Genomic DNA, 1,153,433 nt, shown 5'->3' with positions numbered 1-1,153,433 from the left:
CCACACTAAGAATTTTGAGGATAAGAATTTTGGATTCTTTAGTTCTGAGTAAATTACCTCCCAGAAATTCTGCGAAATTCCTTCTTTAGGAATTCTGGGAAACTCATATTTCAAGAATATAGGGTTATACCTTCTCTATGAATCCGTTAGAATTCCTATCCAGAAGTTCTGATTATTTATCCTTTCAGAAATTATGGGGAATTCTTCCTCCAAGGATTTCAGGAAACTTTAACCCCCTGCAGATTGTCATTTTTCTCAAATTCTGAAATTCTGAACTATTTTCCTAGGACTCTAGGAAATTCCTGCTCTATAAATTCTTCCAATCTAGAGGAATTCTGGGGTTTTCTTTCCTCAGTAGTTCTGACTCAGAACTTCTGAGAACTTGTCCATTCAGGAGTTATTGGGAATTATTCCACCAAAAAAATCTAAAGAACTGCGGCACACTTCCCCCTCAACCCAGATATTGTATTTTCTAAAATTCTCTGGAAAAATCCCCTTGAAATTCTTCTTCAAGAATTCTAGAACACGTTATACAAAAATTATAAAATATTCTTACATTAGAATTTTTGGAGGATTTCTCTTTCAGAAACTCTGGATTATTCCAATTTCAACGCAGTGTTCCATGTCTATGATTTTAATCCAATGCCAGCTGCTTTACAGCAACTTTTCACAGCATATTTTCGAGGTACCAATTAACACAAGAACTGAAGTTTTTCTTTAAATATCTTTTTTAAAGAGACTTTCTGTCCAAGACTGGCTCGTCTCGTCAATGAAGATTGCTAAGTCCTGTTTTATTGCTTTGTATATATCTCTTATGTATTCTGATTAATGTATTATGAGTATATTTTATTCATGTTTGTATAGTAATTATAATTAGCAGACACTTTTATTATTATAGTCATTGAGACATCAGATGTCAGATGACGATTCTTAAATAAATAAAAATATCTACACAAATTCTCCGGAATACTATTCAGGGATATTGAGGTATATGCAATTAACGATCAGGGCAATTCCTCTCTCACGAATTTGGTGAAATTCCCTTGAGAAAAGGATCAATACCTCCTTACCCGAGCAGCACAAGTCAGACAAAAATGGTTGCAGCAACTTAATTGTGACTGAATCCGGTCACATATAAGTAGCAGTAACTTATGTGGAACATGTGTGCTGCTAGAGTAAGGAATTCGGAGGAATTTTTCTTCCAAGGATCCCCTCCATGACCACGCTGATGGTGGCTGGGTTTGATTCCCGGCGCCGGTCTAAACAATTTTCGTTTAGGAAATTGTCTCGATTTCCCTGGGCATAAAAGAATCATCTTGTTAACCTCATGATATACGAATGCAAAAATGGTAACTTGGCTTAGAAACCTCGCAGTTAATAACTGTGGAAGTGCTTAATGAACACTAAGCTGCGAGGCGGTTCTGTCCCAGTGTGAGGATGTAATGCCAATAAGAAGAAGAAGAAAGAAAGGTCCTGGAGAATTAATCACCTCATCCTAGAAAACATTTCTTCCTCACGAATCTTATCCTTTGAGTTAAAAGAAATTTCTTCTCCTTCTATAAACTATAAACTTGGACTTCTATAAAATTCCTTCTACAAGATTTCCTGTGAAATTGTGGGGGAGGGTGGTTTGTACTCCCAGTTTTTTAATTCACTTCAAGAACTCCTTATCTATGAGTTTTTTGGGATTCCCTTATCCAGAAGATCTGAGGAACGTGTCCCAGATTTTCTAAATGGTAAACTCCTTTAAAATTTTCTTCATCAGTTCCTGTAAATGTCTGTATCATATGCAGGAATTCTCTCATCTGATCTTTTTTGTTGGCATTACATCCCCATTAGAATATTGCCGTATCGCAGCTTTCAGTGTTCATAAAGCACTTCTACAGTTTTTATCTGCGAGGTTTCTAAGTAGATAACCTATTTTTGCATTCCTGTGTCATAACACTAACAAGATGATGTTCATAGGCATAGGGAAGTACAAAAAATAACTTACACCGTACCATGAAATGGATTCAGTTACCTTCTGCATGGCCTTGTTTTGTGAACGCCAGGATAAGGAAGAACTGTTAAAGAAATTCATGAAAAAATCTCTGGATGAGATAGTAAAAAAAATCCTGAAGAAATTTTTAAAGGAATCATAGGTGAATTTTCTCATGGTATTCCTTAAGGATTACTTAACAGCGTACAATATAAATTATGCTTATTTCCATTAATGCACGAGACATGCAAATAATATTCAAGAAAGGTATTGTTCGACGAAATGATAATTTTGAATCCGCCGATCCGAGCCGCCGCCGCCGAAAGCAACCGCGGCGTGGCGCCGGCTAAGCCGCCGCCGCCGTTGGAAAATTGCGCTCTAGTCGCCACCGGCTCAACGTGCATCGACGTTCAGGTCTAGTACAGAGTAGTGAGAAGAGCTTGAGCTTGAGCTTGATTGACTGCTCGTAGTTGCTACTCCATTATGACCAGATCAGCTGTTCTTGCACAGGGAACCAACAGATGTTTGCTTGGGACTAGCACACATCTTCAATGTACAAGTACTGGTGATCTCATTTGTTAGGTCATACTGGCGCCTGCCACGTCAGAATGCAAGTCAATGTAGGGAAGGAGGAGGAAATGATGATGCAATCACTCGCCCACTGCAAGCCGAATATACCTCTGCACTTGCCACGAGTTCATGCGGAATTTGTTGGAATTTATGGGTTAGGTTGGAGAGGCAAGGGTCCGTCTTGGTTAACGAGCTGCCAATGTGATAGATAGGAGAAGGTAACTGATGGAATTTCTAATTGGATGTAGGAAACGAGCTCTATAGTTCATTTCCAATTCTAGCAGATTACTGATAGAATACTCAAGTTGGAGGTATAGGAATAGTAATGGAAACGGTATGGAAGTCCATTTCCAGTTCTAGCGATTGCTAGAACATGAGGAATAAAGAGAAAGATACAAAGTAGGAGAATGGAACGGACCTGGGATTTAACCCACGACCTCCTTCGTATGAGGCAGAAGCAGTAGCCATATGACTACCAAGCCCGCTCTAGTACAGAGTAGTGAGAAGAGAGTACAAAATACGGAAGTGAATATTGAGTAGTGATATGTGTGCAGTAACATGTGACTAGTGGAAAGTGAGAAATGAGAAGTGAGTTGAAAAAAGTGAGATGTGATATTTGCGAAGGGAGAAGTAGGATGTGAGTAGTGAGATAAACAGAAGCAAGAAGTGAGTAGTCAGAGATGATAATTGGGAAGAAAGAAGCGAGATATTGAGTAGTGAGAAGTGATATAAGACAGAAACAAGAAGGAAGACAGAAGAAGAAAGAAAAAAAAGGAAATACAAAGTATCTCGTTTCTTACTTCTCGTTCCATGGTCCTCACTTCTCATTCCTTACTACTCCCTTCTCACATCTCACTCCTCATTTCGGACTATTTACTTCTTACTCTTCTCTTCGCACATCTTGCTGCTCCCCTTCCTCTTCCCACTACTCACTTCTCACTTCCGCACTTCTCACTATTCATTTATCACTTCTCACTTTGCACATCTCCCTCTCCTTTCTCTCTTCTCACTTCTCAATTTTCATTTATCACTTCTCACTTTTAACATCTTATGATACATCCTCTGATTTCTCATTTCTCGCTTCTAACTTCACTTTTCGAATTTCTAACTTCTGACTTCTGACTTCTCATTTCTTTTTTCCCACTACTCACTTCTTATTTCTTACTTCGCACTTCTCACTTTTCACTCCCAGTTTGTCATTTCTCATTTTTAACTTCACTCTTCTCACCATTCATTTCTCACTTCTCACTCCGCTCCTCTCACTTCTCATTTTTCACTTTTCACTTCTCGCTAATAACTTCTTATATCTCACTTCTTACTTCTTATTTCTCACTTCTCACTTCGCACATCTCACACTCACTTCGCGCTTCTCATTTTTCACTTTTCACTTATTTTTTTCACTTAACTTCTGATTTCTCACTTTTCACATCCAACTTCTAACTATATATCCCGCCCCTCGTAGCACACATGTTTGGTCAGACCAGCAAAGCCGATAAACAAATCAATTTACAATCAACTTGCATCTATATCCAGCTTTTCGCGCACGATAATGGCGGCTCTGTGGGTTTAAAAGTGTATCCGTCCCTGTACTTCTTTGACATCTGGCTTGGGTTTGACATTCCGTTTTCCTCCTGTTCCAGGATGAGGGGAGAGGGTAATCGAAATGTCAAACCCAAGTCAGATGTCAAAGAGGTACAGGGACGGATACACTTCTAAAACCACAGAGCCGCCATTACCGTACGCGAAAAGCTGGATAAGGCTAGTTTGCGCACATGTCTCCGATACAGACATTTGCAACATAGAAAGATATTCCTTAACATGTAGGAATTGCGGCCGGATCAGTCTTAAAAACCATTAAACGGTTAACGTTTTATTCTGCCCGACGCTTCGGCTATTTGATGTGACATTTTTTCTCTTGAAAATTAAGAACATGGGAAAAAACCCTTTAGAAAGGCCATATCCAATGGCCGAAACGTTGGACAGAATAAAACGTTAATCGTTTAATGGTTTTTAATACTGAGATAGCCGCAATTCCTACATGAAAACTATTTCTAGTCGTCTCCAATACATTATAAAATCCCTTAGCTCTTCATTGGAACTGATTGGACCATCCCAAACGTCCTTGAATCCTGAAGTTTTAGCTATTTAAGTGTGAAGTATCTTGTCATTCAATCAACATTGATATATTGCAAACACAGTTTCTTTCATGGAGTGCACCATGCGTTGCCAGATACAGAAACACGTGGTGCAGATGGCGGATTGAAGTTCCTACGGTGGTGAAAATGTTTACATATACATAAATACCTGCTTGATTCGTTTCTGAACAAAACAAAAGTGTAATGAATTTGCAAAAAAAAAAATTCAGAATATGCTTAGTAGATTTTTTGAAACTCTTAAATAAACTATAGAAAGAAATTCAAAAAAACTTTCATAAATACTCTAAGATTTTTCAAAACGGTTGTTGAATAAGCTTCAGGCTTAAAAAGAAAAAAAAGAAAAATTATGTCAAATACCTTAAGAAGCCGATAACAGATATTTTAGTTTCTATTGACATTTTGGTTACAAAAAATCAGCAAGAAAGCAAATCTTAACGAATTGATTGTGTGAGAAGTTTCAATCATTTTTAGAAGCGTTTTACCGGTGAATACCGTTTTAGGTATAACCAAACGAAAATATAAAATTTCGCCTTTCATGGGATTTATAATGCGATGAAAAGTGATATACAGTCGAATTCTGTCATTATTATTTCAAAGGACAGGTTAACATTATTCTCATTAGGTGTTAGGTATAATTATTCTGATTAGCAGTTCAAATCGAGGCAAATTGAGCTGCATTCTCCCATTTCGAATGCAGAAGATAATGCCCCTTTAGTCTTTGCCTAGTTACACTTCTATAGATACTTCATACACCGAAGTGAATGAACTTGAACTTGATGTTTAGTTAGGTCACGCAAGAATGACTGAAAGAGATTGTAGCCTACCAACCAAAACTGGTTCGGATGTCATCATTATCGTTCAGGAATTACTCAATAGATGACTAATTCACAGCTAGAGCATCATTCAAAAATAAGTATTTATCACTTCAAAGTACACAATTACTCAAACTTCCAAGTTCGTTTATTTGGTAGGCTCAGGCGTGTATAACACTTTACGGAAACACAATTACTCAAACTTATCACCCATTACATAATAAATAATCTCATCATTACTTAGCATTACTTTCATTTTTCGACCACTTCCATTCAACCGTAAAATCCATATCCCGAACCGTATCCATATCCATACTCGTATCCTCCTGCATATCCACCACCATAAGGCGCATATCCTCCTCCGTACGGTCCGTATCCGTATCCTCCGTAAGGTCCACCAAATGGTGGCGGTGGTGGTGGTGGGGCCGGTGGGCCATATGGTCCTATCGGCCCACCGTAACCTCCTCCATAGCCGCCACCGTATCCAAATCCTCCTCCATAGCCGCCTCCATAGCCGCCACCATATCCAATTCCTCCTCCAATCAAACCGACACCAACTCCGATTCCGCCAAGTCCGATAAGACGCTTAGCACGGACCACTTCCGGTTCCGAGGTCCGTACCACCGGATTCAAAGTTTCAACGATGGGCTGCCTCTGCTGTGATAAAACCGGAACCGCTTGAACGGCACTCAAGCAAACCGCGCACAACAATCCTACCGCCAAATACTTCATTCTGCGGTAAATCTTCGCGAAGAATAAACTGCCACCCGGTAGAACTTACTTGTTTTATATTTGCAAAAATCAGGTATTCCCCGGCAGGTGTGTGCTGTTTACAGTTAGCGCAAATTTTGGCACGCGGAATTGAATTTGAATATTCCGTTTCGAAAAGCAGCGCGGCGGGCAATTTTATGCGGTGCAAAGAGCAGAAACCGCAGCGCCGGCCGTCGGGTTGGGACGAAGGTCAACAAGTTCCGCTCAACCGATCGTTCGTCTGCTGTAAGATGATCTAGAATGTGACACCTCTTACAGCTTCAAACCGGTTATTGAGGTAGGAAATTCTGCTAGACTTGGTCCATTAATCTATGTGTCGTATGCAGAAGAGGTAATTAAGAAGTCTTTGACCAGACGCAACTACCTTCATTAGACAACAGATTGGAGTTTGGAGAAGACACTCTGTGAGCTAATGGAAAATTGTTGTTACTATACAGAATGACCATGGCGTAGCGGTAAACCATCATGTTTACCAGGAGAGAACATCAATGATAGTGCACCGAGAAACGTAGTGAAAGAGGCTAGAGGTGGTTAAAATAGGGAGTGAGTGCTAGTTATGGACCCCTTAACGACTGAAATTTTCTTCAGTCGCTCCGCTAGAGCGAACTTCTTGAATTGTAGTTCTGTGGCACCAGATGACAAGCAACAGGTATCAGCAACGTGTCTCGTATATAAAACTAGCCAAAACATTTATTTTAACTACTAAAGCAAGCATTTTAAAATGATGTTGATAGCATACCTATTATGTCCACCCGGGTCCATAATACGCAACGTCGGGTTTGTTTATATACGTATAATGGTCCACCCATTTGATTTACATGTTCCATTCCCACATGTTCCTTTAGTGTATGTGCATTTACAAATTAGTTAATTTAACTAAATTCCTGCTTCCCAGTCCATAACAAATGTATGGAGCTGCTGTCCTGTTACATGAAGCAACTCCATCCGATTCCAGCGTTTAATTTGGGGTTTTGTCCAGGGGGTCCATCATACGCACGGGGTCCATTACTAGCACTCAGTCCCTATGTAATTGCACAAACAACTATGTTAGATTTCTAACTCGAACTTTAAAACCAGAAATTGCAAAAACAAAAGTTGTTTATAGTTGTATATAGATGATAGAGATGCATTATTTCTTATTCCTATAACTGTCTTCTTGATAAAACGTTCGGTGCGTCCATAATTAAGATAAGGAAAGTCAATCAGAAGTTAGATGAAAATCCCAATTATTCATGTTCAAGACTTCTCTGCTGAACATTGTTTTCGTGATTCTTTCTTACAACATTCGCACCATGCTACTAGCCTGTTAAAGACTGACATATTTTCATTGGGTTGAAGGACGTTAGACTGAAGGTCATTTGGCCGAAGGCCGAATGAACAGAAAGAAGCAAAACGTGAGAAATGAGAAGTTCTTCACCTTATACCTTCTACCCTTCTTGCTTCTTCTTTTCCTATTTCTTTCCTCCTTCAAATTCTTCCTTCTTCCTTCTTCTTCCTTCCTCCTTCCTCTTCCTTCTTCCTTCTTCTTCTTCCTTCTTCCTCCTTCCTCCTTCCTTCTTCCTTCTTCCTTCTTCCTTCTTCCTTCTTCCTTCTTCCTTCTTCCTTCTTCCTTCTTCCTTCTTCCTTCTTCCTTCTTCCTTCTTCCTTCTTCCTTCTTCCTTCTTCCTTCTTCCTTTTTATGGCACAGACCTGTTGGTCCATATATTTCTTCCTTCTTCCTTCTTCCTTCTTCCTTCTTCCTTCTTCCTTCTTCCTTCTTCCTTCTTCCTTCTTCCTTCTTCCTTCTTCCTTCTTCCTTCTTCCTTCTTCCTTCTTCCTTCTTCCTTCTTCCTTCTTCCTTCTTCCTTCTTCCTTCTTCCTTCTTCCTTCTTACTTCTTCCTTCTTCCTTCTTCCTTCTTCCTTCTTCCTTCTTCCTTCTTCCTTCTTCCTTCTTCCTTCTTCCTTCTTCCTTCTTCCTTCCTTCTTCCTTCTTCCTTCTTCCTTCTTCCTTCTTCCTTCTTCCTTCTTCCTTCTTCCTTCTTCCTTCTTCCTTCTTCCTTCTTCCTTCTTCCTTCTTCCTTCTTCCTTCTTCCTTCTTCCTTCTTCCTTCTTCCTTCTTCCTTCTTCCTTCTTCCTTCTTCCTTCTTCCTTCTTCCTTCTTCCTTCTTCCTTCTTCCTTCTTCCTTCTTCCTTCTTCCTTCTTCATTCTTCCTTCTTCCTTATTCCTTCTCCCTTCTTCCTCCTTCCTTCTTCTATCTTCCTTCTTCTATTTGTCTTCGTCCTTCTTCTTCCTTTTACCTTCTTCCTTCTTCCTTCCTTCTTCCTTCTTCCTTCTTCCTTCTTCCTTCTTCCTTCTTCCTTCTTCCTTCTTCCTTCTTCCTTCTTCCTTCTTCCTTCTTTCCCTTTTTGTGGCACAGACCTGTTGGTCCATATATTTCTTCCTTCTTCCTTCTTCCTTCTTCCTTCTTCCTTCTTCCTTCTTCCTTCTTCCTTCTTCCTTCTTCCTTCTTCCTTCTTCCTTCTTCCTTCTTCCTTCTTCCTTCTTCCTTCTTCCTTCTTCCTTCTTCCTTCTTCCTTCTTCCTTCTTCCTTCTTCCTTCTTCCTTCTTCCTTCTTCCTTCTTCCTTCTTCCTTCTTCCTTCTTCCTTCTTCCTTCTTCCTTCTTCCTTCTTCCTTCTTCCTTCTTCCTTCTTCTTCCTTCTTCCTTCTTCCTTCTTCCTTCTTCCTTCTTCCTTCTTCCTTCTTCCTTCTTCCTTCTTCCTTCTTCCTTCTTCCTTCTTCCTTCTTCCTTCTTCCTTCTTCCTTCTTCCTTCTTCCTTCCTTCTTCCTTCTTCCTTCTTCCTTCTTCCTTCTTCCTTCTTCCTTCTTCCTTCTTCCTTCTTCCTTCTTCCTTCTTCCTTCTTCCTTCTTCCTTCTTCCTTCTTCCTTCTTCCTTCTTTCTTCTTCCTTCTTCCTTCTTCCTTCTTCCTTCTTCCTTCTTCCTTCTTCCTTCTTCCATCTTCCTTTTTTCCTTTTTTCTTCTTCCTTCTTTTTTCTTCTTCCTCCCTTTCTTATTTCTTCCTCCTTCTTCGTCTCTCCTTCTTCCTTCTTCCTTCTTCCTTCATTCTTCTTCCTTCTTCCTTCTTTCTTCGTACTTCATCTTTCTTCTTTCTTCCTTCTTCCTTCTTCCTTCTTCCTTCTTCCTTCTTCCTTCTTCCTTCTTCCTTCTTCCTTCTTCTTTCTTTCTTCATCCTTCTTCCTTCTTCCTTCTTCCTTCTTCCTTCTTCCTTCTTCCTTCTTCCTTCTTCCTTCTTCCTTCTTCCTTCTTCCTTCTTCCTTCTTCTTCCTTCCTTCTTCCTTCTTCCTTCTTCCTTCTTCCTTCTTCCTTCTTCCTTCTTCCTTCTTCCTTCTTCCTTCTTCCTTCTTCCTTCTTCCTTCCTTCTTCCTTCCTTCTTCCTTCTTCCTTCTTCCTTCTTCCTTCTTCCTTCTTCCTTCTTCCTTCTTCCTTCTTCCTTCTTCCTTCTTCCTTCTTCCTTCTTCCTTCTTCCTTCTTCCTTCTTCCTTCTTCCTTCTTCCTTCTTCCTTCTTCCTTCTTCCTTCTTCCTTCTTCCTTCTTCCTTCTTCTTCCTTCTTCCTTCTTCCTTCTTCCTTCTTCCTTCTGCCTTCTTCCTTCTTCCTTCTTCCTTCTTCCTTCTTCCTTCTTCCTTCTTCCTTCTTCCTTCTTCCTTCTTCCTTCTTCCTTCTTCCTTCTTCCTTCTTCCTTCCTGCTTCTTCCTTCTTCCTTCTTCCTTCTTCCATCTTCCTTTTTTCCTGTTTTCTTCTTCCTTCTTCCTCCCTTTCTTATTTCTACCTCCTTCTTCGTCTTTCCTTCTTCCTTCTTCTTTCTTCCTTCTTTCTTCTTGCTTCTCCCTTCTTCCATCTTCCTTATTCCTTCTTCCATCTTCCTTATTCATTCTTCCTTCTTCCTTCTTCATTCTTCATTCTTCCTTCCTATTGGCAATGCGGCCTGATTTTAATCGAAGAAAAAGCCCTTAATAACTAATAATTGAAGAAAAAGCCCCTAATAATAAATAATAATAATAAATAATAATAGCCAAGCATTTGAATTCGTTAAATATACATATCACGCATATCTTTATAATGTGTGTCTTTTGAACTAAGCTGACGTACCTACTATTTCGCATATTCAATAACGAATAAATTTTGGCACAAAAAAACTCATCCGTCGTATCATTCGAACCGTGAAAAAGACGAATCCACAACAGCATTCATCCTGTTTATCCGCCCCGCGAACGGAAGCATCACATTTCAACTGTTTTTTACCTTCTACTTCTTTTATGCCAGAAACATATCGTCGGTGAGTTATTCCACGCAGGATGTAAGCACTTTCTTTGTTTCTTTTTTGTGTTTTTGATAGAGATTTGTCTGATGTCTCTGACTGTCTGTGCGTTTCGATTTTTATTGGAAAACTTTTCCAATAAACTTCCGAATCGATAAATTGCGATAAGTGAAAGATGAATCGGAACCCGGGCGGAAACAAAAGAGCACAAAGACAGACGAGCAGCGAGGATGTGCGAGTACCGCGTGGGGATGGTTGGTGGCGGTATAAAAACTGTTGAAAGATATACGTCGCCGTGTATTACTTTGAACGTAGAAAGCAAACGAAAAGTTCCGCTCGACACGGCCAGGAAGAAATTTCCCATCGAAGGGATGAATTATCTCCGCCAAAAGATGGAGAAAACTATAGAATCGTCGGTTCTGCACCAACAGAAGCACAATAAGTTTGAAGGGGAAACTTTTCTTCCGATGATTTGTTGCTATGATCTTCAATTATCATTCTAGTGTGGTAGGAGAAAGTTGACATACATGAACCTCAATTTTTTATTTTAATGGGATGAAATTTAAAAAGTCAAAGACCATCTTAGAAGCTCACAAAAAAATCTAGATTTTAAAGCAATTGAAATGAAAGCCATTTGGCCGATCTAAGCTCAAAATAAATTTCAAAGTTATTACTCGCAGAGCGACAAAGCATTTAAAATAAAATATTGTGTTTCATAACTGAAAATATTTTAACTTTTCAAATTAATTTTAACTCAGAAGCAACGTAAACTATGAGAAAAACATTTAAAAGCTTTTCCAGTACATTACATTCCCCACTGGGACATCGCCGCCTCGTAGCTTAGTGTTTATTAAGCTGTGAGGTTTCTAAGCAAAATTACCATTTTTGCATTTGCATATCATGAAGCTAACACGCTAATACTCAGTTCTATCAAAGTTAATTGCCTATTTCCGGGGATTAAACCACCCGACTTGGACATTAATTTACAATGTTATGGAAACTCATATGTGAATATGTACATTCTGTGGAAGATATTGATTTGGAAAATGTATTGGAGGTAACCACTTTCCCTTCGATGGGACTCGAACCCATGACCCTACAGTACAGCTTTAACCAACTAAGCTACGAAGGACCTCCGTCGGCCTTCGCAACCTAGCGGCTACTGAACGTGCTCGAGATTCCCAAATTGGACGCATAGTCAAATCACTAATACCACAGACAAATAGACATAACACGTTGAGCATACACTCATCAAATTCATCGTCGTTCAAACACTAACGACATCTGTTGATTTTAGTTTGTTGGGCAAACCACGAATCAGATGGCGGTAGTGTGCAAACGTCAAACTCGAGCAAATCCGATGCGCGCGCCACGAGTGATCGATTGGCCAACTAATGATTATTTGAATTGACCAGTAAATCAGTGAACGATGAAAATTTGTCGAGTGTTATGTCTGTTTGTCTGTGCTAATACTGTTATCAAGGATGTTATCGATCATTTAATAATTTGCGTTCGATCATTTAGTAGTTTACCAATAACTCATTCCAGAAGCTGAATTTCAAAAAATGTTGTATGGTGGACTTCTAGTGCAAAGGTTTTTCTACAACTTTGCTCAATGGTTCGTTGTTTGAATTCCACTAGTAACGGAGTTATAGCTATAGCTTCAGTAACTTAAACTAAATGATAACAAAATTCCAATCATTTAGTGTACGTTACTGCAACTAGCGCTATAACTCCGATATTAGTTGAATTCTAACAACGAACCATTAGGCAGATATGTAGAAAAACCTTCGCAATAGAAGTCCGCCATACAACACATTTTGAAATTCAGCTTCTGGAATGAGTTATTGACAGACTACTAAATGATCGAACGCAAATTACTAAATGATCGATAACATCCTTGACTGTTATGCTCAGGAAAGTCGATTAATTCAAAGATGCATTGCATAAATTTATTCCACATAATCCATCAACTATCTCACGGTATTGAAAAGTCAAGATTTTGAAAATTTAGTGTCCACTTCCCCCCAAATTCTCCCAAAGCCGATTTGAACGATTGTACGAGAAATCCCCGAAAATAATCAGCTAAATACCTTGTGATAGTATCGGATGTTCTTGATCCTTCAAGATCTTCTTCTTCTACTTCTTATTGGCATTACATCCCCACACTGGGACAGGGCCGCCTCGCAGCTTAGTATTCATTAAGCACTTCCACAGTTATCAACTGCGAGGTTTCTTAGCCAGGTTACCATTTTTGCATTCGTATATCATGAGGCTAGCACGATGATACTTTTATGCCCAGGGAAGTCGAGACAATTTCCAATCCGAAAGTTGCCTAGACCGGCACCGGGAATCGAACCCAGCCACCCTCAGCATGGTCTTGCTTTGTAGCCGCGCGTCCTACCGCACGGCTAAGGAGGGCCTGATCCTTCAAAATATATTGTTAAATAATAGTGTACAGAGTACAGTGTAGGTAGGTAGTTTTTTGACTTAGAACAACGTTTTAGATTAAGGTAAGGGAGTGCAGAACTCTTTTTTTTTAACCAGTTCATTTATTTGGTGGGCTCAGTCGTGTGTGACACTTTGCGGAGCCGCAATTCTCAAGTATGACATTTATACATGGTATATCATCTTATCTTAACAGTTAGTTGGGAGGGGACATAGGCCATAATACTCGTGGCGACTCAAGGTTAGAAAAACTTAATACAGGACGGACCGGGTAGGGATTTGGGTTTAGGTTATTTCAGCTGCTTATCCGGGCGTTTGACATTGAACGTTGAAAACGGTTTTGCGTGGCGTCGTGCTCGATTTTGGTTCGTCAGGGAGCATCTTCCGGATGGCCAGAGCTTCGGGGTACATGGTACAGAGAAACAGAATCGGACAAGAAAAAAAAATTTCCAAACCGAAAATTGCCTAGACCGGCACTGGGAATCGAACCCAGCCACCCTCAGCATGGTCTTGCTTTGTAGCCGCGCGTCTTACCTCACGGCTAAGGAGGGCCCCAGGCTGTAGAGATGTGTGTTTAGTGAATAGTGATTGGACATAAGTCTCGACATCGTGCGAATGAAGCCTCGACTGAAGTCCTCACCTCTGAACCACGCTCGCGCAGAAACTTTAGGAACTATGGAAAATAGCCACCGTCCAAGTTCATTGTGTGACCAAATCATTTGTCAATTTTGAAGAGTACTCTGATGGACTAATGGGAAAAACTCGTTGTTCGAGATTTGTCTATCATAAACTTCACCTTCCTGTGTACCCACCTTTGCTAGCGAGTCCGCCTTCTCATTGCCATAGATTAGGCAATTGGATGGGACCCATACAAAGATAATCTAATGATCTGTCGACCAAATCACGCATCTGCTCTCTTATAGTTGTAAGAAAGTAAGATGCGTGCTTAACAGGTTTCATCGACCGGAGTGCCTCGATAGAACTATCCGAGAAGATGAAATAATGGTCTACGGGCTGATCGGAAATTATCCCCAAAGCGAAATTAATTGCTGCCAGCTCAGCAACATAAACCGAACACGGTTCTTGAAGTTTTCGGAAGGTGGTTGAAGTTACATTGAAAACACCGAAGCCAGTGGATCCGTTAATGCGAGAACCATCAGTGAAATATCTGTTATTGCAATTGACATTTTCATATTTTTCAGAAAAAATGGAAGGGATAGATATTTGTCGATATTTGCTTGAAAACTATAAAAAGCAGAAAATTATATTGAACATCATCATTTTTTTTTTTTTGAAACGACGGTTGTTGAACAAGAAAAATGCCAATACAATTGAACTGTGAAACTCGATTGGTGTCCATTGTAAAGAGCAAAGGAGACGTCTAAGATACATCTTCTTGCAATGATTCCCTTTGCTTATTGCTTATTAATTCATTATCTGCATCACTCGTTGCGAGTTCTTCAAATTCAACCCAATCCGCAGCTACAGTAAAAAAAATTCTCGTAATTTTAATCGTAAATAGTCGGGTTTTGATGATTTGAAAAAATCTGTAAAGTGTTCGTCGTCCGAATCTGGCATATATGGTAAAAGCATGGAAGAAAAAATTCGCTTTGCAACTTCCGTCTTTTCCCACCCGTTATGAAACAAGCTACTTCGAAATGCAAAAGAAAACAAAAACACATTTGCCAACATGAATAATCAATCCTTGCCATTTCTTTAAGTTTCTTCAAAATTCTTCAAATCCAATTTTGAAAGTTTTCCATCGATAGCAATAGATTTCGTTTCATAAAGAATTTTAAATTATTAAAAAAAACGATATGTTTTTTCTCCGTTTCTTTTATCCAGATTTTTATTTATTTATTTATTTGCATAATCGTTAATCGAATCTGGAAGAAAGAATACTGTAGAACCTTTGCTCAAAGATCTTAATCATTAGACCACAAAGTAGTTTTAATTGGTAATAGCTAAATTGCATTAACATTCTATCCCATATAATTTTCATTCAAATATAATCAATATGTAGGGGAATTATTTTCCTTACCCAAAAACATCAATTATCGGTTAAGTCCTTGTGAAATGGTTCTTCATGACGACAAGGCTATCCCTTCATAATCAAAAAGCTAATGTCGTTTCATTCAATAAATTTTTATCTTAAAAATATAAACTTCTGAAGATAAACAAACGCCAAAATACCGATGATTCGATGAACAAAAAGGGATAAAGGTGTAGTGGTGATCATTTATGAAATTATTTGTCAAAATATATCAATGCGTTGATATCGTACTTTATTAGAAATAATATAACGTTTCATGAATGCTCATGTCGTTATTGCGAAGTGGTAAAGATGTTCCAGTGTTCATCTTTAAAATGCTTTTTCAAACTATATCATTGCATTGATATCATACTTACGAGAATTTAGATAACGATTCATTGAAATTTATATCATTATCTTCTATATAATAAAAATGAGTTAAGATTTCCTTCCTGACGATCTAACTCGCGACCGGGTTGACCGATTTGCAAGATTTTTTTCCTAATCGATTCGTTTTGGGATCTGCAAGGTTTGTATTTACAAAAAGTTGGTGAATTTAACGGGGAAATGCAAAAAATCATTTGAATACAATTTTTGGTCAGCTGTTGTGGAAAACAAAACACATGCGCGGAAATTGATTTAGCGTGCGGTGCTGCAAATAGTTCATTGTGACATTTGCAACACCCGGGCAAAGCTGGGTCTCTTTCGCTAGTTAGGAATAAATTAGTGTGAATAAATATCGACAAAATTATTAAATTCTATATAAATGACTTTGAATGAGTTTTGGTTGTTGAGTTGGTCGAGATAGATGCTGACAAGAGATTCGTATTTTATTTATACTGAGATAGTCCACTCATTTTGTGATTCCCTCCATAGGGAAGCGAAAAACGACTATGTTCCGGACACTTCTTAATTCAATACTCCGGGAGAGAGAGTTTCACGAGACGCTTCATATTTCCGCTTCATAATTCCCGCACTCGGAACGTTATATGAAACTCGAGAAAGTCACGCACCGGCTTCAATGAAATCAACGAAAACATCGATGACACGCAAAACAAAAATTGGTCAGTCCGTGTGACGCTTACTTTGGTATATTTTGCTCGTCGATAATTTTCTTGCGTCACACATGGGAGTACGTAGTGTAAAAGCGTGGCCAAAACTATGTCAATCATTTGTCCTCTTTAAATGCTTACAATAAGCAGTAAATCATATTCTTTTTTGTTTTTGTGCTCTTTGTATTGATGTAGCAGTGATATATGACCACTGGCGGAGTCAGTTATTGTTATTTGTTAAAGCACCACTTGGCACAAGTACGCTGCCTTTGAGAGCTACAGCGTGCTTGCGGCGAATGGTGCCTACCTCTGACTCCCCCAATGAGTATGATTTTTATGATAATCTTCATTCATCATTTCTTACTCACTAAGTTTCCCGAAAAGATGTACTTTGTTTGTTCACTTCGACTATATAAATTTGTCATCGGATAATGTTAAAGTCCCTGGATAATGCATCGATATTACACTGGAGCAGATCAAACAAATTCGAAGTGCAAATCAACCGCCTAACAACTTTTTACATTCGAAAAATGCATATGCTTTTTATGGATCGTTCATCGAAGTCTAACTCTCCTGGAAGCAACCATTTGTGTGAACTTAGTCGCTCAAAATCATAAATACTTAAATTAAATATTCAAAAAATCTAAATTTTTCTACCAAACTTCACTATATTAAAATAAAAACAAATCACGATTGCGTGAGGATGCGTGAAATGTTTTTCGTGGAGCTTATTAAGGAAACTTCAATCTTTCCGACGCTGACAATTTTGTTGCTTGATCGGGTTTGGAACCTAATCAAAAGTTTTATCATATTTTTGTAAAAAAGGTAGAAGAAAGCTACCAATTAAAATCATCATTAAAGATCACCTAAAAACAATTTTAGGTCGAATCATGCTTGAAAACGTTTTACATACCCTCATTATTAGTACCTATATTGATTTTCATCTCGAAAATCATTAAAAATCCAAAAAACACGATAAAACATTTTTTATGGTCAATTGCGATAAAATTGGCATGTAAATTTTGGTGAAGTTTTGGCAGCCAGCATTGCTTACAATTAACCAACATTGTTTCAAAGTTCCCATGGCAAGTTAGTATTACTATTTGAGAGTACAAAAACGAAAAATAATATGGGAATATAAAAAAAAATGTTTTTGACTTTTGGCCAGGATTTGGGCTGAAATACTTCTCAGTGCGTCATGACGTTTAATTTCATTGTTATTTCGTGTGTAGTATCTGGATCTCCCTCCCAGGTTGAGATAGACTCGCAGTATAGACACTATAGGTTTCATAGACGAGCGGAGGAACGGTTGAGTCATTTCGATTAAGTGTGTTTTTCCACTTTTTCACAGTGTACCACGTGAATTTGACGTCACGCGCTCCGTTGCTTGGATTGCAATCGTGACGTCATGCTCGTTTGGCTACATTAACTGACAGTTCGTTTGGCTACACTCGCCTTCGCCTCAGCTCGTCTATGGAACCTATAGTGTCTATAACTCGCAGGTATCTTGAACGATGAGCCAGTTCAAGCATATTGTTTGATAGTTTATTAGGTTGAATTATGACTCACCCTAATCCCACAACCCTACACTGGCAGACCAATAGGACATACACGAGAAAGCAGAGAGTGTGTAGAGTGTATAGTGAAGCGTGTGTAGGTATGGTCGATTATGATCGGCACAGCTGAGCCAATGAAGGGAAATAATTGTTTACTTTTTGTGAGTCATTTCCAATTGTAGCATACAGCAGAACCCATCTGTTACCGTCCCGTCGAGAATTCAAATAAAGTTGAATAGTACAAAAGTGCATTCAGATTAATTTTTTGGATCGCGATGTTTTTGAATGAATGAGATTAAAGATCTATGGTGAACCTTGAAGTTAAGTGTTGGACCCGGTAGTTTAGCGAAGATTTCAAGACAAAATTTTCAAAACGACTTATCTGCTTTTGTAAACAAAGATACAAACGACGATTTGACGAATCTGATAGCTCTCCCACGCAAATCAACACCACCAATAGGTAGCTGAAGCTTTCCGCTACCTGCTGATGGTGTTGGTTTGCGTGGGAGAGCTATCAGATTCGTCAAATCATCGTTTGAATCTTTGTTTACAAAAGCAGATAAGTCGTTTTGAAAATTTTGTCTTGATTTTCATGTACACATATTATCGAAGTTTTCTAATACAAGTGTGTTACTTGTTCCACATTTGATCAGTATTCTAAGTGAGAGCTCCCAGTACAGTGAACGTTCGCTAATTGGGTTTTTTCTAGTTGGGGCGCTTTTTAGTTAGGGGTTCGCTAATTGGGGCGAAACCCAATTAAAAAGCAGCTAAACGTCAGAATGTGATGTCAAAAACGCATTGACGTTTTGTTTCCGTGTCTGGCGGGATCGATATTTTCTGGCGCGTAAAATTTTCTTTTGTTCAATGCAAAAAGTAAACAACATTGACGCTTGTCAAAACGCCCCAATTAGCGAACGGCATTCGCTAGTTGGGGTGAGGTCGTGCCCCAATTAGCGAACGATCACTGTAACGGTGCTTTAAAGGAGTGACTCCAGCAAGCACCTCCAGGCTCATGTTATGCGTTGAATGCATACAGCCAAGAGCAATACGCAAACAACGATATTGAATTCGTTCCAGTTTGATAAGGTTGCACTCAGCTGCTGAGAGGAAGCAGAAAGAGCCATACTCTAAAACAGAGAGAATAGTCGTTTTATATAGTGATGAGGTCTTCCGGATGAGCGCCCCACCAAGTTCCGGAGATAGAACGGAGAAAATGGATCCTTTTTCGGCATTTCTAACAAATATTCAATATGGTACACTTGGAATCAAACCAGACCTCAAGGTATTTAGAAGATAAAGATTGGTTTATGTCATCTTTCAACAGCTTTAGTTTCAGTTGAGCTGGGTACCGCTTCTTAATAAACACAACCAATTGAGTTTTTTGCGGAGAGAACTCGATCCTTAAATGTCTGGCCCAAACAGCCAGGTGATTTAGGGAATTTTGAAATGATCCTTGCAGGACATTTGCACATGGACCTCTTAGGGAGAAAATGGGTATCATCTGCAAGAAGCCCAAGAGTGCATTGAACTTTCAAACAATTGTCAATATCTTTAACATATAAATTGTAAAACAAGGGACTTAAACATGATCCTTGGGGAAGGCCCATGTAGCTATTTCTGGAAGTTGTCAGAGTGCCAAGAGTAAAGTTCATATGTTTTACTGACAACAAATTGCACAAGAAATTGTTCAAAATAACGGGTAATCCACTACTGTGCAGATTTTCCGACAGTACTTCTATAGAAACAGAATCAAAAGCCCCCCTAATATCCAAGAAAACTGAAGCCAGTTGCTCCTTGTGCGCATAGGCCAGCTGTATATCTGAAGAGAACAACGCTAGACAATCATTTGTTCCGTTACCTTTTCGAAAACCGAATTGAGTATTTGACAGTAATGCATTTTGCTCGACCCAATGGTCAATTCTTGAAAGGATCATTTTCTCCAATAATTTCCTCATGCACGATAGCATGGCAATCGGTATGAATTGTGATCAGACACTGGTTTCCCAGGCTTTTGAACAGCTATTACTTTGACCTGGCGCCATTCTGGTGGTACGACGTTGTACTCCATGAAACAGTTGTACAGGTCAAGTAACCGTCTTTTTGCGATATCTGGGAGATTTTTAAAAAGATTGAATTTAATGTTATCGCATCCCGGAGCTGAGTTATTCCATGAAGAAAAGAGACATAGAAAGTTCATGCATTGAGAATGGTTTACCCAAAGAACCGGGATCAGTGATTGATTCTCGAAATAGCGGTTCTGCTGGTGTGGAATCTGGCCAGAGTTTTTTATTTTGCAAAGCTCAATATCCGTCAATTGGAGTATTCTTCACTCTCGTTGGTGGAAATGCGGATCCGCATGTTGCGAGCCGTTTTCCAAAGTGTTTTCATTGAGGTTTCTCGTGATAGTCCCTCGACAAAACGTCGCCAGTAGCCAGGTTTTTTAAGCTTTAAGAAGATTTTTGAACTTTCTTTCGAGCCTCAAGAACTCTTCGAAAAGCTCAGACCTTCCGTGTTTACGAAAAGCCTTAAAGGCATCAGATTTCTCAGAATACAACTTAGTACATTCATCATCCCATCCAGGAGTGGCTGGTCTTCTTATGACAGATGTACTTGGAACGCGTCGTTTCTGAGCTTCTATTGCGCTTTTATGAATCAATTCGGTAAGGAATCGATACTCATCCAGTGGAGGAAGAATATGCAAAGGTCTTTATTATTTACATTTACTTGGCAAGCGACGATTTCTAAACCATTAACAGTCGGAATGGGAATTCTGTAGAAAGTGTGACATTTTTTGATTCCCAAAAGAACGCCACCATAATGATCATTCCGATTTTGGCGAATAATGTTAAAATCGTGTAAGTTGATTTTACAAAGTGCAAATATATCGCAATCGGAGTTGCGAATTAAAAACTTAAACACGTCCAATTTATGTTTCAGACTATGACAGTTCCACTGCAGCACAGTGATTGTATCTTGTATGGCCGTATTATCCATCGAAAGATACAAGTCCTGCAAGAAGGGGTCATGAAACAGTCAATTGCTTCAAATAACTTTCAACTGTTGGAATAAAGAGGTCAATGATTGGCCTCAATGAATTCGGAATATTGAACAATTTCAAACTACGATCCACAAGGTCCTTAAAGGATATCAATCCTCGCTTGGACGAGATTCTTTTCTTGGAAGTGCGAGTAGCAGTTTTCTGCTCAGAGATATTCCTTGACTGATGTTTCTTTGTAACATCAGTTTTAGTCAATGGCGGGAATGTCTTACTGCAACATGGGTCAAAAGAAGCAGTATAGACAGGCTGCTTCGGAATTTTGAATAATCCCCCATTACCATCAGATTTAGGCAAGCTTCTAGGGATGATTTTTGTTTTCTTACGGCGCAATCCCGGGGAAGACAGTTTCTTCCTCTTTTCGGGTACGTGTACCTCCGCAGAATCATCCATATCGGCTACGTCAGAGTCCGATTCGTCTATGGAAATGACATCATAAAAATCAATTACTGCTGAAATAGCAGCCGTTGCGGATGTGTCTTGCGACTTCACCATTTCTGCATACGGCTGCTTAGAGCGCTGTACTAACGAACGCTTAACTTTTTGGGTGCGCTTTTTGTACACCGGGCATTCTTTAGAACCATGGGGAGGGTCCATGCCACAATAAGCGCACTTTGTAACTTGTTGTTGGCAGGACTCCTCCCTATGCTTTTCAAAACATTTGCCACAACGGGGCTTGTTGTCGCAAAACTCGGCAGTGTGCCCCAACTGTTTGCAGTTGGTACAATTGAAAACTCTGGGTACAAAATACAAGTGGACGTTTGATCCGGTTGGATCAGTTGAAAAAAAATCCAATCCTCGATCGGGTTGGTGCGTCATTGATGCCTTGTGCATACAAGTGGACGTTTGATCCGGTTGGATCAGTTGAGAAAAAATCCAATCCTTGAGCGGTTTGGTGCGTCACTGATGTCCTGTTGACGTTTGATCCAGTTGGGTCGATTGAGAAAAAATCCAATCCTTGAGCGATTTGGTGATTACTGATGTCTTATGGATGTTTGATTCGGTTGGATCAGTTAAAAAAAAACAATCCTTGAGGGGGTTGGTATTCTGGAGCTAAGTCTGCTAAGCTCTATTCATGATTGCATGACAAATATCTTTGGCTGCCTTAAATATAGAAATATAACATGTACAATATGAGATGTGGAGAAGACTTTCGATATTTTTCTGATTTTAATGCAGGATTGATGTTCTGGAGGCTGGAAAGCTCTATCCATGATTGCATGACTAAGATCAGTGGTTGCCTTTTGTATGAAGATAGAACATGTAGAATATGAGATGTGGAGAAGACTTTTGATATTATGCCTGGAGCCTGGTAAGCTCTATTCATGATTGCATGACCAAGATCAGTGGTTGCCTTTCGTATAGAGATAGAAGATGTAGAATATGAGATGTGGAGAAGACTTTTGATATTTTTCTGATTTTAATGCAGGATTGATGTTCTGGGGCCTGGTAAGCTCTATCCATGATTGCATGACTAAGATCAGTGGTTGCCTTTTGTATAGAGATAGAACATGTAGAAGATAAGATGTGGAGAAGACTTTCAATGTTTTTCTGATTTTAATGCAGAATTGATGTTGTGAAGGCTTGTAAGCTCTATCCATGATTGCATGACCATAATCAGTGGTTGCCTTTTGTATAGAGATAGAACATGTAGAATATGAGATGTGGAGGAGACTTTTGATATTTTTCTGATTTTAATGCAGGATTGATGTTCTGGGGCCTGGTAAGCTCTATCCATGATTGCATGACTAAGATCAGTGGTTGCCTTTCGTTATGAGATACAACATGTAGAATATGAACGCCTTCATTAGTTAGCGTAGTTAGAATGCACGAAACGTTCGGGGAGGTCTGTTTTTGTTTGTTATTGTTTAATTTCATTGTAAGTGTAATGGTCTGCACACAACTTATCTAGTTATCGCTCAATAAACATTAGAGATATCATAATGACTAAGATAATATACTCTGAATAATGATCATCTTTCACATTTAAATTGGTGGGTAAGTTTCGTTTCAATTAATTATCGTGATTAGTTGAATATTAACACTATTTTCTTTCCAGAGCTTCAAATTTTGCCAGCCATATCTCGGTATTACTCGAGGATATACTACAATGAAAAATTCCATGTTGATATTATTTGTATGTTAGTAATAATTAGTTGTTAGGAGTAGAGGAGGAGAAGGATGTAGAGATTAGTATAATAATATAGAAACTTCAATTGTTCCTAGTTGTTAATTAAAAGAAAAGATAAATGCGTAACATACGCGTAAAGAAACGTAATTAATATTATACTTATTGAAAGTGTTCGAGAATTTCTTAGAGTGTTGAACCCCACAAGAGCATTTTGAGCGAAGCGAGAGATGACTGGTTGAAATCACAGAGAAGGAGAAGACAGCTCAGTTTTGTAACGATATTGGAAGTGAACGGATGTGTAAAGTGTAAACAAAAAAAAGGGTGAAGAAATTTGAAAAAAAAAATTGATTAAATATACAACTGTATTTTGATTGTTATAAATGGTGTTTTAGTGTTGTGGTGTTAAAAGAAAAACCCGACAGCACCGGAAACAACATATTCTCGATATCTACATATTTTGGGAGTATCGAACCGGCAAACGTTACCCGTAGCGAACCTGACTTCGAATATACTTTTTTACCATCTACCATAGCTGCTGAATGCAATTCCTTGCAGTCCAGAATATCCACGGTAGACTGCAGGGCATTCTTTAAACGGCCTTTTCCTGCAAGTACATCCTTGCAAGTCAGGCTCGCTGCGTTAATTACGCCTTCAATCTCGACCTCCCGCGAGGGGACATAAACCAAATATTCCACATTATAGTTCTGGTCTTTTGCGATAGCATTTGCATCCTGGTATGTAGGTGCGGTTACACGTAGTTTGTTCCGATGGATCTGATGAAAATCAGTTTTCGGAAAACGACGCGTCAAGTCACGTTTGATTCCTAAGAAATCAATACTTTTCACTTTAAAGTAAACAACCCAGGGACCAGGTGATGTGGCCTGGTAAAATGGCGTTCGAACGACATTGTCTTTGGGAGGCGTTTCGCCTCCACTCACTTCGTCCATGTATCAAAGATAAAAAAAACTTTAAAAAAAAATATTTAAGAAAAAAATATTTTTTTGGACAAGGCTAATGCCCACTCTTTCTGCACTGTTCCATTCTTTCTGTCGAGAAAAAAGTGTACCCAACTCCACGGTATGCAAACAATACAAAGCGAATGGGTACTTAGCCGTTTTGTTGCTGCCTTTGTAGGAACGTCGTCGTACGGGGATGGATGATGCTCTGTACAAATGTACAGAGGCGCTGTAATGATTCTTCTTCTTCTTCTTATTGGCATTACATCCCCACACTGGGACAGAGCCGCCACGCAGCTTAGTGTTCAGCACTTCCACAGTTATTAACTGCGAGGTTTCTAAGCCAGGTTACCATTTCTGCATTCGTATATCATGAGGCTAGCACGATGATACTTTTATGCCCAGGGAAGTCGAGACAATTTCCAATCCGAAAACTGCCTAGACCGGCACCGGGAATCGAACCCAGCCACCCTCAGCATGGTCTTGCTTTGTAGCCGCGCGTCTTACCGCACGGCTAAGGAGGGTCCCTAAATGATTACCGGTTGGTAATTTACCAATTACAGCCCGCTTCCTTCTGGTCGCCAGGAATTCACCTTGCGAAACTTCGGTGTCCTTTATTTGGAAAAGTAAACTTGAAAAGCACTTGATCGAGTTCGCGTGAAGAGACTAAATGCGTCTGACTCGGTCCGATACGACACAGGGAATCGGAGTGCAGAACTCTAAAAAATAGACCATTACGAAGAAATGATAGGTTTTGAAGCTTAGATTTCTGGATCCTATCCTTCGATAATAGAAATTCATAAACATAAATTAAGGATTATCAGAAAGAGAAAAAAATGTTAGGGCAAGATATGTCAGCCGAAGCAAACCCAGGGACGACGTGGCGACAAATCCAGAAAATAGAGGAAGGAACCTGATATTGGCTCAGGTCGAAGCTAAGACAAGCAGCCACCCATGATGGAAATTTTGGAAGAGACATTGACGCGCGCCATTTTTTTTTTCAACTGATTTGGAATAAAGGCAGTAGTCATGAATTATAAAGCCACAAATTAATTTTTCACATTTATTGTTATCACATTATCCGTCTATTTTATCCTAGTGTATTTGATTCAATTTGTCATGTTTGAATAGTATAGTTGAACGTCTGTATCTGAAACATGGGTATGACTTCCCCAAAGAAGTAATCACGAAATATTCAACACTGACAGCATCCAAAGAATTTCATCAGCATTGTCCGAAACAAACTCCATTTCTTCCGCAAAACCACTCGGACATACCGTTCAAACGATGCTCTTCTCTTGGATTTCGAACGGCCACTATCGCTTTTAGCAGTATGTTCACAACCTCTGCATATTAAACCATTTGGGGTTAGCTTTGTATCCAGGTATCGTGCTTTGTAGACGGCGTATAACATTTCCGAATTCATGGTCTCCGTGGGGTTAAGGTAGATTTCGAATGAAATAAACTCCAAATCTTAAAGGAATCGAACTGTGAGGAAAAACTTGGATAGGGCTTAATTTATATCAGCCTTCAAATGTACCCATTCGTATGGGTAGATCTAACTCCGGGGTAGATGCTCTGGTTTGAAATGTAGAGGTAGATAAATATTATCGTAGTTAGACTTTGTCTAATGTGAAGTTGCTCAACGGAACCATAGGTACATTTTTGGTTAAAGAAATCCCTGCAATTCGGTTCGTTGAGTTGATGATTTCTAACAAATTACTATTTCATAACTCAATTATGACACAATCTGACTTTTTTCCAGTTTATTTCATCTACTACAATAACTTAATATTGTGTTTCAAATTTGTAGTAGTGAAAGGGACCGCTTAATTATCTAGAAGTTATGTCATCATGCACTTTTCCTAAGTTAAATAATCAAATCTTTAGCAAACATAGACACAAGTCAATTTTCAGAATAGGATTTCTTCTCTATACTGAGATAGATAGAGACAATGTCAATTTTCCAAGGGGAATATTAAAATATGAGTCAACTCCTGCCTCGACCATAGATATCAGCCTGTTTTCTTCGAATTGTTTTCTCTATGACCAATAGGTGGACCGACCAACTTACAATATTTCAAGAAAAAAATAAATCTAGTGTATTTAGATTCACTAAAATACATTTCCCGCTTAAATAAAATTACCCAAGCTTTTAATTTTAGCAGTTGTGATTCTATTATTGAAAAGGGTTCTACATGTTGGATATGTTAATGCAAGATTGAAGTACAAGAGGTATCATAAAACCTCCATTACAATATCAAAATACACCTACAAAGCCCAAACTTTAACATAGTCAACCTGAAGCGAAGCATCCTTTCCATCATTTTTGTCCAAATTCCACGTAGGCAACCAATTCTCGCGACCATTCCAGAAATCCGTTGCCGCTTGAGGAGAACTATTCAACCACGGTTTGCCACCAGGATTGTCTCCATTATCCGGAAAATAACCATTAACGCCACCAATTGCCAGATTCAAAATGAAGTGAAACTCTTGATCGAAGGGTGCCATCTTGCTTCCATATCGCCATGGGTTCTCCATATTGAGTCTATCAAAACCGGCCCGTTTCCAGAACCCTTCTCCGCCGTCGAAACTGGTCACATTCTCCCCATTGATGCTGACCGTAATACCTTCCGGAGTCCACACAAATCCGTAAGTGTTGAACCCCTTGCTGAATTCCTCCCCAGGAACAGCATTCTTCGTCAGCGTTGCCGTATTGTAACCGTTGTGCGACGGATTCGGTCCAAAATGCAGTGTCTGTCCGACCTGCCGGGTTCCAATCTGCACTCCATTTACCGTCAAATTCTCATTGCCCCGTGATTCCATTAGGTCAATTTCCCCAGATGCTGGCCAGGTTCCGTAAGCATTTCGCTTCGGTAGCAACCAAATTGCTGGCCACAGCCAATCCCCGGAAGGAAGTTTGGCACGAACTTCCGCACGACCGTATTTGAAGTTGAATGATGGCAGTGTCCTGATGCGGGCGCTCTTAACCGGGTTAAGAACGTGCGTGGGCGTTCCTGCACGCTCGCAACCCCAGAATGCGGCGTTGGTACACCTATGGCAAATCAGTGAAAATAATTCAATATGAACATTACGTTTATTCAACAATACTCACTGTTCAACGGGATGATTGCCGCGCAGATTGATAGTTCCGGAAGATAAGAAGTGTTCGCCGTACTCATCGGCCGTCAGCGTGGGGCGAATGTAGAGAATGCCGTTTTCGACAAACGAATTCGATCGATTATTTGTGTACCACTCGAATTCCCAATTCTGCAATTGTACAAAATAATTAGAATGACATTTTTGGATGAAAAAATTTCATGTGAAGGTTAAAAGGGCATCTTGTCATTCTTGTCACACTTATCGTGTGGGGTTTCCAATTAGCCTTGCGATCCATTGCCAATTCGGAGATATCTTGGTCGATTCTCGGTCTGCTACAGGATGTTTTCGGATGAGAAACATTCTCGACTTCCTGGACATAGTGTATCCATTGTAATTGCCACACAAGATACATACTCATGAAATAGCGGGCTCTCAAATAATAACTGAAGAAATGCTATTAGAATACTAAATTAAAAAACCCAGATTAATCCACCTAGCGGTGATGGTGCCTTTCTCGACCTTCGTAAAATGTGTGTGCTTGAAAATAGATGAGCTAGTAACTAGGAGTAAAAAAGACAAATTTCTTTGTCCATTCTATGAAAATCAGATTATTTATGGCAAAGATATTGTAGATCCAGTTGAAAACCGAAAATCATATTTTGTCCCATTCCCGGATGTCGCGACTGCATCGCGAGTGGTGCCCGACTATGGCACAGTTGCGCACTACTCGCGATGCAGTTGCAACATCCGGAAATGCGTGAAAATGCGATTGTTGCGAGACCTCGGTTCGGTTTTCAGCTTGATCTACAATATGCTAATAAGAATTTCGACATTTTTGTTTCCTTTTCCAATCTTTTTGACGTACATACCCCTGTTTTATTTTACCCAGTCATATATTTTAAGGATAGCACTTTTGGATGTAAATTGAACTGAAGCTCCGACTACACAAAAAGGAAACGAAAATGTCATTCCCATCAAGCGAGCGGAGGGCAATATTTGTTATGATATAAATCTCATGACCGTCTTTCTGCCAAACTCCCGTATGAAGAGGGTGGAAGTGTATCAGTGTGGAAGCATCCGATAGTTCGTTTTCGGAAAGAAATTATAGCCTTTCGGTACAACTTTGTTAGACAAGAAAGGCAAAAAGTATTTTGCCCATAATTTCTAAGGTAATAGTCCAATCTGGCCAACTTTGAATAAAAAATAATAGAACAGAATTCCGCGTCTAATGCAATTTGTTGTGAGTAAATCGGTTGAGGGTAAGTCCATTAAAAGTCAGCTAGACTTTTTTACTCGCTTTTTTATAACACATAGTATATTTTGGCCATAATTTCTGTGCCCATGGTCCAAATTTTCAATAGAAAACAATACGACAGGATTCCGCGTCGAATGAAACTTGTTGGAATTATAGATAGTGGAATACATAGATGAGTGAAGATAAATCCTCTGTCTCCAAACGAACTGTCAAACGTGTTTCCAAACGAGCATGACGTCACGATTTCAATGGAAACGTTAAGGGCTGTGACGTCATATGCGACTGTGCACGGGCAAAAAAATCGACTCAGCCATGCTTTCGCTCATCTATATATTCTACTATCTATAGTTGGAATTAAATCGGTTGAGGATGAGTTCCAAAAAAGTGAGCTAAACTTTTCGCACTTTTGGTGCGCGCACACGCACACACAGAGACATCATCGCAGTTCGTCGAGCTTATACGTATATAACACTATGGGTCTCCAGGCCTTCTGTAAAAGTTTGGTTTTGGAGCGAACATACAGCCTTTTCGTATAAAAAGGCAAAAATGGTGTTTCGGCCATAACTTCCGATCCCATAGTCCGATCTAGCCAATTTTCAATAGAAAACAATGGGACAAGATTCTGCGTCGAATGCAATCTGTTGCGAGCGACCTGAGAAGCACACATATTGCACATCAATCACAGTAACTTATATATGACCGGATTCAGTCACAATATGGTTACTGCAACCAGATTTGTTGAACTTGTGTTTCTTGGGGAATAGATGAAGTCTAAGTGCTAAAAAAAGTGAGCTAGACTTTTTCGAACTCTTTTTCACAATAAATAGTAATTTGACCATAACATCTAAGCCCATAGTCCGATCTGGCCAATTTTCAATAAGAAAATATGAGACATTCTGCGTCGAATGCAATTTGCTCGCAAATCGGTTGAGGAAAAGTGCCTGAAAAATGAGTGAGTTTTTTTAGCGATTTTTCCATAAAAAGGCAAAAAATGATATAATTTTCGATCCCATAGTCTGATATGGCCAATTTTCAATAGGAAACAACGGGACAGGATTCTACGTCGAATGCAACTTGTTGTGAGCAAATCGGTTAAGGATATGTGCCCGAAAAATGAGTGACATTTTTTACGCGATTTTTTCGTATGAATTTGTATTTTGGCCATAACTTTCGATCCCATAGTTCGATCTGGCCAATTTCAAATAGAAAACAATGGGACAGGATTCTGCGTCGAATGCAACTTGTTGCTAGCAAATCGGTTAAGGATAAGTGCCCGAAAAATGAGTGACCTTTTTTACGCGATTTTTTCGTATGAATTTGTATTTTGGCCATAACTTCTGATCCCATAGTCCGATCTGGCCAATTTCAAATAGGAAACAATGGGAGAGGATTCTGCGTCGAATGCAACTTGTTGCGAGCAAATCGGTTGAGGGTAAGTGCCCGAAAAATGAGTGACATTTTTTACGCGATTTTTTTGTATGAATTTGTATTTTGGCCATAACTTCTGATCCCATAGTCCGATCTGGCCAATTTCAAATAGGAAACAATGGGACAGGATTTTGCGTCGAATGCAACTTGTTGCGAGCAAATCGGTTGAGGATAAGTGCCCGAAAAATGAGTGACATTTTTTACGCGATTTTTTTGTATGAATTTGTATTTTGGCCATAACTTCTGATCCCATAGTCCGATCTGGCCAATTTCAAATAGGAAACAATGGGAGAGGATTCTGCGTCGAATGCAACTTGTTGCGAGCAAATCGGTTGAGGGTAAGTGCCCGAAAAATGAGTGACATTTTTTACGCGATTTTTTTGTATGAATTTGTATTTTGGCCATAACTTCTGATCCCATAGTCCGATCTGGCCAATTTCAAATAGGAAACAATGGGACAGGATTTTGCGTCGAATGCAACTTGTTGCGAGCAAATCGGTTGAGGATAAGTGCCCGAAAAATGAGTGACATTTTACACGATTTTTTTTGTATGAATTTGTATTTTGGCCATAACTTCTGATCCCATAGTCCGATCTGGCCAATTTCAAATAGGAAACAATGGGACAGGATTTTGCGTCGAATGCAACTTGTTGCGAGCAAATCGGTTGAGGATAAGTGCCCGAAAAATGAGTGACATTTTTTACGCGATTTTTTCGTATGAATTTATATTTTGGCCATAACTTTCGATCCCATAGTCCGATCTGGCCAATTTCAAATAGGAAACAATGGGACAGGATTCTGCGTCGAATGCAACTTGTTGCGAGCAAATCGGTTGAGGGTAAGTGCCCGAAATGTGAGTGACATTTTTGAGTAGTTTTGCGCGCACACACACACACACACACACACACACACACACACACACACACACACACACACACACACACACACACACACACACACACACACACACACAGACATCACCTCAATTCGTCGAACTGAGTCGATTGGTATATAACACTATGGGTCTCCGGGCATTCTATAAAAAGTTTGGTTTTGGAGCGATCATATAGCCTTTACCGTATACTTAGTATACGAGAAAGGCAAAACAGGCCAAGTTCTAGTTGGAATTAAGGACATCAGTGTGGGAATTTAGTAAGTTAGTCTTAGCGTGTAATTATAAATTAACAAAACAGCGTGTCAAATTGGTGACCAGCAAGCCATGGCTCGGCCTCTTCTTGTCAGATCTCCGTGGCATGCACACGCATCCACGGAGAGCTGCTGTCATCGCATTTCGCTTCGGCAATCTGGGGCCAAGCATTTTGGCGATCCTGCCAACCATCTAAGACGAGTTTAGTACTCTCCATTTAATTCCACTAAATATTTTGTTAACTTCGCAGATACGTATTTCGACCACAACTGTGTGATCGTCTTCAGTGTCTCGTACTTGACTCGACTTGACAAGTACGGGACACTGAAGACGACCACACAGTTGTGGTAGAAATACGTATCAGCAAAGATAACAAAATAATTAGTGGCATTAAATGGAAAGTACTAAACTCATCTTAGATGGTTGAATACATTCTACTAAAAAGAGCTTAAAATATTTTTTCAGATCCTGCCAAGCTATTTTTTGAATTCTGACGCTGATTTCAAAAGGTGAGTTGTGATGTGAAAGGCGGTAATGTGCGGTTTGGAAAATCACAAAGCGCGTCGGGACGGCCGCTGGAAAATGGATTGTGGTTAGGAAAATTTCTAATTTCCTGAGAGATCAATATCATAACACTAGGTACTGAACATACAATCTATTGACTTCCAGATCGTGGTTCTGCGATTAAAAAGTACGATGTTAAGACAGTATTTTGGAGCTCAGTTTTCAAAGAAATTAGTCAGTTTGTCAAGAGGTGAGCCAGCCTCTCAAATAAAGACAAAAAAATAAAGTCGTTTTCTCAAATGCAATATGGTCAATGTTCTTCTTCGTCTCGCGCAAATAACTTAGGAAAAGTCATTGCGTCATATGTTAGAGGATTTTTTTTCCTTTTTTATTTTACATTAACATATCAGCGTGCCAATTGGTGAGCAGCAAGCCATGACTCGGCCTCTCCGTGGCGTTTTTCCTGGCACTTGTTTCTTGGCTCTGCATCGAATATTTTCATTGAATATGTGTACATAGCATGAGCGAGGCGTTCCCATTTCTATAACCTTTCCAATTCCACTAATTGATACGTAACGATGTCTTGATGCAGGTGTGGCGAGCGATGTTCTTCGACTATATGTGGTCCTTTTGATGATTGCCTGAGCCACTTTTCAGCTTTTGGTAGAAAAAGGCTGGAGCTTGGAATCACCAGCCGCCGGAGGCGATATTACCTCATGTGGTGGCTTCGTCGGCAACATTTGAACGAGATGACACCCAACGCCATTCATCGACCTGTGTTAGCTCGAGGATTTCTGTCAGCCTGAAGACAACGCATTGGAAGTGTGTGATTCTCCATCACAGGTTTCTACAGCTTTGGACCAAGTATGGCTGCCGACAATTCTTGCCTCGGAGTTTCAAGTAACGAATTATCGTTTTTTCCAAGATTGCCGCAGCTCCACTGAGCGGTAATCGTCAGTAGAGTAGCCCGAAAAGTAGCATGGCGGACGTCCCAGCCTACTCCAGGAACCCCAAATGTGCTGCACGAGCACTTTTTCGTGAACAACTAAAATTGCTACCAGTCCAATGGGATCGAAGATACTTATTATGATGCGTAGTACTTCCCTCATCGTTGGAACAACGTCTTGTAGGAGCTTTTTTTTTACTGGAAAACTCCTTTAAAAAAAACATACCTTGTTGTGGAATCTAAGTCATTCCAGGCACACGTTCGTAGGGAGCAGATATGTCGAATATTCATTCTTAAGTAATTCTGTTGAATGCTCTCCTACCCGTGTTAGAACTTCTTACGAGTTAGACAGAAATGTTTGAGGTTAAACCCAACCTTGGAGTGTATAAACCTGACTTGCTCTACTAGTTGTATAGCTTTTTGCTCTGTATGTACGCGCCCGGAAAATTGTTCACGTAGGATTTTTTGTGATTGCTTCGGCCGCTCGTGGAAACTGTTCAAAACACATTTCAGCGTTTCGAGTTTTCACAAACTGGACTGATGAAGGCGATCGTTGAAATGTCCATCACAAAGTCTTTCGAACGATATAAAGGGATCATCGTGCCTAGGGACGTTCCGATATTTCCGATGTATCGGAATATCGATATATTTGTTTCGATATCCGATATTTTTGTATCGATACTTTGCTTTCAATATATCGGTCATATCGATATTTTCGCTTTCGATATCGATATATCGAATTAGAAAAAAGACACAATAAATACAAAAGCATTTTATTTTGAGAAAAAAAAGTACTTCACGTGGTAAAATAAATATGCAGCTCTATTTACAATAACCATAAAACGGATCTATAGAACCTATTTTCGATATGATTTTTTTCAGTGACGTAGATGATGCAGATTGAGTGCAATGCCGCCGCAAACAGTTTTGACAACACGACAGCACCGCTGTGCAAAATCTGTCACACCGCTGGTCCTTAACTTTTCACGTCAATTTAATTATTTATGAAATGTACTCATAGGAAGAATTTTTTTTGGATATTAGAAAGATTTTTCTGTGAAAATCAGAAAGTCAAAGAATTCCCCATGGAAATTTAAAAAAAAAACCCTTTGGCACATGTAAAGAATTTTCTCTGGAAGTTCAGAATATATCTTTGGAATTCTGAATAGGTTGTGGTTATTATAAACACACCTAACAACAATTCTTTCTTTAAAAACACTGATAAATATATACTGTTGAAAACAATCAGTATAGTAGTTTCACATTTCTCACAGATTTCATAGGATTGAAGGCAAAATTTAAACAATAAAAAAAATAAAACGCTGAAAACGACGCCACTCCAGATTAATACTACTGACGAAACTCACCTCTAGAAGCTGATTGGATTAAATAATAGGGAAAGGTCATTTATAATTATGTTTATGAAGGAATACCGGCTTGACCCAAACGCTGAACACGACTTATATTCCGAACACTGGCAGTTTACCGCCAAGTTCTGAACTTGAAGTTTTAGATACGGAGGATTAATATTACAATTGACCTCTCCCGTCAAAAATTGTATCTCATTTTATTGTCCCAGTCGATTCTTTGGCTTATTTAAAATCAACTTTCCCAAAGAACCCATATTTTTTGAAAATAGTTAGATTTTTAAAATCGAAAACAAAATCCGAAAAAGTGCTGCACATGTTAACCGTCTAGAAAAATTCACCCAATGTTCGTTCAAAATCGGACCAATCCTAAAAAAACAGCACATTTTCGATTTTTGTTTTAAATTTTATTAATACTTAGAAACGTAAAAAAATATGGATTCTTTGGAAAAAATGACCTTAAATAAGCCAAAGAATCAGCAGACAATAAAACAAGATACATTTTTTGTCCGGAAAGGTCAATTGAGCGAATAAAAAAATTTGACGGGAAAGGTCAATTAAACATCCTATTTAAAGAATAAATACAGATAAAATGATCATTTAAAAGCGAGTGTTCGGAATTTGAGTCAGAATGGTAATACAATAGATAACACACAACAAACATCTTTCAAAAATTCTAATGTAAATATCATATGATTTTCCGATATATCGATATTTTTATTCCAATATATCGGTGATATCGATACTTTGATTCGATTATCGTATCGAATCAAATATCGATATTTTCAAGTATCGGAACGTCCCTAATCGTGCCAAAAGAATAGTTGAGCGGATCTATCTTCTGGTCGGATAATAATCTGGTGGAACATTTCGCAAATATCTGCACTGATGGCCACCTTGAACTAGTGAGAGGAGCTTAGAACTCCTGGAAGAGATGTGCGAAGAGCATAGCTAAACGATTGCGATTGGCTTGGTTTCCTGCAGCTCGGGTTTTGATGCTACTCTACGTTCAAGGCCGTGAAATCGCTTTTGCAATGGTGGTAAGCAATTTGAAAAATCAGCATTGTCATAAGTATTTCCACTTTCTGTGTTGAACTTAATCCTAGATTAAAAAAAACACATTAATAAAGCAAAAAAAAAAAAAAAAAGAAGTATTTCCACAGCAAACCTGTTCTGAATAGATTCAAAAATCTGCTTTGTATGTCCTCGAGAATTTGATTTTTGTCCTCCTTTTCTCGAAAATGAAGTTTTTTTCTCGAAATAATTATTTATGGAGTTTTTGAAGTTTATTGGCAATCAAGAAGGAATTACGTAGAATATCAGTAAAAAAAATCCCAAGAAATCCAAAAGTACTTCCTTAGAATCCTTTAAGGGATTCTCCAGAATCTCACTCACTCAGCTTTATGGGGCCAACGTCAAAGATCTCCATTCGAGGAGGCTGGCTAACAGATGCCGTCTCTACTCTTTTGTAATGTATAGCTAACCAACCTTCATTTACAGTCACAAATTTCTGTTGATATCGATTTTTGATAGCATTATGAAGCTCAGTATCCGAGATCCTGTTGGTAAAGTCATCAAGCCCAAATAAAATTGAAGACAAAGCCGCTGCCATTTGATTACAATTAACGTTTCGCGTCAAAAATTGTATCTCGTTTTATTGACTCAGTCGATTCATTGGCTTATTTAAGGTCAACTTTCCCAAAGAACCCATATTTTTTGAAGCCTCTATTTTTAAAATCAAAAACAAAAGCTTTTTCGTGCTGCACGTGTGAACCGGCCTGAAAAATTCACCCGATGTTAGTTCATAATCGGGCCAATCTAAAAAAAAACAGCACTTTTACGATTTTTGTTTTAAATTTTGAAAATACTTAGAGGCGTCAAAAATATGAGTTCTTTGACCTTAAATAAGCCAAAGAATCGATTGTGCGAATAATTTTTTTTACGTTATAAGACAGGAACAAATTTTATTATCTTCTTCTGTTCCCGCACTCTCAAAATTTTGTGGTTACATTTATTATTTGAGAAAGGATTTCATTTTTTTACCAGAAAAGTAATAAAATTCATTATCGAAAGACCAATAAGACAAAAAAGAAATCAATATTTGTTCCTACATTGAATACTTTTTTGGAAACTTTCCTCGGTTCATTTCTGCTGCTTCTTATGTAGCGTACACATTAGGGTGCCAATGAAAATAGATTCGAATTCCAAAAACGGGTAGTGCTGAAAAGCTTCATCTCCTCGAAAAAAGTCCCTATGCAAAATTACAGCTCAATCGGACTTCGTTAAGTGTTTGACCAAAGCGGTCAAGGTTTGACCAAAGCGGTCATATTTGTGAAATGAATTGAAACATTGATAATAAAAAAAATCTCCGATTTTGTCCCCTTCCCTATTTTATCACGTCAAAAATCACTAAGGGTGATAAAATTGGGATATTACTGTATTCTGATCAGGAATTGAAAAAGGTCTTAATAATGTTTCCAATGGCTACTGCTAGGTCCTTTACAATACAATACATTTTCTTCCGGGATGCTATAAGTTTCAGCAACCTCTGTTTAAACAACACAACGTTATGTTGACATAAGAATATTTATGATAATAAATTCATCTCGGACAGTACGTTGTGGAATATTATCACAGGTGTAGAATACAAGTTCGTACTTCTCTAAGACAATTAAAAATTTGAATTAAAAAAAATAGCATGATTTTAAATCCTAGATCTATAGGAAGTTACCATCGTCGGGGTGAGAATGGTTCAGTGACCTCACCGACAGTCTGGAGGTCGGATAACAAAATCGTTCAAAAAGGTCTCTTATAATTCAGTTTTCTTGTCCTCTGATATATCAAATCTATCTACAAGCATTCTATGAAGTTGAAACGAATATATCCCGTTAGGCATAAAGACGTTAGGCCTAAGTACGTTAGGCATAATGTACGTTAGGTATAATGGACGTGTCGCATAAGATGACCCAAAGAACAGGCTGCCTTTGCGAGTTTAAGAAATATCTGGAAAAACAGGCAGATAAGTGAACGCACCAAAATACAAAATACGAATGAAGGCAACAAAATACGAATAAAATCTGTGCTGTTATACGCTAGCGAAACATGGTGTGTATCAGTGGAGAACACTGCAGCTGCAGGAACGGCTGCAGGTGTTCATTAACAGATGCCTGCGGTATATAATTCGGGCCTGGTGGCCTCACAACTGGATCTCAAACAACGAGCTCCATCGTCGTTGTCACCAGAGGCCGATAGCAACAGAAATTCGGAATTGGAAGTGGGGCTGGGTCGGCCACACTCTACGTAGGGGCCGAAACGAAATCCGGAGGTGTACAGAATCCATAAGTAAGTAAGTAAGTAAAAAGAACAGCCCACGACATAAAGAAGGCAGAATTATGCCAAACATCCATTATGCCTAACGTACCATATTCCTAACGTCCGTTATGCCTAACGTCCATTATGCCTAACGTACTTATGCGGGGCCCTCTTTAGCCGTGCGGTAAGATGCGCGGCTACAAAGCAAGACCATGCTGAGGGTTGCTGGGTTCGATTCCCGGTGCCGGTCTAGACAATCTTCGGATTGGAAATTGTCTCAACTTCCCTGGGCATAAAAGTATCATCGTGTTAGCCTCATGATATACGAATGCAAAAATGGTAACTTGGCTTAGAAACCTCGCAGTTAATAACTGTGGAAGTGCTTAACGAACACTAAGCTGCGAGGCGGCAATGTCCCAGTGGGGGATGTAATGCCAATGAAGAAGAAGAAGAAGACTAATGCCTAACGTCTTTACGCCTAACGTCACGGATCCAGTTGAAACAGTGACCCATTCTCACCCCCATTTGACCCATAGTCACCCCCGACGACGGTACTCGAAGATTGGTCCTTTCTTTTTGTTCGAGGCATCTTTTTTGCATTCATGAAGATCATAATACTTCACGGAAACACACTTTTGCTCTAATCCCGACGTACTTTATGACAGTTCATAAACATAACATACACTACTTTTACTGATTCTAAAGTTGATGGCGGAACCATTTGTTACGAGTTGATTCCGCTCTCTACAAACTGAACTGACCTACTCAATACCAATATACTTATTACTTACTCCGCCACCGGCAAGCGTGTTTTCGTGCTCCCAAATCTCAAAATCGAAAAAGTCGAAGTTGTCTTGAAAGATCAGATCGCCACTGCAAAACGTTCTTCCCCGCTGGATCATGCTGCCACTGGCCGTGGTTGGTGATTGCACGCATTTGTTGCGATCCCGAATGAGCGGAGCACGACCACCGGCAGGGCCGGCACCGAAACTACCTCGACTCTCGGTAGCGTCAACGGCATCCGCTTCAGCACCGGCTGCAGCAGAAACACCAACCACTAATAGCACAAGCGATAATAAGCCACGCGATACGATCATCGCTGTTTTGCTCAACAATTACGCGTGCCTACCCACAATATGCGACCAAACCGGTCCGAAACTATCGCCGAACTGAGTCTGACGCTCGGAACTGGAAATGGCTTTATAATCCAGTCTTTGTTATTATAATAAGTACAACATTTGAGAGGAAGAGAGAACTGATCCGTGGAACGTGTTTGAAGGCGAGATGAGTTTAATCGATCATTGTGGGATTTATTGCCGTGAACGATTATGCTGCAATCCGCTCAAATAATGCGCCGCGTTCGGGCTGTCCCGGGAATCCCACATCGTAGGACTATGGTAATCTTTTTCTGTCTTTCTATCGTGGCTCTACGTTGCTGTTGGAACTAAGCCTGTCCATAAATTGAATTTGCAGTACATGTGGCAAGCAGAAAATTATACTCAGTTTAGAATTTTGTTCACCCACCGGGAAATATCCCCCAATGTCAATAGACAGAGAATCGAACTTGTCATTTTTAAGCTCAGTGGCAGCTCAATACCGTAGCTCGCCAGCCCAACTGGAAACCTGAACAGTGGTAACACCAGAAATAATCGCAGGGTAATTGTTCCAGTTCTCCATCTCATAGCTCCTATATGCATGTAATGGAAAGCAAATGAACTAGGTTTCATATTTTTGATGATTTTTCGTCACATATCTGTTGGAGTACCAAAAGAATAAATGTCTACAAATATCATTATTACAATTATCCTATTTATAATGAGGTTGAGTGAGAGCAGACGCTTCTACAAATTAATTTGTTTCGAGATAACACCAATGTTGTTGATCAGAATGAAAAGTGGAACAGTTACCCTATAAAAATACTGTGAATATGTTGCATTGTTACATCCATTTAATGAGTTTTGATGTGTTATTTAGATCCAAATGATGTGTCATCACTAGTAATAGAAAAAATATTCAATTCTTAGCTTCATTTTCATTGGTTATGTGTTTCAGTGTTATCTGTTATCTTACATCTAAGCTAAATGAATGAAAAATAAATAAATGAATATTCATCCAGCTCTCTTAACTTGTGAGAGCAAATATGTGCCACCATAGGCGGCACGCAGAAATATTTCTTCCGTAGACTTTAAATGTACTGCCACGAGCATTGTTCAGGTCTCGTCTCATGTCCGTAAACAGCCCTGCCGAACGTATTCAAGCTATCGGCCAAATTTTAGAACTAACACCTACTAACGAATTGAATTTATGAGAGATGTTGCTTTCTGAAATTTTGATTTGAGATCGTTGTTGCATTAGTGGCTACATTATTCACATCAGCAGTGAACGGTGTTTTGAAAATGGAAATTGCATTGAAAATTTTTGTTAAAGGATTTCGATTTTACCAGCGTGCTTAATAGATTTGCATGAATTGTTTCCAGCTAGTTGACTGTGCCAAAGCGTTGTTTCAAACGCCTTTATGCTGAAAAATAAAACTACAACGTGTTGATCCTTTCCTTGCAACTCGATGTCCAAGCCATTGAGGTGTTTGGTGATATCTTCTAGAAAAGCAAAGTCAATCACCCATTCAGAATCATTCATCTCGTTTATTGGTTTTTCTTTATCTTGAAAAAATAGCGCGTTTTCTTTGCGAAGATAATAAAATATCTCAAGAATATAGTACCACAGTTTAGTCAACGAACTTCCCAACATACAGCATATCTCCGTATTCTGCCTCCATTAAGTCAACATCAGTTGGAATTGCCGGTGGTTGAGTCCCCTCGCCTTGATAAAGTGAATTGTTCACGCCGAATGCCGAGATCAGAATTAATTGAAATTTTAAAATCGCTATATATCAGGAGCCCGTTGACCGATTTTTAAAAATCTTTAATTGATCTTTCACATATCTCATGTAGTTTCATCCTACTGGTGTTTTGCGTTTCTTGGGGCGTTCAGATTATCCCTGGAATGCCGTGAGACAGAATGCCAATCACCAATCGAAAAATAGTTAAATTCGGTTTACTCAATAAATGATAGCGTAGTTCACTAAAATACCATAAGGATATACCACATGAGCTTTTTGAACATCCCTAGGTGCCTTCGGCAGGGTCTACTATGTATATTGGAAAAATGGACATGAGAGGGGTGGGAATAACTTCGAGCTACTTCGAGCTGCTCATTGGACAGCATTATTGTCTCATTCTTTCACTTTCTTCTTCTTCTTATTGGCATTACATCCCCACACTGGGACAGAGCCGCCTCGCAGCTTAGTTTTTCATTAAGCACTTCCACAGTTGTTAACTGCGAGGTTTCTAAGCCAGGTTACCATTTTTGCATTCGTATATCATGAGGCTAGCACGATGATACTTTTATGCCCAGGGAAGTCGGAACAATTTCCAATCCGAAAATTGCCTAGACCGGCACCGGGAATCGAACCCAGCCACCCTCAGCATGGTCTTGCTTTAAAGCCGCGCGTCTTACCGCACGGCTAAGGAGGGCCCTTCTTTCACTTTATTCCAGACAAAAGAGTTCATTTAAAGAAGGGACTATCTATCCTCTTTGCCTTATACCGGGCAAATGTGTTCATTTGATGAAGGCATTATCATTTCTTTCCCCTAATACCGGGCGATGCTATCATCTAAAGAAGGCAGTATCTCCTACCATCGTCTTATACTGGACAGACGAGTTCATTTTAGGAAGACAATATCTTTTGCCTTTGTTTTAATCGGGCAGATGCGTTCATCATACTGAACAAACTTATTCTTTTAAAGATATCAATATCTTCTCACTATCTACGCCGACATCACGAACGTCGGCACCTACCGCAGTGCGAATATTGAATCCGACCACTACCTCGTTGCAGTAAGCCTGCGCTCAAAACTTTCGACGGTGTACAACACACGTCGAAGTCGGACGCCGCAGCTTAACATTGGGCGGCCACAAGACGGTAGACTAGACCAAGGATACGCGCAGCAGCTGGAAGTGGCACTCCCAACGGAAAAGCAGCTATGCCCAGCGTCTCTTGAAGATGGCTGTCAATGTACAATTAAGTGGTGTAATTAAATGGGATTGTACAAACTCGTCTTATGACAAGTGGGGACAAAACTCGTTTCCGGAGGAAAAAGCGCCAGCAGGAAAATCGAGACCGTGAAGAGACTGAGCAACACACGAAAGTTCTATGAGAAGTTGAACCGTTCACGTAAGGGCCATGTGCCACAGCCCGATATGTATAAGGACATCAATGGGAACCTTCTTACAAACGAGCGTGAGGTGATCCAAAGGTGGCGGCAGCAATACGAAGACTACCTGATGGTGATGTGGCAGACAACGGTGGTGGTATGGTAATGAACATTGGAGCACGCGCGCAGGACATGCGACCTCCGAATCTCCAGGAAATCCAGGAGGAGATTGGCCGGCTGAAGAACAACAAAGCCCCTGGGGTTGACCAACTACCAGGAGAGCTGTTTAAACACGGTGGTGAGGCACTGGCTAGAGCGCTGCACTGGGTCATTACCAAGATTTGGGAGGAGGAAGTTTTGCCGCAGGATTGGATGGAAGGTGTCGTGTGTCTCATCTACAAAAAGGGCAATAAGCTGGATTGTAGCAACTACCGCGCAGTCACATTGCTGAACGCCGCCTACAAGGTACTCTCCACCACGGACCAGGTGTTCGCCATTCGCCAAGTACTGCAGAAATGCCGCGAATACAACGTGCCCACACATCATCTATTCATCGACTTCAAAGCCGCATATGATACAATCGATCGGGACCAGCTATGGCAGCTAATGCACGAACACGGATTTCCGGATAAACTGACACGGTTGATCGAAGCGACGATGGATCGGGTGATGTGCATAGTTCGAGTTTCAGGGGCATTCTCGAGTCCCTTCGAAACCCGCAGAGGGTTACGGCAAGGTGATGGTCTTTCGTGTCTGCTATTCAATATCGCTTTGGAAGGGGTAATACGAAGAGCAGGGATTAACACGAGTGGTACAATTTTCAATAAGTCCGTCCAGCTATTTGGCTTCGCCGACGACATAGATATTATGGCACGTAACTTTGAGAAGATGGAGGAACCCTACATCAGACTGAAGAGGGAAGCCAAACGGATCAGACTAGTCATCAACACGTCGAAGACGAAGTACATGATAGGAAGAGGTTCAAGAGAAGACAATGTGAGCCACCCATCGCGAGTTGGCATAGGTGGTGACGAAATCGAGGTGGTAGAAGAATTTGTGTACTTGGGCTCACTGGTGACCGCCGAAAATGATACCAGCAGAAAAATTCGGAGACGTATAGTGGCTGGAAATCGTACATACTTTGGACTCCGCAAGACGCTCCGATCGAATAGAGTCCGCCGCCGTACCAAACTGACAATCTACAAAACGCTCATTAAACCGGTAGTCCTCTACGGACACGAGACCTGGACGATGCTCGTGGAGGACCAACGCGCACTTGAAGTTTTCGAAAGGAAAGTGCTGCGTACCATCTATGGTGGGGTGCAGATGATGGATGGTACGCGGAGGAGGCGAATGAACCATGAGTTGCATGAGCTACTGGGAGAACCATCTATCGTTCACACCGCGAAAATCGGACGACTGTGGTGGGCCGGGCACGTAGTCACAATGTCGGACAGTAATTCTGTGAAAATGGTTTTCGACAACGATCCGACGGGCACAAGAAGGTGCGCAGCGGGCAAGGTGGATCGGTCAGGTGGAAGATGACTTGCGGACCCTCCGTAGACTGCGTGGTTGGCGACGTGTAGCCATGGACCGAGCCGAATGGAGAAGACTTTATCATACCACACAGGCCTTAGTCTGAATAAATAAAGAATTATCTAGGTACTCACTTCGCATTATCTCCTCACTAACCATTGCCCTTTTTAAGCGCATTGTCTTCATCTCCAATGGCTTTACATTCTACCTAAAACGTGGACTAAGTGCTCTATTATCATTACCACAGTTATCGAAAGCTTTTCCTTGTCTGCCAGTTGCATGAATGTCTTGCGTGCAGGGTTTGCAGAAATCGCTCTCAATAGATAACGAACAACGATAAAAGAGAGGCAAAAACTGTTCCGAATCATAACAAGCCATGATAACAAATTTATCAAACTTGTATACAAGCGCGAAAAAACAGAATCGGATAGGCAGTCCCCACAGAAAAATGGTGATTCTCGCTTTGTTTTCGCTCCTTTCGTGTTGGTTACTGCACAGCTGTGTAGAACAAGTTGAAATGCATCATCAGAGCCAGTGCTCCCCACATTTGGAGCTTTCTAAAAGAAATTTATCATGGGGTATAACATCCCGAATCAGTTCTCTATCATGACAGCTTGCGAAAAAAGTTTCTCGCGGTATGCTACATATCGTATATGTATACAGAGACGATAAGTGAGAGACTTGCTCTTTCTCTTTAGGATTCAAACCCTGCTGCGTGACAAGTACAACGGATACAATGTACACGATGAGCCAAAACTGCTTCCCACTCTGAGCTGCAAGCTAGGCCGAACCGAGAATGTACTCCCAACCTTCAGATCAGCAATCATACACTAACTGAATACCCATTGTTTTGTGTTGCACTAAAAAAGAAAGGAGAACATTCGGTTGGTTGATGATGGTTTGTTTTTGAGGGATATTAACTCAGGCGGTCATTCATCCCTAAGAGAAGCATTGGGAGAACTGGTACATTCGGTGAATTGTTACATTTGAGGGAATGTTGCATTCGAAGAATTGCTATTCGGGGAAATTTTACGTCGTTAACGAAATGTATCGAGGGGAGAGCACTTGGAATGTGGTCGACAGGGTAGTCTCTCGGAAATCATCTGCGTTACAAAGGAAATGCGTGCAAGTCTTTGTAATATGGTAATCAATTAAGCAAATTGAAATATGAATCCGCTTCTACATGTTCTACTATTTTTAATTGAAACACGCTTAAGATTTATTACCGGACTGCATACAAAGGTTTAAAACATCTTCGAGTGGCAACTCCCGCTTGAAGAATGATAGTATAAAGTCTTCGTGCTTTGGTGTCGTCATGATGGTTTGGTATCACGACAAAAGATAATCTGTTGATTTTCAATTACCTATCTTTCGGTTAGCAACAAATCATTCAGAAAATTAATGTCGTACGCATCAACGACAATGCGACAATTAGCAGTAGCGAGCAGCATTTTGGGGCCGCGACCATGAGTTTGTCAGCCTTGCATCTAACAGGTCAATAGGGATTTCACAACTGAGTAAACCAACTCACGACACAGTAAATCTATTTCTGTAGTATGAATTGATGAAAACCTACTATTTTGTTTTATTTGCCATTTGTACTTGAAACTGGTATGTCCAGTATCGGTGTTGAACTTAATCTAGAATTAAAAAAACACCTAAATAAAGAATTAAAAAAAATAAAAAAAAAAAAAAAAAAAAATGGTATGTCCAGCACTGAAACTTATGGGATCTAATAACTATGATATAATTATTGTGAAAGGAGGAACATGTCACGATTAAATCAACTGTTGGGGAGGCGGTAATAATAAATGACTAATATAATTGCTTGGCCAATCCCGCTGAATGAGGTATTGTCCAAATTTGTTAGAAACAGTTTTAAACATCTAGTAAATAATTTTAACTACTGGAATTTACTCGATAATCAACTCAGCTCACCGTGCTTCACAGAGCCCACACTCTGACGTAATCCACCTGTATAGATGCATCTTTAGCGTCATTCTCATCTAAATTCCATGTCGGCAGCCAGTCATTCCTTGCGTTCCAGAAATCGGTCATCGGATGAGGCGAGTCGTTTTTCCACGGCTTCTTCGTCGGGTTGATATCATCGTCGGAAAAATACTCATTGCTCCCAACTGCCAGTGAGATCTTAAAGTAAAACTCCTGATCGAATGGTGCCATAATGCTGCCAAACCGCCACGGATTGTCCATCCCCGGTGCAGTGATGTTAAAGTTCCCGCGAGCCCAAAATCCCGTTCCCACCTTAACCGTTCCCGTTTCGATGTCGTTGATGCTAAACGTTATATGATCCGGGGTCCACTCCATCTGGTAGCGATTAAAGCCTGTGTGATATCCCTTTCCGGATTCCGCATTTCTAGTGAAAGTGGTCGTCGAACCATCTCTGAATCCATCATTCGGACCGAATTGCAGCTGCGAAGTGACCTGTTCGATGCCAACGTTAACCCCATTCTTGATCAAGTCACGGTTCCCTTTCGATTCGAGCAAATCGATCTCACCAGACGCAGGCCACGCTCCGTATGAGTTGTATTTCGGAAGGAATGCAACTGCCGGCCACATCCAGTCCCCAGCTGGAAGTTTCGCACTGATTTCCACTTTTCCATACCGGAATGCAAATGTATCCACAGTCCGGAGACTGGCACTTTTGATCGGATTGAGGATGTGGATATGTGATCCTACGCGTTCACAGCCAAACGTGCTTTGCTTGCTGCATCTGAGGATGAATGGTAAAATTTTAAACATCAAAATATTTTTCACGAGATTAGACAAGTTTACTGATCAGCAGGTGTTCCGCCGTGAATGTTCAATACTCCGGATCGAAGAAACGCTTCGCCAAACTCGTCAACTGTTAACGTAGGACGGATGAATAAATTTCCCTCCTTTACAAACGAGTTGGAACGATTGTTCGTAAACCATTGAAAGTCCCAGTTCTGCTGAATAACAAGAAAAATGCCAATCGAGGGGAATAAACAGAAGCTTTATTTGATCATTTACGGTATTTCCAGCCAATGTATTCTCATGTTGCCAAGTATCAAGTTCAAAATTGTCGAAGGTATCCTCGAATATCAAATCACCCGGGCAGTACGGTCCTGAAATGATGGAATGATAAAAATGGAGTTTTAGAATGAAAATTGAGTAAATGGTATTATATTACAGTGATTAGAATGAAAACATCATTATCAAAAATGTTCCAGACTTTGCTTTTAAAGAATGAATAATATTAAAACCATAAAGAGTGAAACACAAATATTTTCACAAAACTCTAAAGTTCCGAAAAAAGTGTTAAGAAAATCTTAGAAACACATGTTTGTGATTCAAACGCAACCGACTGTTGTTCAATTCCGATACCCAGTGTCGTAGCCACGGGGAGACAACATTTTTTGAAGAAATATTTTTTTCGAACCCTTTCAAATTAAAAAATGTTCAGTATCCCAATAACCTCATAACCTCTGGCTTATTCTAATCGTATGTATGTATCGTATCGTAGAATGTATAATGGGAATAATCGGATGGACATCATTTGACCAGTGGGGTCACAGAACAGGTTCCAGAACACCATGGAACCAGTAACCTAATAGGCCTACAACGAACAACAAAAATCTATTTTTTCCATCTTAAACTCTTTTAAACTTCATAAAAATAAATTCAGATTGATAGCTAGATGAATATTTGCGTAACGAGACAATAGCCTCGGAAATCCTAGAATTTCTGTTAGAAAATATCAAAATTGAACAGTAAAGGCAATCATTCGTCGGAAAGCGCAAACACTCCAGAATTTTATCAGAAACCAAAAAATACTCATAAGATTTTTTTCCGCACTGCAACAAGTTATCCAGTGGCCACTCCAGGATGAAAAGCCAAAACCATTATTTCATTTTTAAATGTAACAAGTCATTCTTTGGTCATGGACACGTCAAACAATTAGGAGTTTTACCATAAATAAAAAAAAATCTAATAGCATTAGTGGCATGGAAGCCACAAAACAGATTCAACAGCTTCTCAGGTTTCCGGTATGATATTTCTAAGTTAAACAGTGTAAAAACCATTCAATATGTCAAGCTTTTCAGAATTTCCTAAGAAATTCTGCAAGGCTTCTGATTAGTACCATTCCATGATACATCGTGGTCATCGGATGACTAGTTTTATTCCAAGAACCAAATATGATCCAACACAAGTTCTTCCTGAAAATCAGAATGCAGTCGACATCTCGATGTTCTATATCTATATCTTGATATCTCTCCCTATGTCGATTATTTCCTCGGTCCCGTATGTCAATAATTTTTCCGTCCCTTCAAGCCACATACATTTTGCTATCTACATCTCGTTATCTCTCAATTTCAATGTGCTCTGGACATATTAATACAGGATTCACCAAGGGGTAACCAACTCTAAACTTTCGACAGTATTCAGAAATACTAACAAATACTAGCGAAAAACTTCGTCGTATCTATGGCAAACTGATCGAAGAGCCCTGGTTAAGAAAACATGAAACACAATGCCACACAGTCCACCCGGTTTTAGGCAACACATAATTTCTGTCTTCTTCATATTCTAAAAAAATTACTGAACAACTTGGATAATCTCTAGGGCTTGATGGTACAAGGAATATGAAATGCAGTTTGAAAGTTGTCTAGAATCTGTAGACAGTAGAAATCAGATGGTGACAAAATGAAGGAGCACTGTGTTTCAACAGCTAACTGGCAAACGCCATAACAACCGAGCTAGCAACCGTATCTTTGTTTGAAGGAAATCATGAATACTAGAAATGTCACCAAATACTATTGCTGGACAATGAGTAATACTATCTCAAAGTTTAGAGTTAGTTGCCCCTTGGGATTCACTCACCCTGTGTCGATATAATCAAATTTCTTGACTACTAGACCATCTTTAGCAATAATAAACTCATCTTAAACAAGAAATGACATTTTAATAATTTGTTTGAGAAACTGCATAATCCATTTTACAAAACTTTAAGAAAACAACAAAAAACTGTTTTTGAACAAATTGGCACGAATCTTTCGATTTCTTCGGAACAGATCAATAGTTTTTGGCAAAACTCAACACCCTGGGGCACTTCCAGTGCGAAAATTGTATCAATTTTGTATCAAGTCAAAACCTACTCGGAAGTTTTTTTTTCGGTTATTAGCACTAAGCAAGGATCTAAAATAAGGGATCGAAATCATGTGAGATTTTGAACGTTAATAGAGCCTTTATCTAAGAACGCGCGCGAAAGAATTCCGTAAGGTAATTCTGAAGGAATACCTTAATAAGACAATTCAAATGGATTTCTGAAGGATTTTATAGAGAAATCGTAGGAGAAATTTTCTAAACTATTTCTAAATGAATTTTCTGGAGAAACTCCGGGAGGTTTTCAAAAAAAATTCTTGGAGGATTTCTGAAAATATTTCTGAATAAATTTATGAAGAAGTTCTTGCAAGAACTGCCGGAGTATTTTTGAAATTTTATCGGGAGCTCCAATAGGAATAGCTTTGGGAATTTCTTCAAGAATTCTTTCAGTTTCCTTCCAAAATATCTTCAAAAATTCCTCCAGAAATGTTTTCAGAAATCCTCCTGGAATTCTTTTTGAAGACCTCCCGGAGTTTCTCCAGAAAATTCATCTAGAAATAGTTTAGAAAATTTCTCCAACGATTCCTTTATAAAATCCTTCGGAAATTCCTTCCGAAATCCATTCGAATTGTCTCATCTAGGAATTCCTTTAGAATTACCTTATGGAATTCCTTCGGATTTTCCTTCAGGAATTTCATCAGATATTCTTCCGTTTCAGTGGAAAATTCCTTTGGATATTCTTTTAAAAAATCCTTCTAAAATTTAACTGGTAATTCATCCCAAAATTACTTTAAAATAGGCTCCTAAATGAATTTCCAAAGGAATTCCAGAAGTAAAGGTAGCCTCACACTTCGAGACTTTGGTCCGCGGAATTTTTTCCCATGAATTTTGCATATGCGATGTTTTCGAGAATTTGGGCACGGAAAATCAAAATCCCCATTCCAAATGCACGAGGACCAAAATCCGACGGAAACATTTCCCGAGGAGTGAGGCTACTTTAAATATTGGGAAAAATTTCGAATGAATTCTCAGAGGATTTTTTTTTCGAACGCATTCCTAGTAGAATTTTTGATGGAATTTCTGAAGAAATTTCCAAAAGACTTTTTTAAAAGATTTCCGAAGGAATTTCTAAAGGAGCTTTGGAAGGAATTCCTAAAAGACTTTTAGAGGAAACTCTTGAAGGCATATGTCATGGGTTTCCTCAAGGAATTTCCGGAAGAATTACTGGAAAAATCTAAGAATGTACGAAATTTCCTCTGGATTTTTTTCTAAATTTCTTTGAGAAATTAATTCGGAAACTCTTTTAGGATTGTTTTGGGAATTCCGAGAATTTTGCACTAGATTTGTTGAAAGAGTTTCCGGACGAAATTGTCGAATAAATTAATGGATAAATTATCGAGTCGAGGGAATTGATTTTCCGAACTATCCAAAGGAATGGAATTTCCAACGGAAATAAATTGATGTACGTTTCCAGATTCTCGGCAGAATTCCAGAAATAATTTCCGAAGACAGAGTTTGCAAAAGAATTTCAGACGGAATTCCTAAAGAAAATTCCGAAAGATTGAAGTAATTTCTGAAAAGGTTTCATGAAACATTGCTAGACGAATTCTTTAAGAAATTACCTTAGTCGAAGAAATTTCTGGATTATACTCGAATTAATTTTCAGAAGGTGTTTTAAAATGAGTTCCTGAAAAAAATCCTGCTACAATGCAAGAACTTTTTTTGAATGAATTTCTTAAAGAATTTGGTTCGATTTGTTTGATTCGTTCTCTAGTTATGCAGCCCTTATGGAGCGGGAGGGGTCTCAACTCATCATAGAAATATTTCTTGTCAACAAAACTCTCCACATGCCATATTTGTTTCCATTTTCTTTATTAGAGAAATTTATGTTTCATGTGTATGGAAGCCACCCTTTCCAGAGGGGGAGAGAACGAAAAAACCCTGTATACAAAATTTCACGTCGATCGGTTCAGTAGTTTCGGAAATACATTTACAGAACATACAGAATACAGAAATACATTTTTATGTATATAGATTGTATTTCTGCAGGCTGCAAAATGGTGGGTTGACATCAAGGAAAGAGCGCCGAACAGAGCTTTGGTTCCCACAAGTTCTTATGTCACGATTCCACTGGTCGTCCGATGACAAAAGACCGCCAGCTAAGGGTTGTGTACCTAGTTGGTAGTGCAGCCTGGGCACTGTTGTCCTTCTGACATTAGCTAGAGTGAGAAGGTACGCCTCGTGCGTATGTTCACCAGGAGGTGTGGCTCAAACAGCATCTGCCTTGTACCCAGTAGCTGATTAACAAAATGCTGTATCGCGTCAGTTATACCTAAGGTGGCAACCCCTCCAGCGCGATGTAGGTAACGCGACCCCGGTAAAGTAGCTTACTGAGGCCTCTCAAATACCATGAAAAATGGAGATACAGTGAACTCTCCCTTACTCGATATTGAAGGGACCATCGAGTTAGGGAGGTATCGAGATACGGAATATATTTATATTTGACCGAATGCCATTTAGCCGAATAGTTTAAATTTGTTTCCTTATAAAGTGAATTAAGAAGAGAGATGTTTAAAGTGAATAGTGAACAGCGAGAACTGGGAAGTGAGAAATTAGATGTTCGAAATGAGTACAGAGTAGTGAGAAGTGAGTACTGAGAAACGGAAGTGAGTATTAAGTAGTGTGATCTGTGCAGTAACATGTGAGTAGTGGGAAGTGAGACATGAGAAGTGAGGAGTGAGAAGTGAGATGTGATAGTTGCAAAGTGAGGATAGTGTGATATGAGTAGTAAGATAAACAGAAGCAAAGGGTGAGCAATGAGAGATGATAATTGGGGAATGAGAAGTGAGATGTTGAGTAGTGAGCAGTGAGTGGAGGGACATAAAGCAGACCTCAGACGAGAGATATATTGACAATACTATTCTCATCAAACCTTTCATCAAACTTGTCTTCAATATTTTCACTGATTATTCGCCGTGGCCGTAGCTGAAGAAAAATTCAATTTTTTCGTGAATTACTACGAATCAAATAGCGGTATAGCCAACAAAACACGCACACACTCAACCGTCGTCGACTCCTGTGGGCAAACTGCGAAGGCGATGAAGAAAAATATTGAAAAGAATATCAAACTTTTCTGATTTCCATCAATATTTATTTCAATATATTGGGATCGTACTCACACCATCAATCTTTTTCTTCAATATGCAAGAGTTTGTCAAACTTTTTCTGTCGTCTGGGGTCTGCTTAAGACATGAAGAAGAAGGAAGACACAAGAAGAAAGATGATAGAAAGGAAAAAAACAGGAAAAAAACGGTTCTCACTTCTCGTTTCTAGGCTCTCAGTTTTCACTTCTTACTGCTCCCTTCTCACACCTCATTTCACATTAATTACTTCTCTTTTCTCACCTCCCTCTCCCCACTATTCACTTCTCATTTCGCACTTTTCACTATTCATTTCTTACTTCGCACATCTCACTTTTCAGTACTACTTCGCACTACAAATGTCGCACTTCTAACTTCTCCCTTCTCACTTCCCACTATTAATTTACCACTACTCACTTCTTACCTCGAATTTCTCACTGCACACTTTTTAATTCTCATTTCTCACTATTCGTTTCTCACTTTTCACTTCACACATCTCACTTCTCACTCCATACTTCTCATTTTTCACTTTTCACTTCTCACTTATACCTTCTTATATCTCACTTCTGACTTCTCATTTCTCACTTATTACTTTTCTAACATATAATTTTCCCTTCTTGCTTTTCACTTCTCATTCCTCATTTCTCACTTCTCACGTCTCGCTTCTCATTTTTCATTTCTTCTAATTTCTTCAAATATCTCACTGCTCACTATAAACTTTTCACTTCTCACTTCACACATCTCACTTTTATCTCCTCACTTCGAGTTTCTCACTTTTAACTTCTCACTTTTCATTTTTCAATCGCCACTAATCACTTCTTACTTCGCACTTCTGATTGAAACCGCTTGAAGAGTCCTTCGTCGGCGAATACCAAGCAGGTTTTCGTAAGGGCCGATCAACGACGGATCAAATGTTTACCCTGAAACAAATCCTTAATAAATTCCGGGAGTACAACTTGCAGACACATCATCTGTTTATTGATTTCAAGGCGGCGTACGTTTCAGTGATACAGAATGAATTATGGCAAATTGTGCTTGAACATGGTTTGCCGGCGAATCTGATACGGCTGATTCGTATAACGTTGGACGGCTCGAAATCAAGTGTAAGGGTTGCGGATGAAATATCGACGTCATTTGTTACCTTAGATAGATTAAAGCAGGGTGATGCACTCTCGAATCTACTGTTCAATATAGCGCTCGAGGGAGCGATTAGGAGAGCTGGTGTGCAAAGAAGCGGTACCATTATCACAAAATCGCATATGCTTCTGGGATTTGCGGACGATATCGATATTATCGGGATTGATCGCCGTGCCGTGGAAGAGGCTTTTGTGCCTTTTGAGAGGGAGACAGCGAGGATTTGACTCACGATCAATTCCTGAAAAACGAAGTATTTGGTCGCTGGCAATCAACGTGGGTTCATTAGTGGTGGTGGTAGCTAAATAGTGCTGGATGGTGAAAAATTTGAAGTGGTAGAAGAATTTGTGTATCTTGGAACAATAGTGACGTGCAATAATGATGTTACCCGCGAGGTGAAAAGGCGTATTACAGTTGCAAATAGGGCTTATTACGGACTTCGTAACCAGCTTAAGTCCCGTAGTCTGCAAACGAAAGCAAAACTCACGCTGTATACTGCCGTAATCTGAAAAAGTGACGTATGTGCCATTTTACAACATAAATGTTTTCCATTTTTCTGTTAAAAAGTACGATGAGTACTAACCGTTAACACCATTTTTGAAAAATGGCGTATACGTCACTTTGCCAGATTACGGCAGCATACTACTCTGATTCTTCCGGTGGCTTTATACGGCCATGAAACATGGACGTTAAAGGAGGCTGATCGGCGTGTACGAATTGTACCAGGTGTATAAAGGGCTGGATATTATTAAGCTTATACAACACGGCAGACTACGGTGGGCTGGTCACGTTGTTCGTATGCCGGAAGAACGTCAAGCGAAGATAACATTTAGTAGAGAACCCGGAAGAGGCCGCAGGCTTCGTGGAAGGCCGCGTACACGATGGCTTTTTGCAGTTGAAGAGGACCTGAGGGCGCTCAATGTTCAGGGCGACTGGAAGCGATTGGCCCAGGATCGAGTCCAGTGGAGAAGGATACTCCATTCGGCGTAGGTTCATCGAAGAGCTGTAGCCCATCAAGTATCAAGTAGTATCTCATTCCGTGCCGATAGTTCGAACGAGCCAGACGTGTGTGCTGTGTCTCATCGCGGATTGTGTTCGGTAGTGCGAGTTGTATTGTGTGGTGCTATTCCTACCTACGGATCCAAGGCGATCGCTGTCGGCGAGTGAAGTAGCTGCTTCTGGCGACGCCAGTGAAGCAGGCTATTGTTACTGCTGCTACCTACAGCAGCAGGCGCAGATAAGTGGAAGAGATTGCTTTATTGTTCTTCCGTCACAGAGCGGAACTAATAGATATTTTTTTTTTCTAATAAGCTATTAGTTGTAAGTTAGCATAAGCAATAATTATCCTTCCACCTTGCGAGGTGAGAATGGAGGCAGAGACAGTAGGAGGCAATGGGTCTCCAAAAGATAGTACTCGCACACGATTGTACCATGCGGCTTCGCCTGGGCCTTGGGTTGTTTACTTTCGGCAGAAAGTGAAGAGCCTAGATTTTCTGGGCATAAAACGAGATTTGACGCGTCGTTTTACGAAGCATGCCAAATTCAGCGAAATCAACAGGAACAAACTACGCATCACCGCACCTACATACCAGGTGGCGAATGAAATTGCTGGCGACAGGGCGTACAATGTTGAATATTTAGTTTATGTGCCCTCGCGGGAGGTCGAGATAGAAGGCGTAATCAACGCAGCGAGCTTGACTTGCGAGGATGTGCTTGCAGGGAAAGGTCGCCTAAAGAACGCCCTGCAATCTACCGTGGATATTCTGGACTGCAAGGAATTGCATTCAGCAGCCACGGTAGATGGCAAAAGGTTTATTCAAGTCAGGCTCGCTTCGGGTGACATTCGCCGGTTCGATGCTTCCAAAGTTTGTCGATATAGAAAATATGTTGTTTCCGGTGCGTCTTTTTGTGCCAAGGGTATTTAATTGTACCAACTGCAAACAACTTGGTCACACTGACGAGTTTTGTGACAACAAACCACGTTGTGGCAAATGCTCAGAAAGACATCGGGAGGAGTTCTGCCAGCAACAAGCAACAAAATGTGCTTATTGTGGTTTGAACCCTCCCCATGGTTTGCAAGAATGCCCGGTGTACAAAAAGCGCACCCAAAAAGTGAAGCGCTCGTTGGTACAGCGCTCCAAGCAGTCGTATGCGGAAATGGTTAGGTCGCAAGACACATCCACCACAGCCACTGCATCGACTGCTATTTTAGCCACCGTTCGTGTAAGTGATTATTATGATTCCATATCAATTGACGAATTGTACTCTGACGCAGCCGACATGGATGATTCTGCGGAGGTACACGTGCCCGAAAAGAGGAAGCAACCGTCTTCCCCGGGATCGAGAAGGTAATGGGGGTTTATTTAAAATCCCGAAGCAATCTGTCCCTACTGCTTCTTTTGATCCTAGTTGCAGTAAGACATTCCCGCCATTGCCTAAATCCGATGTTTCGAAGAAACATCCAGCTAGGAGAATCAACGAAAGAAAAAAACAAATTCGCACTTCTAGAAAAAGTATTCCGTCCAAGCGAGGATTGATCTCCTTCAAGGACCTTGTGGACCGTTTTTTGAACTTGTTCAATATTCCGAATTCATTGAGGCCAATCATTGACCTCTTTATTCCAACAGTTGAAAGTTATCTGAAGCAATTGACTGTTTCATGGCCCCTTCTTGCAGAAATTGTATCTTTCGATGGATAATACGGCCAATACCGAAGATACAATCACTGTACTGCAGTGGAACTGTCATAGTCTGAAAAATAAATTAGACGTGTTCAAGTTTTTGATTCGCAATTCCGATTGCGATATATTTGCACTCTGTGAAACATGGCTTTCTTCTGAAGATGAAATCAACTTTCACGATTTTAACATTATTCACCAAGATCGGGATGATCATTATGGTGGCGTTCTTTTCAGGGTCAAAAAATGCTACTCCTTCTACAGAATTCCCATTCCGACTGTTCCCGGCTTAGAAATCGTCGCATGCCAAGTAAATGTGAAGAATAAAGATCTTTGCATAGCTTCAGTGTACATTCCTCTAAATGCCTCTATTAATCGTCGACATTTTTGGAGCGCAGTCTCCCTCCTATCATCTCCAGTATTGATATTGGGTGATATGAACGCACATGGTATTGGATGGGGCGAAACGTATGACGATTATAGAGCGCCTATTTTCTATGATTTGTGTGACGATTTCAATTTGAATATTTTGAACACTGGTGAAGTAACTCGAATAGGACCAAATGGTCAACAAAGCCGTATTGATCTGTCTTTATGTTCAAATTCACTATCATTAGATTGCACGTGGAAGGTAATTCAAGATCCCCATGGTAGTGATCATATGCCGATAGTTACCACAATTAAAAGTAGCTATCAACAATCTGAGCCAGTTAATGTTCCTTTCGACCTCACGAAAAACATTGACTGGCCAAAATTTGCATCGGCGGTAAAAATTGGTATTGAATCAACTGATGTTCTTCCACCGCTGGATGAATATCGATTCCTTACCGAATTAATTAAAAAAAAGCGCACTAGAAGCTCAGAAACGACGCGTTCCAAGTGCATCTGTCATAAGAAGACCAGCCACTCCTGGATGGGATGATGAATGTACTAAGTTGTATTCCGAGAAATCTGATGCCTTCAAGGCTTTCCGTAAACACGGAAGGTCCGAGCTTTTCGAAGAGTATTTGAGGCTTGAAAGAAAGCTCAAAAATCTTCTCAAGGCTAAAAAACGTAGCTACTGGCGACGTTTTGTCGAGGGACTATCGCGAGAAACCTCAATGACAACACTTTGGAAAACGGCCCGCAACATGCGGAAACGCATTTCCACCAATGAGAGTGAAGAATACTCCAATCGATGGATATTCAACTTCGCAAAAAAGGTCTGCCCAGATTCCGTACCAGCAGAACCGCTATTTCGAGAATCAGTCACTGATCCCGGTTCTTTGGGTGGACCATTCTCAATGCTGGAGCTTTCTATGTCTCTTCTTTCATCGAATAACTCTGCTCCGGGATGCGATAACATCAAATTCAATCTTCTTAAAAACCTCCCAGATATCGCAAAAAGGCGATTACTTGACCTGTACAACTGTTTCATGTTGTACAACATTGTGCCACCTGAATGGCGACAGGTCAAAGTAATAGCTATTCAAAAGCCTGGGAAACCAGCGTTTAATCACAATTCATACCGACCGATTGCCATGATATCATGCATGAGAAAGTTATTGGAAAAAATGATCCTTTCAAGAGTCGACCATTGGGTCGAACAAAATGCATTACTCTCAAATACTCAGTTTGGTTTTCGAAAAGGTAAAGGAACAAACGATTGTCTAGCTTTACTTTCTTCAGATATTCAGCTGGACTTTGCGCACAAGGAGCAATTGGCTTCAGTATTCTTGGATATTAAGGGCGCTTTTGATTCAGTTTCCATAGAAGTATTGTCAGACAATCTGCACAGTAAACCCGTTATTTTAAATAATTTCTTGTACAATTTGTTGTCAGAAAATTAAATGAACTTCACACTCGGCACTCTGACAACTTCCAGAACTAGTTACATGGGCCTTCCCCAATGTTCATGTTTAGGTCCCTTGCTTTATAATTTCTATGTTAAAGATATTGACAATTGTTTGGAAGAACAATGCACGCTGAGACAACTTGCAGATGATGCCGTGGTCTCTCTAAGAGGTCCATGTGCAGATGTCTTGCAAGGACCATTGCAAAGTACCCTAGATAATCTGACTGTTTGGGCCAGACATTTAGGAATCGAGTTTTCACCGCAAAAAACTCAGTTGGTTGTGTTTACTAGGAAGCGGTACCCAGCTCAACTGAAACTAAAACTGTTGAATGATGACATCAACCAATCTTTATCTTCTAAATACATTGGGGTCATGTTTGATTCTAAATGTACCTGGAAACTCCATTTTGAGTATTTGATACAAAAATGCCGGAAATGGATCCATTTTCTACGTTCTATCTCCGGAACACACAGCAAATAATTTTGAAAATTCAACGACGTGTAAAATTGCAGCTTATCCCAACAAACAAATTAACATTCGATATTCAATTAGATTTGATTGAATTTTACAAGCAAGCACCGTTTAAATTTATTTTGATTGAAAAGAACATTGAGATTGATTTGTTGTTACGTTTATTTGCATGCTTCAAATATGTGCATGAAAATACATTTAAATTCACAACATATTTTTATCTGTGCATGGTGGGGTGCTCACCCGGAAGACCTCATCAAACTCTATAGAAGGACTATTCTCTCTGTTTTAGAGTATGGCTCTTTCTGCTTTCACTCAGCACTCAGCAGCCACCTGATTGCCACCTGATCAAATTGGAACGAATTCAATATCGTTGTTTGCGTATTTTTCTTGGCTGTATGCATTCAACGCATAACATGAGCCTGGAGGTGCTTGCTTGAGTCACTCCTTTAAAGCACCGTTTCTGGGAGCTCTCACTTAGAATACTTATCAAATATGGAACAAGTAACACACTTGTTTTAGAAAACTTCGATAAAATTCTTGAACTGAAGAGTTTATCTCAAGGTCAGATCTTTGTCTTCCATGTTATAATCCACTTCGAGTTAACTTCCTCAACGACAACTCCTTAATTGAATACGATCTGTCCATGAAACATGCTATTCAAGGAATACCAGATCATTTTCGAAATTACTCTATTCCCCCTATTTTTTCTGAAAAATATGAACATGTCAGTTGCAACAACAGATATTTCACTGATGGTTCTCGCATCAACGGATCCACTGGCTTCGGTGTTTTCAATGAAAATTCGACAACCTTCCGAAAACTTCTAGAACCGTGCTCGGTTTATGTTGCTGAGCTGGCAGCAATTAATTTCGATTGTGGGACAATTTCCAATCAGCTCATATACCATTATTTCATCTTCTCGGATAGTCTTAGTTCTATCGAGGCACTTCGGTCGATAAAACCTGTTAAGCACGTATCTTACTTTCATACAAAAATAAAAGAGCAGATGCGTGATTCGGTCGAAAGATCATTCAAGATTACCTTTGTATGGGTCCCATCCCATTGCGTAATCTATGGCAATGAGAAGGCGGACTCGCTAGCAAAGGTGGGCGCACAGGAAGGTAAAGTTTACGATAGGCAAATCTCGAACAACGAGTTTTTCCCATTAGTTCGTCAGAGTACTCTTCAAAATTGGCAAATGAATTGGTCACACAATGAACTTGGACGGTGGCTATTTTCCATAGTTCCCAAAGTTTCTGCGCGAGCGTGGTTCAGAGGTGAGGACTTAAGCCGAGGCTTCATTCGCACGATGTCGAGGCTTATGTCTAATCACTATTCACTAAACGCACATCTCTACAGAATAAAACTTGTCGATAGCAACCTATGTAGGTGTGGAGCCGGTTACGATGACATCGATCACGTAGTTTGATATTGCTCGGAAAATGACGCCTCCAGAGAGCAACTATTGGATACCCTTGTGGCCCGAGGTAAACAACCCTACAGGGAAGTAAGAGGTGTTTTGGGGAACCGCGATGTGGCGTATATGCAGGCTATCTATGCCTTTCTTTGCTCGTCTGACATTAAAGTCTAATACCTTTTTTTTCTTTCTCAGTTTTTTTCTTGTCTCTGTCTTATGTTCCGTGTACCATGAAGCGCTGGCCATCCGGAAGATGCTCCCTGACGAACCACAGCTTGAGCGCGACGCTACGCAATACCGTTAATGACGTCATATACCCGGATAAGCAGCTGTAATACCTCAAACCTAAGTCCCAACCTCTTCCCTCCTGAAATTACGCAATCTAACCTAGAGTCACCACGAGTATCTTGGTCTATGTTTCTGACCCCTTACTAACTGTTGATAATAATGATATAGATTGTAAATATCATAAAGAGTCTCGGCTCCGTTAAGTGTCATACACGCCTGAGCCTATCAAATAAACGAAATAGTTTTAAATTCTCAGAAGCAAAACTACAATGCTGCGATTTTCATGATAAATATTACCACAATGTTGAAGTGCGCATAATTAGGGACTATTATTGTTATAAAATTTCGAAATATTGAACAATTATTTCAAAAATGGTTTATGGCACATCTGGACCATCCTTCTCCCAAAATTTTTAGTATGTATTTTCCAAGCAACACACATCATTCATTAGAATTTGATTGGCCCAACTTAAACACTGCATAATTCTTTCAACAACAGTTTAAATGAAACATAATAAAGTTCTTAGTTCCAATTTTCCTTTCGGGTCAGGTCAGGATTATTTGGGAAGATCACAATATATGATTATCTGTCCCGCCGATTGTTGGTAAGGTATTCATTTAATATTTGTATCAACCATATTGATTTGGAGCTTCTATAGTTTTTGTGACAATTGTAGAAAATTTTAGTTCTGCATTGTCAAAACATAAGCATTTTTAAAATTATTTAAGTTTTGTAGAACCTGTCAATTCTGCCATAGTAGCTTTATATCTAGCTATTGTTGTTTTTTCTTCAAATTCTTCTAATTAGTTAAATCACCTCTGAAATACTGTTCTAACGTAAATCTAGCTGGAAAATAATTCACTTTCCGATTAAAAGGATCTACCTGAAGGAGCCTTAGTTCCACTTGCCGTTGTTAAAGACTTTTCACACTTCGAGCTGGAACTGGTTTTCCCTGCACTAACACCATACGATACCACCACAAAATGTATTGCAGCCAAACCAAACAAAAAAGACACCATCGTTCCAGTTATCACCGGTACACTATAGAATCAACTCTGACCGTTAGATATTCCGGATGACCCCATTTTATATGGCTCTGTGATTGGCGGTCCCTTGAACTGTACAAAACGTTCCCGCGGGCCACTTTTAGAATAACTCTCACACGCACTGATTTACTGCCAAGTTTTCCAGCACCTGCCTTTACTACATACGGTAGCTGATTTAGTACATTCGTGCTGTAATCAATCACGGTGCCAGACAAATGTGACTGTTCATGCTACCGTGGCAACATCTGTTGCTCTATGTTAAATTCGTGGTGGATTCTGGATACCCAAAGCAAGTGTGATAATACACCGTTGAAACAGCGATAAAAGATAAAACAATGGCAGCATCACTCGGTGGTGATGAATCGTGTCAGGTGTGAATAATGTTTTTTTGTTATCCTAAGTTTCGTATGACAAATGTTGCTGAAACACCCTTAAATCATGTACCAGAAAAATTCCCATGTACACTGGAACCACATCTATCTTCCATAAAGCACAAGTTAATGCTAAATAGCAAAAGATTATTCCATTATCAAACTGGGAAATCCAAGTTCAAAATTTATTCGTCACGTATCCAACGGCGCTTCACGAAAATTCACTGAACTCTAATTGAATACCGAAACGTGACTACCTACATCATTCAGAAAGCGCGCTGAAAGACATGTGAAGGGAACATTTCTACCGCCACTCTAAATGCCGCCCTTATCACTCATTCCGATCGCATCCCTGGAAAGAAATGGATAGTCATCAACCGTAAACCCCAACAGTGCACAGTGCTTTGTAAGACCAATATTTGCGATCAAAAACGAATCACCATCGAACGGTGGATGAACAAACCCTTGCAAGTGAAATAAGATTATTCTTTTTCTTATTTAAGTGAAAATTCAGGGAAATAACTTAAGCATGCAGTAATTGATATTAGTAGTCTTTATAAAGTATAACGTACCAAGACAGGCTGGTACAATGATCACCACGTCACTATCCAAGCCGTTCCTGGGTAGACGTTAGGCAGAATAACAGCGAATTCAACAATGTTTGTTCTATCATATGGCCCTCTGCTAATCTTCAGTTTCTATTCACTTTCACATTTGCCGCTCGCTTGCGGTGTCAATCAAATCTGTATCTTCAATACTTTCATCTACTCCCTTTCGCTTTGAGTAGTATAATTATCACCGAATAAAGCCAATAAATTAATTTCGATAAAGTATAACGTACAAAAGTAACCTTAGTGGAGGTAGTGGGGTTTTAATGAGATTTTTCATAATTATACACTTTACGATGGTTTCAGTTGATGCGCCGTGCTTCAAATATCCTGTCAAATAAAACTTATCCTAAGAAGCCCGAAAAACTATTGAAAACAATGATTTTCCTTAATAAAATTGACTACCTTGTACCTATAGTGCTGCAACTGTACCAATAGTGGCGAATCTCATAACAAATCAATGGATAGCTCCACTATGGGAACCAAAATTAAATTTTACCGCCACTAAAGGAACAGTGTGCCCATTAGTGGTGCAAGCGATATTTGGTAGTTTTTGACGCTAAATGACACCAATTTCATTTTTGTTAGCAAATTTATTAGTTTATCTATTGGCTAAGGTATTAAAACTTTAAATTTCCCATAATTACCAATTTAAAAAAATATTTTTTTTTGTTGATCTACTACTAATCTACCTCCATTATTGGTACCGTTACACTATAAACTACAATACTTAAGAGAAGTGTAACAAAAGATTGTCGGTTAAAGAAGTATATGTTCTATTCAAGTTTTCAAATGATATTTTAGATTTGTGCGAAGAAGTCATTTTAGGCTGACTGCGTATTTACCACCCCAAAGTTGGTGCCCCGGAGAAACTGTGCAATCTGCGCCCTAACCGTCCGTCAATCCCAACACTCACGTTTCATGTTCTCAGGGAAAACTATCGTGAAAAAGGGAGAACATAAATCTTCTCACCACCGTAATGCCACACGGCATTGTTTTACAAACACATGTCGCTAAAATAGTTAACAGCGAATATTTGCTATGTTTTTTTTTTTTTTATTCCTTTCTTTATTTGGTAGGCACTCTGTGTTACTTAACCGCTACTGTGCCGAGATCTACTGTGGCATTCTGCTGCCAGAATCCACACAGAATCTCTTTTTAGATTTTCCATTATCATTGTTGTTGCCGTTGCCTGTCCATCTCATCGTGAGTCCATTGTGTCCGTTTGTCCATGTCGTCTATCCAATGATCGTTGCATTGTTCGGTTGCCATTTATCCGGGTAACGTTGGAGGAATGCCTCCGAGAAGAACAAGTTGTCAGTCGTCATCAGGCAGCCGTAACGGTAAGGCGCGTACCCCAGAACGCCACCGTATGGGCTGCGGATCCGGCGACTGACGAGGGTTTGGTGGAGGGGCTGGGAATCGAACCCATGACCATTCGCTTGTAAGGCGAACGTGTAGCCAACTACGCTACGGGACCCCCCAGAATTTGCTATGTTGGAAAGGCTTGTGAGGGGGATACATCGTGACTACGGATATTCCTCAAACGAGAACTAATGGGGGCAACTTCTTCTTTCGCGACACATGAGAATTTTTTTATAATTTCCAATTTGATACAAATAAGTTCTTAGCAAAATAATGTTCCTTTTATTGGTTTAAAAGAAGAATCACCGTCTTCGAACAAAGGTGAACTGAACATCTAGCAGAATATTTTCCGCTAATGAAATTTTTTGTCCCTACCAGTGCGGGAATCGAAACCACACTCCACAGCACATGCGTCTAGCCGTCCATAACCGCACGTCCACGACGCGCACAGACTATGGCGGGAATTATATTTTTGTCTAGAAAGTCACAAGAAAAATAAAAAAAATGAATTTGAAGTATCATGGCCCACTTTCACAAATCACAACTGTGAATTACTATGTTTGATTTGTGCATATGCACAACATGCGAAAGATTTAGTTCGAAAAATGTATTGAAGGTAACCTCTTCCTCCCGTGGAGTTTGAACCCACGACCCCAGTACGCAAGGCAGGTGCTTTTCCTACTAAGCTACGAAGGACCTACACCCAAAACAAAAAGTTGTGACATTCTTTGTATTAACCTTAGTAAGATGTTGGGGTCAATATGACCCAAAACGAAACTTTAAAGTAGAATAACTTTTTACCTATAGGTGACACGTAAAAAAATAACCTTATATGTTATGGCAAAAAAACATTCGAAAATACTTATACTCTTCATTTTGCCACCTAATGAGTGATCCCATATCAAAAAGCTAATAACATTCATAAGTTAATGAAAAGTATAAGTTTCCGAATGTATGTGACTAATGCGATGTATAAGTTTTTTTCTTATACATGTCATTAAGCGCTTGCTTTGGCAAAAAAGTATTAGAAATATTAATAATAAACAACATTAAATTTTTTTACGTGTCATAATCCGATCGTTCGGGGACCTTGTCGGCCATAAAAGATGAGCACAAAAATCGCTCCATATATGCCTTTCGATCGCCATCTTCATAAATTCTCTTAAAACAGTAATGTATGTTCCATGAGAGGGCTTCCGACGAAATTGGCCACTCCTGGTACATGCAAGGTGCCCCGGGGAACCCGTAGGAGGGAACATTTCCGTTTTAGCACCAAAATATGCCGTGCGGCGGCTCTTTCGTCATGATTTTCCACAAAGTAGATGATTATGCACTTGAAATCGATAAGTGACCACATTGGCCACTCTTGGAACCTATGAAGTGCCCTTGGGGAATTCGTAGAAAGGGACATTTCCATTTCAACACCAAAATATGCCGTGCGGCGGCTCTTCCGTCATGGTTTTCAACCAAACAGATGGTCATGCGCTCGAAATCGATAAGTGACCACATTGGCTACATTTAGAACCTATGAAGTTCCCTCGGAGAACACGTAGACGATGACATTTCCATTTTTACACCAACATATGTCATGCGGCGGTTCCTTCGTCGTTATTTTCGTTATACCAAACAGATGGTCATGCGCTTGGAGTCGCTTAGTGACATTGTCTACTCTTGGAACCTACGAGGTGCCCTGCGAACCTGTAGGAGAGGACATTTTCATGTTTATATTAGCATGCACCGTGCCGCTTGCGGCAGCTCTATCTCCATGTTTTTCCAACAAATATATGGTTATACGTTTGAAATTGATTTAGATCACATTGTCCACCCTGGCCGCAAGTCTTCAGATAGTTGGTTTTTCCTTTGAAATTGTTCTTCATTTGAAATTGATTACTGATCAAATTGGTCATTTCTAGAAGCTCTGAAGTGCCCGGTTTACCCTTAGGTGAGCACATTTCATTCTTACATCAAAATATACATGCATCAGCTCTACCTGCATAATGCAGTCGATGTTCCATGACATAAGTTAAGTCAAATTAAAAAATATTTTCTGAGCTACTGTGATGGATCCTTCGAACAGCTCTCCAAGGATTTTCTTTTCCACATCTCGATATTTCCATTGGTCGATGGTCCCTTCAATATCGACTCATACAGGTTTGAGGTTTTCACCGATCGCCGTGGAACAATGATATGAAACCGCTACATTTTTATATAAAAAAGAAAATCTCTTCTTCTGTGAGACTCCTGCGGGTATCTTGTAGGTTGTAGATAATAAGTTTAAAATGAATGACCTATTTGATAAAAAAAAAACAAGATTAATCCACCTAGCGGTGATGGTGCCTTTCTCGTTCATTCAAAAGGGTTGGGCATAGTAAATAGCTCTTATTTTTCATATTGGTTTATTTGCATTGTAAAATTTCCTGCAGAACGCAACTTATTGCAAGTCAATCGGATGAGCATAAGTGCCAGAAAAGTGATTTTCCCATGCAGGTGCTGAAATTAGTATTTTGGCCATAACTTCGGAGCCCATAATCCGTCTGGCCAATTTTTAATTGGAAACAATGGGACAGGATTTTGCGTCGAATTTAATGCAATGCAATTTAATGCGAGGTAATCGGCGCCTCCTCGATGGTCGATCGAGCAGTTCGGTCGTATGCTGGATTGTTTGACGGCTAACTTGATGGGGCGTAGCCCGGTGGTGATAGCGGGGGAATTCAACGCTTGGGCCGTGGAATGGAGAATCCGAATCAACGGGGGCAGATCTTGCTGGAATCACTGGCCATGTTGGATGTGGACTTGGCCAATGTCGGTACCAAAAGTACCTATAGCTGGAACTGGGCCGAGTCGATTATCGACGTTACGTTCTGGAGCTCTGGCCAAACGAGTAGTTCGACCTGGAGGGTAGATGATGGCTACACTCACAAACCACCTGGCGCCTCGCTACAGTATCGACTTTACGATCAGCATTCAGCGTACGGAAGAAGGGGCGAGACCTAGCCCTCGTATGTGGAAGACATCATACTTCGACGACGAGGTGTTTAAGGAAGCGCTCCGCCGCTATCACAATACTCTCGGTCTGAGCGGCGACCAGCTGGTAACAGTACTCTCGCGTGCATGCGATGCAACCATGCCTAGGAAAGTCCACCCTAGGCATGGGAGGCCACCGGCTTACTGGTGGACTCAAGCAATTGCGAACCTGCGCCGCGCCTGCCTACGGGCACGGAGGCGGATGCAGCGAGCACGCACAGAAGAGGAGCGTGTTGAACGATGGGTGACGTTCGTGGCTGCTAGAGCCGCTCTGAAGACTGAGATTAGATCAAGCAAAAAAGCCTGCTTCGAGCGCCTGTGTCAAAGTGCCAACGCGAATCCATGGAGTGACGCCTATAGGGTTGTAATGGCCAAGACACGTGGGGCGATGACCCCTTCCGAGCGGTCTCCAGAGATGCTGGAGAGGATCATCGCGGGGCTCTTCCCCCGTCATGACCCAAATCCCTGGCCTCACTTTGTGGAGCTGCCAGGGGCCAAGGTGGCCGACGAGGGAGTAACTGTGCCGGAACTTGCGGGGTTGCACAGTCCCTTAGCGTAGGTAAGGCGCCAGGACCAGACGGTATACCCGACCCTGGCCATCAAAGCAGCCATTGCTGAGGCTCCCGAGATGTTCAGATCTGTCATGCAGAGATGCCTGGACGAGGGAGTCTTCCCTGAAGCTTGGAAAAGGCAGAGCTTGGTCCTATTGCCAAAGGCGGGAAAACCACCGGGGGATCCGTCGGCATATAGACCAATATGCCTGCTTGATACGTCGGGAAGGGTGCGGATGGTCTATCGAGTAACCAGTTTGGCTTCCGAAAGGGTAAGTTGACCGTAGACGCTATCTTGTCGGTTACCAAATCCGCGGAGATAGTTCCCGGTGGGCGTGGTAATCGTTGGCTTCCCTGACGATATTACGCTGGAGGTCTACGGTGGATCGATCGACTGGCTCACCACAAGACTGAGGTGGTTGTTGTTAAGAACCGAAAGTCGGAGCAACAAGCGGTGATAAGGGCAGGCAACTGCGCGGTCACCTCTGAACGCTTCAACAAACTCTTGGGGGTAATGATCGACGATAAGCTCACCTTTGGTAGCCACGACAATTACGCCTGTAAGCGTGCCTCCACAGCTAGAGTGGCATTATCCCGGATGATGTCCAATAGCTCTGCGGTTTATGCCAGCAAGCGCAAGCTTCTGGCTAGTGTCGCTCTGTCCATACTGAGGTATAGGGGGCCAGTTTGAGGCACGGCCCTGCGTATTAACTGCTACAGAACGAAGTTAGAAAGTACGTATAGGCTCATGTGCCTAAGAGTTGCGAGCGCGTACCGTACACACTTAACTCATTTTACAGTATTCGGTAAATTTTACCGAAATCTTAACAGCAGAACTGTTCGGTAATTTTTTTACAGATTTTTTGTAATTTTTTCCATTGCTCAACTGTCAAAATCACCGAAAATCTGTAAAATTATTTACCGAACAGTTCTGCTGTTGAGATTTCGGTAAAATTTTACCGAATTCGGCGATTTATTTTAAGTGTGTACCGTGTCGCACGATGCACTTTGCGTCATCACCGGTATGATGCCTATTGACATCATTATCGGTGAAGACATAAAGTGCTTCGAAATGCGCGGCACGAGAGGCATCCGTAGGACTGTCAGGCAGGCAGGCAGCGTGCGTGGGACAGTTCCACTAAGGGTAGATGGACACATAGATTGATACCGGAGATAGGTACGTGGGTCAAGAGGCGCCATGGGGAAATCACTTTCCACCTGACCCAGATCCTTACAGGCTATGGTTGCTTCAGACAGTTTCTGCACCGGTTCAGACACTCGGCCTCGCCCGAGTGTCCGGTGTGCACATGTTTAGAGGAAACGGCGGAACACGTGTTGGTCGTGTGCCCACGTTTTCGCACAATGCGTGACCACATGCTTGCTCCATGTGGTCTAGAAACTACCCCGGACAATCTAGTTCGGAGGATGTGTAAAGATGAAGTTGGCTGGAATGCCGTTTTATCGGCTATCGTCCAAATCGTCTCGGAGCTACACAGAAGGTGGCGCGTGGACTCGAGGAATGGCTAGTTCAGGCGCAAATAAGAGGTGGTCTAAGGGTTCGAAGTCGGCTTCATGGGTCATACCGGTGCCCTGTGGTCGAACTCGATCCTTTTATTTAACAAGTAGTCGTGCAAAGAACAACATGGTATCGTCGCTTTCACGGCGTCGGTCAGCCGGGCGAGTTCTGAGCCCGAGGGCGAACAGGGGTCCTCGTCAAGGCTGATGCAGCCGTAGGCATCGCGTCGACAAGCCCCTCTGTGTGATGGCGAATTGGCCCTATCGCAGAGAGGTCACTTTGGGGTGCACGCGGCATCAGCATTCTTGATACCAGCCGTGCAGAGGGAAGCAGGCGCGAAGTCGACCCTTCCCACCTTCCGAGGACATAGGGCGTGGTAAGGCCACCTTGAAAGCCGGCAATGCGCTGGCACGATACCATGGTGTTCTTCTAAAAAAGCGAGTCACGATATTCGGTGCTGCAAGGACACGCAGCTAACCTCGAGGGTGCGTTGTGCACTGCCCCCCTTTGAAGCATTACTTTCTGGTTATACCGAAGGAACTATGGGCTTGGCAGCAATGGAAACGGTTTAGTGGGTCGGGGATGTAGTCCTGCCTCCCTCGTTTGCTGTTGGAGGTGGTCCCTAACCCAGCACTTCCTGGACGTCCAACCCAGGATGTCTGTTGAGCAGATTTCCCCTCCATTGCTTAGGAAGAAAGAAAAAAACACACACACACACTCAATTCGTCGAACTGAGTCGATTCGTATATAACACTATGGGTCTCCGGGCCTTCTATAAAAAGTTTGTTTTTGGAGCGATCATATAGCCTTCACCGTATACTTAGTATAAGAGAAAGGAAAAAAAGCTATTTTCTGGTACAATGGATTTCGAAAACAATATTGATGAAGCAGATGTTACAGAGGGCGTCGAAGAATCAACACAAATCAATCCGAACCTAACATCAACTAATAAAAATGAAGCTGTCACAGAAAACATAGAGATCTCTCGAAAACCAGACTAGACGAAGGGGTAACCTCGGGGGTAACGTCTCGAGCTAAAAGAGAAGTAGAAGTTAGGCAACCATTGTACTTTAAGGATTATAAGATTGGCACTATCAATCAATTTTGAGGAAGGGAGAGATGTACTTTCGGTCCCACCATTTCTATTACATTTGTTTTGTATAAATAATAACATACCTGAGTAGAGATACACTTTGACATCCTTACATGAGTGCCGAGATACATATATCCCTAATGAATAAAGAACATTGTCTTTTAATCTACCAACGCGACTACACGTGCTTAGTTTGATATCCGAAACGACGCGATTCTACACTACCGACTTGCAGTTCCATTGTCCAAGCTTCCAATCGTGATCCTTTCGTGGGCCGTCGTGTCAGGTCTGTTTAGGGACCCAACATCAGGACTTGGGCTTGTGCTTGAGCGGCACACGGTCGCTTTGGCAGAGCCTACTTGCGGATTTATGCAGCTTCTTATAGTTCAAGAGAACACACTGTTAAACCCCACCACATCCTAAGCAGGCACCACAACTCGCACTTAGTCTGGCGATGGATCGTCAAGCCCATGGACATATTCCCTACTGCCCCCAAGGCATATCCTTCACTATCCTCACCCTAATTAATCTTTGGCAAGCGAGCGAAACATTTTAACCGACTCAATACGGATCGTCGTATTTCAACATAAATTTTGGACAATCTGCTTCAAAAACGTATGCAAACCATGAAAAAGTAGAAATATGGGGTAGAATATTTTTTTGGGTTCTTCTAGGGCTTCCAAACCTTCCTTGAGTTCAGATCTTAATGATTTACATAAACAACAAAGCGTTTTACGGGGCCTCAATCCTAATTTGAAGTTGGCATTGCTACTTGAGACATAATTAAACTATTTTTTTATCAAATCGCAGTGTTACCAAAACATAAACGGTACTCCAAACTATTCTTGAGTTCAGATCTTGGAGGTTTACATGATCAACAGAGCAATTCTTAGGTTCTCGAGCTTGTGTAATAGTTGGAGGAGCCCCATGGAACATCATTACACCATTATATAAAAATCTTGTTAATTGGAATTGCTTAAGGCTTCATGACATGTCATTCAGAATGGCTGCCTTGCGGCTTACCAACACAGTCAAACAATCACCTACCCCACCCACCCCGATATGCACAGATAAATTTAATTCATATATTGCCAACATACCTGACCATCTTCTAACTAAAAAAGTAAATCTGGAATTAGTTCTAAGTTCAATCTATGCGGCGATATAAAGATATCATCACATAGCGCTAATTTAGGGAAGATATATAAGCAAGTGAACAAAGTGAAAAAATTCCCCCCAGTAACGCACCATGCCAACGACGTCGCCGGTTTCAACACTCGGCACGTCGTCGGTAGTGTCGTATGCAAGCAGTCATTGATCAGCAGCAGACAGTGATGTCGATATGAACTATTGTGAAATCATAGCAGAAACATGTAAAATATCGATAAAATTAATCAATCTTTTCCTAACGCATTAGGTATTGATGCAATAATAATATCTTATTGAGTCTGTTTTTATGTGCGTTGTAAAAATTGAAAAATCGGAGCAAAAAATGATCTTTTTATTGGTGCGTTTGAGCAGCTGGCAACAACGGTTGAGGATGTAAACATAAACAGCCAGCATCGTGAAAACATAATCCATGAATATTCACCTAAATCAAAGAAAAACTAATGCTTTTCTAACAAATTCCATCAGCGAATCCCATACTTAGACTGTATTGATTATTACTGCGCCTAAATTGGGCTGAATTTTTGCGAATGCGTGCAATGTTTACTGTTGTCGGATGTTAACAAAAAATTAATCCCACGTGTATGCTTACTGAATTGGTGTTGGAAGTTTCCACCACTACAAATCCACGGTTGATGATTCTTATGGCACAATTACATACAAATTTGAGTGTCACAACGCTTCACCTTAAATGGACATCATTACGTACACAATACACACAAACATCGCATCCACAATTTTTTCGTTCCTTTTATCGCTACAGTGTTATAGAATAAAGCTTGATCTACGAGTACCACGGCGTCTCTTGATGACCGGCTGGGCTATACATGTGAATTATTGCTACTCCATAATCGATCAGAACTAGAGTAAGTTGCACCCTGAAGGCGTTGGTACTCTCATACTTACTTGTTTCATACTTATTATACATATTATATATTTTATACGATATGTTTACCCAAGAGTTTACCATTTCTATACGTATTGAAACCACCAAGGGGTATCATGAGATGACAGTCTAACCAATAAATAAGGATTGCGTTCCAAAAACTGAATAAAGCAACACATTCAATCGACAATATAATTGGTTTCAGTATTGCACGGAAGTGGATGTTACTAAGACTAACATTTATATGTAAGAGTAAAGTAATTTACGTATGAATAATATCATGTTCATGTTCAACGAATTCTGTGGTATATATCTAATTGTGTACCGATGTTCCGCGGAGCTATTCCATCTCGTAAAAATAGTTTAGACATCGGAGATCTTCATGTTGATCGTTTTGAATATTAGGATCTGCGCTCAAAGACAGTTTGGAGTGTGGTAGATGTCAAACGAATTCTGTAATGTGTCTATAATGGTGTCACGAAGTCCCGTGGAGCTATTCCAACTCATAAAAATAGTGGGGACATCGAAGATCTTCATGTTGATCGATTTTTATATTAAGACCTGTACTCAAGGATAGTTTGGAGTGTCGTAGATGTCGAACGAACTCTGGTGTGCCTGTAATAATGTTACGAGGAATCGCGGAGCTATTCCACCTCATAAAACTAGTGGGGACATCGAAGATCCTCAAGTTGTTCGATTTGAATATTAAGATCTGATCCCAAGGAGAGTTTGGAGTGTCGTAGATATCGAACGAATACTGTGGTGTGTCTGTAATGGTGTTACGAGGTATCCTGGAGCTATTCCAACTCATAAAACTAGTGGGGACATCGAAGACCTGCATGTTGATCGATTTGAATATATGGATCTGTACTCAAGGATAGTTTGGAGTGTCGTAGGTGTCGAACAAATTCTGTGGTGTGTCTGTAATGGTGTTACAAGGTATCCTGGAGCTATTCCAGATCATAAAACTAGTGGGGACATCGAAGATCTGCTTGTTGATCGATTTGAATTTTAGGATCTGTACTCAAGGATAGTTTGGAGTGCCGAAGATGTCGAAGGAATTCTGTAGTGTGTCTGTAATGGTGTAATGAAGAACCGTGGAGCTGTCCCAACTCATAAAAATAGTGGGGACATTGTAGATCTTTTTGTTGACCGATTTGAATATTAAGATCTGAATGCAAGAACTGTTTAGAGTATCGTAGGTATTGGAAAAGATCTGTTATCTGGAAAGGTGCGGGATATTATCATAAAGCATTTCAATTTCAATTATATGTGGTAAAAATGGTGTTGATTCCTTATAACATCAAAATTAGAACTCAAGGATTTTAAGAGGTGAGCCAGCCCAGAGTGCAAACCTCTATAATAAAGAAATAAAAAAAAACTCAAGGGTAGTTTGGATGCTCTAGATCATCCTAGTAACCATAACCTGACCTGGGCAATATTTTTCCTGGATGGAACAGTTAATTTTGAACATTTTTTCTGAAGAAAGCAAGGCTCTATCTCTTAAAACTGATTTTTGATAGCTGATTTTCGTCTTGGGTCATATATGACCCATCCGTATTGAATCGGTTAAGCAATTTAAGGACCATGAAAATGTTACCTATGTGATACACAGTGAATGGAAATAAAGCACATGCCATGATGTTTCGATGAACTGAAGTATCGAGTAAAAGTTAACAGAAGTTACTGATAAAATGCTTTCGGAAGTATAAAATTTTAAACAGTTGACTTTATGATGTATTTTTTCCAGAAAAATACAAACTATATAATTCTTTGAACTCCATTCAATATAGCTATTGTGGTTCACATGGATGACGAGCTTGGTCAAAAATAATCACAGCACAATCTACTTCTACTCAGTGGGCTATGGTATTGCTGTATCTTATAAAATTAGCCTAATTCTATTTAAATCTATTCTCTCGCTACAGTCATATATGGAAGACTTTCAATCGAAACTATACTTTGGGTACATTTTTTTGGCTTAAGTACTCGAATGCTACAAAGTACCCTTACTTAGTCGATCTTAACAAAGTATTGTTCAATTTCCTGAAAACTTTTACCAAACGTTTCAGGTACCCATCCATACACGTAAATCACCCCGGCAAAGCTCGTTATGGCAAATAGGTAGAATATGCCCTGAATCGCTACCAGATCCAAGAGATAAGGAAATGCTTTCACAACAATGAACATCAGTACGTACGCTACCGATACGACTAATCCTCCAAGTTTGCCCTTCACATCCGTTGGAAGAACTTCACCGATCATGGTCCATGGCAGAACCAAATAACCGAGTGCACTGAAGCAAACATATCCCAAAACGCAAGCTAGCAATAAATAGCCTCCTGCAACCGGGTAGCTCTCTCGACCGGCATTTCGAACAAAGTGCAAATACAAGGCGGCGATCGTAGCGAAGACACCCATGGTACAGGCTGAAGTGATCAACAGCGGTCGTCGTCCAAATTTACGGGAAAACCTGTTGGAAAATGTTCAACATATTTAGAGCCTTAAATCTTATTTAAAACACGTAAAACCATACCCGGATGTCAAAATCGACATGATGAATCGTATAAGGCCAAGGAATACCAAAGCGTTATATTCGTTAAAACCTTTAGCTTGCGATCCGCCAATTTCCATGAACACATTTAAAGCATAGAAGATCAAAACGTATGCTCCTGAAAGCTGCTGGAATAGGAATAACAGTAGTAGAACCACAAGTGGTCTGTACACCCTTGGATGTAAATAGAGTTTTAATGAAAACTGGTTGACGGTAGAGTCCGCAATCGATCGCTGGGGGCTGTGTCCTGTTAATATCAATTGACGATACTGGTCTTCAGCAAGCTAAAATAGATTGGCATTTAATCTCCACAATTCAGCAACACGTGAGACCTTACTTACACTTTTATCACGGTAGACCCAATGCATGACTTTCCGTATATCAGAAGGATCACGTTTTGTAAATGTCATCAACCAATGGGGAGATTCCGGTATGATCAGAATCACCATGAACGTAACAACGGAGAACACAGTGAAGATGATGGCAATAGCTCTCCAATCGAAGAAAAGTGCTACAAGTAATCGAATATAGTTTTATGAATAACGATACCCAACATCAAAACTTACCTAAAACACAAGTTAGCAAAATGCCAAACGACACGAAAACGCTGTTTAAACAAAGTAGCATCGCTCGCATCGATACGTGCGACACCTCACTAACGTAGACCAACGCCACGGTCGTCAAACCACCAGAACTGCCGAGTATTATTCGTGCAATGTAGATCATGTTAACGTCGTTCGCCACCGCTATCAAGGCCCAACCGATGGCAAAGGGCAAACAAGTAGCAAGAGCAACCTTCTTTCTACCGTACTGATCCATCAGCTGTCCTACGATCAGGGATCCTAATGGCAGGGCAATCGTCACAACGCTGGCAATCCAGGAGGCTTCGTCTTTGTTGATCTGGATGGGGCTTTCCGGTACTGAGAGTTGCGGAAGCAAAATCGCCGAGTAGGTCATGTTAATGCCTGCTTGAACTACCAACAGGTTTACCAACACGGCGGCAGTTATCTGCAATTGGAATCAACATTACAAATTTACCGAAAACCTTCGAGACACTTTTGCAACGTACCTGAGGAATTCCCTCTCTCCAGGAGATTGACTTTTTGGGCACCTGTCCCGATTCCAAATGTTCCTTGGAGGTTAACGGCTGTGCTTCGAACTCATACGGCTCTGCCTTTTGCTCGGAAGCCACGGGTAGTTGACCCGAAGAGTACCGTAGTTCATTTTCGGTAGGCGCCATCCTCTAACGAGCCTTTGTGCTTACACGAAACGACATTCGTTCTGAGAAATGTGAATCTGGAATCAAGCAGATAACGTTACAATGTTTTCTAAATGGGTATAACTGGAATATGATAGTCATTCAAGATTGAAGCAGTGTTTAGTTACCTGCAGACAATGCCTATATGGCACGAGATACAGATAATGACTGCACTATGTACTCTGTCAGACAAGACGATTAAGTGCTGATAATGACTTGAAATAAGCGTGTTAGTGAAAATTACGATGATAAAAGACCGCCAGAAGAGTGATGTGCGATCATAACATTCGTTATGATGATATTTTCATTTTTTGCAATAAAAGATAAATTTTGGGGGGGACGCATTAGGACCATGAACCCAGACACCAGCAGAACCACTAGGGTGGGTGCATTCAATACACGAATAACCCAAACAAAAAAATACAGGCATACCACGATAGTACGTACCCTCGATAGTGCGTACCCACGAAAGTACGTATCCTCGATTGTACGTACATTTCACCTCGATAGTACGTACACCAAAAATAATTCGTTCTATTTTCTGCACGATTTTAGTTAAAATTTTAATATGTTTTGATCATGGAACAAGCGTGGGGTCTTTCATATGTAACGTAATCATTTTTCATCTGATTTGAACACCATCGTGAGCTTATAACGAATTTAGTTGCAGAGTTTTAAACAAGCAGCGTTTCATAAATGTCTGACAGTCTCACGCAGCACACATCATTCTATTATTTTAAACAATTCAAGGAGCATCTGAAACAGCTGATTACAAAAATATTATCATAATTGTATGGGTGTGGATGTATAGACGATTTTCTTAGAAAGCAGAATAGCTATCCACTTAATTGAACGATTATTATGTTTATGAATTATTTTATCGATCAAGGAAGTTAGTTCCACTTCTAGAAACCGTCCTCATGTATTAATTCACCTTATAGACCAGAGAACATTATCCCAAAGAGTAAATTAAGTTCATAATGGGAATAGTGTTTCTCAAAAATGAATTTGTGACAAGATGTTTAATAGTTTAATTCAGTTCACAGTAAGTTTAGTTCCAACCCGAGCAAAGTCTGAAAACATAATGAGAGCATATAGAAAACATATTTTGATATTGATATCAAATTGAAATCATAATTTGTTTTCAAATATGAATCATCATGATTGATTACATATTTTGATCTCATTTTGCTGTTGATTTCTAAATTGTATGATCTGACATCAAACTGTGTACTTATTTTGTTATCTGAACCAATATCAAAATTAGTTTTCGATTTGCTCTCATCCATACATGATTACACTTGATATTCAATCAAGATCTGTGCGCCGATTGAAATTATATCAGCGTGCCAGATCACTTTCAGCCAGAACCAGTGGCAGTGGCGTGGCGGCGTCATGCCGCTGGTGATTTGCGACGATGTGAATCAATTTCGTGCATTTATGTTTCTCCAGGATTTCCTTCGGAAGTTTCTCCAAGAATTTCTCCGCAAGTTCCCCCAGAAATCTCTCCAGAAGCTCTGTCAAAAATTTATCCGCAAGTTCCTCCAGGAATCCCCCCGCGAGTTCCGCAAGTTCATTCAGGTCTTCCTTCGCAATTTCCTCCAGGCCTCCAAAATTTCCTCCAGGAATCTCTCCGAAAGTTCCTTCAGAATTTTTTTCGTGAGTTCCTCTAAGAATTCCTTTGGAAGTTCCTTCAGAAGTTCCTCCGGAAGTTCTTCCAGAAGTTCCTCCAAGAATTCCTCCGGAAGGTCCTCCAGGAATTTCTCCGGAAGTTTCTCCAAGAATTCGACAAGGACTCATAGGAATTACTTCAGAAATTTCTCCGTAAATCCTTTCAAAAATCTTTCAAAATTCCATCTTAAATTGTTGCCTTAGAAATTTCCACGTCTCCTTTCTCAGAACTTTCACTGGAAAATCATTCAGAAATTCCCATGTAAACTCCTTCTGGCATTCGCTCTGAGGTTACTCCAGAAATTCCACCAAGATTTCTCATTAATTACTTCGAGGTCTTCCAAAAATTCCGTATGAATTTCTTCATAAACTCACGTAGAAGCCCTTGATAGACATCTCCCACTTTCGCCCTGGGAATTCCTCCAAAAATTGCTACAAGAACTGTCCCGAAAAATTGTTCATAATTTTTGTTTTAGGAATTCTGTCTGAAATTCCTTGAGAAATCCGTCTGAAAATTCATCTGGCAATTTCTCCAGTTATTTTTTCGAAAATTTCGTTAAAACTCTGTTGGAGCTACCTCCCAAAATTCCCCTTGAAATTCCTCTGAAAATTATTGAACTAATTCTCCCGGAAGAAACACCCGGAATTCTCAAAATTTCTGCGGGTACCTCCTCTAAAATGTCTACAAATCATCATCTAAAAAATCCTTCATGATTTTCCGAAAAAAAATTCCAGGAGTAGGTAGCAATAACCTCGGAAATTCTTCGAGAAACTCTCCCAAATTTTCTTTCAGAAGCTCCTCCATGAATTCTCCCAACAATTTCATCAAGAATTTCCCCGGAAATTACTTCGAGAATTTCTCCAGAAATCCCTTTTCCCCAGGAAATTTCTTCATGAATTCTCCGCAGGAATTTCTCAAGCTATTCTGCATGGAATTCCTTCAAGAACTACTCCGGGAAGTTTCTTTTTTAGGAAGAATTTTCGAAGGAATTCTTGTGGGAGTATTCGAAGGAGTTCCCAAAGGATTTCCTGCTGGATTTCCTATTGTAAGTTCTGGAGGAGAGGATCCCAGATGGATTTTTTGGATTTCCTGGAGAAATTTTCAGAGAAATTCCTAGAAACTTATCGGAAACAAATATAGGAGAAATTCTAAAATAAGAAGTTTTATTTAAATGAAGTTCATAAGGACTCTTCAGAGGAAAATATTTTTGAGTTTCCATACAAATTTTAATTGAAGTTATGAAATAATTTCAGACTTTCAGTAGAGTGTTTAGTAGATCGCAATTTAGATTAATTTAGATTTAAAAACTTTATCGACAAACATCACTTCAATTCGTCGAGCTGTGCTGATCGGTATATGGAAGTCATCAAAACTTCGTTTTTTAGTGAACATCTAGCCTTTTCGTTACACCATGGTGCACGTTATCCCGTTTTTACATTTTTACATCATTTTTCTTGTTGTTTTTATACTCATCTCAGTGTTAAATACTCATATAATTACGAATCATAATGAAGGTTCCTACAAACCAACGTGATGCGACTGTTGCTATGGCTGGCAGTTTGTCGCTTTGGTAAGGCAGCGTCATTGGAGTCAATAGAGTCGCAACGACAGTGATAGGCAACCTTAAAGTTTTTCATTCCCATAAAAGCTATAGGGGAAGTCCATAAAATACGTCACGTAAAAATTAAGCGATCTATCAACCACCCCCAATCGTCGGTTTTTGTAGTAACATGCATAATCATGTACGAGGTGTAACATATATTTAAAACATTACTCCTGCAAATGTCAGGTAATTAATGAATGTTCTGAAGCATTAAAAACCAGTACATATTTTGTAGAAAAAGCCTCACTTGTACAAAGACGATGATTTAGCTCAATGCTACATGTAGGCACTATTTAAAAAAAAATCTGGGTTCTGTTGGTTCCTTGTGTACTATATCAAATACAAATATGCTTAGAGTACAGAGCCTTCTATCGAAATTTTGACTTCCGGATGGTTTTATGAACATTCTGCTATTCCTAAATAAACAAAAAGGCAAAAAAAAATTTGTTCGGATTTTTTTTGCTTCGATAGTACGTACACTAAAATTACGCAGGTGTACGTACTATCGAGGTATGCCTGTATTCAATTCAATCAACTAGACTTTCTACTCTGTCAAATGCAACTTGTTGTGAGTAAATCGCCTAAGAATTACTGTATGAAAAGTTGTATAATGTTTTTCTTAGATTTGCTAGACCTCTTCAGGTTTTCAAAAGTGTCAGTGCTGACGTAATCAGCTCAGACATGAAGCTTTACATGTTTTGTGGACATTGTGATTGATATCATTTAGGTTTTGATCGTGTTTAGGTAGCTGACAAGCCCTTAGACAAGCCTCTCTTCAGTCAGGTGGCTCAAGCCGATTTATTGTTTTTGAGATATTTCCTAGCTTCAAGAAAATCTAAAAGGAGTTTTTAAAAACGACAGCTTTTGGTATGCTTTACATTAATTTACTATGTTCTGAAAACTCAGATGTGAATATGTACTACATGTGGAAGATGTTGATTTGCAAAAATGTATTGTAGGTAATAACTTGCCTTCGATGGGACTCGAACCAACGACCCTCAGGGTCGACTGAGGGTCGTGGGTTCGAGTCCCATCGAAGAATGTTTAAGTCGATTGGTCCAATAGTCGGAAAATAGGCAATTAACTTTGATTGAAATTCAAAACTTAAATTAAAACATTTCAATTGTATAACTACTCTACTCTCTACAGTTAACTCCTAAAACGTCGAAAACTGAGCATCTATTTAAATAAAAAACCCAGATTAATCCACCTAGCGGCGATGATGCCTTTCTCGTGCATCGTAAAATGTACTGAAAAAATCACATAGGAAAGGTCAAAAAAGCACTTTTGGGGGGATAGATCGCATATTTTCTATCATTTTGCATGTTTTTGCATTACTTACTATGTATTCCAACCATCCTTAAAAAAAATTTTTTTCGATTTTTTTCGAAGGGGGACCCTTGGGAAAAAACAATGATTTTTCAATAATTCCGAAATGCAATGTCCGATCAGGCCAATTTTCAATAGCAAACAATGGGACCGCATTCCCCGTCGAATGCAACTTGTTGCGAGTAAATCGGGTAATGCTAAGTTCCAAAAAGTGTGTCTACAAAATTTGTACACATACACACATACACACACACATACATACATACACACAAACAGACATCACCTCAATTCGTCGAGCTGGGTCGATTGGTATATAACACTATGGGTCTCCGAGCCTTCTATCAAAAGTTTGGTTTTGGAGTGATCATATAGCCTTTACGTATACTTAGTATACGAGAAAGGCAAAAAAGAGTTCAGATTTCCTTCCGGACGATTTTTTTTTTAGTAATTTTTAGTCAGCTATTGGGAAAAACAATACAATCGCACGGAAATCGATCTAGAGTGCAGTGCTGCACATCATTCAGTATGTGACATTCGCAGCTCAAACACCCGGGCAAAGCTGGGTATTTTTCGCTGGTGGTAGGTCGTTTGGCATAACGTCATTTGGCATAAAGGTAATTCGGCATAATGTCGTTCGGTATAATGTTGTTCGGCATAATGATCAATGCTCATTTGGTATAATTGTGAAATCACCCATTTCGGAACAAATGTAAAATATGCTTCTACGTATCATCTTTTGACGTAAACTACGTCTAAGGGGAAGACTCGGATACAGGGTGCAAAATGAAAGTTTCAAAATTGGAGATCGTCACGAAATCATGTTGTAACATTAATAAGTCCTTCATCTTTCAATGGGTTTTAACCCCAGTAACACACTTGTCATAAACAAGTTTCTGTGGCTTATATGTGACCAAATCGAGTCTCACTAAAGTTGCTGCGAACAAATCAGCCAGAACTGTGCTACTATGGAAAGATTTATATATCAATCGATTCGCAAAATCTCCACCAATTTGCCAGTAGTATTGAAACTTTTGATTATTAACGCTAAACTATTGAAAATTTTAGTTCTTTCATGCATCATTTGGTAAGTGCCAACTTTTAGGGTATTATCAATTATTGAACTGGAGGGTATGAAAGGGGTAGTTCAGCTACTAGACAGTAGAGTCCCTACTCCCTCACGGAATGGGAGGGACTGCTAAAGCTGGGTAATACTGTCGATAACAATCTTGAAGAGTAAATTATGGTCTTCAAGGGCGATATAAAACACAAAATGTTACTAGGGATGGCTCAGTGTACTATATTTGGTTTTACGTAGTCTACGACGAGCGGTCGTGACTTGCATCCAACCCCAAGATTTGTTTGCCCGGTAGAAGACAAGGAAAATATGATTCCAACTTTCAATTCAGATATTTGCTCGCTTTAAGGCAGTTCGGGCATTTGCTCGGTTTTAGGCAACTGGAGACATGATCCCTTTTTCAACGGATCTATTTGCCCGGCAGGAAGCAAGAGAGGATATGACTCCTTCTTTCAATTCAGACATTTCCTCGATCTTTCGATTTAGCCATTTTCTCGGTTTAAGCCAAGGGGAGATATGATCCCTTGAAAGAAGCATTTGCCCGACAGAAGGTAAACGACCCAGACAACCAGAATGCATGCATAATAGAATTGTTTTTCTGTTATGCGATGCCTATGCACACAAATTTCATCGCTTACCAGTCGCGAAAACGCTTTTTTCGTACAAAAGTGGAGGCGATATATGTGTATTTATTATCCGACGTTGAACGGCAGTGTATGCGATATGCACGATTTTTATGCGAGTTTGTTCGTTATACATTGCGATGTAATTTGTGATAACAAACTCTGTTTGACAGATAATCCGATTTCGTTTGAGTTTGTTTGCAGGAATATGCGATGTCAACATATGAAGCTGGAATAAACTCGCAAAATAGCCTACTGTGCGGGAAAGTTTATAAATAAACTGATGAGCTTCACACCACAATGCGATTTTGATGAAATTTGGATCGGTAAACGATTTTAGTCGTACATTCTTATGCGATGTGTGGTTGTCTGGGGAGGGTATGATGCCATCTTTCAATTCAGGCATTTGCTCGGCTTATGGCAAGGGGAGATACGATCTCTTCTTTAAGGGATGCATTTGCCCAGCAGACGGCAAGAGAGAATATGACTCCTTCTTTTAATTCAGACATTTGCTCGGTTTAAGGCAAGGAGAGATATGATACCTTAATGCGTCCAACGTTTCATGGTAGAATCATCGAAGCTGAATGGCTCGCTATTCATCAATCACAAAGCTATAATAGCAATTATGCCAAATGACCATTATGCCAAACGACCATTATGCCAAACGACCATTATGCCAAACGACCATTATGTCAAACGACTTTATGCCAAACGACGTTATGCCAAACGGCATTATGCCAAACGGGATACAATCTTTTTCGTTAGTTTATCATAAATTTGCACGTTAGGATTTCTTGAAACAAATTTTACTAACACACTGGCTTTACCTTCCGATGATGACTAATGATTACTTGTTTCAGCTTCAGTGTGTCCGTGCACTATATGTCTGAACGTATTTACCATCGAATGTATCGTAGAAACAAGTCAAAGATGACTCTGTTGGTATAAATCTGGGCTTTAAATCCGAAGATTCATAGTTCGAATACACAGGATACGTGTCCTGGAAAGAATATTTATTCCATTTTTTTATATATACGTATCGAAGTATTCTATTAAATTGTCTCGCGCTTACGATCATTTCTCTTCATCGATCTTTCCTTTCGTTGATAAATCAACTGAATTAAAAGTTACAACCTTGATTGTTGCTACTGCAGCTGTTGGAGCACTCTTTATCACCCCAGACCAGCGGTTCTCAACCTGGGGTACATGAACCCCTGAAGTACCTTCGCTAGCCCCAGGGGGTACCTCAGACAAAAATGCGTAATGGCGGATGCGTTACAAATCCAATAAAAACTAATAGATAAACTTCTGATAATTGTTTGACTTTTTATTCTAAAACTTTGTGTCATACATAATATGCATTGCGATCAGTAAAACAAAGTTTAGCCCATCTTGCCTACCAAAGTGTATGAAGGACTTTAGGACAAAAGGTTAGAAGAACAAAAAGGACAAAAGGTTAGAAAAACAAGAGGCTCGAGAGTCTTCCTTCAAGAGGCTCGAAAGCCTGCTTTCAAGAGCCTCCGACATCTCCTTTCAAGATGCCCGAAAGTTCCATTTTAAGAAACTCGGAAGCTTTCTTTGCAATACGTCTCTTATCAAGAGACTCGGAAGCCTTCTTTCAAAAGACTTAAAAGCCACCTTTTAAAAGGCTCAGAAACCACCTTTCAAAAGGCTTGAAAGCCTCCGATTAAGAGGCTCGAAAGCCTTCCTTCAATAGGCTAAGAAGCCTACTTTCAAGAAACTCTAGAGTCTTCTTTGAGGAGGCTCGGATGCTTCTCTTCAATAAGTCTCAGAAGCCTCCTTTCAAGAGCCTTAGAGGCCTCCTTCCAAATAGTTCAGAAGCCTCCTTTCAAGAGCCTCGAAAGCCTTCTTTCAGGAGTCTCAGATAGAGATGTCGCAAATTAATCGCTTACTTCGATTAATCGATTCATCGTTGTGATAATCGATTAATTTTGAATCGATTATTACCCAACGATTAATCGATTCAATAATCGAGATGAATCGTGAGTAATCGATTAGTTACTAATCGATTAATCAGAATTTTACGACATCATAAGGATGTCGAAAATTAATTGATTATTTCGATTAATCGATTCATCGTTGTGATAATCGATTAATTTTGAATCGATTACTATACAATGATTAATCGATTCAATAATCGACAAGAATCATGAGTAATCGATTAGTAACTAATCGATTAATCGGGATTTTACGACATCTCTAGTCTCAGAAACCTTCTTCTAAGAGTCTCAGGAGACACTTCCAATGTGCTCAGAAGCCTGATTTCAAGAGACTAGTAAGCCTCTTCTTAAAAGGTTTGGAAGCATTCTTTCAAGAGGCTCGGAAGCATCCTTTCAAGAGGTCGAAAGTCTCCTTTCAAGAGAATCGGAAGCCACCGTTCAAGAACCTTAGAGGCCTCCTTTCAAGATTCTCAGAAGCCTTATTTCAAGAGACTCGGAAGCACCTTTTTAGAAGCTCGGAAGTCTCGTTTCAAGAGACTCGTAAGCCTCTTCTTCAAAGGCTTGGAAGACTTTTTTCAAGAGGGTAGCTTTAGAGAGCTTCAGAAGTCTTCTTCCAAATCGTCCTCCTTTCAAGAGGCACGGAAGCCTTTTCCAAGAATCTCAAAAGCTTTCTTACAAAGGCTCGGAAGCATCCTTTCAAGAGGGTCCAAAGCCTTCTTTCAAGAGGATCGAAAGCTACTCTTCAAGAGCCTTAGAGGCCTCCTTCCGGAAGGTTTACAGGCCTCCTTTCAAGAGGTTCGAAAGCCAAATCGGAAGGCACCATTGAAGAGCCTTCCGAATGGATTAGAGGCCTCATTGCAAGTGGATCGGAAGCCTCTTTTCAAGAGGCTCGGAAGCATTCATGAGCTTTAGAGGCCTCCTTCCAAATGGTTCAGAGACTCGGAAGCCTTTTTTCAAAAGTCTCAGAAACCTCCTTTCAAGAAGCTCGGAAGCCTCATTTCAAGAGACTTGTAAGCATGTTTTAAGAGGCTTGGAAGACTCCTTTCAGAATAACTTCTTTGAAGAAATCCTATCGTGCCTGCCCAGACAACCACACATCGCATAAGAATGCACGATCAAAATCGTTTACCGATCCAAGTTTCATCAGATTCGCATTGTTGTGCAAAGCTCATCAGTTTATTTATAAATTTTCCCGCACAGTAGGCTATTTTACGAGTTTATTCCAGCTTCATTTGTTGACATCGCATATTCCTGCAATCAAACTCACATGAAATCGGATTATCTGTCAAACAGAGTTTGTTATCACAAACTACATCGCAATGCATAACGAACAAACTCGCATAAAAATCGTGCACATCGCATACACTTCTGTGCAACGTCGGATAAGAAATACACTTATATCGCCTCCACTTTTGTACGTAAAAAGTGTTTTCGCGACTGGTAAGCGATGAAATTTGTGCGCATAGGCATCGCATAACAGAAAAACAATTCTATTATGCATGCATTCTGGTTGTCTGGGTGTGCTTCTGATTTTTAAAAGTTTTACGGTAAATCTCACATTAGCAATTATATTACTCAAATGTCCAGGAAAAAGAGGAATAATAATTAAATAAATTAGCAATGATTTGTCATAAATTCAAGCATTTTGTAGAACAACGACTTTTAGGGGAAACAGTGTTTGTATGCACATTTAGCTCGAAAATCACTTTAACATGGTCAAAACGTGAATGGAACGAATTGCAATGATCACAAGACTTGACACCAAAAGCTTCCGTATAGAGATTGTTGCGATACTTTTCGACGTTTATATTGAGCCACCTCGAAACTTTATCCAAATTAGCTGAAAATTTGACAGGAGGCTTCTCTAGTAACTATTTTAGCATAAGAATTGTGATTCTGGGCTGACCGGATGAACTTTTAATACTTTTTGAAAACATGAAGACTCTTAATGTCCACGGTTCGAGACCGCATCTCTCCATTCTAGAACACACCACACGCTCGCCAAGTCATTCTATACCAGGTTAGCCCACCTCGCTCGCTGCACTCCAGGCCGCCATTTTATTTGTAAATTTATTTGACAGGCACTCTGTGTTCTTAACCGCTACTGTGGTATTCTGCTGTGCTGAACCCACATTGAATGTATTTTTAGATATCCATATTTCCTTATTGCTGTCGTTGCCAGTTCATCTCATCGTAAGCCCATTGTGTCCGTTTGTCCATGTCATCTATCCAGTGATCGTTGCATTGTTCGGTTGCCATTTATCCGGGTAACGTTGGAGGAATGCCTTCGAGAAGAACAAGTGTTCAGTCGTCATCTGGCAGCCCTGACGGTAAGGCGCGTACCCTAGGGCGTCACCTTATGGGCTACGGATCCGGCGACTGACGAGGGTTTGATGGAGGGGCTGGGAATCGAACCCATGACCATTCGCTTATAAGGCGAACGTGCAGCCAACTACGCTACAGGACCCCCTGTCCACGCTGTCTTGTACCTAACGAATTGGAGGAGAACACCATCTTTGCAGGGTTGCTGTCCAGCATTCTTGCAACTTTCCCTGCCAATCGCATCCTTCCAGCTTTGGCTACCTTCTGGATGCTGGGTTCGCCATAGAGCTGGGCGAGCTCGTGGTTCATCCACCAATCTTTATACAGTATATACACCATCCACTGTTTCTTTGATCAATCCGGTAAGCACCCCATGGAAGCTATTCTTGTTCACTTTCCCATAGCTACGCGCACGAAGGAACGAATTTTAGGGCCCGCAGGTTTTTTCCGAGGCTTTTGAAAATGACGAGACTGATTCTCTCCGTTTGAGTTTCTTGGCTATTTCGACCTTATATCCCGTTCGGCGTTTTATCCTATTTGACTTTTTGTCCCTTTCGACGTTTTGTCCTTTTTGACCATTTGTACCTTCGACCAATTGTCTTTCAACCTTTTGCCTTTCGATCTCTTGTCTTTTCAATGTTTTGTCCCTAACCCTGGATGTAGAAGCCACAGGTAGACCGAAGAAAACTTTTGATGACTTGAATAAGTATAGAAGATAGGTATCAACCACTAAGAGAAATGGGATCTGCAAAGAAATTGTTGCTACCGTCTGAAATGTATGCGCAAAGCGAAAGAATTGAGTATGCTGCTAAGTCCATTAATGAAATAATGTCATTACGTACACGTGGTGAAAAATCAATAATAATTTGTAATTCGCCAGAGTATTGTTATGTCTTGTAAGGACGTGGCCAAGTATGTGAAGAAGTTTGAGTCCGCGTAAATGTAGGTTTTGACGAAATCAACAAAAATTGCAGATAGTTTTATCTCTGCACATCCATCTACGAATTGTGAAAGAGATTGGATAGCTTTACCGAACATTACGCCCATTCGCGATAGATCTAACTGGAAACAGTCTGAATATATGAATGCAGCAGCATATGCATGGAACGACTGAGAGAAAAAAATATATTTAAAAAACGGGTTCACATGTAAGCTTTAAAACAATTAGACATATTTTCCAGTCACGGAGGGCTAAATCGTAACTCAAAATCAAAAGAATTATTCTAGATATTTAATTGAATTTAATTGAAACTCTATTATGTTCACACAAATAATTAAAGTGAAATACACAATCCTACAAGAGCAATCATTATATTGCCTGCTATGCTAACCACGTGATGACAACAACAATCAACCGACTGTCTACTGAACGTCGAACTCAAAAGAAACAAGGAATTACAAGCGCTTATCTGACCACCAATACATTTCTCACACACTGTCGAACGATGGAGCCAATTTTAATGCATTTTAATCAGTAAATTCATTAGTTATCTAGGTCAGAAAACATATGACTTTGGCCTTTGTTGTGCTTTAGAAACTTAACGGACGATGTGCACCTACCCTTTACTGAGAACTTCTTGAGTATTGAGAGGATTTTATAACGTCATTCACTTGCCCTTTCACTACATTTAAATCTACACTCTTGTACACTACCAAGCCTGCTCCTAGTCACTAAACACGCTTTAATAATAACTCGCTTACTGCAGCAGGTCGGTGCAATAAACTTTTTTATTGAATATACAGTCAAGACAGCAGGGAATCTGTCCAAATCTACATATGCACTAGCTCTCTTGATCGGTTGCAATATCTACGCGAAACAGAACCACAACAATAAACAAACGTCCACCGACTGACATCGGCGACTATTGCGCAGAATCGACGCTAGCTCGTTGACCGTTGCTGTTGGGCCGTACGCGCCATGGCTACTAAAGGAACTTCTATACTAGATAGGTATATGTACTACACCCCGTCTATGACTATCGTTTGCGCGCCACTACCACAACGTCAGCCACCCACGACTCCCCATGTGATTCGCTGGTAGGGTAAGACGGTATAATGCGCCCCACCTGGCCAAAACGCCCCCCTTTGATTTCTAGAAAACTATAACAAATTAAGGGTCAAAAACAGTTGGTATCTATAAGTATTCGTAAACCCATCATACTATGTCAATGTGGAAGTATTTTTGTATTACACAATGAAAATAATAGCAAAATACAAAAAGTTACAGTTTTGATGTAACTTTTCATGTTTGTTTGCTCAACATTCTGGAGCGACTTTGGCATACTGTCCGCTAAACTTGCACTGGAACCCTCAGTTGGGCAACAAAATTACTTTTCTCAGTGGTTAATATGATATAAAATTGCTTCCATCTTCAAAAATGTAACGATTTTCGAAAACATGTTTCACTGGCCAAAACGCCCCAGTGTAGGCAGGACGATATGCCCTTACCAACTGGACACAAGCGCAGCGAGCTTGCAGCAGTTGCTTCCAAATTGTATGGAAAATATTGAAATGTAATTCACACCTGCTTGAATGGACCTATGTTGGTTTTTTAATGTCAAGCGCATAAGGATTTTTATTATGAGAATGATAAAATACTAATGAAGGGCAATTAAACGTCTTTGGTTGAGGTGAGGCGTATTGCCCAGGCACTTTTTAAAATTCATTTTTTCACGACTTTTCAAAAAAGATTTATTACGTGTTAACTGAAATATTTTTATATGACTACTCACGGGCAATGCATTTGCGACTTCCTGGACTACCAAATAACACAAAGTTTGCATAAATTGCGTTGAAAAGTAAAAAGTCATCAAGGAGTTGCCTTAGGGGGGGCATATTATACCGTCTTACCCTATAAAAATGTTGTGTGTTTTCGAATGGCAAAAAAAAAACTCATGAATGGACACAGAACTGCGAGCGTAGAATTTGGGCAAGACATCGCTCCCACTGTTGTTCACAGAGAGAGGTCGCTCTAGCCTTCCGTGAGCGGTGCTATTGTATAGGCCAGCGAAGGTCGTTCACGCGAAAGTAAATTAGTCAGTAGGAAATGTACCGTGAATCGGAGTTGACTAGAACCACACTTAATTTTATTTACCAGGATCTCAGCAATTTGTAGAGCTCTTACTGAGATTCGCACAGCCGAGCTCCAGCAAACATATGGCTTTTGCTGAGATTTCTGTCTGCTGAAACCCAGCTAAAAACGCAATTTTTGCCGGGATATCAGTTTTAATTAAAGATTAAATGTGCACAGTCGATTATCTAGTAACGTCTAAGTTTACCAATTATATTTTCGTGATGTTTCCAAAAATTATACTTATTCTTCAATGGCTACAATGGCTACATTCCAACTGGAAATTGGCCTGATTGTCATCTAGGCACTCTATTAGCTTTTTCTCAGTTATAAATTGAAAGCTTGTATCTTGTGTGGCAAGTACAATGGATACACTATGCCCAGGATGTCGAGAAAGTTTCCTGATTTCTCGCCCAAAAACAATAATTTGAGCGGTAACAATACAATATTGAGGCTTTTCAAAACATGCTTTAACAAATCAGAGGAGTTTTTTGATTTTTTTTTTATTTAAATGTTTATGTTTCATTATTCCCCTTCTGGACCTTTGGAGGACTAGGTAGGGCATAATTTTTATTAAATACTAGTAGAAGCGTTGCTCGGGTTTGTGGGCGTTCTAAATGTCAATTTTTAATTTTTTTTTCATCGCCTCACTCTAGGTAGATCATTTTTTTGTGCGTTCACAATGCAAGGAACCGTCGACATGTCCTAGAAGAGGAACCGTTATAAACCCCAGACTACTGGTCTATAGCCAACGGTAATCAACGGGGTGGGCACGCAAGGCCTCTGTTAGTCCTCGAGTCCCAGGGTCAATGGAGGTAATGGGGAGGTTTTCGGACTTTTTTACGTTACAAACAGTTTCTTCTTCTTCTTCTTATTGGCATTACATCCCCACACTGGGACAGAGCCGCCTCGCAGCTTAGTGTTCATTAAGCTCTTCAACAGTTATTAACTGCGAGGTTTCATAGCCAGGTTACCATTTTTGCATTCGTATATCATGAGGCTAACACGATGATACTTTTATGCCCAGGGAAGTCGATACAATTTCCAATCCGAAAATTGCCTAGACCGGCACCGGGAATCGAACCCAGCCACCCTCAGCATGGTCTTGCTTTGTAGCCGCGCGTCTTACCGCACGGCTAAGGAGGGCCCCTACAAACAGTTTACTTACGGTAAGTATGGGGGTACCATGCTGAGGGTGGCTGGGTTCGATTCCCGGTGCAGGTCTAGGCAATTTTCGATTTGGAAATTGTCTCGACTTCCCTGGGCATAAAAGTATCATCGTGTTAGCCTCATGTGTACGAATGCAGAAAAGGTATCTTGTCATAGAAACCTCGCAGTTAATAACTGTGGAAGTGCTTAATGAACACTAAGCGGCGAGGCGGCTCTGTCCCAGTGTTGGGATGTAAGGCCAATAAGAAGAAGAAGAAGAAGAAGAAGAAGTATGGGGGTGACAATGTCAAACTACCTACAAGGCCAACTTGCTGCACGACGGCGTGCATGAATCGCCGATGGCGATGTGGGTCTCGGCTCGATTAGCCGACGGGTGGCTTGGATTGGATTGGTTCGGTCGACTGATGGCAGGACAGCACGTGCTGACGGATGACGATAGTCACAAAACTGGCTTGGCTTGCTGGTTCGGCCGACGGACGATGTGGCCGTCGGAGTGGCGGACGAGTGACCTTGTCCTCGATTTGTTGTCGGATGCCCAGGTGGTCGACAGGTGGTGGAACTCGCTTGATTGCCGATGGTTCGGCTTCCGGATAACGGATTCCGTTATTGTACTTGGAACGGAACGCGCTGAACTCGCCGAATTGCCGACGGATGGCGTGACTCGTTGGGATGGCTGACGGATGGAGCGATGCGGAGCTCGCAGGTTTGCCAATGAATGGTTCGGCCGATGGATGGCGTAGCCGGTTGGAGGTCTGACGGTTGACGTTGTCCTTACACGACTTACGGACGGATGACGGAACTCTTCGAATTGCAGATGGAGGGTTCGGCCGACTGATGTCGTGGTTCGCCGGAATGGCACGATGCGGAACTCGCAGGTTTGCCGATGAATGGTTCGGCCGACGAATGGCGTGGCCGGTTGAAGGACTGACGGATGACGGAAATCTTCAAATTGCCGATGGAGGGTTCGGCCGACTGATGGCGCTATTCGCCGGAATGGCCGATGGATGGCGCGATGCGTGGGCTTGTCCAACGGACGGTAAAACTAGCCCAACTTAGCCCGAAGCAACCGATTTCAAAAGGAGTGCAGGCACTTCAGCCAACAAAACTTTTAACACAATATTTTTTTTTTTCGGAGGGAAATCGCTAGTGAACTATCCACTATGACTGCCGAAAACCAAGAAAGTACGGCTTCGCATTGTTCGCTTCCCTCCCGGTACCTCATTGCGGCTCTCGTCCACATTCCCATCCGTTCCGTATGCCGTAGCGCTAGCATCCCAGCTACCAACGAAAGCCTTCATGCTGCTACCACGCAAAGTTGCTCCCACCAGAGCAAACAGTATTCTGAACTAACTCTCTTCACTTTGGCATTTGAAAATCGCAGTCAAAATTCTTCTCACCCAGATATTTGTTCATTTGTAACGCTTGACGGTACACCCTGATACTTTTTCGACTTTCCCCTTCAAATATGTAATTTTTTTCTAAATACAAACACAGCTGAGCCCAAGACGAATCGATTGGTGAAAAAATTTTGCAAATCGGTCCATTCGTTCGTGAGTTATATTAACGAGCACAGTGGATGAAGGACTGTTTGACAAAAGATTTAAAAGTACAAAACATCGAATGAACAAAAATATAAAAATTCGGAGACGAGCCAGCCTGGGGCTGAAAGTCTCCTTAATAAAGACACACAAAAAAATATATATATAAAAATTCCTCTATTCAATCTATCCGGTCGAGAAAAAAAAATGAATTAGATGCTACAAATATGCTTCTGTGCCATAATCTTGAATCTACAGATTCGAAACCTCCATTTGAGAGACCTGAACGCTTTATTTTCCAAAAACTCAGTTGTTTCGTTGAAATAGGATTAGGAGCATCCTCCTATCCTTTTCGCAAGCCTCTTGAGGCAGCTCGGAGGACTCTTTTCAAGAGGCTCGGAGGACTCCTCTCAAGAGGTTCGGAAGCATCCTTTCTAGATGTTAGGAATCCTCTTTTCGACAAGCCCGAAAGTTATATTTCAAGAGGCTCTGAAGACTACTTTCAAGAGGACCAGGAGCCTCCTTTCAATAGGTTCGGAAACTTTCTTTCCAGAGCCCCGGCAGCCTTCTATTAAGATTTTTTCATTAAATTTTCTTGGCTCGGAGACCTAATTTCAAGAGGTCTCTTTCAAGTCTCCTTTCAAGAGGCTCGGAAGCCTCTTTTTAAGTAGTTCGGAAGCCTCCTTTTAAGAGGCTTGGAAGCCTTCCTTTAAATGGCTCAGAATTATTCTTCCAAGAGGCTTGGAAGCGTACGTTGAAGAAGCTCAGAAGCGTCGTTTCAAGATACTCAGAGGCCTCCTTTTAAGTGGCTTACAAGTCGTCATCGAAGAGGCTTACGAGCCTCCTTTCAAGAGGCTTGGGGGGCTCATTTCAATAGACTCGGAAACCTCCTTTCAAGTGGATCGGAAACCTCCTTACAAAAGGCTTGGAAACCTCTCTTCCAGGGGGTCGGAAATCTTCTTTTAAGAAGTTTGGAATCGTACTTTCAGGAGGATCAGAAGCGAGATACTCAGAAACCTCCTTTCAAGTATCTCAAAAGCCTCCCTTCAAAAGGCTCGGAAGCCTTTTTTCAATTTAAAAAAAAATCATTAAAATAAAATGTATTGTGGATTTTTGCTTCAGCCTCGCCTTTTCCAATCGAAGTTTTTATCACAACACCTATTATTCGAAAAGTTCAAGTATGAATGGAACCGGGTCTTGAGAGGAGGCATTCGTCGCCATTACACGGTAGTCGCTACATTTATATTTATTCAAATATGTTGCTGGGCAGATCTTTCATTGTTATCAATTGGGCCCAAATTCACGGTACTTCTTCTGTTTCTTGCTTATATCAATGCCATCGTATGACATCGTTTTTGGCAAAACTCTATGTAGGCATGTGTCTGTGAATATTTGATTTGAAAACTGATGATGCAAAGATAATATGTACTACAAACGCAAAGCTGTTTGTGATAGCGCTCATGATAAGATAACGGAGATCAGTTCAACCAGGAATAGGACTATTGGACAAGTCATCAAAAGAAGTCTACGCGGACACGTTTTTGTACTTTTGCACTGCAATAATGTTTATTGTGACGACCCATGACATAGGCTTAGTACCTCATACGCAAGAACAATCTGCTAATAACGATGATAACGGGCAAATCTTTTTTCTCCTATAGTTGTGTCGTGTCACCCTAAATAAGCTCAAAATAAAATATCAGCCAAAATTGGTCCAATTAATCCCCCCATCAATGCCAGCTTCTATCACAGTTTTCCCTTTTTGGCCACTGCAGTCTTTTTGGTCGTTGCCGGTGGTGGAGGCGATGGCGACGGTGGTGTTGGTTCTCGAGGTTCGGGAATTAGCTCGTTGGCCCACTTTATCACCTGCACTAGTTGATCCTTTTTGATTTCGTGCAGTGCGTTTCGGTTCGGTACGAATTGGCCCCGAACGCCTAGTTTGGCCAATTCATCGAACGTTGTTTGGCCCCATTCAAGCGGCACCAGGGTGTCTCTGTGAATAAGGAAGGAAAGCGTGGTTGAACAATGATAAGCCTAATTGAAATTCGACATCAGAAGATAATTTGATTTCCACATCGCGGTGGAAAAGATTCAGAGCAACAGTTTAAAAGGTAGATTCGGAACGAATCGTGGTGAAGAGGTCGTATTATGTGGTCAGGATTGCTGCTCCTCTATTGGAACGCATATCAGATTTTAAAGATTGCAGTAAACCGGGCCAACTGGTTGTATAGCGATCTACAAACAAATGTGAATGATAAGAGGTAGCCATGGAAAGTTCTTGAATAAACTTTTTTTTAACCTTTATTAATGTGTTTTTTTAATCTATAGATTAAGTTCAACACTATGAATAAACTTTTATCGTGGGCTATAAAGCTTTGATACCTACATGCCATAATAGTGTAGAGTGGGGCAAGAGTACGCACTTAGTTTTCAATCGATCATGTGGCCCTTATGAAGCAAGCTTCTGCATATCAAATCAGTGTCGATGATTCATATACTCTTCCTTTATGTTACCCAGTGGAAAAAATATTGAAATTATTGAGATTTGTTTTAGTAGAACCCTTATTGCAAGATAAGTGAAAAACGCACTCTTACCCCACCGGTGGGGAAAAAGTGCGCATCGGGTGGGGTAAGAGTACGCATTTATCCAATCATGTGCTTTAACACACATAAGAGTTAATAACATTTAATTGATGTTTAATGAGCATATATTAGGAAATGTTTAAAGATTACATAACTTTCAGAGGGGGAGGGGGTCCTAAAAATGTGCACTTTCATACGAAAAACCATTGTTTTTTATATATAGGGGTAAAAATATATATATATATATATATATATATATATATATATATATATATATATATATATATATATATATATATATATATATCAGGTTTCGCGTGGCGTATACAAAGGCATTTTCCTTAAAGAAAGTCCACCAATCACGTAACGTAAAATTTGGCTATTTCATCACTCCTCCCCCCCTCATCTTACACTATTTGTATGAATCCTCTAAAAATTATATGGATTGTCACACATCTCGCAACCCCTCCCAGCTAAACGTTGCGTAATTTATGAATGTTTCTTTTGACTAAATGAAATTATCATTTAGATGAAATTGTGTTTTCGTACTATGTTTAGGTGTACAACAAGTCCTAATACAATTTCATTATTTCGCTTCAGTGCTTTGTTCGCTAAGTTCTTTCTAAGACCGAATTATTTCAACTTATCCTAAAAACTTGTGATAATTTCAAATTCTGTCGCTTTTTTCTTAGTTGTGGATCTTTACGCTTCGGAAGAAGTCTTTTTTCGGCCGGAGATACGGGTTTGACATCATAACTTGAAGATTCATATGCGAACTCTTGCCCCACCGATTCCTGCGTACTTTTACCCCACAGTCCCAAAAATTATTCAAGTAATGGTTTTGACTTCTTGGAAAACCAACCGGATTGGTGTTCTGTACCATAAAGTACTCTATACAATAGGTTATCGAAATGGTATAATGTTCACCTGATTGAACGTATATGTGGTAATGAAATACTAGTTGCGGAAATCCAATTATTTTTAGCAAAATGACCAAAAAGTTATCTAACTCCATATCTCCCTTGTTGTTTATTCAAATCATTTTTTTTATTACTTCAAAAAATCGAAAACGTACTCTTACCCCACGCGCACTCTTGCCCCACTCTACTCTAATGGATATCTGCTTTGTATTGCAATTCAAATTTCAGCCATAATTACTAATCAGTTGATAAAATGTAAATGTCGCGTGACTGCTCCCAATGAAAGTTTCAGTACTGGAAGTAATACGAACGGTGTTTCTATGGGGGAATATTATTTTATAAAAATCAGTGTCTCTGAAACACCCACCACGCGAAAGTGTATAGTCTCATGTCGTGGGTAAACTGAAATGTTCTATTGGGGATCTAGAACAATTTTTATTTCTTCGGTGTTTTTAATGCAACATAGAAGTCTAATTCGCCACCAAAAATGTATGGCAAAATTATTTTATAATTACACTTACGTGAAAGAGGAAAGCCTATACTATCATGTAGCGGGTGTTTTAGAGATACTGATTTTTTCTCTCTGGACAATGACACCGTGATAAGGTTACAGCTCAGGAACTAAACGATGGACGGAACATTTTGTAAGATTATCAAACTACAAATAGCATAGCATAAGTGATTGTACAAATCGAGGCACCCATGATACAATGCTCAATTGAGCAATCTTCTACATATTGTCGCAAAATAGTACTTGGGATTAATACCTTTTCCTATACAGAGGCAGTTGTATACCTCAAGCTGAGGATACAACGACGACGAGGAAGAAGCGTTCTACGCACAGCTGGAGCAGACATACGATGGATACCAAAATCGTCATCGGTGTCATGAACGTTCTGGTAGGAAGGGAGGAAATGTATTATATATCGATCATCGGTCATCATCCCCCGCAAGAATATTTACAAGACCACATGGAAATCACCTAACCAAGTAACGGAAAACCAAATCAACCACGTTCTAATCGACGGTAAATTCTTCTCCGACATCACGAACGTGCAGTGCAAAAATTTAATCCGACCACTACCTCGTTGCAGTATGTCTGCGCTCAAAACTCTCGACGGTGTAGTACACCTTGCATCGGAGTCGTTCGACGTCCGACTAGCACCTTTAGAGCAAAAAATAAGCAGAACCTTGACAGACAGATTCATTGATAAAGCAAGAAGATGATTAAATCAAATTTTGAAGCATATTTAAATATAATTTTTGTGCTGTGTCTCATCGCGGATTGTGTTCGGTAGTGCGAGTGCTATTGTGTGGTGCGTATCCTACCTACGGATCCAAGGCGATCACTGTCGGCGAGGGGAAGTAGCTGCTTCTGGCGACGCCAGTGAAGCAGGCTATTGTTACTGCTGCTACCTACAGCAGCAGCCGCAGATAAGTGGCAAAGATTGTTGTATTGTTCTCCCACAGAGTGGGTCTGATTAGAATAGTTTGAATTAGTTTTTTTTTATTAGTTTTTTTTCTAATTAGTTAATAGTTATTAGTTCTTAGCTTGTAATAACTATACTTCCAACACCTTGCGAGGTGATAATGGAGGCGGAGACTGCGGAGGGCAGTGGGCCTCCCAAAGATGGTGGTCGCACACGATTCTACCATGCATCTTCTCCTGGGCCTTGGGTTGTTTACTTTCGGCAGAAAGTGAAAAGCCTAGATTTTCTCGGCATTAAGCGAGATTTGACGCGTCGTTTTCCGAAAACTGATTTCCATCAGGTAAATCGGAACAAACTACGCATAACCGCACCTACATACAAGGATGCAAACGAAATCGCTAAAGACAAGGCCTACAATGTTGAATATTTGGTTTATGTCTCGCGGGAGGTCGAAATCGAAGGTGTGATCAACGCAGCGAGCCTGACTTGCAAGGATGTACTTGCGGGAAAAGGCCGCTTAAAGAATGCAATGGAGTCTATTGTGGATATTCTGGATTGCAAGGAGTTGCATTCAGCTGCCATGGTAGATGGTAAAAGAGTGTATTCTAAGTCAGGTTCGCTTCGGGTGACGTTCGCCGGTTCGATTCTCCCAAAATATGTAGATATTGAAAATATGTTATTTCCGGTGCGTCTTTTGTGCCGAGGGTGTTCAATTGTACCAACTGCAAACAGTTGGGGCACACTGCCGAGTTTTGCGACAACAAGCCCCGTTGTGGCAAATGTTTTGAAAAGCATAGGGAGGAGTCTTGTCAACAACAAGCTACAAAGTGCGCTTATTGTGGCATGGATCCTCCCCATGGTTTGCAAGAATGCTCGGTGTACAAAAAGCGCACCCAAAAAGTGAAGCGCTCGTTGGTACAGCGCTCCAAGCAGTCATATGCGGAAATGGTTAAGTCGCAGGACACATCCGCCACAACCACCGCCACGGCTGCTATTTCAGCTGCCGTTCGAGTAAGTGATTACTACGATTCCATTGCCACTGATGAATTGGACTCCGACGTTGCTGATATGGATGATTCTTCGGAGGTACACGTGCCCGAAAAGAGAAAGCAACCGCCTTCCCCGGGATCGCGCCGTAAGAGAACAAAAGTCATCCATAAAAGCTTGCCAAAATCTGAAGGTAATGGGGGATTATTTAAAATCCCGAAGCAATCTATCTTCACTGCTCCTTTGGATCCTAGTTGCAGCAAGACATTCCCGCCATTGCCTAAAACCGATGTTTCCAAGAAACATCCGGTTAGGAGAATCAATGAAAGAAAAAATGCAATTCGCTCTTCCAGAAAAAATATTCCGTCCAAGCGAGGATTGATCTCCTTTAAGGACCTCGTGGACCGTTTTTTGAATTTGTTCAATATTCCGAATTCATTGAGGCCAATCATTGACCTCTTTATACCAACAGTAGAAAGTTATCTGAAACAATTGACTGTTTCATGGCCCCTTCTTGCAAAAATTGTATCTTTCGATGGATAATACGGCCAACACCGAAGATACAATCACTGTGCTGCAGTGGAACTGTCATAGTCTGAAAAATAAATTAGACGTGTTCAAGTTTTTGATTCGCAATTCCGATTGCGATATATTTGCACTCTGTGAAACATGGCTTTCTTCTGAAGATGAAATCAACTTCCACGATTTTAACATTATTCGCCAAGATCGGGATGATCATTATGGTGGCGTTCTTTTGGGGATCAAAAAGTGCTACAGAATTCCCATTCCGACTGTTAATGGCCTAGAGATCGTCGCTTGCCAAATAAATGTAAAGAATAAAGATCTTTGCATAGCTTCAGTGTACATTCCTCCAAATGCCTCTATTAATCGTCGACTTTTTTGGAGCGCAGTCTCTCTTCTATCATCTCCAGTATTGATATTGGGTGATATGAACGCACATGGTATTGGATGGGGCGAAACGTATGACGATTATAGAGCGCCTATTCTCTATGATTTGTGTGACGATTTCAATTTGAATATTTTGAACACTGGTGAAGTAACTCGAATAGGACCAAATGGTCAACAAAGCCGTATTGATCTGTCTTTATGTTCAAATTCACTATCATTAGATTGCACGTGGAAGGTAATTCAAGATCCCCATGGTAGTGACCATATGCCGATAGTCACCACAATTAAGAGTGGCTATCAACAATCTGAGCCAGTTAATGTTCCTTTCGATCTCACGAAGAACATTGTCTGGCAAAATTTTGCATCGGCGGTAAAAATTGGTATTGAATCAACTGATACTCTTCCACCTTTGGATGAATATCGATTCCTTATTGAGTTGATTCAAAAAAGTGCACTAGAAGCTCAGAAACGACGCGTTCCAAGTACATCTGTCATTAGAAGACCAGCCACTCCTGGATGGGATGATGAATGCACTAAGTTGTATTCTGAGAAATCTGATGCCTTCAAGGCCTTCCGTAAACACGGAAGGTCAGAGCTTTTTGAAGAGTATTTGAGGCTCGAAAGAAAACTCAAAAATCTTCTCAAGGCTAAAAAACGTAGCTACTGGCGACGTTTTGTCGAGGGACTATCACGAGAAACCTCAATGACAACACTTTGGAAAACGGCTCGCAACATGCGGAACCGCATTTCCACCAATGAGAGTGAAGAATACTCCAATCGATGGATATTCAACTTCGCAAAAAAGGTCTGCCCAGATTCCATACCAGCAGAACCGCTATTTCGAGAATCAGTCACTGATCCCGGTTCTTTGGGTGGACCATTCACAATGCTGGAACTTTCTATGTCTCTTCTTTCATCGAATAACTCTGCTCCGGGATGCGATAACATCAAATTCAATCTTCTTAAAAACCTCCCAGATATCGCAAAAAGACGATTACTTGACCTGTACAACTGTTTCATGGAGTACAACATTGTGCCACCTGAATGGCGACAGGTCAAAGTAATAGCTATTCAAAAGCCTGGGAAACCAGCGTCTAATCACAATTCATACCGACCGATTGCCATGCTATCATGCATGAGAAAATTATTGGAGAAAATGATCCTTTCAAGAGTCGACCATTGGGTCGAAGAAAATGCATTGCTTTCAAATACTCAGTTTGGATTTCGAAAAGGGAAAGGAACAAATGATTGTCTAGCGTTGCTGTCTTCAGATATACAACTAGCCTTTGCGCACAAGGAGCAGTTGGCTTCAGTATTCTTGGACATTAAGGGCGCTTTTGATTCAGTTTCCATAGAAGTACTGTCAGACAATCTGCACAGTAATGGATTACCCGTTATTTTGAATAATTTCTTGTACAATTTGTTGTCAGAAAAACAAATGAACTTCACACTCGGCACTCTGACAACTTCCAGAACTAGTTACATGGGCCTTCCCCAAGGTTCATGTTTAAGTCCCTTGCTTTATAATTTCTATGTCAAAGATATTGACAATTGTTTGGAAGGACAATGCACGCTCAGACAACTTGCAGATGATGCCGGATCCATGTGCAGCTGTCTTGCAAGGACCATTGCAAAGTACCTTAGATAATCTGACTGTTTGGGCCAGACATTTAGGGATCGAGTTTTCACCGCAAAAAACTCAATTGGTTGTGTTTTCCAAGAAGCGGTATCCTGCTCAACTGAAACTCAAGCTGTTGAATGATGACATCAACCAATCTTTATCTTCTAAATACCTTGGGGTCGTGTTTGATTCTAAATGTACCTGGAAGCTCCACATTGAGTATTTGATACAAAAATGCCGGAAAAGGATCCATTTTCTACGTTCTATCTCCGGAACATGGTGGGGTGCTCACCCGGAAGACCTCATCAAACTCTATAGAACGACTATTCTCTCTGTTTTAGAGTATGGCTCCTTCTGCTTCCTCTCAGCAGCTGATCAAATTGGAACGAATTCAGTATCGTTGTTTGCGTATTGCCCTTGGCTGCATGCATTCAACGCATAACATGAGCCTGGAGGTGCTTGCTGGAGTCACTCCTTTAAAGCACCGTTACTGGGAGCTCTCACTTAGAATACTCATCAAATGTGGAACAAGTAACACACTTGTTCTAGATAACTTCGATAATATGCTTGAACTAACTTGTCGTTCAAGATTTCTGAGAGTTTATCTCAACTACATATCGTCAGATCTTTGTCTTCCGTGTTATAATCCCCCTCGAGTTCACTTCACCAACGACAGTTCCTCAATTGTATACGATCTGTCCATGAAACATGCTATTCAAGGAATACCAGATCATCTTCGACAAATATCTATTCCCTCACTTTTTTCTGAAAAATATGAACATGTCAATTGCAACAACAGATATTTCACTGATGGTTCTCGCATCAACGGATCCACTGGCTTCGGTGTTTTCAATGTAATTTCAACCACCTTCCAAAAACTTCAGGAACCGTGTTCGGTTTATGTTGCTGAGCTGGCAGCAATTAACTTCGCTTTGGGGATAATTTCCAATCAGCCCGTAGACCATTATTTCATCTTCTCGGATAGTCTTAGTTCTATCGAGGCACTCCGGTCGATGAAACCTGTTAAGCACGCATCTTACTTTCTTACAAACATAAGAGAGCAGATGCGTGTTTTGGTCGAAAGATCATTCAAGATTACCTTTGTTTGGGTCCCATCTCACTGCTCAATCTACGGCAATGAGAAGGCAGACTCGCTGGCAAAGGTGGGCGCACAGGAAGGTGAGGTTTATGATAGACAATTCTCGAGCAACGAGTTTTTCCCATTAGTCCGTCAGAGTACTCTTCAAAGTTGGCAAAGGAATTGGACACACAATGAACTCGGACGGTGGCTATTTTCCATAGTTCCAAAAGTTTCTGGGCGAGCGTGGTTCAGAGGTGAGGACTTAAGTCGAGGCTTCATTCGCGTGATGTCGAGACTTATGTCCAATCACTATTCACTAAACGCACATCTGTACAGAATAAACCTTGTCGATAGCAACTTCTGTAGGTGCGGAGCCGGTTATGATGACATCGATCACGTAGTTTGGTTCTGCTCGGAAAATGACGCCTCCAGAGAGCGACTATTGGATACCCTAGTGGCCCGAGGTAAACAACCCTTCAGGGAAATTCGAGGTGTTTTGGGGGATCGTGATGCGGTCTATATGCAGGCCATTTATAGTTTCATTTGTGTGTATTGAGGCGGGCTTGCTTCTGCTACGACAATAGAGGCTTGTTTGCAGCCGTTTGATCATTTATTCATCCACTTAGAATTCATTTGTTGATCAAAATCATTATCATATCAGGGGGGAAGGGGAATTTAATTTCTTTTTGCTCTTTTTTCGTTTCAGAGAGCGAGCAAAGGCGCTTAAACCTAGGCTATTAGCCAGGGCAAGGCTAATACCTTCGTCCCATCCGAGGAATATCATCGGCAAGGATAATGGAGTGACATAAATTTCTTAGCAAAGTCACTCCCAACGTATTTTCACAAATTTTCTATCATTTGCTTATAATGATACTCCTAAACCACATACCCCACCCACCATCCAATTCCTTGACATCTATGAGGGCGTCGGTGAGTCGCTGGCCTCTCGTTAAGTAGATGTCATATCATCATTTCCTTCCCTTTCCTAGTAACGGAGAAGATGGGCGTGGCCGGCAATGATAGCTTTCATGTTTTATCATTTTGGACCCCCAATTGGATTTCCATTGAATCCCAAATGGAAATCCATAAGCAATTGGGGTAAAAAAGGTAAAGAATATACATGACAACTATCAGTATGCAATCTACGAAATACTCCGTTACAACGCAACGCAACGCAACGCAACGCCATTTATAGTTTCATTTGTGATTCTGACATCAAAATCTAATTTTTTTTTCTTCTGTCAAAGTTTTTTTTTTGTACTGTCTCTGTCTCTATGTTCCGTAGATCTCCGTTACTCAGGCCATCCGGAAGACGCTCCCAGTAGAACCAATCCTCGAGCACGACGACACGCCACATCGTCCCTTACGCCAAATGCCCAGATGAGCAGCCGAAATTCCTTGATTCCGAATCCTAAGCCTCGTCCATCCTTAAATATTGTAAACTAACCTCGAGTCACCACGAGTACGCTGGCTCCTATCCCTCTCTTACTAACTGAAAAAAATGACATTGATTGTATATATCACAAAGAAATATGGCTCCGTAAAGTGTTATACACGCCTGATCCTACCAAATAAACGAACTTGGAAAAAAAAAATATAATTTTTGAATTGCAAGTACAATGTACCGTTTTTACCGGCTTTTGCACATTTTGGTTTCCTAATTTATGATTCGATGAAATTAAAACTCCATTCCAAGTTTCCAAGTTCCTACAGGTATTTAAAAATAATGTTGAAAATTCTTAAAATTACCAATACAATACATGACCGAATGTACGTCTTTTTTTTCTTGAGCAAGGGTAAACGGAAATCTGCAAATAGACATTGTAACGGTCAGAATTTTGTAAATATTAAATGTGTTTCTGTATATATGTGAATGGGCGAAAATGCCATTCAAAATGTTTAAATGTTTAACTATGCCTTAGCATAGGCAACAAGCCATAAATTTTTGCCCAATCTTTCCTTGGGCGAGTTTATTTGTCGCCTCGAAAGGTTGGAAAGGGACGGCAGCAGGTCCAGCTAGGGACGTTCCAATACTTCCGATATATCGGAATATCGATATTTTTGTTTCGATATCCGATATTTTTGTTTCGATATCCGATATTTTTGTATCGATATTTTGCTTATCAATCTTTTGCTTTGCGGTCATATCGATATTTTTGCTTTCGATATCAATATATTGAATCAGAACAAAGTAACAAAAAAATACCAATTGCATTGTATTTTGTGAAAAAAAAGTAATTCGAAATGGAACTGATATGCGGTATTTTTAATAGTTTAGAGGATTTTTTTTCGGTATGACGGACGGTGTGAGCTGTGCGCTGCCATCACAAATAGTTTTGGCAACACGAAACTTTCCATTGAGGCGCCGTTGTGCAACATATGTCATGCCGCTGGTCCTCGAATCCTTATGCGAATGGAATTATATATTTGACGTGTTCCTATGATGAATTAGATAAATCAACTTTATTAGGAACAAATTAGGAAGAGATTTGTGGAAACGAGAATTTAGAAGAAATGGAAAACATATGAAAACGTTCTTCAAAATAATTCCCCGTAGGAATTAGAGAGAAAAGAGATTAGAGATCAGAATAATCCGAGAAGAAATACAGAAAAATTGTCAGGAATTTCAGCAAATTTCTTGAAACTTCAATTAATTTTTTCAGACGAATGGAAAAAAGCGAGGTCAGTATCATGCCGAAAACGTCGCCGCTACCGTGAAAACTGCTACGATGGCCGCTGCAGATGATTGTTGGATCGGAGACGAGCCAGCCTCGGGCTGAAAGTCTTCCCAATAAAGACATAAAAAAAATGATTGTTGGATTGGCACACTCTAGAAGCAGATTGGATTAAATATAATATAAAAAATCATTTCTAATAATTATTGTAAAGGGGTAATACAGTAATACTATAGTTATTGAATAACTACAAAAAATATATTCTAAATATTTTCATTTTTGAAATATCATATGATTTTCCGATATATCGATATATTCATTCCAATATATCGGTGATATCGATACTTTGATTCGATTATCGTATCGAATCAAATATCGATATTTTGAAGTATCGGAACGTCCCTTGGTCCAGCGCACCGAGTTATCCTTCGGAATTGTGCAATCATGAATGTGCACGAAGAAATTTCGGGAAACGACGAATCTCAGGATCGTCCGGGATTCACTTTCCTTAATCTGAGGGAACACAGATTCTGCCATTTCGTCTGTGAACAGTCAGCTAATCGGAAGTGTGCGCGTTTGTAATTTATTCGTTTTTTTATAAAAAGTATGTTAATGCGGGTTCTGTGCGATATTTAAGTTAAAGCCAAAACAAAAAGGTTATGTGCTCTACATGTGCTGTGCTTGTGTGTTTAGCCGTTTGGCTTTTATTTCGCAGCAATTAAAACTCGCACCCAAGCGTGCGAATTTCCTCCCCTCCACGGAAGAAAGCCTTCCCAGCAACCGTCAACCCGCTGGAATCCACCAACATATCGTCTGGGCGAGGCCCAAGGGTCCTCCACTCGGACAGGGTCCGTAATTCGGTCCGTTTATCACACCACCAACCGCCATCACAAGCTGCCACCGCGTGTCGCCATCGCTGCATCGTCGCTGCTTGAGCGGGCAAGCCAACCGCCATCGACCAAGCAGGTAGGTCAACGACTGGGCCGGTAAGCCATCAAAATCCAGTGAGTCCATCCAGCTGATAATCTTTTTCGTGGACGCTGAGGACGCCTCGGAGTTGTTTTTTGTCCAGTCAAAAGACTGAAGGAATGCGCTTTTAAAGCCATTCATAAGAATTAGTGACACCGTGAAAGCGTGCGTGACACTAAACTTTTGTTGTCACCAGGAGCGCAGACTAGCCCTCCGATGTGCTGCTAGAAAGTGACGTCACACGAAGAACATTTAAAGCACATGAGCACAAGATAGTCAAGGAGTATGGCCCAACTAACAATTTTGGTGCTAAATGTTTCAACTTCTAGCCTTTAGCTGTATAATATTTGAATAAAAGCAGCCAATGCTGAATAAAAGAAAAGCCTCCACAAATAATCCCTTAAACTTCAACTCGACTATTACCCAAATATCTATCAGCTAGTCAGTGTGCCGAATATATTTAATCTTTTATCGTTTATGCAGCTTTCATATAGTCATAAAACAGCTCTGTCTGAATTAGCATCAAAGCTTATCGGTTAAGAGCTCACGTATGTAATTGAGTTGCTTGTTAGCCACTTCCCATATTACGGTGAGTAATATTCACAAGGAAAACGTTTTTGCTGTTGTTATAGCACTAACAATATAGCGTAATGGCGCTATAAATGAACTAACGAAGCTTTTAGGCAACTTCTGTATCTTTGAAGATTACACAACGTTTAAGTAAACCTTATACTGCTTCTTTCAATAGCTTATCAGTATGGAACGTCAAAACCGCTATGTTTACATTTGATTTTTGTTGCCGGAGCTGTGTATGAGCTATTGATTTCTGTAATGCAGCTACAAAGGTATTCACGTGCTCTTATAGCAAATGACATAGCGCTGTCATTAATGCTAGCAGATAGCATAAGAAAACAAGCCATTTAGAAGCGATATTTCTGTTGACGGCTACTGTTAAACGATTAGCAGCAGAGTAGCATCTATACAGATCGAGAAAATGTTGCCTAAAAACAATTTCAGCGATTGATGATGCATAAAAGTTAGCCAACAGAGCATGCTGATAGATGTTTGAATAATGGTTGAAATAATGCTGAAAACATAATTTTTAAGCTTATGTGCTGAAAGCAGCATTTAGGCCTCTTTCTAACGTTTATACAGCATGAATCTGAAAATAGCGTTAGTAAAACAACTTATAGGGTATTCGAAGAAGCACATCCATAATTTTCTTTATTATTTACATATGTCAAAGTGACGGTGATGACAGAGCAGTGGCCATTGAATCAGGAGATCAGGAGTTCGAATCTAAGTAGCAACAAAATTGATATTTGAGTTTTCACAAAAAAAAATTGAATAAACTCCGAAATTTACTCTCCTCTCAAATAATATTTAATCAAATTGAATTCAGTGGCTGTATAAAACTTATTTAACAGATCCAAAAAATCTGAATAAGCGCCATTGAAGCGAATTATATTACTAAATGGTTTAGTAAAGATTGAGAAAAAAATGTGTAACATGCTGTAAAGTAGTTGTCAAAAAACGTCAAAAACAGCTGAATAGATTCGCCAGATTTGCTGGTAAAAGCATTGAATAGAAGTTCTTGATCATATGTATAGCACACATATCCAGGTTGAAGCCGTATAGACGAGTTGAAATAACATTTACATTGGCATTAAATGTTAGTTGGGGGGTGCATGCCTTACCGAATTCTCTAAGTGCCTTCTGGTTATATAAGGACGTTGCGATAATTAGGGTAAACCCATTCGGTCGTTGGTTCGCTAGCTAGCTGAAACGATCCGTCAAATTCCTTTCGAGGAGAATAAATGGACTCGCCCTAACGAGAGTCTCGTCCGGGCAATTAATCAGCACACGTGGTGTCCCAAGTGGAGTGGCGCTTAAGCCACGTGATTAACGGCGGATCGGCCCTGCTAGCTACATCACCTGAGGAGGTTAACTCAGGTAGTGTGGAAATGGGTTCACCCGATCCACTAAAAAACCAAAACCCTTTCGCCAGTCCGTGTCCCTCGGCCCGCAATTAAGCAATACTTCCATCAAGAGGGGACTATTGAGAACGCTCACGCCTATGCTAACGTACTCGACTTCATTACACACACCATCGACTTCAAGGTTGGTAACCTCACCAGTCACCACCCGTCGATCGCAAACTATGATAGTAACCTATCGGTCTGTATCATTAACTCACGTAGCAGACAGGCACTCCAACAACTACCACCGCGCAAGAACCGCAATGACATCTACATTCCGGGCACTCCGCAGAATCCGCGAACCCGAACCTATGCAGGAACTTTTTTAAGCAGCCATGTTCAGACAACACCTGTGTTAGGTGGAAGTTTACTTCCTACTAAACCAATTCGACACATCCGAAATTAGCCTGTGGGTCCAACGGCCTCTGACTGCGGTGACCCATGCTTTCTGTCACTTGACCAACGAGGCTGCTCTCTTGACACGTCGCACTTGCACCGAGTCCCTTTCGTTAAAGCACTCCACATCTTCCTATAGAAGTATGTCAATCAATATCATCCCAGCTATAAACCTCACCGCCTCATATGATATGGTATGATATGCGCTTGCGACTCGTAGACACATCAGCCAGTGTACTCTGATAAGTTTCTTCACGTTGTACTTGGCATTTAGTGCTGCGTCCCATGCTGGTACGCCGAAGCGGATGATAGAAAATGCTACAGCCGCTATCAACCTACGCACCTGACTATGCACCGCCGATCTGTTGGACATCATTCGTGATAAAGACTTTTTCCTCAATGTTGCCCGTTGGCATGCATAATCGACGTGGCTTGTGAAATTGAGCTTATCGTCGATCATCACACCCAGATGCTTTAATGACCTCACGGAGTTGACTGTGCAGGTCTCTACTCTTATCCTCGCTTGCTGCAACCCATGGCAGTTATGCACTACAACGACCTCGGTCTTGTGATGTGCCAGGGATAATCTCCTCGAGTTGAGCCATTCCTCGATTTAGCCAATCGCATATGAAGCCATCAGTTCGACTTCAACGAGAGTGTCACCTCTAGCATTACGTCATCCGCGAAGCCTTCTATTTGTATGTACGTGTAAGTACGTCTAAGTCATTCTAAAAAAAAGTAAAAATGATCAATGTACAGGTGTAAAATTCAGATGAATATCCGACATCAATCAAAAATACTCTAGTACCGGTATTTTCCCGGTACTACCGGTACTGGACTTTCTCAGTACCGTGCGTAGTACACCCAATATTTTTTTTACACGGTTGGTATTCTTTAATTTCTTTGTTAACCTGAATTTTCTTTGATTTTTTGGGATTTTTTTCATGGGGTTAATTCATAGTTTCATGAACGCCAAAGGTCATAATCGACTACAACCCGCCCGTGTAAAAAAAGAACTGGGTGTACCGGTACCACAAAAAGCGGACGGTTCTAGAAACCCTAACACCAAGGTGTAACGAAGAGGCTAAATATATTCACTACAAAGGCGATTTTTTGTCTCCAATTAGCCTTGCGTGCAATGGCGTAGGATTGCCAATTCGGAGATGGCGAGTTCGATTCTCGGTCCAGTCTAGGATGTTATCGGGTTGGAAACATTCTCCCCAACATTGGAGGTTGGTAAAGCGCCTATTTAGCGAAAAATAGACTTCTTCAGCTAAAAAACTAGCTTGTTCAGCTTAAATTGTTTGTTGGGTCGAATGTGTACACTCCCTGGGCATAGTGTAATCATTGTACTTACCACACAAGATACATACTCATCCAATAGCGGGCATAGAAAGCTTTAAATTAATAACTGAGGAAATGCCAAAAGAATACTATGTTGAAAAGCAAGTTCCAGTTGGAATGTAGAGCCATAGAATAAGAACATTTTTTTGATAAAATGCCCGGAGACTAATAGTGTTATATACCAATCGACTCAGGTTTACAAATTTAAATAATGTCTGTCTGTCTGTGTGTATGTACGTGCGCAAAATAAAAATCACTCATGTTATAAGAACTTATTTTGAACCAATTTGCTTGCAATAAGTTTCATTCGACGGAGAATCGTTTTACATCGTATCCTATTGAAGATTAGCCAGATTGAACAATGGGATCAATATAAATGGCCAAAATACGATTTCCATACAAAAAAACACATTAAGAAAAACTCACAAACAACTGTGTAGTACATCTAATGCACGAGAAAGGCACAAACACCGCTAGGAGGATCAATCAGGGTTTTTAATTAAATTAATATTACCTTTCTCCGTGGAACATCATTAAACTAGGTAGGTGTTCGTCGTCTGTTACGCTCTCCAAAGAATCATACACAATCGAGCCTGTGTTGAGAAACGATGATATTGCAAAAGCTCCTGCCAAGTCTCTATTTAAATGATAAGCCGCATGCAGAGCAAGAGCACCTCCCATCGAAAATCCTCCTGAAACGGTTGAATCATATTCAAAATACAGAGTCTAACCGATAAGAAAACCCACGACTCACCCACAATGATCCGATTGGCCGGAACACCTGCTGCCATTTCTCGGATCAGCATCTCGTTCACGGTGTCGTAGATCGACGCCAGTGAGGTTCGTATTTCCGGACAGTCCATCTCGATGCGCTTTCTGTTGAACCAAACATTGGAATTTTCACCACCCATTGGAGCATATGGTTGCACCGGTGCCGTCGGGATCACCACCTTAATGTGGGGAAATTCCATATCCTTGCCCAGTAGGAACCGGATCCACTCAGTCAACCCATTCCCGGTATCTCCTGAAAGGATTGCGAACACATTCAAACAGCGTGATGTGACAATAAACCGCCATCCACCAGTTTTAAAACTTGACCTCTTTAGCAGAGGTTGAGATTTACATAATCAATTTTGCGAAGACTAATCAAACTGTATGCGATTGTTAGCGAAAGCTGTGAGGATTTATTACCTGATCCATGGAAAAAGATTAGTGTGCCAACATGAGTTTTCCCCGTCGGGTTGAACACCTTTTCGATTAGTCTCATTTTATGTGTCTTAGCAAGCAATCATAAATGTAAGCACGAAAGAACAAAAATCAAAATATTTACTACAACTCGATGTACGACTACTTCGAATAGCGTTTGTAAAGCAACTGGCTGCCAGGCAGACTACTTTGCAGATTGAGCGCGTACACGGAGGATTGAATTAAGAATATATTTTGAATTAGTTTTCTGTTTTCTCTATAGATAGTGAAATAGATTCTACTATCGATAGTTTTCTCTAAGGTTAGAACAAGCTACTATTATTTTATTTGATGCATTTTGAAATGAGAATAACATTAATAATGAAATGTAAATGGAGAGCTAAATTAAAACATCATAAACGAACAGCCATAGAAAGCTTCGAAACCCAATTCTCGGTGTAGCAGCGATATGTTACGAATGCGAAACCAAAGATAATCGAGCAAACGCACGTGTATGACTGAAGTGACTAAAATAAGCACAGTATGGTCAGCAATCACAGCTGGTCTAGAATCGAACAGACTTTATTTTTATAGCAGTATTGTACTGACTGGATTCTGTTTACACACGATTTACATTTTCTCAATTTTGTACAATTCCTAAATATTTAACGTATATTCATTATCATGTGATTTTTGTTTGATTTATTCAGGATTTTTTTTAAACATGTTGCAAAGATTTTGGTGGTAAATTGAAGTTAGACGATTAAAATTACGAGCGAAAAAAAATCGTTAAAACAGAATCCTGTGTAGTTTAACAAGTTTATGCTTAATATGCTTCCATATCAATATAAACATGCTGAAGAATAAGCAACAGCTATGTAAAATCATTGTTTGAATCCTTTGCTCTGAAGAAGAATTACCAATCGTCATGAATTCAATGTTGGGCCAAACCATTTTAAATTCAGATTGAAAAGGTTTGCTGGAAAAATTAGCTCCGTGTCCTGCGCGGCTCACCCAAACCAGCATGCCAGATTCGATCACAGGGAAGTCGGTCTGCTTGTCGACAATAAGCTCATTTTTCAGAGACAACAATGACCTTTGGTTTGGTTAATCAAGTGGATTAAATAAGTGGATACTATAATTTATTTATTTTTATTTATTTTGCTTATTTCATCTGACTGTGTCGTCTACATGAAAACTTAAAACTAAAGGTCAGTTGATAAAATATCTGTTTAGTTGTTGACGAAACGCGGATGAACTGATGTTGAAGTCGAATTGGTCCGACACCTCGTTGAAATGGCGGATCATAGCGACAAAGCAGCTATTGGCAGCATAATTAGTGTTATGCCTTTCTTCGAAGAGCAAATCTCGAGGTCGGAGGGATCGTGAGGGTGCATACAATGGAATTTTTGCCAAGAAATCTGGCACGTCGTACTCGGATAACAGAAGTTTGGCGATAAAAAAAGGGCTTGCGCCACGTTTCTCCGCTTATCAAGAGTATCTTGCCCCAGCAGACTACAGCGATCATCATACGGTGGTAAATTCAGCGGGTCCGTCCATGGGAGATGGCGCAGGGCATATCGTACGAACTTGCGTTGCACAGCTTCGAACCGAGCAGTCCAAACAGCTTGATATGGATTCCAGACAGCAGAAGCAAATTCGAGTTGAGAGCGTACCAATGAGCAGTATAAGGCTTTGTAGCATAATCGGATCGCGGAATTCATTTGAGATTTTAAAAATAAAACCAAGCTGGCGATTCGCTTTGTCGATCGTAGTTGAAAAATGGCGTCTGAAAGTTAGCCTGTCATCCAACGACGCCTAGATCTTTAACATGATCCACACGTTGTAAAGTTGTACATGCGATACTATAATCGAAAACCACGGTTTCGGCAGTGCGATGAAAGCTTATTACGTAACACTTTGAAACAGTCAGGACCATCATATAACGCTCACACCAACATTTGAATAAATCCAGGAGCTTCTGCAATTCTTGGCAGTCCGCCAGATTCCAAATAACGATGTATAATTTGAGATCGTCTGCAAACATCAACAGCAGGCCTCCACGCTGCAGGATAAAAGTTGCGTCATTCACGAAGAGCGAAAATAACAATGGACCCAGCGTGCTTCCTTGGAGGACTCCGTTGGAGGAGCCGTTCGAAAAACAGTGGGATGAGTGATCTCCAATGATGACGGTCACTTGACGTTGCACTAGATATGATCGAAGCCAGTTGCAGAATGTTGTAGAGCATCCCATTTTTTCAAGTTTTGCGAACAGTATGTCGTGATTCACTTTATCAAATGCTGCTTTAAGATCAGTATACACGGCATCGACTTGGAGCTTGAAGCAGAACTTCGTTACTAAGGACATCCCAAGGTAATCGACCACCGAGACCGAGGCCTAGACATGTGTCCTTAGCAAGTGACACCTAACACAATACCACATGTCCTATGCAACTAACACAATACCACATCCCGTGACAATCGTGGAGATGCATAGGTGCTCTCGGTCTCTAGTAGCAACGAAAGTCGAACTAACAATCCTTCCTTTCCTATCCAGCTTTTTACGCTAGCCATAAATCTGGGAAGGTGTGATTCAAACTGACAGATGCTGTGAAGTACTTTTATCAGAGCATCATAGTCACCTTTGAATAAAAGTATGTTTAGCAATTTGTCAAAATGTTCGATAGCTTATTTCAACTCACGGTATTTCAGGTTAATAATATGTACATTAATTATTCTTTTCAGATTTACTGCAGCCGAATTGCACATATGTAGGTATTGGAACCGAGGAATAACCCTCCTTAATTCGGCGTACAAAATTATGTCCCGTATTCTGTTCAACAGATTGAGACCGCTTGAAGAGTCCTTCGTCGGCGAATATCAAGCAGGTTTTCGTGAGGGCCGATCAACGACGGATCAAATGTTTACCCTGAGACAAATCCTTGATAAATTCCGGGAGTACAACTTGCAGACACATCATCTGTTTATTGATTTCAAGGCGGCGTACGATTCAGTGAAACGGAATGAATTATGGCAAATTATGCTTGAACATGGTTTTCCGGCGAAACTGATACGGCTGATTCGTATAACGTTGGAAGGATCGAAATCAAGTGTAAGGGTTGCGGATGAAATATCGACGTCATTTGTTACCTTAGATGGATTGAAGCAGGGTGATGCACTCTCGAATCTACTGTTCAATATAGCGCTCGAGGGAGCGATTAGGAGAGCTGGTGTGCAAAGAAGCGGTACCATTATCACAAAATCGCATATGCTCCTGGGATTTGCGGACGATATCGATATTATCGGAATTGATCGCCGTGCCGTGGAAGAGGCTTTTGTGCCTTTTAAGAGGGAGACAGCGAGGATTGGACTCACGATCAATACCAGCAAAACGAAGTACATGGTCGCTGGCAATCAACGTGGGTTCATTAGTGGTGGTGGTAGCGAAATAGTGCTGGATGGTGAAAAATTTGAAGTGGTAGAAGAATTTGTGTATCTTGGAACATTAGTGACGTGCGATAATGATGTTACCCGCGAGGTGAAAAGGCGTATTGCAGCTGCAAATAGGGCTTATTACGGACTTCGTAACCAGCTTAAGTCCCGTAGTCTGCAAACGAAAACAAAACTCGCGCTGTATACTACTCTGATTCTTCTGGTGGCTTTATACGGCCATGAGACATGGACGTTGAAGGAAACTGATCGGAGAGCTCTCGGAGTGTTTGAGCGTAAGGTGCTGCGGACAATACTCGGCGGTAAACAGGAGAACGGCATCTGGCGGCGTCGCATGAATCACGAATTGTACCAGGTGTATAAAGGGCTGGATATTATTAAGCTTATACAACACGGCAGACTACGGTGGGCTGGTCACGTTGTTCGTATGCCGGAAGAACGTCAAGCGAAGATAATATTTAGTAGAGAACCCGGAAGAGGCCGCAGGCTTCGTGGAAGGCCGCGTACACGATGGCTTTTTGCAGTTGAAGAGGACCTGAGGGCGCTCAATGTTCAGGGCGACTGGAAGCGATTGGCCCAGGATCGAGTCCAGTGGAGAAGGATACTCCATTCGGCGTAGGTTCATCGAAGAGCTGTAGCCCATCAAGTATCAAGTAAGTAAGGTATTGGAAAAGCGTACAAACACACTACCTATATGTTACAGCATATTACAGCTATTCGGATCAGTTCCCCGGATTCATAAGAAATGCTCTTTATTCTGGCAACCCACCATTGTTTTTCGAATAAGTCCCTAGAACTGACATATGCAGCTGGAAAATTAAATCGCTTACAAAAATCGGTTATCGAAAATCGACGTTCTCCGCGTTCCACTGCACGGACGCTATATGTGCTGAACAGCATCAGATACCACATTCACGTAAAATTGTAGACCACCTCACTCTGGAGATTTAGATTACCAACCATTGTTGCGATTACTGTCTAAATTATCTCAAGATCTCATCAATAGAATATACCTTGTTTTAATAAATTCCAGAACGAAGTAAAAGGGCTAAACGTGCCTACAGTTGAGAAATAAGTTTGCTCTTTAAATTTGGGTAGTATTCGGCATCGTCTAAAGGCAAATGGCATTCACAGAAAAGCACCATTCGAAAGCATCGTACTCGTACCCTTCGACCATCCTTGAAATCCGCGTCCCTAGTGACGTCGAACGACGAGCAATCGCCAAAATAACGACTCGTGCGCTACTCGACTTAGTAATATGTATTACAATTAATTGCATATTATTCGACAACTCGGCCGTACGAAAACCATTTTTTGTTAAATACCGTGGGGCATCAAAATCCGTACACTTAAGCACCTTAGTATATGAAAAAGTCATTAGAAAATAGGAATCGAATGTAAATAAAACGTTTGTCATTGACACAGGCGCATGAAGGCTTTTACTTTTGAAGTGTTTCACATTTTCTCATTAAAAACGACGAAAAACATGATAAACTAATGAATTAAATCAACTACTCCTGACTCGAAATCCGTCCACCGTGGACGGATTTCGAATCAAAGGATCAAAATCCGTACAGCTATTTCATAACTAAATATTTAAATTGAAACAGTCTGATTGACTAAACTACCACTGTAAATAGTTCGATACGCACCTTGAGAAGCGATCCCTTCGATTTGTATTCCGCTTATCTTATGTAATGATTTGCAATTAGCAATTAAATCACAGTTACTTTTGGTGCAATTATGCTCTACCCGAAAACAAAATGGCGGCACAAACTCAACATTTGGTGGGTGGAGACTTGTTTTTGATTTTTGTTGTTTTAATTTCAAAGCCTTCTTTCCAATTCTATGCCCTAAAAGCTTACTGTCAAGTATCTTAACAGGATAAAATTAATTATTCCTACATTGATTACCTTTAAGCTTCTTTAATTTATTGATATCTCATGAGGTGGACGGATTTCGATGCTGTACGGATTTCGGTCCCGCACGGTATCTTGGCTGTGCATATGCACAGCACATGTTTCGAAATGGACAAGTTAATATGAAATTTGCGAAAAAGAATCCACGTGTCTTGGAGCCTCATCCGCCCAACCCGTTGTTGGGGGCATAGAATGCGATCCTCTCGTATAATAAACAATGTTCACTCGCTTGACTGTGGATATACAACAGTAAAGTACTTGTGGAGATTGGACAAATCAAGCATCCGAAAGATATTCAATTTGCAAAAAAAAAGAGAGCTAACCGCGGTGGAGGTTGGTACTCGGATTCTGATGGCTTTTCCGCAAACGTGACCTTTAAGTGGTCTTGTTGTGTAGGGGTTATCACGCCTATCTAGAGAGTAGCAGGTTGAGGGTTCGAGTCCCTCCAAGACACGTGGATTCTTTTTCGCAAATTTCATATCAATTTGTCCATTTCGAAACATATGCAAAATGGTTTTCGAACGGCCGAGTTGCCGATTAATATGCAATTAATTGTAATAAACATGTTGACGTTTCCATGCCTAAACAATATTTTTCAAAAAAACAAAGCAAACTTTGATGAAATTATAAAAATTATAGTGGACACAGCAAACGTCAGAAGGGGTGATTCAAAATTTATAGCATGACCTGCGTAAAAACCTGGATATGACCGTATGCACTTGGCCGGCGCCGTTATTGACTTTAAATACGTGAGCTTCTGAAACGTGTACATTGATAATGGATAGCATATCCCATGCTCCATTCCCATGGTTCTCTTTGCAATTTCACAAGCTCCAGTCAATCACGAAGTAGCAACTACGAATGCTACGGTCATAATGCTCATGCTCCTCTTATTCCGCCCTTCATCTTCTCTAGCCCTTCCTCTTCTTCCGTCCTGCCTCGTCTTTTAACTCTCTTTACAATGGCATTCGTATTGATAACGACGACTTATTGCTCCTCGCTACGGAAACTTAACTTCCTTCGCCCTTCAACGGCCTACGTAGCGTCGGCGGCTAACCTTCTTCCTCCTCACTAACTTCCTTTCTTCGGTAGCCTAAGCTATGGCACCGAATAGCTCTGCTCGTTGTGGCTTACCGGTAGTAACGCCTGTGTGACTTGGGAAATTCCTCGCTTCTCGCTGCGTCCAATAAGATGGCCGATCGGCTGTGGGCAGGACAATACCAAATCAGGCCGACCATTGCGGTCTTATAGGGTGGTGGAGGCTAATCACGCTCTGCCCTACTGCAGTCGCTAAAGTACTAGGAAAAACTGAACATAAAGACGAACAGTTAATGCGAAAGTATAAGATTGCTAATGTCGCTTCATTTTGCGTGACTAACATCTAGTTCGCCGCGAGCCAAAGTACTGGTTACATAAGTGTCAAACCTACGTAGGCGATAAAACAAAACATTCCCTACTATATGACGCCTAATAAAAGGCCATGTTTTGCTTATAATACCTCTACCACTATACCAGGCTTGAACGGATCTAAGACACTATACGTATAAGTTCATCGATGGGAGCCATGCGGTGTAGAAATGTGAATAAATTATCTGCCATTCACTTGTCATAAGACGAGTTTGTACGAGTTAAGTCGAGTCAAGTACGAGACACTGAAGACGGCCTTACTGTTGAGGTCGAAATACATATCTGTCAAGATACAATTAAGTGGTGGAATTCAATGGGATTGTACAAACTCGTCAAATAATGTCAAATGTACAAATAATTATTCATACGAAAAGTGAATGAAGATTTGCTTATCCTTGCCACCTAAAACATTTGGTACAAAAGTAAGCTAATGAAGAACAAGACAACAGCCAAATAAACAGTAAATCGTAAATCGTGATTTTTTTTGTTAACATGGTTGTGTGGCCTAATTCCACCGCACGAGCTATCCGTTGGTTTGATCGCTTGTGTGCTGTCTTATCTCGCCTCACTCCGTTCGTTGCCCAACCAGGAAAGCGGCAATGTTGGCAACCGAACCCTTATACGGATGATATTTGCATAATCTGCTATTAATGCACGCTGGAAGCGGATTGGCCAATTTCTAATGTATCTTGCCCTCACATTCCCCTTCTTCTCTCACAAAAAAGGGAGAAAAAAACCATTGACTTGGGATTTTCATAAACAACTAAGTATTTACATCGCATTTTTTTAAATTATATCCAAGTCTTATTTTACAATTCAGTATCCAATATCCGTACTCAATTCCCATATTCAAAATCATCCTAATTCAAATTGAATTCAAATTTTTCCATTCTACATTTAAAACGATTTTCCAATCCGATACTCAAATCCAATGTATGAACCTGAAATGCAAAGCTATTCTATGAACAAAGTTTTAATTCAGTTTTAAACCAACAATGGAACGTTTTCATAATGGAATACCAAAACCAAACATTCATATAAAGTATTTAAGTTTTTTCTTCAAACCAATAGAAATCGATCCGGCAGACCATATCCAATACAATATCATGGCCTTCCAACGGGATAGCCAAAACAATATCGGTGGCTCTCCAAACATACTCTGTATTGGCCCATCAAGCTTAACCCAATCAGTCCGGCACTCTTACACAACACCTTCGAAATTCAAATTTGAATCGTTACGTTCTGCTGGTCCACCGCATTAACGATTCTTTGACGCGAACAATCCGCCCATGTTCTACACAACCTTCAACATCAAAAGCTGCAATCAACCGTGGATTACCCAATTTCTAATGTATCTCACCCTCACAATGGTTTTGGCATATGATTACCATTTATTACGATTTTTGAGAAACAATTTAGCAAAAAACAAGTAAAAAATTAATATAGTCGCAGTTTTTTCCAGATTGCAAACGAAATGTAATAAAGTTGCCTTTTGTTTGTTCGGTAGCTCTTCTGTGTTGGTTTGAAAGTCTTCTGTGTTGGTAGCAAGTCCTGGGAATCGTTTTCTTTTCTGCTCACATGTATAATAAAATCTTGCAGAGTTTAATAGCTCGCTCCACGTGATCATTCACCACGTTAAGATACAATTTACAATTTTGCAGTTGGGACAGTCAAGAGATGATTATCGTGGGTTTCTGGAAGATAAGAAAGATGATTGTTCTTATGGCCATGTTCCTCCAAGAGTAATTCATTTCCGTGACCCTGGACCTGTGCATAATGGACATTGGATGGGCAATGCCATTTACAGCTTGAAGAAGTATCTTTGTAGAGACTACAGCTTAAAAATGCTTCTGATTTGCTAAACTTGTAAAGTTTCATAGTTTATGTTGAAGCATGGTTTTCTTCACCATTCGGCCTATCTACTCCACGCAGTGTCTTAAAACCTATTGCTGATATTAGTGAATTTGAGTCTCACTACTCGGGGCTGTTGAAGCCGCACTTTTGAACTCTTAAATTTTCGTAGTAGGAGTTTATGTTGAAGCATGGTTTTCTTCACCATTCGGCCTATCTACTCTACGCAGTGTCTTAAAACCTATTGCTGATAACGTGCAGTAATTCCAAACAATCAAAAATGTTTCGAATGTTCCTTAATTGCCCCTAATGTAGGATATACGCTTAAATGAAATTCCGCATTTCTCTTGTATGTATGTAATGTATGTAGTCAGCCACCATCCTGGCTAGAGTCTTGCTCTGCATGCGGTTCCACTTGATAGTAAGGTCAAATTTCAATATCATTTTGAATTCAACAAATTGCTGTATGAAGGGCCAAAAATGGGGATGGTGGACCTGTAAGCAGAGACACTTACACGAAACCCACGGGAAAATGAGAATCTCCTTCCAGCAGAATGATCCAACAAATATAATAATGAAATTTGCAATACTTATCAAGCTTTCCACGGGATGGTTTGTTTGAAGAAGGGCGCGTCAACTGGTTAACAACTGTTGGAAATAAAAGTAATAGACGCGAACGACTAATACTTTCCTTCCTTGACTCCGATTGGCTACCACTTCATTGTCCAATTGTAACTTCATTGATGCCCTGATGCACCCTCCCAACCCCATTTCAGATATTTACAGTCAAATCAGTAATAATATAAGGGAAATTTAAGCATGTTTAGAAAATATATGAAATAGTGCTATGGTACATTATCCTGGATGGCCACTGTGCTCCAATACTTAACTCTGAAACATCAATTAAATCGTAAATTTTTGTTATAAATAAATACTTCCTGCAAGCACAACGTAATATGATGGTGTTTTAGTTAAAGAATACTGCTATAACTGGACGTTGGGCTTGACATTGGACCTGTATTGGAAACATTATCCCTGACGGCCTAAGCAGTCATCAATCCACTGAAAAAAGATTATAGATATATATCATATAGCATATGTATCATAACTAAAATTAATATATGTATGATAAGAAGCTGGTCTTTGGTACGATCCTTCTTAGTTTAATAATAATTTGTTGAAAATAAATTTATAAATATCATTAATTTATTTAATATCACGTATTTAATAAATTTGTTGAATGAATGTAAAGAATAAATGAATATGGTGTTTTAAATGAATACAATCATACTGAGCATACTTAAATAAATAATGTATAAAGTCATTACAGAACAATTGTAATGGTTATTCGACCTTTTTCACAGCAATTTACTGTAAAAGTTCATACATCAAATTTTAACTGGAAATAATGTAATTAACATTTCATTGTACCTATGTAGAAAAATTATAAATAAATAAGCAACACAACAAAAAAAACGTTATATCCAATGTACAAAATGAAGGTCCATTGTAATGTTAAAGATGATAACCAACAAAAATGATAATATAATAAAAAATGCGAATATAACGAATATAAAGTATGTTGAAAATAACTTTGACCAATGTCATGTTGAAAAACATGAGAACAGGCTTCCATTATTGCTTAGTTTAATATCATTTTTTAACGCACGAAGGAAAAGCATTTGTGTGGCTCGCTTTTCCGGAAAGTCCGATTAGTAGGAAGAATTTATTTTTCAAATTACTAGTTCATTTCACATTACAAGTAAGCTGCATTGCTTTGGAAATTACTTACTTTATTCACACGAAATATGATGAACATAATTGGAAGGACTGTGATGAATAGGTCATGAATATCATGTATACAGCTTACATAATGCAAGCAGTTATTATATATATACTTTATATAATAGAATGGATATGTATATAATAATAAGTATAGAGACCAAGTGTTACATGATGTGAATAATTAAAAATAGGTAACGGAGGCACTGTCGAATCGCCGTGCTCAAACATTGTACAGGACCTCAAATAATTATAATATAACTGAAAATAAATTTAATTTGTTTTAAAAAGGCGATGATCCAGGAAAATGTGTTTGTATGTCATGATGTGATATTTTGAATTTGTCCTGGTATAAAGTCATGAAACAACGACTCGAATCGATTGTAATAAATATCATAAATATATTGAAAATAAGATTTACAAAAATGTTATGAGTATAATGAATACAATCTCTCCAATCTACTTACGAGCAAAGTCCAAGAATTTCCGATCCAACTGCAATGTAGTTTGATTGTCATCCCGGCCCAGGATATTTAAATTAATGATAGCATATGTACAGATTTATGAAATACAGGTTTATGAAATATAATTAACATAAAAAATAGGATGAGTGTAATAAGTATAAAGAATAAGTAAAAACAGCATCAAATATTTATGAAAATTACGCTAAAAATGTGTAAATTAGTGTGCGCGATATAGTGAATAAATATAACAGTGTACTCTTGCTCATATGATATTTATACTTTGATCTATATAATTTTATATGACGTAATTTGACGTTAAATTTCGCACATCTAATTTTCACTGAAAAAAATATTAATGACTTCTCATGTTGAAACGCTCCTTATCGCGAAAAACGATATTTTTTTAACATTTAGTACACTTGACAAACAATACATTATATTATTTCGTTAGTTATTTATCAATAATATTAGGTACAACTTGATCTCATTGGTTCATTTGATTTGTATACTAACACAGATAATCAAAATCATACAGAAGAGTCAATGCATCCACCACACCCGTACTTTAACGAGAATATCATCATCATAAGAATCCATCAATGGTTACACTAGAAACGATTACTAGGAATTATAACCATTATATTCGATAAAGTAATTAACTATATGAAATAATTGTACCTAGCACGACAGTATGGCAAGAAATATACTCGTGTTTTTTATCTTTGCTGCCTTGAGACACGACAAGACAGTAATCGTCAATTAAAACTTTTTCGCGAATAAACAAAAAAGAAGCTGTGAATGTAAAAACTTACCGACATAATCCTACATCCTCTATTTGTATAAAATTTGAAGATCGTTACCTGCATGCCAAGAGTATACTCAAATGCAACAGCTGATTTATGGTAGGAAATATTCCAATGTATTATGCAAGGCTCATCGTTTTCCCGGAAGTTCGCCATAGCCGTCGAACATTGATTGCAAACAATTGTATTCGATTTCCGTTCAAATTCTTTTCTTTTTTCTTCGCTTTGTTCACTACTTAAAGCTCAGCTGATATGACGGGAAAAACTTCGCGATCTTCACTTTTTTCAACGTAACTGGCAACTTCTAGAGTAGGTAATTTTAAATATATTGATACAATATTTTTGGTAACCTATTTTTGACGGACAAAAATATAAATCACGTCTTTCTTCATGTGTAGCTTACTACGATTGTAAATGAAATTCCGTATTTCTCTTATACATAAAATATTGCAGTCATATAACCGTTTATCAGGCAATTGCTACAAACGGTGTACCGGTCAAAATCCACTGAAGTCGATATTTACTCCGACGATTGTACTGCGTAAGTCAAAACCGCGTAAAAACGACTTTATCAAAAATCGCTGTTTCGTATGCTCCGATTTTTTTTTCAAAACCACGTGAACAAAATCGGTTTAAAAAACTGCACTAATCCAAAACCCGTTTGAAAAGCACGAATACTCCATAAACCGCGTGCGTGAAAAGCGAGCAAACTTGCGTTGCGTTAAATGGCTCAGTTATTCGACACTGGGGGATCTTTCTCTATGCAAGAGACACTTGTTTTTTTGTTTATGTATTATTATGTACATAACAACGCAAAAATTGAATAAAATTTATCATTTCTAAACAGAAAATCAGTCAAGAGAACAAAGAAATAATTAATTATAAAGTGCTCTTTTCGGTATGATATATCAAATTTGTTCGCTGCTATTGCTCCTCCACGCAGATGGACAACCAGAAGATGCGACATAACTTACTTTCGGGACCAATGTTGTGTCGTGCACAGAGCCGAAAGTGTATGCGTTGTCACACTTTTGTCGCAGATGTGTGCTCTAACAAGACATACAACAAAAGCAAATTGTCGCGGTTGGAAGAAGTTGTCATCTGGTCGTGGGGATCCAGTCGTGCGACGGAAAACTGGAAGTTGACAATTTTTTTTTTCTGACCATGTTTTTATGTATCTTGTCAGGTGTCACTGACAATCGCGACAATTCCCAGGCCTGAGTGAGATTGTGTTAGTGAGCCACAAGGCAGCTATTGGCGCTTTGATGTTGCATGAAGAAGAAGAAGCAGAAAGATGATAATCGAAAAAATCTCCACGAGAAACCATACGGAGAAGTTTTTAAAACTCTTTTCAAAAATTCTAAAAGCATTTTAATTAAAAACGGTAAGCAGTACGGGGTTGGACTTTTCTTCGACTGCATAATAAACACAATATTTCTATTCGAAATTTTATTTTCTAATATTACACTTAAAACATAGTATAAGAAAAGTCCAACCCCGTACTGCTTACCGTTTTTAATTAAATTGCTTTTAGAATTTTTGAGAAGAGTTTTAAAAACTTCTTCGTATGGTTTCCCGCGGAGATTTTTTCGATTATCATCTTTCTGCTTCTTCTTCTTCATGCAACATCAAAGCGCCAATTGAATGACACGTCGAGAAGCCTTAATCTGATATATCAGAAAATACTTAAATTGAGTACAATATTGAAATGTAGTAACGATACTCTATTAGAATTCTTCCACCGGCAGTCATCAATATCAATAATTATCAACATCTTGAAAAATATCAATATCTTTTTATTTCAACCTATCCACGTTGTAGACGATTACACAAGTGATATAGTACAGGTATTGTTTTAGTAATCAACGAAAATTATTTTAGAATTTAGTCCAACCTAGAAAGTAATAAGGTACGATCACCCTGCTTCCTAAACGAATTTAGAGTCCAAATCATTTGTTTCCAAAAAGATCGTATGAAAACAATTAAACCAACAATTAATCATTATACTAAATAAGATAAATAAGTCTCTTCAATTGAAAAATTGTCCTAACTTTAATGTGTAACCCGAAAATGAAAAAATCAACGGTCACATCCGTTTCCTTCATTTCTAGGTTAGAATCCATGGAGTGGCTAATAATACGAACATCGAGAACAGTGTTTTAGCATATAGAGTTGCAGTTAAGTTCGGATCGAATTTTGTTTAATTTACTTTATACAGGACAGCTTTAAAATCCTAACGTACAGCCTAAAAGCATCGAGGAAGAAGCTTCTCATGTTGACAGCGAATGCTAAATAAAATAACTCCAGATTTATCGTCGGTAATCTTTCTTCTTGAAAAACGCCTTCACAACTAGGTATATGAAGAGTCTGTTGCTTATAAAATTGAAAACCTTTCCATGTGTGTGTGTATGTATTCGAGTGCTTGATCTCATTTTCCTACTGAAATCTGGCTGATATCCGGTTAAAATTTATATCGATATTTGCCGTTAGCCACGTTAAAATGGTTCCTTTTTTGCGGTAATGCATCTGCCTGCATCATTTGATGGAGCCTCTGAATTATGGCAATCCGAGTAATAAACTGTTAGATTTGCGATTTTTTATTCATTTTCGTTAATTTGGATACAATACATTGTCAATTTAAGGAATTGTTTAAAACATACCGATAAGATTTGTTTTACCCGAAGTTAGAATCCAAATCCAAAGAGATCGCTTGGCATTACGGTCCCATTTGAACAGAAGAGGTTTTAAGGATTATAAAGTGCAGAGAAATATTGTCACTTCGTTTCCCTTTGCTCTGCTGTCCAAAACATGTTGAGTACAAAACTGTCAAATCGTATGGATTTTGCAATGACATTTTACTACAAACCAGCAAAAGATGTTTCTGAATGAACACTAAACAGCAAGGCGGCAGTGTCTCATTCTGGGATGTAATGCCAATAAGAAGAAGAAGGGTTATGGATGGTATAACCGGCAGGGTCCCATTCCCGGCACATGTTCATAAACAGGAGATAGAAAAAATATTTTTCGAAAAGTCCTTCGTAATCATGTGTGCTCGCTCGAAAATGTACGATGCAGCTAGTTGAAATTGAACTCAAAGATAGAATTGCGATTTTAGAGGAATGTGCCGAAGCGCAATAGCCTGCCGGGAACACCTGTCGATATCCTAGCTATTTCTAAGGATTTAACTTACCCCACCACAGTGAGCAATAACCGGATTGACTTCTTGATTATGTTTTATTTTTAACATTTATAACCGAATAACAAATGCCAGTCCCCTGGCATACGATCTCCTATACACGTACACAAGCAATGACCCATTTTGACAATGTATTGTTAAAGTTTTTCGATAATCTTGATACAGTCCGGAAACATTAGCAATCGACATAATCTCACACCAGATGTTCCCAAACCGCATTGTTCCCAAATGTACATGCCTAAAAATTGCCCTGAAACTGCCCAAACGGTAATCTACAGCTGTCGAAAGATGCAAACTGATGGATGGACAGCGTTTCGAACTGTTAGTTGGACTCGATCGATTGGTCCTGATCGTCGTTACCGAGGGTGATCATCATCTTCTCGTCCGAGCTGTCGTTACTATCAGAAGACGCCGAGTGAACCGAACTGGCCAGCTCCTAAAAGAAACAACGAGTTGGAAATCAGTCTAATTGTTATAACAATGATCAATTGATCTACTGAAAAATTCAGCAAACTTCTATAAAATCTAATCCTAGATAACAACCTGCGCATTGTTGAGCTGTTTGATGCTGTAGAGTGGCGGAGGGGCTGGTGCGCCCTGCTGCGGATGCTGTAGACCTAACAAAGGTCCACTACCCGACGCGATCCATATAATACCAGTCCCGGCACCGTTCGTCACCGCTACAGGCTGCATTGTTCCGCCAGCGTGGCCACCAGCAACCATGAGACCAACCGGAGTTGCCGGTGTCTGTCCAGGCATTGTCACTGCTACCGATACGCCGCTACCAGCTTCAGGGACACCCGGCTCCAACTTCGGTTTGAGGAGATGTGTAATAACTTCCGGTTCGGGCGGAAGAGGGTCGTCATCGTCTTCGTCCTCGTCATCAATGTCCTTCAGATCATCGTCGGCCATGTCCAGATCGTCTTCGCCATCGTCGCTTAGACCACTCGATTTCATCGAATCGCCCAACTGCGAGGTCGTTTCATTAACACATACGCATAGACACGTGCAAAAATGAAGAAAAAGACAACTAAACTATCTACGTTCTACCAGGTCTTCAGTGTGCACGTGGATTTCCATCACGCACAGAAGAGCTGCCGACTTTTGTTCTTAATAGTGGACAGAGCAATATCACGCACATGCTGCGGCCGAAAACCAACTCACCTCCATCAAGTAGCGCGAGTGTTCCTTCTTCAGTTTGTTGTGCGTCCGGATGTGCTTGGAGAGATGGTCGCTTCGCATGAACTTCTTGTTGCACTCCGGACACTGGAAGCGTTTCTCGCCGGTGTGCGTCCTTCGATGTCGCTGCAGTTCATCAGATCGGGTGAATCGTTTTCCGCAGTACATCCAGGAACATACGAAGGGTCGTTCGCCTAAAGGTTTACAGAAGAAAATCCGTGTTAAAAATAATATTCCGTACACTATACCCTGTTGACTACTAAAGAATTTCACCATGGTCTCAGAGAGATCCACAACTATTTCAATTCATGCAACAACAATCCGCAATAATTTACTACTATTGGTTTTTAATGCGCGGTAAAATTTTATTTTAATGGTAAATTTAATTTTAATGGTAAAATCAAACGTTTTCAGCTGAAAATCGCCGGTGAACATTCTTAACAAGCTTTGCGTTTTAAGGGGTGGCATTGCATTCAGGACTGTGGCAGCAAGGACTATGTTCAAGGTCTTGTCGACCTCTTCCCAGGTCACTGTGAGTTTCGTGGATTACCTACGATGTGATGGAGTTTGATGGTGGGCTCTATAGAAAGCTGCATGTATCCGCAAGTAGGCTCCACCAAAACGAACGTGTGCCACTAAAAGCGTACTAGCCCAAGTCCTGGTGTTGAGTTGATCGGCAACGACCTAGACGACGAATAAAGGATCACTATTGGAAGCTTGGGACATGGAACTGCAAGTAGCTATAGCTGTAGATTTCCCAGGTTGCGACAGGATAATCTACGACGAATTACATCGACGTTACAGAAAATGTGGAATAGCGGGCATCGAGCGGCCACTTTCTACCAAAGCTGCGGCTCTACCAACGAGTTGGGAACTGGCTTCATAATGCTGAGCAAAATGCCTTGGGTGGCAGCCAATTAACGCAACAGAAATGCTGCGAATACAACGCACCCACACATCATCTATTCATCAACTTCAAAACAGCATATGATAATATAATAATATCGAGTGATGTGCATAGTCCGAGTTTCAGGGGTATTCTCGAGTCCCTTCAAAACGCGCAGAGGGTTACGGCTAGGTGATGGTCTTTCGTATCTGCTATTCAACATCGCTTTGGAAGGGATAATACGAAGGGCAGGGATTAACACGAGTTGTACGACTCTCAATAAGTCCGTCCAGCTATTTGGTATTTGGTTTCGCTGACGACATTGATATTATGGCATGTAACTTTGAGAAGATGGAGGAATCCTACATCAGATTGAATAGGGAACCTAAGCGGATCGGACAATTCAACACGTCGAAGACGAAGTACATGATAGGAAGAAGTTCAAGAGAGGACAATGAGAAACACCCACCGTGAGTTTGCATCGGTGGTGACGAAATTGAGGTGGTAGAAGAATTTGTATACTTGGGCTCACTGGTTAAAATGATACCAACTGAGAAATTCTGAGACGCATCATGGCTGGAAATCGTACGTACTTTGGACTCCGAAAAACGCTCCGATCGAATAGAATTCGCCGCCGTACCAAACTGACTATCTACAAAACGCTCATTACACCGGTAGTCCTCTACGGATATATGACCTGGACGATGCTAGTGGAGGACCAACGCGCACTTGGAGTTTTCGAGTTACTTGGAGTAGGCGAATGAACCACGAGTTGCATAAACTGCTGAGAGAACCATCAATCGTTTACACCGCGAAAATCGGACGATTGCGGTGGGCTGGGCACGTAGCTAGAATTTCGAACAATAACCCGGTGAAAATGATTCTCGATAACGATCCGACAAGCACATGAAAGCGAGGCGCGCAGCGGGAAAGGAGGAACGAACAGGCGGAAGAAGACTTGTGGACCCTCCGTAGACTGCGTGATCGGCGACGTGCAGCCATGGACCGACCCGAATGGAGAAGATTCTTATGTACTGCACAGGCCACTTCGGCCTTAGTCTGAAAAAATGTGCAAGTGAAGATCAAAGGCCTTTTTTAACTTCAGCATCATCAACGTGCACTGCCTACACGAACGGCAACCCGACAACGAGAAAGAAGCGTTTTATGCACATGTGGAGCATTTGGACATCACAAAAGTCCGCACTTACTGCACTGCGAATATTGAATCCAACCACTACCTCGTTGCAGTATGCCTGCACTCAAAACTCTCGCCGGTGTACAACACGCTTCGAAGTCGAACGGCTTAACATTGGCCAACCACTACCTCGTTGCAGTATGCCTGCACTCAAAACTCTCGCCGGTGTACAACACGCTTCGAAGTCGAACGGCTTAACATTAGGCGGCTACAAGACGGTAGACAAGTCCACGACTACGCGCAGCAGCTGGAAGTGGTATCTTCAAACGTAAGAGCAGTTACAAACACTGCTTCCCTTAGAAGATGGCTAGAGAGATAATCAATCCTCCATTGGAGCCACCGCAACCGCTGCACTTTGCACGATGCCACCGAATCAGAGAAACGACTGATGTGATGGCGAATGTGAGCAGTTAGTGAAAGAGAAATATCCAGCATTGACGAGATTCAGTGATGTACTCAATAATAATTTTAAAAAACGCTTTAATAAAGATTTAAAAAAATGGACGAGGTTGCTGCAGGAGGGTGAACGAAACGCGAAGCCCAAACGAAGATGGTGCAGAACATACAAAACTATTTTTTTTTAAGGAAAAAAGGATTGTAGCAACAATCGCGAAATTACAATGCTGAACGACAACTACAAGATACTCTCCCAAAGACGGGATTCATGGCCAACGCTCTACCATGGACCAGGTGTTCAGGTAATGCACGAACACTGATTTCCGGCTAAACTGATACGATTTGTTAAGGTGACGATGCATTGGGGATGTACGAATACGAAATTCGAATTTCAGGGGCTTGCTCGAAACTAAACGCGCAGAGGGTTACAGCAAGGTGATGGTCTTTCGTTCCTGCTATTCAACATCGCTTTGAAGGGAGTAATACGAAGGACAGGGATTGATACGAGTGTACTAGTTTCACGAAGTCCGTTCAGCTGGAAATCGTACATACTGCACTCTGTAAGAAGCTTCGATTGAGTTGAGTTCACCGCCGTACCAAACTGACTATTTGTGGACCCTCCATAGACTGCATATTTGGTGACTGCATATTTTCCATAACATATTACTCACCTGTATGCCAACGAAGATGGGCCCTCAGATGAGATGTCTTTCCGTACACCTTATTGCATCCGCTCACGTGACAGATGTGCTGCTTCTTCCGGTCCGATGGTCCTTCGCCTTTCGTTTCACAGTTTGGGCAGGTGCACGCCACTCTTCGCACCCTGGGTTTCTGCGCTTGTTCACCGTTATTATTCCCCGCCCCGTCATTCCCACCGCTTCCCCCTACACTGATGTTGACGTTCACCGATGTTTGCGTCGTGGGACTCAGGATCTCACCTTTGATCTGGTGACTGCCGGTGATGTTGGTGTTGATCATTGTAGGTTGCGAAAGTGAAGTTACAACCGTGCCGCCAACACTGGTTCCACTGGAACCAGTGTTGCCCGCAGTATTGTTACTTCCACCGGATGCCCCGACTGCCGTAGTCGCTGTTGCCACCGCAGTTGCCGCTGTCGAGACCGCCACCGGTTGTGGTTGAATCGGAATCACTTCCTGCTTGATGAACCACTTACCGGGGTCGCTTGGATCCGGCTTTATACTTGATAATTGATGCGCCGCTGCCTGCTGGAGGGATATAGTTTGCCCTGCTTGATTGACCGGGTTCAACTGAGGCTGCGACGCCGCTGTTTGCGGTTGAACCGGTTGCATGAAATTTGTCGGGATCACCTGAACATTTCCTATTCCCGGAATGTTTTGTACCGGGATAGCTTGGAGCCCTGGGATGTTGGGCATCTGGATGATATTGGCCGCATTCTGCCGCAGTTGCGGTAGTGTGCCGGAAGGTATCACAGTGATTTGCTGCCCGACTTGCGGACCAGCAATGGTTATCGGTTGAGGCTGCGGTTGAGCTTGTGTTTGTCCCGGTTGGCCATTGTCCTGACTAGCTGCCACGCCTGGTTGCACAGCTCCCGCTGGAAGAGTTGACATCAGCGGATTGCCGGCACTGATGGCAGTAGGCGCTGCGGCTTGCGCCAGACTTGTGGGTTGTTGAAGAATTATATTCTGCGGCGCAGGTGCGGGTTGTAGACCAGCCAGCGAGTTCAGTGACGTTAACTGAACTTGCTGGATCTGCCCGCTGGGCGTGATTATGTTAGCCACCTGTGGAATTTGCGGTATCACTTGCATCTGCGGCTGGACTAGAGCCGAACCGATCGCTTGAATTGGCACGTGGACGGTCTGGTAAACGGTTTGACCGTTACCGGTTGATATTGGTACCTGTACCGGTATGGTTTGCTGCATCGGAAACTGGACAACTTGCGGAATCGCTCCAGCTGGTCGTACTTGTACGTTTTGACCTGCAGGTAGATCGAATGAGATGTTAGCGATACATTAGAAGAATCAGTTGACCCAACACCGGTTGAAATAATAACAATATAACTGCATGCAAAATGATTCGAATAACTCAACGAAAATCCAATAAAATAGGAACATAAGCGTACTGTACAGAAGACAAATATGATGATAGTTCAACAGTTACCTCCTTCCAGCTTAATGGTAGTTATATTGTTAGGCAAAATGTTTTGTGCGGTTACAGCTGAAGTCGGTACTTGGATGTTGGTACCAGGAATTGTAATTGTAGTTGGTTGGACTTGTTGTATTTGCTGCGCGGCAGGTTGCTGTGTCTGCACCTGTATTTGAGTTTGCGCATGTTGAGTCTGCTGCTGAGGTTGCGATTGCGCTTGATGTTGCTGGCTTTGGTTCTGACTCTGCTGTTGACTAGCTGATGCAGCTACAACCGCTGCTTGTTGTTGTTGTTGTTGTTGTTGTTGCTGCTGCTGTTGCTGTGCTAGAACATTTGCCGTATTTGTGGTACCCAAAGGGATTGTTATATTAGTTCCCGGGATAGTAAGCGTAGCCTGACCAGCTGCATGAAAATACAGAAAATTCGAGCAATATGGATTGATGAGGTTACGTGCGTGCGGAAGTACAAATTTCGATTGTTCATTATGTATGACAATATGCTGTGGCAGAAGATCATGCTCTGAACAAAATAATGTCTATTGCTATATATGGTGTACAATGAAGCGTTACAAAGTGCGATTGATAATACAAACGAACGAAACAACACTAATCATGAACCCCACCTCTGAAAATATCAAGCAAATAACTCTTACCGTTTGGAAGTTGGACCGCCTGAGCCATATTCTGTAAGAAATTCGGCACAACACCGTTCGGAGCTCGAATCAGTTGGCCGGACGGAGTGATGAAGGCTTGTTGGCCGTTAATTTGCACCGCTTGTGCCCCAGCAAGTGGATTGCCTTGAATACCGCCGGGTACAAACAGCGTTTCCTGCCCATCAACGTTGATCGTCTGCACTGGCTGGATCATCTGGAACAAGCCGTTCGGATTTTGTATGATTTGTCCACCCTGAATAAATTGCTGAGGCATTCCCTGAAGGTTCAAAATCTGCGGCTGTTGAACCTGGGGCGGTGACGTGACAAAAGTTTTCACTGGTGTACCAACCGGAGTGGTAGTCGCCGACGACACTTGCACCGGAGTCCCATCCGCAGTCGTGATCGTGTTCAGCTGATGTTGTGGAAGGAAGTTCTGCAATTGCTGCAGAGTAATCACCTGTGGCTGTTGCTGAGGAATCTGAGTAAGGTGCTGGATCTGCTGAAGCTGTGGCTGTTGTTGAGCCTGCTGTTGTTGTTGCTGCTGCTGCGATTGAGCCTGTTGAGGAATAACGAAGGATTATTGATAAATGTGCGATAGGAAAGAGCAGAACAATTGCTATGGATCATACAAACTCACCGCTTGAGGTGTGGATTGTTGCTGCTGCTGCTGTTGCTGGGCTTGCTGTTGTTGGGCTTGTTGCTGCTGCTGCTGAGCTTGTTGCTGCTGTTGCTGAGCTTGCTGCTGTTGCTGGGCTTGCTGTTGTTGGGCTTGTTGCTGCTGCTGCTGAGCTTGTTGCTGCTGTTGCTGGGCTTGCTGCTGTTGCTGTAATTGCTGTTGTTGCGCCTGATGCTGTTGATGTTGTTGCAGCTGTTGCTGCTGCAACTGTTGCTGTTGTATTTGCTGCTGCATTTGCTGTTGCTGAATTTGCTGCTGCTGGATAGCTTGCTGCTGCGCAGTTTGAGGCTGCGAAGCAGCCATAATGGCTGCGTTGAGTTCATTGCCCTTTAAAATAAATCATTATTTAAACCCATAAATGGCATTCTAGTTTCAACAATATAAATAAACAATAATAACGCAAATAAAACTCAAGAAAACCAAATTTCGACTTATATTTTAAAACGGACCTGCAATCCTTGGGCTTGGAGTTGCGCCACAACCGAGGCACTGACGACTCGTATCTCTTGCCCGGGCGCTAGATTGCCCTGCGACGAGTCCATTAGACGCGTACGAGAATACTACACTTTTACGTCCATAAACTATTCACCTTTTTCTTTCGAATTATCATATTGCTACTGTACTAGACTGGCAATTACTAGGGTAACAGATTCGTTGTTTCAAGCAGTCTTTTTATGTTCTTGGGTTGATTTTCCTTACTGTCGCTTTATTTGCATTGGGAACAGTGTGATCCACTAACAGAACGGCTCACTATAATGAAGTGGAAAACAAGTATTTCGTGTATTAGCGTTTTAGTAATGCTGAACCTTGACAGTAGTTTAAATCTAAAATAGTTCCGAGAATTTTGGAAGGACAATATCGATTTTGAACTCGATATTTTTAAACGGCGTAAGCAATAGAGTGAAGACACAATCCGAAGGTTAAGCACGTATTGAAAATAATCAATTGGAAAGTGACATAATGTTTTTATTAGGCTGATATCATCTACACCCAACCAGCGAATGGCCCTAGATCAGACAGAGAATTGAGCTCGCAATCTTCAGATTTTTTTTTCTTTATTTCCTTTTGCTTGGATTGCTTGAGAATCAGAATGCCTTCCCGGAATTACCCTCACCTAAGGTATGGGGGCCCTAGCAGCAACCGACCGAATGCCGCTGGGCCATCTGGCGGTTACACGCCGCACCAGGCTGGGGGGACGCGTGGGGAAACGTTTCCGGCATCGGCTCTTTGTTCAAACAAGGAAGTCAACAGACTGAACCACACCTTCCGAATGCTTTATCGCAAGTCATTGGCCAACTAACATTTCTAGTCACGAAGATGTAAAAGATGATCATGCGGATGATGAAAAGTCCTCAATTGGAATGCCCGCTTCGTCGTGAATAACCGGAACACATCGACTTCCTGCAAACCCACGAAATCGACGTTGCTAGCCTAACGGAAACATACCTCAAACCAGACAAGAACATCAGTTTTCCCCAGCATTCCATCGTCCGTCTTGACCGGATGAGTGCCCAAACTGGCGGTGGCGTGGCCAGCGCTCTCAAGAAAGGTCTCCAATACAAGCTGCTCCTCGATTTCCAGTTGTCCCATCGAAGCTGTTGGCGTCGAACTACTATCACCCGACAAACCCATAACCATCATCGCTGCGTACTGTCCAGCCAGTGCAGGCTACCTGCTAACTCGACGAAAGGGTGAGATCGTCATTGCAGGTGACTTTAACGCCCGGCACTCTGCTTGTTGAAGACCTCCAATCAGAATCAACAACATCCTGATCAGAACGCCTCTTTAATTTTGGGGCGATGTTCGGAATCCGAAAGAATCGGAAGAAGCCTGAATATGCTCGATTGGTTTCCAATCGATATCCTTCTTATAAAGGAAAGCGAAAAAATTCGATAGCGTGGTGGCATCTCTTGCTATTAGTTTAGAGAGGGATAATGTACCGAACTGTCTTCCGACCATCTCCCGACGGTTTTCGAACTAGACCAAGCCATCCATCAGTGCTCACAATACCAACGGCACAACTACCACCGCGTAAACTCGCCCCAGCCGCGGCCGGAATCCAGAAGACCCTCCGATGACGTCTACGGAAGAAATTCTGGTCCTGCACAGCCTTACCCACGACATCACCGATGCAGAGCAACGGTTCATTCCAACTTCTATAATCACATGTAAGTTTTCAAATCTAGACGTACAAACGAAAAGAATTATTTCTCTTAGAAATGCGGCCTTGAGACAGTTTCAAAGAAAACAAAATCCTACTAGTAAGGTGCTTTACCAAAAGTTGAACAAAATCATTGGAATTCATGAGCATGAGCATGAGCAGGATAACCGTACAATTCGTAGTTGCTACTCCGTGATTGATTAGAACTTGCGAAATTGCACAGGGAACCAATTGAATGGAGCTTGGGTTTAGCTATCATTCTCAATGTGCAAATTTCGGAAATTCAATGCATTTTACTAAGTCAATTACGGCGCCGGCCACGTCCTTACGGTCATCAAGGGAAGGAAGGATTATTAGTTCAACTTTCGTTGCTACTAGAGACCGAGTATACCTCTGCATCTCCACGATAGTCTTAGGATAGGATATTGTGTTAGTATGAAGGGATATATTATCTGGATTCACTTTGGTAAGTGATGCGATCTATGGGATAGGAATATATGAATGAGAATTAGAAGTACTAGAGTAATGAGAAAGTATTAAAGTGAATTCTAATGGGATTCATTTTTACAATTAGAATTTGAATGCTATTGGATTCTAATACCACGCACACGTCTACCACACCATCGCTACTCTGCACATCAACCTCACACATTCTTACTTGTATGAGGCCTGCACGAGCATAGCGACCGTATATAGCATTCGTATGCGGGTACAAATGAATACCAATCTATTTTTACATTTTATTTACTGCTACTAAGTAACAGGCAGCTTTTTATAACAATTCTATATTTAGAATCATACTTGCTAGCAATGAGAATTTGATTTGCAAAGAGATTGAGTTATATGATTAACGAAATTATCTAATAGGAAATTGGAAAGGGCCAGGGATCAAACCCTTAATCTCCTGCTTATGAGGCAGAAGCAGTGACACAAGGCCACCAAGCACCTTTCCAAAAGTTGAACAAAATCATTGGAATTCATGTGCAAAAAGTTAAGAACAGGCATTTTCAAAAAGATCTCAAAACTCTACCTAACTATTCTAAGTCCGTCTGGCGCCTAACAAAAGTTATTATTATTATTGTCTTTATTCAAGGGGTTTTCAGTCCTTGGCTGGCTCACCTCTGATAGCGTAACAAAAGTTCTTAAGAACAAGCCTAAGCCAATCCCACCTTTGAAAGATGACAGTGTTATCCATTTAACCCCTACAAAGAAGGCAAATTCTATCTCCTATCACTCCTGGCTTCTCATAATTTGTATCGTGATATTGTGACGTCTACGGAGGACGTAGTGTTTGAAAGCATCTTCCACCATTGAAATACTCCAAGTGAACTACCTGATGCGCAGAAAATCACGGTCGACGAACTCTCTGGTGCGATCAAAAAGTGCCCGAAACATGAAAGCTCCGAGTTATGACGGGATCTTCAACATCGTTCTCAAGAACCTTCCCAGTCAACGCAAAGTCGTATATGATGCCACAAAAGATGTTAAAATGGAGGTCATATACGTACAAGTTATATGGGGAAGTACGTCTATCGCCTCCACTTTAGCATCTTATATGGAATCATATAAGTCCAAAAGCTTTCACGCTTCTTGTCAACGTGTTCAACCGCTGTCTTGCTAATAGACACTTTCCAGCCGCTTGGAAGCGATCCAAAATTGTCGCCAAACTGGTGAACAGTTTGGATTACGTCGAGGCTACTCGACGGTTTATCAGCTACAGCGAGTAACATACAGCATTAAACAAGCGAAAGCGGTTTCAAATCCGACAATCATGGCCCTACTCAAAAAGGCTTTCGACAATGTGTGGTACGACGGTCTCGTACACAATCTCATAAGTACCATTTCCCAATGTACCTGGTTGAAATGGTCTCCAACTAATTCATGAAAAAAATGTTACTTAGGCGGAGATGCCTTTCTCGTACATCATAAAATGTATTGAAAAAAAATCACATAATGTCGAAAAAGCTCTTTAGGAGAACAGATCGCCTTTTGTCTATCATTTCACCATTTCCCCATCATCATTCTTGAAAAAAAATCGTTTTTAATTTTTTTTCCCATGGGGGACCTTTGGGAAAAAAAACAATGATTTTCCAATAATTCTGAAATGCAAACATTAAGACCGCATTCCCCCTCGAATGCAACTTGTTGCGAGTAAATCGGGTAAGTTCGAAAAAGTGTACAAACACACATACAGACATCACCTCGGCTCGTCGAGCTGAGTCGATCGATGCATAACACTATGGGTCTCCGGGCCTTCTATCAAAGGTTAATTTTTGGAGTAATCCTATAGCCTCTCGGTACAACTTTGTTGTACGAGAAAGGCAAAAACCACAGGCGGTCAATGATTTTTCATGAAAATGATTGTTGTTTAATGTATTATTTACGAAAATAAAAGTACGACTAAGATTTTTTGTTTTTGGGTGACAAAATCGGAACGTGGTAAAATCGGGTAGAGAACGTGATAAAATTTGAGGTACATAAATTCGGGGAGTGATAAAATCGGGTCAACACTTTATATGGAAATAGAGGAAAAACACCAAATCTGATCACAGAAAAACCAACATTATTGTTTTAGTGTCTTTTAGGATAAGATTAATTTTGTTCAGCCGAAAAAACCACGAAAACTGATAAACGTGATTTTTGTTCGCGAACAATGTTCTGCCGCTTATTCGCGAATGACGCAAGCGCCATAAAAATATACGCAGGGGATTCACGAGGCCTTTGGTAGGCGGAAGAATATTAATTTTGTACACATGATACAAGTTTCACCATCACTGTATAAAAGTATTGTTTGTGTCTTGTCTTCGATCATCTTCATTAAAAGGGACTTCCGCAGATGAAATAGAGTAAAAAGGGAAAACAAACATGATTGTAGGAATCTATGAACAACATAATAAAATACGAAAAAGGCAAAACATTTATCTTAACATATCCACCCACACTATAGCGCTTTGTTTACATTCATAACGTTACTAAACATACGCGCCCCAGTCACGCACATCAATGAAATCAATCGTGACTTCGCAGAGCTCTAAGCACGTGACACTTGACTAACAACAATCGCAACCCGCACCGCAATCTCGCGAGACGAGAGTTTTCCCGGTCCCACCCCAAAATTATGCTGCACTCGGTCGTCCGTTACCGCTCTCGGTTGGGTCCGCTGCACCCCCAGCGAAACAGAGCGAGAGGGAAGGAGTATCACATTTCAACCCATCGCGCGTTACGGTGGGATGTGGAATGCGGGGTATTGAACCGAGGAAAACATGCGTGCGTGCCGACCGATGAGAACCACGCGGTTGACCGGCCGGTGGTTACGAACAAGAATCAAAACAAACCGAAAATAGCCGAAGTGCCGGCGCCGTTTGTGTGCGTGTGGGCTGTCTCGTGCGAAAAAGACAGCACTAGGAAGGTAAAGGACGGAAGCTCTCTCTCAGTTCAACTACCGAGAGCGAGAGAGAATGTAATTATGCACCACCCTGTGGCAAAATCGATTACATTTCGTAAACAAAGAGGCGGGGATTAGTATTGCAATTCGATTTTGGCACTGTATGAACGAAGCAATAACGAAGTCATGTTAGGGTCGAGATACCAATGACTTATAATCCACTTTATTAAAGTTTTTCTACGACTTGCTACAGATTTATATTAAAACAGGGGTTAAGATTTTATGAAAATTACAAGCTAAAAATTCCGAAAGTCAATTCCCATCTCAAGGGAACGAAGAACGTCTCGACGTAAAACACTGAATTTTCTTCCACGACGACAGATCCAATATGGCGTCCGCCCTAGACGAATAAGCACTTCGATTCAATTTCGATTTCATATCACTTCCTGGACAATCCCGGAACGCATTCTTGGCCTAAACACTATCGACATTATAATCACCATTTGGAGGCCGACTCCGGGGCCGTTTCAAGCACAAAACGGGCGTATTTTGCGCCCAATTTTGCAATCGTCGCGCGGTTCGTTCACTTTCAAATTAGAGCGAGACACTGACAATTGACGTCGGCTGGCATTGGCAGGACGTGTGAGAGAACCACCCCGAAAGCCCCCGCCCAGGGGAGGGTAAATACGAAACACCCACCAGAACGATTTTCACTCGCAATAATGTGCCACCACTGTTCTTTACTCTGAGATTCACAAACGTCAAACATTTAGCGAGCAAACTATCAGAACAATACATACCTTCGGTGGAACCGGATCACTGGCCGGTTCCTTCGCTTTAGATGCTTCCATTATTTCCTTCAGTCACTTCACTTTGGAACCAGTTCCATTGAACAGCATCTCACCAAAATAATGTTATTTCCTCACGTTTGCACTGAGTTCATACAGTTCCCCGATCGACGTGTATATTCCTTGTCTTATACACAACCATAGAACAAACGTATCACTTGTATGTATGTGTTCCAGACTTTCTTTTTGTCGAAAATTTCCTTGAAATTAATAATTAAAATCTCAATTTCAATTTTAAAAACCCACTGTTCTGCACGTTTAATCTAAACTAATCTACGTTTTTTATCACTGGACGCTACTTTCGACTGCTGCATCTAACAAGCAGAGGCTTTTTTCGAGCTGCGAAACACTCCGACTTTTCGATGATGCCTCCTGGTCATAGAGGTGTGTGGCTTCTGACGCTAAAGCAATGAGCCAAAAATGGGAGAGCACGCATAGCCGCTCCGCCTCATGTACGCACACCACAATGTGCAGTTATGAAATAGAGTTTACTTCATTGATATTTTGAACGCGAATGGTTATGAATATATTCGGGCATGACATTCAATATTTTTTCTCAGTACGAGACAGTCAACTGATGTAGGTTTTGCGATTTTTGTGCGATTTTAAGTTAGTTTTCGATTGAACATTTTTAAAGTATTATCTACATTCATATTTAGTATTGCGTATTTTCATAATACAAATTTATATATGCCCTTAAGGACATATACTCAAACAGATTTTTTTTGCATATCTATTCATAGCCATTCGTAAAATAATGTTACCAGCCAGCTGTATTGATATTGTAACTGAGCATAAACTGAAGAGAAAGAGAACAAAAATCTCTTCCGTACTCATTGAGAAGGTAAATTTCGTTCCGTTTGATGGTCTCTTCGACCAAGAAAAACAGTCTAGGTAGCATAATTTAGAGGCAGGGAATGCTGGCACTGCTATAACAACCAGCCTTCTCGGAATTGGATCATGTTTGATGATGCTTCAACTTTGCGTGGCTTGTTCATTGTTTGGGGTATACTTTAAATTGAGTTTTTGAGAAATCAACTTATGTTCATCTTGAATTATATGACAAACCTGTTTTTTTAATACATCTATGTCCATAATAATGTCATAATGTCCATATGTTTACTCAGCTTATGTGTAAGATTAGTAGTTTCACAGGCTTAGAAATAATAGAAAAATAACAATCATAGTGATAATCAACGATTACCTCTTTCATTCTTCCAAACAGCGAATTTCTCTCATAATTTCAATGGAAAGGGTATCCAGTAACTACGATACAAGTTGAAATTATGAATATATCTCCTTTCTTATTACTATTCACCTAGTAACTATACTTTTATAAATGAAGTTGAATAAAAAAAAACATCACAATGAGTTGTCATGACGTAATCCAAGGAAATGAGAATACGAGACTACCGCAACGCGAAGAACATCAAAAGTAGGATATCCTCTTTCTCGCTTCACCATGCTTCTACCTCCTGCAACGAATTGAACTGGGAGGGCGTCCACGTATTCGATTCCTGGCGACCAACAACTACTAAACAGATAATCAAACCAGGCAGAAAGCACAAAAAGAGGAAAGTGAACTCAAATGCGCCGAGGTGGCCGAAATGTCTCACGTGTACATACAATCATTCGTTTCAATAGGGGAGCGGTTCGCCACTTCATCTCATAGCTCCTATTTCCATCCCATCAAAAACGAAGAAATGGAAAGGATTTTGGTTTGTTTATTATTTTTGTGATTTTTTTCAGCAGTGAGCACGCATGTTGACAAAAAGAAGCGACGAATTTGGTGCTGTATTTATTTGTTCAGCGATGAGATGCATATATGTACAGTGAGATTGAGATCGGAACATTTCCCCTATTTAGCTTAGCTTCAAGCATTGAGCCTGCTGTTAAAATCATGAGCACATGTGTTGATTTTGAACCTGTTTTATTCGTTGTTCAGTCAGAAATGTGTTATCTTCTGGACTTCTATATAGCTATATGTTCTATGTCCAATGTTTACAGCGTGAAACGCTTGTATCACTTAATAACATGATAGTGCTATAGAAATCCACCATACAACACTTTTCGGCCTCAGGAATGAGTCATTGACTAAATACTAAATGATAATGAAGTGATGAGTTCAATCCCTGTTTAGAATTGCCAAGATTCTCCACTTAATCAAATGGGCGTTACTGGATTTAATCTTGAAGCGTGATCGTGAAAAACATTGAAATATGTAAAGGACGCATATTGGACAACTACCCCCAATTATCAACACTGTTGCCACGTTTTCATCAAAGGATTATGATAGGCCTCGACGCGGCACTAGGATTTTTTACCACCGCTTTCGATACCACTTTCTCTTTCACTCTTCTGCCTCTCGGATCAGACGCAAGGCTTTTGGGGTGGGTATGCCCACATACAGCACAGCTGTTGCGATACTCTAGCGCTGCAACCGAAGAGCTTGGCCCCTTTTGCTCGCATCCTATAACATTGCCTATACCAACCGACCGACCGACAGGCCCGGCAAATATATTAGAAACTGGGCAGGACTGAATGGTCCTCTCGCTTTATTCCGCAATATGTAAGAAGGGTCGGTCAAAACAGGGTGAACAAATTGCTGTATGCTAGTTCGAGACCCCTGATTTTTCTCTTTCGAGAGCTGCATCTGAATGCAGTGTGACAATAGCTGCAGACGCTACGGCACGTTTAACAAAAGTTATAATGTACAGTTTATAAACATTTCCAAAATATGCCTCAATAAATCTGACGATGCTTCTGATTTAATTTATTTTAAATTTTTATTTATTATTAGGAGAGATCGACTATGATGGTGATATTTGAGGTTATGGCTTTTAGTCTTCTTATGCTCAAAAACGGGTTTTACGTTTTTATCCGACGTTTCGGTTACATATATTGTACCTTTATCAAGGAGTTAACTAAGTCCCGTTTTATTGTTACATTGTCTTAGCATAGAACGTTTTGTCACAACTTTATGTTAAATCGCCCCCTCTATTTTTCGGTAGGGGCTGCGAAATTGAATTTATCCGGGCACCAGGAACTATCGTGTAGTACGTTTTTAGCGCCACTTCTATTCGTTCTATGCTAAGACAATGTAACAATAAAACGGGACTTAGTTAACTCCTTGATAAAGGTACAATATATGTAACCGAAACGTCGGATAAAAACGTTAAACCCGTTTTTGAGCATAAGAAGACTAAAAGCCATAACCTCAAATTTTTATTTATTACTTCCACCCTTGGATTGCACAGCAAAAGAATTTTATATGTTCGTTGTTCACAATTTCCCTAAAATTTAATTACATACTTAGTTCTGAGGAAAAAAATGACTTCTCGCCTTTTTTTTATATTTTATATTAAATACTACCTAATGTACCCGGCATTTCTCGGGACTGAAAAGTAAATTCAAGACAAAATTTTCAAAACGACTTTTCTGCTTTTGTCATCAAAGATTCAAACGACGATTTGACGAATCTAGGCATTGCAATATCATCTGAGCACAGGATATTATCTTTGCTTATGCAAAGATATGATCCCTAATCAAAGAGCACTCTGGAAAGATATTATCATTTGAGCATTCAATGATGATCCAGATAACCAGCGTGATTCGGGATTTGTTCACGTTGCGAGGGCGTTGCTACAACAAAAACAGTGAAAAAATGTTTCTCCATGGCGAACATTGCACTTTGTTTACTGAACAGATAGATAACTAAGATCGATATCCCTGGATATCATCAGTATCTTTGCTCAGAAGATCGAATGATGGGATAAAATGCAATGCCTGGACGAATCTGATAGCTCTCCCACGCAAACCATCACCACCAACAGGTAGGTGAAGGTTTCCGCTACCTGTTGATCATGATGGTTTGCGTGGGAGAGCTATCAGATTCGTCAAATCGACGTTTGAATCTTTGTTTACAAAAGCAGAAAAGTCGTTTTGAAAATTTTGTATTGAAAAAGACCTAAGTAACATTTTTTTCATTAATTAATTTGAATATTGCATTAACAGGCCAAAGAGGTACCACGTCTACCGCGCATCGAATTGTATCCTATCTATTTTATATGTATATTTCTAAGGCCCTTCTACCTTTTCAATAACATCTTCAAAAATATAGAATATTGTAGATCCAGTTGAAAACCGAACTGAGCTCTCGCGACAATCGCATTTTCTCCCATTCTTTGATGTCGCAACTGCATCGCGAGTGGTGCGCATGATAGCGCACGACTATGGTATAGTTGCGCACTACTCGCGATGCAGTTGCGACATCCGGAAATGTAAGAAAATGCGATTATCGCGAAACCTCAGCTCGGTTTTCAACTGGATCTACAATATGTATACCAAATCTGGCTGGAATTGGTCCTGGGGGTTGGGAGTCACACTGAATTGCTCGTTTTCAAAAGACAACCCCTTCCCCCAATGACCCTTCATTTGTTATCTTCTCCTTATGACAGAGAATGTGTGCACCAAATTTTGTTGAAATCGGTCCTGGGGGTTGGGAGCTACACTGAATTGCTCGAAAAAGACAACACCTCCCTCTTACCTTCCCCTTACCCTCCCACTTTTTCCAATGACCATCCCACCTCCTTTGTTATCTTCTCCTTAGCATAGGGAATGTGTGTACACAATTTGGTTGAAATCGGTAAAGGGGCTCAGAAGTTAGTTTTTAAACAGTGTTACCTGTTAATCAACAATTTTACGCCACAATACACGTTTCGAGGCCGCATCTCTCCATCGTCTGCGCCCCACGCTCGCCAAGTCGTTTTGCACCTGGTCTGCCCACCTCGCTCGCTTCACCATAAGTCCAACTTTTGTTGCTTCACGTTTCAGGCGGGTGTTTAGTTCTGCAACCTTTGCGAATGTTCGGCCGACAATTTACATGTCAACCGAGAAACAAATAAATTGACTGGATCTGTTGAAAATCGTACCCCGGCTGTTACACCCGGCTATCCGCATGACACCTTCTAGCACAATGTTGAACAGGCATGAAAGTTCATCACCTTGTCTTAGTCCCTGGCGCGATTCGAACGAACTGGAGTGTTCGCCCGAAATCTTCACACCGTTTTGCACACCATCCACCGTTGCTTTGATCAGTCCGGTAAGCTTCCCAGGCAAGCTGTTCTCGTCCATAATTTTCTATAGCTCTACGCGGTCTATACTGTCGTATGCCGCCTTGAAATCAATGAACAGATGGTGGGTTGGGACCTGGTATTCACGGCATTTTTTAAGTAATTGTCGTACAGTGAATATGATCGTCAACGAAACCGGCTTGATAACTTCCCACGAACTCATTCACTAATGGTGACAGACGACGGAAGATGATTTGGGATATCACTTCGTAGGCGGCATTAAGGATGATGATCGCTCGAAAGCTCTCACACTCCAGCTTGTCGCCTTTCTTGTAGATGGGCCCCTTCCTTCCACTCCTCCGGTAGCTGTTCAGTTTCCCAGATTCTGACTATCAGTTTGTGCAGGCAAGTGGCCAGCTTTTCCGGGCCCATCTTGATGAGCTCAGCTCCGATACCATCCTTACCAGCTGCTAAATTGGTCTTTAGCTGTTGGATGGCATCCTTAACTTCCCTTAAGGTGGGGGCTGGTTAGCTTCCATCATCTGCTGAACTGACGTAGTCATCTCCTCCGCTGCACAATGGGAAAAAATTGTCCATAGCGTGAATAAATTCAATATTTCGGTTCGGTACTGGCAGATTGCGCTGAAATTTTGACACAAATCGTAGAACTTTCTGGGAAATCATGCAATAATGGTTAACTTTGCCATAAGGTCCCTTATTTGTTATGTTTTCCGGAAGACCTTGACATTTTGGGTAATAGATAGACAATGTAGCTGTGTCATCTCATCGCACTCCGCTTCTTCCAGGCGGCGTTTCTTCTCCTGAAAAATGCGGGTCTGCTGTCCATAAAGTTCCACATTCTGCCGGATACCTTGCTGCAGCGCGATCGCCCACGCTGCGTCCCTCTCCTCCAGAATCTGTCTGCACTCTTCATCGAACCAATTGTTCCGTTGACTCCGTCCCAGTCCCACGTTATTCTCCGCTGCGTCGTAAATGGCTGATTTAACTATATCCCAGCAGTCCTCAAGAGGGGCCCCATCGAGCTCACCCTCTTCCTGCAACGCTGCCTCGGGATGCTGCGCGTATGCAGTGGCGACATTTGGTTGCTTCAGACGCTCTAGGTCGTTCCGCGGCGGTCGTCGATACCGAACATTGTTGATGACGGTTAGTTTTGGGCGCAGTTTAACCATCACCAGATAGTGGCCAGAGTCGATGTTAGCGCCACGATATGTCCTGACGTCGATACTGGCGGAGAAGTGCCGTCCATCAATCAGAACGTGGTCGATTTGTGATTCTGTCTGCATTGGTGATCTCCAGGTGTACCGATACGGAAGGCTGTATTGGAAGTAGGTGCTGCGAATGGCCATATTCTTGGAGGCGGCGAAATCAATTAGTCGTTGGCCGTTTTCGTTCGTCAGCCGGTGAGCGCTGAACTTTCCTATAGTCGGTCTAAACTCTTGGCCAACCTGAGCGTTCAAATCTCCTATGATGATGTTGACGTCGTGGCTTGGGCAGGTGTCGTACTCACGTTCCAGCTACGCGTACAATGCGTTCTTATCATCACCAGTGCATCCGCAACGAAGGCTTTGGACATTGATTATGCTGAAGTTGAAGAACCGGCCTTTGAACCTTAACCTGCACATTCTCTCATTGATCGGTCACCACCCGATCACGCGCCTCTGCATATCGCCTATCACTATGAAAGCTGTTCCCAGCTCGTGTGTGTTGCCCCAGCTCTGATGCTATGATTACCTCTATCTACACGTATGCGTGTGCTCCCGATGAAATTGAGAGATTTGCAGTTCCACGAACCGAGTTTCCAATCGCTAGTCCCTTTTCTCTTGTGGATTATTCGTTGCGTATGTTTTTCTTAAAGGCTGGCTTGCAGGGCGTGACACCAAACCCCCTAAATTTTCGTAGGACCATTCCTCCTTATTTCCTGTAGGCCACTTACAGTCCCTCGCTGGCACTCGGAAAATGATCAGCCGCCCCTGTTGTGAGCCGCTCCTAACATGAAGAACAGACGCTCAGTAAAAGTTGTACCTCCGGAGAGGAGCAACATCCCCCTTCCCTGTCAGCATATGACCATAGTTCCCACCGGGGTTGGTTACCCGATCTTCTCTAAGGTTGCTCGCATCCCGGCCAGCGCCATGAGGAGGTAGGGATAGGAGTTGCTGGGTAAGAGGCTAAGGACCACAAGTTCGGGTATATTTTATTCCTTCGTACCTGAAGTGCCAATGGTACGCTTTAACCAGCATTTGCCGTGCCACCCCTCCCCCATACCCTCCCCCTTATCTAAATGACCATCCCGCCCCCTTTGTTAACTTCCCCTGAGGATAGAGAATGTGTGTGTGTACCAAATTTGGTTGAAATCGGCCAAGTGGTTGAGAAGTAGTTAGCGAACATGCATACATACATAGATTGGTTTTTATATATACAAAGATAGACGCTGAAGCTTAATTACATAAGCCAAATTTTATCTGAAAAAAAAAAACTAATTTTCCGCCAATTTTCAAAAACTTGGTCGCCGACCTCTATCCGGTTCTCTGTTGAATATTGTTTTCTTTAATTTATAGGTAATTGAAAAACGGAGTGGCCTCAAGTTTAACGAAAAAGAACTAGGGTAACGGTTCGGCACTTCATCTCATAGTTCCCATATTCACGCAGTCTACGGAGGGTCCGCAAGTCATCTTCCACCTGATCGATCCACCTTGCCCACTGCGCACCTCGCCTACATGTACCCGTCGGATGGTTGTCGAGAACCATTTTCACCGGGTTACTTGCCGAAATTCTGGCTACGTGCCCGACCCACCGCAGTCATCCAATTTTCGCAGTGTGATCGATTGATGGTTCTCCTAACAGCTGATGTATCTCATGGTTCATTCGCCTCCTCCACGTACCGTCCGTCATCTGCACCCCACCATAGATGGTACGCAGCACTTTCCTTTCGAAAACTCCAAGTCTCGGTCCAGGTCTCGTGTCCGTAGGGGATTACCGGTCTAATGAGCGTTCTGTAGATTGTCAGTTTGGTACGGCGGCGAACTCTATTCGATCGGAGCGTCTTGCGGAGTCCAAAGTACGTACGATTTCCAGTCATTATGCGTCTCAGAATTTATCTGCTGGTATCATTTTCGGCAGTCGCCAGTGATTTCTTCTAGCACCTCGATTTCGTCACTACCAATGCAAACTCGCGATGGGTGGTTCACATTGTCTTCTCTTGAACCTCTTCCTATCATGTACTTTGTCTTCGACGTGTTGATGACTAGTCCGATCTGCTGAGCTTCCTTTTTCAGTCTGATGTAGTCTTCCTCCATCTTCTCAAAGTAACGTGCCATAATATCTATGTCGTCGGCGAAGCCAAATAGCTGGACGGACTTATTGAAAATTGTACCACTCGTGTCAATCCCTGCTCTTAGTATTACCCCTTCCAAAGCGATGTTGAATAGCAGACACAAAAGACCATCACCTTGCCGTAACCCTCTGCGCGTTTCGAAGGGACTCGAGAATGCCCCTGAAACTCGAACTACGCACATCACCCGATCGTTCGTGTTCGTGCATTAGCTGCCATAGCTGGTCTCGATCGATTGTATCATATACGGCTTTGAAGTCGATGAATAGATGGTACGTGGGCACGTTGTATTCGCGGCATTTCTGCAGTACTTGGCGAATGGCGAACACCTGCTCCGTGCTGGAGCGTTCGCCCATAAAACCCGCCTGGTACTGCCCCATGAACTCTCTTGCAATTGGTGTTAGTCGGTGGCATCAAATTTGGGAGAGTACCTTGTAGGCGGCGTTCAGCAATGTGATTGAGCGGTAGTTACTACAATCCAGCTTACACACGACTCCTTCCATCCACTCCTGCGGCAAAACTTCCTCCTCGATAATCTTGGTAATAACCCAGTGCAGCGCTCTGGCCAGTGCCTCACCACCGTGTTTAAATAGCTCTCCTGGTAAATAGTTACTCAACCCCAGGGGCTTTGTTATTCTTCAGTCGGCCAATCTCCTCCTGGATTACCTGGAGATCCGGAGCCGGTAAAATTATGTCCTGCGCGCGTTAAACACACAATACTAGACTGTAGGTCAATAAATTAGCGTAAGTACTAAAATACATCTTTTAATTGCATGTGAAATTTATGTTTTTTATTTTTCTCGCGGTGATTCCGAGTATTGTGCTTTTGTAAATTGGTCTCTATATAGTTATAACCTATTGTTGGCGGTTCTGGATACGTGGGCAATGGGAGCCAGTGCCATCTCCGCCTCTTTGCAACTTTTGTCCTCGTCCCATGCGGCCTCACCTCAAGGGGGTGAAGATAAGCTCTCAAATGGTCCTTTGCTGATGATTCTCCAGTCATTTTCAGTTTCGCCAGAAGCCGTTTTTTTTGCATACACATTCTCTAACGTGGTCCAAATCTCTTTCGAAGTTTCTTTTTCACGAATCAGGTCGAGTAAGTCATCGTGAATAAAGGAAATGATACAATTTGTCGCTTTGCCATCCTTTTCCTTGAACGTCGCTACTTCATTTCGGCCTGTTGGAACATCTTGACTCAGGACTTCCAATAAACCAAAAGACTTCAAAAACTTTCCCACGCGAATCTTCCAGTTTTCAAATCCCGTTCCGGAAAACTGCGGTATGCCATAAAGCTGTTCACGTCGTGCAGGATCCATAACAACTTGATTGATTCGTGGCTAGTACAGGAGTGAAAAAATACGAGTGTCACTAATTTTTGATATGCCAAATAACTTTGCGTTAACGTTTTTCTCAAAGATAATTACTTCCAATTGAAAACTTGGAAAAAAGGTCATGGAAAGGAAAGGGTTAAGTCAAGTACGGGACCCACAAACAGATTCCGGGCTAGTCAACTGCCATGCCATGCTACTTGCCTGCGGTATAGATACGACCCCGGACAACAACGTACAGAGGATGTGTCGCAATCTGAATATTTGGAGTGCGATGAACACAGCAGCTCTTCAGACCGACGCTGGTGGCATATAAAACAACGAAGCTGTAGCGAGGGTGGCGTTTTGAACATCATCCGATGCAGTAGTGAGGCACGTTTGATGACAAGTAAGGCATTCTTCTATACAAGCTCTGAAATATTTATGAAATAGGGCAACGGATTTTGTTTTCATCTCTGCACCCATGTACAAGCGGCGCTCATTGCTCACTCATTCACTCATAGATCCTGAAAACCTTTAGGGGTACATAGAGCCAACGTAAAAGATCTCCATCCTAGGCAGCTGCTCGCTTTCGCGTAGAGTCGCGCCCACGCCAGCTTTCTATCGCCTCCGTTCATTTCCTTGTCGAGGTTTCGTCGCCATGAGATCCTGGGTCTGGCTCTACTGCGATGATCTGCCAGATTCCTGCCTACTGTTATCCCAGCTACCATGGGGTTGAAGGGTTGTTCGTGTTGACATCCAACGTTTTGGTCTAGTTGACGTTGATGAGAGGAGCGTTCCACCTGGTCGTTCAGGCAGAGCGCCGTTGCACTAGTAGAGCAGTATCGTCGGTTGGGTCGAGGTCGTTTGGCTCCTCCATGGTGGTGGGCTGCCGAAGTGACCTCTGACTTCGTCGATAACCATGGGGAACAGTAGAGAAAATATAATACATCCATCCTTGCCTCATTCCAGTGGCTACCCGGATAGGGTAGTACAGGGGTCCGTTATGCAGGACTTTGCACGTGGAAGCGTTTCAGCCGGTCTACGAAAACGTCCTTTCTCCACCCATTCGTTGGAAGATATGGTAGGAGAGGCGACTATCACCGATTGTTGCTTTTTTCCCCCAAATCGTCTGTAAAGGGGGAGTCGGGTGTTGCTACAGACGGGACCGGCAGGTGGGCATGTGTGTACGTCCTCTGCTTTGTTGTGTCACAACGCCAAGACGAATCAGGCATGAGCGCAGTTACTCACCGAGTTGGACAGCTGAAATGCTGGTTCAAGCACTTCTATAACTTCTTCAAGTTTCAGTCAGTATGCTCCAAGAAGAAACCATCCAAAGCGTTAAAAACAAAGTCACCTATTCAACTAACCCTAGATCCATTGACTGTTAGTGGATGTGCTTAGGACTGACCCTATACTGTCTGTGCCAGTGTTATAGCAAGTATTCTACGACCGAGTAATACCGCATCATCCTGGAGCACGTTAACAAGTTGGAAGTGCCCCTTTATTTGCTATTTATTGACTACGGAATGGTTTTTGTTGTCTGAATCACAAGGACTTGTGGGGGATACAAGAGATATTCAGATAGAGTCGTCGGCCTCATATAAGCGTGGTATAAGCCTTTTTTCGCGCGGGTTCCAGCTTCTTCTTCTTCTTCTTATTGGCATTCCATCCCCACACTGGGACAGAGCCGCCTCGCAGATTAGTGTTCATTGAGCACTTCCACAGTTATTAACTGCGAGGTTTCTAAGCCAAGTTACCATTTTTGCATTCGTATATCATGAAGCTAACACGATGATACTTTTATGCCCAGGAAAGTCGAGACAACTTCCAATCCGAAAAGTTCCTAGACTGGACCAATCGAACCCAGCCACCTTCAGCATGGTCTTACTTTGCGGCCGTTCATCTAAGGAAAGCCACCGAATACCGATATCAATAGAGAGATCGTGAATGGTAGTTGGTTTGCCACATATTTCCAGGTACAGTGCACGAAATATGACCTCATATAAGTATATAGAACAGTTATGCAGATAGAGGTACATGATCGTATTTTCATTATAATTTATGTTGATGGAAAATTTATGATCAAGAAATGATATATTTCGAGCCAAGATAAAAAATAGCTATGCATAATGTTTAAAATTGATAAAAACAAAAAAAGTTCAAAAACATTCTTTCAATATTTTCGGAAAGTTGAAATTTTTTTTTTTTAATATTCGAGTTGGTCATCGCTCATTGTGGGATTCCGTATTCATAATTGTTATACCAATAAGACTGTACTAGGCTAGCTGCTAGCTGCAGATCCGGTTGTAACAAGACGTGAGGCGCATCAAACAAGGTGACGCAGCTAAGAATGAAGAGAGTGGCTTTGGACCGTGTTATTGAGGATGGCGTTAAATCGTTGAATCAATGATATCTGTATAGATGTAAGCTAATTATAAATAAATAAATAATACTAGATAATGGAATAGTCTCGATTTTCCATCAGATGGAAAATTTCTTTCTGAAAATAATAGGACATCCCAAACAGTATATAACAACACTCGTATTCGTATAATTCGTAAACAAAGTTTATTTTTGATTGGCATTTTATTGTAAGTTTTTGTTCAATGTCACATGTATCAATAAATGTCAAAGAGGTATCATAAATAGTATTTTCATTTTATCAAAATTTTATTTTTGTCCTGGCTCGACTTTAATGTCTATATAAGTGTCATCATTCCATCAAGCACCCAAGTTCAGAACAATTCAAAACAAATGATATAAAAACCAATTGGCATTGTAATCCATAATTGATAAATTGATGATCTTCGTTTAAATTTTTGTTTTTTAATGATATTTTTATGGTTCAAATACTGCTCCAATGGCATGACATTTGTAATAAACTTAATTCGATTAAATTAGAACATTCGTTGCATACTTTACTAAATCTTAATGTTACGATGATTGTGTTCAATAAATATTCTGTGTTGTGATATTTAGCCTAACAAATAAATTGGCGGGATCATCATTATCGTGCAGAACCTGAAATGGATTGAAACAATTAATAGATAAGAAAATAAATTTTGTTGTTATGCAGCACATAGAAATTAAAACAACACAGTATGAAACAAGCAAACAGAACTCATTTGTATAAAAGGCGCCAATTAGATTAGTCATAAAAACGTAACACACAAATTTTGGATCATTCCAATAAATATATACCAATCGTGGAAAATATTCCTACAAATAAAAGCGTCTGAAGATGGCTCACAAATAATGCAATTATTGCAAAAGTTTACCTATCCTAGCCACAAATGGCTCGAAAACAATAGGCCATCCAGCATGGTACAACAATGGTCCTTACAGGAGGAGCTAGAACATAACAATTATGTACATCGGAGATTTCGACGACAAGTGTGCGACAGCAGGAAACAGAGGAAGTCATGCTCCTTCCTGATCCTGTCCTTTTTAACATTACATGAACTTGAGAATATGGAGGTTAAGTTAGAGCACAAGCTGAGGTGGGGTTTGATCGAACGGATCTTTAGTCATAAACCTGACGTAATTAGGCATCACATGCTTTAGTTTACTTTCGTTGACCTGAAAGAAGAGAGGAAACGCTCGGTTAGAGCCGCTTTCGACGGAGCTTTACCTGCTGATCAAAAGAAACAAAGCGAAAAATCGACGTTCGAAATCGTTTGAACGCGAAGCGAAAGAAGAATGAAGAAATCTACAGACCACCACCAGAGCGGTCGACCGTAATCTGCTTCCGTAGTCGCTCCTGTTCCTTGCGAATTTCCTCCTGTTCGGCAACAGCAGCGAAACGCGAGTGCGAGATGTAACCCGACTTGATGGCGGACATCATCTGAGGAGCAAGTATAGGAAAAGAATCGAATTAATTTTTGTTGTGGTAACCAAGATATACATCTTGAGAAGCTCACCTGAAGGTATTCCTCTAATTCAACCTGGCCATTCATGTTGGTGTCAATTTCACGAAGAATATCGTGAAGTTCTTCTCCACTGACTTCAGCATCACCGTATGCCTGGAAGTCATAGTTTTAATTTTTAGTTATCAAGATGCTTATATAGTACCATCATTTTTAGCACATACCCTCAAGGCTCGTTTGATATCTGGAATAGATACGTATCCCTTCTTATCTTTATCGATCGTATCGAAGCGTTTCTTGTACAAATTAACTTCTTCCGAAGACAGATTGACTGGGATCTTTTCTTTTAGTTGACGGTTGATCTGTTGTCCCATTTGAGTCTGGAGGAAGTGTTGGCAGTCCTTGATTTGTTTCTGAAATTCATAAAAAAATAAATGAATAACACATCTACATCTTGCTTCAAACCCAATAATACTCACTTCCTTTTCCTCCTTTGACCACTTCAGTTCATCTCCCATAATATCGGCAATAAGTGGAAGTGCTTCGCTGGCAGCCTGTACGTTCAAGAATGACAAACGTAAACGGCGAGCCACCATATCCACACATGTGCAGGCGTATTCACGAATACCGTAGCGAACTTCCGCATCGATGTACGGGAATTCCGGGTGCAACTTCTTTCCGATAATAGGCCATCTTTTGCCGGTGAGCGCAGCCATTTTAGCAACAGCAAATGCGCGATCACCGTAAGAAATTGCCAAATGCTTCGCCACCTCAACTTCCAAACCCAAATCCTGTACCAAACGAATGTACATGGTGGGTGTCCATCCCTGAGCTCCCTCGATCCACAAGCCATCGGTTACGCATCCACGCTCTGGTTCCAAATTACAAGCTTTAATCGCTGCGTCCATTGTATGCTCTGCCATGGCACGATAAGTAGTCCACTTCCCACCGGCAATTGTGACCAGGTTAGAATCGCTGACATGCACTATATGATTACGAGCCAAGGACTGCGTGTCACCTTTGTTAGGATCGGACACCAGTGGTCTTATTCCACTCCAAGCAGATAGAACGTCACCACGGCGGACGTCTACATCTTTGTTCAGGTAGCTCTTGATCTCACTAAGAATAAATTGAATTTCATCCTCACTAGGGGAAGGATTATGAGTAACGTCACACGGAGCGTCTGTTGTACCAGCGATGGTACCGTTTAACCAAGGTAAGAAAAAGATCACACGACCATCAGAAGTGTCCGGATCAAGCAAGCCCATCTGAGGAGGACTGTAGAATCCTGGCAGCACAATGTGCACACCCGAACTAGGACAGCAAATTGACTTCACCGTTGGATTGTCCATCTTACGGATCGAATCGGTGAACGGGCCCGTTGCATTAATCACACATTTGGCATTAATGGTCCATTCCTTTTTAGTGATGTTGTCCCGAACCTTCGCTCCGCAGCACACGTCCTTACCCGCTTGGTTCTTCTTCTTCAGCAGCTCCAACACTTCCACGTGGTTAGTAATCGAAGCCCCGTGTCGCGCAGCAGTCAGCGAAATCGCCAGACACATTCTCGCGTCATCTTGCTGCCCATCGTAATACACGATTGCACCGCGCAATGTATCCCCTCTCAACATAGGGAACAGCTCCAAAGCATCCTCCCTTGATAGATAATATGAGCTCTTCACATTGCGATCACCTGCAACGAAATCGTAGGCTTTGATGCCAACCCAGAAATAGGGTATTTGCCACCAGCTACAGGGAAGAGTGCACAAATCAATGAAATTTTATAAAATCAACGTAATCGACGAAAACTCACGTGTAAACAGGCAACATAATTGGGAGAGGTCGGGTCAAATGTGGAGCGGATCTCAACATGGATGCACGTTCGTGTAAGGCTTCTTTCACCATCCGGTACTGCTCAATGTCAAGCTGAAACACAAACACTAATATAGTCATACGTCTTTATTAAATTCAGTCTACGATTTTTACCCCGAGAATGGCTTTCTGCAGGTACCGAACGCCACCGTGGATCAGCTTGGTCGATTTGGATGAAGTACCGCTTGCGAAGTCGTCCGCTTCGACCAACGCCGTCTTGAGACCACGTGTTACAGCATCCAGCGCACATCCCGCACCGGTTGCGCCACCCCCGATGATCAACACATCGAACTCTTCGCCACTTTGCAGTGCCTTGACCTGCTCGGCCCGCGAGGGTAAGGTACGTTTTCGGCGAATTCTTTGCATTTCCTCCATTTGTACCTGGCGTGATTGAGAGACCGTGTTAGGTTTGATTCTGAGACAGTCGCGTTTTAATCGTTTATGTGTGTTCTTACATGATGTGGTGAGATGTCACTACTCTTGAGGGCATATGTAGACAGGGCTGCACCAAGCGCCACACCAGCCGCGGTGACCCCAAATTTACGCAGTCTGGAAGCCATAGTTTAAGTCTGAAAAATTGGAAAACTGAAAAAAAAAACAAATGTTAGAAATTTTATTTCATTCAATTCTTTAAATCTGGTTGGGCAAGAATAGTTTCGATAGTAATTCAGGTTCGATCATTAAGTAGTTTGTCAATAGCTGATTTCAGAAGCTAAATTTCAAAATGTTTTGTTTGGTGATACTATAGCGCAATGTTTTTCTAGAAGATTATTGTTTGAATACCACTAATTGCGAAGGTGTAGGATAGGGTAGCCATGTGAGCGAATGTGGGCGGGGCCCTCCTTAGCCGTGCGGTAAGATGCGCGGCTACAAAGCAAGACCATGCTGCGGGTGGGTGGATTCGATTCCCGGTCTGGTTTAGAAAATTTTCGGAATGGCATTTTATCGGCTTTCCTGGGCATAAAAGTATCATCGTGTTAGCCTCATAATATACTAAATATGTAAAAATGGTAACTTGACCTAGAATCTTCGCAGTTAGTAACTGTGGAAGACCTGAATGAGCACGCTGCTAGGCATCAATGTCTCAGTGGGGGATGTAATGCCAATGAAAAAGAAGTGGTCGGATGTAGCGAGAGTGAGAGCCGAGTAGGAAATGAGAGATTTTGCAGAGCTGGTATTTAGAAAAGGTTGAAGCACTGACATAACCAAAAAAGTCTGAGTTTTTTCAAGTGTGTCATGGTTGCTGACAAAGGTGTTTTTCTCGATCCGTCATTTTTCGTCAGATCTCTGGTTTTTTAAGCTATAGTTTTTAAGTATGTTTTGTAATATTCTTTTTTACATAATTATGAAGATATGAAGAATCGATAGTGTGTGAAAATGGAGGGAACGCGTAGAAAATCCCACACCATCTCAAATGGGCCTCCTGCGGATATTTGTCTGTCCTCCGGGTGGTGTTCCGTCAAATTGCTGGCTTTGAAAAAAAAAATACCTGTTTCACTGTGCTGAACAAATTGTAGAAAAAGGAGAGCTCAGCGGATTGGAGAAGCTCATAAAAAACCGTAGGGACCATTCACAAATTACATAACGCTTTAGGGGTGGGAGGGTACCTGTTATGCAAATTTCAGAATAGGAGGTGGGTGGGGGTTGAAAATGGTCAATTTTTGCGTTATGCAATTTGTGAATGAACCCACTACGCATATGATAGTACATGAGTATCAGCCAACACATCTTTTAGAATTTCTCGCAGCTCAAGTAAGTGGATGATGGTTTTTATGGAAGTTTTGCTAGGCAGTTCCCATTAAGCGTATTCTTGACTACTGAGTGCACGTACGATATTTTCCCTTTGTCACACAGAACGATCGCGCGAACATCGACATGTTTAGTTTTTCGTTGTGCAAGTAAATGAATATCCGCAATTGAAATTTTAGTTCGCGTCCGATTGAGTTTCTTCCAGCACGCAGAACGATCACGCGATCATCAGAATGTTTTGCTCTACTTTGTGCGAGAGAGTAAATTATTAAGCAAGTTAAATTTGAGCACGCGTTCGATCGTGTTTCATCCAGCTCGCAGAACAATCGCGCAATTATCTTTATGCTTTATTCTGTTTTGTGCAAGTGAGCAAATTAATAAGCGAATAAATATTTAGAACGCGCTCGATCGTGTTTCTTCCAGCCCGCAGAACGTTCGCGCGATCATCGGTATGTTGTGTTCTGCTTTGTTTGAGTGAGCAAATTAAACGCTCACTTTGGAGGTTGATTATTCATCCCCGCAAAGGACGATTTCCAACTTTTTCAATATCAGGTAGAGTAGAGTGGGGCAAGAGTGCGCGTGGGGTAAGAGTACGTTTTCGATTGTTTGAAGTTGTAAAAAAGGTAAACTAGCAGCACTGCGTCAGTTTGACAGGAATTCTGGCCAACTATTATCATGTGTAATTGTGAACGATTTGAATAAACAACAAGGAAGATATGGAGTTAGATAAATTTTTGGTCATTTTGCTAAAAATAATTGTATTTTCGCAACTAGTATTCCAATACCATCTATAAGTTCAATCAGGTGAACATTGTACACTCAAAATAATTTTCACTTGAGAGTTACATGAAAACATATGCGGATATTTTCCATCTAGTTTCGTTTGTAGAAGTTAAATGATTTGTTAGTGATGATACTCACTGCTCTCAATTCACTAAAAAATGTATTTAAATTTAAGTGAATTGAGATTTCAACAAACACATAGATTTTAAGTGAATTGGAATAATAGTTTGCGCAATACTCGTGTGAGTGATAATAATTCCCATCCACTAGAGGCGGACGGGACCAAAAATTGAGTTATGAAATATTTATTTCATACTCAAAAGCTTATTTTTGTAAATTGCTCTCATGATGTTTCTGCACAATTTTTCATTAGCGATTGATGCAAAACATAGACTTCGGTCTGAGTACCCCACTCATATATTTTTCATTCATTCGTGACAAGTAGTATTCACTAGAAAAGAATATAGATATTGTTTTCTGCGTTTTCATTTAAATTTCACTACATTTCTTTCTGGTAGGCATATGACATGTGAGTAAGTTTTATTAGACACAAGTAAGGTCGTCATAAATGTAGATTATTAAAGCCTACCTGATTTTTATAGTGGAAATTAAGTGACAATTATTTTGAGTGTACTATTTCGATAGCCTATTGTATAGAGTACTTTGTGGTGCAGAACATTAATTCGGTTGGTATTCCAAGAAGTCAAAACCATTGACTGAATAAATTTTTGGGAGCTGTGGGGTAAAAGTACGCTGTAATTGGTAGGACTAGAGTACGTATGTGAACCTTTAAGTTCTGTTGTCGAACCCGTATCTCCGGCCGAAATAAGTTCCACAGCGTAAAGGTCCACAACAAAGAAAAAAGGGACAGAAATCGAAAATTATCACAAATTCTCCCTTTAAAGATAAGTAATTTGGTGTTAGAAAGGACTTAGCGAACAAAGCACTGAAACGAAATAATAAAATTGTATTTGGTATTGTTTTACACCTCAACATAGTCCGAAAACACAATTTCATCTAAATGATAATCATTTAATCAAAAGAAACATCCATAAATTACGCAACGCTGAGCTGGGAGGGTTGCGAGATGTATAACGATTCATAGAATTTTTAGAGGATTCATACAAAAAGTGTAAGATAGCGGGGAAGGGTGATGAAATGGTCAAATTTTCCGTAACGTAATTAGTGATCTTTCTTTAAAGAAAATGCCTTTCTTCAAGCTATGGGAAATCTCTTATATTTTTACCTCTGTAGTTTTTTTTTGTATATAATAAAAAACAAAGTTTTTTCGTATGAAAGTTCACATTTCTAGAACCCCTCCCCCTTTCAGAGTTACGTAATCTTTAAACATTCTGTAATAACTCTTATTTTTGTTAATATATACTTGAACACATGATTGGAAAAATGCGTACTCTTACCCCACCCGATGCGCACTCTTACCCCACCAGTGGGGTAAGAGTGCGTTTTGAGCATGTCTTGCAATAAGGGATCTACTAAAACAAATTACAATAATTTCAATATGTTTGCCACTGGGTAACATAGAGGAAGAGTATACGAATCGTCGACATTGATATGATATGCAGAAGCTTGCTTCATAAAGGCTACATGATCGATTGAAAACTAAGTGCGTACTCTTGCCCCACTCTACTCTACTATTGAAAATCACTCCACTCAAATGTGGGCAATATTTTTACGATTTTTTTCTCTGAAGACACTATTTAGATCATATGAACTGTTTCGGCACAAAACAATTGAGTCCATCAATTCACGGCTTCCTACCATTGTGCTTTGGAGACAAGTGCGATCTTCCATAGTTTACAGTAGCCATCGAGCAAATAAGTACAGAGTGATGCGCATCGTTCCGATCGTCCAAAGAGCGATCCTCCACAGTATGCATATGCCACCGGATTGTTTTTCTCTCGTCGGTGGACAGCGAACATAATTTATTATTGTTTGTGTTAGTGCTGCGTATCGTTTCGGTCGTCCAAAACGCGATCCAAAATGCGGTTTGTATATGCCATCGGGCATGCATTGAGTGTTCATGCTCTGCATGCTGTTTGCTTCCTCTAAGCCACACTGCCAGTGACCTTTGACTGGCCTTCTCTCAACCATATCAAAGCTTGCTTCAATCACAGTCATCCGCCGCCAACACCATCATTCGGCAAGCCACTCACCGACCGTCATTCAACCGCAAAGTAACTATCTTCTACTGAAGACATTCCTCGCCAGCGCCGTCCATAAACAGGGCACCAGTCGGCCACCATTTAGCCATTGCAAAGCTCACTTCTGTACGCATCGTCATTGCCGCTTCTAATTTCCTCGTCGTCATCAGCTCTCGACAGGACATCATCTGGCCGCCGCTCAGCTGTCCTTTCATTAGATATCTGTGTCGCCTAAAGGGTATGATGACGAAGACTGGGAATCATTCGATGGCACCATTCCACGCGCATTAAAAAGAAGCACCCCGCAAACACTCTTCGACTTATCCAAGGTCATCCTTGACGTCGTTGGTTTTTCCATTCTTCAAACTAGTAGAGTAGAGTGGGGCAAGAGTACGCACTTAGTTTTCAATCGATCATGTGGCCCTTATGGAGCAAGCTTCTGCATATCAAATCAGTGTCGATGATTCATATACTCTTCCTTTATGTTACCCAGTGGAAAAAATATTGAAATTATTGAGATTCGTTTTAGTAGAACCCTTATTGCAAGACAAGTGAAAAACGCACTCTTACCCCACCGGTGGGGTAATAGTGCGCATCGGTGGGTAAGAAGTACGCATTTATCCAATCATGTGCTTTAAGTATATATTGACACAAATAAGAGTTAATAACATTTAATTGATGTTTAATGAGCATATATTCAGGAATGTTTAAATATTACGTAACTCTTAAAGGGGAGGGGTCCTAAAATGTGCACTTTCATACGAAAACCATTGTTTTTATATATAGATAAAACTACAGAGGTAAACATATATATCCAGGTTACGCGTGGCGTATTCAACGGCATTTTCCTTAAAGAAAGTCTACCAATCACGTAACGTAAAATTTGGCTATTTCATCACCCCTCCCCCCTATTTTACACTATTTGTATGAATCCTCTAAAAATTATATGGATCCTCACACATCTCGCAACCCCTCCCAGCTAAACGTTGCGTAATTTATGAATGTTTCTTTTGATTAAATGAAATTATCATTTAGATGAAATTGTGTTTTTGTACTATGTTTAGTTGTACAACAAGTCCTAATACAATTTTATTATTTCGTTTCAGTGCTTTGTTCGCTAAGTCCTTTCTAACACCGAATTACTTCAACTTATCCTAAAAACTTGTGATAATTTCAAATTCTGTCCCTTTTTTCTTAGTTGTGGATCTTTACGCTTTGGAAGAAGTCTTATTTCGGCCAGATATACGGGTTTGACATCATAACTTGAAGATTCATATGCGTACTCTTGCCCCACCGGTTCCTGCGTACTTTTACCCCACAGTCCCAAAATTATTCAAGTAATGGTTTTGACTTCTTGGAAACCCAACCGGATTGGTGTTCTGTACCATAAAGTACTCTATACAATAGGTTATCGAAATGGTATAATGTTCACCTGATTGAACGTATATATGGTAATGAAATACTAGTTGCGGAAATCCAATTTTTTAGCAAAATGATCAAAAGTTATCTAACTCCATATCTCCCTTGTTGTTTATTCAAATCGTTTACAATTACACATGATAATAGTTGGCCAGAATACCTGTCAAACTGATGCAGTGCTGCTAGTTTATCTTTTTTTATTACTTCGAAAAATCGAAACCGTACTCTTACCCCACGCGCACTCTTGCCCCACTCTACTCTACTTGACCTGGAAGCAGAGCTTTCTGGTGGTATCGGATGAGACGCGTCGAGCCGAATAAGGTAGGTGCATTGGAGGAGTACAAGCAAAAAAAAAACTATGAAAGTCGTGCGGTCATCCAATACGCCAGAAACAGTGGAAGAATTTTCTTGGACTCCGTTAACGCAGCGCAATCTGCTGCCGAACTATGGGGGAAGTCAACGCGCTTAGTGGCAAACGCAGATCTACTCCCATTCACATTGATTCGAATGACCGCACTATCTCCTACCTACATGAGGTGACCAATGCACTCGGGAAATACTCAACATTCGTAACAGTAAGTGGCTATCCAACCAAGTTTTAAAGGCTATTAGCCGCAAGGATCCTAACCGTGCAGAATTTTAGAGCGCCGCCGGACTTATTAGGCCTTTTTCATTTGCTGAGCTCTCCTACATTCTCGCCATAGACACAAGGAACTCTTCTGGCCCCGATAGAATAGGGTATCCAATGATGAAAAACCTTCCCCAGCCGCAAAAAACAGTTTTCTCGATCTAGTAAACAAGGTCAGTCAAGTCAAGTGTTTCCCGGCGAGTGACGCCTCAGTCACCGAGCCACGAAGCCTATTCTTCTCTCCGCGACACGTCGCCGACCACCGACTTATATTGTTGACCATGTATTTATCAAAGGTCGTCGAGAGGTTGATGAATCGTATGCTTCGGGAAAAACTCGAAGCCAATGGAAGCTCGTACTTTTCTGGGCTATCAGATGTACTCCAAAATGCCTTCGACGGAGGGAAACACGTCGATCTGGTTTCCCTGAATATAGCGAAGGCCTTCAACCGCACCTGGACTCCGTTAGTGCTCAAGTAGCTGGCGAACTGATGCCTTTCTGGAAATATACTAGCTTTCGTACAAAGTTTCCTCTTCCACCGGGGTTTCATTGGCAACTCCGGCTCCATGACCTACCCTCTAGAGACTAGGTACTCGCAGGGGTCTGTAACGAGAGGCACTATCTTTCTGGCGCAACCTTGAAATTTATATACGACCGACTCCAAACTGGAAGCTTGTGAAGGTTCTCCGTGTCTCCATTGACCGAGGACTATCTCTCATGCCTCCCTTCAGAGCGGATATTATTAAAACCACATAATTGCCACCCGATTCCTAATCTACAGCTGACTACTGTTTAGACTGAAGCTGATTTTCCTACCTCTCCGGGAACTCGTCAACATACTATTTCCGATTTCCAATCAGAGACTCCATATAGCTTCCGGGTTTCTACCTTCCACACCCGCTGAGGCCGCCTGTGCGAAACCAGGCGCACTTCTATTCCGCCATCGTGTTTAGGCAGCTATTTGCTATAAAGCTACCGTTTTTGCTTCCATATCCGGAAATTACATGATCACTCTCCTTATCCATGGGGACCAGATTCTGCACACGATGGTCAGCGTCAGTCTCTCTCAGTCAATGTATGTATGGAGTTTGTACCAATGTCCAATCTACATTTATGTGCATTGAGTGGCCCACTACCGGGAATGGTACACAGATTTCTTTTGTTCAGCAAATTTACACGACACAAACATTTCCCTGTTTTGGTTCCGGTTCCGTAGACGCCTCTGATTGGGCGAAGCATGCAAAATGGGAGAGAGAGGTGTAGTTTGATTGTTGGCGGTTTACCTGGAGTATCGGCCGCGTGGCCTTATGGCTTTCGGGGTATCGTAGGTCTTCCGAATTGGACTGCGCCTTCCTGGAGTCTCGGCCGCGTGGCCTCAATGCTTTCGGGATATCGTAGGTTTTCCGCTTTGGACTGCGCCCTCCTTTCGACGTTCCTCGTGCTCGCTCACGGGGCGATGGCTCATCGGATTTTGGGTTCTAGCAAGCGGGGCAAGCCCTCGGACCTTGCTAGACCCTCACCTCCAAGACTTTGGCCATCGCGGATCGTGGCGTGTGGTGTGGCACGGGACTAGCCGACACTGTCCAACACTCCTTAGACTCGTGACCACCGATTTTCACCAGAGACGCTTCGGGACCGTGGTGAATCCAGACTTCCGTGACTTGCTTCTGGTACGTGGCACCGATTAATGATGCGGCTAGAAATCCGTGGCGCTTTAGTGATTCCTCGGGTTGTTGAAAAGCCTTCGCCACGGGCTGGAATGTAGCGACACTGGTCCGGGCTGGATCCTCCGGATCACGACGTGGCTAAATCCTGGTACTGGACCCCTTGGGCACTTGACACCGAATTGGACACTCAACACCGAATCCGAGGGAATACTTTGCACTCCCGTTTCACCGCGAACACGTTTTTCGTTCCTTCAAAACAGGGATCCGTTTTTCATAATCGAGCGAGCATTTAATCCGTCCGTCTTCTATCAAGGTTCAAGCCTTTCTCCCCGTCATTATCTTCTCAACTTTCTGCCTCTCCTTGTTCTCTACCCCTTTTCTCTCTCCCTTTTCGCTCTCCCTTTTATCTCTATCACTCTCTTTCTTATTTTTCCCCTCTTCCGGAAAACGTACTACCAACCTCTTAAATATTCTGTAGTCAGTTTATAGTTTTAGAGGATGTTAACCGTTGTAGAGAATATAACTGATACATAGATTTCAAATTGACAGTTTCATTTAATTGCGTTAGCTTTACTTCCAATTAGGTGGTATATAATTTCAAATGCATTTATATATTTTTAATTTGCTTCAAATAATTGTTGTGCCATGTACATTTAGGGAATTTTGTTCAATAAAAATTATACTAAGAAAAATAGTTTGCTTTCCGCTAGCCTGAACTAACTACCCTGAACACCGGGCACTGGACCTAGCTATTGTTCCCAGTTGTTGGTAACATGGTGGATGCTTTTTCAGCTCATTATTCACTTGGTGGTGCATTATTCACTAATCGTTTGTAAAATCCGTATCTTAGCAACCGAAACGTCACTTTTACTGAGATCTCGGCAAAAATCATGTTTGCTGAAACTCGGCGGTGCCTCCCGTGACCCTATGCATAAATCGTAACATCATATTAAAAACTATGACGAAAATGTCTTAGTTTTGGAAATCTCTATTTTGAATAGTTTCCAAAAATTCCATTCTGTAAAAAGTTTAGGATTTACAAAAGTAGGTGTAACGTCATATCTTATGCAGTGCCATCGCAGAATCCGGATTTCAATAAGATGATGTCACGTTAGACTAATACTACTTTGTGCCATTGAACTCACGACTATTTTTTTGAAATCTATCAGATGCTAACTACTTTTGGCCCACATGCTGTTGCAGGTGGTTCAGGTTCAGAGCCGCCTCAGAAATGATATAATATCCCATCATGAACAAAAACATGACCAACGAATTGTCTATCCGAATTGTGTCTACCGCGAACGCAGTCGCTTGACACCTGATGCTAAAAATAGCTTCTCTTTCGGTGTTTACACGCGATCGCAAATCAGCTGTGTTTAACTTAGATCATAAATCGTAAAGCATATCGTGATCTCGCGAATTCTCCTACACTCGCTTCATTTGAAAATTCACGCAGCGATACTCGTCCGCCACGGGATCGTGAAGGTCAAACTGTATACACGTGATAAGTGATGGAGTGCAGTGTGCTGCTCCAATGTTTCTCCACCTGTAACTAGTTGCAGCCAGTTCTCTTTTTTCCACTTTCCCTTTATTCTGTTCTTTTGATTCTTTTTATCAATCCACCGCCAACACGCGAATAAAATCGAAAATTTGTGAACAGCACTTGAACACGCTTGTGATCGCTCTTCTATAAATGCATTCAATGCAAGTCGATGTTGTAAGACCTAACCGTGCACTATTATAAAACAGAGGAATCTTGCAATCTATTAATACATTCAAATCTAGGTGAAACACTGTCACTCCATGTTACATAAACTACGAAGGAATATCTTTTTGAGCATCCAAGAACAATACTATTCGATTCACACTGGAAGCATTCACTGAAGCCTTTCAATTGATGATTAATTTTTCGCGCCTAAGCTGGAGAATAGTCTGTGTATCACAACTCTAACAACTGGCAAATCGCCCACACATGTACACGGACACGGTCTGCAATTCGTCGTCTCCAGCCAATGAGTCAGATATCCGACCTTGAAACATCTTCTTCACTGATTTACTTCCATTTAGTTGTGGCACTATTAGTGGTAAAACCATAATGATTTGCAGAATTCTTCGCGCTTACGTAATCGCGTAAACCCGTTTGATGTTAACTAATTTATCGTGATCACAAAAATTTGCCCTTGTACTATGCATTACCTCCTATTCACCACCTAGTTTCAACCGCCAAAATGGGACACTCCTCAATAATCAAACAACTTCTTCCGTGCACTGGAAACACCTGTTAGAACATCTATGGGAAAAGGGACGGACACTAATCCACGCGAAGGTGGAAAACCGCAGTCGATTCGTGAACCTCGCGAAGCGAACTAACTCTGCAGTCTGCCGCCCTCTGTAGCGGTGAAGTTACGCTCGCAAATAAACTCGCCAAATACAGTTGCAGCAGCAACTATTGCACACTTCCATCGTCACATTAACGACATAAAGAGTGAAAAGCTAGTGCCACCTTCGCTGTCGTCATCGTCGTCGCTGCAGTTAGCTCGCGACCAGTTCAAATGAGGCATCTCCGTTAGATCAGTATCAGACAGACAGTGACTGGCACACGGTTGCACACTGCCATAGATCTAATTTCTGCATCTCAAAAATTTCCAGAATGCACCCTACTTTAGCCTTTAAACACAACCTAACAAGCACGTAGTCAACTAGTGGATATGACACGAAGTGAGGACATGTGTAGCGTTGCAGTTAAATTTGGCGCCACCATTTCTGTCAGAACAGATATGACGATACAAGCACATGATTCGCTCGTGCAAAGCGGCTGGTTTTTATTGGGAACAGATCATAAAGTTGATTGTTTTAGGAGAGTCAATATGTCGGTGGTTACACTTAGAAAATAAATGAAAATTATGAAATTAGAAATGGTTATATACCTAGGTTATATGCAGTCTATATTTTATTTTTTATTTAACTACTGGATACGCATATACACTCAACCATCTTTTTAGGGCACTTTTTTATACGTCACTTCGTTTTACGTCCCTCTTTTCACGATACGTGACGTAAAAAGCATTTAACGCATTATTGTTTTCCAAAAGTAAACCTATAATAAGGCACTCTTAGGAACTCGAAGAACTAAGTAGCAATTTTGCATCTTCAACAAAGTGTTCCATTACGGGTCATCCAAGAATTCCCTGGAGTGTAACGCATAACAATGACCTTAAGATTCACATACTTAACCAAAGAGATGATATCTCTTTTGAATGTTGCAGCCATGGGCCATGCCCTGTTTGATCTAGTAGACCAAATTGAATATACGCCTTCAATAACTGTTCCGTTTCAGGTCATCCAAGAATTCTCTGGAGTATAGGCCACACGTGTTACCAAATGGCTGTTGTCTCTTTTTAAAAATACACACGCAGTTTTTATTTCTGCAGCTCGGCAAAAATCCGCACGGCCGTGTGCCAGCAAAAAAACTTATATTCCGACAAAAATGTCGTTTGTTGGCTGATTTTCGGCAAATTATTTGCTGATTTTCAGCAACTTTGAAAGAAATCTCGACAAAAAACATGTTTGCTGGGGCATTTCTACTATCAATTTTGATCCATTTGATCCAATCGATTCAAACATCCCGGGACACCTAGAGCCAATTCCGGAGACCCTGTGGAAGACTTGAATCCGGTTTTTAAAAAGCATGATTCTCTATGACAAAAATGAAAGATAACATTTTTTAGGTCTAGATTGTACTTCTGGCCACTTCCGGAAAAATCCGGAACTCGAAGCAGAGATGCATCTTGAACAGAACATGAGCCAAGAGCGTACCTTGGTGTTCTAAGTTTTGAACTCTGAACACAGTTCAGTGTGCACTGGGTTGGTACGCAAGCAAAACGATCATGGTAACTAAGATTCCTTAGATTTGGAACTATGCAAAAACATACGAGCATACTTGATTTCTATCCGTTAGATGCCCACGTGTTCCATTACTAGCCGAAAAATGTGTAGCATGCCGTCGCTTGAATTTGTTTTCCTAGGATACAAGTTGCTAAGTTAGGTCAGTGCTCACGGTATTTGTTTTTTGTATGCCGTGGTCAGTGCTCTTGAACAGTGGGCAGTGTTCAGAACGTTTTGAACACGAACACGCGTTCTCGTGTTCAGATGCATCTCTGCCGAAGGAAGCGGTTTTGAAGTTTGTTTCACAAGTTGAAGTTTGTTACTAAAGCTATTAGTTGACCAACGCCTTTTGGGACTTTTCGAAATCAGATCGAGAAAAAAAACAATCATAGGTTTGCCTCTAATATAATTTTGAACATTAGGTCAAGTTTCGGGCAGCCGGTGGCATGATGAATAATTTTGAGTTAGCGGTGGGGGCGTGACGGCTTCCCACCATTGGTGATCGGAGGAAGCGGTACGGAATTTCCTGCATCATTTCCTTCGGAAGTTCTTTCGGGAATTCCACCCGAAGTTCCTTCAGGAATTCCTCCGGAAGCTCTTTCAGAAATTTTTCCGGAAGTTCCTTCAGGAATTCTTCCAGAAGTACCTTCAGGAATTGCTCCGAAAGGTTCTTCATGAATTCTTTCGGAAGTTCCTTCAAGAATTCCTCCGGAAGTTTCTTCATAAATTCCTCCGGAAGTACCTTCAGCAATTCCCCAAGAAGTTCCTTAAGCACTTCCTCCGGAAGTTCCTTCAGGAATTCCTATGGAAAATCCTTCAGAAATTCCTTCGAAAGTTCCTTCAAAAATTCCTCCGGAAGTCACTTCAGGAATTCCTTCAGAAGTTCCTTCAAGAATACCTCAAGAAGTACCTGCAGAAATTCTCCCGGAAGTTCCTTCATGGAATACCTCCGCAAGTTCCTTCAGGAATACCTTCGGAGCTTCCTTCAGGGATTCCTATTGAAGTTTTTTCAGCAATTCCTCCGGAAGTTCCTTCATGAATACCACCAGAAGTTCCTTCAACAATTCCTCGAAGGTTTCTCCCGGAATTCCTCCAAACGTTCTTTCAGGAATATCTCCGAAAGTTCCTTCAATAATACCTCCGGAAGTTCCTTCAATAATACATCCGGAAGTTCCTTCAGGAATATTTCTGAAAGCTTCTTCGGCAGTTCCTCCGGAAGTTCCTTCAGCAATTCCTCCGGAAGTTCCTTCAGCAATTACTCCGGAAGTTCCTACTGGAATTCCTCCGAAGGTTCGTTCAGGAATTCCTCCGTAAATTTCATCAGCCATTCCTTCGGAAGTTCCAGGAATTCTTTCTGAAGTTTCTTCAGGATTTTCTCCTGGAGTTCCTTCAGTAATTCTTCTGGAAGTTCTTTCAGAAATTCATCCAAAAGTTCCTTCATCGATTCCTCTGGATGTTCCTTCAGGAATTCCATTGGAACTTCCTTCGGAAATTCCTCTCGAGGTTAATTCAGGAGTTCATCCGGATACTCCTTCAGAAATTCCTCTGGAATTTCCTGGAGTTCCTTCAGTAATTCTTCTGGAAGTTATTTCATAAATTCATCCAAAAGTTCCTTCATCGATTCCTCTGGATATTCCTTCAGGAATTCCATTGGAACTTCCTTCGGAAATTCCTCTCGAGGTTAATTCAGGAATTCATCCGGATACTCCTGCAGAAATTCCTCTGGAACTTCCTTCAAAAATTCCTTTTGAAGTTAATTCAGGAATTCCTCCGGAAGTTCCTTCACGAATTCCTCTGGAAGTTCCTTCAGGAATACCTACGAATGATCCTTTAGAAATTTCTCCTGAAGTTTCTTCAGGAATTCCTCCAGAATCCGAGTAACAACCTCCACCGCGGTTAGCTCTTTTTGGGGCCGTCCAGAAACCACGTGGTCATATATGGGGGAAGGGGGGGGGTTGAAAATGACCACGATAAGCCTCATGGAGGGAGGGGGGTGTTACTCTCGAACAACGTGTTTTTTTCTAGGCGAAAAACTTTTGGTGAATAACAATAGCGGTGTAAAAAATACAAATCATTAAAATTTAATTATTTAATCATTAAACGCAAAGCGCATCTTAGGGCCGATGCCCACGTAGCGTCTTTTCAACTCAGCATTAAAAAGACGTAGGTGTGCATCGAGAAAAATCGGTAACGCAGCGTCGGTTGTAACGTTATTTGACCATCTTAGCCTTAGATCTTTTTTCCATAAAAAAATAACAAAAAAACAGGTTGCGAATCAGTCTCAATTTCCACAAAAAAAATTGGAAAGGAAAAATGGAAAAATATTTTTAAAAAATCCGCTGAAGATGGTTTTTGGCATCACGCCGCCGACACTTTTGCATCAGCGTACTGCAGCTACAATTTTGAAAAATGTTCATGTTTTTCAATAATCCAAGGAAAAAAGTTCTAAAGAGTTTCTTGTGGATATTCAGGAAAAATCCAGTAAAGAAATTTCCTGTAAAAACTTGGACATTACTTCATACAATCCTGATAAAATGAAATATTTAGCTTGGAAATTTTGCTACAAATTGTTAATGAAAAAAAACATCTCCAGTGTAAATTCCGAAAAAAATATTCTTAAAACTCCGAAAAAAATTTCATGTGAATTCTGTCTGAAAATTCAAAACAGTCCCGTGGGGAATACATATAATTTGCGGTGGAAAAAAATGTTCATATTTTCATATTTTTTTTTTACTTTCTAATGAATTTCTTCGACAAGTTCTTTCAAATCTTCACCAGAAATTCTTCTTCATTTCCAAAAGAAGTTTTTCGAACATTGTAAGGAGTGCTCTTCAAAATGTTCAGTCTCCAGTTAGCTTTGCGAGCAAAGGCGTAGGATTGCCAACCCGGAGATGACGAGTTCGATTCTCGTTCCGGTCTAGGATGTTTTCTGGTGGGAAACATTCTTGACAGCCTAGGTGTAGTGTATATGGAGCCATAGAAGACTTCTAAATTTTTCAAGAAAAAATCTTCTGAATTTCCGAAAGATATTAAACAGCCAATGAAACACTTTGATATTGGATATTTTTTTTCAAGTTTGGAATATTGAAATGAAAATTTTTCGGAATACTTTTTTACGCTCTTTGTGAATTCTATCACATTTTTTTTAATTTTCCAACTATTTTTTTACTTGAGGCATTATTTAGAATTTCCACGGAAGAGTCTATGGATAATCTTCAAAAAATTCTTTGGATTTTCGAAGAATAAATCTTTAGAATTCTCAAGGTTCATGGTTTTTTAATTTGCACCATAAATTCTTCCAAAATTTCATCGGGAATTCATTCTTCTTCGGGAGGTCATTTTGATTTCTTTGTAGGTTCAGCTAAACATTGCTTTAAATCTTTACCATGCATAGATGCACAGGAAATGATTTAGAAATTTTAAGGAATTTTCATATCAGAAAATCTTAAAAATTTTGATTTAATTTTTTAAGGAATTCCTACTGGAAATGCTTCAAAAGTACAACCCTTACAAGTACTACAAAAGTACAATTTTTTCGTTATTTCCACTTGTAAAAACATTGGAATTTCCTCGGGAAATTCATTATTGGTGTTTTAGATGAACTTTTTTCGATTTTCTACTGGAAAATCTTAGGAATTTCCATCGGAAATATTTTGGCATATTCCGAATAATTTCTTTTGGAAATTAAAAAAAACTGCTGAAAATGTCTAAGAATTTCTTTTGGAAAACGAAAAAAATTTCCATTGGAAATTTAGAAGAATTTCCTTTGAAGATTCATCCAAGTTGCCCAGGATTTTGAAAACAAAAACTTTAGAGATTCTGTAAAAAAAAGTAAGCTGGATTTTTTTTTCTAATTTATACTGGAAATTCTTCGGAATTTGATGTTTATTGGAATTTTCATCGTGAATATGCATTTCGGATCCTTCTACGGATTCTTCTAGTTCTTCAAAATTTCTACCGAAAATTTTTCGGAACTCTTCCACAGAATTTCGGAAAAGAATGTCGTTGAAATTCTGAAGATTTTTCCGTGGAGACTCCGAAGAATTTCTTGTCAATATTCCGAAGGGTTTCCCTTGCAACTCCAGAATAATTATTCTTGAAAATTAAAAAGATCTTGGAAATTAAAATTAATCCAAGCAATAAATATAGGCAATAATTTAGGCTTAAGGTCACTCCTGACAGAATCCAAGTTTAAAAGTGCTCCCGTTTTCGGAGGCACACCACTCGATACGGAGGCGACGGACAACTGCCTTTTTTATTTTTTCACGCATGCTGCGACGCAGCAAAGCTGAATCAACAAAAATGACAGTTGTCCGTCGCCTCCGTATCGAGTGGTGTGCCCCCGAAAACGCGAACCCTTTGAAACTTGGATTCTGTCAGGAGTGACCTTAAGAAGCCTCGTTTTTATGATATTGAATAATTTGGATAATCGATCGAAAAATTGATAATGCACCTAAATGTTCTAAATGCACAAAATTCTAGTAGTGCGGAGACATAGAGAAGCTTGCATTTAAAAAAATCAACATGAAATTCTAAATAAAATGCTTTTTAAATCCATAAAAGGGTCTCAGAACTAAGGAGATAACTGCGATATGAAAAAAGTGGCAGTGTTCCAGAAAAAAACACTCCAGTTCCTAAAACATTCCACCTAGAGGTTAAAAATAGTGTTATAATAACGATTGAAACTAAATTCCAAAACATATCTCAACCCTTTCAGGACGTATGGGTCATATATGCCCCGCGTTCTAGATTGTCTATAAAATCACAAAAGAGAGCTAGGCCACCACCAGTAAAATTGTTCATCTAGATATTGGCTTTACAGAAAAAATATGGGAGCTCAAATTTGACTGACCCTGAAAACTCAGACATCCGAAACCTTGGGAAGAGAGCATGCAAATGAAGTTGAAATGTTTGAATCATTCTGAACACTCAGATAAGATGGGTCATCCTGAACGTTAAGCCAGTGATTTTTTATTTGTCTTTATTAGGGAGACTTTCAGCCCGAGGGTGGCTCGTCTCCGAGCCAGTGATTAATATTCAGGAATACGAGATGCTCAAGGTACTCCAAAATGCTCTCAAGTTCAGCCCACGATATCTACACGATCAATCAAGACATCTGCAATGTCCTCATCATCGGTATATACCCAATCTGATGAAATATGCATATGATCCTAATTTCCATTAACATGAGATCCAAGAGACAAGGTACCCAAAGTCAACATCAAGTTGCACAATGACTATGAGGTTTGTTCGCAAACTTTTTTTTGTGGGGCCTTAGAAGCACTGGGTTCACGGACTTGAATGATTAAGTAGTTCAAACATTACGACTTCCAGGACGTTTTGTATAACCTAAAAAGTCTGTAGTAGCTTGTATAAATAATAATTGAAGTCATATCAACCCAATGGACCTACTGGGATATTATATCATGCATCAGTCATAAGTTGGTTAATTGGATAAATCGTATGATCCGAACTCCAAAATAATAATTGGCCTATAATACATGCATTCCTCTATGAGTCGCTTATGAAAGGACCATTGACTGAAGCATATTCGAGATGTGGAATAGAAGTTCCTTGGAAAATTATTCGAAAGAATCTGAGTGACCGAGAAAATAATTTTAGTATGGCATCATTGGCTTCCACCAGTCGATATCAAATTCAATGAAGAATTAGAAATTTTGATAGATGAACCAGCTCTGGATTGAAAATCTCTTTTATAGAGAAAAAATAGAAATTTTCCATAATAAAATAGTAAATCGCCAATAAAAAAATCAGGATATGAGTATTAGATAAATCGGGACCGATTCACGATTTGGGCGTAACTTATTTTGTAAACAAACATTGTTTCATAGATTCCGTAGAATGCAAGCGCTTTTCTCCAAAACTGATTCCCTTATCTGATAGCGGAAAGCTAATTCTATCGAATACATACCGTGGTTTTCCTAGAAAATGCCTGCTTTAGCAGGGATTCGCTTTCCATTCGCTGCCAAATGACCACGATAAGCCACATGGGGGGAAGGGGGGTTGAAAATCTTCAAAAATATGACCACATGGTTTCTGGGTGGCCCCTTTTACAAATTGAGTATTTTTCGGATGCTTGATTTGCCCAATCATCACATGTGCTTTTCTGTTGTATATCCACAGTCAAACGAGCCCACATTGTGGATTGTGGCCGAGTTACCGAATAATATGCAATTAATCAAGAGCTTGTTTAATTTCCAAAATGAGCTAATAGCACTTTCTATACGCATGTTGACCTTAAGGCCTAAACTCCAGCTCTTGGATGGCCTGGAATGGAACACATGATGAAGACATGTCCAGTTTGATTAAATAATCGCTAGGGGGCAGCAGGGTCAGCAGGGACAGCATGGACCATGTCCAAGGGCTTGACGACCCCTCCCCAGCTGTCTGCGAGTCAGGGAGAACTGCCTTGGGCGTGGTGGGATTTAGCAGTGGGCTCTGCTAAAATCCCTCTCAAAAAACCACAAGTGCCCGTAATCAGACTCTGTCAAAGCGACTGTGTGCCGCTTCAAAAGCTCAAGCCCAGGGAGTGCCAATTGGCATGGGGAGTGTCCCTACTTCGGTAGGGTAGCGTGTGGTCTGCTTCGGCAGTGGTGTGATTGATCTGCTCGTGCTGAGGCAGGAGTGTCGTAGCGTAATAACTGTAGGCCCAGGCAGTTACCGCTATTGACACCTCGAGGCATGGCAGCGGAGCGCCCGGGAGAGCATCCAAGTAAGACTCAAATGGAGTGAATGGTGTGCGAGCACCCAAGTCAGTCTCGCATGGGACGAGTGCCTGTGTGAGCGATAATGAGCGAGTACGCTTAGTACTGCCATCCCCCCAGAAGTAGTACTGCGAGGTAGTTCCTGGGGGAAACGATGGTGGAGCCCAAGGGAGTTTAGTCGGTATTACCGGTATGGTCGAGTCCGACACTCCAGTACACTTCCGTGTGGTAGTTTGGCAACTACAATGCACGTGTACTGGGTTAGTGTGTAAATGCATTCTCCCTTGTAAAAAAAAAAAAAAAAAAATACGCGTGTTGACCTTAAGGCCTAAACTCCAGCTCTTGGATGGCCTGGAATGGAACACATGATGAAGACATGTCCAGTTTGATTAAATAATCGCTAGGAATATAGATTTTTGGACCGCTGGGAGCATATACCACATAAAAATACGTATGGATGTTTATGCGGGGAGGCCTGGAAGCCCAAAGTCCAGGGAACTCTTGGAAGACCTAGAGCATAATAACATATCCAATTTGGGTGTTCGGACTGCAATGATTCTATATCATATTCAAAATTGTCCAAAGATCAATTAATTAAGTGGGGAAATAGTAATTTCAGTAATTTATTTAGTTAATGATCACGCCGAACTGTTTCGATAAAGCTTTCTCAGGTTCATATTCAGCTATTGGCTTTAGATAAACAAACAATATTTGAATTGAATAATGTTCGTTTACAACTTCAATCACATTTTTTTTTGTTGGTTTACTTCAATCTGTTTGCAAGCACATCCAATTTCATTAATAGTTTATGGGCTTTACATTATTTTTAAACGTCTTTTATACAACTACAGGGAAACTATGAATCAATTTGATTATCATAAAAAATATTAAGATTGTATTCTTATAGAAAATAAATGCTGTGGTAAAATAAAGTGCAACTTATTTTGGCGGAACAAAGCTAACTTTTCCAACACAATTAGTACACCGTTGAACAATCGATTTAAAACTGAACAAGTGATTTGCACCACAGTGATAAACATTTTCCGTTCGATTTACACAGCGCTGTATTTTGGCATATTCAACGGTTGAGCAGCAACGTTTGAACCGAGAACGTAAACGACGAACGAACGAAAGAACCGTAAATTTTCTCCATTTTTGAGCAGCAAAACAAAGCAAGCCGTATTGTGAAAAATTAAAAAAAGACCAGAAGTAGGGAATGTGAACAATACTGTAATATAGTATACTTATTCTGTATTCGTTTCTGATTTGAATAAATCATATAAAAAACCCAGATTAATCAACCTAGCGGTGATGGCGCCTTTCTCGCGTAAAAAGGTAATAAATCTCGCTTAACTTTTCAAAAGGACCTAAGTAACATTTTTTCATGAATTAATTTGAATAGCGCAATCAACAGTACAACATGAAAGCTTTTGATTGCAGTACTCAAATTAATTCATGAAAAAATGTTACTTAGGTCCTTTTGAAAAGTTAAGCGAGAAATGTAGCCTTTACGCTTACACCTCGATGATGTACAAGAAAGGCAAAACAGTTACACCGTCTAATGGTATGATAGAAAATTTACACTAGTAGACGACAGATGGCGCTGCCAAAAGTTTCTCGAATTTCCTATGTTCGAATTTTGACTTTCGGACAAATTCATGGTACTATGAAACTGAACGAAGAGCATACTTACGCCTAAATGCGTGCAACACGAGCATCTTTATAGTACGATGAAACTCTTAATGGGAGCAAGCCACGGATAAACTTTAAAAATATTCATAGATGCAAGGCATTTTTCATAACACATTATTGTTCTATGTGACTATGTCCATCACTATTTTAATATTATCTATTTTTTGCAATTTGCAATTATTATGAAATTCAATAGTGATCAACAGCGTTTTAGTCTCTGTCGGGTGCAACTTGTTGCAAGAAAATCGGTTAAGAGTTTCTATGTGAAAATTTGGCTACACTGAATATATTCTACACGCTTGTATAATGTTCTTTTTCATGTGCATTGAACGTGTTTCATCACTAGCATTTTTTATAAACAATCCACGTTCGATTCTGCAGAAATGATATTGAATTTGAGCCACTTGCATAAAATGTTTAATATAACGTGTTTTGAACTTCATTCCACCAGCTTACGCATTAGCGAAAACAGGAATATGGCGCCTAGTTGTACACTCAGCGAACTGGACTATCGAAATTCATAACTGGCGCCTTATGAATCATCGACCGATTATTCTACCAACAGTGCTTCTTATACGCTGTTACTTTCCCGAGTATTCAAGCGTCGATCGGCGTGTGGTCTACATACCGGCCTCCCGATCCCGACGTCCATGGTTCGAACCCAGTCTGCCGCACTTTGATTTTTTTTAAATGAAAATCGTCATTCATAAGGCAACATATTGAAATTCATACCGATTCCTTGTGGCAAATTTTCATAAGGCGTTTGATTGAAAATCATACGTCCATTTCCTCAGTGTAATAGCTACTGGGTGAAGTTGGAAACAATTTTCGACATTCTTAAAAATTAAATTTCCCCTGTTATCCATTTAGATTCAACATCTTCAGAATGGGTATACATATTTACGAAAGGTGAGGTCAAGTCTGAATTGTTTCTAAAATTATTTATCAAACATATTCTCATTTTCAGGGTATATTGATAATGGTGGAATACGAAATCATCATAAAGGAAAACACGTTTCGGATCCGCGTATCAATATGAACAAATTCATCATTGCCGAAATTGATAGCATGTATTTTCAAACTTGTTAAGAAAGCAATAAAAATATATTTTGATTTTCAACGAGTTTAATTATTATTTAATTGATTTGATTTATTCATTGATTTTCTGCTTAGGTACAAAGTGTAATCCCTTGAAATTAAGCGTGGAACGCCTTTTGAAATGTTCCACAATTCCATGTGATACTAACGTGTTTCGCATTATAATTCTTCAAGCAGTTCAAATGAATGTAGCGATCTGAATTTTGACATTTGGAACTGGAAATTCACCATGTTTCAATGTGTTCACCATTTAGTGAAAATTCATGTGTGAAACCAGTTGAGTGAACGTGTACAATATTTTCAGTGTAATGTTTTTTATGGCATTTTGTGCACACACACACGCACACACATACACACACACACGCACACACGGACAGACAGACATTTGTTCAGCTCATCGAGCTGAGTCGAATGGTATATAACACTATGGGTCTCCGGGACTTCTATCAAAAGTTCGAATTTGGAGTGAAATGATAGCCTTTCGGTACAACTTTGTTGTACGAGAAAGGCAAAACGCCTAATACGTTTTTGAACAAACTTTAACGGATAGGGGAAGAGGCCCCAAAACGCCCCCCCGATGCAAAACGCCTTTTGTGGTTTCCCTCATATTTACCGTCATTAATATGTCCGTAACAAAACTAGATCTAAAATTATGTAGGATAGGCGAAAAAAGTTTCAAAATAGTGCATGTGAAGGTCGGAAAAACCGAAAATTTCCACATTTTGAAGAAACATCTAACATTTTGGCGAGGCAAAACGCCCTAGTGGCAATAACCTACAAAGTACTTGCGTCTCCACGGACTATCCATACTAGAATGCTGATTCGCCGACGCGTGGTACTTTGTTCCCTAAGCCGCCAGCTGAAAGGCGTTTTGCCTCATGAGTTTTCCGGCAACAAAATATCACCACTTTTTTGAAATGTGAATATTATCAATATGATTGAGATTTTTGACAATTTTTGAATGGCATCAACAAGCTATCTTGTTTAACTGATGCATAATGTAAAAATACCCATGAATAGCGTTACAAATAAGACAATAGAGCAGTGTTTGCTTAGCTAGGGCATATTGCCCCCCCTTCCCCTACTCCATATGTTTTGTTTGAAGATAAGCGTAGTTCATTGCTGTTATTCACATTAGGCTGGCCATTAGCTTTGCCTTAGCGAAAAGCTTTAATTCACATTTAGGACCGAATTCGGATGTGGCATAGTTGAAATAAAACAAGGTAGATTCATGGCATTGTCGATCACCCTATTGCTATACTTTCCTATCAGTCAGCTGTAGTGAAAACACAGGTGGATTAATTTATTTCACTGTTAGCTCAATAATTACGTAGATTGTAGATGATAGCAAATGGTGTTTGTATATAACCCCTGCTCTGCTTCCCCTCATCGGCTGACGCAGCACCACAAAATATATGCTTTCGCCGTAGATAAGGGACAAAACGTAAGTTTCTGCAATTCACAATATTGATGATGATTGTCTTATCGCACTCGTAAAATTTACTTGTTGGAGCGTTCGTAAATAATCTTCCATTCAAGGTAGTAATGAGCCACTTCAGAAAGTATTCCATCAAACCACAATCAACAGAATCAAAATGAATATAATCTACTCAAGTGTGTTATCACAGCTTCTATCAATTCACGTGCGATAGTAAATGTTCCTGTCGCAGTCTGCTTTTCAATTGAGTGACATGATTACATGCTACCACCATAATTTGTCCCAGGTTCCACCTACCTGATGAAACTGACTAATTCTCTTAGATCTTCCACTGAAGTCTTTATTGTAATGTTTCAAACCAGCATACGTTCGAAATTGCTATTTCTCTAGTGACACTGTTGTATCAAATTCACTCTCAGGTTACTCCACTACAACCCGACGGACAAGTTTATTCTGGCCCGGGGAATGTCACAAATTCCGTATGGACTGTGACTTTTTAGGATAGCCGTCGTCAACAATATAAGGGCATAAAAGTGCGCATGAGCAGGATTTGTTCAGATTTTATCGCATGTTTCTCGCAGTGCCTTGGGGAACAAGACTCTTGTCCGCTTCAGTAAATAATAAACCATGGTAAATGCATACGAAAATGTGTGCTACCATGCGTTTCCATATCACCTATCTTAAATTCCCTTTATGACTAAAATTTAAATAACAAAGTACCGGGAAGCCGGCGTGGGTAGCATTGTATAGGGTAACGGGATGTAATGTTAGGCCTGGATGCAACGTTGGCTCATCATTCAACAATAATACATCGTTTTGTAGAGAGATTTTTGTCATGGTTTCTTTGAAAAAGTGTTACTACGACTTTATTTATATTACGCAAGATTCATGCACTTCTTCAGCTGATAAACGCAATAAACCTGCGTGAAAAATTGCTTTGACTCGGTTTATTTGCAACAATTTAAGTAGACAGGCAGTGCAAAAGATTTTTAACCCTTATTGTTGTTTTTGAATACTTAGGTTATTACCAAAATTAAGAAAACCGTTTGGTGGCATCTTTTCTTTTTTTTTAACTAATTTTATTTGCTAATTATCTCTAAGACTAGGTGTTCCGTGTTTTCTTAACACTATCATCCTTATTTGCTATGTTACGTTTTTAGTTAATACATTTCAATTGCCTCTGGCAGTTAGAATTTTTCCTCTGGTTTAATTGACCCATGTAGGAATCCAAACTCTTTTTGGAAATCCACCGACAGGTACAAACAGCGCTGTTGAATAAGGATCAGGGAAATGGCAGCTCTTGGCTCTTCAAGTTTCTACCTAAACAATAAAGTAATTTACTGTATAGGTAAATAAAGTAGGCAAATAAGATTAGATTAGGTACCTAGCGTAGTATAAATAGTGTAAGTTGCGATTGTTTTCTTCAAGTCGAGTCAAGTACAAGACACTGAAGGCGACCACACAGTTGTGGTCGAAATACGTATCTGCAAAGATAACGAAAATTAACTGGTGGAATTAAATGGACAGTACTTAATTCGTCTTAGACGGTTTTAAAAGTTAATTTTTGATCTAGCAGAAGTCCTAAATATTTAGCTTCGCTAGACCAATTAATTGAAACCCCATTCATAGTGACAATATGTCTGCTAGAAGGTTTCAAATAAGAAGCTCTCGGCTTATGTGGGAAAATTATAAGCTGAGTTTTGGAAGCATTCGGGGAAATTTTCCATGTTTGCAAGTAAATGGAGAAAATATCCAAATTTTTTTTGCAATCTACTACAAATGACACGAAGGCTTCGCCTTTTGACTGAAAGGCCCGTGTCATCTGCAAACAAAGATTTTTGACACCCTGGTGGTAAATCAGGTAAGTCAGAAATAAAAATGTTATACAATATGGGCCCCAGTATGCTGCCTTGGGGGACACCAGCCCTTACAGGTAATCTATCAGATTTAGAATTCTGATAGTTTACCTGCAGTGAGCGATCTGATAAATAATTTTGGATCAGTTTAATAATGTTCAGAGGAAAATTAAAATTCATCAATTTTACAATCAAACCTTCATGCCAAACACTGTCAAATGCTTTCTCTATATCAAGAAGAGCAACTCCAGTCGAATATCCTTCAGATTTGTTGAGCCGAATTAAGTTCGTAACTCTTAATAACTGATGAGTGGTTGAATGCCCATGGCGAAAACCAAATTGCTCATCAGCAAAAATAGAATTGTCATTAATATGAACCATCATTCTATTTAAGATAATCTTTTCAAATAGTTTTCTTATTGATGAAAGCAAACTGATTGGGCGATAATTATAAGCCTCAGCTGGATTTTTGAACTAAAAAGGATAAAGAGCTCTCAGGAAGTTTTTGATAAGTATGTAGAAAATACCATCATCACCCGGGGCTTTCATATTTTTAAATTTTCTAGTAATAGATCTCACTTCATCCAAATTAGTTCTCAACGAAGGGTCAAAAACATTCTCTTGATTGAGAATGTCTTCGAAGCTCCGTGTAACCTGATCATCAATTGGACTAGTGAGACCTAGACTAAAATTATAAGCACTCTCGAACTGCTGAGCAAGTTTTTAAGCCTTTTCGCCATTTGTTAATAAAATTTTATTTCCCTCTTTAAGCGCTGGAATTGGCTTTTGAGGTTTTTTAAGAATTTTTGTTAATTTCCAAGGGAATTTTTGTTAATTAAAAAGGGTTTCGAACTAGGATCCAATTTCGAGACATTATTCTCAAAATTGGTATTTCTCAGAATAGCGAAACGTTTTTTAATTTCATTTTGCAAATCTCGCCAAATAACTTTCAACGCGGGATCGCGAGTTCTTTGGTATTGCCTTCGCCTCACATTTTTAAGACGGATCAGTAGCTGAAGATCGTAGTCAATAATAATGGAGTTGAATTTAATTTCACATTTAGGAATTGCAATGCCTCTGGCTTCGACAATTAAATTTGTCAAAGATACGAGCGCATTGTCAATATCACTTTTGGTATCCAAAGGAATATTAGCATTAAAATTCCTATCGATATATGTTTTATATAAATCCCAATCAGCTCTATGATAATTAAAAGTAGAGTTGATTGGATTATAAATGGCTTCTTGTGAGATTTCAAATGTCACAGGAAGGTGATCAGAGTCAAAGTCAGCATGAGTTTGACCAATTGACCATACAGCTGACTTGAATCCGTTAAAACCAAATCAATTGTCGAAGGATTTCGAGTGGATGAAAAACAAGTTGGGCCATTGGGATATCGAATAGTATAATATCCCGCAGAACAATCCTCAAATAAAATTTTGTCGTTGGAATTGCTTTGAGCATTATTCCATGAACGGTGTTTGGCATAGAATTTTGATTTGTTGCGAGTCAGAATATGAAGATCAGCTTTCAACAAATTCTTTTGCTCCCCCATTGCATTGAAAAGGCAAGTAGGCTGCAATGAAGGAAAATTGTCCAAAATTTGTTTCAACAGAAACTCCCAAGGTTTCAAAAACTTTGGTTTCGAACGAAGAAAATAATTTATGTTTGATACGTCTATTAATGACAATGGCGACCCTACCACAGGCGCTGTCAAGACGATTATTTCTGTAGATAAAATAATTTGGATCTCTTTTAATGGAGAGTCCTGGTTTTAAATAAGTTTCTGTTATAATGGCAATATGCACATTATGAACTGTTAGGAAGTTGAATAATTCATCTTCCTTACTCTTTAGAGAGCGGGCATTCCAATTTAGAACTTTCACACAATTATTATGATCCATTAAAACGGAGTCCGATAACAATTTTTTGTGTGTACTTTATACCAACCTGAACAGCTTCATGTATGGTATTTGCTTTGAATATTACATCAATCATGTGATGCAATTGTTCAGTTAAAAAATCAAAATCGGAAGCAGTCATGCTACCTGAATCGGCAACATGACCGTTATTTTCCGTTGGGACATGAGTATAAACCTCATTTTGAGAAGAGAAATTTTGTCTACCAGCAGCGATGTTTGCATACGTAGGTACATTCGAAAAATTGGAATTTACTGAAGTTCTTGCTAGCCGTTGAGGAGCAGCAAAATTTGTTCGTGAATTGTGGTGGGTATGAATTGCTCGACCTAACTGGTTTCGAATTTTGAGCGTTTGAAAAATTTCTACTCGACGAATCTGGGATCCCATTGGAATTTCCCGTCATCAATTTTGCACGGGAATTCAAAACTTGTTTGCGTGAAGGGCATTCCCAGAAATTGGATTTATGATTGCCCCCACAAAATTGCGCACTTAAATTTATTGGAATCTTCTCTCACAGGACATGCGTCCTTGGCGTGAGAGGTTCCACCACAAATCATGCATTTAGCATCCATGTGACAATGTTTGGTTCCATGACCCCACTTTTGGCACTTACGGCACTGTGTGGGGTTTTGGAAATTTCCCCCAGGCCTGCGGAAATGTTCCCATGTAACACGGACATGAGACATAATACAGGCCTTTTCCAAACTTTTCATATTATTTAGTTCACTTTTGTTAAAATGAACTAAATAAAATTCTTGAGAAATGCCCCTCTGGGAAGTACCAGAGTGGGATTTCTTTTTCATCTTTATTACTTGGACTGGTAAAAATCCAAGTAATTGAGAAATTTCAATTTTAATCTCATCCAGTGATTTGTCATCACTGGGGAGACCTTTCAAGACGACTTTGAACAATCGCTCAGTTTTGTCGTCGTATGTCGTAAGTTAAATACTGAAGAAGACGTTTGCGATCGTCAAAGGATCCCGGCAAAACGCGGCAGTCACCCTTCCTAGCAATCTGAAATGAAACATTGATCCCCTGAAGGTTACTCAAAATTTCATTCCGAAAGCCAGAAAACTCGGCAACAGATACCACAATTGGCGGAATCCTTTGTTTCTTCGCATGAATCGAATCACCTGGGCTAAAGGTAGATTCGATTTGCTCAATTTCATCATTAATCAAATCGAACTGATTGCTCAGTTCGATAGGAGAAGAAATAATCAACGTTAGATTCAAAAGGAATGTCTGAAGTCTCCAGCTTCCTTTTATTTTTCCGCGCTTGGGCAGGACGGTCTTAAAACCTTGTTTTTTGAAGGAAGTGGAGAATTCAGAGACTCCCTTTTCCTCTTGTTTTTATTTATGCTCATTGCTGAGCGTGGAGACGTGACCTTCAAAGAGATTTTTTCCCAGAACGGTGTCCCTGCAGGATTACCACCGCTTGTCGGAATTTTACTTCCGCAAACGGGTTCAACGTAAAACGAAGGCACGGGTCCTTGCAAAGATCGTAACGGGATCAGTGGGTACAAATAGCGCTGAGAAGCACTGTTGAAATTAAAATAGCTTCGGGTAGTATTAAAAACTTCCTTCCACAAAGAGAGAAAGAACCGCACAGCACGAAAGCACGATGCGGTCTGAGCATATGCACAGTGAAGATATCAATGTACTTACCTAGTTGTTGAAATATGCAAAAATTCGGACTAGAAAACATGATTCCGCGAAATCCACGGTAAGTCACGAGATCTGCACCATTTGTGGCGACCCTGGATTTCATTTCTTCAAAGTTTAGAGAAAGAAATAAACCGTATTTTAGCATGCCCGAACCAGAGATATCGTTTGTTCAAGGCTATTGTATATTTGACATCCTTTTCCGATTGATTCACCATTGATTGGCTCTTATTGTGTAAACCTGACAAGATTCGACAAGAAAGGACTAAACTTCCTCTTTCTGCCTCCTACCATTCTCCGGTCACTGCTATCTGAACATAATATAGAAGACGGATGATTGTTTTCCTGCACTGAGTAAAATTAACCTATATGCCGCTTCCTCATCGAGTATTGATTGTACAGAAATGTGCATTCCTAGGTTTCCTGATTTGATCCTATTTAGTTAATTACTGAGAGATGTTGAATTCTTGAATACACTTTGTAGAAAGCAAAAGAAAAACTATCATCGAACTGTGGCGATTTGGATAATTTAAGTCTTGTTACTCTATTGGAATTTATGTACAATCGGATCGAAACGATTTCAACGCAAAATCAAGATCTTCTAATTTCGCGATTCATGATAGTTCTTTGTGTCCTACTTGAAAGCATTGAAAGCCGTTACAAACAAAAATCTAAATTTTGATATGTGATAAATAAATATAAAAATGTTATTAATTCGAAGAAAAAAATAGGAATTTCGTTTTATAAAATAAAGAAGAGAATTGGCTCCGCCCGAGACGTCCTAGTTTTTAGTTTGAGAGGATTTCTTCGATGCCATCTGCGTTCTTCTTTTCCTACCTCTGTCGTGCCGTCATCGAATTCGAAACAGTAGTTACGCGGTCTAGCTATACATACAACTGTATTACAACACACACATTTTCTTAGTCTCTAGAACTTCTCCTCCTCCAGGCCTTGCTTGAAGCAAAGCAGGACCGGGACGCTCTCGCCATCGATGTCACGGTACTCGAGCATGGCAATCATTCCAGCGCAGTCCATCGACTCACCGGTGAAGAACTGCAGATCCTTGAAGCGTCCCAGTAGGTCCTTCATCACGCTGTTGATGTTGGTCTTGAAAACCTCCACTTCGCTGGGGTTGGTTTCCTCCAATCGGACCAGCAGTCTGTTTGAAAGCAAGTAGAAGAAAAAAGATATTTTTTAGTTTTTTTACTTTTGCCGAGGATTGAATGGTTTGCCATTTGACCACAACGAATTTAGAAGAGGCTTAAGGACCACGTTATCCGAGCGGCTACAAATTGCTAAGGGTGGCTAGGTTTGATATCCGGTCTAGGAGCATTTATGAACATAAAACTATAAGAGTAACAGGTGGCAACTAAAAAATTGGAAAGAAAAGAATGGCTTGGAAAAAAAGAAGTACAGTTCAATCTGATATATGTTATACAAAGAGTTGTCCTTAGTCTTCAAACGTTGGCTAATGCATATGGTCCGTGGTTCGCCGTGCGGTGCAGCTTAGTCTTGCTGGTATGACATGACCGCTGTACTGCCGCGATTCGCATAAGAGTCCCATGTCGATTTTCAACGATTTTAATTTTCTTCCAGAAATAAGCTTAAAATGACTTCATCTTAAAGAAAAACTGATAAAATAATAGGCTTTGTTCTAGAAATTCGAAAATCTAAATCCACTTGTGTTGTCCCATCGTGCTATTTATTCGCATAACAGTCACATTCCAGATTTTGATTCACTTTTGCACAAAAAATGAATATTATTATGGCCCATTTAATAGTTCCATAGCAATGTATACAGATATAGAATATTATGCCAAATTTTCAGAAAGATTGAAGGTTTTATCAATTTATTAGAATTTTTTGTATTTCTCCTTGCAAAACGAGTTTGAAAAATGCAATGCCATATTACTAAAGTTGAAGAAAACTGACATGGGACGCTTATGCGAACAGGGACAGTGTACGGATCTGCAATTTCTATTTCCAGATTTCTGCTTCGATCCTGCTTATGAGTTGCTTCGTGCCTTTGGCCTTACAATCACTTTGTATACAATGGAGCTAAGTAGACCAAATAATTATGTGAAATAATGCTATGACAGTTTTCAAACATTTCAACGCTTAAAATGTTTGACCGTCTACTTTTCCCATGATCTTTGTTTGCTTGAAAAAAATACAATGCGCGCCGCAGTACTTCTTATTTTGGCGGCATGTTGTAAGCAATATTTGAATGAAATTGTGTGTGCGTCAATTCTAAGGATTCATTCACATAAAGTCATATTTCTGTAAAAGCATTATTATTCTGATAGAAAAGTATTGAAGTCATTGGCGTAAGTACCTCCGATGCCTAGAGGGGGCTATACTGCCGTGAATCGCATATTTGTCCCATATGAATAGGAAACCCAGCAAAGATGGGACAAATATGCGATTCACGGCAGTATAGCCCCTTTATATTTTTTCTCGAAATTGACCCTCTTTTTGAAAATTCTCGAGCATTTTAACATCTTATCAAGTTATCAGCGGTAATGTGACAAACAGTGGTGCAATTTATCAACAATGCCTGCTGAGTGTGATTCTTTTGTTTTGTATTTTTCTCTGCTCCTCTTTGCCTATGACCGTGCCTTTCAGTCAGAACGACAAAGCAGGAGCAGCTTAGCAAACTCGGTTGGCTAACAGCGGGCTGAAGCTGATGATCATTCGGCACAAATTTCCTGTCATTGTCTTTCAAGTGATAGTATTCCCCCATGCCGTCGCATTCACACAGCAGTGAGTGAACTGAATAGACTGTCACTGCGGGCTGCGTGTGCAATGAGAAGAGAGGTCTTTTGTTTCATTCATTCATTTATTTAGTCTACATCTAAACAGATAACACTGAATCAACAATTTGACGCCACAATGCACGGTTCGAGGCCGCATCTCTCCATCCTCGGATACGCCCCACGCTCGCCAAGTCGTTCTGCACCTGGTCTGCCCATCTCGCTCGCTGCGCTCCACGCCGTCTCGTACCTGCCGGATCGGAAGCGAACACCGTCTTTGGGGCCATCCAGAAACCACGTGGTCATATTTTTGAATATTTTCAACCCCCCCTCCCCCCATGTGGCTTATCGTGGTCTTTTGGCAGACCCCCCCTCCCCCCCCTTTGACCACGTGGTTTTTTTTTCAAGCACAAATATTAAAAAAAACCTTATGTAACTAAAACACATGTCACGGGATGCCGGGCAAATTAAAGTTACATATGCACAGCACATGTTTCGAAATGGACAAATTGATATGAAATTTACGAAAAAGAATCCACGTGTCTTGGAGGGACTCAAACCTTCAACCTCCTACTTCGTCCGAGTCCCTCTAAGACACGTGGATTCTTTTTCGCAAATTTAATATCAATTTGTCCATTTCGAAACATGTGCTGTGCATATGAACAGCCAAGATATTTAACAAAAAAATGGTTTTCGTATGGCCGAGTTGCCGAATAATATGCAATTAATTGTAAAACACATGGTTAATCCGATCAATTTTGAAGATGGACAATTTCAACTGATTCAAAATCAAACTAAACCCAGCTTGGAAATTATAAATTTTCATGAATTCGAAATTTTTGATGATGTTATCATGTTGTAATGTGTATCAGGTATTAGGATATCTAGAACTTGCACACCTTCGATGCATCAGGAGGATACAAAAAAATATGGACTCGCGAATATGTTAACATTTCGAGAAAAATTTGTAATTGTTTAAAAATTTTCCAAAATATCCCTATATTTTTTATTTTTATTTAAATTTCTTTATTATTAATTTTTTTTAAATAATTATAAAGTTCATCACTGAATATCCCTATAGATTCCTAAGAGTATTTGGGACCTTCCATAGCTCTGGAGGTACTGGAAATTCTTAAGATATTCACCTCAGCGAAGCATCTGAACTCAAATCTTACAACAAAAAGTTTATCAGAGAATCACAAATTTAATATGTAATCTTAGAGATGCAAATAAAACCTCCTACTGTTGTTTCTTTTGAGTAGCATTCCTGTAGAAATTCCAGTACTACGGAGGTGAGCCAGTCAAGGGCTGAAAGCCTCCTTAATAAAGATACAAAAAAAATCCTGTATTGTTTTCAGAATCATCAAATTAGTTTACCTTCCAATATTAATAGGTTTTTCTCAGGACATACAAGTTTTATTCAGAATCTCAAAACTCTCTTCATTATGCAAAGATTCTATGATTCTAATCAGAACCGTAACACAATATCCTTTATATTCCTTTGGCTGAATTTTTATAGTTTTGGCTTAAAATGCAAGTTTTTATTTTAAATCTACAGTCTTTAATAGTTTTGGGTTCCTTTTGGTATTCTAGAATTTATTTTTATATTTTGGTATTTAACCCTTCTAGGACGATGTAAAAAGGATTTAACGTACATATTTAGGGTTTTCCACTCGATCTTTCCAAAACAAGTATAGAAAGAACTGAAAAGTCGTATTTTTTCGGGTGTCATAGGCCAAACCGCTCTGAGGTACATATCCTCGAAAGTATCAAAAATTATTTCAAGAAACAAAACGTCCTAAGCTGAGAATATAACTACAAATATCTATGTAATCAATTATTATTTTGGAATTCGGATCATTCGATTTATCCAATTAACCAACTACTGGCCTAGCTCTCTTTTGTGATTTTATAGACAATCTAAAACGCTGGGCATATATGACCCATCCGTCCTGAAAGGGTTGAGATTTGTTATAGAATTGAGATTTGTTATGGGATTGGAGTGTTTTTTTTTCTGGAACACTGTCACTTTTTTCATATCGCAGGAATCTCCTTAGTTCTAATATCCTTTCATGAATTTAAAAAGTATTTTATTTAGAATTTCATGTTGATTTTCCAAATGCAAGCTTTTCTATGTCATAACCTTTTTCATACGCGCTACTAGAATTTTGTGCATTTTGAACATTTAGGTGCATTTTTAAATTTTTCGATCAATTATCTAATTATTCAATATCATAAAAACTAGGCTTCTTAAGCCCACATTATTGCCTACATTTATTGCTTGGATTAGTTTTACATTCCAAGATCTTCTGAATTTTCAAGAATAATTTTTCTGGAGTTGCAAGGGAAACCCTTCGGAATATTGACAAGAGATTCTTCGGAGTCTCTACGTAAAAAAAATTAGAATTTCAACGACATTTTTTCCGAAATTCTGTGGAAGAGTTCCGAAAAATGTTCGGTAGAAATTTTGAAGAACTAGAAGAATCCGTAGAAAGATCCGAAATGCATGTTTACGATGAAAATTCCAATAAACATCATATTCCGAAGAATTTCCAGTATAAATTAGAAAAAAAAATCCAGCTTACTTTTTTTACAGAATCTCTAAAGATTTTTTTTTCAAAATCCTGGGCAACTTTAGTGAATCTTCAAAGGAAATTCTTCTAAATATCCAATGGAATTTTTTTTCGTTTTCCAAAAGAAATTCTTAGAAATTTTCAGCAGTTTTTTTCCAAAAGAAATTATTCGGAATATGCCAAAATATTTCCGATGGACATTCCTAAGATTTTCCAGTAGAAAATCGAAAAAAGTTCATCTGAAACACCAATAATGAATTTTCCGAAGAAATTCCGATATTTTTACAAGTGGAAATAACGAAATAATGGCACTTTTGTAGTACTTGTAAAGGTTGTACTTTTGAAGCATTTCCAGTAGAAATTCCTTAAAAAATTAAATCAAAATTTTAAAGATTTTCTGATGCAGATTCTGAAATTTCTAAATCATTTCCTGTGCATCTTTGCATGGTAAAGATTTAAAGCAATGTTTAGCTGAACCTACAAAGAAATCAAAATGACTTCCCGAAGAAGAATGAATTCCCGAAGAAATTTTGGAAGAATTTATGGTGCAAATTCAAAAAACATGAACCTTGAGACTTCTAAAGATTTATTCTTGGAAAATCCAAAGAATTTTATGAAGATAATCCATAGACTCTTCTGTGGTAATTCTAAATAATGCCTCGAATAAAAAAATACTTGGAAAATTTCAAAAAATGTGATAGAATTCACAAAGAGCGTTAAAAAGTATTCCAAAAAATTTTAATTTAAAAATTCCAAATTTAAAAAAAAATCCAAAAACAAAAAATCAACGGAAATATTCAAGTGTTTCATGTGGCATTGGCTGTTTAATATCTCTTGGAAATTTAGAAGCCTTCTTCTCCACATTCCAACTGGAAGTTGGTCTACTTTTCAACTTAGTATATTCTATTAGCATTTCCTCAGTTATAAAATGAAAGCTTTTATATGCCAGCCATTGCACGATTATATATCTTGTGAAGCAAGTACGATGGATACACTATACCTAGGGTGACGAGAATGTTTACCACCCGAATACATCCTAGACAGGAACGAGAATCGAACTCGTCGTCTCCGGATTGGCAATCCTACGCCTTTGCTTGCAAGGCTTAATGGTCGGGGCTCAGCCAAATCACACCAAGCGCCAATGAAAAATTATCAATTTTTTTTTCAAAAGTTTTCGTGTAACAGATTCATTCAATCACAAATCACATCAGACATTGAAGAATTGTTTAAACTCATTCTGAATACCAGCACTTTATCAGGTTTGTATGAAGTAATGTCAAAGTTTTTACAGGAGATTTCTTTACTGGATTTTTCCTGGAAATCTACAAGATATTCTTTTGAAGTTTTTTCTTAAGATTTTTTCTAGAGTTATTGTAAAAACATGAACATTTTTCTAAATTGTAGCTGCAGTCCGCTGATGCAAAAGTATCGGCGGCGTGATGCAAAAAACCATCTGCGGCGGAATTTTTTAGGAATATATTTTCCATTTTTCCTTTCCAAATTTTTATTTTTGTGGAAATTGAGACTGAATCGCAGAGTTGAGAAGACGCTACGTGGGCATTGGTCCCAAGATGCGCTTTGCGTTGATTGATTAAATCATTAAATTTTAATGATTTGTATTTTTAAACCGCTATTGTTATTCACCAAAAGTTTTTCGTGTAAAAAAAACCACGTGGTTCGAGAGCAACACCCCCCCCCCCCCCATGTGGCTTATCGTGGTCATTTTCCAAACCCCCCCCTCCCCCCATATATGACCACGTGGTTTCTGGACGGCCCCTTTGCAGGGTTGCTGTCCGGCATTCTTGCAACATGTCCTGCCCATCGTACCCTTCCGGCTTTAGCTACCTTCTGGATACATACTGGGTTCGCCGTAGAGTTGGGCGAGCTCATGGTTCATTCTTCGCCGCCACACACCGTCTTCTTGCACACCGCCAAAGATGGTCCTAAGCACCCGTCTCTCGAATACTCCGAGTGCTTGCAAGTCCTCCTCGAGCATTGTCCATGTTTCATGTCCGTAGAGGACTACCGGTCTTATTAACGTCTTGTACATGACACATTTGGTGCGGTGGCGAATCTTTTTCGACCGCAGTTTCTTCTGGAGCCCGTAGTAGGCCCGACTTCCACAGATGATGCGCCTTCGTATTTCACGACTAACATTGTTGTCAGCCGTTAGCAAGGATCCGAGGTAGACGAATTCCTCGACTACCTCGAAGGTATCCCCGTCTATCGTAACACTGCTTCCCAGGCGGGCCCTGTCGCGCTCGGTTCCGCCCACAAGCATGTACTTTGTCTTTGACGCATTCACCACCAGTCCAACTTTTGTTGCTTCACGTTTCAGGCGGGTGTACAGTTCTGCCACCTTTGCAAATGTTCGGCCGACAATGTCCATGTCATCCGCGAAACAAATAAATTGACTGGATCTGTTGAAAATCGTACCTCGGCTGTTACACCCGGCTCTCCGCATGACACCTTCTAGCGCAATGTTGAACAACAGGCACGAAAGTCCATCACCTTGTCTTAGTCCCCGGCGCGATTCGAACGAACTGGAGTGTTCGCCCGAAATTTTCACATAGTTTTGCACTCCATCCACCGTTGCTTTGATCAGCCTGGTAAGCTTCCCAGGGAGCTGTTCTCGTTCTTAATTTTCATAGCTCTACGCGGTCTATACTGTCGTATGCCGCCTTGAAATCAACGAACAGATGGTGCGTTGGGACCTGGTATTCACGGCATTTTTGAAGGATTTGCCGTACAGTAAAGATCTGGTCCGTTGTCGAGCGGCCGTCAACGAAGCCGGCTTGATAACTTCCCACGAACTCGTTCACTAATGGTGACAGACGACGGAAGATGATCTGGGATATCACTTTGTAGGCGGCATTAAGGATGGTGATCGCTCGAAAGTTCTCACACTCCAGTTTGTCGCCTTTCTTGTAGATGGGACATATAACCCCTTCCTTCCACTCCTCCGGTAGCTGTTCGGTTTCCCAGATTCTGACTATCAGTTTATGCAGGCAAGTGGCCAGCTTTTCCGGGCCCATCTTGATGAGCTCAGCTCCAATACCATCCTTACCAGCTGCTTTATTGGTCTTTAGCTGTTGAATGGCATCCTTAACTTCCCTCAAGGTGGGGGCTGGTTGGCTTCCATCGTCCGCTGAACTGACGTAGTCATCTCCTCCGCTGCCTTGACTTTCACTGCCTGTACTCTCAGCGCCATTCAGATGTTCCTCGTAGTGCTGCTTCCACCTTTCGATCACCACACGTTCGTCCGTCAAGATGCTCCATCCTTATCCCGGCACATTTCGGCTCGCGGCACGAAGCCTTTGCGGGATGCGTTGAGCTTCTGATAGAACTTGCGTGTATCTTGAGAACGGCACAGCTGTTCCATCTCCTCGCACTCCGCTTCTTCCAGGCGGCGTTTCTTCTCCTGAAAAAGGCGGGTCTGCTGTCTCCGCTTCCGTCTATAACGTTCCACGTTCTGCCGGGTACCTTGCTGCAGCGCGACCGCCCGCGCTGCGTCCTTCTCCTCCAGAATCTGTCTGCACTCTTCGTCGAACCAATCGTTCCGTCGACTTCGACCCATATACCCGACGTTGTTCTCCGCTGCGTCGTTAATGGCTGCTTTGACTGTATTCCAGCAGTCCTCAAGAGGGGCCCCATCGAGCTCACCCTCTTCCGGCAACGCTGCCTCGAGATGCTGCGCGTATGCAGTGGCGACATCAGGTTGCTTCAGTCGCTCTAGGTCGTACCGCGGCGGTCGTCGGTACCGAACATTGTTGATGACGGATAGTTTTGGGCGCAGTTTAACCATCACCAGATAGTGGTCAGAGTCGATGTTAGCGCCACGATATGTCCTGACGTCGATAATGTCGGAGAAGTGCCGTCCATCAATCAGAACGTGGTCGATTTGTGATTCTGTCTGCAGTGGTGATCTCCAGGTGTACCGATACGGGAGGTCTTTTGTTTACTTTATCTTTGATTGTTGCTGCTAACCATTTTCAGTTTTCACTGCTAGGAAGTGAGTGTGAAGAGGCAATGGTATCAATATCCAACAAATTTCAGTCACTGAGATTGAGAATTCGCACCACTGGTGACAAATGCAGTCCAACCACCTAAGGCAATTGCGGATCCATCACACTCATTATTATTCTCTTTTCTCAAGCACGGATCCATCACACTCATATTATTCTCTTTTCTCAAGCACGTGCACGTGTGCACGTGTGAGCAACAACTCACAGTCTATGTTTAATTGCGCTCGACTAGCGTCAGGCAGTGGATATATTTGCATACTTCATAAATATTCTATCTATCTTAAATAAAAAAATAGTGCAACTTTCCATGGATTCCGCCGAGAATCTTCCAAGAATTCTGATGAGAATCCTTTAGTGATCCTGACTGGAATGTTCCAGGGACTCCGACGGGAATCTCTAGATATTTCGACATAAATCCTTCAAGAATACCGATGGGAGCCTCCAGGGATCATGAAGGGAATCCACCAGAGATTTCGGAGGGAATGTTTCAGGAATTCCAACGGAAAAATTTCAAGGATTCCGACGAGAATGTACCAGGGATCCTTCACCCTCCAGGAATTTTGACGGGAAAATTTTAAGGAATTTAGAGGGGAATATTCCAAGGATTTCGTCGAAAACCCTCCAGGAATTCCAGTATGATGGTTCCAGGTATTTCATGAGCAATGTTCCAGGGATGAAGACACATATCGTCGAAGGACTTCGAAGCAAATCGTCGAGCGACTCCGAATTAATCCTTCAGTTATTTCGAAAAGAATCCTCCAGCGATCCCGAAGGGAATCCTCCAAGGATGTTGAAGCAAATCGTTGAGGGATTCCGATGCAAATCATCAAAGGATTTCGAAGCAAATCGTCGAATGGTTTAAAAAAAAATACGTTAAGGGACTCTGAACAAAATCTATGAGAAATTCTGAAGCAAACCGTCGATGTATTCCGAAACGAAACGTCGAATGATTCTGAAGCAATTCTTCGCGGGATTCCGAAACTAATCGTCAGCCGGATTCCTTATCGTCTAGAGATTCCAACGCAGATCATTTGCAAAACATCGAGAGACTCCGAATTAAATCTTCAAAGTATTACGAAGCAAATCGCCGAAGGATTCTGATTTGTCAGGGAATTCCTAAACCAATCTTAAAACGAATCTGGAGATATTCCGGAGCAAATCAACGAGAGGTTCTAAAGCAAATCCTCCACGGATTTTAAAGGGTATTTTTCACAGATTCCCAAGGGTATTGCTTAACAATACTGGAAAGAATCCAGTAGGAATTCTTCTGGATTACGATTGAAATACTTCGATGAATCCGAAAAGAATTCTTTAGAGATTGAAGTGAGAATTCTTCTCGGATTCTGATGAGAATCCATCTCGGATGCTGATGGGAATCTTTCTCAGAATTCAGAAACAAGCAAATTTTTCTTCCATTCGTTCCATTAAGTATGATAGAGTGATTATGAGAGATAACTCTTTAGTCTTCAAACTTTTTTGATAATTCATTATGCTATATGTTGAAAACTGATATCACTGCTAACTAACTTATCAAATCCTAGGGGGGCTAATTTATTTCTAGGGAGGGCTAAGCCCCCCCCCCTAGCCCCCCCTTATTTACGCCAATGATTGAAGTCATTCCAATTTTTTATTAGTTACTACCCGTTATTATCGTGTTAGCCTCATAATATACGAATGCAAAAAAAAGTTAACTTGGCCTAGAAACCTCCTAGTTTATTAACTGCGGAAGTGGACAATGAACACTGAGCTGCGAGGCTGTAATGTCCCAGTGGGGGAGGATGTAATGCCAACAAAGAGAAAAATTCAGAATTTTCAACATATTTCCTGGACTCGCAGAACCCTGTCGGAATCCCAGAATCCCAAATAGTTTAATGCAATATTTTAGTTCAAATCTAAAGGGCATGTTAGCTATATATCAGTATGTTTGATCCGCTTGGATTCATGATTTCTTTCGAGTCCAATACATTTTTTTCCTGTTCGGGTGTGCCACTGCGAAAAATTATTAGATCTATTGTAGCGTTACCCGTATCCTTAGTGTTTAAGTGCATGTCGAATTACTCCAGTGCTATTGAGAAGCAATGCAGTATCGGTTTCGATACAGTTGTTGTTTTGTTTTCTCGAGACCATCATGGCAAGGTCCCGCTATTTAGACCCTTCATAGAGAACAATTCCATTGAAGGCGCGCCCCTTATCAATCCTTTCTTGAGAAAACAGAACAGTAATACTGTTTTTGGCCATGCATCTAGAATATCACCAGTGAAACAATGAAAACTCGGGATTTAGCTCTGTTTACAAGACCATTTCAACCAAGAGAATTTGTTCAGTAATAAGAACTTCCGTGTGTTCCTCTCACTACCATTGTTCACCAGTTCAAGAAGAGTTAGTACGTATTTAAACCCCTAACTCGATTTTCCCAGCAGTCAGTTCAGCCTAGGACCGGGTACCGAGGTTTTTTAACTAATTGCTTGAAAAGTTGTTTCCGCTGCATGCAAGGTAACATTAATTATGTTTTATTTCTGAGACTGCTGTTGGTAGCGAGGACTAAATACGATGAATCCTTAATTACCACAACTTATTGCCCTAGCTAGAAAAATGGATTAGGCTAGGGCTCTGTTTGGTAGATCTTACACCGCAACACACTACGTCAAAGTGATCTACCGTGTTACGGGAAGAGTCCAATACATACTTTGTTGTCTTCGTATAGGATGACACATGGACACATCATATCCCGGAAAGCCAAACAGCTTCAGATACAGCTGCATTCAAACTACATATTCAGTTTTACTAAAAGATGTGGACACTGTGGCTTGCATCCTACTGGCCGGGAGTGACAATGGGTCAAATGGGGGCGAGAATGGGTCACTGTTTTAACTACTTAAAATCGTTGAAAAATAGATTAAATTTATCCGAGGGCAAGAAAACTAAAATATAAGAGACCTTTTTGAACGATTTTGTTATCCAATCTCCACATTGTCGATGAGAACGTTGCCCCATTCTCGCCCCCCTAGACCCATTGCCACCCCCGATGACGTCACTACACATTTACTGGGGCAATTCAATCGCTGGAACATCGACAAGTTACATGTTTCAAGCCTAATTTGCGGGGGTCCCGTAGCGTACTTGGCTACACGTTCGCCTTATAAGCGAATGGTCATGGGTTCGATTTCCAGCCCCTCCACCAAACCCTCGTCAGTCGTCGGATGCGCAGCCCATACGGTAGCGCATTGGGAGACGCGCCTCATCGTCACGGCAGCCTGATGACGACTGACAACTTGTTCTTCTCGGAGGCATTCCGGATAAAATGGCAACCGAACAATGCAACGATCATTGGATGCACGACATGGACAAACGGACACATTGGACTCACGATATGATGGACTGGCAACGACTATTATAATGGTAATGGAAATCTAAAAATGCACAGCAGAATACCACAGTAGATCTCGGCACAGTAGCGGTTAAGTAACACAGAGTGTCTGAACAAATAAATAAAGGATTACAAAAATAAGCCTCATTTGAGTGTTTACAGTTTGAAATGTATTAAATCTGCTATACTGCCGTGAATCGCATATCTGTCCCATATGAATAGTAAATATGGGACAGATAGATTCACGGCAGTATATTTGCCGTTAAATTATCCCAAATACATGCAAAAGTGCAATGGTTGTTACGTCAACTTGGTATGTAATCATGGGCAGCATAGTATCTGGTTCATAATACTGCCTAGAAGTTATCTATCCAGTTGAATCTTTTGTTTGAGAAACTGCATCTATTCATTTTACACAATTTCGAGAAAACAAGAAAAAACTGGGTTTGAACAAATTGGCACTGAATGTTTTGGTTTCTTCGATACAGATAAATAGTGTTTGGTAAAACTCAACACCTTGGGGTACTTTTAGTGCGAATACTGTAAGCAGTACTCCATAATGGCTTTTCAAATTGTGATGTGCTGCACATATGGAGTTTCTAAAACAAACGAAAAAAAAAATCATACATTCCTGAACAAACTTTTTTTCGTGTTTTTTGCCAGAATACGTATTTTTGGACGAGGATACAGAATATATAAAAATCTCATTTTGGCCAAAAATGTTACATACCGTGGAAGCACCATATTTGACGCAGGTCCAAACTTGACGCACTCTCAAATCAAATGATGCAGAAAACCTGTTTTCGCCAAAAATATATCAACGAATCAAGCTAGATGGCTTTATTTGCTCTTCTTCTTTGCATATATGGCATAAACAGCATATTATTGATGAAGCATCAACGTACCCGAATAAAATATATGGAAGTCATACTTCTAATGCGTCAATTTTTTTCTTTCTTAGCCACAATGCTAAGGGTCGAATGATCATTTTTTCACGCAAAATAACTTTTGTGAGAATCTTTTACCCATACCTACAAACAGCTGAGCATTATGAGTAAGCTTTACCTTTTACGTTGAACATTGCAACATTCGAACGCATTTTTTCAACCCAAAATGTTCTGCGTCAAATTTAGCTCACAATGCATTGTTATGTTCCTAATTAATCTTATCATACGAATAGACAAGGCAGTGCTAATAAACCTCAATAATAGTCTGAGGAAAAGCAATATGTATTCATTAAATTTTAACTAACTCTCAACTACTTTAAATATTAGTCAACATTGGATCATTCCACTATGTGTCCAGCCCATGATAGTATGCCTTATGCTGCCTTCGATTTTGATGCGTTTATTTGATGCGTTTCTTACAGGTATTTGGTAATTATGCTCTTTTTATATGCTAGTTTTAGAATTCTTGCGAGCAAACAATATTTTATAATAAATTAGTATCATATAATTCAATTTACTTTCTTTGCACGAAATTCCAACAAACCAAAACAATGAACACATTTTTAATTTGTTACTCTGTCGATTTCCTGTCGTTACTAGTCGTACAACCCTGAATATGAAGTCAAACAAAAATATGGCTGCCTTTATCATATAAGCTTCAGTTTATGTTAATAGTTTATTGAACAAATGTATATAGATGGGCAGCTCATATTTTTTTAGATATATCTGCCGGTCACGTAATACTTGCAGATTGGTAGCTTCAATGTGGTTCTAAAAGCGTTCATATACAAGTTGCGTTTTCAGATTAGACAGAAGCTGTACGCTTCTCAGTTGAGACAGAAGCTATACAAACTTCTCAGTTTATAGATTCAAAATTGCAGATTACCAAAGAAAGTTATGTTTTTATTACAAATACAACAGACCATGGTAGGCTGGTTATGTAATGAAATGTAAAAGTTAATCCTCCGGTAACACATGATTCTTACACCTAAATGAGAAGCATTTTGAATGATGTGCAGGGTTCATGAAACTAACAAAGCACTTACATGTTACAGAGCATATAACTTGCAGAAAAACTGAACAAAAAAAAATACCTCTTTGTATAATTAATTAACTTGTTATTTTATATCGTACCAAGTTCTATTGCACTGTCTTTATATAAAGGCTGATTGAGTTTTAACATAGTTTTAAAGTGCGTCAAATTAGGAACAACTTTGCGTCAAATAAGGAACATAGTAAAATTAGTGCGTCAAGTTGTGCACCTCAAGTACTACATAAAAACTGATTGAAAAACTAAGAAATAAACTTATATTTCGAAGTTTCATTATTTCTACATATTCTATAATAGTAGTAAGCTCGTTATGCAGAATATTAAGCGAATCCACATTGGAATTATTTTTTAAATAATGATTCTTTTTAAAATTTTCTTAACTGCGTCAAATATGGTGCCTCCACGGTACCTATTCAGTTTCTCAAACAAACGGTTTAGTTTTCCGCGAGCGGTAATGGCCGCCAGCTTGCCTGTGGGCTAGTCTCTGATTTGACGTTTGTGGAGGTCAACTGCACCCTCCGTTCGAACTATTTGGATCAATATAGTAAATAAGAAGGTTAAATCCATTTTATCAGCACATTTTTATTTACCATATTGGTCAGAATGCTCGGAACCGGAACTACATAATTGAGGACCTTAGCCGGAAATTTGCGCTCCCACTCGCTCCGCCTCGTTGATGCTTGGCAAAACTTACATCAAGATCTAAGTGTAAAGGGAGCACGAATTTAGCTAAAATTACAGCTTTTTCGAATCCTTTCGCTGAAATTAACCACTGACTGCCATGAACACTACCGACTTGGAACCAGTCGCTACGTTTGCGTTACCTTTGCTTACTCTACAATCTTTCTTCATATGACCTTTCCTCCCACAGCCATGGGGGCTGTCCACAAATGACGTAGACTCTTGAAAAAGTCTACGATGGGGAACAGAGGGGAGGTATAAAGAAGTCTTATGTCGTACTTCAACGAAAAATTCGTTGCATTCAATTCAAGCATTTTGGAATATCAAGGAAAAAGTCTTTGGAATTTCCAAAAGACATTTTCGCGGGGACATTTGGACATATAAGCAAAATTCTTCGAAATTCCCTTGGTAAATTCTAGTATTAATGAAGCCCCGGATCCCCCAACGCAGTCGAGTCGTTGCTACCAGCGTTCATCAGACTTCCTGCGTATTCATTGAATAAGAATTGGAGTCTGCCCAATTTCTGTGATCGGCAATGGACAACATTTCTCGCATTTCTCCACACCCATAGCTGTTCGTCCACACAGAAAATAAAGAACATAAAAAAAAGTTTAAAGAACTCAACTTTGAGTACGAAGTTTTAATTTTTAACTCAATATTAGGTAGTTTTCTCAGTCCCTCTCATGAATGATATTATGTATAAACAAAGAGAGCTGCATCGACCCAACGTGTGCTGTTCCGTGGAATAACAGGGTGTCGACTCAAATTTGAGAATAAAATTCCCTGACTTTCCATGACTTTCCAGACCATTCCTCGAAAAATTCCAGGTATGAAAAATGTTTTTTTCATTTTCTAAAAGCGTATGAAAATCTCTGCATGTGTGAATCCTTGAAGTCCATATGAGTTCCTGAGCTACTGGAAGTCTTATCACTTCTAGAAATAGAACATTAAGGATTTGTAGAATATCGTAGGTAATTCTGGTAATTCGCAAAGAACTCTTAAAAGATTTTTAAAATTCACATCGTTCCAAAATTGGCCATCATCCACCATTGGGAGTCGCAATAGAAATCCAAGAGTAAAGATGGACTTCTTGAAATCGTTGAAGTTTTCAGTATCTTTCTGGATATTTGTGTGAAATCTTGTATCTTTTGACACAACACTTGAACAATTATGGAAGCTTCTAGAAATCCTTCTTATTCTGTTAAAAAATCTTATAGATCGAGAAACCTCCACGGCTCTCAAGTATACTTACGGAGTAAGAATTCTTATTTTTTCTATGGACTTCTAAAATAGTTACGGACTGCATGCTATCTTCCAGATAATCAAGAATCTATGCTAACCACTGCAATACTTTATATAATTTGGCATTAAATAAATAAAAAGCAATGGTCCCATGGAAAAATATCCAAAAAATAGGTCGTGTTTGTGAAGAAGTGGCATAACTAGTCTCAAATGCTAAGGGGAGCTACACCTACTCCATCGATCAAATGATTTTCAGTTGTTTTTCAAAAATGATATTGGAGTTCCATTATTGTTTTATTTATAGGAGGTTCAACTACCTACTATCAACTAGATGTGAGACAACTGCAACAAGCAATGAAACTTAATAAGGAACATCTAATAATAGCGTTTTTTTGAAAAACTCGTGGAAATATGTTTGAAGATTCCTTGGTGTATTTTTTATATGAAACCCTTCACGAAGACATTCAATTTAAATTTGAGTATATACCATACATACAATCTACCAAGTTTTAAGAGCGGAGCTTTTGAAAAAATCTACTGAACATCCATCGCGGTTCTCCAGGATAAAACCTATCGAGACCAGTGTTGGGAAATGTACATTAAAACACTTTGATTTTGCGAATGTTTATCTTTTTTTCAGTCAAATTTCTTGCGCCAAACAAGCCGAAACAGTTTGCCAAAAAAAAAATGTACGCGACATCGTGACATTTATTTTTGCGATGAAGCAAACTGTTTGCTTGCTGCTACGTTAGAGTCGTGCCGGCGCAATTACGAATTACTACTGCTGGCCGTGTGCATCTTCATCGTAACTAGGGAGAAGATGAATGTCAGCAGGGGACAACCGACTTGGCGACACCATCATAGGGTAAAATGCCCAATAGTGGACCCCCTAGTAGCGGAATTTTGTTCTTCATGTCAAAAAGAGTAGACATTTTCAACATAATAATTCTGCTTGATATCTAATAACAAGTTCTGCATCTCCTCTTCACGATACATACATAAAACTCTCAAATACGCGGCGTAATTCGTTGAAATTAACATTTTAAAGTCGGACTGAATTCGCCCTATAATAGACCCCCTGGGGGTCCATAATAGGAAATTGCTTCCCTATAGTCGACACTTCATTTGATTTTCATGTTTCGTTTCGAGACGTTCTTCTTCCCTATTGTGGACCCCCCAAAATATTCCTATAATGGACACTCTTGTGTTTATTTTTTATAAAATTGTAAAAAAATCATCTAATTTTACTTTCCATAGCATTTCCAATGCATGTAATCAAATTAAAGGACTGTAAGGTAGGTTCTCCCGATGGAATTTCATAGCAAAATATTTACATTGTTCTGTAATAATGCAAAAATGGCTGGAGGGTCCACTATTGGTTGGGGGTCCACTATTGGACACTTTACCCTAAATACCACAGAGTTGGATATTGAGAAAGGTATTCGTTGAGACATCCAGAGCCTAGCAATATGACCATGTTAAACATTATTCCGTAGCATACGGGAGCAGGGAACGAGTTACAACATTTGACATTTTTAAAATACGATTTTTAATAATTAAAAATTACATTTTTAATGGAAACAAATTTAAGTATATATAGAGTCCATTTGCCATTTGCTTTTTTCGAGACCCTGATCTCGGTTTCATTAAAAACATTAACTCATATATAACATGAATTTTACTGAACCTTAGCTTCCTAAGTTTCAAGTTTCGTAAAATGTGATCCAAAATCTTGAATTTGATGCAGAAATTGCTTTGGAAAACTCTGAAATATTTTCAGAAATTTCAGCGGAAGTTTATTTTCTGTGGAAAACCTTGTGAAAATTTCTAGGATTTTTTTTTGATTGTGCAGAAAATACTTCAATCCTTGTGAAATCTTTCGCCAGGAGTTCAAACGGAAATTCCAACAGAAATCCGATGGCGAATGTCAGCACAAAAGCTTCCGGAAATTCTTTCAAACCATAAATTCAAGGCAGAATATTTTGTAGACATTCCTGCTATCTTTCAGGAATTTCCGCGGAAACTACACGTCAATTACTATAAAAACTTCTCAGCGAATCCCTGAAAAAAAATCTCCGGTAGAAATCTTTGAATTCCGGTAGAAATCTTTGTGAGAATTCCTAAGAAAAACCTTCCGAAAATTATTTCCCAAATTCAAGGCGGAATTTACATATTGTGAATTTACAATTTACGGAATATACAGAAATTACAGTGAAAGTTCCTCTAAGAGAAACAAAGTTAGGAAACTTTTTATAACGAAGGTGGATTTTTCTCTAGATACAGGCAACTTACCCAACTTAGGAAGTAGTGCGCTGGATTCGCCTAAAGATGCGCTAAACAACGCATCAATTAGTTTGACAGATAAAACTTCGGAAGAAAGTTCGGTTCGGAGATCCTGATGTCCGAATTCTGATGTGGTGCTACGCCGACAATATCATGCTGTGTGGTTCGTCGTAGAGGGGTTAATCAATCAGAAACTAAGAAATATCTCGGAATTATGTCAAAATTGACGTGACAAAAAAATGGATATTCAGAAACGATAAAAAATGACAACAAGTGAAGTTCTTACCCTTATAATGCTTGTTAAACGAGTGCTCAAGAGTATAATGCATTCAATAATGGCTTGGAAATATCAAAAAATTGGGTAAGCATAGACTTCAAATGTGGAGTACCTTCTTAACGACATTTTGCTGTCGAGAACAAAACCCTACGCTCCTTGTTCATTAAATTTCCACCCAAAACTAAATCCGCGCGAAGCCTCAACCGTTATGTAAATCCGCATCAAATCCGCAATAATAGCAAAACGGCGTTGCCTAAACGTATGCCCAAGCTTCGCTGTGTGGTCTGTCTGTGTGTCTCTCGATCCCGAAGTCCATGGTTCGAACCCACTCTGCCTTTTATAAGACGGCCTTGGAGCAATTTTTCAAACTTTATATATTTTGCCAACAGATTGATGATAATGGTAGGTACAAAGGATTTTTATTTTGAACTTTTTTTACAAACGGTGGTGCGAAAATAGTGACTTTAGAGACCATTTTCCGAAAAATAGTGACTTTAGTGACTTTTGGATGCAAATAGTGACTTTTTAGTGACTAGGCTCAAAATAGTGACCAAGTCACTAAAAAGTATATATTTTATATTTTTTTATATTATATTTTTGTCCGCGCAATATTACTCAGAAGATAATTGCCGAGGAATTCATACGAATTTTCTTTCCAAATGTAGATTTGATCGCCGGATTGTCATCGATATCCAGCGGTCTGACCATGGATTTGAACCACCCAAGTAACCAAAAGTTCCTTCAAGAGTACGCTTTTCGCATAAGCAGCTCAATGAAGCTGATTAAGCAAAAAACGTCTTCTTAAAGGAACTTTTGGTTACTTGGGCAGATTTTTTTTTTGGGGAACGCTGTCAGAACCAAAGAAATCGGTTGATACTTCACGGAGTTATGGCCATTTGAATTTTGATAAAAATTTGCCTGTCTCGATCATTCTGTACCTGTACCTATATAATAGGAAAAGTATCGGTGAAGATGAAATCGAGGTGGTTGAACGCAGCAGTACACGCAGCTTAAAAAAACGCTACGTGGGCATCGGCCCTAAGAGTTCGCCACTGTACCAAACTGATTATCTACAAACTACTCATTAGACCGGCAGCGCCAATCGAAGTGACTGTCAAAAGGGGTTTCAAAAAACATAGTTCAAATGATTTTTGTCTGAACTACGAGAAAGACTAATAAAAAGATTCCACTCGCCATAGTTTGAAATACTCACTTCTTCATGTAGTCCTTGAGATAGGCGGTAAACTGTTTCTTGTCGCCAAACCCGGTCTCTACCAATCGGTGGTTCAGCACAATATCGACACCGGACTCGGTTGCGGCATCAGTGCCCTCATCGGCTTCCTCGGCGGACGGGTTCGCACCATCAATCTGGATGTCTCCCAAGGTGCGGGAAACAAGCTTTCCGTAGACCTCGTACATGACATTATCGATCAGCTTCATCTTGTAGGTGTCCGAGAACATCTCGTCACCTGGAATGAAAAGTTGTTATCAGGCACGCATTGCTTGTTGAGCGCAGATTACGAGTGTTGTGCGAAATTTGAATATATTTCGTAATTATTAGATAAACTCGACGTAGATTTGTTTTTTTATAACTCGCTTCAAGTTCTACTTCTTTTGAATCTATCAAATAGGAATTCCTATCCAGATCTAAACACATCATTACAGTACTGTACTAATCCATAACAATAAAAAGCTTTTTGAATTTTCTTTCTTCCTTTAATCCTACCTGGGTATATTTCTACCTGGATATAAATACTGTTTTCCTTGAAAATTATTTTTTTCTAAAATGCTTTTCACAGGAGCTGGCTCCAGATTATTTGTAATTACGCCATTAGGAAAAGCTATCTGTAATTTTTGCGACGATAATTTATTAATGAATCATTATACAGGTTATAATTTCACTCAGCTTTTGATAATTGAAGATAATATGAGAAAAATTCTCCAGCAGCTGTTTTGTAGCAGAATAGAAAAAAAGTGAATCATCACAAGCAGCAAAGATCAATGCCCTCAAATATTTTTAGATTTTTCCTCTCCAGCAGTAGAACATTCCTAACCTGCCACATAGCTTTACATTGTTTACAAGGTAGGTACAGAATTTTGATAATTTTTATTCTTTACATCTTTTTTCGCATAAACTTGAATCGCATTTTATCGCAGGTACATAAAAATGCTTTCCACAGAACCACGGTTATGCAGCACTTTTACACGTATTCATCTTCTCCGGGAGACACAACTAAAACTTCACTTTGGGACTAAAATTTACATTCTCATCGCGATTTTCAAAGATCATTTTTCTTCGTCGGTTTTTCGTCGCGAAACTCAATTCCAGCACCAATCAATGCAGCACTTTTCCACCATTTACTTACCGGTGAAAACATCCTTCCAGATTTTCATTGTGAGAAGCTGAAGATAATTTTACGGCCGAAATAATGAAAACTACGATACGTCCACCTGAGGATCTCGCCGGAAAAAGAATGTGTCGACAGTTGGGCAGGGCCGCCAACGTTACGAAAATTAAAATAATCTGCTTTCCGTCATTTTTGACAACTCTGTCACTGCTTTTTGTGCTACCTCTAAATCGATCAACAGCATTGGGCGATTCTTATCATCGATTAAAGAAGGTGTGCGTTCACGAAGCCACACTTGCACTGAAAATGCTAGCTGCTACATAGAATATGGCCGCAGAAAATTTAAGAAAATGATATTTTAATGCGACAACAGCTATTTGTTACCGTTGTAACGTTTCATAGCGATAATTTTTAATTTTTATATTGCTTGAAGATAGTAAATAAATTCTCTGAATGGTCTTTATATTCTAAACAGAGAAAAACGATATAGAGTTCTATTATAGTTGTTTCGCCATTATTTCAGCAAGCACTTGTTTATCATTTTTCTATCGCGCTTCGTCGTTTGCTCGTTTGTCGCTTTATCGATGTCATCATCGTTTTCGCTTTTTCTGTTGTCCTTAAAAAAAGACAACACAAAGCAAGCCAGCAGTGCTGACGACTCGCGAACCAGTCGTGTGCTAAAAGTAGTCCTGGGGACGTGTGAATGTGCTGATTGTCGTTGCCGTCGCGCAGGGAGTAGGTAGCGGAGAAGAAAATTAGAGCAGCAGCCGAATTTCCATCAAGGAGCAAATGTCAAAACAAAAATAAAGGACTAGTAGCAGGGAACGCGAATGAAAACAATATGTCGTCACCGGACATGGAATCGGTTATCCAGCAGCAGGCCCACTATACCGTTGGATACAATCACTCCGACTGGCAGCCAATTACGCTTACCCTCGTCGAATATCCCAAAGGTGAGATCCTTTTCCTTTCTATGGTAATTTAGTCCTATTGTCGGTGGATTGAGCTAACAGTGAATATTTTTCACAGGGGATCTGTTAGGAAAGTTGTTGGCCTGGATTAGCTTAGCACCGTTAGGCATAGGAGCGGGATTCGTAGCGCTGATACTGTTCCGACGGGATTTGCATACCGTGAGTCTGAGAGAGAGGCGTAGAGTGTTAGGATTACGAGTGATGCGAATCTTCCGATATCTGTTGTTTTCGTTTTAGATTGTGTTTTTCATCGGGACACTGTTCAACGAATGTGTGAATATGGCGCTTAAGCACTGGATACAGGAACCGAGACCTATGACACGGTCGCAGATCTGGACCGAATACGGGATGCCTTCTAGTCATTCACAGTTTATGTGCTTTTTCACGCAGTATGTACTGCTGTTTGTTTTGATAAGGTAAGTAGTCAAATGTGAGGCTTTATTCAATGTCGTTTAATCGTCAGGCATCCTTAGGTCAGACGGAAATAGAGCATTTAAAAAAATAATCTAATCAGATGTATTTACTTATTTGTAGACTGCACCACATGAACAACAATAACGCCCGAATGGAGCGGCTGGTACGATTACTGGTTCTATTCGTGTGTTCGGTGGCCACTTGCCTGGTCTGCTATGGCAGGATCTACCTGCAGTATCACTCCCTGAGCCAGGTGATGGTGGGAGCTGTCGTGGGGCTCATCGTCGGCTCGTTGTGGTTCAGCTTGACGCACTGGTTTTTGACGCCCCTCTTCCCGATGGTGGTCTCGTGGAAGGTATCGGAGCTGTTCCTCTTGCGGGACACCACTCTGATTCCGAACATATTGTGGTTCGAGTACACCGTTACGAGACAGGAGGCTCGGGCCCGAGCCCGCAAGCTCGTGAGCATGAAATCTCAGTGACGTTTCTGGTCACCCTGATCCGATGGCTTCGGTGCGTCCCGGCGATACGTTAAATAACAGTGCTTGTAAATTACAAACTGAAACTAAAACCACCATCATCCGAACAGCAGAAACAGCAGCCCATCACGTAGCATCAAGTCGGCGGAAAAGTGGATATTTGTAATATGTAGGTATTGTTTGAATGTGTATATTATCGTATTGATTTCGACAATATTTTTACACAGAACGCCTAGTTTAATTAGATTTATATTTATTCATTTGCTGCTTTCGAAAATTTAATTCAGTTGATATAAAAGTTGACTTTGCACCAACCGTCGTCTTTTCATGGTAAAGTACTATGTTAGTTTGACTTTCTCGTACAAAAAAGTCGTACCGAAAGTCTATTGTGCTAATTCTGCGTTTTGTATGAGTTGAGGCGTTTCGAATGAAGTAACAATGTAGATGCCTCCCATTTAAATTGCACGGTCATCTCACGTGAGACGTGTCTAAATCGATAATTATCGAGCCACCCGAGACGCAGAAAAAGCACTTACCTCTTTTGACTTTCGAAAAACTATTTTTTTGTATAAGGCTTGTGTTATTTGAGTATTTGAATAATTTGGATGATTCTTCAAAACTTAGTTTTAGTTAAACCAAAAATGTTGGTCGATAATTATTTTTTGAGATAAATTCAAATTGTTGATACTGAACAAAGCAGCTTAGGTGACTTTTCAAAATCATTAGACGACATATTGGATAGGAAACTAAAACCCTGTATTCCTACTTATAAAACAGGAAAAAACAATCGTCAACTCCAAGTATGTATAAGGCTCCTCTTAAAGTATGTTTACTTCGAAACCAGTCGTTCATAGATTACATCAGTAGATTTCAAGCGTTTTAGAGAGCAACTCCTATTTTTTACTTGTTTGCAAACAGTCTGAGTGCTAAGAATGTCTAAGCGTGGCAGAGTCAGTGAATTTTCTTCTGCCAAAATAGATCTTTTGCCAATAAGTGGATTGGGGAACGGCATTGGCATGTTTTGTCCTATTATTGTCAGGGATTTTCCTATTTTTTACATTTTTTCGGACAAAATTCAAAAGCAGTGGAACTATGAAACATCTCATTATTCTTCTTTCTGTCATTGCCATTTTATCCCCCACTGGGACAAGGCAGGCTTGCAGTTCGGAGCATGGGTTCCTAAACTGTGAGTCGCGACTCCCAGGTGGGCGGATTATTGATGGGTCGCGGAATACAAATCTTGATTCGCATTTTGTTCTAAAAATCTATACCAATATCTCAGAAATTTTGGATTTTATTGTTGAGGGGGACACCAAGTTCAACATTCATATTTTTACCATTCCCAAATAACAGGGTTTGAATCCAAAAGTGATTTAAAAGTCTCCCACTTATCGTCTTTGTATACATACCTGTAAAATTTGGGGCTCCTCTCAAAGTCCAAATTTCAACTCGTTCGTATGCGAAGGATAAGCTTGCGAGTTTGTTATGGTGGTGGACTGGTCGGAACTCAATCTAAACCGTTGCGTAGCGCTCGAACCAATCAAGATAGTTTCCTATTACTTGACAGTGGAGGCTAACAATGGTTTAGGGTGTTTTTCCTCAAATAAATTATCGTTCGCCAATAATGACACGCCGCAAAGCGGGCAGTCTACAAACCGGGTATCGGTAATAAATTTTTACCCAACTTTTCCTTGTCTTCAGACAAATCAGGCTAGTCTCCTAGTACCTGACAGTGGAAGACGCGGGAAATACCTTTAGAGTCCAATTAATACTTGCACTGTCGAAATGACACGCCGCTCAGCGGGTAGTCTACAATCCAGAGTGCAAGTGTTAAGTAGAGAAGTTCAAGTTTAGACTTAGAAAAATTCTCAGACCAATCAAGCTAGTCACCTAGTACTTGACAGTGGCGAATTTGTTTAAGTTTAAACAGAGAGATATCAGTATATTTACCTGGGATTTTCTTTGAAGAGAAACAACCGACGCGATCGAGGTTCCAAATACAAGTCAAATTCTGTATTCAATGTAAAGGGTATTTATACAATTTTTGGTTGATAATTCTAACTTACATCTATTGAAAAAGAAGATTCCGTCACGTTCTTGAAAAGTTTTATTACCAGCCCTTCTCTGGATTTTCAGAAATCCTTCCATTGGTCCCTATCTTTGAACCTATCAAAATTCTAATCATAGAACTTTCCTACAGAGCCTGGTTCTACGACGATTATCGCATAATTTACGACTTTTCTTTTAGTAATAAAAAAAACGCTTCTACATTGAACGAGACGGATCAATATTCTACATTCCTTTATTGCTGTCCCTTTGTTCGTTCAGTCCCTTTACGCTGCACAATTGCATCCATGCCCTTTCACTCGAACGATCGAGCGATCGTGCACCGTGCGTACGTTTTACGACTTTCTCGCTTATCTATGTTCGCCGCCCTGAACGGTGAACGGTGAAGTTAATGTTACCAAACACCTTCTATGTTTTATAAATTGCTATACAATTTTGTGTAACGTAGTTTGTTTGTTAAAGTTTTACAATTCTATTTTTATGCACTGTTTTTTGTTCGTTTGTTTCGCAATTTTTGATTTTTACATTCGGGTGGCTTATTGCTATCACTTAAAAAGGTCCATTATAAACTTTGTCTAATTTTCTATTGTTTTCAGTTTTTAAAAGTATTTTTTCTCCTAATTTAATATTTATGGGGTTTGCTATTTCTGCTTGTTTAGCTATTCTCCTATGTTTAGATTTGACTAAAAGTTCTTTTGCCTTATTTGCTACATATTGCAATTTAAATTTTAGTTCTGTATAATAATTGTCATAGTTATAAACTGGATCGATTTTTGAGGGGTTCACTAAACGTCGAGGATAATTTACCAAATTACCAAAAACTAATTCGTATGGCGTGAATGTATGTTCAGTGTTGGGAATAGTGTTGTAACAGAAAGTATAGAATTGAAGCCAAGAATCCCAATCATCGAGTTAATGAATTGTCGAAGATATTCATTAAGGCATCGATGATTGCGTTCAAGGGCGCCAACTGTTTGGGGGTGGTAAGCTGAAGAAAAATTGTGGTTAATTGACAGTAGTTGACATATATTATTGAACAGTTCTTTTTTATATTCTGTTCCTAAATCGGTCTTAATTAAAATTGGGCATCCGTATATGAGTATAAAGTGCTCAACAAATGCTTTTGCTTATCAGGTATAGGTATAGCAATAACATACTTTGTGAGATCACATTGTAGTGTTAATGCATATCTATTTCCTTTTTTAGTTTTGGTCATGGGGTCGGTTCCCTCGGCCACTGAAACCGCGGCCACGACTTCTAATACCAATGTGGTGTCCACTTACATGAAAAATTTGTGGTCGAGACGTTGACGGCTCCTGACTTTCGTTTTCTTGCAGTTTTTGAACTGCATCGCTAATTTTTCCGAAAGTTCCTGCTTTCAAAATTAATTTTGATTCAGGATTTTTTATTCCGGTGGCTAGCGCTTCAACACCACGCTTAGTAGCCATTTTTTCGGCAGTATCTGCCGGAATATTTTCGTTAATGTATGCCGATCGTAAATCATCAGCTAGTTTTTCCACTGTCTCGCAAAAATTTTCAGTGTAAGAAGTTTGCCTAGCAGCTTTAAGCTTGGCTAAAACTCCGTCCGCTGAAATTTTTGCTCCACAGCGAAGTTTAATTGCAGCGATGATCTGTTGTAAGTCATTCAACTCGCCAATTGCTTGGCGCGCTGATCCTATTAACCTTGTTTTTACAAAACGTACTACTGTGGCTTTCGCTGCAGCCTTCTGATCAGCTGTTGCCGCTTGAAATTCCGCATCGACGGTTGTGACGAAGTCGACGCAGTCGTCACTGGAGTTTCGGGTGTAAGAGCTACTTATTTCTCCGTGTGAGGAGACGTTTTTCGCAAATGCACGCCGGCTTGGTGATTCCTCGAAACTACTTGTTTCTCCTGTTAGGGAGAGACCTTTTCGATCCAAGGAACCGGGTTGTGACGACCTCGCTGGACTGTCACTAATTTTCTGGGTGCAGGAGCTACTTCTTTCTCCGGTTAGGGAGATGTCCTTCGCAAATGCACACCGCGAGGTTACTTTCCCAAGGAACTACTTGTTACTCCTGTTACAGAGCAACTTGTTTCGATCCAAGGAACCAAACCAAAAAGTCCTTTTTGATACTACTTGTTTCTCCTTTACGGAGAGACGTTTTCGAGTCAAGCAGGGAAGTTGAAGACCGGAGTTTCGAAATTCTAATTAAAGAATCAGGAGTAAAACATCGAACATTCACAGGGGTAAGGGTCTTACTTCTACATGATACATTAGTGATTTACAATTTAGAAATATTTGGGTCACATTTTTGCTCTCTTTTGGGCATTAGTGATTAATCTACGAATATTTTCTATTTCACTCATTACAACTATTCTTCAATGTGTGGTGATCTTCCACGTTGCGCCTAATGTAACTCTTGAATGTGTGGTGGTCTACCACTTGTATAATAGTATTGAGCTTATTAACTAACGCCCATCCAGATCTGGTAATTATCCTTAATCGATACTATTTCGCTTGCTCTTACGGCCAGATCGGGAAGGGCTCACAATTTAAGGCGCGGCTTATCTTCTATGATTGCATAACATTAGCTTCTTAGGATTGAAAAACATTTGTATCGTTCCTGCCAAAGGACTGCATTCTGGCAGGACGAAAGAGAAAGGAAAATGTTTATTGCCACATGCGCCTACGCGTGGGCGTGTTTATCGCCTAATCTGTGTGCGATATTCGTTCCTAGCTGTCCTTATGTAAATTAGTTATGCCTTTTTCCGCTCTACTTATCACTTACAGTTTCTTAATATGACATCAACATCGGTATGGCTTAGACCAACGCGTTGCAATGCTGGGTGCAACGGCGTGATTGATTTTATGATGAACTAATTTTGTTCGCGCAGCGACATTCCGGAGCCCGTAAAACGCTAGGTTTACTCAAATTTGCTCATTAATCCGCGAAAATAAATTTGGGTAGAATGGAGCGCTGGGCTTGTCCAAATTCTCTTGAACGACTTCTACTTCGTGTTGCGGTGGATTTTCATTTTTATTATTTTGTGTTTCTGTTCTTTTCATAGCATTTCTATGAGAAAGAAAACTTGTTAAAGAATCCCAAAATGATGCAAGTAGTTGCCATCCCAAACCATATATGTCATATAATATGCGCCCGTGCATAATAGTGTCAATCGTAAATTTAATTATTCTTCCTATCATGTATATACCAATAAAGGTAGAAGTTATGTTTCCCAACCAGGTTGACCATGAGAGTAACTTAGACCAATATTTTTCAAAAACATTTTCAATCATTCGATCCGATATCAAAGCATCAAAACGGAATCCTTGAAAATCTGGTCGCTCTCCGACCAAAATTTTATGTAAAACATTAGATGCTGCTTTGTCACCCTGTTCATAGATCATGTTTCTCATCTTGATCACGCTTTCTGCGTCATAAACACCACTTTGTATTAGGTTTGGAAGATGAGTAGAAGTCCACGTGGTTATTAAATCTGTAGTTAGCTTTAACGGCGACGTGGTTTCTCTTATCCGTCCGTCGGTGGTGTACCATCTTCCACCTATTTGAAACTTGGCCGGAAGAAGAGGTGTACAATCAATCTGTGTACCTCTATTTTGCAGTACGTGGCTTACTGGTGCTATAAACATGGAAAGATTGTTATAAGTTACAGGTATTTCCTGATAACAATTCTCGTCCGACCTGGGAGTTACATAAACTGGTTTGCATTCCAATACGTGCAAAACTTCTCCTGCCACCACAGCGGTGTATCCAGATCGTTTTATGATACTGGTTACAAATTCTGTAGGGTTGAGACGTGCCAGTGTTAATTTGGTTTCCATCAGTGTTTTGTCTACTTTACACATTTCGGTCATAACCGTGCTGTAAAGTTCCGACATGCTTTTCCCAATATAGTTTTCTACTAGGGTTATTTTGGAATTGAAATATGTAAATAAATCAAAGTTTCTACCCGTCGTAGATTTCCTTTTGAACGGAGAGTTGAAGCCTACCACTTCAACAATAACGATACGAGGATGATCGGTCATAAAACCTAAGTGCCCACAAATTTTTGTCTTTTCCCTAGCTCTAATAGAGAACAGATGTGTGTCTGAAATTGTGCTATAGACGGCGTTTGAGATTTTGTTATGTTTATCCCTTTTTTCGTTTTGGGTTCGATTTACCAAACCCTCATAAATTACCTCGTATTCTGATTCTTCACATCCGTTGTTGGAGACGGCGTCCCATGTTATGTATCCGTCTTCCGAATCTAAACATTTTCCTTGAGAAAATCTGCATGTGAGACCGTTTCTCAAGTGTATAACATCATTTTCATGATCTACAACTGCCATGTAATCTCGCAATGTGATCTCATACTCGTAATAAACCAAGGCATCTTCCCAAGTATATTTTGGAGTTCGGTAGGTGCCTCCTTTACAGTGGCTTCCCCAAACTGATCCCACTATCAGTGCCTCTCCGCGAGTGGTAGCATTGCGTTTCAATTCGCGCAGTTGATGATCGTAAGCTAATTTAATTATGCCTAGCTGATGTGATAAATGACATTCTTCGAATGTGAACTCTTTCACAATGTATTCATAGCCGCGTTCATATTCTGAAGTGTGAGAATGCATTCCGCAATGCTTAATCCTCCTCTTGGCTATTACTTTACATTGATAGGCCTTGACTTCACTTTTAACACTCCTCTGCAATACTTGTATTTGCAATTCGCTTGTCGACAAGTTGTTCGAGGGTGGTATACATGAAGCTACATCTAACAGGGAGTAGCTCGTAAGATTGACCTCCGGATTTCCGCAATCAAAGGCTATCAATCCAGATCCATCGAAGGATATCGCGCTTCCCAAAAGAGCACATACAAAGTACAATATAACCATCATGCTTGTCCAATTTACGGCTCGTATCCTTTTCTTTTTTATCTTGAGCTTTGGTTTTGCGATAGCCGCAGCAATTTGTTTGACCCTTTCGATATCAACGCATTTTCTTTTACCGTACTCGTACCCTTCCGGTAATTTGTTAATTGCCCCGACAAATTTATTGCACTCAGAAACATTTTCAGAGGGCGCTTTCCTCTTATTTGACCTTTTCTTTTCGGCTTGTCTTCGGAGGTAGTAACGTCATCTGGTGGTAGTACATCCAATACCGCCAGTTTGGCTACCGGACGAGTAAATTCGCCCGTTGCCGTTTTAACTACCGCTGATCGAATTTGACCTTCTTTCGATGGGTGGACTTTAATGATCATTCCCTTTCGCCATCTTGCCTTTTGATCGTCGTCAGCGATCATAACGATGTCGCCAACCTTAATGTTGTTAACTTCTTCAGCCCACTTTGATCTTTTGGCCAGGGAGGGAAGGTATTCGTGCAACCACCGATCCCAATAATTCTTTGCCATATGTTGTACCCTTTTCCATTGCTGTCGGTTCGCTTCAGGTTTAGAAGTATCATTTAATGATGGTTCCGCTGCACCAGCACATCCAATCAAAAAATGGTTTGGAGTGAGTGGTTCGTCATCGATTGCATCCAATGATATAGCGGTAAGAGGTCTGCTGTTTATGATACCTTCAATTTCGGTTAGCAAAGCTCTAAATGCGTATTCTGACATGGTTTCATTAGGTAAAAGGCTCTTGACTTCCTTTACCATTCTTTCCCATGCTCCACCAAAATGTGGTGCTGCTGGGGATTAAATTGCCATCTTATTCCCTCTGATGCTAGTCTATGTTGGATTTTTGCCATCTCGTTATTAGCTCCTACAAAGTTGGTACCATTATCGCTATAAAGGAATTTAATTCGTCCCCTTCTACTCTGTATAGAATTCAGGCTTAGCAAAAAAGCATCCGCGCTTAGATTATGGGCAAGGTCCGAATATACCGCCCGCGTAGTCATGCAAGTAAACAAGACTCCCCATCTCTTTTCAGTACGTCTCCCAATAGACACGTTATAGGGTCCGAAGTAATCTACTCCGGTATGAGTGAAGAGTTTCACATATGGTTGTAGCCGACATTCTGGTAACGGTGCCATCTTTGGTATATTTATCTTGGCATTTTCGTTTTGCAATGTTGGCATTTATTTTTATTCTTTTCATCCCAGAATCAATATTTACTATATAGTACTTTTGTTGTATGGCTGCCACTGCCGTTTTTGTTTTCTGGTGTTTGAATTCCTCATGCTTGTTTTTCAATATGAGGTCCGATACAATATGTTTAGCCGGTAAGATGTACGGATACCTGGCAGAATATGGTATGCATTCTGCGTTTTTGTATCGTGTTTCCGATTTCATGGTGCCATTCTTATCCAAGAATGGTGTGAGTGTACGAATCGGACTCGATTTATCAACTGTTCGCTTGGTGCTTAAATCCATCATTTCATTAGGGAAAGCTTCCCATTGAGTTTTTTGTATAAGCAATATCTCAGCTTCCTCTAAGTCTTCAGCCGAGATGATCATATCAACGGTGACTTTTCTAATGTTGGCCTTTAATTTTCCCAAATATTTGAGTGCTCCACTCACGGCTCGTTTTAAGCGTGTCCAATCAGAGCACCATTGGATATTTATCCAATCCAGATCTGGTTTGAAGGTTTGCATTGTTGCAAGAACAGGACGTAATTCCTCATGGCTTAAATCGTCCGAGAAATCGTATTTAGTCACGTGTCCCCAATTTTCTTCCTTAAGCGTTAGAAATGAAGGACCTTTAATCCATGTTGTTTTCGCATTAGTAATTTTGGTACCTTCATCTGCGGGATTAGAATTCGATTTTATGTACTTCCATTGAGATCCCAGCGTACTCTCTAGTATCTCTCCTATCTAGTATCTCTCCTCCTAAGCTCGTTGAACTTACCAACTGTTGAAAGCGTTTTGGAAATCTTTTCGGATCTTTCGGAGGAGTTGCAATTTCCGAACAAGATTGAATGGATTCCAGTGCTAGTTACCAGCAATTTGGTTCTATGCTTTTCTGGAGATTTAATCAAGTTCTTCGAAGGCAACTTGGATTGTTCACTAAAGGAATGTCAAACGTCTTGTCGATTAGGAAGTGAAAACTGAACTGTATTTTCCAAAAGACCTCTTAAGCTATATATACATAATCTTTGGGAAATCGACCTATAAATATTAATTAGTGTTCATATCATCATTACCTATACCTTTAACCAATTCTAACTGGTATTCTAAATTCTTACTGCGTGAAATTCGAATACAGATGGCACTCTTATAATTTAGGTGCTGACCTCTAAAAGCCCATAGCTAAAGGACCTGCAATTCTTATTAGAAGAGTCTCAAATTGCATCCAACATGGAATGCAATTTCTAATCGTCGCGACACCTATCGTGCAAATACTTATGAGTGGTGCCATCTGTTATCCTAAAGGATACAAGTTTTAATGCAAGAGGCAATCTTGCAAACGAATGAATGGAAAATTCCTATCGTGAGTATGTTTATTCTATCCATGTGAACAACGCTCGAGAAGCGATCATATCTAAAGTAAACATTCGAAAACGGTTTCCTATCTAGAATTTGCTCTTCCTGTGAGGTAAACTATCTAGAATAAACATATGCTAAAGGAAACATTTATGGTTTGAAAACTAAACATAGATTTATTATCTGGTCTATGCCTGGCATATGGTTCTGATGATACGAACATTGGGTTGGTTCAACTTTAAAATGAAATTTGAATAAAATGTTCAAACTATTTTTAACATTCTTGCCCCTGTAAATCTAGTTATAGATTTACATAGCAAAAGTTATTCAAATTTCTTATTGTTGAGTAAATAGGTTCGAAAGGGGCTTTCTTCTCTACATTTCTTAACTGATCTGAAGGATTATCTGAATTAAATTACATTACTTCTCAATAGTGTACTTGGTGTAATCGATGTCCGCTGCATTGCATCACAATCCTGGGTTATTGGCCATTCTAGTTGCAAGGCGATGTGATAGAAAGTTGAGTCCCACAATTAAGCAATCAGCTGCCACCCAAATCCATAAATGTCGTGAATAACCCGTCCTTAAATTGATGCGTCGATCATAAACTTGAGGGTTCGATGCAAAAGATCAAAGACTATCGACGATAGATGTCCAAACCAGTTGGACCAGGTCAAGATCTTTTTCCAGTATTTGTCTGAGGATTCCTTCCACTACATGCTCTACAACCAGGGCGTCGAATCGAAAGCCTTGCTGATTAGGGTTCTGATTTGTCAAAATTCGATGTATAACTGATAAAGCGATGCGCCGGTCTCCTTGTTCATAAATCATGTTTTCATCCTTTTAACACTTTCCTCGTCGTAAACTTCAGATTCAAATTTCAGGTTTGGTAGCGAAATGTCACGATGGTCACGATTTCCGTAGATATTTTTTCCGGAGCTCGTTTTCCGAAACTTTCCGTCCGTCGTATACCATCTTCCTCCGAACATGAACTTTGCAGGAAGCAAAAGGGGTGCAATCAATTTATGTTCCTCTATTGCAGCTTGGTCTCCATCAATTTGCTTACTCTTGCCCCAGTTTGGAAAACTCAATTTATACGCAAAATAAATCTCGATGACAAACAATGCAAAAATCTAATTTTTACATTCAATTCGTGAATAGTCATGGCACTCTCTTTTCGCCAAACATATTCAAAACATCATGTGTCTTCAATTGTAGAATACTTTAGTTTGTATTCAGATTCCGCTCGATATGTAATACTTATGACAGACATATGGTTTCCGTATCATGGTAAATTTGCACTTGATATGAGTGTCACTCCGATTATTGTCTTAATCAAAGCAAGCATGGGCATAATTTTCTTGTCACGTCTGTATCGTGATTTTTATATCTCATGTCTGTTCTCTCTCTGCTGTTTATCATTTCCATCAGGTCGTTTAAATCAAATCTGTATTTGTCGTTGATTAGCAAACTAGTAATCTGCATGATTGGGATAAAATCTCGGTTGGTGATGTACTGACTTGTGTTACCTCAGTGAATCGGACTATTTAAATGCATAAGTGGCACCTTATGATTCATAGAACAATTATTTCATAGCTTCATACGTCCAGTAAGCATTATCAGCATTTCAAGCGTCGTAATGCATGTAGCTTCACACTCTCCACATTGTCTGTAAAATTGTCACTTTCTTCTTCGTAGTAACGAGAGCTAATCTGAATGTAGTGCGTCTTGAAACTCTGTGCGGTAATTTCTGCATCCATATGACTATTGAACCTCATTTCAATACATTGATGCTTATATTTGTTTTCCAGTTTCTTCAACGTGATGAATTTCCACGTTTTAATTATCGTAATAAAGATGATAGTTTTTCTTTTCACTGCTCCGGTGTTGATTCCTGGCTGTTTTTTCCTTTCCTTGGCGTACATGATGATAATATCCGATGATTGTAATTTATTCAGGAATAGCACAAATGGCACACTAATTGCTGTAGATTCGTTTCCATTACTACTTTTCGTTTCATACTCTTTATTAGTTGTGAACCGTAAACGGTTCTGCTTATGATTTGCCGTGGTCATTTTAGTTTTGTTGTCTCTTTTTGTTGTACCAAATAATCACAAATATCTGCTCTGCCTCTATCGAATACAACTCGTGAATTCGGCGTAATGGAAATTTCATTGATCATAAAATCGCGTTCAATTTTTTCATAATTATGATCAGAAGCATATTTTGACTTGAAAGCATAGTTCGGAGCATACGTTTCTGCGCCATGATTTTGTGCTCCAGGTATCAACAAGTTTTTCTGTGCTATATTTATGCCATGGCATTTAAATGCATTCTTAGCTCGTTTCATTTTGAATACATCACTTCCATTTACAATGGACTTTTTGAACTTCAGGCTTCCACTAATAGTTCGCAATTTATTACCTCGCTTTCCAATACTAATGCTTTCTAATGTATTACTTTCAGTCGAAGATATTTCATTTTCGCTGAACTTGTTGCCAAACTTTTGCAGATTATTCGCTGCATATGCGTCATATTTCTTGTGCTGTGACGGGATAGCACAATTTGGTTTGACAGGATCTACTTGTTTCTCCTCTTTGATCAAATGTTCACAATTGTTGATGAGTATCTTTCTCTTTTTACTCTGCTTTGACTTCTTGGGTGCAGTACATTTGATGTCATTTGTGAATTGTTGTTCACCTTCTTGGAGTTGTTCGAAAAGAACAGCTAAATCCTCAGATTCCGTAATTGATTGTTCTTCTGGTAGCTCACTTGATACTTCTTGTTCCCGATCCGGAACAAGCTTATCTCTATCGATAAACCGTTTCCCTGGTTCAACCCTGCTGAGCTCGAGATCCTCATGATTACTTGATTCAAAATGTTCCGCTCGATACCGATCTGGTATGCTGCACCTGGCAGGAGGGCGACAGGGTCTCTCGTTCTGATCAACTTCAATTACGCAGGAATTGCCATTATCCATTTTACCATTTTCACTAATTTCATTAGTGCATTGAGCGTCTTCTGCTCCATTCCAATCGATTAAATTTTCATAACTTCGATTGAGATATTGCTTTAAAGCATTCATTCGCTTCAGTTCCTCTGCATGTGGCTTGAGCCATGCATTGAACACATCCAATGTGGGAACAATATCTACAGATGGTTGACGAATATTTCTTGCAAATTGCGCAACAAACTTCCAAGACTTTTGATTTAAATCCGTTGGAAGCTTTTCAATCAAACATCCGAGTAGGGTTGAATTACAATATCGGAATGGATTGAAGCTATATTTATCCAAATAGCCTAAGTTGACGACCAGCTTATCCAACTTTTCTGATATTTCTATAACATCAGAATCTGTCGATCCTTCGACATTCATCAATTCGAGTCGTAGCTTCTCTACTTCGAATGATATTTCTTGCGGTGATGTCGTTGACTTGACATCACCTGATAATTGTTGAGACAGAACTTCATTAAGTTCCGCCAATTTACTTTCCAATGCAGATATCTCGCTGCACTTAGCGCATATCCATTGATATCCTTTGTTCGGTTTATCTTCAATACCGACACAACATAAATGGAACTGTGCCATGCACCTGTTGCATGACACCATGTCATCTTTTTTATCCATACTTGTACACAGTGGGCAACGTCCATGTGGATTCATAATGTAGTTCATTGACGACATTTTTATTGATTTGTATTTCTCCGATACATCAATCAGTCTTCACTGAATTAGCTCGTAACGGCCGATCCGTTTGTCCGAGTCCTAATTAATTCAGTGTGAAATCATTTTCCGGCCTTACTAAGGCGATCAGATTTCATAAATTACCCAGTTTTCCTTTACTGAGTAAACGGTTGATGACAGTTCGATGACAACTTGATGACAATCGATGATCCCGTTCTGCGACGCTACGACTTACGCGGCCAATCCTTCGATGTAATTTATTCTAACATCCTCATTGAAAGAATAATTTTGTCACTCGATGATCCATTTAAACACTACGTCACTGATCCAATAAAGCTCCTCGTTGGAATTTTCCGAATTACAATCCGCGAAACCGTGAGTCACTTTCCTCTGTGGTCGTAGGCGCCAATTCCTTTAAGGCGGAACGTTAATCGATGATCCCGATGCGACGCTACGACTTACGCGGCAAATCTCGATTTGTTCCTATCCTTTTGATGTGGTGTAATCAGCTCCAATTATCCCGAGCTGATTCCTATTGAGGCTTCCTATCTTTCCTCCTCGTTGGTCGTTGGCGCCAATTAGTAAATTCACTTTCCGATCCTCCTTTCCTCCTTGGAAAGATTTCCGAATTACAATCAGCGAAGCCGTGAGTCACTTTCCTCTCTGGAGCCACCAATGTTGAAAGCGTTTTGGAAATCTTTTCGGATCTTTCGGAGGAGTTGCAATTTCCGAACAAGATTGAATGGATTCCAGTGCTAGTTACCAGCAATTTGGTTCTATGCTTTTCTGGAGATTTAATCAAGTTCTTCGAAGGCAACTTGGATTGTTCACTAAAGGAATGACAAACGTCTTGTCGATTAGGAAGTGAAAACTGAACTGTATTTTCCAAAGGACCTCTTAAGCTATATATACATAATCTTTGGGAAATCGACCTATACATATTAATTAGTGTTCATATCATCATTACCTATACCTTTAACCAATTCTAACTGGTATTCTAAATTCTTACTGCGTGAAATTCTAATACAGATGGCACTCTTATAATTTAGGTGCTGACCTCTAAAAGCCCATAGCCAAAGGACCTGCAATTCTTATTAGAAGAGTCTCAAATTGCATCCAACATGGAATGCAATTTCTAATCGTCGCGACACCTATCGTGCAAATACTTATGAGTGGTGCCATCTGTTATCCTAAAGGATACAAGTTTTAATGCAAGAGGCAATCTTGCAAACGAATGAATGGAAAATTCCTATCGTGAGTATGTTTATTCTATCCATATGAACAACGCTCGAGAAGCGATCATATCTAAAGTAAACATTCGAAAACGGTTTCCTATCTAGAATTTGCTCTTCCTGGGAGGTAAACTATCTAGAATAAACATATGCTAAAGGAAACATTTATGGTTTGAAAACTAAACATAGATTTATTATCTGGTCTATGCCTGGCATATGGTTCTGATGATACGAACATTGGGTTGGTTCAACTTTAAAATGAAATTTGAATAAAATGTTCAAACTATTTTTAACACCAACTCTATCTTCGATGCTTCTAAAGAGATAAGCGTGTGGAAGCCCCAATAATATTGTGGGAGTTGCGTTATCGTAGGATTCTATGTCTAATCCTTCAATATGAGGATAACGTCCCTTTAATTGTTCATAATTTAGAGATTGCTTTGGCAGGGAAAGTTTTCTTACTGTGCAAAGATCCTCCAAAGATCCAAAGTAAAATACCTCCCGTTTGATCCATTAACTCTAAGCTTGATAATCTCACTATTATCATCTTCTTGAACTTCTCCGTTAGTCCAAGCCAAGGATATCTTCTGTTTTGAACCTTTCGCTTCTAATTCATCAGCTGTTCCCTGATGAATTAGACTAATAGAAGAGCCTGAATCAAAGAATATGTGAGTATTGATTTTATGCTCACCATTAGATAATGTAACTGGAAGTATAGGGTAATATACCTGTTGGGTTCTCCTCGAGTGATAATTTATATTTCCTTTCACAGTTTCGACTTTATCTTTACCCCCTGGGTTTTCGTGAAGCAAACGATGGTGTCTAACAGCACATCCATCTATATTGCATACGGTTTTATTTCGGCAATCTATTACTCTGTGGTTCGGTCTGCAACAGGAGAAGCAAAGCTTCTTCTCCACTGCGAACAACCTTCGCTTGTTCACAGGCATCTTCTTAAAATCGGTACAATCTACCAATTTATGGTTTTTGTTACATTTGGGACATTTCCGTGGTGGTAACTTATGGAAGTTTACACGATCGGATTTCCCCGGTTTGTTGACTCCCTCATTACCCTTCAACTTTTCCGCCAACAACATAGTGGCTAATGTTTCATGTGGTTTCAACCAATCATAGAAATCATTAAGGGTGAGTGCAACGTATGGGTTCATTAATGAAGACAATTCCTTTTCTTCATTTACGTGCATCAACCACTTTTGATGCAAATTAGAAGGCAATTTATTTGCTAAGTCTCTAATTAACCGCTGATCGTTCAAGTATTTTGTACGATTTAATTCAGTCATGTTGACAACCAAATTTCCCACTGCGGAGATGAAATCAATCATAGTTTGGGGATTTTCAAATCTAGGATTTCTTGTCGTAAGAACATCCTGCAGTAATCCTGTGTATATAAGTTCTATATTCCCAAATCGGTTTTCAAGTTTATTGATTATGACCCCCACATTATCGGGGTCTAACAAGAGCGCATTGACTGCACGCAATGCCTCTCCCTTTAAACTCTTTTGGAGCCGTGTTAGATTCTCCAAGTCCGAGAAGTTGCCCTGTTTAGTGGTCTCTAAGAAAATCTTCTTAAATCTGGACCAAGTCTTGTAGTTACCATCAAAATATGGTAACTCTATCATAGACTGTCCAGCAATATGCTTTTCGATAGCCGTTTGCCCATGGATGTTGATGTCGTTAACCTTTCGGATTAGAGCTTCAAAAATTTCTACTTGTGGCTCTATTTTATTTATGCCTTTCAACTGTTGGATCTGATCCTTCAGTGTTTGGATTTCTAATTTTATTTTGGCACATTTGGCACAAGACCAAGGTTCTTCTTTTAACGGTCTATGTTTTAAATTTACGCACATAAGGTGAAACCAGCGACTACAATCGTCGCAGGCCACCATTACATCCTTATCATCCTTACCCTGACATAAGCCACAATGGCCATTCTTGTTAATCTCAAATTGGAAATCCATTCCAACGTTTGTATATAAATTTTCTTTAATTTGACTCACTTGACTCCTTTCCTGGTTAACGAATGTCCTCTTGGTTGAAACTTGATGGTCTGACGTGCTCCTTCCTTGTACCGTCCCAGACTAGGCCCTATCGGTCGGGCGGTTAGTCGACAGTATTGATGAGCTGGTCACACCGGTCAGCTGGCCTGCTCCGAGGCGGGAGCTGATCCGATGGTTTAAGGTGCGCACCCGTATAGCTAGCCTAACGCCGAGGCGGAAGCTTACACGGTTGCGGTTTTTCTTTCTATGTGATAACCACTATCGTCTAGCGGGCTGGCCTGCACCGAGGCGGGAGCCCGTTACTGCTACTATGTTGCGTGCACCGTACGACGGACCTTCACCTGAAGTGTCGTTAAGGATGCGGTTCCGACGGATTCCGAAGGCGTACTCCTCCTGTGCTTTTTGTTCCAAGTGGTACACTGTTGTTCACCTTCTGGCCCAGCGAAGGGGTTTATACTTCGTGATGTTCTGCCGGTGTGTCCTTTCTTCGGTAGTCCCGGGCCACAATGTAATGGTGTATGTTCTTGTCTCACTCAGAACTTCTGCTGACAACGGTATCCGCATCCACCTTTGGTGCGCTGGAGTTTGTCTTACAAGACTCACTTGACGATCTATCTCGTTGAAATATTCGATCATGTAACGAACCTCGTCTTCCAACGTGGTCATTACTCGGTTCACTTGATTCACTTGGCCCAACTGGCCTACCACGGTTCACTTGGCTTACTGCCTACACAACTGATTCTTCTGGCGATCAGTACACCGTTGGCGCGAAGCCTACTTGGCTTATTGACTACACTTGGCCCAACTGGCCTTCCGCGGTTCACTTGGCTTACTGCCTACACGACTGATTCTTATGGCGATCAGTACACCGTTGGCGCGAAGCCTGCTTGGCTTATTGCCTACACTTGGCCCAACTGGCCTTCCGCGGTTTCTCAGTTAGATTTCGACTAACTGGAAGCTCTTGGCTTACTGCCTACACTTGGCCCAACTGGCCTTCCGCGGTTTCTCAGTTAGATTTCGACTAACTGGAAGCTCTTGGCTTACTGCCTACACTTGGCCCAACTGGCCTTCCGCGGTTCACTTGGCTTACTGCCTACACTTGGCCCAACTGGCCTTCCGCGGTTCACTTGGCTTACTGCCTACACGACTGATTCTTATGGCGATCAGTACACCGTTGGCGCGAAGCCTACTTGGCCTATTGCCTACACTTGGCCCAACTGGCCTTCCGCGGTTCACTTGGCTTACTGCCTACACGACTGATTCTTATGGCGATCAGTACACCGTTGGCGCGAAGCCTACTTGGCCTATTGCCTACACTTGGCCCAACTGGCCTTCCGCGGTTTACTTGGCTTACTGCCTACACGACTGATTCTTATGGCGATCAGTACACCGTTGGCGCGAAGCCTACTTGGCCTATTGCCTACACTTGGCCCAACTGGCCTTCCGCGGTTTCTCAGTTAGATTTCGACTAACTGGAAGCTCTTGGCTTACTGCCTACACTTGGCCCAACTGGCCTTCCGCGGTTTCTCAGTTAGATTTCGACTAACTGGAAGCTCTTGATTCCTGACGATGATTCGCCCTCCGAGGTCCTCTCTGGAGCCACCAAAATGTGACGAAGTCGACGCAGTCGTCACTGGAGTTTCGGGTGTAAGAGCTACTTATTTCTCCGTGTGAGGAGACGTTTTTCGCAAATGCACGCCGGCTTGGTGATTCCTAGAAACTACTTGTTTCTCCTGTTAGGGAGAGACCTTTTCGATCCAAGGAACCGGGTTGTGACGACCTCGCTGGACTGTCACTAATTTTCTGGGTGCAGGAGCTACTTCTTTCTCCGGTTAGGGAGATGTCCTTCGCAAATGCACACCGCGAGGTTACTTTCCCCAGGAACTACTTGTTACTCCTGTTACAGAGCAACTTGTTTCGATCCAAGGAACCAAACCAAAAAGTCCTTTTTGATACTACTTGTTTCTCCTTTACGGAGAGACGTTTTCGAGTCAAGCAGGGAAGTTGAAGACCGGAGTTTCGAAATTCTAATTAAAGAATCAGGAGTAAAACATCGAACATTCACAGGGGTAAGGGTCTTACTTCTACATGATACATTAGTGATTTACAATTTAGAAATATTTGGGTCACATTTTTGCTCTCTTTTGGGCATTAGTGATTAATCTACGAATATTTTCTATTTCACTCATTACAACTATTCTTGAATGTGTGGTGATCTACCACTTGTATAATAGTATTGAGCTTATTAACTAACGCCCATCCAGATCTGGTAATTATCCTTAATCGATTCTATTTCGCTTGCTCTTACGGCCAGATCGGGAAGGGCTCACAATTTAAGGCGCGGCTTATCTTCTATGATTGCATAACATTAGCTTCTTAGGATTGAAAAACATTTGTATCGTTCCTGCCAAAGGACTGCATTCTGGCAGGACGAAAGAGAAAGGAAAAATGTTTATTGCCATATGCGCCTACGCGTGGGCGTGTTTATCGCCTAATCTGTGTGCGATATTCGTTCCTAGCTGTCCTTATGTAAATTAGTTATGCCTTTTTCCGCTCTACTTATCACTTACAGTTTCTTAATATGACATCAACATCGGTATGGCTTAGACCAACGCGTTGCAATGCTGGGTGCAACGGCGTGATTGATTTTATAATGAACTAATTTTGTTCGCGCAGCGACAGATCCATTGAAGTTGTTTCTAAGATTTCAGCAACTCGATGAGCTACGAATTGCTTATACCGCCTATGCTGACTATTAATCCATGCTAGGACAGTTTGGCTATCTGACCACATGACGCATTTTGAAATCGAAATTCTTAATTCTTGCCTTACGGTATTCAACAATCTTGTTCCTAATATTGCTGCTTGCAACTCTAAACGTGGTATGGATAACATTTTATTCGGTGAAACTCTTGCCTTTGCTGACACTATATTCACATCAGTGCCATTTTCAGTAACACTTTTCAGATACACAACGGCAGCAAAAGCATTTTCCGAAGCATCTCCGAACATATGCAACTCATAAAACAATGCATTTTTCAAGGTCATACATCTTAGAATCTTAAAATGGGTGACAAGTTTAAGCATATCTATCCAAGAGTTCCAAAAATTTGATAAACTATCTGGTAACTGGCTATCCCAATCAGAAGATTCTTTATGCCATTTTTGTAAAAGAATTCTACCATGAATTGTGAAGTTCGAAATTAACCCTAAGGGATCGTAAATACTCATTACAAGCGAGAGAATTTCTCTCTTTGTAATCAACCTTGTGAATTCCAATCGATCAAGTTTTAATTGAAATTCGATCAAATCAGTTGTTGTATTCCAATAGATACCCAATACTTTATCAGTTGGTATTTCTTTGTTCTCGAACCATTTTATTTCTGAAACATGAAGTCTTTCTGAAGGAATAACGTTGGCAAGCTGTTGCGAATTTGTAATAAAACTTCTTAGATGAAAACCAGCATACTGTTGAATATTTATAACACCCTGAACAACTTCAGATGCTTTATTAATTTCATCAAAGCTATCCAAATAATCATCAACATAAAAGTTATTTTCAGAAGCCTCAGAAGCCTTTGGAAAATCATCCTTAAAAAGCTGTGCATTATAATTTTTCACTGCTTGAGCACAAGCAGGAGAACACGTTGATCCAAAAATAATTGACTCTATCACATATACGCTCGGATCCCTATCGGCCTCACATTGTCTCCAAAGGTATCTTTGTGCAGGCTGATCTTCCATAACAATTTTTATTTGCTGAAACATTTCTTGTATATCCCCTGTAACAGCGATTTTGAACTCTCTGAATCTTAGCAAAACACCGAACAAAGATTTTACTGTGTCAGAACCTGAAAGCAGTGCTGAGTTAAAAGATACTCCTTCTACTGCTGCAGCTGCATCAAAAACAATTCTTGAATTAGGTGGGACTTTGTTTTTATTTGTCACAATAAAATGAGGTAAATAATAGGTGTTTGGATGTTCCTGTAGTAGCTCACGTGGGCTAAGCTTACGGGCATAACCCTTTTTAACAAATCCTTCAAATGACTCAATTGCCCATTTTCTTAGCTCTGGTTTCCTAGCTAATGTCTTCTCCAATATTTCCAAACGTTTGAAAGCATTATTAAAACTTGGAGGGAAACTCATACTTTCAGTTTTCCACAATAATCCTATTGAGTAATGTCCGTTTTCATATTTAATTGTATTTTTAATAATTGATTCAGCTCTTTCTACTTCTGCTGATTTTGGTAATTTATTAACGACGTTGACGACGTTGAGTTTTCAGTAGAACAATAATTTTCAAAAATTGCTCTCAAATCTGTACTTTCATGCTCTCTAATGCAAAAAGAATATGAAGGCTCACCTCTATATACCTTACCGAAAATCAACCATCCTAGTTTGGTACGCGCTGCCATCGGCGAGTTCTCGTCACTTATCCTTCTGTCGGTCGTCAACAACAAATGAGCGTGCTCCATGCCAATTAAAATCGTGGGCTTGGCGTTGACGTATCCCTGAACTGGAACATCAGCTAAATAAGTGAACTCCTTCTTCATGTGTTTAATATCCAATGTTTGCGTTGGAAGTTCAATGTTCTCGATGGTCCTGACATCCTTCATTGAATAAGTTTTTCCTCCATGTCCGCGTATCCACAGCTGTACTCTTCGGCTAGGTGATTCCTTTGAAACGTTCTGCGTCCAGGTTAATTCCAGTGGTTCTGACCGTCCATGGAGCCCAAGTTTATCCGCTACCGATTGATCCAAAAGGCTTAATGACGAGCCGGGATCGAGGAAAGCTAATGTTTCCAAAGAGAGTTTTCCATTCTGCAACGTTACTGGTACTATTTGATAATATACCGTTGATTTCCGACTTCCATGATGATTATTGTTAGTTTTGTCCTTCTCCAGATTTTGATTTTCCTTGGGTTTCTCGACGGCTGATTTATGCAATAAACGATTGTGCATTCCCTTGCAACCGTCTATTTTGCATTCTCGCTTGCTTCTGCAAAACTTACTACCGTGTCCTTTGTTCAGGCAAGAAAAACACAGTTTCAATTGTTGAATTCGTTGTTGCCTGTGCTCAACGTTGAGGTTTTTCAATATGTTGCACTTGAACGTTTGATGCTCATGCTTACAAATGTTGCACTGCATTTTTGAAGGATTGTTATGAATATTGATTCTGGGCTTTTGTTCCTTTCTTGTAGGTGGTGCTAATCTCCGTAACGTCGTTGCGTGAGTTTGCAGCCACTTATTCAAATCATGGAGAGTTGGCTGACTGACATTTCTTTGAAGCGCTTCTGTCCATGTTATCTGCATACTAAATGGTAGCTTTGATACTATGTCAGTAATTAACCGATAATCATGAAGGAATTCTGGCTTGGCCAATGTTTCCATTGTTACAACCAAATCGTCCAATGCGTTAGCAATATCGATTGTATGGAGTTTGGGTTGATTCAATGTTTTTGTCAGCTCGTTCAATAATTGCTGATAAACAGCCTCCGGTCTCCCATAAATTTCTTCAAGCCGTTGCATTATTTTAGGAACATTAGCTGCCCCTATCATCAAATTTGACACGCTCTTGGCAGCTTGGCCATACAGAGCTTCTTCCAATCTTGATAAATTTAAGGATGTTAACGATCATTCAGTAATTTGCGTTCGATCATTTAGTAGTTTGTCAATAACACATTCCAGAAGCTGAATTTCAAATTATGTTGTATGGTGGACTTCTAGTGCGAAGGTTTTTCTACAACTCTGCCTAATGGTCCGTTGTTTGAATTCCACTAGTAACGGAGTTATAGCTATAGCTTCAGTAACTTAGACTAAATGATAACAAAATTCCAATCATTTAGTTTAAGTTACTGCAACTAGCACTCTAACTCCGTTATTAGTTGAATTCTAATGACGAACCATTAGGCAAAGTTGTAGGAAAACCTTCGCACTAGAAGTCCACCATACAACATATTTTGAAATTCAGCTTCTGGAATGTGTTATTGACAAACTACTAAATGATTGAACGCAAATTACTGAATGATCATTAACATCCTTGAATAAATTTTCGAGATTGGTAAATCTACCTTCGGCAGATGTGTCATTAAAAATGCTTTTGAATTTCGGCCATTCACGAGCCTCTCCACTAAATTTCGGAAGCTTGATTAAGGCTTGCCTCGTCGCATTTAAAGGACTTTCAGACTGACGTCTGTTTGCCACATCTTGTTGAATTTTCAGCGATTCATTTAGCTGGTTCGCTAAATCAAATTTCACTTTTACGCCCAATAATGTCGCTCGTTCGATTTCCAGATATTCGCATTTTGCGCAAAGGAATCGCTCTTCTTGTGACGGCGTATGCTTAAGTTGCACACAACTAAGGTGGAACCACCTATCACAATCGTCCCAAGACACCATATTATCCTTGGTGTCAGCTTCCTTGCATAAACGGCAGTTTCCGTTCTTATTTTCCACGAATTGGAACATAGCTTTTGATTTTGCCATCGCAAATGTTCACTTTACTCTCACCTGGTTGTTTGCTTCTCTGTTTCCTTTTGCCGGATCTGCGCGTTCACTTGACAGCTGACAGCTTACAAAGGTATTTCCAAACCTTTTTGTTAATTCACACACTGCAGTTTCACTATTTTCAAAATGTCCAATGTCCTAGTTTCACTAGAATTACCACTCTGGGTTTTAATATTCAACACACAAGGTATTTTAGACACGATTCGTGAATATCTATTCACAACTTTCGAATGTTTGCCACTATTGGCTCAAGATTTGTAACAGTTAAATTTTGTGACAATGCACAAGACTCAGACTGCACTCCTGGCGACAGTAAACCACGTTACAAAATCAATTACTCTAGCTATTTATTACGACAATTTTTTTTTATTGTCGGAGTCCTTTCCACTTATTCTAGTTGATCTCCGCGCGCCGGTATCACTGCACAATTTCAACACAACGTCGCGAGTACTTTCCTCTCTGGTAGTTCACCAAAATGTGTCGCCGGTGCTTTACGGATTTTTCGGATGTAGAAAACATACACTGTAGAACTGTGGTCTAGAACTAACTTTATTACTAATGCTAAGCCTTATATATATATGAATGAATGTACAATACATTCTACCTGATTTTGACTCATTATCTTTTGGGTCCCTTTCTTATTATCTCTACTTTGTTATCGCCGCCACTATCGGTGCGTCACTATTTTTGTTACAATTTATGGGTCTCTTTCTTGGTCCTTCGTAGAAGATTAGTTTATGACATAATTGTCTTGGGTAGCAGAGAATTATCAACTATGCGCATATTGCAACTAACAATATGCCATGCGGTGCGCTGTTTAACTTAACGAAAATGACAACTTGAGTTTGAAATGCAAATTGATTGATTCGCGTTCGTTACACCGTTACACGTACTCCTCCTGTGCCTTTGTTCCAAGTGGTATACTGTTGTTCACCTTCTGGCCCAGCAAAGGGGTTTATACTTGGTGATGTTCTGCTGATGTGTCCTTTCTGCGGTAGTCCCGGGTCACAATGTAATGGTGCTGACAACGGTATCCGCATCCACCTTTGGTGCGCTGGAGTTTGTCTTACAAGACTCACTTGACGATCTATTTTGTTGAAATATTCGATCATGTAACGAACCTCGTCTTCCAACGTGGTCATTACTTTTAGTAGACGTTCTTCCTGGCTCAAAAGCCCACAATTGACTTAAGCCTGTCACTTGGCCACACTGGCCTACCTCGGTTCACTTGGTTCACTTGGCCCAACTGGCCTAACCCGGTTTACTTGGCCCAACTGGCCTACCACGGTTTATTTGGCCCAACTGGCCTACCACGGTTCACTTGGCCCAACTGGCCTACCTCGGTTCACTTGGCCCAACTGGCCTACCACGGTTCACTTGGCCCAACTGGCCTACCGCGGTTCACTTGGCTTACTGCCTACACAACTGATTCTTATGGCGATCAGTACACCGTTGGCGCCTACCGCGGTTCACTCAGTTAGTTTTCGACTAACTGGAAGCTCTCAAATCCTGACAATGAATCGTCCTCCTAGGTCCTCTCTGGAGCCACCAAAATGTGACGAAGTCGACGCAGTCGTCACTGGAGTTTCGGGTGCAACTTGCAAGAGCTACTTATTTCTCCGAGTGAGGAGACGTTTTCGCAGATGCACGCCGGCTTTGTGATTCCTCGAAACTACTTGTTTCTCCTGTTAGGGAGAGACCTTTTCGATCCAAGGAACCGGGTTGTGACGACCTCGCTGGACTGTCACGGATTTTATGAGTGCAGGAGCTACTTCTTTCTCCGGTTAAGGAGATGTCCTTCGCAAATGCACACCGCGAGGTTACTTTTCCAAGGAACTACTTGTTACTCCTGTTACAGTTTACAGAGCAACTTGTTTCGATCCGAGGAACCAAACCAAAAAGTCCTTTTTGATACTACTTGTTTCTCCCTTACAGAGAGACGTTTTCGTGTCAAGCAGGGAAGTTGAAGACCGGAGTTTCGAATTCTAATTAAAGAAGCCCATCCAGATCTGGTTATTATCTTTGATCGATTCTACTTCGCTTCCTCTTGCGGCCAGATCGGGAAGGGCTTACAATTTAAGGCGCGGCTTATCTTCTACGTTTGCATAACATTAGTTTCTATAGGATTGGGAAACATTTGTATCGTTCCTACTAAAGGACTCCATTCTGGCAGGACGAAAGGGAAAGGAAAAGTTTTTATTGCCACATGCGCCTACGCGTGAACGTGTCTATTGCCTAATCTGTGTGCGATATTCGTTCCTAGCTGTCCTTATGTAAATTAGTTATGCTTTTTTACGCTCTACTTATCACTTAGATTTTCTTAATATGACATCAACATCGGTATGGCTTAGACCAACGTGTTGCAGTGCTGGGTGCTTTTATGACAGACTAATTTTGTTCGCGCAGCGACAATAGCATTGCCAATGACAACAACATTGTCCTCTCTTGTAAATGTTGGGACAAGCTCAACTCACAACAAGCGTTTGTACCAAACTGCAACAGAATAGGACATAATGATCGCATGCCGCGCATTTAGAGAAAAAGTCGATTTCCAATGATGATTTTGATTAAATGAGTATCACTTATCAAAGTTTAGACATATAGGTACTTAACTATCTGTTAACATGATTTGGAACGGAACGCAACATTGTCTTTATCCTCTGCCCGAACTTGGCCAGTTTAATTTTGATATACTGTTTGTCCTACCAAACAATAATAATTATTGACTTATTGTGATTTGTCCTGCATAACCGCAGATTGGAATGTTGTAATTTTTTAAGCTAGTCTTTAAGCTGATCGAAGAGCTAGTTATTGTAGGACTAGTCATCCTTTGAAAAGTGTAAGACTAATGCTAAACGTATCATAAGCAAGCTAAACCATTTTATTAATTTACGATAGGCTAAGGAAGCCACCTGACAATAACTGAACAATACCAGCCAAAGCCGTCGTTTCCCCTGTATAAACTAAAATCTATAACTTGGCAAATTTTAGTCTACCCTCTTTACACATCACAGTTATATTAGTAACCGAAAAGCGATCTTTATTTCATTACATTACAATAACATATAGGCGTCAAATATTACAATTTAAATAGCAGCTGAAATACCACTGTGAGATAGAGGTAGCATAATACAATTGTCGGAACCGTAGGTAACATACAATCACAGGAATGCTCCTTTTTCTGGAGTTTCTATAAATAGAATCACGTTAATCAATACATGTTAACTTAACATCCACTCATTGATGCTAAACGTGTGGGATTTCCCTTGTGATTTCTGGGCAGCGATCCTGAGCGAATCGAGTCAAAGTTATCGTGACTCTGCCCATATAAAAATAGCATATACAGCACGAGATCAACTCGCTTGAATGAACCACCGTATGGCAAACGGACCTATACAACACCCTGAAACTGTTCAACATGATTGTCGCGCAGTAAACTTTTTTTTACGAACCAATTCCACTTTGTTGTTACGACCATTAACGAGTATGAGTTGCTCTTTCAGTTGTTAGGGGCAAGCATTTTTTGCTATTGAAATAGAAAGCGAGGATAGCCCGGAAGAGAATGTATGAGAGAGCGAAATTAGAATGAATAAAATAATGTTGAGAGTAATATATCTTTTGGTTAAGTGTAGAATGTTGTCACGGGAGCACACATGCACACTCTTACATACATCAAAACATACGAATCGTGTAAGGCAATTCTCGGTTTTGATCTACGACGATACTCGGAAGACGGCGTAATACACATGATTGTAATAGTTACTAACTGTAGCTGTAATAATTATTCATAAATCAGACAGTGAATAAAACTTAAGACGCATACACCTCTTTAAACAAAACTAGGTATTTTTGCTGTATGAAAGAAATTCACATTAAATAAACTATAAGGCAACATTTCTTAGAGACTCCCACGTGTTTCTTGTTCATCTACATGTTTCACAAGTTCAAGTTTTATTTATTTCAAATTTTATCAGCACAGTTTGTTTTTTTTTTTATAGAGGAAAATATTTTTTAAAAACTTCGAAATATTAAAATAGTGTTATGGGTAGTTAGAGGCAAGGTAGGATTATGTTATACCTATACTAATATCACAGGCTATAGATTTGAGTACTCTAGCAAAGGGTTTGCTGATGTAGCGCATGCCAGCCAACATTTTGGGAGAACACGTTGAAAACAACCGTTGAGTTATTCCATATAGCATCATTATAGTTGATTTTGTTTCACTTAAAGTTTCTTTCGGTATACAGTAGCGCAATCGTACCCAAATCCATAGGTTAAGTATGGCTTGAACACGGTCTTGTAAAGTAGTAGTTTCGATTCAGTGCTCAGATTTGAACGCCGATTGATAAGTGGGTAAAGCCATTTTGGTGTGCTTGCTGCACATTACTAGGGTGTTCTTGTTGTGAGTAGCCAAAGTCAATTTCTTGTCGAGGTTTATCCCAAGGTATCTAACGTCGTTTGACCATGTTTACTGAGAGCTTCGCTTCCGGGTAAAAAATATGGCCTATGTTGTCCCCACGTTAGTCTTTATCTTCCACCTTCTCTGATAATTTTCAATGGCATGTTGGCCTGCTTGTAGCTTAGAGACCACGATATTTGGGTCGGAATCTGACACGATGAATCCGGTATCATCGGCGAAAAGAAAATATTCAACTCGATCAAGCATAACCAGTGCAAGCTGAGGATAAAAGGCCGTTTCTTCAACTATAGCATCATCAACGTGCACTGCCCACACGAAGGGAGATCCGACGACGAGAAAGAAGCGTTCTATGCGCAGCTGGAGCAGACATACGATGGATGCCGACTGCGGGACGTCAAAATCGTCATCGGTGACATGAACGCTCAGGTAGGAAGGGAGGAAATGTATAGACCGGTCATCGGACCGGATAGTGTGCATACCGTATCGAACGACAACGGCCAACGATGCATAAACTTTGCAGCCTCCCGCGGAATGGTAGTCCGAAGCACTTTCTTCCCCCGTAAGAATATCCACAAGGCCACATGGAAATCACCTAATCAAGTAACGGAAAACCAAATCGACCACGTTCTAATCGACGGTAAATTCTTCTCCGACATCACGAACGTACGCACTTACCGCAGTGCGAATATTGAATCCGACCACTACCTCGTCGCAGTATGTCTGCGCTCAAAACTCTCGACGGTGATCAACACGCGTCGGAGTCGTCCGCCGCGGCTTAACATTGGGCGGCTACAAGACGGTAGACTAGCCCAAGACTACGCGCAGCAGCTGGAAGTGGCACTCCCAACGGAAGAGCAGCTAGGCGCAGCATCTCTTGAAGATGGCTGGAGAGATATTCGATCCGCCATTGGAAGCACCGCAACCGCTGCACTAGGCACGGTGGCTCCGGATCAGAAGAAACGACTGGTATGACGGCGAATGTGAGCAGTTAGTTGAGGAGAAGAATGCAGCATGGGCGAGATTGCTGCAACACCGCACGAGGGCGAACGAGGCACGATACAAACGGGCGCGGAACAGACAAAACTCGATTTTCCGGAGGAAAAAGCGCCAGCAGGAAGATCGAGACCGTGAAGAGACGGAGGAACTGTACCGCGCTAATAACGCACGAAAGTTCTATGAGAAGTTGAACCGTTCACGTAAGGGCCACGTGCCACAGCCTGATATGTGTAAGGACATAAACGGGAACCTTCTTACGAACGAGCGTGAGGTGATCCAAAGGTGGCGGCAGCACTACGAAGAGCACCTGAATGGCGATATGGCAGACAACGGTGGCGGTATGGTAATGAACCTAGGAGCACGCGCGCAGGACATGCGACTTCCGGTTCCGAATCTCCAGGAAATCCAGGAGGAGATCGGTCGGCTGAAAACAACAAAGCCCCTGGAGTTGACCAACTACCAGGAGAGCTGTTTAAACACGGTGGTGAAGCACTGGCTAGAGCGCTGCACTGGGTGATTACCAAGGTTTGGGAGGATGAGGTTCTGCCGCAGGAGTGGATGGAAGGTGTCGTGTGTCCCATCTACAAAAGGGCGATAAGCTGGATTGTAGCAACTACCGCGCAATCACATTGCTGAACGCCGCCTACAAGGTACTCTCCCAAATTTTATGCCGTCGACTAACACCAATTGCAAGAGAGTTCGTGGGGCAGTACCAGGCGGGATTTATGGGTGAACGCTCTACCACAGACCAGGTGTTCGCCATACGTCAGGTATTGCAGAAATGCCGCGAATACAACGTGCCCACACATCATCTATTTATCGACTTCAAAGCCGCATATGATACAATCGATCGGGACCAGCTATGGCAGCTAATGCACGAAAACGGATTTCCGGATAAACTGATACGGTTGATCAAGGCGACGATGGATCGGGTGATGTGCGTAGTTCGAGTTTCAGGGGCATTCTCGAGTCCCTTCGAAACCCGTAGAGGGTTACGGCAAGGTGATGGTCTTTCGTGTCTGCTATTCAACATCGCTTTGGAGGGAGTAATACGAAGGGCAGGGATTGACACGAGTGGTACGATTTTCACGAAGTCCGTCCAGTTATTTGGTTTCGCCGACGACATTGATATCATGGCACGTAACTTTGAGAGGATGGAGGAAGCCTACATCAGACTGAAAAGCGAAGCTAAACGGATCGGACTAGTCATCAACACGTCGAAGACGAAATACATGATAGGAAGAGGCTCAAGAGAGGTCAATGTGAGCCACCCACCACGAGTTTGTATCGGTGGTGACGAAATCGAGGTGGTTGAAGAATTCGTGTACTTGGGCTCACTGGTGACCGCCGATAACGATACCAGCAGAGAAATTCGGAGACGCATAGTGGCTGGAAATCGTACGTACTTTGGACTCCGCAAGACGCTCCGATCGAATAGAGTTCGCCGCCGTACCAAACTGACTATCTACAAAACGCTTATAAGACCGGTAGTTCTCTACGGACACGAGACCTGGACGATGCTCGTGGAGGACCAACGCGCACTGGGAGTTTTCGAAAGGAAAGTGTTGCGTACCATCTATGGTGGGTTTCAGATGGCGGACGGTACGTGGAGGAGGCGAATGACCACGAGTTGCATCAGCTGTTGGGAGAACCATCCATCGTTCACACCGCGAAAATCGGAAGACTGCGGTGGGCCGGGCACGTAGTCAGAATGTCGGACAGTAATCCGGTGAAAATGGTTCTCGACAACGATCTTACGGGAACAAGAAGGCGAGGTGCACAGCGGGCAAGGTGGATCGATCAGGTGGAGGACGACTTGCGGACCCTCCGCAGACTGCGTGGTTGGCGAAGTGCAGCCATGAACCGAGCTGAATGGAGAAGTCTTTTATGTGCAGCACAGGCCACTCCGGCCTTAGTCTGATGATAAATAAATAAAGCATAACCAGGTGAAGATGTTGTAGAGTGGTGAGGTTAAGACAGCACCTTGCGGAACGCCAAATGAAATATAGTGTCGATCTGAATTTTATCCAATGACAGTTAAATGGTAGGTACGGTTTGTTAGGAAAAAGCTGATGATTTAGAGAATATATAAAGGAAAGTTCCCCAGCAATAACATGTTTGTCGTTCAATGTTCGAAGAGTTTCGTGAAATCTCTTGAAGTTGGCTTGGTCGCATTATTCTCTAATTCTTCGGTTTATGGACAGCACTATATCTTTGTAGATTACGTCTCTTCGCCGGTTCCACTGGCGTCGCTGTTTGTTCCGCAATGTGATTAACCTTTTGGTGCTCGGAATTGTTGGAGATCGTTGTTGAACTTCCGGTACCGAAATTGATTCTGCCTTCAGAAGAGTCGTCGTTAGAAAGTCTTTAGCAGTATCAACTTCAGCTTCAATGATGAGGTTTATGGAAGCTGGCTTTAGTAGGTCTGTACATCGGCATTATTTGAGCTATAGTGGATGTGAGGCTGACGTCAAACCTGACCGGGATGTGATCCGATAACAATCGTTCAGCGGGGTTGGTTTCGTCAAATCCAGTAGGTTGTTTGACAAAGTAAGATCTAGTATTTAAGGACGACCGCGCCATGTAGGAAGAAATGCAAATGTTTTAGGAGAGTGGATAAAGACGCCCACATGGTAAGTATTGATTCGTATTGTTGTATGTTCCCTGTCAGTGTCGTTGTCGCGTCAATTGTTCGCGTAATGTGCGTATAGCATTTAACGCGTTGTAAATGTGATTAGATTTGTTCAGTTCAGTATAGTTTTCATTCGGGCGAAGATAAAGCCAGAGAGTAAAAAAAAACGTCGTAGGATCGTCTCACCCTGGACGAAACAGGTATACATGCTTTAAAAAGCTTTTGTGGAAAAACAATACAATACAGGTGGTAATCTGCCTGGATGCAATAGGTAGGTTCATAATGACAATGTGCATGGCATTCGACAATGTCTTGCAGAAAAAAAAGATAGAAATTCTTGAATTATGGTGCCAGAACACAAGATTTATTATTGTTAATATCGGGTTTATTGCTTACCAGCGTATTACAAATTTCTATATTTTTTGGTAATTTATATCAAATAAATATATTGGATAATTTTGCCACTTTATTTTAGTATGAGGGTTGCAACATCTAGTAATAATATTTGATATATAACTTAATTGGAATAAAAAATTGGATATCACGATTTATAGATATACATCTGCTGTACGCGCTCTTTACTCTGCGAACGGATCTAGATTGCTGTCATACTCATTGAAGGGGTTGCCAGCATCCACTTTAGCCGCCAGTTGTTTCTTTGGTGTGGGTTCATCAGCAGCGAACGGGTCTTTGGAGCTATCGTAGCCAGTTATATCGTCATCGTCATCGAAAGGATTACTAGCCGCTGATTTACCAGCAGAAACGGGTGGCGGTACTGGCGATGGTTGTTTCAGCGATTGTGAAATATAGCCAGACAACGCTGAAGGAGGCTTCGGGCTACCGTAGGGCGATTGCCGTGCACGGTCGTCTCTCAAACGAAGTTGCTGCTGAGCTTGGAAGGATGCTTGCTGTCGTTGGCGGATTTTTTCCTGCTCCATTAGCCGTAAACGCATTTCGCTCTCTTGGATTTCCGGACGCATGGGGGTACGCTGACCTTCTTCTTGACGCATTCTTGCTTCAGCGCCGGGTCCATAGCTGGGCTGTGGTTTCATGGGCATTACGGCATTATGGCTGATGTGAATTTGATCGGTTTGCTTTGTCAGGTGATGCATCTGTGAATCGGATTGCGTGGGCACGACAGGCTGGAATGGAAGAAGAACGATTCTGATTTAAGTTTCAAGAATTCATGACAAATGTCCGAAACAGGAAGTAGAATACACTCGACATCATCGACAAAGACCTTTGCAACGAACAACGAACAAATAATTGGAAGCATGGAACTGCAGCAGCTTCACAATTTGCGAAGAAATATACGGCGAAATATATCTCTGTAACTTTGACGTTGAAGGATATTTGCTGAACGGGACAAAAAGTGTGAAAAAGCGGGCATCTAGCGACATCTGTTTACCCAAACGTGGCTCCACCAATGGCCTGGGAAACAACTTCATCGTTCTGGAAAAGATGCGCTAACGCTAATTCGTTAGCGTGGCAGTCAAGGTTGGGCAAACTGAGGATCAACTACGGCATCATCAAGTGCCCTATACTCTAGTTGCTCGTAATCTGTCGTGCACGACGCAAGCGACGACTAACAGGTGTTGTCTGCCGGAGTTATTATCCCATAAGATTAGTACTTAACTGTTGTGTGCGTTTCATTTGTGCTTTGCAATGCATCTGTGTAGATTGTTTCAAATTTTGACGTTTTTGCCCCCAATGCTTAAACGATTGTATTTGCCATTTTAATAATCCTCTTAAATTTTTAGCAAATTTGGATGTAATTTGATTATTGTGCACATTTAAAGTCATGTATGGAAATTACTATGAAAATCGACCCGTATCTGAAAGGCCGTTCCGAGGGGTGGCCCATGAACTATTTAAATATAATCAACACATTGATAACATACAATACTTCTCAAGCTGAAAGGCAGCTGTTGTTGCGAAGCGCTTTGTGGTTTTGAAGCAACGTAATAAAGAAAACAAAAAGGCATGTTATTGATATTGATAATTGATATTATTCTTTTACGTGTTATAAACGAGCTCGGTGGTCTAGTAGCTACCGCTTCTGCCTTAAAAGCAGGTGATCGTGACACTACCAAACATACTATACAAAGTGTACGAAATACATAATTATGAAAACTTTACGGCTTTAGTGTAAATGTGAATAATTCAAAAGAAACAAAATGGTCTCAATTTCAACGTTTTGGATTCGTCCCTAATTTAAACGTTCGTATAAAAACGCCGAAGAATTTTCCTTGGAAAGTGCCGATAATTTTAATTAGAAATTCCAAAAAGTTTCCCTTCGAAATTACAAAGTATTTCCCCTGATATTTGTGAAGAATTTCTCGTACGAATCCGATAAAAAATCCCATGGAAACTTCGTGACATTTCCCTTAAAGATTCTGAAGAGTTGCTACGAATAATCTTGCGGAAATTCTGAAGAACTAACGAAAAATGTATCATGACGCGAGTATTTAAAAAAATGGAACATGTTTGAACTGTGAATAACAGAAAATTACCTCCGATGGCTGCGCTGCTGCCTCTTCAACAATCAGGAGCTTGTTGAACAAACCACGCCCAAAGTATTCCGCCACCACGGAGAATGGCTCCGAAGATCGATCCAGTAAATTGTGGAATGCATCGTGCTGATTGCGTGATTCGCTCTGCGCTCGAAGCGTGTCCATCAATTGGATGTTATTTTTGTTACACACCTGGCAGTCGCGTTCGGTTTCGGAGTACCCACGGATGCAGCTGTAAGCGAGAGGTAGAAGATCCCAATATTACATACTTATGTCGAACGCATACATGTGCAACTGCGCAAACTTACTCTTGATGATAGGAATGCTTGCAAAGGAAAAAGAGAGCCGGCCAGGAAAGCGGTTGCTTGCAGGTATCGCAGACCGTATTACGGAATTCAACGTTTCCCTCCTGAAGATGCTTGATGTGCGCCTTAATGGCAATGGATTCTTCGCTGTACTTTCGGGCCAGTTCCTCATCGTGTTGAGTTGATTCCTGTTCTTTTTGAAAGACTTGCATGAAATAGTCCCGTACTGGCAGCAGTGTTGGACCATTCTCCAAGCAGTTGAGTATCTGCAATGGGGCTTGAAGCTTTTCCTGAGCTATAAATGATAGAAGGTAGGTTGAGGCATTTTTAGGTAAAAATAGTAATTTTGGAAACTGGATATACTGCCGTCATACGCATATTTGTCCCATGTTTGCTGGAATTTCCTATACACATGGGACAGTTATGCGTAGTTTTGATTTGTTTCAAATTAAAAAAAAATGTTTTAAAGTTATTAACAAGAAAAACATTTGAACTCGCTCTCAATAATGATTGGCGATGAAAGAGGGGCATAAATCTGGCCCAATCGTTACAAGGCACAAAATAAATTTATTTAAACCTGATAAATACACATACAACTGAGAAAAACACTGCTTCTTTTACTTACCTATCACTTGTAATATCTGCGACAGCAGCACGGGAGGCGCACCCGGATCATTTTTCAATCCATTCAATGCCAACAACCACAACGAAGCATCGTTTGGGCCTAGTTTACGGCAACTGGCCAGCAGGTTGTCGTAGTCACTGTTCTTCAAATAGTGCCGAATGATCAGGTGGTGCAGTTTGTCTTCCTCGTACAGATGCATCACGCCGGGCCAAAACTGGTAAACACGGCACTGTATGAGTACGTGATTCTTATCGTACCGGTCGGCGTCACTCTTCAGTAAATCCAACAACTTGACTTCAACTGACGGCGATTCTCGCCAGCGGTAAAGATAATGCTCGATCAGAGTGTTGTACACAAACTTGCTGCATGATGGAATGTTCATGATGAGATGCTCGAGGAAATCTATCAGAAGTTCATCGTCTGAGAAGAGATGTACAAAATCTTCAGGGTTTCCACGAGAGTAGTTACTATGTTCGTCATCCCGGTTGAGAAAACTGTCAAGCGTGGAAAGATTATCAAAATGGTTTTGCATTGCATTAGACGCTAGGTCCGTACGAACGTAATCGGTGCAGAGCTTTTTCAGCAAGTGAATCGTTCTTTCCGGACAATGCTCCATCAGTAAAATGCCATATTTCTTAATATTCTTTTCTGCCTCATGAAATTCTAATTGCATGATATATCCGAGAGCTTCCTCATACCGGCCGAGATCTTCAGTCAAGATGCTAAGACATAAGTCATGCTTCTTGTGGGCTTTAGCCAATGACATTGCTTGATCCACAGAAGCATTACGACACACTTTTATTGCAACATCAACATCGAATAGATTTAGCTTGTTTTCGTTTTCCAGAAACTCTTTCAATTGCTCGGTACGATCCAATCTGGTGAAGCAGTTCAAAACTAGCGTTGTATGGTCGCCCGTTGCTCTTCCAGATTTATGAATAGCTTGCAGATAATCTGTTAGGTAATGAATGTGACGAGCATCCAAAAATCGTCTTATAACATACGACGGCTCCAAGAATCCGATGGTTTTGACATACTGGTCAACCGATCCTGAAAAATCTCCTTTGCTGTACAAATGGTCACCGTACTGTTTAAATATGCCTGCCAACCCATCAGCGTCGTACTGGTTGCTTTTGGCTATCCGAACCGCTATATCGTAGAGATTCTTCTTGAATAGCATATTCAGTTTGCTTTGAAGATCTTTCTCGTCCAAATGAAAAATTGATTTACTCTCCGTAAGTATGTAGCATGAACCAAATTCAGTAAGTATTGCAGCAACATCTTCAATCGGGCACGTAAACACGATGAATTTGTTCTGAATATCTATTACGGTAAGAATAAATCCTCCGGATCCAGCACCACTCGTACGACTGTTGCGCGATACAATCAATAAGTGCGATCGGAACCACTGAAGAAGAGTTTTTTTGCCTTCCAAGGCGTAACATGGTCCACGTCCATCCGAGGTGTAACAATAAACTGCATCATCCCGCCCAACCATGAACTGACCTTCGTTGTGTCCCACCTGTAGGGCACAGCATCCGACCGGCTTGCTGATTGTATCCAAAATTATTCTTATCTCTTTGTCCCGACTTTGTAAGTTGTACAGATACACTCCCGAATCTGAACAGACGAACATTTGTGTTAGCTAGAGAAAAAGAATAATTTCTATAAATTGTGTATACTAAGATCATTTTAAATAAAGGATCTTCACTGAAAATGAAGATATGTTATACGTAGTTAGGAGAATATCCTTTATCAAAAAATTACAGTCTTCTTTGGCATCAGGAATAAATAAATAAAAGACAAATCTTGTCTTCAGTCGGGTGGAAGTGGAAGTTGTTAAGAAGAACACAGAGCACATAGTATCAAATCGTTTTTAGCTAGTACGTTTGGATTAGGATAGAAGATTAAATAATCTGTTCTACCACAAATCGAATGATTTATGTTACTACTAACCTTGTTGGAATGCTTGAACGCAATCCCAGTTATGTCCGTACTACCAGCCGTTAGTTGTTTTAGCGTCTTAGACCTATCTCGGCTGATATCCCCTCTGTACAGTGATATTACACCCTTCGCAAATCCAATCGCCATGAACTGACCGCCCTCGGAAACGGATAGTGCCGTTGGCATGGCCAAGATAGTTCTCACCGTGCGCATACACTGCGTCATAGGGTTCAACTTGCTCATGTTCCAAACCTTGAACGACGGTGTATTCCCGTCGTTTCCGACCGTGACCAGCATGTTGGTCTGCTTGGAGACGTCGCATAGCATAATCGACCCTTCATGTCCGCGGAAGCTGATCGCTTCCCAGGAGCGATTGAAGGTGTGAATCATGCCTTCCGAATCACATATCACGACCAAATTATTCCCACTGGCGGTAGATGTAATCTGCGCTCCTTGCAGAGCTTGAGCTACATGGTCATTGTCTACGCCCTTCCGAAGATCAAAAAAGTTAAATTTTCGCCACTAGAATTAAAAAGACAAAAAGGAGGCGTCATAACTTTTCTTTCATGTACCTTAGAAGAATCATACCTCAAAAATTGCCATACTGGCAAATGTTTCACTTTTTCTATCAAATATTATTTATTAAAATTTAATATTTAAATATTAATATTAAAAATCCTTTGAGATTTTTTAACAAAAATATTAGTAATTTTGAAATGTTTTGATTCGTGATCGTGAGTATATCAAAATGTCAAGCAATGTCATTTAGGAATGGGCGATACCGATACGATATATCGGGAATCGATATTTTCGCTCCGATTAATCGATATTTCGTATCGATTTTTTTAAGTTCGATATTTGACTGTATCGATTTTTTCTAGCGGATATCGGATTTCGATTTTTTGAATTTAAAAATATAGCACATTAGGCACAATCTGTTAAAAACTGCGAAACAGCGAAACTTTGATGTGCGATTCGATGACCTGAAATGAAAAATCTAAACCAGTGGTCCCCAGCATGCTTACTATCAAGGGCCGCATAGCAATTTCGAACTGTTGAAGCGGGCCACAGTACATTTGCATGATTTGTTTTTCATTTCATGTAGATTTTCACTGCTTAATAAATTATTTTGAATATCTATTTCACATTTCAATAAAATTTGTTGCGATGAATCTTCTTTAAATAACATACTTGTAAAAACATTTTATTCTACGGGTTTTTTCACCGGAGTTAATATTTAAGACGATAAAAATCTTTTCGCAACTGTTTGCAGTTTGTTTGCAGAAAATATATTAATCTTCTTTCCCAAATGATCATATGCCGTACGATTCTAAGATTTTGAATTTTTGTTGAAGGATTATTGTTCACTACACATAACAGTAACGATTCCTTAACCTCATTCCATCCGTTCAAGGACTTTAAATATGCAAAATGTATGCGCGTAAATGCATGAAATAAATAAACTGATAGTTTTATTTCCTATTTAAGCAGTCGAAATATTGAAATCTCCCAATTCTGTGTCATTGAACGAATAGATAAAAATTGAGATTTCGAGCCACCATTGATCATAGTTTGTCGTATCAAGTAACGACAAACATGTTTCAAAGCGAAGTAAACTTACCAGCAGTTTTGAATAAAAATCGAATAAATCTGATTTCCGCACTATGTGCCTTGTTTCCAGATTTGCGATCAATTGATTTTTTCAGAAACCTTTTACTCGTCAACTAATCGGAGCTTGGGAAATTCTTGACTTTGTTAAATATTTTAGGTACCATCGATCGAGGGTTCTTTTGATAGATCGAAGGCTATTTTGGACATTTTGAAACAAAAATTATAAAGTAAATTACTCTCAAATTGCCATTATCACAGTGTTGATTGGTTGGATGGTTGTTTGGATTGTTGGATGGCAACTTTCTGTTTCAAATTTGGTATTTTTTCCGTTTAGTTTTTTTAGAAAATCAAAAATCCAAAGTAGCTCCCGCAGTCAAAAAAAGCCATGCACGACGGTAGCGTAAAGTACGTTAATCTTCAGCTTGCTTTTTTAAGTTAAAAAAAAAGGAAATTTAAATTTTGCCAAACCCTCACTTGTATTGAAAGTTTCCTTATTTCATAGCAGTATATGACAACATTAGTTTGATCGTTTTTGACCATTGGAATCTGCGAAAAAATGGACGAATTTGCTATTTTCATAGCCCGGGGCAATACCATCGAAGTTGTTTGCTGTTGGCCTACGTAACATCTATGAACTGATGAATTTGATTAATCATGATTAGGGTGGTCTAACCGGTAGTACCGAAACCGGTAATACCGGTATTACCGGCCAATTTTGGGTACCGAAAATACCGGTATTAGAGACGGAAAATACCGGTATTTTCGGTATTTCAAATTTTGCTGTCAGTATCAAAAATCTCGAATAAATTTAACCTACTTATATCAGCTACACTGCCTAATCGCATATCAGCCCCATAAAAACAGGAAATCCAGCATAGATGGGGCAAATATTCGGTTACAAGCAATAAAGACTCGAGCAAAAAATACAACAATTAAATGTGCGCATGGCTAACTTTGCCCAAGTAAGCATCATTGACGACGTTTACGCTACAACAAAAATCGATCAACATCGTCATTAATCATACCTGTTGCTTCATTCTCTTAGCCATCTGTCAAACTGCGAATGACTTTTTCTTCAATGAACATTGCTGACATCTTCGAGAATTTCCCCGCAATACATGAAATTGTGAAAAAGGTACGAGCCGTAGTAATGCTTTTCCGGATATCACCTGTGAAAAACGATTTTCTGCAAAAATATGTCCGTTCTGAATTCGAAAAAGAATTTGAATTAGTGGCTGATGTCAAAGCACGCTGAAATAATTCAAGCCATCGAACCTGATCAAGCTGTTGTGGAAGAACTGCTCTGTGAGTTCTGCACTCTATATGAAACCGACGTGGCGTTCCAATTTACGTTGGAACTATTATCAAATCAAGCCACAGAAATTTTCGCCACTATTTCGATGCTTTTAAGGAATAAATCCAAGAGAGTGGATCCAAATACGCCGATCTTTTTGCTTTTTTGAACAATTCTGCCGTGAAGCAATTAATCAGAAACGATTTTGCCATTTTCTTCGAGGCATCCAGAGCTACTTTGATTAAGCAAGCGTATGGGATCTACCTGACGATCGGTACGAAGAAGATGCCTCTATTCATATTTTTCTGGTTAAAGAAAAACTTGTGAAGAGACTGTAGCGTAGCTGGTGGCAAAAACGTTGACGCCAGGATCCTTCCATACAATCCGTGAGGAATTCTCCTACTATGAATCGGAAGGGATTAAGGGCAAGTATTTATTTGACACTGATTTTCGACGGTCTTGGACCCATTCGTCCTACTTCGGTTGAACCAGAGAGGGCATTCTCAGTAGTTGGCAACATTGCCAACAAATTCCAATACGGTTTGGGAGATGAGTCGCTCAGTATGTAATGTCTAGTTAAGTTCCGCTTTGCCTAGCTCAACAAGCAATGATTTTAACATTTGAAGATTGTCAACAAATATTGTTTTTCATCCAAAACTCCAAATCAAAAGTTTTTCTTTTACAACTCGAAATTTTCACAAAAACCGGTATTCTACCGGTATTACCGGTATTGACTCCATCAAATACCGAATACCGGTATTTGACAAAAATGTCCAATACCGACCACCCTAATCATGATGGTGCTTATACATCGTAATGTTGTGAACTTGACAGATTCCCTGAGTATAACAGAAAACTGAGTATGATGAAAAGCGTTTCATATGCATATAAACGGGCCACATGTAGTGTATATTCTGAAATCCTTCGCGGGCCGCAGAAAATGGCTTCAAGGGCCGCACTTTGGGGATCACTGATCTAAACTATCCCTGTTTTTTTTTTTTTTTTTTTTCTCGTGCTTTTAATTTTTCGGGCGTATCGATATATCGGAATATCGATGTTTCAACGCCGATATTTTTCAGCATCGATTTTTTGACAATAAAAACATCGATTCGGCAGTATCGATATTTTTCCGAAAAACGCCCATTCCTAATGTCATTCCCGACGAAAGAGCTTAACATTTGAAAAGGGCCTAAGCCAAAACGTAAACATTGAGACAATTTTGTTCGAAAAAAATGCACACTCAGAAATATAACTAATCCATGAAAGGTTTAAAACTAATCTAATTTATTGTGATTCTCAAGATATTATAGCATTTTGCTCATTCACCTCTACCTCGCTTAGTTGTGCGCCGCTAAGGTACTTTATCATATTGTGGTACTCACTCACTTTAAGTGAAGAATATTACACCACAAATTAAACACAATTTCTCTAATAAGATCCACTCAAACAATATACCAAACGCAACGCAGGCGAGAGAAAAGCAAAAAACTGTTGGAATATCTGGTAGTGTGCGACGCTTCGCTGTAGATCGAAGATGGATAAGAAGCGGGCGCCGGTTAGTTGTAGTTGCTCTTTGGTATAGATTAAGGAAATTTGTTATGGATTATTGTATATACCTATTGTTGAATAAAGAGAACTGCAGCTGCTGGCAGAAGTATCAGTCAGTAGCCTGCCGTGGTGTAGAGAGGGAACTCTATTTGTTTATTCTTTGTGAGGGGGTTCCCTTCTACGGCCAACAGGTTATGGGCCCAGGAACGATTCCCGTTCTCCATCTTAGTGGGATGTTATGGCCGTCGACGTTATCGCAGTGGGATCATGGATCGGCCGCATAAGTCGCGTGGCGCAGTGGGATCATGGATCAGCCACGTAAGTCTTGGGTAGCGCCGAACGGAATTCATCAGGAGGTTGGAACGTTCGGTAGGATGCTGGCTGGTCGGCGTCCAGGAGGAGCGTCGGAACATTCAGGAGCTGGTCAACAGAGGGTGCTGTGCAAACGTCGGATAGAGGCCATTTGTACGGGCAACGGATTGGGCCAGGAGGAATTGTTCGGCGAGAAGGAGCTATGGACGGAAGGCTCGGTGTTAGAAGGAGCCAGGAGAGTTGCGAGGCGTGCACACTAAGGAGGAGTGTTGGAATATCTGGTAGTGTGCGACGCTTCGCTGTAGATCGAAGATGGATAAGAAGCGGGCGCCGGTTAGTTGTAGTTGCTCTTTGGTATAGATTAAGGAAATTTGTTATGGATTATTGTATATACCTATTGTTGAATAAAGAGAACTGCAGCTGCTGGCAGAAGTATCAGTCAGTAGCCTGCCGTGGTGTAGAGAGGGAACTCTATTTGTTTATTCTTTGTGAGGGGGTTCCCTTGTCTCGGCCAACAAAAACTACTAAAAATCGATAAATTTCACTAAAGAATATCTTTTTGTAAAGGGACAACAATATGCTGCATACCTTAGAAGCGAATGTGGAAAAGCTCGCCGAAAGCTCACATATGTTTGACATTGGTTTATTTACTTTTTGCATGGCGCACAACTCGGCGCGTGGGACCCGGCGCGTAACCGTTGAGCCAGTATGCTAATTTTAGAAGAGAATCGCAATATTGCCTGATTTTCTCAAAATTGCACGCGGCGAACCCTTCATGAAAGGTACCGCCACGCTTTCTGCACCCCGTTTACTTAATTCTTATGGGTGAATAGCATTGCGGTGTATCGTTTGCCGCGGCCGTACCTTTCGACAGTCATTCGCCGCGTGAAATTTTGTGCAAGTACCCATTTGGGAACATTACAAACGTCGCGCAGTGTATCATATCCAGAAAATCTGACAATATTATATTTTAAAGGCCAGTATCGACTTAAAAAGTAGAGAGGTTACGGAATTTTGTTCAATATTACCAAGAGGAATTTTGACAACTGATCTGCATGGAGCAAATTGTCACTTTTACTTACGGAATAATCGAGCAGAATATTTTTCCGAAAGTAAAGTGACAGCTCCCAATACTTTGCGTGGGAACCTTACAAATGCCAATTTTGTTTTTTGTTCTTTTCATGTGGATACTGATGTAAGAATTTTGTTTCGATTCTTTACTTTTCCGATTCAGTGAACGGAATTTAACATGTGATTGAGATAGAAAAAGAAATTTCTTTTGAACACGATACCAACCTTAAGGCTTTGGTCCGATTCGCGAATTAAAATCAAATTCAACACTGAGAAACCAAACTATCCAAAATTAGGTCTTTTTCACTCAACTTGACAGCTAAGTGCAACCACTCAAAATTGAGTTCTTCGTGAAGTACTTAATTCTAAGTAGTTTCAGGAGACCTACTTTTGAGTGAAAATTACTGTATTAGGAAGACTTTGGTTTGGATGAAAAATACCCAGGATTGAGTAACGATTTTTCACGAAAATTCTTTAAAATTAGTTTTTTGTCTTCATTAAATAGTGCTTATGAATGAATGGTGCGAATAAATTATAATTTTATTTCCTTTGATTCATACATTTTCAATCCTACTTTACTGCCGTTGCAAGTATAATTGTCCCATATTGATATAAAATTCATATCAATATGGGACAGTTACTTGCGGTGGCATTCTACACTACTAAAAATCCACACATATTTATTGGCAAAAATCCATAGATTCAACTTATGTTGTATATCAGCGCACACATAGCCATTCTCCACGCGAACTACTAATAACATATATATCCAAATCAACTTTATGTGTGGTCACGAATTAGCAATTATTTAATTTATGTGTGGTTCTATATCGATTATATTAAAATGGAGCTATTGCAAAAATTTATAACGGCGACACATATATCTTATACAGATATTTTTGGCAGTGTATTAGATTAATAAATATTTTCGAACAACCGGCACCGACGTATCATATTGCAGTCCCGCTCGCTGCTGTTTCTGTTGGATGAATGATGTCCGTTGCTGATGGTAACATAGTTGGGACCAGGAACTAATAACCGGGACATCGGAGTCCCGAAGAACCGATTTAAAATTCATGCAACCCAGATGAGCTGACGAGACCAGCACCGCCAGAGGCGCTAGTGTATTTTACTCACATTATGGTAAATTTATTTGAAAGTGTTTGCTGTGAGTTTTGACAGATTCCTCACGTCACGTTTTATTTACGTTTTTCTGTCCAAAGCTGTCCAAAGTAAAAACTGCAATCCATACGGCCATCTGATGTCGTTTTCGTTTTTGCGGTGTAGCTGCACCGGGTGTACACTTTCTGCACTGAAATTGTTCGTTTTTGGTTTTCGCTCTACACTCAAATCCCAATTTTTCATGCACCGTACGGAAAGTGTACCACTCATAAAATCGAGAGTGTAGCTTGTTCAAATGGCGGTGTTACCAATACAGCCGCATGTCACGTGCTTGTTGCTGTCAAATTTTGTTTTGTTTTGGCTTCGGTTTTGATGTGCCGGGTGCGCGTTGGAGTTATTTTTTTTTTTTTCAATAAAGTGGGAATGGTAATTGCGCGTTTTAATTATTTTTATCTAATGCAAAATAAATAAAAATGTAGTTTTATGTATGTCATAAGAGAAGGATAATTAATAACAGTGAAGGACATTTACTAATCGATTAGTTTATAAAAGTTAGGCGATGAATCAAGGTAAAAGAAATTGCTTACATTCAACCAGTTGTATTGTACTAATTCATGTTCCTGCTATTAAATTTTATACTTTCGTTACCTTGACCATCGGTTTGAATATATTATTAGTCATGAAATTATTCTAATAAACAAGTTTTTTTTGTGGAACTTGAAAATAGTTCCAAAATTTTGAACCAATATCAGAACTTGTTCTTCGAAGTATCTTTTGGAAAAATCAACTAGCTTGAGGTGAAGAATGATTCCATAAACTCTTTTGAATTCCAAGTTTTTGGTATTTGCAAAGTATTTTTAAAACATTTTCAAATTTTGAATATTCAGCTTTGATCTATTGAGATTTTGTTGATTTTTATTATCTTATATAATCTAATGACTTCAATAGCAATAATTACAGTCTTGCTTTGCTAGCTCACATTTTATTACATGGGCCACGTTTTAGTTGAGCCTTTGCTGGTTAATCCATGGAATTGAAAACGTAGTTGAGCATATTTAGCATAATTGAACATAATTTGTGAATTGTAATGTTAAAGTCGCAGTACATATGTTCAAATGGCTGCCAGGTCACCTCTTAAAAATAAAATTCAATAGATGAGGCGATGTGTTATAGCCTATTCAGATTACGCCATTAATCTTAATAAATATCGTGTTCAAGTGGAATTGAAAATTGAATGTATGTGGATGGGCATCAAGTTACTCTTTATCATATTTATTATAATAAATGGCGTAATTTTAAACGGCTATTAGCTCACTCGGGTAGAAGCCGTGATATTGATAACAAAAAATGATATTAACTTGTTTGAAATAAGAGTAAAAATAACAAGCGGAAATAACAAAAATTTGCACCGAAATATTATAAAAATATCAGGTTTTGCCATTAACAAGAACTTATTAATATCTTGAGCCATTAGTTTGTTCTTGTTAATGGCAAAACCTGATATTTTTATGGTATTTCGGTGCAAATTTTTGTTATTTTCGCTTGTTATTTTTACTCTTATTTCAAACAAGTTAATATCATGTTTTGTTATCAATATCACGTTTTACTGTTAATGAGCAATTTTCGTCTACCCGGGCAATCAGCATATCACGAATGTACATGTTTAACAAGATTAGTTTAGAATCGAGTTTATAGAATGTATAAACTGTTTCGAACTTTTTTAATTCGTTTAATAAATATCTTTGCAAAGCAATATTTTATAAAACTGGAAAACTTTGGAAACCAATTTCATTTATAACACATTCTACTTTCTACTTAATTTGTGAATGCTTAGAAAAATGTATGTCTCTTACGAAACGAAGTTTGCCGCAATAATAGTTGTTATGTATATAATAGCAAATTAAGGATTAGTGAAAACGTTTCCCTCAGAATCCAACATTCTTCTCAAAAACCTGAAAAGGCCCAAGAATTCCCAATGAAAACCCAAAAATCAATCTACTTGAAGTTTTGTATTGTGATTTATTGGAATTTGCTTCTGCATATTTAAATACATCCATCAGAAACAAAAAAGCTCTTAATGAATTATTGGCCGCGAAATTTTGCAATATTTGATTCGTTTTGATATATCATGCATCGTTTTCATGATCTGTCAGACAGTGAGTACTGTGTTCAGCTTTAGATAATCGAAGCAATTAAACAGAAAGTAAAAGTAAAATGTCTATAAGAGTGCCACTGTTCATACAATTTCAATTTAAGTCCAAGGGCCCATTCACAAATTACATAACGCTTTTGGGGGTGGGAGGGTGTCTGTCCGAGCGTTACGGCCCATACAATTATTATTATAGCTTTATTTAAGAGGTTTTCAGCCGGAGACTGGTTCACCTCTTAGAACGGCCCATACAAATTTTAGAACCTTTCCATACAAAAAAAAACGTTACGAGGGGGTGGGTGGGGGTTAAAAATGGTCAATTTTAGCGTTATGTAATTTGTGAATGAACCCCAACAAGAATGATTGGAATAACATACATATTTCAAAGCAGGCAGCAAGAACAAAAACAAATATGACAGAAGCATGGAAGATGACCGATGTCACACATACTTTCGCAATCTTATTGGGAATGTACTGAAAATGTTCGTTTATGTGGTGCAAAAATATACACTTTCCGGTGTAGCTACACCATAAAAACGAAAACGACATGAGTTTGAGCGCATTCGAGTTTCGTACAAGGTTGCCATCCGAAGCACCCGCAGCAGTCGTACTATTAGCGGGGCTCACCCTGGCATGAACATGGGCCAAAAGATCAGTGGAGGTGTCAAAACGGTCAGCAGCCGCGACCAAACATCGCCCTTTATCCCGAAGATCCCGCGCGAACTGGCGGCGCACTTCCAGCGTCCGGCCCGACTTGATCTCCTGCTCGATATGCCACCGGCCGCTCGCGAAACGCAGATCAAATATTCCTGGAACTCGGAGGACCGCTCGCTCAATGTGTTTGTGAAGGAGGACGACAAGATGACATTCCACCGGTACCCGGTGGCACAGAGCACAGACTGCATACGGGGCAAGGTGGGCTTCACCAAGGGACTGCACGTGTGGGAAGTGTTCTGGTCGACGCGGCAGCGAGGTACACATGCTGTGATCGGTGTTGCCACACCCGAGGCACTCCGTAGGTTATCAAAGTCTGGTCGGTTCGAACGACCAGAGTTGGGGCTGGGACTTGGAGCGCAATATGCTGTACCACAATTCGAAAACCTGCCCCGGCGTCACGTACCCCGCGATACTTAAGCCAGACGAGACCTTCCTAGTGCCGGACAAATTCCTAGTAGCGTTAGACATGGACGAGGGAACGCTCAGTTTCATCGTCGACGGTCAGTATCTGGGGGTAGCATTCCGGGGGCTCAAGGGACGAAAGCTCTACCCGATCGTGTCCGCCGCCTGGGGGCACTGCAAAATCACCATGAAGTACATCGGTGGCCTCGATCGTAAGTATCCATTCCCTTTTTATTCAATTGCCGTTGGAAATTTGAAACGACTACTCAAAAGTTTGACATTCGATTCGAGATATTTCAAGGTGCTTCCGAAGCAATTGTTTTCATAATTTTATCAATCTACCCTCCTGACGATTTTGGAAGATCACATAAACACATCTACAAATCATCTTACATACATTTTATTCTTTTCGCAGCGTTGCCGTGCTCCATAAATCTACTCTGGAGGAGTTCAGCTGATATCTGATGAAGTATTTGAGCAACCAATCAACCAGCAGTGAACCATGGCAAGCATGTAGCGGCTTCCAAAGTAAGTGACGTTAATAAACTGGCCTTATAAGAAGCCCAGAGCAAAAGCGCACGGTAAGCCGAGTTGAAGACACAAGCAGAATCTTGCCAACTTTAAGCCGCCGGTGGCCCCGAGTCCGACACCGCTGCCCGTAATTTGATGGAGTTTGAAATGTGGAGGTACCAAAACGTCTTAGCACACCCACATCCGTTTACTGCAAGTCCGTGCAACGTATGGCCCGGAAGAACTTGTTCGAAAGCATCTTCCTTGACCTAAAATATGGGACAACCTGTAGGCTTCCGTTATGACAATAAATAAATTACAATTACAAAAGCAATCTGGCACAAATTAAAATCCTATTCCCGAAAATAAATTCTTCAAAACCCCAAACCTTCACCTACTAGCAATCTTCCGCCCGATGCTCTCGTAATACTAAACCCTAGATTCCCCTCATAATTTCAAATATGCCGAACCCAACAGCGATCTACTTAGCAATTCATCAGGATATGGGGTCATTCAGTGTCGCAAATTTGCCACACAGTGTTAGAACAAACTCGATTATTGTTCATCGGTGCATGGTCCTTCAATGTTCACAACTTTTGAAATGACCAGGAAGAATTCCAAAACGATTTTATAGGGGATTTTTGGAAGAAATGTTTTAGGGAATACCTGGAGGAATTTATGGATTAAAAGAATTTTCTGAAGGAATTCGCAACTGAATTTCTTACTGAAATGCTCACAATATAAACAATCATGCAGTGCCATAGTACCCCTACTACAAACTACAGCTGATAACCTTATAGTCAAACCAAGTTACAATGCACGAAGAAGTTAAGAACGATTATCGAGCCAACAAGCCATAAGAGTTCATTTTTTCTACCATTCCATGGAGTATGCACTATTAAGCAAAATATCATTCAACGGGTACAGCTACACATTTTTCTGATTCTAGGACAATTTACCTATACGAAATCTGGATTTTGTGTTTAGGGTTTGAATTTTAATCAAAATAGTTGTAAATAGTGACTTTTTACGAGAAAAGGTGACTTTAGTGACTTGAGCTAGAAAACGAGAAAAAAGTTTCTTGAAAAAGTGACTGACCCGAAAAAAGTGACTGATCAAAAGTCAACCGCAGGCCTGGTACTTGAATGTTCGACCTAGAACACTACGAAATAACGGAATGCTGAGAATACCTTTCTAAAGAACGAATTACGGACAACGTGGAGTCGTTGATTGCTTGGTTGATTGGCATACAACGGGCAGTCAACGAGGTTACCCCAGGTTTTAGATTTTTATTTATCCCGTCAGACGATCCGTCGCAGTTTCACAATGCTTATTTGCCATGTTCAATGATTAACGATGTTTTTATTATCATGACTTTTATTAGTATTAATTAGAATAAGTATCATTAGGACCTGAGTCGTCTGTCAAACAACAATATGGTCGTCCATATTACCCACACAAGAACGTGCCCGTTTCACCCCACCGTGATCCTATTTCTTAGATACTGCTCAAAAAATCTGATATAAATTGATATAAATCGCCAATACCAGACCAATACATTCCGTACGCAATCTTTGAATACATTAAGGTTGAGATCCTCTAAGATCATGGGAATTTATTTAGACGATTTCTGTTTTAGGAGCTTAAATACTGTAGAGTAGAGTGGGGCAAGAGTGCCCGTGGGGTTAGAGTACGTTTTCGATTTATTGAAGTTATAAACTAACAGCACTGCATCAGTTTGACAGGTATTCTGACCAACTATTATCATGTGTAATTGTTAACGATTTGAATAAAGAACAAGGGAGATATGAAGTAAGATAATTTTTTGGTCATTTTGCTAAAATTAATTGTGTTTCCGCAACTAGTATTCCATTACCATATATACGTTCAATCAGGTGAACATTATACCATTTCGATAACCTATTGTATAGAGTACTTTATGGTGCAGAACATCAATTGGGTTGGTTTTCCAAGAGGTCAAAACCATTAACTGTATAAATTTTGGGGCTGTGGGGTAAAAGTACGCAGGAACGTGTGGGGCAAGAGTACGCATATGAATCTTCAAGTTCTGATGTCAAACCCGTATCTTCGGCCGAAATAAGACTACTTCCGAAGCGTAAAGATCCACAACAATCAAAAAAGGGATAGAAATTGAAAATTATTAATTAAGTTCTCCTTCTAAGGAAAGGATAAGCTAAAGTCATTTGGTGTGAGAAGCGACTTAGCGAACAAAGCGCTGAATCGAAATCATAAAATGATATTAGGTATTGTTTTACATCTAAACATAGTCTGAAAACACAATTTTATCTAAATGATTATTTCATTTTATCAAAAGCAACATCCATAAATTACGCAACGCTTAGGTTGGGTGGGGGAGGGGATTGCGAGATGTATGACAATCCATGCATTTTTAGAGGATTCATACAAAAATTGTAAGATAGGGGAGAGGATGGGGGGGAATGACCGAATTTTGCGTTACGTTATTAGTGGACTTTCTTTAAGGAGAATTCCTTTGTTTACGCTATGCGAAACCTGATATATTTTTACCTCCTAGCATTTTGTTATTTAAAAAACACAATGTTTTTTTCGTATGAAAGTTCACATTTCTAGGACCCCCTCCCTCTTTCAGAGTTACGTAATCTTTAAACATTCCACAATATACTTTCAGTAAACATCAATTAAACGTTATTAGATCTTTTTTGTGTTAATAAATACTTGAAACACATGATTGGAAAAGTGCGTACTCTTACCCTACCCAAGGCGCACTCTTACCCCACCGGTTTTTGAGGTGTCTTGCAATAAGGGTTCTGCTAAAACGAATATAATTATATCCATTAATTTTTTCACTGGGTAACATAAAGGAAGAGTATACGAATCGTCGACATTGATTTGATATGCAGAAGCTAGTTTCATAAAGTCCCCATGTTAGATTAAAAACTAAGTGCGTACTCTTGCCCCACTCTACTCTACATTAAAAATAGATCACCATGGCATTTCAGCCATAGTTTGCATTAAATCATTAGCAGAATATTTTCAATTATAATGTAGTAAAACATGTTGTACTCCGTATTTGAAACAAGCAGTACGATCCAGTTGATAAAGTATCAAATTTATAACGATTTAGCTAAAGAGGGACCCCTGTCCGTTTTACGACCCACATCTTCTCTACTTAGGCTTACTGCTGTAAATGATCGGGAATATCGCTGTCACAAACTATGCCCTACCAGGTAGGGATGGGGCCAGGTGCAGTCCTAGTAATTGACTAGCAGTGTCTTCGGCAGTGCAGTCTACTTGGTCCACTTGGTCTAACTCGGCAGTTTTCCAATGTGCAGATACAGTCGCTCGGCCTCGGTGTCCTGGTTGAGTATGGCCGAAGGTGCGCCAACGACGGTCAATCAACTGAACAACTATTCGGAGGTGAACTAGCCTTGGGCTAAAACCTCTTTAATAAAGATTTTAATAATAATAATAATGAACAACTATTAGTGAGACAATGATTAAAAGTCACCAGGGTATTCCACCATGTTCCTTATCTGGCATACGTTGTACAAGTACGAGGTGGAATTCGTGGGCTTTCCGTTGTCCGATTCGTTGCCCTCGATGCAATCCTTGAAGAAAAAAATCACTCACTGTGGCGGCTATGGTTTCAATTTGGGACTTTTGACTGAATTCCTTAAATGTTAGTCATCGTGGGGAGTAAAACAACAACACTAGAGGATTGAATATATTGGACTTTGCCCTTGGAAATAATCTCATGATTCTAAATGACGGGTCTATAACCTTTGTACAAGGAAAGGCGGAGAATATTTAAATATCTATCTATCGCTTCCTCTAATATAGCCAGCTGATTCCTGTGGTTAACCGACTAAGACCTGAGGGAAGTGATCATTCTCCAATACTACTTCAATTAGCCAACTCCTGAATGCCACAAACATCCCGACGACCGAGATGGATCTACCAAAAGGCGGATTTGACCGCTTATCGAACTAAGATGGCCAAAGAATTGGATGAACAACCTCCATCAAACATCGATGATCTCACAACGCATTATTTTATCCACAAAGAAGAACATCCCGATGACTAGTGCGACATCATGAAAAGAGCGCTTCACTGGTGGAATACCACCACCGAAGCGGCGATCAAAACCCCAGATTAATCCACCTAGCGGTGATGATGCCTTTCTCGTGCATCGTAAAATGTATTTAAAATATCATGTAAGAAAGGTCAAAAAAAGCACTTTAGGTGAATAGATCGCATTTTTTCTATCATTTTGCATGTTTTTGCATTAATTACTATGCATTGCCAACATTTTTGAAAAAAAAATACGATTTTGAATTATTAAAATTTTATATATTTATATATAACTAGTCGACCCGGCAGACGTTGTCCTGCATAGTAGGCGCAAATACGTGTTGTGAATTGCCTATGCAAAATTTCCATATGAATCTCTATTTTAGTTTTTACGATTTACTCTACTTTACTAATAATTTTCGACTAAGGAAATATCATATAAACCCGTCGGAAACTATAACGAATGTAACTGCTGAAGGAATAAAGAAAATCCATCCAGCCGTTTTCAAGTTTTGCGGATACGAACACAGACCATTTCATTTTTCAGTACATTCAAAGTTAATTGCCTATATGCCGGGTATTAAGCCACCCGGAGTGGAAATTAATTGCTATGTCTGAAACTTGATTATGCATATGTACAACATGTGATAGATTTAGTTCGGAAAAGGTATTGGAGGGTAACCGCCCCTTCGGTGGGGTTTGATCCCATGACCCCAGTTCGCATGACAGGTGCTTTCCCTACTAAGCTACGAAGGACCTCTGTCGTCCACCGCAGCTTAGCGGGTACTGATGAAACCAAATTCCCAGCACCAGGTACCAGCCGATCTCTCGCAATACATTTTCAGAACTAACTCTCTCAAATGTATTTTTGTACACAATGTCAACCAAGTAGGATGAGTATTTAGTATTGTCCGGCTCCTACACACTTGCTTCATCAGCAACGGCGCTCAATGAAGTAGGGTTGTGTTACTCATCCTACTTGGTTGACATTGTGTACAAAAATACATTCGAGAGAGTTAGTTCTGAAAATGTATTGCGAGAGATCGGCTGGTACCTGGTGCTGGGAATTTGGTTTCATCAGTACCCGCTAAGCTGCGGTGGACGACGGAGGTCCTTCGTAGCTTAGTAGGGAAATCACCTGTCATGCGAACTGGGGTCGTGGGATCAAACCCCACCGAAGGAGCGGTTACCCTCCAATACCTTTTCCGAACTAAATCTATCACATGTTGTACATATGCATAATCAAGTTTCAGACATATTTCATTTTTATTATATAGATATAAGATATATATAATTAATATATTAAATAATATATATAATTAAATATTTTGAGCTAAAAAGCTCGAGTCGAGTCAAGTACGAGACAAATGAAGTCGTCCGTATTGTTGAGGTCGAAATACGTATCTTGTATGTATGTAACATGACATACAATCAAGTGGTGGAATTAAATGGGATGATACAAACTTGTCTTATGACAAGTAATTCGATTTTGAAATTTTTTTCCAAGGGAGGACCCTGGGGAAAAAAACAATGATTTTTCAATAATTCCGAAATGCAATGTCTGATCGGCCCAATTTTCAATAGCAAACAATGGGACCGCATTACGTCGAATGCAACTTGTTGCGTGTAAATCGGGTAATGCTAAGTTCCAAAAACTATGTTAACAAAATGTGCACACATACACACACACAAACAGACATTACCTCGGATCGTCGAGATGAATCGATCGGTATGTAACACTATGGGTCTCCGGGCCTTCTATCAAAAGTTCATTTTTGGAGTAATCCTATAGCCTTTCGGTACAACTTTGTTGTACGAGAAAACAAAAAAGAAAACTACTCAGGAAGATGAAAAAAAGAAGAAAGTTGCCGGCTGACTATCCTGACGTAATTAGCATATCTCCCGCGTATAGAGAGGTTCATCTTGATTGTCGAAAACCATTAAAGAGGCCAAGGAAAAATCTTGGAGCGCATAAAAGTATATAGACGGTACAACGTGCAATGATACCATTATTGTTGCGGATGCTCTAGCTACCTATTTCTGATATGTCGGCTACTCTACTAGATTCCTTAACAATCATAAAAACTATGCGACTGCAATCCAAAACGTCAAGATTTTAATACATCTTTTTCCTTGTCGGAGCTAAACTACGCCTTGTCAAAAGCCAAAGGACAATTATCGGGATTTGACGATATCGTATATCCTATGCTTCAGAACTTCCCGTTTCTGAAAAAATAATCCTGCTTGACTTGATGAAAAAGTAATGGGAATCCGGTACCCTACCCAAGAGTTGGAAATCTAGTTTGGTAGTTCTGATTTCCAAGTGTACCTGCTCCCCAGACGACGTGCGAAAGTATAGACCCATTGCTCTAACAAACTGCATGGTCAAAATCCTTGAAAGGATGGTAAAAAACGCTTGATGGAATTCACGGAGCTAAAACTGACTATCGGCACCATACTTTTAGTCGGGTCTAGGAACCGGAACGAACCTTGGGGCTTTGGGACAGATCATTGAAAACGTAATTGCAGATGGAATGCATATTGAAATCGCAGCGCTAGATTTAGCCAGAGCTTATAATAGAGCTTGTACACCAGGAGTCCTACAACGACTCTCGTCCTGGGGAATCGCCGGCAACATGCTCAAATTCATTCAAAATTTCCTTAGCAACAGAAACTTTAGAGTGATTATCGGAAATAACAAATCCCGCCAAATGGATGAGGAAACCGGGGTGCCACAAGGATCGGTGAAAGCGGTGACACCGTGACACTATTTCTAGTCGCGATGGAAGGAAAATTTCAATGTTTTCCCCAAGGGGTGTTCATTTTAATCTATGCTGACGATATTCTCCTACTCGCGGTAGGAAAACATCCAAAATAAACCCTCCGGAAACAACAGGCTGGAGTGAACGCGGTGGTCAACTGGGCTGTAGGAGTTGGTTTCGACATTGCCCCGGAAAAATGTTCGCGAATGCATGCCTGTAAATCCAACCACCGCCCTTTAATCAAACCCGTACTCATTAACGAAAAAGCAATCCCATCTAAGAAGAGTCTGAAAATCGTCGACGTTACTTTGGATCGGTTTTTGACCTTTTGAAACCATTTCCTTAAAACTAAGGATAACTGTATGAGTAGAGTCAACTTGCTAAAGGCAATATCGGGCCGCAGGACAAATAGTAGCAGAAGCGTAAGGTTTCGCGTTGCTGACGCCATAGTAAGCAGCCGACTTTTTATGTCCTAGAAATAACTTGCATTAAATACGACGACCTGAACGAGATACTTGTGGCAGTTTATAACAAAAGCATTCGTATTATACCCGGACTCCTGCCTCCACGCCGGAGTTAGTTGCGTAATGTGCAGAAGCTAGAATTTTACAGTTTCAATATCGAGCAGCGGCAGCGCTATGTGGTAGGACTATCAGTTTTACCGAAAGAACAGAGGATGACATGACATCCCCAGCAGTTTCCTGATTAGGATCACGGATCAAGTCCTAACCACTATTGGTGCCGGTCTTCAACCAGTTTCCGGATGGCAGTTTCCGGTGCGTGACCTGTTGAGTTAATAACACGGTCCCACATATCCTAAATAGCTGCCAAGCGTTAATGCATCTAAAGCACGAGGACAACTTTTCTAGCTCCCTGACTGCCCTGTGCAACGAAGAACACAGCCAAAAACAGTTCAGCTTCCTGAAAGATGGAAACTTCTTCCACTCAATTTAAACTGTCCAAGTCCCAAATCGGTCGTGTTAGAGTACTGAGCCAGACATTTTCTCCTGGGGTAACCAGACGAGCATGCGATTCGGCTCGGGCTTGAAGAAGCAGCTGGTGCGACGGGAAATCGACCGATGCAGAAACATCCGGAAACATCTTGCAAGGACGCTGCTGTGCTGCCGCGTTGGAGTTCATATCTGGATAAATAATCGCTGACAAGCGTCCTTATGAAACAGAAATTAAACCAAAGTTATTTAATTTTTATTGAAAATTGGGAAAATTGCAAAACATACCTACCTACTTACGAAAATAAAAGCGAGAAAATATTTAAACCGGACGCTTGACACAGGTTTGCGTTTGACAAAAACAACAAAAACAACGATGCTGTCAGTAATGCACGGTGAGAGAAACATGCGTGATAACTGACAGCATATTTAGTGTCTTTTCAGTTGTATACCTAGGACTCCTACACACCGATTGAAAATTAAGTGCAACACGAGAAAATTGCGAGTGTCGGATCCCGGTATTAGTCCCTGGTTGGGACGATGTTCTATTGATCACGTATGGACGACAACCCCATAGGATCCGAACTTGAAGATGGCTGGATCTTAAATATATATCAGTTTTGAATAATGTGCTTCGTAACAAATCGGAATCGGTATATCAATGCTTACTTTGTATTAATTAACAATAATCCGATGATCCAGAATATTCAGCTTTAGCGAGATTCGTTGTCGGTAGATTTCACGGAAAGCTCCTTCTCTGATGTTCTCACCCAAATTCGTTGTGATGAAGGTTTACTGAAAATGTAATATATACTCATAGAAATTTAATGTTAGTTCATCGATATTAATTACTTACCCGTAAAATCGGTCAGATTTTCCGAGCTTTTCCCACCTATTTTCTTTAACAATAAACTTTTCCGGAATCACTCAAAAACGCTTCTATAACTGAAGTATTTTTTCAGCCAAAATGAAGTAAAAGGCCAACACTCTGGCTTGGGTATTTTCATAGATTAGAAACTACTCATAAGGGAGTTGTTAGAAATAACCTTCAAACGAGGTTATAAATACCCATCAATGTAAACATAAAAATATCCAAAAGGGATGTGTTCGCAAAATACTTGATTTTGAGCACTTTTAAACTCGATTTTGGATAGTTTGGTCAGGAACCAATAACCGGGACGTGATTGTCCCGAAGAACCGATTAAAAATTCATGCAACCCAGAAGAGCTCACGAGACCAGCACCGCCAGAGGCGCTAGTGTATTTTACTCACATTTTGGTAAATTTATTTGAAAGTGTTTTGGTAAGTGTAGACTTTTTTGCTGTGAGTTTTGACAGATTTCTGTCTGAGGTAATAACCTCAATCTTTGCGTTTATTTTATTTACGGTTCCCGGACCTAAAAATCTGGCCAAGTTTCTCTTTCGTACACCGTCGCAGAACGATTCCGAACTCGACCCTGGAATCACTTATCTCAATCTACCCGTAATGGTCTTATCTTTAAATCTTTAAAAAATGAACAAAGCGGCTATCCTCGATGTGGTCTACAGTCCAGCGAAATCGATGCTACTGCTGAGTCGTGAAAAGTTAGCTCAATTTTGTCGCTTGGACGGTGAAATTGTTCTGGCGGAGGTATACAAAGCGGAATTTGTTACGCAAGAACTGGACCGGTGCATGATCCACCCGCAGTACCGCAGCTACTACAGCGCTACCCCAAGGCTCGGGCTGACTAGAGTTCAAACGTGTTGGTGCTATATGCCCTGCGTCGGAAGTGCAAAGTGCTGGCCGAGCTGTGGATAATGCGAGGCCAAAACCGTCACCGGGACTAATACACTGCGGTGAAGGAAAGTTACTGCAAACGAGAGTTACCAGGGAAGGTAAGTCACAAATTTGTAGCTTGGTTTTAGTCATCCTCGGTTGATAGTTTTTCTCATGATGTTTAAACCGAAACAATATTCCCAGACAGCTGAAATTATCTCCAGTGTATACCCTCCTGCTGATTTTGGAAACTCGCAACCACAAACCATTTTACGTTTCATTTTTTTCCGCAGCTCTGGAGGAGTTTAACTTCACCGCTATCGGAGAACTCCGCCTTTGGATCTCTTTTATTTTTGCATTTATCCGGAACATCACCGACAAACGCTCCCTAATGAAGCTGGACGATGGAGCAAGTTGCCACTCAATTACCCATTGCAACCGGACACGATGATCTGTTTGCGTTCCGCGAAGTCATAGCGGAATCGCAAACTTGTCGACTACTTTGTTACAATTCCCCATCGAGAAAGACAATGGAACAGCATATAATTTCAGCAGGGCTTTCAAGGCTTCACAGCACGAAAATAATCGAATGCCATTAGTGTTACCTAATTTTACGTGGAATCAAGGCACAAACCTTCTGCACCGCACAGTAAAAGTGTAAAAGTAGAATTGGCAGCTCCTTAGAAGATAACGAATACGCTGGATGTACCGAAATCGTCCCAACAACATGACGACTCGAAATGTGAAAGAAACATCGTCAAGTAACTAGTCCATTTCATAAATGTAGTTGATTAATATAAATATGTCTATCGAACACATTGAAGACCCGAAATTCATGAACAAGTTTTTACAGAAAGATTTAAAAATTACTTACATAGGGGGAATGACGGCTTTGGCAGGTTTTGTTCTATTATTGGCAAGGGGTTTTTTATGACTTACTAGGCTTAAATTTGGCCTAAACATTCTTTGCATATCAAAAAATATTGTGGCCAAATTTCATAAAATTTGGTCGACAAAAACCCCCCTGCCAATAATAGAACAAAACCTGCCAAAGCCGTCTTTCCCCCTATTTATCAATTATGCTATTGCTAATGAATTGCTCTGAACATGGGTCATAGAAGAGATGATCCAAAGCGCAAAAGGCTGTCGAGAATATTATAGTCTATGCTATATATTTTTTTATTTATCGTACCAACTATGTTAAGTGGTTGGATAGTAAGGGAGAGAAGTAAGAAAGAAAAAGGAAGTAGGAAAAGTAAGATAAAGATGGAAGAAGGAATAATGATTTAGCAAGATCAAGCAAGGAAGAAGTAAATGGCAGAAGGGAGAGAGAAGACGGAAGAAGGAAGAAAGAAAAAAAGATGAAAGATTGAAGAAAAACAGAAGAAAGAAGAAGGAAAAAGTAAGATAAAGATAAGACAAGAACCATCGACACAGTTTGCTGTTTGTTCCAAGTTCTACAATTGCAAAACCTGCGGTGCATCGTATGGCCTGGAAGAACTTGTACGAAAGCTAATTGGCCATGTGGCACAAAATAAAACCCTATTCCCGAACATAAAATGTGTGCCCACCGCCTCCAACACCGGCTTGCAGCAACGGAAGATAAGGTTACAGCGGTGCTAGCATATTAAATAATATTGTCGCGTAAAATGCACGATGACATTTATTCAATAAATATTATATTTACAATTATATTCACTTCAAAATGAACTTTTGTTGGGAGGCCCGAAGATCCATATTGTTACACATAATCGATTCAGCTCGACAAATTTATTGATTGCCTCCTTGGTTGCTAAGTTGCTTGATTGATTGGTATGGTATAGCTTGCTTGAATGGTTGAATGGTTGGTTGCTTGATTGGTTGACTGGTTGCTTGATTTGTTAGTTGGTTGAATGGTTGTTTGCATAATTGGTTGATTAATAGCTTAATTGATTGATTGGTTGGTTAGTTGATTAGTTGTTTTGTTGGTTGCTTGAATGGTTGATTGGTTGGTTGCTTGATTTGTTGATTAGTTGGTTGGTTGATTAGTTGATTGCTGGATTAGTTGATTGATTGATGGTTGATTGCTAATTTGGTTGATTGGTTGCTTTACTGGTTGATTGATTGGTTGTGGTTATTTAGTTGATTGGTTGCTTGATTGGTTGGTCGGCTGATTAGTTGATAAGTTTTTTTGTTGATTGCTTGGTTGCTTGATTGTTTAGATGATTATTTGGTTGGTTGCTGTTTAATTTGTTAGTTGGTAGTATGGTTGATTGGTTGGTTGCTTGATTGGTTAGTCGGCTGGTTAGTTGATTAGTTGTTTTATTGGTTGCTTGTTTAATAAGTAATTTGGTAACATGCTTTATTGGTTAGTTGATTGATTGGTTATTTAGTTGCTGCTTGATTTGTAAGTTGTAAGAATGGTTGAATGGTTGGTTGCTTCATTGTTAATTGGGTTGTTTAGCAAAGAAAAATATGAGGTTTTTTATAGTTTAACATAAAGAGCATGTTGTCCTGATCTCCAACATTTTTTTATTTTGTTTGTAAACCTTTTATTTACATTTTTATACAGCAAACAATAAGCCATTTCAATCGATAGAATGACACTAACATTCATAGAATGACATTGGGCCCATGCAGCATAAGAACAAATTTTTAGTCCCATACAAATTTAAAATGCAAATTAAAAATAGTTCCGGGGCTCCAAAAATTATGAAAAATTAAGGTTCAGCTCATATTTTTATGAAGATTTAGAATATGTAAAAACATATATACCCCTAAACAACCCAATTGATAACTTAATTGGTTGATAATTTGGTTGATTGGTTGCTTGATTGGTTGGTCGGCTGTTGATAAACTGTTTTGTTGATTGCTTGATTATTTGATTGGTTGATTAATTGATTGGTTGATTGGTAGATTGTTTAATTGGTTGGTTAATTGATTGGTTGGTTATTTGGTTGATTGTTTGATTGGTTGCTGCTTGATTTGTAAATTGGTAGAATGATTGATTGGTTAGTTGCTTGATTGTTGGTTGGTTGCCAATCGAACCAACCAATCAGGTTGTTTGGTTGATTGGTTGGTCGGCTGGTAGGTTCATATGTTGTTTTGTTGGTTGTTTGATTGGTTGATTAGTTGGTTGGTTGCTGGATTATTTGTTGGTTGCTTGATTGGTTGGTTAGTTGGTTGGTTGAACGATTGCTTGGTTGATTGGTAGCTTGCTTGAATGGTTAATGGATTGGTTGCTTGATTGGTTATTCGGCTCGTTGTTTAAATAGTTGTTTTTTGGTTGCTTGGTTGATTGGTTAATAAGTTGATTGGTAGCTTGCTTGATTGGTTGGTTGCTGGATTGGTTGGTTAGTTGAGTGGTTGGTTATTTAGTTGATTGGATGCTTGATTGGTTATTGGTTGGTTGGTTGCTTGATTTGCTAGTTTGTAGAATGGTTGATTGGTAGGTTGTTTCATTGTTGGTTAATTGCTTGATTGGTTGGTACTTTGGTTGATTGGTTTGCTTGACTGATTGATTGATTGGTTGGTCGGTTGGTTAGTTGATGTGGTTTTGTTGGTTGCTTGGTTGGTTAATTAGTTGGTTGGTTGCTTGATTGCTTGGTTGATTGGTAGCTTGCTTGAATGGCTGATTGCTGGATTAGTCGGTTGGTAGCTTAATTGGTTGGTATTTGGTTGATTGGTTTGCTCTACTGGTTGTTTGAATGGTTGGTCGGCTAATTAGTTGATTAGTTGTTTTGTTGGTTGCTTTGATGGTTGGTTGATTAAATGATTCATTGGTTGGTTGCTGCTTGATTTGTTAGTTGGTTGCTTGTTTGATTGATTAGTTGGTTGGTTGATTGATTGCTTGCTTGATTGGTTGGTTATTTAGTTGATTGGTTTATTAGTTGGTTGATTGCTTGATTGTTGGTTGGTTGCTTGATTGGTTGATTAGTTGATTGGTTGCTTGACTGGCTGATTGATTGGTTTCTTGATTGGTTGATCGGCTGGATAGTTGTTATGTTAGTTGCTTGATTGGTTGATTAGTTGGTTGGTTGCTTGATTGGTTGGTAGGTTGCTTGACTGGTTGATTGATTGGTTGCTTGATTAGTTGGTCGGTTGGTTATTTAGTTGATTGATTGCTTGATTGGTTGATTGATTGGTTGGTCGGCTGGTTAGTTGATTAGTTGTTTTGTTGGTTGCTTGAATGGCTGATTGGGTGGTTAGTTTAATTATTGGTTGGTTGCTTGATTGGTTGCATGCTGGAATGGTTGATTAGTTGGTTGGACCAAGGCTTGATTGGCTGATTAGTTGGTTGGATGCTTGATTGGTGGTTGGTTGCTTGATGGGTTGATTAGTTGGTTGGTTGCTTAATTACTTGGTTGATTAGTAGCTTGCTTGAATGATTGGTTGCTTGATTGGTTGATTAGTTGGTTGGATGCTTGATTGGTTGGTTGATTGTTGGTTGGTTGCTTGATGGGTTGATCAGTTGGTTGGTTGCTTGATTGGTTAGTTATTTGGTTGATTAGTTGCTTGACAAGTTGATTGACTGGTTACTTGATTAGTTGGTCGGTTGGTAAGTTGGTTAGTTGTTTTGTTGGTTGCTTGATTGGTTGATTAGTTGGTTGGTTGCTTGATTGGTTGATTAGTTGCATGATTGCTTGATTAGTTGGTATTTGGTAGAACTGTTGGATGGTTGGTTGCTTGATTGGTTGGTAGGTTGCTTGACTGGTTGATTGATTGGTTCGTCGGCTGGTTAGTTGATTAGTTGTTTTGTTGGTCGCTTGAATGGCTGATTGGTTGGTTGCTTGATTGATTGATTAGTTGGTTGATTGCTTGATTGGTTGATTAGTTGGTTGGTTGATTGGTAGCTTGCTGAATTGGTTGGTTGGTTGCTGGATTTGTTGGTTATTTAGTTGATGGGATTCGCCTCTTTGGTAGGTTTTTCCCCCAGGCAATTCATTCTATTGCTCTCGGTCTTACAGACACGAGGATATCCTCAACTCGAACAGATTTTGCTTGACCATATTATAATCTTAATCATACCTCAGGCCATACCGGCTCTTGAATTAGTTCTCTTCGTATACATACTTAGAAAACGTTCAAAATTCATACATGCCTCATCAATTCGTTTCACCTGCATCCGATCAGGATTCATTTGCTTCGCCATTATGATTATCGGAATGATGAATTTCAAGACTCCGTTTCCTCATCTTTGACGACTACCGCTTGGTACATAAGATTAGTTGTTTTGTTGATTGCTTGAATGGCTGATTGGTTGGTTGATTAATTGGTTGGTTGATTGATTGCTTGGTGGATTGGTAGCTTGCTTGAATGATTGGTCGTTTGATTGGTTGCTGCTTGATTTGTTAGTTGGTAGAATGGTTGGTTGCTTGATTGTTGGTTGATTGCTTGGTTAGTTGGTTGATTGATTGGTAGCTTCCTTGAATGGTTGATTGCTGGGTTAGTTGGTTGGTCGGTTGCTTGAATGGCTGATAGGGTGGTTAGTTTAATTATTGGTTGGTTGCTTGATTGGTTGCATGCTGGAATGGTTGATTAGTTGGTTGGACCAAGGCTTGATTGGCTGATTAGTTGGTTGGATGCTTGATTGGTGGTTGGTTGCTTGATGGGTTGATTAGTTGGTTGGTTGCTTAATTACTTGGTTGATTAGTAGCTTGCTTGAATGATTGGTTGCTTGATTGGTTGATTAGTTGGTTGGTTGCTTAATTGATTGGTTATTTGGTTGATTGGTTGCTTGATTGGTTGGTCTGTTGATTGGTTGATATGTTGTTTTGTTGGTTGCTTGAATGGTTGATTGATTGCTTGGTTGATTGGTAGCTTGCTTGAATGGTTCTAGCATAGAGTAGAGTGGGACAATAGTACGCACTTAGTTTTCAATCGAGCATGGGGACCTTATCAAACAACCTTCTGCATATCAAATCAATGTCGACGATTAGTATACTCTTCCTTTATGTTACCCAGTGAAAAAAAATAATGGATATAATTAAATTCGTTTTAGCAGAGCCCTTATTGCAAGACACCTCAAAAACGCACTCTTACCCCACCGGTGGGGTAAGAGTGCGCATTGGGTGGGGTAAGAGTACGCACTTTTCCAATCATGTGTTTTAAGTATTTATTAACACAAGAAGGATCTAATAACGTTTAATTGATGGTTACTGAAAGTATATTGTGGAATGTTTAATGTTTTTTTAAATACCAAAAAACTAAGGAGGTAAAAATATATCAGGTTTCGCGTAAACAAAGGAATTATCCTTGAAGAAAGTCCATTAATTACGTAACGCAAAATTTGGCCATTTCACCCTATCTTACAATTTTTGTATGAATCCTCTAAAAAAATGCATGGATCGTCATACATCTCGCAACCCCTCCCCACCCAACCTAAGCGTTGCGTAATTTATGGATATTGCTTTTGATAAAATGAAAAAATCATTTAGATGAAATTGTGATTTTAGACTATGATTAGATGTAAAACAATATACATAACCACCCTCATTCTTGTTTACGGTCGAACCGTTTCTCCATTTGATTTTGCTGGCGTAAACGAGAATGCACTTCAACTTTCGTTCGAAAGCACGTTCGTACGTAAACAAGAATATGGGTGAACATATCGGCATCAACATTTCAAAAGGGCGAAACTGCTTTTGTAAACAAGTGCTTCTCACGTCGCTGGTGGGCTAATTTGTGCCAACCCACGCAATCCAGCGCCCTTGAATGAAAGAGGAGGATTCACTGCTTCTATCAGTGGTGTTGGATAGCGTGGTTAGGCTCTAATTAGCCCACCAGCGACGTGAGAAGCTCTTGTTTACTAAAGCAGTTTCGCCCTTTTGAAATGTTGGTGCCGATATGTAAAACAATACCTAATACAATTTCATGATTTCAATTCAGCGCTTCGTTCGCTAAGTCGCTTCTCACACCAAATGACTTCAGCTTATCCTTAGAAGGAGAACTTAAATAATAATTTTATTTTAATTATATTTTATTAATTATATTTTTTAACATACTTAGAAAACGTTCAAAATTCATACATGCCTCATCAATTCGTTTCACCTGCATCCGATCAGGATTCATTTGCTTCGCCATTATGATTATCGGAATGGTGAATTTCAAGGCTCCGTTTTCTCATCTTTTTGAAGTACGGTGTCGACTGGGCATAAAACTTCTTGATATCCCAGTAGTTGGTTTTTGCGCACGACAACCGCTTGGCCCATAAGATTATCTGCATCCCTCTCTTAGCCTGTGGACACTGGTTCAGTTCCCGAATCGATGTTGTCATAAGGATATCTTCCGGTACTATGCCCTGACGAGCAACAGGAGTACAGTAACTGCATCTGGTTTTTTGGTAGATTTCTAGCAGTAAAACACATCCTAAGAAAGAGCAGACATTCTTGCACACTGCACTGTCGTGTCTTCCGTATGACGTAAGTCGAAAAGCAGAAACCGTACGACGTGTAGGCCAAAGCGAATTAAGCAGAGATCTGGCCACAATATCAAAACCGTTTTCCGGAATGCAGGAAATCCCGAAATCCTTTAAATCCCGGCATTTGATAAATTGTTTTGTTTTAGCCAAATATTGGCAGAAGTACTGCATGAAGCAGGGATAACGTTTCTTAGCGCGCAGCACAGCCGTAATGTAAATGTTAATTGTGCTACCTACTACTCGTCATCGTCAAACCAGTTGTGTCGGTAGTACTCGCACTCGGTACCACATAAAGCGAATTCAGACGTTGGAAGAGCAGTTCCAGTTCCATAGCAGCGTTCATGGCATACACGTTATTCGGTCTTGCAGGGGCCACCGGTGTGACGGGGATCCACTAACTGATATAAATGAGAGTTGTCAGCTAGCGAACTTCCCAGGCAACTGATAGAAACAGGGTTAGGTCCGATTCTTCAAAAAGGCAGCTGTGTTGCCGCGTTGGAAGTCCAGATCCGATTGGATTCTCGTATACGGGCGTCCTGACCAAACGTAAAACAAATAGACCGAAGTAGTTTAATTTCTGTTGATAATTGCAATGGATATTTACCTACGAAGATCGCAACTGCAGGGAAAAATGGGTTGTGAGAACAAAACAAAATATTTATTAAACATGACAGATCTGGAGAAAAATATAAATATCAAATGCTGTCAATTATGCACGGCGACAAAAAGAAGCGGAAAAACTGAAAATTGACAGCATTTAATAGTATCTTTTCAAGTGTATACCTAGAACTCTACACACCGATGGAGACTTCAAGCGCAACACCGAAAAATTCCAAGTGCGATATCCCGGTTATTAGTTCCTGGTATAACCCAGTAATTTCAACAGCAATATTTAACATTACCGAGTTGTCAGCATAAACGAGAAATGTCAAATAAACATTAAAGTCGGTAATAAAAATAGTTTGTTTATGTGAACATAACTGAGTTAGTCAGTAAATGAGAATGTATGTTTTGGAAAATATTTTACTGATTGTACAGTATATCTAATCAATGCGCTTTCGCATGAATAATAATTAAGTACTATGAAGAAATTTCAGGGGTTTTGTGATAAATTATGCTAGATTTTGTAAGTGGAATTTTATAATCTTGATCCAAAATTATACATGATGTAAAAAAATATGGCAGAGTTGGATGTTTCTGCAGATTCTGGTAATCACCTTTCTGGTCGGAATCATCCGCCAATACTTTTCAATGTTGATTTCATGCTACAAAAAACGAATTGACACACATTGAAGGTTTCTCCGTGAAAACGGCAAATACCTCACCCCGCAATCGTTCGCATTACTTCAACAATGAGGAAACGAGTTATTTCACGACAAGGATACGGGCTCCATCCAGTCCCATTTAATCCGCAATGTTGTCCGATATGGTCAAGGGTTACTTCATCAACGTTTTACCGTTGATAGTAATCGATGGTTGCATCAATTGGATGTTCTCCGCGTTCTTGACGATGAATGTTCCATTGCCGTTGACGTTGCGCTTCAAGCCGATGCTGCAGCGGGGTATCGAATTGGTCTCGTGTTCGGTCTGAGAAGCATCTACATACCTACTGGTTCTGGGAGAAAACAATGCCGCTGATCAGACGCAAACCATGCAAGACCAAATGTCCGGAACAGCGGTAGCCATGCCGCAGGATCCCAAAGCCGCATTCAAAACAAAGTGAGAAGCGCTCGAAAGTACCAGAATGCTCTGACGAACATTGTAACAGAGATGCTGATGGCGGCCAGTGGCGTATCTCCGTCGGATGCTGTCTACCACAGCCGAGGAGGCTGCTCTTAAAAACTAGAATCGAGCCTGAATATGGAAATTAGTTGTTGTTTTTAATTTGTTGTCGATTATTTTGCATACATTGTAAATGCAAAGTTGAGACTTTAGAGACTTGTGTCCGACAAAATAATTTTCAAATTGGTAAATAACTAAGTAAACAACAGCAAAGGGCTCTACAATTGCGTTCAGTATTTTTCTAATAACTAGGTAGTCGGTAAATTTTCGTTTTTCATCGGTTGATATGTACCGACTTTTTGGGCAGTTCAGCAATTTACGAATTTAATGATTTGTTCAGTAAAAATAAGTAAACGTCAGAGCGATAAACATATTTTTTTACCGAAATTCGGGAATTTATTACTGACAATCATTGGAGGTCTATTAAAAAACTTGAATTTCAGTAAAAAATAAATTTTACAGTTGAAACTCAGCAAACAAAATACCGAACATTGAAATGCTAGTTAAGTGTGTACACCTTCCGACACTGTATAAGACTGACTGGACCATTCCAAGAGAGCATCTCAAGTACCCACCATCAAGCGCATTTCATACATGAGTATGTGTGAGCTACTGTACCACAGGTCAGAATCAACATCGCTATTTTTGCACTTCTGAAAGCCGTTTCTCATTTTGCGAAGTCCTCCCGCAGTTTTAGCTCGAGTTTCAGTCCACACAAATTCACTGCTTTAATTACTGAAATTTTCTTACAAAGCTATTTCACCGCAAGGGAAACGACACAAGTTTTTTAAGCCGAAAAATCCCAAAGAAGACTGCATATTCCGCAAAAACGACGGCATATTTTTTGCGGATTTTGGCGTCTTTTCCGGGATTCTTCGCTTGGAAAAACTTGTGACGTCCTGCTTGCTTTCCACAATGAATTATCAACACCAATTGACGAGCACTCTTATGTTCTTATTTTGCGATACTGCAGACGAGGCATCTCCTCCGGTGAGATGATCGTTTTCGATCATTTCTGGTTATTTTTAATTTCAACTGGATTGCGTTCAAGTTTTCCAGCGTGCAAAAACTTTCACTATCCGTTTGTATGTCGTCGAATGGCGGGTCTACGGGGTCGACAAAAGGAACAACCATTAAAATAAACAATATATATTACACAGAAAATCTCAGTTTCTTACATTTGTTCATATACTTTATTTATAAATTAATTATTTGACCGAAAAATGCGGCAACTGGATCGGAATACACCAAGCGCGAAAATAGAATATCAACAGACAGAATACAAAAGCAAAATAAGTTTGCGTTATTCTGCCATAGTATAAATTTTAATTATAAATAGTATACATTTTTATAAATGCTAAGCGCTTATAATCTTAGGCTTTGGTCCGATTCGTGAATTAAAATCGAATTAAACTTAAAAGTGACAGTTCGAAAATTATGATATCCCCCGCTCATAAAAATGGCTGGTGCTACCCAGCAAGACCTCACAAAACATCTATCAAAAATGATTCAATATCTGCCAAAAATAATCATGCTCCGCGGGCAGGGTTATTTGGAAATTATTGAACTGTCATTTTTAAGTTCACTGAGAAACCAAACCAGGAAATAATAACCGGGATATCGCACTTGGAATTTTTCGGTGTTGCGCTTGAAGTCTCCATCGGTGTGTAGAGTTCTAGGTATACACTTGAAAAGATACTATTAAATGCTGTCAATTTTCAGTTTTTCCGCTTCTTTTTGTCGCCGTGCATAATTGACAGCATTTGATATTTATATTTTTCTCCAGATCTGTCATGTTTAATAAATATTTTGTTTTTGTTCTCACAACCCATTCTTCCCTGCAGTTGCGATCTTCGTAGGTAAATATCCATTGCAATTATCAACAGAAATTAAACTACTTCGGTCTATTTGTTTTACGTTTGGTCAGGACGCCCGTATAGGAGAATCCAATCGGATCTGGACTTCCAACGCGGCAACACAGCTGCCTTTTTGAAGAATCGGACCTAACCCTGTTCCTATCAGTTGCCTGGGAAGTTCGCTAGCTGACAACTCTCATTTATATCAGTTAGTGGATCCCCGTCACACCGGTGGCCCCTGCAAGACCGAATAACCTGTATGCCATGAACGCTGCTATGGCACTGGAACTGCTCTTCCAACGTCTGAATTCGCTTTATGTGGTACCGAGTGCGAGTACTACCGACACAACTGGTTTGACGATGACGAGTAAAAGGTAGCACAATTAACATTTACATTACGGCTGTGCTGCGCGCTAAGAAACGTTACCCCTGCTTCATGCAGTACTTCTGCCAATATTTGGCTAAAACGAAACAATTTATCAAATGCCGGGATTTAAAGGATTTCGGGATTTCCTGCATTCCGGAAAACGGTTTTGATATTGTGGCCAGATCTCTGCTTAATTCGCTTTGGCCTACACGTCGTACGGTTTCTGCTTTTCGACTTACGTCATACGGAAGACACGACAGTGTAGTGTGCAAGAATGTCTGCTCTTTCTTAGGGTGTGTTTTAATGCTAGAAATCTACCACAAAACCCGATGCAGTTACTGTACTCCTGTTGCTCGTCAGGGCATAGTACCGGAAGATATCCTTATGACAACATCGATTCGGGAACTGAACCAGTGTCCACAGGCTAAGATGAGGGATGCAGATAATCTTATGGGCCAAGCGGTTGTCGTGCGCAAAAACCAACTACTGGGATATCAAGAAGTTTTATGCCCAGTCGACACCGTACTTCAAAAAGATGAGAAAACGGAGCCTTGAAATTCACCATTCCGATAATCATAATGGCGAAGCAAATGAATCCTGATCGGATGCAGGTGAAACGAATTGATGAGGCATGTATGAATTTTGAACGTTTTCTAAGTATGTTAAAAAATATAATTAATAAAATATAATTAAAATAAAATTATTATTTAAGTTCTCCTTCTAAGGATAAGCTGAAGTCATTTGGTGTGAGAAGCGACTTAGCGAACGAAGCGCTGAATTGAAATCATGAAATTGTATTAGGTATTGTTTTACATATCGGCACCAACATTTCAAAAGGGCGAAACTGCTTTAGTAAACAAGAGCTTCTCACGTCGCTGGTGGGCTAATTAGAGCCTAACCACGCTATCCAACACCACTGATAGAAGCAGTGAATCCTCCTCTTTCATTCAAGGGCGCTGGATTGCGTGGGTTGGCACAAATTAGCCCACCAGCGACGTGAGAAGCACTTGTTTACAAAAGCAGTTTCGCCCTTTTGAAATGTTGATGCCGATATGTTCACCCATATTCTTGTTTACGTACGAACGTGCTTTCGAACGAAAGTTGAAGTGCATTCTCGTTTACGCCAGCAAAATCAAATGGAGAAACGGTTCGACCGTAAACAAGAATGAGGGTGGTTATGTATATTGTTTTACATCTAATCATAGTCTAAAATCACAATTTCATCTAAATGATTTTTTCATTTTATCAAAAGCAATATCCATAAATTACGCAACGCTTAGGCTTGGGATGGGAGGGGGTGCGAGATTTATGACGATTCATGCATTTTTTTAGAGGATTCATACAAAAATTGCCAAAATGGGTGAAATGGCCAAATTTTGCGTTACGTAACTAGTGGACTTTCTTTAAGGAGAATTCCTTTGTTTACGCCACGTGAAACCTGATATATTTTTACCTCCTTAGTTTTTTGGTATTAAAAAAAACATTAAACATTCCACAATATACTTTCAGTAAACATCAACTAAACGTTATTAGATCCCTCTTGTGTTAATAAATACTTAAAACACATGATTGGAAAAGTGCGTACTCTTACCCTACCCAATCCGCACTCTTATCCCACCGGTGGGGTAAGAGTGCGTTTTTGAGGTGTCTTGCAATAAGGGCTCTGCTAAAACGAATTTAATCATATCCATTATTTTTTCACTGGGTAACATAAAGGAAGAGTATACTAATCGTCGACATTGATTTGATATGCAGAAGGTTGTTTGATAAGGTCCCCATGCTCGATTGAAAACTAAGTGCGTACTATTGTCCCACTCTACTCTATGCTAGAACCATTCAAGCAAGCTACCAATCAACCAAGCAATCAATCAACCATTCAAGCAACCAACAAAACAACATATCAACCAATCAACAGACCAACCAATCAAGCAACCAATCAACCAAATAACCAATCAATTAAGCAACCAACCAACTAATCAACCAATCAAGCAACCAATCATTCAAGCAAGCTACTAATCAACCAAGTAATTAAGCAACCAACCAACTAATCAACCCATCAAGCAACCAACCACCAATCAAGCATCCAACCAACTAATCAGCCAATCAAGCCTTGGTCCAACCAACTAATCAACCATTCCAGCATGCAACCAATCAAGCAACCAACCAATAATTAAACTAACCACCCTATCAGCCATTCAAGCAACCGACCAACCAACTAACCCAGCAATCAACCATTCAAGGAAGCTACCAATCAATCAACCAACTAACCAAGCAATCAACCAACAATCAAGCAACCAACCATTCTACCAACTAACAAATCAAGCAGCAACCAATCAAACGACCAATCATTCAAGCAAGCTACCAATCCACCAAGCAATCAATCAACCAACCAATTAATCAACCAACCAATCAGCCATTCAAGCAATCAACAAAACAACTAATCTTATGTACCAAGCGGTAGTCGTCAAAGATGAGGAAACGGAGTCTTGAAATTCATCATTCCGATAATCATAATGGCGAAGCAAATGAATCCTGATCGGATGCAGGTGAAACGAATTGATGAGGCATGTATGAATTTTGAACGTTTTCTAAGTATGTATACGAAGAGAACTAATTCAAGAGCCGGTATGGCCCGAGGTATGATTAAGATTATAATATGGTCAAGCAAAATCTGTTCGAGTTGAGGATATCCTCGTGTCTGTAAGACCGAGAGCAATAGAATGAATTGCCTGGGGGAAAAACCTACCAAAGAGGCGAATCCCATCAACTAAATAACCAACAAATCCAGCAACCAACCAACCAATTCAGCAAGCTACCAATCAACCAACCAACTAATCAACCAATCAAGCAATCAACCAACTAATCAATCAATCAAGCAACCAACCAATCAGCCATTCAAGCGACCAACAAAACAACTAATCAACTAACCAGCCGACGAACCAATCAATCAACCAGTCAAGCAACCTACCAACCAATCAAGCAACCAACCATCCAACAGTTCTACCAAATACCAACTAATCAAGCAATCATGCAACTAATCAACCAATCAAGCAACCAACCAACTAATCAACCAATCAAGCAACCAACAAAACAACTAACCAACTTACCAACCGACCAACTAATCAAGTAACCAGTCAATCAACTTGTCAAGCAACTAATCAACCAAATAACTAACCAATCAAGCAACCAACCAACTGATCAACCCATCAAGCAACCAACCAACAATCAACCAACCAATCAAGCATCCAACCAACTAATCAACCAATCAAGCAACCAATCATTCAAGCAAGCTACTAATCAACCAAGTAATTAAGCAACCAACCAACTAATCAACCCATCAAGCAACCAACCACCAATCAAGCATCCAACCAACTAATCAGCCAATCAAGCCTTGGTCCAACCAACTAATCAACCATTCCAGCATGCAACCAATCAAGCAACCAACCAATAATTAAACTAACCACCCAATCAGCCATTCAAGCAACCAACAAAACAACTAATCAACTAACCAGCCGACCAACCAATCAATCAACCAATCAAGCAATCAATCAACTAAATAACCAACCGACCAACTAATCAAGCAACCAATCAATCAACCAGTCAAGCAACCTACCAACCAATCAAGCAACCAACCAACTAATCAACCAATCAAGCAACTAACATAACAACTATCCAGCCGATCAACCAATCAAGAAACCAATCAATCAGCCAGTCAAGCAACCAATCAACTAATCAACCAATCAAGCAACCAACCAACAATCAAGCAATCAACCAACTAATAAACCAATCAACTAAATAACCAACCAATCAAGCAAGCAATCAATCAACCAACCAACTAATCAATCAAACAAGCAACCAACTAACAAATCAAGCAGCAACCAACCAATGAATCATTTAATCAACCAACCATCAAAGCAACCAACAAAACAACTAATCAACTAATTAGCCGACCAACCATTCAAACAACCAGTAGAGCAAACCAATCAACCAAATACCAACCAATTAAGCTACCAACCGACTAATCCAGCAATCAGCCATTCAAGCAAGCTACCAATCAACCAAGCAATCAAGCAACCAACCAACTAATTAACCAACCAAGCAACCAACAAAACCACATCAACTAACCAACCGACCAACCAATCAATCAATCAGTCAAGCAACCAATCAACCAAAGTACCAACCAATCAAGCAATTAACCAACAATGAAACAACCTACCAATCAACCATTCTACAAACTAGCAAATCAAGCAACCAACCAACCAATAACCAATCAAGCATCCAATCAACTAAATAACCAACCACTCAACTAACCAACCAATCCAGCAACCAACCAATCAAGCAAGCTACCAATCAACTTATTAACCAATCAACCAAGCAACCAAAAAACAACTATTTAAACAACGAGCCGAATAACCAATCAAGCAACCAATCCATTAACCATTCAAGCAAGCTACCAATCAACCAAGCAATCGTTCAACCAACCAACTAACCAACCAATCAAGCAACCAACAAATAATCCAGCAACCAACCAACTAATCAACCAATCAAACAACCAACAAAACAACATATCAACCTACCAGCCGACCAACCAATCAACTAAACAACCTGATTGGTTGGTTCGATTGGCAACCAACCAACAATCAAGCAACTAACCAATCAATCATTCTACCAATTTACAAATCAAGCAGCAACCAATCAAACAATCAACCAAATAACCAACCAATCAATTAACCAACCAATTAAACAATCTACCAATCAACCAATCAATTAATCAACCAATCAAATAATCAAGCAATCAACAAAACAGTTTATCAACAGCCGACCAACCAATCAAGCAACCAATCAACCAAATTATCAACCAATTAAGTTATCAATTGGGTTGTTTAGGGTATATATGTTTTTACATATTCTAAATCTTCATAAAAATATGAGCTGAACCTTAATTTTTCATAATTTTGGAGCCCCGGAACTATTTTTAATTTGCATTTTAAATTTGTATGGGACTAAAATTTGTTCTTATGCTGCATGGGCCCAATGTCATTCTATGAATGTTAGTGTCATTCTATCGATTGAAATGGCTTATTGTTTGCTGTATAAAAATGTAAATAAAAGGTTTACAAACAAAATAAAAAAATGTTGGAGATCAGGACAACATGCTCTTTATGTTAAACTATAAAAAACCTCATATTTTTCTTTGCTAAACAACCCAATTAACAATGAAGCAACCAACCATTCAACCATTCTTCCAACTTACAAATCAAGCAGCAACTAAATAACCAATCAATCAACTAACCAATAAAGCATGTTACCAAATTACTTATTAAACAAGCAACCAATAAAACAACTAATCAACTAACCAGCCGACTAACCAATCAAGCAACCAACCAATCAACCATACTACCAACTAACAAATTAAACAGCAACCAACCAAATAATCATCTAAACAATCAAGCAACCAAGCAATCAACAAAACAACTTATCAACTAATCAGCCGACCAACCAATCAAGCAAACCAATCAACTAAATAACCACAACCAATCAATCAACCAGTAAAGCAACCAATCAACCAAATTAGCAATCAACCATCAATCAATCAACTAATCCAGCAATCAACTAATCAACCAACCAACTAATCAACAAATCAAGCAACCAACCAATCAACCATTCAAGCAACCAACAAAACAACTAATCAACTAACCAACCAATCAATCAATTAAGCTATTAATCAACCAATTATGCAAACAACCATTCAACCAACTAACAAATCAAGCAACCAGTCAACCAATCAAGCAACCAACCATTCAACCATTCAAGCAAGCTATACCATACCAATCAATCAAGCAACTTAGCAACCAAGGAGGCAATCAATAAATTTGTCGAGCTGAATCGATTATGTGTAACAATATGGATCTTCGGGCCTCCCAACAAAAGTTCATTTTGAAGTGAATATAATTGTAAATATAATATTTATTGAATAAATGTCATCGTGCATTTTACGCGACAATATTATTTAATGTGCTAGCACCGCTGTAACCTTATCTTCCGTTGCTGCAAGCCGGTGTTTGAGGCGGTGGGCACACATTTTATGTTCTGGAATAGAGTTTTATTTTGTGCCACATGGCCAATTAGCTTTCGTACAAGTTCTTCCAGGCCATATGATGCACCGCAGGTTTTGCAATTGTAGAACTTGGAACAAACAGCAAACTGTGTCGATGGTTCTTGTCTTATCTTTATCTTACTTTTTCCTTCTTCTTTCTTCTGTTTTTCTTCAATCTTTCATCTTTTTTCTTTCTTCCTTCTTCCGTCTTCTCTCTCCCTTCTGCCATTTACTTCTTCCTTGCTTGTTCTTGCTACATCATTATTCCTTCTTCCATCTTTATCTTACTTTTCCTACTTCCTTTTTCTTTCTTACTTCTCTCCCTTACTATCCAACCACTTAACATAGTTGGTACGATAAATAAAAAAATATATAGCATAGACTATAATATTCTCGACAGCCTTTTGCGCTTTGGATCATCTCTTCTATGACCCATGTTCAGAGCAATTCATTAGCAATAGCATAATTGATAAATAGGGGGAAAGACGGCTTTGGCAGGTTTTGTTCTATTATTGGCAGGGGGGTTTTTGTCGACCAAATTTTATGAAATTTGGCCACAATATTTTTTGATATGCAAAGAATGTTTAGGCCAAATTTAAGCCTAGTAAGTCATAAAAAACCCCTTGCCAATAATAGAACAAAACCTGCCAAAGCCGTCATTCCCCCTATGTAAGTAATTTTTAAATCTTTCTGTAAAAACTTGTTCATGAATTTCGGGTCTTCAATGTGTTCGATAGACATATTTATATTAATCAACTACATTTATGAAATGGACTAGTTACTTGACGATGTTTCTTTCACATTTCGAGTCGTCATGTTGTTGGGACGATTTCGGTACATCCAGCGTATTCGTTATCTTCTAAGGAGCTGCCAATTCTACTTTTACACTTTTACTGTGCGGTGCAGAAGGTTTGTGCCTTGATTCCACGTAAAATTAGGTAACACTAATGGCATTCGATTATTTTCGTGCTGTGAAGCCTTGAAAGCCCTGCTGAAATTATATGCTGTTCCATTGTCTTTCTCGATGGGGAATTGTAACAAAGTAGTCGACAAGTTTGCGATTCCGCTATGACTTCGCGGAACGCAAACAGATCATCGTGTCCGGTTGCAATGGGTAATTGAGTGGCAACTTGCTCCATCGTCCAGCTTCATTAGGGAGCGTTTGTCGGTGATGTTCCGGATAAATGCAAAGATAAATGTGATCCAAAGGCGGAGTTCTCCGATAGCGGTGAAGTTAAACTCCTCCAGAGCTGCGGAAAAAATGAAACGTAAAATGGTTTGTGGTTGCGAGTTTCCAAAATCAGCAGGAGGGTATACACTGGAGATAATTTCAGCTGTCTGGGAATATTGTTTCGGTTTAAACATCATGAGAGAAACTATCAACCGAGGATGACTAAATCCAAGCTACAAATTTGTGACTTACCTTCCCTGGTAACTCTCGTTTGCCGTAACTTTCCATCACCGCAGTGTATTAGTCCCGGTGACGGTTTTGGCCTCGCATTATCCACAGCTCGGCCAGCACTTTGCACTTCCGACGCAGGGCATATAGCACCAACACGTTTGAACTCTAGTCAGCCCGAGCCTTGGGGTAGCGCTGTAGTAGCTGCGGTACTGCGGGTGGTTCATGCACCGGTCCAGTTCTTGCGTAACAAATTCCGCTTTGTATACCTCCGCCAGAACTATTTCACCGTCCAAGCGATAAAATTGAGCTAACTTTTCACGACTCAGCAGTAGCATCGATTTCGCTGGACTGTAGACCACATCGAGGATAGCCGCTTTGTTCATTTTTTAAAGATTTAAAGATAAGACCATTACGGGTAGATTGAGATAAGTGATTCCAGGGTCGAGTTCGGAATCGTTCTGCGACGGTGTACGAAAGAGAAACTTGGCCAGATTTTTAGGTCCGGGAACCGTAAATAAAATAAACGCAAAGATTGAGGTTATTACCTCAGACAGAAATCTGTCAAAACTCACAGCAAAAAAGTCTACACTTACCAAAACACTTTCAAATAAATTTACCAAAATGTGAGTAAAATACACTAGCGCCTCTGGCGGTGCTGGTCTCGTGAGCTCTTCTGGGTTGCATGAATTTTTAATCGGTTCTTCGGGACAATCACGTCCCGGTTATTGGTTCCTGGTTATACGTAGTCCAAAAACTCAGTAAAATTTCACCGACTCCGGTAAAATCAAGTAGCTGTGTACAGTTCGGTCGGTCACTGTTAGTGTCGCTGCTAACAAACTCCATCAGTTCACCGGTCACCACAAGATGGCGACGAGGATAACGAATCCACAGCAGTAAAACAAAGTTCCGCGAGTTTCAATATTACAAGAGGTGAATCTAGTGATTTTTCTTTCAATTTTCCAAAAGTGCAGTAAAAAGGTAATTTTCTGCCACCGGAATAATTTTGAAAAAGGTATTTTATTCTATCTCAGAACTTGTGTAAAAACGTAATAGAAGTAAAAATCACGCCATTTTGTTTTACCGATTGAGGCGTCTACCAGTGAAGATGGGGGATAATTGATACTCTCACGAAAAATTCCTATAATGATGCTTCCGAAAGAAAAAGTTGATAAAGAAATTTTTGTGATATGCAGTGCCTCCGGATCATACTGGATTACAAAAAAAAAAACTCATGGATTATCTTACCAAATTAACAAGTTAATTAGGTGTTGGATTAAGCGGATAAATGCTACGGCCAAGCGCAAAACAGTGTTGGGTTTCCAATTTTGTCTGACGCCACTAGAGACGCCATGCCACCATTTTGTGAAAAAAAAAATTAGTCCAACTACACACTTAACTAGCATTTCAATGTTCGGTATTTTGTTTGCTGAGTTTCAACTGTAAAATTTATTTTTTACTGAAATTCAAGTTTTTTAATAGACCTCCAATGATTGTCAGTAATAAATTCCCGAATTTCGGTAAAAAAATATGTTTATCGCTCTGACGTTTACTTATTTTTACTGAACAAATCATTAAATTCGTAAATTGCTGAACTGCCCAAAAAGTCGGTACATATCAACCGATGAAAAACGAAAATTTACCGACTACCTAGTTATTAGAAAAATACTGAACGCAATTGTAGAGCCCTTTGCTGTTGTTTACTTAGTTATTTACCAATTTGAAAATTATTTTGTCGGACACAAGTCTCTAAAGTCTCAACTTTGCATTTACAATGTATGCAAAATAATCGACAACAAATTAAAAACAACAACTAATTTCCATATTCAGACTCGATTCTAGTTTTTAAGAGCAGCCTCCTCGGCTGTGGTAGACAGCATCCGACGGAGATACGCCACTGGCCGCCATCAGCATCTCTGTTACAATGTTCGTCAGAGCATTCTGGTACTTTCGAGCGCTTCTCACTTTGCTTTGAATGCGGCTTTGGGATCCTGCGGCATGGCTACCGCTGTTCCGGACATTTGGTCTTGCATGGTTTGCGTCTGATCAGCGGCATTGTTTTCTCCCAGAACCAGTAGGTATGTAGATGCTTCTCAGACCGAACACGAGACCAATTCGATACCCGCTGCAGCATCGGCTTGAAGCGCAACGTCAACGGCAATGGAACATTCATCGTCAAGAACGCGGAGAACATCCAATTGATGCAGCCATCGATTACTATCAACGGTAAAACGTTGATGAAGTAACCCTTGACCATATCGGACAACATTGCGGATTAAATGGGACTGGATGGAGCCCGTATCCTTGTCGTGAAATAACTCGTTTCCTCATTGTTGAAGTAATGCGAACGATTGCGGGTGAGGTATTTGCCGTTTTCACGGAGAAACCTTCAATGTGTGTCAATTCGTTTTTTGTAGCATGAAATCAACATTGAAAAGTATTGGCGGATGATTCCGACCAGAAAGGTGATTACCAGAATCTGCAGAAACATCCAACTCTGCCATATTTTTTTACATCATGTATAATTTTGGATCAAGATTATAAAATTCCACTTACAAAATCTAGCATAATTTATCACAAAACCCCTGAAATTTCTTCATAGTACTTAATTATTATTCATGCGAAAGCGCATTGATTAGATATACTGTACAATCAGTAAAATATTTTCCAAAACATACATTCTCATTTACTGACTAACTCAGTTATGTTCACATAAACAAACTATTTTTATTACCGACTTTAATGTTTATTTGACATTTCTCGTTTATGCTGACAACTCGGTAATGTTAAATATTGCTGTTGAAATTACTGGGTTATCCGTAGTCCAAAAACTCAGTAAAATTTCACCGACTCCGGTAAAATCAAGTAGCTGTGTAAGTGCATGGAGAAAATTATGAAACAAATATAGCAATGAGCTTTGACGCCACTAGAGACGCCGACGCCAAGCCATCATTCTGTAAAAAGAAAAATAGTGCAACTAAGTATTTGTTAGTGCGTACGATCGAAAAGAGAGTAAGAGCAAATAGTTCTTAGTTAGTGTAAGTGTATGGAGAAAATTACGAAACAAATATAGCAAAGAGCTTTGAAGACGCTATTTTAAATAAGTGAGAATAGAAAATCATAGGTTGTATGGAAGAGAAAATTTTTGAATGTGAGGGTGTGAGTCATTGCAAATTTCACCATTACCACAGATGCTATTTTGGAATTAGTGAAATGATGTATCAGTATGTATAATAGCCTATTCAGATTGGGCTATTTATGACTTTGTTAAGTGAGAGGGTATCCAATTATTACGAGGTGTTCAGACTGCAGCAAGATAATATATCTTGACGTTTCCATGTTTCCTCATTTGCACGCTAATACAGGGTTGAATTCAAGGAGAGTTTTAAAATTTAATTTGCGAAATCAAGCATTTGTGTGGCGACAATCGAACATTTTTTTCTGAACGAAGTTTCTACGAAAAAAAAATATAAAAAAATATATGAAAAGGGATTTTTGAAGAATATTTGAAGCTCTCATTAAGGATAATGAGCGAAGCTACATTCATTAGTTGGGTGCGCCGTTCTTCGGGGAATCAGACTATTCCTCAATTTATTTTTAAGTTTAAAAAGTATTTTGATTCTGTACTATGATCGAACGGAGATTTGATAGAAAAATTTAGATAGGGGGAATGACGGCTTTGGCAGGTTTTGTTCTATTATTGGCAGGGGGGTTTTTTATGACTGACTAGGCTCAAATTTGGCCTAAACATTCTTTGCATATCAAAGAATATTGTGGCCTAATTTCATAAAATTTGGTCGACAAAAACCCCCCTGCCAATAATAGAACAAAACCTGCCAAAGCCGTCTTTCCCCCTACTTTTGGGAATTCTCACAAAGAAATAAAAAAAAGGACGATTGGACCAATTTTCAAGAAATATTATCGAACTAAAATGTATTTCCACCAGTATCTCCATGTATGAAGGGCAACTCAGCAATTTAATTTTTTTTCAAAAATGGAAACTGAACCATTGCGTTCTACTCGACAATCAATAATACAGCCGAGGGGTGCGCCACTCCCACGATAAGTCGTAGATGAAGCTTGTTTGGCATAAAGATTTTCGCGATTAGAATGATTTTTTTTGCGATGAAAATTTTTACCTGCGATTAACGCGATTGATCGCGATGAAAGCGCGATAGCAATGCGATAAACGCGTTGACAACACAGAACTGCTCGAAAACTATGACAACAAGAATTATGCAAAATGACATGACATTTATCGTTGTCAAATATTCGATAAGAATCATTTTGCAACAGTTTCGCTTCCAGTAAAACATTTACTTGCGTTGACCGCCCCTGTTAGTGTGTTCCCTGCTGCGTGCTCGCAGTTTTGCGTTCCGTTGATCACGTAGTTCCGATCGTATATAAGTCTTAGTGTTCCGGTACGTTCTTCACTGCTCGCGTGCAGCTTTCGCGTTCCGGTGGGTCACTTAGTTGACTACGGAATTGTTTATATTCTAACAGCGTCCGTGTTCCGATTCGATGTGTTTTTCACTGCTTGCAGCAGCTATTGGGTTTGGGTTAGTCACTACGGTTGACTACGGAAGATCCAAGTCTCTGGAAGTGTTTGTGTTCCGGTTTTTATGTGTTCTCAACACTATTCGCCCACGGCTTTGGCCTTCCGGTGGATCATTTGGTTGGATCCGAGCTTCACGCAATCACAGGCTGCCCAAGAGCATGGAAGTGCCGGAGGTAATGATTATAGATTATTTCCCAAATTAAAAATATGAAACAGCAATATATTGAACCGGCAGGTTATTTTCTGGAAAAACATGGAAAACTTCCTTCCTGAAGTGCACCATACCATCCCACCTTAAATGCATTATAGAGAGGACTGGCTTCGTAAACCCGGCCTTGGAAGACCTCACCGAAAGAGAAATAACAGGAATCGAGGCCGATGTTCGTGGGTTGTCGGATATCGCCAACCTCCCGGTGGGGGACCCACTGCTACGAAAGTATTTAGGAAAATATATAGAGAAACCAAAGGATTTCGTATTGATGAGCGGAGAGAAAGCGCTGCTGTTGAAGATTGCGGGGGCCGTAAAAGACAAAAGCTGGCCATTTTTCGTAAAAAACAAATCGCAGCGCTCGTCTCAGCAGGTCTAATCATTCGTATTATAATTAAATTTTCTGAACCCATAACTATTAAGACTTGTTTCATTCTACAAAATAACTTGAATTAAAATTAAAAGATACCGTTTCATTGAATAGATGTTTTATATGTCATATTGAAAAGCATTATGATTCCCCAGATAAGTTTGTTTTTCTACACTAATAAAAATCCACACATTTTTATTGGCAAAAATCTAAAGAAATTTACAAATAAATTTTATGTGTGCGTTAATAACCACCCGCTATGGGAAAATTCACATAAAGGTTATTATTGCGATTCTCTTCTAAAATTAGCATACTGGCTCAACGGTTACGCGCCGGGTCCCACGCGCCGAGTTGTGCGCCATGCAAAAAGTAAATAAAACAATGTCAAACAGATGTGAGCTTTCGGCGAGCTTTTCCACATTCGCTTCTAAGGTATGCAGCATATTGTTGTCCCTTTACAAAAAGATATTTTTTAGTGAAATTGATCGATTTTTAGTAGTTTTTTGCTTTTCTCTCGCCTGGGTTGCGTTTGGTTTATTGTTTGAGTGGATCTTATTAGTGAAATTGTGTTTAATTTGTGATGTAATATTCTTCACTTAAAGTGAGTGAGTACCACAATATGATAAAGTACCTTAGCGGCGCACAACTAAGCGAGGTAGAGGTGAATGAGCAAAATGCTATAATATCTTGAGAATCACAATAGTTAATAACGGTTATGTGTGTTTCCACATATATGCTATGCGAATTCACATAGCCGTTATGTGGGAAATGCTATAGTCAAAATTTATGTGTGCCACACATAATGGATATGATTGGATTTTTGTCATAAGGCAAACGAATCTAAACAATAAATTAACAAAAACAACAATAGGACATAATCCTGACATGGTATTAAACTCAAATGTAATGTATGTATGTTCAGGAACATTGAAAAATTGGTGGCAATATAGTTGCCACTGCTCGGCAAGCGGGACAACATTGGTGGCAATATAGTTGCCACTGCCCGGCAAGCGGGAAAACAGCCAACAACAAAAATAAATAAAAGATTTTAAAAAATTGGGTTTAACGTAAGACCAGTCAAATCAAGGCACGTTACATTTCTTAATGAAGAGTCCGAGTCGGAAAACGCATTATAAGTGAAAAAAAATTGTTTTGTGCTTTTATTCCCAAGGGGGGACCCTTGAAAAAAAAAAAAAAATTCGTCTAACACCTAAAAACCAAATATACAGAAAGGCAAAGCTTTTTTACGCTAATTACGCCATAATCTAAAACAGGAGATTCAAAATAATTAATACCAATGAGAAAAAATATATCTTTGTCGTTTTTTTAACGAATTATAAATGGAAATCCTTCTTCCACTCGAAACTTACGATCTGTTCGAAAAAAACTGTTCTCAAATTGACATTTCATTTTTTTTATGGCTCAAATTCATCTGGGAGATTACTAGGTAGCCAATAAAGCCACTACATAGAAAATAATAATTAGAGCTCTTGTTAATAAATAGAAAAACATATAATTTGTTCGTGGCAACATAGTTGCCACTGCCTTATAAAGGGTTAACGCACTGTGACTTTAAGCTTAGTTTGAGTTTAATTATTAAATGGTATATGTAGCTTAGAAGCAGATAGACGAAACATATGATATTGTTTATATTGGATGTGTCATTTCAGGTCCCTGTGGCATGTCAGGTTTTTCTCCAAATAGCTAACTTTGATACGAGATGCACGAACAATCATCGACGCGTTATGACATGCAGCATGGAATTCTTTTTTTCTACAATAAATATAATTTTGAAAAAGTATTACCGGCGCGTGCTTACTCGTTATTTGAATGCTGATACATTGACAGCTACATCAAACAACTGAAAACCGAAATACGCTGCTCGGTGCACAGGATGAAGAATTGACTACGCGATACTTCTGATTATATTATTATTATATAGATTATATGACCCATGGTGATGGAGGCAGTATTCACTATGATGGTGATTAAAAATAGGAGAAAAATTTCAAGGGGTATCGTTTGTATTGATTTATCGTGATTTTTATACATAGTTACAAATACATTTTCTATATTCAATTTTGTCAAACCATGCTCAGGTTGAAGAAATGATCACGCGACTCCTCTGACTAGGCCTCAGGAAAGGGACGTAATCGCACAGAGCTTTTACCAAGGAAGCAATGAATAATGCCATATTTAGCCTTGTCGGAACGTTGGAACGTTGTTTCGAATAAGTTACGAGATCGGTTTCGTAATCCAGTTTGTTGTATTAAGACCGCAACGACGTCAGAATTGAAGGTTATTTGCGCGGTGTTTGTCACTCGTCAATCGGTTTATCAGACGCTGAGGTATGAACGATGAAGTGGCCATCCTGCGTGGACAAAGAGAGGTTTACTACTATCGTTCTCAACTGGATGTATCAATCAATGGCCTTCCATCGTCATAATTATTACTAGTAATCCCCTCAATTGGAAACTAAAAACCGAAATCAAATGGTCGACATCGTTCCGCTATCAAATGCCTGAGTCTAAAAATGCTAAAAAAAAAGGTTATAAATTATTTAGTTTTCTTAAATTTGATTAATTGACAAAAAGAAAGGTAAAAACTGCTGTTGTCACCGATAACTGAATTCACATGCTCGAAAAAAAAAACAAGTCGTAACCCTGGTTGCTAGAGACGGAAAAGAGCTACTCGAATATGAATGGCATCGCTATTTCTGATTCGAGCAAAAAACAGTTGCGATAAAGCGCGATAAGGCGCGATAGGGTGCGATTATGCGATAAATATCGCGATTAAAAATATAGATACGATTAATTGCGATAATGAAGGTAATGGCTGCGATTAAGTGTGCAATCGCAAAGTGACGTCCCCCTCGAATACAGCTTCTAACAAAATCGAATCGTGTGAATGTGATATAATTTAAACTGGATTTTGGATGAATTAATGCATTACCAATCCATGTTTTATTTAAGATTATTCTACTTTATATATACATCCCATTCCAATCGTACAGTTGTCCCACGTGAAAAATGTTGAAATCCAAAGTATATTAAGCCATTCAAGGAGCAGAATTGAAACAATTTATGAAATCATGTTTAGACATCAAATATATTCGTTTTACAACCATACGTTTTAAATTGTCTTCCGCATTGGCGCTTGAACGTTGAAGAATTATTCGATTTTTTCTATTAAATCTAGGTTTAAGTTAAATACTTCATGTTAATTCTAGAGAGCATCTGTTTTTTAAACAATTCATGTTGAATAAGTGGAGAATAAATAATTATCATCATTATTTTTCATCATATAAAATGCTTTCCACAAAACCATCACAATCCGAGTTATTCTTCAGCGCTCAGAAGATTTCCATCTAACTTGCATTCGACCCTGCTGCGACAGAAAGAGCATGACTGTCAACTACGAAACGAAATGAAAACAGAGAGAATTTTCTCTCTCGCAAAGAGAGCGTGACGCTTGTCAGTTTTGTTTTGTTGAATTTCTCCCTGCACGGAAGAAATAAACTACCCAATAGTGAGTTTAATTCACCCAACCTCGAACATCCGTACGGGAAGCCAAAATTGAGTAAGTAGAGTCGAAGTAGTTTGCCTTTACTCCCATGTTAAAAAAGTACCCAACGGAAAATTTATTGACCCAAATTTAAGTTTAATTCACTCAATTTCGACCTCAGGTAATAAAACTCAAAATTGGCTTCCTGTATTGAACTGGCGTCGTTGGATTGTTTGGCTTTTTTGTTTTTGACAACAAAAGAAAGAGTGGATGAAAGAGAAGAGAAAAAATAACTCAAAAGTAAGTTTAAAAATACTCAAATTTGGGTACTTTTTTTCTTCCGTGTGCATCCCAGTTAGAACGAAAGCTCTCTCGTAATAATTGTTCGTAACAAATTCTTCATGACTCTTTTTAGCGGGTATCTTTTGACAGCGCAGAATGTATGGAATATTACGTAAATAATGACATCATAAAGCGTATTTACCCTGAAACGCCAATTATTATGTCATTAAAGGCGTAATCTGAATAGGCTATAAGAGTGCAACGCTGTAATGTGGATTGCAGAAAATATACTCGTGTGGTGGCGGTATATCGCAACTCGGCACCAAATTGTCTATACAGCAAGGTTCAGGTAGGTAACAATTTACATATAAATATACAGATAATCGAAATGAAAAGAAAAATATAAAGGATGCCGATCAGTATTTGGATTTTGTTTTGTTTTGTTGTTATTTGCGGTATTTATAGGTGTAAGGTAAGATAAGCTACATTTAGGATACATGATGATGATTATTGCTGTAACGTGACTTATGTGTTGGTGTTGGAAGCGTCAATAATGATTAATGGAATCCTAGTAAGTGTGTATGTGCTGATTAAATTACGGCCTAAGCTAAATTGCTGTATGCTTATATCGATGCAGATAACGTTTATGTGGTTTTATTGTTGTGTAAACTCAAATGAGCTGAATTTGTAAAATTCTATTGGATTGCTGCAGGGTAAAAATATGACTGTGCTGATTTAATTACGGCTTCAGGAAGAATGTTTGTCAAATGAAAACTCAAATGAGTTGACATTGAAAAATCCTATTGGATTTGCGCACTTTAATGATGCTAAGTAAAGATCAAGTGAAATAAATCGGATCATGCATGAGTAAGGGTGCATGTAAGGCGCTTTGCTCTTTGATGTTGCAGAGATGAATAGACGTTCGCTCTTGGATGTTGCGAAAGAGGTTAAATTGATTTACACTCTTGGATGTTGTGAAGGTGATCAAGTTAATTTACGAATACATGATATTACACTCTTCAATGATGTGTATGTAAAGTAGCGATATTCCTGGTAAGCAATGAGATTCTGAGATTGAAAAAAAACCTTAGGTGTGGTAAACCTTGAATGTGTATAAAGTTTTTAATTTAGTGTTGATGTATATTATTGACAGATACGGAAAATATGGAACCAGAAGCAAATTCGGGCGGCGCTAGCTTGCCGGTAGTTCAGCAGAATGTATCAATCTTTAGCCCTGCCTCATACAACTTGCCGCATTTCAAATATAGGCACCTGCCACAATCAGAGATTCGCAATGCTTGGGGATTGTGGATTAGATGGTTTGAAACCATAATGGCAGCTTCCAATGTCACAGATGGCCCAAGTCGAAAAATGCAGTTACTTGCAATGGGAGGAATGGAACTGCAGAGCGCTTTCTACGGAATACCGGGATGTGACGAAGATGACGATGATGATCCGTACGTTTCAGTAAAAAAGAAGCTGACTGATTTTTTCTCACCCAAACACCATGAGAGTTTCGAACGATTCCTCTTTTGGTCAATGGTGCCTGGCGATGAAGAGTCTATCGAGAAATTCGCTTTACGGGTTCAACAAAAGGCAGAAAAATGCTCCTTCGGAAAAACGGAAACAGAAAGCCGACATATTGCGGTTGTGGATAAAATAATCCAATACACTTCAGATGACCTTCGTCAAAAGATGCTGGAAAAGGAGCATCTGACACTTGACGAAGCTATGAAGATAATAAATGCATACCAATCAGTAAGGTACCAATCGGCCAAAATGAGTACGAAATCTGATAGAAGTTCGAACAATCGTGGCTTGGAGTCAGAAGGATCTACTGTGAATCGGCTGTATGAAACACATTCCAATACAACAAGAGCAAATCCACGCTGTTTGCGCTGTGGATACAGCCGACATCGAGAATTAGATCACTGTCCAGCGTTGAATAAAACTTGTCTTCGCTGTAAGAAAGTCGGGCATTTCAAATCCGTATGCAAAACTAATAGCAAGGAAACAGGTACCGTCAACTGGGGGGAAGATGATCATTGAGGTGAAGATGATCATTTGATGTGTCAGTCAAAAGTGCCAATTTTTTTTATGAAACGGTAGTCAACAATATTCTCCGTTCAAGTAATGTTACCGCTAGGTAGAAATCCGAGTTTTTCGATTATAATAATGAAAATGTATTTTGTGGAAGAAAGAGAGAGATAGTCATAAATGACGCTATTTTCGTTTCAAATATTGACTTCGTATACTTCTTTACGTAGTAAATTCAACATTCATACAAATAACCTAGTGTATTTTGACTACTAGGTCATAATGATTTTAGTAGAGCTGTCTTGATCAACTTCACCCCAAACCAGATTACTCAAAAAATGTGTGATAAATTAATTTATTTTAATAAATGCGAACGCATTTCAGAAAACTAAAGTTGTTGATTATTGCAACGTATAGCAGTACATGTTTTGAAAATATTTGCTTCGATTTAAAATGTAAACACACATTGTTATTGTATGTTTTGTCTTAAAAATGATCATCTTCCCCCCAGTTGACGGTAATATTGATAGTTGTTGTTTTTTTTAGAATATGTAGTAATGATCAGGTCGTAACTTGTCATTCAGGTTCTAGTGCTTTCCAGCGAGCATTTGACCGCAAACGCAAAGCTCCAGGTTCGAACAATCAAGGGTTATCGCGTCCGCCAAAATACTCCCGACCGGTATTCAACATCGAGGACGAATCAAAATGTGAAGAATATCCGGTGTATAATGTAGGAGAATCGGACGAACTGATATCCTGCTGCATTGGCGGAGTAAGAATAACTATGCTCATTGATTCGGGCTCAAAACATAATCTCATCGATGATACCACCTGGAATCTTATGAAATTAAGAGACGTTAAAGTACGTAACGAGAGATTTGACAATGAAAAGCGATTTTTGGCATATGGTCGTGTCCCATTGAAGCTAATCACAGTATTTGATGCGGATATGGAAATCAATGATGGAGACAAGCTATTGAAGACGACCTCAACTTTCTACGTGATAGAAAAAGGCCAGCAACCGTTACTAGGAAAAGTAACCGCGCAGCAAATAGGAGTTCTTCAAATTGGATTGCCAAGTTCACATAACGCTTCGATCAGTAGAGTAGATACAGGGAAACAACCTTTCCCTAAAATAAAAGGAATAGAGTTGAGTTTGCCTATTGATAGGACAGTCCCACCTGTCATCCAACCACTTCGACGGTGTCCTATTCCTTTATTGCAACAGGTTGAATCAAAGTTGGACGAACTTCTACAAATGGATATTATCGAAAAAGTCACTCGGCCCACTTCATGGGTTTCCCCGTTGGTCCCAATACTAAAGGACAACGGAGAGCTCCGTTTGTGTGTTGACATGCGTAGAGCAAATATGGCCATTAAAAGACTGAACCATCCGCTACCTGTTTTTGACGATTTACTTCCAAAATTTCGAAATGCTAAGATGTTTACAACTCTAGATATAAAACAGGCGTTTCATCAGGTCGAGTTAACGGAGGAATGCCGTGATGTGACCACGTTCATTACAAACTGGGGTTTGTTTCGATATAAGCGTTTACTATTCGGTGTGAATTGTGCACCGGAATTGTTCCAGAATCTAATGGAGACTATTTTAGCTGAGTGTGAGAATACAGTTGTTTATATCGACGATATCGTGATGTTCGGGTCCACCGAAGAAGAACACGATGCCGCCGTTAAGCAAACCCTGGCCGTTTTGAACAGCTATGGCATTCTACTGAATGACCACAAATGTAAATTCAAACAAACCGAAATCTTGTTCATGGGTCACAAGTTATCACCAGAAGGAGTTTCACCAGCTGAACAAAAGGTTAAATCCATTTTACAGTTTAGACCACCACAAACCAAAGAAGAGCTAAGAAGCTTTCTTGGTTTAGTGACGTACGTGTCACGATTTATTCCGAATTTGGCTACACTAAATTTTCCACTCAGAGAATTACTCAAACAGCAAACACCATTCTCTTGGGAACCGAAGCACCAACGATCGTTTGAGCAACTCAAGCAACAGATTGGATCCCATGATCATCTTGGGTACTACGACCCAAACGATCGGACTTTATTAGTAACTGACGCTTCGGGAGTGGGACTAGGAGCTGTACTAATACAATTCAAAGAGAACCGACCCAGAGTCATTGGCTATGCATCAAAAAGTCTCTCGGAAGCCGAGAAAAAGTATCCCCCTATTGAAAAAGAAGCCCTTGGGCTTGTTTGGGGCGTGGAACGCTTCAAAATATATCTCTTGGGAATAAGCTTTGAGTTAGAGACTGATCATAAGCCGCTCGAAACTCTATTCACCGCTACGTCACGACCAACGGCTAGAATTGAAAGATGGATGCTGCGTCTTCAGGCATTCAAATTCAAAGTATAAAGATGCATAAGAAAAGAAAAAAAACAATATTTGAAATTTTATTTGTTCTAGGTCGTCTATCGTAAGGGTTCAGCCAACTTAGCTGATACCCTTTCAAGATTGGGAGCGCACGTACAAGACAATCAATGGAGCGATGAAAGTGAGGTGTTCATTCGACGTGTTTCGGCTGAGTCGTTATCAACGTTACCAAGTTTCAGAAATGATCCTGATTTTGACCCTGATACTGAAATCTGCATTCGTACTATTCAGGAAGCTGCTGCAGTTGACATCGAAGAAGTCATGCAAGCTACCGCACAGGACCCGGAAATGCAGAGATTAAAACAGTGTATCATTAACGACTCCTGGAATTGTGGTGATTTGCGACAATATATCCCATTTCGAAATGAATATACGTATGTAAACACTTTAATCTTACGTGGATCCAAACTGGTCATACCCGTAAGCTTACGACAGAGAATGCTGCAATTAGCACATGAGGGCCACCCCGGACAGTCAATGATGAAACGACGTTTGCGGGAACGATGCTGGTGGCCAGGAATAGACAAATCAGCCATTGACACTTGTGAAGCTTGTGAAGGTTGCCGATTAGTTCAACTACCAGATCCACCGGAACCGATGATGCGGCGTCCATTACCTGATCGGCCGTGGCTCGACATAGCTATTGATTTTCTGGGCCCAATGCCATCTGCGGAATACATCCTTGTAGTAATCGATTACTACAGTCGTTATATGGAGTTGGAGATTATGAGCAAAATTACGGCTCAAGAAACAATCAAGAGGTTGAAGCGAATCTTTCGAATTTGGGGACCTCCGAGAACGATTACCTTGGACAACGCCAAACAATTTGTGTCTTGTGAATTCGAAGACTACTGCAAGACGAATGGTATTCATCTTAACCACACATCTCCCTACTGGCCACAGGCAAATGGGGAGGTCGAACGGCAAAACAGGGGTGGCATTGCGCATCTCGAATCGAATCACTCTATTCGTTCGTTTTTGCATTCGTTTCGAAAAAATTGCGGCATTATGTATTTCGTTCGACTTCATTCAGTCGCAGTACAAGATTTCGAATGGTGCTGTACTAGCTCAATCGAGTATGTTCTGTCAAACGAAATGTAAACAGAGAGAATAAGAGATAGCCGTCTCCATGTTTAGTATGTCGCCCGCTGGAGAGACAACCTTCAGCGTATGGCGATTGTGAGTAAACAGAGAGAAAAAGAGATAACTTCATCTGCGTATAGCATGTTGCCTGTTGGAAAGGCATCTTTCAGGGCATAAATTAATTTATAAACAAGCAAATTGTGCTCAATGTCTATAAAAAGCAATATTATTTATTGAGCAGTTGCAATTGATTTAAACATTATGCCGATATGATATGTGTTGTAAATTAAGATATTGTTACGACACAAATTAAAAGTTTTATGTTTATTCGAGCTTATGCCATAGATCCAATTTTAAGCTAAATAATTTAAAGCTAAAGAAAGATTCGATAATAGTAGACTTTGATATTTTCCATGTGTTTTAGTTAAATGCATTTGGGTAATCTCTTGCGCGTTTTTTTATTTAACTTAATCATTTTTACATAGATTTTGGAATATACACGTTTTTACGCCAATTTTCCCCATAGAATTTCACGCGGTTTGTCGAAAACGTCAAGAAATACGTGAAAACTGCAAAAAAAAAACGATTTTAGTTGAAGTCGTTTTCACGCGGATTTCGGGATAATTAGAGATTGCATATTGTCTGGAAACTCTAAAAGTAGGTATACTAATGACATTCGTTCCTTCAAGATACAATAATGAAACATTTATTCTCTTGTCGTAGAGAAATAATAACAAATATAATTAAAAACTTTCAGCAAGAAATAACTCTCGAACAACATTCGAAAGCTAAAAAGGTGACGAGTGATTTTCATTCGACTTGAGTCGTTTTTCAGTGTGCTATCGAGTTTCCATAATGCCAAAACATCTCGTTATTCTTGTACCTCCTCGATCATACTCGAACGATGAGTCGTTTTCGAGATCGGATCGAAATCCGTAATGCCAAACATGTTCGACTCGATAGAATTACGTTCGAATCGAGATGCACAATGCCACCCCAGGTCACTTCTGAAGAGGATGAAAATTGCAAATGCTTTGTATGATGACTGGAAAGCTGAACTAAATCACTACTTGGAACTCTACAATCATACCCCACACACAATAACGGGTAAAGCTCCGAGCGAGCTTTTACAGAATCGAAAGCTTCGAACGAAATTACCATGTATTGATGATTTGGAGACAACACCACCTAGTACAGATTTCCGCGATCGGGACTGTGAAAGGAAAATGCTTGGAAAACGGCAGGAGGATGTAAAGCGTCGAGCTAAGCCGAGCAGCCTTGCAGTAGGGGACACAGTTCTTATGAAGAACCTCTGTCCTACCAACAAGCTGTCTACAAATTTCTTGAAGGAGAAATTCATTGTTACAGACAGACAAGGATCCAACGTCACAGTCCAGTCTAAAGAAACTGGCAAAACATTTGACCGTAATACTTCACACCTCAAAGCTATCGTTGATCCTGTGACAGTAGACACAGATGACCAGAATGAAGATTTGAACAGCTGCTCAACACCTGGTACCTCCGATAACCCTCGACTTCACGATGAACCGTCAGACTCCAGGAATGCCGCTCCCGCTTTGGATATGCGGTACACCGAACCGCGGCGCTCACGAAGGACACCTAAACCGAAAGCTATATATAGCCCATAAAGATAAGTATATTTTGCTCAATTTGTATACCTATTGTAATAAAATAAAATAATCACAATGACTCATAATAAAACATAACGATAAATCATATCTATAGGAAAAAGGGGATGTGGTACAGTAGCTCACACATACTCATGTATGAAATGCGCTTGATGGTGGGTACTTGAGATGCTCTCTTGGAATGGTCCAGTCAGTCTTATACAGTGTCGGAAGGTGTACAGTTCGGTCGGTCACTGTTAGTGTCGCTGCTAACAAACTCCATCAGTTCACCGGTCACCACATGACCCATATGCGTTCCGAACGGAGGGAAGATAGTGCTTTGTGCCGGAAAATGTTTTGATGGTATATATAAATACACTCTGCTATTTCCCATAATAAAATTTTAAGCATCAAAAACAAAAGATATTTTAGTTACTAGATAAAGATTGTCGCTTGTTCTGCTGTCCGAAACATGTGTGGTACATACCTGTCAAATCGTATGGATTTTCCTTCTTTGACATTTAGCTCCCCTATCCTCGCCAGCAAAAGATGTTCCGGACAGCGACGACAGCGACAATCTTTATCTAGTAACTAAAATATCTTTTTCAAAAACTCCTAAAAGCACATAATTGGGTCCTAAAATGAAGAATCGATATTCGATTTTCTTTCAGGGAACGATGAAGGTAATCATTCTAAACGTGTCAGTTTTTCTTTAGACTCAAAAATCGAAAAGAACATTGTTTAATTTGAAATTGAAAAATAGATGAAAAATGCTTCCTCGACATTTTCGGTCTTGTTTGACGTACGGATTCAAACGCAGTAGCAAAACACCACAGGGCACTTGACTCAACCTTTGACAGTTAATCTATGGGGCTGACGTTTTGGGCTGATGGTTCATTCGTTCTGAAATGTTGCACAGCCCAAAATTTGCCTTAAAATGTCTTAAACACTAAAATATTATTTTTACTGATTTAGAATTTTACCAGAATTTTTATAATAACTGTACAAGTATTCTTGACCGATGCACTATCGTTTGCAACCATAAACGAGGTAGGGCTTTAGGACCCAATTAGCACTATCTATCCATCCATAACCTTAATTGCATCGAAAACATGCAAAAATGTGTCGAAATCGTTAAAATTCAAATTTAAGTCTATTTTCATTTTTTTTCTCCGGAATAGGCCTTCTTAAGCCTTGGTAAGTCATTCTGCATTTGATTGGCTTTTCGGGAGGGAATATTTTCTCTCTCCGAGGTTGGGCCGATGACGATTCGGTAAAAAAATCCCGTTATCGGCCCTAAGTTGGAGAAGGCTTATCCCAGACAGAAAAAACGAGTGGCTTGGCCGTTTTTTAGGGTAGACCGCGCTCCAACGGCTCCAACGTGATTGATATTTAGACAGGAACCAATAATTCTCGGGTACTTTTTCAAAACGGCGTATGTCGCAAATTGTAAACAAACCCGTTTTTAACATCATATGGCATCAAATTCATCTAAAAATGTGTATATCTTCAAAGCTACATGAAAATATGTTTTTAAAAATGTAAATCAATTTTTGCAAAACGGTGTAACATCATTGTTGAAAATATTGCACATACACCGCTTAGCAGAAAATGTACTTTAAAAAGTTTTTTCGAACAACTAAATAGTTTAAAACGTGCGTCTGCTTGTACTTTTTCATCACTGATTTCAAAATTAAGCATGTTGCTTGAATATTCTGATTTTCGTTAGGAAAAACATTTTACGTTGTTTTTCTGCAGCAAATGTTGTTACGTCGTGTTGTAAGTGTTGCAATTTTATTGTCGCATGTGCGTGAAACGTTGCAACTTGACGCAACATTTCGACGTATCAACAATGCAGCGTACGGAGCAGCGTAACATTTCGACGAAAGTAGCATGACCTCGACGACGTAAACGACGTATGTGATTTATCTGTTGCAGAACGTTGTAACATATATTTTTATCAAAATAACTGAAATGTTCACACGCAGTGCAGATTTCAGGGTCAGTGACGATGAACCTTTTCATAATGTATCGCTGAGGTGTATTCAATTGCAATAAAAATGATTAGTTTCTAAATAGGAATAAAAATAAAATCTGAAAACTTCCAAGCTCATTTTCTCAGCTTGATCAAAATGTTACATACGCCGATTTGAAAAAGTTCCCGAGAATTATTAGTTCCTGATTTAGAGTTCCGTTCACGGAACCCCAATCCAATCTATTTGCGAATAGAATATAAGGCCATTAGGCACACTGCACGGACTGCTATGTCGCTTTCTTGCTGCAAAGAAATATTTAAGCCATTTTACATGTCTAGCGACCGGTAAAGTGTCAAGTGGTGATACTGTGATGCCAAACGACTCGTGCCCTTATGGGCCAAACACAATTGATACGTTTGCGTGCGTTTTGACAGTTTTCCCATGGCCCATTAATCTTGCTCTTTATAAAAAAACAAGGGCACTAAATGTCAAATAATTTATAATAATTTATAATAATTAAATGGACAGTACTTAATTCGTCTTAGTGGAATGAATCACTAAAAGAGCTTAATATATTTTTCCAAATAATTTTGGTAAATTAGGTAAATTATTTACCTTTGCGTGCCTTTGCCTAAAAAAGTTATACTCCATTGCACAGTGACGTCACGCACGACTTTTGACAGGTACTGGTCCTGTTGTTTACAGACGACTTTATTTTAATTTTCAGATACTTCTATCATTCTTTGGATTTTCTGATCGATAATTACCTAAACTTATCGATAATTACCAATATTTCAATGCGGAATGTACGGAATGTCTTCAACATCGTAAAATATGCAGATTTAATTTGGATCAAAAAAATTCTAAGTCCGAAACGTAAACAACAGGACCAGTACCTGTCAAAATAGTGAGGTTAGGTTTGCCGCGCGCAATGACCTATTCGCTCAATAATCGATTCTTTGGCTTATTTAAGGTCAACTTTCCTAAAGAACCCATATTTTTTAACGCCTCTAAGTATTTTTAAAATTTGAAACAAAAATAGAAAAAGTGCTGTTTTTTTTAGATTGACCGGATTTTGAAAGAACATCGGGTGAATTTTACAGGCTGATTCACAAGTGCAGCACGTTTACGGTTTTTGTTTTCGATTTTAAAAATAGTTCAATACCAAATTTTCAGAACGACTTATCTGCTTTTGTAAACAAACAATCAAACGTAGATTTGACGAATCGGATAGCACTTCCACGCAAACCAACACCATGTTGGCCAATCGATCACTCGTGGCGCGCGCATCGGATTTGCTCGAGTTTGACGTTTGCTCACTACTGCCATCTGGTTCGTGATTTGCCCAACTAACTCAAATCAACAGATGTCGTTAGTGTTTGAATGACGATGAATTTGATGAGTGAATGTTTAATGAGTTATGTCTGTTTATCTGTGCCGATACCATCAACAGATGAAATTTGTATCCGGGTAGGGGTGGGGGTGGTTCTGAAAATTGTTACGGATTGTTACGAGGGGGTGGGGGGTTCCTAAAAACAACGTTTTTTGTGTTACGTAATATTTGAACATGCCCAAGGTTATTTTTTTACGCGTTTAAAGGATGCTATCGGAGAAAAGACATTTTAGTTAGGGGAGCTTAATGTCTGTAACGAACGCGAATCAATCAATTTGCATTTCAAACTCAAGTTGTCATTTTCGTTAAGCTATACAGCGCACCGCATGGCATATTGTTAGTTGCAATATGCGCATAGTTGATAATTCTCTGCTACCCGAGACAATTATGTCATAAACTAATCTTCTACGAAGGACCAAGAAAGAGACCCATAAATTGTAACAAAATAGTGACGCACCGATAGTGGCGGCGATAACAAAGTAGAGATAATAAGAAAGGGACCCAAAAGATAATGAGTCAAAATCAGGTAGAATATATTGTACATTCATTTATATATACGGCTTAGCATTAGTAATAAAGTTAGTTCTAGACCACAGTTCTACAGTGTATGTTTTCTACATCCGAAAATCCGTAAGTCACCGGCGTCACATTTTGGTGAACTACCAGAGAGGAAAGTACTCGCGACGTTGTGTTGAAATTGTGCAGTGATACCGGCGCGCGGAGATCAACTAGAATAAGTGGAAAGGACTCCGACAAAATAAAAAAAATTGTCGTAATAAATAGCTAGAGTGATTGATTTTTGTAACGTGGTATACTGTCGCCAGGAGTGCAGTCTGAGTGTTGTGCATTGTCACAAAATTTAACTGTTACAAATCTTGAGCCAATAGTGGCAAACATTCGAAAGTTGTGAATAGATATTCACGAATCGTGTCTAAAATACCTTGTGTGTTGAATATTAAAACCCAGAGTGGTAATTCAAGTGAAACTAGGACATTGGACATTTTGAAAATAGTGAAACTGCAGTGTGTGAATTAACAAAAAGGTTGGAAATACCTTTGTAAGCTGTCATCAGAAGTGAACGCGCAGATCCGGCAAAAGGAAACAGAGAAGCAGAAGAAGTTCCAATTCGTGGAAAATAAGAACGGAAACTGCCGTTTATGCAAGGAAGCTGACACCAAGGATAATATGGTGTCTTGTGACGATTGTGATAGGTGGTTCCACCTTAGTTGTGTGCAACTTAAGCATACGCCGACAAAAGAAGAGCGATTCCTTTGCGCAAAATGCGAATATCTGGAAAACGAACGAGCGAAATTATTGGACGTAAAAATGAAATTTGATTTAGCGAACCAGCTAAATGAATCGCTGAAAATTCAACAAGATGTGGCAAACAGACGTCAGTCTGAAGGTCCTTTAAATGTGACGAGGCAAGCCTTAATCAAGCTTCCAAAATTTAGTGGGGAGGCTCGTGAATGGCCGAAATTCAAAAGCATTTTTAATGACACATCTGCCGAAGGTAGATTTACCAATCTCGAAAATTTATCAAGATTGGAAGAAGCTCTGTATGGCCAAGCTGCCAAGAGCGTGTCAAATTTGATGATAGGGGCAGCTAATGTTCCTAAAATAATGCAACGGCTTGAAGAAATTTATGGGAGACCGGAGGCTATTTATCAGCAATTATTGAACGAGCTGACAAAAACATTGAATCAACCCAAACTCCATACAATCGATATTGCTAACGCATTGGACGATTTGGTTGTGACAATGGAAACATTGGCCAGGCCAGAATTCCTTCATGATTATCGGTTAATTACTGACATAGTATCAAAGCTACCATTTAGTATGCAGATAACATGGACAGAAGCGCTTCAAAGAAATGTCAGTCAGCCAACTCTCCATGATTTGAATAAGTGGCTGCAAACTCACCCAACGACATTACGGAGATTAGCACCACCTACAAGAAAGGAACAAAAGCCCAGAATCAATATTCATAACAATCCTTCAAAAATGCAGTGCAACGTTTGTAAGCATGAGCATCAAACGTTCAAGTGCAACATATTGAAAAACCTCAATGTTGAGCAAAGGCAACAACGAATTCAACAATTGAAACTGTGTTTTCTTGCCTGAACAAAGGACACGGTAGTAAGTTTTGCAGAAGCAAGCGAGAATGCAAAATAGACGGTTGCAAGGGAATGCACAATCGTTTATTGCATAAATCAGCCGTCGAGAAACCCAAGGAAAATCAAAATCTGGAGAAGGACAAAACTAACAATAATCATCATGGAAGTCGGAAATCAACGGTATATTATCAAATAGTACCAGTAACGTTGCAGAATGGAAAACTCTCTTTGGAAACATTCGCTTTCCTTGATCCCGGCTCGTCATTAAGCCTTTTGGATCAATCGGTAGCGGATAAACTTGGGCTCCATGGACGGTCAGAACCACTGGAATTAACCTGGACGCAGAACGTTTCAAAGGAATCACCTAGCCGAAGAGTACAGCTGTGGATACGCGGACATGGAGAAAAAACTTATTCAATGAAGGATGTCAGGACCATCGAGAACATTGAACTTCCAACGCAAACATTGGATATTAAACACATGAAGAAGGAGTTCACTTATTTAGCTGATGTTCCAGTTCAGGGATACGTCAACGCCAAGCCCATGATTTTAATTGGCATGGAGCACGCTCATTTGTTGTTGACGACCGACAGAAGGGTAAGTGACGAGAACTCGCCGATGGCAGCGCGTACCAAACTAGGATGGTTGATTTTCGGTAAGGTATATAGAGGTGAGCCTTCATATTCTTTTTGCATTAGAGAGCATGAAAGTACAGATTTGAGAGCAATTTTTGAAAATTATTGTTCTACTGAAAACTTTGGAGTCAACGTCGTTAATAAATTACCAAAATCAGCAGAAGTAGAAAGAGCTGAATCAATTATTAAAAATACAATTAAATATGAAAACGGACATTACTCAATAGGATTATTGTGGAAAACTGAAAGTATGAGTTTCCCTCAAGTTTTAATATTGCTTTCAAACGTTTGGAAATGTTGGAGAAGACATTAGCTAGAAACCAGAGCTAAGAAAATGGGCAATTGAGTCATTTGAAGGATTTGTTAAAAGGGTTATGCCCGTAAGCTTAGCCCACGTGAGCTACTACAGGAACATCCAAACACCTATTATTTACCTCATTTTATTGTGACAAATAAAAACAAAGTCCCACCTAAATCAAGAATTGTTTTTGATGCAGCTGCAGCAGTAGAAGGAGTATCTTTTAACTCAGCACTGCTTTCAGGTCCTGACACAGTAAAATCTTTGTTCGGTGTTTTGCTAAGATTCAGAGAGTTCAAAATCGCTGTTACAGGGGATATACAAGAAATGTTTCAGCAAATAAAAATTGTTATGGAAGATCAGCCTGCACAAAGATACCTTTGGAGACAATGTGAGGCCGATAGGGATCCGAGCGTATATGTGATGGAATCAATGATTTTTGGATCAACGTGTTCTCCTGCTTGTGCTCAAGCAGTGAAAATTATAATGCACAGCTTTTTAAGGATGATTTTCCAAAGGCTTCTGAGGCTTCTGAAAATAACTTTTATGTTGATGATTATTTGGATAGCTTTGATGAAATTAAAGAAGCATCTGAAGTTGTTCAGGGTGTTATAAATATTCAACAGTATGCTGGATTTCATCTAAGAAGTTTTATTACAAATTCGCAACAGCTTGCCAACGTTATTCCTTCAGAAAGACTTCATGTTTCAGAAATAAAATGGTTCGAGAATAAAGAAATACCAACTGATAAAGTATTGGGTATCTATTGGAATACATCAACTGATTTGATCGAATTTCAATTAAAACTTGATCGATTGGAATTCACAAGGTTGATTACAAAGAGAAACTCTCTCGTTTGTAATGAGTATTTACGATCCATTAGGGTTAATTTCGAACTTCACAATTCATGGTAGAATTCTTTTACAAAAATGGCATAAAGAATCTTCTGATTGGGATAGCCAGTTACCAGATAGTTTATCAAATTTTGGAACTCTTGGATAGATATGCTTAAACTTGTCACCCATTTTAAGATTCCAAGATGTATGACCTTGAAAAATGCATTATTTTATGAATTGCATATGTTCGGAGATGCTTCGGAAAATGCTTTTGCTGCCGTTGTGTATCTGAAAAGTGTTACTGAAAATGGCACTGATGTGAATATAGTGTCAGCAAAGGCAAGAGTTTCACCGAATAAAATGTTATCTATACCACGTTTAGAGTTGCAAGCAGCAATATTAGGGACAAGATTGTTGAATACCGTAAGGAAAGAATTAAGAATTTCGATTTCAAAATGCGTCATGTGGTCAGATAGCCAAACTGTCCTAGCATGGATTAATAGTCAGCATAGGCGGTATAAGCAATTCGTAGCTCATCGAGTTGCTGAAATCTTAGAAACAACTTCAATGGATCAATGGAGATATATAAAATCATCATTAAACCCTGCTGATGAAGGTACAAAAATTAAAAAGGGAGCATCATTATGGCTCAATGGACCATCATTTTTAAGAAAATCAGAAAGTTATTGGCCAAACTGGACAGTAAGTATGGAAACTGATGAAGAGCTGAGAAACTATGTAAACATTCATCAAAGAATACATCCTTACTCTTTTATTCAGGACGATTATTTTTCGGACTGGTGGCGTTTAGTTAAGCGAACTCTAATAATAAAAAAGTTTACCGATTGGTTTCACCATAAAACAGATTTTGAGCGTAGCACTAATTATGATGATGTAAAATTGGTTGAAAACGCGATATTCAAAAAGCTCAATGGGATTGTTTCGCGGAGGAAGTAACATTACTGAAAGAAGGTAAAGAAATAGAAAAATCCAGCAACTTACGAAAATTGAGTCAATGCTTGATAATCATGGAGTACTCAGAGCAAGAGGAAGATTGGAACACGCAAGAAGCATACCCGAATCAGCAAGAAAGCCTATTATATTACCATATGAACATAATATTTCTTTTTAATTGTAAAGACATATCATGAACGGTATTTGCATCAGAATGACAATGTCGTAATTGCAGCTATTCTTCAAAAGTTTTGGATTATTAAACAAAGGTCACTTTTGAAAAAGGTCAAGAAATATTGCCAAGAATGCATTATTGCTAACGCAAAACCAGTACCACCCATGATGGCACCCTTACCAGATTATCGGACCGAATCTTTCTTGTATCCATTTACGCATACTGGAGTGGATTACTTTGGTCCATTTGAAGTTGCAGTAAAACGATCAAGAGAAAAACGTTGGGGTGTGATTTTTACATGTATGTCTAGTAGAGCAGTTCACATCGAAATGGCTGAGAAGTTAGATACAGATTCTTTTATTGTCTGTTTGCGTAATTTTCAAAACAGAAGAGGAAAAGTTAAGCACCTTTACAGCGATAATGGCACGAACTTTGTTGGAGCTGACAATGAATTAAAAAGAACTAATTGTGAATATTGATAAAAAGAATGAGAAACGGTGATGCGGCAGCATTAGCCTTAAAATGGACATTCAATCCTCCCGCGGCATCGCATTTTGGCGGAGTATGGGAGAGGCTTATTAGAATCATAAAGTTATCACTATACAAAATGCTGAAGCAGTATGGTAGTCGTTTACCACGACCAGCAATTTTAAGATCTGCTCTGATCCAAGTAGAATTTATTTTAAACTCTCGTCCTTTAACACACATACCAGTAGAAGATATCGACGACGAAATAATGACACCATTTCATATTCTAATTGGTCGTGCTGGAGAATATGTACCACCTTATGATCCAACAGCAATTCACTTAGAAAAACATCATTGGAAAAAGGTTCAAAACTATGGGAAATATTTTGGGATCGGTGGACGAAAGAGTACCTCCCATTGTTGTTGAAACGAAATAAATGGACTAATCAAATTGAACCTATTAAAGTTGACGATATTGTTGTAATAACTGATGATAAAGGCACCTCCTGGAACATGGTTGAAAGGTCGAGTAATCAGTGTTAGAATGGCTAAAGATGGACAAGTAAGATCTGCTGAAATTAAAACATCTAAAGGTATTTATAAAAGGCCAGCCGTCAAAGTGGCAGTTTTAGATGTTCGGAAAATTCAAAAGCCAAAGCCATCTTTAGAAACAAATGATGATTTATTTCAACAAACTCAAAACTTTCAAGGAAGGCATGACACAATTCCACTTTCAGAACCGAAGAAACTAGATTCACCAGATTTAATCCCGAATCAAAATGAGGAACATGATATATGAACAAGGCGAAAGACGTGTAGCATCTTCTGTAGTTTATAAAATTTTAGCTGGACAAAATCCTAATACTCAAGGCTTTAGATTTGATGCTTTATTATCTGAGAAAATAATTGATGGTGCAATACATAAGTACTGGAACAAAGTGTTGTCTTGGAGCACATGGTTGGGAAACACTACGTCAACATTCATCGGTATTTACCTATTCGCTCGAGGTTTAAAATTTATTGTTGATACAATCATACATAGTCAGATATTATATGACATCTATGGTTTCAGTTGGAAACTAATAGCATCATTCTGGGACTCATTAACTAATTTTTTGTCGCATAAAAACATTAGAAGGGAGACGGTAAACAAAATGGAAAATAATAGATGTTCAGAAGAGAATCAACAACCAAACAATGAAACAGAAGAAACAGAAATGAACCTGTATAGAGGAAATGTGTATCCAAAAATCAACACAAATGTCTAGTCCTAAGTAAAAAGACAATATCATTTCATAATAAGTAATAAATCGCTTATCGACAGTTATTATTGTAAATCTAGTAGATTTACGGGGTCCGGAATGTAACGAACGCGAATCAATCAATTTGCATTTCAAACTCAAGTTGTCATTTTCGTTAAGCTATACAGCGCACCGCATGGCATATTGTTAGTTGCAATATGCGCATAGTTGATAATTCTCTGCTACCCGAGACAATTATGTCATAAACTAATCTTCTACGAAGGACCAAGAAAGAGACCCATAAATTGTAACAAAATAGTGACGCACCGATAGTGGCGATAACAAAGTAGAGATAATAAGAAAGGGACCCAAAAGATAATGAGTCAAAATCAGGTAGAATATATTGTACATTCATTTATATATACGGCTTAGCATTAGTAATAAAGTTAGTTCTAGACCACAGTTCTACAGTGTATGTTTTCTACATCCGAAAAATCCGTAAGTCACCGGCGTCACAATGTCAAAGAAGGAGAATCCATACGATTTGACAGCTTGGTACCCAACATGTTCCGGACAGCAGAACAAAGGGAACCGAAGCGACAATCTTTATCTAGTAACTAAAATATCTTTTTATCGGAGGGTATTGTAAATTGAATTTCTATTGTAGGCTCTTTTCAATTGTTAAGCGAAATTTGTCGAGGGCTTTTCACATGAAAAGGCCTATTATTGTTCAACTATTTTGCACTGGGTTTTCGAAATGACAGTTGACATGTCGACGTTTTACGATGACATCCAATGAATGCAAGTGAGAAAGAAAATGCCATTAATTTGCTCAGGAGCGAAAGAGATCAAAAATCACTTCGTCGGTCGACATCGTGCACCATCCTTCTTGATCTCATCAGCGGAGTCGAATTGCAACCGCGCGAGTCATCATCGTCGTCGTTGATTTGGTCTCCATCGGAGTGTATTTTTCTCTATTTTTGAAAGCAGTCTAGGAAAATTTTAGCTGCCGAGAAAAAGTGTTTTCGGTTCGTACAACAATTAACGCGTATGGAATTGTCGCCGCTCAGCCCGGTTCCGTCGCCATTTGGCGGCGACGAGTAGTGATGAAAATCTAGGTTCCGGATTTTGCCCCATCAGCAGCAGTCGAGGCGCATCAGCCAAAAGAAAGATGGTCGACTACGAAAATTGAAACGCATTTTGCTGGTGGCCCGATTGAGGTAGTCCTACGGTATCAAGGTGTCGCGCCGTATTATTTTCAAATTGGTCGGTGGCCGCTAGATTTGAGGAAGTGTGTTTTTCAAGAAAGTAAAAGGCTCTTGGATTATGGTGAATTTGTGCAAAAAGTAGCATGACTCATCGGGGAGGAGTTGTTGCCATGGGTAAATCGCGGCCTTCATAGAAACGGCAATATTAACATTATGCACATATAAAACTAAACTCTGTTTCAGTGAATTTGTTTTATGGAAAATAATGAAAGATTTTTGACCAGTATGCTGCTTTTGTTTGGAAAAGTTGAAAAATAGAAAAAATAATATGCAGTGAATCCCAGTTGTCCTTCAAAAGTTTCAGCAGCTGTTGAGCGCCCGTAACCAGAAGGAGAAAAAATTTCACTCGTGTCACTTTTCTTTTTTACCTACTCTCGCTCGTAAAATCGTATTGTGCTTGCTGCAGAAGAGTGTGTGTTTTCATTGAAGCCTGTGAGCGTTTATCTTGCGGTCCAAACGGTGAAATACCGCACCGCTAATCAAAAGAAGCAAATCAAAACAAAGTGAACGAAACAAAAATATATTCAATCATCGGCGTTTCTGTTCAGGGCCGTACGTATTAGGAATTCGAGTCAATCGTCAGAGGACATAAATATTTCATCATCTAGTTTCTGTACGATTTCACCGGCAATCGACGGCTATACAGAGTGGACGGTTAGTGTAATTGTGTGAATATTGTCAGCAAAAAAAGCTAAGCATTGAGAAGCTGTGGTCGTGGTAACTGGTCAGCTGGTGTCGAGAAGAGTAATTCGTACGTAAATGTGGAAAATGTGGAATCCATCGTACGATATTATTGTCGAAACCCTAACCGGGTCGGAGTTCGAGGTGACCGTCAGCGACCGGGACACAGTCGGCTACATAAAGTCCAAGATTCAGAAATATGAAGGTAGGTCCCTACATTTCAATTGATCAAGCATTTTTGCGTTTTAATTATTTTATAAATACAATTTGTTAATCAGGCATTAAAAAGGATGTTGAAACTATCACATAGAATAGTCCTCGATGTGTTCCTTATCGAACATCGATAGTACCTGGCTAGCATGAACGATTTAGTCTCATAGTTGTAAGAGAAAGGCAAAACAAATTAAATCGACTTCATTAGCAAGAACAGATAAAACATTTGGACGATTGAAAAGTGTTTATCTTCTCCTGTACCCGAGCTAGAATAACTTAGCACAGAACTTCCAGAACAATGCCCAATAATGATGTGGATCTCGCTAATTTTTAATTGTAATTTATTAATTATACGTGTACCTGTTAGTTACCTTTACATCAGGTCACATACAGTCAGATTCCCATTTTCGAGACCCTCACTAAAATGCCTTGCATTCAGTCGACCGAAAAACTCGATGTGTCCCAGACATTGCAGGATAGTATGCAACATTCGCGCGGATAGAATGGAGTCAGCTGTGAGCGTCTTTTCTGAAATGCGATCCGTGTTGGATCGAGATTGTTCGAGTGCCCTGTTTCTTGTCAGCTCTATCACGACCTTTGGTTTTCTACATTCCTCAATCTTCCGCCAGGTTGCATCAGAAATCCATTCTTGATGGCCATCCCTCGGTGATCTACGCTGCCACCTTCCGGAACATCCGTCGCCCATGTTCCAAGTTATTCAACGAACGCAGTTGGATCTTTTAGTCGGCGTGTCACGAGGGGAGAGAAGAAGGTCTAAAATTGACCAATTTCGCGCTACGTAATTTGTAAATAGCTCCTATGTCCATCACGAGAGACCTACGTGACTTTGTGCACTGATCGATGGCGAAATACTAAAGAGTGATGCTCCAATCAGGGGCTATACCTCTATTAGGGGTCGTACACATATTACGTAAGCAATTTTTCTGGGATTTTTTATTTTTGTTTGACTGAAATCGTAGAGATCTTCAACTACCGTGAATGTCCGGATCATCGCCGATAGCGGCTCATTGTAGCCGAATGCTGTTCGATGGAATCGGTCTTGTAGGTATGATCGTTGCCGGAGAGAACGTTGAATTGCGCGGAAGTCCAGAAGCGCAAGCAACTGAGGAGAATCAGTTTACAGCGATCAGGGTATGCTGGAAGATTCCTTTGGATCACGCCAAGGCAAACTGCGTAATGCCATCCGAATGAACCTCCGTTCAATCCTTAGGGACCACGATACATCATTTGTCGTCCACACAATAGAAGCGGTCTCAAGGATAGGTCGTACAAGCGCCCAATACATAGACTTGAAGCAATATGGATCGGTAAAATCTTTGGCAATTTTAGCAGCTGATGATTTGCTTTGGAAATTATCGTAGTATAATGAGGGTCAGCTTTGTCAGCTTTGGATCCAACATGAATCCAAGATCGGAAACCATCTCAACTTTTTCAAGTATCGTTCCGTCTATCCGGTAATCAAACAATATTGGCTCCTTCAATCGATGGAACGTCACCACGTCACCATTTCGAAACATTTCGGACCACTGGTAATAAGTCGGTTCCGATGACACCAGGTAACGAAGATATCCAGCAAACTTTGTAATTGGCGACAATCGTTAGCCGATCGAATCACCAAATAAATTTTCAGATCGTCAGCATAGATGATTTTGCAATCCAGTCCATGTTTTGCAGCGACATCGTTGAAGAATAACTTGAACAGCAATGGTTCCAAGTTGCTTCCCTGGAGTACATTAGAAACACTGCAGAAGGACGATGAAACACAGGAATCAATTTTCAATCGGACTTTCCTTCCAGTTGGGTAAGACTCAACCATAATGTGGAGCTACCGAGACGAAAAAGTTTGGCCAGCAGCAGCATGCTGTGGTCGATTTTATCAAAGGCTGCTTTCAAGTCGGTGTAGATAACATCTATTTGAGCCTTGCTTTCCATTACAACCACGCAGGTGTTAGTAAAAACTAGCAGGTTCGTAGTGACCGACCTTCCTGGTATAAAACCGTGCTGATCTGTTGAGACGTAATTCTTCGATTTACTAAGAATGATCTCACTAACGATTATTTCGAATAGCTTGGACGCAGCTGATAAACTATTTCTCCCTCTGTATTTTCCGATTTCCCTTCTGTCACAATTTTTGAAGATAGGAAATATATTTAGATATGGTCAACGCGGCATCGCGGCGAGCTATAATAGCTGATTGGTATACACCACGCTCACTATGCCTTTGGTGGACGGGTGGCACTGAGCGGTGTGACAAGAACTCCCATTCGACTACAAGTTGCTGGACAATTCAAAAGAGTTTCGGGAAAAATCTGTAAATTTCGTCATGACTGTAATGACTTCCGGTGCGTGTTGTTCGCTGAGCAGAGCCCTGAGAAAAAAATTGTGTCGAGTCTGGTCATGTTTTCTTCGGTCAGCAGAACGATCGGCCGGTCATCGAAATTTTGTTCTGCTTAGTGCGGTCGATAATTAAAAAAATAGGGCGTGAGCGGTCAATCATGCTTGTGCTCATGCTAATGTTGTACGTCGAGCAGAGCCCAGTACGGCAAGAACGTTATTGACGCGGAGCGATAAAGGGAAGAGTTTCCAGCGGCGTGAGACGCAATCATCAAGTCACAGTCACACCACGTCAACGGTATGCTGACCAGTGACCAGTGTCGACTCAGAGGAAGAAGCTATCCAAAAGTTAAAGACGGCATGTGCAGTGCACGCACAAGGTGGCTGTGCGATTCGAAACTGGATCAGTCAGTCTTAGAAGTTTGTAGCTACACGGCAAGATCAGAATGCGAAAGAGGATAAAAGACTGAACCTGTAAACAGACTTAGGTTCTTGTGGTGAAATACGACAACTGTGAACTGATGCCTTTTGGGATCGGTTAGGACTGCTATGATAGCGCTCTACTCAGAGGTAGCCGTCCGTCGTCCTACAAAGCAAGAAGTGCTACGCATGCTGATAACTAAATTTGATCCGCTTAGAGTTATTGCCCACTTTCTTTCCTTTCAAATCATTTGGGACGATGAAGTCGACGAAGACGTGTTCGAAAAATGGTAAAGATGGCTTAGCGTCCTGGCTTTGGTGGAACATCTCCAAATACCGAGTTGCTTCTGGTCTGAGAACCCAATAAAAGAACCTTTGTGGATGCTAGAAAAAACGGATTGGTAGCTGTTTGCTATTCAAGAATATAGAAGAACGAAGTGGACTATCCTCTGTTAACTTGTTACCGGCAAAGCTAAGATGGCTCCTGTGGACGTCTATTCCAAGACTTGAATTACCGACAGCAGTTAAAGGAACACAACTATAGAAGTATTCGATTCCCTATCCGCAAACAACATATTCAATCGCAGCTCTGTTCTTCAAAAAGTACTTTGTTGATTCACTATGTTTCACAATAAACCTAAACCTGATAAAAACTTTTATTAGTCTTGAAAAAAATATGTTCAACCAGAAAGACCAACCAGATTTTTTTAATCTTTCGTTTATTTAAGAGGCTCAATTGCCATGAAGCCGGAGCCGAGTCGAGATCAAGTTTAATAATACATTAAATAAATGTAAATTATTTGCTGATTCTTATACATAGTGTTAGTTTTAGTTTTGGTGATCCGAAAAACTCGCGGTTTGGTCGAGGTTAGAAAATACAATAATACAGTAAGAAAAGAGAGGGAATTTAGGGTGCTTAAGTAATTACGATTCTGATGTTCACATAGCTGACATTTTTGGCGATGTTTCACACAACAGGACAAACATTTTCTTGTGAGACAACAATGAGAGGAAGACATACGAAAGGGATTAACGGCAGACATTGAAATGGACAACAAGAGGAAGACATTCGTTATGGGGTACGACAGACGTCTTGTCTTAGACCGTCTTGGTGGGCAGACTAAGATTACATCAGTCTTATATCAGCAACTTTCACAAATTGGTGGACAAGAGACATGTACTCGAGATCAAGGCCCGCCAACACTTCAACTAATAGGCTTTGGTTGTTTTCCTAGGACCGGAGATGTTCAGTTAACGCAGATCTGGGGCCACGATGCTTCTCGTACGCCCACACGATATGATCAATGTCCTGATAATCTACGCCGCAAACACGGATTTTGGCTTCTGAGAGCCCCATTCCAACCAAAATTTGGTTATTTCAAGCATAATTTTTCATAACGACGTATGTAACAATTTTGAGGATTCGAGAAATCCTTTGCAGAAAGTTGGCAAAACTTTTTCTAAAACTGTTTTAAAACTAAATCTTTTTTCAATACTTTTTTCCGCTGGCATGCATCATTACATGACACGTAATAAGCGTGCTTCACAGCAAAGCTCAGTTCATTCAAATTCACTGTGAAAAACGATAAAATTATACATACACCGGTATGCTACACGTACGTCGCTGTACATTGGTCGGTTTTCCATAGTGCACGATTGACGCAACTGCAGTTTTGTTTTGTTTTGCTTTTTTTGTTACATAGGTCGCTCTTATTTCCCATATGTTAAAGCGACGTATGTAACAGTGAGACTTCAAAAATAGAAAATTTTACATACGTCGATTCGCAAAAAGATTGAATTAAAGAATTTTAAGATCTGAAATCAGTAAAATCGATGCGTATTATATAAAGCCGCGTGTGATTGTCACGTTGTATTAAAAAACCCGTTTTGTTTACTTTTGTTACATACGTCGTTATGAAAAATTATGCTTGATTTAATATTTTATTACCATAGCAACTCGGAATGGCTACCGCTTCTGCTTTATAAGCAGGAGGTCGTGGGTTCAATTCCAGACTCGTCCCTTTCCTTCTTTATATTTCTTTTCTGTGTTTCTTTCGTTCTTTCTCTGTTTCACTTTCTACCAAAACGACAGTAGGATTATAACCTTCCACACAATACCAAAATCTCTCGTGGCACCTATGAGAGGTCGTAGAGTTCTCTGCATCTTTCTTAAGTAGGTGTCCAAGTAACCATCCTTCCCCTTTCTCAGCATTCACAAGGACGTGGCCAGGACAGAACTCGACTATTGGAGGGTGCATTGCTTCCATCTTCGAGATAATGATTAGTCCCAAATCCAGATATTGGTAACGGATGAAAGTGATGCTACTCTCATACAATAGTCTTGGCTTGTATCACCTACGACTTTGTGCGCATTGCTTAATGATAATGATAATGCTAACTAAGCAAACTCAAAATCATCATTAGAGAATATTAATAGTAATCACAGCGAAACTGTATTTGAAAAATGTTATTAATAACTTGATAAAATGTATCTTGATTTAAAACGTCACCAATAATCTAAATGAGATGTGTGTATTTTGACGTCAAGTTCCTTTATATCATATGATAAAGATCGTAGTATAAAAAGACTATGCGTTGACCTAAAAGTTATTACTTTTGACGTAGGTGGTGGCGTTGAAATATGGAGTATGATTTCCTGTACTAATTTACTAGAAACAATGAATTTACAAGAAAAATTAAATATTATACAGGTATGTTGGTTTTGCTTATTTCATAGAATGTAATGTTTTATTTAGAACGAGCTCCACAATCTATTGCGTTGAACCGGTGTCAAATATCACGAATCGCATCACGATATAGGCCAAACCGAGACGCATATTGTTTTGATCTCCTACAACCGAGACGGACGTGAATGATGCCAGACAAAAATATGCATATTAGCAAACCAACGCGAGAGTCGTTTGCTAAATAATGGCGACAACAAAGAGTACCTCCGGTCAGTGTACCAATGAAGAAAGACAGCTCAACGGTATGGCAACGATGTCGAAGGTGTATACTTAATGGAAGTCAAAGTGAAAAATCATTGTCGGTAGGCGCCTGATTTGTTTTTTTTTTTGCTTATACGGTTTCGTCTTGTGTCCGGCATTTTGTGGAGTTTTCGAACTCCGTCATTTGTCGGAGGTCAAAATTGTGAAGGTCAACCTAATTATGTGGCTACTGGTCTGTTGTTAGTATTTCCCCAATGGGTTAGAAGGTCACGTTGATTACCAATATTTGAGTGACGGTGTTGGCAGTAGTTTTGATCTTTTCCGTAAACAGAACGACAATTGAACTGATTATAAATTATAGGATTTTGGATGAAATCAATTTTCTTAAATTTTCTTTCGTGTTTTGTTTTCTCATTGGATTATTCTTCTAGATTTAATTTTATACGAAAAAAAAAGTTGGTATCAAAGGAATTTTCAAGTCAAGCACGAAATATTAATTGCAACGTAAGTATTTCTTGGTGATCCCAAAGCTCGCTTCGGAGATAGTCCAATGTTCAATAATTATTGTTCCTTTTTCATATTCACAATTTCAATTTTTATTGACATCATTCTAACTGCTGCTTGGAAATACATCCACAGCTAGTATACATCCATAATCGCATACTTGTCCCACTTGATTAGGAAATCTAGCAAAAATGAGACAAATAAGCGAATACAGACGGTATAGCAGGTGGTAGACTCGTTATCACTGTCGCAACTCACAGTTTCTGTTTTCTGATAAACACCTCCATGCGCCTTGTTGTGGCTGTGAGCCGTCAAGGTCGTTCGATGGCGCGTGGTTTGAATTCCGCAAATTTCACCCTGTTCATGAGAACTGGTGTCCTATTTTTGAACTGCAAAAGTTGTTTCATTGCTATTTTTTCCACCCAGGCATCAGTGGCTATCTTCCCAAAGTCAAAGTCTTTCAATAGGCTAATATTGTTATGTTTGGAAATCGATTGGCGCTGCTAAATTTGCATTTTCACTCGTATCCGGGAACGACGGCGGGTCAAAGATTCGAGAGTGCTGCGTTTTCCGCTCATTTTATTTTATCCCGCTAAATTTTCTACCTTCCGCAGCTCATGCATCATACATTGATACATTATGATACATGGATACATATGATACATTATAAATAATTGGGTGAGTGTGTTATTTCTGCGTGAAGTTAAAAGCTTTTTAGAATAGTTTGGAAATGCTTGGGCTACGGGAGGCAATATTGGCATAAACTAAAATTGTGGCTCATCACGCAAATAAATCAATCATTTAGCGATAACACATCGTTTTGTAGGGAAATATGTAGGCGTGTGTCGAGCACATTTTAGTTACTCTACGCCTTCCCAAGTAACCATTAGCACTATATTACGCCAAATCGCCATTTAGGGCCAATTTACGGATATTAAAAAACTTATTAACCTTTTCTGGACGGATGGGTCATACATGTCCAGCCTTCTAGATTTGCAGTGTAAAATCACAGAAGAGAGATAAGTCCCCACTTTTTCAGCAAAACGGTACACCAGGATGTTGGCTTCGCAGGAAAAATATCGGGGTCACGTTTGACTATACCCTGAAGACCCATATATACAAAACTTTGGGAAGATTTCGCTTCTAAGAGCATGGAAATGAATCTGACATGTTTGAACTTTTAATCACATTGTTTGATAGTTCTGAATACTCAGACAAGTTCAGCCATCCTGAAAGTTATGCCTGTGACAGATTTTCAAGAATACGAGATGCTCATGGTACTCCTAAACGTTCCTGAGTTCAGCTAACGGTATCTTCCGAATTAATCAAGGCTTTTGCAATGTCCTCATCATCGGTATTTACCCAAGCATATGATCCTAATTTCCATGAACATGAGATCCAATATCCAAGGTACTCCAAAATGATCTTGTGTCAAGTTGCATAATGACAATGAGGTTAACCTGCGATTTTTCTGTGTTTACGGACTTGGATGATCAAGTAGTTCAATCGTTACGGTTCTCAGAACGTTTTGGTGAACCTAAAAGGTCTGTAGTAGCTTGTATGAATTATGATTGAAGTCATATCAACCCAATGTACCAACTGGGATATCATATCATACACCATTCATAAGTTGGGTCATTGGATAGATCACATGATCCGAGCTACAAAAAGGGTCTATACAGTCGATCCTCTATGAATCGGCAATGAAAGGACCATTGACTCAAGCATACATCGAGATGTGGAATAGAAGTTCCTTGGAAAATTGTTCGAAAGAACCATCAGAGTAACCGAGAAAATATTTTTAGTATGGCATCATTTGCTTCCACGAGTCGATATCGAGTCGTAGAACATCGAATCATGGAGGCCATATTGTAGCTTGTAAAAACAATGAAAGAAATCGTATTGATTTAATGAATCTGCTGTAATGTTTAGCGATGCACGGATACATCGTTCAAGACTTGGTTGATCGGGTAGATCGCACGTTCTGAACCCCAGGCCGGTTTGAAGAACCATAAAGGCCTATAGTAGCTTGTAAAAGTATTGAGTGAAATTCTATCGGCTCAATGGACCTGCTGGGATGTTTAGCGATGCACGGATACATCGTTCAGGACTTGGTTGATCGGGCCTTTTGAACTCAAGGGCGTTTTGGAGAACCGAAAAGGTCTGTAGTAGCTAGTAAACATAATGAGTAAAATTCTATCGGCTCAATGGACCTGCTGGGATGTTAAGCGCTGCACGGATACATCGTTCAGGGCTTGGTTGATCAGGTAGATCGTATGTTCTGAACTCCAGGCCGTGGACACCGATAACGGCAAAGATGTGCAGAAAATTAATCTTCATCGACAGGATTGGACTGTAAAACCGGGAACAACATCGACCTTTTGCGAACATTCGATTCCAGGGAGTTGTTTCTGCTATCCTATTATGGTCATTAACTTATTTGCTCGAGGTAAGGTGTGGTTAAGCAGAGCTTTAATAAATCGATTGTTTTTTATGAAGCCCATTTGTCACCTCACTGCGTAACATTTTTTAACTCGGTTGTGCTCCGTCAATTTCCGAATGAATGATATAATAATGACAGTGAGTATTTTTGTGTGCAAAGGCTTAGGATTGCCAATCCGGAGATGGCGAATTCGATTCTCGGTCCGGTCTAGGATGTTTTCGGGTTGGAAACTTTCTCGACACCCTGGGCATAGTGTATTTATTGTAAATACTTGCCACACAATATACATACTCATGCAATAGCGGGTATAAAAATCTTTCCATTAATAACTGAGGAAATGCTAATAGAATACTAAGTTGAAAAGCTTGTCAATTTCCAGTTGCAATATAGAGCCATTGAAGAAGAAGAAGAAGAAATTATCATTCTTGATTAAATACTCCTACCATTTCCTATTACACCGGAGCAATAAAAAAACCCATTGTATTGTTGCAATGGACCATCTTTCCTTCATATAGTAATAAAACATTTCTATTTTCGTTCTTTTTTTAGGAATACCGGTTAACCAACAGCATCTGCTGTACAACCACAAAGAGCTGAACGATGCAATGGAGATGAAGGATATTCCCCTCGTCAATGGATCCCGGTTGAAGCTGGTGCTGGGGATGAAGGGCGGCCCCATCTCGTCCAAGCGCGTCGTCACCATTTCCGACTACGAGAATTGGTTCGACATGAGCGATGTGCTATCAAGGTCAGTTACAGTAACACTACTGCCAGTAATCGCCTATCTGTCCCATCTTTGCTGGGTTTCATTTTCATAAGGGACCGATATGCGTTTACAGGTAGTATGGATTTAGATGGAAGATATATATTTTTTAACTGTTGACGAACTCCTCGTTACCTTCAATCAAAAAACAAAAGACATCATAAACTGTTCCGACTACAAGCTTTATCATTTTTAAAAGTGTTTATTAATATCTCCACACGAATCTAAATTTTAATTGATTTTTTAATGAGGAAACCTCATATAAACCCGGCGGAAACTATAACGACCATATCTGCTAATGGTATGACAAAATCCATCCATTCGTTGTGTTTATATAAACAGTAAGGTGGCTCAAAAAACACTTCATTTTTTTTATTGGCTGCCCTCTTCTTCCGCTGACGGCCTGATGCTATGGACAAATTTTCTCGAGAACTCGAGAGAAATGCTAATAACTTTGCCTTATAAACTCTAATCTTCTTGCGATTTTCAGCATAACATTCTGTATTTAATTATGCAAGTACTGATTAATGACTATCATAGTTCTTCATCGTAAATGGTGCCATCTTCGATGTTTCTTCATACATATATCCATATAAACTTCCAATATGTTTATCACCATCCAAACGTTGACCGATTTTGCTGCAATTTCGTCCAGAGCATCAAGACATCAAATAGAACAGAATAAGTGAGCGACCCATCAAAAAAAATTGAAATTAGTTTTTTTCATACTAATTTGAGCCACTCTAATATACGGATTGTGATAAAACTCGGAACATAACATTACCACAATATTACATTCTATTCCGTCGTTCCACGAAGTTATACGCCTTAGAACATTTTTTTTCAAGATTGCCACATATGGAGTACAATGAAGAATCAAATTTGAACACCCATCAATGGATGATTTATTGATATTGAGAACGGCAGAGCGATGCCATTTGTACTCGTCTATCTGTGTTCATGTTTCATTGCATCGCACATGAGATCTAATTTTTGAACGACAGCTATTAATAGCAAGCGCCGTGCCAATCTTCATATACCTACATCAACAAGAGCGGGAGACTCTATCACGACCTTTTTCGAATTTTTCTCATTCGGAAATTGGAATACGGTTCAACTGTTGTTGGTGCGACCTGTTAATAGACAGGTTTTAACAAAAGTTTTTTCGCTGTTGAGGCGTTATTTTATTCCTCTTTAAAATTATGATACTGTTGAAACTATATACGCCCTACACCTTTGCAAGGAGTTAATTAAATGAATATCTCGACTAACATCATTATGAAAAAAAGCAGATCCAAATTCAGAATTTTTCAGAAGTAATAAATATGGTAATTTCTTCAGAATTAATAGCCAATTGCCCCATCCACAAATTCATCAAATATTGGCATACATTGGAATAAATTTAAAAGCATACATTGGATCAAATTCAATTTGGATCTATGAGCACAGTTCGGACCCGTTCGTTGAAAAAATGTCTCATTATGATGCGATTTTTTTCAAAAAAGACAGAATTATTATCGAATGTCGTGATGTGATCCAACGGACATCGTGTCTTGGAGCCTTGAGTGGTAGTGCAGTCAGGCAGAGGCCTTTTTCATCAGTGATAATGATGTGGGATCTCTTCTTTTCGGCAATACTTTGCGATGCGCTCCCTTTGACGCTGAGTCGTAGCCACGCTTACCTTTAGCTAGCTAGGCATTAATTGATAAACAATGTATTCAATACATTCGTATGGAATCGACTGCTGAATTCGCTGAGTAGACGTTTTTCAAAACTAGGAACGTGGCGCTAGTTTTATTTTGTTGTGTCTGTCTCACTTCGAAGAGTCATAATAAAAATACCACACATTATAATGGTGGCATATGAACAATTTTATGACGGCTTCATTCTCGATAACTTTTACTTATAGATAGGCAATAGGCGTGATGAAGTTTTACTTATCGAAAAGTGAATCCTATCTTCTTCTTCTTATTGGCATTACATCCCCACACTGGGACAGAGCCGCCTCGCAGCTTAGTGTTCATTAAGCACTTCCACAGTTATTGACTACAAGGTTTCTAAGCCAGGTTACCATTTTTGCATTCGTATATCATGAGGCTAACACGATGATACTTTTATGCCCAGAGAAGTCGAGACAATTTTCAATTCGAAAATTGCCTAGACCGGCACCGGGAATCGAACCCAGCCACCCTCAGCATGGTCTTGCTTTGTAGCCGCGCGTCTTACCGCACGGCTAAGGAGGGCCCCTATAGCTGACCTTAATTAGAACTTAATAGATACCAGAGTGTAAAATAATCGAAAATTTTTAGTGAAGTCCATTTTTCTTCATTTGTCAGTTCACATCCGAACCATTCATAGTCGGCTCTGGACAGTCAATATTCAGTTGAATATTACACCCAACCAGATGGCAGATTTTAATACAGTTCTGCATAAGAACCTTACAGAAACTGTATAATAATTTGTTTTCAAAGATTCAAACGTCGATTTGTCCAATCTGATGGCACTCCCACGCAAACCAACACCACCAACAGGTAGCCGAAGCCTCCCCCTATCTGTCTATGGTGATGGTTTGCGTGGGAGGGCTATCAGACCGGACAAATCGACGTTTGAATATTTGTTTACAAAATCACATACGTCCTTTTGAATAAGTACCCGAGAATTATGTTTTTTTCTGCACTTAGTAAATACATTCAGTGACAGTCGAATGAATGAGTTCGTGGAGTAGTCGTCTGACTATGTCATTCTATGTTTTGAATATTCATGCGATGTTTGTCAAAATTCGGACCGAAGTTGCTTCATGAAGATGAATATTTTAAGCTCTGATAGATACACCTTGCTATCAAAATTTTGAATTGTTTGTGATTTTGAAAACTTTTGAGATCAGATTTACTAAGAAAATTGTCAGATTGCTAGGCAATGTTTGATACACTGAGGTTTATTTTTACGCAGATTTTATTTTAGAATTCTCTGTCCACTACTTGAGGACATTTTCAGTGTGTTATTTATCGATAAGTCGCACTGGAGATGTCCATAAGTAGTGGACGAAATACGTATTTGTGTAGATACGAAAACACAAATTAGTGGAAGTAAAAGGAAGATATTTTTTAAAAACCGTATACAAATTTCGCTTGAAAACGGCTTGACCGATCGTTTTGATGTGTTCGGCAAAGTTTTAGGTAATCAATGGTGCTATGTGAAAAAAATACACCGCGAAAAAAAATGTTCGAACACTGAAAATAGACTTAAAAATCGATTTTCTCAAAAACGAATTGTTCCATAATTTTTATTTTTTGATATGTAGTAGCAGAAAATATATGTACTTTTTTGCACTATGAGTCATAATCGAGAAATGATGGACAAAAAGTTATTTTTTTAAAATTAGTTGTTTTTTTTAAAATGGTCGAAATATTTTTTTTTTACGTACGAGTGTGTGAGCTTCCACCGGAGCCACTTGATCGAGAAATAGCAACGGTTTAGTGCGGGAAAAATTTCCTGCTGACTTCGGGTTGGATGTGTTCAACGGTGTACGTGGCGTGTGCATGGACGTTAAAATGGAAATACCATCGGCACTGTATGTTTTAAACTGGAGAGAAGACGTTTTTTTATACGGGAAATAAGGACAAATGTTTCATATGCTCGGAGAAAGGTAACCAGATAAATGTTTGTTCCAAGAAAACACAGCGCAATCAACTGTAATAATTGGGTAAGTATGGCCTGAGCTATGCTGAGACTCCCTAAATCAATGGTCTCAGGGTCGGCACGCTCACCTCAAGCTACTCGCGGGCAGAAAACTCTCGCTTCACAATGCCACACTTTATTTTCTCCACTCTTTCACTTTCTTAAGCCTAGCTAACCTGTCTTCCTTGGGGCCCCTCTTCCTGGCAGCATTCCACTACTTCACTTCTTCCTTTTTCAACTCCTGTCCTTCCTCGTCCTCTACCTAGCTCTCCTTCCGTCCTTCCTTGTCTTCAACCTTCGTTGCAAGGGCATTCACGCCGGCGACGGCGGCTTTCTTCCTCCTCGGTACGGAATCTTCACTTCCTTCGCCCTTCAACGGCCTACGTAGCGTCGGTGATTGACACTTTTTTCCTTCTGTTGCCGACGACTCGGCTCGCTGCAGCCTACCGGTGGTAACGCCGGGTGGCTTGGGGATCTCCCTCGCTCCTTACTACGCTGCCAATAAGATGGCCGATCGACTATCGGCGGAACAATGCCGAATCAGGCCGACAATGGAACTTGGGTACGATGGTGGTTCTCGATGGAGTTTTTAACCATAAAAACAACGGGGTTCTGAGAAGGAGCGAATGCTGGGATCAGCTTCTGTCTCCGGAAGCAGCCACTTCAAGTTACCTGACGTCCTCTACGCCTGGTCTTCTTCCACACTCTCTCTCACTTCAACTTCTTCTAACTCGGTAACTTTCGCTAGCTTTCAAACTTTCATCCGTTCACTTCGAATTGCGTTGGATAAGTGACCGGTTTTGGGCTTGTTTCCCGCATCCTAGGGTCATGACCTCCTTTTTCAGGTCAGTCACCTCGCATCATTGCATCAACTTATAACACTAAAATTCCACGAATTTCTCGGCAACACTCATCACATAACATAACCAACACTTACACAACCAAGCCAGAAGATGAACAAAGTTGGGCAGTCTGGGACATACTCTGGTATGTTAGAAGGAGCCACTTCCAGACACGACTGTTCAAATGAAACAGAAGTTTTGGATATACAGGTTCTAGAAGATACACAGGAGACGAACATCGATGAACCGGTGATTGAACAAAAACAAGATCCCAAAGTTCAACTAATCCCAATAAGGTGTTGGAAGTCTGATGAAAAGGTATAGGGTGGGTGTACCGGTAATAGTGAGTGTACCAGTAATAGTGGTAGTGCAACATTTATTATTCATTCCAAAGATTTTGCGGCTATGTTATATAACGGAACATTTCTCATAAATATTTAGGAATATATCTATGATTGGACGAATTTTAATATTTTTTAAACCCGTGTATTCGACACATTTGGACCAATTTTTTTTCAAGCTTGCAAAATTCACCAACTCTTACGAAAATCGTAACGAATCAATGAAATTTCATAAGGCAAAAAATCATACATAAATATATTTTTTACAAGAACTTGATATGTAGAATCAATCTAGGGAAAGAATCATGCATAAAACATACAACTAATAGCAAATTGGTCCGTAAAACGCAAACTCCACTATAGGAACCACTTCTGTTCCTATAATAGTGGCAGTGTTAAAGTTGTATCTTTGAGGTTAGATTTGCATCCTGTCAGATGTAAACAAATTGCAATTCGCAGTGCACCTACAAGTGATTCCGGCTTCGAAGCGAGACAACAGCTGCTGTTACATCCAGTTTTGCACGAAAGTAATTAAAATAAGTTCATGTTATAGCTGTAATTTGTATTAGTGATTAATTATATTGTAGGATGGAACAACAAAAGAAAATTCGCCGCAGGAACAGAGTGCCTCATTTCTACAGTGAAGATGATGTTGAAAAGTACCTCGCAAGTATCAGAAATGGAGAAAAAAATATTTATGGTGCGTGTAGACTGTACGGAATACCTGAGTCAACTATCCGCTTTCGCATGAGTGGAAAATGGAGCGAAAAATTGACTAAAGGGCCTCCAACGATTCTTTCTCCGGAAGGAACGGAACGGGAAATTGTAGCATGGCTTAAAGCGATGGAGCGCAAGGGTTTTCCTGTGGTAAAACAGTCTCTATTAAGTGAAATAATGTGATTTTTCAATTCCAGTGGTAGACCTAATCCTTTTAAAGATAACGTACCAGGTAGGTGTACAAACCCGATTGAAAGAGTATAAAATAATATTTATTTTTCGGTAATTTGTAGTAAGAAAATGGTTCACCCGGTTTCTGGCTCGTCACAATGACATCACAGTCAGAACTCCAGAACAAGTAACAGCCGCAAGCTCAAAGGTATCTAAATCGGACATTAGAGGTTGGTTTAAAATGGTTGGGGACTACTTGGTAAGCGAAGGATTATCGGACGCCCTTGAAGATCCTCAGAGAGTATAGAATGGGGACGAGACTTCATTTTTCTTGCATCCTACTACCAAGGCAGTGCTGGCTACAACGGGAAACAAAAATGTGTATGAAGTTCAGCATGCCGATGGACATTCAAACGTAACTGTAATGTTCAGTTTTGGAGCTGACGGGAGCGTTGTTCCGCCGGATGTGATTCTGCCGGTTCAGAGGATCCGTCCAGAAACCCTTCATCAGTTTCCTGGAGAATGGGGAGTTGGAAAAAGTCCAAATAGTTGGATGAACGTCGAAAATTTTATGTTGTACGTGAGGAAAATTTTCTATCCTTTCCTTCTCAAGAAGAAAGTCAAATTCCCGATCATCTACTTTGTCGACGGACACTCGTGGCATACAGCGCAGGAAGTAGCAGATTTGTGTCTGGATCTAGGAATCGTTTTAGTAGCACTTTATCCGAACACGACACGAATAACTCAACCAACGGACGTTGCAATATTCAAGCCATTAAAAAGCGCGTGGAAATCAGCTGTCATAGAGTGGGGAATGGATAATGGGGGAGACATATTGTCGTTGCAGCATTTTCCGTCTGTACTTCAGAGAACAATGGACTCAGGAATTAGACAACCCAGTATCATCAACGGTTTTTACGTGTGTGGATTGTATCCTTTTGGTCCAGACAACGTTGACTTCACAAAATGCTTGGCACAGCCTGTCAATGACACTTCTGTAGGTGAACTATCATGTGATGCCACAAACTTGGATCAAACAATAACGGTACCAAATGATCAGTCGCCTACACCCGACTGTGTGGACATCGATATCTCCCAAGATTACGTGTTAATTCCGATCGGTACGATTAAGGAAGCATTAGACGACATAGGTACCGAACGTCTATCAAGGATAAGAACTCATCATGGCTTGTCTGAAGAAGACGAAATTATTCGTTCTCTGTTCCAAAAACTGCTGGCACCACAACTGTCGCATCTGTACTGACGAATAGTAATGTCATTCAGAGTAAAGATAAAAGGAAGGCCGATGGTATTGCCGAATGAAAGTGAAGTTATGAAAGATAAACTCGAACTTCTACAAGCTCTGAAGCTTTCTGAGCATCAAATATGAGTAGCGTACTGCCTTCTTCCCAGTTCTTATTAAATTACATCTTGTTATTTTATACAAACATGAATTGTTGATTTAAATGTTGCCTTCATATTTATGCCATAAATTTCAAGTACGAAATAATCCTAATTGTTTCACATTCACTTTGAAATGTCGTGTTACTTATTCAATGTGCTATGATGCACATAACTAGCATTGAAAGAAAGTTAAACTTGTTCAAACTTGTGGGCTTCGTGGCTGTGCGGTTAGTGACGCCAATCGTCTAGTCGCATGTGCTATGGAGTGTGGGTTCGTTTCCTGCCCCGGTAAAGAGAAAACTTTCCGTGATACGAAAAGTTCTCCACTGGTCCACTGGGTGTTGTGTCCTGTCCGTTGTCTCAAGCTAGGTGCTACACTCTGAAAAATCTTCACGTTATATTTACCTGAAAACGAATGTGGTTCTCATCCACCATACTTTTCACGTAAGAGTGACCTGAATGACAATTAACCTGAACAAATTTTAGTTTCCTTGAGTTACGTGATTTATCCGGTGACTCTGACTAGATCTTCCAGCACTAATGACGTGAAGCTTGAAAGTAGTTACGTGTTTGATCAGGTGAACCTGACGTGATTTGTACGTACTGGTTACGTGAAATTTTAGCGAAAGACAGCAGGTAACCACTACATGTTTTGAAATGTATTGCAATATAGTGACTTTGGAATGAATACAAAAATGAAAAGGGAATGCCCATAAAAGGGAATCTTTTTCGCGTTGTTGATCCATTGAAACATTGAAATGCCGTCATTTGGTCATTGCGCTTTGGAGTTACCGCAGAAACACTTTTGAAGAAAAAAAAAAGTTATCGGCGGATGTTGAATAGAATTTATCAGATTTGTTGAGAAATGACGTCAAATTTTAAAACCAGTTTCTTGCTCGAAAATTGCTAATATTGCCGCTGTTAATTAACCAAAAAGTAGTGCCCTGTCCATGGATAAGGGGCTTGACGTTGATATTTCAAGTGTCTTAAAAAGATTTTTATTTTATTTTTATTTTTGTTGTTTAATAGAGTGCTTTTTTCAAACAAAGGTTAAGTTCAACACTAAATTAAAAAATTAAGATATTTTTCCATTTTTGATATCTCCTTCACAAGAATATCGTTATTTTAATGGTAATGGTTTGAAAATAAGCTCCGTAGAGAAACTTTTATCACATCTTACTTAAATAAGGTCAACAGTTATACCAAACACTTGAGGTACCATGCCTCCAAGTTAACTAATGGTTAGTGTCGCACGATCTAACAACAACTGCCTATTGGTAAATTTGGAGGTGCCGGCAGGGCTCAGTAGGGGTCTAACTAACATAACTCTAATACTAACAAGACCCTGAAACAAACGCTTATCCAAATAGCATACATCTATTTATACTTGTAGTAGTAGCTAACAATAATTCATTTTGTACCCGTATAGCTGAAGTAGAATTTTAGTAGTGAAAAGTAGAATTTGTAGATTTACTAATTTGGCATTGGAGATAGTAATGTATCTATTATATCTTCTCGATAATCTTTTTATTTTAGTCTCTCTAGCTGCATGGATCAACGCAAAAAAACTGTTTCTCTCTTCGTTCTATTAGGTTAGTTAGAAAAATTAGCGGATATATAGGGGACATGACTTAGTGTTTCTCGTATTAAGACCAGTGGTGGAAATCTGCGAACCTTACTCACAAAACAAGAAGTAGGCAATGCAAAAGACTCGCGAACATTTGTTTTGCATTTTTCTTGCCTACCTACTACTCGCAGAGAAAACAAAAAAACGAACCCCGAAAAATGTTCGTGAAGCTTCGCGAGTCATTTCGGTTAATTTGTAAAAGTCATAAAACAACCTCGGAACTTATTTCTCACTGATGTTCGAGCAAGAACACAATTGTTTATTGTTATTGTGTTTATGTCGAGTTAAATCTATCCATTGCATTCGAAGTAATCACAAAAACTCGCGACCGTGTTTTTACTCCCGAACAAAATGCAGCCAGGCTTTTTGTTTTTGCTCTGCCTGTACTCGCGAACAAAGCAAGCGCCAGAAAAATGCAGGCAGTAGGTTCGCGCGAGTGTGGCATTTTTGGTAGGCCCAATTACACTCTTTTCTTACTCGTGAAGCGAGTATTTCCACCACTGATTAAGACAAATTCGCTGACCTTTACCTTATAATAAAATAAATGACCGATAGTTAAATAAATGACTGAAATTTAAAGATATCAAATAAATAATAGAAAACGAAAATAAATACATGACCATCGGTGGACAGAAAGACAAGAGACAGAGTTCTGTTTAGAATAGTTAATTGAGACCATTGCACTCACAAGATAGAGAATAACTAGTACCACTATTATTGCTACAAGACTAATAACTTGACCACTTACGGAAATGAGGATAGACCATATGATGCGTTCATCCACTATTATATTGAATATTGTATACCCTGAATCTGAATAACTGAATTTTAGACCTCATTATTTTAATAAATAATAAAGGTTTGAATATTAGAAAAGGGAATAGAACTTGACCAAAAAAGCAATTACGGAACAACTGGACAGAAATTTTGTATAATGATCACTATTAGACTACTGAAACTTTAACATATGACATTACTGTGACTGATAGGATACAATTAACTCGACGACGTATTGACAAACATCCGATACTCAACCGTGTTAAAATAAGGGAAGCTCTTCAATGTGTCCATTTATTACAATAGTATTTAAATTAATCTATTTTGAAACTACCCTACCAGAATGATATCATTACATCTTTATTCGAAATTGTTACTTGAAAATGGCAACAGTACCACCCGTTGTCAACATAGACTACTATTCGGTATTGAATGTCGGCTCCAAGTAACTAATAATTAAATTTACATGTTAACTACTTATTCAGAAAACATCTATGTACATGTTGAGCTTCCATTATTTGTTCGGTTTATAATTGACAGACTGTAGATAGAAAGAATAATGTATCGGTATGATCACAATACAAACCCAGGCCGCAGTGACCTAGTGAGCAACATAGCTTGAGTCGTCTGCTAGTATTGTGTATCACATGGAGAGCCCAGCCGAGATACCAGTCTATTAAGACTACAACTGGTCAACTCACGAAAAAAAAAAAAAAAAAAAAAAAATTAACCAAAAAGTAGTGGAACAAAGACTACAAATTTTATACTAATGCGACCGGAAAACTGTAGCTCTAGACTTCCATGCAGCTTCCTTTTCTTCCACATCATTTTTCAACGAATCTAATAAATTTTAACCAACCTCCGTTGTTTTTTTCCAAGGAGGTTTTCCTGGCACGGAAGGCACGTTTTTTTTCAAGGAGGTTTTCCTGGCACGGCAGGCACGGAAAATATCCACCAAGATGCACCTGAAATATCACTTATCTCCGCGAAGCCTCATTATGTTTAGGTTATGTATCTGTCATTCTTGTTTACAATGCAGGTCTTACGCAAATGCCGAAGCTGCAATTACACTAACACAATCTCACCTTAATTGTTTACGTGGGTATACAGTCATATTCGCCAAGATTTTTAGTAAAAGTTACGTGAATTTCAGGTGAGCATTACTAACGTCACGTAACAATCGTCGTTTGTTCAAGACAGACGAGTTACGTGATTTTTCACGTGAATTTGACGTGATGATTTTTTAGAGTGTAAGTGTTCACTCTGTACGACCTCAAGTCGAAGACGGTGTTCCTGTCTTTTCATAAATTTAATGAAAAGTTTAGATTGAACAAGTTATTTGGTTATCTTAGTTGAATGCAGTTTACTTGCGAAAAGTTGAAACTGTTGTAGACTTTTCACGTCGAAGTAAGTAACTTGATCTATTCACAAATATTTGAAAATTAGATTCCACTATTACTGGAACATCATTCACTATTATTGGAACATTGCCACTATCACTGGAACAAACACCATTTTAAATTTATCAATATTTCTCATAAAATAACTGGGAAATACGCTATGTTTATATCTCTATGAATGATAATCTCATAAAATTATGTACGACTATGCTAGATAAACATATTTTATTTAGTTTTAAATTTTAGATAGCGCTTAGTTTCACTATTACTGGTACAGCCACCCTACACGCATTACAAAGGGATCAATCAGATTAAAGCTGAAGACAAGGACGAATGGCAAAAAAGGCGCGACACCGAAGCAAGGGTAGCCAGGAGCTTTTCACCATCGAAGGAAAAAACTTTAAAAAAATGTCGATCAATTTCCATTGGTTCACATCTTTTTGTTTCAGTTTTTCTTCAAATTGAATAATCGAAATATGAAATTAATCTCGGCTCCTTAATGTGTATGCCATGATGAAGCCTATTAAATAAATCAAAACAAAAAAAAAGATTTGGTGTCGCAAATGCTGGAGGACAAAATATCGGAATTTTGTCAGCCCCGCGGCATCACTTGGAAGTTTATTCCGCCACGAGCGCCGCACCAAGGGGGGCTCTGGGAAGCTGGGGTAAAATCTGTGAAGAGCCATCTTAACAAAGTCCTGTTAAATCAAATTGAAGCGATCCTTAATTCACGTCCAATAGTCCCGCAAAGTGATGATTCAATGGACTAGCAAGCTTTAAGTCGTGGTCATTTTCTAGTTGGACGTGAGTTAACAGCGATTGCCGAGCCTTTTTACGGTGATCTAATGGAGTCAACATTATCCCGATACCAACTGATTCATCTGAGGAAACACGCATTTTGGTGTCGTTGGTCTGCTGAATATGTGACAGGATTACAACGACGTGAAAAATGGTTCAAAAACCCGACTCTACGGCGCGAAGGAATGCTAGAGGTAATGAAGGAAGAATCGTCGCGACGCACCCTGCCAAGGATGGCAACGTTCGCGTGGTGACCGTGCGAAAGAACAGCGGGACCTACAAACGGGCCACGACTAAAATAGCTGTGCTACCGATTGAAGAGGGAGACAGTTTGGATTAGAAGGTGGCGAGCCATCCGTCTCCGGGCGGAGAATGTTTGCTCAAATGTGAATTAAAGTTTGTAAAATGTTATTTTTCGTGCAGCACAGGCCTACCCCTACACTGCTAAAAAAGTTTACACGCAAAAGATTTTGAAGTATGCTCTTTTGACTATAAAGTATTCAATATGACTTTAAAGTACGCTCTTTCGTGGTTGAATTGGACTACAAACAAAAAGGAATAAATATTATGCACAATTATGACTATCTTTTATCCAAAAATGATTAACTTTTAAGAACAAAGAGACACTGAAGACGGCCTTACTGTTGAGGTCGAAATACGTATTTGTCAAGATACAATTAAGTGGTGTAATTCAATGGGATTGTACAAACTCGTCTTATGACAAAGTGTATTCAGGGTGGCTTATACCGGGAATATAGGCAATTAATTTTGATTGTACCCAAAACAATTGTTAAAATTTGAAAGTAACACATGCTTTTTACAAACTACGTCATTTTTGGAATCAAAGTCTTCAAATACTTAATGAAAGCAATTTTTACGGCGAATTCATCAACTCGCATTTCTGAAGATTGTATTTCGTACATGATTATTTATTTGTGTTCAGACTAACCTCCAGATAAATTGAATTTATTTACCAAAACATATAACCCTTTAAACTCACAAAAAAACCATTGAACTCACGTCGTTGCAGGCAAGATGTGTCCAATTTTAAGGCACCTGGACTGAAGCTGCTGGTCAATAAGAAGAATATACATCGATTAATCAAAGTTCGGGCTGAAAAGGCATCAGACAACATCAAAGGATCGATTTCTAGAAAAATTGGCGGTCAGAGCGGCGAAGACATCGATGGCGAGGAACTGGAACGCGAAACGCAAAAGGAACGCGACGATAAGATTACAGCTGAGGTATTTTCACTGTTTATGGAGTTGCCTATAATTCGAGGCACATAATCATATCTTTAATTTTCAGAAACTGAACCAGATCAAAACCAAAATCATGATGAAGAAGAAAAAATTGGCAAACTCAACCCTCCCAGCTGCGGATTCGGAAAATGTTATAAAGGAAGAGAAAACGCCCATCGCTCGACCTACCTATTCGGCTGGTCCGATCGGTTCGTCGATTCCACATCACCCACGACCCCTCTCCCAAACGGCGTCCATTGCTACGGCTACCCGGGAACCTTTCTTACCACATATCAATTTCCATAACCCCATCACTCGGCAGATGACAACGGAGGTGGACCGCCACTCTCAGATTCGTGAAAATCTCCAGCGTAACCGTTCATTCAAGACCATCAGTGTTAAACACTTCAACGTATCCGCCCACGATATGACGACCCACCACGATTCGAGCAGGCTCGAACGATCCCTGTCGTTTCACTCAAATGGTATCCTCAACCGCATGGATTCCGATCCCACCGGTGGGGCCGCTTGTCGCAGTACCCACAGCCAATCTCAGCACCAGCTTTCATCCGCCTCGCTACACGACATCATCGAACTGCTCAAATACACGCCATCCAAACTAAGAACCATCTCCCACGACGCATTGAACAAGATGATATCCAAGAAACCACATCAACACACCTCGACAAAGCTACTGGAAAATAGTTCATTGAAAAATATTGACGAGTTTCTACGAGATTACGATGTTACGATGACAAACCGTGTCAAAACGGCAACAGCTACGACGACGGCAGGTGATTGCTCCAATATGTTGGCCGAAAGTGTTTTCAACAAAGACGCGGGGTTTGCTTCGGCAGAAATCGCTTTCGATAAAAGTTCGAACCCAAACACGTTGGACAAAACGTTCCGAACGCTCTATAAATCGACGTCTGATGGTAAGCTTCAATTTCCGGATATTATTTTAGTTTTTTGTGATCTTTTTCGATTTTCTTACAATTTATGAAGTTATTGCATACAAATAATCATTTATTTTCGAGATAAGTTGCAAATGTAATTTTAAATTACGATACATTAAACTTCATACATGAAGTATAATGGCACCTGTCGACTTATGTGCTAGACGTAACTTAGTGACACCTTTTTTTTCAATTTTCACAGACAACAGTTCGTATGAACTTCCGAAACTACTTATTCGTGAGGACTCTCCGGTGGAATCGTTTCACAGTTCCTATCCTCAGTTGGAAACAGTTGCACTGCGTGGTGAATCTCCTAAAAATTTTAATTCTATTACCAAGCTACAAGATACCGGCCCCAGTGGAGAGCTCGATGAAAATACAACAACGCTAGCACCGGGCGGGTTGACTAAAACCAACAGCGAGAAAAGCAAGCTCTCGTCCGGATCATTGTTGCAGCTGTACGAGCATCCCCCGGCACCGACTGCAGCTGCAACTACCGCGGCTGCCATCGGAAGCGGAATAGGTAGTAGCATTTCTAACGGTGGAACCTGGGCGCCACACTACGGCGCTGTTGGTAGTCATCACCATCACCATTCAGACTTGGGCATCAATGAACTCGAGCTGAAGTTCATTAATAATGGATTGATGGACAAGGGATCGAGCAACACTAACTCCGTCTTCAAACTACCGGCTGTATCGAACTTAGAAATCAATCACTGGAATGCACTGTCAAATGATTCGGTGAATGGCAAGGAGAAAGAAGATGAGCAGGCCTCTAACCCAAGAACCTCCAACGGTTTTATACACAGTGATTTATCGTTTTCGTCGATTTCGTCGGATGAGGATGACTTGTTCAGTATTTCCGACATGATTTATAAAAACCAGGCCAACAAGTCCAAGTCGATCGACTTGAATGAATTCCGAAAAACGTTCGGTAGTAGTCCAACACTGTTGAACAATTTTGGTGGTACCAATACTAATCTGGCACCACAACTATCTCGACTAGATGCGATCCCTTCACAGTACCGAAGAGGTTATACAAATTTGAACGATGCTGGCCTTTCCTGCTCAACCTCCGAGCTAGAGTGTGTCAATGCTACCACCAAGAAAAAGACTGGAAGTGGCGATAACGCAGAATTATCGCCTCTATTGAAACATAGAAACAATGATCATGTTGCGTATGTGAGAAGTTACGAAAATCTGAACCGTTATAAGACATCCTCATCCAAAAATGGGGATGCCAGTGATATACTCCGGTGTCAACAGGGTGCTGGGCAATTATTGCCTGGGATTAGCAATTTAGATAGTATCGTGGATTCGGATCTGAACAGCAGTAACGGTTCCGGATCTAATCTGATAGATGATAGCTTTACCGATTTCGAATATAGGTTCTCTAGGTTAAATTGTGCGAGTGGCAATGGTCATCACAGTGGAGTTAGTAGTAGTACCAATAACAGTAGTAAAATCCAATATAATAGTATCAGTAGTACTAGTAGTAGTAGTAATCAACACAATTGTCCAAATAGTAACAGTCACAGGATGCCATCGTTGAACGATTTGAACCATCGGAATCGACTACTACATGGTCACTCTCCTTCTCTCAATAGCACCTCAACGCCATTTAGTAGTAATAACAACAACTCCAACGCCGCCGCCAACTACTACTTTCCTTCGGATGAAAGTCTTTTTAACATAGACTCCTTCTTCGATGACTTCGTCGAAATCGATACCAGTGATATATTCGACAGTGCTGAATACATTAATATTGGAGGAGGAGCCCGTAGTTCAAATTCTTCATCCTCCAAAATGTTACCAAAATCGAACAATTCGGGTTTTCTTTTGCCGGATATACTTCAACAGGATGAGTTACTGTTGAAAACGCAATCTGGGTTCGCCGATGCCGACGATTTGTTAAATGGCGGCAATGATGCCCATTCATCATCCATCCATCTCATGGATAATGAAGATCCGATGAGTCTGAATGATCTTCCTCCGCTGGTTCGGATACCACCCCCTTCTTCCGCATTGGGTCATTATCAGCAACAACAGCCATCCACATCTGCTGGGGCCGCCATGCAACATCATCCTGCCGAGCCGCTCAAATCGAAAAAGCTTCGATGTGCCCAATGCAACCGCAAGCTTGGCGTCATCATGATCATGAAATGTCACTGTGAGAAGATTTTCTGTGCTCAGCATCGGTACGCCGAAGCGCACAATTGTTCGTACGATTTCAAGCTCGAAGGCAAGAAAATCCTCGAACGTGAAAATCCACTAATAGTGGCACAAAAATTGCCCAAAATATAGGCATTGACGCATTACAATAAACAAGTTTATTATTTTGAGTTGATTTATTTTTTGCACTGAAAGATGCATACGGACTAACGATGCACGTTTGTAGAATTTTAGTTTTACTCCAGCCCATGTTTAGTTATTCTGACTTGCTTTAGAAGAAAAAATTGACAGTAGGTGTATGCTTTAGTTTCTAACTAGAATTAGGTCAAGTTCGATAATCTTGGCGTATAACAACAAAAGGCAGAAATTACATTTATCTTGTTATTTTTTAAATTAGGTTGCATTCTACATTATTTTTTTTCTTTATCACAGACGTTTTCCAAATCTGCATCTCGATTATCTAGAAGTGCAATGAAACATTATAATCTATTCGTTATTGTAGAAACTGTACAATTGTTCCCAATAAATCAATTCTACGTGCTGAAAATGCTGTAGTGTACGATACACACACTTGTTAGTGTTAGTACAATTGGAAGGGATTGTCTTAGGTTCAATACTAGAAGCTCAGATTTTGGTAGAAAACTATACGATATTAGGAGCTCGCTGAAAAAGAAAAAAAAATGTCTTGTGTTAGTGCTATCAATATTTTTGTATATTATTGGAGTATTTTTCAACTGGATACAATAATCTATTTTCATAACAAATAATTTTATTGAAAATCATTTAAAAAGACACGGATGTAGAGAAAACATTCAAATCATAAGAAAAATTTAGCTAGATATCCAATTTCAAATTCTATAGATGCTACAGGTAATCAATGTTGAAAATTTAGAAATTCGAAAATCAAATCGGAATCATAGAACCGAGCAAAAACAATTTTAAATATCATTCTGCTCATCGGTCCATGATACGAAATAAAACAAACCAAAGCATGATTTTCAAAATCAAAACAACATGAACTGGAAAATACGAAGGAATGTGAACTAGTAGTATGGCCATTCACATAGCAAAGGCAAATCTGAATACAGACAGCACTGCGCAGATCATCATCAACTAAGGGAAGAGAAAGGAATATTTTATCTACGTACAATATATGCTATAAAGTAACTTATTTTCTTTATTATTTTTCTGGTGGATTTTCAAGTAGTTCCCAATTACACTGAATCAGTAGGTGAGACACGTTAGGAGCAGTAATATTACACTACTGATTGTAATGGTTGCAATTTGAAATATATTGATAATATTAAACGCTAATTGAATAACACAGTTTACCATTCAATCAACTATTATCATGTAACTGGGAGAAAACTATTTAAAAATAAAAACAATACAAAAAAAAACCTACTAGTATCACAAAATGTAATCGTCAGTTCAGAGCTAAAATTATAGAAAATTTATTCTTGCATAATTTATTACATACCTAAATAAAAGAGGATAAAAGCCGAAAAAAATAGTAAAAAAAAGTAATAAACAAAAAAGTATAAACACTCACAAAGTAAATGAAATTGTTAAAAATTATTATTTTTTCGGTTGTAGATGACATCCTTAAATACCAGTATACCAGTTCTCGATTCTGGAAGTAGCTTCCGAGAATCTTGTACAGGTACTCGGGAATTCCAAGACGCAGGAGCGTATCTGCAATAGCTGCCCAACTGGCACTATTGAATGCATTCCTCACGTCGAGAGTTACTACTGCACAATAGCGATCTCCCCTCCTCTTACGCTGGATAGCTATCTCCGCGGATTTGGTAACCGACAAGATAGCGTCTAAGGTCGACTTACCCTTTCGGAAGCCAAACTGGTTACTCGATAGACCATCCGCACCCTCCGTACGTATCAACAACCTGTTGAGGATGATCTTTTCGAGCACCTTCCCCGCCGTATCAAGCAGGCATATTGGTCTATATGCCGATGGATCCCCCGGTGGTTTTCCCGCCTTTGGCAATAGGACCAAGCTCTGCCTTTTCCATGCTTCAAGGAAGACTTCCTCGTCCAGGCATCTCTGCATGACAGATCTGAACATCTCGGGAGCCTCAGCAATGGCCGCTTTGATGGCCAGGTTCGGAATACCATCCGGTCCTGGCGCCTTACCTACACTAAGGGACTGTGCAACCCCGCAAGTTCCGGCACAGTTACTCTTCCCTCGTCGACCACCTTGGCCCCTGGCAGCTCCACAAAGTGAGGCCAGGAACTTGGGTCATGAAGGGGGAAGAGCTCCGCGATGATCCTCTCCAGCATCTCTGGAGACCGCTCTGTAGGGGCTATCGCCCCATGTGTCTTGGCCATTTCAACCCTATAGGCGTCACTCCATGGATTCGCGTTGGCACTTTGACACAGGCCCTCGAAGAAGGCTTTTTTGCTTGACCTAATCTCAGTCTTCAGGGCGGCTCTAGCAGTCACGAACACCACCCGTCGTTCAACACGCTTCTCCTCTGTGCGTGCTCGCTGCATCCGCCTCCGTGCCCATAGGCAGGCGCGGCGCAGGTTCGCAATTGCTTGAGTCCACCAGTAAGCCGGTGGCCTCCCATTCCTAGGGTGGACTTCAGTCCGAGTAAGTCATATGATTATATTGTTATAACTAAAAGCATTTTACAAGACAAAATTGTCCGAAGTATTTGTTTAATGTAGATTTCGTTTAGGTTTGAGTAAAACTAACACCAGATTTAAATTTGTTTTAAAACCGCAAATAAAAAAACATTTGGAGGCTACGATAAAACATTCCTTCAAATCAAAAAGGAATAAAAAGAAAAAGCTTTTTCATGGCTGTTATTAAGTTATGTGGATTCTTTTAAAATTGAAGTTGTAAAAAATCAAATAGCATCAATGATGATGGCAATAAAATCAAATAAACAATGGTAGTATCATAAAACATCAATAAAATTTGAATAATTTTGGTATTGTTGTGTATAGGTTGGTAACCCTACTGTTGGCATCACTAACACTATTATATAAGCAAAACCATGTATCACATATGAGTCAAATAAAACCTTCATTCTTGTCTAGTCTCTTGAACTGAACGGTCATTTATTCAGTGTAGTCCGACATCACAAATGGCAACGAGGATTTGAAACAAAAATGGCGGCCGGATTATCATTTCGAAAATTTGTACCCGAGGAGGAAGAATGGCAGCTTTTCCGGGAACAACTGGAGGAATTTTTCAGCGAAAGTTCCAGCGGAAAGCAAAGTGTCAGTGCTGGTGAATTGTTTGGAAGCAAGGACCTACAAACTGCTTCGCGATTTGAGCACGCCGGATTTGCCATCAACGAAGACGTACGAGGAGTTATGCAAGCTTTTGTTGGTCCATTTTACGCCGACAACAGTGATTCACAAAGAGAGGCGTCAGTTCTTTAACGCGGTGCGAGGCGAAAATGGGCCGGAGACGGTGAAAACCTGGATGGCAAGAATCAAACGATTGTCGGCAAATTGCAAATTCGGTGCAAATTTGGAACATAACCTCACTAATAAATTTATCGGTGGTTTGAAAGGAAAATCGTTTGACCGTGTATGTGAAGAAGATGAGACGATAACATTGGAGAAGGCGATGACTTTAGCGTTGAAATACGAGGAAGAAGACCAGTGTCACGAGCAGGCTGTCAACTTGGTTCGCAGAAGTCAGCCAGAAAGAGATGGAACAAAAATCGCTGAATGTTACGCGTGCGGTAGGAAAGGACACCTGAAACCCGATTGCCGTTTCAAGAACGCTACCTGTCGCAACTGTCGAAAGAAGGGCCACTTGCAGGTGGTTTGCAACGTGAAGACCAAGCATTATGTCAAAGAAGCAGCACCATCCGACGTAGAAGAAGGCGATGACGGGGATACAATCGAGTTGGAGCACAATTTTTTGAGTAAGAACGAATCGATTTCTGTTTTGCACCATACATAGAAAGCGCTTCTTTTAGGGCATTAATGCGCATAGGAGAAGAAGAGATTGCGATGGAAATCTATTCCGGCGCAGCAATTTCCGCAATATCAGAACGATTTTGTAAGGGAAAATTCAGTTCTTTTGAGGTGCGAGAAACAAAAGTGCGGTTAGTGGGATACTCTGGTGAACACTTAAAAGTGCAGGGTTGTGTCGAACCGGTTGTGTCATTCAATGGAATTACTAAACGTCTACAATTCGCAGTAGTACAGAAAGGTGGTCCACCTCTACTAGGGCGGAACTTTTTAAGAGTGTTTGGGTTGCATATTGCTCCGCTTAATTACGTATCGGGTGAGAACACAGAAGAAAAATTGAGCAAACTATTGAATCAGTATGAATGTCTGTTTTCGGAAAAGTTGGGGTTTCAGGCTGTTTTATTCGAAGAACGTCTCCTCGTTTGAAACAGAACTAAACAATCAAACATACAAAGTTAATCTATGTCAAAATTTGTTCCATTACAGAATACTCGTTATAGTTTTTAAACCGAAGAATAATTCAAGACATGTAAAAAAATACAAATGTAACATACTAACAATGACCGAGTGTTCAACGGTGTAATATTGGACCCCACCAGCCGTACAAGATTGTTAACACGCTTAACGTGGGAGTGTTGTGTATAGGTTGGTAACCCTACTGTTGGCATCACTAACACTATTATATAAGCAAAACCATGTATCACATATGAGTCAAATAAAACCTTCATTCTTGTCTAGTCTCTTGAACTGAACGGTCATTTATTCAGTGTAGTCCGACATCACAGGTATGAGAAATGTTACTTGGGTTTCCTAGACATGGTGGCATCGCATGCACGCGAGAGTACTGTTACTGTACTCGCGGCGGAGCGCTTCCTTAAACACATCGTCGTCGAAGTACGATGTCTTCCACATATTTCTTCCGTCCTCTGATTACTGGTCGTATAGTCGATATTGTAGCGAACCGCCAGGTGGGTGTAGCCATTATATCCAGTTCGAACTACTCGTTTGGCCAGTGCTCCGAATCGACTCGGCCCCGTTCCAGGTGTAGGTACTTTTGGTACCGACATTGGCCAAGTACACATCCAACATGGCCAGTGATTCCAGCAGAATCTGCCCCGTTGATTCGTGGAACGGCTTCCCCATTCCACGGCCCAAGCGTTGAAGTCCTCCGCTATCACCACCGGCCTATGCCCCATAAGTTAGCCGTCAAACAATCCAGCGTACGACCGAACTTCTCGATCGACCATCGAGGAGGCGCATATCAGCTACAGAAGAAGACCCCGTTGACTTTGGCAATGACGAAGCCCTCGTGTGTCGAAGACAGCAACTTTTGGACTGGGTATTTCCCCGTTGTCCATATCGCCGCCATTTTAGACCCATCGGTGACCCAATTACCGTTCCTGGCGGGTACCCGGTAAGGATCCGCTATGATGGCGATATCCGTACCCCACAGCAGTTGCTGGGCTGCATCACAGTGTTTCAGGTTTAGCTGCGTAACCTGCACTGTAATTTTTCAGCACGCTAAAACGTCGGACACTTCGAACCTCTCATGGCGTGCTTGCTGTTCACAGCTTTGCTGGAACAAATCAAACAATTGGAAGGGTTCGTGCAACATTGTGCCTCATGCCCCTCCAATCCGCAGCGTCGGCAGAGCTTGCTTCTGTCAGGGCCTTTGCAGTCCCATTGCTTGTGCCCCGGTTCCAAGCACTTGAAGCAAACTTCAAGTCGCTCGTATATGCCCACAGGGCACACCGACCAACCCAACTTGACGCTCCCTAACTTGACTACCTTGGAGGCGTCCGTTGCAGATAGCCGAACCAATGCTACCTGCGTCCCTGCCTGACCTTTCCATAGCCGAACGGCTGTGGTGGGCGTCTCCACTCCACACTGCTGCCGCGACGAGCTCTTCTACTTCGGTGTCTTAAACCCTTAGATCAGAGCTTCCCAAACCTTTGGGTATGCGACCCACCTAGCAAAATTCTATATGTCTCGCGACCCACCTATGAAAAAATGCATTTTACCAAGTAGTATTAAGCATTAATTGAATCAGAATGTCATCAGTTTCGGCTTCTTCCACATAAAAAATATTCACGTTACCTTAGTATGTACATGTACAAATGCAAAAAATGACGAACATGGTATTGTTTGTCAAAAAGTAAGCGTTTTTATTTTACTTCATTGAGGGGACAGCTTTGAGACATAAATGTTTAAATAAAATAGCGATAGATATTTAAAATATAATGCGGGTTGAACTTGAAATAATGTTCCTGAAAAAATTATCAAAAGGTTCGGCATTCGAGCTGCAATTAATATTTGTTCTGCGCGACCCACCAACAATCCGCTCGCGACCCCCCTGGTGGTCGGGACCCACAGTTTGGGAAACCATGCCTTAGATTCACCTCCGTCGTGAGTGCCCTCACATTGACCGTCTCGCTTAGGACTTCCTCCGCCAACTTCGTGTAGGCGGCGCCCTTTTGCGGGACGCCGAGCTTCAGCTCGAGGATCATCTCGCCCGTCCGGGTACGTCTTATTCAACGTACGTCGGCGCCAAGTTCACCGAGCTTGACGTCATCATCGCCTTCAAGACGTCCGAGTACTTAGACTTCTTGCTACCCTCATTCGCCTGGGCCTTCTTTTCGGCCCTTGACGTCTTCGGTTTCCTCTTGTTCTTTACCAGGGTCCAGGAGGCGTCATCCCTCTCTATTTCTCTGGTCTGGAGCGGCTGAGAGCTCTCAGCCTGCCGTAACCCCTTACCACCGTCTTTCCTAGGTGGACGGACCTTTCCAGGTCCTTCCTCCCCCGGTTTTGGAGGCACCTGGCCAGGGTTCAGCTTTCCAGCCCCACTACCCTTGCTCGGGGTAGTAACCCTCCGCGTTTTGGAGCGGTCCCCAGAGAGCTTGGGATCCTTGGGCCTCAGTCTGGGTAGACCTCGACTCCACGGATTTCACGGGTTCACAGTTGGCCTTCCCAAGCTCCCCTTGAGGTCCTTAATGATATTATGCTTCGAAGACGCAAAGTCGATGATGGCGTCCAGCTGTTCCGTCGCCATCTCGAAGGCCGAAAGCCCATCGCGTTTGCGGTTAATCGCCCTCACAAGCCATGGGCCGTCCATAACCTCTACTACCACTAATTGAAGAATTGACTTGGTTTTCCATTTTGATCCCACGAGTTGCTCGGGAGAAGAGGTCCACCACGCCAGAGCCCAGCATGACGCGATAAGGGACAATTACTGTGGAGGGTGCCCAGGTACCCCACAGGCTCCGTTAAGAGCCTAGCTCATTATTTCATCCCCCTGGCCATGCATCCCCTCGGCACGGGTCGCTTAACGCCTTGGGATTAGGGGTTAGGGACGATGGTCCTTTTTATATGGAAGGTTTATTTTAATTTTTGTATGGATCGTAGCGCTTGGCCAGGTCTCCTCCCTCTCCTTACAGCGTTACGTAATTGTAAAAGGCACCTTCGTAAAAATGTACTCGGTAGGTTGGAAATGGGCTAGTGCGCTTTGACCAGCACAGCTTTCCGCGAGCGGTAATAACCGCCAATTTGTCTGTCGGTCTCGATAGTTTTTGATGCTCTTAGCGGCTTCAATTTATCGTCAATCACGTGACTCAATACATTATCATATAGTCTGAAAGATGCCGAAAGTCTCTGGAAAAGAAGATACTGGAAGGCCTACAAAAAATGTTATTACGCTTCCGAGGTGAGCCAGCCTAGGGCTGAAAGCCTCGCAAATAAAGATAATAATAATGATGTTATTACGCTTCGAAAATTGATTGTTCAAACCATATGCAAGAATTTCAATGTTTCAGCCAGCACTACCGGGCAACCTATGGTTTTCGGAGAGCAAAACCCATTTTGTTTTTTGTCGGCATTTTTACTTTGTGAAATCATTCCGAGAAACTCCCATCTATCTATCTATCTATTCTATCTATCTATCTATCTATCTTCTATCTATATATATAAAACTCAATGTTTGTATGTTTGTATGTATGTTTGTATGTATGTTCCAGCATAACTTCTGAACCCATTTACCGATTTTAACCAAATTTGGAACACACATTCTTTATCTTAAGGAGACGACGATAGGGTGGTTAGGCATGCTCCTTGGAAAAGGGGGAGGGTGTGGGGGGAGGAGTATTGCTTAGTTATCGATCAACTCAGTGTAAATTCTGAACCCCTTGGCCGATTTCAACCAAATTTGAAACACAAATTCTTTATCTTACAGAGGGGACGATAGAGGGGTTAGGCATGCTCTTTGAAAAAGGGGGAGGGTGTGGGGGAGGGGTATATCTTAGTTATCGATCTACGCAGTGTAAATTCTGAACCCCTTGGCCGATTTCGACCAAATTTGGAACGCAAATTCCTTATCTTAAAAAGGGGACGAGAGGGGGTTAAGCATGCTCTTTGGAAAAGGGGGAGGGTATGGGGGGAGGGGTATTGCTTAGTTATCGATCAACTCAGTGTAAATTCTGAACCCCTTGGCCGATTTCAACCAAATTTGGAACACAAACTCTTTATCTTAAGGAGGGGACGATAGGGGGGTTGAGCATGCTCTTTGGAAAAGGGGGAGGGTGTGGGGGGAGGGGTATTGCTTAATTATCGATCAACGCAGTGTAAATTTTGAACCCCTTGGCCGATTCCGACCAAATTTGGAACACAAATTCCTTATCTTAAGAAGGGGACAATAAGGGGTTAAGCATGCTCTTTGGAAAAGAGGGAGGGTGTGGGGGAGGGGTATTGCTTAGTTATCGATCAACTCAATGTACATTCTGAACCCCTTGACCGATTTCAAACAAATTCGGAGCACAAATTCTTTGTCATAAGGAGACGACGATAGGAGATTAGGGATGCTCTTTACAAAAGAGGGAGGGTATGGGGGAGGGGTATTGATTAGCAATCGATCAACTCAATGTAAATCCTGAGCCTCATGACCGATTTGAACCAAATTTGTATCAAGTATCGTCTGTCCTAGAGAAGCGATTTTAGTGGATGTGGTCAAGTAATTTTAAAAGGGGGAGTTGTGGGAGAGGGGTATTGTTTAGTTATCGATCAATTCAGCATGACTTCTGAACCCATTTATCGATGTCCACCAAATTTGGAACCCATATTATCTGTCTAAGGAAGACTATATCAGACTGGGTAGGAGTGCCATAGCTCAATGAGAAAGAGGGTATATTCATTAAACGAACAGTTTAGTATACCTTTTTATCGCATAGGTCAATTCAAACCAAGCACGTAAACACGTAATCCCTACCCAAAGGAAACAATTATAGAGAGGCTGGAAGGGACTTTTGGAATGGGAGGGGGGTATTGGGATTGGGTATTGTTGTTCATCGGAATAATGGTATGCCCAGTGAAAAGCAATGAATAATGAGTTTTCTTCTGAATGGTGGATGTGATTGCTTCTTTAAAAGTAGGCATTTGCCCGCAATGAGGCAATGATGGGTGTGATCCCTTCTTTAAAAATATGCGTTGCCCGGAAAATGGCATCGATGAATGTTTCTCCTTCTTTAGAATTAGACGTTTGCCCGGAATAAGACCTATCAAACGCACAATCCCTTCTTCAAAATCAGTCAATGTTTTCAAAAGCCTTCTTTTAATCAAATAATAAAGTATGAATAAGTAAACACAATTACCCTGATGACCAATTGGTTTTATCATTTTCCTATTGTAAAAGAAAACTGCAAACCAAACTGGCAATTCCGAGCAAGGCCGGGTACATAAAGCTAGTTAGCTCTAAAGCCCTATAAGATCAATAATTTTAAAATAACACTCAATCCACGTAGTTCGGCAGTGCTGGCAAAATAAACGCATATGGTTTGAACACTAAATTTTCGAACCATTATATTTTTTTCTCGTGGACGTTCCAGCAACGTACCTTCTTCGGAAAAGTTTTTCGGTATCCTTTACTGCCGTAACAAGCATGGTTGTCCCATGTCGTTTTTATACGATATCATTCTCACTGTGCTGGCGATGTCGCATTTGCTCATGGCTAAGCTTGCCAGCAATCCTTTCTAGTTCTTATTCCATAGATGAATTCTTTTGTTGGTTACCAGGGCTAAACCGACTAAAAACGACATGTGACAACTATGTTTGGGGCGGCAGTTTAGGTTATACTTTAACCCTTTATAAGGCAGACGAATCTAAACAATAAATTAACAAAAACAACAATAGGACACAATGTTGACATGGTATTAAACTCAAATGTATGTTTGTTATACATTAAACAGTTCAGAAACATTGAAAAATTGGTGGCAATATAGTTGCCACTGCCCGCGAAGCGGGACAACATTGGTGGCAATATAGTTGCCACTGCCCGGCAAGCGAAAAAACAGGCAACAAAAAAAAATATAAAAAGATTTTTAAAAATTTGGTTTTTCGTAGAACCAGTCAAATCAAGGTACGTCTCATTTTTTGGTGAAGAGTCCTATTCAGAAAACGCATAATAAGTGAAAAAAATGTCGCGTTTTTTCTCCCAAGGGGGGACCCTTGGGAAAACAACACAATTTCGTCAAAAATCCAAAAACCAAATATACAAAAAGGCAAAATTTTTTTAACGCTAATCACGTAGTAATCTAACACAGGAGTTTTAAAATAATTGATACCAACGGGAAAAAATATATCTTTGTCGTTTTTTTAACGAATTATAACTGAAAATTCTTCTTCCACTCGAAACTTACGATCTGTTCGTAAAAAAACTGTTCTCAAATTGACATTTCAATTTTTTTATGGCTCAAATTCACTCATAAAGTCACTACATGTGAAATAATAAGTAGAGCTCTTGTTAATAAATAGAAAAACATATTATTTGTTGGTGGCAATATAGTTGCCACTGCCTTATAAAGGGTTAACACAATATGCCACTTGGTTTACGGTGAACTGAAACATCTGGTTAGTAAAAATGCAAAAATAATCGTTCTCCCATACTCATTTTCATACAAACTTCAAACGCGATGCGGAAACCGAGGATCCAACCAATCGGGCCCAAATTATGCACAGCTGTTTAGGATCCAGAATAGCTTCAAAAATCATTGATTTGAAAAAAATGATCATGACGCCCCACTTTAATAACTATGGAAGGGAGTTAATTGTAAAATTTTGCAATTTACAACTACGAATTGTACGATCATAAATGCTGAGATGGTGTTTGTCATTGTAAAGATCTAATAGTCAATTTGTCATCAATATCACACAAAAAGCATTGATGAAGTTCTCGTTGTTTTTTTTATTGAAGCCATAATTATAAAAGCATCACACGACACACGCACACACAATATGATAGAAAGAACTTATAAATTTTCATTCTCGAAGTCATTGTCCTTTAGTACTTAAAACCTTAAATCTTATTCAGTCCACTGTTTCCGAGATAGTTTTGGATAATCTCCTTTTCGCATCGGTTCCTTTGTCATTGGTCCACGCACCTCCTTCCTTTAATGTGCTTGCCGTGCGGGAGTCGTACACTGCTAGTGCCTTTTTAGAGTTCTGGACAAACTCCATCAGGCCACGGGACATGTAATATGGCCGACTTATGCCATCATTGCACTCGCAGTCCTCACAGAAGCATATAAATATAGTATCAACGGTCATCTGTCAAAATCAAATAGAATAACAATTTTTTGGTTCAAATAGGTTCAAATAAATTTGATTGCATATTTATTGGGTATTGACCAGCTGACAAGAACATTAATTACAGTCTTTGAAAACACGATATTCATTTGCACACCATGTGAAAGATTTAGTTCGAAAAATTCATTGGAGGTAACCACTTTTTCGGTGGAGTTGAACCCACGACCCAGTATGCTAGACAGGTGCTTTCGTCACTGGGCTACGAAGGTACGAAGGACCTTTAAATGTTGCATGCACATCGAGTTTTCAAACATTGTAATATATATATATATATATTTTTTTTTTCTCTGCAAATATGTTGTTACTTGAAATTTACCTCATAGACCGTCACGAAGCAATGAGCCACCAAGTATGCAAAAATGCCCACCAAAATGATTGGAACGTATGGATGGTGCAATCCTGTTTTCTTCTGGATGAGTTCCATTCCAACAAGACATGTGACGACAACTACGAACACTTTGGCGAGGACTAGGACGAAATCGCCGACCGAGTTTATCGCAAAAACGCGAAGAGCATTGGTCGTCAATACTTTGAAAGCCTTTTTACCCGCTTTGCAAAAAGGATCACCATGCATCGCCGTCATGATGTAGGCATTCCGTGTCAAATATTGAAGAAACTTCTCGAAACACTGTAAACAACACTGGCAACACTCGAAGATACAGTTGGTCAATTTGTTCTGCCGATCGTGGACATAGTACTGGAAAAATGAAACAATAGTTGGTAAAAATATTTAAAAAAATAATTGTTAACAAATTACCATAAGAAGTTTCAATACTGTACGCAAGAATTGAACTACAGCAATAATGAATGACCCCAGCGCTACAGTTCCCATGTGATACCGTAGCAAATTGCTAAAGCTTTTCAAAATCGGACTCCCGAGCTTTGTCTTGTTACGCGTGAAGAACCAACAGGCGACTGCCCCGGCTATCACCATGTGCTGACAACCGATGATGAATTGACAAAACCAGAAAAACGCCAACAGATTGTACCATCGAGTGAAGAGCATCGTCGAATCCTTGATGTACTTAGCGCTTTGATTATTCTCCACCTTCAGCATTCCTGAGCTTTCCACCCACATTGTGAAGTATATGTACAAAGCGATAACCGACGCGATCGATATGAATGTCTGAAAGGCGTACATTATTGATATTATTCAAATATAAAGTTCGTATAGTAATATATTCATTTCCAACCAGTATGGGCTCCAGCAGTAAAAATGGCATACTGGAAATGGCCTTTCCCGCTTCGCGGAACAGCTGCACCACCAACCGAATCCTCTTCCTCATGACCAGCACAATCAGGTACACGATAATGGTGGCAACCGTTGCAGCAATGGCGTAGTACATGTAGTTATTGACTCGCATCTTTGCCCCTTCGCTGGCTTCGTCAGGAACGTTTTGTTTTTCCCAGTTCCACTTGACCCAGAGCCAGATGGTTCCCACGGTACAAGCCACAATGACAGCCAGTAGCACCAACCATACGATAAAACCCGGGAGGAATCTCAGCAGTATCAGTGTCAGCAACGAAAACGCGAATGCAATTGCACAAAGCCACAGTATTTCCATGTAACATGATTCAATGTCCTCCGATACTTCCTGGAAAAAGTTTCTCAGTCCAGTACGGGTGGCTACGTCGTTGGCGGGGTTTTCTTTGCGTATGCACCGGTTCAGGAATGGCTTACTGTGGATTATACGCAGTAAAGGATTATAAGTATGCATTGCAAAAACCCTTTAAGTAAACAAACATGCACTTACTATCCTTCAACGTCTTCACACTTCGAAACACACTGCCGGTGTAAGTCGGATGATGTTCCTGAAGTCTCTACCAAGAGATATTTCTGTTCAGTACGATCTGTACCCTATAGGATTGAAAAATGGAAATAGTTCATTGATTTGAGTCTTACATAACTGATATTATAATTAAACAATCTAACTCATTCATGTACATAAAACTAGTGCTGTAATTTTCGTTTTTGGACCATTTGACGACCATTTGACTCAAATCCCGAACACTGGCGATTTAGCGTCTCTTATAGCGACTCTTATTCGAACCACGTGTTGCTGTCTAAGGTGCCTTCCAGAGTAGACGCGTTTACGCGACGTCGCACGAAAACTGCTCGCAAAGGAATAACAATCACTTATGGGAATCGTGATACGGATTCACTTTTTAAAAAAGACTTAGTAACTCTAAAATACTTTTATTAATAATACTAACACAATACAGCACCACCGGTGATTGTCCAAAGCTGCCAAAGGAAAGAGAACGCGCCACGCGTTCGCGGGTTATTTATAATGTACAAACTGCTGATCTAGCAGTTTGGGTCGTCCACGTTGTCTGACTGCAATTGGTGCACCTGAGTGGCACGATGTTCCGATGTTTCCATAACGGCTCCCCTTTTAGTTTGAAAGCCGTCCTCGGCTTTCTTCTATTGCTGTGGGATAAGTGGTATATCTCTTGACTCGGGACATCCATCAGTTGCTAGGCTGAAATTGATATGAATATCCTCTTTTGTGTTAAGTGTGAGATGTTTTCTCCAACTAAATATTTTAAAGATGATGGCTATGATCAGGCCCAGGATACATATGATTATAACTGTTGTTGATAATGAGGTTAACCATCCAAACATATGTAGTTTCCAATGCAGATTGTTCGTAGTTAAGTTGAGATGATCTATCTGGTTTCTGTGTTCTAAATGCATCTCTTGCAGATGCTGTAACGGGATATTGTTTATCAGTATAGTTGGACTGACCTTAATTCCTGTGGTAGGGATGAATGGTTGAATTTCCATGTCGGAGTTAGCATACTCCTCGTCGTCCAGCTTCACAGTACAATTGGAGTATTGTATGAGGAATGACCCATTGAGTAATCGTTCGGATGAACAATTTGATGAAAGTGTAATGTTGGATCCTGTAACCATGATGTTCCATAGGACATTTGGCTGTGTGTTGTCCTGAAACTAATTGTTGAATGCACTCCGTAAGCGGTTCCAAGTTGCTGGAGGAACAAATAGAGAGATCTTTCATCTTTGTGAATTGAAAGTTTTTGTCAAGTTTCTCATACGTTTCTCAAACAAGTGATTTTTCTGAATTTGTTTATTATTTTCTCGTCTGGACTTCCAGAAATGTATTTCCACGCTCTACCTAATGATTCCCATCATTTGATTCGCTGTGGCCTAATTCTATTGAACAACAGATTAATTCTGCCCATTTTTCTCCTGATAGATAACTCGAAAAAGGTCTGATTAAGCTTTCCGGTTTGGGCTACATTATTGTACACATCTATTGTCGATTCAATGGTGGTAAGGTTTATCGGATGCATTATTCTGAAAAAGCTGTTACTGATCCTAGCTTCTCCTAAGGGAATCATTATGATTGGATTTTGTTTTACATCGTGTAGTCTTAAATCCGTTAGAGTCGTCTGCGTCAGTATACCGAGCCATAATCTGTAAGGAAGTCGGAAAGCAAGTTTTAGTCAGTTTGTTACTTCTTTGTATCTTTTTTATGAATTTTGATTCATGTTGCGTCCGTAATTGTTTTTTCGTTTTGTTCTTTGATATCTACTAGTCTATATCGGTTGCTAAAAGGAGAGGCTTTTCCCTTCGTCTTAACTAAAACCGTATCGTCTCCAATATCCTCGTAGTCTTTGTCATGTATTTTAATTTTGGAATTATGTTTGTTAGCCTCAAATACAATATTGTCTCTTGCTGTCATAATAGTGCGTTGTTTTGTTAGGTTAATGTCCTGTAAGTCTAATGACGTCGAGTTTCCAAATACTATTTGTCTCGGTGCTAAATTCGTCGTGGCATGTTTTGTGTCGTTGTAAAGGGCAGTCGTCATGGACAGTCCTTGGTAAAGTGAAAGTTGGTCGAATTTCCTGCGGTTGGCCATATACATTTCTAAAAGTGTATTATGGAACCTCTCGATGGTGCCATTACTGTTGCTACTACTAGCGTAGTGAACGGCAACACCATGGGTTTCTAGAAATTCCCTCAAATTTTGACTGCGGAAATAAGTGGCTTGATCGCAAGTTAATTGTTTCGGTAGGCCAAAAATTTTGAATTGCTTGATGAGCGTTTCAATGATTTCTTCTGGAGTTTCGTTAATGATTTTGTAAATTTGCGCAAATTTGGAAAAGGAGTCTATAATTGTTAGAAACTTTTCGTTTTCTTTCACGTAGACGTCCATGAATAGACTTTCTAAAGGTCTTTCATAAATTCTACGTGTGATTGGAATTTTAAAGGGATGACGCTCATATTTAGCGTACTTACAATCCCAGCATTTTTTTTACAAAGGTCCTAACAATTGAAGACATGTTTGGGAAGTAGACTGATTGACGAATCTCTTCATATGTGAGTTTCCAACTTCTATGATTAAAGTTGTGACTCTTACGAACAAATTCGTCTTGGTCTTTTTTAGAAATTAGATCTGGTAGCTTAAGATTACAGAATTGTACTCGCATTCCCTTGAAATGTTTATCTAGAATGGTTATCTGGTGGAATACATGTCTACTATAACCTGAAAAGATAAAATAATAAATGTGAGGGGACTTTCTTCTATTATTGGAAATATGAATGATGAGCTGATTTCTGAATTTATTTATGATTTCCGGCCCATATAAAGGATCGTTTTCATGTACTTCGTTTTCTAAAATGGTTTGTAAGTTTATTTCAGATTCATCCACGCGAGGTATTCGAGATAATCCATCGGCTACCACGTTTTGTTTTCCTTTCTTGTAAACCAATTGGAAATCGAATTGCTCCAGATATAACCGTTGACGAGTTACTCGTCCTGTTGCATCTGTTAATTTAATTTCCTTCGTCAATGGCTCATGGTCCGTGTAAATAGTAAAACTTCTACCATACAAATATAATCGAAATTTCTTTGCAGCGTAATAGATATAGCTAAAAGTTCTTTCGCAGTTGCGGAATACTTTTCCTCTGCTTTTGTCAGTGTTCGCGAAAGGTACGCAATTGGTCTTTCGTGTCCATTAGGGATCCTATAATGAGAGATATGCAAATACTTTTCCAGACGATTTAGCAACGCTGTTACTTTTGTTAGCAAACGCTTCCAGCACTTGCCGCAGCGCAAAATGTTGAAGCTTGTATATGACTTTGCATTTGATAACAATTTGGATTATGTTTGTCTGTCCACTTACAGTGTTTAAATAAGCATTACCACTAAAATAAAAGTGCAATACAAACAGGCGAAACACGATACATAAACTATATTACTTCTACTCGCGAAAGTAAAACAAATTGTTTATTCGATGAAACTTTTCTTAAAATCTATCTCAATACCTCCCAATCTGCAACAATAACAACGTTCATTTGGCTCACGTTTTGACAGTTCTCAATGCTCGATTGGCTTACAATGGCCGCTTTCGCATATCTCTCATTATAGGATCCCTAGTGTCCATCTACCATTTGCGTCAATACTGCGCCGATAGCATAGTTTTATGCGTCGGTAGTTAGTATGAACGGTTCGTTAAAGTCTGGATAACTCAAGAGTAGTGTTGTACTCATAATATCCTTTAACTTAGCGAAGGCAGATTCATATTCAGGATTGGTATTAATTGATTTATTCTTGCCACGAAGTTGGCTAGTCATTGGTTTTGCAATTTTTGCAAATCCTGGTACAAATCTTCTGTAGTAGGAGATTGTTCCGAGAAACGACTTAAGTTCTTTTGATGTTTTCGGTAGAGGCGAATTTTTAATTGCCTCAACTTTCTTTGGGTTCGGTTTCACCCCGTCTGTAGAGACGACGTGTCCAAGGAATTCTACTTCCTTACGAAAAAATTCAGACTTATCGCATTGTACCTTAAGGTTAGCATCTTTAAGGGTTTGTAAGATTTTCTGAATGTCCTTCATATGCTCATCTAAAGAAGTTGAAAAGATAATGATGTCGTCCATATAGACGAAACATCTTATCCCCAGATGTTTTCGTAGAACAGCATCCATTAAACGTTGGAATGTCGCGGGCGCATTCTTCAACCCGAACGGCATTCTCAAAAACTCGTATTTTCCATTGTCGACATTGGATGCCGTCTTTGGAATATCATTCGGCTCCACCTCTACCTGGTGAAAACCACTGGCTAAATCGAGTAAAGAAAAGTATTGTGCTTTTCCGAGGCGATCCAAAATCTCGCTGATCTCGGGTATAGGATATCTATCTGCTGGCGTTAATTTATTCAGTTTCCTGTAATCTACAACTACGCGATATTTCTTTATACCTGAATTATCCGTTTTCTTTGGGACCACCCAGATCGGGGAAGTCCATGGAGAAGAGGATTCTCTTATGATTCCAGTCTCCAACATTTTCTGAATTTGCTCACTTACTTTTTCCCGTAGATTGCATGGGTACTTGTAAGTTCGTTGGTGAATGGGGTTACTTTCACCGGTTTCTATTTTGTGCTTTACTTGATGGGTGAAATCCAATTTCTGTCCATCATGGAAGAAAACACTCTTGAAGGGCCGAAGAGTTTTGGCTAATAATTTAACCTCTTCTTTATTCAAATGTTCTGCAGGGAAGTTAAGCTGCGGAAAAGTTTCATGTTGGTTGAGAAAGAAACGTTCATTCTCAAAAGGTTTTAATCTCTCCAGTTTGGCTTGCCTAGTAGTAAACAAGTGTACAGTGGCATGATTATTTCTAGCCGCATAAAGGCCAGGTCGTAATGTGACACCTGTCGTCAAATTAATTTCTTCCTCAATGAGAAATGCCCCGTCTGCAGTAGTCGGTATCTCTATGAGGGTTTCCGTTTGTTCCTGAAAGTTCATGGAACTTGGGTAGTATTTATCTAAAGGATATTTTATATCTCCAATCGAAAGTTCATGGCTACCGGTATCGATTTTGGCATTCATAGTAGCCAAATTTTCATACCCGATAAGACCGTCGAAAAAGTTATGGAATTTGAATACGTGGTACGGTAGAGTTTTATCAAAGCTTCTAGGAAACATATTGACATGCAATACTTTATCAATAACAAATGTACCATTTTGATTAGTCACTATTGCGGGTCGATTGGTTTCCTGGCACTTTAACACATGCTCCGGATTAATGTACGATTTATTCGCTCCAGTGTCTATCAAGAAAGTCAATATCCCTTTATTAGACTTGTAGCGAATAAACGGTATAAAATTGTTTACGTTGTTGGGAGATCGTCTTCCTCTAAGTGAAAATTTGACACGTTGGGTTGCATCGTTCTACGCGGTTCTACCTTGCACATTGTCATCCTCATCGTCTTCGTCATCGTCATCGTTATCTACGTCTACTTCGTTCGCGTGGAACTCTGATTTGAGGCATTCCACGGGGGCATGTCAGTCGATCCTGAGCGACCATTTCGAAAATATTTGAAACTCTGCACAGTTTTTCAATTTCATCTAAATCGTCATTTTTCGATATCAAATCTTCATATTGAGTCACGACTAACTTTTCAAAAGGGTGTATGTGAAAATGGTTCAAAAATATTTAAAAAGCTGCACAGCAAAAACGGAATGTTCGATTGTTATGATTTTTTCAGCAAAGTTAGACAACTAAATGGTGATTCTTAAGAAAATGTGCACAGTAAAAAAAATTTTTTTTTTGCCTTTAAAAATATCATTTTTGTCACAAAAACTCAAATATCTCAAAACCCTATCTTTTTTCGAACGTAATTTTTTTAGGGAAAACGGTCCATTATATTAGCTATCTACCATAAAAATTTGGTGATGGTAAACTAATAAACAAAAAAGTTATGACATTTCAAACATCTCACAATTTTCACATTTAGTAAAAAAAATTTTTTTCTGTGTAAGTTATTTCGAGAATTGCAGTTTGATGCAGATTTTATTGTTAAGGGACGTGATTTAAACAAGTTGTTTCCATGATATTTTGATTTAATTATTCATAGCATCTATAAGAAACTTAGACACGATCCAGTGTTGTGATCAAAAGTATTGATAGTGTCATAATTTTCATTGCACGTGACTGGCGAAAAATTCTTTTAATAGTGTTGAAACCTGTTGATAATAACGTTGATAGAAACATATCAGAAATGTTATTTTTAAGACAAAAGCTGCAAAATCAAAGATTTATATACACGTGTACGTCTATAGTTTACCTGCAAAAAATATACCTCTTAGAGAATAGACTTTATGATCGGAAGGAAACGGGTATCTTCAACAACAACAAATGCATGATAGGTACATACCATGACAATGCACGCAAAAAAGCAAAAAAATTACTACTACTAAGGTTGTTAAAGATCTTATAGTAATTTTTTTCTTCAGTCAAGCAAATGACACCAAACTAGTCAGTAAAAACTTAAAAGTGATTTTGTTTATTGAAATATTACGAACAACATGAGTAGCCGCTTTCTCAACTGTTGTAGGCCGTTTGATGGAAAAAAGTGTTCAAAAGAGTTACGAAATCTCACCGAAAGCACCATTGATAAACTGAAAGCGACTGGTTATGCTCCAATGTCCACATTGAATACAAATTTACGCATTCGCACGTCCTGCCGTCTAAACGTTGACAAAAGAGCAATCTGTATATCATCGGTTGAGCAGAGCGCAGGAAGTTCGAAAACGACAGCAACTGAGGAATTGCCAGATGTATCGACAACAACTGAGGAATTACCAGAAGTATTAAGTGCTGAGAGCCTTGCCACCGTACCATCAGCGAAATCTGTATCAACAAATCAATCGGAAGATGAGTGTATCCAAAAGGTCAACATCGAACGCTTTAACGAGGGCATAGCTGGGATAAAAGTGACTCTGATTAAATGGAGTAACATGGACTACGTTTATTACCCGGAGAAAAATACCGTGAAATAAACGAAGCTGTACGAAGAAACCTCTTCAAATTAGGACCTGATGATGTGGAAAATACAGACTACGATGAGGTAATTATAAATATGAAGGAAAGGTTCTCGAATGCAGCCACGACAAGGAAAGAAAAATTATTGATTTTGTCGATGCTGCCAAGTTCGTGGTCTATTCAGGATGCCATTGATGAGTTCAAAACCAATAGAAATACAGTAAAAGAGGCAAAACAATTGAAGAATAACTGTCTTTCAACCAAAAATACTAGGTCTAGTACTGCATTAACAGATGAGACAAAAGAAATAGTAGTTCAATATTTTGAAGATGATGAAGTAAGTCGAGCTATGCCTGGTCAAAAGATTATGTATCAGTAAAAAAGATGGAAAGCGTCAAGCAATCCAAAAACGATTAATGATGACGACTTTGAAAGAAGCGTACACACGCTTCAAGGAAATTCACGATAATATTAAAATAGGTTTTCCTCATTTGCAAGCCTTCGGCCAAGGCAATGTAAGCTTCTTTCCAATTCAGGAACACATAATGTGTGTGTGTGCACAACCCATGAGAATATTAATCTTATTTTACATAGTTTGAAAAGAATCAATTTAACAAAGGATATTAAAATGTTAACTGGTAGTCTTTTGTGTGAAAATACAACATCAAATTGCTATCTACGATCTTGTTCGGATTGTCCAGATTCTTCATCATTGGAAAATACTTTATTCGCTGAGTTTGAAGAAAAATATATTGATCAGTTATCATTTGAGCAATGCCCAGACAACCAGAATGCATGCATAATAGAATTGTTTTTCTGTTATGCGATGCCTATGCGCACAAATTTCATCGCTTACCAGTCGCGAAAACACTTTTTACGTACAAAAGTGGAGGCGATATAAGTGTATTTCTTATCCGACGTTGCACGGAAGTGTATGCGATGTGCACGATTTTTATGCGAGTTTGTTCGTTATGCATTGCGATGTAGTTTGTGATAACAAACTCTGTTTGACAGATAATCCGATTTCATGTGAGTTTGATTGCAGGAATATGCGATGTCAACAAATGAAGCTGGAATAAACTCGTAAAATAGCCTACTGTGCGGGAAAATTTATAAATAAACTGATGAGCTTTGCACAACAATGCGAATCTGATGAAACTTGGATCGGTAAACGATTTTGATCGTGCATTCTTATGCGATGTGTGGTTGTCTGGGTGGGTGACCACGGATAGGTGTGACATAGAAACTATTGTAAAACCTGTAGATGAGTTTGTGTCATATTTTTGCTTGAAATTAGAAAGTTCAATCCCTCACGATTTCATTAAAACAGAACAATCCAGCTTTTTAAAAAATACGAAAAATACATTACAAAATGGTGAATTTTTAGTCATTTGTGATTTTTCTGAAAATTACAGCTTTGTATTGCAAGATGAAGTGCAGTCCCATCACTGGAACGTACAACAAGCTACAATTCATCCATTCGTTATTTATTTTAATGGAAGTACGCAAATTGAACACTTAAGTTTTATTATAATTTCCGAAGATTTAAGACACGATTCAGTATCCGTAAACTTGTTCATTGAAAAAATGATTAACTTTTACGCGTTGATAAGCATAAAGAAGTCAAAAGATATATTTCATGTCTGATGGAGCAGCGTCGCAGTACAAAAATCGTAAGAATTTTTCGAGCCTATGTCAATTTAAATCAATGTACGGAATTGATGCAGAATGGCATTTTTTGCTACATCACATGGCAAAGGTCCTTGTGATGCTATTGGAGGAACAATAAAGCGCATGGCCAGAAGAGCAAGTTTAGCCAAAGAACGTGAGCATCCAATTAAAACTGCGAAAGAACTTTTGATTGGGCAAATCGTAGAAAAGAAAAAGATTTAACCAAATTATCATTTTGTTTTACTACTACTGAAGAGTACGAAATAAAGGCTTCAGAGCTCAGCGAGCAATTTGATAACGCGAAAACGATCCAAGGAACCCAAAAATTTCACTGTTTCATTCCATTGTCGGAAAATAAAATTAAAGCAAAACTATACTCAAACTGTGCTGATAATAATTCAAAAGTGTTCGATATTTTAAAAAATTTGAATAGAAATAAATAAAAAATAAGTATTAATAAACTGTTTTCATGATATCATAACCCATACCAAAATTCAAACCCAAAACTCTTAGAGTTTCTATAACAACATTGTGTAACTGCCACATTTAATTTAATACTTAGGATAATATTAATTCATTTTTATTTATTTATACATATAATATTTATACATATAATATACATAATATCGATAAATACATAAATATGGAATATCATACAAACAACTTGTTTAACTCACGCAAGGCCCTTAACAATAAAATCAGCATCAAACTGCGATTCTTGAAAAAAAAATACACGGAAATTTTTTTTGTTTACTATATGTGAAAATTGTGAAATGTTTGAAATGTCATAACTTTTTTGTTTATTAGTTTACCATCACCAAATTTTTATGGTAGATAACTAATATAATGGACCGTTTTCCTAAAAAATTACGTTCGAAAAAAGATAGGGTTTTGAGATATTTGAGTTTTGTTACAAAATGATATTTTAAAGGCAAAAAATTTTTTTTTACTGTGCACATTTTTTAAGAATCACCATTTAGTTGTCTAACTTTGCTGAAAAAATCATAACAATCGAACATTCCGTTTTTGCTGTGCAGCTTTTTAAATATTTTTGAACCATTTTCACATACACCCTTTTGAAAAGTTAGTCGTGACTCAATATGAAGATTTGATATCGAAAAATGACGATTTAGATGAAATTGAAAAACTGTGCAAAGTTTCAACTCAATAGAAAATCATGAATTAAAAATTTTCTTAAATTTTGATGCTGTTGCTTGGAATCGCTCATGGGGGTTTCGAATTTGTATGCTGCTTAGGGGAGCTACTCGAGGGGCCGTTGCTTTTGTTGGGAAATTTGTTGAATTGAGATTTCGCGGGTCTAGATCTAATTTCCGCGTTCTGGTTTATACACACTGACTCGTATGCATCTTCTAAGGTTTTAGGCTTGGATAATCTAATGATAGCGGATAGAGGTTCTCCGATATTGTCAAGATATCGAGTAACGGTTAGTATATCTATGATTTCCTTTCCTGTGATGGGATTGGAATTCAAGTTAGATTTAAGTCTTGTGTTAATCTCCTTGCATTCGTTAAAGAATTTCAGGTGACTTTTATCACTTTTCTTAATGTTAAACAGTGTCGACACATTTGTCGCAAAGTCAAATCGATCACCGTATTGTTCTAACAGGATCTGTTTGATACCAACAATGGTATCAGGATCGCCATTTGCGCATACAATCGCGCGAGCGTCTCCTCTTATTTTATTTTGTATCGCTCTAATATACATAGAGCTTAGTGAATCGGGCCGGCCGTTGGCCCCCTTTATCTTGAACATTTCATATAGCTCGTCTACTTCCCGTAGCCAGCTTGAAAGTTCTTTCTTACTACCGGAAAACTCCGATAGGTTCTTGATGGGATCGGGGATAGTAAATTTACTACTATTTCCCGACGTCATCAATGCCTTGATGCTCAATTTCAGCCTTCAGCGCCTCAATCTCTGACTGCCTGGTCTCTGGCATTGTTTTAGTGAATTATTTTATAAAAGATAATAAAATGAGTTACTCACGTAAATGATATCCACATCCGAGGGGTTTGATGATCACGTTGTTGCAGGTTCGCGTGCGACGGGATTTTTACCACTTTTAAACACCTCACGATCCCACTTCTGACACCACTTATGGGAATCGTGATACGGATTCACTTTTTAAAAAAGACTTAGTAACTCTAAAACACTTTTATTAATAATACTAACACAATACAGCACCACCGGTGATTGTCCAAAGCTGCCAAAGGAAAGAGAACGCGCCACGCGTTCGCGGGTTATTTATAATGTAAAAACTGCTGATCTAGCAGTTTGGGTCGTCCACGTTGTCTGACTGCAATTGGTGCACCTGAGTGGCACGATGTTCCGATGTTTCCATAACGATCATTAATAATCTCTCAACGCATGCTCAAACAATATTTAAAAACAACACGTGCTTTCCAAGATGGCCGATTATTGGCTTTGTTGTATATGTAATCACCTTAAAGGCATATCTTTTCAGAGTGGGGCTCTCGGAGGGCAATCTATGTGTTTGTGTGGAGGAAGATCAGGATATCGATCATGTCGTGTGGGCGTGCGAGGAGCAACACGGGTTCGAGGAAGACAACAAAAGCCTATTGGGGAAGTGTTGGCGGTCCTTGATATTGAATGTATGTCTCTTGGCACTATCTATCTTCTTCTTCAATGGCTCTACATTCCTTCCAACTGGAACTTGGCCTGCTTTCCAACTTAGCATTCTATTAGCATGCCCTCAGTTATTAATTAAAAGCTTTTCTATGCCCGCCATTGCATGGGTATGTAACTTGTGTGGCAAGTACAATGGGTACACTATGGCCAGGCTGTCGAGAATGTTTTCCATCCAAAAACACCCTAGACCGGACCGAGAATCGAACTCGCCATCTCCGGATTGGCAATCATACGCCTTTGCTCGCAAGGCTACTGGGGACCCTACTTTCTATAGTCGTTCCCAATTACGAAAGTTTTCCTCTTGTTGTCCATTTCTTCTTCTTCTTCTTTATTCTGCTTCGGATCTGATCCTAATGTTGAGGGCCAGCTGCTATGACTATATGCCCTGTTTACATTGAATGTTTCTTACAATTTCAATTTTGCTGTTCGCACATATTCCACCACTTCGTAGTATATTTTCTGATCCTTGGTTTTAAAAAGATCTTCGAGGTTTTGGTACCGACCATTGAATGAAAATTTGCTCTTGATATTATTGAATCTAGGGCAATGCAGAATTATATGTTCCGCCGTCTCTGGTTCCGCGCACATGTCACAGTCAGTGTCTTCTACTAGCTTCATTACTCCTAGCCAGTACTTCGAATAATTGTCTTCTTCTTATTGGCATTACATCCCCACACTGGTACAGAGCCGCCTCGCAGCTTAGTGTTCATTAAAGCACTTCCACAGTTATTAACTGCGAGGTTTCTAAGCCAGGTTACCATTTCTGCATTCGTATATCATGAGGCTAACACGATGATACTTTTATGCCCAGGGAAGTCGAGACAATTTCCAATCCAAAAATTGCCTAGACCGGCACCGGGAATCGAACCCAGCCACCCTCAGCATGGTCTTGCTTTGTACCCGCTCCTTACCGCACGGCTAAGGAGGGCCCCTTTCGAATAATTGTGGCCAGTCATAATACGGTTCAAAAGCCTGACATCAGTTCCCTTCATGTTGAAATTAGTGAACCATGGTTTTTCGCCAAAGTTCGGGTGGAGATTATGAAATGATTTTCCTTTCGCTTGAGAATATTCTTCATACCATTTTGCTGCTTCGTTGTCCTTAAGCTTTCTGAAGTATTGATGGGCATCCTTTGCCAAAAGGGTATTCTTCAGCGGATTTTCTGTCTGTTGCAAACTTCTTTTTGCTAATAGATCTGCTATATCGTTTCCGAGAATTGATATATGGCTCGGTATCCACTGCAGACTAGTGTTCAGTCTGGCTGCAATTTCCACCAAGAGTTTTTCCCCTTCGCCGCATTCTTGGAGGTTATTTAACATGATGCAAGCCGATTTTGAATCCGTATAAATCACACAATCGGTGATGTTGCTGTTGTCTAATATTCGTAATGCTTCACGTATTGCAATAAGTTCCGCACTAGTGATGCTAGTTTCCTTTTCCAGGCTACGAGATATCCGTTGTTTGGAGTAGTCCATGTAGACACCAATAGCGCATCTATCTGCTTCTTTAGATGCATCCGTGAAAATCCTCTTCCTATTCTTGAACTCCCCGTTCATTACACAAAGAACATGTTGCTTGATCTGTTTCTGATTGGTGTTCTGTTTATAACTGCAGCATGCTCAAACCACTTAGCGCTAACCACATCTCTCTTGCTGCTACGTATTCCAGTCTGATGTTCATCGGGCCCTGTCCACTGAGTGCCATCAGTGCATTTATTGGAGTTGTTTTCGTTGTTCCTGTGGCTTTGCGAAGACTTTGGTTGTTCAGCACTTCAATAATCCTTTTGTTTGTACGTTTGGCATTGTTGTGGACACAGCATCCATACTCTATGATGCTCCAAGCCGTTGTGAATCTTCAACATACTTTGAGGATGCGCACCGTATTTTGTTCCAGAGAGCACCTTCAGCATATTAGTTCTTTCCCTTACTTTCTCTGCTACGATTCTTATGTGTGTTCCAAATCCCAGTGATCTATCCATGGTCACTCCTAGATAGGCTTACCAGATGATTTTTTCTGAAAGGAGACATTTGGTTCTACGGGTAGTTGTAAAGGAGGACATATGAAAAAGTGTTTATTTTTACTCTGTGATTTTTGGGTAAATGTTTTGAACAGTATATTTTCGCATTTCTTACAATATTTATCAGATTTTCTGACAGCATTCGTCATTAGTATGCGCCTGGTACACGATAAAAAAACAAACCCAACCATGCTTTCGCTCATCTATAGATTCTACTAGCGGCTACCATCTACCAAAGCTGTGGAACCACCAACAAGCTGGGAACCTGCTTTATAGTGCTGGGCAAGATGCAGCCAATCAACGCAAGGATGTGCAAGCACGACAACGGCCAACGATGCATAATCTTCGCATCCTCCCGCGGAATGGTAGTCCGAAGCACTTTTTTCCCCCGCAAGAATATCCACAAGGCCACATGAAAATCACCTAATCAAGTAATGGAAAACCAAATCGACCACGTTCTAATCGACGGCAAATTCTTTTCTAACATCACGAACGTCCGCACTTACCGCAGTGCGAATATTAATTGAATCCGACCACTACCTCGTTGCAGTATGTCTGCGATCAAAACTCTCGACGGTGTACGCCACGCGTCGGAGTCGTCCGCCGCAGCTAAACATTGGGCGGCTACAAGACGGTAGACTAGCCTAAGACTACGCGTAGTAGGTAGAAGTGGCACTCACAACGGAAAAGCAGCTAGGCGCAGTGTCTCTTGAGGATGGCTAGAGAGAAATTCGATCCTCCATTGGAAGCACCGCAACCGCTGCACTAGGCACGGTGCCTCCTGATCAGAGAAACAACTACAGTCGCCTCTCCACATCTCGATATTGAAGGAATCATCGAGATAGGGAGAGATCGAGGAATAGAAGGAAAATTGAAATGGCTGCTAGATCCAAAAAAGCTCGTTGCTAAGAAAAGCGACAACAAAACAAGTGTCATATCTTGTTGTTGATATGTTTGTTATTGTCCATAGATGGTCTAGCAGCCTAAAAATTTGAACGTATCTGTCGCGACCGGCCAATATGGTGGCCTCTCTGATGACAGTTCTAGTCTTCCGTACGATCCGTGGGCGCCCTGGTCTCGCTGCTGCTGTTTGGCATCATCCTTTTGGCAGCAGCGAAGAAAACTCTTTAAAAACTTCGCTGCGGACGCCAAAGGCCAGGATGAGCCATCGAGAACCTTCTTCCGCATCTCGTCCGACTGCTGGTTCCTCGGCTGGTTAATGTCATCCGCCGCCAAGTTGCTTCCATCCTCGGTTTGGTTGTCGGTGCTAGAGTAGTCCTCCTTTCCTGCTGCTGGTGTTGTTTGTCCGTCTGCATCCGTTAGTAAACTGAAACTTGTTACGGTCTGTGCACGGCTATTTATGCCCAATAAGTGCATGGTCTGATAGTGATGTGCAAACGATGTCCCAATCGGAAGACATACGTTCAAGCACGCTCGCAATTGCCGGACATACGATGTAGTTGTCAGACGTACGTTCATACGTTTGCATAGTATTGGGAAGGCTATGCAATTTATTCGATTTTAAACATGTAAAATGTTTTTTTTGTGTTACATATTTTTGAACCTGCAATAAATTGAACTGGCTGCTGTTACTCCTACAATATCGACATAAGGAGAGTGAATCCAGAACAAAATATGATCAGAACACATCGAGATAGAGAGATATCGAGATAGGGAGGTTATCGAGATGTAGAGTACACAAATGTATGTAGATTGAAGGGACCGTGGAAACCATCGACATAGGGAGAGATATCGAGATACAGAACATCGAGATGTAGAGAGTCGACTGTAGTATGACGGTGAATGTGAGCAGTTAGTTGAGGAAAAAAATGCAGCATGGGTGAGATTGCTGCAACCCCGCACGAGGGCGAACGAGGCACGATACAAACGGGCGCGGAACAAACTCGAAAACTCGATTTTTCGGAGGAAAAAGCGCCAGCAGGAAGATCAAGACCGCGAAGAGACGGAGCAACTGTACCGCGCCAATAACGTACGAAAGTTCTATGAGAAGTTGAACCGTTCACGTAAGGACCACGTGCCACAGCCTGATATGTGTAAGGACATAAACGGGAACCTTCTTACGAACGAGCGTGAGGTGATTCAAAGGTGGCGGCAGCACTACAAAGAACACTCCAGGAAATCCAGGAGGATATGGTTTGCAGAAATCGCTCTCAATAGATAACGAACAACGATAAAAGAGAGGCAAAAACTGTTCCGAATCATAACAAGCCATGATAACAAATTTATCAAACTTGTATACTGCCGTTCTACGCATAATTGTCCCATGTACATAGGAAATCCCAGCAAACATGGGACAAATATGCGTATGACGGCAGTATACAAGTGCGAAAAAACAGAATCGGATAGGCAGCCCCCACAGAAAAATTGTGATTCTCGCTTTGTTTTCGTTCATTTCGTGTTGGTTACTGCACAGTTGTGTAGAACAAGTTGAAATGCATCATCAGAGCCAGTGCTACCCACGTTTGGAGCTTTCTAAAAGAAATGTATCATGCGGTACAGCCTTCCGAATCATTTCCCTATCATGACAGCTTGCGAAAAAAGTCTCTCGCGCTATGCTACATATCGTATATGTGAACAGAGATGATAAGTGAGAGACTTGTTCATTATCTTTAGGATTCAATCCCTGCAGGAGGAGATCGGCCGGCTGAAAAACAACAAAGCCCCTGGAGTTGACCAACTAACAGGAGAGCTGTTCAAACACGGTGTTGAGGCGTGTTGGTGTTGGATGGAAGGTGTCGTGTCACCGATCTACAAAAAAGGCGATAAGTCGGATTGCAGCAACTACCGCCCATTCACATTGCTGAACGCCCGCCTACAAGGTACTCTCCCTACTATACCCGCCTACAAGGTGATGGTCTGTCTGCTATTCAACATCGCTTTGGAGAGAAGCGAAGAGTAGGAATTGACACGGGTGGTACGATTTTCACGAAATCCGTCCAGTTATTTGGTTTCACCGACGACATTGATATTATGGTACGTAACTTTAAGAGGATGGTGGAAGCCTTCATCACACTGAAAAGTGAAGCTAAACGGATTGGACTAGCATCAACACGTCAAAGACGAAGTACATGATACGAAGAGGCTCAAGAGAGGACAACGTAAGCCACCCACCACGAGTTTGTATTGGTGGTGACGGAATCGAGGTGGTTGAAGAATTCGTGTACTTGGGCTCACTGGTGACCTCCGATAACGATACCAGCAAAGAAATTAGGAGTCGCATCATGGCAGGAAATCGTACGTATTTTGGACTCCGCAATAGAGTTCGCCGCCGTACCAAACTGACTATCTACAAAACGCTTATTAGACTGGTAGTTCTCTATGGACACGAGACCTGGACGATGCTCGTGGAGGACCAACGCGCACTGGGAGTTTCCGTAAAGAAAGTGCTGCGTACCATCTATGGTGGGATGCATATGGTAGACGGTACGTGGAGGTGACGAATAAACCACGAGTTGCATCAGCTGTTGGGAGAATCATCCATCGTTCACACCGCGAAAATCGGATGACTGCGGTGGGCCGGGCACGTAGCCAGAATGTAGGACGTTCTTCTTCTTCTTCTTATTGGCATTACATCCCCACACTGGGACAGAGCCGCCTCGCAGCATAGTGTTCATTAAGCACTTCCACAGTTATTAACTGCGAGGTTTCTAAGCCAAGTTACCATTTTTGCATTCGTATATCATGAGGCTAACACGATAATACTTGTATGCCCAAGGAAGTCGAGACAATTTCCAATCCGAAAATTGCCTAGACCGGCACCGGGAATCGAACCCAGCCACCCTCAGCATGGTCTTGCTTTGTAGCCGCGCGTCTTACCGCACGGCTAAGGAGGGCCGTAATCCGGTGAAAATGGTTCTCGACAACGATCCAACGGGAACCCTCCGCGGACTACGTGGTTGGTGACGTGCAGCTATGGACCGAGCTGAATTCAGAAGAAGACTTTTATGTATTGCGCAGGCCACTCCGACCTTAGTCTAGTAATAAATAAATAGGAGAAGTTTGAATTTCATATACAGAATTTCAAGAAAATCTGTCATCCGCTGGTTGGTAGTAAAGCATTTCAAATTTCAGTGAGAACGTCATGAAAAAATAATGATTGCAGGGACCAACATCGATTTTCTCCGCACAAATAGGTCATCATATTTCTGGTGCGTCACATTTCCATGAACCTACCACACTAGATAATTACTCTGATATAGATATAACCATATGATACAACCCCAATGGTTCCTGAAAGGATTGCTGAAATTGACCATATGTGCACCGGACAACATATGCATCCTATTTCCGCCAAACTTGTGATTGTGACAGACATGTGGTTCCACCATAATTCTGTTTTTTTATATATGCTTTCTGGAAGTTAGTGCAGCGTGCGTACCGCGCTAGGATCGCACTGCCTGTCCCAGACATAACTCACCTTGCACGAGAGATCCTTATCGGGTTTGTTGTCGCGGCCACACACGTTGGCACAGTCATCGTATCCATTTATTATTCGATAGATATCACCAAAGGCCATACAGTAGATAATGAGCACCAGCTTTGTGTCCGATGTATGGGATGTTGAATCCATGTTCATCATTCATATTAACAATTGTTGAGTTGGGATAGTATGAAAGTGAATACATATGGGTACAGGTTAGTTATGTGCTGTATGAATAGTCATCATAATAAAACATACATTCAGGAATAATTCATTGTTCATATGTTGGGGCAGGCGTGGGAGGTTAGTAGCAACATATCAGGGTTTGTAATCAGTGATTAATCTATTATTGATGATTGACTTTTAAAATTGTTGAACAAACATAAAGGAAAATTAAGAGTAATGTGACCAGCAAGCGTCCTGCGAAACGCGGGACGCCTATCTGGCTTACGTAACTGGATTGAAAATGAATCCTCGAAAAGTGCATTTCGCATAGATTTTGGCCCAAAAAAAAAATGGAAAAATATTTGTAAGGTTGTATGAATTGTAATAAATTTATAAAACGAGTTTGAACAATGCAGCGTCCCGCGAAATGCGGGACGTCTGGTCATATTACCGTGAAGTACCCTAATTTCGCGCACTTAAGATCTGACAAAGTTAAAACGTTCATTAAAAAACATGTAGTGGCCATTTGGAAACATTTGCTACTGCATCACGTAGTAGAAGGATTCTAGGTTCTCAAAAAAATGTTACTTGCAAATTTTACTGCTATTTAAAAAAAATTGGAGTATGAATCCGAGACCGTTATATGCTCCTTATTTCGCGCAAGAAAATAGGATAGTTCCTAATTTCGCGCAAAAGTGTTCCTAACTTCGCTCATGTTTGGAATTGAATATCGCTATTGGTTTGATGAAATATAATCAATTAACCAATAGAAGCATACATCCATTGTTCAAAATATGCAGATAACGGTATCGGACAGCCGTCAGTGACCCATTCTTTAGTCGAAATGGTATGTGCCTATATTTCGACCCTGGAGCTTTGCTTAGATTTTACTCCATGCATTTTAGTTGACACAAGTCATAATTCCTAAAATATCGTTTTCTTCTGAAACTATAAATCATATTTTAAGAAAAAAGCCATTGTATGAGCAATGTTTAGCTGATGAATAAAAAAAAGTTTAAATTTTCGAGATGTCATGAAAAAGTCTTAAATTCCGCTATGTCTTACACGAGACATCTTCAAATATGTGTTTTATACTTAACATATTCAATATTTTATACATTATCGAAAAAGCTGCTGTAGTTTTATCTTAAGTTTAGCATCATTTTACACATCGCACATTTTAACATCATTTTACACATCGGATTTGATAGCTATTGCAGGCACTGATCAATAAGATTTTTCAAGTCAACATTAGTCGATGTCGGTGGTTATCCGCCTGAAAATTAGATAAAAAGCGTATGGGAATGAACTCTTCGGGTTCTATTCAGTGTAAAGCTGTCCTGTGTATTATTTTGCTTTTGTTTCATTAGAATGTTGCAAATGAAACTACGCAACAACAATAAACGAAATTAGGCACCATAATTACTCTCATATACCTAATTTCGCGCACAAAGCGAAAGTCTTAATAAACACAAAATATATAAAACTTTACACTTTTCAATAGTAATGACGAATAAACATATCCAACAGAGCATAATGGATACAAATATTTCCAAAAAGTAGCCAGTTTTGTACAGTAAAATCATTTGTTTATTTGGGTCATGTTCTTCGTCGCTGTGCTAAGCACAAGCAAATATGGCGGTCGATGGGAGGATCAAATTGAAATAATTTTATTTGGTGTACTAAACCAAGTTTGTTTTTCAAATTTTTTCGTGAAAAACATTCAACAACAATGATATTTTGTAATCCTCCAGATTTTTCAATTTTGACTGGCACCTAAAATTTGAAAAAAATAAATCATTTTAGAATGCGCGAAGTTAGGGCGCGCGCGAAATTAGGGCACATCACGGTAATTTAGAGTGATTTAATTACCTTGTGTTTAAATACGGTTTCTACAGGTTTATGTCTCTTTTAAGTTACATATAGGGGAACGGTTCGCCACTTCATCTCATAGCTCCTATTTCAATCCCATCAAAAACAAAGCAATGGAAAGGAATTTGGTTTGTTTATTATTTTTGTGATTTTTTCAGCAGTGAGCACGCATGTTGACAAAAAGAAGCGACGAATTTGGTGCCGTATTTCTTTGTTTAGCGATGAGATGGATATATGTACAGTGAGATGGAAATCGGAACATTTCCCCTACATATACGATTTTTGATCAATTTTTCATTCAATGTCCAAGCTATGGTGCTACCCTGGGTGCTACCAAGCGTTTTCAATTCCATTTTTCGTAATTATACACATTACGATGATTTTAGTTGAAGCGTCATACTATAATAAAACTACTTAATCAATTATGTGCTTATGTTTTACTCGGAACACTATTGTAAACAATTATTTTGATGTCCCATTGGGTTGGGACATGCGACACAAACTGGAGTCCACCAAAGAATAACCCTCCTAAATTCGGTGAATAAAATTATGTCTCGTTTTCTGTTCAACAGATTGAAACCGCTGCAGGAGTCCTTCGTCGATGAACACTAGGCAGGATTTTCGTGAGGGCCAACCAACAACGGATCAAATGTTCAACTAAGGGCAAATAATCGACAAATACCGCGAGTTGCTTTCTCTAGAATAGGTCCCAATCTTGCATTTGCTTCGTCTTTATTTTGCTTCCCATATTTAATTTCATTTGTTGATAATTGTTTTCAACACTTAGTTTAAAAAAATGAAATCCGATTCCTTCATCCTACGATATCAATTAAAAAGAGAGGCTCCAGCTTGATGGGGCAGCAGGGACTATGTCCAAGGGCTTGACGATCCCTCCCCAGGCCATCTGCGAGTTGTGGGGCTTGCCTAGGATGTGGTGGGATTTGATAGTGGGCCATGTTAAACCTCTATAAAAATCTGCATGTATCCGCAAGTAGGCCCCACCAAAGCGACTGTGTGCCGCTCAAAGCGCACAAGCCCAAGTCCTGGTGTTAGGTGGGACGCTAAACAGCCCTGACACGACGGCCCTCCGACGAGACAGGAGGTTTGCGCAGGCCCAATAAGCCACCTGGAAAACCAATAATTACGAACAATATAAGAGATAATGCGACTCGATATAATCGGCAAAGACCTAGGCGACGAATAAAGGATCACGATTGGAAGCTTGGAACATGGAACTGCAAGTCGCTAGGCTTCGCAGGTTGCGACAGGATGATGTACGATGAATTACATCCCCGCAACTTCGACGTCGTGGCGCTGCAGGAGATTTGGTGGACAGGACAGAAAGTGTGGAAAAGCGGGCATCGAGCGGCTACCTTCTATCAAAGCTGTGGCACCACCAACGAGCTGGGAACCGGCTTCATAGTGCTGGGTAAGATGCGCCAACGCGTGATTCGGTGGCAACCAATCAACGCAAGGATGAGCAAGCTGAGGATTAAAGGCCGTTTCTTCAACTATAGCATCATCAACGTGCACTGCCCACACGAAGGGAGACCCGACGATGAGAAAGAAGCGTTCTACGCACAGCTGGAGCAGACATACGATGGATGCTCACTGCGGGACGTCAAAATCGTCATCGGTGACATGAACGCACAGGTAGGAAGGGAGGAAATGTATAGACCGGTCATCGGACCGGATAGTCTGCACACCGTATCGAATGGCAACGGCCAACGATGCATAAACTTCGCAGTCTCCCGCGGAATTGTAGTCCGAAGCACCTTCTTTCCCCGCAAAAATATCCACAAGGCCACATGGAAATCACCTAACCAAGAAACGGAAAACCAAATCGACCACGTTCTAATCGACGGTAAATTCTTCTCCGACATAACGAACGTCCGCACTTACCGCAGTGCGAATATTGAATCCGACCACTACCTCGTTGCAGTATGCATGCGCTCAAAACTCTCGACGGTGTACAACACGCGTCGGAGTCGGACGCCGCGGCTTAACATTGGGCGGCTACAAGACGGTAGACTAGCCCAAGAATACGCGCAGCAGCTGGAAGTGGCACTCCCAACGGAAGAGCAGCTAGGCGCAGCGTCTCTTGAAGATGGCTGGAGAGATATTCGATCCGCCATTGGTAGCACCGCAACCGCTGCACTTGGCACGGTGACCCCGAATCAGATAAACGACTGGTATGACGGCGAATGTGAGCAGTTAGTAGAAGCGAAGAATGCAGCATGGGTGAGATTGCTGCAACACCGCACGAGGGCGAACGATGCACGATATAAACAGGCGCGGAACAGACAAAACTCGATTTTCCGGAGAAAAAAGCGTCAGCAGGAAGATCGAGACCGTGAAGAGACGGAGCAACTGTACCGCGCTAATAACACACGATAGTTCTATGAGAAGTTGAACCGTTCACGTAAGGGCCACGTGCCACAGCCTGATATGTGTAAGGACATAAACGAGAACCTTCTTACGAACGAGCGTGAGGTGATCCAAAGGTGGCGGCAGCACTACGAAGAACACCTGGATGGCGATGTGGCAGACGAAGATGGCGGTATGGTGATGGACCTGGGGGAACGCGCGCAGGACATAATTCTACCGGCTCCGGATCTCCAGGAAATCCAGGAGGAGATTGGCCGGCTGAAGAACAACAAAGCCCATGGGGTTGACCAACTACCAGGAGAGCTATTTAAACACGGTGGTGAGGCACTGACTGGAGCGCTGCACTGGGTCATTACCAAGATTTAGGAGGAGGAAGTTTTGCCGCAGGAGTGGATGGAAGGTGTCGTGTGTCCCATCAACAAAAAGGGCGATACGCTGGATTGTAGCAACTACCGCGCAATCACATTGCTGAACGCCGCCTACAAGGTACTCTCCCAAATTTTATGCCGTCGACTAGCACCAATTGCAAGGGAGTTCGTGGGGCAGTACCAGGCGGGTGCTATGGGCGAACGCTCCACCACGGACCAGGTGTTCGCCATTCGCCAAGTACTGCAGAAATGCCGCGAATACAACGTACCCACATATCATCTATTCATCGACTTCAAAGCCGCATATGATACAATCGATCGGGACCAGCTATGGCAGCTAATGCACGAACACGGTTTTCCGGATAAACTGACACGGATGATCAAAGCGACGATGGATCGGGTGATGTGCGTAGTTCGAGTTTCAGGGGCATTCCCGAGTCCCTTCGAAACCCGCAGAGGGTTACGGCAAGGTGATGGTCTTTCGTATCTGCTATTCAACATCGCTTTGGAAGGGGTAATTGGAAGAGCAGGGATTAACACGAGTGGTACAATTTTCAATAAGTCCGACCAGCTATTTGGCTTCGCCGACGACCTAGATATTATGGCACGTAACTTTGAGAAGATGGAGGAAGCCTACATCAGACTGAAGAGGGAAGCCAAGCGGATCGGACTAGTCATCAACACGTCGAAGACGAAGTACATGATAGGAAGAGGTTCAAGAGAAGACAATGCGAGCCACCCACCGCGAGTTGGTATCGGTGGTGACGAAATCAAGGTGGTAGAAGAATTTGTGTACTTGGGCTCACTGGTGACTGCCGAAAATGATACCAGCAGAGAAATTCGGAGACGTATAGAGGCTGGGAATCGTACATACTTTGGACTCCGCAAGACGGTCCGATCGAATAGAGTTCGCCGCCGTACCAAACTGACAATCTACAAAACGCTCATTAGATCGGTAGTCCTCTACGGACACGAGACCTGGACGATGCTCGTGGAGGACCAACGCGCACTCGGAGTTTTCGAAAGGAAAGTGCTGCGTACCATCTATGGTGGGGTGCAGATGGCGGACGGTACGTGGAGGAGGCGAATGAACCACGAGTTGCATCAGCTGTTGGGAGAACCATCCATCGTTCACACCGCAAAAATCGGACGACTGCGGTTGGCCGGGCACGTAGCCAGAATGTCGGACAATAACCCGGTGAAAATGGTTCTCGACAACGATCCGACGGGCACAAGAAGACGAGGTGCGCAGCGGGCAAGGTGGATCGATCAGGTTGAAGATGACTTGCGGACCCTCCGTAGCCTGCGTGGTTGGCGACGTGTAGCCATGGACCGAGCCGAATGGAGAATACTCTTATATGCCGCACAGGCCACTTCGGCCTTAGTCTGAACAAATAAATAACAAGTAACATAGATTTTTTTCTTCATATTTTTAATGCTTCTTCTCCTTCTTATTCTTATTGGCATTACATCCCCATACTGGAACAGAGCCGCCTCGCAGCTTAGTGTTCATTAAGCACTTCCACAGTTATTAACTGCGAGGTTTCTAAGCCAGGTTACCATTTTTGCATTCGTATATCATGAGGCTAACACGATGATACTTTTATGCCCAGGGAAGTCGAGACAATTTCCTATCCGAAAATTGCCTAGACCGGCACCGGGAATCGAACCCAGCCACTCAGCATGGTCTTGCTTAGTAGCCGCGCGTCTTACCACACGGCTAAGGAGGGCCGTGGAGATTTTTAATGCTAATCACTTTCATTTTCATTAACTATTTAACTGCCGTCATACGCATATTCGTCCCATGTTTGCTGGGATTTCCTATATACATGGGACAGTTAAGCGTATAACGGCAGTTAAGTGTTTGTAAAGGGTGATAGCATTCTGTTTTATTGATTATAAGTACCAAGTTAAAAAACAAGATTATTATTACATATTATTATTTTTATTTAACAAAAAAAACAAGATTGTTTGAAAAAAAATATACATTCCTGATCTGACATCCAACTACGGTTAGATTTGAACGAAGCTGAAACATTTTTCGACCAGAATTTTACAAATAATAGTCGTGACTGTCTACACATATTTTTGGCCCCCATATTTGTACGTGTACGTGCCTAATTCAATAAACAATAATTCTTATGTAAACCTTCCCAAAATAGATAAAAGAGATTACAATCAATTGGATATTATTCAAGAATGCCGTAACAGAGTTTATCAAATTCTCATAAAGTATTTTAGTAGATTGTCCTCACATGTCCAGATGATTAGTTTTCCCTATTCTACAGACGTATTGTACCTAAATAGATATGCCTTTTCCAGTCTTACTGTTGAGATCGGCGAACGTAGATCTGAACAGATATAAAGTTGTGGAATACAGAAGAATATTTCTTTTATAGACTAGTTAAATGTAACGAACTTGTGCAATATTAGAGAATCGCTCCACTATTTAAAAAAAATAGTTGAATGATTCCAAGATTTGTTTGTTTTAGGGTCCTTTCCAATTTTTTAAACTAATTAAAATTTTAAACTCTGACAGATTGGAACACTTAGTGGTGTAGTCATCTTGGTTCCAACTACTTCGCGAGTAGTTTGCATGATGGGGCATAGATGCCACCACACGCGACGCAATTGCGACATACGAAAATGGGTAAAATTTGATTGTCATCAGAGCTCTCTTCGGTTTTCCACTGGAAGAACAGTTTCAAGTTTATTCACGAAATCTCATTAAAATTTGGTTTTCGCGGGTTCATCATTAAATATTTTAAAAACATCTGCCGGACAAGGATGTTATCGATCATTTAGTAATCTGCATTCGATCATTTAGTAGTTTTTTTAATAACTCATTCCAGAGGCTAAATTCAAAATGTGTTGTATGGTGGTCTTCTAGTGCAAAGGTTTATCTACAACTCTGCCTAACAGTTCGTTGTTTGAATTTCACTAGTAACGGAGCTATAGCGCTAATAGCAGTAACTTAGACTAAATGATTGCATATTTTGTTATCATTTAGTATAAGTATAGCAACTAGCACTGTAACTCCTTTAGTAGTGGAATTCAAACATCGACCTGTTAAGGAAAGTTGTAGAAAAACCTTCGCACTAAAAGTCCACCATACAACACATTTTGAAATTTAGCCTCAGGAATGAGTTATTGACAAACTACTAAATGATCTAACGCAGATTACTAAATGATCGATAACATCCTTGCTGCCGGATCTCTTTTTTTAAATCCTTGAAATATTTCCAGAATTATAGAACATAGGAAAAGTTGACAAAAATCTAACAGAATCTCGTGATGTCGTGTATGACGCTTTGCGGAGCCGCCTTTCTTTGGTATGAAAATATTAGGATTATTAAACTCTCACAATCATAGAGATTGCATTTAATTTTTTTTATGGGCTCCACACTATAAAAAAAATATCTTCGTTTCTACCTTTATTAAGTGAGGGATGTTCCTGAGCTCTCCAACTCACCGTCTCACCATGTAAGATTTTTTACATTAAAAAACAACGCACGTCCGATTCTGTCTCAGGTTCTGAGTGTCCTCCGAAAATTCACGCTGTTTTGGATAAAAACTGACACAATCTACTTCAAGTTTGCATGGAAATAGGTAGGGGAACGGTTCGGCACTTCATCTCATAGCTCCCATTTCTATCCCATCAAAACCAAAGCACGGAAAAGGAATTTGATTTGTTTTTTATGTTTGTGATTTTTTTTCAGCAGTTAGCACGTACGTTAGCAAAAGAAGCGACAATATTGGTGCTGTATTTCTCTACCCAACTAACAATTTTGGTGCTAAAAGCTTCAACTTCTAGCCTTTGGCTGTATTATATTTGAATAAAAGCAGCCAATGCTGAATAAAAGAAAAGCCTTCGCAAATAATCCCTTAAACTTCAACTCGACTATTACCCAAATATCTATCAGCTAGTCAGTTTGTGCCGAATATATTTCATCTTTTATCGTTTATGCAGCTTTCATATAGTCATAAAACAGCTCTGTCTGAATTAGCAACAAAGCTTATCGGTTAAGAGCTCATGTATGTAATTAAGTTGCTTGTTAGCAACTTCCTATATTACGGTGAGTAGCATTCACAATGAAAATGTTTTCGCTGTTGTTATAGCACTAACAATATAGCGTAATGGCGCTATAAATGAACTAACGAAGCTTTTAAGCAACTTCTATATCTTTGAAGATTACACAACGTTTAAGTAAACCTTATACTGCTTCTTTTAATAGCTTATCAGTATGGAACGTCAAAACCGCAATGTTTACATTTGATTTTTGTTGCCGGAGCTGTGTATGAGCTATTGATTTCTGTAATGCAGCTACAAAGGTATTCACCTGCTCTTATAGCAACTGACAAAGCGCTGTCATTAGTGCTAGCAGATAGTGTAATAAAACAAGCCATTTAGAAGCGATATTGCTGTTGACGGCTACTGTTAAACGATTAGCAGCAGAGTAGCATCTATACAGATCGAGAAAATGTTGCCTAAAAACAATTTCAGCGATTGATGATGCATAAAAGTTAGCCCACAGAACATGCTGACAGATGTTTGAATAATGGTTGAAATAATGCTGAAAGCATACTTTTTAAGCTTATGTACTGAAAGCAGCATGTAGGCCTCTTTCTAACGTTTATACAGCATGAATCTGAAAATTGCGTTAGTAAAACAACCTATAGGGTATGCGAAGAAGCACATCCATAATTTTCTTTGTTATGTACATATGTCATAGTGACGGTGATGACAGAGCAGCGGCCATTGAATCAGGAGATCAGAAGTTCGAATCTAGGTAGCAACAAAATTGATATTTGAGTTTTCCACAAAAAAAAAACATTAAATAAACTCCGAAATTTACTCTCCTCTCAAATAATATTTAATCAAAATGAATTCAGTGGCTGTATAAAACTTATTTAACAGATTTAAAAAATCTGAATAAGCGCCATTGAAGCGAATTATATTACTAAATGGTTTAATAAGGATTGAGAAAAAAATGTGTAACATGCTGTAAATAAACTCCGAAATTTACTCTCCTCTCAAATAATATTTAATCAAAATGAATTCAGTGGCTGTATAAAACTTATTTAACAGATTGCAGGCACGTCAAAAACAGCTGAATAGATTCGCCAGATTTGCTGGTAAAAGCATTGAATAGAAGTTATTGATCATATGTAGCACACATATTCAGCTTGAAGCCGTATAGACGAGTTGAAATAACATTTACATTGACATTAAATGTTAGTTGGGTATTTTGCGATGAGATGATTATATGTTCATTGAGATGGAAAATGGAACAGTTCCCCTATAAAAGAATTGAAATTTTTCGTTTTACTTCTTCATAAAGCGTAGGCAAAAAGAAAATTCACAATGTTATCAACAAATAGTTGTAAATTCGTTCATTATAGTGCCAAATACAGATACAATAAAAATAATCATTGGTTTTTAACCTTTGACAAATTAAAGGGAGTTGACATAATAAAATTGTAAACTTTCAACTAAGCTCACCAGAATTTTTATAACCTACTTACCAAAATTAGAATAAAAGTTGCTTTAATGGCTACGAATAGAATGTCAGTACAGTGTCGATCTGTTTCGAATAAGTTTGTATCATCCTTGTTAGGCGAAGAAGACGCGGAGTGCTGTAAAGAAATAACATTGGAAAGGTTTGCAAAAAATTACTATTAGTAATAGTAACAGATAGTTACAATATTATCGCAGGCTAACAAATAAACCAAAAGAAAATGCGTTGAGAACATAAAAGTGACAATTGTATACACTGGGTCCTTTTGTGCATGTATTTTGAGATTTTCCTGTTTATGCAATTTTTTTAAACGCAGGTTTTGGGATTTACGCGGATTTTGATATTTACGCATTTTTTTACGGTTCTTATTTACGCGGTACGCATGAGTCGCATAGAAATATTTGCGTTTCATAAATACCTGCCTATTATAAGAGAAATAAACATTATTTTGTTTATTTGCTCAGGCTAAGGCCGGAGTGGCCCGTGCAGTGCATAAAAGTCTTCTCCGTTCAGCTCGGTCCATGTCTGCACGTCGCCAATCACGCAGTCTGCGGAGGGTCCGCAAATCGTCCTCCACTTGATCGATCCATGTTGCTCGCTGTGCACCCCGCCTTCTTGTTCCCGTCGGATTGTTGTCGAGAGCCGTTTTCACCGCATTGCTGTCCGACATTCTGGCCAAGTACACGAATTCTTCATCCAACTCGATTTCGTCACCACCGATACAAACTCGTGATGGGTTACATTGTCCTCTCTTGAGCCTCTTCCTATCATGTACTTCGTCTTCGACGTGTTGATGACTAGTCCAATCCGTTGAGCTTCTCTTTTCAGTCTGATGTAGGCTTCCTCCATTTTTTTCTCAAAGTGACGTGCCATAATATCATTGTCGTCGGCGCTGAACGGACTTTGTAAAAATCGTACCACACGTGTCGATTCCTGCCCTTCGTATTACTCCCTCCAAAGCGATGTTGAATAGCAGAATGCCCTGACAATTCCCCTGAAACTCGAACTACTTTTGGCTTGTCCATATTATAGCTTAAATACAACAAGTTTTTCATTAAAAAAAAATAGATGTTTTTGGTGTTACTTGGGATGCCAACTCGGGGTACCCCTTGCAAGGTACCTGATTCAGTCTTGTTGGTGGTCTAGCGGCTCAGGTGGGTGGGTGTTAGGGCACTTATGGTGCCAGTGTGTCTTTGCGTACAGGTGGTTCATGGAGGTTCATGGGAAGTATATGGAGAATTGATGCGCAGGTGCACTTGTGTACGTCATGTGGGGGCGCCAGTATTGCAGTTGTATTGCGGATATGTCCAGAATTGTGACCATCTGATTTTTCGTGTGGTACCCCATCCAGGAGATAGTATTATCTACTGAGGATGAGGGTTTTGTTATAGCAAAAGTAAATGGAGTATATTATTTTTATAGCTGCTACTGTCCTCTAAGATGGAGTATCGAATAGTACTTCAAGGTAATATATAGTCTTGTAGCAGTTTAAAACCGTTAGTGATAGCAGGTGACTTCAACGCGTGGGCAGTGGACTGGGGATTCCGGTTCACTAACGCTAGAGGTCATATCCTGCTAAAAGAAGGTTGCGACGACATCATTGCTGGGATGATGCCGATAGACATACTCCTGGAGGAAGATGTAAAGAGCTTCAACGATAGGAACACATTAAATGTGCGACGTGTCAAGAGAGCAGCCTCACTGCTCAATGACATGGCAAAGAGCATGGGATACCATCAAAGGTCGCTGGACTCACAGACTGATTCCGGATGGGCCGAGTTGGGTTGTGTTTCCCAATCAGTAGTCCGCGACCCCCTGGGAGGTCGCGAGACCGTACCAAAGGAGCCGTGAAACCTTTGCAAAGAATGCACCCTTTTTGTGGTTCAACTATCAAGAACACATTTTTATTAATATTATATAATATATTTATATAAAAAATTTTGTGTATGTATTTACAAATATAAATCCATTAGTTTTACTCAAAATCAGGAGATTTGAGGAAAGCGTTTTTTTCTGTAGTGATTTAAAAACTCCAACCAAAAGCGACATCATCATAGCTACATTTTTTTATTCTGGCGGCTTGCAGTAGGAAAAAGTTGAGTGGGTTTGTACTGACCCTAGTAGCACACATGTTTCACATATGTTGCTGCAACTCATATGTAACAAGATTCAGTTAAAATCAAATTGCTGTAAACTTTTCTAGTCTTGACTTGTGCTGCTTGAGGATGGTACACCAGCAATGCTTGGGATAAAATCTGGATTTCATAACAGAATAAAAGAACGATCTTTACTGATTATAGATCGACTGTACGTTAGAATCGTGAGCTTTAAGAATTGTGAAGAATCGTAAACTTTCCGGATTATGGATCGACTGCACGTTTTAATTATATTTGTTGAACGGCTTCTCATCGTATCTTTTTCAATATTTTCCCTTTGAAAAGGATACAATTCCCGTGTTGAAACGTCGAGCAAATGAAAATAAAACTTTTTGTGAACATTCAGGACTGAGTAGCCGTTTAATAAATATAAGAATCGTGAACTATATCAAATCTGGAGCTCTCAACACCCGTTTGTTGAAAGAACTCTGCAGAGAAATGCGTGTAGATCACGAGCCAACAGACATTGGAAGCTGAAGAAGAGCTTGTTTCGTGGCAAATAAGCTTCTTCAGCTGAAAAAATAGCTTTTTCAGCTTAAATTGTTCGTTGGGGAGGTCCTTCTTTGCTACTTCGTGGCACAGTGTTTATAAAAAGGCAATATGAAAGTTATGAAAGGAATGATTTGCTTGCCAACCTCAATGAAGGAACATCTTTCTTACCTATCCAACATTTTTTACCTAAGAGGTGAGCCAGCCTAGGGCTGAAAGCCTCTGCAATAAGGACAATAATAATAATACAGTAATATCCCGATTTTATCACCCCCTGGTGAATTTTGGGGTGATAAAACAGGGTATGTGACAAAAATGGAAAAAAAATTATTTCCAATTTTTTAATTCATTCCACAACTATGAATAATTTTATGCCTTGGAAAGGCCAAATGCGTGAACGGTAGCCGTTATTTCTTATCGAAATTGCTTACAGAATATTTCCTAGGTACTTAGAAGTCGTTCGTAATAAACTACAGGCAGTGAAAGTTATTTCATGAAAACCAATATTGTTTGTGGTATTATTTACGAAAATAAAAAGAATGACACATTTTTTGGGTGACAAAATCGGGTCGAAAACGTGATAAAATCGGTACGTGAAAAAAACGGGTAGAAAACGTGATGAAATCGGGACGTGAAAAAAACGACTCGAAAACGTGATAAAATCGGGGGTAGACAAAATCGGGTCAACACTGTAATAACATTTTTGACCAACTTAACTCGGTGAACTTGTAATTACAGGCAATGCTAACCAATCTGATTCAATTTTTGCAAGCCTTCACCGCAATGTTGAAAAACTAGCGAAGCAAAGTTAATGTCGGAAATATTACAATGTTTTATGAGCTGTGCACAGTTTGATTGAGGAAGACCCAACTAACATTTAATGTCAATGTAAATGTTATTTCAACTCGTCTATACGGCTTCAAGCTGAATATGTGTGCTATACATATGATCAAGAACTTTTATTCAATTCTTTTACCAGCAAATCTGGCGAATCTATTCAGCTGTTTTTGACGTGCCTGCACAACTACTTTACAGCATGTTACATATTTTTCTCTCAATCTTTACTAAACCATTTAGTAATACATAATTCGCTTCAATGGCGTTTATTCAGATTTTTTGAATCTGTTGAATAAGTTCTATACTAGTCTATTTCTAGTCCGCTGGTAGTATAGCTACCATGGCTGAATATCGGTTGGTACGCTTGATCGAACGGAAACCTCGTCTACGAACGGAGAGCGAAAGAGGATATGGGAACTTTGGGGCTTGGTTGGAGCTTCGACTCGTTTGTCCGTGGTTGTTAATCTCGAGCCGGTAAATGAGACAGTCACGAGAAAGCCAGATTTGCCGCTTCGGCTTTTGTGTGTGGTGCTAGTGCTATATTTTGTTGCACCAAGCGGTTCTAATTTTCCTGGCGAAGATTAAATGCCGGCGATCAGAGAACAGATTTCCCCGGAGTAAAGTGCGAACCGAAATCGCGGATGAAACGGTTAAATCTTGGGCACGCGGTGCGCGATGTGCGATTGTGAATCGTAGTGAGGTTATCCACTCGGTAGTGTCCAGGAGGCAACTTGAAGAGCCCTGGTATCCGTGACGAGTCTCTACTTCCGACATTCCGGTATTTAGACCGACGACTATCCGAAGTTCTAAGCGGAAGTCCGAAAAGTGTCCTCCCCTCATATCATATCTCGCGTTAGTGTATATCAGACTTCGTATACCTCGGCAAACAGCGGTGAGAGTCCAGACGCTGCATCCTAACGCCCTTACACCGGCGACTCATATCGACGGCGTCGACCACGTCGCGAGAAGAGCGACGGTGCGGGCCATCCTAGCGACCAACCCTCGAATAGCAGAGTAGGCAGCCTCTGAGGGAAGAAAGGTAAGTTGCATGCTAACTCTTTATGTTATAAAATTAAGGGGGTCGTGAGCCCCAAACCCAAAAAGATTGGGAGCCACTGGTTAATAGAAAGCACGGTCACATCAACTTTCACCTAGCACAGATGTTGTCTGAACATGGCGGTTTTACGAAGTTCTTGCATAGATTCGGGTTCGCAGAATCTGCTGAGTGACCGGAATGCATAGGCGTATATAGCAGAATAGATTTTCCGTTTCTTGGTCCGTTGATCTTCATGCTGCTTTACGGTATAGAGAGGGAGATGATGCTTCGAAAAGCAAATCAGAAATGCAAGGAAAGCTTAATACATAGGTAGTTTACAATTCGTCTGCCTTAAACTCCTTGTTAAAACTCGGATACATTCAATATAAATGTTCACTAATGATTTGGTCCCAGAAAAAATGAATGCAAAAAAGCATTTCTGAAGCGTTTCAAAATGGTTATAAAAAACGAGTTTTTTGGGCTATGGGGCAAAGCCACCCATATGCCGCACCATATGGCGACCAATATAATATTGTTTTCTACTGATTGACCACTGGAAGCAATTTTTCTTTCGTTCAGTTTCACACTGCAATATACACTTCCTCGATATTCTGTTTCGATGTATGTATAATGAGATCTTAATTGAATTGATTGGAACAGTGGCGCCGGGAGTGGGTAGGCCAAGTAGGACATGTCCTACGCATGCATGTTGCTGGGTGGGACAGTCAAGGCATCTATGTTTTCTAGGTTTAGAAAAGAGGTTTCTGCGATCCTAAGGAAATGGTAGACTATTTTGTTCTATATTGTTCTTTAGAACTCTAGGGAATACTTTTCAATCCCAATTGCGCACAAAAAAGTTGTATGAATATAAAAATCAGATTGAGATATTGTTAATTATAAATACACTAAGAAACAATCGGCAATTGGAATGGCGTTTGATATTTCATGAAAATGTCGATTTCTCTAATAGATTACATCCTACTCTTTCACGTGATGTATTAATTCCGATTTTTTGGCATATAATTAAGAAAATATGAAGCTTTTATTTTTGATCAAAAATGTTTGTTTGTTAAAAATGGGTTTATTTTTGAACGTGTTTTTTAGGTAAACTACCAATAAAAGAACGTATAACTTTCAATACAGACGAATAAAAATGCCTGTCTTTTCGCATTACCGACGAGATCTGGGTGAAAAATAATTTCAATGACCTGAAAATTCCGAAAAACCTCAAAAAATATTTCGAAAATGGAATAATTATCATTAGTAGGGGAGAGTGTTCCCAAACCGACCCCCGGTCCTAAACCGACCCGCAATCTATCTCATAGATGGCGTTGTCGGCGATTATGCCTGTATTGTCAGTATAGAATACTGCCACAGCAATACTAATTTGGACGTAGGCAGCCATCTTCCAAGGTTGTAATTTTCGGAAGTTCCGAGCCATATTGTATTTTGACTAGGGTAACTGTCCTATTTTGGACCCCTAGAGGAAGTGCATCCCAATAAATGCTTATATCTATTGAAATACAGCTTTGGTATGGGCGGAAATGACACCATTTCAAAGATGAAAGTCTTATTTATGAAGTAGAAGTTTGAAATGAGCTTTAGTTATTGATAAATCAGTGAAATTTGCCATTTTCTGAAATGAAAATATTTTTCGTTTTGGACAGTGCAACATATTTTGGACCCCCAAATGTACACATTTTGGACACCCCCAATTTAGTCTTTTCAAAGTCGAATTTTTAATTTACCCTGGTCAATTGAGTCGAAGCCAAGTCTTATTTTTCGATTGGCATGCCTCAATGAGAAGATTCCTGCGTTTTAAATTCACAATTTCGACAAAACTTAGTGTGTGCGTTCTGAGATTTTCAGTGATGTATACTTTTAAGCGTAAAGCATTGTAACGCTCGCCTTCTTGAACAAACTAATTTTCTCGAAATTTCATTTAAATATCGCTTCTTCGCACGGGAAACCAGTGTAATAGATGATGAACAATGTTAATTTCCTGAAGCCAATGGGGGAATTAGCAGCGGCATTGTTTTTAGTTTAGAAATCAGATAAATGTCGCCAGGAGGGTCCAAATCAAGTTGGTTACCCTACGTCAGAGCTTCCCAAACCTTTGGGTATGCGACCCACCTAGCAAAATTCTATGTCTCGCGACCCACCTATGAAAAAATGCATTTTATCAAGTAGTATTAAGCATTACTTGAATTAGAATGTCATCTGTTTCGGCTTCTTCCACATAAAAAATATTCACGTTACATTACATGTACAAATGCAAAAAATGACGAACATGGTATTGTTTGTCAAAATGTTAGCGTTTTTATTTTACTTCATAAGGGGACAGCTTTTAGGCATAGGTAAATGTTTAAATAAAATAGCATAGTGATGGATATTTAAAATAAAATGCGGTTTGAAGTTGAAATAATGTTCCTGAAAAAAATGATCATAAGGTTCGGCGTTCGACCTGCAATCAATATTTGTTCTGCGCGACCCACCAACATGCCGCTCGTGACCCCCCTGGGGGTCGGAACCCACAGATTGGGAAACCATGTCCTACGTCATATTGTGTTTGAATTGAATTTTTAGCTGCGGGAGATATCTGTAAAATATGTTTAGCGTGCATTGAGAAAATGAACGATAAGTTATCCTTATTGTCTATTGTCTTTTCTATGTTGCACACTACACTACTTAGATCGTATGAGGTGGTATTGGAGGGTCGGTTTCGACCCCGTTTCTCCTAACTTTCCACAGCCGCACACACAATAAAGCCCCAGAAATATAGAATAATGTTCTCGCTACAGTATAAACTACAAAAATTGGACAGAAAATTCATTTTTCGCGACTTCATGGCCTCTGCCATTTAGAGGGTCGGTTTGGGAACATTCTCTCCTACGGATATAGCTTTAGAATCAGACGATTTTTAGGTACGGTATATCTAATGACAAAGACAACATTGCTCCCAAAAGTAAAAATCTGGTTGCACTAGTTAAAACGGGAGTACGAGATAATTTGTAATATTTTTGGGGCTAGTCGCTATTAATTTGAAATTGTTCTAATTCTCGTCCGATTGCAATTGTTTGATTTTTGTAATCCATAATGCTTATTTAATGAGTGCTTAAAACAGATCGAATGGATCAGGAATAAAAATTTATTAAAAATTTTAAGTAATAGGGGAAAAGACGGCTTTGGCAGGTTTTGTTATATTATTGTCAGGGGGGTTTTTGTCGACCAAATTTTATGAAATTTGGCCACAATATTCTTTGATATGCAAAGAATGTTTAGGCCAAATTTGAGCCAGTCATAAAAAAACCCCTGACAATAATAGAACAAAACCTGTCAAAGCCGTCATTCCCCCTAGCTGAAAAATATGTTGTGCAAAATTCTCAAAACATTGTGAAGGAAAAAAATCATACAACATGACAAATATTTGAAAAATTCTCGAATACTCGATGTTATATGAAAGTAGATAAAATTCTAGGCCATACGTAAACATAAAACAGTAGATCACTTGAAAAAATTGGAATCATTCAATAAACAAAGTGTATTTATAATTATCGGAACGGTCTATAATTTACAAAATTTTTAGCCGTTCAATATTATTATATCTCGTGAACCCAAAAAAAAAATCTCACAATTTTCGTATAAAATCTTGGCATATGCAATTCTGCAAGGTTTTAATACAACAAATGTAAACTTTTCATACAAACTTAGAAAAAATGTAAGATTTCAATACAGTATTATAACAGTTCGGAAAAGTTTTGTACTGTATTAAAAACTGCCATTCGCTTCTCCAAGCCCGCGTGAAATCTGGACCGCTAGGCGTTCTGAACTCTCCAAATCGTCATCGTTGACGATCATACAATTTTTTTGTATGAATTGTTACGATCCATATAAATTGTTGAAAGTTAATAACTTGACACCATTATAGTTTATAAGAAATTTGTTAATTTCGTGACCTCTGTTGGAAACTTATAAAGATCTTAGAAAACCATAAGCATTCCAGGATTTTCTGTGGGGGGGAAAGATCGAAGACTAAGAAAGTCAAGAGGTCTAATGAACAAGTAAAAGGACAAAAGTTCGAATGAACTAAATTTAAAAATCTTTGATTTTATTTATATCATAATAATCCATAATCATTTTGGAAACATACAACAATAAAACAAAATAAACATAAAACAAAATCTAGCTTATAATTCCTCAGAATTTCTCCATCTTTATTTCAATGACAGTTCTATGGCCATGTCTTCATGTCTTGAAGAAGCAATGGTTGTCGAATTAATTTTTAAGCTCTCCTACATTGATTGATCATCATTGTTTGAATTAAAAGAGCAACTGCCATGCTGATTGGCAAAGCAATATTCATCATGAAAATCTTAGAGAATTTTACAAACTATGTGAGGATTCTGTCCGGAAACCCCAGAAGTCCATTTATTTTTAAATTTCTTTACACCAGAACTGTTGTCCAAATCAACTTTTCCTCTATTTGTCCTACCCACGAGTTGGAACGTGGAAGCGCTTCTGGATTGGAATTAATATAAAATTGAACTCAATGTTGAGGCTCAACTTTTGGCTAGATCAATAGACCGCAATGGTGTTTACGAAGATTTTGAGTAAGGTGGTGAATTCTCACCTTATTCTTAGAATATGATTGATGACATTTGTAATATGTTAGATTTTTATTTAGTCAAATTGTGTGAAAGCACAATCACATGGTGTTTGATCGAGAAACGTTCGAAAAGGGCAAAACGGTTTATTTAGTCTTTCCCTTGCAAAAGTAGTCCAATGAACTATTGAAGCACACATTTTAATAAATGTGGCAATGTTTGATGAATTTGCCAATTACTACGAAGGTTCAAAGAATACAAAACTGTCTTCCTATTTTACGATTAGTATTTCAAAAAATAATTACCCACCTCTACCGATTCTTCTGGCGATACTTTATCACTTCTGTTTCCGAAACAACACAGATGCATCATAATTACTCCACATGTATTAAACCACCGATGCTACGTGTTTCATAGTCGAAATATGTAATCCATTTTCGTAGCTTTTTGGAAAAATCAATCTTCGAACCATTTTATTGCACTGAAACAGCTACATATTTCCAGTAGTTTATTGTTTTCACCGCATCGAACTTCGCGACATCGATAATTAACCATCGATTGTTTCAGATGGATCACCGTCTGAACCGTTCAACCGCTGGAGCGCGACTGTCGGCTGCCGTAACATATCCTTCGTCCTTATCCGCGCACGCTTCCCCGTTGCGGAGGCCTGGAAATAGCAACGCGAACGCGAAAATAATAACTTCGTTACTATACTGACTTGCACTGTCTTGTGCATGAGTATTGTTCTATAGCACCCATTCCACAGCTCAGTTCGATATGGTGTAGGGGAACTGGAGGCTTGGGCAAAGTTGTTTCCATTATTGGCAAAGGGGCTTTTTTAGCTTCTATTTGAGTATTTTTGAAAGATGAAGGGGGGTGCCAAATTTTTTTCGTAATATGCGATTGGCATACGGGATTTTCAGAACATTCCAGGCAGTTTTCATCTGATTTAATTGATTTTAGTTAGTTTGAATATATGTAGATATTAGCTAGCTTCTATAGGTGATGCATTTGATTTTGCATAATTTGATGTAATAGATCTTTTTTTGAATAACAAAAAAAAAAACAATGCATGAGTTTTTATTTCATATATTAAATAAGAAATTTGTGCATCGCAGTCCCTGCTAATCCTCCCTGTACCTGTACCGTGGAATAGTTTGAGTGTTGATAAATAATTAACCAAGTTGCTTGTCCGTTCCATTATAAAGGCTTGGCACGGGTGGTGACTATTTGCGCGATACATGACAATAATAGTCAATTAAAAGCGCCAATGTGTAACTAAAGAAGTTAAGAAGTAGGTTTTGAAAGCAAATAGTATGAATATGAAAATACAATTTTAAGATTCTAAGTAGGTTTCAAGTGTGAATTATACTTTGCAGCTGTGCCAAACAAAATTCCTAGAGTTTCGTAAAATGTCCTACCAAATGCATTCTAGAGTCTATTCTACGGTACGATACTGTTGCATACTTCTATAGGCAGTTGTTTTTATCAATCAATACTGGCATGCGAAGGTACCGGAACTAAGTTCAGTTTCGAAACGAAAGCGGAAAGAGGCTAGTAGACATATATACACGTGCCTCGTTTTCGCTTTTTCCACAAGTTTGTTATTATGACGTGATTTTAGGTGAATAGGGAGAGCTACGACTTTATTTTGGCAACACCCTAACCGAAACTAGGGTCCAATGGTTTATTGATGAACTTCATGCATGCTTGGAAGCTATGTAAACAGTAGTTGATTATTTGAAGTGTGTAATTGACTGACTTATTATAATGTTGATTTTCAGCCTATTACTCAACTACAGTAACCATAGCTGACATGAGTGAAGCATTAACTTCCTTCACGGTATCTTCTTGGAAATTCTTTTAGATTTTCCTGTGACCAACTCTGGTAATTCATTTGATTATGTAATGCACATTAGCTTAAATGTCAGCATTTCGAGAATAAATCAACGACAATAGTTAAAGTTTCAATTGTCAGATAATTTGTACTTTCTACATGTACATGGGTGTAATAATTTGCAAACGTAAGCATGGTATCATTGGAAATCTGTATAAAAATCTTAATCGCCAAAAATTGCACAAAACAAATTTTTAGGTGAATAAAATCTTTGGTAGTGACATTACGTTACTTGTAAAACAACACATTAATTACATTTATTTATGTTCGACAATCATAATTTTCAGTAATACGCAGAAATGCATTTTGAACACGAGAACGCGTGTTCGTGTTCAAAACATTCTGAACACAGCCGCTGGCGGCGCCAGAGCACTGATGATGGTGGGGCACTTGCATTTTTGGCGCAATTGGTTCATGTATAATTTGACGTCAGTTGTAAGATACAATTGGGGCGTAATCAGTTAAGCGATGATTCGATTAATATCAGGCAATTTCGAATATTACGAAATTTTTATTGCATTTTATTGTCTATCTAATTTAAAAGAAATTCTTTGGAATTTTTTTCCAAAAACATCTTATTTCACGTATACCTTCGGATACCATCGGAAATTCCATTCCGAACAGACGTTTTTTTCCGACAGAAGTTTCGTTTTTGCTGCCGAAAAAAAAAACACTTTTTCGTGGCCTAAATTTAATTTAAATTCAAGTTATTGAAAAGAAAATTAAGAAAAGTTTAGGTTGAAAACCGCAGGACCGTAAGACAAGTTTATGTTCGAGACGAGCCAGCCTTGGGCTGAAAATCTCGCTAATACAGACATAAAAAAAAGTTTATGCTGAGCATCGTTACAGATGGATGGCGGATTTGGCAGTAGATGGAATTGGCAAGTCTGATTTTAGACGGTTGATGGTCGTGGTGGATTCAGTTAGCAGTATTCCGGACTAGACTGTCGATAACATTGTTCACGGATTGAGAGGTCGCAAAAGCCAGGTAAGTGACGAATAGATGTATCCAATGAGGAGAAATGATCTAAAAGCCCGATTCAGGAGTGCCTACGAGTTTAACGGTGACCTAGACCAGAAACCGTAGCGCGCTAATTGTGTCCAAGATGAAAATGTCCGTTGTTGAGTAACTGCGCAATACGCATCTTAAGATGAATGGGATGGCGTATGGCATCCATGGTTCTAGATATTGACGTCGAGATTACTTCTTTTCCTCGGAATTCATCCTGGGGACTGTAGCAAGCACGCCATATTTATTTATTTATTTCAATGTTTAGTTTATCTCTGTAAATATATTTATTTTGTTATTTATTTAAATTATAAAACTTTGCATGTATAGTTGCGTCTTTTGAAATAAATCTTTGTCTTGGATCACCGCAAGAATAGTCTAGAAGAAGTACGCCATTGAGTTACCTACGCTAAGAATTGAGTCTTATGAGTTCCCTACAGTCAGCTACCAAAGAAACACATGGGGTTTAGCCAGCATATAGCGCATCATGACGCCAAAAGTAGCGCGTGGCTTGCGGCCAACGACCCGCACGCCGGTCTTTTGAAGTTGCGTTGACCTTGGCTTGTCCGGCATTCCACGCTTGACACGATTCTTAGAGAGCAAGCTTACTGGCTAATTTGAATCGTCTGTGGCAATGAGATGTACGATTTTTGGGGATTTCGTGGATAAATTCTTGGGATGCTCGGGTTCGCAAATTTCAACTTCGTTGAGTTTCGCGAACTCTGGAGACAATGTCTAAAATTCCGCGGTATCTGAGGAATTTTCCAACTCAGAATCGTTCACTTTGTTCCGTTCCGTAGAAGAGGCAAAAGCGGTCACTTTTGTTCCGTGCCATAGTGTGTTTTGTAAGGTAAAAGTGACATAGTTTTTTTAGTAGGTTGTTAGCTAATATACGTTCTTTGTTTTCCTCTAGTAGAGCATAAGTTAGTAAAGCTCAGTATCGTCTATCTTGTGAGAAAATTGTGCAAGTGCAGATCCGTGTTAGAAGAGGTAAATCATTGAATTTGTAATATGTTAGATAGTGTCTCCAACTTCGTGCGTATGTGCTATTGTGTCTTGCAAATTAGGTCCGTGGCAGCATTGGTGAAGCCGACACACTACCCCCTATTATTACGACCGTTGTGACCCCACGCAACGGCTACAAAGGTTCCCGGGGTACACTTGGCCGGAGAAGGTTGCGAACCGTCTATTGCGCACCTTTGGCAGGCGAAGCCAACCACCGCAAATCACCGTAATCAACCACCGAAAACACCATCAATTTTCCATCGTTTAATCGTCCTCCTACGGCATAGCAGCAAATCGCCGTTGTCGTCGTCATCGTCAAGCAAAGTACCGACGGCGCATCAACTTTTCGTTTGCGCGCCAGGAGGACCATCGGCGCTTGTAGCGCGCCCACGCGTAAGCCCGCGCACCGTATGAGGGAGTGAGAGACCAGCAACATCGACGCAATTAGCCGTCCGTCGGCGTGAGTTCCGGCCCGGAGTAGTGCTTAAAGCAGCTCCGGCCCATCCGTAGGTCCTCCCCATCAAATGACTAGCTAGTACAGAGTGAGTAAAATGCATGCATAATTGTTTGTGTCGTCCATGGCCATGTGACTCAGTTAGAGGCACAACAATTTGTTTTCGTGAGTCGTCAGTAGCCCATTGAGGACGGCTCCGTGTGAAGCTCATCGCATGTGAGAAGGTGAGAGTGAGAGATTACCGGAGAAGTTTGTCGGAGTAAGCAGATGCCGGAGATACCGCTGGCGAAGAGAAATAGCGAAGAAGAGGTGTAAAGAGAGTGTACGCACGTAGAGAGTAGAGATTAGGGAATTGCACGCACACTATAAAGCGAGTTAGAGGGAAACCAGAGGGAATGCTAGGCCTAGGCAAATGCAAGGAATAAAGAAAGTGCATTAAAATCCATGTAATCTTGATTGGGAGCTTCATGTATGGGAGGAATCAGAGCCGAAATAAAAATCTAAAGTTAAAGCGTTAGACTGGTTCAAATGACAATGCGTGCAGTTTGAATGTATTTAGTTGATGTCCTTTAAAGATTTTATGTCGCTTCGTGGTCGAGTTTAGTTCTTTGTTGTTGTTGTATTTACTGGGTAGTCACCCGATTTGACTTTTGACCGGTTTCCAATCTTGGACGGGGTGAAACAGGAACTTTTGGGTTGGTCCGATGAGGAAAACCCCCGCCTGAATGACTTTGTTTCCGGGCCGGAAATCGGAGGAATTTATTCAGGAAATCTCTTGGGATTAGTTGTGTCCGCTCGGAAACGAGAAGTACGACGGACGCATTTAGGTTAGCCAGTCAGCTTTCTCTTTAAGAAAAGTGACCCTTCCCCTAAGAAGGTCTCAAGCCGGGCAACGAAAACTTGTTGGGCGGTCTCCTTCCAGGAGTGGCGCATAAGCCGCCCAATTTTAAACCGGAAACGCGACTGGCCGACCCGTTATATCTGGCGCCCAACAAAACAAGGCTTTTTCGGAATTTTTTGTAGCTGATTGTTTGTAAAATAACTTTTTATATTCAAGTTTGAATTTTTGTTGCATGAAAAAGCACATATTTATTTTGAAAGTGGAAAATTCATTGGAAGGGAACTCGAATTTCGGAAATTTATGTTTAAATATATGGTATTTTTGTTTTCTGTATTCATATTTATTATTTATGTTTATTTCAATAAACCTACATATTTGTTACATCATTGTTAATTTATTATATATTATTTACATTTTTGTTTCATAACTTATTTTCTTGTTCTATATTATTTATTGCTGAGTGTTATTTATTATATTATTCTGTTTGAATTTGGAAAATCATTAAAAGGTAGCTCAAAACGTATACTAGACTTAAGCCATAAAATTTACATCTTTGCGGTAGATCTTTGTTGAGTGTAATTTTTCTTCTGTTGTTAACTTGTTGGCACTATTTCAAAATGAATCAAGTTTTTCCCAGAGCCGAGGATCTCAACTCCGAGGAGATCGATTATGAGCTCGCGATTCGACAACAACCAGAAGAAGTTTTTAAGCTTGATTTGTCTGGAAGGCAAAGAACATTGAGACGTTTATTTAAGGAAGATCAGAAAGATGGACGCAACTATCGTTCGCCTTATTCCATTAGCGAGGAAGCGGCACACGTTGAAGGTAGAATTGAAAATTTAACAAAAGCATTGGAAAAGAGAGTTGAAATTAAACTAGAATCTCGAGTGATCCACTACTGGTATCGGGTTAAACGGGCGGTAGCTAGGAACGACGAAGAGAAGAAGTTGCGAAGAGATTTGGTAAGAAGAATCGAGACTGTTATGCAGAACTTTCAGTTTGGTCCCTCGCTTTCACCACAAACAACAAATAAATAAAATTATTCAGAGTAATGATGATGAAGCGAGTGGTCAAACTATGGGTGGAGCAGTAGGAGGACCAGGTGTATCAGAGGACTATTCTCATTTTCTCGATAATCCTCGCAAATCGATCGATTATTCTAAGGGTGCCATTCATAAAGAAACCGTGCAGACTAAGCAGGGGACAAGGCAGACACCGGATTCAGAGTTTGTGGTCTCGCGTCAAGAATGGGATGAAATGAAAGCCATGATGCAGTGTTTGATGAGTAAGTTTTCCGGGGATGGTCAGGTCAATCAGGTTACGCTTCCGAACGAGGAACACCGGAGGCAAACAGGAATATACGATAAACGACAAGAACTGCCGAGACAGAGAGAATCACGAAACAGCTATCGACAAAGGGAAATTCAGCCACACCAGGATTCTTTAAGCCTTAGTGAGGACGGACACCAATACAGAAGACATCAACCTCCAAGAGACAGCTCGCAATCAAGCGATGACGAGTGCTACAGGGACGACATCCCACAACTCCGAAGTTGGCCAAGGGTACATCATGGCGAGCAACGTCATCGGCCACCAGTAAACCACAACCGAGTCGAGAAGTGGAAGCTCCGATTTACGGGGGAACCTAGGGGCATGCCGATCGAAAACTTCCTGTACAAGGCGAAGAAGTTAGCCGAACGAGAAGGTGTGTCGAGAGACATTTTGCTTCGCGACATCCACATGCTTCTCGAAGGCGCAGCTTCCGACTGGTTCTTTACCTTCGTGGATGAACTGGTCACTTGGGACGTCTTCGAATCTAACATCGTCTACCGATTTGGAAATCCGAACAAGGATCAAGGGATCCGTTCAAGAATTCACGAACGCAAGCAGCAGAGAGGCGAATCTTTTATAGCGTTCGTAACGGAAATAGAGAAGCTTAATAAAATGCTGTCTCGTCCGTTGTCTACACGGAGGAAATTCGAAATAGTGTGGGACAATATGCGGCAGCATTATCGCTCCAAAATTTCGATTGTAGAGGTGAAGGACCTACAGCAGCTGACAAGACTGAACTACAGGATCGACGCAGCTGACCCGCAGTTGCAGTATCAAGCCAACGACAACCACGTCCGGCGGCCAATCAACCAGATTGATGCGGAAGAAAGCGACTATGACAGCGACCATTCAGCACCGATTAACGCGATTAGGGGGCGCAACGATACAGGAGAGCGTCAGAGGCAAACCAACTGCCACGAGAGACGCGGCCAACAGCATAACGAACAAGAACGACAAGCAGGTAACCAAGCAACATCGCCGATGATGTGTTGGAATTGTCAAACTCATGGACACGGATGGAGGCAATGTAACAGACCGAAAGTGGTATTTTGCTACGGCTGCGGTAATTTAGGAAGGACAACTCGGAACTGTGAGCGTTGCTCCAGGAACCAAGTCCGAGGTACCGATCAGCGGGGAAACGAATAGAAGGATGTCGGTCTGGGAACGCGAACATCCAAACAACGAAAGAAGTTCCCAAAGTAGCTGCGACAAACCTACCATACGATCCATTACTAGAAGTGTACCATATTAAGATTCGCGTCGGCAAGTGTCCCCATATTAGAGTAAAGATTTTCGATACAGACTGGGAAGCGCTGTTGGACTCTGGAGCAGGGATAAGTGTCCTCAACTCAAGAGAAGTAGTCGACAGATACGGACTGAAACTTCAACCAGCGTCGATCAGAGTTTCAACCGCAGATGGTTCCAATTACAGGTGTCTTGGATATGTTAATATTCCATTCACGTTCAAAAACATGACCAAAGTGATTCCTACAATCGTTGTTCCGGAAATCTCGCGACAGCTGATACTCGGAGCAGATTTCTGGGAAGCTTTCGGCATACGACCGATGATCGACCTTGGAAATGGTCCGGAAACCCTCGAAATCACCGCTCCGAGCGATAGTGAAGCCATCTGCTATACGATAGAACCATCAAACCAACTACCGACGATAGAACATGAAGAAAGCGATGAGACCCTGGACATTCCAGTCTACGAAGGACCGACGGAAACAGCAGCCGATCCGGAGAATATCGAGACGGAGCATGCATTAACAGATGGACAACGAGCGCAGCTGATCGACGTGATAAAAAAGTTTGAGCTGACGTCAGAAGGCAAACTCGGGAGGACACATCTAATCGAACACGAGATTGTCTTGAAGGATGGAGTGAAACCTCGAAACCCTCCAATGTACAAGTGTTCACCCTACATACAAGAGGCAATAAATGCGGAGGTAGAACGCTTCAAACAGCTTGACGCCATCGAGGAGTGCTATAGCGAGTGGACGAATCCACTCGTTCCTGTCCGCAAGAAAAACGGGAAAGTACGGGTGTGTTTGGATTCTAGAAAGATCAACAAACTGACAGTAAAAGACTCTTACCCAATGCGGAATATGCAAGACATATTCCGACGATTGGGTAAAGCCAAATACTTCACAGTGATCGATCTAAAAGACGCCTACTTTCAGATCCCTCTGAAAGAAGGTAGTCGAAACTATACTGCATTCCGTACTGCGAAAGGTGTGTTCCGGTTCAAAGTGCTTCCGTTCGGGGTGATGAACGCACCTTTTACGATGTCACGTCTAATGGACAAAGCGCTCGGATTCGACCTTGAACCGTTCGTTTTCGTCTATTTAGACGACATTGTCATCGCTTCCGAGACGTTCGAAGAACATCTTCGGCTTTTACAAATAGTGGCAGAAAGACTAAACGGAGCAGGACTGACGATTTCCGTAGAGAAATCCCGTTTTTGTCGGAAGCAGGTCATGTACCTTGGGTACCTTTTGAACAAGGACGGGCTGGCGGTAGACGTATCTCGAATCCAGCCAATATTGGACTATGCACGGCCGCGGAATCAGGAAGACATTCGTCGTCTTATGGGTCTGGCTGGATTCTATCAGCGGTTCATCAAGGACTACAGCCGGATCACAGCCCCAATCACGGACCTGTTGACCAAGGAGAACAAGAAGGTAGTATGGACCAAAGAAGCAGAAAATGGGTTTAACGAATTGAAATCGGTGCTGACCTCAGCACCCATTTTAGGCAATCCTGATTTTACTAAAACCTTTACCATCGAATCAGACGCATCCGATCGCGCAGTGGGAGCAGCTCTGGTCCAAGAGCAGGGTGGTGAAACCAGAGTAATCAGCTATTTCAGCAAGAAACTGAATCGGACGCAACGACGATACTCGGCAGTGGAAAAAGAGTGCTTGGGAGTACTGTCCGCCATTCACCACTTCCGGCACTACGTCGAGGGAACCAAGTTCCGCGTCATTACGGACGCTCGCAGCCTGCTGTGGCTGTTTAACGTGGGAGCAGAGACGGGAAACGCGAAGCTGTTGAGGTGGGCACTCCGGATACAGGCGTACGACTTCGACTTGCTGTATCGGAAAGGGAAGGCGAACATCACCGCCGATTGCCTGTCTCGAGCAGTACAAATTGACGTCATCGCGGCCTCACAACCGGACGCTGAATATGAAGATTTGATGGAGGAGATTCGGAACAACCCGATAAAGCACAAAGACTACCGAATCGTAGATGGCGTGGTTTATCGGTTCGTAAAGGTAAAAGATCGGATGAGTGACCCTAGGTTCGAGTGGAAGCAGCTCCCTACCGAAACGCAGAAGAAGGATGTCATTCAAAGGGAGCACGATAAGGCCCATTTCGGATACGAAAAGACGTTAGCCGCGATCAAGCAACGGTATTTCTGGCCAAAAATGAATGGGAAATCAAGAAACATTGTAGAGAATGCTTAACTTGTCAGGTGAGCAAATCTGGCAATGTGAACGTAACGCCACCGATGGGAGCACAGAAGCCAGTGGAGTACCCGTGGCAGTTTGTAACCCTGGATTACGTTGGGCCGCTGCCACCCTCGGGGAAGAATAGAAGCACATGTCTCTTGGTGGCCACTGACGTTTTCAGTAAGTTCGTTCTCATCCAGCCATTCCGTGAAGCAAAGGCTAACTCGCTTGCTGAATTCGTGGAAAATATGATTTTCCGACTCTTTGGCGTTCCTGAAATCATTCTTACGGATAATGGTTCTCAATTTGTTTCGAAGCGATTCAAAGACCTACTGGAAGCATACCACGTAAATCACTGGTTAACGCCGGCCTACCATCCTCAGGTAAACAATACGGAACGAGTGAACAGGGTCATCACTACGGCTATCCGTGCGACGCTGAAGAAGGACCACAAACACTGGGCAGACGACATCCAGTCCATTGCTAACGCTATTAGGAATGCTGTCCACGATTCGACGAAATACAGCCCCTATTTCACTGTTTTTGGACGAAATCAGGTTTCCGATGGCATGGAATATAGTAGGATGCGTGACAATTATAATTCGAAAGATGACGATAGGCGAAAGAAGTTGTTCGAGGAAATTAGAACCAATCTGTCAGCGGCGTATAAGAGGCACGCCAAAGCGTACAACTTGCGCTCAAATCCAAGCTGCCCTGCGTATAGGGAAGGAGAAAGGGTCCTGAAGCAGACGTTTGAGCTCTCAGACAAGGGCAAAGGGTTCTGCAAAAAGCTAGCCCCAAAATATGAGCCTGCTGTGGTTAGGAAGGTTTTGGGTACAAATACGTACGAACTTGAGGACGATTCCGGTAAAAGAATCGGAGTTTACTTCGCCAATCGACTCAAGAAGTTGCATTCCCCTCCGTGTGTTCCATAAGCGGAAATTTTGTCCAGCTATGTACCTCTTTTAGAGCGACAATTCACCGATGAACGAAAACACCTACGGGGTCATAACATCTACGGACAGATCGACGGACTCGTGTTTAGGAGGTTCTTGGACTGACTAGCACTGAGGGTACCGACTGAGCCTAAAACTACGACAATTTAAAAAGCTATGCAACTTTCTGAAAGTAACTACGAACAACTAAGCTTCGCGGAAATACCGTAACTCGGGCAGACATTTTCCAAAACAAACCACGATTTGAGACAATTGAAGACGCGAATTCCCGATTATGTCGTTCTCACTCTTCAGTGAGCTGTACATATGTAAATATTAGTTTATTAGTTAGCCTACTTCCCTATCACTTAAATTAGATTAGTACTTAGCTTAAATTAATTGAATATTAAAAACACTCACGATATCCACTTGGATTCGTTCTGGTCGTCCACATCCTTCGGATGCCGACTGGATTTATTCTCCTGGTGACTTCGTAAAGGAGGAGCCAGCGTTGTAAATATCCTAAAAGTAAAAATTGTTGATATTTGTTGTTTGATTACTTACGTTATTTATTATTTATGCTTAGTCTTTCGTAGTTTTGTCGATTGAAGTAAATCCGTTTTTTCTCAATGTTGTCCACTTCCTTATTCGTAACAATTCAGTATAGTCCACGCCAATGTCCTTATACAGTAGTCATCCTTCGTTTGTTTATATTTTTTCCTTAAGTCCTGAGATAGTGCCCTTGTTGGTACTTTGTGTTGGTCTTCCGTCCGACGCAGTAAGTAAATATTCCCGTCCCGTTTATCCATCATTCCATCGTCCATCAGGTTTTCGTTTTGTCCTCGTCCATTCAACCACACAGGTTTCTATTAGTGGTTGTCCCTTCTATCTCCTTTCCTTCGTCCATGTTGTCCGACGCTATTTCACCGCAGATTTGTTTTTCCCGATTACCTGTAAATATAAAAACAAAACAACTTACACCAGATAGGTTTGGAACAACTAGAGGTTCACTCTCCTGAAGATTTCTATCGCTGGCCGCTCCATCGCAGATTTCCACCAACTTTCTGGGAAAAGCATGGCTTCCCCGTCCGCGAACTGTTTTGTTGCACTTTTTTGTCCACTTTCTGTTTTCCCAGTTCTCTTTTGATGTTGACATTATATGTTTGGTAGACCGGTCTGAAGAGAGAATGAGTGCGCGCGTGTCGGAGTTCAACTGGAGTTGGATTCTGATGCGTAAGTGAGTGCGTGAGATGAGTGAATGATTGATATATTGCGTCTTGCGTGTTTTTCTTGGAGTACTTTATAGCCGGATATTTCTAGGCGTAGAAAGTACTCTTAAGAAGCAATTTGAGTTTCTATGTTATGGTGAGCGTATATTGCGGATGAAAGACTCCGTGCAAGCGAATCGTTAATAGAAACGGACCCTGTTTTGGCAAGAAAGTTGGTGTCTCGCGTTGCTCGCTACGTGCTGGGTGAGAGGCAACCATTCTGACTTGTTAGTTTTATTCACATGTATGTGAATGTTTCGAAAATGTTATTTTGTATATCGGCGTAGTCCTGGTGTTAAATAATGTTTCAGTATTTTATGTGAGCTTGCTCAGAGTTGTGCACGACTCTAGAGTTGAAGCCGTTTAAATGTTGTATTTTTGAGAATTTATGTGTATGAATGAGGTCATCTATCATCATAGACTGTAAAACAAGTAACTTCCATAGACTCTGTTTTTGCTTTTCACAGACTTTCAAGCTATTTTTCGGCCACCCCTTTTCATATTTCTATTAGTGAGCGTAGCGGAGAGATAATGACTAGATTTTTGCTGGAGACCGGAGACTCACGTCGCTGATGGTCAGTGGCAGCCAGTACCAATAGGAACTTGTGCTGTAAATTGAGAAGGAGTCGACTTCGGTTGACGATGATCTTATATGACCCCGAAAATCGAAAGTTATTAATCCAATGCGTCTTGCTTGGCCTACGAAAATTTGATTGGCAATTTTCATCTCCATTTTCAAATGCCAATCAAATTTTCGTACTTTTAGTGGGGAATGTTGTAGCAAGCACGCCATATTTATTTATTTATTTCAATGTTTAGTTTATCTCTGTAAATATATTTATTTTGTTATTTATTTAAATTATAAAACTTTGCATGTATAGTTGCGTCTTTTGAAATAAATCTTTGTCTTGGATCACCGCAAGAATAGTCTAGAAGAAGTACGCCATTGAGTTACCTACGCTAAGAATTGAGTCTTATGAGTTCCCTACAGTCAGCTACCAAAGAAACACATGGGGTTTAGCCAGCATATAGCGCATCATGACGCCAAAAGTAGCGCGTGGCTTGCGGCCAACGACCCGCACGCCGGTCTTTTGAAGTTGCGTTGACCTTTGGCTTGTCCGGCATTCCACGCTTGGCACGATTCTTAGCGAGCAAGCTTACTGGCTAATTTGAATCGTCTGTGGGAATGAGATGCACGATTTGGGGGATTTCGTGGATAAATTCTTTTGATGCTCGGGTTCGCAAATTTCAACTTCGTTGAATTTCGCGAACTCTGGAGACAATGTCTAAAATTCCGCGGTATCTGAGGAATTTTCCAACTCAGAATCGTTCACTTTGTTCCGTTCCGTGGAAGAGGCAAAAGCGGTCACTTTTGTTCCGTGCCGTAGTGTGTTTTGTAAGGTAAAAGTGACATAGTTTTTTTAGTAGGTTGTTAGCTAATATACGTTCTTTGTTTTCCTCTAGTAGAGCATAAGTTAGTAAAGCTCAGTATCGTCTATCTTGTGAGAAAATTGTGCAAGTGCAGATCCGTGTTAGAAGAGGTAAATCATTGAATTTGTAATATGTTAGATAGTGTCTCCAACTTCGTGCGTATGTGCTATTGTGTCTTGCAAATTAGGTCCGTGGCAGCATTGGTGAAGCCGACACACTACCCCCTATTATTACGACCGTTTTTGACCCCACGCAACGGCTACAAAGGTTCCCGGGGTACACTTGGCCGGAGAAGGTTGCGAACCGTCTATTGCGCACCTTTGGCAGGCGAAGCCAACCACCGCAAATCACCGTAATCAACCACCGAAAACACCATCAATTTTCCATCGTTTCATCGTCCTCCTACGGCATAGCAGCAAATCGCCGTTGTCGTCGTCATCGTCAAGCAAAGTACCGACGGCGCATCAACTTTTCGTTTGCGCGCCAGGAGGACCATCGGCGCTTGTACCGCGCCCACGCGTAAGCCCGCGCACCGTATGAGGGAGTGAGAGACCAGCAACATCGACGCAATTAGCCGTCCGTCGGCGTGAGTTCCGGCCCGGAGTAGTGCTTAAAGCAGCTCCGGCCCATCCGTAGGTCCTCCCCATCAAATGACTAGCTAGTACAGAGTGAGTAAAATGCATGCATAATTGTTTGTGTCGTCCATGGCCATGTGACTCAGTTAGAGGCACAACAATTTGTTTTCGTGAGTCGTCAGTAGCCCATTGAGGACGGCTCCGTGTGAAGCTCATCGCATGTGAGAAGGTGAGAGTGAGAGATTACCGGAGAAGTTTGTCGGAGTAAGCAGATGCCGGAGATACCGCTGGCGAAGAGAAATAGCGAAGAAGAGGTGTAAAGAGAGTGTACGCACGTAGAGAGTAGAGATTAGGGAATTGCACGCACACTATAAAAGCGAGTTAGAGGGAAACCAGAGGGAATGCTAGGCCTAGGCAAATGCAAGGAATAAAGAAAGTGCATTAAAATCCATGTAATCTTGATTGGGAGCTTCATGTATGGGAGGAATCAGAGCCGAAATAAAAATCTAAAGTTAAAGCGTTAGACTGGTTCAAATGACAATGCGTGCAGTTTGAATGTATTTAGTTGATGTCCTTTAAAGATTTTATGTCGCTTCGTGGTCGAGTTTAGTTCTTTGTTGTTGTTGTATTTACTGGGTAGTCACCCGATTTGACTTTTGACCGGTTTCCAATCTTGGACGGGGTGAAACAGGAACTTTTTTGGGTTGGTCCGATGAGGAAAACCCCCGCCTGAATGACTTTGTTTCCGGGCCGGAAATCGGAGGAATTTATTCAGGAAATCTCTTGGGATTAGTTGTGTCCACTCGGAAACGAGAAGTACGACGGACGCATTTAGGTTAGCCAGTCAGCTTTCTCTTTAAGAAAAGTGACCCTTCCCCTAAGAAGGTCTCAAGCCGGGCAACGAAAACTTGTTGGGCGGTCTCCTTCCAGGAGTGGCGCATAAGCCGCCCAATTTTAAACCGGAAACGCGACTGGCTGACCCGTTATAGGACCACTACGGAAAAAAAATGTGCGTGGCCAAATGCCGATTGAGAGAATTCTTGCCTATGAATTCTCTTGCCTCTTTTCTTTTAATGCTAGGATAGGATGTGAAAATTCAATTGAGACTGCCTTGTTGTTTTGACGTAGGACTTACGTCTTTCTTTACTATACTGGGTGTCATTTAGATTTTTGGAAATCGAGAGCGTTACGCTGGAAGGGAAGATTTTGAACGCTACTAGCGGCTTTAGCTTTCGATGGATTTTTAAGATTTATTTATCAATCGACTCGGACACTCTCCACCATTTTGCCTATTTCATTCAAACTTAAGATTATTAACAATAAGCTATTGAAAATTTCAATTCTTGTCAAAGCCAGTAAAAATTTCATATGTAACCAATCCCGTGCATTCCTAACACGGACATCAGAATGCGGTATGTCACGGGCCTTCGGGTCTACCGGAAGATTTTCTTTGTGTATAAAAGAAGCAGTGCCTGCCGTGTGCGAGTCATTACAATTTGTGACAGCAGAGCGTACTGACGTGCTTTTTGCTCGCGCATTTTTCGTTTTGTTCAATCGTTCGCTGTTTACCTACACAGCGACAGCATGCAGTCACCAGCGGTAGAACTGCCGGTGGGTCGGCGAATATGCATGAAAGAAGTAGGCGCATTTTTTTGTCATTCTGTGCTTGAGGAGGTCGGATGCAGTGGTGTCGGTTGCGATGGATGCAATCGCTCATCGCATCGCTCGGAGTTCACGGCTAGAGGCCGATGATGGCTGAGGCAGCGAGGGCAGCGGTAGTGGATGGAGAAGAAGAAAATTAGAGAGATTTGGTCTGCTCATCCGCGAAAAGTAATTGGTTTCATAATCCACATGATCCCGGGATGGGTACGAGTCATGTCATATGACTGACCATATGTTAAGTTGTGCTTGGTACTAAACGACACGTACATTAAAACATGTACATTCAAAGTTAATTGCCTATATGCCGGGTATTAAGCCACCCGGAGTGGAAATTAATTACTATGTCTGAAACTTGATTATGCATATGTACAACATGTGATAGATTTAGTTCGGAAAAGGTATTGGAGGGTAACCGCCCCTTCGGTGGGGTTTGATCCCACGACCCCAGTTCGCATGACAGGTGCTTTCCCTACTAAGCTACGAAGGACCTCCGTCGTCCACCGCAGCTTAGCGGGTACTGATGAAACCAAATTCCCAGCACCAGGTACCAGCCGATCTCTCGCAATACATTTTCAGAACTAACTCTCTCAAATGTATTTTTGTACACAATGTCAACCAAGTAGGATGAGTATTTAATATTGTCCGGCTCCTACACACTTGCTTCATCAGCAACTGCGCTCAATGAATTTGGTTTCATCAGTACCCGCTAAGCTGCGGTGGACGACGGAGGTCCTTCGTAGCTTAGTAGGGAAAGCACCTGTCATGCGAACTGGGGTCGTGGGATCAAACCCCACCGAAGGGGCGGTTACCCTCCAATACCTTTTCCGAACTAAATCTATCACATGTTGTACATATGCATAATCAAGTTTCAGACATAGTAATTAATTTCCACTCCGGGTGGCTTAATACCCGGCATATAGGCAATTAACTTTGAATGTACTGATCTCGAGTGGCGATCTCTCTTCGCTTGTGTGGTCGTGTTGGGATCTGACGACCAAACTGGCACAACCTCACACAACCCTACTTCATTGAGCGCAGTTGCTGATGAAGCAAGTGTGTAGGAGCCGGACAATATTAAATACTCATCCTACTTGGTTGACATTGTGTACAAAAATACATTTGAGAGAGTTAGTTCTGAAAATGTATTGCGAGAGATCGGCTGGTACCTGGTGCTGGGAATTTGGTTTCATCAGTACCCGCTAAGCTGCGGTGGACGACGGAGGTCCTTCGTAGCTTAGTAGGGAAAGCACCTGTCATGCGAACTGGGGTCGTGGGATTAAACCCCACCGAAGGGGCGGTTACCCTCCAATACCTTTTCCGAACTAAATCTATCACATGTTGTACATATGCATAATCAAGTTTCAGACATAGTAATTAATTTCCACTCCGGGTGGCTTAATACCCGGCATATAGGCAATTAACTTTGAATGTACTGATCTCGAGTGGCGATCTCTCTTCGCTTGTGTGGTCGTGTTGGGATCTGACGACCAAACTGGCACAACCTCACACAACCCTACTTCATTGAGCGCAGTTGCTGATGAAGCAAGTGTGTAGGAGCCGGACAATATTAAATACTCATCCTACTTGGTTGACATTGTGTACAAAAATACATTTGAGAGAGTTAGTTCTGAAAATGTATTGCGAGAGATCGGCTGGTACCTGGTGCTGGGAATTTGGTTTCATCAGTACCCGCTAAGCTGCGGTGGACGACGGAGGTCCTTCGTAGCTTAGTAGGGAAAGCACCTGTCATGCGAACTGGGGTCGTGGGATCAAACCCCACCGAAGGGGCGGTTACCCTCCAATACCTTTTCCGAACTAAATCTATCACATGTTGTACATATGCATAATCAAGTTTCAGACATAGTAATTAATTTCCACTCCGGGTGGCTTAATACCCGGCATATAGGCAATTAACTTTGAATGTACTGATCTCGAGTGGCGATCTCTCTTCGCTTGTGTGGTCGTGTTGGGATCTGACGACCAAACTGGCACAACCTCACACAACCCTACTTCATTGAGCGCAGTTGCTGATGAAGCAAGTGTGTAGGAGCCGGACAATATTAAATACTCATCCTACTTGGTTGACATTGTGTACAAAAATACATTTGAGAGAGTTAGTTCTGAAAATGTATTGCGAGAGATCGGCTGGTACCTGGTGCTGGGAATTTGGTTTCATCAGTACCCGCTAAGCTGCGGTGGACGACGGAGGTCCTTCGTAGCTTAGTAGGGAAAGCACCTGTCATGCGAACTGGGGTCGTGGGATCAAACCCCACCGAAGGGGCGGTTACCCTCCAATACCTTTTCCGAACTAAATCTATCACATGTTGTACATATGCATAATCAAGTTTCAGACATAGTAATTAAAACATGGTTATACTATAACAGTTCTGATTCCCCGGCAAAAAAAAATTAACTACGCCGATGAAAATAAAAATTTGATTTAAATAATTACTTTCATTTATTTGCAGAAGGCATTAGCAATTAAAGATGCACAATGTTAGCAAAAAGAAGCAACGGAATTGGTGCTGTATTTCTTTGTTTGGAAGTTCCCCAAAATAGCACATTTTGCCCAAGTTTGAAAATTTTATAAATAGTATTTTTAAACTTCAAATACTATCATCAATAAGAAATCTATAAATGCCCTGCATTTGCTTAAGTAAATAAGGGCTTAATAGTTAGAAATAAAGCAATTCTAATTATGAAATTAATTATTAGTTTTATTTCCAGAAGTTTTGAATAAACAAATTGCTAATAATTCTACACAGCATGGAAGTTGTTTCCAATATCAATACTATTATCAAACTCCATAGATCCAAAGGTTAGAAGTTAAATGTAAATACGCTACGTTTATACAAGTCCTACGTCTACTCGCGGTTATGTTGAAAACATCACCCATTGCTCTTTTTTAGTCGATTGCTCTGATGAGGTAGTCGCCAGTGCAGCCAACTTAATTTGGTACAAAATCTTCCAAATATCATGCACTACAACATGATGCATACATTATGGCCAATTGAAGCTTGTTGAAGCATAATTTGGCAAAATAGTTTAAATGACTACAGCGCCACTAGCGTTCTAGTACTTATGCTTCTACAGTAGATCTTCACCTAACTTAATACTATGTTCGCACTAGAGCCTTGTAACATGTTATTCGGCTATCTTGAAGAGTTTTCTCTAGTCGATAATTTGAATAACATGTTATTCAGGCCGTAGTGCGAACATAGTATAAGTGTAGATGGGCGGACGGTGTCGGCCAGGGTGAAGGCTGATAAATTACAATTACAATTACAAATTCCTTATTTCGGCTGTTCGGCCACATTGAGAGTTGACGTAAAGTCAATGTCAACTTCTCTCCCCGAACAGCCAAGACAGCTGTGTGGTGTCGGCAGCCAGTTATCTGGCTAAGAATAACGCTACGGATTGCCTGTTCCGGTGGTAGAAGTCCACCATACAGGTGACCCCAAATTCTTGGTGTTATGCGGCTTTATGCTTACCGTGCCTACGAATGAATGGTTAGGGGGGTCTAAAAAGAACCTAACCGCTAACGGAGCCTGTGAAGCACCAGGGCACCCTTCACAGTATCTAGCCCTTACTGCGCTAACCGGAGCTATGGCGTAGTTGACTTTTTGCTTCTCCGAAATAATCGTCTACCGTTTTGCATCGAATTGCCGGACGCTTCGAAAGCCGGACATTTCAATTGTTATTTGATTTTATTTACCATCCCAACAAGTATTTCTTGGGTTATCAGTGCAGGGAACGATTCTTAGACTTGAAACCATTTTAACAAATGTAAGTAATCCGTGATCTGTGGTAAAAACTTGAAAATTAGAGGTAAAAGTTGAAGGCATGTAATAATCAACGGTGAATTTCGTTTTTCTTATAATGCAGCTTATAACTCAACATTAAAAAATCTAAGCTCATATGTTCTATATTCTATCATTTGCAAGGGGTGTTAGTAATTTATTAACATAGTATGATAGCACTCTTTGTCATGAATTAGAGAAATCGCTTGAGAATTCATAGCTTTATAATTTTTATTACATTTTCTGTATGTCCGGACTTCGAGGCAAGTTTTTACAATTGCTTCGATTTCCGGACATGCTGAAATGATGTTAAATAACTGTTTATCAGATTAATTAATTGAAATCAAATGATTCGTAATGAGCAATCATAGTAACAATTTCATTAGATTTGAGTTGCTACACCCCAAAAGGAACATTGCTTGCTCTCAGCTTATCGATATATACTTATACACATATTGTAAATGGTATCACTTTATGAATTGCACACAAGTAGCAAAACTTGCTTTCAGTTTCTAGCGAAAGGTTGCCTTCAAAAGCATTTTTTTAACCATTCACATTTTTGTAGAAAAAAAAACTAGCTTTTTTAACAGAATTGTAAAAAAGACACGCTGTGAACGACACCAGTCAAATAAAAAACTCAACATTTCTCGGACACGCCCGGATTTATCAATCCACATGAATTAATTTTTTCAATCGCTCCTTTCAATCCTTGATTTCTAATAGCAAACTGAAACGGATTTCAAAAGACACATAAATACTACTAATGTCTATATTTCAAAGTATTTCTTAACAAATGATAAGATAATGCATAATTTTAATTCTCCGATGTTCGTCCCATCAAAAATAAATAAAAATAAAAGGAATTTTTGTGATTTTTTCCGCAGTGACCACGCAGGTTGATAAAAAGAATCGACGAGTTTGGTGCCATATTTCTTTGTTTCGCGATGAGATGTATATATATCCAGTGAAATGGAAATCGGCACAGTTTCCCCTATCATATTTATTTCTGGTATTTTTGATTAGAAAAGAATTTTGGTCATCTAATGATTCTCATGATCTATTGCAGCTTATCCACGTTGAATTTGAGAGGTAGTTTTGAAGAAAATATTTCATTACCCACAGACACGTCAAATATCAAAAAAGCGTTCTACCTTGAAAAATGAAAGGAGGGAGATGGTGGGGGAGATTGTATGAAATTATTAGATTCCTAATGTTGTATATTGCAGTTGAATGCTCCCACTTGGTTTCAAATGCTGTTTTTTGGTAGTCCTGGTCAATCTCTGAGCAGAAACTTTGGATGGTACACACAACCGGGGGATGCCAGATTTCCATACAAATGTGTATAGAAACCATACCTTACGGATATATATTAATCGAGAAATATGAATGATATATCCTAGTTGTCTTTGAACGGATTAAATTGGCAATTTGAGAATCAATATAAGCCAAGCTCGAAGTGTCCGGAAATTCGAAGCAAAATTGTCCGGTATTTGAAGCATCCCTTATAGTATGTCCGGATTTCGAAGCAAGCGATGTTCAATGTTTTCGATTATATTAGCTATTTCGTGCATACAAAATGAAATTTTCAGTACACTACAGCAAATTTGATAAGTTAATCTTGACAGGATGTGCTATCACTAAGTGCCAAGTACTTAATTCCGTTTGAAATATTCAACTGAAAATTCAGCAGTGCTTAGGTGTCCGGACTTCGAGTCAAAACGGTACTTTTATTCAATCTCAACTTGAGTTTAAATAAGGGTGGGATTATGAGCATGTTTTTATTTAGTTTTTCAACAAATTGTCACCTATATGGATTCGCTTTATGCGTTATACACATTGTGGTTTCATCGTTGCTATTCATATTAATGCTGAAGTTGTGGAGTGCATTATCTTAATTTGCAATGGCTTCAGTTAAGATAGCTCAAATCAATCTTCAGCATAAAAGAACAGCAACGATTAATCTTTGTAGACTTATGCAAAATGGCAAATCCCAAGTGGCTTTGGTGCAGGAACCCTATTTTCGCAAGGGTAGCTTCTACCTAGGTAACCTAGTGAACCCGGTTTTTGCTGCTTTCAGTAAAGAAATGGCAAACTCTCGATCAATGCCACGTGCATGTGTGCTTGTTAACAATGCTATTGTTGTTACACTTATCTCTGAACTAACAACCAGAGATGTATGTGCTGTCACAATTGATGCAACTGGCGGAACCCCCGTCAGGAAATACGTCTATTGTTCGGTTTATCTACCACATGATGAACCATCCCCTACGGATGCTTTCAAACGAGTTGTCATATATTGCACTTCAAAAGGCCTTCCGCTAATTGTCGGCAGTGATGCTAATGCTCATCACATCATCTGGGGTAGCTCGGATATCAATCTGAGAGGCTCCAGCTTGATGGAATACTTAAGTAGTACCGAACTTAGTTTACTTAACATAGGCATTCGCCCAACCTTTATGGTATATAATAGAGCAGAGGTGTTAGGCATAACCCTTTGCTCCAGTAGAATCAGCCACGAGTTGACGAATTGGCATGTGTCAGATGAAGAATCGATATCTGACCATCGCTACATCTACTTTGATCATTTGAATGTTACTTCGCAGACCTTGCGTTTTAGAAATCCTCGTTCAACAAACTGGGATCTTTACACAGAGTTGCTCTCTACCAAATTTCATGGATATCTACCTTCTATAGAAACTCCTACCGACTTGGATGATGCAGTTGATACTAAAACGTTGCACATCGTGGAAGCTTTCGAAGAAGCTTGCCCTTTACGTTCTGTAAAAACCTCAAGAGGAACCCCTTGGTGGAATTCCGATTTGGCTAAGCTAAGGAAGCAGTGCAGAAGGAGTTGGAACAGACGCCATTCAGCAGGGACGGATTCTTTCAAGTTGGCTCGCAAAGCTTACAAGTAGGCTCTACGATCTGCAGAACGATCCGGCTGGAAAAATATTTGTGCAAATATTTCCAATTTGAGTGAAGCCAGTCGATTGAATAAAATTCTTGCGAGATCCAAGGATTTCCATGTTGGCGAAATTCGCAAACCAAATGGCGACTACACTGCTTCTTATGAAGAATCGTTAGAGCACTTATTTGATACGCACTTCCCTGGATGTGTCGATATAACATCTTCGGATGATCCTGATGGCTTTTCATGTAGCTATGGGTCTTGGGCTCAAGCACGTTGAATCATAACTACTGAATCGATTCAATGGGCACTTAACAGTTTTGCTCCCTACAAATCTCCAGGAGAGGATGGGATTTATCCCGTTCTACTTCAGAGAGGTTTTGAGCATATCAAACATGTTTTGAAAAAGCTTTTAGTATGCAGTTTTGCTACTGGGTATATTCCCATATCCTGGCGGGATTTCACTGTAAAGTTTATCCCAAAAGGAGGACGTGCTTCGTATGAAGAAGCAAAGAGTTTTGGACCCATCAGTCTGACCTCATTTCTTCTGAAATGCTTAGAACGTATTATAGATCATCACATTCGTGATGACAGTTTGGCAAACATGCCTCTTCATGTTAATCAACATGTTTACCAATCTGGAAAGTCCACCGTGACTCTTCTACACACCTCTTAGATATTGAAGGTGCTTTCGACAACGTGTCTTTCGATGCAATATTGGAAGCCGCACGTTGTCATGGGCTACCTAATATTATTTCCAAATGGATTCACCAGATGCTTAAAAACCGACATCTATACTCGACATTACGTCAAGCAGCGATTAGGAAATTAAGTGTCTGCGGATGCCCTCAAGGGGGAGTATTATCTCCACTTTTGTGAAATCTCGTTGCAGATACGTTATTGAGGTTACTCAATAATGGCAGTTTTCCTACCTATGGATTTGCCGACGACTATCTAACGTTGATAGTGGGTTTGTGCATAACTACCTTATTCGACCTGATGCAAAATGCTCTTCAGTTAGTTGAAAGTTGGGGTCGCCAATATGGCCTTTCGGTCAATCCGAATAAAACATCTATTGTTCTTTTCACGGAAAAACGTAATCGTAATGGTATTCGTCCATTACATCTTTTTGGTTCTGAAATCAATGTAACTGATCAAGTAAAGTATGTGAGTCTAATTTTGGATTCAAAGCTTTCCTGGACTCCTAACATTGAGTTCATAATCAAAAAGGCGTGTATGGCTTTCGGCCAATGCCGACGAACCTTTGGTAAAACTTGGGGTCTTAAACCCAAATATATCAAATGGATTTACAAAACAGTTGTACGACCAATTCTGGCTTATGGATGTCTTGTGTGATGGCAAAAGGGGGAAGTGAGGACAATTCAGTCTAAATTAGGCCATCTTCAAAGGATGTGCTTAATGGCAATGACTGGTGCGTTCTCTTCAACTCCCACGGCTGCTCTCGAAGTTCTCTTCGACGTGGCCCCACTACACATACATCTCAAACAAGAAGCATTTTCTTGTACTTACCGACTATGGGTACTCGGTTTTATGGAAGAGAATCCTGTAAACCGCAGTTCTACACACACTTCGTTGTTACCGCTTATGGTTAATTGGGACAAAATTTTCCTTGCTCCAAGTGATCTCACATGTTAGTAGTTTTCCTTATAGGACATTTTCAACACAATTCCCCTCGCGGGATGAGTGGACATCTGGCTATTTGGAGAGAAGTATGTCGGATAGCATTGTTTGTTACACTGACGGCTCCCTCCTCGAAGGTAGAGCAGGTGCAGGCGTCTATTCGCGTGAGCTGAGATTGGAACAGTCACACTCACTGGGCACACACTGCACTGTCTTTCAAGCGGAAATATTTGCCATCATGTGTGGAGTGCAATCCGCACTGCAGCAACGCATTATGGGCAAAGTAATATACTTCTGTTCAGATAGTCAAGCAGCTATTAAAGCTCTCGCCTCGGCCAACTCAAGGTCGAAGTTAGTAATCGCATGTCGAACTCAAATTGAGGAACTGAATTCAGTTAATACTTTACACCTCATATGGGTACCTGGCCATTCTTCCATAGCTGGAAACGAATTGGCTGATGAGTTAGCTCGTAATGGAGCATCGCATGACTTTATTGGTCCTGAGCCAGCTATTCCAATATCCAAGTGTTGGGTGAAGCTTTTGATCAACTCTTGGGCATTGGCAAATAGTCTGGATTCATGTCATCAAACAAAATTGTACTTCCGGGAGCCATCTCCGGTAGTAGCAAGCTATTTAGCTAATCTGTCTAAACAGAATTGCAGTGTCTTAGTCAAGGCCTTGACAGGTCACTGCCGACTGAACTATCACATGGCAAATATTCAACGCGTTGAATCATCTGTTTGTGATAGTTGTGAATACGATTAAGGAACTTCTTATCATCTAATATGTAACTGCCCAGTCTATGCACAATTGCGCTTCTAAATATTTGGTAAACACTTACTTAATGAAATTGACTTCAGAAACCTGAACCTTCAGAGTATTTTGTTGTTCATAACCCGTTGTGGTAAGGAGTTATAAGCTCTTGTACGCTTATGCGTTGTATGCCCTCTTTAGGGGCCCTTCTCCAAACATTCCCTTTGTTCTCCCATCCACATTCCTTTCCTTTTTGTTCACTTCCTTTTCCGTCAGGTGTGTGATGAAAAAGGCTGTGAAGGCGATGGCACAAATCTCCCAAATTGAGGTGAACGTGCCCCTGAAGCCGACGTTCTGATACCTGATACATTATGGCCAATTGAAGCTTGTTGAAGCATAATTTGGCAAAATAGTTTAAATGACTACAGCGCCACTAGCGTTCTAGTACTTATGCTTCTACAGTAGATCTTCACCTAACTTAATACTATGTTCGCACTAGAGCCTAGATAATTTGAAAAACATGTTATTCAGGCCGTAATGCGAACATAGTATAAGTGTAGATGGGCGGACGGTGTCGGCCAGGGTGAAGGCTGATAAATTACAATTACAATTACAAATTCCTTAAAGCTTTCGAATATTCCTTAAAAATTTCTTTTAGAAATCAGAAATTCATTCAGACATTCTTTTAGAAATCATTCAGAAATTACTTCAAGAGTTGCGTCGGAAATTTCATCTGGAAATTCCATTGACATTTCCATTAAAAACTCTTCCGAAAATTCCTTTAGGATTTTCTATTCCATTCTTCAAAAAAATCAGGAAAAAATCTTCCAAACGAATAATTCCGAAATCATTCCTGCAGCAAATTTAAAAAGAATTTTTTATGGCTTTTCTAAAAGCAAGAGAAAGTTCCGAAGGAATATCCGGATGAATTTACAAAGGCCTCTTAAGAGGATTTTCCGAGGAAATCCTTGGAGGAATGACAAAAGGAGTTCACAGCGAAATTGTTGTAAATTATTTCTGTAAAGAATTTCTTAAGGATTTTCAAAAGAAATTATCGAAGGAATTCCAGGAGAAATTTCAGAATAAATTCTCAAACAAATTTCCAAAGCAAAACCTGAAAGATTTCGGAAAGATTTTTTTGGAAAGAAATTTCTGGAGGAATTGCTAATTTTTTCCGAAGAAATTCTCAAAGTTTCCTCCAATATAATTTTCGAAGAAATACCTATAAGAATTTCCAAAAAAAATCCCATATATATCCAAAAATTCTTTTCGAAGCAACCCTAGGAAATTCTAGGAAAATAAGTTTTTTTAGAGCAATTTTGGCGTATATAAATTAATTTCAGAGAAAATATTCGATTTGGTGAGTCATGTGCCCCATCGTGCCCCTGCTCACAGTTCACTGTTCAAGAGCACTGATCGCACATAGCGACTCGTTTCCTAGAAAAACAAATTCAATCGACGACATGAGACACATCTTTCGATTAGTAAAGAAGCACGTAGGCATCTAACAGATAGAAATCAAGCATGTTCATATGGTTTAGCATAGTTTCAAATCTACGGAACCTTAGTTACCGTGATATCAACCTAGGGCACACTGTTTTCAAAGTTCAAAACTAAGAAGGCATGGCAAGGCATGCTCTTGGCTAATGTTTTGTTCAGAATGCATTTCTGAACTGATGCGGTCACTTTACTCAATGTTACAGACAACTTTATAGAAAAACATACCGCCAGAAAAAAGCTAGGTACTTTGATATTGAAAAAAAGAAATCAGCCGCCACGTGGAGGATTGTGGCGATAAATGCTTTGATAACACATGCTATTTGTACTGCGGATAAATTTCCCACATCTAGGAAAGCTTTGGAAAATGATCACGAAAGTTGTCATTTTGTTGCAAGGCACAATAGAGTTGCGCAGAGTGAAGCCAATACCTATTGAATTTTCAAACCATCTACAGAAATTTCTGGACGAACTGTTGGAGGAATTTAATGAGAAATTCCAGGAGAAATTTTAGGAGGAACTCATGGAGGTACAGCCAACTCTCCACATCTTGATATTGAAGGGATAAGAAGAGATCGAGGTATGAAAGTAACAACGAAATCGGAACTTGTTCGGAAAAAGCTCGTTGCTATGAAAAACGACAACTGAAAAAATGTCATGTCTTGTTTTTTAGGTGTTTGTTACTGCCCCAAGAAGGTCTAGTAGCCTAGAAATTTGAATTTATCGACATAGAGGGAGTATCCTGAACAAAATAGCATTGCCAAATTTTCAATATTTTTAGTACGGAAATTCGTTGTTGTAGTTGAAACGAAAAACAACATTTTTTATTGTATTGTATGTTGACGCACAAAATTTTGAGAAATACAGTATAACATTTTTTGAAATGTATTTTTGAAGCATGAAAGAAAGCTCACAAATACCCCTTACCCAGCTGACGAAACCGAGATTTCAGCTGGCTGGTTATTACGTCGTTTTCCGTTTTCGTCATTACGTCGAAAATATTTCGTGCCAAATTTATTATAGCACTTCATTTTGGTGACAAAATGCCAATTACTTCACTTTTTTTTTGCACAAAACAGATGTAACATCCAGTGGTGGAAATCTGTGTGAGCCTATACTTCAAATTGTCTCAAGGTAGATCCGGACATAATGCGTTGGACAAATGAGGCCGTCCAACCGGATATAGAACTTCATATAAGTTACTCAATGCCGTGTTTAAAAAGTTCACTGGTGGTCTGTTCCTTACTTAGTTTTGTTTTTTCAACACCTTTTCTAACTTAATCTATAGTGTAAACGGTTTTACAATTATGAACAACTAGTCGACCCGGCAGACGTTGCATAGTAGGCGAAAATGCGCGTTGTGAACTGCCCATGCAAAGTTTCCATACGATTCTTAATTTTAGTTTTTCACGATTTACTCCATCTTACCCGTGATTTTCGCATTAGTAAATATCATATAAACCCGTCGGAAACGATAACGAATGTTTCTGCTGAAGAAATGAAAAAAAATCCATCCAGCCGTTTTCGAGTTATGCGGATACGAACACCATTTCATTTTTATATATAAGATTTCATTTTTATATATAAGATAAGTTAACTTATCCACAATCACTTATGTTCATTCTGTTGACTGATACATCTTTAAATCTACCTAATCTCTTCGAAAATGACTACACCGTGTCACTCTATCTATATATTCTACTGTACTGTTAGTTTTCTTAATTATTTTACGTGATAAATAAGCCTTCATAATACCTACATTAAATTGCAAGTAATAACGGTCATTCAACTTATAACGATAGACAATTCTAAAGCTTGCTGCTACAGCACGACTATAAAAATACTCCCCTTCCGTTTTGAATTCTAATAAGGGAACATCCACAAATTACGTAACGCTTAGAGGGGGGAGGGGGGGTTGAGGGAAGTGTGACGATCCATACAAAATTTTCGGAAGCTTCATACAAAAAGTGTGACATAGGGGGGAGGGGGGGTTGAAAAACTCCAATTTTAGCGTTACGTAATTAATGGATCTTCCCTAATAGGCAATCCCGACCTGATGTTTTCAACCTAAAGGAAAGAATATCAATAACACCCTTTGTGGCCCCTCATTTCATTGCAATATTGCTCCATCGAGGTCTAGGTGGCTAAGAGATTCCCCTTTCCAACCATGGTGGCTTTGGCACAATTTCAAATTGCGTTCGTTGCGCGACGATGAGGACGTCCTGGAATAGGTAGGTAGATCTATGCCGTGCACCTACTAATGGCAGGAAGAAAACAGTAGTCTGTCTGTTGCTTATGGAAACGACAGTGCCAATACAACACAAGTAGCTCTCGGCGGGAAAATGAAGGCACATTTTTCTTGCATGAATGCCAGCGAATTTTTCGAAAGATGTTTATTTGAATTTGTATTTTCTTTCTAATAAAGCAAGCAAGGGGTCGTGTGGGTTGGGGGGGGTTTGTCATTTTCTTACGTTCCATATAAATAAAAAAATATTTGTATGGGAAAAATCTTACATGGGGGGAGGTGGGGTTGAAAAACCCAGAAAAAATGCTTACGTTATTATTGTACGGCCCCCAAGCACGGATTAAAAAAGCGCAGATTAATCCACCTAGCGGTGACGATGCCTTTCTCGATTTTATCGTTTGGTTCCGCCTTAGTGTGAAACACATCATAAATAATTACCTACATTACGGCTCTTGTAAACGCTGTGTAGCGAATCAACCGACCTAGCTTGTATGGTTCGACATACCTTTTTCTTTATAACTTTTGAACGTAATGACCGATCGTGATTATATTCAATAGTGATCAATAAGGGTTTGTCCTCCGACGAGTGCAGCTTGTTGCTAGAAAATCGGTTGAGAATTACGATATAAAAAGTGGCAAATGTTTTTCGGTTTTCGTGTGCACACACACAGACAATCAGACATTTGTTCTTATACTGGTATATAACATCATTGGTCTCCGAGACTTTTATAAAAAGTTCTATTTTGAAGTGAAAAAATAGTCTTACGGTACAACTTTGTTGTACGAGAAAGGTAAAAATCTATCCAGTTCTATATAGGTTGATTTATACAGTCGACTCTCTACATCTCGATGTTCCATATATCGATATCCTTTTTTTGCCTTTCTCGTACAACATAGTTTTGTCAATGTTATCTCAAAACCTTTTTCAATCCACATACATTTTTGCTTTCTCTATATCTATACAACCTCCCTTTAGACATTTCTCTATTTTGATGAGTTCAGGTCGTAGGTATTTTTATAAGGTTTCCAAGGAAATGACATTTGTTTTATTGTAGTTTATCAGAGTAAACGAACTTTTTCCGAGCTAGTACCCATTTGAAATGTGTGAGTTGACTGTATATGACTCAAGACTGAATCTGCTGTAAAAATTCGGTACTTAGACTTAATAGAATATAACTATTTTCAGCTAAGTTGTTTAAAATTGATATACAACGATCTGTAAAATCCAAACTGTGAAAAAGTGGACGAAGTTGGCAACACAAACGAAACCAACGATGAAACATTGTATTGAAAGGTGCGACAAATAATAAATACTGCAATATAATTTTAATATGATGTTCATTGTCAAGCAAGAAAACAGGAAGTAAAAGGCAAATAAAGTTAGTTTTTTGGTAAAACCCGTAACGGTTCGGTTCGTTTTTCTTTCGCCGGCAAGGATGTTATCGATCATTTAGTAATCTGCCTTCGATCATTTAGTAGTTTTTCAATAACTCATTCCAGAGGCTAAATTTCAAAATGTGTTGTATGGTGGAGTTCTAGTACAAAGGTTTATCTACAACTCTGCCTAACAGTTCGTTGTTTAAATTTCACTAATAACGGAGCTATAGAGCTAGTAGCAGTAACTTTGACTAAATGATTGCATATTTTGTTATCATTTAGTATAAGTATACCAACTAGCACCGTAACTCCTTTAGCAATGGAATTCGAACATCGACATGTTAAGCAGAGTTGTAGAAAAACCTTCGCACTAAAAGTCCACCATACAACACATTTTGAAATTTAGCCTCTGGAATGAGTTATTGACAAACTACTAAATGATCGAACGCAGATTACTAAATGATCGATAACATCCTTGTTCGCCGGTATTCTTTTGTAAAGAAAAAAGTCTGTTCGGGTTGGAAATTTGTCTCGTTTTGGACACAAACCATGTTACTTTCGAGATAATCTATATTCTATATAGGGGCCCTCCTTAGCCGTGCGGTAAGACGCGCGGCTACAAAGCAAGACCATGCTGAGGGTGGCTGGGTTCGATTCCCGGTGCCGGTCTAGGCAATTTTCGGATTGGAAATGGTCTCGACTTCCCTGGGCATTAAAGTATCATCGTGCTAGCCTCATGATATACGAATGCAAAAAAAAATGGTAACCTGGCTTAGAAACCTCGCAGGTAATAACTGTGGAAGTGCTTAATGAACACTACGCTGTGAGGCGGCTCTGTCCCAGTGTGGGGATGTAATGCCAATAGGAAGAAGAAGAAGATATAGAATAAATCCAACTTTGTCCTGATCAAATCTTCGAATCTACATAACTTCAAATAAACTCACTGTACTGTCCTATAGACATAACAGTTTTCTTCAGAATATCTTCTTCTTAAATTGCTCTATATTTCAACTGGAGCATGGCCTGCTTTTCCACAATTATTAATACAGGGGTGAACGGGAGTGTCGGGCCATTTGGCAGAACGCCATTTGTCCAAAGGGATCATATGACCGAATTTCGTTTGATAGGGGGGGATCCCGAAGCGTAGTTGGCTACACGTCGCCTTACAAGCGAATGGTCATGGGTTCGATTCCCAGCCCCTCCATCAAATACTCGTCAGTCGCCGGAGTAGAGAAGTTTATTAAGTGTACAGCGAGAAGTGAGGAATGAGAAAATTCACAGATCTTATAAGAAATATTACGTACCGTCGTCGGGGGTGACAATGGGTCAAATGGAAGTGAGAATTGGTCACTGTTTCAAGTACTTAGAATGCTTGTAGAATAGATTGAATGTATTTGAGGGCAAGAAGACTAAAATATAAGAGACCTTTTTGAACGATTTTGCTATCCGATCACCAGGCTGCCGGGGAGAGCGATGACCCATTCTCACCCCCCAGACCCATTGTCATCCCCGATGGCGATATATATTAGGTAAGAAGTGGGAAATCAGAAGAAAGGCGAGAAATGAAAAGTGAGAAGCGAGAAATGAGGATTAGGAAGCTAGAAATAAGAAGTGAGAAATAAGAAGTTAGAAAAAAGAAATTAGAAGTGCGAAGTGAATGGTGAGACGAGAAGTGAAAAATGAGAAGCGAGAAGTGAGGAGTGAAAAGTGTTAAGTGACAAGTGATAAGTGTGACGCGAGTGGATTCGTATGCATACGGTTAAAAGGTTAAACTGAACAGATCCTCGCAAGGGTGACTGATGCATTTTCTAACGAAATCAAAAGCTATTTTCAGGATTTTTTGAATAGTGTTTCTTTACTTTATTCAAAAATAAAGTTCAGTCATTGCAGATTTCAGATTATACTGAAATTACGCTGAATAACACATCGAGCTTCTGGATCTAAGGTGAACATCCATCAATCGCACAGGAAATTAATAAGCCACACAACAGCGGACCGAATCGATTTGCTACTTTTCACCACAGTCACATTTCGATTGGTCCATTGTCATTTTTTATATTTCTGATCGCAGTAATACGGTATCGTAATTTATCCGTAATTATTGACAGATAATTCCAAATAAGATTACCAATCCGAGGCTAGGGTTTCGTCGATGACAATCTAGACTCTAGAGCAACATTTGAAAAGGACGTAACAGCCAAAATTTATTTCGTCTGATTCTTCGTCTACATATATAGTTATATATGTCTATATGTATTTTTTTTGTAAAAAAATGCATTTTTGCCAAAACTCAGAATCCCATAGTCCGATACGAAACAATGGGATAGGATTCGGTGTCGAATGCAACTTGTTGCGAGCAAATCGGTTAAGGATAAGTGCCTAAAAAATGAGTGAGATTAGTTTGCACACACACAGACATCACTTCAATTCGTCGAGCTGAGTCGTTCGGTATTAACACTATGGGTCTCCGGACCTCCTATAAAAAGTTCAATTTTGGAAATCAACATTTGAAAAGGGCGTAACAGCCAGAATTTATTCCTTCTGATTCTTCGTCCGCATATATAGCAATATATATCTTTGGAATACACCCAACTTTTTATACGTGAAAGGCAAAAATGGGCAATTGCTTTCTGTATTGGATTATCTTTCTAAGCGTGACCTGTTACATTTGTGAGAAAGCAAAGAAAAAATATGCGAATGTTTAGCATGCTATTGTATATAGTACCTACCTGGATACCTGGTTGGCTACAGCGTCGATACACCTATGCCTGGCGTATTGTAGAGCTCCATAATCGTCGGTCTTGGGCGATGTTCCTCCAGTTTCCCCGAACGTTCAGGGTCCCCAAATCCGATTCAACCGCATGCAGCCAGCGTATTCGTGGCCTTCCACGAAGTCGCCGGCCCCTATCTGGTTCTCTGTTGAATATTGTTTTCGCTATTCTTTCTTCCGACATTCGCACTAAGTAAACCGACCACTGAAGTCTGCCGTATTTTATACGATACACAATATTTTCTTCTTTGTATGCTTGATACAGCTCATGATTCATGCGTCTGCGCCACACACCATTTTGTCCACCTTGTATTATAGTATCATAAATAAAAATACTGATGGAAAAGGTTTCGATAGAGGGGTCCCGTAGCGCAGTTGGCTACACGTTTACCTTATAAGCGAATAGCCATGGGTTCGATGCCCAGCCCCATCACTAAACCCTCGTCAGTCGCCGGAAGCGTAGTCCTTACGGTGGCGTTTAGGGGAACGCGCCTAACCGATACGGCTACCTGATGTCGACTGACAAATCTGTTCTTCTCGGAGGTATTCCTCCTACGTATCTCGATAAATGGCGACCGAACAAAGCAACGATAATTGGATTCACCATATGGCCAAATGGACACAATGGACTCATGATAAGATGTACTAGCAACGACAACAATAACGAATTATGGATATCTAAACATAGATTATGTGTGGATTCTGTACAGCAGAATACCATAGTAGATCACGGCACATTATCGGTGAGAAACACGGAATGCCTACCAAATAAATATATGAATAAAAAAAGGTTTTGGTTATCTATTGCGAAAAGCTTTCAGTCCTTCACATTTCATAAGACACAAACGAATAATTTAGTTTACTACTAATTGTTTCGGCATATCTCGGCATATTTCGGTTCAAGGAATTTCGAAGCAATATAAAAGTCCTGAAAATGGTTATTTTTCAACAGGTTAATAATTTATCCCACTTGAATAAGTGTGTTCTTTCCTTTCTCCTTTTTGGGTATTTTTTGCTCCGTTCAATCTGTTTCTCTCGGTTTTACAAACTCATTTGACTTTTCTCATCAGCCCAAATCTCCACTATATGATCTACAATTATTTTACTTGTGTCAATAAATACGGTAGCATTTAGGTTTGTCACTTGCCGAATCACATCGAACATATTCGAGTTACGTTTTCGTGTTTCACTTATATGATCATATATGATGGGGTATTGATTCTATGGCGGCTATGGTCTATTTGTTTTAGATGGAGTTATAGGTGCTCCACACTCACACATGTACACTGACCGACGATAGCTACCTTGGTAGGTACGTAGACAAAAATGGTGAATTTACCTACTTTCCATTCAGCTTATGCTAATGCTTGAGTGTGCCTTATGATGCTGCAAATTTACTATGATGATGCTGAAAAAAGCTGGATGTGAAAATTACTTCTGTTGGTAAACGTCCACTACTTGTGTATGTGAGTGTGTTTTATCTCCTGTGTTCGAGTTTGTGTGTTTTAGGTGGTACAATGGCTTTTATTTTGTTCCTTGTATTGGTTTCATTATTAGCCTAATATCTACCCAATTAAAACATCAATTGTCGTAGCCTATAATTATGTTTCATGTAGTTTGAGTTCTATTCTTTTTTCTTCAAGTTTTGTTCTGGTTTACCTTGTTGCATGTAGGATACTTCTTTGTGGGTATGTAAACTGTTGTAGGGTGTTTAACATTCAAGTGTAGGACAGAATCGGTTATTTTCGTTATTGTAGATAGCGGATTTTAAAAATAGAGAGATTTGATGACTGAGACTCTATAATGTGTTTAGTATATTGGTTTTGATAGTTTAGTAGTATTGTTCCGCAGCAGAAAAGGGGAATTCCAACCGGCATTATTTTTCAGTGCATTGAAATCATTCAAGGATAAAACAAAAATTCGTCTCAAGCTCTGACATTTTGCAATGAGCAGATAGATGTCTGAAAAAACAAATCAATTAAAATATTGTTCATAGTTGCCTTTAAATGGTATAAGAAGGTCTGCATTTCATATAAGAATATAAATATATATTTCGTCAAGAATGTTTTCTTCTTAAGTTCCGCATAAAAAGTAGTACAATTTCACTAGGTTTGTTGTTTTTCCTAATTTCCTACATGACAAGTTCATCAATGTACGTGTGTATGTGTAAATTCATCTTAAAAAATAAAATGCGCGAAATACAAAGTCAAACATTGAACTAATGGTTTCATATATTTGCCCCTTGCCTCCACCATTTATATCGTTTTTAAATATATTACTCTCCGCATCACAAGTCCAGCTTGCTTTTTATTTAATGTAGTTTCATGGTTATATGCTAGATTTATCAGTTTAATGTTTTCAGTTTAATTAAGACTCTTCCTCAAAAGTTTTATTTTTTATTTTATTCATGATATTTTCATGATTTTCTTCACACACAGATGAATTTATTTTTTTTGGTATGGAATTTGAGCTCTACATATGAATTCGACTTTTATCATTCGATCTTATGAAATTAGATCCAGGTGGATGTTTCTGTTTTCTCGAGAAAGTTGATGTTAAGGATCGGGTTAGGAACAAAAAGACGAAAAACAAAAGGTCAAAGAGACAAATGGTCGAAAAGCACAAAAGGCCAAAAAGGACAAAACGTCGAACGGGACAAAAGATCGAAAGAGTCAAGAAACTGAAACGGAGAGAATTATTCTCGCCCCATACAAGTTTTATTCGAATTTCTTAAATCAACAATCTTTTTTATCTCCAACAGAACTATCTAGATATTCATAATATGATTTCATGGTAATTACTCCTTATTATCAACTTGTTCTTAAACGACCTTTTGTCCCTTTCGAACTTATCTACCTGTCGAACCTCTTATCCTGTCGACTTGCATCGAAATAAGAGTACATTTTTTCTTTTGGATTTTCTAAAGACAATATATCAAACAAGATTCAAAGGATAATTATTTCTATTAACAAATCTTTACCAGCGACATACATATGTATTGTTAATTATTGCCAAAGACGGAAATCTTCATTTTACTATCACTTGCATTGACATTCAGCAAAAAACTTCATCATTGGCTCATGTATGTTTTGATCTGACAAAATTAGCCGCCTGATGCTTAAAAGCCAACTGATATTCAAGAGTAAACAATGAATACTTACTGGGGCTGAAATGAATATGTTGAATTGTGATTGATTTGTAACGACAAATGATTATTCAAATTTATATACTAAAAAGATGCATAACTTTTAGAAATATGACTTCAAAATGTTGAATCCAATGAATCCAAGCATTGTAATGTAAAATAACATTCATATTTTGACATTTCAAATTGAGTATTGATTGTTTACTGGATGTCGCCTGTTTGAGTATAGTTGAAATGACTTTTTCAGTCCCTGAGTCTATTGCTTTTAAGTTTAATGAATTAAAACAGAAACAGAAGATGAAAATAATATTTGTTTTAGCCCATGCGAAGTTTTTTTTTGTCTTGGGACAAAAAAGTTTGAGTCCAAAAATAAATTAAAACAGCACATCTCTGCATGCATTTTTTATACCTACTTTATTAACGTGATTTTTTATCTTGAAGGTAAGTTCATCACAGTTAGTGCATTTCTGCATGCACTGTGTGCTCACGATAATGGAAACTGATGCAAGAATAAACATATTCGGAAGGATCTCATCATAATAAATATTCCTTTGAACAAACTGTAATGCAAGGACACTGTAACTTGTTTTACTCAGATAAGAAAAAATGGCAACCCAAGTAACCAATAAGCACTATATTACGCCAAATCAGCCATATAGTGCTACTTTAATGCTTATAAGTTTTTAAATAGCCGTATATTGGCCCTATATGGCGGTTTGGCGTAATATAGTGCTAATGGTTACTTGGGAAATGTCCTCAACAGCAAATAATGAGAACGTTTTTAACTTATCATAGCTTGTTGGTGGAGGATACATATCCGATTCTGCTTTAATCGTACTGATATGAAGTTGTCATACGCTTTTCTTCTTGGCTTTCAACGATTGTAAGAGATTTATGTCTCTCTTTTATCATTATCAGTGTGAATGCGTTGATACGAATTTTTCAAACACTGATCATGACACTTTTCAAAAAGAGCATCATGCAGAACTAATTTCTTTTCTTAGTTTCAACATATGTTAGTTCGAATTTTCTTTTCGGATCTCCAGAGCCACATTTTTCATAAAAGTTTTTTAGAAGTTTTAGCCCAACTGAAATCAAATCAATAATACCAAAGAGTTACGAAAAAGTTGTGGTCAATTTCTGGCGAAAAGTTGTGGTCAATTTCTGACGGGTGGTACAAAATATTTTTCTTGATTCCATCTCATAGCGTTATTACACATAAAGCAATTATAAAAATTGAGCTGGAATGGAATCGTTTGAGCATCCATTCGTTTGGTTTTTTCCCTGACACAAGCAACTCGAGTGAAACAGAAATATCTACTTGCCGATCTAACTTGTTGAACATTTCGTGTAGTTTTGTGACACAATTGATAGTAATGTTAGTGACTGTAAATGTGCCTCAAATTAAAAACGATCATCTCTATTCTTATCTACAGACGACTGCAACTTTCGAACGACTTCAACTCGTTGGAATATTTTTCTCATTTGACATTGCTAATGTAAACGAAAATGTGATTCAGCTTCCGTTTGAAACGTACAGAAGAATACAGATGAATTGTTTGTAATTGATAGTTTAGTACAAATATGCACCTTTTTGCTTTTCTCTCATTGATTAATAATAATACTGCGTTCAGACTACGATTATTAAAATTTTCGACAAGATGAATGTCATCAAAATAGGCGGAAAACTTGTCGCTCGTAGTCTAAACATAATATTACTAGTTTTTTTGGAGATTACATTAGAAGTCTGTTAAGAAACAAAAAACGTTCGAGTTGATTTATGATTTACTTTTCCATCCGCTATAGACTTCATTTCCGATAAAATTCATATGCTTAGGTAAATAAAACATCACCTTTTTTATCAGTTTACTCAAAACGTAAGGCGTTTTTGATATTCATTGGCAACATTTTTTTTTTAGTCAAAAAGTATTGAAATAATACCAATTTAATTTGTTTCCATTTTTGCAATGATATTTAACACCCTCGGGTTTTCCTTCAGCGTCTGCCTACAGTACCTGTGCACAGCACATACGAATGGGTTTTTGCTCAATTTATTGGTTTCTGAGGTTTTGCTCAGTATGATTATCTGTAAAACTTTCAAACTATCTCAAAAACAATTAAACATTAAATTAAATACATGTTTTTCGTGCTGTCCTGCTAGTTTAAAACCAAGTTTTTCTCTGTTGTCCAAACTTTTTCTAAAATGAAACATATCTAATATGGACAGAGTTTATAGCTATTCAATAAAAATATAAGAACACTATTTTAACAAAGAAAACGACCCATTTGTGTAATCCGAATAACCGTGAGAACAGTATTTCACTTAATGGGAAACCTAAGCTCATAATCATTATTATTGCACATAGATTTGCGTACACTTTTGACACAAATTCTCCGTGTACCTGCTTCAGCTCTCAAAAATCGTTGGTGGGGTAGGTGCGGTGCTTACAGAAAATCATTATCGCAAAACTAAAAAATGATTGCGTTGTGTCAGACTTAATTCGAGCTGATATTCGATATACATCCATTTGAGAGATCTCTTTGGCGCTTTTAGCTGTATCCGTGCGAATGTTTCCATCTCGGTTCACGGAATCTTTGCTTTATATAAGTGCGTGTGCTAGCCGTTTCATTGAGATGATTCGAGACTACACTTAAGGAACATTCATGCCTGTGGAAGGCCCATCTATAACTAAAACCAGATGAAAATGGAAGCGCTATAACAGTGTAGATGACAATGACGGTGCTGGTGCAAAACTCGTGCGCGATATTTTGTCTAATCAACAGCCAAGGTACTTATAAATACGAGATGTCCTACGCTCCCTCCCACTACTACGCTGTTTTGATTGGCACTGATGAAGGCGGTCTGGCTCCACCAGTTGCCAAACCGCACACCGGACTGGTGGCACCACCAGTGGTTACCACTAACTCCGCTGGCGAAACACTCCCATTGGACATAGCCGCCGCAGCGGTCATAAAACTGTTCCCATTGTGGTTGATATCACCGTCACTGCCCAGCAACCGAGTACCGCTGAGACAGTTTTTAAACCGGTGCTTCTCGTTGAAGATGGTCGAATGCCGGGCATTCGAGTTGGCACCGCCGCCAGTGCGGCCACCAGCGTTGCCACCTGGGTTCTGATTGACTTTATCCCGCACGATCGAGCCGCAAGATTGAGCCTTGTAAAGACGACCCCGCTGGAACAGTCCAGACAGTGGAACGTAGATTTTTTTGTGGACCTGTAGAAACAGAAATAAAAAGAAATAGACATTTGAAATGAATAAATAAATTAGCATACTGGAAGGACGACTAAACTCCTTTGCATTTCTTACATTAAGGGGCAAGCCCGAGTAAAAGCGACGCGACTCACGTAAATGAATAACAATCATTAACAGTTAGTCATCAACAGTCAAATTGCACTGTCGCGTCGCGTCGCATCGCACGTCGCGTTTACTCTGGCTTGTCCCTAACGTGTTTCATATGTTATGTTAGATTTCCAGATAGCATTCAACATTGGGGGTATGTTGTTCCACCCCTTTTTATATCGAAATGAAATAAAATAGAGGTCCCTTCTGATTCGAGAGTTAACGAAAATAAATTACATTTTATGGCGAAGATTTTTATTGGAATTCTAATAAAAATCTCCGCGGAAAAACTTAAAATGTAATCTATTTTCGTTTAAGTTGAATATAACACTTTTGAAGAGGAATAATTTTTTGTGTGACCCGAAACATCTTGATAGATACATTATTTACTTTCTTCGTTATGGTAATGATAGAGTAAAATCAGCGCAAGGACCATTATTTAACCCTAGGTGTTCAGTAAATGATCCTCACGGAGAAACTCCGAATTCTTCAAACTTGTCATACTTACCTACAATCTCTTCTCAATTTTTTATTATACCAATCTTATAGCAAGATCACTGCTGTAAAGAAACTAGGAACTAGGCTCAGGTGACCCGAAATAATTGGAATAGCTTCCGGGCTTCCGTGTAAAATTCGAAAACATTGAACCACTATAGGGTTAAGAAAAGGCCATATAAGAAGTGTGCTGACAAAATCATTTACAACTCTATGAACTGTTTTAGTTGACAGGAGACCGGTTCTTCGGATGCTTTGTTCGTAAAAAAATACATTTGCTGACCAACGGCCACTTATGGGCTATGGTACCCGCCTGAGATTATTTTGCTTACTGATTGCTTAGCTAACTGTTTAGATAAAGGACGAATTCAAAAAGGTTCCTTCCCTCAAAAGCTTCTGAAGAAGACAATGTGGGTAGCAATCTAGGATCAAAGCATGGTGCTACATTAGTGTTGCTTCCATAATGCTACAGAAAGTCTAAAATGAATTTTTAAATGGCCACTAATTCGAAAGTCCACCAAATTTCGTTTCATTTCGTTAAAAGTCATGTTTTCGTCACAATTTTTAGCACGAAGTAAAACAGTGAACTCGAAACAGTTTTCCGTGAAAATTCGAAGCAATTCCCATTGGAAGTTTAAAGCAATTTCCGGTGGAAATTCGAAGCAATTTTCATTGGAAATTAAAAGCAATATCCGGCGAAAATTCGAAGCACTTTCCCGTGAGAATTTGGAGCAACTTTCAATGGAAATTCAAAGCAATTTCCTGTGGGTATTCGCCAAATAATTTTTCGTGAAAATTCGAAGCAATTTCCCGTGGAAATTTGAAGGAAATTCTTATGGAAATTCGAAAGAATTTTCCGTGGAAATTGAATGTAATTTTGTATCGGAAATTCGGAGGAATTCGTATTTGAAATTTAAAGGAACTTCCCGTGAAAATTCGAAGGAATTTTTATTGGAAATTAAAAGCATTTTCCGGTGAAAATTCGAAGCAACTTCCCGTGAAAATTCGGAGCAACTTTCATTGGCAATTAAAAGCAATTTCCGGTGAAAATTCGAAGCACTTTCCCGTGAGAATTCGGAGCAACTTTCAATGGAAATTCAAAGCAATTTCCTGTGGGTATTCGCCAAGTAATTTTTCGTGAAAATTCGAAGCAATTTCCCGTGGAAATTTGAAGGAAATTCTTATGGGAATTCGAAAGAATTTTCCGTGGAAATTGAATGTAATTTTTTATCGGAAATTCGGAGGAATTCCTATTTGAATTTTAAAGAAACTTCCCGTGGAAATTCGAAGGAATTTTTATTGGAAATTAAAAGCATTTTCCGGTGAAAATTCGAAGCAACTTCCCGTGAAAATTCGGAGCAACTTTCATTGGCAATTAAAAGCAATTTCCGGTGAAAATTCGAAGCAATTTCCCGTGAGAATTCGGAGCAACTTTCAATGGAAATTCAAAGCAATTTCCTGTGGGTATTCGCCAAGTAATTTTTCGTGAAAATTCGAAGCAATTTCCCGTGGAAATTCGAAGGAAATTCTTGTGGAAATTTGAAAGAATTTTCCGTAGAAATTGAATGTAATTTTTTATCGGAAATTCGGAGGAATTCCTATTTGAAATTTAAAGGAACTTCCCTTGGAAATTCGAAGGAATTTTTATTGGAAATTAAAAGCATTTTCCGGTGAAAATTCGAAGCAATTTCCCGTGAAAATTCGGAGCAACTTTCATTGGAAATTAAAAGCAATTTCCGATGAAAATTCGAAGCAATTTTCCGTGAGAATTCGGAGCAACTTTCAATGGAAATTCAAAGCAATTTCCTGTGGGCATTCGCCAAGTAATTTTCCGTGGAAATTGAATATAATTTTTTATCGGATATTCGGAGGAATTCCTATTTGAAATTTAAAGGAACTTCCCGTGAAAATTCGTAGGAATTTCTTTTGGAAATTTGAAGTAATTTCCCGTAGAAAATAGAACGAATTTTAGATCAAAGGAATTTCCCGCAGAAATTCAAAGAAATGTTTTGGGAAATTGTCAAGAATTTCTCTTGGAGATTCTCTCCATTTGAATGGTTTAAACGATTCTATAACATTCCCCAGAAAACCATACCCCAGAAAACCATTCCCCAGAAAACCGTTCTCCAGAAAACCACTCCTCAGAATGTACCATTCCCCAGAAAACCATTTCCCATAATGAGCCTTTCCCCCGAAAACCATTCCCCAGAATGCACCATATCCCAGAATTTTTTTTCATACCACATACTTAAAGCCCAAATCAATCATTGGAAAAATGGACCTTATTATATTCACGCCGGTTCCGAATGCCAGGCAACCAAACTAAGCAACTCGTATCCTAAGAAAACAAATTCAAGCGACGGCATACATTTTTGTGTTTTTATTCATCTAGGAAACCTTAGTTACCATGATTGTTTTGTTTTGCGTGTCAACCTAGTGTACACTGAACAGTGTTCAGAGTTCAAAACTATAAAAATACAGAGACACACTCTTGGCTCAAGTTCTCTTCAGAATGCATTTTTAGCTTAAAGTAACTTTATATGGACTCTCCTATGCTACCATCATACGCATATTTATCCCATGTTTGCTGGGATCCCTATGTACATGGGACAGTTATGCATATAACGACAGTATTTAAAAATTTATTTAAATTTTTGCCAATAAAATTATGGATTTTTATTAGTGTGGATAAATTTATGCTTCAAAAGAAGGCATCATTCACTTATTTGCAATACTCCGGACAAACGTGTGATTTGAAAGAAGGTGTATTTCATAAAAATACGTGAGTCAAAAGAATGTGCCACTCATTTGCTTTTTTTCCGAGAAAATGCGTATTTTGAAAGAAGGCATCACCTATTCGTTAACCTTATTTCGGGAAAATTCGTGCTTTTCAAAAAGGAATCATTTACTCATTTTTCATTTTTCGCGTGCTTCAAAACAGGATAAAAAACTTTGTTGCCTTATTCCGTGGAAATGCCGTGAAAAGAAAATGACGCGTGCGTTGCACACAAAAAATTGACACATTTGTCTTATTCCGGGAAAATGCGCTTTTTAAAAGGAGGAATCATCGATTAGTTTGCCTTATTCCGGGTCAATACGTGACGTGAGTCCCTATTTGTTTCCTCAATCAAGTGTTTGAAACTATAGCTTCTAACAATTACCATAATGGCCCTTGCACATCCAACTCATCAAGACAAATGATTTTATGTACAATTGTATGCTTCATTTGTGTATAATTGTATAGTCTTGCAATGAGGTTTAATAAGACAACAAGAAAAGGAAACATGTTCATCTATGCATCCTGTTTTCTGGGGAACGGTACATTCTGAGGAATGTTTTTCTGGGGAATGGTACATTCTGGAGATTGGTTTTCTGGGGGGGAATGGAATTCTGGAGTATGGTTTTCTGGCGAACGGTTTTCTGAGGAATAGTGTAGAACCGTTTAAACTTCGAAATATTTTCCGCAGCCATTGCATTTAAAATGTATGTGGCAAATTATGTCGAACCAATAGGTTGGTATTTCGCCTAAATTCGAGAAGGTGTATTTACTTGGGTTTTAAATAATTGTAACAGCTTTTACTTCGTTTCAGATTTTACTCACCTGGAAATACCGTCCCAGAATCTTGATCTTCTTCGTACTCTTGCCAGTACTTTCCGATACGTTCAGTGCTTTGGCCAGTTCGACTACAATTTCAATATCATCGCCGGAGGGAGCTGAGGTTGACATGCCATTCTTAATCCCATCCGCCGGCGTATCCACACTGGGCGTGGAACTGTTGGACGATGGTTGATGGCTTTGCTTTTTGAATGGATGGAATATTCGTGCGCTGAAACCCTTCGGTTTGGTCGGGTGGCTGTTGCTGCTACTTCCGGTGCTAGAAGTATTAGTTCGATTACTGTTACCCACAGCGCCTTCGCTATTCTCGCTGTCTGCTTGTTGGCTTGCATTATTGCTATATTCGTCAAATGACCCATCTTCTTCCTGACTGTTGCTAGCGTTTGTGGTGGTGTTTAGGCTAGGCTTCTTTCCCTCGGAAGTATCAGTTGGCACGGTAGATGGAGATATGGCACCAGCAGTCGCAGCAGCAGCAGCAGCTGCTGCTGCGGCTGAATGGGATGTCTCGGATTCCTGGACTTCGGTTATCCGATTCAGCGATTGACTTTCGCGAAGTCGTGTTTCTACGGGCCTCCTTCGGCCTCTATGCCGTCGAAAATCTACCTGTTGCGAAGACTTTTGACGATTTCCATTACCGGAGTTTCGCTTTTCCGTATTTGGTTGATTGCCGGTACCATTATTGGAAGAACTGCTAGCGGTTCCACTCATGATGGCCCTCACGCAAGCACCCGTACCAGACGGTGCCGCAGCGTTACCCGGATCTTGTGAATCACTTGAGTCATCATGAGAATCCCGACGTTGGGTTTGTGGTTTCACGTTGGAATCCACGATTTTGTGCGCTCGCTTCTTACGGTTTTCCGAATCATCGTCTGAAGCGTCGGAACTACTGCAGGAAGCCGTCCGAGATTTATTGAATTTAGTTCGCCGATGAACATTGTTTCCATTTCCGCTTTGACCTTGAGCCCGAGCGTTGAACTGATTCCTAACTACTGGTCGAGGGGTAGTCGTCGTACTGTCGGAGCTTCCAACATCCGTTCCCTCCTCGAAAATTTCATTCAAACAATTGGTGTTTGAACTCAGAATAGTATTGGCTCGTGTCGGTGATGGCATCGTTTTGTACTTGGGAATACTCGAGGTGTGTACAATGTTCACCGTTAACGGCATGGTTATAGTTGCACTATCCGAAATGATTTTTGTACTAACCAGCTCGGCATCCTTGATACTAGCGATACACTTATCGAATGAACCACCCCTAATGTTGCCCTGCGGCTTGAGAATAGAAGTTTTCTTGGAAAAATCTACGCCTCTTTTGATTTCCGGCACCTTCCGATGTAAACCACCACCAGCGATTCCTAACCTATCTTTGGTACTACTATTTTCACTCGTGATAAGTGTCACGTTGCCGATTCCTACGAAACCTCCAAGCATTCCCGAAGCGGTATTTTCTTTCGCTTCCTGCGCTTGTTGCTGCTTCTGCTGTTGCAGCAGTTCCTTCTCTTTAGCTTCCGCTTGCCTTTTCGCTTCCAGCTTCAGTCGTTCGGATTCCGCTATCCGATCTTGCACGGTGATATTGAGCCGACCTTCCGATCGGGATCCCCGTCGGTTTAACGGGGTGGACAGTTCCTCGTGACCAGCACCAGTAACATCGTCCTCATCATCCTCCTCTTCCTGTACGATACTGCACTTTCGGCTGCGACCGGTCTGAGTAAGATAAGACTTGGATTTGAACTCTGTGGTTGTAAATATTTAGTGCATTCCAAACTTACCTGCCCAGTTTCCGTACCCGGGGTGCGGGGTACACACAGATGCATCCCAAGCTTCTGCGGCAGCAAACTGTCCTCTTTGGAGTCATCCTCGGAGTTTTTCATAAAACCTTGCAGTCTGCAAAGGATGGATGGATAGCGAGTTCGGGTTTGATTGGCGATGACAAATAATGTCGTCAAAACAAATTAAATTGAAACAGCTCTAAGTTTATGATTACCATTGATTCACATATAATTCTATTCAAAGATTGTATCTACATATCAAGAGTAATACAACAAATAAAAAATACGACTAGGCTCATGGTTAATTATCTGAGATAGTGTTTTTCTAATTAGATACCGCTCCAGTGTTAATAAGGCATGCATTTTTTAAAGAGCTGTTGTTCAACACCTAAGATCAATACTAATACACAAAATGCGCTAAAATTTAGGTAGCTATGATGAAAGTGCTGCTGAAATTCCCGGTACTTCACGATCCCAAAATTGTTAGAGTCCTGAAAAAAAGTTTTATTGTATTTTATCCACCACGTGCATGGAGAACAACGATGAAATAATAGAAAGTGATGATGAATTCTGAAGATGTTTTTTCAGTGAACAAGGACTCTTTAAGGTTTACAAACAATGATTTAATATAAAAATGAATTGTTAATAGAATCCTTATAGTTTAAATGACTCGCAACAAAATACTATTCAATTTAATTCCACTATTTTAAGTAGTGGAATAAAATGGGATAGTGCCTCTACTGACTCATCTGGGAAAAAGTTAATATCTTCCACAGATTATGCTAAAATAAGCCTTGTATTAAAATACTGCAATGTAGTCGAGTCGGCTAGCAGTGTTTACATTGTTGCTCCTTTATTTCTTACTTTTCCGTTAATAAAAACTTAATTCATCAATACAAAATATAGTTTCAGAATTGCTAAAAGTGTAGGTCAAAGGTGATTTGAGCTTGGGTTGAAGTCGCTTGACTTGCACGGGATATGAACGTACACCTTCGTTCAAATCACTTGAATGGAAAAACAGTCGAATATGTTTAACTATTGGTTTATAAAGATTGTTATTACAATACTAAAAATAGGTCTTGCTTGATTCGCGTATAACATTAGTTCGATTAAAATAATATAAAATATTTTTCTATATTTTTCTTAGTTTTTGCTCCATATTATTATTATTATAATGAAAACTCACTCAAAACGAACAAAAAATGCTCGATATCATAATAAGTTATCTTTTGTTTTCACACACTTAAATCACACACATTTTACAGATTTCGGTGAATTTTGCTTCAATTCACCGAAATCTCAACAGCAGAATTGTTCGGAAATTATTTCACCAAATTTTCGGCGATTTTTCCTTTGTTCAAGTGTCAAAACCACCGAAAATCGGTTGAATTATTCACCGAACAGTTCAGCTGTTGAGATTTCAGTGAAATTTCATAGAAATCTGCGATTTATTTTAAGTGTGCAGCGTTATTATTTAGTTATTTTGAAAACAACATTCAGTTCATTTTTTATGTGATTACACTGGATTCTGTTTTTACACGATTTATATTTTCTCAATTTCGCACCCATCCTAAATGTTTAACGCATATTAATCACCATGTGATTTTTCTTTGAATTATTTAGAATTTTTTGAAACATGTTGCAAAGATTTTGGTGGCAAATTGAAGTCACACGATCAAAAATACGAGCGAAAAAAAATCGTGTAAAAACAGAATCCTGTGTATTATCAACTCACCAAAATTTGATATTAGAAATAAAAATATCAAAATGAGTTGCTGCTGCTGCTGCTGCTCGGGATGCATCTTTGAAAGACTATGTACATATTATTTTTTACATTAGTTCATCGAAGCCCTGTTTCCTCACCACAATTGGATCTCGTCCTAGAAACCTAAACCCATCTTCTTCTTCTTATTGGCATTACATCCCCACACTGGGACAGAGCCACCTCGCAGCTTAGTGTTCATTAAGCACTTCCACAGTTATTAACTGCGAGGTTTCTAAGCCAGGTTACCATTTTTGCATTCGTATATCATGAGGCTAACACGATGATACTTTTATGCCCAGGGAAGTCGAGACAATTTCCAATCCGAAAATTGCCTAGACCGGCACCGGGAATCGAACCCAGCCACCCTCAGCATGGTCTTGCTTTGTAGCCACGCGTCTTACCGCACGGCTAAGGAGGGCCCTTAACCCATAGTGTATGTAATTAAGAGTGACGACACTGCAGAATTGGAACAAAATTCCATACAAAATCTTGTTCCAAACGAGCAGGAGACCTGTCAAATGCGGCACATGTCGCCACTCTTAATTACATACACTCTGCCTAAATCTATCTAAACTATTTCAATCTTGGGAACTCTATGATATAAAAAAATGGATCATGTATAAACTGAAAATACATAATAGTTTTGTCTCTTTTGATCTCTATGGTCAGAACATGCATTGAAAATCAATTTGGCAGCACTCCTATTTCCACCTCAATTTTGTACTATGCAACCACAATCCAATCGAATAACTTTAATGTTAGCGACATGGTTAGTAAGTGTAGATTTTTAGTAATATACAACTGCGTAATGAAGGGCAAGAATGGAAACATGTAGTGCTGCCCAAGAAGATCTGCTCCATCTCTATCAGTTGTTTTAAATAATTTACTTCAGTCCAATGAACACCGAATTAGGCATAACTTGATTGCAATGTCTACAAAATAACTGATATAGATAGTGGAATCCATAACTAATAAATGAAGGATGTATTAAAACGATTTATATCATGCATGCATGCATGCCATATGACGCGTGATATTATTGCTAAGCTTTCGTATATGAGTTTAAAACAAAACCCTTTTTAGTTTTGATGTTAACTGCCCGCCAATACGATCGAGACACATAGAAACATAAACGAAGCATAGAATAACGAAAGCACACAATATCATGAAACCAATAAATTTCCAATGCGTCCGTTTGGTGCTTACCTCGACGAATTGGACACCGGCAGCGTGAGCTCCGGTTTCCGCTTTTGCGCTTCCTCTTGTCTATGTGCGCGTAATTTTCGCTCCGCTAGCAGAAAATATGTCGCAGTTATGTGATTATATTCATTACGATCTAGAGCCCTGAAATAATAATTGGAAATTGGAGAAAAAAAGTAGAATTTTAATTTGAAAGAAATTTGCAATTTAAATAACAGATATTCAGCCGCATAACCTTAATACCGTTTTGTCTTAAATCCAGAACATGCCTCATTGACCATTAAAATATAGTTACCAAAAAAAATATGACTTCGCTAATACTATTGTTTTACCACAATAAAATAAGTCGAGTCAAGTACAAGACACTGAAGACGGCCTTACTTTTGAGGTCGAAATACGTATCTGTCAAGATACAATTAAGTGGTGGAATCCAATGGGATTGCATAAACTCGTCTTATGACAAGTGAAGACATTCCACTAAAAAGCTCAAAATAATTTTCTTAACAATAAAATATTTTATTGGTCTTCAGTATGGAAGTCCAAGATCACCAACGAATTGAGAAACCTTTGGAATGAAATGTTTGGTAATAGTCAAATGCAACGTAATTTGAAAAATCTAAAACAAAAAAACAATTAAAGTGACTGGCTTCTCCAGTCATTAGTCCAATAAGAAATCGAAAGAAAAAAAATGAAGTGGCACACCTGTTGCAACATTTTTTTTCCCTGAACATCTCATTCAATATTCATTCGGTTCACTGAATTTATGGTTCAAGGTCTGACACTAAACCCAGAAAAGGCACAGAAGACAACTTTTTAAACAATTATAATTATTAGTTTTGACTTACTCTAAAATTTCTTCTTTGGTAGCAATTTTCCCATTGATCATCTTCTGAATTATGAGCGTATGATCCTCCTCACTCACTTGCTCCCGACTAACCAACGGTAAGTACTCGGGGGTTTCCTCAATGCTTCCCTCTAGTAACCACTCGTTCTGAGCAATTTGCTGTAGCGTAGCACGTTTTTCCGGCTCTCGCACCAACATGTTACCGATGAGCCTTTCACGAAGGAAAAAAAATGCAATTGATGGATTATTGGATTAGTTTTCTTTAAATGTAGAGCTCACCTGCGACAGCCCTCAGACACGTGCTCCGGCATCGTGTATTTGCAGTCCATAATCATCGTGAGCGTTTCGGAGTCGTTTGCCTCCTGGAACGGAGGGTGGCCGCAAACGAGCATGAATAGAATGACCCCCAGCGACCAGACGTCTAAAAAGTTATAAAAAATTTATCAATAAACGTATGTTTGGTAAAATCAAACCAAGGTTTGAGGCCAGAGTGGCATTACTTACCTACTGCCGGGGCATCATACGAATCGCCAAGTAGAATTTCTGGTGCCGAATACGCTAAACTGCCGCATGACGTTTCGAGCTTTTGGCCCGGACAGAACTTATTACTAAATCCAAAATCAGTCAGCTTTACCACTCCTAACTTTTCGAAAAATACTACATTTTCTGGTTTTAAGTCTCTGTAAATATGGAAAAGAGATAAATTTAGTGTTTGAAATACAAATTAGTTTGTGTTTAATTTGTGTTATTAGTGCATCGTGGATTTTGAGTTTCAACCTCTATCTATTTAATTCTCAAATCTCCATGAATTCCAATGAAATTCAAGAATTTTAAACAACTTTGAGTGAGGTAACCATCTTTTCATTTACGCGCGGGAATGAGTTTCCTGACCGATTGTAGCATAATTCATGGTCATGATGGTCGTTAAGTATAACCGTTGTGTAAACATATGATTGTTTGAATCAGCGTAGCGTTACGGGGTAAGTATACCCCTAAAGAGCGTTCTGTAGATGGCTAACTTCGTACGAAGACAATTTTACTTCACCGCAAAAAGCACGTCAAGCAAAAATTTGGCAATTACACCCCCTCCCCGATTTAAGAAAAATATATGAATCGCCAAGCACCTTAGAACGCCTCTCTCCAAAAATAAGCATGCCGTACTTTGTGGACAGTCAAATTATCACTAGAACTGTATTTGACTCTATTATACTGCCATGAATCGCATATTTGTCCCATATGAATAGGAAAACCAGCAAAGATGGGACAGATATGCGATTCACGGCAGTATACATCAGTGAAAATTTAAAAACCAGCAAAGATGGGACAGATATGCGATTCACGGCAGTATACATCAGTGAAAATTTAAAAACTCACCTATGCACAACATGCAACTGATGGCAGTACGAAATGGCTCGCACAATCTGGCGAAAATACTCCCGCGCCACGTTATCCGACAAGCCTTTATCGTGTCGCATGATGTAATCGTACAAATCTCCCCCATCACCCAGTTCCAGTATCAGATACAGTTTGGTTTGGGTATCGATGACCTCGTACAGCCGAACCACATTCGGATGCTGTACAAGCTTCATACACCTGTAAAAAAAAAACAATCAAATCGTTGCAAACATGGTAAGCCAAAAGAAGTGGCCAGAAGCACGTACCGCACTTCCTGGAACAAATGGGCCCGCGAGATTTCGTCCAGTTTGGTTTTGTCGATCACCTTGACGGCCACTTTCTCGCCGGTGAAGACATGCCGGGCCAGCTTCACCACCGCAAAGTGTCCCGAGCCGAGCGTTTCCTCCAGGTCATATAGGCCAGCTATTTTACCGTCGTAAACTCCGGCGCGACTCGCGGCTGATAAACCAAACGTTCGCTGCATTCTGCTTCCCGGTTCGGTGTCCGACGCGACCCGCTCCGATCCGCTAGTGATTGTTCCCTAACGACCTAACTTAGCCAGGTCGCCAGGTTTTGCTCCGAGTGCCGGCGATGGTGGTGATCTGAAATGCAACAGCAGAAGAATCGATAGGAAATTAATGGGATTGTTATATCGGAGTTACAAGTGTTACTAATCGGGTTTCGAACATCGAACAACGTGACTCGATGGAATATGCGTTTAAGAATTTGTAAACAAAGGTGGAATAGCAGAACAGAGAGTTACAATGTGGGACACATCACACGTGTTTGTCTGCAGTTCGGTAGGGTAAGGTTCAGCATATACCTATGTAGTAATTTTACGGAATCTTTTATGCGGACACGCATTTCCGATGTTTGATATTTTGTTAAAATAATATTTAAATAATATTTATATTTTAAACATACATCTTTTTTTTTAAAAATCATTCTTCAAACATTTGTCTGAAGGCTAAATTAGTGGAATGGACTCGATTTTCCGGAGACTCGATTATCCGGGGTTCGATTATACTGAATTTGAGACTCGTTTATCCGGAGTATTTTTTTTCGATTTTTTCGAATATAATATACCATATGATTTTTTAAACAGTATGGGACGTATCTAGGATGTGGGAGGGGGTTGAAAAGGGGGTTCTTTTGTTTATTGAAATTTGACTATACTGCCGCTAACCGCAAGTCGATCTGTATATGGAGGCTAGACTGGCCCAGGAAACAAAAAGTTGTCTAATTCCACGGGGCACCCCCCAGGTTTGTGTCTTCGGGTGAGAAAATCAATCTCTGAAAATTTCAGCTCAATCGCTTGTTGCATAAGCTGGCGCATTTGATTTGAAGTTTGTATGGGGATTTCAGCCAAAATGTATAGGAAAATACACCTCCGTCACTCATTCGATCAGGAAATTGGTTCTGATTGCTCGATTGACCTCAGAATTGCAAAAACGGCAGTTGGTATGCTATAGAACAATTTCACAGAACATTGTATGATGATTAAATAAACTTTTATATAGGTTTCGGCTGATGCGATTCGATCAAAAAACCCAAAAATACACAAATCAGCTCCTAATAAATCAACCGAAAATTGCTTTATACAAGCCAAATTCATAAATTTAAATGAATATATTACTGTTATATTCATACAAAATATGATTTCTTGAAGAAACATGAACGTAGCTGGAATAAGAAGGATTCAGCCCAGCGGAATTCTTATTTACACGAATCAATTATTTTCTCTAAAACATGTCCACCAACTTCTCGCTTCAAGAACGTTACCGTAGAAATCCGTTTCATCTCTTTTCCTTCCATACAATTACTTGATTGATTGTCAATTAAGCTGTTGCATTCGACATTCGAGAATTTTTTTTTAGATTTGCCATTTATACCAATCCAATGTGGTTCCAAAACTGATGAAGAAGTCGCTCCTTCGACAGATGAAAACGTAACCTCGCCACTATAGAACATAGCAATAACATAGACTTCGCTGTCAATTGATAATTAACGACGATGGACGAAAAGCTGGGCTGCAAAATGGTGGGTTGACATCAAGGAAGGAGCGCCCAACAGAGCTCTGGTCCCCACAAGTTCCTATCGCACGCTTCCACGGGTCGTCCGATGATAAAAGACCGCCAACTAAGGGTTGTGTACTTAGCTGGTAGTGCAGCCTGGGCACTGTTGTCCTTCTATGTCCTTCTATGACTCGTGGACTGCAGAAGGTTGGAGTGGACGTGGCCGCTATTCAAGAAGTCCGATGGCCTAGATCCGGAGAACGTGAATTCCGAGCCGTGGACCCCACGACCAACATTGCATTCAAGTATAACATCTATCATCTAACATCATCGCTGGGCTGCGAAATGGTGAGTTGACATCCGGGAAGGGGCGCCTAACATAGCTCTGGTCCTCACAAGTTCCAATACTCACGCTTCCACGGGTCTTCCGATGACAATTGACCGCCAGCTAAGGGTTGCGTACTTAGCTGGTAGTGCAGCCTGGGCACTGTTGTCCTTCTGACATCAGCTAGAGTGAGAGGGTGCGTCCTGTGGGGTCTGCCTAGGATGTGGTGGGGTTCGACAGTGGGCTCTGTTGAACTCCTATAAAAGCTGCATGTGTCCCCAAGCAGGCCCTATCAAAGCGACCGTGTGCCGCTCAAAGCGCACTAGCCTAGTCCTGGTGTTGGGTAGGACTTTAAACAAATTTGACCCGACTGATCGAGCGTCTGTCCACCAAGGAGGTGCGGCTCCAACAGCGTCTGTTCTGGCATCCAGCGGCTGAGTATGAAATGCTATTCCCCGGAAGCTATACCTAAGATGGCAGCCCCATCCCGGTGGATAGGGAACCTTGGGCCAACAACCTACTGTTCCCGAAACATCAATTTGTTCGAGAATCCGATAATGAAAGAATACGGACTGATTTTACGGCGACGACTCTTAGCGCGAAACAACGGACACGAATAGGAACATGGAACGTTTTAACCCTAGCCCAGCAGGGTAAATTGGCACAGCTTGCCAATGAGGCACGCCGCATGAAGCTTGAGATCCTGGGACTGAGTGAAGTCCGTTGGCCAAACTTTGGAGAACACAGAACGCCGTCGGGACAAGTTCTGCTATACTCTGGTTTACGAGGTGAACACGCTCCCCGGCAACGCGGAGTTGGCATCCTACTAAGCGCTCAGGCACACTCTGCGCTTATGAAGTGGGAACCTATAAGTGAAAGGATAATCGTTGCCAGATTTAGAACACGGGTCCGAAACCTTACTATAATCCAATGTTATGCGCCAACCGATGCTGCCGATCTGCAAGACAAAGAGAACTTTTACAGTCAACTCAATGCCGTCGTAGATAGAATTCCGAAGGGTGATATCAAGATCTGTTTGGGCGACTTCAATGCGAAGATCGGATCCGACAACTCGAACCATGAGCGCATTATGCGACGCCATGGTCTCGGAGAAATGAGCGAAAACGGAGAGCTGTTCGCAGAATATTGTGGTAATAACGACATGGTGATCGGGGGATCGCTCTTCCCTCATCGACCGGTTCACAAGGTCACGTGGGTCTCCCGTGACGGCTTTACAGAAAATCAAATTGACCACATCTGCATCAGCCGAAAATGGAAACGGAGCCTTCTTGATGTACGGAATAAACGTAGTGCCGATATCGCGTCTGATCATCACCTCCTCATCGGCGAAATACGCCTGCGCATTGCCCGGATTCGTCGGCAGGAGGAAAAAATTGGACGACGATTCAACACACGCCGACTGGAAGATGCCACGGTGAAACGGTCCTTCGTTGAAGAACTGGAGACGCGTGCTGCAGATATTCCGGAAGGTGGCAGCGTGGAAGACCAATGAACCGCCATCAAGAATGCCTTCATCGCCACCAGCGAGAACAATCTGGGCGAACTACGCACCCAGAGAAAACAATGGATCACCGATGAGACCTGGAGGAAGATAGAGGAGCGAAGAGAAGCCAAAGCCGCGATAGAGCGATCAAAAACCAGAGGAGCCAAAGTTCTAGCCCGCCAACGATACGCGGCTCTTGAGAAGGAAGTAAAACGCTCATGTCGACGGGACAAGCGAGCGTGGGCAGACCCTCTGGCCGACGAAGGAGAGAGAGCCGCCGCAACCGGGGACATTCGCCTCCTCTACGATATCTCACGACGCTTAAGCGGGGCGAAGATGAATGCAACGATGCCTGTGAAAGACGCGAATGATCAGTTATTGACCGACCCAACTGACCAGCTGAAACGCTGGTTCGAGCACTTCGAACAACTTTTTCAAGTGCCAGCCAGGCCATCACCACCTCGGCATGATCTGCCTAGGATCCGACGTATAACACGCGTCAATACCAAAGCTCCATCACTGCTAGAGATTCAAACAGCCATCCAAAGCATGAAATCGAATAAAGCCCCAGGGGTCGACCGCATATCAGCCGAGATGCTCAAAGCTGACCCCATGACATCCGCTCAACTACTGCATCGTTTATTTCGTAATATCTGGGACACCGCAACTTTCCCGGTCGACTGGATGCAAGGTATCTTAGTAAAGGTGCCCAAAAAGGGTGACCTGACTGTATGCGATAACTGGCGAGGCATTATGTTGCTGTGTACCGTTCTCAAAGTTCTGTGCAAAATTATCCTAGCCCGGATTCAGGAGAAGATCTATGCGACTCTCCGGCGGCAGCAAGCCGGATTCCGTGCCGGAAGATCCTGTGTGGACCATATTGTCACGCTCCGCATCATTCTGGAGCAGGTCAACGAATTCCAAGAGTCCCTTTACTTGGTATTCATTGACTACGAAAAAGCTTTCGACCGTCTCAATCACGAGAATATGTGGGGCGCCCTGAGACGCAAGGGAGTTCCTGAGAAAATCATCGGCCTCATCGAAGCACAGTACGAGGCCTTTTCGTGTAGAGTGCTGCACAATGGGGTCCTGTCCGACCCTATCCGGGTCGTAGCTGGTGTGAGGCAAGGATGTATCCTATCACCGTTACTGTTCCTCATCGTAATCGATGAGATTCTGGTAGGTGCGATTGACCGTGAACCAAACCGCGGGCTGTTATGGCAGCCTATAACCATGGAGCATCTAAACGACTTCGAATTGGCTGATGACGTTGCACTCCTCGCGCAACGGCGCTCTGATATGCAGAGTAAGCTCAACGACCTTGCCGAGCGCTCCTCTTCGGCAGGTTTAGTCATCAACGTCAACAAAACCAAATCGTTGGATGTAAACACGGTGACTCCTTCCAGTTTCACAGTAGCCGGGCAACCAGTGGAGAATGTTGAAAGCTTCCAATATCTTGGTAGCCAAATGGCGTCAGACGGCGGTACCAAGATCGACATAGGCGCACGGATCAAGAAAGCAAGGGCTGCCTTTGCGAGTTTAAGAAATATCTGGAAAAACAGGCAGATAAGTGAACGCACCAAAATACGAATTTTCAACTCTAACGTGAAATCTGTGCTGTTATACGCTAGCGAAACATGGTGTGTATCAGTGGAGAACACTCAACGGCTGCAGGTGTTCATTAACAGATGCCTGCGGTATATAATTCGGGCCTGGTGGCCTCACAACTGGATCTCAAACAACGAGCTCCATCGTCGTTGTCACCAGAGGCCGATAGCAACAGAAATTCGGGATCGGAAGTGGGGCTGGGTCGGCCACACTCTACGTAGGGACGGAAACGAAATCTGTAAACAAGCATTAGACTGGAACCCAGCGGGACATCGCAGCAGAGGCAGACCCAGAGGCTCATGGCGGCGAAGCCTCAATAAAGAAATAAAAGAAATCGACCGAAATCTAACCTGGCAACAGGTTAAAGCGATAGCCGGGCAACGCTCAGGATGGAGATTTTTCAAGTCGGCCCTTTGCACCACCGGAGGTGTACAGGATCCGTAAGTAAGTAAGTAATAACATCTATCACAGCGGAAAAGTAGAGCATAGAGTTGGTTTCGTAGTGATGGGCAAGCAGATGAAGCGAGTTTTGCGGTGGAAACCCATTAGCGAACGAATCTGTGGGTTGAGGATACGGGGCAAATTCTTCAATTACAGCCTAATCAAAGTTTACGCACCGACAAACGATAAATTCGACGACGTGAAGGATACGTTTTATGAATGTCTTGATGAAGCTCATGGCGAGTGCCCAAAGCATAACGTGAAAATTGTTATCGGAGACGCTAACGCTCAGGTCGGTAGAGAGGACTTTTTCCGTCCCATAATTGGTAGAGAGCCTTCACTCCGCTACCAATGACAACGGCCTACGGCTAGTAAATTTCGCTGCTGCCAGAGGGATGGCATCAGTAGCACCTACTTTGCACGAAAGAATATCCGAAAGCACACCTGGAGACACCCAAATGGTGAAACTTGCAACCAGATAGACCATGTTCTGGTGGATGGGCGCCATTTCTCGGATGTTATCGATGTGCGGACATTCAGAGGTCCGTACATTGACTCTGATCACTACCTCGTTGTCAGAAAAATTCGATCACGGTTTTCAACTGTATCGAACGAAAGATCACAGCGAACGATGCGTTACAATATCCAGTGATTGTCGGCGGTAGGAGTATCGACTGAGTACCGCCAGGAGCTCGACGCACGGATAAGTGCAATCAACGTTAGCGACAACATCAACGATCTATGGGAGTCGATCCATGGAGCGGTGGCACAACAGCACGAGAAGTGGTAGGCACTGCACAGAGGCAACCCAGGACGGGTTGGTTCGATGTAGAATATCAGAGAGTGACAGACGAGAAGAACGTTGCCAGAAGCCGGATGTTGGTGTCGGGTACCCGATCGAATAGAGATCGGTACAAGGAAGCAAGAGCAGCCGAAAAACGAACCCACCGCAGGAAGAAGAAAGAATATAAAGGACAACTGATTAGCGAGGCGCATGAAAAAATGTAGCAGAGCGATATGCGAAGGTTCTATGAGTCTGTCAATGGCGTGCGGAGAAAGATAGCGCCATCTCCCGTTATGTGCAACGACCAACGAGAGAATTTGCTGACAGATAAAACCGAAGTGGCTGCCAGGTGGAAGCAACACTTCGAGACTTTGTTGAATAGTGGAAGTGACGGTACATCGGTGAGCAGAATAAATATTAGCAACGATGGACAAGCTGTGGAGTCGCCTACACTAGATGAGGTTGAAAAAGCTGTTAAAGAGCTGAAAAACAATAAGGCTGCGGGGAAGGACCAGCACCCGGCTGAACTTCTCAAACATGGCAAAGAGCAGCTTTATGCTTAAGTTCATATTATGCCGAAAATATAGAAAGACGAGGAATTGCCTGCTAGCTGGTTGGACGGCCTCATTTGCCCTCTCTTTAAGCAAGGGCACAGATTGGAATGCGCCAATTACCGAGGAATAACCCTCCTTAATTTGGCGTACAAAATTATGTCCCGTATTCTGTTCAACAGATTGAGACCGCTTAAAGAGTCGTTCGTCGCCGAATACCAAGCTGGTTTTCGTGCGCCCCGATCAACGACGGAACAAATGTTTACCCTGAGACAAATCCTTGATAAATTCCGGAAGCACAGCTTGCAGACACATCATCTGTTTATTGATTTCAATGCGGCGTACGATTCAGTGAAACGGAATGAATTATGGCAAATTATGCTTGAACATGCTTTTCCGGCGAAACTGATACGGCTTATTCGTGTAACGTTGGACGGATCAAAATCAAGTGTAAGGGTTGCGGATGAGATATCGACGTCATTTGTTACCTTAGATGGATTAAAGCAAGGTGGAGCACTCTCGCATCTACTGTTCAATATAGCGCTCGAGGGAGCGATTAGGAAAGCTGGAGTGCAAAGAAGCGATAACATTATCACAAGATCGCATATGCTCCAGGGATTTGCGGACGATATTGATATTATCGGGATTGATCGCCATGCCGTGGAAGAGGCTTTTGTGCCTTTCAAGAGGGAGACAGCGAGGATTGGAATCACGATCAATACCAGCAAAACGAAGTACATGGTCGCTGGTAATCAACGTGGGTTCACTAGTGGTGGTGGTAGTGAAACGGACTTTGTAACCAGCGTAAGTCCCGTGGTCTGCAAACGAAGATAAAATTCACGCTGTATACTACTCTGATTCTTCCGGTGGCTTTATACGGCCATGAAACATGGACGTTAAAGGAGGCTGATCGGAGAGCTTTCGGGGTGCTTGAGCATAAGGTACTGCGGACAATAATCGGCGGTTAAAAGGAGATCGGTATCTGGCGGCGTCGAATGAATCACGAGTTGTACCAGGTGTATAAAGGGCTGGATATTTTTAAGCTTATACAACACGGCAGACTACGGTGGGCTGGACACGTTGTTCGTATGCCGGAAGAAAGTCAAGCGAATATAATATTTAGTAGAGAACCCGGAAGAGGTCGCAGACTTCGTGGAAGGCCGCATACACGATGGCTTTTTGCAGTTGGAGAGGACCTGAGGGCGCTTAATGTTCAGGGCGACTGGAAGCGATTGGCCCAGGATTGAGTCCAGTGGAGAAGGATGCTCCATTCGGCGTAGGTTTATCGAAGAGCTCCACTGTCAAACCCTACCACACCCTAGACAAGCCCCAAAGTCTGTGGAGGGATCGCCAAGCCCTTGTACATAGTCTCTGCTGCCCCAAGATTTTAATTCAGAATTATATTCAAATTTTCCATCCGCTGCTTGTTTTCACTAATTCGGATTTGCAATGTTTTTTTTTGTTCTATTCATCTGAGGTATTTATTTATGTAAAATGGCATATAAATACTGCAATCAGCCACAAGGTTCACTTCATCCACAGTATGATCTTGCAACACTTACATCAATTACAAAGAGTTATTCATGTCATTACCTATCCAGCGTTGTTTTCCTTCCTCTCGATGGATACGTAATTTTCTAATAGATGTCAAGCGCTGCACACTTAAAAACCAATAAAACTCGATTCTGGTAGCAGCGCCACTATATGTACATATATATAAAATCTGTACAGTCTCGCAGTTTCCAAGACTGCGTCATAAGTGCACCAACCACCAGCAGCGCTGTGGTGCGAGTTGGTTGACTATTCGAATGACGGGAATTGATGAAAGAACGAACGAACGTATGAATGAATTTGAATTGGATGGAATGCCACTCTTCATCGAGCTCTAACCTACATCACAAACAAGCGGGTGTTCGCTGAGACCTATTGCACTTGCCCCGTGCGAATTGTGCCTGGTGGCTACACAAAGGGCCGGATTCAAGGAGAGCATATTATATAACACATTATACTATGCATCTCTGCATTCTGAACCATTCGGGGTAATAATCCTTGTCGCTATCAATAGAGGACACTGATGCAATATTTTGAAATTATTTGTTTGCAACAGTTTTAAATATTTAATTATATAAATTGGTGTTTGTTATGGACAAACATTTGATTATTATCAAAAAATAAATGAAAATCCAGTTTTTTCTCTAAAAGCACAGCAAATGAATAAGAATAAACGAGTTGCCATCGGCATTGGTTTAATTTAATATTCATAGATTCGAAGTAATGGTTCTCGGAGCAGTGATCAATTTATTCATAACGTTCGAAGTAGTGGCATTTGGGATAATGTAACTGAAATTCTAAATTATTCATCACAATACAGTTAAATACGTTTCGCAACTAAAACAGTTTTGACGGGAAACTTTTGAAAACATTGTAAATCCGGACCTGCATACCCCACAACATACGGATGGATGGAGGTGATCGAGTCAATTATGATGATGAACAACCAAGTCAGCACAGTGCACAACTTGAATGTTGTTTTGTTTGCATTAGCAGCGCAACTTCTGGAACATGGCGGTTAACTGGGCATGTCGCATTAATAGTCTCTAATGCACATCTTGATTAAAACGATGATGTTCCGCCTAAAACGCAGCTTTTTTTTCTAACGTTTACAATGCACAGGTGAATTGGTGCATTCATTCGAAATATTTTATATTAGCTCAATAACTGCCCCGGTTGATTCAAGTGACGATTGTTTGTAAATAAACTTAGTGCTGCAAGTAGCAGTCGTTCGAAAAACATACACGCAAACCGATATCAAACCCTTGAGTATTCCGTTTGTTTGCAGTTTATTTTATCATTGCATTGGTAGCGTAATTGTCTTCCGCAAGAGACGCATTATTCTCGTTAAACACGGCGTAATGTCGCTCGCTAATCTTTAGAAACACGTGCCAATTTGGTATCAGCCGGTGAACTTCGAAGAAATCGATTCTTGCTTCTCTGCAGCATACCGTCCGCGCTGACGTCAATCTAGAATTGGATAAACGACTAATTGACTTCGACGATGAAAAGCACCGCGGAAGCAGAATCCGGTTCGCGAATTTTGGCATAAATGAAAGTCATCGTCTGTCGTGGGCGTAAAACGGTTTCCCAGCGAAATTGATGGCCAGACAACAAAATTACAAACGTGACAATCAAGAGAGAAACTTCTGTCACATTTTTGAAAAAAACTCAAGATCCTCCACGATGTTTTTATTCCTGTTCGGGTGCGCAATTGTGAAAATTAAAATTTATTGTAGGTAGCATTACGTCGATTTTTAATCAATAATGATGACAATCAGCGTGTTGTTTTCATGTAAACCTAATACACGTTAAATTAAAAAAAAAAAAAATGTTTGAACTGACGGTAACCAAATGATTCAGCATCACATTTCTGTGTGGTTCATTACCGAGAGTAGAGTGTGGAGGACAGCTGTGAAGATATGATTTTTCGTATATTATCCTATTGTTAGTACTCGTTCAGTATAATTTGTTATTACAATTGTCATTCATTGCCGGTGTTGTTAAGACAGTTAACCATTGGATTGGCGGTCGATTCAAGAATTCGGTGTCTATTTTTATACAAGATCAGTTATTTCTAACTTGATGTCTTGCGCAAAGCAACTCGCTTTGATCGGACTGCATGCGTCATCCGATTGCAACGCGACGCCAATGGTCTTGAAGTTCAACAAGGGATCATATTAACGAGCAATTGGGCACGAAAAATAAGCGCGTTATTATAAAAAAAATGATTTTTGTTGTTGTGTCCATGACTATAAGAACGTGGCCGACCATCGATATGTGAAATCAATCAAAGCTAAGCTACATACATAATAGCTTGTCATAAGACGTGTTGGTACCATCCCATTTAATTCCACCACTTGATTGTAACTTTACGGATACGTATTTCGACTTCAAAAGTAAAGCCGTCTTATGCTATCCACATTTCACTTGATCTTTACGTTTAGGTCGAAATACTTATCTTTAGAATTACAATCAAAGAATGGGCCTAATGGCAATGACTGGTGCGTTCTCTTCAACTCCCACGGCATTTTCTCGTTCTTACCAATTTTGGGCACTCGGTTTTATGGAAGTGAATCTTGTAAACCGCAGTTCTACACACACTTCGTTGTTACCGCTTATGGTTGATTGGGACAAAAATTTTCTTGCTCCAAGAGATCTCACACACGTTAGAAGTTTTCCTCATAGGACATTTTCAACACAATTCCCCTCGCGGGATGAGTGGACATCTGGATATTTGGACCATATCCATATTACTACCTGATATGTTGAGATGGTTGTGGGATATCCTGAGTCATCCAGACCGCTCTTGAGTCCAGAACTTGCGACCTACAGCCACAACAATAGATTTCCCAGGTAACCGTAAGCATTTAAAACAACCAGAACAATCTAGAGTTTTTTTATCTTTCAATATATGTGATGAACAAGTTTGACCATTGAGAGACAAGAAACGCTACTTTGAAAGCTTAAGATCGTGGATTCTATGCGAAATGACAGTTTGAATTACCTAGAATACTTTGTCTGTTAACCTTCCATGAAATTGTAGTTGCAGTAGATCTGAAGTCCCGAGCTCATGAACAGTTTTGGTGATCTATGGTACATCCAAACAATCAGCCGATATATACAAGGATAATAACTTCCAAGAGATGTAGTAAAAAAGGTTTAACACTTATCGAAACTATGAGTAGCGGAAAACGCTTCAATCGCAACTGTTGATTGTCCCAAAGTCAAAAAAAAACTTGGATAAGCCAGAATTTTTAAAAAGTATCTTACAATGTCTTTTGTTCTTACAGGAGATGTAATGCACATTATTGGATACATATCGAAACTTTGCGCAACAGAAAAAATTTTCAAAGCAGCCGTATTCCTGAAAATTTTAGATGATGCAGAATATATAAAAACTATCTTACGATGTATATTGGCCATCCCGGAGCTGTACTGCACATGGTTAAATACATTTAGAAACTTTGAGTGACGAAAGCGCTACTTTTGCAGCTGTAGATTTCAAGTCTCGAAATCACGGATAGTTTGGATGACTCAAAATATCTCAAAAATATCTTATGATATCCGTAGGCCTCTCAGAAGGTGTAATGGATATAATTGAATGCATATTGAAGTTTTGAGTACTGAAAAGAATATCCTCGCAGCTGTAGATCTCAAGCTCTGCCCTCAAGGACAACTTGGATGACGCTGAATATCCCAAAACGCTCTCCCGATATCCTGAGATGTAATGAATATAATTGAATGCATATCGAAGCTTTGAGTATCTAATAGCACTTTTAAGCAGCTGTAGATCTCAAGTCTCGAACTCAAGGACAGATTTGATTTTCCAGAATAACTCAAAACTATATTGCGATATCCGTTGATCTACTAGGAGATGTAATGAATATAATTGAATGCATATCGGAGATTTGAGTATCGAAAAGAACTTCTAGCAGCTGTAGATCTCATGTTTCGAATTCAAGGACAATTTGGATCTCTCAGAATATCTTAAAACCTATCTTCCGATATCCGTTCACCTCCTGGTAGGTGCAACAGATACAATTGTATGCATATTGAAGCTTTGAGTACTGAAAAACGATGTTCTCGCAGCTGTAGATCTCAAGTTCCGAACTCAAGGACAGTTTGGATAACCCAGAATATCTTAAAACTATCTTACGATATTCGTTGACCGCCAAGGAGGTGTAATGAATATAATTGAATTCATATGAAAGCTTTGACTACCGAAAAGAGCTTCTAGGCAGCTCTAGTTCTCAAGTCTCGAACTCAAGGGCAGTTTGGATTGTCCAGAATATCTCAAAACTTTCCTACGATATGCTTTGATCTGCCGGGAGGTGTAATGGATATAATTGAATGCATATTGAAGCTTTGAAAGCCGAAAAAGCTTCTAAGCAGCAGAATAGTTTGGATAACCCAGAATATCCTAGAACTACCTTGAGGTATTTTTATCACCTTCTATAAGATGTAATGAGCACGGTTGAATACACAAATAAATTTGGAGTAACGAAAAATGCTTTTTTGCAGCTGCAGATTTCAAGTCCTGAACTCAAGGATAGTTTGGATGGCCTAGGACGTCAAAAGAAGATAAAAATAGTTTATTGTACATCACAGTAACTCCACGGATACGTTTGAATAAAAATCTTATTTTGAAACAGTACAATCCGCTGCCAATATAACTTATATTTTCTCTTTCCTAACTTCACCGTGATCATAACGTTCTAGATTGTCGTAGAGCCTTGATCGCCCATGCCTGATATTTTTCCCAGATAGGGGAGTTAATTTCAAGCAATTTTGCTGAAGGTAGTGTTCAGTTTTATCCATCGTGCGATTTTATACATCCATTTTTCATTTGTTCTATATATCGGCCTTAAAGGGTTAAGGACAACTTTCCCAAATAACCCATATTTTTGAAACCTCTAACTATATAATTTAATATAAGACAAAAAAGTAGTGTTTTCCAAGCTTGGCCTAACATTCGCTGTTTTTGAACCAACATTAGGTCAATCCTTCAGGCCGGTTCACACGTGCAGCACTTTTTTAGTTTTTGATTTTTTAAATAGTTAAAGGCTTCAAAAATTATTTGAGAAAGTTGACCTTAAATGAGACAACGAATAAGACTATAAAACGAGATACAATTTTTAACGGAAGGGATCAATTAGTTTTAAATTGTATTCTTACTTCCTCGACCTAAGCAAAACAATATCATACAAAAAATGCTACTGAATTCAGTCATGCTCAAATGTTGCCACAAAATCTTCGCAGTTTAATGCATGCTCCTTCCTATACTGACGGTGGCCTCGTGAATAAATTGATGTGTCGAATAAAAGGTGCCATAATGTGGTAGCGACTAGCGAATATCAACGCCAAGGCATATAAGCTGTAGTTGCAGCAGGCAGCATCATCTGTGTGCCATCATCACTAGTAATGAATGTGTCTCTTTATATTCATAAAATCACACAGGGTACAACGACCACAGTCACTGAACGGTTGCCGATTCGTTCCGCGTCCTTTAGGTGCCATGCATGGATAGTGTTCATTGGAATATCATTCTTTCCAGATGAAAATTGTTCCTGGTTCAGATGCAATCACTACTGCGCTACAAATTGATTTAACCAATTAATTAGTAGGGTAACTGTCCTATTTTGGACCCCTAGAGGAAGTGCATCCTAATATATGCTTATATCTATTGAAATACAGGTTCTATATGGGTGAAAATGACACCATTTCAAAGATGAAAGTCTTATTTATAAATAGAAATTCGAAATGAACTTCAGTTATTGATAAATCAGTGAAATTTGGCATTTTCTTAAATGAAAATATTCTTCGTTTTGGACAGTGCAACATATTTTGGACCCTCAAATGTACACATTTTGGACACCCCAATTTAGTCTCTTCAAAGTCGAATTTCTAATTTATCCTGGTAAATTGAGTCGAAGCCAAGTCTTATCTTTCGATTAGCATGCATCAATGAGAAGATTTCTGCGTTTTAAATTCACAATTTCGACAAAAACTTATTGTGTACGTTCTGAGATTTTCAGTAATGTATACTTTTAAGCATAACGCATTGTAACGCTCGCCTTCTTGAACAAAATAATTTCCTCGAAATTTCATCTAAATATCGCTTTTTCGCACGGGAAACCAGTGAAATAGATGCTGAACAATGTTAATTTCCTGAAGCCAATGAAGGAATTAGCAGCGGTATTGTTTTTAGTTCAGAAATCAGAAAAATGTCGCCAGGAGGGTCCAAAAAGTGTAGGGGTCCAAATCAAGTTGGTTACCCTATAAGTATTAGGACAACTTTAGTATCCCAGGAAATTTGGGAGTAAGGATTTTTTGATTTTGGGCGTAGCCTTAGCTTCGGAATGATTTTTGATATTTTGGAAATTCAAAAATTCTTATTGCATTACGTTTAAAGAAGATTTGTGTATTTCCATGGAAAGAAACAATGAATGTTTAGTAAAGAAAAAACACACAGTGTCAGAAGTATTTCTCCATAGCAGGTTTTAAGTCTAACTCCATAATGCCTCCAAAACATAAAAAAATCTATTCGATCCGATGTACTCTGATTCTACTTTATTTTTTTTTTAATTTCGCTCTATCGGACTCTATTTAACTTCTATAGGAACGACAAGCTGTTGAGCTACCAACGCTAGACAATGTGAGCAAGGCTGTTCCGAGAGCTAAAGAACGGTAAGGCCGCTGGGAAGGATGGAATCTCGGTCGAGCTTCTAAAAGTTGGGAGTGACCGGCCGAACGAAAAAAATTCCACCAAGTGATTGAAATGATTTGGAAGGGAGAAGAAATGCCTTCGAGCTGGCCTCATACATATGCCCAATCTACAAGAAAGGGCACACTCGTCAATATCACCTACAAGGTACTCTCTCGAATTCTTTTTAGCAGACTGCACCCGTTTTCGGAGACCTGTGTCGTCGAATGTCAAATGGGTTTTTGAGAAGGACGATCAACAACGGACCAGATGTTTACTCTGCGATAAATCATCGATAAAGTTCGGGAATGCAACTTGCGGACTCATCATCTGTTTGTGGATTTTAAGGCAGCGTATGACTCAGTGAAACGGAACGAACTTGCTATATAATGCTAAAACATGGATTTCCCGCAAAGCTTATTAGGCTGATCTATGCGACGCTGGATTTATCCAAATCGAGCATCAGAATATCTGGCGAGACATCCGATTCGTTCATTATATTAGATGGATTGACGCAGGGTGATGCACTATCTAATCTACAGCTCTGACTGAAAGGTTCAGTTCGAAGAGCTGATGTGCAAACGGAACTATTTAAAAAAAAGTATTACATGCTCCTTGGTTTTGCGGATGGCATCGACCTAATTGGCGTAGATCGCAGAACAGTGGAAGAGGCTTCCGTACCTTTTAAACGGGAGACCAATCATAAACTCTGTCAAAATTAAGTACCTGGTGGCTGTCAGAGAACGTGGCAGCCCAAACGATATTGGTGTTAAGGTAGAAATAAATGAAACGCGATTTGGAGTTGTCGATGATTTCATATTTCCTGGAACATTTGTTGTGATAATGATGTTAGTCGCGAGACGAAAAGTGTTGCGGCTGCAAGTAGCACTTTCTACGGTTTTCATAGCCAGCTAAAATCTCGCAGCTTACAGACACGGACAAAACTAGTCCTGTGCACATCGTTGATTTGTCCAGTCGCCATGTACGGCAATGAAGCAAGTACCGACTATCCGACCGAGTATCGAATTCTAGGAGTGTCGCTTTCAGTCGCCCTGAACGTTGAGCGCCCTTATTCCTCTTCAACTGCAAAAAGCCATCGTGTACGCGGCCTTCCACGAAGCCTACGGCCGCTTCCGGGATCTCTACTAAATTTTATCTACGCTTGACGTTCTTCCGGCATACGTACAACGTGCTATCCCGGGTAGAGGTGAATAACAAACAAATAACATAATAATAACAAATGTTGCTATGATATCAGATTTAGTTATTCTTAAGTTATTCATAAATAACATAAAATAACATTCCAACAACAAATTTTGTTATAATAGTAAAATAAGTAATTTATATGTTAATATAAGAAGGAGCAGAACAACAAATGAAGAACACATTTTGCAATCATAGCAAAGTTTGTTATTCATTTATCATTTGCATTTTCAACATACCAATAATAACTGATTTTGATATTTTCTTTTCTTCAAATATTTTTCTATTGGTTTGTTATTATAATAGCAAAATGAGTTATTTATGAGTTATTTGCTAAAGCAATGTCTGTTATTATTTTTGCTATTTTAGCAACTATATCACACAAACTAATAGCAGATTTTGCTATTCAGTTATTCATATATCTATATAATAAAAATGAAATGGTCTGTGTTCGTATCCGCATAACTCGAAAACGGCTGGATGGATTTTTTTCATTTCTTCAGCAGAAACATCCGTTACAGTTTCCGACGGGTTTATATGATATTTCCTTAGGCGAAAATCATGAGTAGGGTTGAGTAAATCGTGAAAAATTAAAATAAAGATTTGTATGGAAATGGGCAGTTTACAACGCGCTTTTTTGCCTACTATGCAAGTATGCAGGACAACGTCTGCCGGGTCGACTAGTTAATAGTAAAATTTGATATTATTTTGCTTTTTTCTTCTACCCGGGATAAGCTTAACAATATCCAGCCCTTTATACACCTGGTACAACTCGCGACGCCGTCAGAAACCGTTCTCCAGCTTACCGCCGAGTATTGTCCGCAGCACCTTACGTTCAAACACTCCAAAAGCTCTCCAATCAGCTTCCTTTAACGTCCATGTTTCATGGCCGTATAAAGCCATCGGAAGAATCAGAGTAGTATACAGTGCGAATTTACGCCTTTTCCCGCGGGTAACATCATTTTATTAATCGCACGTCACTGATGTTCCAAGATACACAAATTCTACTACCACTTCAAATTTTTCACCATCCAGCACCATTTCACTACCACCGCCACTAGTGAACCCACGTTGATTGCCAGCGACCATGTACTTCGTTTTACTTGTATTGATCGTCCAATCCTCGCTGTCTCCATCTTAAAAAGCACAAAACTCTCTTCCACGGCACGGCGATCAATCCCGATAACATCGATATCGTCCGCAAAGCCCAGGAGCATATGCGATAATGGTACCGATTCTTTGCTCACCAGCTCTGCTAATCGCTCCCTCGAGCACTATATTGAACAGTAGATTCGAGAGTGCATCACGCTGCTTCAGTCCATCTAAGGTAACAAATGATGTCGATATTTCATCCGCAACTCTTACGCTTGATTTCGATCCACCCAACTTTACACAAATCAGCCGTATCAGTTTCGCCGGAAAAACATGTTCTGAATAATTTGCCATAATTCATTCCGTTGCACTGAATCGTACGCCTCCTTGAAATCAATAAACAGATGTGTCTGCAAGTTGTTCTCCCGGAATTTATCAAGGATTTGTCTCAGGGTCAACATTTGATCCATCGTTGATCGGCCCTCACGAAAAACTGCCTGGTTTTCGCCGACGAAGGACTATTCAAGCGGTCTCAATCTGTTGAACGGCGGTTCTGCTCCAAACTACACATAGTGTTCGTTATCGTCTCGTGGCATGTGAAAAACTAAGGAGCATGCTGACAAGCCGCTAGAGTTCTGGAATACGATTCTATGAACGGAAGAATCAAAAGTCGAGCTGTTTAACCGAAAGTGGCGGGTTCGTGAGTGGTGCATCCCGGTCGATGAGGTTTAGGAACACTACTTCGAAGGTACGGTGAAGCATGGATGATATAATGTAATAGAGTGGGAGTGTTTTTCGTGCAGTGGAGGCGTCCCGCCCGCCTCGTAAAAAGCGATGGTATAATGACGGCCGCTTTATACATGAACATCCTGCGGGAATATTTGTAGATTTCGCTGATCCAGATGGGTCTTGAAAAGAAATTGATCTTGTTTCATGTTTATAAAAACTCATTTTAACCAGTATTCTGTAAGTGAAATTTAAAAATAATTTAAAAAATGATTTATTAGAAAAGACTTCAGTGTGGTGGAAAAATCCAAAAAATTATTCAGGTGGCACTTTATCTTGCCAGCAGTGTGAATTACGACGTGAAATTTCTCGGAATTTCGTCGAAAAAAATATTTATGTTTTGAACTAGCAGACCCGACAAACTTCGTTTCGCCTAAAATTGGTGTTTCATTTGTATGGAAGCCCCCCTTTCCTCAACGGGGAGGGGTCTCAAACCATCTTAAGAACCTTTCCCGGCCCCAAAATCCTATGTATACAAATTCTCACTCTGATTGGTTCAGTAGTTTCCGAGTCTATAAGGTTTAGACAGACAGAAATTCATTTTTATGTATATAGATTTTACGGGAAATTGTTCTGAATCTCTATCAAATTTCTTCTGCATTTTCACGGGAAAAACTTGCAAATTTACACGGAAAAATCAAAAAGAAGCGAAATGCTTCTCAATTTACACTAGCAAATTTTATAAATGAGTGTTTTCGATGTAATGAAGCGATGTGATTTTTTCAATAGATTACCACAGATTAAAATAACACAAACCTGTGACATAAACCCAGGCATTAATTCCTATGAAAATTTCATTTTATTAAACCATGGTTCATCAATGTTTACGCTTTAGTAGTTTTACAAATGTCACACGAGATTTATCAAAAATAATGCGGCATATCTTTCAGCTAAGCGCAATTCTTTTTTATCTGCTTTGAGGGTAAAGTGGTATTTGAGTGGAGAATAATTTCAACATTAGATCTGAAATCTAATGTAAAATGCAAATAAGTTCCCCATAGCATCGCAAACTCGTTAATCACGAAACTTTTGCCAAGGTTTTCGTGCTTTTCTTTCGAACAGAAACGATTACGGTGATCCCGGTGGTGTGAGCATGGGATACAGAAAAACAGATGACGACAACGTCTGCAACTAATCCCATAACCGTGTCAAGTTAATGCTTACTGCTATTAACCCGTAATACTCTCCGACATACCAGGGTCACGAATGACTGACACGGCACGATATGTCCATCCGTTCTCGTCAAAGCCGTCAAAGCGTACGCCTATTTTGGCGCAAACTTTAGGTTCATTGACCTTCTCCAGGAAAAAGCATTCATAATCAATTTTTCAGCCGGTCCTACAAACTATTGCACCTAGGCACTTCAAACTTTCGGCATAACGTAAACCTCTTTCTCTTACATTTGATATGTAGCAACACAAACTACTCGCAAAAGTTTTCGGCTTATAACGTTATCATCCTGTATAGATATCTTTAAAACGATTCAACTCGCTGATCTGTGATCAACGTCAGTTTTAAAAGTCATCTGATTTATTGAAGCACAAATTGCATAACGTGAAGTAATGGCTTTGAGTTGCATGATAAGCTGTCCATCGGCAACAACATGATCCGCGCACCAGTATCGAATGGTGATCACTTTCAAACGAGCAGCACCTGAGTGCAACTCGTCAAACTTGACACGGCGAGGCGCAGTGGCATGGAACCTGCCAAAATCACGCATTTTAGCATATTTTAGCTCGATAATGCAAGTCGCTGTACATAAGCGGTATAGATTCAGCACCAGTTCGGTGCTCTAAAAATTAGAAAAATTATCAACAAAGTCATACTTATAGAGGAAAATAAAAAACATGCTTAGCTTACTTTGGCTAAGACTGTAAATGACAATGTCAATGTTTTGTTCGTATAGGATATGGTAACGGTGAGTTGGATTTGACAGCATATTTGTAGAACGATACATCGACTGAAACCATCGTGAAGTGTATAATTGTAAAAAATATAATTTTAAAGTTCCACTACCTCCACTAAGAGTACAGTTACCCTAGGTATGAAAATGTATTATATTTTTAATAATTAAACTTTACACATCTTTTGCTCCCATTCATCCGGTTGACCTACATGCTTCCAAAATATATTAATAATAATGAGATGCTCAAAAAATGTATCCCCGTCGGAAAACGAAACGTCCTTGGCGATGAACCTTTAGCGGATAGACTACGTAGAGTTCGTTCGCTACTTTCACGCGCCAGTCACGGTCGTTCGTGTGTCTATGGTTTATAGCATTGCACAGACATATCTATGTACATACTACATCGGCACATAAAAGACGACGCGGCAAATGATTAGCATTGCTCTGCTTTTGAATTCCTTCTGTACTGACAAGCTCTCACGCACATTTTCCGTCGTTATCCATCTCGGAAGACAAACAACGAGAGTGCTATAATGCACGTGGTTCATCCTCTTGCGGTTCGAGTTTACCCTAATAACTGGATTTCACACTTTGTGCCGTTCCATTCGATTGCCGCACACATTGTGGTAGTGTTAAACTGTTATTAGATGAAAAACCCAGATTATTCTATCTAGCGGCGATGATGCCTTTCTCGTTCATCATTAAATGTATTGAAAAAATCACATTAGAATTTTTCTATCATTAAATAAGGGGTCGTTCAAAAATGATGTCACAGGTTTTAGGGGGGGGGGTCTAAGATTTTGTGACAGTACATGTACTAGGTATACTAAAAAGCGTGACAGAGGGGGGGAGGGGGTCTAGAAATCCCAAAAAGTAGTGGACGTCATATTTGAATCGCCCCTAATATGTGTTGTCACCATTCCTTATTTTTTTACAATTTTGAAAAAAAATCCAAGGAGGGACCGGGGGAAAAACAATGATTTTTCATTAATTCCGGAATGTAATATTCGAACGGGTCAATTTTCAATAGCAACAGCCAATAGGACCGCATTCCCCGTCGAATTCAACTTGTTGCAAGTAAATCGGGTAATGCTAACTCCCAAAAAGTGTGTCTACAAAGTTAGTACACATACACACATACAGACATATAACACTATACAGGTAATAACGGGTCTCCGGGACTTCTACCGATTTTTTTAAAGTAATTCTATAGCCTTTCGGTACAACTCTGTTGTAGGAGCAAGGCAAAACATAATTCGAAATACAAATGTGTCGTGTTCTTGTGTATTTGTTTTCCAGTTGCGTTACTACGCGCAGCAATGATTGTTATATAACAACAACATATTTGAGTCAGTACTTACAATGATGATGAATAATACATACCTGTAAATGAAAAGAAAGAAAAGAACATTAAATAATTTCTAGTAAATAGAATAATTATTTTTGAGATTCAAGTAGGGGAAAAGACGGCTTTGGCAGGTTTTTGTCGACCGAATTTGATGAAATTTGGCCACAATATGCTCTGATATGCAAAGAATGTTTAGGCCAAATTTGAGCATAATCAATCATTAAAAAAAATCCCTGCCAATAATAGAACAAAACCTGCCAAAGCCGTCATTCCCCCTAGGTAACATAAAAAGTATGATCTCTTATTATTTGTGGGGAAATATCAATTTGGAATGAATGCGTACTATACCAGGCATACAGTAAAAGCTACATACATTATTGCATAAACATGAAAATCATACAACTCTCATTTTTGACAATCTCTGTCAGGATTACAACCTATGATGATGCAGCGGTATGATTGATTGTTGAAAATAAATTATTGATGTAGAAGGTTATGACAGCAGGGGCCCTCCTTAGCCGTGCGGTAAAATGCGCGTCTGCAAAGCAAGATCGTGCTGAGGGTGGCTGGGTTCGATCAAGTTCGATTCCCGGTCTGGTCTTGAAAATGTTCATGTTGGAAATTGTTTCGACTTCCCTGGGCTGTATGCCCAGTATCATCGTGTTAGCGTCATAATATACGAAAGCAAAATGGTAACTTGGCTTAGAAACCTCGCAGTTAATAACTGTAGAAGTGCTTAATGAACACTAAGCTCCGAGGCGGTAATGTTCCAGTGGGAAATCTGATGCAAATGAAGAAGAAGAAGATATGCCAGCAAATTGTGTATGAAAGATTCTTCAATGGCTCTCCTATTAGCATTCCTAAGAAACGGCACAAACTAGAGTGTGTCACTTACAGAGGGATTGCTCTTCTGAACTCGGTGTACAAAATTTTGTATTCTATTTAATAAACTGAGACCGCTTCAGCAGTTCTTTGTCGGCAAATACCAGGTAGGTTTTCGTGAGGTGCCGCTCAACGTTAGATCAGATGTTTAGCCTGCGGATGATCCTTGATAAATTACGGAGTACAACTTGTAGAATCGCCATCTGTTAAGTGATTTCAAAGCAGCGTATGACTTAAAACAAAATCAAAGAAATGAGCTGTGTCAGATAAGCGTAAGCTCAACAACGAACAAACTTTAAAATTACCAAATCCAAATCAAACCCAAACACGTTCCGGATCCGACATTCTTTACATCTCACAAACCCGTACCCGACCCGAACCCGATATTGTACCAAATTTCCTTTACGGATTCGGCTCGGTCATCGTCACAGCACGAAATGCCACAGTAGCGACGAAGTCGTTGAAAAGTCGTTACATTTATGTTACCAGAGTTCTTACTTTGACTGCGTGACTATCTTCGTGGTAGGCATGCCGCGCGAAAAAACCGATTATGTGTTGCATCGTGCAATGTTATGACGAAGACATTACTTTTTCGCTTTCTTATTACAACGAGAATAACTATTGTCAGTCCTGCTTCTAAGACTTATGTAACCGCTTAGGACCCGCAACATGCAAACGGATACGAAATTCGGACTACCTCTGATTCTACCAGTGGATTTTTACGGACATGAAGCGCGATCGGTGAGTAAATAAATAAGTGCAAGATTGAACGCGTTCATATTATGGAGTTTATGGTTGAACTTATTTCGGATCGGACGCGGATCCGGGTTTTTAGTTCTGTTTTGTGCGGTGGGAAAGTAAATTAATTAGTTCGCGATTGAACGTGTTTCGCATCGGACGTGGATTCGGGTGTTAAGCTCTGTTTTGTGCGGTCGGAAAGTAAGGAGCGCGCAATCATCGAAATGCTTAGTTATGCTTTGTGCGAGCGTGTAAATTACTATGACATAACATCGCACAAAATATTTATATATTCGCTTACCGAGGCAACTTTCTATTGATTACCCTATCATCTAACCAACTGTTTATTTCCCGTGGCGCCCACGGAGATGCAGAGGATCCCTCGGGCTCTTGTAGAAATGAGTGTGGAGCTAATTTACCTCTCCTAATCCTAAATTGACTGTGAGGACGTGCCACGCAACGTTATTGGTCTTGAATTATTGAAACTCCAAAGCATGTACAGTGAGAATAGTTTTGTTATCCCAAGAAGGCTGTTAAATGTGCATATTTGTCTCTCGGCCAATCACGACTAGCAACTACGAAGTGTACAGTTTTCGTAAAGTGTTCAGAATTTCGCCTTTATATACGAATGCGCGAACCTTGGCCTTAACACCAGCCACAAGGTTCTGCTCGACCTCAGAATCGACAGGTTTCCACATTAATCCATTACACTCTTCCAAATGCACCTGTCCATTCATGGTGCTTGCGGTAACGAAAGGTGTACTCCGCAAAAGGTGCACTTCTTGGCAAACTTCTACATCTTCTGTGTGCGGAGGTTCTCGGGAACATCATATTTATTCTTGGCAGTCACATACAGGTACCTTGGAATCTGGTTGAAGTCCGCCTCCACATATGTCTCGTAATCCATTACGCAGCAGTGTGGTTTCGTTCTCTGGTCGTACAACTTCCGGGCACGGCTTTTTTTTATCGCATTATATTTATCGTCACGGTTTGGGAACTTCTGAACGTACGTAGTCCAGGTATTCTGGTACGGGAAAATTTTGCTCACATGCAACCATCTCTGGCCATGCTCTATGAAAATAATAAAAACCGCATATATAGGGAAAAAATATAAAAATATTTCAACATGGTTTATTGATGAGTCATTTATCCATTTTTATCTAAATAATGTTTATATGCCTGATTGTTTCTCTGCCTTCTCGCATTGATATTCAAACAGTACCAACAGCCTGTTTGCTCTACCAGTCTTTTGCTGTAAAAAGGCAAGCTAGGACTTCATTTTCAATAAACCTTGAGCTTGAGCTTCTTGAGCTTGATTGACTGACCGTAGTTGCTACTCCATCATCAGATCAGCTGTTCTTGCACAGAGAACAACAGATGTTTGCTAGGGAAGGGGAGGAATTGATGTTGAATTCACTGGCCCACTGCAAGCCGAATATACCTCTGCAATTGCCACTAGTGTATGCGGAATTTCATAGATTTTTTTGGGTGAGGTTGGCGGGCAGAGGTTCTTCTTGGTTCACGAGTTGCCAGTGTGGTAGGAGAAAGCTATTGATGGAATTCTAATTTGATATAGGAAGCTAGCATTCCGTTCATTTTCAATTCTAGCAGTTACTGCTAAAATGGTCAATTTGAAGATGTAGGATAGAAATGGAAACGGTATGGAAGTCCATTTCCTGTTCTTCTTCTTCTTCTTGGCATTACATCCCCACACTGGGACAGAGCCGCTTCGCAGCTTAGTGTTCATTAAGCACTTCCACAGTTTTTAAATGCGAAGTTTCTTAGCCAAATTACCATTTTTGCATTCGTATATCATGAGGCTAGCACGATGATACTTTCATGCCCAGGGAAGTCGAGACAATTTCCAATCCGAAAATTGCCTAGACCGGCATCGGGAATCGAACCCAGCCACCCTCAGCATAGTCTTGCTTTGTAGCCGCGCGTCTTACCGCACGGCTAAGGAGTCTGGCGATTGTAAAAAGTGCTAGTGTGTTGTCCAAGATTGGTGAGATTTTACGCGTTTTGTATTTGTGTAAATTGCAAAAAAAAAAACGGAAAATAATCGTGGTAGTTAAGTGTAAAATGTCACTGCTCCCACAAACCCTACGAACGCAGCCAACACTACACTGTCCCATGAAAGGACGACAGTGATACTGCTACTCACCATCAGGGACGCCTAGAAAGACATCGAATGGGCGACCACGGGGGTGGCGAATTGGGTGGTCAGCATGTGGCGGAATTCATGGGCGACAACGGATCAACGGTCAGAGGCTTGGGGTCAACGGTCACAAGAACGACAAATCATTAGTCTGGTGATTGTCGAAAAGAAAGGTTGATTTTAGAGGCAGAAAAAGTTATTAAGCTAGCAGAGAAAAGTTATAGAAGTTGGAAAATTAAAGAAGTTGGTAGCAAGCAAGTTAAAATGAGTTAGTGTAAAAGACTGGACTTCCAGGACTTCGCGGTTTTTGTTTTAAAAACCCCTTTGTGGTTTCCCATAAACGCCATCCTGGGAAAGCCGTTACACAACCCGATACCTGCTTTAGTGATGTGTGTCGACCTAGTGCTCCAAAAACCCAGGTTTTTCCAGCAAGTCTACGGACTGCTGAAGCCTCGAGTCCATTACCATACTCGAGGAGCGCATGGCATAGGCAGAGGGTCCGCAAGAAGTAACATATACTTTTGGAAAATAAATTTAATATAAATTTGAAAGATTTACATTGAAGAAATTCCCGGTAACATGTCCAAATTCCCGGGTTTTCCCGGCTTTCTCCCGGTGATTTCAAATTCCCGTGTTTTTCCCGGTTTTCCCGGATTCCCGGGTGAGTGGCCACCCTGGATAACAAAACACACAAAACGCTTCATATTTTTAAAAACATATTAAGTTAAAAACCCAGATTAATCCACCTAGCGGTGATGATGCCTTTGTCTTGCATTATAAAATATATTGAAAAAATAACATTAGAAAAAAAGCTCTTTTTAGGTGAATAGATCAAATTTTTTCGATCATTTTGCATGTTTTTGCATTGATTATAATGCATTGCCACCATTTCCTGAAAAAAAAATTAATAAAACTTTTATAATAAATATTGCCTTTCGATACAACTTTGTTGTACGAGAAAGGCAAAAATATATGTTATAGAAAAGATGTAATTGTACAGATTGAATTTTGTACGGGAATGTGCCCCACGGTTTGGGAACCTATGCTTTAAATTTATTATAATTATCAGTGGACAGCGAGACTACATGAAGGACAACTCTGCTTAGAAATGCTTGATCTTGCGACTTATAGCGATAAATATGTCGTCCATCGCTTGTGTACGCATTCTCAATCTTTCATTCACACTAATAAATTAAATTAAAAGGTTATGTGAAATAGAGTTGATTTGAACGAAATCGATGACTTGGCAAATTTTTAAAAGATTACACTTCGCTCAGAGTCGAAGGAATATAAATTAAAATCATTTGACATTTTCAGAGGATTCCTAGGGTAAAACGACCTAACGAAACTAGTTCGGTTTCGGAAATTCATTAAAGATATGTATTTCAACCTCAATAGTAAGGCCGTCCTTAGTGTCTCGTACTTCACACGACGTATAATGAGCAGATAGATATGACCTTAACTCGTGAATCCCATTCAGTGGCTTTCCAACACGCTTGGTAATTAGGGTGTATTAAAGTCAATCATTGTACTTTTAGACATTTTTTAAAGTTTCAAATTAAACAAAGTATAAAAGACCGGATAATATCTCTGGGTGAACTATGAGGTAAAACGTTTAAGGACAAATTCCCAAAACGACCCACATAAACCAGCACTATCGATAAGTAGCGGAAGACTCCTTTTACCTGTTCATTGTATTGGTTTGCGTGGATTTGTTATCAGACTCATCAAAACGACATTTGAATCTAAGATTACTAAATCAGATCAGTCGTTTTGAAATTTTGGTATTGAATTGTGAATAGGGAATTCGAGATGGAGCGTAAGTGAGATTAGTAAGTACAGATTTGTGGTATTCATACGATGGTACAAATATATTGAAATTAGTGACAAAATCTTTATTAAAGAAAACTATGAGATACATTTCTCGCCGCATGTATGTGCTTATAATGAACCTTCCAGGAGTCGCATCGTCTCGCCGCTCTTGTGAATGACAAGCGTGTTTTTTCGAAGATGTTGTCCCGGGCGGTTAAAAACGGGAGCCTGTTTGAGTCCAAAATTTCTAATTTTAACCGTTCAATCCCGGTTCATACAGTATTCTGCGTCTGACCATTTAGAATTAATGGATCTATTCACTATCTGCGTCATACGCAACACTTTCTGTAAAAACAGCGTTTTTAGTCACAAAGATCAGTAAATTACCCTCTTTTCCTCAAATACCCATTTACCAAAGGCAAATATCTCATGATTGATTTCCTTGTCTGTTGTAGCTGATTTCCACCTTGCTATTACTGCTACGGCTGAGTCTCTGTTCGTTTGACGACATCCACACATCGCATCGTAGGCAGCGATATACCTACTGTGGTTCGCTTCGCATTAGCGAGCTGTTGACTGTTGTTGCTGCACCCGGCAGGTTCAAGCGGGTGGGCGCGTTGCCCGGTGAAAAAGCCAGTCAGTCAGCGGGATAACGCGTTCTTATTTAGTGAATGAATGTTTTCACACTGAATTTCCGTCCCACATTTCTTTGCCATGCCTAACCCAATGACGTTTATTCATTCGAAAATGCCGGGTTCTTCATACATTTGCCAGACCGGACCCGGACGCTTCTTACGCTCGAAGAGAATGTTTTTGTTTTCGAGTTTTCAAATTAGCTGTAAAAAAACTCTCTCTCTCTGTTGGTCGTTTTTCAATGCTACGTGCGGGCAGTGGAACTTGACCGCGAGGTGGGTGACTTGAAAGGGCCTAAAAATAACCTTGACTGTAAAGCAGTTATAAATATATCGCGTGTGGGACATTGAGTCCCATTCGACCGTGACATACGCACAAAATCACAGATTCGCGGACAAACCGGGGTTTGGTCCATTGAGCTACGAATGCTCACACGTGGGATGTTATTCCACTCCCTGGTGACCGCCAGGGTTGTTATGCAAGGTGTAAAATTAGAACTTCAACTTGGCACATTGACACTCAATTTTAATGATTAAAATGTGAAGGTGATTCGTATTTCATTGCATAGATATCGCGTTCTTTCCTACGCTGAAGTTACTTTAAAAGAATATCACACCGTTTTCTCTTCTACTCATATTTATACGTTTCTTAGATATAGCTTAAACTAGAAATGGGTGGAAACTCATTACTGTGCTTTCAAAACAAAACATCTCACTCCAACACAAAAATATGCCTTTTTGATGATATTCGGCGTCTACGTCAACTTGGCAGATTACGGCAGTACACTAGATAGGTGACTATAACTATTTTTGTGCTAGCACTAGAGCCAAATCAGCCAAACGCAAGGCGGATATGCATGCATCATCTGATTGGATTCAGCTTCCGACTTGGAAATCGTCCATTGTTCGGAACGTCATCGTGGTGACCCACTTTGGTTAGATTGCCAATTTGAATAAACAGCAAACACATGTGCATAGTTTTTTTACCGTATCTGCACTTGTTTGAACTTTTGCTACACCGGGTCGGGGGCGTCTTTGTTGCGCTCTATAATGATCTAGTGCTGTTCGGGTGTTTTTTATTCAAGCTAAATATAAGTCCTTTGCCGCAATCGCACTAGCAGTCCCACCCGAACGGTGCATAATTCTTCGTCATCGCCATCCCACCACTCGCATACCTGTTAGTATTCCTTTCGTTATTATGCGATAATTCATTTTCATTTAATTAGTTAACATCTAAACAGATAACACTGAATCAACAATTTGACGCCACAATGCACGGTTCGAGGCCGCATCTCTCCATCCTCGGATACGCCCTACGCTCGCCAAGTCGTTCTGCACCTGGTCTGCCCATCTCGCTCGCTGCGCTCCACGCCGTCTCGTACCTGCCGGATCGGAAGCGAACACCATCTTTGCAGGGTTGCTGTCCGGCATTCTTGCAACATGTCCTGCCCATCGTACCCTTCCGGCTTTAGCTACCTTCTGGATACTGGGTTCGCCGTAGAGTTGGGCGAGCTCATGGTTCATTCTTCGCCGCCACACACCGTCTTCTTGCACACCGCCAAAGATGGTCCTAAGCACCCGTCTCTCGAATACTCCGAGTGCTTGCAAGTCCTCCTCGAGCATTGTCCATGTTTCATGTCCGTAGAGGACTACCGGTCTTATTAACGTCTTGTACATGACACATTTGGTGCGGTGGCGAATCTTTTTCGACCGCAGTTTCTTCTGGAGCCCGTAGTAGGCCCGACTTCCACAGATGATGCGCCTTCGTATTTCACGACTTACGTTGTTGTCAGCCGTTAGCAAGGATCCGAGGTAGACGAATTCCTCGACCACCTCGAAGGTATCCCCGTCTATCGTAACACTGCTTCCCAGGCGGGCCCTGTCGCGCTCGGTTCCGCCCACAAGCATGTACTTTGTCTTTGACGCATTCACCACCAGTCCAACTTTTGTTGCTTCACGTTTCAGGCGGGTGTACAGTTCTGCCACCTTTGCAAATGTTCGGCCGACAATGTCCATGTCATCCGCGAAGCAAATAAATTGACTGGATCTGTTGAAAATCGTACCCCGGCTGTTACACCCGGCTCTCCGCATGACACCTTCTAGCGCAATGTTGAACAACAGGCACGAAAGTCCATCACCTTGTCTTAGTCCCCGGCGCGATTCGAACGAACTGGAGTGTTCGCCCGAAATCTTCACACAGTTTTGCACACCATCCACCGTTGCTTTGATCAGTCTGGTAAGCTTCCCAGGAAGCTGTTCTCGTCCATAATTTTCCATAGCTCTACGCGGTCTATACTGTCGTATGCCGCCTTGAAATCAACGAACAGATGGTGCGTTGGGACCTGGTATTCACGGCATTTTTGAAGGATTTGCCGTACAGTAAAGATCTGGTCCGTTGTCGAGCGGCCGTCAGCGAAGCCGGCTTGATAACTTCCCACGAACTCGTTCACTAATGGTGACAGACGACGGAAGATGATCTGGGATATCACTTTGTAGGCGGCATTAAGGATGGTGATCGCTCGAAAGTTCTCACACTCCAGTTTGTCGCCTTTCTTGTAGATGGGGCATATAACCCCTTCCTTCCACTCCTCCGGTAGCTGTTCGGTTTCCCAGATTCTGACTATCAGTTTGTGCAGGCAAGTGGCCAGCTTTTCCGGGCCCATCTTGATGAGCTCAGCTCCGATACCATCCTTACCAGCTGCTTTATTGGTCTTTAGCTGTTGAATGGCATCCTTAACTTCCCTCAAGGTGGGGGCTGGTTGGCTTCCATTGTCCGCTGAACTGACGTAGTCATCTCCTCCGCTGCCTTGACTTCCACTGCCTGTACTCTCAGCGCCATTCAGATGTTCCTCGTAGTGCTGCTTCCACCTTTCGATCACCACACGTTCGTCCGTCAAGATGCTCCCATCCTTATCCCGGCACATTTCGGCTCGCGGCACGAAGCCTTTGCGGGATGCGTTGAGCTTCTGATAGAACTTGCGTGTATCTTATGCGATAATAAAATACGGGAATTGTTTAGTGTACTAACAGCTAGTTATTTTTTTATCTACCCATATTCTTTATCTACCCATATTCTGATTATTTGTTTTAATTACTAATTAGCATTACACACTTAGATTATTTTACAGTATAACAGTAAAACATTCTATTTTAAACGAAAAAGTGAAATGATAGCCTTTCGGTACAACTTCGTTGTACGAGAAAGGCAAAAACATCATTTTTATTACATTTTTTATCCATTCTATATCTTCTCTAGTTAACTCTCTACATCTCGATATTGAAGGGACCTTTAAGATATGAAGAGATCGAAGAATGGAAGACAAGTTGAGGTGGGTACTAGATCGAAAAAAAAGCTCGTTGCTATGAAAAACGACAACAAAATAAATGTCATAAAATTATTAGAATTAATCCATTAAATAGGTACTAACATGAATTAACCACAATTTGCTTAACAGCCCTGACACGACGGCCCTCTGACGAGACAGGAGGTTTGCGCAGGCCCAATAAGCCGCATTTAAAAACAACTATTACGAACGACATGGAAGATAATACGACTCGATATAATCGGCAACGACCTAGGCGACGAATAAAGGATCACTAGGCTTCGCAGGTTGCGACAGGATAATCTACGATGAATTACATCCCCGCAACTTCGATGTCGTAGCGCTGCAGGAAATCTGCTGGACAGGACAGAAAGTGTGGAAAAGCGGGCATCGAGCGGCTACCTTTTACCAAAGCTGTGGCACCACCAACGAGCTGGGAACCGGCTTCATAGTGCTGGGAAGGATGCGCCAACGCGTGATTGGATGGCAGCCAATCAACGCAAGGATGTGCAAGCTGAGGATAAAAGGCCGTTTCTTCAATTATAGCATCATCAACGTGCACTGCCCACACGAAGGGAGATCCGACGACGAGAAAGAAGCGTTCTATGCGCAGCTGGAGCAGACATACTATGGATGCTCACTGCGGGACGTCAAAATCATCATCGGTGACATGAACGCTCAGGTGGGAAGGGAGGAAATGTATAGACCGGTCATCGGACCGATAGTCTGCATACCGTATCGAATGACAACGGCTAACGATGCATAAACTTTGCAGCCTCCCGCGGAATGGTAGTCCGAAGCACTTTCTTCCTCCGCAAGAATATCCACAAGGCCACATGGAAATCACCTAATCAATTAACGGAAAACCAAATCGACCACGTTCTAATCGACGGTAAATTCTTCTCCGACATCACGAACGTACGCACTTACCGCAGTGCGAATATTTAATCCGACCACTACCTCGTTGCAGTATGTCTGCGCTCAAAACTCTCGACGGTGATCAACACGCGTCGGAGTCGTCCGCCGCGGCTAAACATTGGGCGGCTACAAGACGGTAGACTAGCCCAAGACTACGTGCAGCAGCTGGAAGTGGCACTCCCAACGGAAGAGCAGCTAGGCGCAGCATCTCTTGAAGATGGCTGGAGAGATATTCGATCCGCCATTGGAAGCACCGCAACCGTTGCACTAGACACGGTGGCTCCGGATCAGAGAAACGACTGGTATGACGGCGAATGTGAGCAGTTAGTTGAGGAGAAGAATGCAGCATGGGCGAAATTGCTGCAACACCGCACGAGAACGAACGAGGGAGGATGGGAGGATGAGGTTCTGCCGCAGGAGTGGATGGAAGGTGTCGTGTGTCCCATCTACAAAAAGGGCGATAAGCTGGATTGTAGCAACTACCGCGCAATCACATTGCTGAACGCCGCCTACAAGGTACTCTCCCAAATCCCGCCGACTAATACCAACTGCAAGAGAGTTCGTGGGGCAGTACCAGGCGGCGGGATTTATGGGTGAACGCTCCACCACAGACCAGGTGTTCGCCATACGTCAGGTATTGCAGAAATGCCGCGAATACAACGTGCCCACACATCCTCTATTTATCGACTTCAAAGCCGCATATGATACAATCGATCGGGACCAGCTATGGCAGCTAATGCACGAAAACGGATTTCCGGATAAACTGACACGGTTGATCAAAGCGACGATGGATCGGGTGATGTGCGTAGTTCGAGTTTCAGGGGCATTCTCGAGTCCCTTCGAAACGCGTAGAGGGTTACGGCAAGGTGATGGTCTTTCGTGTCTGCTATTCAACGAAATTGAGGTGGTTGAAGAATTCGTGTACTTGGGCTCACTGATGACCGCCGATAACGATACCAGCAGAGAAATTCGGAGGCGCATGGTGGCTGGAAATCGTACGTACTTTGGACTCCGCAAGACGCTCCGATCGAATAGAGTTCGCCGCCGTACCAAACTGACTATCTACAAAACGCTTATTAGACCGGTAGTTCTCCACGGAAACGAGACCTGGACGATGATCGTGGAGGACCAACGCGCACTGGGAGTTTTTGAAAGGAAAGTGTTGCGTACCCTCTATGGTGGGGTGCAGATTGCGGACGGTACGTGGAGGAGGCGAATGAACCACGAGTTGCATCAGCTGTTGGGAGAACCATCCGTCGTTCATACCGCGAAAATCGGAAGACTGCGGTGGGCCGGGCACGTAGCCAAAATGTCAGACACTAATCCGGTGAAAATGGTTCTCGACAACGATCCGACGGGAACAAGAAGGCGAGGTGCGCAGCGGGCAAGGTGGATCGATCAGGTGGAGGACGATTTGCGGACCCTCCGCAGACTGCGTGGTTGGCAAAGTGCAGCCATGGACCGAGCTGAATGGAGAAGTCTTTTATGTGCAGCCACTCCGGCCTTAGTCTGATAATAAATAAATAAATAAATTGCTTAATGATTTTATCGATGCGAATCATAATATAAATTGTGCATTGAATAGAACACTACCCCGAAAGTCGTTACTCCCAAAGCCCATTACCCAAGAAAACATTTCGAATCTGTAGTTTTGCATCATTGTTTTTAACACCCATCCATATACCGATTGATCGCTGAATTACATTTTTTGCAAAGAATTGAAAAAATATACAACTCTTAGAAGTTCTATTTAACCTACATTATTGATTTTTAGTCTAATTATCTTAAACTGTCATTTTACAGCACTACAGTTGTATCTCGATATTATCATCTCCCTGCTGAATTTTGGGGTGATAAAATGGGAAATGTGACAAAATCAAAAAAAAAATAACTACAAGTTTTTAATTTGTTTCATAAATATGAATCGGTTTATGCCTTGGGAAGGCAAAATACGTGAGCGGGACCAATAATTTATTGTCGAGAAGGCTTACAAAATGTCTGACAGGTACTCAGAAATGATTGTCTTTATTCCAGACAAACGAGTTTATTTAAAGAAGGGACTATCTATCCTCACTGCCTTATATCGGGCAAATGTGTTCATTTGAAAAAGTTGCTTTCCCCCAATACCATGCGATTAGGGTGATCGGTAATGGCCATTTTCAATAAATACCGGTATTCGGTATGTGGTGGAATTAATACCGGGAATTTCGGTAAAATACCGATATTTATCAGTATTAATCAGGATTTTTTTTGTATTGGACTTTTGAATGAATAACAATATTTGCTGACAAACTTCAAATGTTAAAATCGTTGTTGAGATTTTGTTGGCAATGTTGCCTGTTACTGAGAATGCCCTATCTGGTTCAACGGAAGTTGGACGAATGGTTCCAAAAGCGTCGAAAATTATTGTCAAGTACTTGCCCTTAATCTCTTCAGATTCATAGTAGAAGAATTCTCTACTGATTGGTGGCAAGCATCCTGGCGTCAACGAAGTTGCCACCGGCAACGCAACTGTTTTGTTCTTCTTGTAATATCTTCACAAGTTGATCTTGGATCGATAAGCCAGAAAATCATCCATAGAGGCATCTTCTTCGTACCAATCGTCAGGAGTGATCGTTGTCTCAGCGTTAATGATCGCATCAAGAATGATTAGACGCTCCAAGATCACGTCCGCTTGCTTAATCAAAGCAGCTATGGATGTCTTGAAGAACATGACAAAATCGTTTCTGATTGCTTTACGGCAGGATTATTCAAAAAAGCAAAATGATCGGTGTATCCTTATCGTCTCTCTTGGATCACTGAAGTTGAATAGAACTGAAGCTCAAATCGATCAGAGTTTTTTGAATGGGCCCCTTCAACTCATGAAACCGTTTGAACTTCTTCTTCTTCTTCTTATTGGTATTACATCCCCACACTGGGATAGAACCGCCTCGCAGCTTAGTGTTCATTAAGCACTTCCACAGTTATTAACTTTTAAACTTAACTGCGAGGCCAGGTTACCATTTTTGCATTCGTATATCATGAGGCTAGCACGATGATACTTTTATGCCCAGGGAAGTCGAGACAATTTCCAATCCGAAAATTGCCTAGGCCGGCACCGGGAATCGAACCCAGCCACCCTTAGCATGGTCTTGCTTTGTAGCCGTGCGTCTTACCGCACGGCTAAGGAGGATTCCCTTAGGTTGAACATAGATACCCAACAAACATTGGAGGCGAGTGAAACGCTTATTAAGCCAAAAATAGTATTCTCTAGCTAAATATTGGCTTTTTAAGCTGAAATAGTTTTTTAGGTAACATGCTAATTCAGCGTGTCTTGGTATCAGCCTCCAATATAAGTTCTTTTCTGTGTGGCCTTGAATGGCCGGAACGAAGTTATGACGGCGACTCCCCGTGGATGCGTGTGCACGCCGCGGAGGTCAGACTGGAAGAGGCAAAATCATGGCTTGCTGCTCACCGATTGACACACTGATGTGTGAATCTATTATAACACGCTGAAGGCATTTTACTCAAACCCCACATTTTCCGAATCCAGAACGGACATATTTTTGCAGCAAATCATTTGATTAATGACGATGATGATCGATTTTTGCTGTAGCGTAAATGTCATCAACGATGCTTACTTGTGCAAAGGTACATTGTGCAAGGGCACATTCAATTGTTGTAAGTGTTTGTTGCACGCTGAGTCTTTACTACCTGTGACAGCATATTTGTCCCATCTTTGTTAAATTTCCTATTTATATGGGACAGATATGCGATTACAAGTAGTTAAGCTGATATATGTAGGTGAAAACTATACGAGATTTTTTTATACTGACAGCAAAATTTGAAATACCGGTATTTACCGTCTCTAATATCAGTATTTTCGTATTAGTGACCGGTTATACCGGTATTACCGGCTTTGGTACTACCGGTTAGAGTATCCTACAGGCAATGCTATCATCTACAGAAGGCATTATCTCGTCTTATACCGGGCAGACGCGCTCATTTCGAGAAGACATTATCTGTTCCCTTTGCTTTAAGCCGGGCAGATGTGTTCATTTAAAGAAAGGATTATCTAATCACTTAAGGCGATGTTAAGACCAAATGTGTTCATTCAAAGAAAGCAATTCCTTCGGCAGCCCTTACTTTGCACCGTTCAATGTGGAAAAACGATCCATAAAAAAATGAAAAACGATCCATAAATAACATCTGAATGTTCCATAAAACGCTACCATAAATCCATAAAATGGTTCGAGAGATTCCATAAATTCCATAAATTTTTATGATCCACAAAACTTTGAAAAATGATCCATAAAAACTATATATTGATCCATAAAATTTCAAATTTGCGCAATTTTTATCCTGATAATGATCCATAATTTCAGCCATATGATCCAAAATTTTGGTCATATGATCCATAATTTTGATAATGTGATCCATAATGCTTGGAAAGAAGGCCAATGAAACTATATTAATTGATCCAGACATTTTATAAAATCTATGAATCATTTATCAAAATTTATGGATCATATCACTATGGATCATTTGAACAAAGTTATGGATCAAATGGCCAGAATTATGGATCATATGACTAAAATTATGGATCATATAAAATACCTTCTTGCCACAGCTGGCTTTCCACTTAAACTACAGAATCTATACTATACAATATGGCTAACCTGTTTCGAAAAAAATGTGGCGGCGTTGTTTTTTTTTCGATTTGTATCGACCGGAATGGTTACCGAATGACTGTCAGATTTATTCTGTAGTATTTCGGTAATCTAAATAGGGTTACCGTCGGTAATGTTGGGCCTGGATATAACATTGGCTCATCACGCAAATAAATCAATATTTCAGCGATAATACGTCGATTTTTAGGGAGATATTAACCACTACTTCTTTAGAAAAGTGTATCAAATATATATCTGCTTCATAACTCTAGATTTATACACTTCTTAAACTATTAAAAGCAATTATCTAGCGTGAAAAATCACTTTGACTCGGTTTTTTAGCAGCCATGTTTCGTTGACTTATGCAGGCTGGCTGTGCTAGAGTTTTTCTTTTGCCCAATAAAAGAGTTTTCTGAATGAACATACCTGCTTTCGCACATCAGATGAATGGATAACAACCACACTATGTCAGCTACATTTTTATTTCACAATTTCCATAAGTATAACGACATAATGAACCAAAACTTTTTTGGACAATACTGGGGGCATCCGTAGCCAAATGGTGGCATGCGCTTTAGATTTGTAGCACTACGTTAGTATAGGTGAAACTCTGAAATCAAAACATTCTCACCAATAACCCGTACTGGAGAAAATAACCGAAAGCTGCAGATAGAAAATCCGATGCTTGCGATTAGGTTGCTAAAAATGTTTGTAAAAACAGGTTTATCCACTCAGCGGTTAAGTTTCATTCGCAAATTACAAAACGCTAAACTCAAACCACACCAAGCCTCTAGTAATGCTTCATGTATGGTAGGGTTCTGAAATTTTTAAAGTCCTTAATGCTCAGACAAGTACCCTCCCACAACCTAAAACGTCATGTAGTTTGTAAATGGGCCCTCATGATGCTTTTCTCGAATCACGATATAATCGCAGAACATACCAAAAATAATTGCCTACCTTACGGCTTTCAAACACGATTCAAGCAAAAGCGATTCAAACATCAACCTTTCGTGGTTCGATACACCATTTTCTTCATAATTTCGCAAATAAATGATTCAATAAGTGTAAGAACATTTAGTTTTATCATCTTTTGCACGAATCCTACAAACATTTTCTCATTTAATAATGGAAAGATACAATGGATCGTATGTTTCATTAGATAAACTCAACGTCATTTCATGTGAATAATTTCAAGTCAAATTACTTGACAAATACCTTCATCATAATTTAGATTTATTATTGCTTGCAAAAAAGTATTTTGATCTGTAAAATGATACCGAAAAAGTATTCTTTCAACTCGGGAAGTTGAAATACGTGAGAGTTTTGAGAGGATTCACAACAGCTAATCGATATAGAGAGGAGTGGAATCAAACGCACGTACCAATCATAAAACTACAATGCAGGCAGAGTTAAAAAGAAGCATCCAATAATTGTATTTATGAATAATTGTGTAATAATATCAGGTAGTTGGCACAGTTATAACTGTTTATGCACAGTACAAAGCAAGAAATTGCCTAGAATAAGTTTTAAAATAGAATTTCTTCAGTAGTGCGTTATGCATCATCCCCACCTAAAGCATTGTTTACGTTTTGGAAAAAAAAGTTTTTTTGAGAGTATCGCGAGAGCGAGAGCAATACAACTGCCATCCCGGATAAAAATTTACAGTTCCTTGTATGGTATGATCCATTGGAATTCAATTGGTTGTATGGTAAATAATACAATCTATTGTACTTTTATTGTAGATTTTTCACGGTTGTAAAAATCCTTTATTGTACTTACTTTAAAAGTACAATACATTTAAATGTGACCGATACATTCTATAATATTTTAGTTGTTCACTTTTGTTTTATATTGCTCATCCAAAAATTAAACAAATTTTAAAAGTATTCCATCTCGGTGATCAGATAATCCGTTTTAAAGAAAATAAAAATATAATTTTAGAATATTTCATTGATTCATTATGTTGATGGAATAACAATTGAAAACAATAAAATAACAATAACTTTCATTATTACATGAAAAAACGTTCTACTGATTTTCAAATATATGTTTTAATTGCAGGTCTTGAAATATTCATGTTCTGATCAATTTAAATTTAAAAATTCAAAGGAACAAAATCTTACACTTTTAATTTTACTTGGAGAATGACTGGATTTTGATAAGCGTGTACATCTTTGTTTGTGATTAGTGAGAAGACGAAGTGTTCCTTTTATAATCGTCTATCCGGTACAAAGTTAGTACGCTTTTTATATCGAAGTTGGATTTTTCTCCAGATACAGATCCAGATCCAGATACAGATTTTCTCCCAACTTCGGAAGTAGTGCGCTGGATTCGCCTAAAGATGCGCTAAACAGCACATCAATTAGTTTGACAGATAAAATTTCGGAAGAAAGTTCGGTTCGGAAGTCCCGACTTCCGAATTCTAAGTTGATGCTACGTCGACAATACTGATTCTGCGAGCAAGCAACGGCCGATCATTTCCCGCTGTACCGTAGTGAGTATCTATCAAGGTATCTATAGTGTTATCATCATGATACCGGATCATTTTGATGTGGGATAAATCTTTCAACACGTAAAGAAAAAAACTTATAAATTAAAACCTTATAAGCAACAACCTATTCGAAAATATCAATACACTAATTCATTATGCCATCTGGTGGATGATCCCATACCAAAAAGCAATAACATTCATAAGTTAATGAAAAGTATCAGTTTTGGAATGTATGTGCTTAGTGTAATCTTAATAACATTATTGGTTTTTACGTGAAAGACCTTCAGGAAGGGGTCCCTTGATTTACACCGCCGAAGCAGTTCGCAGATTTTTCATTAACATGTATCCTTGTTCCTTCTCAGAAATTGAATTAATGATAAAACACTGCTGCATGCCACCATCACTGATGATTCAATCAAAGACTAACAAGACGTTCATGTCCCATACTAGAGCACACTTTTTTAGTGCTCACGAAGTACTAGAGTAGAAAATTGGACAACCGCATTATGATATCACCTTGATGCAAGTACAGCGCCAAGTAACTGGTACTTATCCATGCGTTGCTAAGGCAACTTCCCAAATGTTATGTAAATCAAAACATCGGAAAAAAAAGTGTTCGCTATAATCAAACTTGGAACATACGTGCAACCATTGTGAAAGAGTCTACCTCTCTCATGCCGAATCGGGCACACTGATGCTGGCCAGCGGTCCTGTAAACAATCTTGAACTGGACATTGCATCCAACTGGAAGTAGACGACTTCTACCTGCAGGTTCAGGAACTCTTTACGACTAAAGTCGTACGCAGAGCCTCGACGGCTTGAACTTTAGAGCGATCAATGAAACACAGCAACATGATACGCTGTCTTATATTACTACGAGCAACTCTAAGGCTAGTTGTGCCAAATCCTTCAAACGGTGATGGGGAGGCCGGAAGAAGCTTTAAATTGTGCTAAATAAATATGTTTGCCGTCGTAATTTATTTTGTTGTATTTGCATCCTTGTATCTATTTCAACTTTCTTTTATTTCAGATGAGTTTTCAACTTACTATCTGAAAATAGTATCGGATGCGTTCATTTTAAGTTATATGGTCACTCACAAAGGAAAATATTCAGGTGGCACAAGCTCATTTCAATATGAAACATAATTTCATAATTTTCCTCCCAAATTTTTTTTTTATATTTATTATAGTGATTTCTTGAGCATCTCATGAGCTTTTGAACATCTTTAGAAATCACACAAAAATCCATGCATTCAAGTTGCACTCGCAATATTGAACGTGCAGCGCGAATTGTGAAGTAGGTCCGAAAGTACTGAAAATTTGTAGATGTATGTTTGTATTTTCCGCTTAGATAACGACCAAGGGCGATGTTGTAGGGCGAAGGTATGTTAATGAACTATATTTTAAAACTTGGATCCTCATGACAAACAAGACAATAATCAAGAAAATTAGTTAGCTCTTTTTTAGTGGAATGTTTTCACTGTCATCAGACGAGTTTAGTACAATTCCATTCTAAAGTCGAGTCAAGTACGAGACACTGAAGACGGCCTTTCAGTTGAGGTCGAAATACGTATATGTAAAACTAATACGACGTGGTGGAATTAAATGGAGTTGTACTAAACTCGTCTGATGACAGTGAAGACAATAATGTTTAATTTACTCAATAGTGCTCCAAATGGTACAAGGCGAGATGCGCAACCTTTATTAATTAATAATATTTCAAATTAACTGAAAGAATTAAGGATTAAATCCTGGAAAAAAATTCTGATGCACAAAAACAAACATAGTTTTTACATTCGGTACACAAGTTCGTTTGGTTACTATAGGTTACTACTTTAAACTACGCATCAAGGTAGTTAAAAAGTGGGGTTTCATCATAACTGTCAAACTTGGGTACCGAGGGACCGAATGCAGTACTAGAAGTGGTCCCTCCGATGAGCTCGACAGTTACGTCTTAATTAGTCTTTGATTCAATATCGTTCGGCGGCTATCATCGAGCTATATCACCAACGGGATACAATAAAAAATTAAACAGGTAACTTTTGTTTTTCTTCTCGGCTTATACTTTTTGTAAGAAACCTGACATGATCTTATAATTTACGTCTTCCACAGGAAAAAATGTGAGCAGCATTAGTTACAGCGGCTTCAGTGAGTATAGCCGGTTGCATAAATGGCGACTGAAATCTACGTTTATGAATCCCGGTCTGAATAGCAGTTAACGCACTTAACAATACCACTAATAATTTTAATTCGAACACAAATTGAACTAAAATCATTTTGAAACAAAAATAAAATTGCATTAAAATTATTTTTTTTTTAATTTCAAATAAATTTAAATTGCATTAAATTGAAATTAATTTAAAATCAAATTGAAATTAAATTAAAGCTGAATTGAATTTAATTAAAACTGAAGTAGAATTATCTTAAAAATATATTAAAAATGAAACAAAATTGAAATTTACTGATTACAAATAAAATTTAAAACTAAATTGATAATAATTGATAAAATAAATTGTACATCATTAAATTGAATTGTATTTTGATTGTAATATTGAAGTCGAGATTGAAGTGAAATTTATTTAAAATCCCATTGTATTTCTACTGTAAAACAATAAAAAATTTGAGAAAAAACATTTGAAACACATTGTTTTCTATTGTTTTGGCCTTCGAAATCATCCCATTGAAGAACCGTTAAATCAATTGTTTTGCTCTGAATTTTGTATGAAGATTTTCGATTTTTTATTGTAAAGATACATAACAACCCCCCTTTTTTATTGTAAAAGTCCCATTTACCATTCATTTAATCGTGGAAAACAATTGTCTCTGATGTGATTTAGTTGTTAAAATTCCATTACATTCAATGGTAATTTCTATGTTTTACATGGTGATGTAACAGTAAAATTTATAATATTCTAATCATATTTTTTATCCGGGATGGTTTCAACTAGCAGTAAATCTCATAGTTCTGCGACAGGCAATAATTAACGTATGAAATTTGTTTGAGGGCACAACATGAGGGCTAGAACATGTAGTCTTTTTATTTATTTATTTATTTATTTATTTATTTATTTTTTAATACAGTTTTCATTTTTCTACACTTCTTCACTTGCAAGTATGGTAAATATTTGGGAAATAAATGATTCATATAATAGTATTTTCGTTAGCATGTCCTTGGTAGGCGTGCTATTGGGGGAATCGGAAACGCACTCTCACAATCAGTGTGGTAGTATTTTACATGCAACCAACTAGAATTCACGCTCAATAAGATGGATTGATTTTCTCTATTTGTTTGCATGCTGCCTTTATTCAACGCAAGCAAAATGATTGGTACTATAAACAGCAACCCATCTTTATCTTTCGTATGTTCGGAATCAACACTCACTCGTCCCAAGTGGGCTGAAAAATTATCCACCTGATAGGGACAGGGATGCCGACATTGTGCCCATTTCTCTCGAGACTTTCGCTGGTTTAAATGAGATATTGCGGACATTCATCGTCGTTTTTTGCTATTTGGCGTCAAAACCAAATGTAAGCAAGCCGGCTGGTGGAATAATTCTGGTTGGAAATGTAATATATGAAGATTTATAACGATAAATGTGCTCAACCGTAGCATAATGGGTCAAAGTTTGAGCCGTTACCCCTAGTCGATTACAGTTTCTTCTGTTTTCGATTACCGACTTCGGCACGAGGATTAGTTTCTAGTACCTATGCACTGTATTTTTTTTCCTTATCCCCGGTAAATTGTTTTTACAGATTACTGTACCTTCTGTAGAACTGTAACATCCTAACTTTTACTGAAATACCGTTACCGTTTGAATTCAGTAATGATATTACCGAACGTTGAAATAAAATCTGAGTGTGTAAGTAGATTTCTGTATTATGACTATGTATTATGATTCTTCATCAGTTCTGTTACAAGTGACGCGAGGCAGGTTTTGTTTTTGCAGCTACCTCAAATAAGAATTATATATTATTGCTATAATTTGTTTATCCCGTCGTGCTTCTCATAACCTAACAAAAGAGAAACTATATTCCGCTTTCCACGGGGATTTAAACCATGTCGCGCTCATCGGTATGTACTCTATGAAAAACTATAATATTATAGCTGTGGTCGGCAAACAGAAGTAAAGCTCTGCCAAAAACAAAATCAAAGCAAATTGTAATTTCCTCTTAGACTTATTCAAAATCGATTTCCTACCGTTATTCCATTTACGTTAATTTACCACAGACGGCTGAATTAAGTCGGTCTGATGTGCGAACTCCACACCCGAGATAGGTAATTGAAAATTACTCAACACACCCCCCTTCTTTACAAAACGCTCCACGGCTCCCAAAACTCCTCTGAACTTGAAACAAAAAAAAACACTCCTCGCGCGAGGTACTTCCCCAGATTTGCCCCATTCATCATGAAGATGATCGAGAGCGAGCCAGTGCATATTGGGACCACGAGATCAATAACCGCAGACATGCGTTATGTTTCACTTCTTTTCAGGCTGTCGAACGAAAATGTAAACCATTAGCGCCATTTTCCGTGGTTTGGGAATTTTATTTAAAGAAAGCTCAATGATTTGAGGCCGGTTACAATTTTATAAATTTCAACTTAACATACCCGAGTAGACGAAAATAGCGCAATAATATCATATGTTGATTAGATAGCAAAATGAGATATGCAGATCATTGATATAAGAGATTAAAGATCAGACGACAATATCAATATTTTGCAATAAAATATCATGAGGAGATCAAGTTATGCTATTTGTAAGAAGCGATAAATATCATGTCCCATTAGTTTGTTTTTATCCATAGCATATCTTGATATTCAAATGATTTTTTGGTTCAAATTTTTGATATTATTGCCTGTTCTTTTATTTCTTATATCAATCAAGTCCATATCATGTTTTGTTATTCTGTTCATGGCTTCTTCCCATGGCTTCGAAGAAAATTAATTGTACACAATATTGAGAACGATTGTGTTTGAAACTACTAAAAAATAGTATTCCAATATTTGAAGGGCATCTTTATTGATATTAGAGTTTTAGTTATTTCTTCTTCCCAATATTACACATTTCATAAAGTGGAAAATACATCTGTAGAATTGTTAGATGTATATGAAAAAGTCATTTTACGCGGACAAATAAAATGTCTCATTACTATGACGTCGATGAAACAGTTTTGTTTAGAAGGTGGCAATCACTCTGCCATCAAAGAATTCGAGTAAAGTCTGCTTTTCTTATTCCTGAACCTGAAATTATGTATTAATCAACTGAATATCTATCTTCATATTCTAGTAGCCGAATTTTAGGAGAAATGTTGATTTCCGATCATTGTCAATGGAATTTTTTCGGGCGAAAGGTATTGAAGTGGGTTGATTGATTAACTTAAACACATGCATAATTGTATTGGAAGCTGAAACCTATAAAGTCGAATTACACTGGGGTAGCTTTTTTACGAATATAGATTTCCACTAGTTCTCAAATACCTGATTTTGCTTTATTTTTTTATGGATTTTTCCGTATAGTCAACTCAATTAACTACATATTACACCGAAAAGCCATAATGAGCCTCCGAGCAGCAAACATGTTGTAAATAAGTTTATATAACTTACATACAGACAAATTCAGTCATATATGACCCTAACAGCACACATGTTCCACTTAGATTACTGCAACTCGTGTGTGACTATATTTAGTCACAAACAAGTTGCTGCAACCGATTTTCCCTGACTTGTGCTGCTCGCAGGGTTTGCAGAAATCGCTCTCAATAGATAATGAACAACGATAAAAGAGAGGCAAAAACTGTTCCGAATCATAGCAAGCAATGATAACAAATTTATCAAACTTGTATACAAGTGCGAAAAAACAGAATCGGATAGGCAGCCCCCACAGAAAAATGGTGATTCTCGATTTGTTTTCGCTCCTTTCATGTTGGTTACTGCACAGATGTGTAGAACAAGTTGAAATGCATCATCAGAGCCAGTGCTCGCCGCATTTGGAGCTTTCTAAATGAAATTTATCATGGGGTATAGCATTCCGAATCAGTTCTCTATCATGACAGCTTGCGAAAAAAGTTTCTCGGCTCTGGATCTGCCTCCGCTGCGATGTCCCACTGGGTTCCAGTATAATGCTTGTTTACAGATTTCGTTTCCGCCCCTACGTAGAGTGTGGCCGACCCAGCCCCACTTCCGATCCCGAATTTCTGTTGCTATCGGCCTCTGGTGACAACGACGATGGAGCTCGTTGTTTGAGATCCAGTTGTGAGGCCACTAGGCCCGAATTAACAGCACAGATTTCACGTTAGAGTTGAAAATTCGTATTTTGGTGCGTTCACTTATCTGCCTGTTTTCCAGATATTTCTTAAACTCGCAAAGGCAGCCCTTGCTTTCTTGATCCGTGCGCCTATGTCGATCTTGGTACCGCCGTCTGACGCTATTTGGCCACCAAGATATTGGAAGCTTTCAACATTCTCCACTGGTTGCCCGGCTACTGTGAAACTGTGAGTATCAAAAACTCGGATCCGTGGCTGACAGAACAGGCAGAGGAGGTGTGAGAAAAACGGATGAACGCACTGATGCAAGGATCATTCGGGAAATAAAGAAAAACCCAAGTACAATTATCAGATCGATCAAGGAAAACCTTTAGCTTTCGGTGTCGGATCGTACCATCAGCCGCAGGTTCAGTGAACACGAGTTGAAGAGCAAATTCGCAAAAAAACTTCCGTACATCAGTCCCAAGAACAAAAAAGCACGGCTCGAATTCGCTAAAAAGCACATCAACAAGTCGATTGAGTTCTGGAAACATGTTTTGTGGACTGATGAATCGAAGTTTGAGATCTTCAACCAAAAGCGACGAGAGAGTGTGGAGAAAACCGGATGAAGCACTACAGGATCGACATCTTCAGCCCACTGTTAAACATGGTGGTGGAAACATCATGGTATGGGGCTGCTTCGCATGGGCCGGAGTAGGGAATTTGGTCCGAATTCACGGCATAATGAATGCCGATGCCTACATTGACATCATTAGTGAAAACCTGCGGGAATCGGTGATCAAAACCAAAGTTGGTAAGAACTACATCTTTCAGCAGGATAACGATCCAAAGCATACTGCGAAGAAAACTAAGGCTTTCTTCAAATCTAAGCGGATGAAGCTGTTGGAATGGCCTGCTCAAAGCCCAGACTTGAATCCCATTGAAAATCTCTGGGCAATTCTGGATAACAAGGTGGATAAAACTGGTGTTACAAACAAAGACACGTACTACTCGGCTTTATCGAGAGCCTGGAGCAACATTGACCCACAACACCTGAAGAATTTTGTGGAAAGCATGCCAAGACGTCTTCAGAAGGTGATCGAAACTCATGGTGGGCATACTGGATACTGACGAGCATCATCTCTAGTTTGATTCATTTTTAATAATATGAATTTTCAAAGTGGATTTTTTTTCGTGTCATCTAATTTTTTGTTATTTTTTTTTTCAAATACTGTACAAATATGAATTTTTAAATAAATCAACTCAAACAAGCTTTATCTATAGCGTAAATACATAATTTCTTGTTCTACATTTAAAAATTTGCTCATCTGAAAATAATTATTTGCTCCGGCCTGATTTCTTGGTTATAAACCAGGTGGATTTTTTTCGTTGCGGGTCACTGTATGTGCACTTGTGTACGTCATAGGAGTGCAATGCTCAATAGCCCCCGAAGTATTACTTAACTGCTGGTCGGGGAAATGGCTCGAGAAAAAGGAGTTGGTTTTAGTAGGTCGTGAGGGTGATCCCATCCCCACACTACATGGGTTGGCCTCCCCCAAGTGTCTTTACAATATCCAGCGATTGTCGGCTGAGTACCACCAGAAGCTCAACGAACGGATATTAGCGACAATAAACATGGAGATGCAAATCTTGGATCGGTGAGCACCTCACCACGAGAAGTGATAGGCACTGCGCAGAGTTGACCCAGCACGGGTTGGTTCGATGTGGAGTTTCAGAGATTGACTGACGAGAAAAACGTTGCAAAAACTGGATGGTAGTGTCGAGTACCCGGTGAAATAGAGATCGATACAAGGACGTAAGCGGTCTCCAGTTAGCCTTGCGTTTCATGATTTCTCAAAGCAATGATACAAACCAAAAAGTTTACAATATTACATGTGACTTAATTGAATGGAATGACGCAAATTTCCATGACATAAACGGAATGATATACATACTTCTCAATGCCAAATGATTGAAATTACATGTCACGAAACCTAAACACACAACTAACACTCAAGCAATCGATTACTCGATGCAGTGAAATACTTATTCACAGCAAATCGCTTAACCTCCTTCAATAAACATAAATGACTGAGAGGTAACGAGTAAGGCTCTCATTCAGCGGGGTTATGTTTGATTCTCATGCTGGTCCATATGTTTTCAAAGATACATGTGATGTAAAGTTAGAGCATGACCAAATTTCTCGTCAAAAGTCAGTGTCACAGAACCTAAAATTACATGATTTTATAGGTGTGTAGGAATGATATTTTAACGGTTTCATGCTGATCGACGGTACAGCAGCAGTGCCTTGACACTGCTTTGTTCGCCCCAGATCACCAAGTTGGTTTTTTGAATCTTTATTAAAGTGATTTTTGAATGAATATGAAGTTCATCACTGACGAGACGAACGCATAGAGAAAACAGAACTCCGAAATAAAAATCTTTTTCGACCAGATGCTGGTGTCACATTAGAATATTAGAACCAGTACTGTGAAACCATAAAGATTGAGTTGTCACACGACCTTTTTTTACTCAATTAAAAGCATTTCCATTCCTAAGGTCTTGAGGTCTATATGACCGGATTGAGCCTAACTGGCCTGGGGGAGCTAAAATATCGTTTCCAGCATTAGTTGCTATTTTGACTTAATTAAGAAAATTGTGATTAACCCCAGGTGTCCAAGAAGATGTAGAAATATTATTTCCAGCATTGCTTTGTAGGATCATAAAGTTTGAGGTGTCACATGAGTGACTAAATTTAAGAAAATTACCATTCCGATGGTACCCCGGAAACCCTTAAAAAATATAATTCTTATTATTGCTTTGTAAAATCATGAAATCTGAGGTGTTACACGACATATTTTGACTCAAATCTAAAAATGGCTGTTCCTTAGCTTACGTCCTACGGATTGTGACCGATATGGCCATATTGAACCTAAGTGACCAAGTAGCCCTAAAAATATCGTTTCCAGCCATGCTTTGAAGTTTCATGAAGTTTTTTTTTTAACTCGAAACCACTATGAATCAAAATTTGTAATCCATCCGGATGGAATTCAAGTTGTTGCGAAAGATTCGGTCAAGAAATGTGGGTTTTAAAGCAGTAAATGATTCAATTATTGCTACGTTTCAAAAACAGACGTCTAGTAAGGAACCAACCAATGCACCAATTTGCGTATGGTGTGGCGAGCATTATGAGTCACTTAAATCGGACATTTAGTTGCAGTTAAATCAGGGCTGGTAGCGATCAATGCCACTCAAAAAAGTGACTTTAGTGACCAACACTGGCAAAAAAAGGGACCAAATAGTGACTTTCAACTGCAGAAAAAGTGACCAAATAGTGACTTTTAATTTCATTTGCAGTGACATAAATTGACTTTTATATGAAGTTCAATCAAAGATATGTTACGGGTATCAACCACCCGACTTGGACATTAATTTATAATGTTCTGGAAACTCAGATGTGAATATGTAGGGTTCGTGCACCGGTAATAGTGGTATTAGTGACAGGTCTAAATTGTTTAATTCATAACAATTGATATGAATATATTTCCTGTGATGTAAATATATTGGCAGAAGCTGTTCTTGTCTACTTTACAGTAAGAATATTGTGATACTTCAAAATATTCTTTTCATTTCAAAATCGCTTCCTCCATTAACTGGTACATGGACAAGTAGTAATGGTACTAGCAAACTTCTGTTCCTATAATAGTGAATCCCATTGGTTTCTAATGGGATTCACTATTATAGAACGCCTCAATAGTAAAGACTTCTTTAGTTTCTAAAGTCCAGTATGAGACACTGATCAAAGTTTACAAAGTGATGTAATTAGATGGAATAATTCGTCTTATGACAATCTGATGAGTTTGTTTTATTTTATCCTTTTAGTTACTGAGAAAGCTCTGTTTTGAGGCAAGTCATAATGTGCAATAATGTTTAATATGAATTCGAACTTATTCGGAAAATCTTCGCTTGTGTATGAAAATTGCACTTTTCTATGATAGAAATTTATTTAATGAATTTTAAGACATATAGGGGAACTGTTCCGATCTTCATCTCACTGTACATATATCCATCTCATCGCTAAACAAAGAAATACGGCACCAAATTCGTCGCTTCTTTTTGTCAACATGCGTGCTCACTGCTGAAAAAAATCACAAAAATAATAAGCAAACCAAATTCCTTTCCATTGCTTTGTTTTTGATGGGATGGAAATAGGAGCTATGAGATGAAGTGTCGAACCGTTCCCTATTTATTGCCAAACACAAAGTGCATAAATTTGAAACCCAAGAATAATTTTGAAACATAAAGATTTTTTCGGGACTTTAAAAAGCTTCAATAAGAAGTTCGAGCTACCAACCAACAGATTCACTGTTTTCTGGATGGAATATCCAAACATTATGGAGCTTCAAAAGTCTAATGGATCAGATGTCGAGAGACCGTTTATTTAGCTTTTTATGAAAACATTATGAAAATAATCTTTCGATGGGGATCCTTTACACGCTTATTTTTATTTCTGTAGCTCTTGCTGGGGCTCGGCTGTGCGAATCTAGATAAAAGTTTAACAAATTGCAGAGATCCCGGTAAAAAATTAAGTTTGTACGTAAAAATATTCCGCCCCAAAAGTCCATTGCAGTATCAAGGAGAGTTGCAAATTCCTCCATTTTGATTTAAAAATAAATATTTTATTTAGCATAAGAGCAAGCCCACGCTAATTAATGGTTTTCCGAAACAACAGGAAATGTATCCAATATAAAAAGTTTATTCTGAATATTCAACAGTTCAATTGATAAAGTGTAGAGTTCAATAGTGTTTAGAAGAGATTTCAATACCAGCAGAGTCTGCTATTAGCTTTGTGAATATATTTAGATTCTCAATCCGCTGTGCCCATCTTACTTGCATTACTGCACCCAACCATAAACTGTGACACAAAACCCCTTCAATAATCTAATAAGAACAAAGAGATTCACAGCAGATCTCAAGTCACGAAGAAGTTCCAAACAGCTTTCGGGTTCGGGTCAAAAAGTACTAAGTGATATTTTTTTCTAAAAACAAAGTATCCATCGATGAAGTTTCAAATGAGACACATAGTCAAAAGTTTCAAAATAGTTAAAAATAGTGACTTTTTCCTAGAAAAAGTGACTTTAGTGACTTGAGCTCGAAAAAAGAGACTTTTTAGTGACCGACCCGAAAAAAGTGACCAAGTCACTAAAAAGTGACCCGCTACCAGGCCTGTTAAATTGATAAACTATCAAACTCAGTTTAAAAATTAAGCTTACTCGATCAATAATAGGGTTTTCAGTACCGACCCTTTTTGGCGAGTCCCGGTACTACGGTACTGAACCCCTCAGTACCGGGAGTACCGGGAAAATACCGGTACTGGAAGATTTTTTTTCGAAAATCATTAAAATCAATAAAAAGTCAGGATTTAATGGTAAATATTCAAACTTTATTCATTGCTTTGTATGTATTCAACATTTGTCTTGGGGCTTGTCCTTATCCTTGAAATATGCTTTCAAAATGCACAGCATATTCAATGTTTCGTCAGACATATGGCATCGTATTTTAGTAGCGAAGCTTCCAGAAACAGAAAAAGGTCTTTCTGAGTCTACAGAAGTAGGGCGAACTGTTGCTTATGAATAATGAAGCATTGACAAGTATTTTCCTTTCAGTTTTTTCTGAGTCGTTGTACGTTAACTCTTGTCTTACAATCTTTACGAATCCTGGTGCAGTAATCGAACTTACAGGAACACTTTTGCCTCAAGCGGGGACGATTTGGGAAAATGCTGATGAAGTGTGACGATTTTTTTGGGATGTGACGATGTCGTTGCGGTTTGATTATCTTGAGGTACGTCATCGGACGCCTGACGTTTGTCCTAATTGATTGTCGCTGTCGTCATTGGCGAAACATCTTTTGCTGGCAAGGATAGGTCACTAAATGTCAACGAAGGAAAAATGAGTACGTTTTAGACAGATAGGTAGCCAACATGTTTGGGGACGATAACAAAGGGAACCGCAGCGACAATCGTCCTGCATAGTTTATTACCTCTATTGTCAGGTGTTTGAAAATTTAGTAAAAAAAATAATATCTTTCTTACTAGCTGCTGCATTCAAATAATGTGGTTTTAACCATTGGAAGTTTTAACCAAAAGTTTTTCCTTAGTACCGAAAATACCGGTACTTTTATTAAGCCAGTACCGGTATTTCGGTACTGAAAATTGGTCGGTACTCCCGGGAATTCCGATACCGGTACTCCCGGTACTAAAACCCTAATCAATAATCCTACTATCGGTCGAATTACCCGAAAAAACTTGTGGTAAATTTGAAATATACAAAGAATGTTAATGTATGTTAATATTGAATTTAAACAAAAGAAGTGTTGAAATCAAATCCTACCAACAGCAGACCCCAAAGCATTGTTTTATTTACTTTTTCATTCATCTAACTCTGCTCGCTCTTCCATTGTGATTACATATTAGTAGGTCACTGAATTTATAAACTCACATGTATCCAATTCTTGAGCAATCTTCGATACACATGGACACTCACTAAATACACACGTCGTCTTACTCTTTCGCTTCCCAATTAGATTGTAGCCACTAAGCTGGAGTCAGGCAGAAATAATTACGACAATTAAACCAGAAACTGTGATAATTTTATTAATTAGGTTTTTTACTTCAGTTCAGAACTATCATCATTTTGTTCATTAGGCTTTTGGGAAGCTGTCTATTTTTTCTGATTTGCATTATCAAGTTTATTGGTTAAAACAAGCAACGTGATAAAAATATGTACTAATTAAGGTCATAAGAGCAACATTAGTTCTTTTTACAATCGAATGCAGTTCAGTGTGTGTGGTATGACACCAACGATTTGACGGATGCTAAGTTGCATTATCATTTGCAATATTACAGTTGTGTGGGACTAATAGATTGATTGCTTGATCCGTACTCTATCAAATTTTTATTGCATAGATCTATGCTTTTGGGTTTTGGAAAATTAAACGATGCAATCAACGTTGTTGATTACGAATCAAGTGAAATCGTGTGGGTAGCAATTTACACAATTAGATCAAGATGATTATTGTGGTTCAATTTGATTGACTCATTTTTAACGATTGATTGAAGGCACGATGGAACTCTCTACACGTATGATGAATAATCGACAGACGTTTACTCGTATGCAGCTGTTGAACTACAAATTATGGAATTATTTGTCCTCAGCCCCAATCATGATCACTCAGCGAGGTTTGAGATCATTTCTCGAGGGAGCACACAGAGCAGTAGTCCACGTGGGAAACTCCCCGGCTCAACCACGAATCAGACCTTTTACTTAGACATCATTGTGAATCATGATCGGAATGTGAGGACCATCGAGTTTTAATAAGAAATGTTGGGTATAAATAAATTAGAAGCAATTATATATTATTCGTACCCATATGATTAGACTTATTTGTAAGACAGTTTTCGAAAGAACTAACTTCATTGTTTTGCATTGTTGAGCTACTACCTGTTAAGAACTCACTATGAACAAAAATAAAATTTTCCAATAAAAGATGGGTGTGTGAGATAGCTTCCTTATGAAATTGTATGCGGTTTATTAATTTCATCACACGCAATAGCTGCTCTTACTGCAATCTGCATCCACAAAATCAATTGTTCGTTTCATTTACAAATTTAGATAACAATGTTGTTGATTTCACTCACATAACACCGTTTGTGCGCAATAATAAACTATTGTAACTAAAGCACAATTCAGTAAAACAAGCACGAACCAAATGATCGATCTTTTCAACAAAATGACACAACGCGCAGCTGCGTGTGAAAGGCCTGTTTTCGAGTATCAAAAATCAAAGCATCGACAGGAAAATGCCATCGCTATGAAATGAAATTGAACAAATCTTTTGTCGTATTGTTCCATTCAGTATAAATCACCTGTGCATCACAAACCTCAACGGCATGGCACGGTGGTGGCGAAACACACTGGGTCAGAATATATTTTCACCGAATGGAAACTTCCCGTTAAAGATCAATCCTTTCGGTTTACGAATGGGATAGTAACTTAGCGGTGACACCGATCGGTTCCCTATATGGAGCGCTAAAAGTTTCGTCCAACGAAAACAGCCTTCTGCACCAGTGTGTACCGAAGATGAACGTGAGACAAAATGCATCGTGTGAATTATTTATATAAACAAAGCTTACACTTTCAGACCTCTTATCTGAAGGCATACGCTAGTGGTCCCACAAGCGAATTAAAACCTTACCTCGCTCATCTGGCATTTCCGCGTCGGTTGTTACGCGCGGAACCTACAGATTCGATGTTGTTAAAATTCCGCCTTGAATCACTTGTTTTATGCTTAAACCATTTGCTCATTTGAAGGCAATCTCTTTGAGGGGGGTACACACGATCCTTCCCGATGTGGTTACTGAATGTTGAACACTTGCCCCGTGCCGTGGAAAACATTGAAGTGAAATAATTTCTCAATTTCACTTCTCTATCTTTCGCATACTGTGCCCTGCTCTGCTGCGGAAACTGCTCGTTATATTATAATGATTCGGCTAGATTTACGCCTATTTATAAAACTTGCTTTCACGAGAAAGACTATAATCGGTTGGTGTGGTAGTGTCGATGACGACGCGGCAGACGACGATGCAAAAAGTAGCATGCTTTGTGCCAGAAAACGGATAAAAGGCGTGAAAATTTGCGGAATATGACGGCCGGGAACGAGCCCCTGGTTACGTGTGACATCCGAGAGGTTGGTTGGTGCCAATTTTTGATGTTTTCAAATGTCTGACGTTTACAAGTAGCTTCGGGTTTGTTTTCAGTGGTTAATTAAAGATGTAATTTTTAACCATCCACATGATTCAGATAATAATTTTTCCAATAGAAAAATCGGGTTCAGCTCAGGCACTTGCTTTGGGCATGACGAATATTCAAGATCGATGTAAAGAATATTTTGACGACTTTTGAATGATTGATTGGATTATTCTAATTAGCAAGGCTGGTTTATTTATTTTTGTGGATATTTAGTTAAACTTATTATATTTTTTACTACGCTTAGTGACCTTATAACCACCGACAAACTGACGTAAATCTTAAATACCAACCTTGACCGAAAATGTGAAACAGTCGATTCGAATATCGAGTGATCGCTTATGTCAAATTGATTGTGACGTTTTGCGAAAGGGTGCTGAAGCCAAGAAAAAGAAGGTGAAATCTGCAGGAAAATTCAACAGCTGTTCGATGTAAACATAACGTACACTCTCAAAATATTGCACTCAATGGCTAATGCAAATAACTGCAACAAATAAAAATGTCTCAGATAACTGGAAATTAACATTCAATTCCTCTTACTTTTTAGATAAGTTGTATATTTTTCTTTTTGTATTAACGCGTTCTAGTTTTAAGCTATTGAATATTGACCTGGCTATTACGTTCCGAAGTTATCGACAAAAGGTGTTATTTTGACCTTTCTCTCTCCCCGCTATTTGTTTACAACTCACAGTGACAGAAAGGTGACAATGCTATTATCACCATTGAAAGATTATTAAAAATCCTAATTAATCCACGAAGCGCTAATGGTGTCTTTCTCGGGCATTATAATAAAAATAGTTTTCTGGCCATAACTTTTGAGCCCATGCAGAATAGGACTGCCCCATATAAAGGAGTGGCCAAAACTACGAAAAAGCCAATTTTCGACTTGGGCGCGTGAAATGTGATGAATACACAGCTTATAACCTTATTTTTATAATCAGGACGGTTTTGATTTTTTAGATTTTTTAGGGAGGGGTGAGGGGTGGGGTGGCGTTCATCAAGAAAATATAATAAGCTGTGGCAGATAATGTCCGAACGTGGTTTTTCGGCGAAACTGATTAGACTGATTAGTACAACGCTGGATGGCTCGAAATCAAGTATTCGGATTGCAGATGAAGTGTCAACCTCGTTTGTGACCTTAGACGGATTGAAGCAGGGTGATGCACTTTCGAATTTATTGTTTAACATTGCACTCGAGAGCGCTATTAGGAGATCTGGCGTGCAGAGGAACGGCACTATCATCACACGGTCGCATATGCTTCTGGGCTTTGCGAACGACATTGACCTCATTGGAATCGATCGCAGAGCAGTAGTGGAGGCTTTTGTCCGAGGATAGACTTAACCAGTAGCTCTACTAAGACAAAGTACATGGTGGCAGGTAGAGATAGGGGAAGACCTAGTGGTGTTGAAGCAGATGGTGCTTGATGGGGATGTGTTCGAAGTTGTTGAAGAATTTGTTTACCTTGGAAAGCTTACGACATGTGACAATGACGTTTCCCGTGAAGTGAATAGACGTATTGCTGCTGCGAATAGGGCCTTTTACGGATTACGTAACCAGCTTAGGTCCCGCAACATGCAGACGGAAACGAAAACGAAATTTGCTCTATACAAAACTTTGATTCTACCAGTGGCCCTTTATGGACATGAAGCATGGACATTAAAAGAAGCGGACCGGAGAGCTTTCTGGGTTTTCAAGCGAAAAGTGCTGCGTACAATACTCGGAGGGAAACTAGAAAATGGTGTATGGCGCAGACGCATGAATCATGAGCTGTATCAAGTATACAAAGAAGAAAATATTGTGAATCGTATAAAATACGGCAGACTTCAGTGGGCTGGTCACTTAGTGCGAATGTCGGAAGAAAGAATAGCGAAAACAATATTCAACAGAGAACCAGATAGGGGCCGGCGACTTCGTGGAAGGCCACGAACACGCTGGCTGCACGCGGTGGAATCGGACCTGGAGACCCTGAACGTTCGGGGAAAATTGGAGGAACATCGCCCAAGACCGACGATTGTGAAGCTCTACAATACGCCAGGCATAGGTGTGTCGACGCTGTAGCCAACCAGGTATCCAGGTAAGAGGGGCGTTCAAACTGACCCCTCCTAGAAATGACATTTTTACGTTTTTATCGTTTCAAAGCTCATGTAAAGATCTATGTAATAGGCTTGATAATGTAATAATAGCTCCGGCTATTTAGTTTTTAGTAATTTTTTAAAAGCATTTTTTACGCAATATCTTACGTAAACAGTACCCCGCAGTAAAACATAATGCACTACACCAGTGATCCCCAAAGTGCGGCCCCCACACTGATATTCTTCCCTCCCCCCTTCATACGGGAGCTTGGCAGAAGGAAGGTCGTGTGATATGTGCCATCACAAATATTACCCTCCGCTCGCTTTCAAATCGACTTCTATAAAAACATTCTTCATGCCTGCCGTATCTTAACGGAACTATCAATTCTATACTTTCGCCTCTAATTCTATCATGAACATGTACGCCCAAGTTTGGAAGATGATATTAGCATTTCCATATCATTGTAAATCGTTTAACTTCACGTAGAAGTAACACACACGAAATCATTAATTTAATGAATGCATAATTGTCGGAGTTTTGCTAAACCGCACCAAGCGACTTTTAGACTGTCTTGTGATATTTTGCTCGTAAAAAAAACACAAAACAATATTCATATATCTATGTTTGCGCTTATTTGATAGAAAATATCTTCGATTACTAATACGAGTATAGTAGCTTTGTAAACAATTACAACCTCAACACGTTTTGTGCGCAAAATTGGGTGATTTTCCATTGGCACTTAGTGCGGATTGGTAGACCTCCGAACATATGATCATTTACAAAAATAGCTTAGAATACTTTCTGCCAACTGATCCGAAAAAAATGTGATGCATAAGAATTTTTTCCTGTCAAGTCTGAAAGAGCCGAAACAGTAATATCGACGGCGATATAACATAATTTTTACTAAGCTTTAAAATTCTATTTGGAATGAAAAACAATAGTAAGCATGCTGGGGAACACTGCACTACTAAAAACCACTCTAAAAACATTAAAAATAAAGCCAGAATACCCATAATTTTGTGTACCGATCGACTCAGTACGACGAATTGATGTGATGTGTGTACGTGTGTGTGAATGTCTGTATATGTATAAGCAAAAATTATCTGAACCCTTTTTTAGGCACTTACCCTAGACCGATTTACTCGCCCCGGATTTCATTCGTCAGAGAATGTTATTCCATTGTCCCTTAACAAAAATGGGGTGGATCGGAACAAAGGCTCAAAAGTTATTTCGGCCTTTTTTTCAGTGGGCCATATATCCTTTTTAGTTTTGTGTTTTTTATATATCTTATGAAAAACGCTTATTTTCATTTACAGCGAAAATAAAATAGGGGGTACCTCAATGAAAGCATAAGTTTGAAGGGAAACCTCTCAAGAAAAAGGTTGAGAACCGCTGGACTATGGGATCACAAGTTATAGCAAAATACTATTTTCTATGCGCAAAATACGCTAAAACAATCACTCGTATTTTTGCCTTTCTCGTATACTTCTTCTTCTTCTTATTGGCATTACATCCCCACACTGGGACAGAGCCGCCTCGCAGCTTAGTGTTCATTGAGCACTTCCACAGTTATTAACTGCGAGGTTTCTAAGCCAGTTTACCATTTTTGCATTCGTATATCATGAAGCTAACACGATGATACTTTTATGCCCAGGGAAGTCGAGACAATTTCCAATCCGAAAATTGCCTAGACCGGCACCGGGAATCAAACCCAGCCACCCTCAGCATGGTCTTGCTTTGTAGCCGCGCGTCTTACCACACGGCTAAGGAGGGCCCATACTACACACTTAAATCATTTCGCAGATTTCGGTGAATTTTGCTTCAATTCACCGAAATCTCAACAGCAGAATTGTTCGGTAATTTCTTCTTCTTATTGGCATTACATCCCCACACTGGGACAGAGCCGCCTCACAGCTTAGTGTTCATTAAGCACTTCCACAGTTATTAACTGCAAGGTTTCTAAGCCAGGTTACCATTTTTGCATTCGTATATCATGAGGCTAGCACGATGATACTTTTATGCCCAGGGAAGTCGAGACAATTTCCAATCCGAAAATTGCCTAGACCGGGACCGGGAATCGAACCCAGCCACCCTCAGCATGGTCTTGCTTTGTAGCCGTGCATCTTACCGCACGGCTAAGGAGGGCCACTGTTCGGTAATTATTTCACCTAATTTTCGGCGATTTTTCCTTTGTTCAACTGTCAAAACCACCGAAAATCTGTAAAATTATTCACCGAACTGTTCTGCTGTTGAGATTTCGGTGAAATTTCACAGAAATCTGCCATTTATTTTAAGTGTGTAAGTATACATAAAGGCTATATGATCACTCCAAAACCAAACTTTTGAAAGAAGGCTCGGAGACCCATAGTGTTATACACCAATCGACTCAGCTCGACGAATTGAGGTGATGTCTGTATGTGTGTATGTATGTATGTATGTGTGTGTATGTATGTATGTATGTATGTATGTGTGTGTATGTGTACAAAATTTTGTAGACACACTTTTTTGAACTTAGCATTGACCGAATTACTCGCGATAAGTTCCATTCGACAGAGAATCATGATATTAAAGGCCAGATCGGACTATGGGATCAGAAGTTATGGCCATTTTTCTATTTTTTCTATTTTTTAGCATTAGCATTAGCATTGAGCAATTCGCACAAATTCGTAGGTGGTACAAGCCAAGACTATTGTATGAGAGTAGCATCACTTTCATCCGTTAACACAGATATTGATTTGGGACTAATCACTATCTCTTAGATGAAAGCAATGCAATAGTCCAATAGTCGAGATCTGTCCTGGCCACGTCCTTGCGAATGCTGAGAAAGGGGAAGGATGGTTAGTTGAACACCTACTTAAGAAAAATGCAGAGAACTCTACGACCTCTCATAGGGAGGTTTTGGGATTGTGTGGGGAGGTTATAACAGTAGGAATCGTTTTGGTAGAACGTGAAACACAGAAAGAACTAAGATAGAAATACAAAGTAAGAAAGGGACGAGCCTGGAATTGAACCCACGACCTCCTGATTATAAGGCAGAAGCGGTAGCCACTAGACCACCGAGCTCGTCATGGCCATAATTCTATTTTGTATGCGCAAAACACGCTAAAAAACACTCACTCATATTTTTTGCACGAGAAAGGCACCAACACCGCTAGGTGGATAATCAGGGTTCTTAGTAACATATTTTTGATGGCTGTGTGTGTATGAGCGCAAAAAGTCTAGCCCACTTTTCAGGCACTTACCCTTTACCGATTTGCTCGCATTTGCATTCGACGCAGAATCCTGTCCCATTGTTTCCTATTGAAAATTTGCCGGTTCGGACTATGGGCTCAGAAGTTATGGTCAAAATACTTTTTCTTTTTTGAGCTCACTTTTTTGGCACTTATCCTTTACCGATTGTTTCGCAAAAGTAGCCTTCGACAGGGAATCTCGTCCCATTGTTTTCTATTGAGAGCTGGTCAGACGGGATCAGAAACTATGGTCAAAATACATTTTAAGGCAAAAGAGGCGTGGAAAGTCAGGCCAACTTTTCAATCAGTTTTCATCAACCGATTTGCTCGCAACAAATTGTGTTCGGCAGAGAATCCTGTCCGATTGTTTCCCATTGAAAATTGGGTTGATCGGACTCTGGGCTCGAAAGTTTTAGCCAATATATTTTTTTACAAAAAAAAAACTTTTTTATAAGAAGCTCAAGAACTAATTTTGTATTCGTAAAATGCATTTAAAAAATTCACTTGTTTTGGGACACTTGGTCTTAACTTGTTTACTCACAACAAGTTGTATAGGACGGCGAAATTATTTTCAATTGTTTGCAATGGAACTGCCATAGCATCATTCCATGAACGAGTATGTACATGACATATGTAAAGAATTTTTCTCGACAAACTTTATAATGAGCTAGAAAGGCATCATCACCGCTAGGTGGATTAATCTGGGTTTTTATACTTTGAAATTGGCCCTACTGTGTTTTACAGTAGTATTTCTTGCCCGAGTAGAGTATGACACTACATCTAATTGCCCTCTTCAGTCGACAGGCTGTGACAGTCAGAAATAGTACATGTTTAACTATTCTATCTTTATGCACTGACTGTCTGGGTCAGGCATGCATCTAGTTTCAAGGTTGCTAGCAAGTTTAAAACAAGCAAAAAGTATTGCTTGAAGTGGGAAACATCGTTATCATTTGAGAACAGAATGTAAGGATAACTGGATGCTATTCAACAGCATTGCTGGCTGTTAACAACAGACAAGTTACGCTGTACTCTTAGCTGTGGCAAAATTTAAACAAGTTGTTTAGAATTTAAGTATTGGTATCTACTCACATGTAGAAATAAAATTCTGTCATTTCCAGAATTGATGGGAAATTTATACGTATCAGGTAAGTAGGCGTAAAGGTGTGGGAAAGCATATATTTTTTTTAATTGTCAAGGCTATGGCCAAAGTAACTTGAACGCCGCTTGAGAGAATATTTTATCCGACCTGGCATTTTTTAGATACGTTTTCCATACAAATACAGGACTTTAATGATGATATGTACGTAGGAAATGAAATAAAGACAAATTATTTCATATTGAAAACTATTTCCTGGGTTACTGTGATGGCCCCTTGAATAGATTCTCAAGGATTGTATGTTCCTCGTATCTATATTTCTATGACTTGTCTATATTTCTATTATTGTCGATTCATGGAGGGTTAAATGTGAACATTTTTATTTTTGAGTCAGTCAAATACACTAAGGAAACTAGTATTATGCATCCATAGTAAAAAGTATTCGTTGTTCAACGACGTGTAAAAAAACGGTTCATACAAAATAATATGATGATGATGCAAAATAATCAATAATAGACAAACAATCTGAATTCAGAAGACTGCAAGCTTGGTGCTCCAAACATGGAAACAGAAAAATATCAACAAAAAAAAGTCAAATAGGCATTATGAAGCTAGAGACGAGCCAGCCTTTGGCTGGAATTCTTTCAATAATGACAAAAAAATGTAAGTTTTAACTAAATATAATTCGTTGAATTCCATAAGAATTTTAAATGAAATGATTTTAAGACAATTTTGAAATAAAAAATCTAAATAAAAAAAAAGGAAATGAATTCAAATATCGTAACGGGACGGATTTTTTAACGAAAATGGTGGAATTAATTTACTAAAAGTGATATTTTGACCCCTCAAAGGTGCTTTTATTATCACATTATATGTATAACACATGAGATAGCCACCATCCCCTTTTGGTGGATAAAAAGGCATTTTTTAATAATTACAGACTTATACAAAACATGACTGCCTTTTACCCCAGTACACAACGAACACCGACCTCTCCCCCTACCGACACCAGTGCATTCGTCACTTGTGCAATTGCACTCTAAAATGTTACGCTTATGATGACGACGCCGTCACCGGTCGCTGCGCCACGCTGATCGGCCGCCCTCTCATGGTCACGGCTTGTGATCACGTTTTTCTACATTCATTCATGTGTAATATACATTATACACATACAGCATGCAACTTGCATCTCTCACAGGGTAGCCATCGAGCGGGGGAGATCACATGTTCAAGTCGTCCCACCGTAGATCGTTTGAAATTCCTGATCGTGTGCTGCTGCAGCAGAGCGTCGTCAAAGGCTCGTGCGAAAAAGAAGTAGAAAAAAAAACCTTATACAACATCCTCGCTTTGAACACGAATGAATCGATTGCTTTGCAAAGCAATAACTAGCTAGCATCATTAGTAGCATCTTTCGAAGATTATCACCGTCCGCTCCAGTAATATCTCTCACACGTTGATGCGATCGTGAAACGGCGATAACATCAACAAGTTCTGTTATTGATCGAACATACAAACGCGAGATCAGCTGATCAGATTGCTAGAAAAGTGTTGTTTGTGTACAATTCTTTCAACAATTTTATCAATTAGCAAATAGCATTGAACGAATTGTTTGAGAAACCACTGAAAGAGAATACTATCACTGCAAAAACATTCAGAAGTCAATTTTCTTAAATCACTCGATTTAGTTTGACGGATTGGCAAGATATCTGTGTGTCTTAACTGTTTTATCGTAAAAGGCCATCCATATACCAGGCGGTTATATTTTTTTGTAGATTTGATACACATAGAAAACAAAACATAGATCAAAGCAATATGCGAAGATTCTACGCAACTGTCAATGGTTACTGACTGAGCCAGTGCTCTGGCCTTAGTCTGGTAATAAATAAAGCCAGTGCCCGTCTTATACAATCACCGATAGGGACTGATACGTGCCACGCTTAAAGTGTCAATCTCGTATGTGACCTCGCATATACTCCTGTGCTTTGTGGAAGTTATCGACCACAGATCAGTAATAGAGGCCCCGATTAGAAGAGCATAACAAAAACTGAACACAATTTTAACATATTGTGATTTTAATAACTTATTTGTCTTAGTTGTCATAAGCTTTCATATGTTGTAACAGGATTTTATCATAATATGACTTAAAAAACAATTAAAAAATGTGTAGCAAGTCTCCCAGCCATAGATATCACAAAGCTGCACAATGTCGGAAACTCGAACAAAACCTCAAACATTTTTTCGTTCGTTTCCCAAAGCTCGTATTTTTTCATTTAATACATATAATTAATGAACTAGTTCCAAAATTTGATCATTGTAGCATGTAAATTTAATTTTTGGTGGCTTATTGAAGTTAATGATGTAAAGCATCTCCCGAACAAATTTGTATGATAAAATTGTAAAAAGTTTGTAGTCAAAAGAAAATTTGACTAAATTTTTTTCGGGAACGATTCGGAACGATCTGATATCATGTATTAAAACCTATTTTTTGTCTACTTTCCAGTGGGTAGTGTGATGATTTGCTCCTAGTTGCTCCAAAGCTGGAAATAGACTGTTTCAATATTAGAATGAGGACGCTGTTATTACTTCAGACCTTAAGGCTTGCATCTCCAGTAGTACTCGAGTATATTTGTATATGTTGGATAACAAATCTAACCTCAAAATGAATTTAGCGTTCCAAAATTACTCTTTGGTGTAAAATTCGAGCAACATATTAGGTTTTGTCCGGCATTTGTATGGGGACCCGCTACTGTGCGCGGAAAAGGTTGCCTAATTTATAATCTGATTGTTGATCGCAATCTGCAGACCTATCACGACCTGTAAAAATTTCCAACTGCACATTTAACAATATATTTTGTATCTTGTAATATATTGTTTTTATGATGAAATTGTAACACAGTTTGATAGTTTTTTGTTTCAAGTGGCGTAATTTTTAATAAAAATTTAGATATTTTAACAACATCCTAAACCATGTTTCTAACAAATTTTGTTATAAAAATTTAGTATAAAAAGTTTTGGAAGCCTCCTTTCAAAATGCCCGTAAGGCTCTTCCAAGAAGCTCGAAAATCTCTTCCCGACTAGAAGGTCATATTGAACATATGTTATTATGATATGTTCAATATGACCTTCTAGTCGAGAAAAGATTTTCGAGCTTCTTGAAAGAGTCTTCCGAACCTCTTGAAAGGAGGCTTACGGGCATTTTGAAAGGAGGCTTCCAAAACTTTTGAAATGAGGCTTCCAAACCTCTTGAAAGTAAGCTGCCACGCTTCTTGAAGGAAGGATTCCGAGCCTCTTGAAAGTACGTTTCCAAACCTCTTGAAAGTAGATTTCCGAGCCTCTTGAAGAAATCTTTTAAGGATCTTGAAAAAAGAATTCCGAGCCTCTTGAAAGTAGGCTTCCGCGCCACTTCAAGTGAGGCTTCCGAGTCTCTTGAAAGGTCAAGGGTGGCTTTCGAGCCTCTTGAAGAGCAGCTTTCGAGCCACTAAAAGTAGACTTCCGAGCATCTTGAAAGTCGGCTTTCGAGTAAGGAGATTTCTTCCTTCGATCCATTGAAAAGAAGCAACTTGAAAAGCCGCTTCTGAGCCTCTTGAAAGAAGGATTCCGAGACCCTTGAAGGAAAGCTTCCGAGCCTCTGGACGAGAGGCTTATGATTTCCGAGCCTATTGGAAGGAGCCTTCCGAGCCTCTTGAAAGTAGCCTTACGAACCTTATGAAAATACGCTTGTGGGACACTTGAAAGGAGGCTTTTGATTCTCTTGAAAGGAGGCTTCTGAGCATCTTGAAAGGAGGCATCCGCACCTCTTGAAAGAAGTTTTCAGATCCTCTCGAAAGAATCCTCCGAGCTTCTTGAAAAGAGGCTTCCGAGCCTCCTAAAAGGAGGTTTCCGAAATGCTTGGAAGGAGGATTACTGGAAGGTAGAAGCAGGATTCCTGGTAGGTAGAAGGATACTTCCAATTTTCTTGCAACGAAGCAACTAAACTTTTTGAGAAAAAAAAACCTTCATACTTCTCAAATGGAGGCTTCCTCCAGACTCATAGCATATTCTTAACATATTATTCAACATTTTGTTTCGAATAGGTAGATTGCATTGAACATATTATGTGCAAGACAAAATTTTAAAATTTCAGAAATGACATAGTCAGGGATGGGAAAATCAATTTTTCAAATAATCAAGAGTGAACACCACTCTCACGCGATAACATATCCAAATAATCAATTGATAACCCGTTAGCGAGTGAGAATCGTTCGACAATTGTATCTCGATTTAAAGCATTTACCGTTACTTTTGGAACTTTTTTCTACACATAACATCAAAACACAATGCCAAACATCATATTGAACTCCATTGTTGACATTATATTTGTTGTGGTAAGGTTTACATTAAGATGATAATTTTGAGCTTATTATCAATTAGTTCCAAAATTTGAAAAGTTATCGCCAACGACAGCCAGCTTACTTTCCACCCCTGAGAAGTTATCAATTGATAATTCCAATAATTATCGTATGACAGGGCTGGTAGCGAAGAATACCGTTCAAAATAGTGACTTTAGTGACCAACGATGACGAAAAAGTGACCAAATAGTGACTTTCTATTGAAGAAAAAGTGACTAAATAGTGACTTTTGTATGAAGTTTTGAGCTGGGTATACTATATATATAGAGCAAAAAAGGGGTATTAGAATTATTACGGTATAATTCGAAGATTGCAAACTAATGTATTATTTTTGAAATCCTTATCTATAACTATAATATAATGCTATCAGAAATCAAGAAAAGGCAAAAATAACATATGCATGAGGATCACTGCTACTGGCCATGCCCATCTTTACTGTAAGGAGGGAGATGATGGAAGCAAGAAGACAGTGACTGCGACACTTTCATATGTTCCAAGGAGTTGGTTATTGAGGATAGTATTTGTTGGATCAGCCAGAAGCTAGCAATGTGCGTCACGTAAAGGGGTAGTGAGTTACAAGTTTTGCCACATAATTATGTTGATAATTACAACAACATTTGGTCGAGGCTCTGACAAATCGCACCAAACGCCAATCAAACTTTTTCCATTTTTCTTCCCAAGCTTTCGTTTAGTGGATATATTCGATCGCAAATCGTATCGAATATACCTCAACCCCATAACTAAGGATATCCTACAACAATTAAACGTATGAATTGATATGAAATTATTCCCATTTTGTTTGTACGAAGTGAATATTATGAATCAGTCAAAAAGCCGCTTGGTGCGGTTTGGCTGAGCCATGACCATTTGATGTTTAATATGAGCTAAGTTTTCTGTATAATAGCCAAAGAATATTATAAAATAATTTAATTGATGCCTAGACAGTGAACTATTTGAATGATTTGTTTGAGAAACTACATCTATCCATTTTGCACAATTTTGAGAACACAACAAACAACTGTTCTTGAACAAATAAGCACCGAATCATTTGACTTTTTTGATACAGATCAATAGCTTTAGGCAAAACTCAACTCTCTGGGGCACTTCCAGTGCGAAAACTGTAAGCAGTACTCCATAATTGCTCTTTAAAGTGCGTGCACATTTGTAGTTTCTCGAACAAACGAATTTTTTTCCTACATTCCTGAACATTTTTTTTTTTTGTCTTTTTTGCCAGAATACCTTTTTTTTTAACGAGGATACAGATATATAAAAATCTCATTTTGGCCAAAAATGTTACATATGCAGTTTCTCAATCAAACGGTTCATTTGGACTCACAAAGCTTATAAATCTTTGGTAGCACCATTTGTTTGAAAAACATACAGTACATAATTAAAACAATGAAGAAACTTTAAAAATACAATTTGATTTGTTATTAAACTATGATTTAATAACAAATTTAAATGAAGTTTTTGAAATTTTGAACTCGACGTGGCATTCTGATGAAAATTTTGAAAATCCAATAGAAATCCAGAAATTTTAATAAACTATAATTTAAAAATGGCAGACTTTAGTATCAAAGTTAATTAAAAATGGTAAGGCCGATAGAAATATTTAAAAACAATTATGTCTCCCCTGCTCTTGGATTTTATTGCCCAAAAATAATATTTTAAGGGGGCTACAAAATAAAATTCGCATAATTTCGAGGATTTTCAAAACATTCTTTAACAAATCTTTTTTATTTTTTTTAATATTTATTTTTTTATTATACTTACTTACTTTACTTACTTATGGATCCTGTACACCTCCGGTGGTGCAAAGGGCCGACTTGAAAGATCTGTGGGGTCTGCCTAGGATGTGGTGGGGTTCGACAGTGGGCTCTGTTGAACTTCTATAAAAAGCTGCATGTGTCCCCAAGCAGGCCCTATCAAAGCGACCGTGTGCCGCTCAAAGCGCACTAGCCTAGTCCTGGTGTTGGGTGGGACTTTAAACAAATTTGACCCGACTGATCGAGCGTCTGTCCACCAAGGAGGTGCGGCTCCAACAGCGTCTGTTCTGGCATCCAGCGGCTGAGTATGAAATGCTATTCCCCGGAAGCTATACCTAAGATGGCAGCCCCATCCCGGTGGATAGGGAACCTTGGGCCAACAACCTACTGTTCCCGAAACATCAATTTGTTCGAGAATCCGATAATGAAAGAATACGGACTGATTTTACGGCGACGACTCTTAGCGCGAAGCAACGGACACGAATAGGAACATGGAACGTTTTAACCCTAGCCCAGCAGGGTAAATTGGCACAACTTGCCAATGAGGCACGCCGCATGAAGCTTGAGATCCTGGGACTGAGTGAAGTCCGTTGGCCAAACTTTGGAGAACACAGAACGCCGTCGGGACAAGTTCTGCTATACTCTGGTTTACGAGGTGAACACGCTCCCCGGCATCGCGGAGTTGGCTTCCTACTAAGCGCTCAGGCACACTCTGCGCTTATGAAGTGGGAACCTATAAGTGAAAGGATAATCGTTGCCAGATTTAGAACACGGGTCCGAAACCTTACTATAATCCAATGTTATGCGCCAACCGATGCTGCCGATCTGCAAGACAAAGAGAACTTCTACAGTCAACTCAATGCCGTCGTAGATAGAATTCCGAAGGGTGATATCAAGATCTGTTTGGGCGACTTCAATGCGAAGATCGGATCCGACAACTCGAATCATGAGCGCATTATGGGACGCCATGGTCTCGGAGAAATGATTTTTTATTATACCCCCCTTGATTTTTCGGAGACGAGTAGGACATGATTTTAATTAAATATTTGTAACGGCCTGATCTCGAGGTAAAAAAAAATCAAATCTTATTCGTTTTTGTTTTATTTAAGATTTTAAAAATCCGCCAAATTTATTTTCCTCCACACTAGTTTTTACGGTATCTAGTTTTAATTGTTAATATTTCTGAAATAATTTCAATCAGAAAGGCGAATTTAACTATCATAAACGGATTTAACAACCATTTAACAATCATAATGTACTTTCTGTCATCGACGCATTTATCGCTCATTATTCTCGCTGACGTTGGAAAACATCAAACTTCATTGTCATGTGATGAAATTGAGGCTGTTCCTATCTTTGTCACCGGAGGGTATTAACGCTCATTTACCAGACGTGGTTTTGGTTCCAATAATCCTCAATTCTGTACTCTATACCCAAGGTCAGCCTTTCGCATTTTGACAAATCCCATTTGTGGAGAAAAAGATCATTTGACATGAATCGGAAATAACCTCTCGATTTTCACAACACACTTGGAACTTCATTGGTGCATATTTCCCAAATTTAATATATTGCTATTCACATTTGATTTGGCTGACAATAATAGTAGGTACAAATGATTTTTATTTTGAATTTTTTTACAATAGGCAATGCAAAAATAGTGACTTTAGTGACCATTTTCCGAAAAATAGTGACTTTAGTGACTTTTGGATGCAAATAGTGACTTTTTAGTGGCTAGACTCAAAATAGTGACTAAGTCACTAAAAAGTGACTCGCTACCAGGCCTGGTATGAGAATGATTCAACCCTGGATACAGTTTTGATCCTTTAAGTAGGAAAATTTCTCAAAAGCAAACAGTTTTGCGTAACTAACAACGATGTTCAGCCACTCTGCCTATTTTCTTTGACTTGAACTGTTTTCCAAAAAAGTTGAAAGTCTTGCTTAGGTGAAATCCTACTTCGACTGTTAGAAAAGGTTCGACTACAAACTTGTTTCTCTGGTTGGTTGGGCTACAAGTCCGTACTAACTACCCAATTCTGTTCTAAGTTGGGTCAACTGACTATTGAAGCTCACAAATGATGTTCAGTAACGCATTCTCATTTCATTTTGACATTGAGAGCTTTTTAGTTTGTTCGTGGCCCAACCAGCGGAGGCCTAACCAAAAAGTAGCTCCTTTTTAAAAATCCAAACCAGTGAATCGAAGTACCACAACTTGATGCAAATGCTAACAATTGCAAATTTTTGCTTCCCAATAATCGGAAGAGTTCTGCATCCATAGAAACATGAGGAATTATGGGGTTTCCCACAAGGCAGACGGACTTCATAAATAAATTTCAGAAGAAACATTCCGATACTTCCTATTAAAGACTAACGAATCTAGATGAATTATAACAAAATATAAAGCAGTTCACTTTATTGAAGATTTCATCGACAAATTTTTAAAGAGCCTTTGACTGAATCTTTGGAAAAATCCCACCAGGATAATATTTCAAGTGGTACTTGAGAAATCGGTAGATACACGTTAAACGTTTTAGTGCACCTTTTTCGGTGTTTTCATTCTAGAACAAAGTTTTTGAAAAAACAAGGAAAATGTGCTGGAAGAGCTCTGTTTGAAATCTCGTTACAGTATTTCTAAAAAATTTATAAAAAGTCTAGAAAATCTAGCGGATGTATTCAAAGGAAGCATAAAGCATCTACAGAACAAAATAAGAGGAAAGCTTTTCTATTCTCGATCTGCTCTGGAGCATCGACCAGCACCCAAAGAAATTTTTGATGGAACCTTTTCATGAATCAAAAAGGGTAAAAAATCCGTAATTATAACATTTTTCATGAATAATTTATAACACCAATTTTGCAAGCAATTTTGAAGAAACTTGTTGCAGAATAAGTTGTCATCAATTTTATTATTAGCACTAACTTTTTTTTAATTAACACTTTAAGATTCGATTTCTGCGACTGCTGGGATTCAATTTCATTTAGCGCTTCAAAAACATCTTTCTCGAAAGAGACGATAAAGTATTCTGTAGGGGCAAATGTAATCGCAGAGCAAACGTCAAAACTTATTTTTCTTTTCAACATGCCAAATTACTTGATTAGTTCTCGAGTTATGTACAAATTTGTTTTCCATTTGTATGGGAGCCCCTCACCTTTTCAGAGGGGTTTTGAACCGCCAGTGAAACATTTTTTGTCTTCATAAATCTTGACATGGCAAATTTGATTCTATTTGCTCGAACAGTTTTTGTGGGGAGTTAGCCTTGTGAGCAAAAAACTAAGTTGAAAAGCACACTAAGATCCAGTTGGAATGTAGAGCCATTGAAGAAGAAGAATCTTATATACTGTACGGTATGAAAATTTTTAATTTTAAAATAATGTCGTGTTTTATCAATTAAATTAGGCGATGAGAACACTAAATGGTATCTTAGAATTAAAATATCCAAACCCAAACGTATCTTAGAGTTCGGTTCTTTAACCTCAATTTTAAACATGCAGAAAAATGTTCCTCCTTTTGAATATCAATTGATAAGTTATATAAAAAAAATAATGATTGCTTCATCAACTCCCCTCTTCCCAAAACCCAAAACCAAGCTGTTTTATTGATACCTCGTATATATTATAGAAAATCGACTGTAATCTTTAAACCTAATGATCTTGAACAAACACCATTCGCCAATTATAAAATTGGCACTTGAGTGATAGTTCCCTTCGAGGTGGTCCAATCTAAACAAGCGTCCTCTGAGGGCACCGTAACCTTGCATCCCGAAATAGAATGCTACACGTTGCAGTTGCATTCGACATGCATGACTCAAACAAATCACACACGTTCTCACAGAGTGGCTATAGACGTTAAGATAAACTGTTACGCCATCCCGATTGTGGGAACTAGGGGCACATTCTGACAAACATGTTATGCTCTGGTGACCTATCGATAAAAGAAAATGATAATAATGTAGTAGGAATTCTTGCGCGTGTGTGGCCGAGGAGAAGTTTATCTTTCTTGAGCTACTACGGTAGGCAATGAATAGCGCACGATCTGCACGATGGATGATTATAGAGGCACATTTTGTCCAAATGGTGATTTGATTTAGAGTGATTACTGCTAAAGAGAGCAAGAGAAGATAAAGTGCACACATCTGGCTACATAAATGCCATTAGCTTAGATCTTCTTTCATTTCATAATTTGCATTATTCTAAATACCTACGTCTAGTTTTCGATTTTCTTACCCATCCACCATTTTATTATTATGTCATGTTTTTATATTGCGGAAGTTTTTTTTTCTCTAAAATCCTTACTACGTCTAATCTACTATCAAAAATATCTATTTTCTGGTTTTTCTAAACGATTATCAAAGAATCATTTCATCTTCGGATCGAATTCTAAATATATAACTCGGATTAGATCGAATATTTTTAAATAAATACAAACATGAAAGTAGATTGGCAACCAATTACATTGGAATCAGTTTCAAATGCGTGTAGTATACCTTGTGTGTCTTTCCCTACTATGACAATTCCAGAGCAAGAAGAGGTAACAAAAACCAACAATAATATGCCACTTTTACTTAACGAACCTGTCGCGGCCGTTGCATCGGTAGTGTTTCATCTCGGCGTTATATACGTTGGTCATGGCATATTGCCGTTTTGCCGATGCCAGCATCAATGGATGTGCAGCGTGTGCAGTTTGTGAGATACGTGTCTATGGTATTATCATGTCAGGCATTTGTCTGTCTAGCTCGGGGTGATTGATGAGTTGTTTCGCCTTTTGCCGCCGTTTTTTTAACAATACCAAAGCAACGGCAGAAGCAGTAGCCGTTGAGCTATAAAATTCATGCTGCCGAACAACTACGAGGAGGTTGTCTGGTGAGTACATGGTGGCCAGACTACAGTTGCTCACGATTGGTAAGAGCTTTAGAAAGTTTGGGGTAAAAATTGTATATTGTCTACCGTCGAGAAATGGAACAATGGCAGGGCGATACGATAACTACGTAGTAGTTTTTTCAGTTTTAAAATAAATATCTTCATTAGCCTTTGCGTGATTAATGTGTGATCTCATCTGCAGGATTTTTTGGGAAGAATTTATTTCTGGTAGAGGCTTTGATGTATATCTGCCTGAGATGGCTGGACACTTGTTGAGGCTTACATAGTCACTTCCTTGTAATTTCTAAGGAAGGGCAACGAATAACGATGGTTTCCTGGATATTTATTTATGGAAGATGCCAAGAACTCTAAGACATGTTATAGGAGTGCCATTGCCATTGAGTGCCAGGATATAAAATGAAACATAGATAGAGCATAGATTGTGGTAGCAGTAACAAAGAGACGAACCTGGGGCGGCATTGCGCATCTCGACTCGAAACGAGCAAACCATGCAAACTGTCAAACGTAAGAGCTGTCGAAAGGAGATGCGCAATGGGGCTTCTGGTTTCGAACACAGGTTTAAGTAAAATAAGATATTACAGATTTTACGCCAAAGGATCGATCGGCCAAACTTGATAATCGTTGTTTGGAATGAAACTTTGTACATGCACAAAATTCACTTTTTTTTATATTGAAATAAACGCTTATATATTTCAGTGCCGTTTGAATCCTTTTTTCCAAATGACAAAATATTAGGTGCTTTTCAAAAGACGACGTTGATGAATCAATATTTGTAATTATTTTTTTACAGTAATCATTACAACTTGTAATTCGTTCAGGGTCATACTTGAGAATCGCAGACCATACACAACTGCTATGTACAGATGCTTTTTGTCGCTTGCAGTGTTGGTAGCATCATACTCTACTCAATTATCGAGGCTTCATGTACGAGTTAATTCACTTGCGATTCTAGCATCGCGCTTGAGTTTCGCGGACGGAATCGCATCACTCGTTAAAAAAATAGATTTCGCACTAAAAAGCGTCAAAACGCAATCGTGGCGTTTGTTTTGTTTACGTATGGATTTATTAGCCATTGTTGTAAGTAAAAAAGTGAAAGTAAATTCTTTGACAATATCTAAATAGTTGAACAAACGTTTGGATTGTTCATTCAATATATCGATAAAAAATCCGCTGTAAAATGAATAAATCTATCATTCAATGATTGAATGTAAAACAAAAAATGTAGTTGATTTGTAGACGTTGACAAAGGTGATTCATCAGAAAGAGTATGGGAAACAATCGTATATTCTACCGAACAATATCTGTGGTACTTGACTTTTTGTAGATAACTAACGAGCTAAGATACACTAAAAGTTTAAAAACAAAGGTACCCTTACTATCATCGGTAGAGTTTGCAACGGTAGAAAGTTTGCCGTGATGGTCTGCTCTATCTCTCTTGACTTGTTCATTTTATCAGTTCCCAGATATCTAATATCATAAATTTGTTGGCTGTTGAAAATTAATATTAGTTCTAAAAAAAAAGCTGATTTTGGTTATATCAGAAAATGTTCGATTTGATTGAAATCGCATACGTTCCTACTTCAAATCAACTCGGAAATGCTCGATCAACGATATGTCAAACGTGCAATTAACTGTGGCAGAAAGCATGCATTGCGACTTAAAACCGCAAAAGTTGTCTCTCATACTGGAATGCAACCCAATTATGCAGCCATAATCTACATCAGGCAATAAATGCCGTTGCAGTCAGCAGTGTTGTCTATAACCAATTCCAAGCAGTATTTTCCTCTGGCATAGCGACAAACCCCGAAGGCATCGGTTACATGCCGCAATATCATACTCTATTTAACATTCCATATCTTTTCTACTTCTTGTGCCAAAGACGTCGGCGACTGAACGACCAAACGATTTGCTGACTAGAGGCACTCGAAATCAACTGTTCAACGGGGTACCTTATGCTTCATTTTCCCTTATGTACACACACGCCATGCCTGTAGTGGCAATCGTGTTTTCACATCCGTAAACATGAAAGCATCGTGTATCGAAGCTGCAGGTTGGCCAACTATAGCATGACCGGAGTTGGACGAGGTCGCCGATGGATAGGACTGGCATCAGCATCATCACCAACTGCCCGGAATAGTTCAGTTTTTACCCTTTACCTATAGTGTTTTTTTTATAGATTCCTTCTCAATCGTCCACAGAAGTTATGTGCTTTACATTAGGGTGATAACATGGAAATGGGACTCTTTACTTCCAAAACCAATTGTCATGCACTTAAACTGGAAACAGCACCAGATTTCTGTGTGTAGGAGTGTGGGAGAACAAAATATAGCGTTTCCCAAATTGACAGTAGTATCCACACTCCTAGTTCTTTGCATTGAAACTAAACGTAAGAAACATGTTTGAAAAACCATTTTTGAAGTTCAACAATTGGATGCTTTTGCTTTTCATTTTCACCCTACTACACATAGAAGTCATTCACTTATTTACCAGATCTTAGTAATCTCCTCACCTAGACGGCGTCATAATAGATAGCTGCTTGCAGCACAAACGACTCAGTAGTAGCGCTTTGGCATTTCCGTTATTGATAGCTCACCCTGAAAAAAAGAGAACAGAATGGAGAAAAGGTAAATCATTTCGGGTCTTTGGCAGATTGTACAACGGATACAGACACAGACTCGTATATACTGTTCGCAATACACATGCAAGGGCGCTAGGTGGTTTGGCATGATGAATATGTATACAAAAATAAATCGGAATTCAATGAATGGGAAACGGAACTATGTACATACTGCACTCTCGTATGTGGACTGCAGTCAATCAAGCAAACCTCGAGCCCGAAATAGTTGGCGATTTTGTTTATTTTTTTCAAGCCTCTGCATTCCTCACTGGAGATTCACCAGCCTTTCATATTAGTGTTCTAATAGGTATTTTCGCAGTTATTTATTGAACGCTTTCTACGCCAACCAGTGTATGAATAATATAGTACGGTATCAGGGTTATTTACTAAATACATCAATGGTTTTTGGATCACTACTATATTTGAGCCATTATGACTTTGTAGATGACCTAGCACTGTACTTTCTTTTGTAAAGTTTGCTCTAACATAATGAGTCACTTGATTTACTATGAAGTAGAACCTCTTGGAGCAAAAATACAGCACTACATGTTTTTCGATACTAGTCTCCATGCAAACTTCGTATGCGATGCGGAATGCGGAGATGAAAACAATCGGACCCAGCATCTGCACAGTTAATTGGGACCCCAAAAGGATAAAAAAAAACATCTAATATTCATGCACGAGCAGGAGTAGAAAGCCTTTGATCTCGTTTTGATTGAATGAAGTTTGTGTTTGTCCTTACAACTGCTCCTAATTGAAATCACATACCACTCTCCCACCCGCAGCTTCGTATTATTTATTATTCCCTGCCGGGCGAATCTTGAGAACTTTAAACGCTCCATTCTCAGTCGATGTTCAATCAAATAACAATATCAAGCGGTTTGAGTATCTTTCTTTCTTTTTGGCATTACATCCCCACACTGGGACAGAGCCGACTTACAGCTTAGTATATCATGAGGCTAATACGATGATACTTTTATGCCCAGGGAAGTCGAGACAATTTCCAATCCGAAAATTGCCTAGACCGGCACCGGGAATCGAACCCAGCCACCCTCAGCATGGTCTTGCTTTGTTGCCGCGCATCTTACCGCGCGGCTAAGGAGGGCCCCTTAATGAGTTTGAGTATAGTAGTACAAAAAAGGGTATAGTAGCACAAGAAGATAAGGAAACGAACATGTCACTATGACCCAGTCTTGCAAAATGTCGTGACCATCACCAGATGATCAGATATGAAAACAAAAACCACCACGCTTTTAAACGATGTTCTTTACTGACAATCACTGCAAGCGCATCGTGACATGTAGAAGCTGACACGTGAGTACCTTCGGTAAGCGTGACACCCAGATTGACAACCACAAGCTGAGAGCCATAAAGAGCATCAGGTCGGTCAGCTGTCAAAAGTGCAGGTGAGCACCGTTATTGATTGATTTTGTTGTCGTTTGATTGGACTGACGTCGTTTTTAATTGATAAATTGGATAAATCAATAGTTAAATTAAGGGTTCATTCACAAATTACATAACGCTAAAATGGACCACCCACCCTCTCGTAACGTATTTTGTATGGGAGGGTTCTGAAATTTGTATGGGCCGTATTTGTGAATGGCTCTAACTAAGTTTTACCAATTTGATCCAGACTATCTTTTGAAAAGGCCAAATTTTTTTAATGATTTTTTCAAATGGATACAATCAAAAAACGACGCATCCTACCCAAAAATGTTATATGGGTGACTATCGCAAAATCAGTCAAAGTTTCTAATAAAGATATCGGAAACAATTCAAATTGAGCCCTACACTGAAAAAAAATCAGTTTCAACAGTTTCAAAAATTAAAACTCGATTTGCGAAAAAACGCTTTTTTTTATTTGTATGAAATTGTGTCTCAAGATAGGTGATTATGTTCCCTACCAACCGTCCATACATCGCAAGCTGGGCACTTTGAAGGAAAAAAAGTTTTTCTAACAAAAACTTTTTCTTGTCGAAATTATTTTCAGTGTATTTTTATCCGTTGCGATTAGTTACGACCTAAATATTGTACTCTGCTTGACTGTACAGGAATATTTAAATATATGTATGTATATGTTAAATCCACTGGCACTCCTTGACACTGAGAAAAAAAATCAATTCCGACAAGAAAAAATTTTTGTTAGAAAAACTTTTTTCCCTTAAAAGTGTCAAGCTTGCGATGTATGAACGGTTGGTAGTGAACATAATCACCTATCTTGAGACACAATTTCATACAAATCAAAAAAAGCGATTTTTCGCAAATCGAGTTTTAATTTTTGAAACTGTTGAAACTGATTTTTTTTCAGTGTAGGGCTCAATTTGAATTGCTTCCGATATCTTTATTAGAAACTTTGACTGATTTTGCGATAGTCACCCATACAACATTTTTTTGTAGGATGCGTCGTTTTTTAATTGTATCCATTTGAAAAAATCAATAAAAAAATTTAGCATTTTTAAAAGATAGTCTGGATCAAATTTGAAAAACTATGTATGTACTTTTCTTTTAATAGCACCTCTTAAAATATCGCACAAAAGTCAATATAAACAATAAGAACACTTAAATGTTCCCAAAAATTCTATTTCGGCTTCATGCATTTTATCACAGCAAAAATCCATTGATTCCGCTAAGTGGATTATTCCATTGCTGTCGAGCGTTGATTTCGAACCAAACACCGCATAGGTCAAGTGATCATCACGATAGTCAAGATGACATGGATATGACAACCACAACATCAGGAAAGCTTTCCTATCATTCATGCTGGTGATCACAGGCAGAAGAAGTGAAGACATGGTGAGTGACCAAGCGCTGGTTACTAAAATGTCACTTTCATGGTGATCGTTACACCAAGCATGTGAGATCCACATTGAGCATCACAATTGAGTACTTGACACATGACCTGGATTTTGTTATTGTCACGCTTTGCGTGACTTGTACGGTGACACTTTGCAGCACTGCAGTATGACCCTTCCCTATTTGGTCTACGAAATAGTAAGGGCGACACCTGGAAAGGACCTCCAACATAGCGCTCGTCATAGCTCACAAGTTCCATTACTCACGCTTTAACTGGTCTACCGATGACAATCGACCGCCCCGCCAGCTAAGGGTTGCGTACTTAGTTGGAAGTGTAGGTTGGGCACTATTGTCCCAACATCAGCTAGAATGCGACTAAGGGTGGTGCGACCTGGAGGCCTGCCTGGGTTGTGGTGGGATTTGACTATGACAGTTGGCATCCAGCGGCTGAATGAGAAATGCTATTCCCAGGAAGCTATATCTAAGCTGGTAGCCTCATCCCGGTGGATAGGGAACCATGAAACAACAACCTACTGGTCCCGAAACATCAATTTGTTGGAGAATCCGATCATGAAAGAATACAGACTGATTACGGTAACGTCTCGAAGCAACGGACACGAATAGGACCATGAAGCTTGAGATCCTAGGACTGAGTGAAGTCCGTTGGCCCCCCAAGCAACACACATATTGTCCAACGACACAACACCGTAAGGGGCCGTACACTAATTACGTAAGCATTTTTTCTGGGTTTTTCAGCCCCCCTCCACCCGTGTAAGATTTTTCCCATACACATAATTTTTGCCTTTCTCGTACAACAAAGCTGTACCAGAAGGCTATAATTTCACTCCAAAAGTGTGTATGTGTGTAGCCCATAAATATTTTTTTTGTTAAACGCGTTTCATATAGAAGTGCTTGACAGATTTGAGTGCAACTGGTTTCATTCGACGGAGCAAATATCCTAGTTGGACACTATTGTTTTTGTTTTTTAATAAATCAACCGCAACCCACGGTAACCTACGGTAAGTAATTTTCAAGCAACGTACTAGAATTGCACCAAATCTTTTTACCGCCGAAATGTAGGCAATAAGCACTACATTTACAACATCAATTCGAATTCAACATATTGAATCGAAAAAGGCATCATCACCACGGGTGGATAAATTTGGGTTTTTATTTATATGGAACGTAAGGAAATGGCAACCCCCCTCCCTCATAAGTGCTTACGTAATTAGTGTACGACCCAAGTAACTTATATATGACCGAATTCCGTCACAATATGTTTACTGCAACCAGATTTGCTCAACTTGTGCTGCTTGGGGAAACTTCGGAGAACACAGAATGCCGGCACAAATTCTGCTATGCTCTGGTTTACGATATGAACACACTACCCTGTATCGTACTGTTGGCTTTCTATTAAGCGCCCAGGCACAATCTCCCTTTATTCTACGGTCCCTACAATATCGAGTTAGGAAGAACAGACTGTAGTTATTAGGGGAAATGTTCCCATTTCCATGTCATCTCATCACGAAAGAACAACATACAAGAGCATACAACACCAGTTTAATCGCTTTTTTTTGCTAATATGGTAACCGGAATCCTGCCTTATTTTTTGCTATTGGTGCTAATGGCTGCGAAATGGTGAGTTGACATCCGGGAAGGGGCGCCTAACATAGCTCTGGTCCTCACAAGTTCCAATACTCACGCTTCCACGGGTCTTCCGATGACAATTGACCGCCAGCTAAGGGTTGCGTACTTAGCTGGTAGTGCAGCCTGGGCACTGTTGTCCTTCTGACATCAGCTAGAGTGAGAGAGTGCGTCCTGTGGGGTCTGCCTAGGATGTGGTGGGGTTCGACAGTGGGCTCTGTTGAACTTCTATAAAAAGCTGCATGTGTCCTCAAGCAGGCCCTATCAAAGCGACCGTGTGCCGCTCAAAGCGCACTAGCCTAGTCCTGGTGTTGGGTGGGACTTTAAACAAATTTGACCCGACTGATCGAGCGTCTGTCCACCAAGGAGGTGCGGCTCCAACAGCGTCTGTTCTGGCATCCAGCGGCTGAGTATGAAATGCTATTCCCGGAAGCTATACCTAAGATGGCAGCCCCATCCCGGTGGATAGGGAACCTTGGGCCAACAACCTACTGTTCCCGAAACATCAATTTGTTCGAGAATCCGATAATGAAAGAATACGGACTGATTTTACGGCGACGACTCTTAGCGCGAAACAACGGACACGAATAGGAACATGGAACGTTTTAACCCTAGCCCAGCAGGGTAAATTGGCACAACTTGCCAATGAGGCACGCCGCATGAAGCTTGAGATCCTGGGACTGAGTGAAGTCCGTTGGCCAAACTTTGGAGAACACAGAACGCCGTCGGGACAAGTTCTGCTATACTCTGGTTTACGAGGTGAACACGCTCCCCGGCATCGCGGAGTTGGCTTCCTACTAAGCGCTCAGGCACACTCTGCGCTTATGAAGTGGGAACCTATAAGTGAAAGGATAATCGTTGCCAGATTTAGAACACGGGTCCGAAACCTTACTATAATCCAATGTTATGCGCCAACCGATGCTGCCGATCTGCAAGACAAAGAGAACTTCTACAGTCAACTCAATGCCGTCGTAGATAGAATTCCGAAGGGTGATATCAAGATCTGTTTGGGCGACTTCAATGCGAAGATCGGATCCGACAACTCGAACCATGAGCGCATTATGGGACGCCATGGTCTCGGAGAAATGAGCGAAAACGGAGAGCTGTTCGCAGAATTTTGTGGTAATAACGACATGGTGATCGGGGTATCGCTCTTCCCTCATCGACCGGTTCACAAGGTCACGTGGGTCTCCCGTGACGGCTTTACAGAAAATCAAATCGACCACATCTGCATCAGCCGAAAATGGAAACGGAGCCTTCTTGATGTACGGAATAAACGTAGTGCCGATATCGCGTCTGATCATCACCTCCTCATCGGCGAAATACGCCTGCGCATTGCGCGGATTCGTCGGCAGGAGGAAAGAGTTGAACGACGATTCAACACACGCCGACTGGAAGATGCCACGGTGAAACGGTCCTTCGTTGAAGAACTGGAAACGCGTGCTGCAGATATTCCGGAAGGTGGCAGCGTGGAAGACCAATGGACCGCCATCAAGAATGCCTTCATCGCCACCAGCGAGAACAATCTGGGCGAACTACGCACCCAGAGAAAACAATGGATCACCGATGAGACCTGGAGGAAGATAGAGGAGCGAAGAGAAGCCAAAGCCGCGATAGAGCGATCGAAAACCAGAGGAGCCAAAGTCTTAGCCCGTCAACGATACACGGCTCATGAGAAGGAAGTAAAACACTCATGTCGACGGGACAAGCGAGTGTGGGCAGACTCTCTGGCCGACGAAGGAGAGAGAGCCGCCGCAACCGGGGACATTCGCCTCCTCTACGATATCTCAAGACGCTTAAGCGGGGCGAAGATGAATGCAACGATGCCTGTGAAAGACGCGAATGATCAGTTATTGACCGACCCAACTGACCAGCTGAAACGCTGGTTCGAGCACTTCGAACAACTTTTTCAAGTGCCAACCAGGCCATCGCCGCCTCGGCATGATCTGCCTAGGATCCGACGTATAATACGTGTCAATACCGAAGCTCCATCACTGCTAGAGATTCAAACAGCCATCCAAAGCATGAAATCGAATAAAGCCCCAGGGGTCGACCGCATATCAGCCGAGATGCTCAAAGCTTACCCCATGACATCCGCTCAACTACTGCATCGTTTATTTCGTAATATCTGGGACACCGCAACTTTCCCGGTCGACTGGATGCAAGGTATCTTAGTGAAGGTGCCCAAAAAGGGTGACCTGACTGTATGCGATAACTGGCGAGGCATTATGTTGCTGTGTACCGTTCTCAAAGTTCTGTGCAAAATTATCCTAGCCCGGATTCAGGAGAAGATCGATGCGACTCTCCGGCGGCAGCAAGCCGGATTCCGTGCCGGAAGATCCTGTGTGGACCATATTGTCACGCTCCGCATCATTTTGGAGCAGGTCAACGAATTCCAAGAGTCCCTTTACTTGGTATTCATTGACTACGAAAAAGCTTTCGACCGTCTCAATCACGAGAATATGTGGGGCGCCCTGAGACGCAAGGGGTTCCTGAGAAAATCATCGGCCTCATCGAAGCACAGTACGAGGCCTTTTCGTGTAGAGTGCTGCACAATGGGGTCTTGTCCGACCCTATCCGGGTCGTAGCTGGTGTGAGGCAAGGATGTATTCTGTCACCGTTACTGTTCCTCATCGTAATCGATGAGATTCTGGTAGATGCGATTGACCGTGAACCAAACCGCGGGCTGTTATGGCAGCCTATAACCATGGAGCACCTAAACGACTTCGAATTGGCGGATGACGTTGCACTACTCGCGCAACGGCGCTCTGATATGCAGAGTAAGCTCAACGACCTTGCCGATCGCTCCTCCTCGGCAGGTTTAGTCATCAACGTCAACAAAACCAAATCGTTGGATGTAAACACGGTGACTCCTTCCAGTTTCACAGTGGCCGGGCAACCAGTGGAGAATGTTGAAAGCTTCCAATATCTTGGTAGCCAAATGGCGTCAGACGGCGGTACCAAGATCGACATAGGCGCACGAATCAAGAAAGCAAGGGCTGCCTTTGCGAGTTTAAGAAATATCTGGAAAAACAGGCAGATAAGTGAACGCACCAAAATACGAATTTTCAACTCTAACGTGAAATCTGTGCTGTTATACGCTAGCGAAACATGGTGTGTATCAGTGGAGAACACTCAACGGCTGCAGGTGTTCATTAACAGATGCTTGCGGTATATAATTCGGGCCTGGTGGCCTCACAACTGGATCTCAAACAACGAGCTCCATCGTCGTTGTCACCAGAGGCCGATAACAACAGAAATTCGGGATCGGAAGTGGGGCTGGGTCGGCCACACTCTACGTAGGGGCGGAAACGAAATCTGTAAGCAAGCATTAGACTGGAACCCAGCGGGACATCGCAGCAGAGGCAGACCCAGAGGCTCATAGCGGAGAAGCCTCAATAAAGAAATAAAAGAAGTCGACCGAAATCTAACCTGGCAACAGGTTAAAGCGATAGCCGGGCATCGCTCAGGATGGAGATCTTTCAAGTCGGCCCTTTGCACCACCGGAGGTGTACAGGATCCATAAGTAAGTAAGTAAGTTAATGGCCCAATCGGCCATTGAGTTCCGGAGTTATTAAAAACATTGTTTTTCCTCCATTTATCACCCCTTGTCCATGTAAAAAAAATCGAGATCCAAAAAAAAAGGTTTTTATCCAAAGCTTCTGCAATGCATTCAAATGAATGCAATAATTATGAATTATTGTAAATACAGTGAACTCTCTCTAACTCGATATTTTCTCTAATTCGTTGAAATTCGAAGCTCCTTGAAATTTGCATACTGCGTTACCTCCGTAAGTCGATATTCTCTAAGTCACCTCGCTAACTCGATGTTGTCAGAACCAGTTTTCATGCACAATATATACGATATTGGGCCATTTGATCGACTGCCGTTTGGTCGAATGTCGTTTGGTCGAAAAGTTAAAAAAAAACTTGTGTTGTTAGTAATGAGTAGTAGGAATTACATGAAATGTACAGCGAGAAGTGAGGAATGAAACATTTCGGAAATCTTATAATAAAAAATAGGAAGTGAATGGTGAATATAAGTGAATAATATATAATAAGTGAATAAGTGAAAAGTGAGAAGTTAGAAATGAAAAATTTGAGAAGTGTGATCTGTGAAGTGAGAAGTGGAAAATGAGAAGTGAAAAGTAAGAAGTGAGAAGTAAGAAGTGAGAGTGACAAATTTGAAGTGAGAAGTGAGAAATGAAAAATGAAAAAGAGAAGTAAACAGTGAAAAGTAAATTGTGAAAAGTGAGAAGTGAGAACTAAGAGTTGAGAAATGAGAATAAAAAGTGAGAAGTGAGAAGAAAGAATTAAGAACTATGGAATGAGAAATAAAAGTGAAAAAACGAGAAGTTAAAGGTAAGAAATCAGAAGTGAGAAGTAAGAAGTGACAAGTTCGAAGTGAAAATTGTGTGTGAGAAATGAAAAGTGAGAAACGAAAAGCAAAAAGTGAAAAGTAAATTGTGAAAAGTGAAAAGTGAGACAAATTTGAAGTCAGAAGTAAGAATTGAGAAGTGGAAAGTGAGAGGTCGGAAGTTATAAGTGAAAAGTTTGAGAAGTGAAAAGTAAGAAGGTAAAGGTAAAAATTGAGAATTGAAAAGTGAAAAGAGAGGAATGCGAAGTGAGAATGGAGAAGTAAGGAGCGAGAAGTGCAAGTGAGTAGTAAGAAGTGAAAAGAGTAAAGTGAGGACTGAGAAGTAAGAGTACCAAGTAGTGAGAAATGATTAGTGAGGTGAAAAGTGGATTTTTTTAACTTTATCCATATTCCTTCTTCTTCCTTCCTGCTTTCCTTGAGAAGTTCAGAAGTGAAAAATTCTTGAAGTAAGATTATGTTCTTCTTCTTTTTCTTCTTATTGGCATTACATCCCCCACTGGGACATTGCCGCCTCGCTGCTTAGTGTTCATTTAGCACTTACACAGTTAATAACCGCGAGGGTTCTAAGCCAAGTTTACTATTCTTGGATGCGTATATCATTAGGCTAACACGATGACACTTTTATGCCCAGGGAAGTCGAGAGAATTTCCAAACCGAAAATTGCCTAGACCGGCACCGGGAATTGAACCCAGCCACCCTCAGCACGGTCTTGCTTTATAGCCGCGCATCTTACCGCTAGGCTAAGGAGGACCCCCGGTGATTATGTATAGACTGCTTATTGGAATCTCCATGTGTCTTGCGTTAACTTTTAACAATCACTCCTATAAGTAATTCGATAAGACCCGGCAGTTAGCGCATTGGTGCATTGTGCAAGGCTCAAAGCAAACCTGGGCCTGGATCGAGTCCAGATCAGACTTAAATACATTTTTGGTTAAATAAATAACATATGTATAGTGAAACATGACGCCATCCAAAATAAACCTAATGCGTGATGAATTACACCATTACACGTGTAGATACTCCTTTCTAATTCTTCGAAAAACAATACACAGGGTACTGCAGTCTAGTCTTATACAATTCTAGTCGATGCCATATTCTTATAAGGAAGTGGCATGTAAATAATGCATAAATGTATTAAAATCTGACATCCTCTGGTTGGGTGTAACAACCACGCACGAATTTGGAATTGCATATGCTATTTTCGGATGCCTCATCTGCATGCGCCTTGTCATGATGGTATGACAAAAAGCATAGGCCTGTCCGTGTCCATACTAGTTTCATATATTGGGCAGAACCCCGAAAAATCGATGGATCTGGATCTAATAATAAATCTCTGCTGCTTGCGTTCCCGATGATTCCGCTGGTAATGCCCATCCATGTTTGCGCACAAAAGGGTGCTCTAGAGTGGGGATTTGGATTTTAGCTAAATGAAAAATTCGTTCTATAATTTAGAAGAATACTTTCTTGGGATGAAAATAAATCTTGGCCCTTGTTGTTCTAATGGTATTACAAGCCTATGCTATGAGACGATTTACTCAACCTTTCGAATTTACCAAATGGCCTTCGTTCTGCGTTTCTAATTTTTATCCATCACCCATTTCGTGAATTGACAGACAACGTAACTTCCATTCAATCTATGAGCATTTGCTCATTTCGAATAGATGTAATAATGCCTCCCAAAGGCAGGTATGTATACATTAATAATGTACTCTATCGGAGTGCTGCCACCACGGTTTGCCGTTGCTTTTACCGGCAAGTAGACCATCTCTCATATCCGGATGAGTGGGGGAATGAGCCAATGAATCTATAAATAGTGATGGAACGGGCCTTTGCCTCTGGATGGACTACGGTAAAATTTTAATAAGCGTACCTGTTCTCGGTTTCCGTTTGTCTTTGCTCGTCTGAAATTCGATTAATTCGCATGGTAACAGAAAGTGATTCCGGGCCTATAAGTGCCATCATGCATACCCTCCTACTCAAGGGAAATCAGTTGAGTCCCCTTTCGTTGTGATAGGGTTGAAAAAGCGTTTTAATGCTGTGGAAGAAATGTCAAACAATACTACTATTGCAGTATTGTATCAATCATAATATAGTGAGCACAAGGCAAGTTTGATTCTCTGTCCGATCGATAACATTTTGGATACCCATTCTTCATAACTTCCTGTTTGTAGGCACTATGGCATTTGCTAGATAATTATTCAAGTACAAAGAAACCCAAATCACGCACTATACTATAACAAACACACTTATATCTTTATATACAGTGAATGAGAAAAAAGAAAAAAACGTGGCAATAACATGATAACGGCAGCACTGACAGCTTTGTTTACAGAGCAATTTGTGAGCTATTGTGAACTGTAATTTGGGATTATTCCGGTTTACTTTTGAAATTATGGCCTTCGTACAATATCAACACAAGATATCATTATATCCTTCGAAACGAAATTACTTGATTATTCGTACCTATGAATAATTCACATAGTGGTGAGATGTTTGCCATTCTCGTACACTAAATGTATGTAAAGCACAAAACAGATAAGCTATTTAGTAGAACAATCTGCAAGTTTTAAAGAATACTCATTGCTAAAAGAAAGATAAAGAGAAGCATGCGCTGTTGCTCTGTTTCTTTCTTGTTATTCAGTAAAGCTTGCCTTCCACCATTTTTCTTGGTTTGCTTGTTGCCTTTCTCGTACGGGGCTTTACACAAATAACGTAACGCTGTAGGGGAAGTCCAAAATCATCAAATTACGTTACGTTATTTGTGAAAAAAAAACCCTATACTAAGTATATCTAAAGGGTATCACACCAAAACCGAACTTATGTGTAAAACACTTTGTAATACTTTTTAGAGGATGGACCCAAACTTATGGCCGGGATTGTATATGGGGTGAAATAAGGATGCATTCTATTACTGTTCGTCATTGTGATGGACGAAATCATGGTGGTTACGATTAACCGTGAAACTATGGACTATTACTGAGGCATCTAAACGAATTCGATTTGGCTGATACTAGCGCAACGCCACTTTGATATGTAGTGAAAGCTAAACGATATGGCCGATGGCACTTCTACGGCGGATCTTACCATCAAGTCAACAAAAACGAAATCGTTGGATATCAACACGAACAATTCTTTCAACTTTATTATAGCCGATTCGCTCAATCGATTCGCCGTCGAGTCGTCGTCGAATTCTGTTTTTGCTTTTATTGTGATGTAATATTGTTTCTGATTGTAATTAGTGGCGGAATAATTAAGCACCATACTTCATTAGGTGTTATTGCTGCAATTGCATGCGACAAATATCGATAACATTAGTTGAAAATCAAGCGACTTCAACAATCATCAACTATTGACAATTCCTGCTCTTTTGTTTGTTGTGAAGAATGGCTGAGAGACCAAACGAAAACAAATCGAAGATCTGTGAACAATGCTGTAGTTCAATCGCCCGGAAGGATGACTGCGTCGCTTGTGAAGGATTGTGCAGTAAAGTATTCCATGCAAAGTGTATTGTGTCCAGTCGTAATGAGCTAATGAAGTACCGTAAAAATTCGAATATGTGTTGGATATGCGACCAATGTATTCAAAACATACATAAAATCTGAGATGAACGTTTATCGTTAGATAATTTCAAAAATCGTATTTCCAACATCTCCGAAACTGCTGAAATAAAAATGCAATATGACTTTGAAATCTCGGAAATGAAAAAACATGTTGCCGTCATCCAGGAAACCATCAATGATATTAGCATCAAGTGCTCATACTCCTACACTCCACGCACCCGCACTGTCGATTCTCCTGTTGCAAAATCATCACCATTGTCAATTCCTAAGCTATTATGCGGAACAAAGAAAATTGATAATAAAATTGTTGCCTTGAACCCTAGCGTAAAGGATGACAAATGCTGGCTGTTCTTCACGCGTTTGAAGAACCACGTTACTGACAGCGATATTTCCAAGTTGGTAACTGATTCCCTTGGTCCGGATGTGTCATCTATAGTCAAGAAGCTTGTCCCAGTATGGAAAGAACCATCCTCAATGCCGTACATTTCATTTAAGATCGGAATCGACCAACGCTTCAGAGAATCAGCGCTACTTCCATCGACATGGCCAGCCGGAATCTGTTTTAGAGAATTTCATAACTATGTATAAAACACCACACCAGTTGAATTGTTTGCTCTTCAATTCATAGCTATAATTGTTTTTTTTTTCTGTTGCTGATATAATTGTTTTTTTTTTCTGTTGCTTGTCCATTGCTAGTAATTTCAGTAATTTCAGTTTCAATCGTTTTTTGATGAGATCATTAGAAAGTCAGTTGAAATACTACAAGTAAATAAATTAATACATGTGAGTTCTACTAGGATTAAGTTACATCATTGGGGCAATATCGCCTGTTGATGGTTTCAGAAATAAATAAAACTAATAAATAAATAAAACTAATTCATGGAGCCGGATGTAGTAGGATCGACAGAGGAGCACATTTCAATAAGCTAGGGTTGCTTTGAAAGTTTACGAAATATCTGGAGATCCGATCAGATTAGTCAACGCACCAAATTTCGATTGTTCAACTCTGATGTAAAATCTGTGTTGTTATACGCCAGTGGGACTTGAGGTGTATCAGCAGAGATCACGCAGAAGCTGAAGTATTCATCAAACGATGTCACAACTGGATTTCCAATGCTGAGTTCCATTTCCATCGACGATGTTATAAAATTACGGAAAAGCGGAGACGAAATCTGTAAGCATTGGTGTCGGATTGGTGTTCGCCAGAACAACGCAGCAAAGGTAGACCCAAAGGCTTATGGCGACGAGGCTCAACACAGTAACACAGGAAGTGGATTTTAATTTAATATAAAAATCAGAAAAACATTTGGATTACTATCCGCTTACAAGATATTTTCTGTAGGCACCTATAACGTTGAGGAAATTAAACTGGATTTATGATGATATGATAGCCCATCATCAGATCTTATAAACAAGGTATACACGATGCGATAGAAATCAAGCAACAAAGTAGTGGAATTCTTCCTTCATTTATTGACCATCATATTCACACCATATCTATAGGCGAAACGACTGGATAGAGCGTAACCCGAGAGCAGAGCAGAGCCACACCTTGTATTCTATACAAATTCTGTACAACTAATCGTCATCAATTAACAGTTCTACCCACAAAAGGAGTGAGCTCATTGACAATGAACACGACTTTGTATGTAGGGGAACTGTTATCTTTTTGTCTCACTGTAACAAATCGATCTCACCTTGAAACAAAAAATAAAGCAACAATTTCATCGGTTCTCCTTGCTAATACGAGTGAGGCTGATGTAAAAAAATACAATTGTGAAACAGTTCAAATTACTTTCCATCAGATGAAGAACAGAAACAATGACCCTACCCTACTCAATGGGCCTACATGTATGAATATTTGTTTTCGATTTATTTCCATGCAACTGAACTTTTGAATACAACGCATTATATTAAATTAAAAAGTTTAAGAATGTTTTTGCTCGTACACAACTTCGATATAAGATTTAAAGCTAACGATGTCAACACTAGTTCATAAAGTATGCTGTATGTATATCTGTGTTGCTTGCAGAACGATATTCTCGAGAGCGATGACCCATTCTCAACCCTAGACCCATTGCCCCCCCCCCCCATTGGCGATAATTGATATTTACTTAATCTAGTTATATGTATTATAAAAAAAACCAACTTAATTCACCGAGTAGTGATACTGCCTTTCTCGTATTTAGTCAAGACACCAACCTTATATGGCGCTTAAATAGCTCGGTTCGATGTACCATTTTGTTTATAACTTTTAAACGCAACGGTTGATCTTTATCAAATTCAATAGTGATCAACTAGGCTTTGCCCTCTGTCGAATAAAACTTGTTGCGAGAAAATCGGTCAAGGATTACTATATGAAAAGTTGTCTAATGTTTTTCTTAGCTTTTGTGCACACACATACACACACACATACACACATACATACACACGGACAGACAGACATGTGCTCAGTTCGTTGAGCTGAGTCGATTGGTATATAACACTATGGGTCTCCGGGCCTTCTATAAAAAGTTCGTTCTTGGAGTGAAATGATAGCCTTTCGGTACAACTTTGTTGTACGAGAAAGGCAAAAATGACTAACAATTATATGTGTTCAATATTAGATTTTTATAAGTCTCTCGAATATTACTTCAACTGTAGTGAAAAATACTGCAGCATAACTATCAAGATGTTTACCAACAAGCTTTTTCAGTGCGCCACGTCATGTGTGTAACATAGTTCACAGTGTTGCCAGGACGAGAGGTCTCGTCATCACATAGCTCTCGCTGGAAAACCATAGTGAAAACCTGGTATTTGATCTGCCATTCTCGACGACGTACGAAATTGCCAGTTTCACTGCAGACCTTCGAATAACTCCTGTCGATGTTCGTACCAATGCATGTGGTGCCCTTCCATCGCGTTCTGAGAACGCCTGCTCAATAAGATCTCAAGTCCAGCAGTTTCTTGTTTTCCCATCAACCAGCAAGACCATGTAGCCGACCTCTAAGTCTTAAATCCCTTGGAATTGTTTGCAGGAACGTGTAATTACTCTCAATTACAGAAGGTACTCTTGTATCCATCTGTTCCAGAAATCATGGTTTATAAATCTTGCTTATTTCCAGCTGCTCCTTACAGTAGCGTGATAGTTTACTCGTGTCGTAGATAGGAACTGAACGCTTCCTACAAAGAAATGATTTGGGGTCAGGGCTTCCTGATCCGCTGAATTCAAGGAGATGTAAGTAAGAGGTCTGGCGTTGATAGTCGACTAGGCTTTTATCAACATTGTCTTCAGGGTCTCATCTGTTGGTTTTCGGGATTCGCACAGTACAGTTACAATGGATGCCTTTACTGAGTGACCGAGTCGTTTTCATATACCTTTCAGGGGTAGGGCCGCTGACGGGATGAACTTTCATGTAACCTGTGGCGGTTAGCATGGCGGAACAAATTATGGTACCAGTCCACCAGCAGCAGCGTGATGAGATGTTGCTTGGATATACCTAATTACAGGATATTTTCCATCCATTGATACAAACGCCGCTGCGCAAAAAAAAATCTTCCGAAGTTCCAAAAAGTTCCGAAGGGTAAATACACCTTTGAAGTAGACATGCGTAACTTTCTTTACTACCTTGATCGCCACATCTATTATCTGGAAGTTATCGAGATAGTCGTCAGCGTAGTGTTTTTTGGTAATCGGTCCAGCTGTCTCGGGGTAATATTCGACGAATTGTAGAGCATTAAGGTTCGTCACATACTGTGTAGATGGTTACATACACTTGCGGATGTTTCCAGGTCTCGCGCGAAACAAGAACTGCTGTGAGTGGTAATCGGGGGAACCGAATCTTGATCAGGTGAAACAAATCTCCACATATTGACACCGGGTATTAGCGAAATTGGTACAGTAGCTTCTGGAGTCAACAGATCTGGTCCGACAACGTGGAGATAAAAGATACATCACCTAGCTAGACTTTCCCTGGCAATCGTGGATTGGTTACTCAGCTCAGAGAAAGTTCCCATACATTGTCTGCGTCAACAAATCTCAATTCCGCCAAGTTAGCCTTATGTGCATACCACTTCCGAGAAGTGTTGGGTCATTTTGCCGAGCGCCATTTGGCCAAATTCCGTTTGGTCCTTTCCCGAATGCTGTTTGGCCGAATGGTTGAAAAAAATGCTTAGATTGCGAGTAGTGAAAACAAAGGAATAAGCAGTGAGTAGTGAGAAGACCGCATCGTGCTTTCGTGCTGTGCGGTTCTTTCTCTCTTTGTGGAAGGAAGTTTTTAATACTACCCGAAGCTATTTTAATTTCAACGGTGCTTCTTAGCGCTATTTGTACCCACTGATCCCGTTACGATCTTTGCAAGGACCCGTGCCTTCGTTTTACGTTGGACCCGTTTGCGGAAGTAAAATTCCGACAAGCGGTGGTAATCCTGCAGGGACACCGTTCTGGGAAAAAACCTCTTAGAAGGTCACGTCTCCACGCTCAGTCATGAGCATTAATAAAAACAAGAGGAAGGGGGAGTCTCTGAATTCTCCACTTCCTTCAAAGAAACAAGGTTTTAAGACCGTCCTGCCAAAGCGCGGAAAAAATAGAAGGAAGCTGGAGAATTCAGATATTCCTTCTAACTCTAATATCAGAAATAATTCTCCAATCGAACTGAGTAATCAGTTCGATTTGATTAATGATGAAATTGAGCAAATCGAATATACATCTAGCCCAGGTGATTCGATTCATGCGAAAAAGCAAAGGATTCCGCCAATTGTGGTATCTGTTGCCGAGTTTTCTGGCTTCCGGAATGAGATTTTGAGTAACCTTCAGGGGATCAAGGTTTCATTTCAGATTGCTAGGAAGGGTGACTGCCGCGTTTTGCCGGGATCCTTTGACGATCGCAAACGTCTTCTTCAGTATTTAACTGAGAAGCGCCATGAATTCTTCACATACGACGACAAAACTGAGCGATTGTTCAAAGTCGTCTTGAAAGGTCTCCCCAGTGATGATAAATCACTGGATGAGATTAAAATTGAAATTTCTCAATTACTTGGATTTTCACCAGTCCAAGTAATTAAGATGAAAAAGAAATCCCACTCTGGTACTTCCCAGAGGAGCATTTCTCAAGAATTTTATTTAGTTCATTTTAACAAAAGTGAACTAAATAATATGAAAAGTTTGGAAAAGGCCTGTATTATGTCCCATGTCCGTGTTACATGGGAACATTTCCGCAGGCCTGAGGGAAATTTCCAAAACCCCACCTAGTGCCGTAAGTGCCAAAAGTGGGGTCATGGAACCAAACGTTGTCACATGGATGCTAAATGCATGATTTGTGGTGGAACCTCTCACGCCAAGGACGCATGTCCTGTGAGAGAAGATTCCAATAAATTTAAATGTGCAAATTGTGGGGGCAATCATAAATCCAATTTCTGGGAATGCCCTTCACGCAAAAACAAATTTTGCCGCTCGTCAACGGGTAGCAAGCACTTCAGTAAATTCCAATTTTTCGAATGTACCTACGTATGCAAACATCGCTGCTGGTAGACAAAATTTCTCTTCTCAAAATGAGGTTTATACCCATGTCCCAACGGAAAATAATGGTCATGTTGCCGATTCAGGTAGCATGACTGCTTCCGATTTTGATTTTTAACTGAACAATTGCATCACATGATTGATGCAATGTTCAAAGCAAATACCATTCCTGAAGCTGTTCAGGTTGGTATAAAGTACACACAAAAAATTGTTATCGGACTCCGTTTCAATGGATCCAAATAATTGTGTGAAAGTTCTAAATTGGAATGCCCGCTCTCTAAAGGGTAAGGAAGATGAATTATTCAACTTCCTAACAGTTCATAATGTGCATATTGCCATTATAACAGAAACTTATTTAAAACCAGGACTCTCCATTAAAAGAGATCCAAATTATTTTATCTACAGAAATGATCGTCTTGACAGCGCCTGTGGTGGGGTCGCCATTGTCATTAATAGACGTATCAAACATAAATTATTTTCTTCGTTTGAAACCAAAGTTTTTGAAACCTTGGGAGTTTCTGTTGAAACAAATTTTGGTCAATTTCCCTTCATTGCAGCCTATTTGCCTTTTCAATGCAATGGGCAGCAAAAGAATTTGTTGAAAGCTGATCTTCAAATTCTGACTCGCAACAAATCAAAATTCTTCGTAATTGGTGACTTCAATGCCAAACACCGTTCATGGAATAATGCTCAAAGCAATTCCAACGGCAAAATTTTATTTTAAGATTGTTCTGCGGGATATTATACTATTCAATATCCCAATGGCCCTACTTGTTTTTCTTCCAGTCGAAATCCTTCTACAATTGATTTAGTTTTAACGGATTCAAGTCAGCTGAGTGGCCAATTGGTAACTCATGCTGACTTTGACTCTGATCACCTTCCTGTGACATTTGAAATCTCGCAAGAAGCCATTTATAATCCAATCAGCTCTACTTTTAATTACCATAGAGCTGATTGGGATTTATATAAAACATATATCGATAGGAATTTTGATGTTGATATTCCTCTCGATACCAAAAGTGATATTGACAATGCGCTCGTATCTTTGACAAATTTAATTGTCGAAGCCAGAGGCATTGCAATTCCTAAATGTGAAATTAAATTCATCTCCATTATTATTGACGACGATCTTCAGCTACTGATCCGTCTTAAAAATGTGAGGCGAAGGCAATACCAAAGAACTCGCGATCCCGCGTTGAAAGTTATTTGGCGTGATTTGCAAAATGAAATTAAAAAACGTTTCGCTATTCTGAGAAATACCAACTTTGAGAATAATGTCTCGAAGTTGGATCCCAGTTCGAAACCCTTTTGGAAATTAACGAAAATTCTTAAAAACCTCAAAAGCCAATTCCAGCATTTCCAGAGGGAAATAAAAATTTATTAACAAATGGCGAAAAGGCTCAAAAACTTGCTCAGCAGTTCGAGAGTGCCCATAATTTTAGTCTAGGTCTCACTAGTCCAATTGAGGATCAGGTTACACGAAGCTTCGAAGACATTCTCAACCAAGATAATGTTTTTGACCCTTCGTTGGGAACTAATTTGGATGAAGTGAGATCTATTACTAGAAAATTTAAAAATATGAAAGCCCCGGGTGATGATGGTATTTGCTACATACTTATCAAAAAACTTCCTGAGAGCTCTTTATCCTTTTTGGTTAATTTATTTAACAAATGTTTTCAATTGGCATACTTCCCAGATAAATGGAAAAACGCCAAAGTTGTTCCAATTTTGAAGCCGGACAAAAATCCAGCTGAGGCTGCTAGTTATCCTTAATCAGTTTGCTTTCTTCAATAAGCAAACTGTTTGAAAAAGATTATTTTAAATAGAATGATGGTTCATATTAATGACAATTCTATTTTTGCTGATGAGCAATTTGGTTTTCGCCATGGGCATTCAACCACCCATCAGTTATTAAGAGTAACAAATTTAATTCGGCTCAACAAATCTGAAGGATATTCGACTGGAGTTGCTCTTCTTGATATAGAGAAAGCATTTGACAGTGTTTGGCATGAAGGTTTGATTGTAAAATTGATGATTTTTAACTTTCCTCTGTACATAACTAAACTGATCCAAAATTATTTATCAGATCGCTCACTGCAGGTAAACTATCAGAATTCTAAATCTGATAGATTACCTGTAAGGGCTGGTGTCCCCCAAGGCAGCATACTAGGGCCCATTTTGTATAACATTTTTACTTCTGACTTACCTGATTTACCACCAGGGTGTCAAAAATCTTTGTTTGCAGATGACACAGGTCTCTCAGCCAAAGGGCGTAGCCTTCGTGTCATTTGTAGTAGATTGCAAAAAAGTTTGGATATTTTCTCCACTTACTTGCAAAAATAGAAAATTTCCCCGAATGCTTCCAAAACTCAGCTTATAATTTTCCCACATAAGCCGAGAGCTTCTTATTTAAAACCTTCCAGCAGACATATTGTCACTATGAATGGGGTTCCAATCAATTGGTCTAGCGAAGCTAAATATTTAGGACTTCTGCTAGATCAAAAATTAACTTTAAAAAATAACATTGAAGGCCTTCAATCCAAATGTAACAAATATATTAAGTGATTTAGACACTTATAAACAGAAAATCAAAACTTTGTCTTAAGAACAAACTTTTGATTTACAAACAAATTTTTAGACCAGCCATGTTGTATGCTGTGCCAATATGGACTAGTTGCTGCAATACCAGAAAGAAGGCACTTCAGAGGATTCAAAATAAAATTCTGAAAATGATTCTGAAGTTGCCTCCGTGGTATAGTACCAATGAACTTCATAGAATTTCTAATATTGAGACATTGCAACAAATGTCCAACAAAATAATTTCCAATTTTAGACAAAAATCGTTGCAATCTTCTATTGCAACGATTAGATCCTTGTACCCTTAGTATAAATTAGGTTAAGATTAGTTTAAGTAGAAAACATTGTAATTCCTACATGGTTCAATTCAACCAGAGGAAAAATTCTAACTGCCAGAGGCAATTGAAATGTATTAATAATAACTAAAAATATAACATAGCAAATAAGGATGATAGTGTTAAGAAAACACGGAACACCTAGTCTAAGAGATGAATGCATGTATTAGATAATTGGGTTGTTTAGGGGTATCGATGTTTTTACATATTCTGAATCTATAGGAAAAACTGAGCCTAGCCCCAATTTTTCAGATTTTTTTGACCTCCGGAACTATTTTTAATTTGCATTTTAAATTTATATGGGACTAAAAATTTGTTCTTATGCTGCATGGGCCAACTGTCATTCTATGAATGTTAGTGTCATTCTATCGATTGAAATGGCTTATTGTTTGCTGTATAAAAATGTAAATAAAAGGTTTACAAACAAAATAAAAATATGTTGGAGACCAGAAAAACATGCTCTTTATGTTAAACTATAAAAAACCTTATATTTTTCTTCGCTAAACAACCCAATTAACAAATAAAATTAGTTAAAAAAAAAAGTGAGTAGTGAGAATTACATGAAGTGCACAGCGAGAAATAAGGAATGAGGCAATTCTCACATCTCATAAGACATAAGAATTGAGACTGAGAAATGAAGTGAAAACTTAGAAGTGAGTTGTGACAATTGATAAGTGAGAAGCAAGAAATGAGAAGTGGGAAGTGGGGAGTGTGAAAAGAGAAGTGAGAAGAGAGAAGTAGGAAGTGAAAAATGTAAGAAATGGTAAGTGAGGTAAACAGTGAGAAGAAAAAAGTGAGAAGTGAGAAATGAGAAGTGAGAAGATAGAAGTGAGAAGCGAAAAGTGAATAGTGAGGAGTGGGAAGTAACAAGTGAGAAGTGAAAAGAAAGAATTAAGAAGTGAGATGTGAGAATAGAGGAGCGAAAAGATAGAAGTGAAAACGGAATACACAGTTAGAAATTACAAGTGATAATTGGCAAGTGAGAAGTGAGATATGAGAAATGAAGAGTGATAAGTGAGAAATAATAAATTGATATCTACTGCTTTTTTTCTTCTTTCTTCTTCCTTATTCATTTTCCTACTACTTATTTCTTTAACATGCTTCCAGTCCTTCTTCCTTCTTCTTTCTTTATTCTTCCTTCTACTTATTTCTTTTGCCTACTTTCTTCTTCCCTTTTTCTTCTTCATTCTTCCTTCCTTATTCTTATTTTTTTCTAATTCCCTTTCACATATTCCTTCTTCCCTCTTCCTTATTCTTGTTGCCTTCTTCCTGCTTCCGTTCTTCCACCGGGAAACAGACTTTACACTTAGAACAAAATGCAATCAAAATCATCGCCTCAAAAACATTTTCGCCCAATGCCTAAATCATTGTATGTGGCCAAGCAGCAACCAGATGGAGGTAGTGCGCAAACGTCAAACACAAGCAAAATTGATGCAAGCGCCATCTTTGGCCGATTGACCACCACCAAAACATTAAATCAACCGTTAAAAAGGTGAACGATGGAACACTTCGCACTTCACTTAAGAAGGAACCAAATTTCATCTATTCGGTAAAATGGCGTTCGGTTAAATGACCCTAAACCATTCCGATTCTATGTCAAGACCTGGGACGGGACTTGCAAAGAGGAAAAAATGTAACTTCATCTGCAACCAGCAAGCGCTGTCACGAATTGTCAGATGCAACCAGCACCTTTTTGTGTAAAAGTATTGGTATCCCTCAAAAAGTATTCCGAATGATTTTGTTTTACGAGTACTTCACTTTGAAAAGTATTCTAGAAAAGCCGGACAGCTTAATATTGAACTGTTATGAATACGTGTTTTATTTCCGATAGGAAAATCTTTATAAAAATAAGTTTACAAATCCGTAAATCACAAACACTTTTATTGTGCTCAGAAGATTCTACCCGGGGTTTAGGTGAAACACTCAAGGAAACAGTTGAGAATCGATGATCAACTGTGATGAAAAGAAGAACAAGTGTCAAAACAAGGAAAAAGAAGCCGTCTTTGCAGGTCTCGTCTCAGGTCAAGACTTATTCTTATCGGAAGCGTTGTTCCAATGCCTGAACCGACATAAAGTCATGGGGCAACTATCGAGAACTAGTAGATGGTAGGGGAGCTGTTCCGTTTTCAATCTCACTGTACATATATTCATTTCATCGCGAAACAAAGAAATACGGCACCAATTTCGTTCTTTCTTTTTGCTAGCATGCATGCTCACTGCTGAAAAAAATTACAAAAATAATAAACAAATCAAATACCTTTTCGTTGCTTTGTTTTTCGTAGAGGACCAATATCGGAGCTATGAGATGAAGTCCAGGAGCAGTAACCCTATGTTGTCTATAGCAGCCCCCTCTCGAAAGCGGATCCGATTGGAACGCAGCGACTGGTTTCTTCCAATATACTTCGGGCTCTTCTGCTTCCTTCAGATGCAGGTTGTAGGACGAATACAGAAGCGATGACATACTTTTTCACAGACAAGTAATCACAAAATATATCATTCAACTCATTGTCAGGTTTGGATGATGCTCCGACATGAAAGCTGACCATTGACCTCTGTGTTGGTTGACCAGGAATGTATCCATAGATGCATCAACCCAATCGACACTTCGCTTAGGATTCTCAGTGTTTGTGTATAAGAAGAGTTGGTCAATTTTTTCATGAGTTCTGAAGAAGCGAACTGAAATCGATCTAGAGTACGACGCTGTAATAAACTAAACGATTGACACTTAGATTAAAAAACCCAGAATAATCAACCTGGCGGTGATGATGCCTTTCTCGTGTATTATAGAACAAGAAAACACATAAGAGTAACAAGAAAAGCACATAAAAGAAGTCAAAATTACCCTTTAGGGAGATTCAGCTTATTTCATCAAATCACATTTATTTGCGTTCATTTGAATGCATTACAAAAAAAAATTCCAGGAAAAAATGTGGAGAAAAACAATGTTTTTTTAATGACTCCGAAACGCAATGGTCGATTGGGCCAATTTTCATTAGCGAAAAATAAGGAAGGATTCCGCGTCGAATGAAACCTTTGCAAGCAAATCGGATAGAGCTAAGTACAAAAAAGTGTGCCTGTAACCGTTCGGTTCCAATGAACAGCTTGTTGGCTCCACCACAAGTCCCCATCCAATTTCCCTCCCTGATGACGACCCTGAAAACCGACAAAAAAACAATAAGACATGTCTCACTCCTTGTGCATGTAAATGACAACGAGTGAGAATTCCATTTCCACGTCACACCAAATTGACAGATAACAAAAAGCGAGCAGTTTGAGTTAAGGCAAAAGAGAACCCAGCCCTGTTACTGTCAAACTCACTCATAGAGGGTGCGACGATACAACACGGTGGGCATGCAAAGCATAAATTTAAATGTACTATGCAACAAAAATTATGATAATTCATTTTGTATATAAAAGAAGGAGTCCCGGCAGAATCGTTCTCTTTTCTGTGTGATCCTCGAACGAAATTGTAGTGCGCGCGTGTGTAGAGTTCATTTATTAGAGGAATCATTTCAAATCTGCTATGGAAAAGTAGTTAGTAGAATTAATAAGATATGTTTGTGAGTTCAAAGTGTTAATGTGTATCCTATGCTAAAATAATTACCACACAAACGAAGAACAAAAACATCCAATTAGCCAGAAATCTAAAGAAAAAGGCCCGAACAAAGGGCCTTTTTCTTCTTGTTCTTCTCCGAGTATTTCGCAGCACTGATGTCCGGCAAGATCGCCGATAGGCAGCCAGGAGGATTGGGTACACGGGTATCGAGTGAACGAAATGACGGGCGGCCATCTTGCAAAATTGCCGATCGGAGCCGATACTCGTTCCGCCACCATCTCAACTGTAGCGGACAGTTCCACGGCCGCTGGCATCCGTCTTCCGTCAACCCAACGAGCACGACAACAAATCCCAATATTCGTCGTGTCACCTACTCCGATACTCCGTCGTCTTCTCCGGTCTGCAATCCGGCAGCCAAATCCAGTCTGCCATCCGACATCCAATCGGTGCTGCAATCCAGCAGCCAATCTTCGGTTGTAATCCTGTGAGCAACGCTAGATGGTGATCCCACCGTCCTCAAATCAATACCCCAAGCCACAAACGAGTCCTGAAGCTACAACCACCAAGATCCGGATCTATTCCGTCGAACCAGCATGAAAGTATGTACCCCTGTGTGACGTCACTAATAAATAGTTAAAATGTAACAGCTTCAGGTGTAGCCTATTTTTAGAAAGACCAGCCCTGAGTCATATGGTTATTTGCCGAATTTTCGTGTTTCGTCATACCGGGTTCATAACGGAACCGTCAAGCCTCGTCCTTCGGGGATCCTTGTTTTCAAACCGATTCTATGACTTCCAATAATGCTATGCTTGCCTTCCCTAAGTACGGAAAACCTCCATCAGTCGAGTTCAATTCCAAGTCTACTCCTGCTCGAGATAGTTTATGTTGGTTTGAGTGTGCATGTGGTACGAATGTCAATCAACGACCCTTAGATTCCCGTACCGGTGAGTCAGCTAGTTTCATGCCTCCCATGTAGTTGTACACGCACATACATACATACATACACACATAAGATATCACCTCAATTCGTCGAGCTGAGTCGATTGGTATATTGGTATGGGTCTCCGAGCCTTCTATCAAAAGTTCGATTTTGGAGTTATCCTATAGCCTTTACGTATATTTAGTATACGCGAAAGGCAAAACCCCAAATTAATTCAGCTAGTAGTAATACTGCCTTTCTCGCATATAGAGAGACACCAAGCTTGTATGATTCGAGACACAATCAGGTGCAACAAGTTAGGAAATCGGTTAAGGATTACTATATGAAAAGTTAAAAGTGCAGATTTGCTCAGCTTGTCGAGCTGAGTCGATTGGTATAACACTATAGGTCTCCGAGCCTTCTATAAAATGTTCGTTTTTGGAGTGAAATGATAGCCTTTCGGTACAACTTTGTTGTACGATAAAGGCAAAAAACCGAGCAAGATTGGGCATGTTTTTTAACAGGATCTCCAGCTTGTGATTGCCAATCCGGTAATGATGAGTTCGATTCTCGTTCCAGTCTTATGATGCAATGTACCAGGTATAGAAAAGCTTGCAATTAATAACTGTGCAATTGCTAACAGAACACTAAGTTGAAAAGCAGGCCAAGTTCCAGTTGAAATGAAGAACAACAGAAGATTAAGAAGTAAAATAATACTTGTAACGCCCTTATCGTTGTAAATAAAATTATTTAATAATAATATCCAACGCGATCGTAAGGGTACAAGTTGCGCGTTATCGGTGTGTTCTACCATTAGTAGAAACATAATTTTACGGATACAGCCAAATGAGTATACTGTTACTTACACATTACAAAAGATTAGTTGGCATGACGGACGTCTGAAAGGGGTCTATACGTATAAGCGGTGTCGATGTCGTCATCGCCATTACGAAGCTCGAAATTCGTTGCGAATGAACTCTGTGATAAGATCGAAAAACAATCTCCATACGGGAACCTTCGTCTTCTTTATAATGATAATAACAGCAGTTCAGTAGAATCAAAGCTATTCTTTTCAATAAAAGCTGGCAATGACAACATTTGCTGTCTCTAACCCTTTCTGTCTGAACCCAGAACCGAACTTGCCATCTCCGGATTGGAAATCCTACCCCTTCACTCGCATGGCTAATTGACGGAGATCTTGTCCTATGACATTTAGGCTTTATTTATTAGTCAAATATATAATAATGAAATTACACACTTTTCACTAAAGTTTATTGGAGATGTCACCAAGCCTCGGTACCGGATGGAATGTGATACCCTTTCCTGCTTGCGTGAAGAAATAGTAAACATCTAAAATAAAATTGACGCTGCCGGTACCGTACCGTAATTCAAACGCGATAAAGGGACGAAAAAATGTTAATTATTTTTGTACGCCCACACCGTTGTTTATCCATATTGCTACGACCAGGTCAGGCGCAGGTGAAAAGCTGTCTGTACAATAACACATGTGAAAAGGAAGGCCAGTACAGCTGATAACGATAAGATATGAGCTAGCGAACGCCTTGCAGATTCCAGTTCATAGCGGTAAATTATCGACAGCACAATGCACTCGCCTTAAAAAGTTGTCAAAATTGAAGAGACAAATTTGGAACTGCACTAAAAAATAATAAATAAAATAAATAACTTTTTTTGTATTCATGAATACCTGGTCGATATTACAGTCTCGAATATAAAGAATACCATTTCTTGAGCATTTCAGTGCTCTTGAGTGGCCCATATTGCTTTGATCACCTTTATTAGTGATACTGTTTAATGAATGTAAAGCTGAAAGGCGCCAAATTCGTAGTTTGTTGTTCGATGCAATGCCTTTTTTAAGAAGGAACGTAACCACCATAAATCAACTTATAAATATGAGCTTGATGAAGTCATCAGAATCGGTATAGATTCAACACACATAAATGACGATTTATCATCGGTTTAATTGTTTCAACTTCGTCCATGAATAGCGTAACATCAATAAACATAGGTAAGTAGTACTTCTGATGACTAATTTCCACGCCATGGCTCGTTTCGTTGTATCGCATCCTCTCTCAGTTTATGATCATATGAAAACAAACGTCCATAAGAGAAAATTGTGTTAGTCAGTAGCACGAGCCCGGGAAACAACCGGTAGCATAAATAAAAATGTGAGTTCAATCCTCACAATGCCCCCACGCTAGAGATGACCTTCTCGAGTTTCAATCCACTTTAACGGAAAGCGTTGCCTGGTGTTTATTGGTGCGACCTTGGTGGTCACTGCTGCCCTTCCCAGTCCAGATGTTGAGAGGGAAACATGGGATGATGGAAATAGTGAATGTGCACTGTGAAGTGACTTCTACTGCCATCATAGGGGGTGTATAGTCCAATAAACTCCTTAATACTTTACAATTAACCTTTCCAGTAAGGTATACAATCATGGACTGGACGAGTGCAAAAAAATCTATTCATGTGAAAAATATCATGATTTACAAATTGATAGTTTACCTATAAAATGGGGACCTAGTATAAATTACAAACTCCAATTATCCTTGCGAGCAAAAGCGTAGGATTGCCAATCCGGAGATGGCGAGTTCGATTCTCGGTCCGGTCAAGGATGTTTTCGAGAGGAAAACATTCTCGACTCCCAGGGCATAGTGTATCCATTGTACTTGCCACACAAGATACATACTCATCCAATGGGCGGGCATAGAAAAGCATTCAAATCATAACTGAGGAAATGTTAGAGTTGAAAACCAGGCCAAGTTCCAGTTGGAATGTAAAGTCATAGAAGCAGAAGCAGAAGTTAAAATTACAAATATTAAATCATTCATCATTTCATTCCTTTGTGGTACAATTTACTCCACATCTTCCTATGTTTAATACCCGAGCGATTGCGTTATCATCAAATACTTTTATTTAATATGATAGAGTGAACCTGGATGCCCCGATCTCTGGTAACAGCGGGATTTGTTGCCGGTTTCTGGGTTCAATTAAATTTTTATTGCTATACAAAGTGCAAATGTGTTTTTTTTTTCGGGAAGCTAGCCGTTACGTGAATAAAGTGCCGTTTTGTTTTCTTTATGAACTTGACATTGGAGATTCAATGTCGAAGTTCATCTCATTTCGAGTTGTTATTTCATAAAGTGAATAATGGATACAAGACAATAACGAGAATTTAGTTCTGTGTTGATTACGCGATTGATCGTATTTCGATTAGCAAGCAAAACGGTTGCGTGATCCGAGATATTTTCAGGGCTGTTACAAACTGACCAAATTCCAATCCGCCAGAGATGTCCTACACAGTTGGCAAAAAATCTGCTCTTTTATTTTTTACAATTTTTAACAATCAAATAAAATTTATTCAGTGAGTGCAACTAATAGATGGATATTTGAGTTTTCAAAATGTCACTTCGATCTGTCAAAATAATACACACCGGAGCCACGCGGGTTGCACTAACTAAATGAATTTTATTTGATTGTTAAAAATAGTGAAAAATAAAAGAGCACATTTTTGCCAACTGTGTAGGACATCTCTGCAATCCGCAAAATCCGCGACTAACAAAATGAAATCCGCGACTACAAAAACAAAACCGCGGCAAACAAAAATAAGTGAATCATTACGTAAAACACAATTCAATGCAAAATTTCAATACTGATGCTTTGATCAGTAGAAAAATGAGGAAAAATTCTGCCGCATGATGTTTTGAATGGCGAATCAGAAAAAATTTCATGATTTATAAATAAATGGTTCGTTACATTCCTAAGCCAAGCTTCCAGGCTTTCTCACTTCATAGAGTTCCAGTGGCGTCGCGTAACCTCACTTTTTACCTGTGCACTGACACGAAAAATGAAAATTTTGATATTTTAAGAGCTTAAATGGGAAATAAAATTATCAGAGTTGGTTAAGCTAATCAAAATCTATTGATTCTATGCATTTTCGCACACAAAATCCTTAAATTTAAATCCAGTGCACAGGTAGATTGAGGTTAGGGAAACGCCACTGTAAAGTTCTTATGTCAAAGTTCACAGATTTAAATTTCAGTGAAAATAAAGTACACGACGTTTCATACCAAGATACATTATTTTATCAAAAAAATAAAATCGAAAAAAGTTATGCGTTCAAGCAGAACTGACTTTCAGGTGCAGCCAAAATAGTTGATGGCTATTTCACAATCAATTCACAATCAATTCAAGGGTTTCGAGAAAAGATATTTTAGTTACTAGATAAAGATTGTCGCTTCGGTTCCCTTTGTTCTGCTGTCTGGAACATGTTGGGTACTAAGCTGTCAAATCGTATGGATTTTCCTTCTTTGACATTTAGCTCCACTATCCTCGGACAGCGACGACAGCGACAATCTTTATCTAGTAACTAAAATATCTTTTGTTCGAGGCCTTCAGTAGCATGAATTTGGATATAGAGTGATAACAGTTGACGACTCCGAACTTATGGCGGAACCAAAGTGGGATGCCGCCAGTTTGGATTCTACACACAACATCGATACGAAGTTCTAAGTAGGTTATATAAATAGATGGCGTTGGTCACACGTATTGGTTAAGGGTAATATTGAAGAGCAATCACTTAAAATGTGTTAACTATTTAGAAACCCAGATGACTAGAATCCTTACGCTACGTTTTGACAGGGCAAGTGAATTGAACAACTCAGTTGAATTCAATGGACGTGCCAAAAGTTGAACATGTCAAAACAAACTAAAGTCAAATTTGAACGGAAATCTTTAGACGTTCAATTCATGTTCAATAAATTCGAGCAAGTTGTTCAGTTCACTTGCCCTGTCTAAACGCAGCATTAAGAACTCGATTTTGCCGAACTGGTTCTTTAGGTCCTAAAATTCTACCTAAAAAAGCTTGAAGAACTCTCTGAAAAATGTAAGGTCTGCGGAGTCTGTAAGGTCTGCGGATTCTTTAACAATTTGTCGATATACGGTGTGCTGTCCACGAAGGAGTTATCATCACTGCATAGCTCATATTGGGGCAGAGGGAAATACAGGACTTGCGATATTCTGCTCCTCATGAACATACAAGTACCCAGTCGGAGGGATTGCATCGTCTATTAACCACTGATCTATTGCGAGCAGTGGATCGTCGGATTTGCAACCAAGCGTGATTTTCCATGGTGTCTCAATTTCTGTAATGTACTCAAGCACAAGCAGTGTTGTAAAATGTCATTGGCATTCATTTGTCTAATTTTTCGAAACCTTTTTCAAAAACACAATATCAAATTATAAGGTTTAACGAACTTATAGCGCTTAAAGTGTCCTATAACTTTGTCTAACAGGACATTGCTGATAAAATAATCTGACACGTGGGAGGCAAAATGTTATTTAAAAAGCGACATTTTGAAAAGATTCTACTCATTTCTCAAGCCTAACCTTTATATTTAGAGCAATGTACCTTTGGTTAAAAAAATAAGTGTAACAGGCTTCTAAAAAAAGTTTTAGACAAATTAGGGCACGAGCAAATGAAGAAACGATGAGTTTTGGACTGCTAAATGGCAGAAACGTTTTTTACCGAAAAAATATCTAATCAAGCAATGATGGTAATTGGACTCTCCAGTCAAACATTTGTATTCGCTCAATCGATTCTTCAATTCATTCAAGATCAACCTTCCTAAGAATTCATATTTTTTATGCCTCTAACTATTGAGGCATTCCACGGGGGCATGTCAGTCGATCCTGAGCGACCATTTCGAAAATATTTGAAACTCTGCACAGTTTTTCAATTTCATCTAAATCGCCATTTTTCGATATCAAATCTTCATATTGAGTCACGACTAACTTTTCAAAAGGGTGTATGTGAAAATGGTTCAAAAATATTTAAAAAGCTGCACAGCAAAAACGGAATGTTCGATTGTTATGATTTTTTCAGCAAAGTTAGACAACTAAATGGTGATTCTTAAGAAAATGTGCACAGTAAAAAAAAAAATTTTTTTGCCTTTAAAAATATCATTTTTGTCACAAAAACTCAAATATCTCAAAACCCTATCTTTTTTCGAACGTAATTTTTTAGGGAAAACGGTCCATTATATTAGCTATCTACCATAAAAATTTGGTGATGGTAAACTAATAAACAAAAAAGTTATGACATTTCAAACATTTCACAATTTTCACATTTAGTAAAAAAAAATTTTTTTCTGTGTAAGTTATTTCGAGAATTGCAGTTTGATGCAGATTTTATTGTTAAGGGACGTAATTTAAACAAGTTGTTTTCATGATATTTTGATTTAATTATTCATAGCATCTATAAGAAACTTAGACACGATCCAGTGTTGTGATCAAAAGTATTGATAGTGTCATAATTTTCATTGCACGTGACTGGCGAAAAATTCTTTTAATAGTGTTGAAACCTGTTGATAATAACGTTGATAGAAACATATCAGAAATGTTATTTTTAAGACAAAAGCTGCAAAATCAAAGATTTATATACACGTGTACGTCTATAGTTTACCTGCAAAAAATATACCTCTTAGAGAATAGACTTTTTGATCGGGAGGAAACGGGTATCTTCAACAACAACAAATCCATGATAGGTACATACCATGACAATGCTCACGAAAAAGCAAAAACATTCCTACTACTACGGTTCTTACATCTCTTATAGTAATTGTTTTCTTCAGTCAAACAAATGACACCAAACTAGTCAGTAAAACTTAAAAATGATTTTGTTTATTGAAATATTACGAACAACATGAGTAGCCGCTTTCTCAACTGTTGTAGGCCGTTTGATGGAAAAAGTGTTCAAAAGAGTTACGAAATCTCACCGAAAGCACCATAGATAAACTGAAAGCGACTGGTTATGCTCCAATGTCCACATTGAATACAAATTTACGCATTTGCACGTCCTGCCGTCTAAACGTTGACAAAAGAGCAATCTGTATATCATCGGTTGAGCAGAGCGCAGGAAGTTCGAAAACGACAGCAACTGAGGAATTGCCAGATGTATCGACAACAACTGAGGAATTACCAGAAGTATTAAGTGCTGAGAGCCTTGCCACCGTACCATCAGCGAAATCTGTTTCAACAAATCAATCGGAAGATGAGTGTATCCAAAAGGTCAACATCGAACGCTTTAACGAGGGCATAGCTGGGATAAAAGTGACTCTGATTAAATGGAGTAAGATGGACTACGTTTATTACCCGGAGAAAAATACCGTGAAATAAACGAAGCTGTACGAAGAAACCTCTTCAAATTAGGACCTGATGATGTGGAAAATACAGACTACGATGAGGTAATTATAAATATGAAGGAAAGGTTGTCGAATGCAGCCACGACAAGGAAAGAAAAATTATTGATTTTGTCGATGCTGCCAAGTTCGTGGTCTATTCAGGATGCCATTGATGAGTTCAAACCAATAGAAATACAGTAAAAGAGGCAAAACAATTGAAGAATAACTGTCTTTCAACCAAAAATACTAGGTCTAGTACTGCATTAACAGATGAGACAAAAGAAATAGTAGTTCAATATTTTGAAGATGATGAAGTAAGTCGAGCTATGCCTGGTCAAAAAGATTATGTATCAGTAAAAAGATGGAAAGCGTCAAGCAATCCAAAAACGATTAATGATGACGACTTTGAAAGAAGCGTACACACGCTTCAAGGAAATTCACGATAATATTAAAATAGGTTTTCCTCATTTGCAAGCCTTCGGCCAAGGCAATGTAAGCTTCTTTCCAATTCAGGAACACATAATGTGTGTGTGCACAACCCATGAGAATATTAATCTTATTTTACATAGTTTGAAAAGAATCAATTTAACAAAGGATATTAAAATGTTAACTGGTAGTCTTTTGTGTGAAAATACAACATCAAATTGCTATCTACGATCTTGTTCGGATTGTCCAGATTCTTCATCATTGGAAAATACTTTATTCGCTGAGTTTGAAGAAAAATATATTGATCAGTTATCATTTGAGCAATGGGTGACCACGGATAGGTGTGACATAGAAAATATTGTAAAACCTGTAGATGAGTTTGTGTCATATTTTTGCTTGAAATTAGAAAGTTTAATCCCTCACGATTTCATTAAAACAGAACAATCCAGCTTTTTAAAAAATACGAAAAATACATTACAAAATGGTGAATTTTTAGTCATTTGTGATTTTTCTGAAAATTACAGCTTTGTATTGCAAGATGAAGTGCAGTCCCATCACTGGAACGTACAACAAGCTACAATTCATCCATTCGTTATTTATTTTAATGGAAGTACGCAAATTGAACACTTAAGTTTTATTATAATTTCCGAAGATTTAAGACACGATTCAGTATCCGTAAACTTGTTCATTGAAAAATGATTAACTTTTTACGCGTTGATAAGCATAAAGAAGTCAAAAATATATTTCATGTCTGATGGAGCAGCGTCGCAGTACAAAAATCGTAAGAATTTTTCGAGCCTATGTCAATTTAAATCAATGTACGGAATTGATGCAGAATGGCATTTTTGCTACATCACATGGCAAAGGTCCTTGTGATGCTATTGGAGGAACAATAAAGCGCATGGCCACAAGAGCAAGTTTAGCCAAAGAACGTGAGCATCCAATTAAAACTGCGAAAGAACTTTTTGATTGGGCAAATCGTAGAAAAGAAAAGATTTAACCAAATTATCATTTTGTTTTACTACTACTGAAGAGTACGAAATAAAGGCTTCAGAGCTCAGCGAGCAATTTAATAACGCGAAAACGATCCAAGGAACCCAAAATTTCACTGTTTCATTCCATTGTCGGAAAATAAAATTAAAGCAAAACTATACTCAAACTGTGCTGATAATAATTCAAAAGTGTTCGATATTTTAAAAAATTTGAATAAAAATAAACAAAAATAAGTATTATTAAACTGTTTTCATGATATCATAACCCATACCAAAATTCAAACCCAAAACTCTTAGAGTTTCTATAACAACATTGTGTAACTGCCACATTTAATTTAATACTTAGGATAATATTAATTCATTTTTATTTATTTATACATATAATATACATAATATCGATGAATACATAAATATGGAATATCATACAAACAACTTGTTTAACTCACGCAAGGCCCTTAACAATAAAATCAGCATCAAACTGCGATTCTTGAAAAAAAAAATACACGGAAATTTTTTTTGTTTACTATATGTGAAAATTGTGAAATGTTTGAAATGTCATAACTTTTTTGTTTATTAGTTTACCATCACCAAATTTTTATGGTAGATAGCTAATATAATGGACCGTTTTAAAAAATTACGTTCGAAAAAAGATAGGGTCTTGAGATATTTGAGTTTTGTGACAAAAATGATATTTTTAAAGGCAAAAAATTTTTTTTACTGTGCACATTTTCTTAAGAATCACCATTTAGTTGTCTAACTTTGCTGAAAAAATCATAACAATCGAACATTCCGTTTTTGCTGTGCAGCTTTTTAAATATTTTTGAACCATTTTCACATACACCCTTTTGAAAAGTTAGTCGTGACTCAATATGAAGATTTGATATCGAAAAATGACGATTTAGATGAAATTGAAAAACTGTGCAAAGTTTCAACTCAATAGAAAATCATGAATTAAAAATTTTCTTAAATTTTGATGCTGTTGCTTGGAATCGCTCTATTGTTAAAATTCAAAACAAGAAATCGAAAAAGAGCTGTTGACAAACTTGGCTTAACATACGCGTTTTTGAGCCAACATCAGGCGAAGCCTTCTGGCCGGCAACACTTTTTCAGTTTTTGTTTCGATTTTTAAAAAATATGGGTTCTTCGGGAAAGTTATCCTCAAACGAATGAAAGAATTGACTGAGACTATTGAAGATCCACAAAGTACGTCACGCAAAAATTCAACATCTCGAAGCCGACCACAACCTGCAATTCGCACGGACCATCACAACTTGAACTGGCTAGCTTTTCAACGACTGGTGGATACCAATGTTGTGGAAAATTTGCAACTCAACAACACTGATGACATCAACACTGCACTAGAAGTAATAAGAACAGCGTTCAATCTAGTTGACGAGAGATGCGTCAATCGTTTGACACTCAAGGGTTGAATATTGACTCCCATACCAAACACCTCATCCAAGCTCGAAACAGCTGTCGTAGACAGTTTTAACGGAGTATGGATCAGCTTCGAAACAAAAATTTTGATCGGGTTCTACAAGGCCTCGATAGCAATTCCAAACCCTTCTGGAAAGTCTGTAAAGTTCTTTAAAACAAGCAAAAACCTATCCCTCCCTTGAAGCTAGTTACATAAGTGCTCGTAACTCCATCAGACAAAGCTGCAGCTATTGGAAATCATCTGGTTTCCTCACATAATCTTGGAAGCACAATACTAAGTCTCCACGAACAAGAAGTCTTGCAGTGCATACAAGATGTTGACCAGTAGCTGGAAAGCAGCAAAGATCATCTCCATTCTCATACCTGGCAAAGATCCCACCTCGCCGTCAAGCTATAGACCAATCAGTCTACTCTCGTCTCTAAGCAAACTATTTGAGAGGCTCATACTTGACAGGATACGAGGCAAAAACCCTGTGCGTTCGGTGGAAATTTAAGCATTGAATCATAGAATATTTGTAGAAATTCCTCCAGATTTTTTTTTTTTCGAATATTTTCAACGTGTTTTTGGCGTACATTCGTGTAAATACCTTCCGGGTTATCCGAAAATAACGTTAGAAAATCCTCACGATATAGCTGCAGGTTCTTCCGGAATTCAATTTTTTTTATACAATGAGTGCGAGATTTCTCTTGTTTCGGACAGCAGAACGATGGCGCGATCGGCCGAAATATTGTGTTCTGCTTTGCGCGGCCGGTAATAAAAATCAGTTCAGTGCGAGATTTCTCTTGTTTCGGACAGCAGAACGATCGCGCGATCGGCCGAAATATTGTGTTCTGCATTGCGCGAAACACACGTCTTCCGTGGGAAGACAGTAACGTGACTTTTTCATAAACATCTAACCGTGGGACCCCGTGATGCTAAGTCGACACCACGACCGTGGGACTGTCATCATTTAGCTAGGGACAAATAGGTTTCTTTATTATTAGAATCGATATAATAAATTAGTTTAGTTCTAACCATCATATAATTCGTTTCGGCTTTATTATTTTTTGAAGAGACCCTAGGTCTTCCGTTAACTGGCGCCCGAATAGGGACCCGTAGTCTCGAGTGGGAAGAGTATAAGTTCAAGTGTCGGTGAAAAATCTTCAAAAAGTGTTTGCTGCAAAAGTCTTCATAAAAAAGTAGTGATCAGTGAAAATCTTTAAGTGAGTTTATTCCAATTAGCTCCGCCAACAGTTCAAAGAGCCGTACTGTGATCTGAAAATAGTCAACGGTAGAAAGAGCCGTGCTGCAAATCAAGTGATCAGTGAATAGTGAAAATCTTTAAGTGAGTTAATTACAAATAACTCCGCCAACGGTCCAAAGAGCCGTACTGTGAATTGATCAAATTCTGGTTCAAAGAGCCAGCATCGACACCAGCAAAGCGAAACGTGAGACACAGAGGATTCACCTCAATCGGCATTAGGGTCCTTAGTAGCTTCTGGCAAAAAGGATCACCCCAAAGTGCCTGCTCCCGTTTCCCCCACCGAAGACGAAGGTCCACGAACTGGAACCAGCAGCGATGCACCTGCTAAATTTAATGTTCTGAAGACTCACGTCAACCCAAGTAAATTAAACGGTTTATTAACAGATGAAAATATAATGAGAAAAATTCAAGAAGTATATAAAAAACATTTCGGTCGGGAAAATCTGTTAAAAATTCGTTTTACTCAAGGTTTGCTGATCGACGTCCCGGATGACCATACACAATGGGATATTATAAAAACAGAGCATTACCGAGCTCATCGTGGCCTAGAGGAAAATAAAATTCAAATTTTAAGGAAATTTTATTTTCCACAATTGAGCAAAAAACTTCGCGAATTTCTTAATAATTGCCAATTATGCCAAGAAAACAAATATGATAGAAAACCTATTCGCTTTCCTCTTTAGAAAACACCCATTACAAATGCACCTTTCCAAATTGTCCACATCGATATAATGTTTATCGAAAAATTGATATTTCGCACATACGTCGATAAATTTTCTAAATATGCACAAGTTCATCCTGTGGAATCAAGAGCCGTTATAGATCTTGTACCTGCTATTAAAGGAGTACTGTCAAAATTCAAATTACCAGAAATCGTTGTAATGGACAACGAAAAATCTTTCCTGTCTGGCGAACTGGTGAACTTTTTCAACCAAAATAAAATTACTCCTTACTCCCAAGCTCTAAATCCTCAACCATAATCGAGACAGTATACAAAAATTTGAAAAGGAAACAAGAAAAAGACTTGGAACATCATAATAGAAAACTTCATCCATGTGACATTCCCTCAGACAAGGCTATATTTGAAAAAAAACGAGACGAAGATTGAAGACAGTACCCCGATACAAAAAAGTTAGAATCAAAAACGTTAACAAAAGTACTATAATAACATCAGACAACAGACGAGTACACAAAAATGACTTAAAAATTCGATAGGGCTAACTCGTATTTGTTTTTATTCAGGATACTTCTGGTACTGTACGTCGTTGGACTCAGCAATATGCAGACGATATCAGTACAAAAGACGGACAACCAACCATTATTTATCTATCATCAAGGATATGGAAGAATGCAAATCGACTATTACTATTACATACACCATTTTAATTTAAGCTCATTTCAATTACAAATACAAATTCTTAAATCAGAGTTTAAATCAGTTTAGTTCTAACCATCATATAATTCGTTTCGGCTTTATTATTTTTTGAAGAGACCCTAGGTCTTCCGTTAACTCGCGCCCGGTAGTTAGTTTGTACTACTTTTCGCGCCCGATTCATGGCTAGGTAAAATCACTGTGTATAAAGAATGCCACGGTCATATCGCTTATCAGAATGAATCCAGATCCAACGATGTCTACCAATTAACTGATAATCCTTCCTGTGGTTTTGTGGAGACGCAGAGGTAAACACGGTCTTCAAATAGCAAAAACCACCTACTAATATTCCTTCCTTCTTCCTAACTGACTACAAGGACGTGGCCGGCGCCGTTATTGATCATTTGAATTTTAGAGTCACTGAAACATGCACATTGAGAATGCTTGAACAATCCCAGTCAATCATTCAGTTGATTCTTTGTGCAATTTCACTGATTCTGGTCAATCACGGAGTAGCAACCATAGATATGTGTAGTCAGTCAAAGCTAAAAAGCTAAGCTAAGCTAATTTTTTTTTTTTTTTAAACGAGTTCCTCTCGAATTTTTGCGGAAATTCTTATTAAAATGAGGCATCTGCATGAATTCAAGGAACATTTTTGTGTTTTCAATTGTTGTATAGGCCCAGATTGTTTGAAGATGCGGTTCTGCAAAACGCGAGCGCGGTTTTGACTGATTTGTGAAACATTGGTATTGTAAGATAGAACTTTATTATCTACTTTTTGAAACTAAATATAAACATAAACTTATAGATCTCGCGCTTAGTTTCATAGGGACGTAACTGTATTGATCGATTTCTCTATTTTGGTAATAACTCGACTTTATATTTTGGTAATAACTCGATTGTTAAAAAACTATAATTTATTGTGATTATTGATTCTAGTGCAAGATACAATCATCCTTTGTCACACCAAACCATTAAATCATCGACAAACTAGCGGAATTCGGTACAATAATAAAAATAAAACATCTACGAAGAGAAATCGATCAATACAGTTACGCCCTTATGAAACTAAGCGCGAGAGATGTATATTTTTGTGTAGGACAGAATTAAGTAAATAAGGGAAATAAGTCCAATCAGAAACTAATATTCTGGAACAATAAAATCCAGAACGGAAGCCAACAACAAAAACGGTTGCACGGGGTGCAACAGTCAGCCGGGGACTGGAGAAGCAAAGTGCATTCTACAGCTATCCTCGTCTTCTTTGTTGCCATCACCAAACGAATCAGGTCACGATAGCGTGATTTAGTCCATTTAGCGCAATGTTGGGTCGCCTGAATTCTCTTTTGAGCAATAATGCCGACACCGCCGTCGACGTCGCCGCCATTCGTTCTCACAGTTCTCACATCAAGCAACATTACACCAAGTAGGTGCGGGAATAAAAAAAAACACAAAGCGAACTTAAATCGATATCGCGACGACCCAATCTACCCGCACCGCACGATATCAGCCAGAAGCTCCAACATACCAATTCGTGATGATGCATATCATGTCAGCACTGTCGCGGTTTCGATTTACCATGTTTTAGAAACAAAGCACATTTTTTAGGTAGCTGTATAAGTGTTAATTCTCAGAAAGCGGGTAATGAACTTTTTGTACAAAAATCACGTAAGTGAAAATCGCTAATCCAATTGAGCGAAGTTTCTGTACATCAACACCATTTGGTTAATTCCTTAGAATAGTACCTACTTCGAGTAGCCCAGGATAATCCGATTTGTTTGTCCGGCTTTCCAGCTATAATATGCCAACTTCTACATTTCGGCACCAACATTTCAAATGGGTGAAACTACTGTAAATAAGAGCTTCTCACGTCGCTGGTAGGCTAATTTGAGCCCACCCACGCAATCCAACACCACTGATGGAAGCGGCGATTCCTTTCATTTTATTGAATGGCGCTGTATAGCGCAGGTAGACACAAATTAGCCCACCAGCAACGTGGGAAGCTCCTGTTTACAAAAGCGAAGCAATTTCGCTCTTTTGAAATATTGGTGCCGATTTTATATGTTTCGGAAGTATGATAATATGAGAAAAGGCAACATACTTAATACGTTAACACTAAGAGTTATGCCATATTTTTCTTTTTAAAACAATTCTTAAAACATCTGACATCGAGAACTTCTATTGCATTACAAATTGTATTGTACAGAATCAAACCTGCAGCAACAAAAATTCAACAGACTTGTTTTAAATTATATAATTCGGAACATATTAAAAAATAAAGATAATGTTACGCTCAAAATAAGCTACACACTACACTATTATTTCATTATCTTTCGTGTATGTAACGAGGTATATTTTTCAGTAAAACATTGTTGTGACAAATCAAATTTGCTCTTCCAATATGACTGATATGGGGTAATATATTAAATAAAATTAACACTATTTTTTTTATTTACTTACTTTAAAAATAGATGCTTGTCCGATCCAGTACTCCACTTATACACCTACTGGGTCTTTTTCTCAACAGGATGTTGCTCTCCGATTTGCAGCGGCAGCAACAACAAACGCCTTCCGAAATACGTCGTCTCCGGTTCCAGCTGCTCAATTCCCACAAAGCACAGGTTGGAATATTAACGAACTTGAACACAAACACACACAAACCAGTGCCAAATCTTTCACCTGAAACTACGTGGGTACTTTCTCTCTTAACCGTATTTTGTCAGGTATTACCCTCGATATGACCAGAACAGAACCCGATGCAATCAACAACTTTTTACCCGACTAGTTTCGCAATTTCACTTCCGGGATCTGGTCTCGAAACCTTCGCCAAACTTTTGATGTGTGCGGATCACTTCTCCATCGTCGACGAATCACTTCACTATGCAGCACAGATACCTACACATGCACATTCAGGAGGGCCACCGCGACCACAATTTTGCTTGCACTTCACCCACCCGCAAAAATATATCGCTCACTGAGAGAATTCAAACGTCTGTGACTGAATCTTTACTACAGGAGCCTTTATTATCGTTTTAGTTTTCAAGTTATTTGGTTCATAAACTTTCATCCACTGCTTTACCTACAATAATCAATCATAGGTTTGTTAATTGATATTGCAGAATAACAATTTAGGTGCCACGAAATCCGCACTTTCTCTCCTGTGTTGATCTTATAATACATTACATACTAAGAGCCATAGGGTGTTACAGAAATAACTAAGTAGAAAGGAGATGAGTAAAATAACTAAATAAAGAGCATTTATGGAACAGGTCAATTCGACGAAAAAAAAACTATAAGAGGAAGTGACGCAAAACAATCTAGTCAAATCGCAATATGCTCTGTTTAAAACGACTCTAATGAATTTACTGAATTGTTTGAATAGCATTGCTTTTACAATGATGCAAATGTTTGTATACCTTGGGACAAGTTTTGAAAAGTTGAATATTAATTTCGCACATTTTTAACAGCTGGTATACATTTTACTTATTTTAGGCTTTTACAAGATTAATGCATATTGCCAGATCTGACACAAGATAGTGTATATCTTGATAAAAAAAAAACATTTTTATTTTATTATTAGAAAATCAACATTTTAAATTGTAGAGTTCGCGATCGTGACTTTTCCAACAGTGTATCGGGACACCCTAATAAGCTCAACACAGCTGTCAAAAATTGAAGTTATTTTAGTTATTGCTCTGTTTGGCGTTCAGTACAGCTTATTCATTAAATCCCGGTACCAAATTATATAATTATCGTTCACACTCACTCTAAATACACAAAACGATAGGGATTTATTGAGGTGTTTTTTTCTGAATCACTATAAATACCTTGATTGAAATATCAATATCAATTCGCCCACTTTTGTCACAGCTCCGTAACTGAGACTCCGTAATACCCTCTCATGATGTACAATCCAGATTTTTGGAGCTCTCGTCTTTTTATAGCTTACATAAAATGAGCATTATGTATTTTCATTTTTCACTACTTGACACCGATTTCCCCACAGGAATAATTTCGATAAAGCGTCGCGACGGCTGTCGATTGTTGTCCATTTTCCAAAACACAATGACTGACGTGATGATGATGCCCTCACCGAAGTGAGCTGTTTTGTGCGATGGCGATAGTGACCCCACGCACTGGTCTATTCGTCCGAAGACTTCCCGCAATGTTTTCTACATTTACCACAACGATACACAATTTTCATTCACATTAGACACCCGAAAACACATGAAAATTTCATATTCGAAACGCCCCGGACGATCCACGGTGAAAATGGTCGCGTTTTATTTTTTTTTTCTTTTTGCTACAACTCCGCTACCGTCGACATCTTTCTCGCTAGACGATTGAACAACGATTGTGTTGGATTGTGATGCGAGCCAGAGGGGCGAAACTTTTTTGAATGGCATTTTCGCTCTTCGCCTGTTCTTGGTTTGTATGCGGAGTTTTCACGAACACATGCGCATCTTCTCTCACGTGTTTGCTGTTTACAGTAGGTGATGATTTTTATCATTTTTTTTAACTGGATTTATGTTTTCTTGACATAACTTTCGATGCCATTTTTGAAAATACAACGAAAAGTGCAACGCAAAATTTGTTCAATGTTTCAGTTCACAAAAATAGTAAAAAAATACATGACTTACCTATATCGAACAAAAGTCTGGGTCACCCTTGGGGTTGACAGCGTCAACAGATTCAGTACTGGTGCTTACGGATCGCGTTATAAGCCTATGTGCCTTACATTCAGACTACGATACCCGAGACGATACCTCGACACCAGCTCGTAGGTATTTGACAAGGTACTCTATCCTTGATGTGGAAGATCACTAATCTTATTATCATTTCATTTTGCCTCACCGTAGGAAATGGTTCAGCGCCACTGCTTTGGTTCATCAGAGTTATAGCGAAAATCGGTCAACGGACGCATGTAGCATGTAAGTAGATCATACTTCACATCCGACCCTACAGCAAGAATAGTTAAGTCATTCTCGGTGTTCGTGGGCGATACTTGTATAGATATGTATACTAGGGTGGTTCAAAAAATCGATTTTCCTCCACAGTGCTCATCTGATTCTTTACCATGTTCTGAGTGTCCTCTGAAAATTTGAGCTCATTTGGATTAAAACTGATTTAGCACAAGCCGTTTCAAGTTTGCATGCAAATTAGTATGGGAAATTTATTTTTTCATTATACTGTTAATGACGTTTCCCCATTAAGCGCAGGTTAAAAGAAAACCTACATAGCTAAAAGGGATACTCAACAGCTTTCACCCAACGAAAACCGCATGTTGATTAATCGTCCCAATAATTAGTAATCGATTTTAAGACAGGTTGCGAATCTTTAGTCATGATCGTTAAACTTCTTTGAGGGCATCACTGAAATGAGCAATGCAACATAGTAACCTGAATTTGTGTGTGCTATCTTTCGCGCCACGAGCAGCAATGTTGCCTGTTGATGAGTTATGCAATCAGCTCCAGAAAACCACGGTATAGATTAAATTCGATTACTAATTATTGGAACGATTAATTGAGATGCGGGTTTCACTGAGTGAAAGCTGTTGAGTATTCCTTTTAGCTATGTAGGTTTTCTTCTAACATGCGCTTGATGGGGAAGCTTCATTAACAGTATAATGAAAAAATAAGTTTTCCCATACTAATTTGCATGCAAACTTGAAACGGCTTGTGCTAAATCAGTTTTAATCCAAATGAGCTCAAATTTTCAGAGGACACTCTGAACATGGTAAAGAATCAGATGAGCACTGTGGAGCAAAATCGATTTTTGAACCACCCTAATGTATACGATACGATATACTGTACGATACCACTTGAACGCATTCTCGGGTTCAGGAGGCACTGCATTATCTCGATGAACACTGTTACCGCATTGGCGTGTCCGAACTCCTCGTGGTAATTCTGTATCATCTTTTGCGATAACGCACAGTTGCTCGAGTTTTTCACCAAAGAGTAATTTTGGATCGCTCAATTCATTTTATGGTGAGTACTTTCATCTGATACATGCTATGCTACTCAAGAAGTCCCGGAAGCTCAGGATCTATAACAGTAACAGCGTCCTCATTCTAACATTGAATAAGTCAATTTCCAGCTTTGGCGCAGCTAAGCGCATTTCACCATGCTAACCACCAGGAAGTAGACAAAAAATAGATTTTGATACATGATACCAGAAGACTTCATTCAAGTACCATATCTGCTATAGCGGCGGTGACAAAGCAGAACGAGGAGTTGGCTTCATAGTGACCTCATATGCCCAATCTATGAGAAAGGGCACAGACTAGAGTGTGCCAGGATTGCCAGTTACAGAGGGATTACCCTTCTGAACTCGGCGTACAAAATCCTGTCGCGTATCCTGTTTAATAGACTGAGACCGTCTGAGGAGTCCTTCGTCGGCGAATACCAGGCAGGTTTTCGTGAGGGTTTGAGGGCGTTATTACACGGACAGACATTCATTTATGAATCGAAAATTTTGCTTGTATTTTTAAATGTAGTATTATTTTTGAGTTTACCTTGAATATTATTGTTTCAACAAGAATTATTATGCTGATTTCATCAAGAGAATATTATTGTTCCCAGATATAGTTGAATTGAGCTTTTCAAAAAAGCTAAAAAAATAATTACGATGAAAACATTCGATAATAGCCTATTGTTTTATGTAAACAAACGCACTTCAATTAAACAGGCTGGATTTTGGCGATATCTTATGTGCAGTCATCGTAATAGGGTAAAGGATGTATTTTGGACCACCCTTACGGCGGTTCTTATTTTGGACCACCGAGAGTAATTTGCTCTCAATGGTCCAAAATAAGAGCCGTCGAACTGGTGGTCCAAAATACCTCCCTTACCCTAAATAGAGTAAAACACAAGATTATTTTCAAATTGTAATTTCATTGCGTAAACATAATCACTGGCAAAACTAATCTTATTTTTAAATATTTTATGGGACATTTTAGTAAGTTTTACTTAAAATTAGTTGTGGATAAAAACAAAGTTGTGGAGAAGTTGAACCATGTTTTCTTATGGAAATTTTATAATCCAGGAAAAGGACACGACTTTACCGGTGAGAACGTTTATATTTCCGATGTATGAGGTATACGTTCCTGCAGTTTCTGACATAGCTTCTAAAGGTATTTATAAATTTTAATTCTAGATGCCAAAAACTGCTTAATAAACAAAATAAAATTCACCATCCGAAGGAACGAGATAACATACATATATGTGAAAATGGTTTTCTATGTTCCGTTCTCTCTAGCACTCTGTTTTTCCCCATAAACAATTGTTTCAACAAAATTTACTTTACAACAAAAAAATATATATTTAATATTAGTTTTGTTTCAGATTTCATCAGCAACCTCTGGATCGCGGTTGATGTTTATTTACGGAGCTGGAGCTGCATAAATTAAATATGTTTACCCTTATACTAATAGAAAAAAATGTATCTGAGAGCTATTTGATTTTTTTTGCTGCCGTCGCAAGCATAATTGTCCTATTTATGTTGATATGGACTTCATATCATATCAATATGAGATAGTTATGCTTGTGGCCTTTATTCAAAACAAAATTTCTTCGTGATGAGAAATTTCAATAAAAATTATTATTGAAATCAAAATTTTATCACTATTTATTTAAAAAATAATTATTATTTTGTATCGGGTAACGGGATGTAATGTTAGGCCTGGATGCAACGTTGGCTCATCATGAAAATTTATCAATAATTCAACAATAATACATCGTTTTGTAGAGAAATATATATCAATGCTTTTTTGAAAAAGTGTATCAAGCAGACTTTATTTATAATACGCAAGATTCATGCACTTCTTCAATTGATTATTATTTATTTGTTCAGACTAAGGCCGAAGTGGCCTGTGCGGTATATAAGAGTCTTCTCCATTCGGCTCGGTCCATGGCTACACGTCGCCAACCACGCAGTCTACGGAGGGTCCGCAAGTCATCTTCCACCTGATCGATCCACCTTGCCCGCTGCGCACCTCGCCTTCTTGTGCCCGTCGGATCGTTGTCGAGAACCATTTTCACCGGGTTACTGTCCGACATTCTGGCTACGTGCCCGGCCCACCGCAGTCGTCCGATTTTCGCGGTGTGAACGATGGATGGTTCTCCCAACAGCTGATGCAACTCGTGGTTCATTCGCCTCCTCCACGTACCGTCCGCCATCTGCACCCCACCAAACTCCAAGTGCGCGTTGGTCCTCCACGAGCATCGTCTAGGTCTCGTGTCCGTAGAGGACTACCGGTCTAATGAGCGTTTTGTAGATTGTCAGTTTGGCGTTCAGCAATGTGATTGCGCGGTAGTTGCTACAATCTAGCTTATCGCCCTTTTTGTAGATGGGACACACGACACCTTCCATCCACTCCTGCGGCAAAACTTCCTCCTCCCAAATCTTGGTAATGATCCAGTGCAGCGCTCTAGCCAGTGCTTCACCATCGTGTTTAAATAGCTCTCCTGGTAGTTGGTCAACCCCAGGGGCTTTGTTGTTCTTCAGCCGGCCAATCTCCTCCTGGATTTCCTGGAGATCCGGAGCCGGTAAAATTATGTCCTGCGTGCGTTCTCCCAGGTCCATCACCACACCGCCATCTTCGTCTGCCACATCGCCATTCAGGTGTTCTTCGTAGTGCTGCCGCCACCTTTGGATCACCTCACGCTCGTTCGTAAGGTTCCCGTTTATGTCCTTGCACATATCAGGCTGTGGCACGTGGCCCTTACGTGAACGGTTTAACTTCTCATAGAACTTTCGTGTGTTATTAGCGCGGTACAGTTGCTCCGTCTCTTCACGGTCTCGATCTTCCTGCTGGCGCTTTTTCCTCCAGAAAATCGAGTTTAACTTCTCATAGAACTTTCGTGTGTTATTAGCGCGGTACAGTTGCTCCGTCTCTTCACGGTCTCGATCTTCCTGCTGGCGCTTTTTCCTCCGGAAAATCGAGTTTTGTCTGTTCCGCGCCTGTTTATATCGTGCCTCGTTCGCCCTCGTGCGGTGTTGCAGCAAACTCGCCCAAGCTGCATTCTTCTCTTCCACTAACTGCTCACATTCGCCGTCATACCAGTCGTTTCTCTGATCCGAGGGCACCGTGCTAAGTGCAGCGGTTGCGGTGCTACCGATGGCGGATCGAATATCTCTCCAGCCAGCCTAGCTGCTCTTCCGTTGGAAGTGCCACTTCCAGCTGCTGCGCGTATTCTTGGGCTAGTCTACCGTCTTGTAGCCGCCGTTCTTCAATTGATAAAGGCAATAAATCTGTGTGAAAAATTACTTTGACTCGGTTTGTTAACAGCCACCTAAGTAGGCAGGCAGTGCAAGAGATTTTTCTTTTGCCCAATTAAGTAGTTTTTGGAATGGACTTACCTATTTTTGCAGATTGGATAAACGGATAACAATCACACTATTTTAGCATTCATGTTAAATTTCATTAGTATAGTGACACAATTAACCAAAACTTTTTTGAACAATATTAGAACACTCGTTGCCAAAATTCGGCTGACGATTTTCACTTGAAGTAGCACATTATAATTGCCTACCTTACGGCTTATACAAACGATTTACAGTGAATAATGCACCAACATTTCATGGGCCGAAAAAGCATTCAACACCAGAGCCGGGATGAGGAATATTGGCCGAATATAAAGTCCATTTCGCACAAAACTTTTGATGGATTAAATAATAGATTTTGAACGATTATTGTTGTTTTTGAATACTTAGCGTAATAACCAAAAATAAGAAAGCCGTTTGGTGGTATAATTTCGGTAAGATCTTCAATATATGATTATTTAAATCGGTAAATGCCGATAGAAGCGTTTCAATATTGGAAAGCTTTTGAAGCTTTTAAAAAAAAATGTTGGATTGTGAAATAATAATGGCAGGCATATGTGTAACGACGCTGTAGCCAACCAGGCATCCAGGTAGGTACCAGATCGATCCGAATCTTTCCCAAAAAAAGTTAAGTCAAATTTCAGTTTTCCATACATATTTGTAAGGAAGATACTTTACAGCATCACCTTCAACAAGTCACCAAAAATTCAATGTACAAGCTTAAATCATCAAATTTCGGACTTCGCTCTGTGTTAAATTAAAAACTTTTGCAAAAAACGAAAAAATTGGCTTTGTCCAGGTTTCCGCCACTGTACGACGCGATTATCGGGTGCTGTTCATCGAAGAAACTCTCCGCGCAGTTTGCCAGCCTTCCACCTATGCGCGGTATACTCGCATACCTCCGTCGTCTAGTGCCGGTGAACGTCTTAAACTGGTGGTTAGTGTACTCATTTCGTCTGGAAAGCTGTCCAATTGCGCCTGCCATCACACGATTTTCTCCACCTGCTGGAGGTCTTCTCTTTGAAGTGGTGCTTTCACGACTTCGTAGTTCGATGTCATCGTCTTCCTCAACTGTTGCTGCTTTGATGTAGTCTTGTAGACGGACCTTGACTCCACTTCGTCAGCACATCTGCGATGTTCAACTTGCTAGGAATCAATCGCCAGTCTGACACCTTCGTCAGCTCTTGAATCTCACCGACTCGAAATACAACAAATTGCTAATTGCGGTGGTCATCCGAATTGAGCCTTCACGCGAGAATCCGTTCAGAAAACTATGCGGGCTATCTGATACGAGTACATGCTCAGAATTGTCTGTTTCCACGTCCCCAGAAGGGCACCCATCAGCTCCAAACGGGAAATCAACATACGCTTTATCGGGGCCACTTTCGCCCGGACCATCATCTGGCTTCAGCGTATCTCGCTCACAATTACAGCTTGCAAATAGGCTACGTAGTTAAATCCGTATTTGATGGTATCAGTAAAGATATTGTAACGGCCATTCGGTCCGTTACAGTCGTGTAAATATTTATAACAAAGCAATTTGAATTCATGTAATTATAGAAAGTAGTTTAATTAATATTTTCCTGTAAATAGTATAAAGCTATGAAATAATTCCATTCCAGTACACCGCGTTTCAAAAGCTCTTTTATTCTCTCACGCTCGCAGAACGCGCAGAACGTTCTAGATCAACGTGCCTACCATGTGGCGAGCGCGTGTGATTACGTCACGGGTCGGGTAGTGACCATCCACCTGGGGAAAATCCCAACAAAGCCTCTTTGATAATTTTCGGGAAAGATCGGCAGGCAAAGTAGGCTGCGATCCGAATGGATTAATTGCTTCCTGCACTTCGATCGTTAGGAGGGGGAAATGCGATCTAGGGACTTCGTGAGGTCAAAACCGAAGGCTAAGAATTAGGACAATCTTACATTTAATCTGAGGATTCTTGACTGTGACTCGTTCACTTTGATCTGGATTGTGGAAGAGGCAGGAGTTGTCCGATTTAGTTTCGCGTCGTGAGGTGATATTACAGGTAGACAAGTGACATGGTAGCCTCTTTGAATTTACTAATTCGAGTTAAACCTCTCTCCTAGTTATAGCAAAGACAGTCGTTCACTAGTTCCTAGTTTAGCTAAAAACTGTGCTGGTTGAGGAAAGTGTGCGAGTGTGGAGCGACAATCAGGTAAATCACGTGCTTTTTAATGTGCTTTGAATGTGCTTGTAACAGCGTGGCGAACACGTTTAATCTTCAGAATCGTGGCCGGTGTGCTGAAAGCCCGTCACCTCACCCGTTTACCAGTGACCACTCCTGACCCCACTCTGCAGCTTCGAAGTTTCCCGGCGGTCCACTTTGCCGGAAGGGGCCGCGATCGACATTTTCGCGCCCAGGCAGGGCGAAGGCAGCAAGTAATGTCGTTTTCGTTTATTCCGAACGGTGTACACCGGCGGTGCAACATTTGCCACCGCAAATACGAACGGTTTGGGTGCAACTTTTTGACTGCCAACACATGTTTTCGATGGTGTTGGTGATGTTGTCAATCAAATCTATCAAATATCATATAGCGTGTAAATATTATTGAGATTTATGTAAGGATATAATATTTGAAAGGATATTATATGTTTATGTAATATTTTTGTTTTGTTTTTAATGTTTTTTAAAATATCTACATCATAATATTGCACACAATATTACACAAATTTTGTAATTTAATTTTGCAAATTGAAAACGTATAAAGTAGTTTCTTATGCGTTTTGTTTATTGTTTGTAACATATTTAAATGTAGAAAAATCTTCAAAAAAAAACAAAGGGCCCTTGTAGAATTTGATAAATTGTGAATGTTAGAAATTCATGAAATCTAGCCGTTTATATTTATTTGTAAACTATTAAAAACGAAGATCGATTCAAATACCCCCATCGGGGGTGACGATGAGTTAAGAATGAGTCATCGCTGTTACTGGCAGCCGAGAGGTCGATAACAAAATCGTTGGAAAACGACTCTTATGGTTAATTAGCTTTCTTGCTACTAAAAACATTTTAAGTTGTAGACAGTGACCTATTTTCAACCCCATTTGATTCTTTGTCAGCCCCAATGACGGTTTCAAAATGATCAATAGATTTTGAGTTTTACCAGAAAATAATGCAATACGAGTTTATGGACTTCAACATAAATTTTCACATCTCTACGTGATTGATTTAAAAAAAATCTTTAATAATTTCATATGAATTGAACATATTATACAATTCATTTATATTCATAGTATAAAAAATCGTTTTAAAATAAAGACAAAAACACTATTTATATCATTGCTATGAAAAAGTAATGATAAAAGCTAAATCAGAAGATAACCAGATATGGTGCTTAAAACTGATTGACGTTAAAACCAAGAACCGCATATGTGTAAATTTAAATTATTTCTCGATTTAAAAATAGTTATGTAAATCGACTACTAATTTGAGATCAGTTCTCGAATTTCACAGTCAAACCCTGTTACATCATGTCAATATTCGTTTGAAAAAAGTTAAAATATAATGTTGAGGAAAATGAACAAGTTCTATCTGACTATTCGATTTACTACATTATGAAAAGAAAATATATAAATATAAATAATGAATAGTTTTATAACTATATAAATTTGTTAGATTAAATTAAATATAGAAAGATTTCTCTCTCTCTTTTGTTGATTTTGATATATTTATTTAATTGTAATTGAAAAATCACTAATAATTAGAATAATTCATTAATATTATAACAAATTGTACATTTATAGAAACTTCTTTGGATAAAGATTCTTTGCAGCTTTTGATTCTACTTCAAGAACATTGATACACATTATTAAATATAATATCAATGAGGAATAGATATCAACAGATAATAAAATAAAAACAAAGCCACCCGAAGAAACTAATAAGAAACGCAGTAGGAAACTTATGACAGCTCCGCATCGCATAAGTATTGGTACCACGCGGTGCCTACCCGCTACACTCGCTTCGGGTAGGGTGTAGATTTTTCTGCACCGGTGGCAAAAAGGTGCAAGAACGGAACTGCACCGTTTTTAAAAACGAACGATTCCAGTGCAAGTTTGCCTAAACCGGTGCAAGCGGTGCGAATAAACGAAAACGACATAAGTCAGCAACAGCAACCGTTTTCCCGCTGTCGGTGACGACCGAGAGCGCAGCAGCAGTAAAGTCCACATATTGTTGGCGAGGCGCCGTCGGCGCATGAAGTAATTCCGTAGCGCAGTAGAAGGAAGAGCGCGCACCGCGACCGCGGTGTAAGAGACCTGCATCGTTAAGATGAGCCGTGGGTAAGCGTCACCCTCTCCGTCAAGTAAGCACATGGCAAGCGTCGCCATCTCCGTCCGTGGAGCACGTGCGTAGGCGTCGTCCGCTCATCCGGCCGCCCGCGCCACCGCACCTTCTCATCGTCCGGTGATCAGAGTAGTCATCGTCCAGATCGACCGCATCGGGGCCAGCGTCCCCGTCGTGGAGCACAACGGCAACAATAATACGAATGGTCCGTAAGTAAACGCATGCATGCAAATTGGAATCGCCCAAGCGCGCTTGGTGAAGAATATCTTTTTGGATTTGCCGGCTCCCAGTTTCTATTGGTGATGCACGGCCCGTGAGAGGCTACTTTTTGATTAGCCGATCCGACAGAAAGTGAATGCCCACACCGCACAAAAGCACGTGATAGGAGGTTATTAGATTGCGATAGAACCGAAGCGAACAGAAGTGAACAGAAGAAGTGAAGATAGAGAGAGAGAGAGAGTTTTTGAATGGATAGTATGTAGGCCTACGATAGAATAAAGAGCAATGAATTAAACTGCGAATATGTAGGGTTACTGCTCCTGGACGTCATCTCATAGCTCCGATATTGGTCCTACAAAAAACAAAGCAATGAAAAGGTATTTGATTTGTTTATTATTTTTGTGATTTTTTTCAGCAGTGAGCACGCATGTTAGCAAAAAGAAGCGACGAAATTGATGCCGTATTTCTTTGTTTCGCGATGAGATGAATATATGTTCAGTGAGATTGAAATCGGAACAGTTCCCCTATATTGTTTGATGAGTTTGAATAAATAGCAATAGGGTACCACAGACAATCCGACTTGTTTAGTTCGCAGGAACGAGAAGAGGTAATGTAGAGGAGGTTTCCATGTCACCCGGTTTCGTTATTTTGTAGCATTTTCTTTTTGATTGTTTTACTGGGGAGGTTGGCCCTGAATCCAACCGACGGACACTCTCCATTTTTTCAGATTTCGGTCGGGGTGAGCAGTTTATAGCCAACCGATGATGAAAACAACTGTAAGCGGATATTCTGCTTTCGACTAGGTTGTCTTTGTTCTTAATAACGATCGATCGTGTTCTGAATGGGAAGTAATTTTCTTTGGAATCCCTATAGCCTGTCGATCTTCGCGCTTTCCTTCCATTATTGGAAAATAATAACCCTTTCCCCTGAAAGGTCTTAGGCCGGGCAACCCTAAAACAGGTGGATGGTCTCCATTAGGAGTGGCGCTTAAACCATCCGCTAATCCTTTCGGAAGGCGCGGCCGGATCGTACGGTTATAATATGGATTTCCAGCGAAACGACTTCGGCAGACTTGACACCTCCAAAATTTAACTTTACTTTACTTTACTTTACTTAAGTACTACTTTACTTTACTGCTGCCATACCGCCTAGATTACTTCGTCCCACCAGGTATGCTGGATAATGATTGGAACGTTGAAACGCCAGATATGTTGGATAATGATTTTGTCGTGGATGGTAAACTGAGACAGCAACCCAAGCGGATCGAAAAACCCTATCTCATAGCTTGCAACGAGTTGTTTTGTGGGCCGCTATCCGCCGCATTGTTGAGAATGGGAACTTGTCCACTTTTTGCTTCCAAATCTCTCCTAAGACTCTCTCCTTTAACGGCTTACCCCCCCCCCCCTCAGGCTCTATAGAAACATTGGCGAGTTGGACTCCCAGTTCCGGACCTCTCCTGCCTTCCGGTGAGCCTTCCAGCCAGTGTCGACGTAGTGGCGGTGGATGATCGCTGCCGATGCTTGCATATATTGTACAGCAAACTCTTTCGCGTTTCTGTTTTCCACAAACTGCACAAACGACTATGACGTAGATGCTTGAGGTGATTTTTTAGTTGATGGAACATCTTCTTCAAGTCGCCACGGAAGAAAATCCGTCATCCGTGATAACCGGAGAGATCTTTTGGCCAATGGAAGGAGCATATCCAGTCCTGACAGCAGCTGAGACTTAAGACTTACTCTTCTCAGCGTCGAGATGACCCTGAGACGGATGAGACGGATCCTGTTGGACTTCTTCGGGTTCTGGGTGATGGTGAGATGCAGATACCAGGCTTGATCGAAAGATGTACCTGCCAGTTCTTCGGCAGTAGCGACATGACGAACCCTTTCTGCTGATTTTCTGGCACCGTATTTTTGTCGAGTTTGTTCTCCAGAGGCTCCATACTTTGCAGTGGGAAGTTGTCCGGGATCCGTTGATCGTCTGTCTGTCCACAGCAGCCCACTTTCGAAGCGAGCACCGACTCGTCTCGTTCCATGCTCCAGTAGTAGTAGTATTCCCCGAGCACGTTTCCCTTCGATCGTTTCCTACGGTATCGCCACCTCTGATTCTTCTAATGCATAAAGTGTTTTCAGCAGCTCATGTAGCCAAAATAGTTGCCTCCTGCAACCGTGGTAGATTGTCTCGGCCCATACACCGTCTAACAGAGCTTGGTTCGAACAGCAATCGGTTCCATCGGATTGCGCACCTTCGTATCCATTGAAACGAGTGGATATTATTCACGCCAATGACCGGCTGTCGTACGGCTCATACGTCCCTCGCTGTATAACTCGAGTATCCTGATGCGGCAGCATCCAACTGTGTGGTGGATGGTATGTAGCATCATCTTGCCGCTCGATTCTTGTGCCCGACACCCACAGATTCATCCTCCGCTTATCCTCTACCCTCGAGATATTACTGGTTCATCAATGGTCAGCCGCCATTGTACTCCGACCGCACCCAGGCGATCTGCGAGCTTTTTCTTCACTTGCGTGATGGAAGCACTTTTATCCAGGAACGCTAAAACAGTAACAAACTTTCCACCGCAGAACAGTTGTTCCGTAATAATGCGAAACAAAGCCTCGCAGTTCGTCCGGATTAGCGCACTCATCATATCCACATTTTCGACTGAGTGCATACCAGATGGTACTGAGGCACTCGGTATACCGCAGATTGCTCAATTCCGCGCAGTGTCGCATCCGATGGCTCGTTTCGCTACAGTAGTTTCACGGTCTCAGCAATGTCTCGTGTGTAGTTAAATCCGAACTGTTGGCTTCACTGGGTTGATAAGGCTACCCCTTTCATTTGACTTTGACCCTGGGAAACTTTATTAGCGTAAAAAAATCGTTCTGAATGATGCAACAGATTCAACATACGTCTACGTTGGCTTTGTAAGCATCGGTCACAATGTCCATCAGGAATTCCGTCAGAGCCCGCAGCGCCGTCTCCCCTCGACCCTTTCGATAGTGGACCCACTCGCGCTTTGCTCAATCCGGCAGCTTAGCAACCACCAATTTGTTCAACAGCGTATTTACGAGGTGCTGTCACAGATCAGCGGATTCCAGATGGCCGCAGAGTTCCACTGTATTACTGAAAGGGAGGTTGTTCGGCTTAGGGAGGTCTTTTTTTTTACAAGGGAGAATGCATTTACACACTAACCCAGCACACGTGCATTGTAGTTGCCACACGGAAGTGTACTGGAGTGTCGGACTCGACCGTACCGGTAATACCGACTAAACTCCCTTGGGCTCCGCCATCGTTTCCCCCAGGAACTACCTCCCAGTACTACTTCTGTGCCCACCCTTCTCATGCCATGTGGGTCTGACTTGTATACCCACCTCTCTCATACCGTGTGAGTCTGACTTGTATGCTCACCCAAACACTTGATTCACGCTCATGCACTCCATGCTTGCACTCACGCTAACGCTCCTATGAGTCTGACTTGTGTGCTCACCTCTATCATGTCGTGTGGGTCTAACTTGTGTGCCCATCCTTCTCATGCCATGTGGGTCTGACTTGTATGCCCACCTTTATCATACCATGCGACAAGGATGTTATCGATCATTTGGTAATCTGCATTTGATCATTTAGTAGTTTGTCAATAACTAATTCCAGAGGCTAAATTTCAAAATGTGTTGTATGGTGGTCTTCTAATGCAAAGGTTTATCTACAACTATGCCTAATAGTTCGTTGTTTGAATTTCACTAATAACGGAGCTATATCGCTAGTAGCAGTAACTTAGACTAAATGATTGCATATTTTGTTATCATTTAGTATGAGTATAGCAACTAGCACCGTAACTCATTTAATAGTGGAATTCGAACATCAACCTGTTAAGAAAAGTTGTAGAAAACTTTCGCCCTAAATACAATACATTTTGAAATTAGACTTCTGGAATGAGTTATTGACAAACTACTAAATGATCGAACGCAGATTACTAAATGATCGATAACATCCTTGCCATGTGAGTCTGCTCACCTCTTTCATTCAGTTCGCGCTGACACATACTACTCTAGTCATTCGACCTAACACTCGCTCTGGCATCCCTTGTGGGACATTTCGCTTAGGTTCCCACTTCTGACATACCATGTGAGTCTGACTCACCTCACTCAACTCAAACATACCGTGTGAGACTGATTTGTATGCTCATTCCTTTCGTACCGTGTGAGACTGACTTGGATGCTCACCCACACTCCTCTGCCACGCCGCGGGGTATCGCAGTAGAGCGATTCCAAGCAACAGCATCAAAATTTAAGAAAATTTTTAATTCATGATTTTCTATTGAGTTGAAACTTTGCACAGTTTTTCAATTTCATCTAAATCGTTTCGATATCAAATCTTCATATTGAGTCACGACTAACTTTTCAAAAGGGTGTATGTGAAAATGGTTCAAAAATATTTAAAAAGCTGCACAGCAAAAACGGAATGTTCGATTGTTATGATTTTTTCAGCAAAGTTAGACAACTAAATGGTGATTCTTAAGAAAATGTGCACAGTAAAAAAAATTTTTTTTTTGCCTTTAAAAATATCATTTTTGTCACAAAAACTCAAATATCTCAAAACCCTATCTTTTTTCGAACGTAATTTAATTTAATTTTTTAGGGAAAACGGTCCATTATATTAGCTATCTACCATAAAAATTTGGTGATGGTAAACTAATAAACAAAAAAGTTATGACATTTCAAACATTTCACAATTTTCACATATAGTAAACAAAAAAAAAATTTCCGTGTATTTTTTTTTCAAGAATCGCAGTTTGATGCTGATTTTATTGTTAAGGGCCTTGCGTGAGTTAAACAAGTTGTTTGTATGATATTCCATATTTATGTATTCATCGATATTATGTATATTATATGTATAAATAAATAAAAATGAATTAATATTATCCTAAGTATTAAATTAAATGTGGCAGTTACACAATGTTGTTATAGAAACTCTAAGAGTTTTGGGTTTGAATTTTGGTATGGGTTATGATATCATGAAAACAGTTTAATAATACTTATTTTTTGTTTATTTTTATTCAAATTTTTTAAAATATCGAACACTTTTGAATTATTATCAGCACAGTTTGAGTATAGTTTTGCTTTAATTTTATTTTCCGACAATGGAATGAAACAGTGAAATTTTTGGGTTCCTTGGATCGTTTTCGCGTTATTAAATTGCTCGCTGAGCTCTGAAGCCTTTATTTCGTACTCTTCAGTAGTAGTAAAACAAAATGATAATTTGGTTAAATCTTTTTCTTTTCTACGATTTGCCCAATCAAAAGTTCTTTCGCAGTTTTAATTGGATGCTCACGTTCTTTGGCTAAACTTGCTCTTGTGGCCATGCGCTTTATTGTTCCTCCAATAGCATCACAAGGACCTTTGCCATGTGATGTAGCAAAAAATGCCATTCTGCATCAATTCCGTACATTGATTTAAATTGACATAGGCTCGAAAAATTCTTACGATTTACTGCGACGCTGCTCCATCAGACATGAAATATATTTTTTGACTTCTTTATGCTTATCAACGCGTAAAAAGTTAATCATTTTTCAATGAACAAGTTTACGGATACTGAATCGTGTCTTAAATCTTCGGAAATTATAATAAAACTTAAGTGTTCAATTTGCGTACTTCCATTAAAATAAATAACGAATGGATGAATTGTAGCTTGTTGTACGTTCCAGTGATGGGACTGCACTTCATCTTGCAATACAAAGCTGTAATTTTCAGAAAAATCACAAATGACTAAAAATTCACCATTTTGTAATGTATTTTTCGTATTTTTAAAAAGCTGGATTGTTCTGTTTTAATGAAATCGTGAGGATTAAACTTTCTAATTTCAAGCAAAAATATGACACAAACTCATCTACAGGTTTTACAATAGTTTCTATGTCACACCTATCCGTGGTCACCCATTGCTCAAATGATAACTGATCAATATATTTTTCTTCAAACTCAGCGAATAAAGTATTTTCCAATGATGAAGAATCTGGACAATCCGAACAAGATCGTAGATAGCAATTTGATGTTGTATTTTCACACAAAAGACTACCAGTTAACATTTTAATATCCTTTGTTAAATTGATTCTTTTCAAACTATGTAAAATAAGATTAATATTCTCATGGGTTGTGCACACACACATTATGTGTTCCTGAATTGGAAAGAAGCTTACATTGCCTTGGCCGAAGGCTTGCAAATGAGGAAAAACCTATTTTAATATTATCGTGAATTTCCTTGAAGCGTGTGTACGCTTCTTTCAAAATCGTCATCATTAATCGTTTTTGGATTGCTTGACGCTTTCCATCTTTTTTTACTGATACATAATCTTTTTGACCAGGCATAGCTCGACTTACTTCATCATCTTCAAAATATTGAACTACTATTTCTTTTGTCTCATCTGTTAATGCAGTACTAGACCTAGTATTTTTGGTTGAAAGACAGTTATTCTTCAATTGTTTTGCCTCTTTTACTGTATTTCTATTGGTTTTGAACTCATCAATGGCATCCTGAATAGACCACGAACTTGGCAGCATCGACAAAATCAATAATTTTTCTTTCCTTGTCGTGGCTGCATTCGACAACCTTTCCTTCATATTTATAATTACCTCATCGTAGTCTGTATTTTCCACATCATCAGGTCCTAATTTGAAGAGGTTTCTTCGTACAGCTTCGTTTATTTCACGGTATTTTTTCTCCGGGTAATAAACGTAGTCCATCTTACTCCATTTAATCAGGTCACTTTTATCCCAGCTATGCCCTCGTTAAAGCGTTCGATGTTGACCTTTTGGATACACTCATCTTCCGATTGATTTGTTGAAACAGATTTCGCTGATGGTACGGTGGCAAGGCTCTCAGCACTTAATACTTCTGGTAATTCCTCAGTTGTTGTCGATACATCTGGCAATTCCTCAGTTGCTGTCGTTTTCGAACTTCCTGCGCTCTGCTCAACCGATGATATACAGATTGCTCTTTTGTCAACGTTTAGACGGCAGGACGTGCAAATGCGTAAATTTGTATTCAATGTGGACATTGGAGCATAACCAGTCGCTTTCAGTTTATCTATGGTGCTTTCGGTGAGATTTCGTAACTCTTTTGAACACTTTTTTCCATCAAACGGCCTACAACAGTTGAGAAAGCGGCTACTCATGTTGTTCGTAATATTTCAATAAACAAAATCATTTTTAAGTTTTTACTGACTAGTTTGGTGTCATTTGCTTGACTGAAGAAAAAATTACTATAAGATCTTTAACAACCTTAGTAGTAGTAATTTTTTTCTTTTCGTGAGCATTGTCATGGTATGTACCTATCATGCATTTGTTGTTCTTGAAGATACCCGTTTCCTCCCGATCAAAAGTCTATTCTCTAAGAGGTATATTTTTGCAGGTAAACTATAGACGTACACGTGTATATAAATCTTTGATTTTGCAGCTTTTGTCTTAAAAATAACATTTCTGATATGTTTCTATCAACGTTATTATCAACAGGTTTCAACACTATTAAAAGAATTTTTCGCCAGTCACGTGCAATGAAAATTATGACACTATCAATACTTTTGATCACAACACTGGATCGTGTCTAAGTTTCTTATAGATGCTATGAATAATTAAATCAAAATATCATGAAAACAACTTGTTTTAAATTACGTCCCTTAACAATAAAATCTGCATCAAACTGCAATTCTCGAAATAACTTACACAGAAAAAATTTTTTTTACTAAATGTGAAAATTGTGAAATGTTTGAAATGTCATAACTTTTTGTTTATTAGTTTACCATCACCAAATTTTTATGGTAGATAGCTAATATAATGGACCGTTTTCCCTAAAAAATTACGTTCGAAAAAGATAGGGTTTTGAGATATTTGAGTTTTTGTGACAAAATGATATTTTTAAAGGCAAAAAATTTTTTTTACTGTGCACATTTTCTTAAGAATCACCATTTAGTTGTCTAACTTTGCTGAAAAAATCATAACAATCGAACATTCCGTTTTTGCTGTGCAGCTTTAAATATTTTGAACCATTTTCACATACACCCTTTTGAAAAGTTAGTCGTGACTCAATATGAAGATTTGATATCGAAAAATGGCGATTTAGATGAAATTGAAAAACTGTGCAGAGTTTCAAATATTTTCGAAATGGTCGCTCAGGATCGACTGACATGCCCCCGTGGAATGCCTCAGTAGTCATAGGAACCAACATTCCTGCGCTACTCCCAGCGCGGCGTGTGTAGTCCATACATACACCTATTCATTCACACTTCTGCCATGCTTCGAGGTGACGATCTCGGTTGCCACCCGCTGCGCCATTACCTCTGCATGGGCAGACCATTCACACACTTCTCCGCGTTCGGCACTTTCGCTCTAACTAACCAATCACAAGTTAGTACTGCTTGTCCATTGCTGCTCGGCGCGCCAGATTCTCTGCAAGCTGCAGGCAATATGAGTGGTTGCAGTCGAGACTGCGTTCCACTTCTCCACCGCTTGACACATCCTCTGGCTAAGGTTATCCGGAGTTGTGTCGGCCGCAAACGTCTAGCATTGCTCTTCTTTCGACGTCGAAACGAGGACATACGAACAGTATGTGCTCTGCAGTTTCGTCAACACCTGGGCAGTCAGGGCAGACGGGGACATCCGCGTGCCCAAACCTGTGGTGGTACTGTCGGAAACAGCCATGGCCTGACAGGAATTGTGTCAGATGGAAGTGAACCTCCCCATGGGGTCTCCCCACCCAGCTTGATATGTTAGGAATCAGCCGGTGGGTCCACCTACCTTTCGAGGAGTTATCCCACTCGCGCTGACATCTGGCAACCGAAGTCACCCTGGTACGCTCGCGGGCTCCTCTGGTGCCACGTAGCTCAAAACACTCCTCGTCTTCCCGGATGACCAGCCCGACTGGCATCATACTCGCTATCACGCAGGATGCGTCGTGCGATACCGTGCGGTAGGCCGATATCACCCTGAGACACATCAAGCGGTAGGTGCTCTCCAGTTTCTGCAGGTAACTGGTTACCCCCAGTGCTTTTGCCCAGGACGGGCCGCCTACGTCTACTAACGCACACCTTGGAGCTGTTGGACATCATCCTCGATAATGCCGCCACAGCAGTCGAAGCCTTCTTGCACGCATATTCGACATGGCTACCGAAGGTAAACTTGTCATCTATGATGACCCCAAGAATCTTCAGACTCCGCTTTGAAGTGATCGCGACGTCTCCCACGTGTACAATTACATGTTGTGCCGACTTACGGTTGCTGACGATAACCACCTCCGTCTTATGTTGAGCGAGCTCAAGGCCTCTCGCACTCATCCAGTCCGCCACAGTGCTGATCGCGTGTTCTGCGGTTAGCTCTACTTCGGGGATTGACTCCCCGTAGACCTCTAGGGTTACATCATCAGCAAAGCCGACGATCTTCACACCAGGAGGGAACTTTAGCTTCAGAACCCCGTCATACATCAGGTTCCATAGTACCGGGCCCAGGATTGACCCTTGCGGGACTCCTGCGGTAATGGGAACACTTTTCTGACCGGCATCGGTCTCGTATAGCAGCACTCGGTTCTGGAAGTAGCTTTCCAAGATGCGGTACAGTCCCACCGGCAGGCTAAGCCGGTGTAACGAGAGCGCGATGGCATCCCAGCTTGCACTGTTGAATGCGTTCGGGGCCTGGAGCTTTGTCATCGCAAGGGTGTTAGCCACTGCGAGTAACTCTTCGTTCGTCACCGGAGCCACCATTTCGGCCACACTCCCAGCGCCTTGCAGCGCAGAAGGAGGCCAGGGACCTTGTGGCTCGGGACGGGAAGAGTACTTCGATAATCCTCGCTGTTCGAACCGTCTGTAATAAATGGGCTGCGAGGAATCCCTCGATAAATAGAATAGGCAAATGAAAGGCGAAGGGATAAACGTCAACCTGGATGATTATTATTTTGTGGTAGATAACATGCTATTTCGAAGAAACGTGTAGAGCAAATGCTATATTTGGATGCTATATTTTAGTTATTAATATCGATTTATTGGACTAATTGGCGGGTGAAATAGTTTCAGTGGTAATTCTGTGGTAATAGGCATTGGTCGGTGAGTCAAACAGTTCGGAATATGTTGAAAACCGTTACTGTATTCGATAAATTTACACTGCAGGTTAACCTAAAATTGAAACAAAGGTCTGCTATCAATAACACCTCCAATTCGTGTTTGGTACAGAGAAGTAGGTCTTTAATACGTATTGTTTCAGCTAATTCTAACATGTGATTACATATAGTCGACACTGCCAATTGAAATCGTTTTGAGCTAGTGCGTGATCCCACTGGAAAGGGGAAAAATTAATGTAAGATATTAAACCTTAAGTAAGCTGGAATGAACCATGAACTTAAAATACATCTCTTTACAGCTTTGAGCGTATTATCACAAAATCGCTTCAAGGAAGTTTTTTTCTAATCCCGAAATCCGAACATAATCTCAAAGATTAATTTTGGAATCACGCATGATGCCTCAAAAGCAACCTCTGGACGATAGCTACTACCTATGTGAATCATGCCATGAGTCACCTTCTGCTGACCACGGGATGGTTGCTTGCGATGAATGTGGAAAGTGGTTCCACTATGCATGTGCTAACGTGGACGAATCAATAGAAAAACACCCCTGGTGCTGTGAGAGATGTTTATCTGCCAGATCGCAGCGACACAGAGGAGGTAGCTCAACATCGTCGCGACGTCGGTCAATGGCATTGGAGCTCCAACGGCTAGAGGAAGAATATGCCTTGCAGCAAGAATACATGCATAAGCGGTATGAAGTGATGGCATCGTTTCTCGAGGACGAAGAAGAGAATGATAGTCAGGATGGTAACTCGGTCGACAGCAGCGTAAGTAGGACTAGAAAGTGGATCGATAGTCAGCGAGGGGCAAGGGGAAATTTTGGTCCCAGTAAGGCCCGTAGTCTGCAAGCGATACCGAAAGCGGGTCCAAGCAAAGTTGGAAGACACGTAGAGTTGCATTCAGTCACCCCCTTCGGTCGTCCGGAATCGAGAATATCGGAACGAAAAAACAATTTCCCAATACCCGCTGGGAATCATCAAGTTTATAATCATTCGCACCGTGCATCATCTTTATCCAAGCCTTTACATCCTGGTTCAAGCCCACGCAGGCTGGGGAGAAGTCAATCATCGTTCCAAGAAAACGCATCGATAATTCCTGAATTATTGCAAATCAGACCCTCGAACCCACCACAGAGTCAACACCGCTGCGTTGGAAATGTGGATTACGGCGGTCGTTATACGGATAATGCGAGCAATCATACGTTGGTAAATACAATTCCACAATCGACTCCGAATATTGGACCAACGGCGGCCCAAATCTCAGCAAGGCAAGTGTGGCCAAAGAAGCTGCCGGTGTTCACTGGGGCAGCAGAGGAATGGCCCATTTTCATAAGTTCATATGAAAATTCTAATGCTGCTTGTGGGTTCTCGGACGTAGAAAACCTCATCAGACTGCAGGAGAGTCTAAAAGGCCCGGCGTTAGAAGTCGTCCGCAGTAGGTTACTATTACCTGCAAACGTCCCAAAGGTGATTGAAACATTGCGTCGTGTTTACGGAAAGCCGGAGATTCTCATTCGTTCGTTGATATCGAAGGTACGGGCTATAGATCCTCCGAAGTCTGACCGATTGGATTCCATCATCAAATTCGGCATTGCCGTACAACAACTCTGCGACCATTTAGAGGTGGCGAACCAACAAGATCACCTTAGAAATCCAGTCCTATTGGAAGAAATGGTGGAGAAGCTGCCAGCTAATTTCAAGTTGGAATGGGTACGCTTCAAGAAAAGTAAGGAGCAGGTGTCGATCCGTACGTTTGGGAATTTCATGGAAAATCTGGTGGATGAAGCTAGTGAAGTAACACTTCTAAATGTGCCATCAGAGTCTATGGTAAAGCAGGAGAAGAAATCGTCGGTGAAACAAAAGGGGTTTCTTCTATACCACAGTGGTCCGAACGCTACACCTGAAGTTAACGTTGAATCGGACAAAATGAAGGACGAGAAACAATGCGCCACGTGTTCAAAGGTCGGGCATCGAGCGCGAAATTGTGAGGAATTCAAGAAATTGAAGCCCATCGAACGTCTTCAGTTGGTGAGGAACCGAAAACTATGTGCCTTGTGTCTCTACAGTCATGGGAGCATGCGTTGTCACAATAAAATGTTATGTAACGTTCAAGGATGTCATGGTAAACATCATGCCTTATTACATAACGCTGATAAACCAGAAGAAGCTAATTGCATGGTGCACCTAAGAAGCACCAAATCATCCGTGGTATTCCGAGTCGTTCCGGTAACCCTCACAAATGGAACTTGTGAGTTAGCGACCTATGCCTTCCTGGATGAGGGTTCTTCTAAAACGTTGTTGGAGAAAAGCGTTGCTACCAAACTAGGGTTGAAAGGAGCTGTAAGACCACTAGATCTAACATGGACTTCGGGAGTTACTAGGACTGAAAAAACATCGATGAATGTCCGTTTAATGGTGTCAAGCAGAGGATCAAACCAGCGATACTTATTAACGGATGTACACACGGTTGAACGACTAAATTTGCCAAGACAAAGTGTAAATTTCAATAAACTGGTGTCAAGATTCAATCACTTGCAAGGATTGTTTGTCGACGAGCAGAAGGATGTAGAACCGACAATATTGATCGGCCTGGACAACCTCGATTTGATGGTACCTTTGGAATCGCGAATAGGTGGAAGCGGAGAGCCAGTGGGATTACGCTGTAAACTCGGATGGACGATCAGTGGACCAGTAGCATCAATCGTTTCAGATGGGTTTTGTGGTGTGCACCAGTGTGATATTTCGTTGGACCAAGCACTGAGAAATTATTTCACTATAGAAGAGGCCGGAGTTACCTGCCCGTATCGCGTGGAATCCGATGAAGACAGAAGAGCTCGTGTTATCTTGGAGCAAACCACAAAACGTGTGGGTACCAGATTCGAAACGGGCCTGCTATGGCGTAACGATGAGGTGCGTCTTCCGAACAGCTATTCGATGGCATACCGGCGCATGCAGAGTTTGGAGCAACGATTCAAGAAGGACCCTGAGTTGAAAGACAAGATAGCTTGGGCAATTGACGACTTTGTAAAGAAGGGATATGCGCATAAAGCAACATCCGACGAGCTCAGCTCTAGCGAAATAGGTAGAGAGTGGTATTTACCATTGAACGCAGTAGTCAGCGAGAAAAAAACCGGGGAAGATTCGGTTAACGTTGGATGCCGCAGCCAAGGTAGGAGGAACCTCGCTCAATGACGTGTTGCTGAAGGGTCCAGACATGTTGGTCTCTATGTTGGACATTATCAACCACTTCAGAGAAAGGCGAATTGGGTTTGGAGGCGATGTGAAAAAAATGTTTCTTCAGATTCAGATGCGACAGCAGGACAAGTGTTTCCAAAAATTTTTGTTTCGACAAGACTCTTCCAAAACTCCTGACGTCTACATTATGGACGTAGTCATATTTGGGGCGAAATGTTCGCCGTGTAGTGCACACTACACGAAAGATAAAATGCCCGGGAATATGCGAATCGTTATCCAGAGGCCGCGGAGGCTATCGTTAAACGACACTATGTCGATGACTATTTTGATAGTGCTGATAACGAAGACGTAGCAATTCAACGAGCGGTTGAGGTGCGGAAAGTACACGCGTACGGCGGATTCGAAATCCGCAATTGGGTGAGTAATTCACCATCCGTACTCGCCGCTTTGGGAGAGGAAGGCCAAACAACGAAAACATTGTGCTACGATAGAGACCGCATCGTGCTTTCGTGCTGTGCGGTTCTTTCTCTTTGCGAAAGGAAGTTTTTAATACTACCCGAAGCTATTTTAATTTCAACGGTGCTTCTTAGCGCTATTTCTACCCACTGATCCCGTTACGATCTTTGCAAGGACCCGTGCCTTCGTTTTACGTTGGACCCGTTTGCGGAAGTAAAATTCCGACAAGCGGTGGTAATCCTGCAGGGACACCGTTCTGGGAAAAAACCTCTAAGAAGGTCACGTCTCCACGCTCAGCAATGAGTATTAATAAAAACAAGAGGAAGGGGGAGTCTCTGAATTCTCCACTTCCTTCAAAGAAACAAGGTTTCAAGACCGTCCTGCCCAAGCGCGGAAAAAATAGAAGGAAGCTGGAGACTTCAGATATTCCTTTTAAATCTAACGTTGACATTATTTCTACTCCCATCGAACTGAGCAATCAGTTCGATTTGATTAATAACGAATTTGAGGAAATCGAATCTACCTCTAGCCCAGGTGATTCGATTCATGCGAAGAAACAACGGATTCCGCCAATTGTGGTATCTGTTGCCGAGTTTTCTGGCTTTCGGAATGAAATCTTGAGTAACCTTCGGGGATCAAGGTTTCATTTCAGATTACTAGGAAGGGTGACTGCCGCGTTTGCCGGGATCCTTTGACGATCGCAAACGTCTTCTCCAGTATTTAACTGAGAAGCGCCATAAATTCTTCACATACGACGACAAAACTGAGCGATTGTTCAAAGTCGTCTTGAAAGGTCTGCCCAGTGATGACAAATCACTGGATGAGATTAAAATTGAAATTTCTGAATTACTTGGATTTTCACCAGTCCAAGTAATTAAGATGAAAAGAAATCCCATTCTGGTATTTCCCAGAGGGGCATTTTCAAGAATTTTATTTAGTTCATTTTAACAAAAGTGAACTAAATAATATGAAAAAGTTTGGAAAAGGCCTGTATTATGTCCCATGTCCGTGTTACATGGGAACATTTCCGCTGAGCCTGGGGAAATTTCCAAAATCCCACTCAGTGCCGTAAGTGCCAAAAGTGGGGTCACGGAACCAAACATTGCCACATGGATGCTAAATGCATGATTTGTGGTGGAACCTCTCACGCCAAGGACGCTTGTCCTGTGAGAGAAGATTCCAATAAATTTAAGTGTGCAAATTGTGGGGTAATCATAAATCCAATTTCTGGGAATGCCCCTCACGCAAAAAAGTTTTGAATTCCCGTGCAAAATTGATGACGGGAAATACCAATCGGATCCCAGATTCGACGGGTAGAAATTTTTCAAACGCTCAAATTTCGAAACCAGTTACCGGTCGAGCAATTCATACCCACCACAATTCACAAACAAATTTTGCCGCTCGTCAACGGGTAGCAAGCACTTCAGTAAATTCCAATTTTTCGAATGTACCTACGTATGCAAACATCGCTGCTGGTAGACAAAATTTCTCTTCTCAAAATGAGGTTTATACCCATGTCCCAACGGGAAATAATGGTCATGTTGATAAGAAAATTATTTTGAGCTTTTTAGTGGAATGTTTTCACCTGTCATAAGACGAGTTTGAACAATCCCATTGAATTCCACCACTTAATTGTATCCTGACAGATACGTATTTCGACCTCAACAGTAAGGCCGTCTTCATCGAGGTCGAAATACGTATCTGTCAGGATACAATTAAGTGGTGGAATTCAATGGGATTGTTCAAACTCGTCTTATGACAGGTGAATGGTCATGTTGCCGATTCAGGTAGCATGACTGCTTCCGATTTTGATTTTTTAACTGAACAATTGCATCACATGATTGATGCAATGTTCAAAGCAAATACCATTCCAGAAGCTGTTCAGGTTGGTATAAAGTACACACAAAAAATTGTTATCGGACTCCGTTTCAATGGATCCAAATAATTGTGTGAAAGTTCTAAATTGGAATGCCCGCTCTCTAAAGGGTAAGGAAGATGAATTATTCAACTTCCTAACAGTTCATAATGTGCATATTGCCATTATAACAGAAACCTATTTAAAACCAGGACTCTCCATTAAAAGAGATCCAAATTATTTTATCTACAGAAATGATCGTCTTGACAGCGCCTGTGGTGGGGTCGCCATTGTCATCAATAGACGTATCAAACATAAATTATTTTCTTCATTCAAAACCAAAGTTTTTGAAACCTTGGGAGTTTCTGTTGAAACAAATTTTGGAAAATTTTCCTTCATTGCAGCTTACTTGCCTTTTCAATGCAATGGGCAGCAAAAGAATTTGTTGAAAGCTGATCTTCAAATTCTGACTCGCAACAAATCTAAATTCTTCGTAATTGGTGACTTCAATGCCAAACACCGTTCATGGAATAATGCTCAAAGCAATTCCAATGGTAAAATTTTATTTGAAGATTGTTCTGCGGGATATTATACTATTCAATATCCCAATGGACCAGTCGAAATCCTTCTACAATTGATTTAGTTTTAACGGATTCAAGTCAGCTGTGTGGCCAATTGGTAACTCATGCTGACTTTGACTCTGATCACCTTCCTGTGACATTTGAAATCTCACAAGAAGCCATTTATAATCCAATCAGCTCTACTTTTAATTATCATAGAGCTGATTGGGATTCTCTCAAAACGTCTATCGATAGGTATTTTGATGTTGATATTCCTCTCGATACCAAAAGTGATATTGATAATGCTCTCGTATCTTTGACAAATTTAATTGTCGAAGCCAGAGGCATTGCAATTCCTAAATGTGAAATTAAATTCAACTCCATTATTATTGACGACGATCTTCAGCTACTGATCCGTCTTAAAAATGTGAGGCGAAGGCAATACCAAAGAACTCGCGATCCTACTTTAAAAGTTATTTGGCGAGATTTGCAAAATGAAATTAAAAACCGTTTCGCTATTCTGAGAAATACCAACTTTGAGAATAATGTCTCGAAGTTGGATCCCAGTTCGAAACCCTTTTGGAAATTAACGAAAATTCTTAAAAACCTCAAAAGCCAATTGCAGCGCTTTAAAAAGGGAAATAAAATTTTATTAACAAATGGCGAAAAGGCTCAAAAACTTGATCAGCAGTTCGAGAGTGCCCATAATTTTAGTACAGGTCTCATTATTCCAATTGAGGATCAGGTTACACGAAGCTTCGAAGACATTCTCAACCAAGATAATGTTTTGACCCTTCGTTGGGAACTAATTTGGATGAAGTGAGATCTATTACTAGAAAATTTAAAATATGAAAGCCCCGGGTGATGATGGTATTTTCTACATACTTATCAAAAAACTTCCTGAGAGCTCTTTATCCTTTTTGGTTAATTTATTTAACAAATGTTTTCAATTGGCATACTTCCCAGATAAATGGAAAAACGCCAAAGTTGTTCCAATTTTGAAGCCGGACAAAAATCCAGCTGAGGCTTCTAGTTATCGCCCAATCAGTTTGCTTTCTTCAATAAGCAAACTGTTTGAAAAGATTATTTTAAATAGAATGATGGTTCATATTAATGACAATTCTATTTTTGCTGATGAGCAATTTGGTTTTCGCCATGGGCATTCAACCACTCATCAGTTATTAAGAGTTACGAACTTAATTCGGCTCAACAAATCTGAAGGATATTCGACTGGAGTTGCTCTTCTTGATATAGAGAAAGCATTTGATAGTGTTTGGCATGAAGGTTTGATTGTAAAATTGATGAATTTTAATTTTCCTCTGTACATTATTAAACTGATCCAAAATTATTTATCAGATCGCTCACTGCAGGTAAACTATCAGAATTCTAAATCTGATATATTACCTGTTAGAGCTGGTGTTCCCCAAGGCAGCGTACTGGGGCCCATATTGTATAACATTTTTACTTCTGACTTACCTGATTTACCACCAGGGTGTCAAAATCTTTGTTTGCAGATGACACAGGTCTCTCAGCCAAAGGGCGAAGCCTTCGTGTCATTTGTAGTAGATTGCAAAAAGTTTGGATATTTTCTCCACTTACTTGCAAAATGGAAAATTTCCCCGAATGCTTCAAAACTCAGCTTATAATTTTCCCACATAAGCCGAGAGCTTCTTATTTGAAACCTTCTAGCAGACATATTGTCACTATGAATGGGGTTCCAATTAATTGGTCTAGCGAAGCTAAATATTTAGGACTTCTGCTAGATCAAAAATTAACTTTAAAAATCACATTGAAGGCCTTCAAGCCAAATGTAACAAATATATTAAGTGCATATCCACTTATAAACAGAAAATCAAAACTTTGTCTTAAGAACAAACTTTTGATTTAAAAACAAATTTTTAGACCAGCCATGTTGTATGCTGTGCCAATATGGACTAGTTGCTGCAATACCAGAAAGAAGGCACTTCAGAGGATTCAATATAAAATTTTGAAAATGATTCTGAAGTTGCCTCCGTGGTATAGTACCAATGAACTTCATAGAATTTCTAATATTGAGACATTGCAGCAAATGTCCAACAAAATAATTTCTAATTTTAGACAAAAATCGTTGCAATCTTCTATTGCAACGATTAGCTCCTTGTACCCTTAGTATAAATTAGGTTAAGTTTAGTTTAAGTAGAAAACATTGTAATTCCTACATGGTTTAATTCAACCAGAGGAAATATCGTAACTGCCAGAGGCAATTGAAATGTATTAATAATATCTAAAAGCGTAACATAGCAAATAAGGATGATAGTGTTAAGAAAACACGGAACACCTAGTCTAAGACATAAATGCATGTATTAGATAATTAGCAAATAAAATTAGTTAAAAAAAAAAAAAAAAAAAAAAATTGTGCTACGATAAAACGGCGGACGCGGAACGCGTGTTAGGGTTACTTTGGAAGCCGCAAGAAGATGTGTTCACCTTTTTCATGGGATTCAAAGAAAAACTGTTACCATACCTAGTTGAAAGTATGCGACCCACAAAGCGCATCATCCTGCAGTGTGTCATGAGCTTCTACGATCCGGTTGGATTTCTTTCTCCCTTGTTGGTGCATGGCAAGATCATCATACAAGAAACCTGGAGAAGTGGCACAGAATGGGACCAACCGGTGACGGATTATATCTTCAACAAGTGGATAAGCTGGACGAAACTCCTGCCAAATATTGAGAAGGTGAAGGTTCCACGGTGCTTTTTCGGAAATAATTCCATCGAGGCTGCAACTTGCATTCAATTACACATTTTCTGCGATGCTGGGGCTGACGCATATGGTTGCGTGGCTTATTTACGGTATCAAGTAGAAGAGGATGTTCGCTGCTCTCTAATTAGTTCTAAAGCGAAAGTGGCCCCTTTGAAGCTCACTTCGACGCCACGGTTGGAACTGCAAGCCGCAGTTATTGGAGCTAGAATGATGAATACGTTGCAATCTACCTTGACTATCCCGATCCAGGAAACGTACTTATGGGTGGATTCGATGACGGTTTTATCCTGGATAAGGTCCGACAGCCGTAAGTACAAACCATATGTAGCGCACAGAATCGCAGAGATAGTCCACACAACTGATATAAAATCATGGAAGTACGTGCCATCAAAAAGGAACGTAGCCGATGATATTACGAAATGGGGATCTGGAACCACCGTGGATCCAGAAGGGAGATGGTTTAAGGGTCCACTATTCCTACATCGTAGTGTAGATTTCTGGCCAGAACAACCGAAAACGAAATCAGTGGTACCCGAGGAGCTTAGGCCTTGCTATCTGTTCCACCATATAGATGTTCCTCAACAGACTATCGACGTAGCACGCATATCTAAATGGAGAACACTTTTGCGAACAATAGCACTGGTGTATCGCTTTATCTCCAACTGTAAACGGAAGCAAATGGGACTACCAATCGAAGCAGTGAAAGCCGACTCACGACAATCAACAACGCCAGCTATTCTGGTTGGTATTCAGCAACAAGAGTTGGCGAAAGCAGAAAGTCTGTTGTGGCGAATCGCTCAAGGCGATGTTTTTCCGGATGAGGTGCGTATATTGAAGAGAAATGCTGAAGTCCCACGTGAACAGTGGAGCTACATAGAAAAATCAAGCCAACTATACAAGAATTCACCATTTTTGGACGAACACGGAGTCATCAGAATGGAAGGAAGGACATCTTCAGCAGTGTTTTCTGCATGGAGTACTCGCTTTCCTGTCATATTACCCAGAAACCACGTTATTACGACAAAGATTTTGGAAGATTACCACGTTCGTTTCGGACATGGATCGAAGGAAATTACAGTGAATGAAGTGCGTCAAACTTTTTTCATCCCGAAATTGCGAACAGCGGTTGGAACGGTAATTCGCAACTGTTTAAAGTGTAGATTACGTAAATGTAAACCAGTTACACCGCGCATGGCACCACTTCCAATTCAACGTATGCAACCCTATGTCAGAGCCTTCAGCTACGTTGGCATTGATTATTTTGGACCAATCGACGTCACGGTAGGAAGACACAAGGAGAAGCGATACGTAGCATTGTTTACGTGTTTAGTCGTACGAGCTGTACACTGTGAGGTAGCGTACAGTCTGAGCACGGAATCATGCAAGCAAGCGATTCGTCGGTTCATTCGAAGGCGTGGTTCCCCAATCGAAATATTTTCGGACAATGGTACGAATTTTCAGGGAGCCAGTCGAGAGCTGCGGAAGGAAATGGAGAAAATAAATCGCGATTGTGCTGATACATTCACCGATGCGAGAACCAAGTGGACCTTCAACCCACCATCTGCTCCTCATATGGGCGGAGTATGGGAGCGGATGGTTAGATCCGTTAAATCAGCGATGGGGGTGTTAAGCGACGGACGACGAATGAACGACGAAATTCTTATTACTACCCTAGCTGAAGCAGAACACTTGGTCAACTCACGCCCACTAACCTATTCGGGAACGGAATACGCTGCAATGGACACTATTACTCCTAATCACTTTCTTCTCGGAAGTACTTCTGGACAACATCAGCCGTTCAATGTTCCAATATCTTTGGCTGAAGAATTAAGAAGTAGTTACAAGCGGTCCATGTCGTTGGCAAATGAATTCTGGAATCGGTGGTGTAAAGAATACTTCCCGACATTGAATCCACGCAGCAAGTGGTATGCGGATGGGAGAATGCTGAAAGTAGGAGATCTGGTTCTCGTTATGGATGATGGAAAAGGGGCAGCAGGAGTTCGGGGTTTAATCGAAGAAGTCTTCACTGGAGCGGATGGGCGTGTGCGACAAGCAGTTGTTAGAACGAAAGGAGGAGTCTTTAGAAGACCAGTAGCAAAGTTAGCGGTGCTTGAGCTAGATGATAAACCTGATCACCCAAACACGCAGGGTAGTGACTAGGGTTTATGGTCCGGGGAGTGTTCGAACCGTCTGTAATAAATGGGCTGCGAGGAATCCCTCGATAAATAGAATAGGCAAATGAAAGGCGAAGGGATAAACGTCAACCTGGATGATTATTATTTTGTGGTAGATAACATGCTATTTCGAAGAAACGTGTAGAGCAAATGCTATATTTGGATGCTATATTTTAGTTATTAATATCGATTTATTGGACTAATTGGCGGGTGAAATAGTTTCAGTGGTAATTCTGTGGTAATAGGCATTGGTCGGTGAGTCAAACAGTTCGGAATATGTTGAAAACCGTTACTGTATTCGATAAATTTACACTGCAGGTTAACCTAAAATTGAAACAAAGGTCTGCTATCAATAACACCTCCAATTCGTGTTTGGTACAGAGAAGTAGGTCTTTAATACGTATTGTTTCAGCTAATTCTAACATGTGATTACATATAGTCGACACTGCCAATTGAAATCGTTTTGAGCTAGTGCGTGATCCCACTGGAAAGGGGAAAAATTAATGTAAGATATTAAACCTTAAGTAAGCTGGAATGAACCATGAACTTAAAATACATCTCTTTACAGCTTTGAGCGTATTATCACAAAATCGCTTCAAGGAAGTTTTTTTTCTAATCCCGAAATCCGAACACTCGCCAATCGGTCCGGTGACCGTTCGGGAGGTGAAGAGCCCCCTTTGGTCTTGGCCATCACGATCCTATAGCCGTCACCCCACGGATTCGCATTGGCACCCTCGCACAGGTTGTCGAAGCACGCTTTCTTGCTGCTCTTAATGGCCTTGTTAAGGGGAGATTGGCCCAGCTCGAAACACTTCCCGGCGGACCGCTCTTTCCTCCTCGGTGCGGGCTCGTTGCGTCCTAGTCTTGAGGCAGGCTGATCGTAGGGCTGCAATTTCGGCACTCCACCAGTATGCCGGGCGTCTGCCATTTCTTGGCAGGGCTTTCCTCGGCATAGTAGCATCGCACGCGCGTGATAGGACAGCTACCATGCCCCTGGGATGCCCCCGCTTAGACTGTCGGTGTTGGCCTCCAGTCCCAGGGCCGCGGTGAAAACTTCGCTGTCGAAGTGATTGGACTTCCTCCCACGGACCTGACAGGGATCACCCGCCCTCGGACGCTGCACACCATAGTTGATCTTGAAGCGAATTGCTAGGTGATCACTATGGGTGTAGCCCTCGTCTACCCTCCAGTCCAGGTCAGAGCCCAGACCGGGGTTGACAAACGTTACATCTATCCATGGCTCGGCCCCATTCCTACGGAATGTGCTACTGGCTCCGTCATTGACAAGCACTGCGTCGAGTTTTGCAAGTGCCTCGAGTAACGCTTGTCCCCTCTGATTGGTGCAGCGGCTGCCCCATTCCACTGCCCAAGCATTAAAGTCTCCCGCTATAACGAACGGGCTCCGACCTACTAGCTTAGGGAGGTCTAACCAGTTGACATTGTGCAGTAAACTCTCGACTAGTTACTCCTGACGACCATAATGCCGACACAGATTTTCCAGGACCCTCGGGGTCGACTCCGGCAGTATAGTAGCTGGCCCAAAACCAACTCTAATGCTTCCTGCAGCTTCATCAGGAACACTTGGTTCATATATAGACATGCATCGTTGGACGCATTGTGACCGCGTATAATAATTGTAACTGCACTAGGTTTTCCGAACACTTATGAAACTTGTATATCACCACCTTTTTCACGGCCAGCTGGCATTTTATCGGTCCGGTCTGCTTTACATTTACCTGCTCATCTTGACTTTTTACTTTGGGACAACTAGGACATCTCCTGAAGCTGCCTTTTGGCTAGAACCACTTTTTCGAAAAACCCCCCTCGATGCTACCCACGTAAATGGAGTGGAACCATCCCGAATAACCATCACACACGGGCTACATATTTCGCATGTTGTTTCCGAGAGATTTAGGACTGTTTTGTCCTTATTAGTGTTGGAACTGGGATGCATGTTGCAGGCACTAAATGCTTCTTACTAAACACTATGCGAAGTACCTATGTGGCCCGTTGTCAGTCCAAAACAAATAAAAAAACAAAAAGACACATAAGACAAATAAGACAAAAAGACAAATAAAATAAATAAGACAAAAAAGACAAATAATACAAATAAGACAACTAAGACAAGTAAGACAAACAAGACAAATAAGACAACACAATGCAAATAAGACCAAAAAGGCAAAAAAGCAATAATACAAATAAGATAAATAAGACAAATATTAAGATAAATAAAACAAATAAGACAAATGAAACAAATAAGATAAATAAGGCAATTAAAACAAATGAAACAAATAAAACAAATAAGACAAATATAACATAAAAGACAAATTTTACTAATTAAACATATTAGATAAATCAAACAAGTTATACATATTAGACAAAGAAGACAAATAAGATAATAATAATTATTAATATTCATAGGTATGTATACACAGCAATACTAGTGTATTAACCGAAAGAGAAAGTGAATAAAGAGAACTTCTTGTTTAGACATGATCTTCATAACGTTTATGCATGATTTATCGGAAAGCTGGAAAGCTCTCCAAGCTTTCTCCATTTCCTGTACATATACAGTTGTTATAGATATGAATAGGTAAAGAAAAGGATTTTATGGTTAAACTCATAATATTCAAATCCACCGGGGAGACACATGCTTCGCTCATGTTTATGCCTTTTACTTCGCTGGTATACGTATTGTCGAAAAGGCATTACTTCACTTCCTTCTTACATCTGCATAGATTCAGCCATGCTTTGCTTCCGCGTTTGAATGTGTGCGCGTGACTCTCTGATTCCACCCCAAAAGGGGGAGAAGTTTGCAGGACATGCTCTGGGGGTCGACGCATCGCACGGCGGAAAACAAACGTTGAAACAGATATTTGGGTGGGGGTGGTGAAAATTCGTGAAACAGTCAGACACTACACTATATACAAGGGCAGTTCGCTCGGCAAGTGTCATGGGCGTAAATTTTCAGTCGTGAAGAAAAAAGCTCAAATTCGCAGGAAAAAGATTGTAAACCATCATATTTTGAAAGTTGAAGAGAACAATTGTTGCGTGGCATCTTGGAACTGTTGAAATGCATCAAGGAAAGCAAATGGAAATTCCGTAAAATCTTGAAAGTGGAAGTGATTCATAAAGGGTTGGTTTATTGATTGCATGGCGCATAGGTGCAAGAATACATCATAGTTCATTCACTTTTTTCCTGGATTCTAGGTACATAGAGAGAACTCAATTCTAACTAAATACTAACTCAGTTTAATTGAAAATCAAACTTATTTTCGTAATAATGGATTTGAGAAACAAAGTGGCACTTGTCACGGGAGCAGCAACAGGCCTAGGTCGAGCGTTTTGTGAAGAACTTTTGAAACATGGCGCAAAGGTAAGCAGTTCCGCTATGCCTTCAGTCTGGTAATAGGAAATATAGGTAGATACCTATTTATATTTTTGTTCAAGGTTTCTATTTGTGATCTTGATTCGGATGCCGGTGAACTAACAGCCAAAGAGTTAGAACATGAGTTTGGAGTAAATCGAGTCCTCTTTTGCCATTGTGACGTGACGGATTATATTCAATTCGAAGGTAAGCAAAATAGAAGGTAGCTTATTTAGATCACGCCATTTATTTAATGATAAAGATTAACTTGATGCTACTGCTCAGTGCTCACCCACCCCTCTGTGACTTGTTTGTAATATTTTTCTTTATACCCACCCACCATCTGTGACGCATAACGTCTTTACTAAAATTTCACAAAAACTAAAGGACATATTTGGAAGCTTATCCATTTTTTTGGGTATTTTCCAAAAATGTATGTATCACACAGTTCGGAGACTGAAGTTTTTTTTAATGAGCGCCACAAAAGACATTCTACGCATCCTCACGCGATCGTGGGTTTTTTTTTATTTTTTAGTGAAGTTTGTTAAAATAGCCTTGACAAAAAATTAAATAATCATGGTTTTGAGCGACAAAGCTTACATACATTATGTTTCGCTCCCAAAGAAGAGTTGTAACCTGCACACGTCCGACGGCCTCGCGATAGCTGCAAAACAGCTGACAAAGTCGCCGCACGGAATGGAAACAAAAATCTATCTCCATGTAAATCACATCACACACAACACAACACACCAACAGAACAGTCGTCGCAGAAACCCCATATGAAAGCCATATCTGACTCTCTCAATTTTAGAGGGCAGTAAAAAAATTACGTGCCTACAATACAATAGTTTCTTGCCGCACAGCAATACTGGTTACCAAACAAACCATAAATTGGATTCAGAAACCCTACATCAATCCAATTGCTCCCCTGAGATAATCTCACTACTCTGAGATGATCCCCCGACTCTTAGCCCGATGATAAGCGACGGCCGATCACACAGCTTAGGCAGGGATCCAAACCAATCCTCAGTTAGTTGTCGGTTAACTGCCAAGCAGGCAATACGCGCAAGTGTCCCAGTAGTGAGTCAAAGTAGAGTGTCGCAGTACAAATCGCCTGACCGACGGAAAACCAAAAAATTGGTAAATTAGGAAAGTGGAGTGAGACAGTAGATGCGGTGCAGTGTAGTGGGTGTTTTGTAAAGCCCTAGGGCCAGGTAGTAACTCCACTGATTTGGCTCAACTGAGCGAAGTTACTAATTATTACTCTACAGAAACCCTACAGAAACGAGTTTCGGTAATGTTGTGCCTGCACCGGGAATCCGCGATAATGGAGTAGTGTGGATGTGCTAAGAGATCGGTAAGGGTTGAGATGAGTGCTTGAAGCAAGTCCGAAGTGTTTGATTAGTGGCGGAAAATCATCATATTGGCATTTCCTTAACAGGCCTTTCGTTCACTGCATAAATTATGTGGTGTGTCCTGTGAGCTGCATTCCAGAGCGATGGTGGACTGGAGTGGCTGGCACGGATGGCTGGCATGAGCCGGCAAGCATTCGCGTTCTGTCCGGGCAGACATCAAGGTTTGCGGTCGCCGAGGGATACACGGTTACACTGACACACACACAAATTAAACTTTAGGTTAAGGATTTAGCGTAAGTATACTAATATACATCTTGAAAATGCATGTGAAATTTATGTTTTTATTTTGTGCAATGATTCCGAGTAGTGTTTTTTATGGGTCCACTATATTGTTTGAACCAATTGTTGGCGGTTCTGGGTACGTGGGCAATGGGGACCAGTGCCATCTTCGCCTTTTTTCACTTTTGTCTTCGTCTCATGCCCCCCCCTCAAGAGGGAGGTGACAAATGGCGCCCAGCGTAAATGTTATGTATAGTGGAAAACCATCTTGACGAAGTTTTTCTATTACGGAGTCATTCGCTAAGAACAAAACAGTTTCTGAATTTTCATATGCAATGGTGGATGGTAATTGTAAATCTGTACATAATAGTTTTAGCATTGAATTTTGTTTTGAATTGTTTTTTTTAGTGAAAGTGAATTTGAATTAATCTTGCGTTATCTGAATTTTAGCAAGAACCTGTAAATTTGTAAATAGATTTTTTATTTCTCTTATTTTTTTAGTTTAGGCAATCGCGTGAATTTGAATTGAATTTATCTGAGCTTTTTATTGAATTTTCTCACATTTTTATTACATTAATTAATTTAGGGTAGTGAAATGATTGGCCGATCTCAAAAGCAATTGTGATATTGAAAAGTGAATAATTAAAGTGAAAGGACACTAATGGCGTATGGTAAAGAAGGTGAAGATATCGCGAAGAAGTTTATTGATTTAGATAGTGAAGATAGTCCGGTAATGAGCGTTAAGAAAATGAGTCAGCGTGAAATACGTAGACTCACAATCTCTCCCACTTTCAGGGATAGATTGAATGATGTTTATGAGAAGAAAGCGAAAGAAACGAATACGGCGGTAGAGAAAGAAAGTGATTCGAGAGCGCGCGGAAAGGTCGGTAATAAGGAGATGCAAATGATTCCTCCCCCGCCGGTGATGTTCCGTGAACACCCCATGCAATCTATCGGTGAGACTTTGAACAGTGACCGCGAACAGGGTAGACCGTTCGAGAAATACACGGGCGCTAAGCACAAAATTCCGTCGAATAGAACGCCGGAGTTTCAGGAGCAAAAGGGTGCTCCTGACTTGGATTTGAATTTTAATCCCGAGGTAGTGCTTGTAGGAGAGAAGAAAAATACAAATCAGTTGCTTGCTCCGGGTTTCAATATTAAATCGTGGGATCGAAATCCTGCATTTGCAAATAACCCTTTGTTCTTCGATTATAATGGTGATCATGAGCGCAGGAGAAAGTCACTACCAGTTGCACAGTGGCCGATCAAGTACGCTGGCAATGACAATGGGATTGGACTGAATCTTTTCCTTAGAAGAGTTGAATTTTTTGCTCACTCCGAGAAGATGTCGAAAGAAGAGTTATTTGAATCAGCCCACTTTCTTTTAGTAGGGCCTGCTCAAGATTGGTTCGTTGCAAAATGGCCAATTTTGCGCGAAAAGAATTGGGATTATTTTATTCAAGCATTGAGGCACCAATTTTTGCCAAGTAACATCGATCACTACGTAAAGGTACGATCGTTCTCGATGTTCCAGGGGAAAAGTGAACTTTTTTCCAACTTTTTGGTGCGCATGGAGCAGTTCTTTTTATGCCGAACCACTCCAATGTCTGAGCAAGACAAATTCGATATAATGTGGCACACAATGAGGCCCATCTACCGAGACCGACTGGCCTTAGTAGACGTCACAGATTTGCACTCATTGGAACGACTGTGTGCTAGAATTGATAACAATAATGAGGCAATGATGAATAGATTCGCTCTTTCTTTCGATAATCTCAAGATTAATGAGATTAATAATGCTAATGACAATCCAAGGTCAAATGCTAATTGCAATATCAGACCTACACCGAACAGCAGCAGAAGCACAAACCAACAGAGATTGCAACAATCTAATCAAAATAATACCAGAAATAATACAAGCAACAACCGAAATAGCCCACACATTGTAAATCGAAACTCTTATGCACATAGTGACAGACTAAGAAATAATACAAATTACAATAGTAATCAAAACACTCAGCAGGAATTCCGCCCAGAGCGTGGCTGGAGGGAATTAAACTTAGAAGACATTTTGCGCTACTACAAAATTCCAGATCGACGAATTTGTTTTAATTGCAGAAAATTTGGTCATCATTTCACGAAATGTTTCTCGAGGCGCAATGTATTTTGCTGCATATGTGGACTTCCTGAATTCCATTACGAGGAATGTCCATTTTGTGAGGCAAAAAACCAAAGAAGGGAAAATTGAAGGAGGTGGTTTTCCCAAGCTCTGAAATTCCTCCAAATTTGAGTTGTGACACATTCCAACAAATAATTTCAGAATTTGAAACCAATACAGATTGTACCGAAGAGAAATGTGACAATGATGAATTCACTGATTATGTTGGTCATTTTCAACAAATTGAAACTGTTTTTGTAAATTTGGATAAAGATGAAAGGTATTTTTTGAGATTTTGCGTTTTAGGATTGGAGTTACAAGGTTTGTTGGACAGTGGAAGTAACGTGTCATTAGTTGGAGAACACTTTGGTAATTTGACCAGCTTTCTAGAGATTCAAGATCTGGACAAAAATATTAAAATTTCAACTGCCAGCGGTGAACCAATGAAAATTAATGGATTTGTAGATGTTCCTTTTACAGTCAATCAAAAAACTAAAATTTTACCATGTTTAGTTGTTCCTGAACTTGGATCGCGTTGTATTTTAGGAATGGATTTTTTTAAATTATTTCAAATTAAAATTACGTTTGATGAAGTGGTTAACAATTTAACAACATACAATGTGGAAGTAAATAATGAAATTCAGTCAGCTTCTCACGTCCTAGATGTGGAACAGACTGAATTGCTAGAGGCTGTGAAGAACACTTTCAAAATATCAGAGCCTGGGACTCTGGAAACATGTAATGTGATGGAACATAATATACAGCTCACTGATGAGAATCCCATTCATTTGAATCCTCATCCGTGGTCGCCCACAATTCAAACAAAAGTTAATGAGGAGATAGACAGATTGTTGGATCTGGATATCATAGAACCCTCAAACGCCAATTGGGCCTTACAAGTGGTCCCAGTCACCAAAGAAAACGGTGACATGCGACTTTGCTTGGATGCTCGTAAGCTAAACGCGAAAACTATCAGAGACGCATATCCTCTGGCAAGCTCAATGAGAATATTAAATAATTTGGGGAAAAATCGATTTTTCTCTGTCTTGGACCTAAAGGAATCTTTCCTTCAGGTGAAGTTGGCCGAAAATTCAAAAAAGTACACCAGCTTCAAAATTATCGGCAAAGGTCTTTTTCAATATAAAAGGCTTCCATTTGGATTGATAAATAGCAGTGCTACCATGTCGCGTATACTTGATAGGGTTTTAAAGGAAGGACGTTACGAACCATTTATTTTCTCATATTTAGATGACATAATAATTGCAACTAGAACATTTGAGGATCACATTAAATATCTAAAAATTGTCTCAGATTGCTTAAGAGAAGCTAACCTGTCCGTAAATTTAGCGAAATGCAAGTTCTGCCTGAAAAGAATTAAATATTTAGGTTTTATTCTTTCGGAGAGCGGCTACCAGCCGAACCCTGAGAGAGTAACTGCGATCTCAAAGTTTGCACGTCCGCAAACTCCAAAGGAGATTCGCAGATTCTTAGGGATGGCGGGATACTACCGCAACTTCATCCCGAACTTTAGCGGTATATCATCCCCTATCTCTGACTTGCTGAAAGGCAAGCCCAAGAAGATTAGGTGGACTGATAAGGCCGAACAGGCTTTCCTCAAACTGAAAGAATGTTTGATATCAGAACCAGTTCTTGCCAACCCAGACTGGACAAAAGAATTTACCATACAAACCGACGCCAGTGATGTTGCGATAGCCGGGATACTGACGCAGGAGTTGGGTGGTAAGGAGCATATCATTGCCTTCTTTTCGAGGAAGCTGAGTTCTTGCGAGAAGAAATACGGGCCCACCGATAAGGAAGGGTTAGCGGCTCTTGAAGCAATTGAGCATTTTAGGTGTTATGTTGAGGGTTCTCATTTTACGCTGATTACTGATTGCTCTGCAGTTACGTTTATTTGCAACTCAAAGTGGCGACCTAGTTCACGATTGTCACGATGGTCAGTCAAGCTACAGGAATATGACATGACAATCAAACACAGAAAAGGGAAGGATAATGTAGTTTGCGACGCTCTGAGTCGTGCGGTTTGTGCCATTTTTGTGAATTCCACTTCTAGGTGGTACAACGATCTGAAGCAAAAAGTAATCGACACTCCAGAAAACTATCAGAATTTTAAAATTGAAAATGGAGATCTCTATAAATTCGTTACTTCCAGATCTGCACAAACCATGGGTCGACTGGAATGGAAAGTGGTTGTGCCACCTGACAAGATGACACAACTCGTTGAAGAAGAGCATGCCAAATTAATGCATCTCGGTACAGAAAAGACTTTGGAACGAATAAAATTAAAATATTATTGGCCTAAGATGAACTCAGATGTTAAGAGAGTTTTGTCTAAGTGCAGCACTTGTAAGCAGTCGAAGCATTCGACTATTGCTACAATTCCTCCAATGGGAAAGCAGAAGGATGCTACCCGCCCATTTCAAATGATTGCTATGGACTACATTAGTGGTTTCGTCCGTAGTAAATCGGGCAACAGTGATTTGTTAGTTTGTCTGGATGTGTTCACTAAATATGTTCGTTTGTTTCCTGTTAGAAAAATAAGTGTTGAAAGTCTAACTCAGTTAATTAAATGTGAATGGTTTTTGAAATTTGGTGTTCCACAAGTGTTAATCTCGGATAATGCTGTAACGTTTTTAGCTAATAAGTTTCAAGATTTGTTGTCCCAGTTTAATGTTCATCATTTTAAGAATACCAGGAGACACTGCCAAAATAACCCAGTGGAACGGGTGAATCGAGTTATTTTAGCGTGTATTCGTTCATATTGTCAGAACGATCACCGCATCTGGGATTCCAAAATCCCAGAAATAGAATTTGCATTGAACAATACAAAACACTCATCAACAGAATTTACGCCATTCTTTCTTGTGCATGGATATGAGTCGGTGATTGATGGAAGAGACCATCTTCAGGATAGGTGTACTTCTGATCCGTCAACTGCTGATTTTGTCCAGCGCAGAAAGGAAGTTTTGGGTTCTGTGTATGAAGACGTTGTAAGGAATAACATAAAACAATTTGAAAAATACAAAAAAATCTATGACAGTAAACACAAAGGTATGCCGCCTATTTTTAATGTTGGGCAAAAAGTTTACAAAAAGAACTTCCGAATTTCCAGTGCAGCTGAGAACTATTCAGCTAAACTTGGCCCAGTTTATGTTCCTTGTAAGATCATCGCCAGGAGAGGAGCAACATCGTATGAATTAGAAGATGAGGAAGGGAGAAATTTAGGGTTGTTTGCAGCGCAAGATTTGATTCCAGAATAAAGTTGTGTGAGAGTAGTGTTACAAGAGATGTTTGAGTTAATATGTGGTTTCGAGGAAATGTTAAATGTTTTTATGGTGAAGATTCGTGTGACTAAAGATCGTGTTTGGATGAAATATTGTGAATTATGTTAGAATGTTCGAGGAAATGGTGATCACCGAGTGTTTGCGTAGTTTTAGGAAGCGCGGTTATGAGAGGAAAGGAAACGAGTAAAGCGTGTTTAAATGGAATGAATTAGTATGGAATTAGTGGAAAAGATTGTTTGCGTAGTAATAAGAAGTGCGGTTATGAAAGGACAGGAAACGAGTAAAGTATGTGCGTAATAATTAAATGGAACGAATTAGTATGGAATTAGTGGAAAAGATTGTTTGCGTAGTATTTAAATATAATGGGAAAATGTGTGGATTTAAAGTTTTCGAGATGAGAAATATTTGCGTAGATTTTAAGCCAATGAAGTGGAAAATTCAGTATGTGTAGATGAAAATGTGTGAAAATTCAGATGAGAAGTGTTATTGAGTAAATAGTTAATGGTTCGAATAGTAAATGAGTGTTGTACGTTGACGCTCTTAAGCTGGAATCAAATCAACCTATGTTGACCCAAATATCGCGTGATAAAAACAAGGTGAACAATCGTTGCTCACTGTGGTACATCAAATGACTACGAATGATCGATGGTCTGTTCCGATGTCCACTCTACTGTAGGTTGTGAATATTGAATAAATCGTAAAAAAAGGTAAACAGGGTACAAGACTTCCACAACTATGAGAGTTCAAAATGCTGTTCCGACAAGAATGTACTTAGTATTGAAAAACGGATTACACTTGACGACACGATACACTGCTTTACAAGGTTGACAATTGTCGACGTGTGAGTGGATTGCATGGTAGGAAAGAAACTGCTATACTGGGATGTTCAATCCCTATATTGCAGTCTGGTGTGGGGGTATTGTAACCTGCACACGTCCGACGGCCTCGCGATAGCTGCAAAACAGCTGACAAAGTCGCCGCACGGAATGGAAACAAAAATCTATCTCCATGTAAATCACATCACACACAACACAACACACCAACAGAACAGTCGTCGCAGAAACCCCATATGAAAGCCATATCTGACTCTCTCAATTTTAGAGGGCAGTAAAAAAATTACGTGCCTACAATACAATAGTTTCTTGCCGCACAGCAATACTGGTTACCAAACAAACCATAAATTGGATTCAGAAACCCTACATCAATCCAATTGCTCCTGAGATAATCTCACTACTCTGAGATGATCCCCCGACTCTTAGCCCGATGATAAGCGACGGCCGATCACACAGCTTAGGCAGGGATCCAAACCAATCCTCAGTTAGTTGTCGGTTAACTGCCAAGCAGGCAATACGCGCAAGTGTCCCAGTAGTGAGTCAAAGTAGAGTGTCGCAGTACAAATCGCCTGACCGACGGAAAACCAAAAAATTGGTAAATTAGGAAAGTGGAGTGAGACAGTAGATGCGGTGCAGTGTAGTGGGTGTTTTGTAAAGCCCTAGGGCCAGGTAGTAACTCCACTGATTTGGCTCAACTGAGCGAAGTTACTAATTATTACTCTACAGAAACCCTACAGAAACGAGTTTCGGTAATGTTGTGCCTGCACCGGGAATCCGCGATAATGGAGTAGTGTGGATGTGCTAAGAGATCGGTAAGGGTTGAGATGAGTGCTTGAAGCAAGTCCGAAGTGTTTGATTAGTGGCGGAAAATCATCATATTGGCATTTCCTTAACAGGCCTTTCGTTCACTGCATAAATTATGTGGTGTGTCCTGTGAGCTGCATTCCAGAGCGATGGTGGACTGGAGTGGCTGGCACGGATGGCTGGCATGAGCCGGCAAGCATTCGCGTTCTGTCCGGGCAGACATCAAGGTTTGCGGTCGCCGAGGGATACACGGTTACACTGACACACACACAAATTAAACTTTAGGTTAAGGATTTAGCGTAAGTATACTAATATACATCTTGAAAATGCATGTGAAATTTATGTTTTTATTTTGTGCAATGATTCCGAGTAGTGCTTTTTTTATGGGTCCACTATATTGTTTGAACCAATTGTTGGCGGTTCTGGGTACGTGGGCAATGGGGACCAGTGCCATCTTCGCCTCTTTTCACTTTTGTCTCCGTCTCATGCGCCCCCCCCCCTCAAGGGGGAGGTGACAGAGTGTTCCATAGAAAGCACACATATTTTTCGGAAAGAAATTAAGCGGTTGATTTGCATTTCATATTTATTGAATCTGCTCCATTTGATATTACAAAATATTATCCAGGGACTTTATTATTATCCGAAGACAAATATCTTTTCGGAAAATTCAGTAAAGTTGAAGAATGAAGATTAACGCAAGAAAAATCATACCTACTAGCGCAGCCAGAGGTGGATATCATTTGTTGCAAGCACGCCGTAGTTCACAAAGCCAGCGTTCTTGTATCAAGTGGTGTTCTATCAACAACTGACGACGCCAGTGGCAATATAGTAGAAACACAGACAAACAGACATAGCACATTGAACATTCACTCATCAAATTCATACTCATTTAAACACTAACGACATCTGTTGATTTCAGTTAGTTGGGCAAATCACGAACCAGATGGCGGTAGTGAGCAAATGTCAAACTCGAGCAAATCCGATGCAACTAATGATTATTTGAATTGACCAGTAAATCAGTGACGATGGAAATTTGACGAGTGTTATGTCTGTTTGTCTGTGGTAGAAGCAATTGGGTTGTTTAGCAGGGAAAAATATGCGGTTTTAAATAGTTTAACAAAAAGAGCATGCTTTTCTGATCTCCAACATATTTTTATTTTGTCTGGAAACCTTTTATTTACATTTTTATACAGCAAACAATAACCCATTTCAATCGATAGAATGACACTAAAATTCATAGAATGACAGTTGGCCCATGCAGCATAAGAACAAATTTTTAGTCCCATATAAATTAAAAAGGCAAATTAAAAATAGTTCCCGGGCTCCAAAAATTCTGAAAAATTGGGGTTAGGTTTAGTTTTTTATGCAGATTCAGAATATGTAAAAACATATATACCCCTAAACAACCCAATTCAAATTGATTTTTGAAGTTGGTAATTTCTCCAGCGTTACGTCCAAGGTTACGTTACGTCTGTCTGCAGAGAAACATTATTGGCGAACAAACGTTGCATGAAGAAGAAGAAGAAGCATAAAGATAATATTCGAAAAAAAAAATGCATGGGGAAGCATACGAAGGTAACTTTGAAACTCTTTTTAAAAATTATAGAAGCAGTTTAATTAAAAACGGTTAACAGCGTGGGGTCGGAAATTTCTTATACTGAGAAAATGGCTCGATTATCCAGAGTAATATTTTTACCCATCTTACAAAAATAAAAATATTATTTGTGTGTATCCGTATAAGAGTAAAATCAGCAGTGATTCAAATCGTTCGAGGCTGTCAATTTGAATATGAATCTGAAACAATTATTTTCCAATTATATTCCCCCCAACAACGGGCTGGGCGGGCTGGTATAGAATGCAAATCAATCGCACTCTGCTGAGTACACGCGACCGCTAACCTAAGGCAATCAAACTCATCAAATGCTTCAACCAAACAAGCCTTTGGTACAGCAGAGTGTGATTGATTCGCATTCTATACCAGCCCGTTGTTGGGGGGCATGGAGTGCAATCCTCTCGTTTAATAAACAATGTGCACTCGCTTGACTGTGGATATACAACAGTAAAGCACATGTGGAGATTGGACAAATCAAGCATCTGAAAGATATTCAATTTGCAAAAAAGAGAGCTAACCGCGGTGGAGGTTGGTACTCGGAGTCTGATGGCTTTTCCGCAAACGTGACCTTTAAGTGGTCTTGTTGTATAGGGGTTATCACGCCTATCTAGAGAGTAGGAGGTTGAGGGTTCGAGTCCCTCCAAGACACGTGGATTCTTTTTCGCAAATTTCATATCAATTTGTCCATCTCGAAACATGTGCTGTGCATATGCACAGCCAAGATATTTAATGCATCTGAAAAATCCTAGTGCTTAACGTTACCATTTAGAAGTGCATTTTTTGGGATCCTCCAGAGGACCCCACGGTGGTTAGAGGTGTGCGCCGTCGCTGCTAACAGTTTATGGCATTACGTTGCTGCCAACATTTTTGCATCGGTGCGCCGCTGTTTAAAAACTGTCAAGTCGCTGATCTACAATTTTCCACGTCGATTAAACTTATTATTTTTGCATGGCATCTAATATCAAGTTCTGCATTTCCTCTGCACGTTATTCGTTGAAATTAAATTAACATTTGAAAGTATGACTGAACTTGCCCTATAGTAGAAGCACCGTCGGTGGTAGAAGCCCTGTGGATCTTCCCTATAGTCGACACTCCATTTGATTTCCATGTTCCGTTTCGTGATGTTCTTCTGTCCTATTATGGACTCCCAAAAATATTCCTATAATGGACACTCAAATGTTTTGACGGAGAAGGGTCGTTTGATCGAAGCCCACAAAGCCGAAAGTTGTTTGGCCGAATATGTCATTAGACCGAAACTCGTCTGGCCGAAAATCATTTGATCGAAATAGACATATAACTAATAATGTCGTTCAGACGAACATGTCATTTGGCTGAAAAAGGCGTCTAATCGAATAGGTTATTTAGCCAAAAAGGCCTAGATTGTCGTTCGGTAGAAAAGAACCATTTGGCCCGAACTGCCGAAAAAATTCGTTCGACCGAAAATGCTGCTTGGCCGAATATGTCATTTTGATAAGAAAATTATTTTGAGCTTTTTAGTGGAATGTTTTCACCTGTCATAAGACGAGTTTGAACAATCCCATTGAATTCCACCACTTAATTGTATCCTGACAGATACGTATTTCGACCTCAACAGTAAGGCCGTCTTCAGTGTCTTGTACTTGACTCGACTTGAAGAAAATGATCGCAGCTTACACTATTTATACTATGCGTAGGTATAATAATTTATCTAGGTACTTATCTTACTACGGTGCTTATTTCTACTCGCTTGATGCGCTTAATGCTTAGGTATAAACTTGAAGAGCCAGGAGCTACCATTTCCTTGATCTTTATTCAACAACCGCGTTTGTACCTGTCGGTAGATTTCCAAGCTCTCAGCAACATCAAGTTTCCACGGAGAAGAGACATTTCTTAAAATTTTAATGTTTGATGTCGTAATTGAATGATTTTCCTGATATACATGTTCAGCTACCTTAGACCTAAACTCATAATTTAATCCCTTATCAGTTTCCCTCTTAGCCTTACTTACTTCTGCAATATGTTCTTTGAACCTTACATCTAACGATCTTTTTGTTTGACCTACATATACTTTATCACACTGTGAACAATTAATTTGATAAACCCCGGCCTTATTTAACATTTCTAGTCTATCCTTTGTGGAGCCCAACAGTGTCTTCAGTTGATTGCTTCTGCTGGAGAATACTAAATCGATGCCGAATTTCCTCAGTCGATGGCGTAGCTGGTGGGTGATGTGTCGATCATAGGGGACCGATACCCTCTTCAGCGGTTCATCGATCGGTGTTAGTGTTGTCAGTTCGTTTTTCCGTAGGTTCCTCTGCTTCTTGTTGATGATTGCTTGTATTGTTCTTTCCTTGTATCCATTGATCCTCGCTGTTTCCAAGATGTGTTGTAGCTCCTTCGTTTTCCTTCTTCGCTCAGGGAATCGTCTGCATCCTGTGGATCATGTGATGAAAAGCTGCCATTTTGTGCTGATACGAATGATTTGATGTGTATGGGATGACTCTCATGGTGTTGGTGGGCTTCCTGTAGATTTCGAAGTCTAATGTTGCATTTGTTCCCTTGATAACCAGTAGATCCAAGAAAGGTAATTTACCTTCCTTTTCCTCCTCGTGGGTGAATTTGATGTCTTTATGCACGTTGTTTATCGCTTCCAAAATCCTGGGTAGATCTTTCCGGTTGATGATGCTGAAAATGTCGTCCACGTATCTCCACCACTTCTCGGGTAGTACTCCTTGTTCCTCTAGGTTGTCCTCCAAATTCGCCATGAATAATTCGCACAAAAACGGTGATAGCGGATTTCCATAGGTGCACCCTTCGTTTGTTTGTAGAAGCTTCCACGGAATGTAAGTAGTTCTCATTCATGCATAATCTTGCAAGCTTGAGATACATCTTTACCTTTCCTCGCCATGTTGTATCCGTCCGTTGTCCTAGTAGCCAATCCTCCAAAAGGTTCAGAGCATCCTTCACTGGAACGCTTGGGAACAATGCCGCTACGTCGAATGATACCATGATGTCCTCTTCTCCGATGTTTCCTGATTCCAATATCCTCTTGGTGAACTCCTGGGTGTTTACAACTGATCTGCTGGGGAACGGCTTCGGCATACTCTGGAACTCCTTGACTAACCACTTGGCCAAGTTTTGTGTAGGGGATCCCACTGATGAAACTATTTCTCGCATCTCTGTACCTGGCTTATGTATCTTTGGTAGTCCTTTGATCCTTGGTAAAACAGGGTTCGCCATTTTAACGCGGGCTTCTCCGATGATCGTCTTGCATTCCTTTATCGTTTTATCCGTAAGTCGGATTAGTCCGGGTAGTGGGTCCACTCTCAAATGCCTGTATGGTCCTCCGTTGATTTTTGTCGTCATCTGTTCATCGTAGTCCTCTTTGTCCATTATCACCACTGCGTTTCCTTTGTCCGCCTTCATGTAGTAAACTGGTTTCTCCTTTAACTCCTTTAAAATCCTCCTCTCGTCTTTGTTCGATGTCCCATGATGTCCTGCTTTGATGGCGTCTGCTACGATGTTTCTCATGCTATTCTGGTCCCGTTGATCAACATTTCGTGAAATCGCTGTCTCAGTATCCACGATTTCTTATCAAAATGGCATCCAAGCGGAACGAGCGTAGTACTTTTATAGATTTGAAGAGGAGGATCGCAGGTATTCTTAAGGACGTGGCCTTCCTTAAGAAGTGCCAAAAGGAGAGGCTGACTCCTGTCAGCCATAGGATTAAGATGGGAGCTCACATCCCAAAATCTATCAGTAAGAGGGCGGAATCGGATTTGTTGAAGTTGTCAATCAAGGGACACTATGCCAAGCTAGAGAGGTTGAACTTAGAGTGCTACAACCTGCACCTCAAGCTGGCAAAGGAGAACCAAGATTCTTTCGACATATTCCTAAAGAAGGTACAGCGGGCCGAAGAGTGTGAAGCGGACAGGAAGAGGAGACTGCACAAGAAGAAATTGACCATTCTACGAGGGAAATCAGCGACGGAAGGTAGAACGACTAACCCCACAGTACAAATGATCGAGGGATTCGTTGTTAACCGTTCGACACAGCAGTTTACGGAGGAACAATTAGCACACCTCAACAAGGGGTTAGGGTATGCGACAACCCAGAAAGCGGATCTAGAGCAGATAATCGTGGATACTGAGACAGCGATTTCACGAAATGTTGATCAACGGGACCAGAATAGCATGAGAAACATCGTAGCAGACGCCATCAAAGCAGGACATCATGGGACATCGAACAAAGACGAGAGGAGGATTTTAAAGGAGTTAAAGGAGAAACCAGTTTACTACATGAAGGCGGACAAAGGAAACGCAGTGGTGATAATGGACAAAGAGGACTACGATGAACAGATGACGACAAAATCAACGGAGGACCATACAGGCATTTGAGAGTGGACCCACTACCCGGACTAATCCGACTTACGGATAAAACGATAAAGGAATGCAAGACGATCATCGGAGAAGCCCGCGTTAAAATGGCGAACCCTGTTTTACCAAGGATCAAAGGACTACCAAAGATACATAAGCCAGGTACAGAGATGCGAGAAATAGTTTCATCAGTGGGATCCCCTACACAAAACTTGGCCAAGTGGTTAGTCAAGGAGTTCCAGAGTATGCCGAAGCCGTTCCCCAGCAGATCAGTTGTAAACATCTAGGAGTTCACCAAGAGGATATTGGAATCAGGAAACATCGGAGAAGAGGACATCATGGTATCATTCGACGTAGCGGCATTGTTCCCAAGCGTTCCAGTGAAGGATGCTCTGAACCTTTTGGAGGATTGGCTACTAGGACAACGGACGGATACAACATGGCGAGGAAAGGTAAAGATGTATCTCAAGCTTGCAAGATTATGCATGAATGAGAACTACTTTACATTCCGTGGAAGCTTCTACAAACAAACGAAGGGTGCACCTATGGAAATCCGCTATCACCGTTTTTTGTGCGAATTATTCATGGCGAATTTGGAGGACAACCTAGAGGAACAAGGAGTACTACCAGAGAAGTGGTGGAGATACGTGGACGACATTTTCAGCATCATCAACCGGAAAGATCTACCCAGGATTTTGGAAGCGATAAACAACGTGCATAAAGACATCAAATTCACCCACGAGGAGGAAAAGGAAGGTAAATTACCTTTCTTGGATCTACTGGTTATCAAGGGAACAAATGCAACATTAGACTTCGAAATCTACAGGAAGCCCACCAACACCATGAGAGTCATCCCATACACATCAAATCATTCGTATCAGCACAAAATGGCAGCTTTTCATCACATGATCCACAGGATGCAGACGATTCCCCTGAGCGAAGAAGGCAAAACGAAGGAGCTACAACCCATCTTGGAAACAGCGAGGATCAATGGATACAAGGAAAGAACAATACAAGCAATCATCAACAAGAAGCAGAGGAACCTACGGAAAAACGAACTGACAACACTAACACCGATCGATGAACCGCTGAAGAGGGTATCGGTCCCTATGATCGACACATCACCCACCAGCTACGCCATCGACTGAGAAAATTCGGCATCGATTTAGTATTCTCCAGCAGAAGCAATCAACTGAAGACACTGTTGGGCTTCACAAAGGATAGAGTAGAAATGTTAAATAAGGCCGGGGTTTATCAAATTAATTGTTCACAGTGTGATAAAGTATATGTAGGTCAAACAAAAAGATCGTTAGATGTAAGGTTCAAAGAACATATTGCAGAAGTAAGTAAGGCTAAGAGGGAAACTGATAAGGGATTAAATTATGAGTTTAGGTCTAAGGTAGCTGAACATGTATATCAGGAAAATCATTCAATTACGACATCAAACATTAAAATTTTAAGAAATGTCTCTTCTCCGTGGAAACTTGATGTTGCTGAGAGCTTGGAAATCTACCGACAGGTACAAACGCGGTTGTTGAATAAAGATCAAGGAAATGGTAGCTCCTGGCTCTTCAAGTTTATACCTAAGCATTAAGCGCATCAAGCGAGTAGAAATAAGCACCGTAGTAAGATAAGTACCTAGATAAATTATTATACCTACGCATAGTATAAATAGTGTAAGCTGCGATCATTTTCTTCAAGTCGAGTCAAGTACAAGACACTGAAGACGGCCTTACTGTTGAGGTCGAAATACGTATCTGTCAGGATACAATTAAGTGGTGGAATTCAATGGGATTGTTCAAACTCGTCTTATGACAGGCGAATATGTCATTTGGCTGAAAGCGACGTACGGGCGAAGATCATAAGGCCGACTGATAATTTAACCGAAAAAGCCGTTTACTCCACTTGTCATAAGACGAGTTTGTACAATCCCATTTAATTCCACCACTTAATTGTACCTTGACAGATACGTATTCTATACATATAGACTTCTTAACGTTTACTCCGACATCTCATTTGATTTGGCTGAAAAAGTCGTTTGGCCGAACGGTTGACATTTTTCGCCATACCGTTCAGCAAAATGACATTTTCCACATAATAGCCGTATCAGACAAATGGAATTCGGCTAGATAGCTTTCGGCTTAACGTATTATTCGGCCAAGTGGTATTCGGGCCAATGACTTTCCACTGAAAGACTTTCGACCAAACAACCCTTTTGACAAATTTCCCATGGAATTTACGAAGAATTACTAATTGACAATACAAAGAATTCAAGTAGAAATCTAAAGAAATTCCAAAAAAACAGTTCAAATCCGTTGGAAACAATGATATGAAAATGCTAATATCGTCTTCCAAACTTAGATGTTTCATAGAAGTGGATTTCGAAAACGAGAGGAGGGATATCGAAATCCACTTCTCTATATAATCATTTCGAAAATGTTGGAAACAGTTTTCGGGAAACTTACTTAAACATTTCAGGAAGAAATTCTGAACAACTTTAGTGGAAATTCCGGAAATTCTCGACAAGGAAAAAATCGAAGCATGCATGCTCGCTTGCATAAGCTAACTCCTAAAGAATTTCCCGTGAAAACTTTAGAGCAAAAATTCAAAAAACTTGGAAGAATCTCCTGGGAAGGATCATTAGATTATTTCGGTTTAATTATACATACTGGAAAAAACTTTACATAACAACTTCAATAAAAAACCCAGATTAATTCACCTAGCGGTGATGGTGCCTTTCATCCATTTTTTCGATTGAGTTATTTCTACGCACTTTTGATATGAAAAAAAAAGGTATTTTGGCCATAACTTCGAAACCCGTGGTCCGATCTGTCCAAATTTCAATACTAAACATTTCAATACTGGGATAAGATTCTGCGTCGAATGAAACTTGCGAGTAAATCAGCTCAGAGTAAGTGCCTAAAAAGTGAGTGAAAATTTTTCATGTAAAAAAATATATTTTAGCCATAGCTCCGAACAGTTAATTGCATATTATTCGGCAACTCGGCCGTACGAAAACCATTTTTTTGTTAAATATCTTGGCTGTGCATATGCACAGCATATGTTTCGAGATGGACAAATTGATATGAAATTTGCGAAAAAGAATCCACGTGTCTTGGAGAAACTCGAACCCTCAACCTCCTACTCTCTAGATAGGCGTGATAACTCCTACACAACAAGACCACTTAAAGGTCACGTTTGCGGAAAAGCCATCAGAATCCGAGTACCAACCTCCACCGCGGTTAGCTCTCTTTTTTGCAAATTGAATATCTTTCGGATGCTTGATTTGTCCAATCTCCACATGTGCTTTACTGTTGTATATCCACAGTCGAGCGAGTGCACATTGTTTATTAAACGAGAGGATCACACTCCATGCCTCCCAGCAATGGGCTGGGCTGTCTGGTATAGAATGCGAATCAATCGCACTCTGCTGTGCCAAAGGCTTGCTTGGCTAAAGCATTTGATGAGTTTGATTGCCTTACTTAAGCGGTCGCGTGTACTCAGACGACTAATGACGGTGGAAGACCGACACTTGATTATAATTAATTGCATATTATTCGGCAACTGGGCCGTACTAAAACCATTTTTTTGTTAAATATCTTGGCTGTGCATATGCACAGCATATGTTTCGAAATGGACAAATTGATATGAAATTTGCGAAAAAGAATCCACGTGTCTTGGAGGGACTCGAACCCTCAACCTCCGAAACCCATAGTCCGATTGGGCCAATTTTCAATACAATGGGACAAGATTCCGCGTCGAATGCAACTTGTTGCGAGCAAATCGGTTAAGGATAAGTGTATGAAAAATGAGTGCGATTATTTTGCGCAAACACATACACACATACACACACAGACATCACCTGAATTCGTCGAGCTGAGTCGATCGGTATATAACACTATGGGTCTCCGGGCCTCCTATAAAAAGTTCGTTTTTGAAGCGAACATATAGACTTTACGTATACTTTGTATACGAGAAAGGCAAAAATGTATTTTGGCCATAACTCCAAAGTCCATAGACCGATCCACCCAATTTTCAATAGGAAACAATGGGACAGGATTCTGCGTCGAATACAACATGTTGCGGCCAAGCATTAGTGTCAAAAAAGAGTGAGAATTTTTCATGGAATAACATGTATTTTTGGCCATAACTCCGAATCCCATAGTTCGATTCGCCCAATTTTCAATAGAAAACAATGGGACAGAATTCTGCGTCAAATGCAATTTATTGAGAGCAAATCGGTTAAGGATAAGTGCCAAAAAATTAGTGAAAAAATTTCATGTAAAAAAAAGGATTTTGACCATAACTCCTGAGCCCATAGCCCGATCCGCCCAATTTCCAATAGGAAACAATGGGACAGAATTCTGGGTCGAATGCAACTTGCTGCGAGCAAATAGGATAAGTCCCAAAAAATGAGTGAGAAATGTTTATGTAAAAAAATGTATTTTGACCATAACTTCGAATCCCATAGTCCGATCCGCTCAATTTTTAATAGGAAACAATGGGACAGGATTCTGCGTCGAATACAACTTGCGAGCAAATCGATTAAGGATAAGTACCTTAACAATGAGTGAGATTTATTTGTCCACAGACATACACACACAGACATCACCTCAATTCGTCGAGATGAGTCGATCGGTATATAACACTATGGGTTTCCGGGCCTCTTTTAAAAGGTTCATTTTTGGAGCGAACATATAGCCTTTACGTATACTTTGTATACGAGAAAGGCAAAAACACCTCGCCAATTGATGCCGTCTCCTACCTAAATTACGACAAACGCTGCCGCCGACAATTTTCGGCGCAAGCCTCTAACGGTAGTCACAACCCATGAACGGACCAACGGGATATTTTATAAGATGTTATATAACTAGAATAAAGATTATTTGAGCAAAAGTTAAATTTTCAGCAACAAAAAAAAATGGCTCGATTATCCGGAGCGGAATTTTTTTCAACACTCCGGATAATCGTGTCCGTCCTGTATCACTAAATACAATTTTAAATCGAAATGATGTGGTAATTATGCAATATAAGAAGTTTCCAACTCCGTACTGCAAACAGTTTTTAATTAAATTGCTTCTTTGTTAAGAAAATAATTATTTTGAGCTTTTTAGTGGAACATCTTATGACAAGTAAATTGCTTCTATAATTTTTAAAAAGAGTTTCAAAATGTTCTACGTATGCTTCCCCTTGCATTTTTTTTTCGAATATCATCTTTTCTGTTTCTTTTTCTTCATGCAACATTAGACTGCCAATACTGTTTAGTATTTTGATGCTAGATGGCATTATTTGCGATTCAGAACTATGAAACTCTAGCCTTAGTTTGACAATAAATAAATGACCATAATTCTACTCTTTAAAATGTGTATTCTGCATTAAAAAAATCGAGGCAGACATTATGATACGAAATAGCGTTACGTTTTGTATTCATAATCAGAAAAAATAGAAGAAATATATATAACCATAACACACAACCGCACGACGTAAACTACGTATAAAAAGTAAATGCATTTAAATTTGTAGCGCCATCAGTCTACCATAGTGAAAGTAGGGCCCGACTTGTAGATATCATTTGATAACGCTGTATTTGAATGTTTTGGATGTGTAATAAGCAAGGGAGACGTAGAACTTCTATGTGATGAATCCTGTAACGTACAGTTCGATACTTACACTTTAGCGTGTAAGTGAATTGACAGGTCTGCGCTGCGCGCAACACTGTCTGAGTTCTCGTTAAACAATAGAGATGAGTGACGTTTAACGCTCGCACACTGATGTGCAATTCGGCATGTGTAAATACATGTTTGTTTTCCTTCTGCTCATAACCTCAAAATAGATCGAGGCATCACGATGGTTGCGAAGGAGTCAAAAAATATATGGAAATATACTCATTTTTACCCAAACTTTGCTGAGTAGCACCATCTAGGAGTGTTTGTTTTCCTTTTATCGCCACTCACACATTCGGACGTGAGAATCTCAATAAACGAACCGACAGGTTCTTTCTAATCGATCACTCGAACACGACACAAGTCTTTTTTATTATCTCCCGCGAAAACCCCATTAGTCTCGGTACGTTTCGGTAGTTTAACAGGATATATTAGTGGCGACGAGGAAAAATTTTGTATTCGGTGCGGCAGCAGTTATACGGATAGTGAAACATTTCCGAATTTTGCTCCAATCACCGTCGGAAACACCATCGCTATTAACGACGGGTGGACTGTTTCGCCGCTCGCTTAACAGATATAGTGAAAAAAGGTGTAATCGAAGTGCTAATTAATGGGCGTCGTTTCAGTAGTGACAAAAGCACATTTGCTAACTGAACCACCATTTGGGTTTTTGGCGTGGTTTTTCCCGCAACAATAGAACCAAATTCTTAAAACTTAATACGGTTTCTTTCTTTAGAAAGTGGTGTAAAGTTCAGCAATTATATTCTAAATTATTAAGAGTGTTTCTTTTAATTTAAAACGAAGTTCATCGTTCTGCACGGCGGAAGAATTGTGCCGCGAAAATCGGTTTTATTAAGGGTCCACTTCTCGATTGATCGATTTATCGGGCACACTACGGACAGCAGGAGAAATTGAACAGCAGCCAAACTTTTGTTGCTGCGGCTTTTGTTTCACCCCGTCCGGGAGGTTTGATGTTTGTTCGTGGCAACAGGTAAAAGTAGCGGATCAAAAAGATCATGATGGAAAGCGAAGCGACAACCACCGTCCATCTCACTCAACTACGACTCGCTAATGATGGACGCGGCATGCCAAGGCGATCGATGCGTGTGGTCGAGACTGGTCGGCCGCTACTGACTGACGACGACACTTCTGTGGCTGGTCGGCCGCTACAGTGAACGTTCGCTAATTGGGGGTTTTCTAGTTGGGGCGCTTTTTAGTTGGGGGTTCGCTAATTGGGGCGAAACCCAATTAAAAAGCAGCTAAACGTCAGAATGTGATGTCAAAAACGTGTTGACGTTTTGTTTCCGTGTTTGGCGGGATCGATATTTACTGGCGCGTAAAATTTTCTTTTGTTCAATGCAAAAAGTAAACAACATTGACGCTTGTCAAACCGCCCCAATTAGCGAACGGCATTCGCTAGTTGGGGTGAGGTCGTGCCCCAATTAGCGAACGATCACTGTACTGACTATCGCAGAATCCACGATGGCATCCGTATAGGTGGCGACACTATCTGGCAGTTACCAGATCTGAGCGCGAGACAGACCCCAGCGCTATCAAAAGTGATCCATTTAAATAGAAATAGCAGTAAGAAAAGAAAACTTCCATCAGAGCCGGTATGTAGTGCTTTGTGGCCTACCTTGGCGGTCTAAGAGAACTAGAATAAGAAGTGAATATGTTTTTTTATGATGAATAATTGTTCATTCGAAAGTTCTTTCTTTTTAAAGAAGGAAGAGCTGATGTATCCTGTAACGTACAGTTCGATACTTACACTTTAGCGTGTAAGTGAATTGACAGGTCCGCGCTGCGCGCAACACTGTCTGAGTTCTCGTTAAACAATAAACGAACCGACAGGTTCTTTCTAATCGATCACTCGAACACGACATAAGTCTTTTTTATTATCTCCCGCGAGCACCCCATTAGTCTCGGTACGTTTCGGTAGTTTAACAGGATATATTATATGCAAATTGAAAATGATGAAAATTTTCTGGTTTTATGGCAGCAAGTTTAAATTCCCACTATTAGGGGTCCACTCAGGGGGGAAGACACTTTAATCATTTTACAAATCATTCAAAAGATTTCAAAAAAATTCAAAAGATTTAAAATGATTCGGCGAGATTGAATCTTTTTTGACTATTTTCTCGCCTTATTGACGTTTTTGTTCAGTGTGGCGAGATTGATAATAAAAAAAAGTTTAAAAAAATCAAAACATAAACAAAGACGGTATTCGGAATATTCGTGCCGGTCACATTTAGTTACACACCCCCGCAGGGTAGTAATAAATCCATTGGGAATAGTATAGCAGTGCCGGCACCGCGACCAACAACTCCAGCAAACACCATCACCTGATTGCATCTTCTAGTCAAGCCTCTGGTGGGCTCCTGGGAAGCAGTGCTAATGGCGGCAGTTTGAACATGAACGGTGGCCACACCGTGGTGCTCTCGGATCTGGACTCGAGCGACGATAATCATCTGAGCTTCTTGGAACCGATAATCACGATAATCATCTGAGCAAAAATGGAACCGATATATTCGACTACGATTGTGATTACGATAATGAAGAGAAGTTCAACTATCAGGCCCGCGCTGCAGCTGCCGTAGCAGCATCGACCAATGCCACCAGCTCTTGCACTCCCGGTGGGGCAAATGCGGCTGGTTCTGCTGCTGTTCGCAGCGGTAGCAGCAATAGCAATAGCAGCAGCAAAAATCGCGTTTCGTTCGATGCCAATATAAGTGATTTCCAGCAAGTTCCTCTTATTGGAGACTTCGATATGGATGGAAGGGGCCTGCTGAAAACCCGAAGGTCCAACAGTCTTACCACGACGGTGAGCAGTGCATGCGGACTTTCGTTTGGCGAGCTGCATCAGCAAAAGCATAACAACGAATATTTATCATCGGAAAATCTAGCTAACCTGCAGCTTCTGCAGAATAAACCAAGGAGTTTCTCCTAAACCATGGACAGTCCTCGTTCGTCGGTACAGTTTGCTATTGCGAATGAAATGATTAATGGTAAGTTTGATTGAATGGCATATATTATTCTCTTGCTGATTATTCATTGATTGTTTTCAAGGCTGGCTACCAGGGCCTGACACAAGCTCCCTAAATTTCTGAGGGCCATGCCACCTAAATTTCCGGTGGACTATGCTGCGCGAATTTGCTTACAGTCCCTCGCTGGCACTCGGACGATGATCAGCTGCCCCTAACATGGGGAACAGATGCTGTTGTGAGCCGCTTCTAACATGGAGAACAGACGCTCGTTCAGACTTGCACCCAAGAGAGGAGCAAACTCCCTTTCACGTTCCCTGACACCGTACAACCATAGTTCCCACCGGGGTTGGTTACCCAATGCTCCCTAAGGTTGCTCGTACCCCGGCCAGCACCACGGGGAGGTAGGGATAGGCGTTGCTGAGAAAGAGGCTGAGAACCGCGAGATGGAGTCTATTTTGTTCCTTCAGGTACGCAAAGTACCAATGGTTCATTTCATTTATTTAGTTAACATCTAAACAGATAACACTGAATCAACAATTTGACGCCACAATGCACGGTTCGATTCTCTTTTTCATTGACACATTTTTTTTCCGTTCACAGGGAAGAAATCACATCAATCAACAAAAAGATGGAACAGATCTTTCGAAATCCAGAAAAGGGAGTATATATGATCCTTGATGGCCGGAAGGGTCGTTGCCAATCCACCATCCACAAGTTGCAGATCTTCGAGAATCCTAATGACCGGAACAGCTGTTTGACGGGTTCGAGGAAATATCCGTTACCATGATTGCGAAGGAGCTTTTTTTTAAAAGATTCAACAACTGACCGCAGTACAAGAGGACAGCGCATGTGTTGTGAATAATGAATAAATGGCACAATTTCTATTGATAAGTAGATAAGAATATATATTTATTATATGAGAGCAGAATTGTTTCATTTTTTGAGGAAATCTTTTAAAAGGGAATTGCCTACATGGACTCATTTACAGATGGTATTTATTTCTTTGGGTTTTCCAAGCTACCCGAGCCGAGGCCTTCTTCTTCTTCTTCTTCTTTAATGGCTCTACATTCCAACTGGAACTTGGCCTGCTTTTCAACTTAGCTTTTCTATGCTCGCCATTGCATAAGATACATACTTGTGTGGCTAGTACAATGGATACACTATGTCCAGGGTGTCGAGAAAGTTTCTAACCCGAAAACATCCTACACCGGGACCGAGAATCGAACTCGCCGTCTCCGTATCGGCAATCCTACGCCTTTGCTCGCAAGTCTACTAAAGACCCCTAGGCCTTGAAGTGGTTTTTCATTTAATATCTGGAATTTCTGTTAAAAATTTATATTATCAGCTTTCGTTTATGTGACTATCACGAAGCACGACCGCTTAAGCGTGCTTCCGTAGTCACTTCTTAACACATTGATCACTTATCGCTTTTCCGTCATAGTAATTTGTGCAGCTCACCGTAGTCTGCCGGATGTATAAATTCTAGCTTAACTTTTCAAAAGGACCTAAGTAACATTTTTTTATGAATTAATTTGAATAGCGCAATCAACAGAACAACATGAAAGCTATTGATTGCAGTATTCAAATTAATTCATGAAAAAAATGTTACTTAGGTCCTTTTGAAAAGTTAAGCGAGAATTCAACAATAACCATTGCTTTGAACATTTCTCGCTTAACTTTTCAAAAATACCAAAGTAACACTTTTTTCATGAATTAATTTGAATAGCGCAATCAACCGAACAACATGAAAGCTATTGATTGTCGTATTCAAATTAATTCATGAAAAAAATGTTACTTAGGACCTTTTGAAAAGTTAAGCGAGCATTCTTCTTGTATGGCATTACATAAATGTATGGTGACTTTCCAGCGAGATTGTTGGCTTATCCCTGGAGGAGCCCCTGAAGAATTACTGGAGCTCCTCAAGAAATTCCTTCGGAATTTCGTCCAGGAATTCCTCCGGGAGATCGTCCAGGAAATTCTCCAGAGATTCGTTTAAGAATTTCTTTGGATGTAGCTGTTCGGCAGTTTGGATGTCCAAAAATTCCTTCAGAAGTTCGTCCAAGAATTTATCTGGATGTGTGTCCAGAAATTCGTCCAGAAATTCCTTCCAGGAATTCTTCCGCAAGTTCATCCAGGAACACCTCCGAAAGCTCGTCTTGGGATTTCTTCGTAAGTTCATTCAGGAATTCCTTCAGAAGATCGTCCAGAAATTCCTCCAGGAGGTTTATCCTAAACGGAGGTTCATCCATACCTTCTGAAATTGCTCCAGGAATTCCTCCTGAAATTGCTCGAGAAATTACCACGGAAATTCCTCCAGGAATACTTCCGCAAGTTTCTCCAAAAATTACTCTGAAAGTTTTTCAAGGAATTTCTACGTAAGTTCCTCCGGGAATTCCCCCGTAAGTTCCTCCGGGAATTCCCCCGGAAGTTCCTCCAGGAATTCCTTCGGAAGTTCCTTCAGAAATTCCTTCGGAAGTTCCTCCAGAAATTCCTTCGGAAGTTCCTCCAGAAATTCCCCCGGAAGTTCCTCCTGGAATTCCTCCGGAAGTTCCTCCTGGAATTCCTCCGGAAGTTCCTCCTGGAATTCCTTCGGAAGTTCCTCCAGGAATTCCTCCGGAAGTTCCTCCAGGAATTCCTCCGGAAGTTCCTCCAGGAATTCCTCCGGAAGTTCCTCCAGGAATTCCTCCGGAAGTTCCTCCAGGAATTCCTCCGGAAGTTCCTCCAGGAATTCCTCCGGAAGTTCCTCCAGGAATTCCTCCGGAAGTTCCTCCAGGAATTCCTCCGGAAGTTCCTCCAGGAATTCCTCCGGAAGTTCCTCCAGGAATTCCTCCGGAAGTTCCTCCAAGAATTCCTCCGGAAGTTCCTCCAGGAATTCCTCCGGAAGTTCCTCCAGGAATTCCTCCGGAAGTTCCTCCAGGAATTCCTCCGAAAGTTCCTCCTGGAATTCCTCCGGAAGTTCCTCCAGGAATTCCTCCGGAAGTTCCTCCAGGTATTCCTCCGGAAGTTCCTCCAGGAATTCCTCCGGAAGTTCCTCCAGGAATTCCTCCGGAAGTTCCTCCAGGAATTCCTCCGGAAGTTCCTCCAGGAATTCCTCCGGAAGTTCCTCCAGGAATTCCTCCGGAAGTTCCTCCAGGAATTCCTCCGGAAGTTCCTCCAGGAATTCCTCCGGAAGTTCCTCCAGGAATTCCTCCGGAAGTTCCTCCAGGAATTCCTCCGGAAGTTCCTCCGGAAGTTCCTCCGGAAGTTCCTCCAGGAACTCCTCCGGAAGTTCCTTTTGGAATTCCTCCGGAAGTTCCTCCAGGAATTCTCCGGAAGTTCCTCCAGGAATTCCTCCGGAAGTTCCTCCAGGAATTCCTCCGGAAGTTCCTCCAGGAATTCCTCCGGAAGTTCCTCCAGGAATTCCTCCGGAAGTTCCTCCAGGAATTCCTCCGGAAGTTCCTCCAGGAATTCCTCCGGAAGTTCCTCCAGGAATTCCTCCGGAAGTTCCTCCAGGAATTCCTCCGGAAGTTCCTCCAGGAATTCCTCCGGAAGTTCCTCCAGGAATTCCTCCGGAAGTTCCTCCAGGAATTCCTCCGGAAGTTCCTCCAGGAATTCCTCCGGAAGTTCCTCCAGGAATTCCTCCGGAAGTTCCTCCAGGAATTCCTCCGGAAGTTCCTCCAGGAATTCCTCCGGAAGTTCCTCCGGAAGTTCCTCCTGGAATTCCTCCGGAAGTTCCTCCTGGAATTCCTCCGGAAGTTCCTCCTGGAATTCCTCCGGAAGTTCCTCCAGGAATTCCTCCGGAAGTTCCTCCAGGAATTCCTCCGGAAGTTCCTCCAGGAATTCCTCCGGAAGTTCCTCCAGGAATTCCTCCGGAAGTTCCTCCAGGAATTCCTCCGGAAGTTCCTCCAGGAATTCCTCCGGAAGTTCCTCCAGGAATTCCTCCGGAAGTTCCTCCAGGAATTCCTCCGGAAGTTCCTCCAGGAATTCCTCCGGAAATTCCTCCGGAAGTTCCTCCTGGAATTCCTCCGGAAGTTCCTCCTGGAATTCCCCCGGAAGTTCCTCCTGGAATTCCTCCCGAAGTTCCTCCAGGAATTCCTCCGGAAGTTCCTCCAGGAATTCCTCCGGAAGTTCCTCCAGGAATTCCTCCGGAAGTTCCTCCAGGAATTCCTCCGGAAGTTCCTCCAGGAATTCCTCCGGAAGTTCCTCCAGGAATTCCTCCGGAAGTTCCTCCAGGAATTCCTCCGAAGTTCCTCCAGGAATTCCTCCGAAGTTCCTCCAGGAATTCCTCCGGAAGTTCCTCCAGGAATTCCTCCGGAAGTTCCTCCAGGAATTCCTCCGGAAGTTCCTCCAGGAATTCCTCCGGAAGTTCCTCCAGGAATTCCTCCGGAAGTTCCTCCAGGAATTCCTCCGGAAGTTCCTCCAGGAATTCCTCCGGAAGTTCCTCCAGGAATTCCTCCGGAAGTTCCTCCAGGAATTCCTCGGAAGTTCCTCCAGGAATTCCTCCGGAAGTTCCTCCAGGAATTCCTCCGGAAGTTCCTCCAGGAATTCCTCCGGAAGTTCCTCCAGGAATTCCTCCGGAAGTTCCTCCAGGAATTCCTCCGGAAGTTCCTCCAGGAATTCCTCCGGAAGTTCCTCCAGGAATTCCTCCGGAAGTTCCTCCAGGAATTCCTCCGGAAGTTCCTCCAGGAATTCCTCCGGAAGTTCCTCCAGGAATTCCTCCGGAAGTTCCTCCAGGAATTCCTCCGGAAGTTCCTCCGGAAGTTCCTCCAGGAATTCCTCCGGAAGTTCCTCCAGGAATTCCTCCGGAAGTTCCTCCAGGAATTCCTCCGGAAGTTCCTCCAGGAGTTCCTCCGGAAGTTCCTCCAGGAATTCCTCCGGAAGTTCCTCCAGGAATTCCTCCGGAAGTTCCTCCAGGAATTCCTCCGGAAGTTCCTCCAGGAATTCCTCCGGAAGTTCCTCCAGGAATTCCTCCGGAAGTTCCTCCAGGAATTCCTCCGGAAGTTCCTCCAGGAATTCCTCCGGATGTTCCTCCAGGAATTCCTCCGGAAGTTCCTCCAGGAATTCCTCCGGAAGTTCCTCCAGGAATTCCTCCGGAAGTTCCACCAGGAATTCCTCTGGAAGTTCCTCCAGGAATTCCTCTGGAAGTTCCTCCAGGAATTCCTCCGGAAGTTCCTCCAGGAATTCCTCCGGAAGTTCCTCCAGGTATTCCTCCGGAAGTTCCTCCACGAATTCCTCCCGAAGTTCCTCCAGGAATTCCTCCGGAAGTTCCTCCAGGAATTCCTCCGGAAGTTCCTCCAGGAATTCCTCCGGAAGTACCTCCAGGAATACCTCCCGAAGTTCCTCCGGAAGTTCCTCCAGGAATTCCTCCGGAAAATCCTCCAGGAATTGCTCCGGAAAATCCTCCTTGAATTCCTCCGGAAAATCCTCCAGGAATTCCTCCGGAAGTTCCTCCAGGAATTCCTTCGGTAGCTCCTCCAGGAATTCCTCCGGAAGATCCTCAAGGAATTCCTTCGGAAGTTCCTATAGGAATTCCTCCGGAAGTTCCATCAGTTCTCCCAGGAATTCCTCAGGAAGTTCCTCCACGAACTCCTCCGAAAGTTTCTCAAGGAATTTCTCCATAATTTCCTCCGGAAATTCCTCGGAAGTTTTTCCAGGAATTCCTCCAGAAGTTCCTCCAGTAATTCCTTCGGTAGTTGCTCCAGGAATTCCTCCTGAAATTCCCATGGAAATTCCTCCAGGAATCCTTCCGAAAGTTTCTCCAAGAATTCCTCTGAAAGTTTTTCAAGGAATTTCTACGTAAGTTTCTCAGGGAATTCTCCCGGAAGTTCCTCCAGGAATTCTTTTGGAAGTTCCTCCGAAAGCTCCTCCAGAAATTCCTCCTGAAGTTTCTCCAGAAATTCTTACGGAAGTCCCTCCAGGAATTACTTCGGAAGTTCCTCCAGAAATTTCTCCGGAAGTTCCTCCAGGAATTCCTCCAGAAGTTCCTTCAGGAATTCCTCCGCAAGTTCCGGAGGAACTCCTGGAGGAACTTCCGGAGGAATTCCTGGAGGAGCTTCCGGAGGAATTCCTGGAGGAACTTCCGGAGGAATTCCTAGAGGAACTTCCGGAGGAATTTCCGGAGGAGCTTCCGGAGAAACTTCCGGAGGAATTTCCGGAGGAATTTCCGGAGGTACTTCCGGAGGAATTTCCGGAGGAGCTTCCGGAGGAATTCCTGAAGGAACTTCCTTAGGAATTCCTGCACTTAAAAAATTTAAATGCTATTTATTATTAGGATTTCTTATACTTTTTTGACAAAGCGCTTAATGGCATGTATAAGAAAGAACTTTTACATTGCATTAGAAGTTTCTCCAGGAATTCCTTCAGAACTTCCTGCAGGAATTCTTCTGGAAGCTTCTCCGGAAATTCCTCCAGAAGTTCCTTCAAGAATTCTACCGTAAATCACTCTGGATGGTGCTCTAGGAATTCCTCCGGAAGTTACCCCAGGCATTTCTTCGTAAGTTTCTTCAGGAATTTCTCCGGAAGTTTCTTCAGAAACTCTTCCGGAAGTTCCTCCAAGAATTACTCCGGAAGTTCCTTCAGGAATTGTTACGGAAGTTCCTCCAGGAATTCATGTGGAATTTCCTCCATTAATTCCTCCGGGAGATATTCCAGGAATTTCACCGGAAATTCCTCCAGGAATTTCTCTGGAAGTTTCTCCAGAACTTATTGGAAGTCCCGAAATTTGAAGGGTTTCTCAAATTATTTACAAAGATAATTTCAACAATAATTCAGGAATTCCACTGGAATTACTCCTGGGATTCTTGAGGAAATATTCTCTGATATTCTACCACAATCTCTTTCAAGATTTTTTAAAGGAATTCTGAACAAAATTTCCCGATTACATTCGTCCAGGATTCTCTACATAAATTGAGAACTTTTGACGGGATTCATTCAAGAATCCTTCCAAAATTCTTTACTGTATTTCAAAAATTATGCATGACTTCAAGAAAGAAAGCCCTGAAAATTCCTTCAACAAGATTTCCTTCCAGCAACCCTGGACCAACCCAGCAATTTTGGAAAACTTCTTCCAAGAGCTCCTGTGGAATCCTTCCTTGAGATCCATAGATCTTCCTTATGGAACTCGGAGCGCCAAATGCGTCATGTACCGAACGTTGATAAGACCGGTAGTCCTCTACGGGCACGAAACTTGCTCAACCATGCTCGAAGAGGAATTGCAAGCACTCGGAGTGCTTAGGACAACTTTTGGCGGTGTGTGTCGGCTCGTCCAGTTCTACGGCGAACCCAGTATCCAGAAGGTAACTAAAGCCGGAAAAGTACGTTGGACATGGCATGTTGCAAGAATGCCGGACAGCAACCCTGCGAAGATGGTGTTCGCTTCCGATCCGGCAGGCACACGAAGGCGTGGAACGCAGCGAGCGAGGTGGGCGGACCAGGTGCAGAATGAGCGAGCGTGTGGCGCAATCGAGGATGGAGAGATGTGGCCGCGGACCGTGTATTGTGGCGTCAAATTGTTGATTCAGTGTTATCTGTTTAGATGTAAGCTAAATAAATGAAAATGAATCTATAATATATATAAAAATAAAAAAAACTTACCTTGCACTTCACAACATTTTTTGCGATGATCGGAAAATTTTGACAGATGTATTGCGTATACACTGAAACGAAAGCATGGGCGGGATTTTACTGCGATCAAGCGAGATATAACAAAAGATTTCAAAAAAATTTAAAAGATTTCAAATGATTCGAAAAGATTCTGAAAAACTCGAAAATGAAAACGAATCAAATGATTCAAGTGTCTATCCCCCTGGGTCCACTATTGTGTATTTTACCCTTCATCATGTCATATCAAATTTCCATGTTTCTACTTTTTCTTGGTTTTATTTGTCTAGGGGCAACACTGATGAAGGAATCACTCCAATTCATATATGATTCAATAATATATAATACCCTAAAAGTAGGCAATTACCAACGATTGAATTGATGCAAGAACGAGATTGATTGGTTCTGACATGTTCACTGGGTATGGAAGAATTGAATTTTCCAATAGTTTAGCGTTGATAATCAATAGTTTCAATTAATATGACAAATTGCTAGAGAGTTTCCGAATCTATTGATAAGAAAATCACGAAAATCCATCGAAAGATAAAGACGCTATTAGCGTTTGAAATCTCTCTTAATTTCGTGACGGTCTCAAAATTGGAAATTTTCATTTTACACCCTGTATCCGAGTCTTCCCCTTAGACGTAATTTACGTCAAAAAAAATGAAGCACACAGCTTGCATTTGTTAAAATTATAGAAGGACTCAACACGTACATATACTCAAGATGAAATAGGTCTATATAACATTATTCTGTTAATTCTTTTCCGATCTTTATTGCTGTATCATCCATTTCAGTATATCTTTAGAGGGTGTATTATAAAAACTTACACTAAATATTTTCAGAGGCATTCCAGTACACCAAGTCAGTCTTTCACGACATTGACATTGTTATCAACAATGCAGAAATAATGAATGATAAATTCTGGGAGCTAGAAGTAGACGTGAACTTGAACGGTGCCATCCGTGGAACACTACTCGCACAGCAGTTTCTTAGCAAAGACAAGGGAGGTAAAGGAGGTGTGCTGGTCAACATTGGATCGGCTGTGAGTGTAAAACCTCAGCTTTCTACTCCCATCTACACTGCTACTAAGCACGCCATTCTCGGATTGACCAAGTCCTGTGGGGATCCTTACCATTACAACATAACAAACATACGAACGTTGGCATATTGTCCAGGGCCCATCGAGAATTCGTTCTCTCATAACAAACGGTTCAGCTCACCTGCTCATGAGAAGGCGTGGAAATTAGATATGTCTGGTGTGCAATTTCAAAAGTAACTCACTCACATAGATTTCAAATATCCATTCAAACTAACCATTTTTTATACTTCATAGGTTGGAGCACGTAGCTCGAGAATTGATTCCACTAATCAAAAATGCCCCTACCGGATCGATATGGTTGGTCAACAATGGTAAATCACCAAAAGAAATACCATACAGCAGTATTTAAACTTTACCAACTTCAAAACAAGCTCGTAATTACCATCCAAATAAGCAAAGTATTCTATAAAAATAATAATCCAATAATTTAATAACACATCAAAATTTTCATTAGCTATGGAATCAACATCCTCTCATAACAGTAACTCGTAAATCATGCTAAACGTAAAACTAATTACCATTGAAAGTAACTAAAAAGACCATTAACGTCTTCTAAACTGCGTATACAGACAACTCGCTTCGTATTACCACCACATTGATACATTTTTCAAACTAATCATTATATGTAGTTAAAAGGTAAGAAGGGTTACTGACCAGAAATCAATTTTGTATGACACAATTGGTTTGTAAAATCAAATATAAATACCGCAAGTATCCATAATGGAAAAAATACAAAGATTAAACATATATTTATAATAAACGGAAAAGAACAAAAAACTACAGCAGTATGTATAAGTAAATACATGAATGACTCATCATTATCGCTTTTGGTAAGAATCACATTGCTGCAATAAACTGTGACATAAACAAGAACTACAATACTGATTGTTTTTTTATTCCTTTCCTTATTTGGTATCTATTTTGTAGACTACGCTCTCTTTTTAAAGCTACCATGAAATTTCAGTAAATTTTACCATGGTTTCAGAGAAATTCACCACTGTTTCAGTTCATGTGACAACATTCCGCATGGGACACAGTTGATTTTTACTGCGCGCATGGTAAAATCAAACGGGTTTGTTATCTGCTGAAAATCGTCGGTGCATATTCTTAAAATAACCCTCGGAATGGTAGTTTCGACTGCAATATTTTTTTGCGTGTGGGCAAACGTCTTCGACGTGTTGATGACTAGTTCAATCCGCTTAGCTTCCCTGTTCAGTCTGATGTAGGCTTCCTCCATCTTCTAAGAGTTACGTGCCATAATATCTATGTCGTCGGTGAAGCCAAATAGAGCTTGCTGACGTTAATCGTCTTTCTCTTGCACGCGCACGGTGGGGATAGGATTTGTTTTCATCGGGAAACGCTTCCGAAGCGTTTCCCGATGAAAACAAATCCTATCCATTTCGTGCGCGTACAAGAGAAAGATTATCAAACGTCAGCAAGCTCTATAGCTGGACGGTCTTATTGAAAATTGTACCACTCGTGCTCTTCGTATTACCCCTTCCAAAGCGATGTTGAATTCGCTTTGAAGCAGCCGCGCTGTTGCCATCTAGCGACGACGGACGTGTGCGTGAAATCACTGTTTTTCTACATGGTGAAGTATAGGAAGTATATTTTAAAATGCTTTCAAAATGTTATTAACAGTGTATGTTGAAAACTTTTAAATACGTAGGGTTAGAATTTTGAAAAACTACATGTTAGGCTCCTCATCTACACATGTTTTGCCTTTCTCGTACAACAAAGTTGTACCGAAAGGCTATCATTTCACTCCGTTAACGAACTTTTTATAGAAGCCTCGGAGACCCATAGTGTTATATACCAATCGACTCAGCTCGTCGAGCTGAACAAATGTCTGTCTGTCCGTGTGTATGTGTGTGTGTGTGTGTGCACACGAAAACCGAAAAACATTAGCCAACTTTTCGTATAGTAATTTTTAACCGATTTCCTCGCAACAAGTTGCATTCGACGGAAGACAAACTCTAGTTGATCACTATTGAATTTCATAACGATCGACCGTTGCGCTCAAAAGTTATAAAGAAAATAGTACATCGATCCATATTAGCACCATATAAGGTTGGTGTCTTGGCTAAATTAAGTTGGGTTTTGCCTTTCTCGTACAACAAAGTTGTACCAGAAAGGCTTTCATTTCACTCCCAAAACGTACTTTTTATAGAGCGCTTGTAGACCCATAGTATTATATACCATTCGATTCAGCTCGACAAACTGAGCAAATGTCTGTCTGTCCGTGTGTGTGTCCGTGTGTGTGTGTGTGTGCGTATGTGTGTGCACATTGAAACATTAGCCAATTTTTCTAGTACTAAACCTGAATCGATTTTGCTACAACAAGTTGCATTCGATGGGGAATGTTTTCTTCTTGTTCACTATTGAGTTTCATAATGATGGCACTTCTCAAAAAATAGTGAATATTCCAAGAGTTATGAGACATCATTATTTCGTAACAAATAAGCTATCGATTTTCTAGGTTATGTTCTCCCAAGACACAATTTATTCGAAACCGGCACACTGACAGCATAGAATCCCACATGGAAAGGAATCGAGCATCTCACAGGAATCTACCTCATTAAGACACCAACCCATGAATGTGTCACGGGTTTCATTCTACCCATTGCACATTTGAGCATAATCACCATTTTGTTTTCAAACCGCTAGCCGAAAGCACACCCTTCGTCGATCCCCTCACCTATGAAATAAATTCGACGAGCAAAACCGAAACGGCAATAACGGTTATGTTATAGCGCTGTCAAAATAACTTCCCTCGCGGTGTTTTCTCGACGCCATTTTTTAATCTCCATAGTGCGCTGTGCAGGATTGCCGAGGAAATCCCCGCAGTGTCCACAGTCATCCCAGCAGGACTCCAGAAAAAATCCCGCAGAAGTCCCGAAGAAATCCCATCAGTTTTCCCGATACAGTCCCCGCAGGATTCCCGAAGGAATCTCCACAGGATTTCCGAAGGAATCGTCACAGAATTCCCAAAGTAGTCACCGCAGAATTCTCGATGGAATCATCACAGGATACCCAGCAGTATTGCCGAAGGAATCACCGCAGTATAGCTGATAGAACTCGTGAAGGAATCCTCACTGGATTCCCGAAAAAATCTTCGAAGTGTTCTAGAAGGAAAACCAGCAGGATTCCAGAAGAAACTTCCGCAGGAGTCTCGAAGGAATTGCCACAAGATTCATAGAGTAATCCCCCCAGGGTTCTCAAAGAGATGCACGAAGGATTCCCGAAGGAATGTTTGCAGAAATCTCGAAGGAATCATTGCAGAATTCCAGAAAGATGCCCAGCAGGACTGCCGAAGGAATCCCCACAGTGTTCACAGTTAAAAAGTGAAAAACTCCTGAAGGAATCCTCACCGGATTCCCGAAAAATCTTTGAAGTGTTCCAGAAGGAAAACCGGCAGTATTCCCGAAGATATTTCCGCAGATAACGGATAGAATTTGTTCCGGAATTCATTAAGGAATACTTGAGTTCAACGAGCAATCCATTTTCTTCCTTTACCGTCACGAAACTTCTATGAATTTTGGAGGATGCTTTATGAATAATTCTTAAGAGCTGAGCTCGATATACGCTATATAAATGTCTGAAAACAGTAAATGAATATATTATATTGTTGAATATTATGAAAAACTAAATAAATAAAAAGAAATATTCACTAATTAATATTTAAAATGAATCCATGTTTTCACTGTACCTTTTGCATAAGCATAAAAAGCAACAAAAAGAAGAAGAATCATTAGGTACCAATATCTAAACCATATCTAGCAAAAGTCTAGAAGAATTGTGGTTCTCATGTCTAAGAGATATCTCTACTTTATCTAGAAGATCCGATATGTCAAATACCTTTCGGTTCAAACGGTTTGCTCGTCTAAAACTCAAGGTAGACACCGGTGTAAACGGTTGTTGCATTTGAGGCGGATTTGAGGTGTGACAGGTTCTAGACATCGAAGAAAAATATCTAGGAGACTCAACTTTTTGTCTCAGAGATATCGCGGAGATGTCTAGAACAAATTTCCGAGTGGGATATACAGCTTACACGGAAGACAAAACTTCACAAAGAAACATAGAAACCCATTAATGAGTTAAAAAGTACCTATTTTAAGATTTCATGTATACACTGAAAATTCTCGTTTATTTTTTCAAAATGACCTAAGAAACATATTTTCATGAATGAATTTTAATATTGCGATCAACAGACCAATATGATAGCTTTTGATTGCAGTACACAAATTAATTCATGAATGAAAGGTGACGACATATGTTCTTTTTAAAAGTTAAGCGTCATTTCTGCCATTTCTTTCCCCTATGGGCCGATGTGAGCAGTGAGAAGTGAAAAGTGAGACGTGAGAAGTGCGAAGTGAGGAGCGAAAAGTAAGAAGTAAGAAATGAAAAATGAGAAATGAAAAATCACCAGATGATCCGAAATGAAAACAAAAATGTTTTTCCAAATTTAATCTAGACTATCTTTTGAAAAGAGCTGAAATTTTTTTGCTAATATTTTCAAATGGATATAATAGAAAAACGACGCATCCCACAAAAAAGTGTTGTATGGGTGACCATCGCAAAATCAGTCAAACTTTCTAGTGAAAATATCGGAAACAATCCAAATTGAGCCCTACACTAAAAAAAATCAGTTCAAAAATTTTAAAGTCGATTTGCGAAAAAACGCCCTTTTTTATTTAAATGAAATTTTGTCTCAAGATAGGTGATTATGTTCCCTACCAACCGTCCATACATCGCAAGCTGGGCACTCTTAAGGAAAAAAAGTTTTTCTAACAAAAACTTTTTCTTGTCGGAATTATTTTCAGTGTATTTTCATCTGAAATTAAACCAATGAAAGCCATTGTTATAGAACCCCAAGCAAATCTATTTTTATGATACATTGTCTAATTTAGTCACTAAATATAGTTTGTTTTTAAATTAAGAGTAATATTAAGAAGGGGTTTATATCTTCAAAAAAAATATTATATTCCATTATTAGCTTCTTTAGTTGCGACCAGTTACGACCAAAACATTGTACTCTGCCTGACTGTACAGGAATACTTAATATGAGTATATTATGTATACATATGTTAAATCCACCCCTTAAAGACACTGGAAAATCAATTCCGTCAAGAAAAGTTTTTGTTAGAAATTTTTTTTCCTTCAAAGTGCCCAGCTTGCGATGTATGGACGGTTGGTAGGAACATAATCACCTATCTTGAGACAAAATTTCGTCCAAATCGAAAAGGGCGTTTTTGCAAATCGACTTTTAATTTTTAAATCGATTTTTTTAGTGTAGGGTTCAATTTTGAGTTTTTCAAAAAGTTTTATTAGCAAGTTTGACTGATTTTGCGATAGTCACCCATACAACACTTTTTTGTAGGAAGGGTCGTTTTTCGATTATATCCATTTGAAAAAATCAGTAAAAACAAGTTTGACCCTTTTCAAAAGATAGTCTGAATCAAATTTGAATAAACTATATATGCACTTTTCTTTTAACTGCACTTCTTAAATATTGACCAATAAATTTACAAAAAGTCAACTTAAACAATCAGAACACTTGCAAGTTCCCAAAAAGTTCTATTTTGGCTTTACGCATTTTATTACATTTCCCGCATAACTTTTCAAAAGGACCTTACTTAGGTTAATTTTTTTCATGAATTCTCGCTTAACTTTTCAAAAGGACGTAAGTAACATTTTTTTTCATGAATTAATTTGAATACTGCAATCAATATTGTGATTCTCGAGATATTATAGCATTTTGCTCATTCACCTCTGCCTCGCTTAGTTGTGCGCCGCTAAGGTATTGTGTCATATTATGGTACTTTACTCAATTTTAGTGTAGAATATTTCATCACAAATTAAACATAATTGCACTACTAATATCCACTTAAACAATATCCCGAACGCAACACAGGCGAAAGAAAAGCAAAAAACTACTAAACCTCGAATAATTTCACTTAAAAATATCTTTTCGTAAAGGGACGACAATATGCTACATACCTTACAAGCGAATGTGGAAAAGCTTACCGAAAGCTCACATCTATTTGACATTGGTTTATTTACTTTTTGCATGGCGCACAACTCGGCGCATGGGACCCGGCGCGTAACTGGTGAGCCAGTATGCTAATTTTAGAAAAGAATCGCAATAGCTTTTATGTTGTTCTGTTGATTGCAGTACTCAAATTAATTCATGAAAAAAATGTTACTTAGGTCCTTTTGATAAATTATGCGAGATCTATAGTACAGCAGAAAGTCCATTGCTGATAAACGTTCATTTCGAACAATACACCGCAGATTGCTGGTTAATTTTTTTTGACATATACTCTGTCTCGCTCAAACCAACAGCGAATAATCTAGCGACTACTTTAACGAACTATTTAAGGAACAGCTACTTTAACCGACCGTTTCCATTTAGCAAGTACGGTGTTCAACATAATCTGGAGATTAAAATAGCACTTTAATAAAGTTTAAAAAAAACTTAGCAAGTAACCGCACAATATTGAGTAAAACAAATTAAGGGTGTAGCATTTCTGCATGCGGCGAATAAATTTCGCACCGTGTATATAACTGACAGCATGAATGTTTGTGTTGCTTCTTTCGTGCTTTATTGATGATGCTAACCTCTCAAGCAAAGTTTTCCAAAGCTTCAAATGTGGAACACGAAAACTAATGGACGAACACACACGCGCTAGAGACCCGAAGCCGATGACTTCAGCCGCTCGCCTCAACACAGCTGTAAAAGTTTCGTCGTTGGAAATAAAAATCGCATACCTACGTACAGGCTTTCTCGTGCGCTCGTTACGTTTGCTGCCATTTTGTTTCATGCTTTGGAAGGAAAGAAGAGGCGTGTCATTAAGGCTAACTGCTTTTTCGTTTGGTTGGTTTGGGTGGAATGATGGTGTAGTTTGGGCATATGGGTGATTTGAACATAACGTTCGTTTTCATTACACCTCCTTATTTCCATATTATGCGGCTTTTTTTTCATTTATATTTATGTGAATTGTTGGTTTCATTTTCACAAATGTACTTGTACAATTATTACACAAAGGGATGCAAAATCAATGTATGACATACAACTATGTAGTATTATTGAACTTTAATATTACATTGGTGAAAAAACACTACGTGGGAATCAGGAAAGTTGGAAATATATCGAATTTTAATCCATATGTATTTTTCAAAACGCGCCGTTGCGCTAATCATTGTATTTACTATCGCTAATCATTGTACTACCGCACGATCGCATATTTGTAACATATGCATTTTTTCCTTTCTCGTACAACAAAGTTGTACCGAAAGGCTATATGATTGCTAAAAAAAACATGATAGATGGCCCGGAGACCCATAGTGTTATATACCGATCGACTCAGCTCGACAAACTGAGGTGACGTCTGTTTTTTTTGTGTATGTGTACAAATTTTGTAGGCACACTTTTTAGAACTTAGAATTATCCGATTTACTCGCAACAAGTTGCATTCGACGGGGAATTGTTTGCTATTGGAAATGGGCCCGATCATTGCTTTTCGGAATTATTGAAAAAACATTGTTTTTTCCCAAAGGTCCCCCTTGAAAATTCAAAGAACAATTTTTTTTGAATGGTGGCAAGGCAAAAATATTAAAAATGAACGAAAAAATGTGATCTATTCCCCCAAAGAGCTTTTTTGACCTTTCTAATGTGATTTTTTCAATATATTTTATAATGCACGAGAAAGGCATCATCACTGCTAGGTGGATTAATCTGGGTTTTTTTAATCAAAATAAGTCAACTTTCGTGTTACCTATATGAAAGTAAATTGAATTTCTAACCCAAAAAAGTGAACAATTTTAGGCTAAAATGTGTTTTAACGCTTTAATAAGCATTTTAAAATTGACGTCCTATATCCATTGCTGGGTGAAATAAAAAAGCATCAGCCGGCCCCCATTTTGTTTTCTCGCTTTCGTCAGGGCCAATAGCAGACACGAAAGACCATCACCTTGCCGTAACCCTCTGCGGGTTTCGAAGGGACTTGAGAATGCCCCTGAAACTCAAACTACGCACATCACCCGATCCATCGTCGCTTTGATCAACCGTGTCAGTTTATCCGGAAATCCGTTTTCGTGCATTAGCTGCCATAGCTGGTCTCGATCGATTTTATCATATGCGGCTTTGAAGTCGATGAATAAATGATGTGTGGGCACGTTGTATTCGCGGCATTTTTGCAGTACTTGGCGAATGGCGAACACCTGGTCTGTGGTGGAGCGTTCGCCCCAAAAAACCCGCTTGGTACCGCTCCACGAACTCCCTTGAAATTGGTGCTAGTCGACGGCATAAAATTTGGAAGAGTACCTTGTAGGCGGCGTTCAGCAATGTGATAGCGCGGTAGTTGATACAATCCAGCTTATCACCCTTTTTGTAGATGTGACACACGACACCTTCCTTCCACTCCTGCGGCAGAACTTCCTCCTCCAAAATCTTGGTAATAACCCAGTGCAGCGCTCTAGCCATCAGTGCCTCACCACCGTGTTTAAATAGCTCTCCTGGTAGTTGGTCAACCTCATTAGGCTTTGTTGTTCTTCAGCCGGCCAATCTCCTCCTGGATTTCCTGGAACAATCTCGCCCATGCTGCATTCTTCTGCCACAGCCTGATATGTGTAAGGACATAAACGGGAACCTTCTTACGAACGAGCGTGAGGTGATCCAAAGGTGGCGGCAGCACTACGAAGAGCACCTGAATGGCGATGTGGCAGACGAAGATGGCGGTATGGTGACGGACCTGGGGCAACGCGCGCAGGACATATTTCTACCGGCTCCGAATCTCCAGGAAATCCAGGAGGAGATTGGCCAGCTGAAGAACAACAAAGCCCCTGTGGTTGACCAACTACCAGGAGAGCTATTTAAACACGATGGTGAGACACTGGCTAGAGCGCTGCACTGGGTCATTACCAAGATTTGGGAGGAGGAAGTTTTGCCGCAGGAGTGGATGGGAGGTGTCGTGTGTTCCATCTACAAAAAGGGCGATAAACTGGATTGTAGCAACTACCGCGCAATCACATTGCTGAACACCGCCTACAAGGTACTCTCCCAAATTGTATGTCGTCCACTAGCACCAATTGCAAGGGAGTTCGTGGGGCAGTACCAGGCGGGTTTTATGGGCGAACGCTCCACCACGGACCAGGTGTTCGCCATTCGCCAAGTACTGCAGAAATGCCGCGAATACAACGTTCCCACACATCATCTATTCATCGACTTCAAAGCCGCATATGATACAATCGATCGGGACCAGCTATGGCAGCTAATGCATGAAAACGGATTTCCGGATAAACTGACACGGTTGATCAAAGCGAGGATGGATCGGGTGATGTGCGTAGTTCGAGTTTCAGGTTACGGCAAGGTGATGGTCTTTCGTGTCTGCTATTCAACATACAATTTTCAATAAGACCATCCAGCTATTTGGCTTCGCCGACGACATAGATATTATGGCACGTAACTTTGAGAAGATGGAGGAAGCCTACATCAGACTGAAGAGGGAAGCCAAGCGGATCGGACAACACGGATCAACACGTCGAAGACGAAGTACATGATAGGAAGAGGTTCAAGAGAAGACAATGTGAGCCACACACCGCGAGTTGACATCGGTGGTGACGAAAACGAGGTGGTAGAAGAATTTGTGTACTTGGGCTCACTGGTGACTGCCGAAAATGATACCAGCAGAGAAATTCGGAGACGCTTAGTGGCTGGAAATCATACATACTTTGGAATCCGCAAGACGCTCCGATCGAATAGAGTTCGCCGCCGTACCAAACTGACAATCTACAAAACGCTCATTAGACCGGTAGTTCTCTACGGACACGAGACCTGGACGATGCTCGTGGAGGACCAACGCGCACTCGTACACGTAAAAAAATTTAATGTTGTTTATTATTAATATTTCTAATACTTTTTTGCCAAAGCAGGCGCTTAATGACATGTATAAGATAAAACTTATACATCGCATTAGTCACATACATTCGGAAACTTATACTTTTCATTAACTTATGAATGTTATTAGCTTTTTGATATGGGATCATTCATTAGGTGGCATAATGAAGAGTATAAGTATTTTCGAATGGTTTTTTGCCATAACATATAAGGTTATTTTTTTACGTGTAGTTTTCGAAAGGAAAGTGCTGCGTACCATCTATGGTGGGGTGCAGATGGCGGACGGTACGTGGAGGAGGCGAATGAACCATGAGTTGCATCAGCTGTTGGGAGACGGAGAACCATCCATCGTTCACACCGCGAAAATCGGACGACTGCGATGGGCCGGGCACGTAGCCAAAATGTCGGACAATAACCCGGTGAAAATGGTTCTCGACAACGATCGGACGGGCACAAGAAGGCGAGGTGCGCAGCGTGGTTGGCGACGTGTAGCCATGGACCGAGCCGAATGGAGAAGACTCTTATATACCGCACAGGCCACTTCGGCCTTAGTCTGAATAAATAAATAAATAATGACTCCCTGAACTCCCCCAAGAAATTGTGACGTTTGAGCGGGTCGCATAATGAACGCAAAATGAACTTTTGTTCAAGTGGACGACCCGCTCAAATGTCAAAATCCGTCGGGTGAGTGAATTCGATGAACTCCTGCATAAGTCTATGGTCCAATGCACCGAGTTCATCATTGACGTTTGAGCGGTGCGCTGTTTACTAAGAATGAATACTTTTTCATTCATCGAGTTCATGCAAGTGATCATTTTTAGTAAACAGCGCCCGTCTCAAACGTCATTGTGTTCATTCGGTGCATTGGACCATGGGGAGGTGCATCGAATGAACACAATGACGTTTAAGCGGTGCGCTCTTTACTAAAAATGAACACTCTTTCATACATCAAGTTCATTCAAAATGAACTTCGGCACCGCTCAAACGTCAAATAATGAACCTATGCATTGCCCTATAGACCTGTGCAGGAGTTCATCAAATTCACTCACCTGATGGATTTTGACATTTGAGCGGGTCGTCTTCTCGAACAAAAGTTCATTTTGCTTTCATTATGCGACCCGCTCAAACGTCATAATTTCTTGGGGGAGTTCATCAAAATCCATCGGGTGAATGAATTTGATGAACTCCTGCACAGGTCTATGAGGACGTGCACCGAATGAACACAATGACGTTTGAGCGGTGCGCTGTTTACTGAAAATGAACACTTCTTCATAGACTAACGCAAAATGAACTGCCCCAAGAAATTATGACGTTTGAGCGGGTCGCATAATGAACGCAAAATGATCTTTTGTTTGTGTGGACAACCCGCTCAAATGTCAAAATCCATCGGGTGAGTGAGTTCGATGAATGAAAAGATATTTTAGTTAATAGATAAAGATTGTCGCTTCGGTTCTCTTTGTTCTGCTGTCCGGAACATGTTGGGTACCAAGCTGTCAAATCGTATGGATTTTCCTTCTTTGACATTTAGCTCCCCTATCCTCGCCCGCAAAAGATGTTCCGGACAGCGACGACAGCGACAATCTTTATCTAGTAACTAAAATATATTTTCTCATAGTAGTGCTGTCCAGAGTCTATTACATATAGAGTAACGCAAAGAGTGAAGCCAAATCTACCTATTGAACTGTCAAACCGTCTACCTATCGAGCAAAGTAAACAAATGCTTGTTGGTAAGGCGGAAGTATTGTTATCGCCTAATGATTATTATGGCGAATTAAAACGCATGAATTGAAATGTATTAGATTATTGTTCTAGGAACAGCTTAAAAAAACTTCAATACACCCCCAAATAAAGTAGCAACAAGAAACTCACGTGTTTGCACTCTGTGGGTGACTTGGTTATCGAATTAAAAAGCTTTAGCAGTGAACACTCCCGTGAAGTCACTTTAAGGGTTGAACAAAAATGAAAGTTGCAAACACAATAACAAGAAGATCATTCACGGAGAAATTGGAATACACAGAAATGGGTGTTTTTTCACCCATCTTCGAGATAACTGGACTAACCCATAAGGTGGGTAAAGTGGCTTTACCCATAAATGGGAAGAAGGCTTGTACGTCAAAATGGATGTGTACTTTTCAACCATCTTCATGAAACTATAATTTATTCAGATGGGTGAAAAACACCCACCTGCAGTAAAAAAATTCTGCGTTGAGGATTCTTGTCCAGTAATAAATTTTGATAACAAATGAGTATATTTCACAAAACAACCATTTATAAATTTATTTTCTTCAATGACCGTATACATTAAATATATTTAAAAATCGTATCAGATCACTACATCTGGTCCTTTCCTTGTTTGTTATATGATTTGTCCAACAATGTCCTTCCGCATGCTATTCGTTTCGTTTTAAAACCACCCAGGCTAGGAATCCAGGTCTCTTCTGTAATTGCATCATATATGTTTCGAGATTTAATGCATAATAATCTGAAAAAACACATACAATAGGTTTATCTAAGAATCCGGAACGTTTTCAAGCAAATTCTTTACATTACTATCAACGCTAATCAAGTTCTTTGATAACACACTCATTTTACTTACATTTATGCGTAAAGCTTCAGCATCTATAGCTATCGCTGGCCCTTTATTTCGGAAAAAGGCCAAGTATAAAAATGTAGATACTTCGAGACACCGGTCTAGAACTTCATGAAAAATAACTAACTGTTTTTTCATCCATAAATGAATAAAAAGTATACTTGCATTTTAAACCGAATGGAACTGTTTGAAAATGGGTATTTTCCCCTCATTCTCCATATTTTGAAATCACCCACCTTTTTGACAGCTTCATATAGATTCCGAAGGTGGGTGATTTTAATACATGAAATGTGTATTCTCAATTCTCCGTGTTCAGAATAATTGTAAGAAGATCCTCTTTGCGCAACTCTATATAATAGACAGTACACTCAAAATAATTTTCACTTAGAATCTACTTGAAAACATATGCAGATATTTTCCATGTAGTTTCAATTGTAAAAGTTAAATGATTCATTAGTGATGGCACTCATTATTCTTAATTCACTAGAAATTAAAATAAAAATTGAGTGAATTTTCGTTTGGCCATGTACTTAAATTTTAAGTGAAACTTCGATATTTTTTTTTCTAGTTTCCCTGTAGATGGCATCCCGTCCACTAGAAGCGGACGAGGGCAAAAAAGGAGTAGAAAGTTAATTCACACCCAAACAGATTTTTTTGCAAGTCGTTCTCATAATGCTTCTGCAAAATGTTTCATTAGCGATTGTTAATAAACATTTTTTGCAATTCGTTCTCATAATGCTTCTGCAAAATGTTTCACTAGCGATTATTAAGGTCACTCCTGACGGAATCCAAGTTTAAAAGTGCTCGCGTTTTCGGGGGCACACCACTCGATTCAGAGGCGGCGCACAACTGTCATTTTTGTTTATTTAGCTTTGCTGCGTCGCAGCATGCGTGAAATAATAAAAATGACAGTTGTGTGTTGCTTCCGTATCGAGTGGTGTGCCCCCGAAAACGCGAGCACTTTTAAACTTGGATTCCGTCAGGAGTGACCTTAATAAACATACTTTTCGCTCTGAGAACCCCACTCATATATTTTTCATACATTCATTTTGAGTAGAATTCACTAGAAGAGTATATAGATATTATTTTCTATGTTTTCTAATGAATTCCACTACATTTCTTATTAAGATGCACTTATGATTTGAGTAAGTTTTATTTGATTCCAGTAAGGCCGATGAAAGTTTCGGATTTTAAAGTCTACATGACTTTTTATAGTGAAATTAAAGTGACAATTATTTTGAGTGTATAAATTTATTTCTGAGTGACAGTGTCATTCTCGTGCGAGTTTGGTCACAAAATATTTTGGGCACAAGCTGGACAAACTCATCAAACAAAAACATCCAGAGATGAACTTCAACGTACGGGTGAACGCGATAAACTCGATAAACTTCATCGTTTATGCATAAAAATAAACAAAAACATTTTTTGCGTTTCATGTTTATGCGGTTTATGCTGTCGGCCACTTTCCAATTTTCCAATGTTTATGTTATCGATGTGAAAAGTTATTTTATTTTTGATCTGAAACGCAGTGTTAATTAACAGATGTTCGTGCTTAATGAAATTACCGAAATTACAATAGGTAAATGAAACTACGAGCAAAGTGTTTAAATTTGATTTGTAATTAAGCATCTACGTCCTCACATATCCTAGTGTTTTTAGGTCAGGGCAACCATGTCCGACAGTGAAGAATGTGATTTTTCTGCAAGTGAAGATGAGTGGTTGCCGGAAAATGTTCATGGAAAAAATGATGCGAAAACCGCTAAATCAACTACTTCAGCAAGGGATGAGTTGTACGATTCAACGGACGACGATGCATCCGGCGACGAAGAAGTACCACGTAAACGTGCCAAAACAAGAGCGTCTAAAGCTAGGTGTGTATATGTTAGGGACTTTGCCACAGCATCCACAACATTTGAGAAACTTACGAGCATCAGAGTATAATTTGAGAAGAGCCGTGTTGATTTTAATCATCTTGCTGTATAGCATTTATAAAATAAAAGCTTTCCCTCTCGCAAAGTTTTATTAAAATAAAAAAAAAATACTCAGGGCCGTTATCTTCGCCTCTGCTTAGACCATACAACCTCTGAATATGATTAAATTTATCAATGCATTATTTCAGGATCCCACTATCACGGATAAAATTAAAAGTATCAGCATCGGATAGAAGAAAGCAATACGCAAAAATTCAATCAGATGAAATAAAAAGCAACTTAAAGGATTCTGACAGCAGCGGAGATGAACATTTGGTCAACCCTAATCAGTTAGACTTGAATTCTGACTTTTTCAACGAAGCACCTGTTGAACAACATTCGGAAAATGTACCGGAATTTGACTGTAATGTCGGAGTGCGGCTCTCTGATTCATCTGAAAAGGATGATTCTGATGCAATGGACACGTGTGAACAACAATGTGATGGGGATGTAACACGACCTACTGGCAAAGATCTCATCGCAAAAATTAATCGAAGCTCACGAACTTTCGTAAACTTTGAAGGAGTTAATCAGTTTAACAAAAACATTCAACAGGCTAAAATCCAATTTAATTCTATGAAATCGAAAGAATCCAAAAGGGATACAGCTGTGGACATTGGAGATTTGTTAGCTATGGGGGAACATCAAAAAGGAGAAACAAGCGTCGGTCCAACAGCTAAAAATATGAAAGATGAATCAGATTCTGATTGGGAGGAAGTTGAAGAAAAAGAGGAACCTGGAGCACAACAAGATGTACAAATAACACTGGATGCAAATCCGGTAGCTATCCATGAAAAGAAACGTTGTAAAACATTTGATATTGAAGCATGTGTAAAGCGAATCGTCAATCGTGAGAAGCGGGAAAATCAGCTCGTTCTTCACAAAGTTAATATCGTTATGGGAATTGCCCATGGAAATTATGTCAACGCTGTTTTAAACAGCTCCAAACTACTTGCGCTAGCTCTGACCTTGATTCCCTCACAAAAGTGCTATCCGAAAGATAGGACCAATCTGCAATATATTGAGCAAATCACAAAATTTTTCAAGGAAATTGTAGATCTCAAAGAAAGACGAATGTACTGTCGCTTCAAAAAGTTGCCAGCATTAGAGACGTCTCTGCGGTTGCAGATGCTTACCAAGGCGGCCATTTGCAAGCGTGATTACATTCTGTTATTTATAATTTTGCTGCGCGCGATTGGCATCCAGTGTCGCATGGTAATGTCCCTGGCGGTAGTGCCAAAAAAGGTGCCCCAAAGTGAAATGCATCAATCACAGACTAAGTCGAATGATAAGCCGCAAGAACATCAGTCGCTACCCAAAGCATCCACTTCCTCAACTTCTGCCTTGGGTCTGAAAGCCAAGTCCGGTAAAGTTGATCGCAATAAGGATAGAGAAGACATCAAGCAAAAAAGTAACTCGGGTAAGAGTGTTAATAGCTCAGCAAAAATACCACAGCTTGATGGAAATGACGATTTACCCGGTGGGCCTAGTAAGCAGCCTAGACTGGATCCTGTACAGAAGAAACCGGCTATTAGAAAAGATAAGAAAAATAACCCGGAATTTAAGGTGAGTTTGAAACGGCTATTTTCCAATAATGTTTAATTTCAAGTATTTAATTGAATCCAATAAGGGATAGTCTATAAACCATGTTTAAGCTTATTGGTTAGGCTTATCGGCACCGCTTAAGAGATAAGCTGGATAAAGATAACTTTGCACAGTACTTTGAGAACGGTACACAACATAATGCCTCGCCAGATATCGCATATAATAAGGTCACCCTTTTTGTGCACCTTCACTAAGATACCTTGCATCTAGTCGACCGGGAAAGTTGCGGTGCCCCAGATGTTACGAAATAAACGATGCAGTCAGCGGATGTCATGGGGTCAGCTTTGAGCATCTCGGCTGATATGCGATCGAGCTCTGGGGCTTCGATTCCATACTTTGAATGGCTGTTTGAATCTCCAGTGATGGAGCTTCGGTATTGACGCGTGTTATACGTCGGATCCTTGGCAGATCATGTCGAGGTGGTGGTGGCCTAGCTGCCACTTGAAAAAGTTGTTTCAAGTGCTTGAACTAGCGTTTCAGCTGGTCAGTTGGGTCGGTCAATAACTGACCATTCGCTTCTTTCACAAGCATCGTTGCATTTATCTTCGCCCCGCTTAAGCGTCGTGAGATATCGTAGAGGAGGCGAATGTCCCCGGTTGCAGCGGCTCTCTATCCTTCGTCGGCCAGCGTCCACCCACACTTGCATGTCCCGTCGACATGAGCGTTTCACTTCTATCTCCAGAGCCGAATATTGTTGACGGGCTAAGACTTTGGCTCGTGGATTTGGCTTTTCTTCGTTCCTCTATCTTCCTCCAGGTCTCATCCATCGGTGCTCCATTGTTTTCTCTGGGTGCGCAGTTCGCCCAGATTATTCTCGCTGGTGGCGATGAAAGCATTCTTTATGGCAGTCCATTGGTCTTCCACGCTGCCACCTTCCGGAATATATGCAGCACGCGTCTCACGAGCAGCACGACCGTTTCACCGTAGCACCGTCGGCGTGTGTTGAACCGTCATCCAATTCAAATCTCTCATCCTGCCGATGACTCTTTGCAATGCGCAGGCGTATGTCGTCGATGAGGAGAGTGATTATCAGAAGCGATATCGGCACTACGTTCATCAAGAAGACTCCGTTTCCATTTTCGGCCGATGCAGATGTGGTCGATTTGATTTGCTGTAAAGCCGTGACGGGAGACCCGTGTGACCTCGTGAATCGGTCGATGAGGGGAGATCGATCCCCTGATCAACATGTTGTTACCACAGAATTCTGATGCTCTTTCTCCCATCAATTTCAGCGAAACGATTTTCCGGGAAATGGCACATTCCTCAGAATGGCATTCCGCATCCACGTGTCTTTTCCTTTTTGTCACTTATTACTTACGATGTTTACCACTCTTGCACAAAATAATATTTTTCGCCATTTTTAACGTGATAAACTTTTATTTTCAGAATTCATCTGCCAATCTACAAGAAATAAACATGTTTTCGCCTAGGAAAACCCGAAAACAACGTCAAGAACAGCTCAACAGCAATTCCAATAATGAGTTTCCAAAATCAAAACCTAAGAAACCAATTGATAATCTATCCGACACTAACCCTCCTACTTCCTCCCCAACTTCATCCTCGTCTATTTTAGTGAGGAAAGACTACAAGGTCCAACCCAAAAATATAACTAATAAGAAACATGATAAGCTTGCTAAAGAAATAAAAACTGTATCAGAGGTATCACCAAGCAGCTCAAGTACAGTCAAAGGCAACAAACGATCAACAAATTTAGTACCGCCAAAAGCAATGAAATTACCATCCGAAGAACATAAAACACCTGACTCAGTAAAACCAAAAAATAAGTCAAAGACGAGCCCTAAAATACTTAAAGTGGAAATCTTCGACAAAAAACTCAAGCGACGGCTGGACCGTCGTGTGCTGTCCACGGATGATGAATTTCGCACAGTAGCAGATGACAAAACCAAGGTCAAATCCGGCGTTAATCTCTGGATTGAAGTATTTGCTGAAGACGAAGAACAATGGATAACGATCGACGCAGTGGGCGGCAAAGTGCACTGTTTGGAACATATCATAAAACTGGCTTCTTCTCCGTTGGTCTACGTCCTTGCCTGGAACAATGACGGTAGCATCAAGGATGTGTCTCCACGGTATTGTCCAAATTATGCAACCTCCACCAAAAAGCTCCGCATCGATAAGGACTGGCTTGACGAAACGCTAGCTAAGTTTCGGGGAAAGCAAACGGCTCGCGATATCGAGGAAGATCGCGCCCTTAATCGAGCTCTGATGGAGCAACCCTTACCAAAAACCATCAGTGAGTACAAAAATCATCCTCTCTACGCTTTGAAGCGACACCTGCTCAAGTTCGAAGGCATCTACCCGCCCGATGCGCCGACACTGGGATTCATTAAAGAAGAACCGGTCTACGCAAGGGAGTGCGTTCAGATGCTGCACTCGCGTGAAATTTGGCTCAAGCAAGCCCGAACAGTCAAGATGTTCGAAACGCCGTATAAGGTCGTCAACGCCCGTCCCAAGTATGATCGGGTAGGTCCGTTTATTTTATGCCGCGAGTATTGATATTTCATACATATTTGTCTATCCGTAGGCTGCCGGACAGATGTTGCCAGCTCAACCGCTAGAGCTCTACGGCTATTGGCAAACCCAAGATTATGAACCTCCGACAGCCGAGGACGGAATAGTTCCAAGAAATGCATACGGCAATGTTGAACTCTTCAAACCCTGCATGTTGCCAAAGAAGACCGTTCATTTACAATGTAGGTACCAATTCAAATATTTAGTTTACTCTGAATATCAAAGCGTTATTAAATCAATTTGAAGTCAGAAGAAGAATGTTTTGAATATCCGGCGAATATTTCCTAAATAATTTGGAATAAAAATCTAAACGAACTCTTGATTAGCTTAAATTTTATACAAATAGAATGTAAAGTAAGGCAATTTCTTATATTGGCGGTCATAATGTAATAAAACACATTCTTTTCTATTTGAAATTCAAAATCTTTCTGTTTGTTATAATCACAATCATATGCTGGTTCTAGATTGCTGTTCATTTGACAGCTATTTTCAAATACTGGTGTCGCTTACTTATTTTCTACTGAAATTATAAAACAAACAATCTTTTTTATCATTCATCATCAACAGTGCCCAGTTTGAATCGGATCTGCAAAAAGTTAGGCATTGACTGCGCCCAAGCAGTAACCGGATTCGATTTTCATGGTGGAAGCAGCCATCCGGTGTACGATGGATTCGTGATTTGCGAGGAATTCAAAGATATTATTGTGGACGCCTGGTACCAGGAGCAAGAACAAGAGGAAAAGCGAGAACGCGAAAAGTACGAAAAGCGGGTCTACGGCAATTGGAAGAAACTGATCAGAGGATTATTGATCCGCCGGAAGTTGCAGAATAAGTACAACTTTGATAACCTGTCTGGGTAGTGTGAGAATTTCACCAAGAATAAAATTAGAATAACCTCAGAATTCATTTAATTTATTTTAATCACATCCCATAAGATTGTTTGTTACTCTTTTAACGATTAGAGTAATTACTCTAAATTTATCGAGTTGTCCTTTCAAAAATGAATGTCTACCAATGTAGCTTTGTACAACGAACGAAAAAATTGAAAAAAATGTGCAACTTACTTGGCATCTATCTGTAAGTATCTCTCAAACGAGGATCTGGTTTGTAACGAACTCTAATTCTGTTCGGCTCAAGGACGATAATTTGGTGTTGAGCGACGATTCGCCCGATTGGATCTTGTATTACGACGCATCGGTGGACTAATCTGTTGTTGCGCGTAGGACTGTCCGTGCTGACGGTGCGGGGAAATATGATGCTGGAATGCTCTGTTGGGACTTCCCATCGGTGAACGCTGCTGGTGCATTGGGACCACTCCTGGGCCAGAACGGTTTAGAGCTAGAAAAAGGCAACATGTCATTCATATTATCATAGACTTTGCAACTCTAGCTTTTTTTTGCTTACATCGTCCTTCATTCAAACCTGTATATCTTGGAATGCTACCGCGCACCCCAAAACGACGACCGCGACCCCGACCACGACCGCGTGTGCTTGGTGTTGGCAAAACCTCTGCCTCACTTCCTTCATCCATCTGTAATCCACATAAAAAGTTTTAAAATATGAGAACTTTCGGGAAATGGCATCTCGTCATCACTCACCGGAGTTGAGGTAGATGACGTCCCAGGTTTTTCGCCATCTGAAGTGACACTGTCCGCTGATTCTTCATGCGTGCCAGTATCCGTACTTCTATCCCGGTTTTCTCCCTCGATGTCCATCTCCAAATCATCATCGTCCATGGCTTCGCCGGAGTGTGCAGCGGTGGCCTCAGAAGTCGAGGCCGCCTGATCATTATCAGTCCTTTCTACCGTTGTTGATTCAGTGATATCATAGTCATCGTCATCTGTGTGATAGGAAAGAATATGTCGTCGATCTAGCAAAACAATAATTTTCGAACAAACCTTCCGCAGCAGAGACCGTCACTTCAGGAACCTGACTTTCTCCTTCGCTGCTTACACCAGAAGGACCCTCTGTAGCTTCCTGCTGCCCGACGTCTTCGTTGGTAGCAATGGACGAGGCACTGCCTGATGGCGCCAGTTGTTCTCCAGCCTGTTCCGCTTCATTGCTACTGTTCGAGGGAACTGCCGCTTCTCCGTGAATAACAGCTCGTTCGTGTTCGCTCGGTGACGTCTGGAGTGGAGTGTTTGGAACGCTACGACCGGTAGCACCGCTTGTTGCACCGGATTCGTCCAGCTGCGATAGATCCATACGGGTGTCGTCGATACCGACCGGTAGCATTTGATGGGTTTCTATCACAGCGCTGGAGCGACCCGTTTCCGAAAAGGTAAACCGTGCATTCGGTACTTGTGGGTGTGGCGATGATACAGCATCACTGAAACTAATTCCAAACAGAACGTACATATGAGAGTTTTGTGTGTAATAAGGTATAAAACACGACCCACGAAGCCATGACTTTCATAGGAAGATAAAGCTATTGAGAACTATATATACACGTTATCTGGAGTATAATACATTTAAAATGCGACATCAAACTATTTTGAGTTCCGCTACATATACCTATCTATTAGGGGCAAGCCAGAGTAAAAGCCTTCCCATGGCCTCTGCTACACGCAGAGAAAGTTAACCTATTTGAACTAAAAAATAATTTTATTGAATATTTTTTTAAATTCAAACTATTTCTTTTTTAAAATCAAAAATAAAATATAATTGATTTAACAATTTTTATTGTTGTTTTTACATTAATCTAGAAAATAATAATAATTTTAGATTCAACAATATTTCTCGGGTACTTATTCAAAAGGACGTATGTGATTTTGTAAACAAAGATCCAAACGTCGATTTTTCCAATCTGGTGGCACTCCCACGCAAACCAACACCACCAATAGGTAGCCGAAGGCTTCCCCTACCTGTCTGTGGTGATGGTTTGCGTGGGAGAGCTATCAGATTGAACAAATCGACGTTTGAATCTTTGTTTACAAAATCACATACGTCCTTTGAATAAGTACCTGAGATTCTTACCAATAAAAATTATTTCATTGAAATCAAAAAATTTTTTTTGTTCGTTGGATTTGCCGTTCTGACACACACACTAGCTTATTATGTAAATGTGTATGTGTGTTTTAAATGTTCATAATTTGGCAAAGCCGCCATTCTAGTTATTTGAAAACGGTAAATGGACTCTGAAGAGCAAATTTTTGTTGAGGAAATCAAGGAAGCAAGTGAGGCGTTTATCGATTTACTACTGTCTTTCGGTATAAGTGATCTGATCGTTAATAAATTTGTTGGTAAGTGGTTCTGAATTTCAAAATTACAATGTTATAAAATCAAATTTTCATTGTAGAAAACCAGTATACCGTGGAGACGTTGAAAATTATTGAAAGGAAGGAAGTGGAAGAATTGATACCTGCGCCATTTCTTTCCGAACGGACGAAATGCATTTTGGGATTAATTCTTGGAGAGTCGCGCAGGCAAGATTAGTTTAATCAAATTATTCGATCGAATCTATTTTTTTTTTCATTGAAATAGGGTCTATCGCCGTTATCTACTGGCCATTTATCAGCCGAGCAAACCACCTCTTCACAGCCATCAAGCGAAATACTAAAATCCGAAAAAATAACACGCGAACGTTGCAACGCAAGTTACCTTCTCAACGCTTCATCAAAAGGTCGTGCCTTACTGCAAAAATGTCAAACCCAAAGGTTTTTGTCAAGAGCGGATAAGAAAGCCATCACTCATATCGTGGTTGATGAATTTAAGGATCGTTTCGGAAAACTAACCCCGTCGGAGTTGCAAGATAGAGCTGCTGAACTGAGGAAGCTGTTTCCAGGAGAGCCCGAGGTAATTTACGCAATTCAATAGATAGAAATGAATTCCATAATAATTCCCCGAAAGCACCTGCAACTGTAAGAATACATCAATAATCATTAATATGATTCATCTAGGACAGATGGTATCAGCCAACTTTCATCAAAAGCAGTGCGGGCCGGAAGACCAAACTACGTAAACAGGCCAAAGGACGATTATACGACAGAAATATCAACTACCGGGAAACAATTGCAGATGACCAGGAAAATGTGCCGCAGCCTTTCGAAAGAGCAAGGTAATTTTTTATTATTTCAATAGATATTTGATATTCTAAACGCACATAATTGAATAGAAGTAATACATTAATATAATGTGCCTAAAATATTTATTAACTTATTTCATTTCGTTCAACAGCTTCAGAGTATCAACAAATCAAGGCCTGGTTCGTGAATAACCAAGACGAGTGGGAAGAAGTTAAACAGAAGTGGAAGTCAACAAGCAAGCTGCGAATATTGGAACTATCAAAAAAATCCAGCTGGACGGGTTCCGCTATTCTTTCGGAGTACCCTATACTAAGAAATCATCTAGGCTATCAGCTTGCTCAGATTGATTTTATGCACAGGTTTCCAGGAAAGGAAACTCTGTTGTTTAACCGTTGGCCAACATTTGTTGAAGGCATTCGCTCTATATTGGATATCGAAGTGACAGACGCAGATGGAAAGTTTCTTCTTTCTTTGCTCGATGGCGAATTAACACCGGGTATATGGCTATAATATTTTCTTTATGCTTATAATTTTTGTTTTATTTTTTAAATTTATATTTATTATTATTTTTGAACATCTTCTCATTTTACTTTCTTCCTTTTTCTCACAGATACTCGCGATTTCATCATCGTATCATTACTCGCACATGTATTGCCAAGTCCTCATCTAACTTGTTCCGGAAAACAGCGGTGGAAACCATCAATTCTTGAATCAAGGCAAAGTGTGGTGATTCATCTTAACGATCTGTCGGATTTAAACGAAATACTTGGAACCGTATTCAACAGAAGTCGCGAAAAGGAATCGAAACTGCTCCCTTCATATTGGTTCATGGTGATCTGCAGAGACCCATCGGATTCCTTGTATGGAATAATATCGTGTCGTACAAGTTGCCGAACTTTTTGAAGGCTCTCGATATTTGCCTAAAGATATACAAAGCCTACAACATTGATTATCCACGGCAATCACTGTCAATTTGGGATTTACTCTCCGCATTCTTATTTGACTTTGATCCGGTTAGTGACAAGGCAACTATTTCCACGCTGTGTGCAGCTATACGAACAAAACAGCCACCACAATGATGCTATGTATCGTGAAAGGATGTTCAAAAACAATTAATTGTATCGATCGACTATATGACCATTTGAGAAAACACCATCAGCACATCTCTGCATATACTTGTAATTATGCCAACTGTACTCGCAGCTACAATGTCCGAGCATCTTTTTTTAGACATTTAAAGAAACATTTGAGCGACGAAAAAGATGTTCAGAATATTGAAAATTTAGATACCGGAAATTATAAAAACGACGAATACTGTAGAACTGAATCCGAATGTAACGATTTGCAACCCGACAGCAATGTATCTGTTCTTGATAACGAATCCTCCGAAATGACAACTATAAATACTAATACTGAATTAAGTATCATAGATATTCAAGCAGTTCAGAATCAAATGCGCAATCTAAGCATCGGCTTTAACCTCAAATGGTTGGACGTAAACGTATTGCCGAGAAAGACTGTTTTTGAAATTCAGCATGATGTACAGCAAAAAATACTGAAGCCATTTCAGGAAGTTGTGGAAACAATGCAGATTGCTGGCATGCTTTCGGTTGAAGGTAAAAAAATATTTGAAAAAATGTTTGAAATGTTTGACGGAGCTGATACAGAATACAAGTTTATGCAAAGTTTAAAATCAACTGGTTTGTATGCCGACCCAAGAGAGTACGTTATAAGCAATGAGTTACGCTCAGGAGTTACCAACAACGAACAAGGAATGGATAACGATCCTATTACTGGTAATATATGGAAAGATAAAATTTTACAAAAATATTATTAATGTGATTTGCTTTTTAGGAATCCTAATACCGATAAAATTTCAACTTAAAAAATACTTGGAATCCCCGATGGTGTTTGAGACAATTCTCGGAAATTTGAATCCTTCACCAGATGGTTATATTCGTAGCCTCATTGATGGTATCGTTTGGCAACAGAAAGTGGCAGGACATTCATCGAACATTGTCATACCTTTGAATTTGTTCTTCGACGATTTTACAACCAAGGACACGGCTTCCCACATGCATCGAGGACTTCTGTATTAGGTGTATATTACTATATACCATGTTTGCCTGGATATATTTTGGCCAAGCTGGCAAACATTTTGGTTGCAGGATACATTCTATCAGAAGACAGAAAAGAATACGAAAATGAAGAACTGTTCAGTAACCTAGTTGAGGTTCTGATCGATTTAGAGTTAAATGGTGTAAATATTACTCATAATGGTGCTAATGTAACAGTACATTTTATGGTAGGATTTATAACAGGCGATAATCTAGGAATCTCAGGCATTTTGGATTTGGTTGAATCGGAAAGAGCAAATTTTTATTGTAGACTTTGCAAACGTAATCGCGAGCAGCGAGAGAAGGATACTGTGGAATACGAAGAAAGTTTCAGAACAATAGATGGCTACAACCAAGATTTAAGACAAAATGATGTTTCATCCACCGGTATTCATAAGAACAGTATTTTTAATAGCATTCCATCATACCACGTCGTCTCAAACGTTTATTTTGACTTAATGCACGACCTATGGGAAGGCGTTTGTATGTACGGTCTTGCCCATTGTCTGAACTATTTTATCAAAGTAAAAAAGATGTTTAGCCTTACTGAACTAAACTGTAGGAAAAATTTATTTGTCTTTGGAAACCTGAATTCTTCCAATATACCAAATGACATCAAGGACACAAATCTAGTTAGGAGTAAAGTCAAAATGACTGCCAGTGAAATCAGAACCATGATAACATTTTTTCCTCTAATGTTTGGAAAGTTGATCCCGGAAAATGATGCTGTTTGGTCATATTTTTGCAATCTTTTAAAAATTTGTCATATTTTAATGTTACGCGAAATACATCCTTCATTGCTAATCACGTTGAAAACAATAGTTAACATCCATCACACTCAATATCAACAGCTTTTTGATGATCAACTAAAACCCAAACATCACAACATACTCCATTACTCCTTTTTTATTCTCAATTCTGGTACACCGCGCCATCAATGGGCAATGCGAGGAGAAGGTAAACACCGAGATGCTAAACAATATAGCAGAGTCAATAACAACAACATAAACATATGTAAATCATTGAGTATAAAAGCGGGGTATAAGTTTGCATTCAATCTGTATAACAATTCTTTCATAACTCCACGAATTGATTTGAGCCAGTCTAAAGTTTTAACATGCCCTTAATACTGATGTCCAATCGTTTTTGACAGAAAGATCTATTTCAGTTAGCAGTATAAAGTTCGTAGATAGTTTCATAAAACAGGGCTCAACATACAACAAAGGTACATTTTTTTATGTAAGCCATTGTAATATAATCAATATTTTTGAGTTGGATTGCATTATGATCGGTGAGGACGACAACCTTAAAATAGTTTGCCGTAGCGTACTCTGTCGTACTTTTGACGAGCACTTGCAGTCTTTCGAGGTTCAAATAATGCTGAATCCCAAATTATTATCTAACATTGCACAATTCGAAACACATACTATTAACCTGCACATCGTCAATGAGAGATTGTATTTCCGATTTTGTAACTTTAGTATTATGGATGAGCCGATTGAATCGCTTATTGTATGTTAATTTGTTAAAAACAAAAATGTAAAAAATATATAAATATATGTATATAAAACGAGTTATTATTCATAATAATTAAATGTTTGCACTACGAGCATTATCACTTGATATAGAGTAACTTGATTCCAAATTTCATACAAAAAGTGTGCAATAGAAATAATATATTCGATGTTTTATATCAAGATGCTCATCAAGTGATATACTGCCGGTGGACACATAATTGTCCCATGTTTGCTAGGAATCTGTATATACATGGGACAATTTTGCGTCCATCGACACCTCATAGGCTAAACATACTATTGAGCGGAGCGATAGCAAAAATAAATATATTGAAAACAATAAATTTTATTTTCAGTATTGCAAAATACATTTTTGAACGTAATATTTTTTTTTTGAATCAAATAAAAAAAAAGTTGAAACAAAAATTTTAATGTTTGGATTTAAAAAAAAAATTACAATTAAAACATATATTGTAAATTCAACAATTGTTTTTTTTTGACTGCTGTGTTGGTCGATTTTAGAAACAACAATATTTATTGTACAACCAAATCTGATTTATTATTGAATTCAACAATAAAAATTATTAGCCGGGGAACAATATTTTTTGTTGTTTTTATACATAATAACATTGAGTTTAAAAACATTTTCTGCGTGTAGCAGGGGGCCTGCCTAGGACGTAGTGAGGCTTGGCTGCGGACTCTGTTAAACCTCTCCAAAAAGCTGCATGTTTCCGCAAGCAGGCCCTACCAAAGCGATCGTGTGCCGCTCAAAGCGCATAGGAGCCCAGGAAGTGTCAATTGGCACATCAGGTTCAATACCGGTGAGATCCTGATTATGGCATGCTGGCTCCGTGTTAACGAACCTTGTCTTGGATATCGTAATATTGTGAAAGCGAGGGTTGGCAGTCTGACATTTCACTCTCTTAGTAGAGCCGGGTGACACTGACTCGAAACGGCGAGTGGGCTAAGGCTGTCCATAAACCACGTAGACTCTTGAGGGGGAGGGAGGGGTTTCGAAAAAGTCTACGTTAGTCTACGAAGGGGGACGGGGGGGTATACCAAAAGTCTACGTAGACTTTTTCATTTATTTTTTATTCTTTTGGAAAACAGTTTATACAGCAGCTATGTGCAAAGTTCACTATTGTTTTATTTTTTTTAGGATTTTCCAAGATTTTTTTACAAGACTTTATCGGAATAATCTCTTGAATTTCTGTAGAAAAAACTAATGAATTTCACTGATGTAATAGTCTGAACTATGGCTTAAAAGGAAAGCAGGAAAATTCTCCGAAGTATTCTATAAAAACTTTCGCAAAAATTTCAAAATTTCCACTTGGATTTTATTGCAGATTCTTTTGAATTTCGTAAGGAGATTCTTTAGAATTCTCACGAAAAATTATGCCGCACTTCAACGGGGAAATCACTGAAATTTCCGCGAGAAACCCTTCACTGAAGATTTTCTGGGAAGTCACCTAGAATTTTTTTTCAATTTCGGAAATTCTTCGGATTTTTCGCGAGGAATTCTTTGGATAGATAAGCCAAATTCTTCGAAATGTCGATGGGAGATTCTGCGTACACAGATAGAAAAATTCTCCAAAATTACAACTGAAAATTTTCTATAATATCCACCGCAAATTATTCGGAAAAGTCTTTGGAATGTCTATATGTTGTTTTTTTTTTAATTTTCTTAGGAAAATTTTCCAAATCTGCAAGAACGTAGGAATCCATTCTAATTCCACGGGAAATATTTCGGAATATTCATTTAAATAAATTTTCACGGAAATTCACTCGGAATAGTTTTGGAACTTAGAAGAAAATTCTTGCGATTTCAACGGATGATTATTCAATTTGATATTGCATGATATTTTCAAGAAAAGCATCGGAATTTTCACGGAGAGTTCTTTGAAATATAACCGGGAAGCTTTAAAGATTTTCCAGCGGGATCTTCTACGAAAATTTTTACGAAAAACTTATTGGAATGTAGACTTAACATTCTCGAAATTTCAACACGAAATTTTTCAAAGGTCTTAAAATTTTTCGGTTTTCTACAAATTTGAACCGGCGTGGTCAGATGCGTGACAGATTTTAAGTAGTGGCGTGCCGATGCAACAGTGTCGGCAGCGGTGGTGAACACCTCTAGGAGGAGTCAAATCCAAGAGAAATTAAATGAATTGACTTTGGGATTTGGTTTCAGGAGCTGAGGATTAAATTTGAATCCGATTTTGATTGTCCAATCACATATGATTTTTTGTAAATTTTGAAAAAGTCTAGGTAGATTTAAGGGGGGGGGGGGGGGGTTTCGGAAAAGTCTACGAAAGTCTACTAGGGGGGAGGGAGGGGTTTACAAATGTGAAATTTCGGTCTACGTGGTTTGTGGACAGCCCCTAAAGGCTAGGCTGTCTTCTGTCCGCTAAAACCGTGGCGCTGATCTGGCTCTGAACACGTAAGTGTCAACCCTTGCATGGCCTCCCTGCATGCCGTAAGATATGCATAGATAACCATGGGATCATTAAAGGCGATTACTCCAGCAGGTTTCGACAGCAGCCACAAGGGAAACCAATTACGTGCAACTACAATGAGGGTTATGATGCGTTATGCATGGAGGTGGTAGACCCCTTTGCCAAGGTGGGTTTGGTGAGGTCTCCTCCCAGGGAGGCGAAGAGCGGAGTGGAGGAGGCTGCAACTAGCAACACCGGAGCCTCCCCAGCAGTGACGGGATATAGCCCTATTACCACGCTCAGTGAGCCACTACCCGGGATGCGGGTGGTCGCCGAGCAACTCGATGATATCATCGAGTTCGCGAACACAAGGCAGAACATCAGTAAGGAACTGAAATGAGAACCTTCGGTTGCTCTGCCAGGCTGTTCGAGTCGCAAGACAAGAACAGGATGCGTTTATCAGGCGGGTGATGGGAAGAGAGAAGGCCGACAAAGGTGCTCAAACCGATGCCTTCTCCTTCTTTGGAGGAGCGACCATGGCCCAAGAGGCGATTGATTTCGCCCTGACGGCCAAGGAAGAAAAGACTGCGCCAAACCCGAATCAGGCAGCAATCCGGCGAAGGCACTCAGAGCAAAACCAAATGACCGCAAAAGGCCAAACGTCGTCTGGACAGAGCAGATCGGGGTGCAGAGGAGCCCGTAGGGCGTCTTCTCGGCCCAAAAAGGCGAAAGGCACCAACCAGGTGCAAGTCGCCGGGCCGCAAGAGAGTACCAGCCAGCCTGTGTCATCGGCACAAGGGACTGAAAATCCCTGGCAGCTGGTCAGTAGGACAAAGATGAAGTCGAACTAAGGATAGAGGCGAGACCTTGTTTGTGAAAACTGATAAGGCAAAGTACGCTGAAGTCCTTAAATCGATGCGGGCGGCCAAAAAGCTTTCGGACTGGATCAGGACATGCGAAGCGTCAGACGCACCAAGACAGGTGAAATGACCTTGGTTCTGAAACGCGGAAACGCGGAGCGCAGGCTGGTGGGACTGACTACAGGAAGCTGGCTGGATCTTGGGTGACGACGCCGAGGTGAGCTCGTTAGGGGCGAAAGTGATTCTTCAGTGCAAGAAACTGGACGAGGTCAAGAAAGCGGACGACGTCGTCTCTGCCGTCAGAGACCAGTGCGGTACAGAGGTCGGCAAGACCTCTGTACGCCCAAGAGGCGGTCCCTTTGGCGCGCAGGTAGCCTACCGTAGGTTACCGGTGGCGGAAGCCAAAAAGGTAATGGAGCAAGGGAAGTTGAAGATCGGCTGGTCAGTATGCCCAGTGACCAAACTCCAGCCGCCTTCAGTGGACAGGTGCTATCGGTGCTTACGAGTTGGGAAACAAGTCCTACAGCTGTAAGGGCCCAGACCGTAGCAACATGTGTCGTCGTTGTGGTGAGAAAGGGCACAAGGCGCATGAATGTGATAAGGCACCAAAGTGCCTTATTTTCGGCAGCAAAAAGCAAGCCTGTAACCATGTTATGGGTGGGTCTTCGTGTCCCATCGGAGAGAAAAATAAGACTAAGTCGTGCAAGTAACACAGCTGAATCTTAACCACTGTGCAACTGCCCAGCAGCTGTTGTGGCAGTCGGTATCGGAGTCGAGGACTGATGTCGCCCTCCTGTCCGACCCGTACAACGTCCCTGTCGATGTGTGACGATGTGTGACGACCCGTACAACGTCCCGTGGGTGTGACGCCTACAGGATAGTGATGGCCAATAGACCTCTTCATGTTTTCAAAAAGTATAAAAAATCAACCAATCACCCTAGAATCACAATTCTTATGCTTAAATAAGCCTCCTGTCAAATTTTCAGGTCATTCGGATAAAATTTAGAGGTGGCTCAAGTCGATTAGGTGTTTTTGGGCCATTTTCAATTTTGAAAAAAACCTAGCAATAGATATAAATGCCAAAAATCAACGCAACAACCTCTTAACGGAAGCTTTTGATGTGCTCTACAAGTCTTGTGAACAATGCGATTCGTTCCGTTCACGTTTTGACCATGATAAAGTGATTTTCAAGCTTTTAAGTGCATAACACAGTATCCCCTAGAAGTCGTTGTTCTACAAAATTCTTAAATTCATTACAAACCATTGCTAATTCATTGTATTATTATTCCTCTTCATTCTCTGGACATTTAAGTAATATAATTGCCAATGTTCGATTTAACGTTAAATTTTTAAAAACTCAAAATTTGAACATTTGTCATTAATTTACACGTTAGGATTTCTTCTAACAAGTTGTTCGAACCAAACCGAGCTCTTCACCACCCGAACGGTCCCCGGGTAGGTTGGCGAGGATTATCGAGGTACTCTTCCCGTCCAGAGCCACAAGTCCCTACCTTCCTGCATCGCAAGGCAATGGTGGCTCCGGTGACAAACGGAGAGTTACTCGCGGTGGTCAAATCCCTGGTAACGAACAAAGCTCCAGGGCCTGATGGAGTTCCGAACAGCGCTCTCAAGGCAGCAATCATAGCGAACCCGAACATGTTCAGGCTAGCTAAGCAAAGATGCCTAAATGAGTGTAGATTCCCCGAAAGATGGAAAAGACAGAAACTGGTGTTGTTGCCGAAGACCGGGGATCCGCCGGGCGACCCATCGGCGCATAGACCAATTTATCTTATAGACACGACGGACAAATTGCTAGAGAGGCTGACCTCGTACTCAGAGGCCGTTCGTACGGCCTGTCAAGTAATCAGTTCGGTTTTCGCAAGAGTAAGCCGACGTTGGATGCTATTAACTCGGTGGTAAAGACCGCCGAGATAGCGATCCAATAAAAAAGGTGAGGTATTCGACACTGTGTGTTAGTGACACTTGATGTAAAGAACGCATTCAACAGCGTAAGCTGGGATGCCATCGGCTTAGCCTGCCTGTATTGGATTTTGAAAAGCTATTTCCAGAAACGTGTACCCTATTATCGCAGGAGTTCTGCATGGTTCAATCTGGGCCCGGTATTATGGAATCTTATGTATTACAAGGTTCTGAAGCTAAAGATCCCTCTCGAGTTAAGATCTTCGGCTTCGCCGATGACGTAACTTTGCAGGTCTACGGGGAGTCAATTCCCGAAGTAGAACTGACCGCAGCACACGCGATCAGCACGGTAGAGGATTGGATGAGCGCCTGGAGCTCGCTCAACATAAGACGGAGGTGGTTACCGTCGACAACCCCAAGTCGGTTCAACATGCAGTGATTCACGTGGGTGAAGTCGCGATCGCATCAAAGCGGAGTTTGAAAATCCTTTGGGTCGTAATAGACAACAAGCTGTCCTTCGTTAGCCATGTCGACTATGCGTGCAAGAGGGCTTCGACTGCTGATGCGGCATTATCGAGGATGATGTCCAACAGTGCTAAGGTGTGTGCCAGTAGACGTAGGTTACTGGCAGTCGTTGCCGTATATATTCTCAGGTACGGCGGCCCGTCCTGGGCGAAAGCTCTGGGGGTAACCAGTTACCTGCGGAAGCTTGAGAGCACGTACCGCTTGATGTGTCTTAGGAGGCATCAGAGGAGCCCGCGAATTCATCAGGGTGACTTCGGTTGCCAGATGGCAGCGCGAGTGGGATAACTCTTCTAAAGGTAGGTGGACCCACCGGCTGATACCTAACATATCGAGCTGGGTGGGGAGACCCCATGGCACTATAGGATTTCGGGCGGTCATTAATCGAAAATGTCATGTCTTCCGAATTATTTTAAAATATTTTCTCTCCATTGTCAATACTCTAATTAAGAGAAATTCTGAATTTGAAGTCTCTAGGTGCACTAGTTCCAAAGATATAAGGTGGCAAAATCAGAAATGGGTAAAAAAGTTAGCAAATTTTCTGAAAAAATATTTTATTTTCAACTATTTATTGAAATATTTTTTAAATGTTTTTTCTTCAATGTTAATACATCATTACAAAGGTTATTGTATAAGCTTTTAAATGGTGTGCAAAAACTAATGGTTACACTGTGAAAAAAATTGAAAAAATGCGGAAGCAATATTTTTTCCAAAACGACGCTATTTTCAACTTTGATAGTGAAGAACTTTTTTCCTCAGGAATCCCCAGGTTCTTTTATGATACACATCAAGGACAAAGCTTCGACTAAAATGTCCTGAAAGAATTTCTTGCCAGTATTTGCAATTAACAGAGTTAAGTCACTCTGATTTTTTTTTTCATTTGTTTTTTTACCGTGTTTTGCCTCTCGTACTCCAAGGTTAATGCTCATTCCAAAACGAATGTTTGATAGAAGGCCCGGAGACCCCTAGTGGTATATATCAACTAACTCAGCGCGAAGAATTGAGGTGATGTCTGTATGTGTGTGCATGCGCGTCTGTATGTATGTGCGCAAAAGAACGCAATCGCCATTTAGACACTTATTTGTGTCCGATTTTCTCGCAACAAGTTTCATTCGACGGGAAATCTAGTCCCATCGTTTCCTATTGAAAATGGGTCAGACTGAACTATGCGCTCAAAGGGTATGGTCAAAATACATTTATTGGTAATAACTTCGACTTTATTTATAACCATTTGAGCTCATTTAATTAACTTTTCAAAGGAGTAAATGAATAAAACCCCAATGCAATGCAGCACAACGGTAACGGAAGGATTTAACAGTTCGCTCATATATTTCCTGTCAAATTTTACTGTTTCCGTCGCCATTCCGCTGAAATGCGTTTGGGGCTTGAGTGGTTTGAGTCATTCTCTAAACCTAATTTTCTGAGCTATTCATTAGCTACTGATGGAGAACTAAATATGAGATTTCATAATATGTAAATATTTATAAATCTCCTGGAATCAATAATTCCCGACATGTTTATTGCAAAAGTAAAGACGAACAATATCTTAGTTAGAACGGAGCGTATGAAATTCCTGCTAGTGTTCATGAATGTCTGGCTAATGGTAGGGAAATATTTATTCACTCATCTACACTTTGAGGTTCACTGGCTGAACAACCAGCGGAAAGTCAATATAAACAGTTGAAGAAATTTAGAACTCATAATGCAAGAAAATGATCAAGAGAGGCAAATGTTGACATTTTCCTTCGTGCCTTACATGAATCAGATCCATTTTAAGCTCGATTTGGATAACGAGGAGACGTTGGAAAAAATTTTCACTTAGTTATTCTTATGCCATGCGTAATTTTGTAATATTTGAAGATTTTCAAAAGTTCTTTATCTTCTAATACTTTAGATGAATTTATCTCATCTTCCATCGTTGATGGAATTGAAGAAAATATCATTGAAGACTTAAACCTTGACACAGAAAAAGAATGATGCTGTATATAACTTGTAGAAATCATGAAAACAAATCAAAAGTAATTCAAATAGTGTTGTTATTTAAATTAAAAGAATTTTGCTTTTCGGAAGAATGGAGCATTCTTACATTCCACAATGAATGTCCACATTTTTTGAGAATATATTAATCTCATTTTTGAATAACTTGTACACGTAAAATGTCATGGGATTGCGATTTCTAATTTGCTAATACCCTTTTTCAAAAGTTATTTTCAATTCTGATTATTTGATTAACATTTAATGCTTTATGATCCTTCAGATCCTAGTACTTTGTCAAACAAATTGTTCTAAATACAAATTGTGAGGCATGAGAGTGAGAACAAAAAATATCACGGAATGTCATGAAATTAATGTCATTTAACATGATCGCCGCCATAATGTCCATAAATTGCTGAACTTAGTTTTTGTACAGCCCCTTCCTTCTCCTTAAGAAAACGCACGAAATTTCAACTTCCCAAATAGGTTTGCTTTGTCACGTTAATCGAACCTATGAAAAAAATAATTACGTAATTCATAGACGATCCCCAAAGGGGGGGGGGTTGGAAATTGTATATTCATGCTATTTCGACCATACACAGCTAAAACTAAGTGGAAAATCACTTTAAAAGTCCAATTTTATTTTTGACCGCTCGCTTGTATGGGGATCCCCCATAGTGCATGGGGAAGTTTACTTCCATCTGACACAATTGCTGCCATGGCTGCTTCCGGCAGGACCTCCACAGATTTGGGCACGCGGAGGGCCCCGTCTGCCCTGACTGCCCAGGTGTTGAAACTACAGCCCCGGATACCCTTATCCAGAGGATGTGCCAAGCGGTGGAGAAGTGGAACACAGTTTCGACTGCAATCACTCAGATTGCCTGCCGCTTGAAGAGAATCTGGCGCGACGAGCAGCAGTCGACAAGCATGACTAACTTAGTTAATTAGAACGAAAACAGACTGAGTGCGGGGAAGTGAATGAGAGGTTTGCACATGTCGAGGTAAGAGTATCGCAGCGGGTGGCAACTGCAGTTGCCATCGCGATGCATGGCAGAAGAGTGAGCGCATAAGTGTGAGTATGGACTGCACATGCCGAGGTAGGAGGGTCGTAGCGTAGAACTGTTTGTACCTATCACTATCGACACCTCGAGGCATGGCAGATGTGTGAGGCAGAGTGAACATCCAAGTCAGCCTCACATGGTATGTCAGAAGTGAGAACTTAAGTAAGTCCCACATCGTTGTGTCGTGGAAGATGCTTTCGTGCCTTTTAAGTGTAAAATAGCGAGGATTGGACAAGGAACACCAGGAGAACGCAGTACATGATCGCTGGCAATCAACGTGAGTTCATTAGTGGTGGTGGTAGTGAAGCAATGTAAGGTAAGATATTTGAAATTGTAGAAGAATTTGTGTACCTTAGAACTCTAGTGACGTGCTATAATGATCTTACCCGCGAGGTGAAAAGGCGTATTGCAGCTGCGAGTGGCATTATTCGGTCATGAAACATGGACGTTAAAGGAGGCTGATCGGAGAGCTTTTGAAGTATTCGACCGTATGGTGCTGCGGTAAATATTCGTCGGTAAACAGAAGAATGGCATCTGGCGGCGTCGCATGAATCACGAGTTATACCAGGTGTATAAAGGACAGGATATTGTTAAGCTTATACGACACAGCAGACTACGGTGAACTGGACACGTTGTTCGTATGTCGGAAAAGCGTCAATATTCAGTAGAGAACCCGAAGGAGGCCGTAGGCTTCGTTGAAGGCTGCGTACACGATGCAGTAGAAGAGGACTTGAGGGCGCTACACTTCAGGGCGACTAGAAGCGATTGGCTTAGGATCGATTCCAGTAGAGGACTAGGTTCGACGTAGGTTCATCGAGGAGCTGTAGCCTTTCAAGTAAGTAATGGGCCGTACACATGTTACGTAAGCACGTAAGGGGAGGGAAGTATATAGTTTTCTTACGCAACATTTACATAAAAAATCGTTGACATGAAAAAAATCTTACATAGGGGGAGGTGGGGCTCGAAAAATTCAGAAAATTTGCTTACGTAATATGTGTCTGCTTCTTAAATGGCTCTACACACCTAATTTTTTTTACCGGGTTCTCAGCAGTTTGTTCAACTTTTACCGAGATTCGCACAACCATGTTTTTTTCACCCAGATTTCTGTCAAAGTTGCTGAAAATAAGCAAATAATTTGCCGAAAATCAGATAAAAACCGTCTTTTTTGCCGGGATGCATTTTTTAGATCTTCGTTAATCCGAGACTCGCTAATTCGGAATTTTCCGGATTAAAAATTATAAACACCCATCAAATTTGTGCTGTGATTTTGTTTTGATTCATTTGTATGAATTAGACAGTCGGATAAACGAGAGTAACCTCGATAGTCCGACCATAGATTTGTCGGATCAGCGGGGGTATACTGTATCTACCTTTTTGTCTTATTGTATACCATAACAGAAGGAGTCTTTTGCCTTATTCTGTATTTTTAAAAAAGGTTTTGACGTAGGACTTACGTCTTTCTTTACTATACTGGGTGTCATTTAGATTTTTGGAAATCGAGAGCGTTACGCTGGAAGGGAAGATTTTGAACGTTAATAGCGCCTTCATCTTTCCATGGATTTAGAAGATTTATATATCAATCGACTCGGACACTCTCCACCATTTTATCTATTTCATTGAAACTCAAGATTATTAACTATAAGCTATTGAAAATTTCAATTCTTGTCAAAGCCAGTAAAAATTTCATATAAGGCTTCGGAAGCGTTTCCGTATGAAAACAAATCCTATCCGTTCCGTGCGCGTGCAAGAGAAAGATGATAAACGTCAGATAGCCTTATGTAACCAATCCCGTGCATTCCTAACACGGACATCAGAATGCGGTATGTCACGGGCCTTTGGGTCTACCGGAAGATTTTCTTTGTGTAGGGGCAGTAGGGGCAATATGAACATACGGGGCAATATGAGCCACCCTCATTTTGAGCTTATTGACAAGTTTTATCATGTAAAAGTTATATGATCTTTAAGAGGATGCTCCACATATGCATCAACGTGAAAACCGCATTAAAATTCAATTCAAACATGAAAATACACTTGAAAATGTAAATTTTCGCTGCATAGGCAAAATTATTATAAGATTTGAAGTTTATAAATAAGGTTTTGACACAAAACTGATTAAAATAAAGGTCAAAAATACACCACAATCAAAAGATATATTAAAATTGAATATTGTGCACACATGTTTGTATTGATACAAATCTGAATTTATCATAAAACTTTTTTTTCCCAAAACCAGTATCTATGGGGCAATATGGGCATACACTGGCCGGCATAATAAAGTGCCCACTTGCCGTTTTTCATACAAAATGGTCAACTTTGGAGCTCTAGATCTCGGGTTCCCGTGAACCGATTTGGCTGAAAATTTTACCAGAGCTCAGATATAACTTGAATTTTAACATATCTAAGTTTCGACCATATTGATTCACAGGTTAAAAAATTATTGCGGTATTACCAAAGTGAATTTTTGGCAAAATTTATTTTTTAAATATCTTGAATTCTATAGGTTGTAGACTGATGACATATTCAGCAAAAACGCGTATTTTGCCAATACAAAAAAGTTTGCTATATATACCTGTACACTTAGAGATGTAGTTTTCGAGGTATTTGAAAAACAATTTTTGGCCAAAAAATTCACGTTGGTATTACCGCAATAATTTTTAACCCTGTGAGTCAATATGCTCGAAACATAGATATGTTAAAATTCAAGTTATATCTGAGCTCTGGTAAAATTTTCAGCCAAATCGGTTCACGGGAACCCAAGATCTAGAGCTCCAAAGTTGACCATTTTGTATGAAAAACGGCAAGTGGGCACTTTATTATGCCGGCCAGTGTACCTGCACAGAGCAAGATATCAGGCCTTAAAATGTGAACGATTTTAAATTTCAGTAGTCAAATACAAGAATATTATCATATATGTAAGATTCATTACGGAAAAATTACAACAGCGCATTACTGCGATTAAAACGGAAAAAATGACCATTGACTAATTGAAATGTGGCTGTTCAAACGGTGAAGAGTGACAAATCGGTTCAGTCCGCTGTTGTGCGGTTTTTTAATTTTATTTGGTATGGAATACTCACAACTATTGTAGGAATATCATATTCTTCCATATTACGATACTTTTTTCGCCTAAATAAACGTTTTGGATGGGTGGCCCATACTGCCCCAAATGGTGGCTCATATTGCCCCGTATAGCCTGGAACACACATTGAAATCAATACATTTTCAAAAGTGCATTCCAACAATTTCCAAACGCATTTTTCGCCATTTATCGACGTAATATGAAAGGTAACATTCTCTAGTATAAGTCAACTACATTTAAACGATGTTTTTTTGAGCTTTTCGGCGCTTTTCGGAACGATTTCCTTAGGTGGCCCATATTGCCCCGATTACCCCTATAAAAGAAGCAGTGCCTGCCGTGCGAGTCATTACAGTTTGTGATAGCAGCGCGTACTGACGTGCTTTTTGCTCGCGCATTTTTCATTTCGTTCGTTCGTTCGCTGTTTACCTACACAGCGACAGCATGCAATCACCAGCGGTAGAGCTGCCGATGGCGAATATGCATGAAAGAAGTGGGCGCATTTTTTGCCATTCTGTGCTTGATGATGGTCGGATGCAGTGGTGTCGGTTGCGATGGATGCAATCACCCATCGCATCGCTCAGAGTTCACGGCTAGAGGCCAATGATGGGTGAGGCAGCGAGGGCAGCGGTGGTGGATGAAGATGAATAAAATTAGAGAGATTTGGTCTGCTCATCCAGGTGATTGGTTCCATAATCCACATGATCCCGGAATGGGTACGAGTCATGTCATATGACTGACCATATGTTAAGTTGTGCTTGGTACTAAACGACACGTACATTAAAACATGGTTGTACTTGTCAGTTCTGACACAGTTCTGACTTCCCAGCAAAAAAAAACAACTACACTGATGAAAATGAAAATTTGATTAAAATAATTACTTTCAATTATTTGCAGAAGGCATTAGCAATTAAAGATGCACAATCAGCAATAGTGATCATATCCATGTTAGATTAGAAAATTTCGCTGTATTACATGTCAATGTTTTAAAAAAGTCCGCAAAAAATAATTTCCAGAAGAATATTTAAATAAACTATCTTATTCTTTGTTTTTCATTTTCTGAGAAACTGTATTACAACTTGACTTAGACTCGGAGTTTGGAATCAAAACATTAAATAAATTTTCGTAGATGTATCAGCAGTACCTCCTCTATTTTAGTAGGATTACTGCTCCTTGACTTGTTTCTTATCGTTGTGATTTTTTTTTGGAGCTGTATTTTTTTGTTTGGAAAACGGGGCAGTTCCCCTAAAATAGCACATTTTGCCCAAGTTTGAAAATTTTATAAATAGAATTTTTAAACTTCAAATACTATCATCAATAAGAGATCTATAAATGCCCTACATTTGCTTGAGTAAATAAGGGCTTAATAGTAAGAAACAGGGGTCCATCCTTAGCCGTGCGATAAGACGCGCAGCTACAAAGCAAGACCATGCTGAGGGTGGCTGGGTTCGATTCCCGGTGCCGGTCTAGGCAATTTTCGGATTGGAAATTGTCTCGACTTTCCTGGCCATAAAAGTATCATCGTGCTAGCCTCATGATAAACAAATGCAAAAATGGTAACCTGGCTTAGAAACCTCGCAGTTAATAACTGTGGAAGTGCTTAATGAACACTAAGCTGCGAGGCGGCTCTGTCCCAGTGTGGGGATGTAATGCCAAGAAGAAGAAGAAGTAAGAAACAAAGCAATTATAATTATGTATTTAATTATTAGTTTTATTTCCAGATGTTCTGAATAAACAAATTGCTAATAATTCTACACAGCATGGGAGTTATCGTTTCCAATATCAATACTATACACCCAATATTTTTTCACACGGTTGGTATTCTTTAATTTCCCGGTTAACCTGATTTTTCACAACTTTTTAACCCTCTCTTTCCCACGACTTTTTTCAAAGATTTCAATAGGAAGGAATCATCTATGGAAAAAATGCTTGAACAAAAGTTGTTTGGCATAGCTAAAATTAGTGGAAAACGAAAAAAAAAGTTTTTGATTGTAAATCAATAGTTACTTGATTGTTTTCAATAGTTTCACTATTTTTACTCAAAATTGATTATATTTGCAGTCTAATGGAACCATAAAGTTTTGACAAATACTGCTTTTTGTGATTGAAATAATTCTATGAATGTTGGAAGGTGCAAAATTTGATGGAGCTCTACAGCTACCATGGGAAGGAAAGGGTTAAATACCACCTGAATTTTCTTTGATTTTTTGTGAATTTTTTCGTGGGGTTAACTCATAGTTTCATCAACGCTAAAGATCGTAATCAACTAAAACCCACCCGTGTAAAAAAAGAACCGGGTGTAATCAAACTTCATAGATCCAAAAGTTAGAAGTTAGATGTAAATACGTTACGTTTATACAAGTCCTACGTCTACTTGCGGTTTTGTTGAAAACATTACCCATTGCTCGTTTTTTTTATTATTTGCACTATTTCGGGCAAATGTACACTTTTACAGAAGAGGCCATCTACTCTCTTGCCTTATTCCGGGGAAATGCATACTTCTAAACATGGAATCATATAATCATATGCTTAACTTTTTTAGTTGTGAGCATTATGCCTTTATGCTAAACGACCCACTGTATTTTACACAATTTTCCAATGATTATGCCAAATGGCCTTAAGATACCCAAGACATTATGCCAAATGGCCCAAACACATTTAACTCGTTTAATGCAAAAAACCAGTATGGGACTGATATGCGAGTGGAGCAGTATACCAGATTAATATAAAATGGACAAACATGGAACTGTTACTTTGGAAGATTACATACACACACATATACCACAAGCTACCAATACCAAGAATGCCGCAATCAAATATAGAAACATAACATATCTAAACCAAAGACTTACCAAATGACGATGACCCTAACAGGCAAACTTTAATCGTATATATGTGTGTGTATGTAACTATAACCGAAGCTTAGCGCCAAAATAGAGAGAGTGATACAAACAAAACTAAAACACTGAAACGAAGGTCACCATTTCTTTGACAATATTTATCATTTATTTGAATAGATTTCCTTTTTGAAAGTAAAGCTGGCTATCAATGTATCTGCTAGGTAGGACCCTGAATATTACAATGCGCTTCCAACCGTTACACAGTTTTTTAAACAGCGGTAGTTTCTGGTTTTAATATGGTTATATCTGCTATGCTTTCATAGTTTGATTAAGCTTTATCTATTCCAAGGAGATATCGGTAAGTCTTATATTCTTCGCTTTTCAGATCCACCACTTTCAACAGAGAGGAACGTTTGTGGCCAAACCAAAATTATTTGCATTGCTAAAAAAACGACAAAAAAACAGATGTTTTCATCTTAACCTAACACTAAGCAAACGCCCTTCTCATATGCTTTTCAATCTCAGCAATTATTATCATTACCGTACAATCAGACTTCCATGAAAACGACAAATTATACAAGACAAATGTAAAGGATCATCAAACATATTGATCTATAACCTAGTACAAACTACGAGCTGACGGCACACACTTTGTTCTTCAAATCACTTTCTGAGATAAGTTTCCCTCCCGTTTCCTACGCTTACTGTTATGGTTAAAACACATACATATATCGTTTGCCTGTACTATCATCGTCACTTGTAGTTGTTTGAAGAAGGGAGTTCGTAACGACATTCACACACATATTAATGGAGCGTTATCAATGTTATCGATCAATAGGATGCCCTCCTACCGTCCTGGGCAGCTTGGCTGGGAGGGCTGATGTGAACTAAACTACAATTGTGGAGCTGCGGCAGAACGTGCACCGGAGGGTGGTAATGTAATCCAATGTGCGAGTATGCTAATGTGTGCTACGTACTACAAGATGTGTGGAGATTTACGTCCTTGAATTGGAGGAAGAAATAGTAGAATATCAGTTAGAAGTTATGCAGTTCAAAATCAGTGGGACATTTTAATGTTCGTTCAAAAATATAATAGAAATCCAAAAAATAATGTTGGTTTACGTACATAAAATTTGAATACCGTCATCAGGGAAGACATCAATAACAGCTACTTATAGCTTCTTCAAATTACGAGCAGAGTTAGATGAGTATAGAGAATCTTCTTCCAGAAGAAAGTTTGTACAATCAATCAAGCCTTTGATTCCCGGATTGTCCCAATAGATGAGGAGAAGAGTTTGCCCACGAAAGGTGATTATTGTAAGACACGTTCTTCAACTACAGTCTGATTAGCATCTATGACTCAACGAACGATAAGTCTAATGACGTAAAGGATGCGTTCTTTGGGACCCTTGATTAGGTCTACTAAGAGTGCTCAAAACAAGATGCAAGTTGATAGTTGAGGAAATTAGCAGAAAATGAGACCTGAAGACAAGAACAGTATTAAGGAGCAAATTCATAAAACAATTACTTCAACAGCGCAAGAGAAGGTAAGCACTGCTCAGCGACGCCAACTGTTTGGTTTGAGTGATTGGTGGACGAAAAAGCCAATAGTCGAATGCTAATGGCTGTTACCCGATTCAACAGAGAACGGAACGGTACCGTGTAGCAAGCGCAGAGGAGAAACGAATTCACCGAAGTATTCAAAGGTAGAGCGTGATAACTGAAGCGCAGCAAAGCATAGATCGAACGATATACAGATCATGTGAAGTGAAATGAGCGATGCCTTATTACGGATACCACACAGTGACAAACACTGCTGCTATGATTACCACTTCACCTCTGTTCTCGTTTCACAGAGTTCATTTTATCCACTTCCCTTTATGTGAAAACGGTAATAAAACAAAATGTGAAGTGATCGATATATGGAGTGAAGGTGAATGATGAATCTGTGATAAGGCCCTCTATTTATGTATGGCGCGCAGCTTAAAACTGCGCCTGTGCCCGACGCATGCAATGTCAGAGGGTTTTTTATCATAAATTTGTTTAAGGCGACTGCTCCCTTTTAGCCTTGACCTGAGCCTAGGTCAAATTCCTGTCGACTTCCTTTATTTCTTTGTTGAGCCTACGTCGCCACAAGCCCCTAGGTCTGCCTCTGCTGCAATGTCCTGCCGCATTCCAGTCCAGCTTTGGCTTGAAGATTTCGTCTCCGCTCTTTCGTAATGTGTGGCCGCTCTCGAATTTTGATGGCATCGACGATTGACGGTCTGCTGATACACACCAAGTCTACATACGTATAACAACACAGATTTCAGGTTAGAGTGGAATATTCCAAATTTGGTGCGTTGATTGGATCTCCATATATTTCGTAAATATGCAAAAGCAGCCCTAGCCTTCTTGATCCGTATTCCTATGTCGATCTTGGTTCCGCCGTCCGACGCTAACTGGCTGCCAAGATATTGAAAGTTTCCGGCTTTCTGAACTGCTTGCCCAGCTACCGTAAACTTGGAGGGGTTGTTCGTGTTGACATCCAACGATTCGGTCTTGTTGACGTTGATGGTGAGACCCGCCGGAGAGGAGCGTTCGCTCAGGTCGTTCAGCTTACTCTGCATATCAGAACGCTGAGTAGAGTAAAATCATCAGCTAAATCTAAGTCGTTTTGACGCTCCATACCACGCTTAATCGCACCCACCGTATGATCTCGTCAATTACGATGAGTAACAGTAGCGGAAATAGAATACATTCTTGCCTCACTCCAGTGACTACCCGTATGGGGTCAGACAAAGCTCCGTTATGCAGGACTCTGGATTTTGTCCGAAACTTCCTTGCGTCCTGAAGCGCCCCACAGATTTTCGTGATTCAGGCGATCAAAAGCTTTTTCATAGTCAAGGAATACTAAATAGAGGGACGCTTGGAATTCGTTGACTTGCTCCAGGATAATACTGCCGCAAAAGTCGCGGATAATCGGCCGTAAAAGTCGCGGTTTTCCAGATATTGCAGAATATTTGATGCAACATTTGCGCAGATAGCTTCGGGTCAGCTTTGAGCATCTCTGCTGAAATTTGATCGACCTGGGAACCTAGTTGGTTTCATGGTTTTGATGGCTGCTTCAATCCCCCGCATTTTTTTTATTTAAATCATTTATTTAAAGGCTCACTCACCGTATCCAGCATTACAAAGCCAACAACTTGTTTACCAATGTTTGGTGTTACCCGTCCCGCTACTTATTATTTTTCTTCAATATAGACCTTTCTTTCCGTGCAACATTAACAACCCTGTCGTTGTGACCCGTACTTGGGGAACACTGTGGTTCATTTTCTTCCTTCATTCATTTAGTGGCGATGTAGTTTGCAGTTCGGTGTTCACAGGAGGGTTGTCAGCTTGAGAAAACAAATCCGTCAGTTGGCTTGGATATAGATGCTGATGAGGTCTTATTTTTAACGAATGTGGAAGTGTCCCTGCATTTGGTTCCCCGATGGGCCGCCTCGCCACATTGCATCAGGCAAGATTTAGGCTGATTTAAATATGTTACCATTGCATTGTAGTCTGGTTAGCAATAGTGACAAATGATGGAATATGCCTTAGTATTTTTTTTTCTCAGCACCCGAACTCCGTTAGATATTCCTGGAAAATAGTGCTTCCACATTTCATCCCTAATCGAAATAACTTCACCAAATTTAAGCATAAAATCAGCTATTGTGGAGTGATGTATTGATGAAGAGAGATCATGCACCCGAATCGTCACCATCTCGCAGTCAAAATAGACAGGAATACGAAACTCACTATTCACAGAATGCATTGTTCGCATCCAATTGTGCTCCGTTTGGTAGCGCTTTACAATTTCATGTAAATACATTTCGATAAGCACACAATTGCGTGTATGATGCAACTGTATGCTCTTCACATATCTGACTACTTGAGATTGATCTCGGTTTCCAGAAATTGCTTTACTTTCCCAAAATCTGGACGAACTGGGAGTAAAAAATCTATGATCAATGTGTTTTAGCGCACACCACCCATTTTACACAGATTATTAACGAAGGCGAGGGAAAATGATCAGGGCAGCAGGGACTATGTCCAAGGGCTTGACGATCCCTCCCCAGGCCATCTGCGAGTTGTGGGGCTTGCCTAGGATGTGGTGGGGTTTGCCAGTGGGCCCTGTTAAATTCCTATAAAAAGCTGAATATATCCGCAAGTAGGTCCCACCAAAGCGACCGTGTGCCGCTCAAAGCGCACAAGCCCAAGTCCTGGTGTTAGGTGGGACGCTAAACAACCCTGACACGACGGCCCTCCGACGAGACAGGAGGTTTGCGCAGGCCCAATAAGCCGCCTGGAAAACCAATAATTACGAACAATATAAGAGATAATGCGACTCGATACAATCGGCAACGACCTAGGCGACGAATGAAAGATCACGATTGGAAGCTTGGAACATGGAACTGAAAGTCGCTAGGTTTCGCAGGATGCGACAGGATAATCTACGATGAATTACATCACCGCAACTTCGACGTCGTAGCGCTGCAGGAAATCTGCTGGACAGGACAGAAAGTGTGGAAAAGCGGGCATCGAGCGGCTACCTTCTACCAAAGCTGTGGCACCACCAACGAGCTGGGAACCGGCTTCAAGTGCTGGGAAAGATGCATCAATGCGTAATTCGGTGGCAGCCAATCGGAAACATGTTTTTCCATGTAGTTTAGACCATTGGATGGATGGCAATTGGAACGGTCACCCTGGAGCAGGCTCCCGTGAGGCCTAAAGAGGCCACAAACTCATTTAGAAGAAACCCTGGCAATATGAGAATCAAAATTCTTATAATTGTTTTGGAGCTATGTTTTCCAAGCAGTTGACACCGTAGGATGGATGACAACCGGAACGGTCATCCTAGAACAAGATCCCGTGGGGCCTAAATTGGCCACAAACTCATTTAGAAGATACCCTGGCATTAAAATTCTTGGAATTCTGTCAGAAGCTACAAACATTCCAAGAAGGACCGATGCTGGGTCATCAGCCGAATGATCGCTAGATCGAATGACAAGTGAGGAGTGAATGGGTGTCCTACGAAAGGCGAAAGCACTAAAGACGGAATATGAAAAGCGGAACGATACAAAAGGCGGAATCACAAAAGGCAGAATTGCATTGGGCTGTTTTAACGGCGGTACCCCTTTTGGTATAACGGCCGTTTGGCATAATGGCCATTTGGCCTAATATGTAAGCGGTGTCAAATTGAAGGCCATTTGGCATAAGGGCCGTTTGGCATAATTTGTATGCGGTGTCAAATTGAGGGCCGTTTGGCATAAATACCATTTGGCATAATTTATAAATGGTTCCAAATTAATTGCCGTTTGCAACAATTATATGCAATAAAAAAGGGTAAATTACAGAAAAAGCACAGACAAACAGACATAACTCTTGTCAAATTTCCATCGTCCAATGATTTACTGGTCGATTCAAATAATCATTAGTTGGCCAATCGATCACTCGTGGCGCTCGCATCGGATTTGCTCGAGTCTGACGTTTGGTCACTATCGCCATCTGGTTCGTGATTTGTCAAACTAACTGAAATCAACAGATGTCGTTAGTGTTTGAATGACGATGAATTTGATGAGTGAATTTTCAATGAGTTATGTCTGTTTGTCTGTGGAAAAAGTGAATACAAGTTTTGCTACCAAGGCTTTCAAGAAATGGTCAGTTCAAAAATTGCATTGTAAATAAACAAAGAACTGCTCGCGTTTTAAAGAAGGAAAAATTATAGGAAATGAAAATGATAAGGTGTTGAAGTGAATAATCTTCAGCGGGATATACAGTGAACCCTTCAAGAGACGATGTTCTATGACTCGATATCGAGCCATGGAAGCAAGTTATGCCATATTATAAAATATGTTATGGACCATCGCAGTGGTCCCTTGAAAACCCTAGCAGCACATGTTTCACATAGGTTACTGCAATTCATATGTGACCAGATTTGGTCACAAACAAGTTGCTGCAACCATTTTTGCCTGACTTTTGTTGCTCGGGAAGCTTTTCAAGGATTTTATATTCTACTTCTCGATATTTCCCTGAGCTATTTTGTCTTCTATAACTGCTCGCATTTGCCCGGTATAAGGCCAAATGTGTTATTGGGTATTGGGTTATGTGGATATTGGCAGCAAAACGATTCACCGCAAAATAATTCTAACTGCGGAATGATAAAAACGCAGAATGGAATATTGCGCAATGGATCGCGATGTGGTACAGGGTGTCTACTCATCTGTAAAAACAAAAATCCCTGATTTTTCCAGGTTTTTTCCAGGTGTTTTACATTAATTTCCAGGTAAAAACAAACGTGCCATATATAGATTTTAGCAGCAAAATAATCAATTCAAAAAATAAATACCTATTGCGAAAAATATTTATTCAAAGAATTTTTTGGTGGCCTCACAAAAACAATGTTGTAAATTACTTAAGAAATTCCTCCAGGAATTCCTTCGCAAGTTTACCCAGAAGCCATTCAATCAAAATTCCTCCAGGAATTCCTTCGCAAGTTTACCCAGAAGCCATTCAATCAAAATTCCTTCAGGAATCACATAGGAAATTCCTTTGAAAATTTCTCCATAGATTCCATCGGAAAATGTTTCGGATTTTAAGCATTGCTTCGGAACTTCCTCCAGGATTTAATTTGAACATTTCTTTGCTAAAACTTTGGAAAACATTTCAAGGAATTGTTCCGGAAATTCCGTTAGAGATGCATTTGGCGATTCCCTCACATTTTTTTTTTTGAATTTCTTTAGGTGTTTGTTCGAAAATGTCTTGTGAAAATCCCTCATTTTTTTTTTTTTTTTAATTCTTTATTTAGGTGTTTTTTTAATTCTAGATTAAGTTCAACACCGCGAAAATCCCTCAGAAATACCTTTATAAAATACATTGCAGATTTCTTCAAATATTCTTCTTAATTTTTTTTATGAATTTCTTTGGAAATTTGGTTAAGATCTCTTTCGGAAATTTCTTAGAATTTTATTTCAGCTGCTTTTTAAAATAAACTCAAGAAATTTTTTAAGGAAATGTTCCGGAAATGTGTTTGGGAATTTCTTCAGGAAATCCTTCAGAAGTTCTTACGAAAACTCGTTCAAGAAAGGTGTTGATGCAAAAATATGAGATCGCTGGATCCATGGGCTGTTTTTGGGGCAATTTATGGTTAACATGTCTCCATGCCTAACGTCCTTATACCTGTTCGCGTGACCAACATCTAGTTTGTTCTAGTTTGTGACCAACATCTAGTTTGCTAGGACCTGTCAGCCAAGGTACCGATACTATAAGTGTCTAGTTATAGCCTATTCAGATTACGCCATTAATGATCATAAATATCATGATAAATAACAACCTGATGCCATCCCCATACATTCAATTTTCTTTCTCAGCTTTAACACGATATTTATTATGATAAATGATCTAATCGTAATCTGAATAGGCTATTAAGCTTGTTGAAGCATATTTTGGCAAAATGATTTCAATGGTTGCAGCGCCACTAGCGTTCTATTACTGTTTAAAATCCTTCACAACTCACTTTATAAATCGGGAATTTCTTAAAGAAACCAAACCAAGAAATCGTCCGGAAATTCCTCCGGGAATTCTTTTCGGTTTTTATCTTGGAAATTCCTCCAGAAATAATTTACAAAATTGCTAATCTTTCTTATGGACACTCTTTTAGTGATTTCTTTGAAAAATTCCTTGGAAAACTGATCCCCAAATTCCTTCGGAAGCTCCTCCAGGAGTTTCTTCGAAAAATCCTAACTAATTTAGTATTTTTAAATATATTCCTAAATAATTTCCGAGGGAATACTCAGAATTTACAAAGCAATCCCTAATTGATTTCCCGAATACATTCCTAGATTTCATCAAGAATAGCTTCGGAAATTCTCCAGGAATTCTTTTGAAGATGGCAAAACGTTTTTTGCGGCATAACGATAACGTTCACTACATTTTCAATAGATTTGATTGGTATATTTATTCAAATATTGTTAAGGATTTTTTCATCTTTTGAGAGAATTCCACTCCTTATCACTGGGTATTGAAATTTCCCTGATTATGTCAGCAATTCCAGGTATTTTCCAGGTAGGGAGAAATTCCCTGATAATTCCAGGTTTTCCAGGTTTTTCCAGGTAGTAGACACCCTGTGGTACATCAAGAAATGGATTACCGCGGAATGTTGTACCGCAAATTGTCGTATAATCTTTAGAGCTTTAAAGTCTACTTAGCATCATCGGAGTAATTCACCTCCGATGATGCTAAGTAGATTCCTGGGCAATTAATTTGGAACAGTATGTAAATTATGCCAAATGGCTATTATGCCAAACGGCCCTCAATTTGACACCGCATAGAAATTATGCCAAATGGCTATTATACCAAACGGCCCTTATGCCAAATGACCACTATGCCAAACGGCGTTATGCCAAACGGGGTACCGCCGTTTTAACTTAGGTGGACATTTTTAACCAACAGGTCAAACAGCGTGATTCTCCTTTCGCTCTAAAAAGATATACTTGTATACAAGTTTGATAAATTTGTTATCATGGCTTGTTCGTTATCTATTGAGAGCGATTTCTGCAAACCTTGTCTCCTCCCTTTTTGCATGGCACCGAGCAAATGCGTGCTTTAAAAGAAGGCATGATCTACTTTTTTGCATTGTTTCGAACAAACGCGTGCTTTAAAAGAAGGCATCATCAACTCTTTTGCATTATACTGAGCTGTTGCGTAATTTGAAAGAAAGTATCCCCTTTCGCATTGCACCGAGCAAACGCATGCTTCAAAAAAAATGCCACATCACGCGTTTCGCCATCTCGAGCGACAGTTTGATTTAAAATCACGAACAAAAATTGAATAAAATAGAATTACTTTTACTTTCACTTTTTGGGGAATAATACGTTCTGAGGAATATGCTGGGAAAAAGATTCAAATGGTATACGGTTTTGGACAGACATTTGACAGGGGAATTGAAAAGAACTCAAATCGTTGATAAGAATATCAATTCTAAAGTATTGCCATTTAAACTGTCTATGTGCAAATGAAGGAAAAAATCATAAAACAATCATACTAAAATTATAATTTACATAAATGCCAATAATTATCTGAATATATATTATTTTAAATCAATTATGCCAAAACGACTATTATGCCAAAGAAGAAAGACGGCTTAAAAAAGGAATCATATACTCCTTCAACTTAGACCGGGCAGATGCGAGCCTTCAGAGAATAAAATATGTCCTCCTTTACTTCAAGCAGACGCCTGTGTAATACTAAGAAATGACAGAATTCTGCTTTTTGAAATTCCGCCTTTTGTAATTACGCCTCATGAGAGAAGTGAAAAGTGATAGAAACCGGACGAAAAAAAAAAGAAGAAAGAAAGAAGAAGAAATGTAGAAGGTAAGAAGTAGGTAGTATTAAGGTAGAAGAAAACAGAAAAGAAGTAAGAAGAAAAATTGAGGAACAAGGCAAAAGGAAAAATATATAAGGAAATCAGAAGGAGGCGATGTAAATATGAACGAAAAGGGAAAAAAGAGCAACGAAGAAGAAAGAAAGAAAATGGAAGAAAGGACAAGGGAAGATTGAAGAAGGAAAAGGGAAGAAAAAAAAGACAAATATAAAAAAGAATGAAGAAGAAAATGGAAAAAGAAGAAGGAAGAAAAAAGGAAAAATAAAGAAGGCAGAAGAAAGAAAAATGAAGAATAAAGAATAAAAAAGTAATCTTCACGCTAACCTGGACATACCCAGAATCATGTCAAAGTGACCCAGACTCGGCAAAACCGTGCGGTTACTCTAATTTGGGTTCGGGTACCTAAACTCAAATCTGGGTAACCGGTACCCAGCTATTTTCGCTCCAGAAAATTATTATTGTGTAAAAAATGTTAAAGAAAACAATTTCCCCAAACGCATATCACTTGCCGGCTGTGCCGACAATGCTCCGCCGCCATTAATTTGACCATGCTTACCTTTTTCTTGCTGCATTCAGCAAAATCCCCTAGCATTTACTCCGGCATACGACGTCGACGCCATGTTGTTATATCCGAAAATGTTCAAGTCCCCGGTTACCCAGATTTCGGGTTCGTCTGACTCCGGGTACTCCGGGAAAAAATCCGGGTACAAACGACCCGGCCACTGGGTTATCTCAAGTTAGCGTGTTGGCAAAAACCAAATGCAAGGACCAAGAACAATAAAGTCTTGATACCATAGAATCCATCACGCAGAGAAAATCTACCTTTTTGAACTAAAAAATAAAATTATTGAAATATTTTTTAAACTCAAATATTTTATCTTTAAAATCAAAGCTGAAATATATTTAATTCAAAAATTTTAATTGTTGTTTCTACTGCAATCCAGTATAAATAATACAATATATTATAAACTAGTTTATGAAGTAAATATATGAAAAAAATACAAATATGATTGCCGGAGACGAGCCAGCCTCGGGCTGAAAGTCTCCTTAATAAAGACACAAAAAAAAAAAAAAAAAAAAAACAAATATGATTATTGTAGTTTTATTTTCCACACGACACCTAATCAAAAATTAAAATAATTGATAATCACAAAAAATTTAATATAACATTCAAAATAAATTTTTGATTACAATATTTTTGTTTTTTTGAATTTAAGAAAAATATTGTTGAAAGCAAAAAATTTTCTTTTTGGTTTAAAAATATTTTTTGTACAAACAAAAAAATATATTGTAAATTCAACAATTTTTATTTTGAGTGCTGTTTTGGAACATTGTAGAAACAACAATATTTTTTGTCTAATCAAATCTGTTTTTTTGTTGAATTCAACAAATAAAATTATTAGCCGGGAAACAATAATTATTTTTGTTGTTTTTATACATAATATCATTGAGTTTAAAAAACATTTCTCTGCGTGATATGAAGATTGAAAGACAACAAGGAGTCGCAAGAGGGTTTCGGTTCATTTCAGTTTGTGCCCCTAAATCTGGTAAATCCGGAATTGCGGTAACCAGGCAACTTGAATCAATTTTATGTAACATGCGGATAAGCAACCAAGATGGCACAAATCTCCCGAATTGAGGTGAACGTGCCCCTGGAGCCGATGTTCTGAAGCAACCAAAATCGTCAAAATCGGTGAGAACTAACAATGTTATGATCATTCCAAGTCCGTGGGTACCCAGTTACCCTGTCGGTAACGTAGGTAAGCATGATTTTTTGTCGGTAATAAAAGGGTTAAATTGATGGGGTACCTAGTACATACAAATCTTGGATAAAATTAAATTGAATTTATCTTACCCATCGGTTCGTCGTGGAACGTAGAGGGTCGGCGTACTGGGTACGATACGATCATCAGCACTCTCTTCGTAGGTCTGTTGCATAAGCAGTAGCTGCTGTTGTTGCTGCCGAGCCAAGGGGTTTACCTGCCGCCGACTTTGAGAAGGAGATCCCACGCTGGATGCCGTTGCCGAAGAACCTGCGGAGGAGGACGTAGTGGTCGCCGAAGACGTGGATGCGGCTGCCGCAGTAGCGGCGCTAGCTGAACTCGGACCAGCCGAAGAGGAGGGAGATGGTGCTGTTGACGGCCCCGACGACGGCTCACCACTGCCACTGCTAATGCTTTGAATTTGTTGCTCTTCGTTAAGACTCTGCTGGCTGCTACTTTCCTTAGCTTGACCGTCCGAAGATGTGGACGGACCGGCATTACTACTTTGTCCCACACTGGTGCTGCAAGTTTCTGCATCCGGAGCCACCTGGGCACCGGTTGTCGACGACGATGTACCAGACTGATTTGGAACCTCATTTTCGTCCTCTACGTCGACTTCATTGTTAGCCGACTGAACGTTGTCTTCATCGATATCGGGACCTTCGCCTTCGTCATAATTGCCAGCCATTTCTGGTTCGTCCTGTTCGTATGCCTCTTCCGCTTCATAACCTTCGAACGGCCCATCATCCGCTTCTGCGGTACCTTCGTCGGCCGTTCCCTCATCCGCCATACCTTCTTCTTCGGAATCGACCACAATTATGTCATCTTCCTGATCTCGCTGCGACGAAGTCGGCACCTGATATTCTACATCTACTCCGGATTCGGTGACGCCCTGTGATTTCTTGAAGTTGTCAAAGAAATAAAAATAAATATTTTTGAGAAATATAAACAAACGTTTGAAGCAGAACTTACTTGAAAAGCTTCCCCACCCTGCATTCGGGTGCGCTTGTTAACCGGAGCCGATTTTTCACCCGGTTGTTCCACGTTGTCAGTTGAACTGTCTCCTTCAACATCCCTGGGACGCTTGTGGCCTGCGGCAGCCTGCGAAGTAGTCACAGTGTTGCTGGAAGTTGACGCCTGATGGTGGCTACTGAGGGAAATTGGTTGAGCCTGAAAGATTACACATCTCATAATTTATGAAGCAATCTCAAAAAAAAAATGTTCGGTCACTCACATTCGACGATGTTCCACTGGTGCTGGGTGCTGGATTCTGCTGTTCTTGTGGAGGCGGAACCTGTATCTGTGGAGATGATTGAGCGGACTGGGCAACAACTCCACTATTTTGAGGTGCCCCTTCGATATGCGGTGAGACGAGTGCCACCGCCTGAGATGGTTGACCGGCGGAAACATGGACCTGTGACGGACCAGGTTCATTCGGTTGCTGGGCTGGAATGCTTTCGTTTTCCTGCTGCTGCGACGAGCTGCTTTCGGCAGTCGAGGAAGATGTGGATGCGGTGCCCATCGGAGGAACAGCTGCCACGGCCACATTTGCCGAACTGGTGGCCGGCATGTAGTCCGTGTGGGAGCTGGTTGGCGATGAGGACATTGATTCATTAGAGTTATTGTTGCCTCCGGTGGTATGAACTTGCTGTTGCGGTGGAACTAGAGCCGTCACGCTTCCAGTGTTTGAGGAGGAAGACGAAGAGGATGAACCCTGCACAATGGCGACATTATTGGATGTTTGGCTTGTAGGAAGAACAGCAGCAGTTCTGCTGCTTGCTTGAACCGACATTGGACGAATACTAGCCAACGGAGTTTCACTTCCACGGCGGGGCGTGACTGTAGCAGATTGTTGTGCGCTTGGACCAGGAATCGGCTTCACATTCGCAGTGCGAGGACTTTCCGTAGAAGTTTTCTCTGATGATCCAGGAGCACTGGTGGATGGCTTAGCGCCCTGTTGCAATCCCAATTGACGGGTCAATTGATTCAATCGAATGGTGAGCTGTTCGTTCTCACGCGTCAAACGAGCAATGGAATCCGATTTTTCCTTATCCTGATCGATATGCTCCTTCGTGATTCTCGAAATTCGTCCCTCGTACTGCGATTTCAATAATTCGTTTTCATCACGGACATGCTCCAACGACTGGATCTGTGTTTTAGCGTTTGTGAGCTCACGGGTCATGGTGTTCTTCGATTCCGTTAGGCTGAGAATACGATGTTTAACATCCTTCAGAATTTCTTGATTACGCTCAGCCTTCTCAAGTTTACTCTTAAGTAGTTCGTTTTCCTTTTTAAGGGTGTCATTTTCTTCTTTGAGTTCCGTGGAGTTATTCTCGGTGGGCTTCTCTTGTTGTTCACCACTGTTGCCTTCCCCGTTATTTTCTCCTGTTCCGCCTTCCGTTGGCTTAGCTCCTTCGCCATCCTTCTCATCAACCTGTTTCTTGAGCTCGATATATGAATCCTTGTAACGTTTGGCGATCTTTCGGATTTGTGTTTCCTTGCTCTTGGCATCCGTCAACTGTTCCTCTTTGCTGGCGAGCTCATCCGTCAATTTTTTCAAGTCTTCGTCACGTTTCGTCAACGATGTCTTCACCTCGCCTATCTCTGTGGTCATCTTTGCTCCAGCTTGGCGCAGTACGTCTAACTCATCGGCGTATTTCTTGTTCTGCTCTGTCGAACTCGTTAGCTGCTTGGATAAATTGGAGATTTCCACATCTAATTTGCTCTTCTCTACCCGGATTGAATTTAATTCTTCGTTGGACTTCTTCAGAAGTTCTTTCTCCTGGGTGAGCATTTTTGCCAAATTTTCTCGCTCGGTCTGCAAACGTTTCCAGTCTTCCGGACTGGTCTTGTTTGAACGTTCCACTAAGAGATTCGCTCGCTGACGCCATCTTGTTGCCTCCAAACGCAATGTCGAATTTTCGCTAGTAGCGGATTCAATTTTGACACTCAATTCACGGACCTTCTCTTGTAGCGGGAACAATTCATCCTCTGCCTTCAGTAAACGTTCAGACAGGTCCCTGATTCTCTTATTCAAACTGTCGCGTTCCTCTCGCAGCACTCGATTGCTATCCGTAATAGCGTTGAAAGTTTCAAGTTTCCTCAAAATATCTTCGTGTTTAGCGGCAGTTACTACCCCAGTTTCGGATTTCTCGCGTTCCGTTGCCAGCTCAGCCTGCGATTCTTCAAGCTTCTTCTGGAACATCATCAGTTCCGACTGCACTCGCACATTCTCCGATCGAAGGATGTCGAACTTGGCAACCGCGATGTCCTTTTCCTTGCGAAGATACTTTATGATCTGCAGCAGCTGATCGACGGAACGTTTCTCTTCATCCGAGATGGACTTATTCAGCACCGAACTGTCATCCATTGCGCTTTCGTTGTTCATGGATTCGTCCGCCGATTTCTGCTCCATGGCTTGCACCGCCGTAATAGAAAGCTTAGTGCTGAGACTTTGAATTTGATCATGCAAAGCGGCATTCTGCGAGTTCAAATCCGAAAGACGTTCCTCCAGCTGTTCAATTTCCTTCTTCATCATTTCCTCACGATTCTTCCAACATTCTTCGCTGGTGCTGAACCGTTCAATGGCCTGGTCACGGGCAAGCTTAAGCTCGTCGAACTGGAGCTTAGTCTTCTGAACTTCTTCCTTGAGGACGGAGAGCTGCTGGATGTCGTTCGAGTGTTGAACCATCTCATTGGCGTATTTCTGTTCTGCAACTTGTACCTGCTCCAGCAGGGAGTTGTTCTTCTCGCGCAGTTCGCGAAGCTCTTTGTTGTTTTCGGTGATCTTCTCCAAAGATTGCTTTAGTTCAACTTGAACCTTGTGCAGTTCGGATTCGGTATCAGTGGAAGTGGTTAGCTGTTCGCCAGTTTTCTTGAGGGAAATTTCCGTTTTGAGCTCTTCGACTTGAGCCTTCAACTCGGTATCACTCTTTTTCAGAGTACCCAACTCGGCTTCAGTCTGCGTTTTGTAAGTGGTGTACAGTTCGTTGAGATCTTTGAGCTCTTTTTCTGAAGACTCGGACATGTTGCAATACTGTTTGACATGTTCCTTGGCGGTGGCGAGTTCTTTCCGTAGTGACTCGAACTCGATCTCATTTTCGCTCAGCTTTTTCTCGAGCTCACGGATTTTCTTGAAAGCTTGCGTAACCGGATTGTCCTCATCGTTAGGAGATAGGGTTTCCTGAAGTTTCTTGCTCAGATCGTCAATTTTGCGAGACTTGATTTCCAGCTCGTCACGAGTGTTCTTCAGTTCTGCCTGCACCGTTTCAGCGATAGCCATTTCCTCTTCCATTCGCTGTTTGGCGGTTTGCATTTGTCTTTCAAGGTGAGTTGTGAGCTCTCGGAAACGATCTTGCTCTTCCTGGAGGCGACGTCGCAAGGCTGAGCATTCCCGGGCTGTTTCATCCAATCGTGTTTCTAGGCGAATGCGACCCTCAGCTTCGGAGCGTTCCATGGTAACCTTAATCATTTCCAGATTGTTCAGTAGAAGGTTCTGGTTTTGTCGTTCTCGGTTGAGAATCTCCCGTTCAGTCTGCAGTCGTGATTCAGCGTCCTTGAGGATGCGACATTCGTGCTTCAGGTTCTCAACTTGAACTTCGGCACGGGCCAGCTTCGACTGTGCACTCATAGTTTCATCCTTAAGATACATGATTGTGGCTTCCTGCTTGGAAATTGTTGTCTCGTAGTTTTTATTGCGCTCTTCCAGGGTAGTGATTTGCTTCTTGTAGGTAGCTACGTTCTTCTGCTGAATCTTTATTTGTTCGTTGTTATACTCAACGGTGGCTACAAGTTGGATGTTCTTAGAGGAAAGCTCTCGAAGTTCCGTTCGCATGGAATCGAACTGTTCGTTCATCATCTTGTCGTTAGTTAGTTTTTCCTTACGATAATTGTCGTATTCTTCCTTCAAAGAGGCCAGCTGTTTCTGATTCTCTTTGACCTTTGTCTCCAATTCGGCGATCTTCTTTTCTTTTTCTACGACTGCTTCGCTGGAAATCGCACTAACAGTGGATCCGCTTGGAATTTCTTCATCCATAGCTACATCCGCATTTTCACCCGAGAGGGATCCATTCAGACTCGCCCCTAATGTGCCCTTGCCTCCCACAGCATTATAACTACGCATTGCATCGTGATACATTTTCTTGTAACGATCTCTCTGCTGAATACACTGCTGCATCATTTGAGTCTGGTACTCTTGCGTCTCCTGCATCTCATGTAGTCGTTTGTTATAGGAAGCGATCTTTGCCTCGAATGTAGCCTGGCTCATAGCGTTCTGAGCGACTTCCAACTCTTCCAGCTTGGCACTGAAGTCTCTCACTACCAGAAGCAGTTTGACGTTATTCTCCTGCAGCTCCTGTATGTCACTGAATGTTACCAACTTCTTTGTAATCACTTCATTGGCGCTCATGTCCGATGAAATAGATTGGTCCGCTTCAGAGGTATATCCTCCTCGCATTTGTTCGATCTCGCGCAGCAAATGACAAATCTGCCGGCTTAGATCTCCCCGTTCCAGTTTGAATTTCTTGTTCTCACTGTCTAGGTAGCGCACCTTATCCTGCATCGATACCAACTCCGACCGCACGTCGGCGTTCTCCTCAATTAGTTTGTTCAGCTGTAGACTCATTTCCTCGTTGGCATCCTTAAGGTTCTGATACTCGTTCTGCTGGCGGGTAAGCTCCGGTGCTCGTTCCTCCAATTCTTGAACGATGTTTTTGATTTGCAGTTGGAGTTTACTGTTTTCTTTTTTCTCAACCTAAAATATTTACGAAAAAACATGATCAGATCGCATGCAATACAATGGTCAACTCTCGGGTACTTATTCAAAAGGACGTATGTGATTTTGTAAACAAAGTTTCAAACGTCGATTTGTCCAATATGATAGCACTCCCACGCAAACCATCACCACAGACAGGTAGAGGAAGTCTTCAGCTACCTGTCAGTGATGTTGGTTTGCGTGGGAGGACCATCAGATTGAACGAATCGTCGTTTGAATCTTTGTTTACAAAATCACATACGTCCTTTTGAATAAGTACCCGAGAACTAATGTAATGTAAACTCTTTTTAAATAAGGATGTTTAGCACAGAAAAGATTTATTTGGGGAGCAACTACCACCAGCAACCATCAAGCCGTATTCCAAGCAAAAAACTTTATGTTTAGTACAAGAATTAATAGAAAACATAACAAAAAAAATTGAGGTCAATAATTTTAATTAGAGATGGTGATGGATTCGACGTAGTAATTTTAAAATATAATTACCTGTAAATCCTCAGCCGTCTTGACGTACATTGTGTACAGCTCCGTTAAAGTCATACCGGACTTGATCAGGCGACTCGTAGCGGCAGCAGTCGGAGCCAACTTTTCCACCGCGTGTTCCAAGTTCTCCTCCCTGGCCAGTTTAAGCAGCTCATTGGCATGCTTCAATTCATCCTTCAACTGCTGGATGGCCTGGTTCTTTGTCTCAAGCTCCTTTTCATGCTTCAAGTTCAAAGTCTTCTGTTGCGTTTCCAGCTTTCCATATGAATCGCTTGCTTCGTTTAGTAACTTTTTCAATTCAGAAACGGCTGCACCTAGCTCTTCGGTCTGTTTCTTGTTGTCCTCACAATCCTCTTGGTACAGTTCGCAAAGTTTCGTCTGGGACTGCAATTCCTTGCGGTAGTGATCCATCATTTTGCGTGTTTCTTCGCTTTGCTGCAAAAGTTTACTGGCCAGATCCTCAGCCCGTGTGGTCAGTTCTTGGTTTTGTTCGTTCAAATGTGCGATTTGAGCCGTGACAATTTTCAGTTCTTCAGTCTTTTCCGTGAGCTTAGTATCCGTCGTCAGCGCCTTGAAGTTTTGATCCCGACGGACGTTTTGCAGATCCTGCAAGGCTCGATTCAAATCTTCGGTGAGCTTGCAGATCTGGTTGTCGCGCATCGAAAGCTCCTTGTCCATTCGTTTTTCCTTGAAATCGAGCGAAAATTCCTTGCTCTGGATTTCCTCGAGTTTGGCCAATGCTTCGCACTTGGTCACGTTGGCAGATTTCAGCTTGTGCTCCAGTGCCATTACATCGGCTTGCAGTCGCTCTACTTCCAACGTTTTACGCTCAACAGCGTTCAGCAGGGTGTCCCGTTCGTTAACAGCTTCGTTGCGCTCGCGGCGGAACCGTGCAGTGTCAGCATCGTTTTGCTTCACTTTATCCCTGGCCTGGCTCATCTCCTGTTTGCAATCCTCCAGCTCAAGACGAAGCTCCTTGATGCTCTGCTGGGAGAAATGGTACTTCGACGATTCATCCTGATACTTTAATGTGAGCTCCTCGATTTGTTTTTCGTATTCTACTTTGAGTTGCTCTGTAAAGAAAAAATAAAACAAATTATTATCTTTTGTTGGAATTGAAATTATTTTTTGCCTTATTTTTGGCATTTTGTCGTACATGTTAACATAAAGGCCTTTATAGGATCAAACTAAAAACCACTTTAATTCACCGAGTGGTGATACTGCCTTTCTCGAATTTAGCCAAGGCACCAACCTTATAAGGCGCTTATATAGTTCGATTTCATTTTCTTAATAACTTTTAAACGCAAAGGTCGATCGTTATCAAATTCAATAGTGATCAACAAGGCTTTGTCCCCTGTCGAATGCAACTTGTTGCGAGAAATTGGGTTAAGAATTACTATATGAAAAAGTGGCTAATGTTTTTCGATTTTCGTGTGCACACACAAACACACATACACACGGACAGACAGACATTTGTTCAGTTCGACGAGCTGAGTCGATTGGTATATAACATCATGGGTCTCCGAGACTTCTATAGATAGCCTTTCGGTACAACTTTGTTGTACGAGAAAGGCAAGAACAAACTTGTACCCAGAATGTGCCAATCAAAGCAATTCGACGAATAGGGAAATTATTAAAATGCGTGCGCTACAAATTCGCAAACGCCTTTGACATACTTAAGCATGTGCTGATTTTCAGCTTTACGAGTGCTTGGACGCGCTTAGCATCGCTCGACGCGACAGTATGTCATCGCCCTTACGCCCATCTGAAGCATATACTTATTGAGTACCAAGTCATTCAAATTACATGAAAGTTATGCTACCTACTCCGTCACCACGTTACAACCTACAAATTTGTGTAAAACGTTATTGAAGATAAAGAATGAAAACAAAAACAAAATTCGCCGGTTTTTACCGCCATCGACAAACATCAGTGCTGTCCAATGAGCAGCTCGAAGTAGCTCGAAGTTGTTCCCGTCCTGCTTGTTCTTTTTTGTCAACAAATGGGCATGAGCAGGACAGGGAGAAACTTCGAGCTACTTCAAGCTCTCATTGGACAGCATTATCAACAAAACACTCGAGCAAGCCGCGACGCTTGACAACCAGTCCGATCTGGTCGAAATTCATCCTCTGACAGCAGTACGATGAACACCATTAAAACCAAAATTCATCCGCCCTCTTTTAATGATGGCTGGTTTTCCACATAGAAAGGAAAATGTAACCCCAAAATCCCGTATTCTCTCGTAACGAAAGGACCCCACAAAAATGCTTACCAACATTGGTCTTTGCCGTTTCGCAGAGGGCTTTGGCCGTTAGAAACTCCTCCAGTTTTTGCTCGTAATGACCCTCAATTTTTTTCGTCGTTTCGGCCGGAATGGTAGCAAGTTCCTCGTCGGACAGGATCGAACGAAGTGCCCCTCCACCTTCAACAGCAGGCTGCTCTTCTTCCGCCGATGCTGTTGGTGACACTTCGTCTTTGGGAGCGGCAGCATCGACCGTTGTCGTCGGTTTGTCATCTTCGTTGGTGGCCACCTCTGGCGCACCAGCGGTCACTTCCGGGCTTTCATCCACTTCCATCACCAGCCGTATCGGAGAACTTGAAGGTGTTTGCTAGTCGTAAAAAATGTGGATGGCGTTCTTTCTTCGCTACTGCTGCTGTCAACCCTTTTCCCGAAGTGTGTGCGTGTCGAGCGTTTCTTGTTCGGATTTTAACAAAAATGCCCCCCTCGACACTAATTTACGCACTAAAAATATCAAACACTGGTTCCCCGAACGTTTCGTCACACTTTTTCGATATTTTCGGCACCTTTTGATCACTGAGAACACGCCGGTTTTTGGGGAAAACTCCACTAAAACGAAAGACGGCGACTCACGACGAGACGATCTACACAACAATGTCGGCTTTTCGCAAAATGATGGCTGCCTTCTCGGTCCGGTGCGGTGAAAAAAAACAGCACACATCGGATGAATTTTATACCAGCCACGGTTCATGAGTGTTGTCGCGATAGTTGTTCCAGTGTTCCTAGATTTTCTTTCCGCTCGATGGCATTTTTAATACTTATATTTTAGGTCGCCTTTCCCAAAGAACCTATTTTTTGTCATACATTGGAAAATGGACGTACGATTTTCAATAAAACGCCTTATGGAAATTTGCCACAAGGAATCGGTATGAATTTCAATATGTTGCCTTATGAATGATGATTTCCATTTAAAGAAAAAGTGAAGTGCGGCAGACTGGATTCGAACCATGGACGTCGGGGTCGGGAGGCCGGTATGTAGACCACACGCCCATCGACGCTTGGGTATTCGAAGAGGTAACTGCGTATAAGAAGCACTGTTGGTGGAATAATCAGTCGAATATTCATAAGGCGCCAGTTATGAATTTCGATAGTCCAGTTCGCTGAGTGTTGGTTAAATTTTAATTATATTGCAGTCTGCGTTGATATCGCCAAATGCATGAAAGCTCTATGTAGGCAAACTTGCTAATTTTAGTTGCAAATTGCAATAATTGATTTTCTCCGTGCTTATTTTTATTCAAAATATCTTTTGGGCACAAGCCCACATGTCCGAATCCACTGAAATAAATTTTGCGCGCCTTCAGGTGAATTATTATATATTGTAGATCCAGTTGAAAACCGAACTGAGCTTTCGCGACAATCCCATTTTCTCCCATTTCTGGATGTCGCAACTGCATCGCGAGTAGTGCGCATCTATGCCATAGCCGTGCGCCATCCTGCGCACCAAATGCGATGCAGTTGCGACACTTAGAAATGGGAGAAAATACGATTGTCGCGAGAGCTCAGTTCGGTTTTCAACTGGATCTACAATAAAATGAACTTCTGACCGATCTTTCGCGAAATAACATGAACATAAAAAGCATCCTGGAAAGGACTGTTTCGTTGAACATCGAAGTCTCGAGTGTCCGGTTCGCGTGTTTTAGCGGTTTTAGCAGAAATTTTGTGGTTGTGTCGTTTATTTTATCTAGTATACGCATAATATTTATAGGGGTCTCCTTCGTCCTTCAAATGCCCAACAATGAATCGTGCTCGCCGCAGCACCGCCGTTTACAAAAAGCCAACTAGGAAGCAGGTTAGTGACGATGATTTCGAAAGTGATGGATTTGAAGACGAACCCGACGATACCGCTGACTTCTCGGCCAGCGAAGACGAGTGGCTCCCCGGGAAGGATAAAAACTCTAGGAGTGACACTGAAGCTCATGCAACCGTGTCGGACGACGAGGTGTCCGAGGATGTTTCGGAGATCGAGAATGACCTTGAAGAAGACTCCGGAAGTGAAGGAAGTGTTGTAGCAGCTAAAGGCAATAGAGCCAAAAGGTATGCATAGTAAATGAATGTTACAATGAGAGGATTTTTAAAGTTTCTTTATTTCAGATCATCAACAGCACCGACAAAACCGTTACCTAAAAAGAAAAGACTTTCGCCCGCGTCAAGGGTCGAATTGTACAAGCGCACCAAGAAGTACTTGCTAAAAGAAGCAGATCCTTCTTCATCGCCAATAAATTCCAGTGTTTCCGATATTCTCAAGCAATGTCAATTCCAGAAAAAGAGAGATTTCTCTCACAATTCAACACAGTCTTCTTCAACGGCGGAGCGCGAAAAAATAAAAAAGCCAAATGATGGTGACGCATCGGACAGCAGCGGTGATGATCATCTTATGAACCCAGAAGAGTTGGACTTATCTTCCAAGTTCTTCGATAAAATTGAGACAATGAAGCAGCAAACGGTAGAAACTGTTCCACAGTTCGATTGCAATGCAGGCATGCGCTTGTCGGATAGTTCGGATGACGATCAAGCAGAGGAAAATATTCCAGCGTCTATTCAAAAAGTCGCCGCACAACAGTTGATAAGCAAGATCAATGAGTCTTCCGGTGAGTTCATGAATTTCAACAATCTGGGCGAGTTCAACAAGAAAATGGAAGAGGCGAAGAAGCTGCTAAAAGACTATCAGTCTAAGGAGAGCCAGGAGTGCACGCAAAAAGCTGGAGAAGCCGGAGAAGATGTTTCAAATTTATTGGCTCTGGGTGAGACGGAAGCTGGCATCTCACCTGGAAAAAGAATTGATGCTGGCCAGCAGAACGAGGAAGCGAGTGAAGAATCCGATTGGGAAGAAGTGGAAGAGGCCAAAAAAAGTCAAACATCGGAGAAATTGGCAAATGATTATGAGATAACGGTGGAAGTGGAATCAACCAAATCGAAAAAGAAGCGTTGGGAAGAAATTGAGATGGAGTTGTACATCAAAAGACAAATTAATAAGGTAAAGCGAGCCAATCAACTGGCGTTCCATAAAAGTAGTGTCCTCTGTGCGATAGCAGCCGGAAAGAAGATGAATGAAATTGTTAACTCCCAGGAATTGCGAGGTATGGCTCTATCCCTAATGCAATCTAATCAATGCACCTTGAAAGGAAAGCTGGATGGGAAGTCTGTTGAACAGCTGATGAAGTGGTTTAAAAACGAATTCAAACTAATCAATGAGCAAATTTTGGGTCCGAAAACTGCGTGTTTCAGATTTACGTTGGCCTTGGAACTTTTCACGAAAAACGTGATTTGCAAGAGAGACTACATTTTATTGTTTTTGATTTGCCTACGCCTTGCTGGAGTCGAGTGCAGATTAATGATTTCTGCCAACGTTCCTCCGAAGCGCCCAGCTATGAAGGACCTCTGTCCCATCTCAGAGAGGCAATTAATCAAAGACTTTGAGAAACAATTTAAACATAAGTCTAATAAAGTCTCACCTGCAGGAGAAAGTGCTGAAACCGATGCAAAAACAGATGAAAAAGTTGTGGATGTTAAGGAGGACACGAAAGGGTCAATTGACATAGTGACACAGATCAAGCAAACCGTAACAGTAGAACCTTCTAAAACGGTAGTCAAAATGGAAACAATGCAAGAACACGCGAAGTCTGCGATTGCAAATAAAACATTAAATGAAGACTCGAATCCTGAAATTCAAAAAGAAGATCCAGTGGTACAACCACGCCGTACTAGATCACGCACAACTAGTGCCCAGAAAAGTGATCGCAACACTACTTCGGAAACTTCAAAGCAGTTACGCTTCTCTCTGGGGACTGATGACTTGTCTGGGGATCCGGCAAAGCCACCTAAGAATAACAATCGACCGATTAGATCCGCTCTAAAAAGCTCATCCTCGCCTAAGGTAGCACTGAAACGTATAACTCTCGATAATCTGACCATACCTCAAATGGACGGAATCGATGATTTGAAAGCAACCCCGAAAAATATTCCAATTGCGCGTCGTCTACGTAATCGCACCAAAACAACACCAGATTCCAATACTGCATCACCGTTTACTAAACGTAAAACTAACACCCCTCAAGTCAAAGAGAAAAACAATAATCAACCTGGCAGAATTTCTAAGAGAAAACTTTTCGTGGCCGCCAAGCAGGTCGAAGAAACAGCCATAATTAAACCCAATCCTGTCAAATCTAAATCCTCCAAGAATAAAATTCTTTCGTCCGATTCATCTGATGAGGAGCAGTCAAAGCCATCATTGCCGACGAACCGTCAGCCTCGTAGCGCCACCAACGGCAAAACCAAACGGCCGCCTGCAGCGACAATACATTCCTCGGAAGACAGTGACTTCGAAGCACCTGGTAAGAGAAAAGCCAAGCGCACCAAAAAAGTTAAATCCGAATCACCCGAAGCCGGCTCTAAGAAAGCGGCGGCTAGCAAAGCAAAGAAACAGACAACAAAAGTCAAGAAGGAGTTGGAACAGGTGACATCCGCAACCGATAGCAAGATGAACATGTGGATGGAGTTCTATTCGATCAAAGACAAAAGGTGGATCACGGTGGATTTGTTCACGGGAAAAATCAACTGCGTGGATTATTTGGTGGTAAGTTCTTGAAGGCCAGAACATTTTTGGCCAGAATTATTTCCGGCCCTGATAAGGGAAAACTTTTCGTAAATATAGTAGGTACACTGGGTGTTAATGGTCAGTCCGTCTTTTGCTAGGTATGTTGAGTCTGTCCGCCCTCCTCTGGTCGAAGATGGTTTTTATTTATTAAGCATATGAGCATAGTTTCATCTAGCCATGATTCTGTCAACCGTCTAAGACGTATTAAGTACTCTCCATTTAATTCCACCAATTAATTTTCGATATCTTTGCAGATACGTATTTCGACCACAACTGTGTGGTCGTCTTCAGTGTCTCGTACTTGACTCGACTTACGAGTACGAGTCGAGTCAAGTACGAGACACTGAAGACGACCACACAGTTGTGGTCGAAATACGTATCTGCAAAGATATCGAAAATTAATTGGTGGAATTAAATGGAGAGTACTTAATTCGTCTTAGACGGTTGAATACATTCCACTGAAAGAGCTAAATATATTTTTCTGAACATGATTCTGTTTTTAAAAAATATCTTCACTCATTCTAGCGTCATGCTACCAGCCCCATTAGCTACGTTTTCGGTTTTGATAATGATGGGCACATTAAGGACCTCACTCCGCGATATGTTCAACACTGGAACAATGTCAGTCGAACGTTGCGTGTCGATTCCAAGTGGCTGGATAAAGCTCTGAAACCATTCCAGGCAAAACTGTCAGCACGCGAAAAGCATGAGAACGAAGAGTTGAATAAAATTGACATTGACAAACCGCTTCCGACTACAATAGCCGAGTAAGTCAAAATTCAAATATTGATGATGAACAATTGAACAACATCGAGAGATCTATTTTTCTGGTACCTCTTTTTTATTAGTAAAACTTAGACTTTTATTATTTTGTCTCATTGCCTTCAACCATAAGTATCATAATTACTTGCTATGGTAATTGAGCATCTATGTGAATCTACTGACTCGTTATAGACATATCTTCTTAAATTCAATTCATATTTCAGATGCAAAAATCACCCATTGTACGTACTAAAGCGCCACCTCTTGAAGTTCGAAGCACTCTATCCACCGGACCTACCGAGTTTGGGCTTCGTTCGCGGCGAGGCCATCTATGCACGGGAATGTTTGTTTATACTGCAAACTCGCGAAAAATGGTACAAGCAGGGTCGGGTGGTTAAACCGTTCGAAACGGCCTACAAGGTGGTTAAATGTTGGAGGTACGACAAACTGAAAAACGAATGGCTAGGGAATCAACCGTGCGATATTTTCGGCATTTGGCAAACCGAGGAGTATGATCCACCAACGGCGGAGAATGGGGTGGTTCCTAGAAACGAGTACGGAAATGTGGAACTATTTACGCCAAAAATGCTTCCGAAAAAGACGGTTCACTTACAGCGTAAGTATTTGATAAATTTATGAAATACTTTGTATGTCATCCATCTAAGCAAGACTATTTTTAACATTATCAATGTTACAATGCCCGTTCAGTTCCAGGTCTCAATCGAGTATGCAAAAGGCTCGGAATTGACTGTGCTCCGGTCCTGACAGGATTCGAGATGGCACGCATGCGAATGATTCCGGTTTATGATGGGTTCGTGGTGTGCGAGGAATTCGCTAACAAGGTCGTCGAAGAGTGGTACAAAGAAATGGAGGAGGAGGAGCGTCGGGAGCAGGAAAAATACGAGAAGCGTATTTACGGCAATTGGAAGCGCCTTATAAAGGGGCTGCTGGTGCGCCGCAAACTACAAAACAAGTACAACTTTGATAATCTTTAATCCGCGCTGGCAGCAGTATTATTGTGTTTATGTGTTAAGTTTAATAATTTAATGTTTATATTTCTCTTTTTATACTCAAACTTTTATGAATCACAAATCAATATTATTATACGGGTCCGTTTCTGATCACATATCATCGAAATTGTATTTATTCCGTAGTTTGTTTCTGATGAGCATTCCTCTGATCAGTTTTCTCCAATTATCATAGATCCTCTTCTCCCGTTTCTCGTGTTGTCTCCTGACTTGTTGCTGCTGATCGTGCTCGTATTCTGCCAACACCTTCTGTTCAAATTCCTTGCAAATAACGATGCCTTCAAACACAGGATGATTGCCTCCAGCATGAATGCCGAATCCAACTACCGCTATTGCATAGTCTACGTTCAGTCGTCGGCACGTCTTAGAAATGTTGATCTCTAAAAGATGAAAGGAATGCAAAAAATTAGTACTCCAGTTTTACTTTAATTGATTTTACAGACATGTCATATATTTAGATTCCCATTTATTCGATCTAATATTTTACTTTCATCTTGCATTATCAGCTAAGGGCAGGCATCGGACGATCATTTAGTATAAGCTTCACTGATTTGCAAAGAGCTCTATATTTCTGCTACAACTTTGTCACTACATCGATCTAAATGATCGATTTGATAGCGTAAGGACGCTAATAACATCAAATACCGCCATCGGGGGTGACAATGGGTCTGGAGGGTGAGAATGGGTCATCGCTCTCACCGGTAGCCTGGAGGTCGTAGAGCAAAATCGTTCTACAAGCATTCGAAGTAGTTGAAACAGTGACCCATTGTTATCACGACGACGGTATATAACTTCTGAATTTGCTGTCCTAGTGTTTGGCAGGACTTTAATCAAATTCGATCCGAGCAATCGAGCGCTTGTTCAAGCGTCTGTTCACCAAGGAGGTGTGGCTCCAACAGCGACTGTTCTGGCATCCAGGGGTTGAGTTTGTAATGGTACTCCACGGTAGATATACCCAAAATGACAGCAACATCCCGGTTGTTTTGTGTTCGTCTTTTAGACGGCTAATCACGGTCTATCCAGCAAAAAAAAAAATCATCGTCATCAAATTTGTTCTAGTATCCGACAACGAAAGAATACGGACCGATTTTACGGCAACCACTCTAAACGCGAAAAAACGGACACGGATAGGAACATGATTAACGTTTCATTCATTTCCTAGCCCAACAGGGTAAATTGGCACAACTTTCCAAGGAGGCGCGCCGCATGAAGCTTGAGATCTTGGGATTGAGTTAAGTCTGTTGGCCAAACTTTGGAGAACATAGAATGCCACCGGGACAAATTCTGCTATAGCTACTTTAGTATATATACTCTGGTTTACGAGGTGAAAAAGCTGCCTGGCATCGTGAAGTTGGCTACCTACTAATGAATTGGGAACCGATAAATGAAAGTATAATCGAGATAATGCGAGATTTAGAACACGGGCCAAGTGCCAGCCAGACCACCACCGCGACGTGATCTGCCTAGGATCCGACGTATAAAACGTGTCAATACCGAAGCTCCATTACGGATTCAAACAGCCATCCAAAGCATAAAATCGAACAAAGTTGCAGGGGTCGATCACATATCAGCCTAGATGCTCAAAGCTGACCCCATGACATCCGCTAAACTACCTATCTGGATACCTGGTTGGCTACAGCGTCGATACACCTTTGCCTGGCGTATTGTAGAGCTTCATAATCGTCGGTCTTGGGCGATGTTCCTCCAGTTTCCCCGAACGTTCAGAGTCCACAGGTCCGTGCGTGCAGCCAGCGTGTTCATGGCCTTCCACGAATTCGCCGGCCCCTATCTGGTTCTCTGTTGAATATTGTTTTTGCTATTCTTTCTTCCGACATTCGCACTAAGTGACCAGCCCACTGGAGTATTTTTTAACGATTCACAATATTTTCTTCTTTGTACACTTGATACAGCTCATGATTCATGCGTCTGCGCCACACACCATGTTCTAGTTTCCCTCCGAGTATTGTACGCAGCACTTTTCGCTCGAAAACCCAGAAAGCTCTCCGGTCCGCCTCTTTCCATGCGTCATGTCCATAAAGGGTCACTGGTATAATCAGAGTTTTGTATAGAGCAAATTTCGTTTCCGTCTGCATGTTGCGGGTCCTAAGATAGTTACATAATCCGTAAAAGGCCCTATTCGCAGCAGCAATACGCCTTTTCATTTCACGGGAAACGTCACATGTCACAAGTGTTCCAAGGTAAACAAATTTTTCAACAACTTCAAACACATCGCCATCAAGCACTACCTCAGCACCAACACCACTAGGTCTTCTCTATCTCTACCTGCCACCGTACTTTGTCTTGGTAGAGTTAAGGGTTAACCCTATCCTCGCCGTCTCCCTCTTCAATGGAACAAAAGCCCCCACTACTGCTCTGGGATCGATTCCAATAAGGTAAGGTCGATGCCGTCCGCAAAGCACAGGAGCATATGCGACCGTGTGATGACAGTGCCGTCCCTCTGCACACCAGATCTTCTTATAGCGCCTTCGAGTGCAATTAATGTTGAACAATAAATTCGAAGGTGCATCTCCTTGGTTCAATCCGTCTAAGGTCACAAACGAGATTGACACTTCGTCTGCAATCCGAATATGTAATTGATTTCGAACCATTCAGCGTTGCACGTATCAGTCTGATCAGTTTCGCTGGAAAACCATGTTCGGACATTATCTGCCACAGCTCATTTCTTTTCACTGAATCGTACGCTGCTTTGAAATCAATGGACATATGGTGAGTCTGTAAGTTGTACTCTCGGAATTTATCTAGAATCATCTGCAGGCTACACATCTGATCCGTCGTTGATCACGAAACCCTGCCTAGTATTCGCCGACGAAGGATTCCTTAAGCTGTCTCAGTCTGTAAAACAGGATACGCGACAGGATTTTGTACGCCGAGTTCAGAAAGATGATCCCTCTGTAATTGGCACACTCTAGTCTGTGCCCTTTTTTTTATAGATTGGGCATATGAGGCCATCCAACGAGCCAGCAGTCAATTCTTCATCCTCCTATATTTTCTGGATAATGTGGTGGATTGATTGATGCAATTGATGTCAACTTCCGTGTTTGAGATGCTCGACCGGGATTTCGTCCTTCCCAGCAGCTTTACTGTTTTTCTGCTCGTTTAGAGCCTTCTTTACCTCGTCCAGCGTTGGTGGTTCCACAGCTTGACCGTTGCCTACTATGTCCATCCTGTCCCTTAATACACATTCATTTTCACCATTCAACAAATCTTCGAAGTGCTCCTTCCACCTGGCTGTCACCATAGTCTTGTCTGTTAGCAAATTTCCCTCTCGGTCATTGCCCATGGCGGGTACTGGCGTAGTCTTATGCCGCGCGCCATTGACAGTTGCGTAAAACCTCCGCATATCGTTTCTATCCATGTTCTCCTGCGGTTCAACTATCACACTCTCTTCGTGTTGCCTTTTTTCTGCGGTGGATTCGTTTCTCTTCTCCCCTTGCTACACTGTACCGCTCTCTGTTGGAATGGGTACGAGCCACTAGCATTTGACTCCTAGCAACATTTTTATCGTCGTTGTGCAGTGCCTAACACTTTATGCGCTGTTGTAGTCACAACTTAGTGGATATTTTCTCACAATCTGTTGATGTCGCCAGATCCGGTGGCATCTCCTATCCGCTCGTCCGCTTACTTCTGGTGGTACTGTTCAGCAACTCCTCCAACTGACAAGCGTTCACTCAGGAAAATCCACACATACTTTATGGCAAAAATCCATATATTTTGAAATATGCATATCATGCGTCGGAACATGCTTAATTGCATACAAATTCACACATGGATTATATGACCCACATGAATAGTATGTGTGAACACTCATGCAATGTATGTGGACGCATGGAATATATGTGTCGAAAATATGGAATCCATTTAGCTACCCCCATTGCAAAAATCAATGTGTGAACTCATGAATATAATGCGAAGTTTTTTGTGCGTGTTCGGACCTCTGAAGGACCTTACCCAAGTAACCAAAAGTTCCTTCAATAGTACGTTTTTCGCTTAAGCAGCTCTGTGAAGGTGATTAAGCGAAAAACGTACTCTTAAAGAAACTTTTGGTTACTTGGGTACATCTATAACGGTGTCAAGCCATTTGGCCGAATGGTCATTAGGCCGAACGGTCTTTAGGCCGAATGGTCATTAGGCCGAATTAGCAAAAAGAAGCAAAAATGGAAAAACGAGAAGTGATGTCTTCTTTTTCCTTCTTCTATGCTACTTATTTCTCCTTCCTTCTTTCTTCTTCTTTCTGCATTCCCTTTCCTTCTTTCTTCCTTCATTCTTCTTCTTTCTTGGTTCTTCCTTCTTCCTCTTCCTTCTTTCTTCTTCCTCCTTCTTTCTTCCTTCTTTTCCCCACGCTTCTTCTTTCTACTATCTTCTTGTTTCCTTCTTCTTTCTTCTTTCTCCTTTCTTTTTTCTTCCTTCTTTCTTCTTTCTCTCCGTCTTTTTTATTCTTCTTTTTTTTTCTTCCTTCTTCCTTCTTCATTTTCTCTTCTTCCTTCTCAATTATTCCTTCTTTCTTCTTTATTTTTCTTTCTTCGCTTTTTTCTCCTTTTTAATTTCTTCCTTCTTCACTTTTTTCTCCTTTTTAACTTCTTCGTTCTTCCTTATTGTTTATTCCTTCTTCCTTCTATTTTCGTCCTTCCACCTTTTTCCTTCTTCCTTCTTTCTTCCTTCTTCCTTCTTCCTTCTTTCATCTTCCTTCTTGCTTCTTCCTTTTTCCTTCTTCCTTCTTCCTTCTTCTATCTTCCTTCTTCCTTCTTCCTTTTTCCTTCTTCCTTCTTCCTTTTTCCGTCTTCCTTCTTCCTTCTTTCTTCTTCCATCTTCCTTCTTCCTTCTCCCTTCTTCCTTTTTCCTTCTTCGTTCTTCCTTTTCCCTTATCCCTTATTCCTTCTTCCTTCATTCTTCTTCCTTCTTCCTTTTTCATTCTTCCTTCTTCCATCTTCCTTTTTCCTGCTTCTTTTTTCCTTCTTCCTTCTTCCTTCATTCATCTTCCTAATTTCTTCTTCCTTCTTCTTTTTTCCTCCTTCCTTCTTCCTTCTCCTTCTTGCTTTTTTCTTCTTCTCTCTTTCCGCCTTCTTTCACCTCTTTTCTTCTTTCTTCTTCCTTCTTCCTTCTTCTTCCATCTTTCTTATTCTTTCTTTCTTCTTCCATCTTCCTTTTTCCTTCTTCCTACTTCATCACTTCGCACAACTCATTTCTTCCTCCCCAGTTCTCATTCGGCCTAATGACCGTTCGGCCTAATGACCCAGCATCATCTATAACATCCGAGAAATGTCGTCCGTCGACCAGCACGTAGTCTATCTGTGAGCAAGTGTCTCCTCTCGGATGTTGCCAGGTGTGTTTGCGGATATTCTTACGTGCGAAGTATGTACAGGTCGGACTCGATTATCCGGAGTATCGATTTTTTTTTCACTCCGGATAATCGAATCCTCCGGATAATCGAATCACTAGAAAAAAAATCAAATCTGCAATAAAATGACGAAAAAATTATGTTTTATTGTATTTGCAGTGGTGTAGTCAGAAATTATTTTGAAAAACTCAGATTAATCCGCCTAACGGTATCGGTGATTTTCTGGTATACAATGGAAAATAGTATTTTTGCCATAACTTTTGAGTCTATAGTACGATCCAGCCAATTTTCAATATGTAATGATGAGACAGGATTCCCATTTGAATCGAACTTGATGGTTGAGCATAGGCGCCAAAAAAATAACTAGACTATTTACGCACTTTTTGTACAAAAAATAGTATTTTGGTCATTATTTCTGAACCCAAAGTTTGATCTAGTCAATTTTCAACAAAAAGCTATGAAACTTTTGAGTCAATTGTCCGATCTATCCATTTGTCAATAGGAAACAATATAAAGGCTCCCCCAGACCTGAGTGATTTCATTGCCTCAACGACAAAAACTAGTCGCCGCGATTTTATCGTTGGGTCGCTGTATTTAGGCAATGTTCCAGTTACTCTTCCACTCCAACGGCGACAGAATCGCATTCGCCAAGCGTTAGAATCGCGTCGCAATTTTTCGGTCAAGTCACGTGTGTTAGGGGGAACTTAATAAGATTTCCCGTTAAATGCAACCAGTCGCAAGCAAATTGGATAAGGATAAGTGACAAAATGGGTCCAATTCGCCGACCATAGACGGTCGGTAAATAAAGCTCGAGACATCTAAAATATGTTTGTTTTGGAGAAAACAAATAGCCTTTCGGTATACTTTGTGTCCGAGGGAGACAAAAAGTGGTCTTTCGAATCAAACATTAGGCAATGATCCGCGCATCAAATAGGCTAGATGTACCAGTTGTGGCTATAGCACCAGTTGTCGCACTAGTGCTTTATATGCCAAATGGCCAATCAAATCACCGCAAACCAAGTTCATATCGATAAAGCATATTCATATGATACGATAAAACCTTTGATCTCCTCGAAAACAAGCAAAGCATAATTGTAAAAATTGTCGTTGTCGCACTAGTGGTCCCTATTTGGCCAGTCCCATAAGAAAACAATGGGATTTGATAAATTCCTTTAGGATAACTCCAATTGAAAGGTCATTATTGGTACTGATGGAGCATTTTGACTTGTTTTGCATCATCTTCAATGGCAATTGTACTAGAACAAAGCGTTTTATCACAACGTCGGTAGGGGAAATATTTCTCTGCCCCTTTTCTCGAATTTGTATCAGGTGACGAGCAAATTGTTTTCATGTCTTGATATGATGAAGAAAAAGCCTTATGCTTTATGTCCATCGTCGTTAATTATAAATTGAGAGCGAATTCTGCAACCAATGTTATACATCCAAACACATCGTTTCATGGTGGCAAGGCTTCCACGGAAATGTTTTTTTTTTCTTTATTAGGGAGGCTTTTAGCCCGAGGCTGGCTCGTCTCCGACCACGGAAAAGTTCTTGAAGCGAGAAATTTGTGGACATGTTCTGAAGAAAATAATTGATTCATACAAATAAAATAAATATGTAGAACAACCCTATTTCAGTCCCTCCCATACAAGCTACGTTCATATTTATTCATATAAACCTATTTTGTATGAATATAATAGTAATATAATCATTTGAGTTCATGAAGTTGATATACAAGCCTATAGTCAAATTTCAATATACAAAACGACCACTTTTTCATCCCCCTCCTACAACCTAGATACGCCACATTGTTAAAATAATCATAGTGTATATTATCCTACTGAAAATAAAAATTTAGAATTAAAAAAATTTGAAGGAAAAAAAATACTCCGGATAATCGAGTCTAAAATTCCGGATAATCGAACCCCGGATAATCGAGTCCCCGGATAATCGAGTCTCCGGATAATCGAGTCCGACCTGTACTGCTTATTGCCATCCCTCTAGTAGCAGCAAAGGTTACAAGTCGCAGACCATTATCGTTGGTAGCGGAATGAAGGCTTTCCGTACCAATGGCAGGACGAAAGAATTTCCGGATAACACGCTTCATCTGCTTCCCGATCAACATGAAGCCAACTCCTCGTTCTGCTCTGTCACCGCCGCTATAGAAAATGTGGCACTTGAATGAAGTGTTCGCTATGGGATTCACCGCCCGTAATCCACGTTCTCCAGTTCTGGACCACCGTATTTCCTGGATTGCTGCCACACTCACGCCGACCTTTTGCAGCTCACGAGCCAGGAGCCCAACACGTGCGGGTCCATTTAAAGTTCCCATGTTCCCAGATCTGACTTTCCAATCGTTGTCCTTTATTCGTTGCCGTTGAGTTAATTCGTTTGCTCTACTTTTGCCTTTCTTGGTAACTGTAGAATCTTCGGTAGGCTACCTTACCAGGGTTGCGCTATCTACATCGCGTTGAAGGGGATGCCTTTTCGATGCTGACACGATGCACCATGATGTGCACAGTTTAGTCACAGAGAAACAGACGTCTCACTTAGAACAAAATGCAATCAAAATCATCGTCACGAAACCATTATCGCCCAATGCTAAATACACTGTAGGTGGCCAAGCGGCAACCAGGTGGCGGTAGTGAGTAAAGGTCAAACACAAGCAAAACCGATGGAAGCGCCATCGGTGGCCAATCGACCCCCTACAAAAAATTGAATCCACCGTTAAACAGATGAACGATGGAACTTGTCTAGAGTGAGACGTCTGTTTCTGTGTGGTTTAGTTTAGAGTCCCTCGCTGGCACTCGGACGATGATCAGCCCCCCTAACATGGGGAACAGACGCTGTTGTGAGTTGCTCCTAACAAATCCCCCCTTTCCTGTTAGCATATGATCATAGTTCCCACCGGGGTTGGTTACCCGATCTTCCCTAAGGTTGCTCGTATCCCGGCCAGCGCGTCGATGGGGTTTGGGGTTTATTCGCCATCAGAACCCGATACATGTCACTCCAGGGATTGGCGTCAGCTTCACGGCATAGCTCCTTGTAGCAGTCTGACTTGCTAATTTTGATTGCCCGTTTCAATGCGGTTCTAGCTTCCCGGAACGCCGCCTCGCGCTGCTCTAATTCCGTCCTCGCTCTTCGTGTCCGCCTCCTGGCTCTGTGACAAGCGGCACTTCTGAGCCTCCCATGCTCTTCTTCTAAAGTACCGACCTTTAGCTTACGCTAGTTCGCCGACTTGCTGCCTGGTACGGTGCTACATCCTCTATGGATCCTTCGTAGGCGGTCCTGATTCCCCCGGCGTCGGGGATAGTCCACTAGTTTCGGTGAAGAAAACTTCCACACTGATAGTGCCCTAACTATCGGTGGCTATCGCAGGGGGCGCTTTCGCGCATTGCGCCTACTTAGTCTTCGGGTTGCAAATGTAGTGCGACAGTTCCGGTGGTGGATGACGTCCGCGCTGGCGGTTACATACCGGAAGCACTTTTCTCTTCTTTATTCTTTAGCAGGTTCCGGTTGGTGAAAGACTTCTAGTTCACCGGCGCCCCGACGACCAGAAGCCAAACACTGCTCACTACGCTGGATGTTCCCCTGACCGACGGTTATTCGCTGATCCCTTTTCCATCTACGCTGCAGCTCCGGCAGAACATAATATAAATTAATCATAGGTACCGTCGTCGGGTGACAATGGGTCAAATGGGGATGTGAATGTGTCACTGTTTTAACTACATAGAATGCTTGTAAAATAGATTAATTGTATCTGAGGGCAAGAAAACTATATTATGCGAGACCTTTTTGAACGATTTTGTTATTCGCTAACCCATTCTCACCCCCAGGCTCATTGTCGTAATGCTACGTACACACCAGTCAAGCAGTTCGACGAACATTGACTCCACCCCCAAGAAAACGCTTCGGTTGCTGCTTTGTTTGAACGTGTGTAAAGTTGTGCCATTTGACAGTTGGCGGCCCAGTTGAAAAAAATTAAAACGGTTTGATTTTGGTTTGAGTAGTCGCGGTGGAGTCAAGGTTCGCCGAACATGTTTGAGTATTTGTAGTGAAGTTGCACAAACCCCCATATATTTTTTGATGGTTGATGCTCAAGTTAGCGCTCCGGTTGTTCGTGTGTGATATTGTTGGTCGAATAAATTGATTGTTCGTGCCGCTGTTGGTAAAACTTGATGGATGTTGGAACAAACGAGAGGTGGAGTCAATGTTGGTCAAACTGCTTGACCGTGTGTACGTTCCATAAGACATCCCATAAATCACCCTTAGCACAGATTTTGTCCACCTATTTAAAATCTTCATTTCTCGGAAACAGTTAATGTTCAAGTTTTTTTTTTCATTATTGTTCATTAATGCTACTGTTCTACAAAAACTACTCACGCTTCAAATGAACCGTCCCCTTCGGTAGCATACAATCCTTAAAGATTTCAATGTTACCGTAGGCATTTCGCGGCACACGACCACCGACGGCCTCCGGCGGAACGTACTCATCCGTTTGCCAGTGGCCGAACAGTTCCAGCTGGGTTTTCTCTCGTTTTAACTTGGACATTACCACCTTGTAGGGTGTCTCGTACCGTCGAATAATTTTAGCGTGTCGGAGCCAAACTTCACGCGAGTGCAACGTATGGACGCATTCGCGAGCATAGATCGGCTCCTCGCGGAAGTATCCCAACGGTGGGGCGTCCGGTGGGTAAATGGCCTGGAACTTGAGTAGATCTCGCTTCAAGCAGTACGAAGGATGGTTTTTGAAACTGTGAAGAAACAAAAATAAGAACTAGCAAAATAATGTCGTTCAAAATTCCAATCACTTACTCTGATATTTTGTCGGGGACCGGAGCTCGAAACTTCAACCGTCGAATTTCCTGCCCATCCAAAAGATCTTGCATAAGTTTCCGCCGTCTTCCGAAGCTTCGGATCAACTCTTGCAGCCATTTGTCCGACACTCTTAGCCTCCTTGATCCCATCTCATTGGGCCACCAATACCGTCCGCTGACATCCTGAAGACTTCCGTCGTTACTCCAACCGAACACGTACCCAACTGGTTGCGCTAGGCGACGCACGATGTCGTCCAGGCAGTCCACGCTACCTGAGCGGATGTCCAACGCAACCCAGCGTTTCTCCGCAGGCAAATATACTTCGACCCAATGAGTTAATTTCTCATCGGTTTGGAATTTGTCCTTTTCAGTCACTTCCTTCTGAGATGTTTTTAGGACTTGTTGGTTGAAAAATTTCGAGGTGATCTCATGCGAACGTTTCGATTTGCGCCGTCGGTTTTGATCATTAAACTTTAAACGCTTGGGTTGTGTTAGCTTAAGTTTCCATAGATTTGGTTTAGAACCCGGTGGTTGATCTAGGCGTTTCCGTTTCTCATTCGTACAATCGTCAACAGCACCATCGATTTGGGGTATTTTCGGAAAACTTGCAAATTCTGGTTTTTGTTTCAGAATTTCCGCTGTAGTCAGCGGGACATTTTTGTAACGTTCTGGAGGAAGTGGATGAATGGAATCTGATTTCCGTTTTAGTTTTCTGATAGCAGATAATGGTTGAATATTCTTTTTGGTTTCAATATAATTTTTGGAAACCACATTTAGATGCATTACTAGTCTAGCCTCTATTGAAAGAAATCTCAAAATAACGACTAGAAATAGAACAACTGAAAATTGTAATGATTGATTCGTACAATAATTTATCAAAATATCTTGTGATATTCCTTCAATATTGCTTATGTTTCTATAAATATCACAGATTGATGTAAGATAACTGATTTCGGTTTCCTCGGGTGATTCAATATTGAAATGATCTAATATTCCAAAGAAATCTATGGAGTTTTGATTTATAAAATCGTTTATAATTCTATTCAAATGAAATCCGTGCCCTAGAAGACATAGTAAATGCGTTTTGTGCATTTGAAGCTGCTTTTCTCGTTTTTCCATTTGAATCAATCGTTTCAGCTGTGCCTCGACATCAATTACTTTTCCTGTTTTGCTGATCTTTTGACTAACCAGCACTTCAACGTCCTTTCTATCTGCTTCACTTAAGTTGTCAACGTGCTGCCATTCTTCATCGGAGGCACCTTGCTCCGCAGTTGGACGTACATCATCAGAAATATCAGCATGCTTTCCCATCTGTTCAACGCTATCTGCTCCACGGAAATCACTGCCATAATTCTGTAACGCTTTCCTCGCTTCGTTTTGCTTTCGTTCAAAATCGATCAACTGGGTCAGCATTACATTTACGGCTTCCTTTTCATCGGGATCATCCGATTCACTCTCAACAGAATCCATTTCCGGTTTGGAATGCAACGCCATAGCCGGTGCGCCACAGCTTTGTTCAGGACCGTCATCAGTAGATTGAAATACCTGACTGAAGAACTGCGAATTTAAGTCAATGTCTTCCAAATTGACCAGATGATCACCGACGCTGCTGCATCCGTCGGAATCCAGTGAATCATCTGCATCGTTGGCGGAATCTTCTGGCCGAGCTTTTGGCTCTAACTTTTCCACTTGTAAAGGCACATCACTTCTTTGCTCTATGTAGTTCGTGGGTATATTTTTTGATAATTTACTGAAAATCTTTTCCCGCAGGGTGTTAATCTTTCCGGGACTCATTTCCGGTACAAAAATTCTATTTTGTTTTGTTTTGGTGTCGAATTGTTCATTATGTTTCGATATTGACTGTTCACATACAAACAGACCTAACCAGCACAGAGATCGTACTATTAATATTAATATAAAGATATTAATTACATTTTTGTATTTTTTTTTAAATATATTAAATATTAAAACATAATGAATTTATATCAATCACACTTATAGTACGTTCAGATTATGAGCTATATCACTTGATATAGCGAATCTTGACATGAGATGCCATATGCATTATTTCCAGTGAAAACTAGATGTACAAACACTGATGTCAAGATGCTCTATATCAAGTGATATAGCTCATAATCTGAACGTACTATTATTTGATAAACGCATCACGAGTATTATGATTTATGTTCATATAATAAAATTATGCGACATGTCAATGAGTGGAATGTCGGTTTGCCTGTGGGTGCGATGGGATAACGTCGCTCACAAACAGTTTTGTTTACCGTCGTGTGCGAAAGTGCATGTATTTTTTCGTTACTCCGGTAAAATTTATGGAAAATGTTCCGCCGGTACCGGTTTTCACAGATTTCGCGTGCTTTATTAGAAGCCTCACGTAATTATGCGGGTGTGCATCAAAAAGCTCCCAACATTAGGCTTCCGCCCAGTCGAATAACTGAATTGAAGGAAAAGTTGAATCTCAGTCCAGTACTGTCAGCTGCGGAGTGGGGCAACATCCGGAAGGGGATCCTGGATGAACGTCGTTTCAATGAAACCAATGTAGACAGCACAGTTCTGGGGATGTGCGTTGGGTTGGAAAGTGGAAAATCATATGTAAAGTTTTTGCGGGAGAACGGAGTAGAAATGAACTTGGCCACGGTTGGAAAACTGCTACGTTTATATCGGACGGAACATAGTGAGGGAGTTGAATTGAATGAGGAACATCGGCAGGAAATTGTGAAGTTCTATGAAGAATTACACAAGAAAAATGCAATGTTGGATGCGAATACTTGTGAACATTTGGTGGCAGCCTTGACACTAACGGATCACTGGCGAGTGTCCTTCGAACTGCTTGATATGATTAAACTAAGCGGAATACCAGACGGGGCCACTTTTAGTTACCTGATTGAGAAGTGTTTTCAAATCGGTGATGTTGATGTCGGATGGGAATTGCTAGAAGAAATGACCTCCCATAAACGGCTGCCCAAGGATGATGTATTTTTGGCATGGATTGCATACAGTTTGAAGGATCCAAATTGTTTCGTAAGAAGAATTAACTGGGCTTTTACTATACAAATGCTATAATTAGTTTTTCTTTTTTTCCAGAAACAAAACATGATTAAAATGTTATCCTTCACTAATGCGAAATCACTATTCCTATCTAAAAGAATCGGCCAAACTCTAGTTCAAATCCCGACAAAGTATGGACTCCGCGCTGTAGAAACCCGAGTTACAGAGAAAGGCAAATGCTCTAGTTGTAAGTCCACTTTGGCCAGTATTGTTGTTCCAGATGACATGTTTAGCGCCCTTCGGGATGCATTTATTCAAGCTGTGATAATCAAAAAGGAGATCTTTAACAAAACCACTCCCAAAGAGCTAGAACGCTTTCAGATGTTCCTGAAGAAGACAAAACCATACGACGTCGTCATCGATGGTCTGAATGTGGCTTTCTCCACGGGGAATCAAAAGTCACCGGCCGTCTACGCCATGCAAATTGCCTCCGTGGTAAAACACTACGTCCGCCAGCGTAAACGAGTTCTGGTTATCGGCCGGCAACACATGGACCGGTGGCGATCCAAAGACATGAAGTACATTCGGGAGAATGCGTTTCTATTTCTAACCGAAGACCTCTCGCAGGACGACCCGTTTCTGTTGTACGCGGCGCTGGAGAGTGGTCCCCACACGGACTTCTTTTCGCGTGATTTGATGCGGAGGCATTCGTTCCTGCTGGGCGATGAACTGGGCGGGGTGTTCAAGCGATGGCAACAGGAGCACCAATATTCGCTCTTGTCGATCACGAATGATGGAAGGGTGATCATCAATTCACCGTTTCAGTACGATATGTTCGCGCATTGTTCGCCGGAGAATGCGAACCGGTGGCATGTGCCTTTGGTGGAAAATTCGGTGAAGATACCCAAAGTGGAGAAGCAAGCTTGTTGGCTGTGTGTGGAGTTTGAATAAGAGAAATTTATGTACTGTTTTGGGGAAAACATTCAAATGGTGTTAATTGGTGTTATATTGTAGAGCTTAAAAGAAAGCCTTTTTTTTTGTGTGCGTAATTAAATTTGTGAAGTGAAGTTGGTTCTCACCAGGGAGTTTCTACTAGTAATATTGTTCAATCAGAACATCTTCATGCTGAATTTTTCAAGGTAAGTTTTATTTATATTTATATTTATTGACTTATTAATAGATACTTTTTAATTACGTATCTTAAATATTCCCAATTGCTGTTTATATTGCGCCATGACAAGCTTTATTTGGAACGTATAGCTATGTATTAGGTAATGTTATGAAGATTGAAGTTGATAGCAATTTCCATTTCGTGAATTGATTCCACATAAGAGAATGAATTAATAACAGACTTATGTGCAGTATCCCTCACATTTTCGGGTAACATTATTTGATTTTTCGATATTCAACAGCGTCATGAAAAATCATCAGCAATGTTTCGCTTATATTATCTGCCTCCTTGTACTACATTTCCGCAAATCAGAGGCTGCAGAGATCTGATCAGGAACCTGGTACGGAGCTTCACAGAAGGTTTGATTGTGTATTTCTGGATCTGGAACTCAGACCATATCGCTCCGATAACTGGTTTAGCTACTTACTTGCTATGTACGATCCTCATATCCCGAGGTTCTCCGTCGATTTTTTGATCAATATATTAATAAATAATAACTAACAAAATAAACCCGTACTATTGGTAGTGAACGAGAGCGATTGCATTATAATTACGGCGGTGAACAATTCTGTCAAGCAGTTTTTCACCACTATGAATTGCTTAGCTTAGCTTAAACTGTATGTTTTGAATGGAACGAACCTAGGATTGAACCCACGACCTCCTGCATATAAGTATGTGCAAACATGCTGCCCAACATTATCCAACAGAGTTCATCCACGAGTTATTCGATGTTTAATCATCACATTGTGATCGTGTCAACGAAGCTACCTCTAATAATATTTTGCTTCTTGATGTTAAACACGTATGGAACGAAAATAATTTCGTTTATGATAAACCGTCGATCGGTTCTATAAAGAGTCTGGTACAAATATCAAATGCGATACAAGAGCTGATTAATCTTCGATAAATGATTCACTCATCGGACCTCTCGTAATCTCGGACGACGAGGCTGAAACCGACGTTATCCTTGTTGGAAAAAGCACATACCTGACCAACTCGATAGCAGCGCCATTTATGGTGTTGCTGTGGAGCAACTACGGCTTCAAACTGCTTCGATCGAAATACGTCGTAACCGCCTGTCAGATGTTAAGTGTCGGTATCAGAATTCCGTTCACGGAGCTGAGGTACCACACACAGAAAGTTTTATTCGAGAGTGAACTGCTGAACAACTGGAATCAGGACTTTAGTGATCGGCAACGCCGAGGAGACTGGACCAACTGGACTGTCAAAACTTATTTGCCCTTCACTAGAACTACGGATGGCTCACATTTGAGCACTTAATGTTGACGTGGGTTGCTCTGGTTATAGGGTTGACGATCAGTGGACTGGTTTTCGTGACGGAACTGTCGTGATTGAAGCTTGCAGGGAGTTGAACATACATACTCAATTCCTTATTTATAAAACTGAATTTTCTGAAGGAGTTATTAATCGATTTCCTTTCTAGAAGGTAATTGTGAAAAATAAAAAGATTCTATGTACTGGAAATTTCTTTCAAAACTATCGGATGTAGAAATAAATCTCTGATCAGAAGTTAATTTACGGAATTTTCAATTTATTAATGATGATATCCATTTATTGTCCGCCTCTCAATCGCAGTACCAAATGCAGTGTGCTTTCCTTCTGGATGTTGTAATCCGACAAGGTGCGCCCGTCTTCCAGTTGCTTACCGGCGAAAATCAAACGCTGCTGATCTGGAGGAATGCCTTCCTTATCCTGAATCTTAGCCTTAACGTTTTCAATAGTGTCGGATGGTTCGACTTCCAAGGTGATGGTTTTGCCAGTCAAAGTTTTAACGAAGATCTGCATACCTCCACGAAGGCGGAGCACCAGATGGAGAGTGCTTTCCTTTTGAATGTTGTAATCTGACAAGGTGCGACCGTCTTCCAACTGCTTTCCGGCGAAGATCAAACGCTGCTGATCTGGAGGAATGCCTTCCTTATCTTGGATTTTTGCCTTGACGTTTTCAATAGTGTCGGATGGTTCGACTTCCAAGGTGATGGTTTTTCCGGTAAGAGTCTTAACGAAGATCTGCATACCTCCACGAAGACGGAGTACCAGATGGAGAGTGCTTTCCTTTTGAATGTTGTAATCTGACAAGGTGCGGCCGTCTTCCAACTGCTTTCCAGCAAAAATCAAACGCTGCTGATCTGGGGGGATTCCTTCCTTATCTTGGATCTTAGCCTTGACATTTTCAATGGTATCGGATGGCTCAACCTCCAAGGTGATGGTCTTTCCAGTCAAAGTCTTGACGAAAATCTGCATACCTCCACGCAGACGGAGAACCAGATGGAGGGTGCTCTCCTTCTGGATGTTATAATCCGAAAGGGTACGACCATCTTCCAACTGCTTACCAGCGAAAATCAACCGCTGCTGATCTGGGGGGATTCCTTCCTTATCTTGGATCTTAGCCTTGACGTTTTCAATGGTGTCGGATGGTTCAACTTCGAGGGTGATTGTTTTTCCAGTCAAGGTCTTAACGAAGATTTGCATACCTCCGCGCAGACGAAGAACCAGATGTAGGGTGCTCTCCTTCTGGATGTTATAATCCGAAAGGGTGCGTCCGTCCTCCAGTTGCTTACCAGCAAAAATCAAACGCTGTTGATCTGGGGGGATTCCTTCCTTATCTTGGATCTTAGCCTTGACATTTTCAATGGTATCGGATGGCTCAACCTCCAAGGTGATGGTCTTTCCGGTAAGAGTCTTAACGAAGATTTGCATACCTCCGCGCAGACGGAGAACCAGATGTAGGGTGCTCTCCTTTTGAATGTTATAATCCGACAGGGTGCGGCCATCTTCCAACTGCTTACCAGCGAAAATCAACCGCTGCTGATCTGGGGGGATTCCTTCCTTATCCTGGATCTTGGCTTTAACATTCTCGATAGTATCGGATGGCTCAACCTCCAAGGTGATGGTCTTTCCAGTCAAAGTCTTGACGAAGATTTGCATACCTCCACGCAGACGCAGAACCAAATGAAGGGTACTTTCCTTCTGGATATTATAGTCCGAAAGAGTACGACCATCTTCCAACTGCTTACCAGCGAAAATCAAACGCTGCTGATCTGGAGGAATGCCCTCCTTATCTTGGATCTTAGCCTTGACATTTTCAATGGTATCGGATGGCTCAACCTCCAAGGTGATGGTCTTTCCAGTCAAGGTCTTGACGAAAATCTGCATACCGCCACGCAGACGGAGAACGAGATGGAGGGTGCTCTCCTTTTGGATGTTATAATCCGACAGGGTGCGACCATCTTCCAACTGCTTACCAGCGAAAATCAAACGCTGCTGGTCTGGGGGGATTCCTTCCTTATCTTGAATCTTAGCCTTGACATTTTCAATAGTGTCAGATGGCTCAACCTCCAAGGTAATGGTCTTTCCAGTCAAAGTCTTGACGAAGATTTGCATACCTCCGCGCAGACGCAGAACCAGATGGAGGGTACTCTCCTTCTGGATATTGTAATCCGACAGGGTACGTCCGTCCTCCAGCTGCTTACCAGCAAAGATCAACCGCTGCTGGTCTGGAGGGATGCCTTCCTTATCCTGGATCTTGGCTTTAACATTCTCGATGGTATCCGAGGGTTCAACCTCGAGGGTAATGGTTTTACCCGTTAGTGTTTTAACGAAGATCTGCATCGTTGAAATCTCTGTTGGTAAAAAAAGAAATCAAGAAAGGAAAATTAGTTATTGATTGCAAAATTCAAACAAGCTTCAAGGTGATTCATTGCTACAAAGTACTAAAACGTACACGCTGCGACACGCTTCGAACCTGTTTCGCTTTGTCTTGCTGTGACTACAAACTCACTCGAAGTGAAAAAATAAACTTGTTCGATGACGTCACAATGACGCCCTACTTTGAATTTGATTTTTCTTTTCCTCCACAATAATTTGCGTAGTTCAAATAGAATTTGCGCGTCTAAAGATATACTTGAAATTTAATTGTTTCAGTAATACGAAATAATATTAATTACACTAATTAATGATTTGAGTGTATTACTTCTACGTAAAGTTAAACGATTTACAATGATATGGAAATGCTAATATCATCTTCCAAACTTAGACGTACATGTTCATGATAGAATTAGAGACGAATTTGTTAACTTTTAGCATCGTTCATATCGTATTTTTCAATTACCACATTAAATAACGTTCGTACGCAATAACTTCCTGAATGTTCCTTCGTTACAATCAATAACAAAAAATTCTACTCAAGTTAGACATCAACAGTGATTCATACTTGGATTTAACAATGATGATGAAACTGCATTGAAAAATTTTCATCTACTTTTGCAGTGGCCATTTTGAAATAAATTTTCACTCATTGAGAGACAAAGGAGTCATTCACAAGAAAATATTTCGTCATTCTCGATGCAACACAACCTACCTTTTTCACAAGAAGATTTTTCTACTGAGACGCACTTTCACTAATTTGAATTCAAATGATAATGTCCTTTTGCACTTTGAAAAATTCCTTCTCTGCTGATTGGTTCTCTTGTCACCTCTGGGATTAACTTCACTTGCACTAGCACCGCTTACTGAGACCGATTTGTGTTCACTCCACTAGGAAACTGATTCGATTGAGCTCATTTTGGCTCAGTAGGGGGGTTTTATAGACACTGCTGCCACGGTGGTTGTGCTTCTAGAAAATTGCAGTCAACACATCTATATACCTATGCGGATGTTACCCGTAGTGTGTCGAATGTTTTGCGCTCTTGTATTGGTAGCTCATTCTGATTTTTCTACCTTGAACGATTCTGTTAACTCCTGGTAAGGATGCCAATGCATCTATAGGTTCATTGTTATCAGTATCGATTAACTTTGCAAAAATAGAAATATGATTGGCTACCGATAATTTCAATAATTGTGCTAAACTCAGAAAGCAAGAAATTAAAACTAGGGAATTTCTGTTGAATCATTATAATTGCATGATTTACTGTAGTAGTGCAGTCATTCGTTGACGTCAGCTATTCTAAATCAATAACCTACGAGAGGAGCTTTCTTTCTCGTCTGCATCAGCTGATGAAAGACACGATTATTTAGATTCAGAATACATTTTATGTATTATATCGCTTCAAGTAGTTCGTTTTTATTTATACATATGCATTTAGTTTAGTTTACTAATATACTAAATTATAAATTACTTCATTTGGTAATTATTGCAAAGATTCGCTTTGCTTCGCGTACAAGTCTTCTTGTGGCAGTTCCGTGTTTTTCCAGTTCTCGATAGTAAGATTTTCGCGCTTGTCATTGCCCGCCCTTTAACCTCAGCACCAGATGCACCGTGGATCCCTTAATAATGCTGTATTCCTGCAGGGTACGTCCGTCCTCCAATTGCTTACCGGCGAAGATCAAGCGCAGCTGGTTCGGTGGCATTTCCTCCAATTTCTCCGAAATCTTAACCCTCAGTGTGTCGACTGTGTCTTCCGGTTCGGTATCGATGGCCATCGTTCTGCCGGTTAACATCTTGACGAAGATTTGCATGCCACCTCTGAGGCGCAGTACCAGATGCAGCGTAGAGCCCTTCTGGACATTGTAGTCGGACAGGGCACGACCATCTTCCAGCTGCTTGCCAGCGAAGATCAGGCGCTGCTGATCTGGTGGGATACCTTCCTTATCCTCGATCTTGACCTTGATGTTCTGGATGGTGTCAACGGGCTCCACATCGAGGGTGATTGTCTTGCCCGTCAGCGTCTTGACAAAGATCTGCATATTGCTTCCTGAAATAGAAACCCACCATCGTTTGACATCTATCAATCGACCATTCTAACCAGCTCATGAGACTCGTGATTATGAAACTTGGCAAGTTGCTCAATAGTTATGTCACCTCATTGATTTAGAGTGCCAACAGGACTTGGTACTGTAATCGATAAGGCAATTACGGACTTTTCCTCTCCTTGTTTTCATCTTTTGTTCTGCCCTGTGCTATTATTGATTTGTTTATTTATAAGAAAAAATCCGCTTTGGTGCCAGATGTTAATGTCCGTAGTATTGGTGAACCCATATAGTGGTGTTTGGAAACCTTCTTGATGATCGTCACCACAAATGCACCAACACTACCCTGATGTACTGAATGAATTCTTACCTGTTACTGAGAGAACGGGAGAACTAGAAAAAGATTCTGGCTTTTTTGAAACTTTCCTCAAGAACTACTGGCTACCAAGGGAGCTACTTAGTTCTTATCACTGCTAATCAGGTTGAAAACCTTGGATTGCCAGACAAACCTTTCGGTATTGTGCTTTTATAGTACGCATCGTCGTCGGCGATCGTTCGAAAAACAGTTCATCCCAGATAAAATTTGGCTGCAGTTCAATTCGTTTCAAAACTTTAGATTTCCGTTGTCATTCCCGACGAATCGATCCAACGGAATTCCCGCCACCCCGATCGGCGGGTGAATCCCGATCATTCACTCCTAGTACTTGTGTCCGGATGAACCCGGCAGGTACGCGATTGCACACGATGATGAGCAACGATACTTGGCGCGAAATTTGAATCTATAAGCGGAGCACATTACATAAAGCACGCTGAGTGAGAGGTGGTAAATATTTGTTTGGCGTTGTCTAAAAACAGGCTAGTAGCAACGGATAGAAGACAAACAAATAGATGATGATCGCGTCTCGTGCTGAGGTGGTCAAGTTAGTTCAAAGAGCACATTCGATTTCAGTTGTGATTATTCCAGGAACTGAGTTGATCCCTAATGTATGATGTAAAATGTATGGCAATTAGTAGATTCGGTCGAATTCTATAAACTTAGATAAGTAAATATTTTAAAAGATTATTGAGAGATCAATTCGTTAGGATCCTCGGAGATATCATTCTTAGGCATTCGAGGATCTTTTGAGGAGGGAAAATTTTTCCATCTTTCAGGACATTATAATGGTTGCGCTGCCAGATAGCCAGATAAATAACATATTTTGAATTTTCATTAATAAATAATCACTAATGAGTGCAAACTTAGGTGCTGGAGATCATCTTTTCACCTAATACTTCATTCCTTATCACAACTTTTCTGTAGAACACCCCAATTTTCCATGAAATTGGGGTTTTCGTAATTTCGTAATTAATTTCTATTAAAAAAAATCGGATGAATTATAATAATCATTATTATTATTCATTAAGTCGACAGACTCGATTATACTATAATCGGGGCCACCACTCCTAGTACTTGTGTCCGGATGAACCCGGCAGGTACGCGATTGCACACGATGATGAGCAACGATACTTGGCGCGAAATTTGAATCTATAAGCGGAGCACATTACATAAAGCACGCTGAGTGAGAGGTGGTAAATATTTGTTTGGCGTTGTCTAAAAACAGGCTAGTAGCAACGGATAGAAGACAAACAAATAGATGATGATCGCGTCTCGTGCTGAGGTGGTCAAGTTAGTTCAAAGAGCACATTCGATTTCAGTTGTGATTATTCCAGGAACTGAGTTGATCTCTAATATGTATGATGTAAAATATATCACGATTAGCATATGTACATAATGCTCATAGATTCGGTCGAATTCTATAAACTTAGATAAGAAAATATTTTAATAGATCATTAAGAGATCAATTCGTTAGGATCTTCGGAGATATCATTCTTAGGCATTCGAGGATCTTTTGAGGAGGAATTTTTTTTCCATCTTTCAGGACATTATAATGGTTGCGCTGCCAGATAGCCAGATAAATAACATATTTTGAATTTTCATTAATAAATAATCACTAATGAGTGCAAACTTAGGTGCCGGAGATTATTTTTTCACCTTATATTTCATTCCTTATCACAACTTTTCTGTAGAACACCCCAATTTTCCATGAAATTGGGGTTTTCGTAATTTCGTAATTAATTTCTATTAAAAAAAATCGGATGAATTAAAATAATCATTATTATTATTCATTAAGTCGACAGACTCGATTATACTATAATCGGGGCCACCTGAGAAGAAATGCTTAAAATCGTTCAACTATCGCACAAATCTTCTTCTTCAATAGTTCTACATTCCAACAGGAACTTTGCCTGTTTTTTAACTTAGTATTCTAGTAGCATTTCCTCATTTATTAATCGAATGCCGTTCTATGCCGGTCATTACATGAGTATGTATCTTGTGTGGCAATTAAAAAGGATACACTAACACTATGCCTAGGAAGTCGAGAATGTTTCCTACCCGCAAAATATCCTAGACCAGACCGAGAATCGAACTCGGCATCTTCGGATTGGCAATCCTACACCTTTGCTACTAGAGATCCCAAATAACTATCGCTCAAACAACAAATATGTATCTATTGCCATAGTTCTAAGGGTCATTTCTTGTAATAATTAATCTATCGGTCTTAAAAGTTATGTCTGCTAAAAATGTAAGTCACTCGAACTACATTTTATTTTTTTGTCTTTGATACACATTTTTTAGATTACTGTATTTGCTCGCGGAATGTGGCCTCGTTCTTAACGTAAGGGGAAGGCTCAAATACAGGGTGTAAAACTGAAATTCGGGACTGTCAAGGGAGATTCAAACGATTAAATCTTTGTTATCTTTTGGTGGATTTCCGAGATTCTCTTATCAATCGACTCGGAAACTGTCTAGACATTTTTCAAGCCAATTGAAACTATTGATTATCAACGCTACCAATTCTTTGAATACCCAGTAAAAATTTGTCGTGTCGTGTTTTGACCGCTTTTTGGTGCGGTTGGTTCTTGCGTCTTACTTTTGTGTGGTAGTACAGTAGTAGAACACAAAAAGTAGAACACTAGAACCAGAGCAATGGGGGCAGATCCTTCATCAGTGCTACCACCTGCATGGTTGTTATGACGACGCGGATTTCGCGATTTTCGTGGATTTCTCTGTTTTCGCTGATTTACATAACGATTTCAGGGCTTCGCGCGAATTTAGTTTTAGGCGAAAATTTAACAAATATAATGCTAGATCAGGGCACGGCAAATGCTGGGTAAAGCGTACCATTGGTACTTCGCGTACCTGAAGGAATAAAATAGACCCCATCTCGCGGTCCTTAGCCTCTTACCCAGCAACTCCTATCCCTACCTCCCCGCGGTGCTGGCCGGGATACGAGCAACCTTAGGGAAAATCGGGTAACCAACCCCGGTGGGAACTATGGTCGTATGCTGACAGGGAAGGGGGGGTTTGCTCCTCTCCAGAGGTGCAAATCTTATTGAGCTGAGCGTCTGTTCTCCATGTCAGGATCGGCTCACAACAGCGTCTGTTCTCCATGTTAGGGGCGGCTGATCATCGTCCGAGTGCCAGCGAGGGACTCTAAGTGAAACTGTGCACCATGGTCCACCGGAAATAAGGAGGAATGGTCCTCCGGAAATTTAGGGGGTTTGGTGTCAGGCCCTGCAAGCCAGCCTTTAAAAAATCTTAAGCAACGAACAATCAACAAGAGAGTACGGACCGGAACCATCGGCGAAGACCACTGCGACGAAAAGGGACTAGCGATTGGAAACTCGGTTCGTGGAACTGCAAATCTCTCAACTTCATCGGGAGCACACGCATACTCGCCGATGTGCTCACGGACCGTGGATTCGGCATCGTAGCGCTGAAGGAGGTTTGTTGGAAGGGATCAATGGTGCGAACGTTTAGAGGTAATCATACCATCTACCAGAGCTGCGGCAACACACACGAGCTGGGAACAGCTTTCATAGTGATGGGCGATATGCAAAGGCGCGTGATCGGGTGGTGGCCGATCAATGAAAGAATGTGCAAGTTGAGGATCAAAGGCCGGTTCTTCAACTTCAGCATAATCAACGTCCATAGCCCACACTCCGGAAGCACTGATGATGATAAGGACGCATTCTACGCGCAGCTGGAACGTGAGTACGACAGCTGCCCAAGCCACGACGTCAAAATCATCATAGGAGATTTCAACGCTCAGGTTGGCCAGGAGGAGGAGTTTAGACCGACTATTGGAAAGTTCAGCGCTCACCGGCTGACGAACGAAAACGGCCTACGACTAATTGATTTCGCCGCCTCCAAGAATATGGCCATTCGCAGCACCAACACAGCCTCCCGTATCGGTACACCTGGAGATCACCACTGCAGACAGAATCACAAATCGACCACGTTCTGATTGATGGACGGCACTTCTCCGACATTATCGACGTCAGGACATATCGTGGCGCTAACATCGACTCTGACCACTATCTGGTGATGGTTAAACTGCGCCCAAAACTATCCGTCATCAACAATGTTCGGTACCGACCACCGCCGCGGTACGACCTAGAGCGACTGAAGCAACCTGATGTCGCCACTGCATACGCGCAGCATCTCGAGGCAGCGTTGCCGGAAGAGGGTGAGCTCGATGGGGCCCCTCTTGAGGACTGCTGGAATACAGTCAAAGCAGCCATTAACGACGCAGCGGAGAACAACGTCGGGTATATGGGTCGAAGTCGACGGAACGATTGGTTCGACGAAGAGTGCAGACAGATTCTAGAGGAGAAGGACGCAGCGCGGGCGGTCGCGCTGCAGCAAGGTACCCGGCAGAACGTGGAACGTTATAGACGGAAGCGGAGACAGCAGACCCGCCTTTTCGAGGAAAAGAAACGCCGCCTGGAAGAAGCGGAGTGCGAGGAGATGGAACGGCTGTGCCGTTCTCAAGATACACGCAAGTTCTATCAGAAGCTCAACGCATCCCGCAAAGGCTTCGTGCCGCGAGCCGAAATGTGCCGGGATAAGGATGGGAGCATCTTGACGGACGAACGTGTGGTGATCGAAAGGTGGAAGCAGCACTACGAGGAACATCTGAATGGCGCTGAGAGTACAGGCAGTGAAAGTCAAGGCAGCGGAGTAGATGACTACGTCAGTTCAGCGGACGATGGAAGCCAACCAGCCCCCACCATGAGGGAAGTTAAGGATGCCATTCAACAGCTAAAGACCAATAAAGCAGCTGGTAAGGATGGTATCGGAGCTGAGCTCATCAAGATGGGCCCGGAAAAGCTGGCCACTTGCCTGCACAAACTGATAGTCAGAATCTGGGAAACCGAACAGCTACCGGAGGAGTGGAAGGAAGGGGTTATATGCCCCATCTACAAGAAAGGCGACAAACTGGAGTGTGAGAACTTTCGAGCGATCACCATCCTTAATGCCGCCTACAAAGTGATATCCCAGATCATCTTCCGTCGTCTGTCACCATTAGTGAACGAGTTCGTGGGAAGTTATCAAGCCGGCTTCGTTGACGGCCGCTCGACAACGGACCAGATCTTTACTGTACGACAAATCCTTCAAAAATGCCGTGAATTAGACCTGTGCGCCTGTGTATTTGTGAACGGCGGCGGCGTAAGGCCATTTTTACATCGGCGGCGGCGGCGTCGGCGGCGTCACGCCGTAAGCAATGTTCGGCGGCGGCGGCGGCGGCGTGAATCGGCGTGAAGAATTTTGAGTTGAGAAAAAAAGTTTCACGCAGCAAACCAGATGATGCCTTTTATTATTATTTTTTGTAGGGTAAAGTGCCCAACAGTGGACCCCCAACCAATAGTGGACCCTCCAGCCATTTTTGCATTATTACAGCACAATGTAAACATTTTGCTATGAAATTCCATCGGGAGAACCTACCTTACAGTTCTATGATTTGATTACATGCATTGGAAATGCTATGGAAAGTAAAAATAGATGATTTTTTACAATTCTATAAAAAATAAACACGAGTGTGTCCATTATAGGAATATTTTGGGGGTCCATAATAGGGAAGAAGAACGTCTCGAAACGGAACATAAAAATCAAATGAAGTGTCGACTATAGGGAAGCAATTTCCTATTATGGACCCCCAGGGGGTCTACTATAGGGTGAATTCAGTCAGACTTTAAAATGTTAATTTCAACGAATAACGTCGAGTATTTGCGTGTTTCATGTATGTATCGTGAAGAGGAGATGCATAGCTTGATGTTAGATATCACGCAGAATTAATATTTTGAAAATTTCCACTCTTTATGCCAGGAAGAGAAAAATTTCCCTACTAGGGGGTCCACTATTGGGTATTTTACCCTACAATTCAAGACAACATTTTCAAAACGACTTATCTGCTTTTGTAAACAAAGATTCAAACGACGATTTGACGAATCTGATAGCACTCCCACGCAAACCAACACCATCAACAGGTAGCGGAAACCTTCACCTACCTATTGATGGTGTTAGTTTGGGTGGGAGAGCTATCAGATTCGTCAAATCGTCGTTTGAATCTTTGTTTACAAAAGCAGATAGGCCGTTTTGAAAATTTTGTCTTGAATTACTAGCTACACTCTGGAAAAAATAAAAACCAAATAGGTTAAAAGTCATACTAACTGGCTATTTGCCTGGTTGACCCCAGCTTAGATTAGGAGTGTACTATACCGCGTTAGTATAACTTGGATTTATTGGGAGTAATGTATAAGTTGGCTATAATCAACATTAGTTTAATTTCATTTTGCTGAAATTATAGCTGGATTCTGCATTGAACGAATGTTTTGTTTTGATTATAAAATAATAGAAATGAAAATATGATCATAAATATCAGTTTTTATTTCGCGTTTGCATAGTTTTTCAACACATCTTATAACTAAATCTTAACAAATAATTATTAATCAGACTGAAAACCACTTTTTGGATTCATAGAATACGACACACGGTAAATCGTTGCGTTTTCATAGCATCCAGGTTATTCTTGCCACGGTATTCCTGCAGCCTGCTTATTAAATAATTCGTAATCTTACTAGTTTCAGGGAACCGTTTATCCATGTGATTCGATCCTGGACATCGAAGGCAGCATTATCAATTCTCCGGCATTGGCTTGAATTTGAGTTTGAGCTTGGTTGACCGACATTATTGATTCTCCGGCATTGCCTACAAAATAACATTTCGAACTTATATTATGTGGAACGTAAAAGAAAGCGTGGACTGGTGAATTATTTGTTCTGCACAACTTACCTTTCACGCATATATAATGCTTCACTATCGCCATGCATTTATTTTTTTAAATAAAAGTTTAACTTTTAAATCTAAAGAGCGTTCATTTATCATGCTTGAAGAGAACTGTCAACACCGATTATACTAACGAAAATACGTCTACCCAAATCTTCACTAGTTTATTTTGTATACAATGGTAGTATACGTGTTATACTAAGCAATGAATAAATCGCATAAATAAGTAAATAGTATAGATTTTATTCTTTTATGGGTTTTTTAAATTTCTGAGTGTACAGTCAGACTGATGGGGTGAACATCCTAATAGGTGTAGCTTGTATGTCCAGAGCAAAAGTTTACATCACATCCTCCACTAGGACATTGTCGCATCACAGCACATAAGTTCATTGGAAAGCAATTTGGATACAAATCCATAAATTCGTTCGGAAATTCCTCAATATATTCCTCAGAAAATTCGAAAAGGAATTTTAAGCATTAATTAAGATGTTCCCTAATGAATTCCTTCAAAACTTCTTCTAAGAATTCCCTCGAAAATTTATTTGGGTATTTCTTCGCAAATTCGTTCCTAAATTTCTTCAAAGGTTCCTTCAGAAATTTCCTTAGAAATTACTTTAGGGATTGCTTCGGAAATTCCTTTACGGAGCCTTTAGGAATTTCTTTAGAAATTCATTGGAAAACTTTTTAGGAGTTCCTTTGAAAATTCCTTTAAGAATTTCTTAGGAAATTCCAATGAAATCTTTCAAGGACTATAGAATACCTAGGGACACTGATTTAGGAATACAATCAAATCCTTTTGAAAAAACCTTTGGAGTTAGACTTAGGATTTTTTTCTTAGAAATTCCTTTTAGGAATTTGTTTTTGGAATTTATAAAAAAATTCTTCCAGTAATTCCTCAACAATTTCTTTTGAAACTCTAGGAAGATATTTTAGTATTCTCTCGAAATTTCTCTCTGGAATTTATTTAGAACTTTCTCCAGGATTTTTTCCAAATTTTCTTTAAGAATGCCTTCGAACATTCCTCCCTGAAATTCCTTTAGCAACTTTTCAGAAATTCCTATAGATCTCCGCAAATTTCTTTTAAAATTCCTCTAAGAACTCTTTCGAATCTCTTCTGAAATTCTTTTGGAAAATCTTCGGAAATTTTGTTTGTAAATTCATTCATTTTTTTTAATATTTGTTTACAAGTTTCTTCGAAAATTCCTTTAAAAATTCCTCTTTATGATTCGTTCCGGAGATATTTCTGCAGGAATTTTCTAAGGACTTCCTGGAGGAAGTTCCAAATGAGTTTCTGAAAAATAAATAAAAGGCCTTTCAGAAGGTTTTCTGTCGGAATCCCTGCATGAATATAAATCCATAAATCCTGAATCCATATAAATTCCTGTGGCTTTTCTAAAGAGATTTTCGAAGAAATTCCTGGAGGAAATTCCGACTCTATTCTTGAAGGAATAACCAAAAGAGAACCTGAAGAGGTTTTCGAACAGAATTTTAAATGAAGGATTTTTAGTGGATGTTTCAAGCAAATAGCTTTTGAAATTTAAATATTTTCTATAAGAATTTCTTCGAAAATCTGGACAGTAGTGAAACAAACTCAGTTTTGACTCTAGAATTAAGACTACATGCCAAGAAAAACTACCAAAATATCGAGATGGCGGATATTCGGATATTCTCAAGAATTTCTTGGGAATTTACTGCAGGAGTTCCATCAAAAATTTCTACAGATTTTCTCGAAAACACCTTAAATAAGAAAATATATTCAGGAATTATTTCAGAAAGACATCAAAAAACTGATTCTAATATACCTTCAAAAATTCTGTCAGGAATTCCATCGGGAATTTTTTCATGAATTCCTTCAAAAAACGTCCACAAATGAAACCAGCTTTTTCTTTGAAATTTCCTTAGGAATTGCTTCTGAACTTCTTAGAACATTAATTCTTCTAAATAAGATTGATCTTGACAATTCCATCAGGAATTTCTTCAAAAAATCTGTTTGGAATTGGAAATAAAAATTTCTACCCATGTAGATGGGTACACTCCCCACAGTTGTAAAGGATTTGACGCGTCATTCCTCAAAGAAGTTACCCTCGAAAAGCTCAAAAGGATCGCGAATCTATTTATTAGTCTGTTGGATTACACTGTTGAAAGGAGATCCCGCGGGCTTCGCGTAAGAATCTCTGCTTACGGGTCTGCCGCCTCCGGTTTTGCCCTTCATACAGCAGTGCATTGAAAGCAGAATGGTCTTTAAATTCGACTGTAATATTGGGTGGAGCCTTACGCAGAGCAAGACTCAAGCCAGAATGATGGATAACTGTACATACACACATACTTTTGAAAAATTCCTTCGGAAATTATTTTAACAATTCCTCTGAAACTTTTCCAGGTATTTCATAAGGCATTCCATTCCCTCGGAAATTTATCTAGTAATTCTTTTGGAATTTCCTCCGCTATTTCCTTCCAAGATTCTAGGACGAATTTTCAGATATAAGATATAATTTCCAAATGAATTACCGACATTCTTAGATTCCTTCAAGATTTTTTTTGAACATTCCTCCAAGAATTCCTTCTAAATTTTCTCCAGGGATTCCTTCAGAAAATCCTCCAAAAATTACTACGAAGATGGATTCAGAAATTCCTCAAGACTCTAAGCAATTTCTTCAGGTTCATTCCTTCAGAATTTTCTCCAGGACTTTCTTCGGAAAATATTTCAAGAAATCCCAGAAATTTATATGGGTATTGTTTATCAAAATAAAGTATTGCTATTTATTAGTCTGTTGGATTACACTGTTGAAAGGAGATTCTTTCTATCTTCGCGTAAGTGTCTCTACTCTGCCTCAGATATTCGTCTAGTATTTCCTTCGGAATTTTCTCCGCCTTTTGCTTCCAAAATTCTAGGACGAAATTTCGGATATCTCCGTACGAATTTCTAGAGAACTCCTAAAGAAATTGCCGACATTCTTAAATTTCTTAAAAATTTTGTTGGACATTCCTCCAAGAATTCCTTCAGAATTTTCTCCAGGCAATCATCCACGAGGATAAATCCAAAAATTCCTCAAAACTCTAAGAACTTTCTTCAATTATTCCTTCTGCACTTCCTCCAGGATATCCTTTAGGCATTATTTCAGGAAAACCAAGAAATGTCTTTGGGAATTTTTTATAAAAATAAATTAAACCCGTTTTTTGGAACAATTCTGGCAATTGAAGTACAATAGTGGCTACCGCTTCTGCCTTATAAGCAGGAGGTCGTGAGTTCAATTCCAGGCTCGTCCCTTTCCTACTTTGTATTTCTATCTTAGTTCTTTCTGTGTTTCACGTTCTACCAGAACGATTCCTACTGTTAAACCTTCAACACTAACAATCCAAAAAAAACCTCCCGTGGCACCTATGAGAGGTCGTAGAGTTCTCTGCATCTTTCTTAAGTAGGTGTCCAACTAACCATCCTTCCCCTTCCTCAGCATTCGCAAGGACGTGGCCAGGACAGATCTCGACTATTGGAGAGTGCATTGCTTCCATCTAAGAGATGGCGATTAATCCCAAATCAATATCTGTGGTAACGGATGAAAGTGATGCTACTCTCATACAATAGTCTTGGCTTGTACCACCTACGAATTTGTGCGAAATGCTCAATGCTAATGCTAATGCTAATTCTGGCAATTGAAGTACAAGGAGGAGTGAAGGAAATGTTCAATTTGATGGGTCACGTGTCCCATCGTGCTCCAGCTCCAGAAGCCAAATTACCATTTTTGAATTCGCATATCACGAAGCTATCACAATGATACTCCATGCTCAGGGAAGTTTAAAAAAATCCTACCAGACTGGGAATCCAAATTCAACTTTCATAGTGTTGACTTGTAGCCGCAAATATAAGCACTAGACCAATTAAGATATGTAACATTCAAATCTTTTTTTTTTTTTTTTTTTTCCCTGTTGGGTATCTTAATCACTGCGACCATTTGTTAGACCTATTGTGATATATGCCCCATTTGATCTAGCTTTGTCAAGTTGACGCATCATTACTATTTAGAGCAATTGCATTTCCTTAACTACCAGCGTTATCCCAATGCGGTATTATGGTTCTGATGAATCGTACTACCATATTGGGACTTGTTCTCCAAACTTCTGAGGGTTCTATAAGCCCCCTATTGAAGAACTGTAATCTCTTTCTAAAAATTGCCGGACAATGGCATAACAGATGTTCCGCGTCTTCTACAGGTGTGCCGCAGAAACGACATACATCATCTTGAAGTTTTCCTAACAGATTCAAGTGATATCGGCTCGGGCAATGGCCTGTTATAAGACCTGTATATGTGTTAAGATCTTTTTGAAAGATCTAAAATTTTGCGAGTGATAAATGCGTTTGGTGCGATGAAACGTTTAGATTGCCTCGCAATCAAGGTGTTTTTCCAGATGTCCTCTATTTTAGAATGTTCCCAAGATTTGAGTTCCATTCTAAGAGAACACGCAGATACACCACAAAATGGTTCGGGACCTATGAATTGTCGAGATGAACCAAGTCTGGCCAGCATATCAGCTTGTTCATTGCCTTCAATGCCAAAATGACCAGGAACCCAATACAAATCTTTAAAAAAGATGATGAACCACCCAATGCGACCAGAATGAAGTTATTCCACATGAAGTTACATATGAAATTAGGAGTTCATCGCTACGCTCGTAGATTTGGAGGTCTGTTGCCAAGAAGTTCTTGGATGACCTAGCATTTAACACGCCAATGCCGGTAAAAGTGCCAGAGATAAAAATAAATCTGCTAAAGGTATAACAGCTATTTAATCAATGCCTGATAGGTTGCCTTGGTCCGGTAGACGCAAACGCACTACATACTGTGATTTTTGTGTTGGCCAATCATCGGCGTGAAATACGAAATTCGGCGGCGTGGAGCCAATCGGCGTATGGCGCGCCGCCGACACCTTGACCAGCGTCGGCGTACGTCAATAAGTGTCGGCGGCGGCGGCGTGGCGCGGCGGCGCACAGGTCTACCGTGAATACCAGGTCCCAACGCACCATCTGTTCGTTGATTTCAAGGCGGCATACGACAGTATAGACCGCGTAGAGCTATGGAAAATTATGGACGAGAACAGCTTCCCTGGGAAGCTTACCAGACTGATTAAAGCAACGGTGGATGGTGTGCAAAACTGTGTGAAGATTTCGGGCGAACACTCCAGTTCGTTCGAATCGCGCCGGGGACTAAGACAAGGTGATGGACTTTCGTGCCTGTTGTTCAACATTGCGCTAGAAGGTGTCATGCGGAGAGCCGGGTGTAACAGCCGGGGTACGATTTTCAACAGATCCAGTCAATTTATTTGCTTCGCGGATGACATGGACATTGTCGGCCGAACATTTGCAAAGGTGGCAGAACTGTACACCCGCCTGAAACGTGAAGCAACAAAAGTTGGACTGGTGGTGAATGCGTCAAAGACAAAGTATATGCTTGTGGGCGGAACCGAGCGCGACAGGGCCCGCCTGGGAAGCAGTGTTACGATAGACGGGGATACCTTCGAGGTGGTCGAGGAATTCGTCTACCTCGGATCATTGCTAACGGCTGACAACAACGTTAGTCGTGAAATACGAAGGCGCATCATCTGTGGAAGTCGGGCCTACTACGGGCTCCAGAAGAAACTGCGGTCGAAAAAGATTCGCCACCGCACCAAATGTGTCATGTACAAGACGCTTATAAGACCGGTTGTCCTCTACGGACATGAAACATGGACAATGCTCGAGGAGGACTTGCAAGCACTCGGAGTATTCGAGAGACGGGTGCTTAGGATCATCTTTGGCGGTGTGCAAGAAGACGGTGTGTGGCGGCGAAGAATGAACCATGAGCTCGCCCAACTCTACGGCGAACCCAGTATCCAGAAGGTAGCTAAAGTCGGAAGGGTACGATGGGCAGGGCATGTTGCAAGAATGCCGGACAGCAACCCTGCAAAGATGGTGTTCGCTTCCGATCCGGCAGGTACGAGACGGCGTGGAGCGCAGCGAGCGAGATGGGCAGACCAGGTGCAAAACGACTTGGCGAGCGTGGGGCGTATCCGAGGATGGAGAGATGCGGCCTCGAACCGTGTATTGTGGCGTCAAATTGTTGATTCAGTGTTATCTGGTTAGATGTTAACTAAATAAATGAAATGAATGCTAGATCAGAGGATGTTTATTTGAAAATTAGTTTTATGTCTATCTAGATGGACTTTATTTTTGTTAGCAAATGTGGTCGAGAACAAAATTTACGTTTCAAGTCAATTACTCACATTTATTAAATTATGAGCAGAGGGGTGCCACTTGTTGTCATTTTTAAACCATTCTAAGGCTGTGAACCATTCCACCGATTCGTTTAACTTTAAGTTAAAATTTTACCCCGAAGCCGACGTATTTGAATTTTGACAGATTGATAGTTATTTGGAACAAAATGGATTTGGCACCAATTTTCTCACGAGCAAAGTTTAATTATCGAACTGTCAAATCTAACCATGCTCCGGAGCAGGGTTATTTTTAACCACAGAGAAATAACCATCGAAGTGTCAAATTTTAACTAAAAGTTAAACGAATTGGTGGAATGGTTCACAGCCTAAAGCATGACGCTTACAAAACATATCTGTTGAAAGACAGTTTCAGATTGATTATCGTAAAAGGAATCAAATAGCATGATATATTCCTTTTTTTCGAAAATTTTTTCGTCGGGAATTCTGATAGGTATAGTGTTGAAAATTTTATATTGCTTTCATAGTATTCATCTAAAACGAATAAGGGTTTATATAACAATTGAAAATACAAAAATGTTCCTTAATTTGATGTAGATGCCTTATTTAAATAAGTACTTCAGCAGAAATTCGTTCAAACATTAAAATGTAATTTTCAAAAGGTTTCTGAAAAAAAAACAAAAAAAAATCTAGGAAATAACTCCGATGGTTATTTCGCAGGAATATTCACCGAAAAATTACGAAGCCTCCTGAAGAGTTTTCACAAGGACTCTATGAGGAATTTAATAAATACAATTACGGAGCCCTTCTTAGCCGCGCGGTAAGACGCTCGTCTACAAAGCAAGACCATGCTGAGGGTGGCTGGGTTCGATTCCCGGTGCCGGACTAGGCAATTTTCGGATTGAAAATTGTCACGACTTCCCTGGGCATAAAAATATCATCGTGTTAGCCTCATGATATACGAATACAAAAATGGTAACCTGGTTAAGAAACCTCGCAGTTAATAACTGTGGAAGTGCTTAATGAACACTAAGCTGTGAGGCGGCTCTGTCCCAGTGTGGGGATGTAATGCCAATGAGAAGAAGAAGAAGAAGAATTACGGAGCCTGAAGAGGATTTCTGCAGCATTTTAGAACCAAAACAAATATAAAGAAACTTGTGGAGGAATTTCCGCGTAAATTCTTGGAGCACTGACCACAGGAGTTATTGTAAGAAATCGGCTACAATGCCGTCTTGAATTTTCGAAACAATTCTCTTGGTTAACCTTCCACAGGAATTCACCAATAAAGGATATCTGCAGAAATTTCCAAAGGAATTTCCACAGGAATTCATGAAGGAAATTCCGAATGTATTTCCGGAAGAATTTTTACAGATACAGGGGAAATTTCCGCAAAAAATCACGTTGCGATTTCCTAAGAAATTCCTGTATCGATGATCACAGGAATTTCTTTAAACAATCCTCAAAAATTGCGCCACCAATCAATTTCTGCAATTTCTGCAGGAATTAATGAAGTAATTTTCACATGTTGTCTATAAAAATGTTTAAAAGGTTTTTATTTGACGAGTGTGCGTGAATTTATGACATTATTCCCGAATAAATCTTCGCTTAATTTCCCAGGGGAACTTTGGCAAGAATATCCGGAGGAATTTCCACAGATGTTCTCAAAAAAAATTCCTAGACAATTTTGGAACGACTTCTGCAGAAGTTCCAAGAGCGGTTGGATTTCTGCAAAAAAATCCAGGATAATTTCCGCGAAAATTCACACAGTACTCACCGTAAAAATTTCCGGATGTGTGCACGAACGATGAATTTCTGCACGAATTTTTGCAGATATTCTTGAAGATTTTAGTTGAATTTCTTGTAGAAAACGACCCAAGAATTCATGCAGGAACGAAAAAATGGGTGTTAAAAATGTAAATTGGCGAAATTTCGTGCATGAACTCCTAGACAAACATGTCACAAGAATTGACGAAGGACTTTCCGCACAAATTCCGGACTATTACTTGCTGAAGTTTGTATAAAAGTAAAAGTAAAAGTTGGACTGGTGGTGAATGCGTCAAAGACAAAGTACATGCTTGTGGGCGGAACCGAGCGCGACAGGGCCCGCCTGGGAAGCAGTGTTACGATAGACGGGGACCACCTTCGAGGTGGTCGAGGAATTCGTCTACCTCGGATCCTTGCTAACGGTTGATAACAATGTTAGTCGTGAAATACGAAGGAGCATCATCTGTGGAAGTCGGGCCTACTACGGGCTCTAGAAGAAACTGCGGTCAAAAAAGATTCGCCACCGCACCAAATGTGTCATGTTTTGGGGGCAGCAGGGACTATGTCCAAGGGCTTGACGATCCCTCCCCATGCCATCTGCGAGTTGTGGCGCCTGCATAGGATGTGGTGGGGTTTGACAGTGGGCCCTGTTAAACCTCTATAAAAAGCTGCATGTATCCGCAAGTAGGCTCTGCCAAAGCGACCGTGTGCCGGTCAAAGCGCACAAGCCCAAGTCCTGGTGTTAGGTGGGACACAAAACAGATAGGACACGACGGCCCTCCGACGAGACAGGAGGTTTGCGCAGGTCCAATAAGCCGCCTGGAAAACCAATAAATACGAACAATATAAGAGATAATGCGACTCGATATAATCGGCAAAGATCTAGGCGCCGAATAAAGGATCACTATTGGAAGCTTGGAACATGGAACTGCAAGTCGCTAGGATTCACAGGTTGCGACAGGATGATCTACGATGAATTACATCTCCGCAACTTCGACGTCGTGGCGCTGCAGCAGATTTTCTGGACAGGACAGAAAGTGTGGAAAAGCGGGCATCGAGCGGCTACCTTCTGCCAAAGCTGTGGCACCTCCAACGAGCTGGGAACCGGCTTCATAATGCTGGGAAAGATGCGCCAAGGCGTGATTGGGTGGCAGCCAATCAACATAAGGATGTGCAAGCTGAGGATAAAAGTCCGATTCTTCAACTATAGCATCATCAACGTGCACAGCCCACACGAAGGGAGACCCGACGACGAGACTGCGGGACGTCAAAATCGTTATCGGTGACATGAACGCTGAGGTAGGAAGGGAGGAAATGTATAGACCGGTCATCGGACCGGATAGTCTGCACACCGTATTGAACGACAACGGCCAATGCATAAACTTTGCAGCCTCCCGCGGAATGGTAGTCCGAAGCACTTTCTTCCCCCGCAAGAATATCCACAAGGCCACATGGAAATCACCTAATCAAGTAACGGAAAAACAAATCGACCACGTTCTAATCGACGGTAAATTCTTCTCCGATATCACGAACGTACGCACTTACCGCAGTGCGAATATTGAATCCGACCACTACCTCGTTGCAGTATGTCTGCGCTCAAAACTCTCGACGGTGTACAACACGCGTCGGAGTCGTCCGCCGCGGCTAAACATTGGGCGGCTACAAAACGGTAGACTAGCCCAAGGATACGCGCAGCAGCTGGAAGTGGCACTCCCAACGGAAGAGCAGCTAGGTGCAGCGTCTCTTGAAGATGGCTGGAGAGATATTCGATCCGCCATTGGAAGCACCGCAACCGCTGCACTAGGCACGGTGGTCCCGGATCAGAGAAACGACTGGTATGAAGAACTGGTAAGAATGCAGCATGGGCGAGATTGCTGCAACACCGCACGAGGGCGATCGAGGCACGATACAAACGGGCGCGGAACAGACAAAACTCGATTTTTCGGAGGAAAAAGCCCCAGCAGGAAGATCGAAACCGTGAAGAGACGGAGCAACTGTACCGCGCTAATAACGCACGAAAGTTCTATGAGAAGTTAAACCGTTCACGTAAGGGCCACGTGCCACAGCCCGATATGTGTAAGGACACAAACGGGAACCTTCTTACAAACGAGCGTGAGGTGATCCAAAGGTGGCGGCAGCACTACGAAGAGCACCTGAATGACGATGTGGCAGACAACGGTGGCGCTAATGAACCTAAGAGCACGTGCTTAGGACATGCGACTTCCGGCTCCGAATCTCTAGGATATCAAGGAGGAGATCGGCCGGCTGAAAAACAACAAAGCCCCTGGAGTTGACCAACTACCAGGAGAGCTGTTTAAACAGGGTGGTGATGCACTGGCTAGAGCGCTGCACTGGTTAATTAACAAGGTTTGGAAGGAAGAGGTTCTGCCGCAGGAGTGGATGGAAGGTGTCGTGTGTCCCATATACAAAAAGGGGCGATAAGCTGGATTGCAGCAACTACCGCGCAATCACATTGCTGAACGCCGCCTACAAGGTACTCTCCCAAATTTTATGCCGCCGACTAACACCAATTGCAAGAGAGTTCGTGGGGCAGTACCAGGCGGGATTTATGGGTGAACGCTCTGACAACTTCCAGAAACAGCTACATGTGCCTTCCCCAAGGAGGATGTTTAAGTCCCTTGCTGTAAAAGATATTGATAATTGTTTGGAAGGACAATGCACGCTCAGACAACTTGCAGATGATGCCAGATGATACGGTACCTGCTCAACTGAAACTAAAGCTGATGAAAGATTACATCAACCCATCTTTGATATCTAGATACCTTGGAGTCTGATTTGATTCTAAATGTACCTGAAAACCCCACATTGATTACTTGATAGAGAAATGCCGGAAAAGGATCTATTTTCTATGTTCAATCTCCAGAGCATGGTGGGGTGCTTACCCGGAAGACCTCATAAAACTCTACAGAACGACTATTCTCTCTGTTTTAGAGTACGGTTCTTTCTGCTTCCCCTTAGCAGCTGATTGTCACATAATAAAATTGGAACGAATTCAATATCGTTGTTTGCGTATTGCCCTTGGCTGTATGCATAACATGCTTCAGGCTGGAGTTACTCCTTTAAAGCACCGCTACTGGGAGCTATCACTAAGAATACTCATCAAATTGGAACGAGTAACACACTTGTCCGGATAAACTGACACGGTTGATCAAAGCGACGATAGATCGGGTGCGTTGTTCGAGTTTCAGGGGCATTCTCGAGTCCCTTCGAAACCCGCAGAGGGTTACGGCAAGGTGATGGTCTTTCGTGTTTGCTATTCAACATCGCTTTGGAAGGGGTAATACGAAGAGCAGGTATTAACACGAGTGGTACAATTTTCAATAAGTCCGTCCAGCTATTTGGCTTCGCCGATGACATAGATATTATGGCACGTAACTTTGAGAAGATGGAGGAAGCCTACATCAGACTGAAGAGGGAAGCCAAGCGGATCGGACTAGTCATCAACACGTCGAAGACGAAGTACATGATAGGAAGAGGTTCAAGAGAAGACAATGTGAGCCACCCACCGCGAGTTTGCATCGGTGGTGACGAAATCGAGGTGGTAGAAGAATTTGTGTACTTGGGCTCACTGGTGACTGCCGAAAATGATACCAGCAGATAAATTCGGAGACGCATAGTGGCTGGAAATCGTACATACTTTGGACTCCACAAGACGCTCCGATCAAATAGAGTTCACCGCCGTACGAAACTGACAATCTACAAAACGCTCATTAGACCGGTAGTCCTCTACGGATACGTGACCTGGACGATGCTCGTGGAGGACCAACGCGCACTTGGAGTTTTCGAAAGGAAAGTGCTGCGTACCATCTATGGTGGGGTGCAGATGGCGGACGGTACGTGGAGGAGGCGAATGAACCACGAGTTGCATCAGCTGTTGGGAGAACCATCCATCGTTCACACCGCGAAAATCGGACGACTGCGGTGGGCCGGGCACGTAGCCAGAATGTCGGACAGTAACCCGGTGAAAATGGTTCTCGACAACGATCCGACGGGCACAAGAAGGCGAGGTGCGCAGCGGGCAAGGTGGATCGATCAGGTGGAAGATGACTTGCGGACCCTCCGTAGACTGCGTGATTGGCGACGAGTAGCCATGGACCGAGCCGAATGGAGAAGACTCTTATATACCGCACAGGCCACTTCGGCCTTAGTCTGAATAAATAATAATAGTAACACACTTGTCTTGGAAAACTTCGATAATATGCTTGATTTGGTACACCGGTCAAGTTTTCTGATAGTTTTTCTCAGCTACATATCTCAATTGAATACGATCTGTCCATGAAACATGCTAGGAACACCAAATCATCTTCAAAATCTTTCTATTCCCTCTATTTTTGCTGACAAATATGAACATGTCAATTGCCAAGAATTCGACCACTTTCCGAAAACTGGTAGCAATTAACTTTGCATTGGGATAATTTCCGATCAGCCCGTAGATCATATTTTCATCTTCTCGGATAGTCTTAGTTCTACCGATGCCCTACGGAACCAGTTGAGCACGCATCTTCCTTTTTTACAAACATAAGAAAGCAGATGCGTGATTTGGTCGAACGATCATTCAAGATTACCTTTTTATGGGTCCCATATAATCGCCTAATCTATGGCAATGATAACATGGGCTCACTGGTAAAGATAGGCGCACAGAAAGGTCAAGTTTATGATAGACAAATCTCAAACAACGAGTTTTTCCCATTAGTCCGTCAGAATACTCTTCAAAATTGGCAAATGAATTGGTCACACAATGAACTTGGACGGTGGCTATTTTCTATAGTACTTAAAGTTTCTGCGCGAGTGTGGTTCAGAGGTGATGACTTAAGCCGAGGCTTCATTCGCACGATGTCGAGGCTTATGTCCAATCACTATTCACTAAACGTACATCTCTACAGAATAAACCTTGTCGATGTAGGCAACTTATGTAGGTGTAGAGTCGATCACGTAGTTTGGTATTGCTCGGAAAATGACGCCTTTAGAGAGCAACTATTAGAAACCCTTGTGGCCCGCGATGTGGAGTATATGCAGGCTATCTATGCCTTTCTTTGCTCGACTGTCCGACTCGAAGTCCCAACCCCGTCCATCCTGAAATTAGGCAATCTAACCTTGAGTCGCGACGAGTATCTTGGTCTATGTTCCTTTCCTCTCACTAACTGTTGATTATAATGATATAGATTTTAAATATCATAAAGAGTCTCGGCTCCGTTAAGTGTTATACACGCTTAAGAATCAGAATTGATATCGGTCTAGTCGAATCAGGGAAAACCATATTTTGGAGTAAGTTGGTTGATGGCCGGGAATTGCCATTGAACATATTTGGATCAAGTAAAATTCAACTTTGGAGTAGGTCTTTCGATAGCTTGGAGCACTGGACCTAGTTAGGACAAATCAAATTCAGTTCTAACGTGGGTTGGTTGATCGTTCATCGTCGTTTGATGTTCAATATCGCTTTAGGACGAATCAAAAATCTGGCATGGCTTGGTCGGTGGTTTGAAGGAACTAATGGGTCAATAACTGTATATAGTGAGTAGATTGGTTGGTGATCGAAATCGCCAACGGATCAAAGAAAATTTAACTCTGGACTGAGTCTATCAGTGTTGTGTATCAGAGGAGAACACTCAACGGCTGCAGGTGTTCATTAACCGATGCCTGTGGTATATAATTCGGGCCTGGTGGCCTCACAACTGGACCTCAAACAATGAGCTCCATCGTCGTTGTCACCAGAGGCCGATAGCAACAGAAATTCGGGATCGGAAGTGGGGCTGGGTCGGCCACACTCTACGTAGGGGCGGAAACGAAATCTGTAAGCAAGCATTAGACTGGAACCCAGCGGGACATCGCAGCAGAGGCAGACCCAGAGGCTCATGGCGGCGAAGCCTCAATAAAGAAATAAAAGAAGTCGACCAAAATCTAACCTGGCAACAGGTTAAAGCGATAGCCGGGCAACGCTCATGATGGAGATCTTTCAAGTCGGCCCTTTGCACCACCGGAGGTGTACAGGATCCATAAGTTTTAAGTAAACTGAGTCTATCGATGGAGTGGAACATTTCCTGTACACAGTTGGCTCGATAAAATTCAACTCTGCTGTGGGTTTGTCAACGGTAGGAATCGCCGTCCACCTCAGGACCAATCTACATTTGATTAAACACCCAGATTTTTTACACGGTTTTGTTTTAGTCAGTTTAGACCATTACTGCCCTAATCTGACAAAGTGACGTATACGGCCTTTTGCAATATTAGTGTTAACGGACTCGCTGCTCGTTGCACTCTTTAACAGAAAAATGGAAAACCTATACATATGTTGTAATTTGGCTAATATGTCACTTTTTCAGATTACGGCAGTTTGGCGTCAATGAAACAATGAGTTAAAAGTTAATGTGAAAGTTCATAGAAATTAAAAAAATCCAACCCAGTGATGAACTCTAGTAATAAGAAAAATCACTTTAATAAAGGAATAAAAAAAATCCAACCGTGTAAAAAAACCTGGGATTATTAGAAAAGAAAACCCACGAAATAACGAGAAATGTATCCGAAATTAACAAAAAACTCAAAAATTCTACACCTGTGCGCCGATTGAAAATTTATCGGCGGCGTCACGTCGTTGATGAACGGTGGCGGCGGCGCGGCGGCGTGGACTAATTTCATGCGTCAAAAACTCTACGGTATTTTTTCAGAAGTTCCCCAGGATTTTTTTTCCACGAGTTCGATGGGAAGTTCATCAAGAAATTCCTCTGGACATTTCTTCAGACATTTCTTCGGACATTCTCAAGGAATTCTTCCAGAAGTTCCTCCAGGATTTTGTCCGGAAGTTTCTCCAGGATTTCGTTCGGAAGGTCCTTAAGGATTTCATCCAAAAGTTTCTCCAAGATTTCATTCGAAAGTTTCTCTAGGATTTCGCCCGGAAGTTCGTTCATTATTTCGTCCGGAAGTTTCTCCAGGATTTCGTCCGGAAGTTCCTTCAGAATTTCGTTCGGAAGGTCCTTCAGGATTTCGTTCGGAAGGTCTCTCGAGATTTTGTCCGAAGGTTTCTCCAAGATTTCATCCGGAAATTTCTTCAGGATTTCATCCGGAAGTTCCTTCCGGATTTCGTCCAGAAGCTCCTCCAGGATTTCGGCTGGAAGTTTCTCCAGGATTTCGTTCGGAAATTTCTTCAGGATTTCGTCCGGAAATTTCGTTCAGGATTTTGTCCGGAAGTTCCTCCGGGATTTCGTTCGTAAGTTTTTTCAGGATTTCGTCCGGAAGTTCCTTCAGGATTTCGTACGGAAGTTCCCCCAGGAATTTCTCTGGATGTTCCTCCAGGATTTCGTTCGGATTACATTCAAAAGTTTCTCCTGGAATTCCTCCGAAAGTTATTCGAGGAGTTCTTCCGGGAGTTTCTCCAGGAATTCCTCCGGAAGTTTCTCCAAGAATTCCTTTAGAAGTTCCTCCAAGAATTCTTTCAGAAGTTCCCTCCAGGAATTCCTCAGGAAGTTCCTCCAGAAATTCCTTTGTAAGTTCTTCCAGGAATTCCTCCGGAAGTTCCTTCGAGAATATCTCCCGAAGTTCCTCTTGAAATCCCTCTGGAAGTTCCTCCAGGAATTCCTCCGGAAGTTCCTCCAAGAATTTAGATTTTTGAATTCCTCCAGAAATTTAGATTTTTTACGGACATTCTTCTAGATTGTCCACAAGTTTTTCTTCAGGGAATCTTCTGAAATTCTCCCTGGAGTTCCTCCAAAAACTCCTCCAAGAATTCTCCATAAATTACTTCGAGAACTCTCCACAAATTTCCACTGAACTTCTTTCGAATTTCACATAGAATTTCTAACGCAAATTCCACCCACCCCGAAAGTTTTTTTAGGTATACTTATGGAAATTCAATTGCGATTTCCTTCAGAAATTATTCCAGGAATCCCTTCAGGAGTTTCCCAAAACATTCCCCCAAGAAGCCCCAAGGCAATAGTTTTGGAATCCTCCTGTATAAACTTCTTTCAAAAATCCTCTATAAATTATATATTTGAAGTTCTCCCGGCAATCCCTACAGAATGATTTACAAAATCCTTTTCCGAAAGTCCGTAGTTTTTTTCGAGTCCTTCCATTCAAATTTCTCCTCTGGGAATTCTTCCACAAATACTCCTGCCTTTTTTTTCCTCGAATACTTTTATAATGGTCTCAGATTCACACCGCAATTATGTCGTCTTTATGTCACATTTGGTAGTGAACATTAATGATTTAACATGTTCAACAAATTATAACTTCAAATTCTTACCATTTTGATGGATTGGAGATGTTAATCATGCTATCCTTCCTTATATAGTATGAACAAACATTGCATATTAGATATAGTACAACATCTCTTCCCTTGCCTTGCAGCTCTGTTACGTTTCTTCGAATAGTGATTCAAATCAGATTACTTGTAAGCAACACTTTATCACACGGCACATCAATAACTAGAATGTATCTCTTCTCGATATCGAAATCGTCCCGCGCCTTCCTTTTCTAGAGTATTGATTGCCTGAGTATTTAAGAATATAAGTACTAAGAAAAGATATATAGAATCAGTGTGAAACGTATATATATAACCTTTTACTACAAAAGATTTACCACTAGAAGACATTAATCTTAAATTCTAACACCGCTTTGTTCTCATAGTAAGAGTTCTAAGCTTGCGGTATGATGAAAATTATTCTACGACCAAACGCCGATCACTTGCTATATTTAGTTCATTATAAGCACTACCCAAATGTGAGCTCACTAGGAGCAGAATATTACATCGGTGTTCTGTAAAGAACATTGATCTCCACTACTACTAAAACATTTATTCTAGACAACTGCGCCTCAATGGAACTGCGGAAGAAGCCAGGGACTATAAAAAGGCCTTACTTCCGAGCGGAAACCATCAAAGCCTAGAACACCACTAGAACGAAAGTATCTTTGAGAGCAATCTCCGCAAAACAGTTCCACCAGCAGTTTCGAAAATGCAGATCTACCTGAGGACACTGAACGGCCGCACTATCGTTTTGAGTGGGCTCGCTGAGGACGAAACGGTGGACAGTTTGAAGAAGAAGGTCGAAGCCCGGGAGGACGTGCCACCGAATCAACAACGGATAATTTTCTCCGGCAAACAATTGGAAGATGGCCATACCCTGGACGAGTACAACATCATCAACCGGTCCACGCTGCATCTGGTGTTGCGTTTGAGAGGAGGCGTTGCTTGAGCGTGCTACGACTGGGGATTTGATATAGACTGCCATTGTGAATTTGCGGATAATAACTAATTGACTGCCTGAGAAAAGGAATACTGCTTATACCTATGATTGCTATGCTTATCGACATTGGTGAAGTTTCTCTATACATAGAATACATTACTGATGTTGAACGGTTGATTCATTGTTTGGTTTATTTCTTCGATTTGCTTATCATATTCAATGAACTGCTACTTAACACTTTCAAATATTAAAAGAAAACTATTTCAAACTGGTTTATTCGATTCGATCTCATTTTTCATTCAACGTGATTTCTCAAAACTCAATTTCTTGGTCTGCCTCAATTTCCACACTTTTTATCCGGCTTTTTCTTATTTTTTTTTTTTTCGTGGGATCAACTCAATGGTTTAATAAATCAAAAGGCCAAAACAATCGCGTAAAAAGCGACACCCATTTATTTTTGAAAACTCAAATTGTTTAGTTAGCACAAGATGCCCAACTTATGTATATTGTGGAATTTAACGAATATTAAATTATTATTTCGGGAAGTATTTGGATTTTTTGACAAATGATTTTGTATGGATCTTATGTTACGTTCTATTCAACGTTATGAGATCGAACCGATGACCGGAACTGCCCTGTTCACCTACTAAGCAGCAATTACTGCCACATGTCTATAAAGTTAAAAATGCATGATAAATTACTCTAATAGAGGGATTTTTCAAGATTGATGGTAAATTGCATTGTAAAATCCAGCCCTTTCAAACATCCGTTATGACGTGTCAGTCTAGTTTTTTTTTCTTCTCACTTATTCTACTAGGACTAGCCTTTTCTGCACTCTAGGGGTTCTTTAATTGATTGGATACAACAGAGGAAGACCTTTTCTCAAAACAAACCTTGTTCGCATTCCTCAACGGTTCGACATTAAAATGTTCTATCAAAAAGCTGTTCACCGAATTATGTCTCGTTTGTTCAGCTGAGCACATGCTTCTATGGTTGTTTGCCTGATACGTTTAGGTGAAATGCAGTTTTAGTTCTATCGTTTTCTGCAGACGTTGCCTTAGGTAACTTGTTCAATTGACATGACGGAATATGTTTGTGGTACTTGGAATTTTGTTTTAAACTTGCAAATTCGATTGCATCACTGACTCTTTATAGCACGGATATTTTAAAATGGTTATCCTTTTAACGCTAAAGTATCTAAAAACCATTAAAATTTCACAGTTTATGTGTACAGCAACTATTCGCTAACCGGGCTAAGACAGTGATGGTTGTCGTTCCGGGTAGACGTTTTATATCTAAAGTAATGTGAAGAAGTTATATTCGGAGTTCTGTAAGCACCAGCTAGCAAATTGTTGCTATATTGAATGTTACTAGCGAATTATTTTTATATTTGTTATAAATATCGTTTATGAGATAACAATTTACGGTTCGGTAAGATCACTTGCAATTCTACTGCTACACTTAGATAAAATGTGAATCGAATCGAATTCATAAAATCACGATGCGTTCCTGGAACGGAAAGACAATTTAAGACTCCTGCTGCACCAGCACTTGCTCAGTTCGCATCTTGTCGGGCGTGTCCCAACAGCTCTTGGTGCAAGTCCACACTAGTACGTTGCCAAAATCAATTGGAGCACACTCTCCAGTAGCTTCTAGCCGGAGCTTTTCAATGATGGTTGGTAGAATCTGCACTTCACAAATCATTTCATAGCCACAGTGCTGACAAATTGGCGATAGTAGTTCCTTCAGCGGGGCAATGAGAACGGGAGTAGCATTCCGCGAGTAACGTAATATCTGACCGGGGTTCTCCTGTAGCTTTGACATAAAATTGTGGAACATGAGATCCCCATGGATAGGAATGCCTTTTTCATAAAGTTCTTGGTCCATTGGTACCGGTTGCCCTCCTCCAACAGCTCCGTGTCCCAACGGGCTGTCGGGGCTAGTTTTAACTGGAATTACATTGAAAAATGTTTAATATTTGAAGGCATATACTACCGTGAATCGCATATTTGTCCCATATGAATTAAGTAACTCAGCAAAAATGGGACATTTATGCGATTCACGGGAGTATATGGCATAAAATTAATTTCAATATGCAATTTATTAGTTATAATACTATTTAATTGAAACTAGGCTTGCAGATTACAGGACTTATGATAATAAATAAAACCTGGATATATATTCAAGTTACTATTATGACACATAAAAGAACTTATACTTTTAAATAAAGGTTTTCATTTTACCCCAGTATGCTATTAGGATTATAAATTTAAATAGCGCAACACTTTCAAAGTACTCCAACTTCATATACTTATAGCTTAAATGTGTTCAAACTCACCTTCCTCGTGTTTTTGATACTCCTGTAACAACTCTCGTACATGTTCAGTTATCACCGGCGAACACGAGCGTTCTTCGTCAACACTTATGTAGAAGCTCTTGAGGGTAAGATCTTTCAGTCCTCTCGGCACAACTTGCGGCTGTTCTAGCAGTGCCAGCAAATCTCTCTTAGGCGACAAAGGCGTGTCCACCACAACCACATCACCTTCCGTCCCTTCTATCTCTGCCGTTGCCTTGCTCGTATATAAATTGTCAATCAATCCTCCTTTGGCACCACCTCCGCCGCCGTTAGCATTCCACTCGTCGACCCTAAGGTTTCCGAACCCTGGCAGCGGATCATTTTCCAACGAGTTACTCTCGTCATCTTCGTCAGATATTTTACTGTTTTCGTACCGAATCACGTTACCATTCTCTTCGTTTTCCAAATCTACCACATTTCCGGTATCGACTCTCATGAAGGTATTCCCCGCACCCGTCGTATCATCATCGTCCCAGTCATCTGCTCCACTACACCACGCGATATTACTTGCCACCGTTTTCACAACCTGAGAAGCTTCGTTTTCAGCGGGACTTTTCTCCAGTGCCTGAGTCCTCACGCAGATCCAACTTTGCGATTGGGTCGAACATGGAGCATTCAGGCAAGCAAATATGTACAGGGTCCTATGGAACTGTGAATTCTCCAGCGGTGCATATATTTGTAACAGTAAGGGACGATTTTGGCCACATAGAGCACAAGGTGCGATTGCAATTTCACCCGCAGGCCAATTCTGTGAAAAAATGGTATCGATTAATGTACCTACCCCCTCCAGGGCTAAACCAATAAGCACTTTTAAGAAAATTCTTACCGCCACACCGCCAATCTTATTCACCATATGATTGAGATAGGGCTTATCCTTATCCGCGATCGGTTCATCGTCGTATCCTAACAGAACGGTGCATTTAATTTTCGCCATTCGCTGTATGTTCCCGATAGAAGTCAGATGTTTTGACAATGCACTTCTCCAGCACTAGGGAAATTGATTTTTCACACAATAGAGAAAAATCACGCTCCAGAGACAAAAAATCGCTGATCCACAGGCGAAGCAGACAAAAAAGTGGGTGAGTGACGCCCCATAAAACATTTGACAGATGAAAATTTCCTGATACACCGACGAAGTCGGGTGCCGAGGAAATCAATTGTTTTTATCTCCGACGAAATCGGGTGCCAATCAAGGTGTCTACGAAATCAACTGTTTATTCACCGACGAAATCGGGTGAAAATCAACCATCATGAATGCCAACTAAATCTGGTGCTGACCAAATCATATGCATGGACAACCTATTTAGTCGGGTGGCTCTTAGACATTATTTAGATCGACGTATCAATCGATGGATCAAGTAGTGTTTATATAGCCGATTTAATCGGGGTAATAGTTGATAAATTACATCTGTTTAGTGTATTGTTTACAAGTGAAGCAGTTGAGATCATTGCACAAAATATAATTATTAAAATTAGTTAGAAAGAGAATATCTAACATGTTAGTTCCGAAATGCGTAGTGCAATATACAATGGCAAGTATGTGTGTGCAAAAAGTATCGTTCATTTTTGGCACTTATCGTTAACTCGCAATAATTTTCGACGGAAATTTTTGGTTTCCATTGAATATTGGTCGGACTGGACTATTGACTAAGGGTCAATTTCTTCACCCCCGCTTAGTCACTAAATCAGGTTTAAGCGGGGGTGAATACCACTTTAGAGTTAAACCGGAGGTGAACAAATTGGCCCTAAGAGTCTTTGTTCAAACTACATTCTTTTATATTACTTTATTGTAAAATTAGTAATAAACCAGTTCTTCACTACATGTTTGGGAATTTATCTTCAACTGATTTGTTCGCATTGGCTTTCTTGCATTCGAGAGGAATTCTATCCCACTGTTTCCCATGGTGAAATGATCGGATCAGATTATACAGACAAATACATTTTTTATTTCAGCAAAACACAAAAAATGCAGATTATGGAGGCTGAATGGAACAATTTTCGAAGCCCTTCCAATCTTAAGTCAGGAATCTGTCTGGTGGGAATGAGCTAAAGGTGATCAGATTTCTATGTTTTTTTAAGTTCAATTCTTCAAAACTTTAAACTATCCACCTAGCTGTGATGGTGCTTTTCTCATAGTTCCGATCCAGCCCATAATCAATAGAAATAGAACAGGAATCCTCTTCAAACGCAACCTGTTGCAAGGATAATTATCTAAAAGGTGAACTAAACTTTTTACGCGTTTTTGAAATATTCAAGTATTTTAAAACAACTATTTCTAGTTGCCTTCATTTTCCGATAGCCTATTTCCTCGCGAATGGCAGCCATCAACTCCAGGAAGATAACTCCTGGACCCTACATATCGTATACCCATCAAGGCATGGGCCGGGATCTACGGCTTTTCTTGCTTTCATTTTAATTTTTCTTGCTCAAATTAGTTTTTTATACTATACTGCATAGTGATTAATATTCATTTGGAGTTTTGAAAGGAAAGTGCTGCGTACTATCTAGGGTGGGATGCAAATGGGGGACGATGCGTGGAGGAGACGAATGAACACGAGTTGCAACAGCTGTTGGGAGAACCATCAATCGTTCGCACTGCAAAAATCGGAAGACTGCGGTGGGCCGGGCACATAACCAGAATGTCGGACAGTAATCCGGTGAAAATGGTTCTCGACAACGATCCAACGGGCACAAGAAGGCGAGTTGCGCAGCGGGCAGGTGGAAGATGACTTGCAGACCCTCCGTAAACTGTGTGGTTGGCGACGTGTAGCCGTGGACCGAGCCGAATATAGACAACTTTTATGTGTACTGCAAAGGCCTCTTTGGACTTAGTCTGAATAAATAATAAATAAATCTATTTTCATAATAAGTTCATCACTTACTAAATCAGATATTATCGATCAAACAAATACAAATAAATCACCCTATTTCGTCGAGTTATGCTTGCTTTGGGTTTTAAATATCCGATTAATAACTTATTTTGGTAGACCAAAAACAACCGATTTCATCGGGAATCGTCTACTGTCCATTAGAATACAATTACTAATCGAGCAATTTACTTGCTTTTAATCAGCCGATTTCGTCAGCTGCATTTCATTATTTGATTGCATCAGTTGATTAATCATCCAATTCTTCAGATTTTCATCGGTCGATTTTGTCGGTTTGATTGCTTTTCTGCCGTCGACTATGCTAGCCGATTAGTCTACCGACTAAATTGCTTCAAATCTATTGATTCAGTCGGCCGATTTAATGTATTGTTTAATCGCTAAACGCCCCTGTAAAGCTCCCATAAGCGTCTGTGCAACAAACAACCGATTAGTCGGATGCAAAGTAGGCCGATCCGACCGACGAAAACCGACTTAGTCGGGGGAAAAGTCGGTAGGATGTTTTATGGGGCGGTCAACGCGCGGACACGCGCATCTGACGTCTAGAAATGTCATCTTACAATGTTTTGATTTTTTTTAAGAACAGGGTAGGATCCACACGGTTAGATCAGACAACCCTAAATGAAGTTCAAACAACTCAAAATTAAGTTCATTTCACTTAATTTGGACCGTTGGTGGGGGAAGTCAATTTTGAGTTGGGTGGCCGAACTCGGATTTGAGTAGTTTCCGTTTGATCCCGTGTGAAAAAGTACCTAAGTATTAAGTTGTTTCCACCTAATGTTATGTTCAAATAGGTTTGGACAACCTAAATTTGAGTTTAACCCCTTTAACCTAGCGTTGCCCGGATAAAAAATATCATTAAAATATCATAAATTTTATTGTTACAACACCATTTAAAACATTATTTTTACCATTGAATATAATGGAATTTTGACAATAAAATCACATGAGAAATAATGGTTTTCCACGATAAAATGAATGGTAAATGGGATTTTTACAATTAAAAAGGGGGGTTGTTATGTATCTTTACAATAAAAAAATCGAAAATTTTCCATACAAAATTCGGAGCAAAACAATTGATTTTACGGTTCTTCAATGGGATGATTTCGAGCGACAAAACAATAGAAATCATTGTGTTTTAAATGTTTTCAATTACTGTTTCTATTGTTTTACAATAGAAATACAACAGGATTTAGAATACATTATTCTCCAATATTACAATAAAAATACAATACAATTAATTGCTTCACAATTTTTTTATTTTCAAATTAATTTTAATTCAGTTAAAACTTAATTTTAACTTGCATTGCTGTTACTTGGCTACGGGTGCATAAACGCTGAAAGTGACGCAGCCCGCTATACTCGCCAAACACGCCGTAACTGTTGCTAATAGAGAAGAAGAAGAATTTTTGAACACACATTGTCGGCGTAACACCAAATTAGAATTCTGGACCTTCGAACCGAAGTTTTTCTGTCAAACTAATTGATGCGTTGATTAGCATATCTTTGGGCGAATCCAGCGCACTACTTCCAAAGTTGACATATATAGATATAAACCTGTGAAAAATGTAAATTATTAAAGAATGTCAGTTTTATTAGAAGTACGTCGAGAAGAAAAGAAAATACCTTAATCAGTTCTTATTATATCCCGTTGGTGAGATCGGCCAATGGTAGCCACTGAACGACCTTGAATCAGTGAACAGCAAGGAGCAGTATTTTATTTATCATAAGCTTCATTTCTGTAAAGGAACAAGGATACATGTTAACAGGTATGTCATCAGGTATTATGATGATAAAATTTTTATTTATTTTTTGTTCGGAATGAACCACTGCGTTCATTATGTACATTGAACTTTTGTATGTAGTATAAGATTACGATTACCGGTGGTGAGTATAAACCGTTTGTCAGCGCAGTATCATTACTTGACGCTTTACCGGTGCTAAAACAGTAGCGCAGCTGACAGGTGACCAAATTTAACAGCGCGATAACAGCGCTGCTATTTGATAAACTATCAAACGTCGAACGTCACCGGTACGGAATGCAGCCACCAAAATGATAACCGAAAATAGTGACAGATGCGAAAATACTCGCGCCCAGTAATGATGCTCTAACGCGCTCTAACACGTTAAATACTTACCACGGTACAGAAGGCATATACAGTCGGGATTCGCTGGTTGGGATCTTAATACTTGGGTCACTTTTTAGTTGGGCCTCCGCTGGTTGGGCCATGGCCCAACTAAAAAGCAACCGTACGTCAAAATTCAATGTAAACACGGAAAACAGGATTGGGCGTCACTGGACATCATTTGTGATGTTCAAGTCGAAATACACGTGTTCAAATGGCTGTCAGTTGGCCCAACTAAAAACCGAATTCGTTAGTTGGGTCGAGATTGTGGCCCAACCAGCGAATCGCGACTGTAGTGATCTACCGCTTGCCCAGCAGCAGAAACTGTAATGAAAAAGACACTTTCTGCACCATACAGTCTTATTATTTTCATCTCTTCACTAATTATAAACAAAACTGTACACGATCAAATGGATTCAGCCATTTTCCGAGTAAATTATAAGCAAAAGTTTTTGTTCCCTTTCATTTTTTTGAATTAAATTTTTTATTGCATAACATTCCTAGACCTACAATATGAAAATATATATGTACTTGAGAATCGGTATAACGTTTTTATTCGTTTAATAAGCAAAGCTATTGTAATTTTATTGTTTTCAATTGTTATTTCATCAATATAATAAATCCTTGAAATATTCCAAAATTACATTAATACAATTACATTAGACGGATTTCCAGATCATCCACCGAATACTTTTAAGTCGGTTTAGTTTTTGGATGAGCAATACTAAACATAAGCGAACAATAAAAATATAATAGAATGTATCGGTAACATTTAAATATATTGTTATTTTAATGTACGTACAATAAAGATCTTTAACAACCGTGAACATTTTACAATAAGCGTACAATAGTTTGTATTGTTTGCCACACAATCTATTGTATTTCAATGGGTTATGTCATACAAGTTACTGTAAATTTTTATCCGGGTGGCTTCCCCTATCAAACTGCTATCGTTAGGTGGTTTTCTTTCTCTGTTTTTGACATCAAAGGAAGGAATGAAAGAGATGCCAGATCGAAAACAACTCAAAATTTAGGTTGTTTGATCTACCCGTGCAGGCAAACTCATCAGAATGGATTTATTCAATACTTGGCAATTTCTCGGGTACTTATTCAAAAGGACGTATGTGATTTTGTAAACAAAGATTCCAACGTCGATTTGCCGAAGGCTTCCCCTACCCGCCTGTGGTGATGGTTTGCGTGGGAGTGCTATCAGATTGGACAAATTGACGTTTAAATCTTTGTTTACAAAATCACATACGTCCTTTTGAATAAGTACCCGAGATTTGAGGTTTTCATCAAAATTTGAGTAATACAGTATCCCCCCATCCCCCCGCTTAGAGCATCACTACCAGGCGTTCAGTCACTCTTTTTCGCACCAGTCAGTTTCCGGCTATAAATTTTGTTGCTGTATTCCACACCGGTGACGTTTGACAGTTCATTAAATAGCAGCGCTTTTACCGCGCTACCAAATTTGGTCACCTGTCAGTTGCGCTACTGTTTAAGCATCGCGTTTAGTAGCGACCGGTAAAGTGTCAAGTAATGATACTGCGCTGTCAAATCAAGGCCTGTCAAAGTGTCAAGTAATGATACTGCGCTGTCAAATCAACGCCTGTCACTGGCGAACAAAGCGCGTGTACTCTGCATCGAAGCTTAGAAACACTGTTAGGGCGCAATCGTTAATGCAAACATTTTTACATTCGGTTAGTTACTCCAAATAAATTCTTTTTCGAGTCCCTTTAATCAAGCAGGTATCTCAAGCATACTAAGCATAGCATTAAAATAAGCAGTACGTGCGACTATAACGCTACCATAGAGCTAATAAATTTTATACTGGCTCTATAACAGCCCTATATAGCCGAAAAGGCGAAATAAAGTGCTAATGGTTAGCTGGGTATATTGCTAGATGATTGAGTGTTTAATTTTGATAAAATATCGAAAACAAAAGTGTGCATAAAAATTCCCTCGCCATAACAAAAAGGTGGTAGAGAATTAACACTGTTGTTTACATTTTAGAACCAGCACATGTCGGGGTAGGGATTCAATGCTCCGCCTTCTCCCCCTGTGTCAAATGGCTTATATTCACCACGGTAATCTTGCTCTTATACGGACCTCGCTAATCCGACGACTCGGTAGTCCGAATCTCGCTAATTCGGAATTTTCCGGATTAAGGCTAGTACGCTGCTGAAAAGTACTCTGTGCAATGATTTCGCTACTGAAATTCCGGAGCTGACAAAAAAACAAAAAAAAAAAATGAACACTACGCACCAAGGGGTGTCTCACATAGCATAAATTGAATTTATTTGCTAAAAATTAACCAAGCAACCGAAGCGACTTTATTTCGATGCAATCGAAATTAGTTGAAAGCTCATTTTGTTGATTTTAGCAACACAACGAATTGCTTTACGTCATCTGTCAAATTGAACGGTGATAGTGATTGAGAACATTAGCATTCAAATATCAGAATGTATATCTTGTAAGCGCAAATATTTTGAACAACATCTGAATCTGCCTGAGGCTAGTTAGCACTTTCCAAGCCTCGTCACAAGCTTATTATTATTACCGTGCACTCATCCCTTTCTTTTGAAGGAACATTTATTGACTGCATTTGTTGGAACCCGGATAATACTTCGTGCTGCTTGCAACATTTTCCCTTTATCAATCAGCTCTTGACTTTCTGTGACATACATAACAATAATGATCCAACATACATCGCATGTTATTGCATTCCTGCCACCTGTCATAGACTGAGTCTCCAGTTCCAGTTCCTTGCGAGAAAACATATGGAATTGCAATGGTTTCTCGGCCCGGTCTAGAATATTTCCGGGTGGGACACAATCTCCACTCTCAAGGCATAATGTAGCCAGTACACCATACAATTTCATGCAATGGCAGGCGAAGAAAAGATTTTATTTGATAACTTGGAAGCACTTATAGAAGACTACGTTGAAAAGCTGACCAAGTTCTAGATGGGATGTAGCCATTAAAGAAAACAAAGTTAAAGGATCGCCTAATTAAAAGTGATCGAGAGTTTCAGAGTCTTGAACAGTGGTCGTTTCGTACACTTTATTTCATAGCGTCAGGTAATTGACACAATTGAACCGCAAAAAAAAACTCTAGTTCGAATCTTTTCTTGTGTTAAACAATGTAAAATTTTCTAAACAGAAGATGGAATCCAGCGGACGGCATATATAGATGTTTTTTCATTTGGATAATTAAGTAGACGAAACAAAAAAGAGAAATCCAAGCGTTTATGTTTACTTTCTTCATAAATCCAAACAAATTCAGACCAGCTTATACATCTGCAGTTACCATTAAGCTGCATTCATGTTCCAGAAGAATATCGGTCCCGAAAGTCCTAAAACACGAAAAAAATTATATTAATGAAGTAAAAAACAAAAACCCAGAGATCATGCAAAATGTTGTTTGTTTTGAAAGAAAAACTTAAATGATGTCGTTGACAACGTTCAAAATTCACGATTACTTTGATAAAAAAATACAGTTCAGTGGAAAGAAACAGTTCTGTCAAAACGTAGAAGGTGCGTTGCAAAATTGATCAAACAGAATCATATGGCATTCGTTTGAAATCGACTTTATTTCAATTGAAATTCGTGGTCAATAGCAGTGAGACACCCCTTGCTACGCACTCAGTTTTCAAATTTGTGCTGTGATTTGTTTTTGGGTCATTTGTATGGATTTAACAGATGGATTAACGAGAGAAGCCTTGATAGTCCGGCCATACATTCGTCGGATCAGCGAGGGTCTACTGTATTGAGATTCTCACGTCCGAATGTGTGAGTGGCGATTAAAGGAAAACAAGCACTGCTTGATGGTGCAACTCATCAAAATTTGGGTTGACGTAATTTTAATTGCACATTAGTGTGCGTGTGCAAACGTCACTAATTTCAACTGCATACCTTGTTTACATTTATGCCTTCCCTAATCATAAAAACGTTACTCGAGAAATGAACGAAATACGATGCATTAACTATACTCGCGAAAGTGAAACAAAATTGTTTATTTTTTTGAAACTGTTCCTAAAATTTATTTCATAACAATCGTAATACCTCTCAATCTGCAACAATAAATAACAATGTTTATTTGACTCACATTTTACGGGCAGCAGGGACTATGTCCAAGGGCTTGACGATCCCTCCCCTGGCCATCTGCGAGTTGTGGGGCTTGCCTAGGATGTGGTGGGGTTTGACAGTGGGCCCTGTTAAACCTCTATAAAAAGCTGCATGTATCCGCAAGTAGGCCCCACCAAAGCGACCGTGTGCCGCTCAAAGCGCACAAGCCCAAGTCCTGGTGTTAGGTGGGACGATAAACAGCCCTGACACGACGGCCCTCCGACGAGACAGGAGGTTTGCGCTGGCCCAATAAGCCGCCTAGAAAACCAATCATTACGAACAATATAAGAGATAATGCGACTCGATATAATCGGCAAAGACCTAGGCGACGAATACAGGATCACGATTGGAAGCTTGGAACATGGAATTGCAAGTCGCTAGGTTTCGCAGGTTGCGACAGGATGATCTACGATGAATTACATCCCCGCAACTTCGACGTCGTGGCGCTGCAGGAGATTTGCTGGACAGGACAGAAAGTGTGGAAAAGCGGGCATCGAGCGGCTACCTTCTACCAAAGCTGTGGCACCACCAACGAGCTGGGAACCGGCTTCATAGTGCTGGGTAAGATGCGCCAACGCGTGATTGGGTGGCAGCCAATCAACGCAAGGATGTGCAAGCTGAGGATTAAAGGCCGTTTCTTCAACTATAGCATCATCAACCTGCATTGCCCACACGAAGGGAGACCCGACGACGAGAAAGAAGCGTTCTACGCACAGCTGGAGCAGACATACGATGGATGCCCACTGCGGGACGTTAAAATCGTCATCGGTGACATGAACGCACAGGTAGGAAGGGAGGAAATGTATAGACCGGTCATCGGACCGGATAGTCTGCACACCGTATCGAATGACAACGGCCAACGATGCATAAACTTCGCAGCCTCCCGCGGAATGGTAGTCCGAAGCACCTTCTTTCCCCGCAAGAATATCCACAAGGCCACATGGAGATCACCTAACCAAGAAACGGAAAACCAAATCGACCACGTTCTAATCGACGGTAAATTCTTCTCCGACATCACGAACGTCCGCACTTACCGCAGTGCGAATATTGAATCCGACCACTACCTCGTTGCAGTATGCCTGCGCTCAAAACTCTCGACGGTGTACAACACGCGTCGAAGTCGGACGCCGCGGCTTAACATTGGGCGGCTACAAGATGGTAGACTAGCCCAAGAATACGCGCAGCAGCTGGAAGTGGCACTTCCAACGGAAGAGCAGCTAGGCGCAGCGTCTCTTGAAGATGGCTGGAAAGATATTCGATCCGCCATTGGTAGCACCGCAACCGCTGCACTTGGCACGGTGCCCCGGATCAGAGAAACGACTGGTATGACGGCGAATGTGAGCAATTAGTAGAAGAGAAGAATGCAGCATGGGCGAGATTGCTGCCACACCGCACGAGGGCGAACGAGGCACGATATAAACAGGCGCGGAGCAGACAAAACTCGATTTTCCGGAGGAGAAGCGTCAGCAGGAAGATCGAGACCGTGAAGAAACGGAGCAACTGTACCGCGCTAATAACACACGAAAGTTCTATGAGAAGTTAAACAGTTCACATAAGGGCCACGTGCCACAGCCTGATATGTGTAGGGACATAAACGGGAACCTTCTTACGAACGAGCGTGAGGTGATCCAAAGGTGGCGGCAGCACTACGAAGAACACCTGAATGGCGATGTGGCAGACGAAGATGGCGGTATGGTGATGGACCTGGGAGAACGCGCGCAGGACATAATTCTACCGGCTCCGGATCTCCAGGAAATCCAGGAGGAGATTGGTCGGCTGAAGAACAACAAAGCCCCTGGGGTTGACCAACTACCAGGAGAGCTATTTAAACACGGTGGTGAGGCACTGGCTAGAGCGCTGCACTGGGTCATTACCAAGATTTGGGAGGAGGAAGTTTTGCCGCAGGAGTGGATGGAAGGTGTCGTGTGTCCCATAAACAAAAAGGGCGATAAGCTGGATTGTAGCAACTACCGCGCAATCACATTGCTGAACGCCGCCTACAAGGTACTCTCCCAAATTTTATGCCGTCGACTAGCACCAACTGCAAGGGAGTTCGTGGGGCAGTACCAGGCGGGTTTTATGGGCGAACGCTCCACCACGGACCAGGTGTTCGCCATTCGCCAAGTACTGCAGAAATGCCGCGAATACAACGTGCCCACACATCATCTATTCATCGACTTCAAAGCCGCATATGATACAATCGATCGGGACCAGCTATGGCAGCTAATGCACGAACACGGTTTTCCGGATAAACTGACACGGTTGATCAAAGCGACGATGGATCGGGTGATGTGCGTAGTTCGAGTTTCAGGGGCATTCTCGAGTCCCTTCGAAACCCGCAGAGGGTTACGGCAAGGTGATGGTCTTTCGTGTTTGCTATTCAACATCGCTTTGGAAGGGTAATACGAAGAGCAGGGATTAACACGAGTGGTACAATTTTCAATAAGTCCGTCCAGCTATTTGGTTTCGCCGACGACATAGATATTATGGCACGTAACTTTGAGAAGATGGAGGAAGCCTACATCAGACTGAAGAGGGAAGCTAAGCGGATCGGACTAGTCATCAACACGTCGAAGACGAAGTACATGATAGGAAGAGGTTCAAGAGAAGAAAATGTGAGCCACCCACCGCGAGTTTGCATCGGTGGTGACGAAATCGAGGTGGTAGAAGAATTTGTGTACTTGGGCTCACTGGTGACTGCCGAAAATGACACCAGCAGAGAAATTCGGAGACGCATAGTGGCTGGAAATCGTACGTACTTTGGACTCCGCAAGACGCTCCGATCGAATAGAGTTCGCCGCCGTACCAAACTGACTATCTACAAAACGCTAATTAGACCGGTAGTCCTCTACGGACACGAGACCTGGACGATGCTCGTGGAGGACCAACGCGCACTTGGAGTTTTCGAAAGGAAAGTGCTGCGTACCATCTATGGTGGGGTGCAGATGGCGGACGGTACGTGGAGGAGGCGAATGAACCACGAATTGCATCAGCTGTTGGGAGAACCATCCATCGTTCACACCGCGAAAATCGGACGACTGCGATGGGCCGGGCACGTAGCCAGAATGTCGGACAGTAACCCGGTGAAAATGGTTCTCGACAACGATCCGACGGGCACAAGAAGGCGAGGTGCGCAGCGGGCAAGGTGGATCGATCAGGTGGAAGATGACTTGCGGACCCTCCGTAGACTGCGTGGTTGGCGACGTGTAGCCATGGACCGAGCCGAATGGAGAAGACTCTTATATACCGCACAGGCCACTTCGGCCTTAGTCTGAATAAATAATAATAATTCTATAAGCCTTTTCATGTGACACTGCCGAGACTGCACATGTTTACAACTGCTGAACAGGCCCGCAAACCCGACCGAAGTCATCTCCATCTGTTACTTTCATATAGAAGAACCGCCCGGATAAAAATGTACTATTGGTTCAATAGTGTAAACAATTGAATTACAATACAATGTACGGTATACAATAGGATACATTGTTTCTTGATGGTTGTACAGATTGTATCAACACTGAGGATACAATACATCAACATATTTCTTTAATGTAACAATACTTGCAATTGTTTTTGAAACGTTTTCGTGCATAAGATTCATACATTTTGATAACTTTTGAAACGTTTCTTTACATTGCATATAAACTGTATAACAATATTTGCCTCATAGCGCCAAATATGCATTTTTCCCTTTAAATTGTATTGTTGAACAGTAAAGCTGTCACAACTGAGAAATCAAAAATCGTATTGTTTTACTATACAAATACAATACAATCCATTGTATTTTGAACAGTTTTGTTCGGATATTTCAACAATATATTAACCATACACTCTATTGTGTGACGAAAAAAATGTATGGAAAAATCTCGAATTTTGTATAGTTACGATACTTAACAACCCGTACATTCTATTGCGAAAACTTCATTTACATTTGAGTAAATGGTTCATAACAATTCATTCTAATGTATTTCTATGGTTTTATTTACAATATAATCTATTGCCAACTTAATGTTATAAATAGTAGTGTTACAATAAATTGTATTGTTATTCTACTGTATTTTTTATTCGGGCGTCTATTGACGATAAAATCAGCTGAGATTTTAAACGTCTCGTGAAAAGGCTCGATTGGCTTAAAATGGCCGTTTTCGCATATCTCTCATTATATAGGATCCTTAGCTTTACCTGGCCTTATTTTGCGTCACGCGGTGCGCTGTATCAGCCCTTCTTCTAGAGCGTTGTTCAAGTTGTCAAAAAATCGTTTGTGTTTTCTCATAATCATCGACGGTTTTCTGCTGTTTCATCTCGCGGTGTCGGTTTTCGGGACAATATTACTGCAAATAAATAGAATTTTATTTTAAAACGATAGAGATTGATCATCAAGATGAGTTCCATTGGTACAGGTGTAAGTATTTCATTCAATTATTTTAAAATGCTTTCGATTCGAAAGGATCAGTTCAAGCTGCGAAGTTGAGGTTAAGCATTTCTAATATTTTGGTTGTTCCGCGGAACACTTTTCCGTTTGTTTTACAGTACGATTTGTCCGCATCGCAGTTCTCGCCGGATGGACGTGTCTTTCAGATTGAGTATGCCGCGAAATCGGTGGAAAACAGTGGTACGGTGATCGGTCTTCGTGGAAAAGATGGTGTAGTTCTGGCAGTGGAAAAGTTGATTACCAGCAAATTATACGAGCCGGAATCCGGAACGAGGATCTTCACAATCGACACTTCGATTGGGATGGCCATCAGTGGAATGATTGCCGATGGACGTGCTGTAGTGGACATTGCTCGACAGGAAGCGGCCAACTATAGGCAGCAGTACGATAGGCAAATTCCGCTGAAGCATCTGAACGATCGATTGTCCAGCTATTTCCATGCCTACACGCTGTACAGTGCGGTGCGTCCGTTTGGAGTTAGTGTAATTTTGGCCTCCTGGACGGAGGAAACGGGGCCGGAGATGTATATGATTGATCCGTCCGGTGTGTCGTGTGTAAGTTATTGGAGTAATAATTAGAATTCTAGAATAATAATGAAATTGCTTGTTTCAGGGATACTTTGGATGTGCTGTTGGCAAGGCCAAACAAACCGCCAAGACTGAGATCGAAAAGTTGAAATTGTCACAAAAGTCGGTAAATGAGTTGATCACTACCGCAGGAAAGATGTGAGTTTGTTGAATGTTTCGCAGTATTAGGAAAAAATAAAAAAAATATTCGCTAATTTTAGAATCTACCAAGTACATGACGAATTGAAGGATAAGGACTTTAAGTTGGAACTTAGTTGGGTATGCCAAGCGTCCAACGGCCGTCATCAGGTTGTCCCGGAAGAATTGTACGCTGCAGCCACCAGAGCAGGACAAGAAGCGGTCGACGAGGATGAAAGTGATAATGAAATTTAAATTTTCCGATTTGCGTTTATTTCAAAGGGTGGGAGAAGCTTCTTTCGATAAGTTGGCTTTAAAAATCTGTAATTTTGAATGATAAAATATATTGAAAAAACAAGTATTACAAATTGAATTGGTATGGCAATTACCATTGCCCTCCTCTATAGTCTCTATAGCATTATGACTTTTAGCATATCATCTTCTTCTTCTTCTTCAATGGCTCTACATTCCAACTGGAACTTGGCCTGCTTTTCAACAACCGGTTTGTCAATCCTACGCCTTTGCTCGCAAGGCTATTGGCTTCCTAATCAACAATATATTTTTGTGGTACATATTTATTTATTTATTTATTTATTTATTTATTATAATCACATTCAACTGACCTGCTGGTCTTATTGAACTACTTAAATTATATTACAATCATCATTACAATCAAATTAGCACAGTAAAGCTTTAAATTGAACAAAACGTTTTCACAAAGTACACAACACATTCTTGATTCTACAAATACACTACTAAAATACATAGAAAAACAAAATCTCATCAAAGTGGCACAAAACTTTCCCTACAAATTCCATACATATCTACTCAAATTAAATTACAACATACATTTATGATCAATCTCTTTGACTAGGTTTCCAAGTAACGTTTGCGTGATTCACAAATTCTCGAACTTTAACTGCATCAGGCCAAGTACTTCGTGTCAATGCTAACGATTTCAGATTCGTATTTAACACTATTTTAAATGACACATAGTCAAGAGTTGCAATATTTTTCCATTTCGGAACCAGTTTTATCACATCTTTGCAGTTTGATAACGGCGCACAGAGAGATCGTGACACCATCTCACTAATATCGTTCTCGGTAGCACTTTTATCGATATTCGTTAGGCAGAGCGAAAACACTTCGCTTTCATCCTCCGTTTGTTGTGATGGGCAGTTAACATGTCTGCTGGTCGATTCATCAAACGTTGGCGAGGAAACAGGTGTTGAGTGACGTTGAGGAATAATTGAATCTGGTTTCCGTACGACTTCTGCAAGGGTCTGGACAATATCTGCTACCGTTTTCTTCAGGTCTTCTATTTCTTCGTGCACTGTGCGAGACGGGGATGTGTCGGTTCTAGTATCGAAGTCGGCATTAGAACGATCACGCATTTTCCAAAATAAGGCCATGCACGTATCACAAATCCAGATAATATTGGTTGACAACGCATAGACTTGAGCCTCATTCACACCAACACAACTAGCGTGAAACGACTTGGCGCATTTACCTTCGCACACCGTAAACAAATCGTGATTCATCTTTATGACGAAAGAGCATTTCTCGCAATTCTTCTCCATTTTAGATTAAAACTAACGTCCGTTGAGGCAATAATATCGAAGCTTTTTGCACAAAATTTCAAACACGGAGGGCTCTTATCCGGCGAATGTGTAGACAAATGAGATTATTCGGCTATATAGTTTATACATAGACTAGTTTCACTATTTATACGTTGCGTTTTCTCGTAAAATTCAATATTCGCGGCCGCAGCAAAATACCAAGCGATTGTTAGCGGTCAGCGGTTCTCAAACTATATGCTGCCTATACTGCCTGTTATCGCATATCAGTCCCATCTTTGCTGGATGGGGTAGTATAATGTAGAGATCATACCGGGAATTGAACCCGGTCGTTGAGCCTTCAGAATGATCATTCCTCAAATTTGCAGTGTTCTGTATGCCTAGGACTAGCCTGAGCAAAGCTAAAAAAACGGCTTTTCGTTGCTGTCTGCAGTGTTGGTAAAATCAATCATTGAGCGCTCCCGCGCGAACTAACTCATTTGCGAGTTTAAAGGAATGAATCACGTCTGAGTTTTTCATGCTAAAACGGATCATTTCACTCATTTCCTAAAAAATCAGTGTTTAAAATCAATTTGGGGGCGATTTATGGTTTACACACACAAGAGTATCCATTGTTCTATGTGTTGAACGTTAATTTACTGTTAATTCACAAAGGAAAACAAAAGAAAACCTGTGATGATTCAACTCAGCTATGACTTTTTAGGTGCTGAGTTAGGTGCGTTTCAACTCACGTTTGATTTGAATCGTTCGTGAGTTTTGAGATTTTGAGTTTTTTCCAACACTGTCGGTATGTCGTTTGGGCAAAGGGCAACTTTCGCCATAAAAAATATAACCGCCCTTTTTTTCGCGTGTAGACCTTGGAGGCCTCCAATTCAATTCTATGGGTAACCTAACAGTCCCCAATGACTGGATTGGACAATGACTGGACACACGGGCATCAACTATTTTCATAAGGTATAACAGCCGTCTGGTTACGCGTGTAGACCTTGAGGCCCATACTTCAGGAAATTCTTGGATAACCTGGAATGTAACTATAGTTGAAGGCATGTTTTATTTAGTTCATTTCATTTATTTAGTCTACATCTAAACAGATAAAACTGAATCAACAATTTGACGCCACAATACACGGTTCGAGGCCGCATCTCTCAATCCTCGAATACGCCCCACGCTCGCCAAGTCGTTTTGCACCTGGTCTGCCCATCTCGCTCGCTGCATTAGTCCTCCTCGAGCATTATTTAGTTCTATGGTTCAAAATGGTCATGAATTATTTTTGAAAAGAGTTATCAGTCCTGTGGTTACGCGTGTTGGCGGCTCAAACCAGCTGATAACGGTGTTATTAAATGTGGTCCCTTTTGAAGTTTGGAATTAAAGATTATTCGTACTTCGCTCGTCATTGCTGTCGCATCCCATATCATTCGCACTTCGTTCGGCTTCCGCTGATAAACGACTACTCCCATTGTCAGGAACCACATTCTCTTGCGGTCGGCATTCTTCAGCTCCGAGTCGATATGACTGGAAGATTGTATGTCATACCCCAGAAACCCATTGCCCAGAAAGTGATTCCCCAGAAATTAATTCCCCTGAATGCACTACTCCCTAGAAAACCATTCCCCAGAATACCACAATCCCCAGAAAGACATTCCCCAGAATGCTTCTATCCCCCGAACGACATTTCCCAGAATGCCTCCATCCCCCGAAAGACATTCCCCAGAATGTCCTTATCCCCAGAATACCATACCCCAGAATGCACCATTTCCTAGCTTAGACTAAATACTTCGTAATTGTTTCATCCCGGTCAAATGCGTACTTTTAAAGAAGGAGTCATCTACTCTTTTGCCTTATTCCGGGCAAATGCATACTTTTAAAGAAAGAGTCATCTACTCTTTTGCTTCATCCCGGGCAATTGCGTACTTTTAAAGAAGGAGTCATTAACTCTTCTGCCTTTTTCCTGGCAAATGCGTACTTTTGAAGAAGTAGTTATCTACTCGTTTGCCTTTTTCCGGGCAAACGCATACTTTTAAATAAGTAGTCATCTGCTCTTTTCCATTATCCCGGGCAAATGCGTACTTTTAAAGAAGGAGTCATCTACTCTTTTGCATTATCCCGGGCAAATGCGTACTTTAAAAAAATGAGTGATTTACTCTTTTATCTTTTCCGGGCAAATGCATACTTTTGAAGAAGTACCCGAGCAAAGATGGAGAGTAAATCGATAACTAATTTTGTTGTTGTGAAATCGATTAATTTTGATAACTCAGCATGATATCCTTTTGGTCGTTTTAACGGTTAAAATAACAAAATGTATAGCAGAAAAATCTTACTGTGACATCAAATTGAAAATTATTTCTGCTGTCGATGCGAGCAAATCGAAAACTGATTTTGATATTGGTTTTGGATAACGAAATATGTAATCAGTTTAATATCAGTTCATATTATTCAGAAATCAACATCAAATTGATACCTAAATAAGATATCAATCATGAATATCAAAGTTTATGTTTATGATGTGTTGTTTATGTTTATGATGTGTTGTTTATGTTTATGATATGATGTTTATGTTTATGATTTCAATTTGATGTCGATATCAAAATATGTTTTCTTTTTGGTCTCATTATGATGTCAGGCTTTGCTCGGGTAGTTATCTACTCGTTTGCCTTTTTCCGGGCAAACGCATACTTTTAAATAAGGAGTCATCTACTCTTTTGTCTTATTCCAGGTAAATACATACTTCTAAAAATGGAAATCATATATTCTTACGACCCATTGCATTTCATACTCTTTTCAACGATTATGCCAAATGGTCATTATGCCAGACGGCATTATGCCATATAGGCTTCCCCCAATATGAATAACGAGTATAATGGATTATATGCTCCTTCGTATTATATGTAAGCCCTAACGAACATATCAAATGGGCTCTATTCCGGGCAAATGCGTGCTTTAAAATAAGGCAGCATTATAGATAGTGGAATATATAGATGAGCGAAGATAAATCCTCTGTCTCCAAACGAACTGTCAAACGTGTCTCCAAACGAGCATGACGTCACGATTTCAATGGAAACGTTAAGGGCTGTGACGTCATACGCGCGAGTGCACGGGCAAAAAAATCGACTCAGTCATGCTTTCGCTCATCTATAGATTCTACTATCTATAGGCAGCATATGTCGTTTTGCCTTATTCCGGGCAAATGCGTACTTCAATATAAGTATTTTTGCAAAGAAATATAGTATCTAGTATTTTTAATTTATAGAAATGACAGCGAAAAACATAGTTTCTTAGACTGATACCTTTTTCTAGGGAACGGGTCATTCTGGGTTTTTGGTTTCTGGGGAATGGGTCATTCGGGTTTTTTTTTTCTGGGGAATGGGTCATTCTGGGGATTTCTTTTCCGGGAAATGGTGCATACTGGGAAATATCATTCTGGAGAATTGGTCGTTCTGGGAAATGGAATTCTGGGAAACACCATTCTGGGGAACTGATTCTGGGGATTGGTATTCTGGGCAATGGCATACAACCGACTGGAAATACATATAGTTGTAGATACTAAACCTTTTTCCTTGGATTCTAGCTGCTCGCTCTTGAAACCCAAGCTGGTAGATCGAGGGTCACTTGGCTAGCTGCTTCTAAAGCTTTGTCAAGAGTCATTTATTGTTTTGTAGCGGAATTTTCGAATTGCTGTGCGTAAACATGAACGATTTTTGTTATTGAAATCGACAGCACATGCAATTTAAAAATTTGGGGGACTTGATCCCCATTCTATGATATCTACGCAATATTTTTTTTTCTGTCAACCCTTTATCAAATCTGTCAAATTTACAAAAAAAAAAATAGAAGCCTGAGAACAGATTTTTTTTTTTTGGAATTTTTTCGTCAAATTTTTGAGTGGGTGACTAATGGGGGATTAAGTGTCCCCATATTGAGGCAATAACTTCAAATCCAAATATCCTAAAACTTTGATGGAATGTTGACATTTACATAAACATAAACGTTGTTATGAAAATGACCCGTAACGCTGAGTAGACACCTTTACGTGGTGTGTTACGGGGTAAGATCTACCACGGTAGCATTGCCAGCTCCAGGCAAATCCTGACCCAACGAATACCTTCCTCATTATCCAACTCCGTGGTATTTATGAGGGTGTCGCTAAGTCGGTGGCCTCTCGTTAAGTAAGTACCCCATCAACACTTCCTTCCTCTCCCTAGTTACGGTAAAGATGGGCGTGCCCAGGAGTAGTAATCCTCATGCTTTTGTTATTTTTGTTTAAGACTGGAATCAAAGACCACTCCCCTTCTTGATTTCTGATAGCATTCTAGATAAGGCATGATCTGCCTAGGATCCGACGTATAACACGCGTCAATACCGAAGCTCCATCACTGCTAGAGATTCAAACAGCCATCCAAAGCATGGAATCGAATAAAGCCCCAGGGGTCGACTGCATATCAGCCGAGATGCTCAAAGCTGACCCCATGACATCCGCTCAACTACTGCATCGTTTATTTCGTAATATCTGGGACACCGCAACTTTCCCGGTCGGCTGGATGCAAGGTATCTTAGTGAAGGTGCCCAAAAAGGGTGACCTGACTGTATGCGATAACTGGCGAGGCATTATGTTGCTGTGTACCGTTCTCAAAGTTCTGTGCAAAATTATTCTAGCCCGGATTCAGGAGAAGATCGATGCGACTCTCCAGCGGCAGCAAGCCGGATTCCATGCCGGAAGATCCTGTGTGGACCATATTGTCACGCTTCGCATCATTTTGGAGCAGGTCAACGAATTCCAAGAGTCCCTTTACTTGGTATTCATTGACTACGAAAAAGCTTTCGACCGTCTCAATCACGAGAATGTGGGGCGCCCTGAGACGCAATGGAGTTCCTGAGAAAATCATCGGCCTCATCGAAGCACAGTACGAGGCCTTTTCGTGTAGAGTGCTGCACAATGGGGTCCTGTCCGACCCTATCCGGGTCGTAGCTGGTGTGAGGCAAGGATGTATTCTATCAACGTTACTGCTCCTCATCGTAATCGATGAGATTCTGGTAGATGCGATTGACCGTGAACCAAACCGCGGGCTGTTATGGCAGCCTATAACCATGGAGCACCTAAACGACTTCGAATTGGCGGATGACGTTGCACTCCTCGCGCAACGGCGCTCTGACATGCAGAGTAAGCTCAACGACCTTGCCGAGCGCTCCTCCTCGGCAGGTTTAGTCATCAACGTCAATAAAACCAAATCGTTGGATGTAAACACGGTGACTCCTTCCAGTTTCACAGTAGCCGGGCAACCAGTGGAGAATGTTGAAAGCTTCCAATATCTTGGTAGCCAAATGGCGTCAGACGGCGGTACCAAGATCGACATAGGCGCACGGATCAAGAAAGCAAGGGCTGCCTTTGCGAGTTTAAGAAATATCTGGAAAAACAGGCAGATAAGTGAACGCACCAAAATACGAATTTTCAACTCTAACGTGAAATCTGTGCTGTTATACAGACCCAGAGGCTCATGGCGGCAAAGCCTCAATAAAGAAATAAAAGAAGTCAACCGAAATCTAACCTGGCAACAGGTTAAAGCGATAGCCGGGCAACGCTCAGGATGGAGATCTTTCAAGTCGGCCCTTTGCGCCACCGGAGGTGTACAGGATCCATGAAAAAAAATTCTTGATAATGATCTCAAAAGTTAAACATGAGTATCAATGCTAGTGTCCAATCTACGAAATACACCGTAACAATGCTAATGCTAATGCTTATGAATAAACGTTGCTATGAAAAGTTGTTCGAATTTTGCGTCGCCAATAAAAAAATCTTTAGGAAGGTCAAACCTTACAAATTGCCCTGCAGAATAAATAAGGTTGTCAATCCAAAAAAATAACTCACCACATAAAGGTCATTTGTCTAGAGGATCTATACTAAAAAATACGCTAGAACAAAACTACTTTAGTTCTCGATAAAACAGGGGGTAATCAAGTCTCCCCGGGGATCAAGTCTCCCCACTTTCCCCTACGGTTGTGTTTGATATTTTCGATCTGCAATCTTCCTAAGACCACAGCGAGTCCAAATTCAATTTGATGGGCAACAACCTTTTCGATAGGATTGGCGAAGGCGCTGTTTTATGGCTAGCGTAAAAAGTTACATGGATAGTTTGTAAAACAAACTAATAACTGTTGGTTGTTTCAAACTAGAGCGTGTATCCGGCAGATGTGTCTGGTCTTAGCAATTCGCTCAATAGATCGAAGAACGCATAGAAGGACTCCCAAGTGGAATCAATTTGAATGTGTGTGGCAGCAATCCCAGGGGCGGTCAGTACAACAACCTCAAAAATACTTGGTACTACTACTACACAAGGGATCAGTGTGGAGGCTGGTTTGATGTGGAGTGCCAAGGAGCGCCAGATGAGAAAAACCAGGCCTGGTATGCTCGTACCGGCTACACGCCGATTCAGCGATCAATATAGAAAACTGAGGGCAGCTGAGACGAAAAAGTTCTCTCGGAGGCATAAGGAAGCATTGCCAGAAACGACGCGCGGAAGTTCTACAAAACGAGTCTGTTGAACGAGCTGTGAGGTTCTGATTCTCGTTGCAATTCGGCTGGTCGGTCTTCCGTTGGCTACTGACGTCGGAGTGATGGGAGACTGTTCGGGGAAAACGCGTGTGTTCGCGCCGGTGGTCGTGTTAAGAAAGAGGCAGAACCATGGCATGCTGTGTGCTGGGTGACGAAACCGTAGAGGCGAATATTGCCTAGCGGTGGATGGCTTGGTGGGTGGTCGTTATGCTACTTATGCAATGACACCACTTACATCTCTATTTTTAGGGTATTCATATTGCACAGATATCTATATCACACATCCCCCCTCCACTATAAAAAAGTGTATGTCTATCATTATCTTCTGATTAGTATAAAGATGGTAACTTTTCCTCGATTTTGTTTGTGTCTTGTTAAAATATTAGAAATAAAATATTGTTAAAATATTGTTAAAAATTAGAATTATTATTTATTTATTTTTTTGTGATCCTCAATTTTTTTTTCATCATTTTTTTTTCTTTTTTCTACGGAACATTTTGGACATTTCAACTCCTAAACTGGTGTCTACAACAATTTTTTTTTCGATGGCAATTTGAGCCGTAACCGATGTAATGCACATTTTCGAAAATTATGTTTATCAAAAAAATGTAGGTGTTCCCATGTTCTATCAGAAGACCATGTAACATTGCAACTCATATATCGGTGTTATCATCACTCTTAAACATAACTTTTCCAGTGGTCCTCAAGAACTGATTATGTCATTCCAAATGATAAACCGATGGATTAATCATTCCGTTAGTTTGTTATTATCAACGTATCCCCGGGCCGATGATCAGTCACAATAACAAATTGTCCAGTGTTCTCCCAAAACACCCTGTGACAATTAGAGCCACAAATCAATATCAAGAATGTTCTTGATATAAAATGAAATATTTGCTCAAAACCATCCAAATGTTTCGTTGTTCTAGAACATTTTGTAGCAATTCAAGCCACAAAACTGATGTCAAGATTTTTTTTTTTCGGACAGATTCAAATAATCATGTGACATTCTTAGTCACAAACCGATGTCATCTTATCAACATTTTCTCCGGTGTCCGTTCAGAACACCTTGTGCCATGTCAAGCCACAAACCGATGCAATCTCATCAAAAACATTTCCGATGTTCTTTCAGAACACCTTGTGACTTTCCAAGTCACAAACCGACGCTATCTTGTCCACAACATTTCCAGTGTTCTTCCAGAACACCTTGTAGCCACTTGAGCCACAATCCGATGCCAAACATATTTCCTATCGAAATTCCATATTTTTCGTTAAATAACTATGTAGTTGTTCCGGTGTTCTTTCAGAACACCTTGTGCCACTCCAAGTCACAAGCCGATGTCCATTTTTAATTATTTGTTTTGTCATTCCGGTGTCCTGTAAGGACACTTGTGGCATTCCAAGCCACAAACCGATGCAATCTCATCAAAAAACATTTCCGATGTTCTTTCAGAACACCTTGTGACTTTCCAAGTCACAAACCGACGCTATCTTGTCCACAACATTTCCGGTGTTCTTCCAGAACACCTTGTAGCAACTTAAGCCACATACCGATGCCAAACATATTTACGAATTATATTTTTTTTAAAGTAACCGTATAGTTGTTCCGGTGTTCTCTTAGAACACCTTGTGACATTCCAAGTCACAAGCCGATGTCATTTTGTCATTTCGGTGTCTTTCAGGACACTTGTGGCATTCCAAGCCAAAAACCGATGCAATCTCAGCAAAAAAAAAACATTTCTGATGTTCTTTCAGAAAAAAAAACCATGTGGTGATTAAGGTTACAAACCGATGGCCATCACATTCTAGATAGAATATGGATCACGTGATCTTTCATTCACATTTCAATTCGTTCATTTTTTTTTCGTTTGACCGCATAGTATTCTCGAGGGTCATGAACATGCAAATTCTAGAATTTACCTGGTAGGATCGCCAATGTGAGGTTCTGATTCTCGCTGCAATTCGGCTGGTCGGTCTTCCGTTGGCTACTGACGTCGGAGTGATGGGAGACTGTTCGGGGAAAACGCGTGTGTTCGCGCCGGTGGTCGTGTTAAGAAAGAGGCAGAACCATGGCATGCTGTGTGCTGGGTGACGAAATCGTAGAGGCGAATATTGCCTAGCGGTGGATGGCTTGGTGGGTGGTCGTTATGCTACTTATGCAATGACACCACTTACATCTCTATTTTTAGGGTATTCATATTGAACAGATATCTATATCACACACGAGCGACCAGTGGTAGCTGCTAGGTGGAAGGAGCAGTTTGAGTTATTGTTGAATGAGCAATCAGGCAGAGAGGGCACACACAGAATCAGGATTGAGGATGATGGACAAGTAGTGGAGCCACCTACGCTAGACGAAGTGAATCCCGGCCGAACTACTTGAAGTTGGGAGTGATCGGCTGAGAATAAATGTCTTCGGTATGACACTCCTAAATACCGCCTACAAGATGTTCTCTCGAATTCTGTTTAGCAGACTGCACCTGTGCCCGTTTGCGTAGACCTTTGTCGGCGAATATCACAGTGGTTTTCGAGAAGGACGATCAACAACGACCAGATCGCATATTGTTGTGATATTTAGGGTCTGTCTCATTTGGATAATTAAACTGAAATTTAACTTAAAAGTGACATTTCAGTAATTATCGAATAACCCTGCTCACAGAGCAAGATTACTTTTGACAGATATCGAATTATTTTGCATCGATGTCTTATTGGAATTGCTGGGTAGCACCAGCCATTCTTATGACCGGGTTATTTGATAATTTTCGAACTGTCACTTTTAATTTTAATTCTCCAAATGAGACAGACCCTTAGAAAGCAGTATATGTTTACACAATTATAATAACATTTAATTCTTTTTATCACATTAAATTACATACAGTTAAGTACGACAAGAATTCGTAAAAGCATGCTATTCATAGGTTAATTAAGGAATATCTCCGTCTGATAGATAAATGAATCATGGCATCACTCAGGTCGATTCCGCCTTCTCTAACAACTGTTGATTCTTGTTGGGAGTTTTGTACAAATGTAAAGCCCATAGGGAAAGCACCAGCATTTCCGCGCAAAGGCACATTTGGAACACAGCTGAAATGTGGAATTCATATGCAAATCATTATCTTGAGGCTAAGCATTACCCTGGATTTATGATAGTTACCATTCTTTTGTACTTGTAAGGTCAATGGGAAAGCGCACGATGGTGTGACATAGGTCACTAGTGCCATAATAACCAGCGGTTGGAGTTTGCACAGGATCAATACGGCTTGCAAGACTACATACTTGGCCTGGAAGGTATATCTCCGGATTACAAATTGCTTCGAACAAGTACGTACGTTAAATATCAACTTACCATCAACTGGAACTCGTTGTACAATGGATGTACCATCCGTACGATAATGTTTAAACCCCATACCCCCAGGATGATCGACACAACGATAAATGGAACGAAGTAGAGAATTATGTAGTTGAAATTTGTCTGAAATAGGAAACGATTGAAATCAACAACATTCGATCACAGTACGGATACAAAACATACCGCATCTTCAACGTAAGCGATGTTCAATCCAACAAAGAGCAAACTTTGCACAATTGGCAACTGAAGTATGAGTAGCCTGGTGAACAGCAGCCGATTTCTGTGCGGAAGATAAAGAAACGTACTATGTTGAATGAATTTCCATAAGTTGTCCATTGGAATAGAGCTTACTTGGTAACGGACGATCGCTGCAGGAATGGTAAACAGCAACAACAGGGTGGGGTCCTGGCATTGAAAGTTTCCGTGTCACTCGACCGGATGAACGCTTCTTCACCGCCGATGTAGTCTACTATTAAGCTAAAACAAGAAATGGAAGAGGTAGATTATTTACATATTTTTTAGTAGAATCTTGTGAAACGTAAACAATATTATGTTTAATTATTCGTTTATTTATGCAGAAGTGAAAGTTAAAGCCATGCGCCCTAAAATGACCCTACAGACAGTATACTGTCATTATAATGAAGTCATGATAAGATTTTAATGAAGGAAGATAAGCTTAGACCACCCGAGACCATCGCACGCAGAAGCTCTTCTTGTTTGTAGATTTAAAATTTGCTCACAAGATCCGGAGTTGTTCCTGGTTTTCCGAGGGTATGTAAAAAGGCATTTTTTTCTGCTTGTCATTTCATGTGACGGTTACTTTCATCATGTTTTATGCTCTCCCCAGAAACTATAACTCATTTGCTGACCAATGCTGATTGCAGATCAAGAATCCGTCAGGAATACTCAGATATATAGCCATTCCCACGAGAAAACGGTTCCGGAAATAAGATGAAATGATAACAGATAATAATAATGCGTTTATGGGTATCTAACTTCTTGGCTTTGCGAGAGGATGATTTTAGAAACATTTCCAGGACGACAGTGTCTACTGCCTTCATTATACCAGGTTCCAGGTGCTTTTTGCCGATTTCGTGCGCTTTTTTAATAGCATCTTTTCTGTTGATTTTTTCGCTGTAGTTTGTTTGGAGAAGACGTTAGATATGAAAAGAGCCTTTTTTTTTGAGAAAATCTGTGAAATGATTAATCCACCTAAAAGTGAGATAAAAATTTTGCTTAACCATCGAAACCAGATGTGAGCCTAGTGTCTTCAGGAAAGTTGTAGCACGAAATCGGCAAAAAGCAACCCTGTGCATTGTGAGGACTTGGCACTAGTAAATTTATGTCAGGGTTCGGGTGTTCTGTGAAAATGACACTCGTTTAGGATGTATGGCCCAATGTCGACCGGTTTTCACACGAAAATAACCATATCTCTGCGTATTCCTTATGGATTCTTGATATACAGCCAGGTCCACAAAGGAGTTCTAGTTTTTGGGGAGAACATAAAAAAATGATGAAAGTAGTAGTCACATAAACTAGTTTCTGCGTGTTTTATCAAAACCGGATTTTATTTTAGGCAAAGTTATGCTGATTTGAATTGAAACAAAATTTTGCCTATCTTAGCCTTTTTTCTAACTCCTGTACTGCCCATGATCGTTTGTCCATCCTCCCCACAAACTCAATCATTTCCAGTTAACCACAGATAAGCAAGATAGTGTATTTTTGCCTAATGTAGTTTATTGCAAGCCACGTTTGCTTTAGCTGGTACATCTGTATAGGTTCGGTCACATAGAATTGGAATGCAGTGTCATCCACGACATTATAAATCGATGCTATACTTGAGTGGAATTAGTGTGCAGAACAACAGCTGGCCTCCTCGGATGGTGATCCAAGCGGCATCAACGAGTAGGTAATAACAGCGGCTCTAGAGAGAATATTGATACACGGTCGGGTACGGGGAAACTTTCGTTCTCTGGGACTTTCCTTTGGAGTAGGATAGTTTGGCCTCCGCGAACTACATGCGTAGACCGCGAATCAACTTAACTTAAGGGCTTAAGGATACAGCAAGGCAAGGCAAGTTTAACGATAATATCGAAAGTTTACAATTTACATTACTTTTGATTAGTTTCTATTCAAAAGTAGATATATTTTACTTGATATTCAGTAAAATTTTCCTAATCTCAAACCTAATTTTGGGTTCTTTAACTAAACCACTCCAATACGTTACTGGGCGTTAGGTCGAATGACAAGTGAGAAATGAGCAGTCTGAAGTGAGAAGCAAGAAGTGCAAGTGTGCAGTGGAGGAGAAAAAAGTAGTGATAAGTGACAAGGAAGACGAGTGAAGGAAGAAGGATAAAGTAAGAATAAAGAACAAAAGAGAGAAGAAGAAAAATGCAAGAAGGAAAAAGAAATAAGAAAGAAAAAAGAAGGAAGTATGAAGAATGAAGAAAGAAGGAAAATAGAAAAAAGTAGAAAGAAGGAGGAAGAAAATGCTTTAAAACGCCTTCTTCTTTATTAGGAAAAAGGAAAAAGGAAAGATGAAGGAGGGAGAAATGAACATTGAAGAAAGAAGAAGGAAGATGGAAGAAGGAAGGACAAAGAAGAAAGAAGAAAAAAGTAGAAAGTAGAAGGAAAAAAGAAGGAAGAAGAAATAAGGAAGAGGAAAAAGGAGAAAGGAAGAACGGGAAGGAACATGGAACAATGAAAAAGGAAAAAGTAAGAAAGATGAAAGAAGTAAAAAAGAGTAAAGATGAAGGAAGGAAAAATTAAAAAAGAAAAGTTAATTATGAACAAGTAAGAAGGAAGAAGAAAGAAAGAAGAAGGGTAAATAAAAGTCTAAAAACAGGGTGTCTACTACCTGGAAAAACCTGGAAAACCTGGAATTCTCAGGGAATTTCTCCCCACCTGGAAAAAACCTGGAATTATCAGGGAATTCCTGACATAATCAGGGGAATTTCAATACCCGGTGATCATGAGTGAAATTCTCGCAAAAGATGAAAAAATCCTTAAAAATATTTGAATAAATATACCAATCAAATCTATTGAAAATGTAGTGAACGTTAATGGATCGTTGTTCCGCCAAAAACGTTTTGCCATTTTCTACAGAATTCCTGGAGAATTTACGAAGCCATTCTTGGTGAAATCTTGGAATTTATTTGGGAAATCAATTAGGGATTGCTTTGTAAATTCTGTTGAGTATCCCCTCGTAAATTTTTTACGAATATTTAAAAATGCTAAATTAGTTAGGATTTTGTGAAACAATTCCTGGAGGAAATTCCAAGGGAATTTCGGGATCAGGTTTCCAAGGAATTATTCAAAGAAATCACTAAAAGAGTGTTCATAAAAACGATTAGCAATTTCCTCAATTATTTCTGGAGAAATTTCCGAAATAAAAATCGAAAAGAATTCCCGGAGCAATTTCAAAACGAATTTCCGGACGATTTTTTGTATGGTTTCTTAAAGAAATCCCCGAAAGGAAACCTGAAGAGATTTTCACAAAAAAAGTGTGTAGTCATTTGTGAAGCATTTTTGCTAAAGGAATTCTTGAAAGAATAGCCGAAGGATTCCCGAATGGATTTTCCAAAGGAGTCTCTAAAGGTATTCTCGAAGTATTTCCAAAAAATTCTTAAAAGCAAAATATCCGGAAAAAACTCCTCCAAGTGTTTTCTAAAGTTTTCCTTAAGATACTTCTGAATGAGTTCCTAAAAAATCCCAAGGAATTCCAAAAAAATATCCGAAGAATTTTTCGAAGGTTTTTACAGTAAAACAGTAATAGAACGCTAGTGGCACTGTAACCATTGAAATTATTCTGCCGAAATTCGCTTCAATAAGCTATTCAGATTACGATTAGATTATTTATCGTAATAAATATCGTGTTAAAGTGGAAAAATTAATGTATGGAGATGGCATCAGGTTGTTGTTTATCATGATACTTATGATCATTAATGGCGTAATCTGAATAGGCTATAACTTGGCCGTTTAACACTTATAGTACCGGTACCTTGGCTGCTAGGTCCAAGCAAACTAGATGTTGGTCACGCGAACAGGTATAAGGACGTTAAGCATAGGATTAGGCATAAAGGATTTTAAGGCATAGGATTTTAGGCATAAAGGATTTTAAGCATAATATACCCCAAAAATAGCCCACGGCATAAAGGAAGGCATTATGCCTAACGTCATGGACCCAGCAATCTCATATTTTTGCATCAACACATTTCCTGAAGAAGTTTTCGTAAGAAGTTCTCAAGGATTTCCTGAAGAAATTCCCAAACACATTTCCGGAACATTTCCTTAAAAGTTTTCTTAAGTTTCTTTAAAAGAAAAACAGCTGAAATAAAATTCAAAGAGCAAACTTAACCAATATCCGAGGGATTTTCAAAAGACATTTTCAAACACACACCTAAAGGACCTTAAAAAAATCGTAAAGGAATCGCCAAATGCATCTCTAAAGGAATTTCCGAACCATTTCCTTTAGATGTTTTCTAAAGTTTTAGCAACGAAATTTTCAAATTAAATCCGGAGGATTTTCCGATGGAATCTATGGAGAAATTTTTAAAGGAATACCTGGAGGAATTTCCTTGTGATTCCTGAAGGAATTTTGATTGAATGGCTTAAGCAATTTCTGGGTGAACTTGCGAAGGAATTCCTGGAGGAATTTCTTAAGTAATTTACAACATTGTTTTGTGAAGCCACCAAAATATTCTTTAAAATAATATTTTTCGCAATATTTACTTTTTTGAATTGATCTTTTGCTGCTAAAATCTATATATGGCACGTTTGTTTTTGCCTGGAAATTAATGTAAAACACCGGGAAAAATCAGGGAATTTTGTTTTTACAGATGAGTAGACACCCTGAAAAAGGATGAAGAAAAAAGCAAGAAGGATGCAGGAAGAAAAAACAAGTTCAAAGAAGGCAGGGTGGCCACCGAACCGGGAAAAAACGGGAAATTGATGCTACCGACAAAAAAAGCGAGAAAACCAGGAATTCAGGACATGAACCGGGAAAAAATAAATGTTTGTCAACTTTCAACATTTTTTGATAACGTTTATAAGAAAAAAAATTACCCTTTAATGTTCATTACTCAGCCGCATTCTAACTGAATCCTATTTGATTTTAGCACATGGTGTGTGATGTGAGGTGCAAACAATAAGTAGATCTTTTCCTCCAGTTCCAGATCCAGTTTGTGTTGTCACTCAAAATATCTTTAGTTCATTTTGTTTTCAATATCGAATGACATCTTTTTCTTCTTTTTCTTCTTCTGTATACATAAAAATGAATTTCAGTCTATCTGACCCTTATTATTTCTTCTTCTTCTTTTTTTTTCTTCTATATACTTAAAAATGAGTTTCAGTCTATCTGACCCTCATAGACTCGGAAACTACCGGGCCTATCTGCGTAAATTTTTTTATGCAGGGGTTTTTGGGGCCGGAAAAGGGTCTTAAGATGGTTCCTCGAGAGCTAATCAAGCAAACAGAACCAAATTTAGCATTTAGAGGTTTTTGAAAACAAGAATGTTTCTATGATGGTTCGAGGCCCCTTCCTGCTCTAGAAAGGGAGGATCCTATATAAATAAAACATTAATTTATGCATAACTCGAGAACTAATCAAGCAAATGAAGATGAGCTCGGTGGTTTAGTGGTTACCGCTTCTGCCTTATAAGCAGGAGGTCGTGGGTTCAATTTCAGGCTCGTCCATTTCCTACTTTGTATTTCTATCTTAGTTCTTTCTGTGTTTCACGTTCTACCAAAACAATTCCTACTGTCATAACCTTCCACACAATCCCAATCCCTCCCGTGGCACCTATCAGAGGTCGTAGAGTTCTCTGCATCTTTCTTAAGTAGGTGGCCAACTAACCATCCTTCTCCTTTCTCAGCATTCGCAAGGACGTGACCAGGACAGATCTCGACTATTGGAGAGTGCATTGCTTACATCTAAGAGGTAGTGATTAGTCCCAAATCATTATCTGTGGTGTGGTAACGGATGAAAGTGATACTACTCTCGTACAATAGTCTTGGCTTGTACCACCTACGAATTTGTGCGAATTGCTCAATGCTAATGCTAACTCGAGAACTAATCAAGCAAATGAAACTCAAGTTGGCATGTGAAAAAAAGAAGTTTTGACGTTTGCTTTGTCAAAGAAATTGAATCGCAGAGCAAACGTTAAAACATAAATTGTTAATCTCTATATCTATATATCTTCTTCTTCTATAAACATAAAAATGAATTTCTGTCTGTCTAAACCTTATAGACTCGGAAACTACTGAAACGATCAGCGTGAAAATTTGTATGCAGGGGTTTTTGGGACCAGGGATGGTTCGTACGATGGTCCGAGACGCTCCCCGCTCTGAAACACTAATATCTGCATAGCTCGAAAACTAATCAAGCAAATGGAACCAAATTTGGCATCTGGAAAAACAAAAAGATTTGACGTTTGCTCTGCCAAATGAATTCGAAACGCAGAACAAAAATTAAAACAAATTGTGAATACAAACTGAATGTTTTTGCTAACTAATTAATTTTGGGCGAGACGAAGTTCGACAGGTCAGCTCGTTATTCATAAATATTGTGTTATGAGGCAAGCATAGAATCGAATATCGAAATATTCATTCTTTTGAATGAATGTATTCAACATTATTCTTCTAATGTCCAAGCTTGCCTTTAGGCGAGTTATTTCTATTATTTTTTGTAATTTTCGGTATATATATATACCGATATCGAAAACAAATGAATATAATTAATAATATATATTTAACACATGTTCAAGAGTTGTTTGGAATTATATTTAAAAATTATACACATAATTAAAAACTGGTCATTTTTTAATACTTGATTTATTCTGTACGTATTTTGTGATACGTGGTTCTGTTTGTAATATTTGAAATTGTAAAATATCTTTGGTTCATTATTTTTCCACAACTAACCTAATATAATGGAAAGGTATGATAATGCACGATATACTCTAAGATAATTTTCTAACTTGTTACTCGGAAAACAAGGAATAAGTTCCAAAACATTGAAAATGATAACATTCTAGTATTAAATGGAAACGTTCGAGCTTTTTGATAATAACTCCAAGATTTTATTTGAATTGATAAAAAGCTTTAAAATAGAAAAGAAAATTCTATAAATTAAAAATGTAAAATTTATTAATGTGAGATACCTCGGGGCAAGTAAGACTTAAAAAACCCTAGTTCAGTAAAATTGTCAACGCATACTTATAAAACAGGGGTTTATTTTATAACAAGAGACAATTGTGTTCTTCTTTACATAATTTTGCGATAATTTGAAAAGCTCATCTGAAACAGTTTTATTAAGATCAAACCGAGAGCTGAACACTAAAAATACTATACGTTTTACTGATTTATGTAAACATTATGTTCTAAGAAGGAAGAACCACACTATACTGGCATGCAATGTCCATTGACTCTGTCAGAAACTTTCGAAAGTTTTGCAAACAAGAAAAACAAATTTACGAATGTTTTGCAACTAAGAAAAGAATCAAACCATTGTAATTAATGTCGATAGTAATGATAATGCCTCCAGTAACATTTTAGTTTTATGCTGGTTTTATAGAAATCATGCAGAGCAAATAATAGTTTTCAAGACCGTTATTAAACCAAAAATGAACCTGGGGGAGTTACAGGGTGCGGCAGAAAATAATGCGAAAATTGGTTCTATTTCTTTTAAATTCCATTTGAACTGCTCCAAGCAATAATCTCAACATTTTCGAGTTCAGTTATCATCATAAGGTCCTTTCAAACAAATTTACTAAATGTATGCTTTATTTTTATTAATAATATCCTCAAGAGCTAGAACACGTTTTTCGAATCTAGTTAGGGGGTCACAAATCTTTCGACCAAAATATCTTGTTGTTCTTCAGCAATTGTTGGGTCGATTGGACGTGTGACATAGCGCTCCATTATGCAGTAGACAACGTTTTGATCCTTGGAGAATTTGGCCTTCCCCAGGGAAGCACTTGGTCCTTCAAAATACCGATAAACAATTCGGTATTGATTTTAACCCTAACATCAATGAAAACAGGCGGTTTCAAACCGTTGGACGCCCCCAAGCCAAACACCATGACAACAGACGGATTGTTTTGGAATTTAAACTTCACATTCTCAAAAACAGCCGCAATTTTCTTCGGTGGAAATGAACCGGACCGTGCGGCCGTTACCGTCAGCATCGATGCTGAAAAACTTTCGCGTCGAAAAACAGGATTTTAGTTTGTTTCCTTCTTCAACAAAGAAAGCAATCTTTTTGAACGAGTCACTCGTAGTTCCTATACCCGATCCTTAATCAAGTGGCGTTTCACTCAAGCTTTGGAAGGTAAATTCAATTCTTTGATAATTTCGCATGCATTTCTACGAGCAATCTTTCTAGGAGCCGATTTGATCACGTTTGACATACGTGCAAATCTCGGACGTCCACTTCCCGGCTTCCGCTGCTTAGACCTATCATGCAGAGACATTTTAAGGCGATAAACTGTGGCCAAAAGCCATCCTGCCACTATAGCAATCTCATTCGGCATCTTCTGGGCGAGCGACAATCTAGTAATCACTTCTTTTGGGTACATTTTTACAAATTTGCAGTACAACAATTACAATCTCATCAATTACAAAAAGAAAGAACTGACTTCTCACTCCTAATTTCCCACCATTCGACCAAATGGCCATTTGGCCTAATTGCCTGATACCCTTCAATACTAGAACATGAGACAACAAGTAAATGCGTTTGCAGGGCTTACAATAGTTATTCTCGTCGTATAAAGAAAGCGCTTTATTAGACTCCTGAGCTGAAATTATTTGCTTTGTTACGATTTCTCAGCCCGATATGAAACGCATGATTGCTACGATTTGTCTAGGGTTGTTTTGATTATTTTTCGATGACTCGTTTGTCGAATTTCTGCTTTTCCCAAAGTGCTAAGAAAATATTATTTATACAGTCGCCTCTCTACATCTCGATATTGAAGGGACCATCGAGATAAGGAGAGATCGAGGAATGGAAGGAAAATTGAAATGGGTGCTAGATTAAAAAATGCTCGTTGCTATGAAAAACGACAACAAAACAAATGTCATCTCTTGTTGTTCATGTGTTTGTTATTGTCCAAAAATCGTCTAGTAGCCTAGAAATATGAATATATCGACATACGGAGAGAGAATCCTGAGCAAAATATGACCAGAACACATCGAGATAAAGAGATATCGAAATAGGGAGGTTGTCGAGATGTAGAATGCTCAAATGTATGTAAATCGAAGGGACCGAGAAAACCATCGACATAGGGAGAGATATCGAAATATAGAACATCGAGATGTGGAGAGTCGACTGTAGTAAAGGGTGAATGTCTAATGGAGGTAAGTGATTGAATGAAACGTTTTACAAACCAAACCTATTCGACAGCTTACGCACTATTCTTTGTTTGAATTTGGTATGAGCTTTGAGGACGTATTCGCTCAGTATAAACCAGCGTATAATTTAAATACCATATCAAAATGCAGCAGCTATTGGGGAAAGGTTGATTTCGGCCGACCATTTGTGAAAAATGGAGTTGATTAAAAGAGAAGTTTATTTGAGTCTGACATGAGTTAAAGGTTCAAAATCAGATTAATTTAAAAAAAAAAATTCAGCAGATATAGAAAACTTTATACAAATGAATTTAATTCTGTCTGGTAATTAACGTGGAGGCGTATAAGCAATTCTTCGACGTTAACTTGCTTAGCTTGCAATTGCTTAACGACAATCCGAAAGTGCAGCTTATTGCTAAGATTCGAAGCCTATTGTTAACCCATAAGATACCAAAGCTTAGTACAATGCTGAGTGCTGTCGAGATACTGCTAATAATATTAGCACCGTAATAGCCAATCTGGAAAGGTTTGCAATGGTCTGCGCTCCGTCAATTTCTCAATTCTGTTCAACAATAATTTGACAGATTACTAGGATGAGGAAATAAATAAGCCCAGTCGTTGACAATTTTCGCAGAAGTCTAAACATTGATGGCACAAGCAATATAGTCTCCATCATACCATTGCACGACGCGACACGTATTCGGATTATTTGCACAGCATGCCTATCACGAAGATAGTCGCGCAGCATGACGATTTCCGTCGTCACTTCTTCACATAATAGATTGCACGTCAACATAGACGGAGTGGTTAAAAACATAATGGCCTGTCAACTAAACAAATAGTAAGAATTGAGGTAACATAAATGTTTCAATAACATTTATAACGTCTTCGTACGTTACTTCAAATTCATTATAACAAAGAATTAATAGAAATCTTCGCATGGCAGCTGCCGCTTGAAGAATAATGGTATGAATTCTTCGTTATTCGATGTCGCCCTGGTTTCAGGACGAAAGCTAACGTCGTACGCGTCATTGACGACTGTGGCTTCCAGTGTTGCGACGATGACTATTGTCAGCCCTGGTTTCACTTTGTGGAAAAGGAAAAACAAGCACTCACATACAGACATCAATTCAATTCTTGTTTAACAAACTCATTTTATGTGGAAAAATCCAAAAAATCATGAATTGGAATGCAATTTTTCTAAAACATTCACATATTATTCTTTACCCCCCTAACGCTGAGTAGTCAACTTTACTAGATGTGCTATGGTGTAAGATCTACCATGGTCACATTTCACATTGTCAACTACAGGCATATCTTGACCCAACGAATACCTTCTAATACCTAATACATCCAACTCGGTGGTACTTATGAGGGTGTCACTGAGTCGGGGGCCTCTCATTAAATAAGTACTACATCAACACTTCCTTCCGCTCCCAAGTTACGGTGAAGATGGGCGTGGACAGAATCCTCATGCTGTTGTGATTTTTGTCTTAGCTTGAAATCAAGGACCACACCCACCATGATTTCAGATAGCAGTCTGGATAGGGATTTCAAAAGCAAAACATGAGTATCACTAGTATGAATTCTACTAAGTACACCGTAACTATGCTATATGCTATGCTTAAATTCACATATTATTCTTTATCTGCATACATTGGCATAGAATTATTAAATGGGCCGAAGTTATGTTTATTTTTCGCGTTATAGAGTATGAAAATGTTAAGTTAGACTAATTTGGATATGAACACCAAGATGTGACAACACAAATCAGTTTTCTGTTTCATCTATCTATACATATATTGAACAAAGATGTAAAAAATGAGAGATCATTCTGAGGAACCGATTTGTTTTCTTGATAACTTGTGGACGCAAAAAATTGTATCAGATAATTTACCAATTTTTTGGCGAAACAAAGTTCGCCGGGTCAGCTAGTATTTCTATAAACAAAATATGTTATTTTATCATTCTTCCTGTTACAGCGTATTTATGAAAGACAATATAATTCGCCAAAAATCGACCAAACTTTTTGAGACCTATCAAAAATATATTTTTGGAATGAACCTACATACATCATTATTAGATTACGGCAAAACTTATGTAAATCGGTGGAAAAAAAATTATCGTTCGGCTTCGCCCCACCCGAACTCGTAAAACTAGAAGGCAATTAACATTATATAGGTGACATCGGTAGCCTATTTACCATTAATTAAATGTAATATACCAACCTGTAAAACACGTAGGCACTGATCATAAAGTAGATGTGCGAAGCGGTGTCGCAAATGAAGTACGACTTGGGGATAAGTGTCGATACAATCGCCAACGCTGTCACTATCTGTTGTCATCACACCCGCCCGTCGTTTTCACCGTCATCATCGTTTTCCACCATCATCATAATCGCGAGCGTCATGCGGAGGCGTGGTGTGTAAAGTGCAACATTTGATTAGTGCAAACAAGTTAACTCGATATCGAATCGAACCCTTTACTTAGCGTACTGACTACTGATAAAGTTGTGTACGGTGGAGGTAGAGAGCACTTACCGGATATAATATCAGCACCATGACGGTTTTGGACTTGAACCGCTTGGGCGTGTGCCGCAGCACCTGTCGGATGTTCTTGCCGCATGCCACAAACGTTGCCAAGCTAAGCACGATGGTAATGGCTATGATCACAGTAATAACCGCGTCCAATCCTGCAGGAAGTTTAATGAAATTGGTTATTTACCAAAGCTGGAGCTATTGTATCATATCATGTTACCATTAAAATATTGAACAACGGTGGGTAGTTCGGTGGGGCAGGATCTGGATACCGGAACCGTTGTTTGGTTATCGGCGTAATCATCGGCCACTATTGAGCTGCCGTTGTCCATTATGATGGCGATTATGAAGTGTTGCGCGGGGATAGTCAGAGGAAGAGTCTCAGCTGGTTCGGCATGTTACCAACACGTACAGCATTACTGAATCATGCTGCCACAACCTGACTCCGGGTGTTGCTGAGGAACAGTCGTCCCAGTACAGGAGTTTTACTGCAAAATGAAGTAATACATGTTAATTAGATAGATTAGGCATGATGGAAATTATGTATATTTTTGTACAACTGCTAATTTGAAATGTAAAAGTTTTGCATATCGACGTGTTCATCCGAAATAATTGTATTATTATGAAAGTCTTTTTGGGTATCTCTTCGATGTCGTCCTGATTTTTTTGTAATGTATTTGCCCTTTTGGTTTTAAGATGTCTATAGTTTCTTGAAACATAACCCGCCATGGACTACACACTGTCTGTTCATATGTAGTTAGTTAAGAATAGGACAATATTTTGAAATGTTTATGCACACACTTCTATATATAATATATTTGGGTTATACTTTAGCGCAATGTGCCACTTGGTTTACGATCAACTGAAACCTCTAGTAGTAGAAATGCAAAAATGTACGTTCTCCCATACTAATTTCCATACAAACTTCAAACGCGATGCGGAAAGCGCGGGAGCAACCAATCGGTCCCAAATTCTGCACAGTTGACGCCCCACTCTAATATATGTACATACACAATAGACTGGCCCAGATTAGTATGGGGAGAAAAAAATGTTGTCGAATTCCACGGGGCACCCCCCAGAATTGTGTCTTTGGGTGAGAAAATCAATCTCTGAAAATTTCAGCTCAATCGAATGCAATGTTCTGTGAAATTGTTCTGTAGCATACCAACTGCCGTTTTTGCAATTCTGAGGTCAATCGAGCAATCAGAACCAATTTCCAGATCGAATGAGTGACGGAGGTGTATTTTCCTATACATTTTGGCTGAAATCCCCATACTAACTTCAAATCAAATGCGCCAGCTTATGCAACAAGCGATTGAGCTGAAATTTTCAGAGATTGATTTTCTCACCCAAAGACACAATCCTGGGGGGTGCCCCGTGGAATTACACAACTTTTTGTTTCCTGGGCCAGTCTAATACACAAGTATGACAAACATCACCTAAATAAGTTGAGCTAATAAAATGACACTTAGATGTGCTTAGTCCTTCTCTGCTGTCATCAATGTACCATTCACATGTACATGAAGATTTTTTTTCGTAGCTCATAAATCAATTTACAGGGATTACAAGTAATTAATTAGTACTAAATGAAAAGAAACAATATATTCCAAAGAATATTTATCGATTTCTATTGCTGGCGTATTGGTCAAACGGGAACGGACAGACAGTGCTATTCATTTAAAATGATGCGCGTTGATTGCTCAGTTGAACAATGTGAACCCATACTGATTGGACACCGCAGGAGTCGATTGACTCGATGGCATCAAATTGGTTGATGCACTATATATCTATATATTTTTGCGTAGTTCGCTCGTAAAATTTATCTCGCAGATCATTCATGTCAGCGTGTTTCAGAAGTGGGGTCAATCTCATCGCAGTGCTTTTATAACTTTGCATTTTTAGAGAGTGATACAAATTAAAGTTTATACCCCCATGACGTAGAATTTTATTTTCCTTGCCAAAATTTATAATTGCTTTGATGGCGATGAGTAGAAGCAATAATCAGAAATATCCAGGAGCGTTTTGACAAAAATATAAATTGATATTGCAATCTAGCAAAGTCGGGAGTACGACAGCTGCTCAAGCCACGACATCAAAATTATCAAAAAAAAGTTAAACGCTCAGTTTGGCCAGAAGGAGGAGTTCAAACCAACTATTGGAAAGTTCAGTTAGTTCTGATTGATGGACGGCACATATACAAAATTATCGACGTCAGGACCTATCGTGGCAGTCACATCGACTCTTACCACTATCTGGTGATGGTAAAACTGGACTCAAAAATATCCGGTACTGCGGTACATATGCTCAGAATCTCGAGGCAACGTTCCCGGAAGAAGGTGAGCTCGATGAGGCTTTCTTGAGGACTGTGTGAGTACAGTTAAAGCAGCCATCAACGACGCAGTGAAGAGCAACGTCGGGTGTATGGGACGAAATCGACGGAACGATTGGTTCGATGAGGATATTCTGGTAGAAAAGGGCGTACCGCGGGCGGTCATGCTGCAGCAATTAACCCGGCAGAACGTGGAACGCTATAGACGGAAACGGAGACAGCAGACAAGTTTCTTTCGGAAGAAGAAACGCCACTTGGAAGAGTGCGGAGTGCGTAGTGATTTGTAGTTCGGAAGAAATAACACGCAAGTTCTATCAGAAACTCAACGCATTTCACGAATACTTTGTGCCGCGAGTCGAGATATGCGAGGATAAAGATTGGAGGATTTTGACGAACGAACGTGTGGTGATCGAATGGTGGAAGCAGCACTTCGATAGGAACACTCAAATGCACTGAAAGTACAGGCAGTGAGGGTAACGGCTAGGCGGAGACAACTACGTTGGGGGAAGTTAAGGATGCCATCCAACAGCTCAAGGACAATAAAGCAGCTGGTAAGGGTGATGTCGGAGCTAAACTCATCAAGATGGGCCCGGAAAAGCTGGCTAATTGTCTGCACATGCTGATAGTCAGAATCTTAGAAACAGAACAGCTACCGGAGGAGTGGAAGGAAGGGGTCATATGCTCCTTTTACAAGAAATCCGACTGTGTGTGAGAACTTTCGAGCGATTACTATCCTAAATGCCGCCGATTACTATCTTCCGCCATTCACCAATAGTGAATGAGTTCTTGGGAAGTTATCAAGGTGTCGTGAATATCAGGTCCCAACGCAACATCTGTTTATCGATTTCAAGACAGCATACGATAGTATAGACTGCGTAGAGCTATGGAAGATCATGGACTTGAGCAGCTTTCCCGGGAAGCTTACAACATGTTACATGATAAAAGCAGCGATAACGATGGATTGTGTACAAAATTGCTTGACGATTTCGAGCGAACACTCCAGTTCATTAGAATCCCTCTAACGCCTGTTGTTCGATATTGTGCTGAAAGGTGTCATGCGGAGACCAGGGTGTAACAGCCGGGATACGATTTACAAAAGCTTCAGTCAATTTGTTTGTTTCATGAATGATATGGAGATTGTTGAATATTTGAAAATATGGCAGATCAGCACACCTGCCTGAAACGTAATGCAATAAAAATGGACTAGTGGTGAATACTTCGAAAGACGGGGACACCTTCGAGGTAGTTGTGGAACTCGTCTACCTTCGATCGTTGCTAATTGCTGACAATAATTTTAGCCGTGAAATACGAAGATGGAAGTTGAACCTATTATGGGCCAGAAGAAACTGCGATAAAAAAAGATTCACAACCGCATCAAATGTATCATATACGAAACGCTCTACGCACATGAAAATTGGACCAAGCTCGAGGAGAACTTGCAAGCACTGGGGGTATTCGAGAGTCGCATGCTTGAGACCATGTTTGGCAATGACTAAGTGAACGGTGTGTGTCGGCGAAGAATGAATCACATGCTCGCCAAACTCTACGGCGAAACCAGTATTCAGAAGGTAGCTAAAGGAATGCTGGTTACGCCCGCTTTAGTTTGAAATAACTAGAAAGCCACTTTAATTGTATAAATCCCCATTTCAACCTATATCCATGGTCGTACATTTCGTGTTGTCCGGAAAAAAAACGAATGTAATGTCTTATTCCAGGTCGCTCGTTCTAAGGTCGCCAATCGCCAGCCTCCTTGGACTCTGGACACTGGCCGTTTACGTATCTTCCTCAATTACACACAGCCAGCAGACGTCCTGCTAACGTCATTATTACATGTAACGAGTATTCCAAGATCAGTACTGCAAAGGTCAGAGAGCAAAGCGTCTTTTTTCTATTTCAGGTGACGAATAATCATATAGGATTTTTCTGTGGCCTAATGGAAAGGATGGTAAAGATTCAAAAGAAGTAACAACATTGAAAATACAAACAAAGGCGGTAGCTGTTGTTCACAAACAAAACATCTCAGGGAACATCCATAATTTTAATAACGCTTAGACGGGTGGCCTGAAGTGTGAAAATCTATACAAAAATTCTAGGTACCTAATTCATATAAAAAGTGTAACATAGGAGAGAGGAGGTGTGATACATGATCGTTTTGGCGTTACGTTATTAATGGATCTTCCCTCATCACAAAACAAACTCCAAGCTCCATGATGGCAGAACAATCGCTTGCATTAGTGTGAGAAAGAAACATCACATATGGAATTGAAAACAGAGTGAGGAGGAGGATCTGTTGTTTATGTCTATGGTGGATGGTGGGGCCTAAAGGATTTGACAGCTTCTTGATGAGAGAAACTATGCGATGCCAGCGCCTCCACGAGATTGCCACTTGTGTTGCGTTTCAAAACGCAACGATATCGATATTATCGGGATTGATCGCCGTGCCGTGGAAGAGGCTTTTGTGGCTTTTAAAAAGGAGACAGCGAGGATTTCTCTCACGATCAATACCAGCAAAACGAAGTATATGGTCGCTGGCAATCAACGTGGGTTCATTAGTGGTGGTGGTAGCGAAATGGTGCTGGATGGTGAAAAGTTTGAAGTGATAGAAGAATTTGTGTATCTTGGAACATTAGTGACGTGCGATAATGATGTTACCGGCGAGGTGAAAATGCGTATTGCAGCTGCAAATAGGGATTAATACGGACTTCGTAACCAGCTCAATTCCCGTAGTCTGCAAACAAAACAAAACTCGCGCTGTATACTACCCTGATTCTTCCGGTGGCTTTATACGGGCAAGAAACATGGACGTTAAAGGAGGCTGATCGGGGAGCTTTCGGAGTGTTTGAGCGTAAGGTGTTGCGGACAATACTCGATGGTAAACAGGATAACGGTATCTGGCGGCGTCGCATAAATCACGAATTGTACCAGGTGTATAAAGGGCTGGATATTATTAAGCTTATTCAACACGGCAGACTACGGTGGGCTGGTCACGTTGTTCGTATGGCGGAAGAACGTCAAGCGAAGATAATATTTAGTAGAGAACCCGAAAGAGGCCGCAGGCTTCGTGGAAGGCCGCGTACACGATGGCCTTTTGCAGTTGAAGAGGACCTGAGGGCGCTCAATGTTCAGGGCGACTGGAAGCGATTGGCCCAGGATCGAGTCCAGTGGAGAAGGATACTCCATTCGGTGTAGGTTCATCGAAGAACTGTAGTCCATCAAGTATCAAGTAAGTAAGTAGCAGTGATATCAATTTTCAACATATAGCATATTAAATCAACTGAAAAAGTTTGAACACAAAAAATATCTCCCATATTCATCCTATCATAATGAAATGAGTGGACAAATGAGCTTCTTTCTCAATTCTGAGAAAGATACCCATCAGCAAACGAGAAGGGCTCAAATCAGATTCCGAGAGGAATTCTCATTAGAAACTGAGAAGAATATTCCCAGGAATATACCCGTCGGAATCCCTGGAACATTCCCGTTCAAATTCCTGGAATACTCCCGTCGGATTCCTGGAGGATGGAGGATTCCTAGAAGCTTTTTATTGGAATCCCTGGAACATTCTCCTCGGAATCTCTGGAACATTCCAGTCGGAATCCTTGGAATATTCCCGTTGGAACTCCTGAAACATTTCCGTCGGATTCCCTTCAGAATCCCTTCGGCGTGCTTGGAGGATTCCCGTCGAAATATCTGGAAATTCCGGTCGGAATCCCTGAAATATATTTCGTCGGAATCCCTGGAGAATTCCCGTCGAAATCACCAAATAATTCTCATCGGAATCCTTGTAGAATTTCCGTAGGAGTCTCTGGCGGAATATTACCATATTATTATTGTAGAGTCCTGTCCTCTCTAACGACTTTCACACGACCATCCAATTACTCGTTCAATTATTAACTGCTGTCATTCAATGCGCCTACTGCAATCTTTTCCACATTCATACGAGATTAGACGGAAGGCTATGCTACATACTTAAGCAAACGTGTATAAATGCATAGATTTATATCTATCATATGTTTACTCAACTCTACATCCCTTCTCTGTTCTCAGAAAAAAACGACTATATTCTGGAAGTCTATATTTGATTGACAGCTGCCATCTCGCATTGAACATCTTTTGAAATATTCAAAATATTCTTTATTTTTCCACTCCACACTCAACTACTTTATGCTACAATCAGCAATCAACTTTCCCCATTTTTTTAAAATATTATTCTCTCAAACATGTTCGATTTCTAACGAATTAAGCTCCTTATTTCATTTCATCAAAACTACACCCCAATAATGGTTTCCAAATATTCGGGATGATATTTGTAGACAAAAAGCTTGTATTCTACTTTTTCTTCTTCATCTTCAATGGCTTTACTAAATGGCTTTCTAAATGGAACTTAGTCTGGTTTTCAACGGAATTCTATTAATATTCCCTCAGTTATCAAATGAAAGCTTTTCTATGCCCGCCTCTTTTCTTTGTACTATGCCCAAATAGTCGAGAATATTTGCTACCCGAAAGCAGCCTAGACCAGACCGAGAATTGAATTCGAATTATCAATCTACGCCTTTGCTCGTAAGGATAACGGAAGAACCCAGTTTATATTATTATTTTTCATTTATTTTCTGTAGCGTGTACTTTCAACTGTTGCTCATCTCTGCTAATGTGAAAATTGAAAATGCGCAGTACAAGGAAGAAAAAAAAGAAGGTTATGCATTAACTTTGATCTGGGGTATCAAGGGTTTCATATGATGTGGTAGAAATGGTCCCTCGCTTGAACCTCCGAGCACCGTCTTCAGTTTGGCTTTGGTACAGTAGGTAGGCTTAGTATAAATTCTCGTAATTCACTAAAATTCTGGGTCTCGCTAGTTGCTGTACCATACCGTACTCGCATCTTTTATAACATTTATAAAAATGTTTTGATCTCGCTGTTGTTTCTGTATAGCGCTTCGGTAATAATCGGACTCGCATATTTTCTTGCGCTACGGACAATGCTTCAGATTTTCCTTTTTTGTGTTTGGCACTAAACTCCCGACTTGCATATTTTTCTGCGCTACGGAAAATACTCCGGACTCGCTATTTCATATTTTGTTGGGCGCTTCGGTAACTACCGGACTCGCATCTTTTCCTGCGCTTCGAAAAAATATTCCGGACTCGCTATTTCGTATATTATTTGGCGCTACGGTGAATACCGGACTCGCATCTTATGCTGTGCTACGGAAACTTCCGGACTCGCTATATTTTTTGTTTGGCGCTACGGTGTATACCGGACTCGCATTTTATTCTGCGCTACGGAAAATATTCCGGACTCGCTGTTACGTATTTTCATTGTGGCGCTTCGGTGATTACCGGACTCGCATCTTTTCTTGCGCTTCGGAGAATATTCCAGACTCGCATCCTATTCCATGCACTATGAAGTAGCTTCCGAATTTGAAACTTTTTTTTTTATGTGTTTACCAACCCAGCCCCAACCAGGAGACTATTTGCTTTACAAATTAATACTCCAACAAAAACAATCCCTTTGAAACGTTTAGTTTGAAATTTTTCTTTCACTTCCCTTGCCATTTTGATCCAAATTCCAATTCAGAACCATGGAAATCCTTTCTGCTGTTTCTCCATATTAAAAAAGGTAAACTACTCACTAAAAAATCGTACCAGCTGCGCCAAATTGTAGAGTCCTGTCCTCTCTAACGACTTTCACACGACCATCCAATTACTCGTTCAATTATTAACTGCTGTCATTCAATGCGCCTACTGCAATCTTTTCCACATTCATACGAGATTAGACGGAAGGCTATGCTACATACTTAAGCAAACGTGTATAAATGCATAGATTTATATCTATCATATGTTTACTCAACTCTACAATTATCATTTTCATTAGGATCCTCTAATCATCGCATCGGGGCTAGTTACGAAAAAGGTCATCAGGTACTTTGTATTGACTGAGTTCATGATCAGCCTTTTTCTCTAATCAATGCCCAGGTAACCAATAAGCATTAAAGAAAGCACTGTAGTAGCATTATACTGGCATTGCATATGCTCCATGCTGTAAATAAGCATTTCGAAAACCTGGCTGTTCTAAATAAGCTTTCTCAAAGCAATCATGAGAGGCATAGTCTTATAATAGCATTTATAATGCACAATGTTGTTTTTCGTTGAATGCAATGGAACAGCTACATTAGTGCCACTTTAAGGTCTGTAGTGTTCATACGTCAAACGTTTTCCAATATGGAACCATATAGTTTGGACTGTTTGTCCAATGAGGTTACATTTGAGAATAGAAATCGGTACGTGCAGAATGTTTTTTCCATTCCGACCATTGTCAGGAGTACTTGTCGTTAACCTAACCCTATCACTAGTTACATAGTTTGGCTACATTTTTTTATTCCATTGCACTATTTTCGATGGATGCATTAAAGCAGCACTACTGTAGCTGTTTCATTGCAACTGGGTATGACGTTTGTGACGGTAGCATTCTGAGATGAGTTAGATTAAGTTTCAATGTTCCTGAAAGAAGGTTTTGTTTATGTTGGGCAAAATTATTGCCACTTCCATCTTTCTCTTATGGGCCAGCTGGTAAGGGCGATGGCAACTACAGCGTCGGGTGGCAAGAGCAAGTTCGAATCCCGCTCGAAGAAATTAAAAAAATATGTTCCATTTCAAATATGAAAATAAAATAACAATATAATATGAAAAAAGAAAACTACGTAAAAAAAGAATTAGAAAAAATGCCATTAAAAAAACCTTTTTTCTTGTTTTTGAAATTAAGCATTTATTCATCATTTTAGATGCTGAATAAATGCTACTCAGCAAAATTTCTACTTTATCGATAAAGTAGGATTGAGCATTTAAGCAGCCATATATTGTGCCAAAACCTGCATTAAAATAGCATTAAATGCGACTAAAGAGCTTATTGGCATTTAATGTTTTGCAGTAAAGGCGCATATAATGCCACTTAAACGCTTTATATAATGCTTACTGGTTACCTGGGTGGTGTTGATGTCATCCGCAAAACCAAGTAATTTATATAAATCTTGTTGTTGATGGTTCCGTTTCTTTGCACACCAGATCTTTGAAAGGCACTAGCGTCGCACGAATCACCCTAATAAGCCTGGCTGGAAAGCCATGTTCTAGCATTATGTGGCGGACCTCGTTTCGTTTCACTGAGTCGTATGCTGGTTTAAATTCCACAAACAAATTATGAGTGCGAAAGCCCCGGAATTTTTTTAATGATTTGTAGCAGAATAAACATCTTTTCTGTAGTTGAACATCCTTCTCGAAAACCGCTTTGATATTCGACGGCAAAGGTATCCGAAAACGGGCACAGTTTGCTAAACAGAATTCCAAAAGTACCTTGTAGGCGGTATTGAGATTGACGAGTGCTATCGAATCTGTGCCCTTTCTTACAGATAGGACATATATGGTCATATAGTTAGCATGAGGGCATTTTTACTCCTTCCCAAATCATTTCAATCAACTGGTGGATTTTTTACGTTCAGACGGTCACTCCCAACTTTGTCGAGCTCGGCCGGGATTCCGTCCTTCCCAGCGGCCTAAACGTAATTTGGCTCTCGAACAGCCTTTCTCACTTTCCACTTCGTCTAGTGTGGGTGGTTGCACTGTTTGTCCATCATCCTTGGTTTGTGCCCTCTCTGCCCAATTTACATTCAACAAACTCAAAGTGCTCCTTCCTAGTAGCCACCCCTTCTTCTTCTTCTTATTGGCATTACATCCCCACGCTGGGTCAGAGCCGCCTCGCAGCTTAGTGTTCATTAAGCACTTCCACTGTTATTAACTGCGAGGTTTCTAAGCCATGTTGCCATTTTTGCACGATGATACTTTTATGCCCAGGGAGGTCGAGATTTCTAATCCGAAAATTGTCTAGACCGGCACCGGGAATCGAACCCAGCCACCCTCAGCAAAGTCTTGCTTTGTAGCCGCGCGTTTTACTGCACGGCTAAGGAGGAGCTAGCCACCCCTAAACTATTCAGGATATCCAGGACTACAGAGCGGTGCTCTATATAATGAACACTTCTTCCAAGAGGCGGCGCTAGTGAGCAATTATGTTTGAGTATATTGTTCCATGTGAGATCTGATGTATTTTGGTGCGTAGTAGTTTTGGCACACATGCGAGAATATTGCAAGCACAATTAATAGCGCCGCCTAATTGTAAAATTCCTAATATTTTTTCCGTCACACTCCTACCAGACGAACTTTGTTAAAGACATACATTTAAAAAAAATCAAATTTGTGCGATAGGAATATTTACAATGTCGAAAATTCCATATTTCGTAATTTCTTTAGTTTGTCTAAAATAAAGATTTCATATATACCATCACCTAGCGGCCAAGTTCTAAACTATTCAATGCCTCATGTAAAAGCACACGCCTTCCTGCGTAGGGGAAGGTGGGTAGACTTGATCCCCGGGGAGACTTGATCACCCCCTGTTTTATCGAGAACTAAAGTAGTTTTGTTCTAGCGTATTTTTTAGTATAGATCCTCTAGACAAATGAACTTTATGTGGTGAGTTATTTTTTGGATTGACAATTTTTTTTTATTCTGCAGGGTGGTTTGTATGTTTTGACCTTCCCAAAGATTTTTTTATTGGCCACGCAAAAATGAATAACTTTTCATAACAATGACCAAATGCTTTCGTTTTTTCACAGCACAAAGCCATAAATGTGCTTAATGATATGTACTGATGAAAATGACAACATTCCATCAAAGTTTTAGGATATTTGGATTTGAAGTTATTGCCTCAATATGGGGACATTTGATCCCCCATTAGTCACCCATACAAAAATTTGGCGAAAAAATTCAAAAAAATATAAATCTGTTCTCAGGCTTCTATTTTTTTTCTAGATTTGACAGATTTGACGAAGGGTTGGCAGGAAAAACTATTAATTGCGTAGATATCATAGAAAGGGGATCAAGTCTCCCCAAATTTTAAAATTGCACGTGCATTCGAATTCAATAAAAAAAATCGTTCATGTATACGCACAGCAATTCGAAAATTCCGCGTATTTTGGAGGAAAAATATTTAAAAAATCTGAGGGCACCTTTCTAATTTCATCAAAGCAAGTTTTTGGAGAGGGATCAATTTCCCCCGAATATTTTGAAAGTAGATTTTTGACAGCACTCTAAAAAATCGATTGTGTATCAATAACAACAATAATTTGAGGGCAGTCATACATCAGTAAAGTTGAATACTATATTTCTTAGAGAGTCTGTGTGGAAATCGCGTATGTTTATTTATTTTTGGCTGTGATACATCGGAAATCAGAAAAGGGGATCAAGTCTACCCAGTCTCCCCTATTGTTTTTGAAAAGGTGCAGCTCAAAATAGGTAACACAATAATTTTTCAGACACCATGAAGCCAATAAATTCAATATATGTATGAACGATACAACGTTGCAAATATACCCTCCAGCTTTTGCTCAATCGAGAACAAACAACCCGTTTGAAGAGTTTGAAAACCTCAGCCTGGCCAGCAAACCGCATTTTGCACTTATTGAACACTCAAGCCTCCCCCTACGGATTCACAATCGCACCCGCACGTGTACAAACTGTCTGTACCCCTGGCCATTCACCGGCTGTCTGGCTGGAGAACGATCGTGAGCCAAGTGCGTGACAGCGATTGGCAAAAATGCTTTGCTGCTTGATTTAGGTTTCGATGCGCGCGATGCAAAGCCGTTCAGTAGTCAGTGGCAAATGAAGTATTCATATTGTATATATCCACCTTGTGGGCAACCTTATCATTAGCTTGAAGTAGTAATTCGATTGCCTCTTGGTGAGGTACTTACTGTGTTCAAGTCGTTACTAATAGATAGATTACTATTTTTTCATAAAATTCTACTTTTAGTGGATTTAGTATATTTGTACTTGATTTATCTATAAGGTCAGTTTTTTAGTTTATGCTAATTCCTTTTAATTCCAATACTTTTATTTCGTATCATCAGAAATATGCAGATTTTGGCATTAAGTTGTACCTGTGCCGTGTTTTGACTCGGTTGAAGTCAAATACATTTCAATTCACATAATTAATGCATTTTTTCCAAAATCTGTGCATTCCATTATTAATAACAAGCTTCTTTTTTATTCATCTTCTTTTTCTTCAAATGGCTCTACATTCCAACAGGAACTTGGCCTGCTTTTCAACTTAGTATTCTATGAGCAATTCCTCAGTTATTAATTGAAAACTTCCTCATCTTAGCTCTGGCGATGGATGTTTTTCAGCCCAAAAAAGGTTGTTGCATTATTCACGTTTATTTATTATCGCCCTTTATGTTTTCAAGCCGGAAAATCATTAATTCTTTGAATCAAACAATTTTTTAGTTCAAATTTGTGTCTATGAAAAGAATTATTATATGTTGTCTTCTCAAAATGGGCGCTCAAGTATGTAATTTATTATGTAAAAGCACTCATTTTTCTGAATGTTTCAATTCATCATTCAAACAAAAAAGTGGCAATTATTGTTTTTCCTGCAACACCTAGAGATCAAAACCATTCTTAGTTTTGCGAATAGTAAATTCGAAACGTGCTCTGCAGCCCATTTAGGCCAAGTACCGGCAAGACAGTATTTGTTTACAAACAATCTATTAGCTTATTCCAATATCATGACTGGCGAAGCGGGCAGCGCGCGCCGGTTGCTATTAATTATTCTAATAGACTACATATGTGGACGGACACCATGCGGTGTACAACTAGTGATGTATCTAGCTAAATGTTGAAAAAAGAGCCTTGTCTTGGTCGGAACTTTACCGATAAAATGTTCTCTAAGGTGATACCGGCAGCAATGTTTTACTAACGACGCATGTGTCATTGAACCTTGCATATCGATCATTGCATGCGAAGAGGCCTCACTGCGATTATTATGGTTGTCATTTGTTGTCGAACGAAAGTCGTGTGTGGTGCGATTGCGAGGTGCATTTTAAATGTTTCACACTTCGAATGATTTTGGTCGGTAACCTTTTTATGGCTGCCTACGTTTTCCGACGATAAGTCAAGGAAGTTGGCTACACGATGAATCAGAACATTATCCGCAACACGTAATTGATAATGATAAAAGGTACTTCGCAGTAGAGCACGTATTCTGGCTGATATGTTCAAGGTTTATTATAAATTATTTCATGGAATTTTAATAGGCTTGTATTGGCTACCTGTATCGTATTCATACATATTTTAAACTTTGTAAACATGTCCATGTTATAAGATCGAATTTTTTTAATCTGCAAGAATTTTGGCAAAATTTCAAACCGTACTAATTGATTAGGGGCCGATCTGCAAGCTGGTTTGGTACATATTTTTCAAATGCTATTTATCTTTAACAGCGAAGTTCGCCACTATTTTCTCAGTTGTTTGCATAGAAAATGAAAACACGTGAAAGAACGGAAGCAATTGCCATGCCGTAGCCAACTATTTCTATTCCTCGAAGTTCAAGTTCAACATCATCGTCCACGATGACGGTGATCGAGTTCGAGTTCGTTGTCGTTGCTGCTGATGAATATGCACAGCGAAAAGTAATTAGCAAAGCAACTGTAGGGTGAAAATTAGAAAATTTCAAGGTTGATATCTAAGTGGTAAGATGTTCCTCTTTGATGGATGGTGAACAGCAGCATGGAATATAATCTGCTATCGATGATGATGCAATCAGTTTGATAAAAAAAAACAATCGATTTGTTTATTACATATACATTTTAAGACCGAGATATCAAAATTTGCAGCTGATATTCATGCGTGAGTAATGTACATATCTATATAAAGTAAAGGAAACACATCGAACGTATATAGCATGCTATGCATCTCAATAAACCTGTTGAAAGCCCAGCGCACATGCTGTTAATTATATATCCGCCTCAGAACTAGTTATTAGCGCTCTACTTCGAAAGCCATGACTTGTAAAAATTGATTGGTATTTAGCTTATTTAAAAGGGAGCATATTATCTGGAATTCAATCTAGTGAGAGAATCAATTTTAGGTTTAGTCAATACCGACAGCTTTATTTCTCAAAGGATTTGCACTACTGCACTATTGTGTTACTGGCTGTTCATATCGCAAATCATTAGTCATAGTGCAAAATTGTCTTAATACCTGTGGTTTCGCTAGTTGTTAAATGCTGTCGACCTTAGGATTTCTACATTTCCCCTCACATTTCAAAATGCGAAAGATCTACTTTTTAGTATCTGATCTGGCAGAAATTCAGCACATGAAAACTAGAGCTAGATGATTTGTTGAAATCCTTCATAACGGTAAATCGCGATACGTGGATTTTATTTTAACAAACTTGATAAAAGGCTCGGAGACCCATAGTGTTAGATGCCAATCGAATTAGATCGACGAATTGAGGTGATGTCTGTATGTGTTCATGTATGTGTGTACAAAAATGTCAGACACACATTATTTGCTAGCAACAGGTTGCATTCGACACGGAACGCGGCCTACTTTTTCGCAATTGAAAATTGGCCATTGAGTTCTGGAGTTCTTAAAAAAACATTGTTTTTTGCCAAGTTTTTAATATTGAACAGTTCTGTATTAGTGTAGTTACTGTGTAGTTACTGTTTTGTTTCCGCTGTATTTTTATTCTCCAAAGACATAATTTAAACATAATAGATCGCCTAAATATAGGCCCAATGTGAAAAAGCACATGCACATTAGCATTTCTAAACCGCTTATATCGCTACAAATTTGCATTTGATGAGGGACAAAGCCCGTTGAACTGAACTGTTGAACTTGATCAAGGTCGGCAGCGTTAAAACATTATGACGAAAATGATGTATCGAGCCAAACAAACTTGTTGTTGGTATGCTGGCTGACAGTATCTCGCAGAACTAATTCAGGGTTTTCTCAATCCTATCGTCATAGCTCGATACTGAATAACTAATGGTAAATCAAAATCAGAATTTCCGCACAGGATTTTAGAAAACACTAATGCCCGAGGTATGCCCGGCATACTATTATGTTGCGCTTCGGTAAACCACTCTCAAACGGCAATTTCACTATTTAGTTTAGTTTCAACTACTTGTACCATCAATTTTCAAGTGAGCATATATTATCATGTCATAATTTTGGAAAATCATTGCTATCACTGAGCTTTGAACCTGTGTGCCGGGAATACCTGTTGTCACTATTATCTTTGCAACGTACAGAGTATCATCGGGTCAAGTGCGACTTGCTTTCTTGTTCAGTTGGAAAACAAATTATCATCATTGCATGGTGAATCGTAAAAGAGCAAATCATCTAGTTTAATTGAAAACTGCTGCAGTTTGGTTAGATTATTGCGATTATAACCGGATTGACGTTAATTTGACTTTCTTCGACTCTGCTGGAGCTGGTTTTTGACTATAGCTAGACTCTGTTCTTCTGATGCAACCAATAAATGATGAAGTTTGACCCTGAACATTAAATTCTACTGGAAATGTAATGATATTGTTCGATTGATTGGGCTCGATTATTCTAGAAGCTAAAAGCAACGCGTTTTGGTTACAATAATTTGATTGAAGTATAAGCATGAGGGAGCAAATTGAGCTCTCCGGATGGAGGACCGGACATACTATAGAGTGACCCATGATATGAGCCGCAAAGGGTAAGCTTCCGGAAACGTAATGTCAGTAATACATTTACTTAACAGCTGCCAAACTTTAGAGTAATTGCCATATGAGCACAATATTTTCGCCACTTTTGCTACTATCTACAACGAAGATGATAGTGAAAAACATCTGCTTCTCAGGAACGCGAAATTATTCGATTTGATTTAAAAAGCCATCTTGTGATCACCAAAAACCAACAATCATTAAAAAATACAAGCCGTTGTGCACCCCTAGGCCTTAACAAATCAATTCCATAAGGGGGTAAGCCTCACATTTTATCGGCTATCGGGCTCCCTACGCGTACTGCCCTGGGTTGTTATCCCAATCGATTGATTATAACATACGTAAAACTCCAAAGTTTGATCAAAGGCCTAATAAATTATATAGCTGCATGAAAACACACCCAACAATGACAACGATTCCGTAACGTAGGTCCTTATAATAAACGTTACCTTACACCTCCCTGCTGTTAGGGGCAGCAGGGACTATGTCCAAGGGCTTGACGATCCCTCCCCAGGCCATCTGCGAGTTGTGGCGCCTGCCTAGGATGTGGTGGGGTTTGACAGTGGGCCCTGTTGAACCTCTATAAAAAGCTGCATGTATCCGCAAGTAGGCTCCGCCAAAGCGACCGTGTGCCGCTCAAAGCGCACAAGCCCAAGTCCTGGTTAAAAGTTAAAAACAACTATTACGAACGACATAGAAGATAATACGACTCGATACAATCGGCAACGACCTAGGCGACGAATAAAGGATCACGATTGGAAGCTTGGAACATGGAACTGCAAGTCGCTAGGCTTCGCAGGTTGCGACAGGATAATCTACGATGAATTACATCCCCGCAACTTCGGTGTCGTAGCGCTGCAGGAAATCTGCTGGACAGGATAGAAAGTGTGGAAAAGCGGGCATCGAGCGGCTACCTTCTACCAAAGCTGTGGCACCACCAACGAGCTGGGAACCGGCTTCATAGTGCTGGGAAAGATGCGCCAACGCGTGATTGGGCGGCAGCCAATCAACGCAAGGATGTGCAAACTGAGGATAAAAGGCCGTTTCTTCAACTATAGCATCATCAACGTGCACTGCCCACACGAAGGGAGATCCGACGACGAGAAAGAAGCGTTCTATGCGCAGCTGGAGCAGACATACGATGGATGCCCACTGCGGGACGTCAAAATCGTCATCGGTGACATGAACGCTCAGGTAGGAAGGGAGGAAATGTATCGACCGGTCATCGGACCGGATAGTCTGCATACCGTCGTATCGAACGACAACGGCCAACGATGCATAAACTTTGCAGCCTCCCGCGGAATGGTAGTCCGAAGCACTTTCTTCCCACGCAAGAATATCCACAAGGCCACACGGAAATCACCTAATCAAGTAACGGAAAACCAAATCGACCACGTTCTAATCGACGGTAAATTCTTCTCCGACATCGCGAACGTACGCACTTACCGCAGTGCGAATATTGAATCCGACCACTACCTCGTCGCAGTATGTCTGCGCTCAAAACTCTCGACGGTGATCAACACGCGTCGGAGTCGTCCGCCGCGGCTTAACATTGGGCGGCTTCAAGACGGTAGACTAGCCCAAGACTACGCGCAGCAGCTGGAAGTGGCACTCCCAACGGAAGAGCAGCTAGGCGCAGCATCTCTTGAAGATGGCTGGAGAGATATTCGACCCGCCATTGGAAGCACCGCAACCGCTGCACTAGGCACGGTGGCTCCGGATCAGAGAAACGACTGGTATGACGGCGAATGTGAGCAGTTAGTTGAGGAGAAGAATGCGAACGAGGCACGATGCAAACGGGCGCGGAACAGACAAAACTCGATTTTCCGGATGAAAAAGCGCCAGCAGGAAGATCGAGACCGTGAATAGACGGAGGAACTGTACCGCGCTAATAACGCACGAAAGTTCTATGAGAAGTTGAACCGTTCACGTAAGGGCCACGTGCCACAGCCCGATATGTGTAAGGACATAAACGGGAACCTTCTTACGAACGAGCGTGAGGTGATCCAAAGGTGGCGGCAGCACTACGAAAAGCACCTGAATGGCAATGTATTAGACAACGGTGGCGGTATGGTAATGAACCTAGGAGCACGCGCGCAGGACATGCGACTTCCGGCTCCGAATCTCCAGGAAATCCAGGAGGAGATCGGCCGGCTGAAAAACAACAAAGCCCCTGGAGTTGACCAACTACCAGGAGATCTGTTTAAACACGGTGGTGAAGCACTGGCTAGAGCGCTGCACTGGGTGATTACCAAGGTTTGGGAGGATGAGGTTCTGCCGCAGGAGTGGATGGAAGGTGTCGTGAGTCCCATCTACAAAAAGGGCGATAAGCTGGATTGTAGCAACTACCGCGCAATCACATTGCTGAACGCCGCCTACAAGGTACTCTCCCAAATTTTATGCCGTCGACTAACACCAATTGCAAGAGAGTTCGTGGGGCAGTACCAGGCGGGATTTATGGGTGAACGCTCTACCACAGACCAGGTGTTCGCCATACGGTAGGTATTGCAGAAATGCCGCGAATACAACGTGCCCACACATCATCTATTTATCGACTTAAAGCCGCATATGATACAATCGATCGGGACCAGCTATGGCAGCTAATGCACGAAAACGGATTTCCGGATAACCTGATACGGTTGATCAAGGCGACGATGGATCGGGTGATGTGCGTAGTTCGAGTTTCAGGGGCATTCTCGAGTCCCTTCGAAACCCGTAGAGGGTTACGGCAAGGTGATGGTCTTTCGTGTCTGCTATTCAACATCGCTTTGGAGGGAGTAATACGAAGGGCAGGGATTGACACGAGTGGTACGATTTTCACGAAGTCCGTCCAGTTATTTGGTTTCGCCGACGACATTGATATCATGGCACGTAACTTTGAGAGGATGGAGGAAGCCTACATCAGACTGAAAAGCGAAGCTAAACGGATTGGACTAGTCATCAACACGTCGAAGACGAAGTACATGATAGGAAGAGGCTCAAGAGAGGTCAATGTGAGCTATCCACCATGAGTTCCTATCGGTGGTGACGAAATCGAGGTGGTTGAAGAATTCGTGTACTTGGGCTCACTGGTGACCGTCGATAACGATACCAGCAGAGAAATTCGGAGACGCATAGTGGCTGGAAATCGTACGTACTTTGGACTCCGCAAGACGCTCCGATCGAATAGAGTTCGCCGCCGTACCAAACTGACTATCTACAAAACGCTTATAAGACCGGTAGTTCTCTACGGACACGAGACCTGGACGATGCTCGTGGAGGAACAACGCGCACTGGGAGTTTTCGAAAGGAAAGTGTTGCGTACCATCTATGGTGGGGTGCAGATGGCGGACGGTACGTGGAGGAGGCGAATGAACCACGAGTTGCATCAGCTGTTGGGAGAACCATCCATCGTTCACACCGCGAAAATCGGAAGACTGCGGTGGGCCGGGCACGTAGCTAGAATGTCGGACAGTAATCCGGTGAAAATGGTTCTCGACAACGATCCGACGGGAACAAGAAGGCGAGGTGCACAGCGGGCAAGGTGGATCGACCAGGTGGAGGACGACTTGCGGACCCTCCGCAGACTGCATGGTTAGCGAAGGGCAGCCATGGACCGAGCTGAATGGAGAAGTCTTTTATGTGCAGCACAGGCCACTCCGGCCTTAGTCTGATTATAAAAAAAATAAAATACACCTCGGGAATCTTGTTCACGGATTTTGTTCCCGTGTGTTTTTAAAGGGGCGGAATTGAAGGAATCAAAATCCCGGCCCCATTTAAAATACACGGCGGAAAACTTTCCCGAGGTATGAGCCTCGAGGCTCTTTAACAGTCACGCCGAATGGGTACGTTATGATAGTTTTCCCATGGAAAACCTGTCAAAACGCACGCAAACGTATCCATTGTGCTTGGCCCATTAATAAGTAATGTGAGCCTACTCGTGTTTTCGAGGGCACATCACTCAATACGGAAGCAACGCACAACTGTCATTTTTATTATTTCATGCATGCTGCGACGCAGCAAAGTTGAAATAAAAAGATGACAGTTGTGCATTGCTTCCATATTGAGTGGTGTGTCCATGAAAACGTGAGTAGATTTAAATTTGAATTCTGGGAGGCTAGTCTGGATCCAGTTATCTCCAGGTACGGGCCAATGATTGTCAGGGGCTTGTCGTACTCGGGCAGCGTTTAGAACAGGCTATGGCGTTCATGACCCGAGCAAAGTTTGAAATAAAATTGAAATCAGAATTTGCTTTTATGATGTCAGTTATTTGATTACTCCAGTCGATCTCGTTTTGTATGGATTAACGGTTAACACAGCAGAAATGAGAGCATATTTTTACACTGTGAAATCATACTGAAAAACAAATTTTGCTGTCAATGAAATCAACATGATTACTAAATTTGATATCATAAAAATTTTAATGTTTATGAGTATTCAATTAGATTATTTCTATGAGCATTCATAACAACAACAGCATATTTTGTTTGCAGACTGCTTCCGTGAAACACACTTTAGATAATCGACAGCATAATTTGATGTGAAACTGCTATCATTATGATAACTGTGGAATGCACATTGAAAACATGTTGCGATATCAATTTGTATTAACTAAAAATTGACATCAAATTTTGTTTTCAATATAATCTCAACATCAGAGCTTAATATCAATTTGCTCTCATTTTGTTAACCGACTTTGCTCGGGGAAGCGCCATACTGATTTCCCTTGAAATCCGTGCTGCTATAGAAATGAATCATTTGTTTGAGGAACTGCATATATCCATTTTACACAGTTTCGAAACATGGACATGGACAATGCTCGAGGAGGACTTGCAAGCACTCGGAGTATTCGAGAGACGGGTGCTTAGGACCATCTTTGGCGGTGTACAAGAAGACGGTGTGTGGCGGCGAAGAATGAACCATGAGCTCGCCCAGCTCTACGGCGAACCCAGTATCCAGAAGGTAGCTAAAGCCGGAAGGGTACGATGGGCAGGGCATGTTGCAAGAATGCCGGACAGCAACCCTGCAAAGATGGTGTTCGCTTCCGATCCGGCAGGTACGAGACGACGTGGAGCGCAGCGAGCGAGATGGGCAGACCAGGTGCAGAACGACTTGGCGAGCGTGGGGCGTATTCGAGGATGGAGAGATGCGGCCTCGAACCGTGTATTGTGGCGTCAAATTGTTGATTCAGTGTTATCTGTATAGATGTAGACTAAATAAATGAAATGGAATGAACAGTTTCGAAAAAACAACAAAAAAAATGTTTTTGATCAAAATGGCATCGAATTTTTCGATTTCTTCGATACAGATCAATAGTTGTTGGCAAAACTCAACACCCTGGGTCACTTCCGGTGCAAAAATTGTAAGCAGTACTCCATAATTGCTCTTCAAAGTGCGTGCACATAAGTAGGGGAATGACGGCTTTGGCAGGTTTTGTTCTATTATTGTCAGGGGGTTTTTTATGACTGATTTTGCTCAAATTTGGCCTAAACATTCTTTGCATATCAAAGTATATTGTGGCCAAATTTCATAAAGTTTGGTCGACAAAAACCCCCTGCCAATAATAGAACAAAACCTGCCAAAGCCGTCTTTCCCCCTAGTTTCTCACACAAACAAATTTTTTGTTTATATATTCCCGAAAAAAAACGAACAGTGGGTAATGTCTGTGACATAACCGCTAAGTGGACGTAGGACTTGACTTGACCATGCCTTTAAGATACATAATATGTCCAAATTTCTCACATCAACTATTTTGGATAAATAATCACCATTCCTTGGCAAAATCTTCTCATTAAACCGACACAGAAATCAAATCTACCTCGAACAAGAATCATCAAAAAAACTCAGGAAGCATCTGTCCGGTCACGAAATATTAGCCTCGACAGTGGCAACCTTCCCACTGAAGGACTGCCTGAAATAAACCACAAGTTGGCTTAGTAGGGGATGTGCGATAGCGACTGAAGGAGAACATCATTTTTAACTCTTAGAGCCTTGAAAAAGGCTGTTTGCTTCGGCTAAGTGCAAAAAGTAAGAAAACGATCTTTTCAAATAACCGCGAATTTCTAGTGATGGTATAAAAAAGACAGAATGCTCTGCGAGCGAATGCACTTTTCTTTTATACCTACTTTATTTTGAATCTTCTCTGCTTCCCAATTGGTGGGCCAATCAGCTAGTGCCTTGTATCCCGCTTCTTTGTCAGCCAAAGCGTCATCATCATCAACGCGTTCGAGAAGGGCTTCTTCTTTTTTACGCTGCTGCTGGCGTCTATTTCCTAACGGGACTTTTCGCTTGATACAGGCCAATAAGCCGGGCAAGCGAGCTTAGAATTGCAGTTCAGGTGGGAAGTACATGTTCTTTTCTGAGACAACATTGTTAGTAGTAGAAGGAAGGAAACACTCGGACATGGGATTTCGGGTGATAAGATTTAGAATTGGTAACATGGGACGATCATTCAGTCACGTTCGCTTTGTGTGCGGTCAGTATCAAACAATGTTTATCTACATATTTTTTTATCAATGCCAAAAAATCCAACATTTGATGAAAAATCGATTGATAGTTTATTGATGTTTGAGCTGTTATCGGTGTTTTTTTTATCCAAATAAGATTATGTGAGAGATTTGGACATCTCATGAATCTTTAAAGGCATGGTCAAGCGAAGTCCTTCGTCCACTTCGCGGTTAAATCAGAAAAATTATCCACTGTTAGTTTTGACGCTATTTCAAGACAAAATTTTCGGAAACCTTCACCTACCTATTGATGGTGTTAGTATGCGTGGGAGAGCTATCAGATTCGTCAAATCGTCGTTTGAATCTTTGTTTACAAAAGCAGATAAGTCGTTTTGAAAATTTTGTCTTGATTTATGAAAATCACGCATAAAATTTTATCTCTAGAATATTGGATTTGGCACCCAAGTACAATTTCTATCCCGAAGGGTATTGAAAGCATTGATATTGATCTCTATTATTGGCTCTCTGAAGAACCGTTTGTTTTTTTGGACATACATGCTGCATCATGTGGCTTTTTTCAGCCTGTCTCGGCTCAGCACCGATGCCGGCTGGTCTCGGCTCGACTCTGCTGGTGCTGCCGGTATTTGCTCAGCATTGCTGCTTTGTCGGGTCTGTAGGGTGGACTGCTGATGTACTGGCTAGGTTTCGGCTGATGATGGTCGCTACGATGGTGTCGAGCCGAAAAAGCGGTCGGTGCAGATTTCATTCCCTGCTAAAAGGTGTGAGTGCTGTTCAATCGATGATGCAGTTGCTTCGCTTGTCCCGGTCAGAATGAAAGGAAAAAATCGCGTTGCGCTATTTTATGGCTTCTCGGCAGACCCAGCGGCTGCTCATTCGCTGGTGTCTGCACCAATCAGAACGTGGTAATGGAATGATGCAAGAATTATGCGGTACCCATATTTATAGGTTCCCTTGATCTTAATGTTTTTCATTGAAAACAGTTGCATGCCTATTGAAACAAGTTTTTCGGGTCTTATCAAGCATGAACATGGATGGCATACTTGAAATCTGTCGATTGAGGGGCTTACCGCAGAAATTCGTCCACTGAGACAAACGCTATTAACGTTTAAAATCTTTCAACACAGCGTAACGCGGTCGATTTGAATATTTTGAAATGACATCCGGTATAGTAAAGAGATACGTAAGTCCTACGTCAAAAATCTTATTTTTTGCCAGAATACGTATTTTTAACGAGGATTCAGAATATATAAAAATCTCACAGCTTGGGCAAAAATACGACAGTTCAGAACATGAACCAGAAAAGAACTCGAGAAGTTGGGTATCGTAGGAAGTCTTTCTTGATTGATGGGGGTGGAAACTTATCGGGAGGAGCTTTAGAGCGGCGACAGTGGGACTGTCGGGACATCGTCAACCGGAAGCTCACAGGACCGGAATGGGGATTCTCTTTCGGCTCTCTCGGGTACAATACGTCCTTCGTTTGACCTTATCACGACAGTGTTCCAACCGATCGGATGGCAGATTTTAATACAGTTCTACAATTAGAACCTTGCAAGATCTGTATGATATTGTTGCATATAAATTTAGAAGATTCTAATACAGTCATTGTTTTAATATCTTAGTTCAATATAGTATATGTAAGAAAAGTTAGCATGTTTTGTATAAGAATTTTGAAGATCCTGTAGTATAGTGTATATACCAATATTTCATACAGAATTGTGATATTTATTTTTAGGCACACTCATTGGACACAACCTCGAATAATAGACGAATGATTCGCTAAAACTGATTTGCGGAACTCCTTAACCTACCGGGACTCGCATGGTCTCGGATCACTTACGCATTCCCGCCACTCTTGTGATCGACAAGCGAGCTTATACTTTTTACAACGGTGTGGGTCCCGGAAAGGTGAAGCACCGGACAACAGTTTACTAAAGCTATAACAGAAAACAATACTTCTTCTTCTTATTGGCATTACATCCCCACACTGGGACAGAGCCGAATGGCAGCTGAGTGTCCATTAACCACTACCACAGTTATTAACTGCGAGGTTTCCATTTTTGCATTCGTATATCATGAGGCTAACACGATGATACTTTTATGCCCAGGGAAGTCGAGACAATTTCCAATCCGAAAAGACCGGCACCGGGAATCGAACCAAGCCACCCTCAGCATGGTCTTGCTTTGTAGTCGCGCATGCACGTCTTACCGCACGGCTAAGGAGGGCCCCTAACAGACAACAATAACTAGACTGGAAATAGTTTAAACTTACTAATTCATACAAATGTAAACATATCTGGTAGATTACTGAGAAGTTCTATGGGATCGTATCGATCCTACTTTTATGACAAGCTCCTTTACCTGTTCGAACTTACGGAATGCCTGTTTCGATTAACCCTACCATCATTCTCTTGAGTGATTGAGCGAGTGAGTTTGACAGCAAACGGTCTTGAAGAGATTCTTACTTGATTCTGCTCTTGATATCAGATGAATCAATGACAAATGTTTTCTTCTTCTTTTTATTGCTTTACTTTACAGATTACTGCCAAATCCCAACACCACAACCAATAATTTGGGAATCCAGAATTATTTCCTTTCCTTTTGTATATTTGTAATCCCTAGACTGTGGTCAGCCGCGAGTACGTCGGTTACCCAAACTAATTCTAACTGTTAGAATAAGCTTAAAAATTGTAAAACTATGAAACAATTGTATAAATAAAACTAAAAATCTACGGTTTCATAATGCTAAAGATAAAAAGGACGTCTCCTTTATTGTAAGTCAGCTTACTGCTAACATCATCTCACGTATCTTTAGTCTCTAGGAAGATGTTCTGATTTATGTGGAACAATTTTATTTTTTATGGAAAACATAATTTTATATTGTGTACATTTTTTCCATTATTCATTGCTAATTTTGTTTTATTTATGGAAGGTTGAACTTTTTCCAATACATATTTACATTAAAATAATGATATCTTTTTGGTTCTTGCAAAGTTCTTTTATGTTTAATGTTACCTTTCTCGTACAACAAAGTTGTACCGAAAGGCTATTATTTCATTCCAACTTTTTATAGAATGCTCGGAGACCCATGATATAATATTGGGTTCATCCTCACCGATCTGTGGATTAATCAAGGTTTTTTATGGAAAAAATATTATACATATTCAAAACATTATTTTTTTGAGGTTTTCGTTCCATTTTTCAGAACTTCAATCGAATGTTTGCCAGAAAAAATTAAGAATTCATCAGCATATAGATTCAATTGATTGATAAGGTACCATCCGACAGATTTATCTAGTAGAAATATAGCATCATCGACATAACTGATAAGACAGTATCATTTCACGTCATGAGCGAATGAGATAGTAAATGGGAATAAAATTATTGTCGTCAATGAACCGAGATGACTTCCTTGTGGATCACCGGATTTGGCATATAAGAAGCCAACCAACTAAGTTAAGTGAAACATAGGCGACCGAATTTTTCAGCATTATCAATCTTATCGAAAGGTGCGGGGAATACAGAATACGTTTTGTTGTCGAAACCGTGGTCTTGTTAGTTCACGAGTTCATAAACGCTTTTTTGCGTGTAATACATTTCGTAAGGGAAAATAGGTCCATCGTAAAAGATTTCCATCCTGGGCGGCTGCTCGCTTTGCCTTGAACTGTGCCCAGGTCAGATTCCAGCCGATTTCCTTTATTTCTTTGTTGAGGCTTCGTCGCCACGAGTCTCTGGGTCTGCCTCTGTTGCGATATTTTGCCGGATACCAGTCCAGCGCTTGCTTGCAGATTTCATCTTCGCTCTTTCGTTATGTGTGGCCGACCCGCCTCCATTTACGCTCTCGAATTTCTGTTGATATCAGCTTTTGATGTCATCGTCAATGGAGCTCACCATTCAAGATTCAGCTGTGAGGCTACCATGCCCAAATTATAAAACGTAGACATCGGTTGATAAATATTTGCAATTTCTGCGTGATCTCTGCTGCATGCTTTGCATATAGGAGGCCATAATATATGAATATAATAAATTCTACTACTCCTTGAATCTAGCCCCAATCAGTGTTGTAAAATGTCATTTGCATTCGGTTGTATAATATTCCCAGAACTTTTTTCTGAAGGTAGCCATCATTCCTGAGGTATGACGAACTTATAGCGCTTAAATGTGCCTACAACTTTGTCTAACAAGACATTGCTGTAAATATGTAATCTGAGGCGCGGGAGGCAAAATGTCATTCAAATGACATTATGTCAAATGACACGTGACATTTTGCAGAGTTTTCACTATCCAGCCTCATATGTAATATTTAGAGCAATGTACCCTTGGACAAAAATATAGCCCTACTCAAGCGTTATGAGTACATCTAAAATTATGGAATAAATTTGGCTTCTGTAGAAAGTTATGAACAAATTAGTCAAATGACATGCAGATGACATTTTACAAGCCTGGCCCCAATTACACAGTCGAAACCAAAGAATTGGAGCGCTTCTTATTTTTTGTTTTTGTTTAACAGTCAACAGGCACAACAAACACACACATTACTCCATATGATCAACATATCGGGACTGATTTGCGATTTGGGCGTAACTTATTTTGTAAACAAACATTGCTTCATGGATTCCGGAGAATGCAAGCGTTTTCATCCTAAACTAATTCCCTTATCTGGTAGAGGAAAGCTTAATCTGTCAGATCCATACCGTGGTTTCCTCATGAAATGCTTGTTTTAGCAGGAATTCGCCTTCCAATGTTTGTTTACAAAATAAGTTACGCCCAAATCGCAAAGCGGTCCCGATATGTAAGAGCATTTTATTAATAATGGAGCAAATCTTGGGTATTTTTCCAAAAGGGCGTAAGTCATAAATTCATGTAAAAATGTGCAATGTCCTTAAAATTACATAATAATATGTTATTGATTTTTTGTTTGTTTGCAAGACGGTGTAATAGTTGTAACCGATGGTTTCAATGAAATAGCGTTGGCTTCACCAAATGCACAATAATGGGCTAATTCCTTTATATGCACCTGTCTTCTGGTGAGCAAGTGCTGCCATTTAGTTTTGAGAGCAGATAGCTCATCTTCGAAGCAATCTTTAAGGTCAACAGTGCCAGAGAATCTCCTTAAGGTGATTCCCCATAGTTATGAGATTGGTCTTTCGTTCTTTCTGGCTCAATATCTCAAGCAACTTGGAAGTTCGAGTGTTGATGATTTTACAATTCTAATATGTTGGAAACTTAAGTAATTGTTTTTCTTATCTTTTAGTGTTAATAGTTGGTCCTTGAAAGTTAGAGGATTTTAAATAATAAAAGTCAAGTGTTAGTAGAAGTTAAGAGAAGGTAAAAAGGTATGTTAGTTGTGTTAATAAAAGATAACCTAAAAATTTATGTGTTAAATTTAGGGTGCTGTGTTGCAATTGAACGGAATAGATTCCACGTGGATTGTGGAACGACTTTATGGAAAAAAGGTAATTTACGGTTACTACTGAATTGATAACGGGACAATAGGGAAAATATTTTTTTTAACTATCATTTATTTGGAAGGCTCATATGTCGTAAAGCGTTACGGAGCCGTAATCATGTTTATGAATACATTTTTTCATGATTCTTATACACTAATGTTAGTTTTGGGGAACCGAGGGAAAATAATGATGCCAAGTGATTAATGCCAGCCTAAATAGGCCAAATGGGCCTTTTTTCCGTCCTTTAAACTAACCCGGAGGCTCTTCGAACGTCAGGTTGTCCAACTTCCGATAGCCCAATTCGGGTGTTGAGCCAGAAACCAGCCCTGTGATTTCTCCGTTGGAGTTATTCGCAGCAGAGGGATCCAATTCGCACGAAGTGTCGTATCCAGGACGTTGGTACCAACCACGGAGGAATCTAACCTCAAAATTGGCAGCAATAGGAGACGAAAGAACACCAGTATCTGATCGCCGGCATTGTGAAGCCCATTGTCCAAGTACCGGCATCGTTGGACCCATTATCCGATCTCCGACTTTGTGGACCCCATCGTTTGAGTACCGGCATCGTCGAACCCATCACATGATCGCCATTGTTGAATAATCCAATGGCCCGTCGCTGACCGGACGTCTTCCGGACATTCCAGGAATCGTAATAGATTCGCCAACCCGCAGACTGCTGACGAGCGAGTACAATTACTATCCCGTTCTATGCAGTGGTTCTCCATCATCGTGAGTCAGCCCACACCCCATCAACAACCGTAAAGCCCCAAACGCAATACAACGGAACGGCGACGGAAACGGAACATTTGACAGAAAATATATGGGCTAACTGTCAAATTTTCCGTTTCCGTCACCGTTCCGTTGTATTGCGTTTAGGCCTTAGTCGCGCTGGTTTTGTTTTTTTTTTATAAATAGCATGCTAAATAGTTCAGAAGAGGTCGTAGAGAAAGTAGGTTAGGAATCGTGATCACGGAACTAGCAATAAAATTAGGCACTAAAGGTGAATAAATTCGATAGTGTACAAAATTGTATTCTAGTTCATAACACTGTTTGAACTATTTGATCGAGTATCAAGTTTGCTGAAGTTTACTTCATTTCGCTGCATATCATCCTCGTTTCGGTGTAAATTCCCGGAAAAAGGTAGAATTTCCCAACCCCCACTTGCTGAAATATTTCCGAGGTTCGAAAAGGTAAAGTTGGTAAAGCTAATTGGTTTCACCCCTGGTGGATGAACCTCTTTCGTCATTCATTCATGATTATGCTGTTTGTTTTGCTGGATAGTTTTCTATAGCTGATTGAGTGGATTGAGTAAATCGCATGATACGACCCTGGGAGTTTCTTAACTCACGTTTGGAGGTAAGAACCGTACAAAGGAGTTATATATAGCCCACCATCGTTTTTGAAAATAGAAACGCAATTAATAACTGTGGAAGGGCTTGATTAACAGTGGGGTTTGTAATGCCAAATGAAGATATGTTTTACCTGACGCAGAACATTATAACATATGTTTTTATCAAAATAACTGAAATATTCACACGCAGTGCAAATTTCATAGTCAGGGACGAAAAACCTTACAATTTTTTAGTTTTCAAATAGAAATACACCCAGGTTTTTTTTAACGCGGTTGGAATTCAATAATTTTTCGGTTAACCTGACCTTTCACAGCTTTTTAAACGCCCTCTGAATTTTCTTTGATTTTTTGTGAATTTTTTCGTGGGGTTAACTCATTGCTTCCTTGACGCTGAAGGTTTTAAACGACCAAAACCAAACCGTGTAAAAAAAACCTGGGTGTAAACATAAATTTTGAAAACTTACAAGCTAATTTTCTCAGTTTGTTCCAAATGTTACACACACAGTACTCTTGAAATATCCTTCATAATTTAGCATAGGAATCTAATTACTTTCTTTCACAGGCGATATAATGTTAAAGTTGAATAAACGGAACTTAGTCTATATTTTGGCCATATTACCCAACAAAGTCGTTCTTAATCTTCAAGTGTACAACATTTTTGAGATTTTGGAAACCAAAAGCCACAAATTTTTGTTTATCGTAACGTCACGCAGAAAATCGTCTCTTGTGAAACCATGTGTCATGCTCGTCAAAACGTTGTTATGTCACGACGGAATGCATGATTTATTTTTAAATTTCAAATTTAGACTTCTGTCGTGATTTGCGGTTCTGCTTTATCGTTTCTTGAAAAAATGCCTAGTGGCATAACATACTTTTTCTTGATTCTCCAATTAGGCTGTACATCCGGAGAGCCAAAATGTTTATACGAACAGCACCCAGCTTGATGAATCTAGTAAACGTGTTTCTGAATGTGCGAACGTATTCGGGTGTAGTATTTGCAAAATCTAAAACCAATCATATTACATGCTTTTATACTAATTGCAAACGGTTTCTGCACCCAAAGTAATGCTAAAGAAAATACTTCGATGTATGTTTCTTGGCGAAGTTCGAGAAACATTGTATCAAAGCATGAGAAATCACAGTAGCATTATTAGTGGAAGTGTTTCGTGGAGATTTGAATGCGCTAGCAAGTATACTGAACTTAGATATCTCAAGGACGAAACTTTGTAACAGCACCACCATACATATGAGAAACATTTGGAGCAAAGTATATTTTTCATGTATTTTCTTCTTAGCTACGATGCCCTGTACTGTGTAGAGATCGTACGATCACAAGACTTGAAATGAATAATTCAATAAATCACATCACAAAATAGCTTTTTAGTCTGTGTAGATGAATCGTATTAATTGCCATAAGTACTTCCAACTTGACATTATATGGCTCAAAATAGAAGTAATTTATCTTATGCGTTTCGGTCTTCATTATTTAGAGTACATAATAACAATAACGCCAAATCACCAAATCGGTGGAGGCGTACTTCATTACTTTCCGACACAATATACCTCGCGCAGCAAAACGTTCTGGTCTATACTTTACATAACAGAAGGTGCTAAAATATTCCGAATGGTAAATATATAACGAAATTGATTGACAATTTGAATTATTTCTATTTATAAATTAATAAATAATTACTAAACAGTGTGAGCAATCGTTTGTTTCTAAAGATGGATTACATACATTCTCATTCCCACTAGCAATAATGTATGTTTTAGAATATTCTACTTTCGTATGAATCTACAAACATGTACATAATTCTCGGGTACTTATTCAAAAGGACGTATGTGATTTTGTAAACAAAGATCCAAAGGTCGATTTGTCCAATCTAATAGCACTCCGACGCAAACCAACACCACCAATAGGTAGCCGAAGGCTTCCACTACCTGTCTGTGGTGATGGTTTGCGTGGGAGTGCTATCAGATTGGACAAATCGACCTTTGGATCTTTGTTTACAAAATCACATACGTCCTTTTGAATAAGTACCCGAGAATTGTTAAGTTAATCACATTGTTGATTCATTCTGAATGAAAGTCCGTGTCTACTTAATGTGAAGCATACAATTAATAATGCGCCGTGTCATCCGACGTTGTGGCCTTGAAATTCTAAATCACGCTTGAAATTTGTTTATAGTTCGAATCGTAAGCACGTCGCTTGTGCTGCTCACTAATCCCGATGCAATGTTCAACATGGATCTCTGCCAAAGCAGCACTACCCGTCATCAAGCGTCGTTGCATCAAGCCGCAACGCAAGCCCAAATGTGCTTCATGCACGTTAACCTGTTTCATGCCTTTTATGCATCATGTACTATCTAGCAACTTCGAATCGACTGAGGAAAATACACAAAGCGAGACACCGAGAGCAAGAAGCACACAGATCAGACGGGTAGTTAGTATCTGCCTTAGTAAGTGATTTCTTATACGCTCTCGCTAACTTGCAACACTAGCGCAGTTATGTCATAGTTTGTTGCTGTTAAACACGTTGAGCACGATTGTTTCAACCGACCGACAACGAACGCGAAATTGCTATTTTCGAATATGGTTCCCACGCGAAATATGAAAGATTCTCTTTGCTGTGGTAAACAAAATAACCAGGAAGTGTCACATCTTTAACTTATTGCATCTCCCAATACACATGTCAGAAAACCGGTCCCAGTTCATCATTCTCCACGCATTTACCACTCACAGAAGTCTGGATACGAGTTGCTTCTGCTATCGGAATCGACGACGTCGCCGGTGAGGAAATCAGCTAGACACTAGTCACCAAAGCACGCACCTTTGTCGGGTGTCTGGTTTGAGCAAACAACGTAAAAAATAAACAGGAACAGTCCCGGTCGAACTTGCCGAACGAACTCGAACGCACGCGGTTCTAAGATCAGACCGATCGACCCGGTAGCTAACACAAGACTAACCATTTAAACCACCCCAGAAGCCCCGGCTAGGGGTAGGTAGCAACACCATTGAGCATGTCAGCGAACGCAGAACCAAAATACACATAAAGTCGAGTGAAATCGAGTGTCTAACGTGGTTGACTGCCGACTGCCTTGAGAACCGCGCATTTCTATCCATTCAACGAACCACGGTGCCTTTTGTGAGAGCGAATTCAAGGAGCTCGTGTTCTGTAGCTGCTTCTCTAAACCAAAACTCAGCTGCTGGTGGTGAAGAGCGCGCCTTAGGCGTAGCGTGTGTGCTGTGCTGCTTGAGTTGTTGGTTGATTGGCTCGATTTGAAATTTATACTGACCTAGGTTCATATATTTGTACATACATGTAGACTTTTTCGCTTGATATGGCTTTTCTCTCTATAGAAAATCTGTTGTTTTTACTCAAAACGATTATTCTAAACAGACTTTATCTCACATTATTCCTCAGATCACGCATTGGGAACGTTATTTACGCAGAGAAAATAAAGTGGACTACCATTCCTAATATTTAAGCGCTCTACTGATAAAAAAAGTTCTTCATTAATGGTATAATTCGTAAGCACCTCAAAAAATAAAACGGTTTGTTCACAAATGGATGCTGTCCTCCATTTCTGTGACAATTGGGCAAAGCCTTACGAATGCAAAAATGGTAACTTGGCTTAGAATCCTCACAGTTAATTACTGTGGTAATGCTTAATGGACTGCGAGGCGGCAATATCCCAGTAGAGTATGTAATATCAATGAAGAAGAAGAAGCATACCAGTGGTATGACATAAACGTTAAAGTAGCCATGTCCACTGCATTGTGTTTGCAACAGAGATGGTTTTTGAAGTATCGTGTTAAAGGATGCGTGGACATTAGAGTGATTCAAATTTTGACTTTTTTGTAAAAAAAATAACCTTATATGTTATGGCAAAAAACAATTCGAAAATACTTATACTATTCATTATGCCACCTAATGAGTGATCCCATATAAAAAAGCTAATAACATTCATAAGTTAATGAAAAGTATAAGTTTCCGAAGGTATGTGAGAATCAGAAGCTTTTGATCTGCTTGTGCGGTCGATATGTGAATAGATTTTATTAATCGCAATGCTGTACTTGGAAACATGCCTCATATACGTTTATTTAGGAGTATCAAATTTTCTGTCGGAATTGCATTCAGCATTCAGAGGTCACGTACAGTCGTGATTTATTTAGTAGGCAGAACGATCGGCCGGTCATGACATAACTTGTTCTGCTTTGTGCGGTTAGCAGAACGATCGCCCGATCATCGAAATGTTGTTCTGCTTTGTGCGGGTGAGTAAATTAATTCGAAAGTGAAGATGCAGTTCGCGTCAGTAAACAGAACGATCGGCCGGTCATCGAAAATATTGTTCTGCTTTGTGCGGTTAGCAGAGAGATCGGCTGGTCATCGACAATTTTGTTCTGCTTAGTGCGGTCGGTAATTAAAATAATTAGTGTTCGTTCGATTATGTTTTGAATTGATCAAACTACACGCTATACACGGCATACCGTTTACCAAAACGAACCCTGCCACAATACCTACCCCATATATCCAACATCCCAGTGATTTCTCGTGGAAGTGCAGATGACTCGTCGGCTTCTATCAAAGCGAGTATCACGTCAACATTTTCCTACCCATTCCTTAGTTAACCTGCATTCGGACACGGCCGGCGCTGGTATTGCTTATTTTTGGGTCACCAGTTCTTACACATTGAAGATGATGTTAGTCCCAAACTTCATCTGTTGGTTCTCTGTGTAATTACAGCTGACCTGGCAATAACGGAGTAGCAACCGTGGGCGGTCAATCATGCTCATTAGGGTGTCCCAAAATTGGACAAAGTCTGGGATTTTGGGGGCTCAAGTTGAGCCGCTCAACCTTCAAATGAAAGCTTAGGGTATAACAAAAGAAAAATTGTTCTACGACAACTCTGGGAAATGACGTTTAGGGGTGGCCCCGACGCGTTTTATGAAAAAAGTGCATTTTTTATAGGTAACATCGAAAATACCGGTATATCGGAAAGAAATTCGATGAAACCCATCCATTTTATATTTTTTACATTTAACTTAGGGTCTATACTTTATGGTAAAACTTAGATACCGCATGTTTTAGCTCTATATATTTTTCACTAATGCTTTAAATGCCCAAAAATGATGAATTTTTCTTAATATTTTTTATTAATGCATCCAAAACGGGTATCCATCATAATGCTTTCGAAACTAGATATACATAGAAAGATGGGGAATTTTATAACGAATATTTTGCTAAAAATAGCAACCTTCTATCTCTATCCTATCTCTATTGAAATATTTGGCATCTACCATCTACGGAATCTCTGGAAATAAGAACAATCTACACTAATTACGAACTATTTTGCCTACCAATAATGAATACAATGATAAATTGATTGCATCGATAAATCGGGACCAAAATGATCCAGCCGGATTAACTTCACATGATCGTGCTGGTTAAAAAATCAAGTTGGTCAGAAAACAATTGATTTTCATGTGAAACATTGCACAGCTCACCAAACCATGAAACGATAGCTGAACCTACCTATGGGTAGTTTTGAAACCATATTCATCAATCTATTTGAGTACTCACACAGACTAACTGAACAATTTGTAGTCAGTCATGTTACTGCTGGTCCATCGTTGGGTTTCCATTATAACACTCAAATAAGTATTAAAATCAATTTTATGCAACTCATATGAATACTATATTGGTTATTAAAGCGCTCATTTGGTTGGTATGGAAAAGTAGGCGTTTTTTACTTAAACATGATCCAGGTATTATGATCCGAAATTTCAAAAAGTCTTTTTCCAAGCTGCAGTAAATCGTGAATAACTTTTAAACGGATAGAGATAGAAGGTTGCTATTTTTAGCAAAATATTCGTTATAAAATTCCACACCTTTCTATGTATATCTAGTTCCGAAAAAATATTAAGAAAAATTCATCATTTTTGGGCATTTAAAGCATCAGTGAAAAATATATAGACCTAAAACATGCGGTATCAAAGTTTTACCATAAAGTATAGACCCTAAGTTAAATGTAAAAAATATAAAATGGATGGGTTTCATCGAATTTCTTTCCGATATACCGGTATTTTCGATGTTACCTATAAAAAATGCACTTTTTTTATAAAACGCGTCAGGGCCACCCCTAAACGTCATTTCCCAGAGTTGTCGTAGAACAATTTTTCTTTTGTTTTACCCTAAGCTTTCATTTGAAGGTTGAGCCCCCAAAATCCCAGACTTTGTCCAATTTTGGGACACCCTAATGCTCATGCTCATGCTCAGTATAAGTTTCCGAAGGTATGTGACTAATGCGATATATAAGTTTTTTTCTTATACATGTCATTAAGCGCCTGCTTGGGCAAAAAAGTATTAGAAATATTAATAACTAGTCGACCCGGCAGACGTTGTCCTGCATAGTAGGCGAAAATGCGTGTTGTAAACTGCCCTTGCGATATATCCACACGAATCTCAATTTTAGTTTATGAGCATGAGCATGAGCAGGATAACCGTACAATTCGTAGTTGCTACTCCGTGATTGATTAGAACTTGCGAAATTGCACAGGGAACCAATTGAATGGAGCTTGGGTTTAGCTATCATTCTCAATGTGCAAATTTCGGAAATTCAATGCATTTTACTAAGTCAATTACGGCGCCGGCCACGTCCTTATGGTCATCAAGGGAAGGAAGGATTATTAGTTCAACTCTCGTTGCTACTAGAGACCGTGTATACCTCTGCATCTCCACGATAGTCTTAGGATAGGATATTGTGTTAGTATGAAGGGATATATTATCTGGATTCACTTTGGTAAGTGATGCGATCTATGGGATAGGAATATATGAATGAGAATTAGAAGTACTAGAGTAATGACAAAGTATTAAAGTGAATTCTAATGGGAATCATTTTTTCCAATTAGAATTCGAATGCTATTGGATTCTAATACCACGCACACGTCTACCACACCATCGCTACCCGCACATCAACCTCACACATTCTTACTTGTATGAGGCCTGCACGAGCATAGCGATCGTATTTAGCATTCGTATGCGGGTACAAATGAATACCAATCTATTTTTACATTTTATTTTCTGCTACTAAGTAACAGGCAGCTTTTTATAACAATTCTATATTTAGAATCATACTTGCTAGCAATGAGAATATGATTTGCAAAGAGATTGAGTTATATGACTAACGAAATTATCTAATAGGAAATTTGGAAAGGGCCAGGGATCAAACCCTTAATCTCCTGCTTATGAGGCAGAAGCAGTGACACAAGGCCACCAAGCACCCCTTCCACACGAATCTCAATTTTAGTTTATCTCGGTTAACTCAACCTTACCCATGATTTTCACATGAAGAAATATCATATAAACCCGTCGGAAAGGATAACAAATATATCTGCTGAAGAAATGAAGAAAATCCATCCAGCCGTTTTAGAGTTATGCGAATACGAACACAGACCATTTTATTTTTATTATATAAGATTAACAACATTAAATTTTTTTTACGTGTATGAAATTTACTATAAAAACAGTAACTTTTATGGAAAACCGTTTCCCAACGCTTCCCTTTAAGCTCTTAAAACATACATGGAGTACATCGGCAACATAGGAAATTTTACAAGGAAATAGGCCGTCTTTGTTGCGAAACGATTTAATACTCGCAAGAAAAAATATTAAGGTAATACTGAATCGTGGGAAACTCAATTTAACACGTAAAAGAATAGCATCAATATCAATAATCAGGGTGGCCACTGAACCGGGAAAACCGGGAATTAACCGGGAATCCGGTAGAACCGGGAAATAACCGGGAATTTTGTTGACGAAAATTTTAAAGTTTTGTTTCGACAGACTTAAGAAAAACTATCTAACTGAATTCTTGTCTATTTCTTAAGACCATGGCAAGATCTATAATGACACCCAATATTTTTTCTACACGGTCGGTATTTTCAAATATTCCGGTTGATCTGATTTTTTACAGCTTTTTAAATACCCTTTGAATTTTCTTTGATTTTTTGTGATTTTTTTCATGGGGTTAACTCATAGTTTCATTAACGCTAAAGGTTATAATCGACTAAAACCCACCCGTGTAAAAAAGAACTGGGTGTATGTTTATCTCTGCAACTCCATCTACGATTTGTGCAAGAGCATGCTTTGCAATGCTATGTTAAATCCTGTCCACGTTAAATCTTGGACACCCATCTTCCAATGCGATTTTTAAAAATAATTACAAATCACTGAGACGATCAATTTACATGGCAGCTGAATCTCTTCGCTTTATGTGACATTTTCAGCATGTTTTAGTTGTCGTCTAAATTGATAAAATGGCAATAAATCATTTGGACATTATCTAAGTGTCCGAAATATAACGTGGGCAGGCTTTATTTCTTGAAACAATCAAAAAACACTTTTTCAAATTTTTTGATGGGCCGCCCTCTTATTTGGTTCTATTTGATGCCCTGATGTTCTGGACAAAATTTCAGCCAAATCGGTCAACGTTTGGGCGGTGCTAAATTCGTTGGACGTTTATATGGAAAAATTTATGCAGAAACATCCAGAAACAGTGATTTGCAGTTGGACGGCACAACTTACGATCAAGAACAATGATACTCATTCAGTTCTTGTAGAATTAAATACAGAATGTTATGCTGAAAACTGCGAGAAGATTAGAGTTTATTAGGCAAAGATATTAGCATTGTACTGGAGTGTTGTAGGGGTGAATTTATTTCTTTTCAAAGGTAAAAGAAACGAAATTTGCTCAAACCCCACGTCAGAGAAATGCTAATAACTAAGCCGGGCAAACTCTAATCTTCTCGCGGTTTTCTGCATAACATTCTGTATTGAATTCTTCAAGATCTGAATGAGTAACATAGTTCTTCATCGTAAGTTGTGCCGTCCAAGTGCAATTCACTGTTTTTGGATTGTAACCGTTTGGTTACAAATTGTTGATTTTTGTTTTGTAATTATGTTGTTTTGTCGGAGCCTTCACGTTTCTCGTGTAATACCAGCAGAGCTACCACAGAAGCGTTAGGGTTTGGTACCGCTGTAATTATATGAGAGCGCTATAAAATATCCAACATGGCATCAAGCTTGGATAAATGCCATGTTGGATAAAATGACATGCAAAATAGCGGGAAATATGGAGGGAATTTCTTTTAAAAGAGGAGCCATTGCCCAAATTCGGGCTCTTAGTAAATCAGGCGTCCGTGTGCTGTGAAGTGAAAGTAAAGTGCAGTATTCCAAGTGAACCCCCCCCCCCTTTCTAGTGGGAGCTAGTGTGAGCTCCGGGGAAAAAGTGTTCAGGACCTCTCTTTTCCTACCTCTCTTTTTCTACGTCTTTTTCGGACTGCTTTTCCGTCCAGCACACGGCTCGGCCCGCGAAGCCGTCAGGCTTTCGCGCCTAAATCGTAAAGGATTCTGTCGTCCTTCATCGGACGATTCCTCGGGCCGTAGAGCCCTAATCGTCAAGGAGGAATTCCCCTCTCGGCCGTCCAAGGTGGCTAAGCCACGGCCGGCCGATCGCGCCTACGAGGGAAGACGCCTGCCCACCATCGTCCAGCAACGCCCGCTGGCCCCGTCGGACGAAGACCGTCCGTTCACCGCTCGCCTCGCTATTCCGGCGAGATTTCTGGTCGCACAGCTCGACAGGAGTCGCTGTGTCGGCCATTCTGCTCCCATCACCAACAGCAGCAGCGGTATGTACCGGTACCATCGTTAAAACTAGGTCACACTTAACAAATTAACACAAATTTATTACACAGAACAACACGCACACACCACAATTAGGAAAAATAAAATTATGTGCAAGTAATGTGAAAGTTCTGTGTTGTTAGTTTTTGTTTACCGCGAAAAACCCTTGATTACCCAGTAGTTAGCCGACCCTGGGATTGCCGGAGAGTCTCTTGTGTCCTGGTCTGGCCTGGCTATTGCTAGTTGTCGATTAGAAAAAGGGGGAGTTTCAATTGGCTCCCAGCCAAAAGTCCGCGAACGGTAATCAAGGGTCCGTCGTAGTATACAAAAATCTAACGATTTTGCCGACGGGAGGTGGCAGGGATCCGTGCTTGCACGAATGACATCCACCTTTAGATCACTGTTTATTCCTTGATGTGGAAAAAGTGTTTGTACAAGGTTTTTGCCTTCAAAAGAGGTCCTGAACACATCACGGACACATTTGCGATCGATTGTCGTTTTTTCCGATCAAAAATTCGTTGATGTTGGCAAATTTTGTGTTTCGTGAACCGTATATTGACATTAATAACATATATCATAATTATGCTTTACGTTTTATGTCCATTTAATCTGACAACATACGCGCACAATTTATTTTAACTTGTTTTGTTTTGATCCGTCACTGTGTTTTATGATTTTGTTTTCACCCACTTAACCACCACTGATTCTCATAAACAATGACACGCAAGCGACGAGCAAAGGCTGAAACCAATTATGCAGCAATAAATTGGCAGCCGCAGACATATGATGCGGACGAATCGGACTTGGAAGAATCTACTGAGATTCCCGGTCCGTTACTATCGACGCATCCTAACTACCCGCTAGAGGAGTTAGAGCTGGACCTCGAAGAAACTTTGCACACCATTCGGGAGCAGAGGACTTCGGGGATAATGATGCCAGCAGATGTCGTAAAAATTAAACGAATCATTAATTTATTTATGCGTGACATGGACATCGTCACAAGCGATGCCAATTCTCGCTATTTACCCCCTAGCGCGACATGCGAATTCAGGGAACCGGAGTCGGAACCAGAAGAAAACCATGAATTAATAATTCCTAGTTCCGATTCCGATGAAAACAATATGTCCTTCAGCGAGTCCGAATCCAATTCGGAAGACCAACTTCAGGTCGATAAGGGAACGAAAAGAAGCCCAGTGTCACGCTATTCTTCCGGTTATTTTTCTCCCGATTTCACCAGTAAGTCGATGCTTCCTTCATCCGAATTTTCCCGAGACTTACCTGGTAGTGCTTTCCATTCTTCAAATTCCCAATCTTCGAACCCCGAATCCCTACGAAAGCAAACCCGGACTTTTAAGATCCGACGGAAAAAGGCCAACAATAAACTTCGAGCAGAACCAACGGCCAAAGAACTGTGCACGAAAATAACTTCGATAATGGAACCTAATTCTTCAATGAAAATTCCCTGTTCCGGACGCACACCTGGAACCCACCAAAAAGTCTTTTCTTACAATAAAAAGAAAAACAAATTCAACTAAAAATTCAATAATTTATTTCTCAATCTTTTCTATTTTGTTACCTACGGCAGATTGTCCACTTCCCGGTGCTGTGCGGGATTACTTTTTGCCCCCAGTCACTTGGTGCAATCACCGCCGAAAGGATGAACACCTGGAAAGAATTTGAGAAACCAATTTTAATAATTTTATAACACCAAAGGACAATGGAATTGTTAGTCGGTTGTGTTAGTTGTAATGAGAATCAATTAGCTGTTAGTCTAGTCCTAATGTAGTTCGACCGACGGATGAAAGAGTCCGATCAGTCGTTTAAAATGGCTAGCATGCAATAAAATGATCCCACTTACCTGATTTATTACGGGGATCCATACCAGCACTGGTAGGATCGGAGAAGGAGGCGAGGGGTTAATGAAATTTCCCTCATCTTTCTCCACCTATGGAGATGTTGGGAGGGGATCGCCCATTTGCTTTATTTGGCCAAATCTAATAATTATATTCCAATCATTAGCAGGATGGAATTTTTATGTGTACACATTACTTACCTGATTGCATCTTGCAGAGGCAAGATGATTATCACGGTGTCCCGGGACCGTTATGGGTTTGCTATGGGACAATCTTTCGCCGTAAAGATTGTTGCCACATAGCACAGCAACCCACCTGAATGAATTCATTCAACCTTAAAAGAAAACACAAATACATACGAAGATCAGTCTTCGATATGTTTATACATAAACGTACGTACTACTTACCGATTTATTCACTAAAAAGGCCACTTTTAACTTCGTTATTTTCCATTACTGCACAGCATAAACATAAACATATCGAACAATAGAAATGCTGTGTCAGTTGACTCTGACAGATTTATGACGTTTCGGCGAACTGTCACTCATTGACAGTTTGCCCGCCGGCGAATCAATCCCGCCAGGGGGTTCGGCCGTGCATATCGAATGTGATCGAATGTGGTGTACATATTGTAAATAGGGTTGTAAAATTGATTTCGTTGCGCAACTTGTAAATATTATAAATAATGTTGTCTACCCATAATACGGGATATTTTAATGATTTTAATTTGTTTATTGTATATTTTGCATGTTTTAATTTATTTCATTTTTGTATTTTAATTTGTATATATTGGTGCACGTACGTTATTGTTATTTTATTATATTTATTATTTATATTTTTAATTTGTTGTAAAGCTTTATTATGATATCGCGCGATATAAGTAGAGTAGTTTAATAAATTTTAAATTGTTGTGTTAGTATTGTATATATTTTGAAATTGTTTTACATCCACGAACCGATGACGGCCGAAGATGACTTGAGAGAGTGAATTGAAAAAAAAAATGCAAAATCTCTTCGTGCTTTCACATTTTTTTCATCGGGGTGGTGGATAGTGTAACCGTTTGGTTACAAATTGTAGATTTTTGTTTTGTAATTATGTTGTTTTGTCGGAGCCTTCACGTTTCTCGTGTAATACCAGCAGAGCTACCACAGAAGCGTTAGGGTTTGGTACCGCTGTAATTATATGAGAGCGCTATAAAATATCCAACATGGCATCAAGCTTGGATAAATGCCATGTTGGATAAAATGACATGCAAAATAGCGGGAAATATGGAGGGAATTTCTTTTAAAAGAGGAGCCATTGCCCAAATTTGGCCTCTTAGTAAATCAGGCGTCCGTGTGCTGTGAAGTGAAAGTAAAGTGCAGTATTCCAAGTGAACCCCCCCCCCCTTTCTAGTGGGAGCTAGTGTGAGCTCCGGGGAAAAAGTGTTCAGGACCTCTCTTTTCCTACCTCTTTTTCAACGACGTTTTCGGACTGCTTTTCCGTCCAGCACACGGTTCGGCCCGTGAAGCCGTCAGGCTTCCGCGCCTAAATCGTAAAGGATTCTGTCGTCCTTCATCGGACGATTCCTCGGGCCGTAGAGCCCTAATCGTCAAGGAGGAATTCCCCTCTCGGCCGTCCAAGGTGGCTAAGCCACGGCCGGCCGATCGCGCCTACGAGGGAAGACGCCTGCCCACCATCGTCCAGCAACGCCCGCTGGCCCCGTCGGACGAAGACCGTCCGTTCACCGCTCGCCTCGCTATTCCGGCGAGATTTCTGGTCGCACAGCTCGACAGGAGTCGCTGTGTCGGCCATTCTGCTCCCATCACCAACAGCAGCAGCGGTATGTACCGGTACCATCGTTAAAACTAGGTCACACTTAACAAATTAACACAAATTTATTACACAGAACAACACGCACACACCACAATTAGGAAAAATAAAATTATGTGCAAGTAATGTGAAAGTTCTGTGTTGTTAGTTTTTGTTTACCGCGAAAAACCCTTGATTACCCAGTAGTTAGCCGACCCTGGGATTGCCGGAGAGTCTCTTGCATCTTGGTTGTGCTCGCTACTGCGTATTGTCGATCTAGTTTCAGGATGTTTCTGCATACATTTTTCCATATAAACTTCCAACGAGTTTAGCACCGCCCAAACGTTGACCGATTTGGCTGAAATTTTGTCCAGAGCATCAGGGCATCAAATAGACCCGAATAAGAGGGCGGCCCATCAAAAAAGTTGAAAAAAGTTTTTCCCATACTAATTTGAGCCACCCTAATACATATATTGTTATAAGGTATTTTTATATGCAAAAAAAATGTTGAAAGTTTTAGGACTTTGATAAAGGTTTTAGGAATCACGCCTTAACCCAAGATTTTTTTCATATAGAAATTGATCAATTTGAAAATTTCCCAAAACACAAATTGAAAGAAAAATGTTATTCTCAAGTGTCAGAGATTTCAGGAATTTTTAAGGAATTTATCAGTTTAGAGATTGAAGAAGCCATAACCATAACAATTTATTTCTAAGATCCTTTTACAAATCCCAGCTCTCTTCTTTTTTTCTGATATCCGCGAGAAAATGCTTAGTTTTGTATGTATCTTTGCCAAATTTTAATCAAGACTATTTTCTATAAATCTGATTAATAATTTCAGAAAATTCTATGCTGCTTCGCAACTCTCCGAGAAATCTGGCAAACATATTTCTCAAGCTGTCTCGTTTTTTAATAATGGTTAGTTTTAATAATAGTTTTAAATTTAAAAGAATGTTTCATCTTATCTCAAGTTCCTAAAGCATATAACTTCTAAAATAAAGCAATTGAAATATGTTTTCTTTATCAACACCTTTTTAAATTGATGGGACGTTATTTTGAGCAGCAAATGAACAGCAAAATACGAATGCTTTAAGCTCACATGGAATAGAAGTGATTTATGTTCGAATTATTTTTGCAATTGAATAAATGCACCTTTCATGCTTGCCTTTTTTGTTTTTCGTTAAATGTTGTTATTTTTCTGGAGAAAGCTAAATTTTTTTTGTTTCTGGAAAAATACTTTGCTTGGTAAATTTCGATTTTTTGATCACAGTTCTATCAACAATAATGTATTCGTTTGTTTTTCAAATGAAATATTACATTGAAAAATAATTGATGCTTCTCCCAAAAAATGACGTAGAATGTTAAGATTCTATTGGCAGATCTTTGTCTTGGTTAACGGGTTGCCAATGTGCTAAAAGAGATAGAATGGATGCAGAAATGCGCTTAATTAATTTACCATTCAACAGTTACTATTAGAATGGTCAAGTTGAAGGATAAAGATGTAAACGATCTGGAATTGAACCCATGGCCTTCTGCGTATTGAGCCTTGTGCTTTGTGAACGTCAAGCCTGCCTCTATAAAAAGTGTCACAGCGGAAAATGCTTATTGAGTGCTTTATTAACACATTACCGTGGTATTTATTAGTCGTACGGTAAAATTCGAGGCTACAATACCAGACCATTTGAAGGTGGATGGGTTCGATTCCCGTTGCCAGACTTGGAAATTTTCGAGTTGGAACTTGTTTTCGACTACTCTGGGCAAAAAGTATCATCGTGTTAGTCTCATAATATCCCAGTGGGGAATGTAATAATGCTAATAAAAAGAAGTGGATAAACTCATTACCATATTGTTTTTCTTCTTTGATTTATTTGAAATGTATTGGAATATACCTATTCCAATTCCATAGATTTTGATAATAAATGTGTAAAACATGCATAAAACAAGCATGGTTGTTTCACAGATAGATTTTTCAAATGAATACAAAACCCTATTCCTCCGATCATTTCTTTCCTTGATACATTATAGCCGGGAATATTTTAAAATTTGAACCGGGAAAACCGGGAAAAACCGGGAATTCGAAAATGGAAATTGAGTGGCCACCCTGAATATTGAGCATTTTTGTTTTCTTCATAACTTTGCTTCCAAATGACAAATCGCTTCGCAACAGCAACTGCCTTTCAGCTTGAGAAGTATTCTGTGTAGTCAATTTGTTGATTATATTTAAATAGTTCATGGGCCACCTCACGGAGCGGTCTTTCACATAATGGTCGATTTTCACAGTAATTGCCATACAAACTTTAAATAAAGTGTGCACAATCAAATTACATCTAAATTTGCTAAAAATTTAGGAGGATTAATAAAATAGCAAATGCAACCGTAAAAGCATCGGGGGGCAAAAAAGTCAAAATTTGAATCACACTACTGCTCATGATCTCATAGTTGACGTAGCAACCATCGCACTTTCGCACGTATTTCGAGTATTTTAAGGATAAACATCGCACATTTAAAATATTTGAGCCCGTAAAAACTCAAATGAGGTCTGGAACAAGCAACGTATTGATGTTGCAAAGGTCGAATTAATTTAGTAAACGTGTAATAAATAAAATTCGGTGAAAATTGAAATGGTCGATACATCAACTATGAAATCAGTGGACATACCGTACCATACGCATCGCGTTCTTTTTAACTCCTGATGTGTGTAGTTGTATATAATTATGTCATGGAATGAATAATAATATAATATAAAATATTTCAAAGTTGGTATATATTTGTAGAGAAAAACATCAACTAGGGATCGATCTTAAGTAGAAATGCCTTTGAAAAAGAAGCTGAAAATCATGTAATAAATATTATTATTATTTTGAATGGCATGACTATCAAAGCATGGGCCAGGACATTCTCTGCATGAGGTTACATGGCAAATTATGATGCTGGCCCAGGGGTATTTGTGGTTTCTTCGAGTAGAAGAAATAAATTTAATGCTAAATGAACACACTAACAATAAAGAAGAACATACGTGAGAAACATGTTCCAATGTTTTTCCCCTTTATTTCTGTGAATTTTAAAATTGATTTAGTTTTTCATTTGTCATGGTATCGCCAGTACTATGGGAGCCACTGGGGGAGGGGTCCAATCTAAGGACCTTCCGCAAGCCATTGGGAAAAAATACAGTACAGAAAATTTGTTGAAAGGTAATAGCTGGACGAAAACGCAGGACAAAGACATAGATCACGGTTTTCTTCCACGGTGGGGTGTCCCCATCGACAAACTTCGGCCGGGTGGCCACATGTGGCTGATCGGTTATCCAGGAAAAGCTGGACGGTTGAAATGCACTGTTCTCCGATGTTTAATCGATACAGTCAGATAGAAAACCTTAACTTAGCGCATAACATCAATCCATAAAACCGATCAAAAATGGAAACCAAAATGAAAACTTTTCAGAGCGAAGGATTTCCGTAAAAAAAACTATGCAGAGCGGAGGGTTTCCGCAAAAATCTGATCAGAACGTTAGTTAGGCGAAGACGATATTCAGATCGCAAAGCAAAAGGTAGAGTATAGCAGAAAACACGACTCACTCTGAGAGCGACAGTTTTCTTGTTCCTGTTACACAGGTGATGGCCGGTTGGTGTCAATATGAGGAGACGATGTCAGCGAAGTTGGTGAGGAAAACCCCTCCAGCTGATCTTGTTGATATGATGGTTTAGGAACAGATAACTTACGACCCGGGTTGGAGTGCCCGGACAGCGTACAACGGACAACAACCCTGGAATGATCAGGACCTTATAACTCCGTGGGTAGAACTTACACCCGGAAGGCCCAAGCTGAATCTAGTAGTACAGCCCTTAATCTCTGAGGAAGCAGATGAGGGCTGATACGCTTGCGATATCGTCAGCCAAGACATCTCGATCTGACAGGGCCTTCCACCGAAATTAAGTGCGAAGGCGGGAGGTGACTTGCTAGTCCTTGAGACCTTTGACCTTCCGTAGCAACATGCTCCTGGAAGCTGCCCATTGGTTCACCCAATTCTGAATGACTATCTTTTTGATACAGGCTTTAACGGCAGCATGGGGAACCGATGTCGTGGAACGTCAACCTTGGTGCCCGTTTCCAGCCAGAGTGTCCGTAGTGACGTTCCCTGACACCCACAGTGCCCCGGGATTCAGGCGGAGGTTGTCGACTGTGGTTCGCAAGCGAAAATGGCCTGGATTCATGGATGTTTCGGTTGGTCGCTTTGCAGCGCAACGATGGCACAGACTGAATCAAAATGAGTGAAATTAATATTAAACCTGTAATAGAAATAAAATTTAAAGTTAAAATAAGATTTATATTGTTATTATTAAATTTAATGTTTAATATTCAAGAATTTTTATTATAATTTAATATAAAAATTCTATAAGATAGTCGTAAATAATAAAATAAAGTAATTAAAGTGAAACAAATTGAAATAAATTGGACTATGACTGGTTTGTCGGGGGAAGTGGTAGCGGCAATAAACAGAGCTGCAGTTGCCACTGAGAAGACGCTGGATTGTTCAGGAAGGTTACCCGATATCGTTAGGTTGTTCCCAGTAACGCCTAAACCGACTCCTTGTCTCGATAGTGTCAGTGTAGCGATTCTCTTGGTTCATAAACTCGGTGTTTAGCAGCTCGGTGACCGAGCTTCCGTGATGTCCCCTATTTAAGTGCCTCGCAATATAGTGGTTTATGTTGGCTGTTACTCTCCTTAGCCGTGTGGTAAGACGCGCGACTACAAAGCAAGACCATGCTGAGGGTGGCTGGGTTCGATTCCCGGTGCCGGTCTAGGCAATTTTCGGATTGGAAATTGTCTCGGCTTCCCTGGGCATAAAAGTATCATCGTGTTAGCCTCATGATATACGAATGCAAAAGTGGTAACCTGGCTTAGAGCAAGATTATCGGGCGCGAGTATTAGCCGTTTGGCAGTGCAGTATCATTACTTGACACTTTACCGGTCACTACTAAACGCGCTGCTATAACAATAGCGCGACTGACAGGTGATCAAATACAGGTGACCGATAATGATGCTCTTAGAAACCTCGTAGTTAATAACTGTGGAAGTGCTCAATGAACACTAAGCTGCGAGGTGGATCTGTCCCAGTGTGGGGATGTAATGCCAATAGGAAGAGGAAGAAGAAGAAGAAGAAGAAGAAGAAGAAGAAGAAGAAGAAGAAGAAGGAAAGCCAGCTCCTCGCTCCGTGCCAGTGGACCCTAGCCACTGGGGGGAGGCTGACGCCGGCCATCGTATGCAGGATCCGATCTTCTTGAACGAGGAGAGGGATCATGTGGCTTCCGGATGTGGTGGAAGCGTATGCTGCAGCTTTTGGCAAATAGCCGCCTACACACGATGGCGAAATGGGATGACACTCGCTTCAGCGCAGGCAGCCGCCGCAAATGTAGAGGGAAGAAGGCCGGATGCTATGTGGGGATACTTGTTGAAGACTGGGAAACTATGTTGACAAGCTCCCGGCGTGCTACACAAGTCAGCAGCAGTCTGCTGTCCACCAACGCTTGCCCGAGTAGCCCTGTATTTTTGGCCTATGTGGTCTGGATAAAGTTTTAACAAGGAGAATCCTCGATTTGCAGCCGGTATTGACCGCTTGGAAATGAGGATACGGATACCGATACGGACGTGGAAGGACCGGCGAAAGAGAAAGTTGTGAACAAAAGATAAAACGTTACCAGTGACACCCCCGTCTACCAGCTGCTTCAGCACTAGTGGGGCCCAAGTGCGGTTGAACGCCTTCGAAATATCCAGAGAAACTAGATCGGTGTGTTTCCCTTGGTCGAAGGCACTTTAGAGTACGTCTCCTAATCCGGCGAAGTACGAACCCCGGACGAAAGGCTTGTTTTCGACCTTTGATATAGGAAGTCAGCGAGATAGGCCGGTAATCAGCGGTGTCGCCGGAGGAGTTACTCTTTTTTTGGAATCGGAATAACGTGACTGAGGTGGCACTCGTCGGGAAAGGTCTGATTGGTTCAGGTTTGATTTATCAGATCGAGGAATAGTATTTTTACGGTAGGGGGAAGGTTTTTCAATCAGCATCGGATACCCTATTTCATCCGGACCAGAAGACTTCCCGTTGCTTCTGGCAAGAGCGATGGAAAGCTCGCCGAATGGAAAGGGCTGGTTTTTGGAGCACCTATAGTAGGTCCGGCGGTACTTGAAAGTTCTGGAGTTTCAGGGTCCTGGTGGCTATGAGCTTTTGAAAATCGGCTGGATAGCCACCTGCGACGTGTTGGAAATAGTACGGTCTTGTGCATAGCTAAGAGGCGGATTGGACCGGATTGATGAAGTCAAGGAAATTCTCCCACTGTTTTCTTTTGGCGTCTTGGATGATCGTATGGCATTCGTAGTGTTTTTGCTTGTAGTTCTTCAATGCACTTACCCTATTTGGGTGTCCAGGGGGAAGCCTCCTGAGCGCTTCCCTGTCATCCGACCACTAACGGAGAGCTCTTCTTCCAGGCCGAGTATTGGTTTGATGGAAGGAACAGCGGCGTCAAGAACGACCTTGGAGAAGTCGGAGAGAGTTAGCGGGGTGCTCTTTTCTATCGCGCGTCGAATGTTGCCATCGAATGATTTTCAGTCAGCGGCATCATAACGCCATCGAGGCCACTTAGTGACAGCGGAGGGAGAGGCGTCCGCAGTGACCTGAATTGGGTACTGGTTGCTTCCATAGAGGTCAGGGCAACTTCCCATTATAGCACGGGAAGAGAAGACCGGCTAGCAGTGGTCGCATCAATGGTGATGACCGAGTGGCCGTGACCGAGTCTCGAGTAAATGGATGCCACGGGGATCAGACCTTCTAACACCCCACGTCGGAAGGTAGGCGCTCATGTTTCCAACAAGTGGAGAGGGGACCTCGCTAATGATTCTACTCACCTTGTGCCTAATGCCGGAGATTGCTCCGCAGTGGAGGTAAACAGTCACTACACTGATGGAAATGCTTCCTCGGAGTCGGATTTCTACGACTGGGAGATCTTCGCTAATCTGGAGGACATCAAAGGGGATCTCCCGAAGGATTCCTATCGCAACAAAGGGCCGGATATTTGAATCTACCTTACATATCCACTTGTATTTCCCTCCGATGTAACGATCCAGAGTATCGGGAGGAACAAGGTTGACCTCTTGTAGGGCAATGGTCCATGTTAAACTGATGTTCGTAGTTCTAGGTTTAGCAAGTTGTTCCAGTAACCATTGATGTTCCACTGAAGACTAAAATTAATCTCCAGTGAAAGCGTAGGAGTATGAGAGGCGGCGGGTAGCATAGATCATGTCTCAGATGTGTTGCGCTGATCGATGGGAAAAAGAGCGCTTTGGGAGTCCATTTGAGTGTCGTCAAGAGCGTCCAATGCTGTTTTATTTCATTCTTTAAATTGACCCGAATGTCTCGCGAAGCTTCACGAACATTTTTAGAGGTTTGCGAGTACATATTTTGCATTGCCTATTTCTTGTTTTGAGGGTTAGGCTTACAGATTTCCACCACTGGGTTTGATAGCGGATTATGGAATGTTAAATTATGAAACTAAATAATACAAAAATACGATATAAAAATAAAAACTTAAAAGTTAACGTTATTATTTTAAATTATCATGACAAATGATAAAAAACGATATATCAGAATGGTTTCCGCAGCAAAGTGCCTTAAAATTAAATAAGGCACAATTTTCTAGAACATTGTACAATGCTGAAATTGAAAATACAGAAGTAAAAATTTAATCTTAAAATGTAGTGCAACAAACATGCAACAAAAACTTGAACAATAAATTTCGACTTTGCTGAGAACACTTTGTTGATAAAATTTCATTTTCTAGGTGAAAATATGTTTTCCGAAAATTTCCCGGAATGCTCTATTGCAATGGATACACTATGCCCGATGTCGAGAATGTTTCCCAGCATTCCTCCAAACATCCTAGAACAAAACGAGAATAAAACTAACCATCTCCGGACTGGCAATCCTACGCCTTTGCTCGCAAGGCTAACTGCAGACCGGATTTGAGTGGGAGATATCAGCTGATCATATTTCCGTATATTTTGCCAAAACTACCATACAGAGGAAAATGTAATGAAACCATAAAAAGAAACTCTCTCACCGAACAATTATATGACAACCTTTATACCGTAAGGATGGTTGAGAGCATTCAATTTTTGAAACGAAAATGATAACGAAAATGAAACAACATTCACTCTATTGGTATAATTTCTTTTTGGTGTTTAAATGATAAAATTTAATGAATTTTATGTTTAGGATAACTACAACTTTGTTGTTCGCAAAAGTCAAGAAAAATTGAGTAGTGAAATTCTTATATCATATAGAAACAGTTCAAGTCACTGCTATGCTGATGCTGTCGATTAGAAGAGGCAAAATAATTACTATAACCGCAAGAGGTGGCTCGTTAGTTGATTAGCTTTAGTAGCCGGTTGGTGTGATGTGTCAAACGACGCGACGCCACTCTGGCGTTGCAAAATGATGCGATTTGTTGGTTGTTAGTACGTAGGTAGTAGCGGCAGGGGCCTCCCTTAGCCGTGCGGTAAGATGCACGGCTACAAAGCAAAACCATGCTGAAGGTTCTGAAGGCTGATTCGATTCCTGGTCCGGTCTGGGAAATTTTCGGATTGGAAATTGTCTTGATTTACCTGGGCATAAAAGTATCATCGTGTTAGCCTCATGATTTAGGGATGCAAAAATGGTAACTCGGCTTAGAAACCAACAACTGTAGAATTGCTCATTTAACACTGAGCAGCGAGGCGGCAATGTTTCAGTGGGGGGTGAAATGATAAGAAAAAGAAGAAGTAGCGGCAGTGTTGAAGAAAAAACATGTTCGTTCAGTCTAGTGAGTAATCGTCACCATACCGCAACGTTGATGTTGAGTTATGTTGTCAACTTCCCTTTCTGCTACCATCGGCTGTGTCTTGTGTCACCATCTTTGCGATCTAATGTTTAACCTTCAGATCAATTGCGTGTGTATTTCTCTGTATGCAGATTTATCTTGATAGATTTCCTTACATTCACTATAAAGGCATGGCACGGTATTTTAGTCTTAGTTTGATTTATTTACAAAAGGGATGGGCATTGCAGCTTTATGTTTTTTTAACTTTGTTTTGATTTTGATTCTTATAGCATTCTAGATAGAGATAAAAAATCATAACTACCATCCATCTACGAAGTGGCCGGGGTCCTGCCAAATCGCACCAATCGCTTTTATGAAACAACCTACTTTGCTGCCCACGCTTTCGTTTAGCAGATTTTATTGATCATAAATCGTATCGGATATCCCTTAACTTAAAAAACTTAGGATATCCTACAACGAAAGTACGTATGAATTGTGTCACAAGTAAGTTAAACAACCGCTTGGTGCGCCGCTGAAACCGCTGAAACAGCAGTGCCTAACGCTCGTTCGCTTGACTATTTCACACCATGGTGAACTGTTGCCAATCATTTTCTTTCTCATCTTGTGATTGTTTCTACAGCTCATACCGTCATCATTGTGATTGAAAAAGCTTTAAACCTTAATATAGTAGGCCACATTTAAAATGTATGTATTTCGATATTCTCCCTCTTACCTAGATGGATTTTGGATTAGGACGCGTTGTAATTCTTCTCATTACGGTAGACCCTCCACGTAGCAAATGCCAGCACGATCATTTGAAGTATTATTAACGGTTGTTTGGCGACTGAAAGTCATGGGTTTGTTGGATGTAATTTCCAAATGTTTGCTATAACTTTTCGACTTACGATTCATCAGGGACCATGCCGTGCCGGGGAACTCGGTGCAGTCAATGTACACCCCGCGGAAGATCGCTTCCAGGATGGCGACCTGAAGTTTGATCACCAGCACTACCAGTCGGAGATATTTGAATTTTTTCTAAAATATTATTGGTTGGGCAATCGGAAATGGAAATTGTATTGACTTGATGTATATTCAAGAAACTGGGCAGTAACCCTTGTGATTATCTTACCACAATTTGTAAATCCGGGAAACCAGGTTGAATAAGGTAAACCAGTAGAGAGAATGAAATCAGGTACAATATAATAGAAACTATCGAAATGATAAGCAACGTGTATAAGTTGTTGTAGTATTCATCCTGGAATTATTTACAAAATAGTTGTTCTTAGTACAGATATAAATTATATGGTCCAATATTAAATACTGATACCTACTCTATCCACTAGATGTAAAACTATTTGGCACACACTTTGAACGGTGCTGATGATCGGGAACTGAATGATGCAAATTCGTGTGATGTTGTAACTTCCACTGGAAAAATAAATAATGGTTTCGTTTGTTCTGAACAATTACTTGAATTCGAAATAGTTGGTTATCATAGTGAGAGTTGTAGGTTTCTAAAGTGTAATAATTTTATACTATAAGTATGCGAATTAAACAGCAGAGATATTGTTGCGAGTAGCAGGGACTACGTCCAAGGATTTGACGACTCCTGCTCTGGCTACTGCGAGTTGTTTGGCTTGCCTAGGATGTGGTGGGGTTTGGCAGTTAAACTTCTGTAAAAAGCTACATGTATCCGCAAACAGTTAGAAGATACCACCATTATCACCTCCATTTGACCCACTGTCACCCCCGACGACGGTTCGATGAATTACATTCCTGTAAGTTTGACGTCGTGGCACTGCACTGTAGGCCCAAGCGGCTACCTTCTACCAAAGCCAAAGGATTGGGAATCGTTTTCATAGAACTGAGGAAGATGGGCGTGATTGGGTGACAGCAAACTAATGCAAGGATATACAAGCTGAGGATCAAATCCGTTTCGACAACTGCAGCATCATCAACGTGCACTGTTCACAGAAAGGGCGACCCGACGACGACGTGAAAGAAGCGTTCTATGCACAGCTGGAGCAGACATACAAAGGATGCTCACTGCGGGACGTCAAATTCGTCATCGGCGACATGAATGCTCCGAATGCTCAGATGGAAAGAATGGATATCAGATGTATACCGACATGTGATCGTACCGGATAGTCTACACACCGTATCGAACGACAATCACAGAGAACAGACATAAAAGTCCTTTTTTAAATGTTTGTAAGGAATTTATTTTTGAAACACTTCACAAGTGGCAATCTTACGGAGGATCTGATCTGAGCAACAGATTTCTTTCCTCACATTTCTTACTAAGTAAAACAAGAGATTTATAATTCCCAGTGTTTCAGTAACCGAAAAATATTGTGGGCTTCGTGACCGTACGGTTAGCGACGTCAATCGTCCAAACCCATGTGCTATGGAGTGTGGGTTCAATTCCCGCCCCGGAGGAAACTTTTCGTGATCGAACAATTCTCCACTAATCCGCTGGGTGTTATGTGTCCTGTCTGTTGTCTCATGCTAGGTGTTAAATGTTCAGTCTGTACGACCTCTGGTCGAAGACGGTGTTCCAGTCTTTTATAATTTTTCCCAACCTGGAAAATCATGGAAATATGAGGGAATTCCTGACATAATCAGGGAAATTTCAATACCCGGTAATCAATACATCATGAGTGAAACTCTTCCAAACGATGAATATGGTCTTCAACTTTGAATAAATATGCCAATCCAATCATACAATTAAAAATGAATTGAACATTTAAGGATCGTTGTTTCGATCTATGGGCAAAAAAAGGTTTTGTCATCTTCAAAGGAATGCCTGGAAAAATCTAGGAATTTATTCGGATAATCAATTAGGGATTGCTTGCTTTGTAAATTCGCTCCAGGAATGTATTTAAAGAACAAATTTTTTGAGGATTTTTCAAGGCATTTGGGGAACTTTCGAAGAAATTTCTGGATCAATTTTCGGAGTACATAGAGTGTACATAGGCATTATTAGAGTAATTTTCTTAATTCTAGGAACTTTTTTCAAATAGGCGTAACTGTATTTGACCTTGAAATTAGAAACGACTCCTACTCTCTCTATTCTGCATATTTCGTTCAACTGAAGTTACTACCTGATTAATCGTAATCTATTCTTTGTGTTGGGTAAATTAGTTGACCAAAATAGATTGAATTAAGAGCGTGATCGCCATTTCAAAAATCAAGGTCAGAATCAATTACGCCAATTTGAAAAAAGTTCCTAGAATTATTCCTGGAGGAATTAACCAGATGAGTCCTCGAGAGAATTCCTGGAGGGATTCAGGAAGAATTTCCGAGTGGATTCTTTGAGGAATTCCCGAAAGGATCTGAAAAAATTATGTAAGCGCCAAATTATAGCATGCATGTGTTCCATTTCTCTTTAAGCTGGATGAGTTCCAGTCATTAACAACATTTTTGGAAAATGGCGTATATGTCACTTTTTCAGATTACGGCAGCTGAAGAGAATTTCGAAAGAATTAATTTGTAAAGGATTTGATGTAAAGAGAATTTTGAAAGAATTTCCGAAGAAATTCCGAAAGGATTTTCCAAAGGAATTCTAAAGAAAATTTCAAATGAATTTTTAAAGGTATTCTCGAAAAAACAAAACAACCAAAAGAATTTACAAAAAATCCTGAGGGGTTATAAAATAAATTTACCAATAAATTTCGACTAAAATAAAAACTCCCTCAAAAAATAGAAAATTGTCAATAAAGAAATCAAGGTATAAGCAATAAATAAATACAAAATTTCCACAAATAAAACAAAATTTCCATAAACAATTAGGAATTTTCCACAAAACAAAAATAAATAATCAGCAAAAATTGCAATTATGATTCCCGAAAGAATTTATTGAAATTTCGAAATCAATTCGTACAGGAATTTCCCAAGGCAAATTTCTGAATGAGTTCCTGAAAAAATCCAAAAGAAATTCAAAAAATTTTTGAAGCATTTTCCGAACGTATTTCCAGTAAATGCGTCTAGTACTTATAGGGGACTAGGGGTCTCCAGTAGCCTTGCGAGTAAAGGCGTCAATCTGCCAATCTGGAGATGGCGAGTTTGATTCTCGGTCCGGCCTAGGATGTTTTCGGGTTGGAAACTTTTTTTCGGCACCCTGGACATATTGTCTCCATTGTACTTGCCACAAAAGATACATACCCATGCAGTGGAGGGCATAGAAAAGCTTTCAATTAATAATTGAGCAAATGCTAATAGAATACTAAGTTGAAAAGCAGGCCAAGTTCCAGTGGGAATGTTAGAGGCATTGAAGAAGAAGAAGACTTATACGCTAGTGGCGCTATAACCATGAAAATTATTTTGCCAAAATGTGCCTCTAAAAGTTTCGCCTGGCCGTTTATTGTTCATCATGTTGTAGTGCATGTTTAAATTTCATCACCAACATTGCATTAGTTTGATAGTACCGGTAGCGGTACTTAGGTCCAAACAAACTGGATGTTTACCTCACGAACGGGAACGATATTCGCAATCTCATACTTTTGCATCAACTGTATTTTCGATCGAATCTCTAAAGGAATTTTCAAAGGAACTCCTGAAGGAGGGGTTATTTTAAACATTTTCGAGGAAATTGCTAAAGAGGCTTCTGAAAGAACTCGTGAAAGAATCTACAAAGGAATTCCCAGAAGATTTTCGTAAGAAGTTCTGAAGAAACTCCTGAAGAAATTCATTGAGAAGTTTTTTGAAGTTTCTCTAAAGAAATTACCGAACTAAAATTCCTAGAAAATTCTGAAAGAATTCTAAAAAAATCTCCAAAGTTCTACTTTTTCTTCTTTTATGGCTCTACATTCCAACTGAAACTTGGCCTACTTTTCAACTTAGTATTCAATTAGCATTTCCTCAGTTATTAATTAAAAGCTTCTTATGCTTATGCAGGGGGTGCTCAATTCCCATACAAATATTGTATGGGATCTTACAGTTTTGCAAGCTTTTCTTACAATATTTGATTGTGAGCTTACATTTTTTGTGTGGGAGTCTAGCAGTTTCGCAGATGCCCAGTTCTTGTACAGGCTTGTGGGTTCTTGTAAAGAATTGTTGGAGGGTCGGACAGTCGCTGGTTGGGTGTAATTCCAAACTTATCTTTCGTTCTGTCAGTAAATCAACAAAGTCGAATAATGCCAAAAAAATGTTTCAAATTTATCACGATCCTTGCGCGCTTATTTTTTTTAGATCGGATCGGTTTGTTCTGCTTTGTGCAATTGGTCAGAAATTAAATTGATTATTGCGAATTTGATCGTGTTTTCGTATAGCACGAAGAATGTTCGCGGAAGTTGGATCGTTTGTCTAATTTCTGCAGTCGATCGGTACATAAATTAATCAATGCTCATTAGGGTGGCTCAAAAAGCACTTTTTCAAATTTTTTGATGGGCCGCCCTTTTAATCGGTTCTATTTGATGCCCTGATGCTCTGGACAAAATTTCAGCCAAATCGGTCAAAGTTTGGGCGGTGCTAAACTCGTTGGAAGTTTATATGGAAAAATGTATGCAGAAACATCCAAAAACAGTGATTTGCAGTTGGACGGCACAATTTACGATCAAGAATCATGATACTCATTCAGCTTTTGTAGAATTAAATGCAGAATGTTATGCTGAAAACCGCGAGAAGATTAGAGCTTATCAGGCAAAGATCTAAGAATTTTACTGGAGTGCTGTAGGGGTGAATTTATTTCTTTTCAAAGGTAAAAGAAACGAAATTTGCTCAAACCCCACTTCAGAGAAAAGCTAATAACTTAGCTGGGCAAATTCTAATCTTCTTGCGGTTTTCTGCAAAACATTCTGTATTAAATTCTTCAAGATCTGAATGAGTATCATAATTCTTCATCGTAAGTTGTGCCGTCCAACTGCAATTCACTGTTTTTGGATGTTTCTGCATACATTTTTGCATATAAACTTCCAACGAGTTTAGCACCGCCCAAACGTTGGCCGATTTGGCTGAAATTTTGTCCAGAGCATCAGGGCATCAAATAGAACCGAATAAGAGGGCGGCCCATCAAAAAAGTTGAAAAAAGTTTTTCCCATACTAATCTGAGCCACCCTAATGCTCATTTTATCGTGTTTTCCGGAAGCATGCCAGGTATTCGCGGAAGCCAGATCGTTTTGATCTGCTTTGTGCAGTCGGTCAAAAATTAAATTAGAGCGCATTTGATCGTGTATTCGTAAAGCATGCAAAATGTTAACAGAAGTCGGATCGTTTTTCTGCTGTAGTCGATCAGAACATAAATTAATGTGTTTTCACTAAGCATAAGGTGGATCGCTTTGTTCTGCTTTGTGCAGTCGGTTGGAAACTAAAATAATTAGTGCGCGTTCGAATGTTTTTCTTTTGCTTCGCTACACCTTGCACACCGTTTACCAAGATTCTCCATTCTCGAAATTTTGTTCTGCATTGTGCGGGTGAGTAAGTATTATTGTGTTATTGTATTATAGTGTTTTCAAAAGTATCAAAAATTCATCCGGTTAGCCCGGAATCACGATTCTTATGCTAAAATAAGACTCCTGTCAAATTTTCAGCTAATTCGGATAATATTTCGAGGTAGCTCAAGTCGATTTAGTGTTTTTGGGCTATTTTCAATTTTGAAAAAAAATCTGACGAGAGATTTAAATGCCGAAAACTATCGCAACAACCTCTATACGGAAGCTTTAGGTGTGGTCTACAAGTCTTGTGAACAATGCGATTAGTTTCGTTCATGTTTTGACCATGTTAAAGTGATTTTCGAGCTTTGAGGTGCATACAAACAATGTTTCCCCTAAAAGTCGTTGTTCTATGAAATTTTTGAATAATTGACAAATCATTACTAATTTATTATATTATTATTCCCCTTTTTCCCTGGACATTTGAGTAATATAATTGCTAATGTGCGATTAACCATTAAATTCTTAAAAATCAATAGCTTGTCATTAATTTGCACGTTAGGATTTCGTCAAACAAGTTATTCGAACAAAACATAAATCAAATCATATGATATTTGATGCTTACAACAAACGACTTCCAAATTAGTTTCATTGCACCATATGTCAGTATGCTTTTACCATCGAGTGTATCGTAGTAACATGTGAAATCAAAGCTTCTTTGTTCGAACAATTTGTTTGAAGAAATCCTAACGTGTAAATTTATGACAAATGTTCAGCTTCTGATTTCTAATAATTTCCCGGTAAATCGCACATTGGCAATTATATAACTCGAATGTCTAGAGAAAAAGGAGAAATAATAATATAATAAATTAGCAATGTTTTGTCATGAATTCAAGAATTTCATAGAACAACGACTTTTAGGGGAAGCATTGTTTTTATGAACTTAAAAGCTCGAAAATCACTTTAATGTGGTCAAAACGTGAACGGAACGAATCGCAATGTTCACAAGACTTGTAGAGCAAACCAAAAGCTTTCGTATAGAGGTTGTTGGGATAGTTTTCGGCATTTATATCTCTTGTTAGATTTTTTTTCAAAATTGAAAATAGCCCAAAAACACTAAATCGACTTGAGCTACCTCGAAATTTTATCCGAATTAGCTGAAAATTTGACAGGAGGCTTATTTTAGCATAAGAATTGTGATTCTGGGCTAACTGGTTTAATTTTTGATACTTTTTGAAAACATGAAGCGATCGCCCGGTCGTCGAAATTTAGTTTTGCTTTGTGCGGAAAGCAATCCGATCGGCTGGTCACCGAAATTTTGTTCTGCATTGTGTGGGGGAGTAAATTTATCAGAAAGTGAAAATTTAGTTTGCATCCAGTTGTGTAGTGCGGTCGATAATTAAAATAATTAGCGTTCGTTCGATTGTTTTTGTTTTAAATCAAACTACACGTTATACACGGCAGACCGTTTACCAAAACGAACCCTGCCACACTCCCTACCCCATATATCCAACATCACAGTGATTCCTCGTGGAAGTGCAGATGACTCGCCGGCTTCTATCAAAGCGAGTATCACGTCAACAATTTCCTACTTATTCCTCAGTTGACCTGCATTCGGTCACGGCCGGCGCTGGTATTGCTTATTTTTGGGTCAACAGTTCTTACACATTGAAGATGATGCTAATCACAAACTTCTGAAACTTTCCCTAAAGAAATTTACAAAGAAATTCGTAAAGGAATTGCCAAAGATATTTCTGAATGAAATTCTGGACGAAGTTCCGAATGAATTACTGAAGAAAATTCTGAACCAATTCTCAAAATTCCCTTTTTGAAGAAATTACTGAATTCATCCTTTTCGATCCCAAGGAATTCCTGGAAGAATTTTCGAAGGAATACCTGAAGATTTTTTTTATTGAATAGGGTATCTGTTCCATTATTAATAACATGCTCCTATATCAATAACATTCGCAAAACAGGCAATTTGGGCTCAATTCGTGTCGTGTTTTGTTGTTTTCCGGCGAGCTCACTGCTGAAAAAATTCACAAAAATGAGAAATAAAATAATTATCGCATCAATTATTTATTTTCGAATGGTGCTGATTTGGGTACATGGTATGAATTCAAGGAGCAGTTCCCCTAGATGAATCAATTTCTGGATGAGCTTGTGGAGGAATTCCTATAGGAGTTTCTTTCGTAATTTACGAGAAAAAATGTTGTGAGGCCGGCAATCATTTCTTTTTAAAAACGTTTTTCGATATTTTTACTTGTTTGAATTGATTGTTTTGCTGCCAAAATTTATATCTGGCACGTTTGTTTTTACCTAACGTAATAAGGCTACAAGATGCGAATAGTTAATATTAATCAAACCACAAAAGTTCAATTAAATGGGCGCAAGTGGTTCTACGCCCCAACAAAAAAGGCCAATAAATTTTAAATCTGAAATTGATCGGTCGTTGGTCGAATCGCTACCGGACGTTAACGAATCAAGAAAACCCCTACTATGCAGAGGATTGGATGATCGGTGGAATCGCCATGAGGCCTACTCGGATGAATAAAATGGGCTTTCAATAAAATTTGGAGTGAGTTGGTCATTGATCGAAATAACGATAGAGCCTAGTCGGATCAAGAAAATCACAAATAGGTTTGTTCGGATCGAGATATATTCATTTCTGGAGTGACCCTATCGGTAGTTTGGAAGCACCGGTGTCTGCACTTGACTGAATCATTAATATTTTGAGGGCCTGTTCATAAAAAACGTCCGTATGTCGAAAACGATGATAGATGGACACTTGGTGTCTTCAGAAAAAAATGTAATGAATTAGACTACAACTTTGCCGAAGACACCATATTTAAAAATCGTTAATTAAAAAAGTTACATTTTACAGCGCCACCTGTGGCGATAATTAGAACTAGAACTTTTCATCATTCGATGCGTCATATGTTTTGTAAAATTTATTCCCGAAGACACTGATGCAGAAAAACAATACCCTAAAGGGCTAAAAAAGTTCACGATTTTCGTCAAACGCACCACTGTGCACTGACGGTATAAAATCAATTGTTGCGATCAGCTAGAAAAAGCTTTATGAAGTAGAAATAAATTATCCTTGGCAACAAGCGAATTATCATCCGAAATCGCGAACATTGTACACAACTTCAGTAAGTCATACATAAATTATAGATATGAGTTTCATTTGCTTAGTTGCATGTCGTTGCCGTTGCCGGAAGGCTTTGACACGTTCTTCAAATCTATCTTGTCACTAAGACATACTTTTTCACACTGGTTTCGTTTACACCTATTATTCGATTGTTGTTATTATTACATAAAATATGTGCACAAATAGCCAGCAAAATTTCATTACGATTGAGTATTTTATATTTATTCAAATACCGAATCCGAATAATTCATTTTTATACTTACAAGATTCTATACAGCAAACGCCTAATCAATCCACCACTGGCCAACCGTTCGCTACCCGATTGGTACATCTGTCGCAAGGCATTATGCCCGCCTGCCGTCAGCACGATATATCTGTAGGCGTATTCAAAAGAAAGGCGGCAAGTTCAATTAGTGGCTGTAACGGTTGCTCGCGCACGTTGCTATTACTAATTCTTAAAGAATAAATCAAAGTCGATCAATTACAATGGTTGGATTAATGAATGGAATGATGAATGTACATTAAATTCCATAAGATAACGCCAATGTAGCGGTACAATCTCTTAGAGGTAAGAATGCTCAATGCGAGAACTGCACAATTGAGTGAGCATCAACATTTTATAAATTTTACGTGGCTTCATTTATAGGGCTTATTTTGTTAGCTTAAGATTTCATTGCTCATGTCATTATTTCTCCTAAACGAATTTGATTTAATTCTTATAGTTTGCTAATATTTTATGAATTACTTTCCATCCAAAACTCTTACATTTACCTGTACAGCGAAAATATACACCAAGAAAAAACAATAAGTGTCGCCAGACCAAATTGCTCCGATACTACTGGAACGGCCAGCGAGATAATGCAGAAAATTACTATCACCTGCAAAGATTGATAAAAAATGTTATTATGGATTACGTATTAGCTTGCGTAATACTCGCATAGGGATATTTCAAATCGATTTGATTAGCAGTTGTTTGTCAATATAACATGATTTGTGAAAGTGCTTCGTTTTTATATGTTTTTATTTATTTGAATTTCAATATTTGAAGTTAAATGCACGAAAATGTTGAATGAATAACTCTTAGTTTGATTAACCAAATGACTTGTTTATTAATAAATGCTTTTTGTACTCTATCGACATTAAAGTAATGTAATGCATTTTAAAAATGAAAGCGCTGTTTAGTTCATGAATTTGAGAAATACAATTGCAATATGTTGAATGTTTATAAAACTGTAATAGGGTTTCTTACCCCATTCCCGGCCTATCATGTGCACGACTGCATTATTTAATTGATATTTATGACTAGGAGCAACTTTTCCTGAATTTTGTGGGCCGTGTAATATTGCGATGCGGTTCACCTCTGCTTAAAAAAAGCTATTCTTGCTAAACATCGCTTGAAAAAGCATTTATTTGATTTATATTAACCTGGTGAAGCACTCATTTCAGTCATATGCGATGGCTTTTCCGGCATACCCCAAGTCTCTTCGGCATACGCAATATTTTACTCAATCTCTCAACATCTTACTCTCATTATCTCTCTCGGGACGGTAGGAAATGCGACGTAAACAAAAATATGCACGTTCCACGACAACGTGATGCCATAATAATTTTTATTTGGTTGAGAAGATATATCCAAATTCCTTCCAAAAACTAGAAAAAATATTGTTTTTACTCTTTGAAATTGAGATAATTATGAATAACATAAAAGCGTCAACGTTTTAGACGTTTTCCTATTAACGAAGGAGGATAATCTTCATACTAAAATAAGACTCCTGGCTTTTTGGCAGCACAGTACAGCTAGAAGTTCTTGGGCCGAAGTGATTTTTTGTTCGGTTCGAGGATACATTATTAAATGTATTCCAATATGTTTATATAAAATCTAGTGATACGAACAATTAGAAAAGATTGAAGTGCGTGAGTTTAGCATTATTGTGTGGTGATAAACAGCCTGAAGCAATTGTTGTATCGAGCACAGTGACGATTTTCAGGTAGGTGTTTATTTGATGATACCGTTTTGTAAAAGTGGAAAGAATCACTCCGGCTCAGTGGTGTTGCAACGAAGAGCAAAAGTTTGAAATCTACATTTTTATTTTCTATAATTGGATCGATTAGGAGTGAAATGAATGGTTAAAAAATATTGAGTATTGTGCGAGATAAACAGGAGACTTTTTTAAAATTATCAATCATAAACCTACGGCTTCCAAATAGTATAGATTATTAGTTTTCTGTGCAGTGAGCCGGGAATGGGGTCCATAGGCCCAAGTAGTGATTTACCCTATTTCGATTGGCGTTCGCAAGCCTAACGGTAAGATGCGCAGCTAAGTTTTTTTTCTTGTGTCTATCTTATTCTTCCGTATTCGATTTAACTCTGGCCATGCTAGGAGTGGTTGGGTTTGATTATCGTTCCGGGACCAGAGATTCTAGAATTTGAATATTTCGACTTCGCTGGCAGAAGATTATCATTGTGTTGGGTGTCTCCCCAGTGAACCGGGAAATGCAAAAAAAACGGAAATTGGACACGTTGGTAAATAAAACAACCAATTGACCTTTCCAGTCAAAACTTTTTATTCGGTCAATCGATTCTTTGGCTTATTTAAGGTCAACTTTTCCAAATAACCCATATTTTTTTACGACTCTAAGGGTCTGTCTCAATTGGATAATTAAACTTAAAAGTGACATTTCAATAATTATCGAATAACCCTGCTCGTAGAGCAAGATTATTTTTGACAGTTCTTCTTCTTCTATGGCTCTACATTCCAACTGGAACTTGGCCAAGCTTTTCAACTTAGTATTCTATTAGCATTTCCTCAGTTATTAATTGAAAGCTTTTCTATGCCCGCCATTGCATGAGTATGTATCTTGTGTGGCAAGTATAATGGATACACTATGCCCAGGGAATCGAGAATGTTTCCAACCCGAAAACACCCTAGACCGGACTGAGAATCGAACTCGCCATCTCCAGATTTTTGACAGATATCGAATCATTTTCCATCGATGTCCTATTGGAATTGCTGGGTAGCACCAGCCATCCCAAGTAACATTTCAAGTTTCATTCCGCGCTAGGAATGGTTTTCAAGATCGAATTACAAGAACTGACAATAAAACCCATTACTACAGGCTTACCTTCTGATGACCACTATAAGAGTAAGATATGTCCAAATGGCCCTCTCTAGATTACCACTATAAACCTCTTATAAGAGTATATAAAAATCTGTTTAAGCCGCCCGCAAAAAAAAGGGAATTTGACTGCGGCAGCTGTCAAAAATGTTGCTTTGAAAAAAGAGAAACAAAATCTTGCAAACAAATAATAACAAACTAAAGTGTTGATGAAAATCATGATGAGGATGACTACAAAATAATACTTTTTCAAGTTTTTTTTTCCAATGTACTTTCATGGAAATGAGGTGCGCGCTCGATTTCATGGTGAAAGCTAGTGCAAAAATGAGATTGAGCACTACGCGCCCGCAAAGTAATATAGTTTTGGGCAATGAATTTAAAATTATTATAACATCAATAAGGTAAATCTTCACTAAATTAATTGATGTTACAACCACATATGTTTGTTTTTTATATCTTTTACCAAAAACGTATCTTTTGCGGCGAAAACACCGTCTAATCATAAATTCCAGTGATAAATTTCACTGACTTGAAGATGGTTCTCCATTTTCAATATGGCCATCATAGATTTCGATCAGAAAAATGTTGCTCTTATTAAACACCGTTATAAACCTTTTGCAATGTAAATATTCTTATTGGGGTTATTCGTTTGACCACATTACGACCCAAAATTGGACTTATTATGCTCTTCGTTACAACTGTAGAGCTGCTAACAAGACCAGTCGGCATTTGACGTTTGAAGTTTTTCGGGCAGATTTATTAGAGGTTTATTGACAGCAATAAGATCGCCAATAAATCTGAGCAAATAGCCATGGTGACTGCTGTCATAAATCCGCTATAAGAATTAAATAAATCTAACAAGCATGAAAATTGTTACTTGGGATTCTTATAACGGGGTGATTTTTTAATTTTCGTACTGTCACTTTTAAGTTTAATTCTCCAAATGAGACAGACCCTAAGTATTTTTGAAATTCAAAATAAAAATCGAAAAAATGCTGCTTTTTAAAGATTGGCTCGATTTTGAACGAACATCGGGTGAATTCGTGCAGCACTTTTTGGTTTTTGTTTTCGATTTTAAAAATAGTTAGAGGCTTAAAAAATATGGGTTCTTTGGGAAAGTTGACCTTAAATAAGCCAAAGAATCGACTGAGACAATAAAACAAGATACAATTTTTGACGGGAAAGGTCAATTGGGAAATTAAATCAACTATCAAGTGACAAATGAATTATCATGCTCGCAAATTATGTTTAGTTTGACGGATATCTTTTAAGACAAAAGGCAAAACAAGATTATAAAACAATTGTAACAGCATCAGTTATCTAAAAAAAATCGTTTATATAATTGAATTATGATAAAAACTTCGGGCAACATTTTAATTATTGCACGCTAAGTTATGTTCTAAGGTTTGGTTAGAAAATTAGGTTATTTTGAACACATCCTGAATCAAGTTACGGTACGATAGGAAAACCTTACGATAAGAAAACTGTTGAACTCAGTTAAAACAAGACATAAATTTGCTACTTTATTGAATTTTCGATTGAATTCATGGTGTTCCAGAAGCAGTTCTTGAACCAATTGGTGCACCTTTTTAATAAACTTCTTAAAAAACATCTAAATAAAGCTTTAAAAAATAAACTTCCAGGGGAACTCTTTTGTAATGTAAATTCATGAAGGTTCTTCTTTGAAGTAATTGCTGAAGAAATTTATCAATGAATTCCTAAAGAAACACAGAATTTAAATAAAACTTTTTAATGAAAAATAAAAGATTGAAAAAAAATGTTTCAATATGATAAAACAATTTGTTTAACAGTTTGAATAAACATTAAAACAAAATAGCCAGAAAATGTAATCCTCTATGCATTAAAGGTTCAAGGTTGCGAGGTTCTTCTTCCAGAATATATTTATTAAAACTCGTCATCTCCGGATTTGCTGGAGAATGAGACCTTGGAGGCTGACGTACTAAATGTGTTTCATATTTGTTTCAATTGTAATAATTATTATTTCATGTTTTAGTAACGGATCCACCAGTACTTTTGCTTGCGTTTTATTTGATTTCAGATTTCACTGTTAAGAGGTGAGCCAGTCTAGGGCTGAAAACCTCTCAAAAAAGACAAAAAAAGATCTTATTGTACGGCATTGAAGTACTTACCGTATAGATCACATTAGCGATGATTAACTCAACCTGACAATGCTTTGCATAGTTAACGAGTATGGTCCTCACGATTTGGTAGAACAAACCGGCAATCAATACTAGGAAACCTCCGGATACTGCCAGCAGTATGGCCAACGGCGTCGAGTATTCTACAATATTTCAAAGCAATTTGTTAATTGTCGGAGGTGTTTCCCATCGAGACTGAAATACCGGAAAAGTATTCTTCGGTGGTTGGAACGTATCTGATACAGTTTCCTGCCATGGCTGAAGCCGACTTGACACTCGAAGCTTGTACGCGCGACACGAGACTGACGCAACAATTCGTGTTTAAATTTAAAGTATCAATTGTGAGTGTGCCATTGTAAAAGCCAGTGTTTATAATCTTTATCATATGGCCAATAAGTGACCTAAGCATATTGTTCGCATGAGCGCTAAGATAACAGATCGTGTAGAAGCAAACCATATAGTTAAGTGGAATGTTTCCAACATTGACATTCTATTTTAGTTATGGGGAGCAGTGATTTGCAGTGAACGTACAATACATATTGTTGGAGGAAGTTGAACAACACGTTTGGTTGAAATTATTCATAAAAATTTAACATAGTGTTGAGCATAACAGATGTATAGCTACAGTGTATATATTATCTGCATCTGTTCTGTTAATCAGCAGTGTTGGTAAAATCACTAAAATCATTCTCAAATTTTAATCAACATCATTCAATTAAACTCGTTTCGGATTTTAAAGGAAAACACCGAGCTCGAGTTTTTCGTGCAATCATTTGCCGATAAATCAATTTGCTCCAGAAACCGTTCATAACTAATCGTACCGCAATTTTTTTGTTTACATATGCAGTATGTGTATGTGTGTGGAAAAACATTGCAAGTCATATACGGTGAGGTACTTGGAGTTATCCTATTAGGGGAGAACAGTGCATAATGCACCCCCGGGGCAAATGTCTCACTCATATAATCTGTTGTAGGAGATTTATGAACGAATATGACCATTACAATGCATAATTAGTTATCCATTATTGAGCTCCATTGGATAAAAAATGAGCAAAATCCCTTCATTTCACTCAAATTTAACGATTTGTGATTATTCCACATCACCCGTTAGATTGTAGCAATTCACTAATAAAAAAAAACAAACAAACATGCGTTCATCATTATTTTACATGCAATTGAACATTTTACACCACCAATCAAGCGTTTTACCCAGGCCTAATTTTAAAACATTTTTTATTGCGTTAGAAGGTCATAAAAACCTTATTGTTTTGAATAGGAGATCATTGTGTTGCATTTACACGTTGTAATGGTATGATTTTCTTGTTTATATTGGCGAAAACATCGAAAACGCTTGAGGGGTGCATTTTGGACCGTTCTCCCCTAAATAGAACCTCCTTCATTTCATTTATTTAGTTAACATTTAAACAGATAACACTGAATCAACAATTTGACGCCACAATACACGGTTCGAGGCCGCATCTCTCCATGCATCCACGAATGCGCCTTACGCTCGCCAAGTCGTTTTGCACCTGGTCTGCACACCTCGTTCGCTGTGCCCCATGCCGTCTCGTACCTGCCGGATCGGAAGCGAACACCATCTTTGCAGGGTTGCTGTCCGGCATTCTTGCAACTAGTCCTGCCCATCGTACCTTTCCGGCTTTAGCTACCTTCTGGATACTGGGTTCGCCGTAGAGCTGGGCGAGCTCGATGTCTTCGATGCATTCACCACCAGTCCAACTTTTGTTGCTTCACGTTTCAGGCGGGTGTACAGTTCTGCCACCTTTGAAAAGGTTCGGCCGACAATGTCCATGTCATCCACGAAACAAATAAATTGACTGGATCTGTTGAAAATAGCACACCCGGCTCTCCGCATGACACCTTCTAGCGTAATGTTGAACAACAGGCACGAAAGTCCATCACCTTGTCTTAGTCCCCGGCGCGATTCGAACCAACTCGAGTGTTCACCCGAGATCTTCACACAGTTTTGCACACCATCCACCGTTGCTTTGATCAGTCTGGTGAGCTACCCAGGGAAGCTGTTCTTGTCCATAATTTTTCATAGCTCTACGCGGTCTATAATGTCGTATGCCGCCTTGAAATCAACTTGCTGTAGCGCGATCACCCGCGCTGCGTCCTTCTCATCCAGAACCTGTCTACACTCTTCGTCGAACCAATCGTTCCGACGACTTCGCCCCACATACCCGACGTTGTTCTCCACTGCGTAGTTAATGGCTGCTTTAACTATATTCCAGCAGTCCTTAAGAGAGGCCCCATCGAGCTAACCTTCTTCCGGCAACGCTGCTTCGGTACGTTGGTACCGAACATTGTTGATGACGGATAGTTTTGAGCGCAGTTTAACCATCACCAGATAGTGGTCAGAGTCGATGTTAGCGCCACGATATGTCCTGACGTCGATAATGCCGCAGAAGTGCGTCCATCAATCAGAACGTAGTCAATTTGTGAGTCTGTCTGCAGTGGTGATCTCCAGGTGTACCGATACGGAAGGCTGTGTTGGAAGTAGGTGCTGCAAATGGCTATGTTCTTGTAGGCGGCGAAATCAATTAGTCGTAGGCCGTTTTCGTTCGTCAGCCGGTGGGCGCTGAACTTCCCAATAGTAGGCTCAAACTCCTTCTTTTGGCCAACCTGAGCGTTCAAATCTCCCATGATGATTTTGTCGTCGTGGCTTGGGCAGCTGTCGTACTCACGTTCCACCTACCAACAGCAGTCTCAGGAATAAAACATAATTAATGTTACCTTGCAGACAGTTGAGACTCGAATTCTTCTTGTTTGAGGTTAAACTATATGCAGCGGGAACAGCTTTTCAAGCAATTAGTTAAAAATCCTCGGTACCCGGCCCTAGGCTGAACTGACTGCTGGAAAAATCGAGTTTGGGGTTTAAATACGTACTAACTCTTCTTGAACTGGTGAACAATGGTAGTGAGAGGAACACACGGAAGTTCTTGTTACTGAACAAATTCTTTTGCTTGAAGTGGTCTTGTAGACAGAGCTAAATCCCGGGTTTTAAGAGTTTTACTGGTGATATTCTAGAAGCAAGACAAGGATGTGGCTAGGGCTCCGATGCATGGCTAAAAACAGTATTACTGTTCTGTTTTCCCAAGAAAGGATTGATAAGAAAATTATTTTGAGCTTTTTAGTGGAATGTCTTCACTTGTCCTAAGACGAGTTTATACCATCCCATTGAATTCCACCACTTAATTGTATCTTGACAGATACGTATTTCGACCTCAACAGTAAGGCCGTCTTCAGTGTCTCGTACTTGACTCGACTCAGTCGTCTCAGACTCAGTCGAGTCAAGTACGAGACACTGAAGACGGCCTTATTGTTGAGGTCGAAATACGTATCTGTCAAGATACAATTAAGTGGTGGAATTCAATGGGATGGTATAAACTCGTCTTAGGACAAAAGAAAGGATTTTTTTTTTAACTAATTTTATTTGCTAATTATCTAATACATGCATTCATCTCTTAGACTAGGTGTACCGTGTTTTCTTAAGAGCCAGTTCGCGAGAAGCGCGACCCCCTCTTGTATCGATATTCTCCGATTTGGATGAAATTTTCAGGGTTTGTTCATATATGTAAGAGAAGACATTTAGCAAATTTTCAGATTTTTTCATTGAGGGGAAGTGGGGTAAAACGGCCCTTCAAATATTATTGTTCAAAAATCGCCAAAACCAAAAAAATGCAATAACTTTGGCAATGAGTTACCGATTTTGTTTAAATTTTGTACGTTTTTGCTACTCAATTAGTACTTTATACCAAGTGGTTAATAGGGTTATAAAGTTGTTTACTTTAGTAGAAAATTGACTTTTTCGATAAAAAATGGTCGTTTTTCCAAAGGGAATATTTTTCACCAACAGATCTAGGATAAAAAACTAAACCCGTAAGGCAATTAAGGAACTAAAGAGCTTTCATCTCATATATAATGTAGAAGCGCCAACTCAAGAATTTCTATGAAAATCGCAATTTTCTGCAACACTGTTTATTCAAAAGAAAGTTCGCACAAATTTTGACCCTACTTAAGTTGATCTTTTCGGATCTGGGGAAACTGTCCAAACTTTTTTGTCTAAGTTGAAATTAAAAATCAGAATTTTTCATTAGGGGAGTGTAGGGTAAAATAGTCCTTTAAAAATAAATGTCAAAAAATACATATTTTTTTATGTGAGTTCTAGCAGAAAATACATAAGTTTAAAAAACTGTTTCTTCTTTCTCAGTAGATACGTATATCCTTCACTGATCTATATTAGATAGCAAACTCTTTGCAGAAGAATTTTCAACAGAAGTAAAATAGGACCAAAATAAGTGCCTTAAACATTAGTACGTCTTTCGCAAACTGAAACAAAAATGAACGGATTCGGCGGAAGTGCTTGTTGATATTTTTTTTGAATCAGCTACAATTACTGTGGGCACCGGTACTGATCTTGCTTTTACAGCTATGCGAAAAAAAAACAATTATTCTTAACGACAAATGAGCAATTCCGGTAGATTGGGTAAAATAGCCTTGTAAAAATAAAATGTTAAAAATTCATAAATTTTTATATGTGAGCTCAAGCAGAATATACATCAAACTTATTGAAACTTATTTCAGTGCGCCGACTTAAAAATAATCAATCAAATTATGAATTTCTGCATATTGCACTTATTGTTTGCAAGCCAGTTTGTGAGAATCGCAACTCTAGACGAAAAATATAGATGAATTGAAAGGAAGAAGAAACAGTTTTTTTAAACTTATGTATCACATAAAAAATTATATATTTTTTGACATTTATTTTTAAAGAACTATTTTACCCTACACTCCCCTAATAGAAAATTCTGATTTTTAATTTCAACTGAGACAAAAAAGTTTTGACAGTTTTCACCAGATCGGAAAACATCAACATAAGTAGGGTCGAAATTTGTGCGAACTTTCTTCAGAATAAACAGTGTTGCAGAAAATTGCGATTTTCTAAGAAATTCTTGAGTTGGCGCTTCTGAATTATATATGAGATGAAAGCTCTTTAGTTCCTTAATTGCCTTACGGGTTTAGTTTTTTACCCTAGATCTGTTGGTAAAAAATATTCCCTTTGGAAAAACGACCATTTTTTATCGAAAAAGTCAATTTTCTCCTAAAGTAAACAACTTTATAACCCTATTAACCACTTGGTATAAAGTACTAATTGAGTAGAAAAAACGTGCAAAATTTAAACAAAATCGGTCACTCATTGCCAAAGTTATTGCATTTTTTGGTTTTGGCGATTTTTGAACAATAATTTTTGAAGGGCCGTTTTACCCCACTTCCCCTCAATGAAAAAATCTGAAAATTTGCAAAATGCCTTCTCTTACATATATGAACAAACCCTGAAAATTTCATCCAAATCGGAGAACATCGCTGCAACCTCCCTTGGAAAGGGGGTCGCGCTTCTCGCGAACTGGCTCTTAACACTATCATCCTTATTTGCTATGATATATTTTTAGTTATTATTAACACATTTCAATTGCCTCTGGCAGTTAGAATTTTTCCTCTGGTTGAATTGAACCATGTAGGAATTACAATGTTTTCAACTTAAACTAATCTTAACCTATTTTATACTAAGGGTACAAGGAGTTAATCGTTGCAATAGAAGTCTAAAATTGGAAATAATTTTGTTGGACATTTGTTGCAATGACTCAATATTAGAAATTCTATGAAGTTCATTGGTACTATACCACGGAGGCAACTTCAGAATCATTTTCAAAATTTTATTTTGAATCCTCTGGAGTGCCTTCTTTCTGGTATTGCAGCAACTAGTCCATATTGGCACAGCATACAACATGGCAGGTCTAAAAATTTGTTTGTAAATCAAAAGTTTGTTCTTAAGACAAAGTTTTGATTTTCTGTTTATAAGTGGATATAGACACTTAATATATTTGTTACATTTGGCTTGAAGGCCTTCGATGTGATTTTTAAAAGTTAATTTTTGATCTAGCAGAAGTCCTAAATATTTAGCTTCGCTAGACCAATTAATTGGAACCCCATTCATAGTAACAATATGTCTGCTAGAAGGTTTCAAATAAGAAGCTCTCGGCTTATGTGGGAAAATTATAAGCTGAGTTTTGGAAGCATTCGGGGAAATTTTCCATTTTTGCAAGTAAGTGGAGAAAATATCCAAACTTTTTTGCAATCTACTACAAATGACACGAAGGCTACGCCCTTTGGCTGAGAGACCTGTGTCATCTGCAAACAAAGATTTTTGACACCCTGGAGGTAAATCAGGAAAGTCAGAAGTAAAAATGTTATACAAAATGGGCCCCAGTATGCTGCCTTGGGGAACACCAGCTCTTACAGGTAATCTATCAGATTTAGAATTCTGATAGTTTACCTGCAGTGAGCGATCTGATAAATAATTTTGGATCAGTTTAATAATGTACAGAGGAAAATTAAAATTCATCAATTTTACAATCAAACCTTCATGCCAAACACTGTCAAATGCTTTCTCTATATCAAGAAGAGCAACTCCAGTCGAATATCCTTCAGATTTGTTGAGCCGAATTAAGTTCGTAACTCTTAATAATTGATGGGTGGTTGAATGCCCATGGCGAAAACCAAATTGCTCATCAGCAAAAATAGAATTGTCATTAATATAAACCATCATTCTATTTAAAATAATCTTTTCAAACAGTTTGCTTATTGAAGAAAGCAAACTGATTGGGCGATAACTAGAAGCCTCATATGGATTTTTGTCCGGCTTCAAAATAGGAACAACTTTGGCGTTTTTCCATTTATCTGGGAAGTATGCCAATTGAAAACATTTGTTAAATATATTAACCAAAAAGGATAAAGAGCTCTCAGGAAGTTTTTTGATAAGTATGTAGAAAATACCATCATCACCTGGGGTTTCATATTTTTAAATTTTTAGTAATAGATCTCACTTCATCCAAATTAGTTCCCAACGAAGGGTCAAAAACATTATCTTGGTTGAGAATGTCTTCGAAGCTTCGTGTAACCTGATCCTCAATTGGACTAGTGAGACCTAGACTAAAATTATGGGCACTCTCGAACTGCTGAGCAAGTTTTTAAGCCTTTTCGCCATTTGTTAATAAAATTTTATTTCCCTCTTTAAGCGCTGGAATTGGCTTTTGAGGTTTTTGCCTTTCTCGTACAACTAAGTTGTACCGAAAGGCTATCATTTCACTCCAAATTCGAACTTTTGATAGAAGTCCCGGAGACCCATAGTGTTATATACCATTCGACTCAGCTCGATGAGCTGAACAAATGTCTGTCTGTCCGTGTGTGTGTGTGTGTGTGTGTGTGTGTGTGTGTGTGTGTGTGTGTGTGTGTGTGTGTGTGTGTGTGTGTGTGTGTGTGTGTGTGTGTGTGCACAAAATGCCATAAAAAACATTAGCCAAATTTTCACATAGAAACTCTTAACCGATTTTCTTGCAACAAGTTGCATCCGACAGAGACTAAAACGCTGTTGATCACTATTGAATTTCATAATAATTGCGAATTGCAAAAAATAGATAATATTAAAATAGTGATGAGACATAATCACATAGAACAATAATGTGTTATGAAAATGCCTTGCATCTATGAATATTTTAATGTTTATCCATGGCTTGCTCCCATTACGAGCTTCATCGTACTATAAAAATGCTCGTGTTGCGCGCATTTAGGCGTAAGTATGCTCTTCGTTCAGTTTCATAGTACTATGAAATTGTCCGAAAGTCAAAATTCGAACATAGGAAATTCGAGAAACTTTTGGCAGCGCCATCTGTCGTCTACTAGTGTAAATTTTCTATCATAACATTAGACGGTGTAGCTGTTTTGCCTTTCTTGTACATCATCGAGGTGTAAGCGTAAAGGCTACATTTATTACCTTTTTGCGCGAGAAAGGCACCATCACCGCTAGGTGGATTATTCTGGGTTTTTTAATTTCATTTTGCAAATCTCGCCAAATAACTTTCAACGCGGGATCGCGAGTTCTTTGGTATTGCCTTCGCCTCACATTTTTAAGACGGATCAGTAGCTGAAGATCGTCGTCAATAATAATGGAGTTGAATTTAATTTCACATTTAGGAATTGCAATGCCTCTGGCTTCGACAATTAAATTTGTCAAAGATACGAGCGCATTGTCAATATCACTTTTGGTATCGAGAGGAATATCAACATCAAAATTCCTATCGATATATGTTTTGAGAGAATCCCAATCAGCTCTATGATAATTAAAAGTAGAGCTGATTGGATTATAAATGGCTTCTTGTGAGATTTCAAATGTCACAGGAAGGTGATCAGAGTCAAAGTCAGCATGAGTTACCAATTGGCCACACAGCTGACTTGAATCCGTTAAAACTAAATCAATTGTAGAAGGATTTCGACTGGAAGAAAAACAAGTAGGGCCATTGGGATATTGAATAGTATAATATCCCGCAGAACAATCTTCAAATAAAATTTTGCCGTTGGAATTGCTTTGAGCATTATTCCATGAACGGTGTTTGGCATTGAAGTCACCAATTACGAAGAATTTTGATTTGGTGCGAGTTAGAATTTGAAGATCAGCTTTCAACAAATTATTTTGCTGCCCATTGCATTGAAAAGGCAAATAGGCTGCAATGAAGGAAAATTGACCAAAAACTTTGGTTTCAAACGAAGAAAATAATTTATGTTTGATACGTCTATTAATGACAATGGCGACCCCACCACAGGCGCTGTCAAGACGATCATTTCTGTAGATAAAATAGTTTGGATCTCTTTTAATGGAGAGTCCTGGTTTTAAATACGTTTCAGTTATAATGGCAATATGCACATTATGAACTGAAAGGAAGTTGAATAATTCATCTTCCTTACCCTTTAGAGAGTGGGCATTCCAATTTAGAACTTTCACACAATTATTTAGATCCAATAAAACGGAGTCCGATAACTTTTTTGTGTTTACTTTATACCAACCTGAACAGCTTCTGGTACGGTATTTGCTTTGAACATTGCATCAATCATGTGATGCAATTGTTCAGTTAAAAATCAAAATCGGAAGCAGTCATGCTACCTGAATCGGCAACATGACCATTATTTTCCGTTGGGACATGGGTATAAACCTCATTTTGAGAAGAGAAATTTTGTCTACCAGCAGCGATGTTTGCATACGTAGGTACATTGGAAAAATTGGAATTTACTGAAGTGCTTGCTACCCGTTGACGAGCGGCAAAATTTGTTTGTGAATTGTGGTGGGTATGAATTGCTCGACCAGTAACCGGTTTCGAAATTTGAGCGTTTGAAAAATTTCCACCCGTCGAATCTGGGATCCGATTGGAATTTCCCGTCATCAATTTTGCACGGGAATTCAAAACTTTTTGCGTGAAGGGCATTCCCAGAAATTGAATTTATGATTGTCCCCACAATTTGCGCACTTAAATTTATTGGAATCTTCTCTCACAGGACATGCGTCCTTGGCGTGAGAGGTTCCACCACAAATCATGCATCTAGCATCCATGTGACAATGTTTGGTTCCATGACTCCACTTTTGGCACTTACGGCACTGGGTGGGGTTTTGGAAATTTCCCCCAGGCCTGCGGAAATGTTCCCATGTAACACGGACATGAGACATAATACAGGCCTTTTCCAATCTTTTCATATTATTTAGTTCACTTTTATTAAAATGAACTAAATAAAATTCTTGAGAAATGCTCCTCTGGGAAGTACCAGAGTGGGATTTCTTTTTCATCTTAATTACTTGGACTGGTGAAAATCCAAGTAATTGAGAAATTTCAATTTTAATCTCATCCAGTGATTTGTCATCACTAGGGAGAACTTTCAAGACGACTTTGAACAATCGCTCAGTTTTGTCGTCGTATGTGAAGAATTTATGGCGCTTCTCAGTTAAATACTGAAGAAGACGTTTGCGATCGTCAAAGGATCCCGACAAAACTCGGCAGTCACCCTTCCTAGCAATCTAAAATGAAACCTTGATCCCCTGAAGGTTACTCAAAATCTCATTCCGGAAGCCAGAAAACTCGGCAACAGATACCACAATTGGCGGAATCCTTTGCTTTTTCGCATGAATCGAATCACCTGGGCTAGAGGTATATTCGATTTGCTCAATTTCATCATTAATCAAATCGAACTGATTGCTCAGTTCGATTGGAGAAGAATTATTTCCGATATTAGAGTTAGAAGGAATATCTGAATTCTCCAGCTTCCTTCTATTTTTTCCGCGCTTTGGCAGGACGGTCTTGAAACCTTGTTCCTTGGAAGGAAGCGGAGAATTCAGAGACTCCTTCCTCTTGTTTTATTAATGCTCATTGCTGAGCGTGGAGACGTGACCTTCTAAGAGGTTTTTTCCCAGAACGGTGTCCCTGCAGGATTACCACCGCTTGTCGGAATTTTACTTCCGCAAACGGGTCCAACGTAAAACGAAGGCACGGGTCCTTGCAAAGATCGTAACGGGATCAGTTGGTACAAATAGCGCTAAGGAGCACCGTTGAAATTAAAATAGCTTCGGGTAGTATTAAAAACTTCCTTCCGCAAAGAGAGAAAGAACCGCACAGCACGAAAGCACGATGCGGTCTGACCCAAGAAAGGATTGATTTCCTATTGATAAGGGGCGCGCCTTCAATGGGATTGCTCTCTATGAAGGGTCTAAATAGCGAGATTTTGTCATGGTGGTCTTGAGAAAACAAAACAACAACTGTATCGAAACCGATACTGCATTGCTTCTCAATAACACTGGAGTAATTCGACATGCACTTAAACACTAAGGATACGGGTAACGCCACAATAGATCTAATAATTGGTCGCAGTGGCACACCCGAACAGGAAAAAAAAAATCTGCCAGATATCACATAAACGACGAGATTAATATAGACGTTCATTAAGTGTTACTAAATTAAATAACCTGAAATAGTGATAAAAAACTTATTAGACGGCCTTGCCGTTGAGGTCGAAATACGTATCTGTAAAGTTACAAACAAGTGGTGGAATTAAATGGGATGGGTCTTATGACATAATTTAGTCACATTAAAAATGAAATTCATCGAAAAAGGTAAAGAATGAAGCGCTTTGAACAGTATAATAGACGAATTTCGCGCCAACCCTGCTATGGGGCAGCACCATCTCAGAATCGAATGAACTTGGTGAGCATAAAGATATGGTATTTCTAAGCCACTCTGCATACTTAGTTTTTCAAAAATTGTCAAGAGTAACATTTGATAAGGGGCCTAATTTTTTTCATTGACTCATGAAAATCGATGTAGGTAACTCTAAAATGACAAGTGCTACAAAAAAGTATTGTTTGGCAGAGTGTCGTGAAATTACTTGGAGTTTTCTAGAAAAATATCCAAAAAATAAAAAACCGATTTCTACACTGAAAAAAAAATAGTTTTAAAAATTAAAATCGATATTACAAAAAAAACCTCATCTCAGAAATCGATGAAATTTTTTCTGCAGATAGGTATTTCAATTATCTAACTTTTCTGGGAATAATGTTTCTGTGACATATTTAAGGAAAAAAAGATTTTCTAACAAAAACTTTTCCCATGTTTATCAGCGTGTTTTATGCCTACAGCGCCAAATATTGGTTCAGCAGCCTATCATCAACCAACGACACATTTTGAACGTATAAAAATTTGTTTAGGAAGCTATTTAGCATAATTTAATAAAATTGTGGACTAACATTTGAAAAAGGTTTATATTTTCTTTGACTTTTTGTATCGAAGTAACTTTAAAACAATTGAGTTTACAAAAAAAAAAAACAAATAATTGCTTTGAAAACGGGCAATGTTGCCGAAATGAAACTGAAGTGATATTTAATTGTAATAGTGGAATAGAAGTTGTTGTTTTTCAGCAAAGGCTAACCACTGATCGGTGTACTTTAGAAACCGTTATAAAGCCTGTTGATGAATTTGTATTTGTTGAAATTGCAAACAGCAATACACTTTTTTGAAAAACAAAAAGAGTACTTTAGGTCAAAGTGAAATACTTGTACTGTTGGATTTCTCTGAAAATTATTCATTCATTATCCAAAATGTTGCTCAGGGTTGGAATAATTCCCAGACAACAATACATCCATTTGAAGTTTACTTTAAAAGAAACGGTAAATTAGAAAACGTTAGCTTTATTAATCAGAAGTAATGACCCATGGCACAAAAGCTGTTCACTTATTCATTTCAAAATTAATTGACCTTTTGAAACAGTCGATCGATTTTACAAAAATTACTTTTGTGTCTGGTGGAGCTGCAGCACATTATGAAAATAAAAAGAACTTTGCAAGTCTGTGTAATTTCAATTCAAAACATGGCTTAGAAGCAGAATGGCACTTTTTTGCAACATCGCACGGAAAAGGCCCTTGCGAAGCTATTGGTGGAGCACTCAATCGAATGAAAAAACGAGCTATTTTTATCTTCACTTGATTTATTTTCTCGGTGAACGAAACGCTCTTTTATGTTTCAGATTTAACATTCAAACAAATTCACAATAGTCCATCAAACATCACAATTTTGTAAATCTGGTCATTTGTGTGTAACATTGATATAAGAAATACGCCCTTTTCAAATGTTGGTCCACATTATTGTTAGATTATGCTAAATTGCTTCCTAAACAAATTTTTATACGTCCAAAATGTGTCGTTGGTTGATGATAGGCTGCTGAACCAATATTTGGCGCTGTATGCATAAAACACGCTGATAAATTTTCACTCAATATGGACATAATAAAAGTTTTTGTTTTTTTCCTTAAATATGTCACAGGAACATTATTCCCAGAAAAGTTAGATAATTGAAATACCTATCTGCAGAAAAAATTTCATAGATTTCTGAGATGAGGTTTTTTTTGTAATATCGATTTTAATTTTTAAAACTATTTTTTTTTTCATTGTTGAAATCGGTTTTTTTATTTTTTGGATATTTTTCCAAAAAACTTCAGGGAATTTTACGACAGTCCGCCATACAACACTTTTTTGTAGGTCTCGTTATTTTAGAGGTACATCGATTTTTTTAAAATCAATGAGAAAAAATTAGGCCCTCATCAAATGTTGATTTTTGAAAAACTAAGTATCCAGAGTGGCTTAGAAATTTCATATCTTAATGCCCACCAAGTTTCATTCGATTCTGAGATGGTGCCCAGTCAACACAAGATCGTATAGGATGTCACATAAGATGCTAAAGTGGAGGCCAAATAGGTACTACCCCATGCAATATGTACGTATATCGCCTCCACTTTAGCATCTTAAGATGCATGATATACGATTTTGTGTTGACTGGGTGGTGCCAACCGGTCGAGTTGGGGCGAAATTTGTCAATATTTTTGTTCAACAATGTTTAAGTTAGTATGTAAAATTGTACAACTCAGATTAGTTATTCTACTTTTGAAATTTTTCGAAAAATTTGTATTAATTTTAAATTTTTTATTATTTTTTTTTAACTTTTTGATGAAACATACAAAGTAAATCAATTTGTATCAACACATGCGGAAACATCCATGAAATTCGGAATAATCACAAAAATAATAGTTTTTTTTATTAAATGAAAATTTTCAAACGTCATTTCCGAAAAATTACATTTTTCATTTGTGCCTGTATTTTGCACGAAACCGTCGATATATCTGATTATCAGCTGTTTAACGATAGGTATTTTCTGAAGGGATCCTTACTCCGGCACCGGTTCATGAACTGAGGCTGGAAATATCAGTTTGTTAAACTTCTTTTTCTTCTTCATTGGCATTACATCCCCTACTGTGACATTGGCGCCTCGCAGCTTAGAGTTCATTAAGCACTTACACAGTTATTAACTACGAGGTTTTCAAGCCAAGTTACCATTTCTGCATTCGTATATCATGAGGCTAACACGATGAAACTTTTATGCCCAGGGAAGTCGAGATAATTTCCAACCGAAAATTACCTATACCGGCACCGGGAATCGAACCCAGCCACCCTCTTCATGGTCTTACCGCGCATCTTACCGCTAGGCTAAGAAGTGCCCCGCTAAAACTATGTACCGTCAACTGGGGGGAAGATGATCATTTTTAAGACAAAACATGCAATAACAATGTGTGTTTACATTTTAAATCGAAACATATATTTTCAAAACATGTACTGCTATACGTTGCAATAATCAACAACTTTAGTTTTCTGAAATGCGTTCACATTTATTAAAATAAATTAAATTATCACACATTTTTTGAGTAATCTGGTTTGGGGTGAAGTTGATCAAGACAGCTCTACTAAAATCATTATGACCTAGTAGTCAAAATACACTAGGTTATTTGTATGAATGTTGAATTTACTACGTAAAGAAGTCTTCGAAGTCAATATTTGAAACGAAAATAGTGTCATTTATGACTATCTCTCTCTTTCTTCCACAAAATACATTTTCATGATTATAATCGAAAAACTCGGATTTCTACCTAGCGGTAACATTACTTGAACGGAGAATATTGTTGACTACCGTTTCATAAAAAAAATTGGCACTTTTGACTGATACATCAAATGATCATCTTCACCTCAATGATCATCTTCCCCCCAGTTGACGGTATCACAAATTTCAAAAGAAAACTAATTAAATCTGAAACTAACTTTACAATTGCCATTTTGAAGATTTGTAAAGAAACGCAATAACCTTCAAAATTACATTTTTTCGGCTACCTGCTGTAGGAAAATGATCGTTGCTTTCACGAAAAAGGACCTAAAAGAAATTTGATATAGGCAAATAGTAAATGATTAAGAGCTTTTTAATTTATTTTTTGTTATTTTATTTTGTTTAAATCTACATACACACATTTTTCAGATATCCATAAATATTTCTAATTAATGATTTTAGATTACATATGTTTCATCACTGACAGACACAAACTTAGCCCAAATTATTTATTGATAGTTAAAACTCCCTGGGTGCATACGACCTCGCCCGATTGGATCCAGAAGCCTCCGCCACGGTTTCATCCGACGTAATCGAGTAGGACCGTGAAATGCTGGCTAGTGCTGCTTGAAGATCTAGGTACGATGGGGGTTCAACGTTTTCATCGTTGATCTCTGAGGCTACCGGCGCCGACGGGGCGACCCTCATCAATGCTTCCTGTTGTTTAGCCACGACTCGATTTTTCAGTACGTCGTGGTTGGTCATAGCAGTTGTACCGAGAACGATGGGTATCTTCAGTGAAAGCTTCTTGCGCGATCGAACAGGATGTACCACAATGTCTAATTCGTACTTAATCTGGATGACCCGACAGTGTACGTCATCAGTAGGGATTCCAGGTCCAATCAGAATGTTCTCCTCGATCTTAGCGTCCTGCCGTTTTGAAACCCTTCCCGTGATACGTTCCTCCATAACAGAAAATTCCTGCCGTCGCTCAACGCGGGGTACCTGGCTGATGAAGGTATCAACTCGCTGAAGCTTGACAGCTATAAATTTTACGTCTACGCTACTCTGGTTGTTGACATGAATGGTGACCTCTATGATGTCTCCTGGTACGTAACCGGATCGTGGAGTGGTGGCAGTAACAATGAGCGGTTCTGTGAGTCCGAAATAGAACGAAGTCATTGCCTCCGCTTTGGTAGGTTTGGAAAGTGCTTCAGCGTTTTGATTCAAATCCGAATTTCCTCGTACGACAATGTCTTGTTGATACACGATGTCGTATTTCCATGGTCGCTCGAACGACAGCGTCACCTGGTACCTAATGTGACCGTAACTGCTTTCCATCGAGGCGGGTGCATTCGTAGGGATTTGGCACGTAAACGGATAGGTATAGGTGCCGGCCATTACCTCCAGTGGGTTCCCTACGTCGGAACCCACAAAGTAATTGATGGTACTGAAATAGTCTTCACGGCCTTTGAAGGCCGTTTTGCGAACTTTGTTTCCCTGTGGTGCATCGGTTTTGACTTTGGCATCCCAGAAACTGGTAGCGAATCCATTGATGCGTAGGCAGATACCTGCAATTATTAAAATGTAATTAATAACTTATCAGTGCTACTGTTATAGTCATATCAGCTCATATATTTGAATGAGGTGAGGCGTTCCGAATGAAGTAACAATTGTCGATACTTCCCGTTTAAATTACACGGTCGTCTCACGTGAGACGTTTCGAATTCAACTATTCTCGAATCATTCGAGACACAGAATAAGCACAATTGTTAATATGGTTAATTGGAAATCTAGAATAGAGGCAGTACAATCCAAATATGCATTAAGACGTCAACCATGGAATAATCCTGCTGAGCTTCCACCTGACCAGGAACGTTGTCCACTATTAGGGATGGAAACGCTTTCTAAGAGACGTGACTTGCACCGCATTTTGTTTGTAGGAAATATACTATTAGAGACGATAGATTCACATAGCATTCTGAGTCAAATGAATATAAACATTCCACCCCGTATTTTACGTAGATCTGACTTTCTAGGTTTAAGTTTTAGACGCACGAGTACGGTCAGAATGAGCCAATCCGTCTTATGTGTAGTTTGTTCAACCGTCCTTATTGTGTATTTGATTTTTCAATCCAAGTGAAATGTTTAAAAACCGTATTTTGGATCCGAATTTGTTGTAACTAGGTGAATGTGAGACTAAGTATTCATGTATTGTAGACAATTTGGCAGGGTTTGCACAAATCGCTCTCAATAGATAACAAACAACGATAAAAGAGAGGCAAAAACCGTTCCGAATCATAACAAGCCATGATAACAAATTTATCAAACTTGTATACAAGTGTGAAAAAACAGAATCAGATAGGCAGTCCCCACAGAAAAATAGTGATTCTCGCTTTGTTTTCGCTCCTTTCGTGTTGGTTACTGCACATCTGTGTAGAACAAGTTGAAATGCATCATCAGAGCCAGTGCTCCCCGCATTTGGAGCTTTCTAAAACTAATTTCTAAAAAAAACTTCTTTCTAAAAGAAATTTATCATGGGGTATAGCCTCCCGAATCAGTTCTCTATCATAACAGCTTGCGAAAAAAGTCTCTCGCGGTATGCTACATATCGTACATGTATACAGAGATGATAAGTGAGAGACTTGTTCTTTCTCTTTAGGATTCAATCCCTGAAATTTGGTCAGATGGATTAACAAAAAAAAAATCAATGTGAAAATGCCGAATTTAAAATTAAAGAGAAGAATTAAAAATAAGAAATGATGGTTGGAATACGAGAAAAGAGACTTAATAAGTAAGCAGTGAGTGGTGAGAAATTAGACAAATGGAAAAAGGGAGATGAAGAAGGAAGAAAAAAAAGGAAAGAAGAAAGAAGTTAGTAGGAATAAGGAACAAAGAAAAGAAAGTAGGAAGAAGGATGATGGAAGAAGAAGTAATGAAGAAGGTAGAAGGAAGCAGGAAAGAGGAATAAGGAAAAATAAAAATAAAATCAAAATGAAGGAGAAAGATGAAAGAAGGAAGAAGAAAGTAGGGAGGAAAAGTTTGGTTTTGGTGTAATCATATAGCCTTTACGTATACTTAGTAAGAAAGAAAGGAAAGAAAGAAGAAGAAACGATAGAGAAGGAAGGAAGCAAAAAAAAAAGGAAAGAAATAGGATTAATTTCTCACTTTACAGTGCACAATAGGAAAAAAGGAGGTATTTTTGGCCAAAATTATGAATCCTGCAATAAACGGTGGTATTCATCATTAAAACATAGATAGAAAAGAAAATATTTTTTCTGAGCCTTCAATGGGGTATGGGGCCAATTTTCGGCATAGCATCGATTTTTGTCATATTCTACAAAACCAACGGAATTTGGTCACTTTTTGGCTTGCAATAAGCCTGCTTGATTCTAGATAAAATATGAATGGTCATATACTGTATATTCGTGTCACAGACAAATGGACGCAACCCAGATTTCCTAAAATGATCATAAAAGTACTATTAGCTTCTGGCGTTGAAAATTCACGAGTAGAACTTATTAAACCAACAAAGAAGGGCAGAACAGATTCAATTAGCGTCATATTGTGACATCAACGAAATGGAGATTCATTTATTTGATATTTCATTAAGATTTCTTTCATAATTATATAACAATATTGTGGCAAAGAGTTATTCACACTACTCATCCAACACGTTATGACACGTTAGGGTTAAATCTATAATTCGCTCATATAATGTAGAAAATGTCAAAATTTTAAATTTTGAACAACTTCCCTTCTCACGGCGTAACGCTTTTTATATGATAGATGATTTTTTCTTGAATTATGCGCAACGTAACCCTTTCCCTTTCCCTAGCGGTAATGTTGTCTTTCTCGTACATTATAAGAAAATGTATTTTGGCCATAACTTTTGAGCCCATAGTCCGATCCAGCCTATTTTTAATAGGGAACAATGGACTAACGTTCTCTGACGAATCAAACTTGTTGCGAGTAAATCGGTTTAGAATAAGTGCTTAAAAAAGAGTTAAGACCATTTTTGCTCACACACATACAGATATTCACACACACGTACACACGGACATCACATCAATTCTTCGAACTTAGTCGATCGGTATACAACACTATAAGTGTTTGGGCTTTTTTTAATGCTTTTAGAGCGATCATATAGCTTCTACGTATACTTAGTACACAAGAAAGGCAAAAATGGGCAATTTTTAAAATTCATGTGTCTTACAAGATGGTGAATTTGGGCAGAATTTTATTCATGGTCCTCAAAGCTTAAGAGTTCATAGTGTAGTGCATGGTGTTTTACTGCGGGGTATTGCGGGGTACCAAACTGTTTTGTTCGTTAAATATTGCGTAAAATATGCTTTTACAAAACTACTAAAAACTAAATTCTGGACGGAGCTATTATTACACTATCTAGCCTATTGCATAGATTTGTTCAAGAGCTTTGTAACAATATATAAATATGTTACTTTTGAGACGAAATCCTGGCAAAGCTGTCCGTTTTCCCAAAAAACGTAAAAATATAATTTCTAGGAGGGGCTAGTTTGAACGCCCCTTACCCCTCCCTAAAAAATCTAAAAAATGAGAAGCATCCTGATTATAGAAATATAGATTATTAGCTGTGTATTCATCACATTTTACTCACCCAAATCGAAAATTGGCCTTTTGGTAGTTTTGGCCACACCTTTATATGGGGCTGTCCTATTATGCAGTGCTAAACTATTACTCCCTTTTTACTTCTGACCACTGGTGAAGTTAAGCTGGGGCACGTGATCCAGCAAATCGAATATTTTTCCTGAAATTTAATTTTTCTAGGTAGGGGGAATTGATGGCTCTGGCAGATTTTGTTCTATTATTTTCAGGGGGGTTTTTATGACTGATTATGCTCAAATTTGGCCTAAGCATTCTTTGCATATCAAAGAATATTGTGGCCAAATTTCATAAAATTTGGTCGACAAAAACCCCCCTGACAATAATAGAACAAAACCTGCCAAAGCCGTCTTTTCCCCTATATCTTTTTTCAGAAAAAATATTTTAAGCTCTTTTTAGTGGAATGTATTCAACCGTCTAAGACGAGTTTAGTACTTTTTAGTTTGAAATTAAATTACATACGCCATCTTAAAGTGGATCTTCCGCCAATTTTTCTGACAACTCACACTTCACTCCTAATTCCTCACTTCTCAAATCTCACTTCTCATTTAACATTTCTCACTAAACAACAACAATAAATAATTGGAAAATTTTCGACAAATTAAATATTTTTTCGCAAAAATGCAAAAATCCTAGGAATAGTGTGTGTTCAAGTCCCACCGGCCGCCGTATCTTTTTTCGCAATATCTCATAAAAAACACATTAAATGGCAAACATAACTATGATTCTAAGGTCCTATTGTTGCGGTATCGCTCTCCATAAGAAATACAGGCAATACCGCAACAATAGGACAGACCTTCAAAAAATATCGCTACGATAAGCAACATTCTTTCTATTATTGCCGTAATTTGTTTTTATTATGATAAAATTAAAACAACATAAGTTTAGCATGATTGATGTAATATTTACGGAACTAGAGTTAAAGAGCAACCTATTCTACTACTACAGTATGAAAAAAGATAATCAGTTCATTTTTGAAGAATTTTCGAAATCAACCTCCATGATAGGTCGTTTTACTCTACACGTGCTATAGACTTATTTTCATGGCTTGTTATGATTAGAAGAGGTTTTTGCCTCTCTTTCGTCGTTGTTCGTTGTTATTCGTTGTTGTTGAGAGCGATTTCTGCAAAACCCTGTCTATAACCGAATAACTGAATTCTTCGGTTGTTTGAATGGTTTTCCCCCATTATTCCCGGTTTTTCTCGGTGTCCGGTGTAAGAATTCCGGTTTTCCCGATCGGATGGACATCCTGGATGTTGCTCACAATTGATTTTACCTAATTGTATATCAATCTTCGATGTTCGAGACAAAGAAAGATAAGATTGTTCAGACAGTATGGTGCTTGAATCATGAAAAATCTGTAACATGGGTGATTGCATTTCCAGAGCAAATCTATTTTCCGCCTCCGTTTTGAAAAAAAGTGTCCAAAAATTGTGTATTTCGAATCGCTATAAATTTCTATTTCATTACGTAAATTAGGTTCTTCATTCGAACAAAAAATCTGTTAGCTGTACCCTAAGTATGCCTTACACTGTAAATAATTAATATTCATTCTGGTTTCATGCGAATATATTTTTTATTACTTGAATCAATGCAACATATTTCAAAAACATAAAAAAAATCCAAAATTTCTTGCATTCAACTGTCAACGGTTCAACAGTTTTGCCAGCTAAGCAGTGAAAGTATGAACAACGCAAAATAAAATGTGTAGATGTTTACACTTTACAGCTAGGAACAATCGAATTTCGATTGGCCTGTTGCTTAAAATGGAGTGTCACCTGTCTGATTTTGCAGACAGCAGCCATACGATGATTCAACCAGAAATAATTACCGCAAGGCTTTGGGTGTTTTGAGATAGCAGGCATACCATTTTATAATGATGATGAAGAAGGCGCGAAGACGTGATTCACATACGCCATGTCACAGACCTGTTAGCGATTAGTGATAAGCGTTGGGGCTAAAGAAGGAATCCCCTGTTGGTTTAGATCTGGATATCAACGTTTTGCATTGACGCCAGGAGAAAGAGGTTGTGCGTTAATTTCAACTGGATGTGATGAATCGTGGGTTGTGGGGCGAAACTAGAAATAATCACAAGTCAATTCGATGATCGATTACTTTTTGGGTGATAGATTTTGTCATATTGGAGAATATCTGATAAGCACTCACATGCTCAAATTGAAGCAAAATCATTGATGGGAGAATGCACAAATGAAACTGATAACAACTTGAATCCCATATTGATAGGACGAATTCTTATTTATTTTTAACTTCGTGAAAATAGGTTTTACATTGTTTTATCCTCAATTCAACGGCCAGCAAAAATGGAAGGTGACTTCAAGGTCTTTCGAATAAAAATATTTATTCAATGTTTATGTTATACTGTTACAGTATTACATATTGTCTGAAAATGTCAACTGTGTTCATATAAAATACACGAAAAAGTACATTCCCATACATATAACGTTCAGTACCTTCATGTCAGTGTCATACTGGTTGTTGCAAGCTGAGATAATAGTCGATAAAGCTTCCAATCGCATTTTCCATGTACCTGAAAAATATGTGATCTTGTTGAAATTCTGCTGAGTTCTCATTTATTCTCATTCAATAAAGTATAGTAAACCGATTATGTATATTGATGGAATTTGTTTTTTGTAGAATTAGATTATGTAAATTCATTATGGGACAGTTATTGTAGGTTCAACCAATAAGTTAGATTTGTTTTTATTTTGTTCATCCCGGACAAAGTCATATTTTTATCATGCTATCAAGAAGTACAAGAGATACTTTTCTACTTGAACACTTTTCATAGAGTTAACCCAAAAGTGACAAAAACCAAAATGAGATTGATTTGCGATTACTGGCAGATAAGCCCGTCGAGAAAACAAAATGTTGCCCCCATTAAACCTCACAAGTAGTTGTTCACTTATGTAAAAACTACAAATCTTGTTATTACTCTACAGTTTCACTTGTTTAAAAAATACTGCTACCTTTTATTTTTTCTGTGGCATATTTGCTTTTCACTCAGGAGTCAGAACCCAGTGTCATTTATTTTACACAGGACCGGTTGATCGTGCATTTTGTTCGTATTATTTGCTCAAAAATTGTAAACATTCCTGATCAGCTGATTGCTGACCTCATGAATGAAATTTTGTGTGAGTTTGACGTCACCGTTCTTTTGTTTCCGGCACCCGAGCCACCACACCATCGTCGTGCGACACGAACACTGTTACTGATTCCGACATCTCACGAACACGTTTGTGAACTCACGCCCGAACCTGTTTAAAATCCATAATATTGGTCAGAACCCAAACCACTCTAGGTCAAGTGACAGCTTTGCCCTTTACATATGTGTTTCGTGCAAGGTCTGTGTTTAATAAGCTTTTTCGTAGTTTATTAGAATGATTTCTGTATCTACTGATGTATGATTTGAATCTTGTGAGGCAGTCACGAATTGAAGATTTAATGCCTTAGCTCCAGCTGGAGACTAAAGGTCAATGTAATTAATATTCAATTTTAATTAAGTTACCCCGGGGCAAGTGGGACCTAAAAAAACGCTAGTTCAGCAAAATTGTTAACGCATACTTAGAAAATAGGGTATTTAAGAACATTAACCACGGATACATCATTAAATGCTTCCATTGTTGAAGCGTAGATGTGTTGGAAGCCATTTATTCAATTACAAAAATATTGGTAGCGCTAGCAATAAATTTACCTTCAGGACCCACTTACCCCTTCAAACGGGGCAAGTGGGACCTATTCTGTTTTCTACTGTCGAACGAAACTATTTTGAGGAATGTAGATATAATGTTCATATTATTTCTGAGTATAAGTATTTTCAGATCATGGATAGAGATTGGATGCATGTCGGACTTTATTTTTACAAGAAGAAAGGGATTATAATGTTAGCAGATATGAAAACAAGATAACACCCGATTTACTGTTTATTTGGCTGCTGTCTTGTTTTCCATTAGCTTACTTTTGCCAAATCTTTTAGGTGGCAAGGATAAGCAAATCTTTATTCACTTTTCGTAGAAATAAATATTTCTCTGTTTAGAACACAAATTATTATATGAATCAGTACTTTAGAATAAACGTTTTTATTTAGGCGATGCGCAGTGTTTTTAATTTGTAACAGAACAAAATTGCCAATTTATGTGTTACGCACTTTATTTATCTGAGAATGTGATGCGAAGTTTGAAAATAACAAAACACAACACAAATCCTGTTGACCTATTGTAGAATAAATAGATTATTTGGATTGTAAACGGAAAAATATCGCATCATAGTTATAGCCATTGCTCTTCTCCATGCGGGAGATAATTTACAGAATGCAAAATACACATTTGGTAACTAACTGTACAATACTTTCTAACATCGAAATCAAACTGCAACTGATTCAGATCCATATGATATATGATTGACGAAGTTATTTCTCACTAGACAACTATCTAAAAACTGTTAAAATAGCTTTTCGGAAATGTTGTTCAAATATGTCCCACTTGCCCCATGTATGTGAAAACTCAAGGGCAAATGAAAGTTGCCAATTTTGGCTTTAATTAAAAATTTCAAATCGTTTTCCATGTCACACAATTATTTAATTGCTCAAAACAATCACTTTCCACATCAATGATAAATTTAGAAATGACTATTTAGTTTGAAATCCATTGAAATAAAATAAAAGTGATAGATTTTTTCGGTAGTTTAAAGTCATGATCAAGCAATAGCATTAGTTCATTTCATTTATTTAGTCTACATCTATACAGATAACACTGAATCAACAATTTGACGCCACAATACACGGTTCGAGGCCGCATCTCTCCATCCTCGAATACGCCCCACAATAGCATTAGTATGGTGCCTTAAAAGGTTTTGATTCCAAAAATTTTTGTGTCGGGTGTATTCGTTGATAGGTCTGCTTCATCTTCCTAGAACATTGTTACCATCTAGAACGTTCATCGATTCATCTGCAGTCATAGTACCCACTTACCCCGTATTTTCACTTGCCCCGGGGTACCTTACATTACTATCTGTTTGACATAAAATCATGAAGAAAGATTTGTTGCAATGAACATGTGAAGAGAATCCTTAACTTTTTGGGCTGACGAAATATCAAAGTTTTCCATTTTCGTGGCGTGAGGTTACGCCACTGAGAGAAGCCAATACCAACACTAATCTTTTTACAGAGCATAATCGCTTTCTCCTTCTTCTTATTCTTCTTCATCATGTTCTTCTTCAATGGAGCATCATTTCAACAACAAAGCTTTTCTATTTCTATGAGAATGTTGAAAGATTTCAATATCTTAGTAGCCAAATGGTGTCAGACGGCGGAACCAATAGGGCACTGCACAGAAGAATCTCTTTCTCTTTCGTTCTTCATGAAATTTGACGTTAACTGGCCTTGTTGTTTTCTAATTTCTTTGCAGCGAAAAAGAGACAAAGCAGTCCGTGCAGTGCCCTATATCGACATAGGCGTACGGATCAAGAATGCAATCAAGAATTGCTCAAGTTTACAAAATATCTGAAAAACGGGCAGATTAATGAACGCACCAAAATCCGAATTTTTGCGCCAGCGAAACATGGTGTGTATCAGTGGAAAACACTTAACGGCTGAAGGTGTTTAGCAATAGATGCTTGCGGTACATAATTCGGGCCTGGTGTTCTCACTATTGGATCACAAACAACTTCGTTGTCACTAAAGGCCGATTGTAACTGCTTCCACCAGAACTCTGTTGAAGAAGAACCGAGCACCAATGATCTACGAGGTGAACTTTCCTGCCATTCCAGCTACCCCAACGTGCGTTTCCAGTCATTCCGTAATTCCAGTAAATTGGCTCAAATCCCGGCCAATTAGGGGAGCAGGTCTTGCCACCGCTCTTCGATACAACATCAACTTTCAACATCAATGTTCCAGCTCAGTATCGTCGAGGCCATCGCTGTCGAAATTCTGTCGCTCATTGCGTACTTCCCAACTCAAGTCAAAGCCTGAGATGGATCATTGGCTGCCCTTCTGATTCTATCTAAAAGGCATCGTCAAGCTTATTCGACAGCAGAGTCAGTACATCATTGGCAGAGACCTAAATGCCGAACATCTAATTTAAGGCAATAATCGCAATCGTTATCTGTGGCAACGATATGAAGAAAGGTTCAATCGACCTGTATATCATCAACATGAACGACCGAAATGTCATTCACAGGCAGGTACTAGTGTACTGGCCTTATCAGTTTTTCTTAAAGATGAGGTCATTTTATGCTTATTTCTGGAAGAAAATCAAAATCGTCAAAAATCTACATGGGACTCTCATGCGAATTGCGGCTGTAAAACAAACCGTCAAAAATCATAAGGGCTCCAGGTTTCGACAAACACCATTCGCTGAACTTCAATCAGTGTCTACGACGTCCTGGAGGTCAGCGAAATCCTGGTATAGATCCTTCTCCAAAAATCGTCCCATCAGCCTTCTCTCAGTGTTTGGACAGCACTTCACCATCGGATATTTGAGTCTGCGGAACACCACAACATCTTGCTCGAGGACCAGTTTGGTATCCGACCCGGTTGATCAACTGTACACCAACTAGCTTGTGTTACCAACACCAACGTCTCCAGACAGAACAAGTTTGTCCCCAAAACCACCACCATGGCCTTATTCGATGTATGTTGAAAAGGTATTCGACAATGTTTGACGCGGGGAAGACCCATGCTATAACCTTTCCACACTTCTGATCTCAAAACTTGTTCCGGCTGAGGTTTGTAAAATCACACTCAATGGAACATCAGTTCGGCACGCGAGGCTAACTATCTGTTAAAGATCCTTGGCGCTAGACAGCAAGCTTATTTTCAGGCTTCAGGTTGACAAAACAGTGCGCACTGCAGTGCCGAAGTGCAAAGTTTTGCTCACATTCTTGTATCCACTGATCAACCGCATGTCGTCATTGTCCCTTAAAGATAAGCTTGCTGTCTACAAGAAAATCTTCCTGTGGTCGAATTAGGCATGCGACGGTCTGGTAGAGCAGCACAAAAACCCACCATCTAAAACTTGAGTATAATGTTAGATCCTAAACGAATTTCTGCGGATGATCTTCAACATTATACTCAAGAATATCAAGGTCCATCATAAGGAAAGGTTTAGAGCCCATTGCACCATCTCCGACCCGTCATCGATTCAGGAACTTTTTCCAAATATCTTTTGTGAATATTGATTAGGTTTTCAAATTGAAGAAAAAACTGTTGCCTTCTCAAGGTCAAAATTAAATATCTATTCATTATCAATTAGGGAAATTGATTATTGAGTTTCATCGCGCACAACTTTCTCATTTTTCATTTGTTTTTTCGCCGTTCTGGTCGTAGTGATGCAGACAAGAATAGGAGAATAGGAAAATTTTCTGATTTTTAAACGCTTAAAATAAAGGAAACACAGGCCTCTTTTTATAGGTTACTAAAATGTGTGACATGATTATTAATTCTATTTTAAGCTAGATTTTTTTATTTGAATGAAGACGCGCAAAATTATTCATCGGAATTTTTTAAATATAGGTACTGATATATGCTTTGGTCTTCTACAAAATCATGTGAAAATAAGTAAGTTTTTGGTTTAAACACACAATGTTGCCCGTGTTGTGTATAACAAGCATGCTCGTTTTGATGACGTTGCACTTTTTGCTAAGATTGGAACCGATTATTAACTATGAAAAGCTCATAATATCGTTCTTCCGTATTCTTATTTACAATTAATAATTTTTACCATACATATATGTATATGCAAACATGATACTGTATTTTATGTTCAATCGTATTTCAAATAATCTAAGGAATACTATATCGAATGTTCGATAACAGGTCGGTAGCTCACCCTCACACAGCCCTAAATCAGTAAAAGTTTTTCGGCAGTTCCACGAAAGCGATTGATGATAGGCCTGGAGCTTCTAATTTTATGCCGACGGCTCTGAAATCAGAGGTTGATGGAGTTGTTTTTTGTAATCTACGTCGTTAACCTTCTAAGCATAAAACTTCAAAAATGAATGAGAAGGTCATAATAAGTATAGTCATTCCTTACACCTCTCATCATCACTCAGAAATGTAGTAGAAATAGCTTAAACAATGTACTCAGTACCGGCTGACTGAAAACACTGAGCCGACGTACTGATAAAGTACAGCATGGTAGATCGATCTTCGTAACAAACCTCTTCAAGGTGATCTACCCGCCGTGACAAGCAATCTATTTACTTACTATTAAGATAATTTTTGGGCGTACGACTTTTTTCACATTTTCCAGTTAATAACCCTTAGTCATAAACACAAAATATGTGAAGTGGGGTGATCGATGACAATATTATGTTGATGCTCCTTTTTACTATTTTTTTTGGAAACTAGTTGTACGTACCCGACCTTCCTCGGGTTGAATTATTTTGCATTCTAACTGTCAATTGAACCGGTGCCAGCGAAAGTGGAACATGTTACATTGAGTAAATTTTACAGGAGACGCATTTTTCCAAAAACCTCAAAAATAAAATTCGAATTAGCTATTTTCTGCAATTTAACTGTACCAACGTGTTATGACTGGTGTGCCTAAAGGTAATAATGAGAAATATGCGAAGTTTCTTTACAAATTTCAAGTTTGTTTGAGCAAAATGCACATGTACCACTGTTAATGGGAACAAAATGCAACAGAAACCGAAAATCGTTGCCAGTAAAAGTGGTACATGTTCATTTATAAAACTATTTTTAACGGCGGTAAGCCATCTTGAAATTAAAAATAGAGTTCAAATCTGTTGCGGGAACTTCTTTGTTGTTGAATTTTCTTTTCAATAAGCTGATTCTAGTGGGTAGAACTGTACATGTACCACTTTTCCTGTCAACAAAATTGCCATTCTGATATATACCAGAAATTAAAAAGTGCATATCTCCAAATTTAGTTGTCAAAAATCACTTTTTCGTCATTCCCTTACCAGATCTTTGCTAACAGAAGCCGTTGATGTGAAAAACACAAAATCGACAAAAATGGTTTATGTACCACTTTCGCTGGCACCGGTTCATTATTGAGTTCATTGCAGCGCCGCACTCTAGATAATTTTGTGTGCGATTGCATTGGGTTTTGGCTCGTCCTAATATTGTATTTCGACACTTTTTAAACTTTCCCCGTTCAATTTGCAAACATACAAACACAGCTAACGTCGAGACGAATCGAATAGTGAGAACATTTTTCAAATCGGTCCATTCAGTCATGAGTTATATTGCTTCAAAGTAAATGCAAACTCATTTTTATATAGAGAAGAAAAAGAAGAAGAAGATTTGTACGACCGTTGAAAAATTTACTTTAATAAATATAAATAAATCTCTTTTTGATACACATGCTCTAATTAACCTTATCACATAATCCTCGATCTAAATTAGGAATCACTCCGCACAAGTCCGACTTACCTCGAAATTTCTTCTTCTTCTCCAATGTGATCGTTATTGTTCCGCTAACGATATCTCCTGGTCGGTAAACTCCGGACGTATTATCATCGAACTCAATTTGGCACTTCACGTGCTTGGAGTTCTTCGTTTGGGCGATCATCTTCGGCGAGCGATGGCTCCAAAATTTGCGTGGTGTACGCTCCTGGCCTTCCCTTGAGCAACAACCCGAACTGCCACTATGGTCCGCTTCGTTCGAAGATTAGCACACGACTAGGGGTTCAGCAGTGATTTAACGGCCTCTTGGTATCTATTTGTAATGGATGAAAATTTGTTTGTACTTATCTCTGCTTGAGATAAAAATGTGTTATCAGTCTACAGGTGCCTACATAAGCGGAATCAGCAATGGTTAGCTACAGGGTTCAGTTTACCTGCTTAGATGATTTGTTGGTCACTTCGTATATCGGCATAATTCTTTGCAAAGTTTGCATTATGTTCAGTATATAATAATTAGGTTAGTAATGGACCAAAATCTAACAAGCCCTTGACTGAATCCGTATTCCTCTTCTAGATTTTCGGTAGCTTATTGTCTATGGGAATTAGTTTATAAACGAATCTCAACTTAGTTCTGTCGATGCACTTTCATAGTTAGACTATTCAAATATCTAATATAATGTTCCAATACGTATAGTATTCGTAAGATAATCTGCTGAATTATGTGTGCTTCGCATGAGTTGTATAATCCTCTCCTTGTCAAAGTTCCTATTGGGTAGAGAAAAAAACCTTTCCAATTATATGTAGTGGACTAAACTAAAATTAAAATTATGATACAGTTTCTACGTCATATTACTTATCTAAAATCAAAACACATAACCCAAAGTTGGCTCAAGAATTTCCTTGCGTTCCGGGTCCAGTTGAAAACACGTTGGTAACCATTATAGTACTCCATGATCTACCTGCCTACCAGCCCACCGTAGTCTGCAGTGGTGTATAAGCTTAACATTATTCATCCCTTTATACACCTGTTATAACTCATGATTCATGCAACGCCCCCAGATCAGAAGCCGTTCTTACGAGTATTGTCCGCAGCAAGTTATACTCAATTACTCCAAAAGCTCTCCGATCCGCTTCCTTTAACGTCAATGTTTAATGGCCGTATAAGGCTACCAAAAGAATCGGCATAGTGCACAACGCAAAATTTTGCCTTCATTCGCAGACTACGGGACTTAAGCTGGTTAAGAAGTCAGTAATAAGCCCTATTCGCAGCTGTAATACGGCTTTTCACCTCGCGGGAAACATCATTATCATACGTCGCTAGAGTTCCAAGATACAAAAATTCTTTTGAAATTTCAAATTCAAGTCATATTTTCTAACGAAATCAAGTACAACATATGTGGATCAGATGGTCGATGTATGGTATTACGAAAAAAGAATACTGAGATGCAGCCGCAGAAATTCGTGCCAACAGTAAAGCATGGCGGGGGTTCCGTTCTTGTCGGATGGCGATGAGGCGTGCATGAGTGCGACAGATGTGAGAAAATTGCATATCTCCGAAAGAATTGGAGATCACAAAATGTACATTCGCCTTTTTTAAAGAAAATTTAAACGCCGGTGCTGAGTAATTGGACTTACAAGTAACATCTCTCAGTAGGATAACGTCCTCAAGAACACAGTCCAAAAGTTGTGGCTACTACATGATACTCCCAATCAAATCAAAATGACCCCTCAAATCCCAGCTATGAATCCCATTGATCATCTTTAGAAGGTGCTGAATGATGAAATTCATAGAAGGCACATTTCTAACATAACCGAATCGAAATTAGCTTTGAAATAAGTGCGAAAAAAATCCATACTCCATTTTTAGATTTGACCAGAACATTCTTTGAATATAAGAGAATGTTTTGAAATAATTCAAACATTATTGATCTTTAAAACCCTGATTATTTATTTATTTATTTAATTATAATCGTCGTCTGATGCCTGATGTCTCAATGAAGCTAAGAGTAATATTCAAGAAATAATATCTGCCAATTGATCATTTGTATTTTTGACAAACACTTTATACTCAATCTTTCCAGAAACAGAAAATGGAAATTACTTTTTTAAACTTTAATGAAAGGGAAGATCCAATTATTGCGTAATTAAACTTTATGAAATCTCAGTGGAACCAGGTTTCTTTGAAGAGACTCACAAATGAAAAACCTACAGCAATACAAATTGAAATGGTTGACGTTTTTAGAGAAGATTTTCGTTCACGTTCCTCATCACATGCTTCTAAGTTTAGTTTTAAATGGCATTTAGTTCAAAATTGTTTTTAGGCTAATGGGTAAGCTATTTAACTTTTTTGGACCGTAAATTGTTATGCGAGATAGTCCTAAATTTGGGGATGCACTACTTCTCAACAGTTCATTAGTGTTCCTTTATTGTTAACTAGCAGACCCGACGAACTTCGTTTCGCCTAAAATTAATTTATTATCTGATCAGTTCTCGAGTTATGTAGAAATTTCTGTTTCATTTGTATGGGAGCCCCCCCTTTCCAAAAGGGGGATGGGTCTTGAACCATCTTAAGAATCTTCCCCGGCCCCAAAAACCTCTGCAAACAAATTTTCACGCCGATCGGTTCAGTAGTTTCGGAGTCTATAAGGTTCATACAGACAGAAATTCATTTTTATGTAAATAGATTAAAATTAAATTGAAACACATTTTGAGTAGTTTTGAAAAAAAAAACACTTAAGTTAAATCGACAACAACAAACTTATCAGAAGTTCAGTCAGAACATCAATCTGTAATCAACCGTTTTAATGAGTTGCTATTGTATGAGGAGTAGCATTACTTTCATCCGTTACCTCAGATATTGATTTGGGAGTAATCACTATCTCTTAGATGGAAGCATTGCACTCTCCAATAGTCTGTCCAATGATCTGTCTTGGCCACGTCCTTGCGAATGCTGAGGAAGAGGAAGGATGGTTAGTTGGACACCTACTTAAGAAAGATGCAGAGAACTCTACGACCTCTCATAGGTACCACGGGAGGTTTTTTTGGGATTGTGTGGAAGGTTATAACAGTAGGAATCGTTTTGGAAGAACGTGAAACACAGAAAGAACTAAGATAGAAATACAAAGTAGGAAATGGACGAGCCTGGATTTGAACCCACGACCTCCTGCTTATAAGGCAGAAGCGGTAGCCACTAGTAAGTAGGTAAATATGTTATTATGTTATCCTAAACTTCCGTAACAATATTTGCCCGAAACTTGGTGCAGAATGTTGTTAAAATATAATTTATATAAAAATTTCACAATTTGAAACAAAAAGCTTTCAAATTATGCTACAATTTTATCACAGAAATAACATATTTTGTTTAAAATTTATAACACATTCAGGTATAAAATATATTGTTTACTGTGCAGTTGAAAATTTCTACAGGTCGTAATAAGGGCCTTCCTTAAAAGTGCGGTAAGATGCGCGGCTACAAAGCAAGTCCATGCTGAGGGTTGCTGGGTTCGATTCCTGGTGACCCGGTGCCGGTCTAGGCAATTTCGGTTTGGAAATTGTCTCGACTTTCCATAAAGTATCATCGTGTTAGCCTCATGATTAGAGAAGCACTGAATATTCGGGTCGAATAAAAGCAAAATTTCAATTTTGCCGAATAGTAAAAGTTGATATTGGGCCGAATAAGGCATTTTTTATCATAAAACCTGGATGTTATTGGCAAAGTTCCCAACACAAAAAGAACGAGAACAAAGCGAGAATCATCACCTCTCTGTGGGGCCTGCCTATCCGATTCTGTTTTTTCGCACTTGTAGTTATGTTTGATAAAATTGTTGTCATGGCTAATTATGATTTGGAACAGTTTTTGCTTCTCAAGTTTTCAATCAACGTTTGTACAACCCGCTGTTGATTCTCTCTCGATACGCATTTAATTTCGATCCAGATGACAGTATTATCTTCAGAAAGTACTGTTGTACAAACTTCAGGAACTTCGATACGGTCTTCAGGTACTTGAAGTTGTTGAACACACAAGAAATCTTTAATTGCTCCAATAAAATCAGCCGTTTCTTCCGCAAGGTGTACTTGATTCGCGTAAACGTAGTATATTGCAGCATTTTGACCCATGTCTGTAAATAATAAGAAAACTATTACAATCACTATATTATTCATTGTTTCAATGCAATCATATATAACACTTAAAGAACATATTTTATGGTGGACTTCTAGTTGTGAAGGTTTTTCTATCTTCTTCTTCTTCTTATTGGCATTACATCCCCACACTGGGACAGAGCCGCCTCGCAGCCTAGACCGGCACCGGGAATCGAACCCAGCCACCCTCAGCATGGTCTTGCTTTGCAGCCGCGCGTCTTACCGCACGGCTAAGGAGGGCCCTATATCTCTGCCTAAAAGTCCGTTGTTTCAATTCCACTTATAACGGACTTAAAGCGCTAGTTACAGATGATAACAAAACTTCAATCATTTGTTTGAGTTATTGCAACTAGGACTATAACTCCTTTATTAGTGGAATTCAAACAACAAAGTATTAGGCAAAGCTTGAGCTTGAGCTTGATGACCGTAAATTTCGTAGTGGTAGATTTCAGTTCAAAAATGTATTGGAGGATAACCACTTCCTTCGGTGGGGTTTGATGCCACAAAACCAATATGCTAGACAGGTGCTTTCCATACTAAGCTACGAAGGACCTTCTCAAACAACAAAATATTAGGCAGAGTTGCAGAAAAACCTTCGCACTAGAAGTCCACCATACAACGCATTTTAAAACTCACGCTCGGAAATGAGATAATGAAGAAAATGAGAAAATGACACTAATTAATCGATTACTGATTACTGTATGATCGGAAATCTAATTCTAGCAACTTTTGTCAAATATGACTATTTGACCTTGAATTTTGGAACCTGCTACAACTGACGTTACTACCAGATAAACCGGAATCTATTCTTTATGTTGAGGACATAAGCTTACTAAAATAGTTTGAATGAAGGGCACAATCGCCGTTCCAAAAAATCAATGTAAGAATAAATTACGACCATTTGAAAAAAAAGTTCATAGGATTGTAAATTTAAAGCATGGAATCAAGTGCAAAATTTTAGTTTTAATTAGTAGTTCGTTTATTTTTTTGCCTTTCTCGTACAACGATGTTGTACCGAAAGGCTATCATTTCACTCCGAAAACGAACTTTTGATAGAAGCCTCTGAGACCCATAGTGTTATATACTGCCGCTAACCGCAAGTCGAGCACATCTGTATATGGAGGCCCATATACAGATGTGCTCGACTTGCGATTAGCGGCAGTATACCAATCGACTCAGCTCGAGGAACTAAGCACATGTCTGTCTGTCCGTGTGTATGTATGTGTGTATGTATGTGCACAAAAGCTATGAAAAACATTAGACAACTTTTCGTATAGTAATCGTTCACCGATTTTCTCGCAACAAGTTTTATTCGACAGGGGACAAAACGTTGTTGATCACTATTGAATTTGATGACGATCGGTCATTGCGTTTAAAAGTTATGAAGAAAATGGTACATCGGACCATATAAACCATGAACATGATGTTGGTGTCTTAACTAAATGCGAGAAAGCCACCATCAACGCTAGGTGGATTAATCTGGGGTTTTTCATTATTATATCATGTTGGATTATTGAGTGGCATGGGCGTTTTTCATAATTTACTCCTGTAAAAGCGTGAACTTTCAAAATTTGCGCTATACTAATGCAAAATAAATCAGTATTGTGGTAATTTGACATTGGTTGAAAATTTTACTCACCAAATAAGAGCGTACCGGCAACATCCACCTAGCGGTGATGGTGCCTTTTTCGTGCATGATAAAAATAGTATTTTGGCCATTACTCTTGAGCCCAAAGTCCGATCTGGCTAATTTTTATTAGGGAACAAGTATGCTGCGTCGGGGAGAGTATGCTGCGTCGAATGCAAGTTGTTGCGAGTAAATCGGTTAAAAGTAAGTGCCTGAAAAATTAGTGACATTTTTTTTACTAAATTTTTCTATTAAAAATTGGTATTTTTGTCCATAACTTCCGAGCCCATAGTCCGATCTGACAAATTTTCAATAGGAAACAATGGTAGAGTATCCTGCGTCGAGTGCAACTTATTGCGAGTGAATCGGTTAAGGATAAGTGCCTGAAAAATGAGTGACTTCTACGTTTAAATAAAGTAAAATACTTAGAGGCTTCAAAACATATCGGGACCGCTTTGCGATTTGGGCGTAACTTTTTTTGTAAATAACATTGGAAGACGAATTCCTGCCAAAACAACCATTTCATGAGGAAACCACGGTATCGATCCGACAGATTAAGCTTTCCTCTTCTACCAGATAAGGGAATTAGTTCAGGATGAAAACGCTTGCATTCTCCGGAATCCATGAAGCAATGTTTGTTCATAAAATAAGTTACACCCAAATCGCAAATCAGTCCCGATATGCGTTCTTTGGGAAAGTTCACCATAAATAAAATAAAGAATCGATTGAGAAAACAAAATTTTTGAAGGTCAATTTCAAAAAATTCCATTAAAACCTCAATACTTCCAATATTAATGAAACCACCACCAATTTCTAGATTTTTTTTTGTCTTGGGATTTTACAGTTTTTGGATTATAAGGTTTAAACATTTTTGTTTTTTTAGATTTAGAAATTTATGGATTTTTTGCCTTTCTCGTATACAAAGTATTTAAGTATTAACTTTTACAAAGTATACAAAGTATTATAGAAGGCCCGGATTTTAACTAACAAGTTGCATTCGACGCAGAATTCTGTCCGATTATTTCCTATTGAAAATTGGCCAGATCGGACCAAGGGCTCAGAAGTTATGGACAAAATACAATGTTTTATTTGCACGAGAAAGGCATCATCACCGCTAGGTGGATTAGTCAGGTTTTTTTTTTATATTAATACTAGACTAGCAGACCCGACGAACTTTGTTTCGTCTAAAATTGAGTTATTCTACGATCAGTTCTCGAGTTATGCAGAAATTTCTAATTCATTTGTATGGGAGACACCCTATCCAGAAGGGGGAGGGGTTTCAAAACGCCACAAAAACATATCTTCCCTTCCAAAACCTCCACATGCCAGATTTAGTTCCATTTGCTTGATTAATTCCCGAGTTTGAAATTGATAGAATTGTAAATAACATAATAGCGTCAAAGCATTGAATAGTTTTTCTTTCATCGATAAAGGATTATTTTCATATCAATATAGCTTCTGTTATTTAGGCAGCACGGTGTAGCTAGAAGTTATTGTGACAAAGTGACTTTTTTATGATGAAGGATACATTTTTTAATTTATTTTAATACTGACCCGGCAAACTTTATCTCGCGAAAAATTGATCATTTTTTCGGATACAATTTGTACATAATTTATCTAGAAAACAAATTGGTTCTTCAGAATAATTTTCATTTTTTTACAGTTTTGTAATAACATGTTTCCTATTAGTTTAACCCTTTTATTACCGACAAAAACACCCTTACGTGACCGACAGGGTACCCGGGTACCCACGGACTTAAGATGATCATTGTCAGTTTTGACCGATTATGGCGATTTTGATTGCTACGGATTCAGGAACGTACCCGCTATTAGATACATGTTACTTGAAACCGATTCGGATTACCTGGCTACCGGAATTCCGGATTTACTGTGCCAAGTCCCAAAGTATGTGTAAATTGAAGATATATATTCAACCAAATGAAGATTTCTTGCGTCATGACTAATAAACTTCGTTGGAAATTTAAAGAATATAACTTAACTACGTTACAGGACCATCTTATGAATTAATCCCGGAACGGTTGTTCCGGAAACAGGTTCCCGTCGGGCCTAAAGTGGCCACAAACTTATTCTGAAGAAACCCTGGCAATATGGGTATCAAAATTCATGAAATTGTATCGGAAGCATGATCCGATAAGTGATTGGACCATAGGATGGTTTGACAACGAACCGGTCATCCTGGAACAGGTTCCCGTGGGGCCTAAAGTGGCCACAAACTCATTTTGAAGAAACCCTGGCAATATTGGTATCAAAACTCATGAAATCGTATCGGAAGCATGATCCGATAAGTAATTGAACCATAGGATGGTTTGACAACGGACCGGTCATCCTGGAACAGGTTCCCGTGGGGCCTGAAGTGGCCACAAACTCATTTTGAAGAAACCCTGGCAATGTGGGTATCAAAATTCATGAAATTGTATTGTAAGAATGATCCGATAAGTAATTGGACCATAGGATGGTTTGACAATGGACCGGTCATCCTGGAATAGAATCCCGTGGGGCCTAAAGTGGCCACAAACTTATTCTGAAGAAACCCTGGCAATGTGGGTATCAAAATTCATGAAATTGTATCGGAAGCATGATCCGATAAGTAATTGGACCATTAGATGCTTTGACAACGAACTGGTCATCCTAGAACAGGTTCCAGTGGGGCCTAAAGTGGCCACAAACTGGTGAGATGGGATGTTGGGTCATCAGGATGAATGGCTGTTTGGCCGAATGGTTATTGGGTCGAATGAGAAGTGAGGAGTGAATAGTGAGAAGTGAGCAGTGAGAAGTGGAAAGTAAAAAGTGAAAAGTGAAATGAGAGAAATGAGAAGAGAGAAGAGAGAAGTGAAAAGTTACACAGTGTTGACCCGATTTTGTCACTCCCAGATTTTATCTACCTTCGACTTTATCACATTTTCGACCCGATTTTATCACGTCCCGCTTTTGTCACGTTATTATATTGCCAGGGTTTATTCTAAATGAATTTATGGTCACTTTAGGCCTCCGAGAAACAGTTCAAGAATGACCATTCCGGTTGATATTCATCCTATGGTCTCAACTACATGAATAACATGTTTCCGGAACAATTCCAAGAATTTTGATACCCATATTGCCAGAGTTTATTCTAAATGAGTTTTTGGCCCCTACTGGCCTTCCGGGAACTTGTTCCAGAATGACCGTTCCAGTTGATATCCATTCTATGGTCTCAACTACATGAAAAACATGTTTCCGGAAAAATTCCAAGAATTTTGATACTACATTTAAACCTCCATGAGTTGATGTTCTGTGTCTCGATATCGACTCATGGAAGCAAATTATACATATTTTCTGGGTCACTGTGATTCTTCCTTCAAAAAGCTTTCCAAGAACTTTCTTTTCCATATCTCGATATTTCCATGAGGCGATGGTCCCTTCAATATCGACTCATGGATGTTTTACTGTAATATTGCCAGGGTTTATTCTAAATTAGATTTTTTGCCACTACTGGCCTTCCGGGAGCTTGTTCTAGAATGACCGTTCCGGTTGATATCCATCCTATGGTCTCAACTACATGGAAAATATGTTTCCAGAACAATTCCAAGAATGTTGATACCCATATTGCTAGGGTTTCTACCAAATGAATTAATGGTCACTTTAGGCCCTCCGGGAACCTGAGACGTCAACATTAGCACAGTGGTTCTACATTCGTGATTTTGTGAACTGTTAATTCAGGACACAACATGATATGTTATTATTGAAATTGCAGCGAATTGAAACGAGATAGGAAGTTGGGATCAAAGACAGAGTGGTAGAGTATTTCAAAAGGTATGTATTGGTCAAACAAAACAGTGCACATAACTACGTATTTTATCGGAAAATTAAGGAAAACCATTAGAATGATACAAATTTTTCACATTTTCGCTTCACAAATGTTATAAAAGCTAATTTTCCGTAGTTAAAAGCCAGCATACATGTAGAAAATTTCATAAGCTTTCCAATGGAGATAGTAGCTTTAGGTTATTTAGCATAATTTCAAAGTTATGATCAATTTAAGGCAGTTATGTACGAAAACAGTAAAAAATACGATAACTCAGTAGTCTTTGAGATTTGAGCATATGCGTAGAACAATTTTTTTCATCAAATATGATGATCTATCAGCCCCCAACATATTTGCACTGAGGAACCGAACACCCTGTATATATGAAGTTTGATGAGTATCTCGAGACTTGATTTCACTCCTAAAAAAACATTATAATGCTTCTATCCAGGTTTTTTAGAAGGTCCGCCTCTGTGTGACACAATGAACAGTGAGGAGCTACATCTGCTGTGTTGCTATACTCCACTTGGGGGCCTCACTTGGAGTGCTAAGCACCAAATCTTTTCCAGGGGCGCTTGAAAATTGCTGTTCATTGCTGGAGAAATGGGAGGAATGTTGATATGTAACTGTTTGCACCTGGCTGTGCTCTTAAATGTGTATAGTTTTCACACTTTTAGGGTCAGTATTAGGCTAATTACAACCGATTGAGATGAAATTAATGAAGAGCAAAATATTTGCAATGTGGTACCTTACTCCGTTATTTTCCAATCTACCTTGACGATACTACTGTTATATTCCAACATTATTAAAAGTATCTGAATAATGTAATGTCAAGTTTATCGGCAATTGTTGCGTTGACAGACTTGTTATGAAGTCGATGATGATCAGGGAAATGACTTGTGCGCGGCTAAAGTGCCTCATCGTGGTGAGACAAGTAAAGCCGAAAGAGCTGCCCGTCAATGCTAAGATATACGACGGGGGCGACTAATAAAATAATAACACAGCTGCAGGTGAAGTTGGAATACTGTAATGGAGAATAATAATAATGTTACTAATAATAATGATCATGCAACGGTCGCGCGCGCTTCGTGTCGTGGAAGAAATGTTGGACGACCCTAGGCTAGCTGCCAGATATGGCTCACGACCGGAGCACGGGATAGTGCCGTGCCATAAATAGCACGGACGGTTTGACATGTGTAATTTTATGGGTTTTGAGCATCGCAGTCGCCATCTAATCGTTGGGCCTATGGCGTGTCGAATAATTGAGACCAGATCCCGTAGACGGAGTGTTAAAGTGAACTGCTGATCCGTTGGAACAATGCAGTATCAGGAAACAAGTATTGCTTGTTTTGAGAAGACGGAAAGTTGAAAGGCGGTTTTTACCTTTATTTCACGGGTTTGCTTCACGTCATATAAGTGATCAATATCTCAGTACTTGAGGATATCACAAATCTTCTATTTTTTTGAGCCGACGTTCAATCAGAAGAATAATAGCTTAATCAATAGAAGCGAAACGCACAGGAAAATTACATTATAGACAGCTAGTAATCAAATCTAAACGGCGATAAATCGATAATATTGCTTTTCATTTTACAACGAACACCACCTAAGTGTTGAAGACAGAGCAGCAGGAGGTCGGTCAACGCATCAGAAACCATGACTGTCTGTGTCAGTATGGTGGGCGATAGAGATAACACTTTTCTATGTTTATTTATTTATTTAGGAGCAGGAAAAAGCTCTCTTGAGTTGAATATTGTAAACTCTTACTCAAGAGAGCGCAAAACCTTCTCATCTTTTCTACCAAAAGAATAATACATTCCTAATGACAAATTTACCTTATATTTAAATACACCGAAATATACTTAACAAAACATAATAATCAACCACGAGACAGTAAACGTAAAACATTTTTCTTGACAGTATCCCTAGACAAATTAAAATCAAAGACATTGAAACACTTATTAAAAATTCGACACATGCTCAATAAAGGAGAGTTAAAGCCATAGTTAGTCCTTGTACCCGGTATGCGCAGAAATTCATTACTCCTAAATATTCTTCATCGGATGTTGATGTTGATCTGGCTCAGTACCCCCGCACACTCTATTTATTTATTTATTTTATTTCGTCAACCGACGTAGACTAGTACATATACAATATACATGTTTTTCTTTATTTTCTTAATGCTATAAATACGGTATTATAGTGTATAAAAATAAAAATAGTTTGGTTAAGTAGTGTTTAATTTTGGGATTTAATGTAAATTTAGATGTGTAGGTTTCGAATTGGTTTTGCCGAGACATTGGAAAGTCAATAGTTTCGCAGTGTTGATTATAGATGGCCATCATCTGATTGAGAGGTCCGAATTTTGCATAATTTGTACGGCAGTGATTAATTAAAAATGTATGTCGATGACGCAGTTGTCGAGATGGTGTGTAGAAATTTAATTTCGATAAAATGTTTGTTGAATCAATACGCTGCGAAACTATATCGTTAATAAATGAAACCATTGCAGTTTCACGACGCTCTTTCAAAAATTGAATGTTTATAAGCTTGCAGCGTGCCTCATATGATGGAAGTGGGAATGTTGTCCAACCTAATTTACGAAGAGCAAATAATAGGAATTGTTTTTTACTGATTCTAATCTTTCTTCGTGTGCTTTTGAAAATGGAGACCATACAATGCTGCAATATTCCAGTATCGACCTTACATAAGCAATATATAATGTTTTAATTGTGTATGGGTCATGAAAGTTATAGCAGAAACGTTTTATAAAACCCATCATATTATTTTCTTTATGAATAATGGTGTTGTAATGGTCGATGAACGTTAGTTTGGAGTCCAAGATAATTCCTAAATCCCTAACTCTATCGCATTTCTCTACAACCTGGTTTCCTAATGTAATTGAGAGATTTGATGCTGTTCTTTTTCTGCTGAATGATATAAGGTTACATTTTATTACATTCAGTTGCAATAGGCTTTTATTGCACCATTCGTAGAATGTGCATATGAGTTGGAACGAAGTATGTCACGGAAGCAAGTGGTTGAAGAAAATTTTCTGTCCGTCAATTTTTCGGTGTTCATAATCATGAAGTTTTTTTTTATAGCGAAAGGATATACATATAAGTTTGGAGATTAGCTCAAAGTAGAGTTCAGTGCGTGGGTTCCAGAGAAGATGATTGTGTTCCCGAAGCGTCAATACTCGGAAACCTTGTGTAGTGTGAGGTAGGTTTTATCACTGAACTTCCAAACAAGACAAAAGCTTGTTTTACAGAAATGGATGAGGTAGGGACACGACAGGTATTTCCGTCCATCGTCATAGGAGCTAAAATCATCGAAAGGAACGTCCTTTTGCTAGAACTCCACTATAGCAGAACGTATCTCCTGAGCTTACGATCTGATACCGATGAGTTTGTCAAAAAGGTTTCTCGTTTTTGGTTTTTGAGACTATGACGAAAAGACGAAAATACCTGCTTTAACCCTATACAGGTTCGTAAAAAATGACCCTGTTCCAAACACATCTGAATTTGTTTTAGGCATTTATCATATAACTAAGCATTGCTAGAGCTTAGAAGCATCGCATTGTAGAATTGCTTAATGTGAGCGTCAATGTTCATGTTGTGATGCGATATGGGAAAGAAAGAGTTTGGCAAATTTTCCAAAAAATCTGAATAATTTCAACGTATAAGGTTCCACGCTCTCAATCCCAATCCATTCTAAATCATCTACAAATATTTATAGTTGACATAAACTGGTAAACCAAATTACGCTTCAAAGCAAGCTGCTCGTACACAATTTTAGCAATTATGTAGGTGATATTATGATCTATTTTCTGGCTATTTTTTGGCTGAGTCAACTAAAAATGAACTGAGCATCCAGACATGAAAAGTCGATCCTCTCTCCTACTAAATTATACTTCGTCTAAGTAAATTTCGCGACTACCAATTATGAAATCCCTTTGATTCTTAGAATAATTCACCTTGCCCAACCACTTTGACGATTCATTCTACCTCCAGTCAATACAGGTTTTTCTCATACAACTACTGTTTGCGATCCGGTTGATAGTTTTGATGTTTCGATTCGACTGGTAGTATGGCTTATATTGCTTATAATAATCATTATAGTTGTAATATTCATTATACTATTTCGCACATTTCTATATATTATTCTTATAAGAGATAATTATTTTACTATTCTTATCACGGGAACATTATGATGGCAATACACGCATATTAAATAAGTTTTAATTTACAGCAACGAGACGAGCCAGCCTAGGGCTGAACGTATCATTAATAGGTAAAGACAAAGAAAAAACCCAGATTAATCCACCTAGCGGTGATGATGCCTTTCTCGTGATGTAAAAAAATAGTATTTTGAGCATTACTTCTGAGCCCATCGTCCGATCGGGCCAATTTTCAATAGGAAATAATGAGACAAGATTCTGTGTCGAATTCAACCTGTTGCGAGGAAGTCGGTTCAGGGTAAGTGCATTAAAAGTAAGTTAGACTTTTTTACGCGCTTTTTTATGAGAAAAAGTTTTTTGGCCATAACTTCCAAGCCCATTGTCCGATCCGTATAATTTTCAATAGCAAACAATGGGGCAGTATACTGCGTCGAATGCAACCTGTTGCGAGTAAATTGGTTGAGGGTAAGTGCAAAAAAAGTGAGCTAAACTTTTTGCTCTTTTGGTGCGCACACACACACACACAGACATCACCTCAATTCGTCGAGCTGAGTTGATTGGTATATAACACTATGGGTCTCCGGGCCTCCTATAAAAAGTTCATTTTTGGAGCGAACATATAGCCTTTACGTATACTTAGTATACGAGAAAGGCAAAAATACCGCTTTCATTATTTCAATAGAGTTTGCTTCATTTGACAATAGCTAACTACAGGGACTGATTTCCAAAATATGTTATGCAAAGGACTTGTAGAGCGGTGATTTTATTCAAGATTGTCTGATAATGTTGATTTTTGTGATCAAATACGCGTAAATGACTGTTTTTAAATTTTGAATAAATAAAATTATTCAGTTTTGAACCGATATAACGTTTTTCTGCCTGAGTAAGTCACATCTATTTTTTAAAAATTAAGTTGACTTTTCTATTTTCGTAAATAATATTGTAAACAACTAACGATATTTCCACCGTCAGTTGCTTATTCAACATCGTTTATCAGTGACTGGAAAGGATTTGAAGTCTTTTCCATAAGAAATAACGTGTACTGTTAACGCATTATGTATCGCCAAGGATTTACATATATTTGTGAAATATATTTCAAAATTATGAGATTTTGTTTCATTACCTGTTTCATCATCCCAAAATTCAACAGGGGCTGATAAAATTGGGATATTACCAATGGAGCACCACACTAGATTGATCCAAATATAGTGCATTCAACATTTTGGGGCTAAACACGATTGTTGTGTTATAAACACTCATGTTATTATGTATGATACTGCCTTCCGTCTTTTTATTTCATCTTTTCAGAAATCAAGAAATCTATTAAATCTATCACCAGAAGACAGTATAAATAAAAAAAACAACGGAGTCGAAGAAGGGATCTCACTCTTCCAGGACATTAAGACGAATTAAAACTTGGTGAGAGAATTCCATTGTATATCTTTATCAATTTATATTGAAACTATATGATTATAAACCATAAAAAAACCATCAGGGCACCCGATTGAAGCGTTTTGGATAGGAAGAGTGGGATTGCCAACTTCCTTTTGTTAACATCTTGTGGATAAAGTGCGGGCTATTCTCCCCATCTGTTGGGTCAATCTAGGAAACAAAGGATTGTTTGTATTATTGTTTGTACGAACTGTCTTCTGGAAGGAGATTCTCTACTCATCCCGTGGATTTCGCATAATTGTTTCTGCTTATGGAACCACCCCACCTATGTTTGGCCCTTCATATAGGAGCTTGATGAAATAAAAACAGTGATATAAACAGGATCAAATTGTTCGTCAGATATGACCAGTGCTACTGGCAGGTGCCTTGCTACAATAGATGGTAGTGTCATCATCACTTTAGGCCCTCCGGGAACCTGTTCCAGAAGGACCGTTCCGGGTCATATCCAATCCTATGGTCTCAAGAACATGGACAACATGTTTTCGGAATGATTCCAAAAATTTTGATACCCGTATTGCCAGGGTTTATTCTAAATGAGTGTTTGGCCCCTACGGACCCTCGGGGAACCTATTCCAGAATGACCGTTCCGGTTGATATCCATCCTATGGTCTTAACTACATGGAAAATATGTTTCCAGAACAATTCCAAGAATGTTGATACCCATATTGCTAGGATTTATTCTAAATGAGTTTCTGGCCACTACGGGCCTGTTCTAGAATGACCATTCCGGTTCATATCCATCCTATGGTATCAACTACATGGAAAACATGTTTCCGGAACAATTCCCAGAATTTTGATATCCATATTGCTAGGGTTTATTCTAAATGAGTTTTTGGCCCCTACGGGCTTTTCGGGAACCTGTTCCAGAATGACCGTTCCGGTTCATATCCATCCTATGGTCTCAACTACATGGAAAATATGTTTCCGGAACAATTCCAAGAATTTTGATACCCATATTGCTTGGATGAATTTCTTAATCCATAGCGAACGGAATCGTCCAAATCGGTTGAAAACTGATGAAGTTATGGTCATACCAAAACGTGGGTACCCTGGTACCCTGTCGGTACGTTACGGGGTAAACATATTCAGAAGCCCCTCCTAAAGCCCCCCCTTACTGGATTTTCATTTTCGTACCACCCAAACCTTAATTTTGCCGAGTTTGAAGATGTCACGGAATTTCAATTTCCTGCGATGTTTAAAACCCCAAAAAAATTTCACTTGAAAACGAAAAAGGTACCCGGGTACCCTGTCGGTAACAAAAAGATTGAGCATTGATCTTCAAAGGATTTCAGTTTAATCACAACATTTTTCCTCGTAAATAGAAGAAGGAAACGAATATAAATCTAGACTAACATTTGAAATGGGCGTAACAGCCAAAATTTATTCCTTCTGATTCTTCGTCCATATATATAGCTTTATATGTAGACGGAGAATCAGAAGGAATAAATTTTGGCTGTTACGCCCCTTTCAAATGTTGATCTAGAAATTAGCAAAAGTTGGCTGCCTATTCTTGAGTGATGCGCGGTCGTACAAATGCCAACTTTTTGTTTGTGGAAGCAAATTATGGCACATTAAAATTTTTTTCCTAGGCTACTATGATAGTTCCTCCTAAAAACTTTCTAACAATTTTCTGTTCCGCAACGTAAAGACGATGGATGAAGCCTACATGTAGGCTACATCAGACTGGAGAGGCAATGAGAGTCATGATAGCAATGAGCATAAGACCAGTGAACAACACGTCGAAGTAAGGTACATGATAGGAAGAGGCTCAAAAGAGGACAACGAAATTGGGTGACGCATCGTACCAGTAAATCGTACGTACTTTTGACTGCGCAAGACGTTCTGATAGGATTTAATTCGCCACCTTACCAACATATCTACAAAACGCTCGTTAGACCGGTATATAGTATCTATACTAGGGTGGTTCAAAAAATCGATTTTGCTCCACAGTGCTCATCTGATTCTTTACCATGTTTTGAGTGTCCTCTGAAAATTTGAGCTCATTTGGATTAAAACTGATTTAGCACAAGCCGTTTCAAGTTTGCATGCAAATTAGTATGGGGAAATTTATTTTTTCATTATACTGTTAATGACGCTTCCCCATCAAGCGCATGTTAAAAGAAAACCTGTTGAGCTGGTGAGTATTCCTTTTAGCTATGTAAATTGCATATAAGTTAAACAAAATACCTAGATAGTTTTTTTTGTCTTTATTATCGAGACTTTCAGCCCGAGGCTGTCTCGTCTCGAAACCTAGATAGTGATTTCGTGAAATCGAGTATAGGAATTGATGATGAGGCAATTGATCGCGTGCGTGAGATTAAATGTCTTTGCGTGATTATTGATGACAAGCTGAAATTTGACATACACATTGACATCGTTATCAAGAAAATTTGCCAGGAAGTATGGAATGCTCTGTAGATTAATCGATGTGCGACCGGCAGACTTCACGTGTACTTTTTGCTACTTCAGGTGTTTAAATTCCAATGCCTTTCAAAGTTGGAAACTGAAACATGGCGGGACTGATTTGCGATTTGGGCGTAACTTATTTTGTAAACAAACATTGCTTCATGAATTCCGGAGAATGCAAGCGTTTTCATCCTAAACTAATTCCCTTATCTGGTAGAGGTAAGCTTAATCTATCGGATCCATACCGTGGTTTCCTCATGAAATGCTTGTTGGTAGGAATTCGCCTTCCAATGTTTGTTTACAAAATAAGTTACGCCCAAATCGCAAAGCGGTCCCGATGGTATGTACTGCCTAGAGCTTTAAATTATCGATTATTTTTTATGAAGTCCATCGGCCTTCTTTGTCACTTCATTTCCAAACATATTAGTGCTGTCCAATGAGAGCTCGAAGTAGCTCAAAGTTTCTCCCTGTCCTGCTCATGCTCATTTGTTGACAAAAAAGAACGAGCAGGACGGGAACAACTTCGAGCTGCTCATTGGACAGCACTATTCATATTCGGCTCTGCACTGTCAACTTTCGGAATAAATATGGGTCAGTGAGTATTCATTTAAATTTCACAAATTATTAAATTACCGTAAAACTGAACACATATCTGAAGCTTTAAATGAATACACACATAGATCTATTCTCGACGTTCAATTAAGGTGACTCGGGAGGCACTAAACACCGTGTTGTTTCTCCTATCTTTTGTCTCTTTCTAGCTTTATTACCTCGCAACTTTGGAGCGGCGTATTTCGGTTTTCAGTTGTTTGATGTAACTGTAAATGTATCAGTATGCAGATTGCTAGTAAGCACGCGCCAGTGATACTTTTCCAAAATCATATTTGTTGTAGGAAAAAAATTAAGCATTCAATGATGAAATGATGACGAGTTGATCATGTTTTGTGCTTCCCGTGTCACCTTAAGGTGCATTTTTAGCAGCAAATGTCAGCATAGTCAAGGCTAATTATGTTTTGTTCGCGCGCAGTTACCGTACACCACGGCATACAAAAAACAAGGCAAGTTTGAATGTAAACATGTGACGTCACTGCTATCTTCGCACAAGCTGGACAGAGACGATGCTCTACGGTCGCAGCCAGCCCGGTGGCATCCCTATCTCACACAATAGGTTTGTTTTGCAGCCAACATTGCGCGACCGTATCCCACTGACAGTTCTGTATCCTAATGGGAATCAAATGTGATGTTTGTAAACAAAACACATACTATCATGAATTTTACACTGAGATGTTGGCTGCAAAAACATGGCGTCGTGCCACCCACCTGGTCGCAGCATGCTTACTTTGGTACTCCAACATGTGGCGATAAAACATGCGTCACATTCGAAGTGTCATTTTTCTATCGAGCCTACCTTGTTTTCTGTATACCGTGACCGTACACAGTAGTAATCAAATGAGTGAATATATGAAAAAGTAAACTGAGTAAGTCATTCTATGTTTTGAATATTCATGCGACGTTTGTCAAAATTCGGGGTGAAGTTGCTTCAGGAAGATGAATATTTCATGCTCTGGACGGCTAGGGTTGGTTGTTATCAACTCTCTGCTTCCAGTGAACCTATAGGTCTCTAGATTCTGGGTATTTTTTTACATTTACCATTTTTACGGATGCCTATCTTCTAGAAAATAACAGTGGACGATTCACTATCTAAAAACAGCTAAAATTATTTGATTCGATTTAAAATTGTAAAAGTTAGCCACATTATTGGCCTGTTGGCCATCCTCAGACTATCGACCGCATGAACATTCGCCTTGATGAGGATGATTTTACAACCTGAAACTTTTTAGCGTAGACCACACAGGTTTGAGTTCCTCGCACAGATTGAGATAAATAATTTTGGGTGATGTTGGGACGATTTTTTACGGTTACCCATGTTGACTATTCTGTTGTCGATCTTCAAGATTTATGTTCAGAGACAGGAAATGCATGTTGATTGGAATCTTACGATTTGTTGTACGACGTGTTTTGTAGAGTGGAATTTAGCGGAATCCATGCATTACGACTGATGCTTATAAAACTCAAGCTTCAGTAATTTTTTTGTTTTTTTTTGCTGGACAGAAATGAACATTGATTTTAACATTTGTTTTTGTTTAAATAGGTGGATCGTTTGTTTACAATGTTGATCTTAATCAATTACAGCGAATCTCAAAATTGAGCAAACATCATGGATATGATGAGTATATTGATATTTGAAAATTACCTCAGAAATACGCTCAATTTGCTACACATAATTTATTGTACTCCGAATATTATTCAAGGAATTTATTATTATTATAAACATGATTGATGTAACAAAATGTTCTTTTGTAACATGGCTTATAAACATCCGTCACCATAGAGAAGGATTTGCGATAAGCCAGTCGTATGTTCACCCAATGTGGTGACCGAAAGGTGGAAGCAGCACTACGAGGAACATCTGAATGGCGCTGAGAGTACAGGCAGTGAAAGTCAAGGCAGCGTAGGAGATGACTACGTCAGTTCAGCGGTAGATGGAAGCCAACCAGCCCCCACCTTGAGGGAAGTTAAGGATGCCATTCAACAGCCAAAGACCAATAAAGCAGCTGGTAAGGATGGTATCGGAGCTGAGCTCATCAAGATGGCCCGGGAAAGCTGGCCACTTGCCTGCACAAACTGATAGTCAGAATCTGGGAAAACGAACAGCTACCGGAGGAGTGGAAGGAAGGGGTTATATGCCCCATCTACAAGAAAGGCGACAAACAGGAGTGTGAGAACTTTCGAGCGATCACCATCCTTAATGCCGCCTACAAAGTGATATCCCAGATCATCTTCCGTCGTCTGTCACCATTAGTGAATGAGTTCGTGGGAAGTTTTCAAGCCGGCTTCGTTGACGGCCGCTCGACAACGGACCAGATATTTACTGTACGGCAAATCCTTCAAAAATGCCGTGAATACCAGGTCCCAACGCACCATCTGTTCGTTGATTTCAAGGCGGCATACGACAGTATAGACCGCGTAGAGCTATGGAAAATTATGGACGAGAACAGCTTCCCTGGGAAGCTTACCAGAGTGATCAAAGCAACGGTGGATGGTGTGCAAAACTGTGTGAAGATTTCGGGCGATTACTCCAGTTCGTTCGAATCGCGCCGGGGACTAAGACAAGGTGATGGACTTTCGTGCCTGTTGTTCAACATTGCGCTAGAAGGTGTCATGCGGAGAGCCGGGTGTAACAGCCGGGGTACCATTTTCAACAGATCCAGTAAATTTATTTGCTTCGCTGATGACATGGACATTGTCGGCCGAACATTTGCAAAGGTGGCAGAACTGTACACCCGCCTGAAACGTGAAGCAACAAAAGTTGGATTGGTGGTGAATGCGTCAAAGACAAAGTACATGCTTGTGGGCGGAACCGAGCGCGACAGGGCCCGCTTGGGAAGCAGTGTTACGATAGACGAGGATACCTTCGAGGTGGTCGAGGAATTCGTCTACCTCGGATCCTTGCTAACGGCTGATAACAATGTTAGTCGTAAATACGAAGGCGCATCATCTGTGGAAGTCGGGCCTACTACGGGCTCCAGAAGAAACTGCGGTCGAAAAAGATTCGCTACCGCACCAAATGTGTCATGTACGAGACGCTTATAAGACCGGTTGTCCTCTACGGACATGAAACATGGACAATGCTCGAGGAGGACTTGCAAGCACTCGGAGTATTCGAGAGACGGGTGCTTAGGACCATCTTTGGCGGTGTGCAAGAAGACGGTGTGTGGCGGCGAAGAATGAACCACGAGCGCGCCCAGCTCTACGGCGAACCCAGTATCCAGAAGGTAGCTAAAGCCGGAAGGGGACGATGGGCAGGACATGTTGCAAGAATGCCGGACAGCAACCCTGCAAAGATGGTGTTCGCTTCCGATCCGGCAGGTACGAGACGTCGTGGAGCGCAGCGAGCGAGATGGGCAGACCAGGTGCAAAACGACTTGGCGAGCGTGGGGCGTATCCGAGGATGGAGAGATGCGGCTTCGAACCGTGTATTGTGGCGTCAAATTGTTGATTCAGTGTTATCTGTTTAGATGTAAACTAAATAAATGAATGAATGTTCACCCAACAAGCGTATTTTGAGATAATTCTCAAATCAGTAGACATTAAAGAAACATTTTTAATGTTTTTATGTAGACATAAAATAAAAAGATTATTGGACTGAGCAAAAAGCAACATGGAAACTAAACTAATTCGTTTTCGAATTTGAAATCCTTGAGAGTTACCTTGACTAATTCAAAATAACTCGCATAACTTAAACATTTGTAGGTTTATGACGGAAATGTCGTAATCATCATCATTAGAATATCATTCAGTACATCTTACATTCGTTCACGTTGAGCTGCCCGTGTCTCCCCTAAATACCTCTTTTAGTTCTAGCGTAAACATCCCAAATAATGAACCACTCACATGAGCCACATTCCGTTGAATTGATGGGGGACGGTAGTTTGTATCACCAATAACAGGAGCTCAGCTTTTCATGGAAGGTACATTTCGATAGCAGGTGAAAATCACCAAATCTTTCGTATGAGTCAGTTGCCCTACTGTTAACGATGAAATCAGTAATTATTTTGTTCACAAAACAGAAGCATACTAACATGTTGCAAGTAATCCCTCCGTCGATTACGTTCGTGATAAGAGAAGCTCTGACATTTAGATAAAATATTTCCTTGGCTAGAGTTCAGTTTAGTGCTGAACGATATTCGAACAATATGTGCTGAACATATCATGCCCAAGGAAAAATCATCCAAACGTGTCAATTGCGATATTCGCTTTGACAATAATCCCAATGGAATTTTCAAAGCGGGAGATGCAGCTTCGGGGTCAGTTAGTCTGACATTGACTCAAGCTAAAAAAGTTAGAGGTATGTAACGCCAGATAAAATACACCAGTCACTTTAAATTGCGTTGTACTTTTCATTGTAGGAATTTGCTTGGTCATAACTGGCTTCGCTGAAACCTTCTGGGACGACAAGGTTCCTCACGGTCCCAAAAATAAGAAAACCAAAGCTCAGTTCAAAGGCCGCGAAGAATATATATCACAAAAATCTTATCTAATTGGATCGGAAACTGGCAGTCCACTAGACCTTGCAACTGGAACCACCCACTATTACTTTCGGTTCAATGTTCCGCCATTGGCTCCCACCTCAATGGAAGGGAAATACGGTCATGTAAGATACCTCGTAAAAGTGACCCTCGAGCGACCCTGGAAGTACGACCATAACTTTCAAATTCCATTTACCGTTTTGGCTAAAACCGATTTTGACGAAAGCAACGCAAATCTGAAGAAACCCGTAAAAATGGAAGATCAATTGAGATTCTACTGTTGGATCTGCAAGTCAGCTCCGCTGATGGTGAAAGCAACCGTTCCCAAGACCCTGTTTATTCCGGGTGAATCGATAGATGTCCTAATTGAGGTTGACAACCTTAGCAAGGAGGATGTCTCCGAAATCATTGTAAAATTTCAAAAAGTAGTAAAGTTCTTAAGTCAGGTGCAGATCATAGACAACACTCAGCTGTTCGCTGAAAACAAGCTAATCAAACAAGAGACCATAGAATTGCAGAGAACTTCTGCTGTTGCCAAACTGACAAACGCAAAATTCGAGAAACATTTCCTTGTCGGACCGATCACTCCGACGGAAGACCGCCAGAGCAAGATCATGAAAATTGGATACGAAATAGACATCCTGGTTAAGCCGAAATTATCAACGCAAAGGATTCAGCTCAACATTCCAGTCATCATTGGTTCGGTCGGGGCCAAAACGGAGGAGGCACTGGAGATTGCCATGTCCACCGGGGTGGCAAAACTGGCAGAGGGACTGAATCGGGATCAACCGACAGCTCCTCCACCACCGTATGCCGAGAACCAGTCCAGTTTGTATCCGTTGAGCTCGTTGCAACAGGCGTACGGAAGGGAGAACAGTACTGATGAATGAAAGATAAGATTGGCGTATGGTTTATGAGATTATGTAGAGTTTTAATATCGTTCAAGCATGGAGCAAAAATATGATCAAATATAGAACTATAGTAAATATGTTTTGCTATGTCATTTGAATAAAGAATTTATACTATTATTTAAATTGCAGTTTGGATAGTATTTTTTACAACGACAACGACACTGCCGTAATCTGGAAAAGTGACGTAACAACCATTTTACAACATGCATGTTTTCTATTTTTCTGTTAAAGAGCTCGATGAGTAGTCTCGTTAACACCATTTTTGGAAAATGGCGTATACGTCACTTTTTCAGATTATGGCAGGACAGTAGTTATACCTATACAATTTATAATATATTACATAGGTGTACTTTTCAAAATTCAAACTAAACTTAAAACTCAAAATTGGGTTATGGAGCCAAACTACGGTTTTGAGTGAAAACAACTCACTTTTGAGTAGTTTTGCGGTTCCGTTCAGGCCCTAATTAGACTAGCGCGCCACTAGCGAAGTTAGGTTTAACGTACGGATTGCGAGAAAAACTTCGCTAGTCCCGTATTCCGGTTTTCTACTTAAACGAGTATATTTGAGGCGCTTAAAGGCAAGTGTACAAATAACCCTGTTCGGGAGCACGGTTAAATTCGGCAGTTAAATCACAGATAACAGATATTGAGGCTGGTATCCGATGCGTGTGTAAACATCCGCAACCGTTGATTCAAATGTATTTAACATTAGGAATACGATTGGCAATCATTTGGAGATGGCGCGGCGATCATTTTAGTGTAAAACTCAGCACAAATTCAGCTGTCAAACGTATTGACTGTGTTCAATAATTGCCAGCCAGTTGCGTTCGTCTGTACTTCCGCAATCAGTTGAGTAGATGGCAGTAGTGAGTCAACGTATATCAATTCAAAAGTTTTCACAAGATTTTCAATAACATTTGCTCTTGCTTAAATATCTGTTATCTGTGATTAAACTTTCAATCTGTCAAGACTCAAATGAGTCCGATTCGGAGTAAAATTTTAACCACGATGGGAAAAAGTTAAACAAATCGGTGAAATGGTTCGCAGCCTAAAAAGCTTTAAATAATTTTTTTATGTACAGCTATCAGTACACTCCTTGTCATAATTGATAATAATATTTCAGAAGCAACCATAGAAATACATTAGAATCAATTTATATAAAACATTTACTGAATTGTAAGCGAAGTTTGCGTAATAGAATATACGGGTTATTAAGTGTCGTAACTATACAATATTTGAGATTTTTCCATACACTTTTTTCGTCGAACAATAAATTGTATGGTAAAGATATTGTAGACGAAACCGATCTTAATGATCGAAAAACAATAGTTTGAATTGTATTTTGTAACTACCAATGACGCCCATGCGTCCACAGTATTACAACAGGACAGTACTCTTTATTCGGCCTCACTCTTCTCACTCTCTTCCTCTTCCGTTCCTTATCTTCCCCACTTCCTTATCTACTAATTTGACCTTTTTCTTCGGGGTCTCATCTTCCTTTCTCCACCACACCTTCCCTTTCTTCTTCTCCATCAATGGTGGCTGGTCCCAGAACGTCGGCAACTAGTGATGGCATCTCACTGTCTTCCGGGGTTGCTCGCCACTAGGAGGTCACTTTTGGTTACCTGATGTTCACCACACCGTCTCTACTTCCACTGTCCACTTTATCTTCCTGGATTTTCAACTTTCTTGATCTAAGATGTTTTTTTGCCTTTCTGGTACAACAAAGTTGTACCGAAAAGCTATCATTTCACTCCAAAATCGACCTTTTTATAGAAGTCTCGGAGACCCATGATGTTATACACCAATCGACTCAGCTCGTCGAGCTGAACAAATGTCTGTGTCCGTGTGTATGTGTGTGTGTGCACACGAAAACCAAAAAAATACTAGCCACTTTTTCATATAGTATAATTCTTAACCGATTTTTTCGCAACAAGTTGCATTCGACGGGGGACGAACCCTAGTTGATCACTATTGAATATAATCACGATCGGTCATTGCGTTCAAAATTTACGAAGAAAATGGAGTGTAGAACCATATACGGTTGGTTGATTGTTTGCCTTACAGCGTTTGCAAGAGCCATAATGTAGGCAATTATTTAATATGTGTATCACACTAATACAAAATCAAGGGATTGTATTGAGAAAGGCATCGTCACCGCTAGGTATATTAATCTGGGTTTTAGTGGAGAATTCTGGACTGAATATGTTTATATACCCGAGCTGCACAAAGCAGACAAAAATGGTTGCAGCAACTTGTATGCAACTATATCTGGTCACATATGAGTTGTAACATGCGTAGATTAATAAGGTTCATGTTCTCGTCCCTCGGCCAGTGACCTTCCATCTAACCCAATGGTCACCTTACGCAACAAATTAATGTCCGTTCAAAGGGCTTTTAATCGGTCCTCTGGTGGTGGGACACTGTAGTTCAGTGGTGGTTGGCTGCGTAGGGTGATGGTATCAGGTATCAGAACCTCGGCTCAAGAGGCACGTTCCCCTCAATTTGGGAGATTTGTGCCATCGCCTTCACTGGCCTTTCTCATCATTTAAATGACGGAAAAGGAAGTGAAAAAGGGGAAAGGAAGAGGAAGTGAAGTTGGAAAAGAGGATGGAACAGGTTTCTGGAGAAGGAGGATACAATCAATAATACATGCATACGATGCATTTTGTAAAACGCAATGAAACGCGAAGCATAAAATTTACTAGATAAGTCACACAATGCGAATGCATATGATATACCATTTATAGGAAAGCCAATTATGTAGGCAAACACGCTATGTAGGCTAGGGACTAAAGAGAGGTGTCACAGAAACACAGATGACGTAACAATGGACGAACGTCAAATACGAAACATATAGTGCACTGTGAAAAACGCATAATGCGAATCCATATAGGCGACAAAACGAACACCATCATTGCAGGGTTGCTGTCCTACATTCTTGCAACATGACCTGACCATCGTACCCTTCCGGCTTTAGCTATTATTATTTATTTATTCAGACTAAGGCCGAAGTGGCCTGTGCGGTATATAAGAGTCTTCTCCATTCGGCTCGGCCCATGGCTACACGTCGCCAACCACGCAGTCTACGGAGGGTCCGCAAGTGATCTTCCACCTGATCGATCCACCTTGCCCGCTGCGCACCTCGCCTTCTTGTGCCCGTCGGATCGTTGTCGAGAACCATTTTCACAGGGTAACTGTCCGACATTCTGGCTACGTGCCCGGCCCACCGCAGTCGTCCGATTTTCGCGGTGTGAACGATGGATGGTTCTCCCAAAAGCTGATGCAACACGTGGTTCATTCGCCTCCTCCACGTACCGTCCGCCATCTGCACCCCACCATAGATGGTACGCAGCACTTTCCTTTCGAAAACTCCAAGTGCGCGTTGGTCCTCCACGAGCATCGTCCAGGTCTCGTGTCCGTAGAGGACTACCGGTCTAATGAGCGTTTTGTAGTTGTCAGTTTGGTACGGCGGCGAACCCTACTCATCTTGCGGAGTCCAAAGTATGTAAGATTTCCAGCCACTATGCGTCTCCGAATTTCTCTGCTGGTATCATTTTCGGCAGTCACCAGTGAGCCCAAGTATACGAATTCTTCTACCATCTCGATTTCGTCACCACCGATTCAAACTCGCGGTGGGGGGCTGACATAGTCTTTTCTTGAACCTCTTCCTATCATGTACTTCGTCTTCGACGTATTGATGCCTAGTCCGATCCGCTTGGCTTCCCTCTTCAGTCTGATGTAAGCTTCCTCCATCTTCTCAAAGCTACGTGCCATAATATCTATGTCGTCTATTGTACCACTCGTGTCAATCCCTGCTCTTCGTATTACCCCTTCCAAAACCCGGCTTTAGCTACCTTCTGGATACTGGGTTCGCCGTAGAGTTTGGCGAGCTCGTGGTTCATTCTTCGCCGCCACACAACGTATTGCTGCAACACCGCACGAGGGCGAACGAGGCACGATACAAACGGGCGCGGAAGATCGAATATGTGTAAGGACATAAACGGGAACCTTCTTACGAACGAGCGTGAGGTGATCCAAAGGTGGCGGCAGCACTACGAAGAGCACCTGAATGGCGATATGGCAGACAACGGTGGCGGTATGGTAATGAACCTAGGAGCACGCGCGCAGGACATGCGACTTCCGGCTCCGAATCTCCAGGAAATCCAGGAGGAGATCGGCCGGCTGAAAAACAACAAAGCCCCTGGAGTTGACCAACTACCAGGAGAGCTGTTTAAACACGGTGGTGAAGCACTGGCTAGAGCGCTGCACTGGGTGATTTCCAAGGTTTGGGATGATGAGTTTCTGCCGCAGGAGTTGATGGAAGGTGTCGTGTGTCCCATCTACAAAAAGGGCGATAAGCTGGATTGTAGCAACTACCGCGCAATCACATTGCACAACGTCTTCTTGCACACCGTCAAAGATGGTCCTGAGCACCCATCTCTCAAATACTCCGAGTGCCTGCAAGTCCTCCTCGAGCATTGTCCATGTTTCATGTCCGTAGAGGAAACCGGTCTTTTTAGCGTCTTGTACACGACACATTTGGTGCGATGGCTAATCTTTTTTGACCGCAGTTTCTTCTGGAGCCCGTAGTAGCTCCGACTTCCACATATGATGCGCGTTTGTATTTCACGACTAACGTTGTTATCAGCCGTTAGCAAGGATCCGAGGTAGACGAATTCCTCGACCACCTCGAAGGTATCCCCGTCCATCGTAACACTGCTTCCCAGGCGGGCCCTGTCGCGCTCGGTTCCCCCCACAAGCATGTACTTTGTCTTTGACGCATTCACCACCAGTCCAACTTTTGTTGCTTCACGTTTCAGGCGTCTGCCATCTTTGCAAATGTTCGGTCGATAATGTCCATGTCATCCGCGAAACAAATAAATTGACTGGCTGTTACACCCGGCTCTGCGCATGACACCTTTTAGCGCAATGTTGAACAACAGGCACAAAAATCCATCGCCTTTTCTTAGTCCCCGGCGCGATTCGAACGAACTGGGGTGTTCGCCCGAAATCCTCGCACAGTTTTGCACACCATCCACCGTTGCTTTGATCAGTCTGGTAAGCTTCCCAGGGAAGCTGTTATCGTCCATAATTTTCCATAGCTCTACGCGGTCTATACTGTCGTATGCCGCTTTGAAATCAACGAACAGATGGTGCGTTGGGACCTGGTATTCACGGCATTTTTGAAGGATTTGCCGTACAGTAAAGATCTGGTCTGTTGTCGAGCGGCCGTCAACAAAGCCGGCTTGATAACTTCCCACGAACAGACGACGGAAGATGATCTGGGATATCACTTTGTAGGCGGCATTAAGGATGGTGATCGCTCGAAAGTTCTCACACTTCAGCTTGTCACTGTTGGATGGCATCCTTAACTTCCCTCAAGGTGGGGGCTGGTTGGCTTCCATCGTCCGCTGAACTGATGTAGTCATCTCCTCCGCTGCCTTGACTTTCACTGCCTGTACTCTCAGCGCCATTCAAATGTTCCTCGTAGTGCTGCTTCCAACTTTCGATCATCACACGTTCGTCCGTCAAGATGCTCCCATCCTCAAGCCTTTGCGAAATGCGTTGAGCATCTGATAGTTTCTTGAGAACGGCACAGCTGTTCCACCCCCACGCACTCCGCTTCTTCCAGGCGGCGTTTCTTCTCCTGAAAAGGGTGGGTCTGATGTCTCCGCTTCCGTCTATAACGTTCCACGTTCTGCCGGGTACCTTGCTGCAGCGCGACAGCCCGCGCTGCGTCCTTCTCCTCCAGAATCTGTCTGCACTCTGTGAATCCATATAGGTGACAATTTGTTGAAAAACTAAGTCAAAACATATTCATAACCCATCCTTATTACCCCTAAAGTTGAGATTGAACAAGAGTAGCCGAAGCCGAACGTCAAAGACGAAACACAGAGTACACTGTGAAAAACGCATAATGCGAATCCATATAGGTGACAAACACAGAGTACATTGTGAAAAACGCATAATGCGAATCCATATAGGTGACAATTTGTTGAAAAACTAAGTAAAAAAACATATTCATAACCCCACCCTTATTTAACCTCAAGTTGAGATTGGACAAGAGTAGCCGAAGCCGAACGTCAAAGACGAGACACAGAATACACTGTGAAAAACGCATAATGCGAACCCACATCCACATAGATGACAAACACAGAGTACATTATGAAAAACGTACAATGCGAATCCATATAGGTGACAATTTGTTGAAAAACTAAGTAGAACACATAATCATAACCCCACCCTTATTTAACCTCAATTCATTCATTTATTTAGTTAACATCTAAACAGATAACACTGAATCAACAATTTGACGCCACAATGCACGGTTCGAGGCCGCATCTCTCCATCCTCGGATACGCCCCACGCTCGCCAAGTCGTTCCGCACCTGGTCTGCCCATCTCGCTCGCTGCGCTCCACGCCGTCTCGTACCTGCCGGATCGGAAGCGAACACCATCTTTGCAGGGTTCCTGTCCGGCATTCTTGCAACATGTCCTGCCCATCGTACCCTTCCGGCTTTAGCTACCTTCTGGATACTGGGTTCGCCGTAGAGTTGGGCGAGCTCATGGTTCATTCTTCGCCGCCACACACCGTCTTCTTGCACACCGCCAAAGATGGTCCTAAGCACCCGTCTCTCGAATACTCCGAGTGCTTGCAAGCATTGTCCATGTTTCATGTCCGTAGAGGACAACCGGTCTTATTAACGTCTTGTACATGACACATTTGGTGCGGTGGCGAATCTTTTTCGACCGCAGTTTCTTCTGGAGCCCGTAGTAGGCCCGACTTCCACAGATGATGCGCCTTCGTATTTCACGACTAACGTTGTTGTCAGCCGTTAGCAAGGATCCGAGGTAGACGAATTCCTCGACCACCTCGAAGGTATCTCCGTCTATCGTAACACTGCTTCCCAGGCGGGCCCTGTCGCGCTCGGTTCCGCCCACAAGCATGTACTTTGTCTTTGACGCATTCACCACCAGACCAACTTTTGTTGCTTCACGTTTCAGGCGGGTGTACAGTTCTGCCACCTTTGCAAATGTTCGGCCGACAATGTCCATTAGACTGGCCCAGGAAACAAAAAGTTGTCTAATTCCACGGGGCAGAAAATCAATCTCTGAAAATTTCAGCTCAATCGCTTGTTGCATAAGCTGGCGCATTTGATTTGAAGTTTGTATGGGGATTTAAGCCAAAATGTATAGGAAAATACACCTCCGTCACTCATTCGATCTTGAAATTGGTTCTGATTGCTCGATTGACCTCAGAATTGCAAAAACGGCAGTTGGTATGCTACAGAACAATTTCACAGAACATTGTATGACGATTAAATGAACTTTTATATAGGTTTCGGCTGATGCGATTCGATCAAAAAACCCAAAAATATACAAATCAGCTCCTAATAAATCAGCCGAAAATTATATAAAAGTTCATTTAATCATCATGCAATGTTCTGTGAAATTGTTCTGTAGCATACCAACTGCCGTTTTTGCAATTCTGGGGTCAATCGAGCAATCAGAACCAATTTCCAGATCGAATGAGTGACGGAGGTGTATTTTCCTATACATTTTGGCTGAAATCCCCATACAAACTTCAAATCAAATGCGCCAGCTTATGCAACAAGCGATTGAGCTGAAATTTTCAGAGATGGATTTTCTCACCCAAAGACACAATTCTGGGGGGTGCCCCTTGGAATTCGACAACATTTTTTTCTCCCCATAGTAATCTGGGCCAGTCTAATGTCCATGTCATCCGCGAAGCAAATAAATTGACTGGATCTGTTGAAAATCGTACCCCGGCTCTCCGCATGACACCTTCTAGCGCAATGTTGAACAACAGGCACGAAATTCCATCACCTTGTCTTAGTCCCCGTCGCGATTCGAACGAACTGGAGTGTTCGCCCGAAATCTTCACACAGTTTTGCACACCATCCACCGTTGCTTTGATCAGTCTGGCAAGCTTCCCAGGGAAGCTGTTCTCGTCCATAATTTTCCATAGCTCTACGCGGTCTATACTGTCGTATGCCGCCTTGAAATCAACGAACAGATGGTGCGTTGGGATCTGGTATTCACGGCATTTTTGAAGGATTTGCCGTACAGTAAAGATCTGGTCCGTTGTCGAGCGGCCGTCAACGAAGCCGGCTTGATAACTTCCCACAAACTCGTTCACTAATGGTGACAGACGACGGAAGATGATCTGGGATATCACTTTGTAGGCGGCATTAAGGATGGTGATCGCTCGAAAGTTCTCACACTCCAGTTTGTCGCCTTTCTTGTAGATGGGGCATATAACCCCTTCCTTCCACTCCTCCGGTAGCTGTTCGGTTTCCCAGATTCTAACTATCAGTTTGTGCAGGCAAGTGGCCAGCTTTTCCGGGCCCATCTTGATGAGCTCAGCTCCGATACCATCCTTACCAGCGGCTTTGTTGGTCTTTAGCTGTTGAATGGCATCCTTAACTTCCCTCAAGGTGGGGGCTGGTTGGTTTCCATCGTCCGCTGAACTGACGTAGTCATCTCCTCCGCTGCCTTGACTTTCACTGCCTGTACTCTCAGCGCCATTCAGATGTTCCTCGTAGTGCTGCTTCCACCTTTCGATCACCACACGTTCGTCCGTCAAGATGCTCCCATCCTTATCCCGGCACATTTCGGCTCGCGGCACGAAGCCTCTGCGGGATGCATTGAGCTTCTGATAGAATTTGCGTGTATCTTGAGAACGGCACAGCTGTTCCATCTCCTCGCACTTCGCTTCTTCCAGGCGGCGTTTCTTCTCTTGAAAAAGGCGGGTCTGCTGTCTCCGCTTCCGTCTATAACGTTCCACGTTCTGCCGGGTACCTTGCTGCAGCGCGACCGCCCGCGCTGCGTCCTTCTCCTCCAGAATCTGTCTGCACTCTTCGTCGAACCAATCGTTCCGTCGACTTCGACCCATATACCCGACGTTGTTCTCCGCTGCGTCGTTAATGGCTGCTTTGACTGTATTCCAGCAGTCCTCAAGAGGGGCCCCATCGAGCTCACCCTCTTCCGGCAACGCTGCCTCGAGATGCTGCGCGTATGCAGTGGCGACATCAGGTTGCTTCAGTCGCTCTGGGTCGTACCGCGGCGGTCGTCGGTACCGAACATTGTTGATGACGGATAGTTTTGGGCGCAGTTTAACCATCACCAGATAGTGGTCAGAGTCGATGTTAGCGCCACGATATGTCCTGACGTCGATAATGTCGGAGAAGTGCCGTCCATCAATCAGAACGTGGTCGATTTGTGATTCTGTCTGCAGTGGTGATCTCCAGGTGTACCGATACGGGAGGCTGTGTTGGAAGTAGGTGCTGCGAATGGCCATATTCTTGGAGGCGGCGAAATCAATTAGTCGTAGGCCGTTTTCGTTCGTCAGCCGGTGAGCGCTGAACTTTCCAATAGTCGGTCTAAACTCCTCCTCTTGGCCAACCTGAGCGTTCAAATCTCCTATGATGATTTTGACGTCGTGGCTTGGGCAGCTGTCGTACTCACGTTCCAGCTGCGCGTAGAATGCGTCCTTATCATCATCAGTGCTTCCGGAGTGTGGGCTATGGACGTTGATTATGCTGAAGTTGAAGAACCGGCCTTTGATCCTCAACCTGCACATTCTTTCATTGATCGGCCACCACCCGATCACGCGCCTTTGCATATCGCCCATCACTATGAAAGCTGTTCCCAGCTCGTGTGTGTTGCCGCAGCTCTGGTAGATGGTATGATTACCTCTAAACGTTCGCACCATTGATCCCTTCCAACAAACCTCCTGCAGCGCTACGATGCCGAATCCACGGTCCTTGAGCACATCGGCGAGTATGCGTGTGCTCCTGATGAAGTTGAGAGATTTGCAGTTCCACGAACCGAGTTTCCAATCGCTAGTCCCTTTTCGTCGCAGTGGTCTTCGCCGATGGTTCCGGTCCGTACTCTCTTGTTGATTGTTCGTTGCTTATGATTTTTTAAAGGCTGGCTTGCAGGGCCTGACACCAAACCCCCTAAATTTCCGGAGGACCATTCCTCCTTATTTCCGGTGGACCATGGTGCACAGTTTCACTTAGCTGGCACTCGGACGATGATCAGCCGCCCCTAACATGGAGAACAGACGCTGTTGTGAGCCGATCCTGACATGGAGAACAGACGCTCAATAAGATTTGCACCTCCGAAGAGGAGCAAACCCCCCCTTCCCTGTCAGCATACGACCATAGTTCCCACCGGGGTTGGTTACCCGATCTTCCCTAAGGTTGCTCGTATCCCGGCCAGCACCGCGGGGAGGTAGGGATAGGAGTTGCTGGGTAAGAGGCTAAGGACCGCGAGATGGGGTCTATTTTATTCCTTCAGGTACGCGAAGTACCAATGGTACGCTTTACCCAGCATTTGCCGTGCCTCAAGTTGAGATTGAATAAGAGTATATGGGTAAATGTAAAATTTTTATATAAATTATGATTTTTATTTCGAATTTTAAAACGAAAACAGGAAACAGAATTTAGGTTTAGATGAAAGTCCTTTGAATTATATCTGCATCTGCACATAAAATAGGGGTAACGGCTCAAACCTTGGCACATTATGCTACGGTTGAGCACATTTATCGTTATAAATCTTCATATATTGCATTTCCAATCAGAATTATTCCACCAGCCGGCTTGCTTACATTTGGTGTTGACGCCAAATAGCAGAAAACGGCGATGAATGTCCGCAATATCTCATTTAAACCAGCGAAAGTCTCGAGAGAAATTGACAAAATGTCGGCATCCTTGTCCCTATCAGGTGGATCATTTTTCAGCCCACTTGGGACGAGTGATTGTTGATTTCGAACATACGAAAGATAAAGATGGGTTGCTGTTTGTAGTACCAGTCATTTTGCTTGCGTTGAATAAAGGCAGCATGCAAACAAATAGAGAAAATCAAATCATCTGATTGAGCGTGAATTCTAATTGGTTGCATGTAAAATACTACCACACGGATTGTGAGAGTGCGTTTTTGATTCCCCCAATAGCACGCTTACCAAGGACATGCTAACAAAAATACTATTATATGAATCATTTATTTCCCAAATAATTACCATATTTGCAAGTGAATAATGAAAACTGAAAAAATAATGAAAAATGAAAACTGTATTAAAAATTGCAATTGCAAAAAGGCTACATGTTCTAGCCCTCATGTTATGCCTTCAAACAAATTGCATACGTTAATTATTGGCTGCCGCATAATTTTGAGATTTACTGCTAGTTGAAACCATGGCAGTTGTTTTGCTCTCGCTCTCGCGATACTCTCGAAGAACCTTTTTTCCAAAACGTAAACAATGCTTTAGGTGGGGATGATGCATAACGCACTACTGAAGAAAGCCAGTTGTAAAACTTTTTCTATGCAATTCCTTGCTTTGTATTGTGCATAAACAGTTATAACTGAGCCAACTTCCTGATATTATTACACAATTATTGATAAATACAATTATTGGATGCTTGTTTTTAACTCTGCCTGCATTGAAGTTTCATGATTGGTACGTGCGTTTGACTCCACTCCTCTCTATATCGATCAGCTGTTGTGAATCCTCTCAAATCTCTCACGTGTTTCAACTTCCCGAGTTGAAAGAATACTTTTTCGGTATCATTTTACAGATCAAAATACTTTTTGAAGCAATAGTTGATCTAAATTATGATGAAGCTATTTGTCAAGTAATTTGACTTGAAATTATTCACATAAAATGACGTTGAAAGTTTATCTAATGAAATATACGATCTATTGTATCGTTCCATTATTGAATGAAAAAAAGTTTGTAGGATTCGCGCGAAAGAAGATATTCATACACTAATTGAATCATTTATTTGCGAAATTATGAAGAAAATGGTGTATCGAACCCAAAAGGTTGATGCTTTAATCGCTTTCGCTTGAATCGTGTTTGAAAGCCGTAAGGTAGGCAATTATTTTTGGTATGTTGTGCGAATGAAAGCGATTATATTGTACTTCCAGTTGAAAACCGAAGTGAGCTCTCGCGACAATCGAGTTTTCTCCCGTTTCCTTTTGTCGCAACTACGTCGCGACTAGTGCGCATCATGGCGCGGTGGCATAGGTGCGCACTAGTCGCGATGTAGTTGCGACATCAGGAAATAAGGACTCAATCTCAATCGTCGCGAGAGCTCACTTCGGTTTTCATCTGGAAGCACAATATCGTGTTTCGAGAGGAGCATCAACCCATTCACAAACTACATGACGTTTTAGGTTGTGGGAGGGTACTTGTCTGAGCGTCAAGGACTTTATAAATTTTAGAACCCTACCATTCATGAAGCATTACTAGAGACTTGGTGTGGGTTGATTTTAGCGTTATGTAATTTGTGAATGAAACTTAACCGCTGAGTGGATTAACCTGTGTTTACAAAAATTCTCTGCATCTCAATCGCAAGCATCGGATATTCTATCTATCTGCAGCTTTCGGTTATTTTCTCCAGTACGGGTTATTGGTGAGAATGTTTTGATTTTTGAGTTCCACCTATACTAACATAGTGCTACAAATCGGAAGCGCATGCCAACATTTGACTACGGATGCCCCCAATATTGTCCAAAAAAGTTTTGGTTGATAATGTCGCTATACTAATAGAAATTGTGAAATGAAAATGATAGCTGACATAGTATGGTTGTTATTCATTCATCTGATGTGCGAAAGCAGGTATGTTCATTCAGAAAACTCTTTTATTGGGCAAAAGAAAAACTCTAGTACAGCCAGCCTGCATAAGTCAACGAAACGTGGCTGCTAAAAAACCGAGTCAAAGTGATTTTTCACGCAACATAATTGCTTTTAATAGTTTAAGAAGTGTATAAATCTAGAGTTATGAAGCAGATATATGTTTGATACACTTTTCTAAAGAAGTAGTGTTAAAAATCTCCCTACAAATCGACGTATTATCGCTGAAATATTGATTAATTTGCGTGATGAGCCAATGTTACATCCAGGGCCAACATTGCCGCCGGTTACCCTATATTGAAAACGTCATTTAATTTCATTCGCATTTATTTTGTATCGCACATAAAATTTGAAGCACAAAATAATCTCCAGTTCTATGCACTGTGAAACTAAACTATCCAAAATCGAGTGTGAAAGCATCCAAAATTAAGTATTTTACTAACACTTCCTTTTTGGATAGTTTTTTGTTCCCATTGATGGGTGATATTAACTTTGTTTTGAAGTCTAATCCAATAACTCACGCCTGAGTTATTTTGGTTTATATGTAAATATCCAAAATAAAGTGTTGGGACTTCACTTAGTTTCGGTTGAAAACTTACTTGACGCCATTTTAATTGATCGTTGTCTTCACTCGGGAATTGAATTTGTTAATTAATAATGAAACCATAAAAGCAGTTTTTAGTTTACAGTGAAACGATAAAATCATTTGATTGCAAGTAAGTTTCAATTGATTAATTATGAATAAAAGTGTTACTTACAAATTTACTATGCTACATTTCAGGATTACTGATGGATGAAAACTCTGGGAATGACAAATTGAATCAAGGATTTTTCAGGGCCGCTCCTGTCCCACACCACTGCAAAGCAGAACATTCTTTCAGGTGGAAGCAATTATTGTGCGGCAGTAATGCTTCGATAATTAGGACAGTGTTCCTGAAGCAGGTCATTTGTGCTTTATTTATTGCGATCATTTATGCTTGTTGCATACCGGAAGGAAATTGATATCCATACAGTGACAACAATTATTGACATTTATATATGTAATACACTGAATATGTAATAATAAAAAAACATGGGAGTGGGCAGTTTTTCATAGTCCCTAGAAATTATAGTGCTTGAAATTTCATTTAAACATAAATCACAATAGCCTTTATATAGAAATTTTCATCCAAAATCAACTCTTGTTTGATAAGTAAAATTAACCCGAAACGAAGTGTTTTTGAATAACTCAAAATTAAGTACTTAGCGAATAACTCAATTTTGAGTGGTTGCACTTAGCTGTCAAGTTGAGTGAAAAAGACTTAATTTTGGATTGTTTCGGATCTCCGTGTGTGTGAAATCAATAGAGAGTATTTGCAATGCTTGATTGCAAAAAATATATGTGCGTTGCACATAAAATTCAGATAGGGATTTAGCTCAGTGTTGTACTTTGTTCCACTTTAATTTTCACATTTCACAGCACGATTGGTGGAAGAAATCATCGAAAAGTTTTATCAAATGAAGTCATATACAAGCTCTAACATTTTATGCCACGTCAACTGCTGACAGCGTTTGTTTACGAAAATAACAGCGTTGCTAAGTCGTCTGCAAAAGTATTTGCCCATCTTTTAATATATATCTCGCTTAACTTTTCAAAAGGACCTAAGTAACATTTTTTTCATGAATTAATTTGAATCGCGCAATCAACAGAACAACATGAAAGCTATTGATTGCAGTATTCAAATTAATTCATGAAAAAAATGTTACTTAGGTCCTTTTGAAAAGTTAAGTGAGATATATGATCCCTAGTAGTACTTACTTAGGGCCGATGTCCACGTAGCGGTTTTTTACGCTGCTTGCACGCCGCGTTCATGCAAGGTACCCAGCATCAAATGGAACAATGTACACGTTAACGTGTGCACGACTACATTTGATGCTGGGTACCTTGCGTGGACGCGGCGTGCACGCAGCTTGAAAAAACGCTACGTGGGCATCAGCGGCACCAGGGGACTATGTCCAAGGGCATGACGACCCCTCCCCATGGCCACTGCGAGTTAACCCTTTATAAGGCAGACGAATCTAAACAATAAATTAACAAAAACAACAATAGGACACAATGTTGACATGGTATTAAACTCAAATGTATGTTTGCTATACATTAAACAGTTCAGAAACATTGAAAAATTGGTGGCAATATAGTTGTCACTGCCCGCCAAGCGGTAAAACATTGGTGGCAATATAGTTGCCACTGCCCGCGAAGCGGGACAACATTGGTGGCAATATAGTTGCCACTGCCCGGCAAGCGGGAAAACAGGCAACAACAAAAATATAAAAAGATTTTTAAAAATTTGGTTTTACGTAGAACCAGTCAAATCAAGGTACGTTACATTTTTTGGTGAAGAGTCCTAGTCAGAAAACGCATTACAATTAAAAAAAAAATTTTCGCGTTTTTCTCCCAAGGGGGGGACCCTTGGGAAAAAAACACAATTTCGTCAAAAATCCAAAAACCAAATATACAGAAAGTCAAAGCTTTTTTCACGCTAATCACGTAGTAATCTAACACAGGAGATTCAAAATAATTGATACCAACGGGAAAAAATATATCTTTGTCGTTTTTTTAACGAATTATAACTGCTTCCACTCGAAACTTACGATCTGTTCATAAAAAAACTGTTCTCAAATTGACATTTCAATTTTTTTATGGCTCAAATTCATCTGGGGTGTTACTAGGAAGCAAATAAAGTCACTACATGTGAAATAATAAGTAGAGCTCTTGTTAATAAATAGAAAAACATATTATTTGTTGGTGGCAATATAGTTGCCACTGCCTTATAAAGGGTTAAGGGGCCTGTCTAGGACGTGGTGGGGTTTGACAGTGGGCTCTGTTGAACCTCTGCAAAAAGCTGCATGTGTCTATAGGCAGGCCCTATCAAACCCAGTCAACCACGGGGATGACAAGCTACGCCATCTTTGTCACATCTTTTCTGAGTCACCAATATGAGTGCACTGCGAATGCAACATAAACAATTCCGATGGTGAAAATGATATAAAACGAACAAAGGCAGTACCTTGTACAAGTAGTATTCTGAAGAATTGAGCAAATAAGTTGAACATTCTTACGTTTAAAGCATGGAATCGAGTGTAAAAAAGTTTTAATTTATAGTTCGTTTTTTTTTCTCTGTTTTCTCATAATTGTATCATGTTGGATTATTGAGTGGTATTGGCGTTTTGCATCATATTCTCCTGTAAAAACGTAAACATACAAAATTCGTGCACATACTAATGCAAAATTAATAAGTATTGGGGTAATTTGACACTGGGGGATAAATTTATCCCCCAAAAAAGAACGAACTGGCAAACCTGTCAAAATCCATAGTAAAAAAATTGGATGTCGGTCCTCTGCAGTCAACACATGAAAGTATATGGTGTCGTGTAGGCTGTCGAAGTGGAGGCGATATAGGTGCTTCTCCATACAACATGTATGTATATCGTGTATCTACGACGTGATGTGATGTACGACTTTATATTGACTGAAAAGCGACCGTGTGCCGCTCAAAGCGCACAAGCCCATCAGGATTAATACCAGTGAGATCCTGATTACGGTATACTCGCTTTTTTTGAGCGATTGATTGTGTATTCTCGCGAAGGATAAAGAATTGAACAAATCAAGGAAATGCTAATACTGTAGTATAGAAGTTGCTTAGTCATATATGGTGAATCCCGATCTATGTCCCCACCCAACTAACACAACTTCCTTCCCGTGGTAATTCGGTATCTAGTAGCAACAATAACCACACACTAACATTCCCTCCCTTCCCCAACTGACTGTAAGGACTTGGCCGGCACCGTTATTGATGAACATTTGAGAGCTGCTGAAATGTGCACTTCGAGAATACATAGATGGTAAACTCCAACCACTATTCACTAGGATCGTAGTGCAATTGCACCAGTTCTGATCAATCACGGAGTAGCAACCATTGATATGTACAGTCAGTCTAAGCTAAGCTAAGCTCGGAGGTCCTCTGATCAGCGGCACCCAATGAGATAGATAGAAGGTGAGGAAGAAGACCAAATGCAAGCGTATTAGTGGATGATAGAAAATGTAAACAGCAAATGGTGACGTACATATTTGCACGGGTTCTTATGGGAGCTCGTTCGAATGTAGTAGTTAAAGGTTTTTCGCCATACACGAAAGGCACGCACACAATGTATGAATTTCCATACCTTAGTATTTATTTTCATTGAGCGGCACCCTCATAAGCACCACTGAGTTGGATATTGAAAAGGTATTTGTCGGGTCAAGATTTGTCTTTAGCTTTAGCCGGATTTTCTGATGCTCATAGACTATAGAGTATAACTAGTAGAACTCAGAAGTTCAAATAGAAAAATAAACCCCGATTATATGATTGAGGTATACCGGGTCACTGGAAATATTTAAGTTTTGCCATTCTTTTTAATAAATTATTTCTAAAACAATCTTTGCAAGATTAATTACCAAATAAATTTAACAATTAGGTTCTTCAAAAAAAATGTACAACGCATGCTTTTACATATTATTTATGAAACATTATATTTGAAAAAATAAATTACAAATTCATTAGTCGTCACCAGGAAACAAAGGGTAATTCCATGTTTATCTCGCATCTATACAGACCCCTCGTACGGTCTCAGCTTTGACAGATCACTTGTCCAGATGTGGTAGTGACATCCGATCGTATAATAACCATTGCGGCATCAATTAGCAATCAGCTGTTTTCAATGCGTAGCTTTATTTTTATTAGTATTTTATTCTTGAATTTGATTACAAATTCCAATGAGTGATATTAAGATTTTTCTGATTGTTTGAAATTATGATAAGATTAATTACGTACCAGAAAATGTTCCTCGCAAAGCTTTGGAAAATTGAAGCTAAATATTGTAAACAAACAGACACATACGCCACAGTTCTGTCAGTCAATTTGTCTTGCATGACAGTTCAGAGTTCACCAACACAAGATCCGCTGTGCACTACTACAGAGGCGCAAAATGAAAGAAATTAACTTGCAGTTGTGGAATGGCGAACAGTATAAATTTGAACTTCGACGATGCATGATTTCTCTGAAAAATCAATTTTCCCTCTAGGTTCTCCGGTGATAGTGACAGTGTTTGGTGATTTTCTAGTGAATGGTTTTGTGAATCTGCTGCACTCTCCTGTTATCATTACCCAGTTCCCAGCACAGGCAATAATAGTAGCCGCACTAGCAGGGGTGTGTTCAAGTGGTACTAGATCGGAAGTTTTTCGTGGAAAACCGAAAGTGCGATTGAAACCGTGGAAGATACCTGGCGCCGGAAGTGAGCGAAAGAAAGGCCAGCGCCGTCAGAGTGTTGTGATCAAGGGCTGAGCCTGTTCTATTCTGTGCTGTTACTACAGTGGTTGCGGAATTTTTCGCTGGATTGAAGCGTAAAATGGGAAAAATTGGAGCATCCTAGTTTGAAACGATGTCGTGCATACACCGGAAGTGCATCAATGCAAAGGGAAAACCAGACGCGCAGCTGAAAAAGGACTCGGAGAAGGTAGGTCGATTTTTTGCCGTCGTTTTCTAGCACTTCTAACGTCGTAGGGGGAACTAAATTGATCGTCCATGTCTGCTGCTGCTGCTGCTCGCTCGCTTCACAGTGTGATGACGACGTTTGTGAGTGCGTGTGCATTTTTCAGTCTACGTCGTTTTGCTCCATTCTTCTTCCATCCTACCAGCGTTTTATATGGAGGCATTCCATACGAAAACAACAATCGCTTGGCGGGACCGTTTTTATTTTTTGTTTTGTTTTCTGCGCTGTTTAAATAAATCAAACGATTTGTTGGGTTGTAATCATCATGATAATGTCAATAATAATTTTAGATATTGTTATAGATATTATTTATTTTAATTTGAGGAATACTGTAAACATCTTATGTTTTTATAATCTATATTTATTATTTGTTTTTATTAGGTAAACATCAAGACTTTCACTTATTTATACATATTACGAAAGTAAACAGAGTTCTTTAACTAATTTTATCTGCTAATTATCTAATACATGCATTCATCTCTTAGAATAGGTGTTCCGTGTTTTCTTAATACTATCATCCTTATTTGCTATGTTACATTTTTAGTTATTATTAATACATTTCAATTGCCTCTGGCAGTTAGGATTTTTCCTCTGGTTGAATTGAACCATGTAGGAATTACAATGTTTTCAACTTAAACTAAACTTAACCTAATTAATACTAAGGGTACAAGGAGCTAATCGTTGCAATAGAAGATTGCAACGATTTTTGTCTAAAATTTGAAAGTATTTTATTGGACATTTTGTTGCAATGTCTCAATATTAGAAATTCTTTGAAGTTCATTGGTATTTAACCACGGAGGCAACTTCAGAATCATTTTCATAGTTTTGAATTTTGAATCCTCTGAAATGCCTTCTTTCTGGTATTGCAGTAACTATTCCACATTGGCACAGCAAAAGATTGTTCTTAAGACAATGTTTTGATTTTCTGTTTTTATAAGTGTCTACTTAATATTTGATACATTTGGCTTGAATACCGTCTATGTGACTTTTAAAAGTAAATTTTTGATCTAGCAGAAGTCCTAAATATTTAGCTTCACTGACTCATTTATTGGAACCCCATTCATAGTGACAATATGTCTGCTAGAAGGTTTCAAATAAGAAGCTCTCGGCTTATGTGGGGATATTATAAGCTGAGTTTTGGAAGCATTCGGAGAAATTTTCCATTTTTGCAAGAAAGTGGAGAAAAAATCCAAACTTTTTTGCAATCTACTACAAATCACACGAAGGCTTCGCCCTTTGGCTGAGAGGCCCGTGTCATCTGCAAACAAAGATTTTTGACACCCTGGGGGTAAATCAGGTAAGTCAGAAGTAAAGTTGTTATACAATATGGGCCTTGGGGAACACCAGCTCTTACAGGTAATCTATCAGATTTAAGATTCTGATAGTTTACCTGCAGTGAGCGATCTGTTAAATAATTTTGGATCATTTTAATAATGTCCAGAGGAAAATACAAATTCATCAATTATACAATCAAACCTTCATGCCAAACACTGTCAAATGCTTTCTCTATATCAAGAAGAGCAACTCCAGTCGAATATCCTTCAGATTTGTTGAGCCGAATTAAATTCGTAACTCTTGATAACTGATGGGTGGTTGAATGGCGAAAACCAAATTGCTTATTAGCAAAAATAGAATTGTCATTAATATGAACCATCATTCTGTTTAAAATAATCTTCTCAAACAGTTTGCTTATTGAAGAAAGCAAACTGATTGGGCGATAACTAGAAGCCTCAGCTGGATTTTTCTCCGGCTTCAAAATTGGAACAACTTTGGTGTTTTTCTGTTTATCTGGAAAGTATGCTAATTGAAAACATTTGTTAAATAAATTATCCAAAAAGGATAAAGAGCTCTCAGGAAGTTTTTTGATAAGTATGTATAAAATACTATCATTATCCGGGGCTTTCATATTTTAAAATTTTGTAGTATTAGATCTCAATTCATCCAAATTAGTTCCCAACGAAGGTTCAAAAACATTCTCTTGATTGTGAATGTCTTCGAAGCTCCTGTAACCTGATCCTCAATTGGACTAGTGAGACCTAGACTAAAATATGGGCGCTCTCGAACTGCTGAGCAAGTTTTTGAGCCTTTTCGCTATTTGTTAGTAAAATTTGATTCCACCTTTAAGCGCTGGAATCGGCTTTTGAAGTTTTTTTTAAAGAATTTTCGAGACATTATTCTCAAAGTTGGTATTTCACAGAACAGTGCTGTTGGACAGTATCAAACGAAGCATATAATTTATGTTTGATACGTCTATTAATGACAATGGCGACCCCAGCACAGGCGCTGTCAAGACGATCATTTCGGTAAATAAAATAATTTGGATCTCTTTTGATGAAAATACCAGGTTTTATATATGTTTCAGTTCTAATGGCAATGTGCACATTATGAACTGATAGGAAGTTGAATAATTCATCTTCCTTACCCTTTAAAGAGCGGGCATTCCAATTTAAAATTTTCAAAGAATTATTTGGATCCAATAAAACAAAGTCCAATAACAGTACGTTCATTGGACAGTTTATTGATAATAGTTGTTATTCCTTTGCGTGAGTCGCGTCGCAACGTCGCGTTTACTCTGGTGGGCACCCAAGGCTAAACATATTTTACAATTCTTTCTAAAAACCACGTATTGAATCTTGGAATTTTGAGACAGAAAAGAATAAGTAGGTATCGGTTTTGTCTTCGGGATTTAACTCATAAAAGAATTAAACGGGCCTGCAACATGCTTTTATGCATAGATGCGTCTTACGTTTCGTGGTTTCAATATATAGGGGGATAGTCTAAATAAGAAATATGTATGAAAACTTTAGAACAATTGAAAATACAAAATTGTGAAAAAAAAATGAATTTTGAAAATCGGTTCATCCTTCCGTGAGTCTAATTGCCTCAAAGAAAATGTAAATTCATTTTTATATATAGATGTCACAGCTTTTAGGGGGGTGGGTGGCGGTTTAAGATTTTGTGACAGTGCATGTGCTATATCTAGAGTAGATCTGTTCACCATTTTCAAAAGTATTTCAGATTCAAAGTGCCACCCCTCTATTTCAATGAGTATCTTAAATGGAGTCTCCTGACCAATTTTCAGCCAAATCCATGGAGATTTAGAGGTGCATCAAACGAGATTTGTGATTTTTCAGTCTTTTTCGTAAAAAATCATCTGAATGCATCAATTTAACTCCACATAATAAAAGGATTAGTCGTTGATAGCTTCTTTAGGCTATTCTCTACCACTTTGTCATGGGTACAAGGCTGTTTGGAGGGCTTATTCTGTGACTTTTTATTAGATTTAGCTGAGAAAATGCCTTAAAACCAGAAAAATAATTTTAGGTGCTTCTGGGGATAGTATAAATTTTCAATATGTGCCCAATTCAATTTTTCCTTTCATTTCCTTCGAGTGTTGCGGAAGTTTCGTCCATACATCACTTTATTCTGAAAAATAAGCTTCGGCATGTAATAATGCAGTTTTCATGAATTACTCAACATTTGAATAGGGTAGTCAAGCAAGACCATTCCCCCCATACTAAAACAAAGTTGACCATGATTTATGAGCAATGTCATCCAGTATGCTCGACCCACTGGTATGGATCTAGAGTGGGCCATGTGGTAGTGTCAGGGCCTAGAGAAAAGCGCGACAGAGGGGGTAGGGTGGTTTAGAAAACTCAAAAAGTAGTGGACGTCATATTTGAATCACCCCTAATCCAATGGTGATCGGTTTAAACATTTTCATTGCGAAAGGTCATATCACGATTTCAGTTCCACGTACCGGTTTTGCTTGGTAGCGCATTAATATGATAGAGGCGCACGATGAACAAATAAATATATCGCGGCTCGGAGAGGGATGTTTACCTTAGCACTTGTCTCATCGGGGATTTTAACATTGAGGTCTGCTGGGTACTCGCGGCGAGTGTGTTAAATTTAGAACTTGGTTCAACCCTATAGGAACTATCGTACTGCACACTATGAAAATTGCCGGAAAATACTAAATTTTCCGGACGTGCTTAATGTGCAATCGTTTGGGCAGAAAATCGTGATTGAATGGGTACAACTTTCGAACTGTATTTGCCTAAAACTGTTGGCAAAATGCCAAAGAAGTAAGGAAGAATTGAAATACTACAACCATAGACGTCAATCTACGTGCGGTCGCTCTTCTATCATCAAGCCGAATCGACGCTGGGAGCTTTAGATTGGACGAAATATTATTTATAACATATACAGTCTGGCGTGGGGATTAGAGTCTGAAGCCGATACTATTCTAATTCTACACTATGTTTGAGTTTGAGTAATGCTTCTGATCACTTTCGCGAGATTAACGCTATTAATCGAAATATGTACTTGTTTATTGTTAGATGCAATTGAAGATTTTTTTTTCTTTATTGGCTCTAATCGATTGCTGTAAAGAATGATAATAATGGAATCATTATATTTGTATTCCTTAGCTCTTATTTGGGTTGTTTAGGGGTAACGTTGCTTAGGGGAAAAACTTATTGAAACCCCAATTTTTCATAAATTTTTGATGCCCTGGAACTATTTTTTATTTGCATTTTCAAATTATATGGGACGAAGAATAAGTTCTAATGAATGTTAATTTTAATGTTCTTTGAATGTTAATGTCATTCTTTCGATTAAAATTATGTATTTTCTTATTGGGATTAACAACGTCTTCAATGTGTAAAAACTGGCGATGATGATACTACCATCTATTGTAGCACTGGTCATATCTGACAAACGATTTGTTCATGTTTATATTTTATTGTTTTTATTTCATCAAACTCCTGTATGGGTGGGGTGGTTCCATAAGCAGAAACACTTAGGTGTTATCCACGGATGGTGTAGACAATCACCTTCGAAAAGAATGTTCGTTCAAGCAATGAAACAATCGAGCACTCGTTTCCCGGTTTGGCCCAATAGATGGGGAGAAGAGCCCGCCCTTTAATGTTAACAATAGGAAGTTGGCAATTCCACTCTTTCTATTCAAATAGCTCCAATCGGGTGCCGTGATGGTGCATTTATATATATTAATCATTTAGTTTTGAAATAAATTATTATAAAATATACTATGGAATTCTCTCACCAATTGCCGTACGTGAAAAATACAATAATTATTTTTCTATCGTTTGTCCAAGATGGGCAAGATTCTTCCTTCAACACTAGTAAAAGATATTTTAGTTACAAGATAAACATTGTCGCTGTCGTCGCTGTCCGGAACATCTTTTGCTGGCGAGGATAAGGGATCTAAATGTCAATGAAGGAAAAATACATACGATTTGACAGTTAGGTACCACACATATTTCGGACAGTAGAACAAAGGGAGCCGAAGCGACAATCTTTATCTGGTAACTAAAATATCTTTTGAAACGACTATCTTTATCTGGTAACTTAAATATCTTTTACACTGGTATGTAAAATAAAAAATGATTTCAAATTAGTATTTTGGCCACAACTTCGGATCCCATTGTCCGATCCGATCAATTTTCAATAGGCAACAATGAGACAGGATTCCCCGTCGAACGCAATTTGTTGCGAGTAAATTGGGTAAGGCTCAAAGAAAGTTGGGCGAAGAAAACAGCTTCCAAGCATGAAAATCATTGGCCTATTTTAAAACTGATCTCAGTAAGCCGTTCTCAACCTTCTTCTGGAGAGGTACCCCTTCGAATGTATTGAGGTACTTCCTATTTTTCGTTGTAAATAAAAATAAGCACAAGTCCTGAAAAACGGTCCGGAAAAGTAACGGGATATATTGTACTCCAAAAGTTGTCTGAAATTTTCGCTGTTCGCTAATTTAAATTAGGTTTATGCATAATTTGAGGACTTTTGAAAGCTTCCGAGGCTCTTAAAGAGAGGTCACCCGTAACTCTGGGTAGACATCTTTACGTGGTGTGTTACGGGGTAAGATCTCCGACAGCTACATTGCCAGCCACAGGCAAATCCTAACCTAATGAATACCTTCCTCATTATCCAAATTCGTGGTACTTATGAGGGTGTCGCTAAGTCGGTGGCCTCTCGTTAAGTGAGTTTAAAATTAACATCAACACTTCCTTCCTCTCCCTAGTTACGGTGATGACGCTCATCAGGAGTAGTAATCCTCCTTTTGTCATTTTTGTTCAAGACTGGAATCAAGGACCACTCCCCTGATAGCATTCTAGATAAGGATCTCAAAAGTAAAACATGAGTATAAATAGTGTCCCATCTACGAATATCACCGTAACAATGCTAATACTAATGATTCCGAGGCTCTAAAAAAGAGGCCTCCGAGGCTCTTGGAAGTAGGCTTCGGCGGCTCTTGAAAGGATCCTTTCGAATCTCTTGAAGAAAGGCTTTCGAATTTTTTGAAAAGAGGCTTCCGAAGCTCTTAGAAGGAAGCTTCTGAGCATTTTGTAAGGTCGCTTCCAAGGCTCTTGAAAGAAGGATTGCGAGCCTCTCAAAAGGAGTTTCCGAGCCATTTGAAAGGAAATTTCAGAGTCTCTTTAAAGAAGACTTCCAAACCTCATGAAAAGAGGCTTTCGAGCGTCTTGAAAGGAGGCTTCCGAGCTTCTTGAAAGGAGGCTTTCGGTGTCTTGAAAGGAGGTCTTCGAGTCTCTTGAAAGGGGGCTTCCGCGACGCTTGAAAGGAGGCATCAGAGCCTTCTGAGGTTTCCGTGTCGCTTGAAAGGAGGCATCAGAGCCTTCTGAGGTTTCCGTGTCGCTTGAAAGGAGGCTTTCAAGCCGCTTGAAAATAGGTTTCCAAGCCACTTGTAAGAGGCTTCCGAGCTTTCTAGCCTCTTGGAAGGAGGCTTCCAAGCCGTTTGAAAAAGGCTTCCGAGTCTCTTGTAAGGAAGCTTCCGAGTTTTTTGAAAGATGACATTCAAGCTTCTAGAAAGGAGGTTTTTGAGTCTCTTGAAATGAGGCTTCCAAGCGTTACTTAAAAGAGGCTTCCGAACCTCTTGAAAGAAGGCTTTCAAGCCTCTAGAAAAGGAGACTTCCGAGCCTCTTGAAAGAGGGTTTCTGAGTCTCTTGAAAGGAGGCTTCCAAGCCGCTTGAAAGAGGCTTCCGAGCCTCTTGAAAGGAAACTTCCGCGTTTCTTGAAAAGAGGATACCAAGTCTCTTGAAAGGAGGCTTCTGAGCCATTTCACAGGCCTTTTGAAAGGAGGCTTCGGAACATCTCGAAAGGAAGCTTACGAGCTGCTTAAAAAAGGGGTTTCCAAACTTCTAATAACCAGTGTTGGTAAAAACTCAAAATCTAAAAATTCATGAACGAGCCAAATTCTTCGTGATATGAAACGCAATAAACTCAACACCTGAACACTCATGGCTGAGTTGAATCATCCATTTGAATGATCGTAGGTTTTCTTTTGGTTGTTGTGGCAGGATGTAAGTAAGTAAAGCGGGACGTAATAGATTTCGAGATTTACTAAACGTCATGCATATCATGTACAAACCAAAGTTTTAGAATAAATAATTACACAATTATCAAAACTCAAAAAGTGTTTTCGCATTTTCGTCCAAGGTACCCCCTGGGGCCAGTGAATTTACTCCCAGGGGTACGTGTATCCCAGGTTGAGAACCGCTGTAGTAGGGGATGTTCTTCTTATTCTTTATTCTTAGTGTTCTATTAACATTCCTACAGTTATTAATTAAAAGCTCTCATATGCCCACCATTGCATAACTGTGTATCTTGTGTGTTTGGCAAACATATTTGACCGGGAATGCAAGGTCGGGAATGTTTTCCACTTGAACACACCAGACCGTACCAAGAGTCGAACTCGTCATCTTTGAAATAGCAATCCGTACTTGCAAAGCCAACTGGAGGGAGACCCTTGGTGGGGAAAGTAACGTCAATAAAAAGAGAGAAAATGGTTAAGGGGGAACAAAGATTGGCAACAAATCACTACACAAATCCTTATTTTTTGAATGAGTGGTTGTGTTATTTCTCGTTGTTACACTACCACAATTACAATTTTCCGAAGGACTGAAAGAGACAGACGACACACCGCCGGTGGTAAATCATTCAGAAAGTTCTTTTCATCGCCCATTTTATCAGACACAGAGATGACAGAGAATGGGTTTTACGAACTGATTAAAAGTACAAAAATCAATGATTTGAAACTTTTATAACGCACCTTTGGTATTATACATATACAAGTTATAAAGAAAACGTACAAAAAATGACATAAGATAGGGGATACATACGTATTCCACTACTTTCCAATTCTTATTTGAGTCAAGTCATGTTCACCGATAAATTCAATTTAAAACTTTAGTACATATAATAAATATTATCCAGATAGTGCTAATTAGTAAGCAGTGACGAATATATGTGTGCAGTTTTATAACTAGGTCAAAATTAAAATGGCGTTGCTAGGTAATTCCCAAACAAACATTGAAACCCAAACATGGTTCTTGGGATTGTTGATACTCGTTAGGTGATTGCGAATCAAACCTTAGTTTTCGAGTGAGTGCGCCTCATTCATCCTATGAGACTTTATTTCGTTGTATTATTTGCTTCTTATCATTTATTATTTATCTCAAACATCTGCAGAATCACACGTCACAGATCTGCGATTTCAGGGTGTTGTTATTTTGACAATCATCCCAGCCCAATCATGCATTTGTTCTTATCAATGTTTTTTCGGCTAAGTTGGTACAAGTTTCATTGCGATTACAATGCATGATAAGAAAGGTCAACAATAAGAAAAATTGAAGATGCGTGGAGACTAGAAATAAATGTTGCTTCCTTTTTCGCCAGAGTGAATAACACCTGAGCTAGCAAGAAGCACGCCCACGTTATAAAAAATGTCTATGCTAAATACTATCGTTTCGATCCGGCCGGGCATTGACATCAATCATTGCGGCAGAGGGCATAGAAATCGATTCCATTTCTCTACGCTGCGCATGCTGAAACCAGATTGACCTACCGGCAGCTATTATTGTAACTAAATTGCCCAGAACAATGCTAATAATGTGTTCAACCAATCGTCTAACTCCGCATACGCGACAGCTTGCCAACGCATCGGAGCAAGCAGCAAGAACTTACCCTGGTATAACAGTTAGAATGTATAGACGTCGCAGTTGTGCGCAGTTCGGTCGAATAATACTAGAATCATGTTATGTGTTCCCCACAGCACGCGCATTTTTCACCTGTGTAGTCGCGGGCTGTTTCGACTTTTCTGTACTTTTTGTTATAAAGTTCCTTCTCCTATCTAAACGTAAAACGGTCTCTATCAGTTTGGATAATAGCTAATAACATGTGCTGTTCACGCGTCTATTTGCTCTTGACATTTTTAGGGCTGAGTCCAATTTTCAGCACTCATCGTCCGTATTACAGATGAATTTCCATTATGTTTCAAATGCAAAAATCTCATCCTAACTCTAAGGAATGATAATTACATAACATTATTCGATATATTTTGCACTATAATGGCAAATGAGATTTCGAATCGAACAGGATAGGACATTCTTCCTTTGTCTTACAATGCAGAACGAAGATCAGTTTCTTACCCTATTCGACGACACCGCTTTGGAGTTTTACTCGTGGTGTGGTATAAATATGATCCCTCCTAGGTGTCTAGTCAAGTCTTTATTGAATAAAAATTTTCGTCATCGCTACTAAGACTCGTTCACTGCTATCACTGCTGCTGTTGTGTTATGGCAGCTTTATAAAAGAGCAATAAAGAAGGCGAAATTGACAATCAAGAATATCACAGCTTTCCTATTATTGTGATATCAAATGAGAAACATTTATTTTACAATGTGTAATTACTTAACCTAGCTTTAAAAAAATCATATTAATTTATTAACATAGAATATTAAACATTCATAAATCCTCCATAACAATAAATGCTCCATATAATCTTATTGGAGGTTCTGCTATTTTTCTTTTTTAATTACAATTTATTAAAGTAGCGTTTATGTTTTCCTGTTGCATTATTCTTCTATAGAACAGTCACTGGGAGGCATTGAATAATATGGTAGAAGTAGAGCATTCTACACTGAGTGGATTCTATTCTGCTGATCAAACGTAGCTGTATGCTCAGCTGGGGAAAATCAAAGCTCTGTACATTTAGCAAAATGGTGTGTGTTTGATATGTTCAGTCAGCCCAGCATACGGCCCCATGCTGATAGAGGTGCGGCAGAAGTGTATGTGCTTTTTGTCAATGAATATTATTGTAAACACAGACTCGGTTGTGTTATAGGTTGTAAGTCTGTAACTGAGTGATGAAAACGTTTCAGAGCTCTGAACCGTTGTTTGGTCATTAGTCAACAATAACCTTAATAACGTTATGCCACGTAACAATAGTTAAAGAATTATTTAAAAATCAAAATTCGGCGACATTTACTTGATTTCTGAACTAAGAACAATGCCGCTGGTGATTCCCCCATTGACTTCAAGAAAGTAATATTGTTCAGCATCTGTTTCACTGGTTTCCCGTGCGAAAATAGTGATATTCAGATGAAATTTCGAGGACATTATTTTGTTCAAAAAGGCGAGCGTTACAATGCGTTATGCTTAAAAGTATACATCACTGAAAATCTCAGAAAGCACACAATAAGTTTTTTTGTCAAAATTGTGAATTTAAAGCACAGGAATCTTCTCATTGATGCATGCCAATCGAAAGATAAGACTTTGCTTCGGCTCAATTGACCAGGGTAAATTGGAAATTCTATTTTATTGAAGAGACTTAATTGGAAGTGTTCAAAATGTTTACATTTGGGGGTCAAAAATGTGTTGCACTGTCCAAAACGAAGAATATTTGAATTTCAGAAAGTTACAATTCTCAGCGATCAATCAACACTTGATGTCAATTTCAAATTTCTGTTTCATAAATGAGACTTCCATCTATGAAATGGTGTGATCTCCGTATATATATCAAACGTGCTATTACATATAAGCAGATATCGGTAAGCACTTCCTATAGGGGTCCAAAATGGAACATTTACCCTACATGGCTGCGTTTATAGTTCGAGTATGTAGCACTGAATGAATCAACAAACTGATGACCATAGTTTTCGATACTTATAAGAAATATACACGAAAAATAGATGCGTAGTTTGAGAGGTACCTAGAGGACTCGCGTGTAATTTTTTTAATTTAAATTTGTCCAGATGAGATCTCCAAACCAATCAGGCCAATCAGGATTTCAGGCCAATTGTGTTTTGTAATTTTGAAAATTTGTTGATTTTTTATTCATTCGTAAAGACACCTTTTTCTAAACTACAACATATTTTGTCAATTGTCATAAGACGAGCTTGTACATTTCCATTTAATTCCATCACTTGATTATACCTTTGACAGATACGTATTTCGACCTCAACAGTAGAGTCGAGTCAAGTACGAGACACTGAAGACGGCCTTACAGTTGAGGTCGAAATATGTATCTGTCAAAGGTACAACCAAGTGGTGGAATTAAATAGAATTGTACAAACTCGTCTTATGACATTCCACTAAAAGCTCAAAATAATTTTCTTATCATATTTTATTCATAACTGAGGGGGTCAAACGCAAAGGGGTGTAAGTGACAAAAACTTAGTTTTGAGATAAATGGATGCAAAGTTTTTCAATATTTTTTGGTTCCATACAAAATGTATGGAGGTTCAAAAATATACTAATTTTCTGTGAATTATCACATTTTTTTATAAACATCGTACAAACTATATCAGCATATTGCCGCAAAGCTCTAGAACCAGAGATGTTTTTGCTATAGTAAACTCAATTTTGACAAAAATGCCACTTACACCCCTCTGCTTCTAACCCCCTCAACTGTAAACGCTAAACGTTTCTAATCAATTTATTTTTTTAGAAGGAATCACTGATTGAAAGCTCAGCCTATCGTAAAATCAAGGTAAGCGATGCGCGGTAACAAATCAAGACTATGCTGGGTTCGATTCGCGGTCCGGAGTTGAAATTTTTCTCGACTTCCCTGGGCATAAATGTATCGTAACTCGGCTTAGAAACCTCACAGTTACTAACTGTGGAAGTGCTTAATAAACGTTATGTTGCGAGGTGGCAATGTTCCAGTGGGGAATGTAATGCCAATTAGAAGAAAAACAACAAGAAGAAGGTGTTCAATACTCGAAATCGAGGAGGTCAAACGCAAAGGAGTGGAGCGTTTCATATAATTTGTATGGAAGTTAAAAATAAATACTAATTCTCTGCGAATTTTTAAATTTATTACAAACAACATACAAACTATATCAATATATTGTCGCAAAGCTCTAAAACCAAACCATTTTTCGTTGCAGTCAACTCAAACTTGACCAAAATATCAAAGGGTTGTGCTGCCAACCCCCTCAATTTTTTTTTCGAAATTAATTCAAAACAGTTCCTGTGTAACAAAATTCATGAAAAATTGAATTTAGGCTCAGTTTTTATAACAGATTCAAGATATGAAATAATGAAAAAACGGGTTTGGTAGTCATATGGCTACTGCTTCTTCCTCATACGCAGGAGGTCATGAGTTCAATCCCAGGTCCGTTCCATTCTCCTACTTTGTATCTTTCTCTATATTTGTCATGCGATTGCTAGCGCTAGAACTGGAAATGGACTTCCATGCCGTTTCCATTTCTATCCTATACCTTCACCCAACCAGAGAATGCATGATTCAAGATGAATACACAACTAGGTGTTCCAATCTGCCAAATTCACGATTGAGCTATTTTGGATTTTAGTATGGGAGAGCCAGCGGGTTTGTTTTCATTTTACACTGAAAATGAATTTTTCACCCCCGCCTTCTTCTCTTCCACAAACTTGGCAGATTGGAGCACCTAGTAGTGTATTAATCAAAAAGATGGTAATATGGGATTTGGAATTGAGAATTTTCGAATATTTTTCAAATGCGATTCGCCCTAGTGGTGACGCATGGTACATTGGTTCATCAACTTGTTGTGCCTAAACTTTTTGTGAAACAATTTAAGGTTTATACCTTTCCTGCAGATTATCAGCTAAAATAAAAAGAAATTTGCAAATAAATTTTATGTGTGTGTTAATAACCACCCGCTATAGAAGAATCCACATATACTATGCGAATTTGTAGCCAGAATTTATGTGTGCCACACATAAATAATATGATTGGACTTTTGTCAGTTATTATTTAATCAGACTAAGGCCGAAGTGGCCTGTGCGGTATATAAGAGTCTTCTCCATTCGGCTCGGTCCATGGCTACACGTCGCCAACCACGCAGTCTACGGAGGGTCCGCAAGTCATCTTCCACCTGATCGATCCACCTTGCCCGCTGCGCACCTCGCCTTCTTGTGCCCGTCGGATCGTTGTCGAGAACCATTTTCACCGGATTACTGTCCGACATTCTGGCTACGTGCCCGGCCCATCGCAGTCGTCCGATTTTCGCGGTGTGAACGATGGATGGTTCTCCCAACAGCTGATGCAATTCGTGGTTCATTCGCCTCCTCCACGTACCGTCCGCTATCTGCACCCACCATAGATGGTATGCAGCATTTTCCTATCGAAAACTCCAAGCGCGCGTTGGACCTCCACGGGCATCGTCAAGGTCTCGTGTCCATAGAGGACTACCGGTCTAATTAGCGTTTTGTAGATTGTCAGTTTGGTACGGCGGCGAACTCTATTCGGTCGGAGCGTCTTGCGGAGTCCAAAGTACGTACGATTTTCAGCCACTATGCGTCTCCGAGTTTCTCTGCTGGTGTCATTTTCGGCAGTCACCAGTGAGCCCAAGTACACAAATTCTTCTACCACCTCGATTTCGTCACCACCGATGCAAACTCGCGGTGGGTGGCTCACATTGTCTTCTCTTGAACCTCTGCCTATCATGTACTTCGTCTTCGACGTGTTGATGACTAGTCCGATCCGCTTAGCTTCCCTCTTCAGTCTGATGTAGGCTTCCTCCATCTTCTCAAAGTTACGTGCCATAATATCTATGTCGTCGGCGAAACCAAATAGCTGGACGGACTTATTGAAAATTGTACCACTCGTGTTAATCCCTGCTCTTCGTATTACCCCTTCCAAAGCGATGTTGAATAGCAAACACGAAAGACCATCACCTTGCCGTAACCCTCTGCGGGTTTCGAAGGGACTCGAGAATGCTCCTGAAACTCGAACTACGCACATCACCCGATCCATCGTCGCTTTGATCAACCGTGTCAGTTTATCCGGAAAACCGTGTTCGTGCATTAGCTGCCATAGCTGGTCCCGATCGATTGTATCATATGCGGCTTTGAAGTCGATGAATAGATGATGTGTGGGCACGTTGTATTCGCGGCATTTCTGCAGTACTTGGCGAATGGCGAACACCTGGTCCGTGGTGGAGCGTTCGCCCATAACACCCGCCTGGTACTGCCCCACGAACTCTCTTGCAGTTGGTGCTAGTCGACGGCATAAAATTTGGGAGAGTACCTTGTAGGCGGCGTTCAGCAATGTGATTGCGCGGTAGTTGCTACAATCCAGCTTATCGCCCTTTTTGTAGATGGGACACACGACACCTTCCATCCACTCCTGCGGCAAAACTTCCTCCTCCCAAATCTTGGTAATGACCCAGTGCAGCGCTCTAGCCAGTGCCTCACCACCGTGTTTAAATAGCTCTCCTGGTAGTTGGTCAACCCCAGGGGCTTTGTTGTTCTTCAGCCGGCCAATCTCCTCCTGGATTTCTTGGAAATCCGGAGCCGGTAGAATTATGTCCTGCGCGCGTTCTCCCAGGTCTATCACCATACCGCCATCTTCGTCTGCCACATCGCCATTCAGGTGTTCTTCGTAGTGCTGCCGCCACCTTTGGATCACCTCACGCTCGTTCGTAAGAAGGTTCCCGTTTATGTCCTTACACATATCAGGCTGTGGCACGTGGCCCTTACGTGAACGGTTCAACTTCTCATAGAACTTTCGTGTGTTATTAGCGCGGTACAGTTGCTCCGTTTCTTCACGGTCTCGATCTTCCTGCTGGCGCTTTTTCCTCCGGAAAATCGAATTTTGTCTGTTCCGCGCCTGTTTATATCGTGCCTCGTTCGCCCTCGTGCGGTGTTGCAGCAATCTCGCCCATGCTGCATTCTTCTCTTCCACTAACTGCTCACATTCGCCGTCATACCAGTCGTTTCTCTGATCCCGGGGCACCGTGCCAAGTGCAGCGGTTGCGGTGCTACCAATGGCGGATCGAATATCTCTCCAGCCATCTTCAAGAGACGCTGCGCCTAGCTGCTCTTCCGTTGGAAGTGCCACTTCCAGCTGCTGCGCGTATTCTTGGGCTAGTCTACCATCTTGTAGCCGCCCAATGTTAAGCCGCGGCGTCCGACTTCGACGCGTGTTGTACACCGTCGAGAGTTTTGAGCGCAGGCATACTGCAACGAGGTAGTGGTCGGATTCAATATTCGCACTGCGGTAAGTGCGGACGTTCGTGATGTCGGAGAAGAATACCGTCGATTAGAACGTGGTCGATTTGGTTTTCCGTTTCTTGGTTAGGTGATCTCCATGTGGCCTTGTGGATATTTTTGCGGGGAAAGAAGGTGCTTCGGACTACCATTCCGCGAGATGCTGCGAAGTTTATGCATCGTTGGCCGTTGTCATTCGATACGGTGTGCAGACTATCCGGTCCGATGACCGGTCTATACATTTCCTCCCTTCCTACCTGTGCGTTCATGTCACCGATGACGATTTTAACGTCCCGCAGTGGGCATCCATCGTATGTCTGCTCCAGCTGTGCGTAGAACGCTTCTTTCTCGTCGTCGGGTCTCCCTTCGTGTGGGCAGTGCACGTTGATGATGCTATAGTTGAAGAAACGGCCTTTAATCCTCAGCTTGCACATCCTTGCGTTGATTGGCTGCCACCCAATCACGCGTTGGCGCATCTTACCCAGCACTATGAAGCCGGTTCCCAGCTCGTTGGTGGTGCCACAGCTTTGGTAGAAGGTAGCCGCTCGATGCCCGCTTTTCCACACTTTCTGTCCTGTCCAGCAAATCTCCTGCAGCGCCACGACGTCGAAGTTGCGGGGATGTAATTCATCGTAGATCATCCTGTCGCAACCTGCGAAACCTAGCGACTTGCAATTCCATGTTCCAAGCTTCCAATCGTGATCCTGTATTCGTCGCCTGGGTCTTTGCCGATTATATCGAGTCGCATTATCTCTTATATTGTTCGTAATGATTGGTTTTCTAGGCGGCTTATTGGGCCAGCGCAAACCTCCTGTCTCGTCGGAGGGCCGTCGTGTCAGGGCTGTTTAGCGTCCCACCTAACACCAGGACTTGGGCTTGTGCGCTTTGAGCGGCACACGGTCGCTTTGGTGGGGCCTACTTGCGGATACATGCAGCTTTTTATAGAGGTTTAACAGGGCCCACTGTCAAACCCCACCACATCCTAGGCAAGCCCCACAACTCGCAGATGGCCTGGGGAGGGATCGTCAAGCCCTTGGACATAGTCCCTGCTGCCCGTGACTTTTGTCAGTGTTGCGATCAAAAACAACCTGGTTTGAGATCAAGGCCTACTTGAAGTTTCACAGCGTAGATGATGAAATACGGAAGATTGATTTCTGCTTCGTTTAGAAGCAGGTGGGTGGCACGACGCCATGTTTTTGCAGCCCACATCTCAGTGTAAAATTCATGATAGTATGTGTTTTGTTTACAAACATCACATTTGATTCTCATTAGGATACAGAACTGTCTATGGGATACGGTCGCGCAATGTTGGCTGCAAAACAAACCTTTTGTGTGAGATAGGGATGCCTAGGCTGTTTAGAAGTATAAATAGTTTTTGACTAAACATACCTTACATTCGCCTACAACTCAAAAGTTCAAGTACTAATTTAAAGTTAATTACCTGTACATCACATATAACTAAAAAAATCGATAACTCTATTTTTTATTTTTGAAGTAATTCGTAATTATTTTAATTTTAGCTATAACTATCTGTAACATGCAAAAAATGTAGAATCTAATTTAAATACCAACTTAATTCACCTAGTGGAGACACTGCCTTTCACCCCATTAACCAAGACAGTATTAATTAGTCGCGCTAAAAATATGATTTCAGTCACCTTCGTCTTCTTCTTATTGGCATTACATCCCCACACTGGGACAGAGCCGCCTCGCAGCTTAGTGTTCATTAAGCACTTCCACAGTTATTAACTGCGAGGTTTCTAAGCCAGGTTACCATTTTTGCATTCGTATATCATGAGGCTAACACGATGATACTTTTACGCCCAGGGAAGTCGAGACAATTTCCAAACCGAAAATTGCCTAGACCGGCACCGGGAATCGAACCCAGCCACCCTCAGCATGGTCTTGCTTTGTAGTCGCGCGTCTTACCGCACGGCTAAGGAGGGCCCAGTCAGTCACCTACGGCGGCTTAATAAAAAAAATCCTGGACCTGGGCACGGAATCGGTTGCGTCCAGAAGCAAAAACCTACTTATCAGAGTGAATCTAGAAAAGATCACCACTGTCATCGGGAATAAAATGGGTCAACGGGGTAAGATTTGTGTGGTCCCACATGACATACATGATGCCTAAATGGTAACTTGACTTAGGAAACTCCCAGTCCCTATGTTTACTGCGGAAATGGCCAATGAACAATAAACTGCGAGGTGGCAATGAAGAGTAATGATGGTAGTAAAGAGAGACTTGGATTATTCATTGTATTGAACGATATATCCATAAAGTGCGCTCCGTAAAAAATAACCATTTTCAAAACCATCTCACTATTTGTGTGACACATTAAAAAATGTGTACAAAACGTACACTTCTCCAATTCGCCATTCCCTTTTCAAAGTGTGGCTTCTTTTATGGCCGCTGTCTAATGTTTGTCATCAAAACTAATCGCAATATAAATAGAAAAACATACATTGCACTGCGAATAGTTTGGGTTACAGTTCATTATACATGTTCCTGTCAAATTAATTATTAATTACGATTGATGATTATGTCCCCGGACAAACTTCCGATATTGACCCAAGGTAACATCATTCTTAACCATGCACCTGTTCCAAGCACACAACTTCTACGACTCGCTTCGTCCAGTGTATCTGGCCATGAAAATTTTCCTCATACATTTTGAAACTCTAGACTTCCAGCACCACAATGTCCGTCGAACACTGTTGGATCAATTTCGTTTCGTTTTAACCGTATTGGTAGATGCCTATTTCATCCACCGAGGCATGGTGCAGAATCTTCCCTATCTGCGCCTCACGGAATCCGTTCTGCTCAACGTAGGAAACTATCTGAGTTTGGTGATGCTGTCGCTGTTGACGTTCACCTTGCCGCTGTGGAACCGTATCAGAGCCAGCGCGGTATTCGACATCCTTTACAATATCAACGACTGTGATCGGAAGCTACGAATGCTAGGAATCGCTATCAACCATCGGAAACATTACATAATCAGTATGTGGTACGTGATTGCTACGGTGTGTGCTGCAATTATTGGAACCTTGAATGCAGTTGCCGTTCGACACAATGCAGCTTGGACTAATATCACAATGTTCGAGCCTCAGATGTTAACCGTTGTGGCAATTTTCAGAATATCAACCAACTTTGGATTTTTCACTTGCTACAGCAATTTGACGCTGCTGTCGATCAAGGAACGGTTTGATGGTCTACAGAGTGGCATGATGTAAGAATCTAGAAAAAAAAGTTTTGTCAAGATAACATCCTACTTATATATATATTTTTTAGAAATTGTTTGACGTCAATGAAAGCTCCACGGAGTGCAATCAGTTCCAGTCTTAGGTGTGAAATGGTATCCCAAATTGCTGGCATCCATCACCAGCTAAACGACACAATTCTGCTGTTCAATCGATGCTTCTCCTTTCAAGTGCTGCACGCGATCACAATGACATCCTTTTTCACGCTTTTCGTCGTTTTTGGATTTATTCACGCCTATACGTCCGAGGTGAACGACGTTACGGTGCAGGTCGCGTGGAACAACTTACTGTACGATGTGTTCTACGTGGTGATGTTCATACAGCTCATGGTATCGACTTGCTTTGTCAGCGGAAATGCAAGCTTTGAAGATAAATTAAGCGCTTGGCAGAAACTGACCTACATTTTCTGATTTTTCAGTGTAAGAAAATTTCGATCGCCTTACAGAAGACAATTTCGTACGGTTGTTACGATAAACGAGTTTTTAGAGAGTTGGGAAGATTTTCTCGCCAATTGGAGCATCATACGTCGAAAATCAGCTGTGGTTTATGCGACTTCGATTGGACGCTCTTATATTCGGTTAGTTTGATGCTGAATTTAGTAATAACACAGTCTTATAACATTGTTGTTTTTTGTAGATAGCCGGTACGTTCACGATGTATTTGGTCATCCTATTACAGTTTGATATAGGAAATTTAGATTTTCATCGGCAGTAATTTGTCTGGATATCTAATGGAGTATTTGAAATGTAAATTTTGATATACAATAGTAGTTTCAGCATATTTTCAATGCTGGTTAGATTTAGAAAATTCCAATAGGGTTACTGTACTGGTTGGATGCTAATTTGGCCAATTTTGCAAATAGCTCTGAAACTCAAGCCATTTTTATTAGATTTTTATTTGGCCCATCCCTTTGGCTTCTGTGCTATTGAAACTGATCGATTACTTTGAATACTAACATATTTTACAGAGTTGGCCAAAATTTTGCCAAAACCGGTACGCTTACCCTAATACATTCGAAAAGGTTGATAAAAATAATTTTATACTTTGAATCATTGAAGAATAAATTAAACAGTTAGATGAAATATGTTATTCGTTTTTATTCGTCAACAATTACACACCGCCAAAAATTAATAACACAAAGATATATTTGCTTATCACACAAAATGGGCCTCTCCTGGAATAACAAATAAATAGGACTATAGTTACATATTCACAAAAATGGATCATACGATATTAGGATCCGAACTCTTATCAAACCATCAGAACGTCGGCTCCAGGGGCACGTGCGCCATAATACTCGGTTCGCGGCCAGATCCCATTTAATCTTCGGTTGCGATCCACTTTGCTCGTTGCACGTCACACCCGCTTATACCAACCGGATCTGAAGCGAACACTATCTTTGCCAAGCTGGTGTTTCATTCATGCAACATCCTATCCTACCCTTCCAGGTTATGCCACCTTCTGGATAGACGGAGTTCACAAGTAAAGTTGACGATGACTTTTTACAAGGAAATTTTACTCAATTTCCGCCAAACTTTGAGTAGTCCTGCTTTTGACAGAAATTGGGTACATAAAATTTCCGTCGTCGTGAAATGGTTAAGATGCCGAATCAGTCTTCGGTGAAATACGTTAGACACACATTGCGTTTTCGTCTTTGTATCATCATGAATATGGCGTCGTTCAAATAATTAGTCGCTTACCAAGGCTATTTCCAATAGATTTCCTTCCCAACTAACATATTATTCCTTTCCAGTGCGCTCATGGAGGTGCAGAGGATTCCTCGGTCTCTTGTAGTAATCAGTGTCAAACTAATTTGAGAGAGAATAGCTTACTAGTCCCAAGAAGACTATTCATTTGGTGAGCTGTGTAAATTTGTTGTTTCTCGGGCAATCACGACTAGCAACTATGATGTGTACAGTCAATCAAGCTAAGCTAAGCTAGGCGAAAAATGGATCAAATAGTGACTTTCAGATTTAGTTGCAGTGACAACATTTGACTTTTATATGACACTTGTATGTATATAAATGGTTAATAGTTTTTATGATAGAAAATTATTTAATTAATTCCTGGAAATATAATTATTTATATATACCGTCTACGGGGGTGTCATTGGGCCAAAATGTGGTATGCTCCAAGTAAATGTTTCAAAGCTCTAGTAGTTAATATTGGAATCAAGTTGTAATTAGTTAGGTACAAGCTTGAACAATAAATTTACCACTGTGTGAGGAAAAAATAATAAATGAGAGAAATTCCTCAAAGTTATATGTTGTTTAAAAATGGCCCATTCTCACCCCTCACATGGGATGACATTGGGCCACATACAATACAGTTCAGCGGTAACGATGCAACGATGCAATCGTTCAAAAAAAGAATTGCCTATATTACGGCTTTTACCAACTATGTATGGCAAATCAACCAAAGGCTTGGCCCAATCTCACCCCTTTTTAGCATGCATTGCTCGTTACTACGAAAAAACAGGACCGCTGAATAAATATTCATAAAATTCGATAAAACAACAAACAGATTATCGTTACATGATCACCAGGTATCCATCGATCTAAAATTTAGTCATGTAATAGATTTGTTGGGCATTACTGACACTATTTTTATACGGGTTCATTTGATCAATAGTTTTACATTCAAATTCCAAGCATTATGGTACAAGCATAATTAGTCCTTGGAATTTGTTTTGTGATTTCCTAGACGTGAATTTTAATATATTTTCGAACCGTTTGAAGTTTTCATCAAAATTCGTAACAGTTTCTGAGATATTAGGAGTTGAAACATTTTTCGTTTTTGGCCCAATCTTACCCCCTAGGCCCAATGTCACCCCGAACGACGGTACGTACATCTACAGTAGGTGTCTCTGTTACTTAACGTAACTCCTATATGTATAATTAATAATAACGTACTATCGTACGTACATTAATCGCAAAATGCCAGAGAATTGGTCGGAACGGTTGTCGGGAGGAAAATAGGGGTTTAAATTTCTCATGCTTTTTACGGTAAAATTATAAAAATATCTTACCATGGGATCGAGGGATCCCTAAAGCAATCAATACAGCGCCCCTAAATTCCATTGCAGTATCAAGCACAGACGCAAATTTCATTATTTCATTTAAAAAATAGATATTTTGATATACTTGTTACAAAATAGATATGTTTATGAATGAAACATTTTTGTTATTAAAAATCCGAATAGCATGTTAGTGTTACTGTCCATGATTTCACAGCTGACGTAACAACCATTCAGAATTTCAGCAAATTTGACTTACTACACGTCTACCTACAGTATGACGCATAAAAAAGCTAAAGTTTTTATTTCTCATGTTTATATACATTGACGAATTATTTCTACTATTAATATACACCCAGGTTTTTTTTTACGCGGTTGGAATTAATTAATTTCTCGGGTAACCTAACTTTTCACAGCTTTTTAAATACTTCCTGATTTTTTTTTGTGAATTTTTTCGTGGGGTTAACTCATTGTTTCATTGACGCTGAAGGTCTTAAACGACTAAAACCAAACCGTGTAAAAAAACCTGGCTGTATATATGTGTGTGAGTAAACGTTTCATGTGAAGAACATTTGTATCTAGTGAATGTATTCTTGAAAAAATATAACATAGTCTCTCAATTATGTAACTACGTAACGATGATTTTGATATTTTTGCATTTTTTATGGGCCACACTGTACTGGCGTTACTCAACCACTGTAACATCGGTAATTTGTTTGTTTCAAATCTCATTCAAATGTTTACGGGTTGGAATGTTTTAAATTTGCGATGTATGTCCTTATTTTTTTCCAAATACATGTGAAAGTGCTATGGTTGTTACGTCAACTAAGAAGTCTTTGGTAGTTTAGGTTTGCACATCATTTGAGTAGTCCCTTGTTCACTATTGGTTTCCTCCAGGGTTTGTTAAAGGAACAAAATTGATCAATTTTTCCATGAACGATGAACGCTACTAAAGAAGGGGTCATCAATGGAAAAAAATCCCAGTTTTATTGCGTTTCCAATTTTTTTCAAGGAAATTTTCATATTTTTTTCATTGCTCTTTATTGATTTTTGTGAAAAATTCTTAAATTTGTGTGCAAAAAAAAGTATTTTGTGGAAAATATTGTAGTTAATTGTTTATTGCCAAGATTGATTTATTTATAGACAATAGGGTGGCTCAAAAAACACTTTTTCAAATTTTTTGATGGGCCGCCCTCTTATTCGGTTCTATTTGATGCCCTGATGCTCTGGACAAAATTTCAGCCAAATCGGTCAACGTTTGGGCAGTGCTAAACTCGTTGGAAGTTTATATGGAAAAATGTATGCAGAAACATCCAAAACCAGTGATTTGCAGTTGGACGGCACAATTTACGATCAAGAACCATGATACTCATTCAGTTCTTGTAAAATAAAGTACAGAATGTTATGCTGAAAACCGCGAGAAAACGCAAAAATATTGGCATTTTACTGGAGTGTTGTAGGGGTGAATTTATTTCTTTTCAAAGGTAAAAGATACGAAATTTGCTCAAACCCCACTGCAGAGAAATGCTAATAACTCAGCCGGGCAAACTCGAATCTTCTCGCGGTTTTCTGCATAACATTCTGTATTAAATTCTCCAAGATCTGAATGAGTATCATAGTTCTTCATCGTAAGTTGTGTAGTCCAGCTGCAATTTACTGTTTTTGGATGTTTCTGCATACATTTTTCCATATAAACTTCCAACGAGTTTAGCACCGCCCAAACGTTGACCGATTTGGCTGAAATTTTGTCCAGAGCATCAGGGCATCAAATAGAACTGAATAAGAGGGCGGCCCATCAAAAAACTTGAACAAAGTTTTTCCCATACTGATTTGAGCCACCCTAATAGACAATTTGTATTTTCTTCAATGGAACATTTTAATTTCTGTATAGAAAATTCTTCTTTCAAAACTGCAATTTTTACTTTTAAAAGTGCTAATACATATATTTTTGTTTCGTGGAATTTTTTGTTTATGGAAATTTCATATTTATTGTTTACACTATGATTCTTTTATTGGCAATTTCCTAATTTTTTTTAGAAAATTACTAATTTTCCAGATTGATGAAATAGATTTCTAGATTAAGGAAAAGTTTTGTTACTTTATATTAGGCTATTGCTTGCACCTAAGTCTATTAAGTTGGCAACAAAATTTATTCGTTAAATCGATTATTTAATTTATTTAAGGTCAACATTCCAAAACAACCCACATTTTCTGACGCCTCTAACTATATGAAAAAATCAATCGAAAAGAACACAGACACAAATTTCATCCATTTGATTGAAAAATATACATATGTTTATTACCAAACCGACAATATGTTCGAAATAAACATATTTATTTTTATTTAGAAAAAATGGAGTGCTTGTTTGTATTTTTTATAAACAGTCTGTTTTGAGGCCAAAATGCACTACACTTTCCAGAAGACGAAGTGCAAACCATGCGGAACAGTAGTGATAATCGAGTTTAATTTATACTAATTAATGAATGTTGTTGATCTAAAACGAGTTTCACGACTGTTATAACGATGATGCTTTGTTTTCGAATCGTTAAGAATTCACTAAATGCAATTCTTATTGACTGTGTGATCATTGACTAATGATCACATATTATTGATTAGACCAGTATTTATATCGTATTTGTAATTCGTGTGAATTTCTGGGGCTGGTTCTCCAAAATTATCGTTGGTTGAAAATCTAAGCCAGTTTCCATCTTACTGAAGTGCTGTAGAAAATTCGGTAACGCTTTCTTTACCAAAGCTTGGTGTTGAGTTTTCTTCGATGGCCCTACATTCCAACTGCAACTAGGCCTGCATTTCAGCTTAGTGTTTTATAAGCATTTCCACATTTAATAATTGAAAGCTTTTCTATGCCCGCCAATTGCATGGGTATCAATCTTGTGTGGCAACACTATAGATGGACACAGCCGAGAATGTTTCCCACCGAAAGCACTCTAGTCCGAACGAAAATCGAACTCGGATTGGCATTCCTCCGCCAAACTAACTGGAGACCTCCACTGTGTACTTCTGCTTTTGTGTTATATCCGAATGTCACGTCTTTCGATTTTTAAAGTAGCCTGAGCACAAGTTTTTTATATGTCTTTATTAGCGAGACTTTCAGCCTGAGTACAAGTTCATTAATAATAAGTAAGCTAGTATTTTTTTATTACTGTGCATTTTCACAACAGTTTTCCATTTATCATGGTCAAAACTGTTCTTCCTATTCTGACTCCTCTCCTAAAGCAGCTGGCTTCAAAAATGCCCCTCCTCGAGTCATTTGTATTCTTCGATGGCTAACTTAGTCAATATGGGTAACATGATTTCGATTCTACAGTGGAACCACGTGGAACTGTCAAAGTATTCTTCCAAAATTAGATATCTTCAAATTTTTAGTTAACAAATTACAATGCGATGCTGAAACATGGCCAGATGTGAACCTTCATTTTCCTGATTTCAACATAATCCGCCGCGATTGGGCAAATCGATATGGGAGGGGTGCTTTTAGGGATAAAAAACGAACAGTGGGTAATGTCTGTGACATAACCGCGAAGTGGACGTAGGACTTGACTTGACCATGTCTTTGAAGATGTATAATATATCCAAATCTCTCACGTCACCTTATTTGTATAAAAAATCGGCGATAACAGCCCAAACATTATTATAACAATTTTCATGAGCAATATAGGAAAAAATATCTCAAAAAGAAAAGCTCTCAATCGATTTTTCATCTAATAGTGGAATTTTTTGTGATTTATTTCATTATATGTCACAGTTCTTGTTATGTAACGGTTATGAAAAAATCTTGAAAATCTGCTATTCGCGTATAACATTTTATCTCTAGAGTATTTTAGAATTTTTAAGAACTCTTTAGTAAGTCTATCAATGGGTTTCAGAAAAAACGTATGCTTTGAAAATAAACATTTTCTATGTCCATCTGTTGCGTCATGTTGCAGTGGATTGTAAAACTAATGTTGGGTGCTCCGGGTGGAGCGCGAAACCAAAGCTGTCTTCATGCAGTGTAGGTATGTGCCGACGTGTGTTGTTTCTCCAGATGGAACCAGCGGGATACGAACTGCCGATCGATGAACCGGTGACCAATTGCGAGCATTATCATTATCTTTCTTGGCCCTGATAAGGGCCGGAAATCAACTTTTTCATGGACAACTGGTTGACCGAAAGAGTTTCTTGTTCGAAACCAAAACACACACACGGTTTCTTCAAAAGCATCGCAATTATTTCTCTTGCTTTTCTTCAGCCTGTCTCGGATCGATACTGATGCCGGCCAGCCTCGGATCGACTCTGCTGCTGTTGCCGGTATCTGCTCGGCATTGCTACGGTGTCGGGTCTGTGGGGTGGACTGCTTCTGGAACTTCTTCTACTGCTGTACTGATGGCTATGCTTCGGCTGATGTTGGCCTCGACTCTGCGGCTTATCCCGGTCAGAATGAAAGGAAAAAAATCACGTTGCGCTATTTTATGCCTTCTCGTCAGACCCAGCAGCAGCTCATTCGCAGCTTCAACTGAAGGGCCTCCGAGTCCATGCGATATCGACTGAATAAGGAAATTATTTAACTCTTATAGCCTTGAAAAAGGCTGTTTGTTTCGGCTTGGTCCAACTAATAAGAAGGACTGCATGCTCTGTAAGCGAATGCACTTTTCTTTTATACTTTATTTTGAATCGTCTCTGCTTCCCGATTGGTCGGCCAATCAGTGAGCGTCTTGTATCCCGTTCCTTTGTCAGCCAAAGCGTCATCATCATCGACGCGTTCGTGATGGGCTTCTTCTTCTTCTTTCTTTTGTTGCTCGCTGTTGGCTGCTGGAAGATCTGAACAGAATGAGAAGGAAAAATTGCGTCACCCTCTTTTATAACTTATTTTGGTGCGCAGTTGCAGCTTATCCGCTAGCGTCTGCTCCCATCAGAATCAAGCGAACAAATGACGCGAGGAACAAGCGGCACCCATATTTATAGGTTTCAGTGCAGTCAATGTTTTGCTTCGAAAACAGTTTTAGGCCTATTGAAACAAGTTTTTCGGGTCATATCAAGTATGAATATGAAAGGCATACTTAAGATCTGTCGATTAAGGGGTTTTCCGAAGAGATCCGTTCACTGGGACAAACGCTATTATCATTCAAAATCTTTCAACACAGCGTAACGTGGTCGATTTAGAAATATTGAAATGACACCCGGTATAGTGAAGAGAGACGTAAGTCCTACGTCAAAAAAACAGGACTCCTTCTATAGAGTCGATCTTGCTCCGATGTCTGGCACCGAAGCTGCCGCATGTCAGGTGACTATTCGAGGAAAAGACCTCAGTATCGCCTCGATATATCTTCCTGCAAACACCGCGATATGTCGTACAGATCTCTCGCACATCTGCTTGGTTATGCCCGAGCCACGGTTGCTCCTGGGAGATTTTAACTCCCACGGAACAGGCTGGGGGGAACTGTACGACGACAATCGTTCAACAATGATATACGACCTTTGCGACGACTTTAATATGTAAATTTTGAATACAGGAGAAGTTACACGAGTGGCTCCTCCAGCAAGAGATAGCCGTCTAGATCTTTCCATTTGTTCGAGCTCATTATCGTTGGACTGTACTTGGAAGGTGGTCCAAGATCCCCTTGGTAGTGATCATTTGCCGATCGAATTCTCGATTTCCAATGGACATAATCAACCTGTTTCTATCGACCTCTCATATGACCTCACGAAGCACATCGATTGGGAAAAATATGCAGAGGCCATCATTGATGGCGTACAGTCGATAGAAGCACTTCCCTCGCGAGAAGAATACGAATTCGTATCCCAGTTGATCCTTGACAGCGCTCTTCAGGCACAACGCCGGCCAGTGCCAGGAGCTTCGGTTCGTAGGAAACCACACAGTCCGTGGTGGGATGCCGAGTGTACACAACTTTATCGCAAGAAATCCGCCGCGTTCAAAGAATTTCGGAAACACAGTTCGATCGTTCTTCACAAACGGTACATCGCGCTCGAGATCCAGTTCAAGAAACTGGTCAAAGTGGAGAAACGTGGATATTGGCGCACTTTTGTTGAAGGTTTATCGCGCGAGACCTCAATGAGAACTCTGTGAACCGTCGGGAGAAGAATGCGCAACGCGTCGTCCGTAAACGAAGATCGTGAAAGTTCGTCGCGGTGGATACTCGACTTCGCAAAGAAAGTTTGTCCGGATTCGGTATCGGTGCAGCAATTGTCACGTGATGCTTTTGCTGACAGGGATGATATGGATCGTCCCTTTTCGATGATTGAATTTTCGCTTGCTTCCCTTTCATGTAACAATTCCGCTCCAGGGATGGATAGAATCAGGTTCAATTTGCTTAAAGACCTCCCAGACGTCGCGAAGAGGCGCTTATTCAGCCTGTTCAACCAGTTACTGGAGTGCAACATTTTTCCGGAGGTAATTGGAGGATTGGAGGCAAGTGACGGTGATAGCCATCCAGAATCCCGGAAAACCCGCGTCGGATTTTAATTCGTATCGCTCCATCGCGATGCTGTCCTGTCTTCGGAAGTTGTTGGAGAAGATGATTCTCTTCCGGCTAGACAAATGGGTTGAATCGAATAGTTTTTTTTTGTCAGATACACAATTTGGTTTCCGCAGGGCAAGGGAACGAGCGACTGTCTTGCGACAGACTTCCTTGTGCGGAGATCATACCTCCATTATTTGCAAGCACGCCACGTCAATGAAACCGGTTAAGCACTCAGCGTATCTTCCGAATGGGATACGGAAAGCTTTGAGTGCCTTATCACAACGGTCTTACACAATCACCATGGCTTGGGTCCCTTCTCATTGCTCGATCCCGGGAAATGGAAAAGCAGACTCTTTGGCTAAGGTGGGCGCTATGGAAGATGATATTTGTGGCTACTTTGAAATTAATGAATAAATTTCGCTTGAAATAAACACAATAACAATAAACAAATGTATTCTTGCTCGAATATCCGTGAGAAACATGTTCCGAGGTTGTTTTATGACATTTTGCCAATTAACCCGAATGACTCGCGGGGCTTCACGGTCATTTATCGGGGTTCGTTTTTCTGTTTTCTCTGCTTGTAGGGGCTGAGTTGTTGTACTAAACGATTGCAAAATTTCAATCATAATATATGATACTGCAACTAGCGCTTTAACTCTAAAACTTCAAACTTGTAACTTTTATAGTTCAAACAACGAACTGTTAGGCATCGTGACAAAAGTTAATCATACAACACATTTTGAATTCGAATTATGAATCATAACTTATGATAAACTGAAATGAGTAATTGATAAGCTACTAAATGATCAAACCCAAACTCCAACCCAAAATGACTAAACCATCTTGAGGCTACTCTCGTCAACTTTTCGCGGCACTGGAAGAGAAAAAAAGGATGATTGTCGACCGTGCTTTCTTTCCAGCAAAATGATTTCACAGCGGAAACCTGCGTTAGTGAGCAATGAGCAACTTCTGCTTGCAAAATTGAATGAGAATTACAAACTCTGCAACTGAAACCTTTTAAATGTATCTAAACACTATCCATGACAGTTTGTTGCTTCGACTGAATCGTATGCCATTCTGATGATAATTAATAGTTGGTATGGCTGCAAGTTAAGCTCCCGTAATTTATCCTCCATCTCCTCCAATAAATTATTTAACAAGATTAATAGGAAAACATAAGTATTGATAGTAATCCACCACAAAAAAATCATCGTTAACTCAAACCAAACACGCCATTCAGAAGCATGAAGTGGTTTAAGGTGCACAACTTTTTCGAGTCCTTTCGGCCAGTCTACCTTGCGACGAAGATTTTTCTCGTACACTTTGAAACATTGGACTTCCGGTCCCAAACCATTCGCCGCACGTTTTGGGACCAGTGTCGATTCATCGTGACCGCATTGGTAGACTTATACTTCTTCACCACCGGAGTTACGTATAGCCTTCCGTATTTGCATCTGACGGATTCCATACTACTCAATGTGGGAAGTTACCTGTCCGTAATATTTCATAATATGTTCTCCTCTACATTGTCAGTGTGGAATCGATACCGGGTTGATGTTGTGTTTAAAATGTGTTCAAATATTGCCAGCTGCGATCGAAACCTCGAATGTTTGGGGATTATTATCAATCATTCGAAACATCACTTGATCAGTACATTATTCGTGGCTAGTACCTTATGTATCGCAATACTCATAACTGCGAATGCACTTACTTCGCGTTTGAATCAAGAGTGGTCTCATCCTTCATACGATGGTACTGAAATTCTAATCGTTATAAATATAATTAGAACAACCACCAGCTTTAGCATATTCATGTCGTATTGCATTTTAATGCTTTTGTCGATTAATGAGCGATTGAACCATCTAGATGCTGCTATGCTGTGAGTCTTTACAGTGAGTAATAAAACCAATTACATAAACAATATAAGTACGTATATTCACAGGAAGGTCATCACTATGAATACAAGCTCCTACGCCACAGGACAATCCTGTGAAAGGATTCGAAGAATCGCAGAAATTCACGATCAGCTTAGCAACACGATTCTGCTGTTTAATGACTGCTACTCCGTTCAAGTGATGCATAACCTAACGACATCCTCATTCTTTATAGTGTTTGCCATATTTGGATTAATACACGCCTATGCCTCCGATGCGAACCATATCACGATAGAGATGGCTTGGAGGAACGTACTGTACAGTGTGTTCTATTTGCTGGCGATCTTTCAGCTGTCTGTTCTTCCGAGTCTCGTTAGCCGGAATGTAGGCTTCTTCGATAGAGTAGTGTTTTGACTCGCAAATCATAAACCCTACAAAACATTATTTTTCAATTTCAGTGCAAGCGGCTGGCGGTTATGACGCATAAGGTCATATGCTATGGCTTTTACGATAAACAGATAGTAAAGGAACTTCGGTGGCTATCGCAACAGCTGGATCACCATGCACCGAAGATCGGTTGCGGTTTATTTGATTTTGATTGGACGTTGCTATATTCGGTATTCTGATGCTGTTTTTCGTTCTTCTAATCGAATTAAGATTGATGTTTATTTTGTATTTTAGATTGCTGGAACGGTAACTACATATTTGATTATTTTATTGCAGTTCGATTTAGATAATTTGGATTTGAAAAAATAAATAAGGGATAGTTTAATTTACTTTATCATGTTTACTGGATGACTACAAGACATTGTTAAGCGGGCTTCGTAGTCATATGGCTACAGCTTCTGCCTAATACGCAGGAGGTCGTGGGTTCAATCCCAGGTCCGTTCCATTCTCCTACTTTGTATCTTTCTCTATATTTCTCATGTTCTAGCAATCGCTAGAACTGGAAATGGATTCCATACCGTTACCATTACTATTCCTATACCTTCAACTTGAGTATTCTAACAGTAATCTGCTAGAATTGAAAATGAACTATAGAGCTCCATAAAAATAGCTCTATAAGCTCTATAAAAATTCCAACAAATTCCGCATGAACTCGTGGCAAGTGCAGAGGTATATTCGGCTTGCAGTGGGCGAGTGATTGCATCATCATTTCCTCTCTCTTCCCTACATTGACTTGCATTCTGACGTGGCAGGCGCCAGTATGACCTAACAAATGAGATCACCAGTACTTGTACATTGAAGATGTGGTGAGCTAGTCCCAAGCAAACATCTGTTGGTTCCCTATGCAAGAACAGCTGATCTGGTCATAATGGAGTAGCAACTACGAGCAGTCAATCAAGCTCAAGCTTTACTGGATGACTACAAGACATTGCGGCTTAATGATTCAATTCGAAACCATGGTTTATATTTACACTTAGATGTGTACGCTGTGTCGTCGCTGCCGCCGCTGTTCGAAACATGTCAAACCGCTTATTATTAAAAAAAATAAAAACTTGTGGAATTTCCCGTACAAAACCCGAAGAAGTCCGCGTGAATGTTCCCCATGAACCTTGCGTGAATATACCCGGATGAAAATATGAAGAAAAAACCACCAATAAACTTCTGAAGAATCTCCCGAAAGAAAAATCGATAAGTTTCTTTAGTGAATTTCAAATTTTTGTCGAAGAAATTGCAGAGAAAGTTCCGTAGGATTCCCAAAGGATATTCTGTAAGGAAATGCTGTAGACTCTTCTGGGGATGTTCCGGAGAATTTAGATAATGACGGAAAAGTGCCGTCCATCAATCAGAACGTGATCGATTTGTGATTCTGCATACAGCGGTGATCTCCAGGTGCACGGATACCGAAAGCTGTGCTGGAGGCAGGTGCTGCCTTCCAACAAACATTAGAAGATAATAGAGCGCTTATTCAACCAAAAATAGTGTTCTTCAGCTAGAAAACTAGCTTGTTTAGCTAAACATTTTTGTTGGGCATATTATTGGAGTTGGTAAAATCAATTAGTCGTGGGTAGTTCTCGTTTGTCTGCCGGTGAGCGCTGAACATTCCAATAGTCGACCTAAACTCTTCCTCCTGACCTACCTCAGCGTTTGTATCTCCTTTGATGATTTTGAAGTCGTGGATTCGGCAGCTGTCTTACTCACGTCGGGATGTGCATAGCCGTAGAATGCGTCCATATCATCATCAGTTCTTGCAGGAGTGTCCGTTGATCTTCGCTGTTTCCATGATGTGTTGTAGCTCCTTCGTTTTTCCTTCTTCGCTCAGGGGGATCGCCTGCATCCTGTGGATCATGTAATGAAAAGCTGCCATTTTGTGGTGATACGAATGATTTGATGTGTATGGGATGACTCTCATGGTGTTGGTGGGCTTCCTGTAGATTTCGAAGCCTCATGTTACATTTATTCCCTTGATAACGGATTTCCCATCGGTGCACCCTTCGTTTGTTTGTAGAAGCTTCCACGGAATGTAAAGTAGTTCTCTTTCATGCATAATCTTGCAAGCTTGAGATACTTCTTTATCTTTCCTCGCCATGCTGTATCTGTCCTTTGTGCTAGTAGCCTATCCTCCAAAAGGTTCAGAGCGTCCTTCACTGGAACGCTTGGGAACAATGCCGCTACGTCGAATGATACTATGATGTTCTCTCCCCCGATGTTACCTGATTCCAATATCCTCTTGGTGAACTCTTGGGTGTTTACAACTGATCTGCTGGGGAACGGCTTCGGCATATTCTGGAACTCCTTGACTAACCACTTGGCCAAGTTTTGTGTAGGGGATCCCACTGATGAAACTATTTCTCGCATCTCTGTACCTGGCTTATGTATCTTTGGTAGTCCTTTGATTCTTGGCAACACAGGTTACGTCATTTTCTTCGATGACCGTTTTGCATTCCTTCATCGTTTTATCCGTAAGTCTGATAAGCCCGGGTATTCGGTCCACTCTCAAATGCCTGAATGGTCCTCTGTTGATTTTTGTCTTCATCTGTTCATTGTAGTGCTCTTTATCCATTATCATCACTGCGTTTCCTTTGTCCGCCTTCATGTTCATTCATTCATTTATTCATTCATTTATTTAGTCTACATCTATACAGATAACACTGAATCAACAATTTGACGCCACAATACACGGTTCGAGGCCGCATCTCTCCATCCTCGAATACGCCCCACGCTCGCCAAGTCGTTCTGCACCTGGTCTGCCCATCTCGCTCGCTGCGCTCCACGTCGTCTCGTACCTGCCGGATCGGAAGCGAACACCATCTTTGCAGGGTTGCTGTCCGGCATTCTTGCAACATGCCCTGCCCATCGTACCCTTCCGGCTTTAGCTACCTTCTGGATACTGGGTTCGCCGTAGAGCTGGGCGAGCTCATGGTTCATTCTTCGCCGCCACACACCGTCTTCTTGTACACCGCCAAAGATGGTCCTAAGCACCCGTCTCTCGAATACTCCGAGTGCTTGCAAGTCCTCCTCGAGCATTGTCCATGTTTCATGTCCGTAGAGGACTACCGGTCTTATTAACGTCTTGTACATGACACATTTGGTGCGGTGGCGAATCTTTTCGACCGCAGTTTCTTCTGGAGCCCGTAGTAGGCCCGACTTCCACAGATGATGCGCCTTCGTATTTCACGACTAACGTTGTTGTCAGCCGTTAGCAAGGATCCGAGGTAGACGAATTCCTCGACCACCTCGAAGGTATCCCCGTCTATCGTAACACTGCTTCCCAGGCGGACCCTGTCGCGCTCGGTTCCACCCACAAGCATGTACTTTGTCTTTGACGCATTCACCACCAGTCCAACTTTTGTTGCTTCACGTTTCAGGCGGGTGTGCAGTTCTGCCACCTTTGCAAATGTTCGGCCGACAATGTCCATGTCATCCGCGAAGCAAATAAATTGACTGGATCTGTTGAAAATCGTACCCCGGTTGTTACACCCGGCTCTCCGCATGACACCTTCTAGCGCAATGTTGAACAACAGGCACGAAAGTCCATCACCTTGTCTTAGTCCCCGGTGCGATTCGAACAAACTGGAGTGTTCGCCCGAAATCTTCACACAGTTTTGCACATCATCCACCGTTGGTTTGATCACTCTGGTCAGCTGTTCTCGTACATAATTTTCCATAGCTCTACGCGGTCTATACTGTCGTATGCCGCCTTGAAATCAACGAACAGATGATGCGTTGGGACCTGGTATTCACGGCATTTTTGAAGGATTTGCCGTACAGTAAATATATGGTCCGTTGTCGAGCGGCCGCCAACGAAGCCGGCTTGATAACTTCCCACGAACTCATTCACTAATGGTGCAAGACGACGGAAGATGATCTGGGATGTCGCTTTGTAGGCGACTTAAAGGATGGTGATCACTCGAAAGTTCTCACACTCCAGCTTGTCGCCTTTCTTGTAGATGGGGCATATAACCCCTTCCTTCCATTGCTCCGGTAGCTGTTCAGTTTCCCAGATTCTGACTATAAATTTGTGCAGGCAAGTGGCTAGCTTTTCTGGGCCCATCTTGATGAGCTCAGCTCCGATACCATCCTTACCAGCTGCTTTATTGGTCTTTAGCTGTTTGATGGCATCCTTAACTTCCCTCAAGGTGGGGGCTGGTTGGCTTCCATCGTCCGCTGAACTGACGTAGTCATCTCCTCCGCTGCCTTGACTTTCATTGTCTGTACTCTCAGCGCCATTCAGATGTTCCTCGTAGTGCTGCTTCCACCTTTCGATCACCACACGTTCGTCCGTCAAGATGCTCCCATCCTTATCCCGGCACATTTCGGCTCGCGGCACGAAGCCTTTGCGGGATGCGTTGAGCTTCTGATAGAACTTGCGTGTATCTTGAGAACGGCACAGCTGTTCCATCTCCTCGCACTCCGCTTCTTCCAGGCGGCGTTTCTTCTCCTGAAAAAGGCGGGTCTGCTGTCTCCGCTTCCGTCTATAACGTTCCACGTTCTGCCGGGTACCTTGCTGCAGCGCGACCGCCCGCGCTGCGTCCTTCTCCTCCAGAATCTGTCTGCACTCTTCGTCGAACCAATCGTTCCGTCGACTTCGACCCATATACCCGACGTTGTTCTCCGCTGCGTCGTTAATGGCTGCTTTGACTGTATTCCAGCAGTCCTCAAGAGGGGCCCCATCGAGCTCACCCTCTTCCGGCAACGCTGCCTCGAGATGCTGCGCGTATGCAGTGGCGACATCAGGTTGCTTCAATCGCTCTAGGTCGTACCGCGGCGGTCGTCGGTACCGAACATTGTTGATGACGGATAGTTTTGAGCGCAGTTTAACCATCACCAGATAGTGGTCAGAGTCGATGTTAGCGCCACGATATGTCCTGACGTCGATAATGTCGGAGAAGTGCCGTCCATCAATCAGAACGTGGTCGATTTGTGATTCTGTCTGCAGTGGTGATCTCCAGGTGTATCGATACGGGAGGCTGTGTTGGAAGTAGGTGCTGCGAATGGCCATATTCTTGGAGGCGGCGAAATCAATTACTCGTAGGCCGTTTTCGTTCGTCAGCCGGTGAGCGCTGAACTTTCCAATAGTCGGTCTAAACTCCTCCTCTTGGCCAACCTGAGCGTTCAAATCTCCTATGATGATTTTGACGTCGTGGCTTGGGCAGCTGTCGTACTCACGTTCCAGCTGCGCGTAGAATGCGTCCTTATCATCATCAGTGCTTCCGGAGTGTGGGCTATGGACGTTGATTATGCTGAAGTTGAAGAACCGGCCTTTGATCCTCAACCTGCACATTCTCTCGTTGATCGGCCACCACCCGATCACGCGCCTTTGCATGTCGCCCATCACTATGAAAGCTGTTCCCAGCTCGTGTGTGCTGCCGCAGCTCTGGTAGATGGTATGATTACCTCTAAACGTTCGCACCATTGATCCCTTCCAACAAACCTCCTGCAGCGCTACGATGCCGAATCCACGGTCCGCCTTCATGTAGTAAACAGGTTTCTCCTTCAACTCCTTCAAAATCCTCCTCTCGTCTTTGTTCGATGTTGTCCTGCTACGATGCGTATGCTACGATGCTTCTCACACTATTCTGGTCCCGTCGATCAACATTTAGTGAAATCGCTGTCTCAGTATCCACGATTATCTGTTCTAGATCCGCTTTCTGGGTTGTCGCATATAGGATATGCCCCTTGTTGAGGTGTGCTAATTGTTCCTCCGTAAACTGCTGTGTCGGACGGTTAATAACGAATCCTTCGATCAATTGTACTGTAGGGTTAGTCGTTCTACCTTCCGTCGCTGATTTCCCTCGTAGAATGGTTCTTCTTGTGCAGTTTCCTTTTCCTATCCGCTTCACACTCTTCGGCCCGCTGTACCTTCTTATGGAATAGATCGAAAGAGTCTGGGTTCTCCTCCAAGTTCAACCTATCTAGCTTGGCATAGTGCCCCCTGATGAACATCTTCAACAAATCCGATTCCGCTCTCTTACTGATAGATTTTGGGATGTGAGATCCCATCTTAATCCTATGGCTAACAGGAGTCAGCCTCTCCTTTTGGCACTTCTTGAGGAAGGCCACGTCCTTAAGAATACTTGCGATCCTCCTCTTCAAATCTATAAAAGTACTACGCTCGCTCCGCTCGGTTGCCATTTTGTTAAGAAAATTATTTTGAGCTTTTTAGTGGAATGTCTTCACCTGTCATAAGACGAGTTTGTACCATCCCATTTAATTCCACCACTTGATTGTACCTTGACAGATACGTATTTCGACCTCAACAGTAAGGTCGTCTTCAGTGTCTCGTACTTGACTCGACTTGAAGAAAATGATCGCAGCATAGGGGCAAGCCAGAGTAAACGCGACATGCGATGCGACGCGACGCGGCAGTGCAATTTTACAGCCTGTTGATAATGATTGTTATTCTTTTACGTGAGTCGCGTCGCGTCGCATCGCTCGTCGCGTCTACTCTGGCTTGCCCCTTACACTATTTATACTATACGTAGGTACAATAACAACAGGTCAAACAAAAAGATCGTTAGATGTAAGGTGTAAGTAAGAAGTAAGTAAGGCTAAGAGGGAAACTGATAAGGGATTAAATTATGAGTTTAGGTATAAGGTAGCTGAACATGTATATCAGGAAAATCATTCAATTACGACATTAAACATTAAAATTTTAAGAAATGTCCCTTCTCCGTGGAAACTTGATGTTGCTGAGAGCTTGGAAATCTACCGAACTTCCTATCGATAGCCTTTTTCGTCGCTGTGGTTTTCGCATATTTTCCCGGTCCGTATTCTATCGTTGATACCTCGCTTAACTTTTCAAAAGGACCTAAGTAAAATTTTTTTCATGAATTAATTTGAATAGCGCAATCAATAGCTTTCATTTATTTCTGTTGATTGCGCTATTCAAATTAATTCATGAATAAAATGTTACTTAGGTCCTTTTCAAAAGTTAAGCGAGATATCAGTTACTTAGTTCTTGTTTTTTAAAGGCTGACACTAAACCCTCTGAATCTCCGGAAGACCATAGTGCAGTCTCTCGCTGGCACTCGGACAATGATCAGACGTTTTTGTGAGTTACACCACCTTGGTAAACAGACACTCGGTCAGGTTTGGCACTTCCGGAGAGGAACAAACTCTCCTGTCCTGTAAGCATATGAGTTATACGACCAAAGAACCCTAACTGAGGTTACCTACTCGTACCCCGGCTTGCATCACGAGGAGGTAGGAAGAAGTTCGTGAGCTGGAGGCAAAGCGCCACTCAATTGAGTCTATTTTATTTCTTCAGGTAAACGAAGTACCGTAGGTTCGCATTGCCCCTAGCATATAAACAAATGGATACCCCTGAACGTCTTTTGAAGCGTTCAATACCTTTACTGAGGAGAGGACATAGAATTTTGCTATTGCAATCAATAACCGCTTGGTTAAGTTTGATGTGACAATATGCAGGCGTCACTAGCGGTGGAATGTACAGCTGGAAGCCAGTGGCGCAGATGCGTCGGTTACTTATCTAGAGGATAGGACATCAAATGCGATTTGGTCGGGTCAGCCAATGTCCACGTGGTCCAGGTTAGAGTAGTTCTTGGTGGCGTCTCCGTTAGTGGTTTGTAAAGCAGGGTTGTTCGCGTAATTGTGTGACTAATAAGCTGCCCTTCTACGCATAGTTGTCCCATGTTAGTTTTCGTGGATTTTGACTTTTCACCATAGAGCAGTCTATTTTGACGTATACTTTTAGAAAACTCTAACAGATTTCGAACTTGGCTCGGAAAATCATTGAAAACAACATCAAGTCTATTTGTCCCATTGTTTGATTTCTACGCATAATTGTCTCGAAGTGATTAAATTCATCATTATGGCGGATTCTGTTATTTTATGGAGCAACATACATTCAAATAACATTTTCTGTTTAGATTTTCCAATCTTAGCCTGTTCCACTGGTTTAATGGGGGAAAATTTGTACAATACTCGTTCTAAGCGACATAATCACTTCAACCACGTGGCAGGTTCACTTCTATGGATAAAGCATGTGGAGACATATGTCAATCGCAGTAGTCATTCACGAAATCATGCACTGAACGGGGCTGATATGCGTAGAAATCACAATTTGAATTTGGTACAAGCATGCGTAGAACGGCAGTAAGGCCGTTACAAATATTTAATTAATATTATGTCCTATTGGTCTCCGAAAGGTCAAGGGGTGGGTGGGGAATAATGAAAGATAAATATTTAAATCTCTATACATAAAATGATTTTCTGTCTGTCTGACCCTTATATTATAAACTAGGAGACTACTGCATCGATCGGCATGAAAATTTGTATGCAGAGGTTTCTGGGTCCGGGAAGGTTCTTAAGATGGTTCGAGACACCTCCCTCTTTAAAAAGAGGATCTCCTATTCAAATAAAACGCCAATTAACTCGAGTAATAATCGAGCGGATGGAACCAAATCTGGCATGTGGAGGTTTTGGAAGGGAAGATATGTTCTGTGGTAGTTCGAAACACCTCCCCCTTCTGGAAAGGAAGGCTCCCATACAAACAAAACAAGAACTAATCGGAGAGTAAATCAATTTTAGGCGAAACAAAGTTCGTCGGGTCTGCTAGTGGAAAAAAATCGGATTTGTTAAAGATTGTTTCGAATTTTTGCTGCCCATTCAAAATATTATTTTTGGGCTGAAAATCCGAGTTGGGCCAATGGAAGGTGCGAATTCTTCCGCTTTACAGTTGGAACCAAAAATCAAAAATAGACTCAGTACAATCTGTAACAACTAGTATCAATCTTTTCTATTGTTCAACTGTTCAAATCACTGTAAATCTGTATTAGCAGATGTTGTCGTATGAACTCGATATGATATGTTTGCAAAAATCGACCAATGCGAGGGTGTCAGTCTTAATCAGGGCAAGTCCGCTTTCGTATCACGTCAGTGCCGAAATAATCGCAACAATCAAGCTTTATTTGATTTAATTAATTTTTTTCATATTGGGTTCGGTTCCTGTTTAATTTTCAAACCGACACAAATAGACTTCAAACTAACTATTGCGCTTCGGTACATCCTTCTAAAGCCGCAATTGCATCTTCAATTTCAATTTTTACTAGCTGCATCATAACTCATAAGTTCTCGAGTGAGCACAGACGGCGAAGTTTTGGCAAAATAATGGGTTATAAATCTGTGCCTGGAAATACCAACCGTAACCCTACGTCAATTTTTTATATTCTATACAGGTTTCTCATTATTCATAATATTTTTGATATTTTTATTTAATTATTTGATACAGTAATAACAATATTTTTTTTCTCTATTGCAGGTAATATACAAATCGTTGGGTGCATACAATTATTCAAATGAAGGTAATGTATTAAAATACCACTATTGCATATTTATATGTATAATCTTTGATTTGGGTTTAATAGCATATTACATTTCTTTAATGTATTATAAAACTGCCCGGAAACTATTTTAAATCTTAAAAAAAACTTAATACTTTTGCATCACTTGATTTTAATATAGGCCAAATTGTCAAGCCATGAGCTAACTGCCAAAGTGTCAATTTTCCAAGAACTTTTAAAGTTGATTTTAAACATAAAATTTAAGGTCTCCGAGTGTAAAAAATGTTTTGTAGCTCAGAAAAGGGTGTTCTTTTAAATGAATAAAAATAGTCAAAATATTTCAAAAATAAAAAAAAATCAATTACGTACACGTACATATACAAAAAGTTGTTAACAACAGTAATGCACATAAACGGAATGCAGAAAAGAGCGTAATTTTTAACGATGTTATTGCCCGAAAGTATGCAATTTCTATTGGATTATGTCACTTTTTATACGATTTAATAATATAGTGCTATATAAATTGCATACATTTAAGGTAAATTTTTTAGCAAAGATCCATGTACGCCCAGAAAAGTGTCATGTTCCGCGTAATTATTTTTTACGCGCTGATTAGTTTTCCAGTGGCGTTTCCCTTACCTCAATCTACCTGTGCACTGGCTTTAAATTTAATGAATTGGTGTGCGGAAATGCATAGAATTACTAGATTTTGATTAGTTTAAACGTCTCTGATAATTTTATTTTCCATTTGGGCTGTCAAAATATAAGAATTTTCATTTTTTGGGTCAGTGCACAGGTAAAAAGTGAGGTTACGCGACGCCACTGTAGTTTTCATAATTTTTTTTGTAGAGGGGCTGGACATGGACATGCTAAGGAATCGCGTCATTTTCACAAGTAAAACGTCGTAATATTGGGGACCTAAACCACTTACGTGAATCTTAAATAGAAGCACTACGATGGCTTGAAGTCAATTTAGTGGAAAACAATCGGATTTTGTGATTTTTTTGACAATGAAAATCAGGTTGAAAAATTCAAAGGTGCAGCCCAATTGGGTTGTACGCAAAGGTGACGTTGAACTACGTGTTTATCCTATGCTCCTGAGATTGATTTGAAAAAGAAGATAAAAATAAAATTTCAAATAATCGAGGATGAACAACGCTCTCAAGCGTTTACATATCCAAATTATCAATTGATAAAAACTCGCTAGAGAGTAAGAATCGTTCGATAATTGTATCTCGATTTGAAGCATTGGTAAATGCTACTTTTGAACTTATTTTCTTACATAACACCAAAACACAATGCCAAACATCTGATGGAACTTCATTATTGACATTAAATTGGTATTAGTTAGGTTTACATTTAAATGATAATCGATTTCAAAATTTGAAAAGCACAACCCTGGCTGATAGTGTACGACGCAAACTGGAACAGAGACTAAGCACCCGTCACTAAATCAGTCTAAGCCCCTGGTGGCTCATTACAGAAAAACCCATTGCGAAAGCTGGGCTGTCAACGGCATTTGGTGGTCATCCTATGGAGTCAGTCAAAGTAGACGCGACAAAGAAGTTTGGCAGTTTATTAATAATAATTAGTATTGCGAGAAGATTGAAAATTTCGAACCGGGGTCCGACGGTCGACTGTCGGAAAGCTGTTCCGCAAACGTCAAATCACTTGTTGCACGGTAAAATTTTTTGGTTTATTTTTTCGGTGTGAATGTTGATTATTAAAATGCAACTTTAAACCAGAGCATTAGTGATTAATCATAGATTTAATCATGATTAATGAATAATGAGTGTTTTAATCATTATTCATTAATCTTAATCATACAAAAAATATGATTTAATCATTAATCACTAATCGTTAATAATAGAATTTTACATTTAATCATTAATCACTAATCATATTCATAATTATTTTGAGCTTATTCATTAATCATCAATTTTAATCATTGCATACATTGCTTTTATTCATTAATGTTTAATCTTAATCATATAATTTTTCTTCCTTTCAATAACCCAATTTGGAATAAAGGTTTCTTGCTTTTTGATCACAATGCAAATCATTCAATTTGATTATTCATAATCATTAATCATTAATCATATCGATCGTTAATCATTAATCATACACATATTGTGTCAACATTTAATCATGATTGGTAATCGTTAGTCACACTCCAAACGTTTTATTCATTAATCATAATCGTTAATCATTGTCAAAGATTTATTTTATTCGTTAATCATAATCATTAATCATTGTCAAAAACGAATAAATCATTATTCATAATCTTCAATCACAGAGTTGAATGATTTAATCATAACAAATTTAATCATTCACTGGAAGCTTTATTCATTAACGCTCTGCTTTAAACGAGTGTTACATGTCGCTATATTTTTTAAACAAGTTTTATGGTACTTTAAAGGCATTTTGTCATATATTTATGTGATTTTGAAACATTTTAGATTCCTCGAATCTTCTTGATATCAAGAAATATCAACATTTTTCGTACAGTGCATGCCATTTTGAAGTTTCCGACACTCAGTCTGCTTCTTCTTCTTCTTTGCTCCGCAAAATTAGAATTTTTCTCTTTTCTCGCAATATTCCTTTACGTGAGTTGCGTCGGACCTAGCGTTTTCTCTGGCAGACACCTACGAATCAGCAAAAACGAGCCGAAGAAAGTTTACCAGAACGCAATCATTGCAGCAGCGAAGAAAATTTCGAGCCCCTCTACTGGCACCAATAGACGTAAGCAAGAAGCTGCCGTCAAACGCCCCCAAGCTTTCGAGAGAAAACGCACGTTTATGTTAGCAGAAACGAACTGCACCAGCTAAAAGCCCTGCAATGGTGGACATAAAAAGCTTGCTAGAAGCTTGCGATGCACTTACGAGATTGACTGAATCACCGAAACCGAGTGCTAAGCTGTTAGCAAGTTTTTAATAGAAAATATAATCATACATTGATATTGCAACACACTAGAGTCGGTTTTTACGCAGGGGATATGGGCCGCGTAGATGAAAACAACGTAAAAAACCGCGTTAATTCCAAAATATGTCTGGATGAACAGCGGAAGTCTAGAAAGTCGAGTGAAAAAAATCGCATAAAAAACAATTCCTGTAAAAATAACCGCGTAAAAAACGACTTCAGTGTACATTGGGTATGAAGCATTGACTCTTCCTTGATCGAATGGTCCAAGAAAATTGAAAATTCATCGAGAAACGGCTAAGCTATTAACGATCAAAGTCTATCATATTTTTGTGACGTTTTTCAGTTTTTTGCAATCGTAAAGTGTACCCCAATATAGAAAAGACAGACGTAGTTCTACGTCAAAAATCTCGATTTAAAAGTATGCGGATTAAATGGACATAGTGTGTGGATAAAACGGACATGTTAAGAAATTAAATTTACAACAGGGAATTTAGTTGATGAATTGTATGCATAGTATCTCTAAGCATCTCTAAAATGAGTCTCTGGAAATAACAATGTTGAATAATAATTAATATATTGGTAACATACAATGATTTTACTAAAAAAAAGTATTTTACATCAGTAAAAATCACATAAAAATATCATTTGTCTGAACAAAACTCGGAAATTTGAATTTCCTAATGAATGCTTGGTGTTTTTTGAGGTAAACAATACAAATTTTTCAAAATAAAAATACAAATCAATTTCAGAAATAGTTCACATTAATTCTTTAATAAACAAAATAGTTTTCATTATTTGAATGTAGTAAAACATGTTACACTCATAATTTGAAACAAGCAATAAGATCCACTTGATGGAGTGTCAAATTTGTAACGATTTAGCTCAAATGAGACCCCTGTCCGTTTTACCCACTCTGTCCATTTTACCCCCACCTCCCATATGGTAATCTTTGCATTGTAACATCCTTTGGTGCAATCGAATACTAAGATTTACATATTTATGTAGACTTACAGAGTCAGATAAAAGCTACTGGTTGTTGTATGACACTCTTGATAAAACACGTCTTCGGCACACAGGAGGCGGCATTTGTGACTGGAAAGTGCACGCGTGCTGGATGGTTAAATGAAAATTTAGTTATTCCTGTCGACGGTAGCTTATAAATAGTTGTAGGTATATTCTCATTATGTTACTAACGATACATTGAAACGAAATTTCCTGAAAGTGTTGTATCTGGGATTTGCTTAACTCACATGTGTATATGGCCCCTATATTGAGGTTCGTGCAAATTGTCTCGGGAAACATGCCGACCGAATATGGGTTGTATCGATTGCTATAGACACATGATTATATTATCATAACAATTAGCTTCCGCCAAACAACATATGGGACGTTGAATTCCCACGAACCGATAAAATCCCCATGTTATTATTGTTATCGAATGACGATGATAAGCCGCAGCTACTACACCACGGAGTTGCCTCCCGGCCCGACAGTTTTATTACATCGACAAGTTACAATGAGATTATATACTGGATACTGATGTATTCCTATGATTTATTCTGACATTATACACACATTCCCAAGGCCAAAGCTCTTCATCATACTATGATGCGCGGGGACCAGAGACAGGGTGTTGGTAATCGCGTTTGCTTATGGTACAGTTTAAAATGATTCATAGGCTCATAATACATCAATAGAGGCGCAGTTTGCTATTAATAAGAAAGGGAATCACGCTTTGCTTATTTTATTGAGTGTTTTTTGTCTTCATTATATAGCATGTACTTACAGGCTATGAAATGAATATTTGGGTTGAACTTCTTATTACCAGTAAGCTTGGTAAGATGACTTGTGATGACGTTTGTTAGATTGCAGTTTTTTTTATCTTGAGTGCTTTGACTTTCAATGAATACTGATAGCTTTATGAGTTTTGTTTTTTGTTAAGTTATTTGAAGGTTTCGTCAGATATTTGCATCAATAAAGGCATTTGTTCTAGATTAAGGACACCATTCTTTCAATAGTTTAAATGCATATTTGGGTTGAACTTATTTTCTTATCTAATTTTATTTGCTAATTATCTTATACATGCATAAGAGATAACTCTTAGACTAGGTGTTCTGTGCTTTCTTAACACTATCATCCTTATTTGGTATGTTACATTGTTAGTTATTATTAATACATTTCAATTGCCTCTGGCAGTTAAAATTTTTCCTCTGGTTGAATGAACCATGTACGAATTACAATGTTTTCAATTTAAACTAAACTTAACCTAATTTATACTAAGGTAAGGTTGCAAGGAGCTAATCGTTGCAATAGAAGAATGCAACGATTTTTGTCTAAAATTGGAAATTATTTTGTTGGACATTTGTTGCAATGTCTCAATATTAGAAATTCTATGAAATAAATTGGTAGTATACCACGGAGGCAACTTCAGAATCATTTTCAAAATTTTATTTTGAATCCTCTGAAGTGCCTTCTTTCTGGTATTGCAGCAACTAGTCCATATTGGCACAGCATACAACATGGCTGGTCTAAAAAATTGTTTGTAAATCAAAAGTTTGTTCTTAAGACAAAGTTTTGATTTTCTGTTAAGTGGATATAGACACTTAATATATTTATTACATTTGGCTTTAATGCCTTCAATGTGACTTTTAAAAGTTAATTTTTGATTTAGCAAAAGTCCTAAATATTTAGCTTCGCTAGACCAATTAATTGGAACCCCATTCATAGTGACAATATGTCTGCTAGAAGGTTTCAAATAAGAAGCTCTCGGCCTATGTGGGAAAATTATAAACTGAGTTTTGGAAGCATTCGGGGAAATTTTCGATTTTGCAAGTAAGTGGAGAAAATATCCAAACTTTTTTGCAATCTACTACAAATGACACGAAGGCTTCGCCCTTTGGCTGAGAGGCCCGTGTCATCTGCAAACAAAGATTTTTGACACCCTGGTGGTAAATCAGGTAAGTCAGAAATAAAAATGTTATACAATATGGGCCCCAGTATGCTGCCTTGGGGAACTCCAGCTCTTACAGGTAATCTATCAGAGGATCATCATCCAGCTAAACAACTGATCCGTCGTCGGTTGGCCCTCACCATAATTAGTATTGTATTCGTCGACTAAAGTCTACTTAAACGGTTTCAGTTTGTTAAACAAAACGTGCGACAGAATTTTGTATGACGAGTTTAGAAGGGCAATCCCTCTGTAGTTGTCACACTCTAGTCTAGTCTAGACACACCCTTTCTTATAGATCGGGCATTTGAGGCCGTCCAACCAAGTTTCACATCCTCCTATTTCCTATGCATCGATTGATGCTCACTTCCAATTTTGAGAAGCTCGACCGGAATCTCGTTTACCGTTTTCAGCTCATTTAAAGCCTTATTTATTTTATATAGCTTTGGTGGTTCCACAAAAGTCAATAAACTCTAACTTGATTCATAGCACACCTTCTTTTTCACCACAGGTCAAACCAAAATCAAACGGCTTTGATTTTTTCCAACCGTCAAATGTTTGTTCGAACCATTTCACTCACGGTTGAACAAAGCAGCAACCGAAGCATTTTATTGGGGTCCGAGTCGTTGTTGATCCAACGTGTTTGACCGTGTGTACGCTGAAGACGTTGAGGTTGAAAAACGTATCTGTAAAGTTACAATCAATTGGTGGAACTTTGTATAATTTTCCCAGAACTTTTTTCAGAAGTTAGCTATTAATTCTTGATGTATGACGAGCTCATAGCGGATAATTGTGCCTACAACTTTGTCCAACAAGACATTGCTGTAAATATGTAATCTGGGGCGTGGGAGGCAAAATGTCATTCAAATGGCATTATGTCAAATGACACGTAACATTTGGAGAGTTTTCACTCTCCAGCCTTAGATGTTATATTTAGAGCAATGTACCCTTGAACAAAACTATAGCACTACTCAAGCGTTATGAGTACATCTGAAATTATGATGTGAATTTTATTTCTACAGAAAGTTATTAACAAATTAGTCAAATGACATGCAGATGACATTTTACAAGCCTGGGTGGAACTATGGATTAGTACTAATTCATCTTATGACAAGCGAAGACATTCCACTAGAAAACTAAATAGTTTTCTAAACATCTAGATACTGCTACTCGGCTCCCAGAAAAATCAGCTTTTCTCATAGCATAAATTTCCACTTTATTTATCAGGCATTCCTTCTAGTACCTATCTGTGACAATATGTTTTTGATTTCTGAGGGTTCTCCCGATCACGCTTGCTTTGCTGTTGCTGCCTGACACTGAATTAATTTCCAAATTTAAGGATTATGTACAACGTCGTTTATCAAGTCGCATCTCGATTATGGATCAAATAATAGCAATTAACAAAATCTACTATCGGAGACGTCAGTTCGCCATACGACCAGACCAACACGGGACCCTTTTCCAGTTATAACCATGCACTGGATCCAAGCAAACAACTTCTTCGACTCTCTGCGTCCGGTGTACTCGGCTACGAGGTTCCTTCTTATACACTTTGAGACCTTGGACTTCCAACAGCAAGTTATCTAAGACGAATTAAGTACTGTCCATTTAATTCCACTAGTTAATTTTCGTAATCTTTGCAGATACGTATTTCGACCACAACTGTGTGGTCGTCTTCAGTGTCTTGTACTTGACTTAAATGGACAGTACTTAATTCGTCTTAGACGCTTTAATACATTCCACTAAAAGAGCTTAATATATTTTTCAGCAAGTTATCGTTCGTCGAACACTACTCGACCAATTTCGCTTCATTTTGATTGTATTGTTGGATTTCAATCTCATTTATCGAAGTTTATGGCTCAACGTCCCCTATTTGTATCTTACCGAATCCGTTCTTGTCAACGTAGGAAACTATTTGAGTTTGGAGTTACTCGCTCTGTTAACCTACACAATGCCACTGTGGAACCGCTACAAATCCAGCGTAGTAATGCAGATCTGCTACAGCATTGATGACTGTGATAGGAAACTAAGGCAGCTTGGGGTAATTATTGATCACCGGAGACATCGCATCATAAGCACCCTCTCTGTAGCCGCTTGGATGTTAATTTCCACAATCATCACTTTAAATGCTGTTTCTGTTCGACGGAATGAGGCGTTTGAGCATGTCGGGCTAAAACTTTTGACAATTGTTGGCATATTCAGAATGTCCACCAACTACTGTATGTTCGTTTGCTACAGCAGTTTGACACTTCTGTCGATCAACGAGCGGCTCAATATAGTGCGGAAAGTTACGGTGTAATTTTTTTCTCTATAAGATCGAACGATTTTGATTTGAATTTGTCGTCCTTCCAGGAGAAATGATAATCCTATGAGATCGCCAACAACAGAGGATTGCAGACATACCAGCGAAACGCTTCGCCAAATAGCTGCAGCTCACGACCAGCTCAGCGATACAATTCAGATGTTCAATAACTGCTACGCCGTCCATGTGATGTATGGCGTTATAGCATCATCGCTGTTCACGACTTTCGTCGTCTTCGGACTGATCCATGTCTATGCTTCCGATGACGCGAACGCACTCACGAAACAGGTGGCAGGAAAAAATATCCTGTACGACGTATTCTACTTGCTCATGTTTGCCCAGCTGGTAGTATGTACGAGTTTTGTCAGTGGAAATGTAGGATTTTATGGAATAGTGTAGTTTTGAGCAAAGTGTTCTATTTTATGTGTTTCCAGTGCCGGCGAGTATTGTACGCAATACATAAAGCTGCATGCTATGGCTCGTATGATGTGCAGCTTACTCAGCAGCTGCGCCGATTTGCGCTACAGATGGCCCATCACACGCCGAAGATAAGCTGCGGATTGTTTGATTTTGATTGGACGCTTCTATATTCGGTTTGAAATGGGTAGAAATTATTACAGTGAGGAATTAAACGTAATTCTATATTTTTAGGCGGCTGGTTCCTTTACAACATATCTGGTTATCTTGTTGCAGTTCGATTTAGGAAACTTGGATTTTAATCGTGGACAGACATATTGATTCTGGTTGTCAAGTCTCATACTAGATAAGGATAATATGTTTAAATATACGAAATATTAGTATTAAACATATAGCTCTCATCCCTCATTCCTAAATTCAGGACATATTTACTCATATCGCAAAAGTGTTTCTCTGGGGTCGTAGGATCAAACCCCACCGAAGGAAGTGGAGGTAACTCCAATACATTTTTCGAACTAAATTTTTCACATGTTGTGCATATGAACTCGAGTTTCAGACATTGTGATTACGTGTTTGGTTTATCTTGAGCATAGTAGGAAAGTGTTCGTATGTTGTGAATGTAGCGATACACACATTACAATTATTTCGCAGACCTTAGCATTTTATTTTTTTTATTTTTTCAGGGGGTCAATCCTATGTTTCATGGAATACAATGGAACCTGCCCGGTCTTGCTCGGGTTGTTTTGTTTTCGACCTGTCAATCGTTTAATTGATTGCAGCGTTACACTCTAGATCGATATCAGTTCGAGCTTGATAATTTACTTCAGAACTCATAAAAATCATATTAATTTTACATTTATTCCACCTTCCCAGCGAAATGTTTTATCTTTTCATATACATAAACACAGCTGATCCCAAGACAAATCGATCAGTGAGTTTTAATACCTCAAAGGAATAGCAAACTTATGTATGTAGAGATAGAACATTATTGCTAGTTTTTCTATATTTATGTAAAGTGCTGCAATTGAATGCAGTTTCCATTGGAAGCAATCTTAGAGCTTAGAAAGATATAGAGGAGCAAAACTTACAGCAGGATGTCATGATAGCTTCTGTAAAAATCGATTTCTCATTGAACATTTGCCCTTCCTTATACCTTGAAGAGCAAAGGTTCAATGAGAACGGATAGTACAGAGACACGCAATCTGCCTATATGCACATATACTGCCGTGGAACGCAACAAGTCAGCCTCACCTGTATATGGCATCCATATACAGATGGGACTGATTTGCTTTTCACGGCAGTGTAATGTATCCAATATTCAAATACTGAGTATATTAATAAGGAACGAAGGCTTTAAAACTATTGCAGCCAATTAATGTTATCCTTGTCCCATTCACAAAAAAAAAACGCACCATATTCTTATTTTTTCTAGTCCCCCTCTTCATTGATGTAAGTCATTCATTCATTTATTTAGTCTATGTACGCACCACCGAGCATCGAAAACCCCTGCGCTAAATAATTAGTAGCAAGCTACACTGGTGGGTGAAAGCGAGGAGTAGGCAAAAGTTTGGTAGATGCATATGTACGGTATAAATGTAAATAAAAACAGAACAGATGTGTGAAAGGGAGAAAATTGAAAGATATTACGTTTGATTTGAGTGATTGGATGAGACTGCAAAATTAAGGAAAGTGAATTAAGAAACGGAGAAGATTTATAAGATCGGTTGAGTATTTACGGTAGGAGAATTGAATTTAAGTGGTTTCGAATACAATACATAGTAAGTAGTAAAATAGTAATTATGAAATTGTTATTTATTGGATTACAAAAATTGTAGATCACGAAGAAACCCTATAGCAACGAAACCTGTAAATAGATCAGAAGAGGAGAAACTATAGAATGTAAGTCACTGAAATAATTGCTAATTGATTGAGAGTAATGTCTTATAATAAATATTAGTTTCAAGCTGCTGTAACCCTAAACACTGCTGTGGAAATTCTATTTCAAGAACCAGTCCGAACATTCTTGAAAATTCTATAATGCCAGGACCAAATCGAGATCTGGAAAAGACAGGTTATAGTTGCGCGGGATGTTTTCGACCGGATGATGACGAAAGTCAGATGGTTTTTTGTGACCACTGCCAAAGGTGGTACCACTTTGGTTGCGTTGGTGTATCCGCTGAAGTGAAAGATGTTTCGTGGTCTTGCGAAGAGTGTCTACGCCAGGAGGCGGACAAAGAGAAGCCAGTCGGCTTGGGAGAGGAGTTTGAGAAACTTGAGCAAGAGATGGAGAATGAGAGACGGGCATTGGAACTTCAGAAGATACTCCATAAGAAGCGACTGGAGCACCAAAAGGCATTGTTTTTAATGCGCCAACAAGCCGAACAGGAACAGCGGGAAATGGATTTGGAGTACGAAAAGGAGCAGATGGAGCTACAAGCGGCCAAGGTAGAAGCGCACCAGAAAAAACGTGATGCAGTGTTGAAGGAAGTTCGCGGGAAGCTGGAGAAAATGAAGATTGATCCGGTCAAGAAATATGTAGAAAGGCAGTATGAAACTGAAGGAGCTTTAGGGTGTGAAGATGAAAGAATAAAAGGCAAGAAGAAGGAAAAGTCGAACGACGCGATTTTGGAGACAAGAGATCCGGAGATCGAGAAGCTCGAGAAACGAAAGTCGGGTAGATCAGACCGAGAAAAAGAAGAGCTGTCGAACAAACGTGAGGATTTTAGAGGGGCCTTCAGAAAGTACTCTACACCGAAAGCATCAGGCGTGGCTCCACTAGTACTGCAAAATTTGACATCACTTCCGACCATAAGTGGCGTGAAAACCCCTCTGGGCCACCCAGATCTACCGAAGAAGAAAGGAATCGTCAATTGCAAAGAGATGGAATACGACCAACCTCCCAGCAGCGTCAGCGAATACTCTAATGAATCAGAAGAAGAAGAAGAAGATAGCTCGTCGGAAGAGGAAGAGAATTTCGAAAAGGCTCCAAAGGAAACTTATCATAGACCAAGTAAAGCTCAACTATCAGCTAGACAATTTCTGTCGAAAAACTCCCGACATTCACTGGACGGCTCGAAGAATGGCCAATGTTTATAAGTGCCTACGAGACATCCAATGCAGCGTGTGGTTTTCCAATGTCGAAAATCTTGCTCGACTTCAGGAGTGCTTAAAAGGGCAAGCACTGGAGGCGGTTCGAAGCAGGCTACTACTTCCTAGTGCAGTTCCGCATATTATCAAAACATTGCGAATGCTGTACGGTAGACCTGATCAGTTGCTCAACATGCTACTAGTGAACGTTCGGAAGGCACCTTCCCGAGAGCTGACCAACTGGCGTCGTATATTCAGTTCGGCGTCGTCGTGCAGCAACTCACCGATCACTTGGAGGCGACCGGTCTAACTGCACATCTCGTAAATCCAATGCTGATCCAGGAGCTGACAGAAAAACTGCCGGCCAATACGCAATTGGAGTGGGTGCGGTATAGGAGGAAATCCAAGATCGTAACGCTGCGGACTTTGTCCAATTTTCTATCACGAATCGTCAATGATGCTAGCGAGATTACACCGTACAGCGAGACTGCAACCGTCGCCGTCGATCAAGCATTTCGGAGGAAAAAGGAAAGAAGGGAACAGGAGGGATTCTTGCACACGCATAGTTCCGACACGAGCGACCAAGCAAGTTTGTCAACAAATGTCCCGCAAAGGGAAAAAGCCATGTCGAATTTGTGGTCGCTGCGATCACCGGATTCGAAACTGCGAAGCCTTCAAAAGACTCAGGCTGCCGGAAAGATGGGAAGCGGTACGAAAGTGGAAGTTGTGTTATCTCTGTCTCAACGAACACGGAAGTGCCCGATGCAAGTTGAATTTCCGATGCAACGTGAATCGTTGCAATGAACGTCACAACCCGCTGCTGCACATCGACCAAACGGTCAGCACAAACTGTAACATTCACTCGCTTCAACGACAATCGGTTATTTTCCGAATGATGCCCGTCACGCTATATAACGGGAACTGTTCGGTGGACACTATAGCGTTCTTGGACGAAGGGTCGTCTTACACGTTGGTGGAAAAGTCGCTGGTGCACGCACTGCACGCCAAGGGTGTGACGCAGCCACTTCGAGTAACCTGGACAGCAGGAGTGACGAGAATAGAGAAGGACTCACAACGAGTGGAGTTGAACATATCGGCAAGAGGCTCATCGCAGCGTTTCCGTATTATGGCTGCTCATACAGTAGACAACCTGAAGCTACCGCAACAGACTGTCACGATGTCCAACGTAATCAATGACCACTCTCATTTGCGAGGATTGCCGGTCGCAGATAATTATCGAGGAGCGCCGCAAATCCTCATTGGACTGAAGGACATTCACCTTTATGCGCCTCTCGAATCCAGGATTGGCAAACCAGATGAACCGATTGCTGTGCGATCAAAGCTTGGGTGGACAATTTACGGTCCTTCCTCTGCAAGCGGATCTGACTCTGGAGTAATTGGACACCATCACTGCGAAGCCGTTTCGAATCAAGAGCTGCATGATCTACTGCGAAGTCATTTCAAGCTAGAAGAGTCGGTGATTTCCGTAGCACTGCTACCGGAATCTGACGAAGACAAGCGAGCGAAGGATATCCTCAACAAAACGACTGTACGTGTTGGCGACCGTTTCGAGACGGGAATGTTGTGGAAAGAGGAGCAAGTGCGATTTCCCGACAGCTACCCGATGGCGTTGAAGCGATTTCGAGGATTAGAGAGACGGCTAGCGAAAGATGGTGAGCTGTACCTGAAGGTAAGAGATTTAATAAAAGACTATACATCGAAGGGCTATATCCACGTAGCAACGCAGCAAGAGTTGGAGGAGTTCGAACCTCAAGAAGTGTGCTACTTGCCGCTAAGCGTGGTAGTGCACCCGAAGAAGCCAGGAAAGGTTCGTTTAGTGTGGGACGCGTCGGCCGTGGTAAATGGAGTGTCGTTTAACTCGAAGCTACTGAAGGGACCAGACATGTTAACTCCGCTTCCAAACGTGTTAGCAAAATTTCGAGAGCGAATGGTAGGATTCGGTGGCGACATTAAAGAGATGTATCTTCAAGTGCGTGTATGTAAGGCAGATAAGCGAGCGCGGTTTGTTTTCCGAGAAAGTCCATCGAAAGTAGTAAAGGTTTACGTTATAGACGTAACGTTGTTCGGAGCAACCAGCTCCCCTTGTACAGCTCAATTCGTTAAGAATCGTAACGCGCAAGAGTATGCGGTGCAATTTCCAGAAGCAGCCAGAGCGATAGTAGAGAACCACTACGTGGATGACTATTTTGATAGTGTGGACACGGTTGAAGAAGCGGTGAAGCGGGCACAAGAAGTGAAGTATGTTCATGCAAAAGGCGGATTCGAGATCCGTAACTGGGTTTCGAACTCCGAGGAATTCCTTCAAACTATTGGCGAGCAAACAGACGATCGGTGTATTCAGATTCTGGAAGATAAAGAGTCGAACCTAGAGCGAGTGTTGGGAATAGTGTGGAATCCAGTAAGCGATCAATTTGCGTTTCTGGCCAAACTCCGGGATGGTTTAACGCCGTATATGACAGGCCAACGGCGGCCGACTAAAAGAGTGGTGATGAGCAGCGTCATGAGCCTGTTTGATCCACTGGGAATGCTGGCACCCTTCGTGATCCATGGTAAGATGTTGATCCAAGACCTGTGGCGAAGTGGAAGTGATTGGGATCACCCGATAGACGATGAGAGCAACGAAAAATGGCATAGGTGGATCAGGAGGCTGCCAGAGATAGAATACGTCAAAGTTTCTCGCTATTATTTTCAAAAATCAAACCAGGTTTACTACAATTCCTTGCAACTACACGTGTTCGTCGATGCTAGCAAAGATGCATACGGTGCGGCGGCCTACTTTCGGATTCTGACGAGCAACGGTCCTGTTTGCTGTTTGGTGATGGCGAGGTCGAAAGTTGCCCCTTTGAAAATGATGTCAATTCCGAGGCTAGAATTGCAGGCTGCGGTTGTAGGTTCGCGCTTGCTGCATACAGTAGTAGAGGCACATTCTTTGGAAATAAAGCAGAGGTTCATCTGGTCGGACTCTAAAACGGTCATTTCGTGGATTCAGTCGGAACAGAGAAAATATAAACCTTTCGTGGCATTCAGGATCGGAGAGATTTTAAGCCTCACGAAGCATGACGAGTGGCATTGGATATCAACGAAGAATAATATTGCAGATGACCTGACGAAATGGAAGAGTAGCAGTTGTTTGGATTCTAACGGGCCATGGTTTTGTGGCCCATGCTTCCTTTATCAACCAGAAGATTTGTGGTCTAGGCAAGAATTGGTAGAACCAAATACCACAGAGGAGATCCGAGCTTGCCTGTTGATGCACGATTCTGCGATAATAGAGTCAGTCATCGATGTGTCGCGCATTTCTCGGTGGAAAGTGCTGGTTAGAACAGTAGCGTGCGTCTACCGTTTTAAGTCCAATTGCGAAAAGAAGCGAAAAGGTCTAGCAATCGAAGCAGTTCCAGCACCGTCGAGGATGCGACAAATGGTGAAGAAACCTATATCAGCGATAGTAGTACCACTGAAACGGGAAGAATATCAGAGAGCGGAGACGTATTTATGGCGAGCGGCTCAAGCGGACACATACGCGGAAGAAGTGAAGACCTTGAAGATGAATCGTGATTTTCCACACAGCAAAGTACAGGCGATAGAGAAGTGCAGTAGTCTGTTTAACGACAGTCCATTCATGGATGACAGGGACGTACTACGAATGGAAGGCAGAGCAGCCCAAGGTTCATTCCTGCCCTTCGAACTCAGGTTCCTGTGATTTTGCCCAAAAGCATCCTATTACCCGAAGGCTGCTAGAGCATTATCACCAGCAAGGGGCTCACTCAAATTTAGAAACCGTAGTCCACGGGGTCACACAGCGTTTTAGAATTCCTAATCTTCGAGCGGCAGTCAAGGCTGTAGCGAAGGCGTGTGTATGGTGTAGGACGAAGAAATGTTCACCGAGGGTCCCTAGAATGGCTCCACTTCCACTAGCTCGCATTACCCCTGGTTGGCACCCGTTCAGTTTCACTGGTGTGGATTATTGCGGCCCATTTACTGTATCTGTTGGACGCAGGTCGGAAAAACGATGGATTTGTCTGTTTACGTGTTTGACAACAAGGGCCATTCATCTGGAGGTTGCGCATGGCTTGACGACACAGGCGTGTTTGATGGCTATTAGACGTTTTGTCTGTCGCCGAGGAACTCCAGTTGAATTTTTTTCCGATAATGGTACCAATTTTCAAGGAGCGAGTAAGGAGATTGTGCGAGCTATAGATAGAGATTGCGGGGAAGGAATGACAGATGCACGAACCCGGTGGAATTTTAATCCTCCTAGTGCGCCCCATATGGGAGGAGTTTGGGAGCGGCTAGTGCGGTCAGTAAAAGCGGCGCTGACCGTACTAAATGATGGTAGAAGGTTGACAGATGAAGTGCTGCTGACAACGTTGGCCGAGGCAGAAGATCTAATAAATTCTCGTCCGCTGACGTACGCCGGTTTGGGACCGGAGGCAAGTGAAGCTCTGACTCCAAATCACTTTGTGAAGGGCCCTGAGATAGCTACGGACAAGATTTCGCCAACAGCGGATGCGGAAGCATTGCGGGATATTTACAAACGATCGCAAGCTTTGGCGGATAAGCTGTGGAAGCGATGGCTAGCAGAGTACGTTCCTTCGATCAATCAAAGATCCAAGTGGTATGCCGATACTCCACCAATCTGCACCGGAGATCTAGTGTACATAGCGGATGATGGAGCTAGGAAGAGTTGGACACGTGGCGTAATAATTGAAGTGTATCCTGGAGCGGACGGGCGAGTGCGACAAGCGCTGGTGAAAACATCGAGAGGCAATATCCGGAGGCCGGTTGCGAGCTTGGCGGTGCTTGAAATCCAGCATCGTATCTCTGGTGCACCAGAGGGAAGCCCACCAGAATTACGGGGAGGGGGTATGTACGCACTAACGAGCATCGAAAACCCCTGCGCTAAATAATTAGTAGCAAGCTACACTGGTGGGTGAAAGCGAGGAGTAGGCAAAAGTTTGGTAGATGCATATGTACGGTATAAATGTAAATAAAAACAGAACAGATGTGTGAAAGGGAGAAAATTGAAAGATATTACGTTTGATTTGAGTGATTGGATGAGACTGCAAAATTAAGGAAAGTGAATTAAGAAACGGAGAAGATTTATAAGATCGGTTGAGTATTTACGGTAGGAGAATTGAATTTAAGTGGTTTCGAATACAATACATAGTAAGTAGTAAAATAGTAATTATGAAATTGTTATTTATTGGATTACAAAAATTGTAGATCACGAAGAAACCCTATAGCAACGAAACCTGTAAATAGATCAGAAGAGGAGAAACTATAGAATGTAAGTCACTGAATTATTGCTAATTGATTGAGAGTAATGTCTTATAATAAACAGTCTACAGTCGAACAGTCTACATCTAAACAGATAACACTGAATCAACAATTTGACGCCACAATACACGGTTCGAGGCCGCATCTCTCCACCCTCGGATACGCCCCACGCTCGCCAAGTCGTTTTGAACCTGGTCTGCCCATCTCGCTCGCTGCGCTCCACGCCGTCTCGTACCTGCCGGATCGGAAGCGAACACCATCTTTGCAGGGTTGCTGTCCGGCATTCTTGCAACATGCCCTGTCCATCGTACTCTTCCGGCGCGACCGCCCGCGCTGCGTCCTTCTCCTCCAGAATCTGTCTGCACTCTTCGTCGAACCAATCGTTCCGTCGACTTCGTCCCATATACCCGACGTTGTTCTCCGCTGCGTCGTTAATGGCTGCTTTAACTGTATTCCAGCAGTCCTCAAGAGGGGCCCCATCGAGCTCACCCTCTTCCGGCAACGCTGCCTCGAGATGCTGCGCGTATGCAGTGGCGACATCAGGTTGCTTCAGTCGCTCTAGGTCGTACCGCATCGGTCGTCGGTACTGAACATTGTTGATGACGGATAGTTTTGGGCGCAGTTTAACCATCACCAGATAGTGGTCAGAGTCGATGTTAGCGCCACGATATGTCCTGACGTCGATAATGTCGGAGAAGTGCCGTTCATCAATCAGAACGTGGTCGATTTGTGATTCTGTCTGCAGTGGTGATCTCCAGGTGTATCGATTCGGAATGCTGTGTTGGAAGTAGGTTCTGCGAATGGCCATATTCTTGTAGGCGGCGAAATCAATTAGTCGTAGGCCGTTTTCGTTCGTCAGCCGGTGAGCGCTGAACTTTCCAATAGTCGGTCTAAACTCCTTCTCTTGGCCAACCTGAGCGTTCAAATCTCCTATGATAATTTTGACGTCGTGGCTTGGGCAGCTGTCGTACTCACGTTCCAGCTGCGCGTAGAATGCGTCCTTATCATCATCAGTGCTTCCGGAGTGTGGGCTATGGACGTTTATTATGTTGAAGTTGAAGAACCGGCCTTTGATCCTCAACCTGCACATTCTCTCGTTGACCGGCCACCACCCGATCACGCGCCTTTGCATATCGCCCATCACTATGAAAGCTGTTCCCAGCTCATGTGTGTTGCCGCAGCTCTGGTAGATGGTATGATAACCTCTAAACGTTCGCACCATTGATCCCTTCCAACAAACCTCCTGCAGCGCTACGATGCCGAATCCACGGTCATTGAGCACATCGGCGAGTATGCGTGTGCTCCCGATGAAGTTGAGAGATTTGCAGTTCCACGAACCGAGTTTCCAATCGCTAGTCCATTTTCGTCGCAGTGGTCTTCGCCGTACTCTCTTGTTGATTGTTCGTCGCGTGAGTTTTTTTTGGCTGGCTTGCAGGGCCTGACACCAAACCCCCTAAATTTCCGGAGGACCATTCCTCCTTATTTCCGGTGGACCATGGTGCACAGTTTCACTTAGAGTCCCTCGCTGGCACCCGGACGATGATCAGCCGCCCCTAACATGGAGAACAGACGCTATTGTGAGCCGATCCTGACATGGAGAACAGACGCTCAAAAAGATTTGCACCTCCGGAGAGGAGCAAACCCCCCTTCCCTGTCAGCATACAACCATAGTTCCCACCGGGGTTGGTTACCCGATCTTCCCTAAGGTTGCTCGTATCCCGGCCAGCACCACGGGGAGGTAGGGATAGGAGTTGCTGGGTAAGAGGCTAAGGACCGCGAGATGGGGTCTATTTTAATCCTTCAGGTACACGAAGTACCAATGGTACGCTTTACCCAGCAAATGCCGTGCCAATGTAATTTAACCAGAACTTTCGATCCCATAGTCCGATCCGGCCAGTTTTTAATATGAAACAATGGGAAAGGATTCTGCGTTGAATGCGACTTGTTGCGAGCAAATCAGTTAAGGGCTAGTGCCTGAAAAATGTGCGATACTTTATGCGCACCTTCATAAAACAAACAAACAAACAAACAATGTTCTGTGGATTCCGTTGAATGTAAAGCTTATTCTGTCGGATACATACCGTGGTTTTATCAGAAAATGCTTGCGCTAGCAGGGACTCGCCTTCCAATGTTTGTTTACCAAATAAGTCGCGGCCAAATCGCAGATTGATCCCAAAATGTGACATGATACTTTTAAATTGAAATTACAAAGTTTGTGATATTAGTTTTTATATTTGGTGATCATTAATCGTCAAGGAAGATCCTACAAATGTATACCCTTCGAACTGCATCCGTGCTTTAGAGTAAATATTCATTACTAGCAGACCCGACGAATTCGTTTCACCTAAAATTGATTTTTTTGGGACCTTTTAACTTGTTATTCAGGTCCATGATTTATTTTCTGATTAATTCTCGAGTTATGCAGAATTTTTTTTGCTTCATTTGTATTATAAAGAAAATTGTGTTTCATTTGTATGGGAGCCTCAAAAATCTCTGCATACAAATTTTCACGCCGATCGGTTCAGTAGCTTCCGAGTCTATAAGGGTCAGACAGCCAGAAATTCATTCACAGCTCTTTAAATACCACTTAGATTTTCTTTGATTTTTTGGGATTTTTAGCTGGGTTAACTCATAGTTTCATTAACGCTAAATCGACTAAAACCCAACCGTGTAAAAAAAAACTTGGTGAATAGATTTTGGTTTTAGACAAATAAGAATTGGTATTCTCCCCTGCCTAGTTATAAAAATCATAATAATAAAAATCTATTAATTGTAGTAATTATGCTTTATTTTTTATTTGAAAGTAAAGAGCTAGGAAGAAAACAAAACTTACGCTCCCGTCCTTCTATGATAGGTTTCATATGTTGGCATTCATCATTGGAATTCAGTATATAAAATATATAATATTGTATATGGAATCATAAAAGGCACTGTAACTAAGTATAGTTTAAATTAGCTAGATCAAATTGCAGTAATATCAGAAGATATGTTGTAAACGAGCCTACCACCTGTGGAAAAAGAAAAAGGCCTCATTAGTGGAAAATGTTATGGATTTCGGATAGGTTTTCACTCCGGGGTATGTGCAGATAAAGTTTTATGTTTGATCGGTTTTGACAGAGCTGGTGACATGTTTGCAATTTGCGAGAACTACTGTAACTACATGAGATTCTATTATGGATAATCGAAAAACGATATGGCGGGGTATCAGAAATCACCTATTTGTTCTTGAAAAGGTTAATGTACAGGGAGACAGTTTGTCAATTTTTCCATAAGTTGAATTGGAAAAGTATTAAAATAATCACTTTACACACCGTATACAGCAACTCCCAATCCAGGTCGAATAATTTGCATGTGATCTTCGGCGAATGATGTCCAAGCTGATGTGAGAAAATTCCTAATTCTTTCCAGATTCTTCGATCATAATCTCCATAAGCGACGACTTTATGAACCATTATCGATGATCGATTTCTCTGTGGAATCGAAATTTTGAAATCCAATAAGTACCTACGCGAATTTTCGCAATCTATTTCCTACCGTCCTATTGATGGTTCCAGTCATAACGAACAGCTGCAGTATGAAAATTACAAAGAAGCTATCGAACATGACATTGGCCCATGCCACACGAATGGTTTTCTCGTTCTTATGACCTGCGTATGAATGTATCAAGCTGAATATGGAGAAGACTGAGAACACGACGGCCACCATTAGAACGTGTAGAGTTTGAACGTAGTAGCAATCGCTGAACAGCTGGATCGTATCACTCAGAAGATCATGTAAACTGGAAAGCTTCTGAATCACGTGGAGTTGACGTGCGACCTTATCGAAGGTTTGTGCCGTATGCGAAGTTATTAAAAGATGTTTCCTAATGAAATGCTACTTTTTACAGCAATTCAAACTTGACAACTGACAAATATATACTCACGTGATCGCTTTCTGCAGTTGATCGAAGTCAGTTTTCAGCGAGAATAATGTCAAACTGAAACAACATGTAAACATGCCAATGCTGGTGGCGGCTCTACACATGGCAAATATAGAGATCCAGTCTGGGAACATTGCCGACAGGTCGAGCCAATCCTCGCTAGACCTATTGGTTGCCGTTATAACTAGAATGAACAGTCCCATAGTAGTCCAAAAACTCACACTTATAGTAGAGATTAGGTGATAGTTTTGATGATTTACGCGCATCCCCAGGGATTCCAGTTCACGATTATATTCGGCAATGTGTGTCATAATGTTGAAGATATGTTTGGCTTTATAACGATACGTTGGTGCCATCATGAGGCCGAATATGAGCGATAAGGCGAGGTTGGAAAAACATCCCAAGTTAACTAAAATGGAATCGCTTAAATAAAGTGCTGCCGTAGAATCATGAATTCCTTTGTATACGAGAACAACATCCACCAGAACAGTAAGGATAAATCGAAACTGATCAAATAACGATCGATGCAGTGTCTCTGTTTCAAAGTTGATTGTTTCGAAAAGAAAATTAAGTAATTTTAGAGCCATGTACAGAGGTCGAGTCGAGTGGAAATAATTGTGCACTTTGAACCAACGCATGATGGACTATGTGACTCCTGTGGTAAATTAAACGCTCATCACTGGAGCGGGATTATTTATTGAAATCAATACCTTTTTTGCTGCTGCGTAGTACATCAATTAATCTAACAGCACAGACAAATAGACAGAACACATGGAACATTTTCCGATCAAATCTTTGTCTCGAAAACACTGACGGCATCTGTTTTAAGTTCCGAATTAGGCAAATCATAAAACCAGTCAGCGATAGTAAGCTTAACTCCAATAAAACCGATTTGTGAGCCTCCAATAATGGTTGCTTGGCTAACAATTGAATCTCTGAATAGATCGATTAATCAATATTCGATGAAATATTTTCGAATGTTATGTTTGTTTGCCTGTGCTTATACAATAATTATGATTCGTAGGTGCATGTTATTTATCAACTGACGAAAATAGATTGTAATGTATCATATATTTCGAAATTGTATTGCACAAACTGAACTCGAGGAAATCGAATGGTGGTCTATCAAGACTAAATGGCGTCGAAATTGGCAAAATCAAATTGAAGAAGAATAACAAGATATGTAGTGAACGTTCCAATCATCTGTAAAAGAAAATCAAATGAATATCATGTGGTTCAGTAGAATATTTGGTAATTCATACCGTGTATAAAAGGACCCAATCAAAATCAAAAAATCCATTAGTAATTTTCGCTTCGCGCTGGTGCATCTGTTCCGATAAAATGCGCAGTTCTCTGAGTGTCTTTTTCTGGTATGGTCGATGGCAAATTTCTTTGTGAATTAAGATAGAAGTTCGTTTACACTGGAATTTGAAAGGATAGTAAGATTCAAGCACTCATTAATTCTCTTCGTTTGAAACTCACTTCTCTGTGGACAAAGCTAGAAAGCACTATCGGGTGTAGTATATATTGAATATAGCAAACATCGTAAATCATATTGTTCCATGACATACGGATAGTGATATCATTTGCTCTGGACGCGTAGGAGTGAATCAATCCAAATGCGCTGAATATTGAAACTGTGAAGGATGTCGTCATTATGTACGTTATATGCCCAGAGTAGCAACAGTTGAACAACTGTATTGTATCACATAATTGTTCATGAGCTTCGGCAATCATTCGTATGAGCGGTTCGGCTTTTTCTGATCTTGGTAACGATCTCACGGCTTTTTGAAGACCGACAAATCTTTCCCTGATCGACCACAGCATCAAACAGCAATAGCAGATGAAAATGTTCGTATTGCCAAATGTACGAAATACTACCATTATCGATGTGTTGTCCGGAACAATGGGTTCAAAGTGTTTCCAGTACTCAGTGAATCGTATGAAACCTCCGATTCCCAAAATACCCAATACAAACAATGCTACCGAGCCCAAGAAAACCATACTTATAACTAAATGTTTTCGATGATTGATTTCTACACCCAATGGTAACAAATTCTGGTCGCAGTCGGAAATAATCCGAAAAATCTCAAACATCTCCGGCCATTTGTATCTGTTCCACAGCAATAGCGAAAAAGAAAATATGAAAAGCGATACTATGCACGCATAGCTTCCCGCGTTGATCAACACAGAATCCGTAAGCTGAAGAAAACCAATGCTTGATCGAATGCCGACCGAAATCAGGTAAATGTCCACGATAACGGTCAGTATGAAACGAAACTGATCCAGCAGTTTACGATCGGTCGTTTGCTGGTGGTAATTGATCGTCTCGAAGTTAAGGTGCGCAATTCTTGTAACCAAACAGACGGGTCGAAACGATTCCAGGAAGCAAGACGCGTTGAAGCTAAACATTGTGAGAGAATATTACTACAGTGTTGCAACCGTGGCGATTTGGGTTGTTATAGATGACTGTACTGAATATTGGATGAGTACGCAATATATCAATGACGTGAAAGGCTTTTAATATGATGAACAGTTTTTTGTATGATTTGCATTAGTTAGGTGCACAAATATGGATGCTTATCCACTAAAAAGTTCTGTGCAACTCGGGTGAGACAAACGTCCGACTTGAAAGATTTCCGTCCTGAGTGATTGTTCGTTATCGCCTGTTTGTAGATTTCTTGAGCAAGGTTACACTGCTACCAGCTTCTGGATCCGAATTAACTGCGATGTCCTGTTGGATTCCATTCTAACGTTTGTTTCCAAATCCATTCCGTGACTACGTATGGAGTAACCGACCGCTCCACTCCGGTTCCTGAAATTCAGTTGTTACCGAATTCCGATTTTCACGGTGTGAACGATGGATAGTTCTCACACCTTCTTAAATCTGCACCCCACCAAAGATGATACGCAGCACCCCAAAACAAGTATCTGATCGGTTCATCCAAGGTAATTGCCCATACTCCGGCTATTGAGTCACCCGGAGTGGATACTAATTACCTACTATGTCTGAAACTCGATTTCTGCATATGCACACCATGTGACAGATTTAATTCTAAAAATGAGGGTAACTACTTCCTTCGGCGGGGTTTGATCATACGACCCCAGTACGCTATATACTAAGCTATACTAAGCTACGGAGGACCTCCGTCGTCCTCCGCAGCTTAGCGGGTACTGATCCCAAGTAACCAAAAGTTCCTTTGAAAGTACATTTTTCGCTTAATCAAACATGCATCATCATCATATTTTAAACATATTTTTTTTATTTGGTTATTCCAGATCGTTGGAAGCTATTGTCTTCATCATCGCGTTTGAATTTTCTTAAGAAGCATCATCTAGAGACCAAAGAATGACCTCACGGTAAGTAACAACATCTGTTCAGCTCCGCTTCACGATCGCTTCTATTAAACAATAATCGTTCCCACAGCTTGGACCGTTTGTTTATCCTGCTGGAATCCGGCTCGGCAGCCCTGACCCGCAAAGCGGCAGCTAAACAGATCGGAGAGGTCCAGAAACTGCACCCGCACGAGCTGCACAACCTGCTGGGGCGGCTGCTGACCTACCTGCACAGTAAGGACTGGGATACACGAATTGCCGCGTCTCAGGCAGTACAGGCGATCCTGGAGAATGTCCCCCAGTGGGACCCAATAGGTGCTGATGCAGCAGAGGATGGTAATGATTATAATACTCAAACCGGAGCGGAAAGCTCCCGGCTGTCGTTCGATAAGTTCGATTTGAATGCAGTGCTGCACCGGGGAGCCCGACTGATGGGTTCCGAAGGCACTGAGTTCGATGCGATCGACGAGAATGATGGAGGTGATCCGAGGGAAAAGTGGGCCCGCCAGAGAGCGCTACTTAACGAGAAGTTAGGCCTCAGTACGGGCGTGAATTTGGACGATATTGTATCGATTGAGGATATGCAGAATCGAAGTTTTCAGGTGCAACTCAACAGACAGGACAGTGAAAGAATGATGCCAGTTCAGGAAATATTAAAGTTGGAGACTGACGGATCTAGTCAAGCGTTAAGCTGCCGAGAGAAAAATCGTGCCCGAAGAAAAGCACGCGAGCAGCAGAAAGCTTTCCCGAATCCAATCAATGCAGTGATGGGGGGAAATTCCTGCATAAATGGATCGGCCGGCGATGGAGAACCGGAACGAAAACGACTCAAAACAGATGGTAAATCAGATATGGTTACATTTTCTGATCCTGTACCCGACCTCACTGGAGCGTGGGTGGATGCAACGGAATGGCCTCTAGAATCATTCTGTTCGAAGCTTTATATGGACCTGTTCAGTCCGCGATGGGAAACACGCCATGGATCGGCGACAGCTCTCCGTGAGCTGCTTAAGAGTCATTCCCAAGGAGCTGGAAAAAGTATTTTCATGACAAAGAAGCAGATGAACGAGCAGCATCAACTATGGCTGGAAGATGCAACATTACGACTGCTCTGCGTTTTGGCGTTGGACCGATTCGGAGATTTTGTTTCAGATCAGGTCGTTGCACCTGTGCGAGAAACTTGTGCCCAAGTTCTTGGCACAGTACTAAAGCAACTTCCTCTGCAAAACGTCCATAGAACTGTAAGCATTCTTCTCACGTTTATTAAGCAAGCAGACTGGGAAGTCCGCCATGGTGGGCTATTGGGAATCAAGTATATGCTCGTCGTTCGGGAAGATTTGGTTCAAACCTTTCTACCGGTAATTATAAACGATGTGTTGACAGGACTTTTTGACTCCGTCGATGACGTGGGAGCCGTGGCCGCAGCCACCATTATACCGATCGCTTCTTGGTTACCGAAGCTGCTTACGAAAACTCAGGTCTCTCACATAGTTAAACTTTTATGGGACCTGCTGCTAGACCAGGACGAACTGGCGTCTGCTTGTAATAGCTTTATGGGACTGCTGGCTTCAATACTAAGCCTTCCAAATGCATCAAGTTGGATTCAAATGGAATCAATGTCGATTCTAGTTCCAAGACTTTGGCCATTTCTCAGTCACTGCACATCTTCTGTGCGGAGATCTACACTTCAAACTCTGCGAACTCTCACGGATAGTAAACTAACTGCCCAAATAGAACCCGTAACACCAACCGGAAACAACGGCAGCATAAACGGCAAAGCAACCTCCGTCATCGTCAGTACGGCGGAAGCCTTAGCTAAGGCCGCAACCGAAACCAATACAATTCTCCAGGTTGATGATTCGCAGAATTTGGGTCTAAACTTCGGAGTACAGGAATGGCCACCCGCGTTGCTACAGGAAGCCCTCCGTCATATTTTCCAGCGGGTGCTGGTGGAACACGTTGAAGACATTCAGACATTAGCGGAGGAAGTATGGGCCAACCTTATCACCAATGCAGAACTATCCGCTTTGCTTCACGCTTCATGTCCGTATGTTGCCACATGGTTGTGCTTGGCGATGCAACCGGTCCGACTCGCGTTCGATCCTTCTTCAATGATCTACGCCAAACCGAATCAACCCTCACAGATGCGAGAACGTCGCCGGCAGTTTGATTCCTTTGAAAGTGGTACACCTTCTCGGCAAAAATTGTTCCTTGGTGGCTCGGAAACGATCCCGGTCGAGGTTCGGGAGAAGAACGTAATTCGAGCCCGCATTAAAACTTCGCGAATGATTGGCTTACTGTCCCGGTATCTGGTCCTTCCGGCTCCTGGTGTTGAATACACTCCGGAAATAGAAAGTCCCATTGATTGTTATACCAAAGTGTTACTCGGCTATTTGCAGTCTCGTTCAGCTTTACAAAGATTGATAGCTAGTCTTGTGATTGCTTTTTGGTGTTCATATGACGATACAATAAAACCAGGACCAGCTTCACTGCAAGAGCGGTTGAAGGTTTGTCTAAACGAATACGTTTATTACGATGAAGTGGGAATACTTTTTACTAGATTGCTACAAGAGAGTCGAGATTATTTAGCTACACTAAAGCAACACAAGATCCAGTTCTTAGAGTTTGAGAGCTTAAAAGTACTGAGCTTAGATCAAATCTTCCAACTATGCACAGTGATGTCAGAGAACATGAAAAACAAGTATGGCTTGAAGACCAAAATAGCAGAAATGTTGGATGAACGTCGTAGGGGATTATTCAATTCACATGCCAGTACGTCATTGGAACAAAGTAATCTCCATATCAGTACCCAGGCATCACTTTCCGGAGCGGTGGTTAGTTTGAAATGTCTTCCCGAAAAGTTAAATCCTGTTGTAAAACCCCTGATGGAATCTATTAAACGTGAAGAATGTGAACTACTGCAAAAGCTCTCCGCCACTTATCTGGCCGACCTGCTTGATCAAGTTACAGTTCGCAATCCCTGTCCCAACAGCAAAATCGTTTCCAATCTCTGCACCCTGCTGAAAAGTGACACGGACTTTACACCAAAACTAATCATACCAGATCGCGAAATTCGACACTTTGATCCAGCCAACACAAGCGACACCAACCCGTACCATGGAATTATCACCTTACTAAACCAACAGAAGACCAAGGAAGGTCACAATGGGACTGCTTCGGGATCACGTTGCCCTGGTAGACCGTCGTCGGTTACATCGGATATTCCAACGGTCGAAGACGCCCTCAACGAGAACGAAGAAACTAGTCGCAAACACGCCCGAACTCAGCGGCTAGGAGCCACACATGCCATAACCACGATCTGTTCATACTTTAAGCAAAACCTTCCGGACAAACTTCCCGTACTGTGGCAGTTAATGACGGAGAAGATCATTACCAAAGTCGACGAAAATTTTGTCGATCGCCTTTGTCGGCAAATCGTGAACCAGGAGGAAACAAATGACTTTATGACATCGTTGCAGCTAATTGAAGTTGCTTCGCGACATATCGACCCGGCCTTACATGATCAGCTGTTTCAGTTGTTACCGAAGCTTTGCTTGTTGCTGAGACATCCGTTGAAATCGATTCGTCACATGGTTGGGCGATGTCTCGGCACGCTGGCTGTGGTCAATTCACAAGTCGTAATGACGATGGTGATCAACGATATTGTACCGATGCTTGCATCGATAGAGAACGTGATCAAGCGTCAAGGTGCCGCAGAGGCAGTTGCGTGCATTCTTAGCAAGCTACAGATGGAGATCGTTCCATACGTAGTACTGTTAGTTGTTCCTTTACTTGGGCGCATGAGTGATCCCGATCAATCGGTTAGACTCGTATCGACTCACTGTTTTGCCACGCTGATCCAACTGATGCCGTTGGATGGAATCACACCGGATGTACGCGGGCTTTCTGAGGATCTCAAAACCCGAAAGCTTAAAGACAAGGAGTTCCTCGAGTATCTTTTTACTCCGAAAACGATTCCTGACTTCAAAATACCGGTAAAAATAAACGCCGATTTGAGAAGCTACCAACAGTCGGGTGTCAACTGGTTGTGGTTCCTGAACAAATACAAACTGCATGGAATCCTGTGCGATGATATGGGTCTGGGAAAGACTCTGCAAGCTATTTGTATTCTTGCTGGCGATCAGTACCAACGCAGCATTGATCCGAAATGTGCAAAGTTGCCGAGTTTGGTCATATGTCCTCCGACACTCACCGGACATTGGGTGTATGAGGTGGAGAAGTTTCTGCCGACTCGTTTCCTACGTCCACTTCATTATGTTGGATTGCCGGCGGATCGTGAGCGACTGCGCCATAAGCTAGGCACCTACAATTTGATCATTGCTTCCTATGAAATAGTTCGGAAGGATATTGAGTTCTTCAGTTCCGTTCATTGGAACTATTGCGTGCTTGATGAAGGACACATAATCAAGAACGGCCGGACTAAGAGCTCCAAAGCAATTAAGCAATTGGTAGCAAATCATCGCTTGATTCTGTCAGGTACCCCAATCCAGAATAACGTATTGGAACTGTGGTCACTGTTCGACTTTTTGATGCCAGGATTCTTAGGAACGGAGAAACAGTTTAGCATTCGTTTTTCGCGTCCTATTCTGGCAAGTCGTGATCCAAAGAGCTCTGCGAAAGAGCAGGAAGCCGGAGCGCTTGCTATGGAAGCATTGCATCGACAGGTTCTGCCGTTTTTACTCAGGCGTGTGAAGGAGGACGTGCTGACTGATTTGCCGCCGAAGATTACCCAAGATTTGTTGTGTGAATTGAGCCCTCTGCAGGAGCGACTGTACGAAGATTTCAGTCGGACGCATCTCAATTCGGACATCCGGGAATGTTTGGAGAACATTGACGGACAAATTGTGAGCAAGAAGACTCACGTGTTCCAGGCATTGAGGTTTGTATTTTTTGGTTACCTGAATTTCAATATGTTATAGGATAATATACTTTCAACAGATATTTGCAAAATGTTTGCAATCATCCGAAGCTTGTTCTTCAACCATCGCATCCGGAATACCAAACCATTTTATCGGAAATCACTTCAATGGATGATATCGAGCACTCGGCGAAGCTGCCGGCACTAAAGTAAGTGTATTGCTTTCAATATAATTTATCTGATTCTGATGATCAACTTTATTTCAAAAATGTAGGCAACTACTGCTGGACTGTGGTATCGGAACCAACGAAGATATGTCGGTCAACCAGCACCGGGCCTTGATTTTCTGCCAACTGAAGGCCATGTTGGACATAATCGAGCATGATTTGTTAAAGAAGCATCTTCCGGCGGTTTCATATCTACGATTGGACGGCAGTGTTCCTCCCAGTTCGCGCCATCAAATTGTGACTAAGTTCAACGGAGATCCCAGTATTGATGTGCTGCTGCTAACAACTCAGGTAAGTTTCTGTTCGATTTTAACCTGTCTAAAAGCTTCGAACTGCATGTAACTTTATATTGAGTTATTATTTTTACGAATTGGAATCATCAATATCACTATGGAAAAAACAATGCTTTTTAAACACAGATTTTGAGATTTAATTCTTTGAATAGCGTACTCGAATGAGTGAATTTAAAAAATTGTAATCAATAATTTAAGCAAATGCTATCTTCATAAATTGCTAAGAATATGCAATCATTGGCAGTACCTACCTACTTACAGTAGCTTAGTACTTCCAATTTATTGCGAGTCCTATTCAGATATGTATTATATGAATTCCATTGGTGAATCATTGATCATCGATTATTGATTAACTCTAGAAAATACCTACAATGATTCTAAATTCTGAACCTTCTTTTTTATTTAAATTAAAGCCATAGCAGCCATTTTATTAAATTGTTCTGCCCTTTCATTGTTCCATTCATCCAGGTTGGCGGTCTCGGTTTAAATCTCACCGGAGCGGATACGGTCATCTTCGTCGAGCACGACTGGAACCCTATGAAAGACCTCCAGGCCATGGACCGAGCGCATCGTATCGGTCAGAAGAAGGTGGTAAACGTCTACCGCCTTATCACGCGTAAATCGCTCGAGGAGAAGATCATGGGTCTGCAAAAGTTCAAGTTGCTGACCGCCAACACGGTGGTGAGCGACGAAAACGCTTCGATGGAAACGATGGGCACCGATCAGCTGTTGGATTTGTTTGCGTTAAGCGATGGTAATCGGAAGCCGGACCGGTCGGAGAAGGGAGGCACGAGCGGGGGTTCATCGGCCTCGGAAGCTGGAGGGTCAGGTGCGGATTCCAACGGTGCGAACGGAACTGGCGGTAATATGAGGAATGTGTTGGAAAATTTACCAGAACTGTGGGACGACAACCAGTACCATGAGGAGTACGATCTGTCCCAGTTCTTGGAAGGACTGAAGAAAAACTAGTCCGTGAGTGTGTGTTTGTGTGTTTAAGTTATGAAAAATAATATACGTTTTTCAACAGTTAATAAGGTCAATTGGAATTGGAGCGTTGAAGCTCTACTATTTTATTATTTTATTTAAGTAGCGCTGAAATAAGATTGACGTAATAACTTTTTCACACAATTTTGAATTACTATCCTGTTTTTCTCTGTAAAGATTCTTCCAAAATGCATCAAATAATTTTAAATCACTTCCAACCAACAGTTTCAACAAAATACATCGATAAATTATTTGTAAAATAGGTAATAAATTGAATTATATTCAAGCAAACCTGGAACACATTGTTTGGGTGTATATTTTGAAGACTCCGAATATTGGTTTGAATTACAGTTTGAATTGGCATAGACAAACTGATGGAAAGAACCGCTAATTGGTAAGTGCTTTCTTTGATATGACAGGAAATCAAATAATCAACCGATTTGTTATCAATAAGTGTTTATTCAACAATAACTATTCTCCAATCCGCATCAAGCATTTCCACTTGAAATGAAAAGGTATAATTCGTGCGTACTGACTAGAATTTGTTCAACTAATAGGCACAAAAGGCCATTTCAATCCGTTTCGATGATGTTTTCCTCTTCCGGAATGTTATCGAAGATCCAGTTCAATGACCGTGGACTGGCTGCACAATATGTGTACGAATCGGCTAGTCGAGAGTCGTCAGCTTCGTAGATACCAATGTCGGAACAAGTGCGGAAATTTTCTTGGGCACCACAACCTAGTTTACCGGTGCCATCAGCGCAGTAACCCCAGTTGTTTCCTATTGGATGAGAAATATTTTATCAATACTTGTGCTGTCTACAATTGAGGTATATTATGGACATAGGAGATAGGATTGTGCAGACAAGTTAGTCAGAGTTTGACTAATTAGCAAATATCTATTTTACACTAGGGTCGCCTTTTACGCGGATGGGTTCCATCAATTTCTCGTTTCGCCTCAATTGGGTTGTTTAGCAAAGAAAAATATGAGTTTTTTTTTATAGTTTAACATAAAGAGCATGCTTTGCTGATCTCCAACATATTTTTATTTTGTTTGAAAACCTTTTATTTACATTTTTATACAGCAAACAATAAGCCATTTCAATCGATAGAATGACACTAAGATTCATTGAATGACAGTTGACCCATGCAGCATAAGAACAAATTTTTAGTCCCATATAAATTTAAAATGCAAATCAAAAATAGTTCCGGTGCTCCAAAAATTCTGAAAAATTGGGGTTAGGCTTAGTTTTTTATGCAGATTCAGAATATGTAAAAACATATATACCCCTAAACAACCCAATTTCCATTTTTTTAAATACACCCTGATTTTTTGATTTTTTGTGGATGCTGTCGTGGGACTAACTCAATATTTCACGTTTATCCTTTTATTATATGTTCAGAAACAACAAAAAAAAACAAAACAAACCGCATAAAAAGCGATTCCAGTGAAATAGTAATCTAATTGCTGCGGTTGATTTTTGGAATGTGGTGTATACCGGCGCGATGTTCTTTTTACAACTTTGTCGATGTGCAGATGATGTCTTGTAACTTGCAAGTACCATTCCCAAAATATGACCCATTGGGCCATTGGTCTGCCGGCACTTGTAGGAGGCACTCATTTCAAACACCGTCTCTGATGACTATTAGAATGCTGACCAAATGTGAAACAAGTAACTCGCATGTCTTAGAAATCCTCGATAAAATGCTTGAACTTATTGATTTTTTTTATTCATTTCATTTTTGTCGAAAAAAATGACACGTCAATTAAATATGTCCCTAATGGTTCCCTATGAAAATTCAACCACATTTCAAAAAGTTTTAGAATTGTGTTCGGTTTATGTTGCGGATCCGTTAACTTCGCTCGGGGATAATAGACCGTTATTTTATCTTATAGTTCTATCGAGTCACTCTCGATAGATTCCATAAAATCAGTTGATCGAGTTGTTTTTCCACTTAACTCAGTGGGATGGGGTATGTGGAAAACCCATGTTATCTTGACCTTCAATTGTGATGAGTAGTTACATATAATTAAAATACGGTAGTATTATTTGGTGAAATGTTCAAATATATTATGAAATGTTCAAACATATTATTGAAACATATGAAAGTTAGTAATACCGATAGGTGGAATAATCGGGCGTTTTCTTATGTAAATTAGTCCATTTACCACTGAAATCACAATAATAACAAAAAAGGAACATTTTAAGATTCACAGCTATCAAAATAAGCCCTGGAGGGAAGGAAAAATTTACGTGATCAGAACATTTTCCACTTCCCCCGCAAAGTTTGACACCAGGGGTAAGTGTAAAATCTTTCAATTATTTGCTTTCATGGTACAAACCACTACAAATGGAATGTGATTAGTTTAATTGTATTGTAAGTGTTACCTGTAAATCAAATTCACTGGAAAAAAGACAATGTGTGCAAATAAGAATTGATTTTATGAATGCGAAACCTAAAATGAAGTTCAAGCGTTAACCGTGTTAGTGTATGTATTATACAAATTTTATACAATCAAAGTATATTCTTGCACAATGTTATGGTGTGGTAAAAACTGTGAAGTATGTACAATTCCAATTTTTCGAATCGATTTTTACACTTACCCCCTTTTTCCACTTCCCCCAGTGTACCTTACTTCATTTCCTGTGAAATTCCCATGATTCTATATTTTCTCTCGATGACAGCTGGCATGGCGGTCTTTTCCTGCCCTATGTTTGCTTTTGATTTTTGTTGCAGGAGCTGCATATGAGCCATTGATTTCTGTAATGCAGCTTCGAAGGTATTCACCGTATTCACCTTCTCGTATAGCAACTGACAAAGCGCTGCAACTATAAAATCATAATGTACCATGTAAACATTGTGTCTTATTGCTGGTTTTTGTTAATTTATAAATTCGCAAACAAACAAACGAATCGAATGGTTCGTTCTGCGGTATCGGGCCCCACATTTTTTTGTTAATCTAGTGTCGTATTCGTTTTTAAGAAGTTCCAACCTAGGTTGGAACCAGTTCCAACCTAAGTGCTGTCAAAGTGTTTTTTTATTCGCTCAGGTTGAAACTATAGGTTCGCACTAGTTCCAACCCCAAAGCAGTCGGGTTCGCACTGTGTTGTTTCACGGTTTCGCACCGGGTTCATCAATACAACTGTATTTCATCTGTCAAAACCACGTGGGTGGGTGGGACTGGATGGAATGAACAAGCAGAAGGGAGAAACGAAACTGTCTGTTTGTTAAAATAAAATGCGCGTTGAAAATCTTTTTTCGGGAATTTTGTGATAGGGTTAAGGCAGGCATTTTCGTCTTATCGTCATAGTCTCAAATATCAATAACTACAATAACAAATAGGGACACGGCAGGTATTTCCGTCCATCGTCATAGAGGCTAAAATCAATGAAAGCAACGTCATTTTGCTAGAACTCCACTATAGCAGAACGTTTCGCCTAAGCTTACGATTGGGTACGGATGAATTTGGCAAAAAAGGTTCTATTTTATTGATATTTGAGACTATGACGATAAGACGAAAATGCCTGCCTTAACCCTATCACAAAATTCCCGAAAAAAGATTTTCAACGCGCATTTCATTTTAATAAACAGACAGTTTCGTTTCTCCCTTCTGCTTGTTCATTCCATCCAAATTTTAAATTAAATTAATCCGGTACTGTTGTCTAGATTCATTTTTTAAAAATAATTGTTAGGGTCTAGGGAAGTTATGTATTCATAAGTTCATTCTGGTTTTCCTCACAGATTCTGTCCTAAATTAGGTCGGTGGGTGGAACTGTGTAGTTTGGAAATTCCTCTTGAAACCCGTTCACAAAATCCGCTAAGAATAGTCAGAAAAATATATTTGAGGAATACCGAATAGAATTATTTCTTATGCAGAAATTACTTCAGAAATTCTTTCTTTTGAAATTCTTCCAAAAACTCTTTCATGCGTTTCAGAATTTTCTTCGGGAATTCAGCCAGAAATTACTTCAGAAATTCTTTCAGTAATTATTTCTTGAATTGTTGGCGATATCTTTCAGACATTCCTCCATTTTTTTTCCAAGGCATCCTTTCGAGATGAATATTCCTTTGGAAATTCTTCTAGGAAGATCTTTGAAGACTGTTCCAGGATTTTTTCTGGAAGTCGCTCCAGGAATTAATTTGAAAATTCCTACAACATAATTCTTTCAGGAAATCCTTCTGGAATACAGGAACTAACTCGAAGTTTCCTTCAGGAATTGCTCAGCAAGATTCGTACATAAATTCCCCCGGAAGTACCTTGAGCAATTTCTCCGGGAGATTCTTGAAAATTGAAAATTCACGGGTCCCAAAATCTGGTGGAAAATTTTCCCGAGCTTTGAGGCTACCTTCATCAGGAGATGTAGCGAGGAAAAAAAAATTAGCGAATCCAGGGGAATTTTTATTACATGCGTGTTCTCCGAAAACTTTAGCAGAAATAGATTAATTTTTGTGGAATGGAAAATCTCTTTGACATGAATTCTATACGGAATTCTTGGTATAAAAATGTGCACGGGATTATTGAATATAATAATAGAGGTAATAAACTATAGAGGACGATTGTCGCTGCGGTTCCCTTTGTTATTGTCCTCAAACATGTTGGGTACCTATCTGTCAAAACGTACTGATTTTTCCTTTGTTGACATTTAGTGCCCTATCCTCGCCAGCAAAAGATGTTCCGCCAGTGACGACAGCGACAATCTTCCTCTATAGTTTATTACCTCTATTAATATAATAGGTCATTGCGCGCCAATGTCATTTATTTTATACAGGTCCGGTTGAGCGTGCCTTTTGTTCGTATTAGTAGCTCAAAAAGTGTAAACATTTCTGATCAGCTGATTGCTGACGTCAAACTCACACCAAATTTCATTCATGAGGTGTGAGTTTGACGTCACCGTTCTTTTGTTTCCGACACCCGAGCCACCGCCGTCGTCGTGCGAAACGAACACTGTTACTGATTCCGACATTTCACGAACACGTTTGCGCTCTCTCGCCCGAACCTGTATAAAATCCATAACATTGATTGCGCGCGGCAAACCTAACCTCACTATTTTGACAGGTACTGGTCCTGTTGTTTACGTTTCGGACTTAGAATTTTTTTCATCCAAATTAAATCTACATATTCCATGATGTTGAAGACATTCTGTACATTCCGCATTCAAAAATTGGTAATTATCGATAAGTTTAGGTAATTATCGATCAGAAAATCCAAAGAATGATAGAAGTATCTCAAAATTAAAATAAAGTCGTCTGTAAACAACAGGACCAGTACCTGTCAAAAGTCGTGTGTGACGTCACTGTGCAATGGAGTATTGAATAGGGGAACTGTTCCGATCTCCATCTCACTGAACATATATCCATCTCATCGGGAAACAAAGAAATACAGCACCAATTTCGTCACCTTTTTTGTCAACATGCGTGCTCACTGCTGAAAAAATCGCAAAAATAATAAACAATCCAAATTCCTTTACATTGCTTTGTTTTTGATGGGATGAATATCGGAGCCATGAGATGAATTCCAGGAGCAGTTCCCCTATTTATATACACCCAAAAGTAAATTCCACTATCCGCAAAAATCAGTTCACGCACTTAAACATATTTATTTATCATGATCTGATTAGGCCAACGCACTACCAGTGCACTGGATGACCTGGATCATATGTTTTGAATCAAAACAAACACGATGCTACGCACACCAACATATCCAATGACAGATGGAACTGAAAATGTTTTTTTATTCAGGGTTCGGGTTGGCACTGACCCAGGTTTAAAAACGAATTCGACATAGGTATCTATCTTTCTTTGTGAAACGTACTCAAAGAGACCCGCTTTATACGAATCATGTGAAGCTGCAGGAAGCCCTTTCTCGTCCGTTCTATGAATCAATGCTCTCCCGAAATAGCCTTACCCCACCTGGCTGCACTCCTAAACCAGACATCATAAAAAATCCGATCAGCACCCGAACTCATTGATTAATTCTGTAATAAACCGATATTCCGAGAGTTGAATTCCGGAGGGCTCACATCGAGTGACATTTTTATGTTAATAAACAGAAAGTCAGAACATCGAAGGCTGATGAACAATACAGCAAGAAAACGTGTAACCAGTGGTGTGTGGTGTTTTTGTGTTTCGTAATATAAATAGAATGTTGTTCAAAAATTGACACCACCCAACACACCCACAGTGCAGAACGCAACTACATCACGATAGTTCCTCTAATCACTATCGGACACCACAATAAAGGATATGGATATCAGCCATTGTGGGTGGCAAAATCGAAGATACCATGGGACATTAGGTGGATGAGTTCCTGGTTATCAAGAGCGACTTAACCGCCATCGCAAGAATCTTTAGTTCGCAATTTTTGTATAGGAAGGACTTGAGAACTGGAATGCGACTACCAGTTCCGATAAATGAAATTACTAAAGCGATTTTGAAGTAATATTGTATTGTGTTTGTATAGGAAGGACTTGAGGATTGGAATGCGACTACCAGTTCCGATAAATGAAATTACTAAAGCGATTTTGAAGTAATATTGCGATATTAGTGCGCGAAAAACGGAAGTGAATATTGGGAATCATTCAGTTGATACCATCACCAATCTGCTCCTCGATGATCCACTGCCATCGCTAAACGCCAAAAACTTACCCCATCACTTTCTAGGACCTCGGTATTTTTCTGTTGAAATTGGTGTCGGCGTTAACGTTGGTCGTTCCTGGAAACTGTAGACTGTGTGAAAATCCGCAGTGTCGTTCCGTTGACATCCTGTATCTGATCAACCAAGTAGCCCCCAGTGCCACAAGCCAGCCGACTAGACTGTGTTCAGTGATCATTTTGTAGCAGTCTGGACTAACGACAGGAAGAAACGACTAGTAGGTGGAATAGTCGATCAAGAAACGCGGCCCCGCCGAAGTGTTATTTTTTTAACGAAGGTTACGGACATCTTTTTTTTTAGCAGGAGTAATGCATTATGCCCTGACCCACTGCAGTGCAGTAGTTGCCAAGCTACCATATGGCAGTGTACCGGAGTGGAGGAGTCTCACCCACTAAACCCTCCTTGGGCTTCAACCCTAATTTTCCCCCGGGACAGCATTCCAGCATTGCTTCTGGAGGATAGGCTGTACTTAATGTACACATTGACAAAGGCACTCACACCATTTGAAACTTAGTTGGTTGCTCATTCTCACACTCCGCTGCCATGCCTCGAGGAGTCTAGCGGTAACTGCCTGGGCCTACAGATACTACGCTAAGACACTCCTACCTCAGCATGTGTAGTCTATATACAAACTTCAGCCATGCCTCGGGGTGACGATAGCGGTTACCCACTACGACAGTCCTTCCTCAGCACAGGCCGATCACTCGCTTTTCTGCCGAAGTAGACCACGCGCTACCCTACCGAAGTAGGGGCACTCCCCGTGCACCACTTGTGCCTCACTGTGGGTGTGTGGATTCAACCCGCTACCACCCTGCCGCCGAAGCAGCTTCTCCAAATGTCACTAGCTCCATGTGAGTCTTATTTGGGTGCTCACCCTAACACTCCATTGGCATGCCCCGAGTTGTCAATAGCGGTATTTAGGGACCAATCAACGATACTGCGCTACGAGACGCCTCAGCATGCGCAGTCCACACTCAAACCTCTGCCGTGCTTCGAGGTGACAATGACACGCCTGCCTCAACACAAGCAGATCACTCGCTCTCTGCTGAGACAGCACACGCACTTCCCTACCGAAGTAGGGACACTCCCCATGCCAATTGGCATTCTCTGGGCTTCTGTGCGCTTTGAGCGACACACGGTCGCCTTGATAGGGCTTGCTTGCGGACACATGAAGCTTTTTGTAGAGGTTAACAGAGTCCACTGCTAAACCCCACTACGTCCTAGGCAGGTCCCCTAACTCGCAGAGGCCGTGGGGAGGAGTCAAGGTAACGGAAATCTGCAACAAGACAACTGGGGAGGCTTATGCAGGTAGTGTGGGGATGCGATCACCACCTCAGCTACGAGGAAGACCCTTTCATGTCTCCTACTTCTAAGGTGCCGCAGAAGCATCAACCCCCCGGTATGCCAGGCATAGCGAGACTTCAGTCATTCTATCACTACCGACCGTGCGAAGCATTGCCCCCGGTATGCCAGGCCTAGCGAGACTTCAGTCATTCTATCACTACCGACCGTGCGTACCATGCGAGGCTTACTTGTGTGCTCGTCCATATATTCGGTCCCTCACTCTGTGGCGGTATTACGTGTAATGTAACTGCCACCCGCTTGCCGTCGAAGCAGCCCTCACTCTGTGGAACCTCCACAGACTCAGTTGACGACCTGGCCAATTGTTTCATCCACTAGGTCATTCATCCCTTCGGCACGGGTCGCCTGCCACTTTGGGATTCTGGGTTAGGGACGCCATATTGCCAGCTTAGTGTTGTACCGAGCCTGGCGATATGGCCGAATTTACATCGTTACGTACTTCTGAGTATCCATATCCCAACTTAACGAAAAAAAAACGCCGGCGTGTGACCGTAGCAAAGTGGGAGAGAGTAGAGGTAGGAGATAGGGTGTAAGAAAGTGAGAAAACTGGTACTTGTGTGCGAAGACGCCAATAAAGTGCGAGTGTGTTCAGCAAAAGTTTTTGAGTGTCTTCTTGACTGCGATAATTAAGCGCGTAAAATTTGAAAAAGGGGGGTCTCGTTGGTGCTCCGAGTCAAAAATGACCAAAATTGTTTTCAGTATATTGGTGGAATGTCATTCTGGCACTTCTGCAGCAAAAAATAACGTTAATTTTCTGAGGGTAGGCTAACCTTCGATCATCTATTTCGACCGACATTGGAAAATAGTGCAGCGGCACCAAGAAACCAGATACTCAAAATATTCATCAAATGCATTAACTATGTTAATTAATAGAATAGATGTAGTACTGAGCTAGGTTTATTTTTTTAACCTGGAAGAATGATAGTTTTTAATCAATTATTTTATTTATTTAGTGAGGGACTCTATACATTGGAAAAAACAATTTAAAACATGTAAAAATAAATATGTTATTTATACTTCTGAATTAACATTATATAACAAAAATATAATTAATCTCCAGATAGCCTTGCGACCAAAGGCGTAGGATTGCCAATCCGGAGATAGTGAGTTCGATTCTTGATTCGGTCCGGGAGGGAAACATTCTTGACTCCCTGGGCATAGTGTATCTATTGTACTTACTTGCCACACTAGGTACATACTCATGCAATGGCGGGGATAAAAAGCTCAACTGTCATAAGACGAGTTTAGTACTTTCCATTTAATTCCATCACGTTTTGCAATCTTTGTGTATGTAGAGAATTAAATATTTTTTTCTCATAGAAAAATCTAAAAGCCGGCCAAGTACTATTTGGAAAGCAGAGCCATACAAAAAGAAGATATAACAAACAATAACGGAAAATTTCGTATTTCGTCCTTATCTATTATCAATAATTAATTATCCCTATTATTTCTTGGTTAGCTTATTTTTCAGTTCCATGTTTCGCGAGTCATTATTATCCTCGTTGTTTATTGCGCTTCAAAATTCCTTGCTGTTTTTATATATCCATTCAAGTTCCGTTCGTCTGCTCCTTGCTACTTAAAGTATTCTACTTCAATAATTGCCGCACTGCTCGGTAAACAAAACATGTTTTGATATCTTCTTCTTTTTCTAATTGGCATTACATCCCCCACTGGGACATTACCGCCTCGCTGCTTAGTGTTCATTCAGCACTTTCACAGTTATTAACCGCGAAGTTTCTAAGCCAAGTTACCATTTTTGCATTCGTATAGCGGGAGTGACGGCTTTGGCAGGTTTTGTTCTATTATTAGCAGGGGATTTTTTATGACTGACTATGCTCAAATTTGGCCCAAACTTTCTTTGTTTATCAAAGAATATTGTGGCCAAATTTCATAAAATTTGGTGGACAAAAACCCCCCTGACAATAATAGAACAAAACCTGCCAAAGCCGTCTTTCCCCCTATCATGAGACTAACACGATGATACTTTTATGCCCAGGGAAGTCGAGACAATTTTCCAACCGAAATTTGCCTAGACCGGCACCGGGAATCGAACCCAGCCACCATCAGCATGGTCTTGCTCTATAGCCGCGCATCTTACCGCTAGGCTAAGGAGGGCCCTTCGACTTCACTCAAATTTGATCAAAATGTACCCCTCTGCTTCTAACGCTAACCCCCTTAACTGTTGTTCCACCGCGTTGCTCTACAAGTATTTCGTGACTGCTATGGAAACATGTGTTCATGGTGACCTTCGTTATAGTCTATTTTTTGCAATAAAGGCAAACGATGCACCATATTAGTCAAGTGTCTCAATTTTATCGAAAATGTCTTACTCAGATCCGGCGCACTTTTCGTCACTTAAAATATTCCACAATTGAATCACCAATAGGAAAACCTCTGTTTGAGTTTCGTCGTTTCAAAACCACAAGCAAACACGATGGGTCATTAATATGATTACTCACCAGCAACATAAGTCCACTGAAGAACGCAGTGGTCGCACACCAAATCTTCTGGTAGCTGCAGCTGCACGTTATACTTCGTGGCCGCTGTTGAGTTCATGTACCACTCCCTTCGCCCTTCCACGTCCAATAGCGCATACTGCTGGTAGCACCCTTCCGTTTCTCCTTCCACAGAAATGTCGCACAAGTTGAACTCGAAGTGGCCCATGTGATTGGCAGTGAGCATAGCCGTCACATCGATCACCGATCCCCTCGTGTAGTTTCGAACGATTTCTCCTTGCCCGAAAGCACCTCCAAGTTCGTGAAGTCTAGGCTGGGCATCCGCGTAGTTATCTCCACAGTAGCCACATTTTCCCCCGTTCTGGTACCACTGAACATAATAACCTCCACAGTACAGCCCATTGTCGTCGTAGTTCACTGGTGCACCGGAATTGCATCGCCACCGAGAGCCGCGAGCTATCGGATCCAGCAGCATGCCGTGACTTTGGACAGTTGGCAGAAGCGCCGAAAGCACTGCCAATATACTGGCCAGCAATAGAGTTGAAATAGGACACATTTTCACCTTCGCTGTTAGATTTTAACTGGCGGTGAACAGGCAGGAATGTTTTATATACGAGGACACTTGAACGGTTCGCTATCAGTAGAGGAAGCCGAGTCACGCGTATCCATTGAGCTAGTCAACCAATAATAAATACTAAATAGGATGAACTGTTTTTTTTTTCGCGCGATGTGTGAGCTCCCAATTCATGAGTCGGTTTATGACCGCGTAGATTCGCATTTTTTTATTGGCTTAGAACAAACATCAATGATAATACGTACGACGGGGGTGCATTTTTAGGGATTGGTTTATGCTAGTCTAGATATAAAGAGCCGACTTACTTGGCTGAGAAAGTGCTGTTATCACTCTTTGGGTATCGTCGCTATGACAGCCATCCATAGCATTTTGTTGGTCAAACACTTTTTTATTGCGGAAGTGCGGATGGTTATTTCCAGTGGAAATGAAGACAAGGTCGTCGGCTGCCCTTGTTCAATTATAGAATCCGAAGGCCAAAGATCTGATTTTGAAGATTGAAGTTTCAAATCGCATCTTCCAGAAAAAACTTTTAAAAAAATCTAATAAATTGAAACATCATCGGATTTAGTTGAAATTTCGCTGATTTGTTCATCATTCGCTAGATTACCGTGAAATGATTTAATTTGATTAAAACATTGTTTAGTTTTGTGTAATCAGGTCATGTAAATTCTTAATGGGACTGTCATGCGGGTACTTTCAATATGGGAGTATGGGACGCACTGACTTTGTTTTTCATCACTCATGGACATACAAATTATAAATAAACACTCATTTGGTTAACACAATAATGATGAAAAGTCAAATGGGACTTTTTTTTTTTTTTAACTAATTTTATTTGCTAATAATTATTGCTAATTAATTATTATCTAATACATGCATTCATCTCTTAGACTAGGTGTTCCGTGTTTTCTTAACACTATCATCCTTATTTGCTATGTTACGCTTTTAGTTATTATTAATACATTTCAATTGCCTATGGCAGTTAGAATTTTTCCTCTGGTTGAATTGAACCATGTAGGAATTACAATGTTTTCAACTTAAACTAAACTTAACCTATTTTATACTAAGGGTACAAGGAGTTAATCGTTGCAATAGAAGATTGCAACGATTTTTGTCTAAAATTGGAAATTATTTTGTTGGACATTTGTTGCAATGTCTCAATATTAGAAATTCTATGAAGTTCATTGGTACTATACCACGGAGGCAACTTCAGAATCATTTTCAAAATTTTATTTTGAATCCTCTGGAGTGCCTTCTTTCTGGTATTGCAGCAACTAGCCCATATTGGCACAGCATACAACATGGCAGGTCTAAAAATTTGTTTGTAAATCAAAAGTTTGTTCTTATGACAAAGTTTTGATTTTCTGTTTATAAGTGGATATAGGCACTTAATATATTTGTTACATTTGGCTTGAAGGCCTTCAATGTGATTTTTAAAAGTTAATTTTCGATCTAGCAGAAGTCCTAAATATTTAGCTTCGCTAGACCAATTAATTGGAACCCCATTCATAGTGACAATATGTCTGCTAGAAGGTTTCAAATAAGAAGCTCTCGGCTTATGTGGAAAAATTATAAGCTGAGTTTTGGAAGCATTCGGGAAATTTTCCATTTTTGCAAGTAAGTGGAGAAAATATCCAAACTTTTTTGCAATCTACTACAAATGACACGAAGGCTTCGCCCTTTGGCTGAAAGGCCCGTGTCATCTGCAAACAAAGATTTTTGACACCCTGGTAGTAAATCAGGTAAGTCAGAAGTAAAAATGTTATACAAAATGGGCCCCAGTATGCTGCCTTGGGGGACACCAGCTCTTACAGGTAATCTATCAGATTTAGAATTCTGATAGTTTACCTGCAGTGAGCGATTTGATAAATAATTTTGGATCAGTTTAACGATGTACAGAGGAAAATTAAAATTCATCAATTTTACAATCAAACCTTCATGCCAAACACTGTCAAATGCTTTCTCTATATCAAGAAGAGCAACTCCAGTCGAATATCCTTCAGATTTGTTGAGCCGAATTAAGTTCGTAACTCTTAATAACTGATGAGTGGTTGAATGCCCATGGCGAAAACCAAATTGCTCATCAGCAAAAATAGAATTGTCATTAATATGAACCATCATTCTATTTAAAATAATCTTTTCAAACAGTTTGCTTATTGAAGAAAGCAAACTGATTGAGCGATAACTAGTAGCCTCTGCTGGACTTTTGTACAGCTTCAAAATTGGAACAACTTTGGCGTTTTTCCATTTATCTGGAAAGTATGCCAATTGAAAACATTTGTTAAATAAATGAACCGAAAAAGCTAAAGTGCTCTCAAGTTGTTTTTGATAAGTATGTAGAAAATACCATCATCACCCGGGGCTTTCATATTTTTAAATTTTCTAGTAATAGATCTCACTTCATCCAAATTGGTTCCCAACGAAGGGTCAAAAACATTCTCTTGATTGAGAATGTCTTCGAAGCTCCGTGTAACCTGATCCTCAATTGGACTAGTGAGACCTAGACTAAAATTATGGGCACTCTCGAACTGCTGAGCAAGTTTTTGAGCCTTTTCGCCATTTGTTAATAAAATTTTATTTCCCTCTTTGAGCGCTGGAATTGGCTTTTGAGGTTTTTTAAGAATTTTCGTTAATTTCCAAAAGGGTTTCGAACTGGGATCCAACTTCGAGACATTATTCTCAAAGTTGGTATTTCTCAGAATAGCGAAACGTTTTTTAATTTCATTTTGCAAATCTCGCCAAATAACTTTCAACGCGGGATCGCGAGTTCTTTGGTATTGCCTTCTTCTCACATTTTTAAGACGGATCAGTAGCTGAAGATCGTCGTCAATAATAATGGAGTTGAATTTAACTTCACATTTCGGAATTGCAATGCCTCTGGCTTCGACAATTAAATTTGTCAAAGATACGAGAGCACTATCAATATCACTTTTGGTATCGAGAGGAATATCAACATCAAAATTCCTATCGATATACGTTTTATATAAATCCCAATCAGCTCTATGATAATTAAAAGTAGAGCTGATTGGATTATAAATGGCTTCTTGTGAGATTTCAAATGTCACAGGAAGGTGATCAGAGTCAAAGTCAGCATGAGTTACCAATTGGCCACACAGCTGACTTGAATCCGTTAAAACTAAATCAATTGTAGAAGGATTTCGACTGGAAGAAAAACAAGTTGGTCCATTGGGATATTGAATAGTATAATATCCCGCAGAACAATCTTCAAATAAAATTTTACCATTGGAATTGCTTTGAGCATTATTCCATGAACGGTGTTTGGCATTGAAGTCACCAATTACGAAGAATTTTGATTTGTTGCGAGTCAGAATTTGAAGATCAGCTTTCAGCAAATTCTTTTGCTGCCCATTGCATTGAAAAGGCAAGTAGGCTGCAATGAAGGAAAATTGTCCAAAATTTGTTTCAACAGAAACTCCCAAGGTTTCAAAAACTTTGGTTTCGAACGAAGAAAATACTTTATGTTTGATACGTCTATTAATGACAATGGCGACCCCACCACAGGCGCTGTCAAGACGATCATTTCTGTAGATAAAATAATTTGGATCTCTTTTAATGGAGAGTCCTGGTTTTAAATAAGTTTCTGTTATAATGGCAATATGCACATTATGAACTGAAAGGAAGTTGAATAGTTCATCTTCCTTACCCTTTAGAGAGCGGGCATTCCAATTTAGAACTTTCACACAATTATTTGGATCCATTGAAACGGAGTCCGATAACAATTTTTTGTGTGTACTTTATACCAACCTGAACAGCTTCAGGAATGGTATTTGCTTTGAACATTGCATCAATCATGTGATGCAATTGTTCAGTTAAAAATCAAAATCGGAAGCAGTCATGCTACCTGAATCGGCAACATGAACGTTATTTTCCGTTGGGACATGGGTATAAACCTCATTATGAGACGAGAAATTTGGTCTACCAGCAGCGATGTTTGCATACGTAGGTACATTGGAAAAATTGGAATTTACTGAAGTGCTTGCTACCCGTTGACGAGCAGCAAAATTTGTTTGTGAATTGTGGTGGGTATGAATTGCTCGACCGGTAACCGGTTTCGAAATTTGAGCGTTTGAAAAATTTCTACCCGTCGAATCTGGGATCCGATTGGAATTTCCCGTCATCAATTTTGCACGGGAATTCAAAACTTTTTTGCGTGAAGGGCATTCCCAGAAATTGGATTTATGATTGCCCCCACAGTTTGCGCACTTAAATTTTTTTGGAATCTTCTCTCACAGGACATGCGTCCTTGGCGTGAGAGGTTTCACCACAAATCATGCATTTAGCATCCATGTGACAATGTTTGGTTCCATGACCCCACTTTTGGCACTTACGGCACTGGGTAGGGTTTTGGAAATTTCCCCCAGGCCTGCGGAAATGTTCCCATGTAACACGGACATGAGACATAATACAGGCCTTTTCCAAACTTTTCATATTATTTAGTTCACTTTTGTTAAAATGAACTAAATAAAATTCTTGAGAAATGCCCCTCTGGGAAGAATGGGATTTCTTTTTCATCTCAATTACTTGGACTGGTGAAAATCCAAGTAATTGAGAAATTTAAATTTTAATCTCATCCAGTGATTTGTCATCACTGGGGAGACCTTTCAAGACGACTTTGAACAATCGCTCAGTTTTGTCGTCGTATGTGAAGAATTTATGGCGCTTCTCAGTTAAATAGTGAAGAAGACGTTTGCGATCGTCAAAGGATCCCGGCAAAACGCGGCAGTCACCCTTCCTAGCAATCTGAAATGAAACCTTGATCCCCTGAAGGTTACTCAAGATTTCATTCCGAAAGCCAGAAAACTCGGCAACAGATAGGGGTAATGACGGCTTTGGCAGGTTTTGTTCTATTATTGGCAGGGGGGTTTTTTATGACTGATTATGCTCAAATTTGGCCCAAACATTCTTTGCATATCAAAGAATATTGTGGCCAAATTTCATAAAATTCGGTCGACATAAACCCCCCTGCCAATAATAGAACAAAACCTGCCAAAGCCGTCTGTTCCCCTACCACAATTGACGGAATCCTTTGCTTTTTCGCATGAATCGAATCACCTGGGCTAGAGGTAGATTCGATTTGGTCAATTTCATCATTGATCAAATCGAACTGATTGCTCAGTTCGATAGGAGAAGAAACCATGTCAACATTAGATTTAGAAGAAATATCTGAAGTCTCCAGCTTCCTTCTATTTTTTCCGCGCTTGGGCAGGACGGTCTTGAAACCATGTTTCTTTGAAGAAAGTGGAGCATTCAAAGACTCCCCCTTCCTCTTGTTTTTGTTAATACTCATTGCTGAGCGTGGAGACGTGACCTTCTAAGAGGTTTTTTCCCAGAACGGTGTCCCTGCAGGATTACCACCGCTTGTCGGAATTTTACTTCCGCAAACGGGTCCAACGTAAAACGAAGGCACGGGTCCTTGCAAAGACCGTAACGGGATCAGTGGGTACAAATAGCGCTAAGAAGCACCGTTGAAATTAAAATAGCTTCGGGTAGTATTAAAAACTTCCTTCCGCAAAGAGAGAAAGAACCGCACAGCACGAAAGCACGATGCGGTCTGTCAAATGGGACTATTATGCGAGTAAGGACAGGTCATCGAACTATGAAGCAAAATATTTCAAATGTGATTACGCGGCAAAGAGTACACACTATTCGGCTAATCAACAAATCACGCAAATAACGTTTTTTGAGTGCCACATTCGAGTATTATGCTACTCATATTAGTGCTATAATAAAAAAAACGAATCACCGTCTTCGACCGGAGGTCGCACAGACAGAACACTTAACATTTAGTATGAGATAACGGACAGGACATTCACACAATACCCAGTGGACCAATGGAGAGTCACGAAGCCCATAATAATCTTTATTACATGGGGGCCCTCATTTAGCCGCGCAATAAGATGCGCGGCTACAAAGCAAGACCATGCTGAGGGTGGTGGTTGGGTTCGATTCCCGGTGCCGGTCTAGGCAATTTTCGGATTGGAAATTGTTTCGACTTCCCTTCATCGTGCTAGCCTCATGATATACGAATGCAGAAAAGAGTAACTTGGCTTATAAACCTCGCAGTAAACCTTCTGTCTGTGCTCAAAAAAACTTACGTTGTCTGTGCTCTGGGGTCAAATTGACCCCAAATTGAAATTGCTATAACTTTTTTAATGTTTGGCCGATTTTGGATTTTTGGGGCTGTTTCGAAAGATAATTTAATCATCTTTCAGGTCGTTACCAAAGATTGACTATTGGTGGGCGGGTACATCGCGGGGAGGGGTTTTATTTTAGTTATATCCGAAAATCCTACCCATTTTGAACTGCACCTTTTTAAAAAAGGTTATGCAGGAAGGCGTATGCTTTGGCATGAGGCGTTGATAAGTTTAGAACTTGTCCGCCAGGTGGTGGTATATTTGAATTCATTATTTTAGACTACTCAAGTAATTCCGATATATAGAATTCTCCTCAGTGCAAATATTCTTATCGCACAAATTTAAAATTTGTTAAAATGGCGTCTTGATCAAAGGTCGTCTAGTGGGAATGGACTGTCTGTTGACGGAAGTAGTAATTGAGAATTTTACTAATAGGCGGAAAATTGGCTGATCTTTTATTACGCATGTAGTCCCAAAGGCCTTAATTCCAGGGTTTTCTTGGATGACCTAAAACATATTCTGTGAACACATTCTATTATTTGTAGCATCGCTGGAGCAGGTTGAATGCAAAGAAAACTTTTGATTAACTCTACCACAACATTCATGTTTGTCAAAAATGCTACAAACCAAAATTCATCAGATCTCACATGGAACAATATACTCAAATATAACAGCTCACTAGCGCCGCATATTGGAAGAAGTGCTCATTATATTGAGCACCACTTTGTAGTCCTGGACATCCTGAACAATGTTGCCGAATACAACTTGGGTGTAGGTATGAGGGATCTCAAGCTAAAGCAATATTTCAAACATGCAAGAATATTGCAAGTACACTAGCGCCGCCTATTTGCAAATTTCCTAATTATTTATTCTGTCCCATGACAGTCTATTCCTATCAGACGAACTTTTTTAAAGACGTTATCTTTAAAAATTTCAAAATTGTGCGATAAGAATATTTACAATGAGGAAAATTCCATATATCGGAATTTTTAGTAACGACCTGAAAGATGATTAAATTATCTTTCGAAACAGCCCCATAAATTAAAATGTGGTAGTACTAAATGAACATTAAGCTGCGAGACGGCAATGTCCCTGTGGAGGATGTAATGCCAATGAAGAAGAAGACATGATTACATTCTCATCTGCGATTGGTTGGGAGTTGAAAAACAAGAGAAATAACGCAGAAAAACTTTTAAGTTATGAGGATACGATTATTATTTATTTACTCAGATTAAGGCCGGAGTGGCCTTTGCAGTACAGAGTCCATAGCTGCACGTCGCCAACCATGCAGTCTACGGAGGGTCCACAAATCGTCTTCCACCTGATCGTTCACCCTTATCGTTCACCATCCGACATTCTGGCTACGAACGATGGATGGTTCTCCCAACTCCCAACAACTCGTGGTGCATTCGCCTCTTCCATCGCATAGTCCGCCAAGCAGATAGTACGCAGCACTTTCCTTTTAAAAACTCCAAGTACGCTTTGGTCCTCGATTAGCATTGTCCAGATCTCGTGAGCATTTTTCATTTTTGTCAGTTTGATGCGGCAGCGAACTCTATTTGTCTTGCGGAGTCCAAACTATGTATGAGTTCCTGCCATGATGCGTATCCGAATTTCTCTGCTGGTACCGTTCTCGCGCGTTCACCAGTGAGCCCAAGTACACGAATTTCTCAACCACCTCGATTTCGTCACCACCGATATAAACTCGTGGTGCGTACTTCACATACTTTGTCTTCAACGTGTTGATGACTAGTCCAATCTGCTTAACTGCCCTCTGCAGTCTGTTGTAGGCTTTCTCCATCTTCTCAAAATTGCGAGCTATAATATCAATATCGTCGGCAAAACCAAATAGCTAATCGGACTTCGTAAATATCGTAACTTTCATCACTTCGTAAATATCGTATCATTCGACCATCACCATCGACCATTGCGGTAATTGACTGCCACCCAATCACGCGTTGGCACATATTACCCAGCACTATGAAACTAGTTCAGAGCTCGTTGGTGTTGCTACAACTTAGGTAGAAGGTAGCCTCTCGATGCCCACTTTTCCACACTTTCAGCGCTACGAAGTCGAATTTGCTTGGATGTTTCATGTTCCCAATCGTGATGCGTCGCTTATGTCGTTGCTGTTGATATAGAGTCGTATTATCTCTTTATGTCGTTCGTTATGATTGGTTTTACAACATGCTTATTGGGCTTGCGCAAACCTTCTGTCGCGCCGGATGGTCGACACTAGGACTTGAAGCATGCTCGCGAATACATGTAGCTTACATTGTCTTCTCTTGAACTTCTTTCTATTATGTACTTCGTCTTCGACGTGTTGGTGGCTAGTCCAATCCGCTTCCCTATTCAATCTTATGGAGGCTCCTTCCATCTTCTCAAAGTTACGTGCCATAATATCAATGTCGTCGACGAAATCAAATTAGCTGAATGGAATTCGTGAAAATCGTGCCACTCGTGTCAATCATCTTGAATCGTGCCGTTGTGTAAAACTTTGTACTGGTCATTTAAAAGTATGTCGTTATGTCCTTTTTATTTTATTTTCAGATTAAGGCCGGAGTGGCCTGTGCAGTGCATACAAGTCCTCTCCATTCAGCTTCTCCATGGCTGCAGGTTGCAGGTCCACTTTGCGAGCTGTGCACTTCGCCTTCTTGTTCCCGTCGAATCGTTGTCGATCGTAGTCTTCCAATTTTCGCGGTGTTAACGATGGATGGTTCTCCCAAAAGCTGATGCAACTCGTGGTTCATTCGCCTCCTCCACGTACCATCCGTCATCTGCACCCCACCATAGATGGTACGCAGCACTTTTCTTTCGAAAACTCCCAGTGGGCGTTGGTTCTCCACGAGCATCGTCCAGGTCTCGTGTTTGTAGACAACTACCGGTCTAATAAGCGTTTTGTAGCTAGTCAATTTGGTACGGCGGTGAACTCTATTCGATCGGAGCATTTTGCGGAGTCCAAAGTACGTACGATTTTCTGCCATGATGCGTCTCCGAATTTCTCTGCTGGTATCGTTATCGGAGGTCACCAGTGAGCCCAAGTATACGAATTCTTCAACAAACTCCATTTCGTCACCACCAATACAAACTCGTGGTGGGTGGCTTACGTTGTCCTTTCTTGAGCCTCTTCCTATTATGTACTTCGTCTTCGACGTGTTGATGACTATCCGTTTAGATTCGCTTTTCAGTCTGATGTAAGCTTCCTCCATCCTCTCAAAGTTACGTACCATAATATCAATGTCGTCGGCGAAACCAAATAACTGGACGGACGTGAAAATCGTACCACTCATGTCAATTCCTGCCTAATACCTCCAAAGGGACGTTGAATAGCAGACACGAAAGACCATCACCTTGCCGTAACCCTCTGCGCGTTTCGAAGGGACTCGAGAATGCCCCTGAAACTTGAACTATGCACATCACCAGATCCATCGTGGCCTTCCGGAAATCCGTTTTCGTGCATTAGCTGCCAGAGCAGGTCGTGATCGATTGTATGTATCATACGCGGCTTTGAAGTCGATAATTATATGATGTGGGGGCACGTTGTATTCGCGGCATTTCTGCAATACCTGACGTACGGCGAACACCTGATCTGTGGCAGAGCGTTCACCCATAAATCCCGCCTGGTACCGCCCCACGAACTCTCTTGCAATTAGTGTTAGTTGGAGTACCTTGTAGGCGGCGTTCAGCACTGTGATTGGGCGGTAATTGCTACTATCCAACTTATCGCCTTTTTTGTAGATGGGACACACGACACCTTCCATCCACTCCTGCGGCAGAACCTCATCCTCCCAAACCTTGGTAATTACCCAGTGCAGCGCTCTAGCCAGTGCATCATCACCGTGTTTAAACAGCTCTCCTGGTAGTTGTTCAACTCCAGGGGCTTTGTTGTTTTTCAGTCGGCCGATCTCATTCTGGATTTCCTGGAGATTCGGAGCCGGAAGTCGCATGTCCTGCACGCGTGCTCCTAGGTTCATTGCCATACCGCCACCGTTGTCTGCCACATCGCCAATCAGGTGCCCTTCGTAGTGCTGCCGCCACCTTTGGATCACCTCACGCTCGTTTGTAAGAAGGTTCCCGTTTATGTCCTTACACATATCGGGCTGTGGCACGTGGCCCTCATAGAACTTTCGTGCGTTATTAGCGCGGTACAGTTGCTCCGTCTCTTCACGGTCTCGATCCTGCTGGCGCTTTTTCTTTCGGAAAATTGAGTTTTGTCCGTTCCGCGCCCGTTTGTATCGTGCCTCGTTCGCCCTCGTGCGGTGTTGCAGCAATCCGCCCATGCTGCATTATTCTCTTCAACTAACTGCTCACATTCGCCGTCATACCAGTCGTTTCTCTGATCCGGGGGAACCGTGCCTAGTGCAGCGGTTGCGGTGCTTCCAATGGCGGATCGAATATCTCTTCAGCCATCTTCAAGAGACGCTGCGCCTAGCTGCTCTTCCGTTGGGAGTGCCACTTCCAGCTGCTACGCGTAGTCTTGTGCTAGTCTACTGTCTTGTAACCGCTCAATATTGAGCCGCGGTGGACGACACCGTTGCGTGAAGGAAACCGTCGAGAGTTTTGAACGCAGACATGCTGCAACGAGGTGTGGACGTTCAATTTGGTCGTGGTCGATTTGGTTTTCCGTTACTTGATTAGGTGATTTCCATGTGGCCTTGTGGATATTCTTGCGGGGGAAAAAGTGCTTCGGACTACCATTCCTCGGGAGGCTGCAAAGTTTATGCATCGTTGGCCGTTGTCGTTCGATACGGTATGCAGACTATCCGGTCCGATGACCGGTTTATACATTTCCTCCCTTCCTACCTGAGCGTTCATGTCACCGATGACAATTTTGACGTCCCGCAGTGGGCATCCATCGTATGTCTGCTCCAGATATGCATAGATTGCTTCTTTCTCGTCGTCGGGTCTCCCTTCGTGTGGGCAGTGCACGTTGATGATGCTATAGTTGAAGAAACGGCCTTTTATCCTCAGCTTGCACATCCTTGCGTTGATTGGCTGCCATCAAATCACGCGTTGGCGCATCTTGTCCAAAACTATGAAGCCGGTTCCCAGCTCGTTGGTGGTGCCACAGCTTTGGTAGAAGGTAGCCGTTCGATGCCCACTTTTCCACACTTTCTGTCCTATCCAGCAGATTTCTTGCAGCAATATGTCATTAGGGTCTCGCCGACATTTCTCACCAACACGAACGCAGGTTCGTGGTTGCAAACAATCCCATTTGATTTTGCCGTGACAGCTGCTCGTGGTTGCAAACAAACCGAGTAAAAGTGTGAGTGAAACGTGCGTGTACGTACACGATCGCTGAAAGCCTAATTCAAATGGCTGATGTCAAATGACAAGTAACAATTTGAAAAAAAAATCCACTCTCAAGCCTCAGATGTTATATTTAGAGCGATATACTTTTGGTTAAAAATATAGGACCACTCAAGTGTGGGGTCATTCAAAATTATGGAAGCCTAATTTTTCAAGAAATTCAGTGGGAATTAACTCCCTCAACAGCAAATTAAAATATTTTTAGCTAATCAAATTGTTTCTAAAATGTAATAAGGTATTTTTTTGTTGGACGTAACACAAGACGAGACCCCCCCTCTCCTCCTGTCACTTTGCTAAGTTAATAAGGCAAGTGAATTGAGCAATTCGTTTGAATCGAACTTGAACGAAATGAAAGTTGAACATGTTCTACTTTTGGCAAGCCAAATTGAATTCAACTGAGTTGTTCAATTCACTTTCCCTGTCAAAACGTAGCATTACTCGGGCAAGCAATGATGGTAATTGATGTATGACTGTACAAAGGACTAGATTACCAAATAAAGGATACTGTTGTCGACCGCACGGGAAAATATCCATGTACAGTTTGTAGTTATGCGGGCTGTCTAAGATATACGCAGCATAGCGAATGCAGCTTCAACGTCTGTTCTCTGTGGAAACATTAAATTTCAAAAGAAAATGTTTGACGGCCGGCCGACCCTGCACAACACCGTTACATGCGTTTACATCCATAACGCGATCAAAATGTAACGCCGCATGGTTGTTGGACTGACTACTGACAGTTCGCAAAAAGCAAAACATGCATTTTGCTCCGCTTCAGTCACCCGGCCGGGCTTCAGTGCCCTACACTGAACCAGAACATCCATCTGTTACTGAATGATATTTGCCTCACCCAAACCCCATAACTATAATCAGATGATTCTGAAATGCCGATCATTCAATGTAATATTTGATGAAATTAAAATTAGATAGATGAATGTCATTGAAAATTCGAATTAAAATCATTCAGTTCAAAATCAAAACAAACAATGTTGTGAATGAGATTCATCTAGAAGCTGATTTATTTATTATTCGGGATGTGATTGAAAAGTAGATAGTTTTAAAATGAACTTTGTTCGATGTCCAGTACTGAGAAATAGGGATTTTGGATTCAAATGCACAAGAAAACTTGATATTAAACATCCATGTTATAGTTTGTAATGAAACTTTGTGCATACTCGTGATACAATTTGTTAATTAATTTTTGTATAATTTCATGGCTAATTATTATTAATCAAAATTTACGAATTAAATGAATGTTTAATATTTTTCTTGGCTTTTCAATTAACGTGTGCTACAATAAATTCTTTGTTTAAACATGTTTTTTTTTTAAAACAACATTTTTATTTGGACTTATTACACATATAGTTTAATCAACATCTTCAAAAGCATATCGTTTTTGTCTGAACATTAATTTGTTTTCTACCCGCTCTAGCGCAAAAGGTGGCCCATCGATTATATCTACGCCTATCATTGATACGATATTTAGATTGATACCTATCTCGAAAGCCTGATAGTGTTCTGAAAAAAGTTCTAGAGACCATTGATTGACTATAAAATAATACTCATTTTTGTATTTTACGATGTCGATAATTTGATAAGCTTCTACTATTGATTCATACGTGACGGTTAAAAAATGTCCCACTTTATATATAATACTTTTATACTTCAGTGACTCAGTTGATTGAATAGCTTCAAAAGGATTTAAGGCAAAAGTAGTGTTTAGGGCATTGAAATAGGTTTTCTCATTCCATGTTCCATTAATAAATTCAGCAAACGTGTTTGGTTTTAGGAAGCTGTTATTAACTAAATCATAAGTAAAAAATATTCCGGCCTTAACACACATCGTGTAACACGGATTTTTCCTTGAAGAGGTATTATCAAAGTATTGCTTGAAGTCGCGATGACGGGCCTCATATCGAAAACAACTTATTTTTTTTAATGGCCCACTACGTTTGATAATCGTCGAATAGTGATTCAAAAAATGTTGTTTTGGCTTTAGATTTTTCTGAAAGAGCGATGTGTATAATTTATGATGTTGGCTAACTAAGCTATTCAATTTTTCCAAGTCACCCAGAGTAAAAGCCGGTAAATTTATGATATCCAATAATTTAATTAGTATAATTGCATATTCCCAAACTGGATCATCAATAGGAAAAATGGTCCCAGAATAAATGAAAAATAGTTACTGAATGTATACATTTCATTAGCTGTCATTTTCAATGTAATCGATTTCTTAGAAGTTTCTTCTAAATCAGGCATTCTAGATAATCCTTCTTCTAGCCTATAATTGTTCAGATATTTACGACGTCTATTCAACTGATCAACTGTACAGTATTTTTTTCTGAAAACGCAATAGTTGATTATCTCTACAAATCCATAATAACAGACGCCTGTGCTGTACAAGTCGTGCATGATATCTGCGTACAGATTTTCCACCACGTGGAAAGAAGGTAGATTATTGAATATGGAATTTGCTACTAATCCACTTTCAGACTGTTTAAGAAGAACATCTGTATTATAGTTTTCAATGGTTCGGAGATCGCCAGGGTATTCTTTATCGTCCATTGATAGCAGAGCTTTAGATCTTCGACAAAACCTACAATAGTAATTAGCTGTAAATGAACCCGAAAATTTCAAAATTTGATGAATACCTAAGTTATCTCCCTGCACTAGCGCTAGTACCATGTATACACGATGTTCTTCGCCTTTCACATTGATTTTAATTCCATTTAACTCCAAGTCTCTAAACTTATCGATCACATGGGTCAAAAATCTTTCAACACCATGTTCTGCCATATCTACCTTTTTGATCGCACCTGCTACAAATACATTACATAGCCTAGCTCTGAACTGCTCAGGAAGTGTGGGAAATCCATAATAAAGACCACAAATACAATGTTTCTTCACATGAGAACTAAGTGGGTCATTAATTTCGAACTCGTCTGAATATAAAAACACTGGTATGATTATTTTATCTGGATATTTAGCTTTGAAGCTGCTATATGTTGACCCATTGACAAAATGACAGAGATTTGATTTTCCTATCAGGCTTTCTGTATTTCGTTGCATTTGTTCAAATACATTTTCGCTCTCAAGATATTTTCTTATTTGAAATTCAATATCCATCAAAACTAGATAAGACAGTTTGCTTTCAATGGGTTCGTTACATTCATGAACGTCGGTAATTTTGTCTCTATGTATCATAAATAACTGAGGCTTTCTCATAAGATCTAAATCGGTCAGGTACCTGAATAGCTTATGCTCGGTATCGATAAAGTCAAATAGAGTAGACATTTTTCTTAACAGTAGGTCGAATACATATTGTGTCTGCGGATCTAAAGATGTCGGTGCACATGAGCGAATAAGCTGCTCCAGGTATGAGTATAGCGTTTTAATTTCTCCTTGTATTTCTATAACGTCCTTCCGTGTGAAGTTTCTTCGTTTATGCAAATTGAGTATGAAGCTGAGTGCTCTCTGTTCAATACCCTTCAGAATATCAGGAACTGGATTTGTTGGGTATACTGATACAGCATTATTTTCCACTGGATAAGTGCAACGCTAAAATTTAAAAAAAAATTATATATTTTATATAATAAAAATTTATATATTATATAATTTTATATTATAATTTATATATACAATTGAGTGATTTTACTACTTACCTCTTCTGAATTGCTTGGTGATGCATGTTGGATATTGGTCGTTTCGTTGTTTATCTCGTATTCCATACTACTTCTCTCTAATGGTAGATGAGTTTTAAGATGCCGGCTGAATCTATACATTGTTGTAAATTTTTGAAGGCAATTGATAAATGTACATACTAATCGGAGTGGCTTTTCTAGGTCATGTGATTTTAGGTGTGTGATATAATCATTTACTCGTGTGAACATATGTTGGCATCCTGCATAGAAGCACTTCACTGAATTACTCATTTCAGAAGTTTTTTGATGGATTCGATTTCTTTGTATTGAGCGGGTGCACGAATATCATACAGGACTTCCTCAATAGTGTACCACACGAGTTTTGAAACCTTAGAAAATGGTTGGTTCATAACACTGCACATCTTAATCACAATATCTACCGCACGAGCAGCTGAATCAACTTTGTACTGAACACGATTAAATATCACATGGAACTCTCCAGTAATCTTTCTGTAACTAGAACCAATTGCCAAAATTTTTGGGTGAGCAGCAACTCCTTGTGCTGCATACGTTTCGAGAAGTTTACGGATATTGTCCACGCCACTTTCCAGGTTTTCGGCAAACAACAATGTATCTTCTTGAGCAGAGAGAATCGTTGGCCGAATATTTTTGTTGATCTTACATGGTTTCACACAGCAGTTCAGTAGCATCAGCGTACAACATACAAGTGTGTCTAAAATATGAGTGAACAAACAAGTATTAGCTATAAAATGACATTCTTGATGATATTATATCGTACCTTCAGTAGCTCCATCGTGACTCATGTATTCAAGTATAGCGGCGGAGAACTGGTCATGTACTTTGAGAATAAAGTACGGTTTTAATTTCTTCACCAGTTCTGTCCATTTATGAATTCCTTCGACAAATCCAAGCGAATTGTAGTCTTGATCAATCTGAGAAAATGAAATAAAAATGCATTTAGTCATGCAGACACATATTTATGCGAAGGTAGAAAGAAAAGCGCAAGTTAGGTAGGGTAACCAACTTGATTTGGACCCCTACACATTTTGGACCTTCCTGCCGACATTTTTTTTTATTTCTGAACTAAAAGCAACATCGGACTGAAGAGAAGGCTAATACGCCTACCCGTCATTCATTCAATATGGCGTACAATGTTTTTGTTTTAATTTCGTTTAATTCATGATAACAAAACTTCGGAAGGGAAGCCATACAAACACAAAAGGCTCGATGTAAATACCTCAACTAATTGCAAGTTTTGCCAGGAGAAGTTAATTGCCGATAATTAGCACTAACTGCGTATGAACCAATTATCCATAATGAGCGCTGAATTCGGGTATACTACCCACAAACTGGGTACCAAAAACAGAAGTACCAAAAACGATGTTGGGTAGAGTGCCATTGTACCACGGATGACAGGCGTTTCACCCTCCTGAAAAGCAATGCAGCTGCTAATTCCCGACGTGAGTAGGGAAATGAGAAGAAAAAAAGGAAAAGTGAGAAGTAAGAAAATAAAAATGCGAAGAGAGAAATGAGAAGAGAAGAGCGAAAATTGGAAACTGGAAAGTGAAAATTGAGAAAATTGACATGAGAAGTAGGAAGTGAATAGAGAAATGACAACCAAGACGGCGAAGTGTGTAAATTGAGAAGTGAGAATGAAAAGATGGAAGTAAGAAGTGAAAAGTAATAAGTGAGGAGTGAGAAGTGATGAGTGAGATTTGAAAAATGTAAAATTAGTCTTTATTTCCATCTTTCTCCTTCTTCTTTCTTCCCTCTTACTTTTTCAATCTTCATTTTTCGTTCTGGATGGGGTATGACAATCGTTTTGACTCTGTCCGCAGTTTGGAGTACCTTGAACATCTCGTATTCAAAAAAAAATCAGTTTACGTAATGCGCAAATGCTTATTGAACTAGATTGGGTATATACCGACGTCAAGGACATTCAAAAGGCCTTGGTTGATCTTAAAGATACCATGGGCTGAACTCCAGAACGTTTTGGAGTACCTTGAACATCTCGTATTCAAGAAAATTCAGTTTACATAATGCGCAAATGCTTATTGACCTGAATTGGGTATATACCGACGACAAGGACATTCCAAAAGCCTTGGTTGATCTGATAGATACCATGGGCTGAGCTCCTGAACGTTTTGAACGTTTTGAACATCTCGTATTCAAAGAAAATCAGTTTATATGATGCGCATATGCTTATTGAACTGGATTGGGTATATACCGACGACGAGGGCATTACAAAAGCCTTGGTTGATCTGGTAGATAACGTGGGCTGAACTCGAGAATGTTTTGGAGTACCTTGAACATCTCGTATTCAAGAAAATTCAGTTTACATGATGCGCATATGCTTTTTGAACTAGATTGGGTATATACCGACGACGAGGACATTCCAAAAGCCTTGGTTGATCTGGTAGATAACGTGGGCTGAACTCGAGAACGTTTTGGAGTACCTTGAACATCTCGTATTTAAGAAAATTCAGATTACATGATGCGCATATGCTTATTGAACCGGATTGGGTATATACCGACGATGAGGACATTCCAACAGCCTTGGTTGATCTGGTAGATCACGTGGGCTGAACTCGAAAACGTTTTGGAGTACCTTGAACATCTCGTATTCAAGAAAATTCAGTTTACATAATGCGCAAATGCTTATTGACCTGAATTGGGTATATACCGACGACAAGGACATTCCAAAAGCCTTGGTTGATCTGATAGATACCATGGGCTGAACTCCTGAACGTTTTGGAGTACCTTGAACATCTCGTATTCAAGGAAAATCAGTTTATATGATGCGCATATGCTTATTGAACTGGATTGATTATATACCGACGACGAGGGCATTACAAAAGCCTTGGTAGATAATGTGGGCTGAACTCGAGAGCGTTTTGGAGTACCTTGAACATCTCGTATTCAAGAAAATTCAGTTTACATAATGCGTAAATTCCTATTGACCTGGATTGGGTCGAGAACGTTTTGGAGTACCTTGAAAAACTCGTATTTCTGAAAATTTTGACTTAAAGTTCAAGATGGCTATACCTCATGGAGTATTCAAAATTATCATACAATGCGGTATAGGACTCAAATATTTCAGATTAATTTGCATGCTCTCACACACAAAAAACAAACATGGTGCCATAGAAAGTTTTGCACTTTCCGCTTAAAAAGTGCTTCGTTTCTTTAAAAATAAAAATGAAATTGGTTTTTGTTGAAGTATTTTCTTCATTTAAAAGTTCATTTTCTATATTGTTTTCAATGTGACCAACTCCGGTGCTTCGAAGGCCGCGACCGAAGTTAGGCGCTGCTTTTGCTGTTCGATATCAGAGCATTTATGGCTCGATTTATGGAAGGTTTTTGCTATTTTTTTACAGATAATATGTAGTTCCGGTACCCATTTGTGTCCGACGAAAACATCATCGTGCATTATATAAAGAACACTACTCTGCGAACCCCGACGAATGCATGGATTTTTTCAGCCGTCTTGGCGAATGAGAGCTTGCACTATTTAATAAAGAAATACTTAAAATAATAAAATTCATAAACTTCATACCGACTTAATTTAATTTCAGAAAAAAGGTGAAAAAGGTAGGGTGTACACCACTATATTTTCCACAGTGAAACATTTTAAATTTGACAGTCGAACAATTTTGTTTCGAAATGTTTAAACTTTTAATTTCAGAATGGTATGCAGCTTTTAAGATATGGTTATCGCAAAAGTATGCGTACTTTTATTTTGAACATAAGCAACTCTCATCGAAAAAAAACCAATGGAACTTTTTATTTTAACCAATGGTTTTTTAATTTTACTTATGGTTTTTCTTTCTGTGCAGAAGCGAAATCTTCCCAAGGTTTCGGATATTTAAGTCTTCAGGGTTTAGTCACACTGTAAAGCCAACATCCTGATAAACAACTTTGCTGAAGAAAGCGAGGGCCCAGCTCTATTCTGTGATTTTACACAGCCAATCTAAAACGCTGGGCATATATGACCCATCCGTCCCGAAAGGGTTTAATTGAACAATGACCACGGTTCTCCAATAGCCTTGCAATCAAAGGCGTAGGAATGCCAATCCGGAGATTGTTAGTTCTATTCTCGGTTAGGTCTAGTATATTTTCGACTTCCTGGGCATAGTATATATCCATTGTACTAGCCACTCCATTGTACTAGCCACTAGCTGCTCATGCAATGGCGGGCATACAAAAGCTTCCATCAAATAACTGAGGAAATGATAATAGAATACAAAGTTGAAAAGCAGGCCAAGTTCCAATTGGAGTGTTGAGCCATTGAAGAAGAAGAAGACCGTGGAGAAATCCACAAACAATTGGGTGTTGTTTGTGAATGTGTGGTATTCTGCAACTAAATATCTGTACTATGTTTTCTAGGTTTCCCATTCATATAGCAGAAATATTCGGCTACAGGTAGTACAAATCGAGGTTCAAGTTATATAAACTGATACTTGGGAAAAATTATTTTGGTTAGGGGTCGTACACTAATTACGTAAGCAATTATGGGGGAGGGGGGTCTGTTCTTTTCTACGCTGAATATAAAATTAAAAAAATATATTTGTTTGGGAAAAATCTTACATGGGGGGAGGGGGTGTTGAAAAACCCAGAAAATTTGCTTGCGTAATTAGTGTACGGTCCCTTACTTACCAATTGATATCCAAGTGGAGCTGCGTAATGACGATACTTCGCAATAATCTCAACAGGTTTCAGCGTCTTTGTATCTTCAAATCGACATGTTTCTGTCATTTTCCACATTTTCATCACTGTGTCCCAAGGGGCATTATTGAGAGCAAGCCACCTGTTTGCTTCAGACTGTTCAGCTTCATGAGGGTTAGCGTTGTTTTCTTTAGCAACTAGTTTTGCCGTATGCTGAAGTTCTCGTCGCTCTCGATCACGTTTCACGCTTTTCAGACGCTTATAAGCCTGATATATCGATCCTCCTGGATTCTTTCTCTCCGGAGGCGTAGCCGGGATGTAGTACATTAGCTGAAGTATAATTATAGTTATTTTTCATATATGGATACCAATACACAATTTTTATACCATATCATTGTTCTCGGCTGGGAATCGCAGCTTCACACAATTCACGTAGTTCTCAAGCACCGCCTTCGGTAGCCGACATAATGCTACGTTATTCCCAGCAGAGTGACAGGAAAGATGGTGATTTGCTATGATGCCAGCTAATTCCTTCTTGCTATCCTTCGATAACGGTCCTTTCAAGCTGTTCTGGATAATGGCTTGTCCGACATCCGATTTGGCCAGTAGATGACTCAGATCGTCTGGTGAAAAAAATGGAGTGTTGGCAAACTGAGGTTGGAGATCGATTGTTGGCTTAAGGACACCTGAGGAAACCTGTTGAAATAAGAAAGAATTATAATTTATTAATTAATTTCAAGTAACATTTTCTATTTTTTGTCTTTCTAGTACATAAGGTGATTACCTAAATGTTGTATGAAATCAACTTAGGTCGACGAATTGAGGAATATAGAATAAGTAAATACGCTACTACTTACCCCAACGGCCGATGCATCTTGTTGCTCATATAATAGCGGGCTTATTGCACCAGCAGCTGAAATTCCCATGTTATTGGACACATCCGATAGCTTGGTTACACCACTTATGTTTACCGCTAGCTTGCCTTTCTCACCACTATCCTGTTTATCATCCGTGCCGTCGCTCACGAGGCCGTCTGAATCGAGTTCGTCAATTTGCTTCTCGGAATAAGCTTCCTGTTGCACATTCGTAGCTGTACTCGCGAAATCGTTTGAATTCTGTTCGTCAATTTGCTTTTCGAAATCAGCTTCCATCATGTTGTAACAAATTTCATATTTTTGAATAGTGTTGCTAACTGTCACACTTCTACAATTTCTGTCGGTATCGGAACCGAGTGCACTGTGAACTCGACATTACTCATTAATGTGGTAAAAATACACATTATTTGACGACATATGGAGTTGTCAAAATAATGGATATTTTTTAATTTCTTGTTATGAGTAAATTATGCCCATTTTACACCTCCGAATATTAACCCATTAATGGGTGAAAATTTAGTTGACGCGCAATGAAAACGTTACGCACTTGATGTGGAAGCGCAGCGAAAATTTGTTTTGTGGAAATTAAACTGAAAGGTAAGTTTTATTCATATTCCTTTTGATAATTTATATTCAGTAAATTGTGAATCCTTTCAAATTGTGTTATTGAACAGGAAATAAATTGGCCTTCATCGTGATTTTGATTCCGCTGCAGTATTTGGTGAAGACTTTCGAATGGAGAATGCAAAGCTTATGTCATCGGGGATATGCTGGTTGTTCAAGTGATATCTCTTGCATCATCAAATCTCCGGCTGCTATCGAAGCGGAATAAGCTTCTCCCGAGCGGGATCTGCGTCAGCATGTGCCCTCTTCTAAAATGAACTGCACTCGTAAGTGACGGTTCGAGGCCTTTTCGGGGACTCGGGTGGTGTTAAGGATCGGGTAGTTTTGCAGAAGCATCTCGGAAGTCATCTCGAAAGGGTAAGCCTCAAATAAATTTGTTAAAATATGTTCTGTTTTGATTTCGGATTCAATTTCAGCTGCGATTAGATCCTGCTTACTGGACTCGCCCGATTCGATATGTTACTTTCTCACAAGGGCGAGGCACCTCAGAGGAAGACAAGGAACATGGAAGGCGTTCGCAGGATTCGCAGTAATACGCATATGTATACTATTGAATATAATGTTTGTGTATCGGTCACCCGCTGTAGTGCTTTAAAAAAAAGTGACAAATAATGAACATTATAATAAATTAAATTTTCTTCATTGATTTCGATAGTTTTACTTTACTACTAAATATCATTTATATCAAACTTCCTCTTCCAATTACTAAGCATGAAAATTGAATTTAAAATGCATAATTTTTACCCATTCCACAATTTTTGAAAATCGCGTAATGGGTAAAAAATACTCCTGGTTTTGACGTTTATGCGGTTTACTCATTAATGAGTAAACGCTGCTTACTCTTTTAATGAGTTGAACTATTTTACTTCATAATGGGTACTTTTTTACCCATTAAAGAGTACTTTGGTGGCACAGTGTGGTTCAACCTTACACATCATCCCACTTGTCGCCCCACCTGTGGGGCAATTATCACCGCCAGTCTTCTCGGACAGTTTTCTCGGATCCGCATCATTGGATTCGATGCACGGGGTATTCATGGTACCGGAGAATTGCTGTATGTCTGAGGGTTCATCTGGCTGTATGTCTGAGGGTTCAAGCTGAAACATGTACATACTCGGTTCCAACGGTGGAATGCAGCTCTCATTCGGACCAATTGCCTATATTATTGAAAAAACAAGAAAATTTATTCTTTATAAACAATGCTGAAAAAGTGTGCTTATAAGTACCTGATCAGTTTTCCATTGAGAAATTCGTCGAAACACCTCCTGTCCAGTCCCACTCAACACGGTACCAGCTAACACTGCTTCCCACTCTGATACAGTAAGCGTACCAAAACTCTCGGCCGGGAAATTTTTATCTATAATAAAAATTAATATCCATTATACTTATATTTCAATAAACAAGAAAACTCTTACCACATAATGTGAAAGCAACGTCCGGCGGTAAGCTGATCTGCAAGCAGATTTTGTAGATATAGTTGAATTTCTCATCGAAAATCCGCAATGGATGAACGGATGTCATATTAACACTTGAAATACACTAAACACTAGAGTTTAAACGGAATAACTTCGACACAATGCGAATGAAATGGTTTTTCAAAACACACGGCACGAGTCGCCATTCACTTTTATGGTTTTTCTAATCAAATTTTCAAGGGCATAGCTGAGGTGACAGTTAAACGAAAACAACTCTAAAATAGAATGATTTTCTCAATGGGGCAATGACGGAAAAAAATCATTCCGGTTTTTGATGACAATTATACGTAGTTTTCACCTTTTCGAATGTGAATGAAATAATGAAGAGAAACAAAAACATTTCATTTTTTAGGTGAACAAAAATAACTTCCGCTTGATAGACGAATCCAAGTAAAAATAAGAAGAAGACACACGACGGTGTTAACTTTGACAGATCCTACAGCACAGCATAGGAAGATCATTTTAAAATGTCTATAATAAATTCTAGACAAAATGTAATTAAAATCTGATTGATGTACGATACGGAAAAAGTTCTGAATTACATATTCGGAAGCTAATCTCAATTTTTTGAATATTTTCAAAAAATGTATCTATCACACAGTTCGGAACTTTTTCCGTATCATACTTCAATCAGATTTTAATTATATTTTGTCTAGAATTTATTATAAGCATTTTAAAATGATCTTCCTATGCTGTGCTGTAGGATCTGTCAAAGTTAACACCGTCGTATGTCTTCTTCTTATTTTTACTTGGATTCGTCTATTATAAAATCATTCGATCGGTTTTGTCCAGAGGGGTAATATGCGGTGCATCGCGCCTCCTCTGCATGTAGTATGAAGCAAATGTAAATAAACAATCCCACATTTTTTTCGTTAGTCAGCAGTAGTGTAGGTTAACCAATATCCTTCAAGATTCCAGTTCGAAAAATGTTACACTTGCCAAGCGGGGTGGCCCAGGGTGGCCCGCCTTTCCCAAGCGGCGAGGCCCGGATAATACATCTTAGGTAGGCTTGATTTGTTCGTGGATGACAGGCTTACTCCCCCCCTGGTTTTGTCATTCAATTAAAGGAATCGTTTGTTTCGTAAAAGACTGAATGACGTTTCATTCAAAAAAGGGTGGATACTTTTGTTCAGTGTACTGCCCTCCCCTCATCAACAGTCATCAGTACAGCCACAGCGACAGCGGTCTCGAGTCTTCGTCATTTATCCGGCTTTTTCTGAAACTTCCAACATTTTATCGAACTGCAATGTTTGAGCGATATTTAGCTGCATTGGAATATCCTGCCCAGGGAGGCATTAATATTGATGGTAATCGTTTCCGTTTTTCCGATCATTCAAATATGTTTCAAGTTATTTTTCCAATAAACAGATCCCAAGGAATTTCGCAACATTGTTCTCTGGTTGGAGGACCAAAAAATACGGCACTACACCATCGAAGATCGCGCGAATCTGAGAAAGGTAGCCTCTGCTAGCGAGTGGGATCCAGCTTATGATAAGTACAAACAAGATTTGAAATTTCCAACGGATCTGAAGTCCAGGTCTGAAGAACTTACTTGGCTGTTTCTGTATGCAATCAAATTGGAATACTCGGACAACGCCGATCGATACCGTGAAATTTCCGCTGCGCGAAAATTGGAGGAAGAGAAGAAAGCTACGGCTGCACCAGAGATAAAGTCTACCAATCCGTTCGACAATCTTGATTGTAAGTTCGTCTTGTGCTAATGTTATTTATTGAAAGTTTGATTACTAGCGCTATTATTTTAGTCCACAGCCCGGATTTTGAGCAGGGATCTCGAAAATTATCGGAGAAGTTAGGCATCGCCTATCATCCGGATCACTTGGTTTCTTTGAGAGCAGCTGGTCGAGTAATATCTACTATGTTTAATAAGGAGACGTTGAAGGAGCCCATAATAACTGGAAAGCCGTTCCCAATTGGCGAAGGCACTGGCATGGGCTTCGAGAAGGAACCGGATCTTGAGAGGGCTGCTCGAATATTGCGATTGTTGCAGATTCAAAATTTACGAAAGTTGCAGACGGCTATCAATGAAACGATCGTTTCCGTGCAGAACATAACAGCTGATCCAAGGACCGACACCACACTGGGAAAGGTGGGACAAAAGTAATCTTAGACGAGTGATTTCTCTTTTATTTATACTAATCAACACAACAAATCTTTACTCAAACGTTGTGATTGTGGTAATAAATCTTAACAGGTAATTCATTTTTTTGACTCTTCATTGGAATTTCCGAATGGGTAGACGTTGAGTAGACGTGTTATTCCGATTCCAGCAGCCACTGAACATGGGTGAAAAATGATATTGAACAGGTTTTCTAGGCTAAATATAAGTGCTGTCCAATGAGCAGCTCGAAGTTGTTCCCGTCCTGCTCGTTCTTTTTTGTCAACAAACGGGTCTGAGCGTGACAGGAACAACTTCGAGCTACTTCGAGCTGCTCATTGGACAGCATTATAAACGAACATACCTAACGCAACGCCGTACATTGCGTATCTGCCCACTGCTTGGGGTCGTTTTTGCGCCTGTACCCAGACATAAGCTCCCATTCCAACCACGCCAGTACCGCTAACAATCCTACATGGGAGACAGTCCTTATGACGATTGGCAACTAATGATTCTGTCATCTTTAATAATTATTTGTAATTAATTAATGAACATTAAAGTTAAATTCAACAAAAACAACATTGATGATTGATTAATTTTTATCTTTGGGCGATTGTCTGTAAACAAATCCAGGACCAGGGGGTTTCGCATGCGATACGGTGTTATGCATAACATGGTAACACTGGTAACAGCGGTAACAGTCATTCGCCAACTGTCATGTTGCCAATTTATCAAAACTTTGAATACAATTTCAGTTATCTGTTCCTATGTTACTATGTACATATTTTAGAAGCAGAGGGAAAGAATTTCGGCTCGCTTCTTTTGCCTAATATTATTGGAAGAAGCTTAAAATTATGACTTCGGTTCTCATGTTTTAGAAAACCTCTCTTTCTTTTAAAATGTAGTATGGTAGTACATATTGCTTATTCGATTGATCTTAAACAAATAAGATATTTTATAATCGTATCTGACAACTCTGCTTATATGTACGTTACAATAACAAAACAGTAAAATGTTTTATAATATAGTAAAATTATTAAAAAAATAAAGTCAACATAGAAAAAATAATATCTACATGATCCCAGACGACGACTTACCTGAATGCTGCGGTTCCGGTTGTACCAACTGTGTTCTAGATCGCACGACAAGATTCCGAAAACCGTCAACTGCCCGACCGAGTGTTCTGGACGGCGGCTATAAACGATTCCAATGCACAAACATATCACAATGCTCATACAACACCTTCCTGTTTCGGTTTCGTTACCTTTTCGCATCATCAGAAACCGTTCCTCCAGATATCGAGCTCTCCATACCTCCGGGCAGTCATTTGATGCTGCGAGCACCGAAAGGTTGGCGCGAAACTAGCCGCCCTCTCAATGCCATTTTTGCAACATGGCGAAATAAGACGGCGGCTTCCATGAATGAGTTGGAATCACGTGTTCATAATGGCGGCGTTCGGCAGACCGTTGCAAAGTACGACCAAAGTGAGCGGGATTTGTATATCAGCCGATCGTACACGCCTGTCCTGGTGGACGAAGATGCATGCGAGTTTGATGTGCTGATAAAAATGGAAGTATCGGGTGAGATGTCCGAATATCTTCAGACTGTGCAAGTGGATGATGTGTTAGAATGGAAGGGAACTTACACCGGATTCGTTTGGGAGCGGAACGCGCGAAAGAGTTTGATCTGTTTTGCCCAAGGCGTTGGGTTAGCTCCGATCTATTCAATACTGACGGCCATTTTGAATGATGAAGAGGATGAAACACGTCTGAATTTGATTTACTGCTGTCGAGATATTGATGGAATCCTTTTGAGAGACAAACTAACCAAAATGTCTGCATTTTGGAACTTTGATTCAACTATTTATCTATCCCGCGAAACATGTACCTGTGGAGGAAAAACTACAAGAAATTGTTCGTGTTTGTCATCGAAAGTAAAATACGGTGAGAAGATCTTGAATCACAGACTGGAGAAAATTGACATAGAAAATTTATTGCACAAATATGGTCAGCATAACTCGCTCCAGGTCCTAATCTGCGGAACGGAATCGTTCTCAAAGCTTATAGAAAATTGTTTAACACTGTTGAATGTAAGAGATCTTTATAAATTTTGATAATAAAATATCCCATCCGAAGTAAAACTAGAACTAGATTACGCTTTTCTTGAACTGCTCTTAAACGTGTGGCGCCGAATTTTCTCCTTCTCGCGGTCAAGCTTCCGTCCGGAGGTGGCTTCTTCGAGGCCACCACGCGTGAGCTGATTGAAGTCTATAATGGTAAGGCAGGGCTTTGGCGGTACGGTCAATATCTCGATCGGGGGCATCTTGTGCTCCGGAGCCGTTTTGGGCTTCGGTGTCACCTTGAATCGGTAATCGCTGCTAAAATCCAAATTGCTGAAGCGAGCCGCCTGGATGTTGGACAACGAGTACTGATCCGGAGGCCCGAGGGCACGCATCCTGAAACCACCGTAGTTTGAGTACATGTAGCGTACGGGTGAGCCCTCGTTCGAGGTATCGGTGTCGTAGCAGATCGAGAGATCAGTATAGCTAATGGGAGCGTAAGTTCGGACTGTTTTGGGACGCACACGAACTTCACTGCGAGTTCGTGATCGAGCCCGTGGGCGATGCGTGCGGGGTCGACCTTTACGAGGCCGTAGTTCATCCACCGGAGGGATTGGCAAGATGTTTGTAAAGCGGTAGTACTCAAGGAAAGTTCGCGCCAAGTTACGGCCAATTCGCATATCTGCAATAAAAAATCATTTTGATCGCAAGGTCTCAGTTATCAACAAACGACTTACATCCGTCTTCAGTATACTGCGTCATTACATTGGTATCGTTAAGAAAATATCCGCACATGGATACCTCCAATGTGTAGGTATTGACATTGTCACTAAGTGCTTCCACAAAATGCCTTCGGGCGGTTCCAGACTTGCGATCATCTGCGTTGAACATCATATGTTCCTGGCAGAAGTCTTCGCACTTAGCTGCGAACAGCTTCGGAAATACTAAGTGTCGTTCATATCTGTACACATTGTCATACGTACTACCGTAGATAAAGGTCCCTGTTAAACTCGAATGGGCATGTATGTCGATTACGAAGTCCACCTGGTAACACTAAAAAACACTAATTAGGCAACAACATTTTCGTTACTGAAGATCTCCTGATCTTACACTTGAATTGTCATATTCCTTGAGCATCTTCATGGCGGCAAACAACGTCGGATGTGTGTACTGAGACATCTTGTTCCACGACCTATTCAGATCGTGCCCAATTACGTTGCATCGATTGTTACCTAAGAACACTCCATCTGGATTGAGCATCGGTATAATCTTGAACACTACATTCTCTCGCAGGGCTTTCGATATTGGCTGATTTGCTGCTGCCAGATATTCAATTAGTCCTTGTACAACGTAAGATGCGGGCGATTCCCCGGGATGTATTCTCGCAAAAACCACAACCATGTGAATGACATTCTTCTGATCCACCTTGTCTGGTTTCTTCACATCATCGAACGTGATCAGTTCGAGCTTACGATTTTGCTAGAAATAAGGAAATAAATCAAAACGTATTCCAAAAATGTATATCGAAAAGTAACCTACGACAGTCATACCCAAAGTTGTCCGCTCAAACGACTCCGGAAACTTGGATTCCAGTGCGTTCAGGTATGCTTGCAGCTTCGAGTACGAGTACGGAAACGTCAACGCAAACTGGTAAACCTCGTCTTCCTTGTCGAATCCGAAAGCGAAACTCAACACGTAGTGGTTCTGATGGATCGCCGACTTGTAGTAGAACACCTCGCACCGGGGTAGTCGCTGCCATTTCGGCCGACTACTGGATTTCACCAGTGGCGTCATTCCGTCTTTGAACAAATTCCTGTTCTTGTTGATATTTACAATGTTGAAAATCACCCGTTGATCCTGCTTGACGTTGTCGACGGTGAAGTTGAACCAAAACCGGTAACGTGGATTGCAGGTGTCCGGACGGAGGAATAGATCGTACTCGAATTCCCCAACCAAGTCCACCCGACCGAGGTTACCCGTTTCAAATGCTGCGTCGAAGCATAGGTGGCCTCTTTTGGCTTTGCCGCTGTGACCTAATAGGAGAAACAGTGTGTAAGAAAGATAATTATTGCGAATTATGGGATTAATATCAGATGTGTGGAGGGCTAACACAAAGTCGCTAGTCTTATAGAATAGTGCATTACCCTGTTTAATTAGCGAAAACAAAAATCCTGAATGATTGAAACGACTACTGTGCTTCCGAAGAGAATCCCATGAATTCTAATAAAAGACTCATGATTAAAAAAAACGCTATAGTAATGGTGATCAAGCCTTAGATGAAAGATTTTCACATCTGGAGCCTAATTAAAATAGGTGAAATTCCGTGAACGTCATTCTCTCCAAAGACATTAGCGGAAAACATGATTCTAGAGATATCTATTTCATTATTGTCATATTTACATTCATGACTGTCTAACACTTTAAAGCACTTGGTTCACTTAATAAGTAACAGCTGTTCAGATTTAAAACCGATTCAATACGGATTTTTATTCGTCGTATTTCAACATGAATTTTGGACATACTGCTTCAAAAATAGATGCAAATCATAAAAAAGTAGAAATATGGGGGAAGATCTTCTAGGGCTTCGAAACCTTCTTTGAGTTCAGATCTTGATGACCTACATAAACAACAAAGCGTTTTACGGGGCCTCAATCCTAATTTGAAGTTGACAATAGTGCTGTCTAATGAGAGCTTGAAGTAGCTCGAAGTTTCGCCCTGTCCTGCTCATGCCCATTTGTTGTCCAAAAAGAACGAGCAGGACGGGAACAACTTTGAGCTACTTCGAGCTGCTCATTGGACAGCACTAATGATTGTTCGGAATCGGTCCAAAGAAAGACTATTTTTTCTGCAGCAGTCTTGTGATCAGCTCAAAAAAGTAATAGTGTCCATGGGCCATGGCCCAACCAGCGGAGACCCAACTAAAAAGTGACCCAAGACCCTCTTGGAAGGAGGCTTCCAAACCTCTTGAAAGGAGGCTTCTGAGCCTCTTGGAAGGAGGCTTCCGAGCCTCTTGGAAGGAGGCTTCCGAGCTTCTTGGAAGGAGGCTTCCGAGCCTCTTGGAAGGAGACTTCCGAGCCTCTTGGAAGGAGGCTTCCGAGCCTCTTGGAAGGAGGCTTCCGAGCCTCTTGGAAGGAGGCTTCCGAACCTCTTTGAAGGAGGCTTCCGAGCCTCTTGGAAGGAGGCTTCCGAGCCTCTTGGAAGGAGGCTTCCAAACCTCTTGGAAGGAGGCTTCCGAGCCTCTTGGAAGGAGGCTTCCGAGCCTCTTGGAAGGAGGCTTCCGAGCCTCTTGGAAGGAGGCTTCCGAGCCTCTTGGAAGGAGGCTTCCGAGCCTCTTGGAAGGAGGCTTCCGAGCCTCTTGGAAGGAGGCTTCCGAGCCTCTTGAAAGGAGGCTTCTGAGCCTCTTGGAAGGAGGCTTCCGAGCCTCTTGGAAGGAGGCTTCCGAGCCTCTTGGAAGGAGGCTTCCACGCCTCTTGGAAGGAGGCTTCCGGGCCTCTTGGAAGGACGCTTCCGAGCCTCTTGGAAGGAGGCTTCCGAGCCTCTTGGAAGGTGGCTTCTGAGCCTCTTGGAAGGAGGCTTCCGAGCCTCTTGGAAGGAGGCTTCCGAGCCTCTTGGAAGGAGGCTTCCGAGCCTCTTGGAAGGAGGCTTCCGAGCCTCTTGAAAGGAGGCTTCCGAGCCTCTTGAAAGGAGGCTTCCGAGCCTCTTGGAAGGAGGCTTCCGAGCCTCTTGGAAGGAGGCTTCCGAGCTTCTTGAAAGGAGGCTTCCGAGCCTCTTGAAAGGAGGCTTCCGAGCCTCTTGGAAGGAGGCTTCCGAGCCTCTTGGAAGGAGGCTTCCGAGCCTCTAGAAAGGATCTTGAAAGGATGCTTCCGAGTCTCTACAAAAGGAGGATTTTGAAACTCCAGAAAAGAAGGCTTTTGAGCTTCTTGAAAGGAGGTTTCCGAGCCTCTTGGAAGGAGGCTTCCGAGCCTCTTGGAAGGAGACTTCCGAGCCTCTTGGAAGGAGGCTTCCGAGCATCTTGGAAGGAGGCTTCCGAGCCTCTTGGAAGGAGGCTTCCGAGCTTCTTGGAAGGAGGCTTCCGAGCCTCTTGAAAGGAGGCTTCCGAGCCTCTTGGAAAGAGGCTTCCGAGCCTCTTGGAAGAAGGCTTCCGAGCCTCTTGGAAGGAGGCTTCCGAGCCTCTTGGAAGGAGGCTTCCGAGCCTCTTGGAAGGAGGCTTCCGAGCCTCTTGGAAGGAGGCTTCCGAGCCTCTTGGAAGGAGGCTTCCGAGCCTCTTGGAAGGAGGCTTCCGAGCCTCTTGGAAGGATCTTGAAAGGATGCTTCCGAGTCTCTACAAAAGGAGGCTTTTGAAACTCTAGAAAAGAAGGCTTTTGAGCTTCTTGAAAGGAGGTTTCCGAGCCTCTTGAAAGAAGGCTTCCGAGCCTCTTGAAAGGATCTTGAAAGGAGGCTTCCGAGCCTCTTGAAAGGAGGCAACCTAACCACTTGAAAGGAGGCTTCTGAAGTGCCCAGGAGGCCTCCGAGCCTCTTGAAAGGAGGGCTTCGAGCTGCTTGGAAGAAGGCTTCCGAGAGGCGTAGAAGGATGCTTCTAATCCTCTTGCAACGTAGCAACCGAGCTTCAGTGGAAAAAAAATCATTTTGTTCGTTTGATCTATTGTCCCGCAGCCCATCATACATTGTCCTGATTGTGGAAGGCAGGATTCAATTGGGATTTATTGATCGCATTGCATATTATGTACAAAATAAATTTTTGAAATAGAAAATACGCAATTATCAAAACTTTATCAATGGTAGTAAAAGTGGCGCCAAATAAAAAGGTGCACCAAAAGTTTCTGCGAGCCGGGTCAATTCAAATTTCCGCCCTACCTCACACAAGACAGGGCAAACGAATTGTGGTGACAAATAGGTCCTATGCTGAGGGCTAATGTGACAACAAAACGGAACATAGTTAACTCCTTGAAAAAGGCACAATACATGTGTCCGAAACGTCGGATGAAAACATAAAACCCCGTTTTTGATCCCAAAAGACTGAAAGCCAATACCTCTATCGTCGCCATCTTAGTCGAATCAATTAAGAAAGTTTATCAATGAGTTTTGGTTGGAGTTGTAATAAGTCCGCCATTACGCATTTTTGTCCGAGGTACCCCCAGGGGTACATGTACCCCAGGTTGAGAACCGCTGAGCTAGACAATGAACTTAAAGTGTACTTTACAAAATAAAATGAAAACCACAAGGCGATGTACTGGAAGAACTATTTTTTTTCAATGATTGTTCACTAGAATGTAGATGCTGTTCTTATTTAGGACAATTATTGAACTCCAGTCCTCCTCTTATAATCCGGGATGCGTACCACTGCTCCATATGATCGACATGTAAAGTGGCAAAATTTTACTTCATGAGTTGATTTCATATATGACACTTGTCTCAAAGTTCACCATAAGTTCAATTAGGATAAAATGTGAACTAGGAAGTTCGTATAATGCCAATATGGCACTAAATGTGAACTTTATGTCACAAAAAGTTCATACCGAACTGATTCTGAATTTGAAAGTTCACAAAAAGTTCGTATGGAGCTTGATTCTGAACTTAAAGTTTATAAAAAGTTCATTCATTCATTTATTTAGTCTACATCTAAACAGATAACACTGAATCAACAATTTGACGCCACAATACACGGTTCGAGGCCGCATCTCTCCATCCTCGGATACGCCCCATGCTCGCCAAGTCGTTTTGCACCTGGTCTGCCCATCTCGCTCGCTGCGCTCCACGCCGTCTCGTACCTGCCGGATCGGAAGCGAACACCATCTTTGCAGGGTTGCTGTCCGGCATTCTTGCAACATGTCCTGCCCATCGTACCCTTCCGGCTTTAGCTACCTTCTGGATACTGGGTTCGCCGTAGAGTTGTTACAATATTTGGAATTACGTCGACAAAACGCAAACAGAATCGCCCACAATGAATCAACGTTATCAATTACGTTGTATTATCGGCCAACACATCGTCAAACCCCTCACGCATCGTACACTATCCATCTCGCTCGCAGCAGCTTACAATAGAAATCCAACACCAGAAAAGCCATAGTTAAGATCACAATAGCTCGATCCGTGCAATCATCCAGAGGCAAGTGCACATGCCTCTGAGACAAAGCAGTTTCAAGTGAAATATCCACAAAAATATAGAAGGCGCTGGCCAAATAAACTTCGATCAAGGTAAAATATCATAGAGCTATGCACTTGAGTAGGAGAATATGATAAAATTTGTCAATCTAGGCATACGACACGGATCGCACTCGAGCACGTGGAACCGACACAACAAAGGCATATTCCAAGAGGTATGAGATTGAAGCCACATCTAGGCCATTAGCTTTAAACAATTGTTCACGTTTATCAGATTCATTGCACGCACTCAGCCATCAAAGGCATCCCAGCCCAGGATACAGAGCACACAATACGTCTCTGGAACAAGTAATAAGTCCTTCTGTTGCATTTGAGCAAGATCTAATAGTTAAACACACCATCAATAAATTAGGTGGTGAACCGATGCATGCGTAAGAGTGGCCGAAGGAACAACACACCGTTCGTTAGGAGGTTGCGACACCTGAAGGCCTTCGAAAGGTAAAAGATTTATGGTACAATAGTGCATCTGCTTTACATAGTGCGTCTTCGACAGAGGGCCTTTTGTGCTAGCCCGACCAGCCACCATCACTCGACGGATAAACCACTAAGGATCGCGAGGAGGGCGAGAGTGCGGCGTGAAATCCAAGCGGAGGCAAACCACTCGGCTCAGCCACATCAACGCCAAGACAAAGAGTGCATTAGTGCAAGCCATACGGAGACGGCGCGACATCATCTGAACGAGGTGGTAGTCGCGCGACATTCAGACTCGTCACGTCCAAGGGACGCAACAAGCAAAAGTGCATCGTGTGAACGGCAGCAGTGGAACGTTGTGTCGGGCCAAGTGTTGCGCGAGAAACGTGAGTGTTGCGTTGAGTGCATCGCGCGCAGGTAGGCATGGCAGGCTGCATGGTACCACGTCGTGTGGTGAAGGAGATGGGGCCCCCACCGTCATCGTGAGTGTTTAGTTGATAAGCAAAACGGAAGAAGTTAGGAGGCAGTTTTAGAGTAATATGTAGATACACGAGATGGTACAAATTTGCATTAGTAAACCGTCATGAATTGATACATCGTAATACTGAGAGATTTTATTGAGTTTTGAGTCACCACTTATCGATCGTGTGATCATTTGTGCTAGCTTTTCGCATTTTTTCCATTGCTACGGTCTCCACTTTGACTTGTGTCGAGTCGTGCAACATATTTGATGGTATTCGGCATCTGGGATCGGTATCGCATCCACGGTGCCCCGGTAGACCGTTATTATAAAATAAAAATGTCCATCAAAACCAAGTACAGGGCTCGATTCCTGTGGTAATTCTGCACCTCTGGACCAATTTTTAAAAATATCCCTAGGAGGAATCTCGAGAAATCTTGATTTGAAGTTTTTAGTCAAGAAATTTCAAAAGAATCCATTTAAGAATCCAAAATATCACCAAAAACCCTAATTAATCCACCTAGATAGATGTCCTTCAATTCTTCTTGTACCTGCCAGTTGGAAGTAACCACCAGCTTTGCAGGGTTGCTGTCTGGCATTCTTAAAATATGCCCTGCCCATCGTACCCTTCCAGCTTTAGCTACCTTCTGGGTACTGGGTTCGCCGTAGAGTTGGGCGAGCTCTTGTTTCATCCTTCGCCGCCACACACAATTCTCTTGAACAGCGCCAAAGATGGCCCTAAGTACGCGTAACCTTTATTAGAACTATAAATACTTAAAACTGACTTATCTTACCAAACTGACTTAAGAATGTTTTTATATGGCTAACTTGCTCGAGTTTAGTATAAGTGTTGCTTTCAATTTTTAATAGAATGAAAGGTAAAAATTAATTTTAATTTAGTGTTTATGTTCATAATGGAGAGAAGTAAGACCAGAGTTCGTGTAGAATAATAGTAGTTAGAGCTGTTATACTCGATCACAGCACTTATCTTTGCTGCCAAATCTCGTCAAAGTTCTAATCAATGGACTAGAAAAATCATGTTTGATATGTAAGCGAAAACCTGTTCCGGTACCTCTACAGAACTCTGGAACATGATAATTCAAGATGTGGTACTTTGACGTGAATGGAAGCTGCGGCTTTTTCCAGCTGCTAGCAAAGCCATCAATTGCTTCCTCAAAACCATGATCGAGTTACAAAGAGCTGTATCTAGCGTACACTTTTTTGAAATCATTTAGAACCTGCTGATTGAAATATTAATTAGAAAATTGTTAATGTTTAAGCAGAGTAATGACGTAATCCGAATGATCGGGATTCTAGTGAACTCTATGCAATTTGTTGATGCCTCATCTGTACTTGGTTCACCCATAAATTTACTCAACATGGCGCTTTTCGAGCAACTTTTAAATCGTATTAACAATTCCGAACTAGATATGTAGTGACGGAGATAAGCAAAGGTTCATTTTGTTTATTTATTAAAGTGTTTTTAAAAGTTCAAAAATTGAATATTTTATTTTCGTCGTAACCGAAAACCCAAAAGAATATGCACAAAGCTTGTAATTTTTTTACAATTCTCTTGAACAGCGCCAAAGATGGCCCTAAGTACGCGTAACCTTTATTAGAACTATAAATACTTAAAACTGACTTATCTTACCAAACTGACTTAAGTATGTTTTTATATGGCTAACTTGCTCGAGTTTAGTATAAGTGTTGCTTTCAATTTTTAATAGAATGAAAGGTAAAAATTAATTTTAATTTAGTGTTTATGTTCATAATGGAGAGAAGTAAGACCAGAGTTCGTGTAGAATAATAGTAGTTAGAGCTGTTATACTCGATCACAGCACTTATCTTTGCTGCCAAATCTCGTCAAAGTTCTAATCAATGGACTAGAAAAATCATGTTTGATATGTAAGCGAAAACCTATTCCGGTACCTCTACAGAACTCTGGAACATGATAATTCAAGATATGGTACATTGACGTGAATGGAAGCTGCGGCTTTTTCCAGCTGCTAGCAAAGCCATCAATTGCTTCCTCCAAACCATGATCGAGTTACAAAGAACTGTATCTAGCGTACACTTTTTAGAAATCATTCAGAACCTGCTGATTGAAATATTAATTAGAAAATTGTTAATGTTTAAGCAGAGTAATGACGTAATCCGAAAGATCGGGATTCTAGTGAAATTTATGCAATTTGTTGATGCCTCATCTGTACTTGGTTCATCCATAAATTTACTCAACATGGCGCTTCTCGAGCAACTTTCAAATCGTATTAACAATTCCGAACTAGATGTGTAACGACGGAGATAAGCAAAGGTTCATTTTGTTTTTTTATTAAAGTGTTTTAAAAGTTCAAAAATTGAATATTTTATCTTCGTCGTAACTGAAAACCCAAAAGAATATGCACAAAGCTTGTAATTTTTTTCTTTCCCTTGTGCATTTTTCCTGATGTTTTCCTTGGTTTTCGAGATCTCATTATATATGCCGAGCTCACGCTTGAAAACCGTAGCTTTTCCTTACCGCCATCTTTAGAGTCATTACCAGTCCGATGATCCTTTTGCGGGGAAATCTCAGAATATGATAAAGCTCAATCAATTCAATTGTTACAGCATCTGACGAAGATCTAACCTGTTATATAATGCTAAACAACTACACTACTTTAAACAAATCTTTAAGCTGTTGGTTTTTTTTTATCATTTTTTCCGTACTCCAATCTTTACTTCTGATGCTCGAATACATTTGTGAATACATTAAAAAAAATTCAAAACAAAGAATCTGCAGCCTGCACGTGAATTCATGAATGGTTCTGAACGAGATGTAGCATTCTTGAAAATAGACGGCTTCAAGACATACAAAAAACATACCTAAGTCAGTTTGGTGAGCTTAATCAGATGTAAAAATTCATAATTGTCATAAAGGTAACAAATGCAAACAGGTTGAAAACAACTTCGACCACTTTTTGGACGGCTTTGAAGGTATTTTGGGAATATTATTGAATTAAAATAAAGATTATTTTGAAATTTCCTAATTAAAAATTTCAAATCAAGATTTCTCGAGATTCCTCCTAGGGATTTTTTAAAAAATTGGTCCAGAGGTGCAGAATTACCCTAGGAATCGAGCCCTGTACTTGGTTTTGATGGACATTTTTATTTTATAATAACGGTCTACCGGGGCACCGTGGCATCATCTGGTCGTCTTTGGGGCTTAGTGAAAGGCAATAGAGTTGGGCGAGCTCGTGGTTCATTCTTCGCCGCCACACACCGTCTTCTTGCACACCGCCAAAGATGGTCCTAAGCACCCGTCTCTCGAATCCTCCGAGTGTTTGCAAGTCCTCTATTCAGAACTTTTTTTTGTACTTGTGAAGTGAAAAAAATATTTTGTGAACTTTTGTGCTGACAACAATTTCGGTTTGTGGAACTTGATATTAGAAGTTCGGAACAAGTTCCAAAGTAGCGTGGTGTGAACTTTATAGTTCGGAATAATATTGATTTTCAAGCTGATTAGAAGTACGGCTAGTACTTGAACCGAACTTCTTGTTAGAAGTTCGGAACAATAATTTAAGTAGCACAACGTGAACTTTAACCACAGATTTTTTTTTTTTTTTTTTTTTTTTTTCGCGCTCGCATAAATTTGACAATTTGAATAGTTTTTTTTCTTTGAATTCTGTTTTTGTGTCGGGAGTGCTAATGATTTTATTTATGTTTAGTGTGTTATTAGCGGTTGTATGGTGTTTTCCCGGATGTTTCAGCCATGAATATTATAGGAGCGCAACAGCTGGATCATATAGTGGGGTGTACACGAAGGCTGAGCGGAGGTAACCATGGGCTGTGCCGTGTAATTTTTGCCCTTTCGCTGCTTGGTTCGAGCATAATAAGCGGAAGTGTGACTTTGGCCCTTCCTGAAGAGCGTCCTGATGCTGGCAGCTGTTTTGACGGAAGACAGCGTACAAACAAACAAAATTGGTGAGCACGTTCCGGTTCATACCTTGATATGATTTGCTATATAAAATATGAAAACTAAATACGCACAGGGCATCGTTTGCTGCTATCGCCGCGGATATTGTGGGAGTCCCAGGTATCCGGTTCACGCTTTAGTTAGCAACGGTGGCTCTTCTTGACCTTCTATTCCCTGAGTAGTTAGTGCGAATAAGGGCGTCCTTGTGATGTTTTGCTGCACCTGTTATGAACAGCTAGTACATCCCAATCCCCTACACATCCTGAGACACTTATCTTGCTTTAGGAGTGAATCCTTTTTATATTACTAGCGTTCCTAACAAAAAGGGCACCATTACGGAGCATGAGATTTGATCAAATTATTCGCAATACTACTTGTCCAACACCCCCGGCTGGGTGAGGGGTAGAGGATGAAGCACACACACACACACACACACAACGTGAACTTTAACCACAGACAAACAGACATAACACTCGTCAAATTTCCATCGTTCACTGATTTACTGGTCAATTCAAATAATTATTAGTTGGCCAATCGGCCACTAGTGGCGTGCGCATCGAATTTGCTCGAGTTTGACATTTGCTCACTACCGCCATCTGGTTCGTGATTTGCCTAACTAACTGAACTCAACAGATGTCGATAGGGTTTAAATGACGATGAATTTGATGAGTGAATGTTCAATGTGTTATGTCTGTTTGTCTGTGCTTTAACGTTCAGATGAAGAGGAATAAGCAGCTTTCTTGAACTGAACATCCACATTTTTTTCGTTCCTTTTATCGTCAACAGTGTTATGGCCTTTTGCAGCAAGGTTTACCGAACTCAATAAATGTTTGGTAGATTGCCTTGTTTTTTGCTAGTTGTCTGTCAAAACAGATGTCAAAACATCGGAAAAAGAAAGAGAAATCCGAGGAAAACAGACAAAAGCACGTGGCAGGCTTGTCAGTTTTGACAGATTTTACTGTGAAAATGGATGTGAAGGTGAAAACGGAGATTTTAACGACTGTTCAAGGAGCGACTATTTTGAACGGTCGGGTCCAGTAGGGAAATCCACGTACAATATCATGTTATTTATAATTCTCTTGATTTCAAAAAGTGAAAAAAATATTGTTTTCAACTGTTTGGAAGGATTTTGGATGAGTGTTTATATCTGCTCAACCAAATGAAAATTATTATCAATAATACCATCTACTGTCCCGAGAGAAAATGAGAAATTTAGATGTTGAGAGAATGAGTGAAAATTAAAGTTGAAGTATGCCGGAAAAGCAAACGCTGTGACTGAAATACGTGATACACCTCGTTGATTTAAATCAAATAAAAGCTTTTCAAACGATGTTTAGAAAGAATAGCAATTTTTTAAACAGAAAAAACCTCATTGTAGTGTTACACGGCCCACAAAATTCAGGAATAGTAGTTTGTGCAACAAGTTGCAAAAAGATGATTTTTTCAGCACGAGTTGTACGTTTATCCAACGAGGCTTGCCGAGTTGGATAAATACTACGAGTGCTGAAAAAATCGAGTTTTGCAACGAGTTGCACACGCTATTTTTTGCAATGACGAAAATGGACTTTAATTTGATAAATCTGTACCAAAATTATACAGTCTAATTTACTCCACATGATCATTCTTGCCAATAAATTATGTTGATGCGGAGAACAATCAGATTTTATGTTACCGTGCCACATTGCATAGCTCGATAAGCCGTGAAGCGATAAATGTACTTGACTTTGGAAATTTTTGATGTCGTATCCACCAAACTATTTAATTTATTACGGGGCGCATAGACTACACTATTTGAGCACTTACCGAAGCTAATTCAGCAAAATGGAGTCATGTAACTACTGTTCTGATGTTGGTTTTTCATTATAGCATCCAAATGAGTGTTATAATGAATATTATGCAACCCATTTGAGTTGCATAATGTTCATTAAAACACCCATTTCGTTGGTATGGAAAAGTAGGCCGTTTTATCACTCAAAGACGAACTGTAAACCAGATATTATGATCAGGAATTGCAAAAAAGTTGTTTCCTGTTATAAATATCAATTAAATAATGCAGTCGTACGCATGTTAGGCCGGGCATGGGGTAAGAAACCCTATGACCCATCCGTATTGAATCGGTTAAGCAAGGAGCCAATGGAGTGGCCAGTGGAGATATATCAGCTTCCACACTGATATTCTTCCCTCCCCCTTCATACGGGAGTTTAGCAGAGGGAAGGTCGTGCGATATTTATTATTATTTATTTAATCAGACTAAGGCCGAAGTGGCCTGTGCGGTATATAAGAGTCTTCGCCATTCGGCTCGGTTCATGGCTACACGTCGCCAACCACGCAGTCTACGGAGGGTCCGCAAGTCATCTTCCACCTGATCGATTCACCTTGCCCGCTGCGCACCTCGCCTTCTTGTGTCCGTCGGATCGTTGCACACTGGTTCATATGCCCCCAAAACGTGCGTTTTTTAGTTTTTGACCTGAAAACTACATTATAGAGTCATGATGTCTTCAGAAGAGTTGAAGGATATTTCTTGGGCTTTCTTTTGATAAGAAAATATCAATGATCTATCCACCTTGAAGGGCGGTATGAAATAAAAATTTACGCAGATGTACAAAAGCAGTGGTTGTTCTCTGCAATGTTTTAAAGAATGTAAATTGGAACATCTTTCTGAAGACACAATATTGGACAAACGGTTTTAAGGAATTAGAGTACTTTTGTATGAATAAGCCCCAAAAATCATATTTTGAGTATAACTTTTTGGAAATGATTTTAGCACTATGGTTTATTCTAGAAAGTTGTTCATAATGACAAAAACATGTTTGTCTAGAAGACTACTTTAATCTATCACCTGTCACCTGTCAAAGTTATTAAGGAATTTTAGAAAAATAGTCAATTTTCACATCAACACACCATGAAAAGCGGCAAGAGGCGGCAAGCCAAACAGCCACCATCGGAAAGATTCGGTTTTAAGCTACCGAATGCACAATGTTTTGGTTTGTTCCGTCGTGTTCCACTATTGTTTTGAATCAACTTAAAATAGTCCTTAATGTACGTTTTTCAGTACAACTGTTACGTAAACAATTAAAAAGTGGCTAACATGATTAGTTATTTATTGCATGGTTACAATCTCGACAAATGACATCCATTCGTCTTAAATGTGGCTGTTTCGTCTTGATGGAGATTGTTACTATGCAATAAATAACCAATCATGTTAGCCACTTTTTAAATGTTTACGTAACAGTTGTACTGAAAAACGTACATTAAGGACTATTTTAAGTTGATTCAAAACAATAGTGGAACACGACGGAACAAAACAAAACATTGTGCATTCGGTAGCTTAAAACCGAATCTTTCAGATGGTGGCTGTTTGGCTTGCCGCCTCTTGCCGCTTTTCATGGTGTGTTGATGTGAAAATTGACTATTTTTCTAAAAATTCCTTAATAACTTTGACAGGTTACAAGATAGATCAAAGTAGTCTTCTAGACAAACATGTTTTTTGTCATTATGCACAACTTTCTAGAATAAACCATAGTGCTAAAATCATTTCCAAAAAAGTTATGCTCAAAATATGATTTTTGGGGGTCATTCATACAAAACGTGCTCTAATTCCTTACAAAACCGTTTGTCCAATATTGTGTCATCAGAAAAGATGTTCCAATTCACATTCTTTATAACATTGCAGAGAACAATTACTGCTTTTGTACATTTGCGTAATTTTTTTATTTCATATCGCCCTTCAAGGTGGATAGATCATTGATATTTTCTTATCAAAAGAAAGCCCAAGAAATATACTTCAACTCTTCTGAAGACATCATGACTCTAAAATGTAGTTTTCAGGTCGAAAACTAAAAAACGCACGTTTTGGGGGCTTCTAAACCAGTGTGCGTTGTCGAGAACCATTTTCACCGTGTTACTGTCCAACATTCTGGCCACGTGCCCGACCCACCGCAATCGTAGGATTTTCACGGTGTGAACGATGGATGGTTCTCCCAGCAGCTGATGCAACTCGTGGTTCATTCGTCTCCTCCACGTACCGTCCGCCATCTGCACCTTACCATAGATGGTTCGCAGCACTTTTCTTTCGAAAACTCGAAGTGCGCGTTGGTCCTTCACGAGCATCGTCCAGGTCTCGTGTCCGTAGAGGACTACCGGTCTAATGAGCGTTCTGTAGATTGTCAGTTTGGCACGGCGGCGAACTCTTCGATCGGAGCGTCTTGCGGAGTCCAAAGTACGTACGATTTCCAGCCACTATGCGTCTCCGAATGTCTCTGCTGGTATCATTTTCGGCAGTCACCAGTGAGCCCAAGTACACACATTCTTCTACCACCTCGATTTCGTCACCACCGATGCAAACTCGCGGTAGTTGGCCCACATTGTCTTCTCTTGAACCTCTTCCTATCATGTACTTCGTCTTCGACGTGTTAATGACTAGTCCGATCCGCTTGGCTTCCCTCTTCAGTCTGATGTACGCTTCCTCCATCTTCTCAAGGTTACGTGCCATTATATTTATGTCGTCGGCGACGCCAAATAGCTGGACGGACTTATTGAAAATTGTACCACTCGTGTTAATCCCTGCTCTTCTTATTACCCCTTCCAAAGCGATGTTGAATAGCAGATACGAAAGACCATCACCTTGCCGTAACCCTCTGCGGGTTTCGAAGGGACTCGAGAATGTCCCTGAAACTCGAACTACGCACATCACCCAATCCATCGTCGCTTTGATCAACCGTGTCAGTTTATCCGGAAATCCGTGTTCGTGCATTAGCTGCCATAGCTGGTCTCGATCGATTGTATCATATGCGATTGTATTATTTGCTTCGCGGATGACATGGACATTGTCGGCCGAACATTTGCAAAGGTGGCAGAACTGTACACCCGCCTGAATCGTGAAGCAACAAAAGTTGGACTGGTGGTGAATGCGTCAAAGACAAAGTACATGCTTGTGGGTGGAACCGAGCGCGACAGGGTCCGCCTGGGAAGCAGTGTTACGATAGACGGGGATACCTTCGAGGTGGTCGAGGAATTCGTCTACCTCGGATCCTTGCTAACGGCTGACAACAACGTTAGTCGTGAAATACGAAGGCGCATCATCTGTGGAAGTCGGGCCTACTACGGGCTCCAGAAGAAACTGCGGTCGAAAAAGATTCGCCACCGCACCAAATGTGTCATGTACAAGACGCTTATAAGACCGGTTGTCCTCTACGGACATGAAACATGGACAATGCTCGAGGAGGACTTGCAAGCACTCGGAGTATTCGAGAGACGGGTGCTTAGGATCATCTTTGGCGGTGTGCAAGAAGACGGTGTGTGGCGGCGAAGAATGAACCATGAGCTCGCCCAACTCTATGGCGAACCCAGTATCCAGAAGGTAGCTAAAGCCGGAAGGGTACGATGGGCAGGACATGTTGCAAGAATGCCGGACAGCAACCCTGCAAATATGGTGTTCGCTTCCGATCCGGCAGGTACGAGACGGCGTGGAGCGCAGCGAGCGAGATGGGCAGACCAAGTCGTTTGGCGAGCGTGGGGCGTATCCGAGGATGGAGAGATGCGGCCTCGAACCGTGCATTGTGGCGTCAAATTGTTGATTCAGTGTTATCTGTTTAGATGTAGACTAAATAAATGAATGAAATGATCATATGCGGCTTTGAAGTCGATGAATAGATGATGTGTGGGCACGTTGTATTCGTGGCATTTCTGCAGTACTTGGCGAATGGCGAACACCTGGTCCGTGGTGGAGCGTTCGCCCATAAAACCCGCCTGGTACTGCCCCACGAACTCCCTTGCAATTGGTGCTAGTCGACGGCATAGAATTTTGGAGAGTACCTTGTAGGCAGCGTTCAGCAATGTGATTGCGCGGTAGTTGCTATAATCCAGCTTATCGCCCTTTTTGTAGATGGGACACACGACACCTTGCAGCCACTCCTGCGGCAAAACTTCCTCCTCCCAAATATTGATAATGACCCAGTGCAGCGCTCTAGCCAGTGCCTCACCACCGTGCTTAAATAGCTCTCCTGGTAGTTGGTCAGCCACAGGGGCTTTGTTGTTTTTCAGCCGGCCTATCTCCGCCTGGATTTCCTGGAGATCCGGAGCCGGAAGTCATGTGTCCTGCACGCGTTCTCCCAGGTCCATCACCATACCGCCATCTTCGTCTGCCACATCGCCATTCAGGTGTTCTTGGTAGTGCTGCCGCCACCTTTGGATCACCTCACGCTCGTTCGTAAGAAGGTTCCCGTTTATGTCCTTACACATATCAGGCTGTGGCACGTGGCCTTTACGTGAACTGTTTAACTTCTTATAGAAATTTCGTGTGTTATTAGCGCGGTAAAGTTGCTCCGTCTCTTCACGGTCTTGATATTCCTGCTGGCGCTCTTTCCTTTCGGAAAATCGAGTTTTGTCTGTTCCGCGCCTGTTTATATCGCGCCTCGTTCGCTCTCGTGCGGTGTTGTAGCAATCTCGCCCATACTGCAATCTTCTCTTCTACTAACAGCTCACATTCGCCGTCATACCAGTCGTTTTTCTGATCCGGGGGCACCGTGCCAAGTGAAGCGGTTGCGGTGCTACCAATGGCGGATTGAATATCTCTCCAGCCATCTTCAAGAGACGCTGCGCCTAGATGCTCTTTCGTTGCGAGTACCACTTCTAGGTGCTGCGCGTATTCTTGGGCTAGTCTACCGTCTTGTAGCCGCCTAATGTTAAGCCGCGGCGTCCGACTTCGACGCGTGTTGTACACCGTCGAGAGTTTTGAGCGTAGGCATACTGCAACGAGGTAGTGGTCGGATTCAATATTCGCACTGCGGTTAGTGCGGACGTTCGTGATGTCGGAGAAGAATTTACCGTCGATTAGAACGTGATCGATTTGGATTTCCGTTTCTTGGTTAGGTGATCTCCATGTGGCTTTGTGGATATTTTTGCGGGGAAAGAAGGTGCTTCGGACTACCATTCCGCGGGAGGCTGCGAAGTTTATGCATCGTTGGCCGTTGTCATTCGATACGGTGTGCAGACTATCCGGTCCGATGACCGGTCTATACATTTCCTCTCTTCCTACCTGTGCGTTCATGTCACCGATGACGATTTTGACGTCCCGCAGTGGGCATTCATCGTATGTCTGCTCCAGCTGTGCGTAGAACGCTTCTTTCTCGTCGTCGGGTCTCCCGTGTGGGCAGTGCACGTTGATGATGCTATAGTTGAAGAAACGGCATTTAATCCTCAGCTTGCACATCCTTGCGTTGATTGGCTTCCACCCAATCACACGATGGCGCATCTTACCCAGCACTATGAAGCCGGTTCCCAGCTCGTTGGTGGTGCCACAGCTTTGGTAGAAGGTAGCCGCTCGATGCCCGCTTCTCCACACTTTCTGTCCTGTTCAGCAAATCTCCTGCAGCGCCACGACGTCGAAGTTGCGGGGATGTAATTCATCGTAGATCATCCTGTCCTGTTTAGCGTTGCGGATACATGCAGCTTTTTATAGAGGTTTAACAGGGTTCACTGCCAAATCCCACCACATCTTAAGCAAGCCCCAGAACTCGCTTCCTAACCCGTATCCTAACGGAACTATCAATTCTATACTTTCGCCTCTAATGCTATCATGAACATGTACGTCTAAGTTTGGAAGATGATATTAGCATTTTCATATCATTGTAAATCGTTTCACGTAGAAGTAATACACTCAAAATCATTAATTAGTATTATTTATAACCTTGTTTCAAACTAAAACGTGCCATTTCAGTGAACATACATACACCCAAAAAACAAATCTGACAATTATTGTAAAAAATCTGGGCATATATAATTCTGTAAGCTTTTTATACAAATATTGTATTAAAATAATACAAATCTGTATTATTTTAATACAATATTTGTATAAAAAGCTTACAGAATTGTGTATGCCCAATTATTATACAGTTTCTGTAAGGTTCTTATGCAGAACTGTATTAAAATCTGCCATCCCCTGGTTGGGTGACAAATAACAATCATTAATTAGAAATTTAGGTCATTTTAGGCCGGCCCATAAAAAGATGCATTCGGTAAACCTGATCGGCAAAATCTTCTTCTACGTTTTTGCCTATCTCGTATAAAAAGTATACGTAAAGGCTATATATACGCTCCAAACTTTGTATAGAAGGCCCGGAGACCCATAGTGTTATATGTATATCAATCGACTTAGCTCGACGATTTGAGGTGATGTCGGTGTGTGCATGTGTGTGCGCAAAAAGTCTCGCCAACTTTATAGGCACTTGCCCTTAACCGATTTGATCGCATAAGTTGCATTCGACTGGGAATCTTGTCCCATTGTTTCCTATTGAAAATTGGCTAAATCGGCCAAAAACACAAGTCTCGCCCACTTTTTGGACACTTATGCTTAAGCGATTTGCTCGCAGTAAGTTGCATTCGATGATGAATGCTGTATCATTGTTTCCTATTGAAAATTGGCCAAATCGGACAATGAGCTTATGATCAAAATACTACTTTCATAATGTGCGAGAAAGGTGGATTAATCAGAGTTTTTTGCAAGCGTATTAATTTTGGCAATTGGCTTGTATTCGGCTGTCAACTTGGTGGTCTAGCTGCTCTTACACAGTTATTAATTTGAATGCGAACAAATGCATGAATTTGTATACTCTGTGGCAAGAACGATGATATTCTAAGCCCAGAGTAGTTAAACAATTCCAACCCGAAAGATCCCCTTAAATAAACCTCGATTCGATCCCACCTTTGCTCAGGCAAGGTAATGTTCGATCCCACCGCATCTCAGGCATGGTAATGTTGTGCTTTTACGGACTATGTGAATTCATCATTTTTTTTGTTCAGTCTGTACTATTATTAAATTTGGAAAACGATTAACCTGGTGATTTCCTGCTTCCTTAATAACAATTACTTACCCGGGGGTCTAATGATGACGCGGCTGACGTTACCAAGCCCTCCTTCTCCATCGCTGTCCTCACTGTCTGCAACAAAACCGATTAAAAAGCAATCAATTAGATATTTCAGATCTTCTGTCTGATCAAACAATTTTATCGCTGTACAACTTCATATTCTAATCAAACATGGGGTGGAATGATAGGCAAATCATCAAGGGCTTGTTAGTCGTTTATTTTTGTCATTGGATGGGTTACCACTTTCCCATTGATTTCCAAGACTTGATTGTAACTCTACAGATATGTATTTTGACCTTAATAAGTCGAGTCAAGTACAAGACACTGAAGAACGGCTTTACTGTTGAGGTCGATATCTTCTTCTTCTTCTTCTTCTTATTGGCATTACATCCCCACACAGAGTCGCCTCGCAGCTTAGTGTTGATTAAGCACTTCCACAGTTATGACATATGAGGTTTCTAAGCCATGCTACCATTTTTGCATTCGTATATCATGAGGCTGGCACGATGATACTTTTATGCCCAAGGAAGTCGAGACAATTTCCAATCCGAAAATTGCCTAGACCAGCACCGGGAATCGAACCCAGCCACCCTCAGCATGGTTTTGCTTTGTAGCCGCGCATCTTACCGTACGGCTAAGGAGGGCCTCTCGTTGAGGTCGATATACGAATCTGTAAAGTTACAATCAAGTGTTGGAATTAAATGAGATAGCACTAACTCGTTTTATGAAAAGTGACGGGGTAGAAACTACAAGTTCTATGGCAACATATAATAACATTTTTTTTACATCAACATTGCAGAATTAAAATAGGTTCAGGTTCTTATGTTTATGCTTTACATCTGGGTATATAAATAACTTAAGGAATCACTTTATTTGAATATTCGTTGGAATTTAAGAAAACACAACCTTCTTCCGCCCTCTGATACATGCTGGTATGCTTCAGGGGATCACATGCTTCTTTGAACATTTTCTATCCGAATGACCACAACCAATAAATCCAATTTATTCTTTCTGTCCACTGGTGTTGGACCTCAAACGATGCACCGAAAAATTCGATTTTATTCACACTACCTTCGACTAGCGTGTGGTTTACGACCAACCGATACAAATCGCGGTCTGATGGAAAGTAACCACGCGTATGGGCTCTCCTAAGGGTACACTTCCGTCAGTGATGAATCTCTCCGCCAGAAAGCTGTGTGCGGGGGAGGGTACTTAGTTTTTGCTGCACTAGCAGCAGTTGATTAGATGTCGAGGTTTGTGTAACGTAACGTGAATTGAATTGCGGTGGCAGGATCATGTACGTATAGAAGAAAGCGAATGGGAACCGAACTAGGTACGTTCGAGTGCTGGGAAAGGGGACCAAGTGGCTCGAGATTTGAAATGAGTGACTTTAATTCGTATAAATCCGTATAAATAAATCCGCAACTCGGTGAAATCTATTATCTGTACAGCCAGAATAAACTAAATGGTACAGTCAGAATAATGGGTATGGAAATCACATAATCAACAAACGGAAAACCAAATCGACCACGTTTTAATCCACGGTAAATTCTTCTCCGACAAAACGAGCTTCCGCACTTACCGCAGTGCGAATATTGTCCGATCACTACCTTGGTGCAGTATGTCTGCGCTCAAAACACTCGTCGATGTACATCACGCGTCGGAGGCGTTCGTCGTGACTAAACATTGGGCGGCTACAAGACGGTAGACTAGCTCAAGACTACGCGCAGCAACTGGAAGTGGCACTCCCAACGGAAGAGCAGCTAGGCGCAGCGTCTCTTGAAGATGACTGGAGAGATATTCGATCCGCCATTGGAAGCACCGCCACCGCTGCACTACACGGTTAGAAAAAAGTACATAATTTTAGGTACTTTTTTCTCTTGCATCTCCATTTGTTGTCATAAAATGAAGAGCGAAACCACTCAACAAGGGCAATAAAGTGTGGGAACCCAACGTTAAGTAATCTCATGTCTACAAAAGTAAAATTTTCCAAACTTTTGGTTAGTTTCTATTCAAAATTAGGTATATTTCACTTAATATTAAGTAAATTTTACTTAATTTCAAAGAAAAATTACCTAATTATGGGTTCCCTCGCTAAACCCCCGATTTGAGTGAAAAGTACCTAATATTAAGTACTTGCCCAGCTGTTCTCTATCACGTTGCTGCATTGGAACCGGGACAGCATGACACAAGCATTGAGGAAGTCACAATGCCTCCCGACCCAGTCGCGCTTTTTGCTGATATCCATCGTCCCGGTCCTGTGGTCGGTGTGGGCAGAGGTGACTTCCGACATGCGTCCCTAGGCGAGTATATTCAAATTAATGAGCGTTCGATACCTGATAATTACTTGCCTTCCAGCCATAATCAATCAATGCCAGACGAGAGTAAGATATTGTTGTATTATCAAATGCGACTTGTTTTTGGCGGTAACGGAATGAATGCTAACATAGACTGGATTAGACGACAGCATCAACGATCTTCAATTATTTGGAAGAGCATTCAATGTGTATCGATGTGATTGATCCCCCCGCAATAGCAGAAAATCTCGTTTCGGTGGCGTGTTCATTGCTGTTTCTCATCGTTATACCAGCACTCACATCGTAACAGTCAATGGTCGCGGATTGGAACAGGCCTCTGTTTTCCCTGCTTCTCTGCTTCCCTTAAAGGCAGGATTGTGCGTATGTGTGCAGTATATATTCCGCCAGATAGAAGCAAAGATGTTGATACAATCAACAAGCATTTGGCTTCCGTTTAGGAGTTAATTGACATGGGGTCGCCAACTGATACGCTACTTATTTGCGGCGATTACAATTTGACGGAATGGATTACCTCAATCTCGGTCAAGGCAATCTTGTGCGTAGACCTGTGCGCCGAAGTATTTGTGAACGGCGGCGGCGTAAGGCCATTTTTACACCGGCGGCGGCGTCACGCCGTAAGCAATGTTCGGCGGCGGCGGCGGCGGCGTGAATCGGCGTGAAGAATTTTGAGCTGAGAAAAAAAATCACGCAGCAAGGCATTTCATGTTTTCTATGAATTTTAGGGTTTTTTATACAATTGCTAGCCTCAGTCAGACTGATGGGGGAACATCCTTGTATCTCCACAGCAAAAGTTTACACTACATCGTCCACTAGGACATTTCCGCATCACAGCACATGAGTTCATTGGAAAGTATTTCGGATATAAATCCAGAAATTCGTGTGGAAATTTCTCAAGATATTCCTCAGAAAATTCGAGAAAGGACTTATAAGAATTAATTTAAAATTTTCCTAATGAATTCCTTCAGAACTTCCACCAAGAATTACCTTGAAAATTTATTAGGGTATTTCTTCGGAAATTCTTTCCGAAATTTCTTCAAAAGTTCCATCAGGAATTTCCTTCTACTTGAGGGATTTCTTCGGAAATTCCTTTACGGAGTCTTTTGGGAATTTCTTCAGTAATTCATTCGAAACTATTTTTAGGGATTCCTTTGAAAATTCCTTTGAGAATTAGATACCCATGGAAAATCCTTCAAGAAGTTCTATGAGAATACCTACGGACACTGTTTTAGGAATACATTCGAAAATACATTTGGGAGAAATCCTTCGTAAATTTCTAATAGAAAATCTTTCAGCAATTTCTCAAAACATTTCTTCGGAAACTCTAGGAAGATATTTTTGGTATTCTTTCGAAATTTCCCTCTGGAATTCTTCAGGACTTCTTTTCATATTTCTTATAGGAATCCCTTCGGATATTCCTTTACCAACTCTTCCAGAAATTCCTGTAGAACTTCGAAAATTTCCTTTTAATAACTTTAAGCATTATTTCGGGAATCTCTTCAGAATTTCTATTGGGAAATCTTCGGAAATTTTGTTTGTAAATTCCTTCATTTTTTTAAAAACGTTTTTAGGTGTTTTTTTATTTGAAAATAAGTTCAACTCTCAAATACCTTTAGAAATTTCTCCAAATTCGAATTCTTTCCGAATCTATTCCTGCAGTATTTTTGTATGGTTTACTGAAGTAATTTTCTAAAGCCTTCCTGGAATTCCAAAGTTCCAAAAAAATTTCTGAAAATTTTACAAATGCCTTTCCGGAGGGGTTTCTGAGTGGCTTTTCCAAAGAGATTTGAAGAAATTCTCGATTCAATTGTTGAAGGAATAACCGAAAAGAACCGGAAAAGAATTTCGAACAGAATTTTAAAATGAGTTTCTGAAGGAATTCTGAAAGTAATTTACGGAGCAATTTGAAATAGATTTTCCAAACAGCTATTGGAATTTAAATAGAAAGTTTTGACTCTAGAATCAAAACTACATGCCAAGCAAAACTCCCAAAATATCGAGATTGCAGGGCAGGTAGCGACCAATGTCGTTCAAAATAGTGACTTTAGTGACCAATGCTGACGAAAAAAGGGACCAAATAGTGACTTTCAGTTCCAGAAAGAGTGTGCAAATAGTCACTTTCAGTTGAAGTGACAAAAAATTGACTTTTATGTGGCAATGGTACTTATTTAATTATTTCTCATACATAGAATTATTTCGACTCATCAAGTTTATAAGTCTGCGGTCGGAATCTCTGTTGTTATGGAAAATATAGCAACGTTATAAAGAATTTTAGAAACTAACTTTCTTTATAAAACTTGTAAAAATGCATCCCAAAGTATATTCATAAGGGGAACTGTTCCTTTTTCATATTTCACTAAACATATATTCATCTCATCGCGAAACAAACAAAAACAGCACAATATTCATTGTAACTTTTCACAAACGTATGCTCACTGTTTAAAAAATCACAAGTATAAGAAACAAATTGAATTCATTTTTATTGCTTTGTTTTTCTTGGGATGAACATAGGAGCTATGAGATGAAGTCGAGGAGCAGTAAATCTACATTATGAAATCATGAAATTTATGAACATAAATGGACAACTTACTAGTAAGCATAATAATAAAGTGTCCGTGGAAAATTAAGCAATTCCGATAAAATAAAACTACGCGCGCATGTTTCCGTGGAGGAGGCGAATGAACCACGAGTTGCATGAGCTGTTGGGAGAACCATCCATCGTTCACACCGCGAAAATCGTAAATCTACGGTGGGCCGGGCACGTATCCAGAATGTCGGACAGTTCTCCGGTGAAAATGGTTCTCGACAACGATCCGACGGGAACCAGAAGGCGAGGTGCACAGCGGGCAAGATGGATCGATCAGGAGAAGGACTATTTGCGGACCCTCCGCAGACTGCGTGGTTGGCGAAGTGCAGCCATGGACCGAGCTGAATGGAGAAGTCTTTTATGTGCAGCACAGGCCACTCCGGCCTTAGTCTGATAATAAATAAAAGCATGTTTCCTACAAGCTTTTCCAGACTAGTTTTTACGCGGGTTAAATTCCACATAAGTTTACAAAGTTTACGGGAAATACCAATCACCTGCGTAAAAAAACGACTCCTTTGTACGAAACATGTTGGTTAACTGGGTAAACAATTGAGTGGGTGAGAAGCAAAAGGGTGTGACATTTTGGTCAACTTTGAGTTGACTATAGCAAAAAATGCTTTGGTTTTAAAAATTTGCGTCAATATATTGATATACTTTGTACGGTATTTGTAAAAAAAAATAAAAATTCCCAGTATATTAGTTTTTTGTTAAATCTTCATACGATTTGTATGAAAAAATATTGATAAACTTGACAGATTTTGTCACTTAACCCCTTTGAGTTTGACCCTCAATTAAGGGTTTGCCCTCTTATGATTTCAAAAAATATTAAGGAAACTCATGAGCTTCATTACTTCAAGCAAATTCAATTAATCCATGAAAAAAATGGTAATGTTAAAAATCTTTTCAATTATTTATATTTTATCGCTAAAGACTTTCTATTCTTCATGGCCAAACATACTGAAACTAAAATTGTTTATGTTATGCATTGTATCTTGGATGTAGCTACAATTTGAAAAGAAGTTTTAAGAAAGAAAAGAAAAAAAGCAAGCTAGAACCAAACTTTTTTATACATTCCAAAAGCTTTGTACGGCAATCGAAATTATAATCTATTTAACAAAAAAAACAACAATTTTCTCCCCGTCTCATAAAAACTGTAGTATTTGCGTCGAAATTATATTATTTTAGAAATAGTTACAGCACAGATTTTTGCCAGAGATCAAAGAATCATTTCAAAATCTTTTTTTTTTTGTTAATGACATGTCTGAACATGCAGTTTGTTCGGTATGTCATACGGTGTGTGCCAAATTCAAAATCATCAAATTTTTTAAACTTTCACGATTTTTTATATTTGAGTATCCAAAATTTATGCGTTTTCAGTTTCAGATGTATATCATCTGAATATATTTTTAAAAATTCACAAGTATTGATACGTAATCAATAAACCGCCTCAAATCCCATTACATTATCAAACACAGATGCAGATTTTAATATTTCGATTCATTTTATGCTACAAAATTGATATATTTACTTGTTACAAAAAATGGGAGGCATGCATGTTTGCTTAAGGAATGCATTAATGACCTTTCTACCAACCCCTTGCTCACTCTCAGTTTCCTCGAAACACTGGAAAGTATATCTAAAATTGAAAATATTAATCTGAACGTAAACAGTTCAATTGATACGAATTGAAATTTAATAGCTTTTGAAAAAAAACTTATAAAATCAACAAATCTCTGTGCGCATGTGTGTTTGCATCACTTATAGTTTATAAACCATGACATAAAACCCTTTCAATAAATTATTGTCGAAAATCTCATAAGAACACCAAGTTAAACGGTAGGTCAAGTTTCAAAGCGAATATTAAGTCACGAAGAAGTTAATAGCAACTTTCGGACCAAAAGGCACTTAGCGGTCATTTTTTCCGATCGGTCATTCAATTTCCACCATGAGCTCTTCTAATTGGCCAAAATTAAAAATAGCCAAAAGTTTCAAAATAGTTGAAAATAGTGACTTTAGTGATTTGAGCTCGAAAAAAGAGACTTTTTCGTGACTTGCCCAAAAAAGTGGCCAAGTCACTAAAAAGTGACCCGCTACTATGCCTGAGATTGCGGATATTCGAATATTCTCAAGAATTCCTTGGGAACTTACTGCAGGAGCTCCTTTGAAAATTGGAAATTTATTCGGTAAGTCATCAAGAAAATCATTCTAGTATACCTACAAAAATTCCGTCAGGAACTCGATCGGGAATTTCTCCAGGAATTCCTTCAAAAAACCTCCACAAATGAAACCAATTTTTCTGGAGATTCTTAAAAAACTCTCCTACGATTAATTCTGACAATGAGCAATTTTCAAAGGATCTTCCAAAGGAATTATCGACATACTTAAATTTCTTAAAGAATTTCTTTGGACATTCCTCCAAGAATTCCTTCGGAATTTTCTCCAGGGATTCCTTCAGAAAATCTTCCAGACGGAGATAAATTCCGAAATTCCTCAAGACTCTAAGAATTTTCTTCAGGTATTCCTTCAGAACTTCCTCTAGGACTTCCTTTGGGAATTGTTTATCAAAATAAATCGAAACCGTTATTTTTAGAACAATTCTGGCTATTTAAGTACAAGGAGAGTGAAGGAAATGCTCAATTTGGTGGGTCACGTACCCCATCGGGTTCCAGCTTTAGAAGTCAAGTTACCATTATTGCTTTCTGTAGCCAAAAAGATCTTGGATGATCTAACATTTAACACGCCAATGCGGGTAAAAGTGACAGAGATAGAAGCAAACAAATCTGCTAAAGGTATAACAGCTATTTAATTAATGTCTGATAGGTTGCCTTGGATCGACAGATGCAAACGATCTGCATACTGTGATTTTTGTGTTGGCCAATCATCGGCGTGAAATACGAAATTCGGCGGCGTCGAGCCAACCGGCGTATGGCGCGCCGCCGACACCTTGACCGGCGTCGGCGTACGTCAATAAGTGTCGGCGGCGGCGGCGTGGCGCGGCGGCGCACAGGTCTACTTGTGCGTAACTTGCTCGGCCGTACACTGGATTTGTGATTCTGTTCGTACGAGTGCCCTGCTGTTGTAGATTGCTGCACTGCTCCTTTGATTCCACTGGACTCTCAACATCCATCGCTTGAAATTTCAATTCCAGCCGTAACAACTAACAATGATTCGTTACATGTACCGCCGGATGCCTCACTAAATTTCCGTAAAACTGATTTCACGGCGTTGCAAAACTATTTGCTGACTGTTAACTGGACGCAAAGTCTCTCATCGAATAGTGTGGACAAAATGGCAGAGACGTTTTGTGCAGAAATCGTGTCGTGGCTGCACTCTAATGTACCACATAAACGACCTGCAGCGTCACCTGCTTGGAGCACCCGTGAATTAAAGGAACTGAAACGCACACGTAATGCACTGCAACGTAAGCTTCGAAACTTACGTACACCGGAGACAGTACGTTGCTTTCATCGAGCCAGTAATGCATACCGCCATCTGAACGCATCTTTGTACAAATCGCATGTGTTACGAGTTCAGTCAAACTTAAGAAGAAACCCTAAAGGATTTTGGAGTTTTGTAAATTCCAAGAGAAAGTCTGAATCTGTCCCATCAACCGTTTACCTAGATGAAACGGAATCTAGTTCAGCTGCAATGTCCTGTAAGTTGTTCGCCAAGCATTTTTCATCAGTTTTCTCGACCGACGTAGCCTCTGCACAAGAAGCTGAGTTAGCGGCTCTAAACGTTCCGATGAATGCAGTTGACCTCAAAACGTTTACGATAACCCCAGAAATGATTATGGTGGCAGCATCAAAGATAAAGAATTCCTACTCTCCTGGACCGGACGGCATTCCAGCCGTAATATTTCGTCGCTGCATAAGAGCTCTTACACAACCCTTGTGCCACATTTTCAACCGTTCATTCGCCGAAGGAAAAATTCCTTACGTATGGAAACAATCGGTAATGATGCCGGTATACAAAACGGGTGATCGTCGTAACGTGAAGAATTATCGAGGGATAACTAACCTTTCAGCTGTTTCTAAATTATTCGAAATCATAGTGAGTAGTGTGATTCTCGAGGTCACTCTAAATCACATTTCCTTTGACAAGAATGGATTTATGCCCTGTAGATCAGTTTCTACTAACTTGATGGAATTTACATCGACGTGCATAACACAGATCGAGGATAATGCGCAGATCGATGTCGTCTACACGGACCTGAAAGCTGCCTTTGATAAAATTGACCACCGTATACTTCTTCGTAAATTATCTCGACTTGGATTCTCCGTACAACTACTGTCCTGGCTGAATTCGTATCTAACTGGCAGAGCATTGCGTGTGAAAATTGGCTCCTGTTTTTCGACGACTTTTTCTAATACGTCTGGGGTCCCGCAAGGTAGCAATCTCGGTCCTCTCTTGTTCACATTGTTCTTCAACGACGTGACGTTGCTACTGTGAGGTGGTTGTAAGCTAGTATATGCAGACGACTTGAAGCTGTTTTTTATCGTACGTTCAATTGAAGACTGTGAACGCCTCCAAGCGCTGCTCAATGTATTCATCGTGTGGTACAGCAATAACAAGCTGGTTGTTAGTGTCCCTAAATGTGTGGTGATAACGTTCCATCGCATTGCATCACCAATTGTTTTCGACTATTGCATAACGGAGTATCGCTGACCAGGGTACAACAAGTAAAGGACTTAGGTGTTATGCTAGATGCTAAATTTTCGTTCGACGAACATCGCTCGGCTGTTATCTCTAAAGCCACTCGTCAGCTGGGTTTTATCGCCAAGATTGCCAAAGACTTTACAGACCCATATTGCCTGAAATTTCGATTCCCAGTCAACACAAGATCGTATATGATGTCACATAAGATGCTAAGGTGGAGGCCATATAGGTACTTTCCCATACAATATGTACTTATGTCGCCTCCACTTTAGCATCAAATGTTGCATCATATACGATTTTGTGTTGAATGGGTTGTTTGGGCCCCATACCAGGTTTCAAAAAACACTTTTTCAATTTTTTGATGGGCCGCACTCTTATTCGGTTCTATTTGATGCCCTGATGCTCTGGACAAAATTTCAGCCAAATCGGTTAACGTTTGAGTGGTGCTAAACTCGTTGGAAGTTTATAAGGGAAAAAATGTATGCAGAAACATCCAAAAACAGTGATTTGCAGTTGGACGGCACAATTTACGATCAAGAACCATGATACTCATTCAGTTCTTGCAGAATTAAATACAGAATGTTATGCTGAAAACCGCGAGAAGATTAGAGATTATTACGCAAAGATATTAGCATTTTACTGGAGTGTTGTAGGGGTGAATTTATTTCTTTTCAAAGGTAAAAGAAACGAAATTTGCTCAAACCCCACTTCAGAAAAATACTAATAACTTAGCCGGGCAAACTCTAATCTTCTCGCGGTTTTCTGCATAACATTCTGTATTAAATTCTCCAGAATCTGAATGAGCTTCATAGTTCTTCATCGTAAGTTGTGTAGTCCAGCTGAAATTTACTGTTTTTGGATGTTTCTGCATACATTTTTGCATATAAACTTCCAACGAGTTTAGCACCGCCCAAACGTTGACCGATTTGGCTGAAATTTTGTCCAGAGCATCAGGGCATCAAATAGAACCGAATAAGCGGGCGGCCCATCAAAAAAATTGAAAAAAGTGTTTTCCATACTAATTTGAGCCACCCTACTGGACACGTTACAATGACGAAGGAAGATCCAGCAAGCGTTGTTTATTGGGAAGCTTCTAACTGGAGAAACTGACTCACCGCATCTACTGTCACTTTTGGATTTCCGTACACCTCCAAGGCTGTCGCGTACCACGAATCTGCTACAACCTAGATTCCACAGAACGTCATTTGGATATCACGAGCCGATTACAGCGTGCCTCCGAATGTTTACGCAGGTGGAGAACTTGTTTGAGTTTGAGTAATTGTAATTTAATATTATATCATTCATTAAGACTTTGGGTCAGATGAAAAAATTTCAACAAATAAACAAATAAACAAATAACCGTGTAAGTACGGTGCGCCGGATCAAAGAAACGACTCGTATGATGGCGAAAATGAGCAGGTAGTGGAGAAAGATTGCTGCAAAACCGCACAAGGGCGCACGAGACATGATATAAACGGGCGCGGAACAGACAAATCTCGATTTTCGGAGGAAAAAGCGCCACCAGGAAGATCGATACCGTGAAGAGACAGAGCAACTGTACCGCGCTAATGAGTAGTTAAACCTTTCACGTAAGGGCCACGTGCCACAGCCCGATATGGGTAAGGACAAAAACGGGAGCCTTCTTACGAACGAGCCTGAGGTGATCCAAAGGTGGCGGCAGCACCACGAAGAGCACCTGAAAGGCGATGTGGCAGACAACAGTGGCGGTATGGTAATGTACCTGGTAGAAAGCGCGCAGGACATATGACTTTCGGCTCCGAATCTCCAGGAAATCCAGGAGGAGATCGGCCGACTGAAAAACAGCAAAGCCCCTGGAGTTGACCAACTACCAGGAGAGCTGTTTAAATACGGTGGTGAGGCACTGGCTAGAGCGCTACACTGGGTAACTGTCAAGGTTTGGGAGGATTAGGTTCTGCTGCAAGAGTGGATGGAAGGTGTCGTGTCTCCCATCTACAAAAAAGGGCGATAAGCTGAAATGTAGCAACTACCAACCAGTCACATTGCTGAACATCGCCTACGAGTTACTACGACTAACACCAATCGCAAGACCGTTCGTGGGGCAGTACTAGGCAGGGTTTATGGGTGAACGCTATACCATAGACCAGGTGTTCCCCGTGCGTCAGATATTGCAGAAAAGCCGGGAATACAACGTGCCCACATATCATCTTTTTATCGACTTCAAAGCCGCATATAATACAATCGATCGGGACCAGCTATGGCATCTAATGCACGAAAACGGATTTCCGGATAAAATAAAATTGTTGATTAAGGCGATGGATCGGGTGATGTACGTAGTTTGAGTTTCAGGGGCATTCTCGAGTCTCTTCGAAACGCACAGAGGGTTACGGCTAGGTGATGGTCTTTCGTGTCTGCTATTCAACATCGCTTTGGACTGAGGGACTAATACGAGAGGCAGAGATTGACACGAGTGGTATAATTTTCACGAAGTCCGTCCAGTTATTTGGTTTCGCCGACGACATTGATACATATTATGGAACGTAGCTTTGAGAAGATGGAGGAAACCTACATCAGACTGAAAAGTGAAGCTAAACGGATCGGAGTATTCATCAACACGTCGAAGACAAAGTATATGATAGGAAGAGGCTCAAGAGAGGACAACGTCAGCCACCCACAACGAGTTTGTATTGGTGGGCGTACTTTGGACTTCGCAAAACGGACCGTGAAAATGATTCTCGACAATGATCCCACGGGAACAAGAAAACAAGGTGTCAAGGTGAATCGATCAAGTGATGGATAATTTTCGGACCCTCCGCCCAAGCAACCAAAAGTTCAGATTTTACTTAAATTTGTTCCTAACCGAACCAATTGCTTTACTTTTGCTTTACATTCAGATCCAAGCACCTTAACGGAACTTAAAAATTCACTTTTGCGCTCTCACCATACAAAAAAAACTTAAAATGCGAGCTGATTGAACTTTTGGTTGCTTGGGCGCAGACTGCGTGGTCGACAACGCCATGGACTGAGCTGAATGGAGAAAACTTTTATGCACTTGCACAACTCCGGCCTTAGTCTGATAATAAAATAAAAAACGGTTTCTTTTCGATACCTGAATTCAATATCCCTTCCAATCTGTAGTTTCCAAATCTCTCCACATCGACTCGGATCTCCGTAATCTCATGATGAACCACCTAAATCACGTAGGCTGCCAAAAAAGGGCAATATCATTCAATTTGATCAATTTTACGCTTCATTAAAGGGAGTTGTGCAAAAAACGCTTTTTTACGCTAAAATCAATAAAAAAATTACCCGACGTTTTGCACAAACCTAGCTGTAAAAATTCCAATTAAGCACAAAATTTGTCGAAAATCTTTCAACTATCTAATTTAGGATATATTCTATGAAACATTCAAAGATATAAATAAGTTGCTCTATTCATCTACTAACAAAATATCACAAGGCAGTAAAGACGCGCGTTTGGTACTGTTAGCAAAACTCTATCCAGTTCGACTGTTGAATGTTCCATACACGTGTAAAACCATCAATTTTGTTACGGGTAGCATGATATAGCATGAACCTTTGAAAACTGAAGAGTTGAAAGGCCCACTACAATATTGGCAAAGTAAATTCAATGAAAAAAACATATTTTGTAAAAAAAAAGTATCTTTGAAATACTTACAGCCGAAAATTCTTATTTTTTCCATATCACAGGTGAACGCCATTGTTCAGTCAGAAGAAATTGCAGACATTTTTACTCCAGTAAAGTAAGACCACTGTGTAGCGGCAGGATACAGGTGAAATTGAAAAGGCAGGTACTTAGACCTCGTGGAAACTGTCTTTCTTCTAACTGGGCCAGTAGTTTCCAACACTTCAAGTATTGTGTCAGTATATCAATCAAATGTTAGACTGAGTATAGTATAGACTAGACTAACAAAATTCAGATGAAAATAAAGAAGGATAATAAAATTTCCTTTATAGATAAGCTGATAAAATATCAGTGTTTTCATTTGAAAAAAAAAAATAAATAAAAATAAAACAAATATAAATAAAAGACTCTCAAGAAAGATTTATGGTCCGTAAATCACCAGGTGGGAATGGTCGTCAAGCAGTCCAATCCAATGGCAGGTGTACCACTATATGCTGCCAATCAGATGGGAACACCAAGTTGGGCCTGTTTGGCGGGATCATCATGGTAAGCATGTGGCTTGCGTTTAGAAGAGTGCGATTTTATTACACGGCAACGGCGCGCGATGGCGTGGCGCTAATTTATTTGTCTGAAGGTAATCCCAAAACATATGTGGTGGCGAGGTAGGTAAAGTTCAATAGTTCAACGATAAACGTGGAGATAGAGTTTGTATATAACCAGCGCGATCGGCGAACCAGCCGGTTCGGTGATGTATGTCGTATAGGGAAAGTTATGTGCTGCCTAGAAAGAAAGTAATCCTTGATAGGGTGGGTGTTTATCAGACATTGAATTGATTTCGTTGGATGTCTTATCCAAAAGCCTTAGTGATTTTTATGATTGGGTAATTTGTGAACTAATGCTTTTAATTTGAGTTTACTGTTTATATATAAATAATTTCTAGAACAATAGAATTAATTCAAAATTGAATATGCCAGACGGTAGTAGAATCTGCACCCTAGCGAAATGCCTTATTTCTGTGGGCGGGAATCCACCGAACCGTGAATGGGCCAGTAAAACTAGGGCCAGTAAGGCATAAACACTATCGTGTACTAAAGAATGGGGTAACATGAATGGAAACTAGAAATAGAGAAAAGTGCGATCCCAGCTTCAGTTAAGTTTGTTTCAGTATGAGTTTGTGTAATTGTATTATCATTCGAAATAGCAGTTGAAAATTATTGTTTTGAATGGTTCTATATCACACTTTTAACATGAAATTGATAGCGTTACCCTATTTGTATTTATTCCGTGTCGTGCTTAAAATCACGTGCATGGCAGGTTAATGATGAGACTCGGGCTCTTAACGATGGTTTTAATGGAAAGTTGATTTGGTTTGTTTTCACCTGAGGAAAAAATCAAGACGAGACAGTTTGTGTGGTAATTATCTCCGAATAAATGTAGTCATGGTAGTGATTGATTGGATTTTTCGTTGCTTTATCGCAAATTCTAGCGAAAATTACGGGTATGATAGGTTTTGTTGTATTATTGTCAGAAAGGGGATCTCTTGCACTTGATTTTTAATAGGATTGTCGAGAAAGTAGAATAAATTAATGTAGCTAGTGATGATTCATTTATCGATATGTGCTTACATGCGGTTTTGCATGAAAAGCTAAAGCGCGATACATTCCGACAGAACCGCAAGTGGACGTTATTGTGCAGCGTCAGAACTTCGCAATTGAGATTTAAGTATAATTATATAAACACTGCCTATCAATTTCCACTTCAACTCAAAGCAGTAATCGGCATAACGCCACATATGCTAACGAAGTGCTAGTTTCTGACGGTTTCACATTCTAATAAATAGTATGACTACAATGTTGCGCAAATATAGATTCTTCTTTTTTATTCGTATTACTGGCATTATTGACGTCTAAAACTGGGACGTTGCCATCTCGCAGCTCTATTCATAAAACATTTCCACAGGTATTTCTATTCGCAGCATCTAGGGTAAATCACTACTTGGGCCTATGGACCCGGTTCTCGGCTCACTGCACAGAAAACTAATGTTTTATACTGTTTGAAAGCCGTAGGTTCATGATTGATAATTTTTAAAAAGTGTTCCATTTATTTTTCACAATACTCAATATTTTTCAACCACTTGTTTGACTCCTAACTGATCCAATTGTAGAAAATAAAAATGTAGATTTCAAAATTTCGCTCACCGATGCCACACCACTGAGCCGGAGTGATTCTTTCCACTTTTACAAAACGGTATCATCAAATAAACACCTACCTGAAAATCGTCACAGTGCTCGATACAACAATTGCTTGAACCTGTTAATCACCACACCATAATTCTAAACACACGCGCTTCAATTCTTCCTAATTTTTCGTTTCACTAGAACTTATTTAAACACATGAGAATACATTTTAAAATGTATTCTCAAACCGAACAAAAAATCACCTCGGCCCAAGAACTTCTTGCCGCACCGTGCTGCCAAAATGCCAGGAGTATGAAAATGATCCTTCATTACATTCAAAGTTAATTGCCTATATGCCGGGTATTAAGCCACCCGGAGTGGAAATTAATTACTATGTCTGAAACTTGATTATGCATATGTACAACATGTGATAGATTTAGTTCGGAAAAGGTATTGGAGGGTAACCGCCCCTTCGGTGGGGTTTGATCCCACGACCCCAGTTCGCATGACAGGTGCTTTCCCTACTAAGCTACGAAGGACCTCCGTCGTCCACCGCAGCTTAGCGGGTACTGATGAAACCAAATTCCCAGCACCAGGTACCAGCCGATCTCTCGCAATACATTTTCAGAACTAACTCTCTCAAATGTATTTTTGTACGCAATGTCAACCAAGTAGGATGAGTATTTAGTATTGTCCGGCTCCTACACACTTGCTTCATCAGCAACGGCGCTCAATGAAGTAGGGTTGTGTGAGGTTGTGCCAGTTTGGTCGTCAGATCCCAACACGACCACACAAGCGAAAAGAGATCGCCACTCGAGATCAGTACATTCAAAGTTAATTGCCTATATGCCGGGTATTAAGCCACCCGGAGTGGAAAATAATTACTATGTCTGAAACTTGATTATGCATATGTACAACATGTGATAGATTTAGTTCGGAAAAGGTATTGGAGGGTAACCGCCCCTTCGGTGGGGTTTGATCCCACGACCCCAGTTCGCATGACAGGTGCTTTCCCTACTAAGCTACGAAGGACCTCCGTCGTCCACCGCAGCTTAGCGGGTACTGATGAAACCAAATTCCCAGCACCAGGTACCAGCCGATCTCTCGCAATACATTTTCAGAACTAACTCTCTCAAATGTATTTTTGTACACAATGTCAACCAAGTAGGATGAGTATTTAGTATTGTCCGGCTCCTACACACTTGCTTCATCAGCAACGGCGCTCAATGAAGTAGGGTTGTGTGAGGTTGTGCCAGTTTGGTCGTCAGATCCCAACACGACCACACAAGCGAAGAGAGATCGCCACTCGAGTTCAGCACTGTCATGCGAACTGGGGTCGTGGGATCAAACCCCACCGAAGGGGCGGTTACCCTCCAATACCTTTTCCGAACTAAATCTATCACATGTTGTACATATGCATAATCAAGTTTCAGACATAGTAATTAATTTCCACTCCGGGTGGCTTAATACCCGGCATATAGGCAATTAACTTTGAATGTACTGATCTCGAGTGGCGATCTCTCTTCGCTTGTGTGGTCGTGTTGGGATCTGACGACCAAACTGGCACAACCTCACACAACCCTACTTCATTGAGCGCCGTTGCTGATGAAGCAAGTGTGTAGGAGCCGGACAATACTAAATACTCATCCTACTTGGTTGACATTGCGTACAAAAATACATTTGAGAGAGTTAGTTCTGAAAATGTATTGCGAGAGATCGGCTGGTACCTGGTGCTGGGAATTTGGTTTCATCAGTACCCGCTAAGCTGCGGTGGACGACGGAGGTCCTTCGTAGCTTAGTAGGGAAAGCACCTGTCATGCGAACTGGGGTCGTGGGATCAAACCCCACCGAAGGGGCGGTTACCCTCCAATACCTTTTCCGAACTAAATCTATCACATGTTGTACATATGCATAATCAAGTTTCAGACAACGATCCTTCATTGTTAATAGAAAAACTGTCTAATACGTTGACGCTATCATGTTATTTATAATACTCTCGATTTCAAAAGGTGAAAAAAATATTGTTTTTAAGTATTTTGAAGAAATTTGGATGAGTAAATATATCTTTTCAACCAAATAAAAATGATTATGAATAATACCATCTGGCATCTTGTTGTCGTGGAACGTGCATATTTTTGTTTACGTCGAATTTTCTACTGTCCCGAGAGAGAAAGAGAGTAATGAGTTGAGATATTGAGCGAAATTTTGCTTAGTCCGGGAACCGGTTTGGAAGTGGGCCGGAAAATAAATCGCTATGACTGGAATGAGTGCTGCACCTCGTTAATTAAAATCGAATAAAAGCTTTTTTGAACGATATTTAGCACGGATAGCCATTTTTAATTAGAAGTGAACCTCAATGCAGTATTATACAGCCCACGAAATTCAGGAAAAGTTGCTTCCTGTCATTAATATCAATTAAATAATGCGGTCGTATGCAAGTTAGGCCGGGAATGGGATAAGAAACCCTAATACGCGTTCAACAATATCGTTTTGTCTAAACTTCACGGTAAGGCACAAATAAAAGAATGAATTAAACGATATTACAGCCGTTTAAAAGCAAACAGTTGTCGGTTCCCTACCCAACCACCACCGGCTCCAAGATTTTCCTATAGGATCCCGTTCAAAACCGGCTATTTTGTTTTAAATCTGTATAACAATTTGACAATTTGGTAGGTACATACATGCCAGTATTTTATTCAAGTTTTGCAAGGTTCTTGAACAACATTGTAATGCAACCGCTGCTGGATGGGCGTATTCTAAGCGAAAATTTCCCACCGTAGGTATGTCGCGCTGGGTTTCGAACCCAACTACTAACAGTCTAATAGTCTTGCATTGTAGCTGCACGCGTCTTACACCGACTTACGAAGCTCCTGCATTGACAGAATAATTAGCTTTGCATATTTCAAGAATGTCTATCACAAGCTCTGTATGCACTTCTATTTATTTACAAACGGCGATCGGCGTTTCAAACGTTATGAAGCTTTCAACAGTGTGGATCGTGCTAGTTTTTCCGGGAATCGCTGCCATTGGTCATGTCCGGAATAATTTAATACTTGATTTTGTCCATCGAGAGCATATTAATGCCTTGCTTCTGTTCCAATGTGATTCATCGAGAAGTTTTTCGTGGATTAATAATTTTCGAGCATATTTTCAAATCATTGACATTGCTTCTGGCAAATTCTATTCCGACCATCATCGTCTGATGACGACTGGCCATTACCGTTTTGGACTGATAATGGATTTAGGGTGTCCAAAGGCTACAGTGGTCTTAGAATTTTGTTCAGAGCATTCATATTTCAATGCATCGTACCGTTGGCTACTTATGGATAATAATGGGGGTGTGAATTCATCGAAGTTTTTGGAAAGTCTCAATTTCAACATTGATACGCATGTAATATTGATACTCCCGAGCAACGACACTGGAACAAATTTAGAGATACATGAGGTCTTCGGCACCATTCGAAGGCGAGGTGGAAGAAACCGTGTTATCAAAGTTGGCGACGTTGATTCGATAAGAGGAATTCGATGGACTCATGCAATTTTCTCTTATAAAACGCGAAAATGTTTGAATGGATTGAGCCTCCGAACAACAGTTTCAGTGGGTATCTGCAAATCGTATTAGGTAAACGAATTATATGTTTATTCATCTTTCGTTTGCGAAACAGATGCTAGGACAGAACAAATACAAAACAAGAGTTCCCATCGATGAATACTTACAAAATATGGATTCGCCAAGAAGTTACGCTTTCGACAGGATTGGTTATCAAATAAGCATGATGCTGAGCCAGGTGTTGGACTTTAGGAAAGTACATTCAGCGAGCTTGATAATGAACTATATAACCCTAACATATCTAATTATTCAACAGGTTACAATACGTAATCGTGGACGAATTGCACTTTGATCTTGTGGGAAAAAACTCTTCTAAGGGAGTCATTGGACAAGTCCAAAAGAATTTGGTGGATTTTTCAGCGTCTCCTTTGGGTCTACCCAACATAGAGCGATTAGCTGCTTATGATGTAACTGTTCCTTTTGTAACGTTAAAGGTTTTAACTATTTTTCGACATCCAAAAAATACCCACACTAGAAACATTTTCTTACTACCGTTTCGTAGTACCGTTTGGAAAGCATTGCTGATAATTTTGATATTAACATCTTTGATTTTTCTGGCTTCACATCATGCTGGACCTCAAATCTTGTTATTATTCAATGAGCAGTGCGTACTACCAGTTGTAGGATTTTTGAGTCAACAAACTTATCTGAGCAAAACGTCCAATCCATCGTTTAGAATTGCAATGTTTGCAGTTATTCTATTCAGTTTCTTTATCTATCAGTTCTATTCGTCATTTATCATCGGGTATTTATTAGTTTTGCCACCCAAAAACCTTCGCTCTATCGAGCATTTGCTAGCCAGTAGTCTTGAATACTCCATCGAAGACCAATCGTACAATCGTGACTTTTTCAACGTACGTATCTGAACCGTATAACTAATAATTAATAAGTCAACCATTGGAGACTAAAAAAATTAAATGTTTTTAGCGAACCAGAAATCCTACTGCATTAGAGCTGTTCAAACGCAAGGTACTTCCTAACAAGTATGGATTTACAAACATCACATATGGATTGTCTTTGGTCAAACGTGGAAGCCATGCGTTTCACTGCGATACTTCCTATGCATACACTTTGATACTAGGTTTCGTCCCTGTAATCGTACATTAATATACCGGTTTTCAAACTTGTTTTTTTTTATTTTCAAGAATCTTTCAACGACCATCAAATTTGTGAACTTCAGGAGATTGTACTGTATCCATTTCGAGCGATTTACATACCGGTACCGAAAGGAAGTCCGCTAAAAGAGATCTTCAGAGTTACCCTAAGACGAATCATGGAAACTGGTCTGGGGCAGCGCTTGAAGAAGACGTTCGCTCCCGGGAAACCTCAGTGTATCAGGAAAAGTTTTTCCTTCGTGCAAGTGGAGCTCTCAAATGTTCTTGGTTTGTACGTATTTTTGGGAGCGGCCGCTGGCATAGCAATGACTGTTTTAATAGCGGAGAACATTTTGTTCAGCATCACGAGGTACATGGAAATGCGAAAATTTCGACGACTGTACCCTGTGTGGTTGGATTAACAATAGCAGCGCATATAAAAACAAGATAAGTTTCCCTTCACATAATATTGAATGAAATAGTTCTAACTCGTCTTATGGCAAGTAAAGAATTCCACTAAACAAGCTCTAAAGAAGTTTTCTACATAACAAGTTTATATATAATGAATCTTAAACAACAACTCAAAGGACAATAGCAAGAATAGCTCAGTAATCCGAATGTCATTGCCCTGAAGGAATCGCTGAAACCAGTTATTAGTCTTGTCTAATTAACAGTTTGAAGTAGCTCACAGTAATTCCCATCTCGCTCGGTTCTTTTTCCGGAAAACGAACAGTATGGATAATGTCTGTGTCATAACCGCCTTCAAAGATGCATAATGTGTCCAAATCTCTCACATTATCTAATTTGGATAAAAATTTGAATAAAATTATTATTACAACTTTCGTGATCAATTTAGAAAAAAAAATCTGAAACCGAGAAATTATCAATCGGTTTTTTATCCAGTGTTGTTTTTTTTTTATTTTTCATCATAATTCTTTGATTTGTAGAGACGAAACCATCATCACTACTACCGCTGGATGTTGATTCCCTGCCGACCGGTCAGGATAAAAGTCAAGTAGGAACTAAACTCGCGCGAGCCATGATTTTGTCACTATATCAGAACAACTCTAACTGAAGCGCCGCCCCTTTGATGAATTATTACCCGCTTGTTGGCTCCACCTTCACCTTAACCGATTAAGCAAAAATAGTTTGTTATGCATAACCAATATTTTGAATTCCAAACTCTGCCTTTTTGGTATATGTCAGTGGTATACAACCCACTTTTGCGAAGCTCCACAAGATGAAGGAAAAAGAGCTAAAAGCAGTGCTCGAAAGTTGCGAACTGAAGCCAGTGGCCGTAAACAAGATCGCTCATCACGACAAGGCGAGGTGACATCGCGACCAGCTTTACCTGGTTCATCTGGAGCACGGCTCCACCATCTGGAAGGACATGAAGCTGGTCGGCGTTATAAATTACACCGTCGTTGATTGAGAGCGATATCGGCACGTGCATCACGACGTCACGCAGTGCACCAATCACCAAATGCTTCAACTCGTGCCCGAAGTTGCCCGAAGCACCAGGAACTGCCGCATGAAGTAGCACTGCAACAAGTGTTGCGAACCCCATCCGACTGACGAGTGCGACAAGATGGAGGTGACCGATCCCAAGTGCGCCAACTGTAGCGACAAACAACGGGCCACCCAAGGCGGGCTGCCCAAAGCGAGAGGTTCTTGGTAAACCGGAAGAAGGCTTCCACCAGGACCCTGCCGAAGTAGAACAGTGTTCCTGCGCTCAACGAGGTGAACTAGCCGGCCGTAGTGGCTCCCCGACGAGCGATTCAAATCCTTCCACCATTACAACCGCACAAGCATCTAGCAGCAGCAGCTGCGTCGGTTCAAGCTTTAGCACCGCCGGCTCCATCCTCCAGCGATTGGCCCCCGCTCCCTCTTCCTGGATTCTGTCGGCAGACGGAGAAAGAAAATATCCCACCGGAAGAATCTGCTCCGCTCTACACCCCGGAGCACCTGATGCCAATATTCGCAAAGCTCACCTCTCGGCTACGCGGATGTAAACCCCGTTTTGACCAGGTTTTCATTCATGGCATGTTCATCATTGAAAATGGCTGCTAGGGTGGGTCTGGTCAACTTGAACCCTTGCCTTGAGCGAGCAAGAGTTCAAGTTGACCAAAGCCATGGTCAGACCAGGCAAAACCATCGAGGTGAAAGATTTCCTTGAGGAGAAGGAAATAGACGTGGCGTTCATCACCGAAATTCACCTGAAACCAGAGGTGAGCATCAACATCCAGGAATTTCGCATCGGGAGACTCGCCAGTTTAGTGTCATTTAGACTATCGCTGTCGAAGTTACCACTTCTGTAGAAATCTACGAGCAGCTCCACGCCATCCAAGCGGCACTTTCGTTGACTCGTGAACATAAGTCAAGACCGCTCGGCAAGCAACACCCTAACCATTAATACACTCACCAAAGATTTGATCCGTTTACGAAATGTCACTCTAACGCAGTACCAGCGTACTGGGCAGCCTACTCTTAAGAATCGCAAACGCTTGAATAAAATAACCAAAATTCTGAAATCCAAGCCTAGGCCCATTATACCTTTGATCCCATTAGACAACAAGGCTCTAAAGCTTGATAACTTCTGCAGAGAAGGTCATCAAAATAGGTCGTCACTTCGTCAGCTCGCACAATCTTGGACAGAACATCGTCAGTCCACATAGAAGCAGCCGTCAACGAGCATCAAACACCAAACCACTTTTCGGAGGAGTTGGAGATCTCAGTTGGCGAATTGATGGTATATATCAAATCATCGAAAAACATGAAGGCTCCAGGTTTCGACAACATCCTGAATTTCAAACTCAAACACATGAGTGTTATATTTTTCTGAAATGGGTCAGCTGCAGTAGAGCTAGCACTTTCTAACTTTCGGATTAAATCTGACTGTAAAACTATTTAAAACAGACTGCTTTCTTCCATAACATCACTGCCAACCAGTGGGGGTTAGTTTGTAACATGCACAGCACACGCACACGTACCTTTCGCTGCTCTTTAATCAGTGTCTCCGGCTTAGCTTCTTCCCATCGTTCTGGAAGTCAGCGAAAATCACCCCCATCAGGAAGCCGGGGAAGGATCCCTCCTCTCCAAAAACTCTAAGGTGCAGCCTCATCGGGTTCTACACAAAGGTGACGAAGGACTCCGTAGTTATACGAAATTGATGGTATTTGTCATCATAGTTTGTGTCTCTTTATAAACATTGAGCAAACTACTCGCAAGTGAACCGAATCAAGAAGCTAAATAGTAGCTCCAAGTTGGATGAACTTTGAGTCTCCAATCGTGGAAAAGGGATTAATACGACTCATCGGCCGCATCGCCGCTGAAGTCACTCGTCTTGCTTTCAGTGGAGGACATCAGAATCCCAGAAGACGCCATAGTCAAAAATGTTCAAAATAAAGGAAAAACAAGCAGAAGCATTGCAAAACCAAACGCAAATATATTTATTTGCAACGTTCGGTTCCTGCCCGCGATGGAAGCATACGTGTGTCAAGTTCGAGTGTTTGCTCAAGTGTCAAAATCCATTAGGTGAGTGAATTTGATGAACTTCTGCACAGGTCTATACTGCGCTTTTTCAAACACTTATGCAACTAAACGAAATATTCTGCAAAGGTGGCGTCTTCATCGATTTGGCAATGCGACAAAAATGCGTTGAAATTTCACTTCGTGCTGCTATTGTCCGACGGCCACTCGAAGATTTTTCCCTAATACGCCATCATTTGGAATACATTTTCAGCATCGCCACTGGTAGCGCGGAATCACAACAGACGCCATTTTTGAAACTTTTTCTTCACATAAAATGCTGGTTTGTTGAGGTTTAATGATCTGCAGCAAGCTGCTGCAAGCCCCGCTGCATCCGCCCTGCGTAAAATCTTGTTTATTAGATTGAAACCCGCAAGTTGCTTGATATTGATGTCTGTGCTTGCGATGCAGGTACGTGATTGGTTGGTTTACCAATTTCTAAATGTTTTACCAATTATCGATAATAATTAGTTAAAAATCAGTATTTCCAGATAAATACAAATAAGCGTTGACTCATCCTTGATTGAATGGTCCAAAATAAGGGAAATCCATTGAGAAACGGCTGAGATATTAACTATCATCATATTTTCGTGACGGTCTCCAATTTTTGCAAACGCAAAGTGTACTCCAATATTGAAAAGAAAGACGTATTCCTACGTCAAAAGTTATCGTCCCATCAGCCTTCATCACAACTACTTGCTCTAGGAACAGTTTGGTTTCCGACGTGCTTGATCCACCATGCAGCAACTGACCCGAGTTGCCAACGCCTTCAGACGGAACAATTCTGTCTCTAAAACATCCGCCATGGCCTTACACGATGTCGTGAAGACGTTCGACAATGTACGGCATGATGGCCTGGTCTTCAAACTACAACGCTACAATCTTCTCAGCTACATGGTGAAAATAATCAACAATGTCGGCAAGGACATTCCGAGTTTCAATCAGCGGAGCGAGTTCCAATGTGCACGGCGACATCGTCACAAGCGTCCCACAGGGCAGTATTCTCGGGCCCCTGCTGTTCAACATTTCACCTACGACATGCCAGAGCCTCCAGAAGGCGGCATTCTTTCTCTTCTCGCAGATAACACCTTCATCGTCTACAATGATAGAGTGATCAGAGCGCTTGTGGCGCTTGTACCTCACCACCTGGAAGATCTGTATCAACGTGGCGAAGACTCGGTCAACATTTTCCCCAACTCTAAATCTCCTAAACATGTTCCATCTGGGGAATGTAAAAACATCCTCAATGACACGACTATGGAATGGGCCAATGAGGCCGACTATCTTGACTTGATCATCGACAGCAGGTTTATTTTCTTGAAACAGGTTGACAAGACGGTGACAAAGTGTAACGTTGAAAAATAAGCTTGTTGTTTGCAAGCAAATCATCCTCCCAGAGATTGAATACGGCTTGCGAAGCTGAATCATTAACATAAAGTTTGTCCGGATCCGAAATAAACTGGAAGAAGGAAGAAGGCAAAAAGAAGAAGGCAAAAGGAAGAAGGACGAAGGAGAAAGGAAGAAGGAAGAAGAAACAATGAAGATGGAATAAGAAAAAGATAAATGGAAGAGGAAGTAGGAAGAAGCAAGCAGTGAGGACTGAGGAATGAAAAAAAATAAGAAGGAACGTGAAGATAGAAGGAAGAATAAAGAGAAACGAAGTAATAACGAAGAAGGAACATGGAGAAAGAAGGAATAACGAAAACAGAAGAAAAAAAAATAACAAAAATTCCTCACTTCTTGGTTTTTACTTCTAACTTTTTAATCTTTATTTCTCATTCTTCAGTTCTCATTTAACAGTTCTTCGTTTTGTCATAAGACGTGTTTGTACAATCCCATTTAATTCCACCACTTAATTGTCGACTCGACTCGAGTCAGGTACGAGACACTGAGGACGACCTTACTGTTGAGGTCGAAATACGTATCTGTCAAAGGTACAATCAAGTGGTGGAATTGAATGGAATTGTACAAACTCGTCCTATGACAAGTAAAGAAATGCCTCTAAAAGCTCATAATAATTTTCTTAAGTTCTCCGTTGTCAGTTCTCAGTTTTTAGTCCTGGTTCTTAGTTCTCAGTTCTTATTTCACAGTTCTCAGCTCCATTTCTCAGTTCCCTGTTCACAGTCCTCAGTTCTTAGTTATCAGTTCTCAGTCCTCAATTCTCTGTGCTCAGTTCTCACTTATCACTTCTTATTTCTAAGTTAACACCTCTCACTTGTTTTCTCTTCTCTTACTTCTCAACTCTCTTTTCGCACTACTCACTTTTCTCTTCACACTTCCCAGTTCATCCTTCTCACTATTAACTTCTCGTTTCTCACTTCCCACTTCTCATCTCTCACTTCTCAATATTCACATCCCGTTTCTCACATATCACTTTTAACTTCTATTTTCTCAATAATCACTTCCGACTTCTCACTTCTTATTTCTTATGTAAAGTCTCATTCTTCACTTTTCACTTTTTTTTACTATTCGGTCAAACGGCTTGCCGAATGGCCTGACACCCCCTTATCCCACCTTGGACGTATCCGTAGTCAGCATCTCAAGGCCAAGTACCTTTCCACCAGAAAATCGTAAACTTTCCTTCAAATTTCATTGGAAGTAAAATCTCGAACATACACATCCAGGGTTAAGGGTTGACCCGTTTTCCTTTGAGACTAATCAGCAGCCCAGCTACGCTGTCTAGGTCAATGGACCGGTCCTGAGATTCGGGGAACTGGAACCAAGCAATTTCGTTTACCATAATCGAACCTCTTCCCCTATCTTTTCATTGAATGCCAAATCGTAAACAGAATGAACAAACTAGACAGATAATAGTAAGGATGATAGTGTTAAGAAAACACGGAACACCTAAGAGATGAATGCATGTATTAGATAATTGGCGAATAAAATTAGTAAAAAAGCAATGGGTAATTTTTAACATAACCGCCAGTAGACGTAGGACTTGTATTCACATATAACTTTTAACTATTGGATCTATGGAGTTTGATTATAGTTATTTATAGTTATAGGTATGCGGTGTAGAATTATTAATTTGTTTATTCAATACTTCTGGAAATAAACTAACAATAAGAATTGCTTTGTTCCTAACCATTAACCTATTTACTCAAGCAAATGTAGGGCATTTATAGATTTCTTATTGATGATAGTATTTAAAATTTAAAAATTCTATTAATAAAATTTTCAGACTTGGGCAAAATGTGCTATTTTAGGGGAACTGTTCCGTTTTCCAAACAAAGAAATACAGCACCAATTTCTTTGCTTCTTTTTGCTAACATGCGTGCTTACTGCTGAAAAAAATCACAACAATAAGAAACAAGTCAAGGAGCAGTAACCCTACTAGTAGTCGTTTAGTACCAATCACAACTTAACATATGGTCAGTCATATGCCATGACTCGTACTCATCCCGGTATCAAATGGATTATGAAACCAATCACTTTCCGTGGATGAGCAATCCAAATCTCTCTGGGCTAATTTTATTCTTCTTCATCTACCACCGCTGCCATCGCTGCCTCAGCCATCATCGCCCTCTAGCAAGGATGATGGGCGACGCGATGGGCGATCGCATCTATCCCAACCGATACAACTGCATCCGACCATCATCAAGCACAGAATGACAGAAAAATTGCGCCCTCTTCTTTCATGCATATTCGAAGACCCACCGGCAGCTCTCCCGCTGGCGCCTGCATGCTGTGTAGGTAAACACAGCGAACGAACGAACGAAACGAAAAATGCGCGAGCAAAAAGCACGTCAGTACGCGCTGCACGCTAACTTTCACCTACTCAGTGACTGAGTAAAATTGTATTGCTCTCTCTTTCTATCCCACGGAAATTTTACTCAATTTCCGTCAAAAGCAGGACAACTCAAAGCTATTAGTAATCCTGCTTTTGACAGAAACTGAGTAAAATTTCCGTGGGAAGAAAAGAGATGGCAATACAATTTTACTCAGTCACTGAGTAGGTGAAAGTTAGAGTGTGCTGTCACAAATTGTAATGACTCGCACACGACACATACGAAAAGAAACTCTTGCGGTGAACCCGAAGGCCCGTGACTCACAGAATTCTGATGTCCGTGTTAGGAATGCACGGGATTAGTTACAAATGAAATTGTTGATGGCTTCGACAAGAATTAAAATTTTCAATAACTTATTGTTAATAATCTTAAGTTTCAATGAAATAGGCAAATTGCTGGAGTGTATCCGAGTCGATTGATATAATGAATCTTCAAAATCTATCGAAAGATAAAGGCGCTAATAACGTTCGAAATCTTTCCTTTCAGCGTAACACTCTCGATTTCCTAAAATCTAAATGACTCCCAGTATAGTAAAGAGAGACGTAAGTCCTACGTCTAAAAAAGATAGATAATAGAGGAGAACAGTACATAACGCACCACGGGGCAAAATGACCTCACTCATATAATCTGTTGTAGGACATTTATGATATCACCATTACAAATCAATATTAGTTATTCATTTTTGAGCTGTAATGAAACAAATGAGCAAAATCCCATCATATTTACACAAATTTAACGATTTGCGATTCATTCACCTCTCCCGTAAGATTGTCTTTCAATCCACTAAGAAAAAACAAACAACCATGCGTTCACCATTATTTTACATGCGATTGAGTCATTTTACATCACCATTCGGGCGTTTTGAAAGTCATGAGAACCTTGTTGTTTTGAATAGGAGATCATTGTGGAATGCAGCTGGTTTTGTCATTTTTGCATCTACACGTTGAAATGGATCGATATTCTTGTTTATACTGGTGAAAACATCTAAAAAATTAAAGGAATGCAATTTGGACTGTTCTCCTCTACACGAATACGGACTCCTGGAAAAACTAAGCAGCAAGACCCTGCGTAGATTGCGTGGCTAGTGACGTGAAGCAAATGGTCACGACAGAGCGGAGACAACCTCTATACATGGGACACAAAATACACTTCAGTACGGTCTTACTTTGTATCTACATGCTTCCCATAACTTAGTTAAAAGGCTCCTCCATTGATAGAATAATTATCTTTGAATATTTCAAGAATGCCTATCACAAGCTCTGCCTGCACTCCTATTTATATACTAACGCAGATCGGCGTTTCAACCGTCATGAAGCTTTTAACAGTGTGGATTGTGCTAGTTTTTCCGGGAATCGCTGCCATTGGTCATGTCCGGAATAATTTAATACTTGATTTTGCCCACCGAGAGCATATTAATGCCCTGCTTCTTTTCCAATGTGATTCATCGAGAAGTTTTTCGTGGATCAATAATTTTCAAGTATATTTTCAAATTATTGACATTGCTTCTGGCAAATTCTATTATGACCATCATCGTCTGATGACGACTGGTCATTACCGTTTTGGACTGATAATGGATTTAGGGTGTCCAAAGGCTACAGCGGTCTTAGAATTTTGTTCAGAGCAATCATATTTCAATGCATCGTACCGTTGGCTACTTATGGATAATAATGGGGGTGTGAATTCATCGAAGTTTTTGGAAAGTCTCAATTTCAACATTGATACGCATGTAATATTGATACTTCCGACCAACGATAGCACTGGAACAAATTTAGAGATACATGAGGTCTTCGGCACCATTCGAAGGCGAGGTGGAAAAAACCGTGTAATCAGGGTCGGCGATGTAGATTCAATCCAAGGAATTCAGTGGACTCATGCAATTTTCTCTTATAAAACGCGAAAATGTTTGAATGGATTGATCCTTCGAACAACAGTCACAGTGAGTGTCTACAAATCGTATTATGTAAATGAGTTAGATATTTATTAAGCTTCCATTTGAGAAATAGATGCTCGAGGGTAATAAATACAAAAAGAGTGCTCCAATCGAAGAATACTTACAAAACATGGATTCACCCAGAGGTTTCGCTTTCGACAGAATGGGTTATCAAATAAGCATGATGCTGAGCCAGGTGTTAGAGTTTAGGAAAGAACATTCAGTGAACTTGATAATGAATTCAATAACTCTCACATTTCTACTCCTTCAACAGAATACAATACGTAATCGTGGACGAATGGCACTTCGAAGTTGCGGGAAAGAACTCTTCCAAGGGAGTCTTTGGACAACTTCAATCAAATTTAGTTGAGTTCTCAGCGTCTCCTTTGGCTTTACCCAACAAGGAGCGATTAGTTGCTTATGATGTGACTGTTCCGTTTGTAACATTGAAGGTTTTGACAATTTTTCGACACCCGAAAAACACCCAAACTCGAAACATTTTTCTGCTACCGTTTCGTAGTACCGTTTGGGAAGCATTGCTAACTATTTTGGTACTAACATCCATGGTTTTGATGGCTTCTATCCATGGTAAGCTTCACATTATGTTATTAGTTAAGGGACAATGCATACTACCAGTTCTGGGATTTCTCTGTCAACAAACTTACAAGAGCAATATGTCCAATTATTCGTTTAGAATTGCGATGTTTGGAGTAACTGTATTCAGTTTCTTTATCTATCAATTCTATTCATCATTCATCATCGGGTATTTATTAGTTTTGCCACCCAAAAACATTCGTTCTATCGAACATTTGCTTGCTAGTAGTCTCGAATACTCCATCGAAGACCAATCGTACAATCGTGACTTTTTCAACGTACGTATTTTTCAGGACCGTATAAATAATAATGAAAATTACAAACTAAAATTTAAATATTTTCAGCGAACCAGAAATCCTACTGCATTGGAGTTGCTCAAACGTAAGATACTTCCTAACAAGTATGGATTCACAAATATCTCCTCTGGGCTTTCTTTGGTTAAACGTGGAAACCATGCGTTTAACTGCGATACTTCATATGCATACACATTGATACTAGGTTTCGTTCATGTTTACACCTAATATTTATATGCAGTTACCATGGACCGGGTTTCAAACCATTTTTTTATTCCAGAGACCTTCAACGACCATCAAATTTGCGAACTTCAGGAGATTCTACTGTTTCCCTTTCGACCGTTATACATACCGGTGCCGAAGAAAAGTCCGTTGAAGGAGGTATTTCGAGTCACTCTAAGACGAATCCTTGAAACTGGCCTGGCGCAACGCTTGAAAAATAGGTTTACCCCCGGAAAACCACCGTGTGTTAAGAAAGTTTTTTCCTTCGTGCAAGTTGAGTTCTCAGATGTTGTTAGTTTGTACATATTTTTGGGAGTTGCCGGCGCTATCGCATTGTTCGTTTTTATAGTAGAGGTGGTTTCGTTCCACACCAGGAGGTACTTGGAAATGCAAAATTTTAAGCGGAGATATCCGGTATGGTTGGATTAGCAATACCAATATATGTAAACAAAAAATAGAATTGGTTTCAATTCCTACACCACACTAGTATGAAACATTTTCATTTGCAATTCCTGATCATAATACATGGTTTACACACGTTTACAGTTCATGTTTGAGTGATAAAACGGCTTACTATCCATACCAATGAAATAGGCACTTTAATAGCCATAATGGACCTCAAATGAGTTGCATAATAGTAGTTTATGCAACTAATTGCAAAACGATTATTTTTTCAACACGACACGGGGGCATTCCACCCCCCTGGACTTAAAAGATTAGTTAGTGGTGATACCAATTTTCAACATATAGCATAATAAATTACTGAAAAAGTTTGAAGACAAAAGAGTTTATTCCCATATTCTCCCTATCATAATGAAATAAGTGGAAGACAAAGGAGAAAGATTATTCCTAAGTGGCAGTGAAATTGCACTTGGTGTTAATGATGAAAACACAATATCTAATTGATTTGAAAGCATCAAAATTAGCTTGATATAATCAACAATGGAGACTGGAGAGCCACCAAAATGACCAAAATACCAATCAAAGCAATCGTGGTACTTTGCCAGCAGTCAAAGACATGTGGTCAACCATAACGGGCAGGAGTGACAGTTTTCCAGCAGACTTCAACTTGCCTATCACCATGATAATTTCCACAATTCCCATCAGCATATGGGAAGGATTCTCATCAGAATCTGAGAGGAATCCTCATTGGAATCTCTAAAGAATCCCTTTCTGAATCATCGAAGAATTCCAACCGGAATCCAGAAGAATTCATACTGGATTCCTTTCGGTATCGTTGAGGGATATCCATGGGAATCTGTGGGGAATATCCTTCATAATACATGGGGGATTTGATTCAGAATCTTTCGTTAATTTGCTTCGGAAATGCTCCGGAGTTGTTCGAAGATTTGTTTCGGAATCGTTCACAGATTTGCTTCTGAATTCCTTGACGATTTATTTCAGAATACTTCGACGATTTGCTTCAGAATCCCTTCAATATTTAATTCGGAGTCTCTCGACGTTTTGCCTCGGAATCCTCTGACGATTTGATTCAAAATCCCTCGACGAATTTCTTGGGAATCATTCGACGATTCGCTTCGGAATACATAGATAGTTTGCTTCGGAATTCCTCGATGATTTAGTTCAGAATCCCTCGAAGAATTGCTTCAACATCCCTGGAGGATTCCCTTCGGAATCGCTGGTGAATTCTTTACCGAATCCCTTCAGGATTAATTCGAAGTTCCTCGACGGATCCCACGACAGATTGCCTAGGAATCCTTCGACGATTTGCTTCTACATCCCTGGAATATTTCCTACGAAATCTCTGAACATTCACGTTGGAATTCCTGGAGGATTTCCGACTGAATTTCTGGAACATTCCAATTGGAACTTCTGGAACATTTAGCGTCGGAATTCCTGGAGAATTTTATCCGGAATCTCTAGAAGATTCTCATTGGAACCCCTGAAACATTTCCGTCGGAATCCCTGGAGGATTGCCGTCGACATCCAAGGAGGATGAAGGTTCGGACTACATGGAATATGAATTGGATCACTGATGGATTGCCTTCAGAATCTTTGGAGGTTCCTTTCGGTGTGCTTGAAGGATTCCCGTTGAATCTCTGGAGATTCTCGCCGGAATAACTAAAGGATTTTCATCGAAATCATTGAAGGATTTCCTTCAGAATCCATGGAGTGTGCGGGACCAAGCCGAACGCTACTACACTTAGAGGCAATAGTCATACACTATCAATTTGAGTCGTTGGTAGTCATCGGCTGGTAAACACACTTCGATACTGTGGTCTACAACAGAAAGCACGTGCTTGAGAAAAGAGAATATGGATGAGTGTGGTTGTTCCGCAATTGACGTAGGTGGTTGAACCGTATTCATCACATTACCACTAAGATAGCTTAATGAGGTGGTAAAATGTTCGGAAATTTTTCAAAAGAAGCTCAAAATAGAGAAATAGATGAGAAAAGAAAATAGATGAAAGGGCTATAGCCCTTAGTTACGTCAATGAACCTGCCTTTGGAGGATTTTTCTGTATTACGCTATAGTCTGATGCTAATAACTAACTAACCAACCAGCGTAATGAGGGTCTTGGGTTCGAGTCCCATCGAAGGAAAGTGGTTACCTCCAATACATTCTTCGAATCAAAATCTTCCACATAATGAACATATTCAGATAGTTTTCATAACATAGTAAATTAATCTCCAAGTCGGGGTCTAATTGCCGAAAAATAGCCAATTTAACTTTGATTGAACTACACTTGAGTTGCGTGCTCTTGCCTACGCAATGTAGTCGGGTTTGAGCTTGACGACCGACTGGTAAATAGCACACACAACCTCTACTTGATCAGTATAATTGATGATGAAGAATGTGTGTAGCCGCCTGACAATATAAATACTCATGCTCACTCTAAATGTGAAAGTGTTGGTTTGGGAAAATGGATTGTGAGTGCTTCGACTACGCATCCGATTTGGGAATCTCGGTCTCATTCAGTAACCGCTAAGTTGCGAAGGCCGACGGAGGTTCTTCGTAATTGTAGCTTAGTTGGATAAAAGCACCAGTCTAGCGTACTGAGGGTCGTGGGTTCGAGTCCTATAGAAGAAAAGCGGTTAACTCCAATACATTTTTCAAATCACAATCTTCCACATAATATTCACATATGAGTTTGCAGAACAAAGTAGAATAAAAGAAGTCGACCAAAATCTAACTTGGCAACAGGTTAAGGTTAAGCCTTTTCCACCACTCGGGGTGTATAAGACCTATGAGTAAGTGAAAAGTTCATCCATGAATTGTGTGTGTGTTAGCCATCCTCTACCCCTCACCCGGCTGGGGGTGTTGGTCAAGTAGTACTACGAATAATTTGATCAGATCTCATGCTCCGTAATGGTGCCCTTTTTGTTACGAAGACTAGTACTACAAAAAGGATTCACTTCTGAAGCAAGGCAAGTTTCTTAAGTGAGTGTAGGGAATGGGATGTACTAGTTGTTCATAACAGGTACAGCAAAACTTCACAAGGACGCCCTTATTCGTACTAGCTACTCAGGGAATAGAAGGTCGAGAAGAGCCACCGTTGCTAGCTAAAGCTTGAACCGGATACCTGGGACTCCCACAATATCCGCGGCAATAGAAGCAAACGATGCCCTGTACGTATTTAGTGATCAATTTCAGGATTTTTTTTAAATTTTATATAGCGATTGAAGAAGTTAAAGTAAATAATCGGAACGTGCTCACCAGTTTAGTTCTTCAATAGCTCCAGGTTCGAACAGGGCGTAGCAAGTATATCCAATCAGACATCGAAGTAATTTCTCATCCTCCTTTACTTCCATCGAAACTGTGGCTGCAATGCCCAACTGTAGCCATTTTGGGGACTGTGAAGATTCTCGTTTGGTTCGTATCTGCGGTAGTTAATTTCCTAGATGTGAAATTTGATCTTCCAAAGATTCAGAATTATCTTACTGTTCAGATGCAGGAAGTACGGCTGGAACCCTCGAACATTATAAAATAAATTCAATGTGTGCAAATAAGATTAATATATTACCGGTTTGCCACCCGAATATGGAAGTTGTTGTTGCATTCAAAAACAATTAAAAAGCCTAGCATAAACCTTTGCTAAATTCTTAGATGGATTATTGGAGGAAATAATATCCAGGGTTATTAGTAACAAAATATCAATCACGCTTATTTCATAAAATAATAAATATAACTAATAGGCAGTACCGCATATCAGTGAATATTTAAAAAAATTAGCATTGGGTAGGTACTATAACACCTTTTTGCCTCCACGCCCTACACAATTATTCTTTTATCGTCTTGCATTATTTTTAAGGAGATGTAACATATCAAATCTTAACCTAAAATCCACCTTTTTTGCAAGGTGTGCATATAATTAATTTTATTGTGAGTCTCGGAGTGAGGCCCGATACTTCACAAACAAAACCGATCTGTAAAAACATACTATTTTTTTAATGAAAAAGCCGGAAGTATATAAAACTAATAAGATGTGAAATTAATTTGTAATAATAAGATGTGACATAAATTGTTATTATGAAATCGATCACCTATATAAATTATTCGCAGAATGCTCAATACATGAAATAAAAATTATGAGAGACTCATGAAAACTGTAAAATTTGATATAAATTCAAATAGATTCATCTATATGGAGGTGAGTTGATGGCATCATTAATACTCTACAATATTCTGACATCGGCTGAGGGCTTAGGTAATGAGTAACTTTTCGTGAGCGGGGCCTCATATAAAATAGGATAACTAGTAAATGAATAGTTCGAACACGTCTTAAAAATTCATATGACGAAATAATTAAATGTTTAAGATAGGGCAAAAGCATTAGACAACTTCATATAATAAAATGTACTTGGGACTCCATCATCTCTCTTAACATGCAATCTCATTGCTTGAAAATTGCATCAAGTGTATTTTAGGAAATGTTATAATATACACAACAACATTACAAAGTATAGTATTCAATCCGTCCAAATTTCCAAATTAATCTGTTTTCTGTTGCGCTCTAACCGGTCTCAATATTAAAAACATTGTTACGTACTTACCCGACGATTCCTTAAAAACTGACGCTTTTAAATACGCCCAACGAATTTCAAGCTCGTGTAGATTATAACAAGAACTTTTTGGGTAGTTAGTGAAAAGTTCATCCATGAATTCTATCGAAAGCTTCTTTAGGAATTCCTTCGGACACTCCTCCGGAAATTTGATTAGAAATTCCTCGAGACCTTTAGAAATTCTTTGGGGAATCTCTTCAGAAATTCATTTAGAAATTATTTTAGGAATTCGGAAATTACTTAGATTTCCTTCGAAAATTTCATCTGGAATTCCTTTGATACTCCCGTTAGAAACACTTCCGAAAATTTCATTCAAATTTTCTATTTCGTTCTTTGATAAATGTCCGAAGTAACTCCAGCTGGAACTTGAAAGGAGTCTTCTGAGCCTCTTGAAAGGAGGCTTCCGAGCCTTTTGAAACGAGGCTTCCAATCCTCTTAAAAGGAGGCTTCCGAACCTCCTGAAAGGAGGCTGCCGAACCTCTTGAAAGGAGGCTTCCGAGCCTCTAGAAAGGAGGCTTCTGAGCATCTTGAAAGGAGGCCTCCGAGAAACTTGAAAAGAGGCTTCCGAACCTATTGAAAGAAGGCTTCCAAGTCTCTTGAAAGAGGCTTCCAAGCATATTGAAATGATTTCGAGCCTCTTTAAATAAGGTTTCCGAGATTTAGAAAGGAGGCTTCCGATCATCTTGGAGAGATGCTTTTGAGCCACGTTAAAGGAGGCTTCCGAGCCATTTTAAAGGAACCTTCCGAGCCTCTTCAAAGGAGGCTTAGGAGCCTTTTGAAACGAGGCTTCCGAACGTCTTGAAAGGAGGCTTCCGAACGTCTTGAAAGAAGGCTGCCGAACCTTCAAACTTCCAAGGCTTCCAAACTTCTTGAAAGCAGGCTTCCGAACCTCTAGAAATGAGGCTTCCGAGAATCTGAAAAGGAGGCTTCCGAACCTCTTGAAAGGATGCTTCCGAGCCTCTTGAAAAGAGGCTTCCGAACCTTTTGAATGGAGACTTCCGAATCTCTTGAAAGGAGGCTTCCGAGCCTTTTACAGGGGGCTTCTTAGCCTCTTGATAGGAGGCTTCCGAGCACCTTGAAAGAAGGCTTCCAAGCCTCTTGAAAGGATGCTTCCGAACCTCATGAAAGGAGGCTTCCAAGCATCTTGAAAGGAGGCTTCCAAACCTCTTGCAAGGAGGCTTCCGAGCCTCTTGAAAGGAGGCTTCCAAACCTCTTGAAAGGAGACTGCCGAACCTTATGAAAGGAGGCTTCCGAACCTCTTGAAAAGAGGATTTCGAGCCTCTAGGAAGGAGGCTTCCAAGCCTCTTTACAGGAGGCTTCCGAGCCACTTTAAAGGAGGCTTCCAAGCCACTTTTAAGAAGGCTTCCGAGTCTTTTGAAAGGAGGCTTCCGATCATTTTGAAACGAGACTTCCGAACCTTTTGAAAAGAGGCTTCCGAGCCTTTTACAGGGGGCTTCTTAGCCTCTTGATAGGAGGCTTCCGAGCACCTTGAAAGAAGGCTTCCAAGCCTCTTGAAAGAATGCTTCCGAACCTCATGAAAGGAGGCTTCCGAGCATTTTTAAAGAAGGCTTCCGAGCCTATTGAAAGGAGGTTTCCGAACCTCTTGGAAAGAGGCTTCAGAGCCTCTTGAAAAGAGGCTTCCAAATCTCTTGAAAGGAGGCTTCCGAATCTCTTGAAAGCAGGCTTCCGAGCCTCTTTAAAGGGGGCTTCCTAGCCTCATGAAAGGAGACTTCCGAGCACCTTGAGCGGAGGCTTCCAAGCCTCTTGAAAGAAGGCTTCCGAACCTCTTGCAAGGAGGCTTCCAAGCCTCTTGAAAGAAGGCTTCCGAACCTCTTGCAAGGAGGCTTCCGAGCATCTTGAAAGGAGGATTCTAAGCTTCTTAAGAGGAGGCTTCCGAACCTTTTGAAAGGAGGCTTCCGAGCATCGGAAAGGAGGCTTCCGATCATCTTGAAAGAAGGCTTCCGAGCCTATTGAAAGGAGGCTTCCGAGCCTTTTGAAACGAGGCTTCCAATCCTCTTAAAAGGAGGCTTCCGAACCTCCTGAAAGGAGGCTGCCGAACCTCTTGAAAGGAGGCTTCCAAGTCCCTTGAAAAGAGGCTTCCAAGTCCCTTGAAAAGAGGCTTCCGAGTCTCTTAAAGGAGGCTTCCGAACTTCTTGAAAGCAGGCTTCCGAGCCTCTAGAAAGGAGGCTTCCGAGCATCTTGAAAGGAGGCCTCCGAGAATCTTGAAATGAGGCTTCCGAACCTATTGAAAGGAGGCTTCCAAGTCTCTTGAAAGAGGCTTCCAAGCATATTGAAATAATTTCGAGCCTCTTTAAATGAGGTTTCCGAGATTTTGAAAGGAGGCTTCCGATCATCTTGGAGAGATGCTTTCGAGCCACGTTAAAGGAGGCTTCCGAGCCATTTTAAAGGAACCTTCCGAGCCTCTTGAAAGGAGCCTTAGGAGCCGTTTGAAACGAGGCTTCCGAACGTCTTGAAAGGAGGCTTCCGAACGTCTTGCAAGATGGCTGCCGAACCTTCAAACTTCCAAGGCTTCCAAACTTCTTGAAAGCAGGCTTCCGAACCTCTAGAAATGAGGCTTCCGAGAATCTGGAAAGGAGGCTTCTGAACCTCTTGAAAGGATGCTTCCGAGCCTCTTGAAAAGAGGCTTCCGAACCTCTTGAAAGGAGACTGCCGAACCTTATGAAAGGAGGCTTCTTAGCCTTTTTACAGGGGGCTTCTTAGCCTCTTGATAGGAGGCTTCCGAGCACCTTGGAAGAAGGCTTCCAAGCCTCTTGAAAGGATACTTCCGAACCTCATGAAAGGAGGCTTCCAAGCATCTTGCAAGGAGGCTTCCAAACCTCTTGCTAGAAGGCTTCCGAGCCTCTTGAAAGGAGGCTTCCGAGCATCTTGAAAGGAGACTGCCGAACCTTATGAATGGAGGTTTTCGAACCTCTTGAAAAGAGGATTCCGAACCTATAGGAAGGAGGCTTCCTAACCTCTTTACATGAAGCTTCCGAGCAACTTTAAAGGAGGCTTCCAAGCCACTTCCGAGTCTTTTGAAAGGAGGCTTCCGATTATTTTGAAACGAGACTTCCGAACCTCTTGAAAAGAGGCTTCCGAGCCTTTTACAGGGGGCTTCTTAGCCTCTTGATAGGAGGCTTCCGAGCACCTTGAAAGAAGGCTTCCAAGCCTCTTGAAAGGATACTTCCGAACCTCATGAAAGGAGGCTTCCGAGCATTTTGAAAGAAGGCTTCCGAGCCTATTGAAAGGAGGCTTCCAAGCCTCTTGAAAGGAGGCTTCCAAGCCTCTTGAAAGGAGGCTTCCGAGCTTCTTGAAAGGAGGCTTCCGAGCCTCTTGAAAAGAGGCTTCCGAGTTTCTTGAAAGGAGGCTTCCGAATCTCTTGAAAGCAGGCTTCCGAGCCTCTTTGAAGGGGGCTTCCTAGCCTCTTGAAAGGAGACTTCCGAGCACCTTGAGCGGAGGCTTCCAAGCCTCTAGAAAGAAGGCTTCCGAACCTCTTGAAAGGAGTCTTCCAAGCATCTTGAAAGGAGGCTTCCGAACCTCTTGAGAGGAGGCTTCCGAGCATTTTGAAAGGAGGCTTCTAAGCTTCTTAAAAGGAGGCTTCCGAACCTTTTGAAAGGAGGCTTCCGAGCATCTGAAAGGAGGCTTCCGAGCATCTTGAAAGAAGGCTTCCGAGCCTATTGAAAGGAGGCTTCCGAGCCTCTTGAAAGGAGGCTTCCAAGCCTCTTGACAGGAGGCTTCCGATCATCTTGAAAGGAGATTTCCGAACCTTTGGAAAGGGGGTTCCGAGCCTCTTTAAAGGGGGCTTCTTAGCCTCTTGACAGGAGGCTTCCGAGCACCTTGAAAGAAGGCTTCCAAGCCTCTTGAAAGGAGGCTTCCGAACCTCATGAAAGGAGGCTTCCGAGCATTTTGAAACAAGGCTTCCGAGCCTATTGTAAGATGGCTTCCAAGCCTCTTGAAAGGAGGCTTCCGAGCCTCTTTAAAGGAAACTTCCTAGCCTCTTGAAAGGAGACTTCCGAGCACCTTGAGGGGAGGCTTCCAAGCCTCTTGAGACGAGGCTTCCGAGCATATTGAAAGGAGGCTTCCGAACCTTTTGAAAGGAGGCTTCCGAGCATCTTGAAAGGAGGCTTCCGAGCCTCTTGCAATAAGGGTTCCGAGCCTCTTGAAAGGAGGCTTCCGAGCCTTTTGACAGGAGGCTTCCGAGCCATTTTAAAGGAGGCTTCCAAGCCACTTTAAAGAAGGCTTCCGAGCCTTTTGAAAGGAGGCTGCTGATCCTCTTGAAAGGAGACTTCCGAACCTCTTGAAAGGAGGCTTCCGAGCCTCTTTAAAGGGGGCTTCTTAGCCTCTTTAAAGGAGACTTCCGAGCACCTTGAAAGAAGGCTTCCAAGCCTCTTGAAAGGAGGCTTCCGAACCTCATGAAAGGAGGCTTCCGAGTATTTTGAAAGAAGGCTTCCGAGCTGCTCCAGCTTAACTCCGCCAGTTTTGTTTAGGCACATAAAGGTCGAAGTACTTATCTTATGACTAAATACGAGTAAGGCAGCATCACTACTCGGTGAACTAAAATGTTTTTTTTTAAATATCCTCCATTTCTCTTTAATATGAACACCAGAGGTATTTGTATAAGATTATCCAAGATACGATAGTAGTTTAAAATACCCTCATCATCGTGTACGGCTTATAGTGACAATAAATACGAGATGCATTATGCAACTTGTACCCTGGGACCTTGTACCTATAGTAATCACATTCCAACGTAGTATGGCATATTGATTATTTCCGAGTATTCAATTACACATAATTCAAGAGATCCACATTGCTTATTACAGATTGATAGATGGTGTACAAATATTAAGTTGAAATTTTGTATGTTTAAAATTCTGCTACAATATGGATCTCCTGAACAGTCAAAGTTCAGCATTCAAAATGATGATAAGATTTTACATATTAGTTCTATTGGGGCATATGGGCTACTGTACTAGTTCCCAGAATCTGATCACCGAGTTTATAAGCAGAGAGAAAGTGAATGGTGTGATTTTTTTCTACTGTGATCAATCGGATATCATTTCCAGTTTTTGGCCATCGGCAAAATCGTTGGCATCGCTTCAAAGCATCGAAATACCGTCGAGGTTTTTCTACTCCGATCATCGCCGAATCATGTTTACGGCGCATTACCACTTCGCCGTTATTGCCGATTTAAAGTGTCCTACAATCGATAGCCTTTTAGATTTTTGTTCCTGCCAGTCGTATTTTAATTCGTCCTATAGATGGTTGTTATTTGATGATGGCACTGAGAAAAAAAGATCAACAAATTTAGTGAGCACTTTAAATCTGAACATTGACTCCCACGTTACCATGATATCCAAGAGGGATAATCAAACTGCCGATATTTGTGATGTGTATGGTACAGTTCGAAATAGAGGAGGTGCCATTCATTTAAGCATGGTAGGACTAGTGGATAGTGGTCGAGTAACATTTTGGAATAGAACAAACAACGCATACAACTATCGCAAGGATTTAGACGGCGTTGAACTGCATGTTGCCATCACTGTGTGTTATTAGTAAAAGTAGCTAAGTTTTTTATTTACATTCTAATTACATCTCATATCGCCAGACTCAGCAAATTGCAAAGAAAGTCCCGTACATGGAACACTTTCAAAGTTTCATTCCTCCAAGGAAGTATTCCGTGGATCGCCTCGGTTATCGTTTGACTATGCTTTTGAGCAAGCATCTCAATTTCAAGTACAGCTAGCAGCTTGAATATATTATGGAATTAAATAAAACATATTCTAATTTCAGATGCAAGCTAATCTTTGTCAAGTCTTGGTCATACGACGTGTTGAAAACCAACAGCTCCAAAGGTATCATTGGTCAATTGCAACAAAAACTGGTGGACTTTGCCGTAACTCCACTGGCCCTAACACCAGAACGCGTGGATGCTTTCGACTTCACGATTCCAATAAGTGATGGGAAATTTGTGACAATTTTCCGCCATCCTAAGAAGAATCAAGCACAGAACATATTTTTACTCCCATTTGAGGACGTCGTATGGATTGCTGTCCTGCTCGTCCTAATTATTAGCGGTTTACTGTTGTTGGCAACGTATTTTGCAGAACGCGGTATCAATTCCATGGGAAACTTTCAATTTCTGTTGACCGTGTTCGGGTACATCTGTCAGCAAGGATACTCTGGCGTGGCAATTCAAAGCTCAACGCGAATAACACTTTTGATTGTCGTTATTTTTTCCTTTCTAATTTACCAATTTTACGCAACATTCATTATTGGTTATCTCTTGGTTTTGCCTCCGAAAACCATTCGTACATTGGAACAATTATTGGCTAGCAATCTGAAGTACTCGATAGAAGACCTGGCCTACAATCGCGACTATTTCAATGTAGTTCTGCGAATCCCATAATTGAAGAACATGTGTACATCATTCCTATTTATTTCAGAGAACGAACATCACTATTGCGTTGGAGCTGTACGAGCGTAAGGTTCTTCCGAACAAACAAGGATTCGTTAATGTGTCTACCGGAATTGAATTGGTGAAACAAGGAGGATATGCCTTTCATTGTGATTCCTCATATGGATATACGCTCATTGCAGGTTACGTTTTTGTAGACAGATTTTTTTTTACAAAACTCAATGAATCCGATTCATTGCAGATACCTTCGATATGCAGCAGATTTGCGAACTGCAGGAAATTATTCTCTACCCTTTCCGTCCGCTTCACATCCCTATCATTAAGGGAAGCCCACTGAAGGAGTTATTCCGAGTCTCTCTACAAAGGTTCCGCGAGATCGGAGTTTCTGATTACTACAGTAGAAAGTTCCGTGCCGAAAAGCTACACTGTATGAAGACCGATTACGAATACGAGCGAGTGTATTTCTCGGACATTGTGTGTCTGTTATGGGTTTTGGCAGGTGGGATGGTAATTGCTTCGGGTGTGTTGCTGATGGAAAATGTGGTTTTCCACATCAGGCGGTGCTTGGAAATGCGAGAGTATTACAAACAGCATCGTTATTGGTTAGATTAATATGTCCGTTTCTGAGTGATTTTTTAACATTATTAAGGCATTTCATCTATGTCTATCACATCTAAAATGGCAGGCAAATAAAAAAAAATACTAAAATAAATCGACTTTCGAGTTCGAATAATCAATAATGTGTCTATGGACGTCTTGGTCATTTTTTCAAATCAATGGTTTTTCGAAACCTTCATATAAATTTCAGAAGCGATGTGGGCAGCGGGGACGCTAGTCTAGTTCAACTACAGGTGTGGGCCAAACCCTAAAGTAGTATTTGTTCAACGAAAATTCTCTCTTTTGAGAGAGTAACTCTCAGCTGCATTGTCGAAGATGGCCGAAGGCGACCGAATGTGACGTCAAGTCTGGTATACTCCGTACATTTTTAATCACAGACGTGACGTTTCAATCCGCCCGCCCACTGTGGGTGGCAATGTTTACATTATTTTTTCGACTAATACAGACTTAGAGGACTTTGCCCCACACCTTTACTGAAGCACATCGTCTCCAACCTCAATGTGCACACACACAGTCCGAGAGCTCTAGTATTTTAGATGGTAGATAACAGCGCTGGCCACGTCCTCACGGTCATCGGAGATGGGAAGGAATTGATGATGCAATCACTCGCCCACTGCAAGCCGAGAACACCTCTGCATTCGCCACGAGTTCATGCGGAATTTTATTGGAATTTTTGGGGTTAGGTTTTATGGTAGATTTTCGTCTTGGTTAACGGGTTGCCAATGTGATAGTAATGAAAGGGTGGTGTGTATTCTAAATTGGATGCCAACATTATCTTTTTTGCTCACTTCGAATTCTAACAGTTACCTGCTAGAACTAATCAAGTTGTAGGTATAGGGATAGAAGATGGAATCGGTATGAAAGTCCATTTCCAGTTCTAGCGATTGCTAGAACATGAGAAATATATGAAAAGATACAAAGTAGGAGGAATGGAACGGGCCTGGGATTGAACACATGACCTCCTGCGTGTGAGGCAAAAGCGGTAGCCATATGGCCACGAAGCCCGTTACATATAGTGGGCTGGATATGTCCTCTGTATACAAAGTAAAAATGATGTAAATTTGGTAGAGAATCTGGAAGAGGACGTTAGCACCGGGAAGACCGCTCACTCGCTAGCTGTGTACAATCGAGGAAGACGCACGTGCGGCTTGTGTGCAGGGAGACTGACAAAGATTTTTTTTTGTTTTTGATGGTTTTTCTTCTGGATTTTAGTATGAATGCTCGGAAAAAGAAGCTAAATAAATTATGTTTTTCTTTTAACCTTCAGTATGAGATGAATTGGTTATAGGGCTACTGCTCGTGGATTTCTTCTCATTGCTCCAATATTCATCCCAAGAAAAACAAAGCAATGAAAAGGTATTTGATTTGTTTCTTATTTTGGTGATTTTTTTGCAGCATTGGCACGCATGTTAGCAAAAAGAAGCGACGAAATTGGTGCCGTATTTCTTTGTTGCGCGATGGTATGAATACATGTTCAGTGAGATGGAAAACGGAGCAGTTCCCCTACAATGATGTTTTTGCCTTTCGTATACTAATTATACGTAAAGTTCGTATATGTTCGCCCAAAAACAAACTTTTTATAGGAGGCCTGGAGACCCATATTGTTATATATACAAATATACAAATCGAATCAGCTCGATGAAGTTAGGCGATGTCTGTGTGCGCGGGTATGTGTGTATGTAATATGTATGTATGAATGTGCGCAAAAATTTCACTCATTTTAATGGCACTTATCCTTAATCGATTTACTCGCAACAGGTTTCCCATTCCTATTCGACGGGAAATCCTGTCCACTGGTGGAGTTAAGCTGGGGCACGATGGGGAACATGACCCACCAATTAAATTCTCGGAAATTTAATTATATAGGCCAAAATTGTCCTGAGAAAAAACTGATTTTCTTAGAATTTTGATTAGCCCTGGAGAAAATTCCGTATTTTAGAAGAAATTCTAGGAGTTTTTTTTTTGCAAAATCCAATCGGTATTTCTCCGGAAATTCTATTGAAAGTTCCATCGTAATTTCCTGTAAGAATTCCTTGGCCAAATCTATCCGAAAATCTTTCAGAATGTTCTCTGGAGATTTCTTTGAGAATTTATTCTGAAATTTCTCTCTCTCTTCGAAAATGTCTTTTAAATATCCTTCAGCATTGTTTTCCATTCCAGGAATAATTTAGGAAATTTCTCCATTATTTCCTTTTGAATTTCCTCCAGGGACTCCTTCGGAAAATTCTTTTTAAAGGTCTTCGTTAATTCATCCAGAAATTCGTTCGGAACTTCAGTTTTTTTTAGTAAAACTATACAAAATTCATGTAGATTGTATTAAAGAATGAAATAGGCAATCCTAAAGGAATTTTCGGAAGGATTTCTATAGAAAATATTGAAGGTATTTCCAGATGAATTTTTCGATTACTTTTGAAGTAATTTGTAAAAAAAGTAATTATTGTATAAAAGTCCCTATAGATGTTTTTGTTGTTTGTGAAACGTGGTTGAAATCTGTTAAATGTCCCTTATTCAAAATTCCTAACTAGAAATCTGTCTTCGCTTGCCGTGATACATCATCTGGTGGTCTTGCAATATATATCAGAAATGGATTAACTTTCAAAACTGTAAAAAATATAACATTAGATGGACTGCATATAATTCATATAATAACAGGGCAGCAGGGACTATGTCCAAGGGCTTGACGATCCCTCCCCAGGCCATCTGCGAGTTGTGGCGCCTGCCTAGGATGTGGTGGGGTTTGTCAGTGGGCCCTGTTAAACCTCTATAAAAAGCTGCATGTATCCGCAAGTAGGCTCCGCCAAAGCGACCGTGTGCCGCTCAAAGCGCACAAGCCCAAGTCCTGGTGTTAGGTGGGACGCTAAACAGCCCTGACACGACGGCCCTCCGACGAGACAGGAGGTTTGCGCAGGCCCAATAAGCCGCCTTTAAAAATAACTATTACGAACGACATAGAAGATAATACGACTCGATACAATCGGCAACGACCTAGGCGACGAATAAAGGATCACGATTGGAAGCTTGGAACATTGAACTGCAAGTCGCTAGGCTTCGCTTGTTGCGATAGGATAAACTACGATGAATTACATCCCCGCAACTTCGATGTAGTAGCGCTGCAGGAAATCTGCTGGACAGGACAGAAGGTGTGGAAAAGCGGGCATCGAGCGGCTACCTTCTACCAAAGCTGTGGCACCACCAACGAGCTGGGAACCGGCTTCATAGTGCTGGTAAAGATGCGCCTACGCGTGATTGGGTGGCGGCCAATCAATGCAAGGATGTGCAAGCTAAGGATAAAAGACCGTTTCTTCAACTATAGCATCATCAACGTACACTGCCCACATGAATGGAGACCCGACGACGAGAAAGAAGCGTTCTATGCGCAGCTGGAGCAGACATACGATGGATGCCCACTGCGGGACGTCAAAATCGTCATCGGTGACATGAACGCTCAGGTAGGAAGGGAGGAAATGTATAGACCGGTCATCGGACCGGATAGTCTGCATACCGTATCGAACGACAACGGCCAACGATGCATAAACTTTGCAGCCTCCCGCGGAATGGTAGTCCGAAGCACTTTCTTCCCCGTAAGAATATCCACAAGGCCACATGGAAATCACCTAATCAAGTAACGGAAAACCAAATCGACCACGTTCTAATCGACGGTAAATTCTTCTCCGACATCACGAACGTACGCACTTACCGCAGTGCGAATATTGAATCCGACCACTACCTCGTCGCAGTATGTCTGCGCTCAAAACTCTCGACGGTGATCAACACGCGTCGGAGTCGTCCGCCGCGGATTAACATTGGGCGGCTACAAGACGGTAGACTAGCCCAAGACTACGCGCAGCAGCTGGAAGTGGCACTCCCAACGGAAGAGCAGCTAGGCGCAGCATCTCTTGAAGATGGCTGGAGAGATATTCGATCCGCCATTGGAAGCACCGCAACCGCTGCACTAGGCACGGTGGATCCGGATCAGAGAAACGACTGGTATGACGACGAATGTGAGCAGTTAGTTGAGGAGAAGAATGCAGCATGGGCGAGATTGCTGCAACACCGCACGAGGGCGAACGAGGCACGATACAAACGGGCGCGGAACAGACAAAACTCGATTTTCCGGAGGAAAAAGCGCCAGCAGGAAGATCGAGACCGTCAAGAGACGGAGGAACTGTACCGCGCTAATAACGCACGAAAGTTCTATGAGAAGTTGAACCGTTCACGTAAGGGCCACGTGCCACAGCCCGATATGTGTAAGGACATAAACGGGAACCTTCTTACGAACGAGCGTGAGGTGATCCAAAGGTGGCGGCAGCACTACGAAGAGCACCTGAATGGCGATATGGCAGACAACGGTGGCGGTATGGTAATGAACCTAGGAGCACGCGCGCAGGACATGCCACTTCCGGCTCCGAATCTCCAGGAAATCCAGGAGGAGATCGGCCGGCTGAAAACAACAAAGCCCCTGGAGTTGACCAACTACCAGGAGAGCTGTTTAAACACGGTGGTGAAGCACTGGCTAGAGCGCTGCACTGGGTGATTACCAAGGTTTGGGAGGATGAGGTTCTGCCGCAGGAGTGGATGGAAGGTGTCGTGTGTCCCATCTACAAAAAGGGCGATAAGCTGGATTGTAGCAACTACCGCGCAATCACATTGCTGAACGCCGCCTACAAGGTACTCTCCCAAATTTTATGCCGTCGACTAACACCAATTGCAAGAGAGTTCGTGGGTAGTACCAGGCGGGATTTATGGGTGAACGCTCTACCACAGACCAGGTGTTCGCCATACGTCAGGTATTGCAGAAATGCCGCGAATACAACGTGCCCACACATCATCTATTTATCGACTTCAAAGCCGCATATGATACAATCGATCGAGACCAGCTATGGCAGCTAATGCACGAAAACGGATTTCCGGATAAACTGATACGTTTGATCAAGGCGACGATGGATCGGGTGATGTGCGTAGTTCGAGTTTCAGGGGCATTCTCGAGTCCCTTCGAAACGCGTAGAGGGTTACGGCAAGGTGATGGTCTTTCGTGTCTGCTATTCAACATCGCTTTGGAGGGAGTAATACGAAGGGCAGGGATTGACACGAGTGGTACGATTTTCACGAAGTCCGTCCAGTTATTTGGTTTCGCCGACGACATTGATATCATGGCACGTAACTTTGAGAGGTTGGAGGAAGCCTACATCAGACTGAAAAGCGAAGCTAAACGGATTGGACTAGTCATCAACACGTCGAAGACGAAGTACATGATAGGAAGAGGCTCAAGAGAGGTTAATGTGAGCCACCCACCACGAGTTTCTATCGGTGGTGACGAAATCGAGGTGGTTGAAGAATTCGTGTACTTGAGCTCACTGGTGACCGCCGATAACGATACCAGCAGAGAAATTCGGAGACGCATAGTGGCTGGAAATCGTACGTACTTTGGACTCCGCAAGACGCTTCGATCGAATAGAGTTCGCCGCCGTACCAAACTGACTATCTACAAAACGCTTATAAGACCGGTAGTTCTCTACGGACACGAGACCTGGACGATGCTCGTGGAGGACCAACGCGCACTGGGAGTTTTCGAAAGGAAAGTGTTGCGTACCATCTATGGTGGGTTGCAGATGGCGGACGGTACGTGGAGGAGGCGAATGAACCACGAGTTGCATCAGCTGTTGGGAGAACCATCCATCGTTCACACCGCGAAAATCGGAAGACTGCGGTGGGCCGGGCACGTAGCCAGAATGTCGGACAGTAATCCGGTGAAAATGGTGCTCGACAACGATCCGACGGGAACAAGAAGGCGAGGTGCACAGCGGGCAAGGTGGATCGATCAGGTGGAGGACGACTTGCGGACCCTCCGCAGACTGCGTGGTTGGCGAAGTGCAGCCATGAACCGAGCTGAATGGAGAAGTCTTTTATGTGCAGCACAGGCCACTCCGGCCTTAGTCTGATGATAAATAAATAAATATAAATCAAATAGAACTAAACATTAAAACATTGTATTTGTTCAAACTCACGTGTAACTCGCCCTAGCAGTAATAATGTTTTGGATCACTTTATTATAAGAAAAGAGAACTGTGATGATGTTAGAAATGATACTATTTATTCGGATATTAGTGATCATTTGATTATAGTTTCATCAATAAGAACTTGCAATTTAAAAGAGTGTGTGGAACTCACAAAGACAATTATAAACAATGCTAAACTAAACGATCTATTTACAAACTTTTTAAATAATTTGTCTTGCTTTGAAGATGTTGACGAAACAATCCAAACAATAACATCTACTTATAATATAATGGTTGCCGAATGTACTAGAATTAAACATGAAAAAGTAAAAGTTAAAGTTAAGCATTGCCCATGGTTGAATTATTATGTGTGGCAATGGATCAAATTAAAAAAAAAAATATAGAAAAAAAAGTTAAAAATAATCCAAGCAATAATCACTTGAGAGATATGTTCAAGTATGTAGCCAATAAAACAAATAGTGCTAAAAAAGCATGCAAAAATAAGTATTTTAGGCAACTTTTGGACACCACATGTCATGCCAATCTATGGAAAAAATTGAATGAAGTCATGGGAAGAAAGAAAGGTGTTGAGAAAATTGTTCTTAAACATGAAGGACAAATAATCTCAGACAATTTTGAAATATTCGAAATATTTAACCAATTCTTTACAAACATAGGTACAAATTTAGCTGCTTCTATTCCAGCAAATAATTATAACCCTTTGAGCACCGTATCTTGTTAAGAACAATCAATCTTTTTGCGTCCAGCTGATGCCGCTGATGTTAATTTAATTATAAAAGAGTTAAACGTTAAGAAAAGCTGTGGTTCTGATAATTTTCCAGCAAGTATCGTCAAAAATAACGCGAAAGTATTCGGTAGGATTTTAACTCAACTCTTCAATCAAATACTAAACCAGGGAAAATACCCTGATTGCTTTAAAACTGCTAGAGTTATACCTATTTTTAAATCTGGAGATGCTTGTGATACATGTAACTATCGTCCTATCTCAACTTTATCTTCGTTTAGTAAAGTCTTTGAAAAACTACTTGTCAATAGAATCATGGATTTTCTAAATAGGCATGATGTGTTATATAAATACCAATACGGATTTAGAAAAGGATGTAGTACTACAACAGCAATTGTTGAGCTTGTTGATTTTCTATTGCAAAATATTGATTAGAAATGTATGGTTGGAGGTCTCTTCATTGACCTCAAAAAGGCGTTTGACACGTTGAACCACAATATTCTTTTCCAGAAACTGGAGTGCTATGGTATACGTGGCCTAGCTAATGATATCATTCGTAGTTATTTAAACGACAGGAAACAGTTTGTAGTTTTGAACGATGCCCGAAGTACTCCAAGGTCTATCGATATTGGGGTCCCACAAGGGAGCAACATCAGCCCTCTTCTATTTTTGATTTATATCAATGATATTGGAAATCTACCATTAAAAGGAATACCGAAATTATTTGCCGATGACACAGCACTTTTCTACCCAGATACTGATGCTTTGTCCATCATACAACATATAACAAGTGATATGAATTTGCTTATGAAACATTTTGATACCAATCTTCTTTCATTGAATTTGTGTAAAAGAAAATACATGTTATTTCATTCTCCGAAGAAAAAAATTAATCCACACAATGATCCATGCGTAGGAACTGAGGTGATCGAGAAGGTTTCACACTTCAAATATCTAGGTTTGATATTGGACCCTATACTCTCTTGGAACAGCCATATAGAGCAAACTCGAAAAAGAATATCGGCTTTATGTGGTCTTATGTATCGTGTTTGAAAATTTGTCCCACAACGTGCACTTTTCAGTTATTATTATGGCTGTATTCATTCTCTTTTACAATACCTCATAATCGTATGGGGTCATGCTAGCAAGTCCAATATAAGAAAACTACAAGTCCTACAGAATAGATGCCTAAAAATTATAATTCAACTGCCGCAATTATATCCCACCAGTCAACTCTATACAAACGGTTATCATAGTATCCTTCCACTTCGCGGATTATGCAAGTTACATACTTGTTTATTTGTGTATGACATGCTAAAAGATCAAAATTTGCACTACAATATCACGCTTACTACTATGAATCACGGGCATAATACTCGATCCGCAAATAATTTATTACGTTCGAGAGCATCAACTTGTCTGGGTCAAATGCGTATCTCTTTCTACGGTCCATCTTCATATAATTTACTACCAGAATTTTTGAAAAACATAAATAGTCGTCTCTTATTCAAAACCAAATTAAAATTATATTTCAAATCTAAATTAAATGATTTCTTATTATAACTTGCCAGTCATAAATGTGAAAATACACTCTTTTATTCAAATTTGTTTTACACTATTTCGGCTTATTTTTATTATTTTTTGCTACTCTAATAGGGATCCCTTAAAAGGAATTTAATTCCACTGGGTACACACTGATTAACTTATTGCTGTAATTGCTCATCACACATACCTTAGCAGTTTAATTAATTTGCATTATTTGTTAGTCTTTTTTGTTTGTTTAAAATATTAGATGCGTCCATTTCCAGGAAGCGCTCTGTGCGAGTTTTTTGGTGTGGGGGAAGTGGTGGGCCATAAGAAAAAAAACCCAGATTTATCCACCTAGCGGTGATGGTGCCTTTCTCGTTCGTTCAAAAGGTTTGGAAAAATCTAAAATAACACCAATATGTGTTAAGAAAATTATTTTGAGCTTTTTTATTTGAGCTTCACTTGTCAAAAGACGAGTTTGTACAATCCCATTTAATTTCACCATTGGGATTGTACAAACTCGTCTTATGACAAGTGACCAATGTGTGGTTTGGTCTTATTTTTTATATTTGTTTATATGCATAACAAAATTTCTCGCCAAACGCAACTTGTTGCAAACAAAACGAATGAGCATAAGTGCAAAAAATGGCATTTAATTTTGTAGTTTTAAAATTAGTATTTTCGCCATTTCGCCTGCAACTTCTGACCCAATTGTACGATCCAGCCAAGTATCCAGGGGCGCCTCGTGGACTTTTGGTACACCTGTTCTACCACCCTGCTAAAAAAATTGATACATGGTTTGGTTTCGGATACATGAGTGGTTTCGTATGAAAGTTGTGCGTTTAATCTAATATTACAATCGTTTCTTGTACCATTCAACCTAATATTTGGTATATATATTTGGTAATATAGAGAAGAGAAAAAATCATGTAGAAAGGATTTACAAAACAATAAACAACTTGTTATTCTCTTTTGTTCCAAAAATCTTTCAAATTATGATGCACTTAAAATTTTAAACTCTCGCAAGTCGTCCGAAATTTAAGAGATCTTTCAAATCGGCTTTTTCGCCATTCGGGGTACATGGGACTTACCGTGCGGGACCGAAATCCGTCCATCTCATGAGATATCAATAAATTTAAGGAAGTTAAAGGTAATTAATGTAGAAATAATTAATCTTATCCTGTTCAGATTCTTGGCAGTAAGCTTTTAGGGCATAGAATTGGAAAGAAGGCTTTGAAATTAAAACAACATAAATCAAAAACAAATCTCCACCCACCAAACGCGGAGTTTGTGCCGCCATTTTGTTTTCGGTAGAGCATAATTACACCAAAAATAACCGTGTTTTTATTGCTTATTGCGAATCATTACATAAGATCGGCGGAATACAAATCAAAGGGATCGCTTCTCAAGGTGTGTATCGAACTATTTACAGTGGTAGTTCAGTCAATCAGACTGTTTCAATTTAAATATTTAGTTAACAAATAGCTGTACGGATTTTGATTCTTTGATTTGAAATCCGTCCACGGTGGACGGATTTCGAGTCAGAAGTAGTTGATTTGATTCATTATTTTATCATGTTTTTCGTAGTTTTTAATGAGTAAATGTAAAACAGTTCAAAGTAGAAGCCTTCATGCTCCTGTGTCGATGACAAATGTTTTATTTACATTCGATTCCTATTTTCTAATGACTTTTTCATATACTAAGGTGCTTAAGTGTACGGATTTCGATGCCCCACGCTATAGCCGCTAATATTTAAACTCTTACATATTTTGTTGCTATGAAAGAAATCTTATTAACCATTATTAGTATAATTGTTTGATGCGACCCCAGATTGTGACGACCAATGAGTCACATTTAGGAGCTGTTGTCACATTTAGAAGAAATGATTTCAAGTTATTTAATTTTTCAAATTTAGTGAATTTAGTTTTCTTTATATTGATTGATTCTGAGTATTCGTAGAAAAAGCATTATTTGATGTCTCTTTTGAAAAATCAAACACTGATTTAATATTGTTTTTGATGCATATTCATCAGGAGAAAAAAGAAAAACAAACTGTTCCCAATCATCGGAGTATGATATGAGAACAAAAGCGTGCGCGCGCCTTTCGGCAAAGCACAGCCCGACACTTCGACCGAGTCTAACCGAAAGTACGTCGCGTCGTTGATTGTTCTTGCAGCGCGTCGAACGGGTTGGACTCCTGCGCAGCATACACGCTAACTTTCACCTACTCAGTGACTGAGTAAAATTGTATTGCGCTCTCTTTCTATCCCACGGAAATTTTACTCAATTTTCGTCAAAAGCAGGACAACTCAAAACTACACCCAAAATAATCGTAACGTCACATCTACGTGAAAATATACGTGGATTTTTTCCACAACACTTTTCACGTAACAGTCAAGTGACTCAAAGGTGCAGGAACTCAGTTCCACTCAATCAGATGTTACCAGAGTTTCACATAAAGGCTACGTGACTGCTTTATGGCTTTGAAGGTTAAGACAAAAAAATGTTTATTTATTTTTATGCTTTGATAAATAAGAAAAATAAACAATGAAAGTTTTCCTAAGTTTTTATTTAAGAATCAAAAGTATGAACAAACATTTAATTAATAAAACAACTACAATGTAAATATATAATATCGTCGGGCAGATTTCGTTTCGTTGTAAAATTCGATGACCACATCTTCTGATAGCCGGGAACCGGAGCAGAATGCCGCAGAAGTAATAAAAATGTGCGTTGTTTATATGCACCACGGAATGGAGGAGGCAAAAGTGGGATTTAAGTTGCCACATTTCTCCGAGGATTTCTCCACGATTCGGTGATAATTCGCTGCAAACGTATATAAATGCGTTATTGCAGAACAGATAAAAAGCAATCGGAAGTAAATAAATAATACTAACCTTATGAGAAATTGATTTCTGGTGGGTAATTGAAAATTATTCGAGCACAACACTGACTTGCAAGAAAATGAATGATTCTGACGTCTCAGATTCTGACAGCTGAGTGAGTTCTCAACCAATGCTTCAATGACATGAAATTCACGTATATCATATAGTTTGTTTTGATGATTTTTATGAATATTCAATTTAATTTTCACGCTATACCGCTACGTTTCATATGCATCAGGTAAAATTAGTAGTGTTGGTGAAACTTAGTGGTTACGTGATTTTTCACGTACAATTGACGGGTAGATTATTTTGCGTGTATGAGTAATCCTGCTTTTGACGGAAACTGAGTAAAATTTCCGTGGGAAGAAAAGAGATGGCAATACAATTTTACTCAGTCTCTGAGTAGGTGAAAGTTAGAGTGAGGATGATGTGAAGAAACGGAGAAAGCTGGCAACGCTCACGCTGGTTCTCTTTAGGCGCGGAGAACGAGTGAGTATACCAAGGAGGAAATCATTTCAAACCATTTGTCATGGGGGAGATTCCTTCATCAGTGCTGTCACCTGGAAAAGTTTAGAGAAAAAGTAGAACCATGGAAATTTGACATGGCATGATATAGAAAATGAGAATTAAAATGTCTCTAGAACGTTATAGAAAAATTTTTTCCAAACAATTTTTAGTTTGTGGGGTTAGAAATTCAACTATCAGCATTAACTGCTTATTCGAAAAAAAAATAAAAATCGAGATATCATGTCTATTTTGTGTGCTTTTAAAATTCTAACTCCGTAAACCAAGATTTTTTTGATAAACGTCCTCAATTTTTGTTTTATAACAAAAATATACTTCATTTCCTATACCACACCGTGTGAAATTTCAATGATTCTACTTTTTCTCTCGATGACAGCTGGTGGTCTTCTCCTCCCCTATGGCGCAAAACATTAAATTTTACATCTGGCAGCGCTGCTGTTGGTTCTTCACAGCCCGGTGGCATCCCTATCTCACACAATAGGTTTGTTTTGCAGCCAACATTGCGCGACCGTATCCCACTGACAGTTCTGTATCCTAATGAGAATCAAATGTGATGTTTGTAAACAAAACACATACTATCATGAATTTTACATTGAGATGTTGGCTGCAAACACATGGCGTCGTGCCACCCACCTGGTTCTTCATTATAAATCGTACAACTGGGAAAAGCTTTCTATGTGATCTGGTGTGGTGGGTCGGAGAAACACATATTTAGCTGCAATTTGACTGTACGCCAAGCATGTGGCGTTGACTTGATCTGCCTACGCAATATTTTGTTTCGTTACATGTTAAACCGTCATTTGAAATATTACGTGAAACTTTGTTTAAATAATTTTACTGAGTAAATTATTTGTCCTTAAATTAATTGCCAAGAAATTAATTTCCTACTTCTGAACTAAAAATGATTACCTGTTCCATGAACAGAAAGAATCTATAGACGAGGCGCCTCTGCAAGTTTCTATAGGAAACAATGGGACAAGATTCTGCGTCGAATGCAATCTGTTGCGAGCGACCTGAGAAGAACACATATTGCACATCAATCACAGTAACTCATATATGACCGGATTCATTCACAATATGGTTACTGCAACCAGATTTGTACAACTTGTGAATGCTGAGCAGTGTTGCCAACTATATTATTTTTCTGACAAAATAAAAAAAAGGATTTTTCTCAAAATACGTATATTTTTTTCTTTGATTTCTCAACGGATTCGAGCTTAACAGACTTTTTCCAGTCCGAAACACTTATCGCCGTTGCTGAGATATGACAGCTTTAGTAAATCTTATTTGGGTCATTCCGCGCCAAGTGACCGAGAAAAAGTGAAAACTTGCAGGTGAATACTATGAATTCCAACCAAAACAGGTGTATCTACTTCCTTTGGGCCCACATTTCGAAAAAGCATTTGATCCGACCGTTTGAGCCGCCCCTCCGGCCAAGCATTCCTCTCCGTTTTTGAAGATTTTTAAAAACATGCCTTTTTCAATAATCGATATCTCCGCCCCTGATAAGGCTACAAAAAACGTCAGTACCTGTTTTCCGCTTGAAATTTTGTGAAGATTTTACAAAAAATATTTCAGATGCAAAGCAGTGTTTCCAACTACATTATGTTTCTAAAAAAAATAAAAAAAAAGCATTTTTCTCAAAATACGTATATTTTTTTTTAATTTCTCAGCGGATTTGAGTTTATCAGGCAATTTCTTGTCAAAAACACTTATCGACCCCCAGGGCAGTCGCGGCATAATTATTGATGTGCAGCGAATGGCAACTCTTGATTCATACTCGGGTCCCTTTTTTGTCCTAAAATCTATACCAGCTTTTAGATTTGAATCTTATAAGTAATGATTAGATTTGGAATACTAATAAACGAATTACTAAAGAACAACAAATTTTAAGAAGTAAATAGCCTTCTTTAGGTATCCAAAACAAATGAAAATATGAATGCTGAACTGTGCTGGTCGTCAAAATCCATGTCCAATCCAAAAACAATATAAATTCAATTGAAAAATCTATTCGAAATCCAATCCGTATCTAGACCAAATTCAAACCAAAGCAAATCAGAATCCAGTCAAATCATATACAAATCCAATTCAAATCAGATCCAAATTCAATCTAAATCTAATCCAATCAAAATCTGATTCAATTCAGATACAAATCTAATCCAATCCAAAGCTGTTCCAAATCCTATCCAAATTCAATCCAATACAAAACTAATCCAAATCGTTTGAAATTCAATCCAAATCCAATCTAAAACCAATCCAAATACAATCCAAAGTACTAAGGAATTTGAAAAGATGGGGTTTGAAAATGTATCGTGGTTTATCAACCACCCCTTATTGATTATAAATTTATGTTCTGACATAATTATCAAAATTTTATTATCTTCAGACGAATTTCAGTGTTCAGAACGCTTAGTACGGAACATGAAAAAATGCGTTGACACAAAATGTATTTTGTGCTGCCCCAATCTTAAGAGGTGTAATCCCCTCCAACAAGAAATCATACAAAAAGTTCAGGATCTCTATTGCGAGGCCGACGTAAGCAAGAAACTGGCAGGGAAAAAATAGAACAAAAGTGTGCGTGAAGGAGGAAAACAGGTGCAGAAGCAGAAGCGTTTGGTTCTAGCGAATCTGTCTGAAATATATGCCCTCTTCAAGGAAAAAATGTTTTTTTTTTTACGAAATTGGATTTATCAAATTCGCCGAACATCGGCCGCCCGAATGCGTTTTAGCAGGAGCAGCAGGCATGTGTATGTGTAATCCACGAGTACTTCAAACTGATGTTTACGGGAGCAAAACTTGATCTCATTGAAGTTAATGGAATCAAAGTATGTCCCTCGTTTAAAGATCTATTGCAAATAAACTTTTGTAGCCCACCAGCAGAGCTAGTTGAGCAAAATGCAGTCATGTAACTACCGTCCTAATGTTGGTTTTTCATTACAGCACCCAAATGAGTGCTATAATGAAATTTATGCACCCATTTGAGTTGCATAATGGTCATTAAATCACACATTTCGTTGTTATGGAAAAGTAGGCTGTTTTATAAATCAAAGACGAACTGTAAACCAGGTATTATATGTTTTTTTTGTAAAATATTCGAATAAAACTAAAAAAAAAACATTATCATACTTGTTTACCTTTACAGATCGAATTGGACGATGTGCTGAATGAAAATCGAAGGTTTGCCTAAATAAAACCGTCATAACTCAGCAACTGCTCATTTTACTTTGTAACGATAAGTGTTTCGGACAGGAAATTGCCTGATAAACTCAAATCCGCTGAGAAATCAAAAAAAAAATATACGTTTTTTGAGAAAACGGGGAGGAGTGTTTGGCCGGAGGGGCGGCTCAAACGATCGGATCAAATGCTTTTTCGAAATGTAGGCTCATAGTAAGCAGATACACCTATTTTGGTTGGAATTCATAGTATTCACCTGCAAGTTTTCACTTTTTCTCGGTCACTTGGCGCGGAATGACCCATATACTTTTACATTCCCGTTAGAAACTCTTCCGGAAATTCCTTTTTTATAAATTATTCCTGGAGGAGCTATCTGGATGATATTCTTGAGAAATTTTGAAAGAAATTCTTGTAGGAATTTAAAAATGTATTTCAGGAGGAAAGAGAATTCTTGATTGTTTGTCAAAAAGAATTTTTGAAGGATTTCCTAAAACATTTCCCGAAGAAATTCCTTAATCTATTTCCGAACAAATTTCTAAACGAATTGCCAAGAAAATTGCTAAAGAAATTTCCCAAGAATTTCTCCTAAAGGAATTTTCGAAGGTATTCCTAAAAAATGTCTGTATTTTTCTTAAGTATTTCCGACTCATAGAAGAATTAAAAAAAAATCTAAAAGAATTTCTGAAGAAAAATATTTTAAAAAAATAGAAGTGACCTTTTCAATTGCAGACGATTAATTGCACTAAAATTTCGTCATACTTGAAACTGCCAGACATTTCTTTTTATTGATTTATTGCTTGACTACTGGCGCCAAATTTTTGTACCCAATCATTACCAAAACTCTGGCGCCGTCACTAATCCTGTCCCATTGTTTCATATTGAAAATTGTCCATGGGATTGACTATGGGATCAAAAGTTATGGCTAAAATAAGATTTTAATACAAAAAAAAACACGATAAGAAAATTTAACTCAAGTTATCTAATGCACGAGAATGGCACAAAAACCGCTAGGCGCATTAGTCAAGGTTTTTGTCAGTTATTTTTTTTAAAGATTTTTAGTTCATCACTTATATAGGGGAGACTGGATAGACTTGATCCCCTTTTCTGATTTCCGATGTATCACAGCCAAAAATAAATAAACATACGCGATTTTCACACAGACTCTCTAAGAAATATAGTATTTAACTTTACTGATGTATGACAGTCATTAAATTATAGTTGTTATTGATACACAATCGATTTTTTAGAGTGCTGTCAAAAATCTACTTTTAAAATATTCGGGGGAAATTGATTCCTCTCCAAGAACTTGCTATGATAAAATTAGAAGGTGACCTCAGATTTTTTAAATATTTTTCCTTCAAAATACGCGCAATTTTCGAATTGCTGTGCGTATACATGAACGATTTTTGTTATTGAATTCGACAGCAAATGCAATTTTAAAATTTGGGAAGACTTGATCCCCTTTCTATGATATCTACGCAATAAATATTTTTTTTCTGCCAACCCTTCATCAAATCTGTCAAATCTACAAAAAATTAGAAGCCTGAGAACAGATTTATATTTTTTGAATTTTTTCGCCAAATTTTTGTATGGGTGATTAATGGGGGATTAAATGTCCCCATATTGAGGCAATAATTTCAAATCCAAATATCCTAAAACTTTGATGGAATGATGACATTTTCATCAGTACAAATCATTAAGCACATTTGCTGTGAAAAAAAGAAACCATGTGGTCATTGTTATGAAAAGTTATTCAAATTTTGCGTGTCCAATAAAAAAATCTTTAGGAAGGTCAAAACATACAAACTGGCCTGCAGAATAAATAAGGTTGTCAATCCAAAAAATAACTCACCACACAAAGGTCATTTGTCTAGAGGATCTATACTAAAAAATACGCTAGAACAAAACTACTTTAGTTCTCGATAAAACAGGGGGTGATCAAGTCTCCCCGGGGATCAAGTCTACTCACCTTCCCCTACAGTGAGATAGCAAATAGAAGAGGTTCCCTATTTGGTTAATTTTCCATGTAGATCCAAATAAATCATCTATATATAGTATTATTACAGTATTAAAATACTTCAAAAGCATTGCTATTTACACAAATACCAAAATCTCATCCATCCAAGTAATATCTTCAGCGATATGAAAATTACGTACTTATCACTACTGTCTAGTTTCTAGTAATTCCAATAAAACAATCAACAGGTAAAATGCTACTAACTGGTGTAATTTGCTGTAAACATCCTGTCAACTTATGTCCACTCTAGTCATAGCTTATCAAAAAATCATAAACGACGACTCACGTTTATGCATCGTTATTCTCCAACAAATCGCTATATGGTCGGTTGTCTCTGGTGAACAACTCTCGAAATGAGGCGCTTTCCTTTCCTTTTGTTGGTGACGTGCTGCGTGTCGAATGCAGCACTTGATATTGATTTACTCCGAGATTATTTAAAGTGGCAAAATGTAAAAATTGTAACCATTTTTACATGCATGGATCAGAATCGTGGTACGTGGTACTTACGTGCTATACTTTTTGCAAAAACTTTATAATAATTTTGTGTTATAGAAGATAACTTCCAAGAAATATCCCGATCGTTTTTGGAGAAAGTTCACTTCGAGGACATGTCCAATCTAGACGAAATCAACTGGAACCACAAACACGTTATGAGGTACGACTATCATAAATTGGGAGCGTCAGTAGATCTTGGTTGTTCGCAAGCCGCAAAGCTTTTCGAAGTGGCGTCGAGACACAGTTATTTCAATGCATCGTACTATTGGCTACTGTTTGCAAATAATTCGCTCCAGGAGGCCGCTTGTTCACTAAGCGAGCAGAATTTGAACATAGACGCGAAGGTAACGCTGGTGGTTGATCGGAACGTTGACCCGATCTACGATGTGTATGACGTTTTTAGTCCGTCTATAAGTAAAGGTGCCGCACTGAACACTACCCTCATGGGTACATGGAACCGCGAGGGTGGGTTTCAAATTAAAGTAAATCAAACCGAATATGAACGACGCGTAGATTTCGAAGGCATTTCACTGATATCATCAGTAACGGTAGGTAGCGATGATCTCAATAGGATTGAGGCACTGCATTATTTTATGCTGATTTCAGACTCTGGATCAATTACATCACACTTCTTTATTGAAATATTTGGATAGTAACAAGACCATTCATAACTATTCTCTGCATAGATTTGGATATCACATATTAGAATTTCTACTTGCGAAGCATAATTTTTCGTAAGCTTTTTTTGTCACACATTTTTGCTTGGAATTATATTAAATACAAATATGTTCAGGATAAAATACATCAGGACGACAACTTGGGGTCTGGGCAGTACGGATGGACGATCAAGTTTAGGCATCATTGGGCAGCTAAGCACAAAGAAAGCTGATTTTTCCATCAACTGCCTAGCTTATACGAAGGAAAGAATTGCTTGGATAGACAACACCGTTACCGTCGGATTATCCAGAATGCTGATAGTTTTCCGCCATCCACGGTACTCTGAGGGGCGCAACTTCTTTCTTCGACCGTTTCGTCTAGAGCTGTGGATTGCTATTCTGGTTATTAATATTTTAGCAGTTTTTATTGTATATGCCACTTTTAGTAGAGCTCCTGCTAAGCTGGACCGCGATGCCCAAACTAATGATGACCGTGGGTTATCATGGCTTACCGTCTTTGGGATTCTTTTTCAGCAAGGTCGGTATATACCTAAGTTTTATCAAACATTTTATAAATATTTCAATTATTTCAGGAACCTCATCTGTAATATTGCTCAACTCCACCCGAATCGCTCTGATCAGTACACTTGTATTCTCGATCCTTGTTTCTCAGTTTTATTCGTCTTATATAGTCGGCTACCTTTTGATTGTTCCTCCGAAGACAATGAAAACCCTAAATGATCTTCTCGATAGCAATCTTAAAGTTATAGTCGAAAACCAGGGATACAACGTGTATTATCTAAATGTTAGTCAACCGTTAGCTCCCAACACATAAAAACTAACATTTTATTTCCAACAGACAACGAAGGACCCCGTTGCCATCGAACTTTACCGGAAAAAGATCCTGAACGGCGAAGACAACTTCATGAATGTCACCGAAGGTATTGCACGGGTTCAGCGCGGTGGGTATGCCTTCCAGTGTGACACGGCCTACGCGTATCCCATAATGAAGCAGAAATTCACCGATAAGGAAATTTGCGATCTCCAAGAAATTCTGCTCAATCCGCTGCGACCGGTTCACATCCCGCTGCAGAAGGGAAGTCCGTTCAAGGAAATGTTTCGCGTAACGTTGAGAAAGGTCGTAGAAACGGCCAATGTTGGTTACCAGCAGAAGAACTTCTTCTCGGATAAGCCCAAGTGCGATAGGAACGACTTGGAAACGGTAGCTGTGGACTTGGATCATCTATTGATGTTGTTTTATATCTTGATTGGAGGCATGGTGGTTAGTTTTGCGTTCTTGATATTGGAGTTGGGTTACTTTTTTGGGCTAAGGGGATACAGGCAGAACCAGGTATCTAATGAGGGTAGCATTGTGGATTTTTTAAAACGTGAATAAAACTGAATGATGTTTTATGCATATGCCGCAAATTTGGAGAAGAGTGATCTATCTACACTAGAAAGATCAGGGACGGTTTGCGAGATTGAATGTGGATTGCTCCGTAAGCAAATAATGCACTGATGTTAGGCGCTCATCTTGTAGTATCAAACTGAAGAACTGGACAGCAAGCAGTCGTGTTAGCGGATGTTTGGCACAAAGGAAAATTTTCCGTGTTAGGAGCGAGTAACATCAGCGTCTGTTCCCCATGTTAGGGGCAGCTAATCTTCGTCCGAGAGCCAGCGAGGGACTCTAAGCAAAATTGTACACCACTGTGTGGCCCCAAATGGCGTGAACGAAATGCGATGATAGCAGCTCTCCGTGGGTACGTGTGCACGCCACGGAAATCTGACAAGAAGAGGTAGAGTCATAGCTTGCTGCACACCAATTGACACGCTGAGATGTTAATGTATAATCACTAGCTGAAAGTAACTCACTCAAACCCCACATTCCCCTTCTTCTCTCATAAAAAAAACAAAAAAATCGTCTAGTATAGGACGCAATGATTTTTTCCTAAGTTAGGCCGATACAAATATTTAAAAACAATTATGTCCCCTCCCTCTTGGATTTTTTTGCCCCAAAAAAATATTTTGAGGGGGCAACAAAAAAAAATTCTGGAAATTTTGAAGATTTTCAAAACATTCTTTAACAAATCCGAGGAGTTTTATTATTTTGTTTCCATTTTAATATTTATATTTTATTGTCCCTCCCTTGACCTTTTGAAGACCAGTAGGACATAATTTGAATTACATATTTGTAACGGCCTTATTTGCGCGAGACGAGGATGAACATTGACTATGAGACATTTGAGAAACATGTCTTAACATCACGGTGTGCCTGTGACGGTTATTAACGAAAAAAAAAGTCCATCCATTCTGAACTCGCCTTTCGAAAGATATAATATCCAGGCGTCTGCTATGAAAATTTCAAAATATTTCATCTAGGGAATCGAAAGTTATAGCAGTTACAAATTTATTGATTTTTGGGTTCGATATTTCACTAATATGCAACCATATATACCGTGAATTTTCTCCTGATTACATCCAAATAAACTATCATCAAATATGCATTTTGCAACCTCAACCAACTGTAACCTAAAACCTATTCTTTGAATAATAGAAAAAAAAACAAATGATGTTAGAGATAATATTGTTCTAATGTCAATGACAAAATAGACAATACACCCACAATACAGTATTCAAATTACAGAATTATTGTCTGTTCAATCTCCTGATCATACCAAAGTGTGAATATTGTCTATGACAGACAAGTAACTACACTCTGAATGATGATTCTGCTTTTATTAAATATGATAATTGTTGGTAACATAGAATACCGCGCTGAAACAATTTTGTCTTTCATGGGTACTGGGTAGTTAGTAAGACTAGTAACCAACATTTAAACAACAATGTGCATCATTTGTTGTCAGTTATACAACCATCATCCAGTTCGATTCAAGCAGTGGTACAAAAACGAGTTCCATTTGGAAAAAATGGGAAAGGCTAGATCACACGAGGAAAACCGCCTTTTCCGAGAACGGTAGACGGAAAGAGCATATATGCCCCACTTCGGAACGTCTCAACAATTTAACTGACTTGTTGAGCTACGATGCATTTACTTCATAAATTAATGCATTTACTACATAAATTAACTGACACAGGGAATACTAGAACTAGAAGAGAAAAACCATCGCGTTTCCATAAAGCCAGATAAGAAAATGAGAGATTTTAGAAGACTGAAACTATTTAAGAAATATTTCACTGTCATGAGACGAGTTTAGTACAGATCCATTCAATTCCACCAAATCGTATTACTTTTACATATACGTTTTTCGACCTCAACTGTAAGGTCGTCTTCAGTGTCTCGTACTTGACTCGACTCAAGTCTGTTGACTTGTAAGGTCGTCTTCAGTGTCTCGACGTGAGTAGAGTCAAGTACGAGACGATCTTACACACTTAACTTTTTTAACCGGGATCTCAGCAAAATGGTCAACTTTTACCGAGATTCGCACAGCTGCGCCCCAGGAAACATGTTTTTTGCCGAGATTTCTGTCAAGAGTGCTGAAAATCAGCAAATGATTTGCCAAAAATCAGCTAACAAACATCATTTTTGCCGGAATATCAGCTTTTTATTTTGTTGGCGTACGGCTGTGCGGATTTTTGCCGAGCTGCAGAAATAAAAACTAAGTGTGTACAGTTAAGGTCGAAATACGTATATGTAAAAGTAATACGATTTGGTGGAATTGAATGGAACTGTACTAAACTTGTCTCATGACAGTGAAATATTTCTTAATAGTTTCAGTCTTCTAAAATCTCTCATTTTCTTACCTGGCTTTATGGAAATGCGATGGTTTCCCTCTTCTAGTTCTAAGTCGGATACTAGTATTCCCTGTGTCAGTTAATTTATGTAGTAAATGCATTAATTTATGAAGTAAATGCATCGTAGCTCAACAAGTCAGTTAAATTGTTGAGACGTTCCGAAGTGGGGCATATATGCTCTTTCCGTCTACCGTTCTCGGAAAAGGCGGTTTTCCTCGTGTGATCTAGCCTTTCCCATTTTTTTCCAAATGGAACTCGTTTTTGTACCACTGCTTGAATCGAACTGGATGATGGTTGTATAACTGACAACAAATGATGCATATTGTTGTTTAAATGTTGGTTACTAGTCTTACTAACTACCCAGTACCCATGAAAGACAAAATTGTTTCAGCGCGGTATTCTATGTTACCAACAATTATCATATTTAATAAAAGCAGAATCATCATTCAGAGTGTAGTTACTTGTCTGTCATAGACAATATTCACACTTTGGTATGATCAGGAGATTGAACAGGCAATAATTCTGTAATTTGAATACTGTATTGTGGGTGTATTGTCTATTTTGTCATTGACATTAGAACAATATTATCTCTAACATCATTTGTTATTTTTTTCTATTATTCAAAGAATAGGTTTTAGGTTACAGTTGGTTACATATTTGATGATAATTTATTTGGATGTAATCAGGAGAAAATTCACGGTATATATGGTTGCATATTAGTGAAATGTCGAACCCAAAAATCAATAAATTTGTAATTGCTATAACTTTCGATTCCCTAGATGAAAAAATTTGAAATTTTCATAGCAGACGCCTGGATATTATATCTTTCGAAAGGCGAGTTCAGAATGGATGGACATTTTTTTTCGTTAATAACCGTCACAGGCACACCGTGTAACATGGTTTTTAATCACAGAACCACGATATTTCCAGTGAATTTCGAGATCCTTTGTGTTTCAAAGCACTCTACTGCTCAGTAGTGCGGTCTCATCTAAAATTTGCTTCATTTGTTTGAAATCCTTATCAAGCCATAGGTATGGACAGAAGTGAGAAGTGAAATGTGAGCAGTGAGGAGTAAGGAGTGGGAAATAAGAAGTGAGCTGTGAGAAATGAGGAGTGAGAAATTAGAAGTGAGAAGTGAGCTGTGAGAAGTGAGAAGTAATAAGTGAGAAGTGAGTAATGAGAAGAAAGAAGGAAGAGAGATGAGAAAAGAAGAAAAGAAGAGAGAAGGAAGTAAAAAGAGCGAAGAAAAATAGAAAGAAGATAAAATAAAGAAATAAGATAGAAAAGAAAAAAAGGAAGAAAGTAGGAAGAAAGCAGGATGAAAGAAATAAGAAAGAAAAAAAAAGAAAGAAGAAAAAAGGAAGAAAGACAGACAAAAAAAAAGAAAAAAGAACATGGGATAGATTTAGTTCGGAAAAGGTATTGGAGGGTAACCGCCCCTTCGTTTGGAATTTGTTTTGGAATTTTTATCTATGAAATTTTCCCAAGGGCGGAATAGTCGAAAATAGATTTTTTGTGATATGGAAATGCTAATATCATCTTCCAAACTTGGACGTACATGTTCATGATAGCATTAGAGGCGAAAGTATAGAATTGATAGTTCCGTTAGGATACGGCAGGCATGAAGAATGTTTTTATAGAAGTCGATTTGAAAGCGAGCGGAGGGCAATATTTGTGATGCCACATATCGCACGACCTTCCTTCTGCCAAGCTCCCGTGTTTGATCTGCCAAGCTTAATTTAGATTTTTTGTGTTTGATGCCAAATGACTTTTAAATGCATGAAACGTCGAGATCTGATGCTATTTAACTCAACTTAGTCGAGTCAAGTACAAGACACTGAAGACGACCTCACAGTTGAGGTCGAAAAACGTAGTGGAATTAAATGGAGAGTACTAAACTCGTCTTAGACGGTTGAGATAATGTTTTCTCCTTTGAACATAATATGTTATGATTTTCGATTTTCGAAGTACAACGTGCCTTTACTGGCTCCTCCAATGATTTATCCATTGCTAAGTCAATTGACTTTTTATTGGAGAAGATAACAATAGAAACAACTTTATATTAAAAATTTACGATGAAATATTTTTGAACCCGTACCATATTTTTAGTGACCTTGGCTCACTTTCTGTGAAAAAAAATCAGACATAGGGTTAATCCGGGTGAGATGCCACACCTTTTTGAAAATCGACATTTCGAAAACTCGACGAAACTCTTATTATTTGTGAAGACATTCCACTAAAAAGTTCAAAATAATTTTCTTAACTCCTATTATTGTTTTTGATAGTTGAGGGATCCTACTACATTGTGTAAAAGTCATTTGCAGAACAAATAAAATAAGACTGGTACTATTTATATTTTAATAAGACTTAGACGCCACACCTTTTTTATACTACCCGAAGCTATTTTAACTTCAACAGTGCTTCTTAGCGATATTTGTACCCACTGATCCCGTTACGATCTTTGCAAGGACCCGTGCCTTCGTTTGCGGAAGTAAAATTCCGACAAGCAGTGGTAATCCTGCAGGGTCACCGTTCTGGGAAAAAAACCTCTTAGAAGGTCACGTCTCCACGCACAGCAATGAGCATTAACAAAAACTCAAAGGTTCAGCCCAATCGGGTTGAACTTAAAGGTGACGTTGAACTACGTAGCTGTATGTAATGTACAGGCTTTCGACTATTTTGTGCAATGAGACCAAAACAAGCGTTTTTCAAGCCCAGCCTGAATCTGCTTTCGTTGGTTATCCTATGCTCCTGAGATCGAGTGAGCATAACTGGTGATGTATATAATTTTTGGACTAACATTTGAAAATGAAGATAAAAATAAAAATTTCAAATAATCGAGGATGAACAACACTCTTAAGCGTTCACATATCCAAATTACCACTTGATAAAAACTCGCTAAAGAGTAAGAATCGTTCGATAATTGTATCTCGATTAAAAGCATTGGTAACAATGCCAAACATCCGATTGAACTTCATTGTTGACATACGCTATGAGAAGAATGAATTCTGTCATCAAAAGAAAAAGTAGAATCATGAAAAAAAATCACAGCGAGGTATTGGATGCAGCTCTCAAAATAATTTTCAAAATTTAAAAATGATATTTATTTACAAATAATTTATAGCATGAGATTAGAATTTTGATTATCTACATCATACATATATTAATTTGATTGTTAATGATAATGAAGTTTTTTCTTAAAATGATTCCGGAGATGGTACTACTTTATTGAATTTCTAATCCCGCCTAATAATTCATTTTCAAAAAAGTCTCTGTTTGTAATTTTTAAAATTATTTTCAATTCCATTGGCTATATCTTGCCGTGTTAAATTTCAGTGATTCTACTTTTCCTCTGATGACAGCGTTCATCCACTTCTCCTCGCGTATTAAATTGGTATTAATTAGGTTTACATTTCTAGACCAACATCTGAAAAGGGCGTAACAGCCTAAATTTATTCCTTCTTTTTCTTCGTCTGCATATATAGCTATATATGTGGACAAATAATCAGAAGGAATGAATTTTAGCTGTCACGCCCTTTTCAAATGTTGGTCTAGATTTAACACAATTTGAAAAGCACAAGCCTGGCTGATAGTGCACAGCTGCAACCATCACCGACGCTATAGAGACTTACTAAGCTAAGTCAGTCTAAACTCCTGGTGGCTCATTACAGAAAACCCCATAGACTTATGCAGGGGTTCATCGAATTCACTCACCCGATGGATTTTGACATTTGAGCGGGTCGTCTTCTCGAACAAAAGTTCATTTTGCGTTCATTATGCGACCCGCTCAAACGTCATAATTTCTTGGGGGAGTTCATTTTGCGTTAGTCTATTGCAAAAACGAGCCGAAGAAAGTTTACCAGAACGCATTCACTGCAGCAGCGAAGAAGATTCCGAGCCCCTCTACTGGCATCAACAGACGTAAGCAAGAAGCTACCGTCAAACGCCCCCAAGCTTTCCAAGGAAAACGCACGTTTAAGTATAAACTAACTGCACCAGCTAAAAGCCCTGCAATGGCGGACATAAAAAAACTTTCAATGAATAACTAAAGAAATGCTAATAAATTACTAAGTTGAAAAGCAGGCCAAGTTCTAGTTGGAATGTAGTGCTATGGAAGAAGAAGCTTGCGATGCACTTACGATATTGACTGATTCACCGAAACCAAATGTTAAACTGTTAGCAAGTTTTTAATAGTAAATATTATCATACATAGATATTGTGACACACTAGAGTCGTTTTTTCGTGGAAGATATGGGCCGCGTAAATTAAAACAACGTAAAAAACCGCGTAAATTCCAAAGTATGTCTGAAGGAACCAAGGAAATCCAGAAATTTGCGTGAAAAAAAAAATCACATAAAAAACCATTCCTGTAAAAATAACCGCGTAACAAATGTACATCGCGTTGACTCTTCCTTGATCGAATGGTCCAAGAAAATTGAAAATCCATCGAGAAACGGCTGAGATATTAACGATCGAAGTCTATCATATTTTCGTGATGATTATCATTTTTTTGCAATCGTAAAGTGTACCCCAATATAGAAAAGACAGACGTAGTTCTACGTCAAAACAAGAGGAAGAGGGAGTCTCTGAATTCTCCACTTCCTTCAAAGAAACAAGGTTTCAAGACCGTCCTGCCCAAGCGCGGAAAAAATAGAAGGAAGCTGGAGACTTCAGATATTCCTTCTAAATCTAATGTTGACATTGTTTCTTCTCCTATCGAACTGAGCAATCAGTTCGATTTGATTAATGATGAAATTGAGCAAATCGAATCTACCTTTAGTCCAGGTGATTCGATTCATGCGAAGAAACAAAGGATTCCGCCAATTGTGGTATCTGTTGCCGAGTTTTCTGGCTTTCGGAATGAAATCTTGAGTACCCTTCAGGGGATCAAGGTTTCATTTCAGATTGCTAGGAAGGGTGACTGCCGCGTTTTGCCGGGATCCTTTGACGATCGCAAACGTCTTCTTCAGTATTTAACTGAGAAGCGCCATAAATTCTTCACATACGACGACAAAACTGAGCGATTGTTCAAAGTCGTCTTGAAAGGTCTCCCCAGTGATGATAAATCACTGGATGAGATTAAAATTGAAATTTCTCAATTACTCGGATTTTCACCAGTCCAAGTAATTAAGATGAAAAAGAAATCCCACTCTGGTACTTCCCAGAGGGCCATTTCTTAAGAATTTTATTTAGTTCATTTTAACAAAAGTGAACTAAATAATATGAAAAGTTTGGAAAAGGCCTGTATTATGTCTCATGTCCGTGTTACATGGGAACATTTCCGCAGGCCTGGGGGAAATTTCCAAAACCCCATCCAGTGCCGTAAGTGCCAAAAGTGGGGTCATGGAACCAAACATTGTCACATGGATGCTAAATGCATGATTTGTGGTGGAACCTCTCACGCCAAGGACGCATGTCCTGTGAGAGAAGATTCCAATAAATTTAAGTGCGCAAATTGTGGGGGCAATCATAAATCCAATTTCTGGGAATGCCCTTCACGCAAAAAAGTTTCGAACTCCCGTGCAAAATTGATGACGGGAAATTCCAATCGGATCCCAGATTCGACGGGTAGAAATTTTTCAAACGCTCAAATTTCAGTAAATTCCAATTTTTCCAATGTACCTACGTATGCAAACATCGCTGCTGGTAGACAAAATTTCTCTTCTCAAAATGAGGTTTATACCCATGTCCCAACGGAAAATAACGGTCATGTTGCCGATTCAGGTAGCATGACTGCTTCCGATTTTGATTTTTTAACTGAACAATTGCATCACATGATTGATGCAATGTTCAAAGCAAATACCATACCTGAAGCTGTTCAGGTTGGTATAAAGTACACACAAAAAATTGTTATCGGACTCCGTTTCAATGGATCCAAATAATTGTGTGAAAGTTCTAAATTGGAATGCCCGCTCTCTAAAGGGCAAGGAAGATGAATTATTCAACTTCCGAACAGTTTATAATCTGCATATTGCCATTACAACAGAAACTTATTTGAAACCAGGACTCTCCATTAAAAGAGATCCAAATTATTTCATCTACAGAAATGATCGTCTTGACAGCGCCTGTGGTGGGGTCGCCATTGTCATCAATAGATGTATCAAACATAAATTATTTTCTTCGTTCGAAACCAAAGTTTTTGAGAGTTTCTGTTGAAACAAATTTTGGACAATTTTCCTTCATTGCAGCCTACTTGCCTTTTCAATGCAATGGGCAGCAAAAGAATTTGTTGAAAGCTGATCTTCAAATTCTGACTCGCAACAATCAAAATTCTTCGTAATTGGTGACTTCAATGCCAAACACCGTTCATGGAATAATGCTCCAAGCAATTCCAATGGTAAAATTTTATTTGAAGATTGTTCTGCGGGATATTATACTATTCAATATCCCAATGGACCAACTTGTTTTTCTTCCAGTCGAAATCCTTCTACAATTGATTTGGTTTTAACGGATTCAAGTCAGCTGTGTGACCAATTGGTAACTCATGCTGACTTTGACTCTGATCACCTTCCTGTGACGTTTGAAATCTCACAAGAAGCCATTTATAATCCAATCAGCTCCACTTTTTATTATCATAGAGCTGATTGGGATTTATATAAAACGTATATCGATAGGAATTTTGATGTTGATATTCCTCTCGATACCAAAAGTGATATTGATAATGCTCTCGTATCATTGACAAATTTGATTGTTGAAGCCAGAGGCATTGCAATTCCTAAATGTGAAATTCAATTCAACTCCATTATTATTGACGACGATCTTCAGCTACTGATCCGTCTTAAAAATGTGAGGCGAAGGCAATACCAAAGAACTCGCAATCTCGCGTTGAAAGTTATTTGGCGAGATTTGCAAAATGAAATTAAAAAACGTTTCGCTATTCTGAAAAATACCAACTTTGAGAATAATGTCTCGAAGTTGGATCCGAGTTCGAAACCCTTTTGGAAATTAACAAAAATTCTTAAAAAACCTCAAAAGCCTATTCCAGCGCTTAAAGAGGGAAATAAAATTTTATTAACAAATGGCGAAAAGGCTCAAAAACTTGCTCAGCAGTTCGAGAGTGCCCATAATTTTAGTCTAGGTCTCACTAGTCCAATTGAGGATCAGGTTACACGGAGCTTCGAAGACATTCTCAATCAAGAGCAGCGATGTTAGAAAATCGCTTCTAGCGACAAACGAACATATACACAGCTTATGTGAGATCTATTAGCATCATCGTCAGGAAGCGATGCTTTTGCGCTCTCCACCTTTATTCGTGCGGAGCGTTTCGGGTAGTGAGTTACCATGATCTCAAGAGAGCAAGATACACGTAAATCGGTGTCGTCTACACTCACAGCTTGTAACTCACGCGATTCAACGTTTATTGCGAGAGCACGCAAAAAGCCGTTACTCTCAATGTGTACAGTTGTAGACATCAAGTTAATCGGAACATGTACAACTTACGATCAAATGGAATCGAATCACGATCATTGCTACAATGATCGTGATTCATCCTTTCAAATCGGACATGTGCTTTCGCTAGGGCTGCCCGTTCACATGCGGAACGGCATGTTCTTATGTTTTTTACGGTGCAAATAGAAGGAAACACGTAGGCACGCCTCGAAAATACGGGGACATAAATACTGGCTTGTGGAATGCAGGGTGCGCGCCCGCGTGACTCCTGCGTATAGTCTTTAACAGCTTAAACTAACATTTAGAAAATTCAAACATTCTTCTATTAGTTGCATTAACTAAATGACGGTTATAAAGTTGTTAAAATAGTGCAACATAGAGAGTCCATTTCCCGATACTTTTCTTATCCCGGGAAAAGATTAAAAACATAGTCCAAGACTGCGAAGCCAAATACTTCCCAAATAAGCCTAAATTCAGGTTAAAAATACTGCTTGTTCCGGGAAATCACGTGATTTTTGGTTTTTTTTTGTAATAAAAAGCAAAACTGAATCCTGATAAGGAATCTATTTAATAGCAAAAATTGGAATTGAAAACAATTTGGAATGTTCGTGAGTTTGGTGCAATTTTGTTTTCGTGACGTATTACTTAACATTGTGCTTTAAACGAATCACACTATGTGTCACAAATCGCAACACCAGCATACAGCAATGTCAAATAATTCAATTCCCAGTTTTCATTCAAAAACGAGTTATAACGAGGCCTTCTCCTTTAAAAATTTGAATTTGTTGCAATTGTTTAATCGATTCAACAAGTCTTATGAGGAATATATTTGTTCAAGGATATTAACATCCATTTTTGGTAGCATAATTCTGCTGTATATTTTCATAGCCTTTCTTTAGAAATAAGTTTCTTCTCTAGGTTTCATATCGCTTTCATAACACACTTCATGTTTTTACCAATTTCGCTGCCAGGATTGAAGCAGAGGCGACATTTCAATTGATAATGTATACATACATTTTTTTTCAAAATCGAAAAATCGAGATTGCACCACATTTTTCCTGAAATTAGAAAATTGATGTTCCTCCATAAATTAGACCTGTGCGCCACCGCCGCCTCTATGTGCAAAAAGATGATTATTTTCAGCACCAATATTAATTTTATTGAGTTTTTGGACTACCGATCACCAAGAAATTTCAACAGCAAAATAGTCATTAACGAAAAAGTCAAATAAATATGAACATAACTGAGTTAGTCAGTAAATGAGGATTTGTTTTTTGAAAACCTATTTTACTGACTGGAAAGTATATTCAATCAATGTTCATTTGCATAAAATAAAAGTATAGAGTAATAAAGACTTTGGCCGTTTTTGATTGATAGAGATTGAATGAAAAGAAAATCTCTCACTTATTATCATCATCACTTACGATATGTAGCATAATATGAAAGATGTTTAGTACGATAACTCAGGAAGCTCCATGATAATTTCTTTTGAAAATTTGCAAAGACAGAGGGCATCGATGCATTTCAACTTGTTTTACACAGCTATGCGATCTACGGCTGAGTTTTGCAAAACACAAAAAAGTTCACTTTTGGAAACGCAGGTCCAACCAGCACGACGGAATGAATAACAAAATAATTTTTAGCACAACGGGTAAGACATAAGCAACAAAACAACATTTTATGGATTCAACAAAGATAAATAAAAGTCAAAATAATCTACAGAATTTGTTACCGATACTCGGGAATTTATTACTGACAAACGTTGTTGGTCTACTAACAAACTGGAATTTCAGTATAAAAGAAATTTTCCAGTTTAAAATCGGCCTACAAAATACCGAACATTGAAATGCTGGTTAAGTGTATATACATTTTTCTAATCAAAATCTTCCATATAATGTACATTTTCACACGAAGTGCTCATTCCGCTCGAGCTCATTACGCTATGAAACTCTCTTACCCTCTTGATCTTAATAACCCATTTTTAACAATAATAGGTCCAAACCTGCCAAAACCATTATTTTTCCTTCAACAATTTGTAAAAATATTTGAAAAACACGAGAAAAAACAAATCTGCTGGAACATACCTATCAGAAAACAATTCTCGGATAATTCGAGTAAAAAAATCGAAAGGGAGGGACAAAAGTTAAAAATAATTTTTGTATCGTCCTTAATAAATCAACGAGCTTGTTGCTTTAAGTGAATGAATTAAATTATATTTTTGACATTGTTTTAGAAATTAAGGTCACAGATTTTACGTTTTTAACGTTTTTACTGATTTTAAAGGTTGCTATAAAATGATCCTCTCCTTAAGACAGGGCACAGACTGATGTGCGCCAATTACCGAGGAATAACCCTCCTTAATTCAGCGTACAAAATTATGTCCAAAATTCTGTTCAACAGGTTGAGACCGCTTGAAAAGTCCATCGTCGGTGAATACTAGACAGGGTTTCATGAGAGCCGAACAACGACGGCTTACTGGAAATACTTGCTGGAAACAGAAGTATATTACGGACTTATAGGATATTTTTCCCAACAACATGCTCGTATATTAATAATGGCATTCGCAAAAGAACAATTTCGGCATCATTTGTGTCCTTTTGCTTTTTCATGCTGTTAGCTAAAAAAATTCCAAATCCCAATTAGCATCGCACCTAGTTCACACTTAAATTGAAAGCTACTTAGGAAGAATTTTGCTTTCAAATTTTAAAGACATTGCTTCTTCCCACGTCAATAGTTTGAAGATTTTAAAAGTATCTAACTATCGAAGTTTTCGAAACTACAGGAAATTTCGCTGCAATAAGAAAAAAATAGGAACAAAGTACACATAATGTTAAATAATTAGTTGAGGGGCTTCAATCTACAGTGCACATAATTAAGCAAGCGCGCTCAACGTCCCGCGTGTAGTCATGCAAAGAAAACAGAAAGACACTCACGCTCTAGGGAAAAATAGTTGTCACGATTCGTTCGTAGGTAGAACGGCTAGAGTAACTCATTTCTCAGAGCAAGACTCAATCTTGCAACATTTTGTTATGTGCGAGTGTCCAAGGTAATAACACTCAATCGTGAAAGATGGGAACTCAATGTTGTTCGTAAATTGTACAGATCGCGATCTGTACAGTTTAGGATAAACGTCGAATCGGATCATGTTCGTCCGATTTCCATCGCTGATCAAGAGAATGTTTTTGACCCTTCGTTGAAAACTAATTTGGATGAAGTGAGATCTATTACTAGAAAATTTAAAAATATGAAATCCCCGGGTGATGATGGTATTTTCTACATACTTATCAAAAAACTTCCTGAGAGCTCTTTATCCTTTTTGGTTATTATATTTAACAAATGTTTTCAATTGGCTTACTTCCCAGATAAATGGAAAAACGCCAAAGTTGTTCCTATTTTGAAGCCGGACAAAAATCCAGCTGAGGCTTCTAGTTATCGCCCAATCAGTTTGCTTTCTTCAATAAGCAAACTGTTTGAAAAGATTATTGTAGGATAATGAACCACCCTATTCAAATTGTATCACTGTGTTGGTATCAGTAAACGATGATAAATTCTATTACTTCCTTGAAAACGTATGTCTGAACCTATCTACTCTAAACAATAAATACAGTTGTTGAACTGTCAGAACCTGGTGACTCATTCACTTCGTTTCCGACCAGCAAGCAGTCAACAGCTCAAAAACAAACAATTATTTTAAATAGAATGATGGTTCATATTAATGACAATTCTATTTTTGCTGATGAGCAATTTGGTTTTCGCCATGGGCATTCAACCACTCATCAGTTATTAAGAGTAACGAAGGGGCGGTTACCCTCCAATACCTTTTCCGAACTAAATCTATCACATGTTGTACATATGCATAATCAAGTTTCAGACATAGTAATTAATTTCCACTCCGGGTGGCTTAATACGCGGCATATAGGCAATTAACTTTGAATGTACTGATCTCGAGTGGCGATCTCTCTTCGCTTGTGTGATCGTGTTGGGATCTGACGACCAAACTGGCACAACCTCACACAACCCTACTTCATTGAGCGCCGTTGCTGATGAAGCAAGTGTGTAGGAGCCGGACAATATTAAATACTCATCCTACTTGGTTGACATTGTGTACAAAAATACATTTGAGATAGTTAGTTCTGAAAATGTATTGCGAGAGATCGGCTGGTACCTGGTGCTGGGAATTTGGTTGCATCAGTACCCGCTAAGCTGCGGTGGACGACGGAGGTCCTTCGTAGCTTAGTAGGGAAAGCACCTGTCATGCGAACTGGGGTCGTGGGATCAAACCCCACCGAAGGGGCGGTTACCCTCCAATACCTTTTCCGAACTAAATCTATCACATGTTGTACATATGCATAATCAAGTTTCAGACATAGTAATTAATTTCCACTCCGGGTGGCTTAATACCCGGCATATAGGCAATTAACTTTGAATGTACAGAAGAGTAACGAATTTAATTCGGCTCAACAAATCTGAAGGATATTCGACTGAAGGAGCTTTTCTTGATATAGAGAAAGTATTTGACAGTGTTTGGCATGAAGCTTTGATTGTAAAAATGATGAATTTTAATTTTCCTCTGTACATCATTAAACTGATCCAAAATTATTTATCAGATCGCTCACTGCAGGTAAACTATCAGAATTCTAAATCTGATAGATTACCTGTAAGGGCTGGTGTCCCCCAAGGCAGCATACTGGGGCCCATATTGTATAACATTTTTACTTCTGACTTACCTGATTTACCACCAGGGTGTCAAAAATCTTTGTTCGCAGATGACACAGGTCTCTCAGCCAAAGGGCGAAGCCTTCGTGTCATTTGTAGTAGATTGCAAAAAAGTTTGGATATTTTCTCCACTTACTTGCAAAAATGGAAAATTTCCCCGAATGCTTCCAAAACTCAGCTTATAGCATAGCAGACATATTGTCACTATGAATGGGGTTCCAATTAATTGGTCTAGCGAAGCTAAATATTTAGGACTTCTGCTAGATCAAAAATTAACTTTTAAAAATCACATTGAAGGCCAAGCCAAATGTAACAAATATATTAAGTGTCTATATCCACTTATAAACAGAAAATCAAAACTTTGTCTTAAGAACAAACTTTTGATTTACAAACATATTTTTAGACCAGCCATGTTGTATGCTGTGCCAATATGGACTAGTTGCTGCAATACCAGAAAGAAGGCACTTCAGAGGATTCAAAATAAAATTTTAAAAATGATTCTGAAGTTGCCTCCGTGGTATAGTACCAATGAACTTTATAGAATTTCTAATATTGAGACATTGCAACAAATGTCCATCAAAATAATTTCCAATTTTAGGCAAAAATCGTTGCAATCTTCTATTGTAACGATTAGCTCCTTGTACCCTTAGTATAAAATCGGTTAAGTTTAGTTTAAGTTGAAAACATTGTAATTCCTACATGGATCAATTCAACCAGAGGAAAAAAAATTCTAACTGCCAGAGGCAATTGAAATGTATTAATAATAACTAAAAATATGACATAGCAAATAAGGATGATAGTGTTAAGAAAACACGGAACACCTAGTCTAAGAGATGAATGCATGTATTAGATAATTAGCAAATAAAATTAGTTAAAAAAATTAGGCTTTTATTTAATTGGTTTTCTCCCACAATTAATCACACAAAATCGTCAAAAATTGCACACCTATTGCCTTTTTCTATATCCACGACGGGTTTTTAACTTTATCTAACATTCTAAGAATATATTCTTCGTATATTCTTCTAAGCAATGTTCTTCCATTCCTGGTTTTCTTTCGTAGTGTATCTGCTCTTTTATTTCCTAACATGTACCCATATTAACAACAATCGAAAACGAAAGATTTGGACGCAAATGGATCTGTTTCTCATTATTGTGATGTTTTCAGTAGTGAGCGCAAATACACCCTCTCACATATATTTGCGCCAATAAATCAAGTTTGTTCTATCAGATCTCTTAAGTGCGGTATCTATAGGGAAAGGTGGGTAGACTTGATGCCCGGGGAGACACCCCCTGTTTTATCGAGAACTAAAGTAGTTTTGTTCTAGCGTATTTTTAGTATAGATCCTCTAGACAAATGACCTTTATGTGGTGAGTTATTTTTTAGATTGACAACTTTATTTAATCTGCAGGGTTTGTATGTTTTGACCTTCCTAAAAAAAATTAAAATTTGAATAACTTTTCATAACAATGACCAAAGTCTTTCGTTTTTTACAGCAACAAGCCATAAATATGCTTATTGATCTGTACTGATGAAAATGTCAACATTCCATCAAAGTTTTAGGATATTTGAAATTGAAGTTATTGCCTCAATATGGGGACACTTGATCCCCCGTTAGTCACCTATACACAAATTTGACGAAAAAATTCAAAAAATATAAATCTGTTCTCAGGCTTCTAATTTTTTGTAGATTTGACGGATTTGATGAAGGGTTGACAGGAAAAAATATTTATTGTGTAGATCTCATAGAAAGGGGATCAAGACTCCCCAAATTTTAAAATTGCATGTGCTGTTGAATTCAATAACAAAAATCGTTCATGTATACGCACAGCGATTCGATAATTCCACGTATTTTGAAGGGAAAATATTTAAAAAATCTCAGGGCACCTTTCTAATTTTATCAAAGCAAGTTCTTGGAGAGGTGTTCAATTTCCCCCGAATATTTTAAAAGTAGATTTTTGACAGCACTCTAAAAAATCGATTGTGTATCAATAACAACAATAATTTAAGGACTGTCATTACATCAGTAAAGTTAAATACTATATTACTAGTTAAATACTATAATACTAGTGTTAAAAGAGGTTTGGTTGAAGATAAAAAGGTATTTCTTCTGTAATTACTTTGCAACATTCAGTGCTGTTGTACAAATTAATTAGTCAACTTTTATTGAACGCTTGAGTGAACTTCCTTCGACATAAATGTATCTATTTTGCACTTTGTAGTGCTGCAGATATATTTCAAATAAGGCGTTGCCATGCTTCCATCCACCCTTGTTTAATAAATTAAATTAGGAATTAGGGTACTTACCGGAACCGAAGTCTCCCATTTTCAACTTTCTCCTGCAGTGTCACCAACAATACCCGAAGTCATAAATTATGGCAGCATTTCAACAACTGTACAATTTCGTGCTTTGGCTCACTCCGTCGTTAACAGAAAGTTTGCACCGCATTCGTTCCCATTCTCGTCAACGATTCGTTGCACACATCATTCACTTTTCAATATGCTTGTTGGAAACTTCTGAATCACTCCAGTCAAAGTGCTGAGGGAATGATCCAATCAGGATTAGATTGTTACAGCGATTGTTTGCGTCACAGTTCAGACAGTAAATGAGCAGCATTTATAAATTGCCGCTTTGTTTGCATTTTTTCGTCGGATCAAAATTATTTATGGTTGGTTGTCATGAAACTTTTACACGCTTCAATCGTTGAATATAAAAATATGTTATGCGAAAGATAGCTTTTCCCCTCTAATTTGCATGTGTGGGAAAGATTATTGAAGATTTGGCATTACAGAAAGATGAAGAAAAAGAAAGAGAATATTTTAAAAATTTGACATTGGAAAAGATGAGCCGAAAATGTTAATCTAAATCCTTCTCGAAAATGTTAAGCGAAATTAAATTAAAAAGGCTTAGTAGTACGGATTTTGACTTTACTTACATTTCTTCGTCTTGCAACGCCAAATCATCAACCAATTTAATAACAATGAATCCGGTTTCTTATTATGTATATAAGACTCTTATAATAATTCCTTTAGGTCTTTACATTTCTACTGGAACCTGGTCTGTTCAACAATTCCTAATATCATTTCCACAGTGAAATAATCTGAATCTGAATAGGCTACAAGGCTGAATGAAGGACTCCACTAATTGCAATTACGAAAATCAAAATTGAGTCAGTCTTTATACTGTAAGTCAGCTGTTCACTATAAATGAGTAAATAAATCAATTGTTCAAATATGATTCTCCTGTCTAGATGAACATGATTTGCGTACACGACTCCTAAGCGTCAAATATGTGTCTAGTTAGTTAAATATTTATGTCGATGTTATCAACATGCAATTTGAATTCGATTCTCGTCCCGGTCTGCGTGTTTTCGTGTAGGAAACATGCTTGATTTCCTCGGCATTATAGTGTAGGGGATGATGTCACATTTCAACTTTTCGGTATTTCCGCATATTCATTCTGTTTAAGGTAGCTGAAACTAGGTGTTACATTACGAAAGTTAGGTTGGAAGCCTAAGATACATTAGTTTACGGTGCACCACGCGCCTCCACGCACAGTTCAAAGTGAAAAGTGGAAAACCATTAAGAACAAGTTCAAAAGCAGGTCAAGTTTCAATTCGAACGTAGAGTATTTACGCTCAAATAAAGAAGTAAAGATGGCTGAAATGTCTATTCAATCCCTAACTATACCCTGTTATAGACAGGTATGTTTTTCAGAATGGGGTTTCCAATCGTCACTGAAGCCGACGCTCGACAAAACAACGCTGCACTTGATTTACTTCACTGGTATAGAGAGAGTAATGCACCTTGGAGTTCTTTCCGGATGTAAATAATCAATCAAACACTTGTCGTTCGCGCTCACAACACCCACCGGCACGGTAGGAAAACAGTCGAACCGATTCCACGAAAAGTTTGAACTGCTCTGAAAAGTCCAAACATCATCACAGTTCCCGACGGTGCACTAAATTTCGGCAAACAACGGCGACAAAATATCCTTGCAGCTGCCGAACGAACGGAATGACAAATTACCTTGGCGGAATTTGCCTCTTTTTTCGGGGTGTGTGCGTGAGGGTATTTCCCGTTTCCGCAGCCACGCGTTGATAAATACAACGATGGACTTTATAATTCGATCGAATCGTCCCACGAGACGGAGAATACGAGTAGCGCACACGTGTTTGATCAATAGTCGAGCTAGGCCGGAGGGCCAGCGATGCGATATTCGATGGTGATGGCGCCAATGTCCTTAGAAACAACCTCGACGCGAAACGGAAGAGAGCATACGGCGCGACAAGCAAAACAAAAGAGCCCGACATTAGTGGCGGAGGCGGCTTCTAAGTGGCGGCAGAAATACGATTGAGCGCGATTAGGATAGTCTGGGCTAAAAATAGAATAATCCATCCTAGCGACAAGGTCTGTTGTTTGATTGATTTAACCTCTAAGAGGAGAGTGGTGCACGATAGTATTGTAATGATTGACTATCTGCAATTACAGTAAGATAGACGTCCATACTTTTCTTTTTTCTTCTTTATTGGCATTACATTATACATTGCCACCTCGAAGCTTAGTGTTCTTTAAGGTGATTTTACAACAAAGCAACATATCGACCATCTTGAAAACCACGTTCAGTAATTTTTCAAGAGCGCATAGGGATGAAACAATAGAAGATCAATTAGTTGGGATTCAGCCAAACCACACCAAGCGGATTTTGGACTGTCTTGTGATATTTTCATATAAATTCATTCGTACATTTGTTGTAGGATATCCTCAGTTATAGGGCTAGGGGATATTCGATACGATTTGTTATACATTTAACCTGCTACATGAAAAGGCAAAAGAATGGTTAATTTTAATAGAAGGGCGCTTGATGCGATTTAGTATAAACCCGGCCAATTATCTTACTTACGCTGTAAAATCGACTTAAATTTCAGAACTGTACGAATATTATTTGGCACGGTAAATGCTGGGTAAAACGTACCATTGATCCTTCGTGTACCTGTAGTACCAGCAACTAATATCCCTCTTCCGTATCCGACGTTGACCGGGATACGAGTAACTTTGGGAAGATCGGGTAACCAACCCCGGTGGGAGCTATGGTCGTCTGCTGACAGGGAAGAGAGGGTTTGCTCCTCTCCGGAAATGCAAATCTTATTGAGCGTCTGTTTTCCATGTTAGGAGCGGTTCACAACAGCGTCTGTTCTCCATGTTAGGGGCGGCTGATTATCGTCCTAGTGCCAGCGAGGGACTCTAAGTGAAACTGTGCACCATGGTCCACCGGAAATTTAGGGGGTTTGGCGTCAAAAATATCGTAGGAGATTTGAATACTTAGGTTGGTCAAGAGGAGGAGAACCGACAATTGGAAAGTTCAGCGCCCACCGGCTGACGAACGAAAACGGCCTATGACTAATTTATTTCGCCGCTTCCAAGAATATGGCCATTCGCAGCACCTACTTCCAGATACAGTCTTCCGTATCGGTGCACCTAGAGATCACTACTGCAAACAGAATCACAAATCGACCACGTTCTCATTGATGGACGGCACTTCTCCGACATTATCGACGTCAGGACATATCGGTGCGCTAACATCGACTCTGACCTATCTGGTGATGATTAAGCTGCGCCCAAAACTATCCGTCATCAACAATGTTCGGTACCGACGGCCGCTGCGATACGACCTGGAGCGACTGAGGCAACCTGATGTCACCACTGCATACGCGCAGCATCTCGAGTCTGCGTTGCTGGAAGAGGGTGGACTCGATGGGACTGCAGGAATACAGTTAAAGCAGCCAATAATGACGCAGCAGAGAACAACGTCGGGTATGTGGGACGAAGTCGACGGAACGATTGGTTCGACGAAGAGAGCAGACAGATTCTGGCGGAAAAGGGCGCAGCGTGGGCTGTTGCGTATCATATGCTTCATTTAAAAGAAATATGACAAGCTGGAGTGTGAGAACTTTCGAATGATTACTACCGTCCTCGGGGGTGACAATGGGTCAAGTGGGAGTGACAATGGGTCACTGTTTCAACTACTTAGAATGCTTGTAGAATATATTGAATACATCTGAGGGCATAGGACTAAAATATAAGAGACCTTTCTGAACGATATTGCTCTTCGACATCCAGTCTGCCAGTGAGGGCGATGACCCATTCTCAGCACCCAGACCCATTGTGACCCCCGATAGCGGTATCCTAAATGCCGCCTACAAAGTGATATCCCAGATCATCTTTCGTCGTAGGTCACCAATAGTGAATGAGTTCGTGGGAAGTTATCAAGCCAGATCTTCACTGTACGGCAAATCCTTTTTATCGATTTCAATGTGACATACGACAGTATAGACTGCGTAGAGCTATGGATAGTTATGGACGAGAACAGCTTTCCTGGTAAACTTGCCGGGCTGGTCAAAGTAACGGTGGATGGTGTGCAAAACTGTGTGAAGATTTCGAATCGCGAATCGCGCCGGGGACTAAGACAAGACAAGGTGATGGACTTTCGTTCCTGTTGTTCAACATTGCACTAGCAGGTGTCATGTGGAGAGCCGGATGTAACAGCCGGGGTACGGTCTTTAACAGAACCAGGCAATTTATTTGTTTCGCGGGTGACATGGACATTGTCGGCCGAACATTTGCAAAGGTGACAGAGCCGTACACCTGCCTGAAACGTGAAGCAACAAAAGTTGGACTGGTGGTGAATGCATCGAAGACAAAGTACATGTTAGTGGGCTGAACTGAGCGCGACAGGGCCCGCCTGGGATATAGAAGGGGATTCAATGAATTCCTCTACCTACCTACCGAGTGCTTAGGACCATACTGCCGCTAACCCCAAGTGGAGCACATATGTATATGGGTCTCCATATACAGATGTGCTCGACTTGCGGTTGCAACGATGAGTTTCTACGCGTTGATATGGAAGCGAGGGAGCGCCTCAATGCGGCGATATGAAGGCAACGAGATGACGCCATGCATTGCTGTGATAACATAGTTCGACCGCCATCCGCTGTAGCGCTGGAGTCCTGTTCGCCTGTTTTTTACAAGAGTGGACTATATTGTTAATATATAATATTTGATTGATGTTTAATGAGCATATATTAGGGAATGTTTAAAGATTACGTAACTCTTAAAGGGGGTGGGGTCCTAAAAATGTGCACTCCCAAGCAACCAAAAGTTCACATTTTACTTAAATTTGTCTCTAACCGAACCAATTAGTTCACTCTTGGTTCACATTGAGTTCCAAGCACCTTAACAGAACTTCAAAGTTCACTTTTGCGCTCCAGCCATACAAAAAATTACTTAAAATGCAAGCTGATTAAGCCAAAACATCCCATCTTATCTGTACTTTTGGTTGCTTGGGCTTTCATACGAAAAACCATTGTTTTTTTTATATATACAAAAAACTACTGAGTTTAAAATACATATCAGGTTTCGCGTGGCGTATACAAATGCATTTTCCTTAAAAAAAAGGCAAAAAGTCCACCAATCACGTAACGTAAAATTTGGCTATTTCATACCCCCCCTCCCACCTTACACTATAGTATACTTGTATGAATCCTCTAAAAAATATATGGATCGTCACACATCTCGCAACCACTCCCAGCTAAACGTTGCGTAATTTATGAATGTTTCTTTTGATTAAATGAAATTATCATTTAGATGAAATTGTGTTTTCGTACTATGTTTAGGTGTACAACAAGTCCTATATTTCATTATTTCGCTTCAGTGCTTTGTTCGCTAAGTCCTTTCTAACACCAAATTACTTCAACTCATCCTAAAAACTTAGTTGGCCAGAATACCTGTCAAACTGATGCAGTGCTGTTAGTTCTTTTTTTTATTACTTCAAAAAATCGAAAACGTACTCTTACCCCACTCTACTCTACGTTCTGAGATTTTCAGTGATGTATACTTTAAGGCGTAACTCATTGTAACGCTCGCCTTCTTGAACAAATTAATTTCCTCGAAATTTCATCTAAATATCGCTGTTTCGCACGGGAAACCAGTGAAATAGATGCTGAACAATGTTAATTTGCTGAAGCCAATGGGGAAATTAACAGCGGCATTGTTTTTAGTTCAGAAATCAGAAAAATGTCGCCTGGAGGGTCCAAAATGTGTAGGGGTCCAAATCAAGTTGGTTATTGTCAGATTTTCTGGATATGATACACTGCGCGGCGTTTGTACACTACTAAAAATCCACACATATTTATTGGCAAAAATCCATAGATCAGAGTCTATTATATAGAGTTACGCAAAGAGGATCTTCTTACACTTATTCTGAATGATGCTCTTCTTATTCTGTTGCCAACTTGCACTTTTGTTCAACCCATCAAGTGACTTCACGGGAGCGTTCACTTCTAAAGCTTTTTAATTCGATAACCTAGTCACCCACAGAGTGCGAACAGGTGAGTTTCTTGTTGCTACTTTATTGGGGAATGAATTGATGTATTTTGAAGCTGTTTCTAGATCAAATCTAATACATTTCAATTAATGCGTTTTAATTCGCCATAATAATCATTAGGCGATAACAATACTTCCGCCTCACCGACAAGCATTTGTTTACTTTGCTCGATAGGTAGACGGTTTGACAGTTCAATAGGTAGATTTGGCTTCACTCTTTGCGCAACTCTATATATAATAGACTCTGCCATAGATTTAGCTCATGATATATAACAGCGCACACATAACCATTCTCCACCCGAACTACTAATAAAATATATATCCAAATAAACTTTATAATATTATGTGGTCTCGAGAATTAGAAATTATTTAATTTATGTGTGGTTCTATATCGATTATATTAGGGTGGAGCTATTGCAAAAATTTATAACGGCGACACATATATCTTATGTAGATATTTTTGGCAGTGTAAGGGCCGATGTCCACGTAGCGTTTTTTCAACGCTGCGTGCACGTGGCGTTGAAAAAAACGCAGGTGTGCATCGGTGCGGTGACGCTGCGTTACCGCTTTTTCCCGATGCACACATGCGTCCTTTTAACGCCATGTGCACGCAGCGTTGAAAATACGCTACGTGGGCATCGGGCCTAATGTTCCCAAATGGGTACTTGCACAAAACTTCATGCGGCGAATGACTGTCGAAAGGTACGGCCGCGCCAAACGATACACCGCAATGCTATTCACCCATAAGAATCAAGTAAACGGGGTGCAGAAAGCGCGGCGGTACCTTTCCTGAAGGGTACGCCGCGTGCAATTTTGAGAAAATCAGACAATACCCTACTATGTACACTGACAAAAATCCAATCATATCCATTATGTGTGGCACACATAAATTTTGACTATAGCATTTCCCACATAACGGCTATGTGAATTCGCATATCATATATGTGGAAATACACATAACCGTTATTAACTAATAACCTTTATGTGGATTCTCCTATAGCGGGTGGTTATTAACGCACACATAAAATTTATTTGTAAATTTCTTTAGATTTTTGCCAATAAAAATGTGTGGATTTTTATTAGTGTACATATTAGATTTAAATACAGACCGTGTCTGAATATGCAATTTTGCAATTTTGAGAAAATCAGACAATACCCTACTATGTACACGCAAAAAAAATGTTGCGGTCGAAACTACCATTCCGAGGGTCAATTTAGAATACGCACCGACGATTTTCAGCAGACAACAAACCCGTTTGACAAGCAAATTAAGATTTGGAACACCAATCCTAAAAACTCATCACTAGAAAACCCAAAGAATGTTTCACTGGAATACAGCATTCACACGATTGCTGTGGTGGGTCGGGTCCGTTGGCGCCCCGATAAAATGTACCACATTGCCAGTTGTGCCCTCGTCGTAGACTACAGCATCTATATATGGGACGTTCGTAGGCCATTCATTCCATACGCCTCTTTCAATGAACATTCAAATGTCACCACCGGTATCGCTTTTAAGGGGAACGACTCGCACGTTTTGCTCTCCACCAGTAAAGATTCCACCATTTTCAAACACGTTTTCAAGGATGCATCGCGACCAGCAATCAAAGCTAATCCGCAGGGAGCAAGCTTCAATTTCAAAGGTGATCTTTTATATGCGTACAAAATGAAACTAGTGGGCCCTCCAACGCCACCACCGGTGCAGAAAACCAGTCTTCTAGGCAGTAGACAAAAAACTCCACCTTCGACTGATCAGTTTCATTTGGCTAAGTCAAGTTTGTACAATTTCCTAACAAAGAGCCAAACTACCAACGTTAAAGATGTCACTAAAACATCCTTATTGAAAGACTTTCACGCTCTCAAAGGTTGTGCCAAAGAGTATATCCTAACGGGAGCTTCATTAGCAGACATTTGTGCGCACAATGCTTCTGTTGCGAAAAACTACGGCAAAACTAACGTTAGCTTCCTATGGAACTTTATTAGCCAGTTGTACGCATACAGCTCCATAGCAAATTTAAAACTAGAACAACGGAACTCCAACGCAAGTCAAAGCCACTCTAACCGTTTAATGGCACAAAACTCTAATCAATCGAGCTCGGGAAGACCAGTTGACGACAAAACTGGTAGCAATCCGAATCTAGGGAGTGCGGGCCCCGTTCCTAGTTCATCTGACGATTTCTTAGAATTTCTCAATCCTAAAGCCGACTTGACTACTATGCTGTCAGGAAAAGGCCAATTGCTATCAATCGACATTGAACCCAACTGCTGCGACTTCGTTTTCGGCGAGACAGAACTGACCTTTGACAACGTTAACTGTATAAAAGGCTTCCGAGATGGGTTCCTGTACACTGGACCACATGATCTTATAAAAGACTATACTTTTCCTTCATCCAATCTGATGAACGCACACGATCTGCATCATGCACGCCCCAGAAAGGAGCTCTGCGCAGATAATACACAGGAATGTTCCCCACCACCAAATATACCTTCTTTTTTGAAAATATCTGAAGGCAATCCAATTAATCCACCGCTATGGGAACCCCACCAGGTTCTGGCAGATTGTCTAACTTTACAAACAGAAATTGGAGATGTACAAACTTCAACCTGCATACTGATTGCACTGGGTGATCGTCGGCACAGTCTACAAACCGACGAATCCATCCACGAAAACTGGCTACTGTCCTACGTTGAGCTGTTGCATCGCCACCAACTGTGGAATGAGGCAACGCAGATTATCAACCTGAGTTGGATTAGAACAGTTTCGGACATGAATCTGCAGTCGACAACGATGCATACTAATTGCGGAGACTGCGGTAGGCCGTTGTTGAATGCCGTTGGGCGGTATTGTGGAAAATGTCGCTCTGTGCAGAGCTCGAAATGTAGTGTTTGCAACGGGGTGGTTCGGGGATTGTACGCCTGGTGCCAGGGCTGTTCTCATGGAGGGCACTTGCAGCATCTGAAGCATTGGTTCTCGAACAATCCAAAATGTCCGAAATGTGGTCATCTGTGCGAGTACGAGTAAGAGAGCGAGCAAAGGCGCTTAAACCTAGGCTATTAGCCAGGGCAAGGCTAATACCTTCGCCCCATCCGAGGAAAATCATCGGCTAAACCACATACCCTACATATCCAATTCCTTGACATCTATGAGGGCGTCGGTGAGTCGCTGGCCTCTCGTTAAGTAGATGTCATATCATCATTTCCTTCCCTTTCCTAGTAACGGAGAAGATGGGCGTGGCCGGCAATGATAGCTTTCATGTTTTATCATTTTGGACCCCCAATTGGATTTCCATTGAATCCCAAATGGAAATCCATAAGCAATTGGGGTAAGAAAGGTAAAGAATATACATGACAACTATCAGTATGCAATCTACGAAATACTCCGTTACAACGCAACGCAACGCAACAACAAACCCGTTTGATTTTACCATGCACGCAGTAAAAATCAACTGTGGTCCTGGTGGAATGTTGTTGCATGAACTGAATCAGTGGTGAATTTGTCTGAATGCGTGGTTAATTTAACTGAAAATTTGTGATTGTTTTAAAAACATGGCGTAGTCTACACGCTTAGTTCAGTTCACCCAAATATGGGTGAAGAGTACCTAAAATCATCAAAAAGTGCACATACCTAGATATGGGTAATGTGGGATTTACCTATATATGGGTGAATCTAGTAGGATGAATTTATAGGTACAATTTACCCACATTTGGGTGATTTTTTTGTACCGTTTTGTTGGTGCAAAACATTTTAATTACGTTCTAATGAAATAAAATAAAAAGCAAATCAAATTTCTAACCAAAAGTTCAATTTAATTTATTCAAAATAATATTTAAATTAATACAATAATCTTGGTTTGATTTGGACTGATATCATTCTGGAAATATTGGAGAGCAAACCTACAAACAGAGAATACACATCACCAGGTATCCATAACCCAGCCGCACCGGGTTCATTAACAGCAAGTACCGGAAAAATATCGTTAGCAAACCTCCCCTTGTAGAGACATGATTCGAGCTTGCAGCGGCCAATCGATTATTAGTTAAGTTAACTGGAATAAAAAGGTTTCATTGAGAGCGATGCATTAGATAACAATATGAGAACTAACCTTAACGGGACCGGAACAACGCTTCACTAGTCCGGAGGTATTAGAGAGAACTAGCAGGATCCTCTGCTGTGACTATACGGTTCCGAAAGATGCGGCACCGTTCTGCAGAAGTGTTGAAAATGGTTTTCCTGCATCACCTTCTGGAGCCAGTAGGGTAGCATCCTGTTGCTTGGATTTCATTTGATTCCATGAATTTGAGCTCTGTAACAAATGATAAATATATGTTATTGAACAGAAGTAAGGATCACAATATGAAAACTTACCTGTACGTGGCCGGAACGAAAGGAGCTTTTCATGCTGGGACTGGTTAGAGTCCGCTCCCCGCTGTTTCTGTAGAGCAGTGGCTCTGGAGATAATGGACCATATTCTTTGCTGCAGCCGTTCTGTAAGATTCGGCACCAGGCAGTCTGCGGAGTGCATTTTCAGTACCTATATCAATGAAAGCAGTAAGAATGTATAATGATGAAAGGTATATAGGAATGTTAATACTTACATTTATTGTTCACGATTTTTGAGGCTCTGACTTCAGTAAAATTAGACAAAGTTGTTTTCGATTAACGGAACGAAAACAACTGAACTATATGAAGACTATTTTTTCAACCAAATATGGGTGAATTAATTTACCCATATGTTGGTAAAGTCTCTTTACCAATATTATCGGTGAACTTCACCGATTTTCTCGGTATATTTTACCAATAATATAGGTAAAAGTATACTATACTCAAATATGGGTGAAACAAGAACCCATAAATAGGTTAACTGATCTAAGCGTGTACAAAATAGTAACCGTTACCATGGATTTTTTTTCAGTGTACATATTCACTCAGGAATAAATGTATACTAAATAGGTTAGAAGTCATACTAAATGGCTATTCACCTGGTTGACCCCAAGTTAGTTTAAACTTGGACAATACGAAGATAGTATAACTTCAACTTATTAGCGAATAGTATAACTTGCCAGTATATGAAAACAGAATAAAAAGGTTTTAATGGTTTTGGTTTTGTTTTGTTGTCAAAAACAATAAATAAAAAAAATCTTTTTCTATTTTTTTGAAAAAAATTTATATATTTTATTGATCCAACATGTACCGAGCCAACAACATAAAAGGTGACTGAGTTACACGAGTTACATGATAATACGGAGGTACTTTAAATATGTTTTGGCAAAATTTATGATGGTGCCGACCAGGGATGCCAGGGGATATTTTCAAATGTCTTCACAGTCGAGCAAAAATGTCTTCAAATGTCTTCAATATCAAAATTACGATTATCAGTGAGAAATTTCAAAATCCAACAGGTTTGTTATTTCAAGCATCTCCTTGTTTTTTGTAGCATTTATTTTTTAACACTCAAATTGTTAGAATTCAAGAGTAAGGGCGGATTTTTTTAACTGAATTTCCATGTGGAGTTCTTCTGAGTTTCTTTTTTAAGAATTACCTGGATTCGGAAGAATTTACCGTGAAATACCTGAATAAACTTCCACAAGATTTTCTGAAGAAATTTCTGGAAGAATTTGAGAAGAATCTTCAGGATAAACTCCTGATGGATTTTTCGGAAGAATTCCCAAAGAAACTCCTAAAAGGTACGGAGGAATTGCTGTTGGAACATCTAAAAGATTTTCTGAAGAAACTTCCAGATAAACTTCTAAAAGAACTTCCGGGTGATATGCTAGTTCCATTAGCATGGAACTTGCGGAGGTATTGCAGGAGAATTTTCAGGAATTCCGAAGGAATTACTGACGGATTTCACGAAGAATTCGTGAAGGATTTTTCTGAGGAATTCCTGAAGGATTTTCCTGAGCAATTACTGAAAGGATTTGCAGTGGAGCTCCTGAAGAAATTTTTGAAGAAACTTCCGGAGGAACTTCTGCACAACTTTTTGGAGGAACTTCCTGAGGTATTGTTGCAGGAATTTCCGAAAGAATTCCTGGAGGAAATAACAGAGAAATTCCGGAGTATAATTTCAAAGGTATTATTGGAGAATCTTTCGGCAACATTCTTGGGGAATCATCAAGAGGAATTTCTGGAGAAACTTCCGAGGGGATTTTTGGAAGAATTCCGAACGAATTCCTGCAGTAGCTTCAAGAGGCATTTCTGGAAGAACTGGTGAAGGAAGTCGTGAAAGAAACAATTTGTGTAGGAATGACTTGAGAAACGACTGGCGGTATTTCCGACGGAATTGGGTTGTTAAGGGTATATATGTTTTTACATATTCTGAATCTGCATAAAAATATGAGCCAAACCCCAATTTTTCAGAATTTTTGGAGCCCCGGATCTATTTTTAATTTGCTTTTTTAATTTATATGGGACTATAAATTTGTTCTTATGCTGCATGGGCTAACTGTCATTCTATGAATGTTAGTGTCATTCTATCGATTGAAATGGCTTATTGTTTGCTGTATAGAAATGTAAATAAAAGGTTTTCAAACAAAATAAAAATATGTTGGAGATCAGCAAAACATGCTCTTTATGCTAAACAAAAAAAATCTCATATTTTTCTTTGCTAAACAACCCAATTCTTCGAGGATCCTACGGAGAAATTTCTGGACGAACTTATGGAGGAGCTACTAGAAATATTTATAACCGAATTTCTGGAGAAATATTCTGAATAATCTGTGAAGGAATTTGCGGACGAATTCCTGGAGGAGCTTCAGGAGGAATTTTAGAAAGAATTCCAAATAGGGCTTTACTGCAGAAATTCTTAGAAGGATTCCCAGATAAAAATCTGGAAGAGTTTCCAAAGATATTTCTAGAACATATACCAAAGGAATTCAAGGAAGAATTCATCGAGAAAGTGTAACGAGTGTCCCCTGAACTTACTACTGAGTCTTTAAAAAAAAACTGGATTTGTTTATGAAATTTTTCTGATTTTTTTCATCAAATCATTTATCGTGGCAATTGTGAGAAAAAGCCACTCAACACCAGAACAATTTCAATTTCTTGTCGACATTCGTAAGAATTTTCAATGTTGGAAACTAAAGAAAATTTACTGAGAAAATTGAAAATAATTTCCTGTTGAAATTTAGAACTTTCTGTAAAAATGTGGTATATGGACAATCCGAAGAGACATCCCTAAAATTTCAAATACAAATCCTGAGTACATCCCACGAAAATTTAGACAAATTTCTTGTGGAAATGAAAAAGAATTCATTGTGGGAGTTTAGATGATTTCCCCGCAAGAACTTAGACAAAATCTTGTGGAAGTAGAGATGAATCTCCCGTTTAAGTTTTGGAGTAATTCCTTTATTTGCTCGTACGGAAATTATTATAAATTTCCAAGATAATTTGAAAAGTATTTTCAATTTCAATTCTCTTGAATTTTTACGAGAAATTCTCCGGAATGTTCATGGAAAGTTCTCCTTATTTCACGGGAAATAATTTTTTAAAACGAATTTCAACTAAAAATTATTTCTAAAACTCACAGTTCTTCAAAATCTATTCTCATTCTCGACGGGTATTCTGGAAATACCGATTACACAGAGAAACAGACTTCTTACTCATCGTTCCATCGTTCACCTTTTTAACGGTTGATATTTTTTTTGTAGGTGGTTAATCGGCCCCCTATGGCGCTTCGATAAATTTTGCTAGTGTTTGATTGTTTCGCACCACCACCATTTGGTTGCGGCTTGGCAACACTCAGTGGTTTTAGCATTGGAAGGCAATGCTTCCGTGACAATGATTGCATTTTGTTCTAAGTCTGTTTCTCTGTGCCGAAAAGATCAGATGAATTATGAAGAAATAAAAAAAATGGTTCTAGCCCAACAGTTGAATAGATTTAATCAAGTCATTGTAGAATTCTGTCTTTTTTGCTGTTTAGGTTAAATAAGATCGAAATACCTTTTTAAGAGACACGTCGAAAATGCCACCGCTACCAATAGGAAAATTTAAACGAATGCTGCAATCGCAAATTTTTGAATCATCACACTTTTGACGTCTAAAATGTGTTGCAGTTATCAACCTTATCAACCGGCTAGTGTAGATGTGTTTTAGCGTTTAAGATTTTTAGCCCGAGACATTAGTTTATTATGTATAACTTTTGTAATATTTATATTCTCTGCATATAGAAGTCACAGAATTTATAAGTTAGTAATCAAATTATATTTTCTATTCACTGGCTTATTGGTTGTTTTTTTTTTCTCTCCTTATTTAAGTGATTTTAAAATTAATTTCATCACTAGCTTATTGATTGTCTTCAAGTATCTTTAAATAGGAAGATAAGTCTTCAAATATTTTGAAAAGTCTTCAAAATGTCTTCATGAAATAAATGTCTTCACAGAGTTTCAAATGTCTTCAAATTGAAGACATGTCTTCAAATCTGGCATCCCTGGTGCCGACGTCAAATGCTCCTGCTTTGAGCAATAAATCGATGATGGCCATCGCATGCTGAATTCATATCGCAACAACGGCAACCAGCTCAATGGTATTCCCGCAACCCAGCAGTGAACAATCCTAAGGACTCAAAAGTGGCATCGTAATGCGACTCCTCGAACTATTCCACTTCCCTTTGTCCTTATAAGAGTCTCCTCCTGCTCTGGTGCGCATGTTTGGTCAGGAAGTGTTCCTTCGTCGCCATTCCTGGTGCAATTGTACGGTACCGAATGCACTACTCCAAACCCTGGGAAAATCGCACCAGATACTGTGTCCCACAGACACCGACGCTCAGCACCATTGTCATTGAACATCAGCACGCACACTCTCCATCCAATGTAGCGGATTACCGTAGATGTTTTTAAGTTGAACCTGTCCTGGTTCAGCATCAAAACCCTCTTTTTGGAAAAACACTTTTAGTTTGCCTTTATTATAGCCTTTTGCCCGATCAGCTTGAGTTCTGCCTTCGTCCGACGAATATGTTCCGCCGATTGATGGCTTTCTGGGTGGCTTTCATTACTTATTGTTAGATCCAGACTCTGTTTTTTGCTCCCCGCATTAGGACTCATCGTTTGAAACTGCAAAAGATATAATTACGATGTTGAATTTTCTCAATTAGCATGCGTTGGCAAGAGAATTGTATTCGTACGTTTGGAAAATAATTGAAGCCATACGCCGCGCTGCAGAACTTCTATCTACTTGAATGGTGAATAACGATTTTCAGTAATACAATTTAATATATTCAACCACAAATCTACCTTAGTTTTAATTTTAATTTCTGATAGTATATTTTTTATTCTATGCAATGTTTAAATGAGACAAATCACTAAAATGATTAAAATAAAACACTGCCGAAAAAAACCTTTCGAAGATCATTATTTTACCTTATGAAAATTAGCCACAAGGAATCGGTTTGAAATTCATAAGGCAACCTTATGATGTTGGATGAACTTCGGATGAACTAGAGCCATAGTGAATGTTTATATTTATCCCAATGTTGACGTATGAACACCATTAAGAAACCTTATGAAATTTCATAAGGCAGCCTAATGAAATACATCTTATCGCAGTATGATACTTTTCTTGAAATTTATTGTTAAAAATGAGAAAGGCCAAAACCTAATATAGATATTATATTGGATACATAATATTTTTATTTCATTCGCTTCAATAGAATGGGTTACATTCACTGTTTTAAACAACATTGCTGTAGAATTTGTTTCTGGGCGACAGGAGTGTCACTATATCTTAATCGTTGATCACTCCCGGAAAGTGAATCTCCGAAACTGCGAATAACTAAATCAAAAATCCTTTCTCGTGTCTGTTTAAATAAATCCAAGTGTCCTGTTTTGGTGCATCTAGTCAAGTACGAGACACTGCAATCCTCCTTCGTGTCAAAATACGTATCTGAAAAGTTACTAATTAAATACTAATGGAATAGTTGAACCCAGAGTTGAACCAGTCGAATCTACACCATTTGGTCGAATGAAATTTAATAGAAAAAAAACATTGCGTCGAAGAGCCATTTGGTCGAAATTAAGGTTTCGGTTGACTATTAACTAATGGAATCGACTTTTATATTGAACTAATTACTTATTGTGTCATTATGAAAAATTTACTATTTTTTGACATTGACATTAATTACTTTCCGTTTTCCTTTTATGAACAAAATATCACAAGTCAGTCAAAAAGCCGCTTGGTGCGGTTTGGCTGAAGCCCGACCAAGTGAAAGTAAGAGTACACCCAGGTTTTTTTTTACACGGTTTGGTTTTGGTCGTTTAAGACCTTCAGGGTCAATGAAGCAATGAGTTAACCCCACCAAAAAATTCACAAAAAAATCAAAGAAAATTCAGGGGGTATTTGAAAAGCTGCAAAAGTTCAGGTTAACCGAGAAATTAATGAATTCCAACCGCGTAAAAAAAACCTAGGTGTACCCACGAAAAGAATAAAAAAATCTATGCTGTAAATAACTTTGGACAAACTGTCCACTGGACCCAATGTCCCTTCGACTAAACGTCCTTTCGATGAAATGTCTTTCGAACAAACGTCATTCGACTAAATGTCCTCAAGCCATGCTAGTCTAATAGCAAGCATATAAGATCATTCTCAAATTCAAGTTACTGAACTGAAATAAACTACTTACATAATATACAAGATAAAGCTTTTATAATTAAGCTTATGCGTGCGAAGATATGCGTTCGAGATATGCGTTATGCGTACGAAGCTCGAATATTTAATTGCTCGAGTAGCTTTGGTTTTACTTTGACTGTTCATTCACTGAATCATTAATCCCATCGTACGTTATGCTATCACTTTCCATATAGCGGAATAACAGCTACGTAGTAACAGTAGATTTTTCATGGTCAGCTGAACGGTTCCTGGAATCCTGGAAATGATTAGAGCACATTAGAAACAAATCATATGAGTAACAAGATTATGCTTGCATGCGCATACAACATAGGGGAAATGACGGCCTTAGCAGGTTTCCATTTGGCCGAATAGTTAAAAAATTTGACCTCAGCTTATAAGTAGCGAAGAGTGAGAAATGAAACGTGAGTAATGAGAAGTGAGATGTGAAAAGTGGGCAGAGAACAGAGAACTTTTTCCTTCTTCCTTCTTCTTTCTTCCTCCTTTCTCCTTCCTTCTTCTTTCTTCTTTCTTCTTTTTTCATTCTTCCTTCTTTTCTTCCTTCTTCCTTTTTCCTTCTTGCTTCTTCCTTTTCCCTTATTCCTTCTTTTTTCTTCCTTATTCCTTCTTCTTTCTTCTTCCTTCTTTTTTCTTCCTTCCTCCTACTTTCTTCTTTCTTCTTCCTTCTTTCTTATTCCTTTTTCCTTCTTCCTTCTTTCTTCTTTTATCTCTCTTATTTTTTCTTCTTTCTTCCTTCTTTCTTCTTCCTTCTTCTTTCTTCCTTCCTCCTACTTTCTTCTTTCTTCTTCCTTCTTTCTTATTCCTTTTTCCATCTTCCATCTACCTTCTTCCGTCTTCCTTCTTCATTCTTCCTCCTTCTTTCTTCCTTCTTCCTTATTTTTTTCTTCCTTCTTCCTACTTTCTTTTTCTTTCTTCTTTCTTCATTATTCCTTCTTCTTTTTTCCTTTTTCCCTTTTCATTCTTCCTTCTTCCTACTTTCTCCTTCTTCCATCTTCTTTCTTCCTTTTTCCTTCTTGCCTTTTCATTCTTCCTTCTTCCTACTTTCTTCTTTCTTACTCATTCTTCCTTCTTCTTTGTTAATTCTCCTTCCTTCTTCCTCCTTCTTTCTTCCTCCTTCCTACTTCCTTCTTTCCTCTTTTTTCTTCCTTCTTCCGTTTTCCCTTTTCGTACTTCCTTCTTCCTACTTTCTTCTTTCTTACTCATTTTTCCTTCTTCTTTGTTCCTTCTCCTTCTTCATTCTTCGTTCTTCCGTCTTCTTTCTTCCTTCTTCTTTCTTCCTTCTTCCTTCTTCTTTCTTCCTTTTTTTTTCTTCCTTCTTCCTACCTTCTTCTTCCTTCTTCCTCCTTCTTTCTTCCTTCTTCCTTCTTTTTTCTTCGTTCTTCCTACTTTCTTCTTCCTTCTTCTTTCTTCATTCTTCCTTCATCCTTTTTCCTTCTTCCATTTTCTTTCTTCCTATTTCATTATTCTCTCTTCCTTCTTCCTACTTTTTTCATTCTTACTTATTTTTTCATCTTCCTTCTTCCGTCTTCCTTCCTTCTTCTTTCTTCCTTAATCCTTCTGCCCTTTTCCTTCTTTCTTTTTCCCTCTTTTTTCTTCCTTCTTTCTTTCTTATTCCTTCTTTTTTCTTCCTCCATCCTTCTTCTTTCTTCCTTTTTCCTTCTCCATTCTTCTTTTTTTTCTTTTTTCTTCCTTTTTGGTTTATTCTTCATTCAGAGATGATCTGGCTTCGCATTGCTTCAAACACTTAAAAAGGAAACGAATTTCAACTATTCGGCAAACGGCGTTCGGCCAAATGACCACGAACCGTACAAATTGTACTTCTTCGATAGAAGTCATAATACTGACACAGGGTTCGTCATCTGGCAGCGAATGATCCGATTCTGAAAGCTTCTTAATTTATACCTCGAATAGTTCTCAATTCGTTGCGTTCTCTATCGCTATTTTCCCGTTCAATCTCATGCAGGAGTATATTTTCCTTATCGGAGAAACTACTTCCTTGAAGACAGCGTTTTCTTCCGGGCATTTAATTTTCAATCGATTCCTGCATTTGTAATCTTCAAGCTTTTGTTTCCGTACACGAATTTGCAATCCTGCTCTACCTCGATCATCTTATCCCTGTTTAATCCGTGGATGATTATCACGTGAGCTGTAACGAATGAATGAATGCAAATTGAATAATACGTACAATTAAATATCATTACCGAACATCACATATGAGTGAGATCGAGAGTGAGATGCTAATTATTAAATTCTTTCATATCAACATTTTACCTGTGACGACGTTAACGACGGTAATACGGAGATTCTTGACTCCCTTGGCTGTCCCAGTCATCTTTCGGTCCTTCTTTACTTCGTTCGAATCGTCATCTATTATTGATTCCCATTTGTGATACATTGATCTCTTTTAAATCTTGGCCATTTTGCTTGTCGTAGTGGGTGAAAATATGTACGAAGCACTCAAATCAATGGAGCCATTCATGTCCAAGGTTTCCGACTTACTGGAATCTTCGAAGCTGGTTGTTTTCCTGATGCTCGCCATAATTCGAAGTTAATTTTGTTATGGCATAAAAGACTGCGGATGGATGTGGGAGTTTTGGGTGTTGTGCTAATGGAAGATTAGGTTTTTCCTCGTTGCTTGGAGTCACCGGTTTCATGCATCTGTGGTTAAAATAAATTCATCTATTTACATATATTGAACATATGAGTGGAACCATAGTAAATACTTACGTTTTGTTGAAATATGTAGGCAGGATATTTAAATTAATACAGTATAGATAATTAGATGTTGTATATTCTTTTCACTGACAGATTATTCGACGTATTGTTGCATCATGCTTGTGCCCAAAAGAACTAATGTCAACAAATTCTCATACAGGTATTGTAGGGTGCTGTCAATACGATACACCGCGCGGCTGTTGTGATGTTTCCAAAAGCGCATTTGCACAAGATTCCACGCGGCGTTTCAGATTCAAAAGGAACAACCGCACCTTAAGAAACGCCGCAATGTTATCTCCCCATAAGAATCGAGTATACGGGCAGCAAAAAGCGCGGTGCGTCGTTTCCTGTGGGGACCGCCGCGTGTACTTTTGGGCAAATGCGTTAATAAATACTTTCATGATGACCTTCGAGATTGAAATCATGTAAAAGTGAACCACCTATAAAAAAACTCAAGAATTAAATTTGCTTATCTAGCTGAGACAGAATTAAATGTCATACCTATTGAAATTGAATTGAATAAATAGTTTTATCTCATACGGTAGGACATTCAAAACAACATCAACAATTATCAAAGAATTTTTCGCAATTATCAAGAGCTCTTCTGAAATCGAGAACAAATTCTTTTTCCGGCACGATGAGCGACGAGCTGGCGTGATGAATCCTTCTCAATATACCACTTTCCGGCTATGACTATATATGAATGATCAATCCTCCGAAGTCAAGTCATCAGGTGCTGAACAATCTGGAGCAACTGCTTCTCATGCAGAGCGATGTTATGCGTGTCTGCCGGTCACTGTAGCGCTCATTTCGCTCGTTGCTCAACCGCTATATAGTTACACAAATAGATATCCCTTTTCGGCACTCACCAGCAACGCCAGCTGAATCGTAGTTTACTTTGTTGACGGGAACCCCTGGCGCTGTTCTCGCTTGGTTACCAAGGAACTAGTTAGCAATGGCTAATTAACGTTACCACCTTCCAGGCGACATTCGCAGTTCCGTGTCGATCTGCGTCAGGTGGAGCAGCTTTTGATTCTCCTTGTAACTTGACTGAAATGGATAAGAAAAAGACGTTTATTCACAATTTCAGGTATGTCCAGTTTTCCGCGAGCGGTAATGGCCGCCAGCTTGCCTGCGGTTCAGTCTCTGATTTGACGTTTCTGGAGGTCAACTGCACCCACCTTTCAAGCATTTTGATCAATGTGGTATATAAGAAGGCTTAAATTCACTGAATCAGCACCTTCTTATCCAGTTTTCCGCGAGCGGTAATGGCCGCCAGCTTGCCTGCGGGCCAGTCTCTGATTTGACGTTTGTGGATGTCAACTGCACCCACCGCTCCGAGCATTCTGACCAATATTGCATATAAGAAGGTGCTGATTCAGTGAATTCAAGCCTTCTTATATACCACATTGATCAAAATGCTCGAATGGTGGGTGCAGTTGACCTCCAGAAACGTCAAATCAGAGACTAACCCGCAGGCAAGTTGGCGGCCATTACCGCTCGCGGAAAACTGGATACAACATTGATCAAAATGCTCGGAGCGGTGGGTGCAGTTGACCTCCAGAAACGTCAAATCAGAGACTGAACCGCAAGCAAGCTGGCGGCCATTACCGCTCGCGGAAAACTGGATAGTTACTAAACTACTATCCAGTTTTCCGCGAGCGGTAATGGCCGCCAGCTTGCGGTTCAGTCTCTGATTTGACGTGTCTGGAGGTCAACTGCACCCACCGCTCCGAGCATTCTGACCAATGTTGCATATAAGAAGGTGCTGATGCAGTGAATTCAAGCCTTCTTATATACCACATTGATCAAAATGCTCGAATGGTGGGTGCAGTTGACCTCCAGAAACGTCAAATCAGAGACTGAACCGCAAGCAAGCTGGCGGCCATTACCGCTCGCGGAAAACTGGATAGTATTATGTTCAACTACTAACCGAAGTTTCGTTGCTATTGTCGTGATCCGATGTATCGAGTACAAGTGTTGTGCTTGAGTTTGTCTGCTTCCGCTGTGTCAAATGATAATTGCAGGCCGTTACAGACATAATTTTTCCCCCGATATTATCTTTTTCCTGTCCTAGAAATGAGAAAGTTGTAATTTGGCTATATTTCTTAAACACTTGACAGTATCTTACTGCTTTTGCTGTGTCCAATCATCAGTTTAAATTTTGTTTGGTCTGCTTCAACAGTATTCTCGAAAACCTGATGAAAATTACTTTCCCGTTTTTACCGTCAGCAGCTCCATGAAACTCAATACCGTAAAAAGGAGTTCCTTGGTAATCAAGCGAGAACTGCGCCAGGGGTGCCCGTCAACAAAGTAAACTACGACACGCTTCTTCAACTGTTTGTTACCGAGGCATATGATTTCACAGAATATTCTTGGCTTGGTCGTCTTGAGACTTCGATCGTGTGGACAAACTTGGGTATTCATAACAGCTGCACTTTCGAAAAGGTATAATTAGGTGGATGCAGTGCTTGTTTTGATAACCGGATTCACGACGTATAGGAAAGGAAGTCGCTTTCATTTTGCGAGTTGGAGAGCTTCTGTGAGTACCGATTCGCCTTATGCAGATGATCGTGCTTTTCTGGATTAATGAGGAAAATTAATTTTTAACTAGTGATGATTTAAATCAATGCAAACTTACGCTGAAAACATCGTTCTGCATGATGTCCTGATCAGGAACACAGCACGCGCGATGTATACTTTGACGAAGTAGGTTGATCCCTGAAATTGATGAATTTGAGCAAACTGTTTTGGCCTCGGTTTTGGCAGTCTTGTCTAACTTATTGGGATGGATCGCAGCTGGCTGGAAGCGGTTTCACGATGTGTTTTACATTTTTTTTAAGTATTAACTTGCATGGAAAAATCGGACTGCTGCGAGATACTTTTGTTTTGACAAATGTCAGGATGAATGTTAAAATGAACTAAGTTCGTTCATAAGATTACCTTATGATGATTTTTCATAAGAAAAAGCTAATAATTTCATAAGGCAGACTTATGGATTTCAGTGGTACCTTATGAAACGAAAATAAAATGAATTCATAAGGTTTCATAAGGCAACGCTTATGAAAATCGAAATGTTTTTTCTGGCAGTGTTAACCTATCCACGTTTATTCTCAATTCTGAGTGTTAGATTTAAATACAGACCGTGTCTGAATATGTCTGGCATCCCTGTCTGTGGCTTTCGTGAATGGCGTTACGAGCGTTATATACTTTATAATTTTTCAATTCAATTCAAACAGTGTGCTCAATCCCAGCTGGGCATTCCAGTCTGACGTTGACGTGACGTTTCGCATCGCACTGACGTGATGTTTTTATTTCTTTGCTCTCGTCTCGTTCCTGAAAAGTGAGAAAAAATAGTTAAATTTGGAAATAATGGAGTGATTTAATAATCTTTAGTTTGTTCATATCTAGCACAGTATTCTTGGTGTAGTCTTGCTTCGAATAGTGTAAATACTGGTTACCAACAGTAAGACGTTCGCAGGCAAAAACCGATTTTCAAGTGGTAGGGGAATCTTGCAGTGAAGTTCGTCATTAGCTTTGAAACCAGGAACGTGTTAAGAGCAGCGAAGGATAAAAGTTAACCAGCAATGAACCGGAAAGCGGCCGCGGCCTGCGTGGAGAAGGCTGTGTCCTACCTGTCCGAGGGAAAAATAGAGAAGGCCGAAAAGTTGCTCTCCAAATCGTTGAGTTTGCATCCAACGAAGCGAGCCGAAGGTGAGCAGGAACTGGTGGAATGATGCGTAATTAGATAAGAGGGCGATCCCTACATGACGTAGCATTATTCCACATTACCGATGTCGTTAATATTTATCAGCTAATATTTCCTTACATGATTCGTTACCACATTTGGGATGTTTGAAGTATATTTTTGGATGCGTCATATTTGAAAGGACTTTTACGTGATAAATGGCGATCAATACACAAAGTGGGGAAAGATTAGCAAAAATGCTGGTCTTTTACAATATGATTGTATTGTGTCATAATGCAATACAACGTTTAATATTTTCCAACGTAGCTTCTCGAATTTCATGTTACAAAAATTTCAGATAAATTATCTTTGGACCAATTCATTGATTGTAATTAATGAATTGGTCCAAAGATTTGATAAATTCGTATAATGTCAAGAACTTCTTTTAGTTTACTTACCACCAGGTAGCTAATATTCATTGATGCATTTGTACGTACATCGAATATTTAACAAAAGTTGTGAAAGCTATTCATATATGATGCAAATTGCAGACATGTTGTGGCATCAAGGCATTGCAATGATTGAGGAACTCCCAATACAATGTCTGTAATCGTCTGTTGAAAAATTATTGCTACTAAAATAAATGCACAAAACAGTAAAAATAAGCACTTAAAAGGTTTAACTAAACAGCGTTTATTTTAGTAACAGGTTGAACGGTTTTTACTTTTTTTTTTAAATTTATTTTGAATACTGGTAAAAGATTAACTATTTATTTACTTATTATTTACTTTTATTTCTAAGTGAAATCTTGAAGATCATCTGAGAATGCCTTCAGGAGTTACGAAGCTTATCTCTTAGTCGAAATTCTTTAGGAGGTTTTCAAAAATATTCTTTGGAAATCTATGCGTTGGTTACTTAATAAATTTATCCAGATTTACTTAAAATTCAGCGTTTCCTTCATTTTTTCTTCTACTATTTTTATTTTTCCATAAATAACTAATGTTTGTATGAGTCTATAAAATTCAACAGTTAATAAAGTTTTTTAAAAGGGGAAAAAGTATTTTCAAATCCGTATAAGATAGCAAACAGATTCGGAGACTAAAATGCCTAAACACAGTTACTTTGATCAATTTTGCCAATATGCATTTTGTTCATGAGCAAATGATTATTACTGACCATCCTATGTCTGATTGTAGAGCTGCTGGAGAAGATCAAATGTGGTGCGTACACGAAGCGTACTTCCGGAAACGCATCGGACGATGGCTTGCGGCAACGACAAACGGCCGCGGGAGCGAGTGCACCAAAAACTGAGTCCGCACCCGAAGCGGACTACACACCGGAACAGCTGGAAGCAGTCAAGCGGATCAAAAAGTGGGTTGTGCGGATGAATTTCGCTATTTCCAATAAAAATGTGCATTTATTTCAGATGTAAAGATTACTACGAGGTGCTAGGAGTTACGAAGGAAGCGACCGACACGGACATTAAAAAGGCTTACAAGAAAATGGCCTTGCAGTTGCATCCGGATAAGAACAAGGCCCCGGGGTCGGCGGAGGCATTCAAAGCGATCGGGAATGCGGTGGCCATATTGACCGATGCCGAGAAGCGTAAGTCGTATGATTTGTACGGCGCCGATGAGCAACATCCGACCACGACCAGAAGAACCCGTGCCCAGTACGAGTACGCTTATTCGCGTGGTTTCGAAACGGAGTTTACGGCCGAGGAGTTGTTCAACATGTTCTTCGGAGGAAATATTCCCACTCAGCACGTTTACATGAGGCAGCGCCGGTTTCATCGGGCTGAACATCAGCAACAGCACAGAGAGGTTTGTCAGATTGGAATATTTAATTTTGGTAAAATAAACCTTACATTTACTTTGTTGTAGACGCAGTCGGGATATGCAGCATTTATCAATCTGTTGCCAATAATTCTGTTGATTGGCCTCTCAATGATGTCGTCGTTTTTCATATCGGATCCAATCTACAGTTTGACACCTAGCCAGTGAGCGAAACAAAATTTGACATCAAGCTCCATGATTTTGAAAAATATGGTTTTTTGTTTTAGAAAATTCTCTGTTGCTCGCAAGACCAATCAACTTAAGATCCCGTACTATGTGAAAGAAAATTTCCACTCGGAGTATCAAGGATCCGTGGGTCGTCTCGAGGCATCCGTCGAGGAAGAGTATCTCAACAATCTGAAGCACTCGTGTTATCGGGAACGAAATTATAGTAAGTGTGCAAAATTGCTACTGAACCTTGTGTGGTATATCTTCTACACCGTTTGCCAAATGTGGATCATCTTATTGCGAATAGCATTAAATTGTTATTGACCAAAAATTTCGATTTATTTTTGTCTATTTTTTGCGATCCACAAACACAGAGGAAACCATGCTAATGAAGGCCCGCAACTTCGGCGACCGGGATCTGTATTACAAAGCGCAGCACATCAATACGCCCTCGTGTGATAAACTGCACAGCTTACACAACAACTAGTCACGGTCGATCGTCAGGGAGCTAAATTGTCGTCGTAGTTGTCGACCATTGTTAAATAGCGAATTTTCGTCAAATGAAGTCAGATACCATTTTATTCATTTGTGTGATCCTGAGATTGATAAACTGCCCAGCAATCTGCAGCCCAATAGTGAATGATAAAAGTCTTCATAGGATTTATTGGGTTGGGAGCGTAAATTGAGTTTCTTCCTTGTTGGACCGATTAAAGTTTTATTTTTGTAACAAAAGTGCATGTTCCCCATTTTTCGTTATCCTACCAAGAGCATTTTCATTAGATATGTTAAGAATACTGCTGAAGGGATATTCTTTGTAAATCTTCTGTGAGAAGCCACACATCCAAGAATGTGTAGTGGACATTATTTAATTTATCTCAATTTAATATATCTAAACCAATTATTAGTTGTTTTTCGATTAGTGAAAGAAAGTCCTATGTCAGATTTTGATACTTTAACGTATGTCATACTTTCCTCTGCAATGGGAATACGAGTTCCCTCGATCACTGTCGTTCATCGAATTCACCGACGTTTGCCTCGCTCGTTTGCCTCGACGTCTTCACACAAACTGAGTATCAAACTTCGTATACTTAATGTCCAATTTACTTCAGATTGCACTCCGATCCAGCCGTGCAATATGATCATCCACCACCGGCAGAGGGTGACGTTCTCGCATAGGCTGGCCATACGTACCGTATTTAACGGGACAGTCCCGTTTTTTAGACCTTATTGTGCTGTACCGCCGTAATCTAAAAAATCCTTAATTTGTCCCGTTTTTTCATTGATCCTCTCAATGAGCTCCAAAATATTATTCAAATAAATTGATTATTTTAGGCAGGAATCTAGAATCAAATACAAAAAAACCCAGGATAATCCACCTAGCCGTGATGGTGCCTTTCTCGTGTATTATTAAAAATAACAAGAAAAGCACATAAGAGAGGTCAAAACTGCACTTAAGGGAGATAGATTCAGTAATTTTCATCAATTCAACATTTATTTGCGCTCATTTGAATGCATTGCAACCGGTTTTTGAAAAAAAAAATTTTCGATTTTGAATTTTTTTTTCAAGGGGAATTGGGAAAAATGGGGAAACAAACAATGATTTTTTAATAACTCCGGAAGGCAATATCCGATTGGGCCAATTTTCAATAGCTAAAAATTAGGAAGGATTCTTACTGGTTTACAGATCAGAAGCTTGTCTGCAAATTTCGCTTCCATACGTGTGGGCGAGATTCATGGGATTCCGTTGGAAGAAAATTAGAATTTCGACCTGATTTAAAACACAATCCGGTGGAAATCTCCAAGAGTTCGGGCTGTAAAGCAGTCTATCAAATTAGCCAAGATTTGTTTTACTTTTAGCGACGAAATTGTATGAGTCTCGCCTTTTTGGAAGCACAAGGGGACCAAATTAAAGGACAAAATTCCCAAGACATTGATTCATTTAAATCAATTTCGATCAAAAAGGACTGTGGATTGATTAGATTTGACATGGAAATAATTAAATTACATTTCTCGGGAACTTTTTCAAATCGGCGTATGTAACATTTTGATCAAGCTGAGAAAATGAGCTTGAAAGTTTTCAGATTTCATTTTTATTCCTATTTAGAAACTAATCATTTTTATTGCAATTGAATACACCTCAACGATACATTATGAAAAGGTTCATCGTCACTGACCTTGAAATCTGCACTGCGTGTGAACATTTCAGTTATTTTGATAAAAATATATGTTACAACGTTCTGCAACAGATAAATCACATACGTCGTTTTGATTCGTCAGTATGACCGAGGTCATGCTACTTTCGTCGAAATGTTACGCTGCTCCGTACGCTGCATTGTTGATACGTCGAAATGTTGCGTCAAGTTGAAACGTTTCACGCACATGCGACAAATAAATTGCAACACTTACAACACGACGTAACAACATTTGCTGCAGAAAAACAACGTAAAATGTTTTTCTTAAGGCCACCGTCTCGTGGGTTTGCGCTATGAGCAATTTATATGGGAGAGTGGCGTAACGCTGATTTTAGAACAACTATTTTGACCAAACTGATTGAAATATTCGACCACCGAGACAATCACTACATCAGGAATTTTATATTCTTTGAAATGGGTGAAAACAATGTGAAAGTTTTTCCGATTTTCCAGGATACTTCGGGGACTGCCGCAAGGTGCACACAATTTTACCACCCAACGACTTTTCCCGCGAATTACGCAAAATTCAAAGCGGTGACATATGTATTTTATGTTCTAAACTGTTGACACAAGTCTAAAGGATGTGTTTGTTCCATTACTTGTGCGAATAAATTCAGTTTTCCCGGAAAAACTACGAATTTCCCAAGTCAGGTCAATCAAAGTTTCAATACGGAAGTGTGACTCCGGGGAAGGATTAAAAAATATGCAAAAAATTCCATAAATCATTTGGAAGTGTATAATAATAAAATCAATGAAAATCTTTCAGCATAATTTCAATATCTCATAAGTTTTCCCTGGTTTTCCCGAATTTTACATGAATTAGATGGTGAAGCGTTACGAAGCGCGAAAGAGGGAAGCGAAGGAAATATAAACGTAACGTTCCAGTCTTTGACGATCGGTATGATACAAGGCCCTCGGTCGGCGCGACCTACCCACGTATACGAGGGGATCTACGATAATGTTAGCAAGCTGCGCTTTTGCATGTTTTCTGCATGGTCATAATAAATAATTAGGTATAGTATGGGTGCGGAATCAGACATTGCAAATAGTAAGACATTGCAAATAGTAAGACATTGCAAAATTACGAATTATGAATGAAAATTATGTTTCAGAGACCTACATTATTCTTTTGATCGAGTTATGCTGAATCCTCATACCGGGAATATGAATATGATAAACATTATCAGCTTCAATGAAGCATCAGCTGCCCCCTCAGCTATACGATCTTGTCGCACGCACGATTGCAGCGCAACATCCATGCAACACTCTTGCAAACCTTGACATATTTTCAATTGGGCAAAATATGGTCGTGAAACATAACATTCTTTTATGTAATCAACATTACTGCTCTCAATATGAAATTTTAATAGTTAGTCCATTTCCACCGGAATTAAAACATTAGATAAAATTCATTTGAAAATACATATAAGACTTAGTTCATATGAGTAACATAATGATCGCAATAATTTATACGTCTTTTCGAAAATATGTCCAGTATTTCATCCTTTGTATGCAGATACCAACGACCGTGTTTCCACAGTTCGACTTTTTATTTTTGCGTTGCATGGAATTGTTCGGTTAGGAAAGACTAGTCGTTCAGCACACGGCTTGCAGAACGGTTGGTTGAGAATAGTTCCCGCATGATAGAATTTCAAATATAGGAAATTGAGAACACATGACTTTAGAAATTTAGGATTTCCGAATCGAGTGAAAAATTAAGCTTCAATATGAAACACATAAGGCAAATAATACAGATAAGACAAATAAAAAAAACAAATAAGATAAATAGGACAAATAAGACAAATAAGACAAATAAGACAAATAAGACAAACAAGACAGAAGAGACAAATAAGACAGAAGAGACAAATAAGGCAAATAAGAGAAATAAGAGAAATAAGAGAAATAAGACAAATAAGACAAATAACACAAATAAGACAAATAGGACAAATAAGACAAATAAGACAAATAAGACAAATAAGACAAATAGAACAAGTAAGACAAGTAAGACAAATAAGACAAATAAGACAAATAAGACAAATAAGACAAATAAGACAAATAAGACAAATAAGACAAATAAGACAAATAAGACAAATAAGACAAATAAGACAAATAAGACAAATAAGACAAATAAGACAAATAAGACAAGACAAATGAGACAAATAGAACAAGTAAGACAAATAAGACAAATTAGACAAATAAGACAAATTAGACAAATAAGACAAATAAGACAAATAAGACAAATAAGACAAATAAGACAAATAAGACAAATGAGACAAATAAGACAAATAAGACAAATAAGACAAATAAGACAAATAAGACAAATAAGACAAATAAGACAAATAAGACAAATAAGACAAATAAGACAACAAGACAAATAAGACAAATAAGACAAATAAGACAAATAAGACAAATAAGACAAATAAGACAAATAAGACAACAAGACAAATAAGACAAATAAGACAAATAAGACAAATAAGACAAATAAGACAAATAAGACAAATAAGACAACAAGACAAATAAGACAAATAAGACAAATAAGACAAATAAGACAAATAAGACAACAAGACAAATAAGACAAATAAGACAAATAAGACAAATAAGACAAATAAGACAAATAAGACAACAAGACAAATAAGACAAATAAGACAAATAAGACAAATAAGACAAATAAGACAACAAGACAAATAAGACAAATAAGACAAATAAGACAAATAAGACAAATAAGACAAATAAGACAAATAAGACAAATAAGACAAATAAGACAAATAAGACAAATAAGACAAATAAGACAAATAAGACAAATAAGACAAATAAGACAAATAAGACAAATAAGACAAATAAGACAAATAAGACAATAAGACAAATAAGACAAATAAGACAAATAAGACAAATAAGACAAATAAGACAAATAAGACAAATAAGACAAATAAGACAAATAAGACAAATAAGACAAATAAGACAAATAAGACAAATAAGACAAATAAGACAAATAAGACAAATAAGACAAATAAGACAAATAAGACAAATAAGACAAATAAGACAAATAAGACAAATAAGACAAATAAGACAAATAAGACAACAAGACAAATAAGACAAATAAGACAAATAAGACAAATAAGACAAATAAGACAAATAAGACAAATAAGACAAATAAGACAAATAAGACAAATAAGACAAATAAGACAAATAAGACAAATAAGACAAATAAGACAAATAAGACAAATAAGACAAATAAGACAAATAAGACAAATAAGACAAATAAGACAAATAAGACAAATAAGACAAATAAGACAAATAAGACAAATAAGATAAATAAGACAAATAAGACAAATAAGACACATAGGACAAATAAGACAAAAAAGACAAATAAGCCAAATGAGACAAATGAGACAAATAAGACAAGAAAGATAAATAAGACAAATAAGACAAATAAGACTAATCCTATGGAAGTTCCTCCAGGAACTCCTCCGGAGATTCCTCCAGGAATTCTTCCGGAGATTCCTCCAGGAATTCCTTCGGAAATCCCTCTAAGAATTTCTCCGGAAGTTCATGCAGAAGTTCCTCCAGCAATTCCTCTGGAGGTTCCTCCAGGAATTCCTACGGAAGTTCCTTCAGGAATTCCTTCGGAAGTTCCTCCAGGAATCACTCCGGAAATTCCTCCATGAATTCCTCTGGAAGTTCATCTAGGAATTCCTCCGGAAGTTCCTTCAGGCAACCCTCCGGAAGTTCCTTCAGGCAACCCTACGGAAGTTCCTCCAGGAATTCTTCCAGAAGTTCCTCAAAGAATTCCTCCGGAAGTTCCTCCGGAAGCTCCTCCAGGAATTCCTCCGTAAGTTCCTCCAGGAATTCCTCCGGAAAATCCTCCAGGAATTCCTCCTGAAAATCCTCCAGGAATTCCTCCGGAAAATCCTCCAGGAATTCCTCCGGAAAATCCTCCAGGAATTCCTCCGGAAAATCCTCCAGGAATTCCTCCGGAAAATCCTCCAGGAATTCCTACGGAAAATCCTCCGGAAGTTCCTCCAGGAATTCCTCCGGAGGTTCTTTCAGGAATTCCTCCGGAAGTTCTTCCAGGAATTCCTCCGGAAGTTCTTCCAGGAATTCTTCCGGAAGTTCCTCCAGGAATTCTTCCGGAAGTTCCTCCAGGAATTCCTCCGGAAGTTCCTCCAGGAATTCCTTCGGAAGTTCCTCCAGGAATTCCTCCGGAAGTTCCTCCAGGAAGTTCCTCCAGGAATTCCTCCGGAAGTTCCTCCAGGAATCACTCCGGAAATTCCTCCATGAATTCCTCTGGAAGTTCATCTAGGAATTCCACCGGAAGTTCCTTCAGGCAACCCTCCGGAAGTTCCTTCAGGCAACCCTACGGAAGTTCCTCCAAGAATTCCTCCGGAAGTTCCTCCAGGAATTCCTCCGGAAGTTCCTCCAGGAATTCCTCCGGAAGTTTCTCCAGAAATTCTTCTGGAAGTTGCTCCAAGAAATCCTCCGGAAGTTTTTCCAGGCATTCTTCCGGAAGTTCCTCCAGGAATTCCTCCAGAAGTTCCTCCAGGAATTCCTCCGTCTCCGTCTTATTTGTCTTATTTGTCTCATTTGTCTTATTTGTCTTATTTGTCTTATTTGTCTTATTTGTCTTATTTGTCTTATTTCTCTTATTTGTCTTATTTGTCTTATTTGTTCTATTTGTCTTATTTCTCTTATTTGGCTTATTTGTCTTATTTGTCTTATTTTTCATATTTGTCATATTTGTCTTATTTGTCTTATTTGTCTTTTTTCTCTTATTTCTCTTATTTGTCTTATTTGTCTTATTTTTCTTATTTGTCTTATTTGTCTTATTTGTCCTATTTATCTTATTTGTCTTATTTGTTTTTTTATTTGTCTTATCTGTATTATTTGCCTTATGTGTTTCATATTGAAGCTTAATTTTTCACTCGATTCGGAAATCCTAAATTTCTAAAGTCATGTGTTCTCAATTTCCTATATTTGAAATTCTATCATGCGGGAACTATTCTCAACCAACCGTTCTGCAAGCCGTGTGCTGAACGACTAGTCTTTCCTAACCGAACAATTCCATGCAACGCAAAAATAAAAAGTCGAACTGTGGAAACACGGTCGTTGGTATCTGCATACAAAGGATGAAATACTGGACATATTTTCGAAAAGACGTATAAATTATTGCGATCATTATGTTACTCATATGAACTAAGTCTTATATGTATTTTCAAATGAATTTTATCTAATGTTTTCATTCCGGTGGAAATGGACTAACTATTAAAATTTCATATTGAGAGCAGTAATGTTGATTACATAAAAGAATGTTATGTTTCACGACCATATTTTGCCCAATTGAAAATATGTCAAGGTTTGCAAGAGTGTTGCATGGATGTTGCGCTGCAATCGTGCGTGCGACAAGATCGTATAGCTGAGGGGGCAGCTGATGCTTCATTGAAGCTGATAATGTTTATCATATTCATATTCCCGGTATGAGGATTCAGCATAACTCGATCAAAAGAATAATGTAGGTCTCTGAAACATAATTTTCATTCATAATTCGTAATTTTGCAATGTCTTACTATTTGCAATGTCTTACTATTTGCAATGTCTGATTCCGCACCCATACTATACCTAATTATTTATTATGACCATGCAGAAAACATGCAAAAGCGCAGCTTGCTAACATTATCGTAGATCCCCTCGTATACGTGGGTAGGTCGCGCCGACCGAGGGCCTTGTATCATACCGATCGTCAAAGACTGGAACGTTACGTTTATATTTCCTTCGCTTCCCTCTTTCGCGCTTCGTAACGCTTCACCATCTAATTCATGTAAAATTCGGGAAAACCAGGGAAAACTTATGAGATATTGAAATTATGCTGAAAGATTTTCATTGATTTTATTATTATACACTTCCAAATGATTTATGGAATTTTTTGCATATTTTTTAATCCTTCCCCGGAGTCACACTTCCGTATTGAAACTTTGATTGACCTGACTTGGGAAATTCGTAGTTTTTCCGGGAAAACTGAATTTATTCGCACAAGTAATGGAACAAACACATCCTTTAGACTTGTGTCAACAGTTTAGAACATAAAAATACATATGTCACCGCTTTGAATTTTGCGTAATTCGCGGGAAAAGTCGTTGGGTGGTAAAATTGTGTGCACCTTGCGGCAGTCCCCGAAGTATCCTGGAAAATCCCGGAAAAACTTTCACATTGTTTTTCACCCATTTCAAAGAATATAAAATTCCTGATGTAGTGATTGTCTCGGTGGTCGAATATTTCAATCAGTTTGGTCAAAATAGTTGTTCTAAAATCAGCGTTACGCCACTCTCCCATATAAATTGCTCATAGCGCAAACCCACGAGACGGCGGCCTTAACGAAAATCAGAATTGTCGCAGTCCAAAGGTTCGTAGCTCGAACCGTGCTTTTGACGCTCCGGACGCCTATCCGCCGGAAGCTCATCGGTCGCCGGACCATAATCTCGCCGGATCATCGCACCACTCGACTCGCACAACCGTTGCGTATAAAAACGATTTCAAGACTGTGCTCTCTCTCTCTCTCTCTCTCTCTCTCTCTCTCTCTCTCTCTCTCTCTCTCTCTCTCTCTCTCTCTCTCTCTCTCTCTCTCTCTCTCTCTCTCTCTCTCTCTCTCTCTCTCTCTCTCTCTCTCTCTCTCTCTCTGGTTTTCTCTTACCAACTACGAATGAGGATTCGGTGTAATTAGCCGTAATATTTAGGAATAATATTTCGGTATGAGGATTGGGCGTTATTGACCACCTATTTGAGAATATTACTTCGGTATAGAACCTATACATTCACATTTGTTATAAATTTAATTTAAAATATTGAAATTTTATTTCAGTTCAATATACTGGTTATTATCTCTACCTTCACCCTCTTCCCTGCTCTCCTTAAGGATTTGAGATTATATCAATACAGAAACAATACACAAGTATTGCACTCTATAAATGTCGTACACAGTGATCGTTCGCTGTACACATTAAATTAAGCGTGAAAATGTTTTTTTTTTTTGGAATAAAACAATTTTATAACTCAATTTTTTTTTCGTTTCTCTATTCTAATGAAATTACATGAGGGAAGATCAATATTGTACTTATAACCAAAATTATTGATGTATAAATGGATCTGATATCACCTTTAATCATCGGTGTCCGCTACTGAAAGATACTATAGACAAGCATGTCCTTGAACTTTCCAGGTCTTTTACAGTTCTCTTAGGTCTAGAAGTTACTAAATTATCCTGGTCTATGTTTGCATTTGCGCTATCAAGGATAGTATCATCAAAAGCATCGTTTAATACTTCAGTCACCTTCGCTGTCGCGGTCACTTACTGAACAAGGAACATTATGCCCTGTATCTATCTTATCTACGCTGTTATCATCACTTTCTTTCGGAATTCGTTTAACATCTTGAATGTTTCTGGCATACTGTATACCTCTGTCACTCCTAATTACAACCTTCGATCCGTCTCGACTCAACACTGTATAACTCTCCCTTGAGAATTGTGGATCAGTTTTATTTGATTTTTGAACTGCTACTACAACTTTGTCGCCCGCCATTATATCCGATGATTTTGCTCCCTGTGCCGGTCTGCGTAGTTTTACTAACTAGTTTTGCTAGCGAGTCGCGTTCTCTAACATCATGGCGATCGAGCTCCTTATTGGTTCTTGAATCCCAAAGAGCTGGAAATGATCCTCTATATTTCCAACCAACAAGTAGCTAGAAAGGCGTGATTCCTAGTCTTGAATGTGGTTTGATTGTGTTGTGCACGTGCACGTAAAGTTCCAGTGCTTTCCTCTAGCATACCCTTCTTCTTTGCTGCCGGCTATTGCTTTGACAATGCCTTGATTTTGGCGCTCTACGGCACCATTGGATTGGGCACTTAGAGGTATCGATTTCCGGACTCGTACACCTTTCTGCTCCCAATGCTCAGTGAATTCTGTACTGAAAAACGGCGGGCCGTTGTCACTCTGCATGATCATTGGCAGACCCCAAGTGATAAAATCTTTGGAGAGAGCTGCGTTCGTACTTCTGGCATCTATAGACCTTATTTCGACCACAGATAGATATCTGGAATACGTATCTACCACAATCAAAAACTCTCCCGTACCACAACCGCGAACAGTAAGAAAATCGATTTGGAGAATCTCCCAAGGTCCGTCAGGAAGAGAGCGACTTGATAACGGTATCGGTGGATTCCTTCTGGAGATTAACAGACATGTTTGACAAGATTTGACAAACTTATCAACAGCGGCACTGACGTCAGGCCACCAAAAGTATTCTCGAATTATTCGTTTCATTGCAGCAGTACCAAGATGACCTTGATGAGCTGCCTCTAGAGCTCGACAACGTAGTTCTTCAGGGAGAATTATTCTATCTTCCTTGAAAACTGTTGATCCGACAAAACGTAGGCTAGATCTGTGAAGTTCAAATCGGCGTAATGATTCCGGCCAGTCATTTGTGACAATAGCTGTCCTAACCAATGTCAATTCGGTGTCACTCTCCGATGCCCTTTCGATGTCGCTCCAGGAAATATCCATAGCTCCAGCATCCAGTGCATAAAGAACGTGCTTTTCATCCGTTTCATCAAAAGGAGCATCATATTGCGATTTACTGATAAGCCTTGAAAGAACATCTGCCACGTTCATATGTCCAGGGATTCGTTTTACGGAAAATCATACGGTTGTAGCCTCAGAGCCCAGGCGTCAGCCCTAGAAATAGCTCTCTTACTGGTTTTTCTGCCTTCGCCAAAGATAAACTCATTCGCTTCAGAGTCCGTTCTGATAGAAAAGGATTTACCAGTCAAGTAGAAGGAAAATCGCTCCACTCCCCAGACAATGGCTAAAGCCTCCTTCTGAGTATGAGGATATTTCATTTCCGCCTCCGTCAATGCTTTCGAAGCACATGAAATTATTCTGGGTGACCCTTCCTTATCATATTGCACAAGCACTGCTCCGAGACCAATGGGTGAAGCGTCTACAAAAATATCGGTTTCATCATCGCTTGAGAAATAGCCCAGCTTCAATACTTCAACAAGAGCGTCGTCCTTCAGAAACTGAAATTCCCTCTCTTCCTCCTCGGTCCAATAGAAGCAATCCGATTTAGCTAGCTTCCTCAGCTTCTCAGTTTTATCTGCTCGTCTTAGGATAAATCGTTCCACAAAATTTACTAAGCCCAGAAAGCTTTTGACCTCTGACTGTGTTTCAGGAGTACGGAAGCTCTTGATAGCTTTTAGTTTATCTTCCTCTATCATAAGGCCCTCATCAGACATGTTGAATCCCAGAAACCTGACTGACGTCTCTCCGAAAACGCACTTCTCACGGTTCAGGCAAACATTGTGTTCTTGGAGACGTTGGAGCACCTTTTCCAAGTTTGCGTCATGCTCTTCCTTAGTGCACCTGAATATCAAAAATCGTCCAAGTAATTAACAACTCCTTTGCAACCTGAGAGTATAACTGTTTGACAGATTTCCTGAATATATCCGGGGCATTGCAAAGGCCGAATGGTAACCTTCTGAATCTGTAAGTACCATCGCCCGCAAAAAATTTGTTAGATGATGAGACTTTTCATCTAGACTACATGAAAAAATGCACTTGAAAGGTCGAGAGTGGAGAAATAGCTGGCTCCATGTAATTCTGCCAATATCGCTTCCAACGTTGGCATTTTGAACGGAGTTCTGACGATGTTCTTATTAGGTCCCCTCAGATCCACAACTAGCCTATTAAACAATACTGAAATTAATATAAGAAATAAAGCTAATAACACGAAAACTAACCTAATATCATCTTTCCCTTTTGGAACAACAAGCAACGACGAACAAAATGATTTATCCATATCTTCACAAACCTGTTCAATAATTCCTGCTGACAGCAGTTCATCCAATCTACGTTTAACTTCCTTTTTCAAAGCTGGTGGGATATTTGTATAAATATTTCTCGATGGGGGTTTATCTTTGTCATACGTCAGAATAACGGGCGGTACATTGAATTTTGGAAACTCCGTAACTCCCGAAATTGTAAAAATTTCTCCGGGAAGAGGACAACGTTATATTGTAACACCATCTACAATCGGTACATCTAGTCCTACTTGTAAAATACTGTACCTAAGAGCGGTGTTCCTGCTAATAAGAGACCTGGCTTCATCGATAGCATAGAACTTCTCCAAATATATAGGGCGATCCGCGGAAACAAATAGTTCAGCAACAAAAGTTGCTATGACATCGATTTTTCCTTTGGCTGCATATCCTTTCAACAATTTATCAGACCCTGCTCTTACATCAAAAATAGCTGCCCTAGATTCTACATTGTTCATAATTGTCCGAAAAACATCTCCGTTGATTGTGTTTACTTCAGCTCCAGAATCAACCAGAAATGGAATGGACTGTCCAGCAACTTGTCCTTGAATATAAGCCCCATGATCAATCCAAGTCTGTTGACTAGTCACAACATTATCAATCACCTCCGTTGCCTGAAACAACGTGAAAAACTCATGTCACTAAACACAGATCAACTAAAATAATAAATCCACATTGAAGGTTTCAGTTTAGTTTTACTGTTTATTTTTTTATTTAAATTCAAGCATGGAATAGTAGTGTTATGTAAAGCACACAAATAAGGATAAAGAAAATTGGGTAAGTTATCCCTTCTGCATAAAGTTTAATCATCAGCACTTACGTTAGTATCCTCCGTAAACTCTCCCTTGGAGACCATAGCGATTTTTTTGATGCTGGTCCAATGGGATTCCTTCATCTTCGACCGAAGACCTGCGCTTTTGTGGTATTCGCGATTGATTGCAAGCTCGAGCTAGGTGCCCCTTCCGAAGGCAATTTCGGCAGTTCTTGTCGATCGCTGAACAGTCAGAAGCTTGATGGTATTTTCCCAAACAACGCCAACACGATTTTTGCTTAGGTTGTGATGTTGTTTCGCGACGAAAGCCACCTCTGTTGTTATGAAACTGCTGGTTGTTGGTCCTGAACTTGGAAGCTACATACCTGGGTGTCTGGTGTTGACGTTCACATTCTACATGAGAATCATATGGCCGAGGTCGAGTCGAAATCGTTGAGCTGGCAGATACTGCAGCAACTTGAGCTTGTTGGGACATGTGGGATTTTGCGAACAACTCCTCATTCAGTTGGCCAATTTCAATGGCTCGAACTTTTTCTAATAATGCTGGAATGGTGCCACCTTTTCTCAGTACTTTCCTACCTAACTCGCGAACGTTCAGGTTGAGCGCATGGGATTGAATGACATCCGCAACGTTCTCCAGAGTTTGGCTCTCATTGTAGTCGCACAATTTAGTTAAGTTGATAACCCGCTTCACATACTTTACATCCGATTCCCCAATCATCTGAGTAAGGGAACGAAGCTTTTGTCGTTGTAGCAAGGTATAATCCCGCGAACCAAAATAATCCCGGAGGCGATCCATAGCATTCGAATACGGAGAAATGTCAAAACTTGCAGAGCTACATGAGGAACTCGTATTCTCCAAAATATCAAGAAGTTTAGGACCAGCTTTGATTTGGAAAATACTCATTTTAATTCTCTCATTTGTAACTCCTACGAGTTGCATAGAAGCCTCCAACAATGTGCGCCAAGTCTCAAAAGATCTTTTATCAATTTCGTCCTCATCGTTCAAGGGCTTACATTCCGGAACGTTCAGGGTAGCGAATGACAGGTTATTCATAGAAGCAGATAGTGACTCGTTTTCAGTTTGCTGATTGTCAGAAGTATTAGTAGACTGAATACGCGAATACCTAACTTTTACCACTAACTTTTGAGTTCATCAGCTCCCTATTTCGAGCCTTCATCTTCTTCAACTTGGACGTTAGTACAGCATTACGCTCCCGTTCTGCCTTTAGTTCAACTTCTGCGGAAGGCGCCCTTCCATCAATGGTACCAGCCAGGCGACTAAAACAGAAAATAACACAACAAGCAATCTTTAAGTAAACCATGGGAAACTATGTAGCAACTGTAATTTTTTTTTTAATTCACACACAATGGCTGTATCTGTACATGACAATAAACAATTCGTATCACTAGAATATATTTTCAAGTAACTAGGTCCAGTGGTGCCTTCAAACCACTGACCAGTCCACTCCTAAACAGGATTTCCACTGACCCAACTAGATCCAATGGTGCCTTCAAACCACTGACCAGTCCACTCCAAAACTGGATTTTCTTTGACCCAACTAGGTCCAGTGGTGCCTCTAAACCACTGACCAGTCCACTCCTAAACTGGATTTCCTTTGACCCAACTAGATCCAACGGTGCCTTCAAACCACTGACCAGTCCACTCCTAAACTGGATTTTCTTTGACCCAACTAGGTCCAATGGTGCCTTCAAACCACTGACCAGTCCACTCCTAAACTGGATTTTCTTTGACCCAACTAGGTCCAATGGTGCCTTCAAACCACTGACCAGTCCACTCCTAAACTGGATTTTCTTTGACCCAACTAGGTCCAGTGGTGCCTCTAAACCACTGACCAGTCCACTCCTAAACTGGATTTTCTTTGACCCAACTAGGTCCAACGGTGCCTTCAAACCACTGACCAGTCCACTCCTAAACTGGATTTTCTTTGACCCAACTAGGTCCAGTGGTGCCTTCAAACCACTGACCAGTCTACTGTAGAGCTGGATTTCCACTGACCCAACTAGGTCCAGTGGTGCCTCTAAACCACTGACCAGTCTACTGTAGAGCTGGATTTCCACTGACCCAACTAGGTCCAGTGGTGCCTTCAAACCACTGACCAGTCCACTCCTAAACAGGATTTCCACTGACCCAAATAGATCCAATGGTGCCTTCAAACCACTGACCAGTCCACTCCTAAACTGGATTTTCTTTGACCCAACTAGGTCCAGTGGTGCCTCTAAACCACTGACCAGTCCACTCCTAAACTGGATTTCCTTTGACCCAACTAGATCCAACGGTGCCTTCAAACCACTGACCAGTCCACTCCTAAACTGGATTTTCTTTGACCCAACTAGGTCCAGTGGTGCCTCTAAACCACTGACCAGTCCACTCCTAAACTGGATTTTCTTTGACCCAACTAGGTCCAGTGGTGCCTCTAAACCACTGACCAGTCCACTCCTAAACTGGATTTCCTTTGACCCAACTAGATCCAACGGTGCCTTCAAACCACTGACCAGTCCACTCCTAAACTGGATTTTCTTTGACCCAACTAGGTCCAGTGGTGCCTCTAAACCACTGACCAGTCCACTCCTAAACTGGATTTTCTTTGACCCAACTAGGTCCAGTGGTGCCTCTAAACCACTGACCAGTCCACTCCTAAACTGGATTTTCTTTGACCCAACTAGGTCCAACGGTGCCTTCAAACCACTGACCAGTCCACTCCTAAACTGGATTTTCTTTGACCCAACTAGGTCCAATGGTGCCTTCAAACCACTGACCAGTCCACTCCAGAACCGGATTTTCTTTGACCCAACTAGGTCCAGTGGTGCCTTCAAACCACTGACCAGTCTACTGTAGAGCTGGATTTCCACTGACCCAACTAGGTCCAGTGGTGCCTCTAAACCACTGACCAGTCCACTCCTAAACTGGATTTCCTTTGACCCAACTAGATCCAACGGTGCCTTCAAACCACTGACCAGTCCACTCCTAAACTGGATTTTCTTTGACCCAACTAGGTCCAATGGTGCCTTCAAACCACTGACCAGTCCACTCCAGAACCGGATTTACTTATACCCAACTAGGTACAGTGGTGCCTTCAAACCACTGACCAGTCTACTGTAGAGCTGGATTTCCACTGACCCAACTAGGTCCAGTGGTGCCTTCAAACCACTGACCAGTCCACTCCTAAACTGGATTTCCTTTGACCCAACTAGATCCAACGGTGCCTTCAAACCACTGACCAGTCCACTCCTAAACTGGATTTTCTTTGACCCAACTAGGTCCAGTGGTGCCTCTAAACCACT

The 1,153,433-nt window shown here is 40.1% G+C and overlaps 50 protein-coding genes, 17 long non-coding RNA genes and 7 pseudogenes across 97 annotated transcripts; 40 read left to right on the top strand and 34 right to left on the bottom strand.

The window, feature by feature from the left end:
- Window positions 1-5,789: 5,789 nt before the first annotated feature.
- On the bottom strand, window positions 5,790-6,248 carry LOC134221784 (ctenidin-3-like). Its single transcript, XM_062700967.1, has one exon. The coding sequence runs from the start codon at window positions 6,246-6,248 to the stop codon at window positions 5,790-5,792; it is 459 nt and encodes a 152-aa protein (XP_062556951.1).
- A 2,593-nt stretch (window positions 6,249-8,841) lies between these two features.
- LOC134224374 (trichohyalin-like) lies at window positions 8,842-10,552 on the bottom strand (annotated as a pseudogene).
- A 14,311-nt stretch (window positions 10,553-24,863) lies between these two features.
- Window positions 24,864-38,069, bottom strand: LOC134226691 (beta-1,3-glucan-binding protein-like). Its single transcript, XM_062707633.1, has 3 exons — window positions 37,667-38,069; window positions 26,930-27,084; window positions 24,864-26,869 (listed from the first exon to the last, which is right to left on the bottom strand). Exons 1-3 carry the CDS (start codon window positions 37,970-37,972, stop codon window positions 26,086-26,088), a joined length of 1,245 nt encoding a protein of 414 aa, XP_062563617.1. The 5' UTR covers window positions 37,973-38,069; the 3' UTR covers window positions 24,864-26,085.
- A 6,259-nt stretch (window positions 38,070-44,328) lies between these two features.
- Window positions 44,329-59,806, bottom strand: LOC134227345 (beta-1,3-glucan-binding protein-like). 2 transcript variants are annotated; one of them, XM_062708755.1, is made up of 4 exons: window positions 59,560-59,806; window positions 45,638-45,732; window positions 45,419-45,576; window positions 44,329-45,356 (listed from the first exon to the last, which is right to left on the bottom strand). In XM_062708755.1, the coding sequence occupies exons 1-4, from the start codon at window positions 59,693-59,695 to the stop codon at window positions 44,570-44,572; spliced, it is 1,176 nt and encodes a 391-aa protein (XP_062564739.1). In that variant the 5' UTR covers window positions 59,696-59,806; the 3' UTR covers window positions 44,329-44,569. The 2 variants fall into 2 exon arrangements, with proteins under 2 accessions (XP_062564739.1, XP_062564740.1); XM_062708756.1 differs by having other exon boundaries at window positions 45,419-45,573; window positions 59,560-59,801.
- Window positions 59,807-72,026: 12,220 nt separating this feature from the next.
- LOC134225950 (facilitated trehalose transporter Tret1-like) lies at window positions 72,027-86,635 on the bottom strand. Of its 2 annotated transcripts, XM_062706412.1 has the most exons (7): window positions 86,261-86,635; window positions 74,244-74,320; window positions 73,927-74,153; window positions 73,424-73,865; window positions 73,199-73,368; window positions 72,840-73,141; window positions 72,027-72,776 (listed from the first exon to the last, which is right to left on the bottom strand). In XM_062706412.1, the coding sequence occupies exons 3-7, from the start codon at window positions 74,095-74,097 to the stop codon at window positions 72,317-72,319; spliced, it is 1,545 nt and encodes a 514-aa protein (XP_062562396.1). In that variant the 5' UTR covers window positions 74,098-74,153; window positions 74,244-74,320; window positions 86,261-86,635; the 3' UTR covers window positions 72,027-72,316. The 2 variants fall into 2 exon arrangements, with proteins under 2 accessions (XP_062562396.1, XP_062562395.1); XM_062706411.1 differs by lacking the exon at window positions 74,244-74,320.
- Window positions 86,636-92,016: 5,381 nt separating this feature from the next.
- LOC134223322 (lysophospholipase-like protein 1) lies at window positions 92,017-108,761 on the bottom strand. Its single transcript, XM_062702474.1, has 4 exons — window positions 108,564-108,761; window positions 108,127-108,396; window positions 107,887-108,064; window positions 92,017-92,471 (listed from the first exon to the last, which is right to left on the bottom strand). The coding sequence occupies exons 1-4, from the start codon at window positions 108,637-108,639 to the stop codon at window positions 92,225-92,227; spliced, it is 771 nt and encodes a 256-aa protein (XP_062558458.1). The 5' UTR covers window positions 108,640-108,761; the 3' UTR covers window positions 92,017-92,224.
- A 13,247-nt stretch (window positions 108,762-122,008) lies between these two features.
- Window positions 122,009-137,331, bottom strand: LOC134224663 (transcription factor Sp4-like). Of its 4 annotated transcripts, none has more exons than XM_062704148.1 (9): window positions 136,882-137,331; window positions 130,985-131,285; window positions 130,497-130,862; window positions 129,860-130,415; window positions 129,223-129,609; window positions 127,757-129,040; window positions 124,594-124,802; window positions 123,973-124,398; window positions 122,009-123,865 (listed from the first exon to the last, which is right to left on the bottom strand). In XM_062704148.1, the coding sequence occupies exons 2-9, from the start codon at window positions 131,075-131,077 to the stop codon at window positions 123,752-123,754; spliced, it is 3,435 nt and encodes a 1,144-aa protein (XP_062560132.1). In that variant the 5' UTR covers window positions 131,078-131,285; window positions 136,882-137,331; the 3' UTR covers window positions 122,009-123,751. The 4 variants fall into 4 exon arrangements, with proteins under 4 accessions (XP_062560132.1, XP_062560131.1, XP_062560133.1 ...); XM_062704147.1 differs by lacking the exon at window positions 136,882-137,331 and adding an exon at window positions 136,582-136,724; XM_062704149.1 differs by lacking the exon at window positions 130,985-131,285.
- Window positions 137,332-149,182: 11,851 nt separating this feature from the next.
- On the bottom strand, window positions 149,183-163,209 carry LOC134226767 (glycerol-3-phosphate dehydrogenase, mitochondrial). 2 transcript variants are annotated; one of them, XM_062707739.1, is made up of 10 exons: window positions 163,003-163,209; window positions 152,854-152,983; window positions 152,513-152,779; window positions 152,340-152,452; window positions 151,006-152,275; window positions 150,751-150,939; window positions 150,581-150,682; window positions 150,378-150,504; window positions 149,939-150,239; window positions 149,183-149,681 (listed from the first exon to the last, which is right to left on the bottom strand). In XM_062707739.1, the coding sequence occupies exons 2-9, from the start codon at window positions 152,956-152,958 to the stop codon at window positions 150,226-150,228; spliced, it is 2,187 nt and encodes a 728-aa protein (XP_062563723.1). In that variant the 5' UTR covers window positions 152,959-152,983; window positions 163,003-163,209; the 3' UTR covers window positions 149,183-149,681; window positions 149,939-150,225. The 2 variants fall into 2 exon arrangements, with proteins under 2 accessions (XP_062563723.1, XP_062563725.1); XM_062707741.1 differs by lacking the exon at window positions 149,939-150,239 and having other exon boundaries at window positions 150,292-150,504.
- Window positions 163,210-181,221: 18,012 nt separating this feature from the next.
- LOC134223324 (translationally-controlled tumor protein homolog) lies at window positions 181,222-202,802 on the bottom strand. The gene is made up of 3 exons (XM_062702476.1): window positions 202,648-202,802; window positions 201,495-201,750; window positions 181,222-182,241 (listed from the first exon to the last, which is right to left on the bottom strand). Exons 1-3 carry the CDS (start codon window positions 202,673-202,675, stop codon window positions 182,010-182,012), a joined length of 516 nt encoding a protein of 171 aa, XP_062558460.1. The 5' UTR covers window positions 202,676-202,802; the 3' UTR covers window positions 181,222-182,009.
- A 437-nt stretch (window positions 202,803-203,239) lies between these two features.
- LOC134223323 (dolichyldiphosphatase 1-like) lies at window positions 203,240-204,806 on the top strand. The gene is made up of 4 exons (XM_062702475.1): window positions 203,240-203,582; window positions 203,659-203,759; window positions 203,838-204,016; window positions 204,135-204,806. The coding sequence occupies exons 1-4, from the start codon at window positions 203,471-203,473 to the stop codon at window positions 204,493-204,495; spliced, it is 753 nt and encodes a 250-aa protein (XP_062558459.1). The 5' UTR covers window positions 203,240-203,470; the 3' UTR covers window positions 204,496-204,806.
- Window positions 204,807-213,394: 8,588 nt separating this feature from the next.
- Window positions 213,395-220,145, bottom strand: LOC134224706 (uncharacterized). The gene is made up of 2 exons (XM_062704235.1): window positions 216,662-220,145; window positions 213,395-216,541 (listed from the first exon to the last, which is right to left on the bottom strand). Exons 1-2 carry the CDS (start codon window positions 217,644-217,646, stop codon window positions 216,033-216,035), a joined length of 1,494 nt encoding a protein of 497 aa, XP_062560219.1. The 5' UTR covers window positions 217,647-220,145; the 3' UTR covers window positions 213,395-216,032.
- Window positions 220,146-235,784: 15,639 nt separating this feature from the next.
- On the bottom strand, window positions 235,785-241,592 carry LOC134226858 (vacuolar protein sorting-associated protein 11 homolog). The gene is made up of 6 exons (XM_062707904.1): window positions 241,426-241,592; window positions 240,850-241,359; window positions 238,894-240,538; window positions 238,272-238,563; window positions 237,964-238,195; window positions 235,785-236,592 (listed from the first exon to the last, which is right to left on the bottom strand). The coding sequence occupies exons 1-6, from the start codon at window positions 241,438-241,440 to the stop codon at window positions 236,029-236,031; spliced, it is 3,258 nt and encodes a 1,085-aa protein (XP_062563888.1). The 5' UTR covers window positions 241,441-241,592; the 3' UTR covers window positions 235,785-236,028.
- An 8,755-nt stretch (window positions 241,593-250,347) lies between these two features.
- Window positions 250,348-251,602, top strand: LOC134219682 (protein gustavus-like; annotated as a pseudogene).
- An 8,928-nt stretch (window positions 251,603-260,530) lies between these two features.
- LOC134226418 (uncharacterized) lies at window positions 260,531-262,806 on the top strand. Its single transcript, XR_009983472.1, has 2 exons — window positions 260,531-261,230; window positions 261,405-262,806. It is a non-coding gene; the product is annotated as an uncharacterized LOC134226418 (long non-coding RNA).
- Window positions 262,807-268,027: 5,221 nt separating this feature from the next.
- LOC134220450 (uncharacterized) lies at window positions 268,028-269,256 on the bottom strand. The gene is made up of 2 exons (XR_009981906.1): window positions 269,115-269,256; window positions 268,028-269,046 (listed from the first exon to the last, which is right to left on the bottom strand). It is a non-coding gene; the product is annotated as an uncharacterized LOC134220450 (long non-coding RNA).
- A 445-nt stretch (window positions 269,257-269,701) lies between these two features.
- LOC134221783 (ER membrane protein complex subunit 3-like) lies at window positions 269,702-270,349 on the top strand (annotated as a pseudogene).
- Window positions 270,350-272,087: 1,738 nt separating this feature from the next.
- On the top strand, window positions 272,088-273,239 carry LOC134220550 (uncharacterized). The gene is made up of 2 exons (XR_009981946.1): window positions 272,088-272,151; window positions 272,220-273,239. It is a non-coding gene; the product is annotated as an uncharacterized LOC134220550 (long non-coding RNA).
- Window positions 273,240-279,289: 6,050 nt separating this feature from the next.
- Window positions 279,290-280,735, bottom strand: LOC134227524 (uncharacterized). The gene is made up of 2 exons (XR_009983690.1): window positions 280,036-280,735; window positions 279,290-279,862 (listed from the first exon to the last, which is right to left on the bottom strand). It is a non-coding gene; the product is annotated as an uncharacterized LOC134227524 (long non-coding RNA).
- A 1,207-nt stretch (window positions 280,736-281,942) lies between these two features.
- Window positions 281,943-282,502, bottom strand: LOC134221782 (ER membrane protein complex subunit 3-like; annotated as a pseudogene).
- A 7,419-nt stretch (window positions 282,503-289,921) lies between these two features.
- Window positions 289,922-305,733, top strand: LOC134221781 (uncharacterized protein K02A2.6-like). The gene is made up of 6 exons (XM_062700966.1): window positions 289,922-289,986; window positions 290,087-290,950; window positions 291,555-293,347; window positions 293,405-294,341; window positions 301,582-302,238; window positions 305,672-305,733. The coding sequence occupies exons 2-6, from the start codon at window positions 290,098-290,100 to the stop codon at window positions 305,731-305,733; spliced, it is 4,302 nt and encodes a 1,433-aa protein (XP_062556950.1). The 5' UTR covers window positions 289,922-289,986; window positions 290,087-290,097.
- Window positions 305,734-307,056: 1,323 nt separating this feature from the next.
- On the top strand, window positions 307,057-334,310 carry LOC134224201 (uncharacterized). 4 transcript variants are annotated; one of them, XM_062703492.1, is made up of 6 exons: window positions 307,057-307,395; window positions 307,992-308,329; window positions 317,557-317,755; window positions 330,556-330,769; window positions 330,834-331,701; window positions 331,925-334,310. In XM_062703492.1, exons 2-6 carry the CDS (start codon window positions 308,203-308,205, stop codon window positions 334,024-334,026), a joined length of 3,510 nt encoding a protein of 1,169 aa, XP_062559476.1. In that variant the 5' UTR covers window positions 307,057-307,395; window positions 307,992-308,202; the 3' UTR covers window positions 334,027-334,310. The 4 variants fall into 4 exon arrangements, with proteins under 4 accessions (XP_062559476.1, XP_062559475.1, XP_062559474.1 ...); XM_062703491.1 differs by having other exon boundaries at window positions 307,850-308,329; XM_062703490.1 differs by having other exon boundaries at window positions 307,627-308,329.
- Window positions 320,954-324,783, top strand: LOC134227871 (uncharacterized). Its single transcript, XM_062709563.1, is given in 3 exon segments — window positions 320,954-320,991; window positions 323,249-323,584; window positions 323,646-324,783. Coding segments are annotated over 3 exon segments (1,512 nt in total).
- A 2,629-nt stretch (window positions 334,311-336,939) lies between the features above and the next one.
- LOC134224667 (uncharacterized) lies at window positions 336,940-338,596 on the top strand. Its single transcript, XM_062704155.1, has 2 exons — window positions 336,940-337,799; window positions 338,335-338,596. The coding sequence occupies exons 1-2, from the start codon at window positions 337,349-337,351 to the stop codon at window positions 338,346-338,348; spliced, it is 465 nt and encodes a 154-aa protein (XP_062560139.1). The 5' UTR covers window positions 336,940-337,348; the 3' UTR covers window positions 338,349-338,596.
- Window positions 338,597-345,053: 6,457 nt separating this feature from the next.
- On the bottom strand, window positions 345,054-385,115 carry LOC134219743 (choline transporter-like protein 1). Of its 4 annotated transcripts, none has more exons than XM_062698606.1 (8): window positions 384,806-385,115; window positions 375,382-375,492; window positions 365,060-365,179; window positions 347,229-347,332; window positions 346,668-347,154; window positions 346,232-346,600; window positions 345,791-346,171; window positions 345,054-345,435 (listed from the first exon to the last, which is right to left on the bottom strand). In XM_062698606.1, exons 1-8 carry the CDS (start codon window positions 384,866-384,868, stop codon window positions 345,196-345,198), a joined length of 1,875 nt encoding a protein of 624 aa, XP_062554590.1. In that variant the 5' UTR covers window positions 384,869-385,115; the 3' UTR covers window positions 345,054-345,195. The 4 variants fall into 4 exon arrangements, with proteins under 4 accessions (XP_062554590.1, XP_062554592.1, XP_062554591.1 ...); XM_062698608.1 differs by lacking the exon at window positions 384,806-385,115 and adding an exon at window positions 375,793-376,399; XM_062698607.1 differs by lacking the exon at window positions 365,060-365,179.
- Window positions 385,116-390,319: 5,204 nt separating this feature from the next.
- Window positions 390,320-395,424, top strand: LOC134221780 (uncharacterized). The gene is made up of 4 exons (XM_062700965.1): window positions 390,320-390,664; window positions 390,750-391,995; window positions 392,271-394,449; window positions 394,494-395,424. Exons 1-4 carry the CDS (start codon window positions 390,320-390,322, stop codon window positions 395,422-395,424), a joined length of 4,701 nt encoding a protein of 1,566 aa, XP_062556949.1.
- A 22,866-nt stretch (window positions 395,425-418,290) lies between these two features.
- On the bottom strand, window positions 418,291-551,745 carry LOC134219305 (SNF-related serine/threonine-protein kinase). 5 transcript variants are annotated; one of them, XM_062698029.1, is made up of 12 exons: window positions 551,561-551,745; window positions 551,206-551,322; window positions 549,840-550,457; window positions 435,205-435,542; window positions 434,918-435,136; window positions 434,048-434,223; window positions 433,823-433,964; window positions 433,545-433,754; window positions 432,706-432,843; window positions 429,735-429,849; window positions 427,954-429,669; window positions 418,291-423,731 (listed from the first exon to the last, which is right to left on the bottom strand). In XM_062698029.1, exons 4-12 carry the CDS (start codon window positions 435,420-435,422, stop codon window positions 423,327-423,329), a joined length of 3,339 nt encoding a protein of 1,112 aa, XP_062554013.1. In that variant the 5' UTR covers window positions 435,423-435,542; window positions 549,840-550,457; window positions 551,206-551,322; window positions 551,561-551,745; the 3' UTR covers window positions 418,291-423,326. The 5 variants fall into 5 exon arrangements, with proteins under 5 accessions (XP_062554013.1, XP_062554010.1, XP_062554012.1 ...); XM_062698026.1 differs by having other exon boundaries at window positions 551,206-551,745; XM_062698028.1 differs by having other exon boundaries at window positions 549,840-550,273; window positions 551,206-551,745.
- A 294-nt stretch (window positions 551,746-552,039) lies between these two features.
- LOC134219311 (uncharacterized) lies at window positions 552,040-554,972 on the top strand. The gene is made up of 3 exons (XR_009981536.1): window positions 552,040-552,162; window positions 552,238-552,309; window positions 554,714-554,972. It is a non-coding gene; the product is annotated as an uncharacterized LOC134219311 (long non-coding RNA).
- A 3,224-nt stretch (window positions 554,973-558,196) lies between these two features.
- LOC134225480 (uncharacterized) lies at window positions 558,197-559,098 on the top strand. Its single transcript, XR_009983254.1, has 3 exons — window positions 558,197-558,734; window positions 558,796-558,884; window positions 558,955-559,098. It is a non-coding gene; the product is annotated as an uncharacterized LOC134225480 (long non-coding RNA).
- Window positions 559,099-585,221: 26,123 nt separating this feature from the next.
- LOC134219307 (15-hydroxyprostaglandin dehydrogenase [NAD(+)]-like) lies at window positions 585,222-618,581 on the top strand. The gene is made up of 5 exons (XM_062698031.1): window positions 585,222-585,446; window positions 585,521-585,686; window positions 585,761-585,884; window positions 617,446-617,875; window positions 617,937-618,581. The coding sequence occupies exons 2-5, from the start codon at window positions 585,594-585,596 to the stop codon at window positions 618,049-618,051; spliced, it is 762 nt and encodes a 253-aa protein (XP_062554015.1). The 5' UTR covers window positions 585,222-585,446; window positions 585,521-585,593; the 3' UTR covers window positions 618,052-618,581.
- On the top strand, window positions 586,444-587,319 carry LOC134224874 (uncharacterized). The gene is made up of 3 exons (XR_009983092.1): window positions 586,444-586,891; window positions 586,949-587,034; window positions 587,119-587,319. It is a non-coding gene; the product is annotated as an uncharacterized LOC134224874 (long non-coding RNA).
- On the top strand, window positions 593,996-594,705 carry LOC134219310 (uncharacterized). Its single transcript, XR_009981535.1, has 3 exons — window positions 593,996-594,273; window positions 594,331-594,416; window positions 594,501-594,705. It is a non-coding gene; the product is annotated as an uncharacterized LOC134219310 (long non-coding RNA).
- LOC134219309 (uncharacterized) lies at window positions 607,609-609,922 on the top strand. Its single transcript, XR_009981534.1, has 3 exons — window positions 607,609-609,043; window positions 609,105-609,489; window positions 609,623-609,922. It is a non-coding gene; the product is annotated as an uncharacterized LOC134219309 (long non-coding RNA).
- LOC134220088 (uncharacterized) lies at window positions 610,063-611,702 on the bottom strand. Its single transcript, XR_009981761.1, has 2 exons — window positions 610,667-611,702; window positions 610,063-610,508 (listed from the first exon to the last, which is right to left on the bottom strand). It is a non-coding gene; the product is annotated as an uncharacterized LOC134220088 (long non-coding RNA).
- A 12,963-nt stretch (window positions 618,582-631,544) lies between the features above and the next one.
- LOC134225592 (DNA repair protein complementing XP-C cells homolog) lies at window positions 631,545-637,199 on the top strand. Of its 5 annotated transcripts, none has more exons than XM_062705793.1 (6): window positions 631,545-631,734; window positions 631,850-632,061; window positions 632,310-633,726; window positions 635,152-636,249; window positions 636,311-636,479; window positions 636,865-637,199. In XM_062705793.1, the coding sequence occupies exons 2-6, from the start codon at window positions 631,862-631,864 to the stop codon at window positions 637,155-637,157; spliced, it is 3,177 nt and encodes a 1,058-aa protein (XP_062561777.1). In that variant the 5' UTR covers window positions 631,545-631,734; window positions 631,850-631,861; the 3' UTR covers window positions 637,158-637,199. The 5 variants fall into 5 exon arrangements, with proteins under 5 accessions (XP_062561777.1, XP_062561775.1, XP_062561776.1 ...); XM_062705791.1 differs by having other exon boundaries at window positions 631,841-632,061; XM_062705792.1 differs by having other exon boundaries at window positions 631,545-631,769.
- On the bottom strand, window positions 637,189-678,974 carry LOC134225591 (nucleoprotein TPR). 2 transcript variants are annotated; one of them, XM_062705787.1, is made up of 9 exons: window positions 678,334-678,974; window positions 676,065-677,134; window positions 671,043-675,560; window positions 670,781-670,978; window positions 669,901-670,709; window positions 638,196-638,632; window positions 637,896-638,137; window positions 637,702-637,828; window positions 637,189-637,635 (listed from the first exon to the last, which is right to left on the bottom strand). In XM_062705787.1, exons 1-9 carry the CDS (start codon window positions 678,635-678,637, stop codon window positions 637,430-637,432), a joined length of 7,911 nt encoding a protein of 2,636 aa, XP_062561771.1. In that variant the 5' UTR covers window positions 678,638-678,974; the 3' UTR covers window positions 637,189-637,429. The 2 variants fall into 2 exon arrangements, with proteins under 2 accessions (XP_062561771.1, XP_062561772.1); XM_062705788.1 differs by lacking the exons at window positions 637,189-637,635; window positions 637,702-637,828; window positions 637,896-638,137; window positions 638,196-638,632 and adding an exon at window positions 658,786-659,644.
- On the top strand, window positions 640,345-642,046 carry LOC134227867 (uncharacterized; annotated as a pseudogene).
- Window positions 678,975-679,886: 912 nt separating the features above from the next.
- On the top strand, window positions 679,887-684,842 carry LOC134222517 (DNA repair protein complementing XP-C cells homolog). Of its 2 annotated transcripts, XM_062701666.1 has the most exons (6): window positions 679,887-680,002; window positions 680,066-680,394; window positions 680,452-682,933; window positions 683,480-683,721; window positions 683,941-684,332; window positions 684,425-684,842. In XM_062701666.1, the coding sequence occupies exons 2-6, from the start codon at window positions 680,096-680,098 to the stop codon at window positions 684,709-684,711; spliced, it is 3,702 nt and encodes a 1,233-aa protein (XP_062557650.1). In that variant the 5' UTR covers window positions 679,887-680,002; window positions 680,066-680,095; the 3' UTR covers window positions 684,712-684,842. The 2 variants fall into 2 exon arrangements, with proteins under 2 accessions (XP_062557650.1, XP_062557649.1); XM_062701665.1 differs by having other exon boundaries at window positions 679,912-680,394.
- Window positions 684,746-697,098, bottom strand: LOC134222518 (DNA repair protein complementing XP-C cells homolog). Its single transcript, XM_062701667.1, has 4 exons — window positions 697,065-697,098; window positions 694,916-696,818; window positions 694,484-694,854; window positions 684,746-685,124 (listed from the first exon to the last, which is right to left on the bottom strand). Exons 1-4 carry the CDS (start codon window positions 697,081-697,083, stop codon window positions 684,838-684,840), a joined length of 2,580 nt encoding a protein of 859 aa, XP_062557651.1. The 5' UTR covers window positions 697,084-697,098; the 3' UTR covers window positions 684,746-684,837.
- Window positions 697,099-697,141: 43 nt separating this feature from the next.
- Window positions 697,142-698,911, top strand: LOC134222522 (mitochondrial ribonuclease P catalytic subunit). The gene is made up of 2 exons (XM_062701673.1): window positions 697,142-697,956; window positions 698,020-698,911. The coding sequence occupies exons 1-2, from the start codon at window positions 697,255-697,257 to the stop codon at window positions 698,872-698,874; spliced, it is 1,557 nt and encodes a 518-aa protein (XP_062557657.1). The 5' UTR covers window positions 697,142-697,254; the 3' UTR covers window positions 698,875-698,911.
- A 17-nt stretch (window positions 698,912-698,928) lies between these two features.
- Window positions 698,929-976,003, top strand: LOC134222516 (TATA-binding protein-associated factor 172). Of its 2 annotated transcripts, none has more exons than XM_062701664.1 (6): window positions 698,929-699,062; window positions 969,266-969,346; window positions 969,414-974,222; window positions 974,282-974,410; window positions 974,476-974,719; window positions 975,190-976,003. In XM_062701664.1, exons 2-6 carry the CDS (start codon window positions 969,336-969,338, stop codon window positions 975,688-975,690), a joined length of 5,694 nt encoding a protein of 1,897 aa, XP_062557648.1. In that variant the 5' UTR covers window positions 698,929-699,062; window positions 969,266-969,335; the 3' UTR covers window positions 975,691-976,003. The 2 variants fall into 2 exon arrangements, with proteins under 2 accessions (XP_062557648.1, XP_062557647.1); XM_062701663.1 differs by lacking the exon at window positions 698,929-699,062 and adding an exon at window positions 904,949-905,384.
- Window positions 700,626-705,328, bottom strand: LOC134222519 (polyubiquitin-C). 3 transcript variants are annotated; one of them, XM_062701670.1, is made up of 3 exons: window positions 705,171-705,328; window positions 704,558-704,805; window positions 700,626-702,718 (listed from the first exon to the last, which is right to left on the bottom strand). In XM_062701670.1, the coding sequence occupies exons 2-3, from the start codon at window positions 704,795-704,797 to the stop codon at window positions 700,667-700,669; spliced, it is 2,292 nt and encodes a 763-aa protein (XP_062557654.1). In that variant the 5' UTR covers window positions 704,798-704,805; window positions 705,171-705,328; the 3' UTR covers window positions 700,626-700,666. The 3 variants fall into 3 exon arrangements, with proteins under 3 accessions (XP_062557654.1, XP_062557652.1, XP_062557653.1); XM_062701668.1 differs by lacking the exons at window positions 704,558-704,805; window positions 705,171-705,328 and adding an exon at window positions 703,473-703,680 and having other exon boundaries at window positions 700,626-702,735; XM_062701669.1 differs by lacking the exons at window positions 704,558-704,805; window positions 705,171-705,328 and adding an exon at window positions 703,476-703,680 and having other exon boundaries at window positions 700,626-702,737.
- On the top strand, window positions 728,817-729,309 carry LOC134222530 (uncharacterized). Its single transcript, XM_062701684.1, has one exon. It carries the CDS (start codon window positions 728,902-728,904, stop codon window positions 729,139-729,141), a length of 240 nt encoding a protein of 79 aa, XP_062557668.1. The 5' UTR covers window positions 728,817-728,901; the 3' UTR covers window positions 729,142-729,309.
- LOC134222524 (programmed cell death protein 2-like) lies at window positions 729,296-732,580 on the bottom strand. The gene is made up of 3 exons (XM_062701675.1): window positions 732,315-732,580; window positions 731,471-732,236; window positions 729,296-731,081 (listed from the first exon to the last, which is right to left on the bottom strand). The coding sequence occupies exons 1-3, from the start codon at window positions 732,420-732,422 to the stop codon at window positions 730,660-730,662; spliced, it is 1,296 nt and encodes a 431-aa protein (XP_062557659.1). The 5' UTR covers window positions 732,423-732,580; the 3' UTR covers window positions 729,296-730,659.
- On the bottom strand, window positions 735,688-736,357 carry LOC134225851 (uncharacterized). The gene is made up of 3 exons (XR_009983340.1): window positions 736,256-736,357; window positions 736,000-736,112; window positions 735,688-735,930 (listed from the first exon to the last, which is right to left on the bottom strand). It is a non-coding gene; the product is annotated as an uncharacterized LOC134225851 (long non-coding RNA).
- Window positions 744,871-746,123, top strand: LOC134226907 (proteasome subunit alpha type-3). Its single transcript, XM_062708016.1, has 4 exons — window positions 744,871-745,028; window positions 745,157-745,612; window positions 745,671-745,783; window positions 745,846-746,123. Exons 1-4 carry the CDS (start codon window positions 745,008-745,010, stop codon window positions 746,015-746,017), a joined length of 762 nt encoding a protein of 253 aa, XP_062564000.1. The 5' UTR covers window positions 744,871-745,007; the 3' UTR covers window positions 746,018-746,123.
- LOC134226955 (organic solute transporter alpha-like protein) lies at window positions 756,708-801,329 on the bottom strand. Of its 3 annotated transcripts, none has more exons than XM_062708096.1 (9): window positions 800,998-801,329; window positions 769,335-769,602; window positions 769,118-769,269; window positions 768,806-768,912; window positions 757,584-757,709; window positions 757,416-757,512; window positions 757,230-757,355; window positions 757,038-757,164; window positions 756,708-756,967 (listed from the first exon to the last, which is right to left on the bottom strand). In XM_062708096.1, exons 2-9 carry the CDS (start codon window positions 769,444-769,446, stop codon window positions 756,852-756,854), a joined length of 963 nt encoding a protein of 320 aa, XP_062564080.1. In that variant the 5' UTR covers window positions 769,447-769,602; window positions 800,998-801,329; the 3' UTR covers window positions 756,708-756,851. The 3 variants fall into 3 exon arrangements, with proteins under 3 accessions (XP_062564080.1, XP_062564079.1, XP_062564081.1); XM_062708095.1 differs by having other exon boundaries at window positions 801,005-801,329; XM_062708097.1 differs by having other exon boundaries at window positions 801,095-801,329.
- On the top strand, window positions 808,666-809,484 carry LOC134221779 (uncharacterized). Its single transcript, XM_062700963.1, has one exon. The coding sequence runs from the start codon at window positions 808,666-808,668 to the stop codon at window positions 809,482-809,484; it is 819 nt and encodes a 272-aa protein (XP_062556947.1).
- LOC134225425 (uncharacterized) lies at window positions 809,502-810,320 on the bottom strand. Its single transcript, XR_009983239.1, has 4 exons — window positions 810,210-810,320; window positions 810,003-810,136; window positions 809,808-809,943; window positions 809,502-809,614 (listed from the first exon to the last, which is right to left on the bottom strand). It is a non-coding gene; the product is annotated as an uncharacterized LOC134225425 (long non-coding RNA).
- On the bottom strand, window positions 821,135-835,539 carry LOC134220695 (uncharacterized). Its single transcript, XM_062699797.1, has 8 exons — window positions 835,442-835,539; window positions 835,229-835,380; window positions 830,733-830,839; window positions 830,225-830,335; window positions 821,771-821,867; window positions 821,569-821,694; window positions 821,345-821,474; window positions 821,135-821,283 (listed from the first exon to the last, which is right to left on the bottom strand). The coding sequence occupies exons 1-8, from the start codon at window positions 835,491-835,493 to the stop codon at window positions 821,189-821,191; spliced, it is 870 nt and encodes a 289-aa protein (XP_062555781.1). The 5' UTR covers window positions 835,494-835,539; the 3' UTR covers window positions 821,135-821,188.
- Window positions 849,925-904,790, bottom strand: LOC134222525 (arrestin domain-containing protein 17-like). The gene is made up of 3 exons (XM_062701676.1): window positions 904,703-904,790; window positions 863,606-863,891; window positions 849,925-851,123 (listed from the first exon to the last, which is right to left on the bottom strand). Exons 2-3 carry the CDS (start codon window positions 863,742-863,744, stop codon window positions 850,072-850,074), a joined length of 1,191 nt encoding a protein of 396 aa, XP_062557660.1. The 5' UTR covers window positions 863,745-863,891; window positions 904,703-904,790; the 3' UTR covers window positions 849,925-850,071.
- Window positions 885,820-887,309, top strand: LOC134220203 (arrestin domain-containing protein 3-like). Its single transcript, XM_062699186.1, has 2 exons — window positions 885,820-886,094; window positions 886,156-887,309. The coding sequence occupies exons 1-2, from the start codon at window positions 885,959-885,961 to the stop codon at window positions 887,163-887,165; spliced, it is 1,146 nt and encodes a 381-aa protein (XP_062555170.1). The 5' UTR covers window positions 885,820-885,958; the 3' UTR covers window positions 887,166-887,309.
- On the top strand, window positions 923,428-924,949 carry LOC134222528 (uncharacterized). 4 transcript variants are annotated; one of them, XM_062701681.1, is made up of 5 exons: window positions 923,428-923,722; window positions 923,852-923,944; window positions 924,007-924,331; window positions 924,394-924,552; window positions 924,612-924,949. In XM_062701681.1, the coding sequence occupies exons 2-5, from the start codon at window positions 923,940-923,942 to the stop codon at window positions 924,687-924,689; spliced, it is 567 nt and encodes a 188-aa protein (XP_062557665.1). In that variant the 5' UTR covers window positions 923,428-923,722; window positions 923,852-923,939; the 3' UTR covers window positions 924,690-924,949. The 4 variants fall into 4 exon arrangements, with proteins under 4 accessions (XP_062557665.1, XP_062557663.1, XP_062557664.1 ...); XM_062701679.1 differs by lacking the exon at window positions 923,428-923,722 and having other exon boundaries at window positions 923,756-923,944; window positions 924,007-924,304; XM_062701680.1 differs by lacking the exon at window positions 923,428-923,722 and having other exon boundaries at window positions 923,756-923,944; window positions 924,616-924,949.
- Window positions 935,040-936,110, top strand: LOC134221778 (putative gustatory receptor 28b; annotated as a pseudogene).
- On the top strand, window positions 952,437-954,003 carry LOC134221777 (putative gustatory receptor 28b). The gene is given in 5 exon segments (XM_062700962.1): window positions 952,437-952,541; window positions 952,732-953,258; window positions 953,337-953,650; window positions 953,653-953,858; window positions 953,917-954,003. Coding segments are annotated over 5 exon segments (1,239 nt in total).
- On the top strand, window positions 955,179-955,673 carry LOC134224712 (uncharacterized). Its single transcript, XR_009983031.1, has 3 exons — window positions 955,179-955,460; window positions 955,518-955,581; window positions 955,640-955,673. It is a non-coding gene; the product is annotated as an uncharacterized LOC134224712 (long non-coding RNA).
- On the top strand, window positions 957,665-960,490 carry LOC134221776 (uncharacterized). The gene has a single exon (XM_062700961.1). It carries the CDS (start codon window positions 957,665-957,667, stop codon window positions 960,488-960,490), a length of 2,826 nt encoding a protein of 941 aa, XP_062556945.1.
- A 141-nt stretch (window positions 976,004-976,144) lies between the features above and the next one.
- Window positions 976,145-987,001, bottom strand: LOC134219813 (uncharacterized). The gene is made up of 2 exons (XM_062698680.1): window positions 986,182-987,001; window positions 976,145-976,486 (listed from the first exon to the last, which is right to left on the bottom strand). Exons 1-2 carry the CDS (start codon window positions 986,732-986,734, stop codon window positions 976,278-976,280), a joined length of 762 nt encoding a protein of 253 aa, XP_062554664.1. The 5' UTR covers window positions 986,735-987,001; the 3' UTR covers window positions 976,145-976,277.
- Window positions 987,002-998,970: 11,969 nt separating this feature from the next.
- On the top strand, window positions 998,971-1,011,731 carry LOC134227048 (RNA transcription, translation and transport factor protein). The gene is made up of 4 exons (XM_062708259.1): window positions 998,971-999,019; window positions 1,010,654-1,010,822; window positions 1,010,884-1,011,216; window positions 1,011,279-1,011,731. The coding sequence occupies exons 1-4, from the start codon at window positions 998,972-998,974 to the stop codon at window positions 1,011,635-1,011,637; spliced, it is 909 nt and encodes a 302-aa protein (XP_062564243.1). The 5' UTR covers window position 998,971; the 3' UTR covers window positions 1,011,638-1,011,731.
- On the bottom strand, window positions 1,001,147-1,007,642 carry LOC134223453 (uncharacterized). The gene is made up of 6 exons (XM_062702596.1): window positions 1,007,399-1,007,642; window positions 1,006,929-1,007,237; window positions 1,006,533-1,006,871; window positions 1,002,655-1,002,808; window positions 1,001,877-1,002,588; window positions 1,001,147-1,001,772 (listed from the first exon to the last, which is right to left on the bottom strand). The coding sequence occupies exons 1-5, from the start codon at window positions 1,007,465-1,007,467 to the stop codon at window positions 1,002,143-1,002,145; spliced, it is 1,317 nt and encodes a 438-aa protein (XP_062558580.1). The 5' UTR covers window positions 1,007,468-1,007,642; the 3' UTR covers window positions 1,001,147-1,001,772; window positions 1,001,877-1,002,142.
- Window positions 1,007,782-1,008,612, top strand: LOC134224868 (uncharacterized). The gene is made up of 3 exons (XR_009983087.1): window positions 1,007,782-1,008,013; window positions 1,008,091-1,008,397; window positions 1,008,457-1,008,612. It is a non-coding gene; the product is annotated as an uncharacterized LOC134224868 (long non-coding RNA).
- Window positions 1,008,765-1,009,568, bottom strand: LOC134227856 (uncharacterized). Its single transcript, XM_062709540.1, has 4 exons — window positions 1,009,456-1,009,568; window positions 1,009,267-1,009,397; window positions 1,008,996-1,009,197; window positions 1,008,765-1,008,829 (listed from the first exon to the last, which is right to left on the bottom strand). The coding sequence occupies exons 1-4, from the start codon at window positions 1,009,559-1,009,561 to the stop codon at window positions 1,008,765-1,008,767; spliced, it is 504 nt and encodes a 167-aa protein (XP_062565524.1). The 5' UTR covers window positions 1,009,562-1,009,568.
- A 900-nt stretch (window positions 1,011,732-1,012,631) lies between the features above and the next one.
- On the top strand, window positions 1,012,632-1,013,744 carry LOC134226608 (NADH-cytochrome b5 reductase-like). The gene has a single exon (XM_062707484.1). The coding sequence runs from the start codon at window positions 1,012,707-1,012,709 to the stop codon at window positions 1,013,742-1,013,744; it is 1,038 nt and encodes a 345-aa protein (XP_062563468.1). The 5' UTR covers window positions 1,012,632-1,012,706.
- Window positions 1,013,745-1,013,782: 38 nt separating this feature from the next.
- LOC134226607 (cytosolic carboxypeptidase 6) lies at window positions 1,013,783-1,113,908 on the bottom strand. The gene is made up of 7 exons (XM_062707483.1): window positions 1,113,705-1,113,908; window positions 1,112,206-1,112,437; window positions 1,033,543-1,033,608; window positions 1,015,230-1,015,723; window positions 1,014,801-1,015,169; window positions 1,014,428-1,014,743; window positions 1,013,783-1,014,372 (listed from the first exon to the last, which is right to left on the bottom strand). Exons 2-7 carry the CDS (start codon window positions 1,112,222-1,112,224, stop codon window positions 1,013,783-1,013,785), a joined length of 1,854 nt encoding a protein of 617 aa, XP_062563467.1. The 5' UTR covers window positions 1,112,225-1,112,437; window positions 1,113,705-1,113,908.
- Window positions 1,019,739-1,020,865, top strand: LOC134219657 (uncharacterized). Its single transcript, XR_009981626.1, has 5 exons — window positions 1,019,739-1,019,885; window positions 1,019,946-1,020,007; window positions 1,020,067-1,020,140; window positions 1,020,205-1,020,290; window positions 1,020,346-1,020,865. It is a non-coding gene; the product is annotated as an uncharacterized LOC134219657 (long non-coding RNA).
- Window positions 1,052,767-1,054,060, top strand: LOC134227853 (ionotropic receptor 75a-like; the record flags this gene model as incomplete). Its single annotated transcript, XM_062709537.1, has 3 exons — window positions 1,052,767-1,053,363; window positions 1,053,437-1,053,590; window positions 1,053,655-1,054,060. Coding segments are annotated over 3 exons (1,122 nt in total), but the record flags the coding sequence as incomplete, so codon positions are not given.
- On the top strand, window positions 1,057,870-1,064,390 carry LOC134227848 (ionotropic receptor 75a-like). The gene is made up of 5 exons (XM_062709532.1): window positions 1,057,870-1,058,065; window positions 1,058,126-1,058,438; window positions 1,063,127-1,063,724; window positions 1,063,791-1,063,827; window positions 1,064,020-1,064,390. Exons 1-5 carry the CDS (start codon window positions 1,057,870-1,057,872, stop codon window positions 1,064,388-1,064,390), a joined length of 1,515 nt encoding a protein of 504 aa, XP_062565516.1.
- LOC134227842 (ionotropic receptor 75a-like) lies at window positions 1,073,946-1,076,016 on the top strand. The gene is made up of 5 exons (XM_062709526.1): window positions 1,073,946-1,074,530; window positions 1,074,595-1,074,722; window positions 1,074,780-1,075,374; window positions 1,075,433-1,075,586; window positions 1,075,646-1,076,016. Exons 1-5 carry the CDS (start codon window positions 1,073,946-1,073,948, stop codon window positions 1,076,014-1,076,016), a joined length of 1,833 nt encoding a protein of 610 aa, XP_062565510.1.
- LOC134227836 (ionotropic receptor 75a-like) lies at window positions 1,093,368-1,095,438 on the top strand. Its single transcript, XM_062709518.1, has 4 exons — window positions 1,093,368-1,093,383; window positions 1,093,444-1,093,851; window positions 1,094,636-1,094,847; window positions 1,094,902-1,095,438. The coding sequence occupies exons 1-4, from the start codon at window positions 1,093,368-1,093,370 to the stop codon at window positions 1,095,436-1,095,438; spliced, it is 1,173 nt and encodes a 390-aa protein (XP_062565502.1).
- LOC134221775 (GATOR2 complex protein WDR24-like) lies at window positions 1,113,555-1,121,299 on the top strand. Its single transcript, XM_062700960.1, has 2 exons — window positions 1,113,555-1,113,602; window positions 1,119,524-1,121,299. The coding sequence occupies exons 1-2, from the start codon at window positions 1,113,555-1,113,557 to the stop codon at window positions 1,121,297-1,121,299; spliced, it is 1,824 nt and encodes a 607-aa protein (XP_062556944.1).
- Window positions 1,121,300-1,122,128: 829 nt separating this feature from the next.
- On the bottom strand, window positions 1,122,129-1,123,147 carry LOC134223712 (uncharacterized). The gene is made up of 4 exons (XR_009982680.1): window positions 1,122,874-1,123,147; window positions 1,122,644-1,122,809; window positions 1,122,381-1,122,581; window positions 1,122,129-1,122,323 (listed from the first exon to the last, which is right to left on the bottom strand). It is a non-coding gene; the product is annotated as an uncharacterized LOC134223712 (long non-coding RNA).
- A 7,458-nt stretch (window positions 1,123,148-1,130,605) lies between these two features.
- On the bottom strand, window positions 1,130,606-1,134,387 carry LOC134227720 (uncharacterized). The gene is made up of 7 exons (XR_009983742.1): window positions 1,134,252-1,134,387; window positions 1,133,742-1,134,191; window positions 1,133,544-1,133,683; window positions 1,132,112-1,132,660; window positions 1,131,623-1,132,050; window positions 1,131,167-1,131,553; window positions 1,130,606-1,131,041 (listed from the first exon to the last, which is right to left on the bottom strand). It is a non-coding gene; the product is annotated as an uncharacterized LOC134227720 (long non-coding RNA).
- Window positions 1,134,388-1,134,855: 468 nt separating this feature from the next.
- LOC134227719 (dnaJ homolog subfamily B member 1) lies at window positions 1,134,856-1,138,202 on the top strand. Its single transcript, XM_062709375.1, has 7 exons — window positions 1,134,856-1,134,953; window positions 1,135,022-1,135,324; window positions 1,136,495-1,136,669; window positions 1,136,725-1,137,121; window positions 1,137,182-1,137,297; window positions 1,137,361-1,137,524; window positions 1,137,676-1,138,202. Exons 2-7 carry the CDS (start codon window positions 1,135,198-1,135,200, stop codon window positions 1,137,786-1,137,788), a joined length of 1,092 nt encoding a protein of 363 aa, XP_062565359.1. The 5' UTR covers window positions 1,134,856-1,134,953; window positions 1,135,022-1,135,197; the 3' UTR covers window positions 1,137,789-1,138,202.
- An 11,955-nt stretch (window positions 1,138,203-1,150,157) lies between these two features.
- On the bottom strand, window positions 1,150,158-1,152,656 carry LOC134221774 (uncharacterized; the record flags this gene model as incomplete). Its single annotated transcript, XM_062700959.1, has 4 exons — window positions 1,150,158-1,150,269; window positions 1,150,493-1,150,848; window positions 1,151,273-1,151,408; window positions 1,151,737-1,152,656. Coding segments are annotated over 4 exons (1,524 nt in total), but the record flags the coding sequence as incomplete, so codon positions are not given.
- A 9-nt stretch (window positions 1,152,657-1,152,665) lies between these two features.
- Window positions 1,152,666-1,153,433, bottom strand: part of LOC134221773 (uncharacterized) — a 921-nt pseudogene continuing 153 nt past the window's right edge.

Source organism: Armigeres subalbatus, chromosome 3 (genome assembly GCF_024139115.2).
Source record: "Armigeres subalbatus isolate Guangzhou_Male chromosome 3, GZ_Asu_2, whole genome shotgun sequence".
In the NCBI taxonomy this organism is placed as follows: domain Eukaryota; kingdom Metazoa; phylum Arthropoda; class Insecta; order Diptera; family Culicidae; genus Armigeres; species Armigeres subalbatus.
This window is presented reverse-complemented; position numbering and strand designations above follow the sequence as displayed.

Excerpts from the sequence above, each read along its gene's own strand:
- LOC134227856 (XM_062709540.1), bottom strand. The coding sequence starts at position 1,009,561 with ATGACATCCGTTCATCCATTGCGGATTTTCGATGAGAAATTCAACTAT. Across the intron at positions 1,009,198-1,009,266 it reads CTCAATGGAAAACTGATCAG|GCAATTGGTCCGAATGAGAG; the intron begins GTACTTATAAGC and ends TCAATAATATAG. Across the intron at positions 1,008,830-1,008,995 it reads CGGTGATAATTGCCCCACAG|GAGTATTTTTTACCCATTAC; the intron begins GTGGGGCGACAA and ends CGTCAAAACCAG.
- LOC134227836 (XM_062709518.1), top strand. Across the intron at positions 1,093,852-1,094,635 it reads GGGTACATGGAACCGCGAGG|GAACCTCATCTGTAATATTG; the intron begins GTGGGTTTCAAA and ends CAATTATTTCAG. Across the intron at positions 1,094,848-1,094,901 it reads ACAACGTGTATTATCTAAAT|ACAACGAAGGACCCCGTTGC; the intron begins GTTAGTCAACCG and ends TATTTCCAACAG.
- LOC134219813 (XM_062698680.1), bottom strand. The coding sequence starts at position 986,734 with ATGTGTCCTATTTCAACTCTATTGCTGGCCAGTATATTGGCAGTGCTT. Across the intron at positions 976,487-986,181 it reads TCAGTGGACTTATGTTGCTG|GAAACAACTGGGGTTACTGC; the intron begins GTGAGTAATCAT and ends CTCATCCAATAG.
- LOC134221775 (XM_062700960.1), top strand. The coding sequence starts at position 1,113,555 with ATGGCTGAAATGTCTATTCAATCCCTAACTATACCCTGTTATAGACAG. Across the intron at positions 1,113,603-1,119,523 it reads CTATACCCTGTTATAGACAG|ACAACAAACCCGTTTGACAA; the intron begins GTATGTTTTTCA and ends GATTTTCAGCAG.
- LOC134222524 (XM_062701675.1), bottom strand. The coding sequence starts at position 732,422 with ATGGCGAAAATTAAATGCACCGTTCTGTTAGGATACGACGATGAACCG. Across the intron at positions 732,237-732,314 it reads ATAAGATTGGCGGTGTGGCG|AATTGGCCTGCGGGTGAAAT; the intron begins GTAAGAATTTTC and ends ATTTTTTCACAG. Across the intron at positions 731,082-731,470 it reads GTATCAAAAACACGAGGAAG|TTAAAACTAGCCCCGACAGC; the intron begins GTGAGTTTGAAC and ends ATGTAATTCCAG.
- LOC134224201 (XM_062703492.1), top strand. The coding sequence starts at position 308,203 with ATGTGGAAAATGTGGAATCCATCGTACGATATTATTGTCGAAACCCTA. Across the intron at positions 308,330-317,556 it reads CAAGATTCAGAAATATGAAG|GAATACCGGTTAACCAACAG; the intron begins GTAGGTCCCTAC and ends TTCTTTTTTTAG. Across the intron at positions 330,770-330,833 it reads ACGATAAGATTACAGCTGAG|AAACTGAACCAGATCAAAAC; the intron begins GTATTTTCACTG and ends TTTAATTTTCAG.
- LOC134226608 (XM_062707484.1), top strand. The coding sequence starts at position 1,012,707 with ATGATCCCAGACGACGACTTACCTGAATGCTGCGGTTCCGGTTGTACC.
- LOC134224706 (XM_062704235.1), bottom strand. The coding sequence starts at position 217,646 with ATGTCGTCAATGAACTACATTATGAATCCACATGGACGTTGCCCACTG. Across the intron at positions 216,542-216,661 it reads TTTCGAACAACTCCAAGAAG|ATCCTGTCAAACCAAATTGT; the intron begins GTGAACAACAAT and ends AGAAACAAGTAG.
- LOC134226858 (XM_062707904.1), bottom strand. Across the intron at positions 238,196-238,271 it reads AAGCATTCCTATCATCAAGA|CTGCATCCGTGGGTACTCCG; the intron begins GTAAGTTTGCGC and ends TCTCGCTTACAG. Across the intron at positions 236,593-237,963 it reads CAGCAGCGCAGCCATCGGAG|CCTGTCGTGCCCACGCAATC; the intron begins GTAATTTTCTGT and ends CTTCCATTCCAG.
- LOC134219305 (XM_062698026.1), bottom strand. The coding sequence starts at position 435,422 with ATGCAGCGAACGTTTGGTTTATCAGCCGCGAGTCGCGCCGGAGTTTAC. Across the intron at positions 434,224-434,917 it reads CAGTTGCATGTTGTGCATAG|AGACTTAAAACCAGAAAATG; the intron begins GTGAGTTTTTAA and ends CCATATTTACAG. Across the intron at positions 423,732-427,953 it reads TTCTGGGACGGTATTTCCAG|GTCCACAAAAAAATCTACGT; the intron begins GTGAGTAAAATC and ends CTGTTTCTACAG.
- LOC134222516 (XM_062701664.1), top strand. Across the intron at positions 974,223-974,281 it reads CACGTGTTCCAGGCATTGAG|ATATTTGCAAAATGTTTGCA; the intron begins GTTTGTATTTTT and ends TACTTTCAACAG. Across the intron at positions 974,720-975,189 it reads TGCTGCTGCTAACAACTCAG|GTTGGCGGTCTCGGTTTAAA; the intron begins GTAAGTTTCTGT and ends CCATTCATCCAG.
- LOC134223322 (XM_062702474.1), bottom strand. The coding sequence starts at position 108,639 with ATGAGACTAATCGAAAAGGTGTTCAACCCGACGGGGAAAACTCATGTT. Across the intron at positions 108,397-108,563 it reads AATCTTTTTCCATGGATCAG|GAGATACCGGGAATGGGTTG; the intron begins GTAATAAATCCT and ends CAATCCTTTCAG. Across the intron at positions 92,472-107,886 it reads ATGATGTTCCACGGAGAAAG|AGACACCCTGGTGCCGCTTG; the intron begins GTAATATTAATT and ends CCTTATTCACAG.
- LOC134226691 (XM_062707633.1), bottom strand. The coding sequence starts at position 37,972 with ATGATCGTATCGCGTGGCTTATTATCGCTTGTGCTATTAGTGGTTGGT. Across the intron at positions 27,085-37,666 it reads ACACGCTTGCCGGTGGCGGA|AATTGGGAATTCGAGTGGTA; the intron begins GTAAGTAATAAG and ends GTACAATTGCAG. Across the intron at positions 26,870-26,929 it reads GGCAATCATCCCGTTGAACA|GTGTACCAACGCCGCATTCT; the intron begins GTGAGTATTGTT and ends GATTTGCCATAG.
- LOC134222517 (XM_062701666.1), top strand. The coding sequence starts at position 680,096 with ATGAATCGTGCTCGCCGCAGCACCGCCGTTTACAAAAAGCCAACTAGG. Across the intron at positions 683,722-683,940 it reads CTTCCGACTACAATAGCCGA|ATGCAAAAATCACCCATTGT; the intron begins GTAAGTCAAAAT and ends TTCATATTTCAG. Across the intron at positions 684,333-684,424 it reads AAAGACGGTTCACTTACAGC|TTCCAGGTCTCAATCGAGTA; the intron begins GTAAGTATTTGA and ends ATGCCCGTTCAG.
- LOC134221779 (XM_062700963.1), top strand. The coding sequence starts at position 808,666 with ATGACACGCAAGCGACGAGCAAAGGCTGAAACCAATTATGCAGCAATA.
- LOC134222530 (XM_062701684.1), top strand. The coding sequence starts at position 728,902 with ATGCAGATCTACCTGAGGACACTGAACGGCCGCACTATCGTTTTGAGT.
- LOC134220203 (XM_062699186.1), top strand. The coding sequence starts at position 885,959 with ATGCCCAAGGAAAAATCATCCAAACGTGTCAATTGCGATATTCGCTTT. Across the intron at positions 886,095-886,155 it reads TCAAGCTAAAAAAGTTAGAG|GAATTTGCTTGGTCATAACT; the intron begins GTATGTAACGCC and ends TTTTCATTGTAG.
- LOC134223453 (XM_062702596.1), bottom strand. The coding sequence starts at position 1,007,467 with ATGGGAATTTCAGCTGCTGGTGCAATAAGCCCGCTATTATATGAGCAA. Across the intron at positions 1,007,238-1,007,398 it reads AAGATGCATCGGCCGTTGGG|GTTTCCTCAGGTGTCCTTAA; the intron begins GTAAGTAGTAGC and ends TTATTTCAACAG. Across the intron at positions 1,006,872-1,006,928 it reads CAGCCGAGAACAATGATATG|CTAATGTACTACATCCCGGC; the intron begins GTATAAAAATTG and ends ATTATACTTCAG.
- LOC134219743 (XM_062698606.1), bottom strand. The coding sequence starts at position 384,868 with ATGATGCATCTGTGTTGTTTCGGAAACAGAAGTGATAAAGTATCGCCA. Across the intron at positions 346,172-346,231 it reads CAGTATTGAAACTTCTTATG|TACTATGTCCACGATCGGCA; the intron begins GTAATTTGTTAA and ends TCATTTTTCCAG. Across the intron at positions 345,436-345,790 it reads GCTTCGTGACGGTCTATGAG|ATGACCGTTGATACTATATT; the intron begins GTAAATTTCAAG and ends TGATTTTGACAG.
- LOC134226907 (XM_062708016.1), top strand. The coding sequence starts at position 745,008 with ATGAGTTCCATTGGTACAGGT. Across the intron at positions 745,613-745,670 it reads ATCCGTCCGGTGTGTCGTGT|GGATACTTTGGATGTGCTGT; the intron begins GTAAGTTATTGG and ends TGCTTGTTTCAG. Across the intron at positions 745,784-745,845 it reads ATCACTACCGCAGGAAAGAT|AATCTACCAAGTACATGACG; the intron begins GTGAGTTTGTTG and ends CGCTAATTTTAG.
- LOC134221780 (XM_062700965.1), top strand. The coding sequence starts at position 390,320 with ATGAATCAAGTTTTTCCCAGAGCCGAGGATCTCAACTCCGAGGAGATC. Across the intron at positions 391,996-392,270 it reads CGAACAAGAACGACAAGCAG|AAGTGTACCATATTAAGATT; the intron begins GTAACCAAGCAA and ends ATCCATTACTAG. Across the intron at positions 394,450-394,493 it reads TTAGCCGCGATCAAGCAACG|AGAATGCTTAACTTGTCAGG; the intron begins GTATTTCTGGCC and ends GAAACATTGTAG.
- LOC134225591 (XM_062705787.1), bottom strand. The coding sequence starts at position 678,637 with ATGGAAGTGGATGAAAGCCCGGAAGTGACCGCTGGTGCGCCAGAGGTG. Across the intron at positions 670,710-670,780 it reads AGGGTGGGGAAGCTTTTCAA|AAATCACAGGGCGTCACCGA; the intron begins GTAAGTTCTGCT and ends GACAACTTCAAG. Across the intron at positions 638,633-669,900 it reads GTTCCACGACGAACCGATGG|TTTCAGTGATGCTGTATCAT; the intron begins GTAAGATAAATT and ends GTTTGGAATTAG.
- LOC134222519 (XM_062701670.1), bottom strand. The coding sequence starts at position 704,797 with ATGCAGATCTTTGTCAAGACGCTGACGGGCAAGACAATCACCCTCGAT. Across the intron at positions 702,719-704,557 it reads GAGGTGGCATGCAAATCTTC|ATCTTCGTTAAAACACTAAC; the intron begins GTCAAGATGTTA and ends TCAACGATGCAG.
- LOC134226955 (XM_062708096.1), bottom strand. The coding sequence starts at position 769,446 with ATGGACAACGGCAGCTCAATAGTGGCCGATGATTACGCCGATAACCAA. Across the intron at positions 769,270-769,334 it reads CGTTGTTCAATATTTTAATG|GATTGGACGCGGTTATTACT; the intron begins GTAACATGATAT and ends AACTTCCTGCAG. Across the intron at positions 757,356-757,415 it reads TCGCTTACGTTGAAGATGCG|ACAAATTTCAACTACATAAT; the intron begins GTATGTTTTGTA and ends TTCCTATTTCAG.
- LOC134227048 (XM_062708259.1), top strand. The coding sequence starts at position 998,972 with ATGCATTTTGCTCCGCTTCAGTCACCCGGCCGGGCTTCAGTGCCCTAC. Across the intron at positions 999,020-1,010,653 it reads GCCGGGCTTCAGTGCCCTAC|TGCCCTCCCCTCATCAACAG; the intron begins ACTGAACCAGAA and ends TGTTCAGTGTAC. Across the intron at positions 1,010,823-1,010,883 it reads GGGAGGCATTAATATTGATG|ATCCCAAGGAATTTCGCAAC; the intron begins GTAATCGTTTCC and ends TCCAATAAACAG.
- LOC134220695 (XM_062699797.1), bottom strand. The coding sequence starts at position 835,493 with ATGGCAGGAAACTGTATCAGATACGTTCCAACCACCGAAGAATACTTT. Across the intron at positions 835,381-835,441 it reads CACCGAAGAATACTTTTCCG|AATACTCGACGCCGTTGGCC; the intron begins GTATTTCAGTCT and ends GAAATATTGTAG. Across the intron at positions 830,336-830,732 it reads TGTATATTTTCGCTGTACAG|ATATATCGTGCTGACGGCAG; the intron begins GTAAATGTAAGA and ends ATACGCCTACAG.
- LOC134225592 (XM_062705793.1), top strand. The coding sequence starts at position 631,862 with ATGTCCGACAGTGAAGAATGTGATTTTTCTGCAAGTGAAGATGAGTGG. Across the intron at positions 633,727-635,151 it reads AAAATAACCCGGAATTTAAG|AATTCATCTGCCAATCTACA; the intron begins GTGAGTTTGAAA and ends TTTTATTTTCAG. Across the intron at positions 636,250-636,310 it reads CCCGTCCCAAGTATGATCGG|GCTGCCGGACAGATGTTGCC; the intron begins GTAGGTCCGTTT and ends GTCTATCCGTAG.
- LOC134222522 (XM_062701673.1), top strand. The coding sequence starts at position 697,255 with ATGTTCCGCCGGTACCGGTTTTCACAGATTTCGCGTGCTTTATTAGAA. Across the intron at positions 697,957-698,019 it reads TGAAGGATCCAAATTGTTTC|AAACAAAACATGATTAAAAT; the intron begins GTAAGAAGAATT and ends CTTTTTTTCCAG.
- LOC134221784 (XM_062700967.1), bottom strand. The coding sequence starts at position 6,248 with ATGAAGTATTTGGCGGTAGGATTGTTGTGCGCGGTTTGCTTGAGTGCC.
- LOC134227719 (XM_062709375.1), top strand. The coding sequence starts at position 1,135,198 with ATGAACCGGAAAGCGGCCGCGGCCTGCGTGGAGAAGGCTGTGTCCTAC. Across the intron at positions 1,137,122-1,137,181 it reads ATCAGCAACAGCACAGAGAG|ACGCAGTCGGGATATGCAGC; the intron begins GTTTGTCAGATT and ends ACTTTGTTGTAG. Across the intron at positions 1,137,298-1,137,360 it reads TACAGTTTGACACCTAGCCA|AAAATTCTCTGTTGCTCGCA; the intron begins GTGAGCGAAACA and ends TTTTTGTTTTAG.
- LOC134222528 (XM_062701678.1), top strand. The coding sequence starts at position 923,811 with ATGTTCGAGCCTCAGATGTTAACCGTTGTGGCAATTTTCAGAATATCA. Across the intron at positions 923,945-924,006 it reads GGTCTACAGAGTGGCATGAT|AAATTGTTTGACGTCAATGA; the intron begins GTAAGAATCTAG and ends TATATTTTTTAG. Across the intron at positions 924,332-924,393 it reads CTTGCTTTGTCAGCGGAAAT|TGTAAGAAAATTTCGATCGC; the intron begins GCAAGCTTTGAA and ends CTGATTTTTCAG.
- LOC134227842 (XM_062709526.1), top strand. The coding sequence starts at position 1,073,946 with ATGGGCTACTGTACTAGTTCCCAGAATCTGATCACCGAGTTTATAAGC. Across the intron at positions 1,074,531-1,074,594 it reads AACTGCATGTTGCCATCACT|ACTCAGCAAATTGCAAAGAA; the intron begins GTGTGTTATTAG and ends TCATATCGCCAG. Across the intron at positions 1,075,375-1,075,432 it reads ACAATCGCGACTATTTCAAT|AGAACGAACATCACTATTGC; the intron begins GTAGTTCTGCGA and ends TATTTATTTCAG.
- LOC134223323 (XM_062702475.1), top strand. The coding sequence starts at position 203,471 with ATGTCGTCACCGGACATGGAATCGGTTATCCAGCAGCAGGCCCACTAT. Across the intron at positions 203,583-203,658 it reads CCTCGTCGAATATCCCAAAG|GGGATCTGTTAGGAAAGTTG; the intron begins GTGAGATCCTTT and ends TATTTTTCACAG. Across the intron at positions 203,760-203,837 it reads TCCGACGGGATTTGCATACC|ATTGTGTTTTTCATCGGGAC; the intron begins GTGAGTCTGAGA and ends TTTTCGTTTTAG.
- LOC134222525 (XM_062701676.1), bottom strand. The coding sequence starts at position 863,744 with ATGATCGCCCAAACGAAGAACTCCAAGCACGTGAAGTGCCAAATTGAG. Across the intron at positions 851,124-863,605 it reads GAAGAAGAAGAAATTTCGAG|GTATCTGCCTACGCATCAAT; the intron begins GTAAGTCGGACT and ends TAATAATTGCAG.
- LOC134219307 (XM_062698031.1), top strand. The coding sequence starts at position 585,594 with ATGGATTTGAGAAACAAAGTGGCACTTGTCACGGGAGCAGCAACAGGC. Across the intron at positions 585,687-585,760 it reads TTTTGAAACATGGCGCAAAG|GTTTCTATTTGTGATCTTGA; the intron begins GTAAGCAGTTCC and ends TTTTTGTTCAAG. Across the intron at positions 617,876-617,936 it reads TCTGGTGTGCAATTTCAAAA|GTTGGAGCACGTAGCTCGAG; the intron begins GTAACTCACTCA and ends TATACTTCATAG.
- LOC134222518 (XM_062701667.1), bottom strand. Across the intron at positions 694,855-694,915 it reads GTCCCCGACAAAATATCAGA|TTTCAAAAACCATCCTTCGT; the intron begins GTAAGTGATTGG and ends GTTTCTTCACAG. Across the intron at positions 685,125-694,483 it reads GGGGACGGTTCATTTGAAGC|AGATCAACATTTCTAAGACG; the intron begins GTGAGTAGTTTT and ends TTCATCTTTTAG.
- LOC134226607 (XM_062707483.1), bottom strand. Across the intron at positions 1,014,744-1,014,800 it reads AGGAATATGACAATTCAAGT|TGTTACCAGGTGGACTTCGT; the intron begins GTAAGATCAGGA and ends AGTGTTTTTTAG. Across the intron at positions 1,014,373-1,014,427 it reads GCAGTATACTGAAGACGGAT|ATATGCGAATTGGCCGTAAC; the intron begins GTAAGTCGTTTG and ends TTTTTATTGCAG.
- LOC134227345 (XM_062708755.1), bottom strand. The coding sequence starts at position 59,695 with ATGGTGTCTTTTTTGTTTGGTTTGGCTGCAATACATTTTGTGGTGGTA. Across the intron at positions 45,733-59,559 it reads TGGAACTAAGGCTCCTTCAG|GACCGTACTGCCCGGGTGAT; the intron begins GTAGATCCTTTT and ends CCATCATTTCAG. Across the intron at positions 45,577-45,637 it reads ATACATTGGCTGGAAATACC|CAGAACTGGGACTTTCAATG; the intron begins GTAAATGATCAA and ends CTTGTTATTCAG.
- LOC134223324 (XM_062702476.1), bottom strand. The coding sequence starts at position 202,675 with ATGAAAATCTGGAAGGATGTTTTCACCG. Across the intron at positions 201,751-202,647 it reads CTGGAAGGATGTTTTCACCG|GTGACGAGATGTTCTCGGAC; the intron begins GTAAGTAAATGG and ends TTTTCATTCCAG. Across the intron at positions 182,242-201,494 it reads CTCAAGGACTACATGAAGAA|ACTGCTGGTCCGATTGGAGG; the intron begins GTGAGTATTTCA and ends GCTTTCAAACAG.
- LOC134224663 (XM_062704148.1), bottom strand. The coding sequence starts at position 131,077 with ATGGACTCGTCGCAGGGCAATCTAGCGCCCGGGCAAGAGATACGAGTC. Across the intron at positions 129,610-129,859 it reads GGCGGTCCAACTTCCAAACG|CTGGTCAGGCTACGCTTACT; the intron begins GTAAGAGTTATT and ends ATTTTCATGCAG. Across the intron at positions 124,803-127,756 it reads CCATCTTCGTTGGCATACAG|GCGAACGACCCTTCGTATGT; the intron begins GTGAGTAATATG and ends GTAAACCTTTAG.
- LOC134221781 (XM_062700966.1), top strand. The coding sequence starts at position 290,098 with ATGGAACCAGAAGCAAATTCGGGCGGCGCTAGCTTGCCGGTAGTTCAG. Across the intron at positions 290,951-291,554 it reads AACTAATAGCAAGGAAACAG|GTTCTAGTGCTTTCCAGCGA; the intron begins GTACCGTCAACT and ends CTTGTCATTCAG. Across the intron at positions 293,348-293,404 it reads TTCAGGCATTCAAATTCAAA|GTCGTCTATCGTAAGGGTTC; the intron begins GTATAAAGATGC and ends TATTTGTTCTAG.
- LOC134227848 (XM_062709532.1), top strand. The coding sequence starts at position 1,057,870 with ATGCAGCAACTGACCCGAGTTGCCAACGCCTTCAGACGGAACAATTCT. Across the intron at positions 1,063,725-1,063,790 it reads ACAATCGTGACTTTTTCAAC|CGAACCAGAAATCCTACTGC; the intron begins GTACGTATTTTT and ends AAATATTTTCAG. Across the intron at positions 1,063,828-1,064,019 it reads TGCATTGGAGTTGCTCAAAC|AGACCTTCAACGACCATCAA; the intron begins GTAAGATACTTC and ends TTTTTATTCCAG.
- LOC134226767 (XM_062707739.1), bottom strand. The coding sequence starts at position 152,958 with ATGGCTTCCAGACTGCGTAAATTTGGGGTCACCGCGGCTGGTGTGGCG. Across the intron at positions 152,453-152,512 it reads TGCAGAAAGCCATTCTCGGG|CTTGACATTGAGCAGTACCG; the intron begins GTAAAAATCGTA and ends TTTGTGTTTCAG. Across the intron at positions 150,683-150,750 it reads ATATCAAACGAGCCTTGAGG|GCATACGGTGATGCTGAAGT; the intron begins GTATGTGCTAAA and ends TATGACTTCCAG.
- LOC134221776 (XM_062700961.1), top strand. The coding sequence starts at position 957,665 with ATGCCCGTCACGCTATATAACGGGAACTGTTCGGTGGACACTATAGCG.
- LOC134224667 (XM_062704155.1), top strand. The coding sequence starts at position 337,349 with ATGGCAAGAATCAAACGATTGTCGGCAAATTGCAAATTCGGTGCAAAT.
- LOC134225950 (XM_062706412.1), bottom strand. The coding sequence starts at position 74,097 with ATGGCGCCTACCGAAAATGAACTACGGTACTCTTCGGGTCAACTACCC. Across the intron at positions 73,369-73,423 it reads TTTGCTAACTTGTGTTTTAG|CACTTTTCTTCGATTGGAGA; the intron begins GTAAGTTTTGAT and ends GATTACTTGTAG. Across the intron at positions 72,777-72,839 it reads ATGTCGATTTTGACATCCGG|GTTTTCCCGTAAATTTGGAC; the intron begins GTATGGTTTTAC and ends ATTTTCCAACAG.